Source organism: Schistocerca piceifrons, chromosome 5, assembly GCF_021461385.2.
Source record: "Schistocerca piceifrons isolate TAMUIC-IGC-003096 chromosome 5, iqSchPice1.1, whole genome shotgun sequence".
NCBI lineage: Eukaryota > Metazoa > Arthropoda > Insecta > Orthoptera > Acrididae > Schistocerca > Schistocerca piceifrons.
The window spans coordinates 170,263,303-171,416,735 of record NC_060142.1 but is presented as its reverse complement, the minus strand read 5'-3'; the positions used below and the strand labels follow the sequence as shown (position 1 = coordinate 171,416,735).

Sequence of the window (1,153,433 nt, the reverse complement as noted above, 5' to 3'; positions counted from 1 at the left end):
TCTTTACTACTAACTGTATTCGCGACACATTTTGCATACAGCATGCACATATAGCAGTGAATGTAACTGCAAAATTATGCCGTCATTATATGACGTCATTAACAATGAGATACGCGAAAAACTTCCTCATCATCTATTACTTCTGTACTACTAACTCCTTTCGCTATAAATTTCGGAGATAGTAACTACCTATGTCGTTGAATGGACCTACAATATTGAATAATTATACGACAGATAGTTCAGAAGAAATGCCGTCATAAATAGTAAGAAGTGTGGAAAATTGCCACATCGTGCATGACGTGTAAATTTGTTACTTCGTTGCTACTAACTCAATTCGCAACACATTTTGGGAATAGTATCCACATGTTCTGTTGAATCTAACTACAAAATTGTATCAATGTAAGACTCATAGTCCAGAACTTTATAATCGTATGGCTAGGGCCCCCGTCGGGCAGACCGTTCGCCGGGTGCCGGTCTTTCAATTTGACGCCACTTCGGCGACCTGCAGTCGATGAGGATGATAGGATGATGATGAGGACAGCACAACACCTAGTCCATGGGCGGAGAAAATTCCCCGACCCAGCCGGGAATCGAACCCGGGGTTAGAGGATTGACAATCCGTCAAGCTGACCATTTCTTTTTTTTCGTTATAGTTCGTTGCGTTTGGTCTGGGCAGACGACACAAGACATCCGTTCAAGTTAATCGTTGATTCCTTGACTCAGTTTTTTATTACAGAGAGCACGCAGCCCTCTAACGGAACACGCTGAGCTACCGTGCCGGCAAACCATTCAGCTAACGGGGCGGACATAGTTCAGAAGATATGATGTAATAAACATTCAGTACTAGACCGGAAGCTGTGTGGTACGTGCCTGGAAGCACAGCTACAAGTACGAGTAATTACCTGGGCAAAGCCACATTTCACTGCATGTAATGCGTAAACCTTATGGAATGTAAGCAACACAGCTCAGGCATTTGTAGTCCTTCGTCGCACAATAGATGCCTGCGTTCTGCTCTGTGGAGCTTAGGCCCTTGATCTGAGACCAACATCAGCTTTATATCCAAATACTAACAATACTTTCTGAAAATGGAAAAATACAAAATACAAGGAGACGTAAACTGAGCGTTATCGTAAAGAAAAAGCATCACCATTTCCATGTTTAGATTATTATTACGATCGAATTTGAGTATGTATAATCGTCCTAAAGTGCAAACCCTGGAATGTTTCACCTAGGTGCACATACAGGTTGATTCTCATTAGCGTTTAAAAACCCCTGAAGCGACGTAGATGACGATGAGACAAATAATTTAATGTAAGACACATGGGGTCGCAAACGTCGGGAAACACCCGAAAAGTGGATAACATGTGACATCACCAGATGACGTACCTCGCCGCGCATACAGTGGTTGAGCTCATTAGTTTGTTGCACTTGTTCATCTCAATCCAACTCAAGTACCCAAATTGATATGGCTGCAGGCCTACATGCGCGACTGTGGTGCGTTAGGCTCAGGGTTCGAATTGTGCTTGTGGCAGGAAGTATTTTTTTCAGTTGGTTAGACAATTTGTGTTTACATAAAGGTAATATTTATCGTTTCATTCACCTGTCTCGCGGTCCAGGCTGGTTTACTGAAAAGTTCAATCCAACAAAAAAACTATCATATTGCGTCAGAAATAAATGATTATAAGCTTCCGAACTTCATCGCTACTAGCAAATGTCCTACGTATTCTTTACTAAATAAAGCATGTAAACAAAAAAGAAGGGACAAAAAGAAAGAAAAGCAAAATAAGAAAAGCTTTAGCTTGGTTACAGCGAGAACGATAATTTTGCAACTTCTACATTTACAACAGATCACATTTACAACAGCAAAAAAAGGTTCAAATGGCTCTGAGCACTATGGGACTTAACATCTGAGGTCATCGGTCCCCTACAACTTAGAACTACTTAACCCTAACTAACCTAAGGACATCACACACATCCATGCCCGAGGCAGGATTCAGACCTGCGACCGTAGCAGTCGTGCGGTTCCGGACTGAAGCACCTAGAACCACTCGGTCACGGCGACCGGCATTTAGAAAAGGTGTTCGAAAAAATAGTAGCCTAGCGCAGCGATGTGTAGCGCTCTCGCCTATAGGCGAGGGTAGAATCGGCAACCGTAATCGCTCCGCATATGGCGGGGTACATCATTTGGTGATGTCACATGTTCAACATTTGTCATCAGCTTTTTGGGTATTTCCCGACATTTGCGGCCCCATGTGTTTTATATCAAATTATTTGTCTCAGCGTCGTCTACGTCGCTTCGGAGTTTTTAAAATGTTAGTAAGAATCACTCAGTGTAGCATGTTACAGCAAAATAAACCAACAAGAATTCAGAAAACCATTTGACTATTTAAGCAAGTAAAATCTGAAGATTTGGAAAAATTGACACTGAACTTGGCGAGACCGTCCCCAGTGACTTCTGGTTTGGTCTGAGGAGTCGTCATTTAACTCTTTTAAATGATGCAAGATGTCGACTGCACCGACAGCTCAACGAGCTCAACGAGAAACTTAAGCCTGCAGTATACGGAACGTGTAATTCAAGCAGGTGCTGGTTCTGTGATGTTTTGGACGTGTTTTTTGTATCTCGACTTAGCTAAATTCATTCAAGTTATGATGAACAGGAACCAGTACCTTCTTTTCTGGTTAACAAGTTTCGCCCTTGCTTCTACATCTAAGTGACGAGTATGTTGTGGACTCTGCCATCAGCCGAGATGACAATGTCCGTATTCACAAGGCTGGATACAGGCGTTCCTAGCTTGACGAGCACTCAGATACCATATAGCACCTCAACTAACGCGCTAAATCACCATATCTCAATGCTGCAGAAAATTTCTTGGATTCTTTGGAACAGCAGATACGGATTTCGGTTATCATTGAAAACGGTCGGTTTTCAGTTATATCGGTGTCTTTCGTCTCGAATTTAATCTGACTGTACAAACCACTTAAAATAACTAGTTTCTGAAATATTGCTACTACTTCCAGCGATAAACGTACACATTGTCAAAGAAAGAAAAATTCTAAGATTCTCTCAGACTTCTTCACTATACGTTTCAAGACACACAGAATGAAAATATCAAATATAAAATACATAAATTAAGGAAAACGTATTACGTCAACGGTTCGTTGCTGTTAATGAAAAGTAATTAGGAATTGAACACTACAAAAAATTCACCAGTATTCTCTTACTAGTTCTTCTCTACTTGTCGTGGTGGTCCTACAGCTGTCACAGCATCCGGCACATCTGCCGCCAAATGCCTCCATCTCGACATTCTTCCTCATCCTCTTCCATCCACCGCATTTAGGATACCCCTTATGCACCCTTGCCGTAGTCTCCCTCTTCTTCCCCTTCCAGGAAGTTGGCATGAAAGTACTCTCTTGGGCTATCTGTCTTTTTCCATTCTTTTGACATGCCAGACTTTACTAGCTGGCTTTTTTCTGTTCTGTCCGTTATACTATAAAGGATCTGCGTCGTTTCTCTTATTTCCTCATTTCTTAGGTGGTGAAGTCGACAGAGTCTACACGGTCTTCTCAAGCGGTCCATTTGTAAAGCTCTAAGTCTCTTTTTATTTCTTTCTGTCAGTTCCCCGAACTCACCCCTATAGCTTGTTGCCGGCCGGAGTGGCCGTGCGGTTCTAGGCGCTACAGTCTGGAACCGGGCGACCGCTACGGTCGCAGGTTCGAATCCTGCCTCGGGCATGGATGTGTGTGATGTCCTTAGGTTAGTTAGGTTTAATTAGTTCTAAGTTCTAGGCGACTGATGACCTCAGAAGTTAAGTCGCATAGTTCTCAGAGCCATTTGAACCATTTTTTATAGCTTGTTATTGGTTGCACGATGGACTTGTATTAACGCATTTTAACCATTAAACACATTTCGAGGACCGCAGCATAAAATCTAATTTTTGGATTGCAGCCCTTCCGTGCCTGATCCGCTGTTGGATATTTGTAAAAATATTTTCTACCCTCGAGATCTCACTCTCAGCGATTCTGAGTTTTTAAATCTGTGCCCAAAAATCATGTTGAAATCGAAATTGATTCCACTGTTTGTGCATTACGAATAGTCAGTGGTAAAGGGTGAAAACTCGGGTTCGAGAACACCATTTCCCGTATGAAGTTGTCTGTTTCCAAGGGATGCAAGCGGACAAAGGCATATTATGGAGACGCAAGCAGTACGTCAGCTACTTTCTACATTTATTGCAAACTATGAATAAATTATTAAGTTTTTAATTTATTACTGTTGCCGTAATTTTTTACACATTTATTACTTCAGACAAATAGCAGACAAATAATAACATTATGTGTAAACTTAGTAACGATCTTTATCTTTAATTATTTGGAATGAAGAATCCGGTTTTAGACAAATGTATGGTAATTTGAATATAATTGATTTCTTACTGAAAAACAAAAAATCTTCTTCCGAAAAATTCAAATGAACAGTTGAGATAGTGCGGGACAGTTTCATGACGATAGTTAAAATTTCAATAACGAATGTATCCACTGGCCAATATTTATAATTCAGTCTGTTCATAAATACTCGTTCTGTTATGTGTCCTTCAGTGAGTTGACCCATTTCATCAGAAAGAATATGATTCAAAGACGACGCCAGTCTTTGAGAAGCCACAAAAATCCCTGTAAAACTTTTTTTTAAATAAAATTTTATTTAAAAACCAAAACTTTTAGTATAGCTGCTATGGCAAACTGATATATCGGCTTTATAACCGACCAATAAAATATAGCAATACCTGTTATAACAGGTACCAAACAAATACCGGTTCTTAAGAACTAAAATACGGGTATCGGTTTTAAAATGGCGGTTTTTCCCACCTCTAACAGCGGCTGAAACTTATCAATATCTGCACAATGTGGCAGCTCTACGGGTCTAACGTTAATGAGTGACTGGATGTGGTATACCTGAAAAAACTTGAGGCATCTCTTCCCTGTCGAAATGAGGCCATTACCTAGAGGCGGTGTTACAATGTATTCATCTGATGTCTCCTGCGGTTCCTAATTTTTTTGGCTGTGTACTTATGTTTGTCAATAGAAACCGACAGCAAGGATGTTAACATCTCTCCGAGCAAACTTTATTGTCATTCTACCGTTGTGTAAGATGTGTAGAGCTAGAATTGTGTACGGCACAAGTGCTTTTAAAATGCACTCATGTTGAGAAAAAGCAGAACACCTTGAACGACTGAAGATAGGACGTTCATATTCACAGGACGTGTACATTAGTATGTTCTGCAGAAATGACTACCATTTGAACCATGTCGGTTGGCGGATTAAAGGACAACATCGATATCGCGTCGCAATATCACCTACCGGTAAACGTGCCTGCAGCTCTCGCAGTCGCCATAAAACGTAGGTAAAGGACCAGTGTGACTTAAGCAGACGTACAGGACGCCTCGTTGACGTATGCGCGAACCGTACCGTCAGATCAGTGATTTTGAAAGAGGGTGCATTTTTGGCATGAGAGAATATGATGCATCGATGCAGGGAAATTGCTGCTAGTGTAGGACGAAGTGCTTCGGTGTTGCAACAGGTGTGGACCGAATGGTTCACGTAAGGCCGTAGAACGCGACGAGATGAGTCAGGTCGCACCACCCAGACTACCCCCCAAGAAGATCGACACGTCATCGGAATGGCATTGCAAAACCGATCTACGTCCTCCTCGGCGCTGGCGCAACAGTGGATCAGTGTACAGTACCAGGGGTGACAGTTCGTCGCCGTTTATTACGCCTTGGGTCACATGCGCATCGTCCACTTCTCCGCTTACCTTTGACGAATGTGCAGAAACATGGTAGATAGCAATGGTGTATGGAACGACGTCACTGGGGACAGTAATGGCATCAGCTTGAGAGAGCCAGCCCTGACAAAACTCTGCCATCTGGTGAGCAAGATGTATGAGACAGGCGAAATACAATCAGACTTCAAGAACAATATAATAATTCCAATCCCAAAGAAAGTAGGTGTTGACACATGTGAAAGTTACCGAACTATGAGTTTAATAAACCACGGCTGCAAAACACTAACACGAATTCTTTACAGGCGAATGGAAAAAATGGTAGAAGCCCACCTCGGGGAAGATCAGTTTGGATTCTGTAGAAATGTTGGAACACGTAAGGCAATACTGACTTTACGACTTATCTTAGAAAATAGATGGAGGAAAGGCAAACCCACGTTTCTAGCATTTGTGGACTTAGAGAAAGCTTTTGACAATGTTGACATGAACACTCTCTTTCAAATTCTGAAGGTGGCAGGGGTAAAATACAGGGATCGAAAGACTATTTACAATTTGTACAGAAATCAGATGGCAGTTATAAGAGTCGAGGGGCATGAAAGGGAAGCAGTGGTTGGGAAGGGAGTGAGACAGGGTTATAGCCTACCCTCGATGTTATTCAATCTGTATATTGAGAAAACAGTAAAGGAAGCAAAAGAAAAATTCGGAGTAGGTATTAAAATCCGTGGAGAAGAAATAAAAACTTTGACGGTCGCCGATGGCATTGTAATTCTGTCAGAGACAGCAAAGGACTTGGAAGAGCAGTTGAACGGAATGGACAGTGTCTTGAAAGGAGGATCTAAGATGAACATCAACAAAAGCAAAACGAGGATAATGGAATGTAGTCGAATTAAGTCGGGTGATGCTGAGGGAATTAGGAAATGAGACGCTTAAAGTAGTAAATGAGTTTTGCTAATTGGGGACCAAAATAACTGATGATGGTCGAAGTAGAGAGGATATAAAATGTAAACGGGCAATGGCAAGTAAAGCATTTCTGAGGAAGAGAAATTTGTTAACATCGAGTATAGATTTAAGTGTCAGGAAGTCGTTTCTGAAAGTATTTTTATGCAGTGTAGCCGTGTATGGAAGTGAAACGTGGACGACAAACAGTTTAGACAAGAATAGAATAGAAGCTTTCGAAATGTGGTGCTACAGAAGAATGCTGAAGATTAGATGGGTAGATCACAAAAAAGGGTTTATGGACGAACCCAGTTTCTGTTTGATTGAAAATAATGGCAGCATTTTGATTCACGGCAGACGAGGGGAGCGACATCGCAGTGACAGCTTTCGCACAAGATATACAGCTCCAACTGAAAGCGTTGCAGAGTGGGGTGCTATTGGATACAGCCACAACTCACAGTTGCTGCGTGTCGAGGGCACTATGACCAGTGTGACCTACGTGAATGACATCCTGCAACCCATAGCCGTATCCTTTCAGCACAACACCTCAGACGCCGTTTTTCTGCAAGACAATGCACGACCACATGTTGCTGCACGAACACGTGCCTTGTTGGTGTTACAGTATGTCAGCCTATTGCCATGGCCCGTCAGCTCACCAGACTCGTGGCCATTCGAAAATGTGTGATACATAGTGAAAAGACGGGTGCAGCGCAGTGACCCAATGCCACCCACCACAGATGAACTTGGGAACCAGGTGAATGCAGCATGGATGGCTATACCACAGGACTCCATTCGCACCTGATACGCGTCGATTAGATTAGATATACTTTCATCCCAATTGATCCGTGGTGAGGAGGTCCTCCGGGATGTAGAACATGTCAGAAAAACAATAATACATGACAAATATTTACAACTGAAACAAATAAGCTAATGTACCTTCCACAGGTCCCAAGTGGAATGATCGTCATTTTTAAATGAACACTATATGACAGTCATTTTACAAACATTAATGCAGTGAATTTAAAATAAAAAAAAGTTTTTATTTATAAGGTAATATGGTTCAAATGGCTCTGAGCACTATGGGATATAACTTCTAAGGTCATCAGTCCCCTAGAACTTAGAACTACTTAAACCTAACGAACCTAAGGACATCACACACATCCATGCCCGAGGCAGGATTCGAACCTGCGACCGTAGCGGTCGCGCGGTTCCAGACTGTAGCGCCTTTAACCGCTTGGCCACCCCGGGCGGCTATAAGGTAATAAACATAGAATAGAACTACTATAAACTTATTTACAATGAACACATTACTGCACTGAAATGATGCAGAAGTTAGATTGTACTTACACACACACACACACACACACACACACTTATTTACAGTGAACACATTACTGCACTGAAATGGTGCAAAAGTTACGTCAGTTGGTTCTACTGAGAAATTCATCAATAGAGTAGGAGGAGTTGGCCATCAATAAATCCTCTAGGCTTCTCTTAAACTGAATTTCATTGGTTGTTAAGCTTTTCATGGCTACAGGCAAGTTATTGAAAATGTGTGTTGCTGAATAATGCGCACCTTTTTGTACATTAGTTTATATCCTTGTGAAGATTATTCTTATTTCTAGTATAGAATTGAGCTGTTGGTTTGAAAACGTGATATATTTTTAATGACATATTTCATTAAGGAATAAATATATTGGGAAGCAGCAGTTAGTATCCCTAGTTCCCTAAACAAGCTTCTGCAGGACGTCCTTGAGTTCACATCACACATAACTCTTACTGAACGTTTTTGTGCCCGGAAAACTTTAGCTTGGCTTGATGAATTACCCCAAAAAAATAATCCCATATGACATTATGGAATGAAAGTAAGCATAGGATACCAGCTTTTTCATTTTTATATCCCCTATGTCTGAAACAATTCGCATTGCAAACAGAGATTTGGGGTAAGACGCTTCAGCAGTTCTATGATGTTCTCCTCCCAGATGAATTTATTATCAAGCTGTAATCCCAAGAATTTAACACTGTCCACTTCTTCTATCTGCTTGTCATCGAATGTTAGGCATATACTCGTGGGACACCCCTTACAAGTTCTGAACAACATGTAGTGTGTTTTTTCAAAGTTTAGTGACAAAGAATTGGCTAGGAACCAATGACTAATGGCTATAAATATTTTATTAGCCGATCTTTCTAATACTACACTTGATTTGCTATTTATTGCAATGTTTGTATCATCGGCAAACAAAAAGAACTTGGCATCTGGTAATGTTACTGATGAAAGGTCATTGATATACGCAAGAAAAAGTAAGAGCCCTAAAATGGAACCTTGTTAGACCCCACATGTAATTAGTTCCCAGTTGGGTGATGTCTCTTACCTAATAACACCCTTTGTTTCCTGCCAGAGGTATAAGATTTGAACCATACCATCACGCATGGAACAGGTTAGCAAGGCCCATAGCAGACCTTCTGCCTACTAGGTAACAGGACACAAGCTGAACCGAGGTGATTGAAATGCTAATCATTTTTGCAGAACATACTAATGTACATGTCCTGTGAAAGTGAAAGTCCTATCTCTAGTCGTTCAAGGTGTTCTGTTTTTTCTGAACATGAGTGTATGTAACGAGTGAAACGCTTAGGAAGTCGCGGTTTTAGATCAAGGTCGGAGTCGCGTCAGCGTTCGCCGTTAAAATGGGTGTTTCCTTTACGCATCCAGAGTTCAAAGGAGCTGGCCTGAGAGGCCTTGCAATGGAAGGGAAAAGGGACCGTTACGTGCTTTATACGGTGCAAATTGGAGAGAACAAGTTAACGAGGCTGTTCGGTGCGGGGGCGGGGGCACTGCTTGCAGTTAGTGTACCGTAACAGGTAGAGCTAACTTTTAGGATAGGGAAGGCAGCTGAACCCATTTCCACTGCACGTGCCGTATTAACGGCCATTGACCTGGAACACTGGGCGGCGTGATTGCGTCTTTTAGACGGTTTCCCCACACCCCTTTAAGCAAATATCAAGCTGACTCGCCTAAATGTAGGTAGCAGACGCGTTGGATACAGTGGCTACTAACCGAGGCAGTACAGAAGGAAATTAAAGAGCTGTTTCTATGCTAACTGCCCAAAAATGGTTCAAATGGCTCTGAGCACTATGGGGCTCAACTGCTGTGGTCATCAGTCCCCTAGAACTTAGAACTACTTAAACCTAACTAACCTAAGGACATCACACACATCCATGCCCGAGGCAGGATTCGAACCTGCGACCGTAGCAGTCGCACGGTTCCGGACTGCGCGCCTAGAACCGCGAGACCACCGCGGCCGGCTGCTAACTGCCCATATGTGGTGTATGTTAACGTTCTTTGATGTTACAAAAATTTTGTTAGTAGATTTTTAAGTTATTGCTTTATTTGTACAAAAATGCCATTACCGCGGAACTTCCTACCTAGTTACAATAAAGTCCGAACAAACAGTGCTTCGGAAATAAAACAGAGTTAGCCTGCATCACTATAATGAATAACAAGTCAATGCTACAGCTCCCATTAGACGTCATTGCGAGAGCGTGAAATTCAACACTAAAGAGAAGTCAATCATGGAGAGTCCATATTACCAAAACTGTTCTCAGTTGCCCTACACGAAGTTTTGAGATCCGAAGACGGCGAAAACGATAAACGATTACGTGTTAACTGGACATTATCTGATTCACCATCGTTTAGCTGATTGCGTTGCACAGTTTGCTAATACTTCAGATAAACTTCAGCAAGAAATGAAGGATCTTAATAGAGCTGATTTGATAATTGGTCTTTAACTCAATTATAAACGACATAATCTATGCACCTAAGTGACTATGCCGAAAACCGAACTGAATAACAGTTGCTGGTTGCCTATCTAACGGCATCAACGGGCAATACAAATTTGGTTTTCAGTATTTCACGTAATTATTGAACGACTTTAAAAACTTAGCCTAACTTTTGTCATAGCCTGCTCGTTAAGAGGTATAATCTTACGGCAAAACTTTCACGCGAGCAGAACAGTATTACCGTTAGAAGCCGCGTGTCTGTCTCGAAGCTCTATAACTGAAGGCGCGCAAATACTTGGACTTGATTCATACACCATTCGAGGATCTGAGCACTTATCCACTTCCAACAAACTTTATACATAATTTCAAACCTTTATGAAACTTCTGTCACTTACATCCGTACAAAATGATGAAAGGAAGAAAGTGTATCATTTACTACGTTTTCCCTATTCATGTAGTAAAACTACAGCATCAGATATGATGTTTTAATTTATTAGATCTTTATTACTGATTCTATTAGCAACACAGTTTCCACACAGTATCCACATATACCACTTAATGTACGTGCAATATTATATCACTGTGCGACACATAATTCAGTACCTATGACGTCATAGACATTTAGATGCCTCCAAAACTAGCGTCTGCTTAAAATGGCCCGCGGTAAAACTTCAACATGAGGCTTGAGGTTTTAATTTATTATTTCTTTACTAGTAATCTATTCGCAACACAATTTTGGGATAATATCATACATTACTGAATGCAACTGCGAAATTATATCAATGCACGACACATACTTCAGGAGATAGGAGTCATAAACATTGACATATTTGAAAAACTTATTTTTGCTGCAAATGGAGCGCAAATTACTCAAGCTATACTCATGTAGTGATTCGTAATGAGACAACTTAGCGACTTCCATCAAACATTAAGCGTAATTTCAAACGTTTCCTCAACTTTTTCTCGCTTATATACTTAATGTTGAATGTTCAACACATAGCTCAGTTGTACAGTAATCAGACGTTTGAACCTGTTTTATAAATAGGAGTTCGATTCATTAAAGAATCAAGTGTCTACTGGTGTATAACCGATACATCGAGAAGAAAACAGCACAAGTCGAGAACGAAACCCTAGAACATGTTTATTACTTTTGTATTTACGCCAGTTTAAGAATACTAGTGGCTGGACAGCAAAGAAGTAACCGGAAAAATACAAATTGCTTGCTCTTGGCAAAGTGATGAGTTTTTCCCAAACAAAGTTCCCGGCTAACGTGAAATGGAAAGTTTACAATCAGTGTGTACGAGAGAGAGTCAACCGAAAATCTTAAAGTCGTAAACATTTGATTTACCGTGCCATTGCTCCGCAAGTTGGCAGTACAATTGCAAGTGTTTTATATGAACGTCCAACAGGTGGCAAGCGGAACGCTGCGAGAATACCAGTTTCGATCTGGGATGGGAGAAACGGACCGGTTAAAATCGACACTATTTTAATTCGGAATAACCGCTATTTTTCGGTATCTGTCTGCTACCGGTTATAATAAGTGTTTTGAATTTTTACTAATGACTGAGTAAGGAAACCGAAATTTTAATTATTCGTAGCAGTTGTGCTAAAATTTTTCGTGTTTAAATAAACAGTTTTTAAATAACGAGTAATTTTTATTCGTAAAATTTACATTGATGTGAAATTTTCCGTTATTAGATAAAACGGTAAAAGCCATCAGAGCTGTTTTAATAACAATGCCAACAGAAACGAGCAAAAAACATTTGACATAAGAATTAGTACAGCATTGCTGAGACAATAATATACCTATTACCATGAGGTGTGGCCTATTGGATGCGTCGCGAGTACACGCAGTGGCGCAAGGTTTGCCCTATTTGGCCTATATGGTAGTTTCCCGCTATCGTCGTCGGACATCAGTTGTATTACAGAATGGCACCATCCCTAGGCTGGAAGTTTTCACAAAGTGCTGTATCACTGAAGCACAACGCTTGATTTAATTTAAATGATTAAAAACGTGAGGAGCCACAGCAAACTTGTAACGTAATAGTTAGCAATAAAAACAGGAAGCAGCTTATCTGCTGCTTGTGTCTACATAACATGCCTTTATTTACTTGTAGCCCTCAAAAATGGACGAATTAACATTAAAAATAGAACCCTTCAACGTCAGTTTTCATTTTTTAGCACTCACTACTCGTAATGTCCAATTAGCGGTATGATTTTTGAGCAGAGTTACGAAAAATTAGAATCAATAGAAGGATACTGATGATTTTGTGTACTAACCAACCACTTATCACTTTCCTAGAAAAGCAGCGAATGGTGGACGTAATAATTTTTCTTTTATTAATCTACTGAATTTAACATTTCGATTCTACACATCTTAAAACCAAGGGAGTCAAAATTTTTCAGTCCTTGTTCGATTTCTATGTTTAGTACAGGAATTAACGGAAATAAAAAACTGAAATTCGTTTCTTTTCAGAAACCATTTATTTTCAGCGGTTTGATTAGTCTGGTTAAATTGGTATTGAAAAAACGATATAACCGAAAACCGGTTGTTTTAGCGATAACTGCCATCCCTAGTTTACGTAGGGATAGAAAATACCGACCGGTTAAAACAGATACCAGTATTTCAGTTCTCAATAACCAAAATTTTTCTGTATTTCTTTGGTCTTGGCTACAAAGGGTGTCTTTTTCTTATTGTTTACTAACAACGGAGTAAAAAACCGTAATAACCATTAGCCATAGCAGCAGTGCTAAAATTTTAAGTTTTAAAAATAGTAATGTTTATTCGTGAAATTTCCATTGTTTTGGAATGTTGTGTTATTGCAGAAAATGGCAAAAGCGATCAGAGCTATTTTAATAAAATCGACTACTGAAACAAGGAACAAGAACATGACATATGAATCTGTATAGCATTGCTGAGACTGTGTTGTACCTGTTTTCCTTTTCTATCTGGAAGCTGTGATCCTTTCGTATTTTGAGAGCAGTGTACAAGCTGTATGCAGGCTTGTAGCCCAGAAATATTTATCGTTGGTATGAGGTTATGTTCCTTCTGGAAGATAGGTACTGTTTCCAGTGATATAATTTCTGATGAAACGAGTCGACTTACTGATCAACATTTTATACAATGAGTATTTATGAACATAGTAGACAATAAATATTGCCCAATGGATTTTTTCATTACTGAAATTTTGACTGCTGTCACGTAAATGTTGCTGGTAAATGTTCTATTTTTCTGCTATCGAAATTATTCATTTGATTTTTTTGAAGCACCATTTTTAGTTTTGTCATCGGAAAAATCAGTTGCATTCATATTCCTATCAAAAAGTAAATAAACGTATTTGACCACAAAATCGGTTTTTCACTCGCAATAATTAAAGAAAAAAACAGGACAAATTATTCCTCTGCCATATCTATAAAATAAAATAAAGTTCAAAAAAATGGCTCTGAGCACTATGGGACTCAACTGCTGAGGTCATTAGTCCCCTAGAACTTAGAACTAGTTAAACCTAACTAACCTAAGGACATCACAAACATCCATGCCCGAGGCAGGATTCGAACCTGCGACCGTAGCGGTCTTGCGGTTCCAGACTGCAGCGCCTTTAACCGCACGGCCACTTCGGCCGGCCATAAAATAAGGGAAAGGTAGTTAAGGCAATAGTAATAAATTAATAGTAATAACCTAACAATTCATTCATTGTTTGTAACAGAAATTGAAAGTACCTGACTTGCTGCCTGCGTCTACTTAGTATGCCTTTATCTGTTTGTGGCCCTTGCAAACTGACAGCTTAACACGAAAAACAGAGTTCTTCAAACTCAGTTTTCATCCTTTAACACTGAATATTAGTAATTCCCAAATAGTACTGTGGTCCTCGATTACAACATGATTTTGGAGCAGAGTTTCAAAAAATTGGGATCAATAGGAGAATACCACTGATTTCTTATAGCATCTAACCCTCATTACTTTACTTGAATAACAACGAACAGTTTATGCATTATGTCTTCTTTTATTTACCTATTTTATTTACCATTTTGATTAGAGGTGTCTTGAAACTTATAATGGAAAAGTCTAAGGGATTCCTACCATTTTTCACTCATTGTTCGATGTCTACGTCTACAACCGGAAATGATAGCAATAAAAAGACAAAAATCGCTTATTTCAGAAAACGGTTATTACGAATGGCTTTAACAGTCAGTTTAAACTGGAGGCAAAAAAAAGGTGTAACCGAAAACCGTTTGTTTCAGCGATAACCGCCATCCCTAGTTTACAATGGCTACGCGGTTTGCGCCATGAACAGAACAGTACAGCGTTCGTCATTCGTCTTGTGAGCAGCAGGGGCACGACATCTATTGGAATGCATCGGCGAATCAGTGTGCAGTATCATGAGGCATGTTTATCACTATGGTTCGTGTACGAGTGGAGCAAGAAGTTGACAAATGGCGTGACTTGCGGCAGATGCTTTCCCCCCAGGTCAGGCACACCGCGTTATGGAATCCACACTGAGATGAAAAAAGTCATGGGACACCCCATAGTATCGTGTCGGACCTCCTTATGCCCGGCGTAGTGTAGTAACTCGGAATATTGAGACATTTCTCCTCGATAACCGTTCATAATTGTGAAATCATTGCCAGTAGAGGATTTCGTGCAAGAACTGACCTCTCTATTACGTCCCATATATGTTCGATGAGATTCATGTCGGACGATCTGGGTGGCTAAATTATTCGTGCGAATTGTCCAGATTACAACTTGGGTCCATGGTTTCGTGGGTTCTGTCAAACACCCGAACCCTACCGTCATCTCTTTGCAATGATATCGGGACTCATCTGGCCAGGCCACTGTCACCCAGTCGTCTGGGATCGAACCGCTATGGTCACGAGTACAGATGACGCCTTGCAGGCGATGTCGTGCTGTTAGTAAAGGCAGTCGCGTCTGTCGTCCGCTGCCATAGCCCATTAACGCCACATTTCGCCGCACTGTCCTAGTGGATACGTCCGTTGCGCGCCCCATATTGATCCCTGAGGTTGTTACACGCAGTAGTGCTTGTCTGCTAGCACTGACAACTCTACGCAAACGCCGCTGCTTCGGTCGTTAAGTGAAGGCCGTTGGTCAGTGTATTGTCCGTGGTGAGAGGCAGTGTCTGAAATTTGGTGTTGGGACACTCTTGATACGGTGGATCTCGGAATACTGAATTCCCTTACGATTTCGCAGATGGATTATACCATGCGTCTAGCTCCAACTACCATTCCGCATTCAAATACTTAATTCCCGTTGTGCGGCCGTGATCACTTCGGAAACCTTTTCACATCAATCACCTAAGTACAAATGACAGCTACGCCAGTGTACTATCCTTTTATACCTTGTGTACCCCGTACTACTGCCATCTGCATATGTACATATCTCAATCCCATGACTTTGTCATCTGAGTGTAATGCAGCAGCTGAAGCCATAGCGTTGGACAACCGTCGTGTGACGATGGACGAAACAGCAGCAAATGTGAACGGTAGTCATGGCTTCGCACATCAAATTATTGCTTAGGTATTGCAACGTGTCCGTGGGTGGGTTCCATTCACTCCGGAACTGAAAGAGCGATGCGTTAACGTCTGTGAAGATCTCTTGTGCCGCTCTGAAACAGCAGGCGATGGCCTCATTGCGAGAGTAATGGGACATTAGCTAACTGTATGAATTTTGCCACTTCCACGATCTACGATAAAGTCTTCTTCTTTCTCTTGTTCTTTTGTCCTGTATCGGAGCAGCGTTGGCAAGATAATTAACTAATTTAACACGGTTAATTTAAAGGGTGGTCGGATGCCCATCCTGTCGTTAGCCCGTTACCTCCCCCTCCCCCCCCCCCCCCCCCCCCGCCACCCTTCCCCGTTAAGGGTCGGAATATGTGGTACCCCAATTTTAATTTAATACTGATTCTAAAGTACATTGGCAATTTCATATTTAGTGTCGAACACAAAATCATTGTGACGCAAAACTACATTGCATGAGTTATAACATCCAAAGGAGACGAGGCTAGCATACATTACCAGCAACACTACAAGAAGAGAACGCCATTCCTAGAGCGCCATTCCTCATCAACAAAATCCAAGAAGCTCCGGGCGCAATCAACTTCAGACAAGAATTTTCTAACTCTCTTTTCTGACAAGCGAGGCGGAACAGGTTATGCTGACTCTCTTTTGGGATGAACGATACGTTATCTTGGAAAACTACACGCATTACCGAAACATCATCAGTGAACCATATTATAAATTGTTGAAAATTCGTCTTTGGCCTGCAATCGGATCAAATCGATGTGTATATCAGACTGCAGGTGTCATTTACCAACCTCACAACAATCGAACTCATATTGTCAAACCAATATTTGCAACTATACTGCAAATTCACTATGATGCTCTTCCGCACTCGCCGTTATCTCCAGATCATGCACGTAAGAAAACTCAAAAAGGCGATGGGAGAAAAGAAATTTTGTAGAGATGGAGAGGTGCACTAGGCAGTGCACAAGTAGCTGCACACACAGGCACGAGAATTTTTTTCCGAAGGAATTCATTCGCTTGTTGTGTGCTGGAGGGAGTGTGTTGAACGTCAGGGATATTACAGTGAAAAATTATACGCTTGTGATCCATTTTTGTTCAATAAACTACGTGTAGAAAAATAACTGATGTTTTCATTTGACTCAATCTCACATTGACTTACGGCAATGAACAAATAATAGAGAAATTGAGGGTTGCTTAACCAGAAACTGAGAGATGCAATTTGAGAACTAACGTGAAGGAAGATTAGAGTTTAACGCGTCGACGACGACGTCGTTAGAGACAAATGTCTAGCTGGGTATGGGAAGTCATGGGAAGGATATCAGCTGTGTCATTTTCGTGTGACTTATATCGGCATTTGCGTAAGCGATTTGAGAAATTCACGGAACACCTAAATCTGGACTGCCGGACGGAGAATCGAGCCCCGGCCCTCCCGAATGCAATCCAGTGTCTTAATCTTTGTGCCACGTGCTGGGTAGGAATTATTACGTGAGACGGAAAGAATATCAAGTAGCTTAATTACAAGGTAGAGTGGAGGATGTAATTGTGGCAATAATGAAAATGAAATATGAGCTGGGTAGAACATACAGAGTGAATCCAAACTCAACTGACAGGATCTGAGGTTGTTCAGGGATATGTTCTGGGTATTCTGGTATAGGGACCAGTGATCTCCTGTGGCTCGTTAGAGAGTAATTATTGCATTGCGTTTGATTTATTAGCTGCATTGGTATTTTTATCTGTGTTACATTGAAAATAACAGAGTGCACACTGGGGCTTCGTCTAGTATTGAGTCTTATAAAAATATTGATTCTTGTCACACAGACATGATAAAATGGAAAACCCTAAACCAAATAAGTCGGAAAATTCTATTGGTTGGAAGTAGAATGGCCTACACTGATAATTCTTCAGTCCTATCGATAACATATGTGACTGTGTTTTACCAAACTATGCCACTAAATGGCTAAACCGGACATCCAGTTCTAGTTGCAGGTTACCTATCTAAAGTATTCCATAGACAAAAAAATTTGACTTACAGTATTTCATATAATTACTGACCGAATTTAAAAATTTAAAATGCTATCATGATCTAATCATTATTAAAGATTTAAAGCAATGATTATAATCATCCAGAGATTGAGATTAAGTGAACTCAACGAATTTCAACCAATTTTACACATAATTTCAAAAATAAATAATGACTGGAAAACAGTTCTTCACTTACTAGATTTTCATTGTTCATGTGGTATAACTTCAATATGGGGTATGCATTTTTCACTAGTCCATGTAGGAGTAATGCAAAACTAGTAAAACCATCACAATTAGAAGTTTACGTTTTCAATCATAAAAATTTTACACGCCTAACGTCAAATATTTAACAGATTAACTAATTTGTATAGTAATCAAATATTTGAGTTGTATTATACTTCGGGGTTCGATTATTTAAAGACTCAGACGTGTGTGTGGGTGTGTGGGTGGGGGGGGGGAGGGGAGGGGGGTTGCACTGATATTTTATATTCCACGTAAATCACACAATTAAAAGAAACCAATATTTCATTTTATTTGCGGAATACATGGTTACTCACTTCTTCTTAATATTCTTATCCTATAAAAAATTAACGTAAGCGAATTTCTTTTTAGTTGTTTTTAGGGGTAATAATACACAGCACGTAAGAACAAAAACGATCACGAACTTCTCACAGCAACCACAGTGATCAAAACAATCAGACATGTGAACTTAGAAGACGCTACAAAGCCGATCTATAGCAGCGATCTGTTTTAAATAATACTAGTAAAATGGACGTAACACACACTGTAATAAATGCCTTTTCCTGCCCTATCTCTTATGTATAAATGTCAATGACCTTACTTACTGACTGAATGACTCACCAATGTCCAGCACAAACTGCTAAGGACAGAAACTTGAAATCTTAGACTGTAGGCATCCTTTTGTAACAGTTTGTTCGAATTGTCACCTCTAAAGGGGTGAAGTAGGAGATGAAAAGTTTTTTGAAAATATGTCACTATTAAGGCAATTCTGAGGCCAGAACTATTAAAATTGTCATTTGGTTTCTTAGCCGGAAATAAAAAAGTAGGTGCTTCAGAATTTTTGGAAATTCAGCCACTAAGGGGGTAAAACAACGGGTGAAAGATTTTTTTGGAAAATAAATCATTATTAATTTCTTTTTAAGGCTACATCAATGAAAATTGGTACTTGACTTCTAGGTTAGAAACGAAAATTGCATGTTTCATTGTTTTTGGAAATTCAGCTCCTAATGGGGTGAAATAGTGGCTGAACATTTTTATGAAAATATTCCTTGATGAAATTATTTTAAAAGGTAACTCAAATAAAATCTGTTTTTGACTTCTAAGTTAACAGTAAAGAAATAGGTGTTTCAATGTTTTTAGAAATTCAACTCCTAAAGGGGTGAAATAGAGGATGAAACTTTACGGAAATATTTCATTACGAAAACATTTTGGAACTAAATCTCTGAAAATTTGTATTTAGCTCATCGGTTAGAAATTTAAAGATTAGGTGTTCCAGTGGTTTCTTTCTCAGCCCCCAAAAAGGGTGAAATAGGAGATGAAAATTTCTATAAAAATCTTTAGTTTCACTAAAACATATTTAAAGCTAAATCCACGAAAACTGCTATTTGACTTATAAAGCAATATATGTTAGGAGATGAAAGTTTTTATGGAGATATCACCACGAGAATTCAAAAGGCAGGATTAACAAAGACCTCTGAATCCAGCTACCAGAATCTCTTTTTGGTCAGAAGTACACTGGGACAAGACCATGCTTCTATGACTTTTAATTAGTGTGAAAAGCCTAGAATAAGTTGCAGTGTGTGAACGTAACAATTCCCTAACAGAAATACAAAATACAAAAGACCACGCAGTCTACGCTAGCGAAGCAGCTGGCGCTAAGCTAGTTATTTATAAAATGAAGAAAAACAACCATGAATACATTGCAGAACGCTCTCCAACACTTCAAGGCTAACAGCCTTGATACGTTTGAAGTGAAAATTTCCACGGTATGCTCTCTGAATCGTGTTTGGAAACAAACTTGTTCCGTTTACTCACGGTACTTATAAGTGGCAACAATACCTACTTCACTCTCCGTCCTCATATTTGCTTACAGTACTTCTGTCTCGGGTTTGTTTTTCCTGCAGTGTTGATTATACGTTAACAGTGATACACAGCAGAAGAGGTTTTCTGATTAATGGTTGGGCGATAAGCGTCTTTTGTATAGGACCGCTAAGCTGTACTCATCTGTCCCCCCAGCGACGGCGAACATATCAAAGTAGTTTTGCGTCTGAGAATTGCTAAATTATTATGTTGTACGTTTTGGTGATTGCATATTTCGGTACGTTTCACTGTCATGAAGGTGTTTCCATAGAAACAACGGCAATTGGCACGAGGGCACTTCGGACACTATGTTACACGTTATTATGCCAGGCCAAGTAACTCTTATTGAATGCTGTACTACACTTCAAAGTGAAAAGGATACATGTCACCATTTTTCCACACAGTCAACAATTCTCTATAAACATCAGTCGGGAAGATCTCCCAATCGTTCTGCTCATCGACGACAGAAATCCGCTCCTTGGTCACGTAGTCATTCGATAAAAGCTGTGTGAACGTCCTCATCGTTCGAAAACTATAATCCCCCTCCCCCTCCATATTCTTTCAGCTTACCGAAAAGATGGAAATCGCATGGGGCAAGATTTTAAATTTCCCGATTACCATCATCCGTGTTCCTGTTGGCACCATTTCTCTTCGACTGGACGTGGCATCTCATTTGGTCCACATACCGCCACAATTTCACGGTGAAGCTGCGAGACATTTTGACGTTTTGCCCACAAGAATCGTGCTGTTCCGCACACTTCAACTTCAGGGTACTTCACCAGTAACCACCCCGCTTCACACTCACAGCATGTGTGATGCACATGTTATCTCTACCGCAGAGGAACTGTCTCTGGATAACAACCTGAACATGTACTCTCTTCTCACAATCCACCACTCTTGTTGCGCAACGGTGTTAGCGTTGGACGACATGTGTTATTTTCTGAAATCAGTAAGTACACTCATGTTCAGAAGAAAAACGGAACACCTTGAACGGCTAGAGATAGGACGTTCATATTCACAGAAAAGAATTCTGCAGAAATGGTTAGCATTTCAGTCACCTCGGTTAAGCCTCTGCCCTGTTGCCAAGTAGGCAAGGGGTCCGTCTTTAGCTCTGATAACTTGTCCCATGCGTGATGGTATCGACGCATATCAGGCGCAAATGGCATTCTGTGGAATAGCCTTCCATGCTGGTTGCAAAGTTCATCTGCAGTGATTGGGATTGGGTCACAGCACTGCACCCGTCGTTTCAGCGTATCCCACAAATCTTCGACTGGCGACAAGTCTGGTGATCTGGCGGGTCAGGACTATAGGCTGACATCCTGTGACACCGAGAACGCACGTGTTCGCGCAGCAACATGTGGTAGTGCTTTGTCTTGCTGAAAAATGGCGTCTTGGGTCTCCTGCAGAAAGAGGATGGCTGTGGGTTGCTGGATTTCATTCGTGTAGATTACATTGGTCACAGTGCCCTGGAGTGCACCAACTGTGATTTGTGGTAGCACCCAACAGCAACCCACACCATAAGGCTTTGAGTTGGCGCTGTATATGTCTTGTGCGAAAGCAGTTGCTGTGATGCCGCTCCCATTGTCTGCGGCGAATCCAAATGTGGTCATCATTTTCAAACAAACAGAGACCGGATTCGGTCGAAAACACCATCTGTTGTCATTGTTGTCCGCTGTGACATCATTCCGTACACCATTATCGTCTAGCATGTTTCTGCACACTCGCCAAAGGCAGGCGGAGAGGTGCACAAGGCGCACATAAACCTTATCGTAATAAACGACGACGGACTGTCACCCCTGATAGTGTACGATGTGTTCCACTGTTCCACCGTCGCGGCACAGCCGAGGAGGACGCAGATCTGTCATGCAATGCCATTCAGATGAGATGTCGATCTTCTCTAGGGTGGGGTTGGGAGGTGCGACCTGACTCATCGTGTTGTACGGTTTTCCGTGAACCGTTCTGCACTCACCCGTTGCACTGCCGAAACACTTCGTCCCACACGAGCAGCAATTTACCGGATGTATGCATCACATTCTGTGATGCTTGTAATGCACCCTCTCTCAAACTCACTGATTTGACGCTACGGTTCTCGCACACGTCTGCGCGGCATCTTGCACGTCTGTTCAAGTCATATTGATCCACCTATAGCGAGAACGAGAGCCGCAGGAACATTTTACCGGTATGTGGTGTTGCCCCGCGATATCGATGTTCTCCTCGAATCATCGTGCCGACATGGTTCAAATGCTAATCATTACTATACAGTAGAACTTTGTAATTTACATCTCCTGTCAGTATGAACGTGATGTCTTTTATCGTTCAAGGTGTTCTGTTTATTCTGGACATGAGTGTGTAACTAATCGACAAACAATCATAATTCCGTTACTACTCTGTAACCACCCACCAGTGAAACTCATATAATATCCTTGAACAGTCTGTCGGTAAGAGTTCGGCTCCAGAACGTATATGTAGACGAATGAATGTTCAATGTTCCACGGAAGTATTCCGATGGAATCCAAGAGTCGATAACAGAAAGAGATGACGACCTAAAGACATGTCGTAATGCGACGTGGATAGCGACATGATTAATTTAGAAGCACGCTCTAGTAACAGAGATAACACGGGATTTTTGGTCATTCGTTTCTTGGTACATCAGCGGCTGCGTACAGGAGTGGCACGGCGACGGGGTGAAGCTGAGATTTTTCAAATCTCTGGCGAAGGCAGTACAGAATGAGTCGGATGTTAGGCTAAGGACGTAAATAGGGTAATGATTGGGGAAATGACACTCTGGGCTGGCTTGCTGGTCTGCTTTTTACTGCTTCTTCACATGTTAGGAAGGAACTTCGAGAAGAGCACAAACATTGGTTTATAAAACATAGATGAAACTCAATAGATTCTCCAAACAATTACCAGAACAAATAGCCACCCCGGCCTATAACTTTATTAATATTCGGGTGTACATAATAATCTATGGTACTACAGACCACAGACCATGAAGGTAGTAGATTCTATTGCTTTAATCCAACCCTTAGGTTCAAGTACTCGTCATACTGTTCGTGTCACACAGACATAGGTACACGTGCACAACCCTTCGATGGAAACTAACCACCCTAGTCCAGAGATAAGTACAGGCAAGCGTTTGGAAGTCCCTGGTAGTGCACAGACTTAATTGAGTCTGACTGCTCACACGGCATTTGGTGTAGGCTCCTTTATCCGAGTTGTCTGTCGCTGAATCTCTTCTTTTAGCTGATACTCTCGAATTCTGGCGAACTCTCGCTTACTTGGCATATAAGGGCATCTATACATGACGTTGGAGCTGTCTGCTTATGTATCAACGTAAATGCGTAGCTTTTTATCCCAAGTTCGCAATCAGTGTGCGCGGAATCAGCGGTTTCTCAATGCGTATGACTTCTTAATGGACTGACGCAAGCGGGTTGCACTGTGCGCCCTCTAGCTAAGTTACAAGACTTGCAGCCAATATTCAGTATTCAAATTTAGATTTTTTTCATTTTGCTGGCAACCTTTCATGATTTGATCTTTACAGAAGTAAGGTTACACGTCATTTTGAACACATGCGGGAGTCACACTCTTGATTATGGTCAGCAACTGTTCGTGATGGTGACTGTGGCGACGATATTGACTGCGGAAGCTGCAATGGACACAAGCAACCGTGTTCACCTGCAGATGAAACGCACCAGGATATTTGCTACGTTTCAGAGCATGGATACACGTGCCTTGAGTGTGGACGTCTTGTTTACTCTCTCCAGAGACAGGTGCCGATGACTGCTGGCTGTTGACTTATCGCGCCAAAAATAAGTCGCCTTTGCACTCCGCTCCCTGAGAAATGCCTGTGGTGCTGCACTCCAGCGCTCGAATATGTGCCGGGCTACTTTGATCTGTCAAAAAAGTGGCCTTGTCGTTGAAGTACTGTCCGATTTCAGACAACGATACATTACGCAGCAGCAGAACATAGAGTTTTCGGTTACAGAAAATTTTTGTGTTTATTAAATTACCCGGATTATTTTGGACCCCGTGGGATCATCATCAGGTTCAAATCGTTTTCTACGTTATTTTCGTTTGCTGTTGAGTGAGAAAATTAGATGTTGCGTGAAAGTTAAAAGTTAAATTCAGAAATTCACATATGCTCGGAAATAAACATGTTGTCAACGAGATAGAAAACTAATTTGGTATTATGTTAATACCCTAGAACTGTGAATTTTAAAACTTGGGGAAAAGTTTCAGTTCGACATCACTACTTCGTTTCTGCGTGCTCTATCCTCAGTTTTAAGTTCAATCAAGAATATTTTCAGCACACTAAAGGTGGCGCCAGGTCAGCCCACTGTCTTCCTTGGTGGTCAAAATTTTTGTGAAGGATTTCGAGGAGAGAGCGCTTGAATCAGCTCTCACTAAAATAACTGTATTTTGGAGGTACGTGGAGTTTTACTTTCATAATGTGGCCTCGTGGAGAAGTAAATTGATGGGGTTTCTTCACCACCTCATCTCCATTCAGAACAACATTTGTTTCACTGTGGAAATAGAGAAAACTGGTTGTCTGCCTTCCTTGGATGTCTTGGTTAGACGAAAGAATGATGCCTCTCTGTATCATACTGACTTCTATTTGCAAGGGTCAAGTTGTTATCATCCTTCGCAGACAATGAGTGTGCTCAAAACTACCATACACTGAGCTCACACTGTATGAGATCCAGTTAGTTTGCCTAGAGAGCTCACCCACCTAACGACAGTGTTAGAAAATGGGTATTCCGCCCAGCAGATTAACTGGGCACTGCCAGTTACAACCAAGAACCATGAAGTGGACGAAGAGGAGAACACATCGACAATATCTATACTTTTCTTCCTTTTATGGGCAACATTTCGTTTAAAATAGCAACGATCCTCTGTAAATTTCAGGAGAATGTGGTTTTCCGTCCGCCATCTAAGATTACAGACGTTCTTCGATCAGTGAAGGACGACTTGTTATTGAGGATGGCCGGAATTTACAGAATACCTTGTCTACGTGGTATGGCTTACATAGGACAGATCACACGCACTGTTAAAGAATGCTGCACTGAACCTCGACGTTGCACTCGCCTTTTCCAACCAAGCAAATCCTCTAATGGCGAACACTATTTCCACTGGACATTCGATTGAGTATGATAAGACTATGATTCTGACCACAGTAACATCTTTTTGGGATTCCATTATTAAAGAATCCGTGGAAATACGTCTGGCGGAAAAGCTGATGAACTGTCAGAGTGTCTACTAGGTGAACACTGCATAGAAACCCATGATCTCCGCGATTTGCTCTAATCGCAGACAATGGAGTGTGTCAACGACCGCGGCGAGTGGTAATGCAGAGGACAGCTGAGTTCGCGGTTCCACCAGCGAGGGCACTGCCGCCGAGCAGTGTGGTCCGCAACGCGCTTTATATTGTGGAAACAAGCACGTTTTAGTCAGTCTTCGATGGCTCCTGTGAAGATGATTTGCAGGTGCCCAGTCGGAATGTCGTGGAATGAATTAAAGGACGACCATTGCAACACCAAAATTTGTTTGAACGCCTTAGATGTGTTAGCACAAATGGAAACATACTTCCATAAAATCACAAAGCCTGAAATGTTAAATGAACGAACATATCTCGCTAGCCATCGTTACTTTAGTAATTTTAAAGATTTATTTTAAATTTACTACCTTTTTTTTCATACTTCTGACTTATTTAATGCGGCCCCCGACGAATTCCTCTCCTGTACCAATCTCTTCTTCTCACTGTACATATGCAACCAAACGCCTTAGTTATTTGCTAGAAACGTTCCAGTCTCTGTGTTTTTGTACAGTTTTTACCATAGATTAACAGATGTCCTATCATCTTGTCCCTTCTTCTTGTCATTATGTTCCACGTACTCTGCTCTCTGTTTCTGCGCAGAACCTCTTCTTTCCTTAACTATCAGTCCACCTAATTTTCAACATTCCACTATAGCACCACATCTCAAATGCTTCGATTCTCTTCTGTTCCGGTTTTCCCTCACTCCATGTTTCACTATCATGCAAAACGTACATTCTCACACATTTCCTCCTCAAATTAAGTGATACTAGCAGACTTCTCTTGGCCAGGAGTTCCCCTTTTGCCAGTACTAGTCTGCTTTCTGATGTCCTCCTCGCTCCGTCCGTCATGGTTTATTTGACTACCTGGGCTGTAGAATCCCTTTATTTCGTCCACTTCGTGACCATCAATCCTGACGTTAAGTTTCTAGCTGTTCTCATTTCTACTACTTCTCACTGCTTTCCTCTTTCTTCATTTTACTCCCAATCCATACTCTGTACTCATTACATTGTTCTTTACATTCAGCCCATCATGTAATTCTTCTTCACTCTCACTGAAGATAGTAAAGTCATCATCAAATAGTGTCACTGATACCCTTCCGCGTTGAATTTTAATTCCACTCTTGAACCTATCTTTTACTTCCATCATTGCTTCTTCGGTGTATAGATTGAACAGTAGGACCGAAAGACAACATCCCTGTCTTACATCCTTTTTAATCCGAGTGCTTCGTTCTTGGTCTTCCACTATTATTATTCCCTCTTGGTTCTTCTGCATATTGAATATAACCCATCTCCCTACAGCTTGCCCCTATTTTCCTCAGAATGCCTAACATCTTGCCCTACTGAGATCGTCTAACGCTTTTTCCAGGTCGACAACTCCCGTGAACGTGTCTTGATTGTCTTTAGTCTTGCTTCCACTATTAACCACAGTTTTTACATAGATTAAATTTGGGTCTGTTGTATTACCATTATAAAGTATGTAAGAAGGTATCTCACTGGAGCTGTGAATAGGTCTATCACATTCGAAGAAATTAATTGTTCAACAGCTTAACTAGCTCCACTACATCTTCATAATCGAGTGAGCATTATGATCACCAATAATCAGCGTTTTAGAAGAAATCACGTTTGTTGTTTGGAGGATTTTATAGGCCATAAATAACGAAATGCTGACTATATTTGCATACTTACATTTTAAAAACTTCTAATTTATCTTGCTGATTCATTAGTTTAATGGTGAGAAAAATCATTTCTTAACCCATTTCGAACGCCAACTAAAATTCCAATAGCTTTATGTATGATGATTTAGGGAAAAAGAGCATTTGGTAATTTATAAAGTCACAGAAGCTTTTGTTCTCTTGATTAACTAATTTTTCATCCATGGTTGCAATAAGAACGGATTTTTTTAGCTGAAGACATTCCTCCAGCATTCCACTGTAATATGTTTAATGATTTGTTGGCTTGTCTTTCTCACAATACCGTTCCCTCCGGGAGATCTGAATGGAGAACTGCATTACGAGGTAACTCCGGGCAAATTTCTAACGAGACGGATCTTGAGCATCTTCTATAGACAATTTTTCTTTATCCAGGGTACACCTACTGGCTAAACGAGACGGAGGCGGTCTACATTACACCACGAGAGAGTGTTTATAGTGCAATATCTTTTCTTCAAATGTTTCTGTTCCAATGGTCAAGGATTTTCAACAAACCTGACTTCGCTGTTTTCATTTTGTATTAACTCTGCTGCGTTTTATACTTGTGGTATCATGCAACGAATGCAGTTATAGTCATTGAAGAATTACAATTAAAATTACCAACTATAGCGCGCGAAATATAATTCAGAGTGTACTTTCTAGGGCAATTCGCTCATTCATTGCATTATTTTTTACCTATTTTGAATTATTATTCTTTTTCGGTATGTTTTTTGCCTCTGTCGATAAGTGCTACTCGTCTCCAATATTGAAGTAATTAAAACACGGTTGATACAGTGCTGTGTTTTGTGTTCAGTGGTACGTGGGGTAGCTACCTCTTGTTCTTCATTTGCTGCCCATAGGACGACTATGCGATACTCAATCTCTCACCATGTCTCCGCCAACATCTCTTCCGTCAGTAACTCTGCAGTATCTCGTATTCGTGCCGTAAGAGTCAGCGCAGTAGGAGCCGTTTAACTGAGCAGTTTATCCTTAAAGTAACTCGCCCCCCCCCCCCCACCACCAAAGAGTTCAAGAGGGGTTATGTCTGGTGAACGTGGCGACCATGATGTATTGTCTCTGCCAATCGCTTTAACTGGAAAAGCTTCATCCAAGAAGAGCAAATAAAACCCAATGTGGTGGTGCATAATCTTGCTGAAAAACTACTCATGGTTGTAGTTCCTGTAAGTGAGGAGCAAAGTGAAGTTGAGGCTCTGTGGAAATGGACGGCCCAATAACTGTGTAGTGCGAACCAAACATTTACTTTCGGACTGCCCCGTATGTACTTTAGCAAAATAAGTGGATTCTCCTACCGTCACGTCAGGGTAATATGATTCTTTACTTTTCCGAAGATATGAAAAGTTGTTTCATCGGAAAAATGAACTTTCTTAGCTTGAAAAAATGAATACCGATAGCTGTAATTTTATTATTTTACTTCACCACCAGTTTCGGTGCTTCATTGGCACCATCGTCAGGTCCCTATACACGTAACTAGATAAGCCATCTAAACGTCTCTGCTATTACAGGGATCACTAATTTCAATTAATTTCCGTAGATTTCGAAACCTCTTCCGTGGCCGGACTCTCCACACCTCTAACAACAAACTGAGTTGTCGTAAGAGGTTTCGAGAGTCCACGTCCAAAGAAAAGGTTTAGAAGATTACGAAAAGCAGCTAAAATTAGTGATCCCTGTAACAGCACAGACGCTTAGATGAGTTATCTGGCTACATGAGAGGGGTCTTAAGATGGCGCCAATGAGGCATCGAAACCAGCAGTCAAATGAAATAATTAATAAAATTTATTTTCTTCAAGTCTTTCACCATCCGTATTTCCACTCTATTTACACAAGATGGAACTACAGAAACTTTATTATGGTAGTCATTGTCTGCATATGCCTACCAAAGCCTCCGCGTCTGGTCCTGACATCCGTGCGGCAATCTTGCAGGAGTATATGGACACAGTTGCCACTGTTTTTGTAAAATCTTCGCCACAGTGCTCTGAGGCGTCTCCCCTCCTTTAGAAGAACGACGCGTCCTTTCCGCGGACTGCGCTGAAATGCTGTACGCACGGTATCAAAAGTGTTGTGAGTCACTCCAAGTCTACCGCTTCTTGCCTTGCCGTCAACACCGGCAGACTCTTTAAACTTTTCATGCCGTCCTTTGACGCTCGTGTCATCCGGAGGACCTCGAACACAGTCCCTTTGCAAATGGCGCTGAACCGTTAACAGGCGATCGTGTTTAATGAAACCACAAAACACGTTGTGCTTCCTCCCTCGCAGATGCCATTATGACAGCAGCACTCCTAAATTACGCTACCTGTAACAAGGGAGAGAGAGTAAATATATCAGTACTATTGAGAGCACATATAGAAATTTATCCAAGAAAACTTCATGAATTGAGATACTACAGTGCACAACAAAATTAAAGGATCACTTTTTCTAAGCCACGTAACTATCTCCCATTCCGAAGTATAAATTTAATTTTTTGTTCAAAGATGCCTACAACCTTCATCTGTTATGGTACAAAAGCGGCGCCGTCCTCTGCCTCGGCGATTCAAACACCAAGGCGTCGACACATGCAAGATAAATAAATAAAAAGAATAGGGCCACAGTTGAGAAGTTCACGTGAACTGTCGCAACTCTGCTCTACGAGTCCATGCACGTTTCACACTATGGTAAGGTCGTCACACCACCTCCTACCCTTTCATACATGATAAGTTTGTCACACCATTTACCCACGTTCACGCTTCTTTTGACGCCTCAGCAATGGTTAGAACCGTGACAATTAGCGTTGAAATCACACGGTTTTCTTATAAAGGACGTCAGTGAAACCACCTCTTCGTCTGGGGTGTTGATTCCCACACGTTTCGCCTACGAGTTCCCAGTGTGATGAGAAACAGGACGCCGTTCTTGACAACGTTAGACACTGCTGTCAATCTCCGACCGTTTCTACCTTACTCGAAGGACATATTGGGGTGTAAGACACTGAACATGATCGGATCCCTTTGGAGCGTAGTGTGACCGCAAAATTTGCTCTTTTGTACAGCTTGGAGTCACTAGGGATTTTCAAAAGCCATTCGACGAAATTTGAAAGTCATCTGAAGCAGCTAAGGGTTCGCACGTTTTTCCATCCTTCCTTTTTCGCGCCCACCTATGGTGTGATCACAGAGGGGGGGCAGGGGGGTGCAACGTTAAGATCTGCGTGAATAGAATGGCAAAGGGTCCCTCCAAGACCTCCCAGTTCACCAACATCCTCGGTGCCACCCACATACCTTTGTTGAGCACGTTATAAATGTACCTGTCAGAAACTTCAGCACACTTTCAGCCTCATGGCTCCTCCAGCGCCTGAAGTTTAGGCAACCTCTTCGACACTTCTCAGGTGATGTTTACTTGCCTTCAGTCGCAAGGCAGGATCTGTGTCGTAGTTTCTGACAGGTATATACGTAATGTGCTGAACTACAGTGTGTATGTGGCACCGAGGGTGTTGCCAAACTGGGATGGCCTCAGAGAAACCCTTTGCTGGCTTATTCATGCACATCTAATTGTTGCAACCCCTCCCTATCACCGCGATCACACCATAGTAGGACGCGCGACGGGAGGGATGAAAAAGCATAAAAATGTATTTTTCCTTCGGAACACTTTCAGATTTCGTGGAATGGTTTTTAATGGTCTCTAGAGGTTCCGGCCTGTATACGAAAGCAAAACTCATGGCGCACTACACTCCAAAGGAGTCAAATCACGTTCGGTGGGGTAGCAACCCCATAATATCCTTGGAGTAGGGTTGAAACGCGCAGAGGGTGGCAGCAGTGTCGAACGTTGTCAAGAACGCCGTCATATTGCTTATCGCACTGCAAACTGTCGTTTTCGACCGCAAGATGTGTGTGAATCAACGCCCCAAAGAAAGGAGTGATTTCATTAACGCTATTTGCGCCACTTCTTGAAGCCTTTTCGTGTCGGTTTGTGAGCTGCGGTGTGTCTGAAATGTTGTCCTTAGCCACCCACAAGAAAACTGCGTGATTTCAAAGTTGGTTGTCGTGAATGAAATGGATGTCGTGTGACTAGGGCCTCCCGTCGGGTAGACCGTTCGCCGGGTGCAAGGCTTTCTATTTGACGCCACTTCCGCGACTTGCTCGTCAGTGGGGATGAAATGATGATGATTAGGACAACACAACACCCAGTCCCTGAGAGGAGAAAATCTCCGACCCAGCCGGGAATCGAAGCCGGGCCCTTAGGATTGACATTCTATCGCGCTGACCACTCAGAAACCGGGGCCGGAATTGATTGTGAACTAAATCTCTGAGGGGTGAAAAGAAAGCGTGAAATTGGGTATAAGGGACTGTGACGACCTTCCGATCGTGTGACATGTGCATGTGGCGTTGAGCGGAATTGTGGTGAAATTTGGCGCCAGTGTGACACCATTAACCCATCTTACAGCTCACATTATCATCTGAACTGTGACTTTTTCCCGTGTGTCGACGCGTTGCTGTCTGAAGCGCCGCCGACTCCGAGCGAGACGTCGAAGAGCGTCAAACTTTTGTACCATAACAGAGGAAGGTTGAGCTAAATTTCAAACTTATGCGTCGGAATGTGAGACAGATACGGAGTTTCGCAAAAGTTATCCCTTAATTTTGCTAGGCAGTGTATTTTCAACGAACCACACAACTGTATCTAGTATAGTTTCTTAAAGATATTGCTTTTGTAATCAGGGAAGGAACTAATGTTCACGCTGTGCGTTCACTGTGGCAACTTTTGTTGTAGCAATAACTGATTGATAGTAGCTGCCTCTGAAAGTGAAATGTACCATGATTTAATCCAAGCCGAAGTTTTGTGTCAAATCAGGGAGCTAACAATTAAACGGAGGAAGAGCTAACCAGGCGTAAAGAACTTGATGAGGCTAATTAAAGTGGAAATAAAAGGTATTGTTTGTGAAGAAACTGGAGTGTTTGATTTAGGTGTTTTAACAGGTATCCTGAGCTTTATTTCTTTGTTGAGATTGCCACTAACATTGCTGTAAGGCATTTCGATGTTGAAAGGAGACTGTATCGGTTGCGCGAATCCGACCTGTTTGTCGTGACTTGGAATTTGTCAGGGGGCACTGGATTGATGTGGGGTAGGTATTAATTGTTAGAGCGTGATTCTTTCACTTCATGTTGCGGGTTAGAGAGAGGCTGGCGTCCCCTATTATAAACCGTTTCACTGATGCTGTCCACCGATTAACAGTCTCTTCGCCAACAACAGAGCTATTTTGTACAATTATGTCGCGTAACGTAGCGGGGATCGCGTGTGCGGCGGCGACCTTGAATGCGTGCGGCGTGGCACGACCGTGATTTCGCGACGTCGCGCTATTGTAAGCAGCAGGAGTTGACTGGTACGCGACACATGCTCTTAATCTTTCGAGAAATTTCATTGCAACATACACTTCGTTTCAGAGGAAAAAGATTCGTTCTACACAAGAATAAAAGAGCTCTGGAAGACTTGAGATCAAAAAAGGCAAAAGAGATTGATAGCATTACATCGGAACTTCTATAATCATTGGAGGAAGTGGCAAACAAACGACTATTCAAGTTGGTGTGTAGAATCTATGAGACTGACGACGTACCTTTCGGAAAAATATCCACAATATTCTGAAGATAGCAAAGGCAGATAAGTGAGAGAATTGTCGCAAAATCAAGAGTTGAGGCATGAACTTAACACCTCCAGCATCCAAATTGCTGACAAGAATAATATACAGAAGAATGGAAAAGCAAAGTAAGGATCCGTAAGATGACGATCAGCTTGACTTTAGGAAATATACAGGCACCAGAGAGGCAGTTCTCACTTTGCGCTTGATAATGGAAGCAAGACTGAAGAAAAAATCAAGATACGCTCATAGAGTTTGTCGATCCAGAAAAAAGCATTCGACAATGAAAAGCGTGCAAGATGTTCAAAATTTTGAAAGAAATAGGAGTAAGCTGTAGAGAGGGACGGGTAAAATGCGATGTGTACAAGAGCCAGGAGAGAACAGGAAGACGAAAAACAAAGATATCGCCCACATACTGTGGCTGATATTGTTTCTGATATTTTTGTAAATTTTATTGAATTACAGTATTTTAAAAGTAATCTGCAGATTTCAAATAAAATTATCTTTTATGAAAGGTATATGAATACCTCGATAATTTCATACAATGATAAGAAAGAAGAACCAGATTCTGTCACTAACTTTTTTGTCACTATTCATTCCAAATTAGTGTTTAAGATTGAACATGAGAATAACAGAAGTATAATTTTTCTCGATTTGAAAATGTCGAATTGTAATGGTAAGTATCGTTTCACAATTTACAGAAAGCCAACTGCATCTGATATTGTCATAAATGTATCATCTTCCACTCACTTACGTATAAAAAAACATTTTTCCGATCTAATAAATAAATAAATATACGATTCAAAGACAGTTGACATAGCCCCTTGAATCCATTGATATCCAGAGAGAATTACTTATTTTAAAGCAAATTACCACAGCCAATCATTTCAGTAGTGATATTGTTGGCACTTTATTTCATAAACTGCATCTGTCCCAGAGAACTTCTGAAGCTGCTAATAGAAAATTATAAGGGGACTACCAGGGGACCCGTGCGAAACTTTCACACTTTCATACTTTTAAATAATGACGCATTTGGAATAAGTGTAGTCGTTCGGATAAGGTCGGATGTGGGAATGAAGAGAAAAATCTTTAAAAATGAACCGAACGATGCGAAATAATAATCTGAATTTATAATACATCCTTGTACGTACTTTCCCATACACATAATTTTGAACAAAATTCTTTATCGAGCACGACAATATCTCGGTGTAAACGATATTTGACGTAAGAACGTAATCTTCATGTACTTTTTGTTTTTAATTTTCATTAAGGGGACAAAAATATTAGTTGATTAGCTACCCTTGGAAACGCTACATACAGTTTAACGTGAGTAAAGACGGGATTTGATAAATACAATCCTATTGTTTGATGCATTTGTTCCTCCGACTTGTTTATAATGATAGGTAATTTTCGACTGTAATATTTACATCTATCTTTTGTTGAAAGCCGGCCGGGATGGCCGAGCGGTTCTAGGCGCTACAGTCTGGGACTGCGCGACCGCTACGGTTGCAGGTTCGAATCCTGCCTCGGGCATGGATGTGTGTGATGTCCTTAGTTTAGTTAGGTTTAAGTAGTTCTCAGTTCTAGGGGACTGATGACCTCAGATGTTAAGTCCCATAGTCCTCAGAGCCATTTGAACCATTTTTTATTGAAAATAAGTTTAATGAGAAGTAAGTATATAAAGCACTGAAGCAAATAAATAAGAAATATATAGGCTACAGCGCGCTGTTCACTACTCGCCTGGTACATTCGCTAAGATCACAATAACCTCTAACTGTATTTTGAGATTTTTAATTACACTTCGCACTTTACGTAACCACGTTAGGCCTTAGTAGCAATATGTATATCGCAATTTAAGATGACAATGACAAATAAACTAGTATGTTCATAGTTTTGAAAAGTATATTCGTTTAGAAAAGTCAACGTGGACGAAAGGCAGAGGTAATGGACAACCACAGTGGTCACGGTTAATATCTATGACAATGTTGCGTAGAAGTTATCCAGTTAACAAATATTTTAAAACAAGCAAAGTGTTATTTGTAATAAGATAATATGGAAAGAGAGTCTTTTATCCGTGATTAATAATTTAGCTTCGTAAAATATACCCATTTGTCTAAAATAGTTAAAAGTCTCTTATTTTAAAATCTTCCATAAATAGTAAGTTTTAGCGGAAAATGGGTATGCAATGTCAGAATCTGGTCTCAAAACCGGTCTAACAATACCTCATTCATCCCTGCTGGATTAATTTGTGTCGAGGAAAACGGATGTTGCCTTGAGAAATGATATACAGGGTGATTCAAAAAGAATACCACAACTTTAGGAATTTAAAACTCTGCAACGATAAAAGGCAGAGCTAAGCACTATCTGTCGGCGAATTAAGGGAGCTATAAAGTTTCATTTAGTTGTACATTTGTTCGCTTGAGGCGCTGTTGACTAGGCGTCAGCGTCAGTTGATGCTAAGATGGCGACCGCTCAACAGAAAGCTTTTTGTGTTATTGAGTACGGCAGAAGTGAATCGACGACAGTTGTTCAGCGTGCATTTCGAACGAAGTATGGTGTTAAACCTCCTGATAGGTGGTGTATACAGTTTACAGAGAATGGGTGTTTGTGCAAAGGGAAAAGTTCTGGGCGGCCGAGAACGAGTGATGAAAGTGTAGCACGCATCCAGCAAGCATTTGTTCCCAGCCCAGGAAAATCGACTCGCAGAGCTAGCAGAGAGCTGCAAATTCCACAATCAACTGTATGGAGAGTCCTACGAAAAAGGATGGAGCGCCACCACATTGGCACTTATCTGTCCGTAACTACCTGAACGTCAACTACCCGAGGCGATGGATCGGCCGCCAGGCAGCCCGTGACATCACTGGCCTCCAAGAAGCCCTGATCTTATCCCCTGCGATTTTTTCTTATGGGGGTATGTTAAGGATATGGTGTTTCGGCCACCTCTCCCAGCCACCATTGATGATTTGAAACGAGAAATAACAGCAGCTATCCAAACTGTTACGCCTGATATGCTGCAGAGAGTGTGGAACGAGTTGGAGTATCGGGTTGATATTGCTCGTGTGTCTGGAGGGGGCCATATTGAACATCTCTGAACTTGTTTTTGAGTGAAAAAAAAACCTTTTTAAATACTCTTTGTAATGATGTATAACAGAAGGTTATATTATGTTTCTTTCATTAAATACACATTTTTAAAGTTGTGGTATTCTTTTTGAATCACCCTGTATATGATTTCAAACAGATCAAACAGGTTAATTAAAAATATTGAAGTGACCATTGCGTTCACTGCTAACAATCTCTCTCTCTCTCTCTCTCTCTCTCTCTCTCTCTCTCTCTCTCTGTGTGTGTGTGTGTGTGTGTGTGTGTGTGTGTGTGTGTGTGTTTGTGTAGTGAGTGAAGTGTCATGAAACTATGTGTGTATAGTGTGTGCAGTGATTGATAGTGATATGAGTGAACAGTGTGGCATTACATTATTTAATAAGGTACATGTAAAAAAGTATTGTATAGCAGGACTAAATCTAATGATTGTCTTTAACTAGAAATCTGTAAATGTATGTGTATACGAATTAGCTTATTTTAAATTGGTTTTAACTTGTAAATAATTTGACATGTCCTATATCCTTCTAAAAAGAGATCTACGGCTGAATAAAGCTACTACTACTACTACTAACAACAACAACAACATATAGTAGGCGCCCTTCGCAACAAATCACTATTCGGTTACCATTTGACTCAGAATAAGCATTCAGAAGCTTCCATCGCCAACAGCTCCACAATCCTTGATAACGCACCTAAGGGACTAGAACTTAATCCCCTTGAGGAGACGGAAATTTATGGACATTTTAAAAATAAATCGCTATCGTTGTTGAACCAACAGCTTGATTTTAGGGAAGTTACTTCTTTGAACTTTTGACGATTTGCTGTAAGACTGTTGTAGCCTTCTCATTATAATTTTATACTAAAGAAATCTAGAGCTGCATTCATTACCACTTACAGTCGGAACCGAGACAAGTAGTTAAGAATAATATTGCTGTACGTATTATCGTGCCATAGTTATACCCATGGATGCCCACTTAAATAAATTTTCTCGCCTTTAAATTTTTTTTTTAGGATTTTAAAGATTTTAATATAAACACTAAATGGTTTGACAAACTGTTTTCTGTAGCAATCATTAATTCTTTCACTGCTGTAACTAATGCATAGTTTACACATACTAAAAGCGCTTGTTTTGTTACACGATTTTCTGTCGCCAGTAAACGTGGTGACGATATAACTTTTTCTGGATGGCTTACTTTCATGTTATTTCACACAGAAATTTATTTACAAGGCATGTACTACGACATTATAGGGAACATTTCGTGTAATACTAAATAGCACAAAGAGACGCTGAAACCAGAACTTGCCAAAGTTTTATAACCGAGTTCTTTGGCAGCAGTGTAAAGACCTTGCACGTGATCGCTTGAGTTGTTTCTTCTGACCACTGGAGGCCGGATTGTGGCAGTCAGTTTATTCGCTGCTATCGTCTATCAGAGTTGAAACACGACGATCGACTGCCAAGCCATCGGATAGTTGCCACCTCCTCAGCGTTCCGTCCTCTGCAACGGCGTCACTGGTGAACCTCGCTGGAGCGTAATTACCGATACCCGGAAGGCATTGGTGTGGTAACCAGAGCTGCTATCTGTGTTACTACTACTTTCGACGAGTTCACAAAAATGTCCATAGAGGGCAGTGTACACATTAAACAGATCATATCATGTCTGTCACTGCTTTTCTTCATTTTAAATACATTGTGACAGCATTGGTGTGAACCATTATATGTATAGTTTTTGTATATATTTTATATCTGTCTTTCTTGTAAATTTCAACTATAGCATTTAGTGTAGAATAACTCACATAATAAGTCGAGAGTTTTTTGTCAGTGACTGAATGCCGTATGCGATGGTCAGAGCTTACAGTATATATTCTCGAGTAATACTGCATTATTCAGCAATAGACGTCCGTGTTTACCTATCTTGCTCTGTCCATTGCCACCAGCCGCCATCGTGCGTATAACATCTCATTTTGTTATTGCTGTAGTTTTTATTTTAGATGTTTTTAGCCACATTACCATCCATTTGTGTACAAATCCCTCTGAATATGTATTGCCGTAGAATTGCAGTGCTTACGGCCTTAAAATGGCCTAAATTATAGAGCGAAACAGGTTTCCAAACACAATAAAATGTTTTCATACAGTGGTAATAACAATAAGTTTACATTAATGTTTAGTACACCACTGTAACAGAGCTTCCAAGAAATTGCAAATCAAATAGGTAAATAATTTGTAAACACTCGTCCCAAAATTTAAGATCACAATAACTGATTTAAGAACTATTATAATAAATACCTCTTACACCTCTGACTGGGTAATAATTGACGCGATATGAAGTCGAAGAGTGCACTGACCATTATCAGAATATCTCTTAGCACTATGACTGTAAACACAGGTCTGTATGTTTGGCTACATAATAAGGGAATGCTATAATTCTTTAATCAGCCGTTTGGGATAGTGATTCTTCATATTAATTTGTTTTCCTTAATTGTGAGTCTTTCCACATTCTTGTCTTACTCAGTTTCCTGTCGATTTTCCAGTGGACTCGAGAACCTGTTGCAGGATGAGCAGGATTGTTGCTAGCAGCCGGTTTGGTTGTTCAGCCTGCGAATGATTGCCTTTTACTGCTGAAATTTTACTTACAGCTAACCAGTCTGCGCTTGTAGTGCATAGAAAGAGACACGGAGGAATGAGACATGGCACTGATGTACAGAGACCTTCGATCCACGTAGAGAGTGCTGCAGGAAGTGAAGCCGTGTCAGTAGGCCTGCTTGTGTAGTCGGCTCATGATCCAAGGTGCATGGCCAAAGCGGCCAGTCGACGACGCCCGCCAGCAAGGTGACGCTATACCCACCCGGCAGCTTCTCGCTCTAGGGCCCTGGCCGAGTACTAGGCTCCCATCTGTCTGCTGTTCGTCACAGCTAGTCTTATTCGATCTCTATGATGCACATGGTTACAGTGGTTTCACGGGCATTATAGCACACATATGTAATTGTATCCTATTAGATTTTTCAAACTACTGTACGCTATGGCAGACTATCATAAGTAAGCGTAGAATACTGTAGTTCTCCTAGCGGCCTTGTTCAGTTAAAATCATAACCACATTACCTGTAAGTTAGGAGTGCTGCATACCTATCAGGCGTTACTTCATTTCGATTGCTTTGTTTGTTTATGTGCTCAGTGCGTTACCCTATCTCCTAGAAACCGGAAGCGGCGAACCACCTGGAAACTGAGTGAGGATGTCACTCCTCTCTGTTACTTGAAAGTAATTCAGACTTTATTCGAAGGTTGTTGCTTTGTAACGTGAAACGAAGGGATGTTGTAGTAAAAATTTAAAAAAAATGTAGATTCATCATACAGCGCTAGAAAACAATTTCCTATTAAAAAGGTAAAATAAGGGGAAATACGAGACAAAAACCCATCAGACATCACCAAAATACTTCGTCGAGCTTGAATAAAACGTGTTTCTGTTATTCATAAACAGCTTTCGCAGTGATCAACAGTAACAGCAAACTTTCTATTGAGCACAAAACAAGAGCAATAATTTTATAGATTTTCTAATGTTTGTGGATGTATACTGTACTTGCAGCAAAAGTAATTTCGGTTAGATAAAAGCACAAAGTTACATTTTATAATTTGTAAGGATATAAAATACACAATAGACTAACAATGAACAATGTGCGGTTCTAATTATGTGGAGAACAAGCAAAGAAACAAAAAAACAGAGAACATGTCGGCTCCCAGTTTCTCTCTCACACATTCAATTATGTTTTTTCCCTACCAGTGCTACCAATATTACCAATAATCGTACCATTTACTAAGTCATTTACGTGCTGTGCCAAAACAACAGAACCCTAGTTTTGGTAGAGCGCAACTATATAGGGAATCTATAAGAATGCAGACATACCATATGAGTTTTCCGAAAAAAATATCCACAAAATCCTGAAAATAGCAATGCTCGCGCAGCTAAACAGCGCATACAGCCCAAGAGCTGAGAAGAATAATGTAGAAGAAAATGGAAACTGAAATTGCAGGAGTTTTCGATGAATATCAGTCAGTCTATGGGAAAGGTAAAGGCACCAGAGATTCACTTCTAACTTTGCTCTTGATCATGGAAACAAGACTTAAGAAAACTCACGACACCACCAAGGTCTATGTTGAAGTCTAGGAAGAGCATTGTATGCTCAATACCTGTGCTATATATATATCAGCATAGAACAACAATGGCTCTGAGCACTATGCGAGTTAACTTCTGAGGTCATCAGCCGCCTAGAACTTAGAAGTAATTAAACCTAACTAACCTAAGGACATCACACACATCCATGCCCGAGGCAGGATTCGAATCTGCGACCGTAGCGGTCGCTTGGCTCCACACTGTAGCGCCTAGAACCGCACGGCCACACAGGCCGGCCAGCCTAGAAAGATGGAGAAAAACTGTGGGCAGCCAAAATACTGTTAAGTCATTTCCAAGCGCCTGCCCGGTAAGCCGTGCGGTCTAACGCACTGCTTTCCGAGCGGGAAAGGCGTGCCGATCCCCGACACGAATCCGCCCAGCGGATTAGTGTCGAGGTCCGGTGAGCCGGCCAATCTGGGGGTGGTTTTTAAGACGGTTTTCAATCTGCTTCGAAGAATGCGGGCTGGTTCCCCTTATTCCGCCTCAGTTACACTATGTTGGCGATTGCTGCGCAAACACTGTCTCCATGTACGCACACACCATAATTTACGACGCCAACATTAGGGGTTACGCTCCACTGGGAGCTGAACCACACAATAACCCTGTGTGGGGCGGCGGTGGGATGAGTGGACTGTTGTGGGATTGTGAATCACTGAGGGCTACGGCGGGGACGAAGCCTCTCCGTCGATTCTAGGTCTCCAGTTCAATACAATACAATACATATCCAAGCAACGTAAACCTACCAGAACTGCGATTGCAGTTGGATACAACTTGGGCTGGACCACATGGAAATCGTTGAATAGGTTACATACAGACATTGGCAAATCTAAGGACAACCTTATGAAACGGGATAATTATAAGGGCAGTCAAATGAAAACGGGACAGGTGGAAAAAAACTTTATTATTTCAAAAGGAATCGCCATAACTGTTAATACATGTATTCCACTGTGAGACAAGACAGTTAATGACTTCATGGAAAAATGTTTGCAGTTGTCTGCTGAACCATCATAGAAATCGCATGGAGGGAGATCGGAACTGTGAGGAAGATGTGTGAGGGCTTCCCAGCGATACTTCTGCAGCCTCTTCAAAATAACTTTGACAAGACGTCGGTCTGCCCAGTAAGATGTGGACGCCTGGGTACAATCTGCACCCAACTACAAACATTCCTCCATAAAGATATTGACTATCTTGTCTCACTGAGGGATAAATATATTAATAAATATATTAACAGTTGAAGTGATTATTTTTTAAATGTTTCCTTCAGACAGTTGTCAGCAGGAGAGATATGTTTCAGGAAATGTATGACACTTAGCTGCATTAGAAAAATGTATTAATTTGCTACCGGGTTCGGTAACTATCATCTGCCACCTGAATCAAAGTTAGGAAACAGAAATGACAATGAAACTGGATGTGTAAAACGTCATAAAGACGTTACTTACGATAAAATTGGCTACTGCAAGTCACATGTTAGTTATGCTGACAGACACAGTCGTATTCACAGTGAGTCTCATGATTAATAATATGGGAGAACAATACTTTTCATGCATCAGCAACTTCTCATGGAAACTGGCCATAAGTGGTTAGGACATAGCATGACAAAGCTAAAGAACTTTCAACCTCGAAGACAACACCAAGAAATTGTCCAGTCGATGTAAATCATGACATACAATGATAATTTTAAGATAAAAACCACCATAATTACAACAATTACAGTATAGTCATAAGTAAAAAATGTACGAAAACCACAAGCGTCAATATCAAAAACAGCTTTTTTACTGCTGTCCTGTTCGTAAGCATTACGTGACACATGACAATAATGTAAATAATGTGCCGCCTGTGATAAAAATTTTGAACCGAAATTAAAACAAGGTTGTCAAATCCGGGGTAAAAGGTATAAATCACTGTATCACATGTCCCATCAGAAAGGGACACAGGAACAAATCTTAATCATTCAGATTTTTAGTATACCAATGTGGATGCTACATCAACGTGGAAATAAGAAAACCAGGGTTAAACACTACAAGGTACACAGTGTTACAACTCAATAACTTAATGCAGGCTACCTTACTGATAGTATACAAAATATCTGTCAATAAAAACATTATTTCATGTCCATATGCGTGGCTGAAATAGTGAAGTACACATGCCTAACTTATAGCCAAACAGGAGTTAAATGGAATACATTTCCTCAGAGGGATCAGTACACAATACCTAAATGTGCAAGATCAATATGGAACATCAGACAAATAACTAGTGAGCTTATAAAAGTTATTGACTGGAAGGAAGGATATGGGTGATCAGTTTTAAGCAATTTGACATAGTACTGAATGGGATAAATACCTGACCAATAAACGAATAGCTAAACAATATAAAATCAAAAATATAAAAACAGGTTTCAGCCACTACAACGTACTGACACTTTTACATAACTACCCACAGCAGAGCCGAAAATACCTCAGCTCCAACAGAGCGTACAGCCACAACAAAGAAATTATAAAAAGTCTCCTGCTTTAATGGAGGGACATGAGTGGGTAATATAACTCATCAAGGTATCTGTAACGGTATCAAAAATAAAAAAACAATAATCAAGAAACAAAATGAGGGTAGTATACGTACCTGATATCAGACAAGTTTAAATAATCAGAAAGCAGTCCTATAAAAAGTACTGCACAATATACTGCTTCAATGTTCCACATTCTTAAATTGTGATTCTTTAGTGACTATGAGGGCCATCAATAGGGGGCTCATAGAAAGGGGGGCTGAACTCATGCAACTGATTCTTCAGTGACCATGAGGGCCATCAATAGGGGGCTCTTAGAAAGGGGGGCCTGAGCTCATGCAACTGATTCTTCAGTGACCATGAGGGCCATCAATAGGGGGCTCGTAGAAAGGGGGGCTGAGCTCACGGCACCCCTTGCGCTGACTAGTGCTGACCTCTGTACAGGAACAAACCGTTTGCAGTGGTATTGGGCACATTCGTCCTGGAATCTCATTGACGGCACTATAATTTTCTTCCGTGATGAGTCCCACTTCGAACTGAGCTAGATGACCAGTGAAGGCGCCATGGACAGCATTGGGATACCAACCTGGCTGTCGACCGTCATCCGGCCCGATGATCAGGAGAGTCGGTCAGGGGTGCCATTTCATTTCAAAGCAGGACTCCCTTGGTTGTCGTGTGCGACACCTTAGAGCACAGCAGTACGCAACGATATCGTACACGTTACCGACTTTCTTAATTTTTGAAGCTCTTTCTCTTGAATAAATCGTCTATTTTCCCTGAAACTGTAATGGTTTGTTTGTCTGTACATGCACTTCACACATACCGATTTTCATCTTTTTTTTCATAATTTCAACATTTGCAAGAACCAAGGGGAAAATGAGAATGACAGATAAAGAACAAAGTTCTCGGATGAAAACATGAAAGAGAGCGTAAGACAAAAATGAAATATGTCCCTCCTTCCATGCAGCTTGTATATCGTAGAAGCAATGACGGAAGTGAAGGAAAGATCCAGGAGTGAGATTAAAATTCAGGGAGAGAATATCAGTTATACGATTTCTTGATGACGTCGGTATCTCCACTGAATGTGAAGAAGAATTACAGGATACACTGCATGAAAAAAAGCCTACTAAGCACAGAATATGGACTGCGCGTACACCGAAGAAAGACGAAAGTAATGAGCAGTAACAAAACGAGCTGCGACTCCTGCAGTGTTGGAACGTGCGGGCACTCTACGAGGTGCATTCAAGTTCTAAGGCCTCCGATTTTTTCTCTAACTAACTACTCCCCCGAAATCGATGAAACTTGCGTTACTTCTCGACGTAATCGCCCTGCAGACGTACACATTTTTTACAACGCTGACGCCAGGATTCCATGGCAGCGGCGAAGGCCTCTTTAGGAGTCTGTTTTGACCACTGGAAAATCGTTGAGGCAATAGCAGCATGGCTGGTGAATGTGCGGCCACGGAGAGTGTCTTTCATTGTTGGAAAAAGCCAAAAGTCACTAGGAGCCAGGTCAGGTGAGTAGGGAGCATGAGGAATCACTTCAAAGTTGTCATCACGAAGAAACTGTTGCGTAACGTTAGCTCGATGTGCGGGTGCGTTGTCTTGGTGAAACAGCACACGCGCAGTCCTTCCCGGACGTTTTTGTTGCAGTGCAGGAAGGAATTTGTTCTTCAAAACATGTTCGTAGAATGCACCTGTTACCGTAGTATCCTTTGGAACGCAATGGGTAAGGATTACGCCCTCGCTGTCCCAGAACATGGACACCATCATTTTTTCAGCACTGGCGGTTACCCGAAATTTTTTTGGTGGCGGTGAATCTGTGTGCTTCCATTGAGCTGATTGGCGCTTTGTTTCTGGATTGAAAAATGGCTTCCACGTCTCATCCATTGTCACAACCGACGAAAAGGAAGTCCCATTCATGCTGTCGTTGCGCGTCAACATTGCTTGGCAACATGCCACACGGGCAGCCATGTGGTCGTCCGTCAGCATTCGTGGCACCCACCTGGATAACACTTTTCGCATTTTCAGGTCGTCATGCAGGATTGTGTGCACAGAACCCACAGAAATGCCAACTCTGGAGGCGATCTGTTCAACAGTCATTCGGCGATCCACCAAAACAATTCTCTCCACTTTCTCGATCATGTCGTCAGACCGTCTTGTGTGAGCCCAAGGTTGTTTCGGTTTTTTGTCACCCGATGTTCTGCCTTCATTAAACTGTCGCACCCACGAACGCACTTTCGACACATCCATAACTCCATCACCACATGTTTCCTTCAACTGTCGATGAATTTCAATTGGTTTCACACCACGCAAATGCAGAAAACTAATGATTGCACGCTGTTCAAGTAAGGAAAACGTCGCCATTTTAAGTATTTAAAACAGTTCTCATTCTCGCCGCCGGCGGTAGAATTCCATCTGCAATACAGTGCTGCCATCTCTGGGACGTATTGACAATGAACGTGGCCTCATTTTAAAACAATGCGCATGTTTCTATCTCTTTCCAGTCCGGAGAAAAAAAAACGGAGGCCTTAGAACTTGAATGCACCTCGTAGTTCGAGGTGATCGCCGGATCACAAGCAAACGCCTCGCTGCAAAGTGGGAGGGTACTGATGCAGCAAGACTTTGGCTCCGACGTTGGCCAGTGGAGTGGTTCCGTGCGGGCGTACAGGCCCTCCAGTAAGGTGACATAAGGAAGTCGCATTGAACGGAGATTATGTTGAAAAAAAATGGTTTTGTAGGCAAAATAGTGGGAAATAATATAGTGTATTGGAATACTGAATAAACCTAACCCGCTTTCAGGAAAAAAGTGTTGAATTACTTATTGAGCGCTCTCGTATGTTTGGAATACATCATTGTGTCTACGTCTGGTAAAACCAGAAACGAAGCGAATCCAAGCGTTTTTGTGGAGTTACAGGAAGATGCTAAAAATTCAATGGAATGATAAGATAAGAAACATGGACTTCTCAGAATAGTCAAGGAATGGAATTGGTGGAAGAAGGGACAGGATGATATAACGTATAACTCCGCAAAACAGATTCCATGGTACTAGAGGGGGCCGCAAAGGGAAAAAAGTTCAGGGATAGATATAGATTTGAATGTACCCAACAAATAATTGAGAATGTTGGTTGTGAGTGCTGCACTGAAAAGAAGTGGTTGGGAAAGCAAAGGAAGTAGTGGCGGACCACATAAAACCAGTCAGTAGACTCAGAAGACTAACGACACATAAAAAAGAGGGAAGGAGTGAGATGTACACACACACACACACACACACACACACACACACACACAAACACACACACACACACACACACACACACACACACACACACACAGAGAGAGAGAGAGAGAGAGAGAGAGAGAGAGAGAGAGATGTATAATCGAGCGACCTGCAATGGTTTACAAATTTCTTCACTATTTATGGGAGTCAAAATCCGCGATACCTTTCTACAGATTCGACTGGGCACGCCTATTAGTAGTACGCGATACAAATCTTACATGACTGAAGAACATTCCATAAGAAATCGCACAGCTGGTTTGTAAGTAGTCTCTCTTACAGAAGAACCTCATTTCCGGAAGTGGCCGCAAAAGAATCCATCTATCCTGTTGCTCTACTCTCAAGCAAGACTGGCATTCTTGTAAATCCCTCGTTCTCCACAAGAATTTGTAACAGATGATGTTCCATTTCAATCTCAACAATACATGGTTCTTGCGGACATCAGGTCTTCACTGTGGTTTTAATTTTGCGATAGGTCGGAAGCTGAAAAAAGAAGTAGCCCTCATATTTTGGCTCCATAAACTTTCGCGGCGTAATAATTGGTTCTATTCAGGTCGGGTCTCCAGCCGGATTATATCGCCATCGGGACACAATATTTCGGCGGTCCACCTGGCCGCCATCTTCAGGTAAGTAGGCAGCCCACTAACTCGCCCGAACTAAAATCAAACACTTTTTTTTTTCTTTATTGTATTTCAATTCCCCATCGGGGTGGGCTGGCAGCAGCATATGCGCTGCTCTTCAGCCGAAAGATATAGAACAAAACAATAGAAGACATTTAAAAACAGCAAAGGAGAGAATAAGGTGAACATAGATATAAAAAAGGGAGAACAACAAGGAAGGCAATAGACAAAAAAATGGGGTGACTAAAATGGAGATAAAAAACTTTTTAAAAGTAGCACACACAAAAAGCCACACACTGCGACGATTAAAAGAACACAAGGCACAGTATAAAGGTATCGACGGATGGCATAGCACATAACATAACACTGACGGCGAACCTCAAGGCAGTACACAATTAAAATCACACCTCTCGACACACAGGAGAAACAGCACTAGACAACACTGATGCGGCACACTGATGATGATCAATACAGAGGATCTGCCAGGCGCTAGGAGATGAGGGGGACCTGAAGAAGGGAGGGAGAGGAAGGGATGGAGGAGATGAGCGGGGGGGCGTGTTGAAGAAGGCCAGGTAGGGAGGGATGTGGGAAGGAAAGAGGCAAGTATGGGGTGCTGGGTCTCAGGGAAGGGGGGGGGGGGATGGAGGAAAATTCGCTCTGGGAGAAGGAGGGAAGAGGAAAAAAGGGGGCCCTGGGGAGGGGGAGGGGGAACAAGGCCAGGTTATAGTTGGAAGGAAGGGTAGATGTCACGACGAAGTTCGTCATCCGGGAGGGGGAGGTGTTGGAAATTGCCCTGATGAAGGAGATGGAGGGTGTGGAGGTGGAGAGAGGGAGGGATACAGCGATAGAGGTGCGGCAACGGGTGGGGGGTGGAGAGGAAGGAGGAAACCAGAGGGTGGGGGGGGATCAAGCCTGCGAACAATGTAAAGGATGCGGAGATGTTGGAGGAACAGGAGGAGGTGGGGGAAGGGGATCAGTTCATACAGGAGCCGTGTGGGGGAAGGAAGACGGATAGAGAAGGCAAGGCGGAGCGCATGGCGTTCAAGGATTTGGAGGGCCTTGTAAAAGCGGGTGGGGGCGGAGATCCAGGCAACGCTGGCATAACAGAGGATAGGACGGATGAGGGATTTGTAGGTGTGGAGGATGGTAGAAGGATGCAATCCCCATGTCCGGCCAGACAGGAGTTTCAGAAGGCGGAGGCGGGAATGGGCTTTCTGCTGGATGGTCTGGAGATGAGGGGTCCAGGTGAGGTGTCGGTCGAGGGTGAGGCCAAGGTATTTCAGGGTGGGGGTGAGCTGGATAGGACAACCATGAAGGGTGAGGCAGAAATCATGGAGGCGAAAGAAGCGAGTGGTGCGGCCTATGATGATTGCCTGGGTTTTGGAGGGGTTGAGACGGAGGAACCACTGGTTACACCAAGTGGTGAACTGGTTAAGGTGGGTTTGGAGGGTACGTTGAGACTGTTGAAGGGTAGGATAGAGAGCCAGGAAGACGGTGTCATCAGCATACTGGAGAAGGTGGACTGGTGGGGGTGGCTTGGGCATATAAGCTGTATACAAAAGATAAAGGAGAGGGGAGAGGACAAAACCCTGGGGGACGCCAGCCGTGGGATAAAAGATACGGGAGTTGGTGTTGTGGAGGGAGACATAGGAAGGACGGTGCGAGAGGAAGGAAGCGACTAGACAGACAAAGTTGATAGGTAGAGCGTAGGTTTGGAGTTTAAAGAGGAGACCGGGATGCCATACACGGTCATAGGCATTTTGGAGGTCAAGAGAAACAAAAATGGCCGAGCGACGGGAGTTGAGCTGGAGGGACAGAAGGTGAACAAGATTGACGAGTTGGTCTTCAGCAGAGAAGGAGGGTCAGAAGCCACACTGGGTAAGGGGGAGGAGGTGGTGTTGAGCAAGGTGCTGATGAATACGGTGGGAGAGGATGGATTCAAAGACCTTACTGAAGACAGATGTGAGGCAGATGGGAAGATAGAAAGAGGCGGCAGAAGGGGGTTTGTTGGGTTTGAGGAATAAGAGGACGTGGGAGGTCTTCCACAGGTCAGGGTAGAAGCCAGTAGAGAGGATGACGTTATAGAGATGGGCGAGAACAGTCAGGAAGTTATAGGGGCTTTCTCGAAGGTGACGGTAGGTGACACAGTCGTGACCAGGGGCCATGTTGCGTTTGGACTGGAGGATAAGTTTAATGTCTTGTGCTGTGATGGGAGTGTTGATGTCGGAGGGGGGCAACTGCCCCAAGTACTGGAGACTAGGAGCAAGTGGAGCGACCGAGGTATCAGCACGTTCCATGACGGTGGGGAAAAGAGAATAATCAAAGTGGGGATCATCGGGGATGGAGAAGACCTCGGAAAGGTGGGAAGTGAAGTGGTTGGCCTTACTGAGGTTGTCTGGAAGGGGGCACTCGTTATGGAGAAGGGGGTAGTGGGGAGTGGAAAGGGAACCAGTAAGACGATGGAAGGCAGACCAGTACTTGGAGGAGTTGATACGGAGGGTGGCATTGAGTCGTGTGCAGATCTGGCGCCAGTCCCGGCGTTTCGTTGCTGTAATAAGGTTCCATACGTGTCGCTGTATTTGCCGGTGGCGTTGGAGTGTATCCCTGTCACGAGTGCACAGGAAGGAGCGATAGAGGAGGCGGGATTCACGGAGGAGGAGGACAGCCTGCGGAGGGAGAGTGGGACGGTGTGGGTGGATGGTTTTAGTAGGAACATGGGCCTCCACGGCGTCAGTAATTACCTTCTGAAGGAAGGACGAGGTGTGGATGATGTCGTCAGGATGGCGATAGGTAAGAGGGTGGCTTTCGACCTGGGTGGAGATGGAGTCCCAGTAGGCATCCCAGTTGGCACGGCGATAGTCATGGACGACCTTGGGAGGGGGTGCAGGTTGCGGAGCCGGAAGGGGGCGGTTTGCAGACGTTATGGTGAGAAGGACAGGGAGGTGATAGTTACCTGTGGGGTCAAGGACGGCGACAGTGATACGCCCAAGGAGGTTGGCGGAGGCAATGACAACATCAGGGGTGGTGTTACTTTCAGGTCGGGTGTGCTGGGGAAGGGGAACAAGGTCACCCTGGATTGTGGAGAGGAACTGATGCCACCGCCGAAGGGCAGCAGGAGTGCGGCTATGGATGTTGAGGTCGGCGGCAATCACATAGGTGGAGAAGGTGTGGTCAATGTGTGAGATGAAGTCATAAGGAAGAGGAGCAGTGGAGCGGACATAGATGGTGGCACAGGTAATGGTGAGGGAGGGGAAGAAGACGCTAAGGATAAGGTGTTCAGTGGGGTCATTGAGGAGAGGTTGTGGCCGGACGGGGATATGCTTAAGGTGGCCAATCGCGACTCCACCCTGCGCACGAGGACCAGGAGCATCAGTGCGGTGGAGGATATAGGGGGAGGTGCGGATAGAATGGTTGGGCTGGAGAAAGGTTTCGTTCAAGAGGAAGGTGTCGACCTGGTGGTGGGAGAGGGTGTGCATGAGGAGCTATTTGTTGGAGCGGAAGGAGCGAATGTTCTGGAAGAGGATGCGAGACTCGTGCCGCGCCACGACGGGAAGGAGGGGGGGAAGAGAGGGATGGGAAGAGACTTAAACTAGGGTGACGAGGCGGGTGAAGGTGAAGTGGGCTTGGTTGTGGGAGTAAGTGGCGAAGGTGTTCAGGTGGAAAACAGAGCGAGCAGCAAGGGACATTTATTGGAAGGTGTGCGGGCGCTGAAAAGGGTGAATGTTTTGGAGTACAACGGTAATGAACCGGATGATGTCCTTGGCCTTGGGGGGTGGACGGAGGGAATTGTTAGGATGGACAGGAGGATCGACGGGACGAACTGGGACTGTAAGTTCAGGAGTAGCTGGAGGGGGTTTAGCTTTACACTTGTGGGAGTATGTGGGATGGGGGCCATTGCAGGTATTACAGGAAGGAGGAGCAGCGAGGTTGGGGCAGTTCTTGAGAAAGTGGGAGGCCTTGCAATGGGGACAGGTGGGGGGGTTTTTGCAGTTGGGAGTCAGGTGGTCATTGTACATCAGGCACCGCTGGCAACGGTAGGATTGGGGAGGGGATTTGGAGGATTCAACAGGGTGGCGACGGTGGTATATCAGGGCACCCTGGGTGAGGAGATGGTCTATGGATGGGGCGGACTCGGAGAATACCTGCATGAGGTAGGTGGGACCAGAGGCATTGTGGATACGGTGGGCAGAGCGGATTTCCAAGTCCGGGTGGGAGTTCAGTTCTACCAACACTTCATCCTCTGTGATCACCGGGCTGAGCTTGGTGATCACAGCGGTGTAGGTGGGGGGGCGACGGGGAGGCTGGGGCTGACGAGGAGTGGAAGCGGAAAGGAAGGGTGTCAGAGAGGCGTGGGGGCCAAACATAACTCGTGGGAGTTTTCGCAGGAGGTCTGTGTGAAAGGATGGGGACGGGGACTTGATAAGGACTGAGTCCCTGCGGGGAATGAGTTGGGAGATGGGAGTACCAGGCAAGTACTTTCGTATTTCCTTGGTCAGGGTACAAGCGTCGAGGAACTTAGGATCGGGAGTTGACAGGACAAAGGTGTGGAGGGTGGGGGCCAAGGTAGGGGTGGCAGGAGGAGGGGTGGTGTCCATGGTGACGGCAGGGGGAGGGGGAGGTGGTGTTGATTTTTTGTGGGAAGTGGCGGGAGCAGAGTCGGTAAGGACGCGCTTTTGGGGTTTTTTTGAGACTGGAGGCTGGGAGGAGGGGAGAGGGACGGGGAGGAGAGGGAGGTGGCGGGTGGCAGATCCCTGTGGCGTAGTGGAGGCACCGGGAGAAGCAGCTGGTTCAGTGGTGGCGATGGTGGCTCGGCGCGACGTGATGCGTGCGGGAGATGCAGAAGACGAAGCGACGGGGTCGGTGAGAGAGGGGAAGCCAACAACCTGAGGGGCGGCAGCATTGGCGGTAACAGAGGCGTACGTGAGGGCGGGGGTAGTAGTGGGAGCTGTTGAGGGTGTGGAGGCTGGAGGAAGGGTGTAGAGGTGTGGGTATACAGCAGGGGAGGAGATAGGGGGATGGGTAAGTGTGGGAAGGGAAGGGGAGGTGGAAGGAGGGAGGCCAGGGGCGGCACTCCAGGAAGTGACTGTGGGAGAGGGGGAGGGGAGGTGTAGATGACGGTGGAGGTGGGAGTACTCATTGCAGACGAACGGCGACGGACAGACGGACGTGCAGCAGGCGGCGTCGGCGTCGGCGATGGGCAGCGGCGAACAGACGGACGAACAGCAGGCGGCGTCGGCGTCGGCGATGGTCGGCGGCGAACAGACGGACGAACAGCAGGCGGTGGCGGCGGCAGCGGCAGCGGTTACGATGACGGCGATGGACAGCCAGCAGGCAGGCGGACGGACGGACGGACGGACGAACAGCGACAGCGACAGCGACAGCGACAGCAGCGGGCAGACAGACAGACAGACATACAAACACACACAATCTTCGAAGACGGAGATTCCACCCTGCGAGTAGCCCAGGCTTTGCAATCTGACGCTTTCGAAGGAGGGGATCCAACCCTCTAGAAGTCATCAAACACGTCGCAGTGGCTCCTTTATATACCGACCGTGGGTCCACAGCGCATGCGCGTACATAACTGACTTCTAGCGCAGCCGTGAAAGCTCGCGGAAACGATAAATCGGTACCAAACACTACTGACAGCTTTTGGTTGCCGAAACAAGGATCGTTGTTTCTTAATGTCAGACAGAACAGGGTTCCAACCTTTGGTGAAAGGATACCAATGGGTATCATCATATAGCCGGATTTCAATGGCTTCTTCCACTACACAGTCCTAATACCGCGTCGCAGTGTCTCATCGTACAACAGTTTATGTCTTTCAGAAAGACAATGTTCCCGTGAAGATCCAGTCTGTAGAGTACAACGGATCTGATTGTCAATGTAACCATTCTGCTTGGACACAGCTTTTAGATGATCCAGTTCTAGTGTAAAAATATCTGCACCTGAGATGGCGTAAGCCTTTTTTATCAATGAACGTAGGACCACACTCCGCTAGTTCGATGGATTACAGCTTGATGCATGAATATATAGGTCTGTATGCGTGGGCGTACGATAAACACTATATCCTAATGTCCCATCATCCCTTCTGTAGACCAAGACATCTAAAAGCGGAAGTTTTCCATCCTTTTCAACTTCCATCGTGAACTTAATAGTGGGATGCAGACAATTGAAATAATCTAGGCTCTGAGCACTATGGGACTTAACATGTGAGGTCATCAGTCCCCTAGAACTTAGAACTACTTAAACCTAACTAACCTAAGGACATCACACACATCCATGCCCGAGGCAGGATTCGAACCTGCGACCGTAGCGGTCGCACGGTTCCGGACTGACGCGCGTAGAACCGCTCGGCCACACCGGCCGGCGAAATAACCTAGGAAACGATCTACAGCTTCCCTCCCGTGTGGCCATACCAAAAACGTATCATCGACGTATCTCCAGAGACAATTTGGTTTTAAGAACGCCGTCTTCAGTGCCATGTCCCCAAAATTTTCCATAACAAACTTGCGACTATGGGGGGATAATGGACTCCTCATAGCCACGCCGTCATTTTGTTCAAAATATTTGACATTTAATAAAAAATACGTCGACGTCAACACATGGCGACAAATCCTAGTTGTTACTTCGTACAATTTTTCACCAATTAACTGCCAAACAGAGACACAACATAAAAACTAACGAATAGATCCGTGATTGCAGTAAATTTCTTTTTCAGATTACACTCGAAATAGCGCCCTTTGGACTTAACCTAGAATGCCTACATTCGAAAAAATGAATTAATACCTGTCGATACGCGATTGTCGGGCATACATTTTCTGCCACTGATTACGAGCGTGAAATACTTTTTACAGAATTCTTCCATGGTAGAAGACTGTCATATGCCACGTCTCTACTTTAATTCAAAAAGTATATACAGTGACCTACATGCGAGTGGGGAGTACTTCATGTGCGACTGTCATATCGGTGCCAGTCACGGCCGTTCCAGTCGTGTGTACCGCACGACCTCATTTCTCCAGCGACAACGATAGAGTGCTGCTTGAACGCCCGTTTGGAGCAGCTGTAGTTGATTTGTAATCTCAATGTCATTTACGTCGATATCTGAAATTTTGGTGGTCTTGTGATAGTTGAAACGGGGAATCGTAATCAATATTCGCCAGTGAAGTAATTTGGGAGCATGTAATTTAGTATTTTGACCCGTTCTTTGCCATTATGTATTTCAGTGTCAATATTGCTGCTGGCTGACAGGACTGATTACTTGGACCCGTTTCCTGACTTACCTTAAAGTCAAAACATTTTAGTATTGCCGTCAAAACGGAAGACAGACTTTCGAATTCGTTAGACCAACCTTAGTCTTACAGTAAAAATGTTGTTTGAGGCAGCACTGTTAGAATTGTTTGTGATTGTCGAAAAGATTTATTTCCCTTTTTTATTTATTTAGTAGCTGGTTTTCACTCGCTTCTCAAGTGATTTTTTTTTAGGACTATATCTTCTTCATTGGGTCGTGTAGGTAGCGGCAACTATCAATCGTGATCATCATCTTCATCTTCTTTTTCTTGTTCTTGTTCGTCCCAACAAGGCTTAGGTCTTAATGATCTGTTCCGGCTTCGTACAATTTATTCCCATCTTTTCTTTGGTCTTCAAATACTTCTTCTTTCGACTGGCTTGTATCTACTTCCGACTGTTGATAGTCTTTTTTTACTCATACGTCCTGGATAGTCTTTCCATTTGATTATGTAGCTGTATGTTTTCGTTTAGGCTACACATTTTCAACTCATCTCTTCATTTCTAAATGGATCTCGTTTAGAACATCCGGTTGCAGACCTTAGAAATGTCATTGGCGCTGTTTTCGGGCGTCTTTCATATCTGTCATTATCCGTCACTCACCTCTATAAAGCAGCATTGTCAGCCATTAGATTATAAAACCTGAGATGGTGATCTTCCACGTTTTGTTTTTTCATGTCGCTTGGAACTTATTTGATATCTATGTCTCTGTACTCGTCGAGCCGCGCAGGGTAGCCGCATGGTCTGAGGCGTCCTGTCACGATTCGCACTGCTCCCCCACGTCAGAGATTCGAGTCCTCCCTCGGGCATGTGTATGTGTGTGTGTGTGTGTGTTGTCCTTAGAGTAAGTTAGTTTAAGTTAGATTAAGTAGTATGTAAGCTTAGGGACCGATGACCTCAGCAGTTTGGTCCCATAAGATCTTACCAAAAATTTCCAAATTGTAACCATCAAAAGATATATTACGAGGTGCATTCAAGTTCTAAGGCCTCCGATTTTTTTTCTCTGGACTGGAAAGAGATAGAAACATGCACATTGTTTTAAAATGAGGCCGCGTTCATTGTCAATACGTCCCAGAGATGGCAGCACCGTACGTCAGATGGAATTTTACCGCCAGAGGCGAGAATGAGAACTGTTTTAAATACTTAAAATGGCGACGTTTTCCTTACTTGAACAGCGTGCAATCATTCGCTTTCTGAATTTGCGTGGTGTGAAACCAATTGAAATTCATCGACAGTTGAAGGAGACATGTGGTGATGGAGTTATGGATGTGTCGAAAGTGCGTTCGTGGGTGCGACAGTTTAATGAAGGCAGAACATCGTGTGACAACAAACCGAAATAACCTCGGGCTCGCACAAGCCGGTCTGACGACATGACCACATGGCTGCCCGTGTGACATGTCGCCAAGCAATGTTGACACACATCGACAGCATGAATGGGACTTTCTTTTCATCAGTTGTGACAATGGATGAGACGTGGATGCCATTTTTCAATCCAGAAACAAAGCGCCAGTCAGCTCAATGGAAGCACACAGATTCACCGCCACCAAAAAATTTCGGGTAACCGCCAGTGCTGAAAAAATGATGGTGTCCATGTTCTGGGACAGCGAGGGCGTAATCCTTACCCATTGCCTTCCAAAGGGCACTACGGTAACAGGTGCATCCTACGGAAATGTTTTGAAAAACAAATTCCTTCCTGCACTGCAACAAAAACGTCCGGGAAGGGCTGCGCATGTGCTGTTTCACCAAGACATTGCACCCGCACATCGAGCTAACGTTACGCAACAGTTTCTTCGTGATAACAACTTTGAAGTGATTCCTCATGCTCCCTACTCACCTGACCTGGCTCCTAGTGACTTTTGGCTTTTTCCAACAATGAAAGACACTCTCCGTGGCCGCACATTCACCAGCCGTGCTGCTATTGCCTCAGCGATTTTCCAGTAGTCAAAACAGACTTCTAAAGAAGCCTTCGCCGCTGCCATGGAATCATGGCGTCAGCATTGTGAAAAATGTGTACGTCTGCAGGGCGATTACGTCGAGAAGTAACGCCAGTTTCATCTATTTCGGGTGAGTAGTTAGTTAGAGAAAAAATCGGAGGCCTTAGAACTTGAATGCACCTCGTATATGCAAGGTAGCTGAATTTAGAGATTTGTTCAGTTTGTGTCTTAATGAGTGGTGCTCTGGCGTTTAGGGGGTTTCCTCTTAAAAAATCATATCCTTTGTTTTGGTTATAGAAACTGCGCTGGATGTGTAAATCGTCACATACAAGTGTACGAGTGGTGTCATTTAGTATATGCAAGTGTTAGAGAGAGACTACATCATTGTCTTACCCTTTGGCACATAATTACGAAGGCTGTTTTTTTTTAGGAAAAAGGAAAAGAGGCTGATTGGTGGCTAAATTAAAACCACAGTGAAAATCTGATTAAACTTGGCAGATATGTTGCACAGTGTCTCTAGAATGCCCGTTGAGCGCGTCACGTCGCACTTCACATTTCTGAGTGCACAGTGAACAAGTAAAGGTGTCTAGAACAACAGAGAGTCCCACAAAGTGTGAAGTGCATACTGTCATGCGGTTTCTTCATGCCGAGGGGTTCTGGCTGATTTCGTGCAGCCTACATAACGTAACTGTCATGCTTGACAGTAAAGTACTCTAATGGTGCAGGAACTCTGAAGCAGGACGCATAGACGCTCGTGATGCAAGCGGTCGGGGAAGGAAGCGTGTCAACCGATGATAACTGTTCAGCAAGTAGCTCAGGCGATTTGATAAAATCATCTACGAAGTTCAGAGAAGAAAGAAGAATGTGGTCATCATGAATTTTCCTTCTTCATGACAATTCATGGTCGCGCAATGCAGCTCCAACATAGATGCTCCTGCAGCGTTTTCCGTGGGAAGCGTCTCGTCTGATCAACCACCATATAGTAACGACTTCGCTGCTTCTGATTTTCAACTCTTTGCTCACATGAACCGCTGACTATCAGGACAGCATTTTGGCACAGACAACGAGCTGCAGACCACGGTAGAGAAGCGGCTCCCTTCTGTGACGAGGGTGTTGAAAAGTTAGTAAAACGCTACGATAAATATCTAACTCGGAGCAGCGACTATGTAGAGAAACAGCTGGGAGGTGTAGCTAACTGCTGCAAACAAAACATTTTTTATTTTCATTGTGGTATCCACTTCGCGATCGATCGGTCCTCGAAAAGAAAAATAAAAAAAAAAGGAATAGCACTCTAATACCTGCTGTTCTCTTCTATCTGTTGTTCAAACACAGGCTCTTTATTTCTGATATAAGATATTTAGGGTATCTATCTCTTTGTAAAATTTCACGTCCTATCCTCTCTTTTACGTTGTCGAAATTTCTAAACCAACGAAAGCAATATATGTCGGAAGGGTATATTCTCACCGGCTATTTGAAATTATATTTATTTTGTGTATATTATTTGCGCAGGATTTTTCTTTCCTGAACCCATTTTGAGCTTCATATAACTTGGCCTCTGCTATGTGTTGCAAACGAGTGTTAAGCATCTTAGCATACATTTTATATCATGTTTTCAAGGTACCTATTTCTCTGCAATCATAAAACACGATTTTTTTGCAGATATCAACCATTCTTTTGTTCCCTTGAGGGCTAATGGTGAAAAAAAACGAGCATTTTGCCATGCTTTGTCACTTTGGTTCACTCTCAATTGTTGGTAGTGTTCCCGTTGTGTAGGAAGCCGTCTCATGTTGGAGCTTTCGTGCTGCCGTGCCTGCGTTTTTTCACTCGATATTTCGTAAGTTCCCTCTTATGTTTAGGCATTGAAAAGTTTAATTTTCTAACTCACAAAATATCATTTTAATAAAGCTCGCTTAAACAATCGCTTTGAGATTTCATTCATTAATAAAGTAATCGGACAGAACTCCACTTTGTAAACTCTCAAGTAACCGAAACTTCTAGAACATAGCATTGGGGATTTATAGTCACCTAGATCTTTATAAAATATCACGATTCCGATCGAAGAACATTTGATAATACTGCTGAAATGTACAGTACATTCTAAAACTGTCCCAGAGTTTCTAGAATTTTTGAGAACGTCCAATAACAATCTCAAAATTTATAGAACCTTTCATAACTTACCTGTAACATCCATAATATTCAGAATCATTTGAAAGCTCTCTTTAAATTCAGAGAAAATCTGTAAAAAGTATCGGTTACTTCACTTCGTTTTCACCTTTTTAATCTTGTAAGATTAAGAGACACAGCTGCGTCACCGACCACTTGCTACCCGTAACTTACACAACATCCAAGTCAGACTCCCTTATGCAGAATGTGACATAAGGGCAACAACACAGCCAGAAGTGAGGAGATGTGGATGATTGTGGAGATAACCCACTCCTTATAGATGTACGTGTTTACTTTGATTTATGTATAGATTAATTTTGTTGTTTTTCAAATGTGATTCTGTTCCACACACTTTCCTACCATATGCTGCTGTTCGCGTACCTGTTATTTCTGTGTTATATACTCCTGTTTTTAAATTTCCTCATCTTTTACTGCCTAGATTTTTCGCCCACGTCATTCTACTTCAGTGTCTTCCTTGCTTCTCCCACCTTTCTCAGTCCTCTCTAGAAATTGTAGGCAAAGATCAAACAGCATGTTGGTTTACGTGTGCCAACACGTAAAGAGTTGTTACCGAGTGCGAATTTACTTTGCTGGCAAAGGATGTTGCTGTGGCTACAATTAACGGAATTACTCCGCCAGCTCTGGCCAAACAGTACACCGAAGGAGGGAAATTATTGCGTTCCTGTTTTGTTTACCTCCAGCGAAGCTAGAGAAGTAGCAGTAACAGCGCTGCTCCCTGCTACAGAAACCTGCTTCCGGTGATTCTATGTTTGATTGGACCGGGTGGCGTGTACGACTTTGTTCCCACTGTCAATAAAGGCAGCGTTTTCCCACGGTCCGGATTCGGCACTCCGTGTTTTGTTTGCAGCGCCAACTGTGAGCCAGCGGCAGACGGAGCCGCAGCACTCCACAGCATGGCCTTGTTGGCTGCCGTTCCACGCTGTACGCTTTGGTCGAAGGTCGTGGTTTCTCACCATGACGGTTTTTCTGACCACGGGTGATTAACAAAAAACTGGAGTACCTTACAAACAGGTCGAAGATTTGATTTCCATTTGAACTCATGTGGCTCAATGGCCTGCTGCAAGTCTTTCAACTGGACGCCACTTCGGCTACTTGCGTGTCCCTAACCTACGCCAGTTTTCCAACCGGGGAAAGGGGACCACAGTTTAACGTGAAACCCGAAGCACGTGTCGTTTGTGGCGTCTCCCCTCATCGTTGAGAGATGAAGGATCGGTTAAAACAAAAACTGAAAAATTCCATGATCCGAGAGAGAATCGATTCCGCGACCTCTCGTTTTCCAGTCAAGCGCTTTACCGCGAGACCACCAGGCTCTACACTACGCATTTAATTTTTTGTCCTTTGCTTTGCTTCCCTGGTGGAGATTACACTGCTCCACACAAAGCGCGAATACCGTGTTTTACACTCATGCTCATAAATTAAGGATAATTGCAGAATGTGATGCCACATAACATCGCACTACACAAAACTGTCGCTAATATCATAAGCACATAGGGAACACACACGACACAGATTTGTAAGTCCACGGTATTTGTGTTAAGTTGAGATAACCGTTCCGAAACACATGTGCTACAAAACGCCACTGTTTCCTGCGCATGTATCCCGACATCAATATGGGATGTGATCACCACACGTACACAGGCCGCACAACGGGTTGGCGTACTGTGGATCAGGTGGTCGAACAGCTGCTGCGGTATAGCCTCCCATTCTTGCACCAGTGCCTGCCGGAGCTCGTGAAGTGTCGTAGGGGTTTGAAGACGTGCAGCAATACTTCGACCGAGAGCATCCCAGACGGGTTCGATGGGGTTTAGGTCTGTAGAACAGACAGGCTACTCCATTCGCCTGATATCTTCTGTTTCAAGGTACTCCTCCACCACGGCAGCTCGGTTGGGCCGTGCTTTATCATCCATCAGGAGGAAGGTGGGATCCACTGCACCCCTTAAAAGGCGGACATACTGGCGCAAAATGACGTCCCGATACACCTGACCTGTTACAATTCCTCCGTCAAAGACATGCAGGGATGTACGTGCACCAATCATAATCCCGCCCCACACCATCAAACCACGACCTCCATACAGGTCCGTTTCAAGGACATTAAGGGGTTGGTACATCTGGTTCCTGGTTCCGCCAGATGAAAACCCGGCGAGAATCACTGTTCAGACTATACCTGCACTCGTCCGTGAACATAACATAGGACCACTGTTCCAGTGACCATGTACTGTGTTCTTGACACCAGGCTTTACGTGCTCTCCTGTGACCAGGGGTCAGTGGAATTCACCTTGCAGGTCTCCGCGTGAATAAACCATGTCTATTCAGTCGTCTGTAGATTGTGTGTCTGGAGACAACTGGTGGCTGAGGTAAGGTCCCGAGCAAGGCTACCTGCAATACTCCGTGGCTGTCGGTGGGCACTGATGGTGAGATATCGGTCTTCTTGTGGTGTTGTACACTGTGGACGTCCTGCACTCTAGCGCCTGGACACGTTTCCTGTACGCTGGAATCGTTGCCATAATCTTGAGATCACACTTTTTTGGCACACGGAGGGCCTGTGCTACGACCTGCTGTGTTTGACCAGCCTCCAGTCGCCCTAGTATTCTACCCCACATAACGTCATTAATATGTGTTCTTTGAGCCATTTTCAACACTCAGTCACCATTAGTGCGTCTGAAAACGTCTGCAAACTTACTCTCTGCGCCGTACTCTGACATGCACCAACACACTTCAGAGTATATGGACTGCTGCCAGCGCCACCGTGCGACCACCGCAGGTCAAATGCACAGCATGGTCATACCCTGAGGTGACTTAAACCTGCAAACCGCCCACCAGAGCGTTGTTTCACCATGTATCAGCATTATCCTTAATTTATGATCATGAGTTTAGAATGTGGCAGCATAGAATAATTCGAATAAAAAATTCCACACTGCAGGACAATGTGATTTTACTGACACAAGTAGTTCATCATTGTAAGAATATACGATAACAAATTGAAACCAAAAGAAACACACCTATTATAATAAAGGGCGTCCAAACAGCCGCGTCAAACCACAGAGGACACCCTCTGGAGGCAACGCAGTCGCATGTCCTCGCATGTAAACGATCATAAAGGTGCCGAATGCCATCCCGCATCTTGCAAACTTTGTTACAATTTGGCAATGGTTCCTGTAGGCTCTCGAGAACGAGTAAATTCCAAATTCACCATGTCCCACACATGATAAGTTAGCGAGTGATCTGGTGATTTTGCTGGCCAGGAATCTCATTGACTGGAGTAAAATTATCTTCAGTGATGAATCCCGCTTCGAACTGTGCCCCGAAGACAGGGAAAAAACGTGTCTAGATATGCACCAACAGCGGTGGGTACCAACCTGACTCGCCCGCCGTACGGCTCAATAATCAGGAGTGATGGCCTCGGGTGACATTTCTTTTCACAGTAAGACTCATTTGGCTGTCATTCGCGGCAGCCTTACAGCACAGCGATACGTCAACGATATTTTAAGCCACGGTTTGGGGTCCTTCATGGCAATCCATTCTGGGTTTACATTTCGGCAAGATAATGCCCGCCCGCACAGGGCGAGAGTATCTACTGCTTGTCTACGTGTTCGCCAAGCCTTACCTCTGCCAGTAAGGTCGCAGGATCTCTCCCCAATTGAGACCGTTTGTAGGATTATGAGCACGGCTTTCCAGCCAGTGCGATATTTTGACGACGTAACACGTCAATTGGACAGAATTAGGCACGATAACGCTCAGGAGTAAAGCCAACAAATTCATCAACCAATGCCAAGCCGAATAACTGTTGTATAAGGGACTGAGGTGGACTGATGCGTTACTGACTTGCTTAATTTGTGAAGCTCTTCCTGCCGAATAAATCAAAAAAATTTTCTGAAACTGTATTCATTGTTTGTCTGTACATGTACATCCCATCTACTGGTTTCCGTAGATAATTCTTTCATGGTGAGTCTTTTTTTTTAACTTCATTCATTACATGTTCCGGGTTGTACCATCTGCTGAAGCAGATCTTTGAAATCAGACACAGGAACCTACGATCAAAATAAGTGACTAACGTGCAACGTTTTCACCTTTCGTCCATCATTCCATTTGTTCAACGATCACTCTTCAACTTATAGGATAATAATCAAAAAATTCAGTTTACACTTACTTATGGAATACTTTGAATACGTCACTTTGGAAAAGCAGTTAATTTTCATTTCTGTCTAATTCCTTCCTCATAGGGTGCTACCGTTCGCGCATTGCGCCGAACTGCCACGTAAGTGCATGCAACTGACCGATGACAGTACCACTGCACTGAAGCGCTGGCTTTTCAAATTATCTATGTCCGATTTCAGTAATATCTTACCTTTTTGCAATTTCTTCAGTTTCAATCTACAGTTTGTAACCAATAAATTGTGACCAGAGTCTTTATCTGCCCCTGGTAGTTTCTTACAATTTAAAAATTGCTTCCGAAATCTCTGTCGTTCCATTCTATAATCAAGCTGAAACTTTCCGGTGTGACCTGGTCTCTTCCACGTACACAGCCTTCTTTCATGATTCTTAAACCAAGTGTAAGTGATGATTAAATTATGCTCCGTGCAAAATTCTACCAGGCGGCTTTCACTTTCATTCCTTTTCCCCAGTGCGCATTCACATACTATCTTTCCTTCTCTTCCTTTTCCTACTATCGAATTCCATTTCCACGTCGCAATTAAATTTTCGTTTCCCTTAACTATATGAATTATTTCCTTCTCCACATTATATATTTTTTCTCTCTCTTCATCATATGACGAGCCAGTTGGCATATTAACTTGTACTACTGTAGTGGGTGTGGACTTAGTTTCTATTTTGGGTATGATAATACGATCAATATGCCGTTAATAGTAGCTTACCCGCATTCCTGTTTTCTTATTCATTATTAACCCCACTCGAACATTACCCTATGTAACATTGTATCTGTAACCCTGTTTTCACCTGACCATAAGACCTTTCCTTCTACCAACGAACTTCACTAATTCCCACTACATCCAACTTCAAAGCTCTCCATTTCCCCCTTTAAGTTTTATAACCTACTTGCCCGAATAAGGAATCTAACGTTCCGATTCATACAACGATAACGAGAATACGGTACGAAAATATGTTAAATATGTAATGTGATGTTTCCTTATTTGTAACAAGATTTATTTTAACAAAACAATTATATGTTATTTTTAATAGATATCACAACAGCCATTTCATAGCTTATTACCACATTTTTTACGTTCTGTGTTAAGCAGTTGACACCCAATCTTCAGGATTTTACACACATAGCTATAAAAACTAAATTTTAACATTTATTATTATAATTCTTATAACTGTTCACTTTTTATGCAGTTATAAATATACCTAATGGTAGTATTGAACTTTAAGCTGTAGCTTTTTAAGAATGTAGTTAACTATCTTAAGATGACTTGCCAATCATGAAACATCTAGAATAAATAAATAATGATTACAACTATATCGTCACCTAAAGACAACGTATAGGGAACTTTTAAACTTTCGTTTCGAGACGACGCTGTTACTCGGCAAATAATCCTATAAAATGTTACCAACTAGGTGAAACTAAGTTTGCGGATATGTAACCCCTTCGAAAGCTGTACTGACGAAGGCGATGTCCCTTCCCTGCATCTTGAACGCTTAAGCTACGGAAGCCCCTCGAAGAGTCTCGGTTACAGGAAATTACGCCCCTGGTGTGCCTGCCGCTTCCGCCACAATTAATGAGCATACAATTATTCTCCAAATCATAGCCCTGATCGGGAAATTTACTACTATGAAATACCGTTTCCTAAGAAACTGGATATTGGTACCATGTCTTCAGTCCTTCGCATTTGCACTTGGGGCATTGGCTCAAATATCTTCAGGAACTAGGTGGGAATGAAGTCCAAACCAACAAAATCTCTTCCTACAACAGCTAGAAAATTTTTATAGGTGTTTGTGGTTAATGTAAAAGTACAGGGTGTCCCACTCACACCTCCCTGGTTTCAAGGACTCAGGAGATAAAAACCACAGAGCATCTCAAAGAATTTATATTCCCGCATCATAAGTGCAAAGTATTGTCTCCAGAGTGCAGCACGGTCGCATGAAGTGAAAATGGAGACTCCACAGCAGTGTGTGCAAGCAGTAGTGTGATTTGCAGAAGCAAGATCGCCGATTACTGTGCAAAGAAATTATCGTTGTGTGTACGAATGTGATCCACCTGATGTGAAAACAATTAGGGAATAGTATAGGAAGTTTCTGGCTACAGGAAGTGCTCTGAAACATTCTGGCAGTGCACATTATGGAGTTTCAGAAGAGACAGTGGAGGACATCAGACAAACGCTTCACAGAAGCCTACGTAAGTCAATTCGTCGATCATCTAGGCAACTTGATGTACTTCGATCAACATTGCATCGTGTAGTTCACCAGCGTCTTCATATGTGTACCTAAAAGAGCAAATTCTGCAACATCTGATGCCGACAACAATTTGCTGCAGATATGCTGCAGCGTATTGATAAGGATGCCAGCTTCCTGGAAAGATGTTTATTCTCAGATCAGGCAACCTTTCATCTATCAGGAAGGGGTATTAGGCATAATTTCGGATTTGGGGTTCGCAAAACCCGCACATTTCATTGAACATGTTCATGATAGCCCTAAACTAAATGTCTGGTGCGGGCTAATGCACGACAGGATTGTTGGACCGCTCTTCTTTGCGGAACAAACAGTGAATGGGTCAGTGTATCTGGACACATTTGAGCAGTCTGTGTATCCTTAGATACAAGACTTGCAACCCAACATCACCTTTCAACAGGTTGGAGCTCCGCCGCATTGGTCAACGGCTGTTTGCAAGTTCTTGGTTAGGAAATTTCCCAATCGTTGGATCGGGCGTGGAGGTTCCATTGCCTGGCCACCACATTCATCTGACATTACGCCGCTTGATTTCTTCATGTGGGGATTCGTGAAGGACTGCTTGTATGCGACCAAAGTGGACGATATTCCTACATTGCGACATCCTATCACTAATGCGATTGCAATATTATCAGAGGAAATGTTACAAAGAACTTGGCAAGAAATTGAATATAGACTCTATATTCTTCGTGCTGCAGATGGTTCACATGTAGAGGTGTACTGATGATAAATAAATTTTTTGAGATGCTCTACCATGTGGTGCATTTTTCATTGTCCTACCTACTGTGGTTTTTTTTCGTGGGTCTTTGAAATCAGGCAAGTTTGAGTGGGACACCCTGCATAATCCAAAACCCAAATGCCATTGCTGAGACACAGGATCTCTGCAAATTCGCAATACACCGCTATCGACAGATGGTGTTTTTGGACACTCTTGTTAGCCACCTTTATTATATTTTCAAATTATTTAAAATGCCTGTTGCTTGTAAAGCTTTAACTCTCAACCTACCGAAGCATTATCACGTACGTTCTCGACATTTTTATTCGGAACTGTCCGTTCCAAGTAGTAACAGTTATTCTAGGAACGTGCCGTAAAAGCGCTGTTTGTTAATGTTACCTGTTTACAGGTCCCAAACTGATACCTTTGACATCTCCACTAAATCCCTCGCAAGGAACTTTGTCACCCTGATGGCTCTGTCACTCTCGACACTCTTCATCTGTCCGTCTGTCGCACAGCACTTTTGGATCCCGTAAACGTTTCGTTAAGAATAGCATTAGGTGCTTTTGATGTTGTGTATGGTCTTTTTCCACTGTAAACTCAGGGATTAAAATATGCTCTGTCCACTTCGCGCGCAAGAAGGAACAAAGGTTGTCTTGACAGAGACATGACAAAATTTTTAAGTACGTTACACTGAAATGCACATTTGAAAGTTATCTAAATATATAAAATTATAGTGAAAGTTATCTAGATGAATAAAAATGTAGACTGAATGAAAGCAAAGCTGCACTGTAATAGTGATTAATTGTCGTAATGAAAAGGGAAGCCTTTCATACTGTAAACGTTAGCTATCTGACTGCAAGAACTTTGAACATTATATATTTCCTTAATAATTAGCCTGGACATGAAACCTAGAGTTATTGGCTTCGGAAAATTAATCACAAAAACTGTCTCTGAATAACATAAGTTGGTCCTGATTGAATAAATAAAATACATCATAATATTTTCTTCTTACATCTGATGTGCGCAAACCTGGATAAAGCATTGCTGTACTGTTCTGCCTTGAGCGCCGCTAAGCTAAAGCTGCAAATTACTGCATCTCTGTTAATTGCAAATCAAACTGTTTATCGAACATACTTGGTTGGACGATCCATTAAAAAGAATTATAAGAGAATGGTTGGTAAGAAAATGAAATATGCGCTTAAATGACAACACTAAGTTTTTTGTATTATGTGAAAAAGTACTCAAGGCAGATTTTACATTTAATGAACTTCTTAACATTCAAACAATACACTTTCTATCTCTCAAATCTAGCAAGTCTCAGTACAATAACCAAGTTAGTCCGATGGCGCAGCTATAGTGAAAAAAAAAGTAACATCATTATAACATTTAACTGATATTCCATTAGACTTCCTGCTTAACAAAAAATAAATTAATAAATTGAGACTCTAAATTTGAAATATAATATTGCCATGGCTTCCTCGCTCTGGCACAGCAAAACATTGTCTGCATCCCTACACAAACACTGCTTAACATTGTCAGCCTAACTCTAACACAGCTGAACTTCGACTGCTCTCTAACAAAGCCAAATATGCTCTGTCTGTCTGCCTGCTCCACTACACCATCGCGCAGCCCAGCGTTACTAGCTGAACTTCTGCGGTACAGATTACAAATCGCTGCTCGCTCACCGTCGATTCAGATACCATAAGTATACATGACACCTATCACAGTGTGATAAAAAGTAGTGATAGCCCATCAGTTCATGATGTTCAGTTAGCTACATTGAAAGGAATCAAGATTGGTTCATACTGCAAAGTACTGAACAAAAGTTTGAGAGATATGAGTCTACTTGCAACGGATCTTGAAGAGAAACTTGGCAGGAAGTCTACAATACAGCCGCGTGGGATTAGCCGAGCGGTCTTAGACGCTGCAGTCATGGACTGTGCGGCAGATCCCGGCGGAGGTTCGAGTCCTCCTTCGGGCATGGATGTGTGTGTTTGTCGTTAGGATAATTTAGGTTAAGTAGTATGTAAGCTTAGTGACTGATGACCTCAGCAGTTAAATCCCATAAGATTTCACACACATTTGAACTTTTTCTACAATACAAATAACTTGAACGACATATGTAATACGTTTCTTCAATCCTGTTATCATGTTCTTTGATAACTCCCTCCGATTAAAAAACAGCAGGCAGACAAGCAGTACTAATAAATCAAACCGAATGGAATAACGGATGGGATTAGAATAACATGCAGGAAGAAAGAGGAGTTGTCTGACATTATGACAGGAAGTCAGAGTTCGGTAAGAGAATTTCAGTACAGACAATACAATAAAATGCTGAGGAATGTTATCAGGCAGAAGAGAATTAGTAGCTCTCAGAATAAAATTAAATCTATACGGTCAGTTGTGAAAGAGAGTGGCTGCTCAACACGCCTCTCTTGTATGAGAATGAAGCTGTTAGTGATCCACCAGAGTTGTGGAAAATATTTAATAATCATTTTTTTGTCAAGGTCGACACGTTAAATAAAAATTTTATTTGTATAAGTAAATATATAGAACTCTTGAAAGCTGGTGTTCCGAGTTCACTACATCAAATGAAGCAACAAAAAATAAGCAAAGATGAAATTAAATAAATTATTACGTCATTTACGAGTGAAGACTCCCAAGGGTATGATGAAGTTTCAAGTAGCATTTTGAAGATTAGCGCCCTGTACGTTAGTTGTGTAGTCAGTCACCTGTGTCTTTCAGATGTGGTTAGTTTACTGACAGATTAAAATACTTGTCAATGAAACCACTTTACAAATAGTTGCTGTAGTTCGATCTTGTGTGATGGTATGGGACCGCGGCTGGCCAGATAAGGTATCTGTTTGTTGCTCTTATTGTAGGGGCCATTATAACCAACCGATTTCCGTAGACTTCTAACTTCTCAGTCAATGTGGACCCTTCACGTCTCTATCGCGTTATAGTGGTCCCTTCAGTTACACAGGCGACTAGATGACTTGCGTAGCTTCGTGTATAGGAGTCTGAAGATGGTGCGAATGAGGCACTGAAACTGGTAGCTAAATAAAATTATTAAATAAAATTATGGCTGGTGGTATCTTTTTTCTTCAAGACTTCTAAAAAAGGTTCTGAGAGAGAATATAGGCAATCATCTGCCATTTTCTTTGCTACCATTGTTTCCAAAGTTTTTCAGAAAATAATTTATAGGAGGGTAGTTGAACGTCCCAGTTCACGTTACTTGCCGTCAGTCTCGCAGTTTGGTTTCAGCAAAGAGTTACCCACAGAAAGTGCAACTTCTCCCTTTGTGTGTGAGGCCCTATCGGGGCTAGACGATAGGTCGAGGGCAGTAGATATTTTCTTTGATTTAACACAAGCATTTATTGTGTACTTCTGCATAAGTTGAAACATTATGGAATTACGGAAAAATCTCAACAATGGTTCACTTCCTATGCGGAAAGAAGGAACCGGAAATTTGTGCTCTAGTGTCAACAAACAGGGAAGAGGTTCGAATATGAAAAGGGTCACGTGAATTGCATGTGCCACAGGGGTCTCCTCTGGGTTCATTGTCTTTCTTGATGTATGTCAATGATCTGCCACTGAACATGACAGAGAAGTCAAAAAAATTCTCTTTAAAAATGACAAAAATCCTCTCGTGAAATATATGGAATGTAATATAAATGATGTACGGTAATCAGTAACATCAGCTCCTGGATTTCAGAGAACAGATTAATGCTTAACCGCAACAAAACGCATTGCATGTAGTTTCTGACACGCCAGTCTTGTAAACGCGGAATTTCATTGTCCCAAGCTGATCAAACAGTGAGTGAATTCGACCATTAGAAATTCTTGGGATAGAGGGTGCAAGGAAGAGTTTTTTGGAAGTATTCATTCACGATACTATGCACAAACTGAATACTGCTACCTCCGCTAAAAAGAGTGACTTCCACTACTTCTGACACTAAATCGCGCAGCCTTGTTCCCTTTTTTTCAGTGTCACCATTTCGTGACAGGGAACCGGCAACCGTATTACATTTCTTAACACTTTCGCTGCGGCATCGGTGCAGGCGTGCAACTCTCCAGTGCGGCCCGGCAACCTGCGAGTGCGGGCCGGTAACACCCCGAAAGTGCAGGTACCGCTCGTAACCGACGCTCCTAAGCACACCTGAGTTACAGGCTGACGTAAAGACCTTGTAAGATCTGTAGGGTCATGTTATACACCGACTTAATGATGACACCTTAGATGCATTACTTCAAATAAGCTTCGACTGTATTGTGGTCTTGTTTTAAAGTCTGTTTGCTGTCTGACACCTATACGGGTCACACAGGCGTCATTCAAACGTTCATTAGCCGCCATTACGAACAATATACATTCGATAACTGATCACAGAAAACAAAAGTTTACACGCTATGATGCTAGCTTCGACACTGCAACTAGACTGAGTAATCCGATAGTGAGCGCGGACGCTTATAAGCGTCAGCTGCACTGGCTCATGGCTTGTTGCGACGCTTATAAGCGTCAGCCGCAGCGAAAGTGTTAAACAGTTTATTAACGGTTTTGTCAGCAATTGGAGTATTTATACTAGGCGACTAGTTTCAAACCTTAAAGGTTCATTTTCAAGCCTGGCCTAGTGAAGCTGCGCTGACATGCCTGAACTTAATAATAAACATCAAAGTCGCAACGGATGCTTTATAAATGTTTGCAGAATGAATGTCCCAATACACACGTTGCTCTTACTATGTCAAAATCAGGAGAGGTAAGAGACACGTATGGATTATCGCATCATTGTGCAAACATTTATAAAGCGTGTATTGGAATTTTGATGTTTATTATTAAGATCAGGCACTTTCAGTGCAGCCTCAGTAGGCCAAGCTTGAAAATGAACCTGTAAGGTTCGAAACTAGTTGCCTTGTATAAAAACTGCAATCGTTGACAGAATCGTTAATAAACGCTTGTTTAGTTTCCTTCCTTTCACTGTGGATAAAGGCCTTGGTGGCTTTCGGATTTGCAGGAAAGGACCTAGATGGAAGGACTGGACCCCAAGGGTTCTCTCTTCAATCACGTTCACCGTTCGATAAAAATATGAACATGTCTTTATTACATAAATAACAAGTGGCAGCAATTGAGAAGAACAATTGATTAACCACAAAACTGAAAGGACCCACTAAAATTGTTAACTGACCCAGTTCTGACAACAAGAAAACAATTTAAAGCCTCACAATATTGTTCCTTAAAACTAACAAGAAACAAGAAAAAATAATCTTTTAATAACAGCACAACATGTCTCCAAAGAGGTTAAAACCAACAAACAATATAACACTCATGAAATAATTGCCTTTATGAGGGTACTAACACGGAAAGCAATTACGGCCACAGTTTCTTAAGTATTCAATGTTAATTCAGAAAATAAGTGTTCTTCCCAAAAACAAACAAGTAATTACTTATAAAAATGCAAAGAGGCCCTAATAATAAGTAATTGGCACCAACTTGCCAAGAAAAAAATTGAAAACCTTCAATATTAACATTTTACTTTTGAGGAAACTGACAATTTGAACAACTTATTTCGCTTATACACTATGACAGGAGACACACGACGATCTAACAGATATCATTTGTAAAGTTCCAAGTTTTATCTCAAAAATTACTTGAGATGGGCGTTACGAAGCTCCAGCGCCTATGATTATTGATGAGGACGTTGCTTGTTTGCGTTGTATTTGCCTAATTCAATGTAACAGAAGGACATGTTTTTGCAACTGTGGTGTATTCATGTGGCCAAGATTAGCTCTTTGTTCAAATCGGGTCTTAGAATATCCGAGGTTCAACACCTTTTTTCAAGTTACTTTCCCACTTACTAAATAGATCGGACTTTAAAGCATATGGAGTTATTTCTCTGATTTTTGTGAATGTGTGGTACTGTACACTTACATGGTCCATGGCAGGAAATTGTATCTGCTATTCACAAAGTTTCGTATGTGTTTTCTGAATTATAACTGACGTTATTATACAATTTATCGCGAATTATTTTCCTTTTGGAATTACTTTTAATTCTAAGAATTTTTATGCACATTACCGCATGTGCACTCTTATCCTTTGTTCATACTAGTGGCAAGAGCGAGTACAACGAATTTAAAAATCAGCTGTATTCAGCACACATAGTACATTCATCAAAAAAAAGTTTTGCATCATCCTGGTTCCTAGAATTGCTGAAGATAGACGTTGACAGTGGATAATATACTTCAGACACAGTTCCTTTGAATGTTCAGAGATGTCACTTAATCCACCCAGATTCGACGGAGGGGGTACGACAGCAGATCAGTTCCAGTCATTCCACCAGGAAGGACGTACACGGCTCGTGTTGTCTGTAGTTCAACCGTGTCTAGACGGTCAATTCCGCGGTTCGATCGCGTCCGCATTGTTACTTTGTGCCAGGGAGGGCTCTCAACAAGGAAAGTGTCCAGGCGTCTCGGAGTCAACCAAAGCGATATTATTCGGACATGGAGGAGGTACAGAGAGACGGAAACTGTAGATGACATACCTCGCTCAGGCCTCTCAGTGGCTACTACTGCAGTGGATGACCGCTACCTACGGATTATGGCTTGGAGGTACCCTGACAGCAACGCCACCATGTTGAAAAGTGCTTTCGTGCAGCCACAGGACGTCGTGTTACGACTCAAACTGTGCGCAAAAGGCTGCATGATGTGCAATGTCACTCCCGACATCCATGGCGAGGTCCATCTTTGCAACCACGACACCATGCAGCGCGATACAGATGGGCCCAGCAACATGCCGAATGGACCGCTCAGGATTGGCATCACGTTCTCTTCAGCGATGAGGGTCGCATATGCCTTCAACCAGAAAATCGTCGGAGACGTGTTTGGAGGCAACCCGGTCAGACTGAATGCCTTAGACACACTGTCCAGCGAGTGCAGCAAGGTTCCCTGCTGTTTTGGGGTGGCATTATGTGGGGCCGACGTACGCCGCTGGTGGTCGTGGAAGGCGGCGTACCGGCTGTACGATACGTGAATGCCAGCCTCTGACCGATAGTGCAACCATATCGGCAGCGTATTGGCGAGCCATTCGTCTTCATGGACGACAGTTGGTACTCCCAGCGTGCACATCTTATGAATGACTTCCTTCAGGATAACGACATCGCTCGACTAGAGTAACGAGCATGTTCTCCAGACATGAACCCTATCGAATATGCCTGGGATAGATTGAAAGGGTGTTTATGGACGACGTGACCCACCAATCACTCTGAGGGATCTGCGCCGAATCGCCGTTGAGGAGTGGTACAATCTGGACGAACAGTGCCTTGATGAACTTGTGGATAGTATGCCACAATGAATACAGGCATGCATCAAGGCAACAGGACGTGCTACTGGGTATTAGAGGTACCGGTGTGTACAGCAATCAGGACCTCGACCTCTGAAGGTCTTGCTGTAGGGTGATATAACATGCAATGTGTGGTTTTCATGATCAATAAAAAGGGCGGAAATGATGTTTATGTTGATCTCTATTCCTATTTTCTATACAGGTTCCGGAACTCTCTGAACCGAGGTGATGCTAAACAGATTTTGATGTGTGTATTTTCTTCTTTTATACCCAATTTTCAGCCAAACAACAAAGTGTGAGCAGCAGAGAACTGCAAGATACCTGCTGCAGCAATGAATACATTGAGTCTTTGCATTTTGGTGAACCACTTTCCTGTCATTAGGTATTAGGACACAAAATGCACTTACACCTGCGTAGTAGGAGAAGCCGGGGTAGGGCGCAATCATGGGGCAGAACGGAACTACGTGTTTAGTTTGGCTGATAAGTGACGCACTCTAGAGTCACTTTCAGGAACTATTATCGAAGCGACAAGGTTCAAAATGGTTCAAATGGCTCTGAGCACTATGGGACTTAACATCTGAGGTCATCAGTCACCTAGAACTTAGAATTACTTAAACCTAACTAACCTAAGGACATCACACACATCCATGCCCGAGGCAGGATTCGAACCCTCGACCGTAGCGGTCGCGCGGCACCAGACTGAAGCGCCTAGAACTGCTCGGCCACAACCGGCCGGCGAAGCGACAAGGAAAGCAAGATGCCATTGTAGAAGAGTTTGTCTTTGATTGTTGTGCCAGTAACACGTTTGTGTTTGTTTTCCACGTACATATTGCAATATTAGTAACTTTTTGTCTGCAGTGTAAGCCAAGACTCTTTTCCTACTTACTTTTTTTACTTAAAGTCTCAAAATGCGTGTTAGGCCCTTTATTTTAGTGCGTTTAGAGGACGCTTATTTTTCAGAGCACTGTACCTAACCTGACAGGCGGACCGAGGTTCCATTCTGCTCCATGTAGCATACAATTCTTTCCTAGTGTTTATTTTTCAGTATTCATATATATTGTGACACTTCGAAAACAGATTACTATATTTTCAGGTTTTTCACAGTGATGCTATTGACAACGCAAAACTATTCTTCGAAGTTGATCTGCAGAAAACATGGAAGGGGCAGCGGCAGCTACTGTGAAAAAACAAATGGGTTTAGGGAAGCGAGTTCGTTGTTCATGAAACAGCTTCAGAGAGCAGTTCAGAGTAAACTTCAAAATGAGACTTTTCAAATTGTCAAGTCAAGGGGAAAATTTTGGCGTGTTTTCTGGAAAGAACAAGAGCCAGAACTTGTCGGTTATTTAAAAGACATGCTTGGCAGATTGTTTGGATTGGCAATGAAGGAGTTCAGAGCGTTAGCTTTTCAACTGACAGAGAATACTGGATGACTCAGTTCCTTTCGAGGCATTTCACATTCTGCCACTAGTAAACTTACATGCTTACACATCTTTTGTGAATTTTAGAAAATACGATTAGATTTTAAAGTTAAAATTGTAATAAAATGTTATTTCGTAATAACCCTTACACTATCTTCAAGTTACGAATCTGGTTCCGTAATGCCTCAGGCTTGTGCATAACAGAACAATTTTCAACCTTTTTTTAAATTTTTTGTCGTGTTTACCTATTTAAGTATATATTAAAAGTCACACAGAATTTTTTTTTTAGCTTTACCTTTGCCATTTTAATCGAACTGCGATTATTTTAATGCTGGCGTTTTCGTCCTGCCCCGGGTTCCCCTGCGCGTCTTTCTTATAAGGAGAGACACATTTACACGGATAGGTTGTACTAGAACGGTTGAAGATCTTGGCTGCAATTTATCTCCCTTTAATTTGTGTTAAAAGTACCTTTATGTATTACACTGCACAAGATATGTTTGCTTAGTACCTCATATTTCATTAACTGTTGTCAGAACGCGTTGCTGTTCATTCGTGAGTCAAGTTTCATGCAAAGGGAAATATTTTCAGAGCGTTAGTACCGGAGTTAAAACTTGCTATGCACTCAGGTTAGATTATAGCAATATATAGAATACGCAGTTAACTATGTTCTGAAATTAAAAATTTTATACGTGGGGTTACAGCGTACACAACATTCAAGACTCTTTGTTGATGGACTAGAGCCAGTAAACCACCAGATTTTGACTAATTCCTGTTGTAGGTGTTCAGTAGGAAAACTAGCTGATGGAACTGGCTGATAATACACGTCTTTGTCCTCTACTCCTTCCAGTCTTTCTTCTGCTCAAGCCCATTCTGTAATAAACGTGACTCCCAGATAGGGATGCTTTTCCCATACTTACAATTGCTCTGCTAATCAGAAGCAGAATTCGACAAAATTCTTGTGAGTGGGTGACCACAGCGTGATGTGATAAAATCAACAATGTTTCCCCTGCTGTTGCAGGCAACCTTTAACAGGGAGACTACCACATTAGCCGAAAAGGAGTATAACATTTAGGGCTACTTGGCCACGTAAAAACTATAATGTTGCGCATTATGGTTTCAATTCCAATATTGCGTAAGATATTGTATAGTGGTCACGAGCTAATATGTGGCTCCTCACTTGGACACAGTGTCTCCACGTCTCATTGGTTGATCGTGACATAGCCTTTGGCTGGCAGAAAATCAGGGACAGACTCCAATGCAGCTTGACAAATCTCGTCGCGTACGCTGTGGTGTCCTGAAGTTCGTGGCCTAAGAAAAAGTGAGTTCAATTCTCAGGATGTTTATTACTGATCCATTGACATCAAATGATGTTTGCATTGCTATCAACGAGTCGGGTGGCGACCTTAAGCAAGAGCGGTCGTAATTCAAGCGTTACTGATCGTGGTCTGAGCAAAAATGTTTTTACTGCTCAGGATATTTATTTTAATACTTAATGATTCAACTTTAAATTTATTCTTTTTAATGATTGGGGCATGCGTTTAGACAATGAAATCAAATCAAACGGTCATTCATGTGAGGAAATTACATTGTAAAATCATTTACAAGTGTGTAGCAGGAGGTACTGGAGATTGTATCAGTATTTGTAAATGTTGCTACCAGCATCGTAACGGTGGAATAAATTCCTTAAAAATTTTCGCAATCATTACTGGAAGGTAGGCCTGCACATTCCTGTAACAGCTGGAACCACGACGTTGCGTGATCTTGTGCGAGAGTGACTCTGCTTTAGTAGACGCTCGGTGTAATATCAGAACCTAGTCAACGTGAGCATGATGTTGTATATGTCCACCTACAAATCCCATATGCCCTGTTCAAGTTGTTACGACCATCCACACTCTCATGACGACTTTTAAGTAGAGCTCATGCAGCAGGTATTTCATCGTCTCGTGATACGCACACAGTAGGAAGAATTTTACTGAAATGGTCATCGACGTCGAAAGCGTATGTTCTTATGTAAGAAGAGTTGTTTTGTAACGTAATACTGCGGTTAACAACCGTAGTTGTAAATCGGAGCTTGCTCCAACTAAGGTTGACAACCTTCGAAAGTCAAAAATGGAAAGGTCTTTTAGGAAAAAAATTCCACCGTCCTGCTAATAAAGGCAGGAAAGGGCTACATCGGATTCGGTGGGTAGTCAACTAGAAGACAGCAAAGAATCGGAACGTTTGCAACCATCAAAAAGCACACTAAAATACAAAAAGAAGATTAAACATGAGCAAATAAATTATATAGCAACACACAACATAAACTCACCACTTCACACGGAAAACTCAAGTAGCTCACAGATGAACTACATAAACAAAAAATTTTAATAACAGGGATCCAAGAAATGAGAAACACCACAGAGGAACCATTCGAATCACAAGGATACAGAATTTATAATGGGAAACCAGGACCGAGGGCAATGAAACAATGTCCCCAGTTTGAAAGAGGGTTTTTAGTAAACATAAAAATAATAGATTCAATAACGGATTTCCAAGCAGTATCACCAAGAATTGCGACTCTAAGCTTTAAAACAATGAATAAAACCTACACAATAATAAATGCTCATGCCCCAACAAATGAAAAAAATTGTCTAACAAAAACAAAGGAAGAGGTAGATAAATTTTGGGACCTTCTAGAACAAACTGTGAACAGAGTAAATAAAAAGAATGTAAAAATCTTATTGGGAGATTTCAATGCTCAGTTTTGAAAAGAAAGGAAATATAAAGATACAATTGGAAAATTGCGTCCACATAAATTTACAAACAAAAACGGTCAAAGACTTGTAGAACTCTGCAGAGAACACAACCTTGTATCTAAATCAACATACTTTAAGAGGAAGCCAAGTAAACTTAAAACATGGAAACATCCAGACTGTAGGAAGGGGAAGTGGCACCTAGACCATGTCTGTATGGACAAAAATTTTCATAAGGAGATCCACAATGTTAAAGTACTGAGAGGAGTAGACACAGGCTCAGTCCATTATATAGTTAAAATTAAAATCAAATTCACTCCGTTCAAGAAGAGGTCCAGAAAAAAATAATAAAATAAAAAGGAGGTTTGACCAACATCAGCTAATTAAAAATAATAAATACCAACAAATAACACAAATCATCAAATTAACAGATGATCTAGAACAACTAGTGCCTAATCTTAAAAAAGAATGTGACAAATTCCATGAAGATAGACACCAAGCATGGTTAAAGTTTCAGACACATAAAACTGAAGATAATGCCATTAACCTAAAAAATGAAAGAAAAAAATTCCCACAAAATATTACCAGAATCAAGAGAGGACTCCATAAAGATATTATAAACTCTATAGAAGATAATTATCATAAAACCAACTCCAGGAACTACTATAAAATCTTTGGGAAACAACTACAACACTATGAGACCCCTACACTAATACTGAAAGATGAAGATGGAAGAATGACACACAGTAACAAGGAAAATGCAGGAATCATGTCAAAAGCATTTAACAAACTTCTGAATTGCGAGGAACCCAAAGAACCCTTACAAATCAACATAAATACCCAAATAAAAACCAAACCTAACAAACTAGACCCTCCAACTTTTCTAGAAGTAGAAAAAATTCTTAAAGAACAAAAAAATTATAAGGTATGTGGAGAAGATCAGGTTTTTGTTGAAATGTGGAAATATGCAAGTGACACAGTCAAGACCTCCTTACACATGGCTCTAACAAAAATTTGGGTAACAGAACGATTCCCCGAACATTGGACCACAGTTATCATCCACCCACTACACAAAAAGGGAGATAAGAGCAACCCAGACAACTACAGAGAAATCTCTCTCCTAGATTGCACATACAAAATTCTAACCAAGATCCTGTATGAAAGAATCAAGGAGCAATTAGAACAGGAGTTAGGGGAATATCAGGGAGGTTTCAGACCATTGAGAACCTGTGCAGAGCAGATAATTAGTTTAAAATTGATTATGGCATGCTACAAGAAACGGAACAAACCTCTGGCAATAACATTTGTAGATTTTAAGAAGGCATATGACTGTCTCCACAGACCTTCAGTATTAAAAATTTTAAGAAATCTAGGACTTCATCCAAAACTAATTAAAATAATACAGCTCACTCTAACCAAAACCAAATCAAAAGTGAAGTTTAGAGGAGAAATTTCGGAACCATTCCTCATAAAAACAGGCTTAAGACAAGGTGACTGCCTGTCGCCATTACTGTTCAACTGTGCACTGGAATACATAATGAGAGAATGGTACAAGGACAATCCAAAGATGATAAGAATTTGAAGTGAAAAAGATGATATTAGCTTAAACTGCTTAGGATTCGCTGATGATCTTGCTCTCGTAGCCAACACCGTACAAGAAGCCAGGCAACAAGTGAAATCACTACAAGAAACAGCAGAGAAAGTAGGCCTTACATTTCATTTGAAAAAACGGAGATTGTGCTAACTGATCCACCACTTGCAAACAAAATTACAATAGTAGAACAGGAAATCAAAATTGTTGATAAATTTAAATATTTTGGCGAAATAATAACATACAATCTAAACGAGAAGCCATCATGGCAGAATAGAATAAAAAAACTGAACTACATAAATTACATTACCAAAACTACATACAACAAAAAAAGCCTATCTATAGATGCAAAATTAAAACACTATAAAACAGTTACACAACCAGAAATAACGTATGCAGCTGAAACTATCTTCAAAACAACTAATACAGCAGAAATTGACAGAATACTAAAAATAGAAAGAAGAATAATTAGGACGTGTATAAATAAACTGTATAAAATAAATGGACATTGGAGAACAGCATGAAATGAAACAGTATATAAGAAAATAGAACCAGTCATGAGCACGATCAGGAAGAAACGCATCTCATTCTTTGGACATCTGATGAGGACTCCAGAAAACAGAATTAGTAAAAAAATAATCCAAAAATTGTGTAATAGCAAGAGTGACTTCAAATGGATCACAGAAATTAAGGAAGATATAAAAGAACTTCAAATTACAGTAGATGACCTAAAAAACAAGACAGAGAAAACCAGAATACTGCAAGACCCGCAAACCACACTACAAATGAAAATCAATAAAAGGAGTACAGGAAGAGGGGTCTCAGATGAAGAAAGAAAGAAAATATCTGAAAGAATGAAGAAATATTGGGCAGACAGAAGAGCAAAACACCTTTCATATAAGAATAGACTCTAATAATTATATTACCTAAATATCATATTAAATTATTGTTGAGCCAAATTGTATCCCTGTGTAACAACTTGTTTACAACTTTGTATTTTTGACTAGAGTGGTCCAATGAAGGCCATTAAATAAATAATAATAAAATAATAAAAATAACTGGGAAGATAAGAGTACTTAGACGGAAAAAATCTCAGCACCAAGAAGATGTTGTGCCACATAAACGAAAGTTGGTAGGTGGCCGAGCGGTTCTAGGCTCTTCAGTCAGGAACCGCGCTGCTGCTACGGTCGCAGGTACGAATCCTGCCTCGGGCATGGATGTGTATCATGTCATTAGGTTAGTTAGGTTTAAGTAGTTCTAAGTCAAGGGGACTGATGACCTCAGATGTTAAGTCCTATAGTGCTTAGAGCCATTTGAACCATTTTTGATAGTTGGTAGGCGTGTTTCTACATCTGGAAGATGAAATCTGTTCAAATTTCGCGCCAGATGCATAAGAGTGGCACTAGCAGCGACGGTATAAGGATGTAAATCAAGTTTACTTTAAATACAGCCTGTAAGGGTTGAGAGTGGTAGATATCTTTGAGATTGGACTTGGTGAGTTGATGTCAGTCGAGAATGCAACAAAGACGACAATATCAACACCTCACCGAGTTTGAACGAGGTCGTGTAATATGGCTACTAGAAGCTGGACGTTCCTTCTGCGATACTGCAGAAAGACTTGGCAGGAATTCAGCACTGCACATGATTGCTGGCAGCGGCGGTCACGAGAATGTTCGACCGCAAGAAGACCGGGGTCCGGACCACCACGTGACACTACCGACAGGAAAGACCTTCGTGCTCGGCGGATAGCTGTGTCGCATCGTACTGCACCTGGTGCAGCAGTCTGGGCCGCAGTTTGCATCACAGTGACACAACGAACTGTTAGAAATCGGTTACTTCAAGAACAGCTCCGAGACCGACGCCCTGTAACGTGCATTTCATTCAACCCCAAACGACCACCAGCTGCGACTTCCGTGGTGTCAAGCGAGACCTCGTTGGAGGGTAGGGTACAGGTCTGTTGTGTTTTCTGATGAATGGTTGCACCTCGGTGCTAGTGATGGCTGTGTGTTTGTTAGAAGGAGGCCAGTTAAGGCCCTGCACCTAACCTGTTTGTGTGCTAGACATCTTGGACCTAAATCTGGAGTCATTGTCTGGGGTGCGATTTCGTATGAAAGCAGGAGCACTCTCGTCGCTATAACACGCGCCCTGACTGCAAAACTGTACGTGAATCCGGTGATTCGACCGGTTGTTCTGCAACAGGGAGGGTGTGGTCGGTGTTTTCCAACAGGATAACGCTCGCCCACATACCGCTTTAGTAACGCAACATGCTCTGCAGAGCGTTTACGTGTTGCCTTGGGCTGCACGATAACCAGATCTGTGTCCGATCGAACACGTATGGGACATCACAGGACGACAACTTCAGCGTCATCCACAAACAACATTCACCGTCCTTGTATTGACCAACCAAATGTAAAGGAGTGAACTCCATGTACGTTTGCATGTTTGTATTCAACATTCTGGCGGTTACAACGGCTACTGATGTACCAGAATTTCACGTTTGCAATGGCTTGTCCTGCGCTTACGTTAATCAGTGATCCTGCGATATTAATCACCTATATACACCCATGTTCAGAATGAACGGAACACCTTCAACGACTAGAGACGGGACGTTCATATTCACAGGACATGTATATTAGTATGTCCTGCAGCAATGATTAGCACTTGAACCATGTCGGTACGAGCGTTCAAGGTCAACATCGATATCGCGGCGCAACTCCACCTACCGGTAAAATGTGCCTGTGGATCTAGCTGGCGCTATAAACCTAATGAAATGGATCAGTGTGAAACGCAGACCTGCAGGATACCCCGCAGACGCATGTGTGAATCGTACCGTCAAATCGGTAAATTTCAAAGAGGAATGTGATGCATCCATCCGGGAAACTGCTGCTCCTGTGGAACGAAGTATTTCTGCACTGCAACGGATGTGTGAGGAATGATTCACCGAAGGCCGAAGAATATTACGAGATGGGTCGGGTCGCAAAACACAGCCCCCCCCCCCCCCCCACAATCCCCCTCCACGAGAAGATCAACACCTCATCCGACTGGCACTGCAGGACAGATCTGTATCCTCCTCCGCTCTGGCCCAACAGTGGAACAGTGTAACACATCGCACAGTATCAGGGATGACAGCCCGTCGACGTTTTTCACGGTATGGGTTACGTGAGCACTATACAGGGCTATTACAAATGATTGAAGCGAGTTCATAAATTCACTGTAGCTCCATTCATTGACATATGGTCACGACACACTACAGATACGTAGAAAAACTCATAAAGTTTCGTTCGGCTGAAGCCGCACTTCGGGTTTCTGCCGCCAGAGCGCTCGAGAGCGCAGTGAGATAAAATGGCGACAGGAACCGAGAAAGCGTATGTCGTGCTTGAAATGCACTCACATCAGTCAGTCATAACAGTGCAACGACACTTCAGGACGAAATTCAACAAAGATCCACCAACTGCTAACTCCATTCGGCGATGGTATGCGCAGTTTAAAGCTTCTGGATGCCTCTGTAGGGGGAAATCAACGGGTCGGCCTGCAGTGAGCGAAAAAACGGTTGAACGCGTGCGGGCAAGTTTCATGCGTAGCCCGCGGAAGTCGACGAATAAAGCAAGCAGGGAGCTAAACGTACCACAGCCGACGGTTTGGAAAATCTTACGGAAAAGGCTAAAGCAGAAGCCTTACCGTTTACAATTGCTACAAGCCCTGACACCCGATGACAAAGTCAAATGCTTTGAATTTTCGGCGCGGTTGCAACAGCTCATGGAAGAGGATGCGTTCAGTGCGAAACTTGTTTTCAGTGATGAAGCAACATTTTTTCTTAATGGTGAAGTGAACAGACACAATGTGCGAATCTGGGCGGTAGAGAATCCTCACGCATTCGTGCAGCAAATTCGCAATTCACCAAAAGTTAACGTGTTTTGTGCAATCTCACGGTTTAAAGTTTACGGCCCCTTTTTCTTCTGCGAAAAAACGTTACAGGACACGTGTATCTGTACATGCTGGAAAATTGGCTCATGCCACAACTGGAGACCGACAGCGCCGACTTCATCTTTCAACAGGATGGTGCTCCAACGCACTTCCATCATGATGTTCGGCATTTCTTAAACAGGAGATTGGAAAACCGATGGATCGGTCGTGGTGGAGATCATGATCAGCAATTCATGTCATGGCCTCCACGCTCTCCCGACTTAACCCCATGCGATTTCTTTCTGTGGGGTTATGTGAAAGATTCAGTGTTTAAACCTCCTCTACCAAGAAACGTGCCAGAACTGCGAGCTCGCATCAACGATGCTTTCGAACTCATTGATGGGGACATGCTGCGCCGAGTGTGGGAGGAACTTTATTATCGGCTTGATGTCTGCCGAATCACTAAGGGGGCACATATCGAACATTTGTGAATGCCTAAAAAAACTTTTTGAGTTTTTGTATGTGTGTGCAAAGCATTGTGAAAATATCTCAAATAATAAAGTTATTGTACAGCTGTGAAATCGCTTCAATCATTTGTAATAACCCTGTATTTGACGAACGTGAAAAAACTTGCTACACGGCAGTGGTGCATAGAACGACGTCACTGGGCACAGGAATGGCGTCAGATAGTGTTTGCAGACGAATGCAGGTTCTGCTTGTTTGAAAATGATGGCCGCAGTTTGATTCGCCGCAGACAGGGGGAGCTGCATCACAGCGACTGCATTCGCACAAGACATACAGAGCCAACACATGACCTTATGGTGTGGGATGCTGTTGGGTGCAGCCACAAATCACAGTTGTTGGGTGCCCAGGCACAGTTACCAGTGTGACCTACGTGAGTGACATCCTGCGACCCGTAACCATGCCCTTTCTGCACAACGTACGCCATTTATCAGCAAGACAAAGCACGACTACATGTTGCTGCACGATCACGTGCCTTCTTGGTATCACAGGATATCAGCATTTTGTCCTGGCCCACCAGATCACCAGCGCTGTGACCCAATGCCAACCACCACAGATGAACTTTGGAACCAGCTGAATGCAGCGTGGATGGCTATACCATAAGACGCCATTCGCGCCTTATACGCTTCTATGCTATTATCACGCGCGGAACAAGATATCAGGACCCATGGCAGACGCTGCTCCTACTAAGCAACACGACACATGCTGAAACGAAGTGTTTTTTTTTTCTGAACACGAGTGTATGTTACCTATACAAATGTTTTCCCGCAATTTCTTTACTCCTACACTAATTATTTTTTGGTTTTGCGACTTTTTTCCATCTGTGTACTTAGGAACAAGAATCCAAGTGAGTAAAGACAGCATTCTCGTTTTTTTATGAAACTGACTGTAACAATCAGCTCACCTGGAAATAAGAAATGCTTAGTAAACAAGTAGCTGTTATTGGTTATCAGATATTAATAATGAAATTAACGTATTTTGGCGTAACTGAATCATTCATTATCATTGAGGTAGCTTCTTTTTTAAGAGTGGAAATTCTGGAACTAGAAATACCTTTCTGTCTTCCAGATACACCATATTTCACATAAATTAAAATAATAGTAGTAAATTATGTTATATAGGAGCTAAAGAAGATCTATGCTGATGGAATTTATTCAATGAAAGAGATCTGCTGTTGAAATAAGGATAAATCACTGGTCCATGTTATTGCTGTGTCATCATATAGACCACTCGTCACCATCATGATTTTGTAGAATGTCAGTATTATTTACTCCATTTGTCCAGTAGTCTAAAAAGATACCATATCTGTGTTTAATGTTTATATACACGTGAAATTCTCAAGAGGACAGTCGGTAAATAAACTAGGAAAGATGCAGCAATTACACACTACTAAACTACGGATGAAACGAGCCGCCTACATGGCAGTGAATATTCGATTTTATAAGGACGGGTTGAAAAGTAATGCCTCCAAAATTTTTATGTAAAAGCTCTATAGGCTTGCTAAAAATAAAACAAATTTTATGAAAATTCTATATCTTCAGTCTTCATATCTACATATTTATTTCTCAACATAGTCACCTTGGCTACGAACACATTGCAAACTTCCAACTTTCAATTGTAATCATGACTTTGATAAAAATGGCAAAGGTAATATTAATCAGAACAGTGGGAGAAGTTGTGGTCTAAACAGCAATAGAAGTATTCATTCTTCACAAGACGAAAAGAAGGATAAAGAAACGGCACACAAACATTTTTTTTATTGGGCAAACGCTTTCAATGATATGCGGTCTATGGTGACAAAGTGACCAGGTTGAGGTCAATACACGACGCTAACCAAAACTAATCGCTTTACCTGACTACATACATGCGAATCCATGGTATGGCCCAAAGCCTGCGCTACTATCAAGCATCTATACTCTACTATTCCATAAAGAAAAATATAGTTCCAAAGAACAGTGTGCTGAGAAGCATATATTGGAGCCCTATACCGTAGCAGCGAATACTTTAACCGCCTGCTGGTCAGGGCACCACACCACGATGCGTTCGGTAACTAGAGTCATGGACGGCAGCAATCTGTTATTAATGGCGCGCGGTCGAAGAAATGCAAGTACGCGGTCCTATGTTCGGCTGATTCGGAACGCAGGTACTTTCCTATGAGCCTCTGAAACCCCGGTGGATTCCAGTGTGCAGGTGGACCCGTTTGCTGGTCTGCAAAACCAATTTGACTCCGTGACATGAGTATGCGTGACGGAATATGTAAAATGTTTAGACAGCCGACTCAAAACAAATAAGTAAAATAAGTACAACCGCGCATCATTCGTTGTGTGCGTGATGCTAGAAGCAGTACCTCTGACGGTTCAGATGATGACTGGCACAGGCTCTAAGTGGCACACGAGTCAAGAACACAAGTCTCAACATTTAGGTAAAGACCTGCAGTTCTTTGCTAGTGAAGCACCAGTACAAGAGTGTCCTCTTCTCCTTCTCTCAGCTATCCTCGCCAGCTCGGTAGCATAGCACATTTACATCTTAGATTACTCCCACTTTAGCACAAGCCAATCACGAGTTGGAGTGCGGCACTCGAAGCTAGGAGACTGCCCCTTACTCTACACAGACTTGACAAATCAGTAACTTTAAAAATTAATTGGGAGAAAAGGAAAAAAGATTCAGGTTCGTGGCCTCTTTCCCATGCGTTTACGCTATATCTGTTGCTAAAAGCCTGACCTGGAGCCGGCCGTGGTGGCCGAGCGGTTCTAGGCGCTTCAGTCGCGAACCGCGCGACCGCTACGGTCGCAGGTTCGAATCCTGCCTCGGGCATGGATGTGTGTGATGTCCTTAGGTTAGTTAGGTTTAAGTAGTTCTAAGTTCTAGGGGACTAATGACCTCAGATGTTAAGTCCCATAGTGCTCAGAGCCATTTTTGAAGCAGTCTGGATGTCTGGGCGCCACTGACCTGTCCCACAGAAATTTGCAGAAACACACAGTCGTCTCATCGGCTTCCTGCCTAACAAGGGCCCATCTTCTACTTTATTGCCGGTCATCAATGTTCTGCCCATAGCAGTGGCGACTCCTCGGCGCTAGTCAGCCTATCTGGACGCGGCCGCCAACTGTCTGGCGCCATCCAACGTATCTGCACAATGAGACTGAGGGTCTGGACAGTCTGCAAACGCTTTCATCCAGGTTCCACCGAATAAACGCTCCCCTAGCCCTCAGCCGCCGTACGCTTCTACTGCAGTCATTTCAATCGGCACTCTCTTCCTTTGAATGCAGGTAAAGCTTACCGCTATTCACTAGGGCACACAAGCAAGAGCGTTAACTACGGCCAACCATTTCATCATATGAATGAAGTCAGGTCGTATCCAGATATAGCAACCAAGTAATAAAGATCAACTTCCCTAAGAACATTGTGCAGCATAACACCATATCAGAAGTGAGAGTGTCCTGTAATCTCTCAATTTCTCCAAACGAGATGAGGAAAAACAGTATATTTGTTTTTCTACGAAAATGGCTGTAACAAGCTGTTTACCATCACTACAGAATGTTTGGCTTTGTTGACAGAAACACAGAACTTCACTCTTTTTGCACCACTTCATCACTATCAAAGTCAAGTCCTCGGAGGTATTCTCTAAGTTTTCGAAACAGATGGCCAAGTCGGGACTGTATGGAGGATAATCGATGACAGCGAACTCAAGGCATCGGACTACTGCAGATATCACAACTCTACTGCTTCTTCTTGCACTGTCATGCTGAATGAGAAGGTGCTCCATGTGTGAATGAACTGTTCGAATTGGAAACTCGATTACACTCCATCATGTTACAAACTGCAATTCAGAGCTCTCTAGCGACAGAAGGGCTACAAAAATGTAGAAAGAAAGCTAAGACAGCTGACCAAAAACTGGAGCGTCGTCTTCTCTGAAAGAACTTAGGGAAACGGGCTCGAGTGGCATGGAAAAGACGGCAGGTGTGATCAGGCAACGTTTTTTTATTTATTTATTCTACATCAGAGCTGTTAGCAAGTGCTCAACGTACACAGTATTTTCCCACTACTATTCTACAATCACACTAGTTTACAAATAAAGTAATCATTTTATCTATATTACTACTGTTACTTCTGCCTCCATCAGCATTTATTTCTTCTATGTCTACTGCATTTGCAACTGTCATAACCTCTACTACAGTGAGAGGTCAACAGTCATGTCCGCAGCTCGTGGTCGTGCGGTAGCTTTCTCGCTTCCCGCGCCCGGGTTCCCGGGTTCGATTCCCGGCGGGGTCAGCGGTTTTCTCTGCCCCGTGATGACTGGGTGTTGTGTGATGTCCTTAGGTTAGTTAGGTTTAAGTAGTTCTAAGTTCTAGGGGACTGATGACCATAGATGTTAAGTCCCATAGTGCTCAGAGCCATTTGAACCGTTTCAACAGTCACGGGAAAGCACTGGATGCGACGTCTCTATCGAGAACACTGTATGTGACGTCGGTATCGGCTGTTGAAGCATCTGCGCTATATTACCCTTCATACTATTCTAGTAGAAATACCGCGCGAGGTGGTACAGTGGTTAGCACTCTGAGGTCATACTGGGGAGTCCGACGGTTCAAATCCGAGTTCGGTCATCCACATTAAGATTTTCCGTTATTTTCCTAAATCCCTCATAGCGAATGCTGGGATAGTTTCTTAGGAAGGACACGACAGATTTCTTTCCCCATCCTTCACCAATACGAACTTGTGCTCCATCTCTAATGACATCGCTGTCGAATGTACGCCGAACTCTAATCTTCATTCCTTTTCCTTTACTAGTAGAAATGAGTTCCAGATATCCCACCCTCAGTTTGGCTGTGATCTGACGCAGTCCAGACGGTAATCGCTCCGAATGGCTATGCAGAGGAGACGTGACGTGCGTTCGTCAAACACATGCGGTCGTCCTGTGCGGCTGTTTACGCAAGTGGTAACATTGCCTCTGCGTTATTAAGAAATTACCCTAGAAACTACCGTCCTCGTAAACCCGAATTCCTGCATAAGCTCCGGTATATAACCCATGTGTCTTGCACCAGTTACCATCCCGCGTTCAAAGTCGGTTAACTCGCGACGTGCCATTTTGTTCACTACCCACCTGTGTATGACAGCCTACCCAGGTGACGTGCATACACTCACGCGCACTACACTAGACTACACGGCACATCTTCAGATGAAAAAAATCGCTCTCGTCACTGGTGATCGCTCACTTTAAAATTATAGATCATCAACCCTTACCGTGCTAAACTAATCACTACTGGCTGCTTAAGAACAGGTTTTGTTTCAGATCTTCCTCACGGTTACTCCTTGGGTACCTCGGTTTCGTACAATGTTTGTACCACTTTAGCGCAGACATTATAACGAGTGAATGTGTGGGGGTCTAATTTTGTTGATTTCTGCGAGGCGTAAACATATAAAATAATGTGGTGGTTATAATCTAATACTGCTTCATCAGTATTCCACATCCAAGAGGATCTCCTCAGCACGGATCTATGGAACAAAAAACTAATCTAATCTAATCAAATCTATGCTCTCTCAGTTCTTATTCTTCAAACAGAGAATAAACTGAAATTCCTTAAAGTTTAGCTTTCTTTTTTCACGTAACATTACCTTGATCGTATCATCACGTCACATTACTCATCACACGTGGGGAAAATGAGCTCTTTAATTTCGTGTGTCATAGTTCGAAGATATAGGTAGACGCGAGCCATTAGTTCCTTCTTGTTCCTTTAATACCTTTCCTTCAATAAAATAGAAATGACTTTTGTAATGGCTGCCTGTTAATGTACTCGAATTATCTACCCCGGTATGGGCGAAATAACCGAAAATTATTATATTATTTTGTGATAAACATTTAAAGCTTTGTCAAAGTAAGGAAATTCGCCAATCATCTTCTGATGATAAAGCTCCTTCAAACAAAATCCTGTTGTATGCCGTAATGACTGCCAACAATCAAGTAATGCAGATGCGCTGAAGGCGTTATTATTGATAGCAAATATCGTTCATTAATCTAGTATATGGCACGGGATACTATTTCACTCGAGTGAAAAACATTTAGGATTAACAATACTTAAAATATTTTCACACTGACTCACAGATAATACACCTTACAGACCTCAGCAGATAACAGCGACCGAGCGTTTTGCACAATACCAATACAGCTCATACCAGACAATTGATATCGGCGCTCTTTTCTTTATAGGAATATTGATGTTATCTGTTGCTGTACGTTGTCACTGTTTGCATTGGGTCTTTCACCTTAGGACGCTTTCTACTTGACGCAGTAGGACAGTATTTACTTTCATTTATGGCATTCCAGGAGACTGTACGAGATGTGACTTTACGACAGCTTTTATAACGAATTGGGCTATGTGACTTTCAGAGTCGAGTGTACGCTGGTTTAATCCAAGATGCTGTTATTATTCATCTGGAGGTTTGTATTATGTCGTGGAGTCCACAATTAACATGAGGCGATGCTGGTCGAAGAAACAGACTTGGTGACATTTATTAAATCTGGAATAAATGGTATTGATCCCGATGATCTGAAGTGTTTGATACTGGTGTTATTTTCTCATTATCGTACCTTTTAACAATATTTACCTCTCTATTACTACCGAGGACGTAGCGAATAACACATGGAAGGCAAACCTGACATTTTTAACGTTATAAGTAGTCACTCCAGTGGTCGGATCCTGAAATTTATCTGAGAGTAATCGCACAGGAGTGGTCAGTTCTGGAACTTGCGGCTTTTTAAACTTGTCACGCGAGCAACTGCGAGGCTGACGGCGCGTCCGAGATACTAGTAGCTGATTCGGGAACCGATTAATAAGACCTTGGCTAACAGCTGCGCAATTACGTCTTGTGGCCAGATTGCGTGCGTACAAAAGTTGGAGCCCTTCGGCCGCAGCACAGACTTGTTTCACGAGAGCGCGCAGCCCTGGGGTGAGTGGAGATCAAGATTTTTACTACGCGTAGTCACGACCCTGAATACTCACAGGCCGAGAGAAACGTGGACTCTGCCTCATCCTCACTGTTTAGGCTTACTAAGAATTAACCCAACAAGTTTTTACTTTCGCTTCCTGCTGGAAATACAAACATTTCCCCAGAACTGGAGAAAACATTGCTAGTGAACTGAAAGTAACTGACATGTCTTTAATCCCGCGTTATTAAAATGTATCTGAACTCCTGGATTTCACTTTATTATAACCAACTACCAGATCTAGTGATAAGCGTACAGTTACCTATAGAGGATGGTTCCAGACCATTTGAGCAAATGAATTCTATAAAATGATAATGCCAGGCTCCTGCGAATTTTATGTTATTTGCGACGCGCTACAACGAGATAGTGCTCGTCCTAACCAGCTACATAAGATTATAAAAAAATTACTATCGTGACTATTAATTAAGCTGAAATACTCTACCTACTCTGTCTTGAAACAACTGTCAATAGCACATTTATTTCTACGAAGCATGGTTTAAAAATCAAAATGGCTCTGAGCACTATGGGTCTTAACATCTGAGGTCATCAGTCCCCTAGAACTTAGAACTACTTAAACCTAAGGACATCACACATCCATGCCCGAGGCAGGATTCGAACCTGCGACCGTAGCGGTCGCGCGGTTCCAGACTGAAGTGCCTAGAACCGCTCGGCCACACGGCCGGCCATGGTTTAAAATCTCAGAGGTCTGTAAACTTATCTCTAGTTCTCAAGCAAGCAATGTTTATTTTTAATCACCCGAGTGTTAAAAATGCCAACGGCCTTTCCGCAATGGTAAAACTGGTTCCCGTCATATCACTGAAGTTAAGCGCTATCGGGGTGGGCTAGCATTAGGATGGATGACCATCCGGTCTGCCGAGCGTTGTCGGCAAGCGGGGTGCACTCAGCCCTTGTGCGCCAAACTGAGGAGCTACTTGATCGAGAAGTAGCGGATCCGGTCTCGTAAATTGACATACGGCAGGCAGAGCGAGGTGCTAACCACATGCCCTCCATATTCGCATCCAATGACACCTGTGGACTGAGGACGACACGGCGGCCGGTCGATACAGTTGGACCTTAATGGACTGTTCTGGAGGAGGTTTTTTAGTTTAGTTTAAGTGTTACAAATAGAGCGGTTATCAGTCCAACCATTGTTTTAAGAATCCCATACTGTACTAAGCTGGACCATACGAAATATCTGTCTACCATCCAGTCACTTATGGGGAATCTAACATGGAGTTTGAAACACTGTGCAGCTCGCTATTTTTTACAGACAAAAAGCATTACCAATCGTAAAAGCAGGAGGTAACTGAATGAAAAAACAATATTTCGATACATCAGATGTCAATTTCAATTTCTGTTACATTCTTATTGACCAACTGCTATTATGTAACAACTCCAAATTCTCTCCTTTGACAGTACCCCTTCATCTTCTCTCCATGTTGTCTTTTTCTTTCTTCTGTCCACGTTGTTACTGATTTCTAATTTTATCTGCTTAAAATACCTCCAGAATTTGGTATTTTACTCTTAAAAATTTCTTTCTGATATTTCCAGTTCTTTGATGTTGTTTGATTGTAGATGCTTGCTTAATTATGTACTCCGTGCTACGGTTCGCTCCTTTTTCAAGAAGTACTGGAATATATGCTTCATTGATCTATTGTCATTCATTCAGTAGAAATTTCCATTGCCATTCACTTTTCCGTTACTTCCAACATTTTCTGTATATTTTGGCAGATATCCTCACTACTGCTTATTTTCCAACTGCTATTTTTAATCTTCCAGGAAGTCCCAAGCATTTCTCGTTGTAGATATTTTCCACTAAGACATATCAATCCCAATTATTCTCATGAAACCAGTTATCATCTTTCTTATTTTATTGCTCAGTATTTATGTTTTTTTTTTTTGGGCTCATTTTTTATATAGGAATTTTCTTCCTTGGTATTGTCTTCCGTGTGTTTACTGACGGACTGTCGAGCAATCATGGCTTCATATTGGTTAAAAGCTAAACAGACTACCTGCTGTCGACCCTTTAATTCGTACTAAAATCGAGAGATCGGTTTTCAGGTAAAGATTAGGTAAAAAGGTTAATTCAAGATCAAGAACTTTTCCCGTGTACGTAGTGTAGATTGAGATAGTAATACCGACTGATGAGCTCTAATTTAATTGTTAATAGTCCACTCTGGACGAAGCAATAATCGAATTTTCGGTTTCTCGTTTGTTTCAAATAATAATACACCTGAAGAGGTAGCAAGCTTCCATCAGTTTGAAGGAAAGTAACGTTTGGTACCACTCAAAACATTCTCCGCCGTGATAAGAGAAAGGGAAGTTTTGATTTAATTGAATTCAACACGAGAGCAGAGATCACTCGCGTTACAGCTCCACAGGACACTGCAGAGAGGTTTGAAATTTAATTCGGAATATTGGCACATGTTCTGTCGATCGGGTACTGGACGCCACGATATCGGTTTTTTTTTTTCTTTCCTTGCCAACGGAATTCCGCCGATGAAAACTCGCTCCGTTTTCCCGTGTTCGAGTGAATATAGCAAACTCTTGCTCTTAAGCCGTCCTCACACGGGACGAATTACCTGACGTGAGCTTTGTGACTCACTTTGTTATTTCACACTGAGGAGCCACTGCCGCGCGTGAAAGTCAGCGTAAGTCCTGCAATGTTTCTGCAACTTGCTACGAAACGCTGAACCAATGAGAGACAAGAACGCGCTCTACGTCACAAGCAGAACACGGAACAATTTCGTTATTTTCAGTTGATGGCCGATGGGTTTTAGATAATAACTTACGTCCCATGAATTTTACTTCAACTGCTATTCAGAAAAACTACAAAATGCGAAATAAAATAAACTGTTGCTTTATGCTGCTGTTGCCTGTAATCACCTGGTAAATGGGCAAACAGTTAACTGAGTTAACGTGTAACACATAACAGTAAATGGGTAATTGTAAAGTGATGACGGTAGCTAGGTATGGGAAATGGGTGATAGTAAATAGGTAACACTAAAAGGGTAACAGTAAATGGGTAACGGATGCTGTCTAACCATTCAACCGTGTGCCTGGTGAATACGTTCTTCGGAACCCCCATTTAAGTGAAAAACGCGCTGGAATCAGTATGGATGTACTACTGATAACAATGCTGATATTGCTTTGGTTCAGGATGGTCATGGAACGATGAGTATGCCTGTGGGACATTATGGAACTGCAGGTAGCGACTAAGAGTCATTCAGGGGGAGGAAGGTGGCAAGGGGGAGTAAAGTGGAAGGATGGTATGCAGTGAGGAGTTGTGACTGGGGCTGGAAAAAAGGGTACATCTCAGCAGAGATTTCATTGTTGTGTAGTTGTAGTGGACTAAGTTCTGAGGAAGAGGATGGATAAGGCACGAAGGTGCACGGAGTGTTGTAAATGGATTAGTGGTGCTGCAGGGTTGATAGTTGGTGGATGGGATACTAGGTGCTATGACTGTTTCTGCGGGTAGTGTACTGGATTCGAAGATGCTCAAAGGAGACAAGAGGGTGTGGGAAGTGGATGAGTTGATATAGAATGCGGATGGCGCAGCGAAGTGCATATCCTTTCAGAGTTTCAAGGGTGTGGTTGAATTTAGGGGAAACGGAGATCCAGCACTGTTGCCATATGTTACGATGGTGTGGATGAGTGAGTGATTTATAGGTAAGGATAATGGTTTCAGTGTGTATACCCCAGATGCGGCCAGTTGGTAGTTTTAGCAGTTTTAGTCGTTTCTGGTTTTGAGTTGGGTGGTTAGGATGTGTACACTTCGGTTTAGTTTACTGTGTTGCTGTATTAGTGAGAGGGATGGTTTGGTTGTAACTGGAGAGGTGGAAAACTTAACTACTTCTTTAATTATTTTTATTAAACACTGACTTACAGAATTTTCCCTGACAAAGAAGACTCAAACTTAACCTATTCATTTATTACCCACAATATACAAGTCCAAGGCAGTCTGACTGCTATACATTGACAATATGACTTTCCATAATTAATACAAAAGAATGGCCCTGAATTGCAAGAAATTCTAACAATAATACAAATCCAAAAAATATAAAATTAAACAAGTATGAAACTATCTCGAACTCTGTCAATTGCCTAAACTCATTTCAATCACGAATCCCAACAGTGCAAACCCCATTCTTTTTCATAAGTCACTTACCTCACAGAAAATCTTCATAACACGAACTACAGCAATTGCAGCAAGTAGCAACTACGCCAGCTAAATAAAAAAATTCTAACTACTATAGACACTAACTACTAGGAGGCATATGGTTAGCGAAATAAATATTTTGTTGAGAAGCAAACAATGTATTTAGAAAATTTTACTTTATTCATGTGACATCCAGTTCCAAAAATAATTCCACTGCCCAAACATTATCAACCAAATATCCATCATCATACATTTCCTAGTGTGTTTTCTTATAAACACATCATTTCATCTCACTTTACACTGCATGCCCTACCAACACAGTGTCTCCACTAAGAAAATCATGTCCATACACTTCCCTATCCACGCGCTAACTGCTAGTCCGTCCAACCACAGAACCTCTTGCCGAAGGCACAGGGCGCTGTCAGCGATATTAACACGGTCCATAGCGCTGCCAACATACAAACAGGCTACTTACAATCTGAACGATAGGAACGACAAGTAGTCCGACCAAAGATGGTTGGCTGGCTTTTCAGCAGGTGAAGTTTCCACTTATTGTACCACTCAACCAGGAGATCAAGTGAACTTGGAGGCATGGGAGAGTTAGAAGGTGTTGTGGGTAGCTAGATAAGCACCTAAATCTTGATTTCCGTCTACTTATACAGTCATTGGTGGTGCCCCACAACGACCGCTCCATAACCACGACTGCTCGAAAGAAATATGTAGCGCGTTATGGGCGCAGGCCGATGAAAACAGTATTAAGCTTTGGGAGAGATTCATCTGGGATTTCATGTGACCTGTGATAGTAATAGAAGGCACCATGGCAGCTGTGGACTACGTGGACATTTTTGGCAACCATCTGCGTCCTTCATGTCTGCTCTCTTCTCCGACGTCGATGGCATCTCCCAGCAAGATAACTGTCCATGTCACATGGCCAGAATAGTGCTGCAATGGTCTGAAGAACATGGTAGCAGCTCACGTTAATGTCTTGATCTCCAGATTCTTGTAATCTGAACTCGAAGGAAGACGTATGTCATGCTATCAGGCGCCAGCTCCGCTCCCACAAACTATCTACCGGCAATGTACGAGAAACGAGAATAGCGTTACCTGTGCTTAGACATCTGGTTCCACAACCCTCCAGAAACCTATCACTGCATTGTAGAATAGCTGATGTATTGCAGTCCAAAGGGGGTGAACGCGCTATAATGTTTTGGTTCACTAATGAATGTCAGCCACAGAATACCAAAATATCAGAAGTGCAAGACCTGTGTTACAACACCGAAACACAGCAGCGCTCCAAGTGACGTGGCAGTGAACTTTGAATACGAGAAACATGGCGCGTATATCCATATTATAGCTTTTGGAAATACCAGTACTAGATGATAATATTTTTCATTTATGCTTTAAGACTGGGTACCGTAGTCTCGTGGTGAAGTGTATTTATTTGTATCACCCAATATTGCAGATTCGACTGTGTGGCTGTTATCAAGTTGAAATCATGTTCCTGATTACGACCACCTCGTGCATATTTGTCTCTTTGAATCGTGATGTAAATATGTTGCTTGTTTCTGCTCATTTTTCGTTCTCATCTGTAATACTGAGTGGAGTAAATGATTCCATATCTGTTTTTGTTTCATATGAAATAGAAACTGGTTTCGTCTCATGGTATTCTATGGATTCATGTCTATTTGGTCCTGCTTAAGAATCCGTGTGTGAACTGCTCGATTCCAATGGACTGTAAGTATCTTGCTTGTATTGAATGTTACTTTTGTTACCATCCGTTTCTCATACTCACGCGTTTAGTGGAAGCCACCGCAATTTTCATTGACTTCTGATAAAATGTACTTTTTGTAGTACCTGTTAATAACGTGTGTAAACATCTGCATAACTACTGTCGTTTTTTTAGCACCAGGAATACAAAGACACTTTGAAACGCATGGCACTCTGTGGCAAGAAGCATCACTATGCAAAGCAGAATTACATATTCATTCCGCGGCAACATGCAGTGAAGTTGAATATCAATTCTGTCAAATTCTGATGACATGGACTTCTCCATTAAATGCAAGATAGTGCGGAAAACGTATACAGTCGAAAATAACGCAGAATACGATCAATATACTTACAATACATTTATATCGAGCAGTTCACAATCAAATTCGCAAGCAGTAACAGATACACACAAGTCCGCAGATCATCATTCGCCGAAAGCAGCTTCTGTTTAATGTGAAACAAAAATAAATTTAGAATCATACACCGCACGGATGCGAGAAGAACGCCGTCAGAGTACGAGTAACATATTTTCAACGTAATTCAAACATAGTTGTAATCAGAAGTATACTGTGATGATACAAACTTCTGTCAACTAGGCCTAATATTCAGACAATAAGAAATAATGGATGATGGACTGATAAACTTGCAGTCCTCCTAGAGGCGTGTCAGCGAACCAAGGCCGTGTTAGCAGAAGTCCCTGTACGAGCTTCACCCCCCTTATGTCAGCCATGAAACAGCACTGCAAAAGGTATTACCGTGACGACGCAGTACATGCTACATTATTACTGTGCACCCAGGTGAAGCTAATTCAGGTGCATGCACTTGCAGTTTCGATATAAAAGGCTTAGTAGTGCTGACTTGCGTAGAAAAAGCGTGCAGAGGATATTTTATAAACTTTATATCTGGCTCACGTAGTTTCTTCAATTCTCCAGCCTCTAAGGCTGAATCTCATGGAAAAGCACTTTCTTTCCAGAGGCAATGGCAGCTTGACAGAAGTATGTCGGAACCAAAAATTTGCAGAAAGTTTATTATAACACTTTGTGTTCCTAGTGTCCGTAGGTGATCGCACATTATCCTGTTGTTAGCTAGCAATGAAACATCTCTCACATTATTATGTAATCGATTCTCTGGCTGTCGTTCGCTTTATTCAGTTCCTAGTTCGATAGGAAGAAAACCTGTCTCAACAATAGTAGCGCTCAGATTACCGACTTCTTTCTGTTCCAGTGACTGCCGCTCTGTGGTATTCATATGTGCTAGTAGCTGAGTTTGAGGCGAATTGACTTGTACGAGTCTTAGATCGTTCGTTTCAGTACGACGTCTTATTATTCCGAAAATAACAGATGACGTACTCACATTTCGTGGTTCATAATACCAATATCGCGTCTGACATTTTTATTACTGATAATATTTTTAAACTAATAGTCTATCTGTTGAAAAAAGAAAATTAGTAATAAAAGACCTCGATGGAAACTGAAAAAAGACAAAAGAGCGATGTAGGCCTTTCGCCAGAAGATGGTAGGAGAGAACATGCCTTTCAAAACGTCGAGGACACGCTGCGGAAGGCACGACAAGAAAACAGACGAGATTTAATTGCATCGAGACGCCTTGGAAGCCTTCATTTGCATTTATTCTTGTCTGTTCGTGTGACTACACGAAGTCGCAAGGCTGAGTAATTCGAAAACAGCAAGCGTTCTGCGGCGGTGGGTCATCTTGCATTGCTTGCAGCAGACGCACTGAAGACCATCATAAGAGGAGCTATCTCTCTTCTCCATCACCGTTCAGCCAACCTCTCCAAACGTCTATGTCATCCTGATTAAAAATGGTTCAAACGGCTCTAAACACTATAGGACTTAACATCTGATGTCGTCAGTCCCCTAGAACCTAGAACTAGTTAAACCTAACTAACCTAAGGACATCACACACATCCATGCCCGAGGCAGGATTCGAACCTGCGACCGTAGCGGTCGCATGGTTCCAGACTGAAGCGCCTAGAACCACTCGGCCACAACGGCCGGCCATTCTGATTATCTGCATTGTGTCTTTATTTCTGCCAGTAACTGCTAAAATAAGTTTGTCACAATTCGCTAAGTGTTTTTTCGAGCAGCATTCTTTTAACGTCAACATGTTTTGTTCATCAGAAGCATAGCTCATTCCCCTACTCAGGTTATGGGCAATTGTGGCTCGTTTCGTCATGCAGTGGAACCCTTCGTCTTATAGCTGAACATTGTAATATATGGAAAAGCCTATAGGAATCTTCTAGCTAACTGTGTGTGTCAAATAGCTCATGATGATGGATTTGTACTCTAGAATTAAACATTAACCTTTTTTTTTTAATCCGAAAACCAGCACATATGAGCTGTATCGTGAATCTGAATTTCTGGAAAGTGAAAAAGAAAAATACTCTTATAATGCTAAAACTGTTTGACGTCTCAAGTAACTGCCGGGTAATTTTAATTTATTGAATGTAAATGTTGACTAAGGTGGAAGTTCAAGGCACTGGAAGCATTTAGTAGCCCTGATATCTGATCTCAGCGGTCGTCCGCAGCTGATTGCTCAGAATAAATAACCTCATTATGGAGGATGAATTGGGAGCAGAATATGACTTATTTGCTACTTGCAGCCAAGCTAGCAAGAACAGAGCAGCTGTAAAAGAAAACGAACTGCTTAATCGAAGGTTGACAAAACAGTAGTAGGGATTTTGAAATTATCTAAAATCGCTCAAAAGGACGGTGATATGCCGTTAGGGACCTTTAAATGTAAATATGGTAATGAATCATTGGATGTAGAAGTGTTGCTTTGCTCTTTGACCTGTGTAAAGGTGGTAAATGACTCATGTATACTTAAGTCAAAATGATTTCCAACGAAATTTTAATTATTTTAACATGGTGAAAGAGTTCTGTTGATTGATCGATTATACTAAACTTTCCACTCCTCCTCCTCATTTCACTTTTCCTCATTTTTTTTCTATTTATTGAATTACAGAGGCTCCTCATCTTAAGGGAAGCCCTAGCGTATTATTATAGGTGGGGGGAGAGAGGGTACTCGTAAGTAACATATTGAGCATTGGACTAGAACATTAACTGCAAACTTCATATCGTGTGAGGCCAAATATTTTAAAATTATCTTACAGCTTCGATTTATGCGAGGAAAAACGTTTTTGTCGTCTGTTACTTACACTACTTAATAGCCTAAAGAGAGAGAGCTTGTATGTTGAAAAGAATGATTTACGATGACGCCGCCTCCGCCGCCGTATAACTTGAAGCTGTGCACCAATGTCGCCTTACCTGAACTGCTGAAATTTATTACAGAAAATAAAACACATGCACTGCTAAGGCTCGTAGCGTAGCCTCTGAGAAAACTGTAATCTAATTGAATGGAGCATGTTTTGCATGAAACAAAGACTACATATTCAAACATAGAGACAAGCTACCCCTGGTATAACTTGTGAAAGAAGGAAAGGTGCGAGATAAAGAATTTGCAAAGCCCGTATGTATCAGAAAATATCAAATAATCCACGAACAGGTGTGACACAGTAGAAAACTTCTCCGTCGTGGCTACGAACAAACATTCAGTCATTAACATTTGACATCATTTCCAAACATCATGGTACATAGTTGAGTAAAATTACTTTACAGATCGTTTAGAAATATGCATGCAGTGAACGAATCTGCTTTTAAGTCATTTGAATTTATTAAAGTTTAACTATGACCGATATCAGTTGACACGTCTATGGAGGAACTGGAAACGAGATCAAGGAGCTAGCGTTATGCACGGTAAGACCACACACGAAAAATAACGCGAAGAGACACTGTTTTACCTAACTTCAATGTTATCACTGTCCCCAGTCAAATGAATGAAACTCGAATGTTCACTGCTTGCTGTGACCTCACCATTATGCTGAAGTTTGCTGGTCTAATGCGCCGATAACTGAACACTTCTGTTGCGGAGTGACCATCTTGAAAGTCGAAACGAAATGCTTTTGTTTCACTTTCCAACAGCATCAGGGAACCCAGCGAGCGATAAGTGATTAGCTCTATGATTGGCTGATTCCAGTCAAAGCTTTAGTCTCGCAGTGAAAGACTCTTGCACATCCCTGTTTGGGCAGAGATGAACCGCTAACGCGGATAGAGACGTCTAGTGACCGACTGCGAATCAATAAGTGAGCAACGCATAATGCAGTTTCGCGACGTATGAAAGGAGTTCCCTACAAAGCTATCGCCCGTCAAACTAATCTCGCTATCGGATACTATTTGATTATTTTTTATTGTTATATTATGCTGCGCCTGCCCACTATAATCATCCATTTTGAGGAAGTGTTCCATTCCGATTGACTCCACTCTTTTATTTCTTTTTTGCCTGCGAGAGTTGTTTGGATGAGTGTCATACTAAACTCACATCCATCTTGTTTCAGGTCTTCCTGACGTTAAGGTAAATGCTTGGATGTCATTTTTGATAAAGAAGCCACTGATTTCTTTCATCATCTTTGATATTTGTCCATTTCAGATCTTTGCTCTGTTCTAATAACGTCATCGCTAAAAGCTCGTTGAGATCTACTTACTGTTTATTTTAAACTGACATTAAGTAGAGGCTCCACTAATGACGTTGATTCCCGAATGTAACATTCCAGTGGATATATCTAATTTGTAGTGATCCCTTTTTTTTACGATTGCAGGTCCACGATTTCATATGTATGTTTCAATAATCTTGGTTTATTGTTCTGCAGGTAAACAAAACCATGAGATCGGTGAAGTAAACGATTGACGTATCCAGCTTCTTCAGTGAATCACTGTTGCCACCTTCACACTAATTAGACAAGATACAGCGCCAAGTTGCAAACATACGCGTATCCGTCGTCTGCTAAAGCGGTTACCAAGACTCCCACTACAGACATCCACGTAGGCTCTACCGCCAAGAAGAACCCCTCTTCCGCTGAAACTGCTGCATTTTTTTCTAGTAACGTAATTCCCATGGCGTCAGACAAGCCTTACATCAGTATTACGCCGCGTCTTTTGACTCAAATTTGTATTGCATAAATTTAAATTACACTGATGGCTACTATACCGATACTTCAGTGTCTCCAAATGACATTTACACTCCCTCACAAACTTCTTGTTCTGATCGCTTGCAAATTGTGTTTATAATGTTTCGATTGAAACGGGAGAAAAAAGAAGATGATTGGTTTTAACGTCTCGTCGACATCGAGGTCATCAGAGACGGAGCACAATCTCGAATTGTGTCAAGAATGAGGAAGGAAATCGGCCGTGCCCTTTCAAAGGAAACATCTCCGCATTTGCCTGGCGCAATTTTAGGAAATCACGGAAAACTAAATCTGGATAGCCGGACGCGGGTTTGAACCGTCGCCCTCCAAAGTGCTAGTCCACTGCGCTAACCACTATGCCTTCTTACTCGGTGATGGAACCGGGTTGAAAGGGGTGGAAATAGGTGAAAACATACAAAACAAAAAGTCATTAAAAATCCCAGAATAAAAATACAACAGAATGATGTACAAAACTGTACGTGATGTACGATTCCATTTAATCAAAGGATTGCAAAACTGTAATTGGATTTTGCTTAAGTCAAGTATTATGAAAGTTATTAACATCTCTTCGTCGATGTTTTAATCAAACAATAGTAATGAAAACATCTTCTAAATGAAACTAGCGACGTATTTTGACTTCCTCTTTCCACTGAAAAACATCAAATGATTCGAATGACTTGCCTACAAAAGCGTCAAAATTTCAATAAACAGTGTTCTCATATCAATTTTTGAAGGATTAGGTGAAAGAAGCCATCCCTGTCAAAACCTGTTACATTGCTCTGAGGAAGGGACGGTTCGGATTTTCAATGCACTTTAGTAAAGCAGACAATAATTTTTGAAAGCCGAACCAAAAGGTTACAAAGTAAACATAAGTAAAGGGATCAATATGAAAATGGGCAGATCATTTCAAGCATTTTTGAGTAGTGGCCGAAAATGTCTTGTCAGAGGCTACTTTAAGTAGGTAGAATTTGGATTGTGATGAACAAAGCCGTTTTCATATGATGCTGTCGATTTGGAAAAGACCGAGTGATCACAATCGGCCTCAGATTTATAAAAAGCCTGGCGAGGTCAAACTAAAATGAGGTTAATACAACCAAGTTCGGCTGCCGTTGGACCGATACTAGAAATCAGTCACATGTCGTACCTTGCTCACTGTTTGGGAGACGCCATTGAAATTCATCTTATTTCGTTATTGCCATATTACAACGTGGGTGTTACGGCAGTACGCTGTTTCAGGGCAATGCCACATTGAAGATTTATCACAAACAAGTCAGTCTCGATACGAGTTGTTACAATTAAAGGTCATCAGGTTACCTTCCATTCGGAAAGTGGGTGCACTCGGCGACTGTTATATGGCTTATAAATTATAGAGTGCAGCAATCAGTCGTCCTTTTTTTAGATTTTATTACTCATATCCAGATTTCGGCTAGTGGCTAGCCATTCCCAAGGCACTATCTTCTTTCTATTCTCGATGCATGTAAGTCCCTGTTGTTCGGACGTCAGTCACATTACTTTGAGTATTCAAAGAAATATGACTGACGCCCGAACAACAGGGACTTACATGCATCGAGAATAGAAAGAAGATAGTGCATTGGGAATGGCTAGCCACTAGCCGAAATCTGGATTTGCGTAATAAAATCTAAATAAGTACGACTGATTGCTGCACTCTATAAATTATAAAAATAAAAAAAAAATTAAAGGTCAGTTACTGAACATCGGCAGTAAAAGCGTGGAGGAGATCCTAAGATAAATTATAATAATGTATATATTCCTGTTTGTGTACGGATTGTTGGATTTCGTTAATCCTGTAATAGAAGTACGTTCTGCACTAATCGATGTTATTTACATTTAAGATCACGCTCTCTCAGGAATGACGTTCTTCGATTTTGTGACTTCAGTCTGATTAAAAAACGAAAGACGACATTGCTTGCTTGTCACAAAGATCTGGATGCTTCTCCGGATGTGTCGCGATTTCCGAACGTGTGGTTGGGCAGGAACATAAGAGTAAAGATTAAATCGCTGCTAGTGAAACGAGTAGCTGCGACATTTGTATTGTTGCTTGTCACAGATATTTAGTTGCAATAGAATCCACAACAACGCTTTCGTAAATTAGACGGTCAAGACAAAGCGCCATTAAGGGAGGGATGTTACATAACCTGAACCCCAGTCAAACGCTGTTGTAGCGTCCTCAGTTCATTAGCTCGAAGATTTGGGTAGAATTATATCACATCGTTCTTCAAGTACACTACTGGCCATTAAAATTGCTACACCACGAAGAAATGCAAATGATAAATGGGTATTCATTGGACAAATATATTATACTATAACTGACATGTGATTACATTTTCACGCAATCTGGGTGCATACATCCTGAGAAAACAGTACCAAGAACAACCACCTCTAGCCGCAATAACGGCCTTTACACGCCTGTGCATAGAGTCAAACAAAGCTTGGATGGCGTGTGCAGGTACAGCTGTCCAAGCAGCTTCAACTCGATACCACAGTTCATCAAGAGTAGTGACTGGCGTATTGTGACGAGCTAGTTGCTCGGCCACCATTGACCACACGTTTTCAGTTGGTGAGAGATCTGGAGAATGTGCTGGCCAGGGCAGCAGTCGAACATTTTCTATACCCAGAAAGGCCCGTACAGGACCTGCAACATGCGATCGTGCATTATCCTGCTGAAATGTAGGGTTTCGCAGGATTCGATTGAAGGGTAGAGCCACTGGTCGTTACACATCTGAAATGTATCGTCCACTGTTCAAAGTGCCGTCAATGCGAACAAGAGGTGACCGAGACGTGTAACCAATGGCACCCCATACCATCACGCCGCGTGGTACGCCAGTATGGCGATGACGAATACACGCTTCCAATGTGCGTTCACCGCCAAACACGGACTCGGCCATCATTATGCTGTAAACAGAACCTCGATTCCTCCGAAATAATGACGTTTTGCCATTCGTGCACCCAGGTTCGTCTTTGAGTACACCATCGCAGGCGCTCCTGCCTGTGATGCAGCGTCAAGGGTAGCCGCAGCCACGGTCTCCGAGATGATAGAGTATGCTGCTGCAAACGTCGTCGAACTGTTCGCGCAGATGGTTGTTGTCTTGCAAACGTGCCCATGTGTTGACTCAGGGATTTTTTTTTTTAATCTCATTTTGCTCTATATTGTTCGTTGAATTTGTTCGTGGTGGACGTCCGATTACACTTGTTCAGGTTGTTCGTTGATCCGTTTACTCAGTTTTTTTTTTATTACAGAGGGTAGCTAAACCCTCTGACCGAACACGCTGAGCTACCGTGCCGGCAGGGATTGAGACTTGGCTGCACGATCCGTTACAGCCATGCGGATAAGATGCCTGTCATCTCGACTGCTAGTGATACGAGGCCGTTGGGATCCAGCACGGCGTTCCGTATTGCCCTCCTGAATCCACCGATTCCATATCCTGCTAACAGTCACTGGATCTCGACCAACGCGAGGAGCAGTGTCGCGATACGATAAACCGCAATCGCAATAGCCTACAATCCGACCTTTATCAAAATCGGAAACGTGATGGTACGCATTTCTCCTCCTTACACGAGGCATCACAACAACGTTTCACCAGGCAACGGCGGTCAACTGCTGTTTGTGTATGAGAAATCGGTTGGAAACTTTTCTCATGTCAGCACGTTGTACGTGTCGCCACCGGTGCCAACCTTGCGTGAATGCTCTGAAAAGCTAATCATTTGCATATCACAGCATCTTCTTCCTGTCGGTTAAATTTCGCGTCTGTAGCATATCTTCGTGGTGTAGCAATTTTAATGGCCAGTAGTGTATTTCTTAGGGAAATCTAGCCTTCCCTACCACCTGGTATCTCAACAACCACTCCTCACTCGTCGTTTAGCAAAAACACACTGACGGGAAAAAGTTGCAACATCAATAAATAATTAGTGTATACTACAGATTTTTCGGGAATACGTTTGTAACTGATTAACAGTGCAAGATCATAGGTTAATGTAGGCGCAAAATAAGCCATTGTAAATGCAAAGTGCTGGTACATTAATAGCAGGTGTAGCAGCCAGAACGTTGAATGCAAGCGTGGAAACGGGCATGCATTGTGTTGAACTGGTGCCGCTTGTAAGGTTTTAGGCTGGAGTTCCACGCATATTGCAAATGTTTGGTCAGTACAGAGACGTTCAGTGCTGTTTGTGAATGACGCTGGGATTGTCGTCCGATGACGTCCCATATGTGACCGATTGGAGACAAATTTGGTGATCGAGCAGGCCAGGGCAACTTGTAAACACTTTGCTGAACACGTTTTGTTACAACAGCAGTATGTGGAAGAGCGATACCCTGCTTATCCTGTTGGAAAAAAATCCCCTGGGCTTTTCATAAGCCGGCCGTGGTGCCCGACCGGTTCTAGGCGCTTCAGTCCAGAACCACGTGGCTGCTACGATCGCAGGTTCGATTGCTGCCTCGGGCATGAATGTGTGTGATGTCCTTAGGTTAGTTAGGTTTACGTAGTTCTAAGTCTAGTGACTGATGACCTCAGATGTTAATTTCCATAGTGATTAGAGCCATTTGAACCATTTTCGAGCTTTTCATAAATGGCAGGACAACAGGTCGAATCGTTGGACTGACTTACAATTTTGCAGGGAGGGTGCGTGGTATAACCATGAGTGCTCCTGCTGTCAAACGAAATCGCACTTCAGACCATAACTCCAGATGTAGGTCCATTGTCTAGCATGCAGACATGTTGGTTACCACCCCTCTATGGCCTCCCTCTAACCAACACACGGCCATCACTGGCACTGAGGCGGAACCAGCTTTCATCAGGAAACACAACAGACGTCCACCTTTACCTCGAATGAGATGTCGCTTGACACCACTAGCGTCGCAAATGGCGATGGTTCGGGGTAAGTGGAATGCACGGTAAAGGGCGTCTGGCTCGGAGCTGTCCTCGAAATATCCGAAGTGTAACGGTTCGTCGTGTGCCTGTGGTGCCAACTGCTGCTGAAATTGCTGCTACAGATGCAGTACAATGCGCCAGAGCCATAGGCCGAACATGATGGTCTTCTCTCTCGGTAGTGCCACGTGGCCGTCCGGACTCCGGTCCCCTTGCGACCGTACAATCTCGTAATCAAAGTTGCCAACACTCATGTGCAGTGGCTACATGCCTGCCACGTCTTTCTTCAGTATCTTAGAAGGAACATACAGCTCCTCGTAGCCCTATTACACAACCTCGTTCAAACTCAGTGAGGTGTTCATAATGGCCTTTGTCGCCTTACAGACAGTCTTGACTAACATCAACTCACCACGTCCAATCCCAAAGGTAACTAACGCTCACGACCGTTATAGGGTGTATTTAAAGCAATCGTATTTGTACCCTGATAGTGGCGCAACTAGGGCCATTCTTATGCGACTGCCGCGAAATTTCAATAGACAGCACCTTTCAGATTAAAAACACGCCTACCAACTTTCGTTAATGTCGCACAACTCCTTCTTGATGTTGCGATTCTTTTCCGTCAGTGTATTTTCCAGTTATCTATTGACAGTACATAGTGAGGATCCTGATAGCGGCGCAACTAAGCGCCATTCTTATGCGACTGACGCGAAATTTCAATATACAGCATCTTTCAGATTTAAAACACGCCTACCAACTTTCGTTTGTGTCGCACAAATCCTTCTTGATGTTGCGATTTGTTCCGTCAGTGCATTTCCAGTTATCTACTATCAGTCGCGTACATAACTGTGCAGATCGCGAGGATAATGACGTCAGCATGCGACTGTAGTAGCTAGGAGAAACTATAGCGTCCACTGGTAGTGAATCCGGCGCTTCCACCCGAGCAGGGAGGCGCGGTCCGCGGACATTGAAGCTCTGGGCGTGGCAGCAGCTCAGAATAGCGGCCCACGCTGCCCTGCCCTGCCCTGCCCTCGCAAGTTGGCGACCCTGTCCGCCCGTCGCCTCCTAGCGAATAACGGCGGCGCCTGCCAACGGCTGAAGGTGGATGGAGACTCGCTTTGTTCCCCTTAACCGGATGCTCAGAACTGCCTGTTAGGAGGCTTTGGCGCAGCCGGAGCAGCCTATTGACGGATAATTGGATTCGTCTGGTCCATTGCCCGCGGGGTACGCCTCCTGCAGAGTCCGTTACGCGTATACAAAGCATCGTTATTCTAAAAATAATGACGCCAGTATCAGTCTCAAACCAAGAATAAAATTTTTATTCAGACTTTTTCTACAATATTTAATGAGCCACGACATTTTCCTGGTCTCAACTCGTCGTCAGATGTGCATTCGCATTTATGAACACACAAACGATGTGTAACTGTCAAGTGACATAGCTCGATGAAACGTGGACCCTACATGGTAAGAGCTGCTACAGTATAGAGCCTAACGTAGCTGAAACGCAAAGAGAGGAACAGAAATGGCACTTTTATTCAAAGACAAGAATTATAATGAAGTCACTGTTATTGACGCTGCAAAAGGCGCTTCTTAACAAGGTTTGTGATTGCCACGGACAGCAATGGATCCTCTACAACGTGCTTCCCTGCTGGCCACAAGGCTGGTAAGGAATTCTTGGGGTAGGGCCTCCCCATTCTTCCAACAGTGCGGTTGTTAACGCTGGGTGGTCGATGGTGCCTGTGGAAGTGCTGGAGTACGTCTCTCCAACTCCTCCATATGTGATGTAAGTCGGGAGAACGAGCAGGCCAGTCCATTCGCCGAACGTCCCCTCGTTCCGAGAACACCTTCACTTGCGCTGTCTGCAGTCACCCATTGTCGTCATAAAAATGAAGCCAGGTCGAAAGCATCCCTGAAAAACGTGGAGAAGGAGTACAGCGACATAACAACGTTGACCGATGAGTTACCGTGTTCAAAGGTTTGGTTAGTACGCCCATGTAACATTATTCTTCCCCACATGGTAACGCCTATACCACCAGAGTGATCAAGGTTTGTTCACCTGAGTGCATACATTTAAAGTCCTCCGCCGCTTTTTCCAGTCTGTATTTCAAGAATAATCTCAGGAACTACTGTAGCGATTCTAATAACATTTTCGCTAATAGATAAACTAATTCATGCAGGGGATTTGTACATATAATTTATTAATGCTACACCAGACAAGTCGTCTGGCCGCACATACTTAGTGCGACCTGTACGAACCTGCTACGGGTCATTAATCTACAGGTGGTCCATTGATAGTGACCAGGCCAAATATCTCACGAAAAAAGCATCAAACGAAAAAACTACAAAGAACGAAACTCGTCTAGCTTGAAAGGGAAAACCAGATGGCGCTATGGTTGGCCCGCTGGATGGCGCTGCCATAGATCAAACGGATATCAACTGCGTTTTTTTAAATAGGAACCCCCATTTTTATTACATATTCGTGTAGTACGTAGAGAAATATGAATGTTTTAGGTGGACCACTTTTTTCGCTTTGTGATAGATGGCGCTGTAATAGTCACAAACGTGTAAGTACGTGGTATCACGTAACATTCCGCCAATGCGGACGGTATTTCCTTCGTGATACATTACCCGTGTTAAAATGGACCGTTTACCAATTGCTGAAAAGGTCGATATCGCGTTGATGTATGGCTATTGTGATCAAAATGCCCAACGGGCGTGTGCTATGTATGCTGCTCGGTATCCAGGACGACATCGTCCAAGTGTCCGGACCGTTCGCCGGATAGTTACGTTATTTAAGGAAACAGGAAGTGTTCAGTCACATGTGAAACCACGACCTGCAACAAATGATGATCCCCAAGTAGGTGTTTTAGCTGCTGTCGCGGCTAATCCGCACATCAGTAGCGGACAAATTGCGCGAGAATCGGGAATCTCAAAAATGTCGGTGTTGAGAATGCTATATCAACATCGATTGCACCCGTACCATATTTCTATGCATGGCGACGTCTTTGAACGTCGTGTACAGTTCTGCCACTGGGCACAGGAGAAATTACGAGACCATAACAGATTTTTTGCACGCGTTCTATTTAGCGACAAAGTGTCACTCACCAACAGCGGTAACGTAAACCGGCATAATATGCACTATTGGCCAACGGAAAATCCACGATGGCTGCGACAAGTGGTACATCAGCGACCTTGGTGGGTTGATGTATGGTGCGGCATTATGGGAGGAAGGATAATTGGCCCTCATTTTATCGATGGTAGTCTAAATGGTGCAGTGTATGCTGTTTTCCTACGTACAAGATGTTTCACTGCATGACAGAATGGCGATGTACTTCCAACATGATGGATGTCAGGCACATAGCTCGCGTGCTGTTGAAGCGGTATTGAATAGCATATTTCATGAGAGGTGGATTGGTCGTCGAAGCACTATATCATGACACGCACGTTCACCGGATCTGACGTCCCCGGATTTCTTTCTGTGGGGAAAGTTGAAGGATATTTGATATCGTGATCCACCGACAACGCCTGACAACATGCGTCAGCGCATTGTCAGTGCATGTGCGAACATTACGGAAGGCGAACTACTCGCTGTTGAGACGAATGTCGTTACACGTATTGCCAAATGCATTGAGGTTGACGGACATCATCTTGAGCATTAATTGCATTAATGTGGTATTTACAGGTAATCACAGTGTAACAGCTTGCGTTCTCATAAATGATGAGTTCACAAAGGTACATGTATCACATTGGAACAACCGAAATAAAATGTTCAAAAAAACCCACGCTCTGTTTTTTAATTTAAAAACCCTACCTGTTACCAACTGTTCGTCTAAAATTGTGAGCCATATGTTTGTGACTATTACAGCGCCATCTGTCACAAAGCGAAAAAGTGGTCCAACTAAAACATTCATATTTCCTTACGTACTACACGAATATGTAATAAAAATGGGGTTTCCTATTTAAAAAACGCAGTTGATATCCGTTTGAGCTATGGCACAGCCATCTGGTGGGCCAATCATAGCGCCATCTGTTGTCCCCCTTCAAGCTAGACAAGTCTCGTTCTTTGTAGTTGTTTCGTTTGACGCTTATTTCTTGAGATATTTGGCCTGGTCACGATCAATGGACCACCCTGTATATATGCGGGATAGACAAAAATATGGAAACACCCAAAATACAACGCATTACCACACCTAATACGGTGTAGGAAACGCACTGGCATCCAAAACAGCTTCAGGTCGTCTCGGAATGGATAAATACAGGTCATGTGTGGATATCAATATCTTATACCATCACGCAACTTTCTCTCCGAAGCAGACCACAAAATATTCGATAATATTGAGACCTGGTGAATTTGTGGCCAGGGGAGAGCGGACAGTTCAACGTTGTGCTCACAAAACTAGTCGTTGGCGATGCGAGCTGTGTCAACACTGGCCTTCTCGTCATTGAAAACAGCATTAACTTTGTTGAAAGAACCATGAGATGGACCTGATCACCAAAAACGGCCTCTTCATCCTTGCAAATAATGCTACCTTACAGAATAATCATAGGACACATGGAATACCACGATTTCCCTACCCAATCACAGCCATGTTTCACTCTCAGTACGTAAACTCGACCAGAAGTTAAAAACAGTGCAAAACAAGACTCATCCTGTGCCGGCGTAAGCTGTCGCCAGCACACTAGTCGGCAGAGATGAAGCGGAGATCGATTAGAAGGTGCTGGATCAAGCATGCCTATCACGAGACAGGCCAGAGACACACCCACAAGCAACACGCTCCAACGTCCTCTTGACGGCATGTATTTAGGCCGCTGCCACTGACTGGAGGGCCTCACTCACTCACTCACTCGCTCACCCAGTTTGGCGTCAGTCAGTTTACTCGCAGAGTGGGTTTAATTCGTCAGAGGCGGCGGCAGTACATAGCGACCAGATTAGTGACTATAGCGTAACTATTACTGATGAGCTTGTACCACAAGTTACGTAACGCTATTCAGGTTAAGTAACTGTTACAGTTCATGTAAATAAAGAACCGTATTACTCGACGCGTGCATTTGTGTTGCAGAAAGAGGGTACCGGCCACCCATAACAACATCCTCTCCCTTGCTGTAAATCCGACCAAATGACTCTTCCATTGCGCCATAGTCCAGGTTTTATGGCTTGGGCAGCACGTTTTCCTATTACGGGCTCTTGCATCATGGATGAGTAGTCTTGGAATTCCAGGTCACCTTGCAGTTCCCTGCGTCCGAAGCGCTGACTTCGTGTTGTTTCGGTGCTGACGGGCTCCGCGAGTGCGACATTCGGTTCTGCAGTGACTTTTGAAGCTGTTGTCCTCTTGTTTCTCGTCACAAACCTGTTCGCTGACCGTCCGCGTTGTGACTTTGCGAATTATGCTTTTCTGCTTTTCCTCTATACGGTAAATATCTTTGATACTGTGCATCTTGCAACGACAAACACTTCGGCTACCTTGGTTTCGGAAGCACCCACCAAACGAGTACCGACAATCTGGCCATGTTCGAATTCACTTAGGTCCGACATAATGCACTCCACGTATTCAGAACATTGTTCTGTCCACGACCTATACTTGCAAAGTACTGAGAACGTGGCGCAGGTGCCGTTCGTGGTGAAATGCAACAGCGCATCCTGCTGGCTAGGCTAGCGTCTGGGCTTCTGCTCAAACAAGCATTTATCGTAATGTTTCCAATTTTTTTGTCCAATGCCTGTGTATTTTACATGAGGTCAAAGTGGTAAACTGTTCATCCCATACAATTTCAGAGACCTTTCAAATATTATAATTCTATTTTCTCCCGGATAATTTGTGAGAAAGTCCACTCTAAACGATATATAGTCTTTTCTCATAGACGAACTACTGAAGATCTGTTATCCTCGGTACTCTTTACACATGGAGCTTCCGTGGCTGTCTGCCCTGTTTCCTTCAGGAAATTTTAAAAGACCAAGTTTTCAAGGTGCTTGTGGGTTCTGCGTTGTCGGACACCTTTATCCAGGAAAACGGTGTGCCTCAGGATTCCGCCTGAGCGTCGTCCTCTTTGCTACCGCCATTAACCTGTCTCCCGCTGGGCATCTCCGGCTCCTTTTTTGTTGACGATTTTGCCATCTATTGAAGCTCTCCACGGACCTGCTTCAGTGAGCGGCGTCTTCAGCGATGCCTTGATCGTCTTTACTCCTGGAGCATCGACAATAGCTTTCGTTTTACCTCTGACAAAAGCGTCTGTATGAATTTCTGGCGGCGCAAATGGTTTCTCCCACAATATTTACATCTTGGGCCTGCTGCCCTTCCGTTCGTTGAAACTAGACGAAATTTCTGGGGCTCATGCTCAATAGGAAACTCTCTTGGTCCTCCCACGTGTCTTACCTGGCAGCCCACGGTAAGCAGTTCCTCAATTACCTACATGTCCTCAATTGTACTTCCTAGGGTGCCGATCGAACCGCCCTCCTCCGTTTGTACCGGTCCCTTGTCTGTTCGAAACTCGACTATGGGTGTTCTGTTTATGCGTCTGCACGTCCATCACTCTTACGCCGTCTCAACACTATCCTCCATCATGTCATCCGTTTGGCATCTGGCGCCTTTTACACTAGCCCAGTTGAGAGTCCGTATGCTGAAGCCGCTAAACTACCACTGTTCTACAGCCGTGACTTTCTCCTCAGAAGGTATGCATCCCGTTTGTCTGCCGTGCGTGGAAACCCATCCTATGCACCCCTCTTCGATGATTCATTTGATCGCCAGTATGGGGCGCGTGCCTCTTCTCTGTTACCTCCTGGAGTCCGCTTTCGCCACTTTCTACGGCGGCTTAACTTCACGCTACCTGCAACTTTCCCAGTGAGTGTGAACCCTTCACCACCGTGGCTTCGTGAGGCGACCCATGTTAACCTTGGCCTTCATTCGCTTCCTAAGGACACTACTCCAGCCTCGGTCTATCGTCTTCAGTTTCACGACCTTAGCATGGAACTTAGCGATAGTACCTTTGTATACACTGATGGCTCTCGGACTGACCGTGCGATCGTTTGTACCTTTGTCACTGGCACCTGTGTCTTTCGATATCGGCTACCAGCACTCTCCTCAGTATTTACGGCCGAGCATTTCGCCTTGTATCAGGCCACTGATTACATCTGGCGACACAGCCTTCCCAATTGTGTCCTCTGCTCAGACTCACTCGGCGCCCTCCAAAGCCTCTGTACGCTGTACACTGCTCATCCCTTAGTGCAGCTGGTCAAGGAAAACTGTCACTTGCTGACTTGGTGGAGCCAGTGTCATGTTTCTGTGGGTCCCTGGTCATGTCGGTCTGCCAGGCCGACGCTGCTGCCAAGGCTGCTGTCCTCGTCTCTCAGCCCATGAGTACCTATATTCCCTCCGATAATGTCTGTATTGCCGTCTGTCAGGAGGTGGTGTCCCTTTGGGATCGCCAATGGTCGTCCCTTCTTCCGCATAGTAAGCCTCTCTCGGAGCCTTGGGCGACCTCTTCTCGGCCCTCCCGCTGGGAGAAATTATTTTAACTCGGCTGCGTATTCTACACTGCCTTTTTAGCCTTCATCTTTTGCTCAGTGGCGCTGCCCCACCACTTTGTACGCATTGCGCCCAAATTTTAACTGTCCGCCACTTCCTGCTGGAATTCCCTTTTTCTACCAGTTTACGTTCCAACTTGGGTTTGCCGTCTGAGTTATCAGCCGTTTCAGCAAATGAAGGGCGGGCTGTTGACTGCGTTTTACTTTTTATCCGCCAAAGCAATATGGCGAAGGCTAATTAAATTTTAGTTTTGCGCCTCCGTTTCTGTGTGGTCTCTATTTTAGCCGTTTGTCCAAGTGCCTAACTGTCTTCTCTTCTGTTAATTGGGACTGACATATAGTCGTTTTTTAACTCCTCTCTGTCTTCGTGTTCTATAGTTTTGACTTGGGTGTATATGACCCCAGTTGTTCAAATGGTTCAAATGGCTCTGAGCATTATGGGACTTAACATCTATGGTCATCAGTCCCCTAGAACTTAGAACTACTTAAACCTAACTAACCTAAGGACATCACACAACACCCAGTCATCACGAGGCAGAGAAAATCCCTGACCCCGCCGGGAATCGAACCCGGGAACCCAGGCGCGGGAAGCGATAACGCTACCGCACGACCACGAGCTGCGGACCCCCAGTTGTTTCTTGCGCCCTAAAACAGAACAAAACAGAGATGTGGATACGAACTTCACTTTTCAATATGGAACTATATTAATTTCTATTGCTAATATTGTAGTTCTAAAAGAGACGAATTTGGCTAGTTTCGGAGTTATTGCAATATTTAGAACTTGGGATTTATCCGTTTTAAACGTGAAACTGTTTGCTGTCTTCCACGGAACTTCGGGATTTCATACCCGGATAATGAAATATCTCATGTTGGATAAAAAGGAAACGTTGAGCTGCGCGATACCGATATAAAAGAGACACAGAAGAAATGTAGCTTTCATTCTTTTATACACTAAATGAGAGAAAATAAATGTGCTACTTACTTACGAAGAACACAAAAGTTCACTTTACATGCAAAGGTATCCCAACATATGGTGTCCAACAAAGATAACAAATCAGCGAAAGTGCAAAAAATTATTATTGAAAGGGAGCTGGAATGTCGCATGGAGGGTAAGGAAAAAGCCAGCAGCAAAACAGATGTTCCTGCGTCTGTTCCTCATTAACTAGCTACTATCTCCTGACACATTACGACTGACTCTGTAATAAGTCGTTTCGCATTTTATGCTCAAATAGCTACCGTCCGTAGGAGCCACCGGGACTGCAGAAGACGCATGGAATTCTGTCTTTCGGTACTGGTGGACATCAGGAGCATAAGTTGTTTCTTCATCGGAGAAACTTTAACGGGCAAAACTAAAACTAAATTCCGCCCGAACAGGCCATAAAGGCAAAATGGTACCGACCGGCCGCCGTGTCATCCTCAGCCAACATGGCTCAGTGGATGCGAGTATGAAGGAGCATGCATTCAGAACGCGGCTCCCCCGACCGTATGTCAGTTTACGAAACGGGATTAACGGTTAAAAGATTCGCACAACTTCTCAACGAAGCTCTCCTACAGAAAGTACCATTTGAAATACGTAGATGTACTGTCAGTTCCACAACAAAGTGAACGCCGTTAGCTGTATGAAATAAAAGACACTGTTATAAATATATGTTTACACGACAATACACTTTATTACTAACTTCACAATTATCTAATAGTTAATCCAATCGATTACAGCTCGCATGCTTTTCACAAGAGTTTTTCCATATTCCCTCGGTAACGATCTCCACAACGTCCTGATTTTGTATGACAGCTGCTTCAAAGCATATATTGCCTTTCCTTTAAGCTTCGTCTTAATATTCGACCAAAATTTTCGATCGGATTAGCACCCGGAGACATTGTAGGCCAATCGATCCCAGTGTCTTGTTTCCACGCTGTACGGAGATGGCTGCGATGTTTCTTATTATTATCCTCTTTAAGCGCCCAGTTTGCATCGTTCGAACCAAATAGCTTCTTAACGGACCCCAGAAGACATTTCTGATAAATATTGCATATTTTCTCAGCGTTTAAATTGGCTGTAAATAAGAGCAAATACCCAACACTGCAACCGAAAAAACAAAAACGTTCAACTCTCACACTGTTCATCTATACACTGTGCAAAAGCTCATTCGGTATAGATTCGAAACCAGTATCAGAGATATCACTGCGGGCGTTACAATTAACATTATGGCGTACACTTACTTGTGGAAGTGACTGTATGTGTTTATCAGTCAGGTTGCAAGTTCACATGATTTGAAGCCACTGAACGGTGTCGCTGGGGTAAATTCAAAAATGAAATCTATGCACAAGTTCCGACGACCCAGGAGGAATTAAAATACGGGATCGCTGGATCATGTGCAGATGGTGTCGAAGGAATATCTTCAGTCTCCAGAATGAAATTTTTACTCTCCAGCGGAGTGTGCGCTGATGTCAAACTTCCTGGCAGATTAAAACTGTGTGCCGGACCGAGACTCGAAACTCGGAACCTTCGCCTTTCACGGGCAAGCGCTCTACCACTTGTCCGCAAAAGGCAAAGGTCCCGAGTTCGAGTCTCGGTCCTCCACACAATTTTAATCAGCTGGGAAGTTTCGTATCTTCAGTCTGTCCGAAACTTGTACCAGTGACTGCAAACGTGTATTGCCGTAGACGGTGGACATTTCGAACAATCGATGACATAAATGGAATTTGAAGTAGTGTGTATGGCATAATGTTCTGATCACCTTCTAGTTGCTCTTGCTGCTGTAATTTTGTAATTTATGTGTACATATATAAAACTCATGATACGAAGTTTCACTTTAACCACATTTACACATTAATTCCCTCGTTTATAAATCCATTCAGTTTTGACGTGCTCCTTTCTTTCACGTCTCTGGCAAGGACATGAGCGGAACTGTTACTATAGTTATCTTATGAATCATCCTTAGGTTCCATGTCTTTGACATGCAGTTAGTGTGTCGACTCAATCAGTGTGTCAACCCAGCGGCACAACCAAGTGTCATTAGTTTCAGTTTTAAACTAAACTTTCCTCCATTATCCCACTCTTGTAATCAGACTCTCTCATCAGCGTCAAACTGGAGCACCTGAACAGCATGTCGTGACAATTCCGGATAAAAACAAGAATTTCCGAATAAGGCAACAACTCGTTTCATGTTCAAAACTGATAAATCCTAAGTTCTGAATATTCTAATTACTCCGAAACTAGTAATGGATTTTGAAGAGTGAAGTTCAGTTGAATCAATCTCTTTTGGAGCTAAGATACTGACTGCAGAAATTACTATACTTCCATTTGAAAAAGCAAAATTGCTACTAACAGGCTGCAGTTAATACAGCTATGAAAAGAATCCGCACGTGGTTTATTGAGGACTTTCTCACAACTGATCTGGGTGAAAATAGAATAACGATATTTTAAAGGGTCCAAGAGATGTTTGAGATAAACTGTTGCTGGCGCGTGACGCTATAAATAAAGTAAAATAGTCATTAGTCTGAAGCTTGTTTTGAACTTCACAGTGCCGTACTAGATATGTTCCTGTTGGAGGTGATGTGTCGTTGCCTTCCTCCGACCTTTGAGGTGACTTACCCAGCGCGGAGGTACAGCTTAATGTGGTTTCCGAACCACGATGCTAGTCGGCATTCTGCACATCAAGAAACGTTGCCAGAGGTAAAAGAAATGGTTTGCGACGGATAGCAGCGCGTGTCAACGCCACAGGTTGTGGAACGAGGAGATCGAATCCTCCCAGAAGATTAACGTCGAGGGGTCGGTGTGCTGGACAGCTTGCATATGGTTTTTAAGCAGTTTTCCGCGTCCCAGAAGTGAATATTGGGCTGCTTCCCATGTTTTCCGCGTCAGATACACGCTACGCAAACATTTAGAACACTTTCTCCCACTTGTACTCAAATTTACTCTAGACCCATACAGAACGGTTCACTGCATGCATCGTGGCGAGGGAGACAGGGGAGGGAAGGGGGGGTGAATAAGAGACTGATGACCTTAATTGTTTTGTCTCCTTCAAAACCCAATCAGCATCAGCAGTAAGCGGCAGAGAAAAGTCCTAAGATCGACCAGGGACTAAACTCAAGACCTTTCGATATGTAGTCTGGCACTCACTTTCTTCTCATCGCCTTTCTTCCAATATGTTTCTTCGTCATTTATCGTCAGCAATTCTGTGCAGAAGTCATATGACACATCTCAGATTCCGTCGATGAAAACCTCACTCAATTATTTTGGTTTATCACAGATGCTGGCCAGTCCCCCGACCAAACAGGCTGAGCTACCGTGCCGGCTCTTAAAACAGAAAAATTCTTTGTCCGGCCGAGATTTAATAGCGCTTAGATTGCTGACTCCTGAAAACGGGCATCTCGAAGACGGCCAAAATGGTTGGCTCTTCGTGTGCTAATGTCGTGGGCATCTGTGGAAAGAGGCTGAAGGGTGGTGAAACCACAAGTATTCCACAAGGAGCTGGGCGTCCACTCTACTCCTCAGCATAGAACGCGGATGTCGGAGGGTTACCCACTCAGGATAGGTGGCGATCTGTGGCAGGTCTGACGTCAGGATACAACGGTGGTACGGGCACAAGTGTTTCTGAGCACATCGTCCAGCGCGCGCTGTTGAGCCTAGGGGCCCCATAGCAGGCGACGCATATGTGCTTCTGTTTTGACCCAACGACATCGTGAATTACGATTGCAGTGGACACAGGATCATCGGATCGGATCTTGGATCAATAGAAACCGGCCTCTTGGTCGAATAAATCACACTTCTTGTTACACCTAGTCGATGGTCGAGTCTGGATATGCCGCTACTCGTGCGAATGGCTGCTCGAGACGCGCACTGCAATACCAATGGAGACTGGCGATGAATTTTGTGCTATGCACGACATTCACTTCGGCTTCCATGGGGCCTATGGCAGTAATCTAAGGCGCCGACAGCTGTAGACTACGTAAATATTACTGCATGCCACTTGTATCCCTTCATGCTTTTTGTTCTCCAATCGCAACGATTCTCCCAGCTTGGTAACTTTCCCTGTCACAAGGCCATAATCGTGCTGCTGTGATTTTGAAGAGCATGACACTGAACTCACGATGACGTATTGGCCACCAAACAGTCTGATCTGAGCCCGATGGAACACCTTTGGGACGGTATGGGCTGCCAGTTCCGGACCCACAAATCACGAGCTGGTGATTTACAGGAATTTTGCGTAGACATCTGGTGTCATATACCTCCAGAAACCCACCAACGACTTGTCTAAACTATGTCATATAGCATCGCTGCTGTAATACGTTCCTAAGGTGGTCCTACACGCTGTTCAGCATCTCCTCATGGTGAGTTTTGGCCCACAGATGTATGTCTAACAACTCTATAATGGTTTCACTTGGCACTCACCGGCAATAACAATATGTATCATACGAACCAAACTCAGTAAACTTTCCGTGCTTCTATCCTTTATTTAAATGTATACCAAACATATTTCATCTGTGCTTCATTCCAGCAATTACCAATTACATGCTGACAACATCCAGCATTGCTGCCGCCGTATCAGGTATGAATGATCACCATTTATTAAGTACAATGGTGGGCACAAAAACTGCGTCTGAACTAAACCTTAAGTTCGCCTCGATAGCTGAGTGATCAGCGCAGTGGAATGCCATGCAAGGGGCCCAGGTTTGATTTCCAGCTGGGTCGGAGATTTTTTACGCTTGAGGACTGGCTGTTGCGTTGGCTTCATCATCATTTCATCCACATCGAAGTGCAAATCGTCGAAGTGATGACAGCTAAAAAGACTTGTAACAGGCCGCCGGGTTTCCCGCAGGTGAGGCTCCCAGCCTGCCCTCATACACTATAATTATTATCATTAAACCCTAAGAAGTCAAAGATCATCCTCCTTTTTTTTTTAATCATCAGTCTTCTGACTGGTTTGATGCAGCCCGCCACGAATTATGGTCCTATGCCAACCTCTTCGTCTCAGAGTAACACATGCAACCTACGCCCTCAATTATTTCCTGGGAGTATCCCAATCTCTTTCTTACTCTACAGTTTTTACCCTCCACAGCTTCCTCTAATACCATGGAAGTTACTCCTAGATGTGTTAACAGATGTTCTATTATCCTGTTCCTTCTGTCAGTGTTTTCTGTATATTCCTTTCCTCGTCCATTTTGTAGAGAACTCCCTCATTCCTTACTTTATCAGTCAACCTAATTGTCAACGTTCACCTGTAGCGTCACATTTCAGATGCTTCTATTCTCTTCTTTTCTGGTCCTCCCACTGTCCATATCTCACTGACATACAATTCTGTGCTCCAGACGTACATTCTCAGAAATTTCTTCCTCAAATTAAGGCCTATGTTTGATACTAATAGACTTCTCTTGGCCAGGAATGCCCTTTTAGCCACTGCTAGTCTACTTTTGATGTCCTTCTTGCTCCGTCCGTCATTGGTTAATTTGCTGCCTAGATAGCAGAATTCCTTAACTTCATCTACTTCGCGACCATCAATCCTGATATTTAGTCTCTCGCTTTTCTCATTTCTGCTACTTTTCATTGCTTTCGTATTTCTTCTTTCTCTCAACCCATATTCTGTACTCATTAGACTGTTCATTCAATTTAGCGTATCATGTAATTCTTATTTCCTTTCAGTCAAGACAGCAACGTCATCAGCGAATCGTATCATTGATATCCTTTCACCTTGAATTTTAATTCCACTCCTGAACCTTTCTTTTATTTCCATCACCTCTTCTTCGATGTACAGACTGAACAGCAGGGGTGAGTGACTACATCCCTGTCCCTAAATCCGAGCAGTTTGTTCTTAATCGTCCACTCTAATTATCCCATCTTGGCTCTTGTACATATTGTGTATTACCCGTCTCTCCCTAAAGCTCACCCCTACTTTTCTCAGAATTTCAAACAACTTGCACCATTTTCCATTGTAGAACGATTTTTCCAGGTCCACAAATCCTATGAACGAGTCTTGATTTTTCTCTAGTCCTGCTTCCATTATCATACGAAATGTCAGAATTGCCTCTCTGGTACCTTTACTTTTCCTAAAGCCAAATTGATCCTCATCTAACACATCCTCCTTTTTCTTTCGCATTCTTCTGTATATTATTTTGTCAGCGACTTGGATACGTGAGCTGCTAAATTTATTGCGCGATAATTCTCGCAGTTGTCAGTGCTTGCAGTCTTCGGAATTGAGTGGATGATATTTTTCCGTAAGTCAGATGGTATGTCGTCACACTCACACATTCTACACACCAACGCAAATACTCGTTTTGTTGCCACTTCACCCCAATGGGTTTACAAATTCTGATGGAATGTTACCTATCCCTTCCGACCTATTTGAACTTAGTCCTCCAAAGCTCTCTTAAATTCTGATTCTAATACTGGATCCCACATCTCTTCTAAATCGACTCCTGTTTCTTATTCCATCACATCACAAAAATCTTCGATGTACTCTTCCCACCAATTCGTTCTCTCCTCCGCATTAAACAGTGGAATTTCCGTTGCACTCTTAATATTGCCACCATTGCTTTTAATTTCACCGAAGGTTGTTTTGACTTTCCTATATGCTGAATCAGTTCTTCCGACAATCATCTCTTTTTCGATTTCTTTCCGTTTTTTCATGCAGCCATGTCGTCTTAGCTTCCCTGCGCTCACTATTTATTTCATTCCTCAGCCACTTCTATTTCTGTATTCCTGAATTCCCCTGTACATTTTTGTGCTTCCTTCTTTCATCGACGGAACTGAAGTATTTCTTCTGTTACCCATGATTACTTCGCAAGTATCTTCTTTGTACCTATGTTTTCCTTTCCAGTTTCTTTGATTGCCCTTTTTAAAGATGCCCATTCCTCTTCAACTGTACTCCCTACAGAGCTATTCCGTATTGCTTTATCTACAACCTTAGAGAACTTCAAGCTTATCCCGTCATCCCTTAGTACTTCCGTATCCCACTTCTTTGGGTATTGATTCTTCCTGATTAATGTCTTAAACTTCAGCCTACTCTTCATCACTACTACATTGTGACCTGAGTCTATATCTGCTCCTGAATACCCCTTACAATCCAGTATCTGATTTCGGAATCTCTGCCTGACCATGATAGAATCTAACTGAAATGTTCCCGTAACACCCAGCCTTTTCCAACTATACCTCCACCCCTTGTGGTTCTTCAGCAAAGTATTTACTATTACTAGCTGAAATTTATTACATACCTCAAATTGTCCCAAGTCCATATTCTCCTGTAACCTTTTCTTCTACTCCTTCCCCTACAACTGTATTCCAGTCCCCCATGAATATTAGATTTTCTTCTCCCTTTACGTACTGTATTACCGTGGCAATATCCTCATATACTTTCTCTATCCCTTTATCTTTAGCTTGCGATATCGTCATGTATACCTGAACTACTGTTGTCATTGTTGGTTTGCTGTCGATGACCTTTCCCAGTAACATACTCTCTGCCCTACTTTTCTATTCGTAACGACTCTTATTCCCGCCAGACAATCTTTTGCTGCTGTTCATATTACTCTGTACTCATCTGACCAGAAATCCTTGTCTTCTTTCTATTTCACTTCACTGACCCCCACTATATAAAGACTGAGCCTTAGCATTTCCCTTTACACATATTGTAGCTTTCCTACCATGTTAAAGCTTCTGACATTCCACGCCCCCCCCCCCAACTCGTAGAACGCTATCCTTTCGTTGATTATTCAACCTTTTTCTCATGGTCACCTCTCCCTAGGCAGTCCCCTCCCGGAGATCCGAATGGGGGACTACTCCGGAATCGTTGGCCAATGCGAAGATCATCATGACACTTTATCAGTTGCAGGCCACATGTCCTGTGGATACACGTTATGTGTCTTTAATGCTGGTTTCCATTTCCCTCTGCATCCTTCTGCCGTTGATTATTGCTGATTCTTCCGCCTTTAGAGGCGGTTTCCCTCCCCAAGGACAAGGGAGTGCCCTGGATCGCTGTCTGCTCGTCCGCCCGCTTTGACAAGGACGTTGGCAGAATGAGAGTGACTTCTTATGCAGGAAGACTTCGGCAGCCAATGCTGATTATTAATCAAAATTTAAGCGGAGGTGGGTGTCGAACGCAGGACCTAAGACTTTTGATTACTAGCCAAAGACCGCGGGTGTGAACTTCGTATCACGCCGAAAACAAATAAGCGGACATTTAGTGAAACAGTTCCTCTAATTCAAGAGAGTTCTATAAAATTCTTTGAAAATATCGAACAGGAGAACTTTAATAATTTTTTAAATATAAGTCTGTAAGTATAATATAAAATTCAAGCAAAATTAGAAGCACTTTCCTCCATATCATGCTTAAACATAAAATTTCAAAATTTACTCTTGAGATAAAATTTATTGGATTGTAGAAATAAGTGTACAAAATTTGTTAATTCTAGCCTTGATAGATTCTGAGAATAAACACTCAAAAATATAATTTACGCGAAATGGCAACCAAACCCTTTTTTCTCGTGACACATCTTCATGAGACCTCGGATTTGCAGTCTAGGTCTTCTTTCCCCTCAAGATTTCTCTTTCACTTTCCTGTTTTCTGCCTTCTTTCCGTTATCAGGTCTTCAACTGATTTTTCAATTGCAGAGGGACGCTGTAAATCTATTTTTCTCAAGATGTCTTGAGTTAAATTTCCTATTTTAAAGTCCATTATCTCCTATTCCCTCATCCGCCCCACATTTCCATCATTAAATGCAAGAACCGCATCATAAGATGAAAATCTGGCAACTGTAGTAGATGAGAAAGTGATTTTAGGCCATAGTTTCCATATGAGTGAATTTAGAGACATTCTGGGTTTTGCCATGAACACACTATTTTAGAAGTTCACATCGGCCATAAACCTGTAAATGGGCTTGACAATATCCAGGATACAATTTGAAAGCCTCTCCTTGTGAGTATAGGGGTTGTTATCCCTCTGAGCCTGTATTTACTGCACTGTTGCTTCAAAAAGTGGGCGTGGCAGGAAGGTCGCGGCACACATTTAAATATTTTCCAGGCACCTCGGGTGCGATTTCATTATTGAAACTTCAGTTCTACTAAAAGAAAAAAAAAGTTGAAAATTGACATTTGCGGTCAGTTTCATGAATGTCCACCCTCACCCCTCTTAAAGGTAACAGAAGGCGAATCATCTAACACAAAAAATTGTTGCTGTATTTAGCTGGTGTGCTTGCACGATTGAGATTAATCTTTTCGTTGGGTGAATACTACTATGAAAAATAGGATAGGCAACACAATAAGTGAACATTAATCATTTATGAAAACAAAATACAGTAGGACCGGCTTAAGAATTTCTGCAGAAAAAACATTTTTTTACAAAATTTAAAAATGTACCGAAATTTCCGAAGACAGATATTGGCCAAATTATAAAGACTAAAAATTTCAAATATTTTGCGGACATAATCTAAGAAAATGGTATGAACAAAGATGCTACAGAAGAAAGGGTATGTAAAATTGGAGGGAATATGGTCTCAATAAAGAATTTTATAACAAAAAATGCATGTCTAAAAATGCAAAAATAAAGCATTATAATACAATAGTGAAAGCAGGATGCACATATGCAAGCGAATGTCTAGCAGAAACTAAAATTTATTATCAATTATAAATACTAGAAAGGCAGATAATTAATAAAATATTAGGGCCGCGAAAAACTATCTAAAGATAGAAACATATCACAAGTAATTAGAAAAATAAGACCAGTGTTTTTTTGACACTTATATCAAATGCAGGGTAGTAGCTTGACGGAAGAAGATCTTCAAATATTTGTGAGATAAGATCAACAAGTTGGACCTATCAAAAAAAAATTAAATAAGAGCTGCAGAAACAACTGACAGAGAAGTATTTAGAGAAAACAATATTGAATATAGAATGATTCCAAAGTGAAAGAGTGAATAAAACTGATCTGAAGTGGTCAGAAGACAGGAAGAAAGAACATAGTGAACAGTTGAAAGAGTAGTGGAAGAAAAGAAGGAAACAACGAATAAGACATTGAGATTGACACATGGCCCTATCGGAGAATAAATAAAATATACAAGATACATACTCATCGACAGTTTGATGGACAGACGTGACACTGATGTAAAAGATATGAAAATTGTTCTCAGTGATGATTAAATAATCTAATAGTTTAGTCTGGACTGCTTCTAATTTGTAGTTGAGGCTCATAATGTGATAAATACTTCAAGACACACTATTAATTAGCCAATAATCACTCATTGATAATTGCTGAGCTATAACTGCAGCAACTGTACATTGGAGACTAGTGTGGCAGTTTCTTTGACAACTGTGGCAGTTTCTTTGACAAATGTGGCAGTTTCGTTGACAACTCGCCAGTAATTGCGGCCGGTCAGTAACTGGAACTGATTGGTAACTTAAACTGGCCTGCAACTGACCAGTAACCTGAAAACTGGAATTGTCAGTAACTTGAATAGTCCGCAACTGGTCGGTAACCTGGATTGATTTTCAACTGGTCGGTAACTTGAATTGGTTTTCGACTGGTCGGTAAATTGGAACTGGCCGACAACTCGTCAGTAACCGCCGGGTAACTGGAACTTGTTGGCAAGTGACTGAGAGGAGGTGTGTGGCCACTTTTATCTGCGATCAGTGGGTGAATTCTCATCCGCGTGCTATTTGGAGAAAAATGGGAAATAGTCTCTGGTTTTAGTACCCTTTGTGGGGCAGACGTAACTAGCGGGAGATAGATTGAACTATTATAATATTATGGTGGAAGCGTAATAAGTTTCCTGTTACGTGTGCCATCCTTGTGGTGATTGATCGGTATTCCGCGGCGCCACTCTACAAAATAGACGGCTGAAGGTGCCCTCTGTGGTAATAGCTGTGTACCATATGTGACGGTATTCACTGCAATATCCAACGGCCCCACCAAATAAACAGTAAAATATATCGGTATGGACTTATGGTCTTATATGAGCGTCTAAATCGGCGAGAACAAACTGTTATAGCATGCAGGAAATCTTTCTTGCTTAGAAGCAGTCCAAAAGTCTGGAAAAATTTTGTCGCCTCAAATGTAACAAAAAATACTCGAGTCTTTAGTCATAGTTCTTATTTAATTGTGTAATGCAGTTTAGTATTGCAAAAACAGTTAAAGCTCCACACTACTCAAATTGCCTACGAATGTTTCTATACAGGATGTGTGTAAACTGGTATTTGCTTGTTTAATACTTCCTATGCTTTATTAGGGTGTAGGCGATCATATAGGCGAACTTATTTTTTCAATGTCTTTTTGCTTTCGTTTTTGCAGGTGTGTGCCATACTGACCGCCTGCCTGCTTGGTCAGTTACTGGTCCCTGTCTTTGATATCGCCTATTCCATGGGTATTTGTAAGTAGCTACAACCACATAATGATGAAACATTTCTGACAGAATGGAAGTAACTGGTTGCGTAGGACTGGAACCCGGAATTTCATCGTTCATTGAGACGATCGAGTAAAATTTTAAGGTAATAGGATTGCTCACATATCTGCCAAAAATAGCTGTGCATTCAGGACAAGATATAGCTTTACCTGGTTTGAACCTGATAATACTACTTGTAAAAAGTATTGGATAACGTTCTTACTCTCTTACTCGGATCAAGCATTGGAAAATCACAGTGCACCATATACTTTTATCATGAAAATGTATCTCGATATAAGGATTTCATGGAATCGTAACATATAGGACCTGGTTTTCTTAAGTATTCCATTCAAATCACTTATTTGTGAAGCCTGATTGAACTGACTGAACATACACAAGAAAATACTCTCTACAACATAATGTACATGCATGGTCCTAACTTAAAATAAAAATAAATTTGCCAATGCATCAACTGCGAATAGTTAACCTTTTACAGAGTACATATATGCACAGGGCATAGTGATTGGGAGCATGAATATGTACATAAAGCCACATTGGGTCTAGGATGGGAGGACTGAGATCCAGTGGCCATCAGCCAGCAGCTTCTGCTGTGTGGACCTGCAGCGGTACATCAGGCCATTGTATAGACACACAGATAGTAACTCCTGTAGAGAAAACGCCTGGTGAAAACATTTTACGACCAGGAAATGGAGTGAGGAGACTCGCCTTTTTAGTGGCCAGGGCACCTTGGTACTCGGGATGAAGAAAGCTGGCCGTTTCCCCAGAAAGGCACAGAAAACTTAAAGATTTGCATATAAATCATGGATAGAGGACGCTCAGTGCTGGGCCTTGGAAACATGAGAGACCATTGAATGCTTTGACTTTGGCAAAAAAAAAAAAAAAAAAAAAAAAAAAAAAAAAAAAAAAAAAAAAAAAAAAAAAACATGTTTATTTGAGGTAAAACCTGCCAGTATTGGGTAACATGAATAAATTCTAAGTTATAAATATACACTGGACCGTGGCGAGGCAGAGCACATCATTGGCTAAGAAATTTCATGTATATAAATCAAAAAATTGACTGCAAAACGACACACTATCTTCGTCTACCGGTAGCGAGTGGCAACAAAAAACAGGAATGACTTAATAAAACAGCAAAATATACGAGATGGATCTCACGGATCCGTCTTAATTTATATTATCATTAGATTTTACTAAAGGGCTGTGCATATTGTAATGTTACCTCATGATAATGATATCTGGCTAGATGTAAGAGAGTGCGTAAAGCCTCTAATCTTTCCAGTTCAAATAAATGGATAAATAAGTAAATAAATAAACATATTTCGGAGCAAAACCTCCATCTTCAGATCTTAATGATGGTTTTCTTATTATATTGACAGGTACATACGTAAGTTAAGAAATTAAATACTGCAGAAGCGTGGCGAACGGTGTGGTATAATGATCTGAGAGGGAGGTGCAAATATTAGACAAAGAGGCGGGGTGGGTGAGGGAATTGGTGTTGGAAAATGTTTTTCTTGCATTTTCCGATAAATACTCCGGGGAAAGATTTGCGTGCTGAGGATCTGGTGTGGATGACTTCAATATTTAGAATCTGTTTCACATAAGGGATTTTTTTAAAAAAAAGCGTCGAAAATTTTTAGAAGTGATGCTAGTCATTTCAACAAGAAATGCAAGTCGTTTTAAATGTGGCTTCGAAAAAGAATACTTTCTGAGGCATGTTGTTCATAGGAGTGGCTGAAAGGTGTTTGGTTGTTGACATGAACATGGCGCTCGATCAATAAGATCAAAGAGAGATTTCATACCTTTATGTATCATATCACTCTACAGGGTGGGTGAGAATTAACTCCATATAAAAAATTGTTCACAACTTCTTTTTTTAATTCTTAAGCAGTTTTCACGAAACCAAAAAACAATTGTTTCTGGCAATTGCTAAAACTCAACATAAGCATCACCATTACCACCCAGCTTTCAAAAAAGGCTGTGGATGTTTGCGACATACTTTTGCAGATAATCCAGAGGTACATTTCCAAAAAGTTGGTGAATTTGCTCCTTCAGTTCGTGAGCCCAATGATCTTGCAGGTTATGTCCGTTTTCTAAACCACAGAATAAATTATTTCCGCAGTATCATTTTTAATCACCTGGCTTCCATTGATAACAGGCGGTGGGAAAGAGACAAGAAAAATATACTAAACATTTTCTACGTAAAAACAGCACAGGGGTAAACATAAAAGTGAAGTAATTTATGTACGTATTAAGACCTCATGATGTATACCCAGAGTTGCGAGTAATTTATCATGCAGTAGCACACACTAACATTACTGATAATACAGTACAGCAGATCTCGAACCACACAACTGACTACGGGCTACTACTCTAAGATTAATGTATAACTACAGTGCTATGACACAGAAAGATACCAAATTTCTCAGTCAATCTTTGGACCTAGCAATAATACAGCTACTACGTACGTAGCCGTAATCAAACAGCTCTCAGCCGTTCCTATGAACAAGAGTTCATTTCTCAGAAAAGATTATTTTCCGAACCCATATTGAAACTGACTTGTTTTTCTTATTTCGGTGAGTATTACCATATCACGAAGGTCATTTGACATCCGATATCAAAAACACATTTCGACTGAAAATTCAAGAGTATCCTACAGTGAAGAATTTCAGATCACCTTTATGAACGTAAGCAGTGTCCCAAACGAACTAAAAAAATCCGACGACCTAATGGAACAACTCAGCCACTGTCGAAACATAGACAGCAAGTCACGCACACCAGACACTGACAGAATGCAAATGTAGTAGATTGTTCTCATTATTCGAAACGGACTGATTCCACAGAGCAGCACGGTAGTGCTCATTGTGTTCTACTTCAAGAATCATTTGATTCGGCACGATACGCATGTTATATCACAACCCATCTGGAAGCTAGAGGGCGCTGTTAAGACCAACTGAATAGTATCAGAAAGCTATACATCACATATGTCCACATATGCATCTTGATCCGTATGCAACAGTTGCTGCCACTCATCCCCCCACGCCACACACACATACACACCCGCATTCAGGAGTAGTCGGGTTCAAATCATCGTATAACCACCATGGTTTTTCCCTTCCCATCCGGGTCTAGTCTGAACTTGTGCTCTATCTCCTAATACTTCGCCGCTGACAAGGTGCTAGACTTTAATTTTCCTTCCTTTCTTGCTTTTTCTTATTGCTGTCTTATCTACCAGCACTTACAACCTGCACAAGTTCCAAATTATCTCTCACGTCCAGTCCGCCACGCCACATAATCTCTCCTTCACTAACTCACACCCCACCCAGTTCTCTCCATGTATCTCTGCTTTGCAATACTTTATTTTGTCTCTCTTGAACGTACATTAATAATAAGGCCCATCAATGTAAAAGCTAATTACATCTGACGGCAGTTTTAAGCAAACAATTTAGTACTGTAGTGAAACAAATGTCACTTCTTATTGGCTGGTATACCCGTCACGCGATTCCGAATATTTCTTCGGTAGTTCAGTCCACATATTGTCACATTGACTTATATTTTTATCTAAGAGATATCTTAATGTACAGATATTAGTGTACACATTTCTTGTGACTGATTGTTCCTGACAATATTATTCCCCATTCCCTGATACCTGAAGCACATTACAAATAAATATTTATATCAATCACAACCACTGCAAATGAACAGATTGAGTATAGTATTTATTAATCTCAAAATGTTACTGGCGCGGTTTGCTATTTCTTGGATCCAGAGTAATAGCACGTGCGATGCGTCTGCGTCCTTGGACATAATCGTGGTTTGGTCCCATAGAACTTACCACAAATTTCCAAACATAGTCGTGGAGTAAACACGGAGACAACTTACTCGGAACACTTTAATGTTCTTACAAGGGGACAGCGCCTATTCGTCATTTTGTCTTAATTTATGTTATATGCAGGGGTTGACCAGAAATGAAAGATACAGAACTGGGAGCTCCAGATGGTCAAGCGTTTAGAAAAAAAAAAAAAATAGCATTTCTGCCGCGGGTCGGGCGACGCATGATATCAGGATAGTTTCCAACCAGCGGTTGGTGCAGCGAGAAGAGTTACAGAACGGTAATCCGAAGGTCGTGAAGTAGAGTCCCTATCAGAATAATTTCTTATTTTCAATTTTTTATGTTACTTACACTGCAAATAAACCAAAATAATACTCAATATACTTTTCTTATTAAGATCTTCATAAAAGGCAAGAGAGGAACAGTGACAGAAAAATTCGGGAAGGAAAATAAATTTCCGAGAAAGAATTGTCCTTACAGCGTCCACTGAGACTCTGCAAATACGTTTCCATGAAGGGATTTTAATCAAAACACACATAATTTCGCATTCCGTCAGTTTCATTTTGACTTTCGAGCAGTGTTACACGTGGATTGCTGCCAAACTGTGCAATGAGAGAGAACCTTTTATACACGCAACAAAAACAGTTTTGCATCATACCGGTTCCAAGAACTCCTGAAGATAAACGTTGACTGTGGATATTGTATCACAGACACAGTCCCTTCATGGACGAAAATTCACGCCCCCATCGTGCACTTCTTGTGAATGACTTCCTTCAGGATAACGACATCGCTCGACTAGAGTGGCCAGCTTGTTCTCCAGACATGAACCCTATGGAACATGCCTGGGATAGATTGAAAAGGGCTGTTTGTGGACGACGTGGCCCACCAACCACTCTGAGGGATATACGCCGAAACGCCGTTGAGGAGTGGAACAATCTTTGATGAATTTGTGGATAGTATTCCGTGATGAATAGAGGCATGCATCAATGGAAGAGGAAGTGCTACTGGGTATTAGAGGTACCGGTGTGTACAGCAATCTGGACCACCACCTCTGAATGTATGGTGGTACAACATGCAATGTGCATGCAATGTGTGGTTTTCATGAGCAATAAAAGGTCTGAAATGATGTTTATGTTGATCTCTATTCCAATTTCCTGTACAGGTTCCGAAATTTTCGGAACCGAGATGATGCAAAAATTTTTTTCATGTGTGTATATGTTAACCAAGTCTGTTTTTATACAGAAACAACAACCATGTACGAGGCGTGTTTCTTAAGTAAGTACCGTTTTGAAATAAAAAAGGCGTGCTAAGATATCTCAATAATTTTATTTTTAGATGAAAGCCTGTACCTTAATCTACTTTTCTAATTAATTTCCGTCAATATTGAGGCACTTGTCATAACGTTGTACCAGTTTTTGAATACCCTTGTTAACTACTGCATCACCACTGTTTTGACTTCGTCATCATCTTGAAGACGCTGACCGCCCAGGTGTTTCTTCAAGTGCTGGAACAGATGGTAGTCACTGAGCGGAAGATCGAAGCTGTACGGAGGATGATCTAGAGTTTCCCATCGAAAAGATGTGATGAGATCTTTGATCTGATTCGCCACATGCACTTGCAGCAAAACGATTCCCTTGCTCAACTTCCATGGACAGTTGCTTTGATTCTGGTGTGACGTAGGCCACCCATGTTTCATCGCCCGTAACCGTTTGGCTTAAGAAATAATCACCGTCGTTGTGGTATCGCTCAAGGAAAGTCAATGCACTGTCTAAACGTTTGCTTTTGTGCACAACCGTCAACATTTTCGGTACCCAAAGTGCGCACAATCTTCGGTAATTCAAGTGCTCGGTCACAATGCCATACAAAACACTACGAGAAACATTAGGAAAGTCATCCCGCAAGGATGAAATCGTAAAGTGTCTGTTTTCTCTCACTTTATTGTCCACTTCCTGCACCAAACTTTCATTAACGACCGAATGACGCCCACTCCGTTGTTCATCATGCACATTTGTGCGGCCATCTTTAAATGCTCTCACCCACTTTCTTACCATTCCATCACTCATAATGTTTTCTCCGTAAACTGCACACATCTCACGATGAATATCGATCGCTTTTAGCACTAAGAAATCTTATGACAGCCCGTACTTCACAGTCGCCGGGACTCACGATTATCGGAGGCATCTTAAACACTCAGTACACAACGTAAACAAAGAAGAATCAGACTGTAATGGCGTCAGTGCGTAGATTACGGTACAGGCCTTTATGTAATAATAAGATTATTGAGTTACCTTAGCACGTCTTTTTTTAATTTCAAAACGGTACTTACTTAAAAAAACACGCCACGTAATTGTAAAAACGCGACGTTCGTAACGTGTACAAGAAGCCTAGAATATTACTGTTTCCCCTGTTTCTACGATAACCCCATGTCGTGCAAATCATCAACTGCAAAATAATAAAAAATGGTTCAAATGGCTCTGAGCAGAATGCTACTTAACTTCTGAGGTCATCAGTCACCTAGAACTTAGAACTAATTAAACCTAACTAACCTAAAGACATCATACACATCCATGCCCGAGGCAGGATTCGAACCTGCGACCGTAGCGGTCGCCCGGTTCCAGACTGTAGCGCCTAGAACCGCACGGCCACTCCCGCCGGCCGCAAAATAATAAAAGGATCTAATTTTATTTATATGAAGTTCTCGTGTACACCTTATATAATCCTTTCGTGAAAATTTATTTTCAGAGTCCTGGCGGATGCTGTAATTACAGTCCTTTCTTGGAAATTTATCTGCAGTCCCAAATTTTCCTTCGCGTTTCCTTCAGTGGCTTTGGTGAAAGCAACGAAAAAATTCCGAACGGAAGAAAAAGCTACCGCTTAGGGACATGACCCCACGACACTCAGATTACCGCTCTGAACCATTTCCGCTGTGTCAAACGTAGCCTACAAATTACCCTAACGTAGAAACACGGGAGAACTGCCGGATATCAGTAACGTCCTGCCACGATATTTCGGCGCAGAGTCTTCTGGCCATCCTCAGGTGAGTGCCACTGTAGTAGTATCGTGGCAGGACGTTACTGATATCCGGCAGTTCTCCCGTGTTTTTATGGAACAATCAGTACGCTGGGAAAGCTTTAAACATCATACACTAACGTAAATTACCCTGTCGCTTTCATTTCTGACCAAGCCCTGAAAATACCATAAATTTGGACGAAATCTGTGAACACGAGTAGGCGAAGCCCCCTTGCTAGCGCAAATGTCAGCACAGCATGTGAATTACTCTACTTACTTTCCTTTAATTATGTCGATACACTAGTTCGCTGCGGAAGCTGCACATAACTCGCAACAGTGTGTCAATCGACCTACTTTTTTGACCTGGGCATTGAAAAACCTTTCCTTTTCGTGTATGTAGTTAAGAGCCGAAATACTTGTTACCGTTACACGGAGGGAAGTGCCTGCTTTGACGGCGATGCCGGCGACCTTGCGGCGACCTCGGAAGCGGCCGAACCGGTCCATCTCGGAAACGGCGTCGTTGTGTGAGGGCAACCTGCAGCATCCGCGTCGGCTGGTGTGGAGACGTACGGCGGCGAGTACGGCGTGTGTTTATGTTTACTTTTACGCCGGCACCGCGCTCAGTTAGATGTAGGTCTAGCATTTACCCTTGCAAAAACACGAGACTCAGATGAAAACTGCAGGGAGCATCGACTGCTCTGTGCACACACTAACAATCACCTACTACATGTTTTCTTACTGTAGACTGTAGAGCGAGGGAGGGATGGAGTGACGGAGAGACAGAGAGGGAGGGAGAGAGAGAGAAAGAGAGGGAGGGAGGGAGGGAGAGAGAGGGAGAGAGAACTGTACGACTGCTTTAACTGTACTGGCGATGTTTCTCTCCAGCAATACCACTTTGCAGAATATATTAAACGAACATCAAGAATTCTACCATTACCCCTTTAGCTTGCAGGTTACAAGAAACCCCTGCGCCCCCTGATCGAACAAGCAGCGGGCATGTGGTGCTACACTACCTAACAACACATCGGGCTACTGCAACGAGGTAAAAAGCGAGTCAAAAAGTTGGCTCTTATCCTGGATGTCCACTGGGGCCATATTCGTCCGACTAACAGGTTGTCCGCCTGGTCGTCCAACTGTGGCCGACCGATGAAGGTCATTCAAATGTTCAAATATGTGGTCCTAAGGGACCAAACTGCTGAGGCCATCGGTCCCGACTTACACACTACTTACACTAACTTATACTAAGAACAACACTCACACCCTTGCCCGAGGGAGCACTCGAACCTCCGGCGGGAGGGGCCGCACAATCCGTGCATGGCGCCTCTAACCGCGAGGCCACTCCGCTCGGCGAAGCTCTTTCACTGCAGCAGAGTGTAACATCTCTAACATCCGACACACGGTAGACAAGCAGTCAGTCGCGGGGTAATTGAACTGAAGGCTTACCCGATGATACCCATCCCACTGTCGAAACTAGGGCCCATGCGAACAACTTTCAACAGGTGTCTTTCTAAGATCCGACATGTGATAGAATGTATCGGAATTGATAAGTCTGTTAATATTGACACTATACTCAAATCCCTATGCTGGTTGTACAAATCGTAACTGAGAAGGAGGGGAAGAACCAGCAGCTGCATTCACTTGCAGCTAACATAATCAAGAAAAAGATACGCTTCTGTTAGCGAGAATCGGAGTGTCCGTGCAGACTATTCCACACGACATAAATATATGACGTCCATAAACGGCCAAATAGACAACCAGTCAATGGGGTTAGGCGTATCACACCCCAGGAGTGTTGTCACCCAGTGAGAACTCTTTCTCAGTAGCTGCAGCAACAAACTGTCGTTTGCACCACGCTGAGATACTCTGAGCATACCTACTAAAAGCAGCAGCAGCAAAAACAGTCGTATCGCCTCTCGACGGAGAAGTACTCTTCAGTAGCTAACACAGGGTCGCCACCTTGTTTTGGCTCGCCGAACGGTGTGCTGCGGTACTGCGGCGCAGGCATGTCAGTGTGAACAGGGACTGCAGACATTTACTGCCAAACAAACAAAAATAATTTACGAACTTTATTGTTTCGAGTTGATAATTCCTCGGGTTATCCTCTGAACGCCATATATTGACTGTACTTGAGTCTTGACATCTGGTAAAAAATGTTCTGGCGTAAACACAAGCGGTGGAACGAAGACGAAGAACGCAAGACCAGAGAAGGCAGTGAAATGACGTCGGCCAATGGTGCGCTGATTAGGACGGCGCCACGACAGGAGCGACACCTGCAAGAAGTGAACACAAGTGCCGCTCCTGCCAGCTTCGGTCGGACCTTAGTGGACAGCATAGGCACAGTGGTAGACTAGCATTCGCAGATCAGATATTAATGACGTGAAATGATAATTAAATTGAAACCCTTAGTTGCCGACTGGTGTTGTTGATATACATCAATGGGGACAGATGAAAATATGTGTCCCGACAGGGACTCGGGATCTCCTGCTTACATGGCAGACGCTCTATCCATCTGAGCCACCAAGGGCACAGAGGATAGTGCGACTGCAGGGACTTATCCCTTGCACGCCTCCCGTGACACCCACATTCCCAACTGTACACAATCTACATTCGTAGTGTTCCTAATAGATATTTGCCCATTCACTCATTACTCGCGCCATACTAGGCTGACGAGTCCCTTAAGAGTTCGGGCAAACCGTGCGCATTCGTACAGAAGAAGGTCAATGGCCGGGTAGCCTTTAAAAATATGAAGATGGTATCTGTTCCCGAAAGAACAGATACCATTGATGACACTCACGGGAGGCGTGCAAGGGAAAAGTCCCTGCAGTCGCATTATCCTCTGTGCCCTCGGAGGTTCAGCTGGATAAAGCGTCTGCCATGTAAGCAGGAGATCCCGGGTTCGAGTCCCGGTCAGGGCATACATTTTCAGCTGTCCCCATTGATGGATATCAACAACACCTGTCGGCAGGTAAGGTTTTCAATTTAATTATCATTTCATTCTAGAGAAGCTGCACCGTCATCAATGGTATCTGTTCTTTCGGGAACAGATACCATCTTCATATTAATTACGTGTGTCAAACTTGCAAGAACATTGCATACAGCCAAGGACTCTGAATTTTATTGCATGTTACCCATCATCTGTGACAACATTTTGTACATTTAGTTAAGGATTGTTAAATCTGCTTTATAGACATAATACTACTAATTTTATTTGCTTCAATTGTTTTATAGCATTCCGAAAACGCAGCATCCTTTACGGCACCCTATACGAGTCGAGTGGGCAAGTACCAAGAGAAAAAACACTACACTCCGAATTTTTGCACCGGCCGTTGTGACCGAACGGTTCTAGGCGCTTCAGTTTGGAACCGCTCGACCGCTACGGTTGCAGGTTCGAATCCCGCCTAGGGCATGGATGTGTGTGATGTCCTTAGGATAGTTAGGTTTAAGTAGTTCTAAGTTCTAGGGGACTGATGACCTCAGATAAGTCCCATAGTGCTCAGAGCCATTTGAGCCTCCGAATTTTTGCAAACAGAATCAGTCCACTCATTAAAAGAAAATGAATGTACCAAACTGTATCAATGAAATACGGACTTTAAATCATTACAGAACGATTCCTGCGCGGAGTTTACTCTTCAGAATATCGAAAAATAAATAAAAACAGCAACTGAGCAGTGGAATTACAGCTATCTTTTTACCAGTGGTAAGAAGGTCACAAAAATTGTTTTTCTGTCGGAAAAAAATCGGGCTTTTATCGTCACGATTTCTCCGAGGCGAGCTCGTAGCAACAAGTAGAATTTGTGTCGACTCAGCAAACATAATGGCTTATCTCCCGGCTCTCAGAGCTCCTTAACGCTGGGGTGCCAGCTCATTGTCGAGGCGCGAGAGCAGATTAAATTTTGCTGCCGGAAAGCGCTTCAGCTGTCATTTAATAATGTCGCCCGTTCCTTTCGCTTAGCTGCCACGAACAGCGTTGTCACATCTAGTTACTGGCCACTTCCTTGTTTTCGAATCCTGTCTGATATCTGACGCAAATATCGTCAGATCCCGCAATGCAGGCGAGCTGATGAAATGTCTTTCAATAAATACGAGGGCGGTTCAGAAAGTAACCTCCGATTGGTCACAGTGCGGGTTGTGGGGGGAGTAGCGACGCCATCTGTGCGTTCACGCACTCAACAGGTCAGTCGGCATCAAGCCGTGGTCGAGTGAACGTCGTACCTGCGCTAGTTTAGTTTTTGTGGCAGTTTGAAATGTGTGCTGCAATAGAAAACCCCGCCAAATGTGAAGTGCGTGCTGTCATAAGGTTTTTTACAGCCAAAGGATATTCTGCAGCAGTTATTCATCGTGAGCTTTGTGCCGTGTACGGACCAAGAGTTATGAGTGAAGGAGTTGTCCGTGAATGGGTACGTTTATTTAAAAGTGGACGAGAAAACGTTCATGATGAAGAGAGGAGTGGTAGACCATCATTGGTGACTGACGAACTCGTTCAGACAGTTGATGCAAAAGTTCGTGAAAATCGACGTTTCTCAATGTCGGAGTTGTCTACTGGTTTTCCACAGATTTCTAAGACTCTCTTGTACGAGATAGTGACAGCAAGATTGGGTTACCGTAAGTTCTGTGCACGATGGGTGCCCAAAATTCTTACCGACCACCACAAAACTCAAAGAATGGCCTCTGCATTAGACTTTCTGTCACGTTATGAGGACGAAGGAGAACCATTGTTAAACAGAATCGTGACCGGTGACGAAACCTGGATTAAGTACGTGAACCCTGAGACAAAAGAACAATCAAAGATGTGGGCACATTCAAATTCGCCTACCAAACCAAGAAAAGCCTCGCAAGATTTTTCTGCCAGAAAACTGATGGCAACGGTGTTTTGGGATGCCAAAGGGGTGTTGTTGGTTGAATTCATGGAACGTGGTATGACCATTAATCAAGACGTGTACTGTGAAACAATAAAAAAGTTACAACGGGCTATACAGAACAAACACCGTGGTATGCTGACTTCCGGTATCGTTTTTTTGCACGATAAGGCCCGTCCTCACTCTGCTCGCAGAACAACGGCCCTTCTTGAGTCCTTCAAGGGGGAAGTTATCAACCATCCACCTTACAGCCCAGACCTGGCGCCAAGTGATTATCACCTCTTCATGCATTTGAAGAAATGGCTCGGGTCACAGCGGTTTGATGTCGACGAAGAGCTCAAAGATGCGGTCACAGGCTGGCTCCAGGCACAAGCGGCTGATTTTTATGCAGAAGGAATTTCAAAGCTTGTGAAGAGATACGATAAGTGCCTCAATCGGTATGGAGACTATGTAGAAAAATAGTGCAAAGATGTAGTTGTAAGATGTATATGTATATTAAAATATTTTTATTTAACTTGGTGTATTTTTTTAAATCAACCGGAGGTTACTTTCTGAACGGCCCTCGTATATATACAGACAGACAGACAGAAACACACACACACACACACACACACACACACACACACACACACACACACAAATAGGGCCCGTTGCTTCGCTCGCGTTAACTTTATGTCTTGCATACAGTTTTTTTTTTCCTAAATCGAATTTTTATGTTGTTTATGGTTATCAACTTCATCTAAACTTTTCAGCCTCGTTCAGGTCACAGAAACACGGTCTTTTCCGCATGTACTTGTGACGAAACTCGTAGCTGGAGCTGGAGATCTTCGTTAATCCTGCCTTTTAAGTTATTGTCGGATTATTTTCATATAAACTTTCATTCCCTAACACAAATTTCTTTACATCTCAGATACCAATTTTCATACATTTAGCTTTAAATATATTTTAATATAACGAAATATTTTCATAACATTTTCATCCCATGTGCACCTCCTCAGCGGATGTCTTTCCAAAAACACTAAACCCCTACTTTTTTTATTTGTAACCGAGAAGTATCAATTTTCATAGATGTAGCTTTAAAAATGCTTTCGTGGTTCTTATTAATGATTTATTTTTTTAAAAAAAAGTTTCACCTACTATTTCACTCCTATAGAGATTAAATTTGACAAAATGCTGAAACAGGTATTTCTTTATTTCTGGCCGAGAAACCAAATACCAATTTTTGTAGTTCTAGCTTAAAACTTGCTTTAATAGCTACATGTTTTCAAGAAACCTTTCATCCTCTGTTTCACCCGCTTAGGGATGGAAGTTCAAAATCTCTCTTCTTAAACGATACCTACAGTATAACTTCAACTCTTTCTCCAAATTTCGAGCTATTTCAAGCTCCTGTCCTTAGTGGTTTGGGGCTGGGCAGTGGTGAGTCAGTCACTCCAGTCAGGACTTTTCTTATAATGTGGCATCACGTGACCGACGTCATAGACCTAATGACGTTATCATCCGTATCAGTGACGTCATGCATGACATCATCAATTACGTTGTTATGACTATCTTGCACGCTTTAGTGGATACAGGAGCGAGGAACAGATGCCGTTCATGAACAGAGAATTCAGACATTAATTTATTCTACATTTAATATCAAACAGATAAAATAATACGTAGCTTTGTTGCCGTAGTTGCAGCGTCAGTCGCTAACAGTAGCTCTGAACGTCGAAACATATACAGATACCGGAGATTTACAAATCAGTCTTCAATACGATTATTGTTCTGTAGATCACGAGGCTTGGCCACTATGGTACTCTGTAAATGTTATTCAACTGGAAAACACACAGAAAAGGCCCAGCGCATGAATGTTCGAACTGATGTGTACCCGCCGTTGGAGCTCCGGAGAGGGTATGCTTGCATCTCATTGGCATCGGCGTAATCGTTGGAAGCCGTATGGTCGAGCGGTTCTAGGCGCTTTAGCCTGAACCACGCGACCGCAACGGTCGCAGGTTGGAATCCTGCCTCGGGCATGGATGTGTGTGATGTCCTTAGGTTAGTTAGGTTTAAGTAGTTCTAAGTTCTAGGGGACTGATGACCTCACCTCTTAAGTCCCACAGTGCTCAGTGCCATTTTTTAATCGTTGGTGGCAGCGCCCTCGTGCCGCGGTGGCGGCGGCGTGACTGGAGGAGCGCGTATTTGAAAGTGAGGCCGATAGGATAGCCGCCGATACCGCAATCAAGAACCTCTCCTGTTTTCCAATCAGACTAACGGTACGCTTAAAATAGCGTCATATTACATTCTATTTTTGACATAACACACAAAGTGATGCCCCTTCACTATATCGAGAAAATCATAGTGAAGTATTTTTTTTTAAATTCAAGATGCGTTGGAAACAGATCAATTGAGTGCTCCCTCCCATCTTTTCCCAACCACCCGGAGCGTAATATTCAAATGATGTGTAAAAATGGCACTACATATTGTGATATTCGCTATTTTTGACTACATTAAAACAGCAAATACGAGTAGTTAATACTTTCAGCCAGAAGGCAGATACTTGTTTGTAAATAATGATTAATGTATAATGAGGCGTCGCATGGCGACGGTGGAATTTTCTAAATAATGTAATTCGTCGTCTTTGGGCGGCAAACAGAAAAATACGGATAGGTATGCGATCCTTCACTATTTTGTTCGCTGGAGAACAAATGAAGCCTTGAGCGCTAAAAAGACTTGTACTGTTTTTCTCAAGTAAGACGGACGCAGATTTGTGGCAGTCTGATCTAATTTTTACTAAATGTATAAAAACGTGTTATGTCTAAGTTTGAGTGAAGTGTAAAGAACTGTTATAACTTACCGTGACGACGCACGAGCGACTCAAAGAAGACAATGGCTATATAAAAGAGCGCTCAATGGACATGATACGGACATAAAAATCTACCGTCATTGTTGTATTAAGTTTAAGGTACGATATATGTTTTAGTTATAATAAATATTTGTTCTGGGAATACTGAATCATTTAGCAGTGCTCATTCCTATTATCTCCTCAGTATTATTTTCATTTTAATTATGCATTTTGCTAATATTACAGACACCAAGATCAGCAGTCCAATGTGCGTGTTACATTGATAAAAAGAAAACTGTTTTATCGTCTTCTTGCATCAGCTTTAATATCGAATTTCCCTTTTGTGTGATGTTACAGTTGTTTTTGCGCCCTTAAGAACTTTCTGGTCCCTTAGGAAATTGTTTTGTCGTAACAATAACTTCACAACCGGGTATGATCGTATCTACGATCATGAAGTAATTAGAAAGACGATAACGCAATTTCTTAATCAATAGCACGCTAGTTGAGACTGCCTCAAGCCACGCGAAACTGCAAGTAGAAACTATTCACATCTCATAATGCAATATTTTATGACAATGGTCAATCCATGATTCTTACGCCAATTGCGATTGATAAAACAGTAAGCTAAATCTCAATTTCGAACTTTCCATTGAATAACAACATCACTTTTATTTTGTAACATCACACTTGGCGCCCGAACAGGGACATGACCAAAAATTAGTTCAAATTCTTGGAAAATTTTCTATGTGCTTGTGTTAATAAATGTTCTGTCGTTTCATGTACACATCATCTCTCTGTGAGAATGACGTAAAATATGCTGGTCAATAACGCAGTTTAATTACCGAGAGAAAAGAAAAGAAAAGAGACGTGAATTTGCTGAGACAACATAGCGGTAATCAAGCCATCAAAAAGTAAGTCAGAATTTTGCATACGCAGTGTAGTGCTTCAGTAGCAATGTTGCTTTTCCAAGTCGATCCACATCCTTTCTATCTCCTTCCCGCTATAGAAAATCTGCTTTATTTTATCTTTCAAAGTAAAATTATTCGTAGTCTGATAATAGAAATTATTTCTCCCCATTGTTAGTATAGCTGTATTACATTTTCAACATGGTTGATAGTGTGTGCATTTTGCAGTGAAGAGCATCTTTATTCATTTGTCTGAAACGTTTAGGTTCCATCTTGTCTTCTCGCCAGATAGAATTTCATTTGTTGCTCACGCGAGAGCGGTGCTCTTAGCGGACTCACCACGTCACTGACAAACGACGAAAGCCTTACGTAGCACGTGATTTACTGACGAAAATGGCAGATAGTAAACAGAGACAGGTGACAACAGGAGACGGGAGTGAAGACGTTAATAGTATTCCATACCCTTTACGATCGCGAACGGTAGGTTCCCGTGTGGAAACTGAACTAACCATGTCTGTAACAGGGGAAAGTGACCCTAAAGTCCAAATTCTTCCCGCTGCAGCTACAAATGACCTCGGTGCGTTAATGGAAATGCTGAAACAACAGTTTGACGCAGTAAATGAGACTATAAAAACACAAAATGAGACTTTTAACGCCCGATTAGATGCAGTAAAAACACAAAATGAGACTATAAAAACACAAAATGAGACTGTTAACGCCCGATTAGATGCTGTAAGCGAATCAGTAAAAACACAAATTGAGGCTGTTAACGTCCGATTAGATGCTGTAAGCGAATAATTAAAAACACAGCTAGGCACAATCAAAACAGATCTGCATAAAGAAATTACGGCTGAATTAAATACCCATTTGGGTGAGGTGCAAACTAAGATCAGTGATCAAATTCAGAAAATGCAGAAACAGGTGAAAAGTGAAATAGCTGAAGTATCTGGAACATTAAACACAAAAATTCAGGCAGCTACCAAAGAAATAAACTCAGTTAGAAATGCAGTATCTGACACTGAAGGTGTAGTGGAGTATCTGTCGAGGCAGATAGACTCAATCAATATTGAAGAACACGTTAAGAGCACCGTGAAAGCACACGCGGAGGCATTGTCGGAACACTACGGTGAATGGATAAGGGGTAAAGATATTTTTATCGAAAAGAAGGTCAGGGAGGAGCTTAGGGAGACTGTCAAGGATGTAACTTATGAAATCTTAGCTGCTCCTGGTAAGTCGGGAGACACAGTGGTTTCTGAATTGGGACAGATTCGAAGGACACTTACACGGGATCTTCCCGAGTGGAAGCAGCAAGTAGTGGACGAAGTCAGAATGCTGAGAAACTGGGTAGAAAATCCGCACCCGCATACGCAAACTATAGGGAACAACTCTTTAGACGGTGACGAATGTCAGTCAACTCCTTATCGTTCACCGCCCGATTACATGCAAAACGACAGTCCTGTTGAGTCCCGAGTAGGGAAAATAAATGATCCGCCCACAATCCTGAGTTTAATGCAAGAGGAAAGTGTGATTAAGCATCGCACTTTTCCTGTTTTTCATCCGCAGAAGCGAGAAATACACCCCATCGTGTTCCTAAAGAATTTTTCCGGCATATTTCCCAGGAGCTGGACAGACAGACAGCGTATTCAGTTCGTCACTGGCTTTATTTCTGGTGATGCAGCATTATGGGGAACGGAAATGGTAGACACGTGTAGGAATTATGAAGAGTTTGAGAAAATGTTCTTGGCAAAATTTTGGTGTAATGGGGTACAGCAAAGATTAAGGAAGGAGGTGTATGGTGCGGAAATTTTCAATGAGAAGCATGGAAGTCTCCGGCGATACTTCGAGAAGTATCTAGCAAAAATTAAGTTCTGGGATTCTCCGATTTCTTCCAAGGACGTAATTATGATTCTCAAAAGCAAACGCCCTGTGTCTATTAGAGAGAAACTAGTAAATGTGTCCGAAGAAGACACGGATGTATTCCTTTCTGTGCTGGATTCCTTAGATTTAATTAGCGAGGATGTGCGCTCCAAGTTTGGCAGCGGCAAATTCTTCCCTGGCAGCCAGCAGAATGCATCGCACGCGGACAACAATGCGCCGAAGGAGAGAGCGAACTACTGCGACCGCTGTTGCCAACCTGCCAGCCGTTATGAAAACGCAAACGGCAATAACTTTAAATGGAAGCAGAAAACCAATTACAGTAATCAGCAGAGATACCACCCAATTTACAACCACCAGGTACAACATCAGTACGGAAACCCACCCTTTAATTCTGTGCCTGAGCAGTATGGAAATTCTCCACAAACGATTGGTAATTTTTCAAATGGGCCAGTGTACAATCAAAGTTATAGGTCGAAAAATAGCAAGTGGCATGGGCAAGGCGGAGGCCACCCAGCACATCAGAACAACTTTTCACAGAATAGAGGACCGCGGAACAATTTTCAAACGGTACCAAATGCGAACTTTCCTTCACAAGGAAATGGTTCTGCCGGCAACCAAAAGATCGGGCGACAGCAGCCGTCTCAAGTATTTTATTCACAAGTGAATGCACCCAGTGGATTTTACCCCTCTACACCGGCATTTGTACCACATAACCAGCACCAATATGAAACGGAACAAACACTTAAGGCCATGAATGACAAACAGGTTAAACATCCTGTGGAAAATTAGAGGCAGCGCCTTTCAGCCTCCTAGAGGTCGCTGCCGGTTCCAGTGGGGGTACTAACGAATACTCTGATTCTGAGTATGTTAATGCGATACGGTACGACCATGAGACTGACTTACAAGATGACCTTGCACCTGACCTAGAAGCTCAAGACATTAATGACATTTATGATGAACAGGTCCAGGCTTCGATTAAGATTTCTATTGCCAACATTCCTGTCACAGCCATTGTTGATACAGGAGCAAACATCAATGTGATGTCATCATGTCTCTTCAGACAGGTGTCTTCTGTTTCAAAAGTTTTATCATTGCCGATTCAGGGCTGCTCCATATCGGGAGCGATTGGTCCATTGAAACAGAGAGTTAGTTTACAGACGCAGCTTCAACTGCAGATAGAATCTGTTTTGGTTTTTTGCCACTTTCTAATAGTAAAGAACTTGTCAGTTCCATGTCTCTTGGGGATGGAGTTTCTTCGACAAACAAAAGCAGTGATAGATATTGAATCTGGAATGTGTACCTTTATCGTAAATCAACAACAAGTTGTTGTTAACTTGTTAAGGAGTAAACTGAAGGCAGTGTTGACATTGCATCAGGTTTGGAGACGACAGAGGACCGCCAAACCGTGCTTTGATCAGACAAATGACCTGAGTAAATGGGATGACATAAATGACAATGAGTATGAAGACATACTTCCTGACACAGACGAGATCGATGCTAAAGCCAAGGAATCGACTGAACTCAGGGGGGAGCAGAAATATGAGTTGTTCCATTTATTAGTAAGTTACAAGAAAATCTTTTCAAAGAAACCAGGAGTGATAAAAGGGTTCGAGTATAAAATGGAAGTGCTTCCCCACTCAACGTTCTGCAAAGCAAGCTATTCAGTACCCTACGCCCGACGAGAAGCTGTAAAGCATGAGATTAGGAAAATGCTGTGTTGGGATGTTATCGAGTTATCGAATTCGCCGTACTCAAGTCCCTTGTTGTCCGTACTTAAACAGGACGGTAGTGTCAGACTAGTACTGGACGCCAGATCAATAAACAAAATAATTGTACCGATAAGAACTCGACCTGAAGCACTTGAGGAGCACTTGCAAAAATTTCATGGCATTAGATTTTTGAGTACACTCGATTTAAGAAGTAGCTATTGGCAGGTGAAATTGGCCAAGGAATCCAGAAAATATACTGCTTTTATATTTGCCGGCCGCTCATATCAGTTTAAGGTCATGCCTTTTGGTTTAAATGTAAGCTCGGGAATATTTATTTCTGCTCTCGATTTTGTGTTAGGACCTGAGCTTCTGGATGAGGTAACTGTTTATGTAGATGACGTGTTGATAGCCACTAAGAACTGGGAAGATCATTTAGCTATTCTACGAAACGTGTTTCAGAGATTTCAAGAACATGGTGTTACAGCGAATCTGAAAAAGTCAAAATTTGGAAAACGTGAGGTAAAGTTTTTAGGTCATGTGATTACACCTGAAGGGATTAAACCCGACCCGGAAAAGTTGTCTGCGATTAAGAATTTCCCTACGCCGGTAACTAAGAGGCAACTAAGAGGATTTCTCGGTCTTTCGTCTTTCTTTCGACGATTTCTGTCTGGTCAAGTAATGAACAATCCCGCTTTGCACAATCTTCTGAAGAAAAGTACGCATTGGATTTGGACACCAGTGTGTCAGAAAGCTTAAATATGCACATAAATGTTAATCTTGGTATTATGGAATGAAGTGACTAATGAACAAAGAATGAAAAACTTTATTTTGAAAAATGATAAATATCTGATATATGTTTATAAATGTAATTTCAATTTAAGTACATAGTACGCCAGTAACATTATGTAAATGTCACACCAAAAATCACGAATATCTCATGAGGACATGAGGATCGAGGTAATCCTTCGGCATTCCCTCTCTCCTCATGGGAGGCAATGTAATATTCGCTATTTTTGACTACATTAAAACAGCAAATACGAGTAGTTAATACTTTCAACCAGAAGGCAGATACTTGTTTGTAAATAATGATTAATGTATAATGAGGCGTCGCATGGCGACGGTGGAATTTTCTAAATAGTGTAATTCGTCGTCTTTGGGCGGCAAACAGAAAAATACGGATAGATATGCGATCCTTCACTATTTTGTTCGCTGGAGAACAAATGAAGCCTTGAGCGCTAAAAAGACTTGTACTGTTTTTCTCAAGTAAGACGGACGCAGATTTGTGGCAGTCTGATCTAATTTTTACTAAATGTATAAAAACGTGTTATGTCTAAGTTTGAGTGAAGTGTAAAGAACTGTTATAACTCACCGTGACGACGCACGAGCGACTCAAAGAAGACAATGGCTATATAAAAGAGCGCTCAATGGACATGATACGGACATAAAAATCTACCGTCATTGTTGTATTAAGTTTAAGGTACGATATATGTTTTAGTTATAATAAATATTTGTTCTGGGAATACTGAATCATTTAGCAGTGCTCATTCCTATTATCTCCTCAGTATTATTTTCATTTTAATTATGCATTTTGCTAATATTACAGACACCAAGATCAGCAGTCCAATGTGCGTGTTACATTGATAAAAAGAAAACTGTTTTATCGTCTTCTTGCATCAGCTTTAATATCGAATTTCCCTTTTGTGTGATGTTACAGTTGTTTTTGCGCCCTTAAGAACTTTCTGGTCCCTTAGGAAATTGTTTTGTCGTAACAATAACTTCACAACCGGGTATGATCGTATCTACGATCATGAAGTAATTAGAAAGACGATAACGCAATTTCTTAATCAATAGCACGCTAGTTGAGACTGCCTCAAGCCACGCGAAACTGCAAGTAGAAACTATTCACATCTCATAATGCAATATTTTATGACAATGGTCAATCCATGATTCTTACGCCAATTGCGATTGATAAAACAGTAAGCTAAATCTCAATTTCGAACTTTCCATTGAATAACAACATCACTCTTATTTTGTAACATCACAAATGTAGTAAATTTACTTAACCTCCACTTGACAGTCAAAGATAATCATTATTTTCTTAAAAGTCAGAGATATTCAACTTTCATGTCTCATTATTTCCTTCAAAATCGAAGATAATCATTATTTCCAACATAAAACGGTGTCAAGCTATTTACGTACACATAACACACACATTTGTAAGTATTATAGCTCTACATCTCTCCTCTTTTCAGCTCAGTATTAAAAATCCAAAATGATTGACTAATGGTGTGCGCGCCTCCTCCACATAAACGCTGATCGCTAAACGGCAAACGCTAAATGCCAAACATTTAATGGTAAAAGTGTGAAGTTGTTCACATGAGTACTAAAAGAAATCAGCTAAATTTCGATTACGCGATAAGTCACACAAATCTGAGGGCTGTAAATTCAACTAAGTACTTAGCGATTACAATTACAAATAACCTAAATTGGAATGATCACATAGATAATATTGTGGGTTGAGCAAACCAAAGACTGCGATTCATTGGCAGAACACTTAGAATGTGCAACAGGTCTACCAAAGAGACTGCTTACACTACGCTTGTCCGCCCTATTCTGGAGTATTGCTGTGCGGTGTGGGATCCACATCAGGTGGGACTGACGGATGGCATCGAAAAAGTATAAAGAAGGGCAGCTCGTTTTGTATTATCGCGAAATAGAGGAGACAGTGTCACAGACATGATACGTGAATTGGACTGACAATCATTAAAACAAAGGCGTTTTTCTTTGCGACGGGATCTTCTCATGAAATTTCAAGCACCAGTTTTCTCCTCCGATTGCGAAAACATTCTTTTGGCACCCACTTACATAGGGGGAAATGATCATCACCACAAAATAAGATAAATCAGGGCACTCACAGAAAAATTTAAGTGCTCGTTTTTCCCGCGTGCCGTTCGAGAGTGGAACGGTAGAGAGACAACATGAAGGTGGTTCATTGAACCCTCTGCCTGGCACTTTATTGTGAATAGCGAAGTAATCACGTAGATGTATATGCAGATGTAAACGCTAAATGATGAATGCCAAACAACAAACGCTAAATGGTAAATACTAAATGGCAAAGCTAAATAGTAAAAACTAAATGCTAAATGCTAGATTGTTCAAATGGTTCAAATGGCTCTGAGCACTATGGGACTTAACTTCTAAGGTCATCAGTCCCCTAGAACTTAGAACTACTTAAACCTAACTAACCTAAGGACATCACACACATCCATGCCCGAGGCAGGATTCGAACCTGCGACCGTAGCGGTCACGCGGTTCCAGACTGTAGCGCCTTTAACCGCTTGGCCACACCGGCCGGCGCTAGATGGTAAACCCTTAAATACTAAATGATAAGTGATAAACGGTAAACACTTGACAGTAAAGACGAAATATTAAATGTTAACATTAAAAGGTAAACGCTAAATGGCAAACTCTAAACGCTAAATGCTAAATACTTTAACGGTAAACGCTAAATGGTTAATGGTAAACGCTAAACAGTAAACACTAGACGCTTAACAGTAAATGTTTAACGATAAATGTTAAATGGTAGACAGTAAACGGTAAATTCTGGACACTAGACGGGATGCGCTAAACGGTAAACAAAGCGATTCCGAAAGGACCCTTAACTGGAGCAGCGTACCGTTACTTTCGACACAAATCTGCTAGAAACAATATCACTTGCTGTTCGTATCAAACTATGGTAAGTTACCGCAGTTCCTGGCAGTCCCGTACTGCTGGCAATATCCCATGGACTCTCTTCATTTAAGCATGACCGTCTGAAACGCACGCGATATCTAATTCATATATCTGCACCTCACTAAGGACAACGCTATTGATACTCAATCGTGGCATAATTTTCCTCTAATAACTCTCAGCATGTGTTACTTTCATTATCAGTTCGTGGACTTTCGCCTCAAGTCTTTCCACACACTCGTCACTTCAATTTCGTCCATGACTACATGTGAGGTCGAGGCTGTAGTTATATAGCTTGAATGCTAAACTGTAGGCTCAACCATTCACAACGCAAAAGCAGACCAGTTCTTATTCGTTTCGAATGTGCATACCTTCATCATCAGAAATATATTAACAAAAGAACCTTCTACTGCAAACTTCAGGCCGAAAACTAGTTTGATGCGATCTCCACGCCACCCTACCCTGTGCAAGCCTCTTCATCACCGAATAATTACAGCAGCTAACACCCATTTAAACGTTTCACATCCGTACAGGGATGCAGTTCGGACAAATACGACTTCCTATCACTAGAAATTATATTACGTGTTAGTAAATTTCTTTTCTTCAGAGACGCTTTTCTTGTCATTGCCAATCTACATTGTATATCCTTTCTTTTTTGTCCAAACAGCAGCTTTTAGTTCCTTATTTTCTAATCTAATTTCCTCAGTATCACCTGATTTAATTCGACTGTATTCCATGACCCTTATATTGCTTTCGTTAATGTTCATTTTATATTATCCCTTCAGGAATTATGCATTCCTTTCAACTGTTCTCCCAAGTCCTTTGATGTCTCCGACAGAGTAACTATGTCATCGATCAACCTCAAAGTTTTTATTTCTTTTCCCTGAACATTATTCTTTCTCAAAATTTTTCTTTGGTTTCATTTATGGCTTACTCAGTGCACAGATTGAATAACATCGGGGTTAGGCTATAATCCTGTCTCACTACCTTCTCAAACATTGTTTCCCTCTCATGTCCTTCGACTCTTAATAACTACAGTTTGGTTAATGCACAAGTTTCAACTAACGTTTCACTCTCTGTATTTCAAATCTGCTACCTGTAGAATTTCAAAGTATGTATTGACAAAAGCTTTATGTAAATCTACAAACACTATATGTAGGTTTGCCTTTCTTTAACCTCCCTTCCTAGTGTAAGTACTGTCTTTGTGTTCCTACATTTCTCCAGAACCCAATTATTTCCGAGGTCGGCTTCTGACAGTTTATCCGTTCTTCTATAAATAAGTCGTGTCAGTCTTTCGTAAACATGACGTATTGAACTAATAGTTCGGGAATAATCGCATTTATTAGCACCTGTTTTCCTTTGGAATTGAAATTGTTATAGCCTTCTTAATGTCTAAGGGTATCTCGCCTGTCTAATATGTCTCGCACACCAAGCGGAACAGTTTTGTCGTGGCTGGCTCTGCCAAAGCTATCAGTAGTTCTGAGGGATTGTCTACTTCAGGGTCCTTGTTTCGACTTAGGTCTTTCTGTGCTCTGTCAAATTCTGCTAGCAGTATCATACCTGCTATCTAGTCTTCATCTACTTCCTCTTCCCTTTCTACAAAATTGCCTTCAAGTTTATTTCCCTTGTACAGCCCCTCTGTGTACGAGTTCCACCTTCCAGCTCCCCCTTCTTTGTTTGGTACTGGTTCTTCACCTCAGCTCTTGGTATTCATACAGCTGCTTCTCTTTTCTCCAAAGACCTCTTTAATTTCCCTATAGGCGGTAACTATTTTCCCCGTAGCTATACATGTATCTATTGTAGCTATACATGTATCTATAGCTTTTCATTTGTCCTCTAGCCATTCCTGTTTACCCATTTTGGACTTTCTGGCAGTCTCATTTTTTAAACGTCCTTATTGTATTCACTCTCCGTTTCTTCACTTGCTCCTCGTCTGCGCAGGATATATTCATAAATGAAACACGGGCAACTGCATCTTGAAACATTCCTGTTTTATCTATCGACCAGGGTCTTTCAGCCGGAAAGTTTCAGTAGAAGTAAACGGAGGATGTAGAAGCCTTCATTGTATTGGTATTATAGTTTGTTAAATCTGTTATTTCCTTCATGTCACGGCATTTGTTAGCACCTGCCGCGTGCTGTAGAATATGCAGTTTCTCAGAAGCCTGATGGCCTGCTGTAAAGTCTCAGAAGTGCCCCCGGTGCAGGCAGTGGGCAGGTTCGTACCAAGGACGGCAGCGCAGCGAACTGGGTCACTGCAGCGCAGGGAGGTCACCGGTTGTGTTCTCACACAATGACTGCGTCTGACGGAGTCCGCCGCGGAACATGTGCAACGATACCAGCTCGTGAATGGCAACTCTCAGGAAGAACGCAATGTAATCTGTAGCTCATTAAAAATTCCCTTACCATCTCTGTATCGATCTGGAATCGAAATGTATCAATAAGACATATCAACCCAGGCAACGGCGTGGAAAGCTCAATGCTTGTTGTAATGGTTCTTTACTTACGTGACCATTACGGCACTCCAACCCCAGTTCTCGATACCAGTAATATCGTACTACTTTTCTTCAAAGTAACAGACATTTTTGTGACAATATTCACATTTGCTTTTATTAATGTATAAGTACTCCGATGTATCGATATATTACAGTGATATGGTTCTTGTGTGTATTCATTTCTGTGAGACTGTCATAATCTTTGACTTACTTGTAACCGTTTTAGCGTGAATGCGCACAGAGCAGTCTTTGTTTCACTTCGCAGAAGTTAAGTTGTTATTTCGCTTTGTAAAAGAACAGTCAAGTCTTGTGTTTGGTTAAAGTGGAAATCAAATATATGAAGATTGATACAAAACTGTTTTCTTGATGATGTGACAATTAAGAAGAAGTATATGTGAATTTACAAGAAGTTTAATAAAAATGTGGATCGTGAACACCAAGTCAAAAATTATTTCTACCATACCATTGTTCTGATCTGGGATTGTTTGATCATTAAGAATTTCCTGAAAAACGCATTTGTTAGGTCTTCAAATATTGCTAAAATACAGATCTGTACCTTCTAACAGTCAAAGTGGAATCACCCTAGAATTAACAAGATGAGCCATAACAACATCTACGACATCTACGTGGGAATCCATTCAAGATAAATGTCAAAATTAATGACATTTTTACAGTGACTTCATTATTTCCATTCTGACGATACCAACCACAGTCAATAACTTTGTTGTTGCCCGATAAAGTTAACATATTCTGTGGTGTCACTGCCAGACACCACACTTGCTAGGTGGTAGCCTTTTAATCGGCCGCGGTCCATTAGTATACGTCGGACCCGCGTGTCGCCACTATCAGTGATTGCAGACAGAGCGCCACCACACGGCAGGTCTAGAGAGACTTACTAGCACTCGCCCCAGTTGTACAGCCGACTTTGCTAGCGACGCCACACTGACAAATACGCTCTCATTTGCCGAGACGATAGTTAGCATAGCCTTCACCTAAGTCAATTGCTACGACCTAGCAAGGCGCCATCACCAAGTTATATTGAGATGATAATCCTGTATCAACAAGACCAATGTTCACCCATTGTGGATTAAAGTTAAGTATTCCAGCAGCTACGTACTTTTCTTTATAGCATTCATTACGTATCCTGTTTCAGACCTCACGCCAGCCTGCGTGAGCTTATAGCGTGCATTTCGGCTTCCTCAAACAACACGGTGTTGGCACTTCTGCCGACACTTCATATTCTGCGTGAGCAACATTATTAACCTGATTTCTGACCTACTTTACGAGTGGTGGTATTGTTAGAATGTGTTGTGCTGATACGTAACAATGCTCACCCACATACGACTCGGCGGCCACAAGTGTTCTGAAGCAGTTCGCCCGGCATCTGTTTGATCGTCCACCTTAGAGTTCTGATCTTGCTACCAGCGATTTCCATCTTTTCGTGTCCAGCAAGAAATGTCTGTCCTCCGGTCAGCATTTTCACAACGACGAAGAACTGAAGACGGCTGACACACCGCTGTTCCCATTTCCAAGCGGCAGACTTCTGCGGCACACCAGTACAACAGTTGAACCCACGGTATGATAAATGTCTCATTTCTGGTGTGATTCTGTTGAAAATAGATGGAGACTTAGTTTCTGGATGATCCTCGTACATTTCAATCGCTGTCTTTCCTTACGGCGTTTGCCCCCTAGTACCAAGATAGTTATTTCCTGACGGCTTACCACAGATCCTATCATCCTGTCTCATCCTCTAGTTACTTTTTTTCACATATTACTTTTTCCCTGATTCTGGGTAGAATCTACTCCTTCTCCAATCATATTTCAAAGCTTCGATTCGCTTCTTCTGTGGTTTTGTCCCACAGCGCATGATTCACTTCAGTGCTGCGTTCCAGACATGCAGAGAAATTTCTTCCTGAAGTGAAGATTTCTGTTCAATACTACTAGGCTTTTCTTAGCGAGGAATGCTCTCTTTGCATGTGCTACTATGCTTCTTAATTCCTTCTTCCCTCGTCCACAATATCTTATTTTGACTACAAAGTAAAGCATCCGTCTTTCTTATTAGTTATTTTTAATTCATATTCTGTGCTCAGTAGATTATAGATGCCATTTAATGTAGGGTCCTGCCCACTCGTCTCGTATAGTGTGCCTAAAGCATGCTGCGTCCTCGGAATGCTATACGACAACTGAAGCAAACCACATTAACATTTTTTATTACAATAAAGAAGATAGACAATACTTAACATTTATTTACAAGAACGTGTCGCAAGCCATGGGTGACATGCAAATAGTCAGTGTCTTTCTCTGTATACAATGTCAATACAATCAATGGATATGGATCACTAACATCATCTATCGTAGGGCTCTCCTAGTGCCGGTCTAGTACTGTGCGGCCGAGGCTGTCAGGAGCGGCGCTTATATTCTCTCCGCTCCTGTCGTGCTGCGGTCCTAGTCAGCGGGCTCCTGGCTGACGTCGTCTAACAGCCTTCTCTGCTCTTGTGTTCTCCATCTTCGAGCCGGCGATTGTCGATACGCCGGGACATTCTTTCACACTTCCACAGAAGATTGCTGTGTCAGAAGCGATTCTTTTCACTGACGTCCTTTCAGCTGAATTTTGATCCCGTCTCTGAATCCCTTCTGTCTTTTTCGGACGTACACAGCAAACAGCATTTTTTATAATCTCTTGTTGTTTCATTCTTGTTGTTCCTTCTAGGCTCTTATATACACTACTGGACATTAAAATTGCTACACCAAGAAGAAATGCAGATGATAAACGGGTATTCATTGGACAAATATATTATACTAGAACTGACATGTGATTACATTTTCACGCAATTTGGGTGCATAGATCCTGAGAGATCAGTACCCAGAACAACCATCTCTGGCCGTAATAACGGCACTGAGTCAAACAGACCTTGGATGGCGTGTACAGGTACAGCTGCCCATGCAGCTTCAACAAGATACCACAGTTCATCAAGAGTAGTGACTGGCGTGTTGTGACGAGCCAGTTCCTCGGTCACCATTGACCAGACGTTTTCAGTTGGTGAGAGATCTGGAGACCGTGCTGGCCAGGGCAGCAGTCGACATTTTCTGTATCCAGAAAGGCCCGTACAGGACCTGCAACATGCGGTCGTGCATTATCCTGTTGAAATGTAGGGTTTCACAGGGATCGAATGAAGGGTAGAGCCACGGGTCGCAACACATCTTAAATGTAACGTCCAGTGTTCAAAGTGCCGTCAATGCGAACAAGAGGTGACCGAGACGTGTAACCAATGGCACCTCATACCATCACGCCGGGTGATACGCCAGTATGGCGATGCCGAATACACGCTTCCAATGTGCGTTCACCGCGATGTCGCCAAACACGGATGTGACCGTCACAATGCTGTAAACAGAACCTTGATTCATCCGAAAAAATGACGTTTTGCCATTCGTGCACCAAGGTTCGTCGTTGAGTACACCATCGCAGGCGCTCCTGTCTGTAATGCAGCGTCAAGGGTAACCACAGCCATGGTCTCCGAGCTGATAGTCCATGCTCCTGCAAACGTCGTCGAACTGTTCGTGGAGATGGTTGTGGTCTCGCAAACGTCCCCATCTGTTGACTCAGGGATCGAGACGTGGCTGCACGATCCGTTACAGCCTTGCGGATAAGATGCCTGTAATCTCGACTGCTAGTGATACGAGGCCGTTGGGATCCAGCACGGCGTTCCGTATTACCCTACTGAACCCACCGATTCCATATTCTGCTAATAGCCATTGGGTCTCGATCAACGCGAGCAGCAATGTCGCGATACGATAAACCGCAATCGCGATAGGCTACCATCCGACCTTTATCAAAGTCGGAAACGTGATGGTACGCATGTCTCCTCCATACACGAGGCATCACAACAACGTTTCACCAGGCACGCCGGTCAACTACTGTTTGTGTATGAGAAATCGGTTGGAAACTTTCCTCATGTCAGCACGTTGTAGGTGTCGTCACCGGCGCCAATCTTGTGTGAATGCTCTGAAAAGCTAATCATTTGCATATCACAGCATGTTCTTCCTGTCGGTTAAATTTCGCGTCTGTAGCACGTCATCTTCGTGGTGTAGCAATTTTAATGGCCAGTAGTTTAGTCAGTGTCTTTCTCTGTATACTATGTCCATACAAACAGTGGATATGGATCACTAATAACTGCTATCGCAGTGCTCTCCGAGTGCCGGTCTGCTATTGTGCGTCGGAGGCTGGCAGGTGCGGTTCTTATATTCTCTTCTTGTAGAGGCCGCTCCTGTCGTTGTGCGGCCCTAGTCAGAGGGATATTGGCTGAGGTCGTCTCACAGCCATCTCTGCACTTGTGTTCTTCATCTTTAAGCCGGCGCTTGTCGTTACGCCGGAACAATTAACACCTCCGATAATTCTTTCACAGTTTCACAGAAGATTGCAGTATCAGAAGCGATTCTTTTCACTGACACCCTTTCAGCTGAATTTTAATCCCGTCTCTGAATCTCTTGTTATTTCATCCTTATTGTTCCTTCTAGGCTCTTATATATTTGTATTCATTCGTCTTTGCCTACAGCGTGTCCTATTTTTGCGTGGATTTCTAACATTGTTCTCAACTTTACATTGCCGAACGCTCCTGCTACGTCGACAGGTGGTGTAAAGGTATCTTGATTTTTGTTAAGCCATACTTCCATTATCAAGCGAACGTTCAGAACTGCTAGTTTTCCATTCAGGAAGCTAGACTGATCGTAAGGAAATCTATAACTTCCATACTAGCTGCAGTAATAAGGAGGTTTGACGGTGCAGAATGAGATTTTTACTCTACAGCGGAGTGTGCGCTGATATGAAACTTCCTGGCAGATTAAAACTGTGTGCCGGACCGAGACTCGAACTCGGGACCTCTGCCTTTTGCGGGCAAGTGCTCTACGAACTGAGCTACCAAGCACGACTCACGCCCCTTCCTCACAGCTTTACTTCTGCCAGTACCTCGTCTCCTACCTTCCAAACTTAACAGAAACTCTCCTGCGAACCTTGCAGAACTAGCACTCCTGAAAGAAGGGATATTGCGGACACATGGCTTAGGCACAGCCTGGGGGATGTTTCCAGAATGAGATTTTCACTCTGCATCAGGTTTGACATTTTCGGAAACAGATGCAATAGCAGACGGGAGTGCAGGGCAGAACCGTAAAAGGAAATCTTGCAGCATATGGAATATGAAGGACAGTTCATGTTATTAGTGTACAGAGAGCGGCATTTTGGTCGTAGGATGGATACAGATGGAGAGGCATAGAAATTTTTTAAAATATCCGGTTTCAAGGTAGCGTCGTGCGCCCTTGGAGGCGCGCCTCGACTGTGGCCAGAGGGAGCGGAGTACCTGGGCGTGGCCGACGTCACCTGTGCCGCTCCTTACGTAAGCCACCAGACTGGGCGTGGCGCGGGTCAGGGTCGTGACGTGGTTACCTGAGCTTAGCCGATCGTAGCCCCCCCCTCACCCTCCACCCCCCCCCCCCCACCTCCTCACACCTTGACCGAGTCCTTGAGGGAGACGCCGCCAGCTAGGGGATCACGCGTACCCGATGCTCTGGAAGTCTTCATCTCGCCACACGTCGCGCCCCACCCTGAGGTCGGCATGTTGCTCCAGGAAGAGGCGTGGTAGTCGCTGTCACCGATGCCGCTGCAGCAGTTAATTAACTGCACTCCTGTTGAGCCCTTACTTCAAACAAATCTGACTATCTACGATGACATTCTCGTCATCAGATACTGTTCATTCTGAAACTTCCTGGCAGATTAAAACTGTGTGCCCGACCGAGACTCGAACTCGGGACCTTTGCCTTTCGCGGGCAAGTGCTCTACCAACTGAGCTACCGAAGCACGACTCACGCCCGGTACTCACAGCTTTACTTCTGCCAGTACCTCGTCTCCTACCTTCCAAACTTTACAGAAGCTCTCCTGCGAACCTTGCAGAACTAGCACTCCTGAAAGAAAGGATATTGTGGAGACATGGCTTAGCCACAGCCTGCTGCAGAGTGAAAATCTCATTCTGGAAACATCCCCCAGGCTGTGGCTAAGCCATGTCTCCACAATATCCTTTCTTTCAGGAGTGCTAGTTCTGCAAGGTTCGCAGGAGAGCTTCTGTAAAGTTTGGAAGGTAGGAGACGAGGTACTGGCAGAAGTAAAGCTGTGAGTACCGGGCGTGAGTCGTGCTTCGGTAGCTCAGTTGGTAGAGCACTTGCCTGCGAAAGGCAAAGGTCCCGAGTTCGAGTCTCGGTCGGGCACAAAGTTTTAATCTGCCAGGAAGTTTCATATCAGCGCACACTCCGCTGCAGAGTGAAAATCTCATTCTGGAAACATCCCCCAGGCTGTGGCTAAGCCATGTCTCCACAATATCCTTTCTTTCAGGAGTGCTAGTTCTGCAAGGTTCGCAGGAGAGCTTCTGTAAAGTTTGGAAGGTAGGAGACGAGGTACTGGCAGAAGTAAAGCTGTGAGTACCGGGCGTGAGTCGTGCTTCGGTAGCTCAGTTGGTAGAGCACTTGCCCGCGAAAGGCAAAGGTCCCGAGTTCGAGTCTCGGTCGGGCACACAGTTTTAATCTGCCAGGAAGTTTCATATCAGCGCACACTCCGCTGCAGAGTGAAAATCTCATTCTGTAAACATCCCCCAGGCTGTGGCTAAGCCATGTCTCCACAATATCCTTTCTTTCAGGAGTGCTAGTTCTGCAAGGTTTCGCAGGAGAGCTTCTGTAAAGTTTGGAAGGTAGGAGACGAGGTACTGGCAGAAGTAAAGCTGTGAGTACCGGGCGTGAGTCGTGCTTCGGTAGCTCAGCTGGTAGAGCACTTTCCCGCGAAAGGCAAAGGTCCCGAGTTCGAGTCTCGGTCGGGCACACAGTTTTAATCTGCCAGGAAGCTTCATATCAGCGCACACTCCGCTGCAGAGTGAAAATCTCATTCTGGACTGTTCATTCTTCCGGTAGCCCGCAAACGTAATAGTCATAATACTCCTCTTTGAAGCCATTTTGACTATTTTTCTCCGGCCGGGGTGACCGAGCGGTTCTAGGCGCTACAGTCTGGAACCGCTACGGTCGCAGGTTCGAATCCTGCCTCAGGCATGGGTGTGTGTGATGTCCTTAGGTTAGTTAGGTTTAAGTAGTTCTAAGTTCTAGGGGACTGATGACCTCAGAAGTTAAGTTCCATAGTGCTCAGAGCCACTTGACTATTTTTCGACGGTGACTGTCTCAAGAAATATGTAAAGGTTTTTTTTCAAATTACCCCTACCAGTCACAAAACTTGTCAACTAATGTATTAATTATTTATTTTGCGCCATGTTCCGAGGGTTAAACCTCATCTTCAGGCTAAATGGAATTACAAAAACAACTTTACAATAAGGTCATACTGATATTACATAGTCTTTTCGTAAATGCTGTGGTCATCCTGTGGAGGAAGAGAAAACTTAGGAAGAGGGGATGTCAAGATGGACCACTGCACTACAGAACTGTTTGTGATCGTGTTTCCAAGTTACTGGCATGTTAGTGACAATTTCGTGAACAGTGACCAAGAGAGCCACGGAAATGGATACACCGCAACACATCACAACGAGACTGCCTCGCCAGAGGAACAAAGTGAGTGACCGTTACACAACATTTTCATTCAAACATCAAAAAATGTTCAAATGTGTGTGAAATCTTATGGGACTTAACTGCTAAGGTCATCAGTCCCTAAGCTTACACACTACTTAAGCTAAATTATTCTAAGGACAAACACACACACCCATGCCCGAGGGAGGACTCGAACCTCCGCCGGGACCAGCCGCACAGTCCATGACTGCTGCGCCTCAGACCGCTCGGCTAATCCCTCGCGGCCATTCAAACATCAGTCCAGCATTCAAAGTGACGTCGCCTCTTACTAAGTTCTCTCTTCTTCCACAGGATGACCACAGCATTTACGAAAAGACTATGTAATATCAGTATGACCCTATTGTAAAGTTGTTTTTGTAATGTCATTTAGCCTGAAGATGAGGTTTAACCCTCGAAACATGTCGCTAAATAAATAAGTAATACAATAGTTGACAATTTTTTTGACTGGTAGCGGTAATTTAAAAAAAAATCTTTACATAATACTCCTGTCCGTCCCCGGTAGCTGAGTGGTCAGCGCGACAGAATGTCAACCCTAAGGGCCCGGGTTAGGTTCCCGGCTGGGTTGGAGATTTTCTCCGCTCAGGGACTGGGTGTTGTGTTGTCCTAATCATCATCATCATCATCTCATCCCCATGGACGTGCAAGTCGCCGAAGTGGCGTCAAATCGAAAGACTTGCACCCGGCGTACGGTCTACCGACGGGAGGCCCTAGTCACACGACATTTACATTTTATAATACTCCTTAGGCGAAAGCTGTTGGCAAGGATGGCGTTATTGTACAAGAGGTAGACAAAAGTACTGTAACTCCAAAAACAATTTCATTACCGTACGCAAAGCGGTGTAGGAAAACAGCTGGCATTCAGAACAGATTATGTCGTCTCGGAATGGATAAATACGGGCCCTGTTTGTTTTTAAGGGAATCTTGTATCATTTTTCCTGCAAAATAGTGGCAGTTACAGGTAGTGATGATGGAGGTGGATAGGGATCACGCGAAGACCACAAAGGCTCAATAATAGTGACATCTGATGGTCAGGGATATGCGAAAATTCATCCTCACACTCACGAAGCCGGTCCTGGACGATGCGAGCTATGGGCATAGGGACCCTGTTGTCTTGGAACACCATTGGGGTACATATTTGTACCGTGGGATGGACCTGATCAGCCGAAATTGTCACGTAATCCTTGGCTGTAATGCTATCTTGCAGAGTAACTGCGGGACCCATGGAGTACCACAAAACGGCACTAAGCCCTATGGGACTTAACATTTGAGGTCATCAGTCCCGTAGACCTAGAAGTACTCAAACCTATCTAACCTGAGGATTCGAACCTGCGACCGTAGCAGCAGCATGCTTCCGGACTGAAGCGCCTAGAACCGCTGGGCTACAGCGGCCGGCCATGGAGTACCACATTATGTCTGCCAAAATCATCACCGAACCCCCGTCACGTTTCACTCTTGGGACGTAAACTCGGCCACAAGTTACAAACGTGTGACATAAGACTCATCGGACCAAATAACACTCTTCCATTGTTCCATATCCCAGTTTTATGGCTTCACTACCATGTTTGCTGCTACGGGCTTTCGCATGGTGGACTTCCAGTTCGCCCTGCAGTTCCCTGCTTATGGCCCTCCCTCCGTATTGTTTTCGTACTGACAGTGTCGGTGAGTGCAGACTTTTGCAGCATACGTCCTCTTATTTTTCGTGATAATCCTCTTCAGTTACTCTCTGACAAGATCACCGAACACACAATCATTTCCGCGATGTGACTATGCTTTCCCTGAATACGGTATAAATCTATGATACGGTGCCTCCTGAAACAGCGAACACTTTGGCTATCTTAGTTATGGAAGCATAGACAGTACGAGTACGAATAATTTTCCCTCGACAGAATTCACTTAGTTCCGACATAATGCACTCACAGCTACACTGAACGCTGTTCTGTTCACGACTGACACTCGCAACGTATTGAGGGCACTTCACAGATACCGTTCGTGATAAAATACAAGTACAACAGCGCGCCCTGCGTGCATGGCTACCATCTGCATTTGCGTTGAAGCGTTTGTTTTTCGCGGTGTTTCCATTTTTGTCCAATCACTATAAACGCTTCGTTTTCCACGAAATACCAAGCGTGCAGGTCCTCAACTACCCGCTGCAGAGTGAAAATCTCATTCTGGAGACCTGCTACTCTCATTTTGGTAGCACGGCACCGCGACACTTCAGGCAGCGTACGTGCGCTACAGGTCTTTGTCCAGTCCCACAATTTGACGTTATTACAAAGGTAAATATATTACTCACACCTTAAGAAAAAAAAAATGGCTCTGAGCACTATGGGGCTTAACTTCGAAGGTCACCAGTCCCCTAGAACTTAGAACTACTTAAACCTAACTAACCTAAGGACATCACGCACATCCATGCCCGAGGCAGGATTCGAACCTGCGACTGTAGCGGTCGCGCGGTTCTAGACTGTAGCGCCTAGAACCGCTTGGCCACTCCGGCCGGCAGAATCAAGAACAGCTGACACCATGAGTAACTTAGAAGTAGATATCGTCGGAGTGGTGAAGAAAGTTAAATCGCTTAATAAAAGCAAGTTTTACGGTCCAGACTAAATACCAATTAGGTCCTTTCAGAGTATGCTGATTCAATAGCTCCATACTTGACTGTCATATACAGCCGTTCGCTCGATGAAAGATCCTTACCCAGACTGGAAAGTTGCAAAGGCCACTCCAAGAAAGGCAGTGGCAGTAATCCACTAAATTACAGGCCTATATCATTAACGTCGATATGCAGCAGGATTCTGGAACATATATTGTTCAAATGGCTCTGAGCACTATGGGACTCAACTGCTGAGGTCATTAGTCCCCTAGAACTTAGAACTAGTTAAACCTAACTAACCTAAGGACATCACAAACATCCATGCCCGAGGCAGGATTCGAACCTGCGACCGTGAACATATATTGTGTCTGAACATTATGAGTTACCTCGAAGAGAACGGTCAACTCGGATTTACTAAATGTCGTTTTTGTAAAACACAGCTAGCTCTTTACACACACAAAATGTTGAGTATATTGACAAGAGATTTCAAATTCATTCCATATTTCTAGATTTCCAGAAGGCATTTGACAGTGTACCACTCATGCGGCTTGTAGTGAAATTGCGTGCTTATGGAATATCGTCTCAGTTATGTGACCAGATTCGTGATTTCCTGTCAGAGAGGTCACAGTTCGCAGTACCTGACGGAAAATCATCGAGTAAAACAAAAGCAATTTCCGGCGTTCCCCAAGATGGTGTTATAGTACCTCTGTCGTTCCTAACCTATATAAATGATTTAGGATACAAACTGAGCAGCTGTCTGAGGTTATTTGCAGATGATGCTGTCGTTTATTGTCTAGTAAAGTCATCAGAAGATCAAAACAAATTGCAAAACGGTTTAGAAAAGATATCTGAATGGTACGAAAATCGGCAGTTGAACCTAAATAATGAAAAGTGTGAGGTCATCCACATGAGTGCTAAAATCTCGGTTACACCATAAATCACTCAAATCTAAAGGCCGTAAATGCAACTAAATACCTACCAATGTATAATTATAAACAACTTAAATTGGAAAGAACACACAGAAAATGTTGTGGGGAACACAAACCAAAGACTGCGTTTTATTTGCAGAACACCTAGAAAATAACAGATCTACTAAAGAGACTGCCTGCACTACGCTTGTCCGTCCCCTTTCGGAGTACTTGTGCACGGTTTGGGTCCTTACCATATAGGATAAACGGACTACATTGAAAAAGTTCAAAGAAGAGCAGCACGTTTTGTATTATCGCGAAACAGGGGAGAGTGTATCACGGACATGATTCAGGGCTTGGGGTGAACATAATTAAAACAAGGGCATCTTTCGTTGCGGAAAAACCTTCTCACGAAATTTCAATCATCGACTTTCTCCTTCGAATGCGAAAATATTTTGTTGACCTCGATCTAATAGGGACAAACGCTCATCGTAATAAAATAAGGGAAATCAGAGCTCGGACGGGGAGATACAGGTGTTCGTTTCTTCTGCACGCTGTTCGAGATTGGAATAATAGAAAATTATTGTGAAGGTGGTTCGATGAAACCTCTGCCAGTCACTTACGTATGATCAGCAGAGTATTCATGTAGATGTAGTTGTAGATGCATCAATGCAATCTGTTCATTGTGTCTACATGAGGAATCGTATACCATTCGGAACTATGGCCGGCCGCTGTGACCGAGCCGTTCTAGGAGCTTCAGTCTGAAACCGCGCGACCGCCACGGTCGCAGGTTCGTATCCTTTCTCGGGCATCGATGTGTGTGATGTCCTTAGGTTAGTTAGGTTTAAGTAGTTCTAAGTTCTAGGGGACTGATGATCTCAGATGTTAAGTCCCATAGTGCTCAGAGCCATTTGAAGCATTTCTGAACTATGCAGTCCGGCGTAACAACAGTAGTCGTAGGACGATTCCTACTGACAGATACCAGAGATGAGTGTCACATCTTGTCAACGGCAAGGGACTGAGATTCAAGAGCCAGTTAACGGAAATTCATTTCAAACAGTTTCTGAGCCAACACTGCGAAGGGAACTGAATGCAGTGGACATTTCGAATCAGGCATCTCGCAGAATCTCATTGCTCATAGCGGCACATAAGGCTACACATATTTAGTGGGCGAGACGTCACAGATATTGGACACTATCTGACTGGAGACATGTAGTGTGCCCGACATGTCTGATTTTGCCTCTTTTCTTATGATTCATGGTTTCGAGAGTGCCGACAGCCCAATGAGGCCTTTAACTCGCTGTGTATGGAGGATGTATGCAGTTAAGGCTGAAAATGCTTCTGTGAATATGTGGCTGTGCTTTCTTACCGTTACTTGAGTCCAAAGATTCAGGTTACGCTGAACACGAGCGTGGATTTATTTAACAGTCTCGGTGACTAAGAGCTACCCGTATTTCTATTTCTTCATAGTGAGTACGTTGTCAACTGTCCCATGTTCCAAGATGCAAACGGCCATGTGCGCATACATGTTCATGGTTTAACGAACAGTAAATTACTCGACCTTAATCCCACAGAAAATGTCTGCCATTATTTGTAACAGTGGCCGAAACGTTGTAATCAACATTCCCATAATTTTTTGGGTCTTCGCGATCTAATAGTCAATGACTGACTTCAGTTACGTACGGCATACTTAAACTAACTTGTAGACTCGCTTCCTCGCCGAGTTGAGGCCGTTATCAAGGCTAGAGATGATGTTATACGGTGTTAAAGTGATCTATATCAACCCTCAGCATTACTATAAATTAGAAAACAATTTCGCTCAAGGGTTTCCAACCTCGATACTAAAGTAAAAAACACAAAATCGGACCTCTGCCTTGTAACAATCCCATTACTCCCACAAGTAGAAATTCCCAGTGGTGGGATAGATTTTTTGAAACCATCTACAAGGTGATGCTGGTTAGTGTCGCAGGTATCACGCCATGCAGCTATTCACCGAGGTCAGACAACTGATTTTCAGATAATGGCAAGATCGGACCGCTCAGCTTGAAACAAAGACGTTAAAAATCTTTGAAATGATAATTAAATCAAGACCCTAAGCTGTCGACAGACGTTGATATACATCAACGGGGACAGCTGAAAATGTGTGCACACACGGGGACTCGAACCCGGGATCTCCTGCTTACATGGCAGAGGCTCTATCCATTTGAGCCACCGAGGGCACAGAGGATAGTGCGACTGCAGGTATTTATCCATTGCACGCTCCCCGTGAGACCCACATTCCCAAGTTAATGTCCACAGACTACATTCGTAGTGCCCCTGCCCACTACACTCATTACTCGCGGCAGACAATCTTACCGAGTCCCGTAAGAGTTCGGGCAATGCGTGTGCACCCAGCACAGAATAAGGTCAATGGCCAGTTAGCCTTAACTATATGAATTTCAGAATGTGGGTCTCATTGTGGGCGTGCAAGGGAATCCCTGCAGTCCCACTTGTGTCCTCGGTGGCTCAGATGGATAGAGCGTCTGCCATGTAAGCAGGAGATCCCGGTTTCGAGTGCCGGTGAGGGCACACATCTTAAACTGTCCCCGTTGACATATATCAACGCCTATCGACAGCTTAGGGTCTTGATTTAATTATCATTTCATTCTAAGAGAGCTGCATGATCACCGATGGTATCTGTTCTTTCGAACATGTCCGAAAGAACAGATACCATCTTCGTATATTAACAACCTTTGTTCAACCTTCACGTAGTTCTCTGCCATCTCTACTGTAATCTCAGGATAAAAATGTCAATAGGGTTAACAGCTCAAAGATATGGTCATAAAGTCTGCCATGTGCTTTGCGCTGTTGACATATTGGCTTGTATGGAAACTAGGTACTTTCCTGCATCCCATAATTTTGATACAGTTGTTGTATAACGTTGATCTAGATAAATCTGTCATGGTTCGACACTTGTCCTGCATTTTTTTTCTGTCGATGGTGCATGGGGGCTTAATTATATAAATGAGAATAATTTTTAATTTTTCGTAGCTGTATGTCCGATTACGAAGTCTCGTAAACGGTTGGCCCTGACTAGTTTTTGTCCGCAATCTGACTGCATGGAACAACAACAAAGAATGAAATGAAAATTTTCGTTAACACAATTAATTAATTAAGTCCCCAGCAACTATAAAACCTACGAAACCAAAGCACAAGTATAACTGTTCTGTGTGTGGAAGTATGACTCAACGTACACATCTGGCACGGTTCTTCTTCAATAAGACAAGAAATTTCAAATACCATTTATACTGACGTGATAAAAAAAATTAGAAATACTATAATTGCGCAAGAAAACCAGAATTACACTCTAATACAAGAACACAAGCCAGATGCTTTGTTGACTGAACCTGTAATGACGCATTATTCAGGACATTGAAATAATGAGAAAAAAAAGAAAAGTAGTTTGCTACCTTCATTTATATTGATGAAAAGCCCTCTAATCATTACAATATCTCCACACCGACTCGCTACTGCCACATCTCGGCAAGCACTCTTCACTACGACATCTCAGCAAGCACTTGACTACTACGAGTTCTCAACAAGCACTGCTCTCCGCTATTTCTCAATAATCACTGCCAGTGGAGGCGGCGAAACAAAACTCTCTGGCGCTGTGGCTCAGTGTAGCCACCTTTCATATGCCCTTCCTCCACGGGCTAGAATTTGATGGTATTTTTGCCACCATTGGTGGTGAAAATACCACCAAATTCGTCAAAAAAAAATACAGACAAAAATAAAAGGTAATATTAATATGTAAATATCACATAATTAGATAAAATTTTGGCTTTGCAGTGACCTTTCAATAACCTAATATAAAATACAGTAGGCAATACAAATTCTTTCATACATGTGGCTTTACATAATAGTTTACACAATACACAAAAAATCAGTTCATACAAATGTTCACATAAAATATTTTTAATTATTCAAAAAAAAAAAAAAACAAATCGTTGATAGTTCCAGCAGCAGCACCCAGCAATGGTCAACAGGTGCAAACACCAACAAGTGACATCATTTGAAACGTCCCCTTTGAACAATTTATACATGACTGTGCTTATACTGACACACAATGTTTTTAGCGCAACGCAATCTGACTTTCAAAATTCCCTACTAAAGAATGGCCCTGACTAACATTAAACTATACCTTTCACAAATCACTTACCTCACAAAAATCTTCGCTGCTCAAGCTACTGCAATACAGCGAGCGCCACTACTGCCAGCTAAATAGAAGATTCAAACTACTGAAGGCACTAACTACTGATAGGGGTAGTTAGCAAATGAAAGATATTAATAGAGAGCAAACAATGTATTTACCTTAATATCATCACAAATCATAATATATATATATCAGTTCATGACAAACTGCAAAACTTCGCCATCTCTCTCCCCACATCCACCACTGCTGGCGGCTCACCTCCAACTGCCCAACGCTACGCGCTGTTCACAGCCAGCTGCCTAACACTACAATGGCAGACAACAATGTAAACTAGCCACAGACTGCACACAGCACAGCCAGTGATTTTCATATTGAGCGCTACGTAACGTTGCCAATAAGAAAACATAAACAGCCTACTTACATAGAGAAAACATAAACAGCCTACTTACATAGCCCCCATGCTCCCCACAAAAAATTTTTACATATTGGATTGGGCAGTGGCCAATACAGATTTGAAAATTTTTTTTCGTAATTACAATAACAAAGAAATCAAATGCACACACTTATTGATACAATGTTGGTCAAAAGCTAAAATTGTCTCACAGTCCATAAAGACAGTCCTAATCGTACATAACAGGAGAATAGCAGTGTTTTTCTCAAAGTCTGAGCAGTAAAAGAAAATGCACACGGAAGTAGTGGATTTCCATGGAGTCTTGAAGAAGCAGTGTTGTCCTCCCAACGGAAAGACAGTGCTGACTCTTGACATGCATACAGGTAATGGGCCACAACAGAGCAAACCCACAGCAGAGTCAGTCGTAGTTTGGAAGAATATTGGTAGGTAGGTCAACACAGAACAGACCCACTGTAGTCCTGGTAGAGATTAAGGTATTGGTGGGCCACCAGAGGTGCAGACCCACTGCAGTCCTTGTAGAAATAATGGTATTGGTAGGTCATCATAGATGCAGACCCACTGTAGTCCTTGTAGAGATAATGGTATTGGTGGGCCACCAGAGGTGCAGACCCACTGTAGTCCTGGTATAGACGGCCAGCAGCCATCCGTTGCGACTGTGCAGGTGCACAATCACCATCGAAGATTCTTGCAGAGAATATAGCAAGTCCATAAACCACCACTTGTGCACTCAGAAAGTTTTTCTTTTAATTGTCCTTAGAACCAGCAATGCTGTTATCCAGTCCCTTGCTGAATTACCAACAAACGTGCAAACACTATCAGTCCCTACTTCTCACATATTGTCCATATACTATGACCAACAGAAACGTGTGCAGTGAAATGTAACTAACAAGTTAATAATATCATGAACTGGTGACAATTACAATTTTATAACATAAGAATACAATAACAAAGGTACAAAATACATCATTAAAAACATAACAATATAGATAACATTTGTAGTACAGGCTTTACAAAAGAATCGAACTAACATATACATCAGTGGAATTATGACATGAGTACATACATAAAAGATCACAATAACTTTTGAAACATCAACTTCACACATGAGCATTAAACAGAATAAATAATGTGTAAGCATATTTATAAGGTAAATAACATATTATTAATGCCAATTATATTTGAGGATAACAGTATTCCTCATCATAGTGAATGTAGCTTAATATTAAAAGAAGAAAAAATTCTATGAAACTACACAGAGACAGGAAGAAAACAAATACACAAGGGTACACACACACACATAGTGGGATAACACCAATAGGAAAGGACAGGGTTCGTTTTCAGTGTAACATTTGGTACTGCAGTCCATCCCAAAACTTCATTCTATAGATCTTTCGTCTTATTTCAACCTTTGCTTCCACCAAAAAAAATTCTATCTAAGCATGCTTTCTGTATTCTATTCATATTTCTTTCAATATAATTATTTTTCAGTGTACAATACTCATTTTGGCCCAAATCTTTTTCATATTGTCCATAGTCAGTTTCTTATATAGTCTACCCCCTCTTAAGCTAACTTAAATCTACTGAGCTCAGATGCTAAACTAAGGGACGAGGCAATGCAGCATCACATAACAAATAATATAAACAGCAATTACCAAAAAATTGGAAAATTGCAAAGCAAGCTACCGTAAATCTAAATTAACAGATAAAATGCAAAATTACAACTAATATGAGCCAATGTGCAGCAACATGAAAAATCAATGAGTAGTAAAATTGGCTTAGCAGAGTAACACAAATTAAAGTTCAGTAGCACTATGCCTGGCAAACAGCAGCTTATATCTAAACATGACATAGCTCAAGAAGAAAAAATATTACAGTAAAAACAACAATGCAGATAAGGGAAATGTATATTCACATCTTAATGTCTATGTAATTAAAGTGGTGCACCACAAGAAGTTATTCTACCAAAAAGTTACCAATTACTTGAAAAGAAAATTATGAATGCAGTTACTAGTTCCTTCTTATTGTTCTTTCCTGTCCAAGTGCTCCTTTTTTAATGAATGTGGATCATAAAATAATTATTTAATAGATCTTGATATCATCATGTATAAATATACCAGTTCATGACAAATTACAAATCTCCGCCATCTCTCTCTCCACATCCACCACTGCTGGCGGCTCACCTCCAACTGCCCAACGCTACGCGCTGTTCACAGCCAGCTGCCTAACACTACAATGGCAGACAACAATGTAAACTAGCCACAGACTGCACACAGCACAGCCAGTGATTTTCATATTGAGCGCTACGTAACGTTGCCAATAAGAAAACATAAACAGCCTACTTACATAGAGAAAACATAAACAGCCTACTTACACATTTTAGTAAAAGCAGTTTCATCTGTGGCACCCAGTAATGTTGAACAGGTGCAGACAGCAAGAAGCAACATCATTTCAGTAGAAGCAGTCCATCAGTGGCACCCAGCAATGTTGAGCAGGTGCAGACAGCAACAAGTGACATTATTTCAGTAGAAGCAGTTCATCAGTGGCACCCAGCAATGTTGAACAGGTGCAGACAGCAACAAGTGACATTATTTCAGTAGAAGCAGTTCATCAGTGGCACCCAGTAATGTTTAGCAGGTGCAGACAGCAACAAGTGACATCACTCAGCAGAAACAGTTCCATTAGTGGCACCCAGCATTGTTGAACAGGTGCAGACACCAACAAGTGACATCATTTCAGTAGAAGCAGTCCATCTGTGGCACCCAGTAATGTTGAACAGGTGCAGACAGCAAGAAGCAACATCATTTCAGTAGAAGCAGTCCATCAGTGGCACCCAGCAATGTTGAGCAGGTGCAGACAGCAACAAATGACATTATTTCAGTAGAAGCAGTTCATCAGTGGCACCCAGTAATGTTGAACAGGTGCAGACACCAACAAGTGACATCACTCAGCAGAAACAGTTCCATTAGTGGCACCCAGCATTGTTGAGCAGGTGCAGACACCAACAAGTGACATCATTTCAGTAGAAGCAGTCCATCAGTGGCACCCAGCAATGTTGAACAGGTGCAGAAACCAACAAGTGACATTATTTCAGTACAAGCAGTCCATCAGTGGCACCCAGCAATGTTGAGCAGGTGCAGACAGCAACAAGTGACATTAATTCAGTAGAAGCAGTTCATCAGTGGCACCCAGTAATGTTGAGCAAGTGCAGACACCAACAAGTGACATCATTCAGCAGAAGCAGTTCCATTAGTGGCACCCAGCATTGTTGAACAGGTGCAGACACCAACAAGTGACATCATTTCAGTAGAAGCAGTCCATCAGTTGCACCTAGCAATGTTGAACAGGTGCAGAAAGCAGTCCATAATATTCACTATCACTGATCACACTGTTCATCAGAGTTTATAAGCCGAAATTAAACATGTCCTAGTGGCACCAATCATGTAGAAAAAGTACAAGTAACAGTCCATAATATTCACCATCACTAATCAGACAGTTCAGGCATGAACAATAGTTTGAATGCACATACAAATGCTTTTACAAAATTATTCTCAATGCTCTTACACTAAACATACAAATTCTAATAAACACACAAATGATATCAGATAATTGTCATATTAACTATTACAAATACTCAAGTATCAGTAAACCTATAATATTTATGGGTGTCAGTGCAAGCCACTACCAACAAATAAAATAATATTTAGGAGATAGGTGGGTAGGATTAGGAAAGGAAAACACACAAAACACACTCACTCATCTTTCATCCACATTAAGTACTACTGTGTAATTGAATAGGGTTAACTGTGTAAATGCAATTCTGTCAAAATTTGATGTTCATCATGTGTATCAAGTAGTAGTGGCAGCAATGTATAACAGTCAATAATAGTTAAGTCAACGTCATAGTCATCATGTCAATACCAATGTTTGCCAAGCCAGATCAAAATGTACGGTTGCTGAACAACTGTCAGTGAGCCAAGATATGCAATTACTTCCTCTCCCCAAAAAAAATATGTACTGCTTATTGATTTAACAAAGTGTGTGTAGACAATTTTCCTTCTACTTGAGTGTTCTAGTCTGCTATCTTCATCCTCCTTGTTCCATATAGACCAACAAAAAAAAAAAAAAAAAAAAAAATACGCACCTCACTTACTTTACCTCTTATCCACCAAAACTCCAATAATCATCAGCATCACATAATCTCAATACTTCAATAATACCTCTTACGTCGATACATATAAATCTTATCATCAATATCATTTACCTTACCTCTTGTCCACAAAAACTCCAATAATCATAAACTTCATATAATCTCAATACCTCAATAATACCTCTTCAATACGTCGACACATATAAACCTTATCGCCAATATCATTTCACTTCCATAACAACTCTTTCCTCTAGTCAGTCTCCTCGAACAAGTACAGATAAAATCCTAATGCAAACCTCATCATCCCATACAATCCGAAGACACACTGTCAACACACAACCTCTGTGTAATCCATCTGACCCAAATCATCTACTCATTATAAATTATAAGATGAATTTTGGTTACCTTGTCCATCATTAAATAAAAGAAATGCATACATGACCTCTAACAGACTTAGTTCGAATAACTCTCAGTAATTAAGTACGATTACGGAGTGTGAATGATCATAATATTTCACAGTGTGTACACCACTTCAAGAATTATGGCAAACAGAAGCAAACATGTGGAGTATTTCTTGTGTCAAGTGTCACTTCCTATTTCAATTGCTCACGAAAAATGCAGTGTAATAACTGTCAATGGTCTAAACCTAGTTTTGGTATGTCATGTCGTTAGCTTCCTTCCTATTAGCATAAATTTATACAGCTTCCATAAAACCTCCAGCTCATGTGACTTCTATGAAGTTTCTTGTACGAATGTCGTTTATGTCGAATTATAGCAGTTCATTTTCCTATCTTAAAAATATAAGGCACTAAGCGTAAGCAAAACATGCAATAGCGAGTAAATATACCAGTAGAGAACAGAATGTCAACAAGTGGATGCAGCACAATTCTTACAACGAGGCTCTGCCAAGCGAACAATCTATAATTAATACAATAGTGTGACCTAAACTCTATGTTTGTGCACAGTATATCAGCATTTCTATATACCAAATTAAAGAGTAGTTATGACAACAAACAGAAATGTATAAATATGCAATCCATACGCACAGCAGCAAACATATATCTTACGTAATAAACAGGTCATTAGCATCATATCAGCATAAGCAAATAAATGTTCATATGTCATCTTAATAAGTAAACATGAAGGCGCAAGCAGATAAATCACAAAGTATAACTTACATACATATCAGCACAACTAATCAGGTGACAATTATAATTTAAATAAATAAGCACAGCAGACACATAATAAAAAAATATGACATCAGCGAAAAAGCAGTGCAGCCAAGCGATGCATAATATATACAAATAACAACCCTGTTCATTAATAAAACATTGTCAAAAATCAGCAAATGTACGCAAGCACGTTGCTTCACAAGTAAATTCATAGAACATGAAATTAGCACAAAGTATGAATCATGTAATTGCGAGCAGCAAATTACGTCTAAAGTACGTACCTAAGTGGAAATATGTTACCTGAAAAATAAACTCAATTAATAGTTACCTTTTTAGTTTATTAGTTTCTTCTTGGAAATTACATTCTTTCTAAAATTTTCTCGATAGCAAGTCCTCTTAACGTCGGAGACACACAGAATTTACCTGAAGTTCTTAAATATTTTATACAACCGTATCCTGAAAAATACTGAACGTTAATAACATAATTCATCAAGTCACTATAGCTTTATACTGAGTTTAGTCGGAGAAATTAGACTGTGTATTTGTTTACGGCTGTCAGTGCATTCGCACTGAGCGCTCGATCAGCTGTAGGCGCGTGACGTAGGAAGCAATTGTTTGCGGTCAACGACTGCCTTGTGCGGCGCGCAGACTTGACTGTTGCTTTGAGTATATGCCGCCGCCAAAACACAGCGCGGTATCCTTGTATTCTCTGCATGTTTACGTAAACTGTTTGTTTCTCGAAAGTATGTCATTCCACAAAAATTTTAACGTTTGATATATGATGTATTCCCTTAGAGCGTCGTGATTTAAGAGTTTCTACTTCAACAGTGTTATCATGAATAATTTTGCGAATTCTATATGGACCGCTATAAAGCAGAAAAAATTTGCGACACAAGCCTTTTCCTTTGTGAGACAAACAATGAGACTTAATTAACACCTTTTGACCAACTGACAAGATTTTTAAACGACCAGGATGCTTAGCTGATTTCTCTCTTCTAGCAGCCGCAGATGCAATATTTTGTAGAGCCAGGTTGACAACTTCAGAATGCCGCAGTTTCCGTGAAGGCGGAAAAGGAACGATTTCAGATATGCGATTTGTCGGTGCTTTGTTTTTTAATATCAGTGAAGGCTGTAAAGAAATTGAGTCATTAGGAAGTTCATTCAGAATGTTTTGAAAAATATGAAGATACTGATCCCACGTTCTGTCATTCTGATGACAATAAAGACGACACAATTTATTGATTTCCTTCATCCATCTCTCTGAAGCGTTAGATTGAGGGTGAAAAAGTGAAATGAAAATTGGTTTAATTTTACGACGCCGTAGAGTACGAAGCCAAATTTTAGAACGAAACTGTGATCCATTTTCTGATATAACCTTATCAACATGACCAACTTCTTTAAGAAAATGGTTAATGAAAGCATTAGATACTGAACGAGCTGTTGCTTTGCGTAACGGTGTAAAACACACATATTTTGATGTCAACTCCACTGCTACGAAAATGTACGCAAAACCATTAGTAGAACGAACCACTGGACCGAACAAATCGACTGCAGCCATGTCCTTTAATTTCGCTGGAATGACAGGAAACTACGGTGCTCTGTCAGAAATTGTTGGCGGCTTAGCCTTTTGACATAATTTGCATTTGGCCAGAACAGATCGAATACGTTTTTCCATATTACTGAAGTAACAATTTTCTCGTAATTTATGAAAGCATTTTCTGGGACCAAAGTGTGGATAACTGAAATGCGTATACCAAATCAGCTTATTAAACCACTCATCAGGAATACAAACTAACCAAACAGGGTTGTCGACCGAGTTTCGTTTAAAAAGAACTTTCCAGATAGTTCGCAAAAACAATGTGTGGCCAAATTGTCCAATCTAACAAAGCGTCTAGGAAAATTAGAGACACCAAGGAAACTACGAACGTCACGTTTTGTGGTGGGAACAGCATAATTACGAATAGCGTCTAGTTTCTCTGGATCAGGAAGAATACCTTCTGTAGAAATAATGTGACCGAGAAATTTCACCTGAGAACGACCAAATTCAGATTTTTCCAAGTTCACTGTACTGCCAACTCTTGCAAAAATACGTAATAATGAATCCAAAATTTTGTTGTGTTCACTCCAAGAATGTTTAGCAATAAGAATATCGTCAACATATGAAGTAATATTGTCAAGAAGATAAACAGGTAAAATTTCGTTTAAACTATGAATGAATGCTGCTGAAGGTACAGTAAGTCCAAACGGTAATTTCCGAAATCTTTTTTGGGTAAAATAGTCATATCCGGTTATTGTTTATCTACTGTCTAGATAGATTGATAGTCGAAGAGTTGGTTTGACAGATGCAAAGAATAGTAAAAGAGTAGGCAGCGGTGCAGAAAACTAAAAGGGAAATAGCACCACTACAGCTCGGGGACCTATGCACGCTACGGCACATATTCACTTGGAGTAGTGAATCCCCTGAGGACTTTAATAGCCGCACATAATTTCAAGTTTGTGACTTAGTGGCAAATTTGGCGAAAGTGCGTACATAAATTGATCTAACCATGAACATGGATGTATGTCATTCTTAGAATTGCGGAAGATCTTAAATTTCCGAACAGTCAAAAAGTGTTTATAGTCAAAGTTTTCGGCTCGTGGCGACAAAGACCTACCGCGTCTGTCCCAGTCCCAATGTTGATTATTATCAAGTTCACGCGCCTGGCGCTCTCTTGTTGCATCCCGTACACGAAACAAATTACTTTCTTCAAACCCCTCTGCTACCTGTGATTCTAAATTTCCTTCCCAGTCACAATGACGATTATTGTTAAATTCACGCGCCTGGCGCTCTCTTGTTGCATCCCGTACACGAAACAAATTACTTTCTTCAAACCCCTCTGCTACCTGTGATTCTAAATTTCCTTCCCAGCACAATGACGATTATTGTTAAATTCACGCGCCTGGCGCTCTCTTGTTGCATCCCGTACACGAAACAAATTGCTTTCTTCAAACCCCTCTGCTACCTGTGATTCTAAATTTCCTTTGCTGTCTTTTCCTCCGATTTCGCCTTCAATTTGTTTGACTTGCTTTCGTAATGCCTCAACTTCCCTTTTAACGCGTTCATTAAATTTTCCCTGATTTTCAACATGCTTGTTTATGTTCTGGTACTCTTCGGTTTCGGCAAATGGCAATGGTGCTGTATCATCTGAATCTCTGTCCCCATGTAAACTAAGATTTGTCAATTTATCTGAAATCTCCTCAACTCTTTCCGATGAGTCACTTAATTGTTCTTTCTGTTTATTTACGTCTTCCGTAAGTGTCGCGACTCGGGTTTCAGTATTGACACATTTGGTAGTTAACTGTTCATATTGTTGTGTTAGGTTATTTAATCTGTCATTTGGTACGGATTCCTCGACTCTCTCAAGTATTTCTTCCTTATCGTGTGCACATTGTAAATTTAACTCTGAAAATTTTTGTACTATCACGCGATCTTTTTTTTCCTGTTCTCTGTCCTGTTCCTCTTGTCTAATTTCTGTTGAAATTAAACTATTATTGTGAGCGTTCAAAATCGGTTGTACTTCTTCTCTAATTTCTTTCTTTGATTCATCTTTCATGTTTTTGAAACATGTCCCTATTCGTGAGTCTAACCGTGTTGTCATTGCTTTCATCTTGGTTTTTAATTCAGATCCCCAAGTTCCCATCTCGGTTTTAATTGTTCCTATTTGTGATCCCAGTGAGTCTAACCGTGTTTCCATTGTTCCCCTATCTGTTTTTAATTCAGATCGAAACTGCTCCATTGTTCCCATTTGTGAGTCTAACCGAGATCCCAAATTTAATATTGCACTCATCAACTGCTCCATGTTAACTGGCTCGAAACTTTTTTTGCCTCTAACATTTCCCGCAAAACCAACGTCTTCCGTCAAAGCTGTAAAGCTATTTGTGTTCGATACTATTCCAGAATATTCTGTCGTTAATCTCGGATTCTGAAAATTTTTTGATTGAGAAAAATTTTGAAATGGTTCCAAACTATTTTCCCGACTTATTAAATTGTTTTCCACTTCATTATTCATGATACTGTTTTCCTCTGTTGGCGAGTTCGCCATGTTAACAATTTCGTCATTCTCACTATCCATCATTTTTGCCTTTTTCATCGCTTGCGTAATCATTTACAAATCATACAAAACTCGTCATTGTACGAAAATTACACACAATGACTCCTCATCTCCAACAATACCATTCACACGAAATGTTTCCCTCAAACACGATTAACGAACAATTGAAATAATTGCACTAAATTGTCAAACGCGTATACAAGACAACAAAATTAAATTATACAAAAAAAATACCATTAGAAGAATGACAATTACCAAATCTACACATGCAAAATAGACTACAATTACTAAACTACAAATTACTACAACAATACTACTGTCTACTATTTTTACAATCAGAAGAATTCCAAGGGACGATCCTGGCAGGGTCGCCACGTGCATGGGGTCTTAATTATATAAATGAGAATAATTTTTAATTTTTCGTAGCTGTATGTCCGATTACGAAGTCTCGTAAACGGTTGGCCCTGACTAGTTTTTGTCCGCAATCTGACTGCATGGAACAACAACAAAGAATGAAATGAAAATTTTCGTTAACACAATTAATTAATTAAGTCCCCAGCAACTATAAAACCTACGAAACCAAAGCACAAGTATAACTGTTCTGTGTGTGGAAGTATGACTCAACGTACACATCTGGCACGGTTCTTCTTCAATAAGACAAGAAATTTCAAATACCATTTATACTGACGTGATAAAAAAAATTAGAAATACTATAATTGCGCAAGAAAACCAGAATTACACTCTAATACAAGAACACAAGCCAGATGCTTTGTTGACTGAACCTGTAATGACGCATTATTCAGGACATTGAAATAATGAGAAAAAAAGAAAAGTAGTTTGTTACCTTCATTTGTTGTTGTTGTTGTGGTCTTCAGTCCTGAGACTGGTTTGATGCAGCTCTCCATGCTACTCTATCCTGTGCAAGCTTTTTCATCTCCCAGTACTTACTGCAACCTACATCCTTCTGAATCTGCTTAGTGTATTCATCTCTTGGTCTCCCCCTACGATTTTTACCCTCCACGCTGCCCTCCAATACTAAATTGGTGATCCCTTGATGCCTCAGAACATGTCCTACCAACCGATCCCTTCTTCTGGTCAAGTTGTGCCACAAACTTCTCTTCTCCCCAATCCTATTCAATACTTCCTCATTAGTTATGTGATCCACCCATCTAATCTTCAGCATTCTTCTGTAGCACCACATTTCGAAAGCTTCTATTCTCTTCTTGTCCAAACTATTTATCGTCCATGTTTCACTTCCATACATGGCTACACTCCATACGAATACTTTCAGAAATGACTTCCTGACACTTAAATCAATACTGGATGTTAACAAATTTCTCTTCTTCAGAAACGCTTTCCTCGCCATTGCCAGCCTACATTTTATATCCTCTCTACTTCGACCATCATCAGTTATTTTGCTCCCCAAATAGCAAAACTCCTTTACTACTTTAAGTGTCTCACTTCCTAATCTAATTCCCTCAGCATCACCCGACTTAATTAGACTACATTCCATTATCCTTGTTTTGCTTTTGTTGATGTTCATCTTATATCCTCCTTTCAAGACACTGTCCATTCCATTCAACTGCTCTTCCAAGTCCTTTGCTGTCTCTGACAGAATTACAATGTCATCGGCGAACCTCAAAGTTTTTATTTCATCTCCATGAATTTTAATACCCACTCCGAATTTTTTTTTGTTTCCTTTACTGCTTGCTCAATATACAGATTGAACAACATCGGGGACAGGCTACAACCCTGTCTTACTCCCTTCCCAACCACTGCTTCCCTTTCATGTCCCTCGACTCTTATAACTGCCATCTGGTTTCTGTACAAATTGCAAATAGCCTTTCGCTCCCTGTATTTTACCCCTGCCACCTTTAGAATTTGAAAGAGAGTATTCCAGTCAACATTGTCAAAAGCTTTCTCTAAGTCTACAAATGCTAGAAACGTAGGTTTGCCTTTCCTTAATCTTTCTTCTAAGATAAGTCGTAAGGTCAGTATTGCCTCACGTGTTCCAGTATTTCTACGGAATCCAAACTGATCTTCCCCGAGGTTGGCTTCTACTAGTTTTTCCATTCGTCTGTAAAGAATTCGTAAAGAATTCTGTAAAGAATTCTGTAAAGAATTCTATTTATATTGATGAAAAGCACTCTAATCATTACAATATCTCCACACCGACTCGCTACTGCCCCATCTCGACAAGCACTCTTCACTACGACATCTCAGCAAGCACCTGACTACTACGAGTTCTCAACAAGCACTGCTCTCCGCTACTTCTCAATAATCACTGCCAGTGGAGGCGGCGAAACAAAACTCTCTGGCGCTGTGGCTCAGTGTAGCCACCTTTCAATGGCTCTTTTTGAACGAAATTGGTAGGTTTACTATACTGATATTCAGCTGTTGCACCCAAAAATTATTTTTCAAAAAAATGTAAAAGTTGTAAATGATAGTGTCCTTACAGTAATTTAATCAGTTCCCTCTGACAGTCTTTCTTTTGGTTTTCTCGGCTGGATTGAAAACAAAAGCAGAAGAATTGTCTGGGGGTCGGCCTCAAATCCATGGAACGTAAGCCAACTTTACCATCCGCGACTTCAGTCGAAAAGAACCTGGAGTTTCGGTTCATGCTGTATAGGCGAAACAGTGGATGATAGGTGTGGAATGTAAAAGTACAAGAACACAGACCTAAAATGAGATGAACTGCTGGAAAACAGGACAAACTGAAACGAACTGGAAACGTTTTAACAAAATCAGACAACACCAACAGGAGCAAAATTGGGAGGTGTCGTGTGACGAGTGTTTATTTGTGACAACAGTAATAAATTATAGTTTGAAGGCCACATTGCCGCAGCAACGAAAAGTATGAGAGAAGTGCTCATTGTGGAATGAAGTGTTTGCAGACGCCTAGGAATGCGCGTGGGAAAATAAGTTCTCCAGTGACCGCATGAGCTTGCGAAATCGCTCTTTTGTCTGGCCTGTGCGACTGTTTTCTCTGTTTTCTGGTGTAAGGAACATTCGTGAAAGAACAAGTTTCCTATTCACGCGTAACCAGACACCGTGTAATCGTTTTTTTAAAGGCGTTTCATATAAAGTTTCTAAGGCTGACCTTAGGGAGATTATGTAAGCATTTGTATTTATTTTTCTACTTCAGTTCCACGAATCACGCGACGTAGGAACATTCCAGCACAACCTTTGTTGTTCTTGGCAACTGCCAACTAATCACGATTACATGAATTTCTTTCGCTACCCGCCTTTGAATCCGATGAAATTGAAACTGTCCTTTATTAAACACTGACAGACTACAGCCATTTGCGTCGAAATCCCGCTCAGCTTTCTTTCACATCGACTTAGAACCAGTGTATTCATGGTTTCTGAGAAAGATATGTAACGATTTCTGTTATTCTAGGGATGTACACCTCCGCAGATGTGATTCGCAAGCATTGTGTACCCCCTGTCGAATAGTACGCATTTCAAAGATTCTATTTACAGTCATTTTCAGAACATACAAATTAGCCAATATCATTAAAGTAAAATATTATGTGGAATATTTTTTCTTTCCTTACCAAGCACTGAAGATTTCCTCGTACATTAATTTACTTATGGGACACAATACTTTTTTTTCGTAGTCATAGTTAATTTGTCTCAGAATGAAATTAAATTACCGTCGTTCATTACTGTAGCATGGTTTATTTCAAGGCTTTCAGCCTCATATTCAGATGTACCTAATACATACACATGTAGCTGAGATCATGTCTTGCTGTCGTCAGCTGCCTGCACTAACGTGCACTCTCAAACAAAGGACCCTTAGCACCACGCACTTAGTGGCACCCCCACTGTATCTAGACTGAGCCTTCGTATTTCCCTTTTCAGATTTTCTAGTTTCCCTACCACATTCACTTCTGATAGTCGACGATCCGACTTGGAGGATGCTACCCTTTCGTTCGTGACTCAGTCTTATTCTCGTCGTTACCTCCCCTTTGGCAGTTCCCTACTGGAGAGCCGAATAGGAGGCTAATCCACAAGCTTTTGCTAATGGAGAGATCATTCTAACACTTTTTCAGATACAGACAACATGACATTCGGATGTACATTATGTCTGTAATGCAGTGGTTTCCATTACCTCCTGCATACTAATCACTGCTGATTCTTCCACCTTTTAGAGGAAGTTCCCCACCCTATCGGCGAGAGTGCCCTGAAGTTCTGTCCGCTCCTCTACCCACTTTAGACAAGGCTGTTGTTCGGCCGTCGTTGCTCACTATTTTTGGTCAAAATTTAAGCAGTGGCGGGGTTCGCTGAGGACAGAAATTTCCTTCGACCTGAATCACCCAGCCACCAGATGTAGAGGGGTCCTACTGTGAACCACAGTGGATCTTGGAATGTTTCACAATTAAAAAGAAGTATTTCCAATGCTAAAAGTATCGATAAAAGACCTAAACACTAGTAGCAGCGACTGATTACCAAACTCCAAACCACTGAATGTGAAAGCTAGCAACGACTTCGCCACCCAATATGCAATATAAAATTACGCAAGCCGAACAGCGATGTTCTTGAGATTTGATCGTCTACTCGTCAGCAGCCGACTCACTCATGACACTTTTGTTATTTTATTTCAAAAGAGTAGTTACTGGCGTATTGTAATCCTCGACTTAGTTATATCCCATTACTTTCTTAGCAAGTTCAAATCACACTAAGTGAGCAACAGTTTTGAGAGAATATACGTTAACAATCAAAATGGTTCAAATGGCTCTGAGTACTATGGGACTTAACATCTGAGGTCATCAGTCCCCTAGAACTTAGAACTGCTTAAACCTAGCGGTCGCGCGGTTCCAGACTGAAGCGCCTAGAACCGATCGTCCATAACGGCCGGCCGTTAACAATCGGTGTATATCGCTGTTGTGATAGATAAAGACTCGGAGATTGAAAATTTAGTAACTGCCAATAAGTTTCGGATGAGATGACCCAAAACGTATATTTTAAAGTGGTTCGTAATTAATGGTTTACGTGCATCAGAAATAATACTAGCAGTACATGCACAGTCAGGGCAGAAGAGACTGAACTTGTCTCCCTATAGGTGGCCACAGTCAGACATTCGTACTTGGACACATTTTGGTAGAAACTCGTCCAAGTTACTTTCATAGCAATTTCGTTTTTCAGCATACACATTTCTCCTGATACGTAGAATTAGTGTCAGAAGACTTCCGCAGAGTGTAATAACACAATGGTAGTCTCGACAGACTTGATGCCGAAGAGAAGTGTGGTTTGAACATTTGTGGGTTCGGCGTAGTTTAACGTGGGCCCTGAACCAAGCTACATCCTGGCATGTTCCATGTACTAAAGTCTTTTTTTCGGTGCTGAAAATCATTTTAAGTGACAGAAAACAAATCCTTAACATCACATGGGAGCCGGACATGAGATTTCTGGTATGATAACATGCCTTCATCAACAGAACAATATACGCTAGGGAATCAGTGTGGAGCGCTTTAGTTGCCGAGAGGCATTTAAGGACGCATATTGCGTTATTGAACCTTAAGAAGCATCACATACCTTTAGAATTATGGACTACCCTTAGTTTTCTTATCATAACAACAGTTAAAAAATTGAAATTAACGAGTAACGATGACAATATTGTATTTTTCAGGTTCTGTAAGATATGTTTCATAAAAGAAACTTCTGTCATTTCTTTTTGTGCCCAGAATACTGTGTCGAGGTTTCAAATCCCTGTGAAGCCATCGTGGGTAATAAATTGCTTGGTTCAGCTACATAACTGGAAGTGAAGGCTCGTTAAGTGATTCAGTTCCCATTTCTTCTCCAGATTAGATGTAGACCGGCTTCCATGATCGTAACATCAGATAATATCAAATTCTAACTTCCCTCTGTCACTTTCATTTCTTTCGAGTTCTGGCTGCCTCTTTATTACTCTTTTCAACAAAACTTACGAACAAAGCGTACTGCAATTCTAGGTATTCTTGTCACCAAATCCAAGCGACAACCTTAAGAATTAGCCAGATTTCACAAGTCTACGCACAAAACTCGAAGCTGTACCCTGCGAGTAAACGCAAAAGAACTGACCAACGTCTAGGGCAGGGCCGGCCAAACGCTGCACAGTGTGCAGACGTGCGGAAGTGCTGCAACATGTGCGCACGTGTGCGACAGCGACATCTGTTATTAGACATGTGTCCTAAATGAACGGCGACGGCTCCACTTCCCTGTTTATGTGGTACAAGCAAGAGGAAAATTGGTCATTAAACCGATTGTTTCAATGTATACTTACATTTAGGGTTTATTTTTAATGTGTGAAGGGCTACGCTCAGCTGAAGTCGATAAAACATAACATTCATCTAACTGTCGGTTATTATGCAGATTTCAGACGGAACTGATGAAAGATATAGCAATAATGGTATCGAAATAACAGGTGATCATCGAGAGGGCTGCGGTTATCATTCTGTTCAGAGGTCAGTGAGGCAGAAATTATGTGGGTGTAACTGAGAGCACCGAGAATTAGTTATAGAAAACCTTGCATTAGTTTAATGTTATTTGAAATCGTGAATAAGGTTCGTTAGAAGTCGCTAAGTGCTCTCTTTCTTAAATACTAGCTCAAAAACATTACGCGTATTTACGTGCCGTCAGTCAAGCTGCATTAATAAAAACCCACGGTTGTTAACTGTATTACATATCTTACTGGGTTAAACTGTTAACATAAAAGTAAATGTCTCAATGAGTAGACTGTGACAGTATTTTAAATGTTTAATACGCGAAATACCTTCCCATGGTTGGCTTGCAAGCTGTGGAAAGAGCACTATAATGCGCCAGTATAGAGTATCCCAGCAAGTGGATAAAGCGACATCTGTGCGTAGAAACATGCACTACATGAACGCTGACGGCTGCGGCGTGCACGCTGTGACCCGGAAGTTGCACACGTGCAGGAGCACCGCACGCGTGCAGAATTTCTGGCCGGCCCTGGTCTAGGGTTTATCGAGCCTCTGCTTAGTTAAACGCTCTGACTGTGCAAGATAAGGGGTTGGATTTTGATGACAAGCTACCCCTTGGCATGCGAGTCCTTGTGGCAAAGTATCTGCTTCGCGGCCAACTTGAAGAGCCACCATTAGATCCAATCATCTAGAATAAATATTAAAAACGTGACAGCTTAACTGATGTCTATTACGTTCATCGAGCGATAGCATGATAGCCTTTGCGATGCCTCAGACTTATAGATTATCTTAATCAGATGATAAGCTAAGACACGATTATTGTTAATTAGACACCCATTATCGTGTTCCGAGAGTTCAGCATCAAGATTCTTTCCTAGCCACCACCTATATACATACTTCGCAAACCACTGTTCAAAATGGTTCAAATGGCTCTGAGCACTATGGGACTTAACTGCTGACGTCATCAGTCCCCTATAACTTAGAACTACTTAAATCTAACTAACCTAAGGACAGCTCACACATCCATGCCCGAGGCAGGATTCGAACCTGCGACGGTAGCGGTCGCGCGGTTCCAGGCTGTAGCGCCTAGAACCGCTCGGCCACCCCAGCCGGCGCGAACCACTGTACAGTGCTTGATGAAGCGTACTTCGTACCAATATTATCGATTTTTTTTCAATTTCCATTAGCATGTTGAGGGAGGGAATAATGACTGAATGCCTCTGTAGGCGCCCTAATCTCTCCCACCTTATTCTCATTATTTCTACTCGAGCTACAGGATGAATGCAGCATAAAGGTCAGAGAGCCTTATTCGGATTTCGGGAGAACCGACCGCTGTGGTCGCGCGTTTCTACGCACTACAGTTTGGAACCGCGCGGCCGCTACGGTCGCAGGTTCGAATCCTGCCTCGGGCATGGATGTGTGTGATGTCGTTAGGTTAGTTAGGTTTAAGTAATTCCAAGTCTAGGTGACTGATGACCTCAGAATGCTTAGAGCCATTTGAACCATTTGATTTCATTAGAACTCCGTCGTCTTTCTTGCTTGGATCCCAGTTTAAGTTCCCCTAGCATTTCTGTTACGCTTTCGTGGGGCCACACAGACCCACTACTATCCAAGTGACGCGTCTCTGAATTAGTTCCATGTTCGCTGTCATGCCTACTTAAAAAGGACTCAAAACACTGGAACTATAGTTTAGGACTAGGCACGTTTATGTGATTTTCTTTGCATATACTTTGTCCCACTGTCCCTAATACTGACTTTACGTGATCGTCCCATTTCATATAGCTTCTCACTATTGTCTCTCAATACTTACACTACGTGGCGTTCTCAAGAACGCTCGAACAAGAGCGTCTTTCCTGCCTCTGCCAGGTGTTCGGGAGGAGTGACTTAAGGTATGAACAATCACCTAATATGGATGAGCGCCCCCTCTGACGGGGGCCCCCATTTGGGAGGAGCGCGTCCTCGGACGCACTGGCAATCATGGAGGAATATCTTGCACTGAGCCAAACATGTTCTTCTCAATCTACGTCTACTAAACATAAATGGAATGAGACTAACGATTCAAAGACCATCCCGGCTGCATCTCGGTCCCTAGTGGATTCGTGTACTGAGGATGGTCAATTCTTGTTACAGTTAATCTGTTTATTATTAAGAAAGGATGCAATTTCTGGCCCTATGAAATCCTGCTTTCGTTTACGCAATGGCACTTTGCTTTTGGAGACTTCTTGTGATTCTCAAGACAACAGCTGCTTGCAGCTTAGCTCTTCCATGGCTATCCTGTTCTCTCGAGGCCCATTGAACGCTGAATTCTTCGTGTGGTATTATTTAAAGTAGGCCGCTCAATGATCTGACTGGGGCATAAATCCGTGCGTCATTGCAGTCCATTTTGTGATGAAAAATGTATATGCAGCCTTAGTGCCCACATGCACTCCTTTTGTCACATGTGATAGAGTATAGCTTCCATTAAAGATCAAGGCATGGTACGAAATTATCACAGTCCGACCGTACGTTCCGAACATGATGCACTGCTACCAGTGTCATCATTACAACCACATTCGAATGTCATGTCGACGTCCGGCCAAATGTGTAACCTGTGGTAGGGATGCTCACAAGGGCGATTGTCTGCCTCCTCCTCCCTGCTGTATCAATTGCAATGGCGGATATCCAGCCTCCTCCCGAGATCATCCTGTGTATCTCGATTAGCAGGCTCAGGAGATCCGAGTGAAGGAAAAAGTACCTTCACCTGTTCAAATGGCGTTGAGAACTATGGAACCTAGCTTCTGAGGTCATCAGTCCCCTAGAACTTAGAACTACTTAAACCTTACTAACCTAAGGACATCACGCACATCCATGCCCGAGGCAGGATTCGAACCTGCAACCGTAGCGGTCGCGTGATTCCAGACTGTAGCGCCTAGAACCGCTCTGCTATACCAGCCAGCGCCTTCCCCTGTTTCTTGCAAGTTGTTGGCTAATGAGAAGTACTGCTTTTTACCATCTGGCACTTACAGTGCCATTCTTGCTACGTCTCGCTCCACGAAGGACATGGCCACACAGGCATGCGACTTCAAATTGAGCACCACGGCTGTAAAATCGCCCAGTGTCATGGTACCTTCCCCATCGCTTTATCCTCCGGCTGTGCAGCTCGCCACCAAATTTTCGCCTCACGAGGCGAAATAAACCTGCTGCACAACCAGCAGCCCTGAAAGGACAGAAAGACTACTCCTGCGAAAACGTTTTATGTCCCTCCAGCCAACAAACTGAAATATCATCTGACAACTGCAAAGGCTCCAAGGAATCAAACAAAGGCAAACGGTCTTCTCCTTCGCTACCTTGGAGGTCCTCTTCAATGGTGTCGCTGCGTGATACCCACATTCGGCCGACCTCCATGACGCCGTGCGAACCGCCAACCATTTTACTGCACTGGGCTGCACAGACCGACCGAGGGAGAATGCTGACGCCTCTGTAGATCTCATGGAGTAAGATCCTCCAGCCTCTGCGCCCTGTAGCAGAGAATCTTCGCAGGCTGGCACTCGGCAGCGGCCGAGGTGAAGCCTTTCATTTTTTCCCCCCTCCCCTTTCCCTGTTATGATTCTCCTCCAATGGAACGCGTGGTCTTAGAGCCAACAAGGAGGAATTACGGGTGCTGTTGGAATTGCAAAGTCCACTCGTTCTCTGCCTCCAGGAAACAAAATTGCGCCCTCACTACTACTTCGGCCTCTCGCATTTCTTCCCTGTCTGCACTGATCTTCCCCTGACGCCGGCATTCCATCTCATGGAGGAGTCATGCTGCCCATTTGGGATGACGTTCATAGTCAAACCATCTCCCTGAACACCCAGCTGCAAGCTGTTGCAGTCTGCGTTTTTCCGTCCTCGCTTCGCCTTTTCCCTTTGTACCGTTTACATCCCTCCGTCATTCAATGTCACAGGGCAGACTTCCTCCAGCTTATTGGGCAACTCCCTGACCCCCTTTTGCTGCAGGGTAACTTCAATGCATACCATCCCCTTTCGGGCTCTCTCAGAACTTGTCTGAGGGGTACCCTCTTGCCTGACCTTCTCAGCCAACTCAATCTCGTCAGCTTTAACACGGGAGCACCCACGTTCCTTTCAGACTTCCTGCACAGTTATTCCCATTTGGATCTCTCGTTCTGCACTGCCCAGCTTGCCCATCGTCTCGAGTGGTCTGTTCTCTCTGACACGCTCTCAAGAGACCATTTCCCAAGTTCTATCTGTTATTGGCTCCTATCGACCCTACGTGCAAATGAAATTGGCAGCTTTATAAGCCAGACAAGAACAACTTTTCCCCAGTCGTGATTCCCAGGTAGAACACCTTACAAACGTTACCCTCACCACCGCAGAATATTCCTCGCACTTCATCTTTACTATGCCGTTGCCCAGTCCCTTCGTTTAATGAGGCGTGCTATGACGGGATTCGCGCGCAGAGATATGCTCTCCGCGTTTTTAACCGTCATCCTACGATGGCGAACTGTATTCGTTGTAAACAATTGTGTGTGCAGTGTCGTCGCGTTCTTCAGGGTAGCAAAATAGGTAGGTGGTTTTCATTCACTAGTTCCTTTAACGGTTCCACGTCCTCTTCCGCGTGTGGACCAACCCCTGACCGCTCTTTGGGACCAAGGTTCATTCCCCAATTTCCGGCCTGATCGTAGCAGATGATGTCATTGTGGACCCTATTGCTATTTCCAACACCTTGAGCAGCTATTTTTCGGAGATTTCGAGTTCATCTTCAGCGTTGTCTCTATCGTCTTTACTCGTGGAGCATCGACAATAGCTTCTGGTTTTCCACTGACAAAACCATCTATATGAATTTCTGGGGGTGCAGTGGGTCTTTACATCTTGGGCCTGTTGCTCTTGCCGGCCGGAGTGGCCGTGCGGTTCTAAACGCTACAGTCTGGAGCCGAGCGACCACTACGGTCGCAGGTTCGAATCCTGCCTCGGGCATGGATGTGTGTGATGTCCTTAGGTTAGTTAGGTTTAATTAGTTCTAAGTTCTAGGCGACTGATGACCTCAGAAGTTAAGTCGCATAGTCCTCAGAGCCATTTGAACCTGTTACTCTTCTGTCGTTGGAACTACAAAATTTCTGGAGATCAAGGTCGGCAGGAAATTTTCTTGGTCATTCTATGTGTCTTATTTTGCAGCCAGCTGTGCCAGGCCCCTCAGTGTCGTATGTTTCCTCATCGGCACTTCCTGAGGAGTAGATCGGACCACCCTCGTCTGTTTGTACCGATACCTTGTCCGTTCGAAACTAGACTTTGGGCGTTTTTGCATTTGCTCGTCCATACATCTTACGCCGTCTCAATATTGTACATCGCCATGGTATCCGTTTGGCCACTAGCGCCTTTTACACTAGCCCGGTTTAGAGTGTATACAGAAGCTGCCGAACTACGACTGCCATATCGACGTGTTGTTCACTTCAGCGGCTACTCATGCCATTTGTCTGCCGCGCCACCCATTCTATGCCTCTTTCTTCGATGACTCCTTTGACTGACAGTATGGGGCGCATCTCTCTTCTGTTACCTCCTGGAGTTCGCTTTCAGCGGTTGCTCCGGCCGTTTTCCCAATGGGTGTGAACCCCTCACCACCTTCTCTTCGTGTGGCGGCCCGTGCTCACCTCGGACTTCATTCGCTTGCTAAGGACACTACTCCAGACTCGCTCTATCGCCATACGTTTCTCGACCTTTGCACAGAACTTAGCGATAGTACCTTTGTTTATACTGATGACTCTCAGACTGACCGTGGTGTCAGGTGTACCTTCGTCACTGACACCTAAGATTTTCGGTATCGCCTTCCGGAAAACTGCTCAAAATTTACAGCGGAGCTCTTCGCCCTGTATCGGCCATGGAGTGCATTCGGCGAAACAGGCTTCTCAATTGTGTCATTTCCTCTGACTCTCTCAGAGCCCCTGTGTGCTGTACATCACCTATTCCTTAGTGCAACGGGTCCAGGAAAGCTTCCACTTTCTCACTCTCGATGGAGCCACTGTGATGTTTATGTGGGTCTCTGGTCACGTCGATCTGACAGGAAACGAGAGCGCTGATGCTGCTGCCAAGGCTGCAGTTCTCGTACCTCGGCCCTCCAGTTTTTCCATTCCCTCCGATGATCTCTGTGGTGCCGTATGTCAGCAGGTGGTGCTACTCGGGCGTCACCGCTGCTCTTCCCTTCATGGGAATTAAACCTCTGCCAGCAGCTTGGCCAACCTCCTCTCGTCCCTCTCGCTGCGAGATCATTTCAGCTATGTTGCGTATAGGACACTGTCGTTATAGCCATCGCCATTTTTTAAGTGGTGATTCCTCACCACTTTGTGCTCATTGTCATCAACCTTTGACGGTTCGCCATTTCCTGATGGATTGCCTTTTTTTTTTTTTAACTACTTACGTTCCAGTTTATGTTTTCCGTCTGAGTTATCGGCCGTTTCAGCGAACTAAGCGCGGGCTGTCGACCGCGTTTTACTTTTTATCCGTCGTACCCGGAGAACATTTAATATTTAGTTCAGGACCTCCGTTGTCTCTATGGCTTATTTTATGTACCTCTCTCCAGGAGAAGGAACCTGTTTCTAGTAGTCTTTCCTTCCGCCGATTGGACTTAACGTGTAGTCGCTTTTAACTCATTTTTTTTTCTTCGTGTTCTACGGTCATATGTAAGGGATCCATGACCCCATGAACATAGATATTAGAATCCGATACCCCGATCGCTTGCAGACCGGAGTCGATTGTCGAGCGCTGCAGGAGGCAGTGAGACGAGTCTGATAATAAAATGTAGACTTTCACGGCCGGAAATGTCATGTCGATTATAATTATCGTTGGGAATATTAACGTTGGGAATTGACACAGAATTCATCAACCGACCACGGCATAACAGCCCGGGTAATTATAATGGACAGTGAGACGAGTGTCGGGTGAGAAGTAGTACTGGAGAGGCGGGCAAGGATTGTGGTCGAGTGAGTAGTAAACGCCGGAGTATGACAGATAAGTGCGTCCCCCTGATCGAAGTGGGGTTGACCCTCATCGATACCGATTCGCGAGTGATATGAAACCAAAAGTCACAAGTGCCGAATTACGTGTTTCGCGTCAACCGCGTCGGCCAGCAACAACCATGGATTGCAGTGAGGATTGTTGTGAATATTAACCACCATCACTGCATGTGACGAAATACATAAAATCGGCAAGCAGTAAAAGATATAACCGTAATTAGACGTGTAAGGCGAAGATAGCAACTGCCTCAGAATTTGTGTGTTACAGAAAATGCATATCAGTTTGTACATCGCAACTTTTATGGTCTTTAATTATAGACAAAGTTTCAATCATTAACTATTCCTTCTCAGAACAGCCGCACTCGATTGAAATACCCCGAAGCCACAGCATAAAAACTGATAGCCTTAAATCCATTAAGCACACGGTCATATAATCATAATAATTGTTTGGCGGCTTCGGTAAATCACACAAAACCCAATAAAGAACATAAATGGCGTGTTTCATATAACATTGGCGCGTATGACCTTAGTTTTTTTTTTACCCCTAAAAGAAAACGAACCAATCGATATGTAGCCAAGGGATTCGCGAATTTCCTACGTGCGTACGGTAAATGCAGAAACGTGAACTTCGGCGATGTTATTACCAATAGGCTGTTATCGTTTTCTTGGCCGCCGTAGAACAAAATATCGGTAGACTTCCATCGGAGAATGAAAAATGTGCATGTGGAGGCATATCTGTCGAAAATAACCATTGTGGAATGGTGAACCAAGTTTTTACTGGTAGCGAGTCGAAACAAGACGCGCCCACATCGAAAATGTATCGCACAAGTTACACCAACTCGAGTGGGAAGCCCGAGGGCTACCGCTCTATAGTTTTGATCTCTTCCCATATAATTGCCACACTTTTGGTCCCTTAAAAAAAGCCTTGAAGGGTTGACGATTCCTATCGGACGAGGTATGCAGCAGGTAGTTGCGGACTTCTTACCTCAGCAGGAAGCGATGTTTTAACCAAAGGAATAGCATCAACCTGGCGCCTCAACGGGATGATTACCTCAATGCTTGTGGCGATTTTTCCTGATCAGCACACCGATTCTGGTCTATACGGCCTTCAAACGGAGACTTTTTCATCGCCCATGTACACTACTGGCCATTAAAATTGCTACACCAATAAGAAATGCAGATGATAAACAGGTATCCATTGGACGAATACATTATACTAGAACTGACATGTGATTACATTTTCACGCATTTTGAGTGCATAGATCCCGACAAAATCAGTACCCAGAACAACCACCTCTGGCCGTAATAACGGCCTTGATACCCCTGGGCATTGAGCCAAACAGAGCTTAGATGGCGTGTACAGGTACAGCTGCCCATGCAGATTCAACACGATACTACAGTTCATCAAGAGTAGTGACTGGCGTATTGTGACGAGCCAGTTGCTCGACCACCATTGACCAGACTTTTTCAGTTGGTGAGAGATCTGGAAATGTGCTGGCCAGGGCACAAGTTGAACATTTTCTGTATCCAGAAAGGCCCGTACAGGACCTGCAACATACGGTCGTGCATTATCCTGCTGAAATGTCGGGTTTCGCAGGGATCGAATGTAGGGTGGAGCCACGGGTCGTAACACATCTGAAAAGTAATGTCCACTGCTCAAAGTGCCGTCAATGCTAACAAGAGGTGACCGAGACGTAACCAATGGCACCCCATACCATCACGCCGGGTGATACGTCAATAAGGCGACGTCGAATACACGCTTCCAATGTGCGTTCACCGCTATGTCACCAAACACGGATGCGACCATCGTGATGATGTAAGCAGAACCTGGATTCATCCGAAAAAATGACGTTTTGCCATTCGTGTACCCAGGTTCGTCGTTGAGTACACCATCGCAGGCGCTCCTGTCTGTGATGCAGCGTCAAGGGTAACCGCAGCCATGGTCTCCGAGCTGATAGTCCATGCTGCTGCTAACGTCGTCGAACTGTTCGTGCAGATGGTTGTTTCTTGCAAACGTCTCCATCTGTTGACTCAGGGATCGAGACGTGGCAGCACTATCCGTTACAGCCTTGCGGATAAGATGCCTGTCATCTCTACTGCTAGTGATACGAGGCTATTGGGATCCAGCACAGCGTTCCGTATTACCCTCATGAACCCTCCGATTCCATATTCTGCTAACAGTCATTGGATCTCGACCAACGCGAGCAGCAATGTCGCGATACGATAAACCGCAATCGCGATAGGCTACAAGTCGATCTTTATGAAGGTCGGAAACGTGATGGTACGCATTTCTCCTCCTTACACGAGGCACCACAACAACGTTTCACCAGGCAACGCCGGTCAACTGCTTTTTGTGTATGAGAAATCGGTTGGAAACTTTCCTCGTGTCAGCACGTTGTAGATGTCGCCACCGGCGCCAATCTTGTGTGAATGCTCTGAAAAGCTAATCATTTGCATATCACAGCATCTTCTTCCTGTCGGTTAAATTTCGCGTCTGTAGCACGTCATCTTCGTGGTGTAGCAGTTTTAATGACCAGTAGTGTATAAAGGCTGGTGTTCCTCTCTGCGTTAAGTTCTTCTCAGTACCAACATAGCAAAACCATGTTGTCTAATGTTAAATGGCCAGATCAGCCATCCTCTAGATTGTTGTCTCTGCAATTTGTGAAAAGGTTGCTGCTCCTCTTCAGGAACCATACATTAATATCGCCTCTCCATGTATATCCTTCCGGTTTGGTAGCGGCTACGTTACAACTATCTGTATCGTTGAAGAACACAAACCACCTCACCATAGTAAGGCCAATGGTGCCACAAATGATAAGCATTTCCTACAAGTGTGCTTTGTCCCCATTAACTCCTTCCAGTCACGCGAAAGTAGTTCCCCGATGTCTTGACGCATTTCCTATTACCCCTTCCGTTATATTCTTTTTCTCCACAGTTCTGCGAAGAACCGTCCATATTATTATCATTCCACTCATCTGTCAATATACTACTGTAACAAAACATCTCAAACGCTCCAAGTCGTTTCTTATCCGGTGCTCTTGCAATCCATGACTCACTTCCACAGAAATCTGTGCTCCGTAGTTACATTCTGAGACTTCTTTCTCATATTAAAGTCTGTGCTAGGTGCCAATCGACCTTCTGTTCTCGGGTGAATCTCACTTTGCACTTGCTAATGTGCTTCTTTACCATCCTTGCCTGCAATATTTTGCTAATTACTTCATTTCGCCTACTACGTCAAGTTTGCATCTATTTCTCATCTCTGCTGCTCCGTAACAATTACGTCCTTCTTTGATTTATTCTCAGTCCATATTTTGCGCTCATTGAACTGTAAATTTCATTCATCAGATTTTGTAATTGTTCCTCATTTTCACATAGGATAACAATGTCATCAGCGGACCTTATCAGTGATATCCTTTCACCCTTTTAAATTCAGTTCTTATCCTCTCTTTCATTTACGCCATTGCTTCTTCGATGTACAGGTTGAACAGTAGTGGAGAAACACTGCGACCTGCCTTCGGTACTTTTTAGTCCGCACATTTTTCTCTTGGTCTTTAATTCTTGTCCCGTTTCGGTTCGAGTAGGTATGGTGTATTTTTCGTCATTTCGTATGGTACATACTCACATTCCTCAAACTGAAAATATTTAGTTCTTTTTTATGAGTACTGAAATTTTGTGGTGGACTTCTTTACATCCTGTATACGAAGGTGTGCTGAAAAGTAATTCCTCCGAATTTTATTCTGTTCTAAAGATCAGCTGATATCTCGCATATTACTTGGTCGACTTTCCTGCTTCGCTGACGCAAATTGCAACACTCTACCACTAGTGGGCTCGTAATTGCAGCGTGAAACACGGCGGTGCCTAACCTAACTATGTACTGCGAGACGCTCAGATACAGAAAGCACCAATTTGAAAAGTTCGCCTCCTCCCCTTCGGCGTTAGAATGCCAGGCTACACACGAGCGCTGTGACATCTACAATAATCTTACACCTTGGAATCATTGTCATCGATCATACTCCATATAGTCTCGACTAGGCCCCATGTGATTTTCATGGGGCACTTTCGAGGAATTCGCTTTGATAGTGATGAAGTGGTGCAAGCAGAGGTAAGGTTGTGGCCCCATCAACAGAGTCAAACATTCTACACTAACGTTATCAACAAACTGATCTATCGTTGACAGAAATGTGTTCGTCGCCAGGGTGACTATGTTGAGACACAAATACGTAGACACGAAAAAATATTCAAATGTGTGTGAAATCTTATGGGAATTAACTGCTAAGGTCATCAGTCCCTAAGCTGACACACTACTTAATCTAAATTATCCTAAGGACAAACACACACACCCATGCCCGAAGGAGGACTCGAACCTCCGCCGGGACCAGCCGCACAGTCCAAGACTGCAGCGCCTTAGACCGCTTGGCTAATCGTGCGCGGCACGTAGACACGAAGAATAAAGTATAACGTTAATGAAGTTTCTTTTTTTGAAAAAAGCTTTAAGAGTTTTCACAAAAAAATTCAGAGGCATTACTTTTCAGCACACTCTCGTCCGTGCCTACCGACTGAGAAGGTGTTCATATGCGAAACTATTTTTTTTTGCTTTTATGCCACAATGACCGGGAACATGACATAGCCGTAGACGTATAAGAAGTTTTCGTTTTAGGACTGGATGGGTATAGAATGACGTGGAGTGTTGGAAGGTGTGTGTGTAAATTTTTGTTGGAATTTTTCTTGTTTTGGGTGTCTGGCGTCGCGCTTGTAAGGACTGAATTGCTTAGACATACGCACGCAGCCTCGGCAGAGAAGGGGCGCTGTACAGAGATGAGCTACAGGAGATATTTGCTCTGCGAAGACGGTGCCAAATTTATCGATTAATCACGAGGAGAGGAGAGGAGACAGCCAATAGAACTTTCGAGTTAGATGTTAACAGTCGAGTTTTGGTTTAGTAGTAGTAAGCAGCAAATATTGGAGATTTTTGGAAATTGTGTTACGGTTTAATAGAAGATTTGTTGTAGAGGGAAAAAGAATTGATTTTTACATTAGTACGATTACACAAAATGGATTACAGGTAATGATTAAGTTTCTTTTATTTGCGGCAGCGGTCTGATAATGCAGAATTCTTGATTCGTCAGACTTCCAGATTAGGAATCTCTTTGCTTTTAAATATTTTGTTAGGATTTATCGATCGTTGTGAGCGAAATTGATTTAAGAATTAGTTTTTGAAATTTTGTTTGAGCTATGAATATACATGTGAAGAAGTTTAATTTTTGTAATTCTTCGATTATAGTTACTTTATTTCAGAGAAAGCTTAACTATCATGGAAGTTTCATTAAATGTTATTAAGTCAAATACTTTGATATTGCTATTGAGTTCATTTAACCCAGAGCCATTGTCCACATCCCAATTTTCAATTTATTTAAATCCCTTATCAAAAATTATGAACGAATAGTTACAGCAATGATGTTAGGGAACGCATTTCAGCTTTGCGTGTCTCAACAGTTAGTTCAATTATTATTGGCTTTTCCGTCTTGAGCATACTCCAGTTTAATTGAAGAGAATTTTTTCACTAGGTGCGTTTCGCTTTTATTTATAAAGCATCTTCCATGGGTACTGGTGTTTCTTTTCATATTCTCCAAACCATTGCTTCTTCCCTCCTTGCTAGCAGCTGTTGATGTCGAAAGACGTCGTTTCACGTATAAACTTGGCAGTGCAGAGTGAGAAAAAAACACATAACTTCAGATCGATTTACAAAGGTGAATAGCCCAAAATTCAGGGCAAGAAATACTACAGATTGGCGAAAACTGCCAAGTATATATGTGAAACGAAGTCTTTCGACATCAGCCGCTGCTAGCAAGGAGGGAAGAAGCAGTGGTTTCGAGAGAATGTAAAGAAAAGCCAATAACCACGGAAGATGCTATGTAAATAAAAGCGAAAGGCGACTGGTGAAAAATTCTCTTTAATTAATCAGCAGTAAGTTCAGTACGAGAAAACCATTAATGACTGATTTAACAGCTACTGCGGGAGATGGCCATGCAAAAAAACTTAGTATAACGTTAGTTAGATTTTGCAACTCTATTATCGAGACGCGCTGTAGCTACATTCGTACGATTATACAGAATGGATTACAGGTAATGATTAAGTTTCTTTTATTTGCGGCAGCGGTTTGATAATGCAGAATTCTTGATTCGTCAGACTCCCAGATTAGGAATCTCTTTGCTTTTAAATATTTTGTTAGGATTTATCGATCGTTGTGAGAGAAATTGATTTAAGAATTAGTTTTTGAAATTTTGTTTGCACGGCGTTATCCAGTGCGACTCAGGTAAGCCAAACAGTGTAAAAACAGATTATTTGTTTAATTACATTTCACAGAGAGCAACTTTAGTGTCCAAGTAATCAGTTTTTCACCAAAGTTCATAGATTTTGTGATAACAACAAGTTCCAGCCGGCCGTTCCGGACGAGCGGTTCTAGGTTCTTCAGTCTGGAATCGCGCGACCGCTACGGTCGCAGGTTCGAATCCTGCCTCGGGCATGGATGTGTGTGATGTCCTTAGGTTAGTTAGGTTTAAGTAGTTCTAAGTTCTGGGGATTGATGACCTCAGAAGTTAAGTCCTACAGTGCTCAGAGCCATTTGAACCATTTTGAAGAAGTTCCAGATGTTGTCGTTGTGGTCTTCAGTCCAGAGACTGGTTTGATGCAGCTCTCTATGCTACTCTATCCTGTGCAAGCTTCTTCATCTCCCAGTACCTACTGCACCCTACGTTCTTCTGAATTTGCTTAGTGTATTCATCTCTTGGTGTCCCTCTACGATTTTTACCCTCCACGCTGCCCTCCGATACTAAATTAGTGATCCCTTGATGCCTCAGAATATGCCTTACCAACCGATCCCTTCTTCTAGTCAAGTTGTGCCACAACTTTCTCTTCTCCCCAATTCTATTCAATACCTCCTCATTAGTTGTGTGATCTGCCCATCAAATCTTCAGCATTCTTCTGTAGCACCACATTTCGAAAGCTTCTATTCTCTTCTTGTCTAGACTATTTATCGTCCACCTTCCACTTCCATATATGGCTACAGTCCATACAAATACTTTCAGAAACGACTTCCTGATACTTAAATCTATGCTCGATGTTAACAAATTTCTCTTCTTCAGAAAGGCTTTCCTTGCCATTGCCAGTCTACATTTTATATCCTCTCTACTTCGACCATCATCAGTTATTTTCCTCCCCAGTTCCAGATAGGGCCTGATTTTATTAGAATTCTCTCAGCTAGATTTCTCTGTGCATTCTCGCAGTTTAATTTTGTTACCAACAGTTAGCGTTACGTAAGCTATTAGCTTTTAATTCTGGTATGTGTACCATTCAAAACAGGAGGCCCGAAGCTTAGCATCCAACAGACAATTTAACGTTAAAAACACAATCAGCGTTACAGATCCATGTTCACTAAAATAAATCTCAGTGTGAAAGACAGAATTTTTATCATATTCCGTCGGAGAAAGCTGAATACTTCATAATTCTGGACTGTATATGAACGTGAAGGAAACTAAAGTGGTGTGGTCTCCAGTCAGTAACTTAACGAATCCTGCTAAGCATTACCATAGTGGTTCCCTCTGTGGTGGTGAGAGATCTTCCGATCGATGCTGCGGTGAACGGATGCGTTGAACGTGAAGGTTTCCGTCGGCCGAGGCTGTTCTAATTCCCCGGCGGATCGTGCTGCACGCCATCTTGGGCAAAGGTCGCCCCCGGCCTGCCTGTTCCGCGACCGCTTTCCTCTGCGTGTGCACCCATCGCTAAGCGGACGCCTCTCAGGGCATATAGCAAGGCTGGGTCGAATATCTTATAACAAGTAGGAGCACTGCAGAAGTAGCGGATGGAACTCCGATAAAAAAGGAATTATACATCGCATTCATAGATTTGAATAAGGCTTTTGATAGTGTGGGATGGAAGAAAATACAACATTTTGTATTCATTTATTTTGAAGCAGATGGATCCAGTTAGCACAGACGGAATGCTGCAAAAGGCCAACATTAGGAAAGATGTGAGGCAGCGTTGCTCATTGTTAGCCTTAATACCGATATTTAATTTGTACGTCTTCCCCCAGTGTGGGGGCAGAAAATGAAAGTGATAAGATTCGCTGTTTACGTAGCTATGCTCGCCTACAGTGAACAGGAATTGAGTCAGATGCTTTATGAATGTGTGCTGCCTAGTGACTATCCCTTCCCCTCCTAACCCCCACTGTTGTGCAGGTTAGGTTTTTCCTTTTGTCTGTCGGACTGGCTTCCAACAGGCTAGCTTCCAAGCGTCCTGCAACGATTGTGCTCGTTAGGCGCTTCTATTTCTCTTGTTCATGATGCCATTCGGCGACAATACTTTTCATCGCGGCACATGTGGTAAGAGTTTTGTTGAAAGGTTCATGCCGTCGCCGGATCAGTATCTCGCAATTACGTTAAACTGAGTTGTTTCGGTGATTGACAGGGTATTATTGTTTGGAAAGAGGTATTTAGTGTTATACTGCGGGCATTTATTAGTAATCTCTGGAATCTCTCTATGCATACGATTTTGCCTTAAATACATGAACCAGCACGTTTGTGTTTACTACACAGATTTAGCCTTGAATGGTGGCGCTGCTGTGCTCGAGCTATTTGTGCCTTTTTTGTACATTTTTTAATAGGAAGACTTTGTTCTGACTTGAGTGGCTCTCTCAGTCTTTACTTCACTTCATAGATCTTCAATTTTCAGCTGTTGGTTTCTCTATAGAGAACACTGACGTTAAAACCAGATTGCGAATAAGAACATTATGGATCTTGTTAAGTTTAGACTGTCTCTCGAAGTGTCTCTTTTCCTGCTCAGACAAAAAGAAGAGGGCAGATGTGTGGTTCAAATAGTTCAAATGTTTCTGAGCACTATGGGACATAACATCTGAGGTCATCAGTCCCCTAGAACTTAGAACTACTTAAACCTACCTAACCTAAGGACATCACACACATCCATTCCCGAGGCAGGATTCGAACCTGCGACCGTAACGGTCGCGCGGTTCCAGACTGAAGCGCCTAGAACCGCTCGGCCACAAGGCCGGCGCAGAAGTGTGTGAGGCACTGTTAGACCTTGAGTTAGACACCCCAAAAAAGACAAAATAGACTAACCTCACCCAAAACAGTGTAGACAGGGCATACGACGAGCAGTAGCCCACAGTGAATGACATTTTGTCACCACAAAATCGTCAATATGAATGAACTAAAACAAAATGCATAAAATACAATCAGTGTCTCTGTCCTGCAACGGGAAAGGGTTGTTTAAAACTTTCATAAAAAGTGGAGCAGTCTGTATCATACCTTTGTATTGCAAAGTTATAAATTCGTTGTGATTATTATTCTTTTTGCCATAAAATGTGAGTTGTAAAGTACATAACGTATTGCTAGAATTTTTGGTAGAAGTGGAATAAGAAAGCAGTTTTATTCGTTACTGTTCGTCATAATGTCAGTTTCATCTCACTAGGATAGAGAATAGTTAAGTTTAAATAAAACCTGATCCCACAATATCGTGTTGGTGCTTTTCCCCTTGACATTTTAGTGAAAAAAATTTTTTTCCTATTTTTCCGTCCTGTAATAGGCCAAAATATTCAGAGAAATCAACCAAATTCCTTAAAAAAGTTTTCAGATTGGAAATGGCTATAATACACACATACACAAAGAGGAAACAAAGGTAATAGAGTGTGCAGTAGGTGTGGCAAAATGTTAAACTTTGACAAAAGTCTCTTCAAACAGTCGAGGCCGGTTCCTAGTTTTTTAATATATTAACCAACGATTGCTGACGCGCTGCGATGTTGAAGGTTCTCTTCAAACAGTCTACGAATTTTGCTATCCTACAAAGAAGAAATATATGACGCTGCGTGGTAGCGAGGATTGTATAACGCAAAAGGGCCTTCTATAAAAAAATTTAAAAAGTAAATAAAAAACCAGCTCTTTACATACAGTGCTATAAATTTTGAGATGAGAGAAATGTTTGGAGCATAGGTCTGTAAGAGTGACTGAGAAGCGTGGATAATGGGGAATGCAGTAAGGAACGATTTCAAGCCTCTGGAACGTGGCGCTACAGGAAGCTGTTGAAGGTCAGGTGAATTAATCGGGTAAGGAATGGAAGATATTTCGCAGTGAATCAACGATAAAACGTTCCTAGTAAAGACATATTTAATAGAAGAGATGAATGATTGGATACATGTCAGAGCCCGACTCTTTCCGAAAACTGCGGATGAAGGGATGGTAGAAGAAAAGAAATGCAGAGGCATGTGTGGATACGAATACATAAGGTAAATCCTCGAAGGCGTCGGACGCAGCAGTTAGGCTCCAGTTATGAGGATAGCCGGCAAGCGACAGCAACTGAGAACTTCATCAAACAAAGCTTACGGTTTGTCACCAGTACAATTAAAAAATACCCCTCCAGTTTGAAAGCGAACAATCAGTAAACACAACGCGAGACTAAAAACCAGAACAAAACGTTACGTAACTGACAAGATCGCCAGCCACGTTCTTACATAGAATTTGTTGCATAACGCATTTTTACAAAAAAGAAAAGATAATAAGGAAAATTCGTGCATAAGGAGAAACGACTCTCGTCGTATGATGTTCTTACCAAAATCTATTTATTTCTAAAAGAACTTTCGGCAAGGCGATTATTACGGATGGATGACAAACTTAAATGCGCCACTGGTCAAAATCAGCCGTACGAGGTACTAATGTGGTTTACGAAAAATTACACCAGTTCATTGAATCACCTAACTTCCCCCGTATCATCCAAAGCATTTTTAGCAACTTCTTTTTTTATTCCTTTTTCCCTTCTTGCTTCATTACGCTCTTTACTTGATCCAAACACGATGAATATTTTTTCCTCGTCGTAGATCGGGCACTTGTTATACGTCCGGGTGCGGTTCTCTATGCCACAAGGTCAACAGTATCTAAGGGGAGCACTAACCTGAGTGGCAGGTTTCTCAATACTGTTTGCATTGGCCAGCGTTTCGACTTTTCCGGCGTGATTGACACGAAACATGCTTATAGAAGTCCAGCTGGGATAAGGATTCCATTCTCTTACACTACGTTCAGTCGTTCGATGCCGATCGTCAGCATATGTGTAAAGAGACGCAATCGGTATTCAAAGTGATACCAGGAAATACAGTGACGGAAAAAATAAGAGTACATTTGTCTAGGTAAAATATTTTAGTGATTAACATTGCAAGATCACATGTTAATGTAATCGCTAGATAAGCAATTACAAATGTGAAATGCCGCTACGTTAACAACCGGTGTAGCCACCAGAATGTTGAATGCAAGCAAGCAGACGTGGATACAGTGTCTTGTATAGGTGCCGGATATCAGTTTGTGGGACGGAGTTCCACGCCTGCTACACTTAGTCGGTCAATACAGGAACGGTTCATACAGGTTGTGAATGATGCTGCAGTTGTCGTCCTGTGATGTCCCATGTGTGTTCGATTGGAAACAGATCTGGTGATCGATAACATCAGGCCAACATGTAGACACTCTGTAGAGCGGTATGTGGGCGAGCGTTATCCTGTTAGAAAACACGCAATGGAATGCTGTTCATGAATGGCAGCACTACAGGTCGAATCACCAGACTGGCGTACAAATTAGCAGTCAGGGTATGTTGAATAACCGTGAGAGTGCTCCTGCTGTCATGCGAAATCGCACCCAAGATCATGACTCCAGGTGTAGGTCAAGTGAGTCCATCTGGCAGACAGCCCTCAACTGGCCTCCTAGCCAACACTCGGCCATCACAGGCGCCGAGGCAGGAGCAGCTTTCATCGGAAACCACAACAGACCTCCACCCTGACCTCAAATAATTTCTCACTTGACGTCACTGAAGTCGTAAATGGTGGTGGTTCTGGGTCAGTGGAATGCACGCTACAGGGCGTCTGGCTCGGATTTGTCCTTGAAGTAACAGATTTGTAACAGTTCGTTGTGTCACTGTGGTGCCAATTGATGCTCAAACTGCTGCTGCAGATGCAGTACTACGCGCCAGAGCCATACGCCGAAGACGATGGACTTCCCCCTCGGTAGTGACACGTAGCCGTTGAAACACGTATGTAACGCAGCAGCGATGGCGAGGCATTGCAGCGTCTCTGACCAGAGAGCCTGCGCTTGACCTCGCGAGTGTTGCGAGCTGTTCGCTAGTTGTCGCTATGCAGAGCAGTACTCTGTCTGTAGTCGTGGCAGCCTGTAGCTCGGTTTTGTTGCGTGCAGTCGGTCAGTAGTAGTCGTGCAGTGCAGTTCGCTACTAGTCGTCATGTAGTGCAGTACGCTAATAGTCGTCATGCAGAGCGGTCGGTCAGTAGTAGCAGCCCAGTGCGGTTGTGTAATGTAGGCGGTCGGCAACACTGGTCAAGATGCTGAATGAGGTATACTGTTAATTAATATAATCATTAGATAATGTAAAAATTTATTTATTGTAATTATTCTCCAACAAGTGCCCCAATAATAATTTTTATTTCAAAAGCATTTTTCTCAAAAAATTAATTTTTTATTGAACTAAAGATTTCGTTGCACTTCCCATTTCATTCCACTTCTTTTGAAGAAAAATTTCACTAAAATCACAAAAAAAAAGAATATTATTATTTGCAATGCAGTTCCTCCAAGCCGGGCGCAAAAATAAGAGCAGAAATTTGACATCCAGTTATTCTGAGGTAAGAGTTTAATTTCTGATTTGCACAGGGCCAAAGACCGATATTTCGGTTTAATTGAATTTTCTTATCACTGAATGGACTTTAATTTTTTGTGAAGAACTTATTTGGGTCAGATTGCTAATTTTTGTTTAATTGTCATTGTCAGTAGATTCCATTGTGGAGAGATTACACTTAGCGCAATGTCCATTAGCATTCCTAAATAACATTTCCATTTCTTTTAAATTACGGTGGGGAGGTTACACTTTCTAAGCGTAACCTGCCCACAATGAAATGTACTGACAATGGCAATTAAACAAAAATTAGCAATCTGACTCAAATATAAGTTCTTCACAAAATTTAAAGTCCATTCAGTGATAAGAAAATTCAATTAAACCGAAATATCGGTCTTTGGCCCTGTGTAAAACAATCAGAATTAAAGTCTTACCTCAGAATAACTGGATGTCAAATTTCTGCTCTTTTTCGTGCGCACGGCTTGTAGGAACTGCATTGCAAATAATAATATTCCTTCTTTTTTTTGTGATTTTACTGAAATTTTTCTTTAAAAAAAAGTGGAGTGAAATTGGAAGTGCAACGAAATCTTTAGTTCAATAAAAAACAAAATTTTTGAAAAAATGGTTTTGAAATAAAAATTATTATTGGGGCACTTGTTGGAGAATACTTACAATAAATAAATTTTTACATTATCTAATGATTATATTAATTAACAGTATACCTCATTCAGCATCTTGACCAGTGTTGCCGACCGCCTACATCACACAACCGCACTGGGCTGCTACTACTGACCGACCGCTCTGCATGACGACTATTAGCGTACTGCACTGCACGACTACTAGTAGCGAACAGCACTGCACGACTACTACTAACAGACTGCTCGTAACTAAATCGAGCTACAGACTGCCACGACTACAGACAGAGTACTGCTCTGCATAGCGACAACTAGCGAACAGCTCGCAACACTCGCGCGGTCAAGCGCAGGCTCTCTGGTCAGAGACGCTGCAATGCCTCGCCATCGCTGCTGCGTTACATACGTGTTTCATAACCCTCCACTGGGGGGGCAAAAATTTGGCAGCGATGGTGAGTCATTTGGACTTGCCAATCGCGGCAAAATTTTTAATTAATTAATAAACTTCTACAATTTACAGAATATTTAGATGTAGTACATGAATTAAATGTTGTGCACAAGCACTAAGTACAAAATATATAAGAGAAAGACAAGATATGAGTACAAAACATAGTAGCAAATCAGAAAAATGTATATACAAATTATTTGACAGATAACAAAGTGCACAGGCACTTAAGAAATTCTTTAGCATAAACAGAATGAATAAACAGACTGGCAAAAAATATTATGTTGACAAGTGACATGAGTGTACTCGCACTGGAGTTGAGAACATATTAGCAAATGATGAAATGTATATACAATTAGTAACAAATGACATAAGTGCATACGCACTGAAGTATTGAATATACAGAATAGTACAAATCATATTGAAAAATGAGAAAAGTGCACAGGCACTGAAGTTCAATAGAAAACATATTAACACCTAACATAAGTGCACATGCACTGTAGTTCAGAACATACCATTAAAATAAAAATGTATATACAATATAAAAGACAAGAGTGTACATATACTGTACTTCAGAACAAATCGAAAAATGTCTTTAGCATTTTGGCAATAAATAAACATAATGGCAAAAAATCATGTCCAAAGTGCACACGCACTGAAAAAATGTCTTTAGCATTTTCACAACAAATAAACATAATGGCAAAAAAAAAAAAAAAATCATGTCCAAAGTGCACACGCACTGAAAAAATGTCTTTAGCATTTTCACAACAAATAAACATAATGGCAAAACATCATGTCGACCAGTGACATAAGTGTACTCGCACTGGAGTTCAGCGAATCGAAAAACGTATAACCCACGAACATAAATGATATTACCAAAAAATGATTTTCACTATGTGACAAGAATTAGGATAGGAAAGGGAAGGATTGCATCATGGTTGTAGCACTTTAGATTGCACACAGCTGTTCTGAAAGTCCATATCTTTCCACAGAAGTACAACACCAAGTGACACAACTTGGAGATCTTTTCCCATCAGAATTTATCAATGTAGCCAAGACACTGAACTGTCGTAGTAATGTTCCATGTTTTCATTTTGGCAGTACATTAGGTACACCAAACAGTGGGACCGTAATAACGTCTTCATCGCTCACGGTGGTGGACAGCATGTCGTGTCAACACCACGCTCTTACAAGGCACACCAACGTAGAATTAGTGCAAAACCAAATATAGTGCTCCATGATCACTGGGATAAACAGGACATATGGACATTGCAGTAATTCAGGGTAGTTAGCTCATGAGGTGAAGGACATCAAGTCACATAATATTGACAATTACAGACTTAATTAGCAGTTTGTGGCATTCATAGCCCAGTTATTGAACATTTCTGTACCAAGTATGTAGTATTACAGAAAAATGTTCATTAATTATTTTACATAGAATCAGTAGCCTTCTTTTCCTAGTTACAAAGTATAGCATGGTTAATTAATCATTTGTCATTTCAATAGTAATAATCATTAGCCTTCTCCTGATTACAAAGCATTATGAAACAATCACATTCTTTTCCAGTTACAGAGTATAATTAAGAATCATTAACCTTCTCCTAATTACAGTTAATTAATCATTTGTCATTCCAATATAGTAAGAATCATTAGCCTTCTTCTAATTACAAAGCATTATTAAACAGTAATTAAGATTCATTAGCCTTCTAATTACAAAGCATAGCATCATTTGTCATTTGAATATAGTAAGAATCATATTCTTTTCCGGTTACAAAGTATAGCATAGTTAATTAATTATGTGTCAGTTAATTAATCATTTGTCATTTCAATAATAATCATTAGCCTTTTCCTAATTACAAAGCATTATGAAACAGTCACATTCATTTCCAATAACAGAGTATGAACATTGAAAACAAGAGCTAATTAATGGCATAATTAATAACAATTCATCGAGTGACATTAATTATTGGCACTCAGTGGCCAGCAGGTATTGAATAGACTAAAATTTTGTTCATCATTCAGTATTATTCAGATCATTACGAAGTCATTATTAAAATCAGTTAATTAGTCATAGCATTAATAATCACGGGCATTATAAGTAGTCTCATTACAATAAACAGTGTTCCTCATTTAGTAGTATTCAGATCATTACAAAGTCATTATTAAAATCAGTTAATTACAGTCATAGCATTAATAATCATGCACATTATAAATAGTCTTCATTACAATAAACAGTGGCAGTTATTAGCTAGTGACAAAGCATTATTTTATATATATACCTTCTCTTTTTTTTTTGTCTCATTAGGAAGTCATTACTGAAGTGACATACTATTCAGAGCTAATCAGCATTATTCAGAATTTTCTCAAACCGGTATAACTACTTGGGACTGGTAATACATTTTTTTTTTTTTTTTGTTAGCAATGCATTGCGTTGGGATCGATAATTAATTGCTGAGTCATAACACTACTTGCTTTTGACCTATTGCTGCAAATGAGGATAGGCAACGTCATTCGTCATGAGTCAGCTGTAGCAAGATTATGTAACAAGGCAGTATGTGTGATCACATTTATAAATGATAAACACAAATGGGTAAAATAATAAAAATGCAAGTACTAGAACAGGTATAATAAGTAACAGGTTTAGTAAGTATCATGAAAAACTTTTCCTGAAAAAAAAATACAAAATGGATTATTGACCTGAAAGAAGAAACGCACACTATGCTGAAAAGTAGTGAACTTCGAATTAACAGGTAGTGAAATGTGTATAAAAATGTGTTCCATAGCTGTCCTTTCCAAAACTTTCCGTCATCCTACTATGCAATATAACACCTGCTGTCAAAACAAACTGCAACAAATACTTAAATAACTACGTAGCAAAAATACATAACTTCAACATTATCCTCATCTGTAAAGAAAACTTCATTATCCATTACTTCATTATCCACATTACCATAACTTCATTATTATCATCACCTATAAAGAAAAACTTCATTATTCATAATAGCATATTCTTCATCATTATTCATCAGTATTAATTATCATCTGCAAAAAAATCACTTCATTACTCATTATACAACTATTCCTTATCTCTAGCATATTTCATCACTAAAACTAAGATGTGTAGTTCAGTCTGACAGCCTGCATCAATCACCTTGTATTCTGAAAGAAAAAATTAGTTAAGACTGCTATTCTGTGATGAGTATTGTATATTCTTGTTAATGCCTGCCAATCCTGATCCATTTACTCTTCCTCATAAAGTTATTGCATCTTCTTTCGTTTATTCCGTAGGTGAAATTCCCATTTCTGTTGAATTTATCTCTTACACGCATCATTTCTTTCTGAAATTGATGAACAAAGATTAATGTCTTGCATTTAAATCCTATTCCCACTAAATACTGACTGGTTTATGGTGACACAATTAGCCATACAGCATAACATGACAGAAAACGTAATATGTCAAAGACATTGACAGTGTTCAAAGCCAAAATGTACACAGAATAATACAATGCAGCAGCAAAAAATGTAAAACAGTCACGATCTTGAGATGTCATAGGGCAAAAAAAAAATGTCAAAGTCAACTGGTGTGTTATATCTTAACTATTTTACAGTGCATATAAACAAAACTGGAATACAATCGTACATAAAAAAGACAAATGTGACGTTCGTTGTGTTCAGCTTGTATGTAGTGTAGTTAATAGAGGCGAGAATTAAAGACTTTAATGAAAAAAAATGTTAGCTAACATTACATAATTAGTCATAAAATACGTAAGTGTGAAAAAATATGCACGGTCTGATGTGTAACGACAAGAAAAGCGACCTGCTAACCTTACCTTGCCGGGCACTTGCCAAGAAAAAATACGATAATCATCAGTAATTAGTCAGGTGAAATAATTGCATTAGTAAATGACATCATAGTGTGTTGAATCATAAAGTGTCTTCATTCAATAAACGGTTTAATGTTCGAGATATGGTGGTTGCCTTTCGATTTTCTGGTTCTCAAAGTTTCGACGTGTACAACATTGGGGTGAGGGATGCTGCGAATCCGATATGGACCTGCGTGTAGAAGTTCAAATTTACTGCACTTACCTTTTAATTTGCTGGATAAATAGTGTGTACGTACTAATATCTTCTGTCCAACGTGAAAGTCGCGGCGTGTACAAACCTGTTTTTGCTGTCTTCTCCGGCGCTCTGCGGCACGTTTGATGTTGTTCAGCGCAATGTTAATTATTTCGTGGTGTCGTAGGCGACGACTTTTGGGGAATTTTACTAATTCTTTAATTTTGTTTGGTGGTTCAACGTTTTTCAGTATAACAGACGGAGATAGCATAGTGGATTCATTTGGAATGGAATTAATTACATCTTGGAAGGAGAGTATGTGTGTATCCCAATCAATATGTCTTTTGTGGCAGTATATTCTACACAGTTTACCAATTTCTTTCATTAATCTTTCACAGGGGTTCGAAGAAGCATGGTACTTGGATATATAGATCGGAGAAATGTTTCTGGCTCGTATCATGCGTGTCCATACGCTACTACGAAATTGTGATCCATTGTCAGAAATTACTTTCATTACATGCCCTACATGAGATAGAAAATGTTTTACAAATGCTTTCGAAGCAAGTTTAGCAGTAGCTTTGCGTAACGGAGTGAAAGTAACAAATTTTGAAGTGAGCTCAACAGCGACAAAGATGTAGCAAAAACCTCTGTTAGTTCTCGGAATCGGACCAAAAATGTCTACTGCGGCCATGTGTCTTAATTTAACAGGTATAATGGGATATAAAGGAGGAATATCTGAAGTGGTGTCTGATTTAGCTTTCTGGCAAATTTTACAAGACACTAAAACTCGTCGTATACGTTTCTCCATGTTGGCAAAATAACAGTTCTGTCTCAGTATAAGAAAACATTTTCGTGCTCCGTAATGTGCGTAACTTAAATGAGTGTACCAGATTAATTTGTTAACCAGTTCGTCAGGAATGCATAATAACCAATTGTTGCTGTCAGGATGAGAGCGGCGAAACAGAATGTCATTGCGCACAGTGTAATGGTTTCTAATCGTAACATTATTCCTATCTTGCCAAAGGTGTTTAATTTCTTTCCATACATTGTCTTTATTTTGTTCTTGTGCTATGTCCTGTAATGACGATGAAATAAAATTTTCAAATGCAACTTGCTGAATGTACATGACACTGAAATTTGTTTTGCAGAAGTTGGTTGCTACGTCTTGCTGATTGTTGCTGAGAGAACGCGATAGTGCGTCTGCTATAACATTTTGTATGCCGGGAATGTGAACTATTGTAAAATTAAATTCCTGTAAATAAAGTTTCCATCTACTTAATCTGTCGTGAGTGAATTTAGCCGAAAGTAAAAATTGTATAGCTCTGTGGTCTGTGTAAACGGTGGTATGTCTGCCATAAAGAAAATGCCTAAATCTCGTAAAAGCCCATACAACACATAATGTTTCAAGTTCTGTAACAGAATAATTTCGTTCAGCGGGTGACAAAATGCGGCTTGCAAATGCGATGTTTTTAATTACTATTGAACCATCTTCTTCAATTTCCTGGAAAATATGTACGCCTAAAGCGGTGTTGGAACTGTCGGTGGCAATGGAAAAATTTCTGGTAAGATCTGGGTGCGATAATAGTGGTGCATTCAACAAAGCATGTTTCAGGTTCATGAATTCAGAGTGTGCTTGCTTATCCCAAGACCAAATAGTGTTTTTACCTGTTAATTGGCATAGTCTAGGCGTGTCTAAAGCAGAATGGTGAATAAATTTGCGAAAAAAGTTAATTAAGCCCAAAAAACTGCGTAACTGCTATTTTGTCGTAGGAACAGTAATGTCACGTAGAGCTTGAAGTTTTTCCGGATCTGGTGCAATGCCTTCTGCTGAAATTACGTGTCCAAGAAATTTTATAGAAGTTTTGCCAAAGTGCGATTTACTACGATTAACTGTAAGTCCTTGTGCATGAAAAGTTTGTAACAGTTGTTCAAGAATCAGATTGTGTTCAGACCAGTTAGCTTCTGCGATAAGAATGTCGTCTACATACGTCGTAATTCTGTCCTTAATGCAAACGTGTGTCGGATGGCGTCAAAATTAATAACATTTTCGTGAAGAAGATTCTGCGTGTCAAAATTATTGCTTACGTTACTGGAATATGAAACCTGTACTGTGTCTCGTCAAATTCTGTCGTACGTGCTATTATTTACGCGAGGATGCTGTGGCATTTCGACTATTTGAACTGCTCTGTTATTTCTTACTGACGTGTTACGCCATAGATGACACCTATTGTCTGTTTTCATTCATCATAATATGTTGTTGCTGATGTTGTTGCTGCTCATAAGATCGACTGTTATTAAATGTACGCTGAAAATCGTGCTCATCATTTTTTTTTTTTTTACGTCTGTCATGATAGTAATTTCTATACGGCGCATTGCGATGCGAGTTGAAATAGTGTGTTGTCTGTACGTAGTTATTTCTTTGCTGCCATGCGTTACTATTTGTTGGAGCTGGGACTATACGTGCACGCGGCGAAACATTAAAGTTTGGTTGACCTTGTAGACAGCATTGTTGGTTAGGTATGCTAAGCGGTTGACTTTCATGCTGTTGCGGTGAAAAACGTCTATTGTTACAAAAAAAAAATGCGTTTGCTGTTAATTTTACACATACTGATGATTACGATTTTATCCGTTATTAAAATTCTCGTGATTCTGGAGTGCCTAATGAAAATTGTCACATTCGGTAAAATTTGTCTTATCGGGTTTTCATTACATATTCTTAATCCTAGATAGAGCAATAGTTAAAGAGCAGTTTTGATAGATATAAAGGATAGTAGAAGAAAAGGCAGCAGTGCAGAAAACTAAAGATGAAACAGCACTACAACAGCTCGGGGCCCTATGCTCGCTACGGCACATATTCATTAAAGCGTAATGAATCCCCTGAGGTCATTTACGCACTGCAAATAAATTTTGGTTTTTGCGTTACAGGCAATTGCGGTATAAATTCAAAAGCAAATAGTTGTATCCATGTTAATTCTAGTTTCTGCATTATAGGCAATGCTGTTGTAAATACAAAAATAAATTGTCGCATCTGGTTCAAAGCTACCTTTTGCATTACAGGTAATAGCGGTGAAAGTGCAAAAATAAATTGTCGTATACAGAGCAAAGCGTGTACCTGTACGCTGTCATTATTAAATTCCTTAGATTTTCTTACAAATGCAAATTGCTCGAAATCTACGTTCTCGTCACTCAGTTTGATAACACGTTCAGGTTTGTGTGTGAATCTGTTTGTCTGTGTCATTTCGTACTTCAAGTTGCGTAGCTTTTCATATTTTAAGTCGCGTAGCTTTTCGGATTTTAAGTCGCGTAGTCTTTGTAAATTGCTCACATTATACACGCTGCGTGACTCTGACAAATGCTCGCAACGTGGCGGTTTCTGTGATGTGTTATTAACTGAAATGCTTTTCATTTCTGTTACTTCTTGTTGTAAATTTGACAACTTCCTACGTAACGTGTTGTTAGATGAATCGATCTCATTAATTGTCTGCCGTAAATTTTGAAATTCAGGTGTTTGGTTAAATGAAATCGGTGAAGTATCGTCTGATTTATTGTCATTAGTACTTTCGATAACATCAATACGACTGGCCAATTCATCACATTTTTCAGTCAGTATTTTAACCTGATCATCGGTTTTAGAATCAGACGCATTAATCTGTTTTTGCAACTTACGCGTAGTTTCGCTCAGTTTTTTAACATCAGATTTGACGACATCGGAATCCTGTGTTAGTTCTAATTGTTCGAGTCTATCAGTCACTGTTTGAAAATTTACTGTGTGTGTATCTGTTTTTGATTTAAGATAAGAAATTTCATCCCGTAATTCCGCGTTCAACTGTTCTATGGTATTAATTTTGTCGGACACTGTAGTAATATTATTATCTACATACGTTTATGCCTTCGCAAACATTTTGCGTTTGTCTTCCTGTCTCTGAGCCGTGATTGTTTCCATGACTTGACGTTTTACTTTGTTTTGATCCTGAATAAATTTTCGGAAACGCGTATCACTGTTCTGTATGTGCTGATTAAAGCGCTCGTTAATCTGAGTGTTCTGCTGTTCGAATTTCGCGTCTATCTTAGCGTCCATTGTGCGCGAAAGTTCTACCGTCATTGCTTTAAACTCGTCCCGTAATTGTGTAGCTTTTTCAGAGCATTGTTTAGCGACTCCGCTAATTTCGTCTCTGAGTGTTTCTGTTGCGGCTGTTTGCATTTCCCTTAATTCTTGCGCAACAGACTTAATTTCTTCGCTATTTTTTCGTGAACAAGCCTCAATTTCCGTGCGCAACTGTTCCTTAGTGTCATGACACTGCGCGGCAACGGCTCTAATTTGTTCACTAAGATGTCTGAAATTGTCGTCTAATTTTTCATTTAAGTGTTGTTTGAGTTTTTCATTATCTTGTTTGACCTGTTCACTAAGTTGTTTAAAATCTTCACTTTGTTTGTCTAATTTTTTATTCTGTTCACTAAATTGTTGTTTGAGATCTTTACTACTGTTGTCTATTTTCTCACTTTGCTGTTGTAGCAAACTTCTCATAATTCGTACCAAGTCAAAACTAGCGTTTATATTCTCTGTGCTGTTTAGTGGTGGATCTGGAATTTTCTCGTTTTGCGTGACCATTTGGTCATTCTGTGATTTACAGAAAGGTTTATCAGTCGGACGTACACTGTCAGTCACTATTTCGGAATTAAATAAATCCGTCGTACTTTGAGTATCCTGTTCATTTTCATTAGACAAATTTGTCTGTACGTTATCTGAATTTTCCAAATCGGGTATGTTAAGCTGGGTAGCGCGCATTACAATAGAGCGTCCCGCGTCACCGATTGTCGACAAATCAACAGAGGACATAACCGAGTTCGTTTGTTCGTCATTAAGAAAAAAGTCATCATTAGTGGTTGTAATGCACTGATTGTTACTGAACGCAGGATTGTCATCATCACACTGCGTGTCACAATTACTATCGGTTAAGTTGCTTAAGTCGGTAATTTCGTTCACAATACCTCGCGATACACTATTCACAGTCTTTCGCGGCATTTTTGCAGTGGTCACAATTATTCACAAAACAATAAGCACAATGCAAAAACAACACACAAATACAACAAAGCAACGAATTGCCGTTGACCTGTAGAAAGAAAGTCACAAGATTAGTAAAAGCGTTGCGCCAAATCCTAATTATATCTAAGCAAATAAGAGCAGATATCTGACTGTTTTTCAATAGACTCTCAACGAAATACGATCCTGGACGGGGTGTCACCAAGTGTAACCTCCCCACCGTAATTTAAAAGAAAAAAAGACATATGACAATATTTAATTATGAATGCTAATGGACATTGCGCTAAGCGTAACCTGCCCACAATGAAATGTACTGACAATGGCAATTAAACAAAAATTAGCAATCTGACTCAAATATAAGTTCTTCACAAAATTTAAAGTCCATTCAGTGATAAGAAAATTCAATTAAACCGAAATATCGGTCTTTGGCCCTGTGTAAAACAATCAGAATTAAAGTCTTACCTCAGAATAACTGGATGTCAAATTTCTGCTCTTTTTCGTGCGCACGGCTTGTAGGAACTGCATTGCAAATAATAATATTCCTTCTTTTTTTTGTGATTTTACTGAAATTTTTCTTTAAAAAAAAGTGGAGTGAAATGGGAAGTGCAACGAAATCTTTAGTTCAATAAAAAATAAAATTTTTGAAAAAATGCTTTTGAAATAAAAATTATTATTGGGGCACTTGTTGGAGAATAATTACAATAAATAAATTTTTACATTATCTAATGATTATATTAATTAACAGTATACCTCATTCAGCATCTTGACCAGTGTTGCCGACCGCCTACATCACACAACCGCACTGGGCTGCTACTACTGACCGACCGCTCTGCATGACGACTATTAGCGTACTGCACTGCACGACTACTAGTAGCGAACAGCACTGCACGACTACTACTAACAGACTGCTCGTAACTAAATCGAGCTACAGACTGCCACGACTACAGACAGAGTACTGCTCTGCATAGCGACAACTAGCGAACAGCTCGCAACACTCGCGCGGTCAAGCGCAGGCTCTCTGGTCAGAGACGCTGCAATGCCTCGCCATCGCTGCTGCGTTACATACGTGTTTCACCGTTCAGAGCCCGTTCTTCCTACCGTACATTCTCATGACCACCGCTGCCAGCAATCATCTACAGTGACTAGATTTCTGCCAGGTCTTTCTGGGATAATGCATAAGGAACATCCAGCTTCTCGTAGCTCTGCTACACGACCTCGTTCAGACTCAGTGAGAGGTTGTTGATAATGACATCTTTGTCGTCTTAAAGGCATTCTTGACTAACATCAACTCACCACGTCCAATTTCAAACGTAACTAACGTTCGTAACCGTTCCAGCTTGTATTTAAAGCAAACCTGAATTGCATCATGATAGTGACGCTACAAGCGCCACTCTTGTGGTACTGGCGCTAAATTTTAATAGACATCATCTTTGAGATGTAGGATCACACCTACCAAATTTCGTTTATGTTTACAACTCCCTTCTGCTGTTGCAATTTTTTTCCGTGAGTGTACGTGTAGAGAGATGCAGTCGGTTACTGGAAGTGACACCAGGAAATACGTAGTGTATTTCTTCACTATGTTTTTGTATTTAAATGGACAAGTCGGCAAGTATTAAACTATATGAAAAAAAACGTAAATTAGTTACAAACTACGGCGTGCACACACTTTATTCAACATGTAAACATCGCTACAGATATTCGGATTTAGGTCATGACATGTTCGACATGCCTGCCATCGTTGGCGATGGTGTGGCGCACACCAGTAGCGAAATTCTACACGACCCGCTGCAGCTTCGGAACATCGATGCTGTCGATGACCTCCGGAAAGGCTGGTTTCAGCTCAGCAGTGGTTTTGGAATTATTGCTGTACACATTGTCTTCAATATAGCCCCCAAAAAAGATATCGCATGTGTTCAGATATGCCAATCGAAGTCCATGGCAGTGGCCTCTGGTTACCCCAGAGTCAGAATACAGTCCCCAAAGGCTCCTCCAGGACATAAAAAAATCTCCTGCTTCGATGGGTCGAGCTTCGTCATGCGTGAACCACACTTTGGATAATTGGGATGAAATCATTTTCCAAAATCTTCACGTACCGTTCGGTAGTCAAATTCTTGATTTTTAGAACAGTTGAACCGGTTGTCTTCAGCTTGAACTCTTCCGCAAACTTCCTTTGAGACGCAGTTGGGCTGTTACTGCTAGCGTAGTAGGCCTTAACGAGCGCTGTACGCTGACATTTTCGCGTGCAAATGGCCGACAACAACACGGCGCGTGCGCGTGCGCATACTAATTCCCATCATGCCCCGCGGCCAACCGTGCAGTTTGAACGTCCTAACGCAAACCGTTCAGAAGTTATGACGATGTTATTTCATATAGTTCAGTAATTGTCACCCTCAATAATGGGCTGGCGTTGGTTGGGATGGGAAGCCAGTGGGCATTCAGGCAAACGAATGGGGGAAATAGACCAAAAAGCGACTGGCCAAAGTACGATACCAGAAGTCGTTATTCCAGCGGACGGATTCGATCGGAATAGCGCTAACGTTCCTGTCACAGCACTTCACATTGGACGAGCAGGTCGTTGTAGCGTATGGTGTTACATTCTGCACCACAGGAAAAGGTGGCTTCTCAAAATGATACGACTGTAGTCTCTAGCCAAAAGGTCGCTAATGCGGCTATGGAGTCCAATGCGACTCTTCAGCTGGTATCTCCAGCGTGCGTTGTTGCGACGCAGCCACCTACTCAGGTGGCAAGATCAGAAGATTCGCCGCGACTCTGCGTTCTACATCTGGCTCACTGGACGCATTTCTATCTTTCTGTGCTGCTTGTTACCGTTAACAAGCTTCAAAAACTATGAAATCCCTTAGCTGCTGGTTTCACAGTGCTGTCATAGCTAGCTCTACCTTGGCACTTAATTTTCACCTAACTTACATGTAACAATTTCATAGCGCCTCTGATAATGTCAAAGGAACATAATCTAAGTCTTACGTAAGATCTTTGCCTGTACATTTTCCATTCTCTGATCTTTGCCTGTACATTTTCCATTCTCCTTTCTTACAGCGCTCGAAGCTCCTAGCTTTAATTATGAATTCTGCTCTCAGAAATTAAGTTGACGGCATCGTTACGCAGTGAACTCATCGGCTCTGTGTGATGGGTGACACCGGAATGAGGCGCCTTAAACCAACTATAACTGTACCATCAACCCAAAGTGCAGTTTTTATTTGTCCTGTTCAGATATCTTTACAAAACGTAAGTGGATGAAGAATATATGATTCTCAGCATGCGGAGCAGGGACTGTGTTCCTATTTAATGCCGGCAGCTTGTGGTATTCGTGATAACTTACTTCGTGGCTCACTTTCTTGTCCAGAATGATTCAGTCAACTGTTATATATATGAAAAATCCTTTTTGTCTTATAATCAACAAACAGTTTCCAACTTTTTAACTTTTTCCGCTAAGCCCCACTACACAAAGGAAACCGACCGAGCCGTAAGTCACTTCATATTCACGTAATGGACCATTTTTAAACATCCACTCATCTACTTTTTTAATTTACTTTCTAACGACATTTAGATGTCCTAACAAGAATTGTCAGCATTAATTTTAATGTACTTTGCAGTTATCAATACGTCGCAAATTACACTTCGAGGTTTAAAATGGGCCACATGAAATACGCAAAACTAGTTGCAGCACAGCAAAATTGTGTAACGGCTTTTTGGTGGTATCTGTAAAATGTAGTAAGTAACAATTCATCAAGAGTGGTACCACATTATCTTGTTAAAAACATTCATACATGAAATACACAAAACTAGTTGCAGCACAGCAAAATTGTGTAACGGCTTTTTGGTGGTATCTGTAAAACGTAGTAAGTAACAATTCATCAAGAGTGTTACCACATTATCTTGTTAAAAACATTCATACATAAAATTTAAATACTAGATCTTCTGTTTTCACAATCACATAACACAAGAATTTACCGTCTTTTGTTGCAGGTACGTGGCTTTCATTTCCGTCCTCATGGAACGCCAACAAAGGTATGACATTAGAACAAGACTTAGATACGTAAAATGCTCGGAAATGCATTTGCAGTTTGGTAAACAATTATAATTCCACATCTGATTTTACTAGCCCGAACTGCAGCCTATGATCTACAATTTCTGACCGCTTAACTCCTCTTTTCCCTTTGTTCTTCTATCAGTTTACTGCAGACAGAGCCCTTATGATAGAAGGACTATATTAAAGACGAATGTATGTATGTCACAAAAATAGATTGCTTCATGACGGGAGAAGGATGACAATTACCGTAACCTTACTTTTAAAAACCAACCCTTCACTCATGAAATAAGATCGTACCTAGGTTTTTAGCTAGAAAGGGGGGAGGGGGGGAAGCTGAGAGTTAGGGAGGGGGCGATGTGGAGGCAACTCGTTTTCGTTTCACGAGAACGACAGTTAAAATCTCCTGCGCAGCGGTCTGGATTTAGATACTCCTTGAATTCCTTAAATCGCTTAAAGCAAGAGGCGGGATGGTTCCTTTGAAAGGCCATGCCTAATTCCTTCCCATTATTCTGCATTCCGAGCTTCTGCTTCCTGTGATGGCCCATTTTACGACGGGACGTTGAACTCTTAATCTTCCTTCGTTTCATGTTAGTTTCGCGGTGAGTGACACAATACTTCCTCGATAATAGTTGTGGGTACAGTTGCCACCAGTCAGTTCTTTTAAATATCTGGCTTTCTCCAAGCTAAAAGTGAATAATACGTCTATACATTTGGCAGGGCAGGACGCAAGTATGGTTTCAAAAAACACAGAGAAGAACGTCTGGAGACGCCCCGAATGCCGGTGGGATGCGAACCTGATTGTCCCCCCCCCCCCCCCCCCCATAGAACCAGACAACCAGGACTGATGGTCTGGGACGCCGTTTCATTTCACAGCAGCACTCCTTTCGTTGTCATCTGCGGCACCTTTACAGCACAGCTGTAGGCAGACAGTATTCTACGCTCTGTTTTGTCGTCCTTCATGGCAACCTATCCTAGGATTACATTTCAACGAGACAGTGCCCGCCCACACACGGCGAGAGTTTCTACTGCTTGTCTTAATGCTTGCTAAACCGTATCTTGGCCAGAAAGTTCGTCGAATCGCTCCCTAACAACGTTCGCAGCATTATGCATAGGGGTGTCCAACCACCTCGGGATTTTGACGATCTAACGTGCTAATTGGACAGAATTTGGCACGATATCCCTTAGGATGAGATGGAACAACTGTATCAATTAATCCCAAGACGGGTAACAGCTTGCATAAGGACCAGAGATGGACCAGTGCGTTATTGACTTGCTTAACTTGTGAAGCTGAACGCTGGTATGCTACAATTGTAGTGTAAAAGATCTGCAGAAGCCACATTATTGCAACCTTTCTGCTCATCGTCCAAGCAGACATTAAAGCAGAGAATCTGAAAAATTAATGTATTAAAAACGAAAAAAATCTATATTTTATTAGATAAAATTAATGATCTACGCGTGATGATGAACGATTGCAATCTTCATGCAGTACAGTTTTAAGGAGCAGATGCTGCTGATGGCTTTCATTAATTAAAACTGGTGACGTAGACGTCATGATGAATGATTGTTGTGTTGGCGCAGTTGGTGTTTTCACCCTGCAGAGTATGTTGATGTTTGAGCTGCTACGATTATACTGGAAGTACACTGCCCATCCAAAATGTTCCGAGACTGATTTACTTCATGGTGCTTAATCGACGTCAGGGCAGTAACTGCGGTGACAATTTAAATTAACAGCAGCTGTAAACAACAGAAGTGCATTCGACCTGTCTGCTGTGAGCAGGCGGTGTTAAGAACAGGACGAGCGCTCGTAATATGTCAGCGTGGTTGTCACAAATCGCTGTGAAGAAACGAAAGGAATCAAGTGTTAAGGACATTCTACGGGACGTTTTGAAAAAGGGAAAAGTGGGTAAAGATTGTCCCGCATACTTTGACGATCGAACAATAACAACGACGCATGAACGCCTGCCATGGCTTGATTGAAATGAGAAATGCGGACAATTCATTTCTAGAAGAAGATCGTCACGGGTGACGGGGGTACCGATACGAACTTACAACAAAACAAGAAGATGCAGAATGGGCCTCTGATGGTTTTACAGGACCGAAGAAGGTACGAATGTGACGCGCGAGTTGAACAGCATCCCTATGAAGCACTTTTCTGTGCGCTGTAATCAAATTGAGGGAAGACTACGTAGAACATCTGAAGAGTTAAAACCACTGTCTTAACTTTTCTCTATTTTTCTTATTAACCCAGTCCCGCAACTTTTTGCACTGACGGGGTAGTCTATCTGCGGCTTGGTGAATAGCTCCGGGTAAACAGAAGGATGAAGTGGGATTCAGGCAGGAATACGCCACCCGCGTAATAACAGTTACAAATTAACGGTAAGGAACCATCTTGCATATATGTTGACAGAATGTCTCATAAAATGATTCCCTATACAGATCGGAAAAGGCAAGGCTCCTGTACCTTTGTATTTTGGGAAAAAAAGAAAACTATTGGTATGCATCAGACTCTTCTCACCATTCTGCCGTCACCTGCGACACTGACAAGTTTCTGATGACTCAAAAATTTTCCCAGTATATTAAGTATATATTTATCACTCTTTCAGTGCCCTATCTTGTTCTAAAATGTTATTAGCAGTAGAGGTAGACGGAAGGAAGGAAGATTAGGGTTTAAACTCCAGTGACAAAGAGGTCATTACAAACTAGAGCAGAGCACTGCATTTATGGGGTGCATAGAAGACGTAGCCTATTCTGGCTATGAAAGTAGCAACATTGTACAAGGGAAGTACAAATCAAGTGCAGCGCTGGATGTTTTTACAATGGACAGACAGGAATGTGTCTAGGTATAAGGTACACTAAGCATGGGTATAAGGCACATTAACAATTACAAGTTAGTAGTTGCAATTCATTTGTATTACACTTTAGTGTAATTGAAAACATTGACATGACATACTTCACGCTCACAATAAAAGCCTCCAACTACGTACGTTATAAACGACTGAAATATTTAAAGCATTAAGATGAAATCTGACTAGGTCCTCAATAAAAAAAATTAGACATTGACGACAAAAAAATGAGCTTCAAAAGGAAAAGCCTCTTTCTTAAACCATATTAACTTACGGTGGACTTACCTTAGAAACTGAAGTGACAGAAAAGATGTATCTATATTTCCCTCTCTATTAAGAAAGCAAACGTGTAATGTAATTATATCGAAACTCCCAAAAATTATAAACTATAAACTTCTTTGTTTTGAAAGCCACTTACCTAAATAACAAAGCAGTCCACTGCTAAAATCGTTCTGTTAAAAAAAGCATTGTTATCAGTTACTAAAGATTCCAGACAAATTATACAGCAATATTTGTTCTCACTTGGCTCAGCCATACAGTTACGAGAACAGCAGTTACGGTACGTACGCCAGCACTCGCCAATCCCTCCCCCTCCACCACTACTCGAAGGTCGTTTGAAATTCTTGTTTATCTTCGTCTTTGGGGAACAATCATTGTACCATGGGATTAACCTCATCAGCCAAAAGGGTTACATAATCCTTTGCAATAACGTGATCTTGGAGAGTAACCATGGGGATCCATGGAATAAAACGATGTGGCTGCCCAAACCATCGTCGAATCCCTGCTATGTTTCACTCTTGGGACGTAAAGCCGGTCAGAGGCTAGAAACAGTGTGCAACAAGACTCAACCAACCAAATTACTTCGACTGCTTCCTAGTCCAGGTTTTATGACTTCTGTACCATGTTTCTGTTACGATCATTTTCTTAACTGATGTGGGTTGTTCTGGAATTCCAGTTCACCCTATAATTCCCTTCCTATGGAGTTCCCTCCGTGTTATTTTTAAGCTGACGGTGTATGCGAGTGTGACATTCAGTTCTGCAATGACTTTTACAGCTGTCGTCCTCTTATGCCTTGTCACAGTCCTCTTCAGTGACAGTCCGATACGATAACTTAACACATACTTCCATCTGCGTTGTGACTTAAGCAGATAATATTTTTACGCTTTCCCTGTATGCGGTAGTACTTCCGATACGGCATTTCTCGAAACACGCAACATCTGGGATACACTGGTTACAGAAGCAGCCAGCATACGACCATCAACAATTTGCCCACTTTCCTATTCGCATAGTTCCGACTTAATGCACTTACAGCTAGACAAAATACTGCTCTGACCTCGAATGACACTCATAACATATTGAGTACATTGCACGGATGCCACTGGTGGTAAAATCCAACAGAACACTCTGCAGGCTTATCTATCATCCTCATTTATGTTCAAGCATGTATTTCTCACGGTTTTTCCATTATTTTTCCAACACCTGTACCTTCAGTAAAGCTTACTAAACACAGTATCCATATACAGCGTCTGGGAATATTAATGATCGAGGTACGCAATTTTAATGGTGTCTTTTCGTATGTTCAGCCGACATATCGATTACATTTTATGCACAATATTTCGATGATTGTTTCAGCAGTCTTCTCCAGGTTCTGCGAACTGTGTTTTTATGTACTCTTGGACGCGTACGACACCCCCCCCCCCCCTCCTTTTTTTGCGCATCTTTCATTTTTGTATTCTGAGAGTTCTTTTCAGATAAACATCCCAGTGGACTAGAGGTGTGGGCGGATGGCTTTCTAACTGGGGACATTTGCGATCGGGGTTCCAATTCCGATTTTCGCATGACAACCAACGGAAACCTGTCCCAGTGAAAAATTAAATCAGTACTCGCATCTAGCTCGTCCGATACTGGTGACCTCCCTGCTGCTCGGGAGTAAGGTAATGACTATATGGTAGCACGAGAACACTCACTTGAGAGCGATTCGACTGGAATTGTAGCGGACAGGAAATCGACGAAGTTGGTTGGTTGGTTTGTTTCGGGGAAGGAGACCAGACGGCGAAGTCTTCGGTCTCATCGGATTAGGGAAGGACGGGGAAGGAAGTCGGCCGTGCCCTTTGAAAGGGAACCATCCCGGCATTTGCCTGGAGCGATTTAGGGAAATCACGGAAAACCTAAATCAGGATGGCCGGACGCGGGATTGAACCGTCGTCCTCCCGAATGCGAGTCCAGTGTCTAACCACTGCGCCACCTCGCTCGGTCGACGAAGTGTTATAATGAATGAAACGCAATGAAAGCTGCATGCATGACAAGGACCCGTTTCGTGAAGACATTTTGTCACCATCACAATATTTTGGCCTTCATATTTTCTAGCCCTCTTGCTGACATTCGCTTGGGCAGACTGGCATTGGCCCCTTATTACCTTAATAAATTTCTACTTGAAAGAAAAAATAAAAAGATCATGTTTTATGATCAGTAGTGAAGTTCTATAGAGCACATGAGGTCAAATCTAAGCAATACCTGTCAGGTATAATTGAGTTTGTCACATACTTGCAACAACAGCTATTTGAGAAATTGAACGTCGACAACACTTTATGCAGTAAAAGATTTTTATTCCACATTTTGATAATACGTTGATTAGGTTCACGTGATTAAAAATAAAAAATACATGGTGGCATACATTTTAAGTAACTATATGTAATACAATATTATTCGTTAAATTTTTTCATATACAGTTTACTTAAACGAATGGCAAGTGTTTCATATTGGCCGGAGCGCCGTCTCTTAGCGAAGGCACAAGTATTTGGCAGGCAGATCCGCCATAACAAAAGCCGCCCTCTGCACAGAGTTAATAGAGCACGTCTGTCGCTCAAAAATGTTCAAATGTGTGTGAAATGTTATGGGACTTAACTACTAAGGTAATCAGTCCCTAAGCTTACACACTACTTAATGTAAATTATCCTCAGTACAAACACACATACCCATGCCCGAGGGAGGACTCGAACCTCCGCCGGGACAGTATGCACACACATCAGTGTGTTGGCTGGTTTTTTTTTCTGTATCGAACAGTCTACCCACAAACGTGTCACAAACTTTGATCTGATGTTTTCTTCATGGCCATAACTGCACCATTAAATGGACTATGCCAGTCAGTGTAGACTATCAAATGGCTCTGAGCACTATGGGGCTTAACATCTGTGGTCATCAGTCCCCTAGAACTTAGAACTACTTAAACCTAACTAACCTAAGGACATCACACACATCCACGCCCGAGGCAGGATTCGAACCTGCGACCGTAGTGGTCACGCGGTTCCAGACTGAAGCGCCTAGATCCGCAGGACCACACCGGCCGGCAGTGTAGACTATCCTTTTTGCGTCCACTAGTCTACATTTCAACACGTGACCTGCTGCCAAGGGGAAAATAAGCATTAATGACTTGTTTTTGCCGCTTGTACTTGGAGGTACAAACCAGCCTAAAATATACTACTCCTAAAAACTATAATTATTAGTCTGCAGATGAAGTGATTACCGGTCTAATGTTGTTCAGTACAGCGTTCTCGGTCACCAGCATAAATATCTGCAGTTATTCGTGTTACACTCTATATATGTCCCGGAAATGTTGCGTCAAGCATACGTACCTGTGTCTGGAAACGTCGTCTAACGACGCTACAGGGTGTCTAAGTTATACGTGCCGGCGTCTGACACTAGGCCACCCCTTAAGCAACAAACGTGATTTTGTGCATTGACGGACCATAGGTGGATCGTCTCGCAATGTTGTTTATTATTCAGCCAGCAGCCTCCAGCTGAGCGACAGCAGCAACAGGGAAGTGAACCATTCTGTGACTTTTTGCGAGTTCCTAAACAGTTTCGAATTATGTAGTCTCATCTATGTATTTTTTCAGTTTACTTTTGAATCTCTGCGTGTTGATCTAATTTACTAGGTACAGTTCTTGCGTTTTCATTAGTATCTGTAATAGAGTTCTGTAACGTGTGTCGGTAGTCGTTTGTCTGTGTAATGTAGTTTTCCACCATCTTTAGTATGAACGACTGCTTGTCGCTGCAGTTGATAGGCATCACTGTTGCTGACCGGCCGCAGGGATCCAACGTACGTCCAGCACGATCCATGAGTCTGCCCATCTGTCCGCACCGCTGGCCAGCCCGGTTACTGCTCGCAGTTAGGTTGATCCCTCATTCGTGGTGGAGTGGAAGGCCGCCAGGGCGTGCCAGGCTGCGAAATACTTCTGTGGGGGCCAAACTTAAGGCCTCCCCAGTTAGTCTGAAGACAGGTCCCAGCTGCTGTCTGTGGCTGACAACTTACTTCAGAAAGACGCATTCGTTTGTCCTGTTTCAGAGGAAACCTCTAAGCCTGCAAGATCGGGGCAGTTACAGTGGATGGGATTATTGGTAGTTGGGATCTCCAATGTTAGGGCGTGTAGTGTGGCCCCTTAAGGACATGGTTCCCAAGGAGGGGAAGAAAGCCAGTGTGTGCTCTGTGTGCATACCAGGTGGAGTCATTCCAGACGTGGAAAGGGTCCTTCCGGATGCAATGAAGAGTGCGGTACGTAGCCAACGCAGTTTCTGGTTCACATCGGTAGCAACAGTGTGTCACTTTGGATCGGAAGGGATTCTTTCTGGTTTTGAGCAGCTATCTGAAGTGGTGAAGGGTGCCAGCCGTGCTTGCAGGATGAAAGCAGATCTCACCTTATCCAGCATAGTCGACAGGACCCATTGCAGATCTCTGGTACAGAGGCGAGTGGAGGGCCTGAATCAGAGGCTCGCACGATTCTGCGAAAGTGTAGGCTGTGCCATAGGGTGGTGGGGTTACGGGTTCCGCTAAATGCATCAGGAGTCCATTATACACAAGAGGCGGCTACACGGATAGCAGGGCCTTTGTGGCGTAGACTGGGTGCTTTTTTAGGTTTGAGGGCCTCGGGGAAAGGGCTTCATACTCAAAGGGTGCAGGTCGAACATAGAAAGAATGCAGAGCTAGGAACCTTCGGTGTAACAGTTGTAAATTATTGTACCTGTGTTGGGAAAGTACCAAAGATCCAAGCATTAATAGAGAACAAGGATGCTCAAATCGGTATAGGCGCTAAAAGGTGGCTAAACCTGAAGATAAGCTCAGCCGAAATTTTGGCGAACGACCTAACAGTCGTCAGAAAGGACAGGCTAAATACAGTTGACAGTGGCGTGTTTGTTACTAAAAAAACATGGCTCTGAGCACTATGGGACTTAACATCTGTGGGCATCAGTCCCCTAGTACTTAGAACTATTTAAACCTAACTAACCTAAGGACAGCACACAACACCCAGTCATCACGAGGCAGAGAAAATCCCTGACCCCGCCGGGAATCGAACCCGGGAACCCGGGCGTGTTTGTTACTGTAGACGTAGTTTATCTCGTAGCGCAATTGAAAGAGATAGCTCCTGTAAGTTAGCATAGGTAGACATCATTCTTAGCAGCTGGAATAGAATAACAGCTGGATCCTTTACTGACTTCCCAGCTCCGGTGATACGATTGCGGAAATGTTAAAAGAAAACTTGAGTCAAATTTCAGACAAGTACCATACTCATACAATAGTAGTTGATGGTGACCTTAATTTACCCTTGATATGTTGGTGAAAATACATGTTTAAATCGGGAGGTACGCATAAAACGTCTTACAAAATTATGCTAAACGCAATTTTTTTAAAATTATTTCGAGCAGTTAGTTCAGGAGCCCACTCGAATAGTAAACTGTTGTGAAAACATACTCGACCTCTTAGCAACAAATAATCCTTAGCTAATAACGAACATAGAAACGGTTGCAGGAATTAGTGAGCACAGGGTTGTCGTAGCGGGACTGAATCTTAAATCCACAAAAAATAAAAGAAAAATATATCTTTTCAAAAAATCAGATTAAATTTCACTTGACGCGAATTTAGACTCCTTCCAAATTAACAATGTAGGTGTAGGCCAGATGTGGTTTGAATTCAGACAAATAGTATCGAGATCAATTGAGAGCTCCATATGAAATAAATTAACAAAAGACAAAGTTGACCCCCAGGACCAAAAGAGGTCAGAACACTGTTGCAGAACGCAAAATCCCGAAGATTAGGGATCTTTCACGGAAGCTCAAATTTTCACGGACTTCAATGCGAGATGCCTAGAATAGTTTCCACAACGAAACTTTTTTCGAAACCTGGCAGAAAATCCAAAGAGATTCTGGTCGTATGTAAAGTGTACTAGAGGCAAGACACGATCAATGCCTTCTCTGCACGATACCAACGAAAGTATTATAGAATGACAGTGCTGCTAAAGCAGAGCTACTAAACACAACTTTCAGAAATTCCTTCACCAAAGAAGACGAAGTAAATATTCCAGAATTTCAATCAAAAACTGTTGCCAGCATGAGTAACTTAGAAGCAGATATCCTCGGAGTAGTCATGCCACTTAAATCACTTAATAAAAATAAGTCTTCCGGTGTAGACTGTATACCAGTTAGCTTCCTTCCATAGTATGCTGATCAAGTACCCTCACGTAACAATCATATACAGCCGTTCTCTCGACGAAACATACATATTCAAAGACTGGAAAGCTGCACAAGTCGCACCAATATTCAAGAAAATCAATAGCAGTAATCCACTAAATTGCAGGCCCATATCTTATCGTCGATATGCAGCAGGATTTTGGAACATATACTGTGTTCTAAGATTATGAATGACCTCGAAGAAAACGATCTATTGACACACAGTCAACACGGATTTAGAAAACGTTGTTCTCGTGAAACACAAGTAGCTTTTACTCACAGAAAGTGTTGAGTGCTATCGACAAGGGATTTCAAATTGATTCCGTATTCTAGATTTCGATGCTTGTAACAAAACTGTATGTTTATAGAATAACATCCCAGTTATGCAGCTGGATTCGTGATTTCTTTTCAGATAGCCCACACTTCATAGTAATGGACTGAAATCCATCGATTAAAACAGAAGTGATTTCCATATATATATGGAAATCACTTTATATATATATATATATATATATATATATATATATATATATATATATATATATATATATATATGCTATTTAAGAGACAATCCGAGCAGGCGTCTTAGGTTGATATCAGATGATGCTATCGTTTATCATCTAGTAAAATCATCAGAAGATCAAAACCAATTGCAATACGATTTAGATAAAATCTATGTATGGTGAGAAAATTAGCAGTTGATCCTAAATAATGAAAAGTGTGACGTCATCCATATGATTACATAAAGGAAACCATTAGACTTTGGTTACACGATAGATCAATTAAATCTAAAGGACGCAAAGTCGGCTAAATACCTAGGAGCTACAATTATGAACAACTTAAATTGGAAAGAACCCCAAGAAAACGTTGTGGGAAAGACGAACAAAAAACTGCGTTTTATTGGCAGAACACGTAGAAGATGCAACAGATTTACTGAAGAGACTGACTACGCTACGATCGCCTGTCATCTTTTGGAGTACTAATGCACGGTGTGGGATTCTTACCAGATAGGACCAACGGAGTACGTCGCGAAAGTTCAGAGAAGTGCAGCACGTACTGTATTATTCATAAATATAGGACAGAGTGTAATGAATATGATACATGATTTGGGATGGAAATCATTAAAACAAAGGTGTTTTACATTGTGTCAGGATCTTCTCACGAAATTACAGCCACCAGCTATCTGCTGCAAATGTGAAAATATTGTGTTGACGTCGACTTACATATGGAGAAACCATCATCATAATAAAAGAAGGGAAATCAGAGCTCGGTTCGTTTCTTCCGTACGCTGATGGAGATTGGAATACTAGAGAATTATTGTGAAGCTGGTTCGATGAACCCTTTGCCAGGCACTTAAGTGTGATCTGCAGAGTATCCATGTAGATGTAGATGTAGATATAGATGTGAATGGCTAATGTTCCAGTCCCCGAATTGTTTCTCAGACACTCTCTTCAACTCCTCTAAGTTTATTGCAACGTTTCTGGATGTATATACACTGGGTGTTAAGGTTATACGTGCAGAAATTGTGAGCATTGGTACCTTATGTGTACCCACTTAATTGTTTTAGTTGTTTTTTTCTCTGCGCCCAACAGTCTTCCCGCAAACACAAATTTCACTACCAAATGTTTTCTGCATGGTCATTAACTGCGCCACCAAGTGGACTATGCCTCTCTGTGTAGACTAAGCGTGCTGTGTCCGCTCTTTAACACCTACCTGATGCCCAGGGGAAACGAAGTGTTGAATGGCTTGCTCTTGCCGCATGTACTTGGAGGTTGTAACCAATTTAAAAATATACTACGCCAAATAGCTACAATTAGTCTGCAAATGAAGTAAATTCTGATGTAATGTTGTTCAGATCACCGTCCTCGGTCACCAATAGAAATATCGGCACTTATATATAAAGAACACAATTGGTCACTGAAGAACTGTGGTGCTGCAAATCAACGAAAATATCTGCATTTATTTCACTTGATTTCATCTCTTGCATGCACCGACGAAGGGTTACAAAGGCCTGAAGAAGCGTATTTTAAAAATAAAATATTTTCGAATCAATTTACACATGCAACTTGTTTATTACATCAAAATGAGATTTACGACACCTCATAGATGCTACACAGCAATTAAATAATTTACAGAAGTAAACTTTCCTCTGTATCTAACTGTAATTGTCCTAACATTGACGATAGCTTCTAGTGTGTGTGTGTGTGTGTGTGTGTGTGTGTGTGTGTGTGTGGTGAACAAAGGCGTGATCATCAAGTAGTTCTCGAAGTATCCAAAACAGGTTAAAGTAGTGCATCGCTGGAACATAGCCTAAAACAGGAGACCATCTAAATCCCTAGGCCTGCCGGAAAGCCTCTAGCAGATCAAGTCCTACACAAAGGACATCAGTCCCCAAATTAAAAGAGCGGAGCAGCCGTAAATAAAATGAAAACACAAACTGTTGTACAACCCAACATCCCATAATTCCCATTCCAAAACTTACAACTACGATATTGCAGTGCCTGTGTTATTCTGAATTACGATGCAAAGTTCATTTGGGCGTGCATTTATGTCCAAAGGAAGAGGCGCTGCGGCGACTACAGCCGTTATGAAATACATTAAATGTATTATCAATTGCGAATATGGACAACCATCAGCTGTGGATTGCAATGACGACAGTGAAAATTTGTAGCGGACCAGGACTCGACCCCGTATTTCCCGCTTATCGCGAGCTGTCGCCTTACCATTTGGCTACCCGTGGACGAATCCCGATCAGATCCAAACTTCCATAAGTCGTTAACCACACGTCTACAACCTGTACTCGTACATCCATTATGTATGTTCCCGGAACTTTGCATCGTAATTCAGAATGACACAGGCAGTGCAACATCGTTATTTCCACAGACACCGGGCAAGCGACTACTGGCCATTAAAATTGCTACACCACGGATATGACGTGCTACTGACGCGAAATTTAACTGACAGGAAGAAGATGCTGTGATACGCAACTGATTAGCTTTCCAGAGCATTCACACAAAGTTGGCGCCGGTGGCGACACCTGCAACGTGCTGACACGAGGAAAGTTTCCAACCGATTTCTCATACAAAAAAAAAAAAAATGGTTCAAATGGCTCTGAGCGCTATGGGACTTAACATCTTAGGTCATCAGTCCGCTAGAACTTAGAACTACTTAAACCTAACTAACCTAAGGATATCACACACATCCAAGCCCGAGGCAGGATTCGAACCTGCGACCGTAGCGATCGCGCGGTTCCAGACTGAAGCGCGTATAACCGCTCAGCTACAACGGCCGGCTACAAAAACAGCAGTTCACCGGCGATGCCTGGTGAAACGTTGTTATGATGCCTGGTGTAAGGAGGAGAAATGCGTACCATCACGTTTCAGACTTTGATAAAGGTTGGATTGTAGCCTATCGCGATTGCGGTTCATCGTATCGCGACATTGCTGGTCGCGTTGGTCGAGATCCGATGACTGTTTGCAGAATATGGAATCGGTGGGTTACATACGTAACGCCGTGCTGGATCCCAACGGCCTCGTATGACTAACGGATCGTGCAGCCACGTCTCGATCCCCGAGTCAACAGATGGGGACGTTTGCAAGACAAGAACCCTCTGCACGAACAGTTCGACGACGTTTGCAGCGGCACGGACTATCAGCTCGGAGACCATAGCTTCGGTTACCCTTGACGCTGCATTTCAGACAGGAGCGGCTGCGATGGTGTACTCAACGACGAACCTGGGTGCACGAATGGCAAAATGTCATTTTTTCGGATGAATCCAGGTTCTGTTTACAGCATCATAATGGTCGCATCCGTGTTTGACGACATCGCGGTGAACGCACATTGGAAGCGTGTATTCGTCATCGCCATACTAGGGTATCACCCGGCGTGATGGTATGGGGTGCCACTGGTTACACGTCTCGGTCACCTCTTGTTCGCACTGACGGCACTTTGAACAGTGGACGTTACATTTCAGACGTGTTACGACCCGTGGCTCTACCCTTCATTCGATCCCTGCGTACCCTGCATTTCAGCACGATAATGCACGACCGCATGTTGCAGGTCCTGTACGGGCCTTTCTCGATACAGAAAATGTTCGACTGCTGCCCTGGCCAGCACATTCTCCAGAGCTCTCACCAATTGAAAACGTCTGGTCAATGGTGGCCGAGCATCTGACTCGTCACAATACGGCAGTCACTACTCTTGAACTGTGGTATCGTGTTGAAGCTGCATGGGCAGCTGTACCTGTACACGCCATCCAAGCTCTGTTTGGCTCAATGCCCAGGCGTATCAAGGCCGTTATTACTGCCAGAGGTCGTTGTTCTGGGTACTGATTTCTCAGGATCTATGCACCCAAATTGCGTGAAAATGTAATCACATGTCAGTTCTAGTATAATATATTTTTCGAATGAATACCCGTTTATCATACGCATTTCTTCTGGGTGTAGCAATTTTAATTGCCAGTAGTATATATCACCTGTATGGGAGTATACATAATGGATGTTCCAGTAGCCGGCCACTGTGGACCGCGCTGCTGTTACGGTCGCAGGTTCGAATCCTGCCTCGGGCATGGATGTGTGTGATGTCCATAGGTTAGTTAGGGGGCTGATGACCTCACATGTTAAATCCCACAGTGCCTAGAGCCATTTGAACCATTTGATGTTCCAGTACAGATTGTGGACGCGTGGTTGAGGATGTATGGAAGTTTGGATAATGTCGGGATTCGTCCACGGGTAGACCTCTCGTGATAAGCGGAAAATCCGGATTCGAGTCCCGGTCCGGTCCAAATTATCACTGTCGTCATTCCATTCTACACTTGATGGTTGTCCATATTCGCAGTTGCGAATACATTTACTGTAAAACTTAACAAAGGTCTGGGCTTAGGGCCGTGCCATACATGGATCCGAATAAAGCTAGAAAGGCGCTCTTTCAAACACTGAAATGAACAACAACGGGGGAACGTAGTCCGTGCACCTACAGGCAGGTGTGAGTACACAGTGTGACTCGTGAATAAAGGTTGCGACTCACCAGTGCTGCATAGACACCCGTCAGGCCCGTGCCAAGCACACACCAATGTCTCAATCTTTACTCGCGGGTCGAATTGAGCTCTCACACATGCCTCTAGGTGCACGGATTGTATACCCCTGTTTTCGTTCATTTCAGTGTTTGAAAGATCGCCTATCCAATTTTATGTGAATCCATGTCTGACACGGCCTTAAGCATGGACCTTTGTAAGTTTTGGAATTGGAATTATGGAATGTTGGATCGAATAATAGTTTATATTTTCACTTTATTTACGGTGGTTCCGTTCTTTTATTTTGGGGGCGGATGTCCTTTTACGTAGGTGCTGTTCTGCTAGAGGATTTCCGGCAGGCCTAGGAATTGAAAGGGATTCCTGTTTTATTCCATGTTCCAGGGATGAACTATTTTAACCTAACTTAACCTCCTTATTCGACTTTTAGGGGTTCACATTGTATGTAAGTACCTGTTTTTTTTCTTTAGAATTTTAGTTTAAGTTTCGCTTAGCTTTTTTAATGCTAACCGTTTAAATAGGCGTCATTATTTATTTACAACTTTGCAGATACACCTGAAGATGGGATACGGGTCCCGGAAACAGGTTGTGCTTTTCTTATAGAAAATGAAAAATTTTACAACTGTAGCGAATCTTACCGCTGATGATAAATGCAGATGCTGGCAAAGCCTGATGGTTGCCCTGTTGCATTCGACCACGAATAGCACCCGCGCTGTGTTCTCAGTAAGTTGTATCAGTCGTGCTCAGAACAATGTTCTGTGTACTTGTGCGTGTGTCATGTCGGAAGTAAGTACATCCGAGCGCGGGCAAACTGCTGACGGTCGTAAGATGGATCCTTCCGTTGTGCTATGTTACGTTATGTTAACCGGGGACCTAGAAACGACGGAGAGGCTCCGTCCCCGCCGCAGCCGCAGTGGTCCCAACCCTCCGCCGCCCCACACCGAACCCAGGGTTATTGTGCGGTTCGGCCCCCCGTGCCCCCCCCCCCTCCCCCCACCCCGGGGGAACGTCACACACCAGACGAGTGTTTGCGTGGTGGAGTAATGGTGTTTTACGCGTACGAGGAGAACTTGTTTGCTCAGCAATCGACGACATAGTGTAAAAAAAAATGGTTCAAATGGCTCTGACCACTATGGGACTTAACATCTGTGGTCATCAGTCCCCTAGAACTTAGAACTACTTAAACCTAACTAACCTAAGGACATCACACACATCCATGCCCGAGGCAGGATTCGAACCTGCGACCGTAGCAGTCGCGCGGTTCGGGACTGAGCGCCTGAACCGCTAGACCACCGCGGCCGGCGACATAGTGCAGCTGAAGCGGAATAAGGGGAACCAGCCCGCATTCGCCGAGGCAGATGAAAAATCGCCTAAAAACCATCCACAGAATGGCCGGCTCACAGTACCTCGACACAAATCCGCCTGGCGGATTCGTGCCGGGGACCGGCGCTCCTTGCCACCCGGAAAGCCGTGCGTTAGACCGCACAGCCAACCGGGCGGGCTATCTTCTGTGTACTTGTGCGTGTGTCATGTCGGAAGTAAGTAAATTCGAGAGTGGGCAAACTGCTGACCGTCGTTAAGTCGGGTAGTTCCGTTACCAAGATAGCCGAAGTGTTCTGTGTTTGCCAAGGCATCGTGTCGAAGATTTATACAGCATACAGGGAAAGCGGAAAAACATCATCTTCTAAGTCACCACGCGTAAGAAAGTGAGTGTTGAGTGACCGTGAGGGACGCCCATTGAAGAGTATTGTGACAAAAAATAAGGAGACGAGAACTGCAAAAATCACTACAGAACTGAACGCCGCACTCGCGAATCCTGTCAAAAACAAAACGACACGAAGGTAGCTTCAGAAGTTGGGAATTGCAGAGCGAGTTCTACTTCCAAAACCACTTAACAGTGACGCAAGTGCACGTACTAACAGGAAAACGTGGTACTGAAGCCATTAAAACCTTGACTATAGACCAATGAAAGAATAAAACAAGATTCATCCGATCAAGTGACACACTGTTTCAAACTTCTGGCCGAGTTTACATCCCACGAGTAAAACATGGCGGGGAATTGGTGATGATTTGGCTAGCCACGTCGTCGTATTCCATGAACCCAATGGTTATTCTGTAAGGCGGCATTACTGGCAAGGATTATGTGAGCATTTCAGCTGATCGGGTCCATCCCATGGTACAATCTTTGTTCCCCAACGGTGATGCTGTGTTCCCAGACAACAGGGTCGGTGTTCACACAGCTCGCATCGCCCGGGAATGGTTTTGTGAGCACGAGGATGGACTGTCGCATCTGCCGTAGACAGCACAGTCACCCGACATCAATATTATTGAGTCTTCGTAGTCTACTTTGGAGAGAGGGATGCGTGACTGTTACATACTTCCATCGTCATTACCTGAACTTGCCACTATTTTGCAAGAAATGTTATGTAAGATTCGACTGAAATCCGTACAGGAGCTGTATTTATCCAATTCGAGACAACAGGATGCTGTTTTGAATGCCTACGGTTTTCCTACACTGTGTTAGGCATGGTAATTTGTTGTATTTGTGGCGTTTCAGTATTTTTCTCTTCGTCTATAGCTACACATGTTATAAACTACAGACCGTCGTCGAATTTTTCTTTATGTTGTAAGTAGGCTGTTTAGGTTTTTATATTGGTAACGCCACGCAGCGCTCTGTATGAAAATCACTGGCTGTGCTGTGTGCAGTCTGTGGCTGGTTGGCATTGTTGGAATAGTCGCTATTGTAGTGTTGGGCAGTTGGATGTGAACAGCGCGTAGCGTTGCGCAGTTGAAGGTGAGCCAGCCGCCAGCAGTGTTGGATGTGGGAAGAGAGATGGCGGAGTTTTGAGAGCGGATGATCTGGACGTGTGTCCATCGGAGACAGTAAATTTGTAAGAGTGGATGTCATGAACTGATATATACAGGGTGGTCAGAAAATGTGTGAAATGCTTGTAGGGATGTTACAGGGCAGGTTGTACTGAGACATACATGTTAAGAAAGAAATTCGATACGTTGCTCCGTTTCCGAGTTATTTAGCATAGAATTTAGCCAATCGGGGCGTCGCGCGCTCGCATTCAAGCGGCCTGCCAGGGGCGGTGTTGACCAACGAGTGCTTTGTCTCGTTAGCTGAAACTTGAATTTACGCGCGCAACGATCTGATTGGCTAACTTCAATGCTAAATAACTCGGAAACGGAGCAACGTATCGAATTTCTTTCAACACTATTAAGGTAAATACATTGTTTGTTCTCTATCAAAATCTTTCATTTGCTAACTATGCCTATCAGTAGTTAGTGACTTCAGTAGTTAGAATCTTTGATTTAGCTGGTAGTATTGGCGCTCGCTGTATTGCAATAGTTCGAGTAACGAAGATTTTTGTGAGGTAAGTGATTCATGAAAGGTATAGGTTATTGTTGGTCAGGGCCATTCTTTTGTAGGGATTATTGAAAGTCAGATTCCGTTGTGCTAAAAATATTGTGTGTCAGTTTATTGATGATCTGAATAAGTAAAGGGAGAAATGTCTGTGCACGTTCAGTTTTGCTCAGCTGTTTGAAAATCAAATAATGTAAGGGGTTTATCAGTACAATCATTCATAAATTTTTCTAAGGGAGGCTTTCACTGTATGTGAAGGGTTATCTCAGGAACTAAGGCAAGGAATTTGAAGTGTTTTTCCCTAATAGACGGGCTGATTCAAGGAGGCGTTTTGGTGGCTATCAGTGCAAGTTATAAACAAGACGTCTGGCCATAGATGTTTAGTGCTGCCCGTGCAAAGCCGGACTGGGTCGCTAGCTGTGCATAAAATGGAATCAGCGATTCGGCTTAACACATGAAAGCAGGCCGTTAATGAGTCGCACCGAAAAACGTGAGATACCAAGTTCGAAGTTTTGTTTCTTCCTGCCATACTTTCTAATTACCGTTCTTACAGCACTTACTGGCACTGTGGTGTCTCTGTCTGCAGCAAAAGCAAATGGTTTTCAGATATTTTAATAGTTTGAGAAGGTTCGTTTTCTCCATTTTTTAAGGGTACGCCAGGCAAGTTTCTCTCCTCCGTAGTTTCCACATTCACGCGTATCTGCATTGTATTTATAGCAAGGCACTACACCATATTTCAGCCTACTACTGAATAGATATGCGAGCCATGTGACGCCGTCTACTACGAAGAGTTTCCACATTTCGACAGCTATTTGATTCGTCCCCATATTCTGTGGCTACGTGAAGTTTCTGTTTGAGAAACTTATTTTCGGCAGAGCATTTATTCTGTCTTCAGTCTGGCTCGTTCACACGTAGACATTTGCTGCCTACTAAGTATAGTGTCAATTGGTTTCACGTTTCCATTTAACGACTACTCTTCACTGCCTGATCTTCGCGAAACACTGACCTTTGTAGTCCCATAAAAGAGAGAAGTCTTGTGCCTACAGTCTTCTTACAGCTGATGCGCTCTTCTAGGCATATGTTGTTTTCAAAAACATCGTTTTACATCATTGTACACTCCGCCTTTGATCACTAATCGTTCTATTAAAAAACTATGACGACTTGGTATACTCTCATCACGTAGGTTACGAATACCTGATGTTTGTCAGACAACTGGCGTTGCGTTGCGTTGCACCTGTCCGCCGTAAGCCTTTACGCTTTCTAAAGCAAGTGCTGGTTGTCCTTAATTGGAACGAGGTGAGTTGCACCTTTCCAGGAACACAAGATGGTCTTGATCATCACTGAGCCAAGACTCCACCGGTCTTAGCGACGGATGGGAATGGTCGACATTCGGCAGACTGAAACTGAATATCTCGTCATCTATATGCCTGCATAGTGCCCTAGCTGTTTTATTATCGCAATTATTAGCATGAAAATAATTTCTAAGGGACAATTTCTCTTTTTTTATTTGTTAGCGAGCATGTTCGCAGTATTCGTAAGAGTGACAGTAAGCAGTATTTATTGCAATGATGCTGGCCAGAGAATATGATTCAATGTAACACTTAGACAGTATTCTTCTGAAACTGGTAGTGAATTCCACGTAGCGTGCATCTCAGCACATCGAAGAGGTACATCATCCCAAATATGTACAAGTTTTCATCAATTCCACTTATAATACACTCAAGAGCCAAAGAAACTCGTTCACCTGCCAAATATCGTGTAGGCCCCACGCGAGCACGCAGAAGACCGCAGCATGACGTGGCATGGAATCGACTAAAGTCTGAAGTAGGGATGCAGGAAACTGACACCATTAATCCTGCAGGCTGTCCATAAATCTGTAAGAGTACGAAGCGGTGGAGATTTCTTCTGAACAGCACATTGCAAGGCATCCCAGATATTCCGAATAATTTCTGGGGAGTCTGGTGGCCAGCGGAAGTGTTAAAACTCAGGAAAGTTTTCCTGGAGTCACACTGTAGAAATTCTGGACGTGTGGGGCTTCGCATTGTCCTGCTGGAATTGCCCAAATCCGTCGGGATGCACAATGCACATGAATGGGTGCAGGTGATCAGACAGGATGCTTACGCACGTGTCACCTTTCAGAGTCGTATCTAGACGCACCAGGGGTCCCATATCACTCCAACTGCGCACGCCCCATACCATTACAGAGCCTCTACCAGCTTGAACAGTCCCCTGTTGACATGCATGTTTCATGGACTCATGAGTTCTCTCCATACCCGTACACGTCCATCCTCTCTATACAATTTAAAACGTGACCGACCAGGTAACATGTCTGTCATCAATAGTCCAATGTCAGTGCTGACGGCACAGGCGAGGCGTAAAGCTTTGTCGTGCAGCTTTCGGCTCCGAACGCCCGCCCATATCGATAATTTTTCGTTGAATGGTTCGCACGCTGACGCTTGTCGATGGCCCAGCACTGAAATCTGCAGTAGTTTGGTTAAGGGTTGCACTTCTGTCACGTTGAACTATTCTGTTCAGTTGTCGTTGTTCTTGTTCTAGCAGGATCTTTTTCCGGCCTCAGCGATGTCGGAGATTTGATGTTTCACTAGTTTCCTGGTATTCACGGTACACTCGTGAAATTGTCATACGGGAAAATCACGACTTCATCGCTGCCTCGGAGATGCTGTGTCCCATCACTCGTGCGCCGACTATAACATCACGTTCAAACTCACTTAAATCTTGATAACCAGCCACTGTAGCAGCAGTAACGGATTTAACAACTGCGCCAGACACCTGTCTTATATAGGCGTTGCCAAAAGCAGCGCCGTATTCTGCCCGTTAACATATCTCTGTATTTGATTACGCATACCTATACCAGTTTCTTTGGCGTTTCAGTGTAATTTTCACTATATTTTACTTTTATTGTTAATCTGTTAAATTCTAGTGCTGGGTCCGAAATATGTATGTTTTTGGTTTTTAATACATTCGATGAGTATTTGCCTGGCCGATAACGAATATCCACGGTACCTTGGAGCTACATTTAACAAAACGCTGTCATTTAAACAGCACGAAACGGAGACCGTACGTAAATTGATGTCAAAAAGTAATAATCTGTGTACGTAAATTGATGTCAAAAAGTAATAATCTGCAATAATTAATCTGCAAAGGTAACGCAATACAGCATGGAGTTTTGCAGCTTGGACCCTTGGCCTTGTCTACTCAGCGGCAGAAAGTTCCAGCCCTGCCAGGATCAACAGTAGCCACATGGATCTGGTACATGCGCAACCAGATCAAAAAAATTGCTCTGAGCACCATGCGACTTAACATCTGAGGTCATCAGTCCCCTGGAAGTTAGAACTACTTAAACCTAACTAACCTAATGACATCACACACATCCATGCCCGGAGCAGGATTCGAACCTGCGACCGCAGCGGTCGCGCGGTTCCATACTGAAGTGCCTAGAACCGCTCGGTCACTCCGGCCGGCCAACAGGATCAGACAGTGTGAACAAGGGTTGTAACAAGAGTCTTGTTGCAACCCTTGTTCACTAAAGTACGAGCAGCCCTTAGCGGCTCGCCATCTTACAACTATTCATGACGTCGCCTTTCCGGCTTAGGTCTTTTTTAATATGTGACTTGTAAGTACTGCATCTTTTTCCAGTCAGTACAAACGTTAATTTTATTAATGTATTATATACTTAATATGTTTTGCAACAGTTAGTCTAATTCTGGAGACGACGCTCATAGTAGCGTCGAAACCTGGTCAATTTTGACTTAACATTTGTGACCGAGGACTTATTTGTTCTAATATAACATAAAAGTAACATAAATCACATGCACAAGGATTCCATATGAAAAAAGAATGACAGAAAGATGAAATGAGAACTAATGAAAATGTTATTGCGGTGTTTAAAAGCACGTGACCACGGATTAGAAATAATAAATTTTCATTGAAACTACTTAATTGAATTAAAACAGAGATTAAAGTTATTTCGTAAACATTTGAAAATGATAAATTTCGGAACATCTGTTAGGATTTAAACCCACAACCTTCTGAATGTGAGGAATGTAACCTATCCACTAGGCTACGCCATCAGTCTTCATAAGTTTAAGGGTCTATAACGGATCAAATAAATACACTCCTGGAAATTGAAATAAGAACACCGTGAATTCATTGTCCCAGGAAGGGGAAACTTTATTGACACATTCCTGGGGTCAGATACATCACATGATCACACTGACAGAACCACAGGCACATAGACACAGGCAACAGAGCATGCACAATGTCGGCACTAGTACAGTGTATATCCACCTTTCGCAGCAATGCAGGCTGCTATTCTCCCATGGAGACGATCGTAGAGATGCTGGATGTAGTCCTGTGGAACGGCCTGCCATGCCATTTCCACCTGGCGCCTCAGTTGGACCAGCGTTCATGCTGGACGTGCAGACCGCGTGAGACGACGCTTCATCCAGTCCCAAACATGCTCAGTCCGGAGATCTTGCTGGCCAGGGTAGTTGACTTACACCTTCTAGAGCACGTTGGGTGGCACGGGATACATGCGGACGTGCATTGTCCTGTTGGAACAACAAGTTCCCTTGCCGGTCTAGGAATGGTAGAACGATGGGTTCGATGACGGTTTGGATGTACCGTGCTCTATTCAGTGTCCCCTCGACGATCACCAGTGGTGTACGGCCAGTGTAGGAGATCGCTCCCCACACCATGATGCCGGGTGTTGGCCCTGTGTGCCTCGGTCGTATCCAGTCCTGATTGTGGCGCTCACCTGCACGGCGCCAAACACGCATACGACCATCATTGGCACCAAGGCAGAAGCGACTCTCATCGCTGAAGACGACACGTCTCCATTCGTCCCTCCATTCACGCCTGTCGCGACACCACTGGAGGCGGGCTGCACGATGTTGGGGCGAGAGCGGAAGACGGCCTAACGGTGTGCGGGACCGTAGCCCAGCTTCATGGAGACGGTTGCGAATGGTCCTCGCCGATACCCCAGGAGCAACAGTGTCCCTAATTTGCTGGGAAGTGGCGGTGCGGTCCCCTACGGCACTGCGTAGGATCCTACGGTCTTGGCGTGCATCCGTGCGTCGCTGCGGTCCGGTCCCAGGTCGACGGGCATGTGCACCTTCCGCCGACCACTGGCGACAACATCGATGTACTGTGGAGACCTCACGCCCCACGTGTTGAGCAATTCGGCGGTACGTCCACCCGGCCTCCCGCATGCCCACTATACGCCCTCGCTCAAAGTCCGTCAACTGCACATACGGTTCACGTCCACGCTGTCGCGGCATGCTACCAGTGTTAAAGACTGCGATGGAGCTCCGTATGCCACGGCAAACTGGCTGACACTGACGGCGGCGGTGCACAAATGCTGCGCAGCTAGCGCCATTCGACGGCCAACACCGCGGTTCCTGGTGTGTCCGCTGTGCCGTGCGTGTGATCATTGCTTGTACAGCCCTCTCGCAGTGTCCGGAGCAAGTGTGGTGAGTCAGACACACCGGTGTCAATGTGTTCTTTTTTCCATTTCCAGGAGTGTAGTTGCAACCATTACTACGGTCGCAGGTTCGAATCCTGCCTCGGGCATGGATGTGTGTGATGTCCTTAGGTTAGTTAGGTTTAAGTAGTTCTAAGTTGTAGGGGACTGATGACCACAGCAGTTAAGTCCCATAGTGCTCAGAGCCATTTGAACCATTTGCAACTATTAATGTTCCAATCCGCGTACATAAAGCGTTTTATGTCAAGTCGTTTGTTTGCGTTGCTACCGAACTTCAAACCGTATACAGCCGACAAACGCGCTCCTCGTTTCTTTTACTCCTGTCACATGTACACATCGGAAATACAGCGCAAGCGCATCTTATGCGACGGATATATACTTCGCAAGTAGTCGATAGAGCTGGCAGTAATAACGATTCCAACACTACCTAAACTGGCTCCTAATATGTGGCGTGACAAATATAACACCAGTCTCTCTAACACCGGATCCGCTTTTTCTTCCAAATCGACATCCATTTATTGTTCTAATAGCTGGGTACCTGGAGATGGGTACCTGGAGTTGCCCAGGTACCTATCAGACCATTGCTTTCTTCCACCTCTCTCTGTCGATTTCCACCATCCCCTCCCTCTGTCCACCTCCTCTACCCCACTCTCAGCCCATCACCTCCTACCCCTCTCTCTGTCCATCTTCTCCTACCCTTCTCTCTGTTCATCTCAACCTACCCCCACCCCCTCTCTTTCAATTTGCTCCTCCCAACCTCTGTGTATCTCCTCTTACCTCTTCTATCCACCCCTCCTCCCCCTCTCTCTGTCCACCTCCTTCTCCTCCTCTCTCTCTGTCCATCTCCTTCTCCTCCTGTCTCTGTTCATCTCCTCCTTCTCTCTGTGCCTATTCCTCCTTCCCCCTAGCCATCTGTTCATCTCCTCCTCCCCCTTTCCCTCTTCACCTTATCATGTTCATCCCAATAGGAGGCTACAGTATTTCTTTACAGATTGTAACTATACACATTATGTGATCAAAAGTATCCGGAAACCTAGCTGAAAATGACACAAGTTCGTGGCGCCCTCCATCCGTAATGCTGGAATTCACTATGGTTTTGGCCCATCCTTAACCTTGATGACAGCTTCCACTCTCGCAAGCAAACGTTCAATCAGGTGCTGGAAAATTTCTTGGGGGATGGTAGCCCATTCTTCACAGAGTGCTGCACTCGGGAGAGGTATCGATGTCGGTCGGTGAGGTCTGACACGAAGTCGGCGTTCCAAAACATGCCAAAGGATTCAGGTCAGGACTCTGTGCGTGTCAGTTCATTTCAGTGATGTTATTGTCGTGAACCACTCCGCCACAGGCCGTGCATTATGAAAAGGTGCTCGATCGTGTTGAAAGATGCCATAACCATCCCCGAATTGCTCTTCAAAAGTAGGAAGCAAGAAGGTGCTTAAAACATCAATGTAAGCCTGTGCTGTGATAGTGCCACGCAAAACAACAAGGGGTACAAGCCCACTCCGTGATAAATACGACCACACCATAACACCACCACCTCCGAATTTCACTGTTGGCACTTCGCGCACTGACAGATGACGTTCACCGGGCATTCGCCATACCCACACCGTCATCGGATCGCCACATTGTGTACCGTGATTCGTCACTCCACACAACGTTTTTCCACTGTTCAATCGTCCAATATTTACGTTCCTTACATCAAGCGGGGCGTCGTTTGGCATTTACCAGCGAGATGTGTGGCTTATGTGCAGCTGCTCGACGATGAAATACAAGTTTTCTCACCTCCCACCTAACAGTCACAGTACTTGCAGTGGATCTTGATGCAGTTTTGAATTCCTGTGTGATGGTCTGGATAGATGTCTGCCTATTACACATTTCGACCCTCTTCAACTGTCGGCGGTCTCCGTCAGTCAACAGACGAGGTCAGCCTGTACGCTTTTGTGCTGTACGTGTCCCTCCACGTTTCCACTTCACTATCACATCGGAAACAGTGGTCCTAGGGACGTATAGGAGTGTGGAAATCTCGCGTACAGACGTATGACACAAGTGACACCCTATCAGCTGACCACGTTCGAAGTCCGTGAGTTCCGCGGAGCGCCCCATTCTGCTCTCTCACGATGTCTAATGACTACTGAGGTAGCTGACATGGAGTACTTGGCAGTAGGTGGCAGTACACTGCACCTAATATGAAAAACGTATGTTTTTGGGAGTGTCCGGGTACTTTTGATCACATAGTGTATATAGTAAATTTGATTGAAATCGTGCCAGGGATTTAGGATGGGGTTTTTTATACGTAGAGTTGCCAGCATACTCACATATCAAATTTATTTCACATATATTTAAAGCATTTCACACGTATTTGTTCAGACATTTCACCTGTTGTCTGGAGCATTTCGCCCTGCGGTTTCATTTTCAGGCAGCTCAGTGTTTATGACATTGTATCTCCTAAACTGTGTACTATACAATGACATAATTTTGCAGGTACATCCAGTGTTATATGTGGCTACTGTCTGCAAAATGTACTGTGACTAGAGTTAGTAGTGAAGAAGTAATAAATTAGGACGTCATGCATGATGCGGGAGTTTTTAACGCGTATGTTTATGACGTCATATATCCTAAACTAAGGTTCGTTCAGTGAGGTAATTTTTTGAATTTTGCCTCCAAAATGTTTCCCTAATACAGTCAGTAGTAAGAAAGTAATAAATTAAAACGTCATGCTACGTGGTGACCGTCTTACTGAACAACAAAAATGTAGTAAGCGGTAAACTTTTTTCCTTTCAGCATTTTGTGGGACGTCGTCAGGGATAAAAAGGTTCGTAAACGTTTGAAATCGTGTATAAAATTTGTTGAAAGTATATAAGGGCTTTCATTCTCAAATACTGGGTGACTGAAATATGGGTATTTTCGCATTGTGGGCTACACCGCTTTTTCAGTCCCACCCCCACCCCTTTGATAGGTGGGTGGTTCTTACATCCACAGTGACTGTTTACAAACAGTAAATGATATATGTACTTACTCTGGTTGAAATAGGTCCAATGATTTAGGAGGAGATGTGGAATATACGAGCATACATATACACGTACATAATTTGTGTGGAACAAACTGTTTCACAGTGATATACAGAATACTTCTCTCCATTTAAGAGTAAAATCGCTTTTGCTCTCTTAATGTTGACGCCTTTACGTCTCAACTACCTACCATGGTATGTACTGTACTATCGCAATACCTACAGCCTCAAAGAATTTCGAACGCACCTCGTCATATCTTCAGTATCTCAATTCGTTGTCCTTTGATTCCTTCTCGCGATCCTCTAAAACATCAACCCACTCTTTATTGCTACTAAACTATGGTCTGAGTCTGCATTTTCTCCTGCTTCGGCCTTACAATCTATCCGACTTTAAAAAAATGTTCAAATGTGTGTGAAATCTTATGGGACTTAACTGCTAAGGTCATCAGTCCCTAAGCTTACACACTACTTAAACTAAATTATCCTAACGACAAACACACACACCCATGACCGAGGGAGGATTCGAACCTCCGCCGGGACCAGCCGCACAGTCCAAGACTGCAGAGCCTCAGACCTCTCGGCTAATCCCGCGGGGCAATCCCACTTAGGAACTTCTGCCTCACTGTGATGTGAAATGGCTGGTATGTTCCTGTGTCTCCTGACCTTTCCCAAGAAAAGTCTCTCCTTGTGATTTTTGAAGAGCGTAGAAGTAGGTAGCTTCTTGAGGTGATTGTGTTGATCCTCTGCAAGAAGTACATTAAGTACGCAATCCGCAAAAAGGGCACGATGGAGCTTATATCAAAATTGCCACTTTAGACTCCAGAAGGAGTGGACGTCCACAGCATCTTTTGCCGCTTGTCCTTTATATTGTGGGCCGTTAATTGTAGACTTGTCGACAGTCCCAAATAATTTCTCGCCTTCCATCAGTTAGTATGTCAACTCCGCAGCCTTATTGTTGGTGAATCATTCTTTTGTGATGAGCTAGTCCTTTACAGTGTCGTCAAAGTCCATTAGAATGCAATTTTTTACTTCAATAAATTTTCTTCAGAGCGGTTCATTGTCGTTATCACAGTTGAGACATAGTTACAGGAAGATCGTGACGAACGCCTGCCATCTACTCTCAGCTATGTACTGTAACAGTTTACGTTTTCATAGATCCATAAAAATTCTTAACTTCCATCACTGACATTAGTTTCAACAACAAACAGATTTTTGGTTAATCGAAATACATTTAAACTAGCAATCAATTTGTCTTTTAAAAGCTTGGGAAATCAAGAAAATACATACTTCGAACATTTCACTAAGCTACTGTATTGGCTAGTGACAGTCGAAGACAATGTTGCGTGTTTGGCGATACACTGTGTACCTGAATATTTGAAACATTTAATTCGTTGCACAACATCAAGGAAATTAGCAACTCTTTCCCAGTCAAATCTACATACATCAGGAAAATACATATTCACTGGCAGGCTTTGTATCAAATACATGAGATTCAGTGCCCTTAAAATGTCGCAGAATGGTTAACACATGCTAGAAAAATGCGCCTCGCAGACAGGATGAAAGACAAGGTTAGCCTGCATCAAGCATTCGCATCACACACTGTCTTGGCACTTGCTCTGGAGCTGTTGGAACAAAATGGACACGCCCTTCGCGATTGGCGGCCTGGAACCAACGCTTTTACTGGGAGGACGATGTATGTCTCATTCTGTTGAAAGAAGTACAAAAAAAGTGAAAGCCAAGGTAATGTAGCCAAGTGACATTAAAAGTCTAGAAGAATGAAAGAGAGATATCACTCATGCACCAACATTTCTGAAAGGGAAAATTGGCTCACTTTTTCAGTGATGGTGTCCGAAAATTGGTTATCAGAAAATGTAAACATTACCTTTTGTTTTGTTTTAAGGTGTAAAACAACTATGCGTGAAGTTAATGTAATAGTATATCACCTCTCTTTTAAAGAAAGTATAACATTTTTTGTAATGCATGATTTTTCCGAAAAGTATTTAGGTAGAAATGAAAGAATAAAATAAAAAAAGGATCGTAATGATATTAGATATCCAGAATAGTCGTGATCCGGTTGACTTGCAGACAATAACGAAGTGTACACTCTTAGTAACGAAAATTAGAAAAAATGTCTGCAATGCTATTGGTATGTATAACAGAATTGTATTATCAAAGAAGAGAATTAAATTTACAATTGATGAAATAATAAATGTGAGTCTCAGACACGGTTCTCAACAATTCAATGATAGTTATAACAATGTGTGCTACGTGCATGTATTTTCATTATCCGAAATTGAAAACTTTTTATTTGAAAATAAAAACGCCTTGTGAACAGTTCTTGCAAACATTAAGTCTCTGATATTTGTATTGTATAACTCAGGTTGTTTTAATTCCCATGTACTTTGTGAAGAGCGAGTTGCTCATACTATCGTGTTTTTCTTAGAAATTAGACTACAATTTAAAGTTTCATAGTGACATGAGCACTATCATACTTGCTATTTGTGTATGCATGATTCTTAACCACAGATGTTAGATAGTTAAAGAAAATGCGTCACAGATTAACCATGGTACTTCTGTGCTATTCAATGAGCCATATGCTCACAAGGATCTGTATTTCTTTATTAATTATCTCTTTTATGCTACATCCTCGAACTTTTTCAGCCTGTACTGTTAAGAATATTTTGTGTTATTACGGCCAATTGCCATAACAACCCTGCCAAATTCTTCAGAAGGGGGCAGCAGGGTTATGAAAGGTATATACACGGGACACATTTTATTCAAGTTTTATAGGAAAATATTATATTGAACCAGAGATGGTCAAATGTGGTATTGATTGTGTAGCAGCGTAGCTGTGTGCTGGAGATATCCTTACTTGCTAGGGGCAGTAATGATTTTTTATTTGCAAGATGCTATGATGTTTGCTAACTTTAAAAGGAATCTCAACTAAAGTTGGAATTAATTATGGTAAATAAAATTATTTTGTTACTAATGCAAATGCGCGTATTCATAAGTGTTGACTGAGACAATCTATAGAACTCACATCCAATGATTTTGTAAAATTAACTGATAATGTATAATCAGTTTTTGAGATTGTTAATTGTGAGCATTATTAATTTTCGAAGAGTCGAAGTACACGTTTTAAAGTTAGTGCTATATTGTTACTTACCACAAGTCAGTACCAATTCCCAGAACGATGTCATTTTTTATTAACTATTTTTTTCAATAAGTTATTGTCTCAGTCATATTCGATTTATTTAAAATGTATCCTAAGCAACAGCCTTGTACAATAGCTGTTAGATAACTATACAATTTAAAGTAGTAACAGAGAACAGTGCGAAGAGCGTTACCATTGCGCAGATAAAGGTAAGAAATTTTATTGTTTCAGGGATGGCATCACAGAGACCATTATTTTCAAATTGATCAAGTTTTGTTTTATAACTAGAGCCAATTTCAAATCAATAGTGTTGCATCAGATTCAGTTTTTGTGTTACGTAAGTTCATAGAGTTTTGGTTTGGTTTTATTGACAATTTACATTCTCGCAGCGAAATTAAATTTACATTGTCGTAGTCACAAATGTTTAGCACACAGCAAAGCGGATAAGCGGCGAAATAAAATACACGTTCACATGTCATTCCCGTTCTAACAGTTGTGTTTCACACCACTGTCAGTTACGTAATTACGTCACCCTCGGGCTCGACAACGCTGCAAACAGCAATGCGTCAACACTTGCATAAAAATGGCCACGACTCAGTTTATGTGACGTGTAAGGTGTATTAATAATGCCAGGTTGGGCACCAAGTTTTACCACAGTTCTTCCCAATGCCACTGTGGACATGACACACAACCGGAAGGTCGTGACACCCTCTCTTACCGTCATTTGACCCCTTCGTTTAACGCCTCTCCGATGGTGATCACAACCGCGCCGCCCAGCGTAATCACGCGGTTTTCTAATGAGTGGCCGAGGAAAATATTCCAGACTCACCACCGCTCAGAATTGGCATTAAAATGCGGCAGAGGGATCAGTGAAGCCACCCCGTTTCCCTGGGGCGTTGACTCCCACACAGTTGGCGTTAAAACAACAGTTCACAGTGCGACGAGCAACAAGAAGACGTTCTTCACACAACCTTTGACACTTCTGACATCTTCGGTCGTTTCAGTCCTTCTCTAAGGACATTGTGAGGCTGCATCTCCATCGAACGTGTTCGCACCCGTTTGGAGCACAGGGCGATCGCAATTTTTGCTCTCGTGTATAGGTTGGAACCACTAGGGACCGTTCAGAAGCACTCGTCGAAATTTCAAAGTGATCTGATCGCGAGGAGATACGAAACTGACACAAATGTGAATGAAACTGAAAAGGGTACCTCTAAGACAATCTCAGGCAATGCCTTGTCGCAGTGGATACACCGGTACCCGTGAGATCACCCAAGTTAAGCGCTGTCGGGCGTGGTCGGCACTTGCATGGGTGACCATCCAGGCTGCCATGCGCTGTTGCCATTTTTCGGGGTGCACTCAGCCTCGTGATGCCAATTGAGGAGCTACTCGACCGAATAGTAGCGGCTTCGGTCAAGAATACCATCATAACGACCGGGAGAGCGGTGTGCTGACCCCACGCCCCTTCTATCTGCATCCTCTGCTGAGGATGACACGGCGGTCGGATGGTACCGGTAGGCCACTCGTGGCCTGAAGACGGAATGCTAAGACAATCCCAGTCCGACAAAACGCTAGTTGCCACCTGCCTACCTTTATTAAGAATTTTAAAAATCTACCTCTACAAACAGTACCAGGCGTCCATAGGCAGGCGATGTTGCTGCTCTTTCGCAACTACAGGGTCCTTTGCCATTTTACTCAAGCATGTGCCAACGTCGCATCCCTCCACGATCATGCCACAGGAGGAGACGAAATAGGAATGCTGAGAAAGCGTAAGCATCATTAGCTGCTTCGGATCACGTTGAAATTTCGTCAAATGGTTTGAACGGTCCCCAATGGTTCCAACCTGTACAGGAGAAAAAAAAATTCGCTCCAAACGGACGTGTTCACGTTCAATGACAATGCAACACCACAATGTCTTTAGAAAAGCTTTGAAACGCACCAGGGTGTCAGCAGTGCCAGAGGTTGTGAAGGACGTCGACCGCGAAATGTGTGGTAATCAACACTCTAGGGAAAGAGGCGGTTTCATTAACGCTCTTTAGTCCACCCCCTGCGGCATTTTTGTGCCGATTCTGAGCGGCAGTGCGTCTGGAATTTTCCTCGGCCACTCATAAGAAAACTGCGTGATTTCAACGCTGGGCGCCACGGTTCTGACCTCCATCGCAGAGGTGTCAAAACAAGCAAGGGGTGAACTGTAGGTAAGATGGGTGTTTGGCGATCTTCCTATTGTGTGACACTTCCACAATAGCATTTGGCTAAACTGTGGGGAAATTTGGTTCAATGGGGCACATTTAACCTATCTTACACGTCGCATGAACCTCTGTACTGTTCCTTGTTTTTTTTCTTTCCTTTATTGTAATTTTAAACACCTGTACATCAGGCGGGCTGGCAGCAGCATCCTATGCTGCTCTTCAGCCTCATATTTGACAATGAGAAAACAGAAAGAAGACACATAAAAGACAACAAATTGGCAGGCAAAAAACAGTAGACACAGAATACAAAAAACACGAAGCCTTTCACACTCGATGAAAAACACACTAATAACTGTCGGCACGGCGCACAAACACTGACGACTTCGACGGCACAGGTGAACGTAGGAGCGTGACGGCGAACACTAAACACAAACACGATGGCACACACACGAGAAACTGATGGCGTTGATCTCCCGCACACGAATGTCCACGTAACGTGTGTGAGTCCAGGGATCTGTCAAGAGGGGAAGAAAGGGGAGGGGGACGGCGAGGGGAGAACAAAGATGCCAATGGCAGAGGAGATGGTAGGAGGAATGGAGGTATGGGGGTAGGGGAAGCCTGGGGGAGGAGTGGGGCGGAAGGGAGGAGGGAGGAAAGGGGGAGAGAAGGGAGAGAGGGTGCCCACAGGAACAAACACAGGAAGAGGGAGGGAGGATGAAAGTTGGTAGGAGAGGTAGATGGAGGGGAGGAGGAACATCATCATCAGAGAGGGGGAGCTGGCGGAAGCCACCTAGGGAGAGGGTATGGAGAGTGGAGAGATGGAGAGCAGGTGGCACATGGAAATACAGGTGCGGCAGCGGCTGGGGGCGTGAGAGGATGGGAGAGACCTGTGGGTGAGGAGGATCGGGTTTACAGGAGGTGTAGAGGATCAATATCCGTTCGAGGGAAAGGAGGAGGTTGGGGAACGGAATAAGGTCGTACAGGATTCGCATGGGAGAGGGGAGATGGATGCGATAGGCGAGGTGAAGAGCATGGCGTTCTAGGATCTGAAGGGATTTGTAAAAGGTAGGGGGAGCGGAGATCCAGGCAGGGTGGGCATAGCAAATGATAGGGCGAATGAGGGATTTGTAGGTATGGAGGATGGTGGAGGGGTCCAGACCCCATGTACGGCCAGAAAGGAGCTTGAGGAGACAGAGTCAGGAGTGTGCATTGGCTTGGATTGTCCGGAGGTGGGGGGGTCCAGGAGAGGCGACGGTCGAGGGTGACACCAAGGTACTTAAGGGTGGGGGTAAGGGCGATAGGACGGCCATAGATAGTGATGTAGAAATCGAGGAGGCGGAAGGAAGGGGTGGTTTTGCCTACAATGATCGCCTGGGTTTTGGAAGGATTCCTTGTTTTCGAATGTGTCAGATATCTGAAGCGGCATCGATACCTAGGGGTCTCTAAAAATGGATCCCTTATTTCTGTTGCGCAATGTATATTATTTAGATTTCTGGAATCAGTCTTGAGGTGCTCAGCAGCACACTTCGGAACAAACGCATTCTCTAACAAATTAACGGAAAAACTGAAGACTAAAATCAACACTACTGATTTTATGATGAATGCGATGAACAATTCCAGTGAAGTCCTTCACATCACATTAAAAAGATAAGGTGAAAAGGTAAGATGAAGTATGGAAACACACGACAACGAAATCGGATTTATATGCACTGTCAATCATGCACGTTACGGAGGCAGAGTTAAATAGATAACTGCACAGAAGACATCTAGAAACTAATTTAATGCTGGTGAAATTTTACCACAGTACCTTGTCATATAAACATAAACATTATGTTAACTAACAGTTTCTTCTCGTAGTTGCATAGTGTTGATCCAAGAATAAATACCCAGCATTCAGATCCGTTGGTGTAATGTATGCTAATGATCGAAAGTAACTGCCTTGTCTGCTTAGATTGTACTAGTGACTTGAATATTTGAAAATGTGTATAATGTTCAACGTATTTCCTACCCAGTCTCAGTTTCCTGAATTTAGATGTTGTTATGCAAGTAAAATGTGACCCAGAAGAAGGCCGCTGTAATCGTGGCCGAAACGGTTTTTCTATAGCAGCAGTAGTTTTTACATTATGACGCGGTACCAAACCCAGAAAACTTTTATGTCGACTGTCAAGTAAAATGTGATTATAGTAGAAAGAACAGATTTCAATCTTTTATTATAGACAGACTGTGAAACATAAAAACATACTACGCACATGGCTGGATAGAGTAAGGTTCAAAGTTTTATGTTCGAATAAACACTCAACGTGACTGCCATGCGTTGCTCGGGAAACATCTAAACGGTAGTCCATTTACCTCCACACCCGAATCACCAGGTCACTGTTATTCGATCGACAGCTCCAACAATCCGATTTCTCAGATCCTGAAGAGCCACTGCAACACGTAGACCAAAGACTCTGTCTTTTATGTGCCCCCACACAAGAAAGTCGCAAGGTATAAGGTATGGTGACTTGGGAAGCCAAAAACAATTAACAAGATCTTTTGCCCACCTCTTTCAATCGGACGTTGTGCGATGGTGTTGTGAAGATAACGCCGCACTTCAAGATGGAAATGGCCGCGCGGTCTCGGGCGCCTTGCCGCGGTTCGCGCTGCTCCCTCCGTCGGAGGTTCGAGTCCTCCCTCGGGCATGGGTGTGTGTGTGTTGTCCTTAGCATAAATTAGTTTAAGTAGGGCGTAAGTCTAGGAACCGATGACCTCAGCAGTTTGGTCCCTTAGGAATTCACACACATTTGAATATTTTTGTCCAGGTGTGGCATCCCTGTACAGTTTCCTCAGCAAAAAAGAAAGGCCCATAAACTTTGTGAACAGAAATGGCACAAATCACGTCACTTTCAGTCATTTCTTTCTTGTTGCACTGCGACGCTGTGATTTTGTGGCCCTCAAGTTCTAACATTATGGCGTTTTACTTTACCGGATAGATGGAACGTCGATTTGTACGTAAAGGTGAGTTGTTCGTCTGCCATATACTGGAAAACTGAAATGAGTAATCCGTACTTTCTAGTTATGATCACCGGGACGCAATTGCTTAAGTTAACTGCAGCATGTAAGGCTTCATATGCATGTGCTGTCGTTTCAAAACAAGCCACGCCTTTGTTTGAGTAAGTCTAAGTTCTCGGCCTGTCAGCCCTGTGGACCTCCGATGGCTCCGCGTGTTCTGCACCTCGGAAACGCTCATTTTCATCAGACGCACGTGGCCGACCAGTTCTCTTCCCTTTGCATGTACAACCGGCTTCCACGAATTTTTCATGCCAGTCACAAAGCTGGTTGTGCACGGGCTGCGTCTTGCTGAATCGACAGCGGAATGCACGTTGAACTTCGACGATGAAATGACTTATCGCAAATTCCAGCACACAAAATGAAGGTGTAGTCGCCATGTTGCTACAAACAAGCAACAGCTCAGCAGGGTCAAAACTCTGAACCTTGCTCCATCCAGCGACATGCCCAAAATGTTTCTATCTTTTATTGTTTGTCTGTAGTAAACAGTTGCAATCTGTTCTTTCCTTTTTGTGTCACCCTGTTGTTGTTGTGGTCTTCAGTCCAGAGACTGGTTTGATGCAGCTCTCCATGCTACTCTATCCTGTGCAAGCTTCTTCATCTCCCAGTACCTACTGCAACCTACATCCTTCTGAATGTGTTTAGTGTATTCATCTCTTGGTCTCCCTCTACGATTTTTACGCTCCACGCTGCCCTCCAGTAACTAAATTGGTGATCCCTTGATGCCTCAGAATATGCCCTACCAACTGATCCCTTCTTCTAGTCAAGTTGTGCCACAAATTTCTCTTCTCTCCAATTCTATTCAGTACCTCCTCATTAGTTATGTGATCTTCCCATCTAATCTTCAGCATTCTTCTGTAGGCACCAGATTTCGAAAGCTTCTATTCTCTTCTTGTCTGAACTATTTATCATCCATGTTTCACTTCCATACATGGCTACACTCCATACAAATACATTCAGAAACGACTTCCTAACACTTAAATCTATACTCGATGTTAACAAATTTCTCTTCTTCAGAAATGCTTTCCTTATCATTGCCAGTCTACATTTTATATCCTCTCTGCGTCGACCATCATCAGTTATTTTGCTCCCCAAATAGCAAAACTAATTTACTACTTTAAGCGTCTCATTTCCTTATCTAATTCCTGCAGCATCACCCGAATTCATTCGATTACATTCCATTATCCTCGTTTTGCTTTTGTTGATGTTCATCTTATGTCACCCTATAGAATGAAAAATGGAGTAAAAAGTAATTTACTCCTCAAATACTAAAAACTTCACAATCTCTAGCAACCTAGGGAGGTGACGCAGCGGTTAGCACATTAGACTCACATTCGGGATGACGACCGTTCAAACCCGCGTCCAGCCATCCTGATTTAGGTTTTCGGCGATTTCCCTAAATCGCTTCAGGCAAATTCCTGGATGGTTACTATTTTCATGGCACGGCTGACTTCCTTCCCTAATCCGATGGGACCGATGACCTCGCTGTTTGGTCCCCTCCCTCGAATCAACCGACCAACCGATCTGCAGCAAAGACTGTTACGAGACTGAACGAATGAGCTGTTCTCACAAGATACTCGCCAACATGGCACCTAGTGCAAGGCAGCTCAGAGAGATCGCCGCTTTCATAAGCAAGTTCCCAGTATTCCTAATACTCTCCTTTTTCGGATAAAATCGTTGCAGATTATGAACTGATTCTATTTCAAGAAATAACTCCTCCACAGGTACATCTTACTTCTTTATTTATAGTGTCACAGTTGACTTCAGGAACAAAGTATCTTTATTAAGTCATTAGTATTAGCTGACATACATACTAATTGGATCATATCTAACGTGTTTCACCATTGGTCAAGTTTAAAATAAGAAGTGTTTACGGTACAGGGTGAAGTGGGCTAAGGGTGTTCTCCCATGAAATAAGTGCTAGGTTTCTTCTGTTTATATGTATTGTGCACTTTAGCAGAGGAATAGTTTCAGTGTTGCTGCTGTTTTGTTCGTTTGTTGCTTGAATATTAGCGCCATTCCCTCTCCTTTGGCGTTACACGGTGGATGGAATGGTAATGTGAATACGTGTTCGATGTCTTTCTTCCTCAAGAACTCTTTGAGATGATTTCATGTAAACTGTGGTCTGCTGTCCTTAACAGTTCTTTGTCGATTGAGAGTACCTCAGTTGGCACTCGGGTGGTGATATCTATGGTGATAAACTGTGCGGAAAGTTAGGCAGTTTGTCCAGTACCTCTACTACAAGGATGTTAAAAAGAACTCCGCAAAGTCCAACACTGCCGATGGTGACTGGGTCTGTGTCATGATGCGAGTATTCCCCGTAATGCCGGCTGATGTGCAGATTGTCATACAATCACAGCATCTATACATACTTGTCAGCAAAACTGTTCCTAGTCAACGGCTTTTTTATTGTGTTTTCTTTCTGGTTATGCGCTAACGGCTTCTGTGTAGTTTTCATAGGATCTACTGTCGTCGTTTCTCCAGAATAATCAACCGATGCTGTTCTAGATATGGTGTCAATATCCAAATTTCATTAACTAAAAATAGTTGGAGATTTTGTGCAAAGAAGGAGCACAGCGCTAGTTTAACACATGCATGGTCTGGTTATCTCTGATGCGCCCACTGATCACTGACGTTAGAATAGTCTTTGTTGATGCCTAGAGTGACTTTATAAGATATTACTGGGAAGTCACCTGATGCTTGTTACAGTTCTATATTTGATTTGAAATAGGTAAATCTACCTTGCATCCAGTGCTTAGTATCACCCAGTTAGAAGTCTGATTGGAATATTCGCATCATGGTAAACATCTATTCAAATAACGTGCTATTATAATAATAATAATTATTATTATTAGTTCCTTCTATTATTTTCATTATCGTATTATTGTTAATTATCATTCTCTTTATTTTATCATTATTATTACCATTACCATTTTTAATATTATTATTATTCTTGTCAGTGTTTTTGTAACATTTTTGGTATGTGCTGTTCCTGGTCAAATGTAATAGAGGTGCTTAAGGCTCTAATCTGGTCAGGCTAAACAAGAAATAAATAAATAATAAATAACATTTAGCGGTAACAGATGCAAGTATTGTGTGTGTGTGTGTGTGTGTGTGTGTGTGTGTGTGTAATTGAGGTGTTGCATCCGTGCCTCATCCATCCACTGCGACGAGTGCAGTTGCATAATCACGAGTTCTTTAACCTTTGCACTCATGTCTGTGAAGCTGCAGTCAACCAGAAGTACGGTTGAAACTGGTACCCACTATACATGAAATTTAAAAGAACATGAGATGATCAGCGATACATGTGTATAAATACCGACCTGAAGTGTAATTTTTGCTGAAACCTCTGCGATATGATGTGCAGTTTAGACAAGTGGCTGCCGGTACATCCCGGAAAAGAAATGCACATGCTCTGCCAGAACACACTGATCTAATCCCTCAAGAGCGTCTCGAAAGAAACTAAATGTGATTGACACTGATAGTTGTTTTAATTAGTATTTTATATCACAAACCGTCTCAGTTTAGAAATCATTGTTCAAAAGGGATGGAACAAGATAATTTATAACTATTCACCTCCAGACCTGACTGCGACGGCCATCCGACAAATCTTGCAGTGGTTGGTGACCACTACCCGACGCCAATGATACAGGTTTCATTCCACGTGTTCCTTTCTCTTCAGATCAGGGTGGAACCATCTGCTCCTGACATCAATATTTTTTTTTACTTTATGTCATTTAATTTTGGTAATAGTATATGCACTGCAGTTATTATAAATAGCCACTTCATTATTTAAATCGAAACCTCATTATTTACTGCGTAGGTTCTCAAATGGTGGAATAATAATACAATTAGTTCATATGGAAACATTTTCTTTAAGGAAATGTTAGTGATGTACCTGTTATACACGCAAACCACCTGAAGGTGAAATTTTCAGTGAGCAACTAGTTGTTTACATTCTTCAGGTTGTCCTGGCATTCTTTTGGCATCTTAAGGTGTCGGTTGTTCTTCTGGACATTATTGTCGTCTATGCACAGTATTTCGACAACGAGATTCGTTGCCTTCAGAGGTGCTACCCAAGACTGCTGTTGTGCGTGAACTGTCAGTCTCTGTTTATCTACTAGAAGACAAACATCAGGTAATAAATCAGTCGCTTGTTAGAACGTCATCTAATTTGCAGTTAGTCATATGAAATGTGGAAATGGGGAACAATATAAGTGCAATTTTTTCACGAAATACTTTTTCTGTGCTCTTGTGTTGTCGTTACTCTGTTGCATGTACCTAGATCTGATCCAGATGCCAGACCGTGGAAAAAGTCTTTGTGCCAAAATTGTGCTTCCCTCCGGAGTTCCAAAATTTGAAAGATATGAGAAGTGGTTTTTGTTGTCTATAGTTCTACTAACTAAAAACGTTTTGCTGTATTCCTGTACCTGTATTACCCCAGTGCCTCATTATCAATGGCATTTGAAACAAAAACTTTCTTCCTGTTATTTTGTTGAAAACCGACATTTTTGAGACCGTAATAATGTACAAAATACGAGATGATTCAAGCAAAGAAGTAAACATCAAGCAGCCACTGTTAGTAATGTTGTCTACTTGCACAAAATAGCGCCGTTATTGTTGTCAAACCCAAAGGTGCATCTTCAGGCTTCGAACATCATGCATAGCCCATGGTTCTGTAGCTTTCTGTCTTCGCTGTTTTTCTTGATAGAACCAGAATTTATCTCGAAATCTTTCTTTATTTGGTCTCGAGTTTCTTCGTCAGTTCTTTCTGCTTCATTTTAAGAATATCTGCCGAATATAGAGTAGTGTCTAAGTTAGGCGTTTAAGGATATCCATCTCTATCGTAGATGCCTTTAGTTAGTTGCTAGGTCATTTCCATTTTTTTTAAAAAGCGTGACACGAAAGCTTCTTTCTTTGAAATGTTAGGGTCTATCTGTTCACGTAAATATTTCAACTTTTTTGCCTGTTTAATATTTTCTGGTACGATCTCCAGTTCTATTGGAGCTGATGTTAAGTCTATCCGAAAATGCGTCTTCTCAAATGTGATCTGAAGGCCGACTTCATTGCCCGTGCCTTCAGTTGTTTGTTTTGCCGCCGTATGTATGGAGTTTGAAAAGAGTATTAGATAATCGGCGGGGGCTAGACAGTCCATAGTAAAACATTACTTTTGATTAAACAGCATATTCTACTACTGACGGTAGTGAAGCAGGATGGTTTTAATTCACGAGGTGATCTACGGGAGACAGATGATTTTCAGATGGACAGTAGTATGTTGTTTTTTAATGAAAATTTTTTTTATATACAGGGTGGTCCATTGATCGTGATCACGAAATAAGCGTCAAATGAAAACACTACAAAGCACGAAACTTGTCTAGCTTGAAGGGGGAAACCAGATGGCGCTATGCTTGGCCCGCTAGATGGCGCTCCCATAGGTCAAACGGATATCAACTGCGTTTTTTTTAATAGGAACCCCCATTTTTATTACATATTCGTGTAGTACGTAAAGAAATATGAATATTTTGGTTGGACCACTTTTTTCGCTTTGTGATAGATGGCGCTGTAATAGTCACAAACATATTGCTCACAATTTTATACGAACAGTTGGTAACAGGTAGGTTTTTTAAATTAAAATGCAGAACGTAGGTACGTATGAACATTTTATTTTGGTTGTTCCAGTGTGACACATGTACCTTTGTGAACTTATCATTTCTGAGGACGCATACTGTTACAGCGTGATTACCTGTAAATACCACATTAATGCAATAAATGCTCAAAATGATGTCCGTCAACCTCAATGCGTTGGCAATACGTGTAACGACATTCCTCTCAACAGCGAGTAGTTCGCTTTCCGTAATGTTCGCACATGCATTAACAATGGGCTGACGCATGTTGTCAGCCGTTGTCGGTGGACCACGATAGCAAATATTCTTCAACTTTCCCCACAGAAAGAAATCCGGGACGTCAGATCAGGTGAAGGTGTGGGCCATGGTATGGTGCTTCGACGACCAAACCACCTCTAATGAAATATGCTATTCAATACCTCTTCAACCGCACGTGAGCTATGTGCCTCACATCCATCACGTTGGAAGTACATCGCCATTCTGTCATGCAGTGAAACATTTTGTAGTAACGTCGGCAGAACATTATGTAGGAAATAAGTATACATTGCACCATTTAGATTGCCATCGATGAAATGGGGCCAATTATCCTTCCTCCCATAATGCCGCACCATACATTAACCCGCCAAGGTCGCTGATGTTCCACTTGCCGCAGCCATCGTGAATTTTCCGTTGCCCAATAGTGGATATTATGCCGGTTTAGTTTACCGCTGTTGGTGAATGACGCTTCGTCGCTAAATAGAACGCGTGCAAAAAATCTGTCATCGTCCCGTAATTTCTCTTGTGCCCAGTGGCAGATCTGTACACGACGTTCAAAGTCGTCGCCATGCAATTCCTGGTGCATAGAAATATGGTACGGGTGCAATCGATGTTGATGCAGCGTTCTCAACACCGACGTTTTTGAGATTCCCGATTCTCGTGCAACTTGTCTGCTACTGATGTGCGGATTAGCCGCGACAGCAGCTAAAACACGTACTTGGGCAACATCATTTGTTGCAGGTCGTGGTTGACGTTTCACATGTGGCTGAACACTTCTTGTTTCCTTAAATAACGTAACTATCCGGCGAGCGGTCCGGACACTTGGATGATGTCGTCCAGGATACCGAACAGCATACATAGCACACGCGCGTTGGGGATTTTGATCACAACAGCCATACATCAACACGATATCGACCTTTTCCGCAATTGGTAAACGGTCCATTTTAACACGGGTACTGTGTCACGAAGCAAATACCGTCCTTACTGGTGGAATGTTACGTGATACCACGTACTTATACGTTTGTGACTGTTACAGCGCCATCTATCACAAAGCGAAAAAAGTGGTCCAACTAAAACATTCATATTTCTTTACGTACTACACGAATATGTACAAAAGAATGGGGGTTCCTAATTTTAAAAAAACGCAGTTGATATCCGTTTGACCTATGGCAGCGCCATCTAGCGGGCCAACCATAGCGCCATCTGGTTTCCCCCTTCAAGCTAGATAAGTTTCGTTCTTTGTAGTTTTTTCGTTTGACGCTTAATTCGTGAGATATTTTGCGCGGTCACTATCAATGGGCCGGCCGGGGTGGCCGAGCAGTTCTAGGCGCTTCAGTCTGGAACCGCGCGACCGCTATGGTCGCAGATTCGAATCCTGCCTCGGGCATGGATGTGTGTGATGTCCTTAGGTTAGTTAGGTTTAAGTAGTTCTAGGTTCTAGGGGACTGATGACCTCAGATGTTAAGTCTCATAGTGCTCAGAGCCATTTGAACCATTTTTTGAACCTTGCAACTTCATAAAAATATTTTTTGTTGCTCTGTGAGCCGCAATCCATCGTGGGATCTACTGCGAAATGCAGCTTTGCCGTTACAATGACAACGAAATATACGACACACTCAGCATTTACGACAAAGATATCGGAAGCCATACACAATTTTCTACCGTCCACTGTCTCATTGCTACTGAAATGCTCTTCTTGATGCCTCAAGAGGAACAGATGACCGAAACCGGTAGTAAATAAAGATTTATTTTATGAGCCGATATGGCGGTTTGGTATCCCCGCCAGGCTAGTGTATGTCGGCCGAGGACTTGTTCATGTGCGAGAGTTGGAACGATCCGCGACTCCACGGTAAGCGGCGTAAGTGTCGCCTACCTTGGGCAGTGCCTGTGAGGCACGGCAGTGAAACTTATACAGGGATTTCCAGTGAAACGACCTTGGTTCGCTGCCAGGCCACGTGGAGCGCTGCAAGTTTGTCAGTCCCTCGGTGCCTCTTCTTCTTATTGGGTGATTTAAAGTCTTCCATAATTTTGATTCAGTGTGTCATATATATAGAGAGGTCAAAAAAATGTATCCTCTGTTTAAAAGTCCATAACTTGCAAACTAATTGACGGAGTTGTCTCATTTTTGGCTAAAGTGTAGCTTAAAGTCCAACTTAAAGATATCACTGTAGGTGTTCGAAATGGTCACCATTGTCATCCACACACAAACGATGTCGCCGAACTGCAGCACGAACTACTGACTGCAAAGTGTTCAGTTGGATATTTACACATGAATGTACGATGGATTCTCGAAGTTCATCCAATGTTCGTGGCTTTCGTCGATAAACGATGCCCTTTAGTGTTCCCCACAGGTAAAAGTCCAGAGGAGTTACGTCTGGGGAACGTGGTGAATACTCCACAGCACCTCTACGGCTTATCCATCTTCCTGGTAGATTTTCGTCGGTATACGCCCTAACACGATTTTGGTAGTGGGCTGGGGTACCATCGTGTTGAAAGTAAACTCTCCCGTCTTCATACAAGTCTCTGATGGCAGGTAAAATGGATGTCTGAAGCTTGTGAAGGTACACCTCACCGGTAACTGTGCCGTCAAAGAAGAATGGCCCAATCAAGCCCTGGTAAGACAACTCACACCACACATTTACTCCTGGCAAATTCACGGCTTTGTCTACATGGACGTTCGGATTTTCGGCTGCCCAGTAGATGCAATTGTGGCGATTTACTGTATCATTGAGTTTGAACTGTGCCTCATCGGACCACACAATCACCTCTGCAAACTCTTCATCGTTGCGCACCATGTTAGTAAACCACTCGCAGTACTCCATTCTACGATCTGGGTCGTCCTCGTTCATTGCGTGTAGCAATCGTGGGATGTAGCACTTCCACATTGCTGTCTTCAAAATTCGCCGAACACTTCAGCAACTCACTCCAGTTTCACGGGCACACTGTCTCAGACTTCTGTGGTGAGCGAGTGAATTGTTGTAACACACGGCGGGAGTGAGCTGGACTTGTTACTGTTACAAGTCGCCCAGATCGTTGTTTGTGTACATCTTTAACACAGCCTTCGGCATCAAATTTTGTCGAATGCGACGAATCGTTAAACGTGTCGGTGGCTCAGTTTGATACTCATTTCGCCATTGCCAATGAGCCTCATTAATGTTTTCTTACTTAAAATACCACTACAAAAGTGACTTCCTTTCATCGAATGTAAACCTTGCGCCAGCCATGTTTAATCGAGAAACTAGGTGCAACTAAGAACAAAACACTGACTATTTGGCGACTGTCATCTGACAAAACAAAACAACGCAATACAACGCTTGTGTGGCGATTGCCGGAACTACAAACTATTACACTACCAAAGATGAGACAACTCCGTCAATTAGTTTGAAAATTATGGACTTTTAAACAGTGGATACATTTTTTTGGTCCCCTCTGTGCTTACGAATCTATATGTGAATCGCTCGATTTAAATGCGCTCTAAGTATATTGTCTTTATTCTACTTTATTTTTGTTTGCAACCGTTTTCTGTAGTTTCCTGCATTTAATGGCTAACGTATTAGCAACTTTCGTCATAATAGGTATTCAGCTTTAATACATCCTGACATGAAATGAGTATATAATTCTGCTTTGAATGGTGTTGCTTCTCGCAACAGAGTGCGACGCATTTCACTAGGATTTGCATAATATGGATGTAGATGTAGATGGGTATGCTTCATAGTATTAGTGACTAAACCATACTTCCTCATAAATGCTACAGTAGTTATGCAAATGTGTTCAAACGTTACTAACAGGTACTACAAAGAAGGCATTGTAGGAGACATTAATTTAGTAGAGTTATTCTCTCATTGCAATGAAAATTTCGAGACCTCCATTAACACACATACAGTGCACTCAAATCGAGGAATTCACACAAGAATTCGTAAGCAGGAACAAATAGAGCTGAGTCCACAAAATACCATGCAACGAAATTAGCTTCTGTTTTATACGAATCAGAAACAAAGGTGGAATCACTTACCCCACCTAGTACTGTGCTATGGATGCGAGCAGACGTTAAGGAGATCTACAATACACACAAGAAGATCTTAATGACGAACGGACAGAAGTAAATCTTGCTTCTGTGTAACGTGATGTCAGATGCTTTTTAGGTTTTGACAAGTGCTAACGCGCAGCTGTTTCCACTTTATGATGGCCACATAGTCGAAATTGCAGTATTTGGTTTACAAACAACTAATTTTACAGTCAAATGGTGACCTCGATCTCACTTAGAAGATCTTGCATGGCCATGAACCGCAGCTACGAGTTGTTAATCGCCTGGCATTGAACTTCGAATACGGGAAAATATGGCGCGAAAATGCGTATTCTTGCTTTGCGAAATACGCGTATTGCTTGATAATATTTTTCATTTATAGATTATGGGTGGTGTGGTGTGCGTACTGTAAGACCTTCGGTACACACACCATCAGGTTATTTGACTTGTCGCTCTAGTGAAGTAGGCGAGTGTCAGCAATATGTCTCATGGTCTTATCGTGGCATGTTTATCTTTTGCCGTTAGGTCAGACGATAGAAATGCCACTTGCACGCTTAGAGTAGCAGATTGACGGTGACCAACTTTAAACAGAACTTGATTAATTTTTACACACATTTATTAAAATAATAACAATCATAAAAATAACAACTTGGTACTGGATGCTATTTACAATTGACAATCTGAAGTTTCTTTGGTCTTGGTACGTTAATCGTATTCTCACATATCTCTGATACTTGACAAAGCATCTATACATTTCTCTGCATGGCTATGTACAGGAATATGATAATCTTATTAGGCGCAGACTAAAACTTGACTATAGACTAATGCAGACTAATGCAGTCTGACTAATCGGAGGTCCGTACACTCGTTATAATACCTCGAGCGTTCAGGTGTCACTGCGCGAGTGTGATCCATGAGGAGAAAAGGTTCTACGTTAGCAGCAATCTCATTGGCTGCGTTACATATTAATACGCGGATCGGCGGAAGCAGAATTTGGTCCGTCTCTAAGACAGCGCCATCTCGTAGTACTGAGACGGACGAGCACTGCGCCTGCTCTGTTGTGTTTAGCGGGGCGCGCTCGACTGGGAAAGTTGTGTACACGCTGACTACGCGGAACTATGTACACAACAGGTGGGCCTCATAATCTGGTGGTAAACTGGGTACTTGGAAAAGTTTTTGTAGCCTTATAAAATAATACAGGATGGGGCAAATAAAAGTGGCTCAGAGAATTGGATACGATTGGACGTGAATGTACGGCAGCATTAAAAGATGAGGAAAAAACCTACAGTTACTTCCAACGGGATGGAGCAACTGCCCATACAGCCAGACGAACCTTGGACACATTTACACAATCTTCACACCTGACAGAATTGTTATCAGAGGTCAGTCTGGTCGCGGATCTAGCTGGCCACCCACGCCACCTGATATGCCAGTGTGCGATTATTTCGTGTGGGGAGCCCTCAAGTCTGAGAAGTATTGCAAAAACCCTCATAGTCTCCAAGAACTGCAGCAGAACATTTCGGATGAGATTGCAGCAATTCCAACTGTTCAGTTTCATCGCCTTCAGCAACTTGCTGACCAGGGCCCATATATGCTAAGAGATGAATGTTGGTCACTTTCAGCATCTGCTGTAGTCAGGTTAATACTGTATTTCCTTTCCTCTGCTATGCTTCTTTGCAACCTGCAACGTTGTTCTCCGAGCCGCTTTTGTTTGCCCCACCCTGTATTGCTTTGTAAGGCTACAAAAACGTTTCCACGTAACCATTTTATCACCAAACTACGGGGCCCACCCATAAAGTATAAATGAAAATACTATCATGTAATACGCGTATTTCGCAAGACAAGAATACGGATTTTCGAGCCATATTTTCCCGTATTCGAAGTTCACTGATAGGCCACTAGGAGCGCTGCTGTCGTTCTGTTTCCCAATCGTAACACGGGCCTTGCACTTCTTATAATACAGTGTTATGTACTTTGGAGTTTTAACTGGCCATGTGCGACCACGTGGACCCAGTCAGTCACATGCTAGCACTAGCTGGGACGTTTGTTTACTTCTCGCTCGCATTTGTGCGTAATATTTCGTGATGTTTCTTGGTTTTTCACTAAACGTGTTTATGAAATCTCTGCTCGTTGATTAGCTTGACATTCAGTGTTTTTTCACGCGTGCCTTGAGTCTCCGTGCTCGATCCGAACGTTTTTGTGAACGCTAACATCTCGCTACACGAGATATAATAGGTTATTTTGAAATATGACTTTAGAAAAAACTTCTAGTCGAATGAATAGAGCCAGTTTTTTTTAATACTTTAGAATGATTACCATTAAGGCCTGTCCAAATCTTCGACAAGAGCGTCTTTTCGTGCCAAGCTCTTGTAGTTCTTGTTGTCGCTTTGTCAGAAGACTCGCTCCATGCAGTTCACCGCGTTAGTCTATCCTGAGCAAGCCTATTCATCTCTGAATAACTTCTGCAATCTACATCAGTTTGACCCTCCTTATTGCATTCAAAGCCTTTGTCTCTCCCTCAGCAATTCCCCAAACTTCCTTACATTACCAAGTTAACTATCCCATCATGCCTTGGAATGCGTGTTGTTAACAGATCTCTTTCTTTTAGTCTAGTTGTGTCATGAATTTCTTTTTTCCCCCAATTCGAATCACTACCTCCCTAGTTATTCGATCTGGCACCCTGAACCGTGAATATCCCTTCAAAACCTTTTCTTAAGAATTTACATTACTTACTAGCGATTCATCAAGAACATTAATACATTTAATCACACTATGTCAGCGTGGAAGTAGGTGCCAGTGGGTAACTGATGAAAACAAATTAAATTAAGAATGAGATTTTCACTCTGCAGCGGAGTGTGCGCTGATATGAATTAAATTAATTTCAACAAATTTAAATTTTATACCTAAAAGCCCTTTTTTCGGACAGATTTAAAATTATAATCAGAAAGCACCCTCAAAATATCAAGTTACAATTTTATTCAGAGGTAGAAAGAACAAATATTGACAGTATGAGCTTTCGGGCTGAGAACCTTGCCACTCCCTTTTGACACGGCCGTAGTCACGACCACTCACAACAGCCCCTGAAAGACTACACTGGTGCAAATCTGCAACATACCAGATTACTTGAACAACTCACACAAGCACATAAACTATGCACTCTGTAGGAGGGATGGAAGTCGTACAAAACACTAACATTAAAAAAATTAACTTGGCACCGAAGGTGCAACTTGATTTAAAAAAACTCTTACGGTGGAAGGGTGGCAACTTTATATACTGAAATGACCATTTAAATAAAAACCCATGAAATGCAATCTTAGATAAAATATACAAACATGCTCTACATTACACATATACCGCCTCTCAAGATGATAGGCAAGATAAAAACATATTTCAGGAATTCGGCCGTTACACTTCAGACAATAAATTCGTTAACATCGAATCCGACAAACATGACAGAGGCAGCTATTAACGTATGGCAGACCGACAGACAGACACTAACTGCCTAACAAATGCGGACGGGAGACAGACGAGCAAGCTGGGGACGAGAGACTGACCAAGAAACAAGTAGAATTTAACAAGTAAATGAAACAACATATCACGAATCACTTAACTTCTAATAACTGCGATGGCTGGCGAAGACCTGGCGCAGCACCCCCAAGACGCTCTCCCGAACCGTCAGCTTCCAGCCGTATCAACGGACGCAGGAAGGCGCGCCGATCTCTCCCGTCTCACTGCGTCGCAGCTCGCCCCGGCCAGACCGATGTCATGGGTTGGCTCCTGTTACTCTCGTGTTGGCCGCGAAGTCTCTACCCCTCGCTATACGGCGCGGCCCACTGGACTGACGTGGCGACCTCACATGCGCCGACACTCAAGACGGATAAGTCATCTTGTGTCTCAGTGCGTGACCGACCAACCGATCGATCCAACTGCCAATGACCATTGCCTGAACAAACTCGAGCAGACTGGCGGCCTAACACATAGTAGCACTCCGGACGACAGACAGACACTGACTGCTCCATACTGACCCGGCTGACCAACTGACCGACTGGCGAGCTCATAGCGCCCCTTAAATGCACGTGAACAGGCAAGCTTTCCCCTTTCCCACCAGAGGGAGACACCAAAGCTGCGATTGCCACAGCGGCGCCACCGCCAGAAACGGAGGGCGACTGTTTCACACTACGCGCTGCTGCGCGCTCTTCAAAACAGCAGTTTTTACCACGGCTCACACCCCATTTCGAAACGTTCTGTACATTCTCGTCTGAACGGCTAATCGTCCACGTGTCACTTTCGTACTAGGCTACACTCCAGACAAGTATCTTCAGAAAGAGACTTCCTAAGCCTTAAACCCAAATTTATATTAGATGCTAAAAGAACTTCATTTTTTGCTATTACCAGTCTCCATTTTATATCAAATCTACTTCGGCAATCATGAGTTATTTTTCTGCCCAAATAGCAAATCTTCTGCCTCGTTTCCTTATCTGATTCTCTTATTATTGATTAATTTAATTCGACTACAGTCCATTACTCTTATTTTACTTCTGTTGAAGTTCATCTTATATTCTCTTTTCAAGACGCAGTCATTCTGTTTACCTGCACTTCCAACTCCTTTGCTGTCTCTGACAGCATAACAGTCTTATCAGCAAAGCCCAAAGTTTTTTTTCTTCTTCCTGGTTTTAATTCCTTCCCCATATCTTTCCTTAGTTTCCTTTACTGCTTTCTCAGTGTACAGAGTAAATAACGTGAGACATAGGGTGGAATCCTGTTTCGTTCCACTCTCAACTACTGCTTCTACTTCAGGTCATTTGACCTATATAATTGCACTCTGGTTTCTATACGAGTTGTAAGCAACTTTTCGGTCCCTGTATTTTATTCCTCCTACCTACAGAATTTATGCCATTTTTCTCTATTTTACAAGTTGTGAAACAGTCATGAGAGGATTCCAGGTATCTAGGAAATTATTTGCGTTATTTAATTACAGTCTTGGATCATAATGTTTATTTTTAATCAGTTCATTAATTTTGGTAGGTAATGATCATCTTCAGACCTAGAAAATGTAAGAGCATTTATAAAGAAATTAATGACTATATGAATTTAAAGCAGAAAACAACTATAAAACAACTGTACAACTTATCAATATCTCAGTGAAAACGTGTTGCATTACACATATCACGCTATTACATGTTATGGTGCACTCAAATCATAAGCCATTTCTGCTTCGTTAAACAAATAAACATTGTGATCCAAGGCTTGAATTACAATAAAGCAAATTTCTTACCTATCTTATATGATAAATGATGGTGTCAGTGCTGCCGTGCGTATTCCTACATTACTCGGGAACCCAAACTGATCTTTCCATTGGATGGCTTATGCAGTTCCGTAAATAATTCTTGTCAGTATTTTGCACACCACTAATTATGAAACTGATAGTTTGGTGGCATTCACGTCTATCAGCATCTGTATTCTTTGGAATTGAAATTATATTACAGTCTTCTCGAAGTGTGAGGCTACTTCGTCTGTCTTGTATACCTTGCTCACGGGCTGAAATAGTTCTGTCACGACTGGCTCTCGCAAGGATCTCAGTATCAGATGCAGTCAGAAACGTTCCTTCGCTTTTTTTTCTTTATTGTTATTTTGAAACCTGTATTACAGGCAGGCCTGCAGCAGCATACGACGCCGCTCTTTGGCCGCAGAGAAACACAAATATACAAATGAAGACATTTAGAGAAAAAACATGGTGGACATATAAACGGAGACAAACACTTTTTAAAATACAAGGTGCCGTTCACGGGCGTAGGGTCCAAGATAAAATTGTTCAGACACTTGGACACAGACAGAGACGAAAATTGTCACACGTGAACATAGGTGCACAAAACGAATAACACTGAATCACTTAAGCACAAAACGACGGCACACACAGAACACGAGGCGTTGATCTCCAGGGCGTGAATGTTCACTAACCGTGTACGAGTCTGAGGACCCGCCAAGAGAGGAGGAGGGGGGGTGGGAGAGGGAGAGGGGAGAGCAGATGCCAAGGGCAGGGGAGATAGGGGGAAGGGAGGAAGGGGGAGGGGACGCCCGGGGGAAGAGGGAAGGAGGGAGGGGATGGGAGAAAAGGAAAGGGAAGGGAGGAAGGGTGCCTAAAGGAAAGGACACAGGAAGTGGGGGGGGGAGGAGGATCAAAGGTGATAGGAGGGGTAGATGGAGGGGAGGAGGATATCATCAGGGAGGGGGAGCTGGCGGAAGCCACCTTGAGAGAGGGTGAGGAGGGTGGAGAGATGGAGACCGGGTGGGACGTGGGAATACAGGCGCGGCAGTGGGGGGGTGGGGGTGGGGGAGGATGGGTGAGACAAGCGGATGAGGAGGATCAAGTTTGTGGGAGGTGTACAGGATCCGTATCCTTTCAAGGAAAAGGAGGAGGTGGGGGAAGGGGATGAGATCATACAGGATCCGCGTGGGGGAGGGGAGACAGATGCGATAGGCAAGGCAGAGAGCATGATGTTCAAGGATTTGGAGGGATTTATAAAAGGTAGGGGGTCGGAGATCCAGGCCGGATGGGCGTAACAAAGGATAGGGCAGATGAGGGATTTATAGGTGTGGAGGATGGTGGAGGGGTCCAGACCCCACGTACAGCCGGAAAGGAGCTTGAGGAGACGGAGTTGGGAGCGTGCCTTGGCGTGGATTGTCCGGAGATGGGGAGTCCAGGAGAGGCGACGGTCGAGGGTGACACCAAGGTACTTAAGGATGGGAGTGTGGGCGATAGGACGGCCATACATGGTAAGATAGAAATCAAGGAGGCGGAAGGAAGGGGTGGTTTTTCCTACAATGATCGCCTGGGTTTTGGAGGGATTGACCTTGAGCAACCACTGGTTGCACCAAGCGGTGAACCGGTCAAGATGGGATTGGAGAAGGTGTTGGGATCGCTGCAGGGTGGGGCAAGGGCAAGGAAGGCAGTGTCATCGGTAAACTGGAGGAGGTGGTCGGGGGGTGACGGCGGCGGCATGTCCGCGGTATACAAAAGATACAGAAGGGGGGAGAGGACGGAGCCTTGGGGCACACCGGCGGAGGGGAAAAAGGTGTAGGAGTCGGTGTTATGGATGGTGACGTAGGAAGGACGGTGGGAGAGAAAGGAGCCGATCAGACGGACGTAGTTAATGGGAAGGGCGAAGGTTTGGAGCTTGAAGAGGAGACCGGAATGCCATACGCGGTCATAAGCTCGTTCGAGGTCCAGGGAGAGGAAGATTGCGGAGCGACGGGAATTAAGCTGGTCGGTAAGGAGATGAGTGAGGTGAAGGAGAAGATCGTCGGAAGAGAAGGACGGCCGAAAGCCACACTGGGTAACGGGAAGGAGGCGGTGCTGGCGGAGATGCTGGTGGATGCGGCGGGTGAGGATAGATTCCAGGACCTTGCTGAAGACCGAGGTAAGGCTGATGGGACGGTAGGAGGAGACGGCGGACGGCGGTTTGCCAGGTTTTCCTTCGTTAGCACAGTTACTATCAGATTAAATATATCCGCATACCCCTAAGTAGTGCGAAACTGACCGCTAGATGTCCCGAGTGGCGGACCCGCCAGTATAAAAAGAAGTATGGAGTATTGGGTTGCCCGTAAGGAAGCAGTAAAGGCTTAGTGACTTGAATGTCGCCTGAGTAACAAATCAGTCAGGCACATTTAAATCCTTTTAAAGTTATCTAACGTGACTCTCGGTGAAGCGATTGAAAGTGGAAAACGAAGCAGCAACCACAACTAAACCAAAATCAGGCAAACCTCATGTGCTGGCGGAGAGGGACGTTGAGCATTGCGGAGCGCGGTTGTAAAAAATGACATGGAATCAACGAACCACTCGTGAGTTCCAATATGCTACTAACAGACCAGCCAGAACAACCACTGTGCGTAGAAAATTAAACCAACTGCTAAATTATTTATACAAGACATCAGTAAGGCGCCAAAAGTGGCAATTTACCCTAAATAATGAAAAGTATGAAGTCATTCACATGACTGTTGAAAGGAATCCTCTAAATTTCTGCTACACGACACATAGCACAAATCTAAGGGCTGTCGACTAAATGCCTACAGATTACAATTACTAATAACTTAAATTGGAGGGATTACATAGATAATGTTGTGGGTGTGACGAATCAAAGATTGAGTTTTACTGAAGAGGCAAAAAATCCACCAAAGAGATTGGCTACATTACGCTTGTCCATCCTCTGCTACAGTAGTGCTGTGCGGTGTGCGACCCTTGAAACATCCCCTAAGAAAAATTTAAAAATGGCGGTGCTGGAAAACCTCTTACGTTATTTGATTTTCAAACAGCTGAGCAAAACTGAACGTACTCAGACATTTCTCTCTTTATTTATTCTGATCATCACTAAACGGACAAACAATATTTTTTTAGCGCAACGCAATCTGACTTTGAATAATCCCTACAAAAGAATGGCCCCGACTAACAATAACCTACACCTTTCATGAATCACTTACCTCGCAAAAATCTTCGTTACTCAAACTACTGCAATACAGCGTGCGCCAGTACTGCCAGCTGAATAAAAGATTCTAACTACTGAATGCACTAACTACTGATAGGCATAGTTAGCAAATGAAAGATTTTGATGGATAACAAACAATGTATTTGCCTTAATAATGTTCAAAAAATTTACTCTTTCTGATGCACACACGTCCAGATCGTCCGCTCTAAAGATTCTGCCATCTCTGTCCCCACATCCACCACTGCTGGCGGCTCACCTCCAACTGCGCAACACTACGCGCTGTTTACATCCAACTGCCCAACACTACAATAGCGAATATTCCAACAATCTTTTCACGAAAGTTCAGTCACCATCTTTCTCCTCCGAATGCGAAAATATTCTGTTGACGCCCATCTACATAGGAAGAGATGATCAGCGAAATAAAATAAGAGAAATAAATTAAATTAAAATACTTAAGCAATTTACACAAAGAAATACTCACCCTTCAAACAAAGAATATTTAAAGGTAATCAGTGCAAAAGTAAAAGATGATAAAAATGGTTCAAATGGTTCTGAGCACTATGGGACTTAACTGCTGTGGTCATCAGTCCCCCAGAACTTAGAAGTACTTAAACCTAACTAACCTATGGACATCACAAACATCCATGCCCGAGGCAGGATTCGTACCTCCGACCGTAGCGGTCGCGCTTTCCAGACTGTAGCGCCTAGAACCGCTCGGCCACGCCGGCCGGCAAAAGATGATATTCCCGAAAATAACCAAGAGAACAAGTATAAAAACCCCATAATAATAATTCCCATGAAGGAAAGATTTAGATGTTCGATAGAGAAACGATATGAAAGAGATTTGATGAACCCTCTGACAAGCAGCTAAGATTGTAGATTACTTATGTATTGTAGATATAGATGCAGAGTGGGCTGCAATAGTTGAACAACTCGTCATAAGCCACACATTTCTGTAATCGGCAGTAAGCGACGCTTACGGGGGAGTAAAGAGAGCCGCCGCTGTATAGTAGATGACTGGAAATCAGTGCTTTGAAGTGGTAAATCATGATATACCTTGTCGTAATACATGGAAACGTTTGGGTATGGCGATTGCCTGGACAACGTTACCTGCAATCTCGTATAGTGCCAACAGAGAAGAGCGCAGGAAGGGGCGCTGAGCTGTGGGGGTGTTTTTCGTGGTTAGTGTGTGGTTCACTTATCGCGCTTAAGAAAACGCTAAATGCGGAAGAACGTGAGTATATTTTACAACATTGAGTCTGTATACTATAGACTAGGCCTGTTCACCGATCTGTTTGTGCGAGCTGACTCGCACTCACGCTTCAGCACTGAGCAGCCGGCGTGTAATAGGCTGGGATGAGAAGGAGGGAAGCAGCGAAGGGAATCGGAAAACGGCAGCTCGGGGCGAGAAACTGTTGTCAACGAGTGTATTCTACGGCCGCTGATAGCTCTACGAAAATGTATTGCTTCACGGTAGCTAATTAATGCCTTAGGCAAATTTATTTCCTAAAACTGTTGCACTGATGAGAAATGGTACTGAAATGAAGTTTACATTTCTTTTAATCGATGAAGCAAAGAACGTGGGACTGCTAAGTACGGAATTCGATGAGTGTTACAACCGGTGCAGCCTTGTAACGAATATAGTTTTCAAAGGAAGTTTAAATTAACATCAGAGTGTGTTTCGGGAGTATTTTATTCACACGTTAAACTCAGACACACTGCATATCAGTGAATACGACTTCTTTTACTTTTCAGTGTCTTGCACCGCTTTCTCTGCACTGCTAAGTCGAAGCTATCTTTTTCCAATTGAGGTCCGTCAGTGAACTTCTGTGAGCAGATTTCGTTGTTGTCGTCGCGGAAAAAAGTTGCTCGCACAAAAACGTAGGTCCAAACATCAACATAACCATAGCTGCAGACCCATAGAGTTGTGGAAAATTATTTTGAAGAAAACTTTTAAACGAGTCAACGAGACTTACTCCTTATTGGTGTGGCCGAGCGGTTCTAGACGCTTCAGTCTGGAACCGCGCGACCGCTACGGCTGCAGGTTCGAATCCTGCCTCGGGCATCGATATGTGTGATGTCCTTAGGTTAGTTAGGTTTAAGTAGTTCTACGTTCTAGGGGATTGATGACCTCAGAAGTTAAGTCCCATAGTGCTCAGAGCCATTTGAACCATTTGAACCCACTACGCCATCATTACAATTCTCTCGTACCCATTCACTCCCAGTTGCCCTTTCTCACACATTCAGCCCAACTCATTGTCACAATCTCTACATGTCTCTTTGTCATTGCCTATTGTCTCTCAACCACAGTCCCCTTCCTTCCGTCCTGCTACTACACTCACTCTGTCTCCCTCTTGCTGTCTCATACTGCTAATACCTCATTCTTTCCATCCTACTACTGCAGTCTCTTCTCACTGTCGCTATCTCTCTGTTCCTCACTGACATTAGTTGGTTGATTGGTTGGTTTGTTGATCTGGGAGAGAGGACCAAACAGCGAGGTCATCGGTCCCATCGGATTACGGAAGGATGGAGAAGGAAGTCGGCCGTGCCCTTTCACAGCAACCACCTCGGCATTTGCCTGAAGTGATGTACGGAAATGAAGGAAAACCTAAATCACGATGGCCGGAAGCGGATTTGAACGGTCGTCCTCCGGAATGCGAGTGCAGTGTGCTAACCACGGCGCTACCTCGCTCGGTCCGCTGTTATTCTCACATACTCTGTCTCTCATTATCACCAGCTCTCACTCACTTCCACTTTCTTTTTCTCTTTGTTCTGTTCTCCTCCAGCCGGGCGCGGTGATCTAGCGGTTCTAGGCGCTCAGTCCGGAACCGCGCGACTGCTACTGTCGCAGGTTCGAATCCTGCCTCGGGCATGGATGTGTGTGATGTCCTTAGGTTAGCTTGGTTTAAGTAGTTCTAAGGTTGGTTGGTTGGTTTGGGGAAGGAGACCAGACAGCGTGGTCATCGGTCTCATTGCATTAAGGAAGGATTGGGAAGGAAGTCGGCCGTGCCCTTTCAGAGTCACCATCCCGGCATTTGCCTGGAGTGATTTAGGGAAATCACGCAAAACCTAAATCAGGATGGCCGGACGCGGGATTGAACCGTTGTCCTCCCGGTAGTTCTAAGTTCTAGGGGACTGATGACCACCGATGTTAAGTCCCATAGTGCTCAGAGCCATTTGAACCATTTGTTCTCCTCCCCGCCCCCCTCCCACTCCTGGCACTGTCTCCTTCACTCTTTTTCTAGCACTGTCCTGTCACTGTCAGAAATATTCCACTGCCACTGTGTCCCTCTTTTTCCCTCACACTGCCATTGTCTCCTTCGCTACTTCTGCAACATAACCTCTGTCTATCTACCAGTATTTAGTACGTTTCCGTCTCTTCATCACTACCACCGTCTTTTTCTGTCTCAGCTTAAAGAGCGGGAATATGTTCGCATGCCAAAACTTTTTGGTGCCGAGGAAGGTAAAACGGGGCAGCTGGTACCCTACTTTCCAGGCAGTCTTTTAAATAAACGGGAACATATTCGCATTTTTTGTGCTCCGATAGGAGCATTTTTCCGCTAGTTCCACGGCACGTTACTCTTATGAAAGCAAAACCATTAGTCAGTAAAATTTAAGTAGTTTACTTACGTGAAATTGTAATAATGCAACAATCCCAGATGATGACGGAGACACTTTGCTTGCATGTTTCCCGTGCTACGACACATTATATCGAGAATATTTTCAAGATTGTTCGAGATCGGGATCTTAAGAATACAATGTAAACAGTCATTTCCTGTGTCGTAGCTGGCCTTCCGTACTCCCCACAAAAAAACAAACAGAACAAAAAAAAGGATTTGAGATGCTTGTCGATAACGGATAAAGATTTTTGAAAACGGGAAATAGCTCCTCTAGGTAAATGCCTAGAGAATATACTGCTAAAATTTGACCAACTTTCTGCAGTTATTTATTACTTAGGTTTGGCCACATACTGGATTTTACGTGTAGAAGTATGGTGACATTCAGCCTCTGTATCTTGGAAACGGATAAAGTTATCAAGAAAATTTTCGAGATTATTCGAGGTCAGGATCTTAAGAATATATCATAAAAATTTTAGCCATTTGCTGTGCATAACCGTATTGGAAACCTCGTCTGGGTTTTGGTCCGCTAATGACGGCGGAAATATAGTAAAAAAACTCTTTTTTGGGCTTTTTCCGAGGAACCGCCCATGAAATAATGGTGCCTCCGTAAGTCCTATCAATCCCACCGTAGACCACAAAAAAATGGTTCAAATGGCTCTGAGCACTATGGGACTTAACACCTGAGGTCATCAGTCCCCCTAGACTTGGAATTACTTATAAGTAACTTAACCTAAGGACATCACACACATCCATGCCCGAGGCAGGATTCGAACCTGCGACCGTAGCAGCAGCGTGGTTCCGGACTGAAGCGCCTAGAAGTGCTCGGTCACAGCGGCCGGCGTAGACCACACCAAATGCAAAAAGGATCAACAAAATGGCTCTGAGCACTATGGGACTTAACATCTATGGTCATCAGTCCCCTAGAACTTAGATCTACTTAAACCTAACTAACCTAAGGACATCACACAACACCCAGTCGTCACGAGACAGAGAAAATTCCTGACCCCGCCGGGAATCGAACCCGGGAACCCGGGCGCGGGAAGCGAGAACGCTACCGCACGACCACGAGCTGCGGACAAAAAGGATCAACAGATATGCTCCATTTAGTTATCAGGAGGTAGTGTGTAATATTCATACTTTGACCCTAAATGTCCGCCCCAGTAGTTGAGTGGTTGGCGGCACGGTAGCTCAGCGTGTTCGGTCAGAGGGCTGCGTGCACTCTGTAATAAAAAAGCTGAGTCAAGGAATCAACGATCAACTTGAACGGATGTTTTGTGACGTCCGCCCAGAACAAACTCAGCGAACTACATCGAACAAAAAAGGAAAAAAAATTGGTCAGAGTGAAAGAATGTCAATCCTAAGGGACCATGTCCAATTCCCGGCTGGGTCGGAGATTTTTCTCCGGTCAGGGACTGGGTGTTGTGTTGTCCTATTCATCTTCGCCGAAGTGGCGTCAAATCGAAAGACTTTCACCCAGTGAACGGTCTACCCGACGGGAGGCCATAGTCACACGACATTTACATTTTTTTACCCTATAATGTAGAATCGTTACGACTCGCCAGGTTAGCCGAGAGCGCTAATGCGCTGCTTCCTGGACTCGGGTAGGCGCGCCGGTCCCGGATCGAATCCGTCCGCCAGATTAACGACGAGGCCGGTGTGCCGGCCAGCCTGGATGTGGTTTTTAGGCGGTTTTCCATATCGCTCTAGGTGAATACCGAGTTGGTCCCCACGTTCCGCCTCAGTTACATGACTCACAGACATTTTTTTTTTTTTTTTTTTTTTAAAAAAAAAAAAAAAGTTCTTTATTCAACATTAATAATATTTATACAAAGGAACCCACTACCTTAGTGATTAGTGGGTCATAACTAATCTACATATATTAGGTGTTTCAGCAGCTATTTATTCTTATTATTATATTATGCTATGTTAATTATTGTGAGCTACAGACAGAATACTAGAGGATAATGAGCAGACTACAGCTAAGTTCTACATACTAATTATTAATATCTTCCTACTAGTTAATTCCTAACTGCCTGCAGCGTTCCAGGTGTGTCAGCATAGATATAAACCTACTGTTTTAGGCCCTGCTCATCGAGCTAATCCCGATGAGCGTGCCCCTGACACTGGGCTGGCCAAGACCGTTTGTCGCTGCAGGTTCCTAGCTTAATATCTATATCTAAAGCTACAACTACTACTAAACCTACGTCAATTCCGGTGCTTTGGTCTTTATTGGTGTACCCTGATCCCCCTAGTCCTGCACGTGGCGGATTGCAACTAAGAAGTCGACCAGTCCACGTACAGGCGGTATAGGATGAGGGTAATTGGTCACATTCGGTAAGTGTGTCTAATCGTAAACGACCCTTATGTATCTCGTAATGGGACACATTTGGTGTATGCCTTAATCTTGAAAGTCAGCAAGGTATGCCGTCAATACCTTTCGTGACACCTCGTCTGCCAATTTGTTTAAAGTGTCGAAGGTTTCTTCGTGTCGTAATAGATCGTATGTGTTGTTGTGTGGAAGTTGTTGTCTTAGTGTCATTGCTACATCATCGAAAAGGGGGCACTCGTAAACCACATGGTCGGGAGTGCCCTCCGAAACTCCACAGTCACACTCGGGTGTAGCCTTTTTCCCAAACCGACACAAGTATGTCGGGTAGGGCCCATGCCCAGTAAGAAAGTGTATTAGACCCCGCGTTGGCTCAAAGTACTTCATCCCTAGCCTTTCTTTTACATCTGGCAAGAACCCAAATGTTCTTCTGCCAGTTTCTTCTGTTTCCCAAGACCGTTGCCATAGGTCCTCGCCCCTCCTACGTATTTCTCTCCTATCTATTACCAGTATTCCCATGATGTTCTCTGTTTTCGCGTTGTTCCCCTTCTTGACCCAGTACCAAGCTGCTTGTTCTCGAATTTTGATGTCTAAAGGACAGAGCCCCATTATTACTAAGAGTGCACTTCCTGGAGAAGTTCTATACGCCCCTATGGATCTTAGAAGCATGTTTCTTTGTACTCTTCTCACTGCCATGGCAGGCACCACCCTTGTGAGCCTGTGTGCCCAGACTCCCGATCCGTAACCCACTACTGATGTTAATATACTATTGTGATACAACTTGATTAGATGTGGTGGTAGATGAAATCGTTTGTGACCTATTGAGGTAAGATTGTTTAATAGTTGCAATGCTTTTTGGGATACGGACTCAATGTGCTTTCCAAAGTTCCACCTTTCATCGATGATGACGCCCAGGTAGCGAGTCTCTTGTCGTCTTATTACTGGTGAGCCTCCGATTCTAACTGTAGGGTTCCTCGCCAGCTGTCCCTTCAGTAATAAGTACGTCGATTTGGTCGGTGAAATCGTCATCTTGGTATTTGTGCACCACAGTTGTAATTTAGTCATCGCTCTGTCTATTTTTGGTTCAATGTCCTCGCGGCTTCGGCCGCCGACCAGCAAGAGGAGGTCATCCGCGTAGGCTATCACCTCTAGCACTTCTTCACTCTGTTCCAAACTGTCTAAAAGTGGTTCCATATGGATGTCCCAGAACAGGGGACCTAGTACGGACCCCTGGGGACATCCCTTAGTTATGGATTTTCCTACTCTACCGCTAGGGGATGATAGCCAGATCTCCCTCCCTTCACAATAGCTCCTCAGGCAACCATATAGCGACCCTGGACACTCCTTCTCCCGCAAGCAGGAGAAGAGCGAAGGCCACCACAGGTTGTCAAAGGCGCCACTGATGTCAACCATGATGCCAACAACGTACTTGTGTGGGGTAGAGTCGCAGACCTCAGCCGCTAGAGCGATCGCATCAGTTGCCGATCGCCCCGGCCTGAAGCCGAACTGCCTGCTACTCATCCCACACAGCACTCGGTGTGCAGTCAGTCTGTCAGCTAGCAATTTTTCGAATAATTTCCCGAGGATGTTCAGTAGGCAAATTGGCCTATAAGACTTAACATCCGCTGGGTCCTTGTTAGGTCCCTTTTTGATTATAACAACGTTTGCCTCTTTCCAGATTTTCGGGAACTTTTCCTGTCTTAGACATTCGTTGTATAACTGGGTTAGTGGTGCCACCAGTTGGGGTGCCAGGAACTGCACCACCTCCGCCACAATGCCGTCTGGGCCGGGGGCTTTACCTGTTTTCAATGCTTTAATGTGGCCAGCCACTTCCTCTTCAGAGAAGGGGTAGACTGCCCTGTTGTTAGCAACTCTATCCAGATCTTGAATTCGTAACTGGGACTGTCCCTCCGTGTCGCTGGCCTCATCGTCGTCAGGCAGCAGGGACCGGAGAAGAACCTCGGCAGTCTCCTGCCAGGACCCTGTCATCCCATCCCCGCACCTGACTGTTGATAACATCATTGGGGACCGGATCTTTTCCCTCACTAGTTTGTAGGGTATTCCCCATGGATCCAGGGCCAGCTGGTCTAGCACAAATCTTTCCCAACTACGTAATCTGACTTCTTTTAGTTCTTTCTGGAATCTATCTTTAGCCTCCCGGTATAGTTGTAACCATCGTTGTTTTTCCCACCAGACGACACTGCGCTGGTAGTGCCTTCTCAGCCTTCTGACAGACTGCCGCATTTCCTGAAGTTCAGCTGTCCATGGTGACGGGGAGGCCGCCATGGCTCTCCTCCTGGTTGGAACAGCTGCCTTGACCGCTCTGGTCACTGCACCTACCAATTCTTCGGCCCGCTTGTCTATGTCCAGGTCCTGTTGTGCATCACCTTCTGGCAATGGAGGAATGTCGCACTCTCTCGCTAGTCTCTCCCAGTCAGCTCTCTTGAAATTCAGTTGCAACTCCCACCCTGTGGCCCAGTGACAACCTGCATTTCCTAAGCTGAACATTATAAGATTATGGTCGCTTGTTGTCGCGTTCTCCTTGACTTCCCAATTCTGAATGATGTTGGCAGACATTTGCAACACATCCGCACTTTTCCATGATTTACACTGGATGCAGACACATGGGGTACTCTGATTCCGTCCCGGGGGCGGTACGGGGTGGCGGCAGGAAGGGCATCCGGTCACCCCTTCACATTTTTTTTTTTTTGGGTCATCAGTCTACTGACTGGTTTGATGCGGCCCGCCACGAATTCCTTTCCTGTGCTAACCTCTTCATCTCAGAGTAGCACTTGCAACCTACGTCCTCAGTTATTTGCTTGACGTATTCCAATCTCTGTCTTCCTCTACAGTTCTTGCCCTCTACAGCTCCCTCTAGTACCATGGAAGTCATTCCCTCATGTCTTAGCAGATGTCCTATCGTCCTGTCCCTTCTCCTGATCAGTGTTTTCCACATATTCCTTTCCTCTCCGATTCTGCGTAGAACCTCCTCATTCCTTACCTATCAGTCCACCTAATTTTCAACATTCGTCTATAACACCACATCTCAAATGCTTCGACTCTCTTCTGTCCCGGTTTTCCCACAGTCCCTGTTTCACTACCATACAATGCTGTACTCCAGACGTACATCCTCAGAAATTTCTTCCTCAAATTAAGGCCGGTATTTGATATTAGTAGACTTCTCTTGGCCAGAAATGCCTTTTTTGCCATAGCGAGTCTTCTTTTGATGTCCTCCTTGCTCCGTCCGTCATTAGTTATTTTACTGCCTAGGTAGCAGAATTTCTTAACTTCATTGACTTCGTCACCATCAATCCTGCTGTTAAGTTTCTCGCTGTTCTCATTTCCACTACTTCTCATTACCTTCGTCTTTCTCCGATTTACTCTCAAACCATACTGTGTACTCATTAGACTGTTCATTCCGTTCAGCAGATCATTTAATTCTTCTTCACTTTCACTCAGGATAGCAATGTCATCAGCGAATCGTATCACTGATATCCTTTCACCCTGTATTTTAATTCCACTCCTGAACCTTTCTTTTATTTCCATCATTGCTTCCTCGATGTACAGATTGAAGAGTAGGGGCTAAAGGCTACAGCCTTGTCTTACACCCTTCTTAATACGAGCACTTCGTTCTTGACCGTCCACTCTTATTATTCCCTCTTGATTGTTGTACATGTTGTATATGACCCGTCTCTCCCTATTGCTTACCCCTACTTTTTTCAGAATCTCGAACAGCTTGCACCATTTTATATTGTCGAACGCTTTTTCCGGGTCTACAAATCCTATGAAAGTGTCTTGATTTTTCTTTAGCCTTGCTTCCATTATTAGCCGTAACGTCAGAATTGCCTCTCTTGTCCCTTTACTTTTCCTAAAGCCAAACTGATCGTCACCTAGCGCATTCTCAATTTTCTTTTCCTGTCTTCTGTATATTATTTTTGTAAGCAGCTTCGATGCATGAGCTGTTAAGCTGATTGTGCGATAATTCTCGCACTTGTCAGCTCTTGCCGTCTTCGGAATTGTGTGGATGATGCTTTTCCGAAAGTCAGATGGTATATCGAGAGACTCATATATTCTACACACCAACGTGAATAGTCGTTTTGTTGCCACTTCCCCCAATGGTTTTAGAAATTCTGATGGAATGTTATATATCCCTTCTGCCTTATTTGACCGTAAGTCCTCCAAAGCTCTTTTAAATTCCGATTCTAATGCTGGATCCCCTACGTCTTCTAAATCGACTCGTGTTTCTTCTTCTATCACATCAGACAAATCTTCACCCTCATAGAGGCTTTCAATGTATTCTTTCTGTGGTGTCACCGCCAGACACCACCTTTGCTAGGTGGTAGCTTAAATCGGCCGCGGTCCATTTAGTACATGTCGGACCCGCGTGTCGCCACTGTGTGATCGCAGACCGAGCGCCACCACAAGGTAGGTCTCGAGATACGGGCTAGCTCTCGCCCCAGTTGTACGACGACTTTGCTAGCGACTACACTGACGAAGCTTTTCTCTCATTTGCCGAGAGACAGTAGAATAGCCTTCAGCTAAGTCCATGGCTACGACCTAGCAAGGCGCCATTAGCCTTACATAGTTTGATAGTTGTCGTATGAAATGTCTCATCAAGAACGTTGTAAACCAAAGGACTATATAAAAGTTAAGTATTCCCAAAGCAACGTACTTTTCTTGCTACCATTCACTACTTATCCTGTTCCAGAATTCACGCCCGTCTGCGTTAGATAGCGTGCATTTCGGCCTCCTCTATCTACAAGGTGTTGGCACATTTGCCAACACATCACTTTCCACCTAACTGCTCTCTCCTCTGCATTTAACAGCGGAATTCCCGTTGCACTCTTAATGTTACCACCGTTGCTTTTAATGTCACCAAAGGTTGTTTTGACTTTCCTGTACGCTGAAAAAATGGTTCAAATGGCTCTGAGCACTATGGGACTTAACTACTGTGGTCATCAGTCCCCTAGATCTTAGAACTACTTAAACCTAACTAACCTAAGGACATCACACACATCCATGCCCGAGGCAGGATTCGAACCTGCGACCGTAGCAGTCGCGCAGTTCCGGACTGCGCGCCTAGAACCGCTAGACCACCGCGGCCGGCCTGTACGCTGAGTCTGTCCTTCCGACAATCATATCTTTGTCGATGTCTTCACATTTTTCCTGCAGCCATTTCGTCTTAGCTTCCCTGCACTTCCTATTTATTTCATTCCTCAGCGACTTGTATTTCTGTTTTCCTGATTTTCCCGGAACATGTTTGTACTTCCTCCTTTCATCAATCAACTGAAGTATTTCTTCTGTTACCCATGGTTTCTTCGCAGCTACCTTCTTTGTACCTATGTTTTCCTTCCCAACTTTTGTGATGGCCCTTTTTAGAGATGTCCATTCCTCTTCAACTGTACTGCCTACTGCGCTATTCCTTATTGCTGTATCTATAGCGTTAGAGAACTTCAAACGTATCTCGTCATTCCTTAGTACTTCCGTAACCCCGAGCAAAATGTGGGACAAAGGCGCAAGCGATAGCCATAGCGAAATGTAGAATCGTTACAGCAAGGCGAGTCTTCTGTTGGGTATGTAAATGGTCACTAGTCCGAGGGCTATCACAGCACTTAGCTCTACCTTCGTATCACCAGCGGAACCTGAGGTATGAGCACAGGGAGATCCTGTCTTTGTGGGCGACGTTTTGGAACATATTAGGTACACAAGCCGTCGCATGCATACGGATAATGTGGACCGGAACGCGCCAAGTACTGATGAAGGAGGAGGAGCAGAGGAGTAGGCAGTGGCTGCGTTCCGCCGCTGCCGGCCTGCTCGCGTTGGCGTGTCGCGCGGCCAGGAGCGGCGGCAGCAACAGGAGAGCGCGGCCACTTTCACCGCCGCGGAGTGGCGAGGCGACGGTGGCTGCCGATCCGCTCGCTGGAGGCGCGCCGGTCGCCAGGTGGGAGCGGCTGCCGTCCGGCCAGGCCCGGCCAGTGTCGCGCCAGACGCCGACGCGAGAGGACGTGTGTGTGCTGTGGTCCGCGGAACACGAGCCATGGTCAACGAGAACCGCGCCGCCTCGCAGGGGACGCGCGCCAACCGCGGCTCCGCCGACGCCATCGAGATGGGCAACAGCTTCCAGGTGAGCCCGCCTCGCGGATATAAAGCGCGAAGAATGGTTACCGGTAACTCTCTGTAAAGCCCAAATTTCTGCAACGTTACCGTTGTGGTAATACTGTGAAGTGCGTGGCAGAGGGTACTTTCCATTGTACCACATCTACACCCACAGTTCGCAAGGCAGCTGACGGTGTGTGGCGGAGGGTACTGGCAGTGGCGGACTAGGCTCGGGGCGGCAAAACTGAATGCAGCCTCCGATTTGGTTACAATTTGATGTCAATGTAATAACGTTTTTGTGAAAAATTATTAATATGTAGATAACTGCTGACAAAAAATTCAAGTATTTATGATGTGTGTACTCTACGCTCTAGTACAGTGGTTCCCAACAGGTGGGGGTCCGCGAGCTATGCCAGAGGGGTCCGCAAGATGCTATTACAATAAGAAATATATTAAATATATTTCATATGATAACAGCTTTTTTGTTTTTACCCCTCAATATTTTTTCACTAATGAATATGTCAATGTTTTTTCTAAGTACCAAAAATAGAAAACGTATGAAAAGACTCTTAATTTGGCTTTTTTAGGTACTTAATACTGTGATATGACAAGGTACCAATCATGCTCGATGAGAGGGTCTTCGAGAAAATTTTGTTGGGAAGCCCTGCTCTAGTAACTCAAATATAATACTTGAAGATACAGGTGCGAAAATTACAAAACAAATCAGTATTTATCGCAACAACCATCAGTTTGAAAAGAAATAATAAATATCAGAGTAAGAAAATGACCTTGTACAGTTATAAGACCAGCTACTTTCGTAACCTTGGTACCAGACGTAATTATTACTGATATTATAGTACATGTTTTCGTGCCTTTATTTTACTGAAATTCACAATAACGTCGTTGACATCTATATTTCTTCAAACTTATCTCTCGACTAATAAAAATGACAGAATGGCTAGTCGTTATTGATTCATAGTAGAGCGAAGACAACTTTTTATTGGTTTTAGTTTAGGAAACCTGCAGCATGATGCGACTGAGACACAAGTGGTCAAGAAGTATTGGACTGTAGGTGGTATACATGGGAATGATTAACTAAATTCTTATTTAGCCCTCCGTTGCCCGCGTGGATGACACTCGTCATCCACATAACTTTCCCACTCAATTTTGTCTGACAGTGCTGGACTGAATTCGTTGTCTTTCAGTTACGAAAGATACATTGTTTATGAAATTATTATAGTCTGGAGGACACTTGTTATCCGCGCGAGCTCTGCTGTCACAATCTGAAACAAAGTAAGTCTGTATTACATTATTGCTTTCCAAGATTCAATCGTTCTTTCATGTGCGTAAATTTAGAGGTATTGAAACTGATTGCAGTTACCTTCCGTGTCACCTAGTATTCTCTTTATTTTTAAATTGTGGAAGAAATGTCAAAGGCAAAAAACGTGGGACAGAGTTTAGTAGAGATCCTAATGTATGGTTGCAATGGTTCAATGAGCTGAGTGATGAAGATGCTCACAGTGATAGCGCTGACTCAGAGACTGAGGATTGTGTTCATGAATGCGGCCATGATTCAGGAACAGAACAAAAAGTGTCAGAAAATGATGAATATGAATCACAGGAAGAAGTAACTCAAGAGGGCGCATTTTGTTAGGGAAAGATGGAATAACTAAACGAAGGAAAAATAAATATCCTACCAGTGTTAGAAGCAGATCTTGTAATTTTATTACACATTTGCCTGGACCAAAAAATCAAGCTCGTATAAAAAACACAGAAATAGAAATCCTGAATTTGTTCTTGGATGAAAACATAATAAGCACTATCGCAACATGCACTAATATATACATGAATGAAGTTCGTGGTAACTTCTCTAGGGAATAGGACGCTAAAGAAACAGATCCGACAGAGATCAGAGCTTTCATTGGTTTGTTATATCTATGTGGATCTTTGAGATGTTGGAGGAAGAGTGTATCCAAATTGTGGGATAACTCAAAGGGAAATGGACTTGAATCATGTTATTTATGCATATAGAGACTGGTATCAGTACCATGTACAGCGTTTTCAGGCACTATCAGGTACCTAACTTATTGTTATGTTAAGTGCTTTTCCATGTCACCCCCATTTCCTTTGATTGACAGGAAATGGGAGTGACATGGAAAAGCACTTAACAGAACAACAGATTAAGTTCCTGTCAATCAAAGGAGAACAATAAGTACCTGTCAATCAAAGGAGAACAATAGATTTGCCCCTGAGTGCATACCTGCCCCTGATGTAGGCAACCTGCACTAACAAAATGTGCCAGAACATAGCTTGTCCCCCTACTCACATTTACACTGAGGTGAAGATTGACACGTTATTGAAGGAATCATTCGCAGAAGTGTCCCCATGCAGGTAAACCAGCTGCTGATAGTGCCTGAAAACGCTGTACATGGTACTGATACCAGTCTCTATAAAGTGGTAAACATTACTTGCCATAGGTAATTCTCTTACGCTGACATGAGAATTGTCATCAACTGCGCAGAGAAGTTGCTCCTCCAGTTGGGGAGTCCTCGTCTTTCTAGGCCTTCCCAGGGGCGAGCAGTAGACTAAGATGTCCCATGCCTCCAAAGCGGAGTATCATTTGCTTCAAATGCCCTCCTGCCGGGGCACTGGAGTTCGGGAAATCTCTCCCAATACAAACGCTGAGCGCCCCAGCCATTACCATTGGCCAGTCCGTTCCGTACAGCAAATGAGCATCTGCCAACTGAGCACTCACAAACACTGCCCGAACTCTTACGGGATTCGGCAGTAAAGCCGCGTGTAATGAGTATAAGGTCAGGGGCACTACGAATATAGTGCAGGACAATAAGTTGCGAATGTGGGTCCCACAGGGGCGTGCCAGAGACAAGTCCCTGCAGTCGCACTATCCTCTGTGTCCTCGGTGGCTCAGACGGATAGAGTGTCTGCCACATAAGCAGGAGATCCCGGGTTCAAGTCCCGGTCGGCACACACATTTTCACGTAGTCAGATATGTTGGAACTCAGCCTCAATTGCGCCGGTACGGTAGCTCAGCGTGATCGGTCAGAGAGCTGGTTGGCCTCTGTAAAAAAAAAAAAAAAAATAAATAAATAAATAAAAAACTGAGTGAAAGAATCAACAACCAACTTGAACGGATGTCATGTGACGTCCGCAACGACCAAACATAACGAACAAAATGCCAAAAAAAAAAGGATGGATAGAGCGTCTGCCATGTAAGCAGGACACTCCGGGTTAAAAAAAAAAATGGCTCTAAGCACTATGGGACTTAACATCTCAGGTCATCAGTCCCCTAGAACTTAGAACTACTTAAACCTAACTAACCTAAGGACATCACACACATCCATCCCCGAGGCAGGATTCGAACCTGCGACCGTAGCGGTCGCGCGGTTCCAGACTGAAGGGCCTAGAACCGCTCGGCCACCAACGGCCGGCCATCCCGACTTCGAGTCCCGGTCGGGGCACACATTTTCAACTGTCCCCGTTGACTTATATCATCGACTATATGCAGCTAGGGGTGTTCATTTCATTGGAACTCAGCATTTGACCACTTTGCTCTTTACAGGAAACCAAGGCGTGAGGTACATTGAACAGCTGATGCTACCTGCGGGATGCCAGAAGAACTATGAAATAAGTGAGTCCCACGTCGACATCACTTTCGTTCACGTATGGCAATAAACACTGACGATGAACCTAAGAATTAAAACTTACTCTACACTCTCACCAAACATTTACATTTCATGTTTAAAAAATAGTGTCACGTAATGCTCATACGAACTGTTTCGGGTGTTTCCCATGATTAATGTCATTGTGAATAGACGTAGAAAATGAGCTCTAACATGAAAATGAAGCGTTTCCAGGTCTATGTCCACGTAACACATTTTATTCTTTTATGTGTGAGAAAAGTTTCCTGAACTACATCCTTCTGCTATGTACCGATTTTTCTTGGCGCGACAGGGAACGTCGGCTCTCGTTGTTTTGTAAGGAACTCGTCTAGATTCTTCTTGTAGCGTTCGCTGAGGAAACCTGTCGCGCTCGTGGTGTCTAAACATATATCTGACCAATCGAGCTGCTACTGTTTCGCGTATTCTTTATCTATTCCATTAGTCTACCTTGTTAAGTGCAAGACCGACCAAAAATACTAAAGAATTAGTCGAATGAAGTTTTCACAAAAGGCGTGTATCGGGAGTGCATGTACACTTAGGATTACCGCAATAAATGTACTTTCTAGCATTAGCCGTAGATACAGACAGTGAGTCTTAATTGTTTAATGTTTATGACTGATTCTAGTGACTGATCACCGCTTGTGTAGTTAAACTCCTATCAAGACAATTTACATCCAGTGCGTTACGTTTATTGCTATGGGAGTCAGACGCCTGCCCTTGGACCAAGTACTTATAATCTGCAAGTGCTCCTGTGTTTCATGTCGATTTTCGAAGAACGTTATTTCGCTACGCACTCAGCAGCGTCACCTATGAACAGCAGTAGAAAACTGCAGTTGTATCCTGGTTTATCTGTATAATATTGTAATATGTAGTGGCGCAAGAAACTTTTCGGCAGTTTCTCTCAGCAGTAAATGACGTATTGGAGCCTCTCCGAATAGCTCTCTAAATAAACATCCTGTTGTGTGAAATATAAGAAAATCCTGCTGCGCCAGTTTAACATTATATTGTTTCTAACGTGACGAAAGTTGATACAACATTAGGCCCCAGATTCTGATGACTTGAAAACCAGCTTATTTGCCGACTACAAGAGAGAAAAGTTTATACCGAGTCAAACTTCTGTCCATCTGGAGCTTTTTACAGGCATAACATACATTAACAGTCAACAAGAATTGTGTGACTGGTCAGGGTCGAACGGTGAGCCTTTAGTTTATTGGTGTGGCGCTTCTGTCCCTTACCTTCTGGCCATGGACAACTTCAAAATTGCATTAGGCCTTGTGTAAACGTAAGCGAGCATCCCCTTGAGCCGGAAACTTGGTTTTCTTCATGTTTAATGTGTTTCAGAAGGATGATTTGTTCACCATTACGGTTCAGATATTCAAATAATAATAATAAATACAGTATGTTACGTATAACTAATATTTTATGTTTGTGACAAATATGAAATACCTTGAAAGTTGGGTGAAAAATATTAATTTGATCTGTGTCTGAATATAGGCTTTACATTTCAATGCAGATAGTTTCTTACGTTATCAGCTGGATAACAAGGATTGTGAAAAGTGAGCAACTCGTCACTTGGTAACACGTAAAGATTTCATAATATATATTTGTGACTTTTTATTTTCGCTGGAGGGAGGGGAGTGGATGTCCTTGCTGAAACGGGTGTTTGGGAAAATGTTTCCTGTATCCTTAGGGGAGATAGCACCGATCGAAAGTAGAAAAAATGCTCTATTTATGTCTCTGGGAGCATACGCTTGTTGAGATTTTGCTTTGTTCAGAATGGTCAGGGCTCAGCAGCGTTGACGTTCATACCTGTTGACGTTAACTGTTCATTAGTCTTTCTTGTTTCAATATTAATCGCTAGACCCCTTATTTTGAGCCTGTTGTTCCGCCGCCTCCTACATCCGGAATGGGAAAGCAATGTTTATCAGTCCTATGTCTGCCGCATAATGATAGGCATTCAGAATTTTAAGAAGTCAGACACAGAGAACCACAAGTTGTGATTATGGGCCTTCTATTGTTTCTAGTACACGTAAATGAGCTTCCACATGAATTCGGAAGATTTTTTACTTTTTGCAGATTGTACAAAAACGGGAATAAAAAATGGTACTGTCCTCTTACCGAAAAGGCAGCTAATCAAATACTGGAAAACATCAACAGATTTTCATCGCACGTAGATAACTGCTGAATTTTGACACAATACATACATTTCATACTTCTCATAGTGCTCCACGATCTATAAAAATAGGTTTCTCAAACAATGAAACCCAATGTCGAAAGTTTTAAGTTTTTGCCGCTGCAGATAGATCAAGACATTAACTGCAAAACCGACTCCTTAGAGTTAAGCGCCTTGGTTCAGCCCTGTTTACAATACGTATGATTACTGCTATAGGCGATTTAAAAATGAAGAAACTAGATTAATTTGCCTATTTCCATTCACTAATGGGTTATGAAATTATTTTCTGAAGAAATTCAAGTTGCAAAGACAGTGATCTCAGAATACAGAAGCATGTTCTGAGAATTATTTTCTGGAAAAAATTCAAGTTACAGTAGTCTCAGAATACAGAAGCGTGTTCTTAGAATTACGTCTGGTGTTAATCCAATAACATACTGCCGTTATCTCTACAGAAAAAACTTGGTGTTTTGACAACTGCGTCACAAAATAGCCTACAAAATGAAAAGTCCAGGATGGAATAACAACAGTATTAATGAAAGGACAGAATACTACTCACTGCATAGAGGAGAGGCCGAAGCGCCGACAGGCACAATGGAAAGAGTTGGGACACAGTGCTCAGACGCTGCAGGTGTGTGTGTGTGTGTGCGTGTGTGTGCGCGCGCGCGCGCGAGCCATTTTATGACAACAATATTATGAGAAGGATACACTGCTACTCCCCACAAAGAGCAGTCGAGTCGCCGATAGGCGCAATGAAAAGATTATTAAACATTTACTCTTCCGGTCAAAAGCCCTTATTTGTAAATAGGAAGTCGGATTTGATCATAATTCTTCTTTGTTAAGGATGCAACTTCTACCTAGTTTAGAAATCCATCTTCTGTTCAGTTTGGAAGAGCACAGAGAAAAGAAGACACGGAATGATAAACATAAACTAAGAAAACAAGCGGAGAGAGAATTCAAGTGTCGTCAGCTGAGAGGCCGTTAGAAGCGGAGTGTCAAGATAACCGGATGAGGAAACGCTCTTGGCCTTCAATGGAGCCTTCAGCCTGGCGACAGCCGAAATTCCAGATAAGAAAACGTTGGAGACTCTAAATTAAAACTAGTGATTTTCTGGTACACTTAAATAGCATCAACCCAAAGATTAAATTTACTATGGAGAAGGAGAAGAATGGACAACTTAACTTCTTGGATGTATCAGTTATCAAACGGGCGGATGGGACCTTAGGCCATAAGGTCTACAGGAAAGGTACACATACCGATCGCTACCTCCATAAGAACTCAAACCACCACCCTAGGCAAAAGAGGGGGGTCATAAAAACACTAGTGGATAGGGCCAATAATATTTGTGAACCAGGCTACTTACAAGAAGAACTAAATCATTTACGAATGGCCTTTGCGAAAAATGGTTATACAAAAAACGAGATTAATCGAGCACTTCACCCAAATAGAAAAATGCCTAAAAATAGGAGACAGCAACGACCATCAGCTGGAAAAGTATTTCTTCCGTTCATCCATAATATCACGGATCGCATTGGAAAAGTACTAGCCAAGTTTCAGGTAGAGACCATTTTTAGACCTACTAAGAAAATTAGTGAATGCCTAAGATCAACAAAAGATGCTCGTCACCCCCTAGCCACCCCAGGGGTATATAAAATTCCGTGTAGTTGCGGCAGGGTTTACATAGGAACTACCAAAAGAAGCATCAATACACGGTTGACGGAGCACAAAAGAAACTGTCGCTTGGGACATATCGACAAATCGGCAGTAGCGGAACATGTTTTTAAGGATGGAGATCACGACATAAAATTTGATGAAACAAGCGTGCTAGCGAGGACGTCGCACTATTATACACGTATGTATAGAGAGGCAATTGAAATCCACAAACATCAATACAATTTTAATCGTAAAGAAGAAGGATTAAAATTGGATAAGATATGGCGGTCGACGTTGCATCAATCACGTGACAATCGATTGCCTGCAATCGAGAGAACAGACGATAGCCAGAGATAGCTGCACATCGACGCCATGTGACGTGTGGTGGCGCCCCCTACGATCTCTATATAAGCGGCGGCCCCAGCTCCTAGCAGCCAGTCGTCGACTCACCTCGGAAGATGTTCTCCGTAGTTGAGAACGAAACGTCAGGGAGAAGAAGTTCTACAGATCGACCACGGCAACTTAGCCCGGAAGAGTTTACTGATAAAGACGCCGGCCGTGAAAGCCTACATGGAATGATAGTGATGGAAAATTCAGCTCTGCTCCTACCGAATTCGAGTCAGCGACTTAAACCTTGCGACACGTCCCAGAGTCTCAAAGAGAGAAACGTGCGCCGAGGCAAGACTGGTTAATTCACTGGTAAGATACCAGAAGCCAAATGCAGAGAAAAAAAATTTTTTTTTTAAATCCAGAACCATCACTCAGAACCTTTTTCTCACGATCTGCGGGATTTTAATCATTCTCCGGAAGCCTGAAGCAACTGAAAATCCTGTAAAATTGAGGTAATTTTTTTCCGCCTTCTGACTATTTGATATGGCCTACCACTGATTCCTGTCCTGTGTCAGCCTGTTCATCTCAGAGTAGGACGACGTCAACAATTATTTGTTGGTTATATTCCTCTCTCTGTCTTCCTCTACAGTTTCCATCCTCTACAGTTTTTTCAAGTGCCATGAAAGTTATTGCTTGATGTCGTAACGCGTGTTATATCGTCCTGTCCCTTCCTGTCAGTGTTTTCCACTTGTTTCTCTCCTCGTAGATTTTGCGGGAACTCCTCATTTGAAATCTACATCTACATTCATACTCCCCAAGCGACCATACGGTCCGTGGCGGAAGGTACCCTGTACTACTATTATGTTATGTTATGTTAACTGGGGACCTAGAAACGACAGAGAGGCTCCGTCCAAGCCGCAGCCGCAGTGGTCCACAACCCCACGACGACTGTTGCAGTCCACTTCACCCCTCCGCCGCCCCACACCGAACCCAGGGTTATTGTGCGGTTCGGCCCCCGTGGACGGCCCCCCTCCCCCCCCCCCCTCCGCCAGGGAACGTCTCACACCAGACGACTGTAACCCCTATGTTTGCGTGGTAGAGTAATGATGGTGTACGCGTACGTGGAGAACTTGTTTGCGCAGCAATCGCCGATATAGTGTAGCTGAGGCGGAATAAGGGGAACCAGCCCGCATTCGCCGAGGCAGATGGAAAACCGCCTAAAAACCATCCACAGACTGGCCAGCTTACCGGACCTCGATACAAGTCTGCCGGGCGGATTCGCGTCGGGGACCAGGCGCTTCTTCCCGCTCCGGAAAACGGTGCGTTGGACCGCTCGGCTAACCGGGCAGGTCTGTACCACTATTAGTAGTTTCCCTTTTTGTTCCACTCACAAATAGAGCGAGGAGAAAAAGACTGTCTATTTGCCTCCGTATGAACCCTAATTTCTCTTATCTTTGCGGTCCTTGCGCGAAATGTATGCTGACGGAAATAGATTTGTTCTGCAGTTAGCTTCAACTGGCGATTCTTTAAATTTTCTCTTTACTGTTCCTCGAAAAGAACGTCGCCTTCACTCCAGGGATTCCCATTTGAATTTCCGAAGCATCTCCGTAAAACCTGCGTGTTGTCTGAACCTACTGATAACAAATGAAGCAGCCCGCTTCTGAGCTGCTTCGATGTATTCCTTTAAGCCGACATGATGCGGATCCCAGATACTCGAGCAGTACTCAACAATAGGTCGCACTAGTCTCCTATATGCGTTCTCCTTTACAGATGGACTATACTTTCCTAAAACTCTCCCAATAAACCGAAGTCGACAATTCACCTTCCCCACTTACAATCCTTACATGCTCGTTCATATCGCTTCGCAACATTACGCCCATATATTGAAACGACGTGACTATGTCCAGCAGCATACTACTAATGCTGAACTCGAATATTACGGGTTTGTTAGTCCTACTCATCGCCATTAACTTACATTTTTCTACATTTAGAGCTAGCTCTCATTCATAACACGAGCTAGAAATTTTATCTAAATCGTCTTGTATCCTCCTCTAGTCACTCAACGATGACACCTTTCCTTACACCATAGCAAAAAAAAAAAAAAAAAAAAAAAAAGGCTCTGAGCACTATGGGACTCAACTGCTGAGGTCATTAGTCCCCTAGAACTTAGAACTAGTTAAACCTAACTAACCTAAGGACATCACAAACATCCATGCCCGAGGCAGGATTCGAACCTGCGACCGTAGCGGTCTTGCGGTTCCAGACTGCAGCGCCTTTAACCGCACGGCCACTTCGGCCGGCACACCACAGCATCTTCAGTAGAATTGGACCTACTAGATTTCCGCCCGCCCTGAACGCCAGATCATATATGTACATTAAAAATAATAGCGGTCCTGTCACACTTCCCTGGGGCACTCTTGACGATATTCTTCTCTCCGAACACTCGCCGTTGAGAACAACGTATTGGTTTCTATTACTTAAGAAGTCTTCGAGACAAATATCTGGGAACCTACTGCGTATGCTCGTACCTTCGTTAACACTCTGCAGTGGGGCACCGTATCAAATACTTTTCTTATTAGTGAACCTTAATTCAATATCCCTCTGTAGCATTATACCTCAAACGCTTTCTTCCTCAATTAAGTAGAGTTATTCTGACCAGCAGTATCCTGTTTGCCTGGCGATTACTTTATGATACTTGAATAAAGAAGCAGCCGCATCAGACAAAACACAGTAGAGCTGTAGGTACCTAACCGATAGAAGCAGCAGAACCAGCAGAAAACTTAGAGACTTTACTATGCGGACTTACACTTCTTGGCTGTCAAGTCTGTCTGGTTGGCCAAATTTTCTGCAAGCTTTCACTGACTCTCTTTTTTGATAACGAGAGAAAAGTCATGTCGACTTGTGTCGCTAAACCATGTAATCGTGAAGTTTACAAACCGAATTGGTGACATTGTGTTGGCACTATAAGTAGTGTAGGAGAGAAAAGTAGCTAAACCTGAGTGAATGTGCATGTTCATATTACGGACTTTCTCAACATTTCGCAACCTCGTGAAGCTGTCACATTTCCGTCCCAGCTGTCGTCCTTGGGACCTCTCTCAACCGCAAACTCGTTAGTTTGTTTTCTGCTACGATCAAATAAGAATAAACGTGCCGTGTCTGTAGTTGCCGTCAGCTGTTCCAGAAAAGTTGTGAATATAACCAAATGCAAGGAAACCATCGAACTTAACTGGCCAACGAACCCATAGGCATAGACGGCCCAGCGATACCATTTAACAGTAAAAGTCAATGCTGATTCGTTACAGTTCGTAGCGGTATCCCGTCTGATTTTGTAACGTGAGTCAAAACATTCCTGAGTGAATGGCACCGTTGTTCATCTCAATATCGCAGTGCTGACTAGGTGCACCGGTGCAACACACGATATATACTCTCATACTCTTAATCACTCGAATACGCCATTAGTAGTCAGTAAAACCCTCTCGGTTTTCAAAGCTGTATCACTTCAGTTAAAATTAACGAGTTTTCGACAGCTGTCAACGTTCTCGCCTTCGTGTGTGAAAACCTCTGCCGCTCTTGTATGTGGCGTAATTTCCTGCCCCCACGAAACAACGAAGACGAGATTGTTTCTTCTCGAACGATACTGTTTCGCCAGATGGTGCAATGGCTGGAATAGCTACCTCAAACTACGTATAATGATAACTGTTGTGGTTGGCAGGAGAGCCAACACCGGGTAACTAGAGGAAGCCGAAAGGCACGCGTTTTAGCTCACGCAGGCTGGCGTGAGGTCTGGAACAGGACAAGGAAATTAGAATTTAGAAAAAACGGACGTAGCTGGTGGAATACTTAACTTTAATCCACAAATGGTGAACGTCGCGCTTGACGTTACATGATTCACAGTATCAATAGTAACTGGTACTGGCGCCTTGCTAGGTCGTAGCAAATGACGTAGCTGAAGGCTATGCTAGCTATCGTCTCGGCAAATGAGAGCGTATTTTGTCAGTGAACCATCGCTAGCAAAGTCGGTTGTACAACTGGGGCGACTGCTAGGAAGTCTCTCTAGACCTGCCGTGTGGCGGCGCTCGGTCTGCAATCACTGATAGTGGCGACACGCGGGTCCGACGTATACTAACGGACCGCGGCCGATTGAAAGGCTACCACCTAGCAAGTGTGGTGTCTGGCGGTGACACCACAATAACTTAAGCGAAAACCAGTTACATTCACAAACGATTTGATTTGTTTTTTAACAACACATTCTGCCAGACCAAAGATCAAAATGTCCATAGTACAATCCCCGTTTCGTTTCAGGAATTTTTTTCGCCACTTGATAACACTTTCACCATCTTTCTAATGAAAGTCCTAATTCTATTCCACGGTGAGTCCAATTCTACCGCTAGGTCACGCTCTGCTCCCTGCTTGGAGCAGTGTTCACAGTTCAGACGCAGGTAATAGTGGTTCGTGTGTAGCACGGCGGAGTGGTATTACGACCAACTTCTGCGTGGGTAACTGCTCATCTTGATAATTTTTCACTGTCATTTTAGAACAGAAGCAGTGTCCGGAAATTACAGTTACGGGATTTAGAGGGGTCACTGACTTCGAATAATCACTGTGTAGTAACCGCGTACTACGACTGAGGTATTGTTCTTATATTTTAAAGACTAGAGACGGTCCTTAAAGAAGGCCTTGAAGAGCCGACGGTTGTTGTCGGACGAGGATGAGCAGCAGGAGTTAATGACTTCCTTCACGCAGCAGGACACAGTGTTTTACTAAACGGGCATCTTCAGCCTGGTGTGTTGATGGGACGATTGACCCAATGCTCACGGCCATTTTGGCTGATTGGCATACGGTTTCTGGACTGTACCGCCTTCGAACGAAAACTTTTTGATCGCTCCTTACATCACGAGCTTATTAACAGTGCATAACAATAACACACACACACACACACACACACACACACACACACACACACACACACACACACTTTTTACGGATTCAGTTATTTGGCAGCACGTGTTCAGTACGAGTTTCCAAAATGCGTGGTACTTGAGATGACAATGGTTTCCGCACGAGCCTCGCTAAGTAGGGTATTCACTGTGCAGAAGCGAGACTAAAGGCCTGGCCACACGCTACCATTTGTCTGTCGAAAAGTGCCTGCGCTAACACAGATCTTCTCGGTTTCCGTGCTTCCTCACGGTTAAGGCTTCGCGTCTACTGCCTGCTCACTACCTTGTCGCCCCAGCCTACGATTTCCATCTTCATGGCACGTAAACTGACGAATTAAGCCAACATTAAGTAATTATAATTACAGTGTGTCTACTCTTTCTAGCCGGCCGAAGTGGCCGTGCGGTTAAAGGCGCTGCAGTCTGGAACCGCAAGACCGCTACGGTCGCAGGTTCGAATCCTGCCTCGGGCATGGATGTTTGTGATGTCCGTAGGTTAGTTAGGTTTAACTAGTTCTAAGTTCTAGGGGACTAATGACCTCAGCAGTTGAGTCCCATAGTGCTCAGAGCCATTTGAACCATTTTTTACTCTTTCTAAATCTTCATAATAGAGGAAATGTTAATATAGTCAATAGTTGCAATACCTCTTTTGAAAAACGTGAATTGGCCTGCGACACAAGGTACACTATGTGATCAAAAGTATCCGGACACCCCTAAAAACATACGTTTTTCATATTACGTGCATTGTGCTGCCACCTACTGCCAGGCACTCCACATCAGTGACCTCAGTAGTCATTAGACATCGTCAGAGATCAGAATACAGCGCTCCACGGAACTCACGGACTATTAACGTGGTCAGGTGATTGGGTGTCACTTGTGTCATACGTCTGGATTTTACCACCTTCGAACGGAAACTTTTTGAGATTTCCACTCTCCTAAACATTGCTAGGTTCACTGTTTCCGATGTGACAGTGAATTGGAAACATGAAAGGAGACGTACAGCACAAAAGCGTACGGGCCGACCTTGTCTGTTGGCTGACAGAGACCTCCGACAGTTGAAGAGGGTCGTTGTGTGTAATAGGCAGACATCTATCCAGACCATCACACACGAATTACAAACTGCATCAGGATCCACTGCAAGTATTATGGCAGTTAGGCGGGAGGTGAGAAAACTTAGATTTCATGGCCGAGTGGCTGCTCATAAGCCATACATCACGCCGGTAAATGCCAAACGACGCCTCTCTTGGTGTACGGAGCGTAAACTTTTGACGATTGAACAGTGGAAAAACGTTGTGTGGAGTGACGAATCAAGGTACACAATGAGGCGATCTGATAGCAGAGTGTGGGTATGGCGAATGCCAGGTGAACGTGATCTGCCAGCGTGTGTAGTACAAAAAGTAAAATTCGGAGGTGGTGGTGTTACGGTGTGGTCGTGTTTCTCATGGAGGGGACTTGCATCCCTTGTTGTTTTCCGTGGCGCTATCACAGCACAGGCCTACGTTGGTGTTTTAAGCACCTTCTTGCTTTCCTCCGTTGAAGAGCAATCCGGGGATGGCCATTGTATCTTTCGACTCGATCGAGCGCCTATTCATAATGCACGGTCTGTGGCGGATTCGTTACACGACAATAACATCCCTGTAATGGGCTGGCCTGCGTAGAGTCCTGGCCTCAATCCTACAGAACACTTTTGACATGTTTTGGAACGCCAACTTCGTGCCAGGCCTCACCAACCTACATCGATACCTCTCCTGAGCGCAGCACTCCGTGAAGAATGGGCTGCCATTCCCCAAGAAACCTTCCAGCACCTGATTGAACGTATGCCTGCGAGAGTCATCAAGGCTAAGTGTGGGCCAACAGCATATAGAATTCCAGCATTATCGACGGAGGGCGCCACGAACTTGCAAGTCATTTTCAGCCAGGTGTTCGGATACTTTTGATCACATAGTGTACGTTATACCGTCTCAGTACTGTGACTACTACAGCATTCTATCACACTATATTACCTTACAGATAAAAGATTTCTTGGGTCGACGATAGTGACGTGGGCACACTACACATTTCAAGCTGTTCATCTGCATAAACAGAAACTGACACTTTCAGATACACTAGGCTTTCATGTCTTTGCCTGGGGCACACTGTTCCAGAATTAAATAAAAAATAATTCCCAAGTTCCGTTGCGACAAAAGCTTTCAGAAGATTTTACTTGTTATTCACAGTTCGCGTGGTATTTGGCTGAAAAGAACTGAGTCATCTGTGGGTCAGAAAGACTAATAGTCTGCTCTGTCTTTAGGCGAGAAAATGAAAGGTACACTGCCTGACAAAAAACGACGGATCCAGTAGGAAAGGAGGAAATGAAAAGAAACTTCACAGGCTTAAGGGTGATTACACAATCGAGTCTTTTCAAATGACTTAGCAGTATGAGCCCACTTTTCAGTATGATGTTGCACCCGCTCTGGCCCGGAGGCATGCATTGATTCGGTTTGAAACAGGACCATAAAGCCATTGTATTCGCTCCTGGGGAAAGTTGGCCCACAACTGTTGTAGCTAGTCTTTGACATCCTTGAGTCTGGCACTGAAATTTAGTTAACGTCCGAGCTGGTCCCACACATCTTCCATCGGAGACAGACCTGCGGATCTTGCTGGCCACAGGAGTATCTCAGCATCAAGCAGACCATAAAGACACCACCTTATGTGGACGAACATTGTCCTTTTAAAAAATGGCACTGTAATACTATACGTAACGCATGAGGGCGCAGGATAACCGTGAGGTATACCATTGTGCCATCAGAGTTCCCTCAGTACCACCACCAGCCGTGACCTAAAGTCATACTCGATGGCTCCCCACACCAGGAGTATCACCTCTGTGCCTCGCCAAATTGTTAGAAGAATGGGACCTCTCCCATGGCCGTCGCTATACTCGTCGATGATGGCCGTTCGGTGTAGTTCAGAATCACCATTCATCGTTGAACACTGTGCGACGCCATTCATCGGCAGTTCATGTTTCTTAGTTGCAACATCACTCCAAACGCAGCCGTTTGTAATGTGGTGTTAACAGCAGCCTGCACATGGTACATTAATTCCCTAGTCTAGTTAGCTGCTAGTCCCCGACCAAAGCTGCGGGATGACGCAGAATGTTGCTGGGAGTCCATCACTTGTTTTCGGATGGCAGGCACAGACGTGAACAGGTTATTACGCGCCTGGTGCACAATACGGTGAACCTTCCTTATCGTTGTCAGACGGGATCAACCCGAACCTTGACAACGAGTATGCCTGTTCTGACGCTCCCATGCAGTCCAACATCGGGTCATCGTCACATACGAATGCCCCACAAATTTCGATATTGCACGATTCAACTAGTCGACCAAACCGAGACCTACGAAGAGATCCCTTTCAAAATCTTTCAGGTGTTGATAAAGCTGTCTCTCAGGAGTACGCGGCTCCTCCATATCCTTCAACATCTGATGCTGTTAACGTCCCTAATACGCCCTTTCAGGCCTGGTAAGAAACAACACCAAACACCAACTACACTAATGCGCACTGGTGACCTGCCTACCTGTCATTAGGAAATGTAACTCTAATCAGTTACATACCTGCCGATGTTATATAACAGTATAAAGTACATTGACATCTGACTATATCTTCTGGGCACTTCACTTTTTTTTCTGCATTGCCTTTCCTTCTGTGGCCACTAAATCATCCCTGAGACCTAATATCCAGTCCACTATAACCAATCCAGTCCCTTTCTTTCCCAGTGAAGGCTCGAACCCATGTTTTAGCTACGTGACGTCTATGACCTGCATTCTGTCTCTAGGCCCTTCCCAAAGCTCATCCTCGATTCTGTCTAATCCCACTCCCCTTCAATCATATATGCACCCAAATACCACACACACAAAACGTTATCAGGAGTCCACAGGAAAATCGTCAAAAATGGTTCAAATCGCTCTAAGCCCTATGGAACTTAACTTCTGGGGTCATCAGTGCCCTAGACTTAGAACTACTTAATCCTAACTAATCTAAGGACATCACACACATCCATGCCCGAGGCAGGATTCGAACCTGCGACCGTAGCAGCCGCGTGGTTCGAACATCATCCTTTCAGATTTGGAGAGTAACGAGGGTAGGGATAATCATTTGGCTGGAACTGAACATAACAAGAAGATCATGTTTGTTAAGCGGTCGGCATGTGCGACCAGGACGCCCTTACAATGGAAGCTTTAACGAGTCTTGGGAGAATCCCGATGCAGCAGTGGAACACAAGTAGTTTTTTTAATAATTATGAGCAAGTACGGTGAGGACCTACGAACAATGAGAGATTAGCAGGAGCTAGCGACTGGGTTCTGCGGTATGGCGTGTACAGGCGCTCGCAGATCAGCCACGCTGGCCCACAGGTAGCTGAACACAAAGTAATGGCTAACGGCAGACATAGCACACGCTTTAACAACCCCAAACGAGGCCAGAAAAACTGACACGGCAAATGTAAGAGCACTAAGTCAAAAAGCTGCGTGCAGTACATAGTGTAAAAAAATTAGCAGCTGCAATCATACACATATTTACAATCAAATCATTCATGACTTCATGATACGCAATAAACCTTATGACCTGTAATGGCATTGCACAGTAGCCATCAACGCGACAAACAACGAATATTACATTATAATTAAATGTTTCCCTGAGACATTTAAATCTCTTTTTGTTATTTACGATAATGATCGAAGCAGATTAAATGAATTAAAATTTGTGCTGCGGCCCGGACTCGAACCCGGGGCTTCTTGCTTGCTAGGCAGAAATGATCTATAAGATCACCAATGGTACAAGGACGCCCCTTTATGTCCAATGCTGGGGTGACATCGAAGAGCCCTGGCAGTAGTTATTTATTTAGCGTATGGCTAATACAGACATATCATGAAATTGTACATATTGACACACAAGAAACTTAAGTTTGTCTTTACAACTGAATATCCAGTCCTTCAATCCAGCGCACTGCATCTGGAGTTGCTAGCAGGAAGTCCTCTTTGGCGCCGTGATAGGCTCGAATCCTGCATTCACTGACAATGTGGTGAACAGTCTGGTATGGAGCCCCGCAGTCACAAGCTGGATCAGGCAGCTTGTTCCACTTAAAGAGAGCATCCCTGCATCGCCCATGGCTGGTACGGATTCTGTTGAGAGTAGACCACGTCTTGCGTGGTAAGTCGAATCCACTTGGAAGTTTAGCACCTGAGAAGATGTTATGCAGGTGCACATCTGTCACTGCTTCCCACCGACCTTTCCATTCTTCAAGAGGTTTGAAATTCTTAGCAACCATGTCAGCAGCATCGCACAGAGTTGGATGACGTGATTTCAGTCTCTTGCGATTTTGAAAGTGGTAGGTCGCTATGCACAGGTAGGTTAGAATTCCTGGAGATCTTGTGGAATTCTCTCATAAGGGCAGTACATCTGCGTAGATCGGGAGGCATTATACCGGTTAACAGTGGAAGCCAATAAACTGGAGTAGATCTGATTGTGCCAGATATTATGCGCATTGTCGTATTCAGCTGGGTATCAACAAGCCTTGTATGATGACTATTCATCCAAACAGGTGCACAATACTCAGCACTTGAGTATACCAAGCCCAGAGCTGAAGTTCGCAGGGTGGTTGCTGAAGATCCCCAGGTAGTTCCGCATAGCTTATGGAGGATGTTGTTTCGAGTCCTCAGCTTTTGAGCTAAGTTAAGAAGGTGTTGTTTGAAGCATAGTGTACGATCCAGGATGACACCAAGACATTTTGGGTTCCAGTTGTGATGAAGAATTCTGCCTCTGAAACTTACCTCCAGTTTTACGTTCGCCAACTGGTTATTTAGATGGAAGCAACACACTTCTGTTTTACTCACACTGGGTTGGAGTCTCCAGATTTTGAAGTAATTGTCTAATGCAGACAGGTCATTGGCTAAAATCTCTTCTGTTGTCTTCATTTCCTGGTGTTTGACGGCTAGAGCCAGGTCATCGGCATAGCAGTATTTTCTGGACGAAGTGCCAGGTAGATCAGATAGATATAGGTTGAACAGTAAGGGTGAGAGAACTGATCCTTGAGGCAATCCGTTGTTCAGCTTCCTCTCCTTACTTATGTTGCTTCCAGTGATTACCTGGAACTTCCGATCACTTAGCATGCTGTTAATCAGTCGAGCCATTGTTCTGCAGAAATTTGTAGATAAGGCCTTCCCTCCACACAGTGTCGAAGGCGGCAGTTAGATCAACAAATGCCACAGATGTTTTCTGCTTCATTTGGTATCCTGACTCTATGAAGGATGTGAGAGACAATATTTGGTCGCAGCAGCTACGCCCTGGTCTGAAGCCTGCCTGATCAACTGGAACGTTCTCTAAGATAGCGCTACTTATTCTGTTATATATTAGCCTTTCAAAAAGCTTGTAGCAGCAGCTGAGTAGGGAAATGGGGCGATAGTTTTCTACCCTGTTGCTGGGTTTGCCAGGTTTCAGAACAGATATTTTCTTCACCTTTTTAAACTTAGATGGAAGTTGACCAGTCAGCAGGATGTCAGTGAAGAATTCTGCCAGCCATTTCTTAGCTTTTCCTCCCATATGGATCAGGAATTCTGGGTGGATACCATCGAATCCAGGTGCCTTAAGAGGTGTGAGGTCCTTCAGTCCAGAGTCAATGTCTGAAACTGTGAAGGGATGGGTATGCTCAGATGAGGGAGATGCCTTCTTTTTAAGGTCACGAAGCTGTCGTCTGATATGTCTTGTATGTTTCTTGTCAGGAGGTACTCTTGAGGTGGTAATGATGTGGGAAGCAATTTGGTCTGGTGTTACTTCGGAATTTTTTCTGCATGCTGGTGCACTTCCTCCCAGTTTTCTCAGAAGACTCCATGCTTTCCTGCTCGAGTGAGTAAAGCCCATAGTTTTGACTGTTTCTGCCCATTTCTGCCTCCGAGTCATGTCCAAGCTGGACAATAGTTCCGTAGCTATCTCTGGGTCACCACTTTGCTGGAATTATTGGTACAGTGTTTCACTTTCCTCATTCCATCCTGGAATATATTCTTTTCGGTATCCTCTTGGCATACACTTTTTAGCTGTTGCTGTTACTGCACCAATGAAGCGTTGATAGTTATTATGTGATGGAGGTATCCATCGAATGGTCTTATCCAGTTCCGTTGAAAACTTCATCCAGTCGGCTTTCTGGAAATTCCATCGAGCATGCGGAGTTGATCGTATGACAGGAACAGTGCAGCCAATTTGTATTATTACAGGTCTGTGTTGGCTGTGAGGAAAGGCATCTATCACTTTCCTTGTGGTGTTGATGGGAAAGCCAGTTTCGTTGCAGCTAACAAAGCATAAGTCAGGATTTGAATCCTTGTCCCAAGCAGCTGACCTGAAAGTGCCTTGATCTTTGGCATCAAACACTAGATGAAGATTATTCTCTTCGATCCATTCTGCAAGCATGCTCCCATTTTCATCATTTTGAGAGTACTTCCAAAGTTCATGGTGACTATTGAAGTCTCCTATGTAAATTGCAGGATGTTCTGCTGTGTGTAGGACAAAATCAGGCCATGTTGTTTTGGGTGGTTTGTAAACATTTGTAATAGTAATGCCGTGCAATTGTATGACAACTGTATGTATATCTGCCTCCACACTTACAGAAATCAGCGAAGCTTCGTTTATGTTGTTACGGACATACGTAGCAATTCCATACACCTCGTGGTAAGTTACACCAAGTGCAGAATATCCAGGAATTCGACCTCGGCTTCGGAATATTTCTTCGCTGGAAACACGAGTTTCTTGAATGGCGACGACATCGATATTGTTGTCCAGCAAAAATTTTGACAGGTAGTCACACTTTGCCCTGCTAATGCTTTCGATATTCAGTTGAAGGAGTCTGATAGTTGGTCCAATGTTTCTTGTTAATGAGCTCTGAAAAGAACTGTTTCTGCTATTTAGTTGATATGTCATTGCCAGGAGATCCTATGGATAGTCTGGCTGCCTGTAATTACTGTTGCTCAATTAGCACCACCCAGGAGGCACGTGTAGGGTATTTTAAGGTTAAACCTACGGACGTGAGCAACGCTGGCAGTGGTAACAATATGTAAGGGAAAAAAGAATTGAAGTTTGTGTTGGGGAGGGCACTCACCTTAGGTAGTTCGTGCAGCATTGTTGACCATCGTATTGCGGTTGTGTAATGGTTAGCATTTCTGCCTAGCAAACAAGAAGACCCGGGTTCGAGTCCCGGCCGCAGCACAAACTCATTTCGTAGAATATTACATTGTTGTTAAATATTCTACAATATTAAGTTTATTTATCTGAGGCTGACAAACCAGACCGTTCTCCACACTTACACAGACAGTATGAAGCAGTATGCAGCTATAAGAGAATAGATTTATTATTCGAGGATCATTGCTGATTATAATATAAAAGAGAGGCGCTAGAAACGCAAATATGTCGATGTTAATCAAATACGTAATAAAAAATTACAGGAATTGGTGTCAGCAGACACACCACGTTATAACCTGTCGATGAGACTACCTATTTTAGTTATATAATCATTTGCGTAGCAATGGTGGGTCTTTTGGATGTTTGTCCAAATGTTGAACGAAGTGTGTGACTTAGTTGGGATCTGCTCGAGCCCCATTCGCTGAAGTGTTATGACGCTGGTGGAGGAAGAGGTGCGCTTGGGAGCAGGAGGGACGGAAGAGGAGCAGTTCCAGACATCGATCGAGAAGAAGAGAAGCTAGTTTCCCTGCCATCCGAGAGTACGGCAGAGCAGTGATTTTATTTATGTAGACACACTTTGGATCGCTTATCGGATCTTGGTTATGGGCATTTAAAACTGCGGGTGAGGGATTTTATGTATCGAGTGCACGGCGCGGCTTGATCTTAATGGGAATTCTGTTGTCTTCCGCAACACTCTAGATAATTAAAGGATTGTTGACTTACTTCAACAATTAATTTTATTACGTGCAAAACCGCTTGTAGGTCCATCATTCAGTAGGAGTTTGGACCATACTGGATAAATGATATGCTCTTAACAGTTAAATTTGAGGTGTTGCCTCGTGATGACTGGGTGTTGTGTGATGTCCTTAGGTTAGTTAGGTTTAAATAGTTCTAAGTTCTAGGGGACTGATGACCATAGGTGTTAAGTCCCATAGTGCTCAGAGCCGTTTGAACCATTTGAGGTGTTGCCTAAGGTTATTGCAAATATTTTTCTGTTTATGTTCATTAATTTACAATTCGCGTAACATGTCCATCTCCAATTATTCGACCGCAGGATCGCATTTTAGTTACATATTTGGCAAATACAGCAACAGGGCGTAAAGCAGATCGTCTGCAGCTCGTGTCTAGGACATTTACGAGCGAAGCTTTATTCGGAGCCTACATTTGCCGCTCTGTCTCATGAAACGTAGAGCAGTAACGTAGCAAGACAGCACATATTACTTTATAAAGTTTATACCATCAGTTCCATTCCTATAAATGTATATTTTTACCTATTTTAATTGTTTTAAACGAAGGCTGTTGTCCGGCAACATGGTCATTGGCAACCCCTGTCCCCTATTATTTCGAGAACGTAAGAAAAGGATGAATGAAAAAAAAAATTGGTGTATTGAGCAAATATTCATATGTTGTGTTAATAATTCTATTTCTGACGATGAGTGAATTGTTTGCTTTTCCCTGCCGATCATTATTTTCTTAACTTTTCACCCTGCACAGACATGGCTGGTTTCTTTTAATACTTTCGTATTCCGCATTAAAGTCTCGATAGTGTAACAGGCACTGGATCCAGCCCACGGTACGTTTCACCCGCCAGCTCTATCAAATCTGCTGCCATCTCCGGTCCACACGCAACAACTTAGCGTGTGGACCGGCATTAAGCTGACGTGTCTACTTGTAGCATGCATTTCGCGAGAGGCAAGTTGGCTCACACTAAAATCTCAAGTGCAGCAAGTATCTGTCCCAACCACACACCTTGCCGATTGCAGCTTCACAGAGCCACGTTCCAAGGCCAAAGAACTCGTGATTGTGCAACTGCTCTCGGCGCCGCTACTGCATTAAGATCGGTTGCAATGCTGTAGAAGGAAACGCGCCCACACACACACACACACACACACACACACACACACACACACACACACACACATATGTTTAGAACAAAAACCAGAACACATTGAACGACTAGAGACAGGACGTCCATACAGGGTGTTTCAAAAATGACCGGTATATTTGAAACGGCAATAAAAACTAAACGAGCAGCGATAGAAATACACCGTTTGTTGCAATATGCTTGGGACAACAGTACATTTTCAGGCGGACAAACTTTCGAAATTACAGTAGTTACAATTTTCAACAACAGATGGCGCTGCAAGTGATGTGAAAGATATAGAAGACAACGCAGTCTGTGGGTGCGCCATTCTGTACGTCGTCTTTCTGCTGTAAACGTGTGCTGTTCACAACGTGCAAGTGTGCTGTAGACAACATGGTTTATTCCTTAGAACAGAGGATTTTTTTGGTGTTGGAATTCCACCGCCTATAACACAGTGTTGTTGCAACAAGACGAAGTTTTCAACGGAGGTTTAATGTAACCAAAGGACCGGAAAGCGATACAATAAAGGATCTGTTTGAAAAATTTCAACGGACTGGGAACGTGACGGATGAACGTGCTGGAAAGGTAGGGCGACCGCGTACGGCAACCACAGAGGGCAACGCGCAGCTAGTGCAGCAGGGGATCCAACAGCGGCCTCGGGTTTCCGTTCGCCGTGTTGCAGCTGCGGTCCAAATGACGCCAACGTCCACGTATCGTCTCATGCGCCAGAGTTTACACCTCTATCCATACAAAATTCAAACGCGGCAACCCCTCAGCGCCGCTACCATTGCTGCACGAGAGACATTCGCTAACGATATAGTGCACAGGATTGATGACGGCGATATGCATGTGGGCAGCATTTGGTTTACTGACGAAGCTTATTTTTACCTGGACGGCTTCGTCAATAAACAGAACTGGCGCATATGGGGAACCGAGAAGCCCCATGTTGCAGTCCCATCGTCCCTGCATCCTCAGAAAGTACTGGTCTGGGCCGCCATTTCTTCCAAAGGAATTATTGGCCCATTTTTCAGATCCGAAACGATTACTGCATCACGCTATCTGGACATTCTTCGTGAATTTGTGGCGGTACAAACTGCCTTAGACGACACTGCGAACACCTCGTGGTTTATGCAAGATGGTGCCCGGCCACATCGCACGGCCGACGTCTTTAATTTCCTGAATGAACATTTCGATGATCGTGTGATTGCTTTGGGCTATCCGAAACATACAGGAGGCGGCGTGGATTGGCCTCCCTATTCGCCAGACATGAACCCCTGTGACTTCTTTCTGTGGGGACACTTGAAAGACCAGGTGTACCGCCAGAATCCAGAAACAATTGAACAGCTGAAGCAGTACGTCTCATCTGCATGTGAAGCCATTCCGCCAGACACGTTGTCAAAGGTTTCGGGTAATTTCATTCAGAGACTGCGCCATATTATTGCTACGCATGGTGGATATGTGGAAAATCTCGTACTATAGAGTTTCCCAGACCGCAGCGCCATCTGTTGTTGACAATTGTAACTACTGTAATTTCGAAAGTTTGTCTGCCTGAAAATGTACTGTTGTCCCAAGCATATTGCAACAAACGGTGTATTTCTATCGCTGCTCGTTTAGTTTGTATTGCCGTTTCAAATATACCGGTCATTTTTGAAACACCCTGTATTCACAGGACATATACATTACCATGTTCTGCAGAAATGATTATCATTTCAGTCACCTCGGTTTAGCATGCCTAGTAGGCACAAATTCCGCCATGAGCCCTAATAACTTGTTCCATGCGTGATGGCATCGACACATGTAAGGCGCGAATGGCGTCCTGTGGTATAGCCATCCATGCTGCATCCATCTAGTTGCAAAGCTCCTCTGTGGTGTTCGGCATTGCGTCACACCTGTCGTTTCACCATATCCCATACATTTTCCGTTGGCGACAAGTCTGGTGATCTGGCGGGCCAGGGCAAACTGCTGACATCCTGTGACACCAAGAACGCATGTGTTCGTGCAGCAACAGGTGATCGTGGATTGTCTTGCTGAAAAATGGCGTCTCGGGTGTTGTGTAGAAAAGATACGGCTACAGGTCGCAGGATGTCATTCACTTAGGTCACATCGGTCACAGTGCCCTGGACACGCACCAACTTTCATTTGTGGTTGTATCCAGTAGCACTCCAAACCATAAGGCCTTCAACTGGCGCTGTACGTCTTGTGCGAGTGCAGTCACCGTGATGCTGCTCCCTCTGTCTGCAGCGAATCAAAATGCGGCCATCCTTTTCAAACAGACAGAATCTGGATTCGTCCGAAAACACTATCTGATGCCATTCCTGTCCCCAGTGACGTCCAGCATGTTCCTGCACATTCGTCAAAGATAGGCGGAGAAGTGCACCGCCCAAACACTTCGTCCCACACGGGCAGCAATTTGGCGGATGGATGCATCACATTCTCTCATGCCAATAATGCATCCTCCTTCAAACTCACTCGTTTGACGGCACAATTCGCGCATACGTCTGCGAGGCATCCTGCACGTCTGCTCAAGTCGCATTGGTCCATTACCTTTGGCTTATAGCGACAACCAGAGCCGCAGACTCATTTACCGGTAGGTGGAGTTGCGACGCAATATCGATGTTGACCTCGAACCCGCAGTCCGACATGGTTCAAATGCTAATCATTTCTGCAGAACATACTAATGTACACGTCCTGTTAACATGAACGTCCTATCTCTAGTCGTTCAAGGTGTTCTGTTTTTTCTGAACATGGGTGTGAGGATGTAGCATATTTCTGCTGCGACATGGATAAGCAATCATACAGATATGTGCAAGGCCATACGCATTGCCTTCTATCATTGTAAAATTTTGTACATGGCTGCACGTTCAGAGACCGTGAATAGTTACAATTAAAAGAAAACAGCCCTCGGTCACTAATTTTAACGAATTTACCGGGTTTCAACACTGCTAGGAGTGTCTTCCTCAGAATTTAAACCAAAGAATGGTCTATAACATGATCACAGAATTATGACTAAAAACGTATGATACAATAAGTACCGAATTATCGCGAAAGACTGGCAGTATTTATATGTCATTTATGAAATAATAAATATGCCAAAAGGGCATCAGTCACAAAGATATTTAAGATAAAAAAAAACTGCGCAGGTTGTAGCCCGTTTACAACCTGCACCACGCAAGTAACGAGCAGCCCTTAGTGACTCGCCATCACAGTTTTTTTCATCTTAAATATCTTTGTGACTAATGCCCTTTTGGCATATTTATTACTTTATAAATGACATATAAGTACTGCCAGTCTTTCACGATAATTCCGTACTTATAATTTGTATCATACGTTTTTAATCATAATTCTGTGACCATGTTATAGACCATCTTTGGTTTAAATTCTGAGGAAGACACTCCTAGCAGTGTTGAGACCCGGTAAAATCGTTAAAAATTGGTGACCGAGGGCTGTTTTCTTTTAATTGTTCTACCAGTGTGCTTCAAATTCATATCTCGCCATTCGCGTGCCTCTCGCAGATCGACCTTCAGACACATCAGCACTGTGCGTTCACGTCAGACGCGCCATGCTACCGACGAGTAAAGTATTTCTTAAATTATAATGTCTTGTCTGGTCAGAACTTTGACACTCACACGAAATGAAGCTACCGTTATGAGTTTCTACCTTCGGAGTCTGCAAACAAAGATAATTCATCTGTGATTTCCACACTCGAACCAAAACAAAGCAATGATAGTAGCCATTCCAAGCTTCTGCAAAGTATCCAAATGCGTGAACACAGTACAAATAAGGTATGACTTCAGTTTCTTCCACACTGGAGCAACCAGGGGAGGTGTGTTCCTAGCTTCCATTGTGCTGGTGACGTGCAAAGGTAAAACTACAACGTAAAAGTATTTTACAAACTTACCACAATACAGCTGGTTCCGTTACATCTGTTATATGAGCTCCACTTACCCAGAACTGTGAATAGGGTTTACAGTAACAACAGTAACAGAGGTTTCATGCATGGACAATAACAAAGAAATGTGCCCTCACTTGTTTCCAGCAAAGAGCTTGCATTGAAGAAGTATGTTTCGCAGTAGCAATATTGGCAAGTGCTCTTATCTCTTAAGATATGAATTTTGAAGCCCAAGTTTACGGAATGTCATACCTAACGGCCCGGGTTCGATTCCCGGCTGGGTCGAAGATTTTCTCCGCTCAGGGACTGGGTGTTGTGATGTCCTTATCATCATCATTTCATCCCCATAGACACGCAAGTCGCCGAAGTGGCGTCAACTCGAAAGAGTTGCACCAGGCGAATGGTCTACCCGACGGGAGGCCCTAGCCACACGGCATTTCCATCTCAAAAGCTTCAATTCTTTTCAGTTGCGGTTTTCCCATAGTCCATGTTTCACTACCACACTATCAAGTGCTCCAAACGTACATTCTCAAATACTTCTTCCTCAAATTAAGTCCTGTGTTTGTATTAGCGGACTTCTCTGGCCGGGAATACCTTTTTTGCTAGTGGTAGTCTTGCCGTTCTTGCTCCGTCCGTCACGGGTTATTTTGCTCCCTAAGTAGCAGAATACCTTAGCTTCATCTACTTCGTGATCACTCCTGATGTTAAGCTTCTGGCTGTTGTCATTACTTTCGTCTGTCTTCGATTTACGCTCAGTCTGTATTCTGTAGTTATTAGACTTTTCATTCGATTCAACTCATCATGTTATTCTTCTTCACTTTCGCTGAAGATAGCAATGTCATCAGCGAATTTTGTGATTGATTTTCTTTCCCTATCAACTTTAATCTCATTCTTGAACCTATGTTTTATTTGAAATTACAATGAAATCCAGACCTTAAGCTGCTTACAGACGTTGATAAATATCAATGGGGACAGTTGAAAATGAATGCCTCGACCGGGACTCCAACGCCGGATCTCCTGCTTACATGGCAGACGCTCTGTCCGACTGAGCCATCGAGGACACAGAGGATAGTGCAACAGCAAGGACTTATCTACGGCACGCTCCCCGTGAGACCCACACTTCCAGCTTACTGTCCACACACTACACTTGTAGTACCCCTGCTCAGTATCAGTATACTCATTACTCGCGGCAGTCAATCTACCGATTACCGTAAGAGTTCGGGCAATGTGAGTGCTCCCACACTGAAGAAGATCATTGGGCGGTAAGCCTTATTTACATGAAGATGGTATCTGTTCTTTCGGCCATGTCCGAAAGAACGTATACCGTCTTCATATTTCTTTTATTTGGCTCATTGCTTCTTCGATGAATAAATTGAACAGTAGGGGCAAAAGACTACATCTGTCTTACACCCTTTTTAATACGAGAATTTCGTTCTTGGTATTGCACTCTTAGTGTTCGCGTTGTATAGTACTCATCATTCCCTATGACTTACTCATCTTGCAGCATTTGACATTGAACGCTTTTCCCAGGTCGACAAATCCAAAGAACGTGCCTTGTTTTTATTCATTCTTGCTTCTATTATCAACCGAAACGTCACAGTTGCCTCTCTGGTGCCGTTACCTATCCTAAAGCGAAACTGATTGTCATTTAGCAAATCATCAATCGTCTTTTCCATTCTTCCGTGTATTATTCTTGTCAGCAACTTAGAGGCATGGGCCATTAAACTGATTGTGCGATAGTTCTCGCACTTGTCAGCGTCCAAATTAGTTTGTATATAACTTCTCGAGTCGCTGGTGTGCTCAAGAAGCTTTGCACATACCGATGTCCGCCTGGGAGATTTTCTTCCAGCAGGGATTTCTTTTTTTCTTTTTTCTAGTGCCGAATAACAGGAGGCTTCCGCGACACATTTCTCGCGCTCCCCTTTTTTTTGTGGCAAGCTTGCTGTGTGACGTAAGGCAAGGTCACGTTTTTTAGCGTGTTCACAGTGACGCATGGCGCATGCCAGCGGCGTTCGCTACTGTGCTGTGCAATCGTTGTTTATTATTCGGAGGCGCTGGCCTGTGTGTACCACAGTGGGCGACGCTGGTGGGAATCCGTCTCAAGAGAGCAATGCGTACTCTTGCGGTGTGCGCACTTCTAGAGTGCTTCACGATAGACTAGTCATGGGAAAACCGTCGGCTTAAAGCCAATACCGGTATTTTACTTCTGAGTAACAGCTATTTTTCGGCATTTGTTTGATCTCGATTATAACGTCTTTTTTCATTTTTTACTAATAACCTGGTAAAAAAAAAACTGGCATATCCCGCTTGCCATAGCAGCAGTGCAAAAATTTTTGGTTTTTAAATAAAATTTTCTTTAAAGATCAGTAAATTTATTCGCAAAATCTCAATTCCTTTGACATATTGGATTGTTATAGAAATTGAGAAAGGTGATCAGCACTATTCTAATAACAACTAGCAACAAATACATGACGCAAGAATCGGTACAGCTTTGCAGTGACAATAAGGCAGCTTTCGCCATGGCACCCGTGTACCTACTGTGTGCAAGACTTGTCCCCACCTGGTCTATACCGGTCAGGTTGTTTCTTGCTGCGATCCTCGGACTTTCGTTACATTGCAGAGAAGTACCATGCATTGTTTGGAAGTATTTTACGTAATGCAGTAGCAATGATATTCAATGCCCCTTTTGCTTTAAAAGATTAAAAAGTGAAGGCACTACAAACTTGTGACATCATTTGAGGAGAAAGCATCCACAATGTCCCTGGGAAGACAAGTTAAATTTCATTGATATACCTACAATTTTATTGACGTACTATAAATCTCTGGGATGGTAAGAGAACTCTACGAGATGAAAAGGTGATACTATTGATACAGAAAAGTCACCAACTTGCGACTTTTGGCTGTCGTTGCCACCGGGTCCGTCTCCTTCACCCTCACAGTCTTTGCTCTGGACAATGAGGCCGATTTCTACCACAATCTCAACCCCACAGCGATCGTGATCTCCCACTCTTTCACCTTCATTAAATGTTTTTCAATCTTTGTTCGAAGTTTACGTTTATTAGTGGAAATAATAACAATCGGTTATTGCAGAAACCGGTTAGTTCGAGCTGTTTTAACTGTCAGGTTCGACTGGAGACCAAAAGAACCGGTGTAGCCGAAACCGGTTGTTTCAGCGATAAACGCAATCCCTAGCGTCTATCCACAGTCACTGAACAGTAAAAGTTTGCGGAACAAGTCGTGGAAACGCGGAGAGAGTTTAGCTTACAGACTCGTACTGCATTTATTTATTTATTTTGAACAGGCTTCAGAACTAGTGGAAACAGCTAAAGAGAGAGACACATTCCAAGGTATCTGACAGGAATTCATCAAAATTGCGAGGGGAAACGAGACTTGGTGTAGCCTCCAGTACAAACGAATAAAGTTCTGAACCAAAGGTTTACTCCCGACAAATATTTATTCGGCCTGATCATATCGGAAATATATAGCCTTCTTACGACATAATTTTATATGTATGTTGACATTATTCTAGAAAAATGCGATATTTAATCAGAACAAAAATGTCAGCACAATGGTGGATGGTGATGATGATGATGATGATGACGATGATGATGATATGATATGATCATATGTTTTGTGAAGGCGATCTGCAAATGACAATCCTGCAAGTGAATCTAGTGTGTAATAAACTCACTACGCCAGTGCAACCATGGAAATCGAAATTCCTGGCTCTTTGATGGAGTGCATACAATACCTCAAAGGTATGAATTAACAGCATATCAATATGAGTTGACTAGTCATCGGATATTTGAGTAACAAGTCCATCAGGAACAGTTCAAACCGTCTGTAGCTGCCCAAGTCGACTGCTGATGTGGTTGTGAAGTGGAACCGCGGAGGAACAGCCACAGATAAAGCGAAATCAGACGTACCTCATGGACTTACGGAGAGGAACCCTCGAGCAATGCGGAGGGCAATCGTAAAAAATCTTTCTGAAATCGGCAGAAGGGATCAGTCATGAATTTCACAGTGCTGCGCTCGGTCCACATAACACAATGACTGTGCATTTAAAATGAATGGGTGTCAGTGGTCGAGCATCTTCTAATAAGCCATACATTTCTATAGTTACTGCTAAGCGACATTTGGGGTGGAGTGCAGAGCTACGTCACTGGACGATGGCTGATTGGAAATGAGTGATTTTCAGTGATGAGTCAGGCTATACTCTCTGGCAATCAGACAGAGGGATTTGGCGAATGCCTGGAGAACTTTACCGGCTATCATTTGCAGTGTGAACAGTGAGGTACGGCGGAGGTGGTGCTACGGTATGTGACTCTTTTTTTATGTCGTCCCCGTAACACGCTTAAGAAAACGCTAAATGCGGAAGGTTGTGAAGCCATTTTACAGCACTGTGTATTGCATACATTAAAGGAGCAGTCCGGGGACGATGACTGGTGGTTGTTCGTATCAGCATGCGACAGCACCTAACGCTTACTGCTGAGTAGCTGCAGTTCTAAACAGCAGCCCATAGGAGCGAACCTGTTGCGCCTTTGACTGTGGTTACTCGCACTTCAGGTACTGGGGCTATGCGCGGCTCTGTTTGAAAAGAACAGGTCGATGTACTCATGAGGTCGAGTCACACACCTCTGCTTTCATGCCCCATAGCTAATTCGCTGCAAATAATAACCTGTAGATGTGATATTGCACTCAAATAGTCTATGCATTTTCTCGGAATTGATAAATTACACAGAAATATAAAATAAAAGATAAATAATTTAATAACAATAACTTTTTCTAAAGTCTGCATTAAATGCAGACGACAGATAACTATGTTGAATAGTGTTTATTCAAGAAAGAGCAGCCAGCCGCTGTGGCGGAGCGGTTCTAGGCGCTTCATCCGGAACCGCGCTGCTGCTCCGGTCGCAGGTTCGAATCCTGCCTCGAGCATGGATGTGTGTGATGTCCTTAGGTTACTTAAGTTTAAGTAGTTCTAAGTCTAGGGGACTGATGACCTCAGTTGTTAAGTCCCATAGTGCTTAAAGCCATTTGAACTATTTTGAACCAAGGAAGGACATCTCAAATAAACCGGAAATAGTCCTAAGACATTCGATTAAAATACAGACAGAAAATACCCTTATCAAATGCAGTAAAGTTACGTCGAGAGCGTTACAAGAAGGGTAGCAAAATCCCCATACAAAATAATTTCGAAGATAGGCAAATTAAGTCCATTTCGTAATGACAACACACGAGATATTCACCTGCTCAAAACATTTCAGAATTCAACATGATGATTTACATATTGACACACGTGATACGAAGAATAGTAACTCGTACTCTATCTATGCGCAGTGCCATATTAGAAGTGGAAAAGGCAGGATCCTACTCTGTGACGCATACAGCCCTCTAGAATTATCAAGTCCCTTAAGAAATATGATAGCGGCCGTTCACCGCCCAGAATCAACAAACACTTCCACGACTGAATGTTGCACGTTACCGCAGGCAGGTCTATCTTCTTCAAGAGCTCGACAATAAAATGTTCAAGATCACACCCTTGAGCTCTCCACTCGAAAAGTTACGGTCTCCGCTTAACTCCCATAGTGTTCGTTACTATCTGTTTTTCCATCTCCACAAAAAATGCATCGTCCTTAAGCTCTAGAGACATGATTTGATTCAAGCTGACCACTTCCCGGACTAATCAAATATATTACAACAATATTTAAGTGAAGAAATGTCATGAATATTTGGCTACACTCAATCATTTACAACAAATATAAGTAATAATTGGTCCATAAATAAATAAGGTAGTATCCCGGCGGAGGTTCGAGTCCTCCCTCGGGCATGGGTGTGTGTGTGTTTGTCCTTAGGATAATTTAGGTTAAGTAGTGTGTAAGCTTAGGGACTGAGGACCTTAGCAGTTAAGTCCCATAAGATTTCACACACATTTTTTTATAAATAAGGTAGTATTCTTGCGCAAGTGTACTCACTATAAATGACAACAGATTGCCCTTAAGTATTGTTTAAACAGTTATTTATGCCTTCTTGACCGAAGAGTCTTTTGGTTCTCTTTTCAGTCGTGGTGTCCGCTAACACATGCGATTGACCACTTATAAATTAGCACACTTTTTAATACCACTTGCAATCAACATTTAAATAAAGTTATTGTCAAAACAGTGAACTGTTCATTAAACAACCACCCAAGTATGACAATATGAGGTATTGATGCTGTATTCATTTGCTGTGTAGATGTGGAGAATACGATGTTCTGAGGAACATTTGCGTAATGAAAACGATGTAAAGGACATCCTAATTCAGTAAAAAACGTAGATACAGATATATAGCTTTCATGGATGATAGCTACAGTGCAATGCTGTTATCTTAGATGCAACTTGTTGAAATCACATGAAGTCATTAGAAGTTATTAATTGTTTGATAGGTTGGCATTGGGGACGGGTCCAAACAGCGAGGTCATCGGTCCCATAGTATTAGGTAAGGATAGGGAATAAAGTCGGCCGTGCCCTTTCAAAGGAACTATCTCGGCATTTGCCTGAAGCGATTTAGGGAAATCACGGAAAACCTAAAGCAGGATGGCCGGACGCGGGTTTGAGCCGTTGTCCTCCCGAATGCGAGTCCAGTGTGCTAACCACTGCACCACCTCACTCGGTAGTTATTAATTCAGAATATCATAGTGAAAAATGTTTATTCGCTTGAGATATTAAAACTTACGTAGTTTTAAAGATATTGAGATATTGTTGTGTCACTGGATGCACCTCATTTTTCTGAGATTGGAAATGTATTCAGATTTGCATTAATATTTGATGTTATATTTATTCCAAGTTCTGCTACCAGTCACTTTTTATTTTATGCTTAATCTAACATAACGCAAACTTGAAATAAATAATTATCCCACACAGTCACGGTTCTCAAACATAGCCATTATGGCTGAAAATAATAATAATAAATATTTGATGTGACTTATTGTCGAATCTCAGCGAGCTGAAACTTAGCCATCTTTAAGATTGTATGACACTCCGCTATTTCTTGGAGCATTTCTTGCCCAAAGGCCATGCGAGTAACAGCCGTCCTGATTCCCAGCGTAGGGATTTTTCCCCATTCCTGGCCTCACGCTGCTTGTGCCTGGACCTACGCTCACCGGTGGCGGTCGTGCGACTCCTGGATCCACCGACTCTCACCCAGCCAAGCAAGCAAATTCAGCTTTCCTCGATACCGTAACGTGACATACATGGTAGTGCACCCTGTAATAAAGCAACGTCTGTGGGGCGGCCGTCTGTGGACATCAATATTCCTGAAATGGACTGGCCTGCGCAGAGTCCCGACCTGAACCTAATAGAACACCTTTGGGATTGAACTGGAACGTCGACTTCATTCCATACCCCCACCATCAACATGACTACGCTTTCGACTGTTGATGAACAATGGGCTGCCATACCTCCACAGATATTCAGAAGCCTCACTAAAAGTGTCCCCAGCAGAGGTCAAACTGTCATGAAGGTGAAGGATGGACACACCATATATTAATGGCCACTAAAAGGTTCTTGTGCAACACAGCTAGCTCTTTATTCCCATGAACTAATGGGTGCTGTCGACATGGGATCTCAGATCGATTCCATATTCCTAGATTTCCAGAAGGCTTTTGATACCGTTCCTCACAAGCGACTAAAATCAAGTTGCGTACATATGGAGTATCGTCTCAGTTGTGTGACTGGATTCGTGATCGATCTGAGAGAGGTCACAGTACGTAGTGATAGACAGTAAATCATCGAGTACAATAGAAGTGATACCTGGCGTACCGCAAGGTAGTGTCATAGGCCCTCTGCTGTTTCTGAGTTGCATAAATGATCTAGGTGATAATCTGAGCGGCCCCCTTAGATTGTTTGCAGATGACGCTGCAATTTACCGTCTAGTAAAAGCACCAGACGATCAATTCCAATTACAAAATGATCTAGGGAGAAATTCTGTATGGTGCGAAAAGTGGCAATTGGCACTAAACAAAGAAAAGTGCAAGGTAATCTACAAGGGTACTAAAAGAAATCCGATAAATTTTGGGTATACGATAAATAGCACAAATCTAAGGGCTGTCAATTCGACTAAATATCTAGGAATTAGAATTACGAGCAACTTAAATTGGAAAGACCACATAGATAATATTGTGGGGAAGGCGAAACAAAGACTGCGCTTTGTTGGGAGAACACTTAGGAGATGCGACAAACCCACTAAAGAGACAGCCTACATTACACTTGTCCGTCCTCTGCTGGAATATTGCTGCGCGGTATGGGATCCTTACCAGGTAGGATTGACGGAGGACATCGAAAAAGTGCAAAGAAGGGCAGCTCGTTTCGTGTTATCGCGCAATAGGGGTGAGAGTGTCACTGATATGATACGCCATTTGGGGTGGCAGTCACTGAAACAAAGGTGGCTTTCTTTGCCGCGAGATTTACGAAATTTCAATCAGCAACTTTCTCTTCCGAATGCGAAAATATTTTGTTGACACCCACCTGCGTAGGAAGAAAAGATCATCATAATAAAACAAGAGAAATGAGCTCGAACGGAAAGATTTAGGTGTTCCTTTTTCCCACGCGGCATTCGAGAGTAGAATGGTAGAGAAGTAGTATGAAAATGGTTCGATGAACCCTCTGCCAGGCTCTTAAGCGTGAATTGCAAAAAAATGTGTGTGAAATCTTATGGGACTTAACCGCTAAGGTCATCAGTCCCTAAGCTTACAGACTGCTTAACCTAAATTATCCTAAGGACAAACACACGCACCCATGCCCGAGGGAGGACTCGAACCTCCGCCGGGTGTGAATTGCAGAGTAACCATGTAGACGTAGATGTAGAATATGTTTCATTACTTTTAACAAGACAGTGTATGCATTCAGTGTGATTCTTATTAATGCTTTAAAAAAACCGAAACGAAATAGATGACACTGAGACAAGTAATTTAACACAAGTCACAAGGGGCTGCAACTGTCGGGAAAAAAAAAAACAAAATTGAATGACAAATGTTGAACATCTGACGTCACCAGATGACGTACCTCCCCCCCCCCCCCCCCCCATGTGCCCTGGTGCGGCCTATCGGTCCGTCGCAATCGTTCATCCCAGCCCAAGTCAGGTATTCACGTCTGTGTATCTCCGGGCCTATGTGCGCGGCTATAGCGCGAGGAACTCAGGGTTCGATTCTTCAGTCTGGCAGCCAGTATTTTCTTTTCTGCATTGTGTCAAAACGTTATGTGTTTACACTGAGATAATGCTCATTTGCAGGTCTCGCAGCTTCTGCTAGTTAACTGCAAAGTACGGTACAACAAAAACCTACCACATTGTGTCAGAAGTAAGTATGTATAAGGTTGCCGAACTGTATCGCTACCAGTAACTAACCTACATGTTCTTTGCTAAATAAAGTCTGTAAATAAAAAAGAAACAAGTGGCAAAAGGAAACAAGCATAAAGTTATAAAAGTCTTTGCTTGGCTACAGCGAGGACAATCATTTTGTAACTTTAGCCTTTACAACAGGGAACATTTACAAAAGGTGTGCAAAAACATAGTCTATCGCAGTGATGTGAAGCACTGCCCCCTGCCGGCAATGGTAGGATAGACAACCCTAATCGCTGCACATGTGGCGAGGTACGTTATTTCGTGATGTCACATGTTCAACATTTATCATCAATTTTTTGGGTATTTTCCGACGTTTGCGGCCCCATGTGTTTCATACTAAATTGTAGGGAGCACATTGTGCTCATGTGGGAGCGATCTAGATGCCTGTAAAACGATAAATTGGTAACCAAGATCGCAGGAATTCTTTTTGTTCCATGATTACCGGTTTCGGCGAAACTAAAGCCGCCATCATCTGATCTAGGGTGGACAGAAAACACTATAAAAGTGGGCTTGGATTCCACCTATATAACAAGTATACATATAAATTTAGTTACATACCTTAGGACACATACAGGTTACAACATCAAGGCAAACAATGGTGATATTAATAGTTGCCTATAACACGCAGGCCTTACATAATTGTCGTAAATAGCACATAGGCGTCCAAGAGAGATGGCATTATAAATGTTGTCTCCATCACATACAAGCGCAAGCTACGTACTACCGCCACTCCGGCTCTGTTCTTACACTACAGGCCGCGTTGCGAGATGGCGCTAGCAGAAGAGGCGACAATGAATGTCACAGCTCGCGTCATAACAGGCTCTGCGTGTGTGGTAACATTACGTCATTAGGGCTAGTACGTAAGTCTAGAGATTACTGTATCACGTAAACATCCTACACAATTGCACATCTGCTTGGTCACATATCGACATATCGAAAAGCAAATGCAAATTTCATGAGAAATAACCACCATTGTTTGGTTGGTTGGTTGGTTTGTTGGGGGAAGGAGACCAGACAGCGAGGTCATCGGTCTCATCAGATTAGGGAAGGATGGGGAAGGAAGTCGGCCGTGCCCTTTGAAAGGAATCATCCCGGCATTTGCCCGGAGCGATTTAGGGAAATCACGGAAAACCTAAATCAGGATGGCCGGACGCGGGATTGAACCGTCGTCCTCCCGAATGCGAGTCCAGTGTCTAACCACTGCGCCACCTTGCTCGGTCCACCATTGTTTGCCTTGATGTTGTAACCTGCATGGGTCCTAAGGTATGCAACTAAATTTATATGTATACTTGTTATATAAGTGGAATCCAAGCCCACTCTCATAGTGTTTTCTGTCCTCCCTAGCCGGCCGAAGTGGCCGAGCGGTTCTAGGCGCTTCAGTCTGGAACCGCGCGACCGCTACGGTAGCAGGTTCTAATCCTGCCTCGGCCATGGATGTGTGTGATATCCTTAGGTTAATTAGGTTTAAGTAGTTCTAAGTTCTAGGGGACTGATGACCTCAGATGTTAAGTTCCATAGTACTCACAAGGGAACCTCCCCATCGCACCCCCCTCAGATTTAGTTATAAGTTGGCACAGTGGATAAGCCTTGAAAAACTGAACACAGATCAATCGAGAAAACAGGAAGAAATTGTGTGGAAGTATGAAAAAATAAGCAAAATATACAAACTGAGTAGTCTATGCATAAGATATGCAACATCAAAGGTAATATCAGCTGATGTGCGCCGTAGTCCCGTGGTTAGCGTGAGCAGCTGCGTACGAGAGGTCCGTGGTTCAAATCTTCCCTCGAGTGAAAATTTTAATTTTTTATTTTCAGACAGTTATTATCTGTCCGTCCGATGCGATCACTTTTTTGGGAGTGATTATCAGATCCACAAGAAAACCTAAATCGGGCAAGGTAGGAGAATCTTTTTACCCATTCGCCAAGTGTACAAGTTAGGCGGGTCGACAACATATGCCGTCACCAGTGTCGTATAGAATATAACAGACGTGTTTTCCTGTGGAGGAATCGGTTGACCTACGACCTTGCGATCAAACGTTTTCGGTTCCCATTCGATAGGCACGTCCTTTCGTCTACTAATCACACGGTTTAGCGGTGCGGTCGCAAAACACAGACACTAAACTTATTACAGTGAACAGAGACGTCAATGAACGAACGGACAGATAATAATTGTCTGAAAATAAAAAATTAAACTTTTCTCTCAAGGGAAGACTTGAACCAAGGACCTTCCATTCCGCAGCTGCTCACGCCAACCACGGGACCACGGCGCTCCTGAACACATACTATCCTTGACGTTGCTTATCTTGCACATGGACTACTCAGTTTGTATATTTTGTGTTTTTTTTTTTTTTCATTCTTCCACACAACTTCTTCCTGTTTTCTCGATTGATCTGTGTTCAGTTTTTCAAGGCCTATCCACTGTGCCAACTTATAACTAAATCTGAGGGGGGTGCGATGGGGAGGTTCCCTTGTCAGAGTCATTTTGGCGCAGTAAAACAGCAGCATCAGGCATGACATGACATGACATTTTAATTTGTTACTTCTTTCCTATTAAGTCTGTTCGAAACATATTTCGCAGACAGTATACACATGTGCCACTGAATGTACCTACAAAAAATCTATCACTGTACGACACACGGTTCAGGAATAAACATTGAGCAGCTTGAAAACGAGACATCAGGGCGAAATTTACTATAGATACAGGTGAAATATGTGTACAAATAAGTGTGAAATATGTTAAGTATATGTCAAACATTTTGACATGAGCATGCGCGGGCAAAGTCACTGGAAAAAACTCTTCTTAAACAGCTGTACCGGTTTCAAGCACAGTTGGTGCACATATTGCTTACTATCTGGAAAGACGTACTATAGAGGTAAGAACCAACAGCTTCATATTGAGGTGGAGGTGTTAACGTGAACAGAGAATGGGGAAGGAAATTGACAGACAAGAAGAGGGGGGGGGGGGAGGAGAGGGACATAGATTGGAGAGAAGAAGGAGATGGAATGGAGAGATAGAGGGCTAAGGGGAAATGGGACAGAGAAAAAGAAGGGATGGAGAGAGAGAGAGAGAGAGAGAGAGAGAGAGAGAGAGAGAGAGAGAGATGGATAGAGAGAGGAAAGAGGAGGAGATGGACAGAAAGAGAGGTAAGGACGGGATGGTATAATAGAAGACCGGAAATAAATTTACAATAGTAGAACGTCTCCAAACAGGAAAGTTGTATTTTTGGCTTATCTGCTTACGATTAGAATACTACAACACAATCTGAACTTTCAGTAACAATAAACATGGCTGAAGGTCAGGGAGGGGGAAGAGGAGACAGACAGAGAGTTGGAAGGACGTAGACAGACTAAGTGCAAAGGAGGACATGGTCAGAGATGGGGACATAGCGAGATGGACATAGAGAGGGGTAGGAGTGATGGGGAGATAGAAGGCAGGAGAAGGAGATGCATTGATACGTGAGGGTACAACCGCACCAATGTTGGACCATAACGTATTCAATAACGAAACAAGCGCCTCTGGTACTGAAAAGCAAGACGTAAGGCTTCTCAAAACAACCAACGCACCAGAGCCTGGCGGAATTGCTATCAGATGTTACATTGGCACGGAAGCCGAAAGGAATTTGAAAGTACGTTTCTGTGGCCCGGGAATTCGGTTTAGTCTTTTTCGACATTGTGGACCAGTCTTGCGATGTAGTAAGGAAGTACAGCCTCAGTAGGCAGAGGCTCAAATATGGACGTGCAGCCATTGGCTAGCTGGAGACGGTGTTCGATAAAAAAAAACGGACTTGGCGAGTTTTAGTAGAAGACAATAAATTTTGTTTGCTGTCGGGGAAACTTGAAGAGGCTTTTGTCTGTGCGTGTATGCCTTTTTTCATTTTATGACTTTTATCTGTAATCAAGCTTCATTTAGAAACCAGTTGTGTACGGTCTAGCGGCTAGTTTAAACAACCTAGTGGTGTAATCTGACAGTATTCTGAGAGCAGTTTAATTGCTACATGGCATTTATCACTTACATAGGAGTAAAGAAAATTTTTATCCTTTTTGAAAATGTGGATCCCCTCCACGACCGAACTTGAATGGTGGGTATCACAAAAACTTTTACTGTCACTTCGCGTTCTCTGAGGAAATCGCAGGGTGAGGGACTATGACATTGTGCTTACGCCTGGGTGCGGTTAACCATTAATATGGTTCCATTAGGGATATAGTACAGCGAAACTGGTAACGGTTTGGGGCAGAGGGGAAAAAATACCACGATAAAAAGGAAGAAAACTATCTGCGACAAGTTGGTCGAGTGGTAGGTACTGCTCTTGGCGGAATTCACTCTGCAGCGGAGTGTGCACTGATATGAAACTTCCTGACAGATTAAAACTGTGTGCCGGACCGAGACTCGAACTCGGGACCTTTGCCTTTCGCGGGCAAGTCCTCTACCAACTGAGCTACCCAAGCACGACTCACGCCCCGTCCTCACAGCTTTAGTTCCGCCAGTACCTTCCAAACTTTACAGAAGCTCTCCTGTGAACCTTGCAGAACTAGCACTCCTGAAAGAAAGCGTAGAGGATATTTCCAGAATGAGAATTTCACTCTGCAGCGGAGTGTGCGCTGATATTAATGCTTTCTTTTTGGAGTGCTAGTTCTGCAAGATCCGAAGGAGAGCTTCTGCAAAGTTTGGAAGCTAGGAGACGAGGTACTGGCAGAAGTAAAGCTGTGAGGACGGGGCGTGCGTCGTGCTTGGGTAGCTCAGTTGGTAGAGCACTTGTCCGCGAAAGGCAAAGGTCCCTAGTTCGAGTCTCGGTGCGGCACACAGTTTTAATCTGCCAGGAAGTTTCATATCAGTGCACACTCCGCTGCAGAGTGAAATTCTCATTCTAAGTGGAAAGTGTTGCGGTGTTGGGGGGAACGACTGGTTACCGATGGTGGCTGCCGCGGCTACAGGCCTCGTGAGATTATTGGCGGAAAGGGTTCAGTGCCTCACAGAAGACTTCCTGCCCCCCTCCCCCTCCTCCTCCTTCCGCCATAACTGTAAAGTAATCTTTGACAGACTATAGTGTCCTACACCAACACCGGCTCAAAGGAAGGCCTCGGCGCTTGTTGGTGACGTCACGTCAGCTAGGCACGGCGAACGCCAGGTCTGTTGTAGGCAGAAACGCCTGGGCGTTTGGTGTGGTATTGTTTTGGATTCTGCAGTTTTATTTAGATGAAAGAGTTTCTTACTATCGTACAGCTACAAATGAAGATCATAGTTCTGTATTACTGAATCCTGTCGAAACAAACGTAGATCAATATGAGATGCTATGCCCCATTGCAAGCTTCGGAAATTTTACATTCAAGTAACTATATGTACTTGATCCATTTTGTTATCGAAACATACCCCAACCCCCTTACAATTAACTCGTTTCTTTTATTTATTTATTTATTTTCGTTTGACACCGTCAGTGGAAATGTGAACTAATTTACATGTGTAAATGTCCAACTGTTGCCAGTCATTAGATTACAGTCGATTTCAACGAAAGGAATTCTAAACAGGAAACAAAATAGCTTCATACATCGAAAATACTGCTAAGCTTAAACTTTTTTAAACGTGCACATTAGAAAAGATAAATATTCCCTCTTGCAACTGAAAGGAGAAACTTTATAAGATAAAAAAAATTTTATTTGATAAAACAAGTATCTCTCTTTTGCCTCTTCTTCTGTCCCCCATCCCCTCCCCCAACGTGTACAATCGCAAGATATTTCATTAACATTCAGTGCTCCTCACCCCATAGTCAACCAAGATACCTAAAGAAGAGCACCAATATGTTCACAATTTCTTGTAAAAGCAACCCAGTACAAACGTAGCTTCCTCATATTTACAAATAAGGTAAAGAAGCACGAATTCTGTTGCTGCTGGACCATGAAGTTGTTTTTGTATGTCAATCGTTAAAACAGGTGGAAATTTAAGTTCAGGAGTACACTATTTGTTAAGAAGTGTAACGAATTGCACAATTAATTGATTGCAGAAATCTCTCAGAACAATGTGTGTTGGTCAACTACCTCCAATAGTTTCACATTTTCCTGTGTCAGAGAGGGAGACACCACCATTATGAGTATGCCTGCAACAGACCTGGCGTTCGCCGTGCCTAGCTGACGTGACGTCACGAACAAGCGCCGAGGCCTTCCTTTGAATCGGTGTTGCCTACACCCGGTCTCTTTTATAGATGAGCTACACTTTCCTAGAATTCCCCTGACAAAACGGAGCGAAACATTCCACTTTAACACAATTTCCACTTCGCGAAGTGACTGCCAACTCACTTTAAACGTGTATGGATGCGAGACAATACAAACAAAAAAGAGAAGAAAGCCGGCAATATGCGACTCCGATTACCCATCTGTTTCCGCTAGAGGCTTGCAGCCCCCCCCCCCCCCCCCCCGTCACTGTGACTGGCGGGTCTGCACGGTGCACGGTGCGGTACGACGTGTCAGCGCTCGATGGCTGGTGCCCCGTTCGCTCGCTCGCTAGAGCGCGACACGTTTACGTAATGAGGCCGTCAGCGCGTGGACTGGCGCGCCGTCACCGCCGCGGCTGCTGCGTGGCAGCGGCACGGAGCTAGGCTGTGCGGGCTTTACGGGCCTTTCTCTTGTTTGTGGCTGTGGCTCGCCCAGCCAAGGCCGCAGTATCCTTTGTGTGCGCGCGGCCCTACTCCACTGCGTGCCGGAACAAGAGCGTCGCGCATTAGACCGCGTCTACACCTGTCAGGGAAAGGAGCGCGTGCGCGCAAAAGTAGTGCCACGTATTCTTAATGGCTCTGAGCACTATGGGACTTAACATCTATGGTCATCAGTCCCCTAACGTATTCTTAATGCCATGTTTACTGGCTGCGATAGAATAACAAGTATGTGAGAGGGCTGGACCTTGCATGGCCAACTCTCTCAAATCATTATTTGCCAACAATCAACATACACTGCTGGCCTCTAAAATTGCCACATAGGAAAGAACAGCAATGGACTGTGCGGCTGATCCCGGCGGAGGTTCGAGTCCTCCCTCAGGCATGGTTGTGTGTGTTTGTCCTTATGACAATTTAGGTTAAGTAGTGTGTAAGCTTAGGGAATGATGACCTTAGCAGTCAAGTCCCATAAGATTTCACACACATTTGAACATTTTTTTGAAAGAACAGCAATGATCTAGATTGAGCTTGGGTCCGCAGCATCGATAAATTGTTTAAGTGATTTGAAAATGCAAGTTTAAAGGGACGTGAGGCACAAATTACACGCGTTCAGCCATCCTGATTGTAACGAAACTGGTTATATGGGGAGACAGTGAACTTTTGCCAAGGCGAAAATTTTCAAAATCGAAAAGAGATTATTTGATTTTAACAAAAAACCTCAAAAATATGTTGTTGTTCTCGTCCTCCATAGACATCAACAAACGTGTGATCATGGGGATGTTTCTTACTGATCACATTCGCCTCCACCAATCAAAGAATTACTTTGAGACAAAGTCAATTGTTTACTGCTAGAAGTTTCCGAAACATTACACTTTAGTAATTACTTCCGCAGTGACACTTAAATAGTTTAGTTGATTTCTTATACGTATCTTGCTGCACTGTCGGGACAGTGTGTCTAAGGCGACCAGTCTGACCGGATTGCCTGAAAATGGTTCAAATGGCTCTGAGCACTATGGGACTCAACTGCTGAGGTTATTAGTCCCCTAGAACTTAGAACTAGGTAAACCTAACTAACCTAAGGACATCACAAACATCCATGCCCGAGGCAGGATTCGAACCTGCGACCGTAGCGGCCTTGCGGTTCCAGACTGCAGCGCCTTTAACCGCACGGCCACTTCGGCCGGCGGATTGCCTCCAAACACGTCTCCGACGATTGTATGGTTGAAGACATATGCGACAGTCATCGGTGAAGAGAACGTGATGCCAAACCTGAGCGGTCCATTCGGCATTTTGTTGGGACCATCTCTACTGCGCTGCGTGGTGTCGTGATTGCAAAGACTGACTTCGCCATGGACGTCGGGAGTGAAGTTGCGCATCGTGCAGCCTATTGCGCACAGTTTGAGTCGTAAAATGGCGTCCTGAGGCTGCTTGAAAAACACTATTCAACATGGTGGCGTTGCTGTCAGCCATAATCCGTAGGCAGCGGTCATCCACTGCAGTAGTAGCACTTGGGCGGCCTACCTCTCAGTATCTCCTCCATGTCCGAACAACGTCCTTCGCTTCAGTCTGGGACGCCTGGATACTTCCCTTGTTGAGAGCCCTTCCTGGCACAAAGTAACAATGCGAACGTGATCGAATCACGGTACTGAGCGTCTAGGCATGACTGAACTACAGAAAACACGAGCAGTGTACCTCCTTCCTGGTGGAATGATTGGAACTGATCGGCTGTCGGATCCCCTCCGTCTAATAGGAGCTACTCGTGCCTTGTTGTTTACATCTTTGGGCCGGTTTAGTGACATCTCTGAACAGTCAAAGGGACTGTGTCTGTGATGCAATATCCACAGTCAACGGCTATCTTCAGGAGTTCTGGGAACCGGGGTGAACTTCTTTTGATGTGTGTATTTGTTACTTTTCTTTGAACGCTGTTAAACGTAATGTAGGTGCAGAAATCTGAAATACACTGCTCTGTATCTGCCGCATTGGGCTATATTGCTTCTCCAGACTCAGGGAAGCTTTGCAACAAGGTGGCGAGCACAACTTCACTTGTGCACGTTTTAAGGAGCTTCTGTGCATGCGCAACTGCGTGACGTAATTGCTTTATAGACCAAATACATACGGATTTGATAGCATGTGCACGGTTTACGGCGTACACTGCTAGTCCTTACCACTCAACTAAACGTTTATGTCAATGCCAGCAGATGGTAGAAGACTGCACCACACTTTTATCCACGTTCGCTTGGCATAAATCCCGCTAGGCGTTATCACACTCCACAGATATGCCAATTCACTCACTACATAGCAAAATTAGATCGGACATCAGCACATGTTATAGGTAAACTGATAGAAAAACCTGTTTTTTGGGATTCTGGATGAGATATAGTACACAGTGTTTCGGATTTTGTCATATCGTAATCCATTCGAGGCGCTAAGAACCATAAAACACATCATCGAGACTGTAGCATTTATTCACGCTCCTGAGATCTGTTGCTTTTATGGTGGGTCAGGTTTATCTGTACTGTAGGCCTACATTGTATGTATATCTGAACACTCACGAAAACCTGTATCACTGGTTTGTCTCATATTCACTTAAAGACAGTGTGCTTTTGACCATTATGGAAAAAAAATTGGAAATTTGTGGTATGGTCTTATGGGACCAAACTGCTAAGGTCATCGAGGGGGGGGGGGGGGGGGGGGGGGGAGAGCCGCGCGGACAAGACAGTTCCAGCCGCGCGGCTGATCGTTATGGCTCTCAGCACCTCATTCTAGTCTCGTGACCTTGTTGGTAGATAATACTATTTCAATTTAATAGTTTCTGCAAACGGCAATTTGTGTTTGGAGTTGGTTGTTTATTGTGCAGGAATCAGCTTTCATGTGCAGTGTCAACATGAACTCTGTTGAACCTGTATTGAGCACAAACAGAAAAGAAAATTACGGGGAAAAGTTAGGTGCAAAGGAAATAGGGTCTCCCAGACCAGATATGCTGTCTGAGAAAGTGACGTGATCAAATAAGCGTGACTCCGAGCGATTATTTAACCAAGAAGTTTATAGTAAGCTTAAGTACTTGTGTGGGTGCAACGTGAAAATGCCTGATTTTCAGCCCGGAAGCTAATTTGTTAACTAACACATGAATTAGAGGATTTGTACATTTTTCCAAAAAAATAAAAAAAGGTCGAAAACCCCGATTTACACAAAAATGCGAAACGTAGAGTAGCGAAAGCTTAAACGTTATTTCGTTCTTGTCATGACTATTCTTAATTACGCATAAAGGCCGAGCGGTTCTAGGCGCTACAGTCTGGAACCGCGCGACCGCTACGGTCGCAGGTTCGAATCCTGCCTCAGGCATGGATGTGTGTGATGTCCTTAGGTTAGTTAGTTTTAAGTGTTTCTAAGTTCTAGGGGACTGATGACCTTAGAAGTTAAGTCCCATAGTGCTCAGAGCCATTTGAACCATTTTTTGCGCACAAAACAACAGAATTCCACAAAATAACTCTTCCTTTTTTCCAGACGTTGTGCATATTATTATTATTGATAGCAGCTGAAGTTGTATAAATATTATGATAAACGTAACTGTTATACAGCACCTGCTATTAATTTCGCCCTTTCGTAATTGTCTGAATTTCAAAAATTGTGAACCTGCAGAATGTATATCTACGAACCGTTACTGGCACCATCCGTAGCGTGCAAGTTATTACGAAGTGCAGCATCAGTGAAGTACAGTTCTCCGTTTGCTTTAAAAGATTAACAACGGGGCGAGCCACAACGTATTTGTGGCGTAATATAAGAATAAAACTTAACAGTTCATTCATAGTTTGCAATAAGAATAGAAAGCAGCTGATAGCTTCCTGTGTCTACAGGACATGCCTTTATCTGCTTGTAGCCGTTAAGAACGGACAAATTAACACCAAAAATACAGCTCTTCGGTCTCAGTTTTTACTCTTTAGCACTGACTATTCGTAATGTCAAATAGTGGTATGATCCCCGATTACAACATTATTTTTGAGCAGAGTGTCAAAAAATTAGAATCAGTAGGAGAATACTAGGGATTTTTTTATAGTAGTCAACCACTTATCACTTCTAGAGAAAAGCAGCAAACGGTGAACGGATTATGTTTTCCTTTATTCGTTTATTTAATTTAATATTTTGAGCCTATTTATCTTAAAACTGAAGGAGTCAAAATTTTTCAATCTTTGTTCTTAGGAAATAATAGCAATAAAAAACCGAAAAGAGGTTATTTCAGGAATCTATTATTTTGAGTGGTTTTAATAGCCCGGTTAAACTGGCGTCGTAAAAAAATAATTTAAAAAAGATATAACAGAAAACAAAAAAAGATGTAACCGAAAACCCGTTGTTTTACTGATAACCGCCATCCCTACCATGAAGTCCAACATCACACCACTGTCACATCCGAATGCTCCACAAATCTGGAAAGTGCAGGAATCGACCTTGCGGCAAAATCAGGCCCACAATGAGGCCCCTTTCAAACTCCTTCATGGGCAGATAACGCAGTCACTGGCACACACGCATACACGACACCTCCGTGTCCTTCACAGAGATCAGTCAACATCTGACGCTGTTGTATACCCTACCAGGTCTGGTAATAACGTTAAACAGAAACAACACTAACGCACCTGGTGGCCGTTGTGCGTACCACAGCCAATTGAAACACTAAACCATTCAGTACCCGCCCATGGTACATACTTGTACGAAGTTACATTGCCGTACTGTCATGTGCTCTGGGTTTTTCAGTTTCTTTGCAAGACAATGTAGTTGTTGTTGTCGTTGTTGTGGTCTTCAGTCCTGAGACTGGTTCGATGCAGCTCTCCATGCTACTCTATCCTGTGCAAGCTTTTTCATCTCCCAGTACCTACTGCAACCTACATCCTTCTGAATCTGCTTAGTGTATTCATCTCTTGGTCTCCCTCTACGATTTTTACCCTCCACGCTGCCCTCCAATACTAAATTGGTGATCCCTTGATGCCTCAGAACATGTCCTACCAACCGATCCCTTCTTCTAGTCAAGTTGTGCCACAAATTTCTCTTCTCCCCAATCCTATTCAATACCTCCTCATTAGTTACGTGGTCTACCCACCTTATCTTCAGCATTCTTCTGTAGCACCACATTTCGAAAGCTTCTATTCTCTTCTTGTCCAAACTGGTTATCGTCCATGTTTCACTTCCATACATGGCTACACTCCATACAAATACTGTCAGAAATGACTTCCTGACACTTAAATCAATACTGGATGTTAACAAATTTCTCTTCTTCAGAAACGCTTTCCTTGCCATTGCCAGCCTACATTTTACATCCTCTCTACTTCGACCATCATCAGTTATTTTGCTCCCCAAATAGCAAAACTCCTTTACTACTTTAAGTGCCTCATTTCCTAATCTAATTCCCTCAGCATCACCCGACTTAATTCGACTACATTCCATTATCCTTGTTTTGCTATTGTTGATGTTCATCTTATATCCTCCTTTCAAGACACTGTCCATTCCATTCAGTGAAATAGTCAGGTTTTGCATAAAGTACACAAAGGTAACGTAAAGGAAGTGATTTTAATCCCGTCTAAGGGACCTATCTGGTAGATACTGTGGCGTCGATAGTTAGCCGGCCGGAGTGGCCGAGCGGTTCTAGGCGCTACAGTCTGGAGCTACGGTCGCAGGTTCGAATCCTGCCTCGGGCATGGATGTGTGTGATGTCCTTAGGTTAGTCAGGTCTAAGCATCGACGCGCAAGTCGCCGAAGTGACGTCAAATCGAAAGAATTGCACCAGGCGGGCGGTCTACCCGACGGGAGGCCCTCGTCACACGCCGTTATTAAAGGTTTAAGTAGTTCTACGTTCTAGGGGACTGATGACCTCAGCAGTTAAGTCCCATAGTGATCAGAGCCATTTGAACCATTTTTTGTCGATAGCTACGATGCCACTACGTAGGTACTACGAGAGAAGACTAACTACGCCGACCACAGCAACCTCTGGCCGACTCTGTGCAGCTCAGCAAGTACCGTCTGGATTTCCGCCCATTTCGTGAAGAACAGACGGCCTGGAAATATAGCTTCTACTACGGAGTGGGCTAGCTTGCTATTGAGACTTTGTATTAGTTACGTTCAGTTAAAGTTTGGACAGCAACGAGGATTAAACACCAACGTGCTCAAGCTAGCCAAAGTTATGTATGTATTTGATATTTACTTGTGTTTTTGACTCTGTTAAAAGTGTTAAAGTTGCATGCAGTACCGAAGAGCTTCACATCTCCTGCTCCTACTTGCTTCCTTCACTCTCGGCCTATATTACGGAAGCCTATCCAGGCGGAATACAAAAGATACTATATAGTAGAGCCTGTGTTATTGCGAATTAAGATTGAGTGTCCTTTGGACATGCATGCACATCGTATTTATCCTTCGACACAATGCAAGCGACTCCCAAGCAAAATGTCTCACATGCCCGGGAATATACATAACGGATGTGAGAGCGCAGGTTGGAGACGTATGGTTGACGTATGGAAGTCTGGGTCTGGTCTTGAGTCGTACACGGATAGCTGAATGGTAAGGGGACCGCCTGCGATAAGCGGGAGATCTGGGTTCGGGTACCGGTTCAAAATGGTTCAAATGGCTCTGAGCACTATGGGACTCAACATCTGAGGTCATCAGTCCCCTAGAACTTAGCACTACTTAAACCTAACTAACCTAAGGACATCACTCACATCCATGCCCGAGGCAGGATTCGAACCTGCGACCGTAGCGGTTGCGCGGTTCGAGACTGAAGCGCCTAGAACCGCTCGGCCACTTGGGCCGGCTCGGGTCCCGGTCCGGCACACATTTTCCCTATCATCATTCCATTGTACAGGTGATGGTTGTCCGTATTAGCAACTGCCAATACATTTCATGGAATCTGATAAGAGTTCTGAACGAACGAGAAGACTTGCGAAATGGAAAATTTCAAGACAACTTTGGACCTTTTGTGCGACGAGGCGTTGCAGGACTGTAGGATGTCGTCACTATGCTGACACACATCTATGTCCGCAATAGAGAGGACCGTGAAGCTATGTAATCAGAAGCCAGCTGCAAGCATTTTATTTTTCGCGACTGGTAAGTTGTACACCTTGGCCATTTTATTTAACCCATCCGTCAGTTTTAACTCAGCATCAAGGAAGTTCATGGGCATATACTGTTCATGACACCTGTGTGGATCATCTCTGTATGTCGAGTACAGCCGCGCGGGGTAGCCGCACTGTCTAGGAGTCTTCGGCTCCCCCCGTCGGCGGTTAGAGCCCTCCTTCGGGCATGGGTGTGTGTGTTGTCCTTAGCGTAAGTTAGTGTAAGTTAGATTAAGTAGTGCGTAAGCTTAGGGACCGATGACCTTAGCAGTTTGGTCCCATAAGATCTTACCACAAATTTCCGAATTTTTTTGTCGAATACATCATCCCCGTACGTCTGCTGTGTAGTTTTGCATAAACTCTTTGTAACAGCATTATGTGTAGTGCAAGGCCCATACAAATCAGTGTGCGGTCATAACCAGTAAGCCGAGTACAAGTGGCACGTGGAAATATATATGCTTTTAAAGGTATGACGTCGTCCCTTATTAATTATGCTCGTAATACTCAGATTTATTACGACGAAATTTATAATCTCTAGGACAATGACAGTGTATGACATTCAAGTATAACATAATGTGCCGCCGGTGAGTTTTTGTAACTTTTTTATTAATTGTAGAAGATTGGATCTCATGATTTGTTACTGCTTTTAATTTTTAATCGATTGTTAATAACCGAAGTACGTATTGATTCCGTTTGTCGGGGTACTTCAAAATGGTATAACACCGAAAAGTTTACAATATTACTGTTCTCTAACAAAGGACTTGGAAGACAGCGTCTTGAAAGGAGGATATAAGATGAACATCAACAAAAGCAAAACGAGGATAATGGAATGTAGTCAAATTAAATCGGGTGATGCTGAGGGGATTAGATTAGGAAATGAGACACTTAAAGTAGTAAAGGAGTTTTGCTATTTAGGGAGTAAAATAACTGATGATGGTCGAAGTAGAGAGGATATAAAATGTAGACTGGCAATGGCAAGGAAATCGTTTCTGAAGAAGAGAAATTTGTTAACATCGAGTATAGATTTAAGTGTCAGGAAGTTATTTCTGAAAGTATTTGTATGGAGTGTAGCCATGTATGGAAGTGAAACATGGACGATAACCAGTTTGGACAAGAAGAGAATAGAAGCTTTCGAAATGTGGTGCTACAGAAGAATGCTGAAGATAAGGTGGGTAGACCACGTAACTAATGAGGAGGTATTGAATAGGATTGGGGAGAAGAGAAATTTGTGGCACAACTTGACTAGAAGAAGGGATCGGTTGGTAGGACATGTTTTGAGGCATCAAGGGATCACAAATTTAGCATTGGAGGGCATGGTGGAGGGTAAAAATCGTAGAGGGAGACCAAGAGATCAATACACTAAGCAGATTCAGAAGGATGTAGGTTGCAGTAGCTACTGGGAGATGAAGAAGCTTGCACAGGATAGAGTAGCATGGAGAGCTGCATCAAACCAGTCTCAGGACTGAAGACCACAACAACAACAACACTGTTCTCTAATGGTGCAAGGTGCCGCAAGGGTGCACCAGCGAGTGGTTACTGTCACTGTAGGTAAGAATTTCTACGTGGCCCTCCACACAGAGGGATGGCCGAACGAGAGCAGAAGTAGGGGAGATATTTATTGTTGTTCTTTGTGGAGGACCGGCGTGACCGCCAAGCCGCTCGGCCGCACTTGTGTCTCACAATGTTGTGTTAAACATACAGTCCACTGTTTCCAACAATGTATTTTTATTTTCAACCGCCTTTTCTTTGCAATGAGTGTAAGAATTCGTCTGAGCTGTGGAAAGAGCGACGCGACGCAGATATACCGTGCCTTTCTTGCTGCTGCCCACTAGCACACAAACAAGGAGGGGACGGCAGCTGTAAGGATAGAAAATAACAAAATTTTATTTTCTGACACCATCCGTGCTAACCGGCTTGGATTCCGAAAACTTTGGTAATGAGAAACCAAACTCGTTCTTTTTTAACATGGCAGCCTCAAAGACATGGATCGGGGCAGTCGTGATAGATGCGGTATGGTGTTTTGCAACCTTTGCTGTTCGCGTCGTATACTATTGACCAGGCAACAAACAAATGAAAACCACAGACTTTTTCCCAGATGATGCAGTTATCTATTAAAACAAACCAACAAACAAACACCGTCCGAATAGACTTCGAAGGCCCAACGGTACCGACCGGCCGCAATATCATCCTCAGCTCCTTAGTAGTCACCGGATGAGGATACGGAGGGGCATGTGGTCAGCACACCGCTCTCGAGGCCGTTGTCAGTTTTCGTGACCTGGAGCCGCTACCTCCCAGTCAAGTAACTCCTCAGTTGGCCTCACAATGGCTGAGTGCACCCCGCTTGGCAACAGCACTCGAAAGACCCGGACGGTTTGGCATCTATTTAAAAAAAAAAAAAAAAAAAAAAAAAAAAAAAAAAAAAAAAAAAAAAAAAAGACGGCACTAACATCTGGTTGATCTTGATAAGATTTTGAAATGCTGAAATGATCGTTAATTTGCTTTAAATATTCAGAAATGTAAGTTAATGCACTTCACTAAATAAAAAATGTGCTCACCTTTGACTACAACATCAATAAGTCACAATTGGACTCAGACAACACAACATATATGAATGCAATAATTTGTAGAAAGATGAAATGGAACTATTAGTCGTAGATAAACCAAATGCTATGGTTTGGTTCATTGGTTGGATACTAAGAAAATGCAATCAGTGTATCAAAGAGATCACTCGCAGAATATTCATTCGACGCATCCTATAATATTGCAGCAGTATGTGGGATCCGTGCTGAATACGACTTCCAGGAGACATGCACCAAATGGCCTTAACTCTATATGACTAGTGATACAGAGATGATGAAAACTATGATGGCAGACTCTTGAAGATATCTACATCCATACTCCGCAAGCCACCTGACGGTGTGTGGCGGAGGGTATACCCTGAGTACCTCTATCGGTTCTCCCTTCTATTCCAGTCTCGTATTGTTCGTGGAAAGAAGGATTGTCTGTATGCTTCTGTGTGGGCTCTAATCTCTCTGATTTTATCCTCATGGTCTCTTCGCGATATATACGTAGGAGGGAGCAATATACTGCTGGACTCTTCGGTGAAGGTATGTTCTCGAAACTTTAACAAAAGCCCAATTATGCAAACGCTATCCCACGAAAGCCTGCTTAATAAATTTCAAAACCAGTTATAAGTAGGGAATGAGGAATATACTTTAACCCTCAATGTATCTCTCATTTTTAGGGACCACAACAACAAGATCAGAATAATTACAGAGCACACAGACAAGTTCTGGCAACCATTCCTCTCGTGTTCCATGTGTACATGCTGTGGTGTCACCGCCAGACACCACACTTGCTAGGTGGTAGCTTTAAATTGGCCGCGGTCCATTAGTACATGTCGGACCCGCGTGTCGCCACTTTCAGTGATAGCAGACCGAGCGCCACCACACGGCAGGTCTAGAGAGACGTACTAGCACTCGCCCCAGTTGTACGGTCGACGTAGCTAGCGATGCACGCTGACGAAGCCTCGCTCATTTGCAGAGCAGATAGTTAGAATAGCCTTCAGCTAAGTCCATGGCTACGACCTAGCAAGACGCCATTAGCCTTACATAGCTTGTATCTAAAGAGTCTCACTTGTATCATCAAGAGCTATGTACCACAAGGATGGATTAAAGTTAAGTATTCCAGCAGCTACGTACTTTTCTTTATAGCATTCATTACGTATCCTGTTACAGACCTATCTCTTGCCTGCGTGAGCTAAACGCGTGACTTTCGGCTTCCTCTCATTGTGTCTAGGCTGTCTTGTCTAGACACAACAGATGGAATGTGAAGCAGTCCTAATAAGTGACACAATCAGAAGTACCTTGTGCCATGCACTTTACAGCGTATTGCGTAGTATAGACTGTGTTAGGGGTATAGGTACAGGTATTGTGATACTTGGTACCTTAATGTGTACCCACTACAATGAATTAGTTGTTTTTTCTCTGCAGACTTCGCACAGAACAACCGCATAATTTAGTATATGATGTTCTCTGCACAGTTATAACTGCGCCACGAAGTGCACTTCAATACCTGACCTTCTGTTCAGGGGAACATGAAAAGTAATGGCTTGGTTGTGCCGCTTACAGCTGGAGATACTAGTCAACCTAAAAACATCCTACTCGTATTAACTACAGTTATTAGTCTGCAACTCAAGTACATACTGGTGTAACGTTATTCAGTAACTGCCCTCAGTCATCGGTAGAATTATCTACACATATTCGCCTAAAACCATGTAGACGTAAATGTACAGTGTAGTAGAAAGAATAAAAATGAAATTTGTAGGTGATTTGGAACAACAGCTCTAACGCTGCAGGGCATAGTCAAACTGTGCTTGGATGACAGACCCTGACTGCGTCCGCTCCACGTAGGGGTTCAGAAATTGTAGTGAGTGCTGGTGCGGCGGTCTCTCGTAAACTCCAGACAGATGTCAGTGGATGCGAGATCTGAATAATGTGCAGGTCAGGGCAGCAGTCGATCACCCACTGTATCGAGGAAGGTCAGGACAGGACAAGTTATATGGTGCGGACTTGTGTTATCCTGTTGAAAGATAACATCACAGATACCTCGAAGATAGGGAAAAGGCACATGTGAGAATACTAACATCTACCGTACGAATTTTCAGCTATGCAAAGTGGAAGTGATCGTGTTGTCTACCCAGTGGCGTCCAGTAACATCAGATTAACTCTCGGGCCCATATTACGGTGACGAATTCAGTATGGCGACTTTATCTCCAGAGACTGGGCGACTTGGTGCCACTACTGTGTTCAGTGTTTCTGTTGGCCGCACAGCTGTCATGGTGGCTCTTTCTGTTGTCACGTTAGGGGAGCCGCAACTGGTCTCCGTGCTAACACTCGGCGGTTCAAAAATGTTTCAAATGGCTGTGAGCACTATGGAACTTAATATCTGAGGTCATCAGTACCCTAGAACTTAGAACTACTTAAACCTAACTAACCTAAGGACATCACACACTTCCATGCCCGAGGCAGGATTCGAACCAGCGACCGTAGCGGTCGCGCGGTTCCAGACTGTAGCGCCTAGAACCGCTCGGCCACCTCGCACTCGGCGGTGTTCCAAAAGTCGTCGCACTAGAGCGCCTATACAGGGTGGTCAGAAACAATCTGGAAAGCTTGTAAGGATGTTGCAGAGTAGTTGTGATAAGAAATAATTGTTAAGAAAACAATTCTTTACTTTGTACCGTTTGAGACTTAATTAGTATCGAAGTTAGTCAATCAGGCCATTGCGGGAGCATATTCAAGCGGCCCGACAGATACAATTATTGGTGTAAATTATTCTCGTAGCGTAGATGGTAGCGGACAACACTACTCAGCCTTTGGCTTGGGTTCGATACTTGCTACCGTCCCACGTCCAAATTTTGCATCGCTCTCTTGTTCGGTTTTAGGAAACCAGACGAACAACACGTTTGGCAACACTACCTCTAGCGGGCCACTTGAATTTGTGCGCGCAGTGGCCTGATGGGCTAATTTCAATATTCTTTAACGCGGAAACGACGCAACGTATCGCATTTTTTTAAGAGTTATTTCTCATCACAACCTACCCTGCAACACCCTTTCAAGCTTTTCAGATTCTTTCCGACCACGCTGTATACAGAGAGACTGCGACCAAGGTGGGGTCGGACATGACTGGCTGATCAGCTGCGGTGCCACGTTTATGCCACGGGTATGTCTCGAGTCTCATGTTCGCATTGCTTTCCGGAGTTGGAACATTGTTTTCAAAACTTTTGAAAATCACTGCTACGCAGTCTGTAAGTATTTCTGCTTTGGACAGACAGCTGGTTGTGGAGATTTTACGCCTGTGATCATAAGTATGAGCTTTCACCTGAAGAGAGCACTTTATGGACTGGCTCTCTTCGATTTTATTTATGTTTATAGGATTTGAAAGTCTGTCCTCACTCCCCACGCATAAATTTCCTGAAACAATACGACAGAGTTCTAAAGAGGAAGAGCTCGAAATAAATCACCTTTAGAAGATTTCAAGCTATTCTAGCCGGCCGTTGTGGCCGAGCGGTTCTAGGCACTTCAGTACGGAACCGCGCTGCTGCTATGGTCGCAGGTTCGAATCCTACCTCGGGCATGGGTGTGTGTGATGTCCTTAGGTTAGTTAGGTTTAAGTAGTTCTAAGTCTAGGGGACTGATGACCTCAGATGTTAAGTCCCATGATGCTTAGAGCCATTTGAACCAAGCGGTGCTAAGTACAGACATTTCGTGATCATGTACTGAATCGCCGGTAGCTAAATGCAAGGCGTCGAAGTCTAATGTGAGAGTAGTCCATGGTTCGAACCTCATTTATAGCAAGATTTTTTGTTGTATTTAAATTCTATATTTATTTCCAAATGGAAATTGTAATAAGTAAACACTGAATCGTTATTTTATAATGAAAATGGCATCTTTCTATTTTTAATTACTATTCGATGAAATAAATTACAACTACATACAGATATGCCACCTGACTTAAATATATCAAAAACTCTAGTGGATTTCACTCGCTGGTATGTTTTACGGAACGGAGCAAACGGAGGCGATATAAAATACACACCAAAAAATGCATTTGCAGTTGACTAGCTGGTCTTTCTGTAATTACTGTCTAGCCTTTTGGATCTCTCTTACAGACGCAGACTTTGTTAGATGACTCCTGAGACGGATGCTTGTCACTATGGTCTTTTGCTCTTTGCTTTACTCACATTGACTCTCAGAGCTTTACGTGACTAGTTTAGTTCGTGCCAGTGAAAATCATTCGCTGCACCAAGTTTCAGAATGTACTGATTTTTTGATGCACAATAGTTCCTGAAAATTTCGTTCATACCACCATTAAACTTTACGAAGCCCCCAACTCTTACTACTTGCTAATAACGTAAAGTTTCAGTCTCAGTTTTAATACGTGTTGTTACTTTTTGTCCACTCCCATTGGTCTTATTGCGCTGATTCCGTACAACCGGCTGGCACACAGAGTCACTTCACTAGCCATGAATACAACAGCGGTGGTAGGGCCCGTGACCGCTCTCCAAAGCGACCAGTGTGCGCTTGTAAAGGAGTGAGAAATGTTTTGTGAGCTTCTGACACACTGCGCCGTAATTGCCACTTCATAATAAGTTTTGGCCTCTTATTTGCGGAACAGTGGACTAGTGCGCAATGCGAGGGCACGCGGGAGCATATCCCATCCAGTTGCATTCACCGTACCGAGATAGGTTTGCCAGGTAGTGTCGGAGAGATAACGCGGGATAGTACCTCACCCTCCCTGAGATTGCAGCCGACCTAGGATCAACGACCTCAGGACAAGGCGGGGGCTTTCACCGTTGGAGTGCGGTGCGGGTCGGCTTGACGTGTGGAGCCCGTCCGCTCACCAGTGCTGCCGACTCATTGTGGTCAATCGGCCACAGAGGATTCCTTCGGCCAGTCGGGCTTTCCCTCAAGTTGCGTCATCACCCAGTAGCCCAACAAGCGGTTGTCGAGTTGACGTTAATAATATCGATGTGTGACTACAGCTACATCAACATACGAGGTGCATTCAAGTTCTAAGGCCTCCGATTTTTTTCTAATTAACTACTCACCCGAAATCGATGAAACTGGCGTTACTTCTCGACGTAATCGCCCTGCAGACGTACACATTTTTCACAACGCTGACGCCATGATTACATGGCAGCGGCGAAGGCTTCTTTAGGAGTCTGTTTTGACCACTGGAAAATCGCTGAGGCAATAGCAGCACGGCTGGTGAATGTGCGGCCACGGAGAGTGTCTTTCATTGTTGGAAAAAGCCAAAAGTCACTAGGAGCCAGGTCAGGTGAGTAGGGAGCATGAGGAATCACTTCAAAGCTGTTATCACGAAGAAACTGTTGCGTAACGTTAGCTCGATGTGCGGGTGCGTTGGCTTGGTGAAACAGCACACGCGCAGCCCTTCCCGGACGTTTTTGTTGCAGTGCAGGAAGGAATTTGTTCTTCAAAACATTTTCGTAGGATGCACCTGTTACCGTAGTACCCTTTGGAACGCAATGGATAAGGATTACGCCCTCGCTGTCCCAGAACATGGACACCATGATTTTTTCAGCACTGGCGGTTACCCGAAATTTTTTTGGTGGCGGTGAATCTGTGTGCTTCCATTGAGCTGACTGGCGCTTTGTTTCTGGATTGAAAAATGGCATCCACGTCTCATCCATTGTCACAACCGACGAAAAGAAAGTCCCATTCATGCTGTCGTTACGCGTCAACATTGCTTGGCAACATGCCACACGGGCAGTCATGTGGTCGTCCGTCAGCATTCGTGGCACCCACCTGGATGACACTTTTCGCATTTTCAGGTTGTCATGCAGGATTGTGTGCACAGAACCCACAGAAATGCCAACTCTGGAGACGATCTGTTCAACAGTCATTCGGCGATCCCCCAAAACAGTTCTCTCCACTTTCTCGATCATGTCGTCAGACCGGCTTGTGCAAGCCCGAGGTTGTTTCGGTTTGTTGTCACACGATGTTCTGCCTTCATTAAACTGTCGCACCCAATAACGCACTTTCGACACATCCATAACTCCATCACCACATGTCTCCTTCAACTGTCGATGAATTTCAGTTGGTTTCACACCACGCAAATTCAGAAAACGAATGATTGCACGCTGTTCAAGTAAGGAAAACGTCGCCATTTTAAGTATTTAAAACAGTTCTCATTCTCGCCACTGGCGGTAAAATTCCATCTGCCATACGGTGCTGCCATCTCTGGGACGTATTGACAATGAATGCGGCCTCATTTTAAAACAATGCGCATGTTTCTAACTCTTACCAGTCCGGAGAAAAAAAATCGGAGGCCTTAGAACTTGAATGCACCTCGTACGAGAAAAAAGGTCATATTTCTTCACAACAGAACTAAAAATTCTGGCCTACATGTCTTCGGGCATGTCTTGTCGGAATAATATCTTTGGAGGTAAATGAAAAGGAAGATTGTTTTATACAGTGTCCGCAAGACACTATACAGCGCTTGGGGGACGGTACTTCGTACCAATATTAGCGATTTTCTGCCCTGTTCCATTACTGTAACGAGCGAAGCAAAAATCACCAGATACCTGTATGTTGTTGTGGTCTTCGTTCCGAAGCCTCGTCTGATGAAGCTCTCCATGCTAATCTATCCTGTGCAAGCCTCTTCATCTCCTCATAACTGCTGCATCTTTTATCTATTTGAACCTTCATACTGGTCTCCCTCTACAACTTCTACCACCCCTTCTCCCACCCCACCCTACACCCACATACATACACATCCCACCATTGTCAATCGGACCATTTCTTGATGACTCAGGATGCATCCTGTCAGCCGATGCCATCTTGTCAAGTTGAGGATCCTATCAACCGATGCCATCTTGTGAAGTTGAGCCGTAATTTTTTTCCAATTCGATTCAGTAACTCATCTGTTATTCGATCTATACATCTAATCTTCAGCAGTGTTCTACAGCACGACATTTCAAAAGTGTCTATTCTCTTCTTAACTGCACTGCTTATAGTCCTCGTTTTACTTGCATACAAGCACACACTCGAGACTAATACCTTCAGAGAATACTTCGTAACACTTAAATTTATATTAGATGTTAACAAATTCCTCTTTTTCAGAAACCATTTTCTTGCTATAGCCAATGGTCATTTTACGTCTTCGCTACTTTGGTCATCATCAGTTGCTTTGCTGACCACTAAGCAAAACCCTTCTACTACTTTTAGTGTCTCATTTCCTAATCGAATTCTCTCAGCATCGCCAGATTCAATCTGACTACATTCCGTTACCGTTGCTTTACTTTCGTTGACGTTCTATCCACTCCGTTCATCTGCTCTTCCAACATCTTTATAGCATCTGTGACACAATTAAAACGTCGAAAGCGAATTTCAAAGCTTTTAATTTCTTCTGCCTGAACTTTAATTTTCTTTCCTAATTTCCCCTTGGTTTCCTTCACACCCTGTTCAATGAACAGACTGAAAAACATCGGGGACAGACTACAAGCCTGTCGAACTTGCTTCCCACCTACAGCTTCCCTTTCATGTCTAATTGTTATAACTGAAGTCTGGTCTCTGCACAAGCTGTAAATAATTTTCCGCTCCCCAAACTGTCAAAAGTTTATCTGAATCTGCAATTGCTTCAAACTTGGGTTTGCCATTTTTCAACCTATCTTCTACGATAATTCGTAGGGTCAGAACTGCCTCACGTGTTCCTACATCCCTCTGGAACCCAAAGCGACCTTCCTCGAGGTCAGGCGTTACTAGTTTTCCGTTCTTCTGTAAATAGTTTCTGTCAATATTTTGCTTCCATGACTCATTAAACTGATGGCTCAGCAATATTCACCTCTTTCAGCCCCTGTCTTCTCTGGAACTGGAATGATTATATTCTTCTTGAAGGTTGAGGGTATTTCGTCTCTCATATACTGGGTGATCAAAAAGTCAGCATAAATTTGAAAACTGAATAAATCACGGAATAATGTAGAGACAGAGGTACAAATTGGCACACATGCTTGGAATGCCATGAGGTTTTATTAGAACCAAAAAATACAAACGTTCAAAAAATGTCCGACAGATGGCGCTTCATCTGATCAGAATAGCAATAATTAACATAACAAAGTAAGACAAAGCAAAGATGATGTTCTTTACAGGAAATGCTCAATATGTCCACCATCTTTCCTCAACAATAGCTGTAGTCGAGGAATAATGTTGTGAACAGCACTGTAAAGCATGTCCGGAGTCATGGTGAGGCATTGGCGTCGGATGTTGTCTTTCAGCATCCATAGACATGTCGGTTGATCAGGATAGACTTGCGACTTCTGGTAACCCCGAAGCCAATAATCGCACGGACTGAGGTCTGGGGACCTGGGAGGCCAAGCATGACGAAAGTGGCGGCGATCATCACCAAACGACGCGCTCAAGACAGTTTTCACACGTGTAGCAATATGGGGTGTTTTTTTTTTGTTCTAATAAAACCCCATGTCATTCCAAGCATGTGTGTCAATTTTTACCTGTCTCTCTCTACATTATTCCGTGGTTTACTAAGTTTTCAAATTTGTACTGACTTTTTGATCACCCAGTGTATTGCACACCACGTAGAATAGTTTTCTCATGGCTAGCTCTCCCAATTATCTCAACAATTTTGAGAGTATGTCATCTACTAAAAAGGTCTTGTTTCCACTTAGGTCTTTCAGTATTCTGTCAAATATCTCTCGTAGTATCGTATCTCGCAGGTCATCTTCCCATGCTTCGTATACCCTTTCTTTATAATATTTCCGCCATATTCATTTCCAGTGTATAGCCTCTCTATATATTGCTTCCAATTTTCAGCCTTGCCTTAATTTTTGAACGCATTTTTATGGTGACAAAACACGTTCTCTGTGAAATATTAAAATTAAAACTTTTTTGGTCGTAGTAGAACATTTATTAAAAATGGCAATTGGTTTCGGTCAAAAAGCGACAATCTTCAGAGCATATGCAGCACGATGGGAGATAATGCTGATGAATGGACGTATCGCGGATAAACGTACGTTAACTGCTACGCAGCAGTTGACATCCGTGCATCCATGATACCTGCTCCGTTCACCGCCACCACCTGTCATCATAATGCATACCTTCTGAAGATTAACGCTATCTGACCGAAGCCGGTTGCCATTTTTAATAAATGTTATATTGCGATCAAGACTCTTTCAATTTTAATTTTTAAACTTGCCTTCTTTGCTTATTATTGTGTCATATATTGACGACATAATGACTTGTACTTTGCTACGCTTGAGGCTATTTAGAGCCATCAAGAGCACTCCAAGGTAGGAAATCAGACACACAATGCAGAGAGCAGGCAAAAATGGTAGCCCTTAGGTTACCGGAGATAAATAGTAACTCTACAGCCGTGTAAATGGAAGACGCTCTGTGCAACTGTCCCGGGGAGCCACAGAAGGGCGGGGCCAAATGATGGGAAACACTGTTGTTGCTGTCCATAGTAGGAGTGGCAGTGACGCTTAGCATTCAGCTGAACGCTGTTGATACCAAACTTGGAGACTTCTCTTTATCTTTATACTGGTAGTTGTATGGAAATGTAATTTTCGCGAATGGAGAGTCACAAACTGAAGCGCCGCCTGAGAATCTTTTTTTTTTTTTTTCCACAGCGTAGCGAAGTCACTTCCAACACGCACGAGGAGAACACAGAAAGTGCCATAATCCGTTTTCCTAGAAACTTTGCTCAGTTGAAAAAGGGTCAAAAGAAGCGAACACTTGTCTCGGCTTATCCGCAGATACTCGACCGTTTCTGAGGAAGCAACGGTCAAAGCTCTCGACGTAATTTAGATGCCTTTTATTACGCGATAATCTCAGCCGAAACGGTGGCACAGTGATTAGCGTCGCGGCTTCTCACTTTTGCGTCCCGTGTTTGAAACCAGATTATTGTTTTCATTTACCTCATTTTATTTCATTTTCATTTTTCTATTCGTGTCCGTTGAAGGTTACTACACAAATGTTTCTTGTCGAGTTAGGGGATACAAGGGCGTTATATTAACTGTAGAATTACAACTGGGATTCACAATAAGTGTCATACATTTATGATATATGTGCGTAGAGTGTTACGATCCTTTGAAATTCTCATTTTCTTGTATTTCATTCTTATAGCAATTCTAATATTAATTCTTATATTTTATTATTATGCTTATTCTACCAAAAGATTTGGTGCATTCCCTCGGACGATACCGATCGTAGATACATTGGAAACACAGAAATTCCGAACACCACGAGCATCAATTTTTTGTGATCTCTCAAAGGCGTCTGATTGTACAAATCATGGAATACTTCTAGATAAGCTCAAGTACTGTGATGTAAATGTGACAGCGCTCAAATGGTTTGAATCATACCTAACTTGAAGAGTGCAGAAAGTTGAAATAAGCAGTTCACATAATATGCAAAAAACTGGTGATTTCTCAAACTGGGGAACAATCAAGAATGGGGTGCAGCAAAGTTCGGTCTTGGGTCCTCTGCTGTTCTTAATAAATATTAATAACTTGCCATTCTATATTCACGAAGATGCAAAGCTGGTACTTTTGCCGATGATACAAGTATAGCTATCACACCCTACGGACAAGAATTAACTGATGAAATTGTAAACGATGTTTTTCTTAAAATCATTAAGTGGTTGTCTGCAAATACACTCTCATTAAACTTTGACAAAACACAGTATATACATTTCCACACAGTAAATGGAATGACACCACTAATGAATATAGATTTCGATCAGAAATCGGTAGTTAAGGTAGAATATTCAAAATTTCCAGATGTATGCATTGATGAGGGGTTGAACTGGAAAAAACACACTGAAGATCTGCTGAAACGTCTGAGTTTAACTACTTATGCTATTAGGGTCATTGCAAATTTTGGCGATACACATCTCCGTAAATTCATTCTCTGCATGGCATAATATTCTGGGGTAACTCATCATTGAGTAAAAGAGTGTTCATTGCACAAAAGCGTGTAATCAGAATAATTGCTGGAGCTCATCAAAAATCATCCTGCAGACACTTATTTGAAGAGCTAGGGATCTTCACTTAGCCTCACAATATGTATATATATATATATATATATATATATATATATATATATATATATATATATATATTTATATATTCACTTATGAAATTTGTTATTAACAATCCGAATGAATTCAGAAGTATTAGCAGTGTACATGGCTACAATACTAGGAGAAAGGATGATCTTCACTACTCAAGGTTAAATCTAACTTTCGCTCAGAAGGGGGTAAATTATGCTGCCACGAAAGTCTTTGGTCACTTACATCTACATCTATATCCATACTCCGCAAGCCACCTGACGGTGTGTGGCGGAGGGTACCCTGAGTACCTCTATCGGTCCTCCCTTCTATTCCAGTCTCGTATTGTTCGTGGAAAGGATTGTCGGTATGCTTCTGTGTGGGCTCTAATCTCTCTGATTTTATCCTTATGGTATCTTCGCGAGATATACGTAGGAGGGAGCAATATACTGCTTGACTGGTCGGTGAAGGTATGTTCTCGAAACTTTGACAAAAGCCCGTATCGAGATACTGAGCGTCTCTCCTGCAGAGTCTTCCACTGGAGTTATCTATCATCTCCGTAACGCTTTCGCAATTACTAAATGGTCCTGTAACGAAGCGCGCTGCTCTCCGTTGGATGTTCTCTATCTCTTCTGTCAACCCTATCTGATACGGATCCCACACTGCTGAGCAGTATTCAAGCAGTGGGCGAACAAGCGTACTGTAACCTACTTCCTTAATACCTACTTACCTAATAGCATCATAAGTATGACAGATAGCCGTATAGCATTTAAAAGGAAACTCGAAGAATTTCTGAGTGGCAACTCCTTCTACTTATTAGATAAATTTTTGTATACAGAAGTGGGTAATTTCCCCACCCCCACCCCAAAAAATATATTAAGTGTCATGTAGTAGTTTGTGTAATGTAGTATCTTGTATTGACACCTATTATTAACCTGACACGTTCCACATCATTACGAAGTGTCTTATTCATGATCTATGGAACAAGTACTGTACTAATCAAATCTAATCTAATCTTGCTCGACGGCAGGTTTGCCACTGTGATATTTCTTCGTACGAATATTACTCGGGAAAGAAACGTTGTTACCATCGTTGAAAATTTCACATTTTGGGAATAATTTCGCGGCAGTTCACACATGACAGATCACTTTACCGAAAACTGGCCCGTGCAATCGACTATAAATCAAAATGTACTACAGGAATTTCATCAAGAACAATTTTAAATAATTTTCTCATTCATTTTTTTCTTTTTTTAAAAAATTAGTCCCTAGACATAAAGACAGTAGACGAATAAGGACAACGTTATTTCAATATACATTGGAAAGCATTCCAGGAGTTGTCTTCTACGGACGTGGGTAAATAAACGAAAACAAAAATAAAATTAATAATTGGGTTTCGGACTCGGGAAGCGTGAAGCCGCAACGTTATCCACTACGCCATCGCTTCAGCTGAGCTTTGTGCTCGCTAAAAAGGAAATAAAGTACCTAGAAAACTTTGGCAGTCGTTTTCTGAGTAGCGTTCAAGTATCTACGGATAAGCCGAACACGTTTTAACTTATTCTGATCCCTCTTCCACTGAGCGAAGTTTCGGGGAAATAGGTTTATGGCAGTTGCCGTGTTCGCCTCGTCCGGAGCGACCACCCTTTGTACCGTGGGCCAGGCACAGGAAGGTCCAGTACGGCCGAGCGTATAAGCCGCTCGCCACAGTATTGTCTGAGACTTACATACCGCTGGCGGAAAAACTCTGCGCGGTCATCATACCACTTTTCGCACGAAGTGTGGTCCAGTGGCTTCCCAGTAAATCGGATAACGTAGCAACAGAACATTTCGGACGACTCGCTGGGCTTAGCGAGCCGGCGCAGCGAGGCGTAACTGTTTGTCAAACGAAATTTGTTTTCAGTTTGGAAAGTCCATCCCAGGAACGAGTGGCGTGAGGCGTCGAACACCCTGTGGGACCGCGAGAAACCACCAGGCCTAGGCGTAAGTCTTCACACGGCACAGCAGAGGAAGTTCGCGGATAATACAGGAGAAACCTTACTGATTAATAGTAATAACGTGGCAGTGGAGCGGAGCCGGACGCTGGCTTCCAGAAAGTCCCGAATGTGGAGCCAGCGGATTGGCTAGAGAGAGAACTTGATAGCAGAATGGAGACGTCAGGAAGATTTGTTCAGAATTGAAGTCTGCCATTGCAAATTGGGAAATTGTTGATTTACTTACGGCCATGTCATAGGATAGAGTTTTGTAAAGTCATCTGACTGATGAACTGAGAGCTACACAGAAGTTAGTCTGGAGAACTAAAAGAGAACACCACATCTGTGGGAGCCGAATAGAGCGGACATCCCTCCTTTTTCATTTTTCGACATAGTCTCCTTTTGGACTTATACACTTCATCCAACGCTGTTCTAATTTGTTGATCCCTTCCGAATAATAGGAATTGTCCAAGTCTGCAAAATAGCTATTAGTTGCTGCAATCACCTCGTCGTTTGAATAAAATCTTTGTCCCGGCAGCCACTTCTGCAAATTGGGAAACAAACAGTAGTCCGAGGAAGTATGGAGAATAGGGGGGATGTGAAACGAGTTGGAATCCTATTTCTATTAATTTTGCGACCACAATTGCTGAGGTGTGTGCTGGTGCATTGTTGTGATGGAAAAGGACTTTTTTACGGTCCAATCGCCGGCGTTTTTCTTGCAACTCGGTTTTCAAACGATTCAATAACGATGAATAATATGCACCTTTAATAGTTTTAGTCGATGAGGACTATCCCTTGCAAATCCCAAAAGACTGTCGCCATAACCTTTCCGGCCGAAGGAACGGTCTTCGCCTTTTTTGGTGCAATTTCTCTCTTTGTAACCCATTTTTTAGATCGAAATATATATAAATATATGTATAAATTTTTTAGAATGTTGTTTGGACTCAGGAGCATAGTAATGTATCCATATTTCATCCACAGTGACCAAACGACGCTGAAAGTCCTGCGTATTCTTCCTGAACAGCTGCAAACCATCCTTGCAACACTTCGATTCCGTTTTTGGTCAAGCGCGAACAATCGCGGAACCCATCTTGCGGATAGCTTTCTCATGTCCAAATGTTCATGCAAAATATTATGTACCCGTTCATTCTAGATGTCCACAGCACTAGCGATCTCACGCACCTTAACTCTTCTCTCATCCATCACCATATCATGGATTTTATCAATGATTTCTGGAGTCATAACCTCCACAGGGCGTCCAGAACGTTCAGCATCGCTTGTGCCCATATGCCCACTCCGAAAATTTTGAAACCACGTATAAACTGTTGTAATCGAAGGTGCAGTCACCGTAATATTTGTCAAGCTTATGTTTAGTCTCCTGAGGCGTTTTGCCTTTCATAAAGTAATGTTTAACCACCACATGAAATTCTTTTTCGTCCATTTTTTGACAATCACTCGACTTCCTTGATTCACACGAATGCCAAAGACAAATAAATAGACCAATATGGCCGAAACTTGGTTTTCGTTCATTCCAATGATGCTACTAACTAAACATGACCTCGATATACACCGCTGGTGCCATCTCTCGGACTTCGCAAGGATCTCTCAAACGCCCCTCGTATTTGACTTCTCCTACGGGCACCGAACAGAAGACTTTACTGCGGGCTCGTTTCCTCTCCGCCAGCAACACTGAGCAGCACGTGTTGACTTCTGCTCCGCTTGATATTCCATACGTTCGTATTTTGTTCAGTAGGTGGCAGTGCGGAACCGTACCGAATGCCTTCCAGAAGTCAAGGCACATACCTGCGCGCCTGTATCTACTGCTTTTGGTGTCTCATGTACGTATAGAGTGAGCTGGGTTTCACACGACAGACTAACTCATTCATAATCTCACAACAATTTACGCGTTTTCGATAGTATATTTCTTCTTTGTTTAACAATGTGCAGTAATTAAGTTTCAGCGACGCAGAGTGGTCCAGCGTCATCGTCTTCAGTGGCCTGGTCGTCAGCTGTAGGTCTTCCGCAACTGGCGCTATCACATCCGTTACACAGAAAGTACAGAACGCTGACCTCCTCTGCTCTCGCTCGGTGACGTGAAAGACACAAAATTTACACATTTATGTAGCTTCATTTTTTTTTTTTTTTTTAATCTAATACATCGTAGACATTACTTAAAAATAACACCCAACGTCTCTCGGCTCTCCAGGAACGTAGCGCTTCGAAATGTTTGGCACACTGCGTCACCTAACGAGTCAAAGTGGTCCCATACTCAAGAGAATGAGTGTAGCGGAGCAGATACAGGAATCCTGCATCACCGGTCATGGTGAGAAGCTAATGGAGGTGGCTTTCCGCTGCAATCCTCTGACATCTCGTAAAAGTGTCAACTGTGGCGTGTGGATGGCTGTGTCGAGAGCGTGTACGAGAAAGGAAGGGAGAGGATGACACACAGTGCCGGCACATAGCCTACTTCTCTCGAATACCACCGAGCAAATCGCAGAGCTTAACGTCCCCGTCCGACGGACGGATTAACATCAACAATGTGACATGGCCTCACTTCGAGAGACACGGTGGAGAGGTTTGGAATTTTATCCAGGACATCGGTGTAAAGACCTGCCATCTGTAACTTTACACTACCACCTCTCCTCCCCTCGCCGGCAAAATACTGGCAGTGGAAATTTTCCGCCAGCGGGATTCGAACTGGCGTGCGTTAGCGACCTCGGCTACGGAGGTGGGTACATCGTTATTCTGATCTTTCCTTATCTGTTGGAGTCCAGCAAAGAAGTTTCTTGGTCCCTCTACATTCCATTTAACGGTTCATATATACCTCCCACATTTATTTCCTTTGCATTTCATATTTACGTCTTCATCTCTAGTCTATTCCGTGGTCGATTTCTTTGTCTTACTAGTTCTCGTAGTAAAGCCCAAGTGCATCTCTCCTATACTCGCTGATCAGCCCAGTTTTCACAATAACACATTATTATTATTATTATTGTTGTTGTTTCATTAAACAGAACTGACGTTTTCCCAAATATACAACTTCCAAGGCGGGCGATAAGAAAGTCACATCCGAGGACATTGACATCGTGGAACGAGGCTCGTCCCGATACATGAAGCGTTGCGTTGACTCCCCTTTGGTAACAACGAGGGTTGGATGAAATTCAGTTAGGAGAACTGCCCTCTGTCACGGTTGCCATTAATTATCTCTAGGAAGTTTCTCTCTAGTACCTATTAACATTGTAAAAGTCTTAATATTGTCGTTTTTATTCGCCACAGCTTATAGCTATGAAAGTACGCTGTCATCTGTGGTAGCAACGAAAATAAGTGAGAAACTGAATGAACTTCGCGTATAATTTACTATGTGCAATGACGGACAACAGAATGGACACAAAAAGCTTTGTTAGAAATAAGTACTAACAATCAAATGTTCAAATGTGTGTGTAATATTATGGGACTTAACTGCTAAGGTCATCGGTCCCTAAGCTTACACACTACTTAACCTAAATTATCCTAAGGACAAACACACATACCCATGCCTGAGGGAGGACTCGAACCTCCGCCGGGACCAGCCGCACAGTCCATGACTACAACGCCTCAGACGGCTCGGCTAATCCCACGCCGCTACTAACAATCATGTCATTGGTTTGGTAAAAATGTCACAATTACATGAGTCGTAATTTTTATGTTAAATATCACTTTTTTATCTAAGGATTAGGTATGTGTCCGACTTCGTTGAAGGTGCTTTTAATATCCGATTCCTTTGGGTCGTAAGGTTTTCAGGAGGAGTGGGAGTCACAGGCTCCTTTTTTTCCATTTGGGAAGAAATACAGCATTCGCAAACCTTATGGGTTCAGTAATACAATGTTTGCTAAGATCTGCAGTGAAATTTCCGGGTTCCCGGGTTCGATTCCCGGCGGGGTCAGGGATTTTCTCTGCCTCGTGATGACTGGGTGTTGTGCGATGTCCTTAGGTTAGTTAGGTTTAAGTAGATTTCAGTTGAGAGAACGACAATCATTAGCAGTAACCTTCAGGAATTTTCTGGCAAGATACGAATGGCAATGCAAAACAGGACGTAAAAGAAATTCTGTATTGGTTTTGGTGTATTGTGTCTCCGGATAGACAAATATTCAAAAGCTTGTAGCAACTAAAGACTTAGTGAAATCACTTGACGCTAAACGAATGACATCGCGCAACTATAAACGTATAAACACAGTTGATAATGTGAACTATCACCTGAAACCTATTGCGTGTCCTACAGATACTCGTCTTTCTCATTGTTTGCCCACAACTTTTGTTGGCATTTTTAATAATAACTGCACCGTTGTAACCATTTATTGATGGCATTCCTCTCGTCATAACTTGAATATGTGTTCATTCTGATTTCTCCTGTTGACATTCATCGTAACTGTCTTATGAACTAAGGGCGTAAATTTCGCAGTAAATACTACACAAATTTGTTTCTGTTTCTTACAAAGTTCCAATTAAATTGTCTAAGCGTTGCAGCTTCTAGTACAGAACTGTATTGTTGAACACAATAAAATTGTTTAATGTACATTTCATACCACTTAACAAAACTTCCGTCATTAAAAACACCCATGTTTATGACACAAGTTTACCACATATTATGAACTAAAAACCTTCAGTTTGCTTACGACACAAAACATTCTGCAGATACCTCCGTTCCTAAAACGAATACACAACACAGACACGGGTATTTACCGAGAACTGGTTTTCCGTCAGGCAATTATGCAACGCGGTGTTCTTGTTTTACTGCTCTCGTTTGACCTTCCTCAGCCACATTCGCTTTTGCTTCATAACAAAGTGGTTCCAATTTAGGAATTACGAGTAGCAGAAGCAGTTCATTATTCTCTTAGCGGTGTGTTTCGTTAATAATGTGATGGTTTAGTGGAACAGTTCCGCCACCACTGGGTCATCCTTGTTCCGTATACCGAACTGCCGCTCAGGTGCATTTAAATTCAGTGAAGAAAGCACGTGAATCGCTGGCAAGCTAGAGATACCAAGTGGCATGAATGTTACATGAAAGCGAATATTTCCAGTTCACCCTACACAACTCAGATCTGTAAAGAATGTGATAAAGTTGGAAAGTTCCTTTTTTTCAAATGTCAATCATTATTAAAACCTAAATAAATTTGTGATTTACACAAACAAAATGGTACTTGCTTTCGGAAAAGTATAATTGCGTTTTACATTTAAAGAAGAAATTCCTGTATCTACTAATTTATTACACACGACTGAGTGGAACGTTGCCTGACACCAACCATTAATCAACACACACAGTATCACAATTAAAGATTATTCACAGCGCATTAATGCAGCTGGCAATTTATTTATTTATTTATTTCAGAATGGAACCTCGTTGATTTAAGGCACCAGTTCTTTCTGGCTCTTTTCGTTGACGACTTTGCTATTTACTGCAGTTCCCAGCGCACGTGTCTCCTGCAACGCTCTCATTCAACGTTGTCTGGACAGTCTGTATTCGAGGAGTGTTACAAATGGTATCCGCTTTTCTGCTACCAAAGCAGTTTGCGTCAACTTCTGACGGTAGAAGGCGTTTTTCCCACCATCCTTAAGACTGGGCCAAAATGCTCTCCCGTTCGTGGATGCAACGAACTTCTTAGGGCTTACGTGCGATTCGAAACATATTTGGTCTCCCCACGTGTCTTACCTGGCTACACGCTGCACCTGGTCCCTCAATGTCCTTCGTGTATTGAATGGTATCTCTTGGGGAGCTGACCGGACTGTCCTCCTCCGCCTCTATCGATCTCTTGTCCGCTCCAAGTTGGATTACGGATGCATTGTCTACTCCTCTGCACGGCCGTCTATCTTACGCCGTCTAAATACAATCCACCTTCTGTACTAGCCCAGTTGAGAGTCTATACGCAGAAGCCGGTGATCTACCACTGTCATACCGGCGTGACATCCTACTCAGTAGGTATGCGTGTCGGCTTTCTTCCATGCCAGGCCACCCAACCTTTCACTTTTTTTTTTTTTTTTTTTTTTTTTTGACATTCTTGGCCGTCAATACGAGATGTACGTTTCTTCTCTGCGGACTCCCGGCGACCGCTTTCGTCACCTGTTTCAGCAGCTGCAGTTCACACTTCCTGCCACTTTCCGAATGGCTGAGAGCCCTTCACCACCTTGGCTTCAGGCACAGGTTTGTGTTCAATTTAACCTCAGCTCGTTCCCGAAGGATTCAACTGCCGAGCTGACCTATCGCTGCAAATTTCTCGAACTTCGCTCAAACCATGACGATACCATATTTTTGTACACTGATGGTTCGACGTCCGCCCACGGTGTTGGATGTGCTTCTGTCGCGGGGATGATAAGTTTCAATACCGGTTCATCGAGCGGTGCACAATTTTTACCGCAGTGCTTTTTTCCCTCTATCAGGCTGTTCACTACGTCCAGAGGCACCAGCTCACTCGCTGTGTGATCTGCTCTGACTCCCTCGGTGCTCTTCAGAGTCTGTATGATCCAGATCCAGCCCACCCCATCGTTCGACGGATCCAGGACTGCCTCCATTTCTTCTCCAATACGGGAGCCCATGTGATGTTCATGTGGGTACCTGGCGATGTTGGTGTGCCTGGGAATGTCGCTGCTGATGCTGCATCCAAGGCCGCAGTCCATCTCGGTCGGCGATATTCGTAACTTTCTCTATCAGCGTATCACGTCACTTTGGCATGACCACTGGTGCTGCCTTCATGGGAACAAACTCAGAGAAGTCAAACCTCTCCCAACAGCCTGGTCGTCTTTCTCCCGGCGTCTCGCCGTGAGGAAGTAATGTTCGCTTGGTTGCGAATAGGGCACTGCCACTTTAGTGACCGCCACTTGTTGAGTGGCGACCCTGCACCCAGCTGTCCTTCCTGTAGCCAGCCATTAACAGTCACATTTCCTGATCTTCTACCCCTATTTTAGTCACTTACGTCTCAGGGTCGGAGTGCCGCCCGCTTTGTCGAACATTTTAGCGGACGACGTGGGAGCTGTGGCTCGCGTTTTAAGTTTTTTAAAAAGCAGCAATATGACAAAAGAGATTTGATTTCCACCTGGTGACGCCGGTGTCTTGTCAACGTCTTTTAGATACTCTTCCGTAACGTCTTGACATTTTAGATTTGTTTTTTCTTCCATTCTGTATTGGTCCTCGAAACGGTTTTTTACGCTCGCGGTCTCAGCATTCTATGGTTCTATACTGGGTGCCTATGACCTTAGATGTTTTGCGCCCTAACAGCCCCCCCCCACTCCCCGCCCCTCAGAAAAAAGGCACCAGTTCACTCTGCCATCTTTATTACATTACACGTATATTTTTAGCGATGCGTGTAGGAGTCGACACAACCTTTCATCAGTATAGATTGAGTTGTTGCTATTGGTCTTGGCAAGAGATAGGTGGCACAGCCTTGATAAGGCAAGAGAAAAAGAGCAATTGGATTGAGGTCAGGAAATGTTTGTTTTTTTGGTAAGTGGACCATGTGCTGAAAGTAGAGAAAAGTCGCCAGTCAGTCTGTGCCCATATTTCACAGAACCAATGAAGTTGTACGACACACTCATCTGGACAGACTGTCAGTTGATGGTTAGCTAATGGAGGTATCGTACACGAGACAGTTCGTACCTCTGTCTCTTCTGTAAGAAAAATAATGAGATGTCAGTTGGCAACATCAAACGTTAACTGTTGTTTTATGACATACTGTTACTCAAACAGCATGCGTTTCCCCACATGTTTATTAACAGAAGGAAATCACATTTCCTAGTAAATATTCATCCTTCTCCAAATGTAAAAGGTTCTCTGTAGCATATTTCCTCCACGTTTTGGTTTAATTAGCTGCAGTTAATTGCAGTCGGTATGGATAAACTTGAAGTCATTTCCAACAGTTCTCGCGCGCTTTCTGACAATTGCTGGGACATTATTTGAATGGACTTCTGTGGCGAATGCTCAAACGCATGTTGTCTGTACTTCTCTCCGTGAAGTTGTTGCACCAAATTCGTCATGACGGCCAAGGAGATATGTCTTCACCGTATTGTGTTCCATGGTTTATCAGAATCTGCGACTCTGATCAGTTGTCAACATAACACTTCATAGAATGTACAGTATTCTTTCTTGAGCTAATACCATTATATTACGTGGGACGTTTAATAACTAATGCAATACATTTTCTTTCTGAAAGCAAGTCGCTTTTATTCAGGATTCCAATATACCACATTATTGCCCACTCTTGTGGCTACAAAAACCAATTTTTCAACATAATCTGCGTTCATTGCGACGGTCTTACACTACTTTACTGGGAGGGCTTATATGCCCTCGTGGGACAACTCTACTGGTCAACGTCGGATCCAACGTTCCGCTGCGTTAATAACCTCCTCATCATCCACGCACTGCTTCCTGTGGAGCGCATCCTTCATTGGGCCAACCAGGTGCGAGATATGGGCTGTAGGGTGCATCAGAAAGAACAGTCCAATTAAGTTTTCTGAGCTCTCTCGGGTGCATAAACTTGTATGAGGCCTTACATCGTCACGGAGAACAAGTTAGTTTGAATTTTGTCGCGACGAACACGCTGAAGTCGTTTCTAAATGGCTCTGAGCACTATGGGACTTAACATCTGTAGTCATCGTTCCCCTAGACTTAGAACTACTTAAACCTAACTAACCTAAGGACATCACACACATCCACGCCCGAGGCAGGATTCGAGCCTGCGACAGTAGCAGCAGAGTGGTTCCGGACTGAAGCGCCTAGGACCGCTCGGTCACAGCGGCCTTCTGAAGTCGTTTCTGCATTTCCTGATTTCCTGAGGGTGGCATAAAACGCTTCGGGATTGATCTTGGAACCATGAGGGAGGACATCAGACATTAAATAACCACTTCAGAGTCCCAGCAGACCGACGCCATGACTCTAATGGCTGAAGATGCAGCTTTGATCTTCGGAGGAAATGTGGTGAGGCGCCACTCCGTGGATTGTAGTTTTGTTTCGGTTCGAAGAGATGAACTCATGTTTCGCCGCCTGTAATGATGTTCGAAAAAAAATTGTTGCGATCAGTCTCGTAACGTTCAGGTAGTTTCGGGATATGGTCCTTAGTTGCTCTTGATCTGTCAGCCGGCGAGGAAACCAGCGGGCACACACCATTGAGTAACCCAACTGGTGGACGAGTGTGTTACCACACCAACAGAAAAGTCCAGTTAAGCGGCAAAATGTTTGTGATCCGTCAGTTACCTCGAATAAGGGTGTCCGCACGTCCCAACATTGCGACCTTGTTGTGATGATGATTCACGTCTCGCCCAACGACTCATCTTGCTTTTGTTCACTGCCATGTCTCTTGTTTTCCACCAAGGGAAACTCAGCGACATCTCTCTGCCTGGAACGCACCTCCCTTACAGATGCCATTTTGAAAGTTACGTGTAGCGCCGACACCTATCTGAACTTCATGAACCTATAGCGGCTGAAGAGGGATTACAATGAAGGCTTTCACGACCTCAGCAGCTGAAGAGGGATTATTTTATGATATCTCACAACAAATTCCGCATTTTTTTCAACCAAAATTAGTGGACACAAAGTGTGTTGGGTTACTTTTTGAATGCCCTCATATATTTCTTGTACCTTGAGCGCGCGCACACACACACACACACACACACACACACACACACACACACACACACACACTAAAGCTGTTTCAGTTTTTGCAGCAGAGCCTTCATCCTTTTGTTACTTTCCTACTCCATGAAGGTGTTTAATACTGTATGGGGCACCTTGTGTTACGTGAACGCAGCACCCGACAGAAGCCTAGCCATTAACTGCGGACCGGAAAAACACAGATAGCAGTGGCGTCGCAGTAGAAGTAGACCGGTAATGAAAGTACCTAGGCAGGTGGAACATATCTTATCGGAAAAGATAAATGCTAAGTGAAGCATGCTAAACGTGGAAGTTGGTGCCACTTGTGAACGGCGAACGGACTCCAGTCTAGTGCAGAAAAGTGTTTGACGAAGAAGGCATAATTACGTACAAACTAAATGATTGAAGCACTGTATACAGTGAGAGATCATAAAGCACTTACTAGATGGCATCTAGTAGAAAGCAATTCACTATAATCACTTTCAATTATGATAGTGGTTGATACAATAAGCATCGAATGAAAATTGCGTTTGAGAAAGATATTGTAGGCATAAGATCTAGACTAAATTAAATGGACTCATACAGTAAAATAGCAAATTATTTCTACATTTATTCCCACATGTTAATAGCAGAGGAGTTACTACGAAGAAACGAGAAGTATACTATTATCATGTACCACATTCCTAAAATGAGTAGATAACATCAATTGCCTGTAACCAGTATGAAGTGTTCACCAATAAACTTCTAACAACAGCATTAAAATAAATGTCGTGGGTCGCTGATGGAATCTTCTCAAACGTAATTGCTTGATTTCCGTGAACTCGCCAGATTGCGTGGTGACCCTGAGGCGTGAGAATTGTTGTGTTCGTTACTACCGCAAGTAAAAATAATGTCTGCTTCTTATTGAAGTAAATTTTTCACTTATCTACTGAACTAAACTTCACTGCTTCATTACAGAAGTTTTCATTGTATTTATTCACTGAAGTAGAGTGGCACCAGCTTCAAAGCATAACGATAAAGATGTAAACAACTTTTTGATTAGTTAGGGACGTTACAAAATTTTATAGAATGTTTTCCTATACAAGTCTTCTCCTGGTTCCGCAACATTACGATTTCCACATTGTGCCCTCCTTGCGACTTTCTGCCGAGGGTGAAGATTCCGTGCTTGAATTGCGATCCATCGTCATATCCAATAAATGATTCAGGGAGGTCACAATTATTTCTTTTGAATTAGGATTATACTTAAAATTCGTACCTATAAGTCTGGACGGTTGTGAAGATCAGACCAATAAAAAAAAGGAAAAAGAAGTAATCCACTGAATTAAAGGAAGATATCACTGACAGCGATATGTAGCAGTGTTTTAGAAGATACACAATGTTCCAACATTATAAACTGCCTTGATGAAAACTGTTGGCACTCGAACTTTGTCCTCTGTACATTGTCTTTATAACATTAATGTACCCATCTTCTATATATATCTTCATTTCTTCCCAGAGTCTTTCCCTGTCAACTGAGTCATATGCCTCTTCTATGTCTATAAAAACCATCATCACCCTTTTGTTATACTCCCAACTTTTTTCCATCATTGACGGATAGAAAATATCAGGTCGATCGTGCTTCTTCCTTTCCTGAACCCATGCTGTTCTTCACTCAGCTCCTTTTCTATCTTTTCACTTATTCGATTTAGTAAAACTCTTTCAAAAATCTTGGCTGTATGACTCATAAGGGTTATTCCTCTGTAGTTTTTACGAAGTCTTGTATTGCCTTTCTTGAAGATGGGAACAATGTCTCCTCTTCTCCAGTCGTCAGGTATTGTACTATTTCTCCATATACTTGATAGTACTCTATACAGCCACTGCATTCCCACAGGACCTGCTGCTCTTATCTTGAGTGGCACCAGCTTCAAAGCATAACAATAAAGATATAAACAACTTTTTGGTTAGTTGGGGAGGTTACAAAATTTTGTAGCATGTTTTCCTACGCAAGTCTTCTCCTGGTTCCCCCACATTACGGTTTCCACATTTTGCCCTCCTTGCGACTTTCTGCCGTGCTTGAATTGCGATACATCGTCATATCGAATAAATGATTCAGAGAGGTCACAATTATTCCTTTTAAATTAGAATTATACTTAAAATTCATACCTATAAGTCTGGACAGTTGCGAAGATCAGATCAATACAAAAAAAGAAAAAGATGTAATCCATTGAATTAAAGAAACATTCACTGACACCGATATGTAGCTGTGTTTTAGAATATACACAGTGTTCCAACATTGTAAACTGCCTTGATGAAAACTCGAACAGCACCGAATCAGAAAATATTATTCTTATGAGATATAATTGTCTCTCTATTGAGTGCTGTCGACAGGTAATATCAAGTTGATTCCATATTTCTATATTTCCAGAAGACATTTGATACCGTACCTCAGAAGAGGCTTCTCCCGAGAGCGTGGAGTACTGTCTCAGTTGCCGAACCAGCTTCCTGATTTCCTGTCAGAATGGTCACGGTTCGTAGTTGACGGGAAGTCGTGTACTGACACCAATGAGACATCTTTGGTTCCAAACGATGTGTTAGAGACCCTCTGCTATTCTGCATCTACGCTGCCTGACAACAAAAGCTGAAGCACCCAGAATAGGATATGGGATGTTGTTTTAGTGATTACAAACTCGAGTCTAATTTACAAAGAGCTTGGCAGCATAAGCCCACCTATCAGAATCACGCGGCTCTTCCCCTCTGTTCTGGATGCATGCACTGAATCGGATGGAAAGTTGTTGTCCCTTGAAGCAAGCTGGCCCACAGCTGTTGTAACGGATCCTTGATACTGAGGCCGACGCAGTTGACGTCCGAGCTGGTGCCACACATGTTCTAAAGTGTTCAAATGTGAGTGAACTCCCAAGGGACCAAACTGCTGAGGTCATCGTTCCCTAGACTTACACACTACTTAAACTAACTTATGGTAAGAACGACACACACACCCATGCCCGAGGGAGGACTTGAACCTCCGGCGGGAGGGGCCGCGCAATCCTTGGCATGGCGCCTCTAACCACGCGGCCACTCCGCGCGGCTCAGTTTTTGTGTGGCCCATGTTTCACTGCCGTAACTCAAAACTGGCAATACACACTGGTGGTAAACTTTCCTTTTAGACTGAACGAAAACTTAGTTACGAACATCCTACTTAGTTTTACTTTCCTGTTTACTTTTTGTTTAACAAAGCTCATAAATTAGTTTTATTACTATGTTCTTAATTCTACATCAACATCTACATACATACTCCACAATCCACCATATGGTGCATAGCTACTACTGTTCAGTCCCTGTCCTGTTCCACTCGCATACCGAGCGAGAGGACGAAAGGCTGAATATATGCTGCCGTACGAGCCCTGATTTCTCTTGTCTTCGCGGTCCTCACACGAAATGCACTTTGGTGGCAGAAGAAACGTTCTGCAGTCTATGGCACATGTCGGTTGTCTAAACTTTCTCAATAATAGATTTAAGTGATTCAACTGTGGGTTCTCTGTGAAGCATTATACAAGGTGATCAGAAACAGTGTGAAAAACTTGCACAATAGATTGTGCTGAGAAATAATTGTTAAGAAAAAAAAAATTCGATACGTTGCGCCGAGTTGGTTAACATTGAAGTTGGTCAATCACGCCGTTGCGCCCGCAAATTCAAGCGGCACACCAGGTACAATTAGTGTCAGTTGTTCTCATAGCGTACATGATAGCGCACGATACTGCTCAGCCTTTTGCTCGGGTTCGATTCTTACAAGTGTTCGATGGTCCATTTTTATATCGCTGTGTTGTTCGATTGTAGGGAACCAAACGAAGAACAAGGCAGGCGACACCGTCTCTGGCGGGCCGCTTGAAATTGCGCGAGCGACGGCCTTATTGGCTAATTTCAGTGGTAATTAACTCGGAAACAGCGCAACGAGTCGCATTTTTTTCTTAAAAATTATTTCTCAGCGCAACTTACACTGAAACACCCTTAGAAACTTTTCAGAATGTTTCTGTCCACCATGTGTATCGTATTAACTAAACGAAACACTTTTCTGCTTGTTTAACAAAATTTCATTGTTTTTATACCACCTGTGTTTCGAGATTAAGCCTATTTTCCAGAGGACAGCTGATTCCAAAGATGCCAAGCAAGGAAAGATAAACACATCTTAACTTCTTAATCTATCGTTTCTCGGCTACAACCATTAAAGTCACCTCTGTTGACTATTTTGACACTATTTTATTTATATTGTACAGCCTCGTGACATTCATTATGACAGCATTTACTCGATCTGTCAATAATCGTCTAGTGCAGTATATCTATGTGCCAAGAAGCGGTATCTGCATTGTTACGTATTTATGACTCACAGTTACGCATTCCCGTGTTCGTAGGTGTATTACAGTGTGCATATTAGTAAGTCGAGAACTGACAGATTAAGAAGCTGACATTGTTTCATTTGTTTGGTTGCCATCTTCGGAATCAGTTGTGTATTAGAAAATGGTGTTACAACTGGAAATAACATTCTGTTAACAAGCCAAAAACGTGTTTCTTTCAGTTTCTCAATGCTGTTTCGCGAAAAGAATATCTGCTTTCCTGAAGGGATCGCCATTTGAATTCATTGAGCATTCCCGTAATAAGAGTTGATCTAACCCATCGATAATAAATGCAGCCGCATGCCTCTGAATTGCTTCAATGCCTTCCTTTAATCTGACGTTGTGAGGATCCCAAACACTAAAGCAGTGTTCAAGAACTGATCTCCTTTATAGATAAGCTACATTCTCCTATAATTCTCCAGACAAACCGACGTCTACTATTCGCCATCTCTACATATTCGTTTCATTTCATGTCACTTTGCGACGTTACACCTCTGTAATGACGTGATCGTTTGTTTTTTTCTTTGTGACGTGTTCATTTAACATTATTTCAGCCGGAACTCTGGACTAAATATATCTACTTACGTCAAGTGGAATTATTATTTTTCATTTGTACATCTCACACCAATTTCAAGCCAACGTGGCTTATTAACTGTACTGTAACATATAAACAAGGTTCAAAATGGTTCAAATGACTCTGAGAACTGTGAGACTTAACTTCTGAGGTCATCAGTCCCCTAGAACTTAGAACCACTTAAACCTAACTAACCTAAGGACATCAAACACGCCCATCCCCGAGGCAGGATTCGAACCTGTGACCGTAGCGGTCGCGCGATTCCAGACTGTAGCGCCTACAACCGCTCGGCCACGCCGGACGGCTATAAACAAGGAATTCGCAATAATGACACTTTTGAAACCTTCGTGGAAACATGAAGCGGTATAGCGTTTTGCAACTATTCAGCAGCTGTTTCTTAAACTGCACTGCAACTGCATCTTTGTTATCAAATATTGTTCTGGTTTATTTAATATTCCTTAATCTTTCTCTATACTAACGAAGATCGTTTTTTACTCACTATACGCGATACGTCAGCGATGCTTTTAAAATTACTGCAACGGTCTCTATATTCGCTTATTTATTTACATTCGGATGAACGGAATACAACTGCACGATTTCTCCTACTCAAACTATCCTGCTCTCTCTCTCTCTCTCTCTCTCTCTCTCTCTCTCTCCTCTCTCTCCTCTCTCTCCATAGATAGTCCTCTCAAAAGTGCTATGATTCTCTTTGAGTAAATTGCTCGTTTTTTGCAGTGACTATGGCAGTTCGCTGCTCCTGACCTGCTGTCTTCTGAGGTCTAATAAATCTCGGACAGAGTAAATCCGGCCAGAGCATTTCTCTTCTGTTGTAACCTGAGGCACAGTCTCTACAGCGCACCCGGAAAGTTGCAGCGCGGTCACGTACTGGTGGAGGCACTTTAAGCCCGCTTTTGCGCTGGTCACTTCTTGCGCCGAACGCCGTTCCGAGGCGTGATCGGGGATTGAGTTTGCCACCCACACGCCGTTCTCTAGGCTGGTTGGATTCAATGAGTGCCGTTACAGGAAAACGTCGCCTGCCAGGCCTTACTGAAATAGCGAAATGGCGCGCTAGAGCTAGTAACGGGCAACCTACATTCGTCAGCACAAATAGCGTCAGTGTTCGTCACGATTATTTCTGTTCTGTTCAAACGTGACAAATAAGTTTAATTACGAACGCGCTAGTGCGTAAGGTACTGAGTCGGGCCAAAGACGTACACATTCACGTGCCACCCGTCGACGACCACAGTTGAGAGTTCATCAAGATATTTGTTACATATCATCACAATAAATCTGAACTCTTGTCCAGTAAAAACGGGCCCAGAAGCGACCCATTTGCTAAATAATTGCAAATGTATCGTTACGAGGAACCACTGACTTCAGTACGAAATAATCTCCCTATTAGTTCAAATGGTTCAAATGGCTCAGAGCACTATGCGACTTAACTTCAGAGATCATCACTCGCCTAGAACTTAGAACTAATTATACCTAACTAACCTAAGGACATCACACACATCATGCCCGAAGCAGGATTCGAGCCTGCGACCGTAGCGGTCGCTCGGTTCCAGACTGCAGCGCCTAGAACCGCACGGCCACTCCGGCCGGCTCCCAATTAGTACAAGTCTCTCTGAAATGTAAACCTTCAGTCCGGAACCGCGCTGCTGCTACAGTCGCTGGTTCGAATCCTACCTCGTGCGTGGATCTGTGTGATGTCCTTAGGTTAGTTAGGTTTAAGTAGTTCTAAGTCTAGGGCACTGATGACCTCAGATGTTAAGTCCCATAGTGCTTAGATCAATTTGAACCATTTTTGATAAGTAAACTTTTCGATTAAGTCCACATGCAACTGTACTCAAATTCTACTCAAAGCAAATGAAGAAAGAGCGTAACCGTACTGGCTGCGTCGCAGTATTCCAATGGTTCAAATGGCTGTGAGCACTATGAGACTTAACATCTGAGGTCATCAATCCCCTAGACTTAGAACTACTTAAACCTAACTTACCTAAGGACATCACACACATCCATGCCCGAGCAGGATTCGAAACTGCGACCGTAGCAGTCGCGCGGTTCCGGACTGAAGCGCCTAGAACCGCTCGGCCACCGCGGCTGGCGCAGCCTTCCCACCCAAGACCTTGCAGTTAACACAGAACTTTACACATTTGTACTCTTTCAAACGCAGAAATCAACAGAATGCGCGTTCTTACTATGCTCAGACAATGGCAGATGCCTCAGCCAATGAGAGATCGTCCTGTCACTCCCTCCTCCTTCCCACCTGCCGTCCACAGTATTTATTGCTACCACAGTTTCATAATTTACACACAATTCTAACAACGCTTTGTCTGGAACATGTTAGAAAGGATGGGCTCTATTAACTGACGTTGTCTCATCGTTTTCTTTGGGTCTTTGTGCTACCTTGTTACTATGGATTTGGCGGTGTTAGTGTCACAGGGTGGCCAGATGCCCTTCCTGTGGCCACGCCAACCCCCACGGGACGTAATTAGTGTAACCCAGCTGTCTGCGTCTAGTGTAATCCATGAAATAGTGCGAACGTTTTCAAATGTGTGCGAGTCGTGTAACTGAGACAGAACGTTGGGACCAGCCCAGTATTCACCTAATGGGATGTGGAAAACCGCCTAAAAACCACATCCAGGCTGGCTGGCACACAGGCTGCCGTCGTTAATCCGCCGGGCGGACTCGATCCGGGGCCAGTGCGCTTACCCGAGTCCAGGAAGCAGCGCATTAGCGCTCTCGGCTACACTCGTGGGTACTATTAACTGACGTTTTGTTTTAAATACTTACTTCTCATATTAAATTAACAATATCAATAGGCATACTGCTTCTTATCTACATCTACATTTACACAGTGAAAACCACTGTAACAAATGGTACTTCCCATTGTACCACGTACTAGGGCTTTACCACCTGCATTCAAGTACTGAACGCGGGGAGAATGATTGTTAAATGCCTCCTAGCGCCCTGTAGTTACTTTAAACTTGTGTTCACGTTTCGTACGGAAGCGATACGTTGAGGGTTGTAGTATATTTGTAGTCATCACTAAATAGTGGTTCTTGAAATTTTGTAAGTAGGCTTTCACTGGATAGTTTCCGTCTGTCTTCAGGCATCTGTCAGTTTGGTTCTTTAAGAGTCTCTGTGAATCTCCTCCATGGGCCAAACAAACCTGTCACAGTTCGTGATGCCTTTCTCTGTAAACGTTCAGTATCCCCCTGTCAGTGCTATTCGCTATGGGTCCAACACACACGAGCATTATTCTAAGGCGCACAAGTGTTTTGTAACAGGTTCCTTTGTACACAAACTACATTTCCATAGCATTCCACCAATGAAGTCTGCCACTTGCTTTACCTACGACTGAGAATATGTCATCGTTCCATTTCACAACTCTAAAAATTGCTGCATCAAGGTATTTGTACGAGTTGACCGTTTCCAACTGTGACTCATTGATATTGTAGTCATAGGATACTACGTTTATTTCGTTTTGTAAAGAGCCAAATTTTACCTTTTATGAACATTTGGAATGTTATCAAGAACTGAATGAATATGTGTGCAGCTTTTTGCAGGCAGAACTTTATTATAGACTAGTTGAGTACCCGTCGTTGCCCGGGTCTGTATTTATTTCAATTCCACCAGTCCATTTCCCCCCTCCACCTCTCTCCGTCTCCTCCGCCCTCATTTCTGTCCACCTCGTTCCCTCCACCCCACACTGTCTGTCCGTCTTCCCTCGCCCCTCTCTCTTTCGGTCTGCTACTCCCGCCTCACTTTGTCCATCTCGTCCTGCCCCCCTCTCTGTCCATCTTCTCTTTCCTTTCTATGTCCATCTCCTCCTCCTCCCCCCCTCCTCCTCCTCCCCCTCCTCCTCCTCCCCCTCCCCCTCCTCCTCCTCCCCCTCCTCCTCTCTGTCGTAGCACACTCAGCGACATATGTGTCGGGAATAGTTAGTACCAAAGAAGTAATAAATTTAAACGTCATGACGTCATGCCAGACGCGGCAATTTTATTGCACGACCAGCGAAAAAGTAGTAAGTGACGGACTTTTTTCCTTTCAGTTTTTTAAGGATTGTAAACGATAAAGTTTCTTAAAGGTTTGAAATTAGTTGTAAAGTTTTTTGCAAGTCACAAAGTGCTCTCATCTTCAAATGCTGAATGGATTAAATCAGGGTATTCACGCATCGTGGCCTACACTTCTTGTTTACACTCACACCGCTCCCCTCCCCTCCCCCCGTTTGATATGTTGGCACCCCAGACAGTGACTGGTATATGCATCAAGTTTGGTTGAAATCGTTCAAGTGGTTTCGAAGGGTATGTGGCAGATGCATACACGCACACACTTTTATAATACGTATAGATATTTTTTCCGTGATCTGATTTTGATGAAATAAAGCCTATACGGTGCCCAAAGCTATACTCAAGTTATCTGCGAAAACCGCATGAAAATTCGTCTATTAGTTTTGGAGATTGTGTTCAAATAGACAGAAGAAAATTTTATTAAAACTGGAAATTACGATATTTTCTCCGTGATTCGATTTTGCTGAAATAAAGCTAATACGTTGCCCCAAGCTACGCTGAAGTTACCATTTGAAAACCGCACAGAAATCCATCTGGTTGTTTTGGATATTAAAAAAAAAGGTTCAAATGGCTCTGAGCACTATGGGACTTAACATCTATGGTCATCAGTCCCCTAGAACTTAGAACTACTTAAACCTAACTAACCTAAGGACATCACACAACACCGTCATCACGAGGCAGAGAAAATCCCTGACCCCGCCGGGAATCGATGGATATTAAAGTGTTCAAAGACAATCACACAGAAGAGATGCTTTTATACGTGGGTTGGAACTTTAATAGTGGCAAGTATTTATTTACAGCTCGTACAAAATAGATAGGTGTTTCAAAGTTTTACTGACCTTCAAAGTAGTCACCAGTTGCCAGCGATGTGTAAGTCGCAGGATACTCTTAGCAGTGCCAGTTGTGTTGACAGTTCGAGCTGCGCAGTCTATTGCTCGACGAATTTGTAGCAGTTCTGAAGCGAATGCATGAAGTGTTTCCTTCATTTTAGAAATCGAGTTGAACTTACGAGGGCTTAAGTCGGGGGAGTGCAGTGGGTGGTACAGGACTTAGCAGCACCCTCAGTCAAACAAATCAGTAGCGGCTTGCACTGTACGTGCTTGTGCATTGTCCTGCAAAATGATGGTCAGGTCCTGCAGAAAATGTCATCACTTCTGTCTCTGTGCTGTTCATTTTTGGAACAAAACCTACGACCAGCTTAGAGACAGAAGTGATGACACTTTCTGCAGGACCTGACCATCATTTTGCAGGACAACGCTCAAGCACGTACAGTGCAAGCTGATTTGTTTGACTGATGGGGCTGCTAAGTGCTATACCACCTACTGCACTCCCCTGACTTTAGCCCTCGTGAGTTAAACTCGATTTCTAAACCGAAGGAAACACTTCACGGCATTCGTTTGAGAACTGCTACAAATTCGTCGGGCAATAGACCGGGCCGCCCGAACTGTCAACATAACTGGCACTGCTAAAAGTATCCTACGACCTCCACGTCGCTGGCAACGGGTTATAGACAATGCTGGTAACTACTCTGAAGGCCAGTAAAACTTTGAAACACGTATCTATTTTGTACGATCTGTAAATAAATAGTTGCCACTATTAAAGTCCCAAGCCTCGTAGTTTCGTTATTAGTACAGATGACCTGTGAAAAGTTTGAGGGTACTATTAATATCGTCTCTAGGGTCATTAATATGCAAGATGAACAGTAAGCCTCCCAGCACACTTGTTGGTTTTGCTTGACACCTAAATTATGGCAGACAATATCATTCGGAGCGTTTAGCTCTTTATTTCAGAGATACGACACGTTTTGTGGCCGGCATTTTCATTCTCCGCAAAGCTCTTTATTTCTTTATAAATGTGTGTACTGGCAGCTTCATTGACTGCTCGCCCGTGTCAAACAGCTAGAGACGTGGGCACTGCGGCTCACCAAAGCACCCCATACAAATAATTAATTTAGTGCCCATGTCGCCAGAATACCCTTTACACAGTAGAATTAATTGCGCACTACTTCGTCACATTGCAATACTACTACTTTTTCTATAAACTGTGCCGGGAGCTGTGGCCGAGCGGTTCTAGGCGCTTCAGTCCGGAACCGCGTTGCTGCTACGGTCGCAGGTTCGAATCCTGCCTCGGGCATGGATATGTGTGATGTCCTTAGGTTAGTTAGGTTTAAGTAGTTCTAAGTCTAGGGGACTGATGACCTCACATGTTAAGTCCCATAGTGCTTAGAGCCATTTGAACCATTTTTTCTATAACCTGGCTGCTCGTTTGAACCTAACAGTGCTTGTCTCTGAGGGGAATTCTAGAGAGCTTTGCCCGATGGCGATAAATTTGGCGGGGCCGAAACTGGATTTCCGTGTGCCAGAAAGATAACTGCGTTTGTGTCCGTTCCCAGTGCTGGCGTCACACGCCACTCACCAAAAAAAAGTCGGCGGTAAAAATTTGTACGGAAAACGTCACAAAGTTCTATTCTTATAAAAGGATTCTATTTTGAAGGTTAACTTAGCTTCTCTTCGTCAAAAGATAAATGTTTCTATTTAAGTAACGGCATCACGAAACAAGCAAAACCGCCGTAAATTTTCGGTCAACCGAGCATCTTTGAGCCACAAATAACATTACATGACGTTAAAGGAAGGTTCCTTCACGTAGGGTACGTCAGTATTATCACTTTACGTGAATGAACCCTTGTTTAACCTGATGTAATGTTATTCGTGACTCGAATATGATCTCCTGACCGTCACGCCGTTATTTAAATACTCTCTAAAACAAAAGAAAAACCACGCACCACTAATGAGTTAACGCAAATTGGTCACAAATTGATACTCTTACAGGTATCGAGGGAAAATGCGAAACTGTAAACTTTGGAGGTCGATGGCTAAATGTGTGACGCTGCAGCGCAATTTCACCGTGCATCTGGCAAGGATAGGAAACGGGGGACGCGTCGTTAGCAAAGCATAAAGTCTTCGCGAATTTCATTCCGTGTACTCAGTTGGACAGTAACTATGACTCGCAGACGGTGCATGAACAATATAGGCAGATGTCAACATTTGAGAGAAGACATATAGTTGGAGTCAAAGGAGCCGGTTGAAGTAACCGCCGAATTACTCACATTTGAATAGGAGGGAGGCCACTATTTGATGGGGTTCGTAGGAACGGATGAACTTTGGCCGGCCACCTAGAGATGATACAAGGAGAGAACGGAGAAGTCGTCAAATAGGCCCCGGATTCGCCATTACCAGCGATACGACATCTAACTCGTGCATCAGTGACCGAAAGGACCTTTAATAGGGGACTAACACAAAGGGGCTAGAGTTCAGGGCACAAAGGGCGCCGACTCTCTTCACCAACAAGCCCGTTTTCAATAGTGTCCGGCACAATCAGCCTAGCACCTCATTGACTGAAATAGCATTGTTCCTCTGCGAACTGAGCCCCGATGACCAGGGAATACGAGTCTGGTGACGTCTCGGATGGTGGTGGGAGCTCGTCTTCGTACCTGCCAGAACCTACCTTGGCCATCAAGGTCGCCGGATCTCGTCCCAACTGAGAACGTTTGGAGCATTATGGGCAGGGCCCTCCAACCAGCTCGGGACGTTGACGATCTGACGCACCAATCGGGCAGAATTTGTCACGAAGTCCCTCAGGAGAAAATCCAACAACTCTGTCAATCAGCGCCAAGCCGAATAACTGCTTGCATAGAGGCCAGCAGTGGACCAACTCGTTATTGACTTACTCAATTTGTGAAGCTGTTTCCCTTGAATACATCATTTATTTTGCTGAAAATGTAATCATTTGTTTGACTATATATGTATATCACATTCACCGATTTCCACCCCATTCGGATAATTCTTTCACGTTGCGTCTTTCTTTTCTTGGGGAGAGAGGGGGTGGGGAAGTGTTCATTGAAGCTGTGCAGCACGATTTACAGAAAAAAATACTGCACGCGCAAACAAAGTTGACACTCGGCACAGTGGCTGATGGGAGCGACCGTAAAGGCAGTTCCCATTTGCAGTCGCCCCATCAGCCACCGCGCCGAGTGTCAACTTTGTTTGGGCGAACAATAAATGTCCGTGCAAGCTGAAGAGTAACATTCGTACACGACTCATACGAACGAGTTTTAGAGAAATGGCTAAGGATGTCAGATGGTTGATACGATCATAGCTGCTTCTTCCGTTGTTTCTATTAGCGACACAGATTGCTGAGACAGGTGCTGTTGTCATTTTCCTTGATTTGGACGGCTTGGCTGGTGGGCGGCAGCACTTAAAACAGGTTTCTCGCTGTCAGTGCCACGCTGCTGGATGTGGTGGCTGCTCCCTTAGGACTTCGCTCGTGTCCAAGTAGACGCTGCCACTGTGCACCCGTGGATGAATTCTGGCCCTGGTGAGAAGGTGAAGGAAGCTTGCGGACTGCTTCTGGCAATAAAATACCAATCTCACAGCGCAGAAGTGATCTCCGAGCACACTGAAGTCATCGACATGTCGTCAGGGCGAAAATCACGTTTACGATAGTAGGTGCCGTAAAAAATGTATCTTCTGTAACGAATGAAAGCACGATGAGTTGGGTTTATCTTCCGATCGGAAACGATAGCCTTAGAATCAAGAGCGCAATGAAAAATTACCAAAATTCGATAATCCAGTATCTATAGACAAATCTACCTTATTTAATCAAGTGCGTGCTGCGCTTCAGCATCACGCTGAGTTACGGGAAACATACTATGATAAACATGGAACTAAACTCGTTACGTATCGATTGGAGAAAGCATTATGTTAAGATCTCATCTGAAATCATCTGCCATGAAAAGGTTAAACAAAAAGTGGCAGTTGAAATATGAAGGTCCTTTCAGAATAGTGAAAGTACCTCATCCTGGAAGTTATGTTCTATCTAATCATAAGGGTGTGAACAAAGGCATGTATAGTCACCAAATTTAAGAATGGCCTAGTTTCACTGCCATGTCTATAACGTTCATCGCTAAATCAATCACAGTATAGCATAATAATAATATTACGAAATATGTACAATATTTATTTTTTGTTTCGCTAAATCAATCACAGTATAGCATAACAATATTATTACGAAATATGTACAATATTTATTTTTTGTTTCGCTAAATCAACCACAGTATACCATAACAATAATATTACGAAATATGTACAATCTTTATTTTTTGTTTTTCTTCCGATGCGACGCTCGGAGAGTGGGCAGACAGTGCGTCTGGGAGAAAGATGGGAAGGAATATGGCCGTGTCCTTTTCGAAATAATCAGCCTGGAATTTGCGTTAAACGCTTTAGGGAAGCCATAGTAAAACTAAATCTGGATGGCTGGAGGTGAAGTTGTACCGCTATCTTCGAGAATGCAAGGCTTGCCTTCTCGGTAGCGTCCTCTCAAATCAGGCTATTACCGTGTCATTACGTTTCCTTCTTACCGATTCTAAGCTGACTCCTCATTTCTCGATAAATTTGAGTTCTTGATGCCCCCATAATACCTTCAATTATTTTCTTCCATGGATTCCACTAGACTTTTTCTTCATAAATTTTACTATCAGCTATTTGAAAAACGTCATCTGGGGACGAATAAACCAGTTAGCTGAATTCTCTAAGCTTTTACTGTGAGAGAGCTCACTGCTTTCTCAATGAAAAGGCTTAACAAACACGATGCCATGGAACAACTTTGTCTTACTTCAATTCTAATTTTTGCTTTCGACTATCAAACATTAATTTCTACCAGGGAAAGTCAAAAAGTAATGCCTCCCATTTTTTAAAAAAATTGTCAAGCATTTCAAATGAAATTACACAGGTTGAAAACAATAACATTGGCGATCAGTTTGACTTTTCAGTATAATATTTGCCCATTTCCACAGTTTTGGTCCATCTCTTAAAAAGGACATGTATTCTAGTGTGGCAAAACGTAAGGTCCCGGTTGCAGAGCCAATGATGCACGGGTGCTTCCTCGGCGTTCCCATCTTCAAAGGTAATCCCACGATAAGCCTTTTTTTAGCGGTTGGAACAGATGGAGGTCTTATGGTGCCAGATCAGGGAATGAGGCAAGACTTCCCACACAAGTTTCACAATCTCTTCAGTGGTTGTCACGCAAAGGTATAATATCCGCATAGCTGTTGTTGGGCGTACTCACTGAAGTTGCTTTAAGCTATCTGAGGGTTTTGACGTATTGAGGAGAATTTATTGTGCATCCCTGTTCAAAAAAAATCAACCCTAGTCACACCATCTATATCTGAGAATACTTTAACGAAACCAGTTCATGTTTCGTCTCCGATCACAGTTTTTTTCCAGAAACTCTTCTCCCTATATCCGGAAGCATTGAAAGGATTGGGAGGCAATTGCCTTTCTTGTCTTTTTATTCTAGTCTGTTAACATTCTTGTTACCCAAGTTGCAGAAGCCTTTGAATATCCTAGTTGCTAAATAGTCATCATCACATTATCTCAACTGAAGGAGGAAATGCCACACAAATGATCTGCAGTCACCCGGCGGGTGCTACGAATGATGTCAACCGTTTGCCGTCAGCCAGCGGCGTTTGCCCTGCAGTTTCGTTACAGCGACGAATATATCGCCTATAAAAGTACTGATGCACATTGCTGCATCACCGTACACATTTCTCTGTTATGTAAGAGCGCGAATGGGCATTTCACTTTCTGCATTCAAGAATTCTATCACAGAACGTCACAATACATCACCGTTCACATTCATCAGTCTTGCATGAGGGCGAATGGGCGTTTCACGTGCTGCAGTCAAATATTCTATCACGGAATGTTGTCTAATACGAACACCGATGTCGGCCATTTTGCAAGCTACTGCAGCACTGGCATCTGTTGACGCAGAAAGTTACTGCTGCAGTGTACTGGAGAGGAGCGTTGTTGAACAGAGCCAAATTAAATTTTTAACGAACTTTATTGAAGAAGAAAAAACAGGCGGCGTTACTTTTCCACTGACACTCGTAAACTCACACTGTGGTCCCTAATCTTTCTAACGTCAGGAAGCACCTAGGGGTGTCATCCTGTCAGAGGTCTCTTGTAAACAATGAAGGCCATAACCACAACAAATTAACAGTCTTAAATGCTATCTCATACTTGTTTTGTATCACATTAACGCAACAGTCATTGTCTTACGATGTACGGATGCTATGTTCATCTACTGCCTCACCGTGAATGTCTTGTTGATCTGACAAACATGATAGATACCCCTATATTTCAGGAAACCGCTACAGGTTAATCGTGGGACTTGGAGGAAGAATTTTTACTGTCTCATATTACGAATCATCGTAACGACCCCCACTTCTCATAAGGACTGCCGAAAACCACTGAAAATCAACCTATTGAACAAAATGACGTTACAGATTCATCACAAATTCCAAACAGCCTTGAAACAGCAACTCCGTTGCAGCCACCGCCTAATTCCTTTACGAAACGCCTCTTCGGTTGTAAACAAAACGTTTCAAACACGGTTTTGTCTATGAGAAGATAAAACAAGTCCGCTGATGCGGTACTGCGGCATTAACATACCTCACTGATTGCATAAAAAGCCAAAACAAGTCCGCTGATGCGGTACTGCGCCATTAACATACCTCACTGATTGCATAAAAAGCCTCTGCAGACGTTAACAGCAGTGCCGTTGTTTTAGCTGCTGCATGCTTCTGTTATCACACTACTCATGTGATGCGCATTCCAGCAATTTGACCAAGGCTACAGACATCGTTCCGCCGAAAGGAGAATAACACGCACTTTGTGGGACCATTATTTCAGTGGTCGCCGTTGTAGGCCGTCTGTAATTTTGTCCATATCTGACATTTCAAAGACGGAAATTTAGAAGCAGATTCGAAACTTGAAGCTAGTCGTTATCGAAGTCGTGATGCATTTTAGCAGAATATTTCTGTCGCTGGGCCACCTAAAGAAAACGTAAGATAAAATTCTCGGATGTCTTAATGAATATTTTTTGTTATTCTAATTTGATTATCTTTTACATTTCACTATAATAGACAAAGAGATTATAAATATTCACCGTTAAAGATGCATTTCAAAAATAAAAACGTATGTCATCGGCCCAGTCGAATGGAGTGGTTTCCTTTGTTGAGCCAGGCTGTTTCCTTGAATGGGCTGTTGTGGGGTCGGGGGGTCGATCCCGAGACTCGAGTTGGCAGAGCTGAAGCTGGGACCCACCGAGCAGTATTTTGTCAGGAGGGCGAGCAAGTTCAAGAGCGTCGAGGGGCAGTGCAGAGTGATACAGCAGTATTCGATAACATTCGTTTATTCATTGAATTTTGATAAAATTTGTCTTTCCCTCGACTAGGAGTGACACTAGCGCAGCAGGGCTGTAGTGTAATAGCTGTTAATTATTACACATATAAGTGTCAATACATTGCATATTTTGCATTTTGATGAGTTTTTTGCTGACATCTGAAGACGAACAACATATTTTCGAAAGCAAGCCGGCCGCGGTGGTCTCGCGGTTAAGGCGCTCAGTCCGGAACCGCGCGACTGCTACGGTCGCAGGTTCGAATCCTGCCTCGGGCATGGATGTGTGTGCTGTCCTTAGGTTAGTTAGGTTTAAGTAGTTCTAAGTTCTAGGGGACTGATGACCACAGCTGTTAAGTCCCATAGTGCTCAGAGCCATTTGAACCATTTTTTTTTTTTCGAAAGCAAGGGGTCTAAAATACGAGGGTTGGAACTTAAATAGTGGCAACTATTTATTCACGACCGATACAAAAGAGTTACATGTTTGCACCTGTTACTGACTTTCAAAGTAGTCACCAGCGTTTAGTAGAACCCGTTGCCAGCGATATGAAAGGCGCAGTATACCGTTAGCAGAGCCTGTTCTGTTGATGGTGCGAATGGAGCGGTCTACTGCCTGTCGAATCTCTGCAACAGTTCTGAAGCGAATGCCACGAAGTGGTTCCTTCACCTTCGGAATCAAATCAAAATCACAAGGACTTAAGTCCGTGGAGTATGATGGATGGTACAGTAATTCCCAGTCCCATCGACCGAACAGAGCAGCCACACCTTGCGCTGTATGCGGCCGCGCATTGTCCTGCAAAATGATGGGTGGGTTGCGCAGAAAGTGTCTCCGTTTCTTTCGCAAAGCTGGTCGCACGTGATGCTCCAAAAACCAACAGTAACATTGTGCATTGACGGTCTGCCGTGGAAGAACGTAATGCTTTAGGATAACACAATCACAGTCGTAAGTTAGACAGCTCGCTCACAAGTGACTGTTTCACTCGATTGTCCGCAAGCCGGTGAAGTGGGGCGGACGAGTCCATTTGTTTGGAGGTAAGGTAAGCATGTCAACAACGTGTGCTATCAGCGACAATAGTATATTCCACTGCATAGCGTCTCCACAGCAGTGTTGCCACTAGTTTAAAAAAACGCATTTGGCTGAGTGTCAAAACACAAACTTCTATAAAACATATAGTAAAAACCATTGCGCAGTGGCCTACTTCGGGCTAAGATTAGACAGAATTCGAGGTGGCTCATAAAGGCAACTCGCACTGCATCACTTAAAAATACCTAGTCTTCGTGCACATCACGTAACTTTATTTTGTGAATATGACAGAATGGTGTGAATTGCTCGCACTTTCCAATGACGCCTGCAGAAATTTAATCACTACTACGACATTATTGTCAACCATTAATACTAGCTTTTTACATGAACACAGTGCAGATCGTCCCTCCTTTTACGTCTTCGTCGGACGACTCACCGCCAAGGTGGTGAATATTTGGCAACACGACGTACACTTAATGACCAGTAGTAAGCGCCTATTACCAATATCCACAGAGAAACCAATCCAGTCCATTGATGGCAACCTCACGCCACATACGAATGCTAAAGTAAGTTTAGTAGCCTGGCGATGACCTGTTGATCCGAAGTGGTAGCACCTTAGAGAGATTCACAAACAGCTTTCTATGCGTTCTCCATCATGACTAATCATATGCATATTGTCATGCGTCTAATGCGTCGAGTAATGTCCATTTAATCCGCATGTATCTTCTAGTTTTCCAGTTTTCAGAAAAGTTTGTGTAGTACTCTCGACAGTTGCAGTTGCTCTCGGCTACGAGAAATTTACTTCTCTCTATACATTTACACTCATCAAAAAAGTTAAGCATATTTTCAGATTACCCACTAACAGTCGCTATGGATGTTCGTTTTGTGTTTATGTAGGAAGGTGGTTGAGTACATATGCGAACTCGTTCGTCGTTGCCACTCTACCTCATGAGAGGTAGTCAAGACTTACAAGCAAACGCAGTACACCAGCTGAGTTCTTGTGAAAGCACAGTTGTTCGTGTGCCTCGTAGTGCAGCACGATGCCTTCGGAACAGGCTCTCCATGGCAGATCGTATCCATCACGCTGATGGGACAAAACATGAGACAAGTTGACATTGCTAATAATGTTCACGTTAATCAAAGTGTTGTCTCCAGACTGTGGAAAAGGTTCCAGGAAGTGCATTCAATAGCGAATCGATATCGCGAAGGTCGTCCACGCAAAACTACAGCAGCTCAGGACCGATACGTAACGACATCTGCACGGAGACGCCTTACAAAGACGGCGACTACTCTGCATCGCGAACTTAGAGAGGCCACACGGGTTACCGTAAGAACCCAAACTGTGCGCAACGGACTTCATGATGGGGGGTTGTACAGCCGAAGATCCCTCAAGACAGGACCACTCCGTCCACATCACAGGGTGCTCGTGTAAGATGGGCGAGAGCACATGAACATTGGACACGAGACCAATGGACCTAAACGCTATTCACAGACGAAGTGCGAATAGGACTGCGCACTCACAACTCTGTTCGCATAAGGATGCGAACAGGGGAGCGCAATCATCTCTGTGGAATGTCACCAACAATCCGATGGCCTTATCCTATTCTGGGCAGGTGACATTTATGGTCGCTGCACACCACTCGTTCCAACAACTCTGTTCACATAAGGAAGCGAATAGGGGAACGCAATCACCCTTCAATGACTGTGGAAAGTCACCAGTAATCCGGTGGCTCAGTCCCATTCTGGGCAAGAATCATGGATGGCCGCCGCCGCACACCTCTCTTTCCAACCGAAGGCAGCACGACTGTTCCAGTGTATGAAAACAACGTTCTCCGCCCCAAAGTCAATGGTTTTGCAGAGACTGTAGGGGAAGGGTTCTCTCTACGGGATGATAACGCCCGACCTCATCATGCTCGCAGGGTGTGTCGGTATCTGACAGGACGGGGGATGCGAAGGATGGATAGGCCAGCATGCTCACAGGATATGAACTGCATGGGGCTTGCTCGTCGTCAACATCCTCCATTAACAATTGAAGCTCTCTAGAGTGCAACCATTGAGGAGTGAGGCAATAAGAGGCCTGCAGTTAGTTGGTGCTGAGCATGCCCCGTCGCATTAGAGTGCTTGAGGGTTCGTTGAGGTCCTACACGTTATAGAACAGTGCACTGAACCCACTATTTTATGTCTTTGGATGTTGTGGGAAATTGAAGCTTTCTGTTTATTAAAATAAGTTTCCTTCCTCGTTTCGTAGTCGGTTCAAAGGAAAGGTTGTTTATCAAATGGCTCTGAGCACTATGGGACTTAACATCTGTGGTCATCAGTCCCCTAGAACTTAGAACTACTTAAACGTAACTAACCTAAGGACATCACACACATCCATGCCCGAGGAAGGATTCGAACCTGCGACCGTAGCAGTCCCGCGGTTCCGGACTGAGCGCCTAGAACCGCGAGACCACCGCGGCCAGCGGTTGTTTATCATTCTGTATTATCAAAGAATACGGTATAAGACATCTATCTCATTTCAAGATAGGAGAGCCAATTATCATGCTTAACTTTTTTTGATGGATGTATACGTGTGCTGTCTGTCCTTTCGGATGTGTCCAAAAGTACGGACGCAACACATATAATTGCATAGATGCGTCTCGATGGCTGGCCGCTGTGGCCGAGCGGTTCTAGGCGCTTTAGTCTGGAACCGCGCTGCTGCTACGGTCGCTGGTTCGAAACCTGCCTCGAGGACGGATGTGTGTGATGTCCTTAGGTTAGTTAGGTTTAAGTAGTTATAAGTCTAGGGGACTGATGACCTCCAATGTTAAGTCCCACAGTGATCAGAGCTATTTGAATCAATTTTTGAATTCCTTGATGGATGATACAACTAATTCAATGCGGATGCATATCATAGTTCGTCCCCTTACGGGAAGTCAGTAAGGCTGCGAGCAACAGGGTAAAATGAACGGGGTCATAACGCCAGTGGTGAGCAGTACATGGGAATTTGAGTCGGACGGCAAGCGTTCCCGGATGGCCGAGGCGGTCGAGGCGAAGAATTCATGGTCGAGTCCTGATCCGGTCACAAATTGTCAAATGCAGCTGTTGAATTTTTTCAACCCTCACAGGAGCTAAGCCACACAAATTTTCACTCTGTTTTATTGGCGGTGAAGATGCTCAAAAACAATTATACAATAAAGAAAAAGCGACTTCTTTATTTACGGAACTACTCAAACATGATCCGATTTGACATCTTGGATATTCGGGAATCCAGCCGGATGTTCGCGTCGTTCTCGCACGATATTTCAACAGCGTGCCTCGCTGTCTTCTTCAGGTGCTACCTGAGACTGGTCCTTGGGTCGATCGAGTCCAGTATTTATGCCTGGGAGGACACAGACCTCAAGATTTTGGGACAGAGTCATTAAAGAAGCCATTGAGATTAAGGTCACAGACAATCTAATCAACCGCGACTCGGGATACGAAATTAGCACTGCCTGGAATCCAGCGCTTGAGCTTGTGAAAATTCAACGCAGGACACTCCGGGATTCTACAAGAAATAGAAGTGGAGACCGAGAGAACAGCCGTGAGACAAGGTGTCGGACATTAGAGACTAGATCTGACACACCCCAGATCATGACCTCGACTTCAGAAGACGGCCAGGCCGGGCGCGGACGGCGGAGGGAACACCGGCGACCAGAGAGAGACAATGTAGCCGCGTCTGGCGGGCGCGGACCTCAGACGGAACACACGACGCGGCGCGGACCGATTAGGGAGCGCCCAGCACGAAACAGAAGTGGAAATCATAGTAACAGTCAGAGTACCCAACATCTCAGATCGGGTCTGACACATCTCAGATGACAACCACATCCGTTGAGGACGGCCAGAACGGGCGCCGACGGCAGTCAGAACATCCGCGACTGGAAGGGTCCATTGCAGCCGAGTCTGGCGGGCGCGGACCACAGATGGAACACTCGACCCGGCGCGGACCGATTAGGGAACGCCCAGCTCCTCCCAGGCATAAATACTGGACTCGATCGACCCAAGGACCAGTCTCAAAAAAATGGTTCAAATGGCTCTGAGCATTATGGGACTTGACATCTATCGTCATCAGTCCCCTAGAACTTAGAAATACTTAAACCTAACTAACCTAAGGACATCACACAACACCCAGCCATCACGAGGCAGAGAAACCAGTCTCAGGTAGCACCTGAACAATACAGCGGGGCACGCTGTTGAAATATCGTGCGAGAACAACACGAACATCCGGCTGGATTCCCGAATATCCAAGATGTCAACAGATCGCCGGGAAAGCATGAAGAATTACATGATCCGATTTGTCGACGGTTTAACTAAGCCTATGGGACAAGTCACGGCTCGACGAATCAAAGGTGCATTTGACTGAAGGTGCACGGTCATACAGCTCCTTCGCGTCCAGATAGTTGTGAACCGGCGGCGTTAATTGCCAGTGGCAACGTCCTGCGCTTGATGTCTAAGAAATAGGCAAGAAGTTTCAGTCAAAGCCAGGGTACATTCGTGGCCTACTAGCACAGTGTAACGCGCTAGCTTGCGGTACAGGTAGGTGAACAGATCGAGATCGGATCCGCAGGACGGATTATCGACTGTTAGTGTGTTACTACGGCCAGTCTTAGTGTGTTTTTTAGATGGTTTTTCGCGTTCGCAGTTAAAATACGATAACAAAGGGAACACATATTGGGTATTATTAACCGCTTCAGCTGTATTTAGCCCTCGATAGTTTTCACTATCAGAAACTTATGTAAGAGACTTCGGTGAAAGTAGAATCAATGGGCGTAGTGATGTTTGCAGCACTTTGTGCAAATTTGTTCGAATTTATCGGTTCATAATGGGGCGTTCATCTAGAAGTCATGTTAGTGATAGATATCTAGAATGTTGAAATGTGTGTCAATTCCTAAGGGACCAAACTGCTGAGGTCATAGGTCCGTAGTCTTAGACACTACTTAAACTAACTTGTGCTAAGAACGTCACATACACCCATGCCCGAGGGAGGACTCGAATCTCCGGCGGGAGGGAACGCGCAGTCCGTGACATGACGCCTTAAACCACGCGGCCAATCCACGCGACGATGGGAAAAAAATGCTGTTAACTGTTGTAAAACACAGCATGATAACTGTGGTAGGTGTTAAAACATTAACATAAGTAGTCACCCTTTCCCTCATTTACTGCTTAACATTTGTTTTTTGTTCTCCAGATATGCAGCTGTTGTTGTGTGTCGAAGTCCCTAATTCCGTTCCTCCACGTAACGACGCGAAAGGGCCTCAAGTGTCTCGTTTCCACACCATGGACTGTGATTTTGCGTCTCTCGCATCATCCATTACCCATTTCCATGTAGGGAACGTTTTACAGTGATTTTTTTAAATTTTCAGCACTATATATTTCTTAGTTACTTTTCTCAGAATTTTTCTAACATACGATCAAACTTTCCGGGTTGTTGACATGCATTACGGTAAATCGGGCTTGTGATATTCGTGTCCAGGATTTTCTTGTATTGTAGAGGTAAGAATCGTGTACGCTATATAAATTGTGATACTAGGTAGTCGTAAAATCTTATTTAATTTGGACAGCCATAATAAAAATTTTTCCTGGTCTGATACGTTAACTTCAGTGTTTGCAGTCATGCATACCACGGAAATAAAAAGAAGAAAAAATGATTTTAATGCCATTACAAAGTATAATTTGAAAAGAATGAGAGATAAAGAGCATCCTTTCTCATTATCGTGTTAGTTATTTCCTTTAGATATGTATCATCTCTTTTCTGTATGTATATATGTTTCTGAATGTCTGTATAGGACCCCAAATGCCTTGATCAAAGAACGAAAATCTCTACGAATAAGGACGAACCATATGACACTGTTAACAGGTTCAGAGTCCGTGCATAAAATATTTGTAGAATACTGCAGAAAGGAGGTAGAACTGTAGAAAGAATTTGCCAGAAGTGGAATAACAACTGCAGTGTTATCACGTTGACCAGGAAGAAACTGAAACGTTTGTGTGATACGTCACAGTATATCATGCTTTACAGTGAAAAATTTAGTGAGCAAGTCGTAGAGTAGCAGGAGCCATATTACTCAAAGTTAAACAACAAAATTTATCATAAAAACTGGAGCATAAAATTTACAGCACCAATAGTATTTCAAACGGCTAAACGAAAAATCAGTATTAGGGTAATAAGTTCCACTAGTTCCGTTAAAACAGAAAATGGTCTTCCCGCCTGTCTGCGGGCCGCAAGTAAAAAGTGTGAATATATATTTTGAATGATCGATACTACGCATGCTATTTTAACCATTTCGTAGGAAAATCACCCATCTTCATGTGACAGATTCTTTGATAGTTTACTCGTTGTCACTTTTCTGCTGATACTGATACTTTATTCGAATGCTTTCATATTTTATGCGAATGTCTTCCTATACTACGCCTACATCAAGAGTCAACATGCGTATGCTGCCGAAACTCTGCTCCGTGCACAATCACATAGCTTTTTGACCTGTGTGAAAACTCAGAGAGCACTGTCATTGTACCATAAATTAAATTTATCCGCCTCCATGAAAAGCATATGAAGCGGCGTCACATTCGTTTTTGAGGGATGCCGATGAGTTTCAACAACCCTCCGGTGACCTAGTATAGAGTGGAGCAGAGTGCGACGCACTGTTGTTGTTTGTGGAGTGCAGAGGTGCAGGTGACGTCATTTCAGCTCCCGACAGCATCGCCATAGCACCCGCACAATGTTAATGTAGGCCAGGTGTGTTTTAAAATCTAATTACAAACACACACACACACACACACACACACACACACACACACACACACACAAAACCACCCATCAGCAGACCGCGTAGTTTTGCATATGCCGTTGGTCATGAAATGGGAACTTATTATACAGTCGACGATTTGGCTCGTCAATTAAAACAGTGGACACGTATTGGTGAGAAGCAGAGTTCGGATCTCCGTTCTGCCCTACATTTGCTACGGGTTCCCTAAATCACTTGGGACGAACGGCAGGACGATTCCTTAGAGAATTGGCACTTTTCGCTTCCTGTCGTTGTGCGTTCTGAACTAGTGCTGCACCTGTAACGAAATCGACATCGACGCTACTTTCTGCGAACTGATAATGAATCGTATTGGGCCTCCGTTTAATGACACCGCTAGGTCAAATTAACAGCGGAAACTTTTTAATCATTTTTACTCGTATGCGGCGTGCTGTTTCCATAACTCACTGACATATGGACCACTGCTTTTTTTTTTACCTGTTAACTTCCAAAATTTGGGACTTATGACAACTGCCTAGTGTGTAATTAATCGGTGACGATATGTCATAATTATGATAATGGTAAGCGATATATATATGCCACTGACCGAATAAGAGGGAAATAGCACCTGTTTTCAGTCGGCAGCGATTGCATTATTATTATTATTATTATTATTATTATTATTACTATTCTTAAACGGGAATTAAGACTTGTGTCGTCCTAACAAGGCACAGCCAGGGCAAAAGCACCACAGGCGCAAAGATGCGAGCTGGTGTCATTGCCATAGAGACTCGCCACTTGCGCGAGTTCCACCAGCGCCACGGGCGGCCCTGAGGATGAAGATATCGACTTCGCCTCGGCCCATTGCCAGCCGAGTACAGTCCGCCAATGACAGAACAACAACGGACAGAAGCCTACTCGGAAGATAGAAGAGCAGCTCTCGCCCTCTTGGTTATAGATCATTGTCCAGGGTTGACTTAGACAGGGAACGTCGTTTACTCTTAGAAGTGAACAGACAGTTGTTGTAAATTGCATTTGCTATGTACTGTGAAGTTTACCTACGATTATTTCTACTTAGCCATTGAGAGCCTTTTTTGTGTTATATTACACTACTGTGGGCTTCATTACTCAACAAGTCACAAAGATAAGTAAACCTTTTAACTTATTTGTGTGACTTTGTTACTAATTTATTGGAGAGTTGTACACTACTGGCCATTAAAATTGCTACACCAAGAATAAATGCAAATGATTAACGGGTATTCATTGGACAAATATATTATACCAGAACTTACATGTGATTATATTTTCACGCAATTTGGGTTCAAAATGGCTCTGAGCACTATGGGACTTAACATCTGTGGTCAACAGTCCCCTAGAACTTAGAACTACTTAAACCTAACTAACCTAAGGAAATCACACACATCCATGCCCGAGGCAGGATTCGAACCTGCGACCGTAGCCGCCACGCGGTTCCGGACTGAGCGCCTAGAACCGCTAGACCACCGCGGCCGGCGCAATTTGGGTGCATAGATTCTGAGATATAAGTACCCAGAACAACCACCGCTGGCCGTAAAAACGAACGTGATACGCCTGGGCATTGAGTCAAACAGAGCTTGGATGGAGTGTACAGGTACAGCTGTAAATGAAACTTCAACACGATACCACGGTTCATCAAGAGTAGTGACTGGCGTATTGTGACGAGCCAGTTCCTCGGCCACAATTGACCAGGCGTTTACAATTGGGGAGAGATCTGGAGAATGTGCTGGCCAGGGCAGCAGTCGAACATTTTCTGTATCCAGAAAGGCCCGTACAGGACCTGCAATATGCGGTCGTCCATTATCCAGCTGAAATGTAGGGTTTCGCAGGGATCGAATGAAGGGAAGAGCCACGGGTCGTTCAACATCGGAAACGTTACGTCCACTGTTCAAAGTGCCGTCAGTGCGGACAAGAGGTGACCGAGACGTGTAACCAATGGCACCCCATACCATCACGCCGAGTGATACGCCAGTATGGCGATGACGAATACACGCTTCCAATGTTCGTTCACCGCGATGTCGCCAAACACGGATGCGACCATCATGATGCTGTAAACAGAACCTGGATTCATCCGAAAAAATGACGTTTTGCCATTCATTCACCCAGGTTCATCGTTGAGTACACCATCGCAGGCGCTCCTGTCTGTGATGCAGCGTCAAGGGTAACCGCAGCCGTGGTCTCCGAGCTGATAGTCCATGTTGTTGCAAACGTCGTCGAACTGTTCGTGCAGATGGTTGTTGTCTTGCAAACGTCCCCATCTGTTGACTCAGGGATCGAGACGTGGCTGCACGATCCATTACACCCATGCGGATAAGATGCCTGTCATCTCGACTGCTAGTGATACGAGGCCGTTGGGATGCAGTACGGCGTTCCGTATTACCCCCCTGAACCCACCGATTCCATATTCTGCTAACAGTCATTGGATCTCGACCAACGTGAGCAGCAATGTCGCGATACGATAACCCGCAATCGCGATAGGCTACAATCCGACCTTTATCAAAGCCGGAAACGTGATGTACGCATTTCTCCTCCTTACACGAGGCATCACAACAACGTTTCACCAGGCAATGCCAGTGAACTGCTGTTTGTGTATGAGAAATCGGTTGGAAACTTTCCTCATGTCAGCACGTTGTAGGTGTCGCCAACGGCGCCAACCTTGTGGGAATGTTCTGAAAAACTAATCATTTGCATATCACAGCACCTTATTCCTGTCGGTTAAATTTCGCGTCTGTAGCATGTCATCTTCGTGTTGACCCTGTGGCGTAGCTGTGTAATAGTGGCAGGCAGAGCCGACCTCGGTGGCCGAGCGGTTCTAGGCGCTTCAGTCCGGAACCGCGCGACTGCTACGGTCGCAGGTTCGAATCCTGCCTCGGGCATGGATGTGTGTGATCTCCTTACGTTAGTTAGGTTTAAGTAGTTCTAAGTTCTAGGGGACTGATGACCTCAGATGTTAACTCCCATAGTGCTCAGAGCCATTTGAACCGAGTCGCACGCAGGAATTGTCTTACCGGTGTACTGCACCAGAAGCCGTTTCACGAACTCACAAACTCGGCTTACCGTAACAACAGTGGCAACTCGACCTCCCCAACAGCAGCGACGTGGCCTTTACAAAACTGGCGACGGGGATTTACATAAAAGGTTAAGTTATTTAACAGCAAACGTTTATACTTCCGTAAGTCTCATAAAAGTGAAAATTGTAACACGAGAATACACGGGATGGCAAAATGGTTAAATGGGGAATATGTTCAACCTTAGCTCATTTCAAAGATGCTAATTAGATTTAACTTTAGTATTAATTCGCAACAGAGGCCTTGAAGAATTCATTATCACTACCAATGTGAAATGTAAGTACGCTTTGACACTGACGTGTGTTGCTGGCGACACCAGGAGCAACACTTTATATGAACCATTCGAATTTTAGTGTGCCTTACCAGTGAAGGAGGTAAGAATGAAAAATATTTTAATTGATTCAGTTGTGGGTTCTTGGTGAAATAATGCATATTGTGTTAACTAAACGAAACATTTTTTGAAGGAATACACCGCCCTTTGACTGTATAATACTTTTGTACAAAGCTGCTTTGGGCTGACTTTACCAGATACGACGTGTTACTGGTCTAACAACATTGTACTCAATAATGGCGATAAAGATTAAATCTAGATTTTACAGAAGAAAATTACAGTAATATACAGTCATATGCCTGTGCATTCTTTCAAAAAATACTGAATGACTGCAGCTCAGCTCCATCGAAAACTTTTACGCTTTGTCTCAAAAAAATTTATTGTTTGTGTACGAGCTATGTTTCCGTTGTAAGTTCTTTTTCCAACAATCAGTTGTTTCCAAAGATGGCAACCAAATAAGGATAAGCACATGTCAACCTCTTAATCTATGAGTTCTCAAGTTACACTGTAAAAGTTATCTCTACTGAATACCGTGACACAGTTATGTTTGTGTAACACTACTTTATGGCATTCACGAGGACGGAATTTACAGTAACAATGAATAAACGTACACTGGAGTAGTTATGTGTACATTAATCGGTATTTTTGTAATTACCCATTTATGAATTAGGATGTCAAGGTTCTTTTTCTATGTGGGTGTTGTACCATTATCTAGAAGGGATGAATAATTCAACTGCGTGTACTCTGAATGTGTTCTCACTATATTTCAAGTATTGTATTCCAAAGTACTAGACTTTTACGAGGATGATGGCAGCTGCTAAGAATGGAGTATATACGCAGCAAGTAGTTTAAGTGCTACATTCGCCACGATAAATAGCACGAGAGGCAGAGTCGTTAGCTCTGTATGTTGACGGCTGCGGCCTTCAGCTGCTAGCCGACCTAGCTCTGAGCTTCTCCCACCTCCAGCTCTGTCAAAGGTTGAGAAATGGACGCGGTTCTCTCACTTTCGCACAGTGTAGCGTGGCAGAGTAACCTCGTGCAGGCCGCCCGCGAGTAGTCGTTGAGAGACACACAGCTTTCTCTTTCTGCGCCACCCACACCACTGCAGTGACTTTCGCCCCCTAGGTCCTGAACGAAACAGAGCATCGAAACAGTGCATAGTATGGAGACTCTAGTTTGAATATTTGCGGATCCCATCCCAATACAAAGCGTGCACTTTGTTATGCTTCGTGCATTACCTTAAAAATAAAGCTGTTTTGTTTGTTTGAAGCTGAGCCATTCAGTGCTTTTGTAACTCGTACATCCTCTGTTCTGACTATCGCAAAACTATTTCTACAACAACAAATATAGATTCCACTGAACTGGAGTTTTTTGCCCATCAGTTGCTCTTTACTGGCGAATGTGAGCTGCCTAAGTATCGGTATCCCGTTCAGCCAAGTAGTTCTAAATACAACGAATGTGGGATAAAAATTTAAGAATGATAAATATTTACCTGCCATTTAAGAGCAGCAAAACATCTTTTACATTTATGATCTTCCAAACTGATGATAGGCTATACTGTCTTTCTTTAAAACGGCCGTGATGAGACATTTTAAAAGAACGAGTGCACTACACTATAGAAAGGTTTCTATTGGATTGAGATATTTTAGGAGAGGGATGGCTTACTGGTTATGAGGTTGGTAAAGTGTACACACAACGGAATCGGGAATATTTGGATGTGCAGTACGTGTAATGGGGCGAGGTCTGTGGCAGGACACAGGAGTTGGGGTAAAGAGGAAGGAAGGGACCTATGGGTACGAATTGGGCGTGGTTAAATGTAGTAAGTCGCGATGCAGTATTGATCCTACGACTCAAATTGTGTCTGTTAAAGAAAGGCAAACCTGCAGTTATAGCGTGTTAGATATAGTTGGCAACGGCTGTGATGAGACATATGTTGAGGGTGGATTTCATAGTCTGGGAAGTCTGTTGAAATTTCATTGAGCGCTGAAGTAGAATGTTTCTAGTTCTGGGGGGGAAGTGTAGGTATAAGTGGACGGGAGCAATTTGTGGGTTGTTCTAATCTGACTTCCAAGATGCAAACGATGTACATAGGTGTTTTTTGTGGTCGAAAAGTGAGAGGAAGTTGATGAGTTGGCTAACTGGTAAATAATTTATATAGCTGAGGATAGGTGGATACGGAAAGTTAAGCATGAATGTATGGCGTTTGTAAATTTAGTGTAAATGCGAGCAGCAGTGTTGGTAGTGGAGACGGTATGTCAGTTGAAGTCTTTTTTGGTTGTGAATGTGGTGGAGGGAATCGTCTCAGTGTTAATCTATTTAGTTGGTGTGTTCTTCAGCTAGATGGGTAATAGCCGGTGTTTCCACGTTGATTTACTGTTGGTTGTTAGTTCAAGGTATGTAGTATTTAAAACAGTCTTCGACAGCAAATTTCTTCTTTTCTGTTATAACTGGTTTCGATCTAGATGATCATCATCAGATATTTCCAGAATGAGATTTTCACCCTGCAGTGGGGTGTCCGCTGATATGAAACTTCCTGGCAGATTAAAACTTTGTGCCGGACCGAGACTCGAACTCGGTCCCGAGTTCGGGTCTCGGTCCGGCACACAGTTTTAATCTGCCAGGAAGTTTAATCATCAAATATGTCTCTCGCTAAACCAGTTACAAAATATTAAAAATCTTTAGCCAAGGTAGGCATCCCTAATAGATAAAAAATAGTACAACAATAATGAATATAAATGATCCGCAGTGCAGGGTCAGCGTTAGCAAACGGTGCACCAGAGCGGTTTGGACAAACATAAAGGCATAAACCGGCCGTGGTCTATTCGAAGGAACCATCCCGACTTTCGCCAGGTATGATTTAGAGAAACCATGGTAAACCTCAATCAGAAAGATTGGAAGCGGATTTGAAGTCTACTGGTCCCAAGTAGTAATACAACGTCATAACTACACCATTTCGTTGGGTACGTTAAATGTGTGTCGCGATTTCGCTCATACCAGTTGAAACATCCTTTTTTCCTCAATGAGAATAAAATTACAGCTATTCCATAATTACATGAGATGCAGCCCAAGGCAGCCTGATTATTGGAAGGAGCCCTGCCAACTTGCCTGCTTATAGTTTCCAAGTAGATGTTCCGCTTTAGATTCATACATTCCATAGCTTTAATTGCAGTGGACGCATTGAGCTGATATTTGAATAAACCTGAGTCTGAGAAGTTTGCCATATGTCCCCACCAGTGGCGTTACTAAATTAGCTGATGCCCAAGGCACTCTTCAAAATTGCATCCTCTCCTCCCCGTCCCTGCCGGTATCTCGTCATTGTCCGTCGTCAGCGCTGCTTCAGTTGTTGCTTATTGAAACCAGCACGACTTCGTCGCAATAACATAAAAAGTACTCGTTTTAATAACACTTGTTTCGTCATCACCGTTGCTTAGCCACTTTATTTGCTTATTCAGATCAACACATTTTTACAATGAGGATACACATTTGAATAGTTGTTCGAAGTCACTTTGCTTGCAACAACAGCACGATTCTCATTATTTAATTGCCGTCCAGTCCAAAATCGTAATAACTAACAACCACAAAGTATACTCTTTACCGTTACATTGGCTCACTTAAACTTGTTAGCATAGCGAGACTGACTAATTCTAGTAGCTCAAAACCCAACAAGCATCCCCGTGGTATTGAAACGTAAGTCGTATGGAAATGTTGCTCAGCACAGTCAAATTCCATCTCATCGTGATTTCCTTTCATACATCTCGGCGCCCTTACCATTTCAATGCCTGAAGGCATTCCAATCATTTTCCTTCTTTTTTCCACTACTATACTGCTGCTGCTACTACTACTACTACCACTACCACTACCACCACCACCACCACCACCACCACCCTGTCGTATTTTGCTTTCCTTGTTGCCTTTGCATTTTTATTATTTTTGTTATTTTCGCATTTTTCTCCAATAAAGTGGGGAAAAAATTTTCTGGAGGCCTTCAGAATAACTAAAGAACTGAAACAAGGACGCCGTCTGTGTCCCGCATCTGTCTCGCGCACTCTGAGTGCAGAAGGCACTGGATCTGTGGTGCAGAAAGTGTGTGGCCATGGAGACTGAAGTAGGGAACCACTGAATGTACACACTTTCGCACGCTGATGATCTCTTCGTAGCAGCAAACGGTGAAGAGGATATATTTTACATGCTTACGAAGTTGTCGGAAGAGCATACAAAGTAGGGATTGCAAGTTAATTTTGAAAAGACAGGATACCTATGTTGCGGAGAGAAGTAGCTCGGACTTTGACGGACATCATATTAAAGTGCGTATGAAGTACGTAGATAGTAGCCTGTCACGCGATGGAAGATGTGACAGAGATATTCAGCAGCGAATCAGACGGGGAAGGACGGCCATTCGAAACATTAATTCCTTTACTTTGATCCTAAGAAATGAGGTTAAAGGTTAAAATGCATTTGTAAAAATCCATCGTGGAACCAGTAAAAAGGTATAAGAATGAGCGCTGTGAACTCAGAGAAAGAAATAAAAACAGCCTTAGAGTTTTAGAAATGGGCCACTTGAGGAGAGCATGTAGAATTTTCCGACTTGACCATGTAGATAAAGAGGAAGTACGAAAAAGGATGCAGGCTCAATGTTGTATTACGGATAAAATAGAAGAATGATAGGTGGTTTAGGAAATGTCAAAAGTATAGAAAAAGAAAGAAGGTCGAAGAGAGTACATCCATGGCAACCTCGTGGAATCAGAAGAGGGACCAACGGAAAAGGTGGATAAGGGTATCCAAGAAGGGATGGAGAGAAGAGAAATGGAAGAGGACGAGGAGGAATGACGAGATCGAGGCGTTTGGCGACAGAGATGCGGGATGCAGGATGCGGGGACAGCTGTAGGACGCCCGCACCAAGAGGAGGATTATTTTCGCCGATCACATAACTGCATCCACGTGGCGCACCGGGTATACTCCAGTTACACCCCCGGTTCTCAAGTAGAAATGTAATAAAAATAACAACAGACAGTGAAATTTTTCTTGAGCCGTTTACGACATGATGCGGAAAGTCTCTCTGAATCTTCTTGAATCTGGAACTCAGTGAGTAATCTGCAGATACCCCGTTTTCTTACAGCGTATACAGAGGGCGTATCACCATTAACAGCAAAATCCTGTTAACTCACTCTTTCTTCGCTTCATGCTAGATCAACAGTATCACTGTAGAACAAACACAGTAATGCACTTTTCATTCATAACAGTGGAGACTGAAATGGGCAAGGAATTCGATAGAAGCAGTAACGTAACAGTAAACAAGGGACCGCAAACGAGCCGTTTTCGAGATAATTAAGATTGCGTGGTTACGAGCCGACACTGACTTCGGTATTACGTCTTGTCTTAGTTAAAACAAATGTATTTGAAATGATCCGGCCCGATAGCTGAGTGGTCAGCGCGGTGTTCTGTCACACCAACGGGCCCGGGTTCGATTCCCAGCTGGGTCGGAGAGTTTCTCCGCTCATGGATTGGGTGTAGTCTTGTCCTAATTATCATTTCATCATCATCAGTGGAAGGCAACGGGAAACCACCATTGGCATCACTTCCCTAGACGCTCATACGGTGGACCTCTCTGACGGGGCTTCCCCCATGGCAAGACCTGCCTTAAGGCAGAACACAAAGGAAGTAAGTGATTTGAAATGTAAGCTTTCTGACCAAATCCCCATCTAATAGGACTCAAATTTCACCCGCAGCATACCTTAACAGATCATACAATGTTGTGTGTATTCAGACTGAAGTGATGAATGAAAACTTGTATCAAGGCCGGGGTTCGAACCCGGGTCGCCTGCTCACTACGTCACCCTGGCACAGTGGCTTTGCACAACCGCACAGAGTACCATAGCGCGCCTACCCCCTCAACCTAAATCCCCATTCACACCTAAGCCCGCTTGGTCTTCACCCTAAAACCGAACAGCATTGCAGTAGCTTTCCAAACTTACTGGAATGGTACCTCAGTATCGAACGATTCGTCGCTGCAGTCTGCATATGTAGGGTGTCCCTAAACACGCCGACAAACTATAGGGACAGGTTCCTTATACTGAAATAATTAAGAAATGCCTAGTAAACTTTGGCTCTAAAATGCATATTTCAGGAGGTATGAGAACTTGTTTCCCTCCGATACTATGAAACAGATCTCATCTACTGCAAAGTCTTTGCTTTCCATATTTTTGGAGGAGCTAGTACTACTCAGGTAGTATTGACTAAAACAACAACAAAATGTATAATGTCTAGAATGCCTACTTTAAGGGTTATGAGCACTTGTTCATCTTCGCTAGTGTGACACACATCTCTACTTCTCAACAAGTGCTCATAGCTCTTAAGGTATGCATTATAAAGGTTGTCGTCTTTTTTTTAGAGGGGGGGGGGGACACCCTGTATACATCATAGGCGTCTGAGACTTGGAAAGGTCTCTGGAACCACATAGTTTCTTGATTAAAACACCTACGCTTGGGTTTCAGGGAGGATGCTCCGTTTCATTGGATGCTGTGGTGATATTCCTATTCAGTTAGAGAGCCCCTGCAGTGCTGTTAGAGTTTAGCGGAAATACCAACCAGGCTAAGGTGTGACTGGGAATTTGGAATGAGGAAGGAGGCATACTACAGTAGTTGGTGCAGTTGTGCAAAGCCACTCTGCCAGCGTGACGTATTGGTTAGTGCATCTGTTTGGTGATCAAGAGACCTGGGTGCGAATTCCGGCCTTGATACAAATTTTAATTCGTCACTTCAGTCTGCATACTTTTATCATAGATGTTTAAGACTTGAAACGGTCTCTAGAAACATGTAGTTTCTTGATTAAAACACATGCGCCTGGGTTTTAGGCTGGATTCCCCGTTTGTTCGAAGCTTAGTGCTATTACTGTACATCTGGGGAGCCACTGCAATGCTGCTAGTTTATGGGGAATACCAAGTAGACTGATTGTGGAGGAAGACTGCTAGGGTAGTCCGTGCAGTTGTGCAAAGAGCCTGTGGCAGGTTGACGTAGTGGTTAGCGCATCAGCCAAGTGAGCAAGAGCCCCAGTTTCGAATCCCGGCCGTGATACAAATCTTCATTCGTCGCTTCCGTCTGCTTACATTTACATCATAGATGTTTTAGACTTGAAAAGGTCACTGGAAGCGTATATTTTCATTGAAGTATAATGCTACTTCAGCATGTTACATGTTGCATTATACTATACACTCGTTCTCTTTGATGTTGTTCCACGTCTAGTGCTCCCATTCGGCTGCAACACTGCACTCGTCTCTGCAGTGAGTTACGATTTCTTTCAAACACTCCCCGGATCATCTCGTAAACCCTGACAAGTCTGTACACTTCGCTGTTAGTTTTTCATCCGTATCAGTGAGAGTGCTACAGAAAAATGCAGATGAATGAAGTAAAGTGATCTTGAAGTTGAGGATGCACGTCCATCTCGACGGATTCATCTTCGTCCATGGTGGCGGATTAGATGTCGTCCTACATCAGCACCAAAATATATATATATAAAAAAAACAGGCGATTGCCACATTCCCCAAACATGGGCCACGGTGAAATATGAGCTCAATAAGGTGGAGGCTCAATTGAGAAGTTTACATTTCATATACGTTGGTGCTAACTAGGAAGATGTTTCATACTGATGTCAATGAATAACACGGAGACTTTTTGAAGGCATACAACGCGCATGGTACGGCCGCAACGGCTGTCCATAGCAGTCCCTGTTACAAAACAGAGCCAAATAAAGTTAATTTCATCATTACAACCACAGACTCGGGTTGTTACAAAATTTCGGTGTGATCGATAATAACCTCAGACCAGACGTATCATGAATATATGTCATAAAACTTAATCCATCATTGTATGCAATTAGATAAATTTTCACCGGCCAACGCATACCACCGATGGATTGCCCAAATAGAGAACGGAGGGTGCGAAATAATTTCCACGTTCACCATTTGTTTAATAAATAAAGTGGTTAATATGGCGAAAGTCTGCAAAAGTTTCTGGTAGTTTGAAACGTCTTTATTAAAATTCTTTTCTGCTTCTATTGCTGAATGAAATGGTAAATTGAAGCTTCTACGTTATTTGATTCTGAAACAGCTGAATAAAACTGAACGTACTGAGCCTACATTCTCTTTACTTTTTTTTATTATGTCAACACTGACCCACAATATTCTAGCGCAACGCAATCTGACTGCTCAAAAAAATTACAGCCTGACTTCAAATAATTCATTCAAAAGAATGGCCCTAACTAAAAAGAAATCTTAACAATAACCTATACATTTCATTAAGCACTTAACTCACAAAAATCTTCATTACGCGAACTATTGCAACACAGAGAGCGTCAATACTGCCAGCTAAATAAAAGATTCTAATTACTAAAGCCACTAACGACTAATAGGCATGTGGTTAGCAAAGGAAAGATTTTGTTGCAAACCAAATAATGTATTTTTACCTTAATAGTGTGACATCCAGTTCAGACACGAATCTAAATCGTCATCGACATCCAGTACAAAGATATATAATCATGAATAACTTTCAATCTCCAAGTCAGATACCTCCTGGTCGTTAGCCTACGCTAACACTTCAGACCTCTACCCTCCATCAATGCTAACTGCCCACATTTAACATCCATCACTGCTGGCCGTTCACGTCCATCACTGCTTGCGACTAACTTCCAACTGCCCAACACTACCGGCTATTAACTTTAAACAATGAGTCCGACCAGCCACAGAGTCTCTTACAAAGAAAGCGCAGTCAGAGATCCAATGCAAAGCGCTACACAGCGCTGCCAACACAGAAGCAGCCCACTTACAAGTTACATTTGATTTAAGTTGAAGCCACCCAGTAGCGGAGGCATGCCAGTTCCTCCCTCGCTAGGGGAAGTGGTGTCCAAACAGGTGTCCCAACTTTAAAGTCTGTGCCGCCCGCGGAAGCGAAGTTACATCAACGGTCCGTTTTCTCCTACTTTCATCGTGGCTGGAGTAACCTATAATAGTTACCAATGGGGACACATTATGGTGCGGCACCTGAGTTTGCAAATAGCACAGAGACTGACTTTTCAGTCCATTCGGTTGCTGAACTCGGACGAGTACACATCGCAGATAGCAGGAGTACTCCACTTACAGCCGTTTTGGTAGACATGCGTTGCCTTCCATCACCAAGGGAGCAGCCTTGTGTTATGACCGTCCGGTTTGATCAACAGCATCAGACAACGCGCAGGAACTGCGGTGGTTGGTTTCGTCGATTACGCTGCTTTTCACTGGGACTCCACTGTTCACGAAGTGGTAAGTCCTGTCGCTCAGTCCCTGCCCTCGTGCACAGAATACGGAACCCATAGTTCAGTTTCTTGATTCATTACTGTCAAACAGTCCTCTCTCTCTCTGAGAGAGAGAGACTGGACTCATTCTCTTTTAAATTTCTCATTGTGTTTGATGACTTTTTATAGCTTCTTTCCTTGTCCCACAGCAAGGCGGCATCTCGCCAACCCACCCGGACTGAGGATGCTTTCTGTAAAACACTGTGACAGGATACTTCGCATTTGTGTGTCTTCCTGCTGTACACATTGTCCAATCACGTTAATGTAGCTACCGACTATGTTTTCAACGTGAAATAATCACTCACAGACAGCAGGTGTCCGCACTAACACTGATGGGTGTATAAAACCTGTCGAGGGAACGCGGAAAGCAGCTCAGTCGCTACAGCAGTGCGGAAACGGAGCGGTATATCTGGCGCCCAAAAGGGCATGATCACTGGTTGTCAGGCCAAGGATGGAAGCATTTCCGAAAAGTTTATAAACTATTTGCATTTGAAGTATATCGTGCATGACAAAATGGCGCTATACAAAACCAGTGCCGAAACCACCACGGGCCATAGATGTTACGGGCGAACGATGGCTACGGATATGTGTACGGGCGAACAGATGTGCAACTGTTGGGCGACTGACCGCCAAGATGAACCAGGGGGCTACCAACAATGCCTCATCAACGACCGACTAGCGCACTTTGCTGCGTATGGTCCTCCGCAAAGGTGCCTGCTTCGTGCACTCTTGCTGACCGCTGTTCATCGGTGAGGATCGTTGGAATTTTGATGTCAGTACTGAAACTGGACATGTACTGAGTGGCGGTAGCCGCACCTTTCCACAGATGGGTGGTGGCATGTACGGTGTGAGAGGTCTGGAAGCAAATACTCTGCAGCAGTCATCAGAAGGGTCCAGACCGGAGGAGAGAGCGTTATGGTCTGGGGAAAGTTTTCGTGAGTTTTCTTGATGATCTCGTTATTCTGATAGGAAAAATGAAGCAACAAAAGTAGGCATCTATCCTTGAGGACCTTGTCTCCCCCTACATGCAGTTTGCTTCTCCTCGGCGCGCTGGCATCTGCCAGCAGGACAATGGAGCTTGTCACACAGCTCGTAGTGCACGTGTGTGGTTCGAAGAGAACCAGGATGTGTTTACCGTGCTCCCCTGGCCACCAGACTCCCCGAATTCAAACGAATCTCAGAGACCACCTCGACAGGGCAGTTCACGCTATGGATCCTCAACCGAGAAACCCAGCGCAGCTAACCACGGCACTGGAGTCGTTAAGGCCCCCCACATCCCTGTCGGTACTTTCGAGAATCTCTCTTCCTTCACGCGTCGCAGCGGTCCGCGCTGCAAAAGGTTTTTGGGAGGTGACCACATTGTGACTGGACAGAATGTATATTCAAATTTAATCGTAGTTACTGGCTATCTTTGTTGTGTAGCTTTCCCACCGTCCTTATTTCTATGGATTAAAGAATCAATTAGGCGATGAAACATCTGCCAATAGAAGTCCGACGTCTTTACGGTCAATGGGCAGGAGACTGGCAGGTGACTGCTGCTTCTGATAGGGAAACTGTGATAGGCAGCGATTTTCCCAGCTTCAATCATCCTGTTCATCGACCACAGACCGGCCGGTACAAGTGGCGGCGCGTCGGCTGACATTCACAATTGTCTCGCAGACGGTTAGTTTGCTGATCCATGTGTGATGGTAGTTTTTGCTTCTATTGTTATACGCTTTCAACCGCGGTTTTTAAATGTATCCTGTACGAACTTTTCTTCGTTTTAGGCACAAAAGGGCCATGCTGGCCCTTTACACGCTTCCTGTGTAAACTCTCGGGATTGAGTGGATGTTTCCTTAGTGACGGTGTTGAAGTAGGATTTCAGACAGCGCCACACTTGCTGCCTAGAACAGGTTCAGCTGGGAGCGACCTCGAGGCGTCGCGGAGGCGAACACTCGCCAGCTGAGCAAGCTGTCGGCGCTCTTGCGTCAGCTGCGCGCTGCTGCCAGCCGATTCGCAATGCCAGCTGCCGCAGTTGTCACTATTCTCTCACCATATGCTGCAAACATGGCTGCTTATGAAAAGAATTTTATACTTCAATCGTCCGTCTCTTTGCAAACCGGTCCCTGTGGCCGAGCGGTTCTAGGCGCTTCAGACCGGAACCACGCTGCTGTTACGGTCGCAGGTTCGAATCCTGCCTCGGGCATAGATGTGTGTGTGATGTCCTTATATTAGTTAGGTTTAAGTAGTTCTAAGTTCTAGGGGACTGATGACCTCAGATGTTCAGTCCCACAGTGCTTAGAGCCATTTGAGCCATTTTCTCTTTGCAACGAGGTGCTTTTTTCTGTTGATGTGAAAACTGGAACACATTATTTAAGCCAACAAGGCCGAAAACCAATGAGAGCAGTAACAAACTAAAAGTCATCATTACCCACGGGGAGATATAAGTAGTGTTCATATGCCCCTCCAATACCGCTGTTCAGTGACAGGGGATGATGAGGGGTCGGCAGGTAAGGGATTCAATTTCCAATGAACCATAACTAGGTACGTGCGTGCGTTGGCAGGTGACGGAATAATATCGGTGTGCTCCGACACGCCTGGAGAAATAATACACTTTTGCACCGTGAGCATTTTGAAGAAATATTAGGACATCTTGTTGAACACACCTGTGCCCTTTCCTTGTAAAGAGGTTTAAAGTTTTGTAATGCTGGGAAGTGCTAAACAATTAGTGCTCTCTCTCCCTCCCTCCCTCCCTCCCTCCCTCCCTCCCTCCCTCCGTCCCTCCGTCCCTCCGTCTCTCCGTCCCTCCGTCCCTCCGTCCCTCCCTCCGTCCCTCCCTCCCTCTCCGGAAATGACTGTTATAACGATATTGCTGGTTGTAATATAAACTGAAATCTATCTGAAGGGATGGGGTGGTGCTGTGGTAAATTTCCGTTACTCTGGTAGTCGAGACCAATGTTCTTAAAAGTCCTCGATACTAACTTCCAAGTGAATTATGAAATCCATGTGATCACTTATAAATAATTATTTCGTTGAGCATGTATTGTAACTAATCAAAGCATTTCTTTTTAGCTATACACAAGCAAAACACTCACGTTTTTAATATATATATATAAGATCGTCATTACATCATTAATTTTAAATCAGAGGAAATAATTAAAAACAAACGGGGCAACTAATGATTCTAATAACACTTTAATTTTCTTCTGTATATCAGATACGTAATACTGTGTTTTAGACACGTAGAAATTGTCGAAATTTTAGTAAAGATGTTTCACGTTAATCTTTATTATTGTGCATTTCGTCATCAGTCTTCTGATATTAATACGCTAGTTAGTTTCACTACAAACGTTTTATTTAAAGAAATGTGGTGAAACTGCAGTACCTACAAAGTATGTGTTGCCTAAAGTTTTTACACAGCTGACAGCTGTTTTGTTACACTTGACGTACCTCGACTGAAACATCCGTTTCTCCACATTTGAAAGAACTATTTTCTTCTTCCAAAAGATAACTTGTTTGAAAAGTTACTGGCGATAAAAACTTCCACATTCTGAAGTATTCTTTTGTATAATTAAATAAAGTTTGGATGACCAAGGCTGCTTCTTTGGCCTCTAAAAATTTGTAACTTTGTCAAAATTAATGTGCTAATTACAAAATTATTGTAGTTAGCAACTTCCTCATTTTCACAGGAAATGTGAGACTATATATATTGTCGTTGCGCACCATTTCCCCGAGTCTGTGTTTAGCTTTTGATCCGTAAAGACGCTATGTCAATGAGTCCTCAGTTGACTTGCTGCTTGAGAGATGCTATGCCACTCGTCCGAAGATCTTTGTCTCACTTGTCTTTAGAAGTGTAGTAAATAACTAAAAAGGCGAATAAATGTATTTCAGTTATCGTATAACAAACAAGATCTTAGACAACGAACAGGAAGCAAGAGAGAGAGGCGCACCAATTTTGTTTGTAGTGACGTATAATTTCTGTGAAGATGTAACAAAGAACGGACTAAAGGTGAGCAGAGCGCACTATACCCAACACCACGCCACCATAATGAAACTGGCACGGTCGTAGCGTGGTCCGTGTCGCAAGAGCTACGCGCTGGGTGGCATTTCTCTCCTAGACCACCACCCAGCGCGGCCGAGACTGTGGTGTCATAACACCGTCACTCGAACTGCTTGTGGCTTCTCTTGTAACCGCTGACGACCTTTTTCTTTCCTCCCTCGACATTCTACTGTTGAGAGACACTCTCTTCTCTCTCTCTCTCTCTCTCTCTCTCTCTCTCTCTCTCTCTTTCTGGCTCTGCGGCAAAGAGAATTTGCCAACTTCATCATCTGTTTGAAATATGGTAATATGTAATTATGCTGTGTCCAGGGCTCAGGATAGTCAACAGTTAATCCTATTTACCTTTTTGGCCGCAAATTTGACAAGAAGCAAGAAGATATGTCATTCAATTAACGAGAATTGAGCCGGATAGCTTCCTCGACAACAGTCTGTATTTCTTCAGGCGAACGCTCGAATTTTAAAACACGAATGAAAGAGAGGTGGCTGGGCGTAAAATCATCACTTCGTGAGCGCGGCCACTTCAACGAGGAACCAAAAGGCGACGTATGCAGAAAGGCAGTAAGCAGCGCAAACAAGTACCATCACTCTACCAAAAAATGACTTCAGACGTTATCCTTGGTGCAATATTAGTTAACAGCGAGTGAGCAAGTACTGCTAACTCCGTCTCTCTCCTGTTTAAGCGGAACCAGAATCTCTGCCTGCCACTTACACTTAATGAGACAGCGTTATTAAGTTGTTTACGGTGTGTATCTCTTTCTTCATACTTCTTCTTTTGGTTCCTAGTTGATGTTGAAATTCACAGCGATTTCTCGTTTCATTTGTGCCTCGAAGATGACGGTCGAAACATAGGCTGCAGTCCTGAGTTATTTGAGCATGTTAGCTACGTTGGGAATAGTTAGAGTTTCACGATAAGATATGTATTTTCCAAAGTTGTATTATTTGCAACAAAAAATACAGTATCGTATATAAACAATACGTAGTAGTTTTCTACGAATTTTTAGTCAAAATCATGGAAGTAATACTAGTAATTGAAAGTCCATTGATATCTCATTTCTTACATTTGAGAAATACGTGTATAAAACTGAAACTATTGGCGGCTATATTACCAATAAAAATATTAAAAAATATATTTTGACTGTGTCTAGTAAACATCATTGGCTCTTGAATAAAACAATGAAAAGTTTGTAAATGACACCCTGAACATTAAAGACGCTACATAGATCTTGGGTCACATCATGGTCACGAAAGCGAATATTATGAGCTATATGTATGTATACACACACACACACACACACACACACACACACACACACACACACACACACATCAAAAAAGTTTTGCATCACCCTGGTTCCAAGAGCTCCTGAATATAGACGTTGACTGTGGATATTGTATCACAGACATAGTCCCTTTGACTGTTCAGAGATGTCACTAAACCCGCCCAAAGATGTAAACAACCATGCATGAGAAGCGCCTATTAGACGGACGGGGTCCAACAGCCGATAAGTTCCAGTCATTCCACCAGGAATGAGATACACGGCTCGTGTTGTCTGTAGTTCAACCATGCCTAGATGATAAATACCGCGGTTCGATCGCGTCCGCATTGTTACTTTGTTCCAGGAAGGGCTATTAACAAAGGAAGTGTCCAGGCGTCTCGGGGTAAACCAAAGTGATATTGTTCTGGCATGGAGAAGATAAAGAGAGGCAAGAACTGTCGATGAAATGCCTCGCTCAGGCCGTCCAAGGGCTACAACTGCAGTGGATGACCGCTACCTACCTTATGTCTCGGAGGAACCCTGACGGCAACGCCACCATGTTGAATTATGCTTTTCGTGCGGAGACAGGACGTCGTGTTACGACTCAAACTGTGCGCAATAGGCAGCACGATGCGGAACATCACTCCTGATGTCCATGGCGACGTCCATCTTTGCAATCACTACACCATACAGCGCGGTACAAATGGGCCCAACAACATGCCGAATGGATCGCTCAAGATCGGCATCACGTTCACCGATGAGTGTCGCATATGGCTTCAACCAGACAATCGTCGGAGACGTGTTTAGAGGCAACCCAGGCTGATCGCCGTAGACACATTGTACAGCGAGTGCAGCAAGGTGGACGTTTCCTGCGGTTCTGGGATGGCATTATGTGGGGCCGACGTACGCCGCTGGTGGTCATGGAAGGCGCCGTAACGGCTGTACGATACATGAATGCCCACTCTCCGACCGATAGTGCAACCATATCGGCAGCAAACTGGCGAGGAACTCGTCTTCCTGGACGACAATTCGCGCCGCCATCGTGCACATCATGTGAATGACTTCCTTCAGGAAACGATGTCGCTCGACTAGAGTGGCCAGCATGTTCTCCAGACATGAACCCTATCGAACATGCCTGGGATAGATTGAAAAGGGCTGTTTATGGACGACTTGACCCAACAACCACTCTGAGGGATCTACGTCGAATCGCTGTCGAGGAGTGGGACAATCAGGACCAACAGTGCCTTGATGAACTTGTGGATAGTATGCAACGACGAATACAGGCATGCATCAATGCAAGAGGACGTGCTACTGGTTATTAGAGGTACTGGTGCGTACAGCAATCTGGACCACCACCTGTAAAGTTCTCGCTGTGTGGTGGTACAACACGCAATGTGTGGTTCTCATGAGCAATAGAAAGGGCGGAAATGATGTTTATGTTGATCTCTATCCCAATTTTCTGTACAGGTTCCTGAATTCTCGAAACCGAGGTGATGGAAAACCTCTTTTGATGTGTGTGTGTGTGTGTGTGTGTGTGTGTGTGTGTGTGTGTGTGTGTGTGTGTGTGTGTGTGTGTAGATATATACTCCTCGCATCAGTTAAATTATCTCAGCAGAGTGAAACCTTACATTTATTGGTCGATATTACTAAATTGTTGCTTCAAGACCTTACATTTCTATTTCAAGAAACGTAGCGAGGATTCTCAAGTTCAGTGGAAACATTGTTAGTATACCATGTTATAAGGCGTATGACCAGATCTCCAGTCAATTGACAGTAACTACTGGACACACATGTATCATAACGCCTTCACTCAACCTCCCCTCCCCCCCCCCCCCTCCCCACCGCCCCCATAAATATGTACAAACTTAACTTACAAATGGGTATACAGTTGACGACTTCCCGCGACAGCTATGAATGTCTTCCATGAGAACTCAATTGTATGCACTGTTTAAATTGTGCTGTCTGAAGAAATAATAGGATGTACCATCCCATCGAGGTTAGACAAGGGTGGAGAATCTAATCGGCCACTTTACAGGGTGGTTATAACTAAACTATCGCTACTGGAGCCAGTGTGTGTGTTGAACTGGGGACCTACAAACGACGGAGACGTTCCGTCTCCGCTGTAGCCCTCAGTGGTTCACAACCGAACAACAGGCTACAGCAGTCCACTCACCCCACTGCTGCCCCACACCGTACCCAGGGTTATTGTGCGGTTCAGCCCCCAGTGGACCCCCCATAGGAACGTCTCACATCAGACGAGTATAACCCCAAATGTTTGCGTGGTAGAGTAATTATGGTGTATGCGTACGTGGAACAGTGTTTCTGCAGCAATCGCAGACATAGTGATACTGAGGCGGAATAAGGGGAACCAGCTCACATTCGCCGACGCAGATGGAAAACCGCCTTAAAAATCATCCAGAGGCTGACCGGTTCAACGGACCTCGACACTAATCCGCCGGGCGGATTCGTGCCGGGGACCGGTACGCCTTCCCACTCGGGAAGCAGCGCGTTAGACCGCGCGGCTAGCCGGTCGGGCTACGGTATAGGTACTCAACTATAAGTGTGCACTCTTCAGCTTGTACGCTGGAGTATTTCCGTTGTTAGTAGTGTTAGTGTTAAGACTTGCCGTTAGGCGCCGCGCCGGTACTGCTACGATGACGTAGAAGGAACTCGACCCGCAAGGAACAAGGACATGCAGCGTGAACGGTGCACGTTATTCGTCAACATGTGATCCCTGCTGTACTGTAGAGACGCGCTTTCGACTCAACTGTTTTGATGCGATGCGAGATGGAGCTCCACCTCACATTGCTCGAGTAGTCTCTCGTCTACTCAGTAATGAATTTACAGTAAACCGAACCATTGGCCGATCGTTCTAAACTGCTTGGCCACCGGGATCACCAGATTTGAACTCTTGTGATTTCTGGCTGTGCAATTATCAAAAGAACAGGGTTTTCAGCGGGGCACCAACACGTTGGAGGCTGAAGGAGAGTATAGCGATGGAGGTAGCCAACATCCCGCCTGAGATGTTTCGGACAGCAGTAGAGCAATCTCGTGTGCGGTTCCAGGCTGCCATCGATACAAATGGTCTTCACACTGAGCAATGTTTGTAACCTGGATCGTGAAGATGGTAGTAGTTAACATTCCCTCTCATGTGGTGATGAAGACATGTGTCTCTCAACGGTTTATTCGTTACTTATTTTCCCCATTTCCTTACAGGTGTTTCCACAAAATTTCATTTTCCTCCGAATACTCGTTTTTAGGGGGCCCTCGCAAGTAGTGAAAGTTTAATTATAACCACCTCGTATTTTTTAAGGGAATCGTCCTGTATTTGCCTTAAAACAGTTTGAGAAAATCAGAGGGAATCGAAACTGGGATTGGGAAGTGAAGACTGGAAATCAATTATTTCCGACTGTAAAACCGTTGCACCAAGTTACAGTGTGTTACGGAAAGAATTTTACTGAATGAAAAAAAGAAAGCTTCTGACACGAAGTATGAATCTTAAGTTACTCCGCAGTGGTTAAGAGAAGTACGAATGACTCAATTTTACCTTGCACACCAGAATTTTCGTTTTTCAGCATGCATCTTGTAATGTGCACTTATAAAACGAGGCTACAAAGACTGGAAAGAGTGTATCATGCGAGATACTGATGCCCTAGTCACCTCGAGAGCTGCTGCAGTTGCAGGAGGTACTTCTTGCTTGTTTTGATCTGACGGTTAGCAATAACGGGCGAACTAGAGACCGATCCAAGGACCAGTAGTCTTTGTGACCTCACGTGAAGTTTAATTTTGCGGGAGAGGTTCTGGCTGCTTGAGCACTGTGCTATAACGGATTTAGAGACGGCTATCTTTGGTAAGTGTGCATTTTGCGAGCGGGTAATGTGGATGTTAACGAAGTGCAACGATCATTTCTAATAAATAATTCGATTGGCTGGACTCGAAAGCTGAACCCATGAGTCTCTTGGGTAACCTTGCTTCTCCCATGCGTGTAACATGACCCCACCATCTAAGCCTGTTCGCCCTGACTGCTACATCTATAATTCCCAGTTTTTCTTTGATTTCCTCATTGTGGACACCCTCCTGCCATTGTTCCCATCTACTAGTACCTGCAATCATCCTAGCTACTTTCATATCCGTAACCTCAACCTTGTTGATAAGGTAACGTGAATCCACCCAGCTTTCGATCCCATACAACAAAGTTGGTCGAAAGATTGAACGGTGTACAGATAACTTAGTCTTGCTACTGACTTCCTTCTTGCAGAAGAGAGTAGATCGTAGTTGAGCGCTCACTGCATTAGCTTTGCTACACCTCGCTTCCAGTTCTTTCACTATGTTGCCATCCTGAGAGAATATGCATCCTAAGTACTTGAAACCGTCCACCTGTTCTAACTTTGTACCTCCTATTTGGCACTCAATCCGTTTATATTTCTTTCCCACTGACATTACTTTCGTTTTGCAGATGCTAATCTTCATATCATAGTCCTTACATTTATGATCTAACTCTGAATTATTACTTTGCAAACTTTCAATCGAATCTGCCATCACAACTAAGTCATCCGCATATGCAAGACTGCTTATTTTGTGTTCACATATCTTAATCTCACTCAGCCAGTCTATTGTTTTCAACATATGATCCATAAATAATATGAACAACAGTGGAGACAGGTTGCAGCCTTGTCTTACCTCTGAAACTACTCTGAACCATGAACTCAATTTACCGTCAACTCTAACTGCTGCCTGACTATCCATGTAAAGACCTTTAATTGCTTGCAGAAGTTTGCCTCCTATTCCATAATCTCGTAGAACAGACAATCACTTCCTCCTAGGAACACGGTCATATGCCTTTTCTAGATCTATAAAGCGTAGATACAATTCCCTGTTCCACTCATAACACTTCTCCATTATTTGCCGTAAGCTAAAGATCTGGTCCTGACAACCTCTAAGAAGCCTAAACCCACACTGATTTTCATCCGATTGGTCCTCAACTAATACTCGCACTTTCCTTTCAACAATACTTGAGAAGATTTTACCCACAACACTGATTAAAGAGATACCTCTGTAGTTGTTACAATCTTTTCTGTTTCCATGTTTAAAGATTGGTGTGATTACTGCTTTAGTCCAGTCTGATGGAACCTGTCCCGACTCCCAGGCCGTTTCAATTATCCTGTGTAGCCATTTAAGACCTGACATTCCACTGTATTTGATGAGTTCCGACTTAATTTCATCCACCCCAGCTGCTTTACTGCACTGCAATCTATTGAGCATTTTCTCCACTTCCTCAAATGTTATCCTATTTCCATCATCATTCCTATCCCATTCTACCTCGAAATCTGAAACATTACTGATCGTATTTTTACCTACATTGAGCAACTCTTCAAAATATTCCCTCCATCTGCCCAAGGCATCCACAGGATTCACCAGCAGTTTTCCTGACCTGTCCAAAATACTTGTCATTTCCTTCTTACCTCCCTTTCGAAGACTGCTAATTACACTCCAGAATGGTTTTCCAGCAGCTTGACCCATAGTCTCCAACCTGTTTCCAAAGTCTTCCCAAGACTTCTTCTTGGATGCTGCAATTATCTGTTTGGCTTTGTTTCTTTCTTCAACATAACTTTCTCTGTCTACCTGAGATCTAGTATGTAGCCATTTTTGATACGCCTTCTTTTTCATTTTACAGGCTGCCTTGACTGTGTCATTCCACCAAACTGTTTGCTTCATCCTACTTTTACACACTACTGTTCCAAGACATACTTTAGCCACTTCTAGTACTGTGTCCCTGTACCTTTCCATTCCTTTTCCAATGACTGTAATTGACTACATTCAACTAACTGGTACCTTTCTGAGATCGCTGTTATGTACTTGTGCCTGATTTGCTTATCCTGAAGTTTCTCCGCTCTTATCCTCCTACATATGGACCTGACCTCCTGCACTTTCGGCCTCACAATCCCAATTTCACTGCAGTTTATATAATGATCAGTGTCATCAAAGAATCCCCTGAATACACGTGTGTCCCTCACAGCCTTCCTGAATTGCTGATCTGTTATTATATAGTCAATGACAGATCTGGTTCCCCTGCCTTCCCATGTATAGCGGTGAATGTTCTTATGTTTAAAAAAAGAGTTTGTGATTACTAAGCTCATACCGGCACAGAAATCCAAGAGTTGTTTCCCGTTTCTGTTGGCCTCCATATCCTCTCCAAATTTACACATAACCTTTTCATACCCTTCTGTTCGATTTCCAATCCTGGCGTTAAAATCACCCATGAGCAGAACACTGTCCTTGTCCTTTACTCTAACAACTACATCACTGAGTGCCTCATAAAAACTATCCATCTCATCTTGATCAGTCCCTTCACAATGCGAATATACTGACACAATCCTAATTTTCTTGCTAGACACTGTCAAATCTATCCACATCAGTCGTTCGTTTACATACCTTATTGCAACTACGCTGGGTTCCATTTCTTTCCTGATGCAAAGCCCTACACCCCATTGTGCTATTCCTGCTTTGACTCCTGACAGGTAGACTTTGTATTCTCCCACTTCCTCTTCTTTCTCACCCCTTACCCGAATGTCACTAACAGCTAAAACGTCCAGCCCCATCTTACTTGCAGCCTCTGCCAGCTCTACCTTCTTCCCAGAGTAGCCCCCATTGATATTAATAGCTCCACATCTCATTTGTTTGCCAAGTCGTGTCTTAGGAGTCCCTGGTTTGTCAGTTAGAGGTGGGACTCCGTCACCTCCAAAGGTCCGCGGCATTTTGCTCTGATTGTTGCCAGCATCATATTTAAAGTACCAGGGAAGCAGGTTGCTAGCCTTACTTGCCCCGAGTCCCATTGGGTTTTACCCCTAACGGCTGAGGGACTAACCGGTGGATTTGGTAGTCTTTGCCGTATGCGCACAAAGGTGACCACGACTCAGAATATGTCCGAGATGCCCAGCCTTATTCCAAAGTAACTGCTATTGCGACTGTCGGGACCACTTACATGGCCACTCATACGTTACCCGTGGTTCATGAACTAGGACATGACTACAGGAACCAACACCATGAACCAAATGAAAGGAGAAAATACAAAAATGCAGTAAGTGAAGCAGGCAAAAAGGAATACAAACGTTTCAAAAATGGCTAAGCAGGGATGGCTAGAGGACAAATGTAAGGATGTAGAGGCTTATCTCACGAGGGGTAAGATAGATACTGCCTACAGGAAAATTAAAGAGACCTTTGGAGAAAATAGAACCACTTGCATGAATATCAAGAGCTCAGATGGAAACCCAGTTCTAAGCAAAGAAGGGAAAGCAAAAAGGTGGTAGGAGTATATAGAAGGTCTACACAGGGCCGCTGTTCTTGAGGACAATATTATGTAAATGGAAGAGGAGGTAGATGAAGATGAAATAGAAGATATGATACTGCGTGAAGAGTTTGACAGAGCACTGAAAGACCTAAGTCGAAACAAGGCCCCGGGAGTAGACAACATTCCATTAGAACTACTGACAGCCTTGGGAGAGCCAGTCCTGAGAAAACTCTACCATCTGGTGAGCAAGATGCATGAGACAGGCGAAATTCCCTCGGACTTCAAGAAGAATATAATAATTCCAATCCCAAACAAAGCAGGTGTTGACAGATGTGAAAATAACCGAACTATCAGTTTAATAAGTCACAGCTGCAAAATACTAACGCGAATTCTTTACAGACGAATGGAAAAACTGGTAGAAGCCGACCTCGGGGAAGATCAGTTTGGATTCCATAGAAATGTTGGAACACGTGAGGCAATAGTGAGCCTACGACGTATCTTAAAAGAAAGATTAAGGAAAGGCAAACGTACGTTTCTAGCATTTGTAGACTTAGAGAAAACTTTTGAAAATGTTGACTGGAATACTCTCTTTCAAATTCTGAAGGTGGCAGGGGTAAAATACAAGGAGCGAAAGGCTATTTACAATTTGTACAGAAACCAGATGGCAGTTGTAAGAGTCGAGGGGCATGAAAAGGAAGCAGTGGTTGGGAAGGGAGTGAGACAGGGTTCTAGCCTATCCACGATGTTATTCAATCTGTATATTGAGCAAACAGTAAAGGAAACAAAAGAAAAAATCGGAGTAGGTATTAAAATCCATGGAGAAGAAATAAAAACTTTGAGGCTCGCGGATGACATTGTAATTCTGTCAGAGACAGCAAAGGACTTGGAAGAGCAGTTGAACGGAATGGACAGTGTCTTGAAAGAAGGATATAAAATGAACATCAACAAAAGCAAAACGAGGATAATAGAATGGAGTCGAATTCAGTCAGATGATGCTGAGAGAATGAGATTAGGAAATGAGACAAAGTAGTAAACTAGTTTTGCTATTTGGGGAGCAAAATAAGTGATGATGGTGGAAGTAGAGAGGATATAAAATGTAGACTGGCAATAATAAGGAAAGCGTTTCTGAAGAAGAGAAATTTGTTAACAACGAGTATAGATTTAAGTGTCAGGAAGTCGTTTCTGAAAGTATTTGTATGGAGTGTAGCCATGTATGGAAGTGAAACATGGACGATAAATAGTTTGGACAAGAAGAGAATAGAAGCTTTCGAAATGTGGTGCTAAAGAAGCATGCTGAAGATTAGATGGGTAGATCACATAACTAACGAGGAGGTATTGAATTTGGGAGGAGTTTCTGGCACAGTTTGACTAGAAGAAGGGATCGGTTGGTAGGGCATGTTCTGAGGCTTCAAGGGATCACCAATTTAGTACTGGAGGGCAGCGTGGAGGGTAAAAATCGTAGAGGGAGACCAAGAGATGAATACACTAGGCAGATTCAGAAGGATGTAGGTTGCAGTAGGTACTGGGAGATGAAGAAGCTTGCACAGGATAGAGTAGCATGGAGACCTGCATCAAACCAGTCTCAGGACCGAAGACCACAATAACAATAGCAACAACAGCAGAACGAAATACGTTCTCTAATCAACCAAATTCCATTTTACGAACACTGTATTTGTCGCGGGACCGCAACCGTGCGCTGTTTATCCATTCGCTTGTGCACTTGCGCTGCTTCCCTGAGGAGAAGATCCACTTAATGTCCAATCGATATCGGTACTAGGGGACACGGACGGACAACTCTCATCAACAAAACTGGGAAAACGCATCTGACGTGGTGTGGTTCACGAAACCGTCCCAGCATCCGCCTCAGGCGTCTCATATCCTGCTGAAATCGAATGACTCAGCCAAAGCGTCAAAACGCTTCCGTTCCTGGGAGTGACCACTTCCTCTAGCGCTTGGTATTCCCATTTAAGTAACCGCCATCTACTTCTGCCACTAAATGGGAACTGCTACGCCCTCCATAGGAGAGACATTTCCAGAATAGAAGCTGGCAAATTTTCCCATAACAGCATCACACTTCCACAGAGCAACAATCTGTGGGGCATGACAGCAAAACTACTATTGTTGGTTATTGAAGCAGCCCATTTTATGATCTGTCTTACAGGTTTCGCCTGGACGTATTATGAAACATTCTCACTGACCTGAAATATACAAATATATACTGTATATTCAGTACTTTTCTAGTGCAGATTTTAATAGCGTGTAAATATTTTTTCCGTTCTGTTCTGTTTATGTGATGCTACCATGTGTAGAATGCGATCGTTTAGTGTGATCAACCATTTAATTACTTACGAGTTGGGTGTTACAGTGTAGGAATTTCAACTGCTGGCCATTAAAACTGGAACAGTGTGAAAGTGCTGTGCAATAAACGTCCATTTGCGCAAAGTAGGCAGGTGTAACACAATCTACAATCTGTTTGTAAGAAACGATTGTGCAACGGGTTTCTCATCCGAAAATCGCATTTGAGTGTTTATGTTTTTGTAAGAAAAATCTCTGCCAGCAGATGCTTGACTTCTACATGCGGCAGGGTCGTGGCCTATCTAGATAGCACTTAGCGTTGCGCGGTACTGCTGCTCCCGATGGTCTAAAGGACAGACACCTGCTTCGCCTCAGTGGGCAATGGATCCACCCTCCTCAGTGTGGATGCACAAATACAGCCGACCACCTGCGGGAATCTCAAGGTAGTGAGCACGGAGCAAATGGACGGGGACTGAGGATAGGTGGCCGTGGCAGTGTGGGTGGGCTGTGAGGCGAACCGATATAGTCTGCGCAGCTGCGATAGCACTTGTGTCCCGGATGGCGCTGTAGTTAACCCACCTGCCCAGAAAGCAGGAGATCCCAGGTTCGAATCTCAGTCCGGTACACATTTTTATTCATCGCTGCTGATTCCGCGTAATCTCCCTATCCTAGCTGCCACAACTATTCCCTTCCATTTCCTACCTTCCCCCCCCCCCCCCCCCCACCCTCCCTTAAATTTACGTGTAATCACTCATCAAAACGTATAGGGTACTTCCCATAGGCCTAGAATCGTTAAATTTGACAAAAAGGAAGGTTCCACAGTACAACCAAAGAAAAAATCCGAAACCTGTAAATTTTTATTTAAATAATATGCATAAAAATTTTTGTCATTTCACTTCTGACCCTGTTTCTTCGTCAGTTAAGACCCCTTTTTCTTAGAAACGGGTCTACGTATCAAGTTGAAATTTGTCACATTTAAAGTTCTATGGTCCCTTGGCGGTGTAAAAAAATTGAAGCTTTGAAGTCAATGCAGTCAAAAGATATGGCAATTTATGTCACTTATGTTGATACGTGCAAATTCATTCATCAGAACATGTAGCATTCTTACCTTTGGCCTAGAATCATGAAATTTGGTAAGAAGCAAAGATTCACAGTAAATTCAAAGGAAGAATCCTAAAACTGCAATTATATCATACGAAAAATGTTTTTGTTATTTGTTATCAGTCCTTCGGTCTGTTAAAACCCTTTCCTCAGGAACAGGTGGACGTATTAAGTGGAAATTTGGCAGATACTAAGATTTACAGTCCTTTGGCGATGTAATAAAAGTTATCTTCTAAGTCAATGCAGTCGAAAGGTACGGGCCCTTACGTCCCATATTTTGATTCTAACAAACTCACTCATCAAAAGCTACGGGACCTACAGGAAAACCTACAGGACCTTTGATCTATAGTGATCAAACTTGGCAAGAAGTAAGGGTTTACAGTACAAGTAAAGGAAAAATATCCGAAAAATCTTTAATTTCTAATTGCATAACATGAAAAAAATATTTCTTTTGTCGTTTGTTGTTCCTTTTGTCGTTTGTTGTCCGACGTGAAGCTTGAAATTAAAAGAATCAGTAGTCCTACATTCAAGCTGGCTGGGTCGCAACGGTAAAAGTCAAACATCAGACAAGGAATTACTTTATTGCTGTTACGACGCTTTTCGGAATTTATCCATCAACAGCTATCCAGGAGCGCTTACTACACGTAGATATGCCGTTTCAGATTGTATGCAAAACAAACATTCGCAGACTGGTCTGGAATTATGAGACGCGTCAAATGAGGCATAATGCCATTCCTTGTCTGATGTTTGACTTTTACCATTGCGACCCAGGCAGTCTGAATGGAGAACTACTGATTATTATAATAATGGTAGCCTGCCCCCTGCATGACTTTGTCATGTTTACGTAATTGAAATTAAAACATTCTCGAAAATCTTGGAATCCATGGGACCGGTGTCTTACCAGTATCAACGTCGCTAACACTCAAAAGTTGTCGAAATTGTCGATTCCCAGGTTCAATTAACTGTCTTTATACATCGTTAAGTTTGTACCGATCCTGCGTGCGCGAGGCCTACTCGCACCTGGCCAATTTTTTTTTTTTTTTAACTACTTGTCATTCACCTCTCCTTGAAACAAGATAGCAGCGCGCGGGATTTGCCGAGCGGTCTAAGGGCGCTGCAGTCGTGGACAGTGCGGCTGGTCCCGGCGGAGGTTCGAGTCCTCCCTCAGGCATGGGTGTGTGTCTTTGTCCTTAGGATAATTTAGGTTAAGTAGTGTGTAAGCTTAGGGACTGATGACCTTAGCGGCTAAGTCCCATAAGATTTCACACACATTTGAACATTTTTTGAAACAAGATACGTTATTCGTATGTGAAGATAATGACTGTTCCCGAAAGAACAGTTACCATTGATGACCGTGCAGCTTCTCTAGAATAAATGATAATTAATCGAAACCCTCAGCTGCCGACAGGTGTTGTTGTTATAGCGCAATGAGGATAGCTGAAAATGTGTGCCCCGACCGGAATTCGAACCGGGGATATCCTGCTTACATGGGAGACGCTCTATCAATCTGAGCCAGCGAGGACACACATGAATAGCGCGACTGTAGGGACTTATCCCTTGCACGATTCCTGTGAGACCCACATTCCCAACTGTCCGCAATCTACAACCGTAGTGTTCCTAATAGATCGTTGCCCATCTACTTATACTCGCACCACCTAACGTGATGATTCCCGTAAGAGTTCTGGCAACCTGTGCGCTTTCACACAGACAAAGGTCAATGGCCAGGTAAGCGTGCAATGGATAAGTCCCTGCAGTCGCGCTATTCATCTGTGTCCTCGGTGGCTCAGATGGATAGAGCGTCTGCCATGTAAGCAGGATATCCCCGGTTCGAGTCCCGGCCGGGGCACACATTTTCAGCTGTCCCCATTGAGGTATATCAACAACACCTGTCGGCAGCTGAGGGTTTCGATTAATCGTCATTTATACGTTATTCGTCCCTAAAGTAGTTCACAACCCTAGTCACGGTTCGTGCATAGCCGAAAAGGCTGGAAAAGGCTGTAAGTGAAATCACTCCAACACGGAGACGGAGTCAAAAAATTCATATAACTGTCAGAGATCTATGTCAGTCACCTATTTCACATTGAGAGAAACCACTCAAAGCGATAGACTGAGAGAGAAACATTCATACAGACGACGTGGCCGTAGAGACTAGTTCCATTGCGTTATTTCATTCTACTGAAGAACGGGAATTCAAGAAGAAACTTGTGAAAACCAGTCGGTTGTCCCGTCAGTAGGTATGAGGCGCTAGGGAGCGCGGCGCGGGACAGGTTAGATAACCCAGTGTATCCTGCTACGAGAAGTGACATGTCTGCTGATTTGATTGACAGACCTATATGTGCAAGGATTCTATGTGTGTCTGTGTGGAAACTTCGAAACATGATTCTACAGGGTGAAAAGTATTTAAACCGACAAACTCTGGGAGGTTGTAGGGGACATCGAAACAAATATTTTTCCCTAATGTCATTTTTTCCTATGAGGATTATTTAAACCGGTGGTGGCCGTATTACGCTCTTCAGTTGTTAGAGGTGGTATTAAGATCTTCAGTTGTTAGAGGCCGTATTACGCTCTTCATTTGTAGGCAACTGCTGTCCACCAGTGTAGTAGTGCACTGTCTCTGTTTATTAATGTAGCGATACACCTGGAGTGAGTACACTGATATGGTTGGTGCGTACTACGTAGCGCACCACAACGGACAAGCTGCACAGCGGATTTATCGACAACAATATCCTCATCGCCGCATCATACGACCTTTGCTGCTGCGTACCAACGTCTGCATGAGACCGGGTCATTTAGCAGATTACCTGGACAGGGACGGCGTCGCACGGTAAGAACGCTGCAAGTTGAGGAAGCTGTCTTGCAGCATGTGGAGCGGGATCCTTCAATCAGCACTCGTACAATTGCACGTAACATGGGGACGAATCAGACGAATGTAAGAACAGTCCTTCGAGAGCAATTGTTACGTCCATTTCACTTACAGCATGTCCACAACCTGGAACCGGTTGATTATGCACCCAGAGCACAGTTTTCGCAGTGGTATTTGGAACAGTGTGAAATGCATCCTACATTTCCAACCTCTGTTTTGTTTACCGATGAAGCAACGTGAGGGGGGGGGGGGGGGGGTGATGGAATCTTCAATATGCACAATTCGCATGTTTGGAGTGAGGATAACCCACATGCCGCAGTTACTAGCGCTCATCAAGTTCTTCGTTACTGTGTGGGTCGGTGTTGTTGGGGACTGTTTAATCGGGCCGTATCTGCTACCTAGTTGTTGTCTCTTGGTCATAAAAAATGGAAAAGTGTTAGTTGGTTTAATTAATTTGCCGCCAGCGAAATCTTCCTCTACCGGTTTAAAAACTCCTCATAGGAAAAAGTGACGTTAGGGAAAAATATTTGTTTTGATGTCTCCTACAACCTCCCAGAGTTTGTCGGTTTAAATACTTTTCACCCTGTATATTTATTTTTCTTAGGGATCGTGGGATCGATATGAAACTAGCATGTGGGACGCGGGTAAACCAGCGGCCTGTGGTGCAGGTAGCGGCGACCGGGGCCGCACATGAGAGCAGAACGAAGCGCGGCAGGGAGAGCGGTCGCGCGCACGCGGTTCAGCGGGACATCCTGTTTTGGGAGAGACAGTCAGTGAGCGAGCGAGCGAGCCGCGGCTGCGATCCGACCCGGCACTCCGCAGGGTGTACGCCGAAGCGCGACCGCGCGCCACAGGAGGTCCTGGATACGCAGCAGCCGCTCTAGCTGACAGCTGCCGGCGTCGCAGCACGAGAGCCGCGAACGCGTACCGCACAGCGCACAGATGATGTTTACAAAAAAATATGTCATTTTTACAAAACACCAAGAACTTCTGATAAAATAAGATTGTGTAGGACCTTTGCTGTTCACAATATACATAAATGACCTTGTGGATGACATCGGAAATTCACTGAGGCTTTTTGCGGATGATGCTGTGGTGTATCGAGAGGTTTTAACAATGGAAAATTGTACTGAAATGCAGGAGGATCTGCAGCGAATTGACGCATGGTGCAGGGAATGGCAATTGAATCTCAATGTAGACAAGTGTAATGTGCTGCGAATACATAGAAAGAAAGATCCCATATCATTTACCTACAATATAGCAGGTCAGCAACTGGAAGCAGTTAATTCCATAAATTATCTGGGAGTACGCAATAGGAGTGATTTAAAATGGAATGATATATAAAGTTGATCGTCGGTAAAGCAGATGCCAGACTGAGATTCACTGGAAGAATCCTAAGGAAATGCAATCCGAAAACAAAGGAAGTAGGTTACAGTACGCTTGTTCGCCCACTGCTTGAATACTGCTCAGCAGTGTGGGATCCGTACCAGATAGGGTTGATAGAAGAGAGAGAGAAGATCGAACAGAGAGCAGCGCGCTTCGTTACAGGATCATTTAGTAATCGCGAAAGCGTTACGGAGATGACAGATAAACTCCAGTGGAAGACTCTGCATGAGAGACGCTCAGTAGCTCGGTACGGGCTTTTGTTGACTTTTCGAGAACATACCTTCACCGAGGAATCAAGCAGTATATTGCTCCCTCCTACGTATATCTCGCGAAGAGACCATGAGGATAAAATCAGAGAGATTTGAGCCCACACAGAGGCATACCGACAGTCCTTCTTTCCACGAACAATACGACACTGGAATAGAAGGGAGAACCGATACAGGTACTCAAGGTACCCTCCGCCACACACCGTCAGGTGGCTTGCGGAGTATGGATGTAGATGTAGACTACAATGGGGTGCCACTTTCCACATTTGCAAACATTTCGAAACGATGACCAATCAACAGATAAGTCTTTGCGGTTTACACTGTGAGACAAAAGTCACGTGAGAGCGATATGCACTTACAGAGATTGCGGTAGTATCGCGAACGCAAGGTATAAAAGGACAGTGCATTGACAGAGCTGCCATTTGTACTCAGGTGATTCATGGGATAAGGTACTCGACGTGATTATCGCCGCCCGACTGGAGTTAACAGACTTCGAACGCGAAATGGTAGTTGGAGTTGAACGCATTGGACATTCTATTGAGGAGATTTGTGAAGAATTAAAGTACAGGGTGATTAAAAAGTCAGTATAAATTTGAATACTTAATAAACCACGGAATAATGTAGATAGAGAGGTAAGAATTGACACACATGCTTGGAATGATATGGGGTTTTATTAGAACAAAAAAAAAATGTTGCTAGACGCGTGTAAGATCTCTTGCGCGCGTCGTTTGGTGATGATCGTGTGCTCAGCCGCCACTTTCGTCATGCTTGGCCTCCCAGGTCCCCAGACCTCAGTCCGTGCGATTATTGGCTTTGGGGTTACCTGAAGTAACAAGTGTATCCTGATCGACCGACATCTCTAGGGATGCTGAAAGACAACATCCGACGCCAATGCCTCCGGACATGCTTTGCAGTGCTGTTCACAACATTATTCCTCGACTACAGTTATTGTTGAGGAAAGATGGTGGACATATTGAGCATTTCCTGTAAAGAACATCATCTTTGCTTTATTTTACTTTGTTATGCTGCCAGCCGGTGTGGCCGAGCGGTTCTACGTGCTACAGTCTGGAACCACGCGACCGCTACGGTCGCAGGATAAAAATCCTGCCTCGGGCATGGATGTGTGTGATGTCCTTAGGTCAGTTAGGTTTAAGTAGTTCTAAGTTCTAGGGGACGGATGACCTCAGCAGTTAAGTCCCACTGTGCTCAGAGCCATTTGAACCATTTTTGTTATGCTAATTATTGCTATTCTGATCAGATGAAGCGCCATCTGTCGGACATTTTTTGAACGTTTGTATTTTTTTGGTTCTAATAAAACACCATGTCATTCCAAGCATGTGTGTCAATTTGCACCTCTCTATCTACATTATTCCGTGATATATTCAGTTTTCAAATTTACACTGACTTTTTGATAACCCGGTTTGTGCCTGTAATACCTAATTTCAGACATGACAACGGACGACGCAGTGTTCGATGGCCTTCACTTAACGACTGAGAGCAGCGGCGTTTGCGTAGAGTTGACAATGCTAACAGACAAACAACACTGCTTCAAAAAACTGCAGAAATAAATGTGAGACATGCGGCGAATGTATCCGTTAGGACAGTGCGCCGAAATTTGGTGTTATTGGGGTATGCCAGCAGGCGACCGATGCGAGTGCCTTTGCTAACAGCATCAGTTGGTTGCCTGGCTGGCTGGCTCGTTGATCTGGGGGAGAGGACCAAACAGCGAGGTCACCGGCCCCATCGGATTAGGGAAGGACGGGGAAGGAAGTCGGCCATGCCCTTTCAAAGGAACCATCCTCGGCCGACCGCTGTGACCGAGTGGTTCTAGGCGCTTTAGTCTGGAACCGCGCGACCGCTACGGTCGCAGGTTCGAATCCTGCCTCGGGCATGGATGTGTGTGACGTCCTTAGGTTAGGTAGGTTCAAGTAGTTCTAAGCTCTAGGGGACTGATGACCTCAGTTGTTAAGTCCCATAGTGCTTAGAGCCACTTGAACCATCCCGGCATTTGCCTGACGCGTTTTAGGTTCAAATGGTTCAAATGGCTCTGAGCACTATGGGACTTAACATCTGTGGTCATCAGTCCCCTTGAACTTAGAACTACTTAAACCTAACTAACCTAAGGACATCACACACATCCATGCCCGAGGCAGGATTCGGACCTGCGACCGTAGCGGTCGCGCCGTTCCAGACTGTAGCGCCTAGAACCGCTGGGCCACTCCGGCCGGCAATGGTGTTGCAGGGTAGGTTCAATACGTCGAGCCGTTTCCGAGTTAACTACCACTGAAGTTAGCCAATCAGGACCTTGCGCGCGAAAATTCAAGTGTCCCGCCGGAGACGGTGTTTCCAAACGTGTTCTTCGTTTTGTTTCATAAATCCGAACAAGAGGGTGATGCAAAAATTGTACATGGACATGGGACAGTAGTAGGGATCGAACACGAGCCAAAGGCTGAGCAATCTCGTGTGCTATCATCTACGCTATGTGAAGGAGGACCGTTTAAATTTGCGCTCGCAGCGGCCTCATTGTTAACATCAGTGCTGATTAACTTGCAAACGGAGAAAAATATCGATTTTTAACAACAATTATGTCTCAACACAAACCGCCTTGCAACACCCTTACAAGCTTTTCAGACCGTTTCTGACCACCCTGTATATGCAAATGTGGACAAAGGGAACAGGTGCACAGCTGCAGCAGTTTTCACGCTGATGACTTGTAATATATTTCTCACCATATGACATGTAGTTTGTTGCCAAAGTAATACTAACTACAGAGATATCTTGAAATCTGGTAAGTCGTTTCGGGCCGGCCGGTGTGGCCGAGCAGTTCTAGGCGCTAGTGTGGAACCGCGCGGCCGCTACGGTCGCAGGTTCGAATCCTGCCTCGGGCATAGATGTGTGTGATGTCCTTAGGTAAGTTAGGTTTAAGTAGTTCTAAGTTCTAGGGGACTGATGACCTCAGATGTTAAGTCCCATAGTGAGAGTCATTTGAACCAAATCGTTTCGGAAACATTGTAATATCTAAAACTTAAGATTTCTTTGTTTTGACCATAAAACTGATTGCTGTCCTATGCGGAATTTCGTGATATCATACGGAACTGTCGAAGCCGCGTGACAGGTCGCTCTAAGGCTAACTGGAAATTAAGAATAGAAGACGTACAAAATGCAAAGCTACACCTCTCTGCCCTCTCCTTTCCTCCTTATCCGACTCGACGTATTGCTGTATTTTGGGTATGAAAGACTGATTGCGTTTTGATGTTCAAAACAGAGAAGTCGTACTCATTTAATTTCGAAGAGAGAAGCGCAGTTGTGTTCTTCGGCAGAAAATACTGCACTTCCACTCCAAAAGATTTATTTTTTATTTTTACAAATATTCCTGTAATTAATACTACTTTGATAGGAAGTAGTACGCCAATTAGTAGGGAACGTCTGACAGTTCATATGGTTGAAAACAAAATTACCAAAGCTTATACGGTTCTGTAAAAAAATACCCCGTATATTGAACGGAACTAAAACCCTTCCATAAATGAAAGACAGAGAAAAGCAAGGGCCATATCTTCTTTCATACATTCCAGTGGTTTGCAGAGTATGACTGTGGGTGGAAAGGAAATCATTTATTAAAAATGGTATAAATTTTACATAGTGTTTTGTACATGGGCAGCAACAGTTATAAAAGTGAGCTGTTAATATTTAAGAATCTTCAAACCGTTATATTTAATTTAAAAAATGGTCTTAGGAATTAATTGGATTCACAGTGAATGAAGGGCCACTTCAGCAGTCTTTTACTGGGAACACTACCGGCTTCGCACCGTTACAAGCGCATCCTTAGGTAATGCACTAGTAACTGAAATAAAGCCTTTTAGAAAAGGAAGTTATAAAGAGGGAAAAAATTATAAAAATTCTTAAAAATATTTGTCAAGCATGGAAAAAAACGTGAAAAAGTTTTTAAAAACCATTACTCGAATTATTAGCGCTCAAACAACCGAGAAACTACGATGTCCCATCCTTCAGTTGTAAATCGAAAATGTTAATACAGTATGGGCTGTTGTCAGTAGTAACATTGGCATGAAGCACCAATAGGTGAATGTCAGACTGGACACGTGAGCTGATAACATTTAGTATTAAAAAAATTATTACTGCCATTAAACTTTATGGCTGAAGCGAGTAAAATACTTAATGTTCACAGTATGTAACGTCTGCAGTTTCTACAAAAGTAAATAATAGCAGCCTACAAGAAGTGCTAATGCACTCAAGAATCGCTCACCGTTAAAGCAAATGTGAAAATGACGACTGTTTACTGTTTGTTACGCCAACGCTACAAACTAGTAATTGTTGATGGTGGTGTACTGGAAGCTCAAATTGGCAAACATTCATCCCGAGTTCGATACCACGAATCATGTGATTTCCTATGACGAAAAAATTGTGAAAATGAATTGTAAAAGAGTAAGTGCACTTCTGACACCAATTGTAAATGTATATGATCCCACTTCTGACACCAACGTTAATGTATAAAATGGCAGGGATTGGCGAAGAAGGTTGTTAGATATCCTCGTGGCGGCAGTGTGCACGAGGTCGAGCGGTCAGGATTTAATAGTGGGCATCCAGGGCTGCCGTTAAATGACAAAACAGGAAATTAAGTACAATAAATAAGATACATTTCAATATACGGAGTGCAAAGGGCGCGCCTAGGGTCGGAAGTTAGCAGGTTTAGGCCAGTCTCGGAGGTCGAACAATTAATTAAAAAGGGGCAACGGAAGGGGAAGTGGTGCATATTTGCTTTTCACGACCGGCCACCAACGTAAGCTGAGCCAGAGGCTCTGCCTTCCAAAAAGACGTCTGTTCTGCTCGAGGTCTGGATTACAAGAGAGAGAAGCAAGTGTGTTCTGCAACGCAGGACGCTCCGGCGTCCACACACGTGATCGGTATACTGCGCACGCTATTGGCTAAAATCAATGGCGTGAATTCGCTAGCAGTTTCAGCAGAGGGCTCAGGGCGTCTCCTTTCAACAGCTTTAACTGGACAGAACTGCTTTGGTTTTGAAAGACAAGCGACTTGTGTCACGTAGACACGGCGAGAATTACTCTGGGAGAAAACTTGTAAAGATTCCACTGATCCTTCCAAATAAATTACTTAAACCAATTCCCTAAAACATTCCTTGACTGGCTGCCATGCTGTAGAGAATGGAGATATGGCAAGGGACCGCTTGCAAATACGCTGAGGCGACAAAAATCACGGGATACCTCCCAATGTCATGTCGAACCCCTTTTTGTCCGGCGTAGAGCAGCAACCCGACATGAAATGGACTCAACAAGTCGTTGGAAGTCGCTGCAGAAATATTGAGGCATGTCACCTCTGTAGCAGTCCATACCTGTGAAAGTGGTGCCGGCGCAGGTTTTTATGCACGAACCGACCTCTACATAATGTCCCATAAATGTTCGATGGGATTCATGCCGGGCAATCAGGGTGGTCTCATCATTCGCTCGAGTTATCCAGAATGTTCTTCAAACCAGTGACGAACAACTGCGACCCGGTTGCACGGTGCACTGTCAACCGTAAAAATTCCATCGTTGAATGGCTGCAAATGGTCTCCAAGTAGGCGAACACAACCATTTCCAGTCAATTATCGGTTCACGTGGACCAGAAGATGCAGTCCATTCCATGTAAACACAGCCAATACCATTATGGAATCACCATCAGCTTGCACAGTGCCTTGTTGACAACTTGGGTCCATGGTCTGGCGGGGTCTGCACCACACTCGAACGCTGCAATCAGTTCTTACCAAGTGAAATAGAGTCATATTTGACTAGGCCACGGGTTTTCAGTCGTCTAGGCCCAACAGGCGTGGTCACAAACCCAGGAGATGCGCTCCAACCAATGTCGTACTTACAGTAGAGGCACTCGCATCGATCGTTTGCTGCCATAGTCCATTAACGGCAAACTTCGGCACACTTTCCTAACGGATACATTCGTCGTACGTCCCACATTTATTTATGCTGTTATTTGATGCAGTGTTGCTTGTCTGTTAGCAATGACAACTCTAAGCAAACGCCGCTGCTCTCGGTCCTTAAGTGAAGGCCGCTGGCCACTGCGTTGTCCGTGGTGAGAGATAATTCCTGAAATTTGGTACTCTCGGCACACTCTTTACGCTGTGGGTCTCGAAATATTGAATTCCTTAACGATTTCCGTAATGGAATGTCCCATGCGTCTAGCTGCAGCAACCATTCCGCGTTCAAAGTCTTTTAATTCCCGTCGTGCGACCATAATCACACCGGACACCTTTCCACATGAATCACCTGAGTACAAGTGACAGCTCCACCTGTGCACTGCCCTTTTATACCTTGTGTACGCGACTCTACTGCCATTTACATATGAGCATTTCGCTATCCCAATCCCATGACTTACGTCACCTCAGTTTATCTGACCGACCTTTGAGTTAAATCAGCGGCAAGTGCCATAACAGTGAATGTAAAGATAGTTACTGTTGTCACTTGGCAAGACAGCCAAGCCACTAGGAGGTAAGCCGAAAGGCACGCGTTTAAGCTCACGCAGGCTGGCGTGAGGTCTGGAACAGTTAAAGGAGTTGAGTCTAGTAAAATAAGAACGTAGCTGCTGGAATACTTAACTTTAATCCATAATTGGTGAACATCGGTCTGACGGTACATGCATCACAAGATAAATAGCAAATGATAATGGCGCGCCCGCATCTCGTGGTTGTGCGGTAGCGTTCTCGCTTCCCACGCCCGGGTTCGATTCCCGGCGGGGTCAGGGATTTTCTCTGCCTCGTGATGGCTGGGTGTTGTGTGCTGTCCTTAGGTTAGTTAGGTTTAAGTAGTTCTAAGTTCTAGGGGACTGATGACCATAGATGTTAAGTCCCATAGTGCTCAGAGCCATTTTTGATAATGGCGCCTTGCTAGATCGTAGCAAATGACGTAGCTGAAGGCTATGCTAACTATCGTCTCGGCAAATGAGAGCGTAATTTGTCAGTGAACCATCGCTAGCAAAGTCGGCTGTACAACTGGGGCGAGTGCTAGGAAGTCTCTCTAGACCTGCCGTGTGGCGGCGCTCGGTCTGCAATCACTGACAGTGGCGACACGCGGGTCGGCCGTATACTAACGGAACGCGGCCGATTTAAAGGCTACCACCTAGCAAGTGTGGTGTCTGGCGGTGACACCACAGTTACCAAGTTTTTTTTTTTTTCAGAGACGCTCTCATAAAAGTATAAACTAATTAAAAGTATTCCCACAGTAGGTGGTTGTTCTGGCAGACGTGGAACCAGTAAGGGAAACATTCCCGCTGCAGCTGCTGTAGGTGGCGTGCGGTTGACTGGGTCTTGAGCATCTGAACAGGAATCGGGCTTGGATTATGGCACTGAAGAAGCGCACATTCATTTTAATGAACAGTGCATGACCTGAGGATGCACCTGTAACGGTGCGTAAACGGTAGTGTTCCCAGTAAAGGGCTACAAAACAGATAAAGCGGTTTAAAGCGGCTTCATACACTGTGAATCCCATCAATTCATAAAACCTTTTCTAGTAAGAAACTGTTTGAATGTTCTTAAATATTCAGTTATTAATTTCAAAATCACTTCACTCCATTACCACCTCAGTGGACTGGTGCAGCAACCGTAATAGGCGTTTATAACAGAAAAAAATGTGTGTGAAATCTTATGGGACTTAACTGCTAAGGTCATCAGTCCCTAAGCTTACACACTACTTAACCTAAATTATCCTAATGACAAACACACACACCCATGCCCGAGGGAGGACTCGAACCTCCGCCGGGACCAGCCTCATAGTCCATGACTGCAGCGCCTAGACCGCTCGGTTTAGAACAGAAAAAAACAGTCTTGATTACTCAAGATAGGCTGTTTAATCTTCACTTGAGACGCGTTTCACCTGTTCTAGGCATCACACAATTTTGGGAAATTACAAACTGGTGTAAGTATAAATTGCTATTAAAGGCAATAATAAATGAATAAACTGAAAATAATAAGAGGAATACAGACACCGAATGGACTACGGAGCAAAGGGCCACAGTTGTATTTCTGGGAGTGGTGAGGAGTATAAATTTAAACTCATAAAATATTGCGCCATGTTTGAGCTTACCGATAAAAATTCTTACTTAATAGTAACCGAGGCGTCGAACGTAAGTACGAGTCCCATAGAATTGGGAGGTAACAGACAGCCACTGGCAATGCTTCATTAAATCACCGATAACATTCTTCCTACTCGTAACTGAGGCGTCAAACGTGATTAAGTCACAAAGAACTTCATATTAATTTTGTTCGCTTCTCCGAATAGTAATTCCATTCGAACAGTAGGTATTGCAGGCGAACAGTTGAAGACTCGCACACGGGGTAATGAGAATGCCAGCAGAGCTTTGCGGACGCAAGATCGCATCGCTGGCAGAAATGGTTTATATCGAACAGGGGGTGACCTGGCCGTCGCGTGGCGGGGTTACTGGCAGTCGCCTCCGTGACAGCCGTGACCCTGGCAGCGGCAGCGGCGGCGGCGGCAGTGCAAACAGCCGTCAGTCAACACGATGATATGTTTGTCCTCCGCACGGGTGTTTGCCCAGTCGTTACCCGCCATGTGTCCAGTCGGGCGTGCACTCTGCAAACCCCACCCGTCCAACGAGCGAAAGCCACCAGCTGTTGCGTTGCCACCTACCAGTCGACATCAGACATGTTTATTTATTTATTTAATCTGCTATAATTATATCTCGTCAGCCATGTCAGGCACAGGTAGGGCTACCAGATGTCTCGGTTTTCAGATTAAAGATATCAGTGTTCCGAAAAATATTTTCGGAACGGCAGTTTGTCCCGGATTTCAGATTTCAGTAAAACAGCCTCATACTATTTTTCTTCAAATTCTTGCGTACATCTCCAGCTGTTAAACTAAAAATTATTGTTGCCGCAGCTGACGGAGTCCTTTAAGTAATAACGCTGCTGAGTTTCCATTGTCACTTCTCTCACTTCAGTTTAAGACTTGGTCCAACGTGATTCTATTTCTGCCTCAGTGACATCGCAGTTTCTTTGTTTTATTAAAGATTTCATCGTTTCAAGTGAGCTCAAAATGACAAAGAAGTAGTGTTCATTCCAGGAAAAAAATTCAGAAAAATGGTTATTCATAAAGCGAGGGAGAAGGGAGTATGAAGTAGAATGTGTAATATGTGTCATGCTTCCAGTGCATATGGTTATACACTGAAGAGCCAAACAAACTAGTACACCTGCCTAATATCGTGCAGGGTCCCCGCGAGCACGCAGAAGTGCTGCAAGACGACGTGGCATGGACCCGACTATTGTCTGAAGTAGTGCTGGAGGGAACTGACACGGAATCCTGCACGGTTGTTTATAGATCTGTAAGAGTACGAGGGGATGGAGATCTCTTCTGAACAGCACGGTTGCAAGGCATCCCAGATATGGTCAATAGTGTTCATTTCTGGGGAGTTTGGGGACCAGTGGAAGTGTTTAAACTCTGAAGTGTGTTCCTGGAGACACTCTGTAGCAATTCTGGACGTGTGTGGTGTCGCATTGTCCTGCTGGAACTGCCCAAGTTCGTTGGTATGCACAATGGACATGAGGTGGATGCAGGTGATCAGGTAGAAGGTTCACGTACATTTCGCCTGTCGGAGTCGTATTTAGACGTGTCAGGGGTCTCGTATCACTCCAAATGCATATGCCCCACACTATTACAGAAACTCCATCAGCTTGAACAGCCCCTGCTGACATGTAGGTCCATGGGTTCATGAAGTTGTCTCCATATCCGTTATGTTATGTTAACCGGGGACCCAGAAACGACGGAGAGGCTCCGTCCCCACCGCAGCCGCTGTGATCCACAACCCCACGACGACTACCGCAGTCCACTTCACCCCTCCGCCGCCCCACACCGAACCAGGGTCATTGTACGGTTCGGCCCCCGGTGGACCCCCCAGGGAACGTCTCACACCAGACGAGTGTAACCCCTATGTTTGCGTAGTAGAGTAATGGTGGTGTACGCGTACGTGGAGAACCTGTTTGCACAGCATTCGCCGACATAGTATAGCTGAGGCAGAATAAGGGGAACCAGCTCGCATTTGCCGAGGCCGATGGAAAACCACCTAAAAACCGTTCACAGGCTGGCTAGCTCACCGGACCTCGACAAAAATCCGGCGAGCGGATTCGAGCCGGGGACCGGCGCTCCTTCCCGTCCGGAAAGCCGTACGTTAGACCGCACGGCCAACCGGGCGGGCCCTCCATACCCGTACACGTCCATCCGCTCTATACAATGTGAAACACGACTCGTCCGACCAGGCAACATGTTTACAGCCAGCAACAGTCCTATGTCGGTGCTGACGGGCGCAGACGAAGCGCAAAGCTTTGTGCGTGCAGTCATCAAGGGTACACGAGTAGGCCTTCGGCTCCGAAAGCCCATATCGATGATGTTTCCCTTGAAAGGTTCGCAAGGTGACACTTGTTTATGGCCCAGCATTGAAATATGCAGCAGTGTGCGGAAGGGTTGCGTTTCCGTCACGTTAAACGATTCTCTTCAATCTTGCAGGATCTTTTTCCGGCCGCTGCGATGTCGGATATTTGTTCTTTTACCGGATTCCTGATAGTCACGGTACACTCGTGAAATGTTTGCACGGGAAAATCCCCACTTCATCGCTACCTCTGAGATGCTGTTCCCATCGCCTGTGCGCCGACTATAACACCACGTTCAAACTCAGTTAAACCTTGATAACCTGCCATTGTAGCAGCAGTAACCATCTAACAACTGCGACAGAAACTTATCGTATATGTGCGTTACCGACTGCAGCGTCATCTTCTGTCTGTTCACATATCTCTGCATTTGAATATGCATGCCTATACCAGTTACTTTGGCGCTTCATTGTAATTGAAGAGCAGCTACTCACAGAGATCCAGTATGGGAAAGAAATTTGGTAGATACGCTAACGCGTTAATGCGGAACTTATCTGTACGGAAAAAAATTATTTCCGATTTTGGGCATCAACCACTAGGAGCTTCAGACCTTACCCATTAGATACCCACTATATCATTTATGTCTCATATAAACAGTAAAAGCCCTATAACGTTATTGGGGCACTCCTGAAGTTACTTTTACATCTCTCCATTTCGGCCCCGTTATAACCGGTGCGTTGTATCAGCCACGAAGTCCAGTGCGCGTAACCGTCGCGGCGCGGTTGATTGTTGATGATGCAGAAAGCGATGACCGAATGCACGTTCTCACGCTCGCTACAAGATATTGCACTCTTTTATGGTAACTAATTTTTGCTGATTCACATTAGTTCATTCTGAGAGACCGAACACGGCGCGGATGATTGATACTCCACGGCACGACATGCAACGAGAGAATACACAAATACGTTATCATGTTTTAGTTTCATCTTGACGCACTTCCCATTGCATCATTTCCGTATTTCATCACTTTACTGTACTAGCACTTGTAACAACACTTTAACTTCCATACTAACAATGCCTCTGACATGGACAGCTACACACAAAACAACATAACAGTACCGTGTCCTGTGCTGGACTCGACAGACGCGGCTGCCCGCAAAAGATACTCCACAACTAAGCCAGCTTACAACCTATCGAACTTAATGAAACTACAGGGGCTGAAACGGGAATATTTCGCGATGTCTCACAACCATTTTCGAATTTTTTCAACCGAGAAAGAGTGTGTCGCATTACTTATTGAAAGCCTCTCGTGTTAATGCGAGAACATAAAACTTGTTCCATAATTCTACAACAGATAGTCGTCAGCGATATAGGCCTATAATTACCTGCGTCTATCCAACGACGCTTCTTGAAGGCGTGTCGTAGAAGACAGCGGAGCCTTTCAGAACCGTTCGGACGTTTTTTGAATAGGAGCGAAACTCCATTATCCGACAAGTACTGGCGCGTTTAAGTGCAGATCAGTTGAAAGTTTTCCATGAGTTGCTGACTTGATAACTTTGCAAAATTTTTACACTTTCTCGCTAAATGTTTTTTCATCAACTACTCAAAGACGCAGGATTCTGGGACATATGTTCATGCGTATTTTTTTAAGGAAAGGAACCCGCTGCAGAGTTCGTTAAAATATTTCTGATACCATTATACACGAGGGGACTTCAAAGAGCAAGTAACGCATTATTGTGGCATGCCAAGTGATTTTTATTGAACGCTGCGTTACACTTCAAAGTGACAGAGATATAGCGCAATATTTTTCAACTTAGTCACCAAGTATCTGTAAACAACGTTCGAAATGTTCTAGCATATGGTTCAATACAAACTGTGGTCACGGAGCCATTCGAGAGCTGCCGTGTGAACAAACTCAGCGTTGGAAAATCTCTTTCCCGCATATGTTCTTTCAGATTTCCGGAAACGTGGAAGTAGGATGTTGCTAGATCTGGACTTCCTGATCACCATCATACACGTCTGTGTGGGCTTGATCAAGCATTGGCACCATTTCAGTACGACTGGAAGCGATACTGCATTAGGCCCGTATACGACCAAAATTTGACGGTGAATCCGTGTGCCAATATAGACGTGTTTCTCGCAAGAATACACTATTGGTCACTAAAATTGCTACACTACGAGGACGACATGCTACAGACGCGAAATTTAACCGACAGGAAGAAGATGCTGTGATATGCAAATGATTAGCTTTTCAAAGCATTCACACAAGGTTGGCGCCGGTGGCGACACCTACAACGTGCTGACATGAGGAAAGTTTCCAACCGATTTCTCATACACAAACAGCAGTTGACCGGCGTTGCCTGGTGAAACATTGTTGTTATGCCTCGTGCAAGGAGGAGAAATGCGTACCATCACGTTTCCGACTTTGATAAAGGTCGGATTGTAGCCTTTCGCGATTGCGGTTTATCGTATCGCGACATTGCTGCTCGCGTTGGTCGAGATCCAATGACTGTTAGCAGAGTATGGAATCGGTGGGTTCAGGAGGGTAATACGGAACGCCGTGCTGGATCTCAACGGCCTCCTATCACTAGCAGTCGAGATGACAGGCATCTTATCCGCATGGCTGTAACGGATCGTGCAGCCACGTCTCGATTCCTGAGTAAACAAATGGGGACGTTTGCAAGACAACAACCATCTGCACGAACAGTTCGACGACGTTTGCAGCAGCATGGACTATCAGCTCGGAGACCACGGCTCCGGTTACCCTTGACGCTGCATCAACTGTGACAGGAGCGCCTGCGATGGTGTACTCAACGACGAACCTGGGTGCTCGAATGGCAAAACGTCATTTTTTCGGATGAATCCAGGTTCTGTTTACAGCATCATGATGGTCTCATCCGTGTTTGGCGACATCGCGGTGAACGCACATTGGAAGCGTGTATTCGTCATCGCCATACTGGCGTATCACCCGCCGTGGTGGTGTGGGATACCATTGGTTACACGTCTCGGTCACCTCTTGTTCGCATTGACGGCACTTTGAACAGTGGACGTTACATTTCAGATGTGTTACGACCTCTTGCTCTACCCTTCATTCGATCTCTGCGAAAGCCTACTTTTCAGCTGGATAATGCACAACCGCATGTTGCAGGTCCTGTACGGGCCTATCTGGATACAGAAAATGTTCGACTGCTGCCCTGGCCAGCACATTCTCCAGATCTCTCACCAACTGAAAACGTCTGGTCAATGGTGGCCGAGCAACTGGCTCGTCACAATACGCCAGTCGCTACTCTTGATGAACTGTGGTATCGTGTTGAAGCTGCATGGGCAGCTGTACCTGTACACGCCATCCAAGCTCTGTTTGACTCAATGCCCAGGCGTATCAAGGCCGTTATTACGGCCAGAGGTGGTTGTTTTGGGTACTAATTTCTCAGGATCTATGCACCCGAAATGAGTGAAAATGTAATCACATGTCAGTTCTAGTGTAATATATTTGTCCAATGAATACCCGTTTATCATCTGCATTTCTTCTTGGTGTATAAATTTTAATGGCCTGTAGTGTATGATGTCTCGTGTACCTCGACTTTCGAGTACATTTCCAGTTGCCGCTCCGTTGGTATCGCACCTGTTATCCGTACCGCAGTTGGATTGTCTCTGCAGGAAACCCGGAACATATACTGTTTTTCTGACGGTTTGTCACTCTTGTTGGCCATAGGACTTAGCGTGGGACGCCGTGTGTAATTTACTTTCAGAAGTCCCAATGTACAGTCAAACAAAAACTAAATCCTTTATAATATAATCTTGGTCCAATGTTTCAACTCTGTATCTTGAATTTATAATAATTAAATTATATTGCGGTTTTTTCATTTTCAGTTCTTTCTCTAATAAATTGTCTACTGTACCACAGTAATATATTCATAATAATACCAGCATTAAATAACATCCAGTACTCGTATTTACAGTAAGTGTGGAACTCTGTCACATCTGTTTTTTCTTTTTCAATTTATTTTATTTTATTTTTTGTATTCTCCCTAGAGTCATACCGTGATCACAAGATGCGCTCTGTGGACCTACAGTCACCAGTTGTTTCAGTTCACTACGTTGACGCCGTCTGCAGGACGCAAGTTTGCAAAACTCCTTTCGTAACAGGCTGAATTAATGGCTCCATCATAATGAAATATGTCTCGGTCAAAGTAAAAGAGCAATAAACCGCGCTCGACATGATGGCGTCAGAGTGCTTTTTATTCCCTTTTCCTTCAGCATTACGTAATAATAATATTAATAATAATAGTGTTTTCCCTAGGAAGGAGACGATATGCACAGAAGAAATGTAAGGTCAGATAACTCTGCCTGGCTACGTCGAGTTACGTCGTACCAGCTAATCACGCATGTCTAAAATTTTATAATCATATACTGTTTGTTGCCACGATGCTCATTAGGATCCATTAGGTTGATGTAAACGTCATTGAACTTTCACAGTCGAATATGACGGAGCAACTTTCTTCCTGTTGTTTGGGTACCGGATCATCTCATCAGCGTCTGAATATGCCAAGAATGCTACTGACGACAGACGTCAGCACTCACATGGCAATAATCAGTATTGAGTACAGAAAATGTAAGATTAACAAACGTTACTAAAAAATACTCCAGAATCTAATGTTCCGCTTTAGTTTCATCGTCTGAGCTATATGATGAACAAACTTCAATTTTCTGACACTACAGCGTTGCTGAATACGTTGAAAATGCGTACATGTTTGTCAAGTATGCTTCACTGCACTCTTTTTTTTGCATTTATTACGTATTTTACTTTAAATTATCAAACCACGTATCCAAAACTCCTTAAATTTACCTGGGGATGTGTAATGTGTTTTGGGAGAGGTAGAAAATGTTTTATGGAGCAGAGGTCACATAAGACTTCAGACGCTAGCCTAATGCAACCTCTTGTCGCGAAACGCACATAAGATTTTTTGTAATGAACTGTCTTTCTCTCGTTACAGGTAAATAAAAGGCCTATACAGCTCGCCCTTCTCGGATTAATGGCCACAAGACAACGTTCTGGTAAGTGCGTGTAAACACGTCAGATCCCATTTTTTATACATCCGCCGAGTGGAAACTGGGACACTCACATACCGAGGGCAGGTTCTATGTTCCCTGCCAAAGAATAAGACTTCAGCAAACGAGTTAGGGTGAAAAGCAGCAATTCTTAGCAGAGAGCTTATAACCGGTAACTACGGAACACAATGATGAAACATGCAGTTATAGTGAGACAATGGTTTCACGTTTAACCAACGTGGCATCCTTACCACAGACTGATCGTCGATACCGCCACTACTAGCGTCGTTTCCAACATCACCATCGTCATGATCAACAGATTTAACTGGATCCAACGATAATCATCCGACTTAAACATATATTTTAATTTATAGAATTTGTGAAACCTTACATATTTACTGTTGTTGTGGAATCCGCATCAAGTGTGATAATTTAGGAATAGTATTATTCTGTATTTAGCCAATCTTTTCCATGGTTTCCCATTCCTCATATCCATTTTTAAGTTACGTTACGAATATTCTGAGGAGTGAAAAGTGGAAGGATGTTAGAATACTAACGATGCCAGCTTCTTGCAGGAGCACATGAGTAGCTTCAGTTATCACTTTTGCGTTCTGCAGTTGACAGGTCTTAACAGTCCACAACGTCACGAGTTTACTGACAGAACCGCCTTAAAGGGTTCACACTAATCTGCAAGAGACTAAATACTCTGTAGGACAAGAAAAGCGTCTCACGAAGGAATTATGCGAATGGGACGGAAATGGGCAAATGTGACTTACCTGTAGAGAGAAATGATTACAATTTCAGAAGAATTGGATGATTTATCCAAGAGAAAGAACTTCACAAATTGAGCAAGTAAATAACGCGTTGGCCGGCCGGAGTGGCCGAGCGGTTCTGGGCGCTACAGTCTGGAACCGCGCGACCGCTACGGTCGCAGGTTCGAATCCTGCCTCGGGCATGGGTGTGTGTGATGTCCTTAGGTTAGTTGGGTTTAATTAGTTCTAAGTTCTAGGGGACTGCTGACCTCAGAAGTTAAGTCCCATAGTGCTCAGAGCCATCTGAACCATTTGAAATAACGCGTTGATCCACGTCAAATCCTTATGCAAGCAGTTTGGCTTGGTATTGATTGAAAGAGATGTTTAATGTCCTCCCGAGTGACATCGTACCCAATTCAGCCGAATTTGTTGGCCGGTAGGGTCTGGCCCGTGGTCTAGGAATGCCGGCACGGTAGCTCAGCGTGTTCGGTCAGAGGGTTTAGCTACCCTCTGTAATAAAAAACTGAGTGAACGGATCAACGGATGAGTGTCATCGGATGTCCGCCACGACCAAAGTCAACGAACAATATAGAACAAAATAAGATTAACAGAAAAAAAGGTGGCATCTTTGATTCATAATCAAAATGTCCTCGGTCCCGGATTCGAATCCCGCCGCTACTTAAATTTTGATTAATAACCAGCATTGGCGGCCGAAGACTTCCGGCATGAGAAGTCACTCTCATTCTGCCAATGGCATTGTCAAAGAGTGCGGAGGGGCGGACAGAGGTTCAGAACACTCTCTTGTCCTAGGCGTGGGAAACTGCCCCTAAAGGCGGAAGAATCAGCAATGATCAACTGCATGAGGATGCAGAAGGCAATGGAAACCCCTGCATTAAAGACACGTAACGTGTATCCATAGGACATGTGGCCTGCAATTGAAGAAGTCTCATGATGATCTCTCCATTGGCAAAAGATTCCGGAGTATAGGGTGATATCAACAGTAGCAGAAAAATGCTATAACGGGAGTAGGTTTCTTTATGAATAGGAAGGTAGGGCAGAAAGTGTGTTATTGTGAACAGTTCAGTGACAGGTTTGTTCTTATCAGAATCGACAGCAACCAACATCGACAACGATACTTCAGGTACACATGACGACGTCGCAAGCTGAAGATGAAGAGACAGAGAAAGTGTACGAGGATATTGAAAGGGTAATACAAATATGTAAAGGGGGATCAAAATCTAACAGTCGTGGGGGACTGGAGTGCAGTTGTAGGGGAAGGAGTAGAAGAAAAGGTTACAGGAGAACATGGGCTTGGGGAAAGGATTCAGAGAGAGCAGAAAGACTGATTGAGTTCTGGAACAAGTTTCAGCTAGTAACAGCGAATACTCTGCTCAAGAATTACAAGAGAAGAAGGTATACCTGGGAAAAGCCGGGTGATACGAGAAGATTTCAGTTAGATTACATCATGGTCAGACAGAGGTTTCGAAATCAGATATTGTAAGGTGTACCCAGGAGCGGCTATAACTCAGATCAAAATATAGTAGTGATGAAGAGTAGGCTGAAGTTTAAGACATTAGTCGGGAAAAATCAATACGCAAGGAAGTGGGATACGGAACTATTAAGGAATGACGAGATACGGTTGAAGATCTCTAAGGCTATAGTACAGCAATAGGATAGATTAGTGGGCAGTACAGTTGAAGAGGAATGGACATCTCTAAAAAGTTGGGAAGGAAAACATAGGTACAAAGAAGGTAGCTGCGAAGAAAGCATGGGTAACAGAAAAAATACTTCAGTTGATTGATGAAAGGAGGAAGTACAAAAACGTTCCGGGAAACTCAGGAATACAGAAATACAGGTCGCTGAGATATGAAATAAATAGGAAGTGCAGGCCAGTGGGTTCATTCTTATTTATCGAGTAACATGAACTCTAGTACTCACAATTAAGTTACAAATTATTCTTCTGTATGAATATTACGCAACGGAAACGCACATCTGACTATCAGTAATTTACAGAACTCTGACTGTTCACTACGCACTGGTAATACCACATTTTCTTTCTTATTTAACGGCTTTGATCAACACGTGGCCATCGCACTGAATATGAATGGCACACACATTATAAATTCTGGATATCATGACAACGTGCAATTCGAAGGAAAAGGCCACCAATCTTTTTCTTTTCACTATCTTATTTATTCCGATAAATTCTATAACCTAAACACACAAATTCCATAAGCTACAACAATAACACATTAGAAATTCCGCCCAGTGGGCATGGCTTTAGATTGGTGATTCTCTATCTTATGGTCTCGTAATTATTTAACGCTACAGCGCACTTTCTGGATAGGATGGTGGATCTTTTGCTATATCTCACACTTCGACTCTCACAATCATCATCACGAAACTTTCCTCAAGACCGAGCGGTACAAAAGGAACATGCATAACCCACTACCTCTGAAACTACCTTGCTACTCTCCCATGCAAACCACACATACTTAAATTTCATGAAATACATCACACCGGCAACATACAATACAAAACAAGGAATAGTCACAACGTTATAATCCCATCACCTTCAGCTTTCCCACTTCAATTAAAATTCATCCCAGTTTCACACGACACTGCCCCATTTCGTAACTTTTCTTTCCTACTACGAACTCTGGACGATTTAAGCACGTCTTCCTGTGCAATGCAAGCCAAGTGGCGTTGCTGGATAGACGGCTGACTCACCTTGCTTCTCTCTCAGGGTATTATAGTTTGAATCAAGCGTCACACGGAAGCATAACACACAAAGTAATATTAAGAACATATTCATCACACACGCGAGTCATCAACTGATACCATGGACGAGTACTTCTCTTTATCCTTTGTCTCATACACAGATTGAGACTCACACAGTACTCACCATGTGGAAGTACTCGTCTCTAATTTCAAGTCCTGCACACGCCATTTTTTAAATATTTCCAACTTATAGTACACACGCTAGTAATTCAGCTTAACTCAAGCACTCGGAAGTATTTCAACTTATTGCTACACGTGGTTTCATTGTGACCGTTGGTCACTTCCAAAGATTACTACGGTCCCATTAATATTACCTGCCTGACATTTAATTCTCCCCACAAAAGTTCCTGAAATAGAGAAATTATTATTCTAAACTACTCTTAAGTATTTTACATGCATACCATGTCTCCACTCTTTTGTCCTTATGGAGCACGCCTAAGACAGGTCTTACCAACACTAGATCCAGCGGCAGAGTGCCGAAACATGGCCGTTCTTCAGGTCCTCTCGCACCTCTGCCGAAGTGGGGGAGCACCTTGCTACCGTATTGGTCAGCCACATTTCAGGCGTTCAAAGCTCCGGTAAGTTTCATCTCTTTGGTTCCACCAAAGGTGGCCAAAGGATCGTCTCAAAGATGATCATATATTCACATTCACTATCTGCGGTTAGCAGATGACCATACATTCATTCATTTCACAGATCTCACCAAACTGGATGTAGGGAATTATTTTGTGGGAGTGCACATGTGATCAGTTAAATAAATAAATTGTCATTCTTTCCCACACTGGTATCCGGCTTCACTGTATTAATTGAAATTGAGTTATTATTAGAAAAATGGGTTGTACTGACAAGAATAACGAAGAATGTTGTACCTATTTTCAATGTCGGGCGGTACTGTACCCTTTCACATCGAGGAAGCAATGATGGAAATAAAAGAAAAGTTCTGGAGTGGAATTAAAATTAAAGGTGAAAGGATATCAGTGATAGGATTCGCTGATGACATTGCTATCCTGTGTGAAAGTGAAGAAGAATTACATGATCTGCTGAACGGAATGAACAGTCTAATGAGTGCACAGTGCAGACTGATAGTAGAAGGTAATGAGAAGAAAGTAGAAGGTAATGAGAAGTAGTAGAAATGACAACAGCGAGAAACTTAACATCAGGATTGATGGTCACGAAGTAGATGAAGTTAAGGAATTCTCCTACCTAGGCAGTAAAATAACCAGTGATGGACGTAGCAAAGAGGACATCAAAAGCAGACTAGCAATTGCAAAAAGGGCATTCCTGGCCAAGGGAAGTCTACTGATAGCAGATATGGGCCTTAATTTGAGGAAGAAATTTCTGAGGATATACATCTGGAGTACAGCAATGTATGGTAGTGAAACATGGACTGTGAGAAAACCGGAACAGAAGAGAATCGACGCATTTGAACTGTGGTGCTACAGACGAATGTTGAAAATTAGGTGGACTGATAACGTAAGGAATGAGGAGGCTCTGCGCAGAATCGGAGCGGAAAGAATACGTGGTAAACAATGATAAGGAGAAGAGACAGGATGATTGGGCATCTGTTAAGACATGAGGGAATTACTTCCGTGGTACTAGAGGGAGCTGTAGAGGATAAAAACTGTAGAGGAAGACAGAGATCGGGATACATTCAGCAAATAGTTGAGGACGTAGGTTGCAAGTGCTACTGTGAGATGAAAAGGTAAGCACAGGAGAGGAATTAGCGGCGGGCCGCATCAAACCAGTCAGAAGACTGATGCCCCCAACAAAAAGGGTCTGTCAAACACGAGGACAAGCAGCAGAAACTCTCGCTGTGTGTGAGCGGGCACTATCTTGCTGAAAAGTAAGCCCAGGATGGCTTGCCATGAAGGACAACGAAACGGGGTGTAGACTACCGTCGACGTCATACTGTACAGTAAGGATGCCGCGGATGACAACCAAAGGGGACTTGCAATGAAATGAAATGGCTCCTCAGACCATGACTCCTGGTTGACAGGCAGTATGATGGGCGACAAGTTATGTTGGTATCCCACTGCTGTCCGTAGCGTTTGCAGACATGTCTTACCACCGCTGTCCGTAGCGTTTGCAGACATGTCTTACCACCGCTGTCCGTAGCGTCTGCAGACATGTCTTACCACCGCTGTCCGTAGTGTCTGCAGACATGTCTTCCCACCGCAGTCCGTAGCGTCTGCAGACATGTCTTACCACCGTTTTCCGTGGCGTCTGCAGACATGTCTTCCCACCGCTGCCCGTAGCGTCTGCAGACATGTCTTCCCACCGCAGTCCGTAGCGTCTGCAGACATGTCTTCCCACCGCTGTCCGTAGCGTCTGCTGACATGTCTTCCCACCGCTGTCCGTAGCGTCTGCAGACATGTCTTTCCACCGCTGTCCGTAGCGTCTGCTGACATGTCTTCCCACCGCTGTCTGTAGCGTCTGCTGACATGTCTTCCCACCGCTGTCTGTAGCGTCTGCTGACATGTCTTCCCACCGCTGTCTGTAGCGTCTGCAGACATGTCTTCCCACCGCTGTCTGTAGCGTCTGCAGACATGTCTTCCCACCGCTGTCTGTAGCGTCTGCAGACATGTCTTCCCACCGCTGTCTGTAGCGTCTGCAGACATGTCTTCCCACCGCTGCCCGTAGCGTCTGCAGACATGTCTTCTCACCGCTGCCCATAGCGTCTGCAGACATGTCTTCCCACTGCTGTCCGTAGCGTCTGCAGACATGTCTTCCCACCGCTGTCCATAGCGTCTGCAGACATGTCTTCCCGCTGCTGCCCATAGCATCTGCAGACATGTCTTCCCACCACTGTCCATAGCGTCTGCAGACATGTCTTCACTGGTCGTCTGTTCTCAGTTCGAAGTGGGACTTCCTTCTTGACACTGTGTTCAGCAGTGGTTCACCCGTTCCTGGCAACATCGTCGAATACTGGCAGCGCACCTATTTAAATGCCGAGAGGGATGCCGATTACTCCAGCTGGTATCTCTGAGCCCAACTACACGTTCTCTCTCAGATGCTGACATCTGCCTATACTGGCCACGCGCCTGTCTGCGAGGCGTAGTTAATGTCCAGCTGAGTACACGGAATGGGGTTCGCAAACACTTTGTCCCCTGGTACCGACATGTCTCTTGTTTACTATTTTTGCTACCTGCAAAATGAAACAGCACTGCAGCATCACAAATTGATCCATCGCCCGCCAAAGTTTACAATTTAGTATTTCCAACAACATGCGTATGGATAACAGTTTGTGACCAATTTCAGTAACTCTTTCGTGATGCGTCGCTTTTTTTTTTTATTTCATTTTTGACAGCAGGGATTAAAATGCAAAGAAACTATCTCAAATACGGCCCGATTTATGAAATCGTTTTACAGTTTGTTTCTTTCAATGTAGACGTTGAGCAAAATACAAGAGCCGTCTAGAAAAGCGATTGTGCCCCACGCCTGGCATCGATCGTCCACAATCACGATCGCAAACGTGCCAGTGGGCTCCTTGTCCCGTCTCAGTGTGAGCCGAGTTTTGTTGCCGAGCGATCACTCCTCTTAGTTCTGTAACGTTTCGAAGCGGCGGCACCTACGGAAAATCCCCCAGATGCCAAGTGCGTAGTGTCAAAACATTTTCTGAGTGCACGAAATGTCTGGCCTATCAAAATTTATAGGAAAATAAAGAATGTTTACGGTGATAGTGCAATGGACAGGTCTTCTGTGAAGAAATGGTGTACTGTGTTTAATTAAGAAAGAACCAGTGTGTGCGATGAACATCGGAATTGGAGCCCAGAAGTCATTACAGCATCAGCCCGAACACTCCAAGAAATTTGAGGTCTTACGTGGCACCATATTTACTCCCGAAATTAAATGGGTTTTTGGGTGGAAAACTGTTTGCAAACGAGGGAGACCTCAAACAACAGTGACTCTGGCGGTAGAGGCGTAGAGCATGGGAATTAAGAAATTCCCAAGTTAAAATAAGTGCCTTTGACGACTGTGGCGACTACATTGAAAAAGAGTGTTACATACTGGAACTTTGTAAATAATTTTTGTGTTGATTATCTTCTGTTTTTATTTAGTTATGATAAAACATTCTTTACTTTCTGGACGACCCTCGTAACGTGACCTCTGGGATGTAAACACTTCGTTGCGGAGCCTGTTTCCCTTCTTATCCAAAGCACTTCGACTTTTTTCGTTGAACTACACCATCAAATGGTTCAAATGGCTCTAAGCACTATGTGACTTAACATTTGAAATCATTAGTCCCCTATACTTAGTACTACTTAAACCTAACTAACCTAAGAACATCACACACATCCCTGCCCGAGCCAAGATTCGAACCTGTGACCGTAGCAGCAGCGTGGTTCCGGACTGAAGCGCCTAGAACCGCTCGGACACACAACATCTCTGAAAGTGTTATGTGACAGTACATTTGCGGTCGTTGTGGTAGTTTATCAAATAAAGAAATCTTGATCAGCTAGAACTACTGTAAAACAGAAAGATTTTTCTGAATAAATTGTTAATTGAACAAACTGGGTTTAACAGCTACAATTTTTTCATCAATTTCTTAAGTCTATTTTTTTCCTAAAGAAGTAAAAATTTAACGGTTATACCAATTTTACAAGAAAGGATCACATCTGATGTCCATAGAAGAAAATTGATCTGCAAATGACATCTATTTACAAATACACTCCTGGAAATGGAAAAAAGAACACATTGACACCGGTGTGTCAGACCCACCATACTTACTCCGGACACTGCGAGAGGGCTGTACAAGCAATGATCACACGCACGGCACAGCGGACACACCAGGAACCGCGGTGTTGCCGTCGAATGGCGCTAGCTGCGCAGCATTTATGCACCGCCGCCGTCAGTGTCAGCCAGTTTGCCGTGGCATACGGAGCTCCATCGCAGTCTTTAACACTGGCAGCATGCCGCGACAGCGTGGACGTGAACCGTATGTGCAGTTGAGGGACTTTGAGCGAGAGCGTATAGTGGGCATGCGGGAGGCCGGGAGGACGTACCGCCGAATTGCTCAACACGTGGGGCGTGAGGTTTCCACAGTACATCGATGTTGTCGCCAGTGGTCGGCGGAAGGTGCACGTGCCCGTCGACCTGGGACCGGACCGCAGCGACGCACGGATGCACGCCAAGACCGTAGGATCCTACGCAGTGCCGTAGGGGACCGCACCGCCACTTCCCAGCAAATTAGGGACACTGTTGCTCCTGGGGTATCGGCGAGGACCATTCGCAACCGTCTCCATGAAGCTGGGCTACGGTCCCGCACACCGTTAGGCCGTCTTCCGCTCACGCCCCAACATCGTGCAGCCCGCCTCCAGTGGTGTCGCGACAGGCGTGAATGGAGGGACGAATGGAGACGTGTCGTCTTCAGCGATGAGAGTCGCTTCTGCCTTGGTGCCAATGATGGTCGTATGCGTGTTTGGCGCCGTGCAGGTGAGCGCCACAATCAGGACTGCATACGACCGAGGCACACAGGGCCAACACCCGGCATCATGGTGTGGGGAGCGATCTCCTACACTGGCCGTACACCACTGGTGATCGTCGAAGGGACACTGAATAGTGCACGGTACATCCAAACCGTCATCGAACCCATCGTTCTACCATTCCTAGACCGGCAAGGGAACTTGCTGTTCCAACAGGACAATGCACGTCCGCATGTATCCCGTGCCACCCAACGTGCTCTAGAAGGTGTAAGTCAACTACCCTGGCCAGCAAGATCTCCAGATCTGTCCCCCATTGAGCATGTTTGGGACTGGATGAAGCGTCGTCTCACGCGGTCTGCACGTCCAGCACGAACGCTGGTCCAACTGAGGCGCCAGGTGGAAATGGCATGGCAAGCCGTTCCACAGGACTACATCCAGCATCTCTACGATCGTCTCCATGGGAGAATAGCAGCCTGCATTGCTGCGGAAGGTGGATATACACTGTACTAGTGCCGACATTGTGCATGCTCTGTTGCCTGTGTCTATGTGCCTGTGGTTCTGTCAGTGTGATCATGTGATGTATCTGACCCCAGGAATGTGTCAATAAAGTTTCCCCTTCCTGGGACAATGAATTCACGGTGTTCTTATTTCAATTTCCAGGAGTGTAATAATGTAACATCTTTATACCGACTTAGAAATAGCAACATCAGTGTATATGTGAAAATTTCGTTCCTCTGCATTTTATATTCTTTGATTTGTTTGAATTTTTCTGGAAAATTTGCTGCGGAACTAATAGGTTTTATATGTACGTAAATATGTCCACACATGCGCTGCGTAGAACCTATTAACTAATGCTGGAAACGATAAGTTATTCTCCTTTTCGTCTTAGTTTTGTAAAAATTGTAGTCACAATGTGCCATCGTGTAACACAGTCCTACCCATGTACCCTTAACAGGACCAGTGTCTTCAGAAAATGATTTAAACTGATCAAGCACTGGAAGATGATGCCCCAAGGCTCGATAAGTTTCATATATTGAAATAAGAAGCACAATTTGTGGCTGAAGCAGCTTCCGTTTCCCTTTTTTACGGATGTAATGCAAGCACGGCAGCAATACTGACCAAAAAGGACAAAAAGAATTTTTATTCTTAACCGGCGTTGGGGTGTAGAGGTCAGCAAGTCGTCTCTTGCGTGCAAGTTCACGTTTTCAAATCTAGTTAGGGCTCGCACTTATTTTTCAGGTTCAGAAATCTGCTGCACGCTGTGTACTTATGTAATGCAGCCTGTAAAAGAGCGTAAGAAAACCTTCAGCGTACTCCGGACACATTTACTCCACGTGTTTTGCTTCCAAATTACAAGTAATGGCGTAGAGGCGGAAATACTGATATTAAGCACATGACCTCTTTCCTTTAATATGGCACCAGAGGAAAAAGCAATAATGTTATTATTTTTTCTCGATTTCTCACAATTTTGACACTTCGTAAATTTTCTGTTGTCTTTCCCTGCTTTCTTATAATTAAATCTATTAAACTGTTAATGAATGAACTTGTGGCACATTGAATTGTGATACTGTATTGTTTAGATGAGTAATACTGCAACAATAGTGTATTTTGGTGTGTGTGTGTGGGGGGGGGGGGGGGAGGAAGCGATGGACGAAGTATATTACTCATCAAACCAGCTAAATTGACCCTTGTAGTATGCATATGACGTGCAGAATTTTGTAACGATATGTGAACAAATATGTGTTAATAGTCCCCGAGAAGAGGCAGAAAGAATGGAAACATTTTACAGTGCTGTAAACTTTGATTCAAAAGATCCGTTAAGATTCGCGGTTGATGTCCGAACGGAATGGTAGATTAGAAGCCCTAGAACGATATGCTTTGTGCAGCACTCCAGTCGTTAATTCTCTCTCTCTCCCCCCCTCTTTCTTTCTTCCCTCTCCCTCCCTCCCTCCTCTCTCTCTCTCTCTCTCTCTCTCTTTCTCTTTCTCTCTCTCTCTCTCTCTCTCTCTCTCTCTCTCTCTCTCTCTCTCTCCCTCTTACTCTCCCTCTCCCTGCCTGCTTCCCTTACTCCCTCGAGCCACAGTCAGCCCATTCGCGGCCAGAACGTTTGCTGAGCTCGCCTTCGCTCACCGAGATTGCTCTCGAATAATCAGCGGCTCTGTTACGGCTTCATCGGCAGTAAGCTCTGCCGTACGCGCGGCGACGATACAGTTTCCTCCGCCACGATGACGAGAGCAACTGAACTATATTTAGCTCTGTACGGGGGCCACAAGCGTGCATAGAAACACAAACATGAAGTGGAAATCGCTAACGTATTTTGGTAACTTGTTATGGGAAGCTGGTAGGTTTCAAACAAGGAACTCTTCTCCTCTTTTTTTTTTTTTTAAATCTAAGATATGTGCGAAGAGAATTTATTATGAATATTCGAGAAGTTAAAGAGGAGGCATCTAAACCTCGTATTCCGTTGGAAAAATGTGACAAAATGGTTCAAATGGCTCTGAGCACTTCTGAGGGCATCAGTCGCCTAGAACTTAGAACTACTTAAACCTAACTAACCTAAGGACATCACACACATCCATGCCCGAGGCAGGATTCTAACCTGCGATCGTAGCGGTCGCTCGGCTCCAGACTGCAGCGCCTAGAACAGCACGGCCACTCCGGCCGGCCGGAAAAATGTGACAAAAGAAGCATTAACGCTTAAGGCATTATTAGCGTGGATAGCAGATAGAATGGCATTAAAGAAACTGTAGTAAATGCAGCTTAAAACGTACGAGGATTGAAAACACGCAGCTATAAATAACAGAGGAGACACTGAAGTTAATAAAGAAAACAACAGAAATGTAATTGTCGAAAGAGAATAGCAGCAGTACAGGTCCGCCAAAAATTAACCGGGAATTCAGAAAAGTTGAATAAGTATGGATGGAGGATAGATGTGCTGAGACAGATTCAGAATTGAATCAAGACAGCGCACTGCGTGCTGAATACAGAATAATAAAAGAAGATCGGAAAGAGCATAGATTAACGAGCAGAGTGATTAGACGTGAAACATGTGATTCGGTAACTGAAAACAGTAATTAAACCGATATAATGGAAACAATACTTCGAGAAGCTTTACAGTTATCCATAATAAATTCCGTCAATTAAAAACGAGGACAGAGTACACGAAGATGATACGAGAGATACAACCCCTGTCTCTGAATTTTAAAACGCCTTATACGAACTATTAAGGAACTGTTGTTCAGATACTGGTGAAGTAACAAGCGGAGCACTTACGGGAATGAGGTCATCCACTGCGGTAGTAGCCCTTGGGCGGCCTGAGCGAGGCATGTCATCGAAAGTTCCTGTCTCTCTGTATCTCCTCCACGTCCGAATAAATCGCTTTGGTTCACTCCGAGACGCCTGTAAACTTCAGTTGTTGAGAGCCCTTCCTGGCACAAAGTAACAATGCGGACGCGATCGAACCGCGGTATTGACCGTCTAGGCATGGTTGAACTACAGACAACACGAGCCGTGTACCTCCTTTACGGTGGAATGACTGGAACAGATCGGCTGGCTGACCCCCTCCGTCTAATAGGCGCTGCTCATGCATAGTTGTTTACATCTTTGGGCGGATTTAGTGACGTCTCTGAACAGTCAGAGTGACTGTGTCTGTGGTACAATATCCACAGTCGACATCTATCTTCAGGAGTTCTGAGAACCGGGCTGATGCAAAATTTTTTTGATGTGTATATGTCCAGTATGTCCACAAGCAGCGCCGTTTTGTTTGTGTGCATACAGGACACATACCAGCTAGCACTCACTTCAGTTAATTGAAAATCCTACTCAATCCCTGTCCATTTTCAGCGACCACTGACGTTTCATCTGCAGAACGTATCACACTGATTTTCTGAGCGTGATGGACAGATCACAGATCGAGGTAAGCATTTAGCTCTCTAACAGCCCATTCAAGACAGGGGTGACAAAGAGCAACGTTGGCTTACAGTTTTCCTGGTTTTGGCCTCTTGTGCCATTCAGTGCTATCACTTGAGTATCCCTACATAAAGAGAATGGTTTACCGTTCTACGTATGTTCTTTGTAGTATACTGCCTGACAATAAAATCTTTTATTCCATTCCACATTGTCAAATGCCTTCTCCACACCTATTAATTCAACGAATTTCCTTGTACAGGGTGTCTCGAACCTTTAGGGTCAAATTGAAACAGATGATAATGGGTCTACAACCGATTATGTTGAGACAGGGAACCCATGGTCGGAAATCCATATTCATTATGTTATGGACATACACAGCGTACACCGCAAAACAACAGCGTGACTCATAGTAACTGTTCAAAGCGACGACCGCACGTCTCAATACATGCATGGAAAAGGCACATGAAATACTGCCGCACTCCTTCAAACATCCTTGGTGTCTGTTGTATCAAGAGACACAGGCATATTGAACCCTAGCAACCAAGTCTTCATCCGTTTCTAAGTGGATTTCATACACCAACGTCTTGCCGTAACCGTAGAGGAAAAAGTCCAGAGGTGAGATCCGGTGATCGCGCCGCCCGCTGGCCCGGACCTTCTATTCCAATCCAACAACGTGGGTACGTGTTGTTCAGGTCCTCGCGGACATCAACACCGACGTGGGCTGGTGCACCGGCGTGTTGAAACCACATCATTTCTAGTACCACAACGGTCACGGTCTTCAAGAACTGTGGCAGCACATCTCGTAGGAGCACCAGGTAACGTGGACCAGTCAAACGGGGAAGCAGCAAATAAGCGCTGTTAGGTGTTATGGTTCCCCACGAAAGGCAAAGGTCTCAATTTCAAGTCTCGCTCAGGCACACTGTTTCAATCTGCCAGTTTCATATCAGTGCACACCCCGCTGCAGGGTGAAAAATTTCATTCTGCAAATATCCCCCAAACTGTGGTTAAGGCATGCCTCCTCAATATCCTTTCTTCCAGGAGTGCTAGTTCTGAAAGGACTGTAGGAGAGTTTCTGTGAAGTTTGGAAGATAGGAGACGAGATACTGGCGGAACTGAAGCTGTGAGGACGGGTCGTAAGTCGTGCTTGGGTAGCTCAGATGGTAGAGCACTTCCGCGAAAGGCAAAGGTCCCAAGTTCGAGCCTCGGTCAGGCACACAGTTTTAATCTCTCCGGAAGTTTGAGGAGTTATTGTTGTTACGCAGTGTACGCTGTGTATGTCCACAACACTTAAATGTTCATATCCGACCATGGGCTCCCTGTCTGAATATAATCAGTTGTGGATCCACTCTCGTCTGTTCCAATTTTACCCACAAGGTTTGAGACACCCTGTGTATACATACACTATTGACTGGAATGCTAATATTGCTTCTCAACTATCCCCCACTTCTCCTAAAACCAAACCGATCATCTACTAATCTGCTTTCAACATTCCCTAGAGTTTTTCGGTAATATTGTATTTTTGATAAATATGATACTAAACGTTATGCCTTCTTGGGAATAGTAATAATTATATTATTTTTACGATCTGTTGAAGTTTCCCCAGTTTCATACATTTCAGTCACTAACTTGCTCAGTTTAACTTTTACACACTCATCAAAAAAACTTTCAGATCACCTCGGTTCCGAGAGCTCCGGAACCTGTACAGAAAATTGGAATAGAGATCAACATAAAAATCATTTCCGCCCTTTTCATTGCTCATGAAAATCACACATTGCACGTTGTACTACCATACAGCGAGACCTTCAGAGGTGGTGGTCCAGATTGCTGTACACGCCGGTACCTCTAGTACCCAGTAGCACGTCCTCTTGCAATGATGCATGCCTGTATTCATCGTGGCATACTATCCAGAAGTTCAGCAAGGCACTGTTGGTCCAGATTGTCCCACTCCTAAACGGCGATTCGCCGTAGATCCCTCAGAGTGGTTGGTGGGTCACATCGTCCATAAACAGCCCTTTTCAATCTAACCCAGGAATGTTCGACAAGGTTCATGTCTGGCCACTCTAGTCAAGCGATATCGTTATCCTGAAGGAAGTTATTCACAAGATGTGCACGATGGGGGCCCGAATTGTGGTCCATGAAAACGAATGCCTCGCCAATAGGATGCCGATATGGTTGCACTATCGGTCGGAGGATGGCTTTCACGTAGCGTACAGCCGTTACGGCGCCTTCCATGACCACCAGCGCTCCACATAATGCCACCCCAAAACAGGGAACCGCCACCTTGCTGCACTCGCTGGACAGTGTGATTAAGGCGTTCAGCCTGACTGGGTTGCCTCCAAATACGTTTCCGACGATTGTCTGGTTGAAGGCATATGCGACACTCATCGGTGAAGAGAACGCGATGCCGATTCTGAGCGGTCCATCCGGCATGTTGTTGAGCCCAACTGTACCGCGGTTCATGGTGTCGTGGTTGCAAAGATGGACCTCGCCATGGACGTCGAGAGTGGAGTTTCCGTATCGTGCAGCATATTGCGCGCAGTTTGAGTCGTAACACGAGGTGCTGTGGCCGCACGAAAAGCATTATTGCCCGCATCTCGTGGTCGTGTGGTAGCGTTCTCGCTTCCCACGCCCGGGTTCCCGGGTTCGATTCCCGGCGGGGTCAAGGATTTTCTCTGCCTCGTGATGGCTGGGTGTTGTGTGATGTCCTTAGGTTAGTTAGGTTTAAGTAGTTCTAAGTTCTAGGGGATTGATGACCATAGATGTTAAGTCCCATAGTGCTCAGAGCCATTTGAACAATTTTTGAAAAGCATTATTCAACATGGTGGCATTGCTGTCATGGTACCTCCGAGCCGTAATCAAGCCAGATACATGGTTGATAAGGTAAATAAAATGCATACGGTGTTAGGGTTAGAAACCCACAGCAGTAGCGTTGCTGAAAGAGTCAGTGGCGAATAGCGCTACTATTCGTCAAAAATTTCCATTCTATAGGAATTAACGGTCTATTTCCAGTGATTGAGATCTTGGTATCTGAAGAACTCCTTTGTATTCCTGGTGCAGTTCACCTGCGGCGCTACAAAGTTCCTGGATCCTAGCATATAAAAAAATCTATGAACCATGGACCTTGCCGTTGGTGGGGAGGCTTGCGTGCCTCAGCGATACAGATGGCAGGTGCAACCACAACGGAGGGGTATCTGTTGAGAGGCCAGACAAACGTGTGGTTCCTGAAGAGGGGCAGCTGCCTTTTCAGTAGTTGCAGGGGCAAGAGTCTGGATGATTGACTGAGCTGGCCTTGTAACACTAACCAAAACGGCCTTGCTGTGTTGGTACTGCGAACAGCTGAAAGCAAGGGGAAACTACGGCCGTAATTTTTCCCGAGGGCATGCAGCTTTACTGTATGGTTAAATGATGATGACGTCCTCTTGGGTAAAATATTCCGGAGGTAAAACAGTCCCCCATTCGGATCTCCGGGCGGGGACTACTCAAGAGAACGTCGTTATCAGGAGAAAGAAAACTGGCGTTCTACGGATCGGAGCGTGGAATTTCAGATCCCTTAATCGGGCAGGTACGTTAGAAAATTTAAAAATGGAAGTGGACAGGTTAAAGTTAGATATAGTGGGAATTAGTGAAGTTCGGTGGCAGGAGGAACAAGACTTTTGGTCAGGTGAATACAGGGTTATAAATACAAAATCAAATAGGGGTAATGCAGGAGTAGGTTTAATAATGAATAAAAAAATAGGAGTGCGGGTAAGCTACTACAAACAGCATAGTGAACGCATTATTGTGGCCAAGATAGACACGAAGCCCACGCCTACTACAGTAGTACAAGTTTCTATGCCAACTAGCTCTGCAGATGATGAAGAAATTGATGAAATGTATGATGAGATAAAAGTAAATATTCATGTAGTGCAGGGAGACGAAAATTTAATAGTCATGGGTGACTGGAATTCGAGAGTAGGAAAAGGGAGAGAAGGAAACATAGTGGGTGAATATGGATTGGGGGTAAGAAATGAAAGAGAAAGCCGTCTGGTAGAATTTTGCACAGAGCATAACTTCATCATAGCTAACACTTGGTTCAAGAATCATGAAAGAAGGTTGTATAGATGGAAGAATCCTGGAGATACTAGAAGGTATCAGATAGATTATATAATGGTAAGACAGAGATTTAGGAACCAGGTTTTAAATTGTAAGACATTTCCAGGGGCAGATATGGACTCTGACCACAATCTATTGGTTATGAACTGTAGATTAAAACTGAAGAAATTGCAAAAAGGTGGGAATCTAAGGAGATGGGACCTGGATAAACTGACTAAACCAGAGGTTGTACAGAGTTTCAGGGAGACCATAAGGGAACAATTGACAGGAATGAGGAAAAGATAAACAGTAGAAGAAGAATGGGTAGCTCTGAGGGACGAAATAGTGAAGGCAGCAGAAGATCAAGTATGTAAAAAGACGAGGGCTAGTAGAAATCCTTGGGTAACAGAAGAAATATTGAATTTAATTGATGAAAGGAGAAAATATAAAAATGCAGTAAATAAAGCAGAAAGGAATAAACATCTCAAAAATGAGATCGACAGGAAGTGCAAAATGGTTAAGCAGGGATGGCTAGAGGACAAATGTAAGGATGTAGAGGCTTATCTCACTAGGGTAAGATGGATACTGCCTACAGGAAAATTAGAGAGACCTTTGGAGAAAAGAGAACCACTTGTATCAATATCAAGAGCTCAGATGGAAACCCTGTTCTAAGCAAAGAGGGGAAAGCAGAAAGGTGGAAGGAGTATATAGACGGTCTATACAAGGGCGATGTACTTGAGGACAATATTATGGAAATGAAAGAGGATGTGCATAAAGATTAAATGGGAGACACGATACTGCGTGAAGAGTTTGACAGAGCACTGAAAGGCCTTAGTCGAAACAAGGCCCCGGGAGTAGACAACATTCCATTAGAACTACTGACGGCCTTGGGAGAGCCAGTCATAACAAAACTATACCATCTGGTGATCAAGATGTATGAGACAGGCGAAATACCCCCAGACCTCAAGAAGAATATAATAATTCCAATCCCAAAGAATGCAGGTGTTGACAGATGTGAAAATTACCGAACTATCAGTTTAATAAGTCACAGCTGCAAAATACTAACGCGAATTCTTTACAGAAGAATGGGAAAACTGGTAGAAGTCGACCTCGGGGAAGATCGGTTTAGATTCCGTAGAAATGTTGGAACACGTGAGGCAATACTGAACTTACGACTTATCTTAGAAAAAAGATTAAGGAAAGGGAAACCTACGTTTCTAGCATTTGTAGACTGAAAGGGAAGCAGTGGTTGGGAAGGGAGTGAGACAGGGTTGTAGCCTCTCGCCGATGTTGTTCAATCTGTATATTGACCAAGCAGTAAAGGAAACAAAAGTATGGACTAGGTATTAAAATCCATGGAGAAGAAATAAAAACTTTGAGGTTCGCCGATGACATTGTAATTCTGTCAGAGACAGCAAAGGACTTGCAAGAGCAGTTGAACGGAATGGACAGAGTCTTGAAAGGAAGATATAAGATGAACATCAACAAAAGCAAAAAGAGGATTATAGAATGTAGTCGAATTAAGTCAGGTGTTGCTGAGGGAATTAAATTAGGAAATGAGACACTTAAAGCAGTAAAGGAGTTATGCTATTGGGGGAGCAAAATAACTGTTGATGGTCGAAGCAGAGAGGATATAAAATGTAGACTGAAAATGGCAAGGAAAGCGTTTCTGAAGGAGAGAAATTTGTTAATATCGAGTATAGATCTAAGTGCCAGAAAATCGTTTCTGAAAGTATTTGTATGGAGTGTAGCCATGTATGGAATTGAAACATGGACGATAAATAGTTTGGACAAGAAGAGAATAGAAGCTTTCGAAACCTGGTGCTACAGAAGAATGCTGAAGATTAGATGGGTAGATACATAACTAACGAGGAGGTATTGAATAGAATTGGGGAGAAGAGGAGTTTGTGGCACAACTTGACAAGAAGAAGGGACCGGTTGGTGGGACATGTTCTGAGGCATCAAGGGATCACAAATTTAGCATTGGAGGGCAGCGTGAAGGGTAAAAATCGTAGAGGGAGACCAAGAGATGAACACACTAAGCAGATTCAGAAGGATGAAGGTTGCAGTAAGTACTGGGAGATGAATAAGCTTGCACAGGATAGAGTAGCATGGAGAGCTGCATCAAACCAGTCTCAGGACTGAAGACCACAACAACAACAATATGTACAGCGATCGACGTCGGAAATTGATCCCGAACTAGCAGTTAATAACCCGTGACAACTCGAAACGAAATTCAGAATTCTAGCCTCTTGATACAGTCATCTAGTCATCGCGAAGGAATGCTTGCAACATCCGGGGATATTTTCTGGTTTCATGTGCAGACTTTGGTTCGGAACACGCCGTATCGATCGTAGGATAATGTTACGTTTACTGTTTGCCCGTGTTGTGAATCTCTTAGCACTCAATTCAAGCGTGGCTCTCGAATTTCCATCTGTTGCGGCTGGACCGTTTGCATAAACAAGCGAATTCCACGAATCTCCGATGTCATTCATAAATAATTTGATTGTGACGGAGCGACTGCCAGTTAAATTGGCGGTGAAATGTACTGTCCATCGGAATGATCAATTCACACGTCTAAATTTACAGCAAATGAAGTGATTGTTCCTCTGTAATGGTATCACCAAATTTTTTTACGAATAAGCAACAGCGCTACATCGCCTTTACGCGTCACCCTCGGAATATTCAAAACTGTGAAAGATTTTTCTGTCCAGAAACCTTTAAACTGTGTTTTTATCTGTTGTAATTTTTGGAGAATGTCTGAAATCTTCCCTTTCTTTCTGAATGGCCTTGTAAATTGAGGGCTACCGGCGCAACATTATTTCTCTAATGTCTATACTGCAGTACCGCCAAGTCTGTAGTATTTATTCAGTTCTACATCTGTTGGGTTGGTGCATAAATTCGTAGTGTTTTTCCGTAAGTTTAGTAATAAACACAACACATAAACAAAACAGAGACTTTATCATCAATAATATACTACCGGCCATTAAAATTGCTACACCACGAAGATGACGTGCTACAGACGCGAAATTTAACCGACAGGAAGAAGATGCTGTGATGTGCAAATGATTAGCTTTTCAGAGCATTCACACAAGGCTGGCGCCGGTGGCGACACCTACAATGTGCTGATATGAGGAAAGTTTCCAACCGATTTCTCATACACAAACATCAGTTGACCGGAGTTGCCTGGTGAAACGTTGTGCCTCGTGTAAGGAGGAGAAATGCGTACCATCACGTTTCCGACTTTGATAAAGGTCAGATTGTACCCTATCGCGACTGCGGTTTATCGTATGGCGACATTGCTGCTCGCGTTGGTCGAGATCCAGTGACTGTTAACAGAATATGGAATCTGTGGTTTCAGGAACGCCGTGCTTGATCCCAACGGCCTCGTATCACTAGCAGTCGAGATGACAGGCATCTTATCCGCTTTCCTGTAACGGCTCGTGCAGCTACGTCTCGATCCCTGAGTCAACAGATGGGGACGTTTGCAAGACAATAACCATCTGCACGAACAGTTCGACGAGGTTTGCAGCAGCATGGACTATCAGCTCGGAGACCATGGCTGCGGTTACCCTTGACGCTGCATCACAGACAGGAGCGCCTGCGGTGGTGTACCAACGACGAACCTGGGTGCACGAATGGCAAAACGTCATGTTTTCGGATGAATCCAGGCTCTGTTTACAGCATCATCATGGTAGCATCCGTGTTTGACGACATCGCGGTGAACGCACATTGGAAGCGTGTATTCGTCATCGCCATACTGGCATATCACTCGGCGTGATGGTATGGTGTGCCAATGGTTACACGTCTCGGTCACCTCTTGTTCGCATTGACGGCACTTTGAACAGTGGACGTTACATTTCAGATGTGATACGACCCCTTGCTCTTCCCTTCATTCGATCCCTGCGAAACCCTACATTTCAGCAGGATAATGCACGACCGTATGTTGCAGGTCCTGTACGGGCCTTTCTGGATACAGGAAATGTTCGACTGCTGCACTGGCCAGCACATTCTCCAAATCTCTCACCAACTAAAACGTCTGGTCAGTGGTGGCGAGCACCTGGCTCGTCATACTACGCCAGTCACTATTCTTGATGAACTGAGGTATCGTGTTGAAGCTGCATGGGCAGCTGTACCTGTACACGCCATCCAAGCTCTGTTTGACTCAATGCCCAGGCGTATCAACGCCATTATTACGGCCAGAGGTGGTTGTTTTGGGTATTGATTTCTCAGGATCTATGCACCCAAATTGAGTGAAAATGTAATTACATGTCGGTTCTATTATTATATATTTGTCCAATAAACACCAGTTTATCATCTGCATTTCTTTTTAGTGCAGCAATTTTAATCGCCAGTAGTGTATATTCTCCTTCAATGTTTACAACGCTTTCCAACGCTTAGGTAACTTCCCGATTCCGCGACTATAGGAATCACTTGGTACTCAGGCGGAGAACTTATATGTTCGGAGCGCATTGTCATCCGTAAAGGAAGTACGTTGGACATTGTTCGATAGAGAGCGAAAAGGTGAAAACCTGAGGACGCAAGATCGGGTGAATAAGGTGGGTGTAGAGTGACTTCCCAACTCAATTCCTGTAAAGTGTTTTTCGTCACCCCAGCAGAATGCAGGCCTTGCACTGTCGTGGAGTAACATTGCTTCACGCACTCTTCCTGATCACTGTTCGTGGATTGCGTGTGCAAGACTTGTCAGATAGTTACACCTCGGGGCAGCAATTCATAATACACCATAGCGTCGCTGTACCACCAGATGCATAGCATTATCTTTTGTGGATGCCCTCTGCTCTTTGAACGGATGCTTTGTTTGGACTCAACCACCCCTTTCTTTTTCTTACATTAGCATAAAGCCACCATTTCTCGACGGCACTAATGATACAGGATATGAATGGTCGGTATTGCTCACGACCCAATTGAGGACGAGCAAGCAGAGATGCACAAGTACAGCATACGGTACCCATACACCCGCTTTTTGAACCTTCCCCATTGCATGCAAATGTCGCACGATGGTGTCGCATTTGCCAGTTCTCGTGTACAATGACGCGGATCATTGTGGATTAATGCGTTTAAACGTTCTTCATCAAACCCCCGGTGGTCTTCTTGAACGTGGAGAGCCACTAATGTCAAAACGATCGTCGTTAGAACGAGATAACCATTTTCTTGCCGTGCTGTGTCCATTAGCATTGTCCCCAACACGGGGCAAACATTTTTGGCTGCCTCCGTTGCTATGACCCCACTACTGAACTCAAATAGATGAATATGACGGAAATATTCCATTTTCTCCAGTTGGCACTCCATTTTCTAGTGTCCGCAGCTCCAATCACAAAATCCATATGGCGAAATGACAACACGTTAATTGAAATAGCAACAGTAAAGTGCAAAAAAAAGGCAATCGATGAATAAACCCATAGAAACCGGAATGCCAACATGCGAAACAAAAGCGCTACGAGAATGAGATTTTCACTCTGCAGCGGAGTGTGCGCTGATATGAAACTTCCTGGCAGATTAAAACTGTGTGCCGGACCGAGACTCGAACTCGGGACTTTTGCCTTTCGCGGACAAGTGCTCTACCAACTAAGCTACCCAAACACGACTCACACCCTGGCCCCACAACTTTAATTCTGCCAGTATCTCGTCTCCTACCTTTAAATTTTACAGAAGCTCTCCTGCGAACCTTGCAGAACTAGCACTCCTGAATGAAAGGATATTGCGGAGACATGGCTTAGCCACAGCCTGAGGGATGTTTCCAAAATGAGATTTTCACTCTGCAGTGGAGTGTGCGCTGATATGAAACTTCCTGGCAGATTAAAACTGTGTGCCGCCTTTCTTTCAGGAGTGCTAGTTCCGCTTTACTGAAGTAAAGCTCTGAGGCCGGGGTGTGAGTCGTGCTTGGCTAGCTCAGTCGGTAGAGCACTTGCCCGCGAAAGGCAAAGGTCCTGAGTTCGAGTCTCGGTCCGGCACAGTTTTAGTCTGCAAGGAAGTTTCAAAAGCGCTACGAACTTATACACCAATCTAATACGTATGCGCCACGCCCTTCAGATACAAACGCACACATTACATCCAATACTAACGTGAATCTTCACAGCACTTGAAAATGCAAATAAATTCCCCAAACGCGTCATGCAACGCATGAAAATACATGTATGGAACTGTACTTTATTATTTGAACCGAATATGTTTTTATTATAATTGACTCCTTCGCAGTAAATATGTCAACTTTACTACATTTATTGCGATCAAGGCAGATTTAGTAAAAAATAAATTGAATTAGTTAGATCACGGGATCCAAGTGAGTGTCAAATTTCGTGATATTGTATTTACGTATCAAAAAGACACGCGTCAGCGCTATTTGCCTCTTGAATCCTTGTCGCTTTTGTAATGGCCAGCAGTTTAGCCGCTAGCCAAGGACCTTGTCATTCAGCTCCGGGAAGTGTGGTCGCGTCAGTTCATTACGGGCCTTCCCGCAGCCTGTGACGTCGCAGACAACACGAAAGCCGTGCAGCAGGAAACGTCAGCTGCAATTTCCGCCGCAGTACGTGTTGTCCGGCGGAGGCGCTACTTTTGTCGTCTCACACTTTGCTCAGATCTCCACTTTTCTCCTGTGCGCAAGCGCTATTCGTCTTTTTCTAAAGCATTCGTCGCATTAAATTCTCTCGGTTCTGAAGCCGCGTCAGATTAATGCAGAAGCTCAGTTCTTTCCAAGTTTTGCACCACATTCATCGTCAGTGGATTGGCTGCTAGGATCAATGTTGCCTCTCATATCTTGTCGTTCTGATTTACTGCGTGTGAGGATGGGCACCAAGTGCCTCAGTGCAGGAAATAGCTTTCGAGATGTGGGTACATTGCAGAGTAGACGGTGATATAGACAAACGAGAAGGCCGACCGGAGTGGCCGAGCGGTTCTAGGCGCTACAGTCTGGAACCGCGTGACTGCTACGGCCGCAGGTTCGAATCCTGCCTCCGGGCATGGACGTGTGTGATGTCCTTAGGTTAGTTAAGTTTGAGTAGTTCTAAGTTCTAGGAGACTGATGACATGAGAAGTTAAGTCCCATAGTGCTCAGAGCCGTTTGAACCAAACGAGAAGCCCCTCACATATGAGCAGGTACAGGAAAGTATCCAACATTTAGAAGAGAGAGAGTGCGTATTTAGGAAGTATGATGTAAAATGGAAAGTACTGATTCTTGTGGATAATAATAAAAGGCAGATGACGAACTGGAAGAAAGAGGACATGTTGGTCGCGAAACACCAGGAAATTGTCGCGAAGGTATTCTGTCGTTGGTGTCCGCCTTCTTAGCTGATTGGTAACGTGCTTGCCTGCCATGCAGCGGGCCCGGCTTCGATTCCCGGCCGGGTTGGAGATTTTCTCCGCTCGTGGACGGGGTGTTATGTTGTCCTCATCATCACTGACACGCAAGTAGCCCAATGTGGCGTCACCTGAAATACGACTTGCACGAGGCGGCCGAATTTGCTCGGGCGGGACCTCCAGGCCAATAATGCCACACGATGATTTCATTCCATTTCTATCGCTGATAGGAGCCGCAGGAAATCGAGACACTATGGAAAATGTAACAGAAAATTCGACAGTGGATATCGATGGATGAAGGAAATGGACTGATCGGAGTGTAATCCTATATCTTCATACGTCGCAGTTTATCACTGTCCTTGACACATTCGTGAGACTACATATCGAACACTGAACTATCGATAATAGAGCAGAAAAGTGGTATATTGTATCTACGCGTAAAAAGTTATATTTGCCTACTGGTAATATTTTTATGAATTACTAGCGAACCAGGCTATGCCTCGCAGTTGCTAAATATGTATGGGAATTGGATACACATCCTAATCTTCTTCCCCTCCCCCTCCCCCTCTATCCCTCTCCTACTGCCCCCTCCCTTTGTCCAGCTCCTCCTCCTCCTCCTCCTCCTCCTCCTCCTCCTCCTCCTCCTATCTCTGTCCATCATCTTCATACCACTCCCTGTACATCCTTACACCACACTTCCTCTAACCATCTCCTTCTCTCTCATCTCTCTGTCCATTTCCTACTTCCCCTTCATTACATCCATTTCTTCCCTGTCCATCTATTCCTCCCCCCTCCCGACCGTATATATTTTTACTGAAAACGGAACTTTGATTGGGAATAGAAGTCAGAATGAATGGGTAAACCAGCATATATTAGAGCTTTATCGAGATGCAGAATTTGTGGTGATCGTAGCTTCAATGACAATATTTCATATAGTGTTGATCTACTAACAGGTGGGATTAAAAAAGTTACCATAAACACAACTTTGGCTGAGAGAAGGGAAACAAAATCGCACATTTTCACAGCACAGCTTAGAATGTTCTTTTTTGCAGCCGACTTAACAGAAATTGTTTATTGTTTATTGTATAATTATTCGATTTGCTTCCAAACGCTGTCTATGCTCTTAGTCAGTCTCATTGACTCTGCGAACACGTAACTGGCTTGCTTGGGCTTACTCTGATCTATATTTCGGCGCCTCATTGATGGCATCTTTCCCAAAAAATAAACCATGAACTGAAATAAACTGAATATTTGCAACACACCAAATTAACACTAACTGACATCAATTCAATCTTCGCAACACACCAAAGATATGATCACCGCCGATAACACACTGAAATTTTGCTGTCAGTTGTATTCTTTTTTCGCAAAAATCGATATTCAGTGCGGAATTTGTTGTTGTTATGAAAACATGCGACAGTAGAACTGTCAAATTGGACGTCACATTTTTTTTTCTTTTTTTATGAAAGCATGCGACAGCAGAAATGTCAAACCACCTGTCACATTTCCTTCATTGAGATTTTAATACAAAAATACCATCCAAATTTTTTGCTTTTCCGGTGGATTTTCCAAAAATTTTCTTTCATACAAAGCTTTTCGTGGCAATTATGGACACAGTTAAAAGAATCGGGCAAATCGGTCGAACCATTCTCAAGTGATGACCTTTCATACGTGCGGTAACTGATTTTTATTTGTATACATATCGCTGTCGATCGCTCTGCGCACCCACTCGACGTACTATGTGACTCAGACACAATTTGTCAGATGGTTCAAATGGCTCTGAGCACTATGGGACTTAACATCTGAGGTCATCAGTCCACTAGAACTTAGAACTACTTAAACCTAACTAGCCTAAGGATATCACACACATCCATGCCAGAGGCAGAATTCGAACCTACGACCGTAACAGTCGAGCGGTTCTGGACTGAAGCGCTTAGAACCGCTCGGCCACAGCAGCCGGCTACAATTGGTCGACGGAGCTGTTACGATGCAGACGCGTTAGGCTATATGTTTTGTTAGAAAGAGGATAACATTGCGCCATTGTCCATTTTACACTCAGTTTAATCAGTCGTGCCACGTTTAGAGTGTGCTTGAAATTTCAATGTGAAGCAAGTCGCTACGTGTTTCGGCGTGTGTAATTATCCTGAAGGGAAGTGTAACTTCAATCGTTTGAGTACAGGACTATTGCAAAAATAAACAAAGCATTTTGTGATCTGTGATTACTTCGTTACAATGATGAGCCAAAACATTACGACCACTTGCTTAATAGTTAGTTTCTCCGTCTTTGGAATGAAATACATCACTAACTCTGCGCATCAGGGATCCAGAAGTTTGTTGGTAGGTTTTTGGAGGTATGTGGCATTAGATGTCTACGCACCGGGAATGTAATTCGCGTAAATAACGGGTCGTTGATTTGTGTACGCGGTAATGGTGCCCGATAGCTACCCAGGTGGTTCCTATGATTTAGATGAGGCGAATTTGGTCCCCGATACATCAATGTGAGTACACTATAATGCTCCTCAAACCACTGTAGCACGGTTCTGGCTGGTGAAAGGTGACATCAAGCGTAAAGGCTTGCAGGTGGTTCACAGCTGTCTTCGATTACTACCACACGTTCCATCCAAGCGCAGGAGAATGTCTCACGTAGCACAATACTGTTTCCACCAGTCTGCGTCCGTGGCGTGCTGCACGTTCCGAGCCACAGTTCACCTCGCTGGCGAAGTTTGTAAAGACGACCATCGACCTAGTGCATCTAAAATGAGATTCACCTGAAGAGCCGACACGTATCCATTGATCGACGGTCGAATCTCGATTGTCCCGTTCGCATTGCAATCGTAACTGATGGCACCGTTGGGTCAACATGCGAACACGTAGGGGTGGTCACTTGCAGAGCTCCATGTTCAACAGTGTACTCCGAAACACTTGTGCGCGCACCAACACTGTGCTCTTTCGGCAGAGATGCCACAGATCACCATCTATCCTGCTTTACAGACCAGACAAGCCTTAGAACTCCACCTTCTGTGGAGAGTCGTGGATGTTCAACCATTCAGCGGCTAATGGTAGTTTCACTGTCCTACCTTTTTCCATAGTTGCTTACGACAGTAGCACGTGAACATTTGACCAGCTTCGTCGTTTTCGGCATACTCGTTCACAGGCTGTGCTTAATAATAAACTGCCCTTTGTCAAAGCCGCTTATTTCCATGCGTTTTCCGATTTGCAGCCCATATCTTCGCTAGGATGATCTCCAATCTGTGTCTGCGCCGCTTACCTACCGTGTCACTTGCCCGCAACGGCACCAGGCGGCATCCTATGTCGCCCTGGGCAGGGCATCTACATCAACAGCTGCATCAACATGGATACTCTGCAAATCATAGTTAATACCTTGCAGAGCATTCATCGAACACCTTCACAATAATTCTGTTATTCCACTCTCGAACAGAGCGTGGAAAAAACGAACACCTATATATTTCCGTGTGAGCTCTGATTTCCCATATTTTATTACGATGATCGTTTCCCCCTATGTACCTCGGCGTCAAGAAAATATTCTCACATTCGGAGGAGAAAGATGGTGATCGGAATTTCGTGAGACGATCCTCCTCCAGCGATAAACGCTGTTGTTTTAATGATGCCCACCCCAAATCGTGTATCATGTCCGTGACATTCTCTCCCCATTCCTCGATACTATAAACCCGCTAAACTTCCTTGAATTTTCTCGATGTACTTCGTTAATCCCACCTGGTAACAATCCCACACCACACAGCACTGCTCCAAAAGGGGACGGACAACCGTAGTGTAGGCAGTCTCTTCAGTGCATCTGTTGCATCTCCTAAGTGTTCTGCTAACAAAACGAAGTCTTCCATTCGACTTCTACACAAAATTTTCTATATGTTCTTTCCAATTTAATTTGTTCGGAATTGTCATTCCTAAGTACGCTACTGGCCACTAAAATTGCTACACCACGAGGATGACGTGCTACAGACGCGAAATTTAACCGACAGCAAGAAGATGCTGTAATATGCAAATGATTAGCTTTTCAGAGCATTCACACAAGGTTGGCGCCGTTGGCGACACCTACAACGTGCTGACATGAGGAAAGTTTCCAACCGATTTCTCATACACAAACAGCAGCTAACCGGCGTTGCCTGGTGAAACGTTGTTGTGATGCCTCGTGCAAGGAGGAGAAATGCGTATCATCATGTTTCCGACTTTGATAAAGGTCGGATTGGAGCCTATCGCGATTGCGGTTTATCGTATCGCGACATTGCTGCTCGCGTTGGTCGAGATCCAATGACTGTTAGCAGAATATGGAATCAGTGGGTTCAGGAAGGTAACACGGAACGCCGTGTTGGATCCCAACGGCCTCGTATCACCACCAGTCGAGATGACAGGCATCTTTTCCTCATGGCTGAAACGGATCGTGCAGCCACGTCTCGATCCCTGACTCAACAGATGGGGACGTTTGCAGGACGACAACCATCCACACGAACAGTTCGATGACGTTAGCAGCATCATGGACCATCAGCTCGGAGACCACGACTGCGGTTACCCATGACGCTGCATCACAGAAAGGAGCGCCTGCGATGGTGTTCTCAACGACGAACATAATGCTTTGGTTCATCTGTCTACAGCCTTTAATGCCCACGCCAAAGATGGTTCTGAAGTAAGTCATAAATAATTGTTGCACTAAATCAACCGATTTACTCACTATGATTGGCCGATTGGGAAAGAATGAACCAGTGACTGAGGTGGCGGGAAGCGGAGTAATGAAGCATCGCCGCTAGTATTGAGCGGGCGTCTCAAAGGGCGTTACTCACACAAAAGAATGGTATCATCATCTGGCTCTATCGAGTGAAGGGACGCCAACAGATAGCGTATTCTGTGTGTGACGTCGAAAGAGCGGTTGCAGAGGCGTACAAAGGAATCACTAATGAAAAGCCAGGTTTCCGCCGCCGCTGCTGCTGGCGCTGCTCTGAGGATGAAAGACAGCGAGGCTGGCTGGGTATTAAGAGGGCGTCTCATCGTAGTTGGTAGGTCGGTGAGCACCGCTATCGCTGTGTAGCTGTGTTCTGTCGCGGGAAATCCTACTGCCAGAGAAAACTATCACGTCGTCTCTGCAGCCACCGATTTTGGTCAGTTCAAATATTGTAAGTAGGCTGTTTAGGTGTTTATGTTGATAATGCCACGTAGTGCTCTGTGTGAAAATCGCTGACTGCGCTGTGTGCAGTCTGTGGCTAGTGTAGTGTTGGGCAGTTGGATGTGAACAGCGCGTAGCGTTGGGCAGTTGGAGGTGAGTCGCCAGCAGTGATGGATGTGGGGAGAGAGACTGGTTCAAATGGCTCTGAGCACTATGGGACTTAACTGCTGTGGTCATCAGTCCCCTAGAACTTAGAACTACTTAAACCTAACTAACCTAAGGACATCACACACATCCATGCCCGAGGCAGGATTAGAACCTGCGACCGTAGCGGTCGCGCGGTTCCAGACTGTAGCGCCCAGAACAGCTCGGCCACTTCGGCGGGCCGGGAAGAGAGATGCCAGAGTTTTAAGAGGCTACAATGTGAGCACGATCTGGACGTGTGTCCATCAGAAAAAGGAAATTTGTAAGACTGGATGTCATGAACTGATATACAATGACTTTTGTACGCTATTAAGGTAAATACATTGTTTGTTCTCTATCAAAATCTTTCATTTGATAACTATGCCCATCAGTAGTTAGTGCCTTCAGTAGTTAGAATCTTTTATTTAGCTGACAGTGTTGGCGCTCGCTGTATTGCAGTAGTAACGAAGATTTTTGTGAGGTACATTTACTCTGAGTATTCGGCAATGTTAAGTTGTGCTTGGTTAACCTATTCAACAAGGTCTCCCCCCCCCCCTTTTTTTTTTTAGTAAAGACAGCCCACTGGTTGCAATGGATTTTATAGTCGAATTGACCATGGTTTCGACTCCTAAACTAAGGGAGTCTTCATCAGAATTTATATTACCAAAATAAGGGGGATACAAAGTTAGTCACTAATAAGAAAAATACAAGACAGTGGTTCAACTACTTAAACCTAACTAACCTAAGGACATCACACACATTCATGAAAGGTATAGGTTATTGTTAGCCAGGGCCATTCTTTTGTAGGAATTATTGAAAGTCAGATTGCGTCGCGCTAAAAATATTGTGTGTCAGTTTAGTGATGATCAGAATAAGTAAAGAGAAAACTGTCTGAGTAAGTTGAGTTTTGCTCAGCAAATAACATTAGTAGTTTTATTTCTATAAAGCAAATTGACGATATTTAACTTTGGGGTTACATCGGTGTCGCAAGTGACATGCAATCAGTGATAGTCATCGCTATAGTCCAAGTAAGCACTTGATACTGATCACTAAAATCTGTTCTGCGAATGCCGGTCTACAACTGTCCACTAATGTCCGTATACGGAGCCTATCTGAGCGTCCGAGGCTGGCAGGAGCGGCGCTTATATTCACCTTTTGCAGATGGCGTGCTACATGTCAGGGGGATATTGGCTGACGTTTCCTCACCACTTTCTCTGGTGTTCCGTTCTTCATCTTCGTTGCTGCGCTTGTGGTTACGCCAGCCAGAATACAACGTTTGTACTGGGAGAGGTTTCCAGGACGAAGGTGCCCCGACCGGCGGATCTAAACCCACTGGACTTTCATTTGTGGGAGCATTTAAAAGGTCTTATACGAGCTCGTATATGAGACCCCAGTATAAGATTTTCAGTCTCCGTAACCTTATTATGAATGCTGCGAAACCATACGCAATACTCCAGCGCATCCCAGATTCACTACGATGGTAGATTGATGCATGTATCAACAATGCCCATGGAGTGCATATTCAACATCCCCTGTGAGAAAGAGTTGCATGTGCTATGCTGGTGTGTTCAGTTCATTTGTGTTTCCTATGACTAATGAGTTGGGAGAAATGAGTTGTAACATGGAAACAAAGCATTTCACGACCCATGTTTATACAACATAATCTCTTCGTCTAAGTGTGGCGAATGTGTCCTACAATTTGTGCCGCACAGTTTTGCTACACCCTGTATAATAGGCTGAATAATTTGCCATGTTTTCCTGTCGTGGTCTAGCACCTAGCGTTGCTCCCTCTGCATCACGGGGTCCGGAGTTCGATTACCGAGCGGGTTGCCGATTTTCTCGTCATCATCATCATCATCATCATCATCATCATCATCATTCGTAACAGTGGCAAAACTGAACTGTGTACAGATTGGGACTTCGTACGGGCGCTGATGACCGCGCAGTTGAGCGCCCCACAAACCAAACATCACCGCTGTGTTTTCCCCAACTCTGAGTATTCGGCAATGTTAACTTGTGGTTGGTTAACCTATTCAACAAGATCTCCCCCCCCCCTCTTTTTTTTTAGTAAAGACAGCCCACTGGTTGCAATGGATTTTATAGTCGAATTGACCATGGTTTCGACTCCTAAACTAAGGGAGTCTTCATCAGAATTTATATTACCAAAATAAGGGGGATACAAAGTTAGTCACTAATAAGAAAAATACAAGACAGTGGTTCAAACGGCTCTGAGCACTATGGGACTTAACATCTGTGGTCATCAGTCCCCTAGAACTTAGAACTAATTAAACCTAACTAACCTAAGGACATCACACACATCCATGCCCTGCGAGACCACCGCGGCCGGCTACAAGACAGTAATATTTTTTTTTTCCTTTATTGTTATTTTAACACCTGAACAATCAGGTAGGCTGTCAGCGGCATGCTACGCCGCTCTTCAGCCATAGTGTTGACAATAACAGCACACAGAATGGAGAATTAGAATGAACACAGTGACGGGCAAAAAAAATAGTGGTCACAGATACGCAAAAAACACGGAGCCGTTCACACTCGACGATAACGACACTGAAAACACGTTGACACGGCGCACATAACACTGATGAATCCGACGGCACAAGTGAACGTAGAAGCGTGACGGCGGACACGAAAAACACAAAACGACGTCACACACACGAGACACTGATGGCGATGATCTCCGGCGCGCGAAAGTCCACGTAGCGTGTGCGAGTTCGGGGACCTGCCAGGTTTAACGAACATCAGGATACGGGAGGTTTTCCACAGGTCGGGGTAGTAACCTGTGGACAGGACTACGTTGTAGAGCCTGGCCAGAGTGGAGAGGAAAGACACAGGAGCTTCACGAAGGTGACGGCAGGTGACACGATCGTGACCAGGAGCGGTGTTGCGTTTTGTGCGGAGTGTAGCAATGAGATCCTGTGTAGTGATAGGGGCATTGAGTTCCGTGTGTGCAATGTTGTCCAAGTACTGGAAACCAGGTGCGAGGGGAGGGACAGAGGTGTCAGTTCTATCGCGGACATCCGGGAAGAGGGAGTAATCGAACTGGGGATCATCAGGGATGGAAAACACGTCGGAGAGGTAGGAGGCAAAGTGATTGGCCTTACTAAGGGTGTCAGGGAAGGGGTTATCATCATGGAGAAGAGGATAGGAAGGGGGAGGGTTTAGTTCCGGTAAGGCGACGGAAGGCTGACCAGAACTTTGACGAGTTGATAGGTAGGGTAGCATTTAAATGGGTGCATGTCTGTCGCCAGTCCCGGCGTTTCTTAGTCGCGAGCAAATTACGAATGTGTCGCTGGAGTTGCCGGTGGCGTCATAGTGTGTCCGGGTCACGCGTGCGGAGGAAGGCACGGTAGAGATGGCGGGATTCACGGAGGAGGAGGACGGCCTGTGGGGGTAAGGTAGGACGGTGGGGGTGGATGGCGACAGAGGGACGTGGGCCTCCACGACCTCAGACAAGGTCTGCTGGAGAAAGGAGGCGGCATGGGTTACATCGTCAGGGCTGTGGTAGGTGAAGGGGTGGCTATTGACCTGGGTGGAGAGGGTATCCCGGTAGGCATTCCAGTTGGCTCGGGGATAGTCATGGACGTACTTAGGGGGAGGGTCATGACGAGGGTCGGGGCGGGGGCGATGACTGTCTGAAATGGTGAGGAGGACAGGGAGATGGTCGCTACCAATAGGCTCCAGGACATCCACTGTCATGCGGCCAATGAGGTTGGGGGAGGAAAGGATAACATTGGGAGTGGAGTTGGATTCGGGACGGGTGTGCTGGGGGATGGGGATGAGGTCGCCTTGAAGGGAGGAGAGGAACCGATGCCACCGCCGTAACTGGGCGGCGGAACGACTATGGATGATGAGGTCGGCGGCGATCACGTAGGAGGAGAACGTACGGTCAATATGGGAGGGGAAGTCGAAGGGAATAGGGGCGTTAGGGCGGACATAGATAGTAGCGCAGGTAACGGTAAGGCTGGGGAAGAAGAGACTAAGGATCAGGTGTTCGGTGGGGTCGGGAAGGAGAGGTTGGAGCTGAATGGGGATCTGGCGGTGGTGACCAATGGCAACTCCGCCGCGTGCAATCGGGAGGGGATTATCGGAGCGGTGGAGGAGATAGGGCGAAGTGTGGACAGTGTGGTGGGGTTGGAGGAAGGTTTCATTGAGGAGGAAGGCATCCACGCGGTGGGTGGCAAGGGTGTGCAGGAAGAGGTTCTTGTTGGTGGGAAGGGAGCGGATATTGTTGAGAAGGATACGGTGCTATCACGCCATGTCAGGGATTTAGACAAGGGTGTCAAGACGGGAGAAGGTGAAATGGGCCTGGTTGTTGGAGTAGGTGGCGTACATTTTGAGTTGGAAAATGGAATGGGCAGCGAGGGATATCTGTTGGAGAGTGTGGGGGCGCTGAAAAGGATGAACATTCTGAAGGACGATGGTGAGGAATCTGATGATGTCCTCAGCGGTAGGGGGTGGGCGAAGGAAATTGCCGAGAGGGGTGGGGGCGTCCAGAGGACGGACGGGGACGGTGAGTTCAGGAGTGGTCGGAGGGGGTCGGGCTTTACACTTTTGGGAGTAGGTGGGATGGGGGAGATTGCAGGTATTGCAGGAGGGAGGGGATTGAAGGTTAGGGCACTGCCGGAGGAAGTGCGCTTGCCTACAATGCGGACAGGTGGAGGCCTCACGGCACTCGGCTGTTGGGTGTGCGTTATAGCGCAGATACCTCTGGCAGCACAGGGATTGAGGAGGGGAACGGGAGGGGTCGACCTTGTAGTGCTGGTTGAAGAGGAGGGCACCCTCCTTCAGGAGATGGTCAATGGAGGGGTCGTCCTCGGAGAAAACCCGCATAAGGCGGGTGGGGCCGGCCGAGTTGAAAATGCGGTGGACTGCCCGCACCTCCAGCGTGGGATGCGCCTTGAGCTCCGCCAACACCTCCTCCTCCATGATCGTCGGACTAAGCCGAGTGATCACGGCGGTGAGGGACGGCGGGCGACGCGGGGGTTGGGGTTGGCAGGTAGGAGACTGAGAAGGAGCAGGGGTGAGGGAGGCTTTGGGGCCAAAACGGGTGATGAGGAGGTGGGAGAGGATGTCAGTATGGAGGGTTGGCCTGGGGGAGGAGATGAGAATGGAATCCCGTCTGGGAATGAGGAGAGAGATGGGGGCACCAGGGAAGTGTTGGCGGAGGAGGAGGGAGAGATTCCGGGCCTCGAGAAGGGAAGGATCGGGACGGGAGAGGAGGTATTTGTATAAAGAGGGGGGGAGGAGGAGGAGGAGGAGGAGGAGGTGGAGGGAGCAGGGCCAGGTGGGGAGACATCCATGGCATCCTGGGGGGGGGAAGGAGGACGGGGCGGGGCCTTTCTGGGAGCGGAGGAGGTGGTGGTGCCACTAGGGCGTTTAACGGCAGCAGAAGGGTGGGTGGTGATATGAGGGACGGGAGCTATAGGGAGGTGGCGGGAAGGGGCAGGTCCCAGCGTGGACGTAGCAGTCGGCGCCGGAGATGGTGAAGGCGATGGCGACGGCAACGGCGATGGCGACGGTGGTGGCGGTGACGGCGAAGGCGATGGGGAGAGTTGGGCATGGGCAGTGGCCCGACGGGCCACCACCCTAGCTGGAGCTGCAGTGACAGGCTGGGGGAGTGGGGCGAAAGGATCAGAGGGAGAGGAGCAGGAGGAAGAAGCTGGAGAGGGGGTGACAAAGAGCGAGGGCGAAGGGAGAGTGAGAAGAGGCGGGATGGAAAGAGTGGGGTGTGACTGGGCACACCATGTTATGGTGATGGTGGCGGCGGAGGGGGAAGTATAAACTATGGCTGTGGTGGTAGTGGTGGTGGGGGCTGACATGACATCAGAGAGAAACAAAAACGCACAGGACGAAAAAGAAAGGACAAAAACTGGGGACAGACGAAGGCGAAGACGGATGCAGACGAAGACGGACGAAGACCAGAGTCCCACGCTGCTGGCGCTGGCGCTGACGACGACGACGAGTGGCAGGAACGCCGGCCGCTGCTGCTGCTGCTGCTGCTGCTGGGCTGGCTGGACCGCTGCTGGAGGGCTGGCTGGCTGGACCGCTGCTGCTGCTGCTGCCGCTGCTGCTGCTGCAAGACAGTAATAATTAATATTCGTATATAAAGACGTACTTACATACGTAAAAAGTTGAGCATTACAGCTCTCGTCATACAATTTTAACACTAAAAATGCCACGTCACATAATGAAACATCCTACGTAAAAGTTTTACTATCATTTCTAGTTAAAAATTAAAGATTGCCGCTAAGGGCTGCTTGTGTATACTGAAACAGGTGGCATCAGACTGGGTGGCGCGTGCGCCGACTATACTACGATGTGGACACGAGGTGTCACGCCATCTAGTGATGAAAATTGGTAACATCTGCTTTATGTGACAGAAAGGGTACAGCAGTTTGTATAGCAGATGTGTCTACATATTATAATTTAAAAGCAGTAAGAAATTATGAAAAATTTTTTTCAGTAATTTGTTACAGTAAAATATAGTAAGTAATTAAACTGCAATAAGAGTATGGGGAGGAAAACAACATTTCAGAAAAAACACGAGGAGAAATTGACATAGATGAAAAATATCTTTCAAGGATCCTTCAGTAGAGGTTTGAAGCCACTGAAAAAATTCTTGTTACGTAACTGTAACTGTTCATTCAGAATAAGAGAGAAGTGTTTGATTATTTCCATTTCCTCAAGAACATCAAGTCTACGACCTTTTTTCTCTGTGTACAGAATAATAATTTCATTAATTTCGTTAGGTTTGTGGCCTGTGATCAGCAAATGATCAGCGAAAGAAGAATTATGAATGTTAGTGCCTTTTTTCCCCAATAGATGCTCTTTATATCTGACTGAAAAACCTCGCCCTGTTTGTCCTATATAATATGAAGGACATATGTCGCAAATGATTTTATAGACTCCTGAATGTAACAAAGGGGAACGTACTGATTTTAAATTATGAAGGAGATTGGTTTTCAGGTTATTATTAGTGGAGAATGTAACATTGCAGTTATATCTGTTCTTAAGGAGGCGCTGGATTCTGTAAGAGATGGGCCCTAAAAACGGAATGGAAAAATATTTCTTTTCTTGCTGTTCGGTACTGGAGGAACCGAGAGTAGTAACTCTGTTCTTAGTTTTCTGCTTGGAGATGTCATCTACTATAGTGGGTTCGTATCCATTATTAACTGTGATAGTTTTAATCAAATTTATCTCAGCATTGAGGTTTTCAACATATAAGGGCGTAGAAGCAGCTCTGTGTATGGAGGAATGAAAAAAAGGCATTTTTGTGGGATTGTGGGTGTGTAGAACTAGCTGGTACGATTTGATCTGTGCAAGTTTCTTTTCGGCAAATGTTGAAAGAAATTTTATAAAGTCCGTCCGAACGGGCCTTGGAAGGTCCAATGGTTCTGACCGGCCGCCGTATTATCCTCGGGCCATAGGCGTCACTGGATGCGGAAATGGAGGAGCATGTGGTCAGCACACCGCTCTCCCGGACGTTTTTCAGTTTGCGAGACAAGAGCCGCTACATCTCAGTCAAGTAGCTCCTCAGTTTGCCTCACAAGGGCTGAGTGCACACCGCTTGCCAACAGCACCCGGCAGACCGGATGGTCACCCATTCAAATGCTAGCCTAGCCCGACAGCGCATAACTTCGTTGATCTGACGGGACCCGTTAGCAGTGTTCCCTCTATAGTCTTCCATAATTGCGAACGCGTTGCCGGTACACGATTTTGTTTATGAACTGGCCTCATAAATGTTGTATGTGATTCATGTCGGACGGTCTGGGTGTCTAATAATTCCCTCAAATTGTCTAGAATGTTTTTCAAACGAATAACGGACAATTGTGGTTCGGTATACGACATTGTTATTTGGGAACATGAAGTCCATAAATGGCTGCAAACGGTTTCCAGGAAGCCGAGCATAACTATTTCGAGTCAATGATCGGTTCAGTTGGATCAGAGGACCCAGTCCATTCCAAGCATACACATCCCACACCATTATGGAGCCACCGCTAGCTTGCACAGTGCCTTGTTGACAACTGGAGTGCATGGCTTCGTGGGCACTGCGCCACTCTCGAACTCTACAATCATCTGTTACCCACTGAAATCGGGACGCATCTGAGCAGGGCACGGTTTTCCAGTCCTCTAGGATCTAGCAGAAATTGTCACGAGCTCAGGAGAGGAGCTGCGGGCGATTTCATGGTGTTAGCAAAGGCACTCGGGTCGGTCGTCTGCCGCCATAGACCATTAATGCCAAATTTCCAATTTGATTTCTACGGTTATCTCACGCAGTGTTGCTTGTCTGTTAGCAGTGACAACAATGCACAAACGCTGCTGCCCCCGGTCGTTAAGTGAACGTTGTGGGCCAGTCTGTGGTCCTTGGTGTGTGGTAATGCCTGAAATTTGGTATTCTTGGCACTCACTTGACACTGCATATCTCTGAACATTGAATTCCCTAACAATTTTCGTTATGCCCATTTGTCTAGCCCCAACTAATATTCCGCGTTCAGTGTCTGTTAATACCCGTCCTGCGGCTATACTCACGTCGGAAACCCTTCCACGTGCATCGCCTGAGTACAAACGACAGATCCGCCAATGCACTGCCCTTTCATACGTTGTGTATGCGATACTACCGCTATCTGTATGTGTGCATATCGCTCTCCTATGACTTCGTCACCTCATTGTATGTCGGGGCTAGGTGACTTCGAAAGTGGATAGTTCGTTATTGGCCATATGGCGGTGCTTCCATAATCTAGGTAGCTGAAATCTTTGGTGTTTCAAGAGGATGGACGAGTGTGTTGCGTAATAGTGACTGACGCTCATTGAAGAGGATTGTGAGGAAGAATAAGAGGAAGACAATTGCAAAAGTCACAGCAGAATTGAATGTCACACGCATGAATTATGTCAGGGCCAAAACAACACGCAGTGAACTCCGTAAGTTGAGAATTACTGGGAAACCTAGAATTCCTAAACGACACATCTGTAATTAAATTCCCGTAATAGCAAAACGTGATGCCGAAGTCATAAATCCTGGACTATGGAGCAGTGGAATAATGTCATTTGGTGGGATGAGTCTTGTTCACACTGTTTACAACTTCTGGCCAAGTTTACGTCCCAAGAGTGAAACACGGCGGGGGTTCGGTGATAATTTGGGCAGCCATGTCGTGGTATTCCGTGGGTTCCGTGGTTACTCTGCAAGGCTGAGTTACAGCCAAGGATATTGTGACCATTCTGGCTGATCAGCTCCATCCCATGGTACAATGTTTGTTCCTCAATGGTGATGCTGTGTTCTAAGAGAACAGGTTCCCTGTTCACACAACTCGTATCCCTCTGGATTGCTTTTATGAGAACGAGGGTGGATCGTAGCATCTCCGCTGGTCAGCAGTCACCAGATCCCAGTATTATTGAGTCTTTGTAGTCTACTTTATAGATCGCTAACCGCCTCCATCACCGTTATCTGTATTTGTCACTATTTAGCAGGAGGAATAGCATAACATTCCGTTGAAAACCATACATGACCTGTATTTATCCACTGCAAGACGAGTGGAAGCTGTTTTCAATACCAAGGCGTTACGTACACCGTATTGGGCGTGACAGCAAGTTCTGTTTACGGTGTTTCCACTGGGCGTGCACGGTCACACTCCGGGAATGCTGCACGAGTTTTTGCAGTGATACTCTGTGAAAACTGTCACCGTCACGATTGGGCATTACTCCGGTACAGTTCTCGAACCGTAGTACACCACTCAAATCAGTTATTTATTCACTCTACTTAAATCGGTAGATCGAAGTTCTCGTTAGTAAATTGCTTTATTTTCCCTCTCAATTACATAACAAATGATATTCCTTGTGATGTTGTCATAAAAGAGGTCTGTCCAGAGATTTCAGACAAGAGGGTGCATAAAATTCAACGAATTCGAAAGTAAAGTTCTATGTACTGACTTGGCAGAAAATCCTAAGAAATTTTGGTCTTATGTCAAAGCGGTAGGTGGATCAAAACAAAATGTCCAGACACACTATGGCCAAAATGGTACTGGAACAGATGATGACAGACTAAAGGCTGAAATACTAAATGTCTTTTTCCAAAGCTGTTTCACAGAGAAAGACTGCACTGTAGTTCCTTCTCTAGATTGTTGCACAGATGACAAAATGGTAGATACCGAAATAGATGACAGAGGAATAGAAAAACAATTAAAATCGCTCAAAAGAGGGAAGGGCGCTGGACCTGATGGGTTACCAGTTCGATTTTACACAGAGTACGTGAAGGAATTTGCCCCCCTTCTTGCAGCGGTGTACCGTAGGTCTCTAGAAGACCGTAGCGTTCCAAAAGATTGGAAAAGGGAACAGGTCATCCCCGTTTTCAAGAAGGGACGTCGAACAGATGTGCCGAACTATAGGCCTATATCTCAAACGTCGATCAGTTGTAGAATTTTGGAACACCTATTACGTTCGAGTATAATGACTTTTGTGGAGACTAGAAATCTACTCTGTAGGAATCAGCATGGGTTTGGAAAAAGACGGAAGTGTGAAACCTAGCTCGCGCTATTCGTCCACGAGACTCAGAGGGCCATAGACACGGGTTCCCAGGTAGATGCCGTGTTTCTTGACTTCCGCAAGGCGTTGGTACAGTTCCCCACAGTCATTTAATGAACAAAGTAAGAGCATACGGACTATCAGACCAATTGTGTGATTGGATTGAAGAGTTCCTAGATAACAGAACGCAGCATGTCATTCTCAATGGAGAGAAGTCTTCCGAAGTAAGAGTGATGTCAGGTGTGCCGCAGGGGAGTGTCGTAGGACCGTTGCTATTCACAATATATATGCATGACCTTGTGAATAACATCAGAAGTTCACTAAGGCTTTTTGCGGATGATGCTGTGGTATATCGAGAGGTTGTAACAATGGAAAATCTGCAACGAATTGACGCATGGTACAGGGAAGGCAATTGAATCTCAATGTAGGCAAGTGTAATGTGCTGCGAATACATAGAAAGAAAGATCCCTTATCATTTAGCTACAATGTAACAGGTCAGCAGCTGGAAGCAGTTAATTCCATAAATTATCTGGGAGTAGGCATTAGGAGTGATTTAAAATGGAATGACCATATAAAATTAATCGTCGGTAAAGCAGGTGCCAGACTGGGATTCATTGGAAGAATCCTAAGGAAATGCAGTCCGAAAACAAAGGAAGTAGGTACACTTGTTCGCCCACTGCTTGAATACTGCTCACTGGTGTGGGATCCGTACCAGATAGGGTTGATATAAGAGATAGAGAAGATCCAACGGAGAGCAGCGCTCTTCGTTACTAGAGCTTTTAGTAATCGCGAAAGCGTTACGGAAATGATAGATAAATTGCAGTGGAAGACTCTGCAAGAGAGACGCTCAGTAGCTCGGTTACGGGCTTTTGTTGAAGTTTCGAGAACATACCTTCACCGTGGAGTCAAGCAGTATATTGCTCCCTTCTACGTATATCTCACGAAGAGACCATGAGGATAAAATCAGGGAGATTAGAGCCGACACAGAGGCATACCGATAATCTTTCTTTCCACGAACAATACGAGACTGGAATAGAAGGGAGAACCGATAGAGGTACTCAAGATATCCTCCGCCACACACCGTCGGGTGGCTTGCGGAGTATGGATGTAGATGTAGACGTGCTGCAGTGTATATTCTCTTCTACAGCGATATTCACTACGGTGCTACGAATCTTCTGTCTGGCGTATTCGTTGGCGCTGCAGTTGATTATGAGGTCTTGGATCAGATGGCTCTGAGCACTATGAGACTTAACTTCTGAGATCATCAGCCCCCTAGAACGTAGAGCTACTTAAACCTAACTAACCTAAGGACATCACACACATCCATGTCCGAGGCTGGATTCGAACCTGCGAACGCAGAGGTCGCGCGGTTCCATACTGTAGCGCCTATAACAGCTCGGCCACTCCGGCTGGCTTATGAGGTCTCTCTGCACTTGCTCTGAGGTCACGATATCGGCTCCTGCGCCCCAATGCTACCGTAGTCCATCGAATATCTCGGAAAGCACGTGGACAAAACCAAACAGAGACAAATATATACGATACATAAGTGAAACTTGAGTTCTTATAAAAACATCATAGAACATGAATCAATACCAGAAATAACGCTAAAACTCTACACGTTTACTCACTCATATACATCATCAAGTGAACAGAAATTTTAGCACGATAAATTCACGCGTATTCCCAGGTTTTAAGTCTCAAAATTTCTGCACCCTCTCAATATGAGCAGCTCGTACTAGTTCTCCACAATCTAAAGCACTCCGCAGCGAGCAGTGCGCTCTTTTAAAAAAGTGACAAGTATTTTGTTCAGGAATCTTGTACCAGGATGCTTTAGTCAGTGCGTAATGAATTATCGATGTGTCACTATGGCTGTTCGCTGTGAGGAAACTATTCCTGCAGTAATATTCTACGTTCGTCGGCGAAGAAATGAAAATGACAATGGTTGCTTTAAAAAATAGTGAAGTTTATAGAAAGGCACCCTTGCGAAGTACCTCTTCTCCTTCCCTGCAGCAGATTTCGTGCCTATGGCTTCTTCCCTGCTGCAGCGGGCGCATCCGGTGCTCGCGTGTTCCAGCACAACCACCGGAACCGGGGACCGCCAAGAACTGCTTCTTTGCAGAAACCTCGTGGCTCTCTGCTCTTCCTCTACCGCATCCGCTCTCTCAGTTTCTTCCACGTACTAGATTTCGCTAATTTCAAAAGTTGTTCGCGGAGTTTCTAAAGAAACTCAGACACACTACACTTTCCTATTTCTTTAAGTGCAATATTATCTCGTTTGTAAGAAACTTTTCGAACTAACCACAAAGTAATAGCTGTACTATATTACGAGAATCGTGACAGGTCACTTCATCTATATGTTTAGAAACTAAAATCCACTGCTGCGTTTTTCTTGTTGTATCTCTACGTGAAACGCAGCAATTGCAGTAACGTCCGTGTAAGATCGTGTTGTAAGTGTGAATTATTTAATCTGTCTCTTGAGTGTTAAGAAAACTCGCTGGTCGGGGTGGCCGAGCGGCTCTAGGCGCATCAGTCAGGAACCGCGCCACCACTGCGGTCGCAGGTTCGAATCCTGCCTCGGGCATGGATGTGTGTGATGTCCTTAGGTTAGTTAGGTTTAAGTAGTTCTAAGTTCTAGTGGACTGATGACCACAGAAGTTAAGTCCCATAGTGCTCAGAGCCATTTGAACCATTAAGAAAACTCACTGAATCTCTTTCTGTATTTGTTTACCTTGAGGGACCTGCATTCACCAGTACTGAATATCTACACTGCGATAAAGGCTGCTTGTTGGTGAAGCCATTATCTTCAGTCTGCTGCGCCCTAATAAAGAAACAGGGTGTCGGAATTGGGTTGGGTTGGGTTTTGGGGGGGGTTGGTTGTTTGTTTTGGGGAAGCAGACCAGACAGCGAGGTCATCGGTCTCATCGGATTAAGGAAGGACAGGAAAGGAAGTCGGCCGTGCCCTTTCAAAGGAACCATCGCGGCATTTGCCTGGAGCGATTTAGGGAAATCACGGAAAACCTAAATCAGGATGGCAGGACGCGGGATTGAATCGTCATCCTCCCGAATGCGAGTCCAGTGTGCCAACCACTGCACCATCTCGCTCGGCATGTGTCGGAGTATTTGTACCAGTACGGAGCACTGTGTGAATGTTCAGCGGGTCTAATTGTGTTTTACCATGACATGCAATTAGGGTAATTATAAACTCATGCAAAATTGCATGGACCATGAAGCAGGATTCGACTAACTCATACATCCCTGTAACTTATGCTGACAGGAATCGTTATGTACGAAATATGGAATTCAGGAAAGATAATAAAAATTAAAAATTAAAAATTAAAAAAACACACATACACAGTGAACATTAATAAAACCGACAAACTGCAGGGACGGATTCCTGACTGTAAATGGAGGAAAGAAAGTCCTATGACCATGTGTCTGGAAATGGGCTGTGTACGTGCAACGACAACATATCGCCCGGAACACAGTACAGAAGCTGCATCGCATGTTCGTCACAACAGATGCCCTCTATGGGATGCAGCGCACGCGTTCACACGTCGTGGATTGCCGCACTCTTTCGCACGTTGCGACCACTCTCCGAAAAGCGTCACAGGCGTCATGAACACGCTGTTGCAGGGTCTGCGCATTAGGAAACGGTTCAGCATACACAACGCTTTTCAGATGCCCCCAGACGTAGAAATCCAGTCTGGTGATCTAGCAGGCTATGCTACGGGGCTTCCGCGATCTAGCCAACGTCCCAAGATGTTTTTGAGGTGACAGCGCTCTATAATGCGGAAGTGGGATAGTGGTCCATCATGCAGAAACTACATCGTCTGCTCAGCACCCCCCCCCCCCCTCTTATGTATCCTCATCTTCCATTGGCTCCTTTCCTCCCTCCCCCTTCACTTTTCCTCTCCTTCCCCCCCCCCCCCTTTTTCCCGTCATATGACGAGTTTCCCCCCACCTGCTCTCGGGTGTGGTATGTCATATTTGTGCCACTTTTTAGTGCAGTGTTTAAGTGAGTGTTCAGTGTTGTGCGTCTTTCCACAGTGTTGCGAACGGAAACCATGCTGTCGCTGGGTGTGCTTTTTATATCTCTTGCGAACAGAACCCAGACTGTCGCCGTGTTTTTTTAATTGTCTGTCTATTATTTGTCTGCTTCTTGTGTATTTTCTTAGCATCATCCACCCTGTGTTTTAAGTTTTAAGCTCCAGAATTTTCTGCCATTTTACTTTTAAGTCACCGATTTTATCGCCAACTGTTATTATTTTTTTATTGTCTTCATCTTTTTAAAACAAATTCTGTAGGCTGCAGAGCGGCGTAATAAGCTGCTGCCAGCCCGCCCCCTTTAGGGCGAATCGAAACTCAATAAAGGAAAAAAAAAGAAACTACATAACGTGTTGTATTGCTCCGCAGGAAGTCCAGGTACATGCTTCTGTCGAGGCGTCGTGGAATAATAGTCTAACCAGTTTAAGAATGCAAAGGTGCAAAAACCGTCGACAGACTCGTTCACGTAGAGAGAAATCCGCTGGTGATAATACTTGCATCCGTTGCAGGCGATAGAGATAGTAGCGGTTGTCATGCAGGATACACACAATCGTACATTGGCTCCCACCTTGTTGGAGGGCCACTTTCCTGGAGCTTGTCCTAGGGTTCATCTCAGTATCCCGTAGAACCCGGTCTTCCGAATGTGGTGTACGCACAGTCCGCCGCTCTCCTGAACGTTTGTCTGTCTGGAAGGATCCATGATCTCACAAATGCCCAAAAAGGGCTTTAAATGTGGTGTGATGTGGTTAGTGTCTGTGAGGATACTTGTTTTGATATAGCCATGCTGCCTTTCGACAGTTTCCATCTGTTTGGCCGTGCACGAACACCATCTCGGTTTGTTCCCGACATGAATACCGGACCATTCCGCTGCTTACAGTACGCTGCGTCAATCACACATCCTGCTACATACAAGGAACACACGGTACGCGGTCGGAGCAAGTGTCATTCGTCAGCGCCATCTACCGTGGCAACGAAGTACTTCCGGAAACATGTCCATAGGACCATTTTCCTCCATTTCCAGTAAATAATCCGTCTTTGCAGTTTTTCACTTCTATTAATGTTCACCCTGCATGTATCAGTTCACAATCCCAAATAATGTCCTTAGCCTTCGTTATAGTTTACTCGGTCACATTAGCCGTACTTCATTACGTTGCAGTTTCTCGCAAATGGCTTTCTGTAACACAATGCAGAAATAATATCGATCTCTTTAATGCACCGACGTCCGCCTGCTGAAACTCCTGTCTGGCCGGACATGGGGATTGCATCCTTCTGCCATCCTCCACACCTACAAATCCCTCATCCGTCCTATCCTCTGTTATGCCAGCATCGCCTGGATCTCCGCCCCCACCCGCTTTTACAAGGCCCTCCAAATCCTTGAACGCCATGCGCTCCGCCTTGCCTTCCGTATCCGCCTTCCTTCCCCCACACGGCTCCTGTATGAACTGATCCCCTTTCCCCACCTCCTCCTGTTCCTCCAACATCTCCGCCTCCTTTACATTGTTCGCAGGCTTTACCCCCCCCACCCACTGGTTTCCTCCTTCCTCTCCACCCCCCGGTCGTTGCCGCGCCTCTATCGCTGTATCCCTCCCTCTCTCCACCTCCACACCCTCCATCTCCTTCATCAGGGCAATTTCCAACACCTCCCCCTTGCCTCTTTCCTTCCCACATCCCTCCCTACCTGGCCCTCCTCCGTGCGCCCCCCCCTCATCTCCCCCATCTCTTCCCCTCCCTAGCTTCTTCAGGTCTCCCTCATCTCCTTGCGCCTGGCAGATCCTCTGTATTGATCATCATCAGTGTGCCTCATCAGTGTTGTGTTTAGTGCTGTTTCTCCTGTGCGTCAAGAGGTGTGATTTTAATTGTGTATTGCCTTGAGGTCCGCCGTCAGTGTTACGTTATGTGCTACGCCATCTGTCGATACCTTATGCTCCAGTCATACTGTGCCTTGTGTTCTTTTAATCATCGCCGTGTGTGGCTTTTTGTGTGTGCTACTTTTAAACAGTTTTTTATCTCCATTTTACAGTCACCCCGTTTTTTGTCTATTGCCTTCCATGATGTTCCCCCTTTGTTGTATCTATGTTCACCTTATTCTCTCCTTTGCTGTTTTTAAATGTCTTCTATTGTTTTGTTCTATGTCTTTCGGCTGAAGAGCAGCGCATATGCTGCTGTCAGCCCGCCCCGATGGGGAATTGAAATACAATAAAGAAAAAAAAATTAATGCACCGATTTCTAATGCTCAGCTGGAAACTCCTCCGAATATTGTCACTTTTACTTCAGGAAGTAACACTCGTTCAGTGTCCTTAGAATGCTAAACTAACTTTTTTCAAACTATTGTTACAACATCTGTGGAAAGGCTGTACCGCGTAGCGTAAGCTTACGCAAAATATAAAAAAAAATAGAGGTTCTTAACAAAGTCACAGTTTTTGTATCCTGAGTTCAAGCACATACCCACATACATTTGAAATAAAGTTTGCTAGGGTGTGGGCGTAGGTCATTCTGTGCGTTTTTCTAATCTTATGTGCTACTGTAGAGATTTTGGTACGGTTTTCACTAATAGACAGGCTCATTCACAGGGAAGGTTTGTGTATTTAAGTGGAAGTTTACTGTCTTTGGTCCGAAAAAAGCATGTTCTTTTAGAATTTTTTTCTCGAAATGTGTTATAGATAGATATCAATGTCAAATTTGGTCAAAATGTTTATTGATATTTCCTCTACAAACTGATATATTTTCGACCGGAAATGTCCAAGAGCAAAGGCTGAAGTTCCGGCTAAACGAAACAAAATTTCCATGTAGACCTCCACGCACGGTATGTCACAGGTCAGCCGGCTCGTCTGAAATCAAAATTGAGTTGACGTTAGCTAAGCATATAAGCTTCTTTAGGAGTTGCACCTCGCTTAAGTTATTTGGACCATAGGACAAAAAAATGGCCGCCATTTGAAAAAAATTAGGGTTTTTTTCATCGATTTTTCGACTTCTTCAGCCAAGTAAAAATATTTATAGTTAATAGATCGGAATAAAAGTGGTACAACTCCTAGACAATTTAGTTAGCTTCTTCGGAAACGATGAATCATGCCAATCGGTTCAGTAGATTTGAAGTTTCCATACTGTGCGATAAAAAAGGAAGTCATTTCGAGAAAAATGCGTTTGAATGCAACATTATGCAACTTATGTTCTATCTGCTATTCCGGGTCCATAAACTAGTCCTTCCTCTTCCTCATAGAGGGCGTTCTGCTCGATCTGGGCCATCCTGCGCTGCTCCAGAGCCGCTTGTGCGGCCGGCGACAAGCGGTTTTCTGCCGCTTGAATCCGGTGGTCGTCCGAATGCTTGGCGAACTGCGTCGAATAGAGTCCCAGAGTGACGTCCATCGTTGTAATGGTCTTCAGAATTGCTGAATACCCTTCGTTGAAGCTGCTCACTGCCAGGAAAGTCGCAATCTCCACAGTCTTCTCACCACAATGCAAATGCATGGGGGCTAATTTCCAAACATTCAAACTTTCAGAATGAGATTTTCACTTTGGAGCGGAGTGTGCGCTGATATGAAACTTCCTGGCAGGTTGAAACTGTATGCCGGAGACGAGGTATTGGTAGAAGTAAAGCTGTGAGGGCGGGGCGTGAGTCGTGCTTGGGTAGCTAAGATGGTAAGCACTTGCCCGCGAAAGGCAGAGGTCCTGAGTTCCAGTCTCGGTCCGGCACACAGTTTTAATCTGCCAGGAAGTTTCATTCAAAATTTCATTTGAATTTTGTGTTTCCTCCCAAGCACCGGTACAATAACTCGTCCTCCGAAAGAAAAAACTGGTGCGTGAAAAAGGCCGATTTCAGGTAGGTGCATTTTTTTGTTCAAGCGCGATTAACAAACATTTCCGTTCCGTATTCGGAAAAACCGTTTCAGGGGTGGATTCTAAATACTTTCATACTACATTCAAAAAATGCAATTTAAATATTTTTTTTTTTTTTTTTTTTTTTTTTTTACCGAAAGGTAGTAAACCTCCCTTTAAGTATTTCTTGTAAATTGGCTGAACTATGATTAATGTCTCCTGTCGTGTTTTTGTATCCATACAGGTTGTCCCAGGTGTAGGGATGTAAAGTATTCAGGGAGAAGACAGGAACGATCACTCAGGAGAAAGAAATCTGTGTAACAACGCCTGTAAAACGCATACCTTCAGAGCTACGAGACTTATGCACTTTCGCTGCTGTGAAACACATTTCTACTGAAAATGTTATATATAACTGTGTGCCACTTAACAGAGAATCTTAACTCATTTCATAAAAAACTGAGCTTCATTCTGGCGTCACCAAGAAGAGACTGAGTACAATTTTACACACAGTCATTACGTTCATTATTCATTCTTTTGTTTCATTATAGCATCACAAGTGCCGCAGGAGATGTGTTATGGATTCAGCTTTGCTGTTGGCTTCGGAGTGATAAACTCGTGTGGAGTGGTAAACTCGTGCCATTAGCTCTGCACGTAGTACATGTAACGACCAAAAAAGGAAAAAAATGTAAATAATATTATAATGCAGTAATTAAATTAATTACATAAGTATGATACATCGTGTTAGTGGCAAAGTGCTCGGTAATACTACGCAACATATACATCACGACTACTACACTAATTAAATAAGAACAGTATTACAATTAAATCATTAAACAATTAGACACATCGTTTAGGCGGGAAATGTTCTCGATACCAATTTCTATAATTTAGATCATGAGGAGCGCATTACATCGTGAGCTTTTTTTTCTCCGCAATTATTTCACTTACGTTTGAAACGGAAAAATTATCTCCAAGATTTTCGTGTCGTGTTCTCTGTTTGCTCCGGTTTCTCAACCGTTCTAGTTTCCTCTCCTCCTCCCTTACCCCTTCTTTGTAATTGCACGACTTGGCCTGCTGTGCTACCAATTATTTGCGTCTTTTACCCGCCAGTCAGAGGGAGACACGACTGTCCACAATTCTGCAGCCCGCATTAAATTCTTCCAGTGAACGACGGCGTCCGACACGACGAGTTCGTGGAGCTTTGGTCTCTGCCGAAATAAAGGCCACCCTTGAGCGGCCTTTCTCATTTCTCGCGGTCTTATTGTGTGCCGGCCGGGCGCTGCGCTTCCCCATAATTACTAGAGCTCACACGAGTTATTTTTCAGAAGCAGGAAATTCTTTGTTTCTGCCATGAACGAAATCCTGTGCAACGCACTGGAGCCGAATTTTGAGATAATTACGTTCTTCTGTAACGGTCAGCCATTTGTCTGGTGAGAGAATTGTCCATTTGACGAATGGCCGCAATTTTCAGTCGGTTAATCTTTGCTTGTTCGGCCAGGAGAAAGATCATTAAGAACTTCACGCTTGTGAAAACTTTCGGGGAAATGTGGAGAAATCTCTTACAGTACATCAATAGCGTTTCTGAGTCCATCACATTGACTCCAGTCACTTAAAATAAGTTACAAGAAAGTAATTTCGCGGAACATAACTGGCTATATAGCTCTCTCTCTCTCTCTCTCTCTCTCTCTCTCTCTCTCTCTTCCGGCAATTTTAGCACAATCTTTCTCACGTTGCTGTCAAAATCTTCCTTCACTTTATGACTTTCGTACGTTCTTCTGTGTATTAAACCAAAACTGTCAATTATTTCTCCGTTGACATTGTTTCCTTGAAGATCAAGGTTTCACAAAGTAAATGGAAAAACCATTTAAGCAGTTTCTATAAATTATTGCTAAAATAGAGTAAAAAGAAATTTCCCATTTGTGAAAATAAATTCACACAAATTTGTCTAACTGCTTTCATGCTCTTAGTTTAACTAAATTCAAACGAACTCCCATGAAAACTTTTAATTTCCTGTGTTATCGTTACATATGTTCTTATCATTACACTTTCGTACCATACTCCACCACAGGTTTATATAATGACTCAACAGAATTTATTTTACAAATAACCCTATAGGTCGGACAACAACAGCTACCAGCTCGCACATAATGCCAAGGACAATCAAACAGTTCAAAATCAGAGATGTAAAATAGATTACATCAAAATTGAGTTTAAGTCCCAATCCGCAATAGATGTTTATTGGTTTTTTTTTCACTGTATGACGATCGGTTCCATAACGTGGAGCTATATCCTCAGGTCATATCAAACTAAAACGTTATAGCGCTGCAACGTGTAGTTCTATGTGACGCATGCCAATATATTTAAGTATGTTGACGACTCCCAAGGACTGAGTGTCTTTTAATTTTTTGTTACTCCTGAGGATTTTGGCGACGGTTTCATCCTATCATACGTGGTTTGTCGTCTGCTATCCGGGCTCGTCTTTTGACTGTTTTTTGGAGATGTATTAGTGATCATGCAGGGTTGGATCGGATACTCATCTACCGTTTCATCAAGGGTTTTACCGAGGCATGGCATGTTTTTACGTGCAGATGTATCTTGTCATTCGTGGCACATGACATATTAGTTTTATGTAACCTGAAGATATACCTCCAGGATATGAAACCGGTCGTCATACAGCGAAAACACAATAAAACAGGTATTGTGGATTTAGACTTTCGCTCAGTTTTAATATAAACTATTTTACCATCTCTGATTTTAAAATGTTTGATTGTCCTTCACATTATGTAGAAAATTTTTGTGCTAGTGAGCCGTCCAGGTTTCACCCAGGTAGCACTAAGTCTTTATAGCCGGACAATTCGTCTGGCGTAGATGTAATAAAGTAGCCCTTACACACAAACCTTCGTGGTGAATCAGTCTATTACTGAAAAGTGTATCAAAACCCTACAGTTATTCCTGAGGTTAGCCTTCACATACAGACAGAAACATCCGGAAGGGGGGGAGGGAAGGGGGGAAGGAGCTGTTACTGTAATGTATGTATACATATCAGTAGTTTATGACTGTCATGCAAAACCAAAGAAAACATAATATGTACAGCTATGCTTGTGGACACCACAGTATTGCAAATAAATCACTAGGAATGCAAAGTCTTTATGAGCATTGCACGCGAGCGTTTGCTGGAGTGCCAAACTACAAATTCAAATTACGAAAATCCCGTGCCTGTCGTTTCCAGTTAACTTGCTCGGCATTAACCTGATACGACCCGTTGCGCACGGGAAAAATAAATAATGGGGTTCGGAGCCCCTCTTTAAAATGTAGATCTCGCTATTAGTCTCCTTATGAGCTAGTTGTTGTATCGAAGAAGGACAATAGGACCATGACTAGTAATTCTTCTTGACTGATGACACATGGTTAATAGAATTATAACATTCATGGAATATTCCGTCCGTGACCGGAGAAAAATCAAGTTTACATTGAAGTTAGGAGGAAAGACATTCAACTTCTCAGAGCTTACCATTGACAACAGCAAGTGAAAACATTGTTTTGTTGAAATACACAGGAAAGTACCTTCTACAGACACAGTATTACGTTATCAATGCCACAAAGAAAATCAGATTTTGAGAATTAATCAAAACGATTAAAGAAATCGGATACGGCAATGATTATAGTTTTACCCTAATCGACAACATACTTAATAAAGAAGAGGTACAGGATAACAGCGCTTCTATAACCTCCTCAGGGGCCACCAAATCACACTGACAACAGATGGGTCCCCATACTAATTTAAGTAGGATTTCACAGGTACCTACCAGCAAACTAAAATCCGCGAAATATGTACTAGCTTTCTATACTAGGTTTATAGTTGCCCACGTTCTCTTCAACACCACAGACGTCGATCAGGTAGAGTCACAACTACTAAAATGTCTTGACGTGAAAGGAGTTGGAGACTGAAAAAGAAAGGTTTCACCTTCTCTGAACGTGCTGTGATTGAATATCATTCTTATTATAGTAATTTTGAAGTGATCGATACGGACAGTGAAGAAAAAAACAAATAAACAGCTATTGCGTATTTAGACTTAAACTCAATTCTAATATTGGCTATTTTACCAACTCTGATTTTAACTGTTTGAAAAATAACGTTACTTAAAATTCTGGCTATCGCTAAGCACAAACACAGAATCCTCACTTAATCGTTAATGTGTAGTACAGTTCCAGTATTCACTCTTGCTAAAGTAGGAGCAGCCAGTTAATATTTTTCTCACCGTAAGATAACATGCTTTTTATATATCCCCATCCACATCCCATTGACTCCGTTCTACCCCTTGCCCCCCTCCTTCGTTTATACCTGTTGATACTGTCCCAGTACTCTTGAACATTCTTATTGTTTCAATCTTTCAGTATAATATAAGGTTTATTTGTTTACAGCTCCTCTAAGTATTTGTGCTTGTAGTTTCCGTATAGAGACAGTCTTAATCGGTCAAGTATCTTTCTGAAAACAATGTGCGGCTATAAACTCTCGTTGATGTTATGTGGACTATCTCTTCTTTGAGGTGGCCATTAAAACCATAAGCTATTCACAACGAACTATAAAATAAATATTATGGAACATCAGCACTGCGTACCTCAGTTTTTAATAGCATTATTAGTAAACGCTCCATTCATTAAACCAAATCAAACTAAGACAGAAAATTTATATTGTGTGATATGTAAAACTTCCTACGCGTCGTGGAAATATTTCAGGAACGTTGGTCATTGGCGAACATCAATCGCAGGCCGCTGTTTATTTGTTACTTACAGTTAGTGCTGTACTTTAAGACTTTACAGTAATCATATTCCAGACATGTTCAGTCAACGACAGTGCAGTAACGGAAGATTTTGTGATGTTGTGGACAATGTAAGGATCCGGTTACTGCTGTGTAGCTGACATTGCCGCGAGAACCAGATAAATTGTTTGATTCATCTTGGATCGATTTTTAATGCCAGAAAAAAAGTATTTATCAGATAAATCTTATCAGTCAATGCGGAAGTGGAGACAATGGCAGCGATAGATTTCACATCCGAATTAGCAGGTGGCAATGCTGTTGTGCTTAATAAGTTAACTGTTTCCCCGAAACTTACGGAGACAATGGACAAGAGGGGTGGGGGACTATATCACTACAATCAGATACTAATATCTAATCATTTGCTACTATAAATGCAATTGTTTTATTCTTCCATACTTTACAAAAGCGGTCAGAAGAGCACAGGTCAACTGCAACTTCCCACCGTAAGTTATTCAGGAACTGCAGTAGACATCAATTACGGAGTGGTGATTAACGATGGAGGGTTAAGTTCATACACAAGGCAACTGAATCAAGCATCAGAAAAAATATCGACTAGCACAAAGGTAATAGAATTATCTATGCCTAAAGGTTGTGTAGTCTGAAATACGAGGTGCATTAAAGTTCTAAGGCCTCCGATTTTTTTTCTAATTAACTACTCACCCGAAATCGATGAAACTGGCGTTACTTCTCGACGTAATCGCCCTGTAGACATACACATTTTTCACAACGCTGACGCCACGATTCCCTGGCAGCGGCGAAGGCTTCTTTAGGCTGGTGAATGTGTGGTCACGGAGAGTGTCTTTCATTGTTGGAAAAAGCCTAAAGTCACTAGGAGCCAGGTCAGGTGAGTAGAGAGCATGAGGAATCACTTCAAAGTTGTTATCACGAAGAAACTGTTGCGTAACGTTAGCTCGATGTGCGGGTGCGTTGTCTCGGTGAAACAGCACACGGGCAGCCCTTCCCGGACGTTTTTGTTGCAGTGCAGGAAGGAATTTGTTCTTCAAAACATTTTCGTAGGATGCACCTGTTACCGTAGTGCCCTTTGGAACGCAATGGGTAAGGATTACGCCCTCGCTGTCCCAGAACATGGACACCATCATTTTTTCAGCACTGGCGGTTACCCGAAATTTTTTTGGTGGTGGTGAATCTGTGTGCTTCCATTGAGCTGACTGGCGCTTTGTTTCTGGATTGAAAAATGGCATCCACGTCTCATCCATTGTCACAACGACGAAAAGAAAGTCCCATTCATGCTGTCGTTTCACGTCAACATTGCTTGGCAACATGCCACACGGGCAGCCACGTGGTCGTCCGTCATCATTCGTGGCACCCACATGGATGACACTTTTCGCATTTTCAGGTCGTCATGTAGGACTGTGTGCACAGAACCCACAGAAATGCCAACTCTGGAGGCGATCTGTTCAACAGTCATTCGGCGATCCCCCAAAACAATTCTCTCCACTTTCTCGGTCGTGTCGTCACACCGGCTTGTGCGAGCCCGAGGTTGTTTCGGTTTGTTGTCACACGATGTTCTGCCTTCATTAAACTGTCGCACCCATGAACGCACTTTCGACACATCGATAACTTCATCACCACATGTCTCCTTCAACTGTCGATGATTTCAATTGGTTTCACACCACGCAAATTCAGAAAACGAATGACTGCACGCTGTTCAAGTAAGGAAAACGTCGCCATTTTAAGTATTTAAAACAGTTCTCATTCTCGCCGCTGGCGGTGAAATTCCATCTGCCGTACGGTGCTGCCATCTCTGGGACGTATTGACAATGAACGCGGCTTCATTTTAAAACAATGCGCATGTTTCTATCTCTTTTCAGTCCGGAGAAAAAAAATCGGAGGCCTTAGAACTTGAATGCACCTCGTACGAGAAAAAAGGTCATATTTCTTCATGACGAGTCACATCGGTAAGGCTCCTGACGATGTGGCCAAAGTCTGGCGTGGTGTCCAGGAAAAACACCAGTGGGGCACAAGCGTCGTGACTCCGATTTAACGTCCACGATCGCTTCTAGAAACTCCTACCATTTCGGAACGCCAACGGATGATGTCCTCTACTGTGCTACCATGAAATCATATCCGCAGAACGTTCGTGATCACCATCGCACGGGAGCCGTGAAAAATCAGAGCTAAAAAGGAGCATAATGAAATGAGCGGTTGAGAGCGACTCAAGTAAGATTTGTAGTTTTATTACCGCGCTCCTCGAGGAGTGACGTAAGGAATCCTGCCCTCCAACATGTTCTGACGCCACCACAACTGCTGGAAAGCTGCTGGTGACACCCTCGTTTCTTTCTGCAGCATCAGCGGAGATGAATCTGCTTTCTAAAGCTGGTAGAGGCGTATTTGCTATGGGGCCTCACGTCATTTCTTTTTAATGGAAATGTGTCAGGAGGACCCGCGCGTAAACGTCGTTTCGTGCGTATTCTGGCGTGCCCAAGAAATACGAGGACTCTGAAATGAACTGTGACTCGTCTTACTTAATCACTTATACGAAATTGAGATGATGGCTGTACATAAACCAGTAAGACATGTCTCCAGTTCCTCTGAAGCTTACTCGTATGGTAAGCCGAATTTTGGTCCTTAGCATTGCCGGGACATTAGCCTGTCAGGTTATATGAACTATTCACCAAACATTTAATTTTAATGTAAGTCATGTTATAACCCGGTCCTCAGTCACTCTAAAAAACTATTAATACCCATACACGCCTCGTTCTCTGCACTTCTTAGAGAAAAGAAGCTTCACAACAGAACTAAAAATTCTGGCCTACATGTCTTCGGGGATGTCTTGTCGGAATAATATCATTTGGAGGTAAATGAAAAGGAAGATTGTTTTATACAGTGTCCAAAATTTGTTATAAAAAATAAAAAATAAAGTATTTCTTGCGAAATCCCGTTGGATAGAATTGGGGAACCTTTATTCTCCTCTGTCTTTATGTAGAGTGTATGCCACATCAAACTTCTATTTACTTCTTAGTTCGGTGAATTAACTAAATTCGCTTTGCCTGATTGTAGCGTATACTTTGCAGCACGTGCTTTCCTTGCATCTGCTGCTTTCGTTTCTGCAAGCTTCCAGCAGGTTTCAACATTTCACTGAAGAAAGCCGTATATTGTAGTGTCAGCAAGGGTTCGAGATATAAAGATAACTTTCTTTTGCTTTCAGTAATTTTGAACTAGAATGTATTTACAATATGCTGTAAAATGCTAACATATCCCATACTATCGTACAAGTGGTTGTTTATTTCATCGCAACGATACGGCGATACGTTTTTCGATGTAGTACTGGATTTACATTCGACAGCGACCTATCTTTAACAGTCACAAGAGAGAATACAAGGGGAAGAACAGTGAAGACGAAGAGGAGGAATGTGATGACAAAGATGCAGTTCCACAGAGGAAGGGCCCATCGTCTCAAGCAATGTGTCGTCACTAATAGCGAGGAAGATTCTTGCCATGCATTTGCCTCAGATGATGAACAAAACCCGAAATTGTAGTTGCAGATGTAGGTTGCCTGGGTGTTACGATTCCGCATTTGTACAGTGAAGTAAATGCAAAATATACGTTTCGCAGGAAAAAATCGTTTCTGCAATTCCATAAAAACAGCAGACTCTATACATATTATAAAAGTGTGTGTGTGTGTGTGTGTGTGTGTGTGTGTGTGTGTGTGTGTACACCTGTTCCAGAACTCCTATATAAGTCGATTTGAACCAAACTTGACACACACGTTACTTAGTGTCTGGAAAGAAATACTGTGGAAATAGGAACCAACAACCTCCTTCTGGGATGCAGGTGATAACATGGAGAGGGGCAGAGAGAGAGATGAGAAAATGGACAAGGAACGGGAAGGTGAAGATGACCAGAGATATGGGGAAGCAAAGGATGGACGGAGAGAGGGGAGGAGGAAAGTGACAGAGGAAAGGAACAGGGGAACATGGACAGTGAGAGGGATGATGAGGAGCTGGGGGGGGGGGGGGGGGGGGTAGGAGGAGTTGTACAGAGGGGGAAGGTACAGAGGGGAGGAGGAGTAAATGGACAGAGAGAAGGGGAAGAAGTACATGGACAGAGACTTTGGAGGGGGGGAGGCAGATGAAGGAAGTGGAGAGAGAGAGAGAGAGAGAGAGAGAGGGTAGAATGAGATGGATAGACAGAGAGAGCGGAAGAGGAGATGAACTAATGGAGTTGGAACAAACACATACTCTGACAATGTCAGGTGCTCAGTTAGTTATGAAGTATTTTCTGGTTGTATTTTCACGAATAACAGAAAATAATATTATGGTGGCTACATAAATATATTTATGTGCTTCAGTTTTCAATTTATAAATAAAATCCATCAAAAAAATCCCTGAAAACATTTTGTATACCAGGATACAAAAAATGTATTTGAATGCTGACGTAGAGTATATGCTGCATGCCCTGCTGTTTTGCTAAATCACAGTAGTTTTTACTTTGGAGTATTTAAGTCTTATTTTGTCCCAGAACAACGCACTGACCAACTTTTCAGAGATAAAATCTACACTCAAGGCTGAGGACGGTATTTGATGTTGAATTTGTAAATAATATGCTGTCGCCAACGTATATCTCGCGTATGTATAAAGGGAAAGATTAGGGATTGAGCAGAGGCAATAGACATTTATCCCTCGCTCATTACGTGAATGGAATGGGAAAGGAAATTGACGATATTGTTACTATGTACCCTCGGCCATAAACTGTACAGTGTCTTTCAAAGTGTTCATACTATGTTTCAAAGTCTTGATCATGTCGGGGGGGGGGGGGGGAGCATTTTTTGTTAGAGAGAAAGTAATCGCTCAACATTCCGGTGACACAAGACGTCTTTTATCACAGATTATGTCCCAGAGAGGCGGCAGGGCGTAGGCGTTCTGCGGCGTGCATGTGCAATGTGTGTGGCCTATAATCCAGTCAACTGCTTCATGTGAAAGGCAGTAGGATGAGCGAATTCCTTTCTTGCAAAATATCTTTCTCCTCTTAGAGAAGCTTATTCTTAAAGTTTTCTTCTTGAAAACCACTCTAGCAGTTTACTGGTGTAGATAGTATGCAGATGCTGCACAGCTGGTTAATAGACGCTGCGAGCTCGGTGAAATCTCGTTGTCTCTGGCGTGGTGAATTGAATGAGAAGAAGCGTCGCTGAATATCTCTAACGATAGTCGTTTCCCGCAAGCGATCTGTCACCGCCACATGTTTATTCAAGAACTTGTAAGTTTCCGACTATGTGTCTCTGTATGAAATTTAGCGCATATTTACCTCTCCCTGTATAAAAAGTCAAAATATTACCAAAAAATATACCCACGAACTGTTATCCGACTTAAACTCGTATGCTAACCTTTAACTAAACGGAAACGAATTTCAACTGTAACTGGTCTGAATACAACTTGTCTTTATATTTAATGCACAACTGAGGTAAAATAATTATCTGGCCCTAATCAAAATTTCCAGTTACCTCGAGTCTTGACAACATTGTTTCAGATTTCTCTCAAGCACAACAGCAAACTGCAAGCAGGCAGCGGCTAAGCTAGATTTCTGTTTTTAAATAAAGTTTCTAGATAACATTCGATATGTTGCATACCATATACTGCAGTGTGGTAATGCGTAGTGATAAACCTTCTTTAAACAGTGGTATAGAGCAAGTAACTGTTCCTGTGAACTATTATTCCAAGACAACGATTTTAGAATGAAGTGTGTATTCAAAAAGACAGAGTAAATCTTCGGGAGATCTTCACACGTAACATTGGTCTGAACAATACTACGCTTAACAAAGTGAACAATGATTTACGACGGTGAGTCAAATGAAAACCTTAAATATTTTTTAAAAATGTTATTTATTGTCCAGAAGTGGTACAAAGCTGTATCACTTTTCAACATAATCTCCCCCACGTTCAATGCAAGTCCTCCAGCGCTTACAAAGTGCATAAATTCCTTTAGAAAAAAAAATCTTTAGGTAGTGCGCGAAACCACTCGTGCACTGCATGGCGTACCTCATCATCAGATCGGAACTTCTTTCCTCCCATTGCGTCTTTGTGTGGTCCAGACATATGGAGACCACTTGGTGATGAGGAATGGCGCCATTCCTTGCTCGCTCTCTTCTTTTCCGGTTGGTGGAAGTGAACCCAGGTTTCGTCCCCAGTAACGATTTTTGCAAGGTAGCCATCACCTTCTCGTTCAAAGCGCCGAAGAAGTTCTTCACAAGCATCAACACGTCGTTCTCTCAATTCAGGAGCCAGCTGCCGTGGCGCCCATCTTGCAACACTTTGTGAAACTGGAGTACATCATGCACAATGTGGTGTGCCGACCCATGACTAATCTGTAAACATGCTGCAATGTCATTCAGTGTCACTCGGCGGTTTTCCTTCACTATGGCTTCTACTGCTGCAGTGTTCTGTGGAGTCACAACTCGTTGTGCCTGACCTGGACGAAGAGCATCTTCCACTGAAGTCACACCATTTGCGAACTTCCTACTCCATTCGTAGACTTACTGCTTTGACAAACATGCATCTCCGTACTGAACCTTCATCCGTCGATTAATTTCAATAGGTTTCACACCTTCGCTACGCAAAAACCGAATATCAGAATGCTGTTCTTCCCTGGTGCAAGTCGCAAGTGGGGCTGTCATCTTTATACTGATACTGCGACGGTATGTGTGTGCATCTGCACTATGCTTCCACCTACAGGCCATTCTGCACTCTGTTTGTAGCACACTTACCAACTTACAGGATAACGGCGCGAAATTTCGATTTGTTATAACAAATTTACGGTTTTCATTTGACTCACCCTCGTAAAAAGGGTATAATGTTAACATAGAATTTATATAAAACCAAACACCTTAGTCAGCTGATATGTTAATGCATTGACTCAGGGAAATGGGGTGCTCTTTCTCTCAGCTAGCTCTGAGCAAGTGAACGAAGTCAACTAGCTGACAATAATCATTCCGACAAACTAACTGCGCCGTGCCGGAGTCTTATCTCAAACTTCTCTTAAAAAGAGTTATTCAAAATTTATGTTGTTTTCGCCTATGAATATATACATCATATTCATCCTTGCTGTCCTTTACAATAACTCTTTCTTCATCTAACCGATACAATCACAAGTCAACACAGCACTACTGAATACGTCCATCACCTACCATACTTTATGCGCCAGACAGCACAGCACAGAAGCAAAGACTGTACCGCAAGAAGAGCAGATATTCGGAATGAGATTTTCACTCTGCAGCGGAGTGTGCGCTGATATGAAACTTCCTGGCAGATTAAAACTGTGTTCCGGACCGAGACTCGATCTCGAGACCTTCGCCTTTCACGTGCAAGTGCTCTACCATGGTTTTTTTTCCCTCGATATAGTTCGTTGCGTTTGGTCTGGTCAGACATCACAAGACATCCGTTCAAGTTGATTCCTTGACTCAGTTTTTTTATTACAGGGAGCAGGCAGCCCTCTGACCGAACACGCTGAGGTACCGTGCCGACGCCATCTGAGCTACCCACGCACGCCTCACGACCCGTCCTCACAGCTCTGCCAGTACTTGGTCTCCCACCTTCCAAACTTCACAGCTCTCCTACAGACCTTGCAGAACTAGCCCTCCTGGAAGAAAGGATACTGAGGAGGCATGGCTTAGCCACAGTCTGGGGGATGTTTGCAGAATGAAATTTTTCACCCTGCAGCGGTGTATGCACCGATATGAAACTTACTGGCAGATTAAAACGGTGTGCCTGAGCGAGACTCGAACTCGGAACGTTTGCCTTTCGTGGGAAACCATAACACCCAACAGCTTCACAGAAGCAGTTTTAATCTGCCAGGAAGGTTCAGGAGGAAATACTGTTTAACAATAACATCACTTGCTGTCTCTCTGATAACTTACAGAAATGACTTGCCCATCTTACAGACACACTGTAAAAATATACACGGTGGCGCACGAAATGTGTTACCATTTTGTTTTTGAATATAAACTGTATTGTCAAGTCAATCTGAAAGTAACATATACTACAATGAAGAGCCGTCCATGGAGATTTTTTCTAACTCAGCACATGCTCAATATGTCCACCATTTCGTTTCCTAACTTCCTTCAAACGAACACTGAAGTTAGTGATTACCCTACGGCACATGTCTTCCGTAATTTCACTGCAAGCTTGAAGAATAAGTCTTCTGAGCTCCATTAAATCACGTGGACGTTTCGGGAAATTTTTTTCCTTTAGGTACCCTCAAAGAAAAAAGTCACGTGGATTGAGGTCTGGACTATTGGGGGGCCAATTTTTTCCGTCATTGAAGCGACCTGGAAACCTGAGTGAAATGATCCGCATGTCGAAATGCTCGTGTAAAACCTCCAACAGAGTGTTTGCACTATGTGGCCTTGCTCCATCTTGCATGAACCACTGCGTGTTGAAGGGCAAAGCAGTAGCAAGAAGCTGTGGAATGAAGCTGTTGTGAAGCATGCTCAAATAATGCTCGCTGTTCACAGTTTCTTCAAAGAAAAAGGGTCCAATAAGTCCGTGACTGGAAATTGCTGTCCACGCTGTAATCCTCGGAGCATAATGTTGTCGTTCATGAAGCACTTGTGGGTTTTCAGTGGCCCAAAAGCGTCCATTTTCTTTGTTAACCACACGGTCTAAATGAAAATGCGCCTCGTCTGAAAACCAAACGTTGTTGAGAGTTTTTTCCCTATCCTCCGCCCACTGAGCAAACAGTAGTCTCTGCTGCTTGTGTTCTTCAGTGAGCTTCTGTGCACAGGCCATCTTGTATGGCCGGCCGAAGTGGCCGTGCGGTTAAAGGCGCTGCAGTCTGGAACCGCAAGACCGCTACGGTCGCAGGTTCGAATCCTGCCTCGGGCATGGATGTTTGTGATGTCCTTAGGTTAGTTAGGTTTAAGTAGTTCTAAGTTCTAGGGGACTAATGACCTCAGCAGTTGAGTCCCATAGTGCTCAGAGCCATTTTCATCTTGTATTGGTACATACGGAGGTCACTTTTAAGAATGCGTTGAGCGGAGAGTCTGGATATTCCCAGTTGCACTGCTGCCTTTCTGAACGATTTCCCGGGACTTCTCTGTACAGCAACTCGTACCGCGAACAAACAGGCTTAGGCCGAGGCCGCTTCGCTGCCAATACTGTTGCTTCCTGTACAAATTTATCGAACTACCTGTGGATGGTCTTCTTGCAAGGAACCAATCGTGTGTTAAACTGTTGTCGAAAGCGCCTCTTGAGTCACAACAAGGCTTTTCGTTTCATGAAAAAGCAACACAATTGCCGATCGTTGCTGTGTCGTCAGTCTTCCATTGTCAGCCATTGCTGCTTACTAGTCTCCAAGCGGCAGTATCGTGAATTACACGTCATTCGTAACTCATTTGTTTTTCCAAGCTCTGCTGGTACTGCTGTGGAGATCCCAGCGGGATATCTAACGTGCGTCGTAAATTGTGAAAGAAGCAATTGGTAACACATTTCGCGCACCACCCTGTAGATGCAGAATGAAAGATGGGCGATTTAACGAGTGCTCCCATGATATGTGTACAGCCGGGTTCACACACGCAACGGAAGTACCACCACAAGTCAAGTCATTCTGGAGTGGCGCTGTGAGCTACCGTTCATACAGGACGCCACAAATTCTTCGTAATTGCGCAGTTTGCAAAATGGCGTCACCTGTCTCAGCTGATTAAACGGCTGTACGTATTACTAAATAAGATGTTTTGCGAACATAATAAATGTAAAATATTACTTACCAAAGTGTTCTTCGTCTCTCTTGTCTCGACTAAATGTTTTAAGAACCGGTCTGCAGCTTCAAACCAAGAAAGGCTGGGTTTATAAATACCGTCTGTAGACGCACCACTCTTAAGTGATTTCAGTACTTTTTTATGTTCATTCATGTAAGCATTTCGAATGCTTCGAATTTTTAATTTTGTTGTAGCTACATCTATTCCAGGTACATATTCACGCATACTGTTTACTATTTCAATTAATGCAGCATCTCTCAAATTTCTGTCTTTGTATGATTAGCTTTTGTGCTTCCAAAGGCATTCTCGTTCTTGATACACCCCCAAGAATCTCATAACTGTTGCTGTTGGCCACTTTTTCGACATATTAATAGCAAACGCACAAACAAAAGAACTATCTGCGAACGAATACGCACTAGAAAGGTTTGAATCCAGCCGCGAAGTAGCAATCGAATGACGTTATTCGATTGTGGAGAAGGCAAAATGGCGCAACAAAGTAGAACCAAGTTAATCTTTTTGTGGCGTGACAAAAGTTGCGCTTCTTAAATGGCGCCACCGAAAACTAGGAGTTCACACATGCAACTACAAAGCAACTGCAGTTCGCCATTAGCAGTGGCGATACTTTTGTCGCCTTTGTGAACCCGGCTTAAGGCGCTCTGCTGGTGGCACTTTCACGCGAGGCCCGCGGCCCACGGCAGGCAGCTACTGCGCGACGCGTTCCCCTGGGGGCCAGCTTTCGCTTTCACCCCGGCGCGCCGCGGCCCGCCCGACTCTGTGCTCCGCGCCTGGTCGCTGACGCGGCCTCGCTGCGGAAGAGCGCGCCCGCTTCCGCATCGAGCTGCTGCTGCCGCCGCCGCCGCCTCCGGCCGCTAACCGGTTACTCCAGGCCTCTTTTGGACCGACCGCGTTCCTTCACAGCTCTCCGCTCCGCAAGCAGACAGCCGCCGGGGCAAAATATAGGTCGCGAGACTTTCTATAGCTCCGTACTCACCACTGAGGCGTTAGCCTGCAAAGACATCGACACGTTTTGATACTACTAGGGCTGACGGGAGCGTCTTCTTTCCTTAGAGCCTATTTGCACATTCATTTTAACGCACAACAAGAGGAGGAGGAGGAGGAAAAAGTGTTTAACGTCCCGTCGACAACAACGTCATTACAGACGGAGCAGAAGCTCGGACTAGGGAAGAATGCGGAAGGAAATCGGCCCTGCCCTTTCAAAGGAACCATTCCGGAATTTAGGAAAATCACGGAAAACCTAAATCAAGGTGGCAGGACGCGTGTTTGAGCCGTTATCCTCCCGAGTGCTGGGTGACGCAAAAGTGTCCGCGGAGTTTCGGCGACTGCCTGAACTCGTTATCTCCACCCTGTTATGGTATGCTGCACCGAACCGAAGGCAAGTTTAGACCGTCCCATCAAAGATATGAGAACATCACTATGTAATGTGGTATTGACCACTAAGTCTCACTGTAAAAGGAGACGGGGGAAGTGTTGTGTCGTCCAGGAGAGCTCAGGGGCTTCGCCGTAGACTAGTCATTGGATGTCACCCGAGTAACAAACCCATTAGGGATATTGCAACCCTTTCTAAAGCTTTTTGGAGGTTTTATGAATACTAGTATGGACGCTGTAAAAATACATGGAAATCACAAGCTGTATTGTGAGACGTGGGACTTAGGGAAAGCAGGAAAAGGTCTGGACAGGGCCTAATCAGTTACCGTTGGTTGCACAGTGTAGTGTGCGTACTGTAAAAATTCAGTACACACACCATCAGATTATTTGACTTGTCGCTCTAACGAGGTAGGCGACTGTCAGCAATATGTCTCATGGTCTTATCGTGGCGTGTTTATCTTCTGCCGTTAGGTCAAACGATAGAAATGCCACTTGCACGCTTAGAGTAGCAGATGGACAGTGACCAACTTTAAACAGAACTTGATTAATTTTCACACACATTTATTAAAATAATAACAAGCATAAAAAATACTTAACTTGGTTCTGGATGCTATTTACAATTGACAGTCTGAAGTGCCTTTGGTATTGGTACGTTAATCTTATTCTCACATATATCTCGGATACTTGACAAAAGTGTCTATACATTTATCTTCATGGCCATGTACAGGAATATGGTCATCTTGTTGGGCACAGACTGAAACTCGACTATAGACTGGTACGGACAAATGTAGAACTCGTACAGACTGGTACAGACTAATGCAGACTGGTACAGACTGGTGCAGACAAATGCAGACTGACTAATCGGAGGTCTGTACACTCGTTATAATACTTCACGCGTTCATGTATCACTGCGCGAGTGTGATCCGCGAGGAGAAAAGGTTCTACATTAGCAGCAGTCTCATTGGCTGCGTTACATGTTAATACGCGGATCGGCGGAAGCAGAATTTGGTCCGTCTCTAATGCAGCGCCATGTCGTAGTGCAGAGACGGACGAGCGCTGCGCCTGCGCTGTTGTGCTTAGCGGGGCGCGCTGTAGTGGGAAACTTGTGTACACGCTGACTATGCGGAACTATGTACACAACAATAACTTTGGGAAACGAAAGCATGCCAGGAAGTAATTAGTTCTGCCAAGTATAAATATAGATCCCTCTGTACAGTAACTTCCTTTCACGCTTATTTATTGCGATAGAAACAGTCCATCACCATGAGAGTAACAAGAAAGGAACGATAGAAAGAGAATGCGAATGTGCGCTAATCATTTCTTTTTGATCACTGCATTTGTGGCTACTTTAATTACTACAACTGCACGCCCAAAAGACAATAAGGAAAGAAGAAATGGGTATGTGAATGTTTGAAAAGAAGAACGACATACTCCATATTAATTTACTCTCTAAAATCCGATATCCTTTGCGGCGAAACATTAGTTAATAAAGTGTAGCGGGACAATGTTCAAAACATGATTGAAAGTATCATAAACAGAGATAAGAACATCTATGATTGACATGTTTATATAAAGTCGACGAACAATTTTAAAATGTTTGAAATAAGGAAATGAAGTAATACAGAATGCTCTGCTTGTAACGTACGTTGTTGTTCTACGTTGTTTAGCTCTGGTATTTACAGGGTCACAGAGGAAGCATCCTAGGTTGCGGAGGGTATAAATATAGATCCCTCTGCCTGTACGGTAGCTTCCTCGACTGGGGTAAAATGGGGAAGGAAATCGGCAGTGCCCTTTCAAAGGAACCGTCCCGGAATTTGCCTGAAACGATTTAGGAAAATCACGGAAAACCTAAATCAAGATGGCACGACGCGTGTTTGAGCCGTTATCCTCCCGAATGCTCGGTGACGCAAGAGTCCGCGGAGTTGCGGCGACTGCCTACTCTCGTTATCTTCATCCTGCTGTGGTACGCTGCACCGTACCGAAGGCAAGTTTACACTGTCACATCAAAGATATGAGGACATCACTATGTAATGTGGCATTGACCACTAGGTCTCACGAGAAAAATGGTTCAAATTGCTCTGAGGACTATGGGACTTTACATCTGAGGTCATCAGTCCACTAGAACTTAGAACCACTTAAACCTAACTAACCTAAGGACATCACACACATCCATGCCCGAGGCGGGATTCGAACCTGCGACCGTAGCGGTCGCGCGGTTCCAGACTAAAGCGCCTAGAACCGCTCGGCCACTCCAGCCGGCTAGGTCTCACGAGAGGCGGACCCGCCACTGCAAAAGGAGACCGGGGGAAGTCTTAAGAATTTTCAGCATATTGCAGCTTCGTCAGCAACTGTGATAGACTAATATTTTGAAGAATCAGCCTCAGTTGCACAAATTTTCTGTTCTTTACCAGGTTTCGGATAAATTAATCCTGCCTTCTTCAGAAGCATAACATTACTATAACATGCCTGAGCAAGGCACTGTCAACATCAAATTAAAACCTATAGTACCGCCGTATCATGTTTTCCTTCGACATAGTACCACGGTACTATAGGTTTTAATTCGATGTTCACTGTGCCTTACTCAGGCATGTTATAGTAATTTTATGCTTCTAAAGAAGGCTAGATTAATTTAGCCGAAACCTGGTACAGACCAGAAAATTTGTGCAACTGAGACTGATTCTTCAAAATATTAGACCGGGGGAAGTATTGTGTCGTCAGTAGAGGAGCTGTAACAATAGAATGGGTCGGTCAGGAGAAAAAAATGGTTCAAATGGCTCTGAGCACTATGCGACTTAACTTCTGAGGTCATCAGTCGCCTAGAACTTAGAACTAATTAAACCTAACTAACCTAAGGACATCACACACATCCATGCCCGAGGCAGGATTCGAACCTGCGACCGTAGCGGTCGCTCGGTTCCAGACTGTAGCGCCCAGAACCGCACGGCCACTCCGGCCGGCGTCGGTCAAGAGAGCTCAGTCACTTCGAACGTGGAGCAGTCACTGGTTGTCACCTGAGTAACAAAACCATTAGGGTTATTTCAACGCTTTCTGGGGCTTTTTCGAGGTTTTATCAAAACTAGTGTGGATGCTACAAAAATATATGGAAATCACAAGATGTATAGTGACCACTTTCCCTGTTTAATCGTTTCGATTTATGCGTCATCAAAAAGTTAATCAAGGTTTCGGAGAGCAAGTCATACATAGGTATGGTATCATCTATCTTATCCATAAGACAATGAGATTTGCATTGTCTTATGGATAAGACAGATGACTGCATACTTACGTATGATGTGTTCACCTAAACTTTGATTAACCTGATGACGATGTTCAAATCAAAACGCGGAATTAAAGAGAGTAGTCACTATACAACCTGCGTGAGCCGTGCGCCGCTCCTGTTCGTGCTTGGCATCTTGTCTTTGCGGTACTGCCGTCCCGTTTCTTATTCGATTTACTGGCGTCACTAAGTTGCTGGCTTGCCCGCCCGTGAGTGACAGCAGCAGCGCTTATCGATAATAGCACTGCCGTACTATCTTTGGAGCGACCGCTAGTATTTCCGGGTCGTCGTGTGTCGAGAGTGCAGCCCGGACGCAGCACCAGTGAAGTCAGGATGGAGCTCCAGTAAGGTCTGCACAGCCAGTACTCGCCGACCGCTGGCGACACACATGCACTGTTCGGGGGAAGGAGATTTGAGCGGGTACGACCGTGGTTGGTTGTTCGGTCGGTCGTCTCATCGGACGATATGTATTTGGTCGCCGACCGCTTCTGGGTTCTCCGTGCGTGTCGACTTGTGATTCGTCCTTTGTACTACAGTCACTGGTTTTAGAATCGTTCGAGTTGTTTGTGGAAGTGTTTCCACGGAACCGTGTGTAGCTTGTGGTTTTGACTGATCAGTTATTGTAACGTTTCTCTGCGTATTGGAGGCAGTCGATCGGTTGCGACAGAGCAGCGAGTGTGTGTTTCCTCGCTGTGTTGATGGTGTCCGGCACTGCCTGTAGTTCGACAGCTTGGTGTTGTTCTCCTTTTCTCTTTGAGTGTTTATTGTGACTTGACTGTTTTTGTATGCCAATTGTTAAGACATAATCCTGCTGCGATCCTCGTCTTCACTGGTACTTTTGGTTGTCGAGCTGTTGGTCGGGTGGAACGGAATTGATTAGGCGGTTGGTTGGTTCGTCAGCCGTCCGTAGGTCGTGCTGCAACCCGATTGTGTAGTGATACGCTTAGCTGTCTGTCTCACCTAAACTGTGGTTAGTTTCCTCCCCAGGCCGACCCTTGGAGCACTTCTGAGCACCACTGATTGTTGTTTGTGATTGTCTTTTTATTAGGTCGTAGGTACTGTGCCAGGCCTTCAGCTGTGTATTAATATTGTCTGTTTTATGTTTAGTATATGGCCTTCACCCGAACGTCATAACAACTTTAAGATTAGGCCTTCAGCCGTGTTTCATTTACAATTCTTGTTGCTCTGTATTTAGGCCTTCAGCCGCGTTTGTTTCAGTATCTTTAGCTTTAATACGTAAATCCTTGTCTGTAAGGTCTCTCTTTAATTATGTTGAATTCTTGAAACGTTCTGTAAATTGTTATCTTAAGGTTGTCTTTGATTATTCTTGAGTAATTGCTTGGGCCTTCAGCCGACAAAGATGTTTTTCTGTTGTGCTGTGTAAAGGCCTATGTGTAAAGTCTCTCTTTTATTGTGTAAAGAAAATTTTTTAAATTGGGCTTTCAGCCAATGAATTAACTTGAATTTTCCTTAATATGGCCTCTAGAGGGAATTTGTAAATGCGTGGCATTTAGCTGATCTGAAATATTATTTCGGTCTTTAGCCGAAAAGATACTGTAATTTTACTTAAGTAAGGCCTTCAGCCGTTACTTTAAATCCTGGTATTTTAAAAGCAATCATTTAAACTTCTGGAGAAGTTACTTGGTCCCTCAGCCGTGAACTGATCTTTTTTGTTTGAAAGAGAAAACTGTGCATTGGTTTAAGGAATAAAGTTGTGTCTTATCTTGTATAACTAACAGTAATTGACCTTGGCCCCTTTCCACAACCTGATCCGCTCTGTCCTGCGAAACCAGATTTCACTGTGACTTCCATAGATTTTTATAGCGTCCATAACAGCACTGATACAAGCTTCAAATTACCGAACGGGATGGCGCAGTGGCTAGCACACTAGACTCGCATTCGGGAGGACGGTGGTTCAAACCAGCGTCCGATCACCCTGATTCAGGTTTTCCACGGATTCCCTAAATCGCTTCAGGCAGATGCCGGGATCGTCATTTTTCAAAGGGCACTGCCGACTTCCTTACCAATCTTTCCCGTCCTTCCCTAATCCCGTAGGACTGATGACCTCGCAGTTTGGTCCCATCTCCCGAATCAACCAGACAACCAGCCCTCAAATTCCATAAAAAGGGCGCATACCACTTACGTGACTTAATGTCACACCTGTTTGCTTTCTAAAACTGCCCATGTCGATTGTTGGCTATGTGACTCAAGTGGAAACGCGAAGGAACAAGCACAGCTGAAGCAAGACCAGGCGGACATCATGTACAGGCTGACAGGGACCGTGAAGCACAGCGTAGGGTGATCGTAAAATTTGCATGAAATCAGCGTAAGGAATCCACTGTGCTACCAGCAGACCACCTAGCACAGTCACTGTGTGTAGGGAGTAAAAAAGAAAAAAGAAATGTGCAGTGGTCGTACAGCTCCCCATAAGCCAGTGGTCAAACATAAGCGACGCGTGAGGTGGTGTAAAGAACAGTGCTACTGAACAGTGGGTGACTAAATGGATACTTTGGTGTGATGAATCACGCTATAACCTGTAGTAAATACCTGACATCTTTTGTAGTGAACAACAGCGAAACACCGAGGAGGTGGTGTTACAGTATGGGGCAGTTATCGTGGTTTGATTGAGGTCACCATATTGCCCTTAAGAAATCGCTAAACGCTGAAGGATATTTACACATTGCACAGCATTGTTTACTACGTACAATAGAGGGACTGAACGAGGAGGATGATCGTAGAGGTACGACAATGCACTCTGTTAGAGAGTAGCATATTTGTGTCACTGGTTTGTGGACAATAAGATTACTGAAGTAGTCTAGCCTGCCAAGAGTTTCAACCTGAACCACACCGAACGTCTTTGCGACGAGTCGACTTCACTCCAGACCACACCGTCCGACATCACTAACCTCTCAGGTTTCGGCTTGTCAAGAAGAACGGGCTGCCATTCCTACACAGAGATCCAGACACCTAATACAAACTTGTCGCTGGGATGATACTATCCTTCGTAAGGGCAAAGAATGGACACCTCAAACATTAATGCCCATAAACAGGTGTCTGGATACTTTTTATCAGAGTATGCCCTCGTATAGTGAAGAGAACTGTAAATATCACAGAGTCCACGGCGCGCTGGCAAAGTGATTCGGGAAGAAATAACGTAAAATACGGTAACTTAGTTCAAAGATCACGTGAGTTTCTTTTTGGAATCAGAAATAAAGATTACGACAACAGGAACGAACAAGGTACAGCATCAAACGAATTCTTCTGGATGTTAAGAGTGTAGCCTGCAGATCACACGTGCAGGTAATTAAAAAGAAAATAAAAACACCATGTTCGAAGTACTGTCGAGAAAGGCTTGTAATTGAGACCTCAAAGGGAACTGGTGCTAGAAGTGAGGATACGTATGTAAGCGAAGTACAGTCTGAGCCGTACTGCGGCTCGCGTTGGTGCTGTTTGTAGGTTTCCGCCCTCTGTTGAAGGCCAGACGGTATCATTTAGTTGCCGTGATTGCTTCTCGTGTTGACTGGCGCCACTCGGTTTCGCAACCGTTGCCTGTCCGCTAGTGACAGCAGCGGCAGTTATCGATAAGTAGTAACTGTTGCCCTATCTTTGGGACGACGTCGTTGTTTTTCCGTGTCGTGTGAGTGGGCTAGTTCGGTTGGGGACTAAGGAGGAGCCAGGTCTGCGCAGTGCCAGAACACGCCGGGACCGCTGATGGCACACATGGACTGCCGGATGGAAGGGCTGTGGTCACGAGGGTGCACGACCGCGTCGTAAGCTGGATCCAGCAAGCTTTAAGATGAGTGCATTTGGATTCAAGTAGAGAAACCTCCACCATTGTGATATCTCGCGATTCTCCAGTGACTTGGGTTCGTTTTGCTGCTAGTAGTGTCGCCAAGGAGAAGAGCAGCGAGTGGAGTGCTTGGGGAAGGCGGATCTGATTAGCTTTCCTCGACTTCTTATTACTGTTTACTGCGTTCAACTTGTTACAATTTGTTAAGTTCAACCAGTGGTAATTTTTCTTGCCTGGTGGCCGCTAACGCCCCAGTTACCTGCCCTGGGGGTTAGTATATGTAACGGCAGGGTACGTTTTCTCGCCTTGCCGCTGCTGTCCTGTAAGGTGTGTGGTTTTGACAGCTTTCTTGATTGTAGGCCGGTGGGTGATTCTTCTACTCTGGTGGTAGTGGTTCCTTTCTCGTACCGGGCACTGTAACACAGTATTCTGGGGGTGTAGTGCATTTGATTTATCGGACGTCAGGTAGCTTCAGCAAGATTATCATTAGTTATTCGTTAGACTGATACTAGTCTGAGTTACCATCTTGTGAAGTGTATTCAACTCATGGGTGCCTATCTCATCGCTCGCGAAAGTGTTTGTTGCCGTACCTTCTCAGAGGTCGATTCCTAGAGCACCGTCTGTGGCCCCTTGGTTCTTGTAAGACTTGTGTTTAAAAGGAGGTCTGATGGCCAGTAGTTCAGTGTAACGCTTCTTCAGCCGACGCCTTCTGCGGGTATAATCTGCCTCACTACCCTTTAAGGAACTTAGGTACTGGTCCTTATGTTTTATTATTGTATTATTTATTACTATACCTTGTAATAGCTACATTAAAGATTATATATGTCTAGTTAATAGTTATGGTCGCCTTCTGGAATAAATCTAGCAGTGTAGTGTTTACTGGATGTTAAGGGTTGTGGTACAAAGTTTACCAGCATATTATTTCACCCATTTGGTGACCAGTTGCTTGTTTTTTAATTAACCTTTGCTATTGTATTTGCTATTTTACAGCAGGTTTCTAATTTTTTTATATTATTGCCGCTCCTGGCGTGTAAGGCCTTCAGCCGTGATTGTGGTCATTTGCCTTAAAATTCTAATTTGGTATTTGTATTTTAGCAGTAAGTTTTAAAACCTTATTTACTGCCATTCCTGGCGTCTGATGCCTTCTGCGTACCTTTAGTATTTCAATACCTGTAACTTGTTAATTGCAACGAGTTCTTAAAGAATTGTTAATTTATTGCCATTCTTGCGTGTAAGGCCTTCAGCCGTGATTGTGGTCACTTATCTTTAATATTTCAATACCTGTAATTTGTAAGTTGCAGCGAGTTTTAAACAATTCGTAATTTATTGCCATTCCTGGCGTGTAAGGCCTTCTGCCCAGATCACAATGGCTTGCTTTTAAAACATTATCTGCTGTATCTGCATTTAATGGTGATTTGCTAAATTGTAACTCACTGAAAACACTGTTATTTACACAGTTGTTTATTCCTTCATTAATAACTTGTGGTATTTTTATTTATTGTTGAGTCTGGAATTACTGGTTTAAAACAAATTGTGTGTAACTGTAAAAGGCAACCAATAGTAATTGATTACGGCCCCGTCCACAATCGGAACCGAATCCTGCCTTCAAAAATGGTTCAAATGGCTCTGAGCACAATGAGACTTAACATCTGAGGTCATCAGTCCCCTAGAACTTAGAACTAATTAAACCTAACTAACCTAAGGACATCACACACATCCATGCCCGAGGCAGGATTCGAACCTGCGACCGTAGCAGTCGCGCGGTTCCGGACTGAGCGTCTAGAACCGCGAGACCACCGCGGCCGGCAATCCTGCCTTCCCTTGACTACCGGGTTCCAGTCTTTTTGGCAGACTTTCATTCAGCAGCGGCATGGAATCTGAGAGTAGCTGGTAATTTCTCGAGAAAAGCGATTACGGCGTCTTTCTTCGTTAGTTTCTGTTGAACAAGTTCTAGTACGAATCGGTAATTACATTCACTCATCTTTACGAGGAGCATTAAATAAATAATGCAAAACAGATTGGTTTTATTCGGGATTCCAACGAACAATATTATTCCCCTCTCTCTTGGCTACAATACCCTATATTTGAACACAGTCTCCATTCAATGCGACAGCCTTACGCCACTTTACTCAGAGGGCCTTTATGCCCGCATGGTAGCTCCCTTATCCCCGCATGGTAGCTCTCTACTGGACGACCTCGAAGCCAACGTGGTGCTGCGTCATCAGCCTCCCGAGCATCCACGTACTGCTTCCCATGGAGTAATCCTTCATAGGGCCAAACAGATTGAAGTCGAAACGTGTGAGATACCTGCTCTAGAGTGGACGAGGATGAACAGTCCAACGAAGTTTAGTGACCTCCTCTAGGGGGCGCACAATTGAGACGTCTTGTGTTGCCATAGAGAAGAAGAAGTTCGTTTGCATTTTTGTGGCGACGAACACGCTGAAGTTATTTCTTCAATTTCCTGAGGGTAGCACAGAACACACCCTCTACTGTACGCAGTCCACAATATTGTAAAATGTGTTAATATCTTTCCGCCTTTAGTGTTTTCTTAAGCGCAATATGGGGATCACACCCAAGCCACGGAAAACACCTCCATGCATTAACACCATGCCCTCTGTACTTTACTGTCGGCGCTACATAAACCCTTCCATTGGATTGCCACAAGGTAGAGAGTCACACATCACTCCAAATTAGCAGTTTCCACTCATCTACATGCCAGTGGCCTCGCTTTTTACCCCACCCCTATTTTGCTTGGAACTGACTTCAGAAATATTTGGCTAATGAAGAGCTGCTTTACCATTGTACCCCATTGTTTTTAACTCCCTAATCATAATAATTGTGACAGATGGACTACAGATAGAAATTTGGAACTCACGAGTGATTCCTGATGCTATTTTAATGTGATTTCTTACAAAGTCCTTGTTTAGCTGTGGTTGTTCCCCCACGTTTGCACTTCAGAATCACATCGCAGACAGTCAACTTTAGAGCTGAAATGTCATAAGGATAGGAATGTTCCTCATGGATTTACTATTCAGGTGATATTCAATAACAAGTTCACGTTCGAAACCACTGAGCTCTCCTGACTACCCATTCAGCTTTTATTGCTTCTCTACTGACACCGCAATACACCTGGCCTCCTTTTATGCCTGAGGGACCACTTCTCGTGACCTCTAGTGATCAACTTTGCATTACATAGGGGTGTCCAGATACTTCTGGTCAGATAGTGCATAAAATAGTGGATACAGAGCAAGCAAGCATAGCAGGTTTCCTGTTAGCACTCGACACCATCAAGGCTTGACCTCTGTGTGTGAGGTACTGATGTGCTCTTCCTGTCGCCTTTAACCACACGCGACTAATCACTTTCGCTTTACACTGAGGTGACAAAAGTCCTGGAATGGCGTGATAGCGCTAGTATCGCGTGCACAAGGTACAGAAGGGCAGTACATCGGCGGAGCTCTCATTTATACTCAGGTGATCCACGTGGAAAGATTTCCGCTGCGATTATGACCGTATGGTGGGAATCAAGGCTTTGAACGAGGAATGGTAGTTGGAACTAGACGCATGGGACATTTAGTTTCGGATGTCGTTAGGGAATTCAGTATTACGAGAAGTCAAGAGTGCACCAAGAATACTAAACTTCAGGCATTATCTACACAATGAACAACACAGTCGCTGACGGCATTCACTTAACGAATGAGAGCAACGTCGTTTGCGTGGAGCTGTCAGTGGTAACAGACAAGCAACAGTGCGTATAATGACCGCAGAAATCTAACGTATCCGTTAGGACAGTGCGGCCAAATTTGGCGTTAATGGGCTATGGCAGTAGGCGACCGATGCGAGTGTCTTTGATATCTACATCTACATCTACATGATTACACTGCAATTCACATTTAAGTGCTTGTCAGAGGGTTCATCGAACCACAATCATACTATCTCTCTATCATTCCACTCCCGAACAGCGCGCGGGGAAAACGAACACCTAAACCTTTCTGTTCGAGCTCTGATTTCTCTTATTATATTTTGATGATCATTCCTACCTATGTAGGTTGGGCTCAACAAAATATTTTCGCATTCGGAAGAGAAAGTTGGTGACTGAAATTTCGTAAATAGATCTCGCCGCGATGAAAAACGTCTTTGCTTTAATGACTTCCATCCCAACTCGCGTATCATATCTGCCACACTCTCTCCCCTATTACGTGATAATACCAAACGAGCTGCCCTTTTTTGCACCCTTTCGATGTCCTCCGTCAATCCCACCTAGTAAGGATCCCACACCGCGCAGCAATATTCTAACAGAGGACGAACGAGTGTAGTGTAAGCTGTCTCTTTAGTGGACTTGTTGCATCTTCTAAGTGTCCTGCCAATGAAACGCAAGCTTTGGCTCGCCTTCCCCTCAATATTATCTATATGGTCTTTCCAACTGAAGTTGTTCGTAATTTTAACACCCACGTACTTAGTTGAATTGACAGCCTTGAGAATTGTACTATTTATCGAGTAATCGAATTCCAACGGTTTTCTTTTGGAAATCATATGGATCACCTCACACTTTTTGTTATTTAGCGTCAACTGCCACCTTCCACACCATACAGCAATCTTTTCTAAATCGCTTTGCAACTGATACTGGTCTACGGATGACCTTACTAGACGGTAAATAACAGCATCATCTGCGAACAACCTAAGAGAACTGCTCAGATTGTCACCCAGGTCATTTATATAGATCAGGAACAACAGAGGACCCAAGACGCTTCCCTGGGGAACACCTGATATCACTTCAATTTTACTCGATGATTTGCCGTCTATTACTACGAACTGCGACCTTCCTGACAGGAAATCACGAATCCAGTCGCACAACTGAGACGATACCCCATAGGCCCGCAGCTTGATTAGAAGTCGCTTGTGAGGATCGGTGTCAAAAGCTTTCCGGAAATCTAGAAATACGGGATCAACTTGAGATCCCCTGTCGATAGCGGCCATTACTTCGTGCGAATAAAGAGCTAGCTGCGTTGCACAAGAACGATGTTTTCTGAAACCATGCTGATTACGTATCAATAGATCGTTCCCTTCGAGGTGATTCATAATGTTTGAATTCAATATATGCTCCAAAACCCTACTGCAAACCGACGTCAGTGATATAGGTCTGTAGTTCGATGGACTACTCCTACTACCCTTCTTAAACACTGGTAGGTGCAGATCTATCGGTGAGCGAGCGGTTTTATATGATTGCTAAGTAGCAGCGTAATCTGAAAGGAACCTAATCGGTATACAATCTGGACCTGAAGACTTGCCCGTATCAAGCGATTTGAGTTGCTTCGCAACCCCTAAGGTATCTACTTCTAAGAAACTCATGCTAGCAGCTGTTCATGTTTCAAATTCTGGAATATTCCATTCGTCTTCCCTGGTGAAGGAATTTCGGAAAACTGCGTTCAATAACTCCGCTGTAGCGGCACAGTCGTCGGTAACAGTACCATCGGCACTGCGCAGCGAAGGTATTGACTGCGTCTTGCCGATTGTGTACCTTACATACGACCAGAATTTCTTCGGATTTTCTACCAAATTTCGAGACAGTGTTTCGTTGTGGAACCTATTAAAGGCATCTCGCATTGAAGTCCGTGCCAAATTCCGCGCGTCTGTAAATTTTAGCCGATCTTCGGGATTTCGCGTTCTTCTGAACTTCGCATGCTTTTTCCGTTGCCTCGGCAACAACGTTCGGACCTGTTTTGTGTACCATGGGGGATCAGTTCCATCTCTTACCAATTTATGAGGAATGAATCTCTCAATTGCTGCTCTACTACACTCCTGGAAATGGAAAAAAGAACACATTGACACCGGTGTGTCAGACCCACCATACTTGCTCCGGACACTGCGAGAGGGCTGTACAAGCAATGATCACACGCACGGCACAGCGGACACACCAGGAACCGCGGTGTTGGCCGTCGAATGGCGCTAGCTGCGCAGCATTTGTGCACCGCCGCCGTCAGTGTCAGCCAGTTTGCCGTGGCATACGGAGCTCCATCGCAGTCTTTAACACTGGTAGCATGCCGCGACAGCGTGGACGTGAACCGTATGTGCAGTTGACGGACTTTGAGCGAGGGCGTATAGTGGGCATGCGGGAAGCCGGGTGGACGTACCGCCGAATTGCTCAACACGTGGGGCGTGAGGTCTCCACGGTACACCGATATTGTCGCCAGTGGTCGGCGGAAGGTGCACGTGCCCGTCGACCTGGGACCGGACCGCAGCGACGCACGGATGCACGCCAAGACCGTAGGATCCCTCGCAGTGCCGTAGGGGACCGCACCGCCACTTCCCAGCAAATTAGGGACACTGTTGCTCCTGAGGTATCGGCGAGGACCATTCGCAACCGTCTCCATGAAGCTGGGCTACGGTCCCGCACACCGTTAGGCCGTCTTCCGCTCACGCCCCAACATCGTGCAGCCCGCCTCCAGTGGTGTCGCGACAGGCGTGAATGGAGGGACGAATGGAGACGTGTCGTCTTCAGCGATGAGAGTCGCTTCTGCCTTGGTGCCAATGATGGTCGTATGCGTGTTTGGCGCCGTGCAGGTGAGCGCCACAATCAGGACTGCATACGACCGAGGCACACAGGGCCAACACCCGGCATCATGGTGTGGGGAGCGATCTCCTACACTGGCCGTACACCACTGGTGATCGTCGAGGGGACACTGAATAGTGCACGGTACATCCAAACCGTCATCGAACCCATCGTTCTACCATTCCTAGACCGGCAAGGGAACTTGCTGTTCCAACAGGACAATGCACGTCCGCATGTATCCCGTGCCACCCAACGTGCTCTAGAAGGTGTAAGTCAACTACCCTGGCCAGCAAGATCTCCGGATCTGTCCCCCATTGAGCATGTTTGGGACTGGATGAAGCGTCGTCTCACGCGGTCTGCACGTCCAGCACGAACGCTGGTCCAACTGAGGCGCCAGGTGGAAATGGCATGGCAAGCCGTTCCACAGGACTACATCCAGCATCTCTACGATCGTCTCGATGGGAGAATAGCAGCCTGCATTGCTGCGAAAGGTGGATATACACTGTACTAGTGCCGACATTGTGCATGCTCTGTTGCCTGTGTCTATGTGCCTGTGGTTCTGTCAGTGTGATCATGTGATGTATCTGACCCCAGGAATGTGTCAATAAAGTTTCCCCTTCCTGGGACAATGAATTCACGGTGTTCTTATTTCAATTTCCAGGAGTGTATATCTTTGAATTTGAGCCACATCTCGTCTACATTTGCATAGTCAGTTCGGAAGGAATGGAGATTGCCTCTTAGGAAGGCCTCTAGTGACACTTTATCCGCTTTTTTAAATAAAATTATTTTGCACGACATCGCCGGCAGCCCCTCTTCTGAGCCCGTGACCATGCGGTTTGGACACTAGACGACTGGAAAACCGTCCCGATTTCAGTTGGTAAGAGCTGATGGTAGGGTTCGAGTGTGGCGCGGACCCCATGATGTCGTCTACTTGGAGACCACTTAGTAGGAGCTCATGAGGTCCAACACCATATTAGAAGGTATCCCATGACTTTTGTCACCTCGACATAGTGCAAACTCAAACTTTGATGCGCACTTTGATGTTAGGGGAAAATGGGTATTTAAAGCCGGTGCACAGGGAACGACGCGGATGTCGTGCGTTCAGTAAATTGTCGCATATTTTGTACGTCCATACGTCATAGTTTCAATCTACTGCTGGACCCCATCTGTCGCTATAGGAACGGACATTTTAGCAGCAAGCGGCTACCCTCTCGCTAAGAATCTTTCAGTTCCGGGCAGTACCTAGTACTGGAGGAAATTCTTCAATGAAGCGAGCCCGCAACTTGACTTGAAAAAAAAAAAAATGCAAACAACTTGCCAGAGGCAGTGAAAATTGTCTAAATGGTCGAGACAGTGACTTCTTAGGCAACAGCAGTTTTCATTTATTAATTTCCTTCCCGAGTTGCAGGGCGAACCTGTTGAAATTATTTGCTAAGGAAGTGGATGCATACAAATACCTGTTGACGCTGGTTGTTCCTCGCGTTGCATTTCTTCTGATAGCTAGCCAAAGAAGCTGCTATACCTAGCGCTTGTGTTGATATCTACTTACCATTCAGACCTCTTGCATCGAATAAAAATGGAAGAAAAGTTCCAGTGGGAAGAGGAATAGGAAATGACGTGAATGAGGGAATGTTTTATGGGTGCGTTCAGACCCACATACTTCGTTTTTCTTCATTTCGTAACTTGTCAGCACACCGCAGAGCTACTCTGCAATATTTCGGATGAGATCCCATCACAGCAGCTTCCCTGCTCATTCACACCGTATGAAACTCAGAAATTCAGTCACCTGTGACTGTAGTAATTCAGATGTTGGGGGTAATAACCATTTAATCTTACTTTTTCCGAGTTCCAGGAACATAGAAAATGCCTCCTCTCAAAACAAAAAGCTTGCAGTACCATTCTCCATAAGCATCACTGGTCTTCATAAGGAATGATAAACGAGTTCTTCGACGTTTGATAGTATTTACTCTAGTTAATAATTTTAAAATCTTACCAAGAATTTTTTTAAAAACATGCTGTCACGAGTTTTACTGGTTAATTATAAAGTTTTTTGCATCTCTGTGAGTTGTGTCTTCACAAACCTGATTGTGAACATTTTTTTGTAGAAAAAAATATTACTTCCGTATGTAGAAATTATGAAACTTTCTCTTTTCTGATGATAGTGGGGAAACATTAAATAATAACTTTAAAGTAACCTGTTTACTTCTATGTTAAAAAATCAATATTTTAGTACTTATTGAAGACTACATGGCGTTATTCTTGGTGGCTAAATAGTGCAATCAGGCTGAAGACATAAAGAAATCGAAGGCTATCCTGTTCTCGCTGCGATCACTCACATCACAATGACACATTTAAAAGCTTTTGAGCCTTCTTAATTACTGGTTCGCAACAGTTCGTGTTGACTTGCCTGGGCTCACGAACCTTCCTACAGTATGTATGCTGTGGTAGCTGTACGATTTGCCACTGCTGCCCTTACAATACGATGGTCCTGGGGGGCGTCTTTGCTGCGTGGACGTCCAGAACCTCGTCTACGGGTGCGAGAATGTTCACGTGACTACTGATACCAGGAGCGTTGGACAACTGACTCAGCACGTCCAACTTGTGTGCCAGTTCTCCAAAAGGCCCTTCCACAGGCCACAGTTTGATCCTTTTCAGACTCACTCAGTTGGCTGTACCAAACACGAGTATGTCTCCGTGGCATGGTTGCCCTCTTGCTTCACACGTTTGCAACACACTGAGCCTTCCGGCTGTGAGCATCCCCTATTAAAGGATAGACACAGACGTCGCTCTGATAGCTGTACCACTACGCTATCTACTGGCGGACAACGTTGAAACAATTATCAGTACATATAATATCCCAAATGCATATCATAGGATCAAAATCGACGACTTTCTAGATGTACTATTTTTTCAGGCACTGGGTTTACAAATGTGCACAAAATATTTTTGCCTATGTGCCTCTGAAATGGCTTCCTTACAGTTGTTTGTCTTCCTCGGACACGGTGACTGGGTAGTTACTTGATAGCAGGAAGCCATTAAGCTTGAAGCCTGTAGTCGTTATCTTTATCGACATTATATTCATTCAGTTGCTCCCGGACTTTCCTACTATAAACGTTATATTCTTCGGCTAGCATACGTACAAAGATTTGTATCTTGATCAAATGCTTGGTCTTCCGTCGTCCCACATTTCACACGTGTCTGGCATTTGCGCTCTTTATTAATTTCTTTAATTATCTGTATAAATTTTGCCAAAGCTACACTTCACTTCGTAGATTCCCGCAGTGCGATTCTGATTCAGCGTATTGGTTTTATATTAAAGAATTTTTTTTATTTGCGCGTACTGAAAAATGTAGTATAAAAAAAGTTTCAGACAGAACTAAGCTGCCATCTTCAGATCCACAGAACACGAGTGCTGACGTAAGATTTGCGGTGAGAGGAAGACAGATGGAACAGTGAGTACCAGTTCAGTGAGAAACTGAGTCAGTTTAATAGGAAGATAATCTTATTGGCTGCCGACAAAGTAGCCAGCGCACCAAAATTGTTAGATTCGTTTATTAATATTTGATGAACTACTATTCGGCTTTGTCTACCATGCTGAATGCACTTTCAATAGCGAGCTTTAATCCACTTATTTTAGATCTCAGTTTTGTAACAGGATTCATTAACATTAGAATAACCATATTCAGACGAAGCGTTTCCTGCACCTTCGGCACGGTTTGATCCGCGTTACTGGCCGCACAATTACGATCTCGGGTGAGCGACACATAAGACTGAATTCGAATAAAGCAACCCGCTGTGTAAGGCAGAGAAGAACAGTGTAACAGTGCATATAACATGTTTTCTACAAGACTTAATGTAATACTGTTGTGACAGATTCTTATATGAACGTTGAAACGTGTCACTGAGATCGAACTTACGCAAAACATTTTGATTGCGGTTTGTAGCTTTATATGTAAATACACGGACGAAAAAGAGTCACAACACCAGAAAATAATTAATGTAGAGTACTGAAATTTCGGGAATACATTAGTCTAGCCAACATATTGAAGTCATTAATATTGCGAGATAACAGGTTAATGAAAGCGTGAAATAAGCCATTGCAAATGTTTTCGCTTCTACATTAATAACCGATGAAACAGCCAGAATGTTGAATGCAAGCACGCAAAGTGCACCCATTGTGTTATACAGGTGCGGATGTCAGTTTGTGGGCTGGAGGTCCATGGCTATTCCACTTGGTCGGTCAATACAGGGATGGTTAGCCCTGTCTGAATGATGAAACGCCTGGTTAAGTCCGCAGGACAGAGCAGGCTGTTGGAATTGTGGAAAGGGGCAAAAAATGAGCGGCTGTCAATTACACTCGAACACATATAACTTTATTTAGTTGCCCAAACATTACATAGCAAATTTCCGACCCTAACAATCGACTGAATATATCACACAATCTTATAGCTTAAGGGCACAACCTCTTTAATTTTAAAACGGCTGAAGGCCTTTGATTTAAAAACACAACTACAATAAATTTTTAAAGGCAGAAGGCCCAAAGCTTTATCCTTAAATAATTTTAAAAAAGGAGGCTGAAGGCCCAAACAATCTAAGACTTAACAAGTAAGGAATTTTAGTTTTAAGACGGCTGAAAGCCCATGATCGGACAAAAAAAAACTATAATGAATTTTCAAAAGGCAGAAGGCCCAAAGCTTTATCAAAAAAAATTAAATGAGGCTGAAGGCCCAAACAATGCAAGACTTGACAAGTAAGGAACTTTCAACTTTAAAACGGCTGAAGGCCATTATTTAAAACCCAACTAAAAGCATACAAATTCAAACCATCGGCTATGAGCCATTAAAACACACAGTCAAACACTAATAAGAAAAGGTAGTACAGCCAGCGGCACTCAGAAGTTTCCAGGGGTCGGTCTGCACTTGAAATATTAACGTTCGCTTTGGGGAGACAGGTAGTCGGCCCAACTATGTCCGATGCGCCGGCAACCCAACCAAGAGACAGTCAAGGGACCCACCGAAAGAACGACGAGCTTTCCACCCGACCAGTACACCTCCAATGCCAAAGACGTAGTGTGCATAAGTTGTCAAAACTACACACACGTGTTGGACAGCGACAACACGGTGAGGAAAGGACACTGCCTGAATTTCAGGCAAAAAATTCCGCTGGTGCACTTGGACTTCAAATAACCAAAATACAGTTAAACTCCACCGGATGGTGGCCAAACTTTCGCCAACTCGAACACTCGCTGTTGCTCACGGGAATACCCCCAACAGCCAACCATGAAAACCAACGGCACAATGTAAACAGACTGGCTTCGGTAATTAAGCCACCATTCAACTTTGATGTCCTGGATCGGTGAGCCACGAACCTCGTAGCAATCGGAACAACTGCCTCACACTCCGACACTGCGTAGAGACCGCCAGCGGGCCCGGTCCACTGCGCCGCGCGGAGATTTCCTGGCTGGTCCACACCAACCGACCGACTGCCGCACACCGGCTAGCCAGAAACTATAAGCACCAGACCAAAGATAGTACAAGGTGCGAATATCGATACAACCGCAGATGCCACACGTAGAAAGAGGGAGAACCACGGCATAACCGCAATAACAGTGGGAAACCAACTGCAGAGTAACAGTCAAGGTTTAAACCAACGCATAAGCCGGGGCCAGCAGGGCTCAAATGACTCTGGAAACTTCCTGGCAGATTAAAACTGTGGGCCGGACCGAGACTCGAACTCGGGACGTTTGGCTTTCGCGGTCAAGTGCTCTACAATCTGAGCTACCCAAGCACGACTCACGCCCCGTCCTCACAGTTTTACTTCTGTCAATATCTCGTCTTCTACCTTCCAAACTTTACAGAAGCTCTCATGCGAACCTTGCAGAACTAGCACTCCTGAAAGAAAGGATATTGCGGAGACATGGCTTAGCCACAGCCTGGGGGATGTTTCCAGAATGAAATTTTCACTCTGCAGCGGAGTGCGCGCTGATATGAAACTTTCTGGCAGATTAAAACTCTGTGCCGGACCGAGACTCGAACTCGGGACCTTTGTCTTTCGCGGGCAAGTGCTCTACCAACTGAGCTACCCAAGCACGACTCACGCCCCGTCCTCACAGCTTTACTTCTGCCAATATCTCGACTCCTACCTTCCAAACTTTACAGAAGCTCTCTTGCGAACCCTGCAGAACTAGCACTGGCAGAAGTAAAGCTGTGCTTGGGTAGCTCAGTTGATAGAGCACTTGCCCGCGAAAGGCAAAGGTCCCGACTTCGAGTCACGGTCCGGCACACAGTTTTAATCCGCCAGGAAGTTTCATATCAGCGCACACTCTGCTGCAGAGTGAAAATCTCATTCTGGACTCTGGAGTTGTCATCCGACGATGTCCCATATGTGGTCGATTGGAGATATTTCTGGTGATAGAGCAGACCAAAACAGCATGTCGATACACTGTAGAGAATGTTCGGTTACAACGGCGGTATGTGGGTGAGTGTTACCCTGTTGGAAAAACACATCCTGACATGCTGTTCACGAATGGCAGCACAACAGATTGACGTGCAAATTTGCAGTCAGGATGCGTTGGATAACCACGGTGGCGCTCCTGCTGTCATACGAAATCGCAACCCAGACCCTAGCTTAAAGCGTAGGTCCGGAGTGTCTTGCACGCAGACACGTTGGTTGCAGGTCCTCCTAACCAACAGATGGCCATCACTGTCAGCGAGGCAGAACTAGCTTTCATCAGAATCACAACAAACCACCACGTTGTCCACGAATGAGGTCTCGCTCAACACCGCTGAAGTAGGAAATGGCGATGGTTTGGCTTCAGTGGAATACACGCTGCAGGGCTGTCCTTGAAGCAAGCGATTTGTAACAGTTTGTTGTGTCACTGTGATCCTAACTGCTGGTCAGATTGCTGCTGCAGATGTAGTACGATGCACCAGAGCCGTACACCGAACACGATGGTCTTCCCTCTCGCTAGTGTCACGTGGTTATCTAGAGCCAGGTCTTCTTGCGACCGTATTTTCTCGTGACCATTGCTGTCAGCAATCATATACAGTGGCTACATTTCTGCCAAGTGTTTCTGGAATATCGCGGAAGGAACATCCAGCCTCTCGTATCCCTATTACACGACCTTGTTCAAGCTCGGTGAGGTGATGATAATGGCGTCTTTGCCGCCTTAACGGTATTCTTGACTTACATCAACTCACCACGTCCAATCGCAAAGGTAACTAAGGCTCACGACCATTTCTGCGTGTATTTAAAGCAAACCCGATTTGCATCCTCATAGCGGCGCTACTAGCGCCACTTGTAATGGTACTTGACTTACGTAACCATTGCGGCACCTCACCTCAACCCCTCGATACCAGCAATATTCTACTGTGTTTCAGTAAAGTAGTTAACATATTTCTGAGACAACATTCAGATTTGATTTCATTAATGTAGAGGTACTTTGATACATCGATATGTTTATATTGCAATGATATTATTCTTATGTGTATTCTTTCTTTTGTCACTATGATCTTTGACGTACTTGTAACTCTGATTTTTTGGGCGCGTAAGCCCTTATTAGGGAGTCAAGTCTTGGTCGTCATGTTGAAAAGACACAAATTGTAGTCAGTTTATGAAATGTGAACTTTATCAGTGAGGAAGATATTTTCAAGTATGTTTTATATTGTGAAGTGATGTTGCAATAAAAGTAACAAAAAAGAAGTGTAACTTAAATTCGGAGTGCTGATTACTTTTTTACATCACCATTGTCCTAACTTGCAAAAGTCTAATCTTCAAGAACGGTTTATGAAACACATCTATAAAACTTTTGAATATCGCAGAATAACACCTAGGCCTCTTTGCATCCGAGCTTGGAATCATCACCACCTAGATTTTCGACGATTGAGCCATGAGTTCACAACGAGATCAGCGTGGGAAACACGAAAAGATGAGTGCCTAGTTTATCCATTATTTCATGAAATGACTTTATTAACTGCGCTCTACTGACACCTGCCACATAATATAACTTTGTTGTTGCCCGAAAATACAGTATTTAGCAGCGTGAGCAACACTACAATCATAATTAATTTTTGACCTTTGTTGTGGTAGGGTTGTTAGATACTCTTATGCGAATGGCTCGAAATTTGAATAAACATCTTTCAGACACAGAAACACGCCTACTAACTTTCGTTTATGACGCACAACTCCGTTCTGTGATTTTTTTTCGACAGTGTAAAAAGTTCTTAATTTGGAAGTTATCTGACAATTCAGCTGAATCAAAAGCCTTTATCACCTCATTCGCTATTCTACAACATCCCACCAAGAGCAACAAATATGAAGATGGTTACGGCTAACCGGCCATTGACCTTCTTCTGTGCTGGATGCACACGCATTGCCCGAACTCTTACGGGACTCCGTAAGATAGTCTGCCGCGAGTAATGAGTGTAATGGGCAGGGGCTCTACGAATGTAGTGTGTGGGCATCAAGTTGGGAATGTGGGTCCCACGGGGAGCGTGCAAGTGATAAATCCCTGCAGTCCCCTGTGCCCTCGGTGGCTCAGATGGGTAGAGCGTCTGTTATGTAAGCAGGATATCCCAGGTTCGAGTCACGGTTGGGGCATACATTTTCAACTGTCCCCGTTGATGTATAACAACGCCTGTCGACAGCTTGGGGTCTTGATTTAATTATCATTTCAAGAGCAACGAACTCGCAATATGATCTCTACATCTGTGCTCGGACAACTGCATATATACAGGATATTAGTTCAACAAACTGTAGCGGAATTTCTATGTTCTGCCTTGTGCGGAAGAACATGACTAGGCCCCTTGCACTTCCTGTTTTCCCAGTACAAATGGAAACAGTTACACACCATTTGTGCTGGCGCACAGGAGGGAAAAAGAAGGAAGAATCAATGTGGCGAATGAGTGTTGATTTAGAAACAGACTATTATCGCCGTATTCGATACTTAGCTCAGTGAACATCTGACTCTGCTTCCCTCCCCCTTCTTCCTTTCGTACCGCCGTGATAAAATCCTGCTTAAAGAAGTACACTAAAATATTCGCCTTTCTGAAGTAGTCGCACTGTGTTGCACCAATACGTCTTCCGAAGTGCAGCCTTCAGCATATAGCCCTCTTACCGTCTCGCTCACTTTCTGGAAATAGCACAGTGGTGGGGCAATCTGGAGCGCAGGACAGATTAGCCTCAGCCCTCGGAACGCGACCGGTCTAGTCTCTGGTGGAGGCGCCGGGTAGTACTATAAACAATGAATGTCTCTGATAGGCTCGATAATGTGGATCGCTGACTGCGCGCGACCGCAGAGCCAAAGATACTGTACTGCTTTGCTGGAGTATGAAAGCGCTGGGCACACAGTTGTAGGTAGCTGTCTGTGAGGGAAAGACGACCGAGTAGGCAGTTTCTGTGGTGTGCTGTGTGAAGCCACCAAGAGTTAAATTAATGTAGATATGTCAATATTGTTGAATCTGGAAGCAGAAGTCTTCAGGCAAATAAAGTAAATATTTAAATAATGATGATTTCTGTTTTTGCCAGCGCCTTAGTATAGATGAGTTGGCGGATGACTTGCAACTGTTGAATAACACCAGAGGGTATGTACACGATTTTGATAAAGAAACTAGTTAAACATTTCATTTTTGTAATGAATTTAAGATTTGTTAACAGAGTTATGTGTAATTTGATGATTTTCATTTATGTTGGATTAATGTAGTTAGATAATACTTGCTGTTTAAATCTCATTGTTTGTGAATCAATTGCGGTAATGTAACTTCAATTATCAGACGTTTCTGAAAAGACAAACTTAACTTACAATATAATTTTGCTAAAAAAATTGAGTGTCAGTGATTCGCCATAATTAGTACCGCCTCCCAGTCCAGGTCATATATTTATTAAACAAGTTGAGTTTTCTCAAATCTTCTCGTTTACCATCCAAACGAATTTCATGTGCATTTGAAGTATTACGGCCAGCATTGCACACTGCTGGGCCTGGAGTTAGCATTTGTATTACTTGTGAGAGACCAGGATATATCACGTTACTCCGTTGCTGCTCTAGAGGTAAGATAATTTAATTTATTTGTTATGTGCACAGGGACCAAAGTTTGTTTTGGACAGGGCCAGATGATTCAGTGCGTAAGGGGCTGAATGTCTTTTGTAGTGACTGTATTTCGTTATTTTTATTTGAAGTTGCATTGCCCAATCAATTCGTGTAATGTTTTGCTAGCAACAACACAGAGTAGGCACAGCATTTGCAGTTACAACACGACAATTAGAGTTCAATACTCATTCCACAATCCAGACTTCATGCAACGTAATCGTAAAGTTTCCCATTTCACATTTTTAAAGAACGTTACAACAGCTACAGGCTTCTAGTTATTGACTTGGGAGTATTGAGACATTTAACACACTCTCGCAGATCAAAGAGGCTGGCGGCCTGTATTTACACTTACGTAATAGTGTAGCAGTGTAGAGGATTAATCTCAGTCCGACAAAAACCGCTTCCGGGTAGCAACACGTCTGGCAAATTTTCTCGCGCTCCGCAGACCGCTAAGTGTGTAAATTCTGGCCACTGCTGCGAGTGATATTTCGCTCCACATCACTTAAACTCCAAGTACAGACGAAAAGAATTTTTCAGTCTGTCACTAAAGTAATCGTATCTGCGCAACTCTTATTTACTGTGTGAACATTTGAAAAATGTATTACCCACAAAGCAAAGTTACAAAGATGCTTTAAATACGCATTACTTAATGCCCTTCTGCCCATAAGTGTGTCATCTACTACCGGCGACAGTGATGAGCCTGCAGGTCACCGAAACACCATACCTCAGATTCTTTTTATTATTTAAAATAGCTCGCCTGCAATTCGACAAATTCACAAATGTCTGGGGCAGTTTTACCATGAATGATGTCAATAATATCTGCTACTGCAATGCTAGTAAATAAAGTTTTGACATCGAAGATCACCAGAATTTGTCACTAATTTCTTCTTCGTAATATTTTGTCTTTAAGTTCTCAAACTTTCACAAAAGTGTTTGTTTTTCTGACTAGACGCCGCAGTTTCACAGAAAAATTATTTACTTAGAAGTAAGGGAGATAATTCTGGTCACCGAAAAAATTTTACCTTCAACGAAAACGGCCACGAAATCCTGCAAACTTACACATTTATTGTACAATTCGGGACGAATTCCAAAAATGCAAGCCGGCTGCTGTGGCCGAGCGGTTCTAGGCGCTTCAGTCCGGAACCGCGCTGCTGCTACGGTCGCAGGTTCGAATTCTGCCTCGGGCATGGATGTGTGTGATGTCCGTAGGTTAGTTAGGTTTAAGTTGTTCTTAGTCTAGGAGACTGATGACCTCAGATGTTAGGGCCCATAGTGCTTAGTACCAACCAAAAATGCACGAGTTAAATAATAAATCAAAGAACGAGGCTATTGTATACTTAAAGTGAAGAGCTGAACAGTCCGTTTCCAAGTCGTCTTCGGGAATGCTAATGCATCCGTGGCAGAGTTCCGAGTGTAGTCCAGGTGAATAACAATCCGTCGGAGTTCAGCGTGATGAGTCGGCGTTATACAGGAAGCGTATTCAACAGCGAACGTGCCTCTTGCTTGCTGCTTGCCGGTTTTATAGCCGTTAGGAGCGTGGTCAAATTACCGTGTGATGTTGCTTACTGATATGGCCTCTGCTGTAAGAAATTCTGCACACTTAGGGTCGACTCAACTAAGAGTTAGTCACTTCCGCATTAGCCCTCCACCTAAGGAATTGTAATGTAACTTTTCTCTCTCTCTCTCTCTCTCTCTCTCTCTCTCTCTCTCTCTCTCTCTCTCTCATTTTTATACTGTCGATCTCTTTGGTCCATAATTCACATTTGTAACTTCCGGAAAATCAAACATGGCGAATAACTTTTCTTAAAAGTCTGCTCCCCACACAACGTTCAGAACTGGCAGCTCCACACTACAAAACTCCATGCCTAGTTCGTCGACTGCTTTTGTCAGCAGCAGCTCCCGAAAATTATTCAATGTTCGGCCTTTCAGTCAATCGGCGCTTAGTTGACACACTGATTGGCCTTATGCTTCAATAACGAACCAATTGATTGGTTGCGGCCCTCGTCCACCAATTTTACGTCCATGCTAGGCGTTTCCTCCAGCCATGATCTGCCGTTATATTTATGCCATAACGAGCATATATATGATGTCACACAAATCCCTGTGACGCTTAGACTAAATGAAAATCTTCTGCAAAAGCGATAATCAGGCAAGCAATCACTCTAAAAGCCATCTAGTCTTTAAATTCACTTCAATTTTTATTTCCTGAATAGTTGGCCATCCACCATCTTCGCTGCAATAGTAGATTGGAAAAGGGAAACACAAAAATGTACAGGAGTAGACAGGAATACGAGTACAGCAGTATGTCACTTTAAAAAAAATAAACACGAAGTGCAGGGAAGCTAAAGGGAAATGGCTGCAAGAATAATGCGAAGACATAGAAAAGGGAGTCATCCTCTTAATGACAGATTCAGCGCATAGATAAAAATCAAAAGGCGTTAATATTAAGAGGAAAGGGGGAATTCCATTAATCAACGACGGGGCCAGAGCGGATCCATGGAAAGAGAACATTGAATGTCTCTACAAGGGGGGAAAATTGTCTGATGACGTGGTAGAAGAGGAAACCGGAGTCCATGTAAAGACATAAGGGATCCAGTATCAGAGTTTAACAGAACTTTGGAAAGTTTGAGACCAAAAAAAGACAAAAATATAGGTAACACCCCTTCGGAATTTCTAAAATCATTGGAGGAAGTAGCAACCAAACGACTATTCAAGTTGCTGTTTAAAAGCTGCGGGACTGGACATACACCAGACGTTCGAAAAATATCATCTGCACAATCCCGAACATAGAAACGGCATATAAGTGCAAAAACTATCGCACGATCAGCATAGCAGCTCATGCATCAAAGTTGCGGACAAGAATAATTTACAGAAGAATGGAAAAGGAAAATGAGAATCTGTTAGATGACGATCAATACTGGCTTTAAGAAAGATAAGCCACCAGGGTGGCAGTTATGATGTTATGCGTGGTAATGGAAGCAGGCGTTAACAAAAACCCAGACACATTCATAGAATTCGTCCAGACAGAAAAGCGTTCGACAAAGAAAAATGGTGTAAAATTTTCGAAATTCTCAGGAAGGCATGAGCAGGCTGTAGGGGAAGACGGGTGAATACATCAAGTACAAGGACCAAGCGGGAAAAATAAGAACAGAAGACGAAGAACGAAGTACACGAATAGAAAGGATGGAAGGGATGTAATCTTTCGCCCCTACTGTTCAATCTATGCATCGGAGAAGCAATGACGGAAGTAATTGCTAGATTCAAAGTGGGATTAACAGAGGGTGAAGGGATATCATTTATAAAATAAACTGATGACATAATTATGATCAATGAAGAAATGGAGCACCTGTTGAGTTTACAGCAGAATGACGAAAGTAATGAGAAGTAGCAGAACTGAAATTAGTGATGAACATAATACCACTATTGTGGCCCACCGAGTAGAGTTACCTTGCTACCTTGGGAGCTGAAATACACGTGACTGACGAAGCCAGGACGACATAAAAAGCACACACAAAAGCAGACACAACACCACAGATATTCATTCAACATAACCCATTAATATCGCTGGTAGAATCGTCAATAAGCAGATGTAACCATACAGTATCGCTGATCATCTGATACAATTGCTGTCACGCAATTTCAATTGGAAATTAAATTTATTTCCGACTATTGTTAGTGAAATGTCAAGTGAACACATAATTGGTTACTACTATAACAACACAAAAGAACAGAATCAGTAAACAAATAGACAGAAGTAGAAATAACAAAATAGCTGATCAACTGTCACAACTGCTGTCACTGTGTCAACTGTTGTTGTTGTTGTTGTTGTTGTTGTTGTTGTGTTGTCTTCAGTCCAAAGACTGATTTGATGCAGCTCTCCATGCTATTCTATCCTGTGCAAACCTCTTCATTTCCGAGTTAATACTGCAACCAACATTCTTCTGAATCTGCTTAGTGTATTCAACTATTTATCTCCCTCTACGATTTTTACCTCTACGCTTCCCTCCAGTACTAAACTCGTGATCCTTTGATGCCTCAGAACGTGTCCTCCCAACCGATCACTTCTTGTAACCAAGTTGTGCCACAAGTTCCTCTTCTTTGACTACCACTAAAAGAAAAGTCAGAAGTACTAGGAAACTGGTTATTATTGCTACATTAACGTGAAACATAATCAGTAACAAATAGACAGCAACACAAACAACAATATTGCATGGAAGACAGGACTTGAAAAAGTATATAAAATCATATGATTCATAAATAATTCAATTTTAATACAACAAACGTACCAAAATTTATAAGATGTTCTATTATAGATAACCTGATGAAAGCTGTATAGGTTAAATAGGCTTACAGGTAGAAATAAAACTAATGTTCTTACCAGCGAACCTGGTTATACAAAATTTATTATGTATGCGCATAGTTTTAAAAAAGACAGTGACGTGAGCGGCCGATATAAGAGGAACAGCACGGCCACACATTTGGCGATACACTGTGGTTAGTTTCGTATCGGGGTGATGTTGCGCAGTGGCCACTTCTTAAGACTGTAAATGAGTCAGACCGTTAAATTCAAACTCGGTGGAGAAGAAAAATATGTCACAGGCCTGATGCAGAAATCGACAGTACCAAGAAACCTGACCGAGGTTACTGTGACCACAGCAAACCAAGTTGCAGCATGTGGGTAAATTCTCTGTGCATAGTAAAACCTTGGAGCAATTTCTCCCACGCTCACCGGATTTCTGTTGCTGTTCAACCTTGCAAAAAGGGTCGAATCTATACCCTTCCATCGAGGCAATTTCTTTGAATAGCTCTACGGTTAATGTGAGCGATTACTGTTCTCGATAAATTAAGGTATCGGATTAATCTGTCAACCGTCCCTTTTAATCATTCGTTTCAGCTAACTGTAAAAGTACAGTCGGAGGAAGTAGTCAATAAGCAATAGGTTATTAATTAGTCACAGGTGGACACCAAAGAATACGGGAAGTGAGGGCGTTACCATGGTCTGGAATGTTCTTATCGTGGACGTCCTGCTAATTGCGTCAACTGCAGACAGGCTAAGCTAGTGCTCTAGCAGAACGTTTAATTATGTATACAATACGTCTAATTGTGATTACGAGCGATGATAAAACGGAATGCATTAAAACCAAAAGCAAATAGGTCATATTTGTTAGGAACCAATTTCAGTCCTTTTCTTGGCAAAAAGAAACGAAAAGAAAAGCACTTTCAGTAACTACCTGTTTCTTCTGTTCCAAGTGAGTTCGCCAAGTACTCTGCTACAAGAGCTAATAAGTTTCGAAGCAACGACTAAAAGGCACTCTCCGGAGATGGGTGAGGATTTCACTCATAAGTACTTCAATCTTAAACACATCAGGCAACAAAAGGCGTATTCAGGCTTCTTGTTAAAAACCCAACTCAGTGAAACAATGCTCACGAAAAGTGTTTATATTGAATGTGATGGAGCCAGTGCAACACATTATTGCTACAAGACCCGGTTTTCGTGAATTTATTTGACAAACATGTCTAGAATTAAACAGGAGATTCATATCCTCCTTTAGGTATTCTATCACAGTATGCTTCTAAGTAAGTATTGATACGTAGTGGAGGCCCGAGGACTTTGATCGAACGACATCCAAATGGTTCTTTCGGATACAGCTGCGACAGGTAACAGGTTTGAGAAAGTACCAGTAAAAAAGTAAGGTTGGGTTTAATGTCCCGTCGACATCGATGTCATTAGAGATGGAGCATAAGCTCGGACTGTGTCAGGGATGGGAAAGATTTTCTGTCTTGTCCTTTCAAAGGAACCATCCCGGCATTTGTCTAAAGCTATTTAAGGAAATCACGGAAGACCTAAATCTGGACGGGCAGATGCGGACTTGAACCGTCGTCCTGCCGAAAGCGATTCCAGTGTTCTGACCACTGCGTCGCCTCGCTCGGTAGTAGCGGTAAATGTAGTTGCCGTATGTATGGTTTCCTATAGTGCACGGACTCCTGCCGAAGTTAGTGGGCAGGATATTCTGAATTGTATCATACCACTGTTTCAGACTCATTTTTTAGCCAGAGATTAACCATCACATTTAATTGAATCATATGAATACTATCTGAACATTTCTCTTTTGAGACATCATAAAGTCACAGGTTCTCAATTAATTTTTATCACTTGTTCATTGGATTGAAAATGGTTTTTTATTGTCTACGGTATCTACCTCTTCCCAAATTATTAATTTTATTCAAACCATTGTCATCTTATTTCCCATTAATACAAGCAGGAGAGCTAATGACCATTCCGTATACGAACAACGGAATCACTATCATACTCCTCGTAATCATCACCATTGAAGAAGAAACGTTCGTGTAAGAGTTGTCTTGCAAACAGAGACTCGTTGGGTAATGCAGGACTTGCCGTGGTAGTCGCGGTTGATAGTACTAAAAAATCATAGCACTAGATATAGTCGATGTCACCCGACGGCACGTGGTATAAACTCATCTGCCGTTTATTTATCGCGTCTCTTCAAAACGAATTCTGAAGCATGTAAGCATGACTCCAAAACGAACACTGAATCGTATTGCGAGATCGCAGTGGCCGTTAAAAATATTATTCCTTACGAAAATAACATTGTTCAATCATCCTGGATGGGCCAGCGAATTTGGCAGAAGTCTGAGCACAGGTGGTCCTATGATGATAACATTTCGTCCTGCTAAATTTTCTGGCCACGCGGAGTGGCCGCGCAGTTTGTGGTGCCATGTCCTCGGGCTGCGCGGCGCCTCCCTCCGGAGGTTCGAGTCCCCCTTCGGGCATGGGTGTGTGTGGTGTTCTTAGCATGAGTTAGTTTAAATTAGTGTAAGTAGTATGTAAGTCTAGGGACCGATGACCTAAGCAGTTTAGTCCCTTAGGAATTCCACACACACACACACACACACACACACACACACACACACACACACACACACACACACACATTAAATTTTCTGTGTTGTCTTCACTGGCCTGGTTCCTGCGTTGTAACGACCATTTCAAATCAAGGCCATGAAGAGGATTCCTTTCGCAGAGCGAAGGTGCGTTATTCTGTACCTCTGCTAGATCGCCTCTTGGGAAGATTACTCGTACAGCAACGCAGCTTGGCGGGAAACCGAGTCCACAGGGGCATAGCAGTATGGGAGGAGAGCAAGATCTGAGTAACACACCGACCTAAGTGACGCGGTGGCTGGAGCCCTCCTGGAGCTCTTCCTCCCTTGCGCAAAGTATGGCTACGTCGCTTGCAAAATTTATCATTTACACCATTTCTCTCTGATTTTAATTCAACTTCTGAGTCATTCTTCACTGTTCTTCCTAGCTTCTTCAATGTATAGGTTGAATAACTGAGAAAGATTGCATCCCTACCTTACCCCCTTTTCAATTAAGTACTTTTGTCTTATTGTACCCTCTAGGTTATCGTGTATATTGTGTATCACTCGTCTCCCTCTAACTTTCTTACCTATTTATCTAAGTATTTCAAACATCCTATACCACTTTAGATTGTCAAACACTTTCCTTAGTTCGATAAATCCTGCGAAAGTGTTTTGACTTTTTCCTATGTCGTGTCTCCATAGTGAAGCGCGTCACTCTCGTGCCTTTCCTGAATCAATGTATACTGCAGCTGTTTCGTTGTTAATAAGCAAGCGAGGGATATGCAACAGCAGATAAGCGCCGTATTCCTATTCTAAATAACGTGCACTCTGTTCCGACCTCGGACGTGTGAGGATTTCCGGGAATGAGTTCTCAGTCGGCGGACCGTGCTAGGTCAGGTAGCTATGAATAAATTTCCTCTCTCTGCTGCAAAGCGAGAGCAGTTCTAGAGGAAGCTGAAAAAGCAAGAAATACGAAAGTGTAAGTTAATCTGAGAAAAGCAACTGAGATACCACGACGAACAATAAATCTGGAAAGATAAACACCATGACGAGTAACGAGTAAAAACTTACAAAAAAGCATACGAAACCAGTTTGCCGTGATCGGCAGTACTCCCTAAGGTCGGAACCGTGTTACAGAGACTCGCTAAAAAGCCTTAAGGTTAATTAAAATATATTACTGTTTCATATTCCACAATAGTGTGTTGTTGTTGCTGTTGTTGATGATGATGTTGTGGTCTCTGTCTGAAGACTGGTTTATTACCTCTCCACACTACTCTATCCTGCGCAAGCTACTTAATCTCAGAATAATTACTCCAACATACGCCCACTGAAACTGCTTACCCTATTTACATTTTGGTCTCCCTTAACAATTTTTATACCCCACACTTCCCTGCATTACCAAATTAACAATTCCTTAATGTTTCAGGTCGTGTCCTATCAACGGATCCATCCTTTTAATCAAGTTTCGCTTTTCTCTCCAGTTTGATTCACTACCTCCTCATTATAGAGTGAAACATCAAGTTTACTGAAACTAGTCATTTTTTATTTACATACACGACGCGTTTCGAAGGTTTAAATCTCCATCACCAGGTGGTTTTACGTGTGTTAGTATGAGGTATGTGTGTGTTGTGTTATGTTTTTGGGGTAAGTTGTGCCACTGTCTCCAGTGGCCACAGGTTCCTTTCTCTGTCGTAACATCACTTGTAAACTGTCATATATTGTAAACAAAGAAGTCATAACACAACACACACATATTTCTCACTCACATATTAAAATCCACCAGATAATGGAGGTTTAAACCTTCGAAACTCGTCATGGGTATAAATAAATAGTGTCTGTTAACAGTAAACTTATTGTTTCATTCGATATCTATAACATTCACTGTAACGCCTAACCTAAATTGTTCGCTTTCAACCTCCTCATTAATTACTCGATCTACCTGTAAAGTCTTCAGCATTCTTCTGTAGCACCACATTTTAAAAGATTCTATTCTCTTCTTGTCTGAACTGCTTACAGTGCACGTTCCGTTGCCGTACAAAGCTACACTCCAGATATATACCTACAGAAAAGGCATCCTAACACTTACATTTATATTTCATGTTAGCAAATTTCTCTTTTTTCAAAATGGTTCAAATGGCTCTGAGCACTATGGGACTTAACTACTAAGGTCATCAATCCCCTAGAACTTAGAACTACTTAAACCTAACTAACCTAAGGACATCACACACATCCATGCCCGAGGCAGGATTCGAACCTGCGACCGTAGCGGTCGTGCGGTTCCAGACTGTAGCGCCTAGAACCGCTCGGCCACCCCGGCCGGCCTCTTTTTTTCAGAAATGTTTATTGAGCTACAGACATTCTGCACTTTATATCCTTTCTACTTCGACCATCATCAGTTATTTTGCTGCCCAAATAGCAAAAGCCATTTATTGTTTCTAGTGTCTCATTTCATAATTAAATACCTTCAATATCATCTGATTTAATTCGACTACATTCCGTTATTCTTGTTGATTTTCATCTTATAACCTCTTTTGAAGATACTAGTCGTTCCACTCATCTACTCGTCCAAGTGCATTGATGACGCTAACACAATTATAACGTCATCAGCAAACCTCCAAGGTTTTATTGATTCTTCCTGATTTTATTTCCCTCTTAAAATTTCCCTTGGTTTCCTTTACTCCTTGTTTTGTGTACGGACTGAATAACATAGGGTATAGGTTACAGCGCTGTTTCATTCCTTTCTCAACCATTGTTCCCATTTCATGTCCTTAGGCTCTTATAAGTGCAGTTGATTTCTGTACAAGCTGTATACAACCTTCCGATCCGTTATTTTATCTCCGCTGCCTTCAGAATTTCAAACCGCGTATTTCAGTCAACATTGTCAAAAGCTTTCTCTAAAGCTTTTCTCTATATCATCTCCTAAGATTAATCGGAAGGTTGGTATTGGCTCATATGTTGCTACATTTCTCCAGAACTCAAGCTGATTTTTACGCCGATTTTATACCAGTTTTCTTGTGCTTCTGCAAATAAATCGTGTCAGTATTTTGCATCTACGTCTTACTAAAGTGATGGCTCAGAATATTCACATCCGTCAACACTTGCCCTCTCTGGAATAGGAACCACTATATTCTACATTAAATCGGAAGGTGTTTCGGTTGTTTTATGTATCGCATGTATCGTGCTTACCAGGTGAAAAAGTTTTGTCATGACTGCCTCTCCCAAGGACCTCAATAATTCTGAGGGGATTTCGTCTACTCCAGGGGCCTTGTTTCAACTTAGGTCTTCCAGTGCTCTGTTAAATTCTCCTCCAAACTCATTTTCATCTATTTCTTTTTCTGTAACATTGCCTCAAAGTTCGTTTCTCTTTTTTTTCCCTCTACATATTCCTTGCGTTGGTTTCTCTCCCCCCTCCCCTTTAAATCAACCAATCTTTTACCTTTCCATTCTTTGTTTAGTACTGGATTGCCGTCTGAACACTGGCTCTTAACATTCATACAGCTGCTTCTCTTTTCTCTAAATGTCTCTTTAATTTTCTTAATGGTGCCATTATTCTTCCTCCACTTATGCATGCTTCTACAGCCTTGAATTTATCGTCTAGCCATCCTCGTAGTGACCATAGCGGCTAACAGTATGCTGTGCCATGTAGCGACAATTTTGCTGACGATTGGCAGTTTTAAATCAGTTCCAATGTTACGGTTTGAATATCTTCTTAAGAAGTATTTTATGTGACGATAACATTTTGCTCATAAATCTGTTCGTTTGCTACTACATGTAATTTTTGGGATTTTCTGAAGAAGACACCCATAATCTGTCTCGAAATCAGGCTAAACTAAAAATCTTGTTGCAACTGGTTGGTTATATTACACAATTCTTTTTTTTTTCGGACTGAAAGGCTCACAGATCGAAACTGCCACAACGTTGTAACCAGTCGTCTTTATTATATAAATCAAATTTATTTTTTAATTGATCATTACTCTTCATGAATACTGCTCACATGTCTGACCAATAACTGTTTCGTTCTACGTTACAAAAACTGTAGTTCTAGGATATGAATTGTTCAAAAAACAATGTGTACTCCAACATTATTGGACAGATGGAAGTTAGAACATAAAAAACTGCGAGGGTAAGTCAATTATTATCCGCAAAGCAGTTTTATTGTAATCAACTAGGAAACGTACGAGAACATCATTTTTCGACGTAGTCTCCTTGCGTTTCAACGCACTCGGTCCATTGTTGTACAAGCTTTCTGGTGCCCTCATAAAAGAAGGTTCTCGGTTGAGCTGCGAGCCAGGAATGCACCGCTTCTTTCACTGCTTCGTTCGAGGCAAATCGACAGCCCCTTAATGCTTGTTTGAGTGGACCAAACAAGTGACATTCAGAAGGGGCAGTATCGGAACTATATGGGGTATAATCAAATACTTCAAATTTGAGTTTCTGCAGCGTTTCAGCAGTATGGGTAGCAGTATGCGGACGGGCATTGTCGTGCAACAACACACCTTTTGACAGCAAACTTCGGCCTTTGATTCGAAGCGCAGGCTTTATCCTGGCAGTAAGCTTCTCACTGTAACGTACAATGTTTATTGTTGTGCTCCTTTCCTCATAATGTTCCAGTACTGGACATTGTGCGTCCCAAAGAACCGTAAGCATCAATTTTCCTGCGGACGGATGGTTCTTGAAGTTTTCTTGCACGGTGAATTTGGATGTTTCCATTCATTACTCTGCCATTTACTCTCCGGCTCGTAATGATGAATCCATGTTTCGTCACCAGTAATGACCCTGTCTAAGATGATGTCCCCTTCGTCATCATAGCGATCCAAATGTTTTTTTGCAGATGTCCAAGCGCGTTTGTTTATGCAACTGTGTGAGTTGTTTTGGGACCCATTTTGCACTAACTTCTTGAAACCCAAGTCTGTTGTGGATGATTTCGTAGGCAGAACCGTGACTAATTTGCAAACGATGTGCCACTTCGTCAATCGTCTATCTAAGAGAATCATTTCACGTGAACGCTCAGTGGTTTCTTCATTTGTGGCGGTAAACGGTCGTCCGGCTCTTTCATCGTGCATAACACTTGTGCGACCATTCCGGAATTTTTCAATCCAGTGGTAGACACTCTGTTGTGGCGTAACACTGTTCCCGCACTGTACCGAAAGTCTTCAATGTATTTCGGCCCCAAAAAACGGTTCAGTGAACGTTGCTCTTCTTTGGTGCAAATAGAGAGCGGAGGAGCCATGATTAACAGCACGGCAGCGATAACGAAACTAACCTAGCAGCTTGAAAATTGCAAAGATATAACAACAAATAAACAAAACATGCGCAATCAACGTAAAACGACAGTACTACCAAAATAAACAAAAATATAACTAAACTGCGGATAATAATTGATTTACCCTCGTACTACTGGAATAATACTCGGTGTCTCGAACCTGTGTATTCCAACAAAAAACTCTACCAACTGCAGCAACTAGATAACACAGCTATAGATTGTTGAATGAAGGTACTTGTCATATATCAGACTGCAACGTTACCAGATCTCCATTCTTTGACTGCCATTTTCTACCGAAATTTTGTTGCAGACACTTTTGTACTGTTACTCTGTAAGGAATAGTGCTGTGATATCCGAGAGCGCAGATTTTAGTTCATTGTGTGTACGGGAACGATAATGGTCAACTAACACTTCCAACATTTATTGCAAAGCGAAAATCAATAAAGTAGGAAGCAGGGCACAAGGCTGCAGGAGTGGAATGCTGAGCCACGATTTGAGTATACAATAAAAACATTTGACAAACCAAAGATGCAAACACTGGTAACAACACAATTACAGAATAACGCTATCATAAGTAACCGGTGGTCTATTAATGTTATAGAATTAATTTAAAAATGTTTTTTAAAAATACTACCCATTTAAGAAAACAGTTCTTGAATGTGTGCAAGATAAACAGCCTTATGGCCAATAACTTTAATAAAAACAGCATAACTGCTACATAGAATTAACTTCAGAGTTAAAATTAAAAAACTTAACTTCTGATGTAAGTTGAATGAACGAATTTTGACCCAGAAAAAATTATAGCCCCTTAAGAATGTCAGTACGGTAACACAGTTTATAACGAGCTGGAAGTTTTCAAACTATTCAAATGTAAATTGTCTTAACAGCAAAAGTCTTTATGACAATTGAGCAGCCTGGATAATAACCAAAGAATTTGCAGCTTACAGAGAAAAGCACAACAATAAATATGAGGTGATAATTACATAACGCTGAGAGGGTAAGCCCAAATTAGCACAATATTGACCTTTGGCGTTCAACATCGGCATCGCGTCTTAATTTCGTGCGCGAGACCCCACCGGAACAATAACCAGCACGGCTATACACTGACAACAGCTTCTGTAACACAAAAAAAAAAAAACATTAATATGCTGCTCACTTAAACAAATCACCACAACAGTAAGATACAGGATCATCGAGGTAGAAAACAAATTGAGATCATATTCGGCTCGAAGTTTTTTAAATTCGGTATTGCGTAATAAACTGCAGCTACAGTTGATGTTAATTCTGTCGTTAAGATAGCTTGAATCAAATTAACATTCATAAAAGTTAATCTGTAGATCCACTCAAGGCTTTAACCTTGTAAAGGACGAAAACTTGCCCACAGTTTTTAACTATTGAGAATACCGCCATTTGATGGCACAAGGTTTTCAACAAATTACAACCGTCCACAGGCAGAAAGTGACACAGTAAAATCCAACTTAAGTTCAAAGTTAAGCTTTAGCAGGCAGGCGAGGAATTCATTTACAAATTGTAAAAGTAGAAATTCACTCACATAAGGCACAAATTCGCCGAACAGCAGCCACAACTGACAGCAGTCAGGAACTGATAGCAAGATCAAGCAGGGCACATGTCAGTCACTTCCCCTCGCGATTGACGATGATGCAAACTCAACATTCAAAGCGATTTAGAAGAACACCCCTCGAACAACTACAATGGCCACACGGAGCAATCACGATCTGGGATAGATCCACCAGACAGATAGCTCACCATTTAAAAATTAATCCCAGGAGCTGCCAGGCCAACCGCCGCGGCTCTCGTCCCAGCGAAAAGGCGGAACTACTCTTGAACAGAGCCAGCCACTGTGGCCGAGGCGCTTCAGTCTGGAACCGCGCGACCGATACGGCCGCAGGTTCAAATCCTGCTTCGGGCATGGATGTGTGTGATGTCCTTAGGTTAGTTGGGTTTAAGTAGTTCTAAGTTCTAGGGGACTGATGACCTCAGATGTTAAGTCTCATAGCGCTCAGAGCCATTTGAATCAACCTCATGAATCCATGGACCCTGCATATCAGCAGGGGACTGTTCAAGCTGGTGGAGGCTCTGTAATGATACGTCTAGATACGACTCTTGACAGATGACACGTACGTACGCATCCTGTCTGATCACTTGCATCCGTTCGTGTCCATTGTGCATTCCGACGGACTTAGGAAATTTCAGCAGGACAATGCGACACCCCACATGTCCAGAATTGCTACAGAGTGGCTCCAGGAACTTTCTCCTGGGTTTAAACACTTCCGTTGGCAACCAAACTCCCCAGACATGAACATTATTGAGCATATCTGGGATGCCTTGCAACGTGCTGTTCAGAAGAGATCTCCACCACGTCGTAACTCTTCCGGATTTATGGACAGCCCTGCAGGATTCATGGTGTCATATATCCTCGTATTTATGTGGCGATGTCTTCTCGCTTCATGTGCGATAATTTCGTGTCGTGACCTCCCGCGATGCTCTTACTTTCTCGGAGTTTTTCCTGTCTAAATCATTTGCGCTGGTTGGCGAGCGCCCACTTGATGTGAGGGGGCCGGCGCTCTGCACGGGAAAAAGGAAGACGGAGCGAGTCTGCACGGTGTATTGCAAGGGTATCAGTTGGATTGTGGTGTACTTCTGTGTCGCATTAGTGTTGTCATGGCGCCGCCTGTGGTTGCAGTGACAAATAAACATAGGCTCTGTTCAAAAAATGGTTCAAGTGGCTCTGAGCACTATGGGACTTGACAACTGAGATAATCAGTCCCTTAGAACTTAAAACTACTTAAACCTAACTAACCTAAGGACATCACACAGATCCAGCCCGAGGCAGGAATCGAACCTGCGACCGTAGCGGTCGCGCGGTTCCAGACTGAAGCGCCTAGAACCGCTCGGCCGGCATTCATGAGGTTGTCTCCATACCCGTACATGCCCATCCGCTCGATACAAGTTGAAACGTCGCTCGTCCGACCAGGCAACATGATTCCAGTCAACAATCCAATGTCGGCGTTCACAGTCCCAGGCAAGGCGTGCGGCTTTGTGACATGCAGTCATGAAGGGTACACGAATGGGCCTGACACTTGTTGGTGGCTGTGCGTTGTAATCTGCAGCAATTTGCGGAAGGATTGCACTTTTGTCACGCTGAATGATTTTCTTCAGTCGTAGTTGGTCCCGATCCAGCCGCAGCGATGTCGGTGATTTGATGTTTTACCGGATTCCTAATATTCACGGTACTCCCCTGAAGTGGTCATACGGGAAAATCCCCACTTCATCGCTACCTCGGAGATACTGTCTCCCATAGCTCGTGCGTCGATTATAACGGCACGTTCAAACTTCTTGATAACCTGCCATTGTAGAAGCAGTAACCGATATAACAACTGCGCCAAACACTTATTGTCTTACATAGGCGTTCCCATCCGCAGCGCCGTATTCTGCTTGTGTACATATCTTTGTATTTGAAGACGCATACCTATACCAGTTTCTTTGGCGCTTCAATGTACTATGATGTGCGTTATGGAGTCAGGCAGGGACGTGTCCCTCTGTACTGTACGGCCAAGGTCGTCCGGCCGTACGTGGCACCGTCATCAGCGTAATAATCTCGTGGGTGCGCCATATTAGCGCGGTAAGGGGCCATCAAGAGGCCCGGCACGCCGCGCGTGGAGACCGCCCGCCTAGCCCTGACGGGGAGCTGCCAGTAGTGCCCCGACACACACGCCGCGCACACATGGCCCTCGCCGCGCTGGTGCTCGCCATCGACGCGAATGTCTGCTCCGCTGCAGAGGTGAAACACGTGAGTAGTTCACAGCTGAGATATACGACGCGACTTTTGTGCCACGCCAAGTACACGACTGGCCATTAAAATTCCTACACCACGAAGATGACATGCTACAGACGTGAAATTTAACCGGCAGGAAGAAGATGCTGTGACGTGCAAATGACTAGCTGTTCAGAGCATTCAGACAAGGTTGTCGCCGGTGGCGACACCTACAACGTGCTGACATGAGGAAAGTTTCCAAGCGATTTCTCATACACAAACAGGAGTTAACCGGCGTTGCCTGGTGAAACATTATTGAGATGCCTCGTGTAAAGAGGAGAATTGCGTACCATCACGTATCCGACTTTGATAAAGGTCGGATTGTAGCCCATCGCGATTGCGGTTTATCGTATCGCGACATTGCTGCTCGCGTTGATCGAGATCCAATGACTGTTAGCAGAATATGGAATCGGTGGGTGCAGGAGGGTAATACGGAACGCCGTACTGGATCCCAACGACCTCGTATCACTGGCAGTCGAGATGGCAGGCATCTTATCTGCATGGCACGAACAGTTCGACGAAGTTTGCAGCAGCATGGACTATCAGCTCGGAGACCATGGCTGCGGTTACCCTTGACGCTGCATCACAGACAGGAGCGCCTGCGTTGGTGTACTCTACGACGAACCTTGGTGCACGAATGGCAAAACGTCATTTTTTCGGATGAATCCAGCTTCGGTTTACAGCATCATGATGGTCGCATCCGTGTTTGGCGACATCGCGGTGAACGCACATTGGAAGCGCCTATTCGTCATCGCCATACTGGCGTTATCACCGGGCGTGATGGTATGGGGTGCCATTGGTTACACGTCTCGCTCACCTCTTGTTCCCACTGACGGCACGTTGAACAGTGGATGTTACATTTGATGTGTGTTACGACCCGTGGCTCTACCCTTCATTCGATCCCTGCGAAACCCTACATTTCAGCAAGATAATGCATGACCGCATGTTGCAGGTCCTGTACAAGCCTTTCTGGATACAGAAAACGTTCGACTGCTGCCCTGGCCAGCACATTCTCCAGATCTCGCACCAACTGAAAACGTCTGGTCTATGGTGGCCGAGCAACTGGCTCGTCACAATACGCCAGTCATTACTCTTGATGAACTGTGGTATCGTGTTGAAGTTGCATGGGCAGCTGTACCTGTACACGCCATCCAAACTCTGTTTTTTCTCGATGCCCAGGCATATCGAGGCCGTAATTACGGCCAGAGGTGGTTCTGGGTACTGATTTCTCAGGATCTATGCACTCAAATTGCGTGAAAATGTAATCACATGTCAGTTCTAGTATAATATATTTGTCCAATTCATACCCGTTTATCATCTGCATTTCTTATTGGTATAGCAATTTTAATGACCAGTAGTGTAACTTCTGTCGAATGCTGCACTACACTTCAAAGTGACACAGGTACATGAAAGTGTTTTGCAACTTGCCAACGGTCTTGCCCCAGTGGTAACACCGGTTCCCGTCTGATAGTCGAAGTTAAGCGCTGTCGGGCTTACCTAGCACTCGGAGGGGTGACTTTACGGTCTGCCGAGAGCTGTTGGCAAGCGGGGCGCACTCAGCTCTTATGAGGCAAATTTAGGAGGTACTTGATTGAGAAGTAGCACCTCCGGTCACGAAAAGTGACTATGGCCGGGGGAGCGGTGTGCTGACTACACCCCCTTCCATATCCAAGTCCAGTGACACCTACAGGCTGAGGATAACACGGCGGTCATTCAGTTCCGATAGGGCCTTACCAGACCTGTTCAGATGGAGTCTTAAAAAAAAATTACTTTTGAATACATTACGGGAATGGCAGTGACCAATGTCTTACAAATATTTACTATTAAAAACAGTCTTGATCACGATTTATTTATCAAGGTGACCGGTTTCGACCACTACTGTGGTCATCTTCAGACCATTGAGTAGGAAGCTCTTTCTGTTGGAGAATCACTACTCCAACAAAAAGAGGTTCCTACTCAATGGTGTGAAGATGACCACAGCAGTGGTCGAAACCGGGCACCTTGATAAATAAATCGTGATAAAGACTGTTTTTAGTAGTAAATATCTTAAAAAAAACTGGGTGACCAGGTCGGCGTAAACAGAGGTCGAAACGGTCTACCAATCATTTAATTCCTTGACGATATAAATCCGCTCCTTTATCACGTAACCGTACGAGAAGCGCTGCGTTAACGGCCTCATCGTTGGAAAATCTCTCCCACTCTCATCCCACCCCATGATGTTGTTTCAGATTGGGGAAATGATGGAAATCGTGTTGTTGTTGTGGTCTTCAGTCCTGAGACTGGTTTGATGCAGCTCTCCATGCTACTCTATCCTGTGCAAGCTTCTTCATCTCCCAATACCTACTGCAACCTACATCCTTCTGAATCGGCTTAGTGTATTCATCTCTTGGTCTCCCTCTACAATTTTTACCCTCCACGCTGCCCTCCAATACTAAATTGGTGATTTCTTGATGACTCAGAATATGTCCTACCAACCAGTCCCTTCTTCTAGTCAAGTTGTGCCACAAACTCCTCTTCTCCCCAATTCTATTCAATACCTCCTCATCAGTTATGTGATCTACCCATCTAATCTTCAGCATTCTTCTGTAGCACCACATTTCGAAAGGTTCTATTCTCTTCTTGTCCAAACTATTTATCATCCACGTTTCACTTTCATACGTGGTTACACTCCATACAAACACTTTCAGAAACGACTTCCTGACACTTAAATCTATACTTGATGTTAACAAATTTCTCTTCTTCAGAAACGCTTTCCTTGCCATTGCCAGTCTACATTTTATATCCTCTCTACTTCGACCATCATCAGTTATTTTGCTCCCCAAATAGCAAAACTCCTTTACTACTTTAAGTGTCTCATTTCCTAATCTAATTCCCTCAGCTTCACCCGACTTAATTCGACTACATTCCATTATCCTCGTTTTGCTTTTGTTGATGTTCATCTTATATCCTCCTTTCAAGACACTGTCCATTCCGTTCAGCTGCTCTTCCACGTTCTTTGCTGTCTCTGACAGAATTACAATGTCATCGACGAACCTCAAATTTTTTATTTCTTCTCCATGGATTTTAATACCTACTCCAAGTTTTTCTTTTGTTTCCTTTACTGCTTGCTCAGTATACAGATTGAATAACATCGGGGAGAGGATACAACCCTGTCTCATTCCCTTCGCAACCACTGCTTCCCTTTCATGCCCCTCGACTCTTATAACTGCCATCTGGTTTCTGTACAAATTGTAAATAGCCTTTCGCTCCCTGTATTTTATCCCTGCCACCTTAAGAATTTGAAAGAGAGTATTCTGGTCAACATTGTCAAAAGCTTTCTCTAAGTATACAAATGCTAGGAACGTAGGTTTGTCTTTCCTTAATCTTTCTTCTAAGGTGAGTCATAAGGTCAGTATTGCCTCACGTGTTCCAATATTTCTACGGAATCTTCCCCGAGGTCCGCTTCTACCAGTTTTTCCCATTCGTCTGTAAAGAATTTGCGTTAGTATTTTGCAGCTGTGACTTATTAAACCTATAGTTCGGCAATTTTCACATTTGTCAACACCTGCTTTTTTGGGATTGGAATTACTATATTCTTCTTGAAGTCCGACGGTATTTCGCCGGTCTCATACATCTTGCTCACCAGATGGCAGAGTTTTGTCAGGACTGACTTTCCCAAGGCTGTCGGTAGTTGTAATGGAAATCATATGCGGCAAAATCTGGAGAGTATGAGGGATGATTCCACACCTCCCACCGAAAACGGTGATGCAAAGGTTCTATTGTCGTACAGGGGAACAATGACTTCCCTTAATTTTTTTCTGCCTCTTGCTCATTATGGCGTTGCGCAGCGATGTAAGTCTTGCACAGTACGAGGCGGCTTTAATGGTTGTGGCCTTTGCTATAAACCGGTGCTTCCCAACCTGGTTGTAATTGCCCCTTGAGGGGTAAAATTAAATTTTCTGACAGGTAAAAATCAAACGATTCGATTCTGTTTCTGTCACGAAACTAAATTATTTGCAAAAGTTCATTACTATTATCACAATTTTGTAAGACGCTAATATTGATTATATAAATTATCAATAATTACTTTTTCGCAAATGGTTCAAATGGCTCTGAGCACTATGGGACTTAGCATCTGAGGTCATCAGCCCCCTAGAACTTAGAACTACTTAAACCTAACTAACCTAAGGACATCACACACATCCATGCCCGAGGCAGGATTCGAACCAGCGACCTTAGCAGTTACGCGGTTCCGTACTGAAGCGCCTAGAGCCGCTCGGCCACCGCGGCCGGCAGACAGCAAGACACAGCAATAACTACATAAGGCTGTACACGTTATTATAACTAGACTGGTTAGACACATAGCATTAACAGCCTGAACTCGTCCAATTTCTGCCACTTCAGAAGTAACGAGTCCAGTACTCAAATGATTCACGAACAGTAAGTATAGGGCACACATCTGAACTTGCTTTATTTGATATGGGGTTGCAGTGAACAGGTGAAGAAAGTGTCGCAATGGAGAGGAGTAATGCAGGGGAAGATGTTTTGTAGCAAGTGTATACTCTCGCTGTGGATAGTTAGCTTTCTTATCGGGGAAGAAGTTGTGGGTAGCACTTGCGATGCAACACGAATTCCTTCGTCATTCACACACAAATTATCCATCGTTTTTCACCATTTTAAAAATAAAAGCGTACCACGCAAAGTCTTTCGTTACAGCTTAGTTGGTGATAATGTAGGAGGGGGGAGGGAGGAAGAGTTATTAGCTAATGTCTGATTTCACTCAGGGCTAATGGTCTAAGAAAAGTTGGGAACCACTGCTATAAATTCTGCGTACACAATTCATTCACAATCGAAGAAACCGGTGGTCATAATTTTCCCTGCTGATGGCGGAAATTTGCATTTCCTCCGCGCAAGCGAGCAGGTATCTCTGCATGCCATAGACGCTCTCTTCGTTGCACAAGCGAAATGATGTGCCCACGTTTCATCGGCCGCAATGATGTCGCTTAGGAAATTATTGCCTTCCACAGAGGATCACTCTAGGAAGTGCAGAGATGCCATAAGCGTTTCTCCTTTGTGTGTGGTGCGGGGACACTGACCGCGGAACAGAGCGCGAGCACAACTTCCGATACTGCAGGCGATCTCGGACGATGTAATGAGAACTGCGTATTGGGATGCGCATCTGCCGAGCAATATCCGAAATAGTCGCTCTGTGGCTGCTGCGAATCGCTTCCTCGATTGCCTGGACATTTGCCGTCTGTCGCCGTTGTCGAGGGCCTTCCTCCCTGGTAAGCAAAACCCACGTCTGTGCGGCTTTGACCAAATTGCTGGCTCTATTTCACGGCAGCTGGACACCACAGCGTGTTTGGTCCATACACTACCAGATTTTCACCGTATATCTGTGTGCAGTTCAGACGTTTTGCCCATACGAACTGTACTGTCAGACGCACTGCACCTTTGGAGTACATCAAAATGTGGAAACTAGTCTATGATCGCAAATATTTGTTTTATTTAATGATACGTTTCGATTGGTGTGATCATCATCAGATGAATCTTAAAAAGTAATGTGCATATTTATGAGTAAGAGGATAATGACAAGCCACAACATTATAAGTAGTAGTGTTGATACACATTTTCTGAGAAGCATCTAACAAATAAATAATACTCTGAAGCTGCGGATTAGACACAAGATAGGTAACAAACGTTATAAATTTTCAAATTCGAGTCTCTCTAAAATACATTGCGACATTGCGAAAAAATATGCGTTGAACAAACTGATTGAAAATTAATATTTTTAGGGAACATCCGCTGGCACAGAATAAAACTGCAGTTGGACAACATCTTACTGAAGAGAACCATACGGTAACCGACATAGACTACAATATGCAAGTCGTACGCACTGCACCCAAGGGCCGCTTATTGATGGTTTTGGAAGAAATGGAGATCTACGGGAATAAGGAACACCACCCCACAAAACTGAATTAACAAAGCGAATTTACACCAAATGGCTATCTTTCGCTGACAGGCTAATGACAGGCTAATGTAGTTTTCGCATGTCCTGATGTGCTAAATCTGCCCGTTTGTTTTCTGCTCAGGCTGCGCCTGCCCACATTCTCTTGGCTTCGGTTTCGCGAATTCGTTGTGCCTGTCGTTTTTTTCATGTTTCAAAATGCTGCTTCAGTTAACTTCGTAATGTATTATACACGTCGCAGGCTCCCATTTGAGAGCTAGCATTTATAATCATTTTAACTAACATTTTACAGTTGACCAATGTTTTTTAGTTACATTTTCACTCATCCTGTTGTGGTTCACACTGAATGTTATAAACATCGTATCTGTGTCTTTTAACACGGCATTGTAAACAGTGCTTACGGTCGTCAGCGATACTTAGAGGCCAAAGCCCCATCAGTTGTTTGTACTGCGGCTCTAAGCAGTGTGTGCTAACGACGCCCCTACATCATAAACCATTAGTGTTTTTTATTATTATTACTGTATTTCGCCAAAAGTGACTATAAATCTTACTTACGTCTTTTATTACTTTCAAGGAGAGAGGGATGTTGTTTGTTAGATGCTTCTCTGATAATGTGAATCAATGCTACTACTTGAAATGTTGTTAATTTATAGTAATGCTCTTCCTCAAAAATATGCACATTCTTTTTTAGATCTTTCTTATAGTAAATAAAACAAATATTTGCGATCATAGCGTGGTGTGCTGCAAATATCGTGGAGCCACAGGAAAGTCGGCAACGCGAATCGATACCACAGACGTTAGCGAAGACTCGCTGCAACCCGCAACAATGTTTGGGAGGCACTCTTGAAGACCATGCTTCCTCCCTCAGCTCAGCAGCGCCCTCACCCTGAGGTCAATTTAATGCCGAGCTAGCAAGAGCTCTACTCCAGTTCCAGACTTTAGTTTCAGTAGTAGTAAGCCCGTGTTCGTGGAGTTTCAGATGGAAGTATACAATTGTGTAGATCGAACATTGCACTTCAAGGGAAGAGGATGTAATTGTTTGCAGGTGAGGCTATAGTAGTCACTGACAATTGTGAACTATCCATCACTCCTGTGACAAAGTAGTATGTCAAAGTTAAGTAACTCGTTTATTCATTTATCTGATAAAGTGAACTAATATTTCATCAGTTTCATCTGATGAGCCTTCTCCCAGCGCAATCAAAGAACCCACAGCTGTGGCCTGGCGAAAGAGGTTTCGCCCAGTCAGGACACATAGACTGTTTGATTTCGACATATTAAGGCGCTGCAGTCATGGACTGTGCGGCTGATCCCGGCGGAGGTTCGAGTACTCCCTCGGGCATGGGTGTGTGTGTGTGTGTGTGTGTGTGTGTGTGTGTGTGTGTTTGTCCTTAGGATAACTTAGGTTAAGTAGTGTGTAAGCTTAGGAACTGATGACCTCAGCAGTTAAGTCCCATAAGATTTCACACGCATTTGAACACTCGCCATATTGTGAAACTTTGCATCGCTGTTATATTCAAGGTAACCATGTCACCTTGCATTTGGAACATATTTCCAGTTGCCGAGTCATATCACTCCCACCGCGCGGTATACTTCTTATTTGTACTGAAGTGAAACTGTGGAGGAAACCAGGAACGTGTCGCGTGCCCCCTCTGACTATGTGCCAGTCTCATTGCGCAATGGTCTTAGCCTGGGGACAATATGTGTAACTTACTTTATGATGTTCCTAGATGTAATATCCAACTGTGACTCCCGTGAGCGCTATTTCGATTCTCGTGTTCCGCTGCATAGAGACTGCCGGCCATTTCTCCCTGGCTTCCGTGCTTGGAACATGGGCTGAATTACCGTTACTACCAGGGATTTTTCCTTCTGTGGAGGACAGTAACGGTCTGCACTGAATCTCAGACGGTCAGTTGAGAAAGCACTTGAATGAGAACTATCGGTTCAAAGATCTGGAAAGCTGGCAACGGCAGGGGGTAAGGTAAGCTGACCCCCATGCTCCTCCATACTGCATCCGAATGACGTCATATGGTAGATGTTCACACAGCCAACGGCCGCAATCGCGGGCCTACTTGTTTTCCGCTTGATATAAGTCTCTCTGCAATTGTGTCAAATGCATTTTCTGTATCGCGCTGCTTACCTGTACATTACCTGTCTACACTCATGCTCATAAAGTAAGGATAATTGCAGAATGTGGAGCCACACAACGCGGCACTACACAAAGCTGGCGCTAATAGCATAGGCACATAGTGAACACACGGTATTGGTGATAAGTTGAGAAAACCGTCCCGAAACACATGTGCTACAAAACGCCAATGTTTCCTGCGCATGTACCCCGACATCAATATGCGATATGATGACCATGCACACGTAGACAGGCCGCAAAACGGGCTGGCATACTATGGATCAGGTGGTCGAGTAGCTGCTGGGGTATAGCCTCCCATTCTTGCACCGGTGCCTGTCGGAGCTCCTGAAGTGTCCTAAGGGTTTGAAGACGTGCAGCGATACGTCGACCGAGAGCATCTCAGATGTGCTCGATGGGGTTTAGGTCTGGAGAACAGGTAGCCCACTCCATTCGCCTGATATCTTCTTTTTCATGGTACTCCTTCACGATGGCAGCTCGGTGGGGCCGTGCGTTATCATCCATCAAGAGGAAGGTGGGACCCACTGCACCCCTGCAAAGGCGGACATACTGATGTAAAATGACGTCCCGATACACCTGACCTGTTACAGTTCCTCTGTGAAAGACATGCAGGGGTATACGTGCACCGGTCATAATCCCACCCCACACCATCAAACCACGACCTCCATACAGGTCCTTTTCAAGGACATTAAGGGATGGTATCTGGTTCCTGGTTCACGCCAGATGAAAACTCGGCGAGAATCACTGTTCAGACTATACCTGGACTCGTCCGTGAACGTAACCTGGGACCACTGTTCCAATGACCATGTACTGCGTTCTTGGCACCAGGCTTTACGGGATCTGCTGTGACCAGGGGTCAGTGGAATGCACCTTGCAGGTCTCTGGGCAACTGTGTGTCTGGAGACAACTGTTCCAGTGGCTGCGGTATGGTCCCGAGCAAGGCTAGCTGCGTACTGCGTGGCCGTCTGCGGGCACTGATGGTGGGATATCGCTCTTCTCGTATGTTGTGTTGGCAGAAGGGCCAACACCGTGTTACGAATGGAGGCCGAAATGCACGCGTTTTAGCTCATTCAGGCTGGCGTGAGCAGGGAAGAACTATACTGACGTGAGGTCTGGAACAATGACAAGGAATTAGAATTCAGAAAGCGGATGTACTTAATTTGATACTTAACTTTAATCCATTAATGATGAACGTCGCTCTTGACGGTACATGATTCACAATATTATATGTTCAGAATACATTCTTTAAGAATATGGTGCCTTGCTAGGTCGTAGCAAATGACGTAGCTGAAGGCTATGCTAAACTGTCGTCTCTGCAATTGAGAGCGTCTGTAGACAGTGAACTATCGCTAGCAAAGTCGGCTGTACAACTGGGGCGAGTGCTAGGGAGTCTCTCTAGACTAGACCTGCCGTGGGGCGGCGCTCGGTCTGCAATCACTGATAGTGGCGACACGCGGGTCCGACGTATACTAACGGACCGCGGTCGATGTAAAGGCTACCACTTAACAAGTGCGGTGTCTGGCGGTGACACCACATTGTACACTGTGGACGTCCCGTACTTTAGAGCCTGGATACGTTTCCTGTCTGCTGGAATCGTTGCCATAATCTTGAGATCACACTTTGTGGCACACGGAGGGCTCGTGCTACGACTTGCTGTGTTTGACTAGCCTCAAGTAGCCCTAGTATTCTACCCCTCATCGTCATCAATATGTGTCCTTTCAGCAATTTTCAACACACAGTCACCGTTAGCACGTCTGAAAACGTCTGCACACTTACTCGCTGCACCGTACTCTGACATGCACCAACACACATCTGTGTATGTGGATTGCTGCCAGCGCCACCGTGCGACGATCAAAGGTCAAATGCACTGCATTGTCACACCCCGAGGTGATTTAAACCCCGCAAACCGCCCACCAGAGCGTTGTTTCACCACGTACCAGCATTATCCTTAATTTATGAGCACGAGTGTATATACACAGAGGTGACGAAAGACATGAGATAGCGTTATGGACACATGCAGATGGGAGTAGTATCGCGTATACAAGGTATAAAAGAGCAGTGCATTGGCGGAGCTGTCGTTTGTACAATGTGACTCATCCGAAAGATTTTCAACGTGATTATTGGCGCACGACAGATATTAACAGACTTTGAAAGATTTGGAGTAAGACGCGTAGGACATTCCATTTGGGAAATCGTTAGGAAATTTTGTTTTCTGAGATCCGCTGTGACAAGAGTATGCCGAGAATACCAGATTTCAGGCGTTGCCTCTCACCATGGACAACGCAGTGGCCGAGGGCCTTCACTTGACGACGGAGAGCAACGGCGTTTGCGTAAAGCTGTCAGTGCTAACAGAGAAGCGCATCTCCTGACCTCGTGACCATATCGGCTGGACCCCCGTAGACGACTTAATAACTGTGGCCTGGCCAGTGAGTTCCAATTTCAGTTGGTAAAAGCTGATGGTAGGGTTCGAGTGTGGCATAGACCCCACGGAGCCAAGGATCCAATTTGTCAACAAGGCACAGTGTAAGCTGGTGACCATATCGCTGGACCCCCGTAGACGACTTAATAACTGTGGCCTGGCCAGTGAGTTCCAATTTCAGTTCGTAAAAGCTGATGGTAGGGTTCGAGTGTGGCATAGACCCCACGGAGCCAAGGATCCAATTTGTCAACAAGGCACAGTGTAAGCTGGTGACCATATCGGCTGGACCCCTGTAGACGACTTAATAACTGTGGCCTGGCCAGTGAGTTCCAATTTCAGTTGGTAAAAGCTGATGGTAGGGTTCGAGTGTGGCATAGACCCCACAGAGCCAAGGATCCAATTTGTCAACAAGGCACAGTGTAAGCTGGTGACCATATCGGTTGGACCCCCGTAGACGACTTAATAACTGTGGCCTGGCCAGTGAGTTCCAATTTCAGTTGGTAAAAGCTGATGGTAGGGTTCGAGTGTGGCATAGACCCCACGGAGCCAAGGATCCAATTTGTCAACAAGGCACAGTGTAAGCTGGTGACCTTATCGGCTGGACCCCGTAGACAACTTAATAACTGTGGCCTGGCCAATGAGTTCCAATTTCAGTTGGTAAAAGCTGATGGTAGGGTTCGAGTGTGGCATTGACCACACGAAGCCAAGGATCCAATTTGTCAACAAGGCACAGTGTAAGCTGGTGGTGGCTCCTTGATGTTGTGGGCTGCGCTAACATGGAATGGACTGGATCCTCTGGTGCAACTGACCCGATCATTGAATGGAAATGGTTGTGTTCGGCTATTCTGAGACCATTGCAGCCATTCATGGACTTCATGTTACCAAACAAATGGTTCAAATTGCTTTAAGCACTATGGGACTTAACATCTGTGTCCATCAGACCCCTAGACTTAGAACTACTTAAACCTAACTAACCTAAGGACATTACACACATCCATGCCCGAGGCAGGACTCGAACCTGCGACCGTAGCGGCAGCGCGGTTCCGGACTGAAGTGGCTAGAACCGCTCGGCCACAGCTGCCGGCTATAAAACAACGATAGTATTTTTATGGGTGACAGTGTCAAGTCACAGGACCGCAGTAGTTAGCGGTTGGTTTTGTACAACATCCTGGATATTTCGAGCGAATGATTTGGCCACCCAGATCGCCCGACATGAATCCCATTGAACATTTATGGGACGTAAATCCTGCACCGGCAACATTTTCGCAACTATGGATGGCTACAGAGGGAGAATAGCTCAATATTTCTGCAGGGACTGCCATCGACTTGTTGAATCCATGCTACGTTGAGTTGCTGCACTACACCGTACACAATATTAGGAAGTATCCTATGACTTTTGTCATCTCAGTGTAAACTAAATTATATGTGACCGAAAGTCACTCATCCGAAGTTTCCCAGCTATCCTCGCTATCTACCTGTGTTCTGTCTTCATCTGAAGTAGGGTCTGTTCTGAGGTATCAGTGCATAGAGCACGATTCCCACCATTGTAGGCGGAATATTTAATATTATATATAGAAGAATGCCAGGGCAGGAGCACAGGTACTGTAACATTGTCTTAATCATTCACCTAAAGAAAAAATGAAATTCTAATTTCTACTTAGTAACGTAACTGCACTTCACCGTTAATCTGAATCTTACATCTGTTTAAGAGAATTTATTGTGTTTGAAAAAACCATAAGGTCTGCATCCACAATTGATTCCAGTGGAAGATATTTTAGTTAAATACTATTCGCCTTCTCGCAGCAAAATAAGGCATGAGAGAACCTGTATTTCATATTTATGTTGTTCTATTATTACTTCTAAATAATTAACATTCTTTTGACGCTTTAATAGAACAATCCTTACTTGAAAAGCTATAAAAATGAATAATTAATGTTTTGGTAATACAGAGAGTGTTTCTTCGGACGCTACAGACCTCACACTTTTCACGTTTTTCAGTATTTATGGCGCTTGCTTTACTTCATTCGTCATAATATTGACGTAGTGATTCATTACTTTATAGCTCTCACTCGATTTTGATATTGAGGCGAGTAATACAAGATCAATTATTATGAATATAAGAGTATCTCTCTTGCTTGTTCCAAGTTGCTCATCATTTGCAAAAAAAGAAAAAAAAAGTGTTAAGTAGTCCATTCTATAGAGGGCGTAGGTAACGAATTTATCGAGTCATCTCCCACCGAACGCTGCGGCGCATCAGCAAGACTGCGGGCTATCATTTGGGAGGTCGACGGTTCAAATCTCCGTTCGTCCGTCCAGATTTAAGATCCCGACACTTTCACTAAATCTTGCTGAACAAATACCAAGATTGTTCGAATGGAAAGGACACAGAGGAGCTGCTTTACCAGCCTTACTTCAACTGAGTTTGTGTTACATCTCTGATAACATCGTAGTTGATAGTACGCTAAACCCTGACCTTCCTTTTTTCCTAACAATTATCTCCTTTGTTTCTTCATGGTGTTGTAGGTCATCGTAAAATGCTTATTTCCAGTGTGCTGCTTCTGCCTCGAATTGCAACCTCTTGCTTTTCCTAGTATTAGTTTGTATACCATTTGACCCACAAATGATGCTACCCTTTAATTTGCAGTGACAATAGGGATTTTTGGAGAGTCGCCAACGCATTGTGAAAATCTGTTCACTGGGGAATTTTTTTCTGCCGAATCTACTGTTCTGGCGGCTCGATGTGCCCTAAAAGTCAGAATTCGGGTACCGGATATTTTCAGAAGCCAGTTGCAACTGCGGTTTCTTAAAGTGACGAGTGTAAATACACAAACGCATGCAGGCATCTGACACGCAGTCTGGTCGGTCTCTCTCTCTCTCTCTCTCTCTCTCTCTCTCTCTCTCTCTCTCTCTCTCTCACACACACACACACACACACACACACACACACACACACACACACACACACACAAATCGGCGCTCAAGTACCTCCATTCGTATCGTACCTTTTTAAAATTCGGTTTCGGTTGTGAAACAGCCGACTGAAACACAGGGTACTGAGAACATTTTTTCCTACAAGTATGAGAGTTAAAAGTGAACAGCGAGTAATTGAATCAGCAGTTGTTGACAACGAACTATCAGTAAAAGTACAGGCTGGTCTTCTCCAAATTGCAAGCATAGTACGGTACTGGCCATTAAAATTGCTACACCACTAAGATGACGTGCTACAGACCCGAAATTTAACGGACAGGAAGAAGATGCAGTGATATGCAAATGGTTAGCTTTTAAGAGCATTCGCACAAGGTTGGCGCCGGTGGCGACACCTACAACGTGCTGACATGAGCAAAGTTCCCAACCGATTTCTCATACACAAACAGCAGTTGACAGGTGTTGCCTGGTGAAACGTTGTTGTAATGCCTCGTGTAAAGAGGAGAAATGCGTACCATTATGTTTCTGACTTTGATAAAGGTCGGATTGTAGCCTATCGCGATTGCGGTTTATCGTATCGCGACATTCCTGCTCGCGTTGGTCGAGATCCAATGGCTGTTAGCAGAACATGGAATCGGTGGGTTCAGGAGGGTAATACGGAACGCCGTGCTGGATCCCAACGGCCTCGTATCACTAGCAGTCGCGATGACAGGCATCTTATCCGCATGGCTGGAACGGATCGTGTAGCCACGTCTCGATCCCTGAGTCAACAAATGGGGAAGTTTGCAAGACAACAACCATCTGCACGAACAGTTCGACGACGTTTGCAGCAGCGTGGACTGTCAGCTCGGAGACCATGGCTGCGGTTACCCTTGACGCTGCATCACAGACAGGAGTGCCTGCGATGGTGTACTCAACGACGAACCTGGGTGCACGAATGGCAAAACGTCGTTTTTTCAAATGGATCCAGGTTCTGTTTACAGCATCATTATGGTCGCATCCGTGTTTGGCGACACCGCAGTGAACGCACATTGGAAGCGTGTATTCGTCATCGCCATACTGGCGTATCACCCGGCATGATGGTATGGGATGCATTGGTTGCACGTCTCGGTCACCTCCTGTCCGCATTGACGGCACTTTGAACAGTGGACGTTACATTTCAGATGTGTTACGACCCGTGACTGTACCCTTCATTCGATCCCTGCGAAACCCTGCATTTCAGCAGGATAATGCACGACCACATGTTGCAGGTCCTCTACGGGCCTTTCTGGATACAGAAAATGTTCGACTGCTGCCCTGGCCAGCACATTCTCCAGATCTCTCACCAATTGAAAACGTCAGGTCAATGGTGGCCGAGCAACTGGCTGGTCACAATACGCCAGTCACTACTCTTGGTGAACTGTGGTATCGTGTTGAAGCTGCATGGGCAGCTGTACCTATACACTTCATCCAAGCTCTGTGTGACTCAATGTCCAGGGGTATCAAGGCCGTTATTACGGCCAGAGGTGGTTGTTCTGGGTACTGATTTCTCAGGATCTATGCACCCAAATTGTAATCACATGTCAGTTCTAGTATAATATATTTGTCCAATGAATACCCGTTTATCATCTGCATTTCTTCTTGGTGTTCTAATTTTAATGGCCAGTAGAGTAGCTGTGAGAACAGATATGCATCATACCACGTAGCGTTAACGGTTTGGATACGGAATATTCAGCGGTGCAAAATCCGACTAGTACTCTTCACATCCGTCAAGTACATCTAATGAAAACGTAATGCCTTCAGACACGCTCCATCTGCCAGACCTTTGCAAGTGAATCGCTAATGAGGCGACCAAGGTACGCGCTGCTGACATACTGGTACGGGCTTCCTGTCGCTTTTTCCGACAGGTGGGCGTTGCCCGGAAAATCCAGGAGCGATACCGCCCTTCAGAGGAATGATGCTGGGTCACGTGAAAAATTCTAAAGTGGTGCGTGTCGTTATTTCGAGCTGTGCCACAGAGAGTACTTTCACGCTCAGGTGTGACGGCTTGCTGTTAACGTCATTAACTTACTGATTCGCCGCTGTCAGTGGAGAGGAGGTAGTGGATGGTAACAGCGAAGTGTTCAAGAGTGTAATGAGTGTATGATGATTTAAACAGGGAAAGAGTTCCATTTAGTGGTGAATGGAGTTGCGAATTATTCCATTGATGTTACACGTAAAAGTGCTATGTTGCAGCTGTTTCTCCGATTCAATATACGACCTTAACAGCTCTAATCACACACAGCCAGACTTTACAAACAGAAAAGAAAGAAGCTGACTATTTTATCTGTGGGATGACGTTTTAAAGACACCATAATACATGGTCGGCCTTGTGGGACTGCTACGACATAATTGCAAAATGAAAATTTTTCCTCAAAAAAATTACGTAAGAAACCAAAGGGGCATTGATTTATTTTGATGAGCTCTAGATCCATCACACTAAGTGATACCAAACTCAGAGCCAGAAAAGATTTAATTGTTGTAATCAAATGAAACCAAATGATTCCAGAGACCTTTTGAAGTCTCAAACATCTATGATGTAATAAGCAGACTCTTGCGACGAATAAAAATTAGTTCCAGGGCCTTGGTGCAAATTTTCATTCATCTTATCAGTCTGCATGTACAGGATGACTCACTTAAAACTTGCACCGCAAGCATTGTGGAAATCGAAAGAGCTATTGATGTGCGGTTTTTATAGAATGGATCGGTATCAGGAGATCGTAATGTTAGCCAATCAATAGATCGTAATAACACTTAGAAAGTGTATTTTTTGTGCAAACATACACTTTTCTAAATGGAACAATGGTTATTGACATATAAAAACTAGAAGTAAGGTAAATTAGAAGGTCGGTGGTGTTCGTTGCAGGATTCTAGTGCGAATCGTTTGCGAGATATCGTATCTTGAAAAGTTCCCACACTGGTACTTGCACAATACCTGTGGTAGCGCACACTAAAGAACAAGGTTTCCCGTGATTTCCCTAAATCGCTCCAGGCAAATGCCGGGATGGTTCCTCTGAAAGGGCACGGCCGACTTCCTTCCCCATCCTTCTCTGATCCGACGAGACCGATGACCTCGCTGTCTGGTCTCCTCCCCCAAACAACCCAACCAACCCCCTAAAGAATAACACAAGTGCATGCACTAGTTACATGGATTCTGACCAGTTAGGAGACAACTGAACATCACAGATTGAGTTCAGAATGACCACCGGCAAAGTCACTACACGCTTCCAGTGTGGTAGGGAGCGACTGCTGCACACAAGTTGGCATTTCAGCGGAGACGTCGGAGCAGGCTGCAGCAATACGGCGTTGCGTATCATTGAGTGTAGTTGGTATGTCCTGGCAGACAGCGTCTTTCAGACTCCTCCGCAGAAAAATATCTACAGGCGACAAATCAGGGGAACGGGCCGGCCAAGGTACAGGTCCTCTGCATCCATTCCAATGATTTGAAAACAATTCGTGAACACATGCTGTAGTACTTTGTGCACTATGGACAGCCATCATGTTGGTACCAGATGTTTCTCCTAGTCTGCAGAAGAACGTCTTTTAGCATCCGTGAAAAATGGTCTGCTAGGAGGCTGCTTGTACTTGTGCGCGTTCAGTCTTCCGTCTGTGAAACAAGGGCCTATGAGCTGATTGTTTCAACATCCCACACCACACGTTTACACTCCATGTACGCTTACGTTCCACCTGACGAAGCCAACGGGAATTGTCAACAGATTAATAGTGTATGTTTCGGCGGTTTACCTGGCCGCGGTTGGAAAATGTGGCTTCATCACTAAACAAGAAACATGATACATCGGGAATATCCTGTTTAATGCCCACGTACATAAATCAAGGCAATTATCATAGTCGTTTCCACGTAACTCTTGATAGGGAGAGATGTGACAGGAATCGAACTTACGTCGATGGAGAATGCGTAGGACACTTCCCGGACTCATGCTACTCCTCGTGCGATTGTGTGGTACCTAAAGTATAGGTCAGCTGCAACAGCAGCAAAATCATTAATTTCCCCTTCTTACAACATCAGCTGCTTCCTTCTGTTACGTTGTCTGGATGTTACTCTACCACTATTACGTACCTTGTTGAAGAGGTTGATGAATAATTGCCGAAAAGGTTGACGTCTATTGGGATATCTTGCCGCATACACCGTACCAGGTCAAATTGCGTTTTTCCTACAGTATGAGAATGTCGTCTTTTTCTGCACTGGTAAATCCCATAGTCCACTCAAGACCTACTGCTTGGGATGTCATACACTGACTGACTAGCAAGTCGCAGTGATCTCAAGGAACACACAAGCACACGGTAAGCGAACATAAGAACATCGTACCCAGCAGCTACACAGGTTCAATGGCACAAGCAAAAGTCAGTTGAAAACTTTTCATAATACGATATCTCACAACGACTCGCACTAGACTCCTAGAACAAACACCACTGGCGTTCTAATTTACCCTACTTTTAGTGTGTTAATGTCGATAGCCATTATTCCATTTAAAAAATTATTGTTTACACAAAAAATACACTTTGTCAGTATTATTATAATTATTTATTGGCTAACAATACGAGCTCCGTACTACCAACCCAGACTGTGCAAACCGCAATCAATAGTATTTTCCATTTCACTGGCGTACATGATTCACCGTGTATTCTTAAAAAGGTCTCTGAAACCATGTAGTTTCATTTGATTACAGCGCCTTTGGCTGGGTTTCAGACGGGGTTTTCCGTTTCGTTCGATGCTGAGATGCTATTCTAATATGGTTAGAGAGCATCTATAATGCTGTTCGAGTTTATGGGGTATACCAAGTGAGATGAGGCGTGAACGGAAGTTTGGACTGAGGAGGGAGGCGTGCTAGGGTAGTTCGTGCAGTTGTGCAAAGCCAATGTGCCAGGGTCGCGTAGTGGTTAGCATATCTGCTTAGTGAGCGCGGAACCCAGGTTCGAATCCGGCCCTGCCACAAATTCTCATTCGCCGCATCAGTCTGCCTTTATTTTTGTGCCTCATACCGTGTGTTCAACGCACCAGATTTCAAGAGAAACACTTTAAACCCCGCTCCCGAAACCGTTTACAACAGAGTCATATACGTACGAACTTATATGGAATATTGAAAATAGCTAACCTTGTCGTAGGCTAAAATTCTTTGTAGACTACATAGTAACTACCTGTTGTGTTAAGTGAGTGGGCAAAGCTATATTCCTCTCCAATAAATAAAAAGTTTAATTACAGGCACTGGAGAAATAACCGTTTTGAGCCAACATCAGCCATCTGCAGGCTAATAAAATCTTCCGCAGACAATAAAGTAATATTAACCATAAGATTCCATGCAAATAAATTTCTACATTACGTTCTCTGTGGCTGTACACAGAAACTGAAAGAAAAACAACGTTAACGCAAATCACAGAACACAAAACTACCACATGTAGTAACAACGTATACGTACAAAGTCTTGCCTTTTTTTTTCAAATTTCAGAATACTTTCTTAAAAATTCAGTGTTATATATGTACACGTAGAAAACAGAAATTTCGTTTTTATTTAATAGAAAGAAATCAAAAACCCTCTGACGATGATGTAACTTCAGCGTGACATCTTTGGGTAAAAAAAAAAGAAAAATTGTTTGGTCATGGCGGATCCCATCCAAAGATAATACGTACGCAGATACTCACAAGACCATCAACCTCAAGATGAATTTAATTTATTTGTTCAAATTTGGCACACATCCTAGATTTTCAAAAAATGGAGATCTTATTCTAGGAAAGGAAAAGTAGTGTTTTTTCACATGTCATAATCATTTAAATTTTGCTGGAAAACGTTCACCGTCCTAAATATTGTACGCTGTCAGCCCAAACAATTTCGGTACTAGATTAATAAAAAGTTAACAGAAGTTAAAATGGTGGATTTAATGCTTCAGGTGTTCTACATAGTGTTCCCTCCCCTGCCCCCTCCCCTTCCTCCAGCTGAGTACAATGCACAGAACGTTCATACAACTACGTGAAACTGTCAAACTAATCCTTCTTTGGGATGATCAACTCGCACGTCGCATTGGCTTGAATGTCGGTTACGCCGTCAAAGTGCTGACCCTACGTGTGAATTTCTGTACTTTACCGCTTAATAGTAGGTTAGAACTGATAACGCCAAATTTGGTCACCCACGACGATTTTTTCCAGACAAGAATTGCTCGAATCTGGCATTTCAATCAGGTTGCGGCAGCCGTCTCCACGTCGTTGCTTTTGTTCGGGTTCATCGTGTGCGGGACAAACTTTGCACTTATTTTTCTCTTTATCAACACATTCTAGAGACTCTGTATGTCATCAATTATGATAGATTAATCATACATCTGTTTTTGTTCCTCCTGCTTTCCATGTCTTCCGATATAATTATTATGAACCCTGCGTACCTTGTATTGGCTCATGTTGTGGCCACTGGACTGCATCTATTTGTCAGTTGGCTATTCAGAGTGAACACAACTCTACAGATATACACTCCTGGAAATGGAAAAAAGAACACATTGACACCGGTGTGTCAGACCCACCATACTTGCTCCGGACACTGCGAGAGGGCTGTACAAGCAATGATCACACGCACGGCACAGCGGACACACCAGGAACCGCGGTGTTGGCCGTCGAATGGCGTTAGCTGCGCAGCATTTGTGCACCGCCGCCGTCAGTGTCAGCCAGTTTGCCGTGGCATACGGAGCTCCATCGCAGTCTTTAACACTGGTAGCATGCCGCGACAGCGTGGACGTGAACCGTATGTGCAGTTGACGGACTTTGAGCGAGGGCGTATAGTGGGCATGCGGGAGGCCGGGTGGACGTACCGCCGAATTGCTCAACACGTGGGGCGTGAGGTCTCCACAGTACATCGATGTTGTCGCCAGTGGTCGGCGGAAGGTGCACGTGCCCGTCGACCTGGGACCGGACCGCAGCGACGCACGGATGCACGCCAAGACCGTAGGATCCTACGCAGTGCCGTAGGGGACCGCACCGCCACTTCCCAGCAAATTAGGGACACTGTTGCTCCTGGGGTATCGGCGAGGACCATTCGCAACCGTCTCCATGAAGCTGGGCTACGGTCCCGCACACCGTTAGGCCGTCTTCCGCTCACGCCCCAACATCGTGCAGCTCGCCTCCAGTGGTGTCGCGACAGGCGTGAATGGAGGGACGAATGGAGACGTGTCGTCTTCAGCGATGAGAGTCGCTTCTGCCTTGGTGCCAATGATGGTCGTATGCGTGTTTGGCGCCGTGCAGGTGAGCGCCACAATCAGGACTGCATACGACCGAGGCACACAGGGCCAACACCCGGCATCATGGTGTGGGGAGCGATCTCCTACACTGGCCGTACACCACTGGTGATCGTCGAGGGGACACTGAATAGTGCACGGTACATCCAAACCGTCATCGAACCCATCGTTCTACCATTCCTAGACCGGCAAGGGAACTTGCTGTTCCAACAGGACAATGCACGTCCGCATGTATCCCGTGCCACCCAACGTGCTCTAGAAGGTGTAAGTCAACTACCCTGGCCAGCAAGATCTCCGGATCTGTCCCCCATTGAGCATGTTTGGGATTGGATGAAGCGTCGTCTCACGCGGTCTGCACGTCCAGCACGAACGCTGGTCCAACTGAGGCGCCAGGTGGAAATGGCATGGCAAGCCGTTCCACAGGACTACATCCAGCATCTCTACGATCGTCTCCATGGGAGAATAGCAGCCTGCATTGCTGCGAAAGGTGGATATACACTGTACTAGTGCCGACATTGTGCATGCTCTGTTGCCTGTGTCTATGTGCCTGTGGTTCTGTCAGTGTGATCATGTGATGTATCTGACCCCAGGAATGTGTCAATAAAGTTTCCCCTTCCTGGGACAATGAATTCACGGTGTTCTTATTTCAATTTCCAGGAGTGTAATATCCGAGGATGTACGAATATTTTCTGAGTATTTTAATGAATGGACCCGGTGTCTGTGGTGGTTCGTTGCAGGGTAGCAGAATTTCATTTGGTTTTTTGATCCCATCCATCTTTGTTTTTATGTTGCACTGAAACGGTGTGGTCTGTGTGTCCCATTTGGAAACAAATTGTTTGATTCCCTCCGGTATTTGCTGTTGGCAACAGTAATGCTACTTTGCTGTTTATATATAGACACCCACGAGTAAGCTGTTCCTGGCCATGCGAAGTATGCTTGGACACCCGATCTGGAAGAGTGATGAACGGTTTGGGCAACAATGAACTGGTCGCACTTGTCTTGCTCCATACATGACTCAAATGGACCCTTCTTCTGGGGACAATGTCAAGGGCCTAGTTTACGAAACTCAGATCCATAATCACATGAACATGGTTGCTAGCATTGTCGTAGCCATGGAAGCAGTACGTAAAACTCCTGGAATTCTTGAGGGTGTTAGACAGTCGCTGGTGGGTGGCTGTACGCTCTGTGGTTATCTGCTGGTCGACATTCTGAACAGCACCTGTAAATTAAGAGTTGTGCATTTGTTACGTACTGTGCTATATTGTACTGTGACAAAACACACTGAGCATACTCTGATAAGAGTACGTGTTTCGTCTAAATGTTGACACATTCTTAGGTGTTTTCTGTTCTACAGTATCATCATTCCATATTGTCACATTTCTCACTGTTGTGAAGCTATTTTGACAGAAACAAAGGTAATTAGGGCAGGAAACCGAATAAAGCATAATTACATTATTATTCTGTAACGAGCCACCGCAGACCACGAGCACCACCAGTTAGACAGAAAGTCGAGGCGCGCTCGTGTGGCGTCACGCAGAGCGCGCTAGGATTGCCGAGGCGCTGCGCTGATAGAATCGAGGCGCACCTCATGCAATCTTTCTCAAACGATTTTTAGTGCATCTGTTTGATAAAAAATGGTTCCTACGTTACTTGTAGCTTTGTATCTAAGCTTCATGGTAAAGTGCCCATTATCTCGCTAATGGTCGTAATTGTTGTGATGTCTACTTTTATCTAAGACACTGTGCGAAATTGGACAAGTTTGCACTGAAAGATAGGGATCGCTGTGGTTTTTCATTTGGTTCATATTATACCATATGTTGTTGCATATGAAATTTAACTAACATGCTAAATTTTTCTTTAGACTTGGGAGGATGTCTGTATCTGTCTGTAGTCTCTGGGTTTTATGTAGGGCGTTCACTTCCGATTGCACGCGCGCGAGAATGAAACATTCATAACATACCCCATATCTCGTAAATCGTTCGAGATATCAAAAGGGGTTTTGAGGCAAATAATAGCACGCAAAGAGGAGGGCATTAAGCCAGATAGCTAACATGTGGATCCTTCTTATCTGTGGCGACTTAGCAGAAGATATAGTTTTTTTTTCTCTTTCTTTGTTCAGAGCAGTACTGTAATTTTTAAGAGTCATTAACAGCTAGTGGAAAGAGAATTTGACAGTATCAGAAATTTGAGGTTCTTTTCTTATGTTACAATAAATCGACACAACGAGGTTTCCGTAAGTTATTGACTCCTCTGGTCGCCAATTGCTTGTTTAATAAAACATTCTGTTTCAGGCTAGCACCTATGTTTTAAACATCATCATATTTTCTCTTTATCTTCATATACACGAAGATAGCTGAAGTTTGTGTGTTTTTGTCTCCATTGACAAAGGACGTGCAAAACTTCGAACACTTAGAACCGCGCGAAATGGTGCTTAGAACATAAATCGCACATCCCAGTCGAACGCAAAACTGCGCGTCTTACAAAGAGAGCCATTTGCATGATCACCTATCCACGGTCAATGAGAGGAACTTTGGTAACGCGGTGAAACAAATTATCGGTATAAAAGGACCGAAAACACAGAAATTTCAATGTCTTGACTTGTTGCTATTTTCCTCCCCGCTTAAAATACACTGCCTGACATAGAAACTAAAGCACACAGAAGGGAAGGAGGAGACGAAATGAAACTTCACAGGCTGAGAGGATATGAAAGTTGCTTCAGTGATTGCAAAATCTAGTCAAATCCCAGTGAACTTTGTAGCATGAATCCCCTTCTAAGTTACACGTTGCACCCTCTCTGGCCTGGATGCACGCACCAATTAGGTTGGGAAAAGTGTCATAAAGCAGCTGCAGCTTCTCGAGAGGTAAAATCGCCCCTAAATGTTGTAAATGGTCCTTGGTATCATGGATACTGGATTTGGAACAGAGTTGGAGTCCGAGCTGAACCCACGCATGTTCTTTCTGGAATAAATGCAGCTGGCTAGGGGAAAATCTCAACACCACGCAGTCAGTTGATAAAGATACGTAGTACACGGGACCAAGCACAGTATTATTGAAAAATGGCACCACTAAACCGTCGCATGAGGACGAAGGATGTCCGTTATGTACGATTTCCCCTTAGAGTTCAGTTAGTCACTACCAGCCTTGACCCACAGTCATACCGGATGGCTTCCTACACCATGACACTAGGAGAAACAACACTGTACCTTTCGAAAACATTCGAAGACTGGCACCTCTCCCCTGGTTGCCATCGTACTCTCCCACGATGATCTACCGGGATGATGCAAAACCGTGGTTCATAACTCAACACATTTGCGTCCCCGTACAACACCACTTCAAACGCAGCCGTTCGTTTTCTTGTGCTGACGACAGCCAACACATGGGATGAATTCCATAATATGGCTGCTGCTAGTCTCAGATCAGTGGTGCAGAATCACATAGCATGGTGCAGGGAATCCATTACCTGTTTTCGGATGGCAGGAGCCGATGCGAAGGGGTTACTATGTTCATGGTGCACTACATGGCGATCCTCCGTTGTGGTGGTCAGATGGGGTCGACTGAAACGTTGATGATGATTATGCCTGCTCTCAGGTTCCCACACAGTCCAACACTGGATCACTGTCACATCTGACTGCCCCACAAATCGAGATACAGCACGATTTGACTATCTGTCCAAATGGAGAACTACGGTGAGGTCCCATTCAAGGTCTGCCAGGTGCTGATACACTGTCTCACACGAGTACACGGTACACTAGGTGATCAAAAGTATCCGGACACCCCCAAAAACATACGTTTCTCATATTAGGTGCATTCTGCTGCCAACTACTGCCAGATACTCCATATCAGCAACCTCAGTAGTCATTAGACATCGTGAGAGAGCAGAATGGGGCGCTCCGCGGAACTCACAGACTTCGAACGTGGTCAGGTTATTGGGTGTCAGTTGTGTCATACGTCTGTACGTGAGATTTCCACACTCCTAAACATCCCTAGGTCCACTGTTTCCGATGTGATAGTGAAGTGGAAACGTGAAGGTACACGTACAGCACAAAAGCGTACAGGCCGACCTCGTCTATTGACTAACAGACACCGCCGACAGTTGAAAAGGGTCGTAATGTGTAATAGGCAAACATCTATCCAGACCATCACACAGGAATTCCAAACTGCATCAGGATCCACTGCAAGTACTATGACAGGCGGGAGGTGAGAAAACTTGGATTTCATGGTTGAGCGGCTGCTCATAAGCCACACATCACGCCGGTAAATGCCAAACGAGGCCTCGCTTGGTGTAAGGAGCGTAAACATTGGACGATTGAAGAGTGGAAAAACGTTTTGCGGAGTGACGAATTACGGTACACAATGTAGCGATCCGATGCCAGGGTGTGGGTATGGCGAATGCCCAGTGAACGTCATCTGCCAGCGTGTGTAGTGCCAATAGTAAAATTCGGAGGCGGTGGTGTTATTGTGTGGTCGTGTTTTTCATGGAGGGGGCTTGCACACCTTGTTGTTATGCGTGGCACTATCACAGCACAGACCTACATTGATGTTTTAAGCACTTTCTTGCTTCCCACTGTTGAAGAGAAATTCGAGGGCCGGCCGGAGTGGCCGTGCGGTTCTAGGCGCTACAGTCTGAAACCGCGTGACCCCTACGGTCGCAGGTTCGAATCCTGCCTCGGGCATGGATGTGTGTGATGTCATTAGGTTAGTTAGGTTTAATTAGTTCTAAGTTCTAGGGGACTGATGACCTCAGCAGTTAAGTCCCATAGTGCTCAGAGCCATTTGAACCATTTGAAATTCGAGGATGGCGATTGCATCTTTCAACAAATTGACTGCCCTGCACAGAGTCCTGACCTGTATCCTATAGTACACCTTTGGGATGTTTTGGAACGCCGACTTCGTGCCAGGCCTCACCGACCGCCATCGATACCTCTCCTCAGTGCAGCACTCCGTGCTGCCATTCCCCAAGAAACCTTCCAGCACCCGACTAAACGTATGCCTGCGAGAGTGGAAGCTGTCATCAAGAGTAAGGGTGGGCCAACACCATATTAAATTCCAGCATTATCGATGGAGGGCGCCACGAACGTTTCAGTCGTTTTCAGCCGATGTCCGGATATTTTTCATCATGTAGTGTATCTCTGAGTCCTTCGTAGTTATCATTCAACATATGACACTATTCAGTCCTGGCAGGCATGATAAAAACCCTAAACGCGAGCAACACTAATGCACTCTGGTGGCTGTTCCACCTGTCACAGAGATTTGCTAGTCTAATCATTTACATACCCGTTTATGGTGTCCTTGTACGAAGTTACATTGGCATGCGGCCATGTCTTCTGGGTGCTTCACCTTTTTGTCGGACAGTGTAATTACTCTATCTGAACAAAAAACTTTCTCTACTGACCTGATAGTGTCTTCCAAGTGCAGGTGTGGGATTTCAGTGTAGTGGTCAAAGCGAAAGGGAACAGAACAGTATGCCCATCTGACAAAAGCCACTTTTCCACGTTTAGCGTTGCTTCAACCTTCAAATAGTCCAATATCATCATTTGAAGATGTAATTAGATTGGCGTCTATGATGGACTACTTGAATGCAGAAATAACGCCGAATGTGACAAGTGGCTTTAGTCAGAGCTGCATAGTGATCAGTTCCACTTTACTTATACCGCTTCATTGAAATCCCACACTTGCACCTTGAAGACTGAATAACTTCGCAACACCATCAGGCTAGTAGAAACAATTTCTTGTTCAGATGGCGTAATTACTTTCAAGCAGTGTGAAAGATATAAGTAAGAAGTCACGACATTCAAATATGTGTCCTATTAGAACGATATTGTTTCTTCGTCATACCAAAGTTCCTTCTTTATACTATGAATAGGTGAACGATCTCAAATATCTCTCGTGGTAAGACGCTTTTGCATCCGAATATTCATACTTCTGTTATTGGGATGAGCGTTCGAAAACATACACTTCCGCCGTAAGAAGAAAATTCGTATTTTTGAAAACACTTGTATCATGTCAGAAAATTTTACATTTATTCTAAACAACACACGCTGTTATAAATGACAAAATGTAACAACAGAGATTCGTTATTACTATGTGCAACTACAACGTCAGAAGATATTCCAACGCTCTCAGCTGAATAGAAACCAGTAGCAGTAGAAACAATTAGCAGAATGGTCTTGAGCACCTAAGAAGAAAAAGTCCCGTTTGTATTCCTGCAGCAACTCGGCGGTCTTTTCATTTACTGGAATAGCGCGTGACAGAGCCCCACTAGTAACAAAACGTACCTGATCCACATCTCCGTCTCTCGCGTTCCGGGACGCAAATAGCTCGCTGCCGCCGCTCTAGACGGCACTCTATAATAACAATGACCGAACCAAACCCTTCATAATTTCTTAGGAACTTCGCAGAGGTAAGACATACGAAGTACAGTCGAGTTATAACACGTACGATTTTTTTTCTCAGGACTGGAAACATATATAAAAACGCGATTTGTTTTAAAATACGCGTTGGATCGCTGTGAATGCATGATGGTGATGGCAGCACAAAATGCCACACGCAACTCTAGCGGTAGTGGCAAGAATGAGGCCAGTTTTTTGAAATTTAAAATAGCGACGTTTTCATTACAAGATCAGTTTCGTTTTCTCCGTTTTCGTGGTGTGACTTCAATTGAAATTCATCGCCAGTTGAGTGAGACATGTGATGATGGTGTCATGATGTGTCTAATTACGCTCGTGGATCTGACAGTTCAAAGAAAACAGAACGTCATATGGCAATAAACCAAGACGAGCTCAATCTCGGCCTCGCACCAGCCCGTATGGCGACATATTGAGAGAGTGCAGAATGTCATTTCCGAGGATAGCCGAATGAGTGTGGAACACATCGCCTCCGAAGTTGGTATTTCTGTGGCGTCTGCATAAACAATCCTGCACGAAGACTTCAGAATGCTGAAAGAGTCCTTCAGGTGGGTTCCACGAATACTGACGGATGACCACAAGGCTGTGTGCTTTGCATGTTGGCGGGCAATGTTGACTCGTGATGCTGGCATGAATGGGAGTTTCTTTTCATCGGTAATGGCAATGGTTGAGAAATGGAAGCGCCAGATAGCTCAATGGAAGCGCAGACACTCACCACAACAAAAATTTCGGCTAAGTGCCAGTGCTGAAAAAATTATAGTGGCCATGTTCTGGAACAGCGATGGCATAATCCTTACTCATTGCGTTCCAAACGGCACTACGGTGACAGGTGCACCCGACCAAGATGTTTTCAAGAACAAGCTCCTTCCAGGATTGCGTAAAAACAGCCGGAAAAGGTTTGACGTGTGCTCTTTCACCAAGACAATGCGAAAGCGACGCTGCAGTTTATTCCCGACAATAACTTTCAAGTAATTTCTCATGCTCCGTACTTACCTGACCTGGCTCCTAACGACTTTCGGCTGTTTCCAACGATGAAAGACGCATTCCGTGGTCGCATGTTCACTGGCACGCCGCTGTTGCATCAGAGATTTTCCAGTGGTCAAGCCAGACTCCCAAAAAAGCGTTCGCAACGGTAATTGAAACTTGTCATCGACGTTGTGAAAAATATGTACGGGTACAGAGAGATTACTTCGAGAAGGAGGAAGAGTTTCACAATTTTCGAATGATTAGTTTGTGAAAAAAATTCGGAAGTGTTATAATTTGAATGCACTTCGTATATCCGATGATTTAAAGGGGACAGCAGTTTTTCCTTTAGACAGATCGGCGAAAATTTCCCTAGAAATGCAGTTACTGTCTACTGATACTTCGCGACGCTGTCTGAGTTCACTTTGTATTTCTATGTTAATAATAATTCGTGTTTCACAATACTTCTCTGCAAAACCATTTGTGCGGTTGTTCTGCTGTTTACATACCATATGTTTGTATCGTCGATAACCGTCTCGCTAATTAAACACCTCGAAAATCTTACTTCTGTAGAAGAGTTGAGCTGCTTAACTTACAAGTTCTTTTTATTTAATTTTCATAATCACGAGACAACACAATGACGCAAAATGAACAACGTATTGACATATGAACTAGTTCTTTAAAGATCATCTATTTTGAATATTCAGGGACTAAATCAATTTGAAGTACGGTATCTACTTTTGAGTCCTCCTAATTATATTTGATGGAAGCATTCCTCTCTCCATAACTAAGATACAATTTCTGTAGTCATCATTAGGCAATCAGACAGCTCAACCAAAGCTTCCTTATTCTAGCTCCAAGCTAAGGAACTATCAAAAAAGCGTTTGTCCTTCATCCATGAGCGTGAAAATCTGAATAACAACAAGCACAATAGAAATTACGTAGGTATACGCTGCAAGTAATATATTGTAAGCATATTGTTGGGTTGGCAGAAGAGCCAACACCGTGTTACTAGTGGAGGCGGAAATGCACGAGTTTTAGCTCACGCAGGCTGGCGTGAGGAGGGAAGGACTATACTGACGTGAGGTCTGGAACATGACAAGGAATGAGAATTCAGAAAGCGGACGTGATTAGTTTGATACTTAACTTTAATCCATTAATGAGGAACGTCGCTCTTGACGGTACATGATTCACAATATTATCTGTTCAGAATACATTCATAGTAACTGAATATGGCGCCTTGCTAGGTCGTAGCAAATGACGCAGCTGAAGGCTATGCTAAACTGTCGTCTCTGCAAATGAGAGCGTATGTAGACAGTGAACCATCGCTAGCATAGTCGGCTGTACAACTGGGGCGAGTGCTAGGGAGTCTCTCTAGACTAGACCTGCCGTGTGGCGGCGCTCGGTCTGCAATCACTGATTGTGGCGACACGCGGGTCCGACGTATACTAACGGGCCGGGGCCGATTTAAAGGCTACCACCTAGCAAGTGTGGTGTCTGGCGGTGACACTACACATACAACCCACATTGACCGTAAACAGTTGTAAAAATATGTAGCATTTTACTCATCAAGAATTCTGTAACTGAAGAATTTATAATATCTTCCAAATAGCTTTAATATTTTATACAGTACTTACATATGTATACGCGAAACATTTACAAATGCTGCACAAAGCGCAACCTCATATCTAACAATAACGCAAACTGTAGGAAATGGCGGAAACTACTTATGATGTCCTCTAATTCGCGTTCCTTCGTTTGATTCTATACTCAGTACCGAAAAAGGACATAATTTCTTCCTAGGTACACCATCCTCTAGGAACAACACTCCCCTACAGATATCACACCGCTGTTGATAACCACCTCCAAGTGCAATGAGTTTCGCTGAAAACAATCTTGCAGGATAAAATCGTTGCAATCAAAAACTGGATGAATAACCATTTGTACAAGTTTCTTTTTGATGTCCGTAAGGAAGATATATTTGCTTGTTTGTAGTATGTGGAGGGATGCTGATGTCTTTTATGCCTGGAAAAGGTAGCAACAATGAGAAGGTCCACTGTTTGTGAGTGTTGTGCAGCTGTAGTTTCGATCATTAATTAGGATTTAACAACAGACCCAGAGTTCAGCAAGGTCCATCGTGGATAAGAAATTGGCCACGTGCGAACAGGACTCGCGCTCTTAGGGTTCCGTATAAACTTAATTATGTATACAAAAAGGAATCGAGAATCTTGACCATTTTTGCCCGGTATCGGCATTGATACTGGCAAGATATCGGCCCCAGGGATACCAAGACTTTCGAGAATATTTTAATTTCAAGTTTGGCATCAAATAAATGACAAAATAAATATTTTTTTCGTGTGATATAATTATAAATTAACAGTTCTCTGATTTTTTTTTCTTTACTCGTATCGTGAAACCTTGCTTCTCGGTAAATTTCGTGATTCTATGTCACACCCCATAGGTTTTCATAAGTGAGTTTTCGAGTATCAAAATATGTGACTTACATCACAGTATCTTTTGGCTGCATTAACTTAGAAGCTCACGTTTGTTGGACTGCCAAGGGACTGTAGACCTTAGTCTCTGACACAAATTTCATTGATACGTGTATCCGTTCTTGGAAAAAAAGGGATCTTAACAGAAAGACGGACAGACAGATAGTCAGGAAGTAAATGACAGGTTTTTTTCGTGTGATATAATAACAAATTAACCATTTTGCGATATTTTTCCTTCACTTGATCAGTGAAACCCTGTTTTCTCGCCAAATTTCATGATTCTACGTCAACAGAAAGTACCCTATAGGTTTTGATGAGTGAGTTTGCGAGCATCAAAATGTATGACATAAACGGTCGTATCTTTTAATTTTATTGACTTAAAAGCTAAAGTTTATTGGATCACTAAGGGGTCATACACCTTAGTACATGACAGATTTCAACTTGGAAAGTCTACCCATTCCTGAGAAAAAGGGGTGTTAACAGAGGGCCAAAAAAATTTGTTTTGCGTGGTGTAACTACGAATTAACAATTTTCTATTCTTTTCTTTGGTTGTACTGTGAATTCTTGTTTCTTGCCAAATTTCATGGTTGTAGGACAAGTGGAAAGTGATGGTGGTAAGTTCGTATAGGACCAAACTGCTGAGATCATCGGTCCCTAGGCAGATACGCTACATAGTCTAACATGCAATCGAACCTCCGAAGGGGGGGGGGGGGGGGGAGGGAAGCCGCGAAGCCGCGCGAACAATGACAAGGCGCCCTAGACCACGCGGCTACCCCGCATGGCCGAATGGAAAGTATCCTATAGGTTTTGAAGAGTGTCTTTACGAGTGTCAAAATACGTGACATAAGTGACCATATGTTTTGACTGCATTGACTTAGAAGCTTTATTACACCTCCAAAAGACCATATGACATAAATTTCAACTTGAAACTTCTACCTTTTCCTCAGAAAAAGGGTTTTGAACAGTCGGACAGGTAGACTGATAGACAGACAGACAACAAAGTGATCTTATAAGGGTTAAGTTTTTACCGAATGAGGTATGGAACCCTAAATAACGTAAATACGGAGTTTTGATCGTCACGGAATACTCCTCACTTAAACAATCTAAACCATATGTTCGTCAGCGAATAAGAAGGCGCAGTTATAAAGAGTATAAATAGTAGGCTTAGTCTAGGGATAAAATATGGCTCTTGCCTGGCTGGCTAATTAGTTTCTCTGTCGAATGTATGAGACAGCTAAGAAGTGACGCCGGAAGGGCTTGTCGGGTCCCAAAAGCCGTGACATCAAAACTCCCGCCATCAGAGACGGAGGATTGTTGTTTGGAAGAGAACGGGCTCTCGTTAAATCTGTTCCATGTTTCGTGAAATTCGAAGTTCTCGGCGAACATTCGTTCACCCGGCGTCGTCGCCCTGCAGCGTTCGCGCAGCGGCAGGAAGTTGTCGCTGGGGGCACGTATACATGCTGATGTGCGCGAGGAAAATTGCGTCGTTATCTCGGAGTTTTCACATCTGGCAGAGAAGTTTCGCCAGTACCATATCTCCACGCACAAGTAGGTAAGAAGCCTGAGGAGGGGCACTGAATGTCTGTAACAGAGAAAAATACCTGCACATACACCTTACGTGGCTTTCGCGGGCAGCTTTGATAGGTACTTTGCGTTTTATGCAATTACTGGCTACCAGTGCAGCGTGATGGCTTTCTGACTAGGTGACAGACTGTAAAGCCGGTGGTAGGGGATTCAGTCCCCAAAATAGGTCAAAGTAGTTTTTATTTCCGAGCAGATATCCTGCTCTCCACTTCGGCCAGTGCTCCACGTACATGCAAAACAGGCTGTAGCGTGGTGTGGATTTCAGGGAAACGATGGCTTGGTCAGCCAGTCCACGGGCCGCAAGTAGGGAAGGGCGTATCGCCTCCAGGACCGCAGTAGAAAGCACTGTGGGTTAGTTGGTCACCAAATGTTTTTATTGACACGAGAACAGCAAGATAAGGTAATGTTTTGGATCACGAACAAGGTGCGAAAGATATGTTTCTCTGTGTCTAGAAGTAGCTGCAAGCCGTCCAACGAACTTGCAGATGACATGGTGTATGTCGTGAAAAACGGAAACAATTGTAAAATCATGCTTTGATGTATAGTAAATAAGAATGATAGAACCCACTGAAGATGGCGATATGTGTCGCTGAAACTAGTTTAAGGGAATAAATAAATAAGCAAAAAAAGTGTTTTGCATCAAGGCGGACAAACATATATTGTTGCTTTTGTATACAAAGACGGACCAGTGGAAGAGTTTCAAAATAAAATTATTAGTATATGAAATCCTGTTTATTGTTATGCAGTTTCTTCAGTTTTTCTACTGCAGTTGAATGTCTTTACGATTGGATAAACGATTTCCTAGTGCGTAGAACGCAACGTGTCTTTCTGAACGGAACGTCAGGCGAACTCCAGAGAATATTACATAGAGTGACCCACGGGAAATGTACATTACCAATTGCCCACCCTGCTAAGATGTAGATGTGCTCGCGTTTTCCACTGCATTTAATCGGACTCACATAGTATACCACTCAGTCCGGTATGCAACATTTGCCAGTGCAAGTGCATATTGAAGCAGTGGAGGAGTTAATTATTTACAAGTTCCATAGATCATTTCAATGATTCATTTATCGAAATGATGTGGAATGAGTTAGCCACGGGGTACTGCACATGAATTGTGCTAACATTCATGAACACATCAATTACACTTTCTTTTTTTAAAGAAATTTTTTCGTGAAAAAGGAGTAGTTGTCCAGGAGAAATGGTTTGAAGTTATATTTAAAACATGTTTTGCTATCTGTCAGACATTTTGTGTTATTGGGCAACTGATCAAAGATTTTGGTTGCTGTATAGTGGATTCCCTTCTTAGCCGCTCATCCCTTTAATAGTGCGTAATGAAGATCATTTTCCCCTCTAGTGTTGTTCGTAAGGACCACACTGTTGTTCTAAAACTGTGCTGGATTGTTTATGACGGCGTAGTTAAAATACCTTGTTCCCTGAAGTGGTACTCATATGATGTGCATGGGTGGACACCATATTATTCATACTGCGCTGTTTTGTGCAGTCGACACTTTCTTTCTGTGTGGCGAATTACCCCAGAAAATTATTCCATAAGACACTGAGAACTATGCAAAATATTTCATGAGGTTAATTTGTATCCAAGATTAGCAATTACAAGAAGAGCAAAAGTAGGTTATTTGTTTGAGAAGCTCAGTAATATGTTGCATCCAGTTCAAGTTTTTATAAATAGCCACACCTAAAAATTTGGATCATTCAACCCTATTTACTGACTCCTGTTCATGTGCTACATCAACGGTTGATATGACTCTGTTTGTTGTACAGAACTGAATATTGTCTGTTTTTGAAAATTTAGGAATAGTACATTTCCTGAGAAGCACTCAATAATTCTTTAGAAAACATCGTAAGCAATATTTTCTGTTGTTTTTTCCTGATGAGGTTTATTATAAAGCTACTATCGTCTATAGAAATCACTAATTCTGATTGTTGAGTGCTAAGTAGAAGGTCATTCACATTATAAGGAACAGGAGTGGACCCAAAATTGAACCCTACGGGACTCCCTTTGTGATTTACCCCCAATCACAAAAATGTTCTACGCTGCCAATATTGTTAGAACTATTCAGCACAACATTTTTCCTTCTGCTTGTTAAGTACTATTCAAATCAGCTGCGTGTAAAGCCATCAGTTTCATAAATCTTGAGTTTTGCCAAGAAAGTAACATAATCTACCCATCAGAAGCTTTGGAAAAATCACAAAAAATATCAGTTGTTGATATTGTGTTATGTAAGGATGTACTGTTTACTGAATGAATTTATAACAGCATTCTCAGTCGAGCAACCCTTCTGGAATACAAACTGTAATATACTAGGTAAATTTTTTCTACTTAAGTATGAGACTGCTCTTAAGTACATTACTGTTTCGAGTGTTTTGGAAAAATATGTCAATAAGGAAACTGAGTTATTTAAATAACTCATTCTTGTCCTCTTTCTTATCAAGAGGTTTAACAACTGCGTATTTTAACCTGTCTGGAAAAATTCCTTATGCCTCTGATGCATTTCATATATCATTAAGGACATGACTTATTAAATTGGAACAATCTTTAGAATTCTGTTTGAAATCCCATCAACACCACATGAGCTTTTTTTTTTAGAACTTTCATAATTTTTTTAATTTTAGTGAAGCATGCTAGTGCAGCTGCCCTACAAAGATTGAGAAAACTACGGAAAACTAAATTTATTGGCCCAGGTAAATAAACATGGCTCTTCTTTATATGAACAGCATTGGCCCAGGTAAATAAACATGGCTCTTCTTTATATGAACAGCATTCTCCTATTTTAAAAAATGCAGAAATTGTGGCTATCTTAAATCCTAACAACTCACTCGATCTCCTCCAGAACTTTCGGCCAATTTCCCTGCTTAGTTGCACGTGTAAACTCTTGGGGATACTTATTTACAGTAGAATTAGTGGATGTATTTTATAACACATTCCAATAGAAAAAGCGGGATTTAGGCCTCACGGAATCTGCAACGACCATGTACTGTCTCCGACAACTTTCATAGAGGCCAGTTTCCAGCAGAAACTAAAGACATCTGTGGCCTTTATCGACCTCAAGGCAGTATATGACACCCTCTGGCGGGAAGGAATCATTTACGAATTACTGAAAATAATTAAATGTCGAACAGCAGCATCTCCTATAAACAGCAAGATAAGTTATCGAATCTTTCAGGTTTGCTTGGGTGAAAACAGAAGCTCAATTAGGAAACTAAATAACTGCCTGCCACAGGGCTTAGTCCTACCACCTCTCCTGTGCCGCGTTTATATTTATAACTTTTAAAAACATCTTCAAGGAAATTCCGCTATGCAGACGATATCACTCTGTCTTGTCAATGAGAAGAGCTTGGTAAGCCAGAGGGAACACTAACACCACCTCTGGGAAAAGGGCAGAGGGCTTCACTGGGGACTTTTCGTCCAAAGGCACCTGCACTGTTTTTTTCGGCTGCAGAGTATTGCGCTTCAGTGTGGTGTAATAGTTGTCGTACCAGCCTCGTCGATACCCAGCTCAACAACACGATAGGCATGAGTACTGGTACAGCCAAACTAACTCCCGTCTACTGGCTTCACCAGTTAAGCAATATCTAGCCACCATAGATTCGCAGAACTGAGACCCTTCTTATAGATTACCACAATATACAAGAGAATAAGAAACTACCGATTCATCACAACATACTTGTATAACGAAAAAGTAGGCTCCGTTCGGGACACCAGCCACTACTGTAAGCTGAACAGCAAACTACAAGTAACACCAACATAAGACATTTCTGGTACGAGAACTGCCAACACATTGTAAATTACAAAGAACGGGAATGGTTCGAAAAATATAACTATGATAATGTGGTTGTCGAACTTAACAGGGAAATGTGGGTAAAATTAAATAGGATCCGCACTGAATGTGGTCAGTGCTCTGAACCATTCCATAAACGGGGTATTATGCAGTGTTATTTATGCCGGACCGGTACTCTAACTTGGACTTCCCGCTTGTCGCGAGCGGTCACCTTAACATTTGGCTACCGTGTACGACTCACGGCCAGAATCGAACTTCCATATGTCGTCAGCCATGTGTCTACAATCTCTACTCGTACATCCATTATGTAAACTGAAGCGCCAAAAACCTGGTATAGGCATGCATATTCAAATACAAAAATATGCAAACAGACACAATACGGCGCTATGGGCGGCAACGCCCATATAAGACAACAAGTGTTTGGCGCAGTTGTTAGATCGGTTACTGCTGCTGCAATGGCAGGTTTTCAAGAATTACACTACTGGCCATTAAAATTGCTACACCACGAAGATGAGGTGCTACAGACGCGAAATTTAACCGACAGGAAGAAGATGCTGTGATATGCAAATGATTATCTTTTCAGAGCATTCACACAAGGTTGGCACCGGTGGCAACACCTACAACGTGCTGACATGAGGAAAGTTTCCAACCGATTTCTCATACACAAACAGCAATTGACCGGCGTTGCCTGGTATAACGTTGTTGTGATGCCTTGTGTAAGGAGGAGAAATGCGTACCATCACGTTTCCGACTTTGATAAAGGTCGGATTGTAGCCTATCGCGAATGCGGTCTATGCTATCGCGATATTGCTGCTCGCGTTGGTCGAGATCCAATGACTGTTAGCAGAATATGGAATCGGTGGCTTCAGGAGGGCAATACGGAACGCCGTGCTGGATTCCAACGGCCTCGTATCGCTATCAGTCGAGATGACAGGAATCTTATCCGCATGGCTGTAACGGATCGTGCAGCCACGTCTCGATCCATGAGTCAACAGATGGGGACTTTTGCAAGACAACAACCATCTGCACGAACAGTTAGACGATGTTTGCAGCAACATGAACTAACAGCTCGGATACCATGGCTGTGATTATCCTTGACGCTGCATCACAGACAGGAGCGCCTGTGATGGTGTACTCAACGACGAACCTGGGTGCACGAATGGCAAAACGTCATTTTTTCGGATAAATTCAGGTTCTGTTTACAGAATCGTGATGGTCGCATCCGTGTTTGGCCACATCGCGGTGAACGCACATTGGAAGCGTGTATTCGTCATCACCATACTGTCGTGTCACCCGGCGTGATGGTATGGGGTGCCACTGGTTACAAGTCTCGGTCGCCTCTTGTTCGCATTGACGGCACTTTGGACAGTGGACGTTACATTTCAGACGTGTTGCGACCCGTGGCTCTACCCTTCATTCGATCCCTGCGAGACCCTACATTTCAGCAGGATAATGCTCGAGCGCATGTTGCAGGTCCTGTACGGGGCTTTCTGGATACAAAAAATGTTCGACTGCTGCCCTGGCCAGCACATTCTCCAGATCTCTCGCCAACTGAAAACGTCTGGTCAATGGTGGCCGAGCAACTGGCTCGTCACAATACGCCAGTCACTACTCATTATGAACTGTGGTATCGTGTTGAAGCTGTATGGGCAGCTTTGTACACGCCATCCAAGCTCTGTTTGACTCAATGCCCAGGCGTATGAAGGCCGTTATTACGGCCAGAGGTGGTTGTTCTGGGTACTGATTCTCAGGAACTGTGCACCCAAATTGCGTGAAAATGTAATCACATGCCAGTTGTAGTGTAAAATATTTGTCCAATGAATACCCGTTTATCATATGCAATTTTTCTTGGTGATGCAATTTTACTGGCCAGTAGTGTAAGTGTGTTTGAAAGTGGTGCTATATTCGGCGGACGAGCGATGGGACACAGCATCGCAGAGGTAGCAATGAAGTAGGGATTTTCCCGTACGACTATTTCACGAGTGTACCGTGAATATAAGGGATCCGGTGAAATATCAAATCTCCGATATCGCTGCCGCCGGAAAAGCGTCTGCAAGAACGGGAGCAACGACGACTGAAGAAAAATATTCAAGATGACAGAAACGCAACCCTTCCTCAGATTGCTGCAGCTTTCAATGCCGGGCCATCAACAAGTGTCAGCATGCAAACCATTCAACGAAACACCATCGATATGGGCTTTCGGAGCCGTAGGCCCACTCGTGTACCCTTGGTGACTGCACGACATAAATATTTACGCCTCGCCTAGGCCCGTCAACACGGACATTGGACTGTTGATGACTGGAAACATATTGCCTGGTCGGACGAGTCTTTGTTTCAAATTGTATCGAGCGAATGGACGTGAACGGGTACAGAGACAACCTCATGTCTCCATGGGCCCTCCATGTCAGCAGAGGAGTGCTCAGACTGGTGGGGGCTCTGTAATACTATGCGGTTTGTGCAGTTGAAGTTATATACGACCTCTGATATGTCTAGATACGACTCTGACAGGTGACACGTACGTATGTAGTCTGTCTGACCAACTGCATCCATTCATGTCCATTGTGAATTCCGACGGACTTGGGCAATTCCAGCAGGACAATGCGACAGCCCACACGTCCATAATTTCTACAGAGTGGCTCCAGGAACACTCTTCTGAGTTTAAATACTTCCACTGGCCACCAAACTCCCCAGGCATGAGCATCATCGAGCATATCTGGGATGCCTTGCATTGTGCTCTTCAGATGAGATCTCCACCCCCTCGTGCTCTTACGAATTTATGGACAGCCCTGCAGGATTCATAGTGTCTATTCCTTCCAGCACTAATTCAGATATTAGTCGAGTCGATGCCATGTCGTGGTGCGGCACTTCTGAGTGCTCGCGGTGGTCCTACGCGATATTAGGCAGGTGTACCAGTTTCTTTGGCTCGTCGGCATAAATTCCCGTACAGGTGAGACATTTGACTTTAAACTCGCTTTCCCGGTGTTGGCATGCATGTCCAAAGGAACAGGATCTGTGCTGACTACAGCCGTTATGAAATACATTGTAGACGGTCGGTGTGGCCGAGCGGTTCTAGGCGCTTCAGTTTGGAACCGCACGACCGCTACAGTCGCAGGTTCGAATCCTGCCTCGGGCATGGATGTGTGTGATGTCCTTAGGTTAGTTAGGTTTAAGTCGTTCTAAGTTCTAGGGGACTGATGACCTCAGATGATAAGTCCCACAGTGCTCAGAGCCATTTGAACCATTTTTTTTAATACATTGTATTCCAATTTCGAATGTTGACTTCCATTAAAATACCTCACCTGTTCAGGAATATACATACTGGATGTTCGAGTACACGTTGTAGATGAGTGGTTGGCGACATAAGGAAGTTTGGGACTGGTCCTGAGTCGTGCACGAATAGCCTATATGCTAAGGCAACCGCTCGCGATCAGCGGGAAATCCGGTGTCAAGTCCCGGTCCGGCACAAATTTCCATTGTCGTCTTTCGATTCTACAGCTGATGGTTGTCCATATACGCAACTTCGAATACATTTAATTTAATTTCTTATATGGATATCGTGTCTGTTCTTTCAGACATGTCCGAATATATAATTCAAATTTCGTTCTAGACGGCTGCAGGTCATCAATGGTGTCTGTTCTTTCAGACATGTCCGAAAGAACAGACACCATTGATGACCTGCAGCCGTCTATAATGAAATTTGAATTATATATTAATACCATCAGCTGCGTTGATATATATCAACGGGGACAGGTGAAAATCTTTTCCCCACCGGGACTCGAACCCGGGATCTGTGGCTTATATGGCAGACGCTCTATCCATCTCAGCCATAGAAGGCACAGACGATAGTGCGACTGCAGGGACTATCTCACGCACGCCTCCTGCGAGACCCACATGCTCACCTTGTATGCCCACACACTACTCTCCGAAAGAACAGACACCATATCCATATAATTGTATAGTTCTGGCAATACCGCCCATGACCTCCTTCCGAACTCTTACGGGACTTGGTAAGAATGTCTTCCACGAGTAATGAGTGTGTTGGGTAGGGACACTACGAATGTAGTGTGAGGACATATAAGGTGAGAATGTGGGTCTCGCGGGAGGCGTGCGCGAGATAGTCCCGTAGTCGCGCTATCCTCTGTGTCCTCGGTGGCTCAGATGGGTAGAGCGTCTGCCATGTAAACAAGAGATCCCGGGTTCGAGTCCCAGTCGGGGCACACATTTTTTACCTGTCCCGTCCCCGTTGATATGTATCAACGCCCGTCAGCAGCTGAAGATCTTATTATATAATTCTAATTTTAATGTAACTGTTTCAATTGTGTGAAGCAGAAAACAACAGACAATTGTCTAAGTACCCCTACGCCCAACGCGATCTTCCCCTTCTGGTAGAAATCGTCCATCTGAGCTAGCTCTCCGTCTCTAATAACCTCAACGTTGACCGGAGCTAAACATAACACGTCCTCTTTCAGACTGCTGGTGCCAGATTTCGTATCCGAGAGGGACTGCGAAGAGTATCGAGAGTTCCTTCCTTTCGTCCCGCCGGGATTAATTTGATTGAGTCTCCATCCGGAGCCTTAATCTCACTGCTGTCTGCCTTTCGTTCCAAAGTCTTCCACCCGTCATTCTCTTCCCTTTTGTGCAAAGCACTCTTTGTCGGAACAGACTGGTTGATGGTATTTTCGATGATCAAGGGGGTGACGTCTTCTGCAGCATATTGAACAGAAGGACGGTTCGCGGAATACGCAGTGTCAGTTTCTGGTACTCGAGAAGACTTCAGATGACTCGTGGCAGTAAGAGAAACAAAAGTGACGAAGTCAGGAGTTGTCTTCTTGCCACTTCAAAGTATGCGACCTTTGTAAATGTTCGAATAATAATTTATTATTTCTCGATCGTTTGGATATATGAAAAACATTAACGGTACCGGGTTCCACAATTACAAGTCATCCTTAGATGTGTTTAGTCCACTAAAAATCTTCGTACAGATGTATAAACAAATGTAGTTAAGTACTTTGAACATCATGAAATCATTTAACATTTCAACGAATCTACGTCATATCATCACAAGATAAATTTTTTCTAGGCCTGACAGGTATATTGCGACTTGATTGAAACGTGCCAAGCAGGAACAAAGAAAGATGCACTAGCCAGATTGGCCCCACATGATAAGTCTTTTTTCCTGTGACGATATGATGTAGATTCAATGAAATGTTAAATAACTTCATGATTTTCAAAGTGCCTAACTATATTTGTTTATACACCCGTACGAAGCTTTTTAGTGCATTAAGAACATCTGAAGATGGCAACTATTTGCCGAGACCGGCAATGGAAATATTTTTTATGTACCTAAGCATTCTGACATAATGAATTATTATACAAACATTTACAATAGATGTTCTAAATACAAGCAAGGAGGAATTTCCAAGTAATAATCCTCATACATTACTCGGAAAAAGGGCAAAAATGATCAGTGTTATGCTCCATTGTTGGATCGTTTGAAACTTGCGTTGGCTGAAAAAAAGACCAAGTTGGCACGCAACAAAGTACTCTTTTACCAGGATAATGCTTCATTCCGCACATTAGTAATTTCGATGGCGAAAGTGTATGAACTGAGCTTTGAACTGATTACTCATTCCCCCTCATTAATCAGACTTAGTCCCAAGTGACTTCCTGTTGCCTAACTCGAAACTTTGTCTTGTAAATGAAATGGCTCTGAGCTCTATGGGACTTAACTTTTGAGGTCATCAGTCCCCTAGAACTTAGAACTACTTAAACCTAACTAACCTAACGACATCACACACATCCATGCCAGAGGCAGGATTCGAACCTGCGACCGTAGCGGTCGCGCGGTTCCAGACTGTAGCGCCTAGAACCGCTCGGCCACTCTGGCCGGCGAAACTTCGTCTTGCTGTGAAAATTTTCATCAGATGAGTAAGTGGTAGTTGCAGTCAAGGAGCATTTTGCAGAGTTTGACAGAACCTGTTCTTCCGATGGGATGAAAAAGCTTTACCAAGTGTATATTCCTCAAAGAAGACTATGTGGAGAAGTAAGGTGAGTTGTTTTCAATGCCGTGTAAAATACGTGCTTCCATATTTATTGTGAAATCGTGTGACATCCTTTCCATGAAGCTAAATCCCTTCGACGCCAACGTCATTACAGAGTGAGCACAAACTGGAACTGAACAAGTGCGGGACAGGTTATATGTCGCGGTTGCCTTTCGCCAAAGATCATTTAAGGAAACAACATAAAACCTACATTTGGGTTTTCAGACTGCGAGCTGTACTTCTGAATTAGTCACCACGCTACTTCAGAATTACAAAAAGCGCCGGCCGCGGTGGTCTAGCGGTTCAGGCGCTCTGTCCGGAACCGCGCGACTACTACGGTCGCAGGTTCGAATCCTGCCTCGTGCATGGATGTGTGTGATGTCCTTAGGTTAGTTAGGTTTAAGTAGTTCTAAGTTCTAGGGGACTGATGACCACAGATGTTAAGTCCCATAGTGCTCAGAACCATTTGAACCAACCAATTACAAAAAGCTTAAATTTTTGTAATCGCCTACATTCGAATATTGCCCAGTTAATTTGTACAACCTCCCTCCAGCTCCCATCTGCTTTACACTGCGTCATTATAGTGTCTCCCTGTTTGCAACTCAAAAAACGGATAGTAATAACAGTGCTTTAAACAAACATTTTCATGAGTGGAAAGCTGCGACGTAAGTGAATTTGCACACACAGGCCGCCGCAAGTTTGTAAGAGCTATTATGGGTAAATGATTGAAATGGCTGTATTACGCTCCTTGGAAAATAACCGCTTCAGAGGTGTTCTCACAAAAACTCCAAGAAGCGTAATACAGCCATTTCAATCATTTACCCATAATAGCTCTTACAAACTTGCGGCGCCCTGTGTGTGCAAATTCACTTACGTCGCAGCTTTCCACTCAAGAAAACGTTTGTTATCGTGTCGTGAATTTTGCTTCTGTGCCTGCGGTTCATTCTACATTATGGGAAACGCTGACGTTAAACACGTAAAATATGAGCAGAAAGTCACAAAAACAATGAGCCGTATCGGCTCTTAACGATATTGTGTTTGGTTACGCCTTTTGGCCGTTACCCAGCAATGGTTACGCGCATGGCGCCCGACAATACTTTTCGCGCAAACTAAGTTGACACTCGGTGCCGTAGCTGCTGAGAGCGACCGTAAAGGCGATCTCATCAACCACTGCACCGAGTATCAACTTAGTTTGCGCGAATAGAACTTGTGGGGCGACTTCTGAGTCTTTTACAGGCGAAGCCGCGTACCTCGAATCCCGGAGCGACGACCGATCCAAAGCCGCGTACCTCCTGTCCCGGAGTGACAGCCGGTCTAATGCCGCGTACCTCCCATCCCGTGCCGAGTGCAACTCTTTCTTTCTGGCGATCAAGAAGTGAGGTTCCAGCGCCGAATCCACTCCGAGCGGACAAGCTGACTGGGCGCCTTCAGAACAGCGTGTGGTCGAGTGCACGACGCTGGCGTCAGTGTCTACGCGAGCGTACGGACAGAAGGCGAAGTGGTCAGCTGTGCATCGGTTGAAGGAATTGTAGGGTCTTGGGTTCCGGGTGGCGGCCGAGGGAAGGTTGGTGTACCGGTTACCACTTGCGACAGCCGTTGTTCAACCAAAAAGAACTAAACTTACAACGCTTGTTCTAGGTTTACCAGGAGTTGTATTTTTATTTATAATGAATGTATTGTTTTTTTAAATAAAAAATTCTTTATTAACACAATACAATACAATATAAAGATACAAACAAAACCCACCACCTCAAATAATTAGTGGGTCTATATATGATACAACATAGTTCAGCAACATTATTACATTAGATTTTCTAAAACTGGCTTATCTATGAGCAAGGTTAATCTATTCTATTTCTAAGCTAATCTACTCTGCAGCGATTACAGTTGCGCCGGTTTAAGCCCAGTGAGCATGCCCCTGGCACTGGGCTGGCCAAGTTGTTTTTGTCGCTGCTGTCCCTACTTGGTTAGTGTGGTTAGTGTTCTATTCTACCTACAACTACTACTACTAACTTCTAGTACTTACGGTAAGAGTGCAATTGTCTCTGCCTGGGAGGCGATGCATCCGTTGGTCTAGTCCAGTAGCGCGGCGGATTCCAGTCGTGAAGCGACTGGACCAGGAGTTGTTTACTATTCAGGAGTTAATAGCTATCACCGTCAGATAGAAGCACTATTGTATCGTGAACAGTTGTTTTAAATCTTGTATTTCTGGGCGCGGGCAATGCAGTGTATAATTTGTGGAACTTTGAAGAGACATCCACTGTTGTGAACCTGTTGTGTGTCAAATGTACTCTGTTATGCATTGTAGAATTACCACTGACTGCCGTGTTCGGCCAGCTCCTGTAGAACGCCGCGTCCTGTACTGTGAACTGGCGCCGGGTTTGAGTCCTGCCCACATTCGGCTGACTGTAAAAGGAAGCTAGTTGCACATCTGATGGTATATGTAATTATATTGTAAACCTAAGGGCAACTTTTTGTCTTTTGTTACTTATGAGCAGAGTGGGTGGTTTCTCTTAATAAAATTGTTGTTGTGCGAATGGTGTTTATTTGACGATCTAGCCCTATCACTTTCCATGCACCTAGCGCACTGACAGTTTCAGACACTATTGTATTCAAAATATATGATGCAGAATGCTGAGTTCATATTCTTAATACCCTAAAAATTACGGACGTCAAAATTCTACAGTTGAACTACCCAGACTCCAAACTAAAAATAAAAGTTATGGAAATTTAACTCTCTTCGAATAAAAACGTAACTGCACTTAACGAAGGGAAGAAGTATAAAACAATGCTTTTCTTACTCTTTGCTTTAAATGTTCTGTCGTCTTTCGGACATACTCACCAATGCGATTAAAATCCGATGTCCACATATTGTTGCCATATTATCTTTCTTAAAAGTAGTTCACCAATCCGCAATGTAATAACATAGTTTGGAACAACATGAGGCAACATTTATTGTGTTTTACAACAAGACTGTTGACAGTATGTCATGTTTGCTAGCAGTTTCTAGATACATAGTAAATAATATTGAAACAGTGAGTATGTCAATGCTAATAATAAGAGCCTAAAACGAAAAGCTGTTACGTGTAGAACGCCAGCCCCCTAATTTTTGAGTTTCTAAGTGGAAAAAACTGCACTGTGAAAGTGGTATCTTACTCACAATATCGTCAGCAATTTTTACTTACTATTACACTAAATCGCTAAAGATGTGGTTGGCTAACTACAATCAGCTCATTTAGATGAACAAAATTCAGATAGGAAACATGCTACCACTAACTGTGTCCCAGCATATTACATGAAAAGTTGTGCTTGCTATTTGCCTACAGCTTCATAACATGCTGTGAAGCTTTCTTCCAGAGTGGCAGAGCGGTTCTAGGCGCTACGGTCTGGAACCGCGCAACCGCTACGGTCGCAGGTTCGAATCCTGCCTCGGACATGATTGTGTGTGATGTCATTAGGTTAGTTAGGTTTAAGTAGTTCTAAGTTCTAGGGGACTGATGACCTCAGAAGTTAAGTCCCATAGTGCTCAGAGCCATTTGAACCATTTTTTTGAAGCTTGCTTCGTCCTGGGTTACAGTGACATAAACAATATGAAGTGCTCGATCTTCCTTACACGTTGTGTGGCAACGTGACGTGGCAACAGTTTCACGTTTTCCAATTTTCTGTTGTTATGTCGCAATGACTTACCAGTCGCAGTGATTTAAATTCTCTGTGTATGAGCAGGGTAATCGCCGAGACTGAATTTCGAGAATTATTCCCGTCAGAAGTGAAGTTAGCTGACTGTTGACTTTTTGCGTTTGCTGTCTTTGTACGCACAATAAAGTTATTGTCAGTGGTTGGCCATGTCAGTTTCTTTTACTGATGATGAAAGAGTAATGTGCAAATACTCAATATGGAAATGAAGAATTACATCCTATAACCCGAACATCCTTCCATTTTAGTATTGTACTGAAAATACAACCATCGTCTTGTACGTTTGGAAATGCGGACTGCATCACAAGAAAATAATGTACGATCTCTGTCTACGTTTAGACAAGTAAATTTGAACTACCAGATTTGTACCATACTCTGCACTGATTAATGAAGTAACAGTTATCTTAGTATTTTAATACATCTAACATCGAAACTAACAGCCTCGTTTCGTAAACTAGCATTACGTCAGTCGCCAAAGGACTACGTATCTTGAGCTCGGTTCTCGGCGTATTTGCTCTTCTACTTAGTATCGAAAAAAAGGAGCTATTGAAATCTCAACGTCCTATGGTTCATATGTCTTCTTGGTTGGTGGTAACATGGAACATTTCAGTAAAGAGGAGTATGGCGAAATGCGTCTCGTATGTGGTAGGTGTAACGGCAGTGTACGGGACACTGAATGCTTGTACCAAGCCAACCCGAGAATGGAACGTTTAAAACAGTGAATCAACGCCCCCGAGCAGCCGAGGGTTTTGCACATCTACACCTACATGGATAATCCGCAAATCACACTTAAGTGCCTGACAGAGGGTCATCGAACCACCTTCACAACAACTCTATTATTCCACTCTCAACAGCGCGCGAAAAAAACGAACATCTATATCTTACCGTACGAGCTCTGATATCCCATATTTTATTATGATGATCGTTTCTCCTTATGTAAAATATTTTCGCATTCAGAGGAAAAAATGAAGTGAGCGTTTGGAGTCATTGGCCGGGAGACCCTTTACGGGGCAGGTCCGGCCGCCTTGGTACAGGTCTTATTACAGTCGACACCCCATTGGGCCACAGTCGACACCCCATTGGGCGACCTGCGCGCCGGATGGGGATGAAATGATGATGAAGACAACACAACACCCAGTCCATGAGCGGAGAAAATCCCCGACGCAGCTGAGAATCGAACCCGGGCCCCTTAGGACGGCAGTCCGTCACGCTGGCATTCAGAGGAGACAATTAGTGATGGAAATTTCGTGAACCGATCCCGCCGCAATGAGAAACATCTTTGTTTTAATGATGTCCACCCCAAATCCTGTATATTGTCCGTGACACTCTCTCCCCTATATCTCGATAATAAATAACGTGCTGCCCTTCTTTGAATTTTCTCGATCTACGCCGTTAGTCTTATCTGCTAAGGACTCCATACCTCGCAGCACGCCCCAAAAGAGGACGGACAAGCGCAGTGTAGGCAGTCTCTTTACTAGATCTATTACATCTTCTAAGTGTTCTGCCAATAAAACGCAGTCTTTGGTTTGCATTCTTCTCTACATTTTATATGTGGTCTTTCCAATTTTAAGTTGTTTGTAATTGTTACTCTTATGTATTTAGCTGAATTTCCTGGAGAGGGTAGGCCTGCACGAATTATTCCTGTACTTGAAGATGTGATGCTGGAAACAGTCGAGCACCCGCCAGGAATATCGACCAGGAGACTTGCCACACAAATTCCTGAAATGAGCCACAGTAGTGTTTGGACAATAATGCACTGCAATGCAGTGTGTCCGTGCCACCTCCAATGAGTTCAGTATCTTACTGAGGCGGACTTTGGTCCTACACTAATGTTCTCTATTGGTTGCAACTAGAAGCTGTAGACAATCCTACAGTTGAAAATAACATCTTATTTACAGATGAAGCAGGATTTACTCGTGATCGTGTGTTTAATTATAACAGTTCTCACGTTTGGAGGCATCTAGCCTCCAACCCACATGCTGTGCATGAGTCTCCACATCAGCGACGTTTCTCACTGAGTGTGCGGTTAAGGGTACTAAGTGACCGTCTTCTTGGGGCGTACATGTTACCAAACAGACTAATGGACGGAATTACCTTTGGTTTCTGCTGCTTCATCTTGCAGGATTGCTTGAGGATGTTCTCTTACAACAACGCTAGAGGATGTGGTACATGTCTGATGGGTCACTGGCATATTTTGCTGCTATGGTAAGACGACATCTAACGCACCGGTATCGCCAGAGATGGACCGGCCGAGGAGGACCTGTACCGTGCCCTCCAAGGTCACCTGATCTGAACCCCATGGATTTCTGTGTTTGGGGTCACTTTAAAGGCATAGTGTACGCCACGGTTGAAGAACTGGAGCAGAGTCTTGTCATTGCTTGTCAAAAATTTCTAAATCGTCCAGTTGTGTTTGAAAGGATTCCAGACTCATTGTGCTGACGGGTACAGGCGTGAACCCGGGTAAAAGGATGACACTTTGAGCACTTCCTTTAACTACGAGTACTGTCATGTAACTCTTGTGGTGTTTATTTAAAAGACCTGCGCCTCTACCAATGTATCCGTAATAACTTTCCTTAATGTTGTACAGTATTGTTACCTTTTGCTAACTTGAATGACTTTTGAGTGGAATCAAGTTAGTGGTTGACAACAACAAGCCGGCCGGTGTGGCCGAGCGGTTCTAGGCGCTTCAGTCTGGAACCGCGCAACAGCTACGATCACAGATTCGAATCTTGCCTTGGGCATGGATGTGTGTGATGTCCTTAGGTTAGTTAAGTTTAAGTAGTTCTGAGTTCTAGGGGACTGATGACCTCCGATGTTAAGTCCCATAGTGCTCAGAGCCATTTCAACCATTTTTGAACAACCACAAAGGCGCAATTATCTCGTAAACAGTTCGTTTGCGGACCTATGTTTCCTATGTTTACGGAGGCTTTTTTGCTTCTTGTATCGTGTACTTTCAACTGTATGAGTTTACGGCATTAATTGTAGTACAACCTTATAAGGTACGCAATAATAAATACACCATTATTGTATCAAGGTCTGAACTAACAAAGTTGTGCTTATGGTTTTTGTTTCAGGTAAGTGTCTTCGAAGCTGAGGCAACTAATGTTATTGTGGAATGGTGGCTGAATGGGTAAGTGTCTTATTGAAAGCCTGAGGGACCATGGTTCGGATGTCGGTCAGTTCTTGCAATTTTTCAGTTTTAGTTTGTGACAGCGTTTCGTGTACGTATTAATTGCAATCTTTAAATCATAGACTGAGATCGAGGTTTTAGTAAGCTAGATCAGTGGATATAGGTAGCAATAGCTGTGCAAAGGCGATGAGGTTCCCACAAAAGAGATAGCGTAGATAGCTGCATCAAACCAGTAATCGGACCGAAGACAACAAAAACAGATTGGTGACTTCTTAGAGCAGTGGCCGTAAAATATTTTTGCTCAAGAGCTAACACTGACATTGTGGGACGACACCTCGAACAGTATATGTACCGATCTTATTAATAATAGATACTCTACATAAATTAGTATGTTATGAGTCTCCAACAGACTAGAAAGTCGGCGTCTTTCTGAACAGTGTGTGCAGATTATTACAAATTCTGCCACCATCAGCGGCGGCTCAAAGTTGTGGCACAGTAAATACCTGACGAGAGGTTGTTGTGTTGTCTGTCGAAGTGGGTGATTAACTGCAGTTATACGTAAATGTGTGATCCAATAGTAGACAAGATCACAAATGTTTACTGAACGTTTTGAATGTTATTTTTCTTCTACTCACTGAGATGTATTTCATCAGCCTTGATTTAATTTCATACTCCTTGCTACAAAAATATACCACATTTGAAACTGTAAAGACCGTCCGTATAATGTGGATTCATGAATCCATTTGTGTGAAATTCGACCGAAGCAGCTTATCAGTGCTAGGAGGCCAGCACCGTGAGCTGCAAGTACGGCAAGACTAACAATAAAGCATTCCCCCCTCTCGCCTCCTCTAAGCCTGAGATGATGACGTCACTTGTCCCTCTGCCCCTGATGTAAGCGGGCAACTTTACTTACAAGGAAAACTCCCTATCGCACCCCCTCACATTTAGTGGTAATATGGTCCAGCGGATAGCTGCTCAAAAACTGAACATAGATCAAGCTTGAAAACAGGAAGAAGATGAACTGAACTGTGAAAAAAGAAGCAAAATAGAAACACTGAACGGTCCTGGCTCAAAGTGTGCAACAACGAGCGGGTTGCACGAACTACGCCGTCGTGATTGTGTGGTCACGGTGTTGGGCTTCAAAGCAAGAGATTCGCGTTTAAATATCCCATAGGACACATTTTTTTCACAAAATTGTGAACTTCCCATCCGATCATTGACGTGTCTGTTCTTCTGTAATCTTGAAATTGTCATACTATACATTGATTATAGAATATAATCCGTGTGGTAAGAATATATAACCGTCGCAAGTAAACGTGGTGAATAGTAAGAGCAGCAGAGATGCCGCATGGACCTTTTATACAAATGAAAACAACAAATAAAAGGGTGAACTATGTTACAACAAAGGAATTTAAGAGTTAAAACTTATATAACGGAACGCAAGAGGCATAACATGTGGTACTTCTGTAGAAAAAATAGGAGGTACGTACGTCTGGATGTTCCTTCTCCAGGGTACGAACACGGATCACCCCTTCATAGTCCAACACCATGACCATGACATCATGGCCATTCAAATTCGTTCAGTGTCGCGCACCTTGAGCTTGGATCCTTCGGAGTGTCTATTTTGCTTCTTTCTTCAAAGTTTAGTACACCTTCTTCCTGTCTTCATGCTTGATCTGTGTTCAGTTCTTGAGGGACAATCCACTGGGCCATCTTACCGCTAAACCTGAGTGGGCTGCGTTGGGGAGTTTCCTTTGTTAGCCCACGCCTGGGTTCACCGAAGTCAACAAAAATTAAGCACCTCTCAATATATTACTGTCTCTGTAAGTATTGTTATTACTAACCAGGGAAATTGCGTTCTTGGGAAGCTCTTACCGTTAGCTGACTTTTTTTTGGATTCGGCTGTTACTTGCTACGTGAATGTTGTTGTAAAATACTACTGACAACCGCGGGTCGCATGACTACTTAGTTCGGGCCGCAAGCGGCCCGCAGATTCAAATCCTGGCTCGGGCATGGATGTGTGTGATGTCCTTAGGTTAGTTAGGTTTAAGTAGTTCTACGTTCTAGGGGACTGATGACCTCAGAAGTTAAGTCTCATAGTGCTCAGAGCCATTTGAACCAAGCGGCCCGCGCGCTGCAGGTTGACGCCAACAGCTGAAATTGCGAATAACCAAGGCGTCTGGAATCTGTTAAAAAGGTGTCTATAGATTACTGAAGATTTCTAAACCACTTCCTGCTGCGCCTTCTGTACAAGAAATTTGGCATCTCCAGTTGTGCATGTTACAACGGCAATATTTAAGCACTTCTTATGCAGATATATATTTCTTTCTATCAGACATGTGTGTACCATAGCAAACAATGATTCGAGCACATCGCAAGGAAAACCGGATAGGAGTTGAAAGAAAGAAGAAAAAGCCGAACGGTTTTGTTTCAAAGCATACCTATATTTCTGTTACGTCCACTATATATACGTCTTATGTCTTGAGTGTATATTTCTTTTTTCTTCTTGTTTCCTACTGCAGTTTACAGCTGAAACATTGACCGCAAATCCCAACTGGGGTGAAATATCCTTCCCACCTGAGTACAGCCTCATATACCTACTGCTGATATACATTCAAGAGCCACAGAACCTGCCTAATATCATCTAGGGCGCCATCGAGCACGCAGAAGTGCTGCAACACGACGTGGCATGGACTCGACCGATGTCTGAAGTAGTGTTGCAAGGGACTGACACCATGAATCGTGCAGGGCTGTCCATAAATCCGTAAGTGTACGAGGGGGTAGAGATCTCTTCTGAACAGCACGTTGCAAGGCATCCCAGATATGCTCAATAATGTTCATGTTTGGGGAGTTTGGTGGTCAGCGGAAGTGTTTAAACTCAAAAGAGTATTCCTGAAGCCATTCTGTAGCAATTCTGGACGTATGGGTTGTCGGATTGTCCTGCTGGAATTGCCCAAGTCCGTTGTAATGCACAATGGACTTGAATGGATGTAGTTGGTCAGACAGGATGCTTATGTTCGTGTTAACTATCAGAGTCGTATCTAGACTATCAGGGGTCCCATATCACTCTAACTGCACACGTCCCACACCATTTCACAGCCTCCACCAGCTTAACAGTCCCCCGTTGAGGTGCAGGGTCCATGGATTCATAAGGTTGTCTCCATACCCGTTCTCTTCCATCCACTCGATACAATTAGAAACGAAACTCGTCCGACTAGGCAACATGTTTCAAGTCATCAACAGTCGAATGTCGATGTTGACCGGCACAGGCGAGGCGTAAAGCTTTGTATCGTGCTGTCATCGAAGATACACGAGTGGGCCTTCGGCTCCGAAAGCGCTTATGGATGATGTTTCATTGAACGGTTCGCATGCTGACACTTGTTGATGGCCCAGCATTGAACGATTCTCTTCAGTCGTCGTCGGTCCCGTTCTCGCAGGATGTTTTTCCGGCCGCAGCGATATCGGTGATTTGATATTCTACTGGATTCCTGATATTCACGGAAGACTCGTGAAATGTCGTACAGGAAAATCCCCATTTCATTGATACCTCGGAGGTGGTGTGTCGCATCGCTCGTGCGCCGACTATAACACCACGTTCGAACTCACTTATGTCTTGATAATCTGCCATTGCAGGAGCAGTAACCGATCTAAGAACTGCGCCAGACACTTGTTGTCTCATACAGGCGTTGCCGACCGCAACGCTGTATTCTGCCTGTTTACATATCTCTGTATTTGAATATGCATGCCCATATCAGTTTCTTTGGCGCTTCAATGTATATTGCTAATTGTCGGTAATGATCAATATAGTCATGTTATAAAATCTGAAATTTTAAACCACTTCACCCCCCCCCCCCCACACACACACGGTCAATACATACACTACCTTACAAAAAAGTGAATTCCCCACAAGGCATCGGTCGGACTGTCAATGTAGCTTTGTACACGTACACACCATCAGCGGATATGTAATCGATTTACAGATTAATTCTCTGTGTCAGGTAGAACGGCAGCCAGAGTGCGTTGGTGTTCTTCACGTTTAGTGTTGTTGCCAGGCCTGGTAGGGCATACAGCGGCGCGTGCAGTGTCAGACGATGAGTTATCTTTGTGAAGGACATAGAGATGCTGCGTACTCAGCACCTGACATAGGTTGTAAGTAACCTCGCTGCGGTCTCCATTTGGCTGGGTTGTCGATACGCGCCATATCCAGTACTCCGGGGCACTCTGATGTGACAGTGGCCCCATGTTGAACTGCTTGGGATCGTGAGGGGTTGCATACTTTTTATGAATGTTCCGGACGATAACGTCTGACCACTACATGGGAGGACCGTTGTATTGTGCACCAAGCACATCGTAACCCCTCCACACCTGCGCCTTCCTTCCGAGAAAAAGCAATGAGCTTCCTGCAGCTTTACGTATCATTCCGCGCCACTGGTCGGAGACTAGCAGCAACCGGACAAGAAAATTACCACCCCATGCATAGGCTACCTTCAATAACACACACAAACGGCTGTGATTGGAGTGGTACCTTCACCGGTTGGTTGGTTGGTTGTTTTGGGGAAGGAGACAAGACAGCGTGGTCATCGGTCTCATCGGATTAGGGAAGGATGGGGAAGGAAGTCGGCCGTGCCCTTTCAGAGGAACCATCCCGGCATTTGCCTGGAGTGATTTAGGGAAATCACGGAAAACCTAAATCAGGATGGCCGGACGCGGGATTGAACCGTCGTCCTCCCGAATGGGAGTCCAGTGTCTAACCACTGCGACCTTCACCGGGAAGCACGGAATGTTGAATGGCGTTCAGCGATGATTCACGGTTTTGCTCTTCCCCGAATGACCACTGTCGGCGACTGTGACGCTGGAATAGAGAGATGTTCCATTCGTCCAAAGCGCTGGAGAAGCACAGCGATGGTACAGTGGCGACATGGTGTGGGGAGCCATCGGGTAGGAGTCAGGTCACGGCTGGTGGTGACTGAGGGAACTCTGACGGCACAACGGTACGTCAGGATCATCCTGCGTCCTCATGTGTCACCTCTCATGCGACACTATCGTGGTGCCATTCTTCAACAGGACAATGCTCGTTCGCACATGGCGGCTATGTCAGTGAACTATGTGCTTGATGTCTTTCCCCGGCCAGCGAGAACACCAGATTCGTTGCCGATAGAACTTGTGTGGGACCAGTTCGTCGGCTGGGGTGACCGAGCGGTTCTAGGCGCTACAGTCTGGAACCGCGCTACCGCTAAGGTCGCAGGTTCGAATCCTGCCTCGGGCATGAATGTGTGTGATGTCCTTAGGTTAGTTAGGTCTAAGTAGTTCTAAGTTGTAGGGGACTGATGACCTCAGAAGTTAAGTCCCACAGTGCTCAGAGCCATTTGAACCATCTGGGACCAGTTCGAACGTCAACTCCGCACCAGTGACAGAGTCCAGGGTATCAAGGACCAGTTAACAACACCTGTGGGCCAGCTTGCCTCGGGAGAGGATACTACGAACATATCACACCATTCTCAACCGAATAGTACTTACATCCATGTTAGATGGGATGCAACGTCCTACTGATAAGTGGACTCATACTATCAAGTTATTATCATAAAATGACAAAAATAAAACGGGAAATATATGCAAAACTATGAAAAAGAGTGATGGAAAGTTAATTCAGTGGTCAAGTTCGAAATTTGGATCAGCATTTTTCATTTACAATTAACACTTCCTGAAACGAATTTAGTGATCAGATTTTCGTCTTGTGACTGAAGCTCACTTTTTGTCCGTATTTGCTTTCACATAGAGATTGTTCGGAACTCCCGTTACAGACTTCTAGGACTTGTAGAGGGAAGTGAGTACATAATATTTTGAACTAGGGCCGATGTCCGGAAACGTACTGTTTCCGTGCTACAGTAGTTTGAAAAAATGTGTGCTAGATACGTATGTACAAGGGTAGTCTTGATGGGGGATGGATATGTCTGATCAGCTTTTGTCAGTTGACGTCTATATCACCTCTCTGACCTGGTTCGAGTCTCATTCACGTGTCTGTGAGTGTCAGAGCAATATGATTGAGTACAAACTTGTACAATACAAAAATGGCGCTGAGCACTATGGGACTTAACTTCTGAGGTCATCAGGCCCCTAGAACTTAGAACTGCTTAAACCTAACTAACCTAAGGACATCACAGACATCCGTGCCTGAGGCAGGGTTCGAACATGCGACCGTAGCGGTCGCGCGGTTCCTGACGGTAGCGCCTAGAACCGCTCGGCCACCTCGGCCGGCTGTACCGTACACCGATATGATCCTTCTGAATGGCGAAACTCATGGTAATGGAAGAGCTGGTCGCTGCCTTTATCAAGATCATTCTTCACAACGTCCGACTGCAACGCATACCCTTTTCGCCACAATCACGCAACGGCTCCGAGAAAGGGTACAGGAATGCCTGTGGTGCTCCAGCGAGACGTTGCACACCCGAACTGGAAGTGGCCCTACTGCATTTCATTGAAGTGAACCCGTCAACGAATACACGAGCAATTTCTCTGGCTATTAATGATTGAAATTGTAAAACAATTGATGTACGGGGTTACGCCTAATAAATTACTTGTGACAGTGGTCGCACTACCGACATGTTTTCAAATGATTGTAGCACGGGAACGGTACTTTTCCGGACGTGGGTTCCAATTCAGGATATTATTTACTCATTTCGCTCTGTAAGTCTTAGAAGTTTGTAACGGGAATTCCTGAACACTCTGCATTTGAAAGCAAATACAGACAAAAAGTGAGCTTCAGTCGCAAGACGAATACCTGGTTTCTGAATTCGTTTCAGGGAGTGTTATTTGCAAGTGAAATATGCTGATCCACATTTCGAATTTGACCACGGAATTCAATCTTCCTCAGTTTTATTAATGGTTTTGCATATCTGTCTCTTTTTATTTCTGTCATGATATTCTTTAAGCAAAAACCTGGGTACTCGTTCGAACATTTGTTTTTTATAAATTCAAGAGAGAATGCACGGGACATTAAGAAAATTTACTTATAACAGACACGGGGGGAACTTATACGAAACTGCAAGGCCGGCCGAGATTTCGTCGCACACCTAACTCTTTTTGGCATTGCAGTTCCGGGCTGCAGACACACAGTGGAAGGTTAATGTAGACTGTTCAAGATACTTCCGGCCTACAGAACTTTTCTACAGGCTTTGAAGGAGCTTCATCATAAGGTGCACATTCATTTATTTTTCTTTAGTATCCTAGTCGATATCGCTTTGGTCTTGGAGACATTAGTAGTGTCCGAACCGGCGTCTTTCTATTAGACCACGCGAGGCACCAGCGGGGAGTGTGATGGGCGCGATCTCAAGTGAGCCAGCATTACCGGAGTTACGACCTCAGGCGAGCCGCTTTAAATAGCCGGGGCACAGCTCGTGCGATTCGGCACCGCAGTGTGCAGAATGGAGCTCTCAGCAACGCGAAATCGCGGTATCTGTTATTCGTGCCTGCCCTGTTGTATTGCGAACGCTAGAGATCAGAAACTGAGCGAGTGCGAGTCTAATGCTGCGGGTTTCGTACTTCACAAATCATGACGTCTCTGCTACATTAGTGCTAACAGGCTTCCATCGTCCCCGCTGTAGTTTCACGAGTATGATAAGTCTAAGAACCGTGGTTCTGCGGCCGCTTCATACTTGTCAGCTCGTTCTCTCTTACTGATGAACGCAGGCGTGATAGGACAGTCGTGACTTCTTATTAGTACGCAAGATAAGAATACGATATTGTTGCAGTGAAGTAGCATTCACAAGGCGAAACGAGTGACAGTCAGGATCAGATGGTGTAACGAAGTTATGTTTAGTGAGTCTGTGGAGGATGTAAGACGAAAATTAGTTGATGTTGAGTACACAGTTGCATATGTGTTACATTACAGCATGAGTGATATCTGGATTAAGTCCCACGCTATAGTCTATGCTTCAGACGAAAAACATACAAATTTCGTCCAATGAAAACAAAATAGTTGCATTCTTGTTCCTTCCGCCTCGATCTTAAGTAATCATGTATGCTGCTCAAAAGAAAATTGGACACAGAGCAGCGCCACTGATACATGCCCGTTACCAATAAGGACGCTATTTCTGTATTCCTTTGGTCATGACAGCTTGCGTTTATGGGATAATAGCGAGTTCTGTAGCTTAGCCTATCGTTCGTTTCCGTAAATTTTTCGAAGATTGTTACAAATTTATTTTAATAATTAATCAGACTTTATCTTCAAACAATCTTTCCTGGCACTGTGGTCAGAGACTTGGTACCGCATCGAAATTGCATGTTTGTCAACGTAGTTAGATTCTCTCAGAATAGATATAAAATATTAAAGTATTACGTTAACAAACACACGCTTTCGAGGCGTTACAAAGTCCCTGTATATGTACCGTAGCACCGCCCAGACCCGCATTGACTGCTATCGCCACGCTGCAGCGCTGCTCAGTAACTGCTGCTGGGGTACTGGCTCTTCTTCGTGTTTTAATGTCCCTGTCCATACGAACCGATAAAACGAATATCACACTAGATTAATATGCGCGATCGAGTGTGCGCGAAACATTCCGCATCAAAAGACATTTTGCTCGTAACGGTAAACAAACCAACACTTTCTGTCTGCATTTGGCGTCGCATGAAAGACTTCATGAGCAATGTTTGTTTGGGACGACACTGCATAAGACAGATTGCAAATATCTGCCGAAACACCACAAAAAATGTGGCTGACGACTCTCAAAAGAGACACCCCGCTTATATATACCTAATGGTTGCTTACGTCATTTAGGCAGGTCGGGAATTTTGTGACATTTCAGTTTGCACCTGAAGATGGCCGTAATGATTGTGTGAGTAAATGAATGGTCATTTACAGTCTAATGGCGGATATTTCTTTCAAAATGGTTGCTCATGCAGCGTTAACGTTGCGAGCCCACGGTTATACTTGCCAACTCGCGTACTTGCTCTTCTCTCTGAGCGAGTCGAGTCCAATAGACTGAAATGACAAATGGGCTACGGCGGAGACTTACGAGTCCAGCTTACGAGCACACGGTGAGTTTGGAGACTCGCTGGTGAGTTTAAAGCGAGTATACGGAGCTCTCTAGTGAACGATTGTGGGTTTCTGTTTTGGTACTGCGAATATTGGCTGGCGCAGACTTTGGTTTATTATTGGACCTCTGTTGATCTACCGATTCATTCCTCCACTCTCCTCGCAGTTATAATGTTCAAGTGGCTCATTCAATAAATAATTCAGGGCTGCCTGACAAAAAAAGTGAATCATCCAAAAAACTTCGTCGGAAGTCAGTATAGCTTCATACACGTAGACACCAGCGGTGGGTATCTAAATGATTACAATTTCAATTCTCAGTGGCAAGAAGACCGGCAGCCAAAATGCAAGGCATAGAATTATATACACTGCTGGCCATTAAAATTGCTACACCACGAAGATAACGTGCTACAGACGCGAAATTTAGCCGACAGGAAGACGATGCGGTGATATGCAAATGATTAGCTTTTCAGAGCATTTACGCAAGGTTGGTGCCGATGGCGCCACCTACAACGTGCTGACAGGAGGAAAGTTTCCAACCGATTTCTCATACACGAACAGCAGTTGACCGGCGTTGCCTGGTGAAACGTTGTTGTGATGCCTCGTGTAATGCGTACCATCAGGTTTCCGACTTTGATAAAGGTCGGATTGTAGCCTATCGCGATTGCGGTTTATCGTTTCGCGACATTGCTGCTCACGTTGGTCGAGATCCAATGACTGTTAGCAGTATATGGAATCGGTGGGTTTAGGAGGGTAATACAGAACGCCGTGCTGGATCCCTACGGCCTCGTATCACTAGCAGTCGAGATGACAGGCATCTTATCCGCATGGCTGTAACGGATCGTGCAGCCACGTCTCGATCCCTGAGTCAACATTTGGGGACGTTTGCAAGACAACAACCATCTGCACGAACAGTTCGACGGCGTTTGCAGCAGCATGGACTATCAGCTCAGAGACCATGGCAGCGGTTACCCTTGACGCTGCATCACAGACAGGAGCGCCTGCGATGGTGTACTCAACGACGAAGCTGGGTGCACGAATGGCAAAACGTCATTTTTCAGATGAATCCAGGTTCTGTTTACAGCATCATGATGGTCGCATTCGTGTTTGGCGACATCGCGGTGAACGCACATAGGAAGCGTGTATCTGTCATCGCCATACTAGCGTATCACCCGGCATGATGGTATGAGGTGTCATTGATTACACGTCTCGGTCACCTCTTGTTCGCATTGACGGCATTTTGAACAGTGGACGTTACATTTCAAATGTGTTACGACCCGTGGCTCTACCCTTCATTCGATCCCTGCGAAGCCCTACATTTCAGCAGGATGATGCACGACTGCATGTTGCAGGTCCTGTACGGCCTTTCTGGATACAGAAAATGTTCGACTGCTGCCCTGTCCAGCACATTCTCCAGATCTCTCACCAATTGAAAACGTCTGGTCAATGGTGGCCGAGCAACTGGCTCGTCACAATACGCCAGTCACTACACTTGATGAACTGTGGTATCGTGTTGAAGCTGCATGGACAGCCGTACCTGTCACGCCATCCAAGCTCTGTTTGACTCAATGCCCAGGCATATCAAGGCCGTAATTACGGCCAGAGGTTCTGGGTACTGATTTCTCAGGATCTATGCACCCAAATTGTGTGAAAATGTAATCACATGTCAGTTCTAGTATGAATACCCGTTTATCATCTGCATTTTAATGGCGAGTAGTGTATAAGGGACGTTAACAGCCTCAGATTGACTGATCACTATGCAGGACACGGAGATGCCGTGTACTCAAGTGATACACCGTAATCAACACTTTAAGGAGATTAAAAGGAACATCATGTTACGTCTCCATCTGGCCGGCTGGTCGGGTCTTGCTATGTTCATATTTGTGGAGGATTTGGATGTGACAGTGGCGTGCTGCACGTTTCGAGCCACCGTTCACCTCGTCGACGGCGTTTGTGGAGACGACCATCGATCTAGTGCAGCAAAAATGTGATTCACACGAAGAGCCGAGAGTTTTGCATTGATCGGCGATCGAATCACGATGGTACCGCGCCCACTACAGTCGAAATTGACGATGACGTTGGGTCAGCGTGTGAACACGTAGGGGGTGGTCTGCTGCGGAGCTCCACGTTCAACAATAAACCATGAACAGTGTGCTCTGAAAGACTTGTGCGTGCACCAGTATTGCGCGCTTTCGGCAGAGATGCCACAGATCACCATCTATTCTACTTTACAAAGCAGTCAAACCTCCGAAACCCCCGTTCTATGAAGAGTTGTGGAAGTCTAACCATTTAGCTCCTAGTGGTAATTTCACTATCCTCCAGCCTCTCTCCACAGATGCTCACAACACTAGCACGTGAACAGTGGACCAGTTTCGCCATTATCGAGATACTCGTTCACAGGCTCTGTGTAATAATAATCTGCCCTTTGTCAAAGTCGCTTATCTCAATGGATTTGCTCTACTGCAGCCCATATCTTCGGTAGGATGATCCGCCGCCCGTATCTGCCCCACTTACATACTTTTGATACAGTGTCACGTGCCCGCTACGCCGCCAGGCGGCATTCAACGTTGCGGTGGGCAGTGGCCATAACGGTTTAGGCTATCAGTGTGTACAACTGTTAGAATGCAACCCAAACAAATACTTCAAAAGGTGTCTACATGCTGACTGAAACGATGAATGAGTCCCCCGTTTCGTTCGATGCTGAGGTAATATTGAAATAGTTGGGGGCCTCTGCAAGGATGTTCGAATTTAGAGGGAATACCAAGTGGGCTGTGACGTGAATGGAAACTTGAATTGAGGAGAGAGACATATTATAATAGTCCATGCAGCTGTTACGGCAAGAAAAGGAATAAAAGTGAGATAGTGTTAATACTTTCATCCTTCTTCACCTCCTGTGCATTACTGCAGATGACGTGTCACTGAGCACATTTGTACTGTGCATGCAGTACACGTGAGGTGCCTAGTTGTTTCCACTGCCCTGTGTGGAATACATAAGTTCTTGTACACTTCAAGAACCTGCTGTCTTCATGATGATGATGTCCCCAGCGCAGAAAACAGCACGCAGGTCGTGGATTCTTTTTCTTGAGGCTGAAATTAACTTCGCAAGGAACTGCTGCTACGAATGAACTATAACTCATTTGGGATGCGACTCGCGTGTATATATATATATATATATATATATATATATATATATATACGAGAAACTATTCTTGATCACAACGTATTGAACATATCTTTCCACAGTCATTATATCTGGCTAAAATAACATGAAATACATCCTGCCACAGACAACATGTCTGTCTACTGGAACCGTCAGACTTGGAGAATAAAATTACATGAATTAAATACTACTATTACAGACAACATGTCTGTACCTAGCGACGGTCGGAACTGTAGTAAATAAAATTGCCTGAAACAAATACTGCTATAACAGACAACATGTCTGTCTTCTGGAACGGTCAGAACTGGAGAGCCGGACTGCCCGAGACACTTCGCACGCCAAGCCAGCAAGGCGTGACCCGAACGCCACCGAAGTGCATCGGCAGTAATATCGTCAGTCTTTTGTTTTAGTAATACTTTGATTTTAATAATTTTGAAATGACTGATTTATAGCTGGCTGTTGAGAGATGTTTATTTTAAAAAATGAAGTAATTTGGATCAGGTTTAATTAATAATAGCAACTAAAGTTTAACGTTTTGGCGCCCTACCGCCGAACACAGCAGCCAATCACAGAGCAGCAGCATCATGCAGGCGGTCTTTCTCATGGGCATGGTACCGAACCTAACATCTGTCACCGGTATCTCATCCCACATTGGGTCATCTCTATGCTTCTTGCGTCTCCACTGCCCTGGGAATAGCTTCCTGGAGCCTAATATGATGGTTGAATAAGCCATAAATATTACACTGCGCAAAGCCACTGTGCCAGGCTGGCGTAGTAGTTAGCGCACGCATCTGTCTACTGAGCAAGCAACTCGGGTTCAAATCCAGGCCTTGGTACAAAGTTTGATTCGTTGCTTCAGTCTGCATATATGCATCATAGGTGTTTAAGACTTGAAAAGGTTCCTGGAATCTAATAGTTCCATTTGACTTCAAAAGGTGTTAAGCAGAAGAAAATGAGTAAGTTCAAAGTTTATTTTCGTAAATTCTACGATCAATTTCCGTTGTATATGATAAGTATAGTGATGTCCTCCATATTCTTGTATGTGAAACACAGTTACGTGTAGAAATTCTGCCTGTGCTTGTTGAAACATTACGTACTACTAACTGTATAATGTCTTCTATTTCACCCAAAGATTGTTATTTTGCACGTTCAGATGAAATATTACCGCTGGGCACTTTTTCAATCTCACGCAGTACAACGAAAAAAAAACAAAAAACTCTTGGCTCTGGTAGTGTGCAATTTTGAAATCATCTGACGCATTCTCTACAACACTACCTAAACTAACTTATACTAAGAACAACAGACACACTCATGCGCGAGGGAGGACTCGAACCTCCGGCGAGAGGGGCCGCGCAGACCGCGACATGGTGCTTCAAACAGCACGGCCACTCCGCGCGGCACGTCCGACATGCTTAATCGTTACAGCAGAATTGTCCAGCAAATCAGAGTCACAATCACCGTTGAAAAATTCAGTTATGTAAACTTAATCCAACTTGACAACTCGAACTTCAAAACAAACATTACAATCTATAAACAGACCCATAGCAATCGAAAAACTAACAGGCCAAATGGAAAATTTCTCTCCGTAAAAAGCTGTCTCTCCATGACCAATAAATGCTGTACACACGCTATATGGATGTTCTATTCAAATTAACCTATACTACCTCATCCTTATATATTTACTACTTCTTCTTCTGAAACATCTTGTACAAACTAACGGAAATGGTAAGGGTTACCTTGACCAAAAGCTACCAGACTAGTAATGCAGTGTACGCTGATTAAAATTTGATTATTATTTGAGCTTATTACCCGTACAAAAAAAGCCATCACTACAGATGAAGAATGGGGTGAATACGTGATGGCCGCTGGGTCTGATGTTACTGGAAGTTTTCAGGTGGAAATCATAACTCAGTATACATAGAGCACGCAAACTGGCTGATTATCGCCATCTTTTCAACTTCGAGAAATACCGAATCGTTGGCATGAGGAACATGAGAAAACCATACCGACGGATCGCACAGAATTTGTCTACGTGCACTGATTGCAAAATGAGTAGTGACGAGACGGACTCAGGAAAACAGCGTGATGAAAAGAGTCAGCATAGGTCCTTCAAGAAGGACTACACCAAGAGAAGATCTCAATATTGTTTGATCTGTTCTGACGAATAGATGTATAAGAGCAGCCGAAATTCGGTTAGGGATGAAATTTACCCGCTTAGTTCTGTTTTGTATTAGTTCCACGCACTTGAGCAATATTGTAAAACTGATCACACGAGTATTTTGTAAGAAATCTACTTTGTAGACTAACAGTATATCTGGGTATTTGTGAGAGTTGACTGATCCATTTCGACTCATTTTAATCATAGAATAACAGATTTTAGCGTTTTATAAAGTTCAGAACTTAACACGTTCAAACATTTACAGTCCCTAGTCTACGCCTAAAGTTACTACTACATTTGTCGATGACATCGTACCCAAGATACAACTTTCCTCTACGTTAACGGGATGAAGTCACAAAATAAAGAAATAAAAACAGCAAGTGAGAAACGTAGACACAACCGTGACAACGTGTGTTGACGATGTGACACTGTAGGAAGCCGATGGCGGGTCGCGGGCTGCAACTGTACTGCTATTTCGCGTAGTGCACTCCCCCTGCGAGGTAGACCTCCTGCCGCGCGGCTGAATTCTGCGCGGCCGTAATTGTAATTCCCCGCCAGTGCTCGGCGGCGTCTGACCTTGCCCGCCGCGATGCGCTTTCGCTTTCACGCGCTTTCCACTGTAGAAAGGAGACGTCGCAACGCCGGCCCGCTACTCCATTCTGCATCGCGTGAGCGTGCAGAGAAAGTCTCCGACCCGGTACGGGATCAGCCGCTCTACGCCCACTTCTTTCTCTTCCCTTCTCGCAGTAACTTGATCTGAGAAAAGACGGGAAGGAAGATTGAAGTTTCACCTCCCGTCGACGACTAGATCATTAGAGACGGAGCACAAGTTTAGTTTGGGAAAATGTGGGGAAGGGACTCGACCGTTCCTTTCCATTGGAACTTCACCTTACGCAATTCAGTGAAATCGCGTAAAACCTACATCTGGATGCCCGGATGGAGATTTGAACCCCTGTCACCCGAAAATGAGTCCAGTGTCTTACCATCGCCCCACTTTTCTCTGTGTCATCATTCTCTTTGGGGCACCCATGCGTCACAACTTGTAGGTAATGGTGATGAGATGGTTTTATTGACTGAGGGAAGGGGGGGGGGGGCAACCATTATGAGGCAGATGTTCAGTGTTTTGTGTCACATAACAGCGATTACAAGTTCGAACTATGTGACAGTGGTGAATTACGAGCTCAAACGCAATTAGATATCTGAAACAGAATGACCTCCATACCAGTCAGCGTGGATACCGAACCCGTCGATCATGAGAAGCTCAACTTGCGCTTTTCTCTCACAACACGCTGAAAGCTATGGATCAACACAGTCATGTAGGGGCAGTACTGTTTGATTTCCGAAAAGCATTTGACTCGGCACCAAACAAACGATTATTAACTGACGTACGATTAGACGTGGTATCAAAGAAAATTTTTGGCTAGATTGAGTATTTCTTGGTAGGCAAGACGGCGTATGTTATCTTGGATGAATGGAAGGTCATCGGCAGAAAAGTAGCTCCAGGCGTGTCTCAAAACAGTGTGTTGCGTCCCTTGTTCATATTGTGTATCAATTACCTTTTAATATTTTTTGTGGTATTCAAAAAATTTAAAAAACCTCTCTCACACTGGCCTGATTTAGCTTCACTGATCAGGATAGTAAAAACATGCGTATGTTAAGGGAATTTTCATTCACAAAGCAGGCTTATCGCATTCACACAGTTCAATACTGTGCTATCCTGATTAAATTGAGCTTAACTTAAATTCCATAAGGTAGTGAAGCAATTTCGAAGTCTCGGTGCGACGAAAATTGTCAGTCGATCTCCTGAAAACATTTGTAATAATTATTAACTTTCGGTGATCACATGGGGAAGACCGGAGATCTGCTGGTAAGACCGTGTTAGCCTATTTATTTGAAGTAACTGGATATCTTGAGCATACAAAACGGCAGGTTCGTCCAGTGTAAATCAGACGTTCCCCACTGATCCCGTGCAACACAGCGTAGTAAGCAGACAATGTCAATAATAATCAGTTAAATAATACGCTAACACACTTACTTTAGTTTAGTTCATGTATTAAATTCCTTCTCATACAGAATCTCATCAAGGTGGCGACTAGCTCAACAATACATACATATACATCCTCCTTCTTTCACGGCTAATCGGCAAGGCCTTCATTCTTTTCATAAGAGAAAACATAGATAGCAGAGAAGCTATTCCATGGAATAAATGGACGCTCCAAGGAATAATAGGACTTGAAACTACTTTTTATTGATAATCATCGTATATTAAAGTTTAGGAATCGGTACGATAAGAAGAGATATTTCGAGATATGTACTGAGTTATATAATTTATAAAATTTCTAAAAATATCGCGGAGAGACCGCTGCAAGAGACATTACAACCTGACAAACAGTATTAATAGTAATCTCAAACTTATGCAGATGAGGCTGTTATTTATAATGTATCATCTGAGGAAAGCTTCACAGATACGCAGACCGATCTTGATAAGATTTCAGAGTGATGCAAAACAGGTTACCTGTTTTAAATGTTCAGAAGGGTAAAATTGTGCATTTCAGAAAACGCTGAAAAGTTATGTCCCGTAATCACAATATGAATGAGTTACAAGTGATATCATACAACTCGCACGGCTACCTGGTTGTAACAGATTGCAGGGCTTTGTAACGGAATCATGGCGAAGGCTCAGTCGTAGCTGAAGCAGGTGGCACTCTTTGGTTCATTGGCGGGAAATGGACCACGCTCTATCGAAAGAACTATCCCGGTATTCTACTTAAGAGGTTTAGGGAAATCATGGAACAGCTAACCTCTACAACCGGCTGGGAATCATTAGATGGCCCCCAGAAGCGCTTTCAGGCGTTTGGCGCCAATACGTATCATCTTACTTTTTCTAATATGCGTCAAAGTAAAGGTGCTACAGTGCTGAAGGAATATTAAAAACATTCGTGGTTTAGATAACTTCTAAAATGATTCTTCAGGTGTTTTCTTTAGCAAAAATTCTGTAACTAATTACACTGTCACTGCATTTATTAGCTAGCAGTTCGGCTTTAGAATGTCACTCGAAGGGAATAAGTCATTGAATAAATTCATACTGCAGCTTCCCGTCGGCAGTATCTTACTCCTTCATTGGACTGTGTTTTCATTACTTTAATGTGAGATGAGTCAAAGTATTGTTATTCAGTTTTCTGAAACTAAGACAAAAAATCTCAGCCGCTGGAAAAGCACTCTTTCATACTCAGTGCTACGTGTTCTTTGACTTCACTGACGCCTTGCAGATGCTCTATTGCGCTGCATCCACTTATCCAACCAGACTGCTGCTTTGCCCGATGAAAATGTGAAACTCTTTCAACACGGCTGATGACAATTTTAGTGACAGCTTCGCGTACATTAACGGGGGGGGGGGGGGGGGGGAAGATCAAAAAGTCTGTCAGCTTTTCTGTCTGTCTGCTTATAGCAGAATATTACACTGTATAAACTCTTTCCCAAACAGATGTATTCTGTACCGTTCGGCTCATTCGTCGTATAGTAGATTTGTAGATTTTGGAGTAGTATGACTCCATTTCGGGCACCTGGCAGAGATAAATGGTGTCATTGAATTTGTTAGCAACCTTGTGGTTCGCTAAACAGCTGACAACCTACTGTGCAGGCCTTCCATAACTCATGTGTTGCTGCTGTTGGTGGTGGTGGTGGTGGTGGTGGACGTGGTCTCCAGTCCGAAGACTGGTTTGAAGCAGATCTTCACATACTGCCAATTACAGAAGTGTTCCATTTTTCTTTCGCAAGTTATTTCTATTTCAGTTTTCTCCTGCTGTTATCATTTCTATTGAAACAGCATCACCTGGCGAATTTCTTTTGACTATATCCGTTGTACAGGTAATCGACATATCTCACACACAAAAAAGTGTGTTGTTTATAGCAGTCATGCGCTCATAATGCTTTCCCCGTTCAGTGGCGCATGTACGAACTCCATTTACCATGTTTGGGACAATTTTGTGGACCACATTGACACTTACCTTGTTAACTTTCTTTGTTATGTTAACCCTTAGTTCCGCCAATGCGAGAATCTTCCTTTACGATAGTCTTAGAGGAAAACGCCTGGAGACATTGCAGCGGGAAAACATGAGGGTCATAATACTTTGGAGATTATTCAATTGCCAAAACATTGACTACTAAATGAATTGTTTCATTAGGTGTGTGACAAGCGGTGCCGTTCTACTGCAACCAACAATAATTTTCATATGCTTCAAGAAGCGAAATAAACTTTTAATGTATAAAATCGTCTCGGTTTTCAAGCCGCGACTGTTCGAATAAGACTCTCGAGCTTTCGATGCTTATCTCCGCCGCCGTCGTCAGGAATGAAAACCACTGACTGCCGTGGCTGGTACGGTTTCCCTCTTATATAGGCATGACTGCAGCCTCTGGCACCAGTCAGATGGGAAAGGCGAGTTGGTCAGCTCATAGCAGCTCCGCCCCCCGCCGCCGGAGACAGTGGTGGCAGGCGAGCGACGGGCCGGGGCCACGTTTGAAACTGCCGCTCCCGCCTCCCTACAAGCGTCAAGTACACGTCTTTGCTTTCTTTCGACATGCTTATCCTGCCCCCACGCCGTACTAAGTGTCAATCCGTGGTCTTTGTTAAAATTATTGCTGTTTATTCTGATCTCAGCCGCCTCCATTATAACGGAATCCCAATAGATTGATGCCTGAGCCAAGACTCCCGTGTTTTGAAACTGTATTTTGTGTCCATCTTCCAGGAAATGTTCAGCTATGGCCGACTTATCGAGCTCCCTTTGTTTTGTAGCTTGTGCTAGGTACAACGCTGTACAACTGTGCCCTTTGTCTGAACTATATAGGTGCTGCCGCATTTGCAAGAGACACCATACACATCGGGCACACTATGTCGTGTTTAATAGGGCGCAGCATATCTCGTATCTTGCGGCCGGCCAGAATACTGATCTCGGTCCATGTCTCTGCAGCACACGTTCTAACTTGCTGCTCGTTGCCCCACAGTACGGCAGGAAAGCAGCCTCCTAGACCTCTTCTGCAGATGCACAAGCCGTTCTCCTTCGGTGGCACCTGAAAGCGTTGCAATGCCTCTCTAGCTATAACCATTCTCTCTGAACACGTCTCTGAAGTGCTGTAATTCATATTGTGGATAGTTGTCAGAAATAACACTTGCTCTGTGTACTAACGTGTTCAGGACCGTGCCCTCGGAGTCTTTCGCGACGCCATATACGAATAAAACGTTCTCGGTTTTCAAGCCACGTCAATTCGAATAAAATCCTCGGGCTTTCGATGACCATCTCCGCCATCGTCGTTAGGAGTTCACTGACTGCCGGGGCTAATACGGTTTCTCGCTTATATAGGCATGATGACATCATCATCAGCCAATCAGATAGACCTATCGTGGCGCGCGCGCGCGCGCGCGTAAGTCGACCCGGGCAGCTAGTGGATCTATTGCCCGTGGCAGCACCGGTGACGTCAGGTGGCGCCAGGGGCAGGCGCCACGTCTGAAACTGCCGCTCCCGCGTCGCGCATCTGTCTTTGCTTTCTTTCGATGTCCAACGCCCGTCCCCATGCCCTGCTGAGTGTGTACCCCTGATGTCTGTTGAAATTGTTGTTTAAATGAATCTCAGCCGCTTCCTTTATAACTGAGTCCCAATATGTAGATGCATGATCGAACACTTTTGTATTTTCGAACTGTATTTGATGTCCGTTTTTTAGGCAATGCTCCTCTATGGCCGACTTGTCAAGCTCCCTTTGTTTTATATGGCGCTTGTGCTCAGTACAACGCTCCGCAACCGTGCGTATTGTTTGTCCGATATTCATGCTGTCACATTCACAGGGTACACCATACACGCCGGACACTCGAAGAGCAGTGTCGTCTTTAACAGGGCGCAACATATCTCGTATCTTGGGGGCGAGCCGGAACTCTGGTCTTAGCTCATGTTTCTGCAGCAGACGTCCTAACTTGCTGCTAGTTGCTCCACAGTATGGCAGGAATGCAGTCCGTTTGGCCTCTTCTACTGATTCACCAGGTGTTTCTCGTCGGCGGCCCTTGAAAGAATTTGCGGTGTCTCTTTTGCTGTATCCATTTTCCCCAGAAACACGTTTTAAGTTCTGCAGTTCAGACTGTAGGTGGTCGTCGTCAGAGATAATCTTGGCTCTATGAACCAAAGTGTTCAAGACCGCTTTCTTGTGTACAGGGTGGTGGAAACTATTAGCGTTCAAGCACCGATCAGTGTGTGTTGGTTTCCGGTAGACTGAATGACCAAGCTGACCTCCTGCCTTCCGCTCAACCAAAACATCAAAGAATGGTAGCTTGCGGTGCTTCACCATCTCGACGGTAAATTTAATGTTGGGATGGACACCATTCATGTGATCGACGTATCTTCACCACGAGGTCATGTCAGGAAGGTGTTATCAACGTACCGTAGAAAGGAAGACGGCCGTAATGTCGCAGTTTGCAGAGCCTGCTTCTCAAAGTGCTCTATGAAGAAACTGCGACATTACGGCCGTCTTCCTTTCTACGGTACGTTGATGACACCTTCCTGATATAACCTGATGGTGAAGATACACTACAGCAGTTGGGTCTATCTGATTGGCTGCTGATGATGTCATCATGCCTATATAAGCGAGAAACCGTAGCAGCCCCGGCAGTCAGCGAACTCCTGACGACGATGGTGGAGATGGTCATCGAAAGCTCGAGGATTTTATTCGAACTGACGCGGCTTGAAAACCGTTTTATTCGTGTTCAGGACCGCTTTTTTGCGTACAGGGCAGTGAAAACCATCGGAGTTCAAGTATCTATCAGTGCGCGTCGGTTTCCTGCACAGTGAATGACCAAACCAGTGGCTCAAATGGCTCTGAGCACTATGGGACTCAACTGCCGTGGTCATCAGTCCCCTAGAAGTTAGAACTACTTAAACCTAACTAACCTAAGGTCATCACACACACCCATGCCCGAGGCAGGATTCGAACCTGCGACCGTAGCAGCAGCGCTGCTCCGGACTGGAGTGCCTAGAACCGCACGGCCACCGCGGCCGGCACCAAACCAGTCTCCTGCCTTCCGCTCAACTATAACAGACGTGTCGCCTCGAAATACTCCAAGGACACATAAGCTGTTAAATAATGTCTTGGTACACAACACTGTTCGGCGACGCTATACGGCGCACCACAGACAGGTTTTTTTTGACAAAGCAAGGTGTTTTCAAAGAATGACATGCGGATTTACGGTTGACCAAATTCCTGTGTTTTGACTATTCACGTATCCACTAAGGTAAAATCATACCTCGTTAGAGAATAACATACGGTACAGTGCTGCGATTCGATGGATGTCACCAAATGACCGAAATCGTGTACAGTACAGCAGACGTTTTTCCTCAGTTCCTGCACAGCTGCGCGAAATTTTCACTTCTGCATCACTTTTTGAGCACTATCGTACGAAACCTGAAACTGGACATCCTGTACTCAGATATTTTGGAAGCGATGGCAGCACAACATTTCGCTCCCCAGCCAGTATGCGTCTGTCAAAATGGCCGGTTTCCTGGTTTTCTTCCTCTCTTGATCTCGTTTTTGTCGAACTGTTCGGCAGTCGGCTCACGGCACCTGGATATGTCCCACGAAATCTTGAGAAAACGGCATGTATATCAAGATGAATTGCGTAGTACTGCAGACGTAATGTTATCTGTGCACGTTACATTACGGTAAGTACGCATTTGTACACAGAATCGAGCGATTGTCTACAGACACTGTGGAGGGGCTGTCCGTGGACATGTGGCTAGACAGTGTATATAAATAGTCTAGATATTTTGTCTCGTGCACACACCTGAATGCCTTGTTCCTCGATATTTGCTAAGTATGGCTGACCTTGTCGGGATCGCGGCTTTTGCAGTGATAATAGTCAGTAGTGAAACTAATCGAATAGATACTTTGGTGGAAATGTGAACTGTTTGCGGAGGGGCCGCGTTTCGGCTGTAATTTACTTTCGAATTCGAAAATAGAAGACAGCACTCTTTTTGAATATCACTCACTGACACTTAATATTTTTTGGCCACCTGTTCGATAAACAACTTCTTCTTGTTATGATTTTTATGTTCAGAGTTACTAACTTTCCACAAGCAGGATGCCACGTGAAAATCTGTAATGAGCGGTAACACACTCTCCGTTGGCCGCATCTTGATAAGTGACGTTTAACGATAAGGAAAACAAATTGTATTATCACGAAATATGAGAGAGTGTGTCACAGAAATGATACAGGATTTGGGATGGACATCATTAAAAGAAAGGCGTTTTTCTTCACACGAAATTCCAATCACCAACTTTCTACTCCGAATGCGAAAATATTTTGTTGATACCGACTTACATAGGGAGGAACGATCACAAAGATAAAATAAGGGAAATCAGAGCTCGTGCGGAAAGATATAGGTGTTCATTCTTCCCGCGCGCTATACGAGATTGGTATAATAGAGAATTGTGAAGATGGTTCGATGAACCCAAATGTGATTTGCAGAGTATCCATGTAGATGTAGATGAAAAATAATAAAAAAGCTGATGTTACGTTTTCGACGGCGCAAAGAGAATAATCCGTGTCTACCAACATGTCCACACTACACAATATTGGGCAACATTTTCTAAGAATCGTCTCATGTCTCCCATTTAAAATGGGAGGCCCAGGCTCTGCGTTTGTTCCAAGAGCGTGTCTACATACAAGAAATGTCTCTCTCAGATGTGTCTATACAAAATCGTTGTATTGTCTGTAGACTCTGTCCGGATACAAAAGTCGCTCGAGACTGTGGAGGGGCTGTCCGTAGACATGTGGCTAGACAGTGTATATAAATAGTCTAGATATTTTGTCTCGTGTACGCACTTTGCTTTGTTCCTCGATATTTGCTAAGTATGGCTGACCTTGTCGGGATCGCGGCTTTTGCAGTGATAATAGTTCTATTGTCTGTAGACTCTGTCCGGATACAAAAATCGCTCGACTTTGTATACTAGTGTGTACAAGGCCTTAGAGTCTCCTTTCTGCTAGGTTATACTGTGGTGCTGTCTTGGGGTAGCTGATTGAACGAATACAATGCAACTCGTATGTATTTTCATGTGCGCAGCTTTTCGATATTATTGTAACTTTATACTCTTTATCTGGCGCTACTGGCAGAAAAACATGACACGGCATGGAATAAAAGTTAAAAACAAACTAGTACTAGGAAAATAATTTATATTCGAACACAGGCAGTATTTCTGGCAAGCAAAAGTGTCAGTTTGCTACTGCACGAATAACATCAGTACAAGGAGCAGTGTATCAGAGACATTGTTGTTGTCGAGTGGTAATCTTAACTTCCAATCGTTTGCAGATTCGAATTTCTACAGCGTGAGAAAAAAGATATAACAGGACCGCAAAGCAAGGATGTGAGAAACTTCGACTCTTTCATCTGTAGAAATCAGTAAATCGCCGCTGAGTGCCACAGAAATTCTGTGTACTGTCAAAAACAATAAATCAAATTCTACTCTCTTAAATTTGTCTTCAAATTTCTGAGTAATTCACCAACCCTTCGTCGTATGACTCAAAAACGCTTCTCCAGGCTCCAACGTATAGTAAAAATTTATAATTCTTTTTCTGATAAAAATCATTTTCCGTCTTCTCCACAAGATTAAGTGTAGGCCAACTCAGAAAAACTTTGTCATTAGCTTTAAGGCTTCACGAAATATTTGCTGATGTTAAAAGCATTGTAAATTAGAAAGAATAACCAGTCTGATACACTGGATTCAACTCGAAACCATTCTTTTCATATGTATTACGACAAGTCTCAAGGGAAAATAGGGAGAAGATGTCATCGTTGCTTGGACGATGGCCTTCAGTACCATACGGGTTGTGACTAGTATTCGACACCGCAGTCCGTCTTTAAAACGTCACAGATTCTTCACGTGCTCAGCCGTAAGAATGAGAGAAATAGAATGTCACCTAAAGAAATCATTTTAGCATATGATACATTGGGTTGGCGATTATAGTAGCGAGTGTGATGCATAATTTCCCGATACTACAGTGTTACTCTGTTAATAATGCTATCTACGAGCTGTGTAAGGAGTTAAGGCCGTCCTTGTACAGAACGCTGCTTTCAGTGTGGCGAGTTACGACATCACAAAAAACGTGCAGTCACAATGCCCGCAGGAAAGACAAATAGGTCTGTCCGTCCACCTAAAGATATAGCACCACAACACACAGGCACTGTCTCGTCCAAAGGCATCTTTTTTACCCTTCCACATGATGGATGTCAAATAAAAAGCGGATTCCCGTTATTTTTCAAGCTGCATCAAAACTTGCCCGTGAGGAAAACTGCCCTCTGGTGATCTGCGGTGGACGATACGTGTTGGCGTATCAAATGCAAACTCTGTCCTCATGTCGAAATATGAGCGGCACAATCGTTAACAGCTTGCCACGCATACAGTCAGCCATTAGAAAGGGGTCTGCGCTTAGAACTCAGTGATGTCATCCTTCAGGGGACAAAACGTTGGAAATACTATAACTTCGCACCGTAGTTCCTCGGGTACATAATAAGCAAATCAGTGGCAAGGGTCCGTTGATGACCTCGGCTGTCCTGTGTTGAATCTCCTTGATTCCCAACCTTCCGTTATAAATTGTCGCCAGACTCTATGAATGAAAGGCTAATGTACATCTCATCCTCTGGTTTCTTGTATTTCAGTTTATGCAGCTTCCAGAATTTCTAAATTGCCATAAATCCAGCCGAGGATGACTAAAATTTATTAATCAGGTAGTTAATTTCCGTCAACGATGACCATCTTCAGACCTGAGTACATATTGTATTTACTCAGGTCTCAAGATTGATCGAAATTAATTACCTGGTTAATAAATTTCTGTGATCCATGACTGAATTTATAAGTAAATAAATAAATGCCTTTACAAACTAATCACCTAATATTTGCCACGACATAAAAACATCTAGATACAAATGTTTCATATTCACTGTATACTATTGTTTTTGTTATAGAAGCTATCTTAGCTTTTAAGTTTCTTTGGATTGATGTAAAAAATGATCGTGAAAGTGTTAAGTTGTGATATACTTCTTAATGTGCTCTGTGTGCGACACAACGAAATTACCAACAAAAATATAAGTAAATGCACTAACGAAATGACTAAGCATGCTTATCACAGTGTACACAGTGTACCATATTTTCGAGGAGCCGGCCGCTGTGACCGAGCGGTTCTAGGCGCCTCAGTCCGGAACCGCAGGACTGCTACGGTCGCAGGTTCGAATCCTGCCTCGGGCAGGGATATGTGTGATGTCCTTAGGTTAGTTATGTTTAAGTAGTTCTAAATCTAGGGGACTGATGACCTCAGATGTTAAGCCCCATAGTGCTCAGAGGCATTTGAACCATTTTTTTTTTTTTTATTTACGAGGGCTGTTCGGAAAGTAAGGTCCGATCTGTCAAGAAATGAAAACCACATTGAAAACCAGCAAGGTTTCATTTGCAACAGTTGGCTGTACCTTCCAGCTATGTCTCTACATAGTCACTGCTCCGACTTAGACATTTATCTAGCATTGTACCAAATGTCAAATACCCTCGTCACAGAAGGTAGCCGCCTGTGCTTACAGCGAATTCTCTTCGCTGATCTGCAGCTTGCTGTCTGTGCCAAAATGTTGTCTACATAGCCAGCGGTTCACGTGCACAGAGATGAAAATTAAAGAGGGAGCAAATTCCGGGCTGTATGGTGGGTGATGAAACACTTCCCGTCAAAAGCGCTGCAGGAGCGTCCTCATGGCCCCTGCAGTGCGCTGCGAAGAATTGTCATAAAGAAGGAAATGCATGGCAGTTACGTTGTGTGGGCTGCATGAAAGCAGGCGAAGTCTCTCACAGACACCCACACTTGGCGGGAGACACTATTTTCTGCATCTTTACGTGCTCAATGTGCACTCAGAAGTGAAAAGAGCGAAATGACGCGATCGATTGGTATACCGCAGACACTGCTCGACACATCTATGCAAAGCTTCATCCTGTTTTCATTGTGGTTTCCATTTCGAGATCGATCGGACCTTACTCTCCGAATAGTCGTCGTATCTTCGTGAACAGGAGTCCCTTGACACATAACCTCACTGGCACACGAAGAAAAGGAAATTAACCTCACTTCGTGTCAATTACAATGTAACAGTGATTGTAAGTGCACCATATGATAGCAACATTCTGCCGAAACGAGTCGTGCTAATAAAATATTAGCAACAAGTGACCATCTTACAACACAGTCGTAGCCTTCAAATAACATCCATAAAACGTGGATAAATTTAGGTTTGAAGACTAGATATTTCCTGGATCACTGTGGTACCCAATTGTGAATATGTCAAAACTTGTGATTGCAGAATTTCATTCACAGAATATAAAATTCGCTTAAGTACTGAAGTGGATCTTTTTTATGCTATTAATATGTTCCTCAGTTGCGAATGGTAGCCTGGTCAAATACTTCATCTAGAATTTCAGATGTACGCCATTGCAGATAACGTAAGTGGCCACAGCACTGAAGATTTACGTGCAATTGATTCGCAAAGCATCGCTGTGGTGACAGCCACCTCAGCTTCCCCGTCAGGTACTTTGTTTCTTCAAGTATTTGTCATATCTACCACTTTCCCCTAACTTACAGAATTGAGTGTAGTAAAATGTTTACCTGTCGAATCTATGTGCTGGTCATCCTGTCTACAAAAATAGGAAAAAATAAAAGCATCTCCAGTAAAATAATGAAGAGAACAGAATCGATAATTATTCTACGGTGATTTTCAGACATACGGAAAGGGCGCATGAGGAAGATTAGACCTGAAATCGGACAACCTGTCTCCCATTATTGACTACAGTTTGCTGCTCACTTTTTTGTTGTTCTGTCGATAGCGTCAATAGGAAGCCCTGAAAGTTAGGCTACCCAGTACACACAGATGCAACTTGGGTTACCCGCACAGCTCCATTACGGATCCTATTCCGTATCACTTTCTAGCTCTCTCCCCAGGTACATCCTTCTGCCTCTTTCTCTCCCTCTCTCTCTCTCTCTCTCTCTCTCTCTCTCTCACACACACTATCTCTCTCTCTCTCCCTCTCTCCCCCTCCACCCCTCCTCTCTCTCTCTCTCTCTCTCTCTCTCTCTCTCTCTCTCTCTCTCTCTCTCTCTCTGCCTCTGTCTCCCCCCCCCCCTCCGCCCCACAAACAAGTGTGCGCGCATAGTTCGTCTAATGTAGATATGCTAATGACCATTAAATGACCATTGAAATTGCGACACCAGGAAGGATATCAGCTAACGACATTTTGCTTTTCCTACACGGAACTGCCGCCACAATGGTTCCGACCTGACTGGGCGTCGAATCAAATTGATAGCTAGACTAATATAGATGCATCATTCCATGCTGTTTCAACTCTGTGCCGGAGTTCATCAGTCTTAGTGGCTCATGAGTAGTGGCGTGCAAGTAACTCGGCAACCATGACCAGATGTCTTCATTGGGTTTGGGGGTCTGAAGAACATGCTGGCCTGGACAACAGTGGAACACACTTTGTTTCGAGATAAGTCAGGACACTTAGGGTCATATGCGATTTTGCACTATCTCGTTGAAAGATAACGGTCAGAGACTTGAAGATAGGGTACAGCTATTGGTCTTAACCAATCATAACTGTCCAAATTACGGGCTACGCGAAACAGAAATTCTGAAAGCACAACTTTTGGAAGCGGCGTAGACTGAGACACAAGAAGCCAGGTGATAAGAATTATATTATCCTATCACTTATAGTGTCTTCTTTACTTCAAGGAGAAGGCTTATGGTCTGTTCGGCCTTCACAAAAACCACTTTTTCCTTGGTCTTCCTGTATCTCGCTTTCTCCTACAGGTCTATAGCATATTACGTGTCTGACTCTTCTCTCTGTCCTCAGTCTTTCAATACGCTTCTTTCATTTTGTCATCCCGTTTTCTATTCTGTAGTTCATCCAATGGCAATCCGCATCATCACGTCAAGTGCTAGGCTCATACTATGGTGGTTATTACGATATGGCAAAGTTTGTTTTTCTCGAAGCTTCCACACACTATAAGGAACCTGTCAGTGTGCCTGTGTGCCCATGTCTGTCACGTATCGGAGAATACGATACTCGCATTAAATTCATGACACGATCCAACGGAATCAAAATCGTAACTTCGTATTTCTTGTATTTGTGATAACACAACTTAGTTTTATACTTTTCATAAACAGAAATAAAACATCGAATTAACATCATATTTATTTTTCAGAAAACATCATTACTTTCATATAAATCAAATTTAATTCCAAATTGTAATCACATTAGAAAATGTTAATGTTTGTCTATAATTTGTTCTGTATAATAATATGACAATATTTGTAAAATAAGTATTAAATGGTGTATGAAATTATTTGGATGCAAAATACCGATTTATTTGTTAAGTGGCTGTAATGGAATGATAGATGGTCTTTTACGGCACTGGCGCGATAAGTTGTTATGAAATGGTTAATTTCAGATGAGTGGATCGTACGAAATGGAGACGTACTCTTGAAATTTTAGACATATAAGATGGAAAATGTGAAAGAAGTTATAATGAAATTTAATCATGCAGCATCCAAATTGTCAAACTTAAAAAAAAAGTAATCATACCGCCAAGAAATTATTATTTTCTGGGAGCCATGGTTTTAACGAGCCAGATTATCGACAAGTTGCAATAACTACCAGCTGAGTACATTTTGTTTTAATTATTATTTCTGACTTCCATCCCACTGAAAATGGCTGCACTCAACTAGAGCTAATATTCCCAGAAAAAAGTGTATGTGAATAATGATTGGTTTTTAGAAGTAACATGGATGGATTCGTGATAACGTGGATACGTCCATTGTGATGCTGAACTCAGAAATTCAACCAGAGGAGACGTGGTGGGTCTCTTAGTGTCCAATGTAGATTTCAAGAAGGCGCAGCCATGGTAGCTGTGCTGACGGTGCGTAGTTGGCCAGACAACCCAACGATGTCTGAATAGATTACTCACTTTGCTGCAAACAAGCCTATTTCTTGACGCAGGATAAATGATGTTGCTGTATGTCCTACACTGCCGAGGGAATAATATTTGTGTCCTCTCAGGTGCTAGTCGTGTGGGACTGTTGAGACTATACCAGGCGCTGGTGCTGAGTATACCCCCCCCCCCTTCCCGCCCCCTAGGGCCTCTCGATTCCATATTCATATGACAATCATGGGATACCGACCAAAGATAGCAGCAATATCACAGAGGAATGACATGATTTTCTAACAAACCAACATTCAGATGCGATTTATGAATGAGAAAAATCCGCTGCTTAATGTTGCCTTATATGCACACTGTAGATGGAGTTACTCCTAACTGTTTCCTGCTGTTGCGTTAAAATGGTAAACATTCACATATTCAAGCATGTAGTACACTTATGCCAGTTTCAAATTTGTTGCATACCCCCTTATGGTACTGTCTTCATGGTGTTGCATTTTTTTATTACCAACAGTGTATCTTAATCCTCTTCTGTCCTGCCGCCCTCCCAGTAAATTTCGATGTCAGTCAGTGCTTCATCTCCAAGGACTTCGATCTAGACATGATGTTAAATTGTAACATCCGTTCGTTCTTTATTGTTCTTCCGGCGATTGCGTCAATAGGAAGCCCTGGAAGCTAGGCTACCCGGTACACACAAATGTAACTTTGATTGCATCCACAGCTCAATTGTGGATCGTATTCTACATCACTTTCTGGCTCCCTCTCTCCAGGTAAACCAAAACCACTACTCCCTACTTTTTTCTCTTTTAACTGTCAAGACCTAAATTTTTTTCAGGATAATGCAATCAAAGCTGTAGTTCTATGTTTGTGTTTTGTGGCAGCTGTACTTCATATAATAGCCCAAGTCTAACGTTCATCTATACTTTCATCTTGTTGAATTACACAAATCAAAAGAAGTTTTGCACCACCCCAGTTCCCAGAACGCCTGAGGATAGACGTTGACTGTGGATATTGTATCACAGACACTGTCCCTTTGACTGCTCATGGATGTCACTAAACCCGTCCAAAGATGTAAACAACCATGCATGAGAAGCGCCTATTAGACAGAGGGTTCCGACAGCCGATCCGTTCCAGTTATTCCACCTCGAAGGAGGTACACGGCTTGTGTTGTCTGTACTTCAACCATGCCTAGACGGTCAATATGCGGTTCGATCTCATCCACATTAATTCTTTGTGCCAGGAAGGGCTCTCAACAAGGGAAGAGTCCAGGCGTCTCATAGTGAACCAAAGCGATGTTGTTCGGACAAGGAGGAGATACAGAGAGACAGGACCGCCGATCACATGCCTCGCTCAGGCCGCCGAAGGGCTACTACTGTAATGGACGACCGCTACCTACGGGTTATGGCTCGGTGGAACCCTGACAGCAACGCCACCATGTTGAATAACGCTGTTCGTGCTGCCACAGGACGTCGTGTTACGACTCAAATTGTGTGCAATGGGCTGCATGATCCGCAACTTCACTCCCGATGTCCATGGCGAGGCCCATCTTTGCAACCGCGACACCATGCAGATGGGCCCAACAACATGCCGAATGGACCGCTCAGGATGGGCATCACGTACTCTTCACCGATGAGTGTCCCATACACCTTCAACTAGACAATCGTCGGAGACGAGTTTGGAGACAACCGGTCAGGCTGAACGCCTTAGACAGACTGTCCAGCGAGTGCAGCAAGGTGGAGGTTCCCTGCTGTTTTGGGGTGACATAATGCGTACGCCGCTGGTGGTTATGGAAGGCGCCGTAACGGCTGTATGATACGTGAATGCCATCCTCTGACCGATAGTCCAGCCATATCGGCAGCATATTGGCGAGGGACTCGTCTTCATGGACGACAATTCGCATCTCCATCGTGCACATCTTGTGAATGACTTCCTTCAGGATAAGGACATCGCTCGACTAGAGTGGCCAGCATGTTCTCCAGACATGAATCCTATCGAACATGCCTGGGGTAGATTGAAAAGGGCTGTTTTTGGACGACGTGACCCACCAACCACTCTGGAGGTATCTACGCCGAATCGCCGTTGAGGAGTGGAACAGTCTGGTCCAACAGTGCCTTCATACACTTTTGGATAGTATGCCACGACGAATACTGCATGCATCAATGCAAGAAGACGTGCTACTGGGTATTAGAGGTACCGGTGTGTACAGCAATCTGAACGAGCACCTCTGAAGGTCTCGCTGTATGGTGGTACAACATGCAATGTGTGGTTTTCATGAGCAATAAAAAGGGTGGAAATGATGTTTATGTTTATCTGTATTCCAATTTTCTGTACAGGTTCTGGAACTCTCGGAACAGAGGTGATGCAAAGCTTTTTTTTGATGTGTGCATATTGCCACATACTTCTCTGTTTGTTATCGTTTGGATAACCAACATAGTGGTTGAAGTAACTTGTACACAGCTGACTTCACTTTCCAAGCATACTATAACCAATCTAAATACTTTGTGTAAAATTGTAAGGATTTAATACCTATAAATTAGAGACAAGTGATGAGGATAATAGCTGTTAATGATGTTACTTTCATTGCTAATGTGGTGCTACTATATCAAAATTAGAAACAATGAGTTTAAAAACGCAAAGATAAAAGGAGCTGAAACCTTTAACAAAAAAATTAATGAATCTATTGGTCGATACCTTGTGAGCAGGGATATTATATCAACGTTGACGGTGATGTAGTTGTCTGACAAAGGCAGTCCACTGGATGAAATCCACAGAGTTGCGTTTTCGATGACAGTCCTTACCGTGGTTTGGACTCAGCTATGGTTTGATGCTAACGAGTTGATCCGTACAGGTGTATGCTTACATAAACTTGCATCAGTTGCAGGAGAGTATTTTCTACAACCTCAGGGGATAGCCATGGGCAGTCCGCTTGCCATGATGAGGATGGACCTCTTCAAGGAACTCTTGCTTATACCCCAGTGTAAGTAGCACATTTGTCAGTTGGCTACAAGCGTGGATAAATTACATGGGTTCCTGCAACTCACGCGATTAAATTTTCTGCTTCAGCATGGAATTAGGTAAGGATGAACAGTTATTATTCCTAGACGTACCACTGAGGCGGACGTTGGCTTCGGCAAAGTATACATCGCCAATACGCACCAATCACACACACACACACACACACACACACACACAACACACACACACGGAAGACCTGTCGTCCGTCATAGAAGAGAGGTGTCCCGAAGGCTTGGTTAAAAAGATGACACGAGATAGTTTTGGAAAACGCACTGAATGATTTTTAGTGAGTGTGGCTACTATTGTACAAATTATTAGCAATGTTTAAGTAAATGGCAAAGAGAGAAAATCAACTGTAAAATGACTTTGTGGGAGAAAAGCTCAGTAATAATGACTATTAATTAGTGCTTGCAGTTGATCGGCATCTGCTTGGCACTGGATATCAAAACAAAATTAATTTTTAAATAATTTCTTTTCGAAATCTGACTTTGGCAGTAGCTGCTTCTTCATTTGTATTAATTGTCGAAATAAGTATCCACACTCGAAAATTTATCACACGTCATTTTTTTTTTACGAAACATATATTAGCGAAACTGATACGATGAATTATTACCCTGTACGTTTTACTACAGAATTAATTACATCAGAATAGGAAGCATTACTTTATAAAAATTGGGAAAAATTAAGGAAATTTTGCTAACTACACAAAAATGATTGCACATATTACTTTAGATTTATTAAGAAACAATCACTATTTAATTTTAATAGAAAATAAATAGCACATAATTTGTGGCTATGAGAGCTTGCTTTTATTGCCAGTCTGTCGCCAATGCCTCTGTGTTAGCAGCGTTTTATTTGTTGGATGGATTCCCAGGTTCTGTCGCTACAATGCCTGGCGGTGCCGATAATTTGTCGAATTTATAGTTGATGACACCAGTTCGTTAATACGTCCATTCCAGGCGGTGTTCCGACTACTGCTCTGTTGATTTTATTACTGTTGGAAATTTATTATCGCACCACTCCTATTGTCAAACGTGTACAACGTGAATACGCCCCACGCTGTTAATTACTGAGTGTAACTGTATGTGCACCGTCACAGTCGGTACTAATCACGATACCGCAATTGTTTACTTGATTATACCACACAATCACAAACCTTTTTAACTTTAATTCGCGATGTAGAGAGCGCTGTCCGAGTATTGATGTACTCAACGGCGAACTTGAAGGGAAACAACTTCTCACCCAAGATCGCATTTGTAAAGCCTTATTTACGATGGCTGGTTTTCGGTAAACCATCATTTGATCTGTGAACAGTGTACGTAAAGTGTAAGGCATATTAGATTACAAAAATAGCGTACAAGTCAGGAATATAGCACATAGGGTGAATTATTTTTACACGTACCTCAATAAAGATCAATACAAGTCCCCAATTAGAGCTGTAAATGTACTCCGTATCTTACATAGCCGGATACTTGACGTAACATGAACTGGCATAGCAAAGTTGAACCAGTATTTACAATATGTTCGGCCAAGTGCATCAGTTCCGTATTACAAGTCAGGGGTGCATCACTGATACATGATCGCCGCTGAAATGGTGCGTGGCGACAGTTACTAGAGATGATTTTGACATTTGGTGCGCCTAATTTCAATATTAAAGTATTTGTACGTCCTACACCCATCGTCTGCCATTTTTTAAAGCTGAAAGTCACGATACTCTTTCAGGTTAGTGGACAGAATACAATAAAATGTTGGAAACTTAGCGGTGGAAGTTCGGCTCGCACATATAAATGCGACTTCTCAGATCGGCTTTATTCCCCACACCGAATCGCAAAGGATGTTTACACTGAACAGCCATCACATTGTACCAGATGTCACCTGATGGTGTTGGGGCCACATGACGCGGTTGTAAGAACGTAAGCGGAGCAGAGACGGATTGTCGCACACCCTAGCGAAGGTGTTGGCTGTAATGAAAATCCATTGGGATAAGCAACTTTGCCAAAGAGCAGATTCTTTTCACGCAGAGCCTGTGAATGATTATCTCACAAAGCGCGAAGCTAGTCGAATGTTCACTTGCTACTGTCGTGAGCAACTACGGAAACAAGTAGAAGAACAGTGAAACTACCACTAGGTGCTAAATGGTTGGACGTCCATGACTCTTCACAGAACGTGGGGCTCAGAGCCTTGGCTGCTCCGTAAGGCAGGATAGATGGTGATCTCTCACATCTCTGCCGTAAGAGCACAATGCTGATACACGCACAAGTTTTTCAGAGCACACAGTTGATCGTACATTGTTGAACAAGGAGCTCCGCAGCAGGCCATCCCTACATGTTCACATGATGATACAAGGACATCATCAATTACGATTGCAGTGGCCACGGTACCTTCGGGATTCGACCCTCAAAAAATGGCTCTAAGCACTATGGGACTTAACATCCGAGGTCATCAACCCCCTAAACTTAGGACTCCTTAAACCTAACTTACCTAAGGACATCACACTCATCCATGCCCGAGGCAGGATTCGAAACTGCGACCGTAGCAGCCGCGCGGTTCCGGACTGAAGCACCTAGAACCGCTCGGCCACCGCGGCTGGCAATTCGAACGTCGATCAATGAAAACGTGTCGGTTCTTTGGGCGAATCACATTTTTGCTACACTAGGTCGATGGTCGTCTGCACAAACGCTGTCATCAAGATGATTCAAACGGCTCTGAGCACTATGGGACTTAATTTCTGAGGTCATCAGTCCCCTAGAACTTAGAACTACTTAAACCTAACTAAACTAAGGACATCACACACATCCATGCCCGAGGCAGGATTCGAACCTGCGACCGTAGCGGTCGCGCGGTTCCAGACTGTAGCGCCTAGAGCCGGTCGGCCACCAAACCCTTGTCATCAAGGTAACGGCCGCTTGAAATGTGCAGCGCGCCGCGGACGCAGGTTGGTGGGAGCTGTATTATGCTACGGGAGACATTCTACTGCGCTTGCATGGGACCTGCGATAGTAATCGAAGACACGCTGTCAGTTACGAACCACCTGCATCCCTTCATGCTTTATGTCTTCCCCGACAGCGATGTTATCTTTCAGGAATATAATTGCCCGTGTCTCGGAGCGATAATCGTGCTACAGTGGTTTGAGGAGCATTACAGTGAACTCAAGTTGATGTCTTAGCGACCAAATTCGCCTAAGATAAAACCGAAGAAACCTACGTGGGTCGCTACCGGGCGTGTACGCAAATCAGCGACCTCTTCCTTACGCGAATTGCATGACCTGTGCGTAGACATTTAATACCACATACTGTAAGTAGGTTGTCTAGGTTTTTATGTTGGTAACGCCACGTAGCGCTCTGTATGAAAATCACTGACTGTGCTGTGTGCAGTCTGTGGCAGGTTAGCATTATTGGAATATTCGCTATTGTAGTGTTGGGCAGTTGGATGTGAACAGCGGATAGCGTTGCGCAGTTGGAGGTGAGCCGCCAGCAGTGGTGGATGTGGGGAGAGAGGTGGCAGAATTTTAAGAGCGGACGATCTGGACGTGAGTCCGCCAGAAAGAGTAAATTTTTAATACTGGATATCATGAACTGATATATATATAATGACTTTTGAATATTCTCTATCAAAATCTTTCATTTGCTAACTATGCCTATCAGTAGTTAGTGCCTTCAGTAGTTAGAATCTTTTATTTAGCTGGCAGTATTGGTGCTCGCTGTATTGCAGTAGTTCGAGTAGCGAAGATTTTTGTGAGGTAAGTGATTCATGAAAGGTATTGGTTACTGTTAGTCAGCGCCATTCTTTTATAAGGATTATTGGGAGTCAGATTGCGTTCCGCTAAAAATATTGTGTCAGTTTAGTGTTATCAGAATAAGTAAAGAGATAAATGTCTGCGTACGTTCAGTTCTGCTCAGCTGTTTGAAAATCAAATAAAGTAAGAGGTTTATTAGCACAGTAATTCATTAATTTTTCTAAGGGGATGCTTCAATACCTCCACAAACCTAACAACAAATTGTAGTACCGATGGTGTGCAGAATCGGTGCTGTACTGCATTCCAAAGATGGACAAACAAGTTATTAACCAGGTGGTCATAACTTTTTGGCCTCATCAAATTACATTGCCACATATCGATGCATAAATGCATTTATAAACATGCAAACTCAAATATCAAATGTGGAAAACTTTCGTTCAGTAAAAGTTGTCAGGGTGTTTGATGCGTGTGTGTGGATAAGATCTGCTTTCCTGCACAGAAGGCACTGATGTTTGTACAACTTCTGAATGGTCTGCCTCTGCATTCGACTCGTCGCCAAACCCTGCTGTAATTGGCAGCATTGATGTCCATTTCCGTGATTAGCTGCCTCCGATCGACTGTGTGAAGCAATCAGCATTCTGTGTACCCGCGTGCGTCCAAAAAGCGAGAGTGCGCTAATTCGCTTTCGTACACAGACCACACAGCGAACAGCTGCTGTTGGATGTCATGCATTTGTCAATGCGCATCAGCTCTGGTTGGCGCGAAGGATTGTGCGACAGAATGCCTGTCACACAGTCCATTGTTCTTCTAAGTGTGTCCGAATTTTCATACACCGGTCTGATATATCATTCTTCTTGAGCAAAATTTTAAAATTAAAAAATGTTTGATTGAAAAACCAGTCAAATGTTTCGTGAAATGGTTTTTATAACAGATCAGAGAAACATTTGACACGCCTTTAAATCACACTCGAAATCTTTTGAAGGGAGCACATTGTGTTAATGTGGGAGCTATCTAGATGCTTTTAAAACAATAAACTGGTAGCCAAGATCGCAGGAATTCTTTTTATTCCATGATTACTGGTTTCGGCGAAACTAAAGCTGCCGTCATCGGATCTAGGGAGGGCAGAAAACACTGTAAAAGTGGGCTTGGATTCCACTTATATAACATGTACACATATAAATTTAGCTACATACCTTAGGACACATACAGGTTACAACATCAGGGCAAACAATTAGATTAGATTAGATTAGATTAGTACTTGTTCCATAAATCATGAATACTACACTTCGTAATGATGTGGAATGTGTCAGGTTAATAAAAGGTGTCTATACAAGATATTACATTACACAAAATATTACATGACATATTTTTTTTGTGGAGGTTGGGAAATTACCCACTTACAATATCCAAAAATTCATCTAATGAGTAGAAGGAGTTGCCATTAAGAAATTCTTTTAATTTCTTTTTAAATGCTATATGGCTATCTGTCAGACTTTTGATGCTATAAGGTAAGTGACCAAAGACTTTTGTGGCAGTATAATTTACCCCCTTCTGAGCCAAAGTTAGGTTTAACCTTGAGTAGTGAAGATCATCCTTTCTCCTAGTGTTGTAGCCATATACACTGCTGTTACTTTTGAATTCATTCGGATTGTTAATAACAAAAAAATGGTTCAAATGGCTCTGAGCACTATAGGACTTAACATCTGAGGTCATTAGTCCCCTAGAACTTAGAACTACTTAAACCTAACTAACCTAAGGACATCACACACATCCATGCCCGAGGCAGGATTCGAACCTGCGACCGTAGCGGTCGCGCGGTTCCAGACTGAAGCGCCTAGAACCGCTCAGCCACACTGGCCGGCATGTTAATAACAAATTTCATAAGTGACTATATATATTGTGAGGCTACAGTGAAGATTTCTAGCTCTTTAAATAAGTGTCTGCAGGATGATCTTGGATGAGCTCCACCAATTATTCTGATTACACGCTTTTGTGCAATGAACACTCTTTTACTCAATGATGAGTTACCCCAGAATATGATGCCATACGAAAGCAGAGAATGAAAATATGCGTGGTAAGCTAATTTACTCAGATGTATATCGCCAAAATTTGCAATGACCCTAATAGCATAAGTAGCTGAACTCAAACGTTTCAGCAGATCCTCAGTGTGTTTTTTCCAGTTCAACCCCTCAACAATGCATACACCTAGAAATTTTGAATATTCTACCTTAGCTGCCGATTTCTGATCGAAGTCTATATTTATTAATGGGTTCATTCCATTTACTGTGTGGAACTGTATATACTGTGTTTTGTCAAAGTTTAATGAGAGCCCACTTGCAGAGAACCACTTAATGATTTTCTGAAAAACATCGTTTACAATTTCACCAGTTAATTCTTGTCTGTCGGGTGTGATAGCTATACTTGTATCATCGGCAAAAAGTACCAGCTTTGCATCTTCGTGAATATAGAATGGCAAGTCATTAATATATATTAAGAACAGCAGAGGACCCAAGACCGAACCTTGCGGCACCCCATTCTAGATTGTTCCCCAGTTTTAGAAATCACCAGTTTTTTGCATATTATGTGAACTGTTTATTTCAACTTTCTGCACTCTTCCAGTTAGGTATGATTTAAACCATTTGAGCACTGTCCCATTCATACCACAGTACTTGAGCTTATCTAGAAGTATTCCATGATTTACACGATCAAAAGCTTTGGTAGATCACAAAAAATCCCAACAGGTGACTTCCGGTTACCCAGAGCATTTAATATTTCATTAGTGAAAGTACAGGGTGTTTCAAAAATGACCGGTATATTTGAAACGGCAATAAAAAATAACCGAGCAGCGATATAAGTACACCGTTTGTTGCAATATGCTTGGGACAACAGTACATTTTCAGGCGGACAAACTTTCGAAATTACAGTAGTTACAATTTTCAACAACAGATGGCGCTGGGGGTCTGGGAAACTCTATAGTACGATATTTTCCACATATCCACCATGTGTAGCAATAATATGGCGTAGTCTCTGAATGAAATTACCCGAAACCTTTGACAACATGTCTGGCGGAATGGCTTCACATGCAGATGAGATGTACTGCTTCAGCTGTTCAATTGTTTCTGGATTCTGGCGGTACACCTGGTCTTTCAAGTGTCCCCACAGAAAGAAGTCACAGGGGTTCATGTCTGGCGAATAGGAAGGCCAATCCACGCCGCCTCCTGTATGTTTCGGATAGCCCAAAGCAATCACACGATCATCGAAATATTCATTCAGGAAATTAAAGACGTCGGCCGTGCGATGTGGCCGGGCACCATCTTGCATAAACCACGAGGCGTTCGCAGTGTCGTCTAAGGCAGTTTGTACCGCCACAAATTCACGAAGAATGTCCAGATAGCGTGATGCAGTAATCGTTTCGGATCTGAAAAATGGGCCAATGATTCCTTTGGAAGAAATGGCGGCCCAGACCAGTACTTTTTGAGGATGCAGGGACGATGGGACTGCAACACGGGGCTTTTCGGTTCCCCATATGCGCCAGTTCTGTTTATTGACGAAGCCGTCCAGGTAAAAATAAGCTTCATCAGTAAACCAAATGCTGCCCACATGCATATCGCCGTCATCAATCCTGTGCACTATATCGTTAGCGAATGTCTCTCGTCCAGCAATGGTAGCGGCGCTGAGGGGTTGCCGCGTTTGTATTTTGTATGGATAGAGGTGTAAACTCTAGCGCATGAGACGATACGTGGACGTTGGCGTCATTTGGACCGCAGCTGCAACACAGCGAACGGAAACCCGAGGCCGCTGTTGGATCACCTGCTGCACTAGCTGCGCGTTGCCCTCTGTGGTTGCCGTACGCGGTCGCCCTACCTTTCCAACACGTTCATCCGTCACGTTCCCAGTCCGTTGAAATTTTTCAAACAAATCCTTTATTGTATCGCTTTTCGGTCCTTTGGTTACATTAAACCTCCGTTGAAAACTTCGTCTTGTTGCAACAACACTGTGTTCTAGGCGGTGAAATTCCAACACCAGAAAAATCCTCTGTTCTAAGGAATAAACCATGTTGTTTACAGCACACTTGCACGTTGTAAACAGCACACACTTACAGCAGAAAGACGACATACAGAATGGCGCACCCACAGACTGCGTTGTCTTCTATATCTTTCACATCACTTGCAACGCCATCTGTTGTTGAAAATTGTAACTACTGTAATTTCGAAAGTTTGTCCGCCTGAAAATGTACTGTTGTCCCAAGCATATTGCAACAAACAGTGTATTTCTATCGCTGCTCGTTTAGTTTTTATTGCCGTTTGAAATATACCGGTCATTTTTGAAACACCCTGTATATATAACATTTTCCGTTGAAAAACCCTTCTGGAAACCAAACTGACATTTTGTTAAAACTTTATTTTTACAAAGGTGTGAAGCTACTCTACAATACATTACCTTTTCAAGAATTTTGGATAAGGCAGTCAGAAGAGAGATTGGGCGGTAGTTGTTGACATCAGACGTATCCCCTTTTTTATGCAGTGGTATAACAATGGCATACTTCAGTCTATCTGGGAAAATACCCTGATTCAGATAGCTATTAATACACTCCTGGAAATGGAAAAAAGAACACATTGACACCGGTGTGTCAGACCCACCATACTTGCTCCGGACACTGCGAGAGGGCTGTACAAGCAATGATCACACGCACGGCACAGCGGACACACCAGGAACCGCGGTGTTGGCCGTCGAATGGCGCTAGCTGCGCAGCATTTGTGCACCGCCGCCGTCAGTGTCAGCCAGTTTGCCATGGCATACGGAGCTCCATCGCAGTCTTTAACACTGGTAGCATGCCGCGACAGCGTGGACGTGAACCGTATGTGCAGTTGACGGACTTTGAGCGAGGGCGTATAGTGGGCATGCGGGAGGCCGGGTGGACGTACCGCCGAATTGCTCAACACGTGGGGCGTGAGGTCTCCACAGTACATCGATGTTGTCGCCAGTGGTCGGCGGAAGGTGCACGTGCCCGTCGACCTGGGACCGGACCGCAGCGACGCACGGATGCACGCCAAGACCGTAGGATCCTACGCAGTGCCGTAGGGGACCGCACCGCCACTTCCCAGCAAATTAGGGACACTGTTGCTCCTGGGGTATCGGCGAGGACCATTCGCAACCGTCTCCATGAAGCTGGGCTACGGTCCCGCACACCGTTAGGCCGTCTTCCGCTCACGCCCCAACATCGTGCAGCCCGCCTCCAGTGGTGTCGCGACAGGCGTGAATGGAGGGACGAATGGAGACGTGTCGTCTTCAGCGATGAGAGTCGCTTCTGCCTTGGTGCCAATGATGGTCGTATGCGTGTTTGGCGCCGTGCAGGTGAGCGCCACAATCAGGACTGCATACGACCGAGGCACACAGGGCCAACACCCGGCATCATGGTGTGGGGAGCGATCTCCTACACTGGCCGTACACCACTGGTGATCGTCGAGGGGACACTGAATAGTGCACGGTACATCCAAACCGTCATCGAACCCATCGTTCTACCATTCCTAGACCGGCAAGGGAACTTGCTGTTCCAACAGGACAATGCACGTCCGCATGTATCCCGTGCCACCCAACGTGCTCTAGAAGGTGTAAGTCAACTACCCTGGCCAGCAAGATCTCCGGATCTGTCCCCCATTGAGCATGTTTGGGACTGGATGAAGCGTCGTCTCACGCGGTCTGCACGTCCAGCACGAACGCTGGTCCAACTGAGGCGCCAGGTGGAAATGGCATGGCAAGCCGTTCCACAGGACTACATCCAGCATCTCTACGATCGTCTCCATGGGAGAATAGCAGCCTGCATTGCTGCGAAAGGTGGATATACACTGTACTAGTGCCGACATTGTGCATGCTCTGTTGCCTGTGTCTATGTGCCTGTGGTTCTGTCAGTGTGATCATGTGATGTATCTGACCCCAGGAATGTGTCAATAAAGTTTCCCCTTCCTGGGACAATGGATTCACGGTGTTCTTATTTCAATTTCCAGGAGTGTAGTTGCCTGTAACACGCAGGCCTTACAAAATTGTCGTAAGTAGCACATACGCGTCCAAAGGAGATGACATTATAAATGTTAAGCGTCTCCATCACATACAAGCGCAAGCTAGGTACTACCGCAACTCCGGCTCTGTTCTTACACCTACAGGCCGCGTCGCGAGATGGCGCTAGCAGAAGAGGCGACAATGAATGTCACAGCTCGCGTCACAACAGGCTGTGCGTGTGTGGTAACACTACGTCACTAGGGCTTGTACATAATTCTAGAGATTACTGTATCGCGTAAACATATACAAAACTTATGAAAGCTGCAGACCTACACAACTGCACATCTGCCTGGTCACATATAAGACATATCGAAAAGCAAATGCAAATTTCATGAGAATGTGACCAGGCAGATGTGCAATTGTGTAGGTCTGCAGCTTTCATAAGTTTTGTATATGTCTACGAGATACAGTAATCTCTAGAATTATGTGCAAGCTCTAGTGACGTAGTGTTACCACACACGCAGAGCCTGTTATGACGCGAGCTGTGACATTCATTGTCGCCTCTTCTGCTAGCGCCATCTCGCGACGCGGCCTGGAGTGTAAAAACAGAGCCGGAGTTGCGGTAGTACCTAGCTTGCGCTTTTATGTGATGGAGACGCTTAACATTTACAATGCCATCTCCTTTGGACGCCTATATTCTACTTACGACAATTTTGTAAGGCCTGCGTGTTATAGGCAACTTTTAATATCACCATTGTTTGCCTTGATGTTGTAACCTGCATGTGTTCTAAAGTATGTAACTAAATTTATATGTATACATGTTATATAAGTGGAATCCAAGCCCACTTTTATAGTGTTTCTGTCCTCCCTAGATCCGATGACGACGGCTTTAGTTTCGCCGAAACCAGTAATCATGGAATAAAAAGAATTCCTGCGATCTTCGCTACCAGTTTATTGTTTTACACTCGAAATCATCTGTAGCGGTAGTATCTCAAGGTCACACAACAGCAGACTACTCGGTCTCTCAAATCCATCACACAAATATCCTCTAATACTCTTTAAAATTCGAAGTTAAAATTGCACTATAAATTTTTAATCGCAGTTCATTTGCTGTACACGATTTCGAGCATCATTCAAAGCGCGACTGTTTCTTTGATCTGTTTTACTTCTTACTGTAATAAAAATAATTTCACGAAACGTTTGAACTTTTTTCCGTTTTTTTCCTCGGTGTTTATGCAACGTACCCTCCCAGAAATAATGTGAATACAGATGTGCATTACGATTTGAGAGCAACACATAACGCTCCTGGTTATTTAGTCAATGTCTTCTCTTATATCTGACGTAAGTTAGATTACTACGGTAGTGGAAATCATTATAAAGGCAGGATTCCACGAAAGTAATAGTACAATGTCTGAGCATACACGCATCTAATTTACTATGAAAGTAGCAGATAAAAATAAGACATAAACAATCATGATGGAATTAGAAAGTTTGTTTCAAAACACAACTAACAACAGAAGGCGTTTGCGTTTCCTGAATGGAAATTTGTGTAAAGGCACTCACTGTCCGATTGTGTTATTGCATTGTACTTTTTTTCAACCTCCGTTCCTCCTAATTATCTCAAAAATTTTCTTTGGCATTGAATTTGCTAGAGTTTATAGTTCTGGGAGTGAAATTGTCGCCTATTCTTCTCATTTCGCTCTTTTCAGCTCACGTAGGCCACAAATTGCCTTTCATTGCGATAAAAACGCCGTGCAAGTATTCCACAAAAGGTTTACCACAGGGTTCAAATCCGGGCCACGCGCAGATCAGGATAAGACATCGATATCTTTATCTTCAAACCTGCAGTTAGCAAAACTATACACAGATGCATTATTTTGTTGAAATATTAAACTTTCGTCCCCTTAAGTTCTAATCAATGCTGTTTCTAACATCTCAGTGTACATGTTAGAGGTCATTCGGGCGTTCAGCCAAGCAATGTGTGATTTACTTTTAGCGCCGAAGGCTGCCCAAATCATAACACTTATGCGACCAAAATTTCTCCTTATTCTTACCTGCTGCTCTATTCTCGGATTATGCCAATAATACTGAAATCCATCCTGCCCATCTAAATTAAACTTCTTCTCATTATGAAAATCATTTTATCCCATTCTGAAGTCCAAGACTGATGTTTTTCAGAAGACTCCCAACTAGCCTGTTTACGTCTAGGTGTTAATGCGGGTTTCTGCAGTCGTTACTTAAATGCAAGATGTTTGTCATGTGAGAAAATTTGCCGTACCCGTCTGCCAGCTACTGGCAACTGTAAGTCAGTAACAAGCTGAGAAGAATAACGGTTTGAAACCCTAGCTTTGCGCAAAAGAAGCCTCTTCTATGCCTCAGATAATTTTCTGCTTTACCCATATTTTCTGTTCCGTCCACATCATGCACCCAATCTACCGAAAATATGAGCCAAGTTCACCTTCTTGGCAATTGAACGGTTAGAGTGTCCCATTTCCTTGTACATACATGTTTGTTCTTTAATCACATGACAATTGTTTTCCGCGTAGCATTGTCACAATCATGGTTTATGTACATTATCTACTCTCACTAATGGTGTGTTTCCTACCTACAGTAAAAAACGTACGCGCACACTAACAGAATGCCATTAGACCGAGTTCCACCCTTTACCACCTGAATCGTTGACGTCTTGTAGTAGCCTATACTGTATTACTGACACAAAATGCGATGCCATTTGACTTCATTTGTCGATGTACTGGATTGGATACTATTGCATATACATTGTGCACAACTATTCCAACGCTAAACGCTTATTTTTCTGCAAATATCCATGCCATTATACTGATTTCCATTACTCTATTACGAAGTTGTCATCAAAAGCTTGCTTCAAAATGGATAAAAAATGAGAAGTGTCTAAAAACCCCTATACACGCACTAAAATCTTTTACCTCGTTTTCAAGATCATTACGCGGTTTCTGTGAAGAAAGAAGTATGATTCGTAGGTAGTCTATCTGCAACATCGGTTCTCTAGATTTATCAGAGAGGGTTTCACGAGAGCAACGTCGAGTATCTTCCCACGATTTCCATGCAGGTTTGTTTAACATATACCTTATACTTTAGTGTGGTTACACTTGTTACTTTACTAGCAACGCGTCTGTCATCGTCGGACGTGGCAAGAACCCCTACATTCGACTGTTGTTGTGGTCTTCAGTCCAGAGACTGGTTTGATGCAGCTCTCCATGCTACTCTATCCTGTGCAAGCTTCTTCAACTCCCAGTACCTACTGTAACCTACATCCTTCTGAATCTGTTTAGTCTATTCATCTCTTGGTCTCCTTTTACGATTTTTACCCTCCACGCTGTCCTCCAAAATACCAAATTGGTGATCCCTTGATGCCTCAGAATATGTCCTACCAACCGATCCCTTCTTCTAGTCAAGTTGTGCCACAAATTTCTCTTCTCCCCAGTTCTATTCAATACCTCCTCATTTGTTATGTGATCTATCCATCTAATCTTCAGCATCCTTATGTAGCACCACATTTCGAAAGCTTCTATTCTCTTCTTGACCAAACTATTTATCGTCCATGTTTCCCTCCCATACATGGCTACAATCCATACAAATACTTTCAGAAACGACTTCCTGACACTTAAATCTATACTCGATGTTAACAAATTTCTCTTCTTCAGAAACGCTTTCCTTGCCATTGCCAGTCTACATTTTATATCCTCTCTACTTCGATCATCATCACTTATTTTGCTCCCCAAATAGCAAAACTCATTTACTACTTTAAGCGTCTCACTTCCTAATCTAATTCCCGCAGCATCACCCGATTTAATTTGACTACATTCCATTATCCTCGTTTTGCTTTTGTTGATGTTCATCTTATATCCTCCTTTCAAGACACTGTCCATTCCTTTCAGCTCCTCTTCCAGGTCATTTGCTGTCTCTGACAGAATTACAATGTCATCGGCGAACCTCGAAGTTTTTATTTCTTCTCCATGGATTTTAATTCCTACTCCGAATTTTTCTTTTGTTTCCTTTACTGCTTGCTCAATATACAGATTGAATAGCACCAGGGAGAAGCTACAACCCTGTCTCATTCCCTTCCCAACCGCTGCTTCCCTTTCATGTCCCTCGCTTCTTATAACTGCCATCTGGTTTCTGTACAAATTGTAAATAGAATTTCGCTCCCTGTATTTTACCCCTGCCACCTTCAGAATTTGAAAGAGAAGAATTAATCGTACTAGCGTCTTACATGCGGTTTCCTTAACTATCCCAGAATTCTCCCAGCAGTTCGAAGTCCTCTGTTTACCTATCTAGCAACTGTTATTAACTGTTAGTTCCATTTTATTTTGCTCATTAATGTTACCCATAGACAAACAGTGACAGTGTCCACAAGTTGACCGCTAATTTAACGTGATATTGTCGGATATCACACCAGAAATTGTCGCCAAAGTGACGGAGCTGAAACAGGATCTACTGTCTAAGACCTCGTTAGTAACTTGGATATTGTCAATGACACGACGCTTGAACAATGGGTAAATCTAGTATCGCTTGTGCGTCGTAAAGAAACATCATAGGTAAGTAAATTATGATCCAAACTCTTTAAGGTAAATTTTACTGGTGGTGAAAGTCAGTTTGTGTCTGTGACTACGTATGAGGTGTGTTCAATAAGAAACGGAACACATTTTTTTACTGTAAGAAAGTTTGTTTTATTCGGTATTTCAATACACCATATTATTCCCCAAGCTTTTGGCCACAAAACCCTACTTTTCAGCATGGTCTCCGTTCAATGCGAGGACCTTACGCCACCTGAATGGGGGGAGGGGGGGGGGTCGCTGTATGCCCGCATAGCACCACTCTACTGGTCGACGTTGGAGTCACCGTCCTGGTGCATCGATAACCTCCCCTTTATGCCACATACTGCTTGCTGCACAGTTAGTTCTCCGTTACTCTGTATGATCTTCTAGGTGGCGAGGAACCCAGCACGCACAAACACCTGTGAGCACCCCATCTGATGTCCGCCCCCGGTAGCTGAGTGGTCAGCGCGACAGAATGTCAATCCTAAGGGCCCGGGTTCGATTCCCGGCTGCCGAAGTGGCCTCAAATCGAAAGACTTGCACCCGGCGAATGGTCTACCCGACGGGAGGCCCTAGTCACACGACATTTATACCCCATCTGGTGGACGAGAGTGTCAGCACTACCAACTGAAGCTCCAGTTGAGCAGTGAGGTATTTGATCGTGAGCTGTCGACCACGTCACGTATTAAAATGAGAGTGTCCGCACGTTCCAACACTGCAGGAGTCACGGCTGTGTACGGCCGCCCGGCACGCGGGAGATCGGACAGTTTTGTGCGACTTTGTTGCAATGATGACAGACGCTTCAGCCAACGACTCAACGTGCTTTTGTTCACTGACAGGTCTCTTTAGACTTTCTGCAAGCGCCTATGAATGTCTGCGATGCTCTGGTTTTCCGCCAAAAGAAACTCAGCTACAGCTCTCTGCTTGGAACGCACCTCCATTGCCGACATCATTTTGAAGGCCACGTATAGCGCCGCCACCTGTCGGAACTTCACAAAACTGTAGGGGCTGAAGCAGGATTATTCCGCGACGGCCGACTACAAATTCCGCATTTTTTCAACCGAAACCAACCGAGGAAAAAAATATGTTGCATTGCTTCTTGAACGCCCCTCGTAACTAAACTGTAATCGTCAAAATCAAAGCACCCTTCGTCAAGAGAATGAAAATTCAGCAAGCTGGGTGCAACACTTAAGTCTTTCTTTGGAATTTCCTCTTGACCAAACAGTGAACAAACAGGTTCGCAGAAGAGCTTCTGTGAAGTTTAGGAGGCAGGAGACGAGGTACTGGCAGAATTGTAGCTGTGAGGACGGGTCGTCAGTCGTACTTGGGTAACTCAGTTGGTAGAGCACTTGCCCGCGAAAGGCAAAGGTCCAGAGTTCGAGTCGCGGTCCGGCACACACAGTTTTGATTTGCCAGGAAGTTTCAGTCAACAAAGAGCTCTAATGTGAGTTTCTAAGGCGTCTGTGAGGCTAGATGAAGAGAACACGACCGAAGAAGTGACGCACAAACTGCGCAATCCACTATGACCATGGAGGTCGTTCAACGTTCATAAGGCTTCGTGACAAAATCGAATCAAAGCAATACGTGACGTGACCTTCTATTTCGATCTGGACTCCCTTGGTAGATCTATCTGAACAGAGATATCGACTAGATTCTGTTGTTCTCTGTCCAGCGCTGCTTCCTTAACCTGCTCGTAACCTCAATCATTTTTTGGGTCAGCCAGCACTTCCTTCATATTTCCCATGCAATGTTTCCTTCGATGAATGTTTATTTCAGGCAATGTTTTCGGATATACGCCTCATTATCATTTCTACCAGTCTTCTCCCCTCTCGTAATATTTGAAGTATTTCTTCTTTCCTTATTCTACTTTCAACATTTTTCTCCACTGCCTCGTTTCAGAATTACGACAATACATTTATTCTTTCTTTTTTACTGCCCTTGTTTGACTACCGTTAGTACTGTAGTCCAGACAATATATTTGGTTAATCCCTTTCTTAACAGTATCTGAATTCTTTTTGCTGTCGGTAACCTATAACATTCCCCTAAAGTATTGCACCAATACAAAATGGACTACTTATTTCCTCCATATTCCGTTACCAAGATGCCTAAGTACAGCAGAGATCGATCTTGTTCCAAACGCTTTAATTCTAATTATACGAGGGATATTTGGAAAGTAAGGAACGATAGTTCGCGAAATGGAAACCACAGTGAAAATCAAAACTGTTTTGTTTGCAATAGTTACCTACAGCTTCCAGCAACTTATCTCCATAGTCATCGATCCGACTTAAGCGTTTGTCGTAGCGTTGTACCAATTTTCCAGTGCCCTCGTTATAGAAGGCAGCCGCCATTGCTTTCCGTCAATTCTCTATGCTGGCCTACAGCTCGTTGTCTGTGCCAAAATCTTGCTTCATAGCCAGAGGTTAATGTGAGCAGAGCTGAAACTCAGAGGGAGACAATTACTGGCTGTATTGTCGGTAATCAAACATTTCGAATTGAAAACGATGCAGGAGCATCTTCATTGCCCCTGCAGAATGCGGCTGAGAATTGTGAAGAAGAAAACGCACGACAGTTATGTAATGTCGGCTGCATAGCTTCAGGCGAAATTTCCCACCAGGCCCTCGTACTCGGCGGGAGACAGTATTGTTCTAGGTATCTTTATGTGCTCCCTGTGTGCTCAGAACTAAAAAGAACGACGTAATGCGATCAACTGGCATACTAGAGACACTGCCCAACACACCTGTGCAAAACGTCAACGGATTTTCACTGTGGTTTCCATTTCGCGACCGATCGTTCCTTACTTTCCGAATAACCCTCGTATTTTGATGGAACATTGATATATCCTAAACGCTCCCGCAGCAATTGAAGAACGATTAGAGTTTAACGTCCCATCGACAACGAGGTCATTAGAGGCGGAACACAACTTCGGATAAGGGTACAGCCGCAATGTTCAGAAACAGCATCAGTAGTGTCCTGTTTGATACAGACGCGTCGTTCAAATACCTGGGCGGAACGTTGCAAAGCAATACGAAGTGGAACGAGCATATGAGGATTGTGGCAGGAAAGGCGAATGGTCGATTTCGGTTTATCGGGAGAATTTTGGAACAGTGTGGTTCATCTGTAAAGGAGCTCGCATGTAGGACGATAGCGCGATCTATTCTTGAGTATTACTCGTGTGTGTGGGATCCGTTATCAGGTCGAATTATAGAAAAACATAGAAACTCGCTGTTAGATTTGTTACCGGTAGGCTTGAACAACACGCAAGTGTTACGGAGGTGCTTCGGGAACTCGTATGGGAATCGCTGGAGGGAAGACGAAGTTCTTTTCCGAGGAAATTTAGGGAACTGGAATTTGAAGCTGACTCCAGAAAGGATTCTATTGCCGTGAACATACATTTCTCGTGGAGACCACAAAGATAAGCTTCGAGAAATTCGGGCTCATTCGGATGCATAAGGATAGTCGTTTTTCCCTCGCTCTATTTGCGAGTCGGACAGGAAAGGAATGACTATTAGTGGTACACGGTACCCTCCACCACGCACCGTAGGGCAAGGAAATCGGCTGCGCACTTTCTAACGAACCATCCCGATATTTACCGTAAGTGATATAGGAAAATCACGGAAAACCTGAATCTGAGTGGGATTTGAACCACCGTCCTCTCGAATATAATCCAGTGTACTAACCACTGCGCCACCTCGCTCGGTAAGGTTGATGTTACTATCCTGAACATAGTCATCGCAAAAGATGCTACATTACTTTTAGGGCGTTTTCTTCATTGACTGACAGGCTTTTTCGATCAGCAGGGTAACAACTGCAACGTTGAGCTTTTATGAAAGCTGAGGACGTTTTAATAATTGAAATTAGCGTAGACACGTGATCTTCCACTTAAAAATAATCCTGTGATCGAGATTCCAGTTGTGATAAGTGTAATAAAACTGGTAGCCAGAGTCCAACATATTGTCTTCGAAAAGCTGTCTGGAAATCCTTCTTGAAAAAGAAATATAGTCACCTACATTTCTCTATGTGCGTGCTGGCGTGATTTAAGCATTTATAATTCGCTGTGAGTGGAAGGACGCTTGGTTGCATGACGCTTATCTCTCTCGCGCTGGAGCTTTTACTGCTGCTATTCAAATTCAACGATTTTACTCTACAGGTGCAATAGCGCAGTCAACTGTGACAATTGTCTGTTCCTAATCGTGAGAAGTGCGAATGTTCCTAGCACTTGGCCTGTGAATTTCCTGACACGTGTCGCTCCCCAAGGCGATGCGATCGTTTCGATTTCACATCATTTCGGCGGCTTCCATATCAAATTCGCTTCTTATTTGCTCTAGCAGCTTGTCATTTCACAGCACGACGCTGAGGACACCCCATTTCGAATAACCTCGCCTCACATAATTCGCAGCTTGTCACAAGGATTCTATTCTTGCACATCCAGGTTAGTTGCACGTTGTGTTTAACACAAGACCACGGAAGCGGACTCGTAATCGTATTCCCACACGTACTTAAAACAACGAAGGTCAGCCTTCCAGTTTCCTAATTCAACGGACGCTACAGTAATGTGCAAAATATTATAGAACAAAGGAGTATCAGCTTCCGTTAAATGCGAATAAATTATCGCGCATGAATTTGGTGAAATTCGCTAGCATTTGAATACAGCAGTAGTAGTTTACCTCGAATTTAAACGCATCAGTTATTTACATAGGCGCTACGTTGTATGAAATGTAACTACCGCGTAACGATCACCTGCAGCAAAAAGCCAGTTGAAAACTTCAGTTTTCTGGGAGAAGACGTATAAGACTCGATTATAAACTATTTTGCTATTTTAGTGTTTGTAACCGCAGTGAAGTCGGGTGAAATGACTAAATCGAAGAAATCTGAAAGCGTGTTCCGTGACTTCGAACTGGCTAACCCAGTGTGTACGGGATTCCTAAGCAGATGTTCAGGGGATTTAAATGAGGATCTTGGGAATAATAGCGGCATCCTTCTCGCCAAAGGGTGTCGAGCAAATACAGAGAACTGAGATAGATTGTAAAACGATTCTAGAACCTCCACTGCAGGAATGTGTTTCAGGCACTGTCCGTAAGAACAAGTTAGGAACTTCTTCAAAGATTCCATTCGTTAGTGGAACATCCGGTATGAAATATATGACTCACAGTGCATACCGTTCAACACAGTAAAGTGACCATGTTATTTAGGAAGGTAACTTTGGAACTTTGGACTTTAAGATGGGATTTAAGAGCCTCTGAAAAAAAAAAAAAAACTGTATGCAGAAACAGTGTGTGCTACGACCTGCAGCCAAATTTTTCCAAGAAACGGAACGTTAAGATGTTGCATATAGAGGCTAAAACTGAGACCCGGTATAGGTTCACAAAGGTCGTTACGTAAACGTCGCGGAACTTTTGCAGCAATCCTCAGTGTATTTAGCACGTAACCGTACCTTTTTTTACCAAAGAGTTTCACTGCAAATTACGGTGGCCACCACATAGCAGTAGTCATGATTGGAAGGCCTCTCGAATCTCAGTTAAAAATTGATAGTTTCTTTTTCATACAAATAAAAATATTACTCCTTTAGCAACAGTGGGAAAAGAAGGTAGAGAGGGGAGAAGTTGGAAGGACGGAGAGAGTAAGAAGAGAACGAGTTACCGCTTAAAAGGGTACAGCTATAAGCCTGATCCGTAGTGAAGTTATAAAGTGTTACGAAAAAGATTTCACATTATTTTAACATCCTCTTATACGGAGCAGTAGTGACATGACGATAACATGCTCGAATACTATAAGAATTAACACTGGACCCGTCCATTGCCTTATTTTCTGGCGTCAGTAACAGTTCTTGAGTATTCAAAGAACTGTGACTGGCGCCCGAACAACAGGGACTTACATGCATTGAGAATTAAAAAATAGCGCTTTGAGAATGGCTAGCTACTACCCGAAATCTGGATTTGCATAATAAAATCTACAAAGGACGACTGATTGTTGCACTCTATAATCTATAAGTTACATACAGTCGTTGAGTGCATCCACTTTCCGAATGGAAGGGAACCTGAAGATATCATTTATTGATCATTTATTGTCTGTAAAGAATCACTGTGCGGGGAAGAACCACCCACCTACCAAGAGAGTGGGGCGAAAAAGCAGTCTAACCCACGGCGCGGATATACCCATGCTTTAGTTTTCCAGTAATTTCAAACGTTTATGAAACTTTTCCTCGCTGACGACCCCCACAACACAATGAAAGGAAAAAAGTTCTTCGCTTACTACATTTTCGCTGTTCATTTAGTAAATCTGACACGTGAAGCTTGACGTTTTAATTCATCAGACTAAATGTACCAGAAAAATTACATCATTGTACGATACTTTGTCCAGGAGATACGACATTATAAACACTAAACGCGTGAAAAACTACTGCATCATGCAAGACGCTTCAATTCATTACTTCGTTGCTATTTACTTTATTCTCAACACTTTTCACAGATAGTATCCTCAATTGTCGTTGAATATACCTACAAAATATACCACTGTACGACGCATAATTTAGGAGATATGACGTCAAACACTTAGATGCGAGAAAAAACAGCCGCACCATATATGACGATTTAATTTTGTTACTTCTTTACTACGAACTCTGTTCACAGCACATTTTGCAGACAGTATGGAAATATACCACTGGATGTACCTGCAAATTTATGTCATTGTACATCACAAAGTTCAGGAGATACGACGTCAAAAACATTGAGCTGCATGAAAATGAAACTGCAGGGTGAAATTCGCTAGACATACAGGTGAAAGGTCTGAAATATGTTAAGTATGTGTGAAATGTATTTGACATGTGAATATACAGGTAAAGCCACTGGAAAAAAGCTCATCCGAAACCCCTCGAATGGTATCTATCGCATTTGGTATGCACAGTATGTACAATGTGGAAAGAAATACTGTAGGGGTAAGAACCACCAGCTTCTTGTTGGGTTGAGTGTGATAACGTGGAGAAAAAAGGGAGGGCTAGGACACGGACAGTGTGAGAGGGAACGAGGAGATGGGCACAGATAGGAGTAGGAGAAGACTGACAGAGATACAGGGGAGGGAAACGGACAGAGAGGAGGAGGAAGAAGGAGAAGAAGAAGATGAGCAGGTCTTCTAAGACCGGGATACGGAAGATGCCCATTACCTGAAGAACATGTCTTTGAGGACGAGACTACGACGTAAGTCGTGATTAATTAATAGGATAATAGGCGACGGTGGAAGGAAGCAATACAGTTATCATTTGTTTAATTCAGAAGTTCCAGCAAGCACTGTAATTTAATCGCAAAAATTGTAATAATTAACGAAATAAAGATGGAAAGGTAACTTTGTGGGGGAAGTGAAACCTCCTGTTTCATCATGTGGGTCCGCTTTTCTTGGGAAAGATGATGTTGATTTGTGGGGCGCTCAACATCGTGGCCATCAGCGCCCGTACAAGTTCCAAATCCTTCCATTTCCAGTCTCGGCACTTCCTAAATGATGATGATATGATAAGGACAATGCAAACACTCAGTCCCCGGGCTGAGAAAATCACCGACCCGGCTGGGGATCGAACCCGGGACCACGTGATCCAGAACCAGCAACGCCAGCCACTAGACCACGAGCTGCGGACTTTTCTTGGGAAACAGAGGAGGACAGCTTAGAACGTCAGAAACGATCCACGTGGTTAGCTGATCTCAGCGGAGAAGAGCGTGTTTCAGAATGAGGACGAAAGCGTAAAGTATAGGCTCTGACAATTTTGGCTGCCAGAGCTGATGGCTTTGCACATTGATCTGCGGTTTCATTGAAATATTTACCATATTAATGCTTGTAGTAGTTGATATTATTAAATGTATCAGCCATTCAGTTTGTGTGAATGTTCTGCTTCACACAAGGTGGAGTATAACTCGAGTGATTTAACTGCTTAATGATCATCTTGATAGAAAGTGTAATTTGTTTTCAAACTGCTCAATAGCAATGCTGAAAAGAACTCGGAAAGATTATTTAGATCGCTCCAGCAGTACTTCCCCACATCACACTTCAAAGCTCCAAAACTTGATACACAGGTTTAACTAAAACTAAACTTAACTCCTCCCGAACAGGCCATGAAGGCCCAACGGTACCGACCGGCCGCCGTGTCATCCTCAGCCCACAGGCGTCACTGGATGCGGATATGGAGGGGCATGTGGTCAGCACACCGCTCTTCCAGCCGTATGTCAGTTTCCGAGACCGGAGCCGCTACTTCTCAGTCAAGTAGTTCCTCTCCTCAGATTGCCTCACAAGGGCTGAATGCACCCCGCTTACCAACAGTGCTCGGCAGACCGGATGGTCACCTATCCAAGTGCTAGCCCAGCCCGACAGCACTTAACTTCGGCGAGCTGACGGGAACTGGTGTTACCACTGCGGCAAGGCCGTTAGCACACAGGTTTAACTAGTCGCAAATAATATTACGCCTAATGGTATGTCGTACTCGTCAAACCAGATGGGTAAGTGTTTTCGTGGGTGGGCGTATGCCGTTCTTGGAGACACATTGTTATCAAAGAGCATCCACGATAAAGAGAGAAAAATTCCTTCAGTGGGTCACATGTTATCTGAGGAAGAACCACAGCATTCTAAAATAATGAGCTCTAAATCAGTGTTGGCTAAAATGGCTCTGAGCACTATGGGACTTAACATCTGAGGTCATCAGTCCCCTAGAACTTAGAACTACTTAAACCTAACTAACCTAAGGACATCACACACATCCATGCCCGAGGCAGGATTCGAACCTGCGACCGTAGCGGTTGCGCGGTTCCAGACTGAAGCGCCTAGAACCGCTCGTCCACTCCGGCCGGCTATAAATCAGTGCTCTCTGGTTCTGTAGTTCAGCAGATAACGTTTAACACTGTCATATCTGGTTCAAGGACCGGTTCTATGGACTTTCCCTCATGTTAAAAGTGACATTTCCCCTTGGAATTCTTATGTAGAAAACTTATATGGCGAGACTGCCAACGATATCTTCAGTGCAGCTGCATACCAGCCTTGAACTCTTACGGGAATCGGTGAAATACCGGGAGTAATAAGGATAATGGGCAACAGGCACTACATTAATAGTGTGTAGGTAAGTTGAGAATTTGGGTCTGACAGGAGGTGTGCCAGCGTATTCTATGCAATTGTAATGACTACTGTGTCCAGATGGCTTAGTAGTCAGAGCATTTACCTAGTAAGCAGGAGATACGGGTTCGAATCCCGGTCTTGCACAAATTTTCAATTTTCCGCATTGATTTCAATCAATGGCCACTCGCAGCCAATGTCTCTAATTCCTTTGTGCCTTAACTTACATCTATGATCACTCAACCACACCACGAAATATGACACCAATGTCGCTTCCTCCTACCTATTCTACTTGTGGTTCGAGAACAGGAACAACCACTGACTACAGTTGTAAAACTACAGTAGGCTATTGTAAACTATCAGAAGTAAGTGTGAACTACAGTAGTTTTTCTAGTAGCCTTGGTAAGTTAAGATCGTAGGCGCACTACTTTTACATTTGGTGTGTTGCATACCTATCGGGCGCTACCTGATTTCGAACGTTTTGTTTGCGTAGGCGATCAGTGTCCTAGTAGACTCCCCTAGAAACCGGAAGTGCTGGACTGTCTAAGGATGTATAAGGGCCACGTAACCTACCGAATATTTTTGTTCTTCACGATTATCCTCCTATCTGTTTCTTAAAAATAAACAGTATTTGTGGGAAAACTGAAATTCCCAATGTTTAATTTGAGTTCTACTGGGAAATTGGTGATTTTTTAGCGTGAAACGGAGGGATGTTGTAGCAAAAATAAAAAAGCAATACGAGCTTATCATGTATCTTAAGAAAAAGTAAAATAAAAAAATTATACAAAACATAATGTATCAAAAATCGCATCAATGCTTCGTGGAGCTTGTACAAAACATGTTTCTGTTATTCATAATAACAGGAAACTCTTACCTTTGATCACGATGAACAACGTTCCACTGAGTAGAAAATGACGACAATAATTATGTACTTTTTTATGTTCGTGCGTGTTAACTGTACTTTCATCAAAAGTAACTGCTTTGGTTACATAAAAGCGCCGAAGTTAGGCGATCAACTAATTTTTAATACTTATAAAATGCAATTTATATTTTGTAAGGATAGAAAACATATAACGGACCAACACTCAGCGATTTGAGGTTCTCATTGTGTGAAAAACCAACCAAACAAACAAACAAAAAATCATAGAAAAGCAATCTGCTCCCAGTTTCTCTAGCACACATTAATTTATATTTATTTCCCCACCAGTACTACCAATACTACTGGTAATCCTACTATTTACTATGCCATTTATGTACTGTACCAAAACTACCGAACGGTAGTTGCGAAAATGGAAAGTGCTATTGATGTTCAGTTTTCACAGGACGAATTGGTAGTCAATGGCTCATATTGTTAACCAATAAACAGACTGTAATTATACTTAGGAAGTGTATTTTTTGTGCAAACATACATTTTTTAAATAGAGTAATGCCTATTGACATTAATAAAAAAAATCGTTCACATGGCTCTCAGCACTATGGGACTCGACATTTGTGGTCATCATTCCCCTAGACTTAGAACTACTTAAACCTAACTAACCTAAGGACATCACACATATCCATGCCCGAGGCAGGATTCGAACCTGCGACCGTAGAGGTCGCGCGGTTCCGGACCGAGGCGCCTAGAACTGCTAGGCTACAGCGGCCGGCTGACAATAAACTAAAAGTAGGGTTGGTTAGAATGTCAGCGGTGTTTGTTGCGGGGATTCTAGTGGGAGTCGTTTACGAGACATCGTATTTTGCAAAGTTTCCACACCGACACTTGTTTTTGCCATTCAGCCTGCGTAATTGCTAGGTACAACGTTGTTATGTTTGCTTCCAGTGTGCTCGTGTGTTCTTTGAGTGCACTGCGCAATTACTGTGTGACAGTCCAAGCAGTACATAGTGAGTGGACGATGGGGTTTATCAGTGCAGAAAAAGACGACACGCTCGTGACGTATGGAGGGTGTAGGAAGAATGCAGTTCGTTCTTGCACGGTGTACGCGGAAAGATATCCCAATGGACGTCAACCATCACGACAATTATTTATCAACCAGTTACATGATAGTGGTTGTGTAAAACCTAGATAACATAACAGAAGCAAACAAGTGGCGATAGTAGAGGGCGAAAGTAATGTTCTTGCTGCTGTTGCAGCCGATCCGCACGTTGGCTCTCGCGCAATCGCACGAACAAGTGACATGAGTCAGGCAAATGTCCTACGGATTCTCCATTGACATAGGTTCCATTCTTATCATTTCACTCTCCATCAATAGCTACGAGGAAACGATTATAAGAATCGTGTTACCTCTAAATATGGGCATTACGACAGGATAATCGAGATGATTCATGTATCTTGTTCAATGCTGAAGCCACATATTCCTATCGTGGCCAGTTAAACTGCCGAAACGTGCAGTTTTGGTCTGCTAACACTCCCTGTTGGCTTCGACAGGTGCAACCCCAGCGTCCATGGAATGTAAACGTGCGGTGTGGGATAGTGAACCATCAGCTCCTAGGCCCGTGTTTCATAGACGGTAGACAGAACGCGCACAAGTATCGCAGCCTCCTAAAAGACCGTCTTGCACGAATGCTAGAAGACATTCCTCTGTCTTCAGGAATTGTTTCCAAATCGTTGAATTGGACACAGAGGACTTGTCCTTTGGCCGGCCCGTTCCACGGATTTGCGCTTTCAGACTTTTTCTTTTTTTGGTGGTGGGGGGGAGGAAACTTAAGACGGTCTTTACGAGGAGATACCAACTACACTCGATGATATGCAATGACGTATTACTGCAGCCTGCTCGGACATCGCTGAAACGCTAGCACGTGTGCTGCAGTCGTTCCGTATCAGACTGGAATTGTGTATTGCCGCTGCCAGTGGCCATTTTGAACACAATGTGTGATGGCCAATTGTCTCGTCAGAAGGCACGTAACTATTGTATGCACTCGTTTTGGTCTGTAGTGTGTGCTACCACAGATATTTCAAAAGTGACGGTGTGAGAACTTTTCAAAATAAAATATCTAAACGACTCGTACTAGAATCCTGCAACAAACACCATCGACATTCTAATTTACCGTAATTTTGGTTTGGTAATGTCAATAGGCATTGTTCCATTTAAAAAGTGTATCTTTGCACAAAAAATACACTTTCTAAGTATTATTACAATCTGTTGATTGCCTAACAATACGACCCCTGATGACCAATCCATTCTGTGCAAACCGCACATCAATAGCACTTTCCATTTCCGCAATATCTGCGGTGCAAGTTTCAGGTGGTTTACCCTGTATAAGGGTGTACGACTATTATTGGTACAAAGGGGTGAGAAGAGGACAATGAAACAAACAAGTAATCCTAATAACCATAGGTCCAGAAACCAATGCTTTCCCCTACACTACATTTTACGACTGGGTATATAAACATCCTATAACAAAGCCGCGACGCTCTAATTAGCAGATGTACAGCTGAGGAAAAACACATCACAAGTCTCCCACGTGGCCACCGTTCATGTGAAGGCAGGCTACAGCACGTCTTCTCAATGACGCCCGTATTCGTTCAAAAATGGTAGTCGTGTTCCAAATGCATTGATAACCATCGACAATGCACTCCCGGGGTTCTACGACACTATCAACAGTGCTAAATACACCATTACATATCCCCACACAAAAAAAAATCCAATGGGTTCAACTTGGGGACCTGGAGACCGTGGTACTGGCGTGCCATGACCGAGACACTTGTTGTCGGAACGCTGTACTTAGGTATCTGCATTGATGAAAAAATCTAATGAGGGCAGTTCATCACTTTGTAATTTACGCCTCACTTGCAGTGTTTCGGAATAGGGGAACTCGGCGTAGAACGGGATAGCTGGGCAAAACGGGATTGTGCTATTTTCCACTCTGAAGAATACTGAAACCTATTTTAAAGATATGTAACTATGTCTCTGAATGGAAAGGAAAGTTTGAACGCTGTTTTGACTTTGAGTACGACTTGTAGTAAACGGTTGTCCTTCATTTTCTACTTTTTTTATAACTATCAGTGATTTTAAACGCAAGATAAGAAGTTAATTCTCAATTTCACGCCCTTAAATGACAAGTAATCCTAAAGTGCATGCCATTCACTATACGTTAGTTAGATAATGCGGTCAGTTGTTAAGCTCCATAAAAGTTGTTGCCCTTGAATGTGCTCTTGGGATGGAAAAGGGCTGGGCAGAATGGACAGTGTCCCCTTGGAAACATAAGTTAGGAAACTAAGAATAATACCAATCAAAAAGTTGACAAATCAAATGGAAAATTTAAAAAGTCTTAATTTCTCAACAAAAAGACGAAATAGTAGCATACCTGAAGTCAATGGAGAGCTGATTTCTTCATCCCAACGCCGTAAGATCTCATTGTCAGTTCTTTAGCCTACCAGCTAGCAGAAAGAAATGACTTACCACAGAGATCTGATGAAGAGACGTCTCTGGTTGGACGGAACTCGTTTGCTGGACTTTTTAATAGTCATCCTACTGTATGTTATCCATTCGAAAGCCAGAAAACACATCTGGTGCTCGAGCTATGCGGTTCAAAAAGTAACAGTAAAGTAGATATTAGGTTTACAAAATTATACATTTTTCAAAATGATATTAAAATATTTTATTATTGTTAATGACTCTGTGTTCCTTAGTCTAAACTGTTCATTAAGCAACTTTATGTCTTAGTTTTAAGCTGATATTCTTAATAATTACAACGATTATACAATAATTTCACAAAAAAACTGCCTTATCCCATTCCGTCCCGTGGGTGGGGCGGAACGGGATATGTGCAAGCATTTCTCCGAAAAACATAAAAAATAAACGCCCAGCTTTAAGCGAGTTTCAAGTAAATACGTTAGATTATAACTCAAAATCATTTGTTATTCCTTTAAGAATCATTTTTCTGTGTGCTCTATTTTACAAAAATTGTTAGCCATTAAGTATCCCGTTCCGGCCCGAGTTCCCCTCAACCCAGCCTCAGAGTCTAACAGTGTAGTAACATTGGCACGACTACACTAATCCGTATGTCGGATCAGGGAAATCATGGTTTCCGGATCTATGTTTATTAGGATTGTTTACTTGTTTTATTGTCATTGGCTCACACCTCTGTGTGTACCTATAATAACCGACCTGTAAAAGGGGCCAGCAGGAAAGGTGCAAATGGGATGAATCAAATTATATACTACTGGCCATTTAAATTGCTACACCACGAACATGACGTGCTACAGACGCGAAATTTAACCGACGGGAAGAAGATGCTGTGATATGCAAATGATTAGCTTTTCAGAGCATTCACACAAGGTAGGCACCGATGGCGACACCTACAACGTGCTGACGCGAGGAAAGTTTCCAACCGATTTCTCATACACAAACAGCAGTTGACCGGCGTTGCCTAGTGAAACGTTGTTGAGACGCCTAGTGTAAGGAGGAGAAATGCGTACCATCACGTTTCCGACTTTGGTAAAGGTCGGATTGTAGCCTATCGCGATTGCGGTTTATCGTATCGCGACATTGCTTCTCCCGTTGGTCGAGATCCAATGACTGTTAGCAGCATATGGAATCAGTGGGTTCAGGAGGGTAATACGGAACGCCGTGCTGGATCCCAACGGCCTCGTATCACTAGCAGTCGAGATGACAGGCATTTTATGCGCATGGCTGTAACGGATCGTGCAGCGAAGTCTCGATCCCTGAGTCAACAGTTGGGACGTTTGCAAGACAACAACCATCTGCACGAACAGTTCGACGTCGTTTGCAGCAGCATGGACTATCAGCTCGGAGACCATCGCTGCGGTTACCCTTGACTCTGTGTCACAGACAGGAGCTCCTGTGATGGTGTGCTCAACGACGAATCTGGGTGCAGGAATCGCATTTTTTCGGATGAATCCAGGTTCCGTTTACAGCATCATGATGGTCGTATCCGTGTTTGGCGACATCGCGGTGAACGCACATTGGAAGCGTGTATTCGTGTATTGGTGATCGCCATACTGGCGTACCACCCGGCGTGATGGTATGGGATGCCATTGGTTACACGTCACGGTCACCTCTTGTTCGGACTGACGGCACTTTGAACAGTGGACGCTACATTCCAGATTTATTACGACCCGTGGCTCTACCCTTCATTCGATCCCTGCGAAACCCTACATTTCAGCTGGATAATGCACGACCGCATGTTGCAGGTCCTGTACGGGCCTTTCTGGATACAGAAAATGTTCGACTGCTGCCCTGGCCAGCACATTCTCCAGATTTCTCACCAATTGAAAACGTGTGGTCAATGGTGGCCGAGCAACTGGCTCGTCACAATAAGTCAGTCAGTACTCCTGATGAACTGCGGTATCGTGTTGAAGCTGCATGAGCAGCTGTACCTGTACACGCCATCCAAGCTCTGTTTGACACAATGCCCAGGCGTATCCGGCGTTATTACGGCTGGAGGTGGTTCTTCTGGGTACTGTTTTCTCATGATCTATGCACCCAAATTGCGTGAAAATGTAATCACATGTCAGTTCTAGTGTAATATATTTGTCCAATGAATACCCGTTTATCATGTGCAATGTCTTCTTGGTGTAGAAATTTTATTGGCCAGTAGTGTAAATATTGCAAATACAGAATTATCAGTTTGTTTACATTGCAGTTTTATAAAAATGGCTCATATGGCTCTAAGCACTATGGGACTACGTAAGTCTAAGTAACATAAGGACATCACACACATCCATGCCCGAGGCAGGATTCAAAAGTGCGACCGTAGCAGCAGCGCGGTTCCGGACTGAAGCGCCTAGAACCGCTCGGGCACATCGGCCGGCGCAGTTTTACACCCAGCCGAGTTTATTTACAGTAATTGCAATCGATTTCGAAGTCTTTTATGGCTACATCTTCAGCGACTTAGATAATGTTATCAAAATGATGTACTCCCGCAAGTGCATCTTGTTGCAGTACACAGCATCGTCTAATGTCGGAAAGTCTTACGCTTATTGTTAGTTATTACACAACGTCATCCTCCGTGGTACTTTCTAGGCGACGTGCTACATTTCGTGAGGCGGTTCCAACCGCAAATCTTAGCGCATACCGGAGACAATGTACGCTGATAAGCCAAAGCATTATGACCAGTGGCCATCAAGATGTTGGATACCGCATGGTGTCGTCATTGCGGGTACGTAATGCGGTAGCAAAAGTGTGAAACGGGACAGACACGGACGAGGGGTCACCCTCGCGAAGGTACGGGGGAAATCCATTGAGATAATCGACTTTGACAAAGGACAGATTATTATTACGCAGAGCCTGTGAACGAGTATCTCGAAAACAGCGAAGCTGGTCGAATGTCACATGCTACTGTCGTCAGCATCTACGGAAAGAGATAGGACAGTCAAACTCCCACTAGGCTCTAAGTGGTTGGACGTCCACGACTCTTCACAGAACGTGAGGTTCAGAGGCTTGTCTGCTCTGTAAAGTAGGATATGTGGTGATCTGTGGCTTCTCTGCCGAAAGAGCACAATGCTGGTGCACGCACAAGTGTTTCGGAGCACACCGTTCATCGCACATTGTTGAACATGGAGCTCCGTAACAGGCCACTTCTACGTTAACTTTTTATCCCTGAGATCCACAGTCATGTAGAACTGTATAAAAAGACATCATATTTACGCCAGTGACTGTAACACTTTCTTTATTTCACGAATGCAGTTTCGGCCTTAGGCCATTATCAAGTGAAGATGTTATGGCCATGTCGACCTAAAATGAGCTGACACATTTATAGTGATGACAACGACATATGAATGTGTCAGCTCATTTTAGGTCGACATGGCCATAACATCTTCGCTTGATAATGGCCTAAGGCCGAAATTGCAATCGTGAAATAAAGAAAGTGTTACAGTCACTGGCGTAAATATGTCTTTTATAAACCACTCCTACGTGTTCAGATGTTGACCCAATGTCATCGCCAATTAGATTGCAGTGGACAGGGCACCCTCGGGATCTGACCATCAATGGAGGTAACGTGTCGGCTCTTCGGTGAATCACAGTTTCGCTACACTAGGTCGGTGGTCGTCTCCACAAACGCCTTCGTCGGGATCAGCCTCGGATCAAAACGTGCAGCGCGCCACGGACGCAGGCTGGCTATGGGAGACGTTCTCCTGCGCTTGCATGGGACCTGTGGCAGTAATCGACACGATGACAGCTGCGAACCACCTGCATCCCTGCATGCTTGAAGTCTTCCCCGACAGCGATATCTTCTTTCAGCAGTATAATTATTCGTGTCTCGGAGCCAGAAACGTGCTAGTGGTCTGAGGAGCGTTAAAGTGAACTCACGATGATGTCTCGGCGGCTAAATTCCCTGATGTAAATACGATGGAACTCATCTGGATTGCTATTGGGCGCCAACACGGCATACGCAAATCAGCAGCCCGTTATTTACGCGTATTACCTTACCTGTAGGTAGACATGTAATGCCACACGCCTCCACAGATCTACCAAAAAATTGTCGGATCCCTGATACGCAGAGTCAGTGATGTACGAGGGCGAGTCAAATGAAAATCTTAAATTTGTAATAACAACTTCGCGCCGTTATCCTGTAAGTTGGTAAGCGTGCTACAAACAGAGTGCAGAATGGCCTGTAGGTGGCAGCATAGGGAAGATGCACACATACCGTCGCAGTATCAGATCAAGATGGCCGTCCTACTTGCGACTTACACCAGGGAAGAACAGCATTCAGTTATTCGGTTTTTGCGTAGTGATGTTGTGAGACCTACTGTAATTCATCGACGAATGAAGGTTCAGTACGGTGATGGATGTTTGTCACAACAGCAAGTCTACGAATGGAGTAGGAAGTTCGCAAATGGTGTGACTTCAGTGGAAGATGCTTCTCGTCCAGGTCATTCACAACGAGTTGTGACTCCACAGAACACTGCAGCAATTGAAGACATAGTGAAGGAAAACCGCCGAGTGACACTGAATGACATTGCAGCATGTTTACAGATTAGTCGTGGGTCAGCACATCACATTGTGCATGATGTGCTCCAGTTTCACAAAGTGTCTGCAAGATGGGTGCCACGGCAGCTGACTCCTGAAATGAGAGAACGACGTTTTGATGCTTGTGAAGAACTTCTTCGGCGCTTTGAACGAGAAGGTGATGGCTTCCTTGCAAGAATCGTTACTGACGACGAAACCTGGGTTCACTTCCACCAACCGGAAATGAAGAGAGCGAGCAATGAAATGTGTGTGAAATCTTATGAGACTTAACTGCTAAGGTCATCAGTCCCTAAGCTTACGCACTACTTAACGTAAATTATCCTAAGGACAAACACACACACCTATGCCCGAGGGAGGACTCGAACCTCCGCCGGGACCAGCCGCACAGTCCATGACTGCAGCGCCCTAGACCGCTCGGCTAATCCCGCGCGTCAGAGAGCGAGCAAGGAATGGCGCCATTCCTCATCACAAAGTGATTTCCATACGTTTGGACCACTCAGAGACGCAATGGGAAGAAAGAAGTTCTGTTCTGATGAAGAGGAACGACGCGCGGTGCATGAGTGGTTGCGCGGTCACCCAAAAGAATTTTTTTCTAAAAGAATTTATGCACTTTGTAAGCGCTTGAGTACTTGCATTGACCGTGGGGGAGATTATGTTGAAAAGTGATACAGCTTTGTACCACTTCTGCACAATAAATAATACACTCCTGGAAATGGAAAAAAGAACACATTGACACCGGTGTGTCAGACCCACCATACTTGCTCCGGACACTGCGAGAGGGCTGTACAAGCAATGATCACACGCACGGCACAGCGGACACACCAGGAACCGCGGTGTTGACCGTCGAATGGCGCTAGCTGCGCAGCATTTGTGCACCGCCGCCGTCAGTGTCAGCCAGTTTGCCGTGGCATACGGAGCTCCATCGCAGTCTTTAACACTGGTAGCATGCCGCGACAGCGTGGACGTGAACCGTATGTGCAGTTGACGGACTTTGAGCGAGGGCGTATAGTGGGCATGCGGGAGGCCGGGTGGACGTACCGCCGAATTGTTCAACACGTGGGGCGTGAGGTCTCCACAGTACATCGATGTTGTCGCCAGTGGTCGGCGGAAGGTGCACGTGCCCGTCGACCTGGGACCGGACCGCAGCGACGCACGGATGCACGCCAAGACCGTAGGATCCTACGCAGTGCCGTAGGGGACCGCACCGCCACTTCCCAGCAAATTAGGGACACTGTTGCTCCTGGGGTATCGGCGAGGACCATTCGCAACCGTCTCCATGAAGCTGGGCTACGGTCCCGCACACCGTTAGGCCGTCTTCTGCTCACGCCCCAACATCGTGCAGCCCGCCTCCAGTGGTGTCGCGACAGGCGTGAATGGAGGGACGAATGGAGACGTGTCGTCTTCAGCGATGAGAGTCGCTTCTGCCTTGGTGCCAATGATGGTCGTATGCGTGTTTGGCGCCGTGCAGGTGAGCGCCACAATCAGGACTGCATACGACCGAGGCACACAGGGCCAACACCCGGCATCATGGTGTGGGGAGCGATCTCCTACACTGGGCGTACACCACTGGTGATCGTCGAGGGGACACTGATTAGTCCACAGTACATCGATGTTGTCGCCAGTGGTCGGCGGAAGGTGCACGTGCCCGTCGACCTGGGACCGGACCGCAGCGACGCACGGATGCACGCCAAGACCGTAGGATCCTACGCAGTGCCGTAGGGGACCGCACCGCCACTTCCCAGCAAATTAGGGACACTGTTGCTCCTGGGGTATCGGCGAGGACCATTCGCAACCGTCTCCATGAAGCTGGGCTACGGTCCCGCACACCGTTAGGCCGTCTTCTGCTCACGCCCCAACATCGTGCAGCCCGCCTCCAGTGGTGTCGCGACAGGCGTGAATGGAGGGACGAATGGAGACGTGTCGTCTTCAGCGATGAGAGTCGCTTCTGCCTTGGTGCCAATGATGGTCGTATGCGTGTTTGGCGCCGTGCAGGTGAGCGCCACAATCAGGACTGCATACGACCGAGGCACACAGGGCCAACACCCGGCATCATGGTGTGGGGAGCGATCTCCTACACTGGGCGTACACCACTGGTGATCGTCGAGGGGACACTGATTAGTGCACGGTACATCCAAACCGTCATCGAACCCATCGTTCTACCATTCCTAGACCGGCAAGGGAACTTGCTGTTCCAACAGGACAATGCACGTCCGCATGTATCCCGTGCCACCCAACGTGCTCTAGAAGGTGTAAGTCAACTACCCTGGCCAGCAAGATCTCCGGATCTGTCCCCCATTGAGCATGTTTGGGACTGGATGAAGCGTCGTCTCACGCGGTCTGCACGTCCAGCACGAACGCTGGTCCAACTGAGGCGCCAGGTGGAAATGGCATGGCAAGCCGTTCCACAGGACTACATCCAGCATCTCTACGATCGTCTCCATGGTAGAATAGCAGCCTGTATTGCTGCGAAAGGTGGATATACACTGTACTAGTGCCGACATTGTGCATGCTCTGTTGCCTGTGTCTATGTGCCTGTGGTTCTGTCAGTGTGATCATGTGATGTATCTGACCCCAGGAATGTGTCAATAAAGTTTCCCCTTCCTGGGACAATGAATGCACGGTGTTCTTATTTCAGTTTCCAGGAGTGTATTTAAAAAAATATATCAGGTTTTCATTTGACTCGCCCACGTAGTTTGTTCCAAAGACGGACAAACAATCTATGAAGCTTGTGGTCGTAATGTTTTTCTCATCGTAGTAGATGTGATGCTGAACAAAAACGATGGCACAGCTAAAAGGTCATTCACCGGTGTTTCTGCAACAGCGACCGCAGATGCAGTAAAGCAGGCGTCGTGAGTCAGACGGGGAACAGTCGTGCACTATCTCGGCACGGAGTTAATAGAAACAGAGTCACCCAGCTAGACAAACAGGCGAGCCGCGCTCCAAGTTCGAGCGTAGTTGTGAGAGCACTTCGGGCAGTGCCTACGTAGTTAAACGTTACACGTCGCTGAGGACTACCTTGTTCCAGACTCAGCAATATTCAAAAATAAATCATTTAATAAAGACAGACGTAACACAAACTTCATCTCCCTTTAATGACAGAGAAAAGTGTATGCCAATTGAAAACTTACTGCCACTCAATCAAAAAGATTTGTTTTGAACCAAAATGAAACAAGACAAAAACAACGACGCACCACGAAGTGTTTACCCGAATGGGACGGAAATCGGAAATGTTATTTACATTTTCATACAAACAAATAATCATAATTTCACAAAAGATGGATCATTTATTCAAAAGAAACTATTACGTTGGACAGACAGGTTGGCCCATTAAAGTAAGATATAAAGAACACATGTTACGTTAAAATGGGGAAAACGTGTACAATTCCACGTCTGCTGAACATCTATTGCTCTTACAGCATACGCCACGAAAACTGCATGACGTAGAATTGCTAAACGAAGTGAGTAAGGGTTAGAAACTGGACCTGTTCGAGGAAATGGAAATTTTCAATCTCAGAAAGATGGATTTATTCTTAACGAACAGGTGCAGCTTAGAAACAAAAATTGTTTGGATAGTTTCAAACCCCCTCTTGCTCTAACGTAATATAGTTTGGCTGACTAGAAGGTAGTTTTCTTGGCTGTTGATGCAGGTGAGATGCTCCTTTCCTGTCTTTTGGGATTTTACGTATTTTTGATAATTGTTGTTCGAGGTTCTCGATGTGTATGTGTGGTTTAAATGATTCTGTTATGTTTTTTATTCATGACGACATATGTTTTCGATTTACTACAACATTTTGTTCGTTTTCACTAGTATGTATCCTTGTCTTTCATTCGCACTTAATTCTCGCTCATAGCACTAGTGCCCTCTCTCGTTACATGTGTTCCTTAGCGCAAGCTTAATCTGCTTGACACTCGGACACAGGCAAATTGGTGTTCATATTTTGTATTGTATGTAGGTGTTTTAAATGGTTCTGATATGTTTTATTTATTAAGACACAGGGTTTGAATTAGCACAACCTTCAAAATTTTGACGCGCATGAGTATGTACCCCTGGGTTTTAATGTGCACGAGTGTCTCGCGCATACCACAAGTGCCTTCTCTCGGTGAAACTGCCTGCCCTAGTGTTTCCACACTCTCTTCACGTTAGTTCACAGGCTAATTACTGATAATATACCGTGTTCGCTTCGACCATCTCTTCATAATTATGCTGTACGGATGGAGGTGATATTATAATTTTATCTACTGGCATGATTGTTTCATGCATCTCCATTGCAGAATGTGATTTTAGTAAGTGACTAAAAGTTTTTGTAATTTTCATGGTTACTTAAAGCTATAAGTGTTTGTTTTTTCTTCTATCTCAGTTATGTTTCTAAGGTTTTTGCTAAAGAAGGTGTCTTCCTGTTCAGGTGTATTTTTGCTTCTGATGAAAGTATATTTAGATATACCGAAATCGTGGTCAAGGATTTCAATAAATCTTTATCATGCAACTGTTTGGCTCTTATCATTTACCATGAAGATCAAAAGAAAGAGCTTCACAAACTGAGCAAGTCAGTAACGAGTTGGTCCACCTCTGGCCTTTGTGTTAGCATACATTCGTCTCGGCAATGATTGAAAGAGCTGTTAGATGTCCTCCTGAGGGATACCGTGCCACGTTGGATAGTCAATATCCCGAGCAGGATAGAAGGCGCTGTCCATAATGCTCCAAACATTCTCAGCTGGGGACAGATCTGGCGACATTGCTGGCGCAGGTAGAGTTTGACAAGCACGTGTGCAGGCGAGCAACACCTTACTGAAATGTAAACGCAGGGTGACTTGCAATAAATGACAGCAAAGCGAAGCGTAGAACATCGTCGACGAACCGCTATGGTGTAAGGGTACCGTGCTCGACAACTAAAGAGGTCATGCTATGAAAATAAACGGCATCCCAGACCATCACTCTTGGTGGTCGGGCCATAACGGCGAGCGACAGTCAGTCTGGTTTCCCAACACTGTCTGGGACGTCTCCGCTGAAGACAATTCTATTCCAGTCAATGAGATTCCAGGCCGAATACGTGACTGGAGACAGCGGGACAGCGGTCGTATACCAACCTGTCGCCCGCCATACATACAGCTACCGATGTCCGGGGCGTCTCGAGACATGTCTTCGGCCTGCAATCCCAATGACTGGAGTGGTATTGAGTGATGAGTTCCGCTCCGAACTAAGCCTCGATGACCAGCGAAGACGTGTATGGTAACTGTCGCCCTCCATTTGGCCCAACCAGGAGTGATGGTCCGGGACGGCATTTATTTTCATCGCGGGACCGCTTTGGTTGTCATGAGCAGCACCCTTACATCATAATACAGCGGTACGTCGACGATATGACATGTCCCGATTTGTTGCCCTTCATGTCAAGTCATCCTGGGCTTACATTTCAGCAAGATAATGCCCACCCGCACAAAGCGAGAGCTTCCTCTGCTTGTCTTTACGCTTGCCAAACCCTACTTTGGACAGCAGGATTGCCAGATCTATCCCCAACTGAGAACCTTTGGAACATTATGGACAGAGTCGCCAACCAGCTCGAGATTTTGACGATCTAACTCGTCAATTGGACAGAATTTGACACGATATCCCTTAGGAGGACAACCGACAACTCTGTCAATCATATGAAGATGGTAACTGTTCTTTCCGACATGTCCGAAAGAACAGACACCATCTTCATATAGTTAAGGCTAACCGACCATTGACCTTCTTCTTCTGTGCAGATACACACGCATTGTACAAACTCTCACTGGACTCGGTAAGACTGTCTGCCGCGAGTAATGAGTGTAGTGGGCAGGTGCACTACGAATGTAGTGTGTGGACATTAAGTTGGGAATGTGGGTCTCGCGGGGAGCGTGCAAGGGATAAATCCCTGCAGTCGCACTATTCTGTGAGCCCACGGTGGCTCAGATGGATGGAGCGTCTGCCATGTAAGAAGGAGATCCTGGGGTCGAGTCCCGGTCGGCCCACACATTTTCAACTGTCCCCATGATGTATATCAACACCTGTCGACAGCTTGGGGTCTTGATTTCATTATCATTTCACTCTCTCAATCAGTGCCAAGCCGAATAACTTCATGCGTAAGGGCCAGAGGTGGAGCAACGCGTTATTAACTTGCTCAGTTTGTGCAGTTCTTTCTTCTGAATAAATAATCTAAAAAATGGTTCAAATGGCTCTGAGCACTATGCGACTTAACAGCTGAGGTCATCAGTCCCCTAGAATTGAGAACTACATAAACCTAACTAACCTAAGGACATCACACACATCCATGCCCGAGGCAGGATTCGAACCTGCGACCGTAGCGGTCGCGCGATTCCAGACTGAAGCGCCTAGAACCGCTCGGCCACCCGGCCGGCAATAAATAATCTAATTTTTCTGAAATTGTAAACATTTCTTTGTCTGTAAATGTGCATCACATCTACCAATTTCCATCCCATTCAATTTTTTTCTTCGACCGTATTACTCACCACCTTAAAAAGAGCACTGTGATCGCTCTGCAGCACTGTAAATGGTGGGGAACTGGCGCCAAGCAGTCATGCGACCCTCCAACTCTGACGTGTGTCACGACGGCAAAGTGGTGTGTACGTGCCTGTCGGTTCTGTGCAACCTGCGCAGTGGTATGTGTCGATGAGAAGATGTTACATAAAGGCAGAAAGGAACTATAGTGTTATGGTGTCTTCCTGACCTCATCGTAAGTGAAATTGCCTGTTTTGTTGGTGTAGCAACACAGATTGTGTAACGTGTCTACAAGGAACGGTGTACCACTTGCAGCCATGTAACAGGTCATAATAACATTGGTCATAGCGAGCACATAATCGACAGTCGCCAGAGACGTGTCACATCTTGTCAATGACAATCGGTTTCATATCGTAAAAGAATTGCTGCTATAATTGAATGCAACTTTATCTCAGTCGGATTCCTAGCTAACATAGCGAAGGAAACTGCATTCAGTGCAAATTTGGAGTGCGTACCGCACAAGAGGCCATTCCTAGCAGTTGTCTTCAACAGCCCCAACAACACAGAAATTAAACTGGACAATAAACGACTGTAGGCTTCCGTCTCCCAGACAGTCGCGATTTTGCCTCTGTTGAAATAATTTAAGACGCCGAGTGCACTGGCATCCTAATGAGGTGCATATCTCGCAGTGAGTGGAGGTTGTAGTTCAGACCGGAGGTGGTTCCGTCATGTTTGGCGGTGTTTTTCGTACCAAGACTTGCGCCCAGTTATTCAAGCTGCGCTGAACATGGATAAGGCTCTTTATTTCAACACTCTCAGTGACAAATGTTGGTCTTTCTTGTATACAGGTAAGCTTTGGACGGTCCTGTCTTTAAGGATGACGACAGCCGTGTTGAGAAGGTTGAAGGCACACGTTCCCGGCTTCACAATCACTCAGGCAGCTTGTTGCACTCGACTGCTCTTGAAATCACCTGATCTTAACCCAAAGAAAATGTTTGCTGCTGTTGTGACAGCGGGCGAAACGAAGCAATCAACATTCCGGCAATTTTGTCTCTCTGCGGGATTTAATCTACAAATTGGCTTCAGCTGTATGTGGTATACCTGAAGAGACTTATGGAGTCTTCCTCGCCGAGTTGCAGTTACCAGTTAGGCCCATTAGCCAGAAATATAAGGAATTCCTATCATCTTTATCTCTAAATGGCGCAAATATCAACATCTCTTCTTCAGCAAAGAGTCTAGCAATAACAATGGATGAAAATCTAAATTGGACTGAGTACGTAACTGCAATGCGCACGATGGCATCATCATCTCTCCATGCCTTATAAAAATATAAAAAGCTCTACCCTCTTGACCTGAGAAAGGAACTTGTACTAACGCTTACACTTCCAATCATTGATTACAGCAATGATTTACTGCAAGGCCTTTCCCAGGAAACCTCAGGCGCCTGCAACTGGTTATGAATGCCTGTGTTCGTTTTGTCTGTGATGATCGACTCTTTGCTCACATTTTACCATCGTATGCACAGCTATCATGGCGACGTGCAGACAAGCAAAGTGATTTCCATACCCTCTGTATTCCTTACTGTCTTATTGATGCACACTGTTCCTCATACCTCTCCCCGGCCTTAACTTTCTTGTCTGAACAACATGGCAGAAACACCCACTCCCATCAAAGTAAAATCCCTGTTCCACTCTATCGTTCAGACACCTTCTCGAAGTCATTCTCAGTAGCAGGGACCCGAGAGTGGAATAAGCCTCCTCGTTATAAAAGAGATATGAATAACATCCCCACCTTCAGAAGTCAGTTAATGTAATATCTACTGTGGCAAAAATAAGGATTACCATTGTCCCTGTATGCACTCGTTACCCTTGTACAAACCTCTTTCCAACCTAATCTTCCTCATTAACCACCAATCTTTGCAGAAACTGTCTCCTTAAATTTCCTGTCCTTAGAATTCAACACCACATAAAATATCTGTTTTGTACACGTTTAAATTCTTTTTACATCTGCACTACATTATTGTTATTATTTTTATTATTACTCTTACCACTATTAGTGACAGCAGCTGCAGTTGTACGAGTATTGCCTGTATAAACTTTAGTTCACTACTGGTCATAAAAATTGCTACACTGCGAAGATGACGTGGTACAGACGCGAAATTTAACCGACAGGAAGAAGATGCTGTGATATGCAAATGAGTAGCTTTTCAGAGCATTCACACAAGGTTGGCGCCGGTGGCGACACCTACAACGTGCTGACACGAGGAAAGTTTCCAACCGATATCTCATACACAAACAGCAGTTGACCGGTGTTGCCTGGTGAAACGTTGTTGTGATGCCTCGTGTAAGGAGGAGAAACGCGTACCATCACGTTTCCGACTTTGATAAAGGTCGGATTGTAGCCTATCGCGATTGCGGTTTATCGTATCGCGACATTGCTGCTCGCGTTGGTCGAGATCCGATCACTGTTAGCAGCATGTGGAATCGGTGGGTTCATGAGGGTAATACGGAACGCTATGCTGGATCCCAACAGCCTCGTATCACTAGCAGTTGAGATGACAGGCATCTTATCCGCATGGCTGTAACGGATCGTGCTGCCACGTCTCGATCCTTGAGTCAACAGATGGGGACGTTTGCAAGACAACAAACATCTGCACGAACAGTTCGACGACGTTTGCAGCAGCATGGACTATCAGCTCGGATATCATGGCTGCGGTTACCCTAGACGCTGCATCACAGACAGCAGCGCCTGCGATGGTGTACTCAACGACGAACCTGGGTGCACGAATCGCAAAACGTCATTTTTTCAGATGAATCCACGTTCTGTTTACAGCATCGTGATGGTCGCATCCGTGTTTGGCGACCTCGCGGTGAACGCATATTGGAAGCGTGTATTTGTCATCATCATACTGGCGTATCACCTGGCGTGATGGTATGGGGTGCCATTGGTTACACGTCTCGGTCGCCTCTTGTTCGCATTGACGCCACTTTGAGCAGTGGACGTTACATTTCAGATGTGTTACGACCCGTGGCTCTACCCTTCATTCGATCCCAACGAAACCTTACATTTCAGCTCGACAATACACGACCGCATGTTGCAGGTCCTGTACGGGCCTTTCTGGATACAGAAAATATTCGACTGCTGCCCTGGCTAGCACATCCTCCAGATCTCTCACCAACTGAAAACGTCTGGTCAATGGTGGCCGAGCAACTAGCTCGTCACAATACGCCAGTCACTACTCTTGATGAACTGTGGTATCGTGTTGAAGCTGCATGGGCAGCTGTATCTGTACACGCCATCCAAGCTCTGTTAGACTCAATGCCCAAGCGTATCATGGCCGTTATTACGGCCAGAGGTGGTTGTTCAGGGTACTGATTTCTAGGATCTATGCAACTAAATTACGTTAAAATGTAATCACATGTCAGTTCTAGTATATTTGCCCAATGAATACCTGTTTATCATCTGCATTTCTTCTTGGTGTAGCAATTTTAATGGCTAGTAGTGTACTTCATAGTCAGTATAATTTAATCACACTGCTACTTCAGACACTCATATCGTATTAATACCAGTTGTCGTATTAAAACTATTACTTCTTTAGGTAACCGTGATTTAGAAAACATATTGTATGTGTGAAACCCAGGTCTGATGTAAGAGGGGATCTGATAAGGTTAAATAAATAAAAAATAAAGACGGTCTTACACGATATTAGTCGACGCCTCCTAGTCGTTTTTTTTCCGGTGAGCTTATTAGGAGTAATCATTGGGATATCCATTAGTGCATACTGCTTAATGAAGTGGAACTGCATCAACAGAATAATACAGGCGAATGTGAAGTCCATTTGAATACGAGTGCACGGCTCAACAAGTCAAGTTACTTGCTACAAACACCAAGATAATGGATTACCTTCGTAATTACCTTGTTCATTTCATGGCACAGATAGTATAACAATGGCGTTAGCTGCTGAGACCTCTGGCGGCGGCACTATTACGCCGCGGACCTTGGCGGGCGGTGAAGCGACGAGCGGTGACGTGGGTGGCGCGCTGTAAACCTGTTCTGTTCGGGCTCGCTATCGGCCTAGGTCTCGGTCTTTGCTCAGGGGGCCGACTCCGATGGCGCGGGCACAGCCGGGGGTGGGGGGCAAGTGCGCCGGCTGTCACGCCGCCTGCGTGCCGCCTCCAGTGCCGGCGCGACCGCTGCTCGAGATGGTCAAATACTCGCCGGAGCCCCTGGTGTCGCTCTGGCGAATGCCGGACCTGGGATTCGAGTTCCTGGACCACACCTCTGCGCATGCGCTGTACGCGGCTCCCGTCCAGGTAGGCACTGCCACGCCGCGCGTCAAGGGCACGCTGGAGAGAGAGTCGTGTGGCATTGTTGACATGGAGTGGGGGTGGCGGACCAGTTGTTCCACCGCCTGATTTGTAAGGCTCCGTTGCTTGACTCCTCCACACAGCCCGCCTCCGTAGCAGTCGCTAACGCTCGTCTGGCCAGTGGCGCTCGAGTACTACATCTACATTTATACTCCGCAAGCCACCCAACTGTGTGTGGCGGAGGGCACTTAACGTGCCACTGTCATTACCTCCCTTTCCTGTTCCAGTCGCGTATGGTTCGCGGGAAGAACGACTGCCGGAAAGCCTCCGTGCGCGCTCGAATCTCTCTAATTTTACATTCGTGATCTCCTCGGGAGGTATAAGTAGGGGGAAGCAATATATTCGATACCTCATCCAGAAACACACCCTCTCGAAACCTGTCCAGCAAGCTACTCCGCGATTCAGAGCGCCTCTCTTGCAGAGTCTACCACTTGAGTTTGCCAAACATCTCCGTAACGCTATCACGCTTACCAGATAACCCTGTGACGAAACGCGTCGCTCTTCTTTGGATCTTCTCTATCTCCTCCGTCAATCCGACCTGGTACGGATCCCACACTGATGAGCAATACTCAAGTACAGGTCGCACGAGTGTTTTGTAAGTGTGGTGTGGGTACTGTAAGACCATCAGATTATTTGACTTGTCGCTCTAACGAAGTAGGCGAGCGTCAGCAATATGTCTCGTGGTCTTATCGTGGCATGTTTGTCTTCTGCCGTTAGGTCAGATGATAGAAATGCCACTTGCACACTTAGAGTAGCAGATTGACGGTGACCAACTTTCAACAGAACTTGATTAATTTTCTCACACATTTATTAAAATAATATTAAGCATAAAAATAACTTAACTTGGTTCCAGATGCTATTTACAATTGACAATCTGAAGTTCCTTTGGTCTTGGTACGTTAATCTTATTAGGCGCAGACTGAAACTTGACAATAGACTGGTACAGACTAATGCAGACTAATGCAGACTGGGGCAGACGAATATAGGCTGGTACAGACTGGTGCAGACAAATGCAGACTTATGCAGACTGACTAATCGGAGGTCTGTACACTCGTTATTATACCTCGCGCATTCAGGTATCACTGCGCGAGTGTGATCCGCAAGGAGAAAAGGTTCTACGTTAGCAGCAATCTCATTGGCTGTGAGACATATTAATACGCGGATCGGCGGAAGCAGAATTTGGTCCGTCTCTAAGACAGCGCCATCTCGTAGTGCAGAGACGGACGAGCGCTGCGCCTGCGCTGTTGTGCTTAGTGGGGCGCGCTCTATTGGGGAAGTTGTGTACGCGCTGACTACGCGGAACTATGTACACAACAGTACGTCACCTCCTTTGTTGATGGACTACATTTCCCAAGGACTCTCCCAATGAATCTCAACCTGGTACCCGCCTTACCAACAATTAATTTTATATGATCATTCCACTTCAAATCGTTCCGCACGCATACTCCCAGATAATTTACAGAAGTAACTGCTACCAGTGTTTGTTCTGCTATCAAATAATCATACAATAAAGGATCCTTCTTTCTATGTATTCGCAATACATTAAATTTGTCTACGTTAAGGGTCAGTTGCCACTCCCTGCACCAAGTGCCTATCCGCTGCAGATCTTCCTGCATTTCGCTGCAATTTTCTAATGCTGCAACTTCTCTGTATACTACAGCATCATCCGCGAAAAGCCGCATGGAACTTCCGACACTATCTACTAAGTCATTTATATATATATTGTGAAAAGCAATGGTCCCATAACACTCCCCTGTGGCACGCCAGAGGTTACTTTAACGTCTGTAGACGTCTCTCCATTGAGAACAACATGCTGTGTTCTGTTTGCTAAAAACTCTTCAATCCAGCCACACAGCTGGTCTGATATTCCGTAGGCTCCTACTTTGTTTATCAGGCGACAGTGCGGAACTGTAGCGAACGCCTTCCGGAAGTCAAGGAAAATAGCATCTACCTGGGAGCCTGTATTTAATATTTTCTGGGTGTCATGAACAAATAAAGCGAGTTGGGTCTCACACGATCGCTGTTTCCGGAATCCATATTGATTCCTACAGAGTAGATTCTGGGTTTCCAGAAACGACATGATACGCGAGCAAAAAACATGTTCTAAAATTCTACAACAGATCGACGTCAGAGATATAGGTCTATAGTTTTGCGCATCTGCTCGACGACCCTTCTTGAAGACTGGGACTACCCTGTGCTCTTTTCCAATCATTTGGAACCTTCCGTTCCTCTAGAGACTTGCGGTACACGGCTGTTAGACGGGCGGCAAGTTCTTTCGCGTACTCTGTGTAGAATCGGATTGGTATCCCGTCAGGTCCAGTGGACTTTCCTCTGTTGAGTGATTCCAATGCTAGTGGTGGAAGAAACTTTCGCCGCCTGTATTTGGCCGACAAGGGGACGAGAGGCGGTGACGTAAATTTCCAGACAACCTGGCTCTGTACCAGTGGCCTGGATAATATTCCATGCCTCCTGAGTCTTACGGAGTGTCGGGATGAGAGACTGATGATGGTGATACGCCCGTCGGTTGGGGACGTTAAGCTCGGCGAAATCCTTGGTTCTATCCGGAACAAATAGGCTGTATCCTGGCTCTGGGACCTCGCCGTCTTACTTCTCTCGTAACCTACAACAAAAACACGTCACCGCACTGTACATACTTCCATTACAACCACCCACACTAAAAAGAAACACCTCAGACAATAACTCTCAAACAACGGGAGGAAACTGTCATTGAGCACTGCTTTCAGATTAGGCAGCTAAAGCTACCACTCGGCGTTCCGAAACATACGACTCTTTCCTTCTTTCATTTACATCCGGTGCGTTAAAGTGCATCATAACATTTCCACATTATGGGTGAGGGCCAATTCTTCCCGTTGTTGTTGTTGCGGTTTGATGCAGCTCTCCATGCCACTCTATCCTGTGCAGTACCTACTCCAGCCTACATCCTTCTGAATCTGCTTAGTGTATTCATCTCTTGACCTCCCTCTACGATTTTTACCCTCCACGCTGCCCTCCAATACTAAATTGGTGATCCCTTGATGCCTCAGAACATGTCCTACCAACAGGTCCCTCCTTCTTGTCAAGTTGTGCCACAAACTCCTCTTCTCCCCAATTCTATTCAATACCTCCTCATTAGTTATGTGATCTACCCATCTAATCTTCAGCATTCTTCTGTTGCATCACATTTCGAAAGCTTCTATTCTCTTCTTGTCCACACTAGTTATCATCCATGTTTCACTTCCATACATGGCTACACTCCATACAAATACTTTCAGAAACGACCCCCTGACACTCAAATCCATACTCTATGTTAACAAATTTTTCTTCTTCAGAAACGCTTTTCTTGCCATTGCCAGTCTACATTTTATATCCTCTCTACTTCGACCATCATCAGTTATTTTGATCCTCAAATAGCAAAACTCCTTTACTACTTTAAGTGTCTCATTTCCTAATCTAATTCCCTCAGCATCCCCCGACTTAATTCGACTACATTCCATTATCCTCGTTTTACTTTTGTTGATGTTCATCTTATACCCTCCTTTCAAAGTTTTTATTTCTTCTCCATGGATTTTAATACCTAGTCCATACTTTTGTTTCCTATACTGCTTGCTCAATATACAGATTGAATAACATCGGGGATAGGCTACAACCCTGTCTCACTCCCTTCCCAGCCACTGCTTCCCTTTCATGTCTCTCGACTCTTATAACTGCCTTCTGGTTTCTGTACAAATTATAAATACCGTTTCGCTCCCTGTTTTTTACTCCTGCCACCTTCAGAATTTGAAAGAGAGTATTCCAGTCAACATTGTCAAAAGCTTTCTCGAAGTCTACAAATGCTAGAAACGTATGTTTGTCTTTCCTTAATCTTTCAATTCTTCTCACTTTGTCGATAATACAACTTCTACACATGTACATCTTCAGGCAGTTTTGTAAAATATACCGTACTTATGTTATCGGGGACCACAGGAAAGTTTATTATTGTAATATCGAGTTTCTAGTTACGACCTCCTTACTTTTGAAATATTCCCTCGCTTACATTTCGATATATATTTGCGACGTCGTTACATCGTCATTTATCTGCCGTTGTCCGCCCCCGGTAGCTGAGTGGTCAGCGCGACAGAATGCCAATCCTAAGGGCCCGTGTTCGATTCCCGGCTGGGTCGGAGATTTTTCTCCGCTCAGGAATTGGGTGTTGTATTGTCGTCCTCATCATTTCATCCCCATAGACGCGTAAGTCGCCGAAGTGGCGTCAGATCTAAAGACTTGCACCCGGCGAACGGTCTACCCGACAGGAGTCCCTAGTCACACGACATTTCATATCTACCGTTTATAATAAACAGTAAGCAAGCGCTCCACCTTATTTATAGGTGTGTTCACAGGCCACGTATAGATAACAATAACAACGTCTGGTCGATCTCTCTCTTCTTTGTTCGTTGTGTCTTGACGGTTTAAGTCCACATCTAAATTGATCGCTACGCAGCATTTCAGATATTCACGGGTTCTCTTACCAGTTGAGTATGGATATTTCTCTGTAAGAGTCCTCCTCTCTCCATACTCCCTCACCAGTCCACTAGCAACATGAAACAACAGGAAGTTACATTATAAAATGAGACACCGTAAGTGATAGTCGAAGTTTGCTATTTATGGAGAAAATTAACTGACAGAGCCGTGACGTGCATGATCCTCTCTTATGTCGTGAGTAAGTATTTAGCAGTTAGAAAGTCGGGCACGCCCTGAGCAAACCTGTCCAAGCTTTTGGTGATATCTGTCCCAGGCACCACCTTTTCCCCCATACATTGGTCATTTTCACTGTTACTGAACACGGATGAAACACAAGGCTTCGAGGTACTAGACCGATCCAATTCCAACCGCAGACGACTGTAACATGGCTGACTTCTGTTCATAGTATCATGTGCTACGAGGGAGGCGTTGTGCACCATGGAGGTGCTTACTTTTACAATTACAAGGCACTATGCTCCAAGAAGTGACCGGCAACATATTGATGCCACCCAGACACATCGTGCGAAACGACCAGATCGAGAAACTAGAGAAAATCGATGTCATACGGACTAATGTGCAATACCGGCTATTGCCCTTCCCGTGCCCCATTCCCGAAGGAAACAGAAAAACAGCGAAATTGTAGTAGTACAGGTAGTAATCCTCGCGACACACGGAAAGCTGCTTCCCGGAATACAGCTGTAGGTGCGGGGTGCTCTCAAAACGATTCATACGACTTCTCTATACTATATCTTCTACATTACTAAACATAGAAACTTTGAGTAATTTTTGACGTATGTAAGGCACAACAGTATTTTTATTTTCAAAAGAACAACCCCATATTACTATGGAGTAACGTTTACCTGAACGCACATATAACACTGATTTATCTTTCATCATTACATTCAAGGAAGCTTTCATTCACTTTTCACAAATGTTCAGTATGCATTTCATTAGATATGTTTACGCTGCGGACGCCTCCGCTGGCCTGTTTATTGTACTTTGATGAGTCAAAATGTTCAAATGTGTGTGAAATCTTACGGGTCTTAACTGCTAAGGACATCAGTCCCTAAGCTTACAAACTACTTAACCTAAATTATCCTAAGCTCAAACACACACACACACACACACACACACACACACACACACACACACATGCCCATGGGAGGACTCAAACCTCCGCCGGAACCAGCCGCACAGTCCATGACTGCAGCACCTGAGACCGCTCGGCTAATCCCGCGCGACTTTTGAGGAGTCACTGCGTGATGTATTCAAGTCATCTGATGGCGACTTGCTAAGAAGTAGAAACCGGAAATGGCACCACATATTTGACGTTAATCTGCTTTGTATAATTAAAAAATCTGTCAGTTATTTTTTGCGATAAATAGGAAAGTTCGTCTGTTCCTTACGGTGCCTCATTTCCTAATCTAATTCCCTTTGCATCGCCTGATTTAGTTTGGCTGCTAGCTGTTACTCTTGTTCTACTCCACCATCTATTCTATTCAGCTGTTCTTCCAAGTCTTTTACCGTCTCTCATGGAACTACCGTGTCATCGGCGAACCTAAAAGTTTTTATTTTTCTTCTTAAACTTTAAATTCTTTTCCAGATTTTTGCTTCGTATTCTTTACAACTTGGTATATGTAAGAACTGAATAACATGAGGGATAGGAAGCGTTCTTGCCTCGCTCTCTATTGAATTACTGCCTTCTTCCCTTTCTTGTCTTTTAACTCTTACAATTGCAGACTGGTTTCTGTATAAGCTGTACATAACATTTCGCTTACTGTACTTGCAAAAAGTGTATACTTAACCAATCGAAAGCTTTTCTAGGTCCAAAAATGCTACAGATAAAAGTTTGTCTTTCTTCAACCTATCTTTTAAGATAAGGTTCAATACCGCCTCGAGTGTTCGTTTATACTGGAACCCTAGCTGATCTGATTCCCGGTCGGCTTCTGGCAGTCCTTCCAGTCGTCTGTCTGTAATTAGTGTTAAATTTTACAACCAGTAATTATTAAACTGATGGTTGGTAATACATCTGCCGCCATACTGCCTTGCTTGGCCGCCGCTTTTAACACCATTCAGCTCGTGGCACAGTTCTTTGCCGCCCCTTCATTTAGACTATGAACTATCGCTTTTAACGCGTTTGTTTTTACAATCAGACGTGGATGATGGCTCTAAGACAGTTACCTTTCTGATATGAGTTGTTTAAACGAATCTCTATCAGCTGAGGATGTGTCTTCAGTCAACGTGAAAACGATCGTGACTGTCAATAAAAGTATTTTACAGCCAATGCGGATCGTATCATTCAAAATCTGGAAATCCGGCTGCGGTTGCACGCAATTTAAAACATTATGTAATACATTAGAGTGCCCCACACTGTATCTGGAGCAGTTTAATGTCGATAACAAGGATAGTGCCTTTTTCCAGATCAGAGAGTTTTAGGCTGACAGAGGAGCAGAAGGAAGGAGCGACAATTTGGAACGGGCGTATCATCGTGAAACTGGACGTTGATCTGTTTACTGATCCGTCCGTCTTCCAGGGATGTCACTAATGGGCTGCTGACGTCACGCGGCACATTCCCCGTTATACTTGCCAAGAGCAGGAATCAGTAGTGGGGTACATCAAGCTTTGACGCAGGTCTAACTTCACTTTGCTCAAGGCACGAGGGTGATTCAAAATGCACAATGCCTATCTGGAAAAACGTATTTCGCAGACAGTTACAATGACATTATGTTTATGACATATTAAGAACTACTCTGGAGGACGTTGTTATCAGGACAAAGAAAACTGGCGTTCTACGGATCAGAGAGTGGAGTGTCAGAGCCCTTAATCAGGCAGGTAGGTTAGAAAATTTAAAAAGGGAAATGGATAAGTTAAAGTTAGATATAATGGGAATTAGTGAAGTTCGGTGTCAGAAGGAAAAACACTTCTGGTCAGACGAACACAGGGTTATAAATACAAAAGCAAATAAGGGTTATGCAGAAGTATGTTTAATAATGAACAAAAAAACATAGGAGCGTGGATGAGCTACTACGAACGGCATAGTGAACGGATTATTGTAGCTAAGACATACATGAAGCCCGTACGTACCACACTAGTACGAGATTATATGCCACCTAGCGCCGCAGATGATTAACAGCTCGAAGAAATGAATCATGCCACAAGAGAAATTATTTTGATAGTTAAGGGAGACGAAAATTTGATAGTCATTGGGGCCTGATATTCGATAGCAGGAAAAGAAAGAGAAGGAAAAGTAGTAGGTGAATATGGACTTGAGGTAAAGAATGAAAGAGGAAGCCACCTGGTATAATTTTGCACTGAGCGTAACTTAGTCATAACTAACACTTGGTTTAAGAATCATAAAAGAAGGTCGTATACGTAGAAGAGGCCTGGGGACACTGGAAGGTTTCTGGTAGATTATATAATTGTAAGTAAGAGAGTTAGGAACCGGGTTTTAAACTGTAAGTCATTTGCAGGGGCAGATGTGGACTCTGACCACAATTTATTGGTTATGAACTGTAGATTAAAACTGAAGAATGCAAAAAGGTAGGAATTTAAGGAGTTGGGACGGAGAACTAGCCATGACAAAACTCTACCATCTGGTGAGCAAGATGTAAGAGACAGGCGAAATACTCTCAGACTTCAAAAAGAATATAATAATTCCAATCCCAAAGAAAACAGTTGTTGACAGGTGTGAACAGTACCAAACTATCAGTTTAATAAGTCACGGTTGCAAAATACTAACACGAATTCCTTACAGACGAATGGAAAAATTGGTAGAAGCTGACCTCGGGGAAGATCAGTTTGGATTCCGTAGAAATGTCGGAACACGTGAGGCAAACCAGACCTTACGACTTATTTTAGAAGAAAGATTAAGGAAAGGCAAACCTACATTTCTAGCATTTGTAGACTTAGAGAAAGCTTTTGACAATGTTGACTGGCATACTCTCTTTCAAATTCTAAAGGTGGCAGGGGTAAAATACAGGGAGCTAAAGGCTGTTTACAATTTGTACAGAAACCAGATGGCAGTTGTAAGAGTCGAGGGGCATGAAAGGGAAGCAGTGGTTGGGAAGGGAGTGAGACAGAGTTGTAGCCTCTCCCCATGTTATTCAATCTTTATATTGAGCAAGCAGTAAAGGAAACAAAAGAAAAATTCGGAGTAGGTATTAAAATCCATGGAGAAGAAATAAAAACTTTGAGGTTTGCCGATGACATAGCAATTCTGCCAGAGGCAGCAGAGGACCTTGGAAGAGTAGCTGAACAGAATGTACAGTGTCTTGAAAGGAGTATATAAGATGAACATCAACAAAAGCAAAAGGGCGCTAATGGAATGTAGTCGAATTAAATCAGGTGATGCTAAGGGAATTAGATTAGGGAAGGAGACACTTAAACTAGTAAATGAGTTTTGATATTTCGAGAGCAAAGTAACTGATGATGTTCGAAGTAGATAGGATATAAAATGTAGACCGGCGATAGCAAGGAAAGCGTTGCTGAAGGAGAAAAATTTGTTAACATCGAGTACAGATTTAAGTGTCCGGAAGACTTTTCTGAAAGTCTTTGTATGGACTGTAGCCAAGCATGAAACTGAAACGTGGACAATAAATATTTTAGACAAGAAGAGAATAGAAGCTTTCGAAATGTGGTGCTACAGAAGAATGCTGAAGATTAGATGGGTAGATCATGTAGCTAATGAAGGGGTACTGAATAGAATTGGGAAGAAGAGGAATTTGTGGCACAACTCGACAAGAAGAAGGGATCGGATGGTAGGACACGTTCTGAGACATCAAGTGATAACCAGTTTAGTATTGGAGGGAAGCGTGGAGGGTAAAAATCGTAGGTGAAGGCCAAGAAATGAATACACTAAGATTCAGGATGTGGATTGCAGTAGTTACTCGGAGATGAAGAGGCTTGCACAAGACAGAGTAGAATGGATAGCTGCATCAGACCAGTCTCTGGACTAAAGACAACGACAACAACAACAACAACTCACTGCCAGTACATTACGATATAACTGCTTTATTGTCCAATTATTAGATTGGTGCATACGTTCGTAACGGTTTTGTTTTGAACGTTGGTATTCTGGTTGCTGTGGGTTTATTTATCAAAAAATGGTTCAAATGGCTCTGAGCACTGTAACATCTGAGGTCATCAGTCCCCTAGAACTTAGAACTACTTAAACCTAACTAACCTAAGGACATCACAGACATCCATGCCCGAGGCAGGATTCGAACCTGCGACCGTAGAGGTCGCGCGGTTCCAAACTGAAGCGCCTAAACTGCTCGGCCACAGCGGCCGGCGAAATCGCGAGTGGGGTGTGGTCCGTTGGTGACGGTACCTGATTGTGAAAAAGACTTTTTTGGCGGTTTTCTCAAGAACGTGCCATAAATTTATGCAAATGCATCATTCATTCATTCACGGGTATACCCGTCAGTTTAATTAAATCATGAGTTTATCACGGATATACGCGTCATCAATCAGTTTATGTAATCTTTACGTGCGTATTTTACTTACACAAATAAAGCAAATTTGAATCTCTGTATGTTGGAAACGAATAAAGATATCAAGAATACTTTCAAGGTAGTTAGAGTTCGGGATCGTAAGTACACATCGTAGAAATATTAGCCACTTGCTGTGCATAGTCGTGTTGGTATCCTCGGCTGAGCTTTGGTCCGCTGGTGGCGAAAACGTAATAAAAAAACCTTTTTGGGGGTTTCCAAGGAATCACCCATGAAGTAATCGTGCCTCCATATTTCCTATCAAGCCCAGGGAAGCCCACATCAAACGCAAAAAGAACCTACCGATCTCTTCCATTTGTGGAGGAAGTGTGTAATATTCATACTTTGACACTGTGCTGTAGATAGTGACATTAAGACGATCCTTCTGTTTGTTACATAAATGGTCCCTAACCCAAGAGCTATTCAGAACACTTGACCCCACTTTTTATCACCAATATAAGCCCAGATATGAGCACCGGAACATCCCGTTTTTATGCGCGGCGTTACGGAACATAAGGGTAAGCATGCTGTGGCATGCATAGAGATCTGCTTTGCTGCTAGCAGTGTAGTACTGCTTGCGGTGGCATATGTAGATTTTCACCTAGCAGTTTTTTACGTTAGGTATTTAGTTGAAGAGAGGAAAATAAGGATTTAAAGTCCCTTCGACATGTCATTATAGTTGGAGAATAAGCCGGGATTGGTAAAGGATGGAGAAGGAAATCGGCCGTGCCCTTTTTAAGGATAGATCCCACCATTTGCCTTAAACGATACAGAAAAACCTAAATCTGGATGACTGGTCAGGAATTTGAACAGTTTTTAGCAGTTTTTAGCTAGATGCTTATTTTGGCTATTTGTGCAGAAAGAACCCTAAATGAGATTTTTCAAAGAATTCCGTTTTCCATGCGCCTCAAGTGGCTTACAATAGGACCCCTACCTACTGATCATTACCGATTACGACCAGATTTATGGTATATGCATGGCTTGGCCAGAAATAAAAATGACCGAAGCGGTAGCTCCAGATGGCCAAGTATTTAGAAATATTGCATTTTTGGCGGGCCATTCTAGCATAGCTTCTAAACAGCGGCCGAAGTACATAACGGTAATCCGGGGGGTCGTGGTGTTGAGTCTCTATGAAAACGCCTGTTTAATTTTTTATTATCAGCTTTTACGTTACGTACACTGCAAATGAACGGAAATAATACTCAATGCACCGTATTTATTAATATTTTCATAAAATGCGTGAAAGCGAAAGGCAAAGGAAAATTTGGGATTGGAAATAAATTCCCAAGAAAGGATTTTACTTACAGCGTCCAGGAGAACTTTGCAAATAACTTTCCAGGAAGGAGTTGTAATAAAAGGAGAGAGGACTTTGTATTCCGTTGGTTTCATTCTGACCTTCGAGCAGTATTCGTCAGCTGCATGCGAACGATAGGATACCGGTGCAAGATGCCGCGAAAATTACTGTACCCCCTTTTTTACGATAAATGCCACACAGCACATGTAATTCAACAACAGTAAAATAATTTAAAAAATATCTAATTTTTGTGTACGAAATTCTCGTGTAATACATACAATCCCTCCTTGAAAATTTGTTTGCAATCCCAAATGCTGTCTCCGGCATAAAACAATAACATCATTGCTTTGGTCTAGATTTCTCACAAGAGCTGGGCATCAATGTGCTGTACATGGTCGACGTGAGAACTGATACTTGTAAACACGAAGTGTTGTTTGTTGAAAATGACAACAGCGACCACGATTGTCGCGTGACAATAGCGCAAATTTTATCTCGCGCTCTTAAAATTCCTCTGGCAAACAGGAACATAGAATCAAACATCTTGGGGTTGAAGCTCTTTTTTCCCGTGTTTACTTTAACAAGTTATATGTTTTTGGACAGGGTCCGCCTTTAGCAAAACACAATTTTGTTTTTTAACCCAAACATGTTTCACTGCAGTTGTAGCATCTTCAGTGAGCTTTTATTTTATGACTGTTAAAGATAAAGAATTTTCTTTACTGTTTGTATACATGTAAATATTAGTTTTTAAATCATAATTACAGATATTTTAAAAAACACATAAAATTATGAATCATACATTTTTACCACATGGTGTGGTTTTCATGATGTATTATGTTTCTACAGCGACTGTTTTGTTTCACAGTTTGTCATCTGCAACCACTTACACCTTAAAGTAGATAAATTATTTAAGCCAAAATTACGATTTGAAAATTTTTATGGGTATTCCTGAAATTAGTTAATTCTGTGTGCCCACTGAAGATGCTGCAACTGCAGTGAAATATGTTTGGGTTAAAAAACAAAATTGCGTTTCGTAGAAGCATAACAAGCGGGTTCTTCTCATTTGCGTACACTAATTACTTGATATTCCACCTGTGGAAAATTTCAAAATGAGTGAGATCCGTCGGTTGCGCCTGCTACAAGATATGGCTTACCCTTGCAGGGATTCACTAACTGGTGAGGTAGACAGTGGTAATGTCGTTATGCGTAAAAATTTGAGTACAGTACTTCGGCCTAGAACATTTTTAAAATAAAAGTCGAAGTGTCAGAACATTGGCTTAATAAATGACGAAATTAAAATAACGAGTACAATAATAATTTCATCAAAGAACTCACTCCATTTTACAAAGCTTAAAAATTATCAAGAGAATAGGAAAATGGTGGCCCTGGCTTGTCAAGAGGACCCATCCCGGCATTCGACTAAGTGTGCGAGGAAAACAGGCCTAAATCCTCACACATGAAATGTTTCCTTATTTCTCTTTCATATAAGTGGTTCAACAGTTACTATAACACGATTATGTAGATCTGTTCATGCATTGAGGCTAGTTTTCTTCAGTGTGCTGCAGTTAACAACAACATAGTTAAATGGTACCGAAATATACTCGTGGAGAATAAAAGGTGTCTATCAGGGAAAAAATAACTTCCTTCAGAATTTGAGTATAACCTTACATTCCAATAAAGTTAAAAGAGCTATATGAATTAAAACACAAATAATTAAAAGAAGAAAATTTAAAATAAATATTATTAAATCATTAAGTATGGGGTTGTATTACTAACCGCTTTCAACTCTTATACATACTTGCTGAGAACGTATATTCTAGAGCTAATGATGAGCACATCTGAAGCGTGTGCTCAAAACATGAAGATTGTCTTCGTCTTGTGTTCACTACTGCCTATTTCCAACAAGTTCACGTTGTCAACCATCAATCTCATCAGTGAGTAGATAAAGTGCAAAAATATCTAGCTTCTTAAATAGATGCGTGTTTTATGTGCGTCATGTATGACTTAAAAGATAAATTACGTCACTTTCAGAGAGGGTCTGGTGGCCGAGAATAAGCATTCAACAGCGTAACGGAGAGAGTGCGTGGTTGCACTGATGGAGAGAGTAGGAATTTGTTTTCTTTTCATTAATAACTTGGTTGTCGGTCGGTCGATCGCTACGCCTGGCAGGTAAATAAGAGAAGTGTAACCTTATAATTACAGTAAGCAAAAGTTTTGCGATTGGTTGCCTGCTGCCTCTGGACACCCCAGCTACGAGAGCCGCGCTCGTTTGCAGGCTTATTTATAACTGATTACATAAACAGTAAACATATCCATGTAAATCAGTCCGACAGTGGAGTAAAACCTACTGTCTCGAATTCGTTTTCGGGTGTTCATAAAGTGGTTATTTATATAACAAAGGGTACCTATCGATAAATTTTCTTAGCTGACGGTTCTTTTTACAGTTTATTTGTCAAATTGTCGCCAGTGAATATAAAAGTGACACGCACACGTTCAAACACACATTTTATGCCACGTGGCATGCACATTGTTGTGACGATGTAGTGTCACTGTCCTATTTAGATATTTTTGTTGCTTTTTAGCGGACGAGGCTAATGATGAAGCCTGTATTGAAAAAAAAAAAATGGTTCAAATGGTTCTGAGCACTATGCGACTTAACTTCTGAGGTCATCAGTCGCCTAGAACTTAGAACTAATTAAACCTAACTAACCTAAGGACATCGCACACATCCATGCCCGAGGCAGGATTCGAACCTGCGACCGTAGCGGTCGCTCGGCTCCAGACTGCAGCGCCCAGAACCGCACGGCCACTCCGGCCGGCTCCTGTATTGACAACTAGGAAGATGATGATGACAGCGAGAACAATAAGGCGACACTGCCGATTAGTACGACGACGATGGGGTTGCGACGGCGATTGTGTGTCGGTTATGGTGGCAGTGGTGATGTGATAGTTGGGTTTTTAAAGCGACTCCATGGCGGTGCTGACGTGGAAGATCATTGCGATGATAGCGACAATAATGGACTAACTGGACAGAGAGGGCAGGCTATTCTCAAGAGCGCCGTCGATCATTTTGGAGCAGGAAGCAGTTTAACAATTTGAGTGCCAACAATGCGAAAAAATATATAATTTTTCACGTAATTAACTCATACCATGGTAAGCAACGAATACAAGAAATTCGCAAAAAGTAAACAATCAGTTGCTTCTAAATGTAAAATCTGGCGACTGCCGTTCCCACTCGCGTAATGCCAAGTCAGCCGCCGCAACGCGGCCTATCCAGAGACGTGGCAACGTCTTATTCAGGTAATCTCGTATACAGTATTGTGGAAGGGTGCCGCCTAGAGGAATCGTTAGCGCCAGGATTTCACCCGGAACAAGTCCCGCCCACTCACCCCCGGTTTTCCCGGTCTTTGTTCGGCGCCTGGGCTTGGTTTCAGTTGACCCACGTGGTTTACCGCGTTTGGCTGCACTTGGAGTGAATGTTAAATTAATATCTTGCTAGGTCCTAAATTTTGCCACATACTTAAAAGACACGTTGCAAAAAACGTGCACAATTGGCCTCAGCTGAGTCAGGTACTTCCACAGCAAACATAAGAGAAAACAATTTAGCACTGAATTTTTTGAATACGAGAACTCAGTATTCAGATGAATAGCCTATGAAGAAACATACTTCTATGTGAGAAAAAGCACCCAAAGCTAAAACAGGAAAAACCTACCCTCAAAGAATAATTTGCTTGGAGAAAGAGGAACCACGGTTTTTAGAACTCAGACAGTATATGCCAAACAAGCACCAGTGTTCACTATAATTCCCGAGGGCATCAAAATTACTTTGTTCTTGATAGATCAATCCAGGCTGTTTTTGCGTGTTATTCACTGAATAGTTTTGCTGAAAAGTTTTAGGGGTGGAAGAAGCGCTGGCACAGCATGAAGGACGTTTTACAGCCGTGAAACACTGCAGCATTTATTTCCTTCTTAACTGCTCTGTGACAAACATACACATCATCATTATTATTTTTAAAAATGGTTTGAATGACATGAAATTAATTTATCTTTTGGTTAAAAATAGACAGAACAAAGAATAACGACAGATTATTGTCCTGAGACGTTTGCAACAGCATATAGGACACTAATTACACAGGACCGCCACAATTCTTTATAACCTCGTTTATAATGCGCAAGTATGGCATTGGAAGAATTTAAAAGTTAAAATTCACCCATTACCCCTGCAAATACTAACGAAATATGTCATATAAAGCCCGCACCTCGTGGTCGTGCGGTAGCGTTCTCGCTTCCCACGCCCGGGATCCCGGGTTCGATTCCCGGCGGGGTCAGGGATTTTCTCTGCCTCGTGATGGCTGGGTGTTGTGTGCTGTCCTTAGGTTAGTTAGGTTTAAGTAGTTCTAAGTTCTAGGGGACTGATGACCATAGATGTTAAGTCCCATAGTATTCAGAGCCATTTGTCATATAAGCAAATATCTTACTGCTTTCATTAGGCAGTTGTACTTCATGGCATTCTTATATTCTTTAATTTTCGTGAGCTACTATGAGGGTCTACATAAACAAAACGACTTTCACTTATTTATGTATAACGTTGATTTTAGACAACAGAGTTAGTCGACTGCATCCGCGGCTTTACTACCGACATGAGAGATTCAAAACCATTGTTTTCGCATTGTATGTTTGCTTCGCTGTTTCTCTCAAATAAACGTACTATAATAAGTGAATTAGGTAATGAAAATTTGTCCGTATTGCCTTTCAATAACATCACGTTATTTTTTGTTTTCTACTGCTGGCGATGCTTTCAATCCTCTAAATGGTTCAAATGGCTCTGAGCACTATGGGACTCAACTGCTGAGGTTATTAGTCCCCTAGAACTTAGAACTAATTAAACCTAACTAACCTAAGGACAACACAAACAGCCATGCCCGAGGCAGGATTGGAACCTGCGACCGTAGCGGTCTTGCGGTTCCAGACTGCAGCGCCTTTAACCGCACGGCCACTTCGGCCGGCTTCAATCCTCTATAAATATTTTTATTTCTTTAATAATACGCATTCGTATTATATTACTATCCAGAAAGACTTAAATTTCTTATCATTGCTAAATTTCATCACAGTGTAACATGTGTTGGACTGTGACGATAACAACTTTGATGTAACTTCCAGTTTGCTGAACTGGCGGCTGTTTAGGGGAGGGCCTTCTACTTTGGATTGGCGTGGAGGGGGGTGAATGGGCGGGACTTGTTCCGGGTGAAATCCTAGCGCTAAGGGCACGTGCCGCCTAGTTTGAAACATGAAGTTTCCACTATCAGTTTCATGTTGTGGCATGAACCACAATAGCAGCATTTCGAGGTAGGTGATACCAAAGACAGTCCTCTCAGTGAAAAAGATGGGTCCGTAGACTTGACCTGTTGCACACAGGACAGAACACGTTAACTTTCTTGGAATCTCGGACGTGTTCGACTGTTGCATCTGGAATATTTGTACCCATACGCATATGTTGTGTTCATTGGCCTATCCCGACAAAAGAAAATTCTCTTCGTCACTGAAGATTAATTTGCTTGCAAAGTCGACATTTTCAAGATAGAACTGCAGATGTCGCAATTTTTCATCATGGCTTATGGCTTCCAGGAGCTGCAATTTGTACAGTTTCATCCTTAATCGCTTACGAATGATTTTTCGCACTGTTAGGTGAGGCATGTTGAATTCAGTCCTAGTTAGATAATAGGCTTGTGGGACTTTGCAGCATCACGTCCTTAACACAGTTCACTGGCTGCTCTGACACGCACAGTAGGCCAGAACGCTTCACAATTAATCATCTTCCTCGAGTTTCTTCTCCTATTTCTCTATACTGTCGTAAATTATTGGTGACCTATAGACTTTCCATGTAAGGCTTTTTGCACACTCATTACCGATTTACAAAGGGACATCGATTTTTTAAAATATTTCATGGACTTTATAATTACGGCTGTTGATATACTTTCGGGGATGTGGGTCGTGGTCCAAGAACTTTTCTGCTCCTTACGTTTCGTCCAGGACTGCGCTGGACTTCCTCAGAGGCGCTGCTCCGCTGAGTCGGCAAGACTCAGCGGAGCAGCGCCTCTGAGGAAGTCCAGCGCAGTCCTGGACGAAACGTAAGGAGCAGAAAAGTTCTTGGACCACGACCCACATCTCGGAAAGTATATCAACAGCCATGCCACCCGGTCGTGAAAGCCTTCATTCTTTATAATTACCCTGTACAGGAAACAAAGACACAAATCTGACACTTCGCAAAAGAAAGATTGTAGGATTTCTACAAAAATGTATCTATAAAAAATATTGAATATTCTTTTTTAAAAACTTGCTCCTCGTATAACGTGTGCTTTAGATATGGTATTCAGCTGCTGAGCAATACTGGTAGGCCATGTGTTGGGCATGTGAACAGCGTAGTGAAACCAAGCTTTACATTTAGTTAAGTACTGAGTTTGAAATAATTAATACTAATCTGGTTTTATGCCAAAACTAACGAATTTTGTACTCTGTGAAAATTATTTAACTGAAACTCAATACTGAAGTACATTACGAAAGCTGCCTGACACGAAGTGCAATTTCTGATTTGAAATGTCTACAAAAATAAAATACTGCTTTAATCAGAAGAAAAATAACTGTTTGAGATACCTACACTGTTCACTGTAAATTAATCTGCTTATTTAGCCCAACACCTGAAAATTTTGACAATGTACTACTTCCTCGTAAGAATGGAAAGTGAAATATGTGCTAAAACAAAAGTAACTTACCTCATGCTCAGCACGTTGTTTTGCGTCTGGTGCACTGACCTCGAAAGCAAACAGAAATCAGCAGATGCAACAGTTAAAAGAAAAATAAACAACTCGCAACAAAATTTGTTTTGTGCTTGGCAGAAACAATCTGTGGCTACGTGTGACGTGAAGGTGCAGTGCACACACGACAAAATATTCAAAAACTTTACTAAGAAAGTCGTTCTTGAGGAATGAAACTCTGACTGTTGTAAAAAAGAGATTGTAAAATATAAGAAGACGCTAATAATTACGAAATTCTCTCAATACAAAAATTACAGATATTTACACTAATTGCATTATTTGAGACACAATGAAAACTAAGACCACATTAACTCTAATCATGAACATTATTCGTTATCTGAGGGACAAAGATTTCTTTTAACTAATAGTTCTGACCAAACATTTCATTCTGTGAGAACCCCTTGGTTACTTCGAAAAATTTCTCCATCAGTCTTCATCAGTAGAATCATTAACATAAGGTTTACGAACAAATTTTCATCTCCATAATAAAGTATTCCATAGAATTTCTCCCAGATTCACAAATATCGAATCTCCTTCTCTAAAAACTCAACTGCTTGCTACTACGCATCGAATAAGAATGCCCCAGCGCTGCGGGTGACCAAGCGAACCACAGATTACATTCAACACGGACTCAAGGATCTTATCCAATATTCATGCAGCGTGCCGATCCATCTTTGTTCCAGTACAGTGCAGGTGAATTATTTACTATGCAGAAAACATAGCCTTGCGACCTCGAACGGGTCTTTGCTTTGTGGGAAAATACACTACTGGCCATTAAAATTGCTACACCACGAAGGTGACGTCTTACAGACGCGAAATTTAACCGACAGGAAGAAGAAGCTGTGATATTCAAATGATTAGCTAGTCAGTGCATTCACACAAGGTTGGCGCCGGTGGCGACACCTACAACGTGCTGACATGAGCAAAGTTCCCAACCGATTTCTCATACACAAACAGCAGTTGACCGGCGTTGCCTGGTGAAACGTTGTTGTGATGCCTCGTGTAAGGAGGAGAAGTGCGGACCATCACGTTTCCGACTTTGATAAAGGTCGGATTGTAGCCTATCGCGATTGCGGTTTATCGTTTCGCGACATTGCTGCTCCCGTTGGTCGAGATCCAATGACTGTTAGCAGAATATGGAATCGGTGGGTTCAGGAGGGTAATACGGAACGCCGTGCTGGATCCAAACGGCCTGGTATCACTAGCAGTCGGGATGACAGGCATCTTATCGGAATGGCTGTAACGGATCGTGCAGCCACGTCTCGATCCCTGACTCAACAGATGGGTACGTTTGCAAGACGACAACCATCTGCACGAACAGTTCGACGACGTTTGCAGCAGCATGGACTATCAGCTCGGAGACCATGGCTGTGGTTACCCTTGACGCTGCCTCACAGACAGGAGCGCCTGCGATGGTGTACTCAACGACAAACCTGGGTGCACGAATGGCAAAACGTCATTTTTTTCAGATGAATCCAGGTTCTGTTTACAGCATCATGATGGTCGCATCCGTTTTTGGCGACATCGCGGTGAACGCACATTGGAAGCGTGTATTCGTCATCGCCATACTGGCGTACCACCCCGTGTTATGGTATGGGGTGCCATTGGTTACACGTCTTGGTCACCTCTTGTTCGCATTGACGGTACGTTGAACAGTGGATGTTACATTTCAGATGTGTTACGACCCGTGGCTCTACCCTTCATTCGATCCCTGCGAAACCCTACATTTCAGCAGGATAATGCACGAGCGCATGTTGCAGGTCCTGTACGGGCCTTTCTGGATACAGAAAATGTTCGACTGCTGCCCTGGCCAGCACATTCTCCAGATGTCTCACCAATTGAAAGCGTCTGGTCAATGATGGCCGAGCAACTGGCTCGTCACAATACGCGCGTCACTACTCTTCATGAACTGTGGCATCGTGTTGAAGCTGCATGGGCAGCTGTACATGTACACGCCATCCGAGCTCTGTTTGACTCAATGCCCAGGCGTCTCAATGCCGTTATTACGGCTAGAGGTGGTTGTTCTGGGTACTGATTCTCAGTATCTATGCACCCAAATTGCGTGGAAATGTAATCACATGTCTGTTGTAGTATAATATACTTGTCCAATGAATACCCGATTATCATCGGCATTTCTTCTTAGTGTAGCAATTTTAATGGCCAGTAGTATATAGTGAAAAATATGTAGTGTGCCTGGTTAGATGTAACAGAGAGCCTGATCCTATCCATAGCAAATAAACCAATAAATAAAAAATACTTTATCTTTTTAGATTTAGTATCCTATTTCACAGTTTGAAAAACGTTAGAAACCTGCTTGCTGGAATTACTTTGTCGGGTTGGGAAATGACCGGTAGCTGTAGATGAACATTTCCTTTTTATTTATATATTTTCCCGCACATCGTAAATCTGCGAAAACTCCTCCGAAAAAACTAGAAAGAATTATGTACAAGTTAATAATACACTTCTGACGTGATGAAAGTCGTGGGATACCTCCTAATATCGTGTCGGACGTCCTTTTTCCCAAAGTAGTGCAGCAACTCTAAGTGGCATCGACTCAACAAGTCGTTGGAAGTCCCCTGCAGAAATATTGAGCCATACTGCCTCTAAAGTCATCCATAATTGCGAAAGACTTGCCGCTCAAGGATTTTGTGCACGAGCTGACCTCACGATTATGTTCCATAAATGTTCCATGGGATTCACATCTGGCGATCTGGGTGGCCAGATCATTCGCTCAAATTGTTCGGAATGTTCTTCAGACAAGTCGCGAACAATTGAGGCCCGACGACGTGGCATATTATCATCCGTACGAAATTCCATGGTTATTCGAGAACATGAAGCCCACGAATGACTGCAAATGGTCTCCAAGTAGCCCAGTCTAACCATTTTCAACCAATAATATTGATTCAGTTGGACCAGGGTACCCAGTCCATGGAAACACAGGCCACCATTATGGAGCCACCACCATGTTACACAGTACGTTCTTGACAGCTTGGGTCCATGCAGCACACTCGAACCCCATCATCAGCTCTTACCGACTGAAACTGGGACTCCACTGACCAGGCAGGGCTGTCCACCGAAATAATAACGAGCCCAGCAGAGGCGCCGTAGGAGATGTCGTGCTGTTAGCAAAGGCACTTGCGTCCGTCGTCTGATGCCATAGCTTATTAACGCCACATTTCGCCGCACTGTCCTAAGGGGTACTTTCATCGTATGACCCACATTGACTTCTGCTGTTATTTCACGCAGTGTTGCTTGTCTCTTAGCAATGACAACTCCGCGCAACGGCTGCTGCTCTTGGTCGGTAAGTGAAACGTCTCAAATGGCTCTGAGCACTATGGAACTTAGCATCTGAGGTCACCAGGCCCCTAGACTTAGAACTACTTAAACCTAACTAATCTAAGGACATCACACACATCCATGCCCGAAGCAGGATTCGAATCTGCGCCCGTAGCAGTCACGTGGTTCCGGACTGAAGCGCCTACAACCACTCGGCCACAGCGGCTGGTCGGTAAGTGAAGGCCGTTGGTCTTTGCGTTGTCCATGATGAGACATAACTCTGGAAAATTTTGTATTTTCGGCACTCTCTTCACATTTTGGATCTCGGAATATTGAATACCATAACGATTTCCGAAATGGAAATTTCATACATCTAGCTCTATCATTCCGGATTCAAAGTCCGTTAATCCTCGTCGTATGGCTATGATCACGCCAGAAACCCTTTGACATGAATCAGCTGAGGACAAATGATAGCTCGCCCAGTGCAGTTCCCTTTTATACCTTGTGTAGGCGATACTACCGCCATCTGTATATCTGCATACCGCTATCCCATGACTTTTACCACTCCACGATAATTTTGCTGCTAACTGTTCAGAGTAAAATTGGAAGGAAATTGCCCCCCTTCTTGCAGCGGTGTACCGTAGGTCTCTAGAAGAGCGTAGCGTTCCAAAGGATTGGAAAAGTGCACAGGTCATCCCCGTTTTCAAGAAGGGACGTCGAACAGATGTGAAGAATTATAGTCCTATATCTCTAACGTCGATCAGTTGTAGAATTTTGGAACACGTATTATGTTCGAGTATAATGACTTTTCTGGAGACTAGAAATCTACACTGTAGGAATCAGCATGGATTTCGAAAAAGACGATCGTGTGAAACCCAGCTCGCGCTATTCGTCCACAAGACTCAGAGGGCCATATACACGGGTTCATAGGTAGATGCCGTGTTTCTTGACTTCCGCAAGGCGTTCGATACAGTTCCCCACAGTCGTTTAATGAACAAAGTAAGAGCATACGGACTATCAGACCAATTGTGTGATTGGATTGAAGAGTTCCTAGATAACAGAACGCAGCATGTCATTCTCAATGGAGAGAAGTCTTCCGAAGTAAGAGTGATTTCAGGTGTGCCGCAGGGGAGTGTCGTAGGACCGTTGCTATTCACAATATACATAAATGACCTTGTGGATGACATCAGAAGTTCACTGAGGCTTTTTGCGGATGATGCTGTGGTATATCGAGAGGTTGTAACAATGGAAAATTGTACTGAAATGCAGGAGGATCTGCAGCAAATTGACGCATGGTGCAGGGAATGGCAATTGAACCTCAATGTAGACAAGTGTAATGTGCTGCGAATACATAGAAAGAAAGATCCCTTATCATTTAGCTACAATATAGCAGGTCAGCAACTGGAAGCAGGTAATTCCATAAATTATCTGGGAGTACGCATTAGGAGTGATTTAAAATGGAATGATCATATAAAGTTGATCGTCGGTAAAGCAGATGCCAGACTGAGATTCATTGGAAGAATCCTAAGGAAATGCAATCCGAAAACAAAGGAAATAGGTTACAGTACGCTTGTTCGCCCACTGCTTGAATCCTGCTCAGCAGTGTGGGATCCGTACCAGATAGGTTTGATAGAAGAGATAGAGAAGTTCCAACGGAGAGCAGCGCGCTTCGTTACTGGATCATTTAGTAATCGCGAAAGCGTTACGGAGATGATAGATAAACTCTAGTGGAAGACTCTGCAGGAGAGACGCTCAGTAGCTCGGTACGGGCTTTTGTTGAAGTTTCGAGAACATACCTTCACCGAGGAGTCGAGCAGTATATTGCTCCCTCCTACGTATATCTCGCGAAGAGACCATGAGGATAAAATCAGAGAGATTAGAGCCCACACAGAGGCATACCGACGCTCCTTCTTTCCACGAACAATACGAAACTGGAACAGAAGGGAGAACTGATAGTGGTACTCAAGGTACCCTCCGCCACACACCGTCAGGTGGCTTGCGGAGTATGGATGTAGATGTAGAAGTATTAACTGTTAGCCGACTGCTATTCCCCAATTCTCGCCTATGATTTCTGAGTAAATGTGAAGTGTCTTTTAACAGAAAAAAGGGAAACATCTAGACAGATGCGTAACATTGTTCGGTCGTCGTACCTCTCGGCAGCCGTCTTCCCTGCTCCCCCACCCTCACTTCCCGTGCCACGTGTGGTGGGATGACAAATCTACAGTCGAACCGACGCTACAAACGTGCTCCCGAGGCAAAACAGGAGGCTATGTTCCGTGGCGGCAAAGAAATACTCGACATGGGCACTTACCTGTTCCACCATCTGCCTTCTGTTCATACCACATCTTCACAAGTGCCAGCTCTGGCGTTTATCGAAACTCCTCACTCCAAGTGAAGGGGCTGCTACAGAATGGTGTGTTTAAAGTGAAGAGGAACCCCAGAACATTTAGTTCTAAACTGCCTCGAAGCCTCGCTCTATTCACACATGGTATCTTGCAAATAGTAAGAGCTTCTTCTTCTTGTTCAAATTCCGATTGGTCGCGAAATTAATATCACAGTGACAATCCGATGAAGCGTTGCGCAGTTGCGTTGCGCACTGCCTCTAGTATGCCCGTCGATCGCATCGCGTCGAACTTCTCAGTGAAGTGCGTGCTGTCATTCGATTTCTTCATGCTGAGGTTTTCCGCCGAAATTTATGCAGCCCATACAACATAACTGTCACGCGTGACAACAAAGTGCTGCGACGGTGCAGGAACTTTGAACTGGAACGTACAGGTGGAAATGATGCAGGCGGTCGAGGAAGGAAGCGAGTGTCAACAGAATATATTGTTCAGGAAGTGGATCACGCGATTCGAGAAAGTCGTTAACGAAGGGGAGTTCACAACAAGTGAAGAAGAATGCTGTCATCAGACATAGTCCTTCTTCGACCGCGCACTGTAGCTGCAACGCAGACGCTCCTGCAGCGTTTTCGATAGGAAGCCCGGACTTGGCTTCCTCCTAATTTCATCTCTTCGCTCACACGAACCGCTGGTTATGAGGACAGCATTTTGGCGCAGACAACGAGCTGCAGACTAGCTTAGAGAACTGGAGGGAAAGCACGGGCGGCTGCCTTCTATGGCGCAGATATTGGAAAGTTGGAACCATGCTGCGACAAATGCTAAGTCAGAGGGGCGACCTTGTAGAGAAGGTGCTGGAAGGTGTTCTAAATCTTGTAAATATATCGTTACTGATTTTCACTGTGGTTTCCATTTCGCAACCAATTGAAACTTGAAAAAGACAGTAGCCCTTGTTCTCCTATATTTCCGAAAGGCGTTCGACGTTCTACCACATTGTCGACTGATAACCGGTGTACAGGATATATCATACTTAACAGTGAAAACTGATACGGGTGACAGTATATGATAACAGATGTGAAAACGTTCTAGTAACACCGAACCCCAAACGAGCCGTTTGTGACGTACAGTGCCTGTCAAAAACAAGATAAGTGTGGTGTCACCGCCAGACACCACACTTGCTAGGTGGTAGCTTTAAATCGGCCGCGGTCCATTAGTATATGTCGGACCCGCGTGTCGCCACTGTCAGTGATCGCAGACCGAGCGCCACCACACGGCAGGTCTAGAGAGACGTACTAGCACTCGCCCCAGTTGTACGGACGACTTCGCTAGCGATGCACACTGACGAAGCCTCGCTCATTTGCAGAGCAGATAGTTAGAATAGCCTTCACCTAAGTCAATGGCTACGACCTAGCAAGCATATCGGCTTCCTCACTCAGGTAGTGTTCGTAGTGTTGGCTAACTGCTAACACTACAATAATCACTCATAAGCAGTGCTGTTTTTCTGGGGTAACGCTGGGGGATGCGTACCCCTAAACTATTTGGTCGACAAAGTAATTTTTTTACGATGTTGAGAACTTGGAAGAGTGCCAAAGATTTATTTCACGGACGTAAACTTTTTATTTCATTTTTTCGTGTTTGTAATTGCAATAAGAACGATACCAGTGCAGTTTTTGGTGGGAAAAGCGATGTCATTGACTGTTTCAAGCATTTCGAAGCTGCAGCAACCGTTCTCGACAACTGAATTGCTGGCAGCCAGTTCGACAAACATGTAGTACCCTCGCCCGCTAATAGTGGGCAATGGTAGTGCTAAACAGATATGCATGCACTCAAACGCCGAGCTACCGATAGATGTCTCTACTGTCCCGCTACCATGATGGTGTTGATGACTTTATGGCTAAAAGCAGACGGGTGGTATCCCATGCTTCAGTTATAAGTAATTTTCGCTCCATTATATCCAATGTCGGTGTACCCTCAAACTTTTTTTTAGAAAAAAAGCACTGCTCATAAGACATGTTCGAATGTTAATGTAGCTCCGGTACACACCATCAGAGGGATATGTTAAAGCCAAGAGCTGCAATTTTCTATGACTGATAGAAGGAACACCGCATGGCTTAGTGCTGGTTGTATTTAGTGCTTTTACCCGGCCTGGTGGCGTATATAAGGAGCTTGATCGGCGTCAGATGTAGTCCTAGAGTGATCTCTGAAGAATAAGGAAATGAATCGTACTCTTGTTCAAATGGCTCTAAGCACTATGGGACTTAACATCTGAGGTCATCAGTCCCCTAGACTTAGAACTAATTAAACCTAACTAACCTAAGGACATCACACACATCCATGCTCGAGGCAGGATTCGAACCTGCGACCGTAGCAGCCGCGTGGTTCCGGACTGAAGCGTCTAGAACCGCTCGGTCACGTACTCCTATGAGTCGGCATTATCAGCACCTGACAGAGAGTGAAACTGACCTCATTGTGGGTGTCCAGTTTGTCAGTTGGTCGAATCGTGCACTATCCAGATTTGTTTGGCAGTCGGATGTGGCAGTGGCCCCGATTGAAGACTGCTTGGGAATGTGAGGGTAGGCGTAATCGTCGCCCAGGTTCCGGTAGGCCACGTGCGACCATCGCAAAGGAAAATCGCGGTATTGTGCACCAAGCACATCGCAGCCCCTTCACGTCTGCGCCTATCGCCCGAGAAAAAGCAACAGACTGTCCAATACTCTGTGCCATCCAGCACCGCTGCTGGAAGACTAGCAACCGCCGGACTAGAGAAGTATTGTCCTTTGCGTACGCTGCCATCAACACCCAACATAAACGGTTACGTTTGGAGTGGTGCCGTGAATGGGAAGCATGGACTGCTGATGAATGGCGCGAATTGTGTTCAGTGATGAATCGCCGTTGTGTACTACCCTGGATGACCATCGTTGGCGAGTATGGCGGTGAACTTGTGAGAGGTATCACTCTTCCAACGTTTAGGAGAGGCATAGCGGTGCTACTCCTGGGATCATGGTATGGGGTGCCATCGGGCAGGCCATGGTTGGTAGTGACTGAGGGAACTGTGACAGCACAAAGATATACTGCGGACACCCTGCGTCCTGATGTTACATTTCGCGCGACAGTATCACTGTGCTATTTTTCAATAGGACACTGCTCATCCTCAAATGGTTCAAATGGCTCTGAGCACTATGGGACTTAACTTCTAAGGTCATCAGTCCCCTAGAACTTAGAACTACTTAAACATAACTAACCTAAGGACATCACACACATCCATGCCCGAGGCAGGATTCGAACCTGCGACCGTAGTGGTCGCGCGGTTCCAGACTGTAGCGCCTAGAACCGCTCGGCCACCCCGGCCGGCTTGCTCATCCTCAAGTGGCACGAGTTTGTATGAACTGTCTGCGTGACATTGAGATACTTCCACGGCCAGCAAGATCCACTGATCTGTCCCCCACAGAGAATGTGTGAGACCAGCTCAGATGTCGACTCTGTCCCATTGCCAGTATCAAGGACCAGTTACGACCGTTGTGCGCCAGACGATGCAACAGCTTCCCAACCGAACTAGTAATGTTTGCAGGCCAGAGAGGGGTGCAACATCATACTGAAAAGTGGTCAGTACTGTTAAGTTCTTTGTAAATTCGACTCGATTGTGCAAGCACTGAAATAACATCACATATCCTCCCAACCTTTGAATTTCGTTTCCTCCTCCCCTTCTGGGTGCCTCATGTTATTTTCTTTGTCAGGCAAAGTGTGTTTTGGTCCTTACTGAAGGACTGTATGGACCCCGACAGTATACATCCGTTTCCACACGATGAATTTGGCCTCAAGGCGCCCATCGCTACTATATAACAACAGCACAAACCCTCCAGCATCGTGATGCACGGAGGAGGTGGGCAAGGGAACACCTAGAATGGACCACGGATCAACGGTGTGGAAGCCTCCTCAGCGACGTGTCTGGAACTGTCTGACGGCTGATGACCGCCGTACAAGAGAACATTGTCGGCGAGGTGTCAAGGAAGGTCATAGACATGAAGTCCCACGGGTGCTGTTGTGGTTTGGCCGGTTTCGTACAAGGATTCAACGGAGATCTCAGACTTGCAGCCACACAGGTTCAGTTGTGGTTTGGCCGGTTTCATGTAAGGAAACTGGAAGCCCCTCGTCGCTATGGAGGCCAATTGAAGGCTATGCAATATCTGGAAATAATTGTACAAACTAAGGTCCAGCCCTGCAGTCCGTATTTCGGCAACAGCTTCAGCTGTAAAGATCGTATTGGCCGTACATACGGCGCCCGCATCTGAACACCTTCCTCCAGGAGTCAGTAATCAGTGGATCGCCTGATATGAGCCCAAATAATCGTGCGTGGGACTGAAACCTGCAGTGTATCTTCGCAGAAAACCCCCTCACGCACTGGATGGCAGGAGGGTTGCCTTTGAAGAGTGGGACAGGCTTCAGCAGCAACGTCTGCGTCACCTCGAGCACAGCACGCCAAGGAGAATCAAAGCACATTTCATGGCAATGAAGCAACACGGTATCGACTGATACCGAGCAGCATGTTTTCATTTCACAGCGGTGCAAAGATGTGCACTTTTTTATTTCACTACTGTGCGGCTATATGTAGTTCCTCCTGGCAGTCGACACCTTTCTTCATACTTCCGCAAATGATTTCTGTTATTCCTAACGGTCATTCCATACCGCTGATGAAGTTCATTTATTATCAGCCATTCGACCCCTCAGTGGCTTGCCATCTGACAGTGTGGTGATGCGCAAAGTTTGCTTCTCTGTTTCCCAGGTGCGAAGCCATCCTCTTTTGAACATATTGTAAACAGAAGAGCTCTGTGTATCTACTATCGACAGATGAAAATCGCAGCCTTCTACATAGTGTAGTTTCAGAGATACTCATATATAAAGAGATGCGTGTCCAAAATTAGACAGCTTCACAGTTACGCAAGTAATGTGATAAAATGAAAAATAAAGTACTTCTAAGGTACACACGGAGATAGATTGTTCACCATTTTACGCGAAAAAGTGAATAGCATTATACGTCTTGTTTTGAAAATTATTTAAGTAAAAATCAATTTTTAATCCACCACCTTTTAAACCTGACTAAAATGTTTAAAATAATTTCTCCTAGCCCAATACAAATTCTAAACCCCATACCGAGAGGCCTCAAAACCAGATTGTGAATTTTTAATCGCTTTCAAAATCATGTTGAGGATGAGGCTCTTCTGTGCATGTTTGCTTTACCAGTAGATTTGTTTTTGGAGGGGGTCCACTTAGAGCAAAACACAATTTTCTCTTTTCCTTTCCCGTACGTGTTTCGTTGAAGTTATAGCATGACCTATGTGTTTTAAGTTACAGCATCAAAAAAAAATGGTTCAAATGGCTCTGAGCACTATGGGGCTTAACTTCTGGGGTCATCAGTCCCCTAGAACTTAGAACTACTTAAACCTAACTAACCTAAGGACATCACACACACCCATGCTCGAGGCAGGATTCGAACCTGCGACCGTAGCGGTCGCGCGGTTCCAGGCTGTAGCGCCTAGAACCGCTCGGCCACCCCGGCCGGCTTACAGCATCATCAAGGGGTCTTAATTCAGAGCAGCATCAATGGGCTTCAATAGCAAGAAAATAAAAGCCCACTGACGATGCTGTAATTTCAGTGAACCATGTATGGAAAATATTTAAACAGACGGGGACTGTGTGCAAAGAAAAAAGCGCAGGCCGACCGCGTGTGTCAAGAGGATGATCTCTGACGTATTCAAGAAAACTTTGAAACTTTCTCTTTTCATTGGTATAAAGCTTGTTCATTTTGGATCTGTACTTGAATAAATACGAAGTTTTGAAAATTGGTCCATCATTTAGAATAACCCTGTAGTAACGGCGTGTATTAAAAATTCATTTTTATTTACGTAATTTTTTTCTGCTTTTCAGTCTAGAGTGTGTGAATTTTTGAACTCGCTTCAAAGGTTTTGATGAAATTACAACAGATACATAAGACAAAATTTCAGGTTTATTTCAGTTTCTCTTCACCTGAGTAAATCAATATATTGCTACCTCCTACGTACATCTCGCGAAAAGACCGAGAAGCTAAAAATTAGAGATTTGAGTTCGCATGGCGGCTTACCAGCAATCATTCTTTCTGCGAACCATTCGCGACTGGAGCAAGACAAAAAAGCGAGTTAATATTAACTGTCATCCATTACTGAGCTATGTTGAAAGTTTCAAGCCTCTAGGTCGTCGGGAAATAAGTTTAAAATCAATTGCAAAATTTGTACAGCACGAACATAGAAAAAAGGAAGCGATCTAATACAAACATAGTAAAATATTCAATATTTAAAATTTTTTCTTGCTCAATTCCCTTAATGTCCAGCTGACATATATCTGCTGATTAATACAAAAGCAGACCGTGTTGACCATTCTGATGCTTCGTACCACCAAGTTACCATTCGTACTACATTTCTGAAACAGGCCTCGCATAACAATCGTGTCTGCCAAGTAACCGTGTTTCACAACGTCCATGCGTTCTCTTAAAACACACCTACTCGCAGCCCCACAGAGATCTCAACTGCGGGTCTTCTGCTGGCTCTCTGCTGACACACACTTTAGAACAACCTCTCTCCACGTCGAGCGCGGAAATGAGATTCCCAGGGATCAAAGGCTGCGACAAATTGTGTCTCATGAACCTGCTCCTCTCCGGACTAGGGCAAACGCCTCAGAGGATGCAGACAGGGACGAAGACCGTAGCATTCTGAAGCGTGCGAACTGCAAAGAAGAGAGAGGAGGTAAACTCGGTCATAGCAGGCAGTAAATGTTATTAAAGGGAGAACAACGACGCCTGATATTTGCAGTGCGTGTTCGGTAACGATAGAAAAGTTAGTAACATCATAAATTACCAGTGAACAATAAAATGACACACCAGGAAATCTGTTGTACTGGGTGGTTATAATTTCGGAAGTCCAATATGGGCTGTAATTATCGTATGGCAGCGAAACTTGATATATATGCTAATGCGTCAATGTGGAACCAATTTATACTGAAAAAAATAGTTCTAGTTGTGGCCACGAGGTGCAAATCTAGCTCTGTCCAGTGCTTGTATGTCAATATTAGGTCCACCCTCTCATTTGACAAGCCGTAACGTGAGTGGACAGTATGGTTATCGAGATGGAAGGCCGTGCGCTGCTTATGAAACTGTTGTGTGTGAACGGCAGTAATTACAGTGTTGCACTGAGAGAGAATCACCAACTGGAAGGTCTGAAGAGGGGCCTGATGGCGTTAAATGGCCTGATGTCGTTAAACGGTTCAAAGAAGAAATTGGAAAAGACAGATAAGGCTGGTGTGGCACCTTGAAGAGGAAGGGATCCTATCCCGGTGTAAATTATTGACGAGGTTGCTGTAGCTTCAGCTGACCATGCAGTATGCCCCCGGTTAGTGTTAGTGCTCGTTCAGTGCCACTAAATTTGCCCACCCCATGGTCAACAGTACGGAAAGTTTTCCGACATATTTTACACTGATACCCATACAAGATCCAGACAGTGCAGCAACTGAAACCTCATGATCCGCATCAACGTTCGTTAGTGTTTAGTGCTCGTGCAGTGCCACTACATTTGCCCACCCCATGGTCAACAGTACGGAAAGTTTTCCGACATATTTTACACTGATACCCATACAATATCCAGAGGTTCAGCAACTGAAACGTCATGATCCGCAGCAACGTTCATTAGTGTTAGAGCTCGTACAGTGTTACTACATTTGCCCATCCCATGGTCAACAGTACGGAAAGTTTTGCGACATATTTTACACTGATACCCGTACAAGATCCAGACGGTACAGCAACTGAAACCTCATGATCCGCAGCAACGTTCTGAATTTGCTCTTGGTTTCCAGAAGTTGATGACATGTGGCCAGGCAATATTCTATGAAGTAACGAGGCACTTTTTCGCTACGGGAAGCAATGAATACACGGAACTGCCGAATTTTTGTTACTGTTAAATCGTGTCGTGCACGAAGAGTTATTGGCTTCGCCGTATGTGACTGTTTTGTGGATTCATAAACACCTTTATTCTCGGCCTGTCCTTATTTGAAGAGAATACACCCAGAGGGACTATTAGGTGCACCATCATGTCTGCATGTTATCGAGACTTCCTTCTACGGCATGTGATTCCTGCTTTGGAAGAGCGCAACTGTGTGGAAACCATTGTTTTCAAGCAAGATGGTTCAGCACCTCATGTCGTGAAAGATATACTTAATGCAATGTTCCACGAACGCGTTATCTCCAGAGGTTCTAAAAGAACGTGTTTAACAGGGACAAGTTAGGTCTCTACCTGATAAGTAGGCCAGTATGCAGGAACATGGTGCTCACATTCCACACGAACTGCTGTGAGCAACTGTTGATCACGTCGTTTTACGGATGCAAGCCTCGTCGACATTTCCGGTATTATTGAAGAAATTGTATAACCAGCGGTTAGTAATAAAACTACATTATGCCGACCTCGCTTGTTTGACCTTTACTGCCCTCGTCCCGTTACTAATCCATTACACATGGTAACATTATAGGTGTTGATTTGCAGCTGGTGGCCACTACTAGCACAATTTTTTTTTTTTCAGCGTAAATCGGTTCCGCATTGACGCATTAGCACACCTACCATGTTCCTCTGCCATACGATAACTACAGCCCACACTGTACCTCTGTAACTGCGCCTTAATTATAACCACTAGGGCCGGCCGCGGTGGCCGTGCGGTTCTGGCGCTGCGGTCCGGAACCGCGGGACTGCTACGGTCGCAGGTTCGAATCCTGCCTCGGGCATGGGTGTGTGTGATGTCCTTAGGTTAGTTAGGTTTAAGTAGTTCTACGTTCTAGGGGACTTATGACCTAAGATGTTGAGTCCCATAGTGCTCAGAGCCATTTGAACCATAACCACAAGGTATATTTACGAATTATGTGTAGTTGTTAGGAGCAAACCTGGGGAAACAACTCTGAGAACGATGAATCGCTACTTTTGTAATGAGCTCAGTTTAACGTAGACGCCAATCCACAGTGCAACATGTTGGTTTTCATATTAAGCAAGTGTATGGTATGCCGAAGGTGAAAGAAGCGGTAAGTGACCGAAGCAAATCCTTAAACTGATTGGGTACTGAACCTCGGATCTGTAGTCTGCCCCTAATTTTGAATAAAAGACATGTTGGAATAATTGTATGTTTGCGTGAACCAACTTGAAAAGGAAATCAGTAGGCTACTCGAACCATTACTGGTGTATGTTGCAAATACATTGTCATTACAGACTGCGCTAGGAATGCGTGCATTGTGTGGTTTCGTTTCCTGTACACTACGTGTATACTGCATACATTTTAGTTTTCCTTTAACTAAGAGAAAGGTCATTACTTTGCCCATCACTATTCCATACCTCGGATACTAATAATCTGCTGTTTCTTGTGATACAATGAAACTACCCATTACTTGGCATCGCTCCCGACATCACAAATATCGAAACAAAAGTCTCGACACTTACTCTTAACAGCAATACTTGAACGGCCCTTCCTACGCAAAGTGTGGGGTTTGTCTCTGATACGGAGTATCTTCACGAATATGTGGTTGTCTCGAGGAATATTTAACTGATAGAATTCGGTCGTAATACTGGACGCTGAATGTTCCACAGAAACGGAAGCAGCGTCGCGTTTGCCCAAATGAAGCAATGTTTTCAAAAGACACAAACGAGTTATCAGATACGATCACCACTAGAAGATTGTTCGCTGACCGTACCGATGCATCTAGGAACGTATTCCCGCTGGACGGTCGCAAGCAAATGCAGAGAGACATAGACAAAATTTCCACGTGGTGTAAGGAGCAGCAGCTGTCTGTAAATGTAGGTAAATGTAAGAGAATGCATATAACGAAGAGAAAAAAAAAAGCCGTGTAGTATATGATTAGCTCAACGCTCGCCTCTTCGCTCGCGCTGAGTGTAAGGTCCGCATAGGAGTTTCTTGTTTTCCTTTAATGGAATTTTTATGTTGTTCACACATGACAGCACCTTCTAAACTATTCATGCTAATTAAGGCCATAGAAGCTGGTCTTTTCCGAATTTACCTCTGACCAAGAGAGCGACTTAGGTAGCTGGAGTCAGATATTTTTGTTAATCCTACCTTTTGAGTTGTGGTGATATTTTTATAGAAAATCTCATCCCTAATATATTTCTTTATTTCTAATCAAGAAGTGAAATGCCATTTTTCATAAATTTAGCTTTAAAACTGTTTTCATGTATCGAATTATTTTCTTAAAAATTTTCATCCCCTGTTCCACTCCCTTATAGGCTGACTTTCCAAAAACAATGAAAGACGTATTTTTTTAATCTCTAACCGAGAAGTCATATACTGGTTTTCGCAGACGTAGCTTCAAAAATGCTGTAATAGTTCTTTGACAATCATTTATTTTTGTAAAAAAATTAACTTGCTTTCCTGTTTCAACCCATAGGGGTTAAATTTCCAAAAATATTGAAATATGTATTTCTGACCTAGAATCAGAATACCAATTTTTGTTGTTCTAGCTCCAAAACTGCCTTAACAGCGACAGATTTTCAAAAACCTTTCACCCCTTATTTCATTCCCTTAGGAGTGGAATTTCGAAATATCCCTTCTTAAAAGATGTCTACGGTATAAAATCGACACCATCTCCAAATGTCAAGTTTATGTCTTTAGCGGTTTGAGCTGAGCGATGATGATGATGATGATGATGTCTGGATTGTGGGGCGCTCAACTGCGCGGTTATCAGCGTCCGTACAAATTCCCAAGCTTTTCTCAACCCAATATCGCCACTCGCATGAATGATGATGAAATGATGAGGACAACACAAACACCCAGTCATCTCGAGGCAGGCGAAAATCCCTGACCCCGCCGGGAATCGAACCCTGGACCCCGTGGAGCGATGATGAGTCAGTCATGATATTTCCTTTTGTATACAGAGATTGTAACCTAAGTGGTGATCGCCTTGAGCACGTCACATCATGCAAGTATTTAGGAGTAACACTAAGATCCGATATGAAATGGGGCGATCACGTAAAATTAGTATTATGGAAGGCGAATTGGAGACTAAATTTGTTGGAAGATTCTGGGGAAATACACTGCATCTGTATATGAAATCGCATACAGCACGCTACTACGGTCAAATCCGAGGTATTGTTCCGGTGTTTGGAATCCTATTCAAATAGGCATGACACGTGACATCGGATGAATTAAGAGACGCGATGCTACAATTGTAACAGGCCGGTATAGCTCATGCGAAAGTACACCGGTATGCAAACCTTAAGGACGAAAGTAACGATCGCATGATGTGACAGTTCTAAGTACTGTAGCTCATTGAAACACGGACTATACGTCGACAGAACTGCTATAATATACAGGAGGTAACTGAAAGAAATATCCAATGAGACAGACAGAAACGACACTATTATTCAAAAATATTAATTACGCAGAAGTCTCCGCGATTTACGACAGTTGCCTGGACATCACGGAAGACGAGACATGGTTCTTAATGAGATGGGTAATCACCATGGACAGCAATGTATGCGACAAGGTTGGTATAGAGTTCATATCGTAGGCCGTTCCATTCTACCATCAGTGCGGCTGACAACTGCTGAACGTACGCCTCCCAGAAATGATACTTTTACCAGAGCCAATAATTACATGGATTCACCGCGATTCTTGGCGGTCCCCTCGCCATTGCAGTCGGCGGCACCTGGTTCTCAAGTATCCCACACGTGCTCGATTGGATTTAACTCGAGGGAACGGCATTCACCGAATATCATTTCGTTCCAATAGCTCCTCCATCTCCACACTTAGATGCGGTCGCGCATCTTCATCTATAAAAGCTAAGTCAGGGCTTAATGCTCAGGGAAAACATGCATGCGGGAAAAGAGTACAGTAGCGCAGTCCGGTGAGTGTACCATGTTCAAGATTGGGAGTTCAGTACTACCATGGAACATTATCCCGCCGCACTCCTTAACACCTGGACCATTGTAACGAGCTCCTGTAATGCTGGACGTGAACACATAATACACCCAGGAACATTGTCGAACCTGGTCGTTTTCGTGGCCTAGTTGTTATGGTACGGCGAGGTATAATGTTGCATGGGCATACTGAACTCCAAGTCTTTGAGAACGGTACTGAAATCTGGTAAGCAGGACAGAGCGGATCAGATTGTGGTTGCGGAAAGGGGCCAAAATCAGATACTCACGTAAAAGTTCGGCTGAGGGCCACATACTGAACATAGAACAACTCAGGGCTTAAGGCCTGGATAATAAAGAATTCAAATGCAGCCAAATCTGCCTTTTAAAATTACTTTTAAACAAATCAATCTTGAAAGCTTAGTTTAAGTCGGCTGAAGGCCTTATTTTAAAATTAAAACCAAGTAAACTAATAGACGGCTGAAGGCCTCGCACAGTGCTTCAGACTAAAGGTAAATTACCATCTAAAACCAACAGAACAGTGGTACTCAGAAGTGTTCCAATGGTCGGCCTGAGGAGGTAACTCTAACGTAAGGTTAGGTGAGAGAGGCAGCCAAAAGTAAGATTAAATAATCGGATGGCAACCCGACCCAGGGACGGCTGAAGGACTGACCAACAACCTAATCAGTTCCCTTCCGCCTGACCAGCGGCACGACAACGGAAAACGTCAGCGAGGACGAAGATATCAGCAGCACTACGTCCTCAAGTATTGGCGTCTAAATACAGCCAAGGCCCAATAACCTCTCAAAAATATGAACAACACCAAAGGCTGTCGAACTACACGCCGTGCCGGACAGCGTCAACACGGCGAGGAAGCACATACTCGCTGCTCTGTCCCAACCGACCGACTGCCTACTGAAGTATGCAGACAGCATTAGCATAATGCTCAGTCGAAATTACACAAGCTGGACACAGTTCCACGAAAACACTTCCACAAGAACTCGAATAATCGTAAAAGCAATCACTGTGGACAAGAAGGACGAATCACAAATCGACACACGCAGAGTCTCCATAAGCGGTCGGCGACCAAAAACGCGTCGTCCGATGAGACGACCGACCGAACGACCAACCAAGGTCGTGCCCCCTCAAGTTATGCGTGTCGGCAACGGTCGGGCGAGTCATGGCTATCCGGAGCTCACTGCAGCCCCATCCCGACTCCCTTATTGTCAATTCGGAGCTCGGAGACACGGCTACCCGAGCACACTGGCTCGGACCCAACCATCCAGAGGGAACATTTGCCAATTGGCAATTGGCCACTCGACATCTCTGCGCAAGGATGGAACCGACGCACGTCCGGCAAGATGACCAACTGACGAGGCCCAGAAACGGTCAGAAGACCAAATACATGTCGCCCGATGAGACGACCGACCGAACGACCAACTAACGGTCGTTCCCGCTCCAGTCTCCTTCCGTCGGACAGTTCACGTGTGTCGCCAGCGGTCGGCGAGTACTGGTTTTCCGGACCTCACTGGCGCTGCGTCCCAACTAAACTCCGACACACGACGAGCCGGAAATACTAGCGGTCGCTTCAAAAATAATACGACAGTGCTCTTATCGAGACGCGCTGCTGCTGCCACTGAGGGGGAGGCAAGCCAGCAACTTAGTGACGCCAGTAAATCGAATAAGAAACGAAACGGCAGTTGCGTAAAGACAAGCTGTCGGCGTGAACACGAGCCGCTCACGGCTCAGGTACACTTCCCGATTCCAGTTATTGTGACACTGTACTCTTTCCGCATGCGTCTCTTTTCAGGGATGTATTCGGCCCTGACTTCATTTTTTGGATGACAACGAGTGACTGCATCGAACAGTGCAGTGGAGGGGCTCTTGGAATGAGACGATATTCGGAGAGTGGACTGGACTCCTCGTTCTCCCGAGTTAAATTCCATTAAGCACGTGTGTGATACTTTGGGGAGACGCACTGCACCAAGGAGAATCCAGCAGCTGCAAACCGCGCTAGTGGAGGAATGGAATGCCATACCACGGGAACGAGGGGCATGAAAGGTAAGCAGTGGCTGGGAAGGGAGTGAGACAGGGCTGTAGCCTCTCCCCGATGTTATTCAATCTGTATATTGAGCAAGCAGTAGAGGAAACAAAAGAAAAATTTGGAGTGGGAATTAAAATCCAGGGAGAAGAAATAAGAACTTTGAGGTTTGCAGATGACTTCGTAAATCTGTCAGAGACAGGAAAGGACCTGGAAGAGCAGTTGACGGAATGGACAGTGTCTTGGAAGGAGGATATAAGATGAACATCAACAAAAGCAAAACGAGGATAATGGAATGTAGTCGAATTAAATCAGGTGATGCTGAGGAAATTAGGTTAGGAAATGAGACACTTAAAGCAGTAGGTGAGTTTTGCTATTTGGGGAGCAAAATAATGGTCGAAGTAGAGAGGATATAAAATTTAGACTGGCAATGGCAAAGAAAGCGTTTCTGAAGAAGAAAAATTTGTTAACATCGAGTATAGATTTAAGTGTCAGGAAGACGTTTCTGAAAGAATTTGTATGGAGTGTAGCCTTGTATGAAAGTGAAACGTGGACGATAAATAGTTTAGACATGAAGAGAACAGAAGCTTTCGAAATGTGGTGCTACAGAAGAATGCTGAAGATTAGATGGGTAGATCACTAACTACTGAGGGGGTATTGAACAGAACTGGAGAGAAGAGAAATTTGTGGCACAACTTGACTAGAAGAAGGGATCGGTTGGTAGGGCATATTCTGAGGCATCAACGTATCACCAATTTAGTACTGGAGGGCAGCGTGGAGGGTAAAAATTGTAGAGGGAGACCAAGAGATGAATACACTAAGCAGATTCAGAAGGATTAAGGTTGCAGAGATACTTGGGCATTAAGAAGCTTGCACAGGATAGAGTAGCATGGAGAGCTGCATCAAACCAGCTTCGGAACAGAAGGCAACGACAACATGTGAAGTAACGGTCGAGTCGTCGCGCCCTGAAAATATTCTAGGTTCGGAGGCAGGCCGGCCACGTGGTGCCGGATGCTGGCCGAAGCAAGAGAGGTCCAGTCGCGTGGCTGGGAATTACATGATGACACTGTGTTGATGAAGGTGACACGCCGGGAGTGCCAAAGATGGCGGACTTTGTGAAACCTTAACGCCAGACATTTCACAGTTCGTATACAGATTAATAGTAGCCAGATGAATTATAATACCTCAAAAAGAAACATGTACATTTCTATTATTTTAACGACGATTCTGATGGTGTGATCAGATTTTCAATATCTTTAGTTTAAAGTTTAGTAGCAACGAATTTCCAAAATCTAAACGGTTCTTCCGATTTCATCGATCTACGTGTCTTTAGAAAGCTATTAGTGTACACCTAAATTGGTATGAATTACAGGCATGTAACTTGAATAGTACATGAGATATTGGAGGTCAAACTGGCCGATTACTATCGATCGCGTCAGGCCATAAGTACTCCACAGTTACACGAAAAAGCGGTAGCAGCATGCTTGTAAATATATTTATTCATCTATGTCTTTGTTGATATCCGATATATACTATTCTTGAAGAGATTGGTTAAATATTTACTGTGGTTTAGAAAGCACAGAGATATTAGGCTACTGCCCTACCTTTTGTTCCTATTCCTTTGATGTGTGTTTATTTAATTTGTTTATGTATTTAATTATGTACGTTAGAGCGTGTTTATAGTCCAGCCGTAGGAATATTTATTTAATTTCAAGTTATTTAAATGTAAATCCAGTGTTTTATGTTTGTGAGTGTGCATTGGCTTGAAGACATGGCGGGAGCGCTCTAGCCAGTCACAGCGCTCGTGAATGGGGAAACTCGATGGAATTGGGAGAGTACGGCATAGAACATGGGAGTGCGAGACAGTTCAACGCGACGGACGCGCGGAGTCGCAGGAAAGACTTGGAGTGGAGCAGTTTGCGCGTGGTCGCAGGTGATAGAAATATTTCGCAGTGCCGACTTGTAAACTTGTGAGATTTCCGAGGTTTCTACAGTTTTGCAGAAATATACCGCATTCTTAAAAATACTTCTACTATCGTACCAATCATTTAAAGTCGTTAAGATACTACCTGCAGATTTTATTTAACTGCAATTTTTCATTTATAAATTTATATGTTACTTTCATAACTCGCGATTGTCGAGTGATAGAAACCTTCGACCATTCGATTCATGTGTGTATTCTTATCGTATACTGTAGACTCAGCAGTATTTGGCCTGTAATGCGGCAACTACGTATCCCAGCCCCTAGACAACGAAACCAGCCAAAACTTTTAAAATTTCAACGTTGAGTCGGAGGGTACGTTGTTGAGGGCCACCACACCATTTCGTTCATTATTATTTGAAAGCCCGCAAACAACAACCACGAGAACTGCTTACTAACGTTGTGGCTAGCATGGCAGCACGTTTCACAGTTTAGTGGTCAAACATCCAATTGAGAATGATTTTACATCTGTAGCGTCCAGGGGACCGTCATGAATCACAGTGACTTCAGTCTAATTATTGTCTTTGAATAAAAGTATCATTTCTGTTCGTCTAATTGAATATCTCTTTCGGTTCCCTACTGTAGAGCACTGTAATACTTCTTTCTCTATGATCCAAGTTTTGTCGAGCTATGTTACTTGACAGTGACGCATCACGCCAAAGTTACTTTCGTCCCTGAGTTCTGGACACAAATATGTATGTGTTAAATGTACAGGGCGGTGAGAAACAGTCTGTAAAGTTGTAATGGTGATGCAGCGTAGGCTATAATGAGAAATAATCTTTAAGAAAAAAATTCGATGCGTTGCGCCATTGCAGAGTAAATTAGCAAAGAAGTTAGCCAATCAGGCCATTGCGCTTGCAAATGCAAGTGACCCGCCAGAGACATGATTTCCATAAACCGAACATGAGGGCGATACAAAAGTTGGACATGGGATGGTAATAAGGCTCGAACCCGACCCTAAGGATCAGGAGTCTCGTGCGCTATCATCTACACTAATGGAATCTGGCGCGCCAGTCGAATTTTCGCGCGTCACGTGAAACTTGAATCTATGTGTGTGTACAGTGTAGAGTGTAAGTGCACGAAACTCATTACCGAAAAATTTGATTACTGAAGTCCTGTACTGCGCAGTCGAGTGAACAGAGGCGTGTTGCCTGACGTCACAGTGCACAGTTTTTCAACATCTCAAGAAATACGCCAAAGTAAAACCGATACAAAGTTACACATCAAATTAACTGCTGAATTTTGTCTGAATAAATTATCCAAATTACTTCAAAAATGGTTAAAATGGCTCTGAGCACTATGGGACTTAACATCTGTGGTCATATGTCCCCTAGAACTTAGAACTACTTAAACCTAACTAACCTAAGGACATCACACACATCCATGCCCTAGGCAGGATTCGAACCTGCGACCGTAGCAGTCGCGCGGCTCCGGACTGAGCGCCTAGAACCGCTAGACCACCGTGGCCGGCTCCAAATTGCTTCAATTCCACTGCAGATTTACGACCCTAACTTGCGAAACCAAACTCAGAATACTAAAAAAGTTTTAACTTGCATATATCACACAGTTCACTGAACTGCACTTTGTGTAACAAGAAAATATCCTCCAGCCTCAAAGTAAGCTATCTGATCTCATCACTGATTAAATGTATAATGACATTGTTCTGTATGTATAGTGTAACTGTATGACTATGGCTGTGAATTATTCTTGCACTTACCTCGGTACAATAAAAATTTTCCCTCGAAACTGGAGCACAGTAATCAGCACCACAGCAAAGCTTAATTAAAATGGTAAACTAAAAATGACATTCAGAAATGACTGTACCGCCAAGTGCAATGCGGACACGATCAACATAGTATTTATCGCATGGGAATAATTTTTGGTGCTAATGCTCTACAAATGATTTTTCTAAGACAATTTTATAGCAAAGAATTACTTTGTAACTTCACTTTCAAGATCGTGAACGATACTGACTTTATACAAAAATTACTGGTTCAGGTAACAATTGTAACAGGTTACTATTCAAAATTTTACTCTACACAAAAGATTAACCTACCAAAAATTATCTGTATTCTTTCACTAAATATGTATGTGTCGGAAGGGGGGGGGGCAGGGGGAATGATAACTAATGATAACTAACTTCCGTAGCAGTAAGCAGTCCATGAGATATGTTTCAACAAAATTTACAATTAATTTTACCACTAACTACGCGCAAGTATGCAAAGCTGCGGATTTACCTCGAATCACACCAAGCGATATGTCGCAGTGGTTAGCACACTGGACTCACATTCGGTAAGACGACGGCTCAAATCCGCGTCCGGCCACCCTGATCTAGGTTTTCCATCATTCCCCTAAATCGCTTCAAGCAAATGCCGGGATGGTTCCTTTGAAAGGGCACGACTGACTTCCTTCCCCATCCTTAGTCCAATGAGACCGATGACCCAAATCAACCATCCAACCTTGAACCACATTTCTTCACAAAAGTTTTTTTTAAAATCAATAAATACTCTCATCACTAACGTACTCAATCATTTTCAACTAATCTGTATTCGATATTTAGCAGCTGAGTTCCAGATAAAAATTTTGTCACCATTCAGTTTCACGTTTGCTGCTCAACACAACTCGACTAATAATAACGCTCTCTCACTCTATGAACACTCCCAGGTAGAGATGGTGTAACGGCGCAACCAAAGGTCTCGGGTCAGCGTGGCTTGCTCTCAGATGTTTACATATCGATATATGAAAGTAAGAAGTTAACATTTTTGTAATGACCAATATGAGAGGCACACCTCACTGACATTTTGATAGGCTAACTTCAGTACGAATTAATTCGAAAAACGAGCAACGTATCGAACTTTTTTCTTAATAATTATTTCTCATCACAACCTTCCCTGCAACAGTCTTACAAGCTTTTCAGACTGCTTCTGATCACCCTGTATGTGACTGATCCTTAACAGACCTAAAGTGGAGCCGTGGTTGTCAATGGTAATGTTGTTCATGTACCACTAGAAATATCGCCCGACGTGGGACAGTGATTACCATATACGGTGTTTGCGGCTTTTTACCAAATGACGCCAGCAGCAGCCTGGTCGACGAAAGAGTACCTGGAAAGGCATCAGAGACCGTACGTCGCGAAGGCCGGCGGCTAGTCGTGCAGTTCCCCAGTCAGCGACGTCCTTGCTCAGGACACCGACGTCCTTGCTCAGGACGTAGGATTTCCCTGCTGTGCGGCGCCCGACACGTACCGTGGCGCCACACGACGTCCCGTGTCGCAATTACCGACCTAATTGTCGCGGCGTATCTTTCCCTCCGCGTCTTATCTCCGCCACCAGTTCCTAGAGCCAGTTCTATATCTCTCCGCGTCACTTCTAAAAAAGAGCGCCTATTAATACTTTGTGGTCTGTAAAACTGCTGTGATTAATACCTTGCTTATCCGACGTATTCTCCCAAGGGCAGTTTGGTTGTGTCAGTCAGGTGCAACAGACACATTGGCTAATATCAATGACTCAACATGTTGCCCAAATTACACTTTTCCTTACAAAAGCTATTCGTGACTTTTGGTACCATATTGTATGATTAATTACGGTTAATGACAAGGTGTGTGGTTTGAGAATAGGCGTGTCAGGCCAAAACCCATAACCACTGCAGCAAAATTTCGTATAGATGAAACTGAGACGGACGAAATAAAAAATTATCCAGTTTCCTCAGTGATTGACACCTTCATACGAAACCGGTTAGAAATCTAAATATTCGCCAATGCATAATAAGGGAACACTGAAAAAAGAAAAAAGAATCCGTCTAATTGGCGGTGTTCTGCAGGTACGAAGTTCGAATGTCCGATTGCTCATGATTACATTTAGGGAGCGAGAGGAGAGAGAGCGCCTAAGAATAACCCTTAACTTATTCTTGGGTGTAATGTGATAAAGGCTAAAATGTAGAAAAACTTAATAGGTACCCACTGATAATTTTTAATCAAACAACTAGTACCATATTTTACAATTTTGAGTTGCATAAAAAAATCCAAATTTCTGTTCTGTTCGGCACTTCTATACATTATAAAATTAAGAAAAAATTCTGTACGCCAGTTTCCTTTATTGATACAGAAAGTACTACTTACTTAAAAAATTAGAGACATGTTCAAGTTTTGGACAATAATGGAGCGGGAACGGTAATTACACCAATAGACTTAGCATTTTTCACGGAAGACATACTGAGGATTTCGCTTGTGTTTATAAAACTTATCTATGGTTAAGTAAAACAGGACATATTGCGTTGGTGAATAAGTTCGTAGCGTTTTCCCATAAGTATAATAAACACAACAGCTACGCATAACACAGACCGAGCGAGGTGGCGCAGTGGCTAGCACACTACATTCACATTCGGGAGGACGACGGTTCAATCCCGCGTCCGGCCATCCTGATTCAGGTTTTCCGTGATTTCCGTAAATCGCTCCAGGCAAATGCCGGGATGGTACCTTCGAAAGGGCACGGCCGACCTCCTTCCCCGTCCTTCCCCAATCCGATGAGACCGATGACCTTGCTGTCTGGTCTCCTCCCCCAAAACAACCCCAACCCCATAACACAGACTTGAGCCGTCAGTAATATATTCTCGTTCACTGTTGATAACAGTATACCAACGCTGGGGTAGCTGTTCGATTCCGTGACTATACAAAGCATGCGATGCTGAGGCGAAGAACTCGTCAAGCCATGTTCGGAGAGCATTTTCATCCGGAGACGAAGTTCCTTGAAGCTTGTTCGATAGACAGCGGAAAAGATGAAAATCTAAGGGCGCAAGATCAAGTGAATAAGGTCAGTGCGGAATAACTTCCCAACATAACTTCTGGATAGTGTTTTTCGTCAGTCTAGCAGATCGGGTGGGTATTATTGTGGAGTAGCATCACCTCACGCCGTGTTCCTGATCGTTGATTTTGGACTGCTTCAGCAAGACATCTCAGTTGTTGATAATAAATGTTAGCTGTGATGATTGCACCTCGATGAAGCAATTTGTAGCATACCACACCGTCGCTGTTTCACCATATACATAACAATACCTTTCGTGTCCGCGCAGGTCTTTTTACAGGGAGTCGTTACTTTGTTTCGGCTCATAATTCCCCTCCTTTCCTTACGTTAGCATAAAGACACCATTTCTCGTCACCAATAATGATACAGGATAAGAATGGTCGGCGTTGTTCACAAGCAAATTGATGACGAGTAAGCAGAGGTGAACATATGGCCACCCGCTGATTTTTGTGATTTTGGCTTAGGTCATACATTACCCACACACACGATTTTTAGCCTTCCCCATTTCGTGCAAATGACAAACGATGGTGGAATGATCATAGTTTATTACATTTGCCAGTTCTCACGTACATTGACGTGGATCAATGTGCATTAATGTGTTTAAACGATCTTCGTCAAACCCTGAAGGTCTTCTTGGACGTGGAGGGTCACTAATGTCAAAATGATCCTCTTTAAAACGAGAAAGCCATTTTCTTGCCATGGTTTGTCCAATGGCATTATCGACATACATGGCGCGAATATTTCTGGCTGCCTCCGTTGCTGTCGCCCCTCTATTGGACTCAAAACAGAAGCATATGTCGTAAATGTTCCTACACTCCTGGAAATTGAAATAAGAACACCGTGAATTCATTGTCCCAGGAAGGGGAAACTTTATTGACACATTCCTGGGGTCAGATACATCACATGATCACACTGACAGAACCACAGGCACATAGACACAGGCAACAGAGCATGCACAATGTCGGCACTAGTACAGTGTATATCCACCTTTCGCAGCAATGCAGGCTGCTATTCTCCCATGGAGACGATCGTAGAGATGCTGGATGTAGTCCTGTGGAACGGCTTGCCATGCCATTTCCACCTGGCGCCTCAGTTGGACCAGCGTTCGTGCTGGACGTGCAGACCGCGTGAGACGACGCTTCATCCAGTCCCAAACATGCTCAATGGGGGACAGATCCGGAGATCTTGCTGGCCAGGGCAGTTGACTTACACCTTCTAGAGCACGTTGGGTGGCACGGGATACATGCGGACGTGCATTGTCCTGTTGGAACAGCAAGTTCCCTTGCCGGTCTAGGAATGGTAGAACGATGGGTTCGATGACGGTTTGGATGTACCTTGCACTATTCAGTGTCCCCTCGACGATCACCAGTGGTGTACGGCCAGTGTAGGAGATCGCTCCCCACACCATGATGCCGGGTGTTGGCCCTGTGTACCTCGGTCGTATGCAGTCCTGATTGTGGCGCTCACCTGCACGGCGCCAAACACGCATACGACCATCATTGGCACCAAGGCAGAAGCGACTCTCATCGCTGAAGACGACACGTCTCCATTCGTCCCTCCATTCACGCCTGTCGCGACACCACTGGAGGCGGGCTGCACGATGTTGGGGCGTGAGCGGAAGACGGCCTAACGGTGTGCGGGACCGTAGCCCAGCTTCATGGAGACGGTTGCGAATGGTCCTCGCCGATACCCCAGGAGCAACAGTGTCCCTAATTTGCTGGGAAGTCCCCTACGGCACTGCGTAGGATCCTACGGCCTTGGCGTGCATCCGTGCGCCGCTGCGGTCCGGTCCCAGGTCGACGGGCACGTGCACCTTCCGCCTACCACTGGCGACAACATCGATGTACTGTGGAGACCTCACGCCCCACGTGTTGAGCAATTCGGCGGTACGTCCACCCGGTCTCCCGCATGCCCACTATACGCCCTCGCTCAAAGTCCGTCAACTGCACATACGGTTCACGTCCACGCTGTCGCGGCATGCTACCAGTGTTAAAGACTGCGATGGAGCTCCGTATGCCACGGCAAACTGGCTGACACTGACGGTGGCGGTGCACAAATGCTGCGCAGCTAGCGCCATTCGACGGCCAACACCGCGGTTCCTGGTGCGTCCGCTGTGCCGTGCGTGTGATCATTGCTTGTACAGCCCTCTCGCAGTGTCCGGAGCAAGTATGGTGGGTCTGACACACCGGTGTCAATGTGTTCTTTTTTCCATTTCCAGGAGTGTATTTCTCCACTTGGTGCTCCAGTTTCTAGCGTCCATGACTCCACTCACTATCCTTAAATGACGATATGTAAACTCAAACAGCAGCAGTGAACTACATATAAAAGATGACAGTAAACAAACTCGTAGCAACCGGAGTACTAACATGCAAAGCAAAAACATTACGTAGTTACGTACCAACCTACTAGTTCTGCGTAGCCATTCATAAGTAATCAAAAACAAGCGTTATCTTCAGCTTGTCTTTTGTTAATAGTACGACATATCCTGATTTAATTATACGCGGCCCGAGAAAAAAATCGGAGCACCCACAAGGGAAAGATCAAACGAAAAGAAATGAGACTTCACGGGTTGAGAGAGTATGTGCTGTTATTTGAGTTATTACAAAATCGAGTCAAATTTACAAAGAACTTAACAGTATCCGCCACACATACATCAGTATGTCGCTGCAACCCTTCTGGCGTGGATGCATACACAGATGCGGTGGAGAAGGGTGTCACAAAGCCGTGTATGCTCCCCTGAGGAAAGTTGACTCTCAGCTGTCGTAAGTGACTGACATTGGGACGGAGTTGACATCCGAGATAGTCCCATACCGGACAAGGCGTGGTAACAACGCTAAACACGAACCACACAAATGCACTCAAGCGACCGTTCTATCTATTGCAGAGAAATGCAATTATAATAATCTAAATAGCCGCCGATGATGTTACTTGTACTAAGTGACATCCAACCATGTCTTCAGTTGGCTTCATTGTTTTTGCCAGGCAATGTAGTTTTCCATGACGATGTCCCCCAAAGCTTGATTATATCTCTAATTTCATAGTTGCGTAGTATTCCTGCATCACCTAAGAAAACTGACGAAGTATTTCTTATTATGTGTGATTTATATGAATAAATGTGTCAAATAGAACAGAAACTGACGTTTTTCTATAACATTATAAAATATGCTACTAGTTATGCAATTAAAAATCACCAGTCGGTGCCACTAACGATTATTTTTTTGTTAATTTCAGTATTTTATGCAGCCAAGCCTTGAGTAGATTAAAGTTTGTGGCTAAGTAAAGCGGGAGACAGCTGACAGCTGTGCTTTATGGCTGTATTTTGCAGCAGCACCTAAAGCCGAAAAAAAAAGAGGCTGTGCGTGGATCTGTAGAATTGCTAATCTGTCGTCAGCTTTATTCTTTGGTCACATTAGATATTTGCGCAGCTGCTTCACATCTTAAGTGCACTGACTGGGTGTAAACCGTAATGAACAATAACATTTCTATTGTATTTTATTTAAACTGTAGACAGAGGAGAAGAAAGGCGGGGAAAGGGAAAATGGAAAAGAGAGGTAAAAGGAAAAATGAAAGAAAAGGAAACGAGAAAGGAAAGGGAACGGAACTGTTGATGTAATCTGCATCGGAACTTATGCACAATCAGCGGCGACGAGTTCAAATGGTCCAAATGGCTCTGAGCACTATGAGACTTAACTTCTGACGTCATCAGTCCCCTACAACTTAGAACTACTTAAACCGAACTAACCTAAGGACACCACACACGTCCATGCTCGAGGCAGGATTCGAACCTGTGACCGTAGCGGTCGTGCGGTTCCAGACTGTAGCGCTCGGCCACTCTGGCCGGCCGGCGACGAGTCAAAATGTATGCAGGGCCGGGATTTGAACCCGGGATGTCCTTTTTACGAGGCACTTGCGTTAACGACTGCACCATCTGGACACAGTGTTTGTCCCACTTGCGTGAACTACCTGGTATGCCTCTCGGCTAACCAATCTTTTTTACCTAGCGCCACGTACCCACAGTGCTTGTCCATGTCCGAAAGAACAGACATTACGCATTAACATAATTTCTGCTATGAAGTGCAAAGCATGACGAACGGTGGCACGTGTGACTTCGCTCCAGTCTTTATGTCTATAGCACCTAGCTCTGGGTAACTATTTTTGCCCTATGACCCATATCGTGTCGGTTATGTCATCTGCTTTTTGTACAGATAAGCGGTCGGACATTGCTTTTTAATCCGAAATTAGTTGTCTAACTAATAATGCGTCTTGATAAACATAGGGTGGCCAAGGGAAAAAAAAAACACAATTTCGGTTGGCCGCCTTGCCGAGATGTGGATATCCTCGCGCCATCTACCTCATTTAATCGGATCCACATACACTCCTGGAAATTGAAATAAGAACACCTTGAATTCATTGTCCCAGGAAGGGGAAACTTTATTGACACATTCCTGGGGTCAGATACATCACATGATCACACTGACAGAACCACAGGCACATAGACACAGGCAACAGAGCATGCACAATGTCGGCACTAGTACAGTGTATATCCACCTTTCGCAGCAATGCAGGCTGCTATTCTCCCATGGAGACGATCGTAGAGATGCTGGATGTAGTCCTGTGGAACGGCTTGCCATGCCATTTCCACCTGGCGCCTCAGTTGGACCAGCGTTCGTGCTGGACGTGCAGACCGCGTGAGACGACGCTTCATCCAGTCCCAAACATGCTCAATGGGGGACAGATCCGGAGATCTTGCTGGCCAGGGTAGTTGACTTACACCTTCTAGAGCACGTTGTGTGGCACGGGATACATGCGGACGTGCATTGTCCTGTTGGAACAGCAAGTTCCTTTGCCGGTCTAGGAATGATAGAACGATGGGTTCGATGACGGTTTGGATGTACCGTGCACTATTCAGTGTCCCCTCGACGATCACCAGTGGTGTACGGCCAGTGTAGGAGATCGCTCCCCACACCATGATACCGGGTGTTGGCCCTGTGCGCCTCGGTCGTATGCAGTCCTGATTGTGGCGCTCACCTGCACGGCGCCAAACACGCATACGACCATCATTGGCACCAAGGCAGAAGCGACTCTCATCGCTGAAGACGACACGTCTCCATTCGTCCCTCCATTCACGCCTGTCGCGACACCACTGGAGGCGGGCTGCACGATGTTGGGGCGTGAGCGGAAGACGGCCTAACGGTGTGCGGGACCGTAGCCCAGCTTCATGGAGACGGTTGCGAATGGTCCTCGCCGATACCCCAGGAGCAACAGTGTCCCTAATTTGCTGGGAAGTGGCGGTGCGGTCCCCTACGGCACTGCGTAGGATCCTACGGTCTTGGCGTGCATCCGTGCGTCGCTGCGGTCCGGTCCCAGGTCGACGGGCACGTGCACCTTCCGCCTACCACTGGCGACAACATCGATGTACTGTGGAGACCTCACGCCCCACGTGTTGAGCAATTCGGCGGTACGTCCACCCGGCCTCCCGCATGCCCACTATACGCCCTCGCTCAAAGTCCGTCAACTGCACATACGGTTCACGTTCACGCTGTCGCGGCATGCTACCAGTGTTAAAGACTGCGATGGAGCTCCGTATGCCACGGCAAATTGGCTGACACTGACGGCGGCGGTGCACAAATGCTGCGCAGCTAGCGCCATTCGACGGCCAACACCGCGGTTCCTGGTGTGTCCGCTGTGCCGTGCGTGTGATCATTGCTTGTACAGCCCTCTCGCAGTGTCCGGAGCAAGTATGGTGGGTCTGACACACAGGTGTCAATGTGTTCTTTTTTCCATTTCCAGGAGTGTATTATGCCATTCAGTTAAGTATGGAACATTGGGCAGTGCAGGTGTCTTTTGAGGCAATGGAGTAGTTCTGTCGTGAGCAGAGGGTTGCGGTGCTAAACGCGCAGTGCGCCGTCGAAGATACCGTCATTTCTGTGTTCCAAACGGAAGATAAATAAAACAGGGGCGTGAGACGGGTTCTGTAACCAATGTGGAATATAAGCGGCGTGGCTTGGTAGTACAACGACGAGTTTGTGCTGTTCTGCAACAATGTCCGCAGTGACCTGTCCGTTGCCATTCCAGAACATTACAAACAGGGGTGATTCTAGAAGTCGGTCAAGGGAGAAGGGGGGGGGGGAGGTTTGGGGGAATGGAATATCGCTTAACAAATGGAGAGTTGGGGTCCTCCACCTACAAATTGGTAAAATTTGTTGTTGCTTAAAGTAGTTTGTTTTGGAGTTCAGGGTAAAAATTGTGTATTAATAAATAATAAGACGCTCATTTTAAGTTAAATGATATTTATGGGTTTCGATAGTATTTGCCGCTAATATTCTGTTGTTAAAATGTGTTTGAAATACATTGCAACCTATATTGCTACATAATTATAAAAAAATGATTAAATCTGTTGGAGTAATATATTCGCTGATTTCTGAAGTCATTTTATCCAGTGTAGTATGATACTCCTGGCGGGGGGGGGGGAGGGGTGGAGGCTATAGCCCCCAAAGCCCCCCCCCCCCCTCCCCTGCCACCGCCCCTGATTACAAATCCCCCGTACATCGTTTAAAGCAGTGCCGGCCACAGCGTGCCAGTTTTCACGCGTGCAGGGGTGCGGGCTGCGGGCTGCGGTCTGGCAAAGGCCCGGTCTCTCTCGGCTTTGCTCGTTCCTTTCCGGAAGTACCCGGAACAGTCCGGCATATCATTGAGCATTGCGCTGTGGCATTTTCTGGTGGGCACAGCCCTCTTCAGTTCTACACCATTGTCGTGTGAGCGCTGTTTATCTTTTGCTATTTCTTTGTGGGTATGGAGGACGTTCACAGGTCCAGTGGCTGTTCGCACAAATAAAGGCACTCTAGCAATCTATCGTGACAAGCCTTTAAAACTGAATGGGAGTGGCAGAAGAGAGGGACGAGAATTCTCATTATATATTGTGTAGTCGCATAAGCGACGGGTATCGAAAATCTGCTCTGAAACGAGATTACAATACCATGCATTATGAATTTAAAGACGTCGTTGGCAATGAAAGAGCAAAAGATCGACAGACGGGATTCGCTGTTCTCTTCATCAAGAAGTGCTTGTATTAAATTTGCGAGTATGGAGCACGTGAAGAAATTGGTGCTGCGAATAGTAAAATTTCTGAAGTCGCACACATTATTCCGCGGTCAGTTGCAACAATTTTCGATGGAACTGTACGAAGAGTATGGAGACTTTAAATATTACTTCAAAGTACATGGGCCAAGTCAAGGAGCATGGCTGGAACGATTCAAAACTCGCTATTTTTGAATCTATGAAGGAAAAAGGAGTGCAGGGACGGAAATTAGAATATCGAGAATGGATTGCAGACCGGTCACCGTAAGACACTGCAAAGAGAGAAACAACTTAGTTCTGATTTGTTGGGGGATGCAGTTAAAGAGAAAATCGCGTCGTGGGAGAACCACGTTCTGACAAACACAGTCCAGTTCCCTAAGCTCACTGGCGTTAAAGAAAAAGCGAGGTCTGAAGGTTTCACTGTGGCCTTGAAAGAATTACAAAAATAGTTGCCAATACGTTTTGAGGGCACTGCCAGTCTTACATCTGTTTTCGAGACCTTTTGCCGTTTCAGTTGAGAGCACCCCTGTGCATGTACAGGTGTAACTGACTTATCTGCGAAGTAATTCCCGTTTTAAAGATAAATCCCAGTCAGAGTAGTACTGATCCAGACGTTTACATTGCTTTCTTCAGGTAGAGATTCTACGTCTCCATAATGAGGTTGCAAAGGTTGTGCAATATTTCGAATAACATACGCGTGTGAAAGACTTTGTCTTAGATTATGAAACTAAGTAAGTTACGATTACGTGGCAACCTGGATGCGAAAATGTGCAAAATTGTCTGTGTCTGTCCGTGTGCCGACACCTGATACCAAATAAAAATTATATATATTCACGCGCCAAAACTAATTAAATAATACTGAAAATTTGACTCTTTTTTATATCTACGTTGTTGAGAAATACGAAATGCAATACTAAGACATACGCGGCACGACTGCATTGTCATTTAAATGCCGCGCATTCGTAGTTCCCCCTCCCTCCCCCCCCCCCCCCCCCCACCTCATGCTCAGACAGCGTGGCGTGGCGAGGGGGAAACCTGCTAGCCAGGTTGAGCTCTATGGCAATCATGCCAGGGCACCGCCCACGGGCCAAATTTTTGGCGTTAAGGTTTAATCCTGAAAAGCTGCAAGTCGCTCACCGGTCACGACCAGGAGATAAAATGATTAGGTGCAATTTCTGCACAACATTACTGAACAGAATTGACCGGGATGTTCCATTTCTGACAAACCTTGTGATGTCTGATGTGGCAAACGTTCATCTGAATGGATTAGTCAATAAACAAAACCCTCGATATTACTCGGGCACTAAGGCGTACCTCATCCATGAAAAGACTCGGGATAGTTCTGGATAGCCGTCCGGTGTGCTGTTACACAGTTGGAATTGTTTTGCTGGCCCATGTTTTTTTTAAAAAAAAAGAAAAGAAAAAACAGCAACAGCCGGCCAGAGAATGTCAGTTCCGAGCGGTTTGCGGCCATGATTATCAATTTCTTCATTCCACAGCTGCAGGGACATTGCTGTTTAAACGCAAGGTTCGGTTGCAGCCCATACGTCCCGTAATTGAATGACTACGATGGGGTGCCACTTTCCACATCAATTACTCTCATGATCTGGTAATGTCCCATGACTGGCGAAAGCATATGATCTTCCAGGCCTTGATTTCTTTTCCCATCGGCTTATCTCAAGAACACAGTTTTCCCTTGGCGAGTCCACAGTACTGATAGGATGAAAACCGCAAACTGGGATGATGTAGAAGCAATTCCTCAAGGAATGATCAAGAACGTATTCAGGAGCTTCCGAACGTCTTCAGCAATCCATCGTTAAAAATGGAAACCGTTTTGTGACGTAATTTTTAAGAAATAAACTTGTTTTCGATGATGAGAATGTTTGCAAAACAGTTATCTGTAAGTTATGTTGGTATAAATATATGCTAGATCACACAAGAACCAAATGAAAATGTACTGCAGTACTTCCTGTGGCCACTCTGTATTACAACATAAGCGGAAAATATTTTCGCTGGTTACCAGCAAAAAGCATTTGGAAAAGAAAAAGCTTTAAAGAAATCATCACATTCAGTAAAAAACCAGATACTTATTTTTGTCAATAACATGTCTACTTTGGAACGTAATCCCTGAAAGTTTTAGCAGATCACACTCGTTAATCATTTGCTCTGCTTCAGCAAGGGAATTTTATGCTTACTATTCAACGCCGACGCCCAATTAAACCAAAGTATACACTCAGTTTACAAATTACAGAAAATGGCATATGTATCTCGGTCAAAATAAGAAAGTGATTGACAGTCGAACATTGAAGGTGGAGATGTTTGCAGTTCGCCTTGGCCAGAGTGCACTATATGGCTACAACAGTAGCAGGTGTGTACTTCATTTCCGGGCACGTTCCTCTGCTCCACGTATTAGTTTTCCTTAGCGGCGTAGTAACAGCCTCACCAATTTCCCTCGGATTTTCACAACCGGTTTCTGACATTCTGTTGCGTGAAATAAACAAGCCGCACAGAGAAACAAAACCGACAAAGTAAGCAAATCACACTGTTCCACTCTTGGCCTGCGGCGTTGTCTGCAACTGACGAAGGTAACTAGCCCTTGAGGTAGCACAGCGATGAGACAACGTTGAAGTGAACAGAAAGTGAGACAAATCCCTGTTCAATTCTTGCTATGGTAGCTATCCCTTGAACAAATTGCTGTCAATCACATTGTTACTCTGGTCCACGTGTAATATGTACGTGCCTCCAAATATCGTATAAAATACAAACTCTGTCTGTTTAAAGCTCCATGCCTTGTGCTGAAATAAAACTGATTCAAAGTCATTGCAAATGTCGTCCCTTTCCTTAAATATTGAGCATTATTTTGAGCAGTTACTTTTACAAACAGTAAACTTAAATATAGGCCACCATAAAATCAACGTTAAGCCTTAAAGTGGAGCAATGTCGTCCCTTTCCTTAAATATTGAGCAATATTTTGAGCAGTTACTATTACAAACAGTAAACTTAAATATAGGCCACCATAAAATCAACGTTAAGTCTTAAAGTGGAGCAAAGTACATGGAAAGTAATAAACTGATTTAGGATGAAGGCTATATTAGAGTCTGACAGTTGTAGTGGGCTCTGAGCGGCTGCTTCGCGCGTTTACCGCAGCCTGTCACGTAACGCGGTGTTTTATATGTCTCTATGGCAAAAAGCGCTGCCAGCTATCAAAGATCTTCATCAACAGTTGAAGACGTGAGCGGAAAAACGGGCTAACCCTCAAATGTAAAAGCTTAGAGATAAGTGTTGCCATCTGTTGCTGGATACGGGAACTATCAAAATTGACATTGATCTCACCCCTAAGAGATATTTAGAGGTGAGACCAATTCAGTTTTGATAGTTTCCGTGTCCAGCAATAGATAGCTACACTTATCCCCAGAGTTTTACATTTGTGGATTAGTTCGTTTTTTCGCGCATGTCTTCAATTTTGCTGAAGAGTTTTTTTTTATTTTGTTTCTATTTTATTGCAACTGAACCCAGATAGGATTAAAATAGATGCTTAAAAGCGTTGTGCCTATATTTTTATCATCATCTCATTACGAGGTTTTTTTCCTTCTCGCTTTGGACTTCCTTCCTAATATCTGTTTCTTCAGATTTTCCCTTTGGTTGTCTTGGCATGCTGTTTCTCTCATTTGCTATCTTCTAGTGCGATCCCTAGGTGTTACAGACTTCTTCTTTTCCCAATCATTTCATGATATTACGACATCACCTAACGGTTCTCTTCTGAGTAGTTGATCTCTAACCAGTAGCTCCAAAAGAGCAAATCAATTGCGACTTTACCTCATGTCATGTTACCCGTACCTTGGGTAACTGAGCAACGCGCAGCTGTGTTTAAAATGAATGGCTCGATGTAGTCATAGGGTCAAGCTGCCCACGTCTACTTTCATGCCCAGCAGCTACTTCACTGCAAGTAATAAACTGTAGCTGTGACCCTGCATTAAAATAGTCTATGCTTGGCTAGAATGGCGAATTAATAAAATAGACATGTTAAAGAACAGGTACATGAATAATTAATAAACAAAAGGTTCTGTTCTAATGCCTGTTGTTGACAGAGAATTGTGGTGAATAATGTTTGTTCAAGGAAATGAAGCTAAAATAAACGGAAAGTGGTCCTACGACAGTGAGGTATAATACGGACGGAAATACTCTTCTTAAATGCAGTCCATTTCGTGATCACAATAATCGAAATATTCACTTGCTCAAAATAATTGAGAGTTCGACATAATGAGTTACAAACCAACACATGCGAGGTAACGAGTAGAAACACATACTCTGTTCTCAATTCCGTAATGCAATCGGAAAAAGTTAAGAGTATTTTAGCGGCGGTTCACTGCCCAGAATCAATCAGTTACACAGTCAAATACAACTCGCTACCACAGGCAGGTCTGCCTTCTTGAAGCATAAATGTAAAAGTATCTTCTTCTAAACGAAAAGTGCCCAGAATCGCAACTTTGAACGCAACACTCGAAAATAAAGTCTGTCTCCACTCGTTTCTAGTGGTCTTCCGCCATTACCTACTTTTCAATCGGCTGAAGTCCATCCCCACCAAAAAAGTTCTACATGCATGATTTGACTCAACGTGACCACTTTCTGCACTAAACTTATCTAATGCAACAAGATTTAAATAAAAGAAATGTTATAAACATTCGCTCACATTCAGATCCTTTACAATAAATATAAATTATAGGTAGTCCATAAATAAATAAGCCAGCATTCTTGCGCAAATGCGCTCACATTAGATGATAAGATTGTCGTTAAATACTGGTTAAACAATTATTTAGGTTTGCTTGACAGAAGCGTCCTGTGGCACTCTTTAAAATAGTGAAGTCAGCGAACACATATGACTGACCAATTCTTAAATTACCATGATTTTGTATTAGCAGTTGAGAACAGTAGTTAAATAAATGTCTGGCAAAACCAGTAACATTCATTGTAGAACTACAGAAGTATGACAAGATATGAGGTATTGATGCTGCATTCATTTGCTGTGTTACTGTGGAGAAGACGATGTTCTGACAAACATTTGCATAATGAAACCATATAAAAAACGTAATAAATCAAAAAAATAAAATGATACACCTACATAGTTTTCAGGAAAGGTAACTGTAGTGGAATGCTATCAGCTGAGATATCGTTTGTTGATTGCATGAAGGGTTTAAAAGTTGTTGATTCAAAGGTTCAATGTGGAGATGTTTAGTCACTGTGAATTATTAACTTCTGAAGTTGCAAAGATACTGAAAATATTGTTGAGTCACTGGAAGCACCTCATTTATCTGAGATCAGAGAAGTATTCGGATTTACTTTATTATGTAATTGAGATTCACTGTCGAATTTCTAAGAGCTGTAGCTTAGCCATCTTTCAGATTGTCTCAAAGTCAACCATTGCTGGAGCACTCCGCATTCTGCTAAGTGACCATCCGTCGTATACGTTCCCCGTACAAGTTTTTACCCGCTTGCTTCTACTCGCTCCACCTCCGCACCTGGGGTAGGGCCTTACCGGTCGCTTCTCCCGGATAGTCGCTTGTTTGCTTCATACTTTGAACTAATCTAAACATCTCATTTCCTGACCCCGCCTGTGTGTTCTTCCTTTGAGACGAAAGGGTCTTTCTTTACCCTGGAACTGATGGAATGGTCTCTCCGTAATCCTCATAAATGTGTTGTGGTCGGAGACTACATGACTGACTTACCAGGAAGCAATTTTCCCATGAGGGCCAGTGTTTCCAACATAGGCCGCAGAAAAATTTCTTAAAAACGCTGTACACAGAACAGACAATGGCCAGTGAGAAGGCCTGCATTCTACTGCTAATTCCGACTGGCTGTCAGGCCTGTGTGTTAAATGATGTCGTGGTCTGAAGCTGGCGAAATCGACGACTCAGCCTGCAATCTTCACGGCGTGTAGAGAAGTCGTGTGCGCTCTGAGGCGGAGGTGGTAGTTTCGTTGCGTGCTTTTGAAGTCGGGAATAGGCGATTCTTCGTGATCAACCAACACGAAACAGAGGATACGATGTGCGTCCTTTGGCTCGGGCGTGGAATTGCGCTTAGGCACTTCCCTGTTTTTCTCGGCGATGTTACGGATTAGTGAGCATGGCCTTGGCTGGCAAGGAGAGAGAGCCCGGAGCATACCGTGTAGAAAATAGCTACCTGGAGACTGTCTTGGATAAAAGTTACGGACACGGCTAGGGTTAATTCATGCCAATAAATTTAATTTGCTTCTGTGCGTAGGCCTGCCTGAGAGTGATATTGTGACTTTCCTGATTGACTTTATTCTTTACTATGCTTCGAAACTGCTAAATATGTGCGGAAATTGGATGCACATCATAAATTCTCCACTCTCTCTGCCTATCTCCTCCTGCCCCTCTTTTCATCTATGTCCTGCTCCTCCCCTCCCCACTCTCTGCACATCACCTCCTCTACCGTCTCTATGTCTGTTTCCTCCCTTCCTCACCTGTCCTCTCACCCCCCTCTCACACACGTAACCTTGTTCATTGTTATTGCAAACGAAATCTTAATTGGGAGTTGAACTCGTTTAAAGTGAATGCGTTGGGATCATTGGTACATTGGATATGAGTGAGACTTCTTTTTCGCTGCTGGATCTGTAAGGATAGTAGCTACCAGAATTGCGCACAGTTTTAATCTGCAAGTGGCTAGAATTACAAAGTTTCAGATGATTCAGATTCAGTATTAGTTGCAGTTGTAATAGTAACGGCAAGGAAGAAAACAAAACAGCACATTGTCCTATATACAATTATTATTGAATTTTTATGTAAGGAGGAAGACTATATATATATATATATATATATAAGGCACGTAAACCATTAGGCAAATTGTTTCACACACAAATATATGTATATGTATATATATATTGTGTGTGTGTGTGTGTGTGTGTGTGTGTGTGTGTGTGTGAAACAATGTGCCTAATGGTTTACGTGCCTTCCTGTCGTACTTCAAATTAACTGCAAGAAATAAAACGAAACTACACATTTTCACAGCACAGAACACCATTTTCTCCTCCCAGTCGGTTTTAACGCTAAACCTGGACACAAGTCTTTAAAAAAGTATATACTTCATGTTAATCTGAATGTTTATTACTGTCTCGTGTGAAAATTTTAAATAAATGGTCAAGAACTTTTCGAGATTTTTGTAACAACGTTTCCCATTTATGTATTACATATATATTTATATAGTACATATATTTAAAAATATATATATAGCCTATGTCCTTCCGAATGTTCATTAGAGTATCGTGTAAACAACTGAAGCAAATTTGTCAAGAACTTCTAGAGATTTTTAGTAACAGCGTTTCCCACTATATATTACATATATATTTATAAGTTTATTATATTGTAAATATAATTGTAGTTTATGTTCGTCCAAATGTTCATTACAGTATCGTGTAAAGACCTGAATCGAAGAGCTTTCAAGGTTTCTGGTAACAATGTTTTCCTTTTGTATATTACATATGCTATGTGTATTAAAACATGTAGTCTGCATCCATCCAAATACTCACTTGAGTATCGTGTAAAAACCTGAAGTAAATTGGTCAAGAACTATTCGGTATTTTTGGTAACAAAATACATTTTAAATATATATTGTATATTGTATATATTAAGTCAAAAATAGCCTACATCAGTTCAAATGTTCATTAGAGTATCGTGTAAAAATTTGAAAAACTTCGGTCGAGCACTTTTTATATTTGGTAAGCATGATTTTCTATAGTAGTACAGATTCCTATTTTATTGCAGTTGTGGTTATCGGCTAGAACTGCTAATGGCCAGGCGGTGTGTGACATATTAGCGGTGTACATATTCCTGTCCAGTGGTCGGATCTCGGAATCTTTTCTGAAAGCCGTTAGACAGCTACAGGGCTTTTAATTATTGACTTAGGAGTTGTGAAAAGTTAAACGCTGTCTCGCGGGGCAAAGCGCGGCTGGTGACCCTTATTTAGACTAAGCTGATAACGTAACATGGAAGCTTGTAGCTGTGGCATGGCATATATTGGTCAAACCATCAGGACCGTGGAGGACCGATTTATTGAGCATAAACGGCACCTACGATTACAGCAGCCAAGTAGATCTGCTATTGCCGAACATTGCTTGGATATTGGTCACCCCGTGCTATACGTATAACAACACCGAGATATTGGCCTGCACATCCAGCTTTGAGACAGTGTTATTAAGGAGGCAGTTGAGATTAAATGACGAGCAACCTTGTAACAGCGATGGAGGTTTTTTTTTTTAACTCTGTTTGGAATCCTGCTCTCTCCCGTGCCAAAAAACAGAGGGATAGAATCAATGTTACTTCACCTGTTAGTTCGCAGTCTCACTATCGATATCTCTGACTTTGATCATCTTTGGTGGCACTAGTGTCCAGTGTATATTATCTTTCCTGCATCAGTCTAAGAACCGAGGTTTTAAATTTGCCTGTACTTCGCCTGTCCATTGCAGTTTACCTTGAAAATGGCGGGGTGTACTCCCGCCGAAATATCGGCGGTCGCTGAAAATAGTACCTGGATGAATACCCGTCTGTTGCTTGAAAAAAGTTTGAAGATAATGTTTGTTTACATTAGCATGATAGTGCACCCCGACCCCGTCGTAAACCAAAATGGTGTGAGGTAATGGTTGTGGACCGTAACATTCCTTATACAGACTAGCCTGCCCAGAGTCCCGGCTGAAACCTAATGGAACACCGCCGGGTCGAACATCACTACATTCTGTGGTTTCGGGTCTTGCGGAACAATAGGCTGCCATTCCTCCAGACATTTAGGCACCTCATTGGAAATGTCCCTAGCAGTGTTCAAGTCGTCAAAAAGCGTCAACCAAGTGGCCGGCTAAGGTGTGATAGGTCCGTTTTCCTGTTCCAAATTAGTGTTTTTTTTTACGCAGAGAGACATTTCTGTTACGTGTTTGGAGATGTACTGCATTGATGTAAATATTTTATGTAAATTGGTATCTTTTTTGTTTTATTATTTGCTACTTCAACATTCCCCCCGATTTTTAAATTATTTTTCCTTCAAGATACTCAAACTGTTGTATCCCCTAGACTTTGCCGTATTTTGTCTCTGTGTAATAGTGGTCTATTATTATTTATATTAATATAAGCGAAGAAACAATAGAGACTACAGTACATGAATATATAAAATGGAGAGGACATTCCATATGACAAAATAACATACAACAAAAAATCTTTGTCCTGGAAAGCAAAACTAAGACATTACCTAACAATGGTAAGCCTGGAACACTGTATGTAACGGAAAAATTTAAACTAACAAGATTTGGGGACCTTGAAAACTGGAAAAAGTTAAAGAATTTTAAGGAAAATATCGGGATATAAAAGTAACAGTAATGCTAAATCCAAATTAAGATCAGAGAGCTGTATTTGAAAATGGTAGCGTTAACTGCTGCGATGAGGAAAAAAAGAATAGTGTTTCGTGGACACATATTCGTAAATGATGATAACGGACAAACCAAGCAGATCGACAATAGTAAACATGACTTGCTGAAATTGGCAAACATATGAAAAACACTAGAATTAGAATGGACATAGTAGATCAGAATACTTTTTAGAGAAGCAACACAGAAGTAGGATTTCAGGAACGAAAGAGATTAGGAAGGCTGGAAACAGAAACACTAAACACTGTGAAGAAAAGCCAAAGCTGGTTTATCGTCTCCTAAGAACGAGTTATTCGAATAAATACGAGCAAGGAAACTGTAACGTGAAGCAGTAAGAAAATTAGTTCTTTGGATTATATTTATGAGGCTTACCAATTAACAGTGATACGTTCACATGTAATTAGCGTTTCTTTTTGCTAACTATGTGCTCTGGAGAGAACTGGTAACCGCTACCATCCAGTAGAATGTCAGCTGAACTGGCTGCTGTTTGTTACGCGTTCGCGTCACTGATAAGACACGTTGCGTAAGGAAGTTCCGCTTAAGCAGCGGAGAGATCATAAGCCTAAATGAAGCGGGGCATTTGCCAGTGACAGTGGAGCGGCAAACTTGGTTTCTTGAGCGGTAGCAAGGACTAAATGCGCCCTTGGGGCCTCACCGCCCGCCGTGCATCGGCAAACGCTTCTCCAAACTCAGTGGCCACTTCCGAAAGACGACCCTGGCCGCGCAGAAGCATATAGCAGTGTCTCTCAGCGGGCTCCTCAGTTCACAATGGCTCCGACGTTCTGCGACTGTGAATCGTGTAATGCGACCACGGACAACCCGCCGCTCAAGGGGGACTTCAGGGTAAGTATTCTGATTCGCGTAGCGTACGTTGCCTCGATGGATACACCATCGTATAGCGTCAAATCTATGCTTTATTAAGTTCTGTGCACAACCGCTGGGAGCGCTGCTGCGCTTCAGTACGTTCGTAAAATAAGGTCTCTGCTTATTCAACGTTTTTCCACAATCCGCGTATCTTTCGCTTCCGCTTTACTGTGTGTAGTTATTATATTGTTATCGCCTAGTTTTCCTTCCTTCAATATTCTTAACTTATAAGTCGATTGATGGATAATGATTTGTGCTCTCTTGCAAAGTTTATATTACCACTGCATTTGTTGTTTCTGTCGCGAAACTTTCGATACTTTTCACTGCCACCGACGTATGACAGGGGGAGAAAAAAAAGAGTGCAGACACGATGTGGCGCGCTATTCGAATTGTGCTTCTCTCTTGTGTTGTCTATAATGTCTACCTTCCGTATGTTTTGAGATGGCTCACGATTTTCTCGTGAAATTGAGATATCGCAGGAATGTTGTAAAACAGTGCGTCGCCAATGGACTAGTAAACTGTAAACGGAAATGTTATCACAAGATGAGACGCATCCTTTGAACGAAGACAGCCGACAGGTGAGACTCGAAGTGACAGAGGAATCATTTTAAAGTCAGTTATGAAACAAATCGATCCACATATTTTTTGAGCTCGGCCAATCGATAAATTTAATATCTCTTATACTGGGTAGCATGTATTAGTGTTGCCTGCCTTGAAATCTTGTTTGCTCTTACAGACTGATCTCTGACGGAGCGCGGGTTCTAGTTTAGCTTGGACGATGACAATCTGCTTGTAATTTGCCGAAGCGAACAAATATACGAAATAATGCATCAGTCAACAGATTGCTCCGTAGCCTGTATAGCCCAGGATCACATCTGTTCCATATTTAAAACACTTTCCATTAATAAATAACTAAGATACTAAGTTATTTCCCAAAAATTGTACACAAATCTGAGACGAGCGCTTTGGTGCATAGTGTGTACTTACAACGAATGTATGACGAAAAATCCAAGCGGAGCAGGCGACCCTACATAATTCTTACTTCATAATTACATAACTGGAAACAAATTCCGGGTCCTCTTACCTAGACATTAACAATGCAAGGATTAACGATAATTAGTTAATATGCGAACATCCAACCGTAATTTTCTGTTAAGTTTGTCATTGTTCTCCATCCCATTCATCTGTTTTCCAGAAACCGTCTTTGGTACATGTATTTAATAACTGCGACTGAGATAACATTCTCTGCAATATGCCTAGACTGGCTATGCCGCCCACAGTACCGCACTATTAGGTCGAAGAACCAGTCACTTATTTAATAGATTTTCATAGACTTTTGTTTTTCTGAAAACGCAAGCCAGCGAAATCAAGCGCACGGAAGTTAATCAAAACTCCAGCTGTGTCAGAAACTTCAAATTCGATCTGCGACCACACTTAATGCGTAATAAGTCAGATAATTTTCATGCGCGTATGTATCTGACGTTTAGCGCTAAGCTACTAAAAATCAGAAATGGCTTTCCTTTCTTACAGGAATTTGGTGTAAATGTTATGCGGAATGTTACAGGAGCAGGTTAAAAGACATAAATTTTACCGTTTAGCCCCATTTCAGATTGCAGATTTTTATTTTTTTTTATAATTCCCAGGTATCTAATATGTTCTGTTTTTCGAATTATGAACTGCTGTCACAAAAATTTATTATTATGATCCATTTTATCGATAAGTTCTCAAAGTTTGAACAGGTTTATTCGCGTAACAAATACTGTGTATTCCGTGAAGATGGAACATTGAATACTTTTATTTAGAATCGAAATTATTCTTGAACCATCGTCTAATAGACCTGATAACCACACACTAACATGACTACAATCAGCATTAGGAACATTGTTATCTAAACCAAGCGAAACTGCACAGTGCTTAGGACTTGCAGTGTTATTCGCAAGGAGCCGTCACTTCGTCATTATAATTTAAATTTCCGGGCACTGGGCGATTCTCTTCTCCGTTTTTGTTTCTTTGTACCAGTACCTCGCCTTTAAAAGCTTGGGTGCTAATGGAACGCTTCAAACACGTGCGGGACGCTGATAACCTAGGTGTTGAGCGCCCGTAAGCTCCAAACACACACTCAAACACGGGCTCTCCTTCGACTGAGACTGGGTCTCTTCGAAAAGCAGTCCGAAGTCTGCGAAACCGACGTGGGGGTTGTGCGCATGTCTATCACCAACAATTCCAGTAAGTTATTCGGATAGCAGCTCAAAATAAGTAACGGGCTGTTGGCAGAGTGCACATCAAGTGCATGTGCGTACCTGCTCTTTCGTCTCTACTTGCATTTGTTTATTATTCAGTTCATGCCTTATGTATGGTTGTTATATGAATGTAGTTCCAACATCAATTTTTATTTCCCCATTCTATCTATAGAAAGTTCTTACACAAAGTGTCAAAATTTTTGCTAACGTCTTAAAAGAAAAAATGAACTTTATGCTAGAAAATACCTTCGTTACGAGGAGAAAATAATCATAAGGGATGTATCTGTTCATTTAAATATTGACTTACCATGCAAAATTCATAAGGAATATTGTACATTAGAATACTGTATGCATCGCACCAGCAGTGTGTATTAGATTTTACAGCCTACAAGGCAATGTGTAGCTGAACTTATGAAAACAACATTTTCTAAATTTATTTTCTTGATAACTATCTTCAATTCTAGATTGTTTCTTACAGTCATCTAATACCAAAAAAGTATTATTTTCACTGTTCCTTAACCAGTCTAACACTTTATGTCGGCCGGCCGCGGTGGTCGAGCGGTTCTAATCGCTTCAGTCCAGAACCGCGTGACTGCTACGGTCGCAGGTTCGAATCCTGCCTCGGGGATAGATGTGTGTGATGTCCTTAGTTTAGTTAGGTTTAAGTAGTTCTAAGTTCTAGGGGACTGCCGGCCGAAGTGGCCGTGCGGTTAAAGGCGCTGCAGTCTGGAACCGCAGGACCGCTACGGTCGCAGGTTCGAATCCTGCCTCGGGCATGGATGTTTGTGATGTCCTTAGGTTTAACTAGTTCTAAGTTCTAGGGGACTAATGACCTCAGAAGTTGAGTCCCATAGTGCTCAGAGGCATTTTTTTTTTCTAGGGGACTGACGATCTCAGATGTTAAGTCCCATAGTGCTCAGAGCCATTTGTCCCATTTGAACTTTTATATCGCCTGCCTTAATTTCCGAGAGGGTTGAGAGAATCTTAAGCAGCTTCTCGTGAAGAAGGAGTTTCTCCGTGCAGTGCACCTATCGCTGCTTGAAAATACGCTCGCTGCTGCTGTATCTCACAGCTTGAGATACGAACAAATAATTATTCTTTCTTCTGTTTAGGAGCGAACCATACTTTATGCTGGCATTTGCTTTATATGGTATAGTCATATCACAAAAAACCTAAACCAGTAAGGCCGAGCAAGTTTTTGAATCGTCGCTGTATGCTCCAGTGTTTTTAATAAGTGCGCCACCTCGATTGTCATAGTCGCCACTTGTGTGACGTCTCGCGACGAGTGAGCGGGCTGGTGTTTACACACGCATCTTGCACTCATTCGCTGATGCTCTGACACAGTAACCTGCTGCCCCTGCATGCTGAAACTTTCGTTGCTCTCCAGTAATGTTAGTTGTCAAATGGTTCAAATGGCTCTAAGCACTATGGGACCTAACATCTGAGATCATCAGTCCCCTAGACTTAGAACGACTTAAACCTAACTAACCTAAGAACATCACACACATCCATGCCTGAAGCAGGATTCGAACCTGCGACCGTAGCAGCAGCGCGGTTCCGGACTGAAGCGCGTAGAACCGCTCGATCACAGCGGCCGGCTGTTAGCTGTCCATGCAAAGTGTTGTACCTCTTTGTCTGTGTTGTAAAATTTAGCAACTGCGTTCAGACATCCAATGATTCTATTGCGGTGTACGAGACCACGTTGAAAAGTAAAGGCTCCGAATTTCTAATGCAGAAACTCTCAAATCTTTTTAAATAAAACAAACTTGGTTTACATTCAACATCTTTATTCTCATTTCTATAAATTTATTAGTCACTCTGGCGAAGAAAACATTTCTCCCAACGAGAGACCAGTTTGTTAATACCGTCACTGTAGAATGTTTGACTTTGTTGACGGATGGTTCAAATGGTTCTGAGCACTATGGCACTTAACTGCTAAGGTCATCAGTCCCCTAGAACTTAGAACTACTTAAACCTAACTAACCTAAGGACATCACACACATCCATGCCCGAGGCAGGATTCGAACCTGCGACCGTAGCGGTCTAACGGTTCCAGACTGTAGCGCCTAGAACCGCACGGCCGCTCCGGCCGGCTAACCTAAGGACATCACACACATCCATGCCCGAGGCAGGATTCGAACCTGCGACCGTAGCGGTCGTGCCGTTTCAGACTGTAGCGCCTAGAACCGCTCGGCAACTACGGCCGGCTTTGTTGACGGAGCCACAACCTCAACTGTGCTTGCGCCGCTTCATCACTATCAAAGTAAGGTCTTTCTTTTTCAGATGATGAAAATCGGATACGGCCAAGTTGGGATAGTAGGGGGGATGAGCGATGACAGTGAACTGAAGGAATGGGATTGTTGCACATGTCGCAACCCTCGTGTGTTGTCTGATGTTGTCGTGCTGAAAGAGAGGCTGTTCCGTGTGTGGACGAACTCAGTTTCAACTGTCTGGGAATCTCGCAGTACATTGACATAGTTACGTTACATACCACCAAGTTACACGCTACAGCTCGGAGCCCTCTAGCGGCAGATGGTTGCAACTTCGGTCGGCGAAGCAGTAAACTCGACCGAATAATATGCATTACGTGTAATACCTCACCTGTTGTGTTGGCAGAAGAGCCAACACCGTGTTACTAGAGGAGGTCGAAATGCTCGCGTTTTAGCTCACGCAGCTGGCGTGAGGAGGGAAGGACTATACTGACGTGAGGTCTGGAACAATGACAAGGAATTAGAATTCAGAAAGCGGACGTAATTAGTTTGATACTTAACTTTAATCCATTAATGATGAAAGTCACTCTTGACGGTACATGATTCACAATATTATCTGTTCAGAATACATTCATAGTTACTGAATATGGCGCCTTGCTAGGTCGTAGCAAATGACGTAGCTGAAGGCTATGCTAAACTGTCGTCTCGGCAAATGAGAGCGTATGTAGACAGTGAACCATCGCTAGCAAAGTCGGCTGTACAACTGGGGCGAATGCTACGGAGTCTCTCTAGACTAGACCTGCCGTGTGGCGGCGCTCGGTCTGCTATCACTGATAGTGGCGACACGCGGGTCCGACGTATACTAACGGACCGCGGCTGATTTAAAGGCTACCACCTAGCAAGTGTGGTGTCTGGCGATGACACCACATCAACCGATCTGGAGAACAGAATAAAAAAATGTTAGACGTTACTTCTCACCACTCCCTCATACACGTTATAGGCAACGTGCCAAATCAAGGCATTGTATAGAACACCTAGGCAATGTATAAAATGCGTAGAACTTTTTGGCAAAGTGTTCAATTTGATTTCAACTTAACACTTATTCTAGGAAAAATATAAACTGCCTATGTATTTTATAAAATACGAAAAGGACATAGGCAAAGTGTAAAACTGCCATGATATAACATGTCCAAACGAGAAATTTGTACATTTATTGAAAATTGAATTAAAACATGAAAATTATCGCCAAGTGCGTGTCTTAAAATTGTCTTATCCTTGAAGTAGATGTGTTGTAATAGTTTTTTTAGAATTACTAATATGTAATAAGCAACGGAAAAAACTGTTTTAATAGTTGTTCCAAATGTCTAATAAACACTAAAAACCCACTGACAAGCTGTGAAGGCCCAACGGCACCAACCGGCCGCCGTGTCATCCTCAGTCCTTAGGCCTCAACGGATGCGGATAAGGAGCGGCATGTGGTCAGCACACCGCTCTCTCGGTCATTGACAGTTTTCGTAACACGTGCCGCCACTTCTCAGTCAAGTAGCTCCTTAAATGACCTCACAAGGGCTGAGAGCACCCCGCTTGCAGGCAGCACTCGGCGGACCCAGACGATGACCCATCCAAGCGCTAGCCCAGCCCGACAGTGCTTAATTTCAGTGATCTGATGGGAACCGGTGTTATCACTGCGGCAAGGCCGTTGGCCTAGTTAGCAAACAATAACTGAATCTAAACTATCAATTCTTACATACTTCGAGGCTGTACTTCTTGAACTCCAATCGAACAGAAATAAACTGTTATAACAAGGATATCTGAAGATCTTGTAACCGTCAAAATATTTAAATTATCAATTCTTTCATACTTTACCTTAAACATAACCAGCTTTTTATTAAGTGCCCGAGCAAAATATAGAATAAGATGCATTTCATACCCTGCCTTAACGATTTTTGATATTCTGTGTATTGCCTAGGCATTTGATAAAATGCTACATTTCACAGTTTGGCGGTAATATATACACAACCTCACACAAAATTATAATTATTTATTTACGCTCCCACCCAACAGTTCTTCGTATCAAACAGAACAGCATCAGCGCTATATCAAGTCCCATCTATCCAGTCAAATGTTCGCATCACTATCTAAATGTTTTACTATTAAATATTTTTAATTGCAAAGTGTCACATGTAGGAGCAATGTTTAAACACGCACCGATTAACCTCTACGGGCAACCGAGTAGTTTTTATTTTATTTTTGTTGTTATTGCTACAGGTTAGGGACGCCCAACTGCAAGGCTAGATAACACAGCATTGCAGCTAAGTTACATGCACTGTCTAAATAAATGCATCCAGACACACATGTGTAATGCTATATGTGTATATGCAAGCTGAAGCAACGAATGAAAATTTGTATCCAAGCAGGGATTTTAATAAATTCACATTCGTACCTTCAGTCTGCTTATACAGGGTCCTCAAAAAAACTGTCGAATACTTTGACAGGTGGTAGTACTCGTATTCATCGAAACAAGAAAACTAAGTCCAATAACCTTGGGTCCGGAAACGTATACTTTCCGAGGTAAATGCACGGTTATTACAAATGATTGAAGCGATTTCACAGCTCTCCAATAACTTTATTATTTGAGATATTTTCACAATGCTTTGCACACACATACAAAATCTCAAAAAGTTTTTTTAGGCATTCACAAATGTTCGATATGCGCCCCCTTAGTGATTCGGCAGACATCAAGCCGATAATCAAGTTCCTCCCACACTCGGCGCAGCATGTCCCCATCAATGAGTTCGAAAGCATCATTGATGCGAGCTCGCAGTTCTGGCACGTTTCTTGGTAGAGGAGGTTTAAACACTGAATCTTTCACATAACCCCACAGAAAGAAATCGCATGGGGTTAAGTCGGGAGAGCGTGGAGGCCATGACATGAATTGCTGATCATGATCTCCACCACGACCAATCCATCGGTTTTCCAATCTCCTGTTTAAGAAATGCCGAACATCATGATGGAAGTGCGGTGGAGCACCATCCTGTTGAAAGATGGAGTCGGCGGCGCTGTCGGTCTCCAGTTGTGGCATGAGCCAATTTTCCAGCATGTCCAGATACACGTGTCCTGTAACGTTTTTTTTGCAGAAGAAAAAGGGGCCGTAAACTTTAAACCGTGAGATTGCACAAAACACGTTAACTTTTGGTGAATTGCGAATTTGCTGCACGAATGCGTGAGGATTCTCTACCGCCCAGATTCGCACATTGAGTCTGTTCACTTCACCATTAAGAAAAAATGTTGCTTCATCACTGAAAACAAGTTTCGCTCTGAACGCATCCTCTTCCATGAGCTGTTGCAACCGCGCCGAAAATTCAAAGCGTTTGACTTCGTCATCGGGTGTCAGGGCTTGTAGCAATTGTAAACGGTAAGGCTTCTGCTTTAGCCTTTTCCGTAAGATTTTCCAAACCGTCGGCTGTGGTACGCTTAGCTCCCTGCTTGCTTTATTCGTCGACTTCCGCGGGCTACGCGTGAAACTTGCCCGCACGCGTTCAACCGTTTCTTCGCTCACTGCAGGCCGACCCGTTGATTTCCCCTTACAGAGGCATCCAGAAGCTTTAAACTGCGCATACCATCGCCGAATGGAGTTAGCAGTTGGTGGATCTTTGTTGAACTTCGTCCTGAAGTGTCGTTGCACTGTTATGACTGACTGATGTGAGTGCATTTCAAGCACGACATACGCTTTCTCGGCTCCTGTCGCCATTTTGTCTCACTGCGCTCTCGAGCGCTCTGGCGGCAGAAACCTGAAGTGCGGCTTCAGCCGAACAAAACTTTATGAGTTTTTCTACGTATCTGTAGTGTGTCGTGACCATATGTCAATGAATGGAGCTACAGTGAATTTATGAAATTGCTTCAATCATTTGTAATAGCCCTGTACATGTTTATACGAAGGGCTGCGTGGCACTTGGTTGCGGATATTAGCACAGTCGTTGCACCGTTAGGCAGTCTATAGCCAGTTGTGTGGTTCGAGTTGTGTTCTAGGCTAAGTTAGTTTTCGTCGTGTTTGTGTGCCTTACTGTACGTACTGTCAACTATGGGTAAGTATCATGGTGTTTTACCTTCTTCCAAACGCTGATTCACTTATTTGTTTACAGTTATTGCGCTGTTTGTACCTACAGATCGTGTATGTTTACATTTTCTCTCTTCCACCACTTGTTAGCAATGGAAGCCTACTACTCGACAAGTGAAATGGCAGATACGATGTCTTGCAATGGTTTAGCAAATGGGCGTAGCCTGCAAGCCCGTGCCCTCTACGGCGGAAAACATGCACAGTGCAGAGTGCCTTCTGATAAGCTATTCGGTAAACTTTTCCAAAGTCTGAGGGACACACGTACGCCTGCACGTCCCACATCCGAAGAGCGACTGTGGAAGGCCCCGCGCCGGCTCTTGTGACCGAGCGGTTCTAGGCGCTTCAGTCTGGAACTGCGCGACCGCTACGGTCGTAGCTCGGAATCCTGCCTCGGGCACGCATGTGTGCGTGATGTCCTTAGGTTTACGTAGTTCTAAGTTCTAGAGGACTGATGACCTCAGATGTTAAGTCCCATAGTGCTCAGAGAAATTTGAACCATTTGACGGCCCCGCACAGTCCGCACGGCTGACATGGAGGTTCGCGTGCTACGTTTGCTGAGAGAAACCCCTGGAACAACGTGCGACGTTAGCAGCAACAGAAGGCGTGAAGGCGTGTCTCGCTCATCTGGGGAAGGGGGGGGGGGGTGTACTTCATGAACAATTGCTGTACCCATATCATCTACAGCGCGTTCAGGCCATACGGCCACAGTATCATAATGCAGATGGCGGTTGTGGGAGTTTGGAAATGAATTTAATTATCTTCTTCTTTACACTTCCAGCTCACACTTCTGTCTCTTACCCGCTTCTTTAATTAGCCAATGCTAACCCCCTTTTTACAAACTAATTATTACTTCTCTCCTTGCTGCTACACTTTATTAAAGTGTTCAAATTCTTGTCTTATGTTTTCATTCCTCTGTCTGTCTGGCAGAATTCATCTTTACTCTTCCGCTGAAACTTCCTTTCACCCCTCCATATTCTTTTTTTTTTTTTTTGCGAGGGGACCAGTTTTCACATGCATACAGTTCTGTAGACGTTGCCTTTCTCTTGTGAACTTTTGGCACATTGTCGTTTCTTGCGTTATCCTTAAATGTTCCGTCTGTCTTACATCACATACACTGAGGTGACAAGTCATGGGAGAGCGATATCCAAATAAACATACGGCGGCAGTATTGTGTACACGAGGTATAAAAGTTCAGTGCGTTGATGGAACTGTCATTTCTACTAAGGTGATTCGTATGGAAAGGTTTCCGACGTGATTATGGCAGCACGACGGAAATTAGCAGACTTTGAACGCGGAATGGTAGTTGGAGCTAGATGCATGGGACATTCAATTTCGGTAATCATTAAGGAATTCAATATTCCGAGATCCAGAGTGTCAAGTATGTAGCGAGAATATCAACTTTTAGGTACGGACAACGCAGTGACCGACGGTCTTCACTTAGCGACCGAGAGAAGCAGCGTTTTCAGTACTAACGTATGGCCCGCCCGGCTAGCCACGCAATCTAACGCGCTGCTTCCCGAGCGGGAAGGCGTGCCGGTCCCCGCCACGAATCCGCCCGGCGGATTAGTGTCGAGGTCCGGTGTGCCGGCCAGCTTGTGGATGGTTTTTAAGGCGGTTTTCCATTTGCCACGACGAATGCGAGCTGGTTCCCCTTATTCCGCCTCATTACACTATGTCAGACATTACTGCGCAAACACTGTCTCCATGTATGAATGTACGCATACACCATACTTACTCTACTACACAAACATTTGGGGTTTCTCTCGTCTGATATGAGACGTTCTTGGGGGGGGGGGGGGGGGCGAACCGCACAATAACAATAATCCTGGGTTCGGTGTGGGGCGACGGTGGGGGTGAGTGGACTACTGGACTACAGTAGCCTCTTGTGGGGTTGTGAACCACTGAGAGCTACGGCAGGCAACCCAACCCAGTGTGGTACGTACAACGAAAGTATCCATTAGGACAGTGTGGCGGAACGTGGCGTTAATGGGTTATGGCAGCAGACGACCGATTCGAGTGCTTTTGCTAGCAGCACGACTTCCCCTGCAGGGCATCTCCTGGGCTCGTGAACGTATCGGTTGGACCGTAGATGACTGGAAAACCGTGGCTTGGTTATATGAGTTCCAATGTTCCAGTGTGTGTGAAATCTTATGGGACTTAACTGCTAAGGTCATCAGTCCCTAAGCTTACACACTACTTAACCTAAATTATCCTAAGGATAAACACACAAACCCATGCCCGAGGGAGGACTCGAACCTCCGCCGGGACCAGTCGCACAGTCCATGACTGCAGCGTCTTAGACGGCTCGGCTAATCCCGCGCGGCCTGGTTAGATGAGTCCTGATTTGAATTCATAAGAGCTGATAGTAGGGTTCGAGTGTGGCGCAGACCCCACAAAGCCATGGACCGATGTTGTCCACAGGGCACTGTGCAAGCTGTTGGTAGCTCGATAATGGTGTGGGCAGTGTTTATTTGGAGTGGACTGGTTCCTCTGGTCCAGTTGAACCTACCATGGACTGGAAATGGTTATGTTCAGCTACTTGGAGACCATTTGTAGCCATTCATGATCTCCATGTTCCCAAACATATCACGGAACCACAGTTGTTCGCGATTGGTTTGAAGAACATTCTGGACAATTCGAGCGAATGCTTTGGCTATCCAGATTGCCCTACACGAATCCCATCGAACATTTGTAGGACATAATCGAGAGGTCAATTCGCACAAAATCCTACAACAGCATCACTTTCGCAATTATGCGCGGCTGTAGAGGCATGATGGCTCAATATTTCTGCAGGGGACTTCAAAACATCTTGTAGAGTCCATGCCACGTCAAGTTGCTGCAGTACGCCGGGCAAAAGGATGTTCGACACGAAATTAGGAGATATCGCATGACTTTTGTCACCTCAATGTATATCGAAATCTGTGGAATGTTTTTCTTCATGTTGTTGAGGTGATTTGGAATCTTGGCGGTGTTGTGGGTAGTTAAAATATGATACCTGTTCTATGAAATAGTTACCAGTGGGTGTATTTGTTCCACTCGTATGAACTCATTTGAAAACCACGACTTTCGCCTTTTTTCTTTAATGATGTATTTTTATGTGCCAGATTCAATTAGTAGAGCGCCACTTGGTCATCTTCAATTTAGTGTATGACGTGCAGTAAATGTCACCATGTTGTATATTTATTACAGTCTAACGCTATGTTTTAACTCGAAATCTCATTCTTTTAGAATATCGTCAACAGTTTTTAATTTGAAAAAATGAATGTACAGGCACTTCCTTAATTTTGCCATTCATCTGTATCTATATCTATAATCTATCCACCTTACGGTATGAGGCGGAGGGTACTTTGCGTACCACTGTCAGTGGCACTTCCCCCTTTCCTGTTTTACCCACGAACAGATCGCTGGAAGGACGATTGGCTTCCTTGTTAGCTCGAATCTCTAACTTTATCTTCATGACCTGTTCGCGAGATATACGTAGAAGGAAGCAACATATCGGCTGGTTCTTCTGGGTAACGAACGCTTTCGGAACGTCAACGGCGAACCCCACCGTGACGCAGAACGTATCTTCCAGAGCCTGCCACCGGAGTTGGCCGGGCATCTCTGTGACACTTTCACCACTTACTAAATGAAGCTATAATGAAACACGATGCTCTTCTTTGGATCTTCTCTGTTTCGTTTATAAATTCCAACTGGTGCGGATTCTAGACGACGAGCAATATTCAGGCATTGGTCGAACGAGGGTTTTGTGAGCTGCCTACTTTTTCGGCATGGCTATCGGTTACTCCACAACTTTTCGCTTTCAATTGGCAAGACAAAGAGGGCCATGCGTTGATGAAATAACTCGTCTACACGTTTTTGATCATTTTAACTCTATGCGTTTTTTGTCTCATCGCTTAGCTACGATCAAAAGGAAGTGTGTGTTTAACGTTAACTTGCAAAAGAAATACAAATTTTTAAACTATCTAACGACATCAACATTGAACGTGTTTATTGCACACTATGTACTAGAATTTGCTGTCGCATATAGAGGAGCGAATGATACTAGAGATTACGTGAAAACAGATAAACATAAGAGTGCTATTACTGCTACTGGGCCGGCCGAAGTGGCCGTGCGGTTAAAGGCGCTGCAGTCTGGAACCGCAAGACCGCTACGGTCGCAGGTTCGAATCCTGCCTCGGGCATGGATGTTTGTGATGTCCTTAGGTTAGTTAGGTTTAACTAGTTCGAAGTTCTAGGGGACTAATGACCTCAGCAGTTGAGACCCATAGTGCTCAGAGCCATTTTTGAACTGCTACTGGTTCACCAAACGTAAGCATTTTTTTAAGGCTCAAGGTGGGAACAAGAGTTAACTCGAGAGTGTTGCTAAAGAGGCTTCATCCTCATCCCACACTCCTACACGCGAACACAATTTCTAAAAGGAAGTCATACCTAGCGAAAAATACGACTTAACAAATAAGATTTAATAGTATACTCAAAAATGGCTCTGAGCACTATGGGACTTAACATCTGTGGTCATCAGTCCCCTAGAACTTAGAACTACTTAAACCTAACTAACCTAAGGACATCACACACATCCATGCCCTAGGCAGGATTCGAACCTGCGACCGTAGCGGTCACGCGGTTCCAGACTGAAGCGCCTAGAACCGCACGGCCATACCGGCCGGCTAGTCAGTATACTATTAAGACCTTTAAGCAATTTCAAAAATATGTTCTGTCTTGGTCCTAAAAAGATATGTGTCTTGGGCTGGGCCGAAAAAGTGTAAAAAGCCTTGTCGCAATGTATGTCTGCCTCGAACATTGTAGTTTGAGGTTGAGGTTGACGACTGCATCTCTCTCTGTAACTTAAAAAAAAGGAAAAAAAAGACTTTTGTTTGCATTCCACGTTTTACTGTAGGTCATCATGTAACTGGATACACACATCACTTTACAGGCAATCAGGTAGCGTATAAGGTAACAAAGGACTGGAGTTTCAAACCAACTCATGGCAGCTTTTGCTTACACGTGGTACAACTACCAGAAAATGTCACCTGGGGTACCAAAAGCAATGAAAATCTATTGGATGAAATGTGGAAAACTGGGTTTTCGTTTAACTACCGTAGTTTGCTAATAATTGTCAAAGGAATATTGGTGCTAATTCGAAGTGACGTTCTCTGAAGAGTAGAACTTGTTCTGAGTAAAACGAGGGGGTACCAGATAATTGGTTAGATTAAAAAAAAAAAAAAAAGAAAAAGAAAGAGAGAGAGAGAAATGTGTAGTGAACTAGACTGTTCGAGAAGAATATTCGATTGATGCTTCTGAAAATTTTGCTTCATTGACGACCCCCTTATAATAAGTTTGTAATAAAATTATGTTTACGGTATTTTTAACGATAACAGTCGATTACAAGGATTAAAATTTTGGCTTTACTTTTCTTAAGATGCTAATTTCAGTAGGAGAATCAGTGCGATATTCTCGTGGGCCAGTTTCGTGTCTCAAGGTATTGACGACAGTGGAACGATAACGACGACCAGTTCGCAAGACGTCTGTTCGCGGTATCCAGTAGTTCCGACTGCGCGGGAAACCGCTTGATAATTTGCCCCATCGGTCTTCCGGCGCCGATAGCGCACGCGCAGCTGCGCCTTCAGTGTCGGTCGCGGAGGACCGCTAAGCGGTATAAAACATTGGGTGCGGCTCTCCGGCGCTACAGTACACCGAACGACCGGACAAGACGTTTGAGCTCGGCATCGACAGTGTGTTTCTTACGCAAAGCGCGGGTTACTGTTGTGTTAGCGAAATTACGCCACCGCTCGACGCCGTCCAAGCGTTCCGCGGACTGACCACCCGATGCGCCCGGACAGGTAGCATGAAACTTAGCACCTGCGCGCCTTCATTCGTGCCCGACGACAGTACCTAAGGTCGCAGATCCTCAATAACCATTCGGCGTGTGTATTACCTGGAAAATTACCGCGAGTGGACCTTTTCACGTGTTCAGAAAACTGCCAGAACTGAATCAAATTAAAAGTTTATTATATCATTTCGAATGTGTTTATATATTCCTGCTTGTACTTTGAACCAATACTAACTGATGGAGTCTAGGCTACGAACGTTAATGGTACCGTAACAGTTAAACTAAATGACAAGTTTGTGACTGATCATTCACAAGGTGCGACTAGTGTTAATCCTCTATTAGTTCGTCTTCTTCTTCTTCTTCTTCTTCTCCCCCTCTCTGTTCATCTCCTCCTCCCCTTCTCTGTCCATTTCCACCTCGCCCTATCTTTGTCCATCTCATGCTCTCCTCTATCTCTGTCTATCTACTCCTGCCCCTAACTGTGCCCATCTCCTCCTACCACACCATTCTCTGTCCATAACCACCACACCAATAGGAAGTTGGCAGTTCTTATCCCACAGTATTTCTTTCCAGATAGTAAGAAACATACGAATAAAGTTTGGTTGAAATCTACTCAGGTGTTTAGGAGGAGCTTTTTACCCACAGTTTCACGCTTCTACACACCTGTCACGTATATTTAACATATTTCATACATATTTGTACACATATTTGACCTTTATTTCTAGCGAATGTCCCCCTACAGTTTTGCTTTCACTTAGCTCAATTTTTATGATATCTTATCTCGTGAAGTCCGAGTCGTACAATGATAAAAATTTTACAGTTACATACAACAGCATATGTGAATATTGTCTGCATCATGTACTGGAATTAGTAGTAAAGAAGTCATAAATTAAAACGACATACATGATGCGGCAGTTTCTCACGCGCCTCTGTGTTTATGATGTCCTATTTCCAGAACAGTGTGTAGTACAATGATATCATTTTGCAGCTACATTCAGTTGTAGATGTAAATAGTGTCTGCAAAATGTGTGTCGAAAAGAATTAGTAGCAAATATCAAATAAGTTAAAACGTCATGCCTGATTTTTAGTGCATGAACAGCGAAAATGTAGTACCGATAAACATTTTTCCTTTCGTCATTTTGTGGCAGATGTCAGCGAGTAAAAGTTTCGTACATGTTTGAAATTATGTGTGAAGTTTGTTCCAAGTGACTAAGTTCTCTCATTCTCAAATACAGGATGAACAAACTCTGGGTATGTGCGCGTCATGGACTACTACTCTTTTACACCCAACCCCCACCCCTTTGATAAGTAGATGGTTCTTATGACCACAGCCGCTTCTTTCCAGACAGCAAGTGATATGTGTACTTAAGTTTGGTTCGAGTTGATCCCGTAGGTTAGGAGGAAATGTGGAACTGCTAACATTTTTACAATATGTATCGATTGAGTGAAAACGGTCTTAAAACCCAGGCATTTACTTGTTGATTCTTCAGTTCAGGAGAATGGCTACTGATATAATTTATTGCTGATAGCGAGTGCTGACTTATTTCATGTGTGAATGAGCATTCTTCCCTGTTGCTGCCGAGCATCACTATCAGTTCTGGGAACATCTAAATTTCTTGCCCTTCAGCCCTGCGTTAATAAAGCTCCATTCTGTGAAGAAAACTGCCAACTTCATCTTGCGCTGTCAAAACATTCGCCACATTTCCTTACAAGCCAAGGTTAATCGTTTTCCACCACTGAAAATCCCAGACGTCATTACAGCTGCTAGTTGTTTGATCATCTTTGCGTTTTCTGGTTCAGTTTATTTCCTCTAGGTCTGTGTTTCCCAAAGATTCTACTAAGTAATCCGCAAGATATGCCACTGCGGAAATAAATATTTTATCTGTTATTTTCACATGTAAGTGTTTCTCGACTTTCGTCCTCGCCGTTTCTAGAGACAAAGCAGTTTCTTGTCGAAGCTCGAACACTCTACGTCGCAGCTTCTCGTGTGGTAGCTACAGGAGCTCTGTGTGGAACAAGGGCACATAGAATTTGGCTGCCAGCCTCTTTTCACAACTCTGTGAGAACTCTTGTGTTTGCTGCACTCCCTCGGATGTGGCTTACGATCTATACTTCTTGAATGAGTACGTTCAACAAATCAAGTGGATGTATTTTCACCACCAAAGCGATGTATAATGCAGTTGCTGCATAACGTTGTATAACGCAATGGCTAAACGCTGCATTCGGAGCAACATCTTTCACCAGTGTGTCGAATCCAGAGCGAACGCCCAATATGGAATGTGCTAGTCTGTGCATACACCTACCAGCTTCTACTAATGCATCTCATTTTCCTCAACAAAATTCTTCAGCGATTGGAAAACACATTCGCCGCGTGACGTAGTATTCAATGATTCCGAGAAGAAGTACACTATGTGATCAAAAGTATCCGAACAACCCCAAAAACATATGTTTTTCATATTAGGTGCATTGTGCTGCCACCTACTGCCAGGTACGCCATATCAGCGATCTCAGTAGTCGTTAGACGTCGTGAGAGCAGAATGGGGCGTTCCGCGGAACTCACGGACTTCGAACATAGTCAGGTGACTGGGTGTCACTTATGTCATACGTCTGTATGCGAGATTTCCGCACTTCTAAACCTTCCTAGGTCCACTGTTTCCGATGTGACAGTAAAGTGGAAACGTAAAGGGACACGTACAGCACGAAAGTGTACAAGTCGACCTCGTCTGTTGACTGACAGAGACCGCCGACAGTTGAAGAGAGTCGTAATGTGTAATAGGCAGACATCTATCCAGACCATCACACAGGAATTCCATACTGCATCAGGATCCATTGCAAGTACTATGACAGTTAGGCGGGAGGTGAGAAAACTTTTATGGTCGAGCGCCTGCTCATAAGCCACACATCAAGCAGCTAAATGCCAAAAGACACCTCGTTTGGTGTAAGGAGGGTAAACTTGGAATGATTGAACAGTGGAAAACGTTGTGTGGAGTGACGAATCACGGTACACAATGTGGCGATCCGATGGCATGGTGCGGGTATGGCGAATGCCTAGTAAACGTCATCTGCCAGCGTGTGTAGTGCCAACAGTAAAATTCGGAGGCGGTGGTGTTATGGTGTGGTCTTGTTTTTCATGGAGGGGACTTGCACTATCACAGCACAGGCCTACATTGATGTTTTAAGTACCTTCTTGCTTCCCACTATTGAAGAGCAATTCGGGGATGGCGATTGAATCTTTCAACACGATCGAGCACCTGTTCATAATGCACGGCCTGTGGCAGAGTGGTTACAAGACAATAACAACCTTGTAATGGAGTGGCCTGCGCAGAGTCCTGACCTGAATCCTATAGAACATCTTTGGGATGTTTTGGAACGCCGACTTCGTGCCAGGCCTCACTGGCAGACATCGATACCTCTCCTCAGTGCAGCACTCCGTGAAGAATGGGCTGCCATTCCCCAAGAAACCTTCCAGTACCTGATTGAACGTGTGCCTGTGAGAGTGTAAGTTGTCGTCAAGGCTAACGGTGGGCCAACACCGTACTGAATTCCAGCGTTACCGATGGATGGCGCCACGAACTCGTAAGTCATTTTCAGGCAGGTGTCGGATACTTTTGATCACATAGTGTATTTTTCTTTCACGTCGTTGTCATTTATGTGTCTACCATAGACAAGCAACATCTGTCGATTCATCTAAGGCCTGCATTACACTGTCAGAGTTCTTTGACACATCTCTTAGAGCAGTCAGTACCACACGTGAGAAAATTACTCCAGTACCCTGGCAAAGATTCTGTAAAACGTCTTTCATAAAAGATGTTTGACCAAGATCTTTTACAATGTGATACGGGCCTAACTGCAGTGCAGAGAATGACTTGATCCTATTTCGTTGAGTACTATATCCAAAGGTTCAAACCGAGCGAGGTGGCGCAGTGGTTAGCACACTGGACTCGCATTCGGGAGGACGACGGTTCAATCCCGTCTCCGGCCATCCTGATTTAGGTTTTCCGTGATTTCCCTAAGTCACTTCAGGCAAATGCCGGGATGGTTCCTTTGACAGGGCACGGCCGATTTCCTTCCCCATCCTTTCCTCACCCGAGCTTGCGCTCCGTCTCTAATGACCTCGTTGTCGACGGGACGTTAAACACCAATCTCCTCCTCCAAAGGTTCAAACTCATGCCCTCGACACGACTTATGATTGTGTTGTAAGAAATTGATCTCTTGTTTATCTTTTCCACATTTTGCTCTGTTAGAAGTAGCATCACCGCATCTAGTGAGCAAGGCTTGATGGGATCCTTTCCTATCGTATGAGATTCTTGGTTTCAGCAATTCGGTATGAAGCTTCAAAATCAGCTTCAGTTGGCAGCAAAAAGGAGCCTGATGAATCCATGCGTGAACTTTTCAATGCAGATTCTTTGAGTTTGAAGAACTCCATGTCTTTTCCAGGGAATCCTGCATGACTTCCTTCAAAGGGGTCTTTTTCATTCGTTGGGGTTCATACCCTCTGCTGTTAGCACTTTACTGCACAGAACACACTGGGGCTTTCCATTAGCTTTATCAAGTCTCGTAGTAGAATGCCCTGCCGAAAATCTTCTTTGTATTATCTTTTTCAGAGTAAGAGAACTTAAGAGCGATAAACACATCATAATGCGCTTCTAAAAAAAGGATGTCGCAAAAATGTAACATTATTAGTCCAGAACATAATTACACTGATTTGGTTTATTGATGAGTTTGGGGTTGCGTCTATTTGCAATCGATTTAACGCAATTTACGTTTTGCCATGTACGTTTTGCTTCAGCTTATTGTGAAGCACCTTAAGTAGTCTACCAGTATGTATATATTTATGTGCTGATCACGCCATTTATTTATGTGTAAACGGACGTATACTCGAAACCATCAATATGGTATTGCTATTTTTTTCATCTTAAGGTCGAGACGGATTTCAACATTGTGTTTTGTATTACCTAGCAAAGAAAAACCTGGCCAGTATAGCACAACCATGTTTACAACAGAGGGAGCGAGAGACAGAGGTAACAAAAGCGTACGCTCCAGCAGCCTTAAGCCTAGTAGGCAGTGGTACACAATGCTGCCAGTCGTCGCAAAGCTGTATCTAGGCTGCAACTTAAATGACTCCGCGATATTCTCTTGGGCCGTGACTTTGCATACTTAATCTGGTGCTTGTAGGACAGTATTTAGCCGGCATTTTGAATCCTAACCTAAGTGGGATTCTCAGGCTCAACGTTGCGGAAGATTGCCAGTGTGCACGTGCGTCAGCGACAAACAGCAAGTGAATATCGCGGGCGTCGCAATACGGACTACAGCGTAACAAGTCACAACATCCCATATATTTCACTAACAGCTTTCTGTTCACAGGAATGGTGAACCGATGACTGCCTGCATTCGCTTTATGGCACTGTGTTCTCATGAACCCTCGCAATACCAAGGTGCATAGGTTTTTTTTGGGGGGGGGGGGGGGGGGGGTGCTTTATGCACACCTTTTGGAACTATTGTTAGTTAATCATGTTCTTTACATTCTGAAATTCTGAAAAATATGTTCATCGTTCTTAATGATTTCTTACACCAGATTTCGTAATTGTTTTAAAATTTATCGGTAAAACTTAACGCAAAAATTTAAATTTTAGCAGTGAAAGTGATTTTTTGCAACAAATATTATATTCATATTTTCAGGTTCATAATCCTTCTTACACATCTATGTATATTAAAAAAACATGTTGTGAATGAAAATGAGGGATAATTAGCGAAAACTGTAGTTTTAGAAAATTCGTCTTGCTGTGAATTTGAAACCGTCCGCTCGAACGTGGAAAGTGCGGTCACTTAGGTAGGATTTGAGGACCCGGACTTGTGACACCCGTACCCCCAGTGCAAGAAGCTTGTTCAGGAGGCCGTTATGCCACACGCTGTCGAATGCCTTGGACACCTCGAGGAGTTCTGCCCCAAGGTACTCTCTACAGTATAGTGTTCCCATTGCCTGCTCAAGCAACCTAAGGAGCTGTTGTTGGGTTGGTGGTGATGATCGTTCGGGGCGATCATCTACCGGCATTACACTAGAAAATGTCAGTTCTATTCGGAATGCGACTGTGAAAGATCGTAGGATCCAAACCACTACATCCGTAATACCGCGGGATTATCATACGGCACATGTCAGCGGATTTTCTCAGAAAACTTGAATATGAGATCGATTGATGCAAAGTTCGTGCCACGACGATCAGGAACAGTATCACATGAATGTCTGCAGGAAATAGAAAGAACTGCTTAACTTAGATTTTCTTTCTAAGTCAATGATAAAATGTGCTTCAATTTCTCAAAAGGAAGGCGCTGCCCAGTTTCAGGACATTTCTCCATTCTTCAGATGTATATTAAAATGTGAGTCCACAAAGGATGCATAACCAAGGTTGGCATAACCAAAACCTTAGTTATGAATCGTTTGTGGACTTATATTTTAATATGCACCTGAAGATGGGACATATGTTCAAAAGTGGGTAGTAATTCCCTTTTTAGAAATAAATAATTTTTACAGTTGTAGCGGATTTTATTGTTGACAACGAATAGCAGTTGTGGATGTCCCGTAAACTTATGTCTTTCTAAGTTCGTTGCAGGTGACGAAAACTGAGTTTTTGGGTAGACCTGAAACTAAAAGCTGTCATCCCTGTGCAAGAGCCCAGATATCTATTGATCAGTTCCTTCGATACCGACAGGATTATCCAAGAGAAATTTGAGAATCGTGGTCAGTCGATTAATGTAGAATTCTATCACGATGTTCTAAGACGGCTAAGGGAAGGAGGAAACGTCCAGAGAAGTGGCGCAGGACTGATTGGGTCTTCCACCACAAGAATGAGAGGCCACATACAGCCTTCATCGTGGAGCAGTTTTTTGCAAAAAACAACACGGCGGTTCTTCCTCATCCACTTTCTTCACCCGACTTGGCTGCATGCGTTTTTTTTTCTCTTTACCAAGATGAAAATGAAGTTTAAGGGGGCGACGATTTGACAAGATAGGTCAGATTCAAACGGAATCGCAAGTGGCACTGAACACAATTACTAAAAACGACTTTCAGGATGCATTCCGTTCGTGAGTGAAACGCTACGATCGGTGTCTTAGATCCCAAGGGGCTAGTTTGAAGGTGTGCCGCAGGGGTCCGTTCTCGGTCCCTTGCTGTACACGTCTGACATACCGAAAACTCCCAGAGTCGAGCGTGTGCTTTACGCAGATGACAGCGCTCTTTGCTGCGCAGCCTCAGTGGGCACATAATGAGGCGTCATCTGCTAGATACATGCGACAATCTTGGATCTTGGAAGACCAAACGGCAACTCAAGATGAATGCAGCTAAAAACCAAGCCCTGGTCATCACCAGAAAAGAGCTTCCTGCAGATTTAGTACCGTTTCGTATCATGGGAGGCCCCATCCCATGGTCACGAACAGGGAAATACCTCTGCGTGACCCTAGATCGGCACATAACCTGAAGACCTCACGTCCGCGAAGTAAGAGGAGAAGCGTTGGGTCGCCTACGCACGTTTTACCCAGTCTTAAACCCAACGGGGACGCTATCCACACAGTGGATAAACACTATATCTGGCACTTATTAGGCCCGTTATAGAGTACGCTTCTATGGTATGGTGCAATGCTACCAACATCCACATTGAAAAACTACAGAAAGTGAAGAACAAAGCTCTACGCCTTGCTCTGCACCTACCTAGATGCTTTCCCACTAAGGAGCTTCACGAGCAGGCTGGCGTTCCAGTGCTAAAGGACCACATCAAACAGACTGCCCACTAATTCTATGAAGAGGCGCAGCGGTCTGAAAACCCATTAATAGCCTATCTGGGCATCCAGACACATTGGCACCCGACCACAAAGCGGCCGGAACTGTTGCGTGAATCAAGCGCGCAAGAAGAGAACTAGGTTAATAAAACAAGAACGACACATTGAGCAGACATACCAAAAAGAGAAGAATTAAAAATTCAAACGAATAAAGGAGTTAAGTAGGTAACGCTAAAGTCAAGTGAGTGAACCGTCAACAGATATCCGACCATTTTTAAAACGTTTAAACTAGTCGGACATTTGTGTCTGGCCCAAGGCGTCACTACCAAACATTTGCACTAACATTTTGTGCGTTTCTGCGGCTGTTTTACCAAGTCTAAGACAGAACTTGATACAGTAACGCAGTTCTCTCAGGTCGGTCATTGCAAAACTACAAACAAAAGCAAAGGTCACGGTAAAAATTTTCCCACTAACAGTCAACACGTCCACTTTATGACCACCTAGTTGATAGCCGGTATGTCCACCTTTCGCATGGATAAGACCGGCGACACTTCGTGGCATGGAAGAAGTGAGAGCTTGGTAGGTCACATCTCCACACAGAAGTCGTGAATTCCGGGGAGCTCTGGCGCCATGTTGAATCGCAACCCAAATGTGTTCGATCGCGTTCAGATCTGGCGACCGGGGGGACCACCACATCAATTGGAACTCGCCACTGTGTTCCTCGAACCACTCCATCACACTCCTGGCCTTGTGACATGGCGCATTATCTTGCTGAAAAAGGCTACTGCTGTAGTGAAAAGTGACCGTCGTGAAGGGGTGTACGTGGTCTGCAACCAGTATACGATACCCCTTGGTCGTCACAGTGTCTCGCACGAGCTCCACTGGAACCACGGATTCCAACGTGAACGTACCCAGAGCATAATGGAGCCGCCGCCAGCTTGTCTCTGTCCCGCAACACAGGTGTCAAGGAGTTGTCCCCCTGGAAGACCAAGTATTCGTGCTCTCCCATTGGCTTGATAAAGAAGGCACTGGGATTCACCAGACCATGCAATGCTCTGCCACTGTGCCAACGTCCACTGCAGGTGGTCAAGTGCCCATTTCAGTCGTAGTTGCCGATGTCACGGTGTTAGCACTGTCACATGCACACGTCGTCGGCTGCAGAGGAATTTTCAGCGCACTGTGTGTTCTCCACACTTGTACCCTGCCCATCATTAAAGGCTGATGTTAGTTGTGCCACTGACCGCTGCCTGTCTTGTTTTACTGGTCTGCCCAGCCTACGATGTCAGACACCTGTAATGAGGGGCCGGCTGGTGTGGCCGTGCGGTTCTAGGCGCGTCAGTCTGGAACCGCGCGACGGCTACGGTCGCAGGTTCGAATCCTGCCTCGGGCGCGGATGAGTGTGATGTCCTTAGGTTAGTTAGGTTTAAGTAGTTCTACGTTCTAGGGGACTGATGACCACAGATGTTAAGTCCGATAGTGCTCAGAGCCATTTGAACCATTTTTTTGTAATGAGGGGTGATCGCCTAACGCCACTAGGCTGAATGTGGTTTCACGACATGTTGAAGATACTCACCACAGCACTCCTCACACACCTGACAAGTCATACAGTTTCCAGAGTGCTCGTGTCGAGCCTCCAGGCCGTCACAATCAGCTAGATTTCTTGCGATCCCCATTCTACACATGGACAGCACGCTCGCTGATACTACATGCACCGTGCGTGTGTATGACTAGCAGTTATTCCTTGCCAGGCGACGCTGCTATCGCCTTGACAGGTTTATACCGTTAGTAGGTCGGTGGTCACAATGTTCTAGCTGATTGGTGTAGATCGAAGCCGCTAGGCATAATGGTGTATAACACAGCTCCAAACGGCATTTGGTTGTACCAACGTTTGTCAGTACAGGTCACACAAGTTTCGGGAACCTTTGGATAGCACGTCCTACACTACTGGTCATTAAAATTGTTACACCACGAAGATGACGTGCTACAGACGCGAAACTTAACCGACAGGAAGAAGATGCAGTGATATGCTAATGAGTAGATTTTCAGACTTTCACACAAGGTTGGCTCCGGTGGCGACACCTACAACGTGCTGACATGAGGGAAGTTTCCAGCCGATTTCTCATACACGAACTGCAGTTGACCGGCGTTGCCAGGTGAAACGTTGTTGTGATGCCTCGTGTAAGGAGGAGAAACGCGTACCATCATGTTTCCAACTTTGATAAAGGTCGGATTGTAGGCTATCGCGATTGTGGTTTATCGTATCGCGACGTTGCTGCTCGCGTTGGTGGAGATCCAATGACTGTTAGCAGAATATGGAATCGGTGGGTTCAGGAAGGTAATACGGAACGCCGCGCTGGATCCCAACGGCCTTGTTTCACTAGCAGTCGAGATTACAGGTATCTTATCCGCATGGCTGTAACGGATCGTGCAGCCACGTCTCGATCCCTGAGTCAACAGATGGGGACGTTTGCAAGACAACAACCATCTGCACGGACAGTTCTACGACGTTTGCAGCAGCATGGACTGTCAGCTCGGAGACCGTGGCTGCGGTTACCCTTGACGCTGCATCACAGACAGGCGCGCCTGCGATGGTGTACTCGACGACGAACCAGGGTGCACGAACGGCAAAACGACATTTTTTCGGATGAATCCAAGTTCTGTTTACAACATCATGATGGTCGCATCCGTGTTTGGCGACATCGCAGTAAACGCACATTGGAAGCATGTATTCGTCATCGCCATACTGGCGTATCACCCGGTGTGATGGTATGGGGTGCCATTGGTTACACGTTTCGGTCACCTCTTGTTCGAATTGACGGCACTTTGAACAGTGGACGTTACATTTCAGATGTGTTACGACCCGTGGCTCTACCCTTCATTCGATCCTTGCGAAACCCTACATTTCAGCAGGATAATGCACGACCGCACGTTGCATGTCCTGTACGGGCCTTTCTGGATACAGAAAATGTTCGACTGCTGCCCTGGCCAGCACATTCTCCAGATCTCTCACCAATTGAAAACGTCTGGTCAATGGTGGCCGAGCAAGTGGCTCGTCACAATAGGCCAGTCACTACTCTTGATGAACCGTGGTATCGTGTTGAAGCTGCATGGGCAGCTGTACCTGTACACGCCATTCAAGCTCTGTTTGACTCAATGCCCAGGCGTTTCAAGGCCGTTATTACGGCCAGAGGTGGTTTGTTCTGGGTACTGATTTCTCAGGATCTATACACCCAGACTGCGTGAAAATGTAATCACATGTCAGTTCTAGTATAATATATTGCCAGTGCTAACTCCGTGACCTCGGACAAATATAAACAACCCGTTTATCATCTGCATTTCTTCTTGGTGTAGCAATTTTAATGGTCAGTAGTGTATGTTATTACTATCATGTCTCTCTCGTCCTCCAAAACTGACTTTGGCACTGACGCCACCAAATCCAATGCATTTCTTTATGTCAGTATTTGAATCGTTTAAAACGTGTACAGAAATTCGCTTCGCGGCGCTCGGCGGGACGCGGTAGTAAATCGTTCGTGTGCAAAGAGAACAGCTGCTCTCGTAAAACGGGCGTAAGAGCGCGTGTTGTGTGGTGCTTGCAGGAGCTGGTGTCGCGGCGCGGGCGGCGCGGATGGCGGGCGCTGGTGGCGGCTGTGGCGGTGGCGGCGCTGGTGCTCGCGCTCGTGGTGGCGGGCGCCGTGCTGCTCGCCAGTGGCGGCGACACGTCCACTGCGCAGGCGCAGCAGGGCCCCGCCGAGCAGGGGGTGCCTCTAGAGGACGTGCTGGGCGGCCGGCTCTCCGCCGCGCCCGCCAACGCCTCCTGGATCTCAGGTAGGACACACGCCTAGTCAGAGCACTCAACTGGATACAAATGGCAACAAGAAAAAAGCAAAAATCAGACGTGGAGTGAGTAGAGTTGTAAGCTACATAGGTTATCGTAGACTGTCATAAGTAAGCATAATCCACAGTGGCTTTCCCAGTTAGCCAGTTTCTTCCTCGGCGCCTTTGTCCCGCTCCAACGCGGGGTCGGCTTTGTTATTACGGATGTGGCAGTGTTAATTGCAGAGGGTGGCCGGATGCCCTTCCTGACGCCACCCCAAACCCCCTGTTGTGTACATAGTTCCGCGTAGTCAGCGCGTACACAACTTTCCCACTAGAGCGCGCCCTGCTAAGCACAACAGCGCAGGAGCAGCACTCGTCCATCTCCGCACTACGAGATGGCGCTGCCTTAGAGACGGACCAAATTCTGCTTACGCCGATCCGTGTATTAATATGTAATGCAGCCAATGAGATTGCTGCTAACGTAGAAGCTTTTCTGCTCGTGGATCACACCCTGCAGTGATACACGAACACGCAAGGTATTATAACGAGTGTACAGACCTCCGATTAGTCAGTCTGCATTTGTCTGCACCACTCTGTACCAGTCTACATTAGTCTGTACCAGTCTATAGTCAAGTTTCAGTCTGTGCCTAATAAGATTACCATATTCCTGTACATAGCCATGAAGATAAATGAATAGACACTTTGTCAAGTATCAGAGATATGTGAGAATAGGATTAACGTACCAAGACCAAAGGAACTTCAGATTGTCAATTGTAAACAGCATCCAGAATCAAGTTATATAATGTCTATGCTTTTTATTATTTTAATAAATGTGTGTGAAAATTAATCAAGTTCTGTTTAAAGTTGGTCACCGTCAATCTGCTACTCTAACTGTGCAAGTGGCATTTCTATCATCTGACCTAACGGCAAAACGCTACAATAAGACCACGAGACATATTGCTAACACTCGCCTACTTTGTTAGAGCCACAAGTCAAATAATCTGATGGTGTGTGTACCGAAGGTCTTACACTACGCACACCACACCCCTCGGGATGGAAGTAGTGTACCCCAGCTGTCTGCGTCTAGTGTAAGTCATGAAATGGTGCAAACGTTTTCAAATGTCTGTGAGGCGAAACTTTGGGACCAGCCCGGCCTTCACGTAGCGGGATGTGGAAAACCGCCTAAAAATCACATCCGGGCTGGCCGGCATACCGGCCCTCGTCGTTAATCCGCCGGGCAGATTCGATCCTTGGTCGGCGCGCCTACCCCAGTCCAGGAATCAGCGCATTAGCGCTCTCGGGTGCCCTGGTGGATTCCCAGTTAGCTATTCTAGATACGATTCTACCCACGTTGCCTGTACCTTAAGTTTGTTGCATATCCATCGGACGTTACCTCATTTCGATCACTTTGTTTATACATGCAATCAGTGTCCCCTCGAAACCAGAAGCGTTGAACCGTCTAGAAAATGATTGAGTATATACAACATGTGATCAAAAAATTAATAGGAATTATTTTAATTTAGTAGGCTTTATATGAGGCGTGTTTTTTTAAATAAATACGGTTTCAAAATTAAAAAAAGACGTGCAAAGATATCTCAATAATTTTATTTTTACATGAAAGCCTGTACCTTAATCTACTTTTCTACATAATTTCCGTAAATATTGAGGCACCTGTCATAACGTTGTAGCAGTTTTTGAATACCCTCCTCGTAGAAGTCTACCATCTGACTTTTTAACCACTGCATCACCACTGTTTCGACTTCGTCATCGTCTTGAAGACGCTGTCCGCCCAGGTGTTTCTTCAAGTGCAAGAACAGATGGTAGTCACTGGGCGCAAGATCGGGGCTGAACGGAGGATGATCTAGAGTTTCCCATCGAAAAGATGTGAAGAGATCTTTGGTCTGATTCGCCACATGCGGACGGGCATTGTCTTGCAGCAAAACGATGCCCTTGCTCAACTTGCCACGTATTTTGTTCTGAACTGAACGGCGCAGATTGTGCAATGTCTTACAGTAAGCTGCTGCATTGATTGTCTCATTACGAGGCAGAAATTCCACAAGCAATACTCATTTTCTGTCCCAAAAAACTGTGCACATGATTTTCCGGGCAGAAATTGTTTGCTTAAGATTAACTTTTCTGAGTGAATCTGAATGCCGCCATTCGATGGACTGTTGCTTTGATTCTGGTGTCACGTAGGCCACCCATGTTTCATCGCGCGCAACAATTTGGCTTAAGAAGTCATCACCGTCGTTGTGGTACCGCTCAAGGAAAGTCAATGCACTGTCTAAACGTTTTGTTTTGTACATCCGTCAACATTTTCGGTACCCAACGTGTGCACAATTTTCGATAATTCAAGTGCTCGGCCACAATGCCATACAAAACATTACGAGAAACATCAGGAAAGTCATCCCGCAAGGAGTAAATCGTAAAGCTTCTATTTTCTCTCACCTTATTGTCCACTTTCTGCAGCAAACTTTCATTAACGACAAAAGAACGCCCACTTCGTTCTTCATCATGCACATTTGTGCGGCCATCTTTAAATGCTCTTTCCCACTTTCTTACCATTCCATCACTCATAATGTTTTCTCCGTAAACTGCACAGATCTCCCGATGAATAGCGATCGCCTTTAGCCCTTTAGCACTAAGAAATCTTACTACTGCCCGTACTTCACAGTCAGCGGGGCTCAAGATTATCGGAGGCATCTTTAACACTCAGTACACAACGTAAACAAGGAAGAATCAGTGCGTAGATTAATGTACAGGCTTTCATGTAAAAATAAAATTATTGAGATATCTTAACAGGTCTACTTTAATTTCAAAACAGTACTTACTTAAAAAACACGTCTCGTATATCCGATTTTCAATATTTTTTCATCTTCTTGGTACATATATTCATGGTGTACATCATCATTTTCAGCTGTTTTGAATACTTAGTTTATTGTTGGCAGTCGAAAAGATTATACGTGTTTTAGAGTGCTTGACGAATTTTTACTTTGGAAAGAGATGGATCAGAGAATTTACATTAAATTTGGCTTGAAAAATGGAATAAAGCACAGTACCGCATTGCATATGTTGACTGTGGCATATGGTGGATCTACTATGAGTACAACAGTTTATCAGTGGTATAAGAGTTTCATAGAGGAGCCGAGAAGACACTTAAAACGACGACTGCCCTGGAGGCCCTAGCACATCAATTACTGACCACAAAGTGGAGCCGGCCGGAGTGGCCGAGCGATTAAAGGCGCTACAGTCTGGAACTGCACGACCGCTACGTCGCAGGTTCGAATCCTGCCTCGGGCATGGATGTGTGTGATGTCCTTAGATTAGTTAGGTTTAAGTAGTTCTAAGTTCTAGGGGACTTATGACCACAGCAGTTGAGTCCCATAGTGCTCAGAGCCATTTGAACAAAGTGGAAGAAGTAAGGCAAGTGATTATGGAAAATCACCGAATCACCATAAGTGATGATGTCGGCATATCCTTTGTCTCAAGCCAAGCAATTTTTTCGGATGTTTGGGCATGAAACGTGGAGCAGCAAAGTTTCTTTTCCGAAATAGTTGAATTTCGGCCACAAACGACATCGCATAGGCATCGCTCAGGAATCTCTGTATGAAGTCGACAACAATCAAAATCGTCTAAGAAAGGTTATAATAGCTGACAGAACATGGGTATATGGGTATCGGACGGTCCTACAACAATTTCTAGCAGACGTAAACGAAGTTGTCGCTAGACTTGTTTATGCTTCAGGAGCCTCATTATCGAAGTTAGAAACCCAATGCTAAAGGAAAGCTTTTCACCTCCATGCTATGGATACAATTTTGTTCAATGCTGAATATCAGCTTGTTCACACTGTTGTCGCAGATAAGATTAAAAGTGCAAATGCTCTCACTAATGGACAGACAGACGTGTCCGGACACCAGGTGATTAATTTCATTGCCATGACGCCAGAACCCTTTTTTTTCCAAGAGCATTCGTCCTGGTGAACGTAGAAAAACATCACAATTACTGATATAAAGTATAGAATGGACTAACGCTGAATGATGTGTGGTTCTAGTTATGTGCTAAACACACAAACAAAAAAACATAGAAAAGTTCTCGGTTCGCAGTTTCTGTCTTACACATCCAGTAACGTTTCTTTCCCTACTGATAATCCTATCATTTACTACTTCATTTATTTATTGTTCCAAAACTACCGAACCATTGTTTTGGAAGAGCGCAACTCTCGGAGTGAAACAGGGATGTCCTCTACCACCTTACTTTCACAACAATATTTTCAGTAAGGAGACAATAACAACAATGAAAGAAAAGATGATTGGATTCAAAATTAATGGTATGCATATGCACTTCATCAGACTTATTGATAACATTGCAACAGTTGCCGATTCAAGGAAGGAACCGAATAAAATTCTAAGGATCTTAATTCGAGAGATAACAGAAGTAAAAGCAGAAATAAATAACAAGAAGACAAAAGTTATGCTTATAGACAAGAAAGGAGGCGGAGGTAAGATTGGCATAAGAATGGACCGTGAACAACTCAAGGAAGTAACCGAATTTTGATATCTCATTAGCAATGGAGAGGAAAACGATATAAGGTTTTCAAAATGAGCTAGACACTTTAAAGTGACTGTAAAAAATGTCGGTATTTAGGTAAGGTATTATATGATTATGTGTTTGGAAACAGAAACTCAAGACGTTTTTTGTAAAGAAGTTCTGTGTGATTCAGTTCTGCAAGAGCAGGTCCACTAACGCAGCGCATCGGAAATCCAGGAACTCATTTAACAAGTCTCCACCTACCATACAGTTCATTTATGAATGGGAATAGAAGTTTAATACAGGAAATTTTCATAAAGACAAAAGCAATGGGCGGCCATCACCATCTGAGGAACAAGGTGAATGCATCAAGGAAACGTTCCTCAGAAGTTTACAAAAGCCAGCGTCTTGGGCCAGTTGCCACATAGGAACTCCACAGCCAACTATTTGGAGAGTGCTGAGAAAACATCAGCAAATGAAACCGTATCAGACTTAGCTACTCCAAGCCATTACACATGACTTTTAACATTTGCAAAAACAGTTTTGCATTGATATGCAGTTGCGGCCTCACTCTTGAAGAACTAAATCAAGCAAAATGCCTTCTTCAGTAATCTAGCAGCCATGATGCGGGCGAAAATTGTAACAAAAAAGACTTACTGAGTTGATGGTTCCATACATACACTGACACGTCAAAGAAACTGGTATAGGCATGCGTATTCAAATACAGAGGTATGTAAACAGGCAGGATATGGCGCTGAGGTCAGCAACGCCTATAAAAGACAAGTGTCTGGCGCAGTTCTTAGATAGGTTACTGCTGCTACGACGGCAGGTTATCAAGATTTAAGTGAGTTTGAACGTGGTGTTATAGGCGGCAACAAATGATGGAACACAACATCTCTAAGGTAGCGATGAAGTGGGGATTTTCCCGTACGACTATTTCACGAGTGTACCTGAATATCAGGAATCCGGTAAAACATCAAGTCTCCGACATTGCTGTGGCGGGAAAAAGATCCTGCAAGGAGGGGTCAACGACGACTGAAGAGTATCGTTCAGTGTGACGGAAGTGCAACTCTTCCACAAATTGCTGCGGATTTCAATGCTGGGCCATCAACAGCTGTCAGCGTGCGAACCATTCAATGAAACATCTGCATCTACATCTATACTCCGCGAGCCACCTTACGGTGTGTGGCGGAGGGTACTTATTGTACCACTATCTGATCCCCCCTTCCCTGTTCCATTCACGAATTGTGCGTGGGAAGAACGACTGCTTGTAAGTCTCCGTATTTGCTCTAATTTCTCGGATCTTTTCGTATGGGCTTTTGGAGCTGAAGGCCCACTCGTGTACCGTTGATGACTGCACGACACGTAGCCTTACGCTCGCCTGGGCCCATCAACACTGACATTGGACTGTTGATGACTAGAAACAGGTTGCCTGGTCGGTCGAGTCTCATTTCAAATTGTTTCGAGTGGATGGACGAGTACGGGTATGGAGACAACCTCATGAATGCATAGACCTTACATGTCAGCAAGGGACTGTTCAAGCTGGTGGAGGCTCTGTAATGGTGTAGGGCGTGTGCAGTTGGAATGATAGGGGACCCCTGATACATCTAGATGCGACTCCGGCAGGTGACACGTACATAAGCATCCTGTCTGATCACCTGCATCCATTCGTGTCCATTGTGCATTCCGACGGACTTGGACAAATCTAGCACGACAATGCGACACCCCATCGTCCAGAATTGCTACAGAGTGACTCCAGGAACAGTCTTCTGAGTTTAAACACTTTCGCTGCCCATCAGACTCCCCAGACATGAACATTATTGAGCATATATGGGCTGCCTTGCAATGTGTTGTTCGCAAGAGATCTCCACCCCCTCGTAATCTTACGGGTTTATGGACAGCCCTGCAGGATTCATGGTGTCAATGCCCTCCAGCACTACTTCAAACATTAGTTGAGTCCATGCCACATCGTGCCAGCACTTCTGCGTGCTTGTGGGGGCCCTTCACGAGATAAGGCAGGTGTACCACTTTCTTGGACTCTTCAGTGTATAATCATATGATATACTGCATCAATACAAGAATTTTTTACAGTCATTGTAAAGTGTCTATATAATTTTGAATAAACCTATAGATGTCTGATGGGAATAAAGATTAGAACAGCACTAGCCAAGAGCTCCTTCCAGAATAAGAACAATTTCCTGCTGAATAAGCACATAAGCGTCCACATTAAGAAACAATTTCTATAAAAACTTTTCTATGGGGTGTCTTGACATACAGATGTGAAACCTGAACGTTAGCAAAGAATGGGATAGCTCACCTCAAAGCTACAGAAATGTGGTGCTGGAGGAGAATTACAATAACTGGCTGGACTGACAGAATGCTTCTGCAAGAAACAGAAGAGAAGAAAGAATTACTGAAAGTTACATGTAAACGCCAAGTTAAACTCACTGGACGATTAATTAGACAATATATTCTTTTACAAAACAGTTTAAAGACAAGACTGGAGGAATAAAAATGAGAGGTCTACTGAAAACATACTAGTTTAAAAATACATTTTTGAAGGCAAGCTTGCAGGGAGGAAAATGGGAGGATGATCAAGGATATCCTATTTAAGAAATATGGTCAGTAAGATGGAATGTTCTCCCTACATGGAGATATGGAGATGAAGAGGACTGCAGAAGAGGGGAAGCTGTGGCTGGGTAGGCAATGCTTAGCCTTTTGCAAGGAGTAGTAGTTTCAGATACATTCCAGATTATTCACTTTTTCACGCTATACACCAGTTCTTTAATATTCACTGTAAATTAATGGAAGGAAGGAAGATTAGTGGTTAATGTCCTCTTGACATCAAGATCATTACAAATGGAACACAAGCTTGGAATGTTTCAAAGGAACCAACTTGGCTTTCTCCAGGAATGATTTGGAGAAATCACAAAAAAAACCTAAGTCTGGATGGACGGATTTGAACAATCATCCTCCTGAATGCAATTCCATTATGCTCAGCATGTGAGGTAGTACATGGTTCACAAATAAAATGGATCACAAATGAAAGTCTAATTCACTGAGATCATGGAAATTTGGAGATCAGCTGGCAGTGCTAAGTCAAACAGTTCACTTTCCTTAAAAATAAATATGAAAGGCTTGGTGAATGGCCCTGCTATCATGAAGAGGGGCTTTGCAATGCATAAATGGCATATTTTCTACGTCTTTGAGAATATATGAGTTGTACGTGCTGCAATTAAAGGAACAGATGATCCAGAGAAATCAATGTAGATTGGCTGATGTGAATTAATGTCAATGAAAACTGGTTAGAACTTATGAACCCAAAACTACTAACAAATATTTATACTGGGTATGGACCTGAACCTGAATTTCCTGCTTTCCATGATAAACAGTTGCCTCAACTATTAGCCTATCTGAACTTACATCCAACAGATTGAGCTAAGGTAACTATAGATCAGAGAAGACAGTAGAAAACACAAATATTTAGCATCTGTTAGTTATGCAGGAAAGAAGCTTCAGTGTTCATTATATCTGACCTCCTGTAACATGTGCTTGAAACTGTACTGAAATTTGGTGTTGGGAATAGAACTAATGAATGAAGTTAGGAAAATTTGGGTTTAAATGCAAACATTTTACGCTAGGCTTTACTATGACTGTTATTGATAGTAACTGAAATAATAAGTTTACTTTTATCAGTCATCATTTATTTTATTTTTACTATTCATTGCAATGGCTTAAACCTCCATCATTGGGTTTCTAATGGTCACAGGCTTCTTTTCCAGTTTGCCACATCACATACTGTAGAAACTAACGTCCTCGCAAATAACATTAGATGCAATTTGTAAGAGTTCAAGAGAGTGAAGATGGGATGTAGATATCATATTTGCATCGTCAGTTTTTACAAACTGCTTGTGGTGTAACATGACGAAAAAAGGAATCTGTCACCACAGTAGACAGTATGAAAGATTACACCACAGTTGTAAATAGAGCACATACATGTTGCATTAATTCACATTAATACACCTCTGAAATGCCTAGTAGAAGTAAAATAAATTGTGACGTAACAGTAAACTTGTTTCAACCAAAATTTGAGTTTAATGTCTCATTGAAGATGAGACCATTGGACATGGAACACAAACTCAGATTACAGAAGGAATTATCGTGGCACTGACCTTGAGCGATTTAGTGCAACCATGGAAACTCTAAATCTGTGTGGCCAAACAGGGGGTTGAACCAAGTTCTTCCCAACTATGACTCTGATGTGATGCCACTGCCCCACCTCTACTGTACAAAAGATCTTCTATCAATTAGCCAACTGGAATATTGCCTAAAAAGTGGCAATTTTTTGTAAACCATTGCAAAAGCCAGGCTCATAATCAAACTGTTTGTTCATGATCTGCCATTTGCAAAGTTTGGACCTGTGGATGACACAGGTATGACATCTCTTTACTCACAGTCACTAAATACTCTTGATATGGTTATATATTTGTCTTGCCAAATTCTTGTACTTCTCAGCTATAGCCCATGACATTTAGTCTTAGCATTAAGAAACCTGTGAAATATTTCCTTGTGTGCACTCGAACATTCATCCATTGAGCATTAGTTTGAAATACATTAAGCCCCAGACGTGCTGGCTGCAGCTACAGTTTACACTCTGACTAAAGCAAATAAATTATCATCCCAACTAACAACTGATGAAGTATTAATTCTTAAACCTCTAACACGCCATATGAACCCTATGTTTGGAGAGTATTTTACCAAATGTTTTCCAACTCAGTGACTCGTTATTGTGTGTCCAACGTACTAATACAAGATTCTATAATTGATGCTGTTCCAAAGATTTGTATCTGTGATTGTTGTACTATTGTGTTTATCTAGGTTTGCAGGCTTGTTGGTGCCAATTTAGCTGGTGCACCAGCAACAGCAGTTGCACACGCAGTGTCATGGCTAGGCCTCGCATTTTTAGGTGCTGAAATCAGTAAATTATTTATGCTTGTGTGACAAAAGGTAAAAATATTTAACTATAATTTAGTTTATTTGTGTCAATAAGAACAATACACAATGCTCACAAATTCATTTTATGCTACACCTTACTGATTGCTGAAAAATTACAGTAAACAGTGAGATCCATTCTCAAGTTACCCATCACAAATGATGGACAGTTATCCCAAAACACTGCCTTATACAGTAAAAACATGCACATCACGTCACACAATGTTAGTCTGTTGAATTTTTAGCAGGGAATGTTGCTCATGTCCACAACAGTATCATCCTCATGCTGGCCATCTGACACATTTGCAACTTTGTCCATAATTTGAAACCTGTTATTGTTTTCAAACACACATCTGAATTGATTTTGTAACATTTGTGGTGTAGTTCACAAACACTGTTTAGTTTTCTTTCAATGTCATGAAAGTGCTGAACTCTGACTGAAAGAGTACTGCCATTTCAAGTTTGTCACTGAGCTGCTAAGAAAACACAAGTATATATACCAAGTAATTTTCTAACACTGTGTCACATAACATATCCAGAAGTATTCCAATCAAAGTTGCATCACCTTTGCCCATTACATTAACTACTGAAGCAAAATCATCAATATTTCCTGCACTATACTGGGCTGCAGTAAACCAAGTTTCCCACTATTCTTTTATTGGGATGGGTAACAGGAGATAGGAGGAAATTAGTGGTGACTGTTGTCTCTAATAAGGAAAGCACTATTGCAGGTGACAGCTGAGCTTCATATGCAAGTAGAGAAAACAATGATGTAGAAAAGTGTATGATAGGACTTGCATGGGCAAAAAAAAAAAATCATGGTAAAGCTGTTGTTGCAAAACCTCTTGTAAATTAGGTATGTTCAAAGAATGTAATTCATTGACACAAGAAGCTTGAAACAACTAACAACAAATTTAACTCTGATTTGCTTACATTAGTATTACACTGTTCCCTAGTGCTTGACAAGTTTAGATAAGAGGAACACAAGGGAAAGCATACAGTTGTAAAATAACAGTATTATGTAAAACCCAGATGGTAGTGTTTTGATGCATAAAAGAATGGCACACTACCCCAGCATTAGCAATATGCCCATGGAGTGTTTACTTTGTAAAACACAAGAATCACCAGGATGCAGAACACATTTCAGTATCTATAGATCAGTCAATGAATTGGCAGGGAGATGGGCTTTCTGCTTTTCTTTGCTAATGAACTTATGTTCACATATTTTGAAAAATTTGGTCACAGTCACTGTAACCAGTTTTGTAACTAAAGTGAAGTACTGAAGCTATATGCTTCATTAACAAAGATCTAAGCTATGATGGCCTACCAATATACGGGACTCCAGTTACCATGGGAATCACTCATACACTACTAGACATTAAAATTGCTACACCAAGAAGAAATGCAGATGATAAACGGGTATTCATTGGACAAATATATTATACTAGAATTGACATGTGATTACATTTTCAGCAATATAGGTGCATAGATTCTCAGAAATCAGTACCCACAACAACCACCTCTGGCCGTAATAATGGCGTTGATACGCCTGGGCATTAAGTCAAACAGAGCTTGGATGGTGTGTACAGGTACAGCTGCCCATGCAGCTTCAACACAATTCCACAGTTCATCAAGAGTAGTGACTGGCGTATTGTGATGAGCCAGCTGCTCGGCCACCATTGACCAGACGTTTTCAATTGGTGAGAGATCTGGAGAATGTGCTGGCCAGGGCAGCAGTTGAACATTTTCTGGATCCAGAAAGGCTCCTACAGGACCTGCAACGTGCGGTCGTGCATTATCCTGCTGAAATGTAGGGTTTCGCAGGGATTGAATGAGGAGTAGAGCCACGAGTCGTAACACATCTGAAATGTAACGTCCACTGTTCAAAGTGCCATCAATGCGAACAAGAGGTGACCGAGACATATAACCAATGGCACCCCATACCATCACGCCGGGTGATACGCTAGTATGGCGATGATGAATACACGCTTCCAATGTGCGTTCACCACGATGTCGCCAAACACGGATGTGACCATCATGATGCTGTAAACAGAACTTGGATTCATCCGAAAAAATGACATTTTGCCATTCGTGCACCCAGGTTCATCGCTGAGTACACCATCGCAGGCGCTCCTGTCTGTCATGCACCGTCAAGGGTAACCACAGCCATGGTCTTCGAGCTGATAGACCATGCTGCTGCAAACATTGTCAAACTGTTCGTGCAGATGGTTGTTGTCTTGCAAACGTCCCCATCTGTTGACTCAGGGATCGAGACGTGGCTGCACGATCCATTAGAGCCATGCGGATAAGATGCCTGTCACCTTGACTGTTAGTGATACGAGGCCATTGGGATCCAGCACGGCATTCCGTAATACCCTCCTGAACCCATCAATTTCATATTCTGCTAACAGTCATTGGATCTCGACCAACGCGAGCAGCAATGTCACGATATGATAAACCGCAATCGCGATAGGCTACAATCCAACCTTTACCAAGGTTGGAAATGTTATGGCACACATTTCTCCTCCTTACACGAGGCATCACAACAACATTTCACCAGGCAATGTCAGTCAACTGCTGTTTGTGGATGAGAAATCAGTTGGAAACTTTCCTCACGTCAGCACATTGTAGGTGTTGCCACCGGCGCCAACCTTGTGTGAATGCTCTGAAAAGCTAATCATTTGCATATCATGGCATCTTCTTCCTGTTGGTTAAATTTCGCATCTGTAGCACGTCATCTTCATGGTGTAGCAATTTTAATGGCCAGTAGTGTATTTAATAAGTAGGTGTCAGGTAAAAAATTAATCTGAGGAAAGGGATCCTTCTCACTCTATTCAGTTATCAGATGATAAGGACTACTCTCATTATGATGTGTTTATTCAAATACTGATAAACTGGCACACCATTACATTGATTTGTTGAAAATGGATGATACTCAAAAAATATACCCATATGGAAAATAAGTAAATGTGTTTGTGTAGATAGCTAGCATCAGAGTTACAACATCATTCCAAAAATACAATGGGGTTCATAAACCCAGACTATGGAGATTTTGTATTAGTCCGCTTGGTCATGCCCACCTGAAGTGATAATGAGTAAAGGTGGCCTTCTCATTCTGCAGTGTGAATGGGCCTGGCCTTACTTTTTAAATTCCCCCAATCTATCCTTCAGCGCTCCCCTGAGAAGAAACTATTAGTTCTGAACACCAGCAAGTGTGTTACTTTTATATGAGTCTATCAGCAGTACTATGCGTTACCCCTCCTGGATGTGGTTACTAGTCAGCTATTCTGTCTCAAATTCATTAGTTTTCTTGACAGTTTTATTTATTTCAATCTTTATCTGATTTCAACAATTCTTAATCACTTCTCATCCTGCCAAGACCAAGTTATTTTCTAGATGCTTCAAAAAATATTCCATCAGTGTGAGCTTCCTTTTAGTATGGGTTTCCCATTGGCATCTCCCCTCCCCTATTCTTTCTAGAAACTGTTAATTTTGACTATTTTCACTTATTTTTGAACATTTTAAATTAATAGTTTACACATGATTGTGTAAAACTGCTGAAATATTATGAATAAGAGGGTACAAGTAATCCATGTGAAAAGGAACGTATGAGATCAAATGAGACCATGAACTATGATACTGGGAAATGAGAGTGACATAAATACCAACAGTCCTGTTCGGTACAGTGGTAAACGTACAACTGATTCATACTGGCATAATATTAACACATCACATCATGGAATGATGAAAACTTTTTTTTCATTGCTGCACTGTTGAAGAGTTCTGTTCACATTGTTGGGTTTACATAGAAGGGCTATACTTCAGCATGTAGCTTACAAAAGTATACCAATTTTGCACATTTCAGGTAACACATACAGACAAGGAAACAGAAATGTTAATGCAATATGTGGCCTATATGTTTCATCAAAATAATTTGAAAGCATGAAGTTTTTCATAATTTATTTATTTCATTTTAAAGTCATTGAAAGAACCACCTGTATTATAACTAATTGTGTTTTAGGGGGAGTTTATGATTGTTGTTACAGTGTTAGGTAGAGATCAAGGCATAATTCTTCCAAGTGTAGACCTTGAGGATGTTTTGGATGAAAGATTTGAACCTGAAAGTAATGAGGGTTTCAACAGCACTTGGGTTTCAGGTGAGATGAAACTAATCACTATGTGGGTTACATGCTTCTATTGCTTTTTGCTCTTCTGGGGATGACTCCAGTGTCACCCTATGAGGCTGCTGTTTGAATGAGAGTGTATGACAATCTCAGCATGGACACAGCATGAGTTATTGCAGTTTCCTTGTAAGATCAAAGACCTTTTTTTATATATATGGTATACAAAGGCATATTATTAGTAACCAGGATAATACTATTCATAAAAACTGAATTATGCATCTCTTTGTTTACAGTAAACATTTTGACTGAAAATGTCTAATCAGTACTGTAGCACATGACAGAAGACGAAAATATGATAATTCCACACAGTACAGAAAGAATAGGAAAATGCTTCTGCATCTACGTCTATACTCTGCAAACCATCATGAGGTGAATGGCAATGGGTATGTCCCATTATACCAGTTAGAGTTTCTTCCTCTTCCATTCACGTATGGAGTGTGGGATGAATGATTGTTTGAATGCCTCTGTGTGTGCAGTAATTATTATTATCTTATCCTCACGATTACTATGTAAGTGATATATAGGGAGTTGTAGTACATTCCTAGAGTAATCATTTAAAGCTGGTTCTTGAAACTTTGTTAACAGACTTTCTTGGATACTTTACATCTGTCTTCAAGAGTCTTCCAGTTGATTTCCTTCAATATCTCTGTGACACTTTCCCACAGATTAAACAAACCTGTGACCATTTGTGTATTCATTCAATATCCCCAGTTAGTCCTATCTGGTACAGGTCCCACACACTTGAACAATATTCTAGAACCAGTCACACAAGTGATTGTAAGCAATCTCCTTTGTAGATTGATTGCACTTCCCAAGTATTCTACCAATAAACTGAAGTCTATAACCTGCTTTACCCAATATTGAACCTATGTGATGACTTCATTTCATATCCATACAAAGTGTTGCACCCAGGTATTTGTATGAATTGGCTGATTCCAACAGTGACTCATTGACTTCTCTTTGTCTGTCTTAGGTGCTATACATTTGCAGAATTCCATGGCATAACAGTGTTTCAAAATCTTTGTCACAAAGTGCTTCTTATTACTTCTATTTTATGTAGTTCACAGACTAATATAGTCAGCCACATACTACATATATTACATATGATTTTGCATGAGACACAATCATCATGATATGGAACAAATCAATGTTAGCAACAACAAGTAGATGTGTTGCTGTTGTACACTACATAACCAGGTGGTTTGTACAGATTTATTCACTACTAGTATGTAAAAGCAGTTATCTAGAAGAATATTTTTCAGGTATTTTTCTCTGTGATAGAGCCAATTACATTTTGATACAGACATGCAAAATGCCTTACTCTGAAATGAAAAATTATTATATACATCACTAAACCTGTCCAATCTCCAAAAATAAAAATAGTAGTTTATTTTCTGTTTGACCTTCTGTATTTTTGCACCAAATTTTGATTCATTGTGAACTGCCATTTCAAGCAATCTGTAATTAAAAATAAAAATTTGTTCTTTTGTTAAAATGTTATGAGTCAGCCCTTGCTAATTAACATTCATATTTTTTACTAAATATGGCACCCAAATAAACAAAAAAAGCTGTTGCTGCTAGTGAGATTTGAACGAGCAACTTACGATTATCAGACTTTCTCCCCACACATTCAGCTACCAAAGATTATATTAATTGGTTACAATTTTTTATACTTAACAGTGTTCACAAATCTTCTAAACTAGGACTTGCATCGTACAGCCTTAGGAAATTGTTGTCGGGGCAACGACGTTAAAATCCTAAGAGTTGATGAAAATCAAAGGGGGGCAGCCTGTAAGGTGCCTTGTTAATTACTGCTTGTCAGGCTGGGTCCCTTACCAGTTACAATTAGCAGAGGTAACAGAGAAGAGCCACAGAAAGATGGCACATTTCCTCGTAAGTTCACTTAGGAAGCACAAGAATGTCATTTACGTGCTCGCTGAATACTAGTGGCAGATATAACAGGAGTGGCCAGTGTTCACCATGGAGAGGTTTACTGTAAAACTTCCAAGAGCATCCTTTATAAATAAGGTTAAATAAGGTCACACAACATCTTACTCCCATCCACATAATCACATCTCTTGAAATGATCATGGCTATAAAATCATGCAAATTCAAGCTTTAGACTGTTGTTATTCCCGCATCACCATTCATGAATGGAATAGGAAGGGCAGAGGAGGCAGAATGATAGTTACACTCAAAATACCTTCAACTACAAAATGTAAGTATAATTGTAGATGTAGAAAGCACACAAATATGATTGTGTCAATATTATACTCTCCTTTCCATGCCAGAATAAGGGTGAATCATGAAGCATGCACACTATTTTTTATTTTTTGAGTTACATTTATGAATGATTGATACAAGCTGTCAAGAGAGAGCACATCTACTCTCGTTCATAAATAAAGAATGCAAGAACTCCTATCGCTAGCACAGTAGTTGCAATGGAATTCAAATTGATTCCTGTGAGACCCCTTACAGATTCTGAAAGGGACTATTTGTGATTTATTTTAGTACTCAAGCTTCTTGCACTTTTCTGGGAGAGAATAGTCTAATTTAAACTGAGAAAGTGCTTTACAATACGTCTTCCAGAACAAATGAAAGCTCTTGGCATGCTTTGTACAATGCATGTGCTACTAAAACTAAAGAAAGAAGAAAATAAATATACATATTTTTACCTCGTTTGGTTGCAGTGCAGTAACTGGGAAGCTACTCCAAATATTTAAAAGAGCAGTGCAACTGAGTTAGTTCTTATTGCATGATAATCTGCACATTAGCACATCTCATTTAAAATAATTCCAATAAAAAGTAAATTAGCATTAATTACAGTCATTAATTATTAATAGTTATTTATCATACATTATAATGACACAAAGGACAACAGCTGTTACAATGGACACAAATAAAATTCTGTAAATAAATGATCATTCGTTTTCAGTCATAGCTATGTCTTACTTTACGTAGTTACTTATTTTAAGGCAAACATTGAGCAGATGTCAGGTTATACTGAGCAGTGAGATAATGCAGGAAAACAAGGTTCTATGTATACATGCATAAAAAATGAGTGAGTCTTCAGTTGCCAAAATATACCTCATATTTTGATTACATCATGCTGCTAATTGAAATACTATACAATTCAAATGGAAGACTGCTGAATGGATAGTTATTAATGGATGATCAGGAAGAAAACAGCATGTTTATGCAGCATGCCTTGCTGTATATTTTTGCATGCACTATGTTCTCTGGAATTTTATTTTCAGATGAGGAAGTCTGCATAATTTCCAACACTGGAATGCATTTTTTGAAGGACATTCTCAATTTATTTGGCATGTGCCCCCCCCCCCCCCCCCCCCCCACCGCACACACACACTGTATTTTATGACTCTCAAGATGGAGAAGCTGTAGAATGAGTGAAATTCAATGAACACAGAATGTGGATTATCCTACAATGGTAGCACATACCTATTACACAAAATAAACCTGTTGCATAAAGATAACCACTCTTATTTTATCCTGATAACATGTGCTCTGCAGTAGCAAAATAGTTGTACTTAGATTATTTAGTGGGCTGCATAAGGGTATTGATTGTAGGAGCTATATTAGATATCTATCAACATTATCATGTACTGTCTTACAAGATTTAATTAACACTGTTTTACTTCATAGTAAAGAATCCTTGTATCTCAGCATTATTGAATGTGCAATAAAAGTGTACATAATTTTCTTCAGTTTTGCTTACAGTATTTTTAATTTCTGATGTAACTTAGAATTCTCGGATTACAATTGGCAATAGTAAAATATTATATTATTTATGCTTGTGTTAACTATCACCAAATGGCTATCAGGCTTAAAGTTTAACATATAATCAATGTGAGGTTGTTAGATATGGAGCTCTATTTTGGGTTAGATGAGAATGAGGGAAAAGAATATGCTATGGTTTTGCTGAAAGAACCATCACAACATTTGATCCACATGATGTAAGGAATTAATGAAAACTTAATACAAATGATTGTGACATATTTCTATATTTGAAATAGTCTTTTCATTAATACACTGGTATTTCAAATTGCTTAACTGCCATCTGTTCATGCAGTTATGGCATTCAGCATCAACTTTTGTCATTCTCTGAATATATTAATTTTTTAAATTTATCAGTATGGATTATATATCAGGAATATCCACACAGTGTCCAAATACATGAGCTTCCCACACATATTCTGAGTGTAATTTAGCACTGAACACATTTGCACTCAGTCTGTGCAGCAAACTTATGCACAGGTGATGACTAGGCATCATTCACTTAATGAGTCCTTAATTCTTATTAGTATAAGCCAATTGAACAAATACTTCATGTAATAACTTTGTAGGGTTGTGGACCCCAATTGGGGAGGATACCTACAATGGTCTTGTGGCAAGACCCATCCCAGCATTCACATGAGCTAGGTAAGTATCAGAAGCAACAAGTAGGGTTGGTCATTATGTGATTAAAACTCTGTTTCTCCAGTGTATGAGTTCATTGTCATTAACCACTGTGCCTAGTTGCTTGATGGGTCTCAAACAAATAAGTTGTGATACAGATGTTCCTACTGACAAAACTGATCCAAGTAGCATACTTTGCAACTGAATGGTAAAACATGTTACTGGTCACTGTTTTATGACATTCCTTATGAGTTGGTAACTAAATAGTGGTCATTCTCACATAGAAAGTTGTACAGCAGTTGCAAAATTGATACACAAACATGGTCTCTTTCGCAAGTGATGGGATAGAACATGCTGATTACAAAACTGGAACTGTATGTGGTTTGCAGATAGGTAGGCTACAACTTGCATCTAGGTTTTGCATGGGTATGACACCTGGGGAATGGTATCAGAAGCAAGAGTAGCATAAGCATGGACAAGATTATTGTTTGTTTGGTGATCAGCATGATAAGGCTTTGGGAGGCTACAAGGAATTTTGGAAAAAATATTTCTTTTTCCGTAGTGTGATTAAAGGTGATTAAGATCTGTGAGTGGTGAATTTCCGATCCTCCAGCTACCCAACAAAGGGGCTTTCTTAATCAGATATATATGTGTGAGTGTTAATTCCTTTTTGTATCAGAAACTAGTTTCTTGGTGTAAACTTGCTAGCTGTTATAATACCATTATGTTGTGTCATATTCATCAAGATGGGGTAACTATAAGACTTTGTACATGTAACGAAGGATAGAATAATTTCAGGTTCAATTATCCATTTGTGAAATATATTATTTCTGTAATACTGTGAAATTTTCTCCGAAAGGTTATTGTCCATTCCTACCACATCCTTCTCAGAACTAGGTTCTGTCTCTAATGTAAATACTACAACATTACAAGAAATAAACTTATTAAACATACAGTATTGTGTACAAAGTACAAAATTAGACAATATTTCATTGTCACTCCCCACATGATAATGTAACCTGTGTCCAGCCCCAGAAGTTTATTTACTGTGAAAAATGCAGAAATGTTTTATGTATAGTATTCAAGTAATTTGAGAGCAGCAGTTTCATATAACCAAAGAAAACAAGTAGTTACAGTGTTTAATAATTGTTACTTCACATACTATGTAAGAAAATTCACACCCATTTGCAAAACAAAAACAATGACTTATATTTGATGCCTATTTTTGTTTTAGACACTGAACTGCTATACAAAGACCCACTGGGACAGATAATTATTTTTGATGTTGCAAAGCAAAAGAAGACTGAACTACTTGGGGACAATTTTGCAGTAAGTATAAATTTATATTGAAGTTTATATTTATACATTTGTGATGTAAAAGACAACATTGGATGTTTGTGAAAAAGTATGCAGTCAGTCATCACAGTACATTCAAAGTCATTTTGTGTTACTGCAACTGTGCAACTTGCTTCTCCTTTGACTCTGTGTAATCACAGTTTTGCATTCTACATGGAAGTTCAGTGCATACACATTCATACCTTATTCATCCTAACTTACAATCTCATTTTCCCATACTGTGTTTAGCACATTTGCAACAAGTGAGTGTGGTGTATTGGTCCTCCTATGTTGGGTTTCCTGCAGATCCCCCAAATCATTTCAGGCAAGTGTTGGAAAGATTCCCTCAAACAGGTCATGTTCAAATTATTGCACCCCCCCCCTCCCCCTCCTTTTACCCTACTTATCTAACTTGAGTTTTTACTTCATTTCTAATGATTCCAATGTCAATGGAATCTTAGACCATCCTGTTGCACTTGCATCAAACACATTTCTTGTCACCAGTGATGTCACACTGTTTATCACCAATATTGTGAAAATGTATATTTGCTATTGATTGCTTCTTCCCTGAATGGCACTCTGTTTGCTACCTGAGACGTCATTTTTTCTGTCATTCCCATTCAGAACTACTCCCTCTTGTATAAATCTCTTCAGAGGCCTCCTAGATTGAAAAGTTGAACTGACAGCTTGTGGTCACATTCAGATTTACAAACAGTACCTTACTATCTTGTCTCACAGTGATCCCTAATTTTTAAATAGTTTAGTCTTTCTAAATCTCTAAGTTCACACTGGCACACTCCAAATCGTGTATGATTGTTCTCCACTTTTAAATCCTCTATATGGTGTCATCTTCACTTTTATGTTTTTATCAAACTGACAGTGAGCAACAATATATCAACCTTAAAAATCACTGCATTTTAAATCAAGCATTCTACCTTTTACATCCATGGTTTTTATAACCTTTTACAAGTCATTTTATTGGTTTGAAGGCAGAACAGCTAACTTATTTTGCATTTATGCTTCCTGTTGTTTTACAGTGTTATGGTCTTGGTGATGCAGAAAAAATAAATGCAGTATTTATTCATTTAATGAGAGCAACAACATTGGCTAAACTAGATAACTGCATATCTTGCAGTGTCATCTTCAAAGTTCATGAAAATTTTCTCTCACAGTGAGATTTACAGAATTTGATGAATGACCAATGAATTCCATAACTACAGTGTACTGTAGTGAAATTCATTTGCAGAAAACACTGAACATTAGATTCATGTTTGTCAGTTCCACCCAGAACATGAGAGTGAAATAATAAATACAGAAACATTCAAATTATTTTAGCATGTACAAAACTGTCTGTGTTAAAATCTCAATTTTATATTCTGCTTGGGCATGCTGCATTGTCTGTGTTAGCTGTTCCTTTTTCAGTTTCTGTTGTACTCATTAAACATATCAAAATACTAAAATACATTTTTCATATTGCAGATTAAATTGTTCATTCATGTGGGTTCTACAGAACCTGAAATGCTTCATGTAAGTAATTCTTGGTTGCAGGTGCAGTACCCAACATTGCAGCTTGAATTGTCTGAGGATCAAAAATATCTTTTAATTTCCAGCAACCATTCAAAGGTAACAATACCATCCTTTTTTGCTATTTACATGTAGATACTTTTACAATTTTGAAACATTCTTCAGAAAATCAACTTGTTGATACCTTGATACTTTCAAGATAAGTCTTAATTGATTTCACACTTGGGTAACTCAAGAATGATTCAATATATGTGTATAATAGAGGGAAACATTCCATGTGGGTAAAATATATATAAAAAACAAAGATGCTGTGACTTACCAAACGAGAAAGCGCTAGTAGATAGACACAATAAAAAACACACAAATTTCAAGCTATCACAACCCAAGGTTGCTTCATCAGGAAAGAGGGAAGGAGTGGGAAAGACGAAAGGATGTGGGTTTTAAGGGAGAGGGTAAGTCTTTCCGCTCCTGGGATTGGAATGACTCCTTACCCTCTCCCTTAAAACCCACATCCTTTCGTCTTTCCCACTCCTTCCCTCTTTCCTGATGAAGCAACCTTGGGTTGTGAAAGCTTGAAATTTGTGTGTGTTTGTGTGTTTTTTATTGTGTCTATCTACCAGTGCTTTCTCGTTTGGTAAGTCACAGCATCTTTGTCTTTCAGTATATATATAAAAAGTATTTCATTTTCTTAAAATTACACTGATACCACCAATGTTATGTCTTTTCTATGTAAATATTCCAATTTTTCTACTTAAAAATGTTTATTTTATCATCTATTCTGCTTTCAGCTATTCAGACATACCTACTTGGCCCAGTATGAAATCATCAACATAGAGAAGAAGTAAGTTTATAAAACAGGCACTGATGAATTGCTGTTTGATGGAAGTTTACTAAGTAGTAATTAACCATTATGCTCACATGTAAAATTTCTCATATAAATGTTTTCTTTTCTCAAATTTCTCCCTCTCTGTTGCAGAACAAAAATGCCTCTAGTAAATAGTGAGGGACTATTAGACAACAAGGTGTTGCAGCTTGTTGTGTGGGCACCCACTGGAAATGCACTTGTGTATGTTTACCACAATAACATATATTACCGTCCAACAGCTGAACTTGCTAGAGAGTTTAAGCTTACCACCACAGGTAGCTTTGGATCAATTTATCATGGTACACCAGACTGGGTATATGAAGGTAAGGAAGATAATCTAGCTTTTATTGGTACACCGATGCTGGAAATGTTTTATTATGCAGCAACAGATATTCTTAGGCACAAATACTCAATGGATATTATATAGAGTTCGCCTTTCATGAAGCAGATGACAGAATCAGATAAGATAAATATTTTCAGATGGAAATAGACAAATAGTATCTACAAAAGAAAAAGAAGGAATAAAACAATGTGTTTGGCAGAATAGACAAGCTACAAAATTACACCTAAGTGACAGAATTCTACCACACTTCATGCTAATGCATATGGCTGCCATCTTGTTTATGGTCCCCATGGAGAATCAGCATAAGTAGATAACCACAGATATGCTACAGAATATTACTTGTGTTCTGTCTAAGATAGCTTTCAAGCATTTTGCTTGTTAGGAAGATCCATTCATATGCCAACTACAGCAATATCAACTGTGCTGGTCCACTTAAATAATTTCTTAAAATAATTACCCAACCACTGAGGTGTAATGTAGCAAGCAGCATGTATACAAAGTCACAAAAAGAGCATAAATTCCCCCAATAATTCTGACTGTTATGAGAACTTGTAAGAAAAATCATCTTTTCTCACAAAAGATATTCATAATAAAGCTCAGTAAAACTGTATGCGAAAAGAGATTCAAATACCCTAGTTTGCTCATTAAAATCTATATAATCACACAAAACTTTTCCTTTTGTAAGTTATGTTACAACACACTTCTTATTTTTAAAGCTGTACTTGACACTATTTAATAAAACTGAACTGACATTTTGATACTTTTATTTTAAAAAGAGGCAGAAAATCTGTGCGTCTGCTGGTCTGCTGGTCCACTTAAATAATTTCTTAAAATAATTACCCAACCACTGAGGTGTAATGTAGCAAGCAGCATGTATACAAAGTCACAAAAAGAGCATAAATTCCCCCAATAATTCTGACTTGTGTTCTGTCTAAGATAGCTTTCGAGCATTTTGCTTGTTAGGAAGATCCATTCATACGCCAGCTTCAGCAATAGCAACTGTGCTGGTCCACTTAACTTAGACAATCCACATTTATTGTTGCATCCTGCCACAGACAACACTAAAAATTCTAATGTGATGGCTGTCTCTCTTGCACTTAACTGTTTAAGTTACCACATGGCAACTTAAGGAACTGTACACTGCCTTTTTTTTAAAAAAAAAAAAGTGAAGCATCCAGCATGAAACTTCACAGTTTCAGAAGGTGTGTGGTGTTATTGCAATGATTACAAAATCAAGTGACCTTTTCAAAGAACTTGACAGTATGTGTCTGTTTATCAGTATATCATCACATGTCCTCCAACTTAGTGCATGATCTGATTGAGTTGAGAAAGGCATCATAAAGCCATTGTATCATTTCCTGCTGTAAACTGGCTGGCAACTGTTGTATCCAGACTGTGATCATGCACACAGTTCATATAGATGCTTGCCTTGTGTGGATGAGCACTGTCCTGTTGAAAAATAGTACCACAATACTGTTGATTGAGAAGTAACACATGAGGACACAGGATGTTCATGACCTATGTTGTGTTATCAGAATTTGCAGTCACTACCGGAATTTGTGCAGTGACCTGAAGTCATACTCGATGACTCCCCACAGCATGATGCTAGTAGTAATAATGCTATGCCTCCCAAAAAAACATTGGTAGAATTGGATCTCCCCCAACAACAATGGTCATCTGGGGTAGTGCCAAACTTCAGTTCGTTGCTGAACACAATGTGGCAGCATTCGTCAGCAGTCCACGGTTTTCTGTTATAACTCCACTCCAAACAAAGCTATTTGTGTTACTGTATTAACAGCAGCCTATGCTTGGGACAATAATGCCCCAGTTAAGCTGCTACTAGTCTCCGACCAATGGTGCAGGATGACACAGAATGTTGCAAGAAGTCTATTACTTGTTCTTAGATGGCAAGACCAGATGCGAAGATGCACAATGTGCTTTGTGTAACAATACAGTGATCCTCCCTGGCTGGGACCTCAACAACAAGTATGCCTGCCCTCACATTACCATGCAGTCACAAATCTTCACATTGCATTTTAATATATTCTGAAGCAACATTATAAGGAAGTGTAAGCAGAATATATCATTTATTTAGAGCATCTCAGACCCCATGTTATCACAATTGCAAAGCCTTGGCACATCTGATAGCTCCCTCTGTTCCTCTCTGATAGAACTATTCACCCAGTCAGCTTCTATGGGTGTAGCTTGCTATTTTGGTGTTTTGCCTATGACACTTGTACACTGTGACAAATGTTGTTACAGAAAAGCACAAGAGTCAGTATCTTGCTTTCAGCAGCTACCTTGCTGTTACAAGTTGAGATCTGATTTTCCATTGTTTGACTAATGAGACATTAAGGCATTGCCTGATTCAGTAGACTTACCAGAAACTGTGGTGAAAGCCACAGCATATTTTATGAAATGTCTCCTAAATTTAGGCCATGTGTCTGACAGATTTACCCCCACATATTAATAGTGAACATTCATACAGGACAATGTTGGAAGTATAGAATTTTGCTCTAGTTTGTCAGCAAGAAACAGAAAATGAATATTCTACATTGCTTGAAGTTTCGTCAAAAATTAAAGTTCTTGGCTCTGAGTAGACTCCTGATCCTCACATTAATACTTTGATCATACTGCCAATGAACAATCAATGTCTCTAGAATCATACCCATTGCTTAATGTGTTTCAATCAGATATATGTAACTTGCATTTCATTGCCAAAATAATAATTTTTCTCATTTCTTAAAAATGCTACCAAACATTTTATTCTCAACATGCACAATTTTAGCAAACTCACATTCCCTTTTCTGTTGTAGGAAATAGTATTAGTTTAACTGATTATATGCATTTACTTAGCTGTTTCGTTTTGTCCCCAAAAGGGAACTTATTTTTTTGTTATTAACATAACGTTACTGAAACTGGATTTGCAATTATTGAATTTAACCTTTCTTCTTTTTTCAGAGGAAGTCCTTGCATCAAATAAAGCCCTCTGGTTTTCTCCAGATGGGAAGAAATTGGCTTATGCAACATTTAATGATAGTTTAACGCGTTTTATGACAATTCCATATTACGGATCTCCTGCAAATCTGGAGTTCCAGTACACAAGAGCCGTCAATGTACGATACCCAAAGGTGATTACCAGTTTTCCAAAACAGCAAAGCTACTGTAATCTCATAAATGTAACATTAGTCATTAATTGGGGAATATTGAGGCACATTTCTTGAAAATTTCATTTTCAGCTTTCCATAAGCTAATGATGGTAGCTGACAATTTCCTGATGCTTTACATGATAATCAAATATTTTCATTACATTTATATGATATCACCACTATCATTACTTATATTACAAACTGAAACATGCAGACTATAGTGCCCAGTGTGTTATATATAGTATAACATTCACCTTTGTCTCTCCCAGTTCTCATAACAGATGGCTCCCTTTCCTTCTGGGGTCTGAGTGATCTACCTCCTTTATAACATCACTAACCTACATCAGCCCATCCCAATTTTCTTCTCAAGAAAGAAACTAATGGCCACAATAGCTAGGATAGTTTCTCATACTTTTACATGTGTGCATAATAATGAAGTGAACATGAAATCAGGTAGCTCTCTTTAGGTTATGTATACATGGGGTGTTCATTTTAACTGGAGACATTGAAATATCTCAAAAACTACATATTGGATAAAAAAATTATAATTCTAATTTGCTTGTCTCAGCGGGGGACATCCAATGTACCACACTTGACCTGTCACCCTACCTTGTGCATGAGTGGCAGGGGCCAATTTTGAAATATTCAATGGGAATCCCCATTTTTTATAGCAGATCGCAACTCTACAGAAAAATCTATGTACATTTTGTCTGAAGCATTATCTTCATTTCATCACAGATGGCACTGTGATTGAAGGAATAGAGATGGGTACATAATCGTAATTTATGACAATGGCACATGGGTCCCCACCTGTATGCTGTGAGGGTAGGACAGGCCAGTATTTCATAACATCTAATTGGAAGTCCCATTTGCAACATTGTATTCCTCTGACATGTTGAACAGAGGACTACCCAATGCGCCACCATGGCCATGTAGCGAACTACGACGTATAGTAACAGGCAATACATTGTGACCAGAGCTCACGTACCATGCAGACATAGAACAGGTAGCAGCTCTAAACAGTGCAATCCTTGTGTAGTGTTCATTGCCTGCATGTCTACCTATCATTTGGAGGACAGACAGGCAAGTGGACAATGAATGTTGCAAACCCAGAAGAAAAAATTGAAATGATCCTGATTTACCGAAAATGTAGGAGAAATGTTGAGGCTGGTGTTGCCTTGTATGCCAAGCATTTCCCAAGGGGAAGCTCCCTCTTGTTTATCCTTTTACAAGGTGGTGGATGCCTTTATGTCTAATGGTAGCATACAGAATGGCAAAAAGAAATGAAGCAAATGTGTTACACGAGAAGCTCATGAAAGAGCTGTACTAGCAGCAGTGCACCACAACCCAAGGATAAGTTCCTGGAAATAACACTGCGATTCTGGTGTGTCCATATGAAGTTTTTGTCACAATACTGCATCATCATAAGTATCATCCTTACCAAGTGTCATTGCATCAAGTACTCCATGGTGTCAATTTCCATAACTGGGTAGTGTTTGTGAAGGGCACATCAACAAAGTCATACAACCACCACATTTTTTTAATAATTAAATGTTTCCCTGAGACATTTAAGTCTCTTTTTATTATCTACAATAACGATTGAAGCAGACTAAATGAATTAAAATTTGTGCTGTGGCCAGGACTCGAACCTGGGTCTTCTTGCTTGCTAGGCAGAAATGTAGGGGAAAAATGAATTGAAGTTTGTGCTGGGGATGGCACTCAGTTTATGTGGTTCATGCAACAATGTTGACCATCGTACTGTGATGGTGTAATGGTTAACATTTCTGCCTAGCGAGCAAGAAGACCCTGGTTTGAGTCCCGGCCCAGCACAAATTTTAATTAATTTCGTCTGCTTTGATCATTACCCCCACATTTGTTGCTGAGGTACTATTTTCCAATGAGTCTACATTCACAAACCATGGTAGTGTTAACTGACATAACATGCATTATTGGAGTATGGACAATCCCCACTGATAATGGCAAGTTGACCATCAACATCCTTGGCCAGTAAATGTATGGTGTGGCATCATGGGAAACAAACTCATTGGTCTGTATTTTACTGAAGGCACATTGAATGGAGGCAAACATTGAACATTTTTGGGAGAGGAACTATTGGTACTACTGCATGATGTCGCCCTGAATGTTCAACAGCGTATATGGTTTCAGCATCACAGTTGTCCGGTGCATTACACAATTGAAGCACGGTAGCTATTACACTGTGTTTACACTGGTCTGTGGGTTGGCAGAGGTGACCCTGTTAATTGGTCTACTAGGTCACGGGATTTGGCATCACCGGATTTCTTTCTGTGAGGAAAAGGTGAGGCTTACTAGCAAGTGCCAACAGGCCATGAAGACATGGTCAACCGCATCAGAAATGTCTGTGCTGACATTCCCACAAAAATGCTTATATCCTTTGTGCAGTCATTTGAAAAGTGGATCACTAAGTGTACTGGAGCTGGTAGTAGTACATTTGAACACTTACTCTAATTGGAAAAGCAGAGTAGCATTCACCTCGAGCCATGGCCACAGTGGCACGTTGAGTAGTCTCCTATTCAATGTGTTGGAGGAACACAACATTGTGAATGAGATTTCCAATTAGAAGGTATGAAATACTGGTCTGTCCTGCCCTTGCAGCATGGAGGAGGGGTCCCATGTGCCATTGGATATTCAAGCCATCACAAATTATGATTGAGCTCTCATTTCTATTCCTCTGATTATGGTGCCATCTGTGGCAAAATGAAGAAAATGATTCAGAGAAAACATGTACATTTTGCTGTAGAATCATAATCTGAAGGAAAAAAAAAAAATTTCAAAGCTGCCATCCATCCATGGGGTGGAGTGATAGGTCAAATGTGGTGTCATTGGGTGTCCCCATCTGAAACAAACAAATTGCAATTATAACTTATTTTGATCCAATGAGTAGTATTCAAGATATTTCAATGTCTTCAGTTAAAATGAACGACCTGTATGTATGTATTTAATCTGTGTGTGTGTGTGTGTGTGTGTGTGTGTGTGTGTGTGTGTGTGTTGTGTGCAAAGTGAAAAAAAAATTGTTTTTTTTTTTTGCTGTAAGGGAAAATTGGTCAACAGGACACAGTCATGTTCACATGTTGCTAAACTACAAATATATACAATAGAAACACTGCAGTTAATTTATGCTGCAAACAGCTAGACTGGAAACAAAGCAGGCACAAATCAAAGACAATCAGATGAAAACAACAACAGAAGAACTTTCTCAAAGGTACTCAAATGTGTCAAAAAAGTGAATAAGTGGCTTAATTGTTAGTCTCCACATCATTATTAAGGAACAAGTAAACCACTGCAGTCAGAGATAAGCAAATTTTTAAGGTTGGAGAAACACTTCATTGCAGATATTCAAGTTTTAGAAAGATGTCTCCACTATTAAAAGCTCCCCCAGCTCCACAAAAAAGCTTTAGACATAATAAAGATTAGAGTTTTAGGTCCTAAACTTGACTCCCCATTGCTAGGGATGATTTTTCAGTAGGTACATCATCACAATCAGCCACAGTGGCAGCTGTATGTCTGTATAACAAAAAATCAAGCTCTTCAAGGACTTCGTGTGGTATTTTTACACTTACAGGCTAATAAATGTACTTCTTAGTAATGTTTGTCATCTGTCTATACTAATAATAAATCTGTAAAACTGTCGTGTTTGTCTGTTTGAAAACACATCTCCAAAACTACTAGACAGTCCTTAATGGGGGTTTTCACAGGTAATTTGAGAATAGCTTGGGCACTATATGGGCTTCATTCCATGAAGAATGAACCATGGGGAAAAAAAAGATATCACAGTTGAAAGTTTTAGCCATAAAAATTGTGCAAATGTCAAAATAACCCTGTTACATTTTCAGGAGTAACCAGCTGAACTGTTTTCAATGGCATTTGGTATGGAGATAGCTTGAATCCTGAGGATGAACACAGGCTGCTTTATAAAGTGTGTGGTACAGGATACTAATTAATTTCAAGAATAATATGTGAATTAGGAAACAAATATTTACTCTTTGAAAATCTATTAATTCTTTGACTTTTGATCTTTATCGTATTAGTGGCAATGCTTTTCTGGGTTGATATATGTTACTTGATACAATTTGAAGTAATGAATACAATACTTATATAATCTTAATCATGTTTAATCTATACTTCTACAATATTTGTTGCACAATGTACACCTTGTATAACGTATAGGTAATTCAATACCATGATTCATTGATGAGCACTCCTGCCCATACCTCTCTGTATGCACTGCTTGGCACTACACATGCATCGTGTGTTAGGACAGCTTGGCTTGAGGGGCAGAGGGGGGGGAGGGGATTACGATTGGGATTTGGGGGGGGGGGGGGGGGAGGAGGGAAGGGTGCACATACTTATCCAAATAGGCAGAGACCTAAGGACAGTTGATGTTATCACGCGTACAGTAGCTTACTTATTCATCATCACTCATCATAACAAAACTACTGATATGTGAGTACAGGCATGGGCAATAGCAAGTTAATAATAAGAATGAATTTAGGGTGAACTGTGAAATTCACAGCCACAGTACTAGAACTAAAAGTAAAAGTAATTTCTCTGCATTGGATTCAGAATGGATTATTATATTCTGGTGCAAAAGGTTGACATTTTTTGACAGGAAACGCATTTCTTAATACTCTTTTGACCTTTTTTTCACCAAGGAAGTTGATGCAGTGGTAAGGCAATGAACTCATTAATGGTGTACTTCCACACTGGTTAGAGTCCTTACAGGCAGTACACATATCAGCATAACTTCCAGCATTTGAAGAACATGACAGTCAGTCATTTAAATATTATGCATAACAAAACAGTAACAACAACTTCAATAAACACTCAAAAGTGCACCATCTTCAGGAGGGCATCATTTGGAATCCTCAGCTGGTTATCCAGATTTAGAGTTTTGCTTAACCCTATCAGTGCTGTGGACATATATACATGTCCTCCTCTGCTACTGCACAGGTACGGTGCACATGTATACATGCACCTCTTGGGGTTTCCTACAGTGCTACTGACGTCTGTACGCATCCTGAACCACCGAACTCTCACTGCTGTGGATGAGTTACTTCCATATGTTGGCAAACAAAAAGTTTTAAATATTTATCATACAACACATGTGCCTCAATTTATGCTGTCATTTGCAAAAAATAAAGAACTTCATTTCAGTATCTTGAACCACTTATGAAATACGATGATTGTCATGGCCAAATAGACCCAGTTCACAGAAACAGAAATGTGTTGCATGAGACTGTCTGTGGGATATAAAAATCCATCGCTCAAGAACAACACATCATCCAATTCTCAATTTTAAATAAAATTTTGATATATTATCTAGATGTCATACACAGTGATGTATAAGCATAAAATCAACCATGTGCAAAGTTTACACAGTGCATTTTTACCTCTGCAAACTCTTTAAAATAGCATGCAATCTATTACTTAATTTTATGCAGCACAGTAACTATACAAATAATACAAAGCAATTCAGTCCTTTATTGAGTGAAGATATCACACTGTAAAATGTGGAAGCATCAAATTTTTTCAGCAAATAGCTTTCTTAAAATCAGATGATAAGTATTTCACAGTGGCTGGAATGCCATTTCTCAGCCCTGATATCAGCATTTTCTGAACAGTACAGTCACAGCAAATCTGTGTTCAGCATGGAAAGCAGAGAGCATGTATGTAGCTGCGAAAGAGTTAAAGTGAATTATGAAATAGATCCAATCAAAGGGCATGGTTGATTCACTTCTCCATTGATACCCATTCTGATTTATTTCAGTCTCTAATGACCTTATTGTTGATGGAATATTAAACCTCAGTCTTCCTTTCCTTTTTTGGTGGCAGCTGGAAGGGCTATGTTGACTCAGACAATCTGCAACTACCTGATCAACTTGGCCTCAAAGTACCTATTACGAATGAAAGTACAAAAGTCTGGCATTGCAGTGTGTAAATGAGGTTAGTAAAGAAACACTTGAAACAAAAGTTGGCTCAGTATCATCATTCTGTCTTCACCAATGTGTGCACAATTTGTGCAAAGCTCAATGTGCATTGTACAAGAGAATGAAAGCAGTCAGGGCCAATAAACATCTCATGTATGGAGTCCTATGAGGTCAGCAAGGAGGTTGGTCAGTCATGTTTTGGATAGCTACTATGCCTTCCATCATTATCAAGGATGAGTTGAGCATTGTACAGCTACCCTGCACCAGATTTTAATTTCAAAAATGTGCCCTTTCAAATGGATTGCCATTATTTTGGTTATTACTTTGTTTTTGTTTCACAGTAAAGCTGTAAGTCTTATTCTTTCCCTCCCTGCTGCCTTGAATATCTCTTCATAGATACACAGATGTTGCAACAATTTTTGTCATCATTTTTGTTGTAACGGTGATCAGAACGGTCGCGGGGTAGTAGTGACAGAAACGCGCGGGACCTGCGGAGCGGCCCACGAACAACAACACAATGGGAGTGGACAGACACGACCAACGGAGGAGCTTATGACACAACAAGAACAGACAACAGAGTAACGAACCAAATTGAGACAACCACACCCGCTGGAATAGAAACACGAACTCAATACGCTGTCTGAGACTATATACACTGAGACGCAACACAATGTTAGACTGCTGGCTGAGCATGAAGCAGGCGCTTAAGTATGCTATCGGGGGTGCCGCTATTGGCTGCTGGGACCGCGTGTTTCACTGTGGCGCCCTCACACTAAAAGCGGGCCAGGAGGCGCACGCCGCCACAGCTTACGGCGCGATGGTGCAGAGACCTCTATGGGTCTTCGATGTCCACGACGTCTGGCGTGGATTCAAATTCCGCGGTGCATGGTACCAGAATTTTATATAATGAGTGTTAGAAACAGCATAGTATCGTGTTGCAACAGTTCAAACTTGTAAGCACTGGGAAAAGTTAGATGAGGAAGCAGAATCGAACTATACCAATAAATATTCTCCTACCAGTTTCATTCAGTATTTAAAATAACCCTCAATCTTAATGATTATTTGTTAACTGATTGACTTTTTGCATTCTGAGAATATTCGAATGTTCTAATAAGCAGAAGAATTACGTCTTTGAAACATGGATGCCCACTGAAAACTAACAAAAATTTCAGAAATTGAATAAACTGAAGAATTAAGTCTTTGTTATACTTTTATTTTTTAAACAGATAACTGGTTTTGACTTTACTTCTATCTTTTAAAAAGGACAGTGATGCACATGGCAATAGATGTAAATGTCATCCATCTATGAGTACACATCAGGTGAATTATTGTTCTTTTTAAGATCTGATGAAAACTCTAAGATAAAAACCAGTTATCTGTTCAAATGAACCAAAATATGACTAAGACTGTGAAATCCTCAGATTATTTATTTGACACTCCTGCAAAGGTCCAAGTGACCTCATTTCATTTTTTGAAAAAATAATGAGCTGGAACATTATTGCAATCCATAGCATGTAAAGTTTCCATATAGAAAACACTGTTTAATGAAGAAACAGAACATTCAAGCCCCCATAGCATAAAACTCATGTTGCATGTGTTCTGTATTTACTAAATAATATAAAAATCAGTCATTCTCATTGTATTTGTTTTACCTCTTCCAGCCTGGAACGCCAAATCCAACTGTATCATTGACTGTTGTACAACTAGATGGCTTCAGTGCTTTTGATATACCTCCACCAAAAGAATTGGCAAACAGGTAAAACAGGAAATGATGTACATGAATGTCATGATAAAACAAACAATATCTTTTGATAAACTATTTTTTTCTTTCTCTTTGAAACAGTGAACCAATATTAACAGCTGTGTCCTGGGCTAACAGTAATGAGGTGTCTGCTGTTTGGATGAACAGGGTGCAAAATGAAGCAGCAATAGTTGTATGCAGCACAGTGGACTTCTCTTGTAAAAATGTAAGCTGGCACCAATAATATTTAGAGCATTATATAAATCTTTTGTTGTGAACATCAAATTTTTAACATATTTTCATGAAGTTGCTGTGTTACTCTACATTTTTCCTCCTCCCTCATTAAAATTTAATCTACTACAGAGGTTGGCAAGAGAGATGGGAAAAAGAGTTGCATTTGGCACATAAAATAAAAGTGAGGTCAAAAATGTGCAATTAAATAATAAGTATAAAATTGTCTGCATTGAGGGAAATAGAGATTTTAAAAACAGGAGACATAGGGTACAGTAAAGTAAAGATAGTCATTCAAGCTATGCTTGAAAGGTATAAGATGAATTGGTATACAGTGAACTTAATTCAAATAACTCTTCATTTCTTGGAGGGAGAAGAAAAAAGAAGGTACATAAAAAGAATAAAAAAGGACAGAAATTCTCACTGAGGGAAGTAACTGAATGTCAGTAGTAGAAGAAAGAAAAGAAAAAAAGGAAAACTCTGAAAGCTAAATAAAACTAAATAATTTCTGCATAATATGGGAACTGCAATAAACTGTTGGGTGAAAAACTGTTATTTGTGTGTGTGTGTGTGTGTGTGTGTGTGTGTGTGTGTGTGTGTGTGTGTGTAAGTGACAAGTCTGATATAAACACAATTTTTTTACTTTTCCACAAGTCTTTTATCACAAGTCTGATATAAAATAAAATGACTATGCTATGTTATTATCATACACATGATTGCTACATTACGTTTGATGATTTTACATTATAAGGTTTCAATTCAATTGCTGAAGAATTAATTTACAGAGTAAAAACTGCAATCCATCAGAAATGACTTAAGGTCTTTTTGAAAAAAAAAAAGGTCTTTTTGAAAAAAACAAGCTTTCTTCCTTTCATAATTTGATGTTGTTACAAACATGATTATACAATTACATACCTCCACGAAGAGCACTTTTCTGATAGGTTGACGTCCTGGTGTAGGAGACATGGATGTTATTGGCATTTCTTGTTCCATGACTGTGCACAGAGCTGTTTTGCTAATATGCATTGAAAATTCCTAAATATTCTCTTGTAAAAACTATCATTTCAAATAAGTACAGGCATGGAGTGTTCAGTATCTTCCATGTTGGGAAAAGAGGGTGACATGAATATTGTTTCTTTATATTGCATATGATTCTGATAGCTTGTTTTTGGGCTTTGAATACGGCTTGACTACGAGGTGCATTCTCCCAGAATATTGTTCTATACCTAAATGCTGACTGGAAGTGTGTGTGATATTCTTGTGTTACTGTTTCTCTGTTACAGCTTGAGTTAAGTATCCATACTATGTAACAGACTGATGACAGTTTAGCTGTAAGAACTTTAACATTTGTGTTCCATTTTAGGTCACTCTGCAGATTTATTCCTAGGAATTTCACATCATCAACCAATTTTAAACTTTCACTATTCATTTTCAGTGAGTGGTCATCTTGTTGCTTAGGGTGGGATAAATGAAAAGTTCATGGCTGCCATTTTTTTGGTGATTATGATAAGTTTATTTTTTTCAAACCAGTGTGTTAGCTCCAGCAATGATGTATGTATAGATGTTTGAAGGTGTTTTTGGTTTAATCCTGTAATCAAAATACAGGTGACATCAGCAAATAAAGTTTTCTGTTTGGCATGGACAGTTTCATTCAGGTCATCTATATAGAAACAAAAGAGGAATGGACCTAAAGTCAACCCTTGTCACAACCATATTTGACTGTAGCTTTTTCTGATGTGAATGTTGTTGTTCTTGTAACATTTCCAGGGATTTTATCCAGTTTAAGAACAACTTTTGGTTGTTGGTTAGTAAGATATGACCTAAGCCACTCATTTGGAATACCTCTAATTTCCTTTCTTTCCAATTTATATAATAGAATAGAGTGATCTGTAATATCAAATGCTTTGGATAGGTTAAAGAAGATTCCAGTAGCCATTTCTTTTTCACCTATAGCTTTTAGGATTGCATGCAGTAATTCGTAGACTGCTGTGGTTGTGGATCTTGATTGCCTTAAAACCATGCTGATGATTTGACAGCAAAGAGTTTTTGTTAATAAACTGTAGCAGGCCATTGTAAAAAAGCTTCTCAAAGATCTTTGTTGCAGTACTACTCGTTTATGTAGAGTTCTGTGTTAGGCATACAGAGTGTTCATGTATATCCTGTTGGCAACTTGCAGGTGGTTTTTTTGAAGTTCAGGAGTCCAACTCCTTTCCTACTCCTTGTACAAATACATCTTGAGGATTCATGACGAACCTGAATTCTCATATTTCTTACAACAACTTAATTAATTTTCATAAATAAGATTTATTTTGTCTTTCCTGGAGCCCATACCACCTTCTTTTGAGTTAGCTTCCATCTAGCTGAAGACCGTTTCTGTACATCAATAGACGTGTTACCTTTTGTCACAAATTCCACATGAAATATTCCTTGCCTTATATCCTACACATCTGTGGTAATACTTCTATATGGATTATGATTCACTGCCTACAGTAAGTCAGTTCACATAAAAAAGTAGCCACTCTAATTGTTCCATAAGCATAAAAAAATCTATCTTGCTCTGAACTGCATCAGTCGAGCTCACAATCTCAAAATTGTGTTTGAAGATTAAGTTCACCATGTATACTATTCTCCCCAACTAACCCACAGAGTTTGCCAAACCCTCCTATCATGTTTGACATTTTAGCCAAGTCCCACACCTCCTCAGTCTATTTTCTCAGAATTTCACCGAGCGAGGTGGCGCAGTGGTTAGCACATTCGCATTCGGAAGGACGACAGTTCAATCCCGCATCCAGCCGTCCTGATTTAGGTCTTCTGTGATTTCCCTAAATCACTCCAGGCAAATGCCAGGATGGTTCCTTTGAAAGGGCATGGCCAACTTCCTTCCCCGTCCTTCCCTAATCTGATGAAGCCGATGACCTCACTGTCTTGTTGCCTCCCACACAACAACCCAACCCAACCCTCTCAGAATTTAATGGTTGTGATTATGACATTTCCCTCAGCAATGCTTGTGTTATGCACTCTCCTATTGCTTGCTCCAACCTTATTACATCAAAAAGTATACTAACTAATTACAACCATTGTTTATATTTGTGTGTTGGCATGACAATCATTAAGCTCTTGGTAAAGATGAATGGTGGATAGAAGGGCACATTTTAAGTTTTTATGTATTATTTTGGTACAAATCATTACATCCTTTCTGAAAATATTCACCTTTAAATTTAAACACTTTTGCATGCATTTGAACAAATCTTGGTTAAATTTTTTCCACTCTGATGTTGGTATCTTAAAAATATAGTTTTAGAAGGATTCAATAGCTTATGTAATGAAAATTAGTGTCCACTCATGTCTGGTTTGATGGAACCAAATTATGTTTTTAGGCAGTAAATCACATGAATATGGGCAATGTGACATTTAATTAATATTTCCCTCCTCCAAATAATAAATTGTTTGACATGTTGTTTGACAGTTGGTATCATTATAAAGAAGAACTGAGCAACATTTTCACCCATTTTTCTGGGTTTCATTGATGCTTTTTGGCAGACAAATAGTTGTGCCCCATTCAGCATTAACTGTTCTTTGATCCTCTAAAACAATAGTTGTGACATGCTAGTGTAAACAAACAAACAAGAAGCTTTCTCAATGAACCCTTTTTGTTGGTTTCAGTTTATCACAGAGCACCCCAAAAGTCATTGCAGTTTAGTTTCTGCCTCATAAGAATAAATCAAATATTTGTCTCCAGTTATAACGTTGTATTGCATTTCCTTGTTCAAATTTTTTGAGAACTTTGTTCGTCAACTGACTTGAGCCTGTCTTTTATGCTTTCATCAAATTGTGTAGAATCTGTTAGGAACAGATCTTTTTCACAGCTAAATTTTCATTCAAAATTGAATGGACTGTAGCTTCGATATGCCTAAGGATGTTTTATCTCGTAGCAAGTCCCATACACATCCTCTTCAGTGCCCGAGTGCCCGTGTTTCTATTTTGAATAAAAATTGATCTGGTTGGTCTTCACAAAATTCATCATTGCCACACTCATGACCACAAAAAAATTCTGCAAGCCAATTGTAAATAATATTTTCTGAAGATGATTAATTAACAAAAGCAATTTGTTGTTGAGGTAAACCTGTATGAATATCATAAACAATTATCCAATGAAAACCTTTAGCTGAAATTCAATTTTTTCGTAACACTGTTTCTTTAAATTCTCACTGAAAGCAAACAACGTGGCTTCTTTCTGAGCTACAGTTGTTTTAACTATTAGAAATTTTAAAACAATGGCAGTGTCATGTCACACTAGTACCATCTAGTCTTCATTTCCAAAAACTTAAAAAGAGTATCCTCCTAGAGATAGATAATCTTTAGTGTTAATGCACATACAGTTGCAGATAATAAGCTGTAGAGCTACATCTCAGTTTTGCTACATCATGTCGGAAATTTTGATCCTTCCTAGTAGCACCAGTCTCGCAGAACTTTTCAGATAATAATCTTATGTACAGCATGTATCTGGTTCCCATGTCCATCTGGCTTCAACTTGCATAAATCCTTTTTCTACACTTCTCTCTTCCATGTTTTGTGATTTCTGTTGTATTTCTTTGGTTTTTGTCTTTTTAAGTTCATTTGTTTCTCCTTTTTACTACTGTATATTTGTCTCATGTTGTTGTTGTTGTTGTTGTGATCCTCAGACTGAAGACTAACTTGTTCCATGCTAGTCTAGCCTGTAAGCCTCTTTGTCTCTGCATATGTACTCAGATCATGTGCATTTGAACCAACCTTCTTACTGTATCCATGCCTAGGCCTCTCTATACTTTTTTTTTACTGAGGTGTTGGCCAGAGATGGTGGTCATGTGTGTATAAGAGTGTGTGTGTGTGTGTGTGAGAGAGAGAGAGAGAGAGAGAGACTGCAGTGGACGAAGGCGTTTTGGCAAAGAGCTCACATGTTTAGCAGTCTCTTTTTTGTGCCCTCTGCGTCTAAACATCTCCTCTACGTTTTGAGTCACAATTAAGCTAAAGCTTCCTTCAACTCAGACTGAATTTTAATACCACAGTGCCTTGCTAGGTATTGTTCTATTGGATACAGTTTGCTTTTGCCTTCTTCTGCTCTTCCAACTGCCTTATCCAGCTTGTTACATGCGGACCATACATGTGGAATTTGAACCATGGTGCAACCTAAAATTTTTCATACATACAAAGCATTAGCAGAGTTGAAATAAGCAATAAGTAAATTAAAGAACCCTAAGACTGTCAAAGGACTGAATCTTGGATCTTCATATTTTTTTATTCTTGACATTTACCCACTTTACACACTGTAAGCAAACAGGTGAATATTTGACCCATACCTAAAAATTCCTCAGTTCTATTTGGTGAGTAAAGTCATGAATTGATTTATCTGTACATATAATTGTCTTCTGTTTTTGAATAATAAAAATCTGTAAATTCGAAAGTTACGATCTCTTTCCAAATTTTGTACATGTGTTCTGTACTACTTCATCTTTCTTTACAATATTTTACGTTTAGTAGTACAGTCATTCATTCATTCTCACTTCATCTGAACTGCTGCTGTGATGGAACAATGAAGTTATATTGCGTTATACATATTAATAACACCATGTTTTCTTTGTTTCAGGTATTAGAAATGAAAGAACCTAAAGGATGGATAGACCTTTTTGTGCCACCTAAATTTTCTGATAATGGTGATAAAATGATTATAATATTGCCACAAGAGGAAGATGAGAAAAATGGTGCCTTTCGCCACATAACTTTAGTAGACAGAAATTTTGTTCCTCCTAAAATGACAGCTCTAACTACAGGAAAATTTGTGGTAACGGAAATTCTGGCTTGGGACACAACAACAAGAACCATGTAAGATTTTTATCATTTACATTATTTGATACAAGTCATCATATTGTGTCAGGCAAAATAGCTAAATAGCAGTGAAATACAGAATGGTTCATTGATGATATAAATTATTAATTCCTCCACCACCTGACAAGTGGAGTCGTGACTCTATACAGCTATCTCATTCATTCTCTCTCACACACACACACACACACACCAACAAACACACACAAAGTTATGTATTAATGACCTTACAGACAAAATTAATTGTTGGAAACAAGTATGTCATTTTCTTTGCTGACACCTTGTATAGCAATTTGTTGTTTTTTCATCTTAGGTCTGTTTTGTACATATATCACTGAATAAATTAATAACTGAATAACCTGTGTTCCTGGAATCAGAGTCTACATGAATTTAATTCATCAGAGCCAATTTTCTAATCTCCCAAAGGATTAATTGGTGTCAATATCCAATATTAACAATAACCTCAGACTTTTGCAGATGATGCAGTTATCTACAATAAAGTACTGTCTGAAGAAAGTTGCACAAATATTTAGTTGGACTCTGACTACATTTCAGTTTGGTGCAGGGACTAGTAAATTGCTTTTAATGTTCAAATTATAAAATTGTGCATTTTACAAAATGAAAAAAAATTATTTTATGATTACACTATCAGTGAGTCTCAAACGGAATCAGTCAACTCATAGAAATACCTTGGTGTAACAATTTGTAGGGATATGAAATGGAATGATCACATAGGTTCAGACATAGGTAAATCGGGTGGCATGCTTTGATCCATTGGTTCATAGAGGAAGAAGGGCAGCATGAATGATCACAGGTGTGTTTGACTTACAGGGGAGTGTCACAAAGGTGCTGAAGAAAAAGAACTGGCAAACAGTCGAAGTTAAATGCAAACTATCCCAAGGAAGCCTACTTACAAAGTTTCAAGAACCAGGTTTATATGATGAATCTAGGAATACACTATAAGGTTAGACTAATTGCAGCATGCACATAGGGGTTGAAACTATTCTTCCCACATTCCATATGTGAATGAGGCAGGAAGAAATCCTAATAACTGATACAATGGGAAGTAGCTCTGCTATGCAGTTCACATGATTTGCAGACTATGGATGTATGTGTAGATGTAAATAATTCGTGTCACCTAGAACACAAGATCAGAAATGTAATGAAAAAGAGTAAGAGTAAATAAAACAAAAATTATTACAGGCCAGTTCATCAATATAAATGTCTGATTAGTACTGAAAAAAGAGATATGGTTAAAAGTGCAGTGATAGAAAACTCAAACAAACCATGTGCATCTAACAATATCTGCCAAAGAAAACGATTTCATATAGTGCTATATTGAAAGAATCAGTAGAGCAGTGAAATAAGATTTTAAGGGAACTTTTCCTTTCCATCATGAGTGAAACTTAGCTGATTTCCCAGCACAAGCACAAGTAACTAGCTAAGCTATTGTGTTATATATCAGAAAGTAAGCATAAAATTGAGTTGTCTACTTTTTCTTTGTAAATTTAAACTTTAAGCCAATGTAGTTGCTGCACACAGGAACAGTGGAGACTTTCTGGCAACAAACGTACCTGAACTCTTCAATTCAGTGGCTCACCACGAGAGTATTATGGCGTCATTCATTATTAGTATTTAATAAAAATTTAAGAACAGGAGGAAGGTATTTATGCTTAAGAAGTGCAAAAACAAAGTAACTGAAAATCTCCTGAGAATTACACAGAAAAATAGCAGCTCTGAGTAGTAGTTACTGGATGATTTATGGTTTAAACTCAGAAACATTGTATAACACATGTGAGGAAGGTTCCTGACATAGAAGATAGTAAAAGTGAGGAAAACTCATCGTTGATAGACCCCTATATCTCTAATTGCATAATTGCAAGCACTGAATCCTAATCTTCCATCCTTCCTTTTCAAAGACAATAATTTCTTTGAGGGAGGTGGGAGGGAGGAGGAGCACTTCCCCTGCTCTTTGCTGGGTACTCCCCTGAAACAAAGTTGCAAAATCCTCATTCAGCTAATTCTTCAGTATTTTTCATCAATCATTCATAAATGTAGGAGCTTTATCAAGTAAGATTAGCAAAAGAGATAGAGAAGACTCAAGATGACCTGTGAACTTCAGGTTGGTTTGAGTAATCTGTGCAAGAGTATCAAAGGTACATTCAACAAACTCCAGTGGATAAACTACAAGAAAGGCACTCACTGTGTGTTGTGTTAAATTCTAAGGGCCCACATTCCAGAACAAGTAAAAAAAACCTATATTGTCCTCTGGCTCATGTAATGACCCTGAGGCCAAAATTAGATTAATACAGACATGAGGTACCAATGATATTTCTTCCTGCACACCAGTTGCAAATGGATAAGGACGGGGGGAAAAATTTATTCAGTTACACCATTTACCCCTCTGGCTTGTGGAGCACAGATAGACAGGGTGTTACAAAAAGGTACACCCAAACTTTCAGGAAACATTCCTCACACACAAATAAAGAAAAGATGTTATGTGGACATGTGTCCGGAAATGCTTAATTTCCATGTTATAGATCATTTTAGTTTCGTCCACCTACCCTCAATGGAGCACGTTATCATGGTTTCATACGGGATACTCTACCTGTGCTGCTAGAACATGTGCCTTTACAAGTACGACACAACATGTGGTTCACGCACGATGGAGCTCCTGCACATTTCAGTCGATGTGTTCGTACACTTCTCAACAACAGATTCGGAGACCGATGGATTGGTAGAGGCGGACCAATTCCATGGCCTCCACGCTCTCCTGACTTCAACCCTCTTGACTTTCATTTATGGGGGCATTTGAAAGCTCTTGTCTACGCAACCCTGGTACCAAATGTAGAGACTCTTCGTGCTCGTATTGTGGACGGCTGTGATACAATACGCCATTCTCCAGGGCTGCATCAGCGCATCAGGGATTCCATGCGATGGAGGGTGGATGCATGTATCCTCGCTAACGGAGGACATTTCGAACATTTCCTGTAACAAAGTGTTTGAAGTCACACTGGTACATTCTGTTGCTGTGTGTTTCCATTCCATGATTAATGTGATTTGAATAGAAGTAATAAAATAAGCTCTAACATGGAAAGTAAGTGTTTCCGGACACATGTCCACATAACATACTTTCTTTCTTTGTGTGTGAGGAATGTTTCCTGAAAGTTTGGCCGTACCTTTTTGTAACACCCTGTATATGTAGATGTAGAAATGCAAAAACATCTGTTGTCACTGACTTGACTTGGATACTGATGGAGCGCAATAATCATCAAATTGTAAGTTACACTTCAGTGCCAATGAGTGTGAATCATTTCAGTTTCTTGGATTTGAAATAACTTGGAAAAATGAAGAAGTTGGACAAGCAAGTCTCTCCTATGCTCTTTTAAGAAAACATAACATGTCATAAAGTCTGCGTTTCTCTCAATTTTTCATTTTTGCGCAGATAACTGCCAAATAATGAGAAGCTAACAGTAAACAATAGTTACTGCCACATTGTAAATGTCCACAACTGAGTACCTATCCAAGAATATAAGGGAGACTGAAGATATACTACTGGCAATATTCTCGAAGGCTGCTGAGAGAATAATTAAAAATTATGAGTTTTAAGGCCTAGTTAGATAAACAAAAACAGATTTTAGTGTTTTACAACAACACAAAGTACTATCTGCCAAACAATAGCAATTTAAAATCACATTGGTTACATTCTGAATGCCCAACATTTTCGACATATCATCTAACTGTCAGTGTCTTTAAATTATCTGGATCATCTTCTAGAGGGTAAAAGGACCACAAAGAAAGCAGTTGTCAAAAAGTCTTTCACCAACTCCTTCAATTCAGACACCAATAAGTACAAAAATAAAGCAGTATTACTGAATTCAAATATTATTAGGAGTTGTGTTACATAAAAGAATGATGCCTGTTGTTCAACATCTTACTAGGAAATCTAACATTTAATGTGAAAGTACTTAAAACAGTAATAATTGCAGTATTAGCAATACAGAATAATTCACGTTTCAAAGGGAGTCTTTTATATTCATTTTTGCAGCTTTTATCTGGCAAATCAAGAGGAAGATCCTGGAGTTTCACATCTGTACAGTGTCTCAGATAGCACAGAAGCAAAAGAACTGCCAAAGTGTTTATCATGCAATGCCAAAACGAGAGATGGCAATGAATTATGCTTGTACAACAAGGCAGCATTTAGCAAGAAAAATTCATACTACATGTTAAATTGTGCTGGTCCTGACATTCCAGAAGCTAGCATTTACAGCAAGGTTTGTGTCTGAGCCTTTGAAATATTATTATTCTTTTTGAAATATCTACTTGAAAATAAACGATCTAACTGGAGCAGGCATATACAAATTAATGATATACTATACATATTCATCCACTATCTGCTGTCTTTAAATAGCTCTTAAACTATTCTATCTATGTGATTGTTAAATAATGTCACTTTATTATTCTTATTTTTTACTGTTTTCATTTCAGTATTTCCATGTGCTCATAATTTGAGCAGCGTCTTCACTTTTTTTATGTATAAAAGAAATGAATATGACTTTAAAATATATTTTTGTCAACATACACAGTACTGATCATACAATCAAGGCTTTTATGGTCATTTGGATTAGCTCCTGGCAAATTTTCCAAGTTGTATGGCCATGGTCCTTGAAACTTTTTCGTCTCCGATGTCTCGTCCAGATCTGTGTTGGGCATCTTCAGAGGTGCTCCTGGTTCCAGTACGTCTTGCCTACTGATGTGTCGAACTTTGGAGGATGTATTGTAAATATTGTGGGAAATGCATTTCATAGAAGCTTACTCAGGACTGGCAGAGGTAATTCTCCTCAAAGATAAAACTTAACTGTTGTACTGTCATCTGTTAAAGATAAAATTTATCTATCAATTCTGTAGAATTACTATCCATGTATCACTAGTTTCATGGCTTCTACTTTCTGTTAAAATTATCCTCACGTTTATATATTTTGATGGCTTCTCTGTATAGCCATGGATAATAGTATGTCATTGAAGATAAAATTGTGATTTCAGAAAACTTCACTTTATTATTTCCCTGCTGAAGAGCAGCTGATTTCTCTACTTTCCCAAGTTGGTGAAGACTTTTCTGTTCCTTCAGCCGTATATTCATGCTTTCCTTGATAGTTCCAGTGTGGACCTTACCACAAGTGCATAGAATTTTATGTACTCCACTTGCCAGCAGAGGAGGGCATTTATCCTTTATGGATCTGAGTGCTTCCCAGAACCCATGAAACATAGTAATACATGGACAACAGCTCTACAGATTTGTTACATAAGTTTTATCTTTGACAGATGAGAGCTTGATAGATTAGTTTTATCTCTGACAATGATTATCTTGGCCAATCACATGTAAACTTCTGTCATACCCCTTTTTCACAGTACTTATGTTGCTCTCTGATGTCCGACCTGTCAGTCAGTAAGACCCAGTGGAACCAGGAGCAACTCTGAAGATGTCCAACGCAACTCTGGACAAAATTTCAGGAATGAAAAAGTTTCCTGGACCACAACCATAAGACCCGTAAAATCCATCAGTGGCTAATACACAGTAATATCAACAAAAAACATTGCCTATTTGATGCACAGCCAAGGCACCCTGCTAGAATGTATTTAGGAAGAGGATGATTGAAATGTCAATAAAGAAAAGCCATATTTTCATTTTTTGTAAAATTGTTGTTTCAGCCCATTCAAAGTTTTCTTCTACACTATATTTAATTTTTTGAGTCTCAAACAATATTAGTAGTGATAGCAGTAACAATTCGTCAAACAAAATTACAAATAGAATTTATATTTGTGCTATGTAAAACAGATATTCTTATTAGTGGCTACTTTGGGAGTGTACGTCTAACCACAAAATGCTGAAAAAATAAGTTATTTTCACCCAAATTCTTCCAAGTATGTGACCATTTCATGATGCCAACTACTTCAACATTTTGGTCACTGGTGGTCTCAATCAGTGGACTAAAGCTTATATTGAAAACTGTCTATAAACTTGTTGGAAAATACATCCATTTATTTAACTTTAAAAAATAATTTCTAATACACTCAATGAAACCACTCATAAAATACATATTTATGATTTTTTATCAGAATTATTTGTTGGGCTAAATAATCATTTACCGAGTAAAAACATTGTTCAAGTAGAAATTTTTTATATTCTACCTTCAATCTGTTTTCATCTTCTAACTTTCTGATGTTGGCTGGCAGTATGTTGTGGAGTTTTGTACCCATATGGCTCACACGCCTTTGTGTGTGTGTTCTTTTTGTTTGCTGAGTATGGAGTGCTGTGCTATTTCGAGCATTGTAGTTATGCAAGTTGGCATTTGTCTGAAAATCTGCAAGGTGGGCCCTAACATATAAAACACATTTGTATATATATAATGAAGGTATTGTTAGAACTTTAAGCCTGTTGAGTAAAGGTTTGCATTGTGTCTGTGGATGACTGTGTGCTATTATTCAGATAGCCCTCTTCTGTAACAGAAAGATTTGTTTTAGACAGCAAGTGATGGAACCCCAAAATATTATTCCGTATGTTGCAAGAGACTGAAAATAGCCAAAATATGCCATCCTGACACCCTCTGCAGTACAAACATTTGCAATAAACCTAAGAGCAAAACAAGCTGAGTTAAGTTCTGCACAAGTTTCATTACATGATCATTAAAATTAAGATTTTCATCTACATGAATCCCCAGCAATTTTGTTGATGCCACTCTGTCTGTGGCCTTGCCACCCAACAACAGATCAAGATTTACATTTTGACACATTTTTCCCAAACTGCATATAATTTGTTTTATTTGTATTTCATGTCAACCAGTTTGCACTGAACCAAGTGTGGACATTCTTAATTACTTGATCAGTAGTTGTTTGCAGCATTTGCTTTGGTGCGCGTATTATCACACTAGTGTCATCTGCAAATACTATGGCCTTTGCTACTCCAGCTGAGGTGTGAAAGCCATTTATATACACAAGGAACAATAAGGGACCTAGAATACTGCCTTGCAGCACTCTATTTCCACATTTTTGCATCTGACACTAAATTTATTTTGTGGTTGGAGTAGTCCTACAATCCGTATTCTGTTTTGTTGGTATGATTCAAACCGCTTTTTCCCTGTCCCATGAATGCTTCAAGTTTTTCTAAAAGAATGCCATGATTGACAGTGTCAAATGCTTTGGAGAGATCTAAATTTATTCCTAATACGCTGTTGTCTTTTTCTAGATTTTTGATTATTTGTTCAGTGCAGCACATGAACGGGTGTATGTCAACTTTGAAGCCTACTGCAATCAAAAAGTCAACGTACATTTTTGGTTAATACTTTGAGATGTTGTAGCAATGAAAGAACAAAATTCATTAATCTTCATCCTTAGTGAATAGTTTTATATGCCTTTCAAACTAGAAAAAGGTGCTGTTACATAGTTGAGGACTGATCATTGCACAGTACCCATACAATGAAGGAAACAGCTATAAGTCTTGTCTAGGTGGGCTGTTATTTTTCAAGCTACAAGTTCATCCTCACTCACCTTGTTTCTTGTTTCGTAATCTTCTGGGAACACTACAGTAACGAAATCAAATTTCAGAACATGTAATACATTGTATCCCATTTTAATAATATACCTACACCCTGAGACACAATATGTCATTTGCCCATATGTGAATGAATGCAATATCCACAAAGAAGGGTGGTGCTATGTTTAAGACACTGGATTCACATTTGGGAGGATGATGGTTCAAATCATTGTTCAGCCCTCCAGATTTAACTTTTCTATAGTTTTCCTAAATTGCTGGCAAATACCAAGATGTTTCCTTTGAAAAGGACATGGCCAATTTTCTTTGCTACTCATCTCCACTCTGAGTCTGTGCTCCACTTCTAATGGCCTAGTTGTTGACAATATATTAGCCCTAACCTTCCTTCCATCCTTCTTCTTTTCCTTCAAACTTCTCATAATCTTCTAGATGTAGTAAAGCTATATGAACCTTATACATGCTGTCAGCATGTTAAAATAAAGGCACAGTTATGTAGATCATAAATTATTTAAATAAATGTCTTTTATATGTCTCAGGCATTAAACAGCAACATATAAACTATCATGGGATCAAGAAACAAACTGGTATCCACTACAATATCACATGATTCAGTGAATTAAACATTATGCCAGTTCAGTCAAATTAATTCTATATATTATATTATAATATATCACTGAATTAATCACATGTGAACTCTCTGACATTTGTTATCTTTGCTGCTGAAATAATTTAAGTTCAGCATGTTTCCTTTTTAGCTTCTTTTAACAAACGTTCTTGCGTGCATTTGTAGAGGACAAAAAGTTGATTCTGTATATCCTAAAGCTAATGCAATTATTTATGTGGATAAAGTAGAAGCCCACATAATTGGTTACCCTATTAAGAACTTTCATGCCTGTCCACAAGTGGCAATTTTGACAAACAGCAGAAATACAGATGAAGACAATAAGCAATGAACGGCAAATTATTCCATGCTATTACTGATAAAATTAGCAAATGCCACGAGGACATAAATATTTTGGAGCTTGTTGTACTGTCAAATATGAACATGAAGCCCATGCAGTACAACAAAAACAGCATTAATTCTGCCTTGCCACATATCACAGCACAGTGAACATTTTTCCCAAGAGAGAAGCAGCTGAGATAAGTACTCTCATGCCACAACAGTGTGTAATGACAAGCCCTATAACAGAGCTGAAGCAATCCGTCCATCAGTTTCAGCAGTTTGCCTCCAATTATGGGCACCACTATTTAAGCCCACCCAACAGAAAGCATGGTTTACAGTAATGGAGAACATATTTTGGTAGCAACTTATGATAAATAACCATGAACAATGCAAGTTCATGACAAGTAATTTGGACTAGAAAACACAAGAGTGGTCCCCCTGCAGGCCCGGGAGTTAGAATAGGCTCAAGTATTCCTGCTTGTCATAAGAGCCGACTAAAAGGAGTCTCACACTTTTCGACCTTTATGTGATGGTCCCCTGTAGGGTTTGACCTCCATTTTTCAAAACTTTCCCAAACAGTGAGCCAACTGCGGAAGGGCACCTTACATGATGCATAGTGTCCATCGTGCATTGAGATATTTAGCCCATTTCCTTGTCGAGGCATTGCAGTCCCGCTCATCCTCCCTCTCTTGGGTGAGGACACCTTCCTGGGTGAATTATCCTCCACCCACTATGCAGTGTCGTTTTCTGTGCCAACAATGACCATGGAATTCTTTGCACCTCATATTCAGCACGATAGCAAGTCCATTGTGGTAAACCTTCCATGTACCCTGTTGGTTGTAGCCCCCTGACAACACAGGGGTCACTCTACTGACATCTGCACTGTTAACTCCCCATGTATGCCAAGGAGTAGATTTTCGTCACCCTGGGGCATTGGGACTCCCAGCAATGGCCATCCTGCCATGTAGCCTTTGCTGCGACCGGGTGGCACTCATGGGGAGGGCCCCTGGTCAGAGTGGGTGGCATCAGGGCGGATGATGCGTGATGAAGCATGTCATGTCATCACTTGCTGGTGATCTAACACCAGCAGTCTCTAAGCACTCCAAGTCTCAGTACAATGCAAGGAAGTATGATCCTAAGTCGTTCCCCTCCCTGTCCACACCGTGTGACAAACGACAGTCTAAGGATGGCAGCAAACCTTATTCACCCCGGTACCTCGTATGTATGAGAACTGATGGGGACTCCTTTGTTTTGATGAAGCCACAGTTTTTTGTACAGGACAAGTTTGGGGAGGTGGAGAGCTTGTCCAAAATGCGCTCTGGGTCAGTCTTGATAAAAACAGTATCCTCTGCCCAGTCACGGACTTTACTCACTTGTAACAAGTTGGGAGATGTTTCTGTTACCATCAAGCCACATAAGGCCTTATATATGGTACAGGGTATTATCTTCCGCAGGGACCTTCTTTTGCAGTCTGATGATGGGCTGCACACCAGTTTAGAAGGGCGAGGTGTTCATTTCACGCAGCGCGTCCATCGGGGTCCAAGGAATAATCAGGTTGCCACCGGTGCCTTCATCTTGGCTTTTGAGGGTGACACCTTACCTGAGAAGGTCAAGGTGATCATTTACCACTGTGATGTCAAGCCATATATCCCTCCCCCAATGTGAAGCTTTAAGTGCAGGAAGTTCAGCCATATGTCATCCCGCTGTACTTCCAGTGTCATATGTCGAGACTGTGGACGTCCATCACATCCCAATAATCCATGTGCCCCACCTCTCATTTGTGTCAACTGCAGAGAGCATCATTCCACTTTGCTCGCCAGACTGCAGGATTTTACAGGAAGAGAGGAAAATCATGGAATACACGGCCCGGGCCAACTGACCTACACTGAGGGTACGAGAAAATATGAGTGCCTACATCCTGTAGCTATGACCTCCTCATACACCGCCGCTACGAGAACAGTTGTTGCCTCATCACAGTCGGCTCTTAAAGCCCCCTTGATTGGGGGGGGGGGGGCACTTACCCTCCACATGTTGCTCCCACACCACCTACCTCAGGAGCAATGCCCCCCCCGCCTCCCCCCAACCATCAGGGACACCAGTCCCCACTTATCAGCCGAAGAAATGTAAGTCGTCTTCGGCTCCTCTCGCCAGGAATAGGTCCCTTTGGTCACTCCTTTTCCAGGTTTCTGCTAATGGGAAAAAAGATGCCCACCAGTGGCTGAAGTGCCCAAAAGTAGCTGGTCGTAGGACTTCAAGATCATCCTCAGTCCTGGTGCAGCGAGAAAAGTCCAAAAAGAAGACCCCTAAGACCAAGGAAATTTCGGTGGCACCCACACCACCGCTACTTACAAGCTCTACGTCTGGGTATAAGGTGGAGGTTCTAGCGTCCACTGAGGTCCTAGATCTTGCAAGACCCTCAGACGCAGTGGATATAGACTGCTGAGGCAATAAGTCGGTGGCACCAAGTGACCCTGAGGCGTAAACTGCTTGAATGTTCCATGTGTTCTCAGTCTCACAATGACGTCATCCTCCAGTGGAATTGTGGCGGTTTTCTCCACTGTCTGGCTGAGCTATAGCAACTGTTAATCTTTACACCTACTTTCTGCATTGGCCTCCAAGAAACCTGGTTCCCGGCAATGCCGACCCCTGCCCTCAGCAGCTATAAGGGATATTACAGGAACCATAGAGACTATAATTGAGTGTCAGGTGGAATTTTACATTTATGTCCTAAACTCACTCTGTAGTGAAACTGTGCCTCTTCAAGCCCATAACCCCTTGTGGGTTGACGCCATGCTTACTAGCCAAGAAGTCGAAACTTTACTACCTCACTTCGACCTCTGCCTTTTAAGTACTGGGGCTGCCACACATTTCAGTGTGGCTCGTGGCTGTTACTTAGCCATTGATTTGTCCATTTGCAGCCCAGGACTTCTCCCATCTGTCCACTGGAGAACACATGACGAACTATGTGATAGTGACCACTTCCCCATCCTCCTGTCACTGCCCCGGCATCAGGCCCATGGACGCCTGTCCAGATAGACTTTAAACAAGGCAGACGGGGAAATTTTCACCTCTGTGGTCACTGTTGACTCTCCCCCACACAGTAACATCGATGTGGTGGTTGAGCAGGTGACTACAACAATCATTACTGCGGCAGAAAATGCGATCCCTCGCTCTTTAGGGTGACCCTGGCGAAAGGCGGTCCCTTGGTGGTTGCCGGAAGTCGCTGAGGAAATTAAGGAGTGTTGGCGAGCTCTACAGTGGCACAAGTGGCACACGTCCCTGGAGCACCACATAGCCTTTAAGTGGCTCCGTACCCGCATTCACCAGCTTATCGGAAGATGGAGGCAGGAGTGTTGGGAGAGATACGTCTCCACCATTGGGCGCCATACGTCACCTTCCCAAGTCTGGACGAAGTTCATATGTCTTTTTGAGTAAGATCAGATGTCTTTTTGAGTACCAGACCCCAACAGTGTACCTGGCATTAACATCGTTGGCGTGTTATCTACTGACACAAATGTGATTGCTGATCACTTTGCTGAGCACTGTGCTCAAGCCTCTGCATTGGAGAACTACCCCCTAGCCTTTTGCACCCTCAAACGGCGGATGGAAAGGAAAGTCCTCTCATTCGCTACACGCCACAGTGAACCCTATAATGCCCTATTTACAGAGTGGGAGCTCCTCAGTTCCCTTGCGCATTGCCCCAACACAGCTACTGGGCCAGATCAGATCCACAGTCAGATGATTAAACATCTCTCGTCTGACTACAAGCAACATCTCCTCGTCATCTTAAATTGGATCTGGCGCCATGGCATCTTTCCATCGCAGTGGCGGGAAAGCACCATCATTCTGCTGCTTAAACCCGGTAAAAACCCACTTGATGTGGATAACTATTGGCCCATCAGCCTCACCAATGTTCTTTGTAAGCTCCTGGAACGTATGGTGTGTCGGCAGTTTGGTTGGGTCCTGGAGAGCCATTTGGCCTGCTTTCTCCATGTCAGGGTGGCTTCTGCCATGGTTGCTCTACCACTGATAATCTTGTGTTCCTCGAGTCTGCCATCCGAACAGCCTCTTCCAGACACCAACACCTGGTTGCCATCTTTTTTGATTTATGAAAGTGTATCACACCACCTGGCGGCGACATATCCTTGCCACATTATACAAGTGGGGTCTCTGAGGCTCACTCCCAATTTTATCCAAAATTTCCTGTCGCTTCGTACTTTTCATGTCCAGCTTGGTATCTCCCATAGTTCCCCCCATATCCAGGAGAATGGGGTCGCACAGGGCCATTAACAGTCTAGCAGCAGCTGTAGGCCTGTCTGTCTCACCTTCTCTGTATGCAGACAACTTCTGCATTTCGAACTGCTCCACCAGTACTGGTGTTGCTGAGCAGCACCTACAGAGATTCGTCCACAAGGCAGTCCTGGGCTCTAGCCCATGGTTTCCAGTTTTTGGCTGCAAAGTTGTGTGTTATGCATTTCTGTTGGCATCATACCATTCATCCGGAACCAGAACTTTACCTTAATGATGATCCACTTACCATAATGGAGACATATTGATTCTTAGGACTGGTTTTTGATGCCCGATTGACTTGGCTTCCCCATCTCTGACAGCTTAAGTGGAAGTGCTGGCAGCACCTCAATGCCCTCCTGCCTGAGCAACACGCAGATTGCTGTACGCTGCTGCAGCTCTACAGAGCCCTTGTTCAATCCTGCCTTGACTATGGGAGTGTGGTTTATGGTTCAGCGGCACCCTCAGCATTGGGTTTACTCAACCCAGTACACCACTGTGGCATTCACCTAGCGACAGGAGCTTTTAGGGCCGAGTCCAGTGACCAGCATCCTGGTGGAGGCCGGAGTCCCTCCATTGCAGGTTAGGCATGCACAATTGCTCTCCAGTTACGTTGCATGTGTTCATCATTCTCCTGCACATCTGAATTACTGTCTCCTTTTCCCACCCACAGTGGTTCATTTCCCTCATTGGCAGCCCAGGTCAGGGCTTACAATTGCAGTTTGTGTGCGATCCCTTCTCTCCGAACTGGAGTCCTTGTCTTTACCACCTATACTCAAGTTTCATTTACAAATGCCTCCATGGTGTACACCTAGGCCACGGCTTTGTCTAGACCTACCACATGGCCCTAAGGACTCAGTTAACCCTGCAACTCTCCGTTGTCAAAAAAATGGCTCTGAGCACTATGGGACTTAACATCTGAGGTCATCAGTGCCCTAGAATTTAGAACTACTTAAACCTAACTAACCTAAGGACATCACACACATCCATGGCTGAGGCAGAATTCAAACCTGCAACCGTAGTGGTTGCATGGTTTCAGACTGTAGTGCCTAGAACCGCTCGGCCACTCCAGTCGGCCTCTTCACTGTCACTTCCTCTTGATTGTCAACATTTACCGGGGCCATGAAGAGGTTTACACCGATGGCTCAATGGTTGATGGTCACATTGGCTTTGCCTATGTTCATGGAGGACATGAAAGAACAGCACTCCTTGTCAGATGGCTGCAGTGTTTTCACTGCAGAGCTGGCGGCCATATCTTGGCTCTTGAGCACATCCTCTCATGCTGAGGCGAGTGATTTCTCCCGTGTACTGACTCCTTGAGCCTACAAACTATCGAGCAGTGCTACCCTTGTCATCCTTTGGTAGTGACCATCCAGGAGTCCATCTATGCCCTGGAATGGTCAGTCATTCAGTGGTGTTTATCTGGGCCCCAGGTCATGTCGGAATCGCAGGCAATGAACATTCTGACAGGCTGGTCAAACAGGCCATGCGGAAACTGCTTATGGAGTCTCAGAAACTGACCTGCGTTCAGTATTATGCCGCAAGGTTTTGTGGCTTTGTGAGATGGAATGGCATAACCTCAGTATGCACAACAAGCTGTGTGCCATTAAGGAAACTATGAATGTGTGGAAGACCTCTGTGTGCGCCTCTTACAGGGACTCTGTGGTTCTCTGTCAGCTCCGCACTGGCCATATGTGGCTGACACATGGTTACCTCCTACGTTGCGAGGACCCACCTCGGTGTTGCTGCGGCTCATGAATGATTATCATCCATCTCTTGCTGGTCTGCCCACTTTTAGCCGCTCTGCAGCGGACATTTAATTTTCCCGGCACCCTACCTTCGGTGTTGGGTGACAATGCCGCAACAGCAGCTTTAGTTTTACGTTTTATTTGTGAGGGTAAGTTTTATCACTTGCTCTAAGTCTTAGCACATATCCTTTGTCCCTGTGTGTCCTCCACTCTAGTGCTTTCAGGGTGGAGGTTTTAATGTGTTGCAGAGTGGCTGGCTTTTCCTTTTTATCCTCATTGTCAGCAGGCATGGTAATCTGCTTTCTTGTTTTAACCTCTTCTACCTATTTCTTGTGTCTTTGTGGTTTTCTTGTCTCCTTTTGTCCATTTAATTGTTTGTTGCCCTTCAGTCAGTGTTGGATTTTTCCTTTCATTCTGTTTTGTGCTGTAAGTCTCATTGTCTTATTATCACCCTTGTGTCATTGTTTCCTTCTGAACAAGGGACCGATGACCTTGCAGTTTGGTCCCTTCCCACCTCTTTTAACCCAACCGACCAACCAACCACAACAGTGGTGCCAACGATGGTGCCAGACATTACAGTGCACCTGCCACCATGTGGAGCTTACAACAAACTGAAAGATGAGCTCATATCCCACTATACAAATTCCACCTATCTCAGTGTAAGGCAAGTACTACACCAGGAGAAACAGGGTGACAAGTCCCATCAGAGTTCTGGTGAGATCTTTGTAATTTAGTGATCAGCCCCACAGTGTCCAGGGATTTGTTACTACACAGTTGGCAGCAACAACTGCTGACACAAGTATGGATGGCATTGGTGGTATACAATGATAAGTCACACAAAAAATTACTGCAAGTTGCTGATAGGGTCTACGAAACACTTCAGGTGTCTGCAACAATTGCCATAACATTGGTGGACCACTGCTGGCCAGGCTTAACTGAGACAATGACTCCAGATTCCGCAGCTATCACATCACAATACCTGTTGAGCATTTCCAATGAAATCTGAAGCTTAAGAACCATGGTGGAAGCACTGGCAACTCTGATGTGCACGCAGCAGCAATGACATGGCTGTAGCAGTTGAACTCAGGACCATTGGAAGAGCTCCCATAGTGTTTGCTGTTGCAACAAGCATGTTGGCCAACACTCAATAAAGTGTACTTCACCATGCAGTTACTCACATAACCAGTGCATCCACAGTAGCAGTATAGTGTCTACCCACTGTCAGCAGCAGCCACCTCGACATGCACATTCAACAACGTCAAGAAGATTGTAAGTGGCAGACAGGTATACAGGAACGATGTTCCTTGTAGACACTAGCTCTGATATCAACACACTGCCTGTCAGCAATGTGCCAGACAACAAACCGGATGTACAAATACGGTTGAAGGCAGTCAACAACTCTGCAATCAACACCTATGGATACAAATAGTTCACTTGTTTCTCTAGGCATTTGTACTTAGTGATATCTCTCAACCTATTTTCAGTACTGACTTCCTCACAAACTTTTTTCTAGCAGTTGACCTACAAGGTACATGACTACTGAGTTCAGTTGACAAGAGTGCAGTATCAGGGGCCAGAGACCATCCTGTTTACAGTGTGTTAAAGAGAATCGACAATGCATGCACCTCCAACAAACATAGTACAATTACAACATAGAAGCCTTCTGAGAACCACACAACTACAGCATCAAGAAAATGCAGATATACATTCTCTGTAATGATGTCAACACAATAGAACTACACTCAGACAACTCGTCTCACTATGTGCACACAGAATTGCACCTGAGTGCTTAACAGAGGCAAAGGCAATTTTTGAGGAAATGTTGCAGACTGAAATCATTTATTGGTCTGACGGCACTTGCCTTTGTCCCTACACCTTTTCCACAAGACAGGTAGCTCATGAGGTTTGGTGATTACCAGACCTTAAATGCAAGCATGATACTAGACCAGTATCTGGTCTCCAACGTAGGGGACTTCACATGCACACCTGCTGGTGTAAAGGATTTTAGTGTCCTTGATTGTAAAGAAGTACAGAACAAGATACCAGTAGCGACTGGACTGTTTGACCATGGAAAAGTATTACATGAAAACAAATGCGTTATTGGGATGACTCAAGTCACATTCCTAGGCTGTACTGTTTCAGCTGACAGCATTTGCCTGTTGGCAGAGAAGACTGAAGCACTACAGTCTCTGCCAAATCCAGCAGATTACCATCAACTGAGATCATTCCTGGGTATGGAATATTGTTGCCGCCATCACCTCCCAGTAATGGCGGTTGTACAGACACTGCTCATAGATTCTCTCAAGGGTTGTGACACCACTGTACATAGACCTGTTAAGTGGACACACAAAATAGACAAGGCATCCCATGACCTCCAGGTGAGCTTCAGTCAAGCAGTGTTACTCGCTCACCTGTTGTCTCATGCACACCTGCCTATAGCCATCTAAGCAAGTCAGTCATAATCGGAGCAGCACTCTAAAACGTTCTGACAAGCTTAATAGAAGTGGTGTGCATGAAGTAGAGAGCTGTTAGTAATCTACAAGGCAGTCAGATAATTAAGACATCAAATAGAAGCTCGACCAGTGACTGTTTTTACAGGTCATAAATCCGTTACTTTGCCATTCAAGAACTTCAGTGGCGAGTGCTCACTTAGTCAGTGTCAACATACTAAGCTTGTAAGCCAGTTTATTTCAGACATTCAACATACTAAAGGTGCTGAAAATTTAGTTACTGACTACTTTTCTCATATTTGTTGTGTGGTGGAGACTGTAGACTACTGTTACGGAGGAGGCACTTGTTACGACTTCTGCACCACTTGTTATGGCTTCTCTCCACTTGTTAGCAGCCGACACAGTGGCTGCACCAAAGATTGAGATTTCATGGAGTTTTACAATTATTTATTGAACTTTCTTTACAATTTCTCCCTCATCGTTGCTGCCCAGCCCTGCGGATCTTTCCTCCTGGCTGTTGCTGTGTAGATTCTCCGACAATGCGAGCAACGTGTGCCACTGATTGCACTCAGCAGCCTCAGGCCACCAGTGCTCCGCTGAAGCCAGGATGCCCTGTGGTTGAGATGAACTCATCCACATGCCGTGGGGCCAGCTGCTAACACTGCAAGGTCTCGTCATGGACGGACCACGCGCTGTGGGGCTGGGTTGCCATGAGGTCCGGACGTCAGTCCCTGGTGGCACCTGTGACCAAGATCGCGCTGCGGCCGGTCCTCCTGAAAGTTCTCACTGTAGTTAGTCAGCCATGGTGCTGACCAAACTTGGGCCGACCCCCAGAACTGGAGTTGACATCTGGCAGTGAACGGATGACTCCTGCGAGCTGGAACAGACTTCCGAAATTGTCACCTACAAAGACTGAACATTCGGACACAGACCACATCCGTCCTCAGATCCGAACTGCTTCCTAATGGCTTCTGTCTGTTGTTGCCTGCACTCCATTATTTATATCCAGCAGGAGGACGTTTTTTACCCTTTTGTTATTACTCCCGCAGTATACTGCAGCATAACTTAGTGTGCTGGCCACACTTCCCCTTACTCAGCACTCTCCAGGCTTTGCTCGGTTCTCGGTCTGTGTGTGTCCTTGCGTCAGCTTGTTGGTAGACTGCTACTGTCAGCAAGGCTATCCGTGCCGTGTTTACTTTGCAACGCCTCGGTCGCCGGCTGCCTCTGTTTTGCCATTCTCCACTGCGTGAAGCAACACTTACGATATGTGGCCAGAACACTACAGAGGACTCACAGCACAGCAGGCCACAGATCCACAGTGACAATGGTTTTTGAGTTACTTATCTACAGAGCTACACCTCAATCAGATCACTATGCCCAACTCTATGTTGAAACTGTGGTGTGACATATCCCAGAACAAGCCAAGCCAATACATTTCACAGAAGTGCCGCAAGACAGCCTTCGACCGCATCTTTGGCTCTCATCAGGGGACAATGCTACGGTCAGATTTTTTTATGGACCACTTTGTGTGGCCTTCCCTGAAGGAAGACGCATGCATGTGGGCACATTTCAGCATACTGTGCTAACAGAGCAAATTTTGTCACCACTTACATGCTGATGTTGGTAACTTCCAAGGTGCACCAGCTAGATCCGCCCATGTTCACAGCGATCTTGTTGGCCCTCTTCCACCATTGGATGTATAACAGATACATGTTCATGGCCACAGATAGGTACACATGGTACGGAGAGGCAACCCTGAGTGCTGACATCTCAGCAGAAACTATGAAAAAAATATTTAAGTGAACATGGATTGCACATTTTGGCTACCCTCTCCAAGTTACAACTGATTAAAGTTGCCAATCTGAACCCACTTGTTCCATGAAATAGCCAAAATCTGTAGCTTTTGCAGCACCATACAACTGGCTGTCACCCCACTAGTATGGTAGAATGGTGGCAAAGACCCTTGAAGGTATCACTAATGTGTCACCAAGAAAAGTGGATGGAGGAACTTCATTTAGTCCTCTTAGGCCTCTGAATTGCATACAAACTTGATATTGATGGCCAAAATTGTTAATGGTTAGCCTCTACACAGTCCAGCAGATTGCTTATTGCCAGCACCGCTATCTGACATGGTGGAACTTCCACAGTTAGTGCAGCGGTTAAAACACCACTGCACCAATATCCATGGCCTGCTCCTTATCACCATGTGCACAAAGACTTACACAGCTGTTTGCATGTGGTGCTGTGTACAGATTCAAGTCAGATTGCCACTACAGCCACCATACACCAGCCCTTTCCCAGTGTTGAGTAGAGGGGATCACACCATGGACATCCTATACGATGGAACTCCTTTGAAAGTATCCATTAGACTTGTCAAACTGACGTGAATTTTGTGCTCAATGATACTGGATACCTCATCAACACATCACAGTACAGCCACTGGATCACAACTCCCAGACACCAACCAATCCTGCACCTCATCAACACATCACAGTACAGCCACTGGATCATAACTCTCAGACACCAACTAATCCTGCCTCACAACTTGTGGATATACCTGCACTGCAACTGATAGTGTTGCCATCACCATGACATCTGACCCACACAGGAGCCTGTTGGTGAATAAGGTTTAGGTGCCAGAGCATCCGGGATGGTCCACACTGTATGAGGGGTTGTGTGGCAGTGATGCATTTTTGTACTTTTACACTACGAGAATATCAAGATGTCCATGTGAAGTCTCTGATATGCTTAGTTTAGTTGTCTTTCCTGCAATAATTTAAGTTCTGTGCATTTCCTTTTAGTTTCTTTTATTGAATGTTTTTGTATGCATTTTTGGTATGTACAGCAAATATTTATACAGATAAAATAAGAGGCCACTTTATATTTATAGAGCTCAAGTTGACATGTTCCAGCCAGTTTAAGATTTTCTTTTTGTTTGTGAAATGTGTTTGGTGTGGGGCACTGTATGACTAAATAAGAAGTGTTGCAAGTCAACGTGGACCCCAACAGTGCTGATAGAAATTTTATGATACTGAAGTGTGACAGGTGTGTGAATAGCACCTGAAATCGACAATGTAGCTGATCCCTCTGCCAGACTTTGCCCAACATTCCACATTACAGTCATATTTTCTGCATCTCCACACTGGAACTTAGTACTTAAGGTTGCTATCTACAATGGCAGGTTACATCATTGATGTATAACATGTTTATGTTATTTATTTTAACCAAAGTATGTAATTACTGAATTCCATGATCTGCATGATTTTAAGTGGAGTATTATTTCTTCAAAAACACAATATCTGAGCTTACTATAATGTTTTTTTTTTCACCTTTAAGGACAGCAAGAAGGTCATGGTATGGGAAAGTAATGAAGAAATACGGAAACTGCTGCAACACAAATCACTGCCATCAGTGCGTCACTTACAGGTTGAGGTACCAGGAGGATTCAAAGCTCAAGTTCAAATGTGGCTCCCACCTAACATAGATAGGAAGCAGAAATATCCATTGCTGATAAATGTGTAAGTACAGCCTTTGTGGCAGAACTCTATTGATGTTATTTTGTTTTGGGATCAAAATGTGACCCAGCTTTCATCACCTGTCACAACATCATACATTACTGATGTTGATGCGATTATCACCATACACAGCATTTATTCTTCTGTGGATCTTGGTTGTAGGCACATTCTGTGCAGTTAGAAACTTGATTGTAGCACATTGTTCCTCAGGCACCGACATTTCCTCAGGCACCGACATAGTTATCACCATGTTACACGCAACAATTTGGAGCCCTCTAGTGGCAGAGGGTTACAACTTGTGTCAGCAAAGTGGAAAAGTAGACAGATTAATATGCATGACATGTAATACCTCACCCAATGTTGAGAACAGAATAAAAAAATTCTGATGAATTACTTTTCAGCACACCCTCATATACGCTTTTATGAGGTAGGACATGTGGTCAGCTGTGGCTTTGATGAAGGAACCATTGCCTGAAATGGCTTAGAAAAACCTAAATCAGGTTGGCTGTACAGAATTGGAAAAGCAAAATGGCACGGTAAAAGCAAATATTCCCTAAAAGCAAGTATTCCTTATCTGTGTTGTATTTGCCATAAAATTATCATGCAATCAAAGTTTCAGTTGTACCAATAGTCTTAGCACTAATAAAAAAATTCACTGTGGGCAACTTCACAATGTGTATAATTCAACATTGCTATACACAAAACTTCTTGCTGTGAATGGCCCATCTAGCTTTACCACTAACTTAATGTTTGCATGACTATTAGTCTCAAATGGATAATTTGGTAGAGAAAAGGTTACATTACAAGGAAACAGAATGGCTGGCCCATAACTGCCTTCAGGAGGCAAAATTCCTGATGCAGTTAACTGAAACATTTAAAATAGAACACAGCAATCCTAGCTTTCGAAACTTAATATTGTTTCTTTGGGGAGGAAAGAGGAAATTACTGAGAAGTATTGGAAAGGTACAGTAAGTCACTTAGAGGTTGAGAACAAACCACCTTTTGACAATAAACAATCCCAAATATGAAATTAATATTGAAGTCTCCAAAAATAATGAGTCTCAAGTTAAGACTCCATAATCTTATTAATAATCTCCCTACTTGTTTGCCTAAACTTAAGATATGTCTTGTAATAGCTTGATCAGACAGTGAAAAGCCCAGGATGAAATAACAGCAAAAAAACAGGATAAATTGCTTCTCACCAATGAGAGCAGTTGCTGACTGGCAGACAAGCACATTTAAAGTTCAGGGTGATTATGATTGAAGTTTCAGTTTCAAAAAGCTGTAGAAAATGAACCACTGCTCAGAATGATGTCAAATTTTAATGTAATTTATTATAGAAGAAGGGAATTGAATTGAATTTTATTTGATCCTGTAAGATTACATCATGTACAGTAAATGTACGTGTAATATAGGACATGTCAAAGTATTAAAATTCTTTATCAATTATTTTTCTACACCTTTAGCTTACATTTTTACATCACTGATAATGAGTAACAATATATACAAATTTAATGGCATAAGTATTCTGCAACACTGTAAAACTCTTTTTCAATGAGATAGTCTTTAAGTTTCTTTGTAAATTCATTGTGAAGTACACTATCTTGCAAGGTTTTGGGCAGACTTCTTAGTAGTCTGATACCAGAGTACTGGGGTCCTTTTTCTAGCATTGCCAGTCGGTGGGGTATGCTCCGTACTTCATTCTTCTTTCTTGTATTGTGGGTGTGTACACTAGCATTTGTAATCCAGTCCTCACTACCTTTTGTGATGTACATTATTGTTTTGTATATATATAATGATGAAAAAGTTAAGATACCTAAATTCTTGAAACAGTTTCTGCATGTTTCAGAGGTCTTTCTTCTTAAAATGGTCCTAATTGCTTTTTTTTGTAATGTGAACACTCGTTTTGTCTCTTGTTTGTTTGAGTTTCCCCACACCGTCACTCCATACTGTAAGTATGGTTCGAAAAGTCCATGATACACTGTACACAGAAGGTTCTTGTCTGAATACTGTGATAGCTGCATCATTAAGAATATGACAGAGCTCAGTTTCTTACAGACATTATTAATATGTTTTTTCCATTTCAGTTCATTATCCACAAGAATACCTAAGAATCTAGCAGATTCTACTTCTTCCAGCCTTGTTCCGTCAACCTCTAAATCCATGTCTACAGCCTTTTCCTTGTTTTTAAACACTGCATACATAGTCTTTTTTAGATTTATAACCAGTTCATTTTCCAACAGCCATTGAGCTGTGACATTTGCAGATATGTATGCTCTTCTCTCAAGCTGTTCCATATTTTGGTCACTATTTAGTATTGTCATGTCATCAGCATACAATATTTTCTTTTCTTCCTCCTCAACACCTATATCATTAACAAATACATTAAATAACAATGGCCCCATTACCGAACCCTGCGGCACTCCATATTTGATGGATTGGGTTTCTGATTGGTATGAGTTTCCTAATGATACATACTGCTTGCGGTTGCACAAGTATGATTTTATCCATCCACCTGGTTGCCCCCGAATGCCATAGTTGCTTAATTTTTGTATCAGCATTTCATGGTCAATGGTGTCAAATGCCTTTGAAAGATCCAGAAACATTGCAGAGACAACCTTTTTCTCATCTAAGGACTGTAAAATGTATTCTGTTAGACTGACAATTGCTGATTCTGTAGATTTACCCTTTCTGAAACCATGTTGTGAGGTCATGAGAATGTTATGTTTGTCCAAATAGTTAACTAATCTGGTATACATAAGCATTTCTAGGATTTTTGAGAAACCTGATATCAGTGAAACTGGTCTGTAGTTGTTGGGATCATCCTTACACCCTTTCTTGTACACTGGCACTACCTTCGTTATCTTCAGTTTTTCTGGAAAAATTGCATCTCTGAAAGAACAGTTTGCTATGTTCAGCAGTGGTGTTATTATCTCCTCACATACCAGCTTTATTACATGATTTGATATTTCATCATCACCAGCTGATTTCTTGGACTTCAGTTTCTGTATAGTTTTCCGCAATTCATCTTCCGTGACTGGTCTTAAGAACATAGTACTGCATGATCTTCTTGGTACCTTAATACCCTTCTGTTTTTGACTATTTCTTTCCAATTTTAGGTTTTCTACTACACTGATATAGTTATTATTCAGTATGTTTGCTATTTCCATACCATCTGTGACCACTGTGTTGTCTACTTTAATTGACCTAATACCTTCTTCTTTGTTTGACCCATCTTTTTCCTTTCTTTCAGCATTGATTGCCTTCCAAGCTGCCTTTGCCTTGTTTTTTGAGTTTGCTATAGTGGTGTCAATTGCTCTTGCTTTCGCTTCTCTTATTGTTTTTCTATACTTCTTTTTTAACACTTTATAGTTTTCAGCTTCGCCCATCCGTCTCACATCCTGAAGCTTCCTTCGCTGTTCTAGTATTTCACTCGTAATCCACTGTGTTTGATCTTGATGCCTTTCTTGTCTCTTTACTTTGGGAAATGCTACGTTAAAATGGTACTTAATTGTTGAAATAAATGCATCATATTTTTCATTTACACTCTGGGCCTGTAGGATTTCATTCCAGGTTTCCTTACTTAACATTGTTCTAAAGATGTTGATATTTTGTTCACTGATGATCCTAATTTCTTTGGTTGTTTGTTTTGGTTCTGATACTGTGTCATTACTTCTGCAAAAGCTGATTAGTTGTCCATGATGATCAGATATTTCTGTCTGAACTACATGTGACTCATAGTTACACATATTAGTAATTATGTTGTCAATAATTGTCTCACTTTGTGAAGTCACTCTTGTTGGTGCAGTTATTGTCACTTTCATGTTATGCTGTATTAACAATTCTTCAAAATCCTGTCTTATTTTTGTGTCTTTTCCCATGTCAATGTTGAAGTCTCCACATATAATAAGATTTCTCTTCATATTCATTCTCAATAAGCTAGCAACTTTTTTTAGAAAGATGCTAATATTGCCACATGGTGACCTGTACACACAAAACACTCTAAAATCTTCTGCCACTATACCAGTAACTTCAAAGTCTTTTTCTCTAGCTATGGGAAATGTAGCAGCTTCACTGTTTACATTCTTTGAAAGAGTACCTGTTTTAATATATATACAAACGCCACCACCCTTATATTTAGATCTGCAGAAGTAACTAGCTAGTTTGTAGTCCTTTACTGCCACATTATGTATTTTACTTTCAGTTAGTCCATGTTCACTTATGCATAATATGTCTGGTCTTACTTCACTCAGGAGTACTTCTGCTTCTAATTTTTTGTTACCAAAGTATTGAATATTTTGATGAAGTACTTTTATGTAATTTTTATTTTGTTGGTTTACATGTTGTGAGCTGTATTCTGGGGCAAATTCTTTAGTATCGTCTTTTTTTGTATGGTGCTTATATTTTTCTTTTCCAGCTGGAGTGTATGATTTTTCATCCCCTTCAGGCCATATTAGTTTCCCTTGCATCTAATGATTTTGCAGACATCTGCAAACATTCTGCTGAACGTTACAGACCCCAGTCTATTTAAATGCAAGCCATCCTTCGCTAGTGAGTTTTTACATAGGAATTTGTTTGGGTCTATAAAAATTGCCCCAAGACGATCACATTGTTCTTTAAGAGCACAGTTTATTTTGGCGATATATTTTTCACTCACCGACCTTCTGTTTATGATTCCGCTAAGTATCAGACGAGATCCTGCATACATATTTCTTGCAGTACGGATCATGTTTCTTGTTTCGCTTGCCATTTCTTCCTCACTGTTGCTCCTTAACGAATTCGTCCCAACATGTATAAACACCCCATTATAGTTATGTCTGGTTTCAGAATCTGGTTCTGTAGTATCTTGTCTTGCATTTACCATATTTTTAAAATGTTTACCGAGTTGATGCGTTCTAATGCCAGGTCGTACATCGATCTTGCAATTGGGGACAGCGATATTCTTCAGCAGCGAATCGCCAATTATTAAAAAGTCATTTTCCTTTTGTTGCGTATCTGTCGCCTTGTTTTTCCTTTTGCTGTATGTCACCACCTTCCATTTATATTTATCTTCCGGTTTTTGGCTTACTGAGTTTACCGAGACATCAACGGGAACACTTGAAATGTTGTTTTTAAAGTACGATCGGTCATTCGTATTTTCGCGATCTTCTTGATTTTCCGTTTGATGGCTTTTACACACACAGGACTTCTTTTCTTGTATTAATGTATCGTTTTCTTTCTTGATGGTTGAAAGTTCGGTTTTTAATGCCTCAATGTCACTTCGTAGTAACTTTATAATTTCGTTTTTTGTATCAACTGCACTTACAAGATCGGCCGTTTCGTCACGTAAACAACCGTGACATGTCCACGGAAAATCATCGCTGACGAACTTTAGATTTACTTTCGCGCACTTTTCGTGTAACCAGAAGTTGCATTTGATACACAGAATACCCTTCATCACACGCTTTTTACATTCTCTACACGAAGAACTGTTCATTTTTTGCCTTTTTAACGAGAGAGAAGCGTCACTACACTTTCCTATCGGCGCCATCTTAAACTGTTATGGAGAGAAAAATTAACAAAAATTCTACCACTAGATGGCAGTGTCAGTGGCAGAATATGCAAAATGTAAGATACGTGGTACACAGCTCTTCCTCAGTTTTCATCGAAAATGCTCAGCATTACTGTCTCTATGCAAGATCACATGCTGCTGGCAAAGCTCGTTTGTACAAGAATGGTGACTATGCCAGTAGCTCTGCAGAGGTACCAGACACTCAAGCATGTGGAAAATAGTGTTTGTCCATTGTCTACCAAGGACCTGGAGAGAATAAATACGAAATTAAAAAAGACAGGTTTGTTTTAAGTGGAGTGTGGCAGAGGCAGGATCTGACGTCAGTAGATGATGCAGGAGTAGTCAAGTGGTGTTATACAAAGATGTAGTACACCAGGAATTGTTTAAACATTGGACATGACAGCGAGTATGGTGCATAAAATTTTAAGAAATGTCCTGCATTGCTGTCTATACAAAATTCAGAAGATGCTTCATGCTGACCTTCCAGTGAGACAAACGTTCTCTCTAGAATCTCTAGAATTTCTTACTTGTGTGGAAGTGGATGGTGAATGGCCATGGAACATTGTATGGACAGACAAAGCCCATTTCCTTCTCCAAGGACCTGTCAATTACACAGATTTTTTATTATTATTATTATTTTTTTTATTTTTTTTTTTTTTTTTTAGCAGATAGGTCATTCACATTGCACAGTATCACAGTCTGGTTGGTTTAATGTGTAACTCACACCATAGCCATCATACTGCACATCAACTGTCATTTGGAGCCAAACCCATTTATGTTACAACACTTATAGCGCCATCTAGTGGGGAATATTTTAGTTGAATTTTTTGTCATTGAATGGCAGCCCATTCTTCCTTAAGAGCCAAAACCAGAGAAGGTAGTTACGTTGGATGCTGGGGTCTGGAACAAAGTTGACGTTCTCACTCATGCCAAAGGTGTTCTATTTCAGGTCAGTCCACTTCAAGAATTTTACTGTTCACAAACAATTGTCTCACAAAAGTTATATTATGACAAGGTGCATTGTCATACTAATACACTGGTCATAATGCCCAAACTGTTCCTCTACTGCATGAAGTAAATAATGTTGTAAAATTTGTTGATATCATTCTGCATTTAGTGTTTTCCTATGCACAATAAGGGGCTCACACCCTAACCCCCAAATACACCCCATACTGTATTACCAGTTCCTCCATACTTCACTTTTGGCACTGCACATGATGGCAGGTAATGTTCTTGAGGGATTTGCCAAAGCCAAACCTTTCCAGGGGATAGCCACAGGCTATAGCATGATTCATCACTCCAAATCACTTGTTTCCAGTCATCCACTGTCCAATGACGCCACTCTTTACACCATCTCAAGTATTACTTAGAATTGACTACAGAAATGTGTGGCTTCTGAGGAGCTGCTCAACAATTTTATTCCATTCTGTTTTAACTCCCTATGCACAATCAAGATGCTTGATGGACTGCTGGTGGCACTTTCAAACTCACAAGTGATTCCTTCTGTTGATTTCATACAATTTTTTTACAACCACCCTCTGCAGTGCTCAACAGTCCCTGTTCAATAGTAAATGAGATCTCCCTAGCCTTGCCTTAGCCATGACAGTTCCTTCCCTTGTCCACTTCACATCGCATCAACCACAGTCAACTTAGAGAGCTTTACAAGGGCTGAAATGTTTCTGATAGATCTGATATTCAGGTGACATCCTATTACCAGCTCAGATTCAAAGCCCTGGCTAATCCATTCTGCTGCTACTGCTTCTCTTATGACAACCCAGTACTCCCCACCTCAATTTATACTGGCAGGATTGCTTCTCATGTCATCTTGTGGTCAATTTCGCATTATATAGTGGTGTCCGGATATTTCTTATTAGATTGTGTGTGCACATTTTTCCCTACCCAAAGAAGAATTTAACCCAATTGCTTTCCCTACTTTTAAATGTGTCTCTCTGTGACACAGTAATTCCCCTATGTGGCGAGAAGGCACCTGTCCTATTTCATTGCTGTTAGTAGTAATAGCTTGCACATTTCCAAATCTATTGTGGACCACACCAACATTTTCTCCTACAGTGTTTCCACATATGTTTGACTGTCACTCGAATTTTCCAACATTCATAATATCCTGTATAATATTCCACAAAGCAAATGAAGGGCACAAAATGTATAACTGACAAGAACCTGAAATTATTGTCACAATGTCTAAAAAATTTAAAAAATTAAAACTTGCAGTAATGTAATATCTGATTTCAAACTAATATGAATTTTTAAATGTAATTGGGCTTGTATGAAGAATTCAACACTTGACATTATATCTATGAAGAGTCTTAAATCAGGAAATGTCTTTGATTTCAATGTTGTTGTTGTGGTCTTCAGTCCTGAGACTGGTTTGATGCAGCTCTCCATGCTACTCTAACCTGAGCAAGCTTCTTCACCTCCCAGTACGTACTGCAGCCTACATCCTTCTGAATCTGCTTAGTATATTCATCACTTGGTCTCCCTCTATGATTTTTACCCTCCACACTGCCCTCCAGTACTAAATTGGTGATCCCTTGATGCCTCAGAACACGTCCTGCCAACTGATCCCTTCTTCTAGTCAAGTTGTGCCACAAACTTCTCTTCTCTTCACCCCAATCATATTCAACACCTCATTAGTTATGTGATCTACCCATCAAATAATCTTCAGCATTCTTCTGTAGCACCACATTTCGAAAGCTTCTATTCTCTTCTTGTCTAAACTACTTATCGTCCATGTTTCACTTCCATACGTGGGTAGACTCCATACAAATACTTTCAGAAGCGACTTCCTGACACTTAAATCTATACTCGACGTTAACAAATTTCTCTTCTTCGGAAACGCTTTCCTTGCCATTGCCAGTCTACATTTTTATCCTCTCTATTTTGACCATCATCAGTTATGTTGCTCCCCAAATAGCAAAACTAGTTTACTACTCTGCCTCATTTCCTAATCTAATTCCCTCAGCATCACCCGACTTAATTCGACTACATTCCATTATCCTCGTTTTGCTTTTGTTGATGTTCATCTTATATCCTCCTTTCAAGACACTGTCCATTCAGTTCAACTGCTCTTCCAAGTCCTTTGCTGTCTCTGATAGAATTACAATGTCATCGGTGAACCTCAACGTTTTTATTTCTTCTCCATAGACTTTAATACATACTCCGAATTTTTCTTTAATTTCCTTTACTGTTTGCTCAATATACAGATTGAATAACATCGGGGAGAGTCTACAACCCTGTCTCACTCCCTTCCCAACCACTGCTTCCCTTTCATGTCGCTCGACTCTTATAACTGCCATCTGGTTTCTGTACAAATTGTAAATAGCCTTTTGCTCCCTGTATTTTACCCCTGCCACCTTTAGAATTTGAAAGAGAATATTCCAGTCAACATTGTCAAAAGCTTTCTCTAAATCTACAAATGCTAGAAATGTAGGTTTGCCTTTCTTACTCTATTTTATCAGATAAGTCGTAGGGTCAGTATTGCCTCACGTGTTCCAACATTTCTGTGGAATCCAAACTGATCCTTGCCGAGGTCGGCTTCTAACAGTTTTTCCATTCGTCTGTAAAGAATTCGCGTTAATATTTTGCAGCTGTGACGTATTAAACTGATAGTTAGGTAATTTTCACATCTGTCAACACCTGCTTTCTTTGGGATTGGAATTATTATATTCTTCTTGAAGTCTGAGGGTATTTCACCTGTCTCATGCATCTTGCTCACCAGATGGTAGAATATTGTCAGGACTGGCTCTCCCAACGCCGTCAGTAGTTCCAATGGAATGTTGTCTACTCCCGGGGCCTTGTTTTGACTCAGGTCTTTCAGTGCTCTGTCAAACTCTTCACGCTGTATCGTATCTCCCATTTCCATAATATTGCCCTCAAGTACATCGCCCTTGTATAGACCCCTTACATACTCCTTCCACCTTTCTGCTTTCCCTTTTTTGCTTAGAACTGGGTTTCCATCTGAGCTCTTGATATTCATACAAGTGGCTCTCTTTTCTCCAAAGGTCTCTTTAATTTTCCTGAAGTAGTATCTATCTTACCCCTAGTGAGATAAGCCTCTACATCCTTACATTTGTCCTCTAGCCATCCCTGCTTAGCCATTTTGCACTTCCTGTCGATCTCATTTTTGAGACGTTTGTATTCCTTTTTGCCTGCTTCATTAACTGCGTTTTTATATTTTCTCCTTTCATCAATTAAATTCAATATTTCTTCAGTTACCCAAGGATTTCTACTAGCCCTCGTCTTTTTACCTACTTGATCCTCTGCTGCCTTCACTACTTCATCCCTCAGAGCTACCCATTCTTCTTCTACTGTATTTCTTTCCCACATTCCTGTCAATTGTTCCCTTATGCTCTCCCTGAAACTCTGTAGAACCTCTTGTTTAGTCAGATTATCCAGGTCCCATCTCCTTAAATTCCCACCTTTTTGCAGTTTCTTCAGTTTTAATCTACAGTTCATAACCAATATATTGTGGTCAGAGTCCACATCTGCCCCTGGAAATGTCTTACAATTTAATACCTGGTTCCTAAATCTCTGTCTTACTATTATATAATCTATCTGATACCTTCTAGTGTCTCCAGGCTTCTTCCATGTATACAACCTTCTTTTATGATTCATGAACCAAGTGTTAGCTAGTTTTGGAGTATCAGAGCAAATAAATTCACTCCCAAAGAGAAAAGAAAAAGATATGGATTATCAATGTGCATGTAAGTTTAAATAAGTAATGTTACTGCATTGTTTTCCATTTCAGCTATGGGGGTCCAGATTCGTTTCAAGTCACAAAACGATTCAGTATTGACTGGAGTACATATCTGACAGTGAACAGAAGTATTATTTATGCTGCAATTGATGGTCGTGGTTCTGGATTGAAAGGGAATAAAATGTTGTTTGCTGGCTATCGTCGACTAGGAACGGTTGAAATTGAAGACCAATTAAGTGTAACAAAGTAAGTACAGGTATTAACAATAAGGCTATAGTTACTCAAACTGCTTTTGAAATTGAGTGTGGAATTGTTACTACAAAAGTAATCTTAAATATTTTCCTTTCCTTGTCCTGCAGATACATACAGGACAACTTCGATTTTGTTGATAAAAATCGAACAGGTATCTGGGGCTGGAGCTATGGAGGCTATAGCACTGGTATGGCATTAGCAACAGACCGAGAGGGTGTGTTCAAATGTGGAATTGCTGTGGCACCTGTAACAGACTGGGCATATTATGGTAAGAAAATCAGGATTACTCTATCAAAACACTTACATTTAGTATAGTGAATGGTGAAGTAGAAGTAACAAAATGCCATGGAGAACCATGGGAACATCAAATTATAATGAAAGGATTATGTTTAGTTTTTCTCAAGCTGCAAAAATAAAGTAAGTTACGAGGCGTGTTTTTTAAGTAAGAAATTAAAAAAAGACATGCTAAGATATCTCAATAATTTTATTATTACATGAAAGCCTGTTCCTTAATCTACTTTTCCACATAATTTCCGTCAATATTGAGGCACTTGTCATAATGTTGTACCAGTTTTTGAGTACTCTCCTCATAGAAGTCTGCCACCTGACTTGTTAACCACTGCATCAACACTGTTTTGACTTCATCATCATCTTGAAGATGCTGACTGCCCAGGTGTTTCTTCAAGTGCAGAAACGGATGGTAGTCACTGGGTGCAAGATCGGGGCTGTATGGAGGATCATCTAGAGTTTCCCATTGAAGAGATGTGAAGAGATCTTTGGTCTGTTTCACCACATGCAGACGGGCATTGTCTTGCAGCAAAACAATGCCCTTGTTCAACTTCCATGGACTGTTGCTTTGATCCTGGTGTGATGTAGGCCACCTATGTTTCATCACCCATAACAATTTGGCTTAAGAAATCATCACCGTTGTTGTGGTACCGCTCAAGGAAAGTCAATGCACTGTCTAAACATTTGGTTTTCTGTACATCCGTCAACATTTTTGGTACCCAACATGTGCACAGTTTTTGGTAATTCAACTGCTTGGTCACAATGCCATACAAAACACTACAAGAAACATTAGGAAAGTCATCCTGCAAGAAGGAAATCATAAAGCGTCTGTTTTCTCTCACATTATTGTCCACTTCCTGCACCACACTTTCATTAACAACCGAAGGACGGCCACTCCGTTGTTCATCATGCACATTTTTACGGCCATCTTTAAATGCTCTCACCCACTTTCTTACCATTCCATCACTCAATGTTTTCTCCGTAAACTGCACAGATCTCCCATGAATATCTATCACATTTAGGCCTTTAGCACTAAGAAATCTTATAACAGCCCGTACTTCACAGTCGATGGGACTCACGATTATCAGAGGCATCTTAAACACTCAGTACACAACGTAAATAAGGAAGAATCAGACTGTGGTGGCGTCAGTGAATAGATTAAGGTACAGGCTTTTATGTACAAATAAAATTATTGAGATATCTTAACATGTCTTTTTTTAGTTTCAAAATGGTACTTACTTAAAAAACACCCCTCGTATTTAATGTTATTGTGCTATAAGCTTCTGTTGAGTTTAAGAGTTGGTGCTGAGGAAATTAATTCACTTGATTACTACTCACATCTTCTTGGAACTGTTTTATTGGTGTACTGTGGACCCGAGAAAGCATTACCCACATTTCAATTAATGGCCAGTTAAGAGTATGGTCATGCCATGGATGGCAAAAAGGAAAGAAAGGGTTTAATGTTCTCTTGAAGAGAAAGTTTTCAGAGATAGAGCAGAAGATAAGATTGGAAAAGGATAAGTGAGAAATCCAGCCAAGTCATTTCTACTGAAATCATCCCAGTATTCACTTCAAGTCATTTAGGTAAAGAGAATGGAAATCTACATGGTCAGATACAGGGAAATGAACCACACTCCTCCACTCAAATGTGCCACCTTGCTTGGTCAGTTGATGGCACTGATCCTCCCTTCCTGCTGATTTATTAGCACATAACAGGTGATGTTTGTTTGAAATAAGGGGATAACCACAGACTACTCCCAGAAATAAGTTATTTTTGTTCTGATGTTGCTCCATAAAACATCATTTAGTCATGCTCTTCCTTTTAGACTCTTGCTCGCCTATGTGAAATATGAAAGCTTTAGTTTTTACTGGATTTGGCTTGAGAAAATCCAGACTGTAGTGCTGAGTGAGGTTTGTAAGTGGTTCAGTCAAACCAGTGTCATCTCACACATCCAGAGATTGAGGGTTGAGCGCCTATGATAAGTAGTTCATTAGTTAATCTTATATGAAGATGTTAAACTGAGTGGGCACATATTTTTTTAGGATGTGATCATCTTTTTTTATTAAGTCTCAATTTTGTGATCTGACACTTACATGTAATATAATTTCTCTTTTAATTTGGTTGTTGTTGTTATAATTTAAAAATTCATTTTCGTCTTTCTCATTCTTCTAGATACAATTTATACAGAACGGTACATGGGGTTACCAACTGTAGATGACAATCTAGAAGGATATGTAGCTTCACAACTGATAAACAAAGTTGACAATTTCAGGAATAAAATGTTTTTCTTAGTTCATGGCACACTGGATGATAATGTACACTACCAACAGTCGATGATGCTATCCAAGGCACTGGAACACAAGGATATTCTTTTCAGGCAACAGGTAAAAGTCATTGCATAAAGTATGGATTTTTTTCATATATTGCTTTAATGTTTATTACTGAAAATAATTTAGGGACAAGAAACCACCTGTAGTGCAAACAAACCATCGTACAGTGTGAACTACACTGAATAATTTGTGGAGAAGTATACATTTTGCCCTCTGTATTTGAACATGAAATAAAGGACAGATATTAATATGGTTGCTGAATGGCTTTAACAGACAGAAAAAGAGATGAGACTGCTCTCATTGCTATGGAACTATCTGTTGCCTAGCATTTTAGGGCACAGCTGTTTTTTGACCTTGAACTGTATTCTTACACTGTGATAAACTTCATAAATTATGATTGTTTCAGACATTGGCACTGTTTTATTACAGATGCATTTTATGGAAAATTTAAACTATGAAGTGTTCAAAAAAGAACATAGCCTTATGCTCCAAATTAGTGTACTTATCAAATGTATTCAATGAATGGTGGTTACCTGTAAAAGGGACCGATGATCTCAGAAGTTTGGTCCCATAGGAATTTACCACAAATTTCCAAATTTACCTGTAAAGTGAGACAAATTTGAGCTCAACTATGTCTCCATCTGTTCTTTTCACAATTCAAAACATTTAGACAAGGCATCTAATTTTTGGTGAGCCTGCACAGGAGCTCTGCAGTTTTTGCCTTGTGATGGAGTACACGAATATGTCTGTAATAAACTCCTCATCTACTGTCACTGAGCTGATCAGTTTGTTTGAAATTTATCACAGGAAACAGTGCAAGATCAAAAAATAATCAAACACTGATCTGCCACAGCAAATAGTTCCTTAATAATATGAGTAGTCTTTTTTTTATTTCTGTTTATGTAGTACACTACTTACAGGCCATCAGCCTTAGTACTTATCTTTGAGTCCACTAATTAATGATTCCCCATTATATTTCAAGTAGTTTTTATTTACAGAAGCTATACATGTATACTGAACACACATGAAATTTAGGCGATGTACTTCATGCAGAACTCTTCCTCTTTGCAAAGAATCTTTCACAATGCATGATGTGGTAAAAGGAGAATTCAACTCTTTTTCATTTTTGGCAGAGTTATCCAGATGAAGAACATGGACTGTCTGGTGTGAGGCCTCATCTGTACCACACACTTGAAGACTTTCTGGAGGAGTGTTTCAATTTAAAGTGAGGCAGCATGTTTGACCTCAGTTGCTCAACCTGAACTGAATAAGCCCCATAGGAAAGCCTAAATTTATCAGACACTCTGAGCAGTAATGAGATGTTTTTGGGGCTATTTCAGTATACTCGTTAATAGCTTGGAGGAAAAGGTGTATGTTGTGTTTACTAATTACTTGAATGTTGTGAGAACTAGTCAGAAACTTCTGTACGTGTTTTGGGACAGATCTCATAATCAGTACAAGTTTGAAACTGATGTAAGTTACTTTATTTTCATAACACCAAATTTGTTGTATTGAAGCAGAATGTGTGGACTCGATCAATATTCTTTGTATCCTTGCAAATTAAGGTGGTGTACAGTGTGTGGCTTCATCTGTGTCAAGAGCTTGATTATTTTGTTTTGTGGACATGTTAATATTATTTGGATCAAAAGAGCAGCTCACAGGAATTTCATTTACTCATTTATATTGTACAGTAAAGAATGGCAGCTGGTTTTTGTCATATATCAACATGACATCACATAAACATAATCATCATCATCATCATCATAAGTACACAGCACTTGTGAACTATTTATATGAACAAATGTTGTAAAAATTAAATGTACATAATAATTTTTATGTTGTGTGTATATGTTTATGAAATATATGATAATCTTTATTACAGAAATTTATTTTTGTTACTAATATATAAATGAAAAACTTGATGAATAAACTGACTGAATCAAAACTAAGTATTGTAGTAGTTCACAAAATTTTGTTAACAGCATTTACATTAGGTATTGTTGTTCATCCAGTCCTTTTTTCACAGAATGAAGTGTATACTGCACCAAAGGTACATTAATCAAAAAAGTAGTTTGGTTAGAGGGCCGCTAATACCTATATCTGATGACTGCTGCTCTTCACTGTGTTGTATCGAAAAGAGAACAGCACCCATAGAATGAAAGGCAAGAACAGACAATGTGAAAATAAAATATGTAACCACTAATGAGAAAGAAGTGCTGTTGTTTAATGCAGCTCTGAACACGAAAATGTTCATGCACACTCATCTGCGTTCATGCCACAAAACTGAGTTAGCAGATCTCTCTACACTGATGACGCTGCAGATGGATGCAGCTGAAACAAAGTAAGCTGTATAAACTGCAGACATTTTATGGGTCACTGTTAACATGTTGCATACAGATGTTTCGCATGATGAATGACTAAATAAAAAGATTCATGTCATATTTATTTTATTTCTGTAAGTTATCATACCAATGAGAATTGGCAGCAAAATATAGTGTCTAGACATAGTATCCTTATCTTTTAAAAACAACCAACTTAAAAAAAAACTCTACACAAAAGGAAAGCAACAGATCTATGATTTAACGCTGCCAAAACATGAATGAATTGATCACAAACAAATCATTGATCAACTTTTTAAAAGACTTGGCAAAACATAACATAGTCTCACACTTCTTAGAATTAAGCTTGTTAATATATTACTTTCACAAGCATATACAGACATCTGAAAGACTTTCAGAAATATTGTAAAAAAAAGTAAACTTTAAAAAAGACATTTGACATTTGACTAATGCCACCCACTAAAACATTACCAAAATTTACGTATTTCTGATCACTTGAAGACTAACAAATCATTAATTGAATAAGTTTAGGTACTTTTTAATAAAAAAAACAAAAAGAAATTAAATGTAACTTATAAGTCATTTCTGATATTGTGGCAGCACCCAATAGTCAATTGTATGCTTCTCCAACCCAAGTGCTGCTCCCAAATGCCTGGTGCTGAAATCAAGGTGGTTCCTAAAATATGGATTGACAGGCTTAATCATGCAAAAGCCTCATTTATACAACACCAGCACAAATGAAAGTTAATACAAGCAAGCAAACAAACATTCCTATGAACAAGTATTTACACTGGAGGGTAAACAAGTGAATATGAGAGAAATAACATGCAGGTATGTTAACCCTATGGAAGGTGAGTTGTTGTTGCCTTGACCCAAAATTATACCATGGTTTAGTGACAAAATTTGGAAACTGTTGAGGAAGCAGAGATTGTTGCATTCGTGTTGCATAAGAATGTGGAAATGTCAACACACAAAAGTTAGTAAAAATTTGTTCGTCTATAAAAAATCGATGCATAAGCATACAATGGTTTGCACCATCATATCTTAGATCTCCGTGCAGGGACTATGCAAGAGGACGTTGTTATCAGGAGAAAGAAAACTGGCATTCTACAGATCGGAGCATGGAATGTCAGATCCCTTAATCGGGCAGGTAGGATAGAAAATTTAAAAAGGGAAATGGATAGGTTAAAGTTAGATATAGTGGATATTAGCAAAGTTCAGTGGCAGGAGGAACAAGACTAATGGTCAGGTGAATACAGAGTTATAAATACAAAATCAGATAGGGGTAATGCAGGAGTAGGTTTAATAATGAATAAAAAAATAGGGGTACGAGTAAGCTATTACAAACAGCATAGTGAATGCCTTATTGTGGCCAAGATAGACATGAAGCCCACGCCTTTTACAGCAGTACAAATTTATATGCCAACTACCTCTGCAGATGACGAAGAAATTGAAGAAATGTATGATGAGATAAAAGAAATTATTCAGATAGTGAAGAGAGATGAAAATTTAATAGTCATGGGTGACTGGAAGTCGATAGCAGGAACAGGAAGAGAAGGAAAGGTAGTAGAAATGAAAGAGGAAGCCGCCTGGTAGACTTTTGCACATAGCATAACTTAATCATAGCTAACACTTGGTTCAAGAACCATGAAAGGAGGTTGTATACATGGAAGAAGCCTGGAGATCCTAGAAGGTATCAGAGATACTAGAAGGTAAGACAGAGATTTAGGAACCAGGTTTTAAATTGTAAGACATTTCCAGGGGCAGATGTGGACTCTGACCACAATCTTCTGGTTATGAACTGTAGATTAAAACTGAAGAAACTGCAAAAAGGTGGGAATTTAAGGAGATGGGACCTGGATAAACTGACTAAACAAGAGGTTGTACAGAGTTTCAGGGAGAGCATCAGGGAACAATTGATAAGAATCGGCGAAAGAAATACAGTAGAAGCAAAATGAGTAGCTTTGAGGGATGAAGTAGTGAAGGCAGCAGAGGATCAAGTAGGTAAAAAGACGAGGGCTAGTAGGAATCCTTGTGTAACAGAATAAATATTGAATTTAATTGATGAAAGGAGAAAATATATAAAAGCAGTAAATGAAGCAGGCAAAAAGGAATACAAACGTCACAAAAATGATATTGACAGAAAGTGCAAAATAGTTTAGCAGGGATGGCTAGAGGACAAATGTAAGGACATAGAGCCTTATCTCACTAGGGGTAAGATAGATACTGCCTACAGGAAAATTAGAGAGACCTTTGAAGAAATGAGAACCACTTGTATGAATATCAAGAGCTCAGATGGAAACCCAGTTCTAAGCAAAAAAGGGAAAGCAGAAAGGTGGAAGGAGTATATAGAGGGTTATACAAGGGTGATGTACTTGAGGATAATATTATGGAAAAGGAAAAGGATGTAGATGAAGAAAAAATGGGAGATATGATACTGCATGAAGAATTTGACAGAGCACTGAAAGACCTAAGTCGAAACAACGCCCCGGGAGTAGACAACATTCCATTAGAACTACTGACAGCCTTGGGAGAGTCAGTCCTGACAAAACTCTACCATCTGCGAAGCAAAATGTATGAGACAGGCAAAATACCCTCAGCCTTCAAGAAGAATATAATAATTCCAATCCCAAAGAAAGCAGGTGTTGACAGATGTGAAAATTACCGAACTATCGGTTTAATAAGTCACGGCTGCAAAATACTAATGCGAATTCTTTACAGACGAATGGAAAAACTGGTAGAAGCCGACCTCGGGGAAGATCAGTTTGGATTCCGTAGAAATATTGGAATATGTGAGGCAATACTGACCTTACGACTTATCTTAGAAGCTAGATTAAGAAAAGGCAAACCTACATTTCTGGCATTTGTAGACTTAGAGAAAGCTTTTGACAATGTTGACTGGAATACTCTCTTTCAAATTCTGAAGGTGGCAGGGGTAAAATACAGGGAGCAAAATGCTATTTACAATTTGTACAGAAACCAGATGGCAGTTATAAGAGATGAGGGACATGAAAGGGAAGCAGTGGTTGGGAATGGAGTAAGACAGGGTTGTAGCCTCTCCCTGATGTTATTCATTCTGTATATTGAGCAAGCAATAAAGAAACAACAACAAAAATTTGGTGTAGGTATTAAAACCCATGGAGAAGAAATAAAAACGTTGAGGTTCGCCGATGACATTGTGATTGTGTCAGAGACAGCAAAGGACTTGGAAGAGCAGTTGAACAGAATGGACAGTGCCTTGAAAGGAGGATATAAGGTGAACATCAACAAAAGCAAAACGAAGATAATGGAATGTGGTCAAATTAAGTCATGTGATGCTGAGGGCATTAGATTAGGAAATGAGACACTTAAAGTAGTAAAGGAGTTTTGCTATTTGGGGAGCAAAATAACTGATGATGGTCGAAGTAGAGAGGATATAAAATGTATACTGGCAATGGCAAGGAAAGCGTTTCTGAAGAAGAGAAATTTGTTAACATCGAGTATAGATTTAAGGGTGAGGAAGTCGTTTCTGAAAGTATTTGTATGGAGTGTAGCCATGTATGGAAGTGAAACATGGATGATATACAGTTTGGACAAGAAGAGAATAGAAGCTTTCGAAATGTGGTGCTACAGGAGAATGCTGAAGATTAGATGGGTAGAACACATAACTAATGAGGAGGTATTGAATAGAATTGAGGAGAAGAGGAGTTTGTAGCACAACTTGACAAGATGAAGGGATTGGTTGGTAGGACATGTTCTGAGGCATCTAGGGATCACCAATTTAGTATTGGAGGGCAGCATGGAGGGTAAAAATTGTAGAGGGAGACCAAGAGATGAATACACTAAGCAGATTCAGAAGGTTGTAGGCTGCAGTACGTACTGGGAGATGAAGCAGCTTGGACAGGATAGAGTAGCATGGAGAGCTGCATCAAACCAGTCTCAGGACTGAAGACCACAACAACAACAACATCTTAGCAAAAAACCTTATTTGGGGACCTGAGAAAGTCCTGGTCCTACATAAAATCACTAAGCAGGTCAAAGGTCTGGTGTGGCAATAGAAAACAGCTAAAGGAAAACTGAAGTAAGTTTCATATTTAAGAAATTATTCATGCATTAGGGTCATATAGACATATCATTATTTGAATGCTATACACACTCCCATACAGAAGACATAGTAATAGACATCCGTGGCATAGATAAGCAAGTGAAAGCACTGAAAACAAATAAGTTTCAAGGTACCAGTGGAATCACAATTTAGTTTTACAGAGAGTATTCTACAACATAGGTCATTTACTTAGCTTGCATTTATAGCGAATCTCTTACCCAGCACAAAGTCCCAAGTGACTGGAAAAAGGCAGGTGACTCCTGAATATAAGAGGGGAGAAAGATTGGACACATAAAATTGCAGACCAACATCCTTAACCTTGGTTGCTACAGAAATCTTGAACATATTCCATGTTTGTATACAATAAATTTCCTTGCAACAGGAAAGCTCTTATCCGCAAACCAGCATAGATTTAGAAAGTATCACTCATGCAAAAAGCAGCTTTCCCTTTTCTCACATGATATCCTGCAAACTATGGATGGAGGGCAACAGGCACATTGCCCATTCCTAGATTTCCACAAAGCATTTGACACTACACCCAACTACAGACTGTTATTGAAGGTCTGAACATATGAAACACTTTTCCCAGATAGATCAATGGCTCAAAGACTTCTTAAGTAGTAGAACTCACTATGTTGTCCTTGACGGCAAGTATTCATCAGAGACAAGGGGGGATTGCTCCAGAGACATATGGTATGATTACTAATTCTCTGTGTACTTAAATGCTCTGATGGCAAGGGTGACCAGCAATCTGTCACTGTTTGCTGATGACCCTGTAGTGCACAGGAAATTATTGTCATTGAATTACAGTAGGAGGATATAGGAAGACTTAGACTGAGTTTCTATTTGGTATCATGAATGGCAGCTTGTTCTAAATGTAAAAAAGTTAAGTTAATACAAATGAGTAGGGCAAAAACATCCTCTAATATTCGAATACAATATTAGTGGTGTGCTGTGGAGTGTTAGTGACTGATGACTGCTGTATTTAGCTAGTGTGGCGATGTTTTGACTGCTTGAGCAACATTTGTTCTAGTCCTATTACTCCATGCAGCTTCACCTAACTGTGCCACCTTAACACTACCTTATTAGATTGATGCAGATATCTAACCTTGCAACTCTTGTGATTTACCTCAGGGTCCAGCTATGCTGTGCCCTGCACTTCCTCGGCATCAAACTTCTTTCCTCCATGCAGATTTCTACAAGTGAGGTGGCTATAAAACAAAACACTGCTTCTCCACTTAAATAAAATGTAGAGTGGCTCCAGTTAACTCTGTATATTGCCACAAACTGTCACAAAAGATTACATGTTACATGGAAACCAACTTATATGACTGTTTCAAAGACCTCTTGTTAACATTCTGTCTGTAAATAGTATATGACAACACTCACTTATATACATCATAGCACCTTCCTTGGTGCCGGAGATCTTTCATGGTACCAGAGCTTCTTCATTCCTCTTTGCTTCAAGGAGATTACAAATGCTCTCCAGCGTGTAGACTCCACATCTCTTAAGTAATACTTCCCCACAGCATGTGACCTGATGTTTACAAACTAATTATGATAACGCACATCTTTACTCTGAGTTCTATATTTGATGTATGAGGTACATGCCCTTCCATGAATGGCATGGATCACTACAACTGCATGACACGATCACATTGATTAAACATCTGCACATAATGTCGCAAAGCAATATGAAATAGAACAAGCACATAAGAATAGTAGAAGGGTAAATCAGTGGTGTACTTTGTTTTGTGAGTTGTAAGCACTTCACTGCACTTACGTGTGTGTTTTTAAACTGTACTTATAGTAGACCTGTGTAGGTGGCACAGGTGTCAAAAAATGTTCCATAACTATGTCTAGCACACAACTGGTTGTCATTCTACAGTTTTTAAGTTCCATTCAACAATTTAGAATAATGTTGAACACACATGCCAACAACTGCCTTGGCCTGATAATAGTACGTAGATACCTATGTATATAGTTTGCATACATGTGGGGCATTGAACTCTAAACTGCCTCTTACTGAACATATTTTGGCTCTCTGGTTATCCTCATCAGTCAAAAAGTGTATGGATCACTGGGGCAGTCCACTTACCGTAACCTCACACATACAGACCTGCAGTTGCAGGTATCTAGCTGCCATTACCCATCACAAACTATGGCCATCCTTTGAACATCAGTACACCAGGCTCACGTTATGTCTGATGGAGACAACCTTGCAAAGGCTCTGGAACACCTACAATCTATGTTGAAAAATAATGGATATTCACCACATCAGATCAGCACAGTTCTAAGGAAGAAGAAACTGACCACCCACAAGGTTAAGAGGAGAGGCAGCAGCTCATATCCAGTGTGTTCCTCCCATGTTGTTGTGGTCTTCAGTCCTGAGACTGGTTTGATGCAGCTCTCCATGCTACTCTATCCTGTGCAAGGTTCTTCATCTCCCAGTACTTACTGCAACCTACATCCTTCTGAATCTGCTTAGTGTATTCATCTCTTGGGGTCCCTCTACGATTTTTACCCTCCACACTGTCCTCCAATGATAAATTTGTGATCCCCTGATACCTCAGAACATGTCCTACCAACCGGTCCCCTCTTCTTGTCAAGTTGTGCCACAAACTCCTCTTCTCCCCAATTCTATTCAATACCTCCTCATTAGTTATGTGATCTATCCATCTGATCTTCAGCATTCTTCTGTAGCACCACATTTTGAAAGCTTCTATTCTCTTCTTGTCCAAACTATTTATCGTCCATGTTTCACTTCCATACATGGCTACACTCCATACAAATACTTTCAAAAACGACTTCCTCAACCTTAAATCTATACTCGATGTTAACAAATTTCTCTTCTTCAGAAACGCTTTCCTTGCCATTGCCAGTATACATTTTATATCCTCTCTACTTCGACCATCATCAGTTATTTTGCTCCCCAAATAGCAAAACTCCCTTACTACTTTAAGTGTCTCATTTCCTAATCTAATGCCCTCAGCATCACGCGACTTAATTCGACTACATTCCATTATCCTCGTTTTGCTTTTGTTGATGTTCATCTTATACCCTCCTTTCAAGACACTGTCCATTCTGTTCAACTGCTCTTCCAAGTCCTTTGCTGTCTCTGACACAATCACAATGTCATCGGCGAACCTCAACGTTTTTATTTCTTCTCCATGGGTTTTAATACCTACACCAAATTTTTATTGTTGTTTCTTTATTGCTTGCTCAATATACAGAATGAATAACATCAGGGAGAGGCTACAACCCTGTCTCACTCCCTTCCCAACCACTGCTTCCCTTTCATGTCCCTCATCTCTTATAACTGCCATCTGGTTTCTGTTCAAATTGTAAATAGCCTTTCGCTCCCTGCATTTTACCCCTGCCACCTTCAGCATTTGAAAGAGAGTATTCCAGTCAACATTGTCGAAAGCTTTCTCTAAGTCTACAAATGCTAAAAAACTAGGTTTGCCTTTCCTTAATCTTTCTTCTAAGATAAGTCGTAAGGTCAGTATTGCCCCATGTGTTCCAACATATCTGCGGAATCCAAACTGATCTTCGCCTAGGTCGGCTTCTACCAGTTTTTCCATTCGTCTGTAAAGAATTCGCGTTAGTATTTTGCAGCTGTGACTTATTCAACTGATAGTTCGGTAATTTTCACATCTGTCAACACTTGCTTTCTTGGGATTGTAATTACTATGTTCTTCTTGAAGTCTGAGGGTATTTCACCTGTCTCATACATCTAGCTCACCAGATGGTAGAGTTCTGTCGGGACTGGCTCTCCCAAGGCCATCAGTAGTTCTAATGGAATGTTGTCTACTCCTGGGTCCTTGTTTCGACTCAGGTCTTTCAGTGCTCTGTCAAATTCTTCATGCAGGATCATATCTCCCATTTCATCTTCATCTACATCCTCTTCTATTTCCATAATATTGTCCTCGAGTACATCGCCCTTGTATAGACCCTCTATATACTCCTTCCACCTTTCTGCTTTCCCTTTTTTGCTTAGAACTGGGTTTCCATCTGAGCTCTTGATATTCATACAAGTGGTCCTCTTTTCTCCAAAGGTCTCTCTAATTTTCCTGTAGGCAGTATCTATCTTGCCCCTAGTGAGATAAGCCTCTACATCCTTACATTTGTCCTCTAGCTATCCCTTCTTAGCCATTTTGCACTTCCTGTCAATCTCATTTTTGAGACGTTTGTATTCCTTTTTGCCTGCTTCATTTACAGCATTTTTATATTTTCTCCTTTCATCAATTAATTTCAATATTTCTTCTGTTACCCAAGGATTTCTACTAGCCCTTGTCTTTTTACCTACTTGATCCTCTGCTGCCTTCACTACTTCATCCCTCAAAGCTACCCATTCTTCTTCTACTGTATTTCTTTCCCCCATTCCTGTCAGTTGTTCCCTTATGCTCTCCCTGAAACTCTGCACAACCTCTGGTTCTTTCAGTTTATCCAGGTCCCATCTCCTTAAATTCCCATCTTTTTGCAGTTTCTTCAGTTTTAATCTACAGTTCATAACCAATTGATTGTGGTCAGAGTCCACATCTGCCCCTGAAAATGTCTTACAATTTAAAACCTGGTTCCTAAAACTCTGTCTTACCATTATATAATCTATCTGATACCTACTGGTATCTTCAGGATTCTTCCATGTATACAACCTTCTTTCATGATTCTTGAATCAAGTATTAGCTATGATTAAGATATGCTCTGTGCATAATTCTACCAGGCAGCTTCCTCTTTCATTTCTTAACCCCAATCCATATTCACCTACTATGTTTCCTTCTCTCCCTTTTCCTAATCTCGAAATCCAATCAACCATGACTATTAAATTTTTGCCTCCCTTCACTACCTGAATAATTTCTTTTATCTCATCATACATTTCCTCAATTTCTTCGTCATCTGCAGAGCTAGTTGGCATATAAACTTGTACTACTGTAGTAGGTATGGGCTTCGTGTCTATCTTAGCCACAATAATGCGTTCACTATGCTGTTTGTAGTAGCTTACCCGCACTCCTATTTTTTTATTCATTATTAAACCTACTCCTGCATTACCTCTATTTGATTTATGTCAGCAATATTTCATGGATATTAGGCAGAATCTGAAAGAAACATTATGTCAAAGTAATTTTCCATCTACATACAAAGGCTTGTGCTCTTCTTGGTTTGGTAAAAGACAATATGGGATTGTGGAGGGCTGGAATTACAGAATACATTGCCAGTGTGTTAAAGCTTACATTGTGGATGGTTAGACAATGCAGCCCAGGAAGTCAGTCTTAGCTAAGCATTATATCTTCATAGGGAATTCCATGGATTATTCTGCCAAGGAAATCTCGGCCTTGACGTGATCCTTCAGGGATTCACTTATTAAGGAACCGGCGGAAATACGTTTGGCTGAAGATCTTACTCCTCGTGATGGCGCCTTTCAACTGGATAAGGCATGGGACCTGGTGATTTCTTTATTAGTGACATGTCTAGTAACAGTTGATTACATTAATTTGACATTACTATTTTCACTGCATGAGCCAGCATGCATGTAGTATCACCATTACACAAGCACCTGCAGGGTGTAAAACTTGACAGTAGTCACTCATATAGTGGCTGCCTTTGCAAATTCACCTCTGCACTAATTTTTGGTATAAAGTTAACAATGTGAACTAACAATCTCCAGTGCAAAACATTCACCTAAAGATGGCTGAATGGTTGTTAGCCGAAATATCATGTCAATACATTTACGTCATGTGGCTGCAATTTCAAACCTTCATAGAATACTCTTTATGCCGGGAATATTTCAAGAATCATAATATTTATTTGCTTGAGAAAAAATATACATACAAAAATCCAAACAGTATTTAGAATGTTATGGCATAAAGTCAGCACCGGCATGCCAGTCGGAAACGATAGGGAGGACAAGGCTATGAGAAGAGGTCAGCAAATCACAGGCTGACCATCTCCTTCCAGGACAACAACAAATAACAGAAACAGCCCCTAGGTGAAGAGGACATAAGCACTGCAACCGACTGGTGGCAGCCAATTTCAATAGCAGCGTCAACATTAGCCACTTCATCCGGGATCTCTATGTAGCACACACTTGTGTTTGTCTGTTCTGAAGAAGACTGATTATTTTGCAGGTTGCCCTATGCTTGAATATGAGTTGTTTGATTGTTTGTCTAGTGAAATGAGTATGCAAGATTCCTAGACACAACATAGAACACAGTATACAGATCCTAATTATTTCATCTATAGTGTCTTTTTTTCAGTGTCAAATAAAATCCACAACTATTTTTTCATAGTTTACTTTCTTGTTTATGTATGATGTTTCTTTGTCCAGATATTCCAGAATGTAAATAACTTCTAGCTTTTGTATAACTGAAGACTGGAAGTGGGAAACCCTCAATGTGCCAAAAATAGATATTTAGGAAAATGGGAAATAACTCACAGAATGTACACTACAAACAATTCGTATTTAATGAAGTATATATTCTAATATTTGACATTGTTCTAAACATTTCACCCAAATACATTTTAAAAAGGAACATTTGGTATTGAGCACCGACTCACATAAAACTTAAACATTTCTTTCGGATCTGGCAGTAGTTGCACAGTACAAAAAAACTCAAAATTACTAAGAAACGTTATAAAAACATCAAAGAACCCATGCACGCAATGTCAGAAATCAGTGCTTCCGATAACAGACTTATGGCAATACGGAATGTAGTGAAGTGGAGGCAGGACAACCAGCCACAGAGCAACACAACAATACTATTGAACTGAACAGAAGGGCTATAAAAGATAAGTCACAGGTAGAAAATGTATACAATAATCACTTCTTAAATATAGTAGAAAGCATCGGGACACAGTTCAAGAGCAAAATCACAGTAATATGTTGAAATTGTAACTTTAATAAAATTCAGTCATATGAATGTCTCACCAACCTCTTCAATGAAATTAAGAAAACTATACATTCTCTCAAAAATAGAAGCTCATCTGGTTTTGGTGGTGTTTCTGACTGAGTACAAAAATTTGTTCCCATGTAATGAGGTCAGTCTTATTTGAAATATGTAACACATCACTAACCCAAGGTATTTTTCCAGAGAGACTGAAATATGCCATTGTTAAACCTTTCTTTAAGAAAGGTGATAAGAGAGATGTCAATAACTACCGACCTGTCTCACTGCTGACATCATTCGCTAAATTTGTGAGAAGGTGATTTATTCTAGAATATCTCACCTTAGCAACAATAAATAGTATCCTTAGCAAATCACATTTTGAGTTTCAGAAGGATTGCTCTACTGAGAACGCCATTTACATGTTTGCTAACCATATTTTACAGGCATTAAATTATGAAAAAGCAGCAGTTTGTGTTTTCTGCGACCTTTCTAAGGTATTTGACTGTGTGAATCACTGTATTCTCCTAGATGAATTAACATTTTATAGGACTGATCGTATAGCCAACCAATGGATAATGCCATATCTAACTAAAAGAAAATTGTACATAGTAATTCAAGCAATATGGTCCAGTTACATAATTCTGACAAGGGAGAAATCACGTATGGGGTTCCCCATGGTTCAGTCTTAAGTCAACTACTGTTCCTCATAGATGTAGACGATTTTGTGTCTAGTACACAAGAAGCACAAAAAAAATTATAAATGTTCGGAATGTAGCGGTATGATTGATTGATTGATTTTTATTGTTGCAGAGACCTCAGAGATCATCTGAGGCATTACAAAAGTCAATATTACATAGTATAAATGTTACACAAATAATTACAAAAACAAGAAAAATATTACACAATATAAATATTGCACAAATAATTATGGTACCTTCACACAAAAACAAAACAGAGAAACTTCTGGTACAAATTGATATTGCATAGTAAATTTAGCCAATTACAGACTTATCATAAATAGAAGCATATAAAAACTGATCACAACATGTAGTCATACCATATTCTTTGTCTCCCTTAAAAATTCATCAGTTTCATAAATGCTGAGCTCAAGAAGAAATTCTTTTACTTTTTTTTTGAATTGTTGAATTGGAAGCTCCCTGATATGTTGGGGTATGGCATTAAAAAATTTTAATGACTTGTATAAGAAGCACTTTTTTGTGTTTTTTTTATAGTTACATCGGAAAGAAACTAGGTCCTGTGTATATCAATTTGCGATGTGCATGTATAATAACTCGTTCCACATCATTACAATCTACCATGCAAAATTATCCATGGAACATATTACTAACTAACTGTAATGCTGTGCTATTTTAGCCAAGGAATTGCTGAATGTCCACTCAAGTTCTTACACTCTGATATCACTTACAAAAAGATTCGTAAAATGTTCAACATTTCTCATCAAGAAACGGAATCATAACAATAGGTCCATTTTTTCTTTTCATTCACTTTGCTTGACAGTGGAAGCTGTGAAACATTTCCTAAGGACGGCAGGTCATTGAAGTTCTGTCTGTTTTCGAATGCAGAAATCTCAGTCCAGTGCGCTTTATCAAAATGAGTTTTCGTTACACGCTTGCCTTTCGTGTCTGAATTGAAACGTATTACTGAAGCTTTCGTTATCTTTAGTTTGCTGGTGGTAATAAGATATGTATTAGCTAACGAAGCCAGATCGCAGAAATTACCTTCATCCATGTTGATCACTATAACAGGTTTTTTTTACTCTAGCTGTGGCTACCATATTTTCTAGATCTTTAGGCACCATGCATTTGACATTCTTTTTCCTTTTCTCTGTAATACCAAAAGTCTCGGTCGGAAGGCATGAACTGTGACCAGACACGGAAAACTTGATTTCAACACTTTCTGGAACAAGCAACATTAAAGCTATCAACATCATACGATTTTTTTTTGATTTTTTTTTGTGTGTGACACAGTTGTCACACTACAAAATGAGTTTCCACAATATTGAAAGTGCTACAATGGTATGAGCTTGCACCATTCACAGGTTACAGCAATCATTGCCTTTAGGCACTGAGCACTATGGGACTTAACATCTTAGGTCATCAGTCCCCTAGAACTTAGAACTACTTAAACCTAACTAACCTAAGGACATCACACACATCCAGGGCCGAGGCAGGATTCGAACCTGCGACCGTAGCGGTCGCGCGGTTCCAGACTGAAGCGCCTAGAACCGCTCGGTCACACCGGACGGCATTACCTTTAGGCACTTGACATTTTCACCATGGCGCTGACGATGGAACATCCATCCTACCACATCTGTCAGGCATCTTGTGAACTAAAAGGAAACTTTTGTGGTGCTTCCAACCTTTCCCATGTTATTCGCATTAGCACATACAACATGAAAAATCTGACATTGTACAATTTTGGCACTTTCTGTGTTTTCCAATTCGAGTCTTCAGTTGGTCTCTCTTGTGAGGGAACACTCGTACCATAGGAAAATCATTAAAACAAGTCCTTGTTGGACGTTTGAAACGTGTCAGGAAAACAAATCTAACAATAAAATGAAGATTAAGAAAACGCAACAGCACAAAACCCATTATCACAATATGAATTCGACAAAAATTAATTATAACTTCCGTTGTCAGCAGATGACGCAACCGCACTGTCTGTGGGCATCCGCAGTTTTCAACATACTGCGAATTTCCTATTTTCGGCACAGTCAATAGATCATTGACGGCACTCCCGAGGTGTTTCTCAGCTGATATAAAAACAATGGCACGTGCCGCATACCCGCCACAAGTAGTCGGTTTTGACCAGGGCGTCCCTCGTGCAAAACAGAGCAGTTTTGTGTTGAAGTGTTTTTGTGAGTCCCAATAATAATAATAATAATAATAATAATAATATCATCCTCAATAGTATGTTCGTGGTGTACAGAAACACACGTTTGAAGCATTTTCTCAAGTCTTCAAAAATTTTAAATAGTTACAAGAAGTTACTGTTGGTATATTAGGAATATTGTATTTATCTATATATATATATTGCTCTTTACATTTGGAAGGAGCGTCATACATAAAACCTAAGTTGTATTCCTGCATCAACATTTAGTTGTCTTGTGACTGCTTTCAGTCGCCGACTGACTGACCGCCTCGTAAACAAACGGAGGTAGTGACAATAGAGCGTCGTGTCGCGTAGCACTAGGCTTCCGAACCGTACATCAGGCAGTTTAAAGCGCGAAATCCATAGGGATAATGTCCTATTTCATAATTGTTTTTCGACAACTTCCAGTTCTTGTTGGCAGCTGATATTTTTCTTACGGGAGTTTTGAAAAATTGACTGACAGTAGAAAAAACAGAGAGAGAGAGAGAGAGAGAGAGAGAGAGAGAGAGAGAGAGTCGACATGACGAGTCTCAACTTTTCCTCGTGAATTCATGTACCAAAACTACCAATGGTCACTGAAAACAATGTCTTACAGAACATAGACTTCAAAGATACATACACAGATTTTATTGTGAAAAATATTGAAATAAGTAAAAATGTAACATCAGTAGTTCGCTAAAAATAAAATAATTCATTTATTTATGGTATTTAATATGTTGATAGTATGACTACTTTTAATCTATTTTGTAAGAAAATATTGATGCTCGATTGGTGGGTAATATTTTTTTACTTAAAATTTTTGTTGGGAGATTTATGAGATTTAGTCTAACGAAATTCAGTTTTCTGATTATAGACGAAATTGAGCAATGGGAGTTAATTTTCTGGTGTATTTTGGCTGCAGCTCCGTAGCCTTCTGGGCTCAAACTGTGGAAAACGACGACGCAAATTTGAGCTATTGTTTTCAATTTTCAATAAAAAAAAACATATGCTGAATCTCGCTCTTGACCACCGCCAGGTGCATTTTCTCTGGTGTCTAGGTAGATACTGGCGGTTTCGTTTTTTCAATGTGTATATAAAATGGCGAAACAAATACAGCTCACCATATATTTTGTATTGTCAACAGAATGCGTCAGTTTGTTTCCCGTTACAAACAAAGTTATTTATAAGGTGACGTTTTACGTGCCCATTCGATAGAGCGAGCCCAAGTTAGTCTATTGCTGTATTCGTTATATGGATATGTATACTGGTTTGTATAAATATATATGCTGGTTTACATAAACAAATAAATATTAACAGGGATGGTAAACCAGTACTCCAACAGCAACAGCAGCGCCCTGGCCTGTGCTGACTGTTGCCATGGATGTCACCGTCCCGAAAAACAAATTAAAAACTATTCAAAATCCCAAATATCCCAGAAAGAGATTAAAAATAGTCCAGTCCCCCTATTGTTCTAAAAACTAATTAAAAATAGTTACAACCCCCGATGCCAACCAAGGTTTCTGGACACATGGTTGAAAACGACTTAAAAGTTCGTGGCGCCCTCCATCGGTAATGCTGGAATTCAATATTGTTGGCCTTGATGACAGCTTCCACTCTCGTAGGCATACGTTCAATAAGGTACTGGAAGGTTCCTTGGAGAATTGCAGCCCATTCTTCACGGAGTGCTGCACTGAGGAGAGTTATTGACGTCGATCGGTGAGTCCTGGCACGAAGTCGGCGCTCCAGAATATCCCAAAGGTGTTCTGTAGGATTCAGGTCAGGACCCTGTGCAGGCCAGTCAATTACAGGGATGTTCTTGTCGTGTAACCACTCCGCGACGGGCCGTGCATTGTGAACAGGTGCTTGATCATGTTGAAAGATGCAATCGCCATCCCCGAATTGCTCTTCAACAGTGGGAAGCAAGAAGGTACTTAAAACACCAATATAGGCCAGTTCTGTGATAGTGCAAGTCCCCTCCATGAAAAACGAGACCACACCATAGCACCATCACCTCCGAGTTTTACTGTTGGCACTACACACGTTGGCACCATGCCCGCACACTGCCATCGGATCACGCGTTGTATACTGTGATTCGTCTCTCCACACAACGTTTTTCCACAGTTCAATCGTCCAATGTTTACGCTCCTTACACCAAGTGAGGCGTCGTTTGGCATTTACCGGTGTGATGTGTGGCTTATGAGCAGCCGCTCGACCACGAAATCCAAGTTTTCTCACCTCCCACTTAACTGTCATAGTAGTTGCAGTGGATCCTGATCCAATTTGGAATTCCTGTGTGATGGTCTGGATAGATGTCTGCCTATTTCACATTACAACCCTCTTCAACTGTTGGCAGTCTCTGTCAGTCAACAGACGAGGTCGGCCTGTGCGCTTTTGTGCTGTATGGGTCCCTTGCGTTTTCACTTCACTATCAAATCAGAAACAGTGGACCTAGGGATGTTTCGGAATGTCGAAATCTCGTCTACAGACATATGACACAAGTGACACAGTGGACCTAGGGATGTTTCGGAGTGTAGAAATTTCGCGTACAGACGTATGACACAAGTGACACCCTATCACTTGACCACGTTCGAAGTCTGTGAGTTCCGCGGAAAGCCCCATTCCGCTCTCTCACTATGTCTAATGAATACTGAGGTCGCTGATATAGAGTATCTGGCAGTAGGTGGCAGCTCAATGCACCTAATACGAAAAACGTATGTTTTTGGGGGTGTCCGGATGCTTTTAATCACAGAGTGACTGTTTTCTTTTTTTTTACGTTGGCGCCATGTATTATAATTCCGATTTCTTTCATGTACATCACATGAAAAAGATTCAGTTATAAACTTGCAATCTATGGGCTTAGCACGATGATTAGCGTATCCTAAAATCAAAAGACAAAAAGTTGTGGTGTCCAAATACTTTTAAACTGGCAGCATATTTACCGGTTCATGTTTATCAGCTCCGTATTTTTATAAATAAAATTAGATTTGCAGTGAAAATCATATCATACTAATTAATTTCACACAACTTTCAGCATTTCAAGGGTAAGTTAAGCGAAGGGGAGCAGTATAGTCCTTGAAAACATAGATTCAAATCCTGTCACACGGAACCAGTCATATATAAGACTAAACAGTTGTTTATTTTGGGAAACTCCATTGCGGTACCGTACACAACAGATCTTTGACAGAAGTACGATATTTTATTTGTCTAGATCTGACATCTTTTCAGTGGTAATGATAAATTTAATGCGTAAGAACGTTGTGAAAACAAACGAAATTTCTCTCTAACTATAACACTGTTTTTAAGTTCTTTAAAGCTCTATCTTCATTCCATTCTTACTGAGTTCGTTATGTATAGATTTTATGACTCGCGTGTTTGCCGAAAAGTCTGTCTTCTGTGCTTATAGGACTGAGCACTGTCTTCCAGATAACGCTTGTTTCCGATACTGGTACGCTGTTGTCGGGGAACGTGATATCAATTGTTTTAAACACACTACCGCGAAGCAGTGTAGCATCCGTTTCATAGAGTGAGTAATTATAATCCGGTGGTGGCGTTTCGCTATGGATGGAAGTGGAGACATTGTAGTACAGGTTCGCCAAGATAATGAACCGCGAATGACAAAAAAGTCTCTGCGAAAAATCTGCACGGACAACAACTTGTATGTGACGCCGCATTTAAATGATGTTTTGTATCTACATTACAAAGGCTTCAGTAAAATAGAGAACCTAGAAGAATACACTGGGCTGAAATGTCTCTGGTCGCAAAATAATGACATTGAGAAGATTGAGAATCTCGAAAATCAAACAAATTTGAAAAGTCTTTTTTTGCACTACAATTTAATTGAGAAAATCGAAAATTTGGAAGTGCTTCAGGAGTTAGATACAGTGGATCTGAGCCACAATTCAATCCGAAAATTAGAAACTATAGACGCTCTGCCAGTGCTTGACTCTCTGTACATAACACATAACAAGCTTCAAACAGTTGAAGACATAGAAATTCTGACAAAATGTAAGCAGCTGAGTGTTTTGGACTTGTCTTTCAATCATTTGGACAGTCCCGACATTGTTAATGTGCTTGGTGCCATGGAAAACCTTCGAGTTCTTACTCTGACTGGAAACCCTGTACTCAAACAGCTTTCTCCATACAGAAAGTTAATAATAATAAACTGCAAACATTTATTACATCTAGATGAACGCCCGGTATTTGATAAAGACAGAGCATGCACAGAAGCATGGTTTGCAGGTGGGGAGGAAGCAGAAAAGAAACTAATGGAAAAATTTATACAAGAAGATAGAGATGTATGCCTAAGAAGTGCTTTGGAACTTATACAAATGCGCGATAGGAAAATTGCAGAGAAGGCTGCACAACTAGCCGATGACACACTACAGTGTGTTTCATTACTGTTTTCAGAATATTCCCAGTTACCCTACACACCATTACAAATTACATCCAGTCATTCTAACGATGTCAAAAGTAACTACACAAATGCTGAGAAAACTGGGGAAAGTGTTCAAGGTAAAATAGATAATAAGGCATTATATAAACAAATTTTAGACAGTAAAATATATGTAACTAAGTGCAGCATGTTATGTAAGTCTCATATAAAAATGAAATGCTATATATTCTGTTTCAGACCTTGGAAAGCTAACAGTGCTAAAAAAGACTCATGATGCTGAGCCCTCACAACATGCTGCCTCTGAGAACAACAGCTGTGAATTTATTTTGAATGCTATTACTGCTGGGGATAAAAGCACCAATGAAAGCCACAACAAAGAAACTGCACTGCTTAGAGAACAAGAAAATCTTGATAATTTAGGACAATGTGAATTAGAAACAGATAACGATTGTAAAAATACACCTGAAGTGGATGGACATAGAACCTGTGTGCATGAGAGAATTAAAATACATGACACTTGTGTAAACAACACAGGTTGTACACAGACTCAGGCAGAAAATAATGGCAGGGATAGTCTAGTTTGTCATACTCATCATGACCATCAAATATTCTTTTCTTCAGTTTGTGGCCAGAAGGCCTCTGTACCCACTGAGCAGCAAATGTTGTACAATGCGTACATAGACAACACAGTGGAAAAACAGGAGGAGAGTGACAGTGGTACTAGAGAACTTTACCTAGAGAACTTTACCTACGACAATTGTGAAAATGCAATAGCCTGTGATTGCAGAACGTCCTCAACTGAAAACAATAGCTGCAATAAAGAAAAAGAGCTTGCATTGCATGACAGAGAGAGAATGGTGCTTGACAAGCAGATGAAACCAGACTGTTTGAACACTGGGGTGCTGCAAAATGAAGGTGAAAAGAGCCCCCAGTCTGACTGTTATAACACAGATTTAATTCACAAAGCAGTTGCACCAACCTCTGAGGAAAATCTGTTAATATACAATGGGAATAAATTAACAGGTGTAGACATGGCAGAACAATTATTAAGTCAACAGTCTGTATACAACCCTCAACAAGATAATATTGTAGATGATCATGGTGATGATAGAACACTGGGTTTGGGGAACAGTAAAGATGAAACTGTTGTGCTACAGAAACAATAGGTTCAGATTGTGTTTCTTCATTTAGTTATGGACAACATGTTGCAGGAACCAAATTTTTCACTGCACATCTGTTACATATGATGGGTGCATGCCAAGTGAAACGAGAAACCTCATAAAACACAATGTGCCCATTCTAATTAATGTATATGCAACTGATGAATTTGCTCTTACCTTACATGAGAAAGCAGAGGTTTCTGAATCAGGCTATTCTGTCTTCTCATTAAATAAAGAAATACATATATGAAAGTGACCCAGAAAGCTACTAATGTAACAGATCCTACCAAGAATCTAGCACTGCTCCCTCCATCAAAGAATGTATGCAAGAAGACAATCTCAGTAATCAGCCTTAGATTTTTGGAAATACTGCAATTAGTGCCAAACCATTTGAGTAGTCAGACTGTCATAATGACAGTAAGATGTAATAAAATATAGAGTGTAACTATTCAGATGTGGCTTCACATTAAACCTACATATTTTTGGACGAAGAAACAAAAAATAACTGAAAATACATAATATACTTGAGCATTTTTTTTTGCAAATTATACTTTTTTACAGTTTACCAAATAACAATTGTTCTACATTCATCATTCCCAAATAATTTGATTAAAGGCTCCGTAAAGGTGGATGACTGTATTCTGCTTTGCTGTTTTGTTTGGTAGTTTTACACATATAACTTAGCCCCTGCAAGATTAATTTTCATGTACATGGCAACAATGTTAACTGAAAGTGAGAACACTTAAATTTAGACCACATTTGGTACCTTACATTTGTATGTCGTTAATCCTATTACTTTACCATAATTCTTAACTTTTGGATGAGTACTGGTGTATTGCTGCATGAAAACATTTACAGATAACAGACTTAAATTGTCTATCTGATGATAACATCCTATTACAATTAAGATAATTTCTTTCTCAGTGTGATGAGAATGAATAGTAAACTGTTTATATTAATATGCTCACATGTGAGGGGCTGATGTCTTCATCAGTGAACCAGCTGTATTTTACTGTCTGTCTCTCTGCACAGTAATTTTATGCCTTAAAATCAAATAGACAAAATACTCCTGTTATTGCAAATAGCTGCTTATATGGCTACTGAAGATTCATGTATTGACAGTTTTCTTCATTTCTGGTATCATGTGAATGGACAAAATGGTTTCATATGACCTCCATTATTTGAAACCATTTCATATTTAGTGTTAATTTATCATCATAATACAAGTGCCAGAAAAAAAAGTTTTAAGTGTGAACTATATGTCTTCCACTAGATTGTTCAGTCTCTTGTAAGTCATGGTTCTTATTCACACTCTGACTTCATCTATGTCTACTTCTATACTTTGCAAACCACTGCAAGGAGCATGGCTGAGGGTACATCTCTTTGTACCAGTGAATAGTGTCTCTTTCTGTTTCATTCACACACAAAGCATGGGAAAAATTGTGAATTGTGTTTTATTCATCTCATGATGTACTTTTGCAATCCATTTGGATTGCGTACAGGAGACATGTCAAAAATTTATAAAACAATTACAATGATTTTTACATTAATAAATAATAACACCATAATAAATAACAACACTATAACAATAACGACATTGTACCCAGCTCAAATTTCCAGTTTGTCCCGCATGAATTCATCCACTGAGTAATAACACTTCAGTGTCAATACCTCATATAGCTTTCTTTTAAGTGAATCTAGATTCATCTGCATCAACTTGTTCCCTAATATATTACAAATTTTCATTCTCATGTATTGAGATCCCTGGGCATACAGTCTGAGGTGGTGGGTGGGAAGCATAAAATTTTCTTCATTTCTGGTATCATGTGAATGGACAAAATGGTTTCCCTCAAATAATTCATGTCTGGTGTACAAAAATATAATAATCTCGTATATGTATAAGGATGGCAGAGTCAATATTTTAAGTTTTCTAAATAATGGTCGAGATGGTTCTTTGTGATTTGCAGTGCACACATTTCATATGATTTTTTTCTGTATTTTTGGTATCCGCACTATATTTTTCGAGTTACCCCAAAAAACAATACCATACCTAATAATGGATTCAAAGTAGCTTTTAGATGCTACTTTCCGTGTGTCCATGTCAATTGCAGTTGACAATATTTGCATTGCAAATGCAAAGTTGCTCAGTTTGTTTGCCAGGTATTCAATGTGTGCCTGCCAGCTCAAATTTTTATTTACATTTAAACCTGAGAATTTGACTAAGTCAACTTCTTCTATACCTTGGTTGTTGTGTACAATCTTAATCTGCTCACATTTTGACTGTTTGGTTCTAAACTGCATCACATGGGTCTTAGATATGTTTAGATTCAACCCATTCAGCTGAAACTAAGTTTCTAAGGTACTGAGGGTACCGATCGCAGATTTGGTAATTTTTTCCGAGTCCTGATCTTCAACTAAGACAGAAGTATCATCCACGAACAGAACTGACGGGGAGCTGATATTTAATGGTAAGTCATAAACATAAAAGGGAAATAGGACTGGGCCTAATATGGATCGTTGTGGAACACCCCGAGATATTTTTTTCCAGTCAGAAAAATAATATGTGGCATTTGAAGAAATGCTAACTCTTTGGATAAGTAGGATTTAAGCCATTGTAAGGCACTGCCGCTAATGCCATACTTTTCAAATTTGTAAACAAGCAGTGCATGGTTTACGGAATCAAACGCCTTTGTGAGGTAGCTGAAAATTCCAGCCATCTTATTGCTCTTGTCTAATGATGTGCTTATTTTCTCAATGAAACTGTTTACTGCATCAATGGTGTTTTTACCCTGCTGGAAACCAAATTGATTGTTTAGAATAACAGAATATTTTTCAATGAAGTTTTGGATTTGTGTAACAGCAGGTTTTTCAAATATTGTAGATAGGACTGGGAGAATTGAGATAGGATGATAATTTCCCATGATCTCTCTTGATCCCTTCTTGAAGAGTGGTTTGACTTCAGCATATTTCAGAACCTGTGGGAAACAGCCCTCTTCAAAACACTGTTTTATTATCGGAGCTAGTGGGTTTGCAATTCTATTGTGTACCACTTTAATAACTTTGGTGGGTATTCCAGCCCAACCTGCAGATTTTTTGTTTCTTAATGTTAGAACAGCATTTTCTACATCCCCAACAGAAACTTTTGAGAATTTTGTAAAGTTCTCAGAGTTTTCGTCTAGGCCAAATGAATTTACTTTGTTGTGATAGTCTGTTACATCTACATCAGACTTTGCTACATTTATAAAGAATTCATTAAAGTACTCTGGTATTTGAGTTGGATTTACAATAGCATTTCCTTCAATGTCAACTTTTGAAATTTCTTGGTTACAGGCTCTAACTCCTAACTCAGATTTAATGACAGACCACACAGCCTTTGTCTTATTTTTATGATTTAAAATTAGCCTGTTATTTGCCAGTTGTTTTACTGCCTTGAAAACTCTTTTAAATATGGTTTTAATGGAATCAATATCTTTATTATATTTTAGTTCTGTGTGCAGTTGCCTTTTTCTTACACTGGAAATTTTTATGCCCTGGGTAATCCACTTTACTGTATTTGTTATTTTACTGGTGAAGAGTCTAGGTGGAAATGTTTGATTAAAGTCTCCAAGAAAACTGTTTAGGAATTTCTCAAAGTTTTTGTCACTTGAGTTACAATAATCAAAAGGCCATGCTTTATCTCTTAGCTTCTCACTAAATGTTAGCAAGTTTTCTTTGCTAAAGTTCTGCTCATATGGGTTCTCATACATGAAATGTTCCTGTCTGTCTGTGGCAGCTCAATGAACAATGATCTGAAATATCTAGATCTAAACAAAATTTATACACATCTTCATATACATAATTAGTTAGAACATTGTCAATGCATGTTGCTGATTTCCCATTGTCTATGGTAAATTCAAAGAAATTCAATGATTGTTTGAATGCCTCTGTGCATGCAGTAATTATTTTAGTCTTATTCTCATGGTCCCTATTTCAGCCATACATATGGGGTTGTAATATACTCCTAGAGTTATCATTTAAAACCAGTTCTTGAAACTTTGTTAATAGACTTTCTCAGGATTGTTTACATCTATCTTCATGGGTCTTCCAGTTACCTAGGGCACATCCAAAATTACTTCAGCATCTGACGCTGATTCTCTGTCCAAGATAAAACATTGTGTCCTCCCTACCAAAGCATCCTCAATCCAGACACAAATTTCACTTGATACCCCATATTATCACAATTTTCACAATCAGCTTAGGTGCAGTACTGAGTCAAATGATTTTTGGAAATCAAGAAATACTGCACCTACTTGGTTGCCCTGCTCCAAAGCTTTCAGTATATCATGTGAGGAATGTGCGAGTTGGGTTCCATGTGAACGATGTTTCTGAAATCCAAGCTGAATGGCACTGAGGACGTCATTCTGTTCAAGATAGCTCATTATGTTTGAACTTAGAATATGTGCTAAGATTCTACAACAAATCAATGTCAAGGATACTGGATGGAAGTTTTGTGGATCACTTCTACTATCCTTCTTGTAGACAGGTGTGACATGTGTTTCAAAGTACTGGATATGGTTGTTTGTTCAATGGATCTACAATAGATTGTAGTTAGAAGAGGGGCCACCTCAGCCACAAATTCAGTATAGAATCTGACAGGGATTCCATCAGGGCCTGGAGCTTTGTTCAATTTTAACAATGTCAGCTGTTTCTCAACACCACTGACACTAGTACTTATTTCATTCACCTTTTCAGTGGCACGAGGATTAAATTGGGGCAATTCTCCTGGGTTTTCCTTTGTACAGAAACATTTGAAAACTGAATTAAGCATTTCAGCTTTTGCTTCAATACTCTCAAATTCAGTTTCTGTCTCATTGGCAAGGGACTGGACATTAACTTTGGTGCCACCAACAGCCTTTACATAAGGCTAGAATTTCTTTGGATTCTGTGAAAGATCATATGACAATATTCTACCACAGTTCTCAATAACTGTTAACAGGCTCTGTACTATTTTCCATCTTGTATATAGTCTATTCAATCTATCTAATGATAGGATCTTGGGCAGCAGTAATCAGTGGCTCAGCAGTTTCCTTGTCACATATTTTTTTCAGTACCTGAGATGTATTTTGTTTCTGCTATTCGAATTTTACATCATGTCATGTGGAAGTATTTGTATGATCAGTGTTGTTATATCTTAACAATGTTCACATCAAGTGAATCAGTTACACAAGTCAACAGCCATTACATCAACTAGTATGTATTTTCATGTGTAGAATACAAATATACCTTTCAAAATGTTCTAGCACATACCATTTTTGCGTTTTTAAAGGTTTTTATTTTCGTATTCAGTATTTCGCTTTTTGCTGTTCTTCTGTTTTGATGTTTAATTTTTTGTTTTTGATTTGCAGAGGGATAGTAGAGTTACAAATTGTCAGTAAATGGTTGGTGTGGTAATCCAGTGGTGTGAAAGAGATCCTCAGTGAGTGTTTCCTGTGAAAGATAGTGCAAACATTTTGTGTTTAAAACTTACACTAAGAAAAATGGCAACTAGTAAATCTCGTTGCTGTCTAAACCAGCCCGACAACTATTGTTATGTGTGTAGGAAATTCACTCCAAAAGTCCAAAGAAAATCATTCACTGATTTGGTTAAGAAGGCATATAAATTGTATTTTGATTGTCCTGTTGGTGATCAAGATAAAAATTTTGCACCTCATATTGCCTGCATAACCTGTACTACAACCTTTACCAAGTGGTTGAAAGGAAAAAACTGAGCCCTGCTATTTGCTGTTCTGATGGTGTGGTGTGAGCCTAATGACTATTATTCAGACTGTTACTTCTGTCTTACAAATATTTCAGGACATTCAAGCAAAACTAGACATAAAATAAAGTATCCAAATGTATCTTCAGTGCATCTGCCTGTGCCCCATGAGAAGAGGTTGCCTGTTTCTGTCTGTAACTTGAAGCCACGGAAGCCAACACCATGTAAAGTGAATCAGAAAGTCTTGCACATATAGAAGAGTATTGCCCTCAATATCATAGCACCTTCACCTCAGCTCTTGAATCAAAAGGAATTGAATGATTTGATTCATGATCTAAAAATTTGGAAACAGCAATCTGAACTCTTGGGGGTCGAGACTGCAAAAACGGAACCTTCTAGCTCCTAGGACAAAAATTTCCTGTTTCAGATCAAGAGGTGCTTCCTTCACTCAATATTTCAATATGCAGAATTCAGTGTGTGTATGTAGAGATGTCAATGGTCTGATGATGTAGCTAGGTGTACAACATAATCCACAGGAGTGGCGACTATTCATTTACTCCAATAAAACCAGCTTGAAAGCAGTACTACTGCATAACGGCAATGCATTTCCATCAGTACCTTTGGCTTACACAGTAGACATGAAAGAAACTTCTGAAACCATGGCTTTGCTGCTAGAGGCAATCGAATATAAGGATCATGAATGGCAGCTTTCCCGTGATTTAGAAGTTGTTGCACTCCTTACAGGTTTACAGGCTGGATTCATGAACCACTGCTGCTTTTTGTGCCTCTCGGACAGCTGTGACACCCATAACCACTATACAGTCAAGGAATGGCCTTTAAGGAAGTCATATGTTCCTGGAGACGTAAATGTGAACAATACACCATTGGTTGGGCCCAATAAAATCATTTTGCCTCCCCTTCACATCAAGTTTGGCCTTATCGAGAACTTTGTAAAAGCTCTTGATAAAGAAGGTGAGGCCTTCAATCACTTAAAAGAAAAATTTCCCAAATTAAGAGAGGCAAAGCTGAAAGAGGGCATATTTGTTGGACCACAAATAAGAAAATTGCCAAAAGATCCAACCTTTGATACAAAACTCACAGATATCCAATTAGCTGCTTGGCCTTCTTTTAAATCAATTGTGAAGGGCTTTTTGGATAACAGAAAAAACAAAAAATGTGTTACCATTGTGAATGATCTGTTGACAGCTATATATACTGGTAAAATCAGTTTTTCTCTATGGTTTCACAACTATAAGAACATGGGGTGTAGAATGTCGCTTAAAATTCACTTTTTACATTCTCACCTTGATTTCTTCGCGGAAAAGTTGGAAACAGTAAGCGATGAGCATGGTGAATGCTTTCACCAAGACATTCTTACCAGGGAACACCATTACCAAGGCCATTGGAACCCTTCAATGATAAGTGACTACTGCTGGGGTCTTGTTAGGGAGAGTGATGAAACGGCAAACAAAAGAAGAGCTCCGTCGTCTCATTTTTCAAAAACCAAAGGCGATTAAAGGTGAGAATATCTTCTGAACTAATTTGGACCTTTTATTGGCATCATGCCCATATATACATACAAAATAGTATTGATTTCAAACATTCTGAATAAGTATTTTTGTTTAACTTAATTGTGTCAATTTTTGCTATTACCATTTTTTATTCTGCTGTGTATCTAGGATATTTTACCAGTGTATTCAGCGCCCCAAAATTAGGTAAATCCACGCATTTACAAACCAGATGCAGAAAAAAAGTTCAAATTTGTTAACTAGTGTTATATAGAAAATCTTGGCGTAGTTCCAGTTCTTTCATTGCTGTTGACAAATGGATGTCATCTCAAAATGTAATATAGTTTATTGTCATGCTTTTGATGAACTAAAACTCAGTTTTGTTTTAGACAGCACACACTTTCGACCAGTGGTTGTCAAATGGGTTTGCCTGAAAGCCAATACCGACATTATGGGATGGCACCTTGGGCCACATATGTACCGATCTTATTTTTAATTGGTGGCCTACCAAAGTTAGAGTGTGTTGAGCCATAAATAGACTAGCTATAATATGGGCACAATAAGTTAGCTACTGGCCTCCAAGTACGGATTGTTAAAAGTGGGAACCATTTGGAACATTTTGTGATGACTGTTCTCTGTTTCAGATTGCTGCCACCCTCAGTGACCCTAAAGTTGTGACTCTTTAATTGCCTGACAAAGTGGTATGGTGTTGTCTGTGTGACTGGATGATCATATGATAAATAATAGTAATTGTATTTATATTAAAATGCAGTAGTGTAACTAATGCTTTTTGCCCACAATTGTATGATCTGCAGAAAGCTCATCAAAAAATTTCTTTGCTTAATGTGTTCATCTCGAGGTCACCTTTGCGTCAGTGTTCCAAACTTTCACTTCTTTTACTACAACTTCAAAACTGTTTCATAATGTAACTAGATTTTCTTGCAGTTTGAAGAAGTTGACAGGCATTCTGTATATCAGCTTTAGGGGACTGTAATAGTTTGTAAATAAGGTTAATATTTTCCAAAATCTTACTTTGAAATTTGAGGAGCAGGATAAAATCAAAAGTTTCCATATTTTTATCAAATTAGAAGCTTCTTCCCACTCTGCTTTCTTCTTACTGTTTAAAATGATACTGGATAGTCATAACAAAATTGTTATGAAATTGTGTTTGATTTATTGTATCTTCAAAATCGTCATAACAAGTCTGTCAGTGACAACGGTTTCATTTATTTGTTGCCATTGGACACACAGAAGAACTAAAGAAAACACAAAATTGTTGTACTTCCACTATATTCATGATGGACCATTCGGTACCAAATTTAATTTATGTGTTGAATGAAGTATAAACCCAGCATTTGAGACTCATGCTTTAATTCTTGACTGCAAACCTGAGTATTTGTCACTCATAGTTGCAGCCCCATTGTATCCTTGACGCCTCAACCTATTAAGTTGTATGTTAACCTTCTCAAAATCAGCTGTTATTTCTTTTCAAAACTCTTAGTGTCATGGCTTTGCACCTCCCAGAATCCTAAAAACGATGCCTTTATTTCAAACTCCTTTGTATCTGATTTGCTTAAATCTAAGTGCAAATATCTTAAAACAACACCAGTTTAATCCTTTCTTGTTACATGAGGGGTTGTGTGTACAATAAGTGAAAAGAATGGCTGCTGTTTGATTTCACCAATGATCTACTGTAAAACAACCATTTAACAGTTGTTTAATCTATTTAAATACAACCTTTTTTTAGACATTGTGGTTTTAACTGAATGCAGATGTTTAACTGCAGTGCATAAAAGAAAAGCCAGCAATATGTTTTACATTAATGCTAACACAGTTTTATTTTTTCTTCATCTAAGCTGAGCACAGATAACTGATGTACATAGGTGCAATTTCTAAGTCACTTTCTATTAGCAGTTACTTGCACTGAAACACTGCGTCCATCACAAACTCACAAAAAACTTAATGGATTGTTAGTAGGAAAGCCTACAGAAGGAAGTACGCAATGAAAAAGGTAGCATATTATAGTGCACTAGCTGATGTTTCGGTCACTACTTGTGTAGAAAAATAGTACTGATGGAATCTGTGTGCCACACACTGTTGCATTCTCGCTAACATTAAACACAAAAAGGTCTGAAATGCTTGCAGGCACACTTCTGTTCATTTCTCCTCAGTGGTTTTCCATGGGTAAAGTAAATATGAGATTACCTTTTTAAATGAATCAGTGAAGTCAGTTTGTGCCCTCACCCCTTGCCCCCCACACCAAAAGTAAGCGGTCCCATTAGTATGCTCCTCTCCCTGCCTCCACCTGCACTGCATGGTCTGTGGGTTGTTATTTATGCCTCTGTTTAAATGCATTATGCAACATGAGACATGGTTACAAATGGCTACTAAATGTTTTGAATACAAAGTGTTTGAAAATAAATGGTGCAGTTTTAAAAATTAATAACAAATTGATTTGTTACTTTATATGGGCAAACATTACAGTGCAAGCAGTGGCAACTGTCCAAGTATTCGAAGCATTAATCACAATCTTTCAATATGTTCACCCTTGGTCACACATCTACATGGTAATCAAATTCTTCCCATACTACGTGTTGCGTGTCCTCCGTGATGGTCTGCAGTGCATGCTTAATCCGATCACACACTCCCTCAAGGGGCATGAACATTGGTGGTACATAAACATGGTCTTTTAACAAACCCCCACAGAAAGAAATTGCAGGGTGTTAAATCCGGCAAATGAGGTGGCCATGGGAGAAGGTTTTTGTCTGATGTTGCAGCACATCCAGTCCAGTGTTGGTGAGATCATCATTAAGAATCTCTTGTACATTCCTGTGAAAATGGGGCAGAGCACCATCCAGTTGCAAAACAATCATCATAACTGGTGTTCAGCTGGGGAAACAACCACATTTCCAACATGTCATGAAATGGGTTACCCGTAGCCATTTGTTGCTTGAACAAAAGTTAGCCCTGCACTTTCTCATACAACACCACATAGAAAACCTTCACTTTTGGAGAGTCACTCTGAAGTTCTATCACCATGTGTGGTTTCTCGCTTACCCAGATACAGAGAGTGTGTGTGTTCACCTTGCGTCTTACGAGGAAAGTGGCTTAATTGCGGAAGATGAGTATTCCTGCAAAACCACTGTCCTCCATTTGTAGCAGCAGTGCTTCACAAAAATCATGCCTTTTCACTTTGTCTGGTGGTGTAAGGACCTACATTACATCCAGTTTGTATGGTTTAAAACATAGCCACTTACACAATGCCTTCCACACAGTAATCTTTGGCATTAACAATTCCCTACTTGCTTTACTAAGTGACTTGGAGGACTTAGGTAAAATGCATTGTGCATTCTTTTGACATCAGCATCAGACACACAAGGTCGACCAGGACTCTTCCCCTTAAAAAGGTATCCAGTTTTCATGAACTGTCGGTACCAAATACATATATTATTCTCGTGTGATGGGGCTTTCCTTGCATTACACTGTAACTACAGATCTGTATGCCACCATGGAAACAGGTGCTATGTCTACGAAGTAAGTGTGACAAGTGAACAGCAGGTAGCACTTCAAAAACTTGGACAGTTGCTGCTGAGGCTTGTGCTATAAGGTTCGCTCATATAAAGTAATAAATCTATTTATCATTAATTTTTAAAACAGCAACATTCATTCATAACTACCCTGTATAATTTTTATTCCACTCATTGCGTTGTATGACAACAGCTTACTATAATTCCATATTTCTTCCTACAAAGACGTACTGCATTTGAAGCTGACAGTCTTTGTAATGCCCATTAATAAATCCATGTTACTTTCATTTCAGATCTATACAATAACAGCTGATTGGTACAAGTTACACATGCCCTTGAGTTGTCAGTAAAGGAAGATAAAGAATAAAACATTCCCCCTCTCACATCTAATCCCACAGTGGCCACACTACTTACCCCTCTATCCCTGAGGTAAGCAGTCAACTAAACTTATGAGTAGATCATGGCCAAATTCACCAGTGTTAATTAAAATTAAGCACATCTTAAATAAGTGCTGCCTCTGTTAGTATTTTTGTTTGTTACTGAGCAGGAAAACTATGCTTTCAAGAAGAACTTAATGAAAGTTGACATTTTTGGATGTAGCTGTTCGTCACTAGATGCATATGACATCGAGGTGAAAAAAGTCATGGAATACCTCCTAATATCCTGCTTTTGCTGGATGTAGTGCAGCAGGTCAGTGTGGCATGGACTCAATAAATCACTGGAAGTCCACTTCAGAAATATCGAGCAATGCTGCCTCCATAGCCATCCACAATTGTGAATGTGTTGTCAGTGCAGGATTTTGTGCACGAATTGATCTCTTGATTATGTCTCATAAATGTTCAATGGGATTCAGTTCTGGTGATCTGGATGGCCAGGTCATTTGCGTGAGTTGTCCAGAATGTTCTTCAAACCAATCACCAACAACTGTGGTCTGGTGAACATGGCACATTGTTATCCATAAAAATTCTATTGCAGTTTGGGAACACAAAGTCCAAGAATAGCTACAAATGGTCTCCAGAGAGCTGCAAGTGACCATTTCCAGTCAATGATCCACGTAAACGCAGCCTACACCATTATGGAGCCATCACCAGCTTGCACAGTGGCTTGTTGACAACTTGGGTCCATGGCTTTTTGGAGTCACCACCACACTCAAACCCTACCATCAGCTCTTACTTGAAATCAGGACTCATTTGATCAGGCCATGGTTTTCCAGTTGTCTAAGGTCCAACTGACATGTTCACAAGCCCAGGAGAAGCACTGGATGTGATGTCATGTTGTTAGCAAAGGCACACAGGTCAGTCACTTGCTGCCATAGTCCATTGACGCCAAATTTCACTATGCTGTCCTAATGGATACATTTGTCATACATCCCACATTGATTTCTACGGTTATTTCACACAGAGTTGCTAGTCTGTCAGCACTGACAACTCTATGCAAACACAGATGGTCACAGTCATTAGATGAAGGACATCAGCCACTGTGTTGCCCATGGTGAGAGATAATGCCTGAAATTTGGTATTCTCAGCATACTCTTGACACTGTGGATCTCAGACTGTTGAATTCCCAAATTGAATTCCCATATGCATTTAGCTCCAGCTAACATTCTGCATTCAAAGTCTGTTAATTCCCATCATGCAATTGTAATCATGTAGGAAACATTTTCACATGAATTTTCTGAGAATAAATGATAACTCCACCAGTACATTGCCCTTTAATACCTTGTGTACATGATACTAGTGACTTCTGTATATGTGCATATCACTATCCCATGACTTTTGTCACCTCAGTGTATTATGACATGTAGTTGACAACCACAGGCCACACGAATAGTTGATTTGGGCCGCAGGCAGCGTGCTGCCTGCAGTTTGACGACCACTGCTTTAGACAGTAGGATGATGTTAAATAAGTTAGCAATAGTCAACAATGGCAGATGAAACACAACAGATTGAAAAGCCAGCTGGCAATGAAAAATTTGACAACCTGGTAAATTATTATTATTATGAAGACTCTTTTAGAAAGTGATAGCTTTTGGTGCTGTTATTAGTTAGTTAGTTAGTTAAACCAGAAGAAACTGTGCAGAATATTCAAAAAAATCTACAAGTGTCATTATTCTCAAGCTTTTAGGTTTTCTAATTATGTAGACAAGTAAACTGTAATAGTTGTTGATGCTTCCAAATCCCTTGTGTGATTAGACTCACTTTTGAAAGATCTTAGAGCTGATGACATCCCTTGAGTTTCTAATTTACTTAGTAATGTTATACAGTGAGCGCACATACTGAAGCAGCTCATGCCTCCACAACCAACTAAAGAGACCACCGCACATTGGCATAGATGGCATAGCAAGCATTGCACCATGTGCCAAACAACTGTATATGAGCCCAGCATGCCAGGGTCCTCTGCATATTAATGTTTATGTGACTGAGTGTGCTCAATGTTAGACTGTGCATTAAAGTACTACTTGGTTATGTGTGTTTGTATTAAGTACTACTTCATTCAGTGTCTAAGTATATGCCTGCATGTGGAAACAGAGTAGAGGTTTCTTGGTTGGAATTCTGATATTATGTTTGTGTAACGTTACAGTATAATCAAAATGCAATCAGCATTTTATGAGCAATCAGTTGGAGTATGCAGGTACTGAGTGTCTCTGGTTGGGACAGTCCAGGTTTAGACACCTTTAGATATTTGACAGGTATGCAAGACTTGTGCTCTGTATCATTCCACTGCAGTCTTGTCAGGTATTTTCTACCTCATCAAAGGCAGGGCCACCTGCGATAGGAGCCATGTGGCCCACCAACTTAACTGCAACCACTGTACAGCATTCTACATGATCATGAACTTAAATAAGCTGTCTGTCTGCAAGAATGTTGCCTGCCAAAACATGGCCAAGAGACAGCTGGACCACCCATTTACTGTGTATGTAGCGCAAAGTGTAACATGATGTGCTTGACTTCAACAGCAGTTTCACTGGCCATACTGTCTGGATTTTTCTCATGAACACCAGCTATTCTGAACTGTCCCCCCCCCTTCCCCCCGCAGTTCAGCCTCTGATACTGCAGCCAGCCCATCATCCTGACCCTGCCACATCCTTGCACAATCCCACATGCAGCATTAGAACATCTTCTGCCACCCTTGTCCTGCTATCCCTCACCCTTCCAACCTCACACTTGTCTGTCTCCACTACCCACCCCAGCCGAGATTGCTATTCACGTCTTCACTTTTTAAATATAACAGTGCCCATTTAGGACCAATGTCCACAAAGGTAGGAAGGAAACACAACCTAGGTAGCTTGGTGTCACGTGTAAGAGAGCTTGCAGTTTGACTAGCACTCTTGACTTGCAGCAACAGATGACCCCTCCCTCATGTTCCCTATTGGCTATACATAGCAAGTGAATAGGGGACAGATATGTTGTCAGCAGTTCAGGGGAACCAACAACCTTTTCTGACGCAACAGTCTTACATGGCATGATAAGTGAAAAGTAATTTATAATATTTTTAAAGGACAGTGTAAGAAAATAACTAGACAGGTTATGAGATTTATTTATCTTGGAGGGATTTTGGGGTAGGGGTGTGGTGGGTGGGAGGTTGACCTATACAAATCTTATAGCCATGAGAAACAGAATGTAAAATTTGCCAGATTGGTTATAAAAGTGTTACAATAATAATTTTTGTCAATGACTCTACAGTAGCCAGTGGTGCTGTTGTTGAGGACAGAAACAAAGGGTGAACATAGCAGTCCTCATCATCCACATTGAGTGAGTGGTAAGAGTAGCATGAACAGATGGTTACTTGCGACATCCATGTAGGTAAACTGTGTAAGTGCAATATCACAGGAACACAAACACAATTATTATGGAATGCTTGGAAACAATTTTCTTTATGTAATAACCCAATATGAACGCTGAAAGTTAATTGATCTCCTTTCTTTTAGGTTCTATTGAGCTAACAAGTTTTCCACAGTTAGAAACTTAAATTAGCAAAATGGTTCAAATGGCTCTGAGCACTATGGGACTTAACATCTGTGGTCATCAGTCCCCTAGAACTTAGAACTACTTAAACCTAACTAACCTAAGGACATCACACACATCCATGCCCGAGGCAGGATTCGAACCTGCGACCATAGTAGTCCCGCAGTTCCGGACTGCAGCGCCTAGAACCGCACGGCCACCGTCGCCGGCCTTAAATTAGCAGACAAATCCTGTTACAGAAATTTAAATTTTTTATGTTAGGCATCATTAAACCTTGGTTACAAAATATAGATGATGAAATGCAGTAAATGCTAAGAGCTATACTGAAACTGGATAGAAAAAAAATTCTACGTACTCACCAAGAGGCAGGAGGAGAACACACATATAAAGGGTATTACAGCATGCAAGCTCTCAGAGCCAGTGGCTCCTTCTTCTTCCTTTCATACAGTGTTCATTAAAAAAAAGACATTAGCTTATTTGTTTTAGTTGTAAATATTTGCCATGTATTATTGTTTTTCTGACATGTTTTACGTCCTGGAGGACCTCGTCACTACGGATCAATTGGAATGAAAGTAAATCTAATCTAATCTGGCAAAAGGGTTGAAGACAAAGAAAGAAGGGGAAGGGACAGGACTGGTGAGGTTTAAGGAAAGGGGTAGAGTTTGGGAAAGTCACCAGAACCCCAGGTCAGTGGATAATTAACAGACTTGGGGTTCCCAGTAGGTAAAAACCTAAATTGAATGGGAAAATCCCATTACATAAAGTTAAATCTTACGTTAAGCATCATTAAACCTGATTTACAAAATATAGTTGTCTCATCCTGTCTGGTAAGTCTCCCCTGACCTGGAGTTCTAGGCAGCTTTTCCAAACTCTATCCATTTTCCTAACCTCACCAGTCCTTTTCTTTCACCCCTCTTTCTTCCCCTTCAATGCTTCTGCCAGAAGAAGGAGCCACTGGCTCTGAAAGTTTGCAAACTGTAATACCCTTTATATGTGTGTTCTTCTGCTGCTGCTTGGTGAGCAGATTTTTTTTATCCATTCCGTTACATTATATTTTCAAAAATATATTATTTCCATTCAGATACTAAGACCTGTAACTCAACACAGGCTCTCAAACCCTTAAAGGCACATGTAGTAAAGATGGAAAAACAAAAATATTTATGGAAAGCCCATTGCTAGAGCCATGATAACATTAATATTCAGAATACGTAATACCTAAGTATTATGACTTGCCATGATAAAAGACTGACAACTAGGCATCTTTTCTTAAAGCTAAGCCTATCTATTAAAGCTAAATGCAATACAAAATGTGGAACATATCATGCAGCTTGGATCACTGCATTTTTCTAAGACAATATGAAAATTTCATGTACCACAACAGTGACTAAGGTAAAGTCTTTGCCCCCCCCCTCTCTCTCTCTCTCTCTCTCTCTCTCTCTCTCTCTCTCTCTCTCTCTCTGTCTCTCCCTCCCTCCCTTCTCTTCTCTTCTCTTCTTTGTGACTATATTTTAAATGGTTACCAGAAACTCAGAGCTGAAAGATGTAACCAAATTGGATCACAATTCCTTTGTAAACAGATTTTCTAGTAGTGATAATCATGGCACTACTGAAGGATTGTTCACCAGTAGCCTGTAATGAAATCCATGTCATGACACAACTGAAATGATGTGGGGGAGCCCAGAGGAATAAAGTCTCTGTCTAATTACAGGAAAACAAGGTAGTAACAGGAATAATGTAAAACATGTCTAGAACAATAGTCATACAAACACTGAAAAGCAATAAAATGTAAAATGGAACAAATGTTACAAATAGTCACTGCAAATTATCTTAATTATTAATGAAAGAGCCCAGTATGGGCAACTCACAAACACCAGGAAAAGTTATACAGTGCAGGTTCAGCATCATATTGGAATAGAACTGTGATGAATTTTGGTATGGCTTCAGTGTTCCATTTCCTTTGTGCAGTCTTAACCCTCTTATATTTGATATCAGAAGCTTTACTTAATAAGACTTCTTTTGGTCAACTTTTTTTGGTGTTTGCTGAGGTATACTAGCTAGTCAATTCCACCCAGCTGTGCTCCAGCAATCTTCACAAAACTTCATCTACTTGTGCATGGATTGGATGCTGAAAGAGAGCATTAATTGTCCTCCAAGCTAGCTGAGTGAGATAAAAAACTTCCTTCTGTATTCACACTTTCTTTCACAACAACACAGTCTCGGATACTAAGCAGGATGACAGATCATCTAAACACATGTAGCTTGTGCAAAAGCAACACAAGAGGTATATTTTACATGAGCCAATTTCACAGTCATTTTTCCCCATGTCTATTGTAGCCATGACCTGATCTCTTTTGCAGCTTGTCTTCTGGACATCTTGAAAGCATGATGCCAAGGAACAACCACACCAGGTGGAGATGCTCACTTGACATTTAGCATCGTAGAAGTGATGGGTTCAAGCTGTTCTCTCATGTGAACACATTGTTATGATTTCTAGCATAACAGGATGTCTCAACACTTACTACTAAATCTCACTTTTGTCATCACAGAACCTTGAAAGCGGGTCATGCAATCCTAAAAGTATCATGTCACATCTTAACATGTAATCATCGAAAGCCATTTGCGTAAAAGTGATTCTTGGATTGACTATAATGTTACAAATCATTTTGTTACATCACACAGTGTACTTGGCATTCCAACAAAGAATTATTCACAGTGGTTCCAGGTGACAGGGCTGCTAAACAGAAATGGAGTAAAACTTGAGAGACAAAACATACACTATGTGATGTAAAGTATCTAGACACCACAAAAAACAAACATTTTTCATATTAGGTGCATTGTGCTGCCACCTACTGCCAGGTACTCCATATCAGTTACCTCAGTGGTCATTAGATATCGTGAGAGAGCAGAATGTGGTGTTCTGCAGAACTCACAGACTTCGAACATGGTCAGTTGATTGGGTGTCATTTGGGTCATACGTCTGTACATGAGATTTACACACTCTTAAACATCCCTAGGTCCACTGTTTATAATGTGATAATGAAGTGGAAATGTGAAGGGACACGTAGAGCACAAAAGCGTACAGGCCGATCTCAACTGACAATAGACTGCTGACAGTTGAAGAAGGTCATAATGTGTAATAGGCAGACATCTATGCAGACCATCACACAGGAATTCCAAACTGCACCAGGATCCACTGCAAGTAGTGCCGACAGTAAAATTCAGAGGCGGTGGCATTATGGTGTGGTCATGTTTTTCATGGAGGGGGCTTGCACCCCTTGTTGTTTCGCATGACACTATAAGAGCACAGGCCTACATTGATGTTTTAAACACCTTCTTGCTTCCAAATGTTGAAGAGCAATTCGGGGATGGTGATTGCATCTTTCAACACAATCGAGCACCTGTTCATAATGCACGGTCTGTGGCAGAGTGGTTACAAGACAGCAACATCCCTGTAATGGAGTAGCCTGCACAGAATCCAGACGTGATACCTATAGAACACCTTTGGGATGTTTTAGAACACTGACTTCGTGCCAGGCCTCACCGACCAACATCGATACTTCTCCTCAGTGCAGCACTCCGTGAAGAGTGGGCTGCCATTCCCAGAGGAACCTTCCAGCACCTGATTGAACGTATGCCAGCAAGAGTGGAAGCTGTCATCAAGGCTAAGGTTGGGCCAACACCATATTGAACCCCAGCATTACCGATGGAGGGCACAATGAACTTTTAAGTAATTTTCAGTCAGGTGTCTGGATGCTTTTGATCACATAGTGTACATGTTGGCCCTTGTGTGGGCACAAGAGGAGGAAACTACTATAAGTGATATTGATTGAGGCTTTAGTCTCCTGAGTATACAACAAAGTCAGGAAGCAATGGCAATCAAACAGCATAACAAATGATGACATAACACCAGATTGCACTTCATATCATTTGCATGTTCAGGAAATTACATAATTCAACTTCTTATAAAGTTTGGAATACTGTTACTGGCCTTTCACAGTCATCCAAGTTATAACTTCAGTAACAGAGAGATAGAGGAAGGGGGTGGGGGAGGGAGGGGGCACAAAGCAGGGAGTATTTCATTATACCAGATGATTACTGGCAATGAATGAATGGACATTAGAAACTGAAAATATGAATATGTTGAGAGTGTCACAACACTGCAGTTCCAGTTATTGTGGGAGACTTCCTAAGTTGTGAACTGAGAAAAGAAGTTTTCCTTGGAGCATGGCTTACTCCTACCCAATTCCAAAATGTCACTATTAATTTAGTGTGACTAACACTGATACAAGATAAAATAGTACCATGAAAGTCATGGTGGTTTGGGTCACCCAACCAAGATTTTTCTCTTTTTGTGAAAAAATAAGGACTTATCTGTCTGAGAATTGATGTATAATTGCAGAGTGGTGTAGTTCCCATCTAAGGGGGAGATTAACAGTAAGATCTGAAGCACCTTTAGCCTCACAATTGAAAATATGCCAATGTCCGAATGCCACCTGGTTGCAATGATGGAATGTGACATGGTAAGGAAAATACTGGGTGGTGCATAAGATTATAGTGTTTTTCTGAAAGTTTAATAAACACACCAGATACATATAACAAAGACTTAAGTAATCAATTACATATTTTCCTTCACTATTTACAATAATCGCCAACGCTGGGGTAGCATTTCAATTCTGCGACAGTAAAATCACATGGTTTCAAGGTGACAAATTTGTTGAGCATTTTCATCGGGAAAGGCTGTTTAATAGAGAACAGGAAAGGTGAAAATCTGAGGGCACAATATCAGGTGAATAAGATGGGTATGAAATGACTTCCCAACCCAACTCCTGTATAGTGTTTCTCACGTATAGCAGAATATGGGCAGGCATTATCACAGAGTAGCGTCACTTCATGCAGTCTTCCTGATTGTTGTTCGTGGACTGAATCTGCAAGGTATCTCAGTTGTTGACAATAAATGTCAGCAATTCGTAGTACACCACACTGTTGCTGTTCCACCAGATGCATAACATTATCTTTTTTGAATGCGTGCGCGTCTTTGTACGGGAAGTTGCTACTTTGTTGGGGCTCAACCATTCTTTTCCTTATGTTAGCATAAAGACACCATTTCTTTTTGTCATTGACAATTCAGGAAAGGAATTGTCGGTGTTGTTCACAAGCCAATTTATGATGATAATGCAGAGATACACATATGGCCACACACTGATTTTTGTGATTTTGGCTTAGAGCTTGTCAATACACCCAAATTTTGAACCTTTCTCATTGCAAGCAAATGTCACACAATAGTGGTATGATCAAAGATTTGGCAGGTCTTGTGTGTCCTGATGTGGATAGTTGTGGATTAATGTGTTTAAATGATCTTCATTGAACCCCAAAGGTCTTCCTGAATGTGGAGAGTTGCTAATGTCAAAACAGTTGCTAATGTCAAAACAATCCTCCTCAAAACAAGAAAACAATTTTCTTGCTGTGTTCAGTACAATTGCATTATCCTCATATGTGGTGCAATTGTTTCTGGTTGCCTCCACTACTGTCATCCTTCTGTTGAACTGAAACAGAAGAATATGTTGGAAATGTTCCAGTTTCTCCACTTTGCACTCCATTTTCTAGCATCCTCAGCTCTATTCACTAGCTCCAAATGACAATGCTTAAACTCAAACACCAACAGTGAAGTACAAATAAAAAATAACAACCAATAAAAAAACCTTTAGCAACCAGAATACCACTCTTCAAAACAAAAACACTATGAACTAATGCACCAACCTAATATGTAAGCAGAGCTGAAGTTAATGGGGAATGAGTCTAGTGACAACATACGGTGCATATTTGCAAATCCACTGAGAAACTTTTTTGACAAATGACTGATTATTATGGCCCAATGTCTGGAATTAATATCTCGGAAACAGCAAAGGAGTTTGCATGCTACTGTTGTCAGCATCTACGGAAACATACCAAGAATTGGTTCAAGTTGTACTAAATCAATCGGGAAGAAAAACTGCATGTGGTATTGATTAAAATCTGATATCTTCAGACTGCATACAATAGAATGTTATCAGAATGTCAGCTATGCAGACAATGCACATTAGCAACATGTTTGCAACTGTCTTGTCAGAAGCTCACAGTCTGTTGGACAGTGGGGTAACACAAAGTGCTGGTCAATAATTGAACAAGGTGGCCCAGGCACTTCAGAATTTAGCAAACGGTTAAAGCATGAACATATTTGCCAATAAAATTCTTCTGGGTTTGAGGCTGCATTGTCAACTATAGAATTCTGACATTTCAGAGGCTATTGCAAGACGCCTTCCTCAGGGTGTACTGCTAACTGTTTATAGTTGACAATGCAGCCTCAAACCCAGAAGAATTTTACTGACTGTGACAACGGCCATGGAAGCCTACATTTACATGAGCATATTTATTAAAACTATTTACAAGAAAATGTATTGACACATAACTTTTATAACACTGATAGTAACTGTTCCACTTTGTCTCAGTTCAATACTGTGGATTACAGGCTAGTGGTTACAAGGTACAATCACTTGCTACCTGTTATCAGATTAGCAACATCATATTAGGTCCTCGTATTCTCACTGTCAGTCTTCTAAGATCAGGATAGAGACCAGTGTGCAGTGTCTTAAAAAGATACTTGGAGGGCTACATTTGCATGCAGCGAGTCGAAGCAAAGACGGAATCATCTGGTAGGGATGGCAGTTACCACTCAAACAACCAGTTTTCAGTTATATCATTTTTTTTTTCAATACTGGTTTAACCTGAGTGTTGAAACTGCTCGAAATAATCGGTTTATGAAATAACTGATTTTCAGTATTTTATTCATATTATTTCCTGTAATAAACTTAGAAATCAAACACAGATTTATGAATTTCAACTCCCTCAGTTTCAAGACACATAGAATCAAATTTCAAATTAATTTTCTTGAAAAGTGATAAGCAGTTGATTACTATAAAAAAAAATCAGCAGTATTCTCGTACGGACTCTAATTTTTGGAAACTTTTCTCAGAGAATCATACCTCTATTTGCTTACTATGAACAGTTTGTGCTAAAGGGTGAAAACTGAGGATGAAGAACTATTTTTCATATTAATTTGTCTGTTTTCAAGGGCCACTGTCAGATAGAGCCACATAATGTGGACACAGGCAGATACTTTCTATTTTTATTGTACACTATGAACGAATTGTAGAGTTTTACGTTTTCTCCTTATATTGTGTCGCAAGTTTGTTGTGCCTCCTGTTCTCAATCTTTAAAGCAAATAAGGTATTGTGCTTCACTGACTCGGCACTTCATAACATATTTTCAGACTGAGGATGGTGCCATTCTGAAATACAACTAATGTCCAATGACAAGAACGAGAAACCACCATACAGACCAGATGGTGCAAGTCACACACACAGGTTGTACATGTGTATCATCCAGTAGGCCATGCCACATTGTAGCATGTACGTTATTGTACAGCGGTGCTGTACCAGTTCATATGCCTTGTATTTGTTGCTCACTTCCATCGGCACTATTATTAAAATAGCCCTTATCAGTTTTCCCATTTTCTGTAATAATGTAATGTTTCAAAACCATGCAAATTTTATGAATAAAAATTACTCCCTTTTCAAAAAAGATTTATTTGAACATGAAAAATTTTAGCACTGCTGCAATGGCTAATTGATATTTTGATTTTTTTACCCAGTTACAATCAAAAAATAAAAACACCTGTTAAAACCAAGACCAAACAAACACCAAAAAATACAGGTTATTCAGAACCAAAATATGGGTATCAGTTTTAACCAGTCAGTTTTTCCCATCCCTATCCTCTGATGGTGTCCATAATAGGACCACCCATTAGAAGATGGCAAACTCTGGAGAGAGCCAGGCTCACTCAAAAAGTCTCTTCTTCTGCAGTGACCTGTGTTATGTGCAAATGACAAAGACAATGTCGCTGCCACATAAATACTAGCTGAGCTGTATGCCCAACATTATTAGCAGCAGACTGTGGGCTTTTGCCATGCCCACTGGCCACAGAATCCTTAACAAGAATATGTCTATATCTTCCAGAACAACCAAGAAAATGTTCTATAATATAAAATGTCAAATCAGTAGCGCTGTTACAAAAAACAACCAATAAACTGTGATCAACCACAATCTGTACTATTTGATTGCTGAAACATGCTATGCACATCAATGAGGACCTCATATAGACTGATGAACCATAACTTCATGACCACTGTGTGCAATGGGACCAAATGCCAGCTGGTTGCATTTTGAGCACTCAGTGTAGCAAGGAAAGTATGTAAGCAGAGTAGAGATGAATGGGAAATCATCCTAATGGCAATGTAGGCTGTAAATGGGGGAATCCACTGACATAAGCAGCTTTCACAAAAGGCAGACTGTTATGACACAGTGCCTAGGAATTAGCATCTCAGAAATGGTTAAGCTGTTCACTTGCTATTGTGCTCAGCATCTACATGGCTGAAGGATGTTGGGACCATGAGTAGCTGACAAGGTGCTGAATGATAATGCCCCAAAAAAGAATGTGGAGGTCAGAGGCTGCCCCCTTCTGTGATGTATCTGACAACAGAGTACAGCTTGCACACCTTAACTTGGCCCCTGAGCAGAGGATGCTGGTAGTGGAAACTTGTGATCAGCTCATAGTGCATTGGATATTGGGAAACCTCCCATCTCCTTCTCACAGAGTAGCCATCTAGTGGTTTGGTTCATCACTCACCATTTATTGCACACAAAATGATTTATTCATAATACTTTCAAAATTAAAACAAACAATCAACTTTACATGAAAATATAAAGTTTCTCTAAATTCAAACAAAGTTTCACACTATTATAGCTTTCAGTCATTAAGGCCTTTGTCAGCAGTAGACACACATACACACACGCATGCACACACACATACACTCATGCAAACGCAACTTGCACACACGTCTGCAGTCTCAGAGAGGTGAAACCACACTGCCTCTGAGACTGCAGACGTGTGTGCAAGTTGCATTTGCATGATTGTGTGTGTATGTGTGTGTGTGTGTGTGTGTGTGTGTGTGTGTGTGTGTGTGTCTACTGCTGACAAAGGCCTTAATGGCTGAAAGCTATAATTGTGTGAATCTTTTTGTTGTGCCTATCGCGACTCAGCATCTCCACTATATGGTGAGTAGCAACTTTCCTTCTCTGGTATTGTTACATTCCATCCTGGATTTTCCATTGTTTGATTCAAACAAAGTTTACAATTTTAAAACAACAATTCAACAATATAAAGCTTTCAGAAAGAAAAACAATAATTTAATTTAAAGCAGCTGCAAAATTTGTATGAATTACTTTAAGAACAATCCCTTAGTGGGCAAGAGGTCAGTAAGTAACACTTTATTTCACATGAACCAATTAGTAACAATTTTAGTAATTAACAAAAGGTTGAATTATAATGACAATTTCCAAAATTGATGTACAACAGATAACAAACCCCAAGGGGCAGCAACCATACTAATAATAATTTGCCCCTAGAAAGAACAAGATGATGGTAATAAAAGGCAAGAAATCAGTCCAGGAAAATGAGGGCATCACAACCCCTGATTTTTAAAATAATTTTGAACAATACATGATGTTTACTGTTAATGGTGACAAGAGATCCCCTTACATCTTAAAGAATATCATGGATGAAATTCTTCGTGCCCACCAACTTTTTTAGCAAAACATTAACATATGAAACTTTTTTCTTTGAAAACACAACAACGGTAAAAAAATATACCAAACTCAATTTACAACACAAAGGCATGGTAATATACAACATTTATCTTCCCAATATACAATCCAAAGGTATGGTAATATACAACATTAAAACACTTTTCTTCAACATGGAATTTAGTGATCTCTTGGATAGCACAAACTACTACAGTGAACACCCCAAAATTGTGTCAAAGACTTTGAGGGGTAGTACAAGCTGAATACAGTTTATCTTGTATATGAAGTCCATGCATGCAGTGGGCTCTGACAACAATGTCACACACAACAGTAGACACAGTTAATGCCTCACTAGTGTGACCGCTCGACAGTCACCGGAGGGGCAAATAACATACCGATAGACTACGGGTGTATGAAACAGGAATCACAAGCCCCAATCAGGCTCAAATACTCACACCCACACATAGCAGTGCAAGGGCCAAAATCAATTAAGTTTGCCATAGATACTTGGAATACAGAGTGTGCATTAGTAAATATTAAATTTTCTCGTCACCCTAACCTGTACTCAACCAATCAAATTAATACAACTAAGCCCAGAATACCTCAAGGAACCCCCATGTAGTGACAAAATTTCAACTGAGTGCACAAAATACAAATTACAAACACATACGGGTCTACAGCTAAATCAACTGAACAAGAAATTTAAATCTTAAAATGCCCGGGTCAAAACCACATCAAAATTGCCATAAAACTAGTCCTTCAATTATTCAATTACAAATCAGTCTTATAGTCATTGCTTATCTGGTGCAGAGGCAACACCCAAAACTCTCCAGAAAATATCTGATGGAATAACAAGGCTGTTGAATACAACCTCTGCTTGGCAATACACAGTGCTGCCTGGAACAGACTAAATGCCTCTACTGAGAGGGGTAAAATGACAAATACCCACACAGATTTTCCTGGTAGCAATCAGCGAAACGACTCAACCCCTGGTGTGGATAACTTGAATAACTATTCAGCACCACTCTGGACTTAACGGATCGTAACACCGACCCCCACAATAAATCATGAATATGAGTTCAGAGTTCAGGAGCGAACAGCAAACTACAGATATAGAGGACAGAAAATGAAAAGTGTTCACATAAAACAACATAAGCAGCACTGGAAAAGCACATTAAAACACATCTAAGAGTCCACATCTGACAGCATAAATTCTCCAATTAATAGATAAGTGAACCAGGTCTACATAGCAGCAACAGCTGTAAATGACCCCCAATTGCCTAGTCTTCCCAGCTTGTCCACAACACACTTCAAGCACTGTCAACACTGGATAAATTGATGACCACTTCGTGAGGCACTTGTTAGGCTCGTACTGTTTCATGCCTCTCCAGTGACCTCTTTTCTCTCTGCCAAGTCACAACCAATGACAAAAGACCAAAACAGAAAGCAAGGATCAATAACCAGAGAGCTGCCACAGGTCAGGCTCATGGATTTTAAAAGAAATGAAAATCTAATGGATTAATTCATTTCAGAAGTGACACGAAAGTTCCTGGCAAGTTGCTAAAAGGACCAGGTACCGTTTCTTCGCTCATTTTTGAAAATAATATTTCAATCACTTCAACAACATTGCACACAAATAAACACTAGATTCGCAGTTGCTATGTACTGTTACAGTGCACAGTACTGTTACGTAGCTAACGTTGGCATCAGGTGTAAACATTCTTGAATTGCATGAAGTCATCTGGCTTTCAACAGCTTTCAGAGCACAATATTCTGCACACATTGTTGAATGTAGAGTGCTCCAATAGACGCCCCCTAAAGGTTCTCCTAGTGAGCCAATGACATTGTCAACTAAAACTGCAGTGGGCACAGAATCATGGATGTTGAAATGTGGATCAATGTAAACTTGTCACCTGATCAAATGAATCCTGTTTTCTTGTCACACCAGATTGACAGTCATGTCCAAATATGCTGTCATCCAGATGAACCACTATGTAAAATATGGCTTTGGACAACACAAAAATTATTGCAAACCACCTGCACCCCTTCATGCTTGATGTCTTCTTTGATAGTAATGGCATCTTCAGTCAGGTAAAATAACATAAAAATGAGCAAAGAGACTGGGAAGCGCTGCTGAATTGATATGTATTCAAAAATAGAGTTAGGAAATAAGCCCAATTCAATTTGGTTGAGTATATATGCCCTGGCACATCCAGATCTGGACCAGAATGCAGTATGAACACAGCCTAATACAAAGCCAATTGACTGACAGCCAATGCTATGTATACACTGAGAATGGTGTATTATAATCATTTTGAATGGATTCATGAGTGGTACAAGGTGCCGTCATGTCATCTCTGCTGCTTTTATACTCAGCAAGTTTGCTGATGATGAACACCACAAACAGTGCATTGACCTTTAGCACCAAAATGGAAATCTGGATGAGATAATGAGGGATAAAACTGAACCTGGACAACACACAAGTAATCCTCTTCAGACACTGACAACTGGTCACAAACTGATAGCAAAATGATGAAGACATACTGGTAAGGCAAATGTTATGTGATCAAAGACTGGTAATTCAAAATACAACCAAATACATGAGAATATACCTTGACTAAATGTCAACTGGAAGACACACACAACAACAGACGCTAGACAGGACAGAACAGAGATGGACCGATACAACTATTTCAAGGCAGAACTTGTAATTTTTAAAGGTCATGACATGTATTGAGACATGGATGAATATAGGTGGTTGAATTATAACACACACACCATCAGTGTTAATAAATGTATTGCACATAATCACACACAATGTCCAGAATGACACTACCACCATATTATTGTCTTTACACAAGAGATTTTGTCATTAACTATGAAGCTGTGCAACAGGGCACACACAAAAAAAAGAAGCACAAGCCAGAAATCTCTTGTTTGTGAGTGTTCTGAAAATGGCACTGAATTCAAATGATTGTCACCACATTAACTAAATAGAATTGCAACACTTTCCATTGGTGGGCGCCATAAGAGAATAACTTAATAGTCTCACACTAATAAATTTCAGTATTAAAAATAAGAACACAAATGAGACAAACCTTAACTGGCAGGTATCCCAACAGAAAATAATATTATTTTAATCCTAATGTGTCTCTGAATCTCTCAGTTTTAGTACTGCTCAGACCTATAGTTAAAATGTCTGCCACATTGCCATCAGTTGACACAGACCTAAACTTAAGAAAACCATCCAGACTTTATGATAATGCACACTGAAAGTTTTGGTTGTTTCTGACATATCCTTTTTCTTGGTAATCTCAGTTGTTGTCAGCATTCACCTCTAGGGGGAGCCTAACAAATGCAGAGCACTTCACCTCATTTAGAAAATCTATAAACCATTTCACCTCCTTACATGTTTCATGCATGGAAATGTATTCAGCTCCCACTGTAGAGGTCACTACAAGGGACTGCTTTTTGTTCTTCCAGATGATTGCTGCTCCAGTAACAAAATTGTGTATTCCATTATGAATATACTATCAACAGGGTCATTTGCCCAGCCAGCATCAATGAATGCGCCAGTATCAGAACAATCTGTTCTGAAACATAAACTAAAATCTTAAGGTTGCTGCAGGAAATGAAACTCCTTTCTTATTCTGATGCAATGAGAAACACTTGGTTTAGAATTGAAGTGACCCATCCTTCCTGCAATAAAGACAATATCAGGCCAATTACATGTGGAGGTATACAGCAAACAATCCTCTGTCTTTTGATACATGTTTTGGCCAATTGACTTGTCATTCTCATCTTTACCAAAACAGTTGTCATTACATAGTTTATCTATGGTCTTGTAGCCATGCATTTTAAATTATCTTAGTGTCTGCCGAATGTAGCTAGTATGATTTAATTTCAACTGTCCTTGAAACTGTTCAATCTCAAGTCCTAGAATAAACAACATGTCATCTATTTCTTTAATTTTACAGTGCTCTCTTCCACACCTATTACAACACCATCATCAACATGAATCCAAATGATTAAATTATAAGAAGAACACACAAGGTTCCCTTTCACATTGTTCAAACCTAACTTAACCATCACAGAGCACAAAAATCATTCCAGTCTTTACATGCCAGTGAAGCTCATACAAACTCATTTTGAATAAACACACTTTACTCCTCACATCAAACAATTTGGGTTACTCCATGAAAATGGTGCCACTTATGGGGCTTTTCAGACAATCAGTTTCTACATCAATGTATTTGGTTTTCTACCCTCTTAATACTGCTATTGCTATCAGAATCCACAAGCTACTTTGTCTCATCACTGGGCTGCTTTCCAAATATCTACTCCTAATATCTGGCTATAGCCCAGAGCTACTAACCTTGCTTTAAATTTAGTAGTATCACCTTCTGTGTTTTGCTCTGTTGTAAATATACGCTTACTTCCTATAACAAGATCAGCTTTTGATCAGCGTGTGAACTGAGGCTAAAGCCTCATCTACTGATGTTAGACCACATGGATTCATTTGGCACATTGTAACTAAAAAACATGGAAAGAGACACAAACCACACTTTTTCAGTTTCACCAGATGTGAAGCCTATCATAACTCTACTTCGCTATTTTCACTGGGAGTCTCACTACTGAACACCACATCACACACTTCACTATCTTAACTGTTGGTAATTGCACTGTCTTCTGTATCATATCTATCTTCTTCTCTGACCCCAGATTGGTTCCCAACTCCTCGAACAGCTGTTGACTCAACTACATCTTTTGTTACTGGTTCTATATTCCTTGGTAGCATGTTGTCACCATCTGTTAATAGATCCTGGAAGGTCAACGACACTGTATTGGCATCATCTGCTGTCATCTCATTGCTGTGTGGATCAGCTGTTGTAGTTTACTTCATGTTTTCTTTCTCCCTTCATGTTTACTTTCTCCGGATGACACAGTTCTTTGTTTACCACAGCTTTCAGGGGGAATACTCTCTCATCAAAGATGACATCTCTTCTCTTTTCCCCCCGACTATGTCAACATGCTTGTCCAGACCCTGCAGCCAACACTATAAGTGTTTTCAAATCTTCTTTAACAAGTTCTTTCCACTTCCAGACTTCGTATGGGATTTTTCTACCAATGGATTTAGTTGAACATCTATTTCAGATGTAGCGGGCCAACATCAAAGCTTCCTCAAAAAGTTGTTAGGCAAACCACCTTGGAATAGTAGACACCTCACAATGGATATGAGTGTCTGATTAGTCAGCTTGGATGGAGGAGATAAACTGTGCATTTCCAATGTAATATGCTCTCTTCCTTGAACAACTGATATACTCAGCCCTATTATCCAGTTGGAAAGTTTGCAGTTTTCTTCCCGTCTCACACTCTGTAAGTCCCTTTAGAACTCCACAAAAGACTCAAACACATCACTTTTCTGCTTTAACACTTTCACTACCAAATATCTTGACCGATCATCCAGGTAAGGAGCATAATAACATGCTGCATCCAAGGAGGACTGTCTAATATAACCTACATCAGTATGTACCAGTTCTAGAACATTTTCAATAGTAGTCTGACTTGGTTTGAAAGGCTGTCTTTACATTTTCCCTAGCACACACACTTCACTTTTTTAAAAAAAAATAGCTATCACTGTTTGATGATCTTACTCTAAACTCTTCCTTCTCAACAACAGACATACCAACATAACTGTTGGATGTAATGCACATTCTTTTCTTATCCACCTGTTTAACATTAAACAATTGCTCATCCTGTTCTTTCAGCAGAAGCATTTCCGTTAACTTGACTGACTTGCCATCACATGATTTTACTGTTTCCATGATAACACTTCCCTTACCAATCACTTTAGTAACCTTCCTATCAGCCAGTTTCATTTCTCCAAATTTATCCATCTTTAAGTCCTGTAGCATCTCTGGTGACTAGTCATATGATGTGAGTCATGTGAATCCAGAACCCACACCTTTCCATCAGCACCACCTCCATCTTTGGCCACTGTTGTAGCTTCTATTTCATCATTATTATTCACACTTGCACTTGATGAGTCTTCTCTGTTTGGATCACTTTTAGTACTGTTGGGCTTGCACCTGCTTGCTCTGTATGCTGATTTCTTGGAAATATTCTGCTTGCTAGGCAGAGCTCCTGGTCTTTTTCATGGAAATTTAGGCATTTCTTGGTGATATCCTCTGCTTCACTGCAGGAGAAACAGAGTCTGTTTCTGTTGAATGTGTTCTTTTGACCTTCTTGGTTTTGGTTATGGTGTTTGTAGTGGCTCTGGACGAACTTGTGCTGTTTCTTACTTCCACCTTGTGCTGGATATGCTTTAGCTTATTCTCAGCTCTTGGTGGATTTGCACTCTGGTTCCAGGTGCTTCTCTTCTGATTTTAAACTGTTGATGACAATGTCTGTGGTCAACTGGTGTTCATCTCTTTATGAACTTCCAATGAGGCCTTCATACTTCTCCAGAGGCAGTCTGAGAAGCATGAAGCCTGCACCTATTTTGTCATTAAAGCAAAAGCCCTCTTGCTTCACTAAGCTATTGGCAGCCAGTACCTTCATCACATGGTCATGCATATTCGTATCTTCTTCTTTCTTCATATTTACTATCTCTCTCATTTTGGATATTGTGCTGAGTAGGTCATTTCTGCAGTGTATGTTCTCAAGCTTCTCCCATGCTTACTTTGCTAGACTGAGAGTATCAATCATCTCTCGATAGCAGTCTTTGACCAGCATTAGAATGATGGACAAGGCCATCTCATTTTTCTGCTTTTACCCTGCATTCAGTTGATCATAAGATGTTCCAAAGCTGGGTTCTATAGCATCCCAAGCCTCATGATGCTGTATCCATGAATAAACATATAACAATCACATGAAATCATTACTGCTGCACAGGCAATCTATCTTCACTGGTAGTTATGTCATTCTGAATTGCTTTTTCATTGTCAGCTACTGTAGAACATCAGATATGTCATCCTCATTGGTTCTGGCATTTAGCATTCTTTTTCTTGTTGAACACAAACATGCTCACCACACTCGTGCACCAGGCCCATAACCTGTTGTAATTTTCAAAGTGCGTGATGCGTATTGTGATGTGGATGAGGATAGGTGATAACACACATATAGTCACAGTTAATAAATACAATGTATAGAGTGTCACTACCACCATAGTATTGTCTTTACACTGAGATGTTTTGCTGCAAACTACTAAGCTGCCCCAAAGAGCACACGCAGAAAACAGAAGCGTAAGCTGGAAATCCCGCAGTTTCCAAGTGCTCTGAAAATGGCGCTGAATTCAAAAGATGGTCACCGCATTAACTGGACAGAATTGTAACAAACAAAGCTGTGCATGGAAATCCATCCTACTTACATCTAAGGCATTTATTAGAGCACCATTTACTACTTGACTGCATGACAAGCTTCAAGAAAGACTCTACACCATTGAATGTGTAATGGGCTACTGTGCTCCCTCATGAGACTATCCTAGATAATCACAAGATAACAAGCATTTTATGGTAGTCTATAATAACTGATTGCCATATGAGGGGAATATAAAAATCTCTTATTAAAATGATAGCTTTCTTATACTACTGTTGTGTTGTCATTCATTTACAATGACAGGTATAGCTGCCACACCACGGCAATGCTGTATTGCACTACAATGATGGGTACAGCCATCATACGGCTGCAATAGGGAAGCTGACAAATTTTTTGAGCATTTTGTATTTGGTAGTAATATCTACAATTATTACACCATTTTTTTTCATAAACTACATTTGTATGGTATTTTTCTTCAGAAAGCTCATTCCTTTGTTTGACTTATAAACTTTCCACTAAAACACTCATTGTGGTTGCATGACTATATTATGATGTTAAAGTTCAGTAAGCTCCCTGATGCCATGAGGCATTATCGATGTCTCCCACAATCATTAATGTATAAAATTATCTGAGAATGGTTTACCTCAGCTTCAAGAGTTCAAGTTTCCACATCTGGTGGCAGAGAGTAAAATTATGGGTGCTGGTTTGGATGAAATGAAGCATGATGGAAGAATTCAGATTGGTTGTTGGTCTTTTTTTTAAAAAAAAAAAAAAAGTTCTCATCCTCTCCACTATGGTGCACATAACACACAGAACAATCATCTGCCATGTAAGCTGCAGAGTGGTCACAAGCAAATGTAATGTTGCTGATGGAAGAATATAGATACATAGGTGCTCATGGGATCAGAGAGAGCTCCAAAACGAAATACCGAAAAAAAAAAAAAAATTGTTTAGTAGGAAACTGCCAAAGCAATCAAGGGTCCAACTAAGCACATGAGAAAACTAGTAATTTCGTTCATTGGATGCTAAATCAGTCTTAAACAATATATGTTGTATTCCAAACCAAACAATGTGCAATGTATAATGTAAATATTAAATTGAATAGACTGCCAATTAAAAAAACGTAAGCAGCACAAAATTTTTAGGAGCTGTTATGGGTAAGCAATCGACATGAGGGATAGGGGTGAGGGGCTGGGGTTGATGTGATGTGGGGGGGGGGAACACAGATGTAAAAAGATAAACACACATATTTTGCTCATGCTCAAACCAGGAAAAACTGTTTAGTATCTACAGAGGTGTGACAACACCACTAGACTACACTGTCAGCATGGGTACTTCACAGGCTGACAGTGGCTCAATAAAAAAGAGGACATGAAAACTTACCATTTGATTCAATCTACAGAAACAGAAAGTCTGGCCACATAAAGACATGCATGGGGATAATCTTAGCATGTGGTGGGTGCAGGCAGAAGATGACTGAGTACTCGGCAACAATACTCAGCACTGAGCCCACTTCTGCCAACGAGTTTGCCCATAATATGTGTTGTGTGCACCATCCTTGGCAGGTTTCCACACTATTCCACTGTGCTAGCCACTCCAGCTCATCAATCTCCATCGCGATGTCCGGTGTCGGGTATACTAAACTGTGGCTGATAAAGTTCATAGTACAGTGTAGTATGGATTTGTGTTCCCACATATCTCCAACTCAGTTCATATATGGGGAACTGCACAAGCTAGCTACTTAAAAAGAATATTTAAAATTCAGAAAGTGAGGTTCAGGCCTATAGCAAAAATACTACCCACACATACTTACAGACAAGCTTCAGTACACTTTAATATTATGGTTGTGTACTCTCTTTATATACCAGGTGGTTATAATTAAACTGACAGTGTTCTGAGTGCTGCAGCATGGTCTATATTCACTTCCAGAGGCAAATACATTGTAAGTATGTTCATTAATTGGTGCGCTCGTGGAGTCAGCTGAAAAAATAATAGTTATACTTTCTGTAACCAGCTGAAAATATGTTACTATAGGCAGTCAGAATGTGGGGTGGGAACATGAAATGGGGAAGAATGATCAAACATATGACAGCTATGCTTCTGGAACATTTATTAAGATATGGTTAGAAGTTACAACATGTGTTCAGTACGATCTCTTGACTCGGTAACATGCTGCATCCATAACATGGCATAGTTGACATTTGCTCAGAGCACATCTAGAATAACCAGAGCAATATGTGGTTGTATACTACCCTTCATATCAGGAAGAGTCTGAATAAATCCCTGATAGACACAATCTTTCAGATATCTCTACAACCAGAAGTTACATGGATTTAGGTAAGGGAATCTGGAAGACCACATATCTTGAAATTGGCTAAAGATGATGTGGTTGTTAACCGAAAGCATCTTGAAGCTAATCTTTCACCTGGCAAGTGACACACATTGTCACCCCATCTTACATGAAAATAGTGATGTGAACACAGTTACGTTCTAGGATGGCTGGAATCATGTGTTGCAGAAGGCGGTTCTTACAACGTGCAGATGTCACTGTATATCTAACATGCGTGCAAGATGTCATCTCCTCGAAGACAAGTGGACTCAGAATGAAGGAGCTTGTGATACCATACCACACAGTCACAAAATCTGAGTTCAGTGAATGTTCCTGCACAACATGGGGTTGAGTAGAATGTCATATGTGACAATTCTGTTCATTCATGGTACCATGCAGAGTAAAATGTGCCTCGTCCATCCATAGAACATTCCCCAGCCACATGTTGTCCATTTCCATGTGTAGCAAAAAATGAGGGCAATGTCCAGTGCTGTAGTCTATCTCAGGGCTTCATTGGGTGCACATTCTGAATCTTGTAGGGATACTAGTGTAAAATGCACTGCAGAATCTTTTGAAGTGTTAATAATAATGCCGTGTGACTAGGGCCACCCGTCGGGTAGGGCGTTCGCCGAGTGCAAGTCTTTCGATTTGACGCCACTTCGGCGACTTGTGCGTCGATGGGGATGAACTGATGATGATTAGGACAACACAACACCCAGTCCCTGAGCAGAGAAAATCTCCAACCCAGTCGGGAATCGAACCCAGGCCCTTAGGATTGACAGTCTGTCGTGCCGACCACTCAGCTACCGGGGACAGACTTTTGAATTGTTGACCCAGAGAGAGACAATTCCTGTGACACAGTTCCAGAGCTGGCTGCAAAATCTGACACTTTTGCTGCACTGTCTGCTACACTTACAGCGACTTCATTAACAACTACCATGGGCCTCCCTCTCCCTGCTGCACCACTAATTCACACGTGTTTCTTCAAATTTCTTGATCATATTCTGTAGCCTATTTATTGACAAGGGGCCTCTTCACAGCTGTTTCTGTCAGCAATATTCCTGCAGTGCAGCACTGCTATTGCTACTGTTCTGATAAAACAACTTTACCAGGAGTGCAAGATCTGTTTTCTCAATAGTCATTGGCTTTCATACAAAAAACTTCAATCTACTTAACCCTTTACACCAACAGATAGTTCACAAAAGGAATCAAGATAGGTTGTCAAGCAACAAACAGCGAAATAGGAAACTGACTCCTCACAGCACCATATTTTCACCTTGGGGCCTTAAGTGAATACATATCTAAGGAAGAGTCCTACTAGGAAGTCAAAATAAAATTCAAAACAGGCCCAAAAGGTAAACAAACAGTTAATAACATCCTGTAAATCACTCCAAGGGTTCATCTTCTGCTGCTGCAAAGGGAAAGAGTCTATATTCAGTTCGAGTCCTTATACATCAGAGATTTTGTGACTGTTCGGAAATGCTTCAATTGCTGGGTCCTATGTCACATATTAAAATGTTGTGATATAGAATCAGTCTGCGGAAAATGTGTGAAACCAGACCACAAGAAGTTAGAATGCTGAGAGGAAGCCACAGTTGGAGTATACCATGTAAATATAGGAACATGTATTTGACAAGGCAGGGGACCTGATTGTTCTACCTACAAGCAGTTTGTATGAGAGGCAAATAGAGTGCACTGAAAATGACATTACCAACAACATTCACTGAAACAGAGTACAACTACAATGATCAGACACTAAATCCCTCCTTAAATAAAGGTACAGATACGCAAAAAAACAACACATGAGAGCTTAAACATAAGTCTTCACCAACTAAAATGAGAGATTGGCGGTGTGCAGTCACCTGGTGACAAAATATGGATAGCACAATTAACAGATCTAGAAATGAACAATCTTACATTGCTGCAAATATTTAACATAATACAGCAAAGATATTTTAACATCACTGACTATTTAGATGATGTGTGTGCAGGGAGCCATTGACTACCTTGTAGGAAGACAGGTAAAAACACAAAATATTCCAGTGGAAAATCTTCCAGATCGGACTTCTGCTATGAATGAAAGAGCCGGAAGAGGAAGGTGTTGTGACAGTGCCACAACATTTAACAGTGCCGCCACGACAGTACGCGCAAACGGCGATAGAGGCGCTCCGCAACTCGGCTGAGCGCGGGAGCGCCACCTAGCTACAAACGGCGCCGGCCGCATGTCACAGCACGGCAGTCGAATGAGAGATACTGAGTTGTTATCATGTAACCAGCTATTGTTTCTACGTGAGTGTGTTTGAATATCCACACAACTATTGGTGATTAAAGGTTATAACACTTTTTGGCGACGAGGTCGGATATTTTCACTGCATTGTAGATTTGTGTGTTCGTGACGGGGTAGACATGGAACAGCTTATGCAAGCGCTCATTGAACAACAAACACAGCTGACGGCTGCTATTCAGGCACAACAAACACAGCTGACGGCTGCTATTCAGGCATTGTCGACGTCGCTTACTCATCGTCTTTCTTCCTCTTCTCCGCCTCCATTCCCTCCTTAGGACGAGGCCGCTGAAGACTGGGAGGATTATGAGAAGCATTTGCGGCAACACTTGTTGGCTTTCAGCGTTGTTGACACTCCTATGTGTAAGTCGTTATTTCTATCTTGGATTTCCCCACGGCTCTATCAGCTGCTATCTCAGTTAGCCCCTCTGCGGGAACCTGCCTCCCTGTCCTTCCAAGAAATGTGTGACTTATTGTCTAACTATTACCACAAAAACAGCCACGTCATTGCCGCCCGTGTGGCATTCTACCAGTGTCATAAACAGCCCCATCAATCTTACCGGGCTTGGGTGGCGGAACTACACGGTCTGAGTAGGAAATGTCAGTTTGTCACGGACACTCATCATGAGTCTTATGCTGATTCAATGGTTAGGGATGCTATTCTACGGCTTGCTCCTGATAAAGAAGTTCGGCAATGTGCCCTACAACTGCCCAACCCGTCGTTGTCGGAAGTTCTAAGCATCACTCAAACCTTTGAAGTGTCTCACGCTGCTGGCGCGCAAATAGACGCGTGGTGTGATGTAGGCGCTGTACAGTCAACTTTCAACACGGACAATTTGCCTGTTTCACAGGAGAACGAAGATGTGGTGGTGGTGGTTCACTCGCGTAAACAACGTCGCGTTGGGCCGCAATGTTCGCAGCGAAACAGCAACCACAGAAGCAGGTTCGTTCCACACTTCCTTCGTGTCCACGTTGTTTCATACAGCATGACAGGGCCACGTGTCCAAAACGTTGGGCCACGTGTAATTCATGTAGGAAAAAAGGCCACATTGCTTCTGTGTGTCAGTCCCCTAAAGTTCCTGTCGACGAGGATGAGGCATCGGACATGGATGTTAACTGTGTGCTTTCTCAAACAAATACGTTGTTTGTTACTGTTCGTGTTCTGGATAAAGACATTCGCATGCAAGTGGACACTGGCTCTGCAGTAACTCTCATTAATTCTCGCACGTATTTGGAGTTGGGCTTCCCTCCCTTGTCTCCAGTTACGCGAAATCTGAGAACTTATAGTAAAGAGAAAATTCGTATCACTGGCCAGTTTGATGCTTCCACTGCCTACAAGTCTGTTGTTAGGCCCCTCACATTTTATGTGGTGGATCATGCGGGCACTGAAAACCTGTTTGGTTATGATGCTTTCCAGTTGTTCGGGTTCTCCATTGATGATGAGGTGCACCTCATATCTGAGGATATTCCGTATCAACAGCTGGATGGATTGTGTTCTGAATTTTCGTCAGTGTTCTCTGCTGGTCTGGGTTGTGCCAAGGATTTTGAAGCCCACATTACTCTTAAACCTACAGCTCGCCCTAAGTTTTCCCCGGCATGCCCTATTCCAGTGGCGTTGCGTGCACCTGTCAAGGCTGAGATAGACAGGTTAACGGCTTCAGGGATTGTCCTTCCTGTTACCTCCAGCGAATGGGCATCGCCAATCATGGTGGTTTCTAAACCAAACGGGAGTCTGCGATTGTGTGGTGATTTTAAAGCCACTGTCAATGCTCAGAGCCTCATTAACACTTATCCTCTTCCCCGTTCTGAGGAGTTATTTACCAAGCTCGCTGGGGGCCAGTTCTTTTCCAAACTTGACTTATCGGAGGCATACCATCAGTTGCCATTGGATGCTTCTTCCAAGGAATTTCTCGTCATCAACACTCCTTGTGGGTTGTATCAGTACCAGTGGTTACCATTTGGCGTTGCTAGCGCGCCGGCCATTTTTCAGCGGTTTTTGGAACAGCTCACGGCTTCCGTTCCCGGCTGAATAAACTATCTGGATGACATTGTTGTCACGGGGGGCTCCACTGAGGAGCACCTTCGCAATTTGCATTCACTGTTTCGGGTTTTGCATTCGGCTGGGTTGAAGTGCAATCTGGACAAGTCACAGTTCTTCCAACCCTCCATTGTGTATCTTGGTTTCCACTTGTCCTGTGAGGGTATACGTCCTCTACGTCAGCATGTTGCGGCCATTAATGCTCTACCCCGGCCGTCTATGGTCAAAGAACTTCAGGCATTTCTAGGAAAGATTGCTTATTATCACAAATTCATTCCATCCGCGGTGGCAGTAACTCATCCTCTGCATCAGCTGTTATGCAAAAACGTCCCTTTCTGTTGGTCCGACGAGTGTGAGCAGGCTTTTGTCCACCTGAAGGCTCATTTTCAGTCGGCGCCTTGTCTTGCCACATTCCGTCTGGGTCAGCACTTGGTTCTGGCAACTGACACATCACAGTATGGCCTAGGGGCTGTTCTCGCCCATCAGTATGAGGATGGGTCGGAATGACCCATCGCCTATGCTTCCAAGACCCTCAACGATGCGCAACAGCGTTACTCTCAAATCGAAAAGGAGGTGCTTGCTATCATTTATGCTCTAAAAAAGTTCAGCGTTTTTTTGTATGGTTCTAAGTTTCACCTCATCACCGACCACAAGCCGCTGGTCTCTCTGTTCAGCCCATCGGCGTCGCTTCCGGATAAGGCAGCTCACCGCCTGCAACGTTGGGCCTTATATTTGTCTCGTTTTCACTATGAGATTCACTGTCGCCCCACGGTCCAGCACGCCAACGCTGATGCATTGTCGCGATTGCCAAAGGGCCCCGACCCGGTTTTCGATCGTGATGAACTACTCTGTTTCCACATCGATGAGGAAGAATGTTGTGCGGTCGAGGGTTTTCCACTTACAGGTTCGCAGGTCACGTCGGCTACTGCGTGGGACCCGGTCCTGTGTCAGGTGATTGGTTTTGTTCAACGGGGTTGGCCGGACGGGACCAAGGGCCGGGCATCAGATCCCCTTCGCAACTACCATGCCTTGCGCCTTCGTCTGTCTGTTCGTGATGGTGTTGTTCTTCTGGCCATGGATGGCGCATCTCCACGGGTCGTGGTGCCAGCCTCTCTTCGCAAAGATGTTCTCAAACTGTTGCATGAAAGCCATTGAGGGATTTCTCGGACTAAGTCCCTGGCCCGCAGGCATGTTTATTGGCCCGGTATTGATTCGGACATTGCCCACATGGTTGCTGCGTGTGGTCAGTGTGCTCAACAACTGGCTGCACCTCGTACAATGCCCTATCCATGGCCTGATCCGGCACAGCCATGGGAACGGGTGCACGCTGACTTTGCCGGCCCCTTCCTCGGTACTTATTGGCTACTGTTGATTGACGCCTTCTCAAAGTTTCCGTTTGTTGTTCGATGTCCGTCACCCACCACTGCAGCGACGATGCTGGCTTTGTCCAAAATCTTTGCGCTAGAAGGTCTTCCATCCACGATCGTCACAGACAATGGCCCTCAGTTCTCTTCGCAGGCCTTCCGTGATTTTTGTACTGGACAAGGGATTCATCATGTTACAGCACCGCCCTTCCATCCGCAATCGAATGGGGAGGTCAAGTGCCTTGTCCGCACTTTCAAAAGCCAGATGAAAAAATTCCTTAGTGATTTTTCCGCAGATGACACTCTGCTGCAATTTCTGAGTTCTTATCGCTTCACACCTCTGGGTGATCGCAGCCCTGCTGAACTCTTGCATGGCCGCCAACCGCACACTCTACTGCACCTGCTTCACCCTGTCAGGCCTTGTGCTGTGTCCCCTAGTGCGGGAAAATACTCGGTGGGCACTAAAGTGTGGGCATGAGGGTATGGATCTCGCCCTAAATGGATTCCAGGGGTGGACAAGGCTCTTCGCGGCCGCCAGCTTTGTGAAAGACGTTTGGACGATGGCATGGTTGTTCGCCATTACAACCAGATCCGCGCACAAGTGGTGGCCACACCGGTGCCACCGCCCCTTCCTTCGCCTCCACCAGCCCGAGAAGCCAGTCCTGTCGCTGCTGCCGATCTACTGTACATGTTGATGCAGCCGACGTCGCTACCGCTTCCGAGTACGCCGGAACCGGCCCCAGTCGCGATGCCGCCTTCTCCGGGACCCATCTCCCTGGAGCACACCCTCAGGTCCATGACACCTATGGATGCTGCTCCGGAGTTTTCACCCATCATCTCGTCCAGGAGGCACGTTCCACGCACGAGCTTCCGTCCTGGAGATTTTCGACCATACTCTCGTGTCTCTCCGCGGGATCTTCTCGGGGCCTCACAAGAGGCCATGGATGTCTCCGCACTGTCCATGTCTCCAAGAAGTGAGTGTTTTTTCTTTTCAAGGGGGGAAAAGTGTTGTGACAGTGCAACGACATTTAACAGTGCCACCACGACAGTACGCGCAAACGGCGATAGAGGCGCTCCGCAACGCGGCTGGGCGCGGGAGCGCCACCTAGCTACGAACGGCGCCGGCCGCATGTCACAGCACGGCAGTCGAATGAGAGATACTGAGTTGTTATCATATAACCAGCTATTGTTTCTACGTGAGTGTGTTTGAATATCCATGCAATTATTGATGATTAAAGGTTATAACAGAAGGTTTCTGCCAGTGTAGTGGGGAATGTAACAAAACAACCAGAAAACAAACACAAAAGGATGCCTAGGGCACTTCAGTGATACCAACACATATTCATCTCACAACACTGAAAAACAAGGAACAGATATTCACACACCAATACAAGAAACACAAAACAATACAACAACTGTTAACAGTTCACTAGGTCAAAACACATCCTTAAAATTACATTCGGAATATGACTACCAAGTGCAGACCATACATGAAGCCCGTACATTTTACATATGGTGGCAGCACACACAGCACAAACACACAGAAAAATAGCCACAAAGAAAACACTCAGTTGCCAAATAACCTTGGGTTAGGCAAACAATATTCCAAAAACAGAGATACTGAAGTCCAATGCTAGGTACAAACAATCTACCTAATAATACAGTAAAAAATACTTCATCTACACACAATTCCCAGTGTACACAAATGATAGAGGAAGATAAATGTTTCACAGGACACGCACAGAAACCTTAACAACACAATAATACGATTCCTGATTATGACAGTTTTGAGAGTAACTTATGCATAAGCAGGTTAGGAAACAGGGAAATTTTTCAGACTGCTCTGTGTCTGATGATGACCCAAAGTGGGAAAAAATATGTTTCCCTACAACATAGCAGACTGACAGAATGATACTTGGGATAGAGAACCTGCCAACCAACCATCGTGAGCTCTGCAGTCTCTTAGGATAAGCTTGCACATGAAGAGGTGCAGGTTTAAATATAGATAAAGTTTATAAGGACTTTGTCAGGGTGAATGGGCACATTTATTATGACCCTAAAGAGACAACAACTAAGTGCTATGCTTTTACTAGATACCCCCTGCTGTGAAGATCATACAACTAAACTGTAATAGCAGCACTTTGGTTGAAGTGGAACTGGGTAGATGTCTGAACGAAGTACAGACAGATATAATCTATCTTGAATAGGCATATATGCGCGGCAGGAGAATTCCAGGCCGTCCCGAACAGGTCATCACAATTACCAGGACCTAATTTTCCACTGCTGCAATTGTAATAGCGAACTTACATTACACAGTCACAAAAACAATAAAACTTTGTTCTGAACATGTAACCACAGCTGAAATTACTCATGGATGAGAATCTTGGATTATCACAGCCATGTACACACTGCATTCATATGACATAGGGCCCTTTGCTGACCAAGTAAGAAATACATCACAATTTTCTAGGGACAAAATAGTACTCATTCTTAATGACATCAATGCACAGTTGACTCTGTGGCACTCAAACAGAACAGACAATAGGAGACAAATTGCAATTAACACAATAAAAAAATGAATGCAGCCTCTTTGTTCTAAACAAAGCAGGACAAACGCCTAGTATTGCAACAATGCAGGAGGAACCAGCAACATTGACATCTCACTAGTAAATGTGAAGTCCATAATACATGTCAAGAAATGGGAAGTACTAGAAAATGCCATACACAGTGGCCATAGCAACATACTCATCTACCTAAACACATACACATACACAATCTTCACATCAACAAAAACAATGACTTCTTCTAAACAGGCCTGACTGGCAAAAGTTGAGATGGTTAAAGAATTTTCCCTCCATACAGTAAATGGTAGCATAGACTATAAAATTCAAATTCTGATGAACTTACTTCAAAAATCACAACGATTAAATATCCCAAAGACCAAGTGTGCACCGAAATAGAAACTCCCCTGGTCCAATGAGTTAACAAAACTAAGGAAAGATGCTAGAGGCAAAAGGAAACATTACAAAAAAGCAAAAGCAGCACAAGAGAGGGAGGTAAGATTGCAACTATACCGCGATGCAAAGTAAGAATATGAAAGCAAATTGTACAAGAACAAACAGTATCACTAGAACAATTTTATCAAAATTCAGTTACAAAACAATACATGTATGGGGGGGGGGGGGGGGGGGCTTTTAAACTTCAAGGAGATAAAGTAAAGATGCCTACAGCACCGTCAGCTCTTGGCTGCACAGACAACACTACTACAAGGGGCTGCAGATTTTCAGCAACATCACACAGACTTACGAAGACAAATGGATTACACGTACACAAATGGCCCTGTTACTGTCCCATTTGCCCAATAAGAGGTAGTGTTAGCAATAAAACTATTAAAGAATAAGAAGACTCTTGGGCCAGATGGTATACATTCAGAAACATTAAAATACAGTTGCACAGGTCAGCCCCCTCCCCCTTTCTGACAGAGTTACTAAATGAAGCACTGCTGCAAGGCAGGATCCCTGCCATGTGGTAAACAACAAACATAATAATCATCAAAAAATCAAAGGATCACGACCCAACAGACCCAAAGAGCTAAGGCCCATCTGCCTCTTGAACACTTTGGCTAAGGTACAAGAGAGGTTCATGTGTAATCGATAACAGTCATACACAACGCTCTTCGTCCTCCATCCACATCAGCCATTTAGAACGATGCACTTAACCACACACTGGAAATGATGCAGGACTCGAGAAAAATATGGATTAGCAATAGTAATTGATATAGCAGGTGCCTTCGACAATCTCTGGTGGCCTGTCTTGTTTGACAGGTGCAGACATCAATAGTGCTATACAATAGGATACTCAACTATTGAAAAGATTGGGGGGGGGGGGGGGGGGCAGGGGGGTGCAATGACAAGCAGGAACACAAAACAAAAGAAAACAAAAGTATGACCACAAGGCTCAATCTGTGGGCCAATTTTCTGGGATACTGCCATAAAACCACTCCTAAACAATCTGGACAAAGGTGATAAGGTGAAGAGTATAGTAACTTATGCTGACGACTTGCAGGAAGTAATAACTGCAAACCTGAGAGTGCAACTCGAAAGCAAGGTTACACAACTCATAAAATTAAGTGACTGGTACAGCCATAACAGACTCACAATTGCAGCAAACAAGACAGCATATTTACTGATCAATGGGGCCTTGCTGAGAAACCCCACCATTAGGCTGAACAACACTAGCATACAAAAGAAAAAAACCACAAGATACCTACGGATAAACCTCGAAGAAAAACTGACATTCAATGAACACATAAGACTTACAACTGAAAAAGCTACAAGACTAATGCACAAACTCACCATGCTAAACTAAACTCACTAAGACTACCATTGCAGACACTGTGAATGTATCATACAGGCCTCTTTGAATCTATAATGTGTTTTGTGGCAAGTGCCTGGGCACATTGACTGTCACTCATGACCCAAAAATCCATTGTGAGGCGTGGACAAAGAGGTGTATTGGTCAGAATGTCAATGACATGTCACACCATATCCACGGAAACCCTATGTGTTTTACTTGCAACATACCCTATTGGCATAATCATTAGGCACAGTGTGGCAGTATACTGGCTCAAAAGGGGCAGACTGGATAAGATACATGACATAATAGGGGATAATATTACAGAAAATTGTCAAGTAAATCTTTGGAAGACTGAGACATGGCAAAAAGAATGAGAAATGTGACAGGGGCCATCAGGTTTTCCCCTTCTTCCCAAACATCTGGAAATGGTTGAGGCTCAGATACATTGACCCCAAGTTGCAGTACGGTACATTTCCTAACAGACCACAGGCCTTACCTTAAACATCTGCGCCACTTTGGCCTTAGCCAGAGTGATATGTGTGAATGTGGGTAACATGGATCCCCCAAACACATAACACTAAAATGTGGCACACCCTCACACGTAAGGTTATCATCAGAAATTGAAGACATGAGGCAAGCTTTAAGAGACCCAGGTAACTGGAGCATGCTTAATCACATCACTGATGCAATATCAAGAATGCTACACAAGATTTATAAGTAACAATGACCATGTACAAGATCATGACTTGAAACACACCTACACCACAACATGATGCATGGAACAACAGAGATTCAAACACTGATATGGAAACAGATGAACATATAGACACAGATGATGAATTAACACTCCAATACGATCAGATACATATACAGCATTATAGTAGATCACATTACTGCAACAATACTACAAGCAATACATACATGGAATTTAAAAATAAGTTAGAAATAAATAAAACAACGAATTTTCTTGTTTGTACAAGTAAAACAAGTAATTATTTAGTTGTTTGGATCGTTATTTTCACACATGTAATTGTGTAATTTGTGAAATGTATAAGATGCAAACTGTAAAACATGTGAACTTTATAAAATTGTGCATAAACATACATATGCAGTATAATGAGATGTAAATATACAAACAGAAATGCACAACATAGATAGAAGCGCCCTTTGGGGAGAGGATGCTCAAGGTCACCTTCTGAGGCTCCATTCCTGCTTACAGGGTAGTTAAGTTGAGGAGGCAATTGTAGTAACAAACAGTACTGTTGTAACGTATATACACATTATGTAGATTTAATATCACAACATACATACATACAGTAGTAGCTATAGCAGAATAGAATATACTCGAAGTGTTTACCAAAGCCCTCCCACTTGAAATAGCTAGGTAAAGCGACCTCTTTTGCTGCCTAAATCTTTCTTTTTGTGTATTATTTTCTTCTTAAGAATATAATAACTTTGTAATTTTTACTTCCATTCCCAAATTGTACAAGCAAACAATTCACTATAGTCACCAGGGTGGTGAGTCACTCTGTAATGTTATCCTTCACATAGTTTAGTTATCTTCACTTCATTATTTTTCAGATATTTGTCAACTGGGATGTCTTTCAATGCACTGCCACACTCCTTTCAGATAGGTCTAATCACAGTTGCACAATATGTGCATGAAACGTGCTACAATATGGGAAATTCTGAGCTGTGTACACCTGCCTCCTCCTACTACACAACACAAGTATACCAAATGCAATCATCTGAACTGTGTGGGGCCACTGACAGTAAGCATGTCAGGGATGAACGTCCTCCTCATTCTGAAACAATGTACCACGATGTACAAAAACAGCCCTTCACCAAAAATTTACAAAAATTGATATACTGACATCATCTATAAATAGAATGACGAACTATGTGTCTATGGTACTAGTTTCACGAAAACAATTCCACATTAAAAAAATATTGGTGTTAAGTAAGTCCATGTTCTACAAAAACAGTTCTTTTTCTACAAGAATGGCCCTTGTCCATGGATGTTTTTGTTGGAAATGTTGGCTATTCTGATAACCAAGAAGACTGCCTCCATTTCAAGAGTTACTCAATTCCATTGTTGGTTTTGTTACATTATTTTGTTACATTTACACATCCTTTTCAACACAGATAGTGAGGCTAATGGTGCAAGAAAGCATGCAAACAAGAAAGAAGAAATGATTACAGATGCAAAAGTAAAGAGACAAAGTCGTATTAATCATGCTGGAAAGATGGCATAAGAAAAACAATTTGTTTTGCATTTCCTTGTCAAAAGCACGCAATGTTTGAATATAATTCTTCACTATTGTGTTTACCTTTACAAATAACAAAATTTAAATAACTTTAAATAACATGTAGTAACTTATTTTCATTGTTGCCTTTAGGTGCATCTGATACAAGTGCTTTGTAAGGATAAATGCATAGCAATGTGAGAAATCTTCATGGAGTTCTCCAAGATGCCAATTAAAAATGTCCAGGAGTCTTATTTAGCTGGTTGAATTACAACAGATGCTGTGCAGTGCAGGAGAGAAATGGAAGGTAAATGGAAATGCAAAGTTCAGCCACTTGTCATTGTTCTTCTACAAGGTAAGGATTAATGAAACTGGCGGTCCCACAGATGTACCCAAATGTACAATGACTTTTTAGTTTACCAATAGATTACAAGGCCACATCAGAAGCACATTCAATCCTCTTTAGTCTCTGGCTGTCCATCACCTAAAGATCAGAGAAGAAAACATGGTTGTAGTCCATGGATGTGTCCTGAGGATACAGAGAACTTGGTTATTGAAAATATTATGTCTTTTAAACTGAGAACATGTCATTACTCAATCAGAGATTCTCCAGACTGCAGACACTTACTACAAACATGGAGTATTAATACAATGCATACCATGTTTCTTGAGATGTATTACGTAAATTTTCCATACAAGTTCTATTCGGCTGCTTTTTCTTAAAAGTTTAATATGAAGTTTGGAGTACCTATGTCTGACATATGTACACTTTGTGACATTCTAAAGGTCAAAATTCAATCATCATCTTCTGGCAAAACAACCAGTGTGAGGGAGGAGGAGCTGCATCTCTGAAAAACAGAAATGTTTCAGGAAAACACAAGGAAACTGAAACAGCAAACTCACAATGGAAAATGCTCAGTAGTTTCATTTGATTGTGTGCAGTATTTGTCTGTACCAAACCTACACACAAACCAAACATTTTATGCTAGACACTTATGGCATTTTGTTTTTTGCAAGTACAATTTCTATGACAATAACACGTCTCTATACACGTGTCACGAGGGTGCTGGGAAATGGGGTCTAAGCGAGGTAACATCACATCTTGTCCATTACATTAGAAATATGAAAAACAAGAGAGATGGTCTTCCCTTGGTGTCCAATAGGGTTCCTGGCAAGAATAAGAACTACAGTTCCTGTAGCTATTGGTGCACTGTTTGAAAATGTTCAATATGATCACTACATGTTTCCAGTTAGGGGTCATTCATACCTTCCCAATGACCAGGACTTTGCACTCGTCTGTAAGGGAAAAACCGTGGAGACTGTAGATACTCCAGAGCAGTGGAATGACACAATGGTACCATGTCATAAGAAACCAAGCCTCTTGAAGCTTGTAGGTGTTGCACATAAAAAGCACTCCGACTTCAGGCCACGAGTGGCCTACCGGGACCATACGACCACCCTGTCATCCTCAGAGGAGGTCGTTATGATGGTATTCTTGACCAAAGCGGCTACTATTTGGTCGAATAGCTCCTCAATTGGCATCATGAGGCTGAGTGCACCCCAAAAAATGGCAACAGCGCATGGCGGCTGGATGGGCACCTATCCAAGTGCCGGCCAACAGCGCTTAACTTCGGTGATCTCACAAGAACCGGTAAGTGCTGCACAAGAAAATATTTTAAATGTAAAGGACCACCTCCCCAGCTGAAGAAGCTTAGTGTGTACAGGGTGGATAGGCAACATACACTTGCAGCTGTGAGAGATACTTATACTGGGCCAGTGAGAATATGAATCATTTGACACAAGGAACATGTGCCTTCAGACTTTAATTTTCCCTGGCCGAGAACAAGATGAGTTCATATCAATGGTGCAATAATGAATGATTTGCAAAGTATGTGTCCTGTATTAACAGGTCTCACAGGAACCAGTAAGTGCTGCACAAGAAAATATTTTAAATGTAAAGGACCACCTCCCCAGCTGAAGAAGCTTAGTGTGTACAGGGTGGATAGGCAACATACACTTGCAGCTGTGAGAGACACTTATACTGGGCCATTGAGAATATGAATCATATGACACAAGGAACATGTGCCTTCAGAATTTAATTTTCCCTGGCTGAGAACAAGATGAGTTCATATCAATGGTGCAATAATGAATGATTTGCAAAGTATGTGTCCTGTATTAACAGATAAAGGAATGAAATTTTCTTAATTATTTTATAAAAGTAACAGTGGACAGTGCTTGCACTGATGAGGCAGATAATAGCAGTGATGAAGAGCCATGAACAAAAAACTGGAAAAAAGTATATGAAGCAAGTTTCTATGTTTTAGCATTTCTCAGTTATGTTGTAACACTAAAAATTAACCCAATGAAAGCTATTAAATAATTCAGTTATGTTATAACATTACAAATTAACACAAATATAGTTATTAAAGAATATACTGGAGCTACTACTTTTCTCATTCAAAAAAGAACTTATGTTCCATGGTTTTCTTACAAAAACAGCTCATGTCATTAAATAATCATGTTTACTACAGTATATCTTGGTCATAATCAACCAGAAATAAACCTATTCAAAGGTTAAAATATATGTTTGATAGTCTAGTTAGGGTATAATGTAAGACATTTTAACTGTCTGAAAACTGTGGGTTGCCAGAAAGCTTTTTTCTGTATTCTGAAAAATTATATTGAATGGACAAGTCCTGTTTTTGTAAAAAGCCTTCCAATTACAATTTTGTCTTTTTTCGATTGCTTGACTAGCTGTAGCTGACTAACTGCAGATTAACAGCAATTGACCTTGGAGGTGATGGCAAGCAATCAGATGCCAGGACATTTAGGGCAACTGATCCGTACAATTATATTTTGAACGTTCTGCAAAACTGGCTACCATCGAAGGAATTAAGTGGCACATTAGTAAAAGTCCCTTCAGTGTTAAGGGAAAATGAAGCATTTCCCCTATTGAAATATTTAATGCATCAATTTCCTGGACTGCCACTGAGTGAGGAAGAAAGGTTATTTAACAAGAGGTGACTGCTGGCAAAAATGTTGGTGGAACACACATCTGAAATTACAGCCAGCAAGTGGCATCTTCTCCAAATGGAAACTGGAACTTTGGTTTGTTGTGTACGATTTCATACACAATGGTAGGATAAGGTGGGCTACAGACTGGTACAGCAACTGTCATCATGGGAAAGCTGGACAGGAGCAGAAATGATTGGTGAGCAGGTTAACAAAGTGAACAGAAGATTTACTTAACCTGTATTTCTCCATTACGAATAAGTAGTAAATGATCACATGGAACACAAACTATCATGCGCATACATTGGAGTTATCACATTGGATCGCATCACATAGCTCAGCTCAGGCTGCCTTATATGGGCAGTTCCATCATTAAACCATGCCCCAGATTGTGATGTGATCTCAGCACATCACTGCTCAGCTTGCCATCGCATTGCAGGCGGTGTACTTTCAGTCAAAGTGATAAACTGTGCCTAAATAAAGATATACATAATAATGCAACAAGAAGAAAGGAAAATTATTACATAAGGCAATGAAATCTCAAATTGATGGTAAGTGTTCCAGTTGAAGCGGACAAAAGGTCTTTTAACAAGGTACCAAAATCAACCACAGAAGAAAACCAACTGATTGATTGATCATCCATTTTAATCACATACAATGACATAGAACATGTCATATGTTGATACAAAAAAACTTAAATAATAGTGTCTGTACACAACTCATGCAGATAATTAAGTACATAAACAGAAGCAAACCATACAGATACAGATAAAATCATACAGATAACCAAATACATTCTAAGTTTAAATTATATCCAGTTACACATATCTATGTTTATCTTAAGTTATGGATGTCCACAAACTCATAAAATTTATGTACTCATCAATACTATGAAAGCTTTCAGTTATAAGTATTATCTTAAGTTAATATTTAAAAGTGTGCAGCTTTGGTATCTTTTTAATTCTTAAGCAAAGGGCACTAAAAAGAATTTTGGAATTATATATCACATTTTTTTGATACATGGCTTTCTTATGTACTTCTCTATGGAATCAGTTTCATAGTCGTGGTAATCACTGTTCAAAGAAAAGAACTGAGGATGGGGTTTCAAAAGGCATATACTTTCATGAATATATATAGATGGTAGAGTCAAAACTTTCAGTTCTTTGAATATTTCTGTACAGGACTCCCTAGATGAAATACCTTTTAAAATTCTTGTTACTCATTGTTGAATAGTAAAGGACTGTTTTGCTAGACTTGAAAAATCCCAAAATAAGACACCGTATCACAGTAGATTATGCATGAATGTATAATAGGCACTCATAATTGTTGCTTCACTGCAGGAAGTTTTGAGCATTCTTGATATGTAACCGCATTTACTTGACTTTTATTGAGCCGTTCTATATGTTTATCCCATTCAAGATGACGATCTAACCAAATTTCTAAAAATTTAGTATTTGAAGTTCTCTGATTGCCTAACTTCATTATTATGTTAGGGATTACTTTACTTGATGTATGTCTGCAATTCATCCATAACATTTTGTTCTCATTAACAAATAGACTGTTTTCTCTAAACCATTTAACTACTTCTTCGTTTGTTATTTCCATTTTTTGTGTAAGTCAATCCACATTCTGAGCTTTAACAAAGAGACTGGTATCATCTGCAAACAGTACAGCATCAGCCTTTGTTAAATAACTTGGTAAGTCATTTATGAATATCACAAGCAACAAGGGTCCTACCACCAATCCTTGGAATTTAGTACAAGTTTTACAGAATATAACAATGAAAAGAATCAATTATTAATAAAATTATTTAATTGGATAGATAAAAAATCTACTCATCAAGCAGCAGCAGAACATATGCATTGAAGGGAAAAGAGGAAAGGTGAAGGAAAAGGGGTGGATTTTGGGAAAGTCACCCAGAACTGTGAGGCTTACCATACGGGATGAGAAGGGAAGAATGATTGATGGGGACTGCATCGGACAAGATTTGAAAACCTGAGAGCTTAACAATGGAAGGCAGGGTAATATGCAAGACAGAGATTACTACTAAAACAACATCGTGCATGAGTTAATTTATTTATTTACATTTTCCTTGCATGGAGCCATCGTAATGATGGCTTTTGCAAACGTCAGACTTAATACTATGGTTATATTTACACTTACAAAATAAACTATGTTCTATAGCTGTTGCTTCTTATGTCTATTTTTTACATTTATCACATTACAACTGATGTGCTAATGCCATATGTTACAATCACTATCTTAAAATTCGTTGAAAGAATATAAACATTTTTCTATTAGAAAAGATTTTAATTTTGTTTTAAAAACATTTCCTGTGTACGTTCTTAGAGAGTTTGGTAGCTTGTTGTACCAAATCAAACCACTGATATTTGTCATTTTTAACGTTGTTCTGTTACGGAAATAGTTACACTTTGTTCTAGTGTTGTGACCAAGTACATCACTGCCCTTGATAGCTTCTGTTGGTTGACTTATAAAAAATACCAACTATTTTTAAGATGTACAGAGAATATATTGTCAGATATTTGTGCTGCACAAACACTTCCCGCCTTGAATCTCTATGACCCAACCCATGTATATGTCTTATTGCTCTTTTCTGTAGTAGTAGTATTCTTTTTAAATGTGCATCAGCTGCACAGCCCCACAGTTCAATTCCTAATTGAGAAAAGAGTAAAAATGTGGTATGTCCACCACAAATTTTCATCAACATACACACCCAGGAATAAGAGTGAGAAGCTAACTGCATTGTACGTAACAGAGGTGGGAGGGGGCGGTGAAAAATAGACGGGAAAGACAATTAAAGATGTAGAAAACTAAAACAGAGTGAAGCAAAGAGTAGCTACAGTGAAGAAAGGCTGACAAAGAGGAAATTGACCTACATTGACCAGGTGAGTGGCAAGAATCAAAGACATGTTGTGGTGCTAGTTCCCACCTGCAGAGTTCTGAGAAACTGGTGTCTGAGGAAACAATCCAGATGGTATGTGCAGTGAAACAGGTGCCGATATCACAAATGTCATGTTGTAAAGCAGGCTGTGCAACAGGATATTGTGAGTTGCCAGTATATATCCTCTGCCTATGTCCATTCATCCTAATTGATAATTTGTCACTTTGCTTTAGTTTTCTACATTTTTCATTGTCTTTCCCATCTATTTTTCACCGCCCCCTCCCACCTCTCTTATGTACAATGCACTTAACTTCTCACTATTACTAACTCGTACACAATGTGGTAGTAGTTATCTCTGTCTTGCATATTACCCCACCTTCCACTTTTAAATTCTCAGGTTTTCAAATCTTGTCTGATGCAGTCCCCAACAATTAGTCTTTTCTTTTCATTCCATACAGTAGTCTCCCTTGACCCATGGTTCTGAGTGACTTTCCAAAAATCTACCACTTTTCTTAGACCTCTCCAGTCCTTTTCCTTCACCCTTCTTCCTTTCCCTTCAACTCTTCTGCCAGAAGAAGGAGGCACTGGCTCCAAAAACTTGCCAATCACAACAGTCTTTTGTATGTGTGTTCTGCCGCCGCTTGGTGAGTAGATTATTTATCTATCCAATTAAATAAAGTTTTAGGGAATTATATATACACTACTGGCCATTAATATTGCTACACCAAGAAGAAATGCAGATGATAAATGGGTATTCATTGGACAAATATATTATACTAGAACTGACATGTCATTACATTTTCATGCAATTTGTGTGCATAAATCCTGAGAAATCAGTATCCAGAACAACCGCCTGTGGCCACAATGACAGCCTTGATATGCCTGGCCATTGAGTCAAACAGAGCTTGGATGGCGTGTACAGGTACAGCTGTCCATGCAGCTTCAACACGATACCACAGTTCACCAAGAGTAGTGACTGGCGTATTGTGACGAGCCAGTTGCTCAGCCACCATTGACCAACCGTTTTCAGTTGGTGAGAGATCTGGAGAATGTGCTGGCCAGGGCAGCAATCGAACATTTTCTGTATCCAGAAAGGCCCGTACAGGACCGGCAACATGCGGTGGTGCATTATCCTGCTGAAATGTATGGTTTCGCAGGGATCGAATGAAGGGAAGAGCCACGGGTCGTAACACATCTGAAATGTAACATCCACTGTTCAAAGTGCCGTCAATGCGAACAAGAGGTGACCGAGATGTGTAACCGATGGCACCCCATACCATCACACCGGGTGATACCCCAGTATGGCGATGAAACATGCTTCCAAAGTGCATTCACCGCGATGTCGCCAAACACGGATGCAACCATCATGATGCTGTAAACAGAACCTGGATTCATCCGAAAAAATGACGTTTTGCCATTCGTGCACCCAGGTTCATCATTGAGTACACCATCGCAGGCGCTCCTGTCTGTGATGCAGCGTCAAGGGTAACCATAGCCATGGTCTCCGAGCTGATAGTCCATGCTGCTGCAAACGTCGTCGAACTGTTCATGCAGATAGTTGTTGTCTTGCAAACGTCCCCATCTGTTGACTCAGGGATCGAGATGTGGCTGCATGATCTGTTACAGCCATGCGGATAAGATGCCTGTCATCTCGACTGCTAGTGACACAAGGCCGTTGGGATCCAGCATGGCGTTCCGTACTACCCTCCTGAACCCACCGATTCCATGTTCTGCTAACAGTCATTGGATCTCGACCAACGCGAGCAGCAATGTCGTGATATGATAAACTGCAATCATGATAGGCTACAATCCGACCTTTATCAAAGTCGGAAATGTGATGGTATGCATTTCTTCTCCTTACACGAGGCATCACAACAACGTTTCACCAGGGAACACTGGTGAACTGCTGTATGTGTATGAGAAATCAGTTGGAAACTTTCCTCTTGTCAGCACGTTGTAGGTGTCGCCACTGGTGCCAACCTTGTGTGAATGCTCTGAAAAGCTAATCATTTGCATATCACAGCATCTTCTTCCTCTCGGTTAAATTTCACGTCTGTAGCACGTCATCTTCGTGGTGTTGCAATTTTAATGGCCAGTAGTGTAGAAATTTCAGATGATCTGTGTTTTTTTTCTAAAACCATTTTGTTCATTAGCAAATATTCCACATTCATTCAAAAAAGCAGAATGTCTTTTGTACATTATTCTTTCAAAAATTTTTGAGAAACAACACATCTTTGATGAAAGTGTGTAACTTTTTATGTCATAAGAATAACTGTTGTTGTATAATGGTTTTATTATTGATAGATTAAGTACTCTAGGGAAAGTACCAGCAGTGAAAGAAGTATTAATTATATCAACGAGTGGAGGAAAAACATTTTTGCTGTGTTTAATTACTTTACCAGAAATGCCATCTGCACCACAGGAAAATTTAGTTTTTAGTTTGCTGATTGCATTCTCTGCCTCTTATACTGTTACAGGATATGAAAATATAGTTTTAGGATTTACAGAGATGTGATGATTAACCTTTATTATTGATTTTTTTATAGGATTTTGTACTAAACTTGTGTGGTGGCTACTGAATATAGTGACAATTTGTAAAGAATCATTTACATTTTTGCCCTTGCTTTTAAGAACAATGTTGATGTTTTTTTCTTTGTTTCTGTTTAAGTTTGTATTTATCATATTCTAAACTGATTTCATTTTTTCCTACCCTTGTTTCTGTTGATGTATGAATTGTTGCTTAATTTTTTTGTTGCTGTAACAGTTTACATAGTGTTTCAGAGCTGGATTTTGCCTAGCTGAATTAATTAAATTTTCTCTGAAGATTTTCTTATCCCCTGTGTTATCAAGTTAAATCTTTTAAAAGTGTACCTCACAGAGAAATGTATATACAGTATGAGTAGGTATTAAATAATCGAATTAAATATTACATCTATATCTATATTACATGTTATATTGTAACAGAAAACATGTAATTACCTCATATGTACCTGTAATGTGTAAGTTTGTTTTCTTTATTGTACTTTTGTTGTATATGTACTGAATTTAATCTTTGATGTAGCAGTAATGTGACATGGTAAATGCAATCGGAATACATATGTTCGTCTGCCATGGTCTGTCTGCCTATAAAACTGTATGGTACGCACTGTACTCTCATCTGAAAATTATGAGCTGGGTCCATGGGCAAAGAATGAATGAATACACAAATAAATAAATTCCATCAGGAGGGAATGAAGTGAATAAGCAAAACCTCTGCAGTTTTTCTTTGTAAGTAAACATAGATTTATCTTTCTTAAGCATACTTTAATAAAATCTTTGAAGTGCTTCGTGTCTGCCACTACCAATATCTGAAATATAAGGCTAGCAGCTGCTGATATGGTAAACAATTAGTCTCCAGTTGTGTAAGTTATTTCAGGTTGCTTGTCAGCCATTAGTGTTCTGCTTTTAAATTTATCCCTCACTTGTAACGAGACACCAGAGAAAAGCTTTCACTAATGTGGTGCATTGGTATGTGGAAAGTTTGGGAATAATGCTAAGGATTGCTGAATCTGCATTTCAGTGTTTAGCACACTATGCCCATAAAAATTTAGACACCTAAATTTTTCTTTACCTACACCACTTTGCTTCCTTCACAAAAATTAGTGTGCTCATGATGCCAAATAATCCTATATGAACACCAAAGGCTTGCATCTTTGCTATAACTTAACAGGTGAAACATGTGCACTGATTAATTTGCACAAAAAATAAAAAACACATCATGCATAGGATTGGTATACTATATTTGTTCTCTCGTGTTCTCTTCAATTCCCTCTGGTGTAAACCATTATAAAAGGGAATAGTAGTGGACACTGCTGTGAATGTTCATTAGCTTCCATTTGCAGTACTACCATCCATATTGAGAACAAGTGTCCCTTTGTGCTCACTGGAAGAATCAGATGCAGGTGGATTATACTGAAAAAGTGCTTAATTTCTAAAATTTCTTCAACCAAATAAATCTGCTTCCCTCACTCCCTGCCACAGAAATCAGAAGTTTCGAATATTGTTACAACATTTTTTTTACAAAATACTGTTGTGAAACTCATGTTTTAAAAAATAATTTCTTATAATCAAAACAATAAAACCACAAGATTTAATACAAACTACAGGTACTACCATCTGTACCTGTAGCAGTGTCACTTTGCACCCATATTCTGCTTCATTTACTGTACTGGTAATCCAAGATAAGTTGAGCATTGACCTATAGTCTAACAAGGGTGCGAGACAGAGAAAGAGGAAAAGATCTTGATGCCATGGAAAAAGAAATGTGAGTGAAAGGAGGTTTACATACTGGCTTGATAGGCTAACACTTTTAGACGTGCGTGCCCCATGCACGCAGTTGACTAGCAGGTGAGGCATAAATTATGACACAGAGAAACAAGATTTTTTGAAGACAAATTATACTGGTGCTCACGTTCAGACTCCCTTACATTATTTATTTCTCATTAACACACTTAACTTGAGACATTGCAATGTTACTAAATCACTGAGGTTGCTGGCAGTCATGAAGGAAAGGCGATATTGTTCGGACAGTATATTGTGCCAGTTTTAGGTGAGGGTGTTTTGATCTATGGTTGCTGAAGTTACTGGTAGACATCTGGCCTGTCCCACCACTATTGCAGCACTGCCAACCATTATCGAAAGCCTCACGTATTCTCCACTTTGTTTTGATTTTTGTTGTGCATTGTTAGCCTCAAATTTTGAACTGAGTGAAGACACTGCTCCAGATCCATCATGGCGTTCGAGTACGGCTCCTGTGACCCCTAAAAGGAAAGGGAGATTCATATTATGAAGTAGTGAGCATAAAAGACAATATGCTTGAAGATGGAAAAGGATCACGAAAAGCTCCTGCATCCTATATCTCAGGCCCATAAGAGGGATGCCACATACACTGGCAAAACTGTACAAACTCTAGACAGGATCACAAAGTTAACAAGCTCTCCAGAGAAGAAAAAGTCAGTTTTCGTTCTAATTTGTACTGCAGAAGAATAATGTTGTTTATATTTGACAATGCTTTCAACTAGGCAGCTGTTAGGTTCGAATTATTTACTTTTATTTTGTTTCACTTAGGAAGGGGCATAGTCATTTTCAAGAAGAAGTCAGCGTCTTCAATAAATCAGTTATAAATTACAAGAAATACAATTGTGGAGTTCTACACACAACAGAAAATAGTTCCTAGCATGGCAAAACTTCTTCCAGGGCTTTGTGAGAACATAACTTGGAGATAGGGCAGTATGTTATTAAAAAGTTTATTGATACTGATGGGATTCATATGGAAATTCGTAATGAACAAACTAAATCACTTGCTAGAATGTGAGGACATTCTTCTTTGGCTGTCTTGGTTCTTTGCATGTGGGGAGTATTTGGGAGGGTCAACAAAACTTTTTTTGTCTTGATGAGCCGCGGACTGACTGCAATCTAATATCCGCCAAACGCTAGCAGAGAACACGAGATATACTGGGTGTTGTGAGAGGGGAAGTGCCTCCAGAAGTACGATAGTGGCAAATGTTGTCTCGAAAAACGGATTTGTGAAGCAAGAAGAGCTTAAGTTTTGGGCGAAATCGAGGCAAGGAGATTATTATGGGCAAATGATTTCTGAGAATTTCGAGAAGAGATGGTACTCCCAAATCTTCTGCCCAATTCTATCATTTTTATGGACAGTGTGTCGTATCACTATAGGCCGGTGGACGAAACACCATCAATGTACTACCCAAGAGAGGCGACGACAGAATGGAAAGTTAAATTTAACGACAGCATGACAAGGACTGAGCTGTATGCTCGAGTGCAGACAAATAAGCCAAATGAAATGAAGATTGCAGTAGACGAACTGGCTAAGAGTGTAGGCCATATTGTGTTTCGCGCGCTTCCATATAGTTGCAGTCTGAACGCAACTGAACTTCCATGCGCGAAAATTAAATGTTACGTAAGGGAGCAGAGCGTCTCTAGTGGCATGTCTGCAGCCATTCTCAAGAAACTATAGTTCAATTCTTTTATCTTGGCGGCTCGCGTATGCCCGCCGAGACGCTGGAGATTGCTGCGTTGCCAGTTGCACACGACGCACGCGCCAAGAGAAGCAGCATCATAGTATAGTATAGTTCGCAAGCTTACGTTTAGGGGGAAGCTCGCAGTTCATGAAGTAAAGCCACCACGGCCGCATTAACCCTTTCACTGCTACAAAGACGTGCTCCCTGCATTCCGCGCTGTGGGCGATTTTGTCACTGCACTGCTCGCCTCTGCAGACACATTGTGTTCCGACTGCTTTGACACTCTTTATCATTCGATTCCACAAAAACTATTTGGCTCAAAAATTAGATTTTTACCTATCTTCTTGACTGATACCTTCCCCCCATAAATGACTTAATTTTGTTTCGATGTTCAACGCAGTTATTATGCAGCATTAAATATAGTAAACCATTGCGCGAAATTTTGAAGAGTTTGCAGAGGTCAAGTCCATAGAGTATACTTTCCGGATGGTCGATTTTAGTTGCCACAATGTTGAGAATGAAATGTGGACAAGATACCTATATATTTCATTTAATTTAAGTACCACATAAGTGTTGTATGTAATATTGAGAAATATTCCACCTTTCGCGACTGTAACAAAAGTTTTACTTACACTGGGCACGTTTGGCTTTAGTTTAAAGCACTTCAATCAATCAAAAGGAAATAAACAAAATACATTAAACAAAACTGTGGACTTACAAAAACATTAGGACTTGAATATACCGTCTGTCAGTGAAGTGCTCAGAGCTATGTCAAATATAATTTTGTGTGTGGCACACACAAACAGCATTCATTTGCTAAAACACTGATGAGCCAACACAAACGTTGAATATTGTGCTACCGCAGCACAAAACTACGAAAGGTGACTTGGGAATGGAGGACACAAAATACAGTCCTCTTATGATGCTTCAAAAGAGAGACGCGCGTCTGGTCTAAATAAGTCGCTTATTACAGTTGCAGAAGAGGGATATATTTCAATACCATTGGTAAAACTGTGACTGTGGAACAAAAACAAGAAATAGAACATGAATACCATTGTGTATGTGCCATACCTTTCACCGATGGAAGTGCTTTAAAATAAAGCCAAACGCACCGTGTGTAAATAAAACTTTTATTACAGTCGCGAAAGACGGAATATTTCTCAATATTACATACGACACCTATGTGGTACTTAAATTAAATGAGATATTGTTATACAGTAAATATTATATGAAATTTGGGTATCTTGTCCACATTTCATTCTCAACATTGTGGCAACTAAAATCGACCATACAGAAAGTATACGCTATGGACTTTTACCTCTGCAAACTCTTCAAAATTTCGTGCAATGGTTTACTACATTTAATGCTGCACATCAAAACAAAATTAAGTCATTTATGGGGGGAAGGTATCAGCCAAGAAGACGTGTAAAAATAAAATTTTTTGGCCAAATAGTTTTTGTGAAATCGAATTATAAGTGGGTCAAAGCAGTTGGAACACCATGTATCTGCACAGGCGAGAAGTGCAGTGATGACAAAATCGCACACAGCGCGGAATGCGAGGAGCACGTGTCTGCAGCAGCGAAAAAGTTAATGAAGAGACAAAGCACTAGAAATTTCATTCAAACGAATAAAATTTGTGAAGTAAGGCACTCCAATATTGTTTTAAATAAAGAAAATTTTACGCACTGCACAAGGTTTGAACTCATTACCTTTCACTTGGCAGCCCAATACCTTAATCGTTCCCCTACCTCAGCTCAACGAATAGTTTAACTCCATAAGGAGTCTAACACCTCACGCAAGTACTTATAAACACTGTTGGTATGACTATGAATTACTCACGCTTCGTCGAAGTACAATAGGAAATAAACAATTACCGCTGTTCTTTATTGCGAAAAAGCAGTTCGTGACATTGAAACAAACACCTTTCCTTGCTATCGCCTGAATTAGGAGTCTTATTGCTTGTTTGGTTTAATTAATAGAATATGAAGCAATTGGTATAAAGAATGCTTTTTCCAAACTTTCTATAAAAGAAAGTCTGCTATCAAGACATTGCTGTTGTTCTATTACTTTATTTATGATGGAACGTTTCTAAAACTGAAGACACTCGTCCGTGCTCTGCACTGCAGTCGAGATCTGGCAACGTCGTTCTCTGTTCATTGGCTGACTGTGTTTTGTGACGTCAGATGCGCAGAACGAACCTAAACTCGGCCGCCAAGATATATGACATGCACTTTAATAGACGATGCTTTCAATTCTGCCACTCCAAACGACTGGGAAGAGTAGTAGAAAAGTGCTAGAGGTGGCGCATAATTATAGGGGGCGTGATAGTGTAATGCAAAATGGCAATAAACGACATTATAAGTGCTAATGATTCTAGTGATGACTCATCTAATACAGACACAGCGGAGCACGACAGCTCATCCCATACGGACATAGCTGATAATGATCTTCACGTACCGATATGGCAGACAGTGACTGTGAAAGTTACTAATATAAAGCGCCAAGCATTTTCATGCAATATGTAAATGTTATATATATTTAATTACATTGGTCTTATATCAAACATCGTGTTGATCTTTAATTATCCTATCATTTCTGATAACTGTTAAGGCCCGTCCATGTCTGTGCAGACAGATCGTTGCGTATGGACAGAAGATTTGCACCAACCTGAGGTGTGTACAAACCTGGAAGTTGGAGTTGGAGGTTTGAGCGAAACCACTCAAATCTGTGGGTTCAAACCACATCTGGCAAACAAGTTGGAGCGTGTGGACGGGAGATCGCCGCAAATCTGGCGCGAATCAGCTGTTTGCTCAGTCTAGTGTTTGTATTTGTGTGCACAGGGCATTAAAATGGCTGATAACTCGTCAGTGTTCTCGAGAGTTTGTTAGTGAATTCATTGAAATATATAGAAACCACCCATGTTTGCGGAAGATTAAAAGTAAAGAATATAGTGACCGAGACAAAAAGACAGCCCCATACAATGCTCTAATTGAAAAATTGCGGGCAGTTGACGCCTCGGCAAACAGAGAAACAGCGAACTGTTTACCGAAAAGTTATCCAAGGTTCATAAATCTAGAAGATCTGGTGTAGGAGTAGATCAAGTATACCAGCCAACGTTACGATATTTTGATCTGCTTGGCTTTCTTAAGGTTCGCCCTGCAAATCTCACAGTAAATTTACGTGAGAAAACTGCTTTCGCTTTAGCAGCCACTGTCTACATCATTTTGACCGCTTTCTTTGTTTCCTGCGTTTGGTCTGAATGTTTTTTGCAACACAAGTTGCGAACACAGACCACAACAGAACTTCCTCCATTTCTATATTTCAAAATAACTGAAATAAAGTTTTGGCGTTTACGGGGAGCGTAGTCGCTTGCCACTGATTTCTTTTCTACACCGACAGATGGCGGGCGAGTAGTAGATTGGGGTTTGTGTCGTGTGAACACACATTTGCAGCGATCTTTTGCATGTACAGACATCTGCGCCGATGTCTGCGCAGACAGATCTTTGCGTGTGGACCGGGCTTTACGCACTTTGTAGCAATAGATATCTTCACTTGTCCCAGCATTACTATAACTACGGTTGGCTGCCCTGCCACATGATGGGGAAACTCTAAAGGCTGTTGTGCTCGTTTGTTTACATTCGCCACAGACTACAAAGGAGGTTAACGGCAGCCACTTTATCGTGTTCGGATAATAATGATACTAATATTAATAATACTGTATTCAACATAGAATTATTCATTGTATATATGTAATATGTATTGATCAAATCTTTGTAACGAAGCCAAACAAAATTTTGGTTGTACTGTAATTCTCTGAGGTTGCTCGCACTCGTAAACAAAAGACAGTCAACACGAAGGTTACGGATACATACTGATCACAACTTACCGTAGGTATAATACACACACACACAGAGAGAGAGAGAGAGAGAGAGAGAGAGAGAGAGAGAGAGTACCTTAACCCACACCCTTGCCCATCGGATCACATAGGTCAAGATCACTGGTGCCGTCACAACGGCAAATTATACTTACGATAAAATATAGGGGCATTGCTTTAAATTGCCGGTGCCGAATTGTTCCAGTGAGTTAAAAAAATTTCCTGGAAGTTATCGGAACGCCGTTCTAGCCCAAATGAAGCCCTGCATCTAACAGCTCACGTGCTACGTTCACAGCTGCGAGCAACATACTTTTGAGTGACGCAAGGACCTCTCGGCTCTTTAACTCTCAAGTGTGTACGCACCATCACAGAGAGCGGAGAATTCCAAGGCCAGCGACGCAGGGACGCCAATGCTTGCTTCCTCGCAAGCAGTACTGCTTACATGTTTTCTGGATAACAAAGTTAAATTGCGTCCACACGATGCCTTTTTTGTGTTCAACTTTGCGCATGGCATTTGTGCGTGCGTAATTTCTTGGAAATGGAGTCCGTGCGTAAGGCGCATTGCTACCAGCATTCGGTGGGAATTACTGCCCTTTTTAGCAGACGACAGGTGGCTGAGGCCCATGTGTGTTTGGTCGATATTACTCTATCATATTTCTTTGTCAAACTTGGTATATCAAATATCTATGTCGAAGAAATTCGAGACTATAATAGGGACGTTTGTCAAATCTCGCCTTTCGTCAAAGAAATATGATCAAATCCGCAGCCTCCCCGTAGATTTAATCTTCAACATCGTTCGTCTCTGTTCACTACAATGTGAAATGTAACCGCTTGGAGCGCTGAAGCTATATGACGTCTCTGTAGTGTATTTGTAAAAATGGCTTCAAATGTGAGACCAGTGTTGGTTGGTACTAGAGATGGGCAAACTGAAACACCTAACTGTTTCGAAACAAATGAAACAGTGCAATGTAATGTTTCGAAACGCTGTTTCGCAACAGTGAAACAGTTTGTGTTTTGTAATGGTATAGGCCTTCACATTATATCATCTTGAGTGTCTACTGTACAAATATTGTCACAAAAACACAAATGAGGTGCGAGACCGCCAATCATATAGCAGAAAGTATGAAACTTTCACTTAGGCGTCTTTGTAGTTCCATATTTCCTCAGACTAAATATGTTTGGCGCAACAGATTTTGCCAAACTCGTTCCCCTGTATTATAGTGCATAATTTTGGTAGGTTTTATGAGTGATAATCTGTATTTGCTCTTGAAAAGGCATGTCATGAGATACAATTTATTGAGATAACATTCTGGGAAGCGAGGCACTGAATTAACATTTACGAGTGTGTCACTCACACTTTTATTACTTACAGTTAAATTTTACATTGTTTCTCACACAGAGTAGGATGCAAAGTGGCTGATGCTCACAGATCAAAAAATCATCGTAACAGACTGGAGGATAAATCACAATGGTTAAGTATGGCAGTTTCTGAACAAACATTCACAAGTTAGCTGGCTACATCTCATAGTAAGTACACTTGATAGAATTGGAATTTCAAGGTAACTGAAATGCAGAGATAGGTATGTATCTTTGAAGTATAAAATCCAGACTAAAATTTAAAACAATTCATACAGTGTAATGCCTTTGTGATACCTGTATCATGGCAGATCTGCCTCTACACCACTTATAGTTCTTGCTAAGCACATTTACAAAAATAAACACACAAACATATACATACACAAAACAGATAATTATTCTCAAACACATGAATTGATAAATAACATACTCAAAAAAATTAAACTCACTGAATGGTGAGTAAAAACGTGTTTTCTGTGTGCAACAAATTTGAGAAAAATGTTCTTGTAAGGTAGCTACATGCACACTTTAGTGGACTAAGCAAAATACAATCAAATATAAATTCAGTACACTCTGTCCAGAGAAGAACAAAATCAATTGAAATTTTACTGTTTCATTTCTGAATAGATCTGCTGTATCTATTCTAAGTTGTAGTTTAGAAATATCATTTTTGATACTTTTTTGCTTGAAAGACGGGATCGTCTGTCTGTTATTGTTTGCCCCTGCCTTGAAAATATGCGCTCACATGGAACAGAGGTGGCCATAACACAAAGACATCGTTTCATTATTTCAAACAGTGTAGGAAACAACACATACAGTGGCATCTTCATATATTTATCAAGCTCGACTATACTTGCAGCACGTGGATTGTCTACACTTTGGATCAAGCCACCTACAGATTGGTCAAAATCTTGCCAAATGTTGCCATTGCTAGAGGTGAATGTGCTCACCACAACTGGTTTTGCTGGTGGTGGATTATCTGTAGAACACCGAGTGGGTTTCTGTCGTATTGCACAACACTTGTTAATTATGGCATCTTATCTTTTGATCGATGCCCAGTTTTTGAAAAACCATGCTCCCTGAGGCGAGGGTCCAATAATGTTGCTTCACAAGCAATAGCTTTATCTGCAAACTTTTGAACGAGGCAGGTACAGATTCCGTCCTCAAGTTTAGCAGTTACTGTATTAGTGGCTTCATTGCAGTGATCTGAGTTTTTCAGTCTCAGACAATGACTTTGTAAACCTTTGCTTAATAAGACAACTTTTGACAAGGTTACATTTCTTTCACTATCAATTTCTGTTGTGACTTGTTCACAAGATTTTTCAATAACTGACCAGTCTTCATTGGACAGTTTTGTTTGTGAATCCACACTGAGGATGGCAAGAGTTCTTTGCAAAGGCTCTTTGATTTTCAAAAGCCTGTCAAACATTTCATATGTGGAATTCCATCTCGCAAGGCAATCTTGTTTTGATGTTCAAATAGGGAAGCTTGCTTCTGAATATTGTGTAACTTCTCAAGTGCTTGAGGACTTCTTTTGAAAAATTCCACTATTGACTTCACTTTTGCCCTTGTGTCTGTAATTGGTTCAAGGCTTGCTTGCACAATTAAATTCACTGAATGTGCAGAACAAGGTACATGCCACCATTTGCACATCATCACTGCCTTCACCATATTAGGTGCATTATCTTTAGTGCAAGCTACAATTTTATTGGTAATACCCCAAGTTGAAGTCACATTTCGTAATTCATTGGAAATGTTTTCTGCCGTATGCTTGTCATGGAATTTAAAACTAGATAACAAATATGACTTCAGATTGCAGTTTTCATCAATAAAGTGAACAGTCACTGCAATATAATTCTCGATCCATCAGTTATAATGCACATGTAGGATGCAGCTTGCACTGCAGATATTACTCGCACTAGTGTGCTGTCGAACACTTGAGAGAGTAAACTGTGTTTTTCTACTGGGACGTACATAGTTTTCATTTAATAAAGAAGTCATTTTTCTAAACTCTACACTCTCAACTACATTAAATGGAAGGTATTCTTTAACAACAAGTCTTAAACTCTGTTCGTCTATTTTGGCTCGTTTGGATGATGGCACTGGTCTTGATGCAAATCCAGTAATCTTTGTTTCTCTACCACACCTACCCAGAACTGAACTGGTGGAAGTGCTGGGTATTTCTTGCACAGATTGTTCATCTTGACGCACAGGCACTGAAATGGCAGATTCCTGAACAGTTGCTGTGGAAACTGAACTGGCTTTGTCACTGTCCAGATTCATAAAAACTGATTTCGAACGAGTTTCACTTAAATTAACTGTTGGATGCTTATGTCGCAAGTGTCTGTTTAAGCAAGAAGTTGAACTACTTTTAAACGACAACACTGTCGAGTAATAGTTACATTTAATTTTCTCAAGATTTATCTTCATAAAATAATCCCACACCGGGCTTTGTAATGCCATAGCTGAAGACAGAAGAACCAACACGGACGGTACTGGAGGCTGGAATAAACTGCAGAAACAAAGGATACGCTACTGGGATTCCCACATTTCGTTAGTATGGATAATATATACCCGGCCTGCTAATATCCATGCACACACAAAAAAAATCATTGTGGACAATAGGCACATTGACTATAACTCACAAATAAACCCACATAATTCGAATAAATAAAATATAAGAGAAAAAAAATTTTGTCCATCAAGGTGTTTCGAATCATTACTGTAAATTCACCATGCTTCCCAGCCCTTCCCATTCACCATTACATCATCAATGATCCGTCAATCACATTGCTTGAAAGTACATCCAATTTACGTATATGTCTAAAAACTGTCAGCTTTTTTTAATTCAAAATGTTGTAGGTTTAGTTGCGTTTTTTTAATATGATTACTGTAGATAAACAGAGAAGCATATATTATAGGAGATGTGTAATTTAACTGAATGTTTTTCACACTTTTATTAGTATAGAATAGAAAAGAATCTTTATTTGCCTTTCAATATGTTTTCCATACAATTGGCATCGTCAGTGTGTTCAATACATTTTTTTTTAAAATTACAATAATTATTATTGTACATAATTGTACCTGTGCAGGGCAAGCAGATATTGATAATACCACAATTATTCATTCACAATAGTAATAATAATAATAATAATAATAATAATAATAATACATCATAGTTAAAAATACAATAGTATCAAGATATATTTATGGTACATCTTATGTATCCATTTAAGTACATTACTGTCACAAACATATATGTATGATTCACATGGCAGTTTTTTTGTTTCATGTAGCATATCTCTTTTGTGTCACTGTATAGAAACACATCAAGTGAGTAATATGGCGTACATTTGAGCCACACTTCTATTGTCTGCTTAAAGTTATTCATCTGTAGTTCGCTCACAGCTTTTGGGAGTTTGTTATAAAATTTTAATCTAAGGTGTTTATGGCTCTTTTGTGTCAATGTCAGCCTTGTGTATGGTAGGACTATTTTACTATTATTTCTTTCGAGTATTATGAACATGCACTTCAGATCTTAAGTTAAAATTCTTTACATTCTCTTTAGCATATATTAAACAATTATAAATGTATATACTAGGTAGTGTCATTATCTTTAGTTCTCAAAAATGGTTTTTGCAACTTTGTCTTGGTGCTGGTCCTAAAATGCATCTGATTGCTTTCTTCTGCCACTTGAAGATGGTACTTGAGCCCACTGAGTTACCCCAAAGAAGTATTATTTTGAATGCGAATAGTGTGCTTTATTTTATTGTCTGTTAGTGTTTATAGAGCATATATTACGCCAATTAGAAACGAATCTTTATTTTCGGAAATCTTAAGCTTCATGCTGTTGTGTGTCAAAAAGATTTCGACACTCTTGAAAGAGTTTGATGAAGTATTATATTAAACGTATTTCCGTATCTGTGCCGTGCCCGAATCTCGTCCTATACAAAGCGAAATGAAACATCACTGTTTCGATACAATTAGTCCGTTCCAACCACAAGTGGACTGAAACAGCGTTATTCTGAAACAACGATACAGTTTCTGTGGCTGGCTCGGGATCGAATCTGGTCCCGTTGTCCGACACAGAGTGGAATGAAACACCACTGTTTCGAAACAGTGAAACATAGCCGTTTCAAAACACTGAAACAGTTCCACGTATCGATACACTGTACCGAAACATAGAAACAGTGGGCAAGTCTAGTTAGTACTCTTTAAAGACCTTGCTTTGACTGAAGTGGGGAGAGGTTGAGTAGGGGGCACTATGCATACTATTATTCGTTGCAGGCGACTTCACAATCACAGAAACAACTTCCGCTATCCACCTCTACATCTGGAAACATCCAGGCAGCTTTTCAGCAAGCCAGAATAGAGGATGTGGTCACACACTAAAGTAAGAAGAAAAATGTTAGCTCTCCATTTTACTTTCTCTATTTTTGAACGCTGGACGCCACAAGTTAAAAAAGTGCGTCATCTGTTTAGTACTTTTATTAATTTTGTAGTTGTTGGAATACTAAAGCTATCAATCAAATTATTCAAAAGTAAATATTGTTCTTAGTACACATATAGTGTACTAATCATTTATTTACCGTCAGATATTCCCCCCTCATTGCTTTATTAAATCGCTTCACACCTTTCTGGAATTATTTTGGTTAATGTCCAGTGTGGTATTCTAGGAATGCCAGAGTAGCTCTCTCCTGTATCAAGAAATCGTAGTGTCATGGTGAGCCTGTCTTCTGCACATACAGCATTTCGCAAGTGAGTATTCTGTTAAAATGCATACTGTATTTGGTTTGCAAAATGTGACCAGTTTGTGTTACAATGTACTTTTCTAAAGTAATTACTTACGTAAAAGTCTCCTTGCAACATATTAAGGCAAGAATAATTGTAAAATAACTGTAATGCTGTACCTATAAGACATATGTCGACACCAACTAAATGTGAACATGTTTAAAGGTTAATAAATATTCTATTCTATTCTACTCTATGCACTCTCATCCATTCGTTAGTAAGGACTTAATGTCCTCCACTTGCAGCTCTCGTAACAAATTTTGCTGCACGCTTTTATTATTGAGATGTAATACCTATGGCATCACCCAAGTAAGCTTCCTTTTTTTCCCGTCGCTTTTCCTGCAAATGTACACACAATGCAGTTGTGGTACAAGTAGCTGCAGTGCATAATAACAATTAGTTGTTATCTGCGATCTTGAAATTTGACGAAAAATATGACGACAGTGTAATACGTAATACGCCAAATAGCACCACACCAAAGATCATTGTCAAAAAAATATGACGAATATTTGATCTTTTTTCTTTGTCAAAGAAATATGATAGTGTAATACCGGCCTAACGAAATTTCATTGCGAACCTTATCGTTGGAGTTTCCCAAGCAGAAAAAGTAAAATCTCGCTGTGACCTCCTTCGAAATTTGCGGACAAAACATTGTTGTCACTTTGTATTTTTCGTACCTCTGTTATTTAGATACCGTACTTCTTTACCAACAGTCGCTTTTGTGTATTCTTTTTCTGTCGCCTTTTCATCGCAATAAACACAACAGAAGCTCCCAAGCAAAGAAGAGAATTCAAAGCAGATTGCTTGCACAACGAGGCAACGTGTGAACAAGAGAACGTCTTGTGTACATGCGTTCTTTCCCCAAATTTTTGTGCATGCCCTCTTATTCCCGTGCGTCTGCGATTGCGCACGACGGAAGAGGCAGGGAGAGGATGGTTCACTGTGTACTTTATGAGAAGTCTTGTTAATTATTCTTCCAGCGTAATGTAATACCCGAACAAGCAGCGAGCCAACAACATGCATTCCGTCTGGAACTGATTTAGTGTTAGGTGTACGCTCAGGAAGTTGTCCTGTATTATTCTTGTGCCAAATTGTGGAAGCAAATTATGGGACTTAACATCTGTGGTCATCAGTACCCTAGAACTTAGAACTACCTAAACCTATCGTTAGTTAAGGACATCACACACATCCATGCTCGAGGCAGGATTCGAACCTGCGACCGTAGCGGTCTCACTGTTCCAGACTGAAGCGCCAAGAATCGCTCGGCCACATCGGGCGGCGCAAGTTTGAACAACTAAGTTCATGTGTCAAAACATTTATGTCATTACCGATACCGTACTGATTTTTTAAGTTGACGCAAAGTATTTTGTTTGTTCTGTACGTGAAAAGAAATGCATGCAAAACTTGCTGTTTAAGTCATTTCATCTTGTTATCAGATCCATTGTGTTCGAATATTTTTTACACTCGCAGACCGGCACCGGTATATGTAGCAGTTTATGTTTCTCTCTCTTTAGTAAACACGAAAGAATCGCACTAAAAATTATACTGATTACTGAAGCTAAAGATTATACCGATACGCCCGCTACCTGCAGGCCAACTGACGCCGTAAACACTGCCGTCAGGCTAATGCTTGCTTTCGTTATATACTGTTGTCAAGGGGATGCGAAATCAGTTGTTTTCAACACACTGCTGAAAAGTGTGATGTGGTAGCGTTCCTTTTTAAGAGTGGCTATTCGTAATCAACTATTATTTCGCAATGGATGGAAGTGGTGACTTCCTGACACGATCCTGTCAAGATGATGGAATAAGAATGACAAAGAAGTCCCTGCGAAAAATCTGTAAGGAAACCAGCTTATATTTAACACCACATTTAAACGACGTTTTGTATCTACATTATAAAGGTTTCAGTAAAATAGAGAACCTAGAAGAATATACTGGACTGAAGTGTCTGTGGTTACAAAATAATGGCATTGAAAAGATTGAAAATCTCGAAAAGCAAACAAATTTAAAATGTCTCTTTTTACACTATAATTTAATTGAGAAAATCGAAAATTTAGAAGTGCTGCAAGAGTTAGACACAGTGAATTTGAGCTATAATTCAATCAAAAAATTGGAAAATTTAGATACTTTGCCAGTATTGAATTCATTGTACATAACACACAACAGACTTGAAACTGTTGAAGACATAGAAATTCTGGCAAAATGCAAACAACTGAGTGTTTTGGACTTGTCCTTCAATCGTTTGGACAGCCCTGACATTGTTAATGTGCTTGGTGCAATGGAAAACCTCAGAGTTCTGACTCTGACAGGAAATCCTGTACTCAAACACCTCTCCCCATACAGAAAGCTACTAATAATGAACTGCAAACAGTTATTACATCTAGATGAACGTCCTATATTTGATAAAGACAGAGCATGCACGGAAGCATGGTTTGCAGGTGGAGAGGAAGCAGAAAGGAAATTAAGGCAAAAATTTATACAAGATGAGCAAGACAGATGCCTCAGAAGTGCTTTGGCACTTGTAGAAATGCGAAACAAAAAGGTTGCAGAGAGAGCTGCACAAGTAGCTGATGACACTCTGCAGTGTATTGCATTACTATTTTCAGAATATTCCCAGGTGTCCTACACTAACTACACTTTTGGGACGGCAGAAGATGCACCATTAGACACAACAGACAGCCATTGTGAAGATGTAAAAAATAGTAACGTTAATGACGAGAAAACTGAACAAAATGTACAAGGTATAGTATATAATAAGACACTATATAAAGAAACTTTAAATAGTGAAATGTACCGAAATCAGTGTAATATGCAATTCCAATACTGTTCATTCTGTTTCAGAGCTTGGAAAGCCAACGGTTTTAAAAGAGGCTAATGATGCAGAGTCCAAGCAAAATTTTGCCTCCAACAACTGTGCATTTAGTTTAAATGATATTAATACTAAAGATAAAAGTACCTTTGAAAGCTATGACAAAGGAACTGTAGTGGTTAGAGAACAAGAAAATCTAGGAACTTTAGAACAATTTGAAAAGACACATGAGATGGATGGATGTAAGACCAGTGTATGTGAGGGAATCAAAACACATGACACTTGTTCTGCAAATAATACAGAATGTACACAGACTGAGGTAGAATATAGTTACGGGGATGATCTGGTTGGTCTGACCCATAGTCAACATGATCATCAAACATTTGTTTCTTCTGTTTGTGGTCAGATTGTCTCTGTACACTCTGAGCAACAAATACTCTGCCAAGTTTGCACTGAAAATACAGCAGGAGAAAAGGAGAAGATTTTGAAGGATAGTAGGGAAGGTGAATGTAATAGCTCGGATTACTGTGAAAGTGGAAATGAAATAGTTTATGACTGCACAACAGAACATGAGGTAAAATGCCATAGGAAAAAAGTTGTTCCTAATATTTCATGTGATATTCAGTTTACAGTACATAAAGAAGGAAACAGCACAATATGCAATATTAGCAGTTCCACCCCTGAAAAAATGAAACCAGATTGTTCTAGCAATGGAGCTTTGGAAAAAGAAAGTCATAACAACTCCAGAGTTGATTGTAATGTTACTGAAGAAGTTTACGGAGCCAGTGAATCACTTGTCTTTTGTGCCTCTGTGAAAAATATGTTACTGCATGATAGTGATATACCAACAAATCTATGCCGTCTGGAACTTGAAGTCATCAATGATGCTCAAAATCAAATATCTGCTTGTGGTCCTCAACAAGATACTGTTGCAGATGAATATGATGCTGATAGAATAGTGGCCCAAAGGACTAAAGAAGATGGATGTATTGCAATGGAGAAAGAGGAGCAGCAGATTGATAATGCAGATTATGGAGATGAAAGGACAACTTGCTGTAGGGATCAAATCTTACCCTGTACACCTTTTACTAAAGGAACACATTTGGAAAGTGAAACTAGAAACATTTTAGAATACAATATACAAACTTCAATTGACACATGTAAAGCAGATGTGTGTGCCCTTGCCTTACATAATAAAGAAAAAGTTTCTGAATTAGCAACTGATTCTGTTCTGTCAGTTAATGCAGAATCAGAGAAAAGTACATGTGACAGTGACATAGTAAGTTGTGAATGCAAGAGAACTTGCCAAGAAACCAGCCCTTCTCCCCCCATGAAAAGACTTGACCAAGAAAACAAAATAAATATTCAACTATTTGAGGAATCAGAGTGTCTTGATAACAAGACAATAGCTTCGCTTCACAATGACAGTACATTGCCACAAAATGTAGTGTGTACGTATTCAGACCTGGCTTCCCAAAAACAAGAAATGTCTAACTGTTCTCAGCAATTTCCAGAAAATGTGAAAGATAATAATTCCGATCCTATCTGGATGACAGGCTACAAGAAAAATGATATATCCCTGGACAAAGAAACAAAAAAATTAAGTGAGAATGCATAATATACTTCTGTTCTTTTAAAATATATAAACATTTTATTTTACAACTTGTCAAAAAACTGTTGTTGTTATTTCATGATTCCCAAATAGTTTGAAGAGTGCATGAAGATGGATGGTCATATTGTGTGTTTCTGTTTGATCTACAAAGGATAATTATGCTTATGCGAGATTGTTTTTGACAGAATAATATATTTACAGTCATATTTAAATTGAAATTAATTGTGACATTGGAAAATGTACACAACAAAATTTTTAACTAAAAGTGAGAAAAATGTGTGTTTAAATTTAAATATAATTTTTTATTTTGTTAATCAGATTGCTTTATGGTGGGTGTAGAAATGATTTCTGGCAACAATTGGATTACATTTCAACACCATAAAATGTAAATAATTATTCTCAGTGCATGATAAAATGCATAATACATCACACATTTGGTAAAGGAAGAATGTACTTCTTATGGAAAGCACTTACTTGTAACATAGTTAAATTGAGTATATGATGAAAACACCATCTTCCACTTAAATGTAAAAATATGTTCTCAATTCGTGGTAAAATGTTTGTGCTAACATGGCCACTTGTGTGAGAATGTTGCCCATCTCTTTGAACAAGCTGTAATCCAAGATTGTTGTCTAGTGGTGTTGCTGACTGTTATTTACAGGTTCAACATTAAAAAAACGTGCAAGTGTAGTTTGGTCAAGTGACAGATGCAATACTTTTGTTGTTACTAACTGTTGCATTTCAGGCTGCTGAAGATTCATGTGGCATCATTCATGTGACCAACATTATGTAATCGTAACTCACATTTATTATTGGTTTTCAATATAATACACACGCTTCAAACATGTTTTAAATTCCACCTGTCTGTCTTCTTCAAGATCGTTAATAAGTATTTCCTCTTCTTTATACACTGATTTGTTCAAGATTTTTTTATAATATTTGCAACAATTCCAATGCCAACCATCTCTTTCCTGTGAGAACAAATTGATAATTTTGTGACTATACAAAATAATATTTTCCAAAAAAGCAACTTCGTATCTCAAGATGCCTCCTCTCAGCTCAAATCACCACACCCAATGTTCCCTCACTCTTTTTTTTTTAATTCTCCTAAAAATACAATTGTCACGGTGTCCAAATTGTGAGTTTGTTTCTGCCATTATGTCTTCATCGGACTGAGCCAATTTTTCATTTTGTGATGAGCAAGAAGACGCTCAGAGCCAAAAACATTTTCTCCACAATATGGTATCATTTCTGTAACAATTTCTTGAAAAATTAATCCATTAATGCACAATAATATGAGCCTCTGCCAGATAGTCTATAAATATTGTGTGGGTGAGTACTCCAAAAAACCTTAGCTGTGAGTTTTTGTGACAAAGATTTTTTTTTGAGCGTATTTACAGTAAGAACTCTTCTGAGTGTATTGTTGTTTTGTTACAGGTTGAAACTAATGGAAACACATTTCATTAAGCAGAAATAATGCCACAATAAGACATTTAGATTGTTCTTGAATTTGTTTAAACATTCCTGTGCAGTGGTCACACAATTATGCTTTTCGTGAACTGTGTGAATTTGTGGCAGCCTTCCTCATATTCAATGTTCATGCAGAATATTATTAGTTCACTTGAGAAGTTTACAGTTTTGGCAGTCTCATGAATTTTCGCTTGGCAGTCTTCCATCAAAATCTCGTGAACTTCGTCCAACATTTCAGCAACTGTGACCTCAACTGAACATCTTGCGTGCCTGGTACCTCTCATACTCAAATTGAAACAACTGCATGGAAATTTTGTGAACCATGCCATTTGATGGAGCATAGTCCATGTAATACATTCTCAGTGTTTTTTCCCATTCCTTCCTTGTCTTACCATGTAAAACGAAATGCTTTATCAAAATACAAAACTAACTATTCTCCATTTTTGCAAATAACATGCAACGATGCTTTCAGTTGCTTTCAAAAATGCACTAAGACACAGGTACTGCTGAATTTCTGTGATTAGACACAGAATAGAGGACTTCAGTGCCAGTAAGAAATCTGCGATTTGAGTGTAATTTCTTCTGAGTCATGGACTTAGCAATTGCCCTCGTATTTAGCAGTTCCCAGGCGGGAAGTTCGGCCGCCAAGTGCAAGTCATATTGAGTGCGACACCACATTGGGCCACTTGCGCATTGACAGTGGGGATGAAATGATGAGGACAGCACAACACCCAGTCCCTGAGGGGAGAAAATCCGCCCCCCCCCCCCCCCCCCCCCAGCCAGGAATCGAACCCAGGCCCCCGTGCGTGGCATTCCAATGCGCTGCCAATTCAGCTAATGGGGCGGACTATGAAAAGGATTGATTGTTACTGATCAAATACCAGAGGTGTTGAGTCTCCGACAGGCTGAAAGCTTACATGTTTAGTAGTCTTTTGTTGTACCTGTCTGTGACTCAGCACCTTTGCTATATGGGTCACCTTCACGGAGAGTAGCACTCTTACCTATTCTTGGTATTGTTGTTGTTACAATCTGGAGTCTCCTAGTTCCTCTAATGCAATTTGCAACAAAAAAGTCGTGGGAACAGATAAAATTTGTACACATGCAGAGATTGAAAAACATAGTGTACATTCTGTAGTAAATGTGTCTCATATGTTTCTTATGGAATCATCTTCTGGGGCAGTGCATCTACAGCGTGTGTGGCTCATGATTTACTTTCTGGCAAAGGCTGCAATCTTTACTGATCAAAACGACCATAGACCTTGGGCTACACTACAGATCAGTCTGTTACCACCATTATATGGAGAGGGGGGGGGGGGGGGGGGCAGGTAATATCATTTTCTAGCCAAGAGTTGACATACTTTCAAATCCTTTCCATTTCAAAATCAACTTTTAAATAATATCAAGAGCTAAATCAACATAAGATCATTTCTCTCTCAATGTCACATTTCCTGACACTTTATCACAACAAATCATGCCAGAACAAATGTTTTGGAGAGATTTTGAATGAAACACACTAGCTTCACTGCATGCTTAACACTCTCATGTTTACAATTCTAAACTTGAGACAGTGTTCGATATGGGGCATTTATGAGTTTGTGAAGTGAAACAGTGACGTTTCTCTAACATCATGGATCTTTTGCTGTGTTTGGCTGACAGAAACAAACCAAGAAGCCACCATGTTGATTTAAGTGTTTGCAAAGCTAGCATATGGTATTTGTTGTTTTTCATATCAGTACTTGTGTATTATGAAAATATGTAGTTCAAGTGATCTTGCATTAAAATTATTCCGAAATGCATCATTTTCAGTAAGGTTCGTTGTACTAGTCAGATAATGCAATGTTTGTAGAAAAACACATTACTACCCATTTTTAATCATTTCATTTAGTAAGCAAATAGGTAGTTACAGCAAAGGAAGTGCTTTTTATCACCTGTTAGTGCACATTTTGCTTACCTTAACGCATTTGTTTGTCCACAAAATCAGCTTGTCTCCCATGTTGTAAAGTGGTCTATGACTATTTCATTAAAATTTGGATGGTTCAGTAGTTCTTATTCAAGGTCACGTTCAAAATTTTTGCCTATTAAAATGCGCACTGAATTCATGTTGTGCTGTTTTCAGATTTGTGGTACACGACAGTTATTTGCAAGAAAATAATACTCACTACAACTCAAGGTGCAATATATTTACAAAAAGGAACTTGCTAATATTAGTAGCAGAACATTTTTCGCAAGCTTATTTCCTCTGTTTATTCATGAATGTCTTGATATGTAGCGACATGTATTTAATCATATTCTAGTGGGCTCTACCGAGACATTTGCAGACTCGTAACTACAATGGACAGAATTGCCAATGCCAGATAGGAAAAACTACAACAGTATCAAAATATTAATACTATATGTTGATTAATGATGCATAAAGCATAATAGAGACATACAGAGAGAGGGATTTGATAGCGAAGCTTCAGCTGTTCTGTTCATCGCCTTTTGATGCAAGCAGCAGAACATAAAATAATGTGGAAGTTGGTAGGACACCATTTGGCTATATGAACAAAGCCTTCGTTGGGTCCATAAGACTCATACACCATAGAAGCCACATCCTCAAGCTCTATTACAAGAGCTAACCATATTTTCAAGGCACAACCTTAAGACTAGCTATTGCTTGTTCAAAAATTGTCACTGGACATCAACAGTTCCAAAAGTGTTAACTGTTATTTGTGTGGGAAATATTCCAAATGCATCCTAATAATTTATATTCTGAAACACATTACTGAGAAATATATTTTAATATATATTTTGAGGTGACTCCACCTCCAAGCCCTTAAGAACAAGCCACACCTGATCTAAATTAGATAAAGTGTTTATTCAGTGAAAGTGACTAATGCAAATATTTTTAAAGATGTTGGAATTTTTTACACTCACTTTCCAATACATTTACTCTTCAATGTTTTTTGTTGCTGATAGTAAAAAATCAGTGTCACAAGAAATGTGAAATACACAGTCACAATATAACACACAAAAATAATTTTCATGGAGATTTCGCCTCCTGGTCCTGATTTCGAATGGAATTATGTACCCTGGATGCAAGATATTCAACAAGTTCCCATCCTAACATGTAGCAAGAATCTGAGAATACTCACCAAATCAAAAGATAATTAAAAACAAACTTCATTAATGTGTCTTTCTACAAACTATCAAAATATTGGATTGAAAATTTCTATTAGCTACATGGCAAGTAGCAACGTTTGTTACAAAGCTGTATGACAAGAAGTAACGTACAGTAAATAGAACTCAATACATAAAGATAAATATATTTTCTTTGACATATGCTACTGCAGTTAAGTTAATATTACGGTAATAGGTAAACAGCAATAATATAGTACAACTGATGAGGCACCAGTTCTTTTCAGTGCGGCAGATTTCTTATTAATTTACTCAACTAAATTAAGAGGTATAGCATAAGCATGAACAGCATTAAGCAGTACTGTGATAGTTTGTTGTTAATGCAGTATAGAGATTAAGTTTCTACAGTTTCCTAACCTGTTGTTAATGTATACATTGACTCGTTCCATATACCTGAAGGTGTTTATTCTTGATGGAATCTATGGAACAAGTCAAATAAATAAATGAACCATGATGCTTAATTGCTAATATTCTGTGGCAAATAATAACATGTGGAAGAAAAGCACAGTGTAATAAATGAATGTTGTCATTGATGAATTCAAGAAGTATTTGCAACATACAGATATACACAACTCACCTTGGTGAATTAGTAGTATATGCTATTGTTTCTTCAGATACCTAGGATGCAAAATAACCAGTAACTTTCATTGTAATCAATAAATATAAACAAGAGTAGCTACTGAAAAAGAAGTAGCAGTATTTTCTGCAGTCGATTGAATAAACAATCAAGGAAAATATCAGAAGTGTTTCGTATGGCATTTTACCCTATATGGTGCCAAAATACAGATACTATAATGAAGAGATGAGAAATGCTTAGATGCTTTAGAGAAGCACATTTGAAGAGGAATGGAAGGTGTAAATGAAAATGACAAATACTCGAAACACTTAGTCCTAGATTACTAAACCCTTGTAAAAATTTATGATTGAAGTAGCATATAAAACAGAGGACATTTCATACTTAATTTGGTATGTAACATACCTTTGGAGATCTAATAATTATAATTAAGTAATGCATAACTTGTAAATTATGAATTCCTTTGAATAAAATGTGGAGTAGTAAACTTTACAATGGTCTAGTAGCACTATAACATTTTCCGCCCTTTAGCATTCTTGGGTTACGAGAGGGAAAAGAAACTGACCAGGATGCTGGATTAGAAAGTACTGCATAATAAATGATTCACTAGAAGGTATGAAGACTAGAAAGACGACACAAAGAAGAAGAAACTAGCTAATTGACAATATCCAGATAAATGTATTATACACAGCTACAAAAAGGATGAAGAAAAACCAGGATTGGATGATTTTTAACTTGCAATGATGCACCTGCCTTATGGGCAAAACTCACCACCACCACCAACACCACCACCACCACCAACAACAACAACAACAATGACAATAATTAACAATTAATACTGATGCCAGAAAGTTTTCTGATACACTGTATCTGATAGAGTGATCATTGATTATAGGCTACTGCTGATCACTGAAACTGCAACACCAGGATGGAGAATAAACAACAGAATTTTAGTTGGTGTGTAGTAGAAAGAATACATGGATAAATTTCTAGGTGATACACAAACATACACACAAAATTCAAGCTTTCGCAACAAACTGTTGCCTCATCAGGAAAGAGGGAAGGAGAGGGGAAGACGAAAGGAAGTGGGTTTTAAGGGAGAGGGTAAGGAGTCATTCCAATCCCGGGAGCGGAAAGACTTACCTTAGGGGGAAAAAAGGACAGGTATACACTCGCACACACGCACATATCCATCCACACATACAGACACAAGCAGACATATTTAAAGGCCTTTAAATATGTCTGCTTGTGTCTGTATGTGTGGATGGATATGTGCGTGTGTGCGAGTGTATACCTGTCCTTTTTTCCCCCTAAGGTAAGTCTTTCCGCTCCCGGGATTGGAATGACTCCTTACCCTCTCCCTTAAAACCCACTTCCTTTCGTCTTCCCCTCTCCTTCCCTCTTTCCTGATGAGGCAACAGTTTGTTGCGAAAGCTTGAATTTTGTGTGTATGTTTGTGTGTCTATCGACCTGCCAGCGCTTTTGTTCGGTAAGTCACCTCATCTTTGTTTTTTATATATATATATATATATATATATATATATATATATATATATATATAAGAGGGAAACATTCCACGTGGGAAAAATATATCTAAAAAGAAAGATGATGAAACTTACCAAACAAAAGCGCTGGCAGGTCGACAGACACACAAACAAACACAAACATACACACAAAATTCTAGCTTTCGCAACCAATGGTTGCCTCGTCAGGAAAGAGGGAAGGAGAAGGAAAGACAAAAGGATATGGGTTTTAAGGGAGAGGGTAAGGAGTCATTCCAATCCCGGGAGCGGAAAGACTTACCTTAGGGGGAAAAAAGGACAGGTATACACTCGCACACACACACATATCCATCCACACATACACAGACACAAGCAGACATTTGTAAAGGCAAAGAGTTTGGGCAGAGATGTCAGTCGGGGCAGATGTACAGAGGCAAAGATGAAGTTGAAAGACAGGTGAGGTATGAGCGGCGGCAAATTGAAATTAGAAATTAGCGGAGATTGAGGCCTGGCGGATAGCGAGAAGAAAGGATATGCTGAAGGGCAAGTTCCCATCTCCGGAGTTCTGACAGGTTGGTGTTAGTGGGAAGTATCCAGATAACCCGGACAGTGTAACACTGTGCCAAGATGTGCTGGCCGAGCACCAAGGCATGTTTAGCCACAGGGTGATCCTCATTACCAACAAACACTGTCTGCCTGTGTCCATTCATGCGAATGGACAGTTTGTTGCTGGTCATTCCCACATAGAACGCTTCACAGTGTAGGCAGGTCAGTTGGTAAATCACGTGGGTGCTTTCACACGTGGCTCTGCCTTTGATCGTGTACACCTTCCGGGTTACAGGACTGGAATAGGTGGTGGTGGGAGGGTGCATGGGACAGGTTTTACACCGGGGGCGGTTACAGGGGTAGGAGCCAGAGGGTAGGGAAGGTGGTTTGGGGATTTCATAGGGATGAACTAAGAGGTTGCGAAGGTTAGGTGGACGGCGGAAAGACACTCTTGGTGGAGTGGGGAGGATTTCATGAAGGATGGATCTCATTTCAGGGCAGGATTTGAGGAAGTCGTATCCCTGCTGGAGAGCCACATTCAGAATCTGATCCAGTCCCGGAAAGTATCCTGTCACAAGTGGGGCACTTTTGGGGTTCTTCTGTGGAAGGTTCCGGGTTTGAGGAGATGAGGATGTGGCTCTGGTTATTTGCTTCTGTACCAGGTCGGGAGGGTAGTTACGGGATGCAAAAGCTGTTTTCAGGTTGTTGGTGTAATGGTTCAAGGATTCCGGACTGGAGCAGATTCGTTTGCCACGAAGACCTAGGCTGTAGGGAAGGGACCGTTTGATGTGGAATGGGTGGCAGCTGTCATAATGGAGGTACTGTTGCTTGTTGGTGGGTTTAATGTGGACGGACGTGTGAAGCTGGCCATTGGACAGGTGGAGGTCAACGTCAAGGAAAGTGGCATGGGATTTGGAGTAGGACCAGGTGAATCTGATGGAACCAAAGGAGTTAAGGTTGGAGAGGAAATTCTGGAGTTCTTCTTCACTGTGAGTCCAGATCACGAAAATGTCATCAATAAATCTGTACCAAACTTCGGGTTGGCAGGCCTGGGTAACCAGGAAGGCTTCCTCTAAGCGACCCATGAATAGGTTGGCATACGAGGGGGCCATCCTGGTACCCATGGCTGTTCCCTTTAATTGTTGGTATGTCTGGCCTTCAAAAGTGAAGAAGTTGTGGGTCAGGATGAAGCTGGCTAAGGTAATGAGGAAAGAGGTTTTAGGTAGGGCGGCAGGTGATCGGCGTGAAAGGAAGTGCTCCATCGCAGCGAGGCCCTGGACATGCGGAATATTTGTGTATAAGGAAGTGGCATCAATGGTTACAAGGATGGTTTCCGGGGGTAATAGACTGGGTAGGGATTCCAGGCGTTTGAGAAAGTGGTTGGTGTCTTTGATGAAGGATGGGAGACTGCATGTAATGGGTTGAAGGTGTTGATCTACGTAGGCAGAGATGCGTTCGGTGGGGGCTTGGTAACCAGCTACAATGGGACGGCCGGGATGATTGGGTTTGTGAATTTTGGGAAGAAGGTAAAAGGTAGGGGTGCGGGGTGTTGGTGGGGTCAGGAGGTTGATGGAGTCGGGTGAAAGGTTTTGTAGGGGGCCTAAGGTTCTGAGGATTCCTTGAAGCTCCGCCTGGACATCAGGAATGGGATTGCCTTGGCAAACTTTGTAAGTAGTGTTGTCTGAAAGCTGACGCAGTCCCTCAGCCACATACTCCCGACGATCAAGTACCACAGTTGTGGAACCCTTGTCCGCCGGAAGAATGACGATGGATCGGTCAGCCTTCAGATCACGGATAGCCTGGGCTTCAGCAGTGGTGATGTTGGGAGTAGGATTAAGGTTTTTTAAGAAGGATTGAGAGGCAAGGCTGGAAGTCAGAAATTCCTGGAAGGTTAGGAGAGGGTGATTTTGAGGAAGAGGAGGTGGGTCCCGCTGTGACGGAGGACGGAACTGTTCCAGGCATGGTTCAATTTGGATAGTGTCTTGGGGAGTTGGATCATTAGGAGTAGGATTAGGATCATTTTTCTTCGTGGCAAAGTGATATTTCCAGCAGAGAGTACGGGTGTAGGACAGTAAATCTTTGACGAGGGCTGTTTGGTTAAATCTGGGAGTGGGGCTGAAGGTGAGGCCTTTGGATAGGACAGAGGTTTCGGATTGGGAGAGAGGTTTGGAGGAAAGGTTAACTACTGAATTGGGGTGTTGTGGTTCCAGATTGCGTTGATTGGAATTTTGAGGTTTTGGAGGGAGTGGAGCTGGAAGTGGGAGATTGAGTAGATGGGAGAGACTGGGTTTGTGTGCAATGAGAGGAGGTTGAGGTTTGCTGGAAAGGTTGTGAAGGGTGAGTGAGTTGCCTTTCCGGAGGTGGGAAACCAGGAGATTGGATGGTTTTTTAAGGTGGAGGGTGGCATGCTGTTCTAATTTGCGGTTGGCCTGTAGGAGGATGCTCTGAACAACAGGTGTGGATGTGGGAGAGGAAAGATTGAGGATTTTTATAAAGGATAGGAGTTGATGGGCGTGTTGATTGGCTGAGTGGGTGTGTAGGTGAAGGATTAGGTGGGTGAGGGCAATGGATTGTTTGGTTTGGAACTGGTATAGGGACTGATGGAAAGAAGGGTTGCAGCCAGAGATGGGAACTTTAAGTGTGAGGCCTTTGGGGGTGATGCCAAATGTCAGACAAGCCTGAGAAAATAAAATATGGGAGTGTAATCTGGCTAGGGCGAAGGCATGTTTGCGGAGGGAATGTAAATAAAACTTAATGGGGTCGTTGTGAAGGTGTTGTGAGGGTGACATGGTACTAGAAGGTGGAAAGTGGAACACGAGGCTGAAATGAAAATGAAAATAAATATGAAAAAATATATGGGGAGAGATAAAGGTAAAATTAGAAAGCAAATGGAGATCTGGTGTGAAAAAAGGCGAAAAAGGGTTGGTTAGGGCTGGGCTATGTTGATCCTGTGGTGAACTTGTGTAGGTAGATAATGATGTGCATAAAGGTTAGGTGGTTGTGTTGCCGCCAAAACACGTTAAAGGGTGGAGAAATTCGGGAAAATTTCGAAAAAACTACGTGAGGATTAAAAGGAGTGGTTTGGTGGTGGCAGATTATGGAAATGAAGCTAACAATTGTTTGATGAAGAAATAATGACGTTAAAACCTGTGGGAGGCGGCTAAAAATGATCGGTGATGTGAGAAAAACGGAAATAGAAATAAAGCAAAAGTTATTAAAACTGCCGAAAGGGTTGTTTAATAGCTAAAAGGAACTGTTTGTGGACTGGAAACGGTGGATTTTATAGCAGCAAAGCGGGGAAAAAAAAAAAAAAAAAAAAAAAAAAAAAAAAAAAAAAAAAAAAAAAAAAAAAAAAATTTGGTTATGGTTTCGAAATGATTTACGTATTATTACGTATTATTGAGTGTATATCGACGGGATAAAATTGTATACTGGATTACGGTAAAAAAGGAGAAGGTGAATAGAAAGTGAAACTGCTGGCAAAAACAGAAGGAGGAAATAAGACGACAGAAAAGACTTCGAAATGTAACAGTGACAATAACAATAACGATAACAATAACAAACGTGATTGTTGGCTTCAAATTAATGATATGAATATAATAGAGGGAAACATTCCACGTGGGAAAAATATATCTAAAAAGAAAGATGATGAAACTTACCAAACAAAAGCGCTGGCAGGTCGACAGACACACAAACAAACACAAACATACACACAAAATTCTAGCTTTCGCAACCAATGGTTGCCTCGTCAGGAAAGAGGGAAGGAGAAGGAAAGACAAAAGGATATGGGTTTTAAGGGAGAGGGTAAGGAGTCATTCCAATCCCGGGAGCGGAAAGACTTACCTTAGGGGGAAAAAAGGACAGGTATACACTCGCACACACACACATATCCATCCACACATACACAGACACAAGCAGACATTTGTAAAGGCAAAGAGTTTGGGCAGAGATGTCAGTCGGGGCGGATGTACAGAGGCAAAGATGAAGTTGAAAGACAGGTGAGGTATGAGCGGCGGCAAATTGAAATTAGAAATTAGCGGAGATTGAGGCCTGGCGGATAGCGAGAAGAAAGGATATGCTGAAGGGCAAGTTCCCATCTCCGGAGTTCTGACAGGTTGGTGTTAGTGGGAAGTATCCAGATAACCCGGACAGTGTAACACTGTGCCAAGATGTGCTGGCCGTGCACCAAGGCATGTTTAGCCACAGGGTGATCCTCATTACCAACAAACACTGTCTGCCTGTGTCCATTCATGCGAATGGACAGTTTGTTGCTGGTCATTCCCACATAGAACGCTTCACAGTGTAGGCAGGTCAGTTGGTAAATCACGTGGGTGCTTTCACACGTGGCTCTGCCTTTGATCGTGTACACCTTCCGGGTTACAGGACTGGAATAGGTGGTGGTGGGAGGGTGCATGGGACAGGTTTTACACCGGGGGTGGTTACAGGGGTAGGAGCCAGAGGGTAGGGAAGGTGGTTTGGGGATTTCATAGGGATGAACTAAGAGGTTGCGAAGGTTGGGTGGACGGCGGAAAGACACTCTTGGTGGAGTGGGGAGGATTTCATGAAGGATGGATCTCATTTCAGGGCAGGATTTGAGGAAGTCGTATCCCTGCTGGAGAGCCACATTCAGAATCTGATCCAGTCCCGGAAAGTATCCTGTCACAAGTGGGGCACTTTTGGGGTTCTTCTGTGGAAGGTTCCGGGTTTGAGGAGATGAGGATGTGGCTCTGGTTATTTGCTTCTGTACCAGGTCGGGAGGGTAGTTACGGGATGCAAAAGCTGTTTTCAGGTTGTTGGTGTAATGGTTCAAGGATTCCGGACTGGAGCAGATTCGTTTGCCACGAAGGCCTAGGCTGTAGGGAAGGGACCGTTTGATGTGGAATGGGTGGCAGCTGTCATAATGGAGGTACTGTTGCTTGTTGGTGGGTTTAATGTGGACGGACATTAAACCCACCAACAAGCAACAGTACCTCCATTATGACAGCTGCCACCCATTCCACATCAAACGGTCCCTTCCCTACAGCCTAGGTCTTCGTGGCAAACGAATCTGCTCCAGTCCGGAATCCTTGAACCATTACACCAACAACCTGAAAACAGCTTTTGCATCCCGTAACTACCCTCCCGACCTGGTACAGAAGCAAATAACCAGAGCCACATCCTCATCTCCTCAAACCCGGAACCTTCCACAGAAGAACCCCAAAAGTGCCCCACTTGTGACAGGATACTTTCCGGGACTGGATCAGATTCTGAATGTGGCTCTCCAGCAGGGATACGACTTCCTCAAATCCTGCCCTGAAATGAGATCCATCCTTCATGAAATCCTCCCCACTCCACCAAGAGTGTCTTTCCGCCGTCCACCTAACCTTCGCAACCTCTTAGTTCATCCCTATGAAATCCCCAAACCACCTTCCCTACCCTCTGGCTCCTACCCCTGTAACCGCCCCCGGTGTAAAACCTGTCCCATGCACCCTCCCACCACCACCTATTCCAGTCCTGTAACCCGGAAGGTGTACACGATCAAAGGCAGAGCCACATGTGAAAGCACCCACGTGATTTACCAACTGACCTGCCTACACTGTGAAGCGTTCTATGTGGGAATGACCAGCAACAAACTGTCCATTCGCATGAATGGACACAGGCAGACAGTGTTTGTTGGTAATGAGGATCACCCTGTGGCTAAACATGCCTTGGTGCACGGCCAGCACATCTTGGCACAGTGTTACACTGTCCGGGTTATCTGGATACTTCCCACTAACACCAACCTGTCAGAACTCCGGAGATGGGAACTTGCCCTTCAGCATATCCTTTCTTCTCGCTATCCGCCAGGCCTCAATCTCCGCTAATTTCTAATTTCAATTTGCCGCCGCTCATACCTCACCTGTCTTTCAACTTCATCTTTGCCTCTGTACATCCGCCCCGACTGACATCTCTGCCCAAACTCTTTGCCTTTACAAATGTCTGCTTGTGTCTGTGTATGTGTGGATGGATATGTGTGTGTGTGCGAGTGTATACTTGTCCTTTTTTCCCCCTAAGGTAAGTCTTTCCGCTCCCGGGATTGGAATGACTCCTTACCCTCTCCCTTAAAACCCATATCCTTTTGTCTTTCCTTCTCCTTCCCTCTTTCCTGACGAGGCAACCATTGGTTGCGAAAGCTAGAATTTTGTGTGTATGTTTGTGTTTGTTTGTGTGTCTGTCGACCTGCCAGCGCTTTTGTTTGGTAAGTTTCATCATCTTTCTTTTTAGATATATTTTTCCCACGTGGAATGTTTCCCTCTATTATATTCATATCATTAATTTGAAGCCAACAATCACGTTTGTTGTTGTTATCGTTATTGTTATTGTCACTGTTACATTTCGAAGTCTTTTCTGTCGTCTTATTTCCTCCTTCTGTTTTTGCCAGCAGTTTCACTTTCTATTCACCTTCTCCTTTTTTACCGTAATCCAGTATACAATTTTATCCCGTCGATATACACTCAATAATACGTAATAATACGTAAATCACTTCGAAACCATAACCAAATTTTTTTTTTTTTTTCCGCTTTGCTGCTATAAAATCCACCGTTTCCAGTCCACAAACAGTTCCTTTTAGCTATTAAACAACCCTTTCGGCAGTTTTAATAACTTTTGCTTTATTTCTATTTCCGTTTTTCTCACATCACCGATCATTTTTAGCCGCCTCCCACAGGTTTTAACGTCATTATTTCTTCATCAAACAATTGTTAGCTTCATTTCCATAATCTGCCACCACCAAACCACTCCTTTTAATACATCCTCACGTAGTTTTTTCGAAATTTTCCCGAATTTCTCCACCCTTTAACGTGTTTTGGCGGCAACACAACCACCTAACCTTTATGCACATCATTATCTACCTACACAAGTTCACCACAGGATCAACATAGCCCAGCCCTAACCAACCCTTTTTCGCCTTTTTTCACACCAGATCTCCATTTGCTTCCTAATTTTACCTTTATCTCTCCCCATATATTTTTTCATATTTATTTTCATTTTCATTTCAGCCTCGTGTTCCACTTTCCACCTTCTAGTACCATGTCACCCTCACAACACCTTCACAACGACCCCATTAAGTTTTATTTACATTCCCTCCGCAAACATGCCTTCGCCCTAGCCAGATTACACTCCCATATTTTATTTTCTCAGGCTTGTCTGACATTTGGCATCACCCCCAAAGGCCTCACACTTAAAGTTCCCATCTCTGGCTGCAACCCTTCTTTCCATCAGTCCCTATACCAGTTCCAAACCAAACAATCCATTGCCCTCACCCACCTAATCCTTCACCTACACACCCACTCAGCCAATCAACACGCCCATCAACTCCTATCCTTTATAAAAATCCTCAATCTTTCCTCTCCCACATCCACACCTGTTGTTCAGAGCATCCTCCTACAGGCCAACCGCAAATTAGAACAGCATGCCACCCTCCACCTTAAAAAACTATCCAATCTCCTGGTTTCCCACCTCCGGAAAGGCAACTCACTCACCCTTCACAACCTTTCCAGCAAACCTCAACCTCCTCTCATTGCACACAAACCCAGTCTCTCCCATCTACTCAATCTCCCACTTCCAGCTCCACTCCCTCCAAAACCTCAAAATTCCAATCAACGCAATCTGGAACCACAACACCCCAATTCAGTAGTTAACCTTTCCTCCAAACCTCTCTCCCAATCCGAAACCTCTGTCCTATCCAAAGGCCTCACCTTCAGCCCCACTCCCAGATTTAACCAAACAGCCCTCGTCAAAGATTTACTGTCCTACACCCGTACTCTCTGCTGGAAATATCACTTTGCCACGAAGAAAAATGATCCTAATCCTACTCCTAATGATCCAACTCCCCAAGACACTATCCAAATTGAACCATGCCTGGAACAGTTCCGTCCTCCGTCACAGCGGGACCCACCTCCTCTTCCTCAAAATCACCCTCTCCTAACCTTCCAGGAATTTCTGACTTCCAGCCTTGCCTCTCAATCCTTCTTAAAAAACCTTAATCCTACTCCCAACATCACCACTGCTGAAGCCCAGGCTATCCGTGATCTGAAGGCTGACCGATCCATCGTCATTCTTCCGGCGGACAAGGGTTCCACAACTGTGGTACTTGATCGTCGGGAGTATGTGGCTGAGGGACTGCGTCAGCTTTCAGACAACACTACTTACAAAGTTTGCCAAGGCAATCCCATTCCTGATGTCCAGGCGGAGCTTCAAGGAATCCTCAGAACCTTAGGCCCCCTACAAAACCTTTCACCCGACTCCATCAACCTCCTGACCCCACCAACACCCCGCACCCCTACCTTTTACCTTCTTCCCAAAATTCACAAACCCAATCATCCCGGCCGTCCCATTGTAGCTGGTTACCAAGCCCCCACCGAACGCATCTCTGCCTACGTAGATCAACACCTTCAACCCATTACATGCAGTCTCCCATCCTTCATCAAAGACACCAACCACTTTCTCAAACGCCTGGAATCCCTACCCAGTCTATTACCCCCGGAAACCATCCTTGTAACCATTGATGCCACTTCCTTATACACAAATATTCCGCATGTCCAGGGCCTCGCTGCGATGGAGCACTTCCTTTCACGCCGATCACCTGCCGCCCTACCTAAAACCTCTTTCCTCATTACCTTAGCCAGCTTCATCCTGACCCACAACTTCTTCACTTTTGAAGGCCAGACATACCAACAATTAAAGGGAACAGCCATGGGTACCAGGATGGCCCCCTCGTATGCCAACCTATTCATGGGTCGCTTAGAGGAAGCCTTCCTGGTTACCCAGGCCTGCCAACCCGAAGTTTGGTACAGATTTATTGATGACATTTTCGTGATCTGGACTCACAGTGAAGAAGAACTCCAGAATTTCCTCTCCAACCTTAACTCCTTTGGTTCCATCAGATTCACCTGGTCCTACTCCAAATCCCATGCCACTTTCCTTGACGTTGACCTCCACCTGTCCAATGGCCAGCTTCACACGTCCGTCCACATTAAACCCACCAACAAGCAACAGTACCTCCATTATGACAGCTGCCACCCATTCCACATCAAACGGTCCCTTCCCTACAGCCTAGGTCTTCGTGGCAAACGAATCTGCTCCAGTCCGGAATCCTTGAACCATTACACCAACAACCTGAAAACAGCTTTTGCATCCCGTAACTACCCTCCCGACCTGGTACAGAAGCAAATAACCAGAGCCACATCCTCATCTCCTCAAACCCGGAACCTTCCACAGAAGAACCCCAAAAGTGCCCCACTTGTGACAGGATACTTTCCGGGACTGGATCAGATTCTGAATGTGGCTCTCCAGCAGGGATACGACTTCCTCAAATCCTGCCCTGAAATGAGATCCATCCTTCATGAAATCCTCCCCACTCCACCAAGAGTGTCTTTCCGCCGTCCACCTAACCTTCGCAACCTCTTAGTTCATCCCTATGAAATCCCCAAACTACCTTCCCTACCCTCTGGCTCCTACCCCTGTAACCGCCCCCGGTGTAAAACCTGTCCCATGCACCCTCCCACCACCACCTATTCCAGTCCTGTAACCCGGAAGGTGTACACGATCAAAGGCAGAGCCACGTGTGAAAGCACCCACGTGATTTACCAACTGACCTGCCTACACTGTGAAGCGTTCTATGTGGGAATGACCAGCAACAAACTGTCCATTCGCATGAATGGACACAGGCAGACAGTGTTTGTTGGTAATGAGGATCACCCTGTGGCTAAACATGCCTTGGTGCACGGCCAGCACATCTTGGCACAGTGTTACACTGTCCGGGTTATCTGGATACTTCCCACTAACACCAACCTGTCAGAACTCCGGAGATGGGAACTTGCCCTTCAGCATATCCTTTCTTCTCGCTATCCGCCAGGCCTCAATCTCCGCTAATTTCTAATTTCAATTTGCCGCCGCTCATACCTCACCTGTCTTTCAACTTCATCTTTGCCTCTGTACATCCGCCCCGACTGACATCTCTGCCCAAACTCTTTGCCTTTACAAATGTCTGCTTGTGTCTGTGTATGTGTGGATGGATATGTGTGTGTGTGCGAGTGTATACCTGTCCTTTTTTCCCCCTAAGGTAAGTCTTTCCGCTCCCGGGATTGGAATGACTCCTTACCCTCTCCCTTAAAACCCATATCCTTTTGTCTTTCCTTCTCCTTCCCTCTTTCCTGACGAGGCAACCATTGGTTGCGAAAGCTAGAATTTTGTGTGTATGTTTGTGTTTGTTTGTGTGTCTATCGACCTGCCAGCGCTTTTGTTTGGTAAGTTTCATCATCTTTCTTTTTAGATATATTTTTCCCACATGGAATGTTTCCCTCTATTATATATATATATATATATATATATATATATATATATATATATATATATATATATATATATATATATATATATATATATATATATATATATGGAGAGTGACACCCCTGACAGCAACGGCGACTCTAACCTGGCTGGGCACTGAGTCGAAATGAGCTTTTATGACAGACACAGATATGCCATTCCTTGGTGCTTCAACTCTGTGTCAGAGTTCATCAATTGTAGTGCCTGACGAGTGATGATGTTCCAGTCTCTTGGTGACCCATTACCAGATGGTTTCAATAGATGAGGAATATGGATGATATGCTGGCCCGGGCAACTGGTGCACATGTTGCCCTGACGTAACTCAATACAGATTGAGGTATGTCAGGGCAGCGTGCGCAACATGCGGGGAGTCTGTAAAATGAAAACCACTGAAGCGATTCTAATGCCTTTGCCTACAGAAGAAGTTCTGATCCCTATAAGAGTGCTGAGGTTTCAAACAAGCCAGTAGAGGGATATGAGCGCACACCCATGAGGTGACAGAGTGATCATGTGCCTGCATCGGATGTCCACTGCATTCAGTAGTGCTGAAAACAGAGAAATACATATTTCAAATGAAGACAAAAAAGGTATAACACATTTTCTTAGAGTGGAAGGTGTGTGGGGAATCGAAATTCATCAAAGAATGGTACATGTGTATGAAGAGTACTGCATGTCCATTGTAAGAGTCAAGGTGTGGCATGAGCAATTCAAGGAAGGATGGGTCTCATTGACCGATGACGCATGACCTGGAATGTCATACCACATTACCAATACCATGTCCTGCAGGTAGATGCCCTCATTACTGAAGACCAGTGAGTTACAGTGGTAGCCATTCCATTGCTCCAGAGATGGAACTGAGAGTGGAATTGAAATGGGTATGCAGTGCTCTTTGCACACTTGTGCCATTCATCAATGAATTTTCATACCTCACACTTCTGCTGTAAGGAAACACACTACACTCCTTTGCTCTTTTTTTAAAGCCCCAATTTCTCTGTTTTCAGCACTATTGAATGCAGTGGATAGTCAACGCATACAAATGTTCACTTGGTCGCCATGTGGGTGTGCACCCGTGTCACTCTAGTGGCAAGTTTGGGGCCTCAGCACTCTTATGTGGACCACACCACCTTCTGCAGCCAGAGGCATTACAATCCATTCAGCAGCTTTCACTCCTCCAGCTCATTTATTTTTGAATGTACCTTATACACGGGAAAAAGGAACAAAGTCTGTCTTCAAGTGTTTTTCCAGATGGTAAATGATATTGTTGAAAGATAACATGGAGACCTGTGATGACAGGATGTAACACATCAGAAATGGAATGGTTGCTGTCCAAACTATTAACTATACAAAGTGAGGTGATTGTGTTGCGTACCCAATGGACCCACACCGTCTCATCGGTTACTGGGCTAGTATGACAATGACGATGTTGTTGTGTCACTACTGTCAGAGTACCTCTCTCCTCTGCTGCACTAAGGGAAGCCCCACAACGATCACTGTGTTGATAGTCTGTGGTGCTCCAGGCTTCATTGCATCACCTTTGTGAACACTTTTCTTGCTGCAAACTAGCCCATTTCCTGACTCAAAATATGTGACTTGGCTGTATGGATGAGTGAACATGTGGTCTGTTCTTTCAGGGGCTAGTTGTGTGGGGCTGATCAGATCCTGCACGGTGTTGAGCATGCCCTTCCTGAACTCGTCAATTCCATATTTGTATGACAGTCGTGGGATCCCAACCAGTGTAGACTTTATACTGAATATGTGGTTGAGTTAGCCCATCTTCTAACTATAATCTATCATAGATCCCTCGAACAAAACGTGTCCAGTTCTTGGAAAAAAGCACAGGTCACATCTACAAGAAGGGTAGTAGAAGTGATCCACAAAACTTCCGTCGTATATCCTTGATGTTAATTTGTTGTAGAATCTTACAACATATTCTGAGCTCAAATATAATGAGGTCTTTTGAACAGAATGACCTCTTCAATGCCAACTGCCATGGATTCTGAAAATATCGATCATGTTAAATTCAACTCGCTCTTTTCTCACACGATATACTGAAAGCTTTGTATCAAGGCAATCAGTTAGATGCAGTATTTCTTGATTTCTGAAAAGCATTTGACTCAGTAACACACCTACACTAATTGTCAAAAGCATGATCATATGGGGTACCAAGTGAAATTTGTGACTGGATTGGGGCCTTTTTGGTAGGAAGGACGCGGTGTGTTATCTTGGATGGAGAGTCATCATCAGATTTATAAGTAAATTCAAGTTTACCCAATGGAAATGTGTTGGGACCCTTTCCATTCATGTTGTATATCAATGACCTTGTAAACAATATTAATAGTAACCTCAGACGTTTTGCAGATGATGCAGTTATCTACGATGAAATATTGTCTGAAAGAAATTTCATACATATTCAGTCAGATCTTGATAAGATTTCAAAGTGGTGCAAAGATTGGCAACTTGCTTTAAATGTTCAGAAATGTAAAACTGTGCCTTTCATAAAATGAAAAAAAAAAATGTAGCGTCCTATGACTATAATATCAGTGAGTAACTATTGGAATCGTCCGCCCCCGGTAGCTGAGTGGTCAGCGCAACAGAATGTCAATCCTAAGGGATTCAATTCCCGGCTGGATCGGAGATTTTCTCCTCTCAGGGACTGGGTGCTGTGTTGTGCTAATCATCATCATTTCATCCCCATTGATGCGCAAGTTGATGAAGTGGCGTCAAATCGAAAGACTTGCACCTGGCAAATGGTCTACCCGACAGGACGCCCTAGTCACACGACATTTACATTTTACTATTGAATGGAAGGATCACACAGGCGCAGTTGTGGGTAAAGTATGTGGAAGACTTTGGTTTATTGGTAGAATACTGGGGAAGTGCAATTAATCTACAAAGGAGATTACTTACAAATCACTTGGGCGACAAGCTCTAGAATACTGCTCAAGTGTGTGGGGCCTGTACCACAGGGATATTGAACGTACCATACTTACTCGAATCTAAGCCGCACTCAAATAAAGCTGCACCTGAAAAATGAGACTCGAAATAAAGGAAAAAAATTTTCCCAAATCTAAGCCGCACCTGAAATTTGAGACTCAAATTTCAAGGGAAAAGTTATAGACTGCACCTCCAAATCGAAACAAAATTGGTCCATTGTAACATGAGAGACTATTTAGGTCAAATGGATGAAAATACAGATACAGTAGTTTGGTTCGAGTCTTACACTTAGCAGTTAAGGTAGCTATTGCTATGCGTCAGGCACTCCGTTTGTAATTATACAGGAACCCTTCCTTTTTCACGTGCTTCGTCTGGTTTCAATCGATTGCTTATTTTGCTTTGATCCAATAAGTGCTGTTCTCTTTGTTATAGGTGTTAACGTCACTCTAAGCTGAAAATGCATTACCGGTATGGTATTGTACTGTGTCATGCATTGTTTGTCGCATGCTGATAATGAGTGTTTATGACCTGTCGCCACTCCAGACATGGCTTACTTTTGTGCACACTACTGCCGCTTACAATAAAAAAAGAGAGGAATTGTCTCATTAGCGAAACAATGGGAAGAGACTGTTATTTGTTGTTACTTACACTGCTGCTTTCTTTGATAATGATCAACAAGAACCAAATAATAGACTGCATATGATAGGAGATGTTCTGAATGAGAGTTTAGCGAAAATTTTTCTCCATTTGAGAATCTTTGCAGACGCCTCTTTAATGCATTACATTCTGCACAGAAATTAGAGCCATCTTAGACTTAAGAATCTGGTCAGTTGCTGTGCTTCATTTCTGACTGTCTCACTATTCAGCATAAGAATAAACAGTTTCGTAGTTTATTAGGCAGACAGGATTTAAACGAGATAGCGGCTAACACAAAAAAATACATGGCATAATGTTTACATTCGTATTATTCTTATGGTGAAGAGAATACTGCATGTGATTCACGATTCATAAAAGTTCCTATTAGCAACCATCTCTTGTCACAGGTAGGAAAAATTCAGAATGTAGAGTTGGCCATATAGACATACATCCCAAACAAGTCTTGCCAGTCAGATTTTCGTAGTAGATTTTTAGTGATGACTTCAAATGCACAGTGTGTTGTTGTTGTCTTCAGTCCGTAGACTGGTTTGATGCAGCTCTCCATGCTTTTCTATCCTGTGCAATGCAGAGTAGCAACACTTATAAACCAGTGAAAATAATTTAGAAATTAAATGCTGAAATTTAAAACAAAATTTTATTAGGTTCGAAATACATCTTATACGAAATGTTTCTGAATCACTATCACTCGATTCTTTGTTGCTTATTTCTTCATACAGAGCATCATCTTCCGTACCATCTAGTGCATTGGATATCAAACGTTTTTTAAATGCTTGTTGCACAATCTGATTTGAAACACACTTCCATGCATCATAAATCCATTGGCACACTTGAGCGTTTTAAAGGTCCTGTTGGTGTCAGTTGTCTGTTGCTTTTTGAAAGCCAGTCTGTGTACATGCGGTTAAGATTGTCCTTAAATGGTTTATTCAAACAGACGTCAAGTGGTTGCAGAATTGACATCATCCCACCTCGAATTACTAGTCCGTTTTGCTTTCCTCTAATTTTTGTTTTACTGCAGGTGTTGTATGGCCTGCATACGTATCTAATACCAACAGACTGCGTAAACCAACCATTGTGCCATGACGACGACTCCACGCACGCCTAATCCGTTCCAGCACCACGTCCTTCGGAAACCACCCAGTTTCGTTTGCTCGTACAATTACAGTTTTTGGAAACACTTCCGATTTTGGTAAAGTCTTTCACTTGAAAACTATGAATGGGGGTAATTTATGTCCAAATGCTGTGCAAGGAACCTTGATGGACATCCGCTGTTTTTCACCCGATGTAAGAACACTTATGTCTTTCTTTCCTTTGGCGTCAACCATATAATTTGACAGCATGTCAGAATATACGGGAGTTTGGTCAGCATTTCCTATCTGACCAGAAAGGTATTATTGCTTTTCTGTGCGCCGCCTAATTATGAGGCGCTGAAATTCCACAAGTTTTTCTTCATAATTTTTTGGCAGCTTCTGTGCAACTGAAGTTTGCCTCTGAAGTGACAAAGCTCAGCGCTTCATAAACAGAACAACCCATCTGCGACTAGCCTTAATATTTTCGGTTTTTTGCTCTCTAGCAATTTCATGTGCCTTAATTTTTTAAATTTCTGCGTTCACAGACAGGAATTTCTGACACTGTTCTGTAACAAATTCATTTAAAATCACTTCTAGTGCACGATATCGGCCACACTTTGGATCATTAAATGCTTTCCTGCTACTTGAACATTCAAATAATTTGTCTCTCTGCAGTCGCCATCACCTGACGTTGCTCTCATCAATCCCGTATCACGGACCTGCAGCACGATTAGAACTTTGTTCCGCAAAATAAATAACTCGCCTCCTGAATTTGGCACTATAATGAAAGCGCTTCATTATGGTTCACTAACACCAACAAGCACTTTACAAAATTCCACGAAGCAACAGGTGCTCCTACGTGAAATCTTATTGAGCCCCAGCGTATCATCTCGTGCAACAATCCTAAAGCCTTTTGCATTGTTGGTATTTTTGTGTAAAGAAATTTATTTTTGTGTAAAGAAATTTATTTTTGTTGCTATGAATATTTGAAAGGCTGCTACATTTGAAGATGGACAATAGGGAATTTCTATTTACTTTGTTGGATAATGTATGAAAATGCAGTGGTCGACACTAAGGGCGGAGAAAAAAGCTCATCTTCAACTTTTTTTTTTTAAATTTTTTTACTTATGCAGAGGTTTTGGCGCCAGTATTTATCTTTGTGCATGCAAAGCATGCCTGTGTAGTGGTTACATGTATTCGAGGGCAGAAGTTAGTTGTGGCGGCACCTACCAACATTTTTCAGAACTTTCGCTTACTTTGCACTCGATTCTACGCCACAGGCTGTTTTCTGATACGGTATACAGAGGACAGCCCAGATGGTCAAAGGTTTGTCTGATCCAGAGACACTGAAGAAACTGAACTGGAAGACTCTCGAAGATGTTGTTGTTGTTGTTGTTGTTGTGGTCTTCAGTCCTGAGACTGGTTTGATGCAGCTCTCCATGCTACTCTATACTCTGCAAGCTTCTTCATCTCCCAGTGCTTACTGCAACCTACATCCTTCTGAATCTGCTTAGCGTATTCATCTCTTGGTCTCCCTCTATGATTTTTACCCTCCACGCTGCCCTCCAATGCTAAATTTGATATCCCCTGATGCCTCAAAACATGTCCTACCAACCGATCCCTTCTTCTGGTCAAGTTGTGCCACAAACTCCTCTTCTCCCCAATTCTATTCAATATCTCCTCATTAATTATGTGATCTACCCATCTAATCTTCAGCATTCTTCTGTAGCACCACATTTCGAAAGCTTCTATTCTCTAGTCTTAAACTATTCCGAGAAAGTCTGTTAACAATGTTTCAAGAACTGGTTGTAAATGATAACTCTAGGAGTATACTACAACCCCCTAAGAATCGCTTACATAGGGAGCATGAGGATAAGATTAGAATAATTACTGCCTGCACAAAGGCACTCATTCTATCATTCTTCTCATGTTCTGTATGTGAATGGAATAGGATGAAATCCTAATAAATAGTACAATAGAATGTTCCCTCTGCCATGCACATCATGGTGGTTTGCAGAGTGTAGACGTACATGTATATGTAGATGCAAGCAGAACTATTGTAGAATGGTAAACCATATTCTTGAAAAGTCACAATCCTGTTGCTGTCAAATTCTGACACACACTTGTTGACATTTCTTCTTCTTACATCTGATCTAACACTATCTTCTCACAAACAAACCACACTCAAATGCAAATTCTGAATGAAAACTTCGTGCAGAATCAATCATTATGCAATGAGTGTGTGTGTGTTACCCCTGCCTACTCTGTGTGGTTTAACTGGTAAATTGTTTTCATATCCTAGGATGTACATTTCATGCCATTTTGTTGTTTGTATCATGCTGCCTTCATGATGTTGCAATTTTAATGGCAAACATTGTAGCATTTCCATTTGTTCTCTCGTTCTGTTAACAGTTTATAGCTCTGAAGTGTGAAATTAATCCTGCAACAGCTTTCACAATGTGTTAGTGCTTTCTTTTGAGGCAAATATTTTCTTTATGTTACATCTGTTTCAGTGTATCTGGGTAAAAGACTTGGTGATAATCTCTGAAGCCATTCATCAGTTATCTTGCTCAAGTATAGTAAATTACCCAGCTGGCACTGGAGCAATGTATCACTTATTTCTTTTGTTACTAGGATAAATCTCTTGTGTACAATATTCCATCCCTGTGTTAGATAAACTGTGTATTGTTTTCATCCCTCTGTCTTGCAATTCAAACATCAATAACTTTAATTACTTATTTCCTGGTACCATTAATGTGGTAACAGATTAATGCTCATGTGTAGAAGATGGATGTACAGTGATAACTGCTCAGCTTTGTGATGACTGCCAGCTAATGGATAAGCTGGTGAAAAGTTGAAAAGCACTTACTGGGAAGTCAAACTTCCTGTTTCATAGCAAAAAATAGCTTTCAAAAGTTTAGAAGTTAATGTCTGCAAAGGAATATTTTCTTCCAACAGGTAGAGGGTAATATGAACTTTGACACCTTGAAAAGATTTCAACTCCAATTTCAAGTAATTAGAGTGTTTACTGTAAAAGAAGTGTTAAAAATATACTGCTTTTCGTTGATAACTCAATGGTGGCCAGTCTTATGCTGCATAGGAAAAAGGAATGACAAAATTGTTAAGGCTTTCGTGGCCACTTGTTGACAAACTGCCTATTGGCTTCAGTCTCGGGTTCTTCGGCCGACGTTCATCTAATGATTTTTCTGACGTTTCGCCAGCACGAGTGGCTGGCATTGTCAAAGCTTCACCCTCCATTGCCGGTGGTGAACTGGAGCCGAGCTCGCGGCTGCAGGCTATATGTACCTGGCGCGCCAACGTCCGAGGGCTTCTCCGCGGTCATTTCCGGTGCGGTTCTCCTCTTGCTACCTGCGACGGTCGTTCGCTGCAGTACACGAACAGCTGGAAGGCGTGGCCATGGGTAGTCGTCTCAGTCCAGTGGTGGCCAACTTCTTCATGGGACAATTCGAAGCACAGGCACTGGACTCGGCGACTTGCAAACCTAAGGTGTGGTACAGGTACGTCGATGATACTTTCGTGGTGTGGAGCCATGGTGAAGAACAGCTCGGTGACTTCCTAAGATATTTGAACAGCCTCCATGCCAACATAACATTTACCATGGAAGTAGAAAAGGACAAGAAACTGCCATTTCTAGATGTGCTGGTCACAAGGGACGGCGAAAACCTGGGACACAGCATGTATCGAAAACCGACACACACGGACCGATACCTGCACAAACTGTCAAACCACCACCCGAGCCAGAAAAGAGGCATGATTAATACGCTCGTCACGAGAGCAGGACGAATATGTGAGCCGCAACACCTCAAACGAGAAATGCAACACCTGGAAACTGTCCTGAGGAGCAATGGGTACTCCAAAAATTATATTAGAAGTGTAACAGAGCCAAACACTCGGCGAAGTAAGGAAACAGAAAAAGAAATGTCGGGTACGGCCTTTCTGCCATACATTCCCAGAGTGACGGACAGAATCGGCCGTATATTGCGCAAACATGGCGTAAAGACGATTTTCAAACCGACAAGGAAGATCAAAGAGTGTCTTAGATCGGCGAAGGAGAAAAGAGACCCACTTGCAATGTCGGGAATATACCGTATACCACGCACATGCGAAAAAGTTTATGTCGGAATGACTGGACGATCCATCAACACCAGGATTAACGAGCATAAGCGACATTGTAGGTTGGGGCAGGTGGAGAAATCGGCCGTGGCAGAGCACGCACTCAATGAGACCGACCACGTAATAAAATTTGCCGACACGGAAGTTCTGGCTGTAGAGAAGCACTATCACACGCGCTTGTTCAGTGAAGATGTAGAAATACAAAAACACGCGAACAGTTTGAACAAGAAAGAGGAAAGCCTTAAGGTCAACGGATCCTGGCTTCCTGTACTGCAGCGAACGACCGTCGCAGGTAGCAAGTGGAGAACCGCACCGGAAATGACCGCGGAGAAGCCCTCGGACGTTGGCGCGCCAGGTACATATAGTCTACGGCCGCGAGCTCGGCTCCAGTTCACCACCGGCAATGGAGGGTGAAGCTTTGACAATGCCAGCCACTCGTGCTGGCGAAACGTCAGAAAAATCATTAGATGAACGTCGGCCGAAGAACCTGAGACAGAAGCCAATAGGCAGTTTGTCAAAAAGGAATGAAATCTACCTGCATGTAAGAAGTTTGGTTAAGACTCTTCCACCCAATATTGACTCACCACAATTGATCAATTGTTACCAGGACTGATACCAATAAGCCTGACAGTCATGAACACTGCATATTTAAGCCTAAAATTCATCATCTTTATATCCTCTTCAGGGGTGAAATGTCATTGGAACCGACACCAATCCGATCAGTGGCCCCTAAAATGTTGGATTTGATATTTGTGTTGTGAAATGTTATTAAATGCAATCAACTATACATACTTACTTAAGGTGGTGATAATATCATTCATTCTACTACTCAGCTATGTTTGATTCTATTATAAAGTGAAAGGGAAATGGTTTAGCTGTTACCAATTCTGGATTATTTAAAACTTTTGCAACATATCAATGTGAATACTGCATTATAAATTTCACAAAAAAGTTTATTTACTTGAAGGCACGAGAAAAATGAAATCAAGTGCTAAGATTATAAGTGTGCCATTAAATGGTAAAGCAGGAAAGACACTACTGTGCATTAGCTTTCCACACAATACCACATAATTCAAATTATAAAAATACTTTCAGTGGTGTGAAAAGAAAGAATGTACTAAATATAACTATGTTGTGACACTGCTTGCATATTTTTGTAAAAAGTAAATGTTAACCTTTATAAAATCATTTAATCAAAACCATTCAAACACAGTAAAAGATTCAACTGACAATGCACAAACAGGAAGCAATACGTTAGACAAAGATAGAGAATACTCTATGTTCCTCTTCAATTTTCCACTGCTGCAACATTTAGAAAACAGTGCACAATCATTTTGATGACTAATAATATGAAACTCAATTAGAATCTTAATGCAGCAGTTTCGTTATAATGTAATAATAAGTGAATATGTTCTTATAAAAGATTATAAATAAGGAATACTGCAGCAATACTACAGCCACTGGCTAAAGTTGATCATAATTAAAAAAAAAAGCAGGTTACTGTTACATAAAAACTGTTTATCAACATTTTAACATTACAACAAGAAAATATGTTGTTCATTCTGACAGTACATAGAAAATGAATATTTGATAATAAATAAATAAAGGAAATAGCTCTCAGGACACAGTTATCTTTACAGACAAGCACTAACATTCCTCAAAAATTTACTGCTACTTATTCAACATATCCATATCAAAACTAAACACCACTTAGAAAACAGAATAACATTTAAATTAAAAAGTTCATGAATCATTTTAAAAATTTCCTGTTTTTACAGACAAGACATTTTGTACTATCATTAAATGAAGGAACCTATCATGATAGTAAAGTCAACAATCAAGCCATGTTCTTGAGCTTCATAATTTATTGAAAGAATTATGTTCCTTTTCTTCCACCTATAATCAGATAATGCAAGACATCTCAGAATAATTGTTTTCAACACAGAGTACCTCTTAATATTTTTACATGTAATAATGGAGCTCAGATAGATGACTGACATTGAGCTACCAATGGAATGTCACAATACAAAGATTTTACCTTTATTTTGTCCTCTCAAAAGTATCTTAAACAAGCATGTAAACATTTTTTAAACTGTAGTATGTATTATGCCAAACTGCTTATTTATAGAAACTATTGATAATGAACTACGAAACATGAGTGTGTTTGAAATTGCACAATTCTCCTGATACAATAACAACAGGGCTCATTTTTGATCAAACACAGTAATATTTTCCTCCTTATGGGCCACATCTGATGTTCACTCAGTATGGCAAACAACAACATCCCCCATCAAATATGCTACTAACATTACCTGCACACACACCAATAGCACTGTCCTCTGGATTTCTTCTGTTGCAATCTTTTCTTAGCTGATTAAAGATGACCTGCATCTCTTTCACCTCATAAATATATTTTAATTTTTCCATACAAACAGGTTATAGTTTACTGCACATACTGCTACACTCGTTCTGCTTATGAAACTACATTTTTTAGTTATACCTTCACATGACTCCAAAATTAATTTTGTTTGTTTTCATATATACCAAATATAAAAGTAAGCTGGTACTGAAGCAATATTAAACCTGTACTGTAACAACAGACTATTCATAACAAAAATAAAAGTACACACAAAAATCACATGGTATTTGGTTGTGGTTCTAAGACAATAGTAAAACATTATTTACATTAAAAAATAGAAAACTGGTAGCATTACATGTGGCTTTCTTTGGATTATAACTAGAGTAATCATGGATTCTAAGCTTCCATCTACATAAACAAACTTGCTTTGATAAGAATTTTCATTATTTTGTCTGTTACAGTTTGTGGCAATAAAACAGCCAGGGAGTAAATAACAGACAATGTTTATATTTTCTTATATCTCACGTGTAACTGCAAAACAGGTAAACACGGCTTTAAAAAATTTATACTATTCACCAACATGAATAATTTCATTTACCCCTTGAACATTACCATATTAGCATTAGAAAGGAGATAAAAATGTTGTAAAAATAGATGCAACTTTAGAAAAATGTATTGTTTCTGAGATACTTCACCTGTCTTGTTGTTCAAGTTTTAGAAACAAAATTTCGCAGACAGAAGATATCAAAGGTGTATTTTACAAATAACTTTCTTCCTCCAATTAACAAGTCGTACATTGTCAACAGCAACAGCTCTGACATAACACATTTTTATTACATAAATATATCTTATTTACTGAGTACCATAAAGTTACTCTGTATACAAATATACTTTCATGGAATATATATACAAAGGGGATAAATTTACAATGTACAATTTTTACATTTGTATTTGATGGCATATTCTCAAAAATGACGATGTAACACTGCTTGCAAGTTCCATGAACTTAATAGAGTGGACAAAATGTGATCACAGATAATTATGAATGAATACCTTCATGAGATATTGTGGAATGCTGGCTTAATCAATATGCAGTCTTCCTTCACCAAACAACCACAAACAGATCCGGTCTACTACGAATGACAGCACAAAATCTGCAATCAATACCTGAACCAGAATTACCCGAAACTGAAAATAAGAAAAGTCACAGGTTAGTGAGCACACTGGATCTGTGTATTTTGATAATCACTAAGCTAAAAGGTCTAATTTTTGCATGCATGAGTATGTGGCTGACTACATTGCACTGCTATTGCAGCTCAACTGAAGTGAGGGGTTGCATAGTGTGGAGTGAGCAATGGGAGAAAGGAGACAGTGGGAGACAGGGGGGGGGTTAAGGATTGGGAAGAAAGGTGGTTGGCAGTGGGATAATGATGAGGCCCAACTGAGCTCACTCTGGTGCCAGTAGGTGGACTTGTGTGTGACACACACTGATGTGGACGATGGGTTCTGGGGTGGGGCGAGTGTGTGTGTGTGTGTGTGTGTGTGTGTGTGTGTGTGTGTGTGTGTGTGTGTGATAGAGAGAGAGAGAGAGAGAGAGAGAGAGAGAGAGAGAGAGAGAGAGAGAGTGGACGAATAGGGAGATTGCAGAGAGGAAGGTGTGAGTATAGACTGAGTGATAGTGCATGCGGAGGTGGGGTGGGGGGACATGGGTGGAGTTAGGTGTGGGGCAGGGGCTACTAAAATCAAAGAATTTTTTTATTCAGTACAATTTCCATTTACAAAGTTCAGAAAGGCTGCCATCCCTTTAATTCTATAAAGTCTCACCCAACATTCTGGTTACTCGTGGAAGGCATATCAGCAGTGACAAGGGATCCATTGCTTAGTATGCTAAAGAGCTTATCACAGACTTACTCCACAAGCAGACCACCTGTGCCACAGCCATGCATGGTAGCTTGACAATCTATCTTGCAATGTGGACAGATGGGCAACTGCAGTCAACATATGAGATTGACAGATGTCAGTGAGGTGTAGATCCTGGAGCTACCTGCTAGGAATGCAGTCAAAACCAAAAAGGCATGTCTGACTCAAGTTGGTCAGTGGGTAAATGCAGCTAGAGCATCAATTTCCACCAATGACCAAACTGCTGAAACAGCAGAAACTTATTAACTCGGTAATACGATTATTAAGATTGTCAACGTGCTATAGTCATATAACATACAAAACCGCTATAGGACTGAGAATTTTAAGTTATATCACATGCAGTGCATATCCACAAATACCACACCATGGATAATTATTTATAGTTAATACAGGGTGTATACGAGGACAAGGAAAAAAAATTCTCGGATTTTTCCCGGATTTCCCGCTTAAAAATACACTTTCTCCTGGATGAAAACACACTTTTTCCGTTGTATTAAGTAACAGTATATATTCCCTCGAAACCGTAAAATTTATCAATCCTTTGAATGGTTGTGTTTTTATACACAGGCATAGAATTATAGAAAACAAAACTCGGGGAAGAAAACCCCTTTTGGAAAGATTTTTGATGTGCAGCAACATGTACGCTGCATATTTTTGTATTACGAAAGCATAAATTCGAATTCCACCAATTTCCGAACCATTGTAATCGAGATTGCGATGCGCTTTTGTAACCAAGTCATAGCTCATGTAACGTGATCCCGCCACCCGATGACAGCGGATATTCAGACCACAGGACACGTGATGTCATCAGCTAATAGTAACATCACTGTTAAGTAGCACGGATACACAAACTGGAAAGGTAATGTTTTTAATTAATATACGTTGTGTTGCTACAAGCAAAAGCAAAGCTTTCACACATAATATTGGTCTCTGAGGTAATAAGCTGCAAGAGAAGTTAAGCTTTCACATGTAATGTTGATCTTTTTTGCGCGTGTTACACTTTAAGATTATCACAAAAATGTGCCAGTAAAATTTTTAGCCGAGCCCAGCGACTTGTCCTCAAAGTTTTCCACAAATAAATTAGCTACCGCAGAAGAGAGAGAGCTTCCCGTAGCACTACATCAATTTGCTCATGATAATGACATGAATGTCTGGGCAAAAAATATTTATAAATGGCTCGTCATCAAACACTCTGTGATTTAAGAAGTTCATCGTACATTGTCGCACATAGTTCAACTTGCGTAAAAGGAAATTTACTTTGAAAGTAACGCTTTTCAAATCACCATTTGCAATACTTTCCCGCGACCTGTTAGAAGTAGGTTCGTTTCAGTAGTTGTCAGAGACCGCCAGATGACAGGCGCCGCCGCGCTTTGGCAGCTACTATGACGCAGTAAGCCCGTATGTTCACACGAGTAAAACATTAATGTCATAAAAGAAAAAAGACGTAAGAGGATACTCCAAGAGCATTGGAATTTCGTGAATTGTACTAAAATGGCACATTTAAAGTGCATACTTAAAGAGCACATTCGTAGGTCCAGATTCGCAATGAAGTAGACCTCGACCTGATATTAAGCTTTCCAGCGTGGATTCCGGGATGTTAATCTTCTTGGAGTACCAGTACTGTATCAACTCATTTTTGATTCTATATTGTGGCATAATGCCATACGTGGTAGAAGATGAAAATGTGCACTTGAAATGCAGCGAGCTGTTGAAATTAGCCAAGAGTGTGGAACTAAACACTTTGTTTCAACTGTGTAAAAGATTGATAAAAACCAAATTTCTTTAGGAAACCGACAAAAATAACTTCATTGCTCTACAAAGCGATTAATGCACGACTGTCAGAAAAGTGGAAATAAAAATAAAATCTGAAACTAATACATATATTAGCCTTCCGTGATTATGTGAATGTCTTAATTCACTTGACAACTCCCAGCCACAGAAATCCGTTTTGTTTTCATTTGACGTGAGAGCAGTAAAAAGAGGAAACAGCAAACTTACTAAAGTGTAAACACGGGTCACGTGGAGACTAAAAACTTTCCCACTACAACTCACACTGCTCTGCGCATCAGCCCTGGATCTACGGTAATTCCGAACCGGGGCAATACTGCGATAATAGCGCCCCCCCCCCCTCCCGCCCCAGACCCCTCACTCGAGCGTTTCAGATAGACGTCAAAAATTTTATAAAATTGAATTTTCAAAAATATGTTCAATTTGTATGCAGATCTATCTGAAGAGTCTGATACATAAAACATATATGTTCGAGGAAATGTAAGAAATATTGTTTGGTCTTAAGTGTACCAGAGTGCAGTGCCACCCCTCTCCACACAGCATTTTTCTATCACACGTCATTGTATTTCGCTCCGTGAAATTGTAAAGTGTATATTTTGTACTGGCCGGCCGCTGTGGTCTAGCGGTTCTAGGTGCTCAGTCCGGAACCGCGCGACTGCTAAGGTTGCAGGTTCGAATCCTACCCCGGGCATGGATGTGTGTGATGTCCTTAGGTTAGTTAGGTTTAAGTAGTTCTAAGTTCTAGGGGACTGATGACCACCGATGTTAAGTCCCATAGTGCTCAGAGCCATTTAAAAAAAAAAAAAACACCTCGCAATTAATACTGGATGGGATTATTTGTAATCGGGAGAACAAGAATTCTTCAGAAAATTTGCACTCTGTATCGCCTGTTAGCTAATAACTTTCTGTTTTGGGTGACATAAAATTAAATATAGGATACATAAAACCAGTAAAGAGAAGAGACAAACGAGACAGTACACATTTCTTCAATCCTTAGCTCCTAGCATAATTTTTCTCTAATATGCTACAGCTTTACATGGCGCGCTTTCCTTTCTGCGAAAGAATCTATTACCTCATCAAAGTTCGTTAAACGTTTTGCTACATGAAAAATCGAAATATTGTTGTCTAATACTGCGTAAGCTATTAATACAAATAGTACCCAAGATTGGTGTGGTTTCTTGACCTGATTATGTCTATTTTGTCACTGACTGCTAGATAAAACAAAATAGGCCTTTCTAACACTGCATAAGTTGTAACACACACCAAATAAACTAGACTGTTTTGGTACAAATGGTCATTTTTATAACACGACAGAATATAATTCACGAAGGCCAACATAAAATGCCTATTAGGCCTACTACAAGCAAAAAGCTTTATGTTAGAAAATAGTCTCACATTTCATTCATACGCTCCTGTTTCTCGACCATGAGATTGAAAAGTAGTAGCATGAGATTTTTATATAAATTTGGAATCGTCATGTTCTTCCCTAATTTGTGTGATGTCCCCGTTTCTTCTCCTTCCTCGTTCTATCAATCAATCTTGTCATGACTAATTCTGGAAATATTCCAGCCTTTGTCAAAACTTATTCACCGGTTAACTTCACTAACCCTGCCAGAATCACTGGTTTAATTATATCTGATTATTCTCCAGTTAGGTGTTGTTATGTTTGTACAAACCATTTTCCGCGCTACTTCCAGAATAGAACTTAAGCGGCTGCTAGACGGGGACTGTACAACAGGTCCTTACTAGTGTAGCGACCTGGCCAAAAATTTTCTGACACAGTTTCATTTTTCTGAATACACTGAGAAGAGAACACGTAATCTTTCTTACCTGTTATTCCTGTTGGTCATTTATTTTCACTCTGGAAGTCTGAATCTATCGGTTTCCCTACTAAGTATAACAACGCTGATCATTCGCAAACCCAATCAAGAACATAACAGACAGTTATTGCGTTCACTCGTTCGGCTTTACTTTGCTCAGCTTGTGTAGCCCGGTCCCCTTTTGCCTGCAGGAAAGTTTATTTCTAGATGCGACTAGGATTTCCCTGACAGAGACATCACGTACACTATGCACGCATTCAAAAATCAACTTATGATTCATTCAGAAATCAACTTACAGAGTGTGTCCAAAAACTAACAGGAATGCGTTTCAAAATCATATGAGTAATCGATAGACCAACTTGCGCTGGACGCTAGGTGCTTTGTGAAACAAGGTTTTTCCTCCTCAAGAATATGAATTTGGGACCTCTCTCCCTCCCTCATAGATCCGGGCCTGCTGCGCATGAGTGAATCTGGCAGCTTGGGCGTGGCAGTAAAACTATTCCCGGTTGCATCTAGCAGCTTGCTACGACTGTTTACACGGCCAACATCCACATTTCTGTAGCCAGAAGCGGGAGAAGGTACTACTCATACACCACTCAACTGCCATGCGCATGAGCCCGCTCGTAACTGCTAAAACGAATCTAATGTACACAGTTGTGACGTCACACTCATCGGAGGCAATTTGTTGTTATGAAGCATTGCATAGTCTTCCTAAAGCGTTTGACACAATTTTCTATTGGCAAACGCTTGTATGAGCACTGTGTTTTGTTGTATATGGCACATTTCCTTTGCGATTAATGTTTTATATTCATTTTTTTCCTCGTTCACGTTTTATTGTTGCAGTATTATTCTGCAATAGCGCGATACAGTAATATCCTTTGTTAGAGTATCGATTCTTACCAGTCAAAATAACAGAAATTTAACTGAAAACTAACACAACGAAAAATTCCCGGAATTCTCAAAAATTCCGGTTTTTCCCGGTTTTCTCCCGGATAAAAAAATTCCCGGGTTTTTCCCGGATCGCCCGGTTATCCCGGGTCGTATACACCCTGTAATATAAGAATAATAAATTTACTAATATCAAGAAAATTAATAGCACCAAAAATAATTAATGTTAACACCCTGAGACACACCATTGTATCTGGTTGAGTGAGCACTATTTAATGACACTATGCAATTTCAGGGTAAGCATTGTACTCAGCCACAAGCCATAATTAATTAAAATCCATCAATAAATTGTAATAATCACTAATTATACATTTCCCAGATAGGCAAGCATGTCAGCCTGGGAAAGCTATACTGTATAGTCATAGTGTAGTGTAGTTTGGTTAGATATATATTTTACGGTGGTGGTGGCAGCAGTGGATGCACCTAGTCAGGAAATAACGTTTTTTGTACATAAATCATAAACAAAGTGACGTATTCTGATGAATGCTAGCACACACAGCAGGCAATGCCCATTAAAACAAATACCATGTATGTAATGACAGGTGCAAAGGATGAGAAGATTCTGGTTAGAAACAGTTTGAAAAAGTCTTAAATATTAATATCCTGATCTCTCTCAAACTATTAAGAAAAATATTTTGAGTTTTATATATGTCAATAGGTGGCATATACAATCATGAACATTCATTCATTGCTTTAGTTTTCCTGTGTGCATTAGATTTTACAAATTATTTCAAGTTCTGCATTTTGAGCTAAAAATTGTGCATTTACTGATGTGGAGGAGGAAAGAATTCAATGTAAGGCACAACTGTTGAAGTGTGTGACACCTTGTTCTGGCAGTGTGCATGTGACTTCCGTACCAGCTGCACTGGGAGACATTTGGTTTACCCGTTATGTTTGAATTAAGTTTGTGTGGTAGTCCGGGTGGCATCTGGCTGACGATTGACATATTTTACCTTTTCATCTTGTAGCAAAGTTGTTCCTTCAAGCTGGCTTTAGTTCATTAACTGTTTTTACAATTTGTTTTGTAATATCTGTTACTTCTGTTAAATCAAGTCTCCCTTGCCTTTGCAGTGTTTCTATTTTAATATTCTAGCATTCTGATTGAGTGAACTAGTAGAAAGCTTTCTTGACTCTTACTGAAACAGTTTTGAGCATCTGTTTATTCCATAAATGGGGAACATACTATTCAAGTAAACTGGACGTGCAGTGGAAACAACCAATACTGTAAGTATGTCATTTGCCACTGCACAGCAGTCTGCTAAGTGCATCTGTCTTATAATTTTGAGGTCTAAAGATGGTTATCGAAGACTGAAATTAATTACTTAGTATCAAATAACAGGGTCTATAACAGAAAATAAGTATAACAAAATAAAAAAAAGTATTTAGAAAACTGTGGTCACAGATTTGTGGAATTCAGTGAGCTGCAGAGCCTAAATTTGTCTTTATTTGACAATCATTCTCAAACAAATCTGAATCTGTTTCGAGAATCATTGGGACTTTGCAGTTTTAGTTGGGCAACTGACATTCAAATAAAATTAGGGGGTTTGCAGTGACAGCCTTTGACTTTTTCATTGATCTTCAACCATAATGTATTCCACACCTTCCTCTCTGCAGTCTCTCTCTTCCTCTGTTCTGTTTCGCCTCCCAGTCCCTTCCTCCATACCATTCCACAACACATGAAACGCTCCCTGCCTGTGGCAGAGCGAGCTCACCAGTACTATACTTCTATCCCACACATTTGCTGCCTTTCCCTCACTGCTGTCAGCCACCCTTCCTTCCAACTCTCCTTTCACCTCTACATCTCCTTCCTCCCATCATCCACTCTACAAAAAAAATGCTCACCCCAGCACATGTAGCCATACATGTGTATGCATGTGTCTGTAGGTGTATTCTGCAATAGCTCTGGTAAAGGACATCATTTGACAGCTTAACAATGTTTGCAGCCTCATTTACTTGCATCTCAACCATTCAACCCAAATCAATTATTTCTGCTGAGTGGACCCTTACTCTGTCCATTATTTATGTTCCACCAAGATCTTTTGATTATCCTGTTAATATTGATTTGTTAGAGTTGTGGAGCACCTTGTGTGCTTGCTTATGACTATTTACTTAGGCAAAAATAATACGTCTGCACAAATTAACATGAATTCCACAAGCAGTGATTGTTCAAAATTCAGGCTGCTCACTTGTTACAAGATTTAGAAGTGAACGGACAATGGGACTACGATTTAACTGATGTTTCTCAATTTCTGGAAAGCCTTTGGCATACAAAGATGGAATGTCATACCAAATATTCAATGCAATCATGAACTCTCTATCTGTCAGAACCCTCTAAATCTCTATCAATGGCAAGATCAACAACTTATTCACAATACAAGCAAAAACAAAGTGGCACGTAAGCAAACAACAACTCTTTCGTGTTACCAGACATACAGACCTAAGACAGAGCAGCATCAACAATTTAACTGTTTGGTAATCAGACAGCAGAATGAGATTCACTGGAATAATCCAGAAAAATTTTAACTTGTCTATGAAGGACCCAACCCACAAAACTTTCAAGTATTGGTGAATGTGATTTATCTGTAGTCCTTATCAAATATGACTACTAGAGTTTACAAACAACTATTTAAGAAACCCCCCCCCCCCCCCCCCATGAACCATGGACCTTGCCGTTGGTGGGGAGGCTTGCGTGCCTCAATGACACAGATAGCCGTACTGTAGGTGCAACCACAATGGAGGGGTATCTGTTGAGAGGCCAGACAAACGTGTGGTTCCTGAAGAGGGGCAGCAGCCTTTTAAGTAGTTGCAGGGGCAACAGTCTGGATGATTGACTGATCTGGCCCTGTAACACTAACCAAAATGGCCTTGCTGTTGTGGTACTGCGAACGGCTGAAAGCAAGGGGAAACTACAGCCGTAATTTTTCCCGAGGGCATGCAGCCTAACTGTATGATTAAATAATGATGGTCCTCTTGGGTAAAATATTCCGGAGGTAAAATAGTCCCCCAATCGGATCTCCGGATGGGGACTACTCAAGAGAATGTTGTTATCAGGAGAAAGAAAACTGGCGTTCTATAGATCAGAACGTGGGATGTCAGATCCCTTAATCGGGCAGGTAGGTTAGAAAATTTAAAAAAGGAAATGGATAGGTTAAAGTTAGATATAGTGGGAATTAGTGAAGTTCGGTGGCAGGAGGAACAAGACTTTTGGTCAGGTGAATACAGGGTTATAAATACAAAATCAAATAGGGGTAATGCAGGAGTAGGTTTAATAATGAATAAAAAAATAGGAATGCGTGTAAGCTACTACAAACAGCATAGTGAACGCATTATTGTGGCCAAGATAGACATGAAGCCTGTGCCTACTACAGTAGTACAAGTTTATATGCCAACTAGCTCTGCAGATGATGAAGAAATTGATTAAATATATGATGAGATAAAAGAAATTATTCAGGTAGTGAAGGGAGACAAAAATTTAATCGTCATGGGTGACTGGAATTCGACAGTAGGAAATGGAAGAGAAGGAAATGTAGTAGGTGAATATGCATTGGGGCTAAGAAATGAAAGAGGAAGCCGGCATAGTAGAATTTTGCACAGAGCATAACTTAATCATAGCTAACACTTGGTTTAAGAATCATGAAAGGAGGTTGTATACACGGAAGAAGCCTGGAGATACTAGAAGGTATCAGATATATTATATAATGGTAAGACAGAGATTTAGGAACCAGGTTTTAAATTGTAAGACATTTCCAGGGGCAGATGTTGACTCTGACCACAATCTATTGGTTATGAACTGTAGATTAAAACTGAAGAAACTGCAAAAAGGTGGGAATTTAAGGAGATGGGACCTGGATAAACTGAAAGAACCAGAGGTTGTACAGAGTTTCAGGGAGAGAGGGACCAATTGACAGGAATGGGGAAACGAAATACAGTAGAAGAAGATTGGGTAGCTTTGAGGAATGAAATAGTGAAGGCAGCAGAGGATCAAATAGGTAAAAACACTACTAGGGCTAGTAGAAATCCTTTGGCAACAGAAAAGATACTGAATTTAATTGATGAAAGGAGAAAATACAAAAATGCAGTAAGTGAAGCAGGCAAAAAGGAATACAAACGTCTCAAAAATGATATCGACAGGAAGTGCAAAATGGCTAAGCAGGGATGGCTACAGGACAAATGCAAGGATGTAGAGGCTTATCTCACGAGGGGTAAGATAGATACTGCCTACAGGAAAATTAAAGAGACCTTTGGAGAAAAGAGACCACTTACACGAATATCAAGAGCTCAGATGGAAACCCAGTTCTAAGCAAAGAAGGGAAAGCAGAAAGGTGGAAGGAGTATATAGGGGGTCTATACAGTGTAGGGAAGCAGCCTACTCACACCGTATAAAATTCACATCAGTCTTTCCATTGTGTGCCAGCCTAGTCCGCTGTAACTAGCTCTGACGTCATAAATGTTGCGCAATACTTTAAAAATCAAGTAGATAACCTGAAACGTTTCTAGCAAGTCAGGAGTAATACTAAATAAATATGTGTTGGATATCAGTTCAATAACTTTAACCATTTTCGAAATTTGGATGTTTTTCTGTAAAATTAATTGGCGCAACAGAAAAGAGCTAGAAACCTAAAAATTTATATTTAGATTCCTTTTTCATAATAGTTTAGCAGAAACAGTATTCTGGATCTCACAAATTAAAATTTTAGTGGAAATTCATGATTTTCTGGTTTTTGTCTTAAAAATTAAGGAAGCAAGATAGATTAAGTAGGCGAATAAATAAAGCTAGAATGTTTAAATTTAAGTAGAAGGAAGATCTGCTATAATCATAAAGATGTGAGAAGTTTCAACTGAATATCTATAAAACTATAGCAATAGCATATCTCTAAAGAGCAAGTTCAGAGCTTGTCTACTGCGTGTAGTATAATTAAATTAATTCTCTCGCCCAAAATATTTGACTTAGCCATGTCAGGCTTTTATTATGATTACTTACCTGTGTGCTGATTGCACATTTAAATTGAGAGCTTCATCGGCCATCAGCTAAGGAAGCAATGATTTATTCAATAACTTAAAGTGGTGCATTACTGGCCCAGCGGCTAGTCGGGAGAGCGGAATTGGTCAGGCTTTCCCTTAGCCGTCCGCACCGCGGCTTTATATATAAGAACGCTGCGCGAGGAAATAAGGCCCCAGTTCTCTCCAGATGCTGATTAGCGCACCATCTGTGCCGGGAGTCGCGCCGCATCGGCATCATTGCTATAAAGAGCCTCGGATGCTGTAATAAGTTACTTGGAATACGCGTAACCATGAAATCGTTTTCGAGTGAAGTGTTAATTCTGGGATGACTTTAATGATCTATCTTCAGTTTGCGTAGGTCGTATTTTCACGTGCCGTCGCGGGACAGACATTCTACCATTATTTAGTGTGGCGTTTGATGAACATTATCATCAAATTATGGCGAGCATTCACTTAAACATTTAATTTGAACAGTTATAGTTGCATCAGCGCATTAGACTCTGAACTGCTCTGTTAGTTGGATTGTGTGGATTCTTTATTCTTTTTGGTCTGTGACTTTCAGAATATAGTGAACATTTTCAGAGAATCGTTTTTGATTATGAATCCCAGACAATCTCCTAATTCCTCAGAACTATAAGTTGTAGCTATAAGTGTATTTCTCAGATGAAGTGGGCACTAGGAATTCTAATTACAGGCTTCACGTTTTGCTAATCACTTTCTGGTTGCCAATACTGTAGTTAGTGAGCCAGTGTTGAGAACGGCAAAACCACAGCATGAATAATAGGAACATTAACAACAATAATTCCACCCACCGCCCCACATACGGTGAATCGGCCGGGAAATGCATCTTTTCTACATTACACTCTACATTTAAATAACATATAATTCCACCAGCTGCCCCACAACAGGGGCGATGTTCTTGAGGACCATATTATGGAAATGGAAGAGGATGTAGATGAAGATGAAGATGAAATGGGAGATATGATACTGCGTGAAGAGTTTGACAGATCTAAGATCTAAGTCGAAACAAAGCCCCGGGAGTAGACAACTGACAGGCCTTGGGAGAGCCAGTCCTGACAAAACTCTACCATCTGTTGAGCAAGATGTATGAGACAGGCGACATTCCCTCAGACTTTAAGAAGACTATAACAATTCCAATCCCAAAGAAAGCAGATGTTGACAGATGTGAAAATTACCGAACTATAAGTTTAATAAGTCACAGCTGCAAAAAACTAACGCGAATTCTTTACAGACGAATGGAATAACTGGTAGAAGCCGACCTCAGGGAAGATCAGTTTGGATTCCGTAGAAATGTTGGAACACATGAGGCAATACTGACCCTATGACTTATCTTAGAAGAAAGATTAAGGAAAGGCAAACCTACGTTTCTAGCATTTGTAGACTTAGAGAAAGCTTTTGACAATGTTGACTGGAATACTCTCTTTCAGATTCTGAAGGTGGCAGGGGTAAAATACAGGGAGCGAAAGGCTATTTACAATTTGTACAGAAACCAGATGGCAGTTATAAGAGTCGAGGGACATGAAAGGGAAGCAGCGGTTGGGAAGGGAGTGAGACAGGGTTGTAGCCTCTCCCCGGTGCTATTCAATCTGTATATTGAGCAAGCAGTAAAGGAAACAAAAGAAAAGTTCGGACTAGGTATTAAAATCCATGGAGAAGAAATAAAAACTTTGAGGTACGCTGATGACATTGTAATTCTGTCACAGACAGCAAAGGACTTGGAAGAGCAGTTGAATGGAATGGACAGTGTCTTGAAATGAGGACATAAGATGAACATCAACAAAAGCAAAACGAGGATAATGGAATGTAGTTGAATTAAGTCGGGTGATGCTGAGGGAATTAGATTAGGAAATGAGACACTTAAAGTAGTAAAGGAGTTTTGCTATTTGGGGAGCAAAATAACTGATGATGGTCAAAGTAGAGAGGATATAAAATGTAGACTGGCAATGACAAGGGAAGCGTTTCTGAAGAAGAGAAGTTGGTTAACATCGAGAATAGATTTATGTGTCAGGAAGTCGTTTCTGAAAGTATTTCTATGGAGTGTAGCCAAGTATGGAAGTGAAACATGGACAATAAATAGTTTAGACAAGAAGAGAATAGAAGCTTTCAAAATGTGGTGCTACAGAAGAATGCTGAAGATTAGATGGGTAGATCACATAACTAATGAGGAGGTATTGAATAGCTTTGGGAGAAGAGGAGTTTATGGCACAACTTGACTAGAAGAAGGGATCGGTTGGTAGGACATGTTTTGAGGCATCAGGGGATATCAAATTTAGCACTGGAGGGCAGCGTGGAGGGTAAAAATCATAGAGGGAGACCAAGAGATGAATACGCTAAGCAGATTCAGAAGGATGTAGGTTGCAGTAAGTACTGGGAGATGAAGAAGCTTTCAGAGTATAGAGTAGCATGGAGAACTGCATCAAACCAGTCTCAGGCCTGAAGACCACAACAACAATTTAAGAAGGGTGACACTGAAACAAAGTTACTCATCAGGAAAAGGATTCTTGTAACAATTGTGAGAACTATCCTCCAGGAGGAAGGTGATCATTCCTCTTGTGCAAAATTTGTGAGTAACGTGTGGCTTTCTCTCTTGCAGCATATAATATGATGTTTTGAAATGCAACACATTTTAATTCTCCAACAATTTCTGCACTATTCAAATAATCAAATGTAACTTGAGTTTTTAGACTGTCCTCACAAATTAGATCACAATCATGGTCATGACACACACTTCAGGATAAAGGACTCCTACAAGGGATGTTAAAAACGTATCCGACCTAATTTTTTTAATGTTTAAAGCAAGAATGGTGTCAGGGCTCGCACACTTTCTTCGTTTGTAAGTACATGTAGTACACATGCCTAATTTTTTTCATGATTGTGGAAACAATCAGTTACCAGCTAGCTGTTGACAAGTGAACATGTATAAGTGGTAGTCAGATTTTATGTTATGGTCAAAATGACAAAAAAGTGAAACAGCATTGTTGCATCAAATTTTGTTTTAGGCTTGGTGATTCTCAAGTTGAAACAATCTGCAAGATTCAACGAGTGTTTGGGGACAAAGCAATTGGTACCACGCATATAAAGGAGTGGTACAACCAAAGATGGCCACTCACCAGTGAAGAGTGAAGCATGTTCAGATAGGCACTCAATATCCACAAATGAGATTGTTATTGATCACATAAGGACCCTGGTGAGGCAGGTAGGCAAATCATGATCAGCAAACTTGCGGACGAGGTTAAAATTAGTACTGGATTCATTCATTTCATTTTAACAGAACATTTGGCCCTCAGGATGATCAAAGCAAAATTTGTGCTAAGGTTGCTACAAACTGAGCAGAAGCAACTTTGTTCAGAAATCGCACAGGATATGCTTGATACTGTGACCAGTAATCCCAACTTTCTGAACATAGATGTCGCTGGTGATGAGTCTTGGGTTTATGGATATCATCCCCAAGACCCAAATCAGCGAGGCACGTCAACAGCAATGTGAAGCCATGCTGACCACTGTTTTTTCTTTTTTTTATTCCAGTGGCATAGTCCATCATGAGTAGGCTCTACGAGGACTACCAAGAGGTCCTGCATCACCTTCGTGAAGCAGTGAGATGCAAATGGCATGACTTATGGGCAGAAGCAGTTGACACTTTCACCACAATAACATATCCACCACCGTCCACAATTAATTCAGAGCTTTTGGCCAAACACAACACAGCAGTGGTTTGTCAGCTTCCCTACTTCTCTGACCTAGCACTGAGGGACTTCCGGCTTTTCCCTAAGCTGAAAGATACTCTCAAAGTGTGGTGTGCGTACTGTAAAACCTTCAGTACGCACACCATCAGATTATTTGACTTGTCGCTCTAACGAAGTAGGTGAGCGTCAGCAATATGTCTCGTGGTCTTATCGTGGCGTGTTTATCTTCTGCCATTAGGTCAGACGATAGAAATGCTAATTGCATGCTTAGAGTAGCAGATTGACGGTGACCAACTTTAAACAGAACTTGACTAATTTTCACACACATTTATTAAAATAATAACAAGCATGAAAATTACTTAACTTGGTTCTGGATGCTATTTACAATTGACAATCTGAAGTTCCTTTGGTACTGGTACATTAATCTTATTCTCACATATATCTCTGATACTTGACAAAAGTGTCTATACATTTATCTTCATGGCTATGTACAGGAGTATGGTAATCTTATTAGGCGCAGACTGAAACTTGACTATAGACTGGTACAGACAAATGTAGAACTTGTACAGACTAATGCAGACTGGTACAGACTGGTGCAGACAAATGCAGACTGACTAATCGGAGGTCTGTACACTCGTTATAATACCTCGTGCATTCATGTATCACTGCGCGAGTGTGATCCGCGAGGAGAAAAGGTTCTACGTAAGCAGCAATCTCATTGGCTGCGTTACATATTAATACGGGGATCGGCAGAAGCAGAATTTGGTCCGTCTGTATGGCAGCGCCATCTCGTAGTGCGGAGACAGATGAGTGCTGCGCCTGCGCTGTTGTGCTTAGCGGGGTGCACTCTAGTGGAAAGTTGTGTACACGCTGACTACGCGGAACTATGTACACAACACAAAGGGACCAGACTTCAGAACAAGGAAGGCATTATGCAGAATTTGACAGAGCAACTGGCACCATACCTGGCTCCAAATGGCTTCCTAGTAATGTTTCCAGCAGTTGCAGCAACACTGGGAGAGATGTGTAGGAGCTGAAAGGAACTACTTTGAAGGGGACTGGTGTAAAGTAATTTTATCTGAATAAATGTTGATTTTATAAATAAAAGTCAGATACTTTCTGAACAGTCCTTGTATAAACTTTTTGCTGCTATATTGTCCACAGCAATAAACATCCAGACTGTTAATGCTGTGCTGTTTTGCAATGTCTTCCACTGAACATTGTTCTTCATTTTCTTTTGGAATCCACCAGACAACTTCTCTGTTCACCTGCCTATATTAACACATTTGTGTTAAAGTCATTACTTCATCTTTCATTCAGGTCTGGTCCCTGTTCTATTTATTTGTTTCTCTGTCTCTCTTGGTATCTTCTAAAATGTATTTTCCCATTCCTCTCTGAGCAGTACTCAGCTTTGCATCTGTTTTCACATTAAAAATGTGTTAAATAATATGTTTAACAAATGCAAAATTAAGATGTTTCCACTCTTCTGTTAATTATTTTATTTTTTGCAGCCAGCCTGGTTGTTGGCTTCATTGTCCCAAATACAAAATCTCCTCAAATGGTTCTATGACTTCATTGTTAATTTGTACCAGTTTCTCTTTGAGTAAGAAAGCATTATTTAACCTTAATGTAATCAATTTTCAGGCCTACTTGCAAAGTTGCTACGTTGAGTTCTTCCACTGGCTGTTTAAGTTTATTTGCACAAGAGGCTAAACAGTAGAATGTCACAGGAAAATGAAGATGGTACAGATATTTTTCATGCTCTTCTTGTTTTCAGTAATTTCTGTTATCAAATTTTCACTAAATTTTCTCGTGTTGTATACAAGACATTTCCAAATAGCTTGAAGTTGTGGACTTGCCTGTGATGCATGAAAACATCAGTAGTATCCTAAAGCTACCAATGTATTATTACTGCTTGAGACACTAAACTAGAAAGGTAAGCAGAATTAAGTTTCAACTGGTATAACTTACTAAAATACTGAGAAGCCTCACTGGGATCTCTTACTAACGTGGCCTTGTCAACCAATGCCTTCAGTCCATTGCCAGTAGCATATTTCCCTACTTTAAAGACTTCACCCTACTCCTCCACTATTTTTACAGTCAGAACCACAATTTCTTGTTACCTCTGAGATGCCACCTGTATACTAATATGCACCACACCTACGACCTTGCTGCGATTGAAACTTCCCTAAGATCCTGATGGCACTAACTGCACCACCTTTATCCTTGCAAGCATAAGAAACACCATTCTCAAATAGAATGGCTGGCCATTATTTATGTACAAGATGTGAAATTCTTAGTACAGCTGACAGACATATATAAAAGTATAATGAAAGAGGACGTGTCAGGGAGATAGAGAGAGAGAGATAGATAGATAGATAGATAGATAGATAGATACAGAGAGAGAGAGAGAGAGAGAGAGAGAGAGAGAGAGAGAGAATCTTTGATCTCCTACACTCTCTGGGACCTGCTCCTTCATTTCTGTCTTCCCTAACCCTCACTACATGTGGCTGCAAAAAATTCACAGCACAGAAATGTGCACTTACATGCTAGTATGAAGTATGTCATTCCTTTATGATCTCAACATACTACAATAAATAATATGTTTATTCCAAGAGCTACAACTGCCTTTACACCTTACAGTAAACCCTGAGCACACAAAGTACAACGAACAGCTAATAAACAATTTCTTGGTAATTGTTTATAGAGTACCAGTCTCATTCCTTTGCAGTATTTGAACACACTTCCAGCTCAATACCATTATGCCCATTGTTACTGATCAAGTTACATCGCTGGCCATTAGAACTGAACCTCAGATTGGAATGAAGTGTACTATTCTTGGATATGCAAATGATTAGCATCTCTGACACACACACACACACACACACACACACACACAAAGAGGAGGTAGGAGTAACGTCTTCTACGTTTTGCTATACATAAGAAAGACTACACGATGTGTTTCTTACTCAGAAATCACATTTGAATGTTGGATGTTCATGAGAAGACCATGTTATGCCTCATGTAAAGAGAAACGTGTACCAGCACATGTCAGAATTCAACATTAGCCGGATTGGGGACTGTCAAGATTGCAGTTTCTCATTCCACAATAATGCTGCTCATACATGTTGAGATCCCACTACTATCATGTGAATATGGCATGAATGCATTCAGAAAGGCTGTAATCAACATCATGCAGCATCTCAATAGGTCCCCACAACTAGCACTCAAGAGGAAAAACATTGTTTGCCCAGTCGAGCAGATCTGTACAGTCTCTTCAGTCAGGAATTGGGCCTGTTTGCAGCAAGACAGGTATCCACAGTGCAACATTATCTGAAGCGCCACAGCCTATCTGCACAGCAACCACAATTAGGGCTTCCCCTGGAGCAGGAGTAGAGAACACACATGGTGACAGTGGAATGACAAATGACAGCTCCCGAGACAGTAGTGCCATTATGCTGTCTTTTCAGACAAGTCCCAGCTCTCCATACAGCAGTATGATTCATGAAGGTTCCACAAAGAACCAATGTCACCATACTGCATTTGTTATCATCATAAAGCCCCAGCTCCTGGTGTCATGGCATTAGGTTTCATTGCTTGCAATTCATGATTACCTCTGATTTGCGTAGCTGGTGATTTTCACATTGACTATTACATATCTGATGTGTTAAGGCCAGTGTCTGTGCTCCATCTTCAAGGTCTCCATGAGATTATATTTCAATAAGGTAATGCAGAACAACATATTAAGTGATCTCACATGACCTGCCTCAGTAAAGAGTGTTTGTCTGTTGCCTGGTTGGCATATTATCAAGATCTCTCACACACTGAAGACACCTTGTCATGGATTTAAGAATGGCACACCACCATCACCAGCCATTACTATAGGTGAACTTTGGCACAGAGTTGAAGAAGCATGGAATGATGTAACCCTATCTGTCATCCAAGTCATGGCCAGCCAGGTTCACTCCATTGCTGCTGCCAGAAGTGGCAGCTTTGAGTACTACATTTTGCACACAGTATATTCCCCCATTCTCACAAATTCAATCATGTATTCTGCCAACTATACTGGATAGGCACAAAATACAGGATTTCATTATTTGTTGTTCATACTGGTTTTGTAATTTGAGTGGCCCACAGGGTATTCCATGTTGACATTTCTGTTCCTTATACAAACTTACTGTCAAACAATTTTCCGATTTGGTTGTATTTCTCCATTCAGTAATGAAATTTTCAGACTGGTGGTCTGAAGACTGAGACACAAAGATCTGGGGAAACTGGAGTTGTAATGTTCTCAGCCGTGGCAAACTTTTCTCTTGCCATTTAATATTTGTTGCATGAGCTGATTTTTATCTCCAAAAGACTTGTTACAGCTGTCACAGAAGAGAATTTCTATGATGGTTGTTATGTGCAGATGAGATGTGTGTCTCACCAACCTGCGGATTGTGGAATAACTTTCTCTGATAAAATTACAATCTATAAATAATATTTCAGATGGAACAGTAGGTTGCACCTGTGTTTACTGTCTTTCTGTGTCGAATCCCATTTTCCACTATACTTGCCATTCATTCACAAAAGTTTCAATATCAAGTGGATATAAATTGCTCAACTGCTTTATATGGAAATTTTAGATTGAGACTTAAATCAGTTACACAATCCCAAGACTTCTAAAAAACCTGCACCATGGCTTTGACTGACTTTTTGTGTGTCCTTAAATTAAAAAGGTCCTCTCCAAAATCATTTTTAACTTTAGACATCGAACTTTAAACATTCAAAACAAAAAATTACAGTCGATGATAAAGACAGTTGAGAAATAAAACCATAGCAATTGGAGTACCATCATACAAAATGGAAACTTATCGCTGTAACCAATAAAATTTGGATACATGCTACATAAAAAGTTTTATACAATTTAGTCTATACTAACATCCCTGAGACAAATCTTGTACTGCTGCAAGTTGGGCACAATTAAATGCATGTTACGTGTGTGTGGGATAACAGAAAAGAGCGTTGGAACTTATTTCATCATAGCAATTTCTTCTTACTTCCACCTGCACAAGAAACAGTAACATAAAGGGAACAAGAACATTTATTGTGGAGAACTGATACATTCATGACTTACCATCAAAGCTGATGACATAGGGTCACTGACTACAATATAAATAACATACTTCTGTAAGTAACAAATATAACAATGGAAAGTCCTGGTTGGAATATCAACAATATTATGAAAAGGATAGATTACTACTCACTGTAAAGATGACACATTGAGTTGCAAACACACACAACAAAAAGACCACCAACAGTACTTTCACTTCAACAGCTGAAATCTCTTTTGAACCCAAAAATCCCTCCCATACAACCTGGTCACTCAGGGACAGCATATCTGCAGAGACAAAAATTCTTTTGCCCAATATGATGGTCTCATGAAGACCTTTAGAGACAGGCACTATCCCCAGACTTAGTCTGCACACAGCTTTGCTGTGCCATTTCCCCTCACTCTCAATCCTCCCATCACACCCAAGAACCAGCTTTGTCACCCAGTACCACCCCAGACTGGAACAACCACACAAATCCTCCATCAGGACTTTGAGTATCTCTCATTATGCCCTGAAATGAGGAAAAACCTACCCAAGATCCTTCCCACCCCTCCTAAGTGGTGTTCTGTTTCTCACTCAACCTCCACAACATCCTAGTCAATCCCTATGCCACTCCCACCCAGCCTCTTACCACATGGGTCATATCCCTGTGGAAGACCCAGTTGCAAGACATGCCCAATCGACCCACCCAGCACTTCCTATTCCAGTCCTGTCACAGGCTTATCCTGCAACATCAGAGGCAAGTCCAGCTATGAAAACAGCCATGTTACATACCAATATTGCTGCAATCATTGCACAGCTTTTTACATAGGTATGACTAGCGAACAGCTGTCCACCATGATAAATGGCCACCATCAAATTTTGGCCAAGAGCAAAGTGCACAAGCCTGTGGCACAACATGCAGCTGAACATAAAATGCTCGATTTCAATAACTGCTTCATGATCCAAGCCATCTGGACCCTCCCCTCCGCTACTAACTTTTATGAACTGCACTGGTGGGATTAACCTTACAACACATTCTCCACTCCTAAAATCATGCCAGCCTCAACCTATGTCAACCTACTAACCCCACATCCTCCTCCCAACAGTTTCTGCACCTTCTGTTCCATCACTTCTTCCAAATTAATGTCCTATCACACTTACTGTGTGCCGCTCTCTGCCAAGGCCTCCATCAGCCTTTTCTCCTCCCCAGCTCCTCTCCTTTTTTACTCCCCTCCCCCCACCCCCCGCAACACCTAAGTGCGACTGCAGCCTTGTCCTGGCACCATGTAGACCCTGCATGTCCTCCAGGCATCACTGACTTTTCTCCCCCACTCATACCCAGCTATCCCTCCCAATTTCCCATCCCATTCCAGACGGCTGCTGCCGTTCGACATGACACAGTTGCATTTTGGATGGAAATAGTGGTTATGCGCGCGTGTGTGTGTGTGTGTGTGTGTGTGTGAGAGAGAGAGAGAGAGAGAGAGAGAGAGAGAGAGATGCCTGCTTATGTGAATGTGTGTGTGTTTCTCTTTCTGAAGGAGGCTTTAGGCAAAATCTCAATATCTGCAAGTCAATGTGTCATCTTTACACTACTTTACACTAAATAGCAATCAATACCTTTCATAATACTGTTGATAAGTGACAAATCTTTCACAATTTACCTACACAGTAATTCTGTTCCCATCAAAATGTTTTACAATTACTGTTAACTGAGTCTTAACATTTGTTATCATCTTATCACTGCATCCAGTGTCTGAGTTATTCAGCTTTGGTTCAAAGCAAATTGTAACAACATGCTAAACAACAGCTAGTCACAAACTGTGCAAAGAGTCTCACTCCCACACCCCAAAAAATCATCCCACTGAATTTTCCAACTGCCATATCTTGTCACAACATCTCCATAACCTCATTTCAATTTAACTATCAGAAATAAATTAATCTTTTACATTTTTCTGGGTTTTATGAGCAAAAATGTGATATAAATGCCAGTTTTACCTCTTATTTTGATATAAACCATAAAATAACAAATTGAATATTGTTATTATTAATAAGCCTGACTGCTCTAAATTCTATGCATAGGTGTACTTACCTCTGCAGGAAATTCCACTATTTCAAACTGGTACGCCATTTCAGGCACTAGTCCCATAGCTAAAATTAAAATAGCTGCAGCCGACCCAACAATGCTGTATAGTAATGCTTTGTTCTCTGTTAAACTTTCCATGAATGGATGACCCTGTAGAAGTCCATTACAAATGTTAATATAACAATTAATAGAAATGTTATTAGTATTAATTACAACTTGATCTACTGATAAATCAAAACTTAATCATGTTGCATCAGCAAGATTGGCAATTATTACCTGAGATGCAGCCTCCAATAACTGTGACAGTCCTTCACCAGCAATGAAAATAAAATCATGCCAGCAAAACATCAAATAAACATACAAACATCTACTGAAGACCGCAAGAGAAATTTGACAGGCAAGAGATCAATAAACAGTCACAAATGCCTCAATTAGTTAGGTTGTTCTCCATTCTTGTTATTTATGTAACACCTAAAGTGAATCTCAATCTTCCACATATTGCCTAAGATCTCCCAAGTGATGATAGCAGGGTAAATGAACAACAAAAATTAGCAACAGAATCATAGTCTATCGTCCTGTACACATACAAAAATTAACTCTTTCAGACCTGAATTTTTTTCTGGAGGAAGGAAAATTTTAATTTATGGAGTAATGCTCTTAGGTGATTTTTTTAACTGATTTTAGGTGCAAGATTTAGACAAAAATACATAGCTTGTGCACTTCGCTTCATTTTATGGACTAAAATAACTAATTACAAATTATTATCTACTGTAATAAATAGTAAAATGACAACTGAATAATTACCACAAAAAATAACAACAATATTCAATTACACAGTGGAATATAGCAAACCAACCACATTTGTGTACTCTGGTGGTCATGAGCTCTGACTTGCTGATATTTTTATAGTGATGCCCAACAGTTGGCAGCACTCGTGTATGATTGAAAGGCTGGACATTCACGAATATGTATCTCAGGTTTCCATAGGGAAAAAATAGACACAATAAAAGTAAACGTACACAGTTGTAGCCAGAAGGACCGAAAGGGTTAAAGTCTCCCAACGCAGTTTCTGTCTGCATGTTCAGGCAAATTTCAGAAACTACTGTAGGGATTTTGATAGTCTATCTACTTGTGAAAATCCTGAGTCATGAGGAAGGCTTGCGGGCACAGGTAATGTAAGGTTGATAACAGTAGTGCCAGGCCGGCAAGAGCTACCGCTACCATTATCATGCTGCAACAAGGAGGCTAGTGTGAGTTACTTGTGACTTCCTAAATGATATAAAGTTGAAAAGAATAGATTTTTTGGTACAGAGATAATGCTTGGACAATGAAGGGAAATGTGGGAAAAAGTCTCACAGAAAATGTAGCTGGCACTGAAGTCGGGTGGCCTGCAAGTGGCAGTAGCTTGTGCCAGACTACACTGTGGTTAGGCAGACCTCTCTGAACTGGAGCTTATGACAGGCAGATAGTAAACAGAAGCTGATCACACCGAACTGGCATCACAGTCAGGCAGCATGAAGTAGGGTCCATCGGACATACATTTATTGCGTTTAGTGCTGACTTGAACACAGAACAACTTTGAGCAGTGAACACATGCAATGTTACTGGTTATTTAAATATATTTGACGAGTTTACAAACCACTATATTGGGGACTTGGGCTATTTTCAATTCATTTGCCAACTGGGACATTGATCCACAGTCTGCATTTTAGTCTTGTGATAAAGGTGAATAAACTGTTAGTACTGAACTTTAAAAAATTCAGTTGGTAAACGTTATTTTGCAAATTGCATCTCTCTTCAACCTAAAATTTATTTATTCTGATCTCTACACCAGGACCAATTATTTTTATTTTATAAACTTCTGATGAGGTTACAGTATCCCCATGATGACAACAGAACCAATTAGTTAAGAAAAAACAATACATGCCCAATACTTTATATGAAAATGATTAACTTGTTCTCTGTATTTTAATTGTATTCCCATGGCCCATAAACAAAATTACCACTATGCCAGGTAAGTCGTCAGAGGTGGGTCACTAGTTGTAGAGATCTTAATGACATTCACTGCTAGCATTTTCCTATGAACTTCTTACAACTATCATTGATGGCCATGATCTCTACCCAGTCTCAGGTGTTGAAAATAAAGAAATAAGCCAAATTTAAGATGTCGCAATTACTGGTGGCACTTCCATGTTAGTTTCAGTGCAGAGGCAGATTTAAAAAGAATGATTTCAACTGTTATTGCAATCAATGTTTTGACATTATTGCAAAATATGAAAATATTATAGCCAAATTGTTGCAAAGGAACATTTTCATTTCTTTCTGAATCTCTTTCATTTATTTATTTACGGTACCTCTATTCCATATATGTTTCTGCCTACTATGATTTTTATGAAGCATGTAAAAATCAAGAGGAAAGTGTTGCTGTAGGTATACTGTCACTTCATCAGGCATTTGGAAATAATAAGTAATGTATATCATCATGGACTACTGTTGCTGTTTATCCATGCCAACAGATTAAATAATACTATACAGGAGACTACTTTCTTACATAGCTCAGTTTATGTTTGTTATAACCATTCTGAAATTCCCACTATTGTGGTATTTATTTCTATTTACACCCATGATCTGTTGTTGAACTCAGACAACCCCTCATCAACACACGAGTGCCAAGTATTAAAAGATCACAAAAAATTGTGTTATCTTTTAAGTGTGCATGTGTGCCACTAACATCTGCATGTGAAGGGTTGGTCATTCTTCGTATTTGTTTTAACACAAATGGAAATGTTTTAATAATATAAGCATCTAATAGATACATTTCAGGCCAGAAGACCTGTGATGAATGTACATGCTCTCTGCTCAAGAGTAAGACTGAAACCTATTTTATATCTAAAATTAGAACACTCTGCACTAAAATACATTCGTGTTTGATAGATGACACACTGTAGTTTCTACAGAATCTATGGCCACTAAATAATCAACTTTTAGAATAGTACACAAGTTTATTTTAATAATCTATCAAATAAAGTTGTGTTCTCTCATACACAATGTTTCACAACATTTAATGCTTATAAATGATTTTAAAAAAACTAAAAAGAAAGTTTGAGTTGTAAGAAAACAATCTCCCATTAAATGTTAATTTGTTATGAGAGAGAGAGAGAGAGAGAGAGAGAGAGAGAGAGAGAGAGAGAGAGAGAGAGAGAGAGAGAGAGGGGGGGGGGGGGGAAGGGGGCAGGGGTAGGGATGGGGGGGGGGGGGGGCGGGAATTGGTACCATAAACAAGTTATGGATAAAGTTCTACATAGAAATTTAAAATGACAGTTGAAGGAGAACGGTTCAGAACAATTGTAACTGCAAGGCTTCGGAAAATTTGCATGTCATATAGTGACTTTGCCTCTGAACTACACAGACAGTAGTTACACATTATATGTGATCTAGGTAGTTAGTTTTTTGTACAAAGAGTCGTACAATTACATCATGCCACACATGAAAACAAGACTGGATAAAAACAAAAATAATTAGGAAAGAACATTTAGAAATACCTTAAAAAGAGATAAAACCCCACGATCTAGGGGTAGCATCTTTGATTAGTAATCGAAATGTCCTTGGTCCCGGGTTTGAGACCCACCACTGTTTAAATATAGATCAATAATCAGCATTGGTGGCCAAAGACTTCCGCCATAAGAAGTTATCCTCATTCAACCAATGGTCTTGTGAAAAGAGCAGAGGAGTGGACAGAGATTCAGGGCACACACTTGTCCGTGGAGTGGGAAACTGCCCTTAAAGGCAGAAGAATCTGCAATGATCAACAGCATGACGATGCAGAAGGCAATGGGAACCCTTGCGTTAAAGACACATAACGTGTATCCACACGACATGTGGCCTGTAGTTGAAAAAGTGTCATGATGATCTCTCCTTTGGCAAAAGGTTTTGGAGTAGTCCCTCCACCACTCAGATCTCTGGGAGGGGACTGCCAAGGGGTAGGTGACTACGAGAAAAAGATTGAATAACCAACGAAAGGATAATGTTCTACGATTCAGGGTGGGGAATGTCAGAAGCTTGAACGTGGTAGGGATGCTAGAAAATCTGAAAAGGGAAATGCAGAGGCTCAATCTAGGTATAGTAGACATCAGTGAAGTGAAATGGAAAGAAGACAAGGATTTCTGGTCACATGAGTATAGGGTAATATCAACAGCAGCAGAAAATGGTGTAACAGGCATAGGATTCGTAACGAATAGGAAGGTAGGGCAGAGAGTGTGTTACTGTAAAAAGTGCAGTGAGAGGGTTGTTCTCGTCAGAATCAACAGCCAATCAACACCAACAACAGTAGTTCAGGTATACATGCTGACATCGCAAGCTGAAGAGGAAGATATAGACAAAGTATATTTGGTTTGGTTTGGTTTAGGGCGTAAAAACATCTAGGGTTATATGCATCCATGTGAGAACTGTAGAACACAAAGACAAAGAGAGGAGTTAAAAATGACTATATGTTAGTCCCAATCAACTGAAGAGAAGACAGTTAAAAACAGGTACATAGAGAAAGGTCTATAAAATACGCCATAGAGAAACAGAGGTCCCGACCTAAAGATTAAATGTCCTTCACCATATTGTTCCGATGGATAAAAAGTAAAACCTGGTCGACAGCCTGTGCATCATTCACTAAAATGGTTGATAACTCAGACGGAAAACAAAAATGAGAATTTAAGTGGTTGAAAAATGGGTATTCCATCAGGAAATAGCGAACTGTCAGAGGCTGATGGCAATGGGACAAAGTGTTGGGTGAGCACCTCTTAACAAATGGCGATAGCTAGAGAGACAGTGCTCAATAAGCAACCCAGCTAAAATGATTTCCTCATGGCAAGAGGGCTGAGAGGAGGTCGTCCAAGCTGCTGGGAGACATTTAATAAACCAGAGCTTGTTCCTTTGAAGGGAGGACCAGTGGTGATGCCAAAGTGACACCACCTGCTGACAGACGGCAACACAGAGATCATTGGAGGGAATGGAAGAACTAGTGGGTTGAGGTACGAGGACTGTGTCTTGGCAGCGCCCTCACTTTCTGTCAGACTGATGTGATCAGGAACCCACATAAACATCACAGAAGCTCCATCAAGAGTGAGCAAGTGACAGCTTTCCTGGACCCTTGCACTAAGGGATGGGTGGTTTACAGCACACAGAGGCTCTGAAGGGCACAGAGAGAATTGGAGCAGATGAAGCAATTGAAAATCCTGTGCCGCCGGATGTACTGCGCGGCCTTATACAGAGTGAAGAGCTTTGCTGTAAAAACTGAGCAGTGTTTCGGAAGCTGATACCAAAGAACGTTGGTGCCAATGACGAAGCCACACTTGACGCCTCGGTCAATCCAAGAGCCAACAGTGTACACAAAGGTACTATCGCGAAGTTCCATGCGAAGGTCACGAAACTGAAGGCAATAGAGTGAGCTGGAGTAGTGTCCTTAGGAAGCGAATGAAGGCCAAGGTGAACACGAGAAGCCGCATGAAGCCAAGGTGGGGAAGGGTTCACACCCATCAGGAAAGTGGTATGTAGCATGAAGTTAAGCTGCCTGAGCAATAGCTAAAAGCAACCTCCAGGAGGTAACAGAGAAGAGGGACACACCCCATACTGGCGATAAAAGAAATCATCGAAGGAGGCGGCTTAGGATGGGTGGCCACGCATGGTAGACAAACAGCATGCATATCTGCTGAGGAGAAAGTCACGGCTGTAGGGAAGTGGTAGTTCGGCAGCTTCTGCATACAGACTCTCAACCGAGCTAGTGTAAAAAGCGCCTGTGGCCAAATGGATTCCAATTTGGTGGACAGTATCGAGATGGGGTAACAGGGACAGATGTGCAGAAGCATAAACGAAACACCCATAGTCTACTTTTGAACGGACAAGTGACCGGTACAAACGGATAAGGGTGGTTCGATCTACTCCCCAGGAAGTACCACTGAGGACACGTATGACACAGAGACCGCGTACAGCGGGCTGCCAGGTTTTTGGGAGGACCAAAAAGTTTCCTATTGAGCATGAGCCCCAGGAATTTTGTAGTTTCAATGAACGGAAGAGCAACAGGCCCAAGATGTAAAGACGGTAGAAGAAACCAATTGCGCCACCAGAAATTCATACAGTTTTGTCAGTGGAAAAATGAAAGCCATTGTCGACGCTCCGTGAGTAGAGACAATTGAGACATTGCTGAAGACACTGCTAAATGAGGCAAGTGTATGGAGAACTGCAATACATTGCAACATTGTTAATGAAAAGGGAGCTGGAAATTCCCATCTGGAGACATGTCATTATAGCGTTAATGGAGATAGCAGAGAGGACGACACTCAGTGAGGAACCCCGAGGCACACCGTTTTACTGGCTAAAGGTGTCCGACAAGGCAGAACCCACATGTTCATTGAAAACTCGGTCTTTTAAAAATTCCTGAAGAAAATGGGGAATGCAGCCATGGAAGCCTCACATGTAGAGTGTACGGAGGATACCGGACCTCCAACAGGTGTTGGAGGTTTTCTCAAAATCGAAAAACACGGCCACAGTTCTGGGATGTCCGTAGAAAACTATTCACGGCATGGATGAAAAAGTGATGAGATGGTCAACTGCAGAACAGTGTGCTTGAAATCCACACTGTGCAGTGGTTAGTAAATTGTGAGACTTGAGCCATCTTGCCAGCTGGGCATGTATCACACGTTCCATCACCTTGCAAACACAGCTGGTGAGAGAAATGGGGCGGCAGCTAGAAGGAAGGTGTTTGTCCTTCCTGGGCTTAGGTATGGGTATGATAGTGGCTTCATGATGATGCGGTTGTACATATGAAAAAATAAATAAATAAATAAATAAAATGTAAATGTAAATGATGTGTGACTAGGGCCTCCCGTTGGGTAGACTGTTTGCCGGGTCCAAGCCTTTCGATTTGACGCTACTTCGGCGACTTGCGCATCGATGGGGATGAAATGATGATGATGATGATTAGGACAACTCAACACCCAGTCCCTGAGTGGAGAAAATCTCCGACTCAGCCGGGAATCGAACCAGGGCCCTTAGGATTGATATTCTGTCACACTGACTACTCAGCTACTGGGGATGGACAAGGAGAAAGTGCTTGCCTACAAGAGAAAGTTGCTGCAGCATCTGAATGTGAACATCATCTGGCTCTGGGGCCAAAGGTAGGGATGAAGTGAGAGCACGATCGAGCTCCCTCATAGTGAACGCAGCACTGTAGCACTCACTATTCTGAGAAGAGAAGGGTGTGGCCAGAGCCTTTCGTCTCGTTTCTGATGGAGGAAGGCAATGTGATAGTGGGAGGAGCTCAAAATCTCCACAAAATGGAGGCACAAGGTGTTAGAGATAGCAAGAGGGTCCACTGTGATATGGTTTGCTACTGTCAGGCCAGGAAATTGGGGAATGGCCCTCGATCCAAGAGAGCCGTCGGAGGTTGGCCCACACAACGGAAGAGGGAGTGGAGCCGTAAAAAGAATTAGTAAATGAAATCCAGACAGCCTTTTTGCTATACCGAAGAATGCGATGGCACTGTGCACGCAACTGTTTATAGTGAATGCAGTTTGCCATTGTTGGATGGTGGTTAAAAATGCAGGTCTCCCTCCACAAATTGTGCGGCACGCCTCAGTCCATCAAGGGACTTGGACACGGCACAGTACAGAGGGAGTATGAGGAATGAAATGTTCTGTGGAGGTAAGGATAACGTTTGTAAGATATTCAACCTGGTCATCACAACTGGGGAAACTTTGTTCATGAAGGTCGCCAAAGAGGAGTAAAGCCTCCAGACAGCCTCATTACAGTCACTGAGCAACTGAAAGTGGTGAGAAGGCTGCCCAATAAGCTGGAGGAAGGTTGTCCTGGTGACATCGAATAACAGAGGGGAAATGCCAAGTGAGGATGGATAATGTGGACTGCGACATTTGAAGCCGGGTAGTCAGCATACTACCCCATGAAATGGAATGCCATCCTTGAGGGGAAGGTCAAACTGGACCGGGACGAAATGCAAGAACTCAAAGTGGTTGGTTGGTTGGTTGGTTGTTTGAGGTTAAAGGGACCAAACAGCAAGGTCATCAGTCCCTTGTTTCAAATAGACTCCATTCTGCTAACGGGACATCTCAGTATAGTCAGAAAATAAAACGGATAAAGGGGAAACGTAAAAGGGCAGTCACGTTGTCATTAGTAAAAACAAATGAGGGAAGTTGGCAAGAGAACGAACCCAACACTATGCTGAAACAGCATAGGCAAGACCACCTGTGACTTAAAAGGTACAACTGCTATAATGCAGAAAGTACGTATGGGAATAGAAAAACTAACCAAGCCTTAAAAAGAAGGGGTAAAAACAGAGTAAAAGGGAAAGAAAAGAGGATTCCAGTCAGGGAGGTGAATCGGGAATCTCTGAACACTGCCTACAGTGGGAGACACCCAAACACTCACCGCCCTGCCCCAACACCAGAGGGAGATTAAAAACTTTAAAACTGAGAATAAAAACCACTCTCCCGGAGGAAACCTAGAACCAGAGAGACCATCCGGGAATCGTCAGCCAACATCAAAGGTAAAGTGTGGGGGAGTCTGTACTTAGCACGCAGAGCCAAAAGAAGGGGGCATTCAACCAAAATGTGGGCCACTGACTGGAAGGCTCCACAACCACATAGCGGGGGTGGCTCATCACGCAAAAGGAAACCATGGGTCAGCCTGGTATGGCCAATGCGGAGACGACACAGTGTGGTCGAGTCCTTGCGGGAGAGGCTAAAGGAAGAACGCCATGGGCCTGTATTCACCTTAATGGCACGAAGTTTATTAGACAGTGGACTAGCCTCCCAAGAATTGGCCCATGACTGTGCAAAGTGGGATTTGATGTGAAGCCGTAAATCCGCTGCAGGAGGGGTTACGGAAAACGGGGGGTAAGTAACTGCTCCCCCAGCCAAACGATCAGCGAGCTCATTACCTGGGATACCCACATGGCCCGGGACCCATAAGAAGTCAATGGAACAAGCAGCACGGTGAAGATCAGCAAGATGGTCATGGATGGCAGAGACCAAGGGATGGCGCGAAAAACACCGGTCAATAGCAAGAAGGCCACTCATCGAGTCCGTACATAACAAAACGCGGTTGTGTTGGGATTGTTTAATAAAGGTAAGGGCCCGGGAAATTGCCATCAATTCCGCAGTAAACACCCCACATGTAGGTGGCAGCAGATGATTTTCCGTTCCAACAGAGGACGTGAAGGCATACCCAACATGATCAGCAGATTTAGAGCCATCAGTGTAAAAAATAACAGCATCCCGAAACTCCCATAAAATTTGGCGGAAAAAGGTACGGAACACCACCGGGGGGATGGAATCTTTCGGTCCGCGGCGGAGATCCATCCGAAGTCGAGGCCGAGGAACTAACCAAGGAGGGGTGGAGGGGAGGGAGCGAGGAAGACAGGACAAAGAAGGAAGCCGAAAATCACGGGTAAGAGACGCAAGGCGCAGCCCAACCGGTAAACCCGCCCGAGGGCGGGAGTCAGGCGGGCGACGTCCATGGTCTGGGAATAGGATAGAATAGGAAGGATGAGCGGGAGAAGAACGGATAGTAAGGGCATAAGACACCAGAAGCTGGGACCGCCGAACAGAAAGGGGGGGGATCCCAGCTTCAACCAGGAGACTATCAACAGGGCTAGTAGGGAAGGCACCGGTGGCCAAACGGATACCACGATGGTGGACTGGATCCAGCACGTGCAGCGTGGAAGGAGCAGCTGAACCATAAACTTGACAACCATAGTCCAAACGTGACGGAACTAGAGCACGATAAAGACGGAGGAGGAGGGAACGGTCCGCACCCCAGGAGGAGTGGGCAAGGAAGCGAAGGACATTGAGTTTACGGAAACATCCTACCTTCAGGAGTCTGATATGGGGCAGCCAAGTGAGCTTGTTGTCGAAAAGAAGACCTAGGAAACGAAACTGTGGAACCACAGGCAATCTTTGTGCAGCGAGATAGAGCTCTGGATCAGGGTGGACCGTAGTACGGCAACAGAAGTGGACCACCCGCGATTTTAAAGGAGAGAATTGAAACCCGTGGGAGAGGGTCCATGCAGAGGCACGCCGTATAGCCACCTGGAGCTGCCGTTCTGCAGATGGCATCGAGGAGGAACTAACCCAAATGCAGAAATCATCCACATACAGGGCAGGGGCGACCAAGGGACCGACAGAGGCCACAAGTCCATCGATAGCAATGAGGAAAAGAAGGACACTCAGGACAGAACCCTGTGGGATGCCCGTCTCCTGGGTCCGTGGAGAACTAAAAGCAGTACCAACTCGAACTCTGAATGACCGATGGATCAGGAACTGGCGGATAAAAATCGGGAGTGGGCCCCGAAGACCCCACTGATGAAGGGTTAGTAAGATGTGATGGCGCCAGGCCGTGTCATAGGCCTTGCGAAGGTCAAAAAACACTGCAACCAAATGGCGGCGCTGGGAAAAAGCCTGCCGAACTGCGGATTCCAAGCGAAGCAAATGATCGATTGGAGATCGTCCCTCTCGAAAGCCACACTGGTAAGGGGACAATAGATCCCGAGATTCGAGGACCCAAGTGAGCCGACGGGCTACCAGCCGTTCAAGTAACTTACAACCAACATTGGTCAAACTAATTGGCCGATAGCTGTCAACAGATAGGGGGTTCTGACCAGGCTTAAGGACAGGAACCACAATGCTATCCCTCCACTGAGAAGGGAAGTCACCCTGGAGCCAGATACGGTTAAACACCCGAAGAAGATGGTGCCGTTGTGGAGCACTGAGATGCTGAAGCAGCTGGTTATGAATGGAATCTGGGCCAGGAGCCGTATCATGAGAAGCAGATAGAGCAGAAAGAAATTCCCATTCAGTGAAAGGTTCGTTGTAAGATTCTGACTCACAAGTGGTGAAACATAAGGTGACAGCTTCAGCCTGCTGTTTTTGATGAAGGAAAGCAGCTGGATAGGAGGCCGACGCTGATGCCACTGCAAAATGGGTCGCAAGATGTTCTGCAAGAACTAATGGGTCCGTACAAATGCCATCTGGGAGGTGAAGGCCTGGGAGGGTGGACTGCCGATGGCAACCTTGGAGAGAGCGAAGTGTAGCCCATACCCGTGACAGAGGGACAGTGGAACCAAGGGAAGAAACGAATCGTTCCCAACATATCCGCTTGCTCTGTTTGATTAAATAACGGGCTTTAGCGCGAAGGCGCTTAAAGGTAGAAAGGCTGGCTACAGATGGGTGCCTCTTAAAGTGTTGCAAAGCTCGACGGCGATCACGGATGGCAATGGCAATGGCCGTACTCCACCACGGGACTTGCCGACGACGAAATTGTCCAGATGAGCGCGGGACAGCAAGGTTAGCAGCGCGAACAATCGCGTCAGACACGTCACGTAGGACGTCATCAATACAACCCGACAAAGAGGGAGAAAACTCGACCTGTGCAGTATATAGAGGCCAATCGGCGCGGTGGAAAGACCAACGAGGTAACCTCTCCATCGGGGAGCGGGAAGGGAGCGTGATAATCAACGGGAAATGGTCACTATCACAAAGGTCGTCGTGTGGCGACCAGTGTAATGAAGGGAGGAGAGAGGGAGAAGAAAGAGAAAGATCAATGGCAGAAAAGGTACCATGACCAGCACTGAAATGAGTAGGGGAGCCATCATTAAGAAGGCACAGGTCGTGGTCTGCAATAAATTGGTCGATAAGAAGACCTCGTCTAGATGGAAAGGCACTGCCCCACAAAGGATGATGAGCATTAAAATCCCCAAGGAGGAGGAAGGGAGGAGGAAGTTGCTGAAGAAGGGTGGTTAAGGCAGCAGGTGTAAGAGTCCTGTCAGGAGGGAGATAAAGATTGCATACTGTGACTGCAGAGTCTAAGTGGACCCTAACAGCAACTGCTTCCAATGTAGTTTGGAGAGGAATCCACGTGCTAGCAATGTCTGTACGGACCAACGTACAAACGCCACCAGAAGCCCGCAAGGGTCCGACCCGATTTCGACAGAAAACACGGAACCCACGGAGGGTCGGTGAGTGAGCATCAGTAAAATGAGATTCCTGGAGAACCACACAAGCTGCTGAGTAGGACGAAAGAAGGGATTTCAATTCCGGAAGGTGACGATAGTAGCCATTACAATTCCATTGGAGAACCACAGAACGATGGTTTAAATGAGGGCTGAACACGCTAAATCCAGTCATACCGCCGAGTCCCCACCCGTCACCGACAAGGAGGGGGCGACATCCATAAACGACAGGTCAGAATCCGGTTGTGAAGCCGGGGAAGGGACCTCCGGTGACACCAGAGGCTCTTTGTCCCGGGACTTATGTTTCTTCTTCTTTTCAGGCTGAGATCGAGGAGGGCTGTGTGGCATAATGGAGCCAGCTGCAGCAAGATCAGGAACAGAAAGAGACCGGGCGACCTGGGGGCCGATAGGCCGCGGCTCTCGCGGTCGCCGCGCTGCAGCAGACCTTTGACCTGGAAGGTGCCGGGAAGGGGCATCCCGGGAGAGGCGCCCTTGACCGGCAGACGCCGAAGGAGTGGGACACTTCTCCGGCTGGGGAGGGGGAGCGGTGCCCAGAGGAGAAGGTGTGGGAGCCGCAGGGGAGGGGGGAAGGAGAGGGGTCCGGGATGGGGGTAAGGAAGGGGGAGGAAGGGATGAAGATGTAACCAAGGCGTAACTAGATGTCATGGACACAGGGTGCAATCGTGCATATTTCTTACGGGCCTCTGTGTAGCTTAAACGATCAAGAGACTTATACTCCTGTATCTTTTTTTCTTTCTTATAGACTGGGCAATCTGCTGAATGTGGAGAATGACTACCATGACAATTTACACATACAGGAGGGGGAACACAGGGACTCCCCTCATGGAGTGGACGTCCACAGTCACCACAGAGAGGGTCCTGGGTACAGCGAGAAGACATGTGGCCAAAACGCAAGCACTTAAAACACCGCATAGGAGGTGGGATGTACGGCTTCACATCACAGCGATAGACCATAATCTTAACTTTCTCAGGAAGGGTATCCCCTTCAAAGGCCAGGATAAAGGCACCAGTATCAATACGATTATCTTTAGGACCCTTCTGAACACGCCGAACAAAGTGAACACCCCGCCGTCCGAGATTGTCCCGAAGTTCCTCATCAGTTTGAAGGATGAGGTCTCTGTGAAAAATCACACCTTGTACCATATTTAGAGACTGGTGAGGGGTAATGGACACGGGAATTGTGCCAAGATGGGTACAGGCACGAAGGGCCGCAGATTGGGCAGCCGAAGCAGTTTTTATCAGTAACGAACCCGACCGCATCTTGCTCAGGGAGTCCACTTCGCCGAACTTGTCTTCAATGTGTTCCACAAAGAATAAAGGTTTGACACTGGTGAAAGTATCTCCATCAGTCCTGGTGCAAACTAGATAACGGGGGAAAGGTTTTGCCCCTAGACGACGGGCCTGACCCTCCTCCCAGGGGGTAGCCACGGAAGGGAAGGCCGAAGGGGCAAGAGAAGCAGCACTTGAGGAATCAGTACCACGCAGAGAGACGGCCGCAGAAGAGCGGCCAGAGGTTTGGACCCTTATGCGTTTCATCTGCATAGCGTCCGCCCTGATACCACCCACTCCGATCAGGGGCTCTCCTCACGGGCGCCACCCAGCCACAGCAAGGGCCGTCTGGCACGGCGGCCATTGCCTGGAGTTCCGATGCTCCAGGATGACGAGCAACCACTCCAAGGCATGCATGAGGAGGTCACAGCTCAGGTATCAGAAGTGTGATCCCTGTGTGTTCAGGGGGCTCAACCAAAAGGGTACATAGCGACCCCACCACACGGGCTGGCTACCGTGCTGGCTATGCACCCTAGCATCAGACAACGACGTAGAAGAAAAGGTGGAATATACTAGGAGGGCACACGTCGGAGACACTAGGTAAGGTGCTCTTCCCCAAATGGCTCACACTACGGAAGAGAAATTTTGGAATGGAGGTCAAACCCCAGAGGGGGACCAAGGAATGCCAAAAGGAGGAGATGATTACGCAACAAAGCCAGAGTGTAAAACCAACAGAACCAGGAGGATAGCGGGGGCCAACATAAGCAAGGACACCAATAGAGGGAGAGGAGAGGGCGAGGGGAAAGGGGTATGGAGGGGAAAGGAGGGGAAGGGAAAGGAAATGCAGCCCGGGAGAGAAAGAAGGCTGCAATGGCTCGGGGCCCCGTGCTCGCCACGCACGTATCCACGAAAGAGTTGTGGACCCCCTGGGGGGAACTCAAAGTGGTCCTGAGGATGCAATTTTGTTTCCTGGAGGCAGAGTACAAGTGGATACTGCAGTTCTAAGAGCAGCTGTAGGTCCTCTTTGTTGGATCAAAGGCTACGAAAGTTCCATTGGAGGAGAGTCATGTCGAAGAATAATGGAAGGGGTGTCACCTTGGCAGTACCAGAGTGCCAGCCTTCGAAGACTCACTGCTACAGGACACAAAGGCTGGAGGATCCTGCTCCATGAGGTCTAGAGGTGTCAGCATTCTTCTTCTGTCTGCGGAGTTCAGGGCAGAAAAATGGTTGGTGATGTGCACTGGCAACATGGTCAACTGGCCAATGGTATCAAAGGGCGACACCGCAAGTCAGTGAAGGAGAAGACCATTTCCCTTCATTTGATTTCTTGGAGCCTTTCCTGTTGATAGAGGAAGACACAGATGTTCGTTGGCTGGAGGGATGTAGGAAGTGGGGGTATTCCTTCTGTCCTTTCAGCTTGCCGGTTGTGTAGCAGGTGACTCGGCCCCCTTGAGGCAAAAGTTTGGTGGCTTGTTGCCCAGTTGGAGGAGGAGATGGGAACTCTACCATGATGCTGGGCATTTTCCCAACCGCGGTGCTAAACTTGAAGCTGCATGTCTGCGTGGCTATGTCCTTCATGTAGCAAGAACAGTACTGTAGATGCTAGATGGTAGAACGCAGGGTTTCCGATTAGCCACAACTTGCAAGTGACTGGGTAAGGCACTTTTCCCTTCACCTGGCTCTCCTGGGCAGCCGCTCATTGAGGTGCATGGGACAATCTCAGGAGGAAGCAGCATGGTCGTCATTACAGTTCATACAGCGGAGGGAATGAGGCGGACAACTGCCTTCACGAGCATCCATACTGCGGATGATACATTTGGCCGGGTATCGACATGACTCCAGAGTGTGATTGTAATGATGATATTGGTAGCAGCGCATTGGGTTCGGGATGTACGGTTGTATCGTGATAACTTCATAGCCTGCTTTGATCTCAGTCAGAAGTATCACTCTATCAAAAGTGAGAAAAAGAGTGCATGTGGGCACTAAGGATGCATCTACATTTTTCACCACCTGATGGACTGCAATGACACACTGATCTGAGAGGTACATTTGGATCTCTGCCCCAGTCAGACCATCGAGTAGCCTAGTGTACATTAACACTTTGGAAAGAATTCAGCACGCGATGGACCTCAACACGAACAAGATAGCCATGAAGGAGTGAAGCTGCAAGCAGCTGTTATGCTTGAGAATCAAAAGTAGTCTCCAAAAGCAAAGTGACACTTATAAACAAGAGAAGGATTTCACAGGGCTGGCAACTGCATCAAGACCTTTCTGAATAATGAATGGACTTACTGTCGCAAAGGACGTGAAACCACGAGGAAATGTGGTGCAGCTGGGAGGATCTTTAAATTGTTAGCCTCATTCCATTTACAGTTGGTATACATTGACGGTGAGAAAGATGATTGGCTCACTGCAAGAAAATCCCCCATCATTGCCAGCATCTCCGATAGTGCGCTCCTTCCAACTGGGATGCTCCCCTCAGAAGGGGGTGCACCTGCCTTAGATGATTGTTCACACCCCAGGACACACCTCCCAAACACCTGACAGAGGGACCAATCAGCAATTTAGGAAGGTAGTAGCTCAGACAGTCACCCCTCTCTGGACCAGGCCTTTACCAGGGACTATGTGCGAACCCTGCCTGTCATGTTACCCAGTCACCTGTTATGTGTCAAGACGCATGGGATGGCCTTCAGGAGCTCACAGGGATGAAGAAGAAAAAGAGGAGCATTGAACGCCTAAGTGGAGGAAGGATAAGGGAAGGGGAACGAAAAAAAGAAAGAAGGAATGAAAGACAGTGGAGAGACTGTTCTGATATCAATGACTGAATATGCATAACACATTTCCAACAACATCCCAGACATGTTACCCAAGAGAGGAAAAAGAATAGCAAGAAGAGAGACATGCAGCACAGAAGGGAAAAGATGCTGCAAAGGCCAGGGCCCTGTGGTAGCCAAGCACAAACCCACCAAAGAGCAGTGAGTCCCTTGGAGGCAAGAGAGAAAGTATGTGAATATTGAAAGGGTAATACAGTACATAAAGGGAGATGAAAATCTAATAGTCATGGGGGACTGGAATGCAGTTGCAGGGGAAGGAGTAGAAGAGATGGTTACAGGTGAATATGGGCTTGGGACAAGGAATGAGAGGTGAAACACTAAGTTCTGTAATAAATTTCAGCTAGTAATAGCTAATACTCTGTTCAAGTATCACAAGAAGAGGAGGTGTACTTGGAAAAGGCCAGGTGATATGGGAAGATTTCAGTTAGATTACATCTTGGTTAAAGTGATATTCCAAAATCAGATACTGGATTGTAAGGCATACCCAGGAGCAGATATAGACTCAGATCACAACATTATAGTGCTGAAGAGTAGGCTGAAGTTAAGAGATTAGTTAAGAAGAATCAATATGCAAAGAAGTGGGATGCAGAATTACTAAGGAATGATGAGATACACCTGAAAATCTCTAAGGCTATACATACAGCAATAAGGAATAGCTCAGTAGGCAGAACCGTTTAACGGGAATGGACATCTCTAAAAAGTGCCGTCACAGAAGTTGGAAAGAAAAACACAGGTACAAAGAAGGTAATTGAAAAGAAACGATGAGTAACAGAAGAAATACTTCAGTGAATTGATGAAAGAAGGAAGTACAAATATGTTTATTGAAATACTGAACTTCAAGACACTGAGGAATTAAATGCATAGGAACTGCAGTGGGGCTAAGACGAAATGCTTACATGAAAAATGTGAAGAAATCGAAAAGAAATGATCATTGGAAGGACTGACTCAGCAGATAGGAAAGTAAAAACAACCTTCGGTGAAATTAAAAGCAAGGGTGGTAACATTAAGAGTGCAATGCAATGCAGAAGAGAGCGGATACGTGGAAAGAGTACACTGAAGGCCTAAATGAGGAGGAAGAGTTGTCTGATGTGATAGAAGAAGAAGCAGCAGCAGAAGTCAATTTAGAAGAGACAGGGGATCCAGTATTAGAATCAGAATTTAAGAGAGCTTTGGAGGACTTAAGATCACATAAGGCAAAAGGGATAGATAACATTCAGAATTTCTAAAATCATTGGGGGAAGAGGCAACAAAATGGCTATTCATGGATGGATGGGTGGCGAAATACCACCTGTCTTTTGGGAAAATATCATCCACACAATTCTGAAGATTGTAAGAGCTGACAAGTGGGAGAATTAATGCACAATCAGCTTAACAGCTCATGCATCCAAGTTCTTACATGAATAATACACAGAAGAATGAAAAAGAAAAGTGAGGATGCACTAAGTGATGATCCATTTGGCTTTAGGAAAGGTAAAGGCACCAGAGAGGCAATTCTGGCACTGCGGTTGATAAGGGAAGCAAGGTTAAAGAAATATCAAGACATACTCATATGATTTGTCAACCTGGAAAAAGCATCCAACAATGTAAAATTTCTCATGCTGTTTGAGAGTTGCTTTCCATTAGACATTCTAAAATGGGTACTAGCAGTAAAAGGCAGCCTAGGTGGCTGACTAGTGGGATAAGGATATCATGTAGAACAAAGAGGGAATTATGTCAAAATGTTAGAAGTAGTCACAATCAAGCTGCACTAATCCATTACAAACAGTTTTGTGAGGTGCTTAAATGTGTTATTAGGAAGGCAAAGAGTATGTGGTATGCAAATAGAATGGCTAATTCACATGATAAAATTAAAACTATATGGTCAGTCGTTAAGGTCAGCAGCAAGCACATGGTTGATGATATAAAGTCAGTTTGTAGTAAAAATATTTCTGTTACTGATAGGTCAGATGTATGTACAGTATTTAATAATCATTTTCTGAACACTGCAGGTGAATTAAATAGATGACAAATATAATGCTTTCCTAAACACATTTCTCATGCTGTTTGAGAGGACATGTGGCCAAACCATTGCGAGGACATGTGGCCAAACTTGAGGCAACGGAAGCAACACATGGGAGCTGGAATGTACTGTTTCACGTCACATCTGTACACCATTATCTTGACATTCTCGGGCAGCTTATCCCCATCAAGCAAACAGCAATCAGGAAGATTAGTACCTGCATCACTCCAGAAGATATTCCTGAGAGACAAGAAATGTGAACATGTTGTCTTGTAATGGTTGCAATAAATGCACACCAAAAGACTATTATTTGTGCTCATTACGTGATGCTAGCCAGAAAGGCACACAGCAAATGTGTGTAAGTTTTCTAAAGAATAATTGATAATGTAAGAAAAGCTACTTTACTTTTGTTGATTTTAGAACAAAATATCCGGCACTTCAAAGAATAGGTGCATTAGTAGCCACAATAATCTATGGAAACAAGATGATAAAGGGAAAGATACCTGGGTCATAAGTGACCCAGCCACAGTTCTATGTTAGACCACATGTCAGTGGTTCCAGTGTTACATAGTTTCAGAAATTACATAATATTCTTACACCTGTCTTTAGATAGACACATCTCCATTTCAGTTAAAGTGAAAGTTTGTGGTCAGGAAGTAAACAACAAACCTTTAAGCAGCTTAGGATCCGCAACTGGTGAGTAACTGAGTAACATTTCCCAGTCAGATCATGTTAAGAGTCCATGGTAACCAAACATTTGGATGACAATAGTATGTCAGTTAATGTAAGGAGTCTGCAGTTGTGAAAGATATTTGATCCTCAACATCTTGCGTGAAATAGTAAACATGTAACTTCTGGGTGCTAATAGTCTACAAACACTATCTACGGGACAGTGTTATTAATTCTGGTGATCTAACTACAAATTATTTTGTGTGCCTTCTTACTTGGTCTCTCAAGCTTATGCCACTGTGAAATTCAACAAATATGGTGTCTATTATTAATGGTTGTATTAGTTTTCTTCTGGATATGTTTACAAAGGAAGAGATGCACATCTCTCTATCTGTTTAAATTGTGATTTTCATAAATGGAATTGGCAATCAACAAAGTTATAGTGTGAAATTAGTGAGAGGAGTCAGTTTTAAAATTCATCTATTGCTTGGTCTACATCCTTTGGTACTATCCTTCATAGTATGTTTACAGAATAACATTTCATTACAGCAAGATAAGAGACTTCAAGCTACGTAAAATAAATGCAGCACCAACAACAGATAAGAGGAACATCGCACACCCTTTTCCCCTACTCTCTTTCCCTTTTCCCCAGCACAGCTACTGGTTGACTGACTGACTGATTAATTGAGAGGATTTATGGGGCCAAACAGAGAGGTCATCAGTCCTGCAGTTCCGGGGTTACTCACGGATGAAAGAGGGTCTGCACCAAATGCATGGAACCAGTCAGGGAAGTCAAACTATAAAACAAGGAAGTTATGATACCCAAAGAAGGGGACATTCCTCCAATACATGGGATACCGTCAGTCTGGCACCAAAACCACATTGTGAGGATGGTTTGTTACGCAGGAGGAAACAGTGGGTGAGCCTGGTGTGACCGATGTGTAGATGGCATAAAACAGTGGACTCCTCCCGAGAGGAACAGAAGGAAGAGTGCCAATTCTCCTCGATTATGCGGAGTTTATTGTTGACAGCAGTAGCACACCAGTTGTCATCCCACTTTTGGGCAAAAAAAGATCTGACATAGTTCCACATATCTGCAGGTGGAGGCATGTCAGGGAACAATGGGTGAGTATTGACTTCTCTAGCCAAACGATCAGCCAGTTCATTCCCTGGGATACCCACATGACTTGGGACCCAGAGAAAGACAACTGAGCAGGCGGCACAGCCAAGGGAGCAGAGAAGGTCTTGGATAGCAGAAACCACAGGATAACAAGAGTAGCATTGGTCGATTGCCTGCAGGCTGCTCATTCAGTCAGTACATATTAAAACACTGTGGAGGGAGGCCTGAGTAACAAAATGGAGCACCCTGGTAATGGCTAGCAGCTCTTCCATGAACACACTACATGATTCCAGCAATTAATGGTGTTCTAAGCCAGTAGGAGATGTGAAAGCATATCCCACTGTATCTATTGTCTTAGAACCACCAGTGTAGATGATGGTAGCACCCTGGAATTGCAAGGATGGAACGTACAAGACATTGGAATACCATAGAGGCAACAGAGACCTTACAATCCTAGAATAGGTTGGTCCTATTCCATGGCCTAGACACCATCCAAGAGGGGGGGAGGGGGCGGGGCAGGGGGTTTGAGACAAAAGATACAGGGTGCATTCCAGTGAGTGGAGATGGAGATCCCAAGAGAAGAAGTGGGATGCATTTCAACAGGCTATCCCACCCATGGGCGTTACCGTCCCTCGCTTGCAAAGAGAACACGGTACACAGAATGGTCAAGGAATCTGTAAATGGCAATTGCGCAAGAAACCAGGAGTTGGCTTCATCATATTTGTAAGGGGGGGGGGGATGAATCCCTGCTTCCGCAAGGAGACTGTCAACAGGATAGCCAGACACAACCCGCAATGGTGAAGAGGATCAAGAGTTTTCAGAGTGGAAGGCGCCGTTGAGCCATAAGCCAGACTTCCATAAATTAGTCTGGACAACACCAAGGCATGGTAAAGGTGTCTGGACAACACCAAGGCACGATAAATATGGAGAAGAGTAGTGTGGTCTGCACTCGAAGATGTGTGAGTGAGGAGGCGGAGAGCATTAAGCTTCCACATGTATGTAATCTTTAGGTGGCCAATATGGGGCAGCCACGTCAGCTTTTTATCAAAACTAAGGCCCAAGACACATGACTGTGCTACAGCATCTAGGAGCTTGTCACCTAAATAAAGCTTTGGTTTGGAGTGTACTATGGGTTGACAACAAAAATGCGTAACTGGTGTTTTGGGGGGAGAAAACTGGAAACCATTGGAGGTAGCCCTCACAGAGCTCAGTCAGATGGTGCCTTGGAACTGGAACTCAGCAGACGCTATCAATTGGGAGCTGCACCAGATGCAACAATTGTCAACATATAATGCCAGGATAACCAGAGGCCCAACAGAGGTTACAAGCTCATTGATGGTTATGAGGAAGAGTGTGACACTTCATACCGAACCCTGTGGGATACCGTTCTCCTGAATCTGAGGGGTGCTGAGTGAAGTGCCAATTAGAACCCGGAAGAGGCAGTGGGATGAAAACTCGCGAATAAAAATCAGACGGGGATCACGAAAGTCCCAGTCGTGGAGGGTAACTAAAATGTGATGGCACCAAGCCATATTGTATGCCTTATGTAGGCCAAAAAGACCGCGATAAGGTGCCAGCAGTTAGTAAAAGCCTGTCGGATTGCAGTTTCCATTCTGAGTAAATGGTCAGTTGGAGATCATCCTTCCCTGAAGCCACACTGATACGAGGACAAGAGGTCCGAGATTCGAGTACCCAACATAATCGAAAGCTAACCACCCTCTCCAGAAGTTTACGAAGTGCATACGCCAGGATAATTGGGCAGTAGCTGCCGAGAGATGTTTGGTTCTTCCCAGCTTAAGGACTGGGATAACTGTACTGTCTCGCCCTTGTGAGGGGAAGGCACCTGTGAGCCAAATGCGGTTGAAGAACCTGAGTAGATACTGCCTCTGTGTAACATCCAAGTGTTGCATCATCTGGTTGTGGATGGAATCTGGGCCTGGGGCCATGTCATGTGAAGAGGTAAGAGCCTGTGAGAATTCATATTCAGTGAAGGGTTCATTATAGATTTCAGCTTGGTGAGGGTTGAAACAGAGGGAGTGGTCTGTTCAACTCAGTGTTTCTGCCAGAGAAAGGAAGCAGGATATGAAAAGGACACCAATGCGGTTGCAAAGTGTGTTGCACAGTGTCCTGCAAGTACATATGAATCATTAGACAGAGCATCTTGGAAGATAAAGATCTTGGACAGTTGACTGTCACTGGTGGCCTAGAAGGCTACAGAGCTTGGACCAAACCTGCAATGAAGCGGCATTCATCCCTAGGGAGCAAAGATAGCACTCCCAGCATTCCCTTTTACTCCGCTTAATAAGGTAACAAGCCTTAGCAAGGAGTGCTTCAAAGTGAGGAGGATGGACAGTGAAGGTAGTTGTTTAAATCGCTGCAGCACCCGTTGGCAGTCCAGGACTGACTGCTATGTCCTTGGTCCATCACGGAATGAGCGAGACTGGGATATGAGTGAGATCTCTGAATAGAGGAACAGCAGTGCCAGCAGCATGAAGAATAGTGGCAGAGATGCCCTGCACGACTGCATCAATGCAATTCAAAAGAGAGGTGTGGAAGTACACAGCAGACGTATATAAAGGCCAACTGGTCCTACGGAATGGTCAATGTGGGGGCGTGTCTGCCGGGCGATGGCAAGGGAATGATAGAACCACTGGAAAATGGTCACTGTCACAAAGATCATCTTGGAGTGACAGATGTAGGGAAGTCACAAGAGAAGGTAGGAGATTGTGAGGTCAATAGCAGCAAAGGTGCCATGAGCAGCACTGATGTGGGTAGGGGAACTGTCATTGAGAAGACACAATCAAAGTCTGTAATAAGTTGGTCGAGCAGAAGACCCCTACCCTCCTACCCGACGAAGTGGCTCTCCCCCAGAGGCGGATGAAGCACCCTGGAGGGAGGTACACATTACAAACGGTGATTGCTGGAGTCATCTGCACTTTAATCGTATTGCTTCCAGGCTGGTATGAAGGTGGATCCAGTCACTAATGACATCAACGCAAACCAAATTGCAGACCTCTCCAGACGCTGTCCGGAGCTGGCATGGCTCAGACACGATAACCACGAAATGTTGGAGAGTGGGTATCATGAAGTGCGTTTCTTGAAGAGCAAGACAGAAAAAAGAGTAGGAGGAAACAAGGCCTTCTATTTCCAATAGGTGATGGCAATATCTGTCGTAATTCCACTGGATTATCAAGTGGTGAGAGTCCAGGTGAGACATAAAGAAGCCGAGAGGACGTCACATCACTTGGTCGGTGGTCTTCACCAATGAGGATGGGGTGGCATAACTGGGTCTGATTCAGGATGAGGAGAAGGGGCAAAGCCTTCCGGTAGCACAGTCCTTTGACTTGCATTTCTTCTTCTTCTTCTTCTTCTTCTTCTTCTTCCTCGGAGGGAGGGAGGAGGCATTATCAGTAAGAGAACAAGTGGCAGTGATGTCGTGATTGGACAGGGAGATAGTGGCTTTGGAGCCCTTGGAGCGTGGGTCTCTAGTTCGACCTGAGGGTGCAAGCTTCCTGTACTACAAACACTTGGGAGGGGTGTTCCAAGAGGGAGCCCCATCCATAGGATGTCTTCCCTGGTCGAGGAGGAGGATGAGTAGGAGCAGTTCCTGGAGGAGAAGGGACAGAAGGCACTGAGGGTGAGGGAAGGGAAGGGGGGCAGGATGGGGGTAAGGGGGAGGGGGGGGCTGAAAGGCCTCCCCACATGAAGAGGGCGGCCATAGTCACCACAGATGGGAGGGGTATCGCATTGCGAGGACATGCAGCCAAACCCTTGCAAGGATATGCGGCCAAACCCTTGCGAGGACATGTGGCCAAACTTGAGGCAATGGAAACAACACATGGGAGGCAGAATGTACAGTTTCACATCACATCTGTACACCATTATCTTGACCTTCTCGGGCAGCTTATCCCCATCAAATGCCAGGATGAAAGCCCCAGTGTCTACATAATGGTCCTTAGGACCTTTCTGGACATGCCGGGCAAAATGGACACCACATTGTTCCAGATTTGCCCTGTGTTCATCATCGGACTGGAGGAGAAGGTCCCTATAGAAAATTACATCCTGTGTCATATGAGTGACTTGTGAGGAGCGATAATCATGAGGATGTCTCCTAAACGGTTGCAGTCACAGATGCAGGCTGGCTGACTGGCAGAAGTTGTCCTTATAAGTAGAGCGCAAGATCTCACCTTGCTTAACAACTCAACTGCACTGAAATTGTCCTCAATTTGGTCTACAAAGAAAAGGGGTCTGATGGCGGCAAAAGTCTACCCATTGGTCCTGGTACAAACCAGGAACGGAGGAAAGGGTTTCACCCCAAGCCATTTGGCCTGGCTCTCCTCCCAGGGGGTAAACAAGGAGGGTAAGGCCAGTAAGGCAGAAACAGGATCTGAGACAGAACTATGTTGAGAAAGAGGCACGGCCACAGACGAGGGGTCAGAGAGTTTAACACGTTTCATGTGCCAAACATCTGCCCACATATAACCTACTCTGAACAGGGGCTCGCCTTATGAGCATCACCCACGCACAGCAACGGCCACTTGGAGGACAGTCGTCGTTGGGTGTTCCGATTGCACAAGGCGTTCACAGGACAGGTCCCAGCAGTGTGATCCCTGTGGTGTCAGCGGGCCCAGATGGGTACACAACAGCCCTACCACACAGACTAGCTACCAAACTGGTGACCTAGCAAGGAGGCAAAAGGGCTATGGCAGGGAGGGAAGCGAAGGGAGGAAAAGGTAAAGGGGGAGGGGGAGATGAACCTACACCAAAGATGCTAGGGAGGGAGTTCTTCCCCATCTGGCTCACACTACAGATTTCAAATTTAGAGATGGAAGTCAAACACCTGAGGGGGACCAAAACAGAAAAGCCAAAATAGAGGAGGAAAAGCAACCAACCAAAATCACAAGATGAAGCAAAGTCACAAGGATAGCTGGGCCGACATGAAGAAGAACACTGGGAGAGGGAAAGGAAGGGGCAAAGGGAAAGGAAGACGGATAGGGATGGAGAAGGAAGGGGAAGGTACAGCAGCCTGGTAAAGAATAAAGGCTGCAACAGCTCGGGGACCCATTCACATCCCGTATGTAGCCACAAAAGACCTGTGGTTCCCCTGGGGTACAGCGCAGCTACTGACTCTGCACCTAGCGACACTATCCCCCCAACATCCATACTTGCTCCCACAGCTGCACATCATCTTCCACCACCCCTACCCTGCCACCCTCTCCCCACCTCATGCCTCCTTTTTATCCGCACCACTCACTCCAGATTGCTGCTCATGCTAGATGCTGGCAGGTTCTGCAGTGAGGGTCCAAGCAGCCATAGGCAGTATCCATGTGTATGCAAGTCATTTTTGTCTTTGTTTTCTGCTTCTGGAGAAGGCTAAAAGTTTAGCAATCTTTTCACTGTGTGTCTGTGACTCAATGCCTCCTGTATGTGGTGAGTAGCAATAATTGTTTTTGTATTATTGTTATACCATCCTGGACTTTCCAGTACCTGAAGGTTACATAGGTCAACTGAGTAACTAGTGAGCAGGTAATGAATCAAACTGAGGAAAAAAATTATGTCACAACTTGATTATAAGAAGGGATTGGTTGGTAGAACAAATCCTTAAGCATGACGTCTCATCATTTGGTAATGGAGGGAAGTGTGAGGGGAAGACTTTCTCTTCGCAAAATGCTATTGAGAAAATTTAGCGGTGAGAGATTTGCAGCTGACTGCAGTATGGTTGTATTGCCTCCAATGTACATTTCGCATAAGGACCACAAAGAGGAGATATGACAAATTTGGGTTCATATGGAGGCATATAGACAGTAATTATTCCCTTTGTGGTGTATGGTACCTTCTGCCACATGCCATACAATGGCTTGTGGTACAAGCAGATACAGATGTAAAAACTCTGGAGGGAGACCAAGGGTCAAATACAGTAAGCAAGTTGAAATGGATGATGAGGCTTGCATAGGACAGAGTAGTGCGGAGAGCTGCATCACGTCAGTTGTCGGACTGAAGACCAGCAGAAAAACAACAACAACAACAACAACAACAACAACGACACATCCCACAATCTAAGATGAACAGTAGCGTGCTAGCAATGACTCTGCATTGTTTACAAAAATTCAGGTATGTAACCTAAAATACTGCAACTGAAATTACAGTTGTAGTAGCTAACAAAAGTAGTATAATAGATATCTTTTTGTTTACAATGAATCTTTACTTCTGCACTTTCTTACAAAAACTTACAGTCTATAAAAATTATAATAAAGTAAAACACAGCATAATATACGTTATAGAGAATACAGGATTCAAGTAGCATAAAATACATTCTATTCTCAACATAAGACAAACAACAATTACAAAATTTCAGAATTTTAAAAATGAAGAAGAAGAAAACAGAGAACTAATAATGCAACAACTGCAGGAAATTTGGAAATACCTAATGCTCAAAACTCAACACAAATTAATATTGTACAGCTACAGTGTAGAAAATTTTATTTATTTTATAAAGATTATACTAATAACTTTATACATGTCTGTGCCAATACAGCTGACAAACAGAAGACAATGCAACCATAATCTCAGATATGTAGTGAAGTAAACAGCTTCAGAAAATTGTTTCAAAAAATAGATGGAATGTGTCTAACAAGAACTCACTGTAATGTGGAAGTTACAACTTACCCTATAATTAATGGCAAATGTTGCAACTTGCAGTGCCATTGAAATTATGTACACTGTGCTATTAAGTAAGCTTGGTGCAAATTCTTCTTCTTCACTGTCAACATCACCAACACTTTCTGTGGGCTTTTCATCCCTGCAAAACAATAACAAAATCAGAAAAGACAAGGTTGAGAGAAATATTGTCACCTGCCTCCAGCATGACTTCATGTCACATTTGTCTTCTTCTATTTTATTGCATATTTTTACATTAATGGAAAAAAATTGCCGCACCAAGGAGGAGTGACGCAAACAAAAGTTGGCAGATGTGTTTCTACTTCTGAAAGGTGATACCTATTCAAATTTTGGACTTGTTGCATAAGAGTGAGGATGCAAATCAGGTTTGCTTTACACACACTCTGTAATGGTTGTGTGAGTTTGGATGTGGTGAGCTGATGTCAGTCCAGAATGCCTTTAAAGTGACAAGACACCATTACCAACACTTGACTGTGGCATGTGAGACTGCCGAGAGAGAAGACCACTTGTTGCCATTTATGAACAGCATTCCAGGGGATGGTTTTCAACAGAATAATGCTCGTCCACATACCACTGTTGCAACCCACTGTGCTTTACAGAGTGTTGACATGTTGCTTTAGTCTGCTCTATTACCACATCTAAATGATTAATGGAAAATCTCATAAGATGTGAAACAAATACTAACAAAGAGATAGAGGGGCTGGCCAGTACTTACCTCAGCTCAGTACAGCCGATAGATACACATAAAACAGAACTGAAAATTTACATTCCTAGCTTTCGGAACTTTGTTCCTTCATCAGGGAGGAGAGAGGGGAAAAAAAGGGAAGAAGGGAAAGTGGATTCAGTTACTCACAACCCAGGTTATGAAGCAACAGGGAAAGGTAAACAGGGAGGGTAGCAAGGATGGAGGCATGGTTGTCAGAGGGAAGCCAAAGATATTCTACTGTAAGTACTGTGCCAGCTTCAAACCAAAGAGGATGCATACAGAAGTAAAGTATAAAGATAAACACAACTATGTAGGATGAAAAGATGCGTGAATGGCTAAAGAGGAAAGGGAAAGAGGAGAAGACTGAAGAGTGAATGGGAGTGAGGTTCTTTAACGTAGGTTCAGTCCAGGGGGATGGCGGGATGAAAGGATGTGTTGGAGTGCAAGTTCCCATCTCCGCAGTTCAGAGGGACTGGTGTTGGGTGGGAGAAGCCAAATGGCACATACGGTGTAGCAGGTTCCTAGGTCCCTAGAATTATGCTGGAGGGCATGCTCCGCTACTGGGTATTGGGCATCTCCTAGGCGGACAGTTCGTCTGTGTCCGTTCATTCGCTCAGCCAGTTTGGTTGTTGTCATGCCGATGTAAAAGGCTGTGCAGTGCAGGCACGTCAGTTGATAAATGACATGTGTAGTTTCACACGTAGCCCTGCCTTGAATTGTGTATGTTTTACCAGTAGCGGGGCTGGAGTAGGTGGTTGTGGGCGGATGCATGGGGCAGGTTTTGCAGCGGGGTCGGTTACAGGGGTAGGAACCGCTGGGTAGAGAAGGTAGTCTGGGAATATTGTAGGGTTTAACAAGGATGTTACGGAGGTTAGGGGGGCGACGAAAGGCAACTCTGGGTGGTGTGGGGAGAATTTTGTCAAGGGATGATCATCCCTTGACAAAATTCTCCCCACACCACCCAGAGTTGCCTTTCGTCGCCCCCCTAACCTCCGTAACATCCTTGTTAAACCCTACAATATTCCCAGACTACCTTCTCTACCCAGCGGTTCCTACCCCTGTAACCGACCCCGCTGCAAAACCTGCCCCATGCATCCGCCCACAACCACCTACTCCAGCCCCGCTACTGGTAAAACATACACAATTCAAGGCAGGGCTACGTGTGAAACTACACATGTCATTTATCAACTGACGTGCCTGCACTGCACAGCCTTTTACATCGGCATGACAACAACCAAACTGGCTGAGCGAATGAACGGACACAGACGAACTGTCCGCCTAGGAGATGCCCAATACCCAGTAGCGGAGCATGCCCTCCAGCATAATTCTAGGGACCTAGGAACCTGCTACACCGTATGTGCCATTTGGCTTCTCCCACCCAACACCAGTCCCTCTGAACTGCGGAGATGGGAACTTGCACTCCAACACATCCTTTCATCCCGCCATCCCCCTGGACTGAACCTACGTTAAAGAACCTCACTCCCATTCACTCTTCAGTCTTCTCCTCTTTCCCTTTCCTCTTTAGCCATTCACGCATCTTTTCATCCTACATAGTTGTGTTTATCTTTATACTTTACTTCTGTATGCATCCTCTTTGGTTTGAAGCTGGCACAGTACTTACAGTAGAATATCTTTGGCTTCCCTCTGACAACCATGCCTCCATCCTTGCTACCCTCCCTGTTTACCTTTCCCTGTTGCTTCATAACCTGGGTTGTGAGTAACTGAATCCACTTTCCCTTCTTCCCTTTTTTTCCCCTCTCTCCTCCCTGATGAAGGAACAAAGTTCCGAAAGCTAGGAATGTAAATTTTCAGTTCTGTTTTATGTGTATCTATCGGCTGTACTGAGCTGAGGTAAGTACTGGCCAGCCCCTCTATCTCTTTGTTAGTATCTATTACCACATCTGTCTAATCGAGCACATATGGGACACCATCTGATGACAACTCCAGTGTTATGCAAAACCAGCATTAACCGTCCAATGTCGATCGACCAACAGCACTACCCATGAACACTGCTTGCTGTTTTATTCACCCTTTAGAAATTTCAATCTCCCAGACTTTTTGTTGCAAGCTCTATATTTTGAAAGTATATGAAAGTAGCAACTTCATAAAGAATTAAGGTGAAGTAATGACAGCCTCACAATATATTTACTCTCTAATGAAGTCTGTAAGGAAGAATCAGGAAATATTGGCAAATAATTGTAGCATTCACAGATATAACACTAGGAACAAAAAATCACTTCTTAATATTACTCCCGCAGAGGAAGAAGTATGCTGCCATAAAAATATTTGACCATCACCCTTGTGAATTAAAGGTTCTGGCAGATAATGGAAGTTAAACACATTACTATCATTTCTACATGAGAATTCCTTCTACTCCATAGATGTATTTCTGATTAGGTAGTATATATGAGGTGTGTCCATAAAATATGTTTCCCCACATGCTCCACAGCTAGCAATCCATACGACATGAAATGGTGTGTGTGCTAACATAACTTCCTGGGATCTCACGTTAACTCTGCAGCAGCAGCTGAAAATGGAGGTTTGTATTCCAGCCCCCACCATGTGTGATGTGAGACAGGTGATAAAGTTTTTTGAATGCACAGAACACAGTGCCGATTGAAATTCATCATCAACTGTGCCAAGCCCACAGGCCTAACGTAATGAGCAAGCAGATGATGCATCACTGATGCAGAGACTTTACAGGATGCACCAAAATGTTCATGATGATGAGCGCAACATAGGAGGCCATCCATTATTAAAGTTACCCATGTATGGAGAATCATCACTTCACAATCAAGGAACTCGGCAGTCAGTTTCCACAGATGTCTGCTCTTTGTTGCACGAAATTGTCAAGAAAACCTGTTCCATAAATTGGATTCTGAAACAACTAACACCTGAACACAAAGCTAAGTGCATGGGGCCAGCTTTGACTTTTCTGCAGTGGTACCATGATGAGTTTTTAGACTGGATCATCACAGGTGATGGGATTTGGGTTGCACACAATAAGCCAACCAGCATTCAAGGGATTGGTGTTACATATTATAGTCTCATATGAACACTTTTCTTTTCTTTTCTTTTCTTTTTTTTTTTTTTTGGAATCGGCACCACCCCAATACATTTCAAATCAAGTGTTTTCATATTTTATTTCTCATTGGTGAGGATATTACCACAGCCTTTAAATAAGACAGTGCTCATTGATACATGGCATGTGCTACATTACACACTGGTACTAGTAGTCTGTGACTTGTTCTTAAGAGGATGTGTGAGGAAGATAACTACGAGACATTTACCACAGAGTTACAGTTGACTAACACTTTCAGTAGTTGCAAGCCTGATCTTTTTGTCATTAACACCAAGCCTAACAAATGTTAAGTTCACACTGAGCTCATCCACCTTGAAATTAAAATAACTTTGAAACTTCCTGGCAGATTAAAACTGTGTGCCCGACTGAGACTCGAACTCGTGACCTTTGCCTTTCGCGGGCAAGTGCTCTACCATCTGAACTACCGAAGCACGACTCACACCCGGTACTCACAGCTTTACTTCTGCCAGTACCTCGTCTCCTACCTTCCAAACTTTACAGAAGCTCTCCTGCGGTCTGTAAAGTTTGGAAAGTCGGAGACGAGGTACTGGCAGAAGTAAAGCTGTGAGTACCGAGTGTGAGTCGTGCTCCGGTAGCTCAGATGGTAGAGCACTTGCCCACGAAAGGCAAAGGTCCCGAGTTCGAGTCTCGGTCGGGCACACAGTTTTAATCTGCCAGGAAGTTTCATATCAGCGCACACTCTGCTGCAGAGTGAAAATCTCATTCTGGAAAATAACTTTGTCTCAGAATGGGATGGACAGGATTCTGAGAGACAGTGGAATTCCAATGGGATAGAAGGATGTATGCAGGTTAGAGGGCTTCCTCAGATGGTGTTGAGAATGACGTTCTACATATAAACTATTTCAAATGTATGTATATACCTTGTTTAAGAAATGGCTGCACAAGCTAAGGCTGACTCAGTTATGTTCTACATATTATGTCTGCTGTAATACGTTTGACATACCACTACAAACAACAAGAAGCAAATGTGGTACCCTATTTCTTAATAAATAAATAAATAAATAAATCTTACAAGAGCAGTTTGGTAGTTTTGTTAACAATTTTCACTTACTTTCGTGGTGATCTCAGTGATGCTTGCTGCACTAGGTATATTAGGCACACAAAATGTACCGTAAATTGAAGCAAGACTGTTAGAATAGTGTAAAGGTTGAAGATGTTTGGAAGAGGTCTTTGCTTTGATAATGTCTTCAATGGCTTGAAACGAGAGAAAAACATAATCATCATTTGATACGAACAAGTCAATCACTGGTGTACAATTATTTGTATGAAATATGTTTTTTTTATTACTAACTAATCACTTTGGATTAACAGTAAGACCCACATTGTTATTGTTATCATCACCACCATCATCATCAATATCATTATACATATCAATAAAACACACACACACACACACACACACAAAATAAAAATTAATTTTTCTTACATGTAAATGATCTAATAATTATAAACCATATGTAAAACTGGATTGGTCTAAATTTAAAAGCTAGATTTATAAGGATGATTACATGACTACTACATTTAACTTCTAGAGTTTACTTTAACATTTGTCCCATGTACCCCATTAATGAATCAAAGCTACTTTTCTATATACAATTTTGAATTTAAGTTTCTATATTTTGATTTAAGAAAGAATAATTTTAATTTTGTGTAGCCTGTATCTGCATTTTATTAGTATCTAGTGTTTCTTTCTTCAACTATACTGCTGTCATCATGCTTATTTCTCAGCTTCTCTCTGTCCCCCCCCCCCCCTCCCCCTCTTTCTGCAGTCAAGTGTGACCGTTATTTAAGATGTTTCTTCTTCCATAAATAAACCTGTGTTACGTGATGATCAGATAACAGCAATTTATACCTTTAGTAAGGAAAGTTCTGGCAATGTGTATATGATAAGGAGTAAAGGAGACCAGTCATCCAACTACAGAGGCTTTAAGGGGACCACACTGCCGTTCAGGAGAAAAAAAAAAAAAAAAAAAAAAAAAAAAGATTTTCAGTTTTCATCATATTTCGATAGATTAACGTTTTATTTAAGTACTCTGAAAAGGATTTTGCTGAAATAAATTTTTTTCCGAGCATTTAAAGAGCATTTTCCTACCACGTGTGTTTATGTGCCACGCCCACTTTTTTGCATATATTTTAGATCTTTATATCCCCTGCTATGCACGTTAGAGATTTTTAAAATTTTTTATTACCGGGTGTGTTGGCTATCCTTGGAATGCTATGGTTGGTATCCTTTTGTTTCTGCTGTTTGTAAACAACACACTTTCAAACACACGGTTAGTTTTGTTCAAGTGTGATTGCGAGTAGTTGTTATACTTACGTTTGCAGTGCTTGTTTGTGTGTGTTTTGTTGTGTTTATTGAAGCAATGCAGCTAGCTCTTTATTCGCATGAAGTAATGGCCGCTATCGACAGGGGATCTCAAGTTGATTCCGTATTTCAAGATTTCCAGAAAGCTTTTGACACCGTTCCTCACAAGCGACTTCTAATCAAGCTGCGGGCCTATGAGGTATTGTCTCAGTTGTGCAACTGGATTCGTGATTTCCTGGCTGGAAGGTCGCAGTTCGTATTAATAGACGGCAAATCATCGAGTAAAACTGAAGTGATATCAGGTGTTCCCCAGGGAAGCGTCCTGGGATCTCTGCTGTTTGTGATCTATATAAATGACCTGAGTGACAATCTGAGCAGTTCTCTTAGGTTGTTCGCAGATGATGCTGTAATTTACCGTCTAGTAAGGTCATCCGAAGACCAGTATCAGTTGCAAAGCGATTTAGAAAAGATTGCTGTATGGTGTGGCAGGTGGCAGTTGATGCTAAATAACGAAAAGTGTGAGGTGATCCACATGAGTTCCAAAAGAAATCCGTTGGAATTCGATTACTCGATAAATAGTACAATTCTCAAGGCTGTCAATTCAACTGAGTACCTGGGTGTTAAAATTACGAACAACTTCAGTTGGAAAGACCACATAGATAATATTGTGGGGAAGGCGAGCCAAAGGTTGCGTTTCATTGGCAGGACACTTAGAAGATGCAACAAGTCCACTAAAGAGACAGCTTACACTACACTCGTTCGTCCTCTGTTAGAATATTGCTGGGCGGTGTGGGATCCTTACCAGGTGGGATTGACGGAGGACATCGAAAGAGTGCAAAAAAGGGCAGCTCGTTTTGTATTATCACGTAATAGGGGAGAGAGTGTGGCAGACATGATATGCGAATTGGGATGGAAGTCATTACAGCAAAGACGTTTTTCGTCGCGGCGAGATCTATTTACGAAATTTCAATCACCAATTTTCTCTTCCGAATGCGAAAATATTTTGTTGAGCCCAACCTAAATAGGTAGGAATGATCATCAAAATAAAATAAGAGAAATCGGAGCTCGAACAGAAAGGTTTAGGTGTTCGTTTTTCCCGCGCGCTGTTCGGGAGTGGAATGGTAGAGAGATAGTATGATTGTGGTTCGATGAACCCTCTGCCAAGCACTTAAATGTGAATTGCAGAGTAGTCACGTAGATGTAGATGAAGATGACGAAACGTAAAGCCATTTTCTAGAAACAACAATTTAGAGGAAACAAGTTTAGAAAGCTTCCTGTACAAGAGGTTATGTCGCCTGGTAACAATGTTTCTAATTGCAATTCTTCAACAAGTGCATCATCAAAGAAGCTCTCACCATTTCAAGAGAGTTACAACGAATTTACTGTAAGTGACAAGGGGTGCAGTAACATTATTATAAATGTGAGAATATTATTAGATGTAATTTCTAAATTTGTACAATGTAGACAGTGTGATCAGTCACAGAGTGTGAAAATTTAAGAGTGTGCCAGTGGGAGAAAAGGCCTAGCAATTGCTTCGGATTTAATTTGCACTAAATGTTCAGCTGTGATTTCATTTATGAGTTCTTCAAAACCAGAAGCAAGTGGCCCTTGGGAAACCAATACTAGATTAGTTTATGCCTTATGATCCGCAGGCAAGAGCATGGCTGCAGGGAGAACATTTTGTTTAGTGATGAACTTACATCAACCACCAAATAAATTTGAAAAACTGACTGCATATTAGAGAAAGCTGTATGTGAGGTCAGTGAGGAAAGCATGAAACTGGCTGCTAGGGATGCAGTGGAAGAAAATGATGGATGTTCGGATATTGCAGTTGCACTTGATGGAAGTTGCCAGAAAAGAGGACATACTTCTCTGAATGGAGTAGTGACTGCCACGAGTATAGACACCAGTAAAGTGTTACATATGGAGATAATGTCTAAATATTGCAAATGTTGCAAAGTCAATGAACATAAAGAGGACACCTGTTCAAATGGTTCAAATGGCTCTGAGCACTATGGGACTCAACTGCTGAGGTCATTAGTCCCCTAGAACTTAGAACTAGTTAAACCTAACTAACCTAAGGACATCACAAACATCCATGCCCGAGGCAGGATTCGAACCTGCGACCGTAGCGGTCTTGCGGTTCCAGACTGCAGCGCCTTTAACCGCACGGCCACTTTGGCCGGCGAGGACACCTGTGTGGCTAATTTTAGAGGAACAAGTGGTGGTATGGAAGTTCATGGAGTACATCAAATATTTCATCACTCTGTAGAAACAAGAGGCGTACGGTACACCAAATATTTGGGTGATGATGACAGTAAGGCATACAACACTGTGGTGTGCTCCAAGCCATATGGAGATGCCATTATTAGCAAAATAGAATGTGTAGGCCATGTTCAAAAATGTTTGGGAACAAGGCTGAGAAAACTAACTGTTGATATGAGAGGAAAAAAAAATTAGAAGATGGAAAATTGTTGACCGGACAGGGTCGGTTAACTAGAACTGAAATAGAAAACTTGCAGGCAATTAGGAGAAATAAAGAAAATCTGGAGGCAATGAAGAGAGATGTTTGGGCCATATTCTTCCATAAGTCATCTACTGATGATAATCCATGTCATGGATTGTGTCCATCAGGAAAAAATTTGGGGTGCAAATGCAATAGGGTTCAGGCAACTGGAGAATTTGGAACAGTCTTCCTAAAACTGTATTTGTAGACACGCATACAATGAAACTAGGAGTTCATGATGCTGTTATTACATTCAACTGTGGTAATATTGGAAAATATTGGGTACTGAAAAAGCTGGGAATTAATCCTGGTGAAAATATTATCACTGGACTGCAACATTGCGATAAAATGAGAATAGCCGATGCAGACAGGTCTTCATCTAATATGGCCAAGAAAGCAAGACAAACACCCAACAAGGTGAAAAACAAGCTGCAAGACCTGCTAGAGGCCAAAGAAGGGCCATCATAAGCAGCAGGACAGTTTTAATTAGCTGTACGTAACAAATTTCAAAAGTTTTTTCTTTAAAGACAATTTCCTGCAAACTAAAATTTTCAGTACATACGCCCCATTATATCAGAAACTATCACATATAAATGAATGAAATTTTCAGAGACTCTGCATAACATAAAAAGCCACCTCTGGTACTACATTCATTAATATTCCCCCATTAAGAAGTTCACAAAAAATATTTTCTGCAGAAAAAACTTAATATTTTTTGTTAATAAATTTAAAAAAGTATTTCTTAAAAACTATAAAATGGATAAAGTAGATTTTAGTACAGTTGACTCTATTAGCATCATGTAACATACAGTAAAAATATTAAGGTCCTGCACCAAATAGTTTTTTTCAGAAATGAGTCAAATACTTGCCTAAATTAACATGGGTTAGATAGGCAGGGTGTGGTCCCCTTAAGCCATCAGCCGGTATACGAAAAAGAATGAAAGCTTTGTAAGCTTTCAGAAGAAATCCTTTAAAAAAAAGATACTCTGCTAGAGTACACACACACACACACACACACACACACACACACACAGTTTCTTTAAGCCTAAACTGCTATACATAAATGGAGTGGGAGGTGGCTGCATGTACCATTAAATTTTTTTTTATAATGAATATTTTTGTTTTAGTTTAGTACATCCTACGCAATGGTTATTAGTGGGTGTACCTCAGGAGAGGTAATGAGATTTTCTACAGGGTTGAAATGAAAGTTCACCAATGGCTACAAATAAACACACACAGCAAAACAAGACAGAATCCATGAAAAAAAAAATGTGTTTTAGTTTTTGTATTCTTCTGTGATTTTCGATCTTATTATGTCCAGCTCCCCCCCACGAACCATGGACCTTGCCGTTGGTGGGGAGGCTTGCGTGCCTCAGCGATACAGATAGCCGTACCGTAGGTGCAATCACAACGGAGGGGTATCTGTTGAGAGACCAGACAAACGTGTGGTTCCTGAAGAGGGGCAGCAGCTTTTTCAGTAGTTGCAGGGGCAACAGTCTGGATTATTGACTGATCTGGCCTTGTAACACTAACCAAAACGGCCTTGCTGTGCTGATACTGCGAACGGTTGAGAGCAAGGGGAAACTACAGCCATAATTTTTCCCCGAGGGCATGCAGCTCTACTGTATGGTTAATGATGATGGCGTCCTCTTGGGTAAAATATTCCAGAGGTAAAATAGTCCCCCATTCGGATCTCCGGGCGGGGACTACTCAAGAGGATGTCATTATCAGGAAAAAGAAAACTGACATTCTACGGATCGGAGCGTGGAATGTCAGATCCCTTAATTGGGCAGGTAGGTTAGAAAATTTAAAAAGGGAAATGGATAGGTTAAAGTTAGATATAGTGGGAATTAGTGAAGTTCGGTGGCAGGAGGAACAAGACTTTTGGTCAGGTGAATACAGGGTTATAAATACAAAGTCAAATAGGGGTAATGCAGGAGTAGGTTTAATAATGAATAAAAAAATAGGAATGCGGGTAAGCTACTACAAACAGCATAGTGAACGCATTATTGTGGCCAAGATAGACACGAAGCCCACGCCTACTACAGTAGTACAAGTTTATATGCCAACTAGCTCAAGAAATTGAAGGAATGTACGATGAAATCAAAGAAATTATTCAGATAGTGAAGGGAGACGAAAATTTAATAGTCATGGGTGACTGGAATTCGTTAGTAGGAAAAGAGAGAGAAGGAAACGTAGTAGGTGAATATGGATTGGGGGTAAGAAATGAAAGAAGAAGCCGCCTGGTAGAATTTTGCACAGAGCACAACTTAATCATAGCTAACACTTGGTTCAAGAATCATGAAAGAAGGTTGTATACATGGAAGAGCCCCGGATATACTAGAAGGTTTCAGATAGATTATATAATGGTAAGACAGAGATTTAGGAACCAGGTATTAAATTGTAAGGCATTTCCAGGGGCAGATGTGGACTCTGACCACAATCTATTGGTTATGAACTGTAGATTAAAACTGAAGAAACTGCAAAAAGGTGGGAATTTAAGGAGATGGGACCTGGATAATCTGACTAAACAAGAGGCTGTACAGAGTTTCAGGGAGAGCATAAGGGAACAATTGACAGGAATGGGGGAAAGAAATACAGTAGAAGAAGAATGGGTAGCTTTAAGGGATGAAGTAGTGAAGGCAGCAGAGGATCAAGTAGGTAAAAAGACGAGGGCTAGTAGAAATCCTTGAGTAACAGAAGAAATATTGAATTTAATTGATGAAAGGAGAAAATATAAAAATGCAGTAATTGAAGCAGGCAGAAAGGAATACAAACGTCTCAAAAATGAGATCGACAGGAAGTGCAAAATGGCTAAGCAGGGATGGCTAGAGGACAAATGTAAGGCTGTAGAGGCTTATCTCACTAGGGTAAGATAGATACTGACTACAGGAAAATTAAAGAGACCTTTGGAGAAAAGAGAACCACTTGTATGGATACCAAGAGCTCAGATGGACACCCAGTTCTAAGCAAAGAAGGGAAAGCAGAAAGGTGGAAGGAGTATATAGAGGGTCTATAGAAGGCCGATGTATTTGAGGACAATATTATGGAAATGGAAGAGGATGTAGATGAAGATGAAATGGGAGATATGATACTGCGTGAAGAGTTTGTCAGAGCACTGAAAGACCTGAGTCAAAACAAGGCCCCAGGAGTAGATAACATTCCATTAGAAATACTGACAGCCTTGAGAGAGCCAGTCCTGACAAAACTCTACCATCTGGTGAGCAAGATGTATGAGACAGGCGAAATACTGTCAGACTTCAAGAAGAATATAATAATTCCAATCCCAAAGAAAGCCGGTGTTGACAGATGTGAAAATTACCGAACTATCAGTTTAATAAGTCACGGCTGCAAAATACTAATGCAAATTCTTTACAGACGAATGGAAAAACTGGTAGAAGCCGACCTCGGGGAAGATCAGTTAGGATTCCGTAGAAATATTGGAACACGTGAGGCAATACTGACCCTACGACTTATCTTGGAAGCTAGATTAAGGAAAGGCAAACCTACATTTCTAGCATTTGTAGACTTAGAGAAACTTTTGACAATGTTGACCGGAATACTCTCTTTCAGATTCTGAAGGTGGCAGGGGTAAAATACAGGGAACGAAAGGCTATTTACAATTTGTACAGAAACCAAATGGCAGTTATAAGAGTTGAAGGGCATGAAAGGGAAGCAGTGGTTGGGAAGGGAGTGAGACAGGGTTGTAGCCTCTCCCCAATGTTATTCAAACTGTACATTGAGCAAGCAGTGAAGGAAACAAAAGAAAAATTCGGAGTAGGTATTAAAATCCATGGAGAAGAAATAAAAACCTTGAGGTTCGCCAATGAAATTGTAATTCTGTCAGAGACAGCAAAGGACTTGGGAAGAGCAGTTGAATGGAATGGACAGTGTCTTGAAATGAGGACATAAGATGAACATCAACAAAAGCAAAACGAGGATAATGGAATGTAGTCTAATTAAGTCTGGAGATGCTGAGGGTATTAGATTAGGAAATGAGACACTTAAAGTAGTAAAGGAGTTTTGCTATTTGGGGAGCAAAATAACTGATGATGGTCGAAGTAGAGAGGATATAAAATGTAGACTGGCAATGGCAAGGAAAGTGTTTCATAAGAAGAGAAATTTGTTAACATCGAGTATAGATTTAAGTGTCAGGAAGTCATTTCTGAAAGTATTTGTATGGAGTGTAGCCATGTATGGAAGTGAAACATGGACGATAAATAGTTTAGACAAGAAGAGAATAGAAGCTTTCGAAATGTGGTGCTACAGAAGATTAGATGGGTAGATCACATAACTAATGAGGAGATATTGAATAGGATTGGGGAGAAGAGAAGTTTGTGGCACAACTTGACTAGAAGAAGGGATCGATTGGTAGGACATGTTCTGAGGCATCAAGGGATCACCAATTTAATATTGGAGGGTAAAAATCGTAGAGGGAGACCAAGAGATGAATACACCAAGCAGATTCATAAGGATGTAGGTTGCAGTAGGTACTGGGAGATGAAGAAGCTTGCACAGGATAGAGTAGCATGGAGTCTCAGGACTGAAGACCACAACAACAACAACAACAACAACAACATCAACATATGTCCAGCTATGTTCCTCTTGGTTTATTGTTCCAAGTGTCATTCCTAGCTTAATTTTGATGATATTTTGTTACCTCCACATTATTTCTTCTATTTCTTCACATGAAGGAATCTAAGAAAATAGCTAGCAGTTCTCCTGACAAAAGTATTTCCATTTAAGTACGAATGGATTTGGCCATACTGAAAAGTCTGCCCCGTGGAACAATTTCATAACTGTTGCATTTGTAAGGACAGTCACTGCTCACTATTAAACTGCCCCCACCTACATTCCCCTTGCAACTCACTGTTATCAATCAGGGCAAGGGTTTGTAATTTGTATGCAAAATGCATAGGGTTTTTGAATAGTCTAAATGTATGCATTTGCAATATTCTTTACCGTTCTCACCTTTATGAGGCCACTGGTGCATTTTTAAAGTGCATGTAACTGCATATTTTGGGAAAATTGATTTTGCACGCACATTATTAAAACTTATGAATAATGGCATATTTTGGAGATGCTGAGTGACAGACAGGCACAACAAAAAGACTCACAATTATAGCTTTCAGCCATTAAGGCCTTTGTCGACAATAGACACACATAAGCACTAGCGCGCGCGCGCGCGCGCGCACACACACACACACACACACACACACACACACACACACACACACACAACTGCAGTCTCAGGCAGCTGAAACCACACTGCCTGAGACTGCAGTTGTGTGTGTGAGTTGCGTTTGCATGAGTGTGTATGCGTGTGCAAATGCGTATCTACTGTTGACGAAGCCCTTCATGGCCAAAAGCTATAATTGTGAGTCTTTTTGTTGTGCCTATATGTGGCTCAGCATCTCTGCTATATGGTGAGTAGCAACTTTCCTTCTTATAATACTGTAACATTCCATCCTGGATTTTACACTGTTTGAATAATGGCATATTTTCCTTTTTCTAGCCAAAATAAAAATTCCAATTCATAATCAAATAATATTTTATCTCGAAATTATAAAGTACATTATATAAAATTCTAATTGGTTGACACATGCAATAGTTTTATTTATTTTCCCTTGAGCTAATTGTTTAGCCATGCTGCAACAGATTCTGGGGTTCCTCTACCTCATAGAGTGGGAGGTGGCTGCAAGTACCATTAAAGTTTTTTATAATGAATATTTTTGCTGAATCATGTGAGGTATGACACTAAGTTCACATCTACTGGACTTATTACATGCATTTATGTGCAGTTGCAATCACAGTTCAAAAGCAAGAATATGGAGTGACTTAATACATTGTTTCGTTTTGCCACCAGTTAAACTTGTCATGATCGTCTGTGTCATGTAAATGTGTTAATATGTCACACAGCTTGGAAGTGATAATTTTAGTGAGAATGGACAACTATTATTCTGTTTATTATGTGAATGAAGTACTGCTTCTGACAAAAAGTTCCAAGTAGCAAATCATCTGAAAACTGAAGTACAAACAATTTTGTAGCAGAAAAAATGAGATCACAATATCCAAAAGTTGACTGTTTTGTTTCCAATGTCAAGAAATTTTCATTAAGGCACCCAATAGAGTTTCAATTTTCGGAGAATTGGCTCCGAAGTTAGCAATACCTCATTATCCTATTTTAACATGGCATGGTTTGTGGTTGGAGGCCCTATGTTACTATGCTAAACACTGCAGTGATGTGAACAAAATAGTAGACAGTTTAGATCCAGAAGAGGCAGGTTCTATGCAGATAGCTCTAGAGTGTTTCACCGCAAGTGGTGTATAAAATTGCATTATGTATGTAGTCATTTTCAGTGCTATCAGAAATTGTACAGAAGTTGCAGGCTAGGAACAATTCATTCCAACTATCACTGTCCCAAGGGAATCAGGTATTGTAGGCACTGTTCTTTGAAACATACGGAGTTGAAAAATTTCTTTTGGTAAGTTGAAAACAGCTCTTGGTAAAATACGCACCCGGATGGGGAAACGCGTAAAGTGCAAGATGAATTCACTGAAGAAGAGCTTTGGAGTTACTATCGTGCACTGGTGACTTCTTGTGATGGAGAGAGAGGTCAATTTCACTCTAGAAAAAAAAACCTACTTTAGTGACAAACGAAGAAGTTTCACTGCAGAAAACGTAAGGATGACATTTTTATATCTGTTGCAACAGTGGCAATGGAGAATATGGCGATTTTCTACTCTAAACTGTTCTTTACATTTTCCTTAAAGATTCAGATTAAAGCTCTGGAATACTTTTCTACAGAATTGAGTAAAAATAATTACATTGTGATAAACTGCTGACAATATTTCTAAAAATGTAAAATCCAGGACATAATGTAACAATATTATGAAAAGGGAAGTTGCTACTCACCATATAGCGGAAATGCTAAGTTGCAGATAGGCATATCAAAAAGACTGTGTCAAATAAAGCTTTCGGCCTCTAAGGCCTTCTTCAAAAATAGATGACACACACACACACACACACACACACACACACACACACACACACACACAGTCACGACTGCTGTTGTGTGTGTGTGTGTGTGAGAGAGAGAGAGAGAGAGAGAGAGAGAGAGAGAGAGAGAGAGAGAGAGAGAGAGAGAGAGAGCACTCTCTGCTATATGGTGAGTATCAACTATCCTTTTCATAATACTGATAAAAATATTTATTATTTGTACCATTTTTATTTTGCATTTGTTTATGGACATTTCATGAATTTTTAGTGGGTATGATAGCAATTTGTTTTTGGATATAAATCCGGGCTTCAGTTATCACTATTTCTCACTACAATGTGATTTTTATAATTTCCTCACTACACTGATCTTTCCCCTGGATCAAACACAATTGCCATTATTTCACTCTATCAAGGCCTTCCATGGATATATGAAAAAATTATGTCGCTCAAATCTCTTGAAAAAATATCTCTATTACCTTCTTTCATTGCAACCAAAGGAAGAAAGTAATAAAGTATGGATACAAAAAATAATTTAACTTACTTTTGATCTAGATATGAAGAGGAAGCAAGCAGCTAACAAAAGACCCTGAAGAGTTGCTTGTGTATCGCTAAATTTAATACCATCTAAGTACAGAACTGATTGACTGTAAGCCAAGATAAGGGCATTCAGTGCAAGTATCTTGAACATCTGTAATGTTGTAACCAGGGTGCATCTGCCTTGCTTCACAACATGACAAACTGAAAATGAAAAACAATATCTATTAGCTATTAGGTCGTATTACTTATTACACAATAATATACAAAAGTTACAGCACTACCTGTATCAAAACTAGTGAAAGGTAGTTTCAGTTGTCTTGAACTTGACAGTTAAAAAAGGGTTTTCTTGACAACTGTGTGTTATACACTGAAGAGCCAAGGAAACTGGTACACCTGCCTAATACAGTGTAGGGCCCCTGCGAGCGCACAGAAGTGCCACAAGACAATGTAGCTTGGACTCAACTAAAGTCTTAAGAAGTGCTGGAGGGAACTGACACCATGAATCCTGCAGGGCTTTCCATAAATCCAAAAGAGTAAGAGGGGGTGGAGATCTCTTCTGAACAGGATGATGCAAGGCATCCCAGGTATGCTCAATAACATTCACCTCTGGGGAGCTTGGTGGCCAGTGGAAGTGTTTACACTCAGAAACGTGTTCCTGGAGTCACTCTGTAGAAGTTCTGGACATGTGGGGTGTCGCATTGTCCTGCTGGAATTGCCCAAGTCTGTCAGAATTCAAAAATGGACATAATGGATACAGGTGATCAGACAGGTACAAGTCACCTGTCTTATCTACCTGTCGTATCTACAGGTATCAGCGGTCCCACACCACTACGGAGCCTCCACCTGCTTGAAGTCCCCTGCTAACATGCAGGATCCATGGATTCATGAAATTGCCTCCATATCTGTACATGTCCACCCGCTCGATACAATCTGAAGCAAAACATGTCTGACCAGACAACTTATTTCCAGTCACCACCAGTCCAGTGTCGATGGGCCCAGGTGAGGTGTAAACGATTGTTTCGTGCAGTCATCAAGGGGGCTATGATGTTTCATTGAATGGTTTGCACTCACTTAATGATGGCCCAGCAATGAAATCTGCAACAATTTGTGGAAGGGTTGCACTTCTTTCATGCTAAACGATTCTTTTCAAGTCTTCGTTGGTCCCGTTCTTCCGGGATCTTTTTCTGGTCGTAGTGATGTCAGAGATATGGTGTTTTACCGGATTCCTGACATACATGGTACACTTGTGAAACGGTCATTGGGAAAAATCCTCACTTCATCACTACCTCAGAGATAGTGTGTCCCATCATGTGTGCACTGACTGTAACACCACATTCAAGCTCACTTAAATCTTGATAACCTGCCAACAACTGCACAAGACACTTGTTGTCTTATATAGGCTTTGCTGACTGCAGCACCATATTCTGCCTGTTTACATATATCTGTATTTGAATATGCATGCCTATACCAGTTTCTTTCGCACTTCAGTGTGTATTTCAAGCATGGTGTGTGTGTGTGTGTGTGTGTGTGTGTGTGTGTGTGTGTGTTTTAGGTTTTCTATAAAAAAATATATAAACACAACAACAAGAAATTCAAATAAATAATGGAAACAGTCCACAAATAAAAAAAATGAACTGAATTTTTATACTTCCTTCACCTTAAAGACAGTATCAGCACTTTTATCACCATCGTTTTTTCTGACGACTATTGGATTGGGGAAATTCCCCATGTGATTCTGATATTTCTTGAAAATTTTTGCATCATAAACAAAAACATTAACTTGAATATGTTTCAACATATGGTATTGGAATTAAATCAACAATGGGTGACGACTGTGGAGGGAAAGAAGGAAGAAAGATTAGAACTTAAGGTTATTAGACTTGGACTACAACGTTGGTTAGAACAAGGATGGGGGAAAAACACTGTATCCTTTTCAAAGGAATTGGCCATGCATTTGCCTTATGCATTTATGGGAAACCAAAGACCATCTAAATCTGAATGGGTAGAAGAGGACTGAAACCTTGCTGTTTCTGGAAGAGTGGGTGGGTGGATGGGTGGGGGAGAGAGAGAGAGAGGGGGGGGGGGGGGGGAAGAGGGGGGGGGCATCAGGTTGCCAAATCTGGTGTGGGTCGCTGTTTACCTTGCAACATATGATGCAGCACTTTTCAAAGTTGTGCTGTAGCTACAGTTAATATATTATTATTTTTTAAATGGTTAGACACATAAATTTAAGTCAATCTGAGTTCTTCCTGTCACTAGTAGTGTACAGTTCATCTTGCAGTCTGCAACCGCTGCAGTTACTACTACTGTTTTATTAATATTTCTGAGTAAATAAACAAAATTGAAATTTTACAACAGAACTTTTTTTACGCACATTTTGACTGCTTAATAGAAAAACTGTAAATTTTGGCATTATATTTTTAAGGTTACACTTCTTACTTGGATCAATAGTACTGTAGTTAAAAAAAATCTGTTCACTGTTGACTGACAAATGTGAACAAACTGTTTCTCAGAAATTTTGAAACTAGCAGTGTAAGTGATAAGTAACAAAACTAAGGTTTTGCGTAAGAGAACATTCAAAATTTCACGTGTGACAATGGCCTGATGTTGGACTGCATGAGAATGAGGGGGCAGGTGTATTCACTGTCAATGTTTCTGTCAACCATGTCTGACGATCACAAGGTGTTCGAACACATCAGTGTCATCTATCTGAGAACAAGTAATCAATACTCTGCAACATTCTGTGTCATCCCACATCACTGGTCGAAGACTATCAACAGCTGCACTAGGGAACTAATGTCCAATGCATAGGCTGCCATTAACACGTGACTGCATAAGGAGTGGTGCCCTAAGCACCGACTGCTGATAAATGGTGTTCAGATAGGAATTGCAGTTCTAAGCTACCCTCTATGATTATTGTCAGGGAATACGGCAATGACCTGAGGACAGGACCCATTCTTCCAATATTTTGAAGAGGCACAGCAGTGTTACTCCTAACATCATGGTGCTGAGAGCCACCTGGTATGACTTCACGTCACAGCTGGTGGTGATCGAACGAACTCTGACAACACGATGGTGCATCACTGACATCCTACATCCTCATGTATTACCTCTCATGTGATGGTACTGTTCTGCCATTTTTCAAAAGGACAATGCTCATCCACAAGTTGCACCTGTCTCTATGAACTGTGTGCATGATGTTCAGGTACTTCTGTGGCAAGCAAGATCCCTAGATTTGTCCGATGCTCTTCCCAACTGAATCAGTTCGAGTATCCAGGTCTTAGGGGTTGCAAAGTCATACGGCAAACAGGCTTATACTCTTGAGTTATTTTGAAATTTTATTTTATTTTGTAATCACTGCAATAACATCACATAAACACTCGATTTAAAAACTCAAGGCACTAGAAATCAATTACCATGATATCATATGTGCCCAGAAAACAATGTAGTATTACTGTGTAAAAAGAAGCCAACAAAGATATTTGTCGTAGCATGCAATGAGTTTGAAGAAACCACTCTGGCAGAACTCTGTGTGATGTGACACAAGGAACTGTCACACAGCTTGCTAGGCCTCAGCATTGATTTAGAAGTGACATCCCAAGAATGTGGCTTTAAATGCTGGGAAAAACTGGAGGTTTGACAGGGCAAGATCGGGGCTGTAGACCAGGTGATCCAATGTCTCCCATTTGAAGTGATGAATCTGATCCTGTGTGAGCACTGTTGTATGTGATTTTGCACTGTCACCCAAGAGCACAACATCTTCACTCAAGAGCCCTAGTCTTTTTCATTGAATGGTGGTCCTCAGTTTGGTGAGGGTCTCACAGTAACATGGTACACTGATGGTTCGTTGCTGGAGTAAATCAAGGACAATCCATCCGTCACGACCCAGAACACAATGGCCATAACCTTCCCTGTGGATGGTGACACTCTCAGCTTTTTTCCTCATTGGTGAACTGACATGTTTCCATGTCACTGAGTTGATCTTGGATTCTGGGTTAAGTGGTGCAACCATGTCTCATTGCCTGTGGTTATTCTGACAGGAACTCCTGTTCTCCTCATGCATAATGCATCAAGTGAATGAGGATGATTCCCATTCTTGCACCCTTGTACCCTGGGGTCAGGCTTCTTGGCACCCACCCTGCAGACACTTTCCAGTGATCCAACCCATCATGGAGCACATGATGGGCCTGAGTACGGCCAATACCCAGAGTGGATGCCACATCCGACACTGTTATGTGCCTGCTCATTGACACCATGTCCTGTACTCTAGCAGCGTCATTTTCATTCATGGGCGTGGAGGGATGCCCAATTCAACCTTCATACTCCACACACTGTCTCTCTCTGAACACGCAACACCAATGATAACCATTTGATGAGATGTGACCTCTTAGCCATACATGGTCTACAGGCATTCATGGATAACTGACACACTAATCCCACGTGCCCATTCATACCAGATAACAGGGTACACTTTCCCTGTCGACCATGTTGTCAGTACATGTCCATCTGACATTGTTATGTGATCTCTAATAACCTCGAGCATGCCACCTGCTATTATTCTCTCTTCTTTGGCGGTCTGTACATGCATCATTCCTCCACTACAGACAGCCCTTCTGTCATTGAACCAGCCACAGGTGTTGACACATATGGCATTCGTTTGTGTCATCTAGTTTACAACCATCTCTTTCAAAAAAAATGCTCAAAATTACTTCCAGAATGCTATTGTACATTCGTATTTATCACAAATGTGAATTTTTGGTGGCTCTAGCTATAGGAAACATGTCTACATCATTTCTTTGGTGTATTGGAGAGTTACTGAGAAAGATTATCAGTTCAACTAATGTGTTTAGTTACAACACTATTCAGTTGTTAAATGAACTCAAGATAACTTACTAAATACATATGTAAATTCTGTTTGTTAATATTTGATAATATCTTCTACTTTACAGGAGTGAAAATGTTATTCAGTCAGGTTACAGAAGCCTTGAATACTGAGTCTGAGCCCCCAGTAATCAGTCAAATGAACACTGATGTATGAATATGTTTATGAACTGCATGGCTTCTTATGTGCAATGATTTACAAAGATGCTCGTTGACAGGAGTACAATTTCTATGTATAACACCATTCAACTTCTATAATACAGACTAAAATTGCTCTGGGCAAGATATTAATATTAAACAATGTGAATTCTCTGTAGACTCTTTCAATATTTAACAACAAATTTTAAAATTCAGATTAACAATCAGTGAATATTTAAGGCAAGTCAGTCAATATAGTACTGGTATATACTTTGTACCAGGCCATACATCAGGGAACCTTATGCAGACATCTTACAAGGGGATAGAAACCACTCTCAGGGAGAAAAATGAAAGCCTTGTGGAATGGAATACCTGAGGGAAGACATACAGCAAAGTCATATGAGAGGTTCAACACATTTCAAAATATAGGAATACGAAATGTGTGTGTGTGTGTGTGTGTGTGTGTGTGTGTGTGTGTGTGTGTGTGTGTGTCTACCCATGATTGAGAAGATGTCAGGTTTGAAAAGAACAAGTTGTGTTTCGCTTATGTGTTACTTTCTAAATACAAACTTGATATCTGGAGAGAAGTCCTTCTCCCAATAAGAACAATGTCAAATTTAAGTTAAGAACATGTTACCATTATATTCATGGTAGCACAGCAAAATTATCAGTGCCCTTGTCAAAATATTGTAGAATTAAATAGTTAACAAGCCTCAAACATGGAGCAGAAAGCATAAAACACCCATGGCTATGAGGTGGTCAATAAGCTGTATGCATGGAACTTAATGAGTTTTTGCTGCGAATCAGCAAATAATAGTTCACCAGACTTAGCACAGATGCTAGCTATAGTGTTGTCCTCAAAGCCCCTACATCCAACCCAATAATACCTTCAAGCAGTGCAGCGTCTATGGACTTCAGATAAGATTGCCTTGCTGAGCCAGAAACTGAATATTCAAAGTAAAGAAAAGATAAAAAAAAGTTTTGTATAATTGTAACAGCAGGAGCAGCTGATTCCTATGGTCTGCAAGTGAGGTGTTTCAAGATATTGGATGCCTCCACATCCATGTGTCAACCACATGAATTTTTCATCAAACAGAAGGGTATGAAACTGCACACCACTTTTAAAACTTAAGCTGATATCCCTAAATACGAAGTTCACATGTGCAGAAACATTGTGGTACTGGTTCAAGTCCAAACACAATCATTTCAGAAGCAAATCTGAAGTTAGATGCCTACCTGATGTGTAGTGGTTCTACAGCTGAAAATGGTACAAAACAGCAAATCCAGCCATAAAGAGTGCACCAGAGAGATATACAGTATTTTGTGTGATTTACTGCTTGTGGCTATTCAAAACATAGTTACATTTTACACAGGTTATTGGGAATACCTTTCTGTCCTGAGAATCTAGCACTTACATATGCCTCAACATCTGAAAATAAAAATTCTGGAAAGAAAAGGATTGTACAAGAATGGGGAGGGGGGGGGGGGGGGATAGATAGCAGGTTACAGAGTTTAATGTTTCACTGATGAAGAGGTCATTAGGTACAGAGCACAAGGTCAGTTTGGGGAAGTATAGGGAAGAAAGTCAGCTGTGTCCTTTCTAAGGAACTATTCCATTATTTGTCTTAAGCAATTTAAGGAAACCACATAAAACATAAATATGGATGAGAGGGTGGGAATTTGAAACATCCACCCAAATGCAAGCCCAGTCTCTTAATCATTACAGCAGTTTGCTAGGAATGAAAATGAGAAGATGGATATTATATCTTAGGGTAACATCACTAGCTTTCCCAAAGAAAAAAAAACACAAAAAGAAAAAAAATACCAACAAGGCATTACCTAGATAAGAAAACCTCTGCTATATCCACCTCCAACACTGTCAATCAGTTTGGCCAACTTTCTAGATCCAAAATATCAGACACTGGTTAACCACTCTATCCTGCACCATTCACATGTAGATTATGTGGGGAATGATACACAAACTACTGGGCAATGGATGATCTTTGCTTGTCTGTGTGGTTTCAAGAGAAGAACAAGTTAATACATTTTTTGTTGAGTTTGAGTCTGTGAAGAAGACATAGAAGACTTTTTTCACTTCTCTTCCTATGCACTATAACAAGCTGTCATTTACGGGTGTCATTTCACAAGCATCAGATAAGCAGAATCCAGCTACCACACAGAAAGGGCAAAAGGACAGTTGTACTCTCCTCTGTTGATTGAACAATGGTTGTTGGTAGAAGCAAATTGTATCCTACTTTTTCATTTGGATAATTGTAAGTAAAAACTATGCTGTCACTGTCTATGCAGCATCTCTACTTTGTAGTCAACGGCCTCCAAAAGATTCTGATTCCACCACTGCAACCTTCACTGTCACGACTACATACAGCTTTTCCCCCAGGCATTTGTGAGCAGACTGCTTAAATTATCATTTGCAGAAAAAGAAACAGGGAGAGTTAGTTTTACTACATTCCAATGATAAAAACTTCTCGGGTTGACAGCTGAGTCTATGTGTTGTTCTCTGTCAACGTTCAGGCGAAGACGGCCTGAAGATGGCAAGCATGAAACTTGCTGAAACGTTGCTGGAGAATGACGCACTCACTCGGCTGTCACTCCAAGAAGATTTTATCATCGAGATTCACTGAGAAAGCCTGCAGTCTCATATTTTACTATATTCCATTGCATGGAATAATGGGTACCACAACACAATTATTAAATGAAGGGAACAGAACAGTTAAACCTAAAAATTCAGATACTGCTCAAACATCAAATATAGAGTTCAATACAAAAATATATCCACCCTTTCCAAATTATAATAATGTCTCATAAAAACTTTATGGACAATTCTGTAAACCCAAAATATGTATTGACTTCAAAATACACACCTCTTTGAGGGTACTCACCAAGTGGTATGTGGCAGAGGGCACTATTCGCACCAAAGTCGTATTTTCCCAGTGCTCTATAAAAACATCCCATGGTCACTCCTTGTCTGATTGACAGTTTTATCCAGACTATTTCACAATCCAACCCAGTATCGATCTCAACTGCGTTCAAACAGCTTTTAACTGCAATGAGCACACAACCTCCCATAGCATCAGCCCTACCCTTCCAAAACATTGTCCAACCAGAGTTCAAAATTTCACTGCTATTAACGTCTGGTTTCAACCAGCTTTCGATACCTCGTACAATATTGGCATTACTACTGTTTAATTTGGAGAGTAACTAGGGGATCTTGCTGCACACACTTTGATAATTTACTAACATGAGATTTAGCATATTTAAATCCTTTGGAATGACCTGTTTAGGCGAACTAACAATTTTTACAGTTGGCACACCCACATCAGTGTCATTAACTTATAATTTTTCAGGTTTGTTTCCCATCGGGAGGAACCTACTCTAAAAAAAACCCACGTGAACGCCACAAGTACTGTGCTACCCTTATAGCTGCTTCCTATGTGTAGTGTCCCTCTTATCTATCAAGGGGCATCCTAGAACCTTCCACCCTATAGCACAGGTCAAGGAATCTACAACTACTTTTGTCGCAGAGTTGACGCATCCTCTGATTTAGATCCTCCACTCGACTCCAAACCACAGGATCCCAGTCCACCCTGGGTACAATGGTGCAAATCGCCAGCTTGGCTTCCGCTCCTCTAGAGGTGGAGGCTGCCTTCAGCAATTTAGCCATCCATCAAAAAGACCCAGGATTTCCTTGGAACCCCACTGACTGGCAGCTGGCTGCACCTGGCACGCTCGATAGCCGCTGGAAGAGCCTCTTCCACATTCCGGACAAGGCCCCCCGGCAAGCACACCGAGTGAATGTTGGACTTCTTCCCCATGAAGGATGGATCTCATTTCAGGGCAGTATTTGAGGAAGTCGTATCCCTGCCCTGAAATGAGATCCATCCTTCATGAAATCCTCCCCACTCCACCAAGAGTGTCTTTCCGCCGTCCACCTAACCTTCGTAACCTCTTGGTTCATCCCTATGAAATCCCCAAACCACCTTCTCTACCCTCTGGCTCCTACCCTTGCAACTGCCCCTGGTGTAAAACCTGTCCCATGCACCCTCCCACCACCACCTACTCCAGTCTTGTAACCCAGAAGGTGTACACGATCAAAGGCAGAGCCACGTGTGAAAGCACCCACGTGATTTACCAACTGACATGCCTACACTGTGAAGCCTTCTATGTGGGAATGACCAGCAACAAACTGTCCATTTGCATGAATGGACGCAGGCAGACAGTGTTTGTTGATAATGAGGATCACCCTGTGGCTAAACATGCCTTGGTGCACGGCCAGCACATCTTGGCACAGTATTACACCATCCGGGTTATTTGGATACTTCCCACCAACACCAACCTATCAGAACTCCTGAGATGGGAACTTGCCCTTCAATATATTCTCTCTTCCCGTTACCCACCAGGCCTCAACTTCCGCTAATTTCAAGTTGCCGCCCCTCGTACCTCACCTGTCATTCAAGAACATCTTTGCCTCTGTACTTCCGCCTCGACTGACATCTCTGCCCAACCTCTTTGCATTTACACATGTCTGCCTGTGTCTGTATATGTGGGGATGTGTGTGTGTACGTGTATATCTGTCCTTTTTTCCCCCTAAGATAAGTCTTTCTGTTCCCAGGATTGGAATGACTCCTTACCCTCTCCCTTAAAACCCACATCGTTTCGTCTTTCCCTCTCCTTCCCTCTTTCCTGATGAGGCAACAGTTTGTTGCGAAAGCTTGAATTTTGTGTGTATGTTTGTGTGTCTTTCGACCTGCCAGCGCTTTCATTTGGTAAGTCACATCATCTTTGTTTTTTGATTAATTTTTCCCACGTGGATTGTCTCTCTCTCTCTCTCTCTCTCTCTCTCTCTCTCTCTCTCTCTCTCTCTATATATATATATATATATATATATATATATATATATATATATAAAATGGAAGGAAACATTCCACGTGGGAAAAATTATATATAAAAACAAAGATGAGGTGACTTACCGAACAAAAGCGCTGGCAGGTCGATAGACACACAAACAAACACAAACATACACACAAAATTCAAGCTTTCGCAACAAACTGTTGCCTCATCAGGAAAGAGGGAAGGAGAGGGGAAGACGAAAGGAAGTGGGTTTTAAGGGAGAGGGTAAGGAGTCATTCCAATCCCGGGAGCGGAAAGACTTACCTTAGGGGGAAAAAAGCATGTCTGCTTGTGTCTGTATGTGTGGATGGATATGTGCGAGTGTATACCTGTCCTTTTTTCCCCCTAAGGTAAGTCTTTCCGCTCCCGGGATTGGAATGACTCCTTACCCTCTCCCTTAAAACCCACATCCTTTCGTCTTTCCCTCTCCTTCCCTCTTTCCTGATGAGGCAACAGTTTGTTGCGAAAGCTTGAATTTTGTGTGTATGTTTGTGTGTCTATCGACCTGCCAGCGCTTTTGTTCGGTAAGTCACCTCATATAAAATATATATATATATATATATATATATATATATATATATATATATATATATATATATATATATATATATATATATATATCTCTCTGCCAAACAAAAGCGCTGGCAGGTCGATAGACACACAAACAAACACAAACATACACACAAAATTCTAGCTTTCGCAACCAATGGTTGCCTCGTCAGGAAAGAGGGAAGGAGAAGGAAAGACAAAAGGATATGGGTTTTAAGGGAGAGGGTAAGGAGTCATTCCAATCCCGGGAGCGGAAAGTCTTACCTTAGGGGGAAAAAAGGACAGGTATACACTCGCACACACACACACATATCCATCCACACATACACAGACACAAGCAGACATTTTCATATTTTTCCCACGTGGAATGTTTCCCTCTATTATATATATATATATATATATATATATATATATATATATATATATATATATATATATGTAATGGAAGGAAACATTCCACGTGGTTCCATCAGTTTCACCTGGTCCTACTCCAAATCCCATGCCACTTTCCTTGACGTTGACCTCCACCTGTCCAATGGCCAACTTCACACGTCCGTCCACATCAAACCCACCAACAAGCAACAGTACCTCCATTATGACAGCTGCCACCCATTCCACATCAAACGGTCCCTTCCCTACAGCCTAGGTCTTCGTGGCAAACGAATCTGCTCCAGTCCGGAATCCCTGAATCATTACACCAACAACCTGAAAACAGCTTTCGTATCCCGCAACTACCCTCCCGACCTGGTACAGAAGCAAATAACCAGAGCCACTTCCTCGTCCCCCCAAACCCAGAATCCCCCACAGAAGAACCACAAAAGTGCTCCACTTGTGACAGGATACTTTCCGGGACTGGACCAGACTCTGAATGTGGCTCTCCAGCAGGGATACGACTTCCTCAAATCCTGCCCTGAAATGAGATCCATCCTTCATGAAATCCTCCCCACTCCACCAAGAGTGTCTTTCCGCCGTCCACCTAACCTTCGTAACCTCTTAGTTCATCCCTATGAAATCCCCAAACCACCTTCCCTACCCTCTGGCTCCTATCCTTGTAACCGCCCCCGATGCAAAACCTGTCCCATGCACCCTCCCACCACCACCTACTCCAGTCCTGTAACCCGGAAGGTGTACACTATCAGAGGCAGAGCCACGTGTGAAAGCACCCACGTGATTTACCAACTGACCTGCCTACACTGTGATGCATTCTATGTGGGAATGACCAGCAACAAACTGTCCATTCGCATGAATGGACACAGGCAGACAGTGTTTGTTGGTAATGAGGATCACCCTGTGGCTAAACATGCCTTGGTGCACAGCCAGCACATCTTGGCACAGTGTTACACCGTCCGGGTTATCTGGATACTTCCCACCAACACCAACCTATCCGAACTCCGGAGATGGGAACTTGCCCTTCAGTATATCCTCTCTTCTCGTCATCCGCCAGGCCTCAATCTCCGCTAATTTCATGTTGCCGCCACTCATACCTCACCTGTCTTTCAACAACTTCTTTGCCTCTACACTTCTGCCTCGACTGACATCTCTGCCCAAACTCTTTGTATTTAAATATGTCTGCTTGTGTCTGTATGTGTGGATGGATATGTGCGTGTGTGCGAGTGTATACCTGTCCTTTTTTCCCCCTAAGGTAAGTCTTTCCGCTCCCGGGATTGGAATGACTCCTTACCCTCTCCCTTAAAACCCACTTCCTTTCGTCTTCCCCTCTCCTTCCCTCTTTCCTGATGAGGCAACAGTTTGTTGCGAAAGCTTGAATTTTGTGTGTATGTTTGTGTTTGTTTGTGTGTCTATCGACCTGCCAGCGCTTTTGTTCGGTAAGTCACCTCATCTTTGTTTTTTATATATATATATATATATATATATATATATATATATATATATATATATATATATAGAGGGGGAAACATTCCACGTAGGAATGTTTCGGCTAGTTCTAATAACTTTCACTTTATTTCCACTTCCGTTTTTCGCACATCACTGATCATTTTTAGCTGCTCCCCACAGGTTTTAACGTCATTATTTCTTCGTCAGGCAATTGTTAGCCCCATTTTCGTAATCTTTCACAACACCACCACTCCTTTTAATACATTTACACGTTTTTTCGAAATTTTCGCGAATTTCTCCGTCCTTTAACGTGTTTTAGCGGCAACACAACCACCTAACCTTCATGCACATCGCTGTCTATCAACCCAAGTTCACCACAGGATCAACTTAACCAACACTTTTTCGCCTTTTTTTCATACCAGATCTCCAGTTACTTTCTAGTTCACCCTTATCTCTCCCCATATATTTTTATCTTTCATTTTCATTTCAACCTCATGTTACACTTTCCACCTTCTAATACCATGTCACCCTCACAACACCCCCACAACGACCCCATTAAGTTTTATTTACATTCCCTCCGCAAATATGCCTTCACCCTAGCCAGATTACGCTTGCATATTTTATTTTCTCAGGCTTGTCTGACATTTGGCATCACCCCCAAAGGCCTCACACTTAAAGTTCCCATCTCTGGCTGCAACCCTTCTTTCCATCAGTCCCTATACCAATTCCAAACTGAACAATCCATTGCCCTCACCCACCTAATCCTTCACCTACACATCAACTCAGCCAATGAACACACCCGTCAACTCCTATCCTTAATAAAAGTCCTCAATCTTTCCTCTCCCACATCCACACCGGCTATTCAGAGCATCCTCCTACAGGCCAACCGCAAATTAGAACAGCATGGCACCCTTCACCTCAAAAAACTATCCAATCTCCTGGTTTCCCACCTCCGGAAAGGCAACTCACTCACCCTTCACAACCTTTCCAGCAAGCCTCAACCACCTCTCATTGCACACAAACCCAGTCTCTCCCATCTACTCAGTCTCCCACTTCCAGCTCCACACCCTCCAAAACCTCAAAATTCCAATCAACACAATCTGGCACCACAACACCCTAATTCAGTAGTTAACCTTTCCTCCAAACCTCTCTCCCAATCCGAAACCTCTGTCCTATCCAAAGGCCTCACCTTCAGCCCCACTCCCAGATTCAACCAAACAGCCCTCGTCAAAGATTTACTGTCCTACACTCGTACTCTCTGCTGGAAGTATCACTTTGCCACGAAGAAAAATGATCCTAATCCTACCCCTAATGATCCAACTCCCCAAGACACTATCCAAATTGAACCCTGCCTGGAACAGTTCCGTCCTCCGTCACAGCGGGACCCACCTCCTCTTCCTCAAAATCACCCTCTCCAAACCTTCCAGGAATTTCTGACTTCCAGCCTTGCCTCTCAATCCTTCTTAAAAAACCTTAATCCTACTCCCAACATCACCACTGCTGAAGCCCAGGCTATCCGTGATCTGAAGGCTGACCGGTCCATCGTCATTCTTCCGGCGGACAAGGGTTTCACGACCGTGGTACTTGATCGTCGGGAGTATGTGGCTGAGGGACTGTGTCAGCTTTCAGACAACACTACATACAAAGTCTGCCAAGGTAATCCCATTCCTGATGTCCAGGCGGAGCTTCAAGGAATCCTCAGAACCTTAGGCCCCCTACAAAACCTTTCACCTGACTCCATCAACCTCCTGACCCCACCGACACCCCGCACCCCTACCTTCTACCTTCTTCCTAAAATTCACAAACCCAATCATCCCGGCCGCCCCATTGTAGCTGGTTACCAAGCCCCCACAGAACGTATCTCTGCCTACGTAGATCAACACATTCAACCCATTACGTGCAGTCTCCCATCCTTCATCAAAGACACCAACCACTTTCTCGAACGCCTGGAATCCTTACCCAATCCGTTACCCCCAAAAACCATCCTTGTAACCATTGATGCCACTTCATTATACACAAATATCCCGCACGTCCAGGGCCTCGCTGCGATGGAGCACTTCCTTTCACGCCGATCACCTGCCACCCTACCTAAAACCTCTTTCCTCATTACCTTAGCCAGCTTCATCTTGACCCACAACTTCTTCACTTTTGAAGGCCAGACATACCAACAATTAAAGGGAACAGCCATGGGTACCAGGATGGCCCCTTCATACACCAACCTATTCATGGGTCGCTTAGAGGAAGCCTTCTTGGTTACCCAGGCCTGCCAACCCAAAGTTTGGTACAGATTTATTGATGACATCTTCATGATCTGGACTCACAGTGAAGAAGACTCCAGAATTTCCTCTCCAACCTCAACTCCTTTGGTTCCATCAGATTCACCTGGTCCTACTCCAAATCCCATGCCACTTTCCTTGATGTTGACCTCCACCTGTCCAATGGCCAGCTTCACACGTCCGTCCACATCAAACCCACCAACAAGCAACAGTACCTCCATTACGACAGCTGCCACCCACTCCACATCAAACGGTCCCTTCCCTATAGCCTAGGTCTTCGTGGCAAACGAATCTGCTCCAGTCCGGAATCCCTGAAGCATTACACCAACAACCTGACAACAGCTTTCGCATCCCACAACTACCCTCCCAACCTGGTACAGAAGCAAATAACCAGAGCCACTTCCTCATCCTCTCAAACCCGGAACCTTCCACAGAAGAACCCCAAAAGTGCTCCACTTGTGACAGGATACTTTCCGGGACTGGATCAGATTCTGAATGTGGCTCTCCAGCAGGGATACGACTTCCTCAAATCCTGCCCTGAAATGAGATCCATCCTTCATGAAATCCTCCCCACTCCACCAAGAGTGTCTTTCCGCCGTCCACCTAACCTTCGCAACCTCTTAGTTCATCCCTATGAAATCCCCAAACCACCTTCCCTACCCTCTGGCTCCTACCCCTATAACTGCCCCCGGTGTAAAACCTGTCCCATGCACCCTCCCACCACCACCTATTCCAGTCCTGTAACCCGGAAGGTGTACACGATCAAAGGCAGAGCCACGTGTGAAAGCACCCACGTGATTTACCAACTGACCTGCCTACACTGTGAAGCGTTCTATGTGGGAATGACCAGCAACAAACTGTCCATTCGCATGAATGGACACAGGCAGACAGTGTTTGTTGGTAATGAGGATCACCCTGTGGCTAAACATGCCTTGGTGCACGGCCAGCACATCTTGGCACAGTGTTACACTGTCCGGGTTATCTGGATACTTCCCACTAACACCAACCTGTCAGAACTCCGGAGATGGGAACTTGCCCTTCAGCATATCCTTTCTTCTCGCTATCCGCCAGGCCTCAATCTCCGCTAATTTCTAATTTCAATTTGCCGCCGCTCATACCTCACCTGTCTTTCAACTTCATCTTTGCCTCTGTACATCCGCCCCGACTGACATCTCTGCCCAAACTCTTTGCCTTTACAAATGTCTGCTTGTGTCTGTGTATGTGTGGATGGATATGTGTGTGTGTGCGAGTGTATACCTGTCCTTTTTTCCCCCTAAGGTAAGTCTTTCCGCTCCCGGGATTGGAATGACTCCTTACCCTCTCCCTTAAAACCCATATCCTTTTGTCTTTCCTTCTCCTTCCCTCTTTCCTGACGAGGCAACCATTGGTTGCGAAAGCTAGAATTTTGTGTGTATGTTTGTGTTTGTTTGTGTGTCTGTCGACCTGCCAGCGCTTTTGTTTGGTAAGTTTCATCATCTTTCTTTTTAGATATATTTTTCCCACCTGGAATGTTTCCCTCTATTATATATATATATATATATATATATATATATATACACACACACACACACACACACACAAAGATGATGTGACTTACCAAATGAAAGTGCTGGCAGGTCGACAGACACACAAACATACACACAAAATTCAAGCTTTCGCAACAAACTGTTGCCTCATGAGGAAAGAGGGAAGGAGAGGGAAAGACGAAAGGATGTGGGTTTTAAGGGAGATGGTAAGGAGTCATTCCACGTTTTGGAAATATCTAATGTGCAGCAACATGTATGCCGCATATTTTCGTATTATGAAAGAGGAAACAGCCAAATCACTAAACGTAAACACTGGTCACATGGAGACTACCCACCTCCCAACTATAACTCAGACTGCTCTGTGTATCCGTCCCAGATCTACAATATTTCCAAACCGGAACAATACTAGTTTTCCAAGCTACTCGCAGAATACAACTTGAGCTAGCCGGGGACTGTACAGCTGGCCCTTACTAGTGTAGCAGTCTCGCCAAAAAATTTGTGCTTCAAAATCTAATTTTCTTGAATACACTGATTAGGTAACATGTAATCTTTCTTACTTGTTACTCCTGTTAGTCACGTATTTCCACTCTGGTAGTCTGAATCTACGGCTTTCGCTAGTAATTATAACAATGCTGATCATTCGCAAACCCATTCAACACACAAACAAACAGCGATTGTCATTCACCCGTTCGGCTTTATTCTGCTCAACTTGTATAGCCCTGTCCTCCTTTGTCTGCAGGAAAGTTTATTTCTAGATGCGACAGGGATTCCCCTGGCAGAGACATCATGTACACTACGCATGCATTCATAAATCAACTTATGATTCATTCAGAAGTCAACTTTGAATGTGTTCAAAAATCAACAGGGATGAGTCTCAAAGTTATGAATAATCGATAAACCAATGTGCACTGGAACATGAATTTGGACCCCCCCGCCCCAAAATTGCCACCCGGGGCAGATACCCCAGTTTACCCCCGCCCCAGATCTGGGCCTGTTGGCATGTGTGAATCTGGGTTTTTCCCAGTTTTCTCCCAGATGAAAAAATTCCCGGGTTTTTCCCGGATCTCCCGGTTGTCCTGGGTTGTATATGCCCTGTCAAAGCACCCACAAAACATATGTCTGCCATAGTTGAGCAACACCTGCAAACCACAGTACGAAGACTTTCCTCCTATGTTACAGACCCCAACCATTTCCTAGTTCACCTGAGGTCCATGCCTATCCCACTCCCATCACACACCTCGCTTGTCACCATTGGTGCCATTCCTCTATACCAACATCTACGACATACATGGTCGGTCTGCTGCTGAACATTTCCTCAGCCAGCGCCCACCTGATTCGAAGCCTATGACATCCTTATAATTACAAACAACTACTTCACTTTGAGGGGCAGATATACGAAAAGATCACGGATATGGCCATGGCAACCAGGATGGCTCCTTCCTATGCTAATACTTTTATGGGTCACTTGGAGGGGGCTTTCCTGGTATCTATAATCCTTCAGCACCTAATTTAGTATAGATACATTCATGACACCTTTGCCATATGGACTGATGGTCAGGCTGACCTGTTAAAATTCCTGGAATCTCTAAATGGATTCTCCCAATAAAATTTCACTTGGTCCTATTCCAAATCCCATGTCATTTTCCCTTATGTTGATCTCATTCTCACTGAAGGATAGCTACACACTTCTGTCTGCATTAAACCTACTAACAAACAACAGTACTTGCATTCTGACAGTTGCCAAACTTTCCGTGTCAAACGTTCCCTCCCATACAACTTTGGTGTTTGAGGCAAACACATTTGTTCAGAGGCAGACTGTTTACAGCAATATACCACCACACTCACCTCAGCCTTCACTGGATGTAATTACCCCACCAGCCTATTTAAAAAAAAAGTTCCTGGGCCATCAAATCCAAGCCTGATGCTGCTAATCCCTCCAAGAAACAACTTACGAGTACACCACTTGTCACCCTGTATCATCCTGGTCTTGAATGCATTACTCAGCTACTTCAACAGGCCACGACTTCCTAAAATCGTGCCCTGAAACGAGGTCCATTCTGTCAGATTCTGCCCACTACACCTAGGATAGCTTTCTGTTGCCCTTCCAATCTCTGCAACATGCCTGTCGGGCCCTATGCTCCTTCTGGACCCATCTCCATATGCTATGGCTCCTATGCCTGTGATCGTGCCCGCTGCAAGAACAGTCCTATCAAAGGGAGAGCCAACTGTGAAATCATATACATCATACACCAGCTGTTATATAAACAATGTTTGGCCTTTTACATCTTCATGACTACCATCAAGTTATCTGTTAGGATGAATGGGCACAGGCAGAAGGTGTATACGGCAATACACAATATCTGTTGCAGAGCATGCACTACACCATGACAGTTGTGACCTTGGCACCTGTTTCACCACAGGTGCAACCTGGAGCACCTGTGAATTCTTGCCCCAGAAACCAGTTTCCCAGAACCCCGCAGGTGGGAACTGGCGCTACAACATGTCCTTAGTTTTTGCCACCCAGCTAGCCTTAATTTACATTAATTTCTTCGGTCTCGGCATTTCATCACAATGATTATTCTTTTTTTTCACTCAGTTATAGTTTTCTACTTCTTTCATTTTATGACTCTATAACACACAATACACTTAGCTTTTCGTTCTTACACTATGTGATAAAAAGTATCCAGACTCCTGGCTGGAAATGACTTACAAGTTCGTGGCCCCCTCCATCGGTAATGATGGAATTCAATATGGTGTTGGCCCACCCTTAGCCATGATGACAGCTTCCACTCTCACAAGCATATGTTCAAACAGGTGCTGGAAGATTTCTTGGGGAATGGCAGCCCATTCTTCACAGAGTGCTGCACTGAGGACAGGTATCGATGTTGGTCAGTGAGGCCTGGCACGAAGACAGTGCTCCAAAACATCCCAAAGGTGTTCTATAGGATTCAGGTAGGACTCTGTGCAGGCCAGTCCATTACAGGGATGTTATTGTCATGTAAGCTCTCCGCCACAGGCCGTGCATTATGAACAGGTGCTCGACCATGTTGAAAGATGCAATCGCCATCCCCAAATTGCTCTTCAACAGTGAGAAGCAAGAAGGTGCTAAAAACATCAATGTAGCCCTGTGCTGTGATAGTGCCACGCAGAACAACAAGGGGTGCAAGCCTCCTCCATGAAAACATGGCCACACCATAACACTACTGCCTCTGAATTTTACTGTTGGCACCACACACGCTACCAGGTGACATTCACCGGGCATTCGCCATACCCACACCCTGCCATCAGGTAGCCACATTGTGTACCGTGATTCGTCACTACACACAACGTTTTTCCACTGTTCAATCATCCAATGTTTATGTTCCATACACCAAGTGAGGTGTCGTTTGGCATTTAGCGGCATGATGTGTAGCTTATGATCAGTCGCTCGATCATGAAATCCAAGTTTTCTCACCTCCCGCCTAAGTGTCTTAGTACTTGCAGTGGATCCTGATGCCATCTGGAATTCCTGTGTGATGATCTGGCTAGATGTCTGCCTATTACACATTACGACCTTCTTCAACTGTTGGCGGTCTCTGTCAGTCAACAGACGAGGTCGGCCTGTAAGCTTTTGTGCTGTACGTGTCCCTTCATGTTTCCACTTCACTACCACATCAGAAACAGTGGACCTAGGGATGTTTAGGAGTGTGGAAATCTCACATGCAGACGTATGACAGAAGTGACACCCAATCACCTGACCATGTTCGAAGTCTGTGAGTTCTGCGGAGTGCCATATTCTGCTCTCTCTCAATGTCTAATGACTACTGAGGTCGGTGAGATGGAGTATCTGGCAGTAGGTGGCAGCACACTGCACCTAATATGAAAACCATACGTTTTGGTGGTGTCCGGATACTTTTGATCACATAGTGTATTAACTCAGGCATGACATTTCAACAGAAATATCTCCCTTGCATATTACCATTTCTTCCACCTTTAATCTATCAGGTTTTCAAATCTTGCCTGGTGCACTGCACAACAATCAGTCTTTCCTTCTCACTCCATTTGCTAAGTCTTGCCTGGACCAGAGTTCTGGGTGACTTTTTCGAACTCTACCTCTTTTCCTAAACCTCATCCATCCTTTTCTATCACTCCTATTCCTTCTCCTTCAACCCTTCTGCCAAATGAAGAAGCCACTGGATCTGAAACCTTGCACACGTAATACATTTTATATGTGTGTTTTCCTGCTGCTGCTTGACGAGTAGATCCAATCACACTAACTATACAAAGAAAACTTTAGACAATAAAATGTCCTGACAGATTTGAATATTATGAACACTTTACCGGAGACAACATGTGAGGGAAGTGACAAGTTTGAAATATGGTAGAAGGGCATCAGTGTAGTTAACCGTTTCCTGGGAATCATTTTAAATGGTTAACTATGTCATTTTATGCTCGTAGCATGTTTTTTTTCCCCCTCATGAATTTCAGAATTTAAAAACTCTGAACCGCTCCCTTATAGTCATGTGATATCTAGTGATGTCACTCGCTAGCATGCTCCTCCTACTGTCGAAGTTCATCCACAGTGATATTTGTTTCTGGAATTTACGTTTCGGAAAATGGGTTACAAATGGAGTACAGTGCCATGTGTACATCTATAAAAACTGCTGAAAAATTATTTTTGAGTCTTCAAACAAAGGAGAAGATGAAACTTCCTGGCAGATTAAAACTGTGTGCTGGACCGAGACTCTAACTTGGGACCTTTGCCTTTCGTGGGCAAATGCTCTACCAACTGACTTACCCAAGCGCAACTCACGCCCCGTTCTCACAGCTTTACTTCTGCCAATACCTCGTCCCCTACCTTGCTTGGGTAGCTCAGTTGGTAGAGCACTTGTCCGCGAAAGGTAAAGATCCCGAGTTCGAGTCTCGGTCCAGCACACAGTTTTAATCTGCCAGGAAGTTTCATATCAGTGCACACTCCGCTGCAAAGTGAAAGTCTCATTCATAAAGGAGAAGATGCATAAAATGTGGTTGTAACTCCCTCGCAGAGATCCAAATGGGATAGGAGTAACTATGTGGTTTTATTTCTGTGAGGTTCATTTTGATATTAGTAAGCACTCTATATTAACATGTTGTCCTTTTATGTTCCAATGTAATGCTTGCAGGATTGATCCTCATTTGGAGCAAGGCTTTTTTTTTTAAGGATACTGCAGTCTCTTTTATTTATGATACAATTATGTAAGAGCTTTAAATCCTATATCATATGACATTTTAATATCTATTTTCATTTATTAGCTTCATTTTACACATGATCAATTTGAGAGGAATCAAGACGAGGGCATAAAGAAATTGTATTTTGTACCTAAAGTAGCTATTTGTCTGAAGAATCTGAGAAACCATTTAACAATTTCTGAAACATTATGTCATTGGAGCTGATAATTTGCCACTTCCAACAGTCTCCATCGAGCCTGTTGTAAAGGGGTCTCACAAAGAAAAAAATTGACCATTGCTTGAAAGCTACGAGAAAATGCATTAAGACCAGGGAATTACATTAAAATGAAAGCTGGTGCAGCTTAAGACTTTTAAATCATGGTGTTTCAGCAGCAGTTAAATATTCAGTAGAAAAAATAGATACCTTTAAGGTTCCGCTGCATCAAGTGTGTATTTTATAGACATATTTTTCCAGTTGTTTAAATTAATGAGCTAGAGGAACAGAAATACTGCAATGTGTAAAACTGTTGGACGCAAACACAATGATGCTGTCTGAAAATCTGAAAATTGATAAAGAGAGGTATTTGGAAAACAGTAGTAGTTCTAATAACAACACGGCAATTAACAACAAAATTATCTTCTGGATGAAAAACTTTTGACTATGTTTTATTGTGCTGGCTTTCAAAAGTTATTCTGGAAAAACATTCTCAGCATGATCCAATCAAATAATCCATTTCCAGATTCCTTTAGTTTTAAGATGTTTTGGTACTTATTGCTGTGCTGTGTTTTTGAAGAACAAAGAAACCATAGACTCATCAACTTCAGAAAGGTTTCCACTATCAGCCTTCACAAAATTCCTTTCCTTTGTTAGTTAAAAGTTGTAAACAAGTTTTCCATTACTAAATAACTACACTGTTTGCAGCAAAAGTACGGAAAAACACTAGCAACTTTGGCTAACACTCCTACAACACACGTTTAGCTTCGTCTTACTCCCAGCCTCTGACACCACTAGAGCTTCAGCCAGTGACAGTGTGTTTTCGATCACAAGAACATATCTTGAAATTTAATTATTCTTAAGTTTTATTTACATAAAAATAACATATTTTGTGAGAATATTGACCAATATGCTATTTGAATGTGATAATCATACAGAATAACAACAATCTAAACCAAATTTTTAGTATGGGTAAATAGCCTAATGGGTGTAAGGAGAAGAAAAAGCACTGAACTATTATTTAAGAATTAAAATACGGAACAGTGAAGCTTTAAAATGAGAAAATAAGCAGTTTAAATACACTGCAAATAAGTTTATCACCATAACTAAGATTTTGGGAAAGAGGAGTGGCAATATCACACCCTAGCCAAAGGTTTGTGGCTATCCATCTTTCCCTATCACAATCAACTGCTAAATAACATCAAAAACTAACTCCAAGTTAATATCTGTAGGTAGCTTATTTATCTGCTGTCGTCAAATTTCCAGACACTTTATCACAACAAATCATACTAAAAGATGTGTTCTGGAGAGGTCTTTAAGGCTGCGTATGTTAGCTTCACTGTGTGCTTAATGTTTTTCATGTTTTCAATTCTAAACTTGAGATGTTTAATGTTTTGTGTGTGTTCAATCCAAGGCAAAATGGTGATGTTTCTGTGATTTTATGCCTCTTTTGCTATATTTGTGGTAAACTTCCATGTATATGTGTCTTATTTTATGTGAGCCCGTGAAGGCATAATTGCCAGTATGTCATTAACTGATTTTTAATTATAACTTTCATATTAAGAACAATGTGTTTGATACATCTTCAGTGCACTATTGCCTTGATACAGCATACTTTCACAACACCTAAGTTACAACACAAAAACAATGAAATATGAAAATTCTTAACTACCAATATGATGTGTACCATCATTTCTTACAGCAAATCATACCAATAATGATGCATTTTTGAGAAATTTTCTATGTGCTGGTGCTTTGAAACAGCAATTTTCAAAGGATGTAAGTTATAAAAAGAAATCCATGAAATATGGGTTTCAACTGATAAGGATGAAATCCAATATGGTGTCTCCAAAGTTCTGCTTGTGACATAGATTTGAAATAGGATGGCTAGAATGAAGGGACTGAGCCTTCAGAAGGCTACAAGAACTGTACACTGTAGATGTCACTCCCTCAAACCTCTGCTACATATAGCTAAGTGAAATTTCAAAGTACAGTCTTAAGACTAGACCTGTTTGAAAAACATCAGCTGACATCAACAGTTCCAAAAATGTTGACTGTCATTATGTAAATTCACTTGGGAAGTAATCAAAAGTGCCCTAATAATTTAAATTCTGTAATCCATTATTGAGAAATGTATTTTAATAAATATTTTGGCGCAGCTCCACTTCAGAGCCCTTAACTGTGAGTCATGCCTGGGGTATGATGATATTAACATAATTTAAAGAACTGTCTACATAAAGATAATAGTACCACACATTACAATTTCTAGCTCCAACTGTGGCGACATTTCAATAATAACTTACTACACATGATGGAAGATAGTTTTGATGTGAAGGGGGCAGCAATACTGGCATCTCCAAGTTTAACTATCTGAGCTTGATCTTGCTCTTCCATTTCTTTCAATAATTTCTGAATCTGAGCAACACTCTGAAAATAGAACAAAATTTTCATTTTAATGTTCTAATAACTACTGATAGCCAAAACCAATGCAAAAAGGTTAATAGGGAGTTTTAAAACTGTAATTACATGAAAAAAATTCCAAAATGATTTAAGAGTTACATTTAATAAACTGAGATTTTAAAAAAAATTCAGTGTTTACAATATAGTAAATGGTACACACAAGAGCTTATAAAATGGAGCAGCAGCAAGAGGTATTCCTAAAAAAATATGGCTCTTCAGATATAGTATGGTACTACGTTAGCTGTGGTTCTCACATACTGCTATCACAAAGTGTTCCTAAATGAAACATCCAATTTGAAACCATTATATTTATTACTGCACGTATAAGATAACATTAAATATCCAGTAAGTCTCCGTGTTTCATCAATCATACTAAAATTGTTGCACATATCACTCTTACACTGTAACATAAATATTAAGACAACACTAAATTCATCCTGAAGATGTTTCAGAGCATATTCCTGCCCAAAATTAATGGCAGCTCTTATGTTTCTTTTTCTTTATTCTTTAGCTGAAACAAGTCAATTCAAAAATGGTAGAAAAAATTGTTTTATATATCTCCACAACAATAAGTAACATTACGAGATCTGGTCGAAGTCAACCGACAAATAGTGAAAGAAACGATTACACTACAGATGTCAACAATAATAAATAATATTAGGGTATTTGGGTGGCCAAGAGTCTGGTCCCAAAATTCTAAAATTTAGCTGAAAAGCTTAAGCACTGGTGACTTCACCACACTTGACAGAAGCACAGAAGGCCACTGTGTACAGTAATTTCCTTCTGTATAAGATTGGCACAAAATATGTTAACAGCAGACAGTTCTTCATCATTCTCCTCATGCTTCCATGCTAAAATTCAAATTGAGGAAGTGGCTTTTGTCTTCCAATTCCCTTAAAACATTGTCAATTAACTATATTTTCTTCTACCAGTCATCTGCAAGCAAAATATGCACTAATTGAAGTCACTCTGGTCTCATTACAATTCGCAATATGAAGCTTTGTAAACAGTTGGGCAACACAATGAATGGATAAGAATGTGACTTCATGAAAAAGCTTCTTTAATTGTTTTCAGATTTTCATCATAATTACAATACATGTATTTTTTGCAGTTCTAATTTTTTTCTTTTACATAATAGGTTGTTTGTTCTGACTACTGATAGTTCCAAAAACACTATCATTATGTAAATTTATGTGGAATATATTCAAAATGTGTCCTAAAAATTTAAATTCTGTAACCCATTTTCAAGAAATTGATTTTAATATATATATATGTGTATGTTTGCTATATATATATATATATATATATATATATATATATATATATATATATATATATATATATATATATAGGGAAACATTCCACGTGGGAAAAATATATCTAAAAAGAAAGATGATGAAACTTACCAAACAAAAGCGCTGGCAAGTCGATAGACAAACAAACAAACACAAACATACACACAAAATTCTAGCTTTCGCAACCAATGGTTGCCTCGTCAGGAAAGAGGGAAGGAGAAGGAAAGACAAAAGGATATGGGTTTTAAGGGAGAGGGTAAGGAGTCATTCCAATCCCGGGAGCGGAAAGACTTACCTTAGGGGGAAAAAAGGACAGGTATACACTCGCACACACACACATATCCATCCACACATACACAGACACAAGCAGACATATATATATATATTAAATATGTCTGCTTGTGTCTGTATGTGTGGATGGATATGTGCGTGTGTGCGAGTGTATACCTGTCCTTTTTTCCCCCTAAGGTAAGTCTTTCCGCTCCCGGGATTGGAATGACTCCTTACCCTCTCCTTTAAAACCCACTTCCTTTCGTCTTCCCCTCTCCTTCCCTCTTTCCTGATGAGGCAACAATTTGTTGCGAAAGCTTGAATTTTGTGTGTATGTTTGTGTGTCTATCGACCTGCCAGCGTTTTTGTTCGGTAAGTCACCTCATCTTTGTGTATATATATATATTTTTAGGGTCCAACTGATGTCAATGATGAATGCTTCTTTGCTACTAGTTTACCAAAACAAAAACATTTTTGAAACCAGCAATGTATCATAATTGTAAATGTGGTCTGGAAATTCTGTAGATCACATGCCCGCTGTAGCTGTGAAAATTGCTTATGGCACTGAACTTTTTTTTACAAAATATTATATCTTGTCCACTTGAGTAAGCCTCTCTCTCATTAACAACAGTCCTACACTAATTTTGCAGAATCCTTAAGGTTCACCAATCTTTCTTACTCTAGTCTTTTCTTTGCTTCTCTTCTGCCAGAAGGAGCACCTGATTTCCAAGTAATACTGTATTTTTACCTTCAGTTGCTCAGTGAGACCTTCCGTAAACCACAATGCCATTTAACACCTTAAGTAAGAGAAATGCAAACAGCAGTGCCAAACTATACCACATGTCCATACAAATGCTGTTTGGACTGAATAACTTATCATCATTATGTCTCTGATGATAACAGACATAATTTGTAATTGTTATGGTCTTCAGTCCAAAGACTGGTTTGATGCAACTCTCCAGAGTGTAACATTTATGTTGAATGGATCATAAGGTACCAGACCTTCAGTCCAAGCAGAAGCACATGGCAGTTTGGTGATGTGAGGCCTCCAGCATGACGGAAATGATGTGCTGGCTAGCTATTGGCTAACAGAAACTAAAACTTATATGGGCATAAGAAAAATCCAGGCCTCTGATTGGCATAAGAGTTTTTAGGTCAGGAATGCCATAGTCACAGGTTGAGGTGTCTCACAGTGATGCCTAAGCAGACGGTTGTGTATTGATCACATTTCATACAAAGTGTTGCCTAACAGCTTAATTATTGTCAATCGGAGTAAAAATCATTGTTAAAAGGCAACATGAACAGTCGCAAAACTGATGATGATCACAATTACTAAATTGGTCAGGAATGTGATGGTCGAGAATCACACATATCACATAGTGTAGTTAACAATGTAGGAAAAGTCAAATTGCTACTTACCACAAAGCCAACATGTCAAGTTGCAGACAGGCACAATTAAAAGACATGTACGTAAACCCAGTACTGTCACAGGTTTCTCCCACCCCCTCAGTGACCGTGCCACCTGTGGAAGCAGCCTTGTCATTTACCAGCTCTGCTGCAATTACTGACAGCTTTTTATATTGGTATGACTACAACCATCTGTCCACCAGGATAAACGGCCACCGCCAAACTGTGGCCAAGAGCGAAATAGACCACCCTGTGGTACAACATGCAGCTGAACATAACACTTCATTTCAATGGCTGCTTCACACTACCCGAGCCATCTGGATCCTTCCTTCCACAATCAGCTTTACTGAACTGCACACATGAGAGTTATCCTTACAACAATTCTCCACTCCCATATTTATCCCGGCCTCAACCTACAGTAACATACGGTCCCTCACACCCTCCACCCAACAGTTTCCACCCACCTTGTCCTGTCATCTCCTCCCCATTCTCATCTCCCATTCTGTTTTGTTTGCAGCCCTCTGCCAAAGCAACCGCTCATCTTTCCCTGTCCCTCTCCTTTTTACTTCTTTTTTCCTCACCTCCCTGCCCCACAACCTCCTGATGCTGTGCCTGTTGGCAGTCTAGTCCCTTCACTCTCCCCGCAGTGTCAGGGTGTATACGTGGACAAGGGAAAAAAAAAATCCCAGATATCCCGGTTAAAAATAAATTTTCTCCTGGGTGAAAATACACTTTTTCCGTGTTAAGTGACAGTATACTTTGTCGAAACAGTAAAACTTATCAATCCTTTGAATGGACATGGTTTTATACAGCAGCATACAGTTTAGAAAACGAAACTCGGGGGAGGGGACACACGCTTTGAAAAGATCTTTGATGTGCAGTGACATGTACACTGCATATTTTCGTATTACAAAAGTATAAATTCTAATTCCACCAATAGGAAAAGTTAATGGTTTAAGTTTATATATAGTGTTGCTACCAGAAAAGCAAAGCTTTCGCATATAATATTTGTCCCAAAGATTAATAAGCTACAAGAGAAGTTTTCACATATAATGTTGATCTGTTTGGCGCATGTTACACTTTAAGATACATCACACAAATACGCCAGTAACATTTTTAATACCGGCGTAAATCTCTGATCTTCCGGGCTCAAAATACTTCTAAATGGCTCATCATCAAAGAGTTGATTTTTAAATGAGAGCAAATGTTTTGTGATTTAAGTAATTCATCTTACATTCTTGCACATAAATCATCTTGCGTTAAAGGAAATTTACTTTGAAAACAACGCTTTTCGAACCACAATTTGCAATATTTTCCGGCGACCTGTTTAGATTCATTTCAGCAGTTGCCAGAGCGCACCAGATAAGAGGTATCACCGCACTTGTGCAGCTACGGTGACATGGGAAGCCCCGTACTCGTGCGTGTAAAACATTATAAGATCTTTCTTACATTATTTCCTAAAAGAAACAAGACATCAGAAGATACTCCAAGAGCGTAGGAATTTCATGAACCATACTAAAATGCATAGTTCGCCTTAAAGCGCACATTTCTATGTCCAGATTACCAATGACGTAGGCCTCGATCTGATATTACGCTTTTCAATGTGTTTTTCGGGACGTAAATTTTCTTGGAGTACCAGTACTGTATTATGTTATGTTTGGTTCTTTATTATGGCATAATGCTATACGTGCTAGAAGATGAAAATGTGCATTTGAAAAGCACCGAATAGTTGTAACTAGCAAATAGTGTGGAATTAAACACTTCGTTTCAAATAAATTTACTGCCTCAGCAGGAAAGCTTAATAAAAGCCAAATTTCCTTAGCAAACTAAAAAAATAACTTTATTGTTCTGCAAGGCGATTAATGCTTGACTGACAGAAAGGTGGAAATAAAATAAAATCTGAAACTAGTACCATATTTTAGCCTTCCGTAATTATGTGAATGTATTTTAATTCACTTGATAGCTTCCAGCCACAGAAATCCATCTCGTTTTCATTTGACGTGAGAGCAGTAAACGAACAGGAAACAGAAAAATCACTAAAGGTAAACACTGGTCACATAGAGACTACCCACCTCCCAACTACAACTCAGACTGCTCTGTGTATCAGTCCCAGATCTACAATATTTCCCCCCCCCCCCCCCCCCCCCCTTTCCGCTATAACTCAGACTGCTCTGCACATCAGAACGTCATATTATTTTAAGAAACGGCTTTTCAAAAATAAGTTCATTTTCTAGTGCACACCTTTATGAAGAGTGTGATACATAAAACATATATCTTTGAGGGAATGTAAGAGATGTTATTTGGTCTTAAGTGTGCTGAAGTGCAGTGCCACGCCTCTTCAACAACATTCTTATATGGCACATCACTATATTTCGCTCTGTGGAACTCAAACGTGTATATTTTGTAACGGATGGCATCAAACTATTTCAGGACAGTGGAAATTAAAATGTCCTGTAGTGCCTCTCCTACTCCCAGTCAGCCGGTTTGACATCTTGCCCCTTTTAAAAATTAAAAAAAATTGCAATTAATACTGGATGGGATTATTTGTAACCAGGAGAACAAATGCTCTTTATTGCCTATTAGCTAATAACTGCTCTTCTGAGTGACATAAAATTACATATAGGGTACTTAAAACCAGTAAAGACAAGAGACAGGCAAGACGGTACACATTTCTTCAATCCTTAGGTCCTAATGATTTTTCTCTCTGATCTTGCTATAGTTTTAAATGGCGTGCTTTCCTTTCTGCGAAAGAACTATTACCTCATCAAAGTTCGTCAATATGAAAAATCGAAATGACGTCGTCTAGTACTGAAAAAGCCATTAATACAAGTAGTACCAAAGACTGGTGTGTTTCTAGATCTGATTACGTCTACTTTGTCACCGTGTGCTGGATAAAACAAAATAGGTCTTTCTAATACTGCAACAATTGTAACACACACCAAATAAGCGAGACTGTTTTGGCAATAATGATCATTATAATAGTATGACAATATAATTCATGAAGTACCAATACGAAATACCTATTTGGCCTACAACAATCAAAAAGCTTTACATTAGTAAATAGTTTCACAATTCATTCATACGCTCCAGTTTCTCACACTCGAGACCGAAAAGTAGTAGAACGGAATTTTTGCATAAATTTGGAATCATCATATTCTTCCATAATTTGTGTGATGTCCCCGTTTCTTCTCCTTCCTCGCCTTAAGAAACAATCTTATCACTAATTCTGTAACTATTCCAACCACTGTCAAAACTCATTCTTTGGTTAACTTTACTAACCCTGCCACAAGCACCGGTTTAGTGATCCAATGATTATCGTATTTACTCGAATCTAAGCCGCACTCGAATCTAAGCCGCACCTGAAAAATGAGACTCGAAATCAAGAAAAAAAAAAGTTTCCCAAATCTAAGCCGCACCTGAAATTTGAGACTCGAAATTCAAGGGGAGAGAAAAGTTTTAGGCCGCACCTACAAATCGAAACAAAGTTGGTCCATTGTAATATGAGACACAATTTAGGTCGAATGAATGATGATACAGCTACAGTAGGTTCGAGTCGTAAGCTTAGCAGTTAAGCTTTACTGGGTAGCCATTGCTATGCGTCACGCACTCCGTCCGTATTTATACGGGTACCTTTCCTTTTTCACGTCTGGTTTGAATTGATTGCTTATTTTGCTTTGATCTGGTAAGTGCCGTTCTCTTTGTTATAGGTGTTTACGGCACTCTAAGCTGAAAATGCATTACTGTACTGTGTCATGAATTGTTTGTCGCATTCTAATATGAGTGTATACGGCCTGTCCCCACTTGTGGCATGGCTTGTTTTTGTGCGCGCTACCGCCACTTACAATAAAAAAAGAGAGAAATCATTTCATTAGCAAAACAACGGCAAGAGACTGCTATTTGTTGTTACTTACACTGCTTCTTTCTTTGATAATGATCAACAAGAACCAAATAATAGACTGCTTTTGATAGGAGACGTTCTGAACAAGAGTTTAGCGAAAATTTTTCTCCGTTTGAAAATCTTTGCAGACGCCTCTTCAGTATGTTACATTCTGCACAGAAATTAGAGTCATCTTAGATTTAAGAATCTAATCAATTGCCGTGCTTCATTTCTGATTGTATCACTATTAGGCATAAGAATAATACGAATATAAACATGACATGATATGTATATTCTTCCGCGTTTGCTGTTGTCTCACCCAAGTTTCGTAGTTTATTAGGCAGGCAGGATTTAAATGAGATAGCAGCAAACATGAAAGAATACACGGCAAAATGTTTATATTCGTATTATTCTTATGGCGAAGAGAATACTGTATGTGATTCACAATTCATAAAAGTTCCTATTAGCAACCATCTCTTCTCACAGGTAGGAAAAAATTCAGAACGTGGGGTTGGCCATATTGACAAACATCCCAAACAGTCTTGCCAGTCGGATTTTCGTAGTACATTGAAATGCTGCTACATTCGAAGATGAACAATACGGAATTTGTATTTATTTCGTTGGATAATGTATAAAATGCAGTGGTCGAAACTCGGGGCGGAGAAGAAGGCTCGTGTTCCACCCTTATTTTTTTAATTTATTTACTGACGCGGAGGTTTTGGCGCTAGTACTTATTTTTGTGCCTGCAAAGCATGCCTATGCAGCGCTACCTATATTCGACGGCAGAAGTCACTTGTGGCGGCACCTACCAACATTTTTCAGAACTTCTGCTTACTTTGCACTCGATTCTAAGCCGCAGGCGGTTTTTTGGATTACAGAAACCGGAAAAAAAGTGCGGCTTAGATTCGAGTAAATACGGTATTCTCCGATTAGGTGTTATTACGTTTTCAAAAAATGGTTCAGATGGCTCTAAGCACTATGAGACTTAACATTTGGGGTCATCAGTCCACTAGACTTCGAACTACTTAAACCTAACTAACCTAAGGACATCACACACATCCAAGCCCGAGGCAGGATTCGAACCTGCGACCGTAGCAGCAGTGCGGTTCCGGACTAAAGCGCCGAGAACCGCTTGGTCATAGCGGCCGGCTATTACGTTTCCGTAAAATGCGTTTTCCGTGCTATTCCCAGAATGGAACTTAGAAAGGCTGTTACCCGGGGAGTACAACTGGCCCTGTCAAGTGTAGCGATCTGGCCAACCGAATCAACCACATACACAAGCAGCAGTTGACGTTCGCCGGTTCTGCTTTATTCTGCTCAGCTCGTATAGCGCCGTCCCGTTTTGTCTGCAGGAAAGTTAATTTCTAGATGCGACGAGGATTCCCCTGGTAGACACATCACATACACTATGCACGCATTCAAAAATCAACTTAGACTGTGTTCAAAAATGTCCAAAAACCAGCAGAGTTGCGTTTCAAAATCATATGAATAATCGATGGCCCGATGTGCGCGCTGGGTGCTAGGTGCTTTGTGAAACAAGGTTTTTACCTCAAGAATATGAATTGGCCCCCCAGATCCGGGCCTTCTGCACACGTGTGAATCTGGCAGCAGTAAAATTTTTCCGGGTACCCCATGTGGCTGGTTGCTGCTATTGTTGCTGCTTACACAGCCAAAAACTTCAATGAATCTAATGCAAACAGTTGTAATGTCACACTCATTGGAGACAATTTGTTGTTATGAAGCATTGCACAGTCTTCCTAAAGCCTTTGACACATTTTGCTGTTGGCAGACGCTTGTATGTGCACTGTGTTATTTTATATGGCGCCTTTCAATTTAAGTTTTATTTTCATTTTTTCACTTGTTCACGTTTTAATGCTGCATTATTATTCTGCAGTAGTGGGATACTGTAACATCCTTTGTTAGAGTGTCGGTTCTTACCAGTCAAAATTACAAAAATTTAACTGAAAACTAAAACAACGAAAAATTCTCGGAATGCTACAAAATTCCCGGGGTTTTCCCGGTTTTCTCCTGGATGAAAAAATTCCCAGATTTTTCCCAGATCTCCCGGTTGTCCCGGGTCGTATACACCCTGAGTGTTCGTCTCTCTCCTCACCCACACACTACTATCCTTCCCTTCCCCAACCCCTGCAGATTGCCACTTGCATCCCAGGTGACAGTTGCATTCCAGCTTGAGATGCTGGAGTTGGCAGTTGTGTGCACGTGAGGTGTGTGTGTGTGTGTGTGTGTGTGTGTGTGTGTGTGGGTGTGTGTGTGTTGCCGAAAGCTTTGTGTGTCTTAATTGTGCCTGTCTGCAACTTGATGCGTCTTCTTTACGGTAAGTAGAAATCTGTCTTTTCCTACAGTGTTGTTATTCCTATCTACAGCTCAACTGTTTGATAAAGTGTAGTTAGGCATTTTTGGATTAATGTGCTGTATATTATTAGCGAGTGTAAAGTGTTTTGATACTGTTCTGCAGTAAGACTTGTAGACAGTGTTTAAAACTGACATTCCTACCAAAAATCTGTTTGAAGTGTTTATTACTGAAGACAAGTTACTTAGTAGCCTACAATCTTCACTTAACAATACTCGGACATTTTGAGTCAACAAGGCCACGACCTGGAGCTGTTATCTGCTGCAAGAGACACATCTTTCATAAAAGATGCCATACAGGAAAACTCTGTACATACTCTTTTGGAGGTTTGACAGATCTGCACACCTCCAAACATAACACCCGTGTTTATAGTCGATAAATGTCAGGGCACATACATATTAACATACATTGAGTGTTGTGACACTAGTCCATCCTGCACAAGAATCTCTATCTCTGCATAATTATTGCGACCCACCTCTGAAACTGCTTATTGTAGTCATGCCTCATTCTCATGCTAAAATTTCTAACATGCCCCCCCCCCCCCCCCCCCCCCCCACACACACACATTCTCTCTCTTTCAGATGTGCCCTACCCAACCAATCTCGTCTTCCTTTGGTCAAGTTGTGTCAGATTGCTTTCTTCCTAATTCAGCGCTCAGTACCTCTCCACCAGTTATCCAATTCAACACTCTTCTGCAGCACCAAATTTCAAAAGCTTTTATTCTTTTTGTGTCTGAACTGTTTACCAATCATGTTTCACTTACTTTCACTTACATATAAGGCTACACTCTGAAAAATTTATCTTCAGAAGACACTTGCTAACAAACTTATTTCTCCTTTTTAGAAATGATTTTCTTTCTGTTCCTGCCAGTTTACATTTATACCTTTTCTATTCTAGCGATTAGCAGTTATTTTGATGCCCAAATAAAAAAATATTCATCTACTATTTTAAGTGTCTAATTTTATAATGAAATGTCACTAGCATCTCCTGATTTTTTAAATGACCACATTTCATTAATGCTGTTTTACTTCCACTGATATGCATCTTATAACCTCTTTATAAGACACTATCTATTTCGTTAAACTGCTCTTCCACGTCTTTTGCCGCTTCTGACAGTGACAGTATCATTGATAAACCTCAAAGTTTTTATTTATTTCCATTGGCTAGCTCTCCAAATATATGCATTTAAGTCTTGTCTGCTACTGTTTCTGATGGAACAGCACTCCTGGCCTCTAAGTCTTAACAGGTCACAGACACTGGATGTTATCATCGGGTAATCACAACGTCATTTGCCCCAGCTTTCCCACCCTGTCGGTTCCTCCAGAGGCCCTATAGATTCTGTAATGGATGGCAGCTCCTCTTTTCAAAGGACTGGGCAGCATCTTCAGCAATGTCAGCTTGCTGCTTACATGTTCTTGCACCAGTACATCTAATTAGTCAGATGTCTTACAACACCCCTCCCTATGACATCACTTTGCTGAGTTGGTCACAAGAGCTGGATCTTTTTTGTCATGTGCAACATATTAAACTGATGGTTTAGAAATATTCACACTGTTCAGCATCTATCTTCTTTGGAACTGGAATTATTACATTAAACTGTGCAAAATATATGAGACAGGCAAAATAGTTCTGTCATGGCTGGCTCTCACAACAATCGTATTAATTCTGAGGAAATATTGTTCACTCCAGGTGTCTTGTTTTGACTTAGGTTGTTCAGTGTTCTGTCAAATTCTTCTCACCATATGATCTCTATCATCTCATTTCATCCCCTTCCTCCTCCCTTCCCGTAAGATGATCTTGAAGTTTGTTTCCCCTGTATAGTCCTTACACATTCCTTCCATTTTTCAGCCTTCATCTGAGCTTTAAATACTCATATATGAGCTTCTCTTTCCTCTGAAGATCTAATTTTTCTGGTATGTGGCCTCTATATTTCTCCTATTTATGCACGTTTCTCTAGCCTTGCATTGCTCCTCTAATTATTCCTGCTTTGTCACATTGCACCTCCTACTTGTCTCATTTTTTAGTGTCTGTGATACCATTTCCCTGCTTCATTTTTATAGTTCCTCCTTTCATTCATTAAATTCAATATCTCATGTTACCCAACGATTTCTATTGGACCTTGTCATTTTGATTATTTGATCTTCTGTTGTCTTCACTATTTCATCTCTCAAAGCTAGCCTTCATCTGCTGTTGTACTCATCCCCCTATTTCATTTGATCATTGTATAATGCTCCCTTTACAACCCTCAATAACTCCAGGTTTTTACAATTTAAACTCCAGGTTTTTACAATTTATTCATGTCTCCCCTCCTTAATTTCTTACCTTTCTGCAATTTATTGAATTTAAAATTGGTATTCGAAATCTCTGACATACCATTATCTAACCTATCTGAAACCTTCTGAGGCCTCCAGGTATTGTCCATGTATTCTACTTTCTTTCACGATTCTTAAACCAAATACTGGCAATGATTAAATTGTTATCTGTGAAATTCTAACTTGCGCCTTCTGTTTTCATTTCTTTTCCTGAGTTTATGTACTACTACTTTTCCTTCTCTTCCTTTTCCTAATATCAAATTCCAGTTTCCCATTACGACTGAATTTTTATCTCCCTGATCATCTGAATAATTTATTTCATTTCATCATAAATTCTTTTGACATTTGCAGATACAAGGTGTCCCCATCCAAACCCCTCCGATTTCAAAGACCCAGGAAAAAATCCACAGTAGATACGACAATGAAAAATGCACCACATTGCACAGCGTCTCAAAGAATTTATTTAACTGTCATCAGTACACCTCTACATGTGAACCATTTGTAGCACAAAGAATATAGAGTCTATATTCAATTTCTTGCCTAGTTCTTTGAAACATTTCCTCTGTTATTGTTGCAATCGCATTAGTGATATGATGTCGCAACATAGGAATATCGTCCACTTTGATAGCATACACATGGTCCTTCATGAATCCCCACATGAAGAAATCAAGCAGCGTAATGTCAGGTGAATGTGGTGGCCAGGTAATGGGTCTTCCGCGTCCGGTCCAACGACTGGGAAATTTTCTATCCAGGAACTTGCGAACAGCTGTTGACCAATGCGGTGGAGCTCCATCTTGTTGAAAAATAATGTTGGGTTGCAAGTCTTGTAACTGCTCCAACATGTAAAGATACACTGACCCATTCAGTGTTTGTTCCGCAAAGAAGAACAGTCCAACAATCCTGTCGTGCATTAGCCCACACTAGACATTTCGTTTAGAGCTGTCACAAACATGTTCAATGACAACGTGCGGATTTCGCGAACCCCAAATTCGAACATTATCCCTATTAACCCTTCCTAATAGATGAAAGGTTGCCCCATCTAAGAATAACCATCTTCCGAGCAAGCCGGCATCCATATCAATACGCTGCAGCATATCCGCAGCAAATTGTTGTTGGTGTGGTTTGTCGTTCGGCATCAGATGTTGCAGAATTTTCACTTTGTAAGCACACATACGAAGGTGCTGGTGAACTACACAATGCAATGTTGATCGAAGTACAGCACGTTGTCTAGATGCTTGAAGAATTGACTGAAGTGGGCTTCTGAGAAACATTAGTCTGATGTCCTCCATTGTCTCTTCTGAAACTCCGTAGCGTGCACTGCGAGAATGTTTCAGAACACTTCCTGTTGCCACAAACTTCCTATACCATACCTTAATTGTTTTCACATCAGGTGGATCACATTCATACACACAACGATCATTTCTTTGCACAGTAATCAGCGATTTTGTTTCTGCAAACCACACTACTGCTTGCACACGCTGCTGTGGAGTCGGCATTTTCACTTCACTGCACTCTGGCAATGATACTTGGCACTACTGATGTGTGAACATAAATTCTTTGAGATGTCTACAATGTGGTGCATTTTTCATTGTCGTGTGTACTGTGGTTTTTCTCTCCTGTGTCCTTGAAATCAGAGAGGTTTGAGTGGGACATCCTGTATAGTATGCACATAAACTTTTACTACTGTGGTGGATGTTGGTTTAGTATCTCTCTTGGCCATGATAATTTGGTCACTATGCTGTTTACAGTAGCTTAACTGCACTCCCATTTCCTTATTCATTACTAGACACTCCAGTACTGCCCCATTTCACTTTATATTTACAACTCTGTACTGACCTAACATAAGTCCTGTTCTTTCCACCACTGAACTTCACTAAGACCCAATACGCCTAACTTCATCCTATCCATTTATCTTTTTTAGTTATCCTATTTACCTACTCGATTAAGGATGCTGGTGACATGCCAAATATTTTGTAATCATGCTGATTACTGAATTTGGATTTTTCTTATTGCAGCAATATCTACAACTAAATTTCAGGTTGTTGCATGACAATTTCAAATGGATCACCCGCACATAATGGAAACAAAATTAATGAGGCACGAACACTTGTTCCACAAGTGTACTGAAATGTATCTGCAACCAAATAATCATAATCCAAGTCTATGAACTTACCTGAATATTCTAATACTGGGGCTGCTTGTCCTTAATGAAAGACATTTCTAATTTGAACAAAAAACTAAAAATTGGGCTACATTCTGAAAATCTGTCACATATATACTTACTCTTTTTTCTAGAGTATCCTTATCATGGTGCCTAGTTCCTCCAGAACTACTTTCGTTGGAGAAATTTCTTCTGAACCTTTTCTCCTCTGTTTGAGCTTGTGCGTCTTTCCCATGGGGCCTCCACTGGCCCTAAAAATTATTGTGTTTCATTAACATCTACAGTTCTTGAGGAATAAAAGCAGGAAGCATCCATCACACTAGGATGTATCAGCAATGTAAACATGAAGAAATGGTAACTATGGTTTGTAATAAAATACAAATTTTAAAATGTAGTGATGTATAATATCTTTCACTCTAATTTGTTTGTGACAGTGAAACATTGGTTACAAAAAAAGGAAAATTACAAAAATCTCAGCGTCACAAAACATTAAGTACATCCACATCTATATTCTGCAAGCCACTTACGTGTGTGACAGGGGTATGTTGTGTACCATTACCACTTCCCCCCTCATGTTCCAGTAGTAAATGTTTCACGGGAAGAATGTTTGCTGCTAAGCCTCCACATAGGCCTGAATCTCTCTAATTTTACTTCCCTGGTCATTTTGTGAGATGTATGTAGAATGAAGCAATAGATTGACTGTTTCTTCTAGGAACGTATGCTCTTGGAAATTTTTTTCAAGCCATGTCAAAAATTGCATTCCTTTATTAAGTCTTTGTCTTCCACTACACAAGAATGAGAATATTGCTCTCATTGAACAACAAAACACTGAAATTCAATCTTTAGGAAACCAACTTAACAGGAGACCTATTTGCTTACTGGTGCCTAAGATGAACATGATAATCTGCTCAGGATAAATTGGTACTACACAACACAATTACCTTTTAAATGGGATTTAAGCGGCAAATCGACAAGTTCCACCTGATCGTGCACAGGAGCCATTTCAAATGAAATGCCAAATGATCTCAAAAATAACTCAAAAACAGATATAAAATTTACAGTATCCTCAAAAGGTTTAGAAAACTGAGCTTGTAATTCTTTCAACACCATGATAAATTCTTCGAAATTTGCATTTTCTTTAATGTTAGTGAGCTTAGGGAAATGGACAGTGTTTTATGTCAGAAGTCGTTCCTTCCAGAATGTAATTCTCTTTTCAAGTGCACCCACTTTCTCCTTGAAATCATAAATAAATTGCTTCTCACCTTGTAATGTCTTACCAAGGCCAGTTTGCAGCCAATTCAATTTAAAACATAACATATGCAATCCATTCCAAATCTTTTAATTTTTGTTCTTGCTTTCCTTTCTCCACCAGAAATTTAACAATTTTTTTTTGTTCAATTTCATTAAAAATTTTTGCAACTGACAATGTAATAATGCGTGCAACTTCAGACCGTTTATCATTCATAGCACCAGTTTCATCATGTGCTCCACACCCACAAATTAGCACATAGTGCAGAACAAAGAATCCTATACAAATCATCTGTTGATCATTGTAATTTTTTGCTCTTTCATGATCAACTAAATCCTTAAATTCTTTTTGCATGGTGATATAAGAAAGTTTCATAGCAAATTTGTGGGAGCCATCAATTACACAACTGCATAATACATAATGAGAATTCTCAACCTTCTCTTCTGCAATACGCATTCATTTTTAGAGGCCTATGATGACAGATTGCTAGATTGTCTGTTTTTGTGCAAACAGGCACTGCACCTGTGAACTTCCTTTATACCACAAAGAAATTGCGGAGGATAAACAGCGTTGACAAAATGATTCGGCCTAACTCAGGAAAGTTATTTCAACTGAAAAATTCTGTACAAATGGCCAGAAGAAAGTGTAACATTGCACTTCCCTGCAGCACATCGTGCATGCATGCAGTTTTGCCTGCAGTGGCCAGCCCTATTGTAGAAGCATGAATGACTTTAGGAAACATATATGCTGTAAGTAGGAAAACTAAAGAAACCTTCGGTAAAATAAGCAGCAGCTGTATGAACAATAAGCTAGCACTAAGTAAACAGGTGGGCATTGGAAAGTAGAAGGAATATGTTTAAGGGCTCTATAAAGGAAAGAAACTTGATAACAATACAGTATGTCTGTGTGAAACCTCCCTGACTTAAAAGAAACTATGAGACATAGGTACTTGCAGTTTGAAGCATCATGTAAGTTAACTCAGAAAATTTTGTTTATGTTTTTCCTACACGATTCCTTTAGTATTGTTTCAGGTGCTAAATTTTTACCAAAAATAGCTACATCTCATTAAAGAGCCCAAGTTGCGGTGTGGTATGGTCTGCAGAAACGAAATCATGAAATCACCCACTGCTGTCCAAAGAAATTACTGATGTGAATTTCAAAAGGGAACCTAAGATGTTACTACAATTAAGGCTTGGTATGAGAAGTTCCTAGCTGTGGGAAAAGTAAACAGTCAGTTTCTGGCAAAAAACACACATCTGACGAGATGGTAGAGGGGATCAGAGAGACCATACAAAGAAGTCCATCAAAGTCAGCATCACAAGAGTTAAGCATCTGTTGCTCAACAGTTCACAAGGCGCCGCACAAATGACTTTGCTTGAATGCACACCTGGGGTCCGGAAATCCCTGACAGTTTTTGGGAACATGTCGAACACAGTGAAAAGGTGAAAGTGTGGTGTGTGCTGATGAAAGACAGCATAGTTGGACCGTTTTCCTGGACCAAACAATTCCACAGAATGGATAGGACGTGATGGATCAACCAAGTGGCTACCATGATCTCCGGACATGTCTTCCCGTGGGGTTATGTGGACTGCACGTGACTTTGGCAATCTCCACAGAAGAACTGTGGATACAATAGCTTCCATCACAGCACTGTCTAGACATTTTATGGGTTATGAAAGGAACCCACACTGAAATTATTAATTTTTTTGTACAAAACTTACTTTGTTGGTTTTTATGATGCTACAAACTGCAAGTATCTATGTCTCCTAGTATTTTGTAAAAAAGAAATTGAAATCAGGAAGTTTTCATGTGACATCTTTAGTGTGGGAAGAAAACTGGAAGTGGATGAAGATGAGGTAGGTAATGCGATACTGCGAGAAAAATTCAACACAGCACTGAAAGACCTAAAATGAAACAAGGCATTTGGAATAGACAACATCCTCTCAGAATAATATATCCTTTTAACAACCAATCTTGATAACTGTTTCACCTGGTATGGAGGGAATCTGAGACTGAGAAAATGCTCTCAGAGTCACAAAGAATTTAGTACTCCTAAATACCAAGAACGGCAGGAAGACAGGTCTAACTAGTGTCAACATTGCTGAATAAGCTGTTTATTAAGTCATGATTAAAGATACTAACATGAATTTTCAATACATTTAGACTGACCCCTCATCCATGCTTGACTGGTAGGTTATTTCAATGAGTGACAAGCAGCAAAAGACTTTCCAGTGGACTGATGTTAAGACCTCCACAATTTGTCTGACAAAAAGGTTTCAAGCACTATCTGTGGCATATAAAAATCCTGAGCCAGCTGTAGTCATTTGTCCTGTTTCTCAGCCTGCAGTATCCTGGCATTCATAGGAGGTACAACTACTGGTACTTGGCAGCTCCCATGTCAGGTGTGTGATGGGATCCCATAGTGACATGGCTGCAAAGGATAGGAAAAAAATCCGTTTGTACCATGGAGGAGTCATTGCAGATGTGGAATGGGTCCTCCTGGATGCCATGAAGAGCACAGGTTGCAGTCAACTGCAGGTGGTGGCTCATGTTGGTACGAATGACGTGTGTTGCTTTGGATCAGAATGGATTACCTCTGGTTTGTAGTGGCTATCTGAAGTGGTAAAGCAGCAGTTTTGCTTAGAAGATTAAGTCACAGATCACCATCTGCAGCATTATTGACAGCAGTAATTGTGGACCTTTGGTACAGAGCCAAGTGAATCAGAGGCTGAGACAGTTCTGAAGCAACACAGACTGCAGATTCATTGATTTGTGCCTTAAGGTGAAAAGGTGTTGGGAGCCACTTAAAAATTCATGGACCCATTACACACAGCAGGCAGTTAATTGGGTAGCGGGAGCTGCGTGGCGTGGAGTGGGTGGCTTTTTAGGTTAGAGGGTCATGGAGAATTACAGACAGGGGTTCAGTCCCAAAGAGTGCAGGTCAAATACAGGACAAGGGTAGATTAACGAAATATTGATATTATAGTTTTAATTTGGTATAATTGGGTTTGGAAAGAATCAGGGTTCTAAGCACTAATAAAAAGCACTGAATCTGAAATTGTTCTAGGTGCTGTAAGCTGGTTCAGCTGGAGGTAAATTCAGCTGAAGTTTTTCAGGTGTTCAAAAAGGTTATATGAAATTCAGTTGGTTGTGGCATGTTTGGTGCTGTCTATAGGGAAATTTAAGTAGATAGTTACTTTGGCTAGAAGTTATACTTGATAACCAGAATTAATTAATAATTGGTTCCCTTTACCAAGCCTCCACAATGAAACTGTCTCAGAAGCTGGCAGAAAATCCAATGAGAGTCTGGCCATATGTAAAGCATATGGGGAGTAAGATATTATCAATACCTTCACTGTCGGATAACTTTGGTAATGTTACAAATGACAGCACCACTAAAGTGCCATTACTGAACACAGTTTTCTGAAATTTCTTCACCAAAGGATATACAGTAAATATCCCAGACTTTGAAACTGGTTCATGGTGTGGGTTCCTGTAGTCATGTCCTAGTTCATGAACCACGGGCAACATATGAGTGGCCAAGTAAGTGGTCCCGACAGTCGGGATACCAGTTACTTTGGAATAAGGCTGGGCATCTCGGACATATTCTGGGTCGTGGTCACCTTTGTGCTCATACGACAAAGACTACCAAATCCACCGGTTAGTCCCTCAGCCGTTAGGGGTACAACCCAATGGGACTCGGGGCAAGTAAGGCTAGCAACCTGCTTCCCTGGTACTTTAAATATGATGCTGGCAACAATCAGAGCAAAATGCCTCGGACCTTTGGAGGTGACGGAGTCCCACCTCTAACTGACAAACCAGGGACTCCTAAGATATGACTTGGCAAACAAATGGTAATGAGATGGGGAGCTATTAATATCAATGGGGGCTACTCTTGGAAGAAGGTAGAGCTGGCAGAGGCTGCAAGTAAGATGGGGCTGGACGTTTTAGCTGTTAGTGACATTCGGGTAAGGGGTGAGAAAGAAGAAGAAGTGGGAGAATACAAGGTCTACTTGTCAGGAGTCAAAGCAGGAATAGCACAATGGGGTGTAGGGCTTTACATCAGGAAACAAATGGAACCCATCGTAGTTGCAATAAGGTATGTAAACGAACGACTGATGTGGATAGATTTGACAGTGTCTAGCAAGAAAATTAGGATTGTGTCAGTATATTCGCATTGTGAAGGGACTGATCAAGATGAGATGGATAGTTTTTATGAGGCACTCAGTGATGTAGTTGTTAGAGTAAAGGACAAGGACAGTGTTCTGCTCATGGGTGATTTTAATGCCAGGATTGGAAATTGAACAGAAGGGTATGAAAAGGTTATGGGTAAATTTGGAGAGGATATGGAGGCCAACAGGAACGGGCAGCAACTCTTCGATTTCTGTGCCAGTATGGGCTTAGTAATCACAAACTCCTTTTTTAAACATAAGAACATTCACCGGTATACTTGGGAAAGCAGGGGAACCAGATCTGTCATTGACTATATAATAACAGATCTGGAATTCAGGAAGGCTGTGAGGGACACACGTGTATTCAGGGGGATTCTTTGATGACACTGATCATTATTTAATCTGCAGTGAAATTGGGATTGCGAGGCCGAAAGTGCAAGAGGTCAGGTCCATATGTAGGAGGATAAGAGTGGAGAAACTTCAGGATAAGGAAATCAGGCACAAGTACATAACAGCGATCTTAGAAAGGTACCAGTTGTTGAATGTAGTCAATTACAGTCATTGGAAAAGGAATGGACAAGGTACAGGGACACAGTACTAGAAGTGGCTAAAGAATATCTTGGAACAGTAGTGTGTAAAAGTAGGAGGAATCAAACAGCTTGGTGGAATGACACAGTCAAGGCAGCCTGTAAAAGGAAAAATAAGGCGTATAAAAAATGGCTACATACTAGAACTCAGGTAGACAGAGAAAGTTATGTTGAAGAAAGAAACAAAGCCAAACAGATAATTGCAGCATCCAAGAAGAAATCTTGGGAAGACTTTGGAAACAGGTTGGAGACATTGGGTCAAGCTGCTGGAAAACCATTCTGGAGCGTAATTAGCAGTCTTCGAAAGGGAGGTAAGAAGGAAATGACAAGTATTTTGGACAGGTGAGGAAAACTGCTGGTGAATCCTGTGGATGCCTTGGGCAGATGGAGGGAATATTTTGAAGAGTTGCTCAATGTAGGTGAAAATACGATCAGTAATGTTTCAGATTTCGAGGTAGAATGGGATAGGAATGATGATGGAAATAGGATCACGTTTGAGGAAGTGGAGAAAATGGTCAATAGATTGCAGTGCAATAAAGCAGCGGGGGTGGATGAAATGAAGTCGGAACTCATCAAGTACAGTGGAATGTCAGGTCTTAAATGGCTACACAGGATAATTGAAATGGCCTGGGAGTTGGGACAGGTTCCATCAGACTGGACAAAAGCAGTAATCACACCAATCTTTAAACATGGAAACAGAAAAGATTGTAACAACTACAGAGGTATCTCTTTAATCAGCGTTGTGGGTAAAATCTTCTCAGGTATTGTTGAAAGGAAAGTGCGAGTATTAGTTGAGGAGCAATTGGATGAAAATCAGTGTGGGTTTAGGCCTCTTAGAGGTTGTCAGGACCAGATCTTTAGCTTACGACAAATAATGGAGAAGTGTTATGAGTGGAACAGGGAATTGTATCTATGCTTTATAGATCTAGAAAAGGCATATGACCGGGTTCCAAGGAGGAAGTTATTGTCTGTTCTACGAGATTATGGAATAGGAGGCAAACTTTTGCAAGCAATTAAAGGTCTTTACATGGATAGTCAGGCAGCAGTTAGAGTTGACGGTAAACTGAGTTCATGGTTCAGAGTAGTTTCAGGGTTAAGACAAGGCTGCAACCTGTCTCCACTGTTGTTCATATTATTTATGGATCATATGTTGAAAACAATAGACTGGCTGGGTGAGATTAAGATATGTGAACACAAAATAAGCAGTCTTGCATATGCGGATGACTTAGTTGTGATGGCAGATTCAATTGAAAGTTTGCAGAGTAATATTTCAGAGCTAGATCAGAAATGTAAGGACTATGGTATGAAGATTAGCATCTCCAAAACGAAAGTAATGTCAGTGGGAAAGAAATATAAACGGATCGAGTGCCAAACAGGAGGAACAAAGTTTGAACAGGTGGACGGTTTCAAGTACTTAGGATGCATATTCTCACAGGATGGCAACATAGTGAAAGAACTGGAAGCAAGGTGTAGCAAGGCTAATGCAGTGAGCGCTCAGCTACGATCTACTCTCTTCTGCAAGAAGGAAGTCAGTACCAAGACTAAGTTATCTGTGCACCGTTCAATCTTTCGACCAACTTTGTTGTATGGGAGCGAAAGCTGGGTGGATTCAGGTTACCTTATCAATAAGGTTGAGGTTACGGATATGAAAGTAGCTAGGATGATTGCAGGTACTAGTAGATGGGAACAATGGCAGGAGGGTGTCCACAATGAGGAAATCAAAGAAAAACTGGGAATGAACTCTATAGATGTAGCAGTCAGGGCGAACAGGCTTAGATGATGGGGTCATGTTACACGCATGGGAGAAGCAAGGTTACCCAAGAGACTCATGGGTTCAGCAGTAGAGGGTAGGAGGAGTCGGGGCAGACCAAGGAGAAGGTACCTGGATTTGGTTAAGAATGATTTTGAAGTAATAGGTTTAACATCAGAAGAGGCACCAATGTTAGCACTGAATAGGGGATCATGGAGGAATTTTATAAGGGGGGCTATGCTCCAGACTGAACGCTGAAAGGCATAATCAGTCTTAAATGATGATGATGATGATGATGATGATTTGAAACTGCCAACATGGACAACATAGAAGTAGGTACACTCAGTGTAGTGAGGCAACTTACGTCGTTTAATAAAGGCAAGTCTTCCAGTTCAGACTGCATACGAATTAGGTTCCTTTTGGTGTATGCCTAGGTAATATGACCTTTGATTTATCCGCGCAAAATAGAGATGATAGCGTGGCGGCACTGTACACAGTAAAGGAAGAGACCTTTATGCGCATGCATGAATTTTGTCCCCGCCTTCCAGCACGTCAGTTGCTGCCTGTCGGTCGCTGAGTGAGGTGCTACACAACATTTTCGTCGGATTACCGATTCTCTCAAGATGATTGAACGTGTTGAGCCAGGATACTGCATCAAATTTGGTCAAAAGCTTGGTGATTCACAAAGTGAAACAATTCGTAAGATTCAGCAGGTGTTTGGAGAAGATGTGATGGGTGTAACACAAATTAAGGAGTGGTTCAACTAATTCAAAAATGACCGCACGTAATCAGAGTGACCAGCATTGGCAGGCCCCAAACTGCTTGGAGTGCAGCTGTTGTTGAGAGGGTGCAAAATTTGGTGATGGCTGATCGTCATTTGACTGTGTGGGAGATTGCCCAAGAGGTTGGAGTGAGTAAAGATTCTGCACATGCAATTTTGCATGATGATTTGGACATGCACCGAGTGGCTGCAAAATATGTGCCCAAGTTTTTGTTGCTGGAACAAAAAGACCTCCATTTTGACATTGCACAGGAACTTCTGGACACCACCAACACTGATCCTGGGTTTCTGAACACTGTGATAACTGGAGATGAGTCATGGGTGTATGGGTACGACCTAGAAACAAAAAGACAGTCGTCGCAATGGAAGCACCCCGAGTCTCCAAGGCCAAAGAAAGTGCGGCAGGTGCGAAGCAAAATCGAGGTGATGCTGACTGTCTTCTTTGATGTCTGTGGAATTGTGCATCATGAATACACACCAGAAGGACAAACAGTGACAAAGGAGTACTAGCAAGATGTTCTCCGGCGACTCCGTGACACAGTTCGGTGCAAAGGACCAGACATGTGGACAGCGAAAAACTGGCAATTGCATCACGACAGCACTCACACACATTCATCCCACTTGATCCAAAATTTCTTGGCCAAACATGGAATTACAGCTATTCGCCAACCTCCCTAATCTCCAGACATGGTTCCTTGCAACTTCTGGTTGTTTCCAAAATTGAAGATTCCACTGAAAGGATTCAGTTTTGAGAGCAGAGAAGAGATAATGCGATACATGACGACAGAGCTTAACACCATTCCAAAAGAAGACTTCCAGAGGTGTTTCCTGCAGTGGAAGGATCGGTGGGCTAAGTGTGTGCAAGCTCAAGGGGCCTACTTTGAAGGGGATCGGGGCCTCAACCCCGTCAGTTATTCGAGAAATTTTTCTGGCCAAACGTCAGATACTTTTTAGACAGGCCTAGTAGTTCCACATTTAGCAATCATACTCAATCATTCATTCAACAAAAGATCTGTAGTTAAGGTCTAGAAAGCTGCACCGGTCACACCAATACACAAGAAAGGAAATAGAAGCAATCTGCTGAATTATAGACTCATGTCACTGACATTAATTTGCAGTACAATTTTGGAACATATATGAACTACCTTGGAGGAGGGGATGGGTGTATTGACACACAGTCAGCAGGGATTCAGAAAATATTATTCTTGTGAAATATAACTGGCTCTTTATTTACACAAAGTAATGAGTGCTATTGACAGGTGATCTCAAATTGACCCCAATATTATAGATTCCCAGAAGGTTGTTGACACATTCCTCACACATCACTTCTAATCAAATTTTGTGTCTATTGAATATCATTGCAGCTGTACGAATGAACTCGCAATTTGCTGTCAGAAAAGTCACACCTCAAAGTAACTGACAGGAAACACCAGATATCACTTCTGTTTCCCTTGATGACTTCCCAAGGAAGTGTTATATATAGACCCTCTGCTGTTTCTAACCTATATAAACAATTTAGGAGACAACCAGTAAACCCCTCATTCTTCTCTTTGTATAAAACAGTTTCAAACATTTGATCACTTTACAATTGAGTTAATGTATTAAATATTTTGCATTACACGTGTAAGCAAGAAAAGTTTCAGAAAAGGTTTGAAATTATGTTTAAAGTTTGTTGGAAGTCACTAAGTGCTCTTATTATCAAGCATTGGGTAAGTATAGTTTGTGTAATTTGTATTTTGTTTTATACAAAAGCTAGTTTTTCCATCACCCATCTCAATGCTTATGATCCTATCTCCTGAACTATATGGCATACAATGATGTAATTTTGCAGATATGTTCAGTGAAATATGTGGATACCGTCTGCAAAATGTATTGCACACAGAATTAGTAGCTCTCATGTGCTATTTGAGAGTGAAACAGTAAAGAAATAGTTTTACAGTGGTTTGATGAACCTTCTGCCAAGCATATCAGTTGAACTGCGGAGTAGTCATGTAGATACAGATGGTCCAAAGTCTGTGAAGGAAGTGGTTCTTATCTTTATTATGACAGGCTATGCTATGGGCAACTGGTTGGAGGTGTTGATCAACAAGAGCAGATGTGCCACGTCCTGGATATTGACCTCCATCTCTCTGTTGGGTTCACATATACCTCTGTCCATATCACACCCACCAACTATCAACAGTACCTGCATTCTGATATGTGTCATCCCAAGTTCTGGCCACTGGTAGACAGCACATGTGCAATAATCAGAATTCCCTTGTCCAACATGCAGGAGGTCTCCATGACCTTCACAGACAGGCACTAAATCCCTAATCCACAGAAAAATTTCCTGCACCATACACCCACACCTCTAATCCTTCCAGTAAGAACTAGCTGCAAAGGAACACCCTCTCTTATCAGCCAACATCATTCTGAACTGCAACAACTGAACCATATTTTTTGCTAGTGTATTGACTATTTATAATTGTGCCCAGAAATGAGAAACGTCCTACCCACAATCCTTCCCACCACATCAAAAGTGGTATTTTGCCTCCCACCCAATTTTCGTAATCTCCCAGTGTGTCCTTATGCCACACTCATCCTTATCACTTGGCACATGGGTCATACCTCTGTGGGAGCAATTCTTTCCCAATTCATCCAACTCCAGTCCCATTACAGGCTTATCCTACCTCTTCAGAGGTAGGTCCACCTGTGAAAGCACCTACGTCATATACCAGTTCTGCTGCCTTTCCTGGATAGCATTTTATGTGAATATGACCACCAACCAGCTATCCACCTAAATGAATCAGCACTGCCACACTGTGGCCAGGGGTAGATAAGACCACCTAGTGGCAGAATATACTACAGAGCACAATGTACTCTTATTGCAATGGCTACTTCACAACCTGTGCCATCTGGATCCTATTCTCGAACACCATTTTTTTTTAACTACAAAGATGGGAGTTTTCCTTGCAGCACATCCTTCATTCTCATAATCCTCCTAGTCTGAATTTCTGCTAACTTCCTGCTCCACACTTATGTTCGCACCGCCTCAGGGCTCCCCCAGTCTCCCCACCCTCTGTTCTACCACCCCCTCTCAAAGCACTCCTCCACATAGTCTTCAGTGTGCGCTGCACTAACTTATCTGTGCCACTGACTGTGCTGCTTTCCTATCCTAAGTGTCTGCTGCCTCTACCTCCCGCATTCCTATCCCATGCACCTGCTACCTCTTTCTGTGCTGCCTGTCAATTCTCCCCAACCCTCCCTCCCGTTCCCTGCCTCATTTCTCCCCTCATCCACTCCACTAAAAACAACCTCTCACCACAGTCAAGCTGCAAAACTGCAGTTTTGGCATTGCAAGTTCAGCTGGCACAGTGCCTGTCTGTTTCCAGTCTTTTTTTATGTTCCTGTTGATAAGTGAATATCTCTATCATCATTGTGTTGTTGGCTTTACCTTAATTACAAGCTCTCACAATAAAGTTCAGTGAATAGTCTTTTAACATTAACATAGATGAACTATGAACTACAGTTACCTAACTGTCATATGATAGTCAGCTCCCGTAACTATGCACCACTGAGCTCAGCGATACATGTCCTAGAAACTTTGCACAAAGTCTTCCTTTGGGATGGTGTTCAAAAGCTACATCCTGTTTCCTTGGATGTCAGGACTATTGTCACATCTCTCTCCTTTCAAAGCGATTTTGAGTCAAGGGAATAAGAAGTAGTCTGGAGAATTGAGATCCTGCAAGTTTGGTGGATGTTCAAGTTGCACCACCCCGTTTTTTGTTGGTAACTGCTTGATGATATTGGCTGTGTGTGGGCGAGTGCTGTCATGAACAAAGAACCAGGAACCTTGATGTGCATACTGGGGTCATACCCTGTGTAGACGTCACACGAAACAGGTCAAGATTTCAATGTACCATGCAGCGTTCAATGTCGTTCCCTCAGGTAGAAATGCCTTGTTGATAATGCCTTGACTATTGAAAAAGATGATGAGCATCATTTTGATGCGTAGTTTTTCAGCTCTGACCTTTTTCCGATGAGGTGATGTCTGAGAATGCCAGTCCACGCTTTGCCGTTTCGTTTCAGGGTCGTACAGGAGACACCAGGTTTCATCCTTAGTGACAATATGGTTAAAGAAATTGGGTGTCACATCCACTATTTCGACAAAATCCTGTGAAGCCTCTAAACATGCCTGACTCTGATCGTCAAACAAATGATGTGGCACAAGACGACAACACGTTTTCCTATTCCCTAGCTCCTGGGTAATGATTTGTCGCACAATTTCACGTTTCATCTGCAGTTCATCCACTATCATGCACACAGTTATTCGACGGTAATTGTGATTAATGTCCTCACTTTTTCAATGTTTTTGTCACTGACAGTGGTCGCTGGTCGTCCGCTACAGGTATTGCCAGAAACAGTTTCCCAGCCTCCTCAAAAATGGGCAAACCACTCGTACACACACTTAATGGACAGTGCTTGATCCCCATACAGACGTACCAGCATTGCATGCGTTTCTTTTGGTGTCTTGCCAGGCTTATAACGAAACTTTAAATTGATCCGTTGCCCGTTCATTGTCCTGTCCTAAGTTCAGAACCAAAGCACTAAACAAGCACTTCGTGCAACAGGTCTAACACGAAACACACACGACACTCAACTGAACTACGGTGGGGGCAGGTTGTCAACACTGGTCACTACGCAGGTGCAACGTTGTGAGTCACCAGAGTTGCCCGATCGACAGTTCTGACCATCAGATGTTGTATCTACATTCTGTGAGGAATTTCAACTACGGTATTTATAAACAATCCATAATTCAATAATTAAATGGTCAAAAAGCTCAGAGTCATAAAGTTTCATACACAAGTATATAGGCTGTCTGTGACTGTCTAAGAAGGGGCAGTGTTCAGCTCCTCAGGATGGTCATACAACTCCAGGAACACACACACACACACACACACACACACACACACACACACACAGCAAATCATTGTGGATGAAAATATGTAGTTAACACATGAAGTGCTCAAAATCAGATTCACCAGTAGTCAACAGGGATATGCTGAAGTAAAGACTGTAGCATCATTCCAAGACTGATGGGTCAATGTAGCCATACTGTACCTTCTCGTGGTTTAGTTAAAATTCAATAACATTTTTTACATATGATTATACTGGTTTTCAGCCACAGCTACACAAAATATTTTCAACAGATTAAAAACACAAAGCTATATGTGCTCTGCAAAAAAGGCAAAACTCCTGAAGCAAATATGCACATGCTTTATTTTGTAACGTGTGTGTGTGTGTGTGTGTGTGTGTGTGTGTGTGTGTGTGTAAAATCTGGAGTTATGCCTTCCGCAAGTAACAAAAGGCAAGTAACAAAAGTACACATTTAGGATACCAAGATACCAGTTAATGCACTGCATCAGCAGGATGCCTTGAAAGTTGATACTCCACTTTGAGATGCCAGAGATGGTGGTCATGTGTGTGCGAGGTGTGCTTGCTTGTGTGAATGAATGTGCATGTGTTTTCTTTTCTAAAGAAGGCTTTGGCCAAAAGCTAAATTGTAATAATCTTTTTGTTGTGCCTGTCTGCTACTCAACATGTCATCTTGACAGTGAGTAGCAATCTATCACTTTCCTGGTATTGTTAATTACTCATATACAGTTTTATAAATGTCCATGTTTTAGAATCCACATACATATTTCACGAGTCGTCATACAGGACATTGTGGAGGGCACCTTGAACCACTGTCAATCATTCCAAAGAAAAGTGACATTCTATATGATTCCATACAAACCCTGATTTCTATTATCTTATCTTCACAGTCCTCACATGAGATACACAATGGTGGCAACAGAATCGTTTAGTAGTCTGTCACAATTGCCAGTTCTTTAAGCTTTGAACAGCATTTCGAAAAAGGATATCTTCTTGACTAGAGGGGTTCCCATATGAGTTCACTGAGAGTTTTGTACTTGTGATGCTTTCTAAAACTGACCAATATGTGGACAGAAGCTACTCTCTTTGGGGAATTTATCGTATTTAAGATTCTAATATGTTTACATGAAACAATGTGACTGAGTGATCACACAGTTTAGTGGGTGCAAAACAATTATAACGTATCATCTGTTAAGAAAACCTACCTGTCTGGTGTGTGTAACCGAGTTTGGCAATGATGGAGGCATTCTACTCCTTTCTCTCTCATTCTTTTCTGTCTTTTTCCTCTCTGGCAATTTCTCTGGTGCATTTGAAAGAATAGCAACACCTAAAACAAATAGAGCACAACATAAAATTTTGTAAAAATAAAAATAATAATTAATGGACAAAAAGAAGAGAACAAGTGTGACAGCAATGCCCTGACTCGTACTGACTGCTTCCACCACGCAGAAGCGTGCTGCTCAGTCACTGCTAGAGTACTAATTATTCTTCGTGTTTTACTGTTCTGTTCATACATCAGTACAAATATCGCAGTAGTCTAATTTGGTAGCACTCTATTGAGTGGGAACATAAAATTCTGATCTAACATTCATTTTGCTTGAAATGGGAAACAAGCTGATACATTTTGTCAATGATGGGCATCATATGAAAGACGTAATGGGCAGAATTTGTTTGGACAGACACCAGCCACACATTGCAAAAATGAAGTTACAAAAATCTTCTGAAACACCTGAGAAAACATGCCTGATGACCCATAGGAGACACACCCCAGTACATACAAAAAGGCGCAACTGATGAGAGAAACCCTTAACTAACATTTTAGAACTGGCAACACACAATCCTGATGTCACTACAAGTCAGCTTGAATGTGAAATGGGAACACTCAAAGGATGGTTCTGCAAACACTATGTTTTAATGTGTTTCAGGCTTAAACATTTGACTCCATCAAAAGCTTTGTGGCAAAGACTTTCAAAATTTGTTGTAGTTCTTTGAATCGTGTCTATAACAGCAAGGCAACTCAGCATTTCTATCCAATATTTAGCATATCATTCTTTACAATATGCTCTACTAGTCAGTTCAAAATCTATGTTGGCTGACACCCAAATCTCCAAATGTCAGACACTCAGACCAGAACCAGACAGTGTATATCGATAAAGCATCAACCAAAACACCGATTTTGTTCGTGCTATGTGCTATCATCCAGTAGAGCATGCATAAACGGTAATTAAAAGTAACACCAGGACTACAGAGCACTGGAAAAGCATATCAGTGACTTAAAATTCTGTATATCTCATGTTGGTGAGTTGTTAGCCTGTGAGACCGTCATTCAAGCTCCGCTGAAGCCATTTTCTTTTAACAATTTACGCACGGAACTGTTATATGGGAGAACATTTTCCTGACATGTAAAAGGACTTTTCGGAGTTTGTAGCAATGTTCTTTTTGCAATCCACTTTCGCTTTGTTAGTTCAAAGTAGCAAACATATAACATACATTTCTTCAGATAGGTTTAGTGTATCTGAGTGTGTGACACACAGAGGTTGAGAGAGAGAAGCAGATAGATAACAACTTTGGTATGTCAGCATCTGATATGGGCTTTTGAAGAATCCCATTACTGGTTCCTGTTTTATTATCAGTAGTCAAATAGTCATAGTATCTATAGTTGCTGACAGATGCTGCAGTAGTTATTGGAAGGCAGTCCACTGGGCATAAGGTAATTTAAGTGGCAAAAACATGATAAGATGTCCTGCACATTCCCCATGGATAATCACTGACTTCCTTAGCAAAACATTTGTAGATTGTTTGATTGGTCATTCAGGAACCACAAATAGCTACACACTTACCTTACCTGTCTCTGAGGGAGAATGGAGGAGAGGGTGGGGGACGTGTGGGGGTAAAACAAGAGATCTAAAATGAAACACTAACAACTCCTGAAGACATGAAATGTTATTTAACACACGTACTGGGATGAGTGAACATGCCATTTCATGTGCAGTACTGTCTGACATGGCTTCATAAGATGTATCAAAGCTGAAGATCATCATCTAAGCACTTGAGAGGACAGTCACAATAATAAATACATGAGATCCACCTGAGTTTTGTGTGTGCTTAAATTTGAAACAGTGGAACAAACATTTGTGGGGCCTCTTCTGATGATATGACAGTGGCTTATGGCATCATTATCTTATCACTATTTTTTCAAGTTCGAAATATATGCCACAGAAAAAAATCACTGTCATAATTTGGCAGCCATAAATGTTAAAAATTACTTCTGTGCATCACAAAATTCAGTTCACTGCTTCCTATAACTTTATAAAAATTGTACCTTACTATATTTACTCATCCTGGATATATTTTGAGTGTAACCAGTCTTAGCTGTCTCGCACTGAATAGAAAACCACTTGTGTTTGCAGAAAGCGATCTATGAGATACATAGATAAGAACAGGATGAAGTACTAATATAACTGCCCTCTATATTGCAGTGTTGGTAACTTCACTTTTATGAATAGCTCTCATTAGTTGTGTAGTAGTGCTGAACTATACTCTTATTTTGAATTATTGAGAACTTTATTTAAAAAATACATATATCCTGTAATCTATATAAATCCAGCATGATGTTGATAGACACCTCCAACCTGCTCCCCCCCCACCCCCCATGCTACTTCTGTACGTCCACTACCCACCACAGCCATTACCACTACTCACTTCAGTCAGGCCTCAGCACCACAATATGACAAAGGCTGGGCTGTGTGTGTGTGTGTGTGTGTGTGTGTGTGTGTGTGTGTGTGTGTGTGTGTGTGTGCCAGTAGCTTGTCCAACATTATACTTGTAAATTTGTGCATTTGCTGCTCAACCCCTCCTCTATGCAGTGAGTAGCTTTCTATTGTACTTCATATTGATATTGCATCCTGGATGAACATTATTTTCAAATGTCCCTTTGCAAAGGAAAATTCAGGAGTACTGTCCCAATTTAATTCTTGCCCCACTGCATAGATGTGTGAAATAGATATTAGTGATGCTGAGAAACAACTGAAATTACTAAAACTGAACAAAGCTCTACGACCCAATAAAATTCCTATCAAAATCTCCACAGAAATTGTCACTGTGTTAGCCCCCTTTCAATCATAATATACTGTAAATCCCTCTAACAGATAATTGTGCCTAAGGGTTGGAAGAAAGCACAGGTCACAGACATTTACAAGAAGGGAAGCAGAAGTGAGCCACACAACGAACATATTGTGAGCTCAAGCATAATAAGGTATCTCAAGCAGAATGGCCTCTTCTATGTAAACCAGTATGGATTCTGAAAACACAGATCATGTGATATCCAACATGCACTTTTCTCACTGAAAGCCCTTTCGCAAGGCATTAGAGTAGATGCAGTAGTATTTCTTGATTTCCGAAAAGCAAATGGAGTTTGTGATGGGATTTCTTAGCAGGGAGGATGCAGCACGCTATCTTGAAGAGTCATGCACAGATGCAGATGTAACTTCATGTGTGAACCAGGAAAATATGTTGAGACCCTTGCTGACCATGTTGTATATTAACAACCTTGAAGACAAATTAATAGTAACTTCAGACTTCTCGTAGATGAAGCAGTTATTTACAGTGAAGTGCTATTTGGAAAGAGTTGCACAAATATTCAGTAAGATCTTGATAAGACTCTGAAGTGGTGCAACGATGGCAAGTTACTTTAAATGTTTAGAAACGTAAAACTCTTCACTTTACAAAAACACAACATACATAGTATTCTGTGACTACAATTTCAGTCAGTCACAACTGGAGTCAGTCAATTCATACAAATACCTTTGCATAACAATTTGAAGTGGTGTGAAGTGGAAAATCACACTGCCTCAGTCATAGGTAAAGTTAGTGGTACACTTCATTTCATTAGTAGGATACTTGGAAAATGTAACCTGACAACAAAGAAGTTTGCTTAAAGAGCACTCATGCAGCCAAACATAGAATATTGCAGAATTGTGTGGGGTACATGCCCTCCCATACTAAGAGGACTAACAGGGGATACTGAATGTATGGAAAACTGGGGAACACCAATGGTCACAGGTTTGTCTGACCCACGAGAGAAAATCATTGATATGCTGAAAGAATTGAACTAGAAGACACTAAGATAGATGTAAACTATCCTGTGGAAGTCTGCTTACAAAGCTTCAAGAATCCAGAAATATAACTACAACCCCTTGTGTGTAGCTCCCATAGGGATTGTGAAGACAGGATTAGACTAATTATAGTAGCCACAGAGGCATTTAATCAATTGTTCTTACTGAGCGACATATGTGAATGAACGGGAAGAACTCCTAGTAACTAGTACAATGGGAAGTACCCTCTGCCATGCACTTGACAGTGGTTCACAGGGTATGGACATTGATGTAGATATACAAGCCCAGAAAAGTGACTGAACTCTTAACTGACAGGATTTGGGGGGGGGGGGGGGGGTTTAAAGATAGTTGTAAATCAAAATCTACATAATAGATACCACAAAGCCTTGGATTTGAGAAGTATGAGGTTTTCAAATTGGAAGCTGCTGGGCAATCTTTCCACAAGCTGATCAACAGGAAATACATTGTAGAGGTATATGAATTACTTTGAAGTTATAAATTGGGATAGGGACGGGAGTGGGAGAGACAGAGAATAGTCTTTCTGCATATCGAGAAATAAATGAATTTCAAGTGACATTACACTGTCATTCCAATACAGTAAGAAAAGTAATGATGCTTAATTTATTACATGACAATAATAACTTCAGTTGATTCTGTATCTTGCTTTTTTGTGTAACACTTAAAGAAATATCTACATACCTACATCAGCATGCTTCAATGCTCCAACATCATTTGTTCCATCACCACACATAAGAGTTGTAAATCCCAATGACTTTAATGTAACGATGACAAATTCTTTCTGTTTTGGTGCAACTCGTGCGAACACTGTAATATGTGGCAAGATTTTAAACAGAAATCCTTTGTGTTCTGTGCTTAAAAATGTTAATCCCTAAAACAAAATTATTACATATTTTTTCATTAATATTATTATGTGCAACAGCCACTAAACTAAAACATGCTCAACAGACATCACATAATGAAGAACACAAAAATATCAAAATAATGTAACACTACTGAACACGTGTACTGTTCTGCAAGCTGTCCCCTCTCTGATATTGCTTTGAGAACAATGGAAACACCTCCAGAGACAAACATCTTCAAAGTTGTAACAGGCATTTCAATTAAATTTTTAACTATTTACACACATTACATACATTTATAAATTAAGAAAACTAATACAATAAACTGGTTATTTTCATATTAATTCTGATGTCTGTCTCTGTAAAATAATTTAACAAAAGCATACACACTTTTTAAGAACAAAAAAAGTTATTTTTTGTGAACAATATAATCTTATTTGACCCATAACTGATACCGATTATGACATATAATTTTAGTCCTGATGTGCAAGTTGCATATTTCTGGATTTTAATTTATGTAGATTGAGGGAAAAAACACAAAATCCTAATTGGTTTTTTATTTTTCCTACAGATGGTAAGGGAACATTTTTTATAAGATCAATATCTGATTTTAATTTAAGCCTAGAACTGCTACACATTAGATGACAAAATGCACTGCACTCAGTCACTTTTAACACCACATAGTTTTATTTCAAGCTGAAACAAAAAAAAAAAAAAAAAAAAAATTCTTCATTTATTGTGTTCATGGAGCAAAAACAACTCTTACATTCATACAAATTGAAGATATTTATCAGTAATGGTTTAAGAATTTTCTAGAGAGGCTTCGAGATTTACTCAGTGCCCAACACAAGCAGCACCAGTGATAACATCTTTCCTTGATGTCCTGTCTCTGGCCACAACTGGCCCACATTGGCTTTTCATGATGATTCTGGACGTTCTGCTCCAGCATATGAAGAACAGTGACATGCATCACTTAACTACAGATTGCCACTCCAATGTCGAGCACAGCGAGCAGCAGGGCACACAAAGAAAACAAGAATCTTGCCGACACTATCTCATTAACATCATCGTCTGAAACCAACTAGGTGGAAGAATCAGAGGTGCATATTGCAGTTCATAATGAGTAATAAACCCTTCAAGAACTATGCCTTTTTGAGCCTGGTCTTATGAAAACCCATGGCTATTCCAAGCCTCATCAATTTTGGGATGCACTTCACTAACAGTTCCACAATACATCACGGCCACGCAAGGTGATGGGATGCTTGTATACTGCTGAGAAGCAACATCATAGGAACTACAAAAGCTTGTCACTGACTAAGTCACAGGGGCCAGGCTTGGGCTGTCTGATGCCACTTCAGTTAAGCCATCTCCTAAAGGAAGCCCTTCCAAGGCTACTGTATGCCATTCTGCTGGATCAGAAGTTCTGCACAAGCTCCACAGTCACCTCCTTGGTGTTCAAACCATTCTGCTAGCTAAGTCCTCAGCCCTGGTATCCTATGCTGACTTTCGTCAATTGACAAGGTGTTTGCGGGTGCCAGTTACACTCTTGAAATTTAACAGTGTGCTTTGATGCCTTGTGATGAGATGTTGGATGACTGTTTGCTTTTCAACATTGTGATGTTTAACAGGATGCTGACCTGCTGGGCACTCTATGTAGAGCCTTGAGATGTGTCTTGATCCCAGACTATAGTGGAGCAGCATGCACAGCACACGGGAAAACAACAAGTGGGAGGCCATGCGTGGGAGCACAGCAGCATTCTGTGGCACATATACACAAGGTTTCCTGAAATTCCATACAAAGGGAGAACAAATGTTCTGCACAGTTGTTTCTAGTGTTACAATAACTCACTGATGCTTCTGCCTGCAGTTTGTAGTAACCAAACGGTATTCTACATGAATACACAAGTCACTGTTATGTTAAGTAAGTTTGATCCGATGAGAAATGACTCGTGCCACTCTTCAACGTCTCTCGGTTTCTGGGCCTCTATAGTAATTTCAAAATGTGGCATTTATTTTGGGCGAAATTAGCATCTATTTTTGGTAAATATATTAAAAAAAGATGCTCTGACTTACCAAACAAGAAAGCACTGGTAGATAGACACAATAAAAAACACACAAACACACACAAATTTCAAGCTTTCGCAAGGTTGTTTCATCAGGACAGAGGGAAGGAGAGGGAAAGACGAAAGGATGTGGGTTTTAAGGGAGAGGGTGAGGAGTCATTCCAATCCCGGGAGCGGAAAGACTTACCTTAGGGGGAAAAAAGGACGGGTATACACTCGCGCACACACACACATATCCATCCACACATATACAGACACAAGCAGACATATTTAAAGACAAAGAGTTTGGGCAGAGATGTCAGTTGAGGCAGAAGCACAGAGGCAAAGATGTTGTTGAGTGACAGGTGAGGTATGAGTGGCGGCAACTTGAAATTAGCGGAGATTGAGGCCTGGTGGGTAACGGGAAGAGAGGATATATTGAAGAGCAAGTTCCCATCTCCGGAGTTCGGATAGGTTGGTGTTGGTGGGAAGTATCCAGATAACCCGGACGGTGTAACACTGTGCCAAGATGTGCTGGCCGTGCACCAAGGCATGTTTAGCCACAGGGTGATCCTCATTACCAACAAACACTGTCTGCCTGCGTCCATTCATGCAAATGGACAGTTTGTTGCTGGTCATTCCCACATAGAATGCATCACAGTGTAGGCAGGTCAGTTGGTAAATCATGTGGGTGCTTTCACACGTGGCTCTGCCTTTGATCTTGTACACCTTCCGGGTTACAGGACTGGAGTAGGTGGTGGTGGGAGGGTGCATGGGACAGGTTTTACACCGGGGGAGGTTACAAGGGTAGGAGCCAGAGGGTAGGGAAGGTGGTTTGGGTATTTCATAGGGATGAACCAAGAGGTTACGAAGGTTAGGTGGACGGCGGAAAGACACTCTTGGTGGAGTGGGGAGGATTTCATGAAGGATGGATCTCATTTCAGCGCAGGATTTGAGGAAGTTGTATCCCTGCTGGAGAGCCACATTCAGAGTCTGATCCAGTCCCGGAAAGTATCCTGTCACAAGTGGGGCACTTTTGGGGTTCTTCTGTGGGAGTTTCTGGGTTTGAGGGGATGAGGAAGTGGCTCTGGTTATTTGCTTTTGTACCAGGTCGGGAGGGTAGTTGCGGGACGCGAAAGCTGTTTTCAGGTTGTTGGTGTAATGGTTCAGGGATTCGGCACTGGAGCAGATTCGTTTGCCACGAAGACCTACGCTGTAGGGAAAGGACTGTTTGATATGGAATGGGTGACAAGTGTCATAATGGAGGTACTGTTGCTTGTTGGTGGGTTTGATGTGGACGGATGTGTGAAGCTGGCCATTGGACAGATGTAGGTCAACCCCGAGGATAGTGGCATGGGATTTGGAGTAGGACCAGGTGAATCTGATGGAACCAAAGGAGTAGAGGTTGGAGAGGAAATTCTGGAGTCTTCTTCACTGTGAGTCCAGATCATGAAGATGTCATCAATAAATCTGTACCAAACTTTGGGTTGGCAGGCCTGGGTAACCAAGAAGGCTTCCTCTAAGTGATCCATAAATAGGTTGGTGTACGAGGGGGCCATCCTGGTACCCATGGCTGTCCCCTTTAATTGTTGGTATGTCTGGCCTTGAAAAGTGAAGAAATTGTGAGTTAGGATGAAACTGGCTAAGGTAATGAGGAAAGAGGTTTTAGGTAGGGTGGCAGGTGATCGGCGTGAAAGGAAGTGCTCCATCGCAGCGAGGCCCTGGACGTGCGGAATATTTGTATATAAGGAAGTGGCATCAATGGTTACAAGGATGGTTTTTGGGGGTAACAGATTGGGTAAGGATTCCAGGCATTCAAGAAAGTCGTTGGTGTCTTTGATGAAGGATGGGAGGCTGCATGTAATGGGTTGAAGGTGTTGATCTACGTAGGCAGAGATAAGTTCTGTGGGGGCTTGGTAACCAGCTACAATGGGGCAGTCGGGATGTTTGGGTTTGTGAATTTTAGGAAGTAGGAAGTAGGTAGAAGGTAGGGATACGGGGTGTCGGTGGGGTCAGGAGGTTGATGGAGTCAGGTGAAAGGTCTTGTAGGGGGCCTAAGGTACTGACCATTGCCTGAAGCTCCACCTGGACAACAGGAATGGGATTACCTTGGCAAACTTTGTATGTAGTGTTGTCTGAAAGCTGACACAGTCCCTCAGCCACATACTCCCGACAATCAAGTACCACGGTCGTGGAACCCTTGTCAGCCAGAAGAATGACGATGGATCAGTCAGCTTTCAGATCACAGATAGCCTGGGCTTCAGCTGTGGTGATGTTGGGAGTAGGATTAAGGTTTTTCAGGAAAGACTGAGAGGCAAGGCTGGAAGTGAGAAATTCCTGGAAGGTTTGGAGAGGGTGATTTTGAGGAAGAGGAGGGGGGTCCCACTGTGATGGAGGACGGAACTGTTCCAGGCAGGGTTCAATTTGGATAGTGTCTTGGGGAGTTGGATCATTAGGAGTAGGATTAGGATTATTTTTCTTCGTGGCAAAGTAATATTTCCAGCAGAAACTACGAGTGTAGGACAGTAAATCTTTCACGAGGGCTGTTTGGTTGAATCTGGGAGTGGGGCTGAAGGTGAGGCCTTTGGATAGGACAGAAGTTTTGGATTGGGAGAGAGATTTGGAGGAAAGGTTAACTACTGAATTGGGGTGTTGTGGTTCCAGATTGTGTTGACTAGAATTTTGAGGTTTTGGGGGGAGTGGAGCTGGAAGTGGGAGATTGAGTAGATGGGAGAGACTGGGTCTGTGTGCAATGAGAGGAGGTTGAGGTTTGTTGGAAAGGTTGTGGAGGGTTGCCTTTCCGGAGGTGGGAAACCAGGAGATTGGATAGTTTTTTGAGGTGGAGCGTGGCATGCTGTTCTAATTTGCGGTTGGCCTGTAGGAGGATGCTCTGAACAGCCGCCGGCCACGGTGGCCGTGCGGTTCTAGGCACTTCAGTCCGGAACCGCGTGACTGCTACGGTCGCAGGTTCGAATCCTGCCTCGGGCATGGATGTGTGTGATGTCCTTAGGTTAGTTAGGTTTAAGTAGTTCTAAGTTCTAGGGGACTGATGACCTCATATGTTGAGTCCCATAGTGCTCAGAGCCATTTGAACCATTTTTTTCTGAACAGCCGGTGTGGATGTGGGAGAGGAAAGACTAAGGACTTTGATTAGGGATAGGAGTTGACGGGTGTGTTCATTGACTGAGTTGATGTGTAGGTGAAGGATTAGGCGGGTGAGGGCTACGGATTGTTCAGTTTGGAACTGGTGTAGGGACTGATGGAAAGAAGGGTTACAGCCAGAGATGGGAACTTTAAGTGCGAGGCCTTTGGGGGTAATACCAAATGTCAGACAAGCCTGAGTGAATAAAATATGAGAGCGTAGTCTGGCTAGGGCGAAGGCATGTTTGCGGAGGGAATGTAAATAAAACTTAATGGGGTCGTTGTGAGGGTGACATGGTATTAGAAGGTGGAAAGTGTAACTGAGGCTAGAGTGAAAATAAAAATATATGGGGAGAGATAAAGGTGAACTAGAAAGGAACTGTAGTTCTGGTGTGAAAAAAGTCGAAAAAGTGTTGGTTTAAGCTGAAAAAAGACAGGTATACACTCGCACACACCTATAAGGTAAGTCTTTCCGCTCCCGGGATTGGAATGACTCTTTACCCTCTCCCTTAAAACCCACATCCTGTCATCTTTCCCTCTCCTTCCCTCTTTCCTGATGAAGCAACCTGGGTTGCAAAAGCTTGAAATTCGTCCGAGTTTTTTGTGTGTTTTTTTATTGTGTTCTATCTACCAGCGCTTTCTCGTTTGGTAAGTCACAGCATCTTTGTTTTTTATATATATTTTTCCCACGTGGAATGTTTCCCTCTATTACATACATACACACACCCAAGCAGTAGCCACCTCTCCCCATGGTTTACTCCGGTAGCTTCATCTATGACTGATGAAGACAAATACGAAACTCATCGGTGCATTGTATCAACATGATCATAGGACTTGGATGATAACTCTAGAGGATTTCTTCAAAAGAAAACACTGCTGTCATAAATTGCAGACCATCATACAATAATGAAAAATTACTGAAAGTAATTGGTGATATTAAGTAACAAGGGATGGAAAAAAATATGGAAACACTAAAACACAATACATTATGGTTGGCTAATACGGTGTAGGAAAACCACTCGCATTTAAAACAGATTCCAGTCATCTCGGAATGGATAAATACAGGTTCTGCATGGTTTTCATGGGAATCTTATACCATTCTTCCAGCAAAATGTTGCACGTTCATGTAAAAATGATGGGCGCAGATAGTGATCACACAGCCTTCTCTCCAAGTATAGCATGAAAATTCAATAATATTCAGATCTGGTAACTTTGATCGCCAGGGGGGATGCAACAATTCATCCTTGTGCTCAAAAAAACCAGTTCTGGATGATAGAAAGTATGTGAACAGGGGCCCTGTTGTCATGGAACACAGCATCACCACTGGGGGAACAAACAAGACGTGACCTACCAGAATGGTCACATAATGCTTGGTAGAAATGTTACCTTGAGGAATAACCATGGGGCACATGGAATACCATGATATGGCTGTACAAATCATCAGTGAACTGAGGTTTAATTTCACTCTTGGGATGTAAACTTGGCCAGAAGTTGAAAATGGTGCCAAACAAGATTCATCTGATAAAATGACTTCCTTCTAATGCTCCATAGTTGAGGTTTTATGGAACCTGCATCACTGATGAGTGGTTTTGGAATTCCAGCTCACTCTGCAGTTCCCTGGTTTGGAGCTCCCTTAATGTCGTTTTATTACTGAAGGGGTTTGCGAGTGTGACATTCAGTCCTGAAAGATGTTTGCAGCTGACATCCTCTGATTTTTCACCACAATCCTCAAAATGATCTTTTTTTTTATCACTCCACACACACTTTTCATCTGCACCATGGCTCAGTGTGTGATGTTTTTTCTCTTTTCCAGTATGTGGTATAAATCTTCCGTACAGTGTCTCTTGAAACACCGAACCTTTTGGCTACCTTGGTTACAGTAGGACCCACCATATGTGCACCAACAAACTGCCAACATTTGGATTCAGTTTGTTTCACACACCACTGCTTTGAACATGACTGACACTTGCAGTACGGTGAGAACATCGCACAACTACCGTTTGTGGTCACATTTAACAGTGCATCCTGTAGGCTTAGTTAGCATTTGCATTTACATTCACACTTGCAATTCTCATTGTGTTTCCATATTACTGTCCTAGCCCAGTATATCATCACAAACAAACACCAACTAAAGAGTATAATTAGAAAATATGAGCTTTTAGCTAATGATGCAAAACACTGAAATGAGGGCTTGTTAAGCGTGAACACAATAGCATGTGTTTAATTTATTTGAGTATGATTTTGACACATTCAGCTGCCAGATTCCAATCTATTATTATATTATAACAAGCTCACTGAGGTTAAATGCAGATTTAATTATCTCATTGATGCTTAGTGGTCTGGTTATATCTGTACATATACTGATGGATCCAAAATTCCACAAGAGGATTATACTGGATGTGCTTTTCTACGTCCACTGATTCAAATCCGTAAAGCCCACATTTACTTAAATGAAGTCAAGAGCCACAGAAAGCAGCACTGGCAAGAGATGTGAAATGTATCCCAACAAATGAAAGGTGGCTGCAGCATTACAACCTCAAATTACCACAAGGCCGTGGTTAATGAGGATGCATTTGGACCGATCTAAGATTTCCACCATCATTCAACTCCGCTTTAACTATGCCTCATTTCTTCTACGTCTGTTTAGAATTAAAATTTATGATTCCCCTACACATGAGTGTAATTCTGAGTCAGAAGCTGATGTAACCCCGTTTTGTTTCAACGTTTCAAATATGACAATGAATGATCAGAATGTTTGGAGACTCTGACGAGTACAGGTTATCTCCTCACTCAGAGTCTTCTCTTTTGGCTTCTAAAGATATCCGCCTGTATAAAGTGACGGTTTTCTTAAGAGTATAGAGTAAAATCTGTAAGACTCATTTTCATTTATCTGTATCATTTATTATCAAATTTAAGAAGTACTATGGACTGATAACACAAATATGTCTAGTTTATTTTAATTATTAAATATTTGTTGTGAAAAAAGTTGATGGCCTGAGCTTTCAATTCTGTATGTATGCATTTTTGTGTTTTCTCTGTGCACTTATGTTTTCTATGTAAGCATGTATTCTTGATGGCTAAACAAAGTACAAAGCCATAGAAAACAAACAAATGAACAATTTTTTACCTAAATGTTACAAATACTTGAGATAGTTCTCCTTCATGAAGAGATCCTAAGAACATGATGTAGAATTTAATAAATTTACTTTATGCAATGTTTTAATGTTAAAAAGTGAACTTAATGTTGTCATCCTTTTGATTTATTTGTCGATCCCTAGTGATTTCATGCTTCTTACTCTCTGTCATAAGTGTTCATGATTACATAGATTCAGATCTTTAGAACTTATCATTAAACATTGGTGGCAAAACTAACCTCTCCAGTGACACACAGGTCATATTTCGAAACAAGGTCCTTGTAATTATTTTTTGGGAGAACTGGAAGCCTCTGTGTCTGGTCAATACTCTCCCAATGCCAGTCATTCTCACTATTAGTTAGAATCAGAACTAAAGATTTTTGAACAAATTTTAATTCTTTTGCAACATGGCATGCCGTTAATGGATTGTCCCCAGTGATCATCACAACCTGTAAACAGGACATGGACCTAAATTAATATTGTAATGCATTTAACTGCTAAGATAGGAAACAGGTTTTTTTCATGTACCTGGTGAGAGGCATTAAGAATCTCTTTTATTACACTTTTTGAATCAGTTTTAAGTGGGCAGGATATGACTACAAATCCAGCAAATTTTAATTCACATTCTATGTCTTCCCTTGAAAATTCGCGTATTTGCTGTGGAGTGAGACGACCAATCTCTTTCCAACCCAATGCCAATACTCTTGCACCTCGCCGAGACATTTCCAGATAAACTGAGTCATAGTTGTCCGGAATGACAGAGAACTGTAATTTCATTAAAGAAATGCACAGATTAGTCAAAACTTGCACATATTCTCTTTGTACATGCAGATAACTATGGATTTTCTTGATTGAAAGCAAAACATCACCATGGACTTAAGTGTTTCTGGTGCTCCTTTCACTGTCGCTACATATGTTGTATCTGTGCTTCCAGATAGTGTATACCCAGCAATAACAGACATTCTTTTCAAAGCTGATGAAAAATGATGCCGATAAAAAATCTTCATTCCAGGAGCTTTACCTTTCTTGGGAATCACAGCATCACCTATAACAAGAGTGATTATTGACAGAAAAGTAAAGAAATAATTGACACGAATACCATATTCTGCTTTTTTAGCGTGCACATGTGCGCGCGCGCGCGCACACACACACACACACACACACACACACACACACACACACACAAATATGATGTATAAAGGGAAAAATACAAGGTTATTCAATCAATATATTGAATACATCATGGACAGAAATGCATGAATTATTTGGCTATTTTCTTGTTCAAGATTTATTTAGTCACTAAAAACCCAAACATCAGTTGGGGCATCAGAAAACATCAGAACAGTTATGGGAGAAGCACTTACCTACTGAGCTGTCAAAAAAGTACCTAAGAAGTATTGGTACTACGAGAGATCAGACAATGGATCAAATTCATCTCCATTTGTCAAGGTGCTCCAGGAAAAGAAAAGTGCATGGAATGTTCTAATAGGAATACAATTGGTTAAGACTTCACAGTCGACATAACTCAGCACTCATCCTTAATTGAGGAACATTATCAGAAGAAAAAGTGTTGAGCAGCATCCCTGAAGGTAGTGTAATAGTATAGCTATGGTTCATGATGTGTATTAATGATCAGGTAGATGGTGTCTGTAGCTCTACAAGCCTGTCTGTAGATTGTAGAATTATGTACAGGGAGGTTACATTTTACTGAAATTATTATAAAATGAAGACACATGCAGATTATTACCTCCTGGTGCAATAGCTGGTAGCCCATTATCAGCATAAATAAATGTAATGTAATACATGTAAATAGATGAACAGATCTCATGTTACTTGAGTATGCTATCAGTCTTTGGAATCAACCACAACCATCAACTTTATAAGAGTACCTATCCACAGCAATTTAGGATGGAGCAACTTCACACATCAAACCATTGGGAAGGCAGATGCCAAATTCTGATCTACTGGAAGGAATTCTCACTCAAAACCCTTTCTTAGATACTTTTAATGGTCTGGAAGCCCAATGAAGTAGATTGACAAAACATAGACAATTCGTAGAAAGCTCTGCACATGGTGCTATTTCAAATACATAAAAGGGAAAATGAAAGCTTTTTTTCAGCCCTCCTCCCATAAAAAGACACAAAATCTGCAACAACATGTTGGCTTTATATGTGCACTCAGTAGCATGTACAAGAAAAAAAAAAATTACCTGTTAAATTCGCATTACATTCATAAGACTAAAATGAAATGATTGGATACTCAAATACCTTTGGTAAGATTCCAATCCACAGCAGTTAGTGTAGCTTTTTCCAGTGGATCACCAACCAAACCATCATCAAGTTGTGCTAAGGCATGACAAGTTGCAAGGACTTGTATACTTTCTAATGGAGCTTCTGACATGGGAGTGACTCCTGAGCGGCCCCTACAAGAAACAAATCTACACTCGTATATAAGCTTAAGTAATATAGAAGCTGAATACAAGGAATAAAACACTTAATCCCGTATATAAAACACACATCCACAAGAAAAATGAGCATTCTGTTCAGTTACCAAACACTGCAGTATGTATGTATGTAGAAAAAATTTATATATGAACAATGTCTGACATTCACCAAATTCTACTTTGGCCAGGATGCACACCACGCTACTACATGAGCTATACTGTGTTGAAGAGAACAGTCATTATCATCAGTAACAGCATCAACCAACCTTCTGTAAACTTTCCTTGACATGATATTACCACCTCTGCAATGCTATCCGTTCCATCACTAGATCAACACCACAAACATATGGGCTTTCAAAATAAGTGACATAAATCACTCACAATTACAATATAAGATTTTAATGGCTTGCTTCTAATATTTTTACACACTCCTGATATATAACAATGAAATGCTTTTCATATTATTGCAGAAGAAGCTGAGTAGCACAGTCACCATGGTGTAGTAGTTATGACACTAGACTGTTGCATGGAGGGTCGTGAGTCCCAAACTCACCAGAACTGTAAAATTTTAATTTCTATATTCAGTTCGAGTACATTCTGGAAGTATCCACAAATGGCATGAATCACTGTACTGGAATGTTCTGTAACTGTATATATACCGTATGTGTTCTGGCCAGAGGCAGTTCGCTCCACGCTCTTGTATATGCGAGTACTGAATAAAAATTCGTTAAGTAAAGTTTGTGTTTGTAATTCATCTAATTACACCTTCTTCTACGTAACATTATTCTGGTGGAGACACTGGGTATTGTAACTTGTGATAGCGCACATTATCAATAATACAGTAGCTCCCATCAGGCCACGACAGAGCCGCTGTTTACGTGGCGAGAAACCCGAGTTCAAGCCATATTCAACAGATCACAATCTATCACAGACAGAATAAGAAAAGGGTGTTACGATGACAGCAACTGTGTGACACCTTCCGGGTTCTCTGGTGACGATGGCCAAGATGCAAACAAGTGGATGAAGGTATATGAGCTTATAGCCAAATTTAACAAATGGGATGACACCATGTCTTTGGCTAACATATTTTTCTACTTGGAGGGCACTGCCAAGCAATGGTATGAGAACAACGAGGAGAAGTTCACAAGCTGGGAAGTATTCCAGGCAGAACTGTGCAAGTATTTCAGCAACACCCAATGACAGAAGTGCAAGGTTGAAGATAAATTAAAGTGCAGGGCACAGCATCCAGGAGAAACTACAGCATCCTACATTCAAGGCATCTTGAAGCTGTGTAAAATAGTGGATCCTAGAATGAAGGAGGAAGATAAGGTTGCACTCTCATGAAGGGTGTTGCTGAGGACATGTATCAAGCCCTACTCCTTGTTGCCAGTATATCAAGATAATGCATCAAAAAATAATTACACACAAAAAGTTTGAACGGCTTCCAAACGTCTTATCAATGCCTGTGACGGAGGAAGGAACTGATTTCACAAGTGTTCTTCGTCAGATAGTGAGAGAGGAAGTTCAGAAGGCACTTGGGTTGCACGGCGAGCAAACACCGAGACCCTTCAAGAAGTCTTAAGGGAGGAAGTGTAACAGACATTGAACCCAACCTCTCGTCCTTCATTCCCTTTCAAACGATGAAAAAGTTGAGACCCTGGCGAACTTACGTTCCTACAATGCTACATGGGCATCAAGGAAGACTGACGTCTGGAGGACCCACGATAACGAACCAGTATGTTTCTACTGCAGACGACCGGGACATGTGGTGCACTATTATCAATAAAGGCAGTGGATATTTGATGACGACCGCACCAGAAGACAGCAAACCAATCTTCGCTGATGCCAATTTCGAGATGACAAAGAATAACACGAAGATGTGGATGCAGGACGACGTAGGTCACTATTGCCGCAAGCTAGCCACTGAAGAGGATGCTCCCCAACACACCGATCAATGTCTCCATCACCGTTTAGAAGCTCCAGTCAATCACCTAGCTGCCAAAACCTGGAAAATTAAAGGGTGCAACCTTCCTTGGAGGTGTGGCTGCCGAAGAGAAAAATCCTCCGCCATCCATCACTACAAAAATGATAGGAAACTACGTCAATATCCTCATGGATGGCTGACCAGCGCAAGCTCTTGTGGACTCTGGAGCATCATATTCAGTCATTTCGGAGAAGTACCATCGCCAGTTGCAGAAAATCGTATTCGTCGACAACAAAACATCTCTACTGAAGGTGGCTAATGGGAAATATGTAAAAACTACAGGAAGATATGTCATTCGTGTGGGTACAAGTGGCCATACACAGCTCTTAGAATTCATCGTCTTACGAGAGCGTAGTCATGGCGTCATTCTCGGATGGGACTTATTGAAAGCTTCTCAGGCAAATATAGATTGTGGTTGCTCGAAGATTATGATAGCTGAGATGAGATACTGTGGACAGGAAGATGCGCATCAGAGTGTGTGGAGACTGTGCTCGATGAAGTGATCATTCCTGCAGTCAGCACTAGAAAAGTAACTGTAATGTGTCATGCCATGCATCAACCCACGGATCTTGTAGTGGAATGTAAGGGAAGAATACCACTGAAGAATAACTTGGTCATCCCAGCCTCTGTCGTCTCATTTAAGAATGGATTTGGCGAATTGTGGATAGTTAACTGCCGCCGAGAACTGCCAATCCTTCCAAGACGCATGTTTGTAGCAAATCCTGAGCTGTTAACTGCCGAACAGCTGAGCATCCACTATGAGACAAGATCTTGTAGCTCGACTATCACTATGGGACAATAGAAGAAGCTAATTGCCATTCTTCAAGAGTTCTCTGAATGCTTCAATCCACAGATGAAGAGCAAATTAGACAAATTGATGGTGAAGCACCGGATTAACACTGGAGACCATCAACCAATAAGCCAGAGAGCAAACCATGTGCCAGCAACGGAACATTGAATAATTTGCGATGAGATAGAGAAAATGAAGAAGAATGACATCATTCAGCCTTTGCCGAGCCCATGGTCATCACCAGTGGTTCTTGTCACGAAGAAGGATGGCAGTTGGCACTTTTGTGTTGATTACAGGAAGCTTAATAAGATAACTAAAAAGGACATTTGCCCCCTTCCACAAATTTATGATAAATTAGATTGTCTGAAGGGAACTAAATTTTTCTCAACCACGGACATGTACTCAGGATACTGGCAAATCAAAGTACATGAGGCTGATTGTGAGAAAACTGCATTCATCACCCCTGAGGGCCTGTATGAGTTTAAGGTAATGCCATTTGGTTTGTGTAATGCACCAGCAACTTTTGAACGGATGATGGATAATCTTCTAAGTCACCTGAAGGGGACGATATGTCTTCTCAGAGACGTTTGATGAACATGTAAAAAGACTGAGGACCGTTCTTAATTGTCTCCAACAAGGCGGATTGTATTGAAGCCAGGCCACTCCAAGAGTTGTTAAAAGCCGATGCTACTTTATCTGGGGTGGTGCTTAACAAGATTTTTTCGATGTGCTGCGGGAAGCTCTGACGATTGAACCTGTACTTGGTCTGTATGATGAGAGAGCACCTACAGAACTACACACAGATGCCAGTGATTATGGGATCGGTGCTGTTCTGGTGCAAATTTCGGATGGAAAAGAGAAGGTTATAGCCTATGCTTATAGGACACTTACAAAAGCTGAGAGATACTACTCAACTGCAGAAAAAGAATGTCTTGCTGTGATCTGGGCCATGTGCAAATTTTGACAGTATCTATATGGAAGGCCATTCACAGTTGTTACAGACCATCATTCACTTTGTTGGTTGACAGGTCTTAAGGATCCAACAGGATGACTCACCAGGTGGGCACTACATCTTCAAGATTACGACATTACCATAGTGTACAAAAGTGGAAGAAAACAACAAGATGCCGACTGTCTCTCAAGAAACCCTGTGCAAGACCATAAAGACTTTGATGAAGATAGTGACTGTGTCGCTGCACTCCAGGATCTCTCTGCTGAGCAGAAGAAGGATGCCAAGATACCTCAAATTATGCTTGCCTTAAATCGGTCTTAGGACGTGAAAGGACAATTTAAGGTAGTTAATGGTTTACTTTGCAAGAAACAGTTTGATCCGTTTAGAAAGAGGTGGCTACCAGTGATTCCTAAACACATGTGCTTAGATGTTCTACAGAAATTCCAAGACACACCTGAAGCTGGACATTTAGGATTTATTAAGGCATACAATAGGATCCGCAAGAGTGTTTTCTGGCCAGGGTTATTTAGGAGTGTCCGTCACTGTGTGTCGCACTGTCGAGAGTGCCAGAGGAGAAAAGCAGTTCCTCACAAACCACCCGGCCAACTCATACCAATTCCACCAGCCAAAACACCTTTCCAATGTGTTGGGATTGACCTCCTCGGACAATTACCAACGTCTGCTAGTGGCAATAGATGGATTATTGTTTGCACTGATTATCTGACACACTATGCCATTACAAAAGCCATGAAAACAGCTGAAGCATTTGAGGTAGGCAAATTCGTTGTGTAAGACATTGTATTAAAACACAGTGCCCCAAGGCCATTAGTTACAGATCGAGGGAAAGTTTTTCAATTAAATCTTGTGACAGAGATAACCCGTCAGTACAACATTACTCATCACATGACGACTGCCTACCATCCGCAAACTAATGAGCTTACTGAACGCGTTAATAAGACCTCACCCCCCCCCCCCCCCCCCCCCCCCAGCAATGTTTGTCAATGTTGAGCAGAGCAACTGGGATGAGGTGCTACATTTTGTGATGTTTGCTTAAAACACCGCCAAACAAGACACCACAGGATTTACGCCATTTTTCCTGGTGTGTGGGCGTGAGGTGGCTATGGTGATAGACACTGTGTTTCTGTTACATCCTGATGGCGTGGATGATGACTACATAGGCCAGTGTTAACCAGAGCTGGGGAAGCTTGGCAGTTAGCTTGACTCCGCCCACTGCAGGCTCAGGAAAATGATCTCCAAAGGTATGATGCGAGCCACTGCCCTGTTGTCTACCAGCCTGGTGACCTCGTCTGGATCTTCATTCCTGTTCGGAAGGTTGGTCTCTCTGAGAAGACCCTCAGGCACTACTTTGGACCTTATGAGGTTGTAAAACAGTTGTCTGATGTCACTTATGAAGTTGAACATTTCGACCCTAACACAAGATCAGAGATACGGTCCACGTCCTTCGAATGAAGCCCTATAAGGATCCTGCATCCCAGGGTAAATTTGAAGCTCCAGCAACAGGCAACAAGCAGAAAGGTGACAAAGAGCATAGGAGCAAAGGAAGTTCTAAGAAGATCACCGTCAGGGCGAACATCAGTCTTCGGGAGTCGGAGTATGCAGGACCGATGACTCATTCGCAGACTAGGAGGACGTAACGCCGAGACACTGTCCTCTTAAGGAGGGGAGCAATGTCACAGAAGAAGTTGAGTAGCACAGTCATCATGGTGTAGTGGTTATTATACTAGACTGTTGCATGGAGGGTTGTGAGTTCCAAACTCACCATTGTTTTTATTTGCTTTCTGCATCTGTGTGCCAAAGCTGTGGGCATTTTCCTGTTAAAGATACAGTTCTGGCAACAATACTTGACAGATGGGTGAATGTTTACATTCCGTATTTAAATAATTAACAATTTCCTTGCATTGTGAACTTTATCATGGGTAATCATGTTACTACTTCATAAATAAAGTAGGAGTAAAGGAGACCTCTCACCAAGTGACAGCTCTCACCGAATAGTAGAAGTGCACCATTGCTAGGACTGCAGTTTGGCAGGTGGACTACAGTAGGGTATGTCGGGTGAGGGTGGGTAGAGATAAAGTGGAGGGAGGATAAAAGAGGGGCTGGTGGTGGGGAAGCTAGCAGCTCAGAGGGAGGCAGCCAGTTGGATAGCTAGGAATGTGGGAGGGAGAGGTGGCAGCTGAGCAGGCCAGGTATGTCATGTATAGGTGCCAGAGCTAATGGGGAGTGGCCCATGATGAAGATGACATGGAGACGTGAACTGGATGTGGGTGACTGGAGAGAACTGGGAGGAACGAATTGACAGAGGAAAGGGAAACTGTTGGGTGTAGAGTGTGGTGAAAATCTGTTAATGGAGACTGCGGCCAGGAGGGTTACAGGAGCAAAGACTGTGTTGTAAGGAGAACACCCATCCACACAGTACAGAAAAGCTGGTGGTGGAGGTAAGGACCCGGATGGTCCGGGTTGCGGAGCAACCAGTGAAACTGACCATGTTGTGCTCAGCTGTATATAGAGATTAACTTTGTTCTTAGCCACTGTCTGGCCATGGCCATTCACTCTTAGGCAGCTGGTTGGATGTCATTAGCACGACAAGTTGCGCAGTGATTGGAAAAGAGTTGGTATATGACATGGCTGCCTTTGCACGAGATTCTCACTTGAATGAAGCACTTGATTAAGACGACAGAAAAGACTCTTTGACAAAATCTTTAAGTAACAGTTGTGAGCTGTGTATGTCAACATGTACAAAGCATCCATCTGTATCTACACGAAACGAAAATTCTTCGAAATCTGGAGCATCTGAGAGTGAGAGTGAAATGCGTGGGGAAAGATCATGCTTTAGCAATATGTCTGACTGGAAGAAATGTCATTTGTGTACAGTTGTGCAAGATTCCAACAATCTTGTCATTTTTTCTAATATTCCTAACAAAGAACAAATGAAATCTGTAGCAGATGATACAATAGGTTTTATTTAAATTTCACTGAAAATATGTGAAAATCACTGCATTTTCTACATTTACATCTAAATATGTATTCTACAAAGAGCCGTAAAATGTTATGTGGATGGTTTTTCCTGCTAATATTATCAATTTTCTGTATCACTTCATTTGCGTATTGAGCAAGATGAAAATGAGTCTATATGCATTGGTACAAGTCCTAATGTGCCTTGTGTTACAGTCATGATCTCTATGCAAGATATAGAACAATGTCAGCATAATGGTTGCACAATTTTCATGAAATGCAGGTTCTTTTAAATTCCTCAACAGGTTTTTGTGATAACTATGCCATCCTTCTTCCAAGTACTCTGATTTAAGTTCTCCGAACCTTTCTGTTGCACTTTCATATGGGTTACACCAATCCGTTAATCTAGCGAAGTTTCTGATTTCATTCAATGTCTGTTGTTGTGCCTACACAATAGAGCCCCAAACACTGGAACAATACCCTACGCTTGGTCGCATTAGCATCTTGTATGCGATTTTCTATAAAAATTGTACTTTCCAGAACTTTTTCAACAATTTTAAATCCATACCACATCCCATAGTGAATTACAGTCATATCAAATGCTCTGCATTCATGACAATATTACTGTTCAAAGAGCAGTTACCATTCAAAAATCATACTCTGTCCAAACGGAGTACATTTGCAATTAAAAAAAAAAAAAAAAAGAAAAAAAAAGAAAAAAAAAATTAAGTTGTGCGCTTGTAAGAGTGGTTATGCCCTGGATTTAATCATAAATAAAATTGCAACAATGGAAATCTGCTGTCACAATGTGAGGAAAAACGGTGACATAGTGGCAACACTCATGAAGCTGTATGTGGAACAGGGGCACACACTATGTGCTGACAATCACTGTTTTGAGTCCAGGCCTGTTCCTAGGGCTTCATAACAATCGAACTACCACAACACTACTTTGTAAGGACAATTTGTCAAAACTACATGACAAAATGAAATGAGGTGAAATCAGTTTAAGTCCACTGATATAAAGCATGGCATGAAGTGGTGCGAGAAAAGAAATGTTTGTATGTTGCCACCTGTAATACCACAGAAAAGTTTTAAATGGTAAAGACTGATAGAAGGAATGGTGAAAGAATCTTCAAAACACAATACATTGCAGATTATAATTCAAGTATGGGGACAGTTGGCCACACTGACATGTAATTGAGTTCAGACAGATCAGTGAGGAGGATTGTGAAGCTTTAGAAGAAGTTCTTTTTGTGCATAGTGGACCTATGTATTTTAAATAGTCATGTCTTCCACAGAACAACAATAGAGTGAAAAAAACGTCAACAGCAGGGTTTCATTTGTCTCTGGTCAGAGAACTTACTGAAAAGAATTTTGATGTAAAAGGTATTCACACACTTAAAGAGTCCCCGACATTGAAACTTTTTGCAATTAATTGCTGTGCAGACAAACACACAGGCTTAACAGATTTCAGATTATCTAACATATATATCCAGCATGTGAAGTACAAATTAAAAACGAAATTATATAAAATCATTTTTTTCTGATGCACAACTATACTGATGGAAATGGAAATAGTTACACAATGAACACATTCCACAAATGCTGAAAAATTGATAGTCTAGTATTTCCATGCCTTCAGAGTAAATTTTTTTAAATTTCACATTTGGGTGAGCTTACTTCAGTATAGGTAAAAGCCAGTCCTGCAGATGAAAATAGGTATGAACACATACATAGTGGCTACTGTGTGTGTGTGTGTGTGTGTGTGTGTGTGTGTGTGTGTGTGTGTGTGTGTGTGTGTGTGTGTGTGTGTGTGTCCAGAACTTTTTAGGTGGAGACTGCAACACAACTTGCCCAGAAGATATGCACATGCAACTTATTGCCACTGAGGTTGGATATATGCATGAGGGTACAGAAGCATTATACAAAATGGTTCAAATGACTCTGAGTACTATGGGACTTAACATCTGAGGTCATCAGTCCATAGAACTTAGAATTACTTAAACCTAACTAACCTAAGGACATCACACACATCCATGCCTGAGGCAGGATTTGAACCTGCGACCGTAGCAGTCGCGCGGTTCCAGACTGAAGCGCCTAGAACGGCTCGGCCACCAAGGCCGGCTAGCATCATACAGATAAATCTTACAGATGCTGACTGTTATGCAATGACTACAGAATGAGTTGTGGTGATATGGACTCAGCACAACAGTGTGGCAAAAGAATCTCTTCAATTGGTTTTGACAGACATATGACAACAGCTGAAATCCAGACAGGGGTTACAGCAGAATGTCATCATCATGAACTGCCGGGAACAGATCACTAGAAGCTGGGTTGAGATTTCCAGTTGCCATGCATCATTTAGTGCAAACACTTAGCACATACAACAGAGACTTGCATGTTGGCCAATGTCAAGTGGGACACTGAGTGGCATTCTGTGGAATTCAGCAACCAGTCTCGCTTCTGTTTGTGACAGTCAGATTGACTCCAAAGTGTCCATAGGCAACCTGGTGGAAAGTCACAGGAACCCATACCTGGGGAAATCATGATTCAGGGAGTTACTGGATATGACAACAAGACTGACATAGTAACTGTTGAAAGGAGGCTGAATGTTCATCAACATTTGGCAAGAAGAACTTTTATTTAATTCATAGAACAATGATACAGCAACCAGTGATAAATGTTTTGCAGAGAAACAGTTTTGGCTGCAAAACAAGCTTTATTATTTTATATTTTGCCAAATAATATTGTTTGTGTGGCCGGAACATATACAACAGCATTTCTTACATGTTAACATTTTCTCATGCATTTCTGTAGGCCTGATTCCACTTTTGACATCTTTGGACAACACTACATATTCTACAAGGGCACTGTGCAAGTCTCTTACAATTCGACAAGGGTAACTACCTCCTGAGGTCTTTTATGAACTTTAAATGTGACTTTCCTTCTCCTCAACACTATATTATATCAGGGCACCATGCAATGTTCTTAAAATATAGACAACGGTGTTTGCCTGCTAAGACATTTTCATGGACAGCAGCCTGTATGTTTAACATCTGATGAGCCAGCCAATCTGAAGATGCCTTAAACACAGTGAAATGAATTATTGGCAAAATATAAAATAACAAACCCTGTTTTGCAGTGAAGACTGTTCATCTCTTCAAAATATGGCAAGAATGTTAAACCCTCATGTCGTAAACTCCAGGACCAGTGTACCAGAAATGGCATCTTTCAGCAAAATAATGCAAGATCCCACACAGCAGTTCACACCACAAATGCCTTAAGGAATGTGGGGATCCTAGCCAGGCCTGGTTTGCTACCCATAGAGTGTCTCTGTGATGTGATGGGAAGATGTATACTCTCACACCAATAATCCTCATGAACTGACAAAGCAAGTATTTCAGGCATGGCAAGAAACTCCTCAAGATGACATTCAGAGACTGTTGCTTCCATGTCACAATGAGTACATAAATATTATCTTGCTTGTGGCAATCACACCACATACTAATACTGATGAACATCTGTTCCAAATGGAAGGGAAGACTGTTCATATTACCCACTACGTGATGAACATCTTCAAAAAGTCTGATAAATATTGGACTGGTACTTCATGGCAAACTGTTGTACATTTAGAATTATTGTGTTTCATAAGTTACATCCAAAAAATTAAAAATGAAGCATTGCTACAACAAAGACTGCAACCTCAAAGAAAGGCAGCCTATTCACAAGAATAAATTTGAAACTAAAGCAGCCCTTTCATTAGATACTATACTAAAAGACAAAAGCTGTGCCTTACTAATGCTTTATACAAATTGTACTCATTACGAATAGACAATCTGTCCAAGTACAACTATGTACCCAATCTGCTATATTCTAAGGAAAAATCATACATAAAATATCAAACAACTGAAATACAACTGATTCAACAAAAGCGGAATGAATAAATTTTTACCGTGATTCACAGCAAGTGTTGATGTGTTAGAGTGATATGACAGACCTGAGAAATATTTAATAGGTAATTTAAAACTATAAATCACCCTGAGCTGTGGGTTGTTTTCCTCTTCTTTAGGAACATGTTGCTTTTGACCAGTGCTACTAAAACATGTCTCAAACTAGTGGAAGATATAATTCTTAGTTGAGAAAACAATTTTAATGACTCTTGGTATGTGAAATAATTCATCTGCAGAGAAGTATCTAAGTCAGAAATTCTGTGTGTCCACACAGCTTATGCACTCACAGTATTTAAATTCTATCAATGCAGAGCAAACTCTGGGAAACATACGATCACCATTGTAGTTTCAGGAAATATTCTGCACAGAGCAAGGCAAAGTGTGAGGGTAACTCAGCCCCCGTCAGCTGCTTGAGTACAAGGCACTTAGTGAGCAAGTAGACAGATTACCAACAGCAGTTAAGATAATGTACAGTGAACACATTTTAATTAATTAATTAATTAATTAGCCATCCAAGTAAATGAAAACACACAGCAACAACAATAATATAATCCTAAAACTACAATCTAATATTGATGACACACCAGCATGGTCATTCACTGCAAACAAATCTTCCATGTCACATAATTCACTCATTTTGCTGCAAACCAACATGTGTTCAGAATCCTCCTTTGTCCCACACTCACAAAGCTAATCATCACTGATACCCAGCTTCTTCACATTAATCTTGCATCTGGTCAAATCTGTGCTCAGTCTATTGAGTGTCTTCTAAGTCCTGTATTGGAGATGGCAGCCTAATAGTAGTTTCTCTTTTGCAGTCCATAATCCTCCAATGGACTCTGTTCTCCACAACTAAGTTTGGCCGGCTTCCACTGAAGCTGCAATTGGTGGTATTGCAAGGATGAAGATTTTCTGGATTTCAATCATGATGGATAAGCATGAGTTCCAGACAATGGGTGCCTAGGATCTGTTTATCGCTTCTTTTTAATCTTTACTGCTACCTATCTTCTTACACCTGGAGGTGCTACTCCCATGAGTGCAAAGATCTTCTTAGTGACTAGAGTTGGTCTTAGGCATCCTGCGACAATGCAATGTTTCGAACAGCCATGTCAGCTCGATTAAAATGTGCAGAGTTCCTCTAGACCACAGTGGCATACTCTCCACAGAGAAGGAGCAGATGTGCGGTGACCACTGGGCTGCACTTCCCATATGGTGTTTGTCAGTTTGTGGATGGCTTTATTCCTCGTGCATACTTTCTGTCTGGTGTGTATACAGTGTCGTTTATAAGTTAAGGCGTCAGCCAATTACAGTATAACTCAGCTTTTAGATTCCTGGAATTAACGCTTTCCCGCCATTTATGACTTTTTTATCAGTCCCGTCAAATTTCCTGAGCCCACAATATTAATTTGCACCTGATTTTGCATCAACATACTTATAATTTTCCTGTGATTTACGCATTACGAAAAAATGTGTGTGGAGAAAATATTATGCTGGCATAATGTTGGTCATCCAGTAGTGTTTACAAATATTAAGTGGTTAAGTTTCTTGACACCAGGGCACTCTATCCAGTGGATTTGAACGAGTAAACGAGTAAAAGTTGTAACAATTCGTGCCGTATCTCCCGCTGCTGCCCAGCTCTACATGGTGTGGTGGCTGATGGGAGTATATAACGAGGTTCATTCGAATGAAGATATCATGACCAATCACAACCATTTCCAAACTGTGTCTACTGCGCAAATGCAGTTTTGTGATTGTTGTGATCATTGTGACACCTTAGTCGAACCATATTTAGCGTGTTTCAGCATATGGCCACGTGGAGTGCTAGTTGACACAGTCATTCAGTTTGTGTTGTTCAAATGCTTTTAATGTAAACACAGTGCCGGTTATGTATTGTGTTCATACTGAGCAAAACGTGTTTACAGAATTTATTCTCGTTGTCAAGTGCAGCATTTACGTATGTATTTTTTGTGATGTTACACAAACAAACAATGTGAGTGATAGTTTACCTGTGTGTGTGTGTGTGTGTGTGTGTGTGTGTGTGTGTGTGTGTGTGTGTGTGTGTGTGTGTGTGTGTGTGTGTGTGTGTTTTTCTACATAACTGATGAGGCACAGTACCTGATAACCTCAAAAAGCCGCAGAATAACACATATTCAAACACCACACAAAATACTTGTTTACATATTTGCACTTGACAACGAGAAAAAATTCTCGACACACGTCATGCTAAGCATGAAAAAATAAGAAACTAGTGCAGTATTTCATCATTTAAATAATGAATGACAGTTGCAGGCTTTCCAAAAACAATGATTATGACATCTGAAATTAAGTCAAACGTTTCCATTTCCCAGACAGTTATCAATTGCAGTTACATCAGCGGTTTTTATTAGCCAATAGACCTTATTACATAATAAAAAAGTCACTGACAAGTCTTTTGCTGCCTGTTATGTACATACGTCATACATAAAGTGCAAGAGGGTATCCTATATATAACTTTCACAGCTTAAAACATTATTTCCCATATTTTCCCGCATTTTACACTATTTTTTTTGAAGTCCCTTGAAAAGTGTAAAAGTGGGTTTTGACAGTATAACAATAGGAATTGGGGTGAACACAGTTATTGAAATTGCATCCTTTCCAGGTGATGTCCAATTTTCTTCTTGCCTCTTTTCTGAGTAGGTGGAATGCACACACTTGCATTTTATCATAGGTACCATGGTTATTGTCTTTGATAGCAAATGTTAGGTTGGATTCTATTTATTTGAATGTTGCGACTACTTAAGCAGCGACAGCTACCTCATCTACATAGATGAAGGACTAGCTTCCAGTGTTGCAGGACTGATCATTGGCATACATGTAATATAATATCGGAGCTAGTACACTTCCTTGGCTAAGACCAGTTGTCTACATTCTCCAGTGGCTTTTTAAAGTGACAAAATTTGTGTATTATACAGCAGGCACTGAGTAAACTGCATCAATCTATAATCCTTACTTGCATACAGCTTTTATGTTAGTTTCTATGAGTCATGGCACTATAACCAGATGTAACGTCAAGGAAAGCAATTCCCGTAATTTGCTTTCTTTTGTAACCTTCCTTGACGTGTTAGGTTAGATTAAGTATCAACTAGCAAACATTTATTTAAGGAACTCGGGATATGCACAGTATTTTCACAATACATATATTCTCTTATGAAATTTATTGTTAATAATCCAACCCAATTCAAAAATAATAGCAAAGTGCGTAGCTACGACACTAGAAGAATGGATGATTTTCACTATTCTGGATTAAATCTGACTTTGGCAAAGAAAGGGGTTAATTATGCTGCCACAAAAATCTTTGATCATTTGCCAAATAGCATCAAAAGTCTGACAGATAGCCAACCAACATTTAAAAACAAATTAAAAGAATTTCTGAATCACAACTTCTTCTACTCAATAGATGAATTTTTAAATATAAAGTAGTAACTGTACGTACGTATAATTTGTGTGTGTGTGTGTGTGTGTGTGTGTGTGTGTGTGTGTGTGTGTGTGTGTAATCAAAACTTATGTTAAATTGACATGTTCCACATCGTTATGAAATGCTGTATTCAAGATATATGGGACAAGTGTTAATGTGATATAATGACTAGTACATGACTTTCCTGGACTGAAATCTGACTGTTCTTTAATATAGAAACTTTTTATCTTCACAAGCACACAACACCAAGACTTTGAAATAAATATAAAACTGTTTTGCATACTGCTAAAGCAATCCCTTTAAAAAAAAAGAAAGGTTGCATTTTTGTGTCTGTGTTCCTAAACAGCTAAAGAATTTTCAAGTCACCATGAACAAAAGAATGCAGTGTTTATGGCATTCTAAAATAATGACAGAAGTAGGATGTAGACTGACAGTAAATATTCCTGTAAAGTGCTAGCATCATCTAGTGCAGAAAAGTTAGAAGTAGAATCTATTAAGCTTAACTTTGTGCTGAATTAAACCTGAAATTTTAAGAACAGCCCTTGAAATCAAATAGTTGGCATCATCATGTTCACTGTACAGTCTTGCAAAAACAACAAATAAGCAGTCACCACGGTTATAAAAATATATAGGGACAAAATCACAAACTTGGTAGACTGACTTAAGTAGCAGTAATTCAACTGCTGACTGAGGCACTTATTTATATACTCTGTTTACATATGAGGTTGACTACTGTTCTGGTGTGTATAAAAGGTCTACCTCAAAACCATACAAAAAATTCTGGCTTACATCACTGGTGATCCAAACTCTCCATGTGTGAATACCAGCCCCCTCTCAGACATGTACCACTGAACATTTTAGTCCACCTATTTCATAATTTCTCTAGCAACAACACAGTTAATCAAAAATTTATTCCTCCTATCACTCAGCTGAGACTGGCCAAATATTTATGATAAAAATTGTTGTTCTGTGACTGATAGTATGGCCCAAACTACCTCTTGTAACAACTCATATTTCAGTTTAAACTTTTAACAATATTAGAGAAGGAAAGTTGCCACTCACCATATAGCGGAGATGATGAGTCGCGATAGACAACAAAAATATTCACACAATTATAGCTTTCGGCCATTAAGGCCTTTGTCAGCAATAGACACACATATATACAGGCACACTCACGCAAACGCAACTTGGACACATGTCTGCAGTCTCAGATAACTGAAACCACACTGCGAGCAGCAGCACCAATGCAAGATGGGAGTGGCGACAGGGTGGGGGTAAGGAGGAGGCTGGGGTGGATAGGGGGAAGGGTGATATGGTGGGGGTGGCGGACAGTGAAGTGCTGCAGTTATAGACAGAGGGCAGAGAGAAGGTGGGGAGGGAGGTGAGGGTAAGCAGCAGAAAGGAGATAAATTAAAAGACTGAGTGTGGCAGTGAAATGACGGCTGTGTAGTGCTGGAATGGGAACAGGGAGAGCATGCCAGCCTCATCCTTACCCCCACCCAGTCGCCACTCCCATCATACACTGGTGCTGCTACTGCTCGCAGTGTGGTTTCAGTTGTCTGAGACTGCAGACGTGTGTGGAAGATGCGTTTGAGTGAGTGTGTGTGTGTGACAAAGGCCTTAATGGCCGAAAGCTATAATTGTGTGAATCTTTTTGTTGTGTCTATTGCAACTCACCGACTCCACTATATGGTGAGTGGCGCCTTTCCTTCTCTAATATTGTTACACTCCATCCTGGATTTTCCATTCTTAGTTTTAACTTTTAATAATATTGTATCAACATCCATGCTGTTTCATTTCCAGTATCTAATTAACAGGCATTCAAGACAATATTTTAATGCTTCTTACATAATGGGACCTCCACTGTATATTAATCTGTCTTCTGGCTTTGAACTTGTTTTGTTCTGTTCATGAATGAGTTATAGGCACTCTCTCTCTCTCTCTCTCTCTCTCTCTCTCTCTCTCTCTCTCATAGTAACTAGGAACAACATGCTTGATTAACAGAAACAGATCAAGGAAAATATAAGAAAATAATAATAATAATAATAATAATAATGAAATATAAGGGATTTAATAATCACTTTAAACTTACTCAAGACCAGAAACTCCTTCAACTACAAGGTTATCACTTGTGAGTGTCCCTGTTTTGTCAAAGCAGCAGATCTCTACTTTCCCCGCGAATGGAATTCGGAATGGCTCTGTACAAAATACCGCTGTAAAAAGAACATATTGTAACTTGATTTAGAAACCATGGAAAATTTATTCCTTTTTTTCCCACTTCTTGTACTGCATCTCACACTGTAAACTTACCTAATTTTGACAATGATAGAAGAGATGTATTGACAGCAAGTGATAATTCTATAGGAAGCTCTGGAGGAACAACTGATGTCAGTATCAGTGCACATTCAAGGAAGAGCTTGTACCGATTGCGTTTTGGATCTTCTGAACCTATACAATGCAACATTCTTATTAATCATACAAAAAGTTGTAATGTTATCAAAACAAAGAACAACATCAAAGGACTAAAGTGTCTGTTTATTGTCAGTGCAACAGAACGACTGACATACTAAGCTCAGATATAACAACATAGTTTCATTTTGCACATAAACTTTTGGTCCACTAATCTTACAAAGAATGAGAAATCTTCAGCAAAACAGAATACGTACTGACACATAATTAAATCTTTGAACACACAAAGAGATATTTCTTATAGCACTAGGATACTTAACATTATTCATGAAGTGCTCCTTGTTTTCCTGTATTTTGTTTTGATAGGAGAAGAAAATGAAAGTACATTCTTTCATATGCTGTTGTTTATGAGAAAAATTTTAAAATACTCACACAAAATATAGTTTCATAACACAACAAACACTTTCTTCCCCTCAATGTATCTTTTTTCCAAAACTTTTTAACTTTCATTTGCTTAAAATAAATTCTACCACAAGCCATTCCACATATAGGCCCTACCTTAACTGTTGTCTGGAATTGGTGGAGTTTTATCCCAGTAAACGAATTCATAATTTAATCATACTGCACAAGATTCCTTAAAGTAATTACTATGGAAGAGCATAGTGGTCAAATGCAAATATCATGCACAGTATTGACACAGTCCATATCTCTTCTGCTGGTGATCCACATGCCAATCTCCTATTACACAATACAGTAGCTAGCATCACAAATACTGGTAGGTGCTACCTTATTCGACTGTAAATGTAGTAATTTCTCTGGTCTAACTAAATCACTATTGCTCTTTCACCCAGCAGACAAAGGATAGTGAAACCTAAATTTTTGTTGCACCTCTAGATTGACTCGTGTTTTAAACAGTCTACCCAGCACCCTCTACACATCCTAAAAGCTTGTAAGGTAAGATCAAAAACAGCCTCTATAAAAGCAACACTTCCCACAAATGGATCTCTTTAATGTTCGCTCCTAGTACACCAACATGGTGACAACTAAGGAAAAATAGTCAATTACTTGTCAACACAATATTCATATGTGGCAACAGTGCCAATCGCCCAATGTAAGCTGAAGGTCACAGCAGTTCTTTATCCTTTGACAAAGTCAACAACTGGTATCTCATAAAATCTACACAATATGAAGTACAAATATCAGCCCAAATACTTGGAAAATTAACTTGCAAAGAAGAATTCACTCAATGGTCAAGAAATAGCCTCCATAATTTCATGAAAGTCTGACTACATTTAACAATCAAGCAAATTCAATATACCTAGAGCGTTTAAATTACTTTTAGTTGTCAAAAGTAAAACCCCTCTCGGAATAAATGTCCCGTGGTATTAGTATTAAATATCCGTAAGTCTGTCCTTATAAAAGTCAAAGTACCAAATTGATGCAAACCGTGACAAGGAGCAAGGTTATTTTAGTGGCATCACCTGACGTCAGTATGGAAACCAAATAGCTGGCATGACATTACTGTTGACCACTGTGGTAGCGATACCCAGACGGAGCCACTCTTTAGGGATGTCCTGTGACAGGACACTGCCAGAATCTCACAGATAAGCTGGCCCAGAGCTGGTCTGAGTGAGCAGTAATATGATCTATAGAGAGTGTAGCAAGTATGCTACCAGTTTGGCTTGTGTACTAATATTGTGGACTGTGTAAAAGGCATGGACTGGACTTCAGTCTGCAATACAGACATAAGTTAGCTTGTGTTGTTTCCAAGTTATTCTGTATATAACTCCCATTGCAAACAAACAAGGCCAAACATCCCTGCTAACTCTGTGCATCTCACCTCCAGAAACTTGGCAACACACCGTGACCTGTGTGCGTGCAAAATGGACTTTGAAAATTTTGGTTATCAGGAGCTAACAAGAGCTATATTACAGGCATTGCAAGCATTATCAAATGCCGCAGGAAAGTTTTCTGTGACACCCATGTTTATAGCTTTTGTATCATTCAATGACCAACATAATTGTGGGACACTTACTGCTGACACTTGCAGTTATATTAAGTAGGAATTTCAATTTTAAATGTTTTTGTACATGGAATTATGCAGACTTTCTTATCAGGGATGTTACAATTTATTTTACCTCTGACTCAGAAATGTAGAACCACAAATGAAGGAAACCAGGTCTGCCTCTGATGGAAATAATGTGAACAGTTCAAGCCTGTGAAATTGCCTTCACAACCCAGAGTTTGTTATGGTGGAAGAAAGATGGTCAGCTCTATGGCACCGACCACACTAGACACGATGCCACTTCTGACAGGCCCCCATCTGTTCCATGGCCCAGATGAACTTGTAAATCACCACCCCTGCAGCAACAAGTCATATCAGTGACAGTGCAGTTACCCTGATGTAAACAGTGTTTCTTTCACCACATATGTAGTGTGTGCCTCCACTGGAACACAACATGCCACAGGTGTGGATAAAAGGGACATTTGTGCAAGAGGTCATTTGTAGCAATTGCAGACTTCATGGGATGCAATCCTACAAATCTTTGACCACATGCTCTTTCGTGTTAATGCCCTCTGTGGTTTTCTAGCAACTTTTAGAGTCTCCCTGATTGAAGGCTGCAACCCTGTGGAGTGGTTTCATGGCTGCCCATTACTGCACGGTATTGAACATGCTGTGACCACTGCCAGAGGATGTCGCTGCCAAAGCCTTTCCTTGACAGGTGGGCACACTGGTGTGAGTCTGCGAGTCCCAATGCCCCACAACCTGGATCTCTGAGATGATCTCTGTCTGTCAAGGGTCCTTGATGTTTAAGTTCTCTCTGTCAATGAGCATCTGAGGTGCTGCCACAATTAACTCAGCCACTGCTATCCTGGTCAGCAGCCATCATTAGCTCTTCTGCCCCCTGGCGACTAGTGCACCTTCCACCAAGCCTCGTCTTGCATCAGCCTTCCACATCTATGCCCATGGACACTGACTTACCGCTGTTCCCAGTGGAAGCTTATTCGGACCACATGCCACCTGTGGTTCTCCCTAATGTCACTATGTAAATTGAATAGCTAGCACAAAATTTCTGTCGGTTGCTGTGGCACCACTATCCAGAGTGGCCCTAGTCATTAGGAGCACCCTCCTATGGGACCATGCCAGAATCTAGCATATGAATTGGTCAAGTGCTAGTCTGAATAAGTTGTGATGCAATCTGTGGAGTGTGCGGTGAGTATGATACACATTTGACTTAGATACTAATATCATGGACTCTGATACAAAATGGACTGGACTTTGCTTTGCAATACGGACTTAAGTCAGCTTGTACTGTTTCTGATAAACATCCCGTATAAATCTCTTGTCGTAAATAAACCTAGACAAGACCCCACTAATTCACGTGTAACTCGTGTTTACGAAAGTTATAATCTATCTAGTTATGGCTTCAATTCTCTTACAATAGCCAGATCTTGTTACAGATGTTATTCATATGTTTTCTGAGCACTGTAAATTGTATTATAAGTGGGGATCGAGTTCCAGTCTGGCAGTTTTAATCTGTCAGCAAGTTTTGAAAACAGCACATACACTGTTGCAGAGTGGAAGATTCATTCTGGAAATTATGCATCACTCTTCACCAGTGATAATTACATGGGAGATTTTTAAACCTCATTTGCACCAAATGGTGCTTACAGGACCAAATAAAGTTTGAAGTATCCATTGAAGGGGACACATACTAATATACAAAGTGATACAATTTCTTAACATGCTTGATTTAGCTCAATGGCAGTGCCACAAAATAAATAAATAATGCTTTGAAAATGATTAACCTGTGACTTTTAGAACTGATTCTTGTGGACAAACAACAACTGCTAGGGCAACAAGCTAACTAATCAAAACTAGACGCATTTGTCTTCATGGAGTTACCATGATTATTACTTGTAATCTGGACACTTTTTAACACAATAACTATCATATTGTATTATGGACTAATTGAACAATAAACACTACAGCTGGAACAATTTAGGAAGCGCAAGCTTTTAAGAACTATGTGTTTGAAACTCTTTCTGCATGAGCAGAAAATGTTTATTCCTATCTAGTTTTATTCACTGAAGAGCTAAAGAAACCGGTACACCTGCATAATATCACGTAGGGCCCCCATGAGCACGCAGAAGTGCCACAACATGACATGGCATGGACTCAACTAATGTCCGAAGTAGTGCTGGAGGGAACTGACACCATGAATCCTGCAGGGCTATCCAGAGTATGAGGGGGTGGAGATCTCTTCTGAATAGCATATTGCAAGGCATCTTAGATATGCTCAATCATGTTTGTGTCTGGAGAGTGTGGTGGCCATTGGAAGTGTTTAAGCTCGGAAGAGTGTTCCTGGAGCCACTCTGTAGCAATTCTGGACGTGTGGGGTGCCACACTGTCCTGCTGGAATTGCCCAAGTCGATTGTAATGCACAATGGATGTGAATGGATGCAGGTGATCAGACAGGATGCTTATGTACGTGTCACCTGTCATATCACTCCAACTGCACATGCTCTAAGAACCTCCACCAGGTTGAACAGTCCCCTGCTGATATGCAGGGTCCATGGATTAATGAGGTTGTCTCCATACCCGTACACGTCCATCCACTCAACACAATTGGAAATGAGACTTGCCCGACCAGGCAACATGTTTCCATTCATCAACAGTCCAATGTCGGTGTTGAAGGGTCCAGGCAAGGAGTAAAGCTTTCTGTTGTGCAGTCATCAAGGGTAAACAAGTGGACCTTCGGCTCCAAAAGCCCATTTCGATTATGTTTCCTTTGACACGCTGACACTTGTTGATGGCCCAGAATTGAAATCTGCAGCAGTTTTCAGAAGGATTGGCATAATCCCTATCACTTCATAGTCTCAGATATATTTAGCATATGTTAAAATTCAGGAGTGAGTAAGAAACACTTTTTTTTATTTTGTCCAAAAAGTTCCTGCCCCGAGATACAGGCATCCAAAGATGACACTGTGAACATCATTTTGAAAACGTTAATTTTGAAAAAAAAAATTGGAACTGCTGTATCTCTATAAAGTTCTAGATATTGTATTTTGTTAGAGTTTTTTTTATTTGAAAGATTATTTAAGATTACAATAGTATCCTCCATTTGGGCATGTCTGTCAAAGTTCTTTTTACTGCTACCTGTTGAATTTTTTTTATAATTTACAGAAAAAAATTTTTTTTTCAAAAATGCCGATTCAGAAAAGTTAACTTTAAATGCGAACATTTTTAGGTTAGGCTTTACCGTGACTGTTACTGACATTAAATGAAACAACAAGTTCACTGTTACCAGTGATTCCAGACGCCATATTTGTTTACAAATGTGGCAGTATACATGTGATGTGTTACGACAGCAAAAGGAACCTGTGATCACTGAAGGTACTGTAGTTTACTTATTTAATGTTTAATTTTTCGTCAAAAGTAATCCTAAACCATATTCTGAAATAGCGTTTCGTTTCTCCACTAGGGAGTGCCACAAGTTCCTCCAAAAATCGTAACACAACACACACACAAATGTAACACTTACTAATGTAAATCCACCCGATGATGGAGGTTTAAACCTTTGAAACGCGTCGTGGAAATAAATAAAACGGTGACTGGTAACAGTGAACTTGTTGTTTCATTTAATGCCAGAAAAGTTAGATTTTTTTTTCTGTTGATTAGTAACATGTAGTACTATGTTCTTGGTAAAGTATAGCTTCCACTATTAAGTTGGACAGGTTTAATTAAAAAAAAAAAAATTTAACTTTCAAGGGTAATGTATGTCTTCACTGAAGTTGTTTCTTGCTAATGTTATTTCTATTGTCTTTGTTGCAGTTATTTCTCATCACTTTCTCTGTTGCAGTTATTTCTTTTCACTTTCATATTTGCAGATATTTCTCACACTTTGTTATAATTACTTGTCAGTTTCTTTGTCATGGTTGTTCATTGTAGGTTTCTGTATTTTAGTTCTTTAGTGCTAATTTGTTTACTGAAGACGCTTCTAAGAAATCTGAGACCATCCAGTGAGATCTGTGTTTTCGTGAGGAATTTGCCAGTTGATATAGTTGCAGTGTGTTTTGTGAAAAGGACTGTTTGAAATGTCTTCTGACTAGAGTCACAGGAGAGTGAATTGTGCTGACTATTTGCATATCTGTAAAAGAGTTGATAAATAAAACAAGCCAAAAACCAGACTTTGTTCAGGTTCGGAATAAGTGTTCTCATTTAAAGACTCTTCTTCAAAGTGAATATGTTTCCAGTGATGACTTTTTGTGTTCTAAATGTTTTGACAGTATAACAACAATGATAGTATCTGAACAAGGTGAAACCTCCCATGGTGCAGATGATGCAGATTTTGCATCAATAGAGGAAGAATTAAATACCCTGAATTAGTCAACTCAGAGGTAGGTGTTAGTCCTGTTAAGAAACCGTGGTCAGTCAAGTCGAGTCATAAGCTCTATGCATGAAGAAAGCACAGAGAAATTACTACAGCTATGGATGAATACACTACAGCAAAACTGACCACACTCTTCAAAATAGAAATTCCATCTTCAGAAGAAAATGAACCACAGCACTCTTGCACCTCTTGCCAGGAATTTTTCACAAATATCAATTCAGCTGTTGAATATTGTGCATCCTACAGTGAAAATGTGCAAGTTTTAACTATTATTCCAGAGAAATTTTCAAAGACAATTTTGAACAGCATTGCATCAGTATCAAAGTACATGGTAGAAATGTGAGTTCTTTAAAAGAAGTCTTTGGAAGACCACATCCCTATTATGGTCATCCTGTAGAAGCAGCTCAAGTTCAAATAGTGAAGTCATTTTATCTGGAAGATAAGTGGGACTGTTCTCGCCAGAGTGTAAACAAAAAAGACACTATAACTTTAATAGCTGAAGGTCAAAAAGTTGTGAAAGTGAAGAGGTACATGACACACAGTATTTAAGAAACTTTTGCAATTTATAAGAGCAACTATACAACTTCACATATTGGAAGATCAAAATTTTATGCACTACGACCGACGTGGGTAGTTCCACACCCACCTAGAGATGTCTGTCTATGTGTGTACTGCACAAATTTTGAACTTCGTGTGGTAACTTCGACGAACTTACTGGAGCAAATGACATATGATACCTTGGTTGGGCATGTGATGTCATTAGTAGTCTGTGGCATAAAGCGAGATGACTGGTTTGTTTCAAGAATGTGGTGACTGCCCTGGAAAGGGAGGACTGTCTTCACAGACACTGTCTGGAAGATGTAGCAGATAACTCTGCAGAAATTACACGAGACATGGGAGGAAAATAAATTAACTAAGACAACTGTTGCCTTTGACATTTTCATTGATGAACTTCGTAAATGGTCAGTGAAAGCAGTAACACACCACATCTGAAGAAATTGCAAGAACAACACATTGTAGAAGTGAAAGGGTGTGTACAGGCTGAAGAAATATATTTAGTGCTTCACTGTGATTTACTGAGAACTGGTCTGTAGCTCTCCCACAAGAAGTACAAGGGTATCATTGGAGTAATGACTGGGTTTCAATTTTAACATGAGAGACCTATTTTTAAAACAAGACCAACAGTGTTGCAGTTGTAAGTGATGACACAGGACATGACTCAGCACATGCTTTGCTAGCAATGCGCAAAATTCTTCAACTGCAAACAGGTGTAGAGAAGATCATAATTACTTCTGATGGTGCCCCTAGTCATTTTAAAAATCGTTACTAGCTGTTTGAATTGAGTAAGTCGCTTGTGCCAACTGACTGGGTAAACAGTGCTACTGGTCACAGTAAGGAGCCTTGTGATAGTGTGGGCGACCTGCTGAACACCATGCTACAAAACACAATCTTTCTAAACCAAATACAGCTGTGATTCAGAATGCTGAGGATTTTACAAGAGTCGTGAAATCTTACACATCCACAGCCCTCAGTCTTTTGTCCAAAGAGGAAATCTAAGAAAAAAAAATGGTCCAATAAAACTACTACTGTGAAAGGAATTCAGAAGACACATTTTTGGATTCAAAGTGATGGGCGAACTCATATTGCACGCACTTTAAAGAGCAAAAAAGAAGAAATTTCATTCGTTCGACCAACACCTCAAAAACAGCAGGATAATATTCAGATTCATAACCTGAGAATGGGGGCTGTTTGTGGCTTGTGTGTATGACTGACTGGTGTATTGCAGAGATTATAGACACCAATTATGAGTTAAATGAAACTGTAGAGAACTTTATTCTACCACATGGACCAGCTGCTGGATATAGGTTTCCAGCTGGAGGACAGCAACAATGCCATCAGTGCTCACTTCCTGTTCACAATGTTTTGAAGATCGTAAGTGCTCCAGTTTCTATTGGTTCAACAGGAAAGCATCACTCTGTATCAAAAGAAGATACTGAAGTAGAGGAGCACATTTTTAGTTCATAGACTGGCTAATTTCAGTACAAAATAGAGTGCACAGAAGTTGTGTAAACTGAAATCTTTAAGTCTTTGGATTTTTCATATACATTTTGGAACCATTCAAAATGACACTCTTACTCATCTTTCGAAACTAAAACTTTGTTAAATAAGGATAGGTTTTGAATTTTATGATCTTGTTATGTGATAATGTGGTAATAAAACAGGTTTATGTACATCAAAAATTTCAATTGTTTATAAAACCTGTTCAACCTAAAAGTGGAAGCTCTCCTTTTCATGGAATGTACAACTCTATGGTACTAATCAACAGAAAAAAATTAAAATGTTATGGTTTGGCATTTTTGAAGGGGGGGGGGGGAATACATAAATTATAAAAAAAAGTTCAGAATGCTATATAGTAAAAGAATTTTGACAGGTAAGTCCAAAAGGAGGATTTCTTTGTAATCATAAAGCAATTAACTTTCAAATAAAACAAAGCCAACAAAATACCTAAAAGCATTTTTAAATTTTTTCCAAAATTCGTATCTCCAAAATGGTATGTGCAGTGTCATCTTGGAGGGCTGTATCTTGGAGCAGAATTTTTTTTAGAGAAAACAAAAAAAATGTGTGTTCCTTACTTACTCCTTCATTTTATCATATGCTGAATTCAATAACATCCGAGATTTGAAGGTAAGATTTTTTCCTAGCCTGCCTGAATTGATATGGACTACGTAAACTGCACTTCTGTCACGCTGAATGACACTCTTCAGTCGTCGTGGGCCCTGTTTTTGCAAGATTTATTTCCAGCCACAGCAATATCAAAGATTTGATGTTTTGCCAGATTCCTGATATTCATGTACACTCGTGAAATGGTCATATGGAAAAATCTCCACTTCATTGCTACCTCAGTGTCCCATCGCTCATGCACCAACCATAACACCACATTCAAACTCACTTAACTCTTGATAACCTACCACTGTAGCAGCAGTAACCTGATCTAAGAACTGTGCCACACACTTGTTGTCTTATATAGGCATTGCTGATCGCAGTGCCGCATTCTACCTGTTTATGTATCTCTGTGTTTGAATATGCATGCCTGTAACAGTTTCTTTGGCGCTTCAGTGTATATTGCACACACCAATACAAATTTAACCACATACTGAAAACTAAAAATCTTTTATCTTTATGTTACTTACCCTTTACCCAAACATAGGCAGCAGCAGCAATTGCAAATATCAAGAGAAAAAGGATGAAACCAAATGTTTCCAAGTTGTTTGCCGTTACACGCTTAACTCCAAATAATATTGTACGAAGCAGCTTTCCTTGAGAGGTATTAAATCCAGTTCGTAACACGTAAGCAACACAACCATTATCCTGTGCTGAAATAACATCAGAGATTTTGTGAAATGACAGAATAACAACAACTAAGGAACAAATTTTCCAGTTTACAGAAAGAACATACCTACAAATATATGTTGTTTATGAGATAGGAAAGGTTAAAATATGACAAACTTTAAAAATAATTTCAGAAGCATTTTGTACTCTACAGACAATCCAATAGTCAAAGACATGATTTTCCAAATTTTTTCAGTGCAAATTATTAATCTGCTTCAAATATGCAATTCACAGATTACATGCAAGTTAAGGAAATGTGTAAGCTTTCCGGACAGTGGTTCTTTCTTCTGCCAGAAGGGCTGATGGGAAAGAACTAGTGAGGGTTAGGAAATGGGGCAGTTATGGAAAAGTCACCCAGAACCCCAGGTCTGGGTTGACTTACCAGACAATGAGAAGAAACGACTGATTGTTGGAGATAGCACTGGATGAGATTTGAAAAACTGAGAGCTTAAAAGGTGGAAGATAGGGTAATAAGCAAGGCAGAGATTACCGACAAAACATTGTGCAAGAGTTAATAAGAGTGGAAAGCTAAGTGCATTATAAGTGGTAGATGTACGGGGAGGGGAGGCGGGGTGTTGGGAAAAAATGCAGGTCAGAAAACAAAAGATACGGAATACTAAAAGGAAGTGAAGAAAGGAATAGTTACCGGTACTGAAAAGAAATGCTGAGACTGAAGAAATTAACAAATTAAGGCCAAATGGTTGGTAAGAACAAAGGACATGTTGTAATGCCAGTTTCCCACCCGCGTAATTCTGAGAAACTGGTTTTGGGGGGAGAACTCGTGTGGTGAAACAGGCACCAAACTCACGACTGCCATGTTCTAGAGAATGCTCTGCAACAGGATACTGTGTTGCCAGTATACACACGCTGTATGTCCATTCATCAAAACTGATAACTTGATGGTAGTCATACCAATGTACAAGGCAAAACAGTATTTACATAACAGCTGATACACGATCTGTTTTGTTTCATAGGTGGCTCTCCCTTTGATGGTATATGTTTTGCCGGTTACAGGGTTGGTGTATGTGGTGGGAGCAAGATGCATAAGACAAGTCTTGCAGCAGGGACAGTCAGAGGGTTAGGTGCCATACATTATGGTAATGGGTCAGAAGGACCAGCATATTGCAGAGACTGAGAGGGGTTGCGGGTAGAGGAAAAGGTAACCTAACTGTGCTGGGCAAAATGCCACACAGAATGGACCCTGTCCAAGGCATAAATTATAGGATTATTTCTGGCATTTTTCCCAGAACATCCATATCTTTTCATGGTCCCTCTCCCCCATAAATGTCCGCAATATCCTGGTAAACCCTATGCTGCTCCTGCACCCATTACCTTACGCTATGGCACATATGCTTGTGACCATCCCTGCTGTAAGACTTATCCTATGCACCCTCTTCCCACCACTTATACTAGCCCTACAACTGGCAAAAAATTTACCATCAAAGGGAGAGCCACCTGTGAAACAACATGTCATGTACCAGCTGCTATGTCGACACTGTCGGGCCTTCTACATTGGTATGACTACGATCAAGCTATCAGTTTGGATGAATGGTCATAGACAGTGTCTATGCTACAATACAATATCCTGTTGCAGTGCATGCTCTACAACATGGTAGTCATGACCTTGGTTCTGTTTCACCACACGTCATCTGGGTTCTCCTCTGACACCAGTTTCTTGGAAGTATGTAGGTGGAAATTGGCGATGCAATATGTCCTTCATTCTCACCACCCACCTGGACTTAATTCATGTTAATTTCTTCAGTCTCAGCACTTCTTTCCAATAATTACTCCTTTTTCACTCCCTTTTAGTATTCTATATTTTTTATTTTCTGTCCTGTCTATTTTTCCCCAACACTCATCACACACTGACCACATATAATGCACTTAGCTTTTCACTCTTATCAACTCTTGCACGATGTTTTGTCAGTAAAATTTGCCTTGCTTATTACTCTATCTCCCACCTTTAAGCTCCCAGTTCTTCAAATCTCATCTGGTGCTGTCCACAACAATCAGTCTTTTCTTCTCCCCCCTGCCCAGCAAGTATCCCCTGACCCAGGATTTTGGGCAGCTTTCTTGTATCTCTCCCCATTTCCTAAACTTCATCAGTCCTTTTCCTTCATCCCTCTTCCTTCCCTTTCATCCCTTTTTTTTTTGCCAGGTGGAGTAGCCACTGTCTCAGGAAGCTTGCACATTTCCGTAACTTTCTCAGAAAGCTTGCACATTTCCTCAACTTTTACACATTTCTCCTGCTGCCGCTTGGTGAACAGAATTTTTAGCATCCAATTACAGTACATTTTCAAAAATTGATTATTTTTGTTGACAGATTATATAGGGTAGGACACCCACAAAGATAAATGTTTAGTACATAGTGCCAAATAATGAGATACAAAACACAATCCCCCCCACCCCTCCCCTTTGCTTTAAACTGAGAAGACATTGCAACTGAATTTCATGAAGTTGAGAGCTATAATGCATTCCTGTGCTTCACAGTGTGTTAGGACAAGATAATAGTTTAGGATAATTTCAAGCATCTGCGAGCTTCTGCTCAATCTAAATGTGTACAGCCTCCACTTCAAAATATCCAAATTAGTCTGACCAGTTCCCTAACTGTCAAATCCACAATCCAACCATGATAAATTCCATATGCTCTCCACCTGAATGCATGTTGAGCACCCAAATTCATGTTACAGTGAGTGAGTGAGTCCAATCCACAGCACACAGTTTCAGTCTGCCAGGATTTTGGATTGCTCTTATCTTCAGATTGATTTTTCACTAATAACTTCTATTCATCTAATATGTTGTTCACAGGAAAAAAGATTACAAACAGATCTTGAGAATAAATGAGGGTCAATGTTTTCATTAATACTGTTAATTTACATTTCTTCCCAACACAATTTGCCTTTGTTTACTATTTTAATATATTTTACCTCTTAGGCCAGCTGACGTTTTACTGGGAGGAGTGTGCTGAACAACCTTCGTCCCTCCAAACAACACATGTAGCTTTCCATCTGTCTCAAGGTCAAGGATTCTGTCCTGTTCTAAATTCTCAATTGGTTCCTTCATCTGAGGAACAGATTCACCTGTGCACACAAAAAGAAATAACCAGATAACATGTGAGGTATGTAACAAAATCTGCAAGAATGTATCACTATTTTACTTACCTGTTAGCATGCTCTCATCAACAATGCAAGGGCCTCGCAGAAGTAACAGATCACAAGGTACTAAATTGTCATTCTGTGATCTTGCTATTGACACAATGTCTCCGGGCACCAACTGATCTGTAAAGATGGGTCTCCATCGTCTATTTCTATATACCTGTAACAATCAGACCAGAGATAAATTCTGGAAGGCCAGAATTCAAATTACATATTGACTTGTTTAGTTCAAAGCATCAATTTTCTCCTCTCCAATTTTAGCATTTAATAAAATAGTGGGAGGAGATGAACATCTGATGAAAATGATGATAAAGACTGTGTACATGTATGTTGTACAACTCAGAGGAAGGTCTTTTGGCTGAAAGCTTAGTTGTTTAGTAGTCTCTTCGCCGTAGCTGTCTGCCACTCAATATTTCCACTATATGGTGAGCAGCAATCTAATCTTTTCATAATACTGTCCTTGGACACAACCTGATACAGATACAAAAACAGAAAGCTAAAGAAAACATGTTTTGTCCCACAGATACACTCTCAATCATCTGGGATAAAGCTCAGTTGTGCACTCAACTTCAACTTTCGCTGCTTGAACACAAAAGCTGATGTGTGGAGCCAAGTAAAATTACTTAGAATTGCCAGCATTGGGAGTTGTCCACCTAGATGATTCTCAAATGCCACACCTTGCTATGAATAGCAAAATAAACAGCCCACTTCGGAGAATTCTGCTCATACAAAAAGATTCTATTACTCTGTATACACAGAAAAAGGATCCAAGGATTAACTAAGATAGCATGTACAGAATGACATCTTCAGATTTCGGACCCAGAATTGTGGAACAACTTAAGAAAAAGATGCAGGAAGCTCACGTCGAACTTCACTTACACACCCTGCCTGTTAATAAGCTGAGATCAAGAACCATCTCTATGAGTACAATTGAGTCTATTCTATTATCTTATATTGCCCACCAAATGCTGCTCTGAAGAAGTCTGTCTCCTGGAGATTAATCCACGACTTTCACTACAGGATCCTGAAGGTGCTGACTGCACATTGAAATGTCATAGTGGCAGGAATATTAGATGTTGTGGACACACATACATTGTATAGATGCACAATCCATCTATATATTATGGGGAGGCGTTTAGCTATAGAATTCTGGAGTTTTCTTTTCCTTTCAAACACCCTTTTTTTTTTACTTCTATTACTACATCAGTACATTTTTTAATATCATACCCATTATAAATAAGCAATAATAACAAAATTTCATTGATGTTACTGTGTAAAAAAATTTTGTAGTCTTAGCAAAAAACAAAGCAGAGTTTAGGGGGAAATAACTACAATTGCAACAATACCTGCATCATGTATGGCTTGTTACCCATCTTGCGTATTTCAGCCATATTTCTCAACTGCTGCTGGACCAGTGTACACTCAAATAAAATAAGCATTGCAAGTGTAAAGAGAGAGTAGTACCAGTACTTGTCCAAGCACCACAGTGCCACACAGAGGACTTGGAAAACAAAGAATGGCGCAGTAGCACGCTCCTTGAAAAGCTCCATGAATTCTGGTATAACCATGTCAAGCCTGAAACAAATTTTATACAGTGGACAAAACACATTTTTTATTCTGCACTGTAAATACCTAATGAATAAACAATATGAGAAAGAAGCTCTATGGACACTTCACTGTACAGCACATAACTTTCTACATGTCTTATGATAACTTATTTCCTTGATATTTACTGGTATTAATACCAGTTCAGGAGATTATCATTATGAGAATCACCAACAATGTGATAAATATGAAGTAATTCAACAATTTGATTTAGTACAATCACTGTTATAAAACTGAACCATCCAACAAAAACTATGGTTTACATTTGTTTTCCAGCACTACATATGTGCTGCCTCATTTGAGCACTAACTGCTCATTCAAAGCATAAATTATGGTCAGATTTCAATAAAAAACGTCCATGAATTCATATTTTGCAGAGGCATATAAAAGTACGAAGTTAACTACAGTTGTCCATCAATAAACAATTATTCAATTATTTTTGGAATACGTAACATGAAATGGCAAACCCAAATGGTAATACCAGAACTTCACGAAGTCAGTAAGAATAGCATAGCTGCCAACCTTGGAAGAGGCTTCAGTAATCACACGGCAAATATGGAGGTGGGTCCCACACACTTAACCGAATATTCTAGGATGGGTCTCGCGAGCGTTTTGTAAGCGATTTACTTTTCAGACTATTTGCATTTTCTAGTACTCTGTAAAGCACTGACATCAGCCTCCTGCTATATCTACTGCTGGATCCATGTGATATTTACATTTCATATCCCTACAAATTGTTACACCCAGGTATTTGTATAAGTTGACTGATCCCAACTGTGAATCATTCACACTGCAGTTACATGATATTACAATTTATTATTATTATTATTATTATTATTATATTATTATTATTATTATTATTATTATTATTTGATTTTAAGAAATATGAAGTTTTATATTTCTGAACACTTAAAGCAAGTCACCAATCTTACACATTCAGAAATCTTATCAAGATCAGACAGAATATTTTTGCAACTGTTTTCCAACTACTTCACTGCAGACAACAGCATCATCTGCAAAACATCTGAGGTTACCTTTAATATTATCTACAAGATCACTAATGTAAAACACGAATAACAAGGGTTCCAAACATTTCCCTAGCACACCTGGGATATCTTTGTAAGTGACAATCATGGAGCTAGGAGAGTATTTCTGCTAGAAAGAGCAGATAAGCAGTTGTTAGCATACCACTTTGGCAATAAATTGATATCATTTAGTTCCAGCATTATGGGTGTAGAGGAATTGTGGGCAAAGTTTAAACAGATTGTAAAGTGTGCTCTGGAGAAGAGTGCAGAGTAAATGGATTAAGGCTGTAGAAGATCCACTGTGGTTTAACAACAAATGTCGAAAAATGCTGAGGAAGCAAGGCTGTAGCAATCTCAGTTCAAAAGAGAATGCACAAGTGATGACAGGCAAAAGTTAGTATAGATTTGTGCATCAGTGTAAAGATAGATGTTCAAAGCATGCAACTACCACCACTGTCACACCTTAGCAAAAGATCTTCCTAAAAACCCTATTCACAGCAAAATCACTAATCGGGTCTTAGGCTTCAATCCAGTCACTTGTTGATCAATCTGGTGTCAATAGAAGATAGTAAAAGGAAAGTCGAAGTTTTCAATTTTGTGTTAAGAAATTATTTGTGCAGGAGAATTGTACAAACATACCACTGTTCGACCACCCATATGGAGGACACAGTAATAGGCATTCTAGGAATAAACAACTGTAAGAGTCGAAAATAAGTTGCCAGGTCAATATGGAATCCCAAGTCCCTTTTACAGAGTACTCTACCACACTGACCCCTTACTTAGCGAGCATTTATTGTGCATCTCTCCCCCAGCACTAACTCTGAAGTGAATAGAGAGAAAAAAAGGCAGATGACTCCTGTATATAAGAAGAATACAATAAAGGACCCACAAAATTACAGACCAATATCCTCAACATAAGTTTGCTGCAGGATTCTTAAACATATTCCGAGTTTGAATATAGTAAATCTCCTTGAGACCAAAAAGCTTCTGTCCACAAACTAGCATGGTTTTAGAAAGCACAACTTGTGCTAAACTAAGCTTGCCCTTTATGGTGACCCACTGCAGCCTTAACGAAGGTACTAGCATACAGAATAGATTCCCAGATAAGTGAGTTACTAAAAGACTTCCGAAGTAACAGAATCAAGTACATTGTCCTAGATGGCGAATGTTCATCAGAGGTAAAGGTATTGTCAGGAGTGGCCCAGGGAAGTGCAATAGGACTGCAGTTATTTTCTATATACATAAATGATCTTGCGGAGAGCGTTAGCATCTATCTGTGGCTGTTGGCTGATGATGCTCTGATGTACGAGAAGGTGTTATCACTGAGTGACCACAGGAGGATACCGCACCACTGCTTAAATTTTGAATAAAAACCATCAGCAATGGTGCCCAAAGAGTTCCGACCTAAGAAGTCACCCCATTCAGCTAAAGCTTTGTCAAAGAGGAGGGAGGTGCAGACAGAGGTTCAGGCCATCTCTTGCCCTGAGGGTGGGAAACTGTCTCTAAAGGCAGAAAAATCAGCAATGATCAATGGCATGAGGAAACAGAAGGCAATGGAAACCACTGCATTAAAGGCACATAATGTGTGTACACAGAACATGTGGCCTGTAATTGGAAATGTGACATGACGATCTCTCCATTGGCAAAAGATTCTGGATTAGAATTCATATCTACAGGAGGGAACTGCCCAGAGGGAGGTGGCCATGAGAGAAAGATCGAATAACCGATCAAAGGACAACATTCTACGAGGCAGGGTGTGGAATGTCAGAAGTGTGCACATGGTATGGAAGTTAGAAAATGTAAAAAGGGAAATGCTAAGGCTCAGTCTGGATGTAGTGGGGATCAGTGAAGTGAAATGGAAAGAAGAAAGGATTTCTGGTCAAATTAGTACAGGGTAATATCAACAGCAGCAGGAAATGGAATAATGGGAGAAGAATTCATTATGAACGGGAAGGTAGTGCACATAGATAGTGTGAACAGTTCAGTGATAGCACTGTTTTCATCAGCATCTACAGCAAACCAACACTGAAAATGATAGTTGAGGTATACATGCCGACATTGCAAACCAAAGATGACAAGGTAGTGTGTGAGGATATTAAATGGATAATTCAGTACATAAAGGGAGATGAAAATCTAACAGTCATGGGGGATTGGAATGTGGTTGTCGAGGATGCAGTAAAAGGAAGGGTTGCGCCAGAATATGGGGTTGGTACTAGGAATGAGAGAGGAGATAGACAGATTGAGTTCTGCAATAAATTTCAGCTAACAATAGTGAGTACTCAGTTCAAGAATCACAAGAGGAAGAGGTATGCTTGGAAAAGGCCAGGAGGTATGGGGAGATTTCAGTTAGATTACTTCGTAGTTAGGCAGAAATTCCAAAACCAGATACTGGTTTGTAAGGCATTCCCAGCAGCAGATACAGACTCAGATCAAAATTCAGTAGTGATGAAGAGTGGGTTCAAGTTTAAGAGACTGGTCAGGAAGAATGAATGCACACCCAAGAGGAATATGGAAATACTAAAGAACAGAGAGATAATGCTTGAAGTTCCCTGAGGCTATAGATACTGCAATAAGGAATAGCTCAGTACAGTTGAAGAGGAATGGATATCTCTGAAAAGCGCAATCACAGAAGTTGAAAAGAAAAATATAGATAAAAAACAACCATGGGTAACAGAAGAAATACTTCAGTTGATCAATGAAAGAAGGAAGTACAAAAATGTTCAGGGAAATTCAGAAATACAAAATGGCAAGTCACTTACAAGTGAAATAAATAAAGAAACCAAAAAAGGAATGATTGTTGGAAGGACTGACCCAGCATACATAAAAGTTAAAACAACCTTTGATTAAATTAAAGGCAAGGGTGCTAATATTAAGAGTGCAATGAGAATTCCACTGTTAAATGCAGAGGAGAGAGCGGATAGGTGGAAAAAGCACGCTGAAGGCCTCTGGGAGGGGGAAGACTTGTCTGATGGCATGACAGAAGAAAAAACAGGAATTGATATAGAAGACATAGGGGATCCAGTATTAGAATCTAAATTTAAGAGAGATTTAGAAGACTTAAAATCGAATACAGCAGAAGGGAGAGAGATCATTTCATCAGAATTTCTAAAATCATTGGGGGGGGGGGGGGGGGGGGGGGGGAAGTGGCAACAAAATGATTATTCACATTGGTGTGTAGAATGTATGAGGCTGGGGATATACCATTTGATTTTTGGAAAAACATCACCCACACAATTCTGCAGATTGGACGAGCCGACAAGTGTGAGAATTATCACACAATCAACATAACATTTCATGCTTACAGATTGCTGACAACAAAAATACACAGAAGAAAGGAAAAGAAAACTGATGATATGTTAGATGGTGATCAGTTTGGCTTTAGGAAATGTAAAGGCACCAGAGACACAATTCTGATGCTGCGGCTGATAATGGCAGCAATACTAAAGAAAAATCAAGAAAAACTCATAGGATTTGTTGACCTGGAAAAAGCTTATGATAATGTAAAATGGTCAAAAATGTTCAAAATTCTGAAAAAAAAAATTGGGATAAGCTACAGGGAAAGAGGGGTAAATTATGTACAAGAGTCGAGAGGGGACAATAACAGTGGAAGACCAACAACAAAGTGCTCAGATTAAAATTGATGTCAGACGGGGATGCAGTCTTTCACCATTACTGTTGAGTCTATACACTGAAGAATCAATAATGGAAATAAAAGAATGGTTCAAGAGTGGAATGAATTCAAAGTGAAAGGGTTTCAATGATAAGATTTGCTGATAACACTGCTATTCTCTGTGAGAGTGAAGAGGAATTACAAGATATGCTGAATAGAATGAACAATCTAATGAGTAGAGAATATAGTTTGAGAGTAAATTGAAGAAAGATGAAAGTAATGACAAGAAGCAGAAATGAGAACTGCGAGAAATTCAACATCAGAATTGGTGATCACGAAGGAGATGAAGTTAAGGAATTCTGCTACCTACACAGCAAAATAACCCATGACAGACAGAGCAAGGAGGCCATAAAACGGTGACTAGCACAGGCAAAGAGCGCATTCCTGACCAAGAGAAGTCTACTAGTATGAAACATAGATCTTAATTTGAGCAAGACATTTCTGAGAATGTACATTTGGGGCACAACATTGTATGGTAGTGAGACATGGACTGTGGAAAAAGTGGAACAGAAGAGAATCAAAGCATTTGAAATGTGATGCTGCAGAAGAATGTTGAAAATTCGGTGCACTGATAAGGTAAGGAAGGGGGAGGTTCTGTGCAAAATTGGTGAGGAAAGGGTTATATGGAAAACACTGATGATAAGAGGAGACAGGATGATAAAATATGTGTTAAGACTTCCACGGTGGTAGAAGGAACTGTAAAGGGTAGAAACTGTAGAGGAGGTTTAGCTCTAAATGTAGAAAAAATGTAAGGTAATACAAATAAATAGGAAAAGCAATCCTGTATCATGTGAATACAGCATTAACAGATTAATAGTGTGCTGCTTGACACAGTCATGTTGATTAAATACCTAGGCAACCTGTTGCAAAGTGATATGAAATGAAACGAGAATGTAAGTCTTGTAGTATGGACGGCAAATGGTTTTCTTTGGCTTATTGGAAGAATTTTAGGAACATGTGGTTCATCTGTAAAAGGAGACTGCATATAGGACAGTAGTCTGACCTATTCTTAAGTACTGCTCGAGGGTTTGGGATTCGCACCAGATCAAATTAAAGGGAGACATAGCAATAATTCAGAGGCGACCTGCTAGATTTGTTACTGGTAGATTTGAACAGCACTCGAGTGTTATGGAGAAGCTTTAGGAACTCAAATGGGAATCGCTGAAAAGAAGTAGACATTCTTTTCACGGAATCCTACTGAGAAAATTTAAGGAACTGACATTTGAAGCTGACTGTAGAACTAATACTACAGTTGCTGATGTATAATTCACATAATGACCACGAAGATAAGTAGGGACTTGCATGGAGGCATATACACATTTGTTTTTCCTTTGCTGTATTTGTGAGTGGAACAGGAATGGAAATGACTAGTAGCGGTACAAGGTACACTCTGCCACAAACCGTAAGGTGGCCTGCAGAGTATGTATGTAAATGGAAATAAATGATACACTATCCAAGACAGCATGCTGCATCCATCAAATCAAGAAATTTTCAATTCAGTAATAAATTTTATTTGATACCCCATATAAGTGCAATTTGCTAGTAAGAGCTAGCATGGTTCCAAGAAAAATGTTATTTGAAAGACCAGAGATATTGCATTTACCTGACTTCCTTCATCCATGACTTTCAGGGTGACATGAGAAAAGTGGGACTTGGATTTCACATGACTGTTTCTGAAATTCACGCTGGGTGGCATGGAGAAGATCATTCTGACTGAGGTAACAAAAAAAATGGTTCAAATTGCTCTGAGCACTATGGGACTTAACTTCTGAGGTCATTAGTCCCCTAAACCTAACTAACCTAAGACCATCACACACATCCATGCCCGAGACCGTAGCGGTCGTGTGGTTCCAGACTGTAGCGCCTAGAACTGCTTGGCCACCCCGGCCGGCGACTGAGGTAAACCCATTACACTTGAGCTGAGAATATGTTCTAAGATTCTAAAACATATGAATGTGAAGGAAATTGGATGTCTCTTCTGTGGATCACTTCGGCTATGTTTTTTGTTGACAGAAGTGACTTATGTGTTTTTCCAACTCTGAGGAAAATTTTTATACATGGGATCTATGATATATTATAAGTAAAAAGAGCAGCTAACTCGAGCACAAATTCTGTTAGAATCTGAGAGGGCCCTAGACTTCTGTTCAATTTTATAGATTTCAGCCAACGGCACTAATGTGTATATCGCTCATCTTTGCAGCGGTGAGAGAATGAAATGCAATATTCCAGGATTTTTCTTTGTAAAGAACATTTTAAAGAATGAATTCAGAATTTCTGTTTTTGCCTTGGTACCCTCAATTCCAGTTCCTGTGTCATCATACATGAGCATCTGTACATCATCAATTTGGTACCAGTGACAGCCTTTACATATGACCAGAATTGCTTTGGGTTTTGCAAGAGATCTTTTAGTAATATTCTGCTATAATAATCATTTAAGGTTTCACTCATTGCCTTCTTGATAGCCCATTTAGTAGCTTTGTATCTATATATTTATGTACACAAACACAAACATACACACAAAATTCAAGCTTTCGCAACAAACTGTTGCCTCATCAGGAAAGAGGGAAGGAGAGGGAAAGACGAAAGGATGTGGGTTTTAAGGGAGAGGGTAAGGAGTCATTCCAATCCCGGGAGCGGAAAGACTTACCTTAGTGGGAAAAAAGGACGGGTATACACTCGCGCACACACACATATATGTGTGGATGGATATGTGTGTGTGTGCGCGCGAGTGTATACCCATCCTTTTTTCCCCCCTAAGTTAAGTCTTTCCGCTCCCGGGATTGGAATGACTCCTTGCCCTCTCCCTTAAAACCCACATCCTTTCGTCTTTCCCTCTCCTTCCCTCTTTCCTGATGAGGCAACAGTTTGTTGCGAAAGCTTGAATTTTGTGTATACGTTTGTGTTTGTGTGTCTATCGACCTGCCAGCGCTTTCGTTCGGTAAGTCACCTCATCTTTGTTTTTATATATAATTTTTCCCACGTGGAATGTTTCCCTCTATTATATATATTTATGTACTTTGTTTTGCACTACTGTATGGTAGCCTCTGCTTCTTTACAATGACTACACCAAGAAGAATTTTTGAATTTGAAAAATTTGAATTTTTGGTCTTACTTCCAAATTTAAATTTTTTTCTCCATTAAATGTAAGAGGAATGAACATTATATTTTCCGAACTGCTGAACTATAGCTTTTGTATGTCACTGTCTGTCTACACTGCCAAAAATTGCCATGAAAAGCAATGATCTGTGTACACTTTTCTCTCAAGGTATAGGGACAACAAATTTTATTTCTTTAAGTTTTTGTCTTCAATACAATTTTCCTCATTTTTACCAGAAGTTTTACCACCAAAAAATGAGAAACAAAAAAGCAACAATAAGAAACTTACTGGTTTCTTCCATATCTGAGATCTGCATTTGCCACATCACTGTCTTCTTGATGTCCTTTCCAGTCCATATAATCCCCAAATGGGAGACTAATGGGAAACTGTAAGCCACGAAACTGCTTCTTTTCAGGATCCCAAACATACTTTGTTTTTTGAAACATAAACCATATGACTGGTTCCTTTGTTACTCCATCCTGAGGAGGAAAAAGAGCTCACAGAATGTGCAGATAAACATAGCAATTGCTGTATTTTATTTACTAGGAAAATTAATGTTCTGCACAAATTGACAGTTGCCAAGAAAGAGTGTTAATACCACTGCAGTGCAGTACAAATACCGTAAAATTATCAACTGTAGGCACACAATCCCAGACACAACAAGAAAATGTTGCACTCTAAAAGAAACAGCTCAATAACATTGTGTATCTAATTGTTGAACAACTTACCAAACAAGAAAGTGCTGGTAGATAGACACAATAAAAGAACACACACACACAAACTTCAAGCTTTCGCAACCCACGTTTGCTTCATCAGGAAAGAGGGAAGGAGAGGGAAAGACGAAAGGAGAGAGAGTAAGGAGTCATTCCAATCCCGGGAGCGGAAAGACTTAACTTAGGGGGAAAAAAGGACGGGTATATACTCTCGCGGGCGCCACCCCCCCCCCCCCCCCCCCCACACACACATATCCATCCACACATATACAGACACAAGCAGACATATTTAAAGGCAAAGAGTTTGGGCAGAGATGTCAGTCGAGGCGGAAGTGCAGAGGCAAAGATGTTGTTGAATGACAGGTGAGGTATGAGTGGCGGCAACTTGAAATTAGCGGAGATTGAGGCCTGGTGGATAATGGGAAGACAGGATATATTGAAGGGCAAGTTCCCATCTCCGGAGTTCGGATAGGTTGGTGTTGGTGGGAAGTATCCAGATAACCCGGACGGTGTAACACTGTGCCAAGATGTGCTGGCCGTGCACCAAGGCATGTTTAGCCACAGGGTGATCCTCATTACCAACAAACACTGTCTGCCTGTGTCCATTCATGCGAATGGACAGTTTGTTGCTGGTCATTCCCACATAGAAGGCGTCACAGTGTAGGCAGGTCAGTTGGTAGATCATGTGGGTGCTTTCACACGTGGCTCTGCCTTTGATCGTGTACACCTTCCGGGTTACAGGACTGGAGTAGGTGGTGGTGGGAGGGTGCATGGGACAGGTTTTACACCGGGGGCGGTTACAAGGGTAGGAGCCAGAGGGTAGGGAAGGTGGTTTGGGGATTTCATAGGGATGAACCAAGAGGTTACGAAGGTTAGGTGGACGGCAGAAAGACACTCTTGGTGGAGTGGGGAGGATTTCATGAAGGATGGATCTCATTTCGGGGTAGGATTTGAGGAAGTCGTATCCCTGCTGGAGAGCCACATTCAGAGTCTGATCCAGTCCCGGGAAGTATCCTGTCACAAGTGGGGCACTTTTGGGGTTCTTCTGTGAGAGGTTCTGGGTTTGAGGCGATGAGGAAGTGGCTCTGGTCATTTGCTTCTGTACCAGGTCGGGAGGGTAGTTGTGGGATGTGAAAGCTGTTTTCAGGTTGTTGGTGTAATGGTTCAGGGATTCAGGACTGGAGCAGATTCGTTTACCACGAAGGCCTAGGCTGTAGGGAAGGGACTGTTTGATATGGAATGGGTGGCAGCTGTCATAATGGAGATACTGTTGCTTGTTGGTGGGTTTGATGTGGACGGATGTGTGAAGCTGGCCATTGGACAGATGGAGGTCAACTTCAAGGAAAGTGACATGGGATTTGGAGTAGGACCAGGTGAATCTGATGGAATCAAAGGAGTTGAGGTTGGAGAGGAAATTCTGGAGTTGTTCTTCACTGTGAGTCCAGATCATGAAGATGTCTTCAATAAATCTGTACCAAACTTTGGGTTGGCAGGCCTGGGTAACCAAGAAGGCTTCCTCTAAGTGACCCATAAATAGGTTGGCATACGAGGGGGTTATCCTGGTACCCATGGCTGTTCCCTTTAATTGTTGGTATGTCTGGCCTTCAAAAGTGAAGAAGATGTGAGTCAGGATGAAGCTGGCTAAGGTGATGAGGAAGGAGGTTTTAGGTAGGGTGGCAGGTGATCTGCATGAAAGGAAGTGCTCCATTGCAGCGAGGCCCTGGACGTGTGGGATATTTGTGTATAGGGAAGTGGCATCAATGGTTACAAGGATGGTTTCCAGGGGTAACAGACTGAGTAAGGATTCCAGGCGTTTGAGAAAGTGGTTGGTGTCTTTGATGAAGGATGGGAGACTGCATGTCAGGATCTCATACCATGACAGATGGCTGGCTGTTATGCCCACATAAAATACTGAGAAGAAACTGCAGCAGAACTGATATATGATATTAAACCTTTCACAGTTATTATTTGGCTAAGAAAAGAAGGTGCAATGAATAAAGAAAATATGACATTTGCTTTGTTATAAACAGAATACGGCACTGCGGTTGGCAAGACTGATAAAGACAACAAGTGTCTGGCGCAGTTCTTAGATCAGTTACTGCTACTACAATGGCAGGTTATCAAGAATTAAGTGAGTTTGAATGTGGTGTTATAGCTGGTGCATGATCAATGAGACACAGCATCTCGAAGGTAGTGATAAATTGGAGATTTTCCTGTACGACCATTTCACGAGTGTACTGTGAATGTCAGGAACGTTGTAAAACATCAAATCTCCAACATCGCTGTGGCCGGAAAAGACCCTGTGAGAACGGGAACGACGACGACTGAAGAGAATTGTTCAACATGACAGAAGTGCAAACCTGCAAACTGCTGCAGATTTCAACGCTGGACCATCAACAAGCATCAGCGTATGAACCGTTCAATGAAACATCATCAATATGGGATTTTTCCACTGGCCACCAAACTCCTCAGACACAAACGTTATTGAGCATATCTGGGATGCCTTGCAACATGCTGTTCAGAAGAAATTTCGATCCCATCATACTCTGGACAGCCCTGTAGGATTCATGGTGTCAGTAACGCCCACCACTACTTCAGACATTAGTTGAGTCCATGCCATGTCATGTTGGCACACTTCTGCATGCTCATGGAAGCCACACACATTAGGCAGGTGTACCACTTTCTTTGGCTCTTCGGTGTACGAGGGCAATCCCAAAAGTAAGGTCTCCTATTTTTTTTATAAGTACATAGACCTGTTTATTTCTACAATGGTTTACATCAGTTTACAGATTGAACATTTAGCTATTTTTCGACATAATGACCATTTATGTCGATACATTTTTGTAGATGCTGTGGCAGTTTTTGTATGCCCATGTCATACCAGCTCGCCACCATGATGTTCAGAAAGTTATGAACTGGCACGATTGTTGCTTGGTCTCAGGTGTAAAGTGGTATGCTCAGGTTTCATCACCCATGACAACTGAGTCCAGAAAGTTGTCCTGTTCGGCCGCAAGGCAGTGAAGAAATGTGCGGGAAGCATCAACTCGTTGTCGCATGTGGTCCTCAGTCAGCATGCGTGGCACCCATGTTGTGCACACCTTCCGGTAGTTCAATGTTTCCACTAAAATTCTGTGAGCAGTGCTTCGGGAAACCTCAGGAACCAACGTGCAGAGATCATCCAGGGTGATCCGCCAATCTTCATGCTTGCTTTGCTCAACCTTCAACATTGTCTCCTCCGAAATTGACGGTCTCCCATTCCTTTGTTCGTCATGAATTTTGGTCCGACCAGCTGCAAACTCTCTACACCACTTATGAATATTTTTGACATCCATGCACGACTCACCATACACTTTCGTCAACTGGGGATGGATTTCAATCGGCGCAATGCCCTTTGCGTTCAAAAACCGAATAATTCACACTTGGCGGTAACATCCAACGGAAGCTCCATTCTCAACGGCTGCCAAGCCAAGACTGAGCGCCTCAGCGTGGCGTGTGCATGTTTACACACAGCGCATGAAGCACTCTTCATAACAGTGTGACCAACTGCCACACAGAGTTCTGTACTTATAAAAAAAATAGGAGACCTTACTTTTGGGATTACCCTCTTATTTTCTCATGCAAATAAATGTTGACATTTTGAAATGTTTGTACATTTTTGTATTCTTTGAGTGCCTTGTCAGCTTGTAGAATTTACCAAATGGCCTTTGTCAAGAATATGCATAACAAACTTTGTTTTTGAGAGTAATAAAACCTACTAACATTACTAGACAATGAACTGGCTTCCAAACTTGTAAGAAAATTTTTTAGTTGAACACTGCAGTAATTAACTTAAATTGTGCTTTCCTACTAAAGGCAACAAAGAGAAAGCATTGTAATTAGAATTTTTGAATGAAAAGACGGTAGACCCAAAGGTTTTTCTCTCTCCAGTATTTTACTACTGACATTCTTAGCTTCCCACAGGCGTTTATATGACATAATATTTTGAAGAAATAGTGGAATTCTTCTTCAAAAATAACATGGAGTAGCTGGCAAATGTTATTTTAACCTACTTTTCAAGGTAGAAATAAATTATATTCTTGTGGAGGCCACGTCTGTTAAAGAACCTCACCAGGGAGCTAATGAATTTGTCTGTATGTTGGGTCTTCAAAATACCCTGTTTCTCATGAACTCTAACCCAAGTTCAAAAAGCTTTGAGATAGCTTCATTATTGTGAAAAAAGAGTTTCTGGTTGTATAACAAGCAACTTATTGAACCACATGAAGAGAAACAGTTTCAGGCAAAGATGAAGGAAATATTGCAATGCACCTGGTTGCACCTCCAAACGATAGTATGTTTAAAATTACTTTATAGTTGATCTCTGTCCCTTACCACTACAGTTTTGCCACATCAGCTGCCAGCTACTGTTCAGTTATAGATAACACACAAACACGGCAAGTTACTTCAGAAATTATGCTATTAATGTGTAACGCAGAGTAATGTTGAAGGTGGCCACTGCGAGGTATTTTGGAAATGCGAGATAGTCTGTCAACTGCTGATTTTAAGGGGTTGCGGCAGGAGATGCATTTTGTAGCCCTGAATTGCAACTTGTGTCCTATGCTAACCTCAACCTTGTGATGCATCTGAGAAAGCATTGGTCAACATTCTGTGACAGAACTAAAATCACCGTTGCTTTGTTCACGGCTATTAAAGCTAACCTCTACGAGCAAACTTGAGAAAGAAAAAGTTCAGTTACAGTGCTAAAAGTGAACTGTACTTTCTTGCTATCATTGGTTACTTGAAACTATCCTCTCAGTGAATACATGAGTTGCCGCTTGGCACTTTTACATCCCAGCTGATGTTACTCAGGCAGTGAATTGTATTTAGGTGCAGCCAGCACTTTCGCTTAAGCTGGCAAAGATGGGGACTCCATATCAACTGAGAACTGAAGGCCAGTGCTAAAAAGCGATAAGTATCCACTACATTGAGAAATTGTGTCATCGTGGTAAAGTTCTGTTTCTTGGTGAACAGTACGACATCGACACAAGCGCATGACGCGAGTCCTGGCGATGGGAAACTGAAAGCCACGTGTGAGGGCCACTGCTTGTGCTTTTCGTATGGTGTCTTGCAGTTGACGTTTAACAGCACCAACACTAGAGGAGCAATAGTAGAGGCAAAACTCGTCAGCATACAAGGAGGGTAATACTGAGGACCCAACAGCTGCTGCTAGACCACTGATAGCTACTAGAAGGAAAGGGACAGTCGGTACAGAGCCCTGCAGGTCCCCATTCTCTTTGGTATGGGGAGGTACTGTAGGAAGCACAAACTTGAATGCAGAACGTACAGTGCAACAGGAAGTTCTTGATGAAAATCAGGAGTGTACCCCAGAGATCCTCCTTGTGCAAAGTTGCAAGGATGTGGTGTCGTCATGTGGTGTTATAAGCCTTTTGGAAGTCGAGGAAGATGGCTATAAGAAGTTGACGGCAGACAAAAGCTGTTTGTATGGCAGACTCCAGGTAAACCAGGTTATCAGTAGTGGAATGGCCTTTGTGAAACCTATCCTTGGATGGGGCAAGAAGACCCCGAGATTCAAGGAGCCAACACAAATGCTGGATCACCATGCGTCAAGCAACTTACAGAAAACAATTTGAGACTTATTGGGTGATAATGTCCCTGCCTAGAGGGTGCTTACCCAGTTTCAGTACTGGGAGAATGGTATTTCTCACCACTGTGATGGGAACTCACCCTCACTCCAGATGTGGATAAAGATGGCAAGGATATGAAGGTGACAGTCCACAAGTAGGTGCTTGATCAATAGGTTGTGGATGCAATCCGGCCCTAGGGCTGTATCAGGGCGGTGGACTAGAACACTGAACAATCCCCATTCACTGAATGGAGCATTATGTGGCTCCAGGCAGCTTGCAGTGAAAGACAACTGCTTTTGCTCCATCCACTGTTTTAGGATTTGAAAGGCAGGTTGACAATTCTCAGACGTTGAAGCTTGAGCTTAGTGCAGAGAAAAATGTTCAGCAATGGCATCTGGATCAATGCAGACAGTGCCATTCAAGGTAATACCAGGTACGCTTGCAGGTGTCTGGTATCCATAGAGACATCTGATCTTAGGCCAAACCTGTGAAGAAGAGGTATGTGGTCCCACGGTTGAAATGTACTGTGCCCAACATTCTCGCTTCCATCTTTTTATTAGGTGGCAGACCCAGGCACGGAGTCACTTAAAGGCAATGAGGTGCTCCATTGATGGGTGACACTTATCGCATTGGAGAACCAGTCAATGGTATGGAATGACCTCTGCTACTTCCGAGGACCACTAAGGTACTGTATTGCACTGGGGCAGGCCAGGGAAAATAGGACCACTAAATCAGCTGCCAAAAGAATGGCTGCAGTTGTATTCTGGACTGCCTCATCAATATCTCCAAGTGGCAAGGATCCAAGGTTGACAGCAGAGGTGGAAGGATCTCAGTCAGCACTGTTGAAAGCCCATCTGGGCAGGTGTCCAGGGGAGTGACACAGAAAGGGGTAGGGCGATGAGGAAGTGGTTACTACCACACAGGTCATTGTGGACCCCCCCCCAGTGGATGGACGGGAGAAGAAAAAGGCTGCAAATGGAAACATCAATGGCCGAAAAACTTCTGTCTGCCACACTGAAGTGTGTGGGGGTAACAATATTCAAGATGCAAAGGTAAGTTGTGCCAGTAAATTTTCGAGGTCTTTACCATGGCCAGTGACCATGATTCCATCCCGCACAGGGCTATGGGCACTGAAACCATTCAAGATTAGGAAAGGTGGGGGGAGCTGAGAAACCAATGCAAACAATATGTTCTGAGACACTTCACAATCTCGGAGGGAGGTAAACACTGCCGATGATAATGTCCTGAAATGTCCTTTCCCGAACAGCCACAGCCTCCAAAGGTGTATTAAGAGGCATGAGTTCACTATATACAGTGTCTCGGACATATGTGCAAACTGTACCCAATACCCTGCCATTAGTAGCATGATTCTTATATCATCCCCAGTATCCACGAAGGGCTGAGGTCTGCTTTGCTGGAGAGCAAGTCTCCTGAAGGGCAATGCAGAAGGCAGGTGGAATGTTTAAAAGATGATGTGGCTCAGCCACATGGTGGAAAAAACTGCTACAATTCCACTGTCGATGTACAGTGAGGCCATGATGGGACAAAGGAGCAGGTTATGCCTTACAGTCACCTGCTACCACTGGTTGAGGGGTTATGGCATCAAAATACATAGCTTTAGGTTCCACTGTGTGGTGCGAACTGGGTCCTCAGGGGCCGCTGGAATCTCTGCCTCAGTCACACGAGTGGAACAGGTGGGATCTATGGCATGGCGGTCACCATACTGTCCTCCTCCTTTTGGCTGCAAGAGTTTCTCTGAATCAATTTCAGGTAAAGATGACGATTGCTATGCCCTGTGACCAGCAGTCTGTGGCTCCTTCAGCCACTGGGTGATGTCCAGCTGTAGACAGGTGGGAATCTTGTAAGGAAGTGTCCCAAAGGACCCCTTCCTGGCAAGAGAAGCTGCCGGAAGGTGATTTCCATCCGGCTGGGAGATGGGGACCAATATCCCCGGTGGGTGGGAAACCATCAATCCCCAATGTAGGTATGGGGGAAGCAACAAGAGGGAAATCCCCAACCATCAGGGGGGCTGGCATGGTTGAGTGGCCCTGAGGGACTGCTATAGGAGGCGTAATGGGCACGGGTACCGTAACCAAAGGGGGTGGCATCATCATAGCTGTAGCATATGACTGTGACACGCTGGGCGCAATCGCTCGTACTATTTCTTGGACTCTCGGTAACTGTGTTTCTCCAGAGTCTTGTATTTTCTTTTTCTCTCTCCCTGGAAAATAGTGCAATCTGGTGAGCAGGTGCTTTCCACAGCTGACACAGGTGGTGGGAGGCACAGGGAGTGTCTGAAAGTAGCACTTGTCCACAATCTCGACAGATGGGGGCCAGCATTGCACCACAAAGGTATGTGCCCAAATTTTAGACACTTGAAGCACTGCACGGTGGATGGGTGGGGGTATGCTCATAAGGTTTCACGTCATATTAGTATACCATCACCTTGACCTTCTCAGGCAACAAATCACCCTCAAAGAGCAAGATGAAGGTACCAGTAATGAGCCTACTGTCCTTTGGCCCCATACGCACATGATGGACAAAGTGTACACCCCGTTGCTCCAAGTTGATGCGTTGCTCATCATCAGATTGTAAGAGCAGGTCTCTGTGGAAAATTATGCCCCCAACTAAATTTAGACTGTTATGTGAAGTGACAGTCATCGGTACGTCACCCAGCTTGGTTCAAGCGTACAGTGCCTGTGAATGGGTAGGGGATGCCATTTTGACCAAAACTGACCCACTTTACACTTTGGAGATGGCTGTCGTTTCCCCAAATTTGTCTTTTAAGTTCTCCACAAAGAGCAAGGGCTTTGTGGCCAAGAAGGAATCACCTTCAGTCCTTGTACAAACCAAGTATCGTGGGTGGTATTGCTCTGCTTGCCGCTTAGCCCCACATTCTCCCCATGGTGTAGTCAGGGAAGGGAACATGTTAGCGTTTTATCTCTCTGTAATGAGAAAGGGCTGTCCTTTCATAGAGACTTGGGCCGTATGACCATCAGCAGGAGATAACTTTATCCACTTCATTTGCAGCTGATCTGCCATGATGGTGCCACCCACTCTAAACAGGGGCTCTTCCCATGCACACCACCCAGCCTCAACATTGGCTACCTGGCCAGTAACCTGTTGCTCAGAGTCCCTGTGTCCCAGTCATGATAGGCACACACACTTTGGCATACATGGGGAGTTTTCAGCTCAGGCACCAACAGTGCAATTCCTGCTTGGTCAGGGGGCTACCAACGTGCAGGTATTTGATAACCCCCTCACAATTGGATGGCTACTGTACTGGGCTTTGTGTGTATTACTATACTACAGGGAAGGGTACACAGATGGAATGCCACAAATGTCGAGCACACATCGCATTGGGCCACCTGCCCAACACCACTCGCACTGCTGGAGAATTTCGAAAATTGGTGGCAGGTCAAACCCAACAACGCGGACCATGTGTTTAGTTAATGAAAAGTCATAGAATACATTGAAAGTGGAAACTAGAGGCCCAATCGTACACCAGGTCCAAGCAGGGTCAACAGCTAGAAAGCCATCTGATGGAGAGCTGGCGAGGAAATGGGGCAGTGGATATATAAGCAGGCAGCACGGAAAGTAAGTAATGCTGTAAAAGCTGGGTGCCCGTGGTAGCCAAGTATGTATTCACAAAAGGATTGTGAGCCACCTGGGGGTGTATGTGTGTTGTTTGTGATGTGGTTATCATGTATGATGAAATACAAAATAAAACTGACAGACCCATGATTTAAAATCAAAATACATCAAGAAAAAATCCTGGACATGGAATTGGAAGTGAACTGACCACTTGTTGTTGTAATTTCGCAACAGCGAATGGTTCGGGTGTGATGTTGAGCGCTCTAATTGGAGGAAACCAACTCCAACGCATGAAGTGTCAACTATCAAGTAATTTTAATCAGACTATAAGGAGACAATACTTATGGTCACACATTCATGCAAGTCGGTGATCACTGCCATAGATTCGAGGTAAAAATAAACAAGCCAGAAAAATAAGCAGACAGAAAATAACGCCAAAACTGACAAAGAAAAGTCACTGAAATTGGCAAACCATAACACTGATAGAGAGTGTACAATAAAAAGAAATGTTCTTGCCCCTATCCTATTTTTCTGACAGCAGCAGTCATTACATGGTCAAGACATAGACCCCTCACTACATATGATGAATGAAATATGGGCTTAAGAAGCACTGTAGGAAAACAAACAAAAAGAATACGACACTCCAATGGTTCTGGGGAATATTTATTATAGTTCCAAAATAAGTTAATGTGTAACTCAGATGATTTACCTTAGCTTGATGTACAGACACTAGTTCAGAGGACCCATTGTTGGCTGTTGGTACAACTTTTGCCACTTTCGCTTTGAAAGGATCATTAGTCTGAAAAACAGTAATACACTCTTTTAAATAACCTATACCAATAATACTGTACTTATAATACAACAAAGCAATGCACAGATAACAACATAATAAATGACAATGAAGGAAGCACAACACTGAATCCTAATATAGCACAGTTAACATCTTTATTGGACTTAATTAGCATGTATTTACTTAGGGTAGGCTAGTATCTAAAAATGTATTCATTAGCTGCTAGTGTTATCCCAAACATTGTCAAATTTTGAATATTTGTTGAATTACCATCAACTTGGTACAATTATCTACTGAATAATCTACACACTTTTGGGGGATTGTTGATTTTTCCAACAAATGTCACTTTTTCTCTCTTGCCCTTTTTATTACACTGTTGGACATCATGACAAGTGGTTGATTACGTGTCTTTGAGATGTGGGATGGATTTTAAGTTTTTCACTCTTTGTACTGTTATAAATGTCCTATTTGGCGTCATCAATTTCCTATGCCTCCCACGTATTTCATCATTACACACACAGCTGTAGGTGAACACTCATCTTCACACTGCAAATTCTCTCACACATTCCTATAATTAGGCTTGTTGTAAATTTTCATACCTATTCTTTTCTATCAATATAAATATCTGCAATTCCTCAGACCAACAGCTAGGGGCATATTCTAAGGCAGGAAAGCTATTTGATACAATTTCCACTTTACTGCACAACTTTCTGACATTACAGGTGACAGTAAGCTTGACATTGGCAACTTCAGGAGATGGATATTAAAGCAGCCTTTGTGAACTGAGAAACCAGTGCAGTTTTTGACTATTTTATTTTTATTGAAATGCAAAATGCAATCATATCTTTAAATTTTACTCATCAAATTCTCCCAACCTTACTTCAATAATAAACGCTACAACAGGCTGTCTTTTACTCATAATGATTAATTTTATTCATCAATATTTCACTTTTGGTGCTTGGTTTGTGATATGGGAGTAAGTCATCAGACACAAGATTTCATGTTCACATTTGATAGCTTCACCAACTCACAACCAGAGCAATGAGTGAAGCCTTTAATGACTACCATAGGAGAATACTGTCTAATGATCTTTCACAAAACTCAAAGAAATTCCAGTCGTATGTAAAGGCATTTAGTGGAATCAAAGCTAGTGCCCAACACCTGGTAAATGAGACAGGCACTGAAACTGAGGGTAGCAAAGAAAAGCTGCAATTCTTAAATCTGTTTTCAAATGTTTCTTTACAAAGTAAAGCCCAGTTTAAAACAGACCAAAGTTCCAAGGCCTAATGAAATCCCTAACAGATTCTTTACTGAATTTGCAGATGAGTTAGTAGTTTGAAGAAAGCACAGGTCATACCCATCTACAACATGGGTAGTATATGTGATTGTCAAAACTATTGTCAAATACCCTTGACATCAATTTCTTGTAGAATCTTAGAACTTATTCTGAGTTCAGACATAATGAGGTATCTTGAACAGTATGACCTCTTACATGCCAACCAGGATGGATTCCAAAAAAATCGCTCACACAAAACCCAACTCACATGACATACTGAAAGCTTTGGATCAAGGCAGTAAGGTAGAGGCGGTATTTCTTGATTTCAGAAAGCATTCGACTCAGTACCACACTTATGCTTATAGTCAAAAGTACAATTTTATGGTGTATCAATTGAAATTTGCACTGTACTGAGGATTTTTTTGCAGGGAGGCTGTAGCATACTATCCTGGATGGAGAGTCATCATCAGCTGTACAAGTAATTTTGAGTGTGCCCATGGGAGGAGTGCTGGGACTCTTGCTATTCAAGTTGTATATTGATAACCTTGTGGACAACATTAATAGTAGCCTCAGACTTTTTGCAGATGGTGCAGTTATCGATAATGAAATACTGTCTGAAAAGCGCTGCAGAAATATTCTGTAAGATTTTTGAAAGATTTCAAAGTGGTACACAGATTGGCAAGTTACTTTAAATGTTTCAGATACGCAAAATTTTACACTTCATGAAACAAAAAAATGTAGTATCCTATGAGTTTAATATCAGTGAGTCACAGTTGGAACTCGCCAAACTGTACAAATACCTGGTTGTAATATCTTGTACGGATATTAAATGGAATGATTACATAGGCTCAGTTGTGGGTGAAGCAGGTGGTAAACTTTGGTTTATTGTGAAGTGCAACCATTCTATAATGGAGATTGCTTACAAATCACTCATGGGAGCCATTCTAGAATATTGCTCAAGTGTGTGGGACCTTTACCAAATAGTATTAACAAGGGATATTGGGCATATACACAGAAGGGCAGCACAAATGGTCACAGGTCTGCTTGACTCATCAGAGTGTATCACGGGGACTCTGAAGAAACTGAACTGGCAGACTCTTGAAGACAAGACGTACACCACCCTGAAAAAGTCTACTAAAAGTCTCTGTATGTCCATTTTTTCAGAGATGGTTGTGGGGCTCAGCTGTTCAGTACAGAATGTCAAATCAGACACCTTTCAGCCATCTAATTTCTGAACTGTTATTTTACTGGGTTCCCAGTTTCGGCGATTTATTATGCCACCTTCAGGCGCCCTGACTGACATGCAGGAAGATTCCAAGCTCTGTTCCTGTCAGGTTGAAGTGATTGCTTATCAAGCAGAAATCTATTTAAAGGTACCAGTCTTTGAATGCTGGCCCCTATTCTGACCAGAACTGAGGTTGGAAACTCCTTACACATTGGTCAGGGGGCCTGAAGATGGTATAATAAATCGCCGAAACTGGTAGCCCAATAAAATAATGATTTGGAAAATAGACAGCTGAAACGTATTTGGTATGACTATCTACTAAAAGCTTCAAGAACTGGCTTTAAGTGATGACACTTACACAGCACCTCTGTATCATTCACATTAGGACAATTAGAATAACTACAGCATGCACACAGGCATTCAAAACAATCATTCTTCCAGCACCTTGTACATGAATGGAATGGTAAGAAATCCTAATAACTAATATAATGGAATGTACCCTCTGCCATGCACTTCTCGGTGGTTTGCAGAGTATAAGTGTACATGTGGAAATAAATTGTCAACGTCCAATCAAAGCTATGCATCAGGCTACACTAAAGGTCAGTTGGTAAACCACACAACCCGCATTTCAAAAAATATTGTCGGTGTTTCATTTTCTTCCAGTTTGCACATATATGATGTCACATCATTATGTCACAGAACCATTAGCAGAGCAGGAATTCACAACTACCATCCATTATTGTAGTAGAGCCTACGTACAATTCCACGGTAGATAAATACAGCAAACCATCCCCTATTCTTGAAGACCGCCACTCTTCGCAACTTCTATTGCAAATTGCATTATGAACACCACTGTGAGAGATTCTTTCAGTGCTGTGTGGTTGAAAAATTTCATATTTATCAATGAAAAATACAAACTGTGGATGCTTTACGGTACCAATTTATTTAATGACTTGGTTTTTTGCTCACATGGTCATAATAAGATGTTTGTGTTGACAAATACTGTCTGACAATGGCCTTTTAAGCCATAAATCTGGTCACAAAATAAAGTAATGTTGCAGGACATCCAATGTTCGTGGCTTTCTATTGAGTCAGGAATATAACAGACATCAACATTTGATACATAAATGTAAAAACCAATACCTTGTCTTTCCTTTTGGTGACTCTTCGCTGTTCAGTCAGTTGAGTAAATTGACTAGGATTTTTTTTTATATATGACATCCACGGAAGATTAACAGTAATAACTCACTGAATGTGGACGAGCAATGTCACGAGGAATAGGTTCTGATCAACATATGAAAAATACGAGTTCCCTGATACAAAAGTCATCACAACTCTGGCATTATCAGGTACCCAAACAAAATGCAAAGTTGAAAATATTTACAAAACAGTTGGTTAGTTTCATGTTCCTTAGATTATTTGCACAATAAATCATGACTTGGAATGATTTCTTTTCCATTCCCATCACACATTAAATTGTAAATATGGCAACATGCTGACCATTTACTAGTTTGTTTCTCTCTCTCTCTCTCTCTCTCTCTCTCTCTCTCTCTCTCTCTTTAAAAATAAATATGAAAAAAGCTGTATGCAATACCTACTCACCAACTTTTTCACACATTACAATAGCAATACTCTGTAAACCACTATGCATGGCAGAGGGTACATCCCATTGTAATAGTTATTAGGGTTTCTTCCTGTCCCATTCACGTATGGAAGAATGAATACCTCCGTGAGTGCAGTAATTGATTCTAATCTTATCCTCACAATCCCTGTGTGAGTGATACGTAAGGTGTTGTACTATATCCCTAGAGTAACTACTTAAAGCCGGTTCTTGAAACTTTGCTAATAGACTTTCTCAGGATAGTTCATGAGTTTTCAAGAGTCTGCAATTTCAGTTCCTTCAGTATCTCTGTGACACTCTCCAATGGATTAAACAAACCTGTGACCATTTATGCTACCCTTCTCTGTATACGTTCAACATCCCCCATTTAGAGCAAGCTGCCAATCTCTGCACCATGTTGAAATGTTATCTATATCTGACTGAATATTTATGCAGCTTCTCTCAATATTAGCCTACTTCATTATAGATAACTACATCATCTGCAAAAAGCCTGATTTTACTATTAATATTGTCTGCAAGGGCATTAATATACAATGTTAACACCAAGGATCCCGACAAACTTCCCTGGGGCACACCTGAAGTTACCTCTACATCTGATGCTGCCACTCCATCCAAGATAACATGCTGTGTGCTCCCTACCAAAAAGTCCTCAATCCAATCACAAATGTCACTTGATACCCCACGATTGTAATTTTGACATTAAGCGTAGGTGGGGTACTGACTCAAATACTTTACAGAAATCAAGAAACACTGCATCTACCCAGTTGCCTCCCACAAAACAGAAGTAGTCAAGGAGAATTTTTTTCAGCTTGTTTTCAAATTTTACTCTACTGTCTGATAAGACATTTTATATCATTCGGTAAGTGATTAAAACTTTTGGCTGCAGCACTGCGCAGCCCTCTCTCTGCTAAAGACAGTATGTTATGAACTGTCAGTAATAGTAACTGAAAATTTATATCGCATCAAATTTGTATTGCTATGTCAGCATAGAAAACTAAAGTATAAATATCAAAGGGCTGCGAAACAAGCACAAAACTTACAATAGGATTAAACAGCATATCAGCAACAGCCTACTGTCTTAAAAGATATTCACAACTAAATGCAATACCTGTGGATTACCGGAAGCTGGTCTTCTGCAAAGACATTTCAAACACACTGCACCTAAAAATGTCATCAGACAACACCACACAGTTACATCACGAGTAAAAGCCAATGGGCTATACCGTGTGTAATATAACAAATACTATGATGTCAGTCTAGGTAATAGTCTAATAATGTGCTAAGTTTGTGATATGCAACTCTACATGAAGTTTTATTTGATATAACTTTTAAATTCTACACTAACAAATCTTTCTCCAGAATCAACTGTCTTAACCCTCAATAGTTGAATATTTTCGCGTTTACAAGTTAATTTATCTGCACTCATAATTTGGGTTTGTAGTTGAAATTAACATTATAAATAAAGATACTGCCATCTGCTCCATGCTAAATATGGCGAAAACATCATGTTGCCATGTATAAGATTACACAGATACCTAGGTCATTTATGTATGTATAAAATTACTGACAGTACTACGAAACTGAATATTTCTTTCAAAAAAATTGTACAGACAAGGATACTTTAGTCACCAAATTTGTTACGTTTATAGTATATATCATATAAAAATGCGAAAAAAGGTTTCGTGTTTTCTCTCTGATTTACACAACATCAAAGTCTTATAAAAATTACTTAGGTAACTAACTATGTGAATAGGTTCACTCATTAGAAGCCAGAAGTGGTGGGATCTCTAACGAAATTATTGTCGATGAATGTCTTTTCACAGCTAGACAACATACCATTTTTGTTCTGAATATTCCTATTCACGGTACTGAGCAAACTGTACACGATTTAAAAAAAAAAAAAAAAATCAAACTTGACAGCAAGTTCTAACACATTCAGTAGTTGACAGTTTATCAGCTGAAAGCTTTCTAAAAACAACTGTAAACAAGTTGTGTACCAGCTGTTGACACAACGTCAGCAATGTATTTCTCACAACAGGACGCACTTAAAAACAAACTTACACTTTTGCATGTTAGAAAGCAGTGTACATGTACAGACCAGTGGCAGCAAAGGCAGCTCAATATTTGCAGCAAACCGATCACCGCCACTCCTATCAGACCGGCTTCATAATATTCCTCAACTCCATACACGGTAACCCAAATATATATCCACAGTCCATAAAGACACATAAACGGTAAAATGTATCCATGGAAAAGCAATTTTCTTGGTATATGCAAACTGACACACTGAACCAGTTCATCGATACGTGCTTCCCCCTTCATTATTTTGGAATTAACACGAGACTGATGCGAACCACGTCTTTGCACTTCATGTGGCACACTATCTTTGTTGAAGCAAGGCTTCCAACATAAACAATCATGTTCGAGAAAATGATTGTCACTGCTTTGCGACCAGTGCCCTATGATGATCGATTTTTCGGCTAGTCGAATGTTAGTCAATAACGTTCATTTTACTTTACAATACGTTTATGCCATCAGTAATTTTCTACTTCGTTAAAGACTGTTAAGAGTTCGCTAACTGCTGACTCCGATGCATTGCAGCAACTGCCCATGTTTCGCATACCCCATAGTACTCCTTTTGCAGTCGGCAGTAGAGTATCGACCGCAAATGAACAACAGAAAGTCGGTCAGGCCCAGCGGTTCATTTGAAGTTTCTGTTCGGGTTACACGTTGCCGTTAGAATGTTGATACGGTTAGAATGTTGTGATCAGAAAATACGGACGACTTTGTAAACTATATTACCTTAAGACCACTATTGGCTGGAGACGCAAGAAGACTGGTAGCAGGTTTAAAACACAACAAACAATGCTTAGTTGTGGTTGATTTATGTGCGTATTATTATGTATTAAGTATTATACATTAATATCCTGAAAAAATAGTCTGAATTTAATAGTATTGTTTATATAGTTTGTTTAGGAAAAGTGTCACATATTCCTGTAGGAGGTAGTATTGGTGAAAACTAAAAGAAAAGTTTCCATAATTGATATGTCAGGAAACCAGTACCTGATGGAGATATAGGCCTGCTGTCTTCTCATTCCCTCCTTTCTTGTACATAAAAGTAGACTCTATTGGCACTGGGCCCCTGGTTACCGCGTATCCTGACATATCCTTCAACCCTTTATAGGCAGTGGGCACACTCCCCTGAAATGTCTGCATGTTGTTGATGGTTAGGCATAAATCAATGCCCCTAAATGTCGCCATAGAACTCCAGAAAACGAAAACAACGTAGTAGGCTACGACTATAATATCAATGATTCACAGCTGGAATCGGGCAAATCATACAAATACCTGGTTGTAACACTGTAGGGATATGAAGGAATTATCTATCACATTGGGTAAGTTCTAGGCAAAGCAGTTGGCAGACTTTGGTTTATTGGCAGAATACTGGGTCTCCAAAGAAGATTGCTAACACTATCACTCATCCAACCCATTCTAGAGTAAGTCTGCTTAAGTGTGGGGGACCCATACCAAACAGGACTAACAGGGTATAGTGAACCTATACAGAGAAAGGTAGCACAAATGCTCACAAATTTGTTTGACCTGTGGGAGAATGGCAAATAAATGCTGAAGAAACTGAACAGGCAGTCTCTTGAAGACAGACATACATAACCACGAGAAAGTCTATTAATAAAGTTTCAAGAACCAGCTTTAAATGATGACTCTAGGAATATACTACCGCTCCTACGTATCTGTCATACAAGGGTTGTGAGGATAAGATTAGGATAAATACAGCATACACAGAAGCATTCAGCCAGTCATTCTTCCCATATTCCATATATGGAACAGGAAGAAACCTAATAACTCGTACAGTGTGACATACCCTCTGTCATCCACTTCATGGTGGTTTGCAGAATATACATGTAGATGAAGATACCTAGAAATCAAACAGATTCGGATCCAGTTCATGGGGAGGCCACACTACTGGAATTCATCAACCAGTCAATTGCCCATGAGACACTCTGATGAGGTCCCTGTCTCACACACTGCAGAAAATATGGTGGTGCCCCATTGGGCATAAACCACAGTTATTATCTTTCTGCAAGAGTAACATTCTTCTGTTGTGCCGATAATTCATCAACAATGGATTGCAGCATTAAATTGGTCCACACCATGGAATTTTACACATAACTTGTCACAGGCGAAATGGCCCATATCTCAAAAGATATTGGTTTCCAGATATATAATTATAGGAATTTTCTTCTAGTTTCCACTGATACCATCTCCGACAGAAATGTGTGATTATTTTTTAAACACCCTGTATATTTCCTTATGTAGTACATGTTAACGAAAATGACCCACAAGAAGTTTGATTATGTATAGGATGTTAGTAAATTATAATGCGCAGTAAAGTGAAAATTATTGGTAACGCTAAGGACAAAGTATAAAATGTAACTGAAACTGCATTTCATGACACTACTACATCATACATTTTATTTAAAAAATAACTGTACATTGCTCTATAAAAAGATATACAGTTCCAAGAATATAATTTTGTTCAGAATATTTGCGTTTCACAGTATCATGTCTTTTACTTTCACTTTTTATTTATTTTTCTCCATGGACAAATACAAGGATTTGTTTTGGATAGTTTACATATTGATCTTTCCCCTTATAACATTGTGGGAACAATTATATACAATAGGTCTAACAGATAAAAAATTATGTTGCTTTTATTTATTTATTTTTTACATGTAAATACTATTTATACAACTGAAAGTATTCTACTCCTCTGAGAGGGATTCCTTAATACACTTATTGCTGAGGAACTCCTTCAAGGCAACTTCGAGGCAGCTTCCACTTGAGCTTTTTAATTTTTTTGGAAGTTATAAAATTTGATCCCCATGTAATAGGGGCTCTTGTCTGCATTTTTTTGTATTATTTCTTTCCATGTGATAATCATAGTCCCTTCTAGTGTTGTACATGTGCTTTTCTCTATTTAGATGATTGTACTGCTTGTATTTTAGCATCAGCTGAACAGCTTTATAAATATATAGTAATGGAAGTGTTAGTAGTTTCTTAATTTTAAAACTTGCTTTGCAAGACTCATTATATCTAAGCTTACACATGATCCCAACTGCCTTTTTTTTAAGGATGAATACCCTATTTACATGTTTGGCAGCAGCACTTCCCCATACTTCAATTCCATATATGAGATAGGGATACACTAAAGCATAATAGATTATACTCATTTGCTCATATTTAAGAAAGTGTGACATTGTCCACATTGCATAAATTGATTTGCTAAGTTTTTGGCACAAGAAATCAATATGATACTCCCAAGAGAGATGCTGATCTAACATTACGCCAAGGAAGGAACCCTCAACATACACAACACTCCATTGCATTTCATCTTGTTTGTGGTGTATTTGAAATTCCATTAGATTTGTTTTATTGATGTTTAAGCTTAAGTGATTGTTTTGGAAGTAGTTCTTTAGTTCTTCAATCCAAATAACACATCAGAAAAATTTTGGGCCAAATCATTCTCGTCGGTTCCCCAGTTAACAACGGTTGTGTCATTCGCATAGTTAAGTATCTTGCTATAGTGTTCTGTGGGCAGATCATTAACATATAGTATGAACAATAAAGGACCCACAACTGACCCTTGGGGCACACTGTACTTTACTATAGCTGGACTTGAACTGTACTTCTTAATAACATTGCCCACTTTGTGTGTGACTTGTGTGACCTGATATCTGTCTTGTAGGTATGACTGTATGAGACTTTTGGTTATTTCTCTAATACCATAAGTTTCCAGTTTCTCAAGTAGCATCTGATAAATCAAGGAACAAACATGCCACCCTTTCTTTTTCATCTAATTTCGTAAGTATAGTATGTACTACATCACATATTGCAGATGATGCTGAATAGCCTTTCCTAAAACCATGTTGGGTTTCTCGTAGCACTTTTTCTTTGACAAGAAAGCTTTCTAATCATAGTGAATTAATCTTTTCTAATACTTTGCTTGGAATTGGAATTAAGCTAATGGGTCGGTAGTTTTCGACTTTGTCGACACTACCTTTTTTGTGCAATGGCTGGACTATTGTATATTTTAATTCAAATGGAAACACAGCTTTATTCAAACTTTCATTGAAGAGATGGACCAAAACAGGTATGAGTGAATGTTTGCATCGTTAAACTGAGCTTTAATTTCAACATATTTCAGCATGTTGACCAAATATTTTGATGATAACTGACTGTTTCACACAAATAACTGAAGATGTTACGAAAGTAAGAAGGTCACTTGTTAATTACCCTTGTATTTTTTCATATAGGCCTTCACTATAATATGTCAATTTTAAAGATTTTATGGTAAATATTAGTAGTTCTAGTATAGCATGAGTCATATACATGTCACTGAAGTTATCTGTAAGGGCGAGTATTCCAGAGCAGCACTTATTTAGCTGTAAACTCCTGTCTTATCAATAATGGACATAAAGTACTTACTAATGGATAATTTACTCAAATTATTTGCTCATCCTTACCTCTGATTCAACCAATCTCCTTCTTCACTACATTCCGTGCTGTATTTATTTTGTTGTGTGATGTGGCTACTCTCTTCTCATAACTGATTTGCTTCAGTCAGTGTGAACCAATATGGATGAAACTGATAGATTGCTATTCATCATACAATAAGAATGTTGAGCTGCACACAGGCAGAACAAAAAGACAGCTAAACAATGGTCACATCACAGTGGTCATGCATGTGCGAACTGTGCTTGTTTAGCAACCTTTTATTGTGCCTGTCTGCAACTTATCTCCTGTATATGATGAGTAGCCATATATCATTTTCGTAATATTGTTGCTTTCCATTGTTTGACAGATGAGACTTACTTCTGTGACTGAAAGATTACCAAGAAACTGTGGGTTATTCAATGTACAAAGGTATTTAGCAACACAAAAAGAAAACCAAATTTGTTGGTCAAGAATAGTTGTGATATTACTCTGGTTACTGCAGCAGGTATCCCAGGCCTTTGTACCTTTGTTGTGTGCTTGCTACTGGTGGTGGTTCCTGGGTTTTTCGCTCCATGAACAGTCTGTTTGCTCTTCCTTGCAGGGTAGGGGGATATGTGATGGAGGGCTGCATTCCACTTCCTTGCACTGTGAGGTTTATTCAGCAGTTTGAGGTAAGATCTTGGGATCTGCACACAGTTAAATAGAAATATCTCAATTAAATGTTAAATTTTTTGACTTCTGAGGGATTTCCCATTTCCATTTAAGTGCATGCCGTGCTTTGTATAATGTTCTCTGGCCATATCATCCACTGCAAGGGAGTATGTATTTGGGAAGTCTTGGTAGAATTTTTTATATAATTTATTTGATTCCTTAATTTCTTCTCTTACAAAGCAAAAAACAAGCAAGATTGTATCTTTTTGGAATGGCCATAACAATAACTTGATGTTGAGTAGTAGCAATTTTATTCATCCGTATATCACTTTTATAAGGATAGTGGACATATCTTGCCATTAGAATTTAAGAACGGCAATCATCATACGTAGTTTTCTGGAGTCTCTCTTCCACATCAGCATGGGGTCTTCATGGTTGTTAATAGATTTTGCATGGTTAATTTAAGCGGTGGCATGATGCCCTTCCTGCCGCTTCTCCGTTACCCCTGGGACAGATATATGTGTACCTCCAGCTGTCTGCATGAACTGTTATTCATGGGAAAGTGAGTGAAAGTTTTGTAAGTGGTTGCAAACCATATAATTATGTGGGACTTAGGTACCAGTACAGTATTCACTTAACTGGGTGTGGGGAACTGCCTAAAACCCACATTCAGACTGGCCAGCACACTGACCCTCATTGTTAATCCACTGGACAGATTCAATACAGGGCAAAGTCTGATGAGGACAGGACAGGTAACTGGCCATGACAAGTAGGAAGTATCCCAGCATTTGCCTGAAATAATTTAAGGAAACCACAGAAAGCCTAAATCATGATGGCCAGGTGAAGATGGAGCCTCCGCCAGGCTGTTTAAAACAGAGCTACCTCATTTGCTTTAGCCATAGTGTACAATGCTGTTTTACAAAAGAGTCAGTGTATTTAATAATGTAAAAGGCTAGTGCTACATTGTTCATTCACTTCTTACTTCCATTCACTGCATGCACTATAGTCGTGTTTTTCATATCATAACCCACTCTCTTCTGATCTCAGGAACATAGCAATGATGTCTGTTTCAGTTTGGATACTGCAAATTCCCATTTGCTTGCCTGAAAAATTGAGTTGCTCCCCTCTATAATGAGTGATAAATATAAGTTGTTAGTATTATATACAGTATAGTTTTGGGAGTAAATTTTTCCAGAAAAGGAAAAAAAAAAACATAGTGTAAAAGAGATACGTGAAATGATATGTTTTATTATGTTATTATTATTTATATGTGTAACATGTTTACCAAACCACTCCTGTGTGTTATCTTAGTAATCCTTCAATATATGGAATTTTTGCTGAATGGGTATTTTTTAATTATCTGTTTAAAGAAGTTTGTTTTAGTAATTGCTTTAAGCTGTTTGGGCAATTTATTGTACAGTTTTATCTCTTGAAAGAAAATACTGTTTTGAAATTTATGTTTACAAATTCTTTCTTGGTGAATGTGTATTCAGCCTAGCTCTTGTTCTGTAGTCATGGACAGAGCTGTTTTTGCCATAATTAACAGTACTATTTTTTATCTGTACAAGCAGTAAACACACTCATGTAGTGTAGTTAAAATCCCCAGTGTTTTGAACAGATCTTTATAATGAGCTCACCTACTATTTTTGGTTATTATTCTTATGGCCCTTTCCTGTAGTTTGAAAATGGTGTTCATGTTTTGGGCATTTGTTCATCAGAAAAGAATTCCATAGCTAAGAAATGAGCTTACATATGAATAGTATGTAACTAAAACACACTGGCTGCTACAAACTAAATAAAGGACTCTCAAGAGCGTAACATGCTGACTACATTCTATTTGCAATTATCTTTTGCGTGTCACATCACTTCAACTGAGGGTTAATATTCAGTGCTAGAAATTTTGTGTTTATTATGCATTGTACGTGCTGACAGTCTTGCCGCAGCAGTAACACTGGTTTGCGTCCGATCACCGAAGTTAAGCGCTTTCGGGCTGGGCTAGCACTTGGATCGGGAACTGTCCAGGTCTGCCAAGCATTGTTGACAATCAGCCCTTGTGATGTCAGTTGAGGAGCTATTTGACTGAGAAGTCGCATCTCCAGTCATGACAACTGACAATGGCTGGGGAAGCAGTGTGGTGACCACATGCCCCTCCATATCTACTTCCAGTGATGCCTATCAGCACAGGGTAACAAGGCAGCTAGTCGGTACCATTGGGCCATTCGAGGCTTGTTCAGATAGAGTTTAGTTTAGTTTTTATGCATTCTATAGAGGTGCTGTCTACATTTAATTTAACAGTGTCATTTTACCTCTTCAGACTGAAATTATTGGCATTTGTTTTCTTTGTATTCAGTGTCACTATTGCATATTGACTAATTGCACATGTTTTTGAGGGTTTCATTTACTTTCTCTGCAAGGAGTTCTCTTGTTTTCTCAGTGACTATAATACAGGGTGTATCAAAAGGAATCATCTGATTTGGCACATCTATATTTCTGAAACTAATAAACATATACAATGAATTTTGTTTTTTGATAAATGGGAAACTCAAATAGTTTATTTTCTTCTTTTTTTATCATACCTTTTCATAGGTGTTCAATATCCCCCTCCCCCCCCCCCCTTGAGATGGTCTGCATTTGTCAATACAGTATTCAAATTGTTCCCACACTGCAGCGAGCATGTCTTGAATTACAGCTTCCATAGCTGCTGTTATGCGATGTCTCAGTTCCTTCATTACTGTTGGTAATGGAGGCACATGAACAGAGTCTTTTATAAATCCCCACAAGAAATAATCAGATACAGTCAGGTCCGGTGACCTTGGAGGCCAGTAGTGTAAGGCTGAATCATTTGGTCCGGTGCGACCGATCCATCATTCAGTAATCCTTTGATTTAAAAATTGCCACACTTCCAGATGCCAGTGTAGCAGTGCCCTATCCTGTTGGTAAATGAAGTCATTTGAATCAGTCTCCCAGTGTGGGAGAAAAAAGTTCTCAAGCATATCGAGATATGTGCTTCCTGGAACACTGTTCTTGGTAAACAAAAATGGACCATATGTCTTTTCCCATGAAAGTGCACAAAACACATTAAATTGTGGTGAGTCCCTCCATGTTGTACAACTTCATGTGGTTGTCCCGTACTCCATATTCTCACAATATGATGGTTCACCTTTCCATTTAAATGGAATGTTGCCTCATCACTAAACACTAAGTGTGGAAGAAAACTGTCATGCTCCATTTTGCCAAGAACAAAATTACAGAACTCCACACATTGTTTGTCACCTTCACAAAGAACTTGCAGTAGCTGAATGTTGTATGGTTTCATGTAAACTTCAGCACAACACATGCTAGATGGACATTGGGGGCTTGTTCAGCTGTCGAGCTACATGGTGAATGGATTTTTGTGGACTCCTTCTGAAACTATGGCGGATGCGTTCGACAGCTGTGTCAGACACTCAGGGATTTCCCTTTGCACAAACAACCTGTTTCTTGGAATTATTCATACCATTGTCTAATGTTCTGTGCTGTAGGAGGATCAAAATCATACCTAGTACAAAAGTCACACTGAACAGTTATTACTGACCCACACTGCGCAAAACGTAGAACACAAAATGCTTTCTGTTGTTCCAACAGCATTTTTACTAGAATTGAAGTGGGTGTTCACTGCTGCTGCCAAGCAGGAACCATGTAAAACTTGAGAGTTTGCTCTCTCCAACAGTACATTGTTCACTCACATATCTCAAATGACATAATAGTTATGATTTTTTTAAATTGGATTATTCTTTTTGATACACTCTGTATTTTTAGGGGGAAAATAATATGTTGAAATTACATGCAATTTTTTTTGAAGACTTATGTAGTGATTGATCAATTTCCCATTCCTAAGTGGCCAGTGCCATCGCAACAATATCTCATGTTCATTTTTCTGATTTTCATGCATATCTTTCAGGCATCTTCATGCTTTACTATCTGAAAGAATACCAAATTACTGCAGCAGACTATTTTCAGCGGGACTTCTGTATTAGGCCAAATATAACAGAACTGAAACAGTTTTAAATAATATGAGATAATTAATTTCAAATTACCAAAAAGTGATAGAATCGTGGATGATAGCTTTGTACACAGTAGGCTTCAGAAATCATTTTTATCTGTTGTATTATGTGTGTTGTTTGGAGGTAACTACCTGTTGTTTGGGTGAGCATCTTGTTCACTTTTCCTGATGAGTAGTGTTGCCACTTTTCCCAAGAGGACACCATGCTGGTTGGCATTAGTGATCCACAGGAGATCCTAACAAAAGAAATAATAAGGAACTACATTTGTAGGCCAAAATACTTTGCTTAAACATTGATATTGTAAAAAATCAATACTCTTCATACAGATGAGGTAATAAGAATAATATGAATGACATGTCTTACATCAGACAACTCGAAAAGAAAAAAAAAAAGTTTTTACTAAAAAGTAACAAAATGAGCTTTGTCTGTCATCTCACTGACAACAACGGTGATGTATTTTAGAACTAGTGTGACCAATTCTTGGCAAGCAGCAGCACTTTTCAGGGTAAAAAATATGCAGTGACCATTTTTCCCATCCTGGTGACTTTACCACACCTTCCCTTACTAATTTGATACAGTATCTTGTATTAATTAATAACAGCAACTAAAATGTGAGACACCATCACAGATGTTTACTAAATGTTTTGAATGTCATTTTTCTTCTACTCATTACATTGTATTACAACAGCCTTAATTTGATTTCATCTTACTTGCTACAAACGTGTACTGATGCACCACATTTGAAGATGACCATCTATATAATGCACATTCACAAATCCCTGTTACTTCCGTGTGATATTTGTGCCACAGCAGGTGATTGGTACAAGCTCCACATGCTCATGAATTGTCAACATTGGAAGACAAACAATAAAACATTCGCCTTCTAACTTCTATCAACCTCACAGTGGGCATGCTACTTACCACTCTGCCCCTGAGGTAGGCAGCAAAGTTTACTTAACTCATGGCTGATTTCATGAATGTCAATTAAAATTGAGCACATCTTCAAATATTACTGTACCTGCATGTATATTTGTTATTGAGAAAGAAGAATTCAATCTTGAGAAGATTGTTAACATTGTTTGATGTTTTTGGGATATCTGCTGTTAGTTGCTAAGTTCTCACGTCTCCTTGACAAACCATCTCTGCAGGTTCTGTGCAAGACTGTCATCAATTTGAGTGGCATGGTGTTGAGTGATGATGCGGTCTCGGTTTTGCAGAAAGGTCTCAACTTCGCTCCCACCCCCAAGTTCACTCCGGTCGCAGAAATTGTTAGTGCTGTTGAACAGGTTGCAGCTCGACTTCCGCCAGAATCAGCCGAGGAAATACGTCGTGAAACTTGTCGTGCGTTGACAAAATCCAAGCCGATGAAGTCAAATATCAGCAGTAAAGAGAGGGCGGCCATTCGTGATCTGAGGGAGCGCTCTGAAATTGTTATCTTACCGGCTGACAAAGGCAATGCTACAGTTGTTGTCTCCCATAAGGACTACACTGATAAGATGCAGAGCCTGCTAAATGACGATTCCTACCGGAAGATCAGTGTTGACCCTACAAAGAAGGTGGAGAACAAGACGAGGGCGCTTCTCAAGGATGCAGATTTACCGGAGGGTGACGCTAAGAAATTGTTACCCCAAGGTCCGGTACCGCCTAGACTATATGGACTCCCAAAGGTTCACAAAGAGGGGGTACCATTCAGCAACATCAGGGCACCTACATATTTGTTGGCCAAATACCTGACAGGAATATTAAGTCCTTATGTGGGTAAATGCCCTCATCACATCCGTAATTCCGTGGATTTTGTTAAACGCCTTGATAGTTTCAGGTTGGATGAGTCAGATATCATGGTGAGTTTTGACGTTGTTTCCTTGTTTACGAGGGTACCCCTGCGAGAGTCACTAGAATTGATTAGTCAGAAGTTTGACGAGAAGACCACTGAACTTTTTAGGCATGTCTTGACTTCCACGTATTTTCTTTTTAATGGAGAATACTACGAACAAACGGAGGGAGTCGCCATGGGTAGCCCACTCTCACCGGTGGTAGCGAATTTGTACATGGAGAACTTCGAGGAGGAAGCCCTGTCGTCATCCGTATGGAAACCTACTTGCTTTTTCCGTTACGTGGACAACACGTTCGTCATCTGGCCACGTGGTATGGATAAACTCCTTGACTTCCTTACACATCTAAACTCTATACACCCCAACATCAAATTCACTATGGAGACTGAAACGGAGGGTAAATTACCTTTCCTTGACGTCTTGGTCAAGAGAAGGGCTGACGGCACCCTAGGTCATGGGGTGTATTGGAAGACTACGCACACTGATCTGTATTTGCACGCAGACAGCTGCCACCACCCTTCACAGAGGAATGGGGTACTTAAAACTCCAGTACATAGGGCGCGCACTATCTCTGATGCAGAGAGTCTACCCCAGGAATTGGAACATCTGAGAACTGTATTTCGAAAAAATGGGTACTCAGAGTGGCAGATTCAACGTGCTCTCCACCCAACCACTGCAGCACAACCTGTTGAGATGGATGAAGTCACGAGGGAGGAGGTAGGCACTGCATTTATTCCATACACAGGCGCACTCTCGGGGAAAATTGCCCGCATTCTGAAGAAACACCGGATCGGAACTGTGTTTTGTCCTCCAAATAAAACTCGTGCACTGGTGGGGAGCGCCAAAGATGACCTCGGTTTGAGGAAGGCCGGCGTGTACCAGATTCCGTGTCAATGTGGCAAGTCGTATATTGGTCAGACGATGCGTACCGTCGAGGATCGATGCCGTGAACACCAGAGGCACACTCGACTGATGTATCCGAGCAAGTCGGCGGTCGCTGAACATTGTTTGTCGGAAAATCACACCATGGAGTATGACCGCACGAGGATTCTGGTACAGACGTCGAGATACTGGGATAGCGTAGTTAGAGAGGCCATTGAAATTCGCACCAATGACGATCTCATAAACCGTGACTGTGGCTATAATTTTAGCAAGGCTTGGGAACCAGCGATCAGGTTAATCAAGAGTAAATTGAACAAACATATAGTTGTGACGACCATGGCAGACAGAGCCATCACACCGACGTCATCTCAGACGACGCCGCAATCTGTTCCACCGCGCGACCGTGGTGCGGGGCGCGGATGGCGGAGGGAGCGCGCTGCGGGCGGAGGGTATTTAAATCCCTCTGAGCAGCCATAGCGTACGGATCTCCGTGCCAGCACGTTCACAGGAGCTCAGTCCGTCAGTTCACCTGATGATGGCGACATGTATGATCGCCGAAATATTGTGCCCGTTGGACACTATAGACCGGCAGCATACCAGTGGATATTTTGATTATTATAACATTGCCCATGCATGTTAAATACATGTTTCGAGCTGTAAATAAATAAATAAACTTGTGAAATTATGGGCTGATAGCATGCTATGGAGAGATGCTTTAATCTGAAATGCAAGTTGAATAAGAGAGGGAGGGAGAGAGAGAGAAAGGGTGATATATACATGCATATGATAAACCCCTTCTCTTGAAAACTTGTCATTCATACTTCCTCTGTGTTACCATATATGACATGTCACTGATCTCATTTGTACTAAGATTGTAGTACACGCGAAGTGCCTATTTCCTTCCACTGCCCTGAGTGGAATGCATAAGTTCTAATAAATGTTCACCAACCTGCAGTCTTCTGTAGTTGTTGTCCCCTGCACAGAAAACAGCACATAGGTTGTGAATCTGTTATTTCTAGGCTGTAAGAAACTCTTCGTGAGGAACTGATATTATGTGAATAATTAAATTTTCAATGAATTTTGTTTATACAGGGTGCCACTTGCTTCTTATTAGCAGTACACAAGAAACTGCACAATTACATCCCACTTTAGAGTCACAAATAATTTCCATTCTTCAACAAAATAATTAACTGCATATTTATGTAAATACTAGCACACTGTTCTCAAGTACATGTCCAAATAACCAGAGTTTGCTAACAAAGTCTTAACTGACACTGACTGCTGCATGCAACATGTCTGTCCTCCGACACTGCTGAACCAGCTATACATAATTTACAAACCATACATTGCGAATAAAGTCTCAACTGACACCATAGCAGACAAAATGTCTGTTCTCCAACATTGCCAAACCAGCTCTGATCTTACAGCCAAACCACTTCGTCTGCCATCCAAGTTAGGCGCAATCCAAAGATCTTTGAAGTGCTTCATCTGTCTTTTTGATTAGCAGTTGTTTAATATTCTGCTGGTTGTTAATACTTGTGAAATTATGGAATGATAGTATGTTATTGAGAGATGCTTTAATTTGAAATGCAAGTAAATATGCTGTTTAGTTTGTCTAATATTAATGATATAAGATTATGATTTTGGTGTGCAACTTCTGAATGCAGGAGCCAATCATGGAGAAGGACCACAATTCAGGCGGTCTCTCTCGCAATAACCTTATCGAACAAAGCATGTGTCATCGGTACCTCACAGCCCATTACGTCGTCTTCCCATTGCTGCCTTCTCGACTAAGAAGAGCTTCTAGTACCTGAATATGATGGCTGCAAAGCAAGAAATATTACAAGGAACTAGTTTGTTTAGTAACACCAATGGATGTGCAAATGGTCACATCTTGTAAGGGCACCTGTGGTGGGTACACTAACCAGTTTGCTGGCTAGTCACATGGGTTTCTATAGTGGGCAAACGTAAGGCCACCTGGCAGCAGTCTCTGCCTCAGTTGCTGTTATCTGACAAGCCTCTACCAGTCAGCTCCAGCCACTGCAGCTGTTCACTGGGACTGATATAGATCTGTGTGCATAGTGTTTCAACTTATGAATGTGTAGTCTCCACGACTGACCAACAAGTGTAATTGTGTTCAATAATTATTATTGGCCCTAAAGTGAGAGCTGGAATAGCATTTTTTCCAAACAAGACACACAGTATGTACAATCAACATTTGCAGTGTTGTGTGGATAGTTTCAGTCCAAAACAGATATAAAGATAAATAGGGTAAGGAATCAAACAAAATGCAATTGCTTTGGTATGACTAGAGACCATGGGCTCCTTACACCAAAACACTCAGAAAATATCTCTGAAAATTTTATGAAATTTTCTCAGTGATGTTCAAGTTTCTACATGAGTTTAGGGTGTTGCTTTCCACATTTGTTTAGTTGGTGTGATGTAGCTATTTCCACCAATTGTATACCATTTCACATGTTCGTCTTTGATTTCATGTACCTTACTAGACATTGCAGCCCTTTATGTATGTAAAAAAGTGACACTTTTTCAAAACTTCCTTTCTGTCTCTTAGTGATCAAACCACGTTCTGAGACACATTAAGTTGTCCTATTACTCAATGGCATTCCTTTTGGAGCTGAAAATCTTGGTAGACTATCTAAAGTTCCTGTTGTTGAATGGATCTTGTTTGCTCATAGACAATATACTCATACCACTGGGAGTGTCTTCATTTGAAGAAATTGCCGCAGTACCTGGACGAGCAGCTAAAGATCGAAAATGGAAAATCCAGGACAGAATGTAACAATACCAGAGAAGGAAAGTTGCTACTCACCATATAGCGGAGATGCTGAGTCGTGATAGGCACAACAAAAAGATTCACACAATTATAGCTTTCAGTCATTAAGACCTTTGTCAGCAGTAGACACACACACACACACACACACACACACACACACACACACACACATCACATGCAAATGCAACTTACACACACGTCTGCAGTCTCAGAGAGCTGAAACCACATCAAAGATGTGAAAGTCCACCCAGACTGAACCCTACTGAAGTGCAGTAGGTGCCCAAGTGTTTTCTCATAACGGCTGTTTAATCTCAGCAGCTATCCACCCCACTGGCACATAGCACCTCAAGGTTTGTGACACACAGTGTTCCATCATTGTGCTGCACGGTGGTTTCTGAAGTAGTTGGCAGCACTACCTAGTGCAAACTTGGATTCAACTGGTGAAGGTGCAATCCAGGGCCGGCCGGTGTGGCCGAGCGGTTCTAGGTGCCTCAGTCTGGAACCACGCAACCTCTACGGTCGCAGGTTCGAATCCTGCCTCAGGCATGGATGTGTGTGACATCCTTAGGTTAGTTAGGTTTAAGTAGTTCTAAGTTCTAGGGGACTGATGACCTCAGATGTTAAGTCCCATAGTGCTCAGAGCCATTTGAACCATTTGCAATCCAGGAGGCACTTGTGACTTATTGAATGCCATTGACACAATGAACATTGCCTCCCACCCCCTACAAACCACACACATATTTACAAACCTGCAGATGGTGCAAAACTATTTTGAGTGGTTTGGGTGTACCACTGAGTATTGTAGTAGATCCTCTTCTGTCCTCCTTTCATTTGCCTTTAGACCTTAAACCTTCAGCTGTGTTTCTGTGATCCTGTGTCTGGCAGTTCATTTCCCCTGATTTACATGTGGCATTGACACACAGCAGAAATGACATCACCTTTCCCAACGTCTGCAAATGGAAGAGAACATCCAGGGTGCTTTTGACTGAACTGCCTGCTGAATGGCCTGCAGAGCATTTAGTGAATCACAGCAGATGAGTAACTGTTGAGCCTGATTCCATTTTGTTCACTCCAGTGCTCATAGAATCACATGGAGTTCAGCACCAGACAATGTGCATACATTTTGCAGATGTACTCTGATGACACAGTAGGGGAAAATGATGGGGCAGGCAGTCATGTCATCTGTTTTTGGCACTCTCAGTGTACACTATCATACAGTTGATTTAAAATCAAACAATGGAAAATTCAGAATGGAATAACAACAAAATGAATTAGAACAAAGTGCTGTTCACCACATACAGGAGGTGTTGACTGACAGACAGGCACATTTAAAAACTATTAAACACAGTCCTTCTTCAGATGTAGAGAAACACACACAATCATATACATCAATTTGCATATGTGTTTTTCTAAATCTGAAGGGGGCATTTTTGACTACTTTTAAACTGCATGTCGGCTGCTCAGTGCTTTCTCTGTGTGATGAATAGCAGTTTACCCTAATTCATATTGCTATACAGTTGAGATATTTGTTTAAAATATCATAAAATTACACCTTAAAATGTAGTCTGGAGTACAGGAATTCCTGACCTCTATCAGATCAAAAGTCAACTGGGCCTTATCAGTAACCATTCCAACTTTGTGCCTGGGCATTCATGTGGAGCTGCCTCAGTTCAGACAGGTGTTGCTTTGGTGGGACTCCAAATGACCACTTGGCTCATTGGTGGGTTTTGTACATGCATTCTTCATGGTAATAGTTAACAGTAGTGAAAACAGATGAATCATGATGTGTTTGGATCTTGTTGACATTTTCCACCATGAGTGACTGACACTAAAAGATTGTTGGCAGCTCTCCAACATATACACATAAGCTGGATTCAGGACTGGTCTTGTGAGTGCCAGTAATTAATCTGATGCTCTCCTGGTGTTGTGGGTTGAACATTTTAAGGTATGTAGCTCATACTGAACCACATATAATGCACCCGTAATTCTACTACTTCACAAGGTGTCCACATAAGTTTATGTTGACTGTAAGGGCCAAAAATCTCAATGCCTCTATAAAATTGAGATTAGTATCCCCCAGTTTTATCTGTGGTGGGTTGCAAGGACAATGTTCATGGTTAAAAAAGAAATGCGTAAAGGCTTTTTTCCAGTGAAACATTACAAACTGTTTTTCCTTTTTCCCCCTACCCTTTTAAATTAAATGTCATCTACAGTTGATGGCCGTGGCTGACAGACTAGCACACGGATAAAAATTCAAAACAGGGAATGCTGCACCAGGCTTTTGCCCATTCACCAATTGTTCTGTATTGCTACAGCAGACAGTAAACAAATTCCTATCATATGACACAAGAAGCAGAAAAATAATCTTCTCCAGAGTTCATTGTGATAAATGAATGATAAACAACAATGATTCTATGGTTGCTTATATTAAAAATAACAACTTTCTTCAAATGCCTTTTCACAAAATTTACTTTGTTTATGCTTGGTGTTATTCAATACACTGATCAGCTAGAACATTATGATCATCAATCTAATAGACAGTACGTCCAGCTTTGGCACAGATAACAATGGCGATTCTTCATGACATGAAAGCATTGAGGACTTGGTAGGTCATTGGAAGGAGTTGGCACCATGCCTGCATGCACAAGTCACCTAATTCCTGTAAATTCCAGGAAGGGGGGCAGAAAACTCTGACGCCACGTTCAATCACTTCCCTGATGTGTTTGATTGGTTCAGATCTGGCGAGTTTTGTGGGGCGACCACATCAACAGGAACTTGCCACAGGGTTCCTTGAACAACTCCATCACACTCCTGGCCTTGTGACATGGTGCATTATCTTGCTGAAAAATGCTACTGCCATCAGGAATCATGATTGTCATGAAAGGGTGTAAGTGGTCTGCAACCAGTGCACAATACTCCTTGGCTGACATTGTGCCTTGCAAGAGCTCCACTAGATCCATGGATGCCCATGTGAATGTTCCCCAGAGCATAATGGAACTGCTGCAAGCTTGTCTCCATCCCACAGTACAGGTGTCAAGGAGCTGTTCCCCTGGAAGATGAGAGATTCGCCCTTCCCCTCAGCATGATGAAGAAGGTATCAGGATTCATCAGACCATGCAGTGCCCTGCCACTGCCCCAACATCCAGTGCCGATGGTCATGTGCCCATTTTGGTCGTAGTTGTTGATGTCACGGTGTTAACATTGGCATGTGCATGGGTCATCAGTTGTGGAGACCAATTGTTGGAACTGTTCGGTGCACTGTGTGTTCAGACACATTTGTACTCTGCCCAGCATTAAATTCTGACGTTAGTTCCGTAACAGTTCATCGCCTGTCCTGTTTTACCAGTTTGCCCAGCCTATGACGTCCCACATCTGTAACGAGAGGTGGCTGCCCAGCCCCACGATGTCTGGATGTGATTTCACTTTGGTTTCATCAGACGTTGAAGACATTCACTAAAGCACTCCTCAAACAGCCAACGAGTTGTGCAGTTTCCTAAATGCTTGTGCTGAGCCTCGACCCATCACAATCTGCCCTCAGGCAAACTTAGATAGGATCATACACCTTCTCTCCCATCCACTTCACCTGGTGCTCCTCCACCCATTGTACCACATTCCTAGATGTTGATCTCATCCCCTCAGATGGCTCCATCCACATCTCAGTCCACATCAGACCCACCAATCACCAGCAGTACCTGCACTTTGACAACTGCCACCCCTTCCACACCAAAAAATACCTCCCATACAGCCTGGCCACCTGTAGCAGATACATCTGCAGTGATGAGAAATCCCTTGCCCAGTATGCTGAAGGTCTTACAAAGGCATTTGCTGGCAGTCAATACGCTCCCAGACCTAATACACAAACAGATCCCCTGTGCCATATACCCACATGCACCTTATCCTCACATCCATCCCAAGAACCAACCACAAAGAAGTGCCATCGTTGTTACCCTTTACCATCTGGGACTGGAACGACTGGACCATATCCTTTGTCAGGGCTTTGATTATCTATCATCATGCCCTGAAATGAGGGACATCCTACCCAAGATACTTCCATCCCCTCCCAAAGTGGTGTTCCACCACCCACCCAACCTCCACAACATCCTAGTCCATCCTTATGCCACTCCCACCCCCAGTCCCCTGCCACATGGATCATACCCTTGTGGAAGACCCAGATGCAGGATCTGCCCTATCCACCAACTCAGCATCTCCTACTCCAGTCCTGTCACAGGCTTATCCTACCCCATCAGAGGCCAGCCCACATGTGAAAGCAGCCATGTTATGTACCAGCTCTGCTGCAACCACTCCACAGCATTTTATATTGGCATGACAACAAACCAGCTGTCAACCAGAATGAATGGCAACCATCAAACTGTTGCTAAAAACAAGATGGACCACCCAGTGGCACAATATGCAGCAAAGCACAACAGGCGAGATTCCAATGGCTGCTTCACAACCCGTGCCATCTGGTTCGTCCCCATCACCACCAGCTTTTCTGAGCCGTGCAGATGGGAGCTATCCTTACAGCACATTCTTTGGTCCCATAACCTCCCTGGCCTAAACCAAAGGTAACTTGCTGTCCCCCCTCCCCCCCCCCCCCCTTCCCAATAGCATGTGTGTGTGTGTGTGTGTGTGTGTGTGTGTGTGTGTGTGTGTGTGTGTGTGTGTGTGTGTGTGTACACCATCCCTTTACCACTACCCCCATCCCATACATGTCAGCTAGTTGTGTGCTGCCACCTCACACCCTAGTCTGTGAAATCGTGTGCTCAGCTGTCTGTCACCTGCCCCCTCTACTTGCACACCTAGCTAGCCCACAGATGGCTCCCCACTCTCCTACGAGCTGCTAGATGCTTCCCTCCAACCCCCTCCCCGCCTCCCATCTCTCTCCATCCCTCATCCCACCCCACCCTGTACCCCCATCTCATCTCAGTACACTCACCAAGGGCCAGGAAAGAGATGGCAGTTGGATGAGCACAATGTAGGAAAACAGGCATATATATATATGTGTGTGTGTGTGTGTGTGTGTGTGTGTGTGTGTGTGTGTGTGTGTTCTGGCTGACCAGTGTGTATGATACTGTACATTGGTAACCATTCTCCACATCTCACATCTGTTTGCCATGTGGTCTCAATGAACGCTACCACTTTGCAATGATGTAACAGGCTGTGAAGGCACCACAGCAAAGGGAAATAGTACAGCTTAGCAACTCATATTTGATATCTTACACCTTGAAAACTTTGCAAATGGACTGCCAATATTCTATGTCTTGACAAACTATAAATGAATTGTCCGATACCCCTGCTAATATTACAATGACCCTTCCCTCCAGAATTCCACTCATAATGTGCTATGAGTAGGATTGTGTCAGAATCCTGACACACTTGTAGTACGACTCTCATTAAAAACATAATCCTTCGCAATGAACATATTTCTTTAAGAGAAAAGAAAATAAAGAAAGAAAACATTATGATTTTCATGAAGCCTGGCAGTCCATCATTTTGTCCTTTTCAAGATCAATCTGTAGATTACATCTCCTAAGATATAGTCTTCTCTCATTTCCATTTTTCCCCAATTTCTTATAACAGTTCAGCATTGCTTTAGAACCATGTATAGTATGGACCATAATGCTTTCATCAACATCACAAAAATAATATATTTACATCTGTTGCATCAGACTGTTATTTAAATATCAACATTACAGCATCCAAGTTGATAAGCAGATAGTGACATTATGACTGTCAAATAACAGTAGCACAAAAATAAAATAACCACATGCAATCCAGGTTTGCATTACATATGTATAAATAAACACATTTTCTGTATCAAAGGTTAATAACTTCATATGCATGTAAGTAATGTTGCTCCTATAGTCATAATCATGTCCTCGCATACAGCTAGATAGAAAAAAGATAATTGTAACAGATGGGGAAAATAGAAAGAGACTGTGTAGCACAGAAGGAAGAAAAATGAAAAAATAATGCCACTTGGCTTGTAACACTGTACTCAGTAAGCACAGAGAGGCAGCAGATGTGTGGGATAGCAATGTAACACACAGACACCAGAGCTGGTGCGTTCATGCAGAATATGATGATGATGATGATGTAGTGGAACGGTTTGGGAAGGGGTGGCAATTCAGAGAAAGGGTATACTGTTGGGTAGAAAGTGTGGGTGCAGTGGGTTAGTGGAGATTGAGACCGGGAGGATTACAGGTTGGAGGATGTGTTCCAAGAATAACTCCCATACACATAGTTCAGAAAAGCTGATGCTGGGGAACCAGATGGCATAGGTTGTGAAGCAGCTATTGAACTTGAGCAAGTTGTACTGAGCAGCATGCTGCAGGGTTGATCGCTAAGCGGCAGAAAACAATGCTCAGCACAACATACTCGAATTCAGTGGCTGCTTCATAACCTATACGATCCTGGATCCTTCTCCCCAGCACCATCTTTTCTGAACTACATGGATGAGAGTTGCAACACATCCTTCATTCTCATAATCCTCTCACCTGCTGCACCCACCCTCTACCCAACAGTCTCCCCTTAGTCTGTCCTGTAAACTCTTCTCAGATCCACTTTGCCTTGACATCATTATCATGCATGGCATGAACTCACTGACTATGCTACTTGTGTGTTGCATTCCTATCTACTGCACCTGCTACCTCTCCCTCCTACAATCCTGTCCTGTATATCCTGCTGCCCCCCACCAAGCCATCAGCTATCCTTTGCAAACCCTCTGTATTGCTTCCTGCCTGTTTTCTCTCTCTGCACACTTTACCCTACACAACCCCTTACCCCAGTCTACTTGCCAAACAGGAGTCCCAACATTGTGCTTTCAGCTGGAACACTATAGCTGCACAGGCTTCAAAACTCTTGATCATATGTAGTGTAGTGTAATGACGTAAGTTTTTTATATAACCGATTTTCGTTTGACATATGACCATGTGCAGACTTCGTCACCTACGTCAGTTACAACCCACTTTAAAATGATTTATATTCTTTTTAAATTGTCATAGAATGGTTCTTGAACGAAACTGTAAAACATCAGTTGAGTCGTATGCAAAGAATTACATCACTTGGGCCAATTGATTTTCGTAAACTTTTTCGATTTAAATTTAGTTTGTTTCTCCTCAGAAATTATATTGACACACATTGTCTTGATTTAATGTGTGATCAGAATCACACATTGAATAAACTTTTGAGATTCAGGGTTTCGATGAACGCTGTCAGAATTCAATAATCTTGTCAAATATATTATTAATCCGTTCACATAATTCTCCATAAATAAATCCTCAGAACACGTGTTTCAACTTTAGTAGCATCCACTATTTTATTAGCTTCCTACACATACAGATGTGAACTTGACCGTTGACAAACTAGGACTGACTTTTCAATAAGATTAAGCTCTATATGACGTCATTGTTGTACAAAAAGAGTACAAAAAAATTCATTTTTAATTTTTAGAAGCACGACACAACAACTCGGTTCCAGGATCTTCTGTTGCTCCTTGGCTGTCGACCCGCGACGTATAGCGGCCAGTAATTTCCTCTCTGGTCGCGGCAGCGAAGATGCTGTCTCCGTTTGTTGCGCCGCCCTCTCCGTACATGAAACATAAAAAAATACAAAACTTTTAGATAATTCACAGCTATTATAAATATTAAGAAAAATACATAAACAAACTAAATTAAACTTATAGTCACCTGCAAACTGGGCTGACAATGGTGGATGGGTGACGCTTAATTTCGTCCCACTACATACCCCACCCACAAGCTCAGTTTGTCAGGTTTTAACCGAAAATAAAACTTTTCAATATACAATATTTAAATGTTAATACATTTTCCTCACATTTTACGTAACCTAGAGTCCTTGCTCTTAGATAGATTTAATCCTTTTAATACGATATTGTTGTGACTATTTGTCATTTACTCTTAATTGTGCTATTATGTTAATTCATAACCGAATATATGGAGATTACTCCTCTTCATTTAATAGTTGCTAATAAATACTAATTTAGTACGTTCTTTAACGTTGTTACATTAGGACAGAGCGTTCAAATTGTGATAAATTAGTTTCAGTTTTATTCACTTACTAGAGTTATTCTTTCCAAAAATGTATATTATTAATAATTTTCTCACAATAACTAATGGTACTATTTACTTTACGTCATTCTTTTCCCTAATGCCTTATTTATGCCTGAGGTCAAGAAGAAATCAAGCAAAACTTTCTTTAGAATCTCGGCACGGCTTTCTTTACCTTCGGACACCTTGTTGGGTAATGGCAATTTATTTAGGAGAAATAAGCGAGAGAGCCCCGTTTGGTGTGTTCTATATTAACACTATTACAAACCTCTATTAAAGGCACTCTGCTATGTTCTCGTGAGCCATATAGCTCTGGACGCCCATGGTCCCTAAAATTATTAACCATCCCCTTTGGTTCCTACTATCCGAGTAAATTTAAAATATACAAAATTCCTTTTGACCTAATAGCAAAATTTCTTCCATATAAATCCCCCTTTTGGTTATCTTTCTCTTTGTGAAGTACCAGTAGATTATTGTAGAACACTTGTTTAAGCTTTCTGTTTAATTCTTTAAAATAATACGTAACTGTCACGAAAAACTTCACATGAATAAACTATGAACGCTCTTCCGTGTGTAACATATACTAAATTTTAACTTATTTAGGAATGAAGGGTTTCATTTGATCAACACTATATAATCCTTTAATTACACCTGATGAAGGTTCCATAAGAAGTAACGCTTTGGGATGTACAATCTTATGTACAACATATGGACCTTCAAAGATAAAGAAAAATTTTCTACATTCCTTACCGATCTTAGAACTTTTAGGATGAGATCGTACTAACACAAGATCTCCTACCTG

At 42.4% G+C, this 1,153,433-nt stretch overlaps 4 protein-coding genes across 7 annotated transcripts; 3 read left to right on the top strand and 1 right to left on the bottom strand.

The window, feature by feature from the left end:
* The first annotated feature begins 280,773 nt into the window (after positions 1-280,773).
* LOC124798460 (venom dipeptidyl peptidase 4-like) lies at positions 280,774-819,936 on the top strand. 4 transcript variants are annotated; one of them, XM_047261885.1, is made up of 16 exons: positions 280,774-280,889; positions 745,008-745,236; positions 764,581-764,675; positions 766,230-766,304; positions 766,994-767,046; positions 767,182-767,393; positions 770,375-770,544; positions 778,190-778,284; positions 778,372-778,495; positions 784,124-784,359; positions 788,408-788,633; positions 804,673-804,854; positions 815,168-815,362; positions 815,476-815,636; positions 817,830-818,041; positions 819,121-819,936. In XM_047261885.1, the coding sequence occupies exons 1-16, from the start codon at positions 280,803-280,805 to the stop codon at positions 819,214-819,216; spliced, it is 2,448 nt and encodes an 815-aa protein (XP_047117841.1). In that variant the 5' UTR covers positions 280,774-280,802; the 3' UTR covers positions 819,217-819,936. The 4 variants fall into 4 exon arrangements, with proteins under 4 accessions (XP_047117841.1, XP_047117840.1, XP_047117842.1 ...); XM_047261884.1 differs by lacking the exon at positions 280,774-280,889 and adding an exon at positions 657,255-657,379; XM_047261886.1 differs by lacking the exon at positions 280,774-280,889 and adding an exon at positions 718,990-719,223.
* Positions 819,937-837,722: 17,786 nt separating this feature from the next.
* Positions 837,723-839,724, top strand: LOC124798843 (dynein axonemal assembly factor 1 homolog). Its single transcript, XM_047262373.1, has 3 exons — positions 837,723-838,677; positions 838,796-839,008; positions 839,180-839,724. The coding sequence occupies exons 1-3, from the start codon at positions 837,723-837,725 to the stop codon at positions 839,722-839,724; spliced, it is 1,713 nt and encodes a 570-aa protein (XP_047118329.1).
* Positions 839,725-909,589: 69,865 nt separating this feature from the next.
* LOC124798842 (dynein axonemal assembly factor 1 homolog) lies at positions 909,590-913,907 on the top strand. Its single transcript, XM_047262372.1, has 3 exons — positions 909,590-910,760; positions 910,861-912,107; positions 913,878-913,907. Exons 1-3 carry the CDS (start codon positions 909,776-909,778, stop codon positions 913,905-913,907), a joined length of 2,262 nt encoding a protein of 753 aa, XP_047118328.1. The 5' UTR covers positions 909,590-909,775.
* A 26,438-nt stretch (positions 913,908-940,345) lies between these two features.
* On the bottom strand, positions 940,346-1,130,327 carry LOC124798138 (endoplasmic reticulum transmembrane helix translocase). The gene is made up of 22 exons (XM_047261412.1): positions 1,129,912-1,130,327; positions 1,123,648-1,123,737; positions 1,113,299-1,113,489; positions 1,104,960-1,105,188; positions 1,103,620-1,103,773; positions 1,103,386-1,103,538; positions 1,100,260-1,100,442; positions 1,090,575-1,090,712; positions 1,090,357-1,090,477; positions 1,073,986-1,074,140; positions 1,072,588-1,072,763; positions 1,072,247-1,072,483; positions 1,071,958-1,072,167; positions 1,063,241-1,063,430; positions 1,058,633-1,058,754; positions 1,044,097-1,044,225; positions 1,030,125-1,030,248; positions 1,006,311-1,006,507; positions 995,010-995,152; positions 990,138-990,270; positions 963,556-963,699; positions 940,346-942,395 (listed from the first exon to the last, which is right to left on the bottom strand). The coding sequence occupies exons 1-22, from the start codon at positions 1,130,170-1,130,172 to the stop codon at positions 942,288-942,290; spliced, it is 3,588 nt and encodes a 1,195-aa protein (XP_047117368.1). The 5' UTR covers positions 1,130,173-1,130,327; the 3' UTR covers positions 940,346-942,287.
* Positions 1,130,328-1,153,433: the final 23,106 nt, after the last annotated feature.

Coding starts and splice junctions, on each gene's coding strand:
- LOC124798460 (XM_047261884.1), top strand. CDS start 657,269: ATGGTCAAATACTCGCCGGAGCCCCTGGTGTCGCTCTGGCGAATGCCG. Junction 766,305..766,993: donor TTTCCAGCAACCATTCAAAG/GTAACAATACCA, acceptor TTCTGCTTTCAG/CTATTCAGACATACCTACTT. Junction 767,394..770,374: donor ACCAGACTGGGTATATGAAG/GTAAGGAAGATA, acceptor TTCTTTTTTCAG/AGGAAGTCCTTGCATCAAAT.
- LOC124798138 (XM_047261412.1), bottom strand. CDS start 1,130,172: ATGAAGGGGGAAGCACGTATCGATGAACTGGTTCAGTGTGTCAGTTTG. Junction 1,063,431..1,071,957: donor ACCTGTGTGTCACTGGAGAG/GTTAGTTTTGCC, acceptor ATTTTGTTTTAG/GGATTAACATTTTTAAGCAC. Junction 995,153..1,006,310: donor TCTTCATATCTAGATCAAAA/GTAAGTTAAATT, acceptor TCTCGTTTCAAG/CCATTGAAGACATTATCAAA.
- LOC124798843 (XM_047262373.1), top strand. CDS start 837,723: ATGGATGGAAGTGGAGACATTGTAGTACAGGTTCGCCAAGATAATGAA. Junction 838,678..838,795: donor AACTGGGGAAAGTGTTCAAG/GTAAAATAGATA, acceptor ATTCTGTTTCAG/ACCTTGGAAAGCTAACAGTG. Junction 839,009..839,179: donor ATTAGAAACAGATAACGATT/GTAAAAATACAC, acceptor TCTTTTCTTCAG/TTTGTGGCCAGAAGGCCTCT.
- LOC124798842 (XM_047262372.1), top strand. CDS start 909,776: ATGGATGGAAGTGGTGACTTCCTGACACGATCCTGTCAAGATGATGGA. Junction 910,761..910,860: donor AACTGAACAAAATGTACAAG/GTATAGTATATA, acceptor ATTCTGTTTCAG/AGCTTGGAAAGCCAACGGTT. Junction 912,108..913,877: donor GTACATGTGACAGTGACATA/GTAAGTTGTGAA, acceptor GTTTTGTTACAG/GTTGAAACTAATGGAAACAC.